Below are 1,153,433 nucleotides of genomic sequence, written 5' to 3'. Positions count from 1 at the left end.
GGAAAATTATGCATATCTGTCCATCACTTCTAATATATTCCAGGTTCTCCTCAGGGTATCTCAGATATAGCAACATATCATCGGCATAGATTGAAATCAGATGTAGCCTCCCCTTCGTAGGGATCCCCGCTTCTCTATACTGATGCCTTTGTTAGAGCCCAAGGGCTAAATCCAGTAGGGGTGGCTTGACACGTCGTGACGCAATTGAGTCTTTCTGACAACATACCCAGCAAGAGTACAAAAGGACAGATTGAGGTGAGTATTGCCCGAAAATAATGGTACACCCTGGTACTCAGACAGCTGGCTGCAAGAAAAATTAACCAAGTATTAACATTTGGCTTAAGGCAATGCAATCTCAAAACAAGGTGAAGAACTGATACTCACAAGCAAGAAAATCCGAATGGGACTGAATAGTTCCAAGCTAGATTGGTGAGTATCCTGAAACAAGAAAGGTAACTGTTACCAGGAGGATAGAAGAGTAAGAAAAAGGAAGAACCAAACTGTTTGTGCTTACCAATTGAATGGTCTGGGTAGATGCATCAGATGTAATTTGGAGAATGAAGTGGTAGTCCTGGAAACACAATGTCCCGTTTCCTATTCCCGCCGGCACGAGGACGCCTAAGGAGTCTATTGATGCTTGCGCCGTTGCGCTAAAGTCCTTTGATCCTTGCGTGGATGCGTGTAAGTCCTTTCTGTTCTTTAAAGTCTTTGGGCGATAAGAGAAGGAAGACGTAGCAATGATTGTAGTTGGAGCAATCCGAGAGACTTAGGTCTTGGCAACAGGTAAAATGTGAGTAATGACAATCCGTGGACGTTCCGAGGATGGCAATAATCAGGTAAGACGTGAGGAATGAGGCGAATGCAGTCCGTGGCCGTTCTGGGTCTAGCAATGAGCAGGTAAGACTTGAGGGATGAGGCAAATGCAGTATGTGGCCTTTCTGGGTCTGGCAATGAATGGGTAAGACTTGAGAGATGAGGCGAATGCAGTCCGTGGCCGTTCCGGGTCTAGCAATGAACAGGTAAGACTTGAGGGATGAGGCGAATGCAGTCCGTGGCCGTTCCGGGTCTGGCAATGAGCGGGTAAGACTTGAGGAATGAGGCGAATGCAGTCCGTGGTCGTTCTGGGTCTGGCAATGAGCAGGTAATACTTGAGGGATGAGGAGAAGGCAGTCTGTGGTTGTTCTGGGTCTGGCAATGAGCAGGTAAGACGAAGGCAAAGACAAGAACAATGCAGGGAATTCACAAAGAAGACCAGGGATTCAAGGAGCCAGAAGACAATGTAACAGGATGCGTAGCTTAGGAAATATACAAATTCAGAAGCACCGCCGTGCGCAGGTCTTAAATACCATCAGCTGACCGCACGCATAACACAGCATCGTAGGCCTGAACACCTACGTGAGTGCAAAGGGCGCCATCGTCTCCAAGGCAACCCATAGCGTTCCCTGAAAGGGAGCGGGGAAAAAGACGAACCATGGTTCCGAGGAGCTAAAGAGAGTCCCGCTTTGGAATGAAAACTGTTCGCTCTACTGTGGATTCTGGAATGTTTGTTCCTGTGCGGGACCACTCTATGATTAGACGAAGAAACATCTAATGAAAACCTGACAGTTTCCTCCCCCAAAGATGAATCCCCGGAGCGAGTGGCCAAGAACCTGGACAAGAGGAGAGGAGCATGAATATTTGACTCAGGTTCCCATGTACGCTCTTCCGGACCGTAACCTTCCCAATCAATAAGGAAATGACGTACTCCACGTATCTTCCTCATATCCAGAATAGCTTTAATTTCGTACTCCTCCACACCCTCGACCATCACTGGTGCAGGACGAGAAGGGAGGTAGGTACCTGCGGGGCATGGCTTCAAAAGGGAAACATGAACGACTGGATGTATCCTCCATTGTGAGGGCAACTCTAAACGAACCACCAATGGATTGAGCACTTCTTTGATAGGAAAGGGACCCACAAAACGAGGTATCAGGCATCTACGACCAGGCAAATGGAGGTTCTTAGAAGCCAACAAGACTAGCATTCCAGGTTGATAAACGGGAGCAGGGGTCCGGTGTTTATCAGCATAGAGTTTAACTTGCCGTTGAGCGGCCTCTGTGATGCTGGAAATGCATCGGAGGGACAGGGCCTCCGTATCCTTGTCCTTTACTGCTTTTTATCGTATGTTCTGTCGTATTTTCCGCGCAGGAGTTCATGTGGGACTCCTGGCGGTGCAGCTCTCTCTCTTTTGGTTTGGTGAACAGACCCCTGGGATACCCTTATGGCACCCATGGGTGGGGGTACAACCCTGTGCCCCTAGTGTATGTTTTTGGGCACTGCAAAAGGGATGAGGAGAAGGGTGGCCCACAGAGCAGGCTATGGGCTGGTGGTAGCTCCATGCTGAATTTGACAGGTGCGCGGAGTATCCTCCATTTTGGGATACCCTGGCCCTGCCATTGGGATCAGTTGATTCCTGATGGAAAACAAGATGGCCCCTGTGACCTCTTGCTTTCTATTACCTATTACCTTGTTTTCCCAAAGTCCTGGGAAGCCCTGACTCTGTCCCTTCCCCCTGACTGGCTGTTGGGTGGAAGTGCCATATATGGTGTTATTGTGAAGGCCCGGCCAGACTAGCTGGAGCCTTCCCAGTGATGTATGTTTTGGGTACCTCCTGTGGGTGGGACCCGGGTGAATAGAGAGCGTGGCGAATATGCATTCTGTGTTGTGGATGTCTAGTATCTGGTGGTTGACACAATGACTGAGACAGCCCTGCCCGAAACCGATATGAATGCAGTTGCGAGTGTTGAATGGCTCGGTACTTGTCCCAATACACATAACTTGTTGTGAGTGTCTGGAGAGACGTGAATGGCCTGAATACCTTGTGTGCCTGATTGGCTGCTTGCCTGCATGAATGCCCTTAGTCGTGATTGGATGCTTGAGTGTGACCCAGCGGAATGAATGGGAGATCAACAGTATATCTGGGGACCGCTCACTGCTACGAATCGTGTTCAGAAGCTGAAGTCCACTACGACGAGTAATTGGAGTAACTGAAGCTTGACCTTGAAGCCCCGCTGGACGAGAAGAAGTGCTGTTGCTCTCCTTCACGATCTGAAAGCTGCTGTGTCTCCAAGGACTGACCCAGAGAGGACCTGGTAAGGCACCCTCTTCTCGAGCTACAAGGGACCATCGTGCACAGCTGATCTTTGCCAACGCTCCCTGGTAGACAGACCTTCGACAGGCTGCCGACCCGAGACGGGGACTGCCGCAGAATCTCAAAGAGAAGCACCCGGACTGTTGTCCGCCACTGTCGACGACCGCCGTCACCGACCGGAGCCGCCGTGCTCCCATTTGCCTAAGAACTTCGTTTGATCATCGGACGCTCTCGTCTGTATCGTCACCTGCTTTATCCCACTGGAGAAGGCCCGACCGTCGACGTGCTGAGGAGCATCCGCCGCTGGGTTTCCCGCCACCTAAAGACCACAGAGACGCCGACGACTCGACACCCTTGCTGGGCCACAGTTCTTCCTCATCTCTTTGCGGTCCAGAACTATCGTCACCGAGGTGCCCCGCATGCCTCTTCCTTGCAGGACGCCAACGCTCTGTCGTCGACGAGCACCGCTAGGAACGAAGCTGCCACTTCATGGCCGTAGTTCAACCTGTTCGCCATCGGACGTTTGACGACCCGTGACTCCTGCCTTAAAGGGAGGGCACTCAAGAAGGGCCGTCGATTCCCCGGCACCGAACGCCGAGTACCTCGACGCCTCTCGATGATCCGTGGCTCCTGCTTTAAAGGGAGTCACTCAAGATGGATTGGTCGACGAATCTTCGGAGTACTCTACTCAACCAGGTACATTGGGGTAAAAACTTAATAGGAGGAAATAAGACTATTGAACAATATATGGACTGGGCTTGTGCTATATATCTTTATTTACAGGTTGCCCAGGTGGGGGGATCTCCACACAGAACTGTGCCTAAGGGTAGGGGTCAGCATTCTGCCTATTGTTTCAACCATCTTGCGCTCCTTCCTATCTCTATTACTGTTTTCCTCGTTATTGGTCTGTGTGACATTTTAACCGTACAGTTGATGCACTTTAATGAGATTTGATAACATTGGTGGTACCACTTTAGAATTGTATATATTTATCATTGTTGATTTCCGAGTACAAAGTGTGCTATTGTGATCGTGTACATACCTTTGAATATTAATTATATAAAGACTGTGTTTTCAGTAATACAGTGTGTGGACATTCCTTTGTGGGGGCTTGGGGACTACAGTGTACTTAAGAACCAGCCTGCATCACCTCCTGAGAAGCTAGGCCTTGATTGCTCGTCCATTGCTACCGTAATAGAGAATCTTGGCTGGGGTCTTCTGTGCCTCCCCCCTCTACAATAAAGAGAGCGGAAGTACAGACACCCCCTACCAGTCTTTACAGCCTCCAAGTGGTCCGAGACCATTTCCCTCAAAGAGATGAAGTCACAAATGCAACCCTGGGCTGCCGGATTGCCAGTGCTAGGAATTACATCCTCCGGAAAAGATCTGGGATGTAGGCCATAAAGGGCAAAGAACGGAGTGATACCAGTAGACGAATGGACTAAATTATTATACGCATATTCAGCTGCTCCCAATACGTTTAACCATGACTCTTGATGCTGAGCGATTAGACAGCGTAAGAATTGTTCCATAGTGGCATTCGCCCTTTCTGTTTGCCCATCGGTTTCAGGATGATAGGCCGTGGAATACCTTCCATCGATACCCAAAGCAGTGACTAGATGACGCCAGAAACGGGAGGTAAACTGTGAACCACGATCAGTAATGATGATCTCTGGTAGCCCAACACTACGGAAAACGTTCTTCAAGAACAGTTCTGCTAGGACTGGAGCAGAAGGTATGCCCTGGCAAGGTACGAACAAGGCCATCTTAGAAAAGTAATCAACGACCACCCATATGGTATCACAACCTCTGACAACAGGTCATTCTACCACAAAGTCCATTGAGATCATTAACCAAGGTTTCTTTGGGATAGGCATGGGATGAATCAATCCCATAGGCTTGGAAACCATACCTTTGCACTGAGCAAAAATAGCGCAATTCCTCATGTAATCTGAAACATCTTTAGACATGGTAGGCCAGAACGCCCATCGTTTTAGTAGTTCAAGAGTCTTGCGTCTCCCCGGATGTGCGGCCATTAAAGCATCATGACAACACTGGAGAGCCAAAACACAGGTTTCAGATCTAGGGAGGTATAGCCGTCCTTGTACATATGGCATGGAATTGAACACTTCCATCTCATGGTCATAGAGTTCAGGAGGACTAGTCACCATCCAGGATTTAATTAAACCCTTCAAAGAAGAATCAACAGTACAAGAACAAATGACAAACGACGGCTGTAAAACCTTCCCTTCCCAGAGAGGCGTCTGTCCACCGTCATTCAATATGGATAAGGCATCTGCCTTAGAATGTAAACTGCTGGGACGGTAAGTGATCTGAAAGTTGTACATTGAGAAGAATTCATGCCAACGTGCGTGGCGTGCGGTGGTACAACATACTGATTTAAGAGCAAGAAGATTACGGTGGTCGGTAAAGACCTGTACGGGTGTAATAGTACCCAATAGATGGTGCCTCCACACCAGGAATGCATCACGTATTGCCAGTAGTTCACGCTCAGTGATAGTATAATTCATCTCGTACTTAGTACTTTTTCTAGAATGATAGCCCACGGGATGTAGAAGACCAGTATCCTCACATCTCTTTGACAGAACAGCCCCCACAGCCAAATCAGAGGCATCGGCTTCAACAAAAATGGACGTTTTTGATCCAGATGCTGTAGCACCAGAGCTGAAGTAAACGTAGACTTAAGCGTGTCAAAAGCTTCTTGGACTTGATCAGACCATACAAAGCGCGATTTGGAGCTGGTTAATGCAGTCAAGGGAGCTGCGATAGCAGAAAAGGAGTGTATGAACCGCATGTAAAAATTTGCGAACCCTAAAAAGGACTGAAGGGACTTTACATTATTTGTGTAACGCTCACCTGATTCCCACAGAGACGCTGACCCGAACTGGACTGCTACCGTTTCTTCTATCGTGAGGCGCACGGCCCGGAAGATGCTCTGGACGGGGCCTCCGAATTTGGATTGCCTGGCTTGTAGAGTATGTTTTCTGCAGGTGGAAGAAAAGGGATTGATTACCAGCTGGGGTGGATATGTGTTCCCACCAATCTCCCGTTTCTCACTCTTCTTGACCCCCAACTTGGTTTCTGCGAGCTCTCACCTTAGGTATTGTAAAGATGAGCTCTCCATCCTGCTTCAGGTGCAGGGGTGCGTAGAATCCAGTTACATCACTGGATGGGAAATAGTTGCGGACACTGTGTCCTTTCGTCTCTCCTGCGGTAGCCGTAAGTATGAGTGTCTTTTCTCCACAGGAGCCGGGGCCCAGAAACCTAAAGCAGGTAAGTCTCTTGGTGAGTATTTGTTCTCCGTGCTTAGTTAGTGCTCACCATGTATTCCTCTTATGCAGGTGCTGGATGTAGCTGGCGTCGTGGCCGCGGTGGAAGAAGGTAAGTGAAAGAAAAGCGACTGCTTACTTCTAATGATTGTCTTTTTCTGCTTACAGGTGCCGAGATGCTGCCGGCGACACAGCCGCTGTCGCGCGTGATGAGGCACGTAAGTAAGTGGAAGAAATGTGGCCGCTTTAGAGCGGGCACCTCTAATGACTGTCTTTTTCTGTTTTTCAGGTGCCGAGATGCTGCCGGCGTCGTGGCCGCGGTGGAGTTCGGCGAGGCCACGGATGGGTAAGGCAAGGTGGCGCGGCTGCGAGCGTTTGAGAGCGCTGCTAATCTTGTACCTTTCCTTTGCAGGATCGTCGGAGGTAGGATTGCTGAGGCCGGATTCCGGTAAGTATAATTTCTAATGCTCGCCTTCTCCTTTCTTGTCTGTTTGCAGGTGTTCCGGGTGCTGGCGGGCGTGTCAGGAGCCAGGATGCAGGAGCCTACTCGGTGAGCATCCTGCTGCTGATGCAGAATAACGCGAAGCACGTGTATTCCATCGGGCGTGGCTTAAATAGCAGAGAAGTGCTTCAGGTGTGTGTTCTTCCATCGGCCCCACCCAGGTAAGAAAAGAGTTCCTGAATAGAGGAAATAGTTCCTCCCAGCCCTGATGGCTGGGGACTTCAGCCAGACTGGATTGTTCTGGGTAAGTATGCAGCATGGTCTGCCTCAGGTAAGTCCACCCAAGCATTATTACACAGTTTTTCAATATGAGCCCGGCGCCTATGGCGCCGGGACTGAAGTCCTGGCGCCAGGACACGGTCCAAAGGGCCCATGTAGGGGTCTGCTGGGTCCGGAGATGTGGAAGAAGGGTCTGCTTCCGGGGACACTGGGCCAGTCCTGGCTCCTCGGGAGTAGTGCTCATGACAATTTGGGACAGGCCAGTCCATGATCGCTTTGACCTTATTATTGCTCATCTTAACCCCCTCATTGGTGATATCGTATCCTAAGGACTCAACCTGATCAGCATGAAAGACACACTTCTCTAGTTTGGCATAGAGACTGTTTTCACGCAGCCTCTGTAAAACAATGGAGACGTGTTGAACATGTTCTTTGTAGGTAGAGGAATAAATGAGAATATCATCAAGACAGACAACCATGAACTGGTCCAGTAAATCCTTGAACACATCATTGATGAAATACTGGAACGTAGCTGGGGCATTACATAGACCAAATGGCATAAGCAAGCATTCAAAAAGACCGTACTTAGTCTTAGAGGCTGTTTTCCATTCGTCGCCTTCTCTGATTCTTACCAGATTATAGGCTCCCCTTAAATCAAGTTTGGTAAAAAATTTAGAAGAACCCAGTTGATCCAACAGGACTGATATCAATGGAAATGGATGCTGATTCCGGACTGTGATTGCGTTCAGTTCTCTGTAGTCGATACAGGGGCGGATGTCTCCCTCTTTCTTGGGAACAAAGAACAGAGGTGATGCTGCTGGAGACCTAGAGGGACGGATGAATCCCGTCCTGAGTGCTTGATCTAAATACTCTTTTAGCAGTATATCCTCCTTTTGCGTAAGTGAATAGATTCTACAAGAAGGAATACGGGCCTCCGCCAGTAGTTAAATCGGGCAATCATAAGGACGATGCAGTGGTAGTTTTTCTGCCGCCTTTTTATCAAAAACGTCCCTAAAAGAATCATATTCTTTAGGAAGGAGCTCTGTAGTGATCGCCCCAATCGAAAATGCTGCATCCAGAAGCAAGGAACTGGGATTTCCGGATTCAGCTGTGGATACATGACAAAACTTCTGACAGTGGTCAGAGGTAAATTCAACAGAACGAGATAACCAATCGATGGTAGGATTGTGTTTAGTTAACCATGACAGACCCAGAATCAACTTGAGTTGGGGAGCTGAAATAACATCGAAATGGATGATCTCTGAATGATTGTGTCAAGGAGTTCCCCCCTTCTAACCTGGGTACGGTGTTTGCCTGTGTCTTCGATCGCTGCCTTCTTGCGAACGCTCCTGGTCTTGAACAGCGCTGCTCGAGTCTCGTCTGGTTCCAGGTTGCGTTTAGTTCCGGGAGCGCGGAGTCCAGGAGTCCGGGAGTCTGGGAAAATCTAGTAATGCTCGGAAGGGGGAAAGGGTCAGGAGCGGATAATAGCACTGGGACAAGGAAACAATACCACACATCTGAGGCTACTCTACAATAGCATTGAGATGCGCAGAGCCGCGGAAGGGGTGGTCTATAAATAGATCACGCCGCGTTCAGCGCATGGAGCGAGCAAGGGCTTTAGCGCTGGACGGCCATGTTGGAAGCAGTACGGAATGTAAGCCCCATTGAGACAAGGATCAGGAGGTCCAAAAGGGGCGTGATCTGAAGTTCATGACAGATTGTCACCAATTGATAACACAAGTTCAATGGTTTGTTCCGTCACCAAACCAGAAATCAGCGCTGTACCGTCCACTGCATTAACTAACTCTGGTGTTTTCTTGGAAATCAATGGAATGGAATGATCACATGCAAATTGTGCATCCACATAATTTCTAGTTGCACCTGAATCAAGCATGGGTTCAACAGACCAGGTTGTCTCAGATGTAGAAGACAAAGTAGCCAAGACAGAGAAAGGAACCAAGGATCTGGGGTCCATGACAACTTGACTCGACAAAGGGACCCCGTCTATTGTCGAGCTTTGGCGTTTCCCGCCTTCTTAGGTTTCTTGGGACAAAGTTTCAAAAAATGACCAGACGAACCACAATAGAAACATAAATGTATGGTCCTTCGGAGCTCCCTTTCCGAGGGAGTGAGTGGACCTCGAATGGCACCAATCTGCATTGGTTTGGAGGTTGAAGCAAGTGTTAACACAGGCGGAACAGCCGGGTTGGTTCGTTGTTCATCCTTTCGTTCTGCCTTGCGGGCGTCAATTTGTAACACAAGTTCAACTAGTTCTGGGAAACCAATAGGCACAACCGGTACCGTTGCTAGAACATCCTTCAAACTTTCCGAAACACCTTTATAGAACAAAGCAGCTTTCTTTTCATCTGGCCAATTATTTTCTGCAACTAGCTGGTTAAATTTGGCCAAGTACTCCAAAAAAGATTTGTCTTTTTGTTGTAAAGAAAGCAATTCCAGGTCTGTTGCCTGTGATTTATATCTGGTATCAAAAACATGGGTCATAGCCGTAATCAGTGCCTCACAATCATACAGGAGCAGGCTACTCTGTTCCAGCAGGGAATACTGCCCATACTGCAGCAGTACCCCTAAGGTTAGACAAAACAAAAGCCACTTTTGTAGTAGCATCCGGAAAGGAGGCAGGCCTACACGGAAATGTAAACGGCACTGATTAATGAATGTTCGAAAGGTCTTCGGCTCCCCTAGGAACCTTTCTGGAGGAGACAATGGAAACTGTGCTGCCATGTAGACAGGACTTGACTCAGTTCTCGATTGAGCCCTTCCTGAAGCTGAATCCTCTCCAGGACTAGGTGCTCCAGCTCCTGACTGCAAGCCAGCATGTAACTCATTGATACGACGTTGAGTAGCATCATGTGCTGCTGTCATACCGGCTCTGAGGTCAGCTACCACTTTGGATAAAGCCGCTAAATGATCAGCGGCTTCTTCCATTTTGAAGGCTTCTGAATATGTTAGAGCCCAAGGGCTAAATCCAGTAGTGTTGGCTTGACACATTGTGATGCAATTGAGCCTTTCTGACAATTTACCTCTCAAGAGTACAAAAGGACAGATTGAGGTGAGTATTGCCCGAAAATAATGGTACACCCTGGTACTCAGACAGCTGGCTGCAAGAAAAATTAACCAAGTATTAACATTTGGCTTAAGGCAATACAATCTCAAAACAAGGTGAATAACTGATACTCACAAGCAAGAAAATCAGAATGGGACTGAATAGTTCCAAGTTAGATTGGTGAGTATCCTGAAAGAAGAAAGGTAACTGTTACCAGGAGGACAGAAGAGTAAGAAAAAGGAAGAACCAAACTGTTTGTGCTTACCAATTGAATGGTCTGGGTAGATGCAGCAGATGTAATTTGGAGAATGAAGTGGTAGTCCTGGAAACACAATGGGCCTCATTACAGGTCGGGCGGTCCGGAATTAACAGTGGCGGTAAACCCGCCGCCACTGTTAATTCCGGACCGCCCGATCCTGGGTCCTGCAGGCGGGAGGTGATGGTCCCGCCAGGTCTGACCTGGCGGTTTTAACACCACCCGCCTCCAGGCGGACGTGGAAACACCGGCACCATCACGAGATGGTGCCGGTGTTTCCACTTTCCCATTCCCATTGAGTCCTATAGGACTCAATGGGAATGGGGATTTACCGAATTCCGCCTCCGGAATTCCCGGGACACCAGGGTCGTAATGCCCTGGTATTTCCAGGAGTCACAGAGGCGGAATGGTAATACGAGTCCGGCGGTAACCGAGGCGGTAAAACTGCCTGGTTACCGCCGGACTCGTAATGAGGCCCATTTCCTATTTCCCGTTTCCTATTCCCTCTGGCACAAGGACGCCTAAGTAGTCTATTGATCCTTGCGCTGTTGCGCTAAAGTCCTTTGATCCTTGCGCCGATGCGCGTAAGTCCTATCTGTTCTTTAAAGTCTTTGGGCGGTGAGATAAAGTCTTTGGGAGGTAAAAGAAGGAAGACATAGCACTGATTGTAGTTGGATCAATCTGAGAGACTTAGGTCTTGGCAACAGGTAAGATGTGAGTAATGAGACAAGGCAGTCCGTGGATGTTCTGAGGATGGCAATAATCAGGTAAGACGTCAGGGATGAGGCGAATGCAGTCCGTGGCCGTTTCGGGTCTAGCAATGAGCGGGTAAGACTTGAGGAATGAGGCAAATGTAGTCTGTGGTTGTTCCAAGTCTGGCAATGAGCAGGTAAGACTTGAGGGATGAGACGAAGGCAGTCCGCGGTCTATCCGGGTCAGGCAATGAGCAGGTAAGACGAAGGCAAAGACAAGAACAATGCAGGGAAGTCACAAAGAAGACCAGGGATTCAAGGAGCCAGAAGACAAGGTAACAAGATGCGTAGTTTAGAAAATATATAAATTCAGAAGCACCGCCGTGCGTGGGGCGGGACTTAAATACCGGTCAGCTGATCAGCTGACCAGAGGGCGACGCAGAGGGTTCTGCCTCCATCATTAGGACGAGTGCCCCCCTTGGCAAAATCACTGATCTGCTGCCCTTCATGAGGGCCACAAGTTGACTAACAGCAGAAAGAATCCGAACACTCATCTTGGTTTCCCCCTGAACTTTTGCTAGAAGCTGGACCCCCGCCACTGAGCCTGCCTCCACACCACCCCATCGGGCCCTCATACGGACCTGCAGCGATACTGGATCACCTCCGACATCGCAGTAGACCCCAGAATGCGTGTGCCTCCTCCCACCATAACACTCTGGACACCGTTCTATAACACACTTCAGAATTGATACACCACATCGGTGCAGAGGGTTGGGCCCCCACTCCTGGGACATGTGCCTCCTCGCACCAAAGCAGCGTATGAGCACCAAAAGCAAATTAGCCAGATACGCCTACACAACATCCCATTCCGACCTGGATATAAACTGCTAAATGTCAAAGGAACCCTCGGGAAAGGGAGCAGCAGCTACCAAGGGGGACATAGCCGCTCTTCTGAGCGAAATCAGAAATATGGGGGCGAACTTAGGCAGCAAACTTGACAAGATGACCCAGAGGGTCGATAACATTGAGGAGCGACTGGAGGGCGCCGAGAATAATCAAGCATCGATAGATACACTGGAAACTCAACTGGACCTCAGAATGCGCAACATAGAGAAAAAGGAGGAAGTAATCCATCAGAAGATCGTTGACTTAGAAAACAGAGAGAGGCGAAACAACCTACGTTTTTTCAGAATTCCGGAACGGGAAGGCGAAACAGAGGCGGACCTCAAACAGACCATACATGACATCATCAGAATCCTAGCCGCTTGAAAGACTCAATTGCGTCACGACGTGTCAAGCCACCCCTACTGGATTTAGCCCTTGGGCTCTAACAAAGGCATCAGTATACAGAAGCGGGGATCCCTACGAAGGGGGGGCTACATCTGATTTCAATCTATGCCGATGATGTTGCTATATCTGAGATACCCTGAGGAGAACCTGGAATATATTAGAAGTGATGGACAGATATGCATAATTTTCCGGAATTACAGTGAATCCCAAGAAGTCATGCATGTTTCCCCTAGGTAGATATAAATGGACACAAGTAGAGCTACCGATACTCCAAATACGGATACTCCAAATACAATGGGAAACTGAGACCTTTAGATACTTGGGGGTGGATATATATCATACACTGAGATCGAACATAAACACAACACGGAGCAGTCAGTGACCAAATTGAACGCAGTATGAAGTTCGGGGCCAAACTCCCCTTGACCATGATGGGAAGTGTGGCATTACTAAAAATGGTGGTGTTGCCTAGGCTGTTAAACTTCTTCGGGAACATACCTTGCATAATACCCAAGCGATTCTTTGTTAAGCTCAACAGCCTGTGCAGGGGATTTATATGGCACAACACTAGAAATAGGATAGCACTGTGGAAATTGCAGAACACATATGACAAGGGGGGCATTACGTTGCCAGATGTTGAGGTGTATTACCTGGCCAGTCAACTGCAGTACGTCGCCAGGTGGCCGTCAGACGACCCGACACCGGAGTCTAGACTACTGACGGCTGATTGCGCCCCGTTCTTTCTGGAAGAATGGATTTGGTTGCCAAAGGCACGGCAGGAGGGATGCACTGGAATGTTGAGAATAGGAGGGAAGATATGGCAGAGAGCTTGCCAGGCTATGGAGAACTCAGCCCGTGGTCCCCACAGATACCGTTGGTGACATTGGAGGTTGTGGATGACCAACTACAGAAGATTATTCGCAGACATTGGGAACCGAATGGCATTTCAATGGTTGGGGATATGTGACAGGATGGGAAGGTTATGGAATTTGACAAAACACTGGTCTGCAACAGGGAACCTTATTCCAGGTTGGTGAGGATGGTAAAAAACACATGGACAGCTATAGTGTTGGAAGGTGAGCCCGACTCAGTTTGGTTCTTCCTTTTTCTTACTCTTCTATCCTCCTGGTAACAGTTACCAGGAGGATAGAAGAGTAAGAACTCACAATAGAAAGAATACATGGAGCTGGTGGCCCGCCAGGTGGTCTGAGATCGGTCCTAGCCAGATTTCACAAATACCAAGACAGAACAAGGATACTGGCGAAGGCCAGGTCAGGTGGCACCCTTACACTCGGCGGAGCCCAAATACCCATTTACCAGGACTTACCTTGCTCACCCTGTCCTTGTGACGTCTCTGTAGCCCCCTAACAAAATGGCTCAAGGATCAGGGCGTGAGATACAGGTGGGGGTACCCCTTCTCCCGCACGTTCGAGCACGGAAGCAGGAGGATAATACTCCGCTCTGAGGACGAAATTCGAGACTGCATCGTAGACCTCCTCGGCGCTAGCCCAAACGAAGGGACAAAAGGCGAACCAACACAAGATAGTGTGAAATGGGGACCACTGGGCCCTAAGAGGAAAAAAGTTAAAGGATCCCGGAAGTACAGATGGCCCAATGATACACCGGACAGTAACAAATGATGCGCTACACAAAGGTTCCTCATCTCGGCGATGTCCATTCGGATACTATGGGCCAGAAACACATCAGTAAACAGGAATCCGGCACGTCATGGCTGCTATGCCTGGCTCATCACGAACTGGCCATCAGAGCTACGAGGAAGACCTGTCGGTGGACAATGAACCACGAAACTGCATGTATCATTTTAATTACTATTTTGCAATAATAGTTGTTGTTGCTTGTTAAGATGTTATTTAAGTTGATGTTCAAAGAATTGGGGGGGCTCACAATGTTATAAAGATTTTATTCGCGGTTGGGGTCGTGCGGTTACGACCCCCACAAGTGGTCTGACAGTAGACCGGCTGCACGCACCTGGTCCAACTCGGACGCCATCACATCTGGACGCAGATTCTCATGCGGAAAATGATGGACAAAAAGCTAGAACAGAGGACAATCGGTATTGCTGTTAATACCCTGAAGAGGGGGGAGGGACGCGCAAAACTTAAAATGTTTGTCCATTAGAATGGGACATGTACTTACTGTTAGAATATTGTGAGGGTGGAACGCAGTAATCTTGTGATGTAACTAAGTATGCTTAAATATGTACCCACCCAGACGTTCACTTCTGATGTTAAAACCAATAAAAATTAAATTTGAAAAAAAAAAATACCGGTCAGCTCACCGCACGCATAACACTGCGTCGTAGGCCTGAACACCTACGTGAGTGCAAAGGGCGCCAAGGCAAACCATAGCGTTCCCTGAAAGGGAGCGGGGAAAAAGACAAACCATGGTTCCGAGGAGCTAAAGAGAGTCCCGCTTTGGAATGAAAACTGTTTGCACTACTGTGGATTCTGGAATGTTTGTTCCTGTGCGGGACCGCTCTATGATTAGACAAAGAAACATCTAATGGAACCCTGACAGCCTTAGATATATCGCTAGGGGTTCTAGAGCAGGATAAACAGCATCAGGGACTGCGGACATCCCTGTCTGGTGCCCCTGCCAAGTTGCCATCGATCAGAAATTATTGTGCCCGTCTTGACTCGGGCCAGTGGCGCGCTATACAGCAAATGCACCCACCTCAAGTATATCGGCCCCATCCCATAGCCTTTTAGGGCTGCCATCAGCCATTGCCATTTGACAGAGTTGAAGGCCTTCACCGCATCCAATGATACTATTGCCATCTCGTGTGTGTCCTCCTTAGTTTGTTCTATGATATAATGGAGCCTCCTAAGGTTATCAGATATGCTCCTATGCGAGACGTTCCCCATCTGATCTGGGTGTATGAGTTTATTGATGGCCGGTCTTAACCTGTTCGCCAGCATTGCAGTTAATATGTTGCCGTCTTGGTTCAGCAAGGAGAGAGGTCTGTACGACCCACAATCTGTGCTGGATTTGTTGGTCTTAAGGAGCAGAACTATGACCGCCTCCCTCAGAGAGTCCGGCAAGACTCCTTTTTCCAATGCTTCGTTTAGCATTGCCAGCATCAGGGAGAGCAGTTCCGCCTTATGTTTTGTAAAATAGTTGCTGGTAAAACTCTACGAAGCCATCGTTCACTTCTTTTTGAGTGTCTAGTATATGCCCATTATTGTCTCTAATTAACCTAATTGGTTGCCTAGGCGTATCACTTTTGTACAACCAGGCCAGCAGCCTGCCCAGCTTATCTCCCCCCGCATGTTGTCTTTGTACGTACTTTTTGTAATTTAGGTTACCAATCTACCCCAGAGTGCCTCACAATCTTGCTGTAACCTGCAAATAGCCCTGACCTCTTCCAGGGAGTGCGCTCTCTTGTGCATCGTTCCTTCCGGTTTCTTCTCCGCTGCATGTAACTCTCTAGTGATCTCATCTTGTAGCCCTTTGGATTTAGATATAGCCGCTCCCCGTACCACCACTTTAAATGCTTCCCATAGTGTGCCGGCCGATTCCACTTTTCCCGTGTTATGTTCAAAATATTCTACTATCTCTTTTTTCAGGTCCTCCCTAAAGATTGAATCTCTCAAGGCTTCTGCCCTAAGTCCCCATGTCGGTAACCGTGCTCTGGTCTGGAAGTAGCCCACTGTGTCTTCATTGGGGGCGTATGTGTTGATAATACTCAACTCCCTGTTTTCCACCAATCCTTTTATCAGTACCATCCTCCCGTTAGACTCTACTGTGGTCTGTAACAGCTTAAAGGGGACATCTGGTGCTATCCAAGTAATGACTCCTCTGGTGTTTGCTGAGTATGTCGCCCCTATGGTGGTGCCTCTCCATTTCTTTCCCACTACATCCTGCCTCTCTTTCGTAAGGTGGGTTTCCTGCAGTAGGGCGATATCAATTCTTTGTCGTTACAAATACATCATGATCTTATTTCTCTTCAAATAACTATTGAGCCCCATGACATTGCAGGTTGCTATGTTCAGGTCTCCCATCCTATCCGTATCCTATTCCCCCCTCACCTCCCTCATCCTTTGCTCTATGCGTAATGACATATAGGTGTAAGCTCGTCCCCTGAACAACCCCTCAAACTCCCCATCCCTTCCCCCTGTTGCCCACCTCCTAATCCCCTTCTAACTCTCCAAACTTGTTGCCCAGCTCCATTCCTGGATCTCAGGCTACCCCGCATCTAGCCCTTTTCTCGGTATGACCGATACTCGGTACACAGCAGGGGGATACCGCCCTAACAGTATCCCAACTAAACTACCCCAGGGGGTTGGTAGCGTGTCTCTTGGTATTGTGCCTCCTGCTATGCGCTGACTGCGCTTTATAGTACAGGACCATATAAATTAACCCATTGATCTCTTGTGCAATCTACTATAATCCAATCCCAGTGTCCCTATTTGTGCCATACTTATCTCCCAAAAGGCATCTCATACATCAGTGCTGCACATGCAAGGCTCCGGTTCATTTCTCTGTCGCGCTCTCCTTCTGGTCATCTGCTCCCGTCGCACAGTCCCTTGAGTCTAGCCATGCGGTCAAATCCTCCGGTGTTGCGAAGAACAGAGCTTTATTCTTCAGGAGCACCTTCATTTTCGCCGGATACAGCAGCATGTATTTGTATCCTGCCTCCTGCATCCTCCTTTCAATGCCACATAATTCAGGCATTGCCTCTGCACCAAGAGTGTGTAGTCCGGGTACTCGGTGATGGTTGCTGATGCTCTGCTGATCGTTCCCCCTTTCCGGAAGGGTTCCAGGACCTTCTCCCTGTCTTTATAGTTTAAACATCTTGGCAATGATAGGCCGCGGTGGAGCTCCCAGTGTCGGCCTTCTTGACTGGGCCCTATGCGCCCTCTCCACTGCAAATCCTTGGCTTAGCATTCCACCCGAGATCTCTTGCAACAACATGTTTTCGACATAGTTCGTCGGGTCAGACCCTTCCTGGCCTTTCGGAAGCCCCACTATGTGCACGTTGTTTCTACGAGCCCGTCCTTCCGCATCTTCGGCTCTATTCTCTAAGTTGCACGTCTGTTGTTGCAACACGTGAACTTCTTTTACATTAGTCGTGCATGTGCTTGTGTTTTCTTTCACCTCTTTTTCCTGGGTCGCTGTGCGCTCTGCCAATGATCGTACATCTTGTCGCAATAAGTTCACATCTATGCTCACTGCATCAATTTTAGACTCCAGCACGGTCCTTAAGACCGATATGGCTGTGTTCATCTTACTTTCCCATGATGTCTTTAGTTCAGCTATGGCGTCCAGTGGTAATTTGGCAAACTCCTCCATGGTAGATTGTTTCCCTCTGACTTTGGGCAATTTGGTTGCCATTTCCACTTGTATAAGGGCCGCAAGTCAGCTACCATCCCAACCCCTGGTGCTCCTTGCTATTCTGGGCGCTCCTTCTCGTTTTGGGGGACGTGCGCCCAGGCCTGTCCTTTCTCGCGTATGCTGGTGTTCTCGTGATCCACCTTGTCACGGGGGTCACTCGCCCCTACGGTAACACATGCAGATCTAGGTGTCCACCGGGCCCCGAACATCACTTTTGGTTGGCGAGTTTTCATTGGGGCTGGAGCTTGAACGTCAATGTTCAGTTCTGCGTCTGTGCTGGCCACTGGGTCCCTTCAAGAGTGCTGAGTTTTCTTTAATGTCCGTGGCTCACGCCATTCATCATCAGCAAGGCACCACTTTTGTCATGCATTACTCACAGACCCCACTTCAGTGATGCCAGTGGCCTCGCTCATGTGCTCCACACTGCAGGCCTGCTTCTTCATTTGATGTCATTATGATCTTGCCAGCTCGCGTTGCCCTCAATTAAGCACCTCAACATTCCAACAGTTCATCCTGCTCTCGCGCGGCACTCGCGTGCTAGATATAATGTATCTCACCGATTGCCATGTCAGTTTTGTTTATTCTATAAGCAGCTGTGAACACCCATTACCTCCACAGAGCGCAGTCCGCTCATTCGGGTCTTCGCATACTACTCCACTGGCGTGTCTCTCGCCTTGTATCTATTCAGTGGCCAGCTGGTGATGTTTCGCACATCCGTGCAGCGTGTCTCTGTTCACAACAGCTTTGAATGTGGGCTTTATACCTGTATGCCTCCTCCGATGTGCTCATTCAGCACCAGATCCTCCATGCCCACGAAGGGCAGAGTATCTATAATACCTCCCCGCCGTGTCCACAAACTGTTCGGGGTCTCTTTCGGCTGCTCCCAGATGAGCTTCTTTTCGTCCCAGGGTACCGCCGTTACCGTTGCCTGCAGCAACCTCTGTTCTGGCGAGGCGGGTGCAAAGTCAGCGCTTCTAATGTGAGCGTGTCGTGCGGTTCACTGTTGCAGCCCATCCGCCGCGCGGTCCCAGGCAGAAATCTTCCATGTACGCCGTTATATTAGGCGGGCCCTTTGTAGTCTGTTCTGTCTGTTCGTGCCCGCATCACGCAAGGTTCTATAACTTGTAGATCTCAGTTCCAATGCCCCTGCAAACCTCAGTGCTTGTGCAGTACACCTTCCAATGTCCATGTCTTCAGTTGTAGAGATCCAAGGCTTTATTAAGCATCTATAAATGCGGATTTGTTCTGAATCTGCAGGAGCTAGCGAGGAAAACACGTCCTACTCCATGGCTAGTTAGCCACTCCCCTCCGGTCACCTACATGATTATTGGTATTTAGCCCCAAATATTTATAGTCATCCACAATTTCTAGGGATTTGCCCTGGAAGATCCACTCAAATGAAGTTTGCTTAATGCGTTGTCCATTTACAATTGTTAGCACCTTTGATTTAGTGATATTCACCTTTAACTGATTTAGCTCAGTATATTTGCCTAGCTGAGGTAGTAGGATATGCAGTCCTCTTGGGATTTTAGCCATCAGGATCAAGTCATCGGCATAAAACAACCAAGTCACCACATGCCATCCCAATTACAGAGGGTCAGATACAATATTGATAAAATACTTTCCCATGTCAAATATAAAAAAGTAAAAAAGTGCCAAAGCTAAAAGGCATCCTTGTTTTAACCCTCTAAAAGTTGAAATTGGGACGGAGAGCCGTCGATCTAATTTCACACGTATCTGAATTGTCGTGTCTGTGTGAAATTGAATTATCCAGTATTGCAAATAGGGTGGATAAACTGCTTCCTTTAGTTTGGTCTTTAAGATCTCTCTAGAGACTGAGTCGAATGCAGCTTGAAAATCGACACATGCCAAGTAGACAGATTGTTTCATCTCCTTCTCATGAGCTTTAATGGCATTGAGCGCATAGAGATTGACTGTTGTTCCTAACCCGGGCAAAAAGCCAGTCTGGAAAGGATCCCTATGGCCGGACTGTAAAGTCCATTTATTAAATTTCTCTAGAATTATAGGTGCAAAAAACTTTACGGGTGCGTCAAGTAACGCTATTGTGCGATAATTCTCTGGCAATTGTCGATTGCCCTTTTTGTATATTGGGATAATAATGGATTCCATCCACGAGGAATTAATTTGGCGAGTATGTTCCACTCTAGGGAATATGATATATAAAATCCTAGCCCATGCCTCGGGATGCAATTTCAACATTGCATTTGACAGCCGAACCCGGCTAGGAGCCCTAGATGAGCTCAATTTTGATATGTGTTACATCTTCCACGTCTCCTACCTTACGAACTACTAAGATTCCCACAGGCGCACGTTTCCGCACGCCCACAACTCCCACATTACGTAGCTCCCGATGCTTACCTCCGGGCGTGCAGACGAGGCGGCACCATTGCGCCCGTCATGTCAGGGGGCGCCATGGCAGGCTTGGTGTCTATCGCCCTTCTCTCCGTTGGCAATGTAATTGGAGGTTCCCGTTTGGCCGGAGTCACCGTTGCTCCTGTGGACCTGATCGTCATGTGAGGAGACCAAACGCAATCGGTATCACGTGATGACCCCACGCCTCAACGTTTCCCTGTTGAACATCACGTGACTTTTCCATTGGTTCAAATGCGTTCGGAAACACAGAAACCTTGCTTCACAGCTGGTTTTTCTCTCGGATATTGCGACGCTTTGTACTTACCAGGATTTGGTCACTCGATAACGGTCTGCCTAACAGATTGCTCTCTCTACGCCCTGAACTTGCCTTGAATATCACCGGAACTCTTGGTCACTCGACAACGATCTGCCTAACGGATTGCTCTCTCTACGCCCTGAACTTGCCCTAAATATCACCGGAACTCTTGGTCACTCGACAACGGTTTGCCTAACGGATTGCTCTCTCTAAACCCTGAACTTGCCTTGATTAGTTCTGAAACTCATGGTTACTCGACCATACAGCGCTCAAAGGGTCCTTCCGGCAGTTCCTGACTCCAGACTCGACGAATTACCACACCTGTGGCCTCAAGGACTGCACACGCAGTGTTCCTAAATTGCCTGTGTGGTACTTGGGGACGGAGGTATTCATATCTGCACGACTGGCAACTTTGTAACAGACTGTGAAGCCTTCCCGGTTCGTCCAGACTATGAATGCCTCCACCGGGGACCCAGTGACAGCGTTAATGCAGGCCCTAGAGGCCCTTAGGACCGACATGGCCACTGCCACAACCGCCATTCACCACCGTCTTGATGCCCTCCACAGTACACGTTTTCCCTTGCCCGGTGATGATGACGAAACTGGTCCTGCCTCTCCAGCCCAGCCTACCCCGAATTCAGCCCCCGTTCCTACTCCGGCACTGCTCCCGATGACTCCCCCTCTTGCTGCCCCAGAACGCTTCCAGGGTGAACCCCGGAAATATCGCACCTTTATAAATCAGTGTAAACTACATTTCTTATGCAAACCCCAGGCTTTTCCCGACTCTGTCACTAAGGCCACCTTCCTTCTGTCTCATTTGTCCGGGGTAGCTGCCACTTGGGCGAATCCATTATTGGAGAACGACCACCCTGCCTTATGCGATTTCGATCTGCTGGTCGCAGAAATGGCAAAGGTATTTGATACCCGTTACAAGGCCCAGTCACGGGACCTGGAATTACTTGACCTCGCACAGGGTAGGCTAACACTGATAGAATATATCACCCGCTTCAACCAATTGGCCGCAGAAACCTCCTGGCCAGAGGAGAAAAAGGCGATCGTTTTCTACTGAGGCTTGTGTAATGCCATGAAAGACGCTCTGTCGGTGGTTCCTGCTCTGCCTTCTGTCTTTTCGGATCTAGTTGATCTCACACTACAGTTGGACGCCCGCAGATCGGAGCGGAAGGCAGAAACGGCATTCACTAGTCACTCTTCCCCGGCACCTCCATCTACCAGTTCCGAACCCATGCAAATAGACGGGATCCGCAGTCCAATAACACCGACTGAACGGGAACGTTGGAGGACTGATAACGCCTGCTTTTATTGCAGACTCAACGGGCACTACGTAAACGAATGCCCTCGACGACCCAGAAACAAGACTCTGTTTTTTCAGAAGGCTCGCCCATGAGAGAGGGGGCACCGGCGAGCCCTTCATTGACCCCCGCTGAACCCGCCTTTGGTCCAATCAGACCCATAGTAGTGCAGGCCTTATTAAAACCAACCAGGGAGATCACACACACTGTCTATCCTGTGATCGATTCAGGGGCCAGTGCCTGCTTCATGGACATTGCTTTAGCCCATAGTCTTAACTTGCCGCTAATCAAAAAGGAACATCCTGAGCCCGTACAAGCAGTCGGTGGCACGTCCCTGACTTCTGGCCCGATCAAACATCAAACGGCCCCTCTTGAGGTTGTGATACAAGGCACACATAAGGAGATCCTGTCATTCGATCTCATCACCACACCGCAGTTCGTTATCATTCTGGGTATTCCCTGGTTGAGACAACATAACCCTTTGATCAATTGGGGAACAGGACACGTATCGTTTGAGTCAGAGGTATGTCAACATTATTGCCTGATAGAATCAGACTCCCTTGTCTCTCCTGCCACGATTCTTGGCGCCATGGCCTCCTCCTGACTCATTGATGACACAGCGGAGGCTGCCACGCTACATACCGTAGGGGCCATCACGGCTAGCATCCCTGTTGAGTACCAAGATTTCCACATGGTTTTCGATAAGGCATCCGCGGAGGGTTTGCCTCCGCATAGGGCCTACGATTGCCCTATTGACCTCATTCTGGATGCCCCCATACCAAAGGGTAGGATCTACTCGTTGTCACATTCCAAGAAACAAGCCCTGAAGGATTACATACAGCAAGCTCTGCGTCTAGGTCATATCCGTCCCTCCTGTTCCCTGGCTGCTAGCCCTATATTCTTTGTGCCAAAGAAGGAAGGCGATCTACGCCCGTGCGTGGACTATAGACGGTTGAATGCCATCACCATTAAGAACAGGTATCCTATTCCACTCATCTCTACGCTGTTAGATAAGTTAACGAGCGCCTCTATCTTTACCAAGTTGGACCTGAGAGGGGCGTACAATCTGATCCGCATGCGGCGTGGGGACGAGTGGAAAACGGCCTTTTGTTCTCGACAGGGGTTATTTGAGTACACCGTGATGCCCTTTGGGCTCTGTAACGCTCCTGCAACATTCCAACGCTTCATCAATGATGTATTCTCTGACATCCTTGATGTATTCGTGGTGGTCTATTTAGACGACATCCTGATCTTCTCATCCTCTCTGGAAGACCATATCGGGCATGTAAGAGAAGTCCTCTCTCGCCTCAAAAGAAACGCCTTGTTCGCCAAACCCGAAAAGTGTTTGTTTCATTCCAAAGAAGTAGAGTTCCTGGGTTTTCACATTACACCAGGTGGGTTGTCCATGAATCAGACGAAAGTACGTGCAATCACGGAGTGGCCTACCCCCGTCAACCTCAAACAGCTCCAATCGTTTCTCGGCTTTGCCAACTTTTACAGGCGATTCATCGCCGGTTTTTCTGCCATCGTTTCTCCCCTGACCGCCCTCACCAGTCCTCATGTCCCCTTCATCTGGACGCCCAAACATCAAAGGGCGTTCGAGGCACTCAAATCCAGGTTTGTTTCTGCCCCTGTGCTACAACACCCTGACCCGGAAATCCCGTTTGTTTTAGAGGCGGATGCCTCCTCTTTCGCGCTAGGTGCTATACTTTCTCAACCTTGTTTTGCTACTGGGCTCTTGCATCCTATAGCTTATCATTCACGGAAATTCTCGGCAGCCGAGTCCCATTATACCGTAACAGAAAAGGAACTATTAGCCATTAAGGATGCACTTCAAACCTGGCGTCACCATCTCATGGGGGCAAAGCATCAAACAGTGGTGTACACGGATCATATAAACCTGCAGGATCTTGCCTCTCTGAAATGTGTGAACAGCAGGCAGGTGCGTTGGCATTTATTCTTCGCTGCATTTGATTTTGTGGTGAAGCATAGGCCAGCTCTGGCTCATGGTAAAGCAGATGCGCTTTCACGTTCTCCTGGGGGGGGTATCACTTTCTACATTCCCGGACACATTATTGGGAGGGGGCCATGTCGTCTGCCTATGTACACGGTCCCCAACCATGCTTACCACTATCAAAAATTGGGCCTATCAACACCCGCATGTACTCACTGAATGAGACATTACACTTCAGGAGGGACTGCCATTTATTCAAGGGAAATTATTCCTTCCCACTAGCGATGTACGCAATCAGGCACTTGCCTGGTCTCATGATGCTGCCATCAACGGGCATTGAGGGCAACAACGTACTTTGGAGTTACTACAACGTTGGTGTTTATGGCCATCAATGAGAAGGGATGTAGCGAACTACGTAAACACCTGTGCAATCTGCGCCCAATTTAAATCACGCAGGGGACGTCCTTTGGGTTTGCTCCAACCTCTGCCCGTTCCCCCCAAACCATGGCACACGGTCTCTATGGACCTTATCACAGACTTACCCCGCAGACGAGGGTATGATACCATCTGGGTCATCGTTGATTCCTATACTAAAATGGCCCGTTTCATTCCCTGTACTGGCATACAGGTCTTTTCGGCCTCCCACAAGTCATCATATCGGACTGTGGATCGCAATTCACGTCCTGTTTTTGGCGCTCTCTGACCAAACTCCTGGGTATCGATGCCCGCTTCTCCTCAGCCTATCACCCGGAAAGCGATGGACAGACGGAAAGGGTGAATCAGGCTCTAGAACAGTTTTTGCGCTGCCTGACCCTCCAGTATCAAGACTCCTGGTTCGATCTGCTCCATCTCGCTGAATTTGCCTACAATAATGCATGGCACTCGGCAACTGGCTTTTCTCCTTTCTATTCCATGTATGGCCAACACCCACGCACCCTTCCACTTCCTGACTTTCCTTCTGCCACTCCTGCTGCTACTGCCTGTGCCCGTGAGGCACAGACAGCTATGAAAAAGAAGGCGGACAGGAAGCGAGCGGTAGCACCTGTGTATCATGTAGGGGACCGTGTTTGGTTGTCGACTCGCCATCTACACATCCCGGGCTGTCGCAAACTTCTGCCCCGCTTTGTCGGCCCCTACAGAATTACTAAAATCCTGAACCCTGTAGCTTTGCGCCTTTCTATTCCATCAGCTTGGCTTATACACCCGGTTTTTCATACTTCCCTCCTCAAACCATACCTTGCCCCTACCCGTGTCCATACTCCATCTGCTCCTGTCGCGGTCTCCGCACCCGATGTCTTTGAGGTCAGTGCCATTTTGGGTTCCCGTCTGCACAGGGGTCGGCTCCAATACCTCGTGGACTGGCTGGGTTACGGTCCGGAGGAGCGCTCTTGGGTTTCCTCTCAGGACCTCCAGGCCTGCTTCTTGTTGCATGCTTTCATAGGGACCATCCCTCCTGCCCACGAGGTCGTGGGCCTTTGAGGGGGGACTCTGTTACATCTTCCACGTCTCCTACCTTACGAACTACTATGATTCCCACAGGCGCACGTTTCCGCACGCCCACAACTCCTACATTACGTAGCTCCCGATGCTTACTTCCGGGCGTGCAGACGAGGCGGCACCATTGCGCCCGTCATGTCAGGGGGCGCCATGGCAGGCTAGGTGTCTATCGCCCTTCTCTCCGTTGGCAATGTAATTGGAGGTTCCCGTTTGGCCGGAGGCACCGTTGCTCGTGTGGACCTAATCGTCACGTGAGGAGACCAAACGCAATCGGTATCACGTGACGACCCCACGCCTCAACGTTTCCCTGTTGAACATCACGTGACTTTTCCATTGGTTCAAATGCATTCGGAAACACAGAAACGTTGCTTCACAGCTGGTTTTTCTCTCGGATATTGCGACGCTTTGTACTTACCAGGATTTGGTCACTCGACAACGGTCTGCCTAACGAATTGCTCTCTCTACGCCCTGAACTTGCCTTGAATATCACCGGAACTCTTGGTCACTCGACAACGGTCTGCCTAACGGATTGCTCTCTCTAAGCCCTGAACTTTCCTTGAATATCACCGGAACTCTTGGTCACTCGACAACGGTTTGCCTAACGGATTGCTCTCTCTAAACCCTGAACTTGCCTTGATTAGTTCTGAAACTCATGGTTACTCGACCACGGCCTGACTAACGGATTTCTCCACGGACCACGATTTGTTTCCTTGTCACCTGGGCCTACGGTCTCTCACTAGGCGTTCGCCTGGTCAAGCACTCTAAACACCAGTGCTTACCATCACCATACCAGAGTTTGTGGGAAGCCCATCTGAACCCAGGCTCAGGTCCAGTCACTCTCCTTCCTTTCTGGGTGGGCCTACAGTACACATAGGTAAGAACGTTTAGTTACTATTTCTAGTATATCCTGTAATATTGCATTCAGCCCTGTACTTAATCCCTCCTTGCCTTACAGCGCTCAAAGGGTCCTTCCGGCAGTTCCTGACTCCAGAATCGACGAACCACCACACCTGTGGCCTCAAGGACTGCACAGGCAGTGTTCCTAAATTGCCTGTGTGGTACTTGGGGACGGAGGTATTCATATCTGCACGACCGGAAACTTTGTAACAATATGAGAAAAATTATGTCATCACCCGTAAAGTTAATGTCCTCAACTTCATCAATGTATTTGCATGGTTTATATTAACTAAAGGCGTTGCTGCATATATAGTTTTATAGAAGTTAACCCAAGTTTCTTATGGGACTGTGTTTATTTGAACAAGAGTCTGGCTAGTGCTGTTCGCCTTGTTAAGTAGCCCCCATGTAAGGGCTGCATTTTTAGATGCTAAGGCTCGTTGCATCTGCTCAGCATCCGCTTGTATCATAATTGCTTGTTTGGATTTGACCCAGTTCTTATATTGTGTCTTCAGCGTCGTTAGGCGACATTTTCGTATTGCCAGTGGTAGATTTCTAAGGGCTCGTTTGTCCGCTCTTAAATTTGCTTTCATGTTCTGTATGGCCTGGTCATGTGTATGTGAGTGAATTAGCTTATATGCGCCCTGGAGGCGTATTGGAGAGGCAAAAAATTGTATAGCTGTCACGTAATTTCCCTGGTCGTAGGTTAATTCCGGAAATATCATATCAACTTGGTAATCTATCAGGCCTTCTAATTTCTGTAATGAAAGCAGATTCCATTTGAAGCGATTTCTCACATTGGATATAGATAGCGATTTAGTGTAATATTCTGATGATGTTAGGGTTACATTTGCGGGCCATATCCATGACCAAGACAACATATCATGGTCACTATATTCTTGATGTATTATCTGAATTTATTTTAGTCATGGTATATACATTGCGATCTACATATATGTGGTCTATTGTGCTTGTCTGATTTCCTCTCCGCCAAGTGGGGTTAGGAGGGATATCATCAGGCATTGACCCATTAATCATGGCAAATTGTCTGTTGTTCATAAGCCGGGACCAGCGCCTTGCTATCTTTGATAGTTTAAGGCCAGGCGTCATGCAGCATTTGATATTTAAATCACCTGCAATAATTGTATAATCAATAGATACATCATCGATACTAGATCCAATAATGATTCAAAACTATCCAAATAATCTTCATCTTTTATGGCTACATGGTTCCAGTAGGTATTATTAATGCAATTTTAATGTGAGCATTTTGAATTTTAACCAATTGCGGGAACATATTTGGTGATGCCCACGCTGAAACCTGCAGTCCAGATGAGACTCTTAACCCTACCAATAACCATGCCATCGGCCTGCCTTTTTTTGTGTCTTTGCCGGTATTAAGGATAGGACATAGTTGTCCCATGTCGGCAAGCACGTTAGCCAGACATCCTGCAGTGCTATAATATTGTAGAAATTAAGGGGATTTAGTATAGTGGTGGATAGATGTTTGTGACTTCGGGTGTTCCACGAGGCTAGTGTATATTTACACACTGAAACTTGATCTAGTTGTTAATTTGAAGAGGGTTGTGCTAAGTTAGATGATATTAATTCTATCATTCGTGACGATTGTAGTGAGCCTCCAGAACAGGTTATTTTTAGGGGATCTACTGTCCAGTTGCCAGTATGGCGATCATATTCATTTAGTCTTTAACTGAGAAGTGGTGCCTAAGCAACATTGAGATTGTTGGGTCAATAGAAAGCCTAATTGATAGAGGTCGTCTCTGGCCTTCCAAATCATGTTCCTGATCAACCCTGACGACATCCAAAGTTTAACAATGGAGGTGTCGTCTTCTCTAATGAACTCAACTTGGGCTATGTCATTGGAACATAAGTCCTCAAGTTGTGTTTTGTCCTCCAGTATATTTAAAACGCTGGTTCTATTTAAGTCATAGATGGGAAATACCCCTCCTCTGCATTGAAGTATCAAGTGATGATGAGTATTGAAGTTGCATGGGATTTTATCATTACTTTGTTTATGAGAGAGATTGGATTGCGAGGTCACTTCCTGAGCACTTATATTGGCTTTAGTAGCTATAGGCAGCATAGTTAGCTTAGCAGGGCCTACAATTTGTCTGTTTCGATGTTGGTTTATGTTGGTTTCTCAGACAATTGAGTGTTATCAGGGTTTGCCATGAATAAGGCTAGCGATCTAGCTATCTCCTTTCTGTTCTGGTCTAGCGTGGAGAATTTGTCACTCTTGTCTTTTTCAGGGCTACTCAATTTCTGCGTATTTTCTCGTGTATTTTGACTTAAGTCTACTTTTCCCGGGGCAAATGGAATAGGAGTATTGGTTGTTGATTTATGGGTATGATTAGCATTTTTCGGTAAGCTGATATTTTTCCTCATATTATCATCCTCAATTAATAATTCATCAAAAGGCTCATAGGTAAGATCTTGGGGAGATTTATTTGTTTCAATGGTGTTTGTATCTTTATTTTGAGCAAGTTTCTTGTTGCGTGCCAGTGCTGCATATTATTTAGAAACTGCCTTGCCAGCCATGTTTAAAAATCGGTGACTTTATTTCTTGGTAAATTTAGTGAATGTATGAAAAAGCACGAATCCGATTTTGCCACTGTTGCTATCTGTTTTAAATTTTTACTTTTTTTAGTAGGCAGCATCGCGGCTGGTTTGCCTTTTTTCTTCTGGTTGGCAAATATGGTAAAGGCTGGCTTAGTTAATGGGTTTGCTGCCTTTGACAATTGGTGAAATACCGTGTCTGATCGTGCTAGTCTGTCTTCGTTAGGATCAGACCTACATTTAGAGTTATACATTGTTTTTTCCTCTCTAGAATTTAATTCATCCGTTGTAGTGCTGACATTTATTCTATTATGCTGATTGATAGTGGGTTGAGTCAGCTGTGTGATTGGATTGGTGTGTTCCTGTAGTTTAGCATCCAGCCTTTCATTTGAAATAGGGCCTTGAATCCTCATCTTGTCCTTCGGTAAGAGGTCCTGTGGACCCATAATTTGGTCATTAGAAGTAAGACATCATTAGCTGTTTCGGCTTTCTTTTTAATTTACAATTGTGTATTTGTTTGAATGAATTTCATAATTAATCTCGTTTGCTTGTTTAATTTACTATCCAGTTTTTCAAACAGTTTAGCTAGGGAAAATAGAGCAGTATTCATAGCCTGTAAGGTGGTTTCAGCAGTAGATATCATGTTTGTGAGTGAAACAGTAGGGGATGTTGTGCTGCGTTGTTTCCTTTTCCTCTGCGTCGGATTTGTAAATGAAATCGACAATGCTGAGGAGTTGTGTGCCAAGTTAGAGAACATTACTGTGATTGTAGCAATTCTCTTGAAAGCTGAGAAATAGGCAAAGATTCAACGGCTCTCCATGGCGTGTCATTTTGCATGCCAATAACATTAGTCAACGATGGTGTAGTGCCATTATTGTGACAATTGTCTATATTGGGCGATGTAATGATTTCCACAGCTTAAGGTGGCTTTAGTGTTGTGTCTAAATCATCCGCCGGATTGTGTATTTGTGCTATGATATTACAGACATTTTTTTGAGTTTGCATGTCTGTGGATGCTTGCTTGCAAACCATTTCCAGCGGATAACCTGTGGCGATCAGCGAGTACGTTGGTGTGCATAAATTAATTACTGAAGGCACATTTCCAACTTCCTCAGTGATACCGTCTTGCCTGGCATCATTTAAGCTCAAGGGTGCAGGGGCAGGGACTGCTATACGAGGACCCTGAGGCGAGACAGTGTCCAGACAATATTTGCGTATGTGGCTCGTCAAAGAGATTGCTCTAGCTCTCACGCTTAAGCTTGCGCTTCGAGTTAATTTTATCGATTGCGCAGAGCTTGTAGGGGTTTGTTGCGGTTCGCAAAGCAAAAGCGCGATTTTAGGCAGCGGTGGCATAGCAGTAGTAAGCGTGTACGCGCTTGACATGTTTTTCATACTCAATGTTTACAAATTTTATTCAAATCGATTTTACCTTTTCTGATACCCGCGGGACGCCCTCAGTTCTCAGCCCTCCAACTAAACAGCCCAACAGCACTTTTGAAGCACTTCTCAAATGCGTGTGCGCGCTTTCCTACCAAAAGTAAAATCCTGGAAATGTCAAGCGGGTTAAAGGAGCAGTAGAGGAGAGTAACACAGCTTAACAGCACTTATGAAGCACACACAAATGCGCGGGTGGACTTAATTGTCCACCTGACCTTAGAGATCCAATCACTATCCCCGCGGTATACTTAGATGTTCCCTTTACGCCTATCATATCCCCTAGTAGGTTTTCTTATTTTGCCACGTAGTATGTCGTCACTTATGACGAATTTCTAGTATAAAGTTGTGTTTTTTCATGTAATGCTTCGGGGGAACTCTTGAGAGTAAATACTGTGCAGCGTCTGTTGATGCCCGTTGTACTCCCTGTTTTAACAAGTGTTATTAAAACAGCAGTGTTTTTTGCCACACTTCCTGAGTCGGTCTGATTATTGATGTATGAGTAAGATCTGCATCCCCATCCATCTCAAATACTGTTACCTTGTCTTAAAGGACCTCTGGGTTCACTTGGTAGTAGACAGGAGATGGAGAGAGAAGATGGTTACAGAACCATTGACCAGCAGGCTTTTAGCATTCTCGGAACATCGGGCATCCTCCGCCATTTAGCTGGAGGATCACAAGGCTTCTTGTGGAGAGCGGGTGATATAGAATTCTTGCAAGAAAAAGACGATACAGGGGGATGGGTCCCTCTTTCACGAAATCCCTCTTGGTTTCCACAGTCGTTGAGCGGACCGAAGGCGACATTGGCTGATTGGAGCAGGAGACTATCCCAAGGGTCAGGAGCCGAAAGGCGAATGGTGAGTAGATTGAGAGGACTGGCAAAATAAGGGAATGGGGATTATGGTAAAAGAATAAAGTAACAGGGTTGATTAACATATGATGAGGAGCGTCAGAGATATATGACGAGGAGCATCAAAAAGAGCCCAGAATCCTACGCTAAAGGAGCTTTTAGAAGGAGTAATTTCAAAACCCAAGGGGGTACTTAGGCAGCATATAAACAGGTCTATGATAGGGAATGATTCAAACTCCAGTCGCGGGCTTCATCACGAGATGGGTGGTATCCCAGCGGTATTACTGCTGGGGTTAAAAGCATTACCGCCACCTGGTCCGGTGCTATTAGCGCCGGATCAAGGGTTGGGTGATAATGGGTATTCTCCATTGGGTTCATTGGACCCAATGGGGCATTTTCAGTGCAATAGCGATGTGCTAATTGTGCCAGAAAATGGGCGATAAATTGATGCATTTACCCCCAGCTCAGAGCTGGGGGTAAATGCTGCCAGACTCGTGATTGGGCGGACACTTAAATGCAGCAGTAATAGCGTTACCGCCGCATTTAAGGGCTACTGCTCAACTCGTGATGAGGCCTGAAGTGTTTTAAAGGCTAAGAGAAAAGGAGTGTCATGACAAGATATATGTAAAGTCGACTAGTCTGTTTGTTTGTGTATTTTGAAGTTGAAGAAAGGTGTTGAGGAACGACAAAAGTACAATTGTGAGGTTAAAGAGGAAAAAGTTGTTATCTATCTTTTTAGTCATTGTCGGCGACGGCTGAACAGGTAGATTGGAGTAATTGAGAAAGTAGAGGCTTTGATCGGCGAGGGTGGTGCACGATCAAATTTGTTATTTTTCTGAAACATATTTTTGTGGAAATCAATGGTAAGTATTGACAGTCAATTGAGACTTGATGCAATGGGGGATCTTACTTCACTGATGCACCAGTGCAAAACACTGCCAAAACACGCACCCAAGCTCAAACAGTATAGTGCGCAATGGGTCAAGGGTGCAGCAGATAAGATGTTCATGCCATGGCCGCAAGGGGGATTGCTGTTAAAGGCGGTGTTGCAACACATGACCACACACTTGCACGCTGCATACACAGGGAAGAAATTGGAGAAAAGACTAGCTAGTTTAGAGCTCTGGAAAATGTACCAGGAGGAATGGGAAGATCCACCTCCTGAGGACTGGATGCTTAATCAGTGTAGGGAGGAAGGTGTTGAGCCTTCTGCTCCCTTTACCTCGACCAAAGTAAATGGCGATAGTGCATAAGATGAAGGATTGTAAACCATTAAGGGAATTAAAGCCTGCGACAGGATATAGTAATCTGATACATGAACCGCCTGCTTACAGCAGTGATGATATCTCAGAAAACGCTAAAGGAAAAGAGGAGACTTTTAAAGTCTTACTACAAGACAAAGAGGACAAAACTAAATGACCAAATGTGATTCTAGATATAGAACAGGAGATTAAGAGATGGAAAGGAGAAAAGGATAAAGCTGATGAGGTTACGTTCGTACAGAACAAATTGATGGATGGACAGATACTGCTCAAGCTCGATAGGAAAAGTATTGAGGAAGTAAGGCAAGGGGAAGATCAAGACGAAAAGGATAGAAAAGACAGGGAACAAGAGAAATGATTGAAACAAGATGAGTACATAAGGAAGAGTAGACAAAGACTAGAGCAGATGTATCAAGAGGAGCAGCTAAGAAAGGAAGAAAGGGCAGAGGAGCAAAGGAAGTATGACAACAGGCAGCGAGGAATCGAAGAACGAGAAGAGGGAAGTGGAAGAAACTCAGATTGCGGGATAAAAGAATGCAAACACGGAAGTGCATAGAGCAAATGAAAGAAGGGAGGAAAGGTTTGGATGGGAAGCGAGGAATCGAAGGGAATTATACGAAGAAATGAAGCAAAAAAGGAGACAGAGGGAACGCAATATTGATCGCATTGAGAAAGAGCTAATGGAACCGAGTCCAGTAATAACATGGGGCGACATAGAGGAGTTTCTCCCGTCACAGGGAGTAATGCCAGGACCATCTACGGTAAACCTAGATGGGAATTTTGAGATAGGAAGCATCAGAGATAGGATTGATAAAGCTTATCAGGAGATGAGGGCAAAAGGTGAATCGGGAAGCAGAGGAAAAAGAGATCGATCTATAGTTGCCCAGTCGCAAGGAAGGAAGCCTGTTTAGTCTCAAGCATAGAGCCTTGTCCTTAGACAGGCTGACTTTAAATAGGGATGAAAAGGAGGAAAGCCATACTAGTTGGGGACTAGATATGTCAGGCGAAGATAGGGAAACCTTCCGTAGGGAGGAGGTAGAAAGTGCATGCGGTCCTGAGGAATGTTTGTAGACAAATAAGGAAGTGAGATGGTCTGATCTCGAGCAACCTAAAGATAGGACGCAAGAACCCATGTCATACCCAGATCGACCTAAAGGACGATCACATAGTGAGAGGGGGGAATCGCCACCACATGTGAACAGGTTGAGGTCATTGTCAGGTAGAAGGCAATCAGGAACCATTGTCCCCACTATGAATAGGCAGATGATGGGAGCTGATTGCAGAGTTGGTTTCACACAGTTCCCCTTATTGGAGAAAGGAGGGGCCAGACTGCAGTATATCCCCTGGCCCCAAATAGACAAGGATAATTTAAGGTGTAAACTCCCTAGTTTAACAGCGGGTGCGGGAAAATAGATTTATGAAATAGAAAAGATGACAGAAGGAAATACTCTAGGCATAGGGCACATTAAAGTTCTCCTAGCAGCCATTCTTGGGGAAAGAACTGATGACATTTGGATGAGAGAAGGCTACTCAAGTGTCACGGCACAGGACACAGCTCATGATGAGCACCATTTAGTAATTGTAGAGAAGATGTTTGGAGAGCACTCAGGGTACAGTATCCTGATACATCAGATATGGGTGCAATTATGGCAAGTAAAATTAAAGATGACGGAGATCTGCTTGCTTACATTCAAAGTATTCAGGAAGGGTGGACTTTGGAAACGAGGGAGCCGTGGGGAAATCAGTGCCAGTATTTCATCACATTTTGTGTCAGGGAATTACCGGAGCAGGTAGAGAGACAGCTCAAAAAAGTTAGTGGGAATGGAAGCGAAGACATGGGCAGAGATACAGTTGACTATCACGCATAACTGCCGATTGTTGCAAGAGAAAAATAAGAAGAAGCAAGATTCTAGAAAACTCAAGGAAGCTAGGGCGAGAAGGGCTGGGAATGCAGCAAGCAGTGGGTACATCACAGGCAAATAGTCAAAGCCAAACAGACCAAGGAGGGAATGGCTTCACGCTGCAAGGCAGAAGAAAGGGTTTCAAAGGAAGAGGTGGTTTCCAGAATAATCAGGGTGGGTTTCAAAATAACCAAGGCGGGTTTCAGAATGTGCAGAATGATAACCCAAATGTGCAAGGAGGTTTTAATCAAGGAGGGCTAGTCAGACAAGCCCTTCATATATGTTGGACATGTGGCATGATAGGACACATCGTGCGAACATGTGGGAGCCAAGGGTATGTACAGAATGGGCAATTATCAAGAGGGAGGACAGCTTATCCTCCAGCATAGAGCTCACAAAATAGGGATGGGTTTGTCCAGGATCAGACAGTGTATCAAGCACAAGCGCTGCAAATGCAACAGGCTTTGCAACCACAGCAAGCACCATTGAATCCGCTGCAAGGGCAGTCACAGCACGCACCCATGCAGATACAGCAGAGAGCAAACACGGGACAGTTATTGACACCTAGAGTAGGGGGTGTCAGTGTCATGGGAGGAAGTCCTTTTACAGGTAAAGGAATTAGCATATACCCACAATAGGACAGCTCAAAGGGTGACTTGATGTGTTCAGTACTATCGGTGATGCTGAACACCCAAAAGGAACCAAGGTTTGATGTTACCATAGGAGGAAAATATTTTTTCTTTTTTAGTAGATACTTTGGCAACTCGCTCATGTATACGAGATGGAAAATATCCGTTATCGGGAAATGGCATGAATGCTCAGGGCTTCTCTGGAGCTACAAGTAGAGTTCCTTTTACTGATGAATTACCAGTCTCGATAGGAGAATGCAACATGTCTGTTCCATTATTCTATTCAAGGCAGACACTGGTTAATATGTTGGGCTGAGAATTAATGATGAAGCTAAATATGACGATTTCCATTACTGATGAAGGCATAGTGTGTTGGTCATGAGGGTTCTCGTGACCAACACGATATCCTATGAAAAGGTCCAGGATACGATATAGGAACAGATGTACTCACTCCTTGTGAGCACATTTCTATGGTGTCCCGAGTGAGTGGGACATTTTACACAAACCAATCGAAGCAGACCATCCTCTTTTTTGGTGCCTCTGGCCCAGAGGATGAATAAAACGCTCAGACAAAATCCCCGGCCGGTATGCTTTGTATAATTAGAAAAGTGACAAGATCTAATAAACAGTCTTGTCCCCACATTGATTGATTGGTTCTCCTTGGACTTTTATCATATATCATTTTTTACTCTGATACAACGAATAAGAACAGCAGCGATGAGGGACAGTGTATTCTCCCGCTATCCCTATTAGGTAGGCGGCGCACCATCGCCCACCTAGGGAAAGGCACTCCTGACAGGGTCAGGGTGTTCTTGCTTTAGGGTCAGCTATTACCCTTGTTGTGTTTGGATGAATGTAACAGATTGTCAATGTTAATTACTTCTTTCATGAACCGTTTTGGTTGTGTTACAAACCTGTTGAGATAACGGTAAAGGAAGCTAAATATGTTTCTTTAGGTTTGAAACCTTTACCCTGATGTTGCAAGATATTGGCCCTCATTACAACTGAGGTGCTAAGTGCACCAACTTTACCACCATGGTGTAAACTATGTTTACACCATGGTGGATGGCGGATTTACCGCCCCATTACAAGGTGAGTGGGGCGGTAAATCCCCATTTCCCATTTTCCCTTCCCCATTCCCATTTTTGCCCCATAGGGCATAATGGGAGTGGGGAAGGCGCTAATTACGGCACCGTAAATTACGGTGCCGTAATTAGCACCAAGGTGCCTTAGCACCATGGAACTTAACGCCTGCAAAAAGCAGGCGTTAAGGTGGGAATCAGGCGTTAAGGGTTAACGGTGGCGTTAACCCTTAACGCCTGAGTTGTAATGAGGGCCATTGTGTTCCACTCCAGAGATAATGTTGCAAGATATTGTGTTACACTCCAGGGATACATTAACTAAACATGGGTGAATTTGTAATGGCGTTGACAGGGTAAATGGCTCTGTGAGGAATGCCATTAGAGCCAGAAGTCTTTCTTTATGGGGGTATGCTTTTTGTTGACATGGATACCCGGCTTAGTGGGAAAGATTATGAGGATACCTGATGAGTTCTTGTTCAGGCCACAGGTACCTAGGGACGAAGATGGGGGACAGACTATTCCCCTAGAGTTACATGCAGCCATAGTGTGAGGGGAATTGGCCATGCTCGAAGGAACCGATAACGAGGGCAGGGCATGGAGAACGGTAATTGCCATTGGGGAAGGGTATAGATTGACTGACGTCAGAGACGAAGATATGTTTAGAGATGATCCATCATATGATGAAGTAGTATTCAAAATGCGTGTTACATATTGGATCAGAATAGAGAGAAGGGAAATCCCACCGTGAATGGTGATAGTGAGGCATGCCCAGCATTTTCTGATGAGGACATGGAAAAAGTCCAAACCTCTTATAGACTACAGGCCCCTATGACGTAGGCCTTTTGAGGGGGGTGGGAGAAGAACAAGTTACTTCTTACCTTGTAACGTTCTTTCGATGGGATGTTCCTCCAACGTATTCCTTATCTTTGATAGATCATCTCCCAGCTTGCTGGCCTCGGAATTTTTTTTTTCAGTAGAGGGCGCTGTGCTTCGACGTCCCTCGAGCTGATGTCCCTCGACGGCCTCCTTATCCGCGCCGACATCACCACGCATATAAATAGACTTGCACAGCGTCCGTTGCTCAGTTCCGTTTTGACGTTAACAGTTGTTTTATATGAATTGGTTATTGACCTTGAAGGAGCGTAAGATGCAACCACAAGGGAAGTATTACTGCGGGGATGGATGGGAGGGACGATAAGGAATACGTCAGAGGAACATCCAATCGAAAGAACGTTACAAGGTAAGAAGTAACTTGTTCTTCGAAGGGATTGTGTCCTCCGACGTATTCCTTATCTTTGATAGACTCCCATAGCAGTGGTGTGCAATTGGAGGTGGGAGTAAAAACGCCATGTTTCCTTTTAGGAATGAACCAAATGTAATACGGCTTTGCCAAACCTAGTCTCTTGACTGGAGGAGGAATCCAGGTTGTAAAATCTTGTGAAGTATGTGCGGACGACCATGTGGCAGCCGCATATATGTCTCGAACCGGAACCCCTCTTTGGAGGACCGAGGAGGCTGCGATACCCCTGGTTGAATGAGCCCTAAGATTTTGAGGAGGCTCTTTCCCTGCCAGTTTGTAACATTCCAGGATAGCCAAAATAATCCATCTGGAAATGGTTTGTTTTGTTATCGATAGTCCCAACTTGTGCCCTGAGTAACCCACGAACAGTTGGTCTGCTTGCCTAATCCTAGCAAGTCTGCTGATGTAAAAGCTTAAAGTCAGCCTTGGGTCCAGCCTATGTAGCCTTTCTTCCTCTTTCCCCGGATGGGGAGGCGGATAGAATGAAGGTAAAGTAATTTTCTGAGTGATGTGGAATTCAGAAACCACCTTTGGGAGGAAATCAGGCTTCACCTGTAGGACAACCTTGCCTTTACGAAAAATTGTATGAGGGGGTTTACAAGATAGAGCTTGTAATTCACTCATCCTTCTAGCAGATGTTAAAGCCACTAATAAGACGGTTTTAAGGGTGAGAAATCTTAGCGAACAAGAGTGAAGTGGTTCGAAAGGAGTACCCATCAGGAAATTTAAGACTAAATGTAAGTCCCATAAAGGAACCTGGAAAGGCTTTGGAGGGTAGACATTAGTTAGTCCCTTTAGAAATTGTATTACTTAGGGTAATTTGAAATACGAAGGTTCCTTTGCAGTGTGCTTGAAGATCGATAGCGCTGCGAGATAGCCCTTGATAGTGCCAACTTGAAGGCCTGAATTTGCCAAGTGGAGTAGAAAGGATAACACCGTTGGTGTACCACATGAAAAGGGGTCGATATTCTCTTCTCTACACCAGCTGCAAAACTTGTTCCAACGGCAGCGGTATAAAGACTTTGTTGCTGGCCTTCTGGCCGAAAGCAACACTTCCATGACATCATCAGGGAGGTCCAAATCCTTGTATCTCAACCTTTCAGAAGCCAGGCGTGGAGGTTGAGGGTTCTGATGTCTGGATGGAGAACCTGACCTCCCTTCTGTGAGAGAAGATTCTCCTCGAGTGGAAGACGAATTGGAGGGCAGATGGACATGTCCAGAAGGTCCGGGTACCACGTTCTCCTGGCCCAGTCTGGGGCAATTAGGATCATGGTTTTCCGGAATCTTCTCAACCTCCTGATCATTTGAGGAATGACAGGGACTGGTGGAAATGCGTACAGGAGTGGAAACTCCCAGTCCACTACGAACGCGTCCCCTAGAGCTCCTCTCGGGGGAAATTCCCTTGAACAAAACAGATCGCACTTTCTGTTGGTACTGGTGGCAAACAGATCCACTTAAGGGGTTCCCCAAAGGGCGAAGATCTCCTGAAGGACTTCCCGAGCTAGTTCCCACTCGTGGGAGACTGTGCTCTGCCTGCTCAGAGCGTCCGTCGTCAAGTTCTTCTCTCCGGCTAGATGGACTGCCGATAGAGAGATTCCTTCTTGAATTGCCCAAAACCAGAGCTGCATTGCCTCTCTGCACAGTGGTAGTGGTCCTGCGCCTCCTCTTTTGTTGAGGTAGTGCATGGCCACTGTGTTGTCCGTCATTATCAGGACATGTTTCCCCTGTACAGATGGCAGAAAAGCTTTCAGCGCTAGTCTGATTGCTCTCAGCTCTAACAGGTTGATATGTAGTCTGGACTCCAATGGAGACCAACGACTGCTGATGGTCAAGTCGTTGGTATGGGCTCCCCACCCCGTGAGTGAGGCATCTGTGACTACTGTTATCTCCGGCCATGGTTGCCAAAACAGTTCCCCCTTCAAGATGTTTTTCTGGCAGGCCCACCACTGAAGGTCTCGAGCCACCATGTCTGGAATCTGAAGGAGGTCTGTCATTCTCCCTGAGAATTGCGACCAATGAGTCCTCAGTGCCCACTTAAGAGATCTCATTCTCAGGCGAGCCTCTGGCACAAGGAAGATGCAGGATGCCATGAGGCCTAGCAACCTCAAAAAGTCGAAGGCTGCGAGACGTTGGGCATTTTGAAACTTGGTGACCATCTGCAGAATATCTTGAGCCCTCACCTCTGGTGGCGAGGCTTTTCCCAGGGAAGTGTCCAGGACCGCTCCAATGAACTGGAGTCTCTGTGATGGTACCATCTGTGACTTTAAATTGAGGGAGAAGCCCAGTTTGTGAAGGAAGTGGCAGAAATAATCTAGCTGGATCTGAGCTTGTTCCGAAGATACAGCTCTGATCAGCCAATCGTCCAGGTAGGGGTAGACGTGGATCCCTTCCCTCCTTAGACTTGCAGGCACTACCGACATTAGCTTGGTGAAGACCCTCAGGGCGGAGGTCAGCCCAAATGGCAGAACTCGAAATTGATAATGAGAGCCGCCAATTGCGAACCTCAGGTATTTCCTGTGTTTGAGTTGGATTGGCACATGGAAATAAGCATCCTGTAGGTCCAGAGATACCAGCCAGTCCTGAAGCTGGAGGGCCTGAAGGATCTGAGAGAGTTACCATCTTGAACTTGTCCTTCCTGAGGAACTTGTTCAATTTCTTTAGGTACAAGATAGGTCTCGGTCCTCTGTCTTTCTTCAGTATGAGAAAGTAGGGGGAGTACCAGCCCTTGTTCCTCTCTGCTACAGTTACCGGTTCTATGGCACCTTTCTCTGGCAGGTCTACAATTTCCTGCAAGAGGAGCGGATCTGGAACTCTCAGAGAGCTGTTCCCCGGTGGATGACTCTGAGGGATGCGTAGAAAAGGCAGGCAGTAACCTTGGGCAACTGTCTCCAATGCCCAAGCATTTGACGTAATAGCCTGCCATTCCGTCAGATGTGGAGTTAACCTGCCCCCTACTGGTGTTTTGTGAAGAGAGTCCTCAGAGCGGTTTGGAGGCGGCTGATGCAGATGCCGAGGGTAAAGAGGCACCTGCTGCTGCTGAGGCTTTTGTGTTTTTACCCCGTCCACCTCGGGTGAATTTCTTCTGACCCCTTTGAACCGGCTGTCCTCTGCCCTTTCCGAATGTGGAATAGAAGCGAAAGGACTTACCTCTCCAAGAGGTTCCTGAGGAGCGATATGGTGTCTGACGGATTGCAGCTCCTAAGGATTTTGCTGCTGCTTTTGATGTTTTTAGTTTTTCTAAACTGTCGTCCGCTTTCTTACCAAACAAAGAAGAGCCGTCAAAGGGCATATTCAAGAGTCTGCTTTGCACATCTGGAGCAAAACCAGACTTTCTCAACCAAGCAAATCTCCTGGTTGTAGTACCTGCCGCCATGGCCCTGCTGATACTGTCAGCAGAATCGATGCCAGTCTGAAGGGATTTGCACATTGCGTCCTTACCATCCTTAATGATGTTGAGAAACGCTTCCCTTTCTTCTCCCTCTGGGAGGCAGTCAGCCGCTGATGAAGCACACTCCCAAAGTGTGTGGCTGAACCTTGCGAGCGTACAAGTAGAATTGATGGATTTCAACGCCATGCTACATGCAGAAAATACATTTTTGGCCATAGAGTCATATCTCTTATCATCCCTGTCCTGTGGAACAGTAGGGTAAGCTGGTTTACTACCTGCTGAAGTAGCTGCCTGAACAACCAGACTCTCCGGAGTTGGGTGTTTGGATAAATATTCAGGGTCAGCAGAAGACACCCGATATTTAGCTGATAGTTTTTTGTTAACTGCCAGGATAACCTCAGGTGTTTCCCAGTTTGCCAATATTCTCCTTTGTAATGCTGCATGAAATGGCACTACAGGATCCTCCTGTGGACCTTTGACCAAGATGTCTGTGAGGTCGTCTTTCTGAAAAGCAGGTGAGGGTGTGGACCATCCCATAAACTCTATTATCCTTGCCATCAATGTTCTCTAAGGGGTTTCAGCATGTTCCCCATGGTTTGGTGTGGCAAATTCCACTTCTGGGGAAGTGTCCAACCCACTTGCTTCCTGTAGGGTTTCATGGAGGTCTTTCAACCTACCTTCCTCAGAGGTAAATTCCTCTAGTGCAGGAGTTGCAGATCCCTGCAACTCAAAAGGCCTTTCCTGATCTGAATCCCCCCCTTCTTCATAAATATAAGATAAGACCCTGGAGTGGCCAGGTCTTGAAAATGGTGTAAATCCCATTTCCAGAGCAGAAGGAGCCAGATTTGTCATGATTGGCTGAGAAAACGTTGACGTCGTCGACGCAGACGTTAAAGGCTTTGAAGCCATCGAAAAAGGCGTCGAGAAAGGTAGTAGAGGCCTCGATGAACTCGAGAGTATCGGGATTCTACTCGAGGTTGTCGACGACATTCTCGTGCTCGAGGCTCTGGGTATGGCCACTGGCTGTGAGGTGGCCGTGGGTTTGTCCTTTCTTGCCGTCGACGTCGGCATCGAAGACGGCGTCGACTCGACTGACCTGTGCATCGAAGAACTCTTCGTTAACGGCGTCAACGACGCTGATCTATGTGTCGAAGGGATCCTCGATGACGGCGTCGAAGACGCAACTTTGCTTTTACTCGAAGGTTCGTGACGCTCTCGAGTGGCTTCTTTCGCCGGGTACTGCGACTCACGGCTTTTTGATTTTTCGGGTCTTTCACCCAGGGTATCACCCTCAGCAGTCTTCGAGGGGGTCGAGGCCGCTTTCTCGAAGACGCTTAGCATCTTTTTCCTGAATTCCTCCCACTCAGCCTGAGAGCTATGTTTTGTGGGACAGGAGACCCTCTTTGGGGAAACGGAAGAAGACAAAGACGAGGAACGGGATCTTCGACGTCTCTTTTTTGAATGCTTAGATCTCGAAGAATGATGGGAACTGCTTCGAGATCTAGAACGAGAATGTCTTTTATGATGGCGAGCAGACGAATGTCTCGACTCCGCCGAGGAAACTTTCGAAGAAGTTTTAACTGCCTTACCTCTCTCGAGCTTCCCCTTACGCTCCTTCAAGGCTTTCGCTGTCATGGACATGCAGTCCTCGCACTCCGAACAATGGTGCTCGATTCCCGGGCACCACAAACAGATCCTGTGAGGATCCGTCACCAACATTTTCTTTCCAAAGTCTCGACATTTTTTGAAGCCGGACCGTGGAGTCGTCGGTTCGGGTGAGGAAGCCATCGAGTACTAGTCGGTATTCACAAGGAATATATCGATATATTTGACTGAAGAACTGAGCAACGATATTCCGAGGCCCCACGAAGCGCAGAAAAACAGAACTGAGCAACAGACGCTGCGCGAGTCTATTTATACGCGTGGTGACTTTGGCGCCGATACGGAAGCCGTCGAGGGACATCGGCTCGAGGGACGTCGACGCGCAGCGCCCTCTACTGAAAAAACATTTCCGAGGCCAGCAAGCTGGGAGATGATCTATCAAAGATAAGGAATACGTCGGAGGACACAATCCCTTCGAAGGTAAGATTAAGCTGAGACCAGGTGCAATTTTACCTCGAGCGAGACAGTACCCGATGGCTCGAGGGTCGGATGAGGGTATTTTTAAGACTTTATCAGCAATGATGGAACAGGGTATCTTAGTGACGTCAGTGTCATGATGCCTACCTCCAAGGAGCCAGGTCCGACCCAGCAACCCCAGAGGCAGGCATCATTTCCCCGAGGGGAGTGCCAGCGGGCCCAAGCTGGGGCCCTTTGGACGCAGTCCTGGCGCCGTAGGCGCCAGGCTCATGTTGGACCTCTGTCCTGGCGCTTTAGGCGCCAGGCTCATAAAGCTAGACATGTGTTCAAGTGTTTTAATGTGCACTTACCTGATGCAGACCATGCTGCCACATCCAGGCCCTCTTGAGGCCTGAATGGAACTACTTTACCTGTGGGACTACTTTCCACCCGGGTGTGGTCGGGGAAGGATACATACCTGATCGGAGGAATGATACACACTTGGGACCTCTTCCAAAGCTATTTAAACCACACCCGATCAGCAATTCACGCTTCGCGTTGTTCTGCTCCTCGCAGCTGGACGCTCACTGTGTCAGCTCCTGCATCTGGACTTCAGCCACGCCTATCAGCATCCTGGGTCACCTGCAAAGGAAGACAAGAGACCTTACCAGCTAAATCTGCACCACAGAGACATCACCGACGATCCTGAAAGGGAAGACATTATTTTTAAAAGCATTTCGTTACGATCGCTGCAGCGCTGCATTTCACTCACCTTTCCTGGGTTCCTCCATCTTCAGCAGCGATCATCCGGATACACAGCCACTTCCCAGAGCCTAGAGAAAAAGACAAGAATAAGAGGTGAGAGAAGAAAGGGAATAAGCTTGGACTTTTGAACTTGCAACAGAACTTTTACAGACCCTTACCTGAATAGTCAAGCTTACCTGAACTCCCATCAATCCTCAATCCAGTGAAGTAACCGGGTTTCAACGCGCCCCTGCATCAGAAGCAGGATGGAGAGCTCATCCTTCCTGACCCTAAGGTGAGGCTTCACGGGGAATCGTGGAAGGGTATCGTGGAGGGTTGGAAGAGAGTGGGAGGCTTGAGCATAACTCAGTCAGTAGGTAATACTCCCTTTTCACGCACAGGGGAATATTCCTGCGAGCCGGAGAAGCCAGAGTAGAGGGCCCTTCCTGTCCATCTTCAGAGTCCTGGGCTTCACCATTGAAGAAGCATCAGCACTGGAAGCCAGACCTCCGCCTCAGTGGGAATCAGGTGAGCGTTACAGAATGCGAAGCCTACCCACAATTTCCCACCCGGGCGCTATGGAGACTTCCGAGACTGACCAGCTGGCCCAGCTTTTGGGGGAATTACGGGCAGAGGTGCACTCAGCCCGCCAGGAGACTAACGTTCTCAAAAGAGAACTGATCTTATCCAAGGAAAGAACAGATGGCCTAGCCAAAAGGTTATTACAGGCCCAGGCAGGGCACACTCCTTTACCTAATTCCGGAGACATTTCCACATCAATGGGTTTGAGTAACCCGGTACAAATTAATCTACCTGACACATGCCTTTGGCCCCGCCTGAACGTTTTGCGGGGGATCCCAAGAAATATGCCGTCTTTATGTACCAATGTCGTTTACACTTTCTATGCAGACCCGGAGCCTTCCCTAACGACCAGACCAAGGTAGCCTTTATACTATCTTACCTCAGTGGCAGTGCTGCCGATTGGTCTATTCCATTGGTAAATCAGGATGATACCATTCTCCAGAATTTTCAGGGCTTCCAGGCGAGCATGGAAAGATTGTTCGCTCGACACTCTCAAGGACAGGCCCTTGATAACGAACTGCTATCCTTACGACAACGTAATCAGGATCTTCTGTCCTACATAGCCACCTTTAACAGACTGGTTGTGGAAACTGGATGGCCAGAAAGCAAAAGGATCACATTGTTTCATCGAGGCCTGCGCGGAAAGCTTAGGGATGTTCTAGCTCAGATAGTAAACCCACCCCAGGTCTGCGCAGACTACATTGACTTGGTGGTTCAAATTGATCACAGACTTCAAAATAGAAATGCAGATCGGTTCAAGTATGAAAACCGAGCACCGATCAAAACCCATGCTAACTCCAAGAGTACCGACGTATCTGAACCTATGCAAATCGGTGGTGTTAAAGGACCATTAACGCAGAAAGAACGAGAGAGAAGGCGGCAAATGCAACTTTGTCTGTAATGGGGGACTTCCGGTCACTTTCTTTGAAATTGTCCAGTTAAACCACTTAAGAAGGTGGTTGGAGCTACTGATAACGAATTAGTGACACCTGATTCGGGAAACGACCTAGCCCGGCAAGCGTAGGGGTCCGCTTGCCGAGCTTGAAAACTAACTCTTTGACCTCGCATTTTGTCATGCCAATGGTGCTCGTGGACCCAAAACAGCCTCAGCAGTTGCATGCTATAAAAGCATACATCGACAGTGGAGCTATTGGAAATTACATAGACCGTGAATTGGCTTCCAGGATTAAGCTTTCTCTCCGCCCGAAAGTAACCCAAGATGTCATTACTACAGTAGATGGAACCAAATAGCCTCAGGGCCTGTAACGCATTCCACTGCTGAAGTGACACTGGTGGGTCAGGATGGACATCGGGAAGCAATCGTGTTTGATGTGATCAAGGCCCCACAATTTCAAGTAATTCTTGGAATTCCTTGGTTAGAAACACATAATCCCAGAATTGACTGGCGAGCAAAGAAGATAAGTTTTCCTGATTGTGAACCAACTGATTATCCAAGAAATCCAGCTATGGGTCTAGCCTCAGCAACTTCCACCCCTGTACAGTTACCGTCAGAATACCAAGAATTCCAAGACGTTTTTCAGAAAGAACAGGCTAACACGTTACCTCCCCATCGGTCTTATGATCGCCAAATCGATCTGGTACCCAATGCTCAACTACCTTGTAGTAGGATTTATGCTCTTACGGAACCTGAGAACCTGCATTTGCATCAGTATTTAGATCAGTACCTAGCCAATGGTTTCATTCGCCCGTCCAAGTCTCCTGTCTCTTCAGCTCTGTTCTTCGTGCCGAAAAAAGAAGGCGACCTTAGAACGTGTATAGACTATCGCGCCCTAAATCAAATAACGATTAAGAATCGTTAGCCTCTGCCCTTGATCCCTGAGCTTATCGACCAGGTGAAAGACGCTTGTGTGTACACCAAGTTAGATCTCCGAGGATCTTATCACCTGGTGCGCATAAAAGAAGGCGACAAATGGAAGACTGCATTCCGTACCAAGTTTGGGCTCTTCGAATATCAGGTGATGCCCTTCGGTTTGTGCAATGCACCTGCCGCCTTTCAGTACTTTATGAATGATGTTCTTCGGGAACTTATCGATGTCTGTGTCATTGTTTACATTGACGACATCCTGGTGTACTCTTCTTCAGAATCTGATCACAGAAAACATGTTAGGGCAGTTCTTGAGAAACTGCGCCAGCACAGACTATTTGCAAAACTCGAAAAATGCGTTTTTCATACCACAGAAGTTGAGTTTCTCGGATTCATCCTGACACCTCAAGGAGTCCGAATGGACTCGCGAAAGGTGGACGCCATCCTCAAATGGCCATCTCCAAGCTCGGTGAAGGGAGTTCAGAGCATGCTCGGCTTTGCCAATTTCTATCGAAGATTCATCCCGGAATTTCCCCGAACAGTCCAACCCATCACCGCTCTCCTAAAGAATAACAAACGCTTCGAATGGACTCTTGAGGCCGAACAAGCCTTCCAGGACCTGAAAACCAAATTCACCTCTGCACCCGTATTGAAGCACCCACACCCAGATCTCCCGTACATAGTGGAAACCGATGCATCCAGTTCGGCTATGGGAGCTGTCCTGTCGCAAAGAGACCCAAAAACTAACCAACTACACCCAGTGGACTTTTGGTCCAGAAAATTTTCTCCTCCTGAAATCAACTACGCAATTACCTATAAAGAGTTACTGGCCATCAAATCTGCTTTCAAGGCTTGGCGTCACTACCTTCTCGGGGCAAGACACACCATCACTGTAATTACGACCACAGAAACTTTCAGTATTTAAAAACGGCCAAAGCTCAATCTTCACGACAACTCCGATGGGCTCTATTCTTTGCGGAATTTGATTTTGTAATTACCTATCGCCCTGGCTGCAAGAATGGAAAAGCGGACGCCTTATCCCGGATTGGCATGGAAGAACCTAATTCGAGCTTAGAACCTGTGCCCATCATACCTGAGCAAAGAATCTTAGGCTTAACTTCATTGCAAACTATTGAGGATATCCAAACGCAAGTAAAACAACTTCAAGACTCTTCAACCTTACTGGAATGGAGTCAAAAGGGTCCTCATTACACCGTTAAGGATGACTTACCCTACTTCCAGGAGCGGTTGTTTCTGCCAAGTAAAGAATTGCAAGAACTTGTTATTGCCCATCATCATGAATCTTTAATGGAAGGACACCCTGGTATCGCTAAAACAGAGGAAAAAATCAAACGCCACTTCTGGTGGCCTTCTTGGAGAAAAGACATAAAGTCTTTTGTACTGTCTTGTGGAATTTGCGCCCAAAACAAGGCTCAAAAGAAAAGGCCAACCGGCCTACTTCAACCCTTGGGTATTCCACCGGCACCATGGCACACCCTGTCAATGGACTTTATAACAGATCTGCCTCCTTGTGCTGGTTACAACACAATCCTTGTAATTGTGGACCTATTCTCCAAAATGGCCCACTTTATCCCTTTAAAGGGTTTGCATTCATCTTCCACCTTGGCCAAGGAATTCCTGGAGAATATAGTTCGCATACATGGTTTCCCTTCCATATTAGTCTCGGATCGTGGAAGTCAATTTATCTCACATTTTAGGAAGACGTGTTGCCAAATAGCACAAATAGATGTGCGGTTATCCACCAGCCACCACCCCCAGACCAACGGACAAACCGAGAGAACCAATCAGACTCTCGAGCAATATCTTCGGTGCATGTTACACCAATCCGAGTTAAATTGGAAAGACATCCTTTGGATCGTAGAATATGCATACAACAATTCAGTGCATTCTGGAACCGGACAAACCCCCTTTTATGCTTAGTATGGTCACCATCTTCGGACCTCTGACCTAGATCCACCTCTGACCCTGGAAATGCCCGCAGTAAATCATCTGCATTCCACAATAACCCGAGCCTTCAAAGAAGCTGCAACTCATTTACAGCAAGCCAAGAAAAAGTATAAAGAAAACGCTGATTTGCACCGAAGTAAAACTCCTCCTTACCAAGTAGGAGACCAGGTATGGCTAGCAACTAAACATTTACCCCTCAAGGGCCCGCGAACTTTCAATCCCAGATTCATAGGACCTTATCCCATCAAAGCTATAATCAACCCAGTGGCCTTTAAACTGGATCTACCGTCCAACATGCGTATTCATCCAGTTTTTCATGCATCACTTTTGAAGCCAGTACAACCAGGAACCCGATTGTCCAAGCCTCCAGATCCAGTTCAAATTGAAGGGGAATTAGAATTCGAAGTTAAAGACATTTTAGACTCCAAGGTGGTAAAGTCGAAACTCTTCTATCTTGTTGACTGGAAGGGATGTGGACCTCAGGGGAGATCGTGGGAGCCTAGTAACCATGTCCACGCACCTCGATTAGTACAAAGGTTTCACCGGAGATTTCCGAACAAGCCCAAACCCCCGGAGGGAAGAACCTTGGGAGGGGCCTTGAGGGGGGGTACTGTCATGATGCCTACCTCCAAGGAGCCAGGTCCGACCCAGCAACCCCAGAGGCAGGCATCATTTCCCCCAGGGGAGTGCCAGCGGGCCCAAGCTGGGGCCCTTTGGATGCAGTCCTGGCGCCAGGCTCATGTTGGGCCTCTGTCCTGGCGCCTTAGGCGCCAGGCTCATAAAGCTAGACATGTGTTCAAGTGTTTTAATGTGCACTTACCTGATGCAGACCATGCTGCCACATCCAGGCCCTCTTGAGGCCTGAATGGAACTACTTTACCTGTGGGACTACTTTCCACCCGGGTGTGGTCGGGGAAGGATACATACCTGATCGGAGGAAGGATACTCACTTGGGACCTCTTCCAAAGCTATTTAAACCACACCCGATCAGCAACTCACGCTTCGCGTTGTTCTGCTCCTCGCAGCTGGACGCTCACCGTGTCAGCTCCTGCATCTGGACTTCAGCCACGCCTGTCAGCATCCTGGGTCACCTGCAAAGGGAGACCTTACCAGCTAAATCTGCACCACGGAGACATCACCGACGATCCTGAAAGGGAAGACATTATTTTTAAAAGCATTTCGTTACGATCGCTGCAGTGCTGCATTTCACTCACCTTTCCTGGGTTCCTCCATCTTCAGCAGAGATCATCCGGATACACAGCCACTTCCCAGAGCCTAGAGAAAAAGACAAGAATAAGAGGTGAGAGAAGGAAGGGAATAAGACTTACCTGTTGGGTCATTCCCATTTCATTTCAGGTCTTGCCGCTTCCAGGCATTTTCCGGACCCCGGCCCCTATGGGGAAAAAAGACAAAGACTTTGAATGAGCGTATGCAAAGACAGTCCCGAGCGCTCATCCAGAACTAACCTGCCATTTACTGGAACTGGAACTGCACGTTTCACTTCGGGTCGGCGCCATATCTCCGGCATTCCGAACCCCGGCCCCTAAGGGGAAAAAAGAAATAAGCATTAGCGCTTGCTGCAAAAAGACAATGAACATTATTATTCAGCTTGGACTTTTGAACTTGCAACAGAACTTTTACAGAGCCTTACCTGAATAGTCAAGCTTACCTGAACTCCCATCAATCCTCAATCCAGTGAAGTAACTGGGTTTCAACGCGCCCCTGCATCAGAAGCAGGATGGAGAGCTCATCCTTCCTGACCCTAAGGTGAGGCTTCACGGGGAATCGTGGAAGGGTATCGTGGAGGGTTGGCAGAGAGTGGGAGGCTTGTGCATAACTCAGTCAGTAGGTAATACTCCCTTTTCACGCACAGGGGAATATTCCTGCGAGCCGGAGAAGCCAGAGTAGAGGGCCCTTCCTGTCCATCTTCAGAGTCCTGAGCTTCACCATTGAAGAAGCATCAGCACTCGAAGCCAGACCTGCGCCTCCGTGGGAATCAGGTGATCGTTACAGTCAGAGTCACCATGTAATACGGCTATGTACCCTGTGAAAAAACCAAAAGGTGTGTTATGGAGATTAATTCAGAACATGAGGCCAATTAACCAGATTGTAGAGGCAGAGTATCCTTTAGTTCTGAATCCTGTAATGATTTTATGTAGTATCCCCACAGAGTATATTCAAACAAAAAATCAGGATGGGAGACCCACACTTTTGAGATTCAGGATAATTTTAGTTTAATCTCTGAATTTTGGTGATGATACATATAATATATCAATTGTTAGTATAATAACAGGCAGACTGACAGTTGTACATTTGATATGTAGGTGTACCACTAGGTACCACCCTCAAGAGTGTGGAGGGTGCAAGCCTTCTGAAGGTGCAAGATCTCTTGGATACACAGTTAACAAGGGTTTACAACACAAGAGTGAATGCAGCCCAGGACCTCAGTTGGTCCATGGGTATTGTCATAGGGGAAAAAACACAATAACAGGTGTGTACAAGTATGCAAGGGGTGGAGTTGTGTCATAAATCGACACTGTAGTGTTTCAGCCACAGGGTACGAAGACTTGACGTAGGTGACTGGGATGGCCTTCTTCAGGATGGAGGTGAAGGGAGTAAACACTGTCCGTGGGGTATCTGTGAGATTCAATGACAGATAGTTTAGGAGGAGTGGGATGTCCAGAGTTAATTGGTGATTTGTGCAAGTTATTAGTGACCAATTAGTGTCAGGACAGGTGCAAAGAGTAAGCACCAGAGAACAGAAGCTTACCGTGAACCGACAAGCGGTCCGGCGGTAAGGGCTTCTGAGAGTCTTCGACCATGCGGGAAGTCAGGTGAAGGCATTGGCCCAGTGGCTACTGTTGCTGATGGAATAAGTCCAAAGAACCGTATCTGGAAACGGGGTCTACAGATGGCAGTAGCGTCAATCGATGGCAGTAGCGTCAATCAATGGCGCCAGCAACTGGAAGGAAAAGGCAAGAGCTACTAGTGGTCTTGGTCTTGCAACAGAAACGGTTAACCGGTCAGGGGTGGTACATACCTGATCAGGGGTGAGGAGCCAGGTGGCCAATTCAACAGAACCAGAACGTGTGTGATGCCCGGTTCGAGTGGAGGCTAAAATAGCCTATATGCGCCCAGGTTGACTACAAGGCAGGAGCCTCCGTGAGGTGCAATGCGTAGGAGACGCATGGAGGGAGGCATACATCGTGGTTTATGGCGCCCGTGTGGTTGAGCTGTGTGGTCAAAGTGATCCAGAAAAAATGACTAACTGAGGGAGTGCCGGGTGAAGGTGCCTGTGGGTCCCAGCAATTGTCATGGTCACTGTGCAGCAGAAATGAGAGAGCAGTGAAATGCCAAAAAGTAGCAGGCATGAGGTTGACAGTTGAGTGAAATCGTGTGAGGGACGTGGAGTGTCCCGGAATAGACTATGGGCCAGCGAGTAGTTGAGAAACAATTTGCAATTCTTAAAAAACGTACTTGGTTACCGGAGCAGAAGCGTCTAGCTGTAGCGTTGCAGCGTGTGCAAATGAAAGTGAAACTAAAAAACTGCAAGTCACAGGAAGTTCCCGCCCCCAGATCGGGTGGTCCAATCAGCTGTCAGCACGTGGGCCAACGGAAGTAGTGCCGTGTGTTGGAGAGGGACAAGCCCTGTCAATCAACGTTGACTCCGGGCAGAGGATGCTGGGAAATGTAGTCCGGGGGGTGTAGACGAACTGGATGGTCTTGGTGTAAATGCACCAGAATGCATGGTGTACTGCGCAATGTAATGACAATTCATAGCAAGTCCAACAGTGACGTGACTGACTATGTTGATGCCGCGAGTGGCAGCTGTGCAGAGATTCAATGCTGAACACGAGCAAGGTTATGAAAATACAGTACAGGTGCAAGTCCATAGTGACTGACTTGGGTGGTGGCTGGAGTGACAAATACAAGCACATAAATGTGGATGAGCATGACATACGTTTTAAAAGCCAATCGATGTTCAACAACCAGCATGTGCATATTCAGGGTGACAGTTTGCAATTCAATGTTCAAAAACAGCATGTGCATATACCTGGTTACTAATTAAAGAATTAAAGAATCACTCAGGGTTGAAAGGAGACAGTGGTGGCAGTTACGTCCAGAAATGTTTCCATTCAACGGTAATGTTGAGACCGTTTTTTACTGTATTCAGTCTATGGACCCACTTTTGTTCAAGTCGGTGAGGGCCAAATTGATGTCACCCCCTCATTTCTGTGGGTTAAGTTGCTGAAGGACCATCCACGTGTATTGTTCGTTGCTGTGTCCTTTTTTGTGTAAATGGTCGACTAGAGGTTTGTCTGCCACACAATTTTTGATGCAAGACCTGTGTTCGCTGATGCGTTGTTTAATTGGCCTGATAGTTTTGCCAATGTATAGTAAATTGCACGGGCATTCGATGACATAGATCACATGTTTGCTTTCACAATTTGTGTGGTTCTGTAGGGTACAATGGAAGTCATTGTGGTCAAAGGTTTTAGTGGCTTTGGTGAATTTACAGGCCACACAATGTCCGCAGCTGAAATGGCGAACCACGGGTGGTAGGTTCCATAGGGTGGAACTCTCCTTTTCAGGCTCGAGAAAGGTATGGACCAAGGTGTCTCAGAGGTTTCTGTTTTTCTTAAAGGTGAAAAGCAGTTTCTTGGCTAATGTCCCTTCATTTTTAATAAGGTGCCAGTGTTTGTTGATCGCACATTTGGTTAGGTTGCTAATAGGACTGAATGTAGTAACACAGACGGTTCTTTCCATGGGTTTCTTCTCTTTTGTGGTGAGGCAGATGGTACGATCTGTGTTAGCTGCTCTCTTTTTGGCCATTTTTAGGCTTTTTTGGGGTATCCCCTGTCGGTGAGACATTGTTGGAGTTGATGTGCATGGATCTCAAAATTCTCTCTCGGTGCAATTTCTTCTGACTCAGAGGAATTGGCTATACAGTAAGTTGTATTTGAGGCCGACTGGGTGGTAGTCCTAGGCTGCATTCACTCTTGTGTTGTAAACCCTTGTTTACTGTGTATCCAAGAGATCTTGCACCATCAGAAGGCTTTCAGCCTCCACACTCTTGAGGGTGGTACCTAGTGGTACACCTACATATCAAATGTACAACTGTCCGTCTGTCTGTTATTATGCTAACAATTGATATATTATATGTATCATCACCAAAATTCAGAGATTAAACTAAAATTATCCTGAATCTCAAAAGTGTGGGTCTCCCATCCTGATTTATTGTTTGGATATACTTTCACCCTCCTGGGCATATCAGGACCTAGCCAGGTACCCTGTATTGTTACCTGTACCCCCACAGAGGCATGATATTTTACAGTGATTGACTTGAAAAATGCATTTTTCTCAATCCTGTTGCATAAGGACTCCCAAGACCTTACGCCATTCACATTTCCTCATACTAAACTGAAGAGTACTCGTTTGCCCCAAGGGTACTGTGAGTCTCTATTGATCATTAATAGGGTCCTGCAGATGGACCTAAGCAATATCGATTTGCAAAGTGTTGTGCTGCAGTACGTAGATGACACTTTAGTTTGTAGCACGATAGAAGATGAGTGCAGGCATGATTCGATTCAGTTAATGACTATCCTAGCAGACAAAGGATATAAATTAGACAAGGAGAAGTTGCAATATTGTCAGGAAGAAGTGTTGTACATAGGCCAGTTAATCTCCATGAGGGAAAGAAAGTCACACCTGAAAGAGCTGAGGCGATTATGAAAACACCAAAACCGCATGCGATAAAGCAAACGTAGCAATTTCAGGGATTGTGCAACTATGTTAGAGCATGGGTGTTTGATTATAGTTCATACACAAGACCCCTTTTAAAGAAAGCCCAAGTGAACAAGGAAAAAAATAGAATGGATTGAGGAAATGGACGGAGGGTTTGAGGAATTGAAAATAGCAATTTGTACAGCTCCAGTTTTAGGAATTCACAATTATTCTGAGGAGTTCTTCCTGTTTTCGCACACGAATGGGACAGTTATGACAGTAGTGCTTACACAGAGGACTACACTAGGGTACAAACTTCTGGCATATAATAGTGGGATTCTAGATCCAGTTATGAGAGAACATTTTCCTTTGTGAACAATTGCTGGCAGCAGCTGTGTTCGCCATTGAGAAGTCTACAAGCATTGTGATAGGGAGTTTCATGACTTTATTTGTTGAGCATGCTTTGTTTGCTGTTTTGGAGAAACCTAAGGGTACGTTGACATCTCACAGGGCTTCTGCATATGAGGTAGTTATATCAACTCCAGCGATCAAAATAGTCAGGTGTAAAATAGTGAACCCTGCCATGTTTGTAGCCAAACCTATGACAGCGGATGAGCAAGTGCATGATTGCTCCAATTACGAGGAGTTCTACAATGAGATTCCAAGGATAAAGGAGAATGCTCTAGCAGGCTAGGAGGTTCTCTTCATTAACGGGTCTTCAAAAATGTATCAAACTGATGCGAAAAGACAGTCAGGTTGAGCTGTGGTAAGGCATAGAGATAATGGGGATTTGAAGTGGTAGCAAGTGCAAGACTACTGTCTCACTTTTCGGCACAAGATGCAGAATTGGTGGTGTTTATTGTCGCGCTTGAGAAACACGCAGGGCAGGAAGTAACAGTGTACAGGGAATCCGCCTACATGACATCAACCGTGCACCAGGGCTAGCACTTTGGAAAAGGAGGGGATACCTCAGAGTGGACGGAACTCCAGTGCAATACGCAGCATAATTGGACAGGCTTATTAAGGTACTACAACTCCCAGTAGCCATCGCAATAATTAAATGCGCAGCACATACTAAGAGAACTGATTTTATTTCACATGGGAACGAAGCAGCAGACGAAGAGGCCCAAAAGGTTTTGGAGAAACCTAAGGGTACGTTGACATCTCACAGGCCTTCTGCATATGAGGTATTATATCAAATCCAGCGATCAAAATACTCAGGTGTAAAATAGTGAAGCCTGCCATGTTTGTAGCCAAACCTATGACAGCGGATGAGCAAGTGCATGATTGCTCCAATTACGAGGAGTTCTACAATGAGATTTCAAGGATAAAGGAGAATGCTCTAGCAGGGTGGGAGGTTCTCTTCATTGACGGGTCTTCAAAAATGATCAAACTGATGGGGAAAGACAGTCAGGTTCAGCTGTGGTAAGGCATAGAGCTAGTGGGGAATTTGAAGTGGTAGCAAGTGCAAGACTACCGTCTCACTTTTCGGCACAAGATGCAGAATTGGTGGTGCTTATTGTCGTGCTTGAGAAACACGCAGGGCAGGAAGAAACAGTGTACAGGGAATCTGCCTACATGACATCAACCATGCACGCAGGGCTAGCACTTTGGAAAAGGAGGTGCTAACTCCGAGTGGACGGCACTCCAGTGCAACACGCAGCATAATTGGACAGGCTTATTAAGGTACTACAACTCCCAGTAGCCATCGCAATAGTTAAATGCGGAGCACATACTAAGAGAACTGATTTTATTTCACATGGGAACGAAGTAGCAGACAAAGAGGCCAAAAGGGTTGCATATTCACCAGATATTTCAAGTTTTGATACTCCAGATGTAAAAGAAAAAGTGGTCATGATTATGATTGTAAATGAAGGGTTTAATCATTTGTCTAGAACACAGTTAATGGAAGTTCAAGGCAGTGCTCCACAGGAAGAGCAAAAATTGTGGAAACGGAGGGGGTGTTCTTCATCCCTCTCTGAAGCATTGTGGTGATAGGACAGCACTGGAAAGCCGGTGATGCCTGTAGCCTTATTAAGGGTAGCGCTTGAACAGCTGCACTACACTGCGCATGTAACTAGGGAAAACCTTGCAGCAGGTATTGAGGAGGGCTGGTTTGTACTGAACCTGTTAGAACACATTGGGCCTCATTACACGGAAGGCGGTAATGGTTAACGGCCACCGTTAATGTTAACGGTGACCGTTAACCATTACCGCCTTACTACGAGGTCCCTTAGCGGGTTGGTGCTTTAACGCCTGCTTTTTGCAGGCGTTAAAAACCAACCCGCTAAGGGACCTCGGAGCTAATTACGGCACCGCAAAATTGCGGTGCCGTAATTAGCGCCTTCCCCATTCCCACAGAGCCCTATGGGGCAGAAATGGGAATGGGGAAGGTCAATGGCGGAAGGGGGATTTACCGCCCCACCAACCTTGGAATGGGACGGTAAATCCCCTTTCCGCCAAGGCGGTGCCGGTATTTTACCGGCATGAGCCATGGCGCTAATAGCGCCATGGCTCACCGCCTTCCGTGTAATGAGGCCCATTGCCTTTTATGTAGTAAATTGCATCATATGTCAAAAGTTTACCACTGGGTACACACTGCGACCAATCAAAGGAGTGATTCCTCGACTGAACGGTCCTTTTCAGCATTTACATATCGACTATGTAGATATGCTGCAAGTATGTAGTGGATATAGGTGTATGATAGTGGTGGTGTGCCCCTTTTCAAGATGGATTGAAGCTGGTCAATGTACACACCCTGATACCATTTGCACTGCAAAGTTTATAGTCCAAGAAGTCTTTCCTAGATGGGGAGTATGTGAGGTGCTGAGATCTGACAATGGGCCCCATTTTGTTAATGAAGTATTCACACCATTGCTTAGCATAAAACACAAGTTTTCTTCTGCTTATCAGGCGCTAGTGAATGGGATATTTGAGAGACTCAATGGTCTTCTCAAAGAAAGAATCGCTAAACTCAAATTGCCATTGAAGAAGGGATGGCTGTATTGCCAACCACTTGCATTATATGCAATAAGGAATCAGCCCGGGTCGGACCACCACCTCACAACCCATGAGTTTGTAACAGGAAGGCGAATGAGAATGGCCCTGTCACCTCCTTCAAGGAGTAGAAGTGCTGCCCCGACAACTGCAGAATTGTTAGAAAATGAGCTACTTGCGTATTTGACATGTATGACCGCTAGTATTTCTATCATTTCAGATCAACTCAAGCGTAAGGGATGTCGGTTTCAGGACACAGATGAAGACCATTCAGCAACTGGATTAAAAGTCCAAGAAAGTTGTGCCTGGATTCACTTGGGCGACGTGAAGCCATTTGCTGGTGAGACCGATACACCCCCACCCGTTGATTCAGAAGCAAGACAAGAAGAAGTAGTTCAGCACGTGCAGAATCGATCGATGACGAGGAAGAAGGACGCTAAGATTGCTGATTAAATAATTGTAAGTGTGCATTTGGACTGTGGCTTACCCCGAACACTCTTTATAGATATTTTAGCATTCTAAAGCCACAGGAATCTCTTTAATTGGACTTTAGAAAGTGCTGATGTGCTAAGAAATGCCAGATCTTGATTTTATATTCGACGACTGGAAAGGGAGCAGTTCCCCGATTCATTTCTCACTGAGTTTCTCTTATTCTAGATTCATGGTTCTATCTGATGTCAATTCATAAACTCTTTCTCTCTGTCTTCGTTTTTATACTCCGAGCTTACCCTGCTCTTGTTGGGCGTAGCACTGACATACATACTTTTGTGCAGGATCCTAAGAATTGCCGTGCGATTAGAAGATTGCTTGCAGCAATAATTGAGCCAATTCGGCAGCTACCCGAGCATCTAACAAGACTGCCTGATTAAAAAGTTTTTTTTTCCTTCCTTAAAAGTAGTACACAAGCACAATGTGGGTTACTGAGAATAATGCAGTACCAGAAAGTGAGCAGACTCAACGACGTGTAGGGAAAAACACCAGTGGTGGGGTCTCATGTATTGGTGCATAATATATGTGTGCACAGCTCCTATTATTAATTTTCTGTTTTTGCTAATCCACACTGTTTACCTTGCTGGACCCAGAAAAGTAGGAGTTCCCTTGATTCTTCCCACTCCAGTTACCTATGCAGAAATAACTGTTGGAAAGAGACCAAGGCATATGTAATTATCCCTACACCAGTGACACATGTAAAGTCACCCATTTCTCTGACAAGTGTTCCTATGATTCCCCATGTAGGAAGGATGTTTACTGATATACTCCATGAGTATTATGCACGCATTCTCCTTGCAAGAAAGAGACCTTAGAGAAGTGCAAGGGAAGATGATTATGAATTAAATAATTATCTAGACAGTAGAGCACATTTGGGGAACAACATGTGGTATTAACACATGAATGAGGTAGGAAAAAAGAACCTCTGAGGAGGATTGCTTTGTATGTGCTCTTCTACCTTATGCTATGGGGAAGTCCAAGATATTCATAGCTATAGAAATAGACATCCAAACAGCTCATTGCCTGACTCGTCTTACACTCTGCCATACAAAAGTTTATTTCCAGGGTCAAACAGCAGCCCTGGTATGGGGGACGGAATGGTCAGCTCCAGAAGATGATGATTATGTTCAAGATTTAAACACAAGATCACACACCAGAGATCATGTGATAAGATATGAGCAGCCTGGAATGAAGGGAGCAGGAATCAGATGGGAGATAAATAAGAAGCTCAATTGCCAAGGAAAAACTGATGAAGAAATACAAAGATGCGAGGAGAGAGGGCAGATGCAGATCTGGGGAACAGTACTTTCTCCAGATGGCTGGGGAGAAGGCATAGTCATATGCAAAGCTGTGGCAGTAACAGGACATCACAAACCAGTTATAGATCATGTGGAAAAAGGATGCAAACCTCTATGGCCGAAAATGCAAAATTGTTGACATTGGCCGACGGCAAAGGAGACCTGTTGCAGATAGTGCCTCTGGCTAGTGCAGAGTTATGCTTAAGAAACAATGGCAGAAGAAAAGTTGGAGAGCATCAGCAGTGCGGTTGAAACATTCGATGTACCAGGAATGAAGGATGGAACAGTAGTGATAATGGACCACTACTGGGCCAGTGGATCCAGAGCATACATGAAGCTGCCCAGAGATTGGGGAGGACTATGTTCTATATTGATTGTTTATGTTCCAGCATTGGTGATACCAAAGAGTGACGTGAACATTGGAGAATTCCGAAAAGCAGATGCTCACCTGAGAAAGAGGAGGTCAGTTGGATTCCTCAATCGAACAAAAAGGGAGAAATACTTCTCTGCTAAATCAATACAAGCTTTCAATGACATTCTGTATGAACATAAGTTGTTCAGCCAGACTTTGTAAATATTAACGACAATCTTCATGCCAGGGATCCATACGATGGCAAATACCAGATGGTTACAGATAAGCAGATGGGAGCTCCTGCAGACACTCAACACTACCATAAAGGGATTCAATGCTATCAAGGAAGAGCGGAGAGCAATAAGACTGATGACTCTTCAGAATAGATATGTCTTGGATATGATTACAGCTATGGATTGTCAGGATCGCCTTCTTACGTTGCCCTCGTAGTGTAGACGAAGAATTCTACCCTACAATGTAACCCTGTGTCTGGATATACAATATACCAGCACCAGGGATCTATTGTTTGGAAGAATGGATCCCGGATGGCGCGTGGCAGCAGATTCCCTCGTGTCTGACAGTATACCAGTTGATTCCCTTATGTCTGACAGTATACCAGTTGATTATAGAACAGCCTTTTTATGCAGATGTCACAAGGAACAGAAATAGCTGTTACAAAATATAAGAGAAAACAATCCTTAATACTTATACCAGGGACACCAAGAACAGAAACATGAAAGTAGGACAGACACTCTTACCAGGGGGTTGTTGATAGGAATTGCACGGGCAACCAATGCTCCAGTAAGACCGCCAAGGTACAGGGATTTTGAACTATTCCCGCCGGCACGCGTACGCCTAAGGGTCGGCAGTACAATCCCCGACGAAACGAGGACGCTCCTACCTCCGCCCCTAATGGTACCACGGCAGTCTCTAGTCCGTACCGGGGGATGGAGAGGAGTAGTGTACCGGCAGTCTAGAAATAAGGAGCACTGGTCAGGTGGATCCACAGCGGGAGATAATGTTCAGGTTGATCAAGTTGAAAGGCAGAGGCAATCCGTAAGGCAATCCAAGTCGAAAGTAAATAAAAGTTCCGAAGGCAAAATCATGAAACAGAGGCAATCCTGGGCAAGGTCCGGTCCGGTAACAATTAGCAGTGAGGCAGAACGGGGGATTTCCGTGGTGGGCTTAGACAGAAGACAGGAGCGGGTACGCAGAAAGCGTGGGGAAAAATCCCGACAAGAGGTAACAGTGCTAGACAGGAAGACAAAGGTACAAAAGCAGGAAGACAAGAATTTTCACAAGCACGTAGCAGACTCCAAATTCAAAATCAGAAGCAACGAGATAACTGCAGGCTGGAGTTTTATAAAATTGTGATCGCATGACCTGTACGTGCGGCCGCCGTGGTGCGGGTCGACGTCGCTGCCCTAATGTCCATGGTAACCGCCAACGCAAAAACCCTGAAGGACGAGATTGTAACCGGTTCTTGTGGCCGTGGATTAAACCTTTAATGCGAGGTAACCTAATGGATAGCGACCGCTGAAGCAATGTATCTTGATCCCGTTTACTGTGAGACTGCGGGGGCAGAGCCCGCCTATGACCCCTGCGGCTCCCGGGCCGATTCCTGACATGGATGGTGGTGTTTGTGCCAAAATCAGAGAATCATGTTGCACATTCATACCTTCTCACGATGAAGAGAATGGGACCTTGATAAGGCCATCACGATGCTCACAAACTTACATGTCAAGATGGAAGATGAGGTAGAAGACATTACTGATGACAGCTGGTTTGCGTCAATCTTCTCATGGGTTCCACAATGGATGGTGAATATCTTCAAGTTTCTTGGAGCCTTGCTGGTGATGATCATGTTTGGATTCTGTGTGATCAGAATAATAATCACACAGTGCAAGAAGACTGCAAAGAAAGCAACAGGAATGAAGATCATGATTGATGTTGAGTCACGGTTTGGACCCAAAGAGCTGACAGATGAAGAAATTAGAGACTAAGTAAAAGCTAGTATTCATGCACCTGAGGGAACAAGATTCCTGTTTCTGAGAAACCACAAGACGTTTGTGGGAAGATGGATCTACTGCAGCCCGATTGGACAGTGTAGTCTTATGACCTGGAGTATTGATGAACATGTGAAATCAGCAGGATGTCTGAAAGGAGTAATAACGATATGGACTCTGAAGAAGCACTTCTCCAGGAAAGGATGTCTAGATGTGAAGACTGATGGGACAGTGGTCAATAAACCAACCAGAGGGGGGAGTGTAGAGGAGGAGCCAAGTACCTCTACCGGAAGTCCCGCCCCCATTTTGCCTATATGTTGGCAGCTGGAAATTGCGACATGCACAAAGCCAGTAATGGTACCTATATGCAAACAGTCCTCGAAACAAGGTACCCAGTGAGAAAACCCTATATGTATCCACAAAGAAATTACTGTCTTCTGAAGGAAGTTCTGGAAGAAGTGTGAAGATGAATGAAAGAGAAGACTGGTGACATCATATGAACCAGAAATGACACACCCAAAAGAGATGCCAATGAAGAAAGAATATAGACCTTATAGAATCTGATGGCAAAGTAAAGAATTGAGCAACATTTTGGCAGTAAAATGAAGATTGCACGTGCGGAGAAGCACTGAAGAAAATGCAAAGCCATTTTAGAATTGAACAGATGCAGCAACACAAGTAGACGAAGGAACCATAAGGCTGGCTATACGTAGTGAATAGACTGCAGGCGGTGCCGCCAACGTATATAAGTGTGTATAGAATCTGGATGTTTCACAACGCATTTTAGCAAACTTGGATCCCGTGAAATGAAAGGGCTGAAAATGTGGCGCAGCAGAATAAAACAGCTGATGGCGAAGGAAGATTCGAGAAGGCTTGCCTGGCCCAGTGTCAAGAGTCGGGGTTGTCAAGAGCCTGGTTATCTACTCAAGAAGATGCAATGAACGTGAGAAGCGAGCTGAGCTCCTGTTTGAGGTGTAATGGAAAAACACTAAAAGTGCCAGGTTTTCTTCATTTAACAGTATTAAATGCAACGGAGGAGCTCAAAACGTGCTCTCCAGTCACATGCTCAAATGAAATTAGACTTTGGGGTGAGCTACACCGAGACCAGAAGATAAGGCCATGCCTTCAGTCCCTTTTATTCTCAGGCACAGTGAGCCTTCGCAAGGCAGAGTTCAAAGACTAATTGGCTGGCAGACAGCAGGAGTGATGATGGATGTTGGGCTAATTGGGTAGGGAGGCATGACCAGGCCAACCCTCCAGCACCTGGGGTACTAGCTTGCGTGCTGCTAGCGAGTGGAATATTCCGGAAGGGTACAAGTGTGCCAACCAATTGTAGAGGGCCACATAGCAATGAGCCCTATAGTTTGAGAAGCCAATAGAACGTTGTGTATTTTTATGACACGGAAGATGACTTGCATTTGGGGTGGGCTTAGTTGTCCACCTGACCTTAGAGATCCAATCACGATGCCTGCCATTATAGAAAGTATACTTAGATGTTACCTTTAAGCCTATCATATCGCCTAGTAGGTTTTCTTATTTTGCCACGTAGTATGACGTTACTTATGATGAATTTTTAGCATAAAGTTGTGTTTTTTCATGTAAGGCTTCGAGGAACTCTTGAGAGTAAATACTGTGTGGCGTCCGTTGATGCCTGTTGTACTTCCTGTTTTAACAAGTGTTATTAAAAGAGCTGTGTTTTTGCCAAACTTCCTGAGTCTGTCTGATTATTGATGTATGAGTAAGATCTGCATCCCCAACCATCTCAGATACTGTTCCTCCTCTTAAAGGACCTCCGGGTTCACTTCCCCCTTCCTATCCATTACGTTTCCCTAACCCTCTTTCCGGTGTTCCCAAATCCTGTTCCCTATTGTGAGAAACATGATGGTATTCTCCCAGGTAGAGCCCAGGAATCCCTTATTCAGGTGGCCAGGACACGGCCATCGCTGTTGGATCCAGTTCCTGGGGGTGGATCAGTGGGGGAGGATCACATGGGTGAGGGAGACTGGGGTTTTGCTTGGGGAGAATATCCAAGGTGAGGCGTGGAACTGTACCGAGGAGGAAGAAGAGGATGAGAACCCTAGGCCTGCGTAGGTTACAATACATCTGCATCCCCTCCTCCTATTAAATCTCCCCTACCCAGAGCCAATAAACCCTCCGTATAAAACCCATCCTCTAAAATCTCGAACCCGCTAGCTTCTCATCCACACAACCCCAGACATTCTCTTCCACATTCCTCTAGTTATTTTGTCCCGAACACTCAATCTACTACGACAGAAGACTACTATTCCCACAATCCTCTATGTTCTGTTCTCCATCCCGGTCACTCTTCTCTTCATCCCTATGGTTATTCTCTCCTGAATACCAAATCCACCTTGACAAAACCCTACCAATCCCGTCTTTCTGATTATCATTTCCTGCAATCCCAACCTGCTCAGATTAAACACAACCGTTCCCACAAACCCCCCTGTTTGTCTTCTGACAGTAATCCTGGACTTTCCAGTTTGTTCTACACACCCCACAAATCTTAACCTTCCGAATTTCCCCCAATCCCTAGCAAGCAAATTATAATCCCATACAACAGCTCTTCCTCTCTGTATCCTGTATGTAACTCAAAATCTATAACTCCCCCCCTTTCTAACACAAACAGCTTTACCCACGGACTTGTAATGAAACTGTTTACCTGACATGTCCCGACATAAGGGTCAGGCAAAGTCAGGCAATTGATTTAAATCACACACACCTGACGGCCCTTCCTTTTCCCCAGAGGGATAAAAGGTGGAGCAAGAGAGCACAGTACGAGCTCAGCGGACAGAACGACAAGACGGATAACCAGGCAGGGCAGTTCAAGAGATGAAGAAAGGCGGCAGGAATGAAGAGGGTGGCGAGGAGAGAAGTGACCTTGCCCTTTTCGTCCCCGACCCACAGAACTTTCAAGGAAAGAAGCCTAAGACTGCGAACAACAGCACAAGTGTCTTGCAGCAGATGTCAACGTTACACAGGGCAAGCCTACACCAATAAGCAGGAGCAAGGGAAGCTCCCGCGACCGTGGTACCGGCCTTGACTCCAATGAAGACGAAAAGCCAAGCGGTTCATCACAGCAGGTGAGTCGAAGGGGAAACTATAAGAACTGAGTTGTGTTGAGTGTTAATTCGCAAAGTGGCAAGTTTGAACCAAGTTCAATGAACTGCGAAAGAACCGTAAAAAGTGTTAAAGGGGAGACCAGCTGCAGAGGGAAACCGGCACCACGGGGGTGCTAACTCCAAAGACTTTGGTTGATTCTCATCTGAGTTAAACTAGATACCAGAAGGCCATAGGAGAGCCACCGAAATAGGTCAAAGTGGTCATACTGAGGGTGAAGCAAAATCTCAGTACAATCGAAAGACTTTGATCTATAAACTGTGTGGAAGAAAGGGAAGTGAATCCCACAAACAATTGTGAATGCGAAGTTGGCCAGAGTGATCCCGACCGGGGGATGCTGAGGAGAGGGGCACAGTCTAAAGTCCAGGGAAACAGTGTGTTGACAGATGTGAACCCGGCCGAGGGATGTCCACTATGAACTGTTTGAAAAGACATTGAGAAACGAAGGGAAGAGAAATCCCGCTTAAGAGAAGAGAGATCCGAGCCCGACCGAGGCAGATCCAGGGGTGAAGCCATCACCCAAGTACTCTCAGTCAAGAAGGGGTCCAATCCCGATCGAGGGAGAACCAGGGGTGAAGATGTCATCCAAACTTCATTGAGAAAAGCACTAAAATATAAATTAAGAAATACCATACGTGAAGGGTCAGCACCCAGGAAAGGGGGATCCAGGGGTGACATCATCACCCTATGTGAACTGTGGATAACAATTGAGAAGGGTCGGAACCCATAGGAGGGGGATACATGGGTGAATCATTAGCAACCTAAAGAAAGAACTTTCATTTGGTTAAAAGAACTTTTGGTTTGGTCATTTGAACACGTCAGGCCCTGAAAGACAAGAGACTTTCAAAAGAAATGAGACTCGACCATTGACGGCCCTGACAACTGGAACGTAACTATCGGTTCGCGCTAAGAAAGCTTGAGCGTGTGCTGTGCTCCAAGATCCCACCTTACCCTATGCTTAAAACCTGGGGAAGGGAGAACCAGGCTACTGAATCCTGACATATTATTTGAGAACACTTCTTTCTTTCCTTGAGAACTATCACACACCCTTGTTTTGGTAATAGTTGCAAGGTTTTGCAATAGGTTTCTTAGTATAGGCCCTTTTATTTGACTCAACGCCACTAGGACTGCCTTATGTTTCATTTTACTGGTTGATGCTTGCTCCCATCTTAGATTTAGGTTTAGATTAGACGTGTTTCCAACCTGCATATAGCATTAATTGTTCAATAAACACCCTTGAACTGTGTTCACTTGTGTCTGTCTTACTTGTTGCCACCATGAGTTCCTTACACTATCCACAAATCCTTCCTAACCCTGTTCCCCCTGCTGGCTGCCACGTGGTGCCCTGTTATTCTGAATCAGGAACCTGTGCCAACCTTGGGTGGAGGGTCGACTACCATTTGGCTTCCGTGGTCAGGGGAACGTTGTGTAAATAAACATCTAGTCAGCCTTGACAATGTACATCCCATTTTATATCCTGCAGGGCCTCCGCCAGATCTTCTCTCATTATATCCATTTGTCTTTGGACTGTGTTTGCAATTTTGTCGCCAAAATCGTTAAAGTATTGCTCAAGAAGTGCCGGTGTCACTGTTTGATCCTGACCTTCTAGTGGTTGCGTTCCTCCATGGTCTGCTTGGTCCTGATTCGGTTGGATTGCTTGGGGAGAATTGGTTTCCTTAGCCCGCATCTTCTGCAGGTTCCCTCCTGGGGCTTCCTGGTCCCCCAGTTGGTGGCTCCTTTCCCCTGTTTTTAGACATGGCTGTGGAGCAACGGTGGGGAGTTCCCTTCTGGTGCCTTCTCTCTTGCCCTCCTCCCTTGTGGATAGTAAGCTTTACCAGGGTGCTTCTTTTGCCCTCCTTGATCTGAGGCACTGGCCCACCCAACCCTCCTCCTTGGGTCCTGGTTAGGCTCCAGTGGGCTTTTATCTGTCAGCAGGTGTCCCATTCCAGGGGTGTGTTTCGGGCAGGAGGTGGCCCGTTATTATGGATGGGGGAAGTTGACCACAGATTGCCCACTGAGTGCCTGCTCAAGTGTGTGCCCCAGTGATGGAAGGGGGGCTGGTCTAGCCCGGGCCCTCAGTTTGTTTGCAGCTCTCCTTACGGGGGGGTTTTCCGCACTCGCCTGGACTCCTTCACCCGCTCACCTGTGACTCTGTGGGTTTGGCAGTTCACACCACAGGGGTGCACGCCTCCTCTGTCCAGGCCCCCAACAGAAGCCCAGTGTGCCTCGTTCACCTGCTTGGGTTCCCTCTGTGTTGGGTCCTACCTCGCTGCACGTCTTTTTGCGGGGCCTTTTCACATTCCTCTTCCTTAATTGTTGCAAGGTGTCTCCGTCGGACCCAGTCTGGAGGAGGACGTGCCCTGTAGGGGTTGGTCTCCTTCTCTGTCCGCCCCGAGGTTGCGACCGCGATTCTGCGGCCTTCCCGGCTTCTATAGCGCCACCTCTGGATCGCCTGGTTGCTCTGCTGCTCAGGATTTTTAGGTAGCTTATCTCTGCTCCGGCGTCCACTCCACTGCACAGCTCGGGGAACTCTGGGGAGGTTATCTCTGCTCAGGCGTCCACAGGTGGGTCTGCGTGAAAGTCAAGGGCTTTGCACGTCGCTCCAGCCTTCAAAGGTAAGGTGTGTGGGCCCCCACCTGTCCGCAGGATTTATCTTCTTGCCAAAATGCCTGAGGAGGGTGTTTTCAACTCAATTGTTATTCTTATTTGGTGCCGAGGTTCGGGAGAGCATCGATTACGGTGCTTTCCTGTCGCAGGCCATCTGGGAATCAGAACTCGTGTAATTTATAGCCAGCAATCAAAAGTATGCATAATAGTAGCCAATGTTTGTTTATGTGATGGTCTTGAAGGGGACGGCTAGGTCTATTATCCAGTTTGCACAGTTTGCACAACGTGAGCATTTTTGCCCTTCACCCCGCGGAAGTGTCGGCAATAACTTGGTGCCATACGAAGCTTGTGGGTCAATGCTTCTCTAGTAACACAACATAAATGGTGATGGCAAGAATTACCTTGGTGGTGAAAAGCAATTAAATAACAATGTTCGTATAGCATCCAATTTGCAACTACTACAAAACTAAATACTTGGCTAAATAACTATGGTGGGTCGCCGGGTATGTGTCTTCTTGAAGTTCCTGACTTGAAGCTCGATCGTGGCTTCCTGGATGAAGGAAGGTCAGCATCGTGACATGGCAGCCATTTGTCTAGGGGAATGGTTACAGTCCTCAATTGACGACATCTTGGAAGGGCCATGACAACCTTGTAATGTTTGTATATAAGCCTTATCGTGGTTTGTATCTAAAGGTCCATCTGGGTTGCCACAAACGTCCTGGCAATAATCTGCTACAGGAAGAAGCAGGTTTGGCAGGAGTACTATGTCGAGTTTCAGGAACAATATTCCTGACAGGTGATTTAACTATGGAGATATGGATTTTTGGAAGTAAATAAAAATGTGGTGTTTTAGGATAATCCTGTGAAAGAAAAATGTGTGTCTTTTCGCTAATCCACACATTGTTCTCTGCCATGTCTAGCATGGTCTTCAAATTCTCCATAATCTCCCTGGTTGGGGTGTTGGATAATACACTATGGGCCTCATGCCAAGTCTGCTGGTCTGGAAGTAAGGGTGCCAGTAAGCTCACTGGCACTCTTGTTTCCCAACCGGAAAACTAAGGGGTTGCCTCCCGGAGCTGCAGTACTCGACAGGTCTGACCTTGCCGGGTGCAGCAGTCATGGTAAGCAAAGCCATCACGGTGCCGGTGCTTCCGTGTCCACATTCCTATAGAGTCCTATTGGACTCTATGGGAATGGGGATTTACAAATTTACTGACGCCTGACTTCCCAGCCGCCGGACTCGTAATGAGCCGGTGGCACCGGGCAGTCAGGTGCCGGTAAATATTTAGGGGTCTGGCAGCAACCCGCCGGTGGCACCAGCAGGGTTACCGCCTCGCCCGTAATGAGGCCCTATATGTATTACCACCATTCAACTGTCTTAAACATTCCTCTTCATAGTCTTCAACGTTTAGGATCACTAATGCCCCTTCTTCGTCAGCTGGGCGGATGATAATCTTGTCGTCTTAATAAAGATTCCTGATGATGGAAAGATGTTGCAGGGTTTTGTAAGATATTTTCCTCAGATCCCTTAATGGCTATTAGCGCCATGGTTGCCACCGGTATTTTACCGATTCCGCCTTAGTGAATGGGGGAATTACCACCCCATTGCAAGGTTGGTGGGTGGTAATTCCCCATTCACCAATGCCCTTCCCCATTCCCATTGAGCCCCTATAGGGGCTCAATGGGAATGGGGAAGGAGCAAATAACGGTATTGCTATTAGTGGTACCGTTATTTGCCCTGAAGTCCCTCAGCGGGTTCCTTCCTTAACGTGTGGTCTGGCCACACGTTAAGGACGGGACCCGTTGAGGGACCTCCTAGTATGGCGCTAAGGGATTACCGGCACCGGTGCCCTTACCGGTGCCGGTAATACCTTAGCGCCATCCGTGTAATGAGGCCCACTGTGTTGCTGGTTGCATCATCTCAGTCACTATATTCGCAAAGTATGCTATGAGTTTCATCTTGCGAATGAATTAAAAAACTTCAATTCTGGTATGGAAGAAGTTGGTACCATATGTCGGAACAAAACTCAAGCCTTTCTGTATAATTTGTGTGTCTTAATGACTCAGAGTGCAGTTCCAGATGTTGACTGCTAAATTCTCCTGCTCGGGTATCCGGGCTGTGATTTCTGGTTTCCTCCTCTTCCTTCAGCCCCTCCTGGTACTTTTCTTCTTGTGTCTGGTCCTAAAAAAGGTTGTCTTGGAGGTGTGAGCGGTCTCTCTTCTAGTCTCCTGCCCAAGTTGATACCATATTATGTAGCTGGCTCTTCCCCAGTATGCTGTGTTAATGTTGTTGCTGACATGGATCTCGCCTGGCTGGCTGAGCTAGATTGGTCTGTGGAAGTTCTACATTGGAATTGTTGGCCATGGTTCTGATATTTCTCCATCCAAGTGTATACCTCGTCGTTGTGGATGTTTGAATTTTCGTATCTTTATATTTTCTAGTATTTCTCTAGCTTTTTGTTAATGTCTTCCAAAGTTTCATTACTTTTGTCTGAACTCAAGTTTATTGTAAGTTCTGTCTTGATGCCTTGATGTCTTCCAGATCTTTAGCAATCAAATTCAACTCATTGGATGATTCCTGAATAGTAAGCAGTATCAAATCCATGGAACGTTTTCCCACCTCTTTACAAAATCCTTGTTTTCCTTGCACAAGGTTGGGTGTAAAGGCATACGGAGACCCCTAGGTATCCTTTGTGCTCGATAATATTTCGTCATGGTAGTAGCATGAAGTTTTCTGTTTATCTTCTTTCTAATAACATATTCTAGTTGTTTGACCCGTTTAGCGGGATTGAATCATTGGTGCTCGATCCTGTGTCTTTAATAAAATTCAAAATCGCCTCTGCATCGTCGGGTGTAAACCCGAGTGTGTCTGCATGTTTATTTGTGATAGAGGAGATATCTTCGTAGGACATGGTAGGAAGTGTGCCTCTGCCACTGTTCAGTGAAGAGAGAAACTAAGGCAAAAAGAGAAGTTATGGGGTGGGCACCAGGTTGGTACTCACATTTTATGATAATCAAATACAATTATGCATGAAAACTTAAAGGCGTACTTCAGAGACCTGATGTACGCTACATCAGTACAAAAACTGAATACAGAGAACATTTCTGGTGCAATGGTCACCAGACCTGGGGACGCCAGTGGGTGTAGTAAATACTACTGCACATTAGAATACATACACTGTTTTTCTGAAACAATGATATCATTGAAAAAATTAATGCATTTCCCAGGATTGGCCTCAATAGGTTAGGCTGGATCTGTTATGCAGATGATATTGTTATCTTTGATAATACATATGTAGGGATCTGTAATAGTGCATGGGCAGTTTGTTCCTATCCTGATAAAAACGGCCTGAAAATGAATATCAACAAAACACAATTAATGGCCATCGGCCGCAGACGATGCAAGAAGATCTCTATCCCATGCTGTATAAAGGGTCAATACCTATAAGTACCTTGGTTATGAAGTTGCATCAGAAAAGGTTGGGGCAAATGAAACTCTGCAGCTAAATAAGAGGGCCAAGGTACTATCCACTATGGGAGTGGTCCTGTCCTATTCTAAAAGATCTGCAGGATCTAGTTTGTGGGATTCGCATTATTTATAGACAGAAACTGGCATCAACCTTTCTTTATGCCCTTGAGGCTTCTCTTACTGATTGGACCTTTTGGGCTGACAAAATTGAAGGACTGATTTGGCGTAGAATTCTGGGACTAAGCAATTACACACCCATTGAGGCTATTAGGCTGGAAATGGGATTAATTTCTCTTTCTACCCTAATTGAACTAAATAGGGCAAAGCTGTATTTTAAGATTATGGTCTCGCCTCCAAATTCATTTTTTGTCTATATTACGTACCCCGTTGGACAGTGGTACCAATACGGTGATGAACAAATTTAAGATGATGAATGAGTGTTTCTTTGAGAGGCTGTGTTTGACACCAAGTTGGGAACATGGGGAATGTGCAATGATGAAATCTTTAAATAATTCTGCTGAGAGGTTCGATTGGGCTAATAGTCATGAGAAGGTCGCAAAAATGAAGTCCCTTTACACCTTCTCTGAGATGGTTTTCAACTACAAGCAACCACAAGAATATTTAAAACTTCTCCCTTCTAGGACAGCACGCCAGATTTTCCTGTATGTCAGGCTTAACCGCCTTGATGTGATGGTAATCAGAGATGCTTGGGTTGGAATCCCGGTACATGAAAGAACTTGCAGAATCTGTTTTGATAGGCAAGAAGTTGAATCAGCTAGACATGTTCTTACTAAATGTACTGGGATGAGATCTACCTATGAGCGATACTACTCCAAATTTGTCAAAGACATAGATGACATCGCCTGTGAATCATTTTGGATGGAAATTATGTCAGGTTATAGCCGAAGTAAGATCATAGCTATAACTCAGGTATGGAAATGTGCGGATAAGCTCCTGCGAAAGTTTGAAAATTATATCAAATTGTTGGTGGAACTTTAAAATCTGCCCACTTGATATGGTAGATTCGCCATATCTGCTGACTTGTGATTTTGCCCTGCTAGGTTCTCCTTATGATTTTTGACTCCATACTATCTTGCCTTCTAATCTTCTTATGTGCTGATTCTCCTTTTTTGACAATCTTTTTTAATCTATTTGCTGATCTCAATGAGATGTATTAATTACTTGTTTTTTACATGAGTTAGATTTGAGACTGTTTAACTAGGTGAATGAATTCTGATGTACTTTTATTTTGTGTGTACTAGGTCTGTGTGATATGTACGTGTAAACGTTTTTTAAACTGTATACACAATAAAAATAAAAAATAAAAATAATAAATATAATGACCAATAGTACTGTGGGTGAAAATCTTCTCTTTTATTTTTCATTTTTGTTATTGCCGTGCAGATGCCTGATGCATTTTGGACAGTGTGTCCTCTATAAATACACAACATTACACACATGTTTTAGGCATAAACCATATGATTGTAGCAGATATTCAGTATTTAAACACAGACATATCTTAATTAGAGATAGAGTAATGAGCATAATTCTGTACCTGGGGATAAGGATAAAGAAGGTTGCTAAAATCCCCGGACGCCTGGAGGAAAGCTGTAAACTGGTTGGGCCGGCTATGGCTGAGGATTCGAGGATCAGTGCCTACAAAACTCCTGCAATATAATAGTGCATGTTATAAAAGAGATTCATTAATTTAGGAGTGTGGTTGGGGGGTGTGACTGAGAAGCCATGAGATACGACGGGCTCCCGCGCCCGACGAAGGAGGGCCCCTCGGCGGGGGCCCCCCTTAGTGCCGACTGCCTCACGAGGCATCGTGGCTCGAGGATCCATGGGGGAGGGGGGGTGAGCCACGCATCGCACCCCCTGGAGGGGGGTGGAGGGGCAGGTGACGTCATCACCTCGCGCGCCCCCTGGGCTTAAATACCCTGGGAAAGGGGTTGCTTCGGGGTGTACAGAGTTCATTTATCCGAAGTGGGGGTAAGGTTGATCGAGTACAACCTAAAAGATGCTCTGCAGGGAATGGGCTGCTATTGAACAGCGGTGGGGGGGGGGCAGGGGTGAGTGTCGATTAAGGTTTTTGCAAAGGAAGGAAGCCTTTAGAGGCTCGAAACGCTCCCTCCCTCCTAAATTTGGGAGGGGGGGGGTCCAGTTATGGAATGGAACGGTCAAGGGAAGACCTCTTTCGGCACGCCGCTGCCAGGTCAGTTGGCCCCCCTGCAGGGGATCCCAGGTAAGCTGCAAACAGCCAGGAGGAGCTCCAGCGGGGAAAGGCTGCAACACAAGTCATCACGCCACCGGTTCAGCCGGAGGGCCTGTGCGCCTGTTGCGGACAGAGTGAAAGAGATGGAAGGCGCATTGATAGTTTAACTGGGGATTCCTGAACTAAGGCGACCAGGTGTATGAGGGGGAACTCACTGCGGCCGGTGGCCCACTGTGAGTCGTGGCGGTGACACCGGTCGCAGCGACTGGTCTCTGGCAGACAAGCCCAGCGGATGTTACCTGGTGTTCCCGTTAGAAAGTACTGGCGGATACCACAAGGGGAACTGCACAGCCATCAGTTTATTAAGAACGGCGCCCAGGAGTATTAGACTCAGGGGAGGCCCACGTGAATGGGGAGGGTTAGGGGGCTTGGAAGACCTTTCCAACTCCAAAAGTGGGTGGGGGAAATGGGAAATGCATCGTTGGAAACTGAAAATTGGAAAGTGAAGTGCATCGTTGGAAACTGAAAATTGGAAAGGAACAATGAAGTCAGCAACGGGGGGGGGGGTGAAAATGAAAACTTGGCACTGGGAACGGGGCTCCGGCAAGTACGTTGGTAACTGTGGGGAAGGGGGGCCCCAGAGAAGGGGGCCCTTTGTGATTGGCAGCTTAAGGAGATCGAAAAGAAACTTGGGGGAGGGGGGGCCTTGGAGTGCGGGGGTAGGGGCCAGGAGGAGCAGGGGGGTTAGTTGGGATGGACCCCTCCTTAGCGATAGGCCGGGGAAGAGGATGGGGATAAGAAGGATGCTGGGCTCTGGGGGATAGGTAGCGCTTGACGGTGGGGGTTCTCTAGAACAGGAGGGCGCGCTGGGGGCCGGGGGGGATGGGTCTAAGGCGGCAGGGAGAGATAGGGCGGATCGGGGTCTCGTTTGAGGGGGGGAGAGGGGCTCCCTGGTAGGAGGTCCGAAAAGGAAGGAGGAAGACCTGTTTGGGGAGAGAAAGTTAACCGGGATCAATAAGCCAACCTGGGGAAACGGGAAGAGGGAATCCAGGGGAAAGGTAGCAAAAGTAAAATGAGACCGGGACGCATCCTTTTGAAGGAGCCTAAGCGGAATTGGAAATGTAATGGAAAGTAAAGCACGGAATAGCAATCGCACTGAAATAGCGTTGGGGAAAGAAAATGAAAAGAAATTGCAAAATAAAATGAAAAGAAATTGCAAAGTAAAATGAAAAGAAATTGCAAAATAAAGAAATGAAATGGCCAAAGGGTAGAGAGGGACTGCTGAGGAAGGGACTGGGCGCCCGCGTCTGGTCCCCCAGGGACCAGAAGGGGCGGGGGGGGATAGTTGCTTGCTCTCAGCGCAGAAAATCCTGAGCGTGAACGGAACACCTGTAAGATAACTCCTGACTTTATGTGTAATAAAGTTTGCTGTGGCAATTTTTCCTCCCACTCATCCTACTGGTCTTTGCCTATCCTTTGGGTGGACGGGGGTGGGTTGCTGGGGGAGGAGGGTAGATTGGTAGGAGTGAGAGACGAATGCGGTATGATAACGGGGGGGGGGCCTGGGGAGCAACAATGGCTGCCACCGTGCCGCCCCACTGAGGGTGTCGGCGCTACGACGGGCTCCCGCGCCCGACGAAGGAGGGCCCCTCGGCGGGGGCCCCCCTTAGTGCCGACTGCCTCACGAGGCATCGTGGCTCGAGGATCCATGGGGGAGGGGGGGTGAGCCACGCATCGCACCCCCTGGAGGGGGGTGGAGGGGCAGGTGACGTCATCACCTCGCGCGCCCCCTGGGCTTAAATACCCTGGGAAAGGTCGCTGGGTCTCTCTTGCCGGCTCTCGCCTACGTTGCCCTCCCGCCCTCCCCTTTTCAAGGTTGTACTGATGTATGATGTTTTCTCTTGCAGACAAGCCCAGCGGATGTTACCTGGTGTTCCCGTTAGAAAGTACTGGCGGATACCACAAGGGGAACTGCACAGCCATCAGTTTATTAAGAACGGCGCCCAGGAGTATTAGACTCAGGGGAGGCCCACGTGAATGGGGAGGGTTAGGGGGCTTGGAAGACCTTTCCAACTCCAAAAGTGGGTGGGGGAAATGGGAAATGCATCGTTGGAAACTGAAAATTGGAAAGTGAAGTGCATCGTTGGAAACTGAAAATTGGAAAGGAACAATGAAGTCAGCAACGGGGGGGGGTGAAAATGAAAACTTGGCACTGGGAACGGGGCTCCGGCAAGTACGTTGGTAACTGTGGGGAAGGGGGGCCCCAGAGAAGGGGGCCCTTTGTGATTGGCAGCTTAAGGAGATCGAAAAGAAACTTGGGGGAGGAGGGGCCTTGGAGTGCGGGGGTAGGGGCCAGGAGGAGCAGGGGGGTTAGTTGGGATGGACCCCTCCTTAGCGATAGGCCGGGGAAGAGGATGGGGATAAGAAGGATGCTGGGCTCTGGGGGATAGGTAGCGCTTGACGGTGGGGGTTCTCTAGAACAGGAGGGCGCGCTGGGGGCCGGGGGGGATGGGTCTAAGGCGGCAGGGAGAGATAGGGCGGATCGGGGTCTCGTTTGAGGGGGGGAGAGGGGCTCCCTGGTAGGAGGTCCGAAAAGGAAGGAGGAAGACCTGTTTGGGGAGAGAAAGTTAACCGGGATCAATAAGCCAACCTGGGGAAACGGGAAGAGGGAATCCAGGGGAAAGGTAGCAAAAGTAAAATGAGACCGGGACGCATCCTTTTGAAGGAGCCTAAGCGGAATTGGAAATGTAATGGAAAGTAAAGCACGGAATAGCAATCGCACTGAAATAGCGTTGGGGAAAGAAAATGAAAAGAAATTGCAAAATAAAATGAAAAGAAATTGCAAAGTAAAATGAAAAGAAATTGCAAAATAAAGAAATGAAATGGCCAAAGGGTAGAGAGGGACTGCTGAGGAAGGGACTGGGCGCCCGCGTCTGGTCCCCCAGGGACCAGAAGGGGCGGGGGGGGATAGTTGCTTGCTCTCAGCGCAGAAAATCCTGAGCGTGAACGGAACACCTGTAAGATAACTCCTGACTTTATGTGTAATAAAGTTTGCTGTGGCAATTTTTCCTCCCACTCATCCTACTGGTCTTTGCCTATCCTTTGGGTGGACGGGGGTGGGTTGCTGGGGGAGGAGGGTAGATTGGTAGGAGTGAGAGACGAATGCGGTATGATAACGGGGGGGGGGCCTGGGGAGCAACAATGGCTGCCACCGTGCCGCCCCACTGAGGGTGTCGGCGCTAAGTTGTATGTCCGAAGGTCTCCTGATGATCCAGCAAGATCCTGGTAAACGCAAGCTCATGGACTGAAGTAATCATGACGGAAATAACCTCACTGATGGGTGAATATGCGCAGAGCTAAATGAACGCACTTTCGTGAAGATCCAAGCTGTAGATCCAATTTGGCGGCTGAAAGTTCAGCAGAGAAATCCAGAGGTGACATACACAAAATGGCAGCCGCCTTGTAACAAAGGAGGACCGAAGCTAAGGCTAAGAGACAGTGGCGAACGGTGTAGCAGCGGCTCGGAAACGCGGCCAGCTATCGGCAACAAAGAGTATACAGATCTGCATAGATCCAACCCTTCTTGGAGCTGCTGGCGTATGGTAGTGGACAGTACAGTACAGACAGTACAGAGGAGATGCGGCAACCTCTGGTGGCACAACGTGGACAGTGCTGACCCTGGGCCACGCGGGTGAGGATCCTGAGTGGCGCCGACCCGAATACACTCCGCCAAAGGACCGTAGTGAGAAGCCGCACGGTGCCGGAGGAGACTGCAAATAACTCTGCCCAACACTGCGGTCGTAAGCCCAGATAAAGGACATAGGGCTTTCTGGGCAGCAGCGGAGACGGCAACAAACAGATGCTGCCGGAGCCCGGATAAGGAGGCGGTCCACGTTCGATGCATCGTAAGCACAGAATGCTACATAATAGCTGATGGAAAGCAACATAAGCTAGTAAGCATGGCTGTAATACAGCCCGCAGCACTGGAGAAACTGACTCACGTTGGGCGAAAAGAAGCAGGCAGGATTCTATAAATAGAAATGGCGTGCGGCCGTCAGCAACATTGCGAGTATCGCGGGCGCATATAAAATAAATGCCCGATTGCGATGCTTACAAGACGTGCTACATTGAAGATAAAGCGGAGCTCCGGCAGACTGCATGGCGGAATGGGAACCAGGAGAACGTGAGCACTGCCAATGAAATAAATGCTACATGGGGGCAAGTTAGGGCCTAAGTAAACACAATCTCACCGTGAGGAGGTAATATATGTCATTGATGCACCAGCACCCCTGCAGGCCAACAGGCATTTTACAGCAGAAGCAGCACACCCATAACATGGACCCCGGTAAATAACGTCAGCGTGAGATGCATATGGTGAGAAGCACATGGGAAATAGCCCTTCAAGAGGAAGGCAGGGTGTGAGCTCTGAAACAAGAGACTGCCACCTGAAGGTGCGTGCACCGGAACGTGGATGCATATATCTGGCACAAGATAATGGAGACTTGAGAAAGGGAGGCTAGAGGATAGCACAGAACTGATAAAAGGCTGGGGACACAGGAGCTGAGTCCCAATAAGAGGCGCCCAGGTTGCGAGTGTTGCTGCATAAGGAGGCAGCTAATGGAGATATACTCCACACAAACAAAAGACAGAAGCAACTATAAGGGGGTGCGAAGAAATGAGGAGGACACCCCCGGCGATGTGCGCAAAAAACACCATACTGCCGAAACTGCTCAACAATAAAGAGGCACAGTTAGCCCCGTAAAAGGCCAGCAGAGCCAATAACTGACTCGCCTTACCCCGCAAAACATCACCCTCGTCCCGGAAAGAAGGACCAAACACATTTCAACAGTCGGCATGCTCCATTGCCTGGAGGGGAGCGGCGCACATGGAACGCACAGGAATGGGGTCTAGTGGAGACTAAACTAAGGCCCAAGCACAGGACCAGAGTAGTGCTGGGGCCCCCATCAAACAATTAAGAATCTGCAGGTCTGAAAGGCTGATGCGTTAAAACTGCAGTCGCACACATAGTGCACTTACACACTAAAAAATAAAAGCGCACAGCAGGCAGAGCCGCAAGAAGCTCTGTACATGAGAAGTTAAGACAGCGGGCCAAATAAGAACTAACATCCTGCTGACGAAACGCAATCTTGAGTAGTAGATGGACTGGGCCGGAGACGTCCAGAGCAATGGCTCTCAAAGGGGGCAAAGGTAAAGGCAAGCAGCCAACAATGGACATTTTCACTAAACCAAAACAGACCCCGACAACAAGCTATGGCCACTATGCCGGAAGACACAACTTCGCTGAGACCATTTGATTCTTACAGCCATAACGGAATTGAAATCCTCGTGGGGCGCTGCAATGGCAGACCTGAAAGCGATACTGGAAACTAAGATCGACGCAGTAGGGATAGAGGTCAACCTACTTAGGCAAGATGTAAGGGCGCTGGCGGAACGGACGAATGGCCTGGAGAGCGCCGTGAAAATCAACGTGGATGTCAGCACCACCAACGCTAAAGAGGTCCACATATTGAAACAACAAGTGTCCAATATGGAAAATGGAGCTGAGGAAGCCGAAGGGTGAGCACGGCGCAATAATATAAGCGTGGTAGGCCTGCCGGAAGGCGAAGAAGGCCTGGACCCTATGGACTATGTGGAAAACATGCTCAACCAGCAAATAGGGGCCGGCAAGCTCTCCCAGGGGTTCGCAATTGAACGAGCGCATAGGGGCCTGATGAGGAGGCCTCAACCAGGGGCTCCCCCGCGCAATCATAGCAAAGATATTGAATTACAGAGACAGGGGAAAGATCCGGGAATTTTTCGGGAAAGGTGGAACAATAACGCGGGCATCAGCAACGGTCACGGCATATCCGGATTATACTATGTTGGTACAGAGACAACGATACAGCTATGTAGCGGTGAAAAGAAGATTGCGGACAACCGGACTCAAATACACGCTCTTGTAGCCTGCAAAACTGAAGGACTTACATAAAGGCAAGGCACACTTCTTCGACACCCCGGAGGAGGCGACAGGTTGGCTGGATGCCCAGGGCTTCCCGGAGTCTGGAGACGGTCAAGAGAGAGACGGAGAGGATAAGTAACCCGGCATTATGCTTGAAATCGTGGGGGGCGGGTGAAGTTCTTCTGGAGATATCAGAAGTGAGTCAAAGAGCGTGTTTGAAAATGAAAATGTCAACTAACAGATATGCTTAATGAGTGGACTTGTTGGACTTGCATTTAGGAATGTATAAGATAGCTATGAGCAACAAATGTGCTGCGAACGATGGCCAATATAGGAGACACCAGATGTAGACGACCTATCCCCAGTAGGTAGAGTAGTTGAAGCACCAGTAGGGCGACATCTCCCTGCTGTGCTCCGAGTACAGGCGAGAACCAAGAAAAGGGCTAGATGTGGGGGTGCCTGAGATCCAAGGATGGAGCTGGGCATCAGCTGGGGGGGGAAGTAGGGAGTTGGGGATCAAGTTGGGGCTGGGTAGGGAGGGGGGAGGGGAAAGGTTGGGGAAGTTGCAGTGTTCATAGTTAGGGGTAGTTTAACTTGGGGAACAAGCTTATACGCATTAGCAATTGCATTCTGGGTAGGGGTTGGGAAGACACAGAAGGGGGGTGGGGAGTGGCTAGGACATGGGGGACCTTAAGGTCATCTCCTGGAATGTCAGGGGGCTCAACAGCTACCTAAAAAGGAACAAGGTAATGATGTACTTGAGAAGGCAGAAAATAGACATAGATCTCCTGCAGGAGACTCACCTCACAAAAGAAAAATTAGAGGTGATCCAGAAGAAAGGGAGAGGGACCGTCATTGGGGCAACTTATCCGGCATATGCCAGGGGGGTGATTAGGTGGGTAGCGCCGCAAGTCCCATTTCAATTACTACAGTCCACAGTTGAAACGGACGGAAGGATGGTGGCGATACGGGGGCTAGTGGAAAATAAAGAAATATGCATAATTAACACATATGCCCCAAATCAGGACACAGTTACGTACTTTAAGACACTATACAACAAATTGAGCTTGTATATAGGAAGGGCGGTGATCTGGGGAGGAGATTTTAATTGCACATTAAACCCGAAGATAGACAGGTCGGATAATAAACAAGACAGGCCCGCCCCTGCAGCCAAGGTCCTAGCGGCGTTGTTGACATATTTCCGACTAGAAGACACATAGAGGGTGCACCACCCACAGGATAGACAATATTCGCATTACTCTGCCCCACAAAATTTGTATACAAGGTTAGACTACATGTTTGCCACACAGGAAATGATAGCAGAAGTAGTACAGACAGAACACAAGGCACTGGTCCTATCAGATCACTCGCCACTGGTCCTACTATAGCAATACCGACCCCTAAGAGCCAAGATACCAACTTGGTGACACAGAGCCAAAGCACTAAAAGACACAATGTTTAGGGAGGACCTGAGAGAAGAGATTGTAAGGTACTTTGAGATCAATACTGGGAGTGTGGAGTCAGCCGGAACATTGTGGAAAGCCTTCAAGGTGGTGGTGAGAGGGATAGCAATAGCTAAATCCAAAGGGCTGCAGGGAGATATATTAAGAGACCTGCAGCGGGCTGAAACCAAACTAGAGATAACCTTGAGTAAGGGGGGGGGCACGCAGAAGGATGCCAAAAATATAAGCCAACTGCAACAGGAATGTGCAGAACACTGGGAGAGACTATGGGCTACATTACGAGCTTGGAGGTAAGGGAAAAACGATGCCGGTAAAGGATTACTGGCATCGCTTACCGCTCCAGTCCATTACGACCCGCCAACCCGTTATTAGCGGCACCGTAAATAACGGTGCCTCTAATAGCGGCATTGGCGCGGGCACGCGACCCTACATGCCGGCAATAGCGGCATGGCGTAAACAGGAGCTGAACACAAGTCAGGCGGACATGCAAATAACGGCCTACTGAAAAGTACCTTACCGGCATGGAGTAAATACCGGCATTGAGAACCACCCGTAAACGACCATGTGCAGTGTTCCCAACTGCCACAGGTGCACACAATCATCACAGGTGGAGGCAATGTATACTGGGCCAGCACAAAAGGAGCACACCCCACCCCTACCCACACCCAGTCACACACCAAAATGATTCCAATACTAGTAGCAATACTGGGGCTGGAGGACATGATTGCAGTGAAACTCCAGCAACAACAACAACAACAGGCAGCACAGAGGAGACCCAGGAGGAGAAGTAGGGTGAGGCAGGCACAGCATGCACCACCAGTGCAGGCAGTTGTACCACACAGGCAGCCCCCAATCCCTCGAATCAGAGCCAATCCATTCAGCCTAACCCCTGAGCAGATCCACACCATGTACCGTCTGGACCAGGACATCATCATCACCTTTGTGGACATGATACATAACGACATTGCCAGCCTCATAGACATCCGTACCGCCATCCCCCTCTCCTGAAGGTGGTGTCTGTGCTCCACTTCCTGGCCACAGGCACCTACCAGCACACAGTAGGGCAGATGCATGGCATATCACAACCATTATTCTCACGGACGCTGAACCAAGTACTCAATGCCCTCCTGAAGCACACAGGCGACCACATATTCATACCACGGACTGCCCAGGAGATCTCCAACACCAAAGTTGTCTTTCATTCACTGGCAGGCTTCCCAGGTTGCATCCGCGCCATCGACTGCACTCATGTTGAATTGGTGGTCCCACATGCCATGGAAGTAGTGTACCGCAACCGTAAGTTATACCACTCCATCAACGTGCACATGGTATGTGACTCAAACAAGATCATCACACATTGTTGTGCCCGATTTCCCGGATCAACCCATGATTCAATGGTCATACGGAACTCCACGATACCACGCTACATGGAGCGACACGCAGGGCAACGATCCTGGCTACTCGGTGAGTTGCATGTCAAGCTCATGGCAGTGTGATGTGGGGAGATGATTGGGGGGAGATATGCATACTTCACCTGGCTGAGATTTGGGGGTGGGGGAGAGATGCACACTTCACCTTGCTGAGATGGGGCGGGGGGAGAGATGCACACTTCACCTGGCTGAGATGGGTGGGGGGAGAGATGCATACTTCACCTGGCTGAGATGGGGGGAGGGAGATGCATACTTCACCTGGCTGAGATTAGCTGAGAGGATGGACCATGCTCATACCCCAAAGCAGGCCAGACATTCGGAAGTGCATTCATAAGTGCACTGGCTGTTGGGCTGCCACGCTGCGGGATTCTGGACTCGTGCTGCTCTCCTTACGGACTCTGGTGAACTTGGTTCCTCGATTTTCCATCACCAGCATCGAGTCGCCAAGAGGAAGTTTTGTCTATGCTGCAACGTGCCTAACTCCGCCTTTTGACTCTGCCCTAGGCACGCCCCCCATCCAGCCTCGCTCTCAAGCCACAGCTTTAAATAATCGAGTGCACGCGCATCGCGCGCGCGCATTCGGAAGTGCATTCATAAGTGCACTGGCTGTTGGGCTGCCACGCTGCGGGATTCTGGACTCGTGCTGCTCTCCTTACGGACTCTGGTGAACTTGGTTCCTCGATTTTCCATCACCAGCATCGAGTCGCCAAGAGGAAGTTTTGTCTATGCTGCAACGTGCCTAAGTAATTACTTAGACTCTAAATGACTTTGGCCGCTCCTGTGTGTCCTTGCTTGCTATCTATGCTATCTGTGCTATTTGTGCCAACTATACATTTGCAAACACACTTTTCAACCTCTCCCTTTCTTTTTCTTTTCCTACTTTTCTGCAGCTCCGCCTTTTGACTCTGCCCTAGGCACGCCCCCCATCCAGCCTCGCTCTCAAGCCACAGCTTTAAATAATCGAGTGCACGCGCATCGCGCGCGCGCATTCGGAAGTGCATTCATAAGTGCACTGGCTGTTGGGCTGCCACGCTGCGGGATTCTGGACTCGTGCTGCTCTCCTTACGGACTCTGGTGAACTTGGTTCCTCGATTTTCCATCACCAGCATCGAGTCGCCAAGAGGAAGTTTTGTCTATGCTGCAACGTGCCTAAGTAATTACTTAGACTCTAAATGACTTTGGCCGCTCCTGTGTGTCCTTGCTTGCTATCTATGCTATCTGTGCTATTTGTGCCAACTATACATTTGCAAACACACTTTTCAACCTCTCCCTTTCTTTTTCTTTTCCTACTTTTCTGCAGCTCCGCCTTTTGACTCTGCCCTAGGCACGCCCCCCATCCAGCCTCGCTCTCAAGCCACAGCTTTAAATAATCGAGTGCACGCGCATCGCGCGCGCGCATTCGGAAGTGCATTCATAAGTGCACTGGCTGTTGGGCTGCCACGCTGCGGGATTCTGGACTCGTGCTGCTCTCCTTACGGACTCTGGTGAACTTGGTTCCTCGATTTTCCATCACCAGCATCGAGTCGCCAAGAGGAAGTTTTGTCTATGCTGCAACGTGCCTAAGTAATTACTTAGACTCTAAATGACTTTGGCCGCTCCTGTGTGTCCTTGCTTGCTATCTATGCTATCTGTGCTATTTGTGCCAACTATACATTTGCAAACACACTTTTCAACCTCTCCCTTTCTTTTTCTTTTCCTACTTTTCTGCAGCTCCGCCTTTTGACTCTGCCCTAGGCACGCCCCCCATCCAGCCTCGCTCTCAAGCCACAGCTTTAAATAATCGAGTGCACGCGCATCGCGCGCGCGCATTCGGAAGTGCATTCATAAGTGCACTGGCTGTTGGGCTGTTCGGCGTCTGAGGTGGGGCGGTCTAGAGCCATACAGTCGGCACTTTGAGGGCCATAGAGGGTGATAATCATTTTTCTCTTCTTTTTGAAGTAATTGCCGGTGTTTTCTTTGATTGAGAGGCCTTAGCTTTAGGCTATCTATTGGCGCTAAATAATCCCGCCCATAAGTTCTACCAGTATGGCCGAGGTCCTTCGTAGAGGTAAAAAATTTAGCAACTATAATCTAAAAAAAAAAAATGAGATGGGCGTGGACGACATATCCTCACCGTTAGATACTGCTCCACCCTCTGCTACCATTGAGGAGGATTTTGAGGTTAACCTCAATTCTATTACCGATGTCTCTCTAGAAAAAATAGCCTCCCTTGGCACAATGCCAGGACTATTTAACTCTGGAAACAGGGTGGAGGATATGGTTATGAACCCCCAAGCTGGTGGTGATGTTAAAACATCCTTCCCTGTGTCCAAGGAAGGCTTGAAGGAGATTGAATCTTTATGTTTATCTAGTGTTTCTTACTCTTCTAAGCCTTCGACACCTCCAGCTGGCAGAGAAAATTATGTGACCGTAGATTCTAAATTCGAGGTTCACGTAGAGATTGAACAAGATCCCTTAAAAGCTACTTGCTCAAAGATGAATATGTCCATGAGTACTTCCCGAGAGTCAAAGTCTCCTCCCATGACCCAAAATGAAATGGCCATCAAAAAAACACAAGGGTCCATCTCTGTCAAGGAAGCTAATAAATTATCCCTTAGAGGATGGGGCATTGAAGAGCCAACCCCTGATCTTAGCCTCGAAAGGGAGGCCAATAACAATGAGATGGGGATAGTGAGTCCCGGATGTCATCCGGCTGACTTCTCTATGCTAGCACCTGCGATCGAGATGGAACTTGGTAAGCGTATCAGACTATCATATGAACCTTCAACCCCTGTGAATAAAAGCAAACATGGGATGGAAAATGTTTTTTTATTTAATAATCTTCCATCTTACTCTTACTCGGTTCCCCATCAATCCAATGTCCAAAAAGAAACACGTCCATTGGGTGGTATTTCTGTACACAGAAAGCCTAGTGCTGGCGTCCCAATTAGTCAGTCTATGAGTTCTCCAGATTCAGAAAAATTGTTGCCTTTAGACTTTCTCCCTTTTCCGGGTCCGGAAATGACTGATGTTTCTCAATCTGAACTTAATGAATCGCTATCTCCGAAACCTATATCACAGGCTATTCATGTCCCGGAAATAGAGAAAAATTGTGATGAAGAGTATCAACAGTGCCTTGAAACTTTCCCTGTTCTAACTCGGATCTTAAATTTATTAGATAAGGGTCATGTGCAAACTCACGAAGAATTAAAAATTCTGCAGATTCAAATGATTGACCTCATAACCAAGCAAAGCAAAATGGAGGGCATGCTGCTTTCATGTAACATGCTATCGTCCCTATGCCATAAAAAGGGAGAGACCTTTAATCCCCACAATATTGCTACACAAACTGAATCATGCAACATGTTCACGTCTTTGGGTCAAAAAAAGGAGGAGATTACCCACTTCCACAATATCGCTACACAAACTAAATCTTTTGCAGAGGCAGTGTCTGAGGGCTCTCAGTTTAGATCTGGTCCCATGAATTCCACTGCTCTATCTATAAAGAAACCAGTGGATGTAAATGCCTCAAATATTGCTTCATTGACAGTCTTGGTCTCAGAGTTGGCTACCAATCTCAAAGCTTTATTAGCTCCAGTGACAAATGTGCATAGTCCTGGAGGAGATGAAAAAAATGATCCCTGCTCTGATAGCCCATCTCCGTTGGTTGATCTTATAGACCCTTGCGAAGAGAGCCTTGAATTAAATCCAACTGAAGAAAAAATCTGTATTGTCTCACAAGAAGCTGCGATTCTCTCATTTCCCCAAACAAAAAAACAACGAAGAGCTCAGGCACGCGCAGAAAAGCGTAATCTTCCTACTAAAAAAATGAAAGGAAATTTAGAAAAAAAACAAAAAAACCAAAGGTGTGAAAAAATTGATAAGCATAATACCCATATGAGAGACATTTGTAACTTATCTGGGGGTGATACGATCATTGATTTGAATCAACTGAATGATGAGTCTAAAGCAATGTTGAACCTTCCGGAACCTACTCAGACGGTCCCAGCCATACAGAAAAAGGCTTTTGGACCGAAAAAGGTATTGGAAACTAACAAAGAGGGTGCTGCTGATGTATGTCAGGTGTCTAAAGAGTCAAAAAGGGTGATTTCCAACATTAAGAAAGAAGATGTATGTCGGGATGATTGTCTAGTAAATGTGAACTTGGTACCTATCTCTCGAGTTTCTCTTTCATCTCAGAAACAAGCTACTCTTTCTAATTTCTATCCCTTGTTGGATTCTAAGAAGACAGAAAAAGTGATTATTGGCCTGGACAATGGGTCAGGTGCTCCCTTAAATATAAAAAGGGAAAAAATTAAAGCCAACACATCTAAGCCTACTTTTAATACCAGCAGCGTTCACTCTGATGGGGTGAAAACTGCTGCAGTGGGCACTATGTTGGGTATTCCACCCGCTCATGTCATATCACAAGAAATAGGTCAGCCGGAGTGTAATGCTGATCGCTTGAATTCATTGTCAAACAGTAGTCCTGCCAAGGCCAATCTTATAGATATTAAGTCGGCTTCTGTAATGGGATGGGAAAGCAACCCTGAACGCTATGGAAAGACACGTTTGAATCGTGCGTTTGTAATGACTGCCATCCAAGACATTCCAGCTCTTCGTATCATCCGCTCTAACGATATTGACTGGGTGAAATTGGCAGATGTGAATAATAACCGAATGATCTGTAAATTTATGTCCCCACTTATTTTGAAATTGTTATGGGAACATAAAGATGACCTAGCATCCATCGGCCTAGTAACTACCATTTTCGCATCAAATGAAGAAGCTACAAACTTTGTAGAAATGTTGTCTCCTACAGCTGAAAGTATCTTGCCATGTTCTAATGCAGGTGATTTGTTCAATTTTGATGCAAAGACCATGAAACAATTCATGGCTTTTATATCGGCGATAAAGGAGTCGTCATGGAAGGATCCTAATAATGTTCAAGTATCAAATTCTTTGAGTAGAATGAGCGAATCCTAGCCCGGCAAAGCCAATAATCTTCTCATGGAATCCATGTGGTCTGGGTAATTTTAAAAAATGGTACTCTCTGAATTACCATCAAAGACCAGATATAATTTTTTTGCAGGAGACCATGTGTCAAACTACCTTTGTAATAGAGGGCTACTCTGCCTTCGTTCAGGTTGCAAAGCGGGGTCCTTTTGGAAGGCCTTCAGGTGGTCTTGCGATTCTGATTAATTCTGCCTATAAATGTTCTACAGAATTGATTAGTTGTTCTGCCTCTATTTTAGCCTGTGCATTGATTGATGATGAAGATCCTTCCATGACTCTTATACTGCTTTGCATTTACTGGAATAAATTAAGTACGTCAATTGAGACCATCTTAGATGAATTGAATACTGTGCTTGAAAAGGGTTTTATATTGTTTCCCACAGCTAGGATAATTGCAGGGGGTGACTTAAATTGTTATTGTTATGATGAAGCTTCTCACTCCAGTGTTATGTGGAACAATCACTCAATGGTCTCCAAGAGATATGGGCAAATGTGGAACTCCTCCTTTCTGGAATGGGATATGCAAACTCCACTATTTCCACTCGAACCTTTTAACTACACCTGGGCAAGAGCTAACCTTAAATCTCTAATTGACTACTTCTTTGTTTCATCTGGGCTATACTCGTGTGTGGACTCCGTGATGATTATAGATCCAGCAATAGGAGACCATATGATACTATCTCTCTCTCTCAATATACCTATGTCTCGTTATAATGACGAGTTATTACTTACTTTAATAGAACCTGATCGCCCTGGCTTATCTGTGAAGTGGAACCACAAGGTATGCCTTACTTTTATTGAATGCCTTGAGTGCGACTATGATATCACTCATCATTCTAACCTAGTAGGCCTTCCCCTTGTACAAATTGACAATAAAAATACAAACAGAATTAAAATCCATCTTTTAAAATTAAAAGAATTCTTAAAAAAGAAGACTCATCTCCTTTCTAACCATACTCATAAATTTAATCTTCAAGTGGCGCATTTGAAGGCTCAAAAAAACTCAGAAATTAGAACACTCAGAAAAGGCAACACTTCTCTATCAATCTGCTCTGATCTTATTAGAATTGTTAGACAACATTACAGAAACAAGCTAAAATGGTTGAAGAGCCGCTTACACTACGAAGATAACCAGAAAGTCTTCTATCACTTACTAAAACATGATTCTAGGCAAATATGGAATACCTTGCGCACTATCTCTAGTGACTCTGCTACTTTGATTGACTCAGTGATTTCCGCTGAAACCTGGGTCACCTACATTAGATCTAAATTTCAACTACCTGATCGTTTTAAAATTCTAAAAGGTAGCGAGCCTAAGCTACCCCTCAAAACATTACCTTTGTGGTCGATTGGCGATATCATTGACGCTATAGGGAAACTTAAACCCTCCAGGGCCTCTGGACCAGATGGTATCCCCCCTTGTGTATACAAAGCTAATCCTCCCTTTTGGGCTCGTATTCTCAAAATCAAATTTGACTCTATTTTGTTTTCTGGTATTATTCCTCTGTCCTGGACCTCTGCTTTGGTTATTCCTATCTATAAAAAAGGTCCTCCTAATCTCCCTGCAAATTATCGCCCAATAGCGTTAACTGATGCCTCCTCAAAAGTCTTTTCATTACTCTTGTTACAAGAACTACAAATGTACATTAATGACGGCAACCTCTTGTCTCCCTACCAAGTAGGTTTTAGGAAACATATAGGTTGTCCTCTTAATGCCACCATTCTTTGCCATCTTCAGGCCTTTACTTCCTCCTCCAACCAAGGCCCTGTCTACATAGCTAGTTTGGACCTCACTGCGGCTTTTGATTGCGTCATTCGTGAGATACTATGGAAGAAGTTGCTGGCCATTGGGATTCCGCATCACCTGGTGGCATTGATTGCTTTGCTGCATAAAAATACCTCCTATCGCATCCGATTGAACAAAGAAGGAGCTCTTACTAACCCCATTCAAACGGAAATAGGGGTGAAACAGGGTTGTATTATGGCAGCGGTGCTATTCAATTTATATCTCTTGGGTCTGGATGAGAAATGGGTGATTGGAGAATGTTTTCCAGCCAAGCTTGGTACCATCAAGTTGAATTGGATAGGTTTTGCAGACGACCTACTATTCTTTGACCGAACCCCTTTTGGGCTTCAGCGGAAACTAGACCTATTTGCAAACTTTGCCCACACCCATCATCTACTTGTAAACCCTATGAAATCTTCTATACTTATTTTTTCGGGTGGAAAATTGAATTCGCATCGCTTTTCCTGGTTTCTTACTGGTATGAAAGTAGAATACGCTGTTTCGATTCGGTACCTGGGTTATCCCCTTACTGACTCATACTCGATAACAATGTGGAAACAATTTCTTAATCAAAAAGTGAAAATCTTTGCTTCACAAATGAAAATTATTTTCTATCGATACTGCATGTTCTCTCTCCTGCCTCTTATTCAATTTTACCTCCAGAAAGTTGAGCCCATTATACTATACTTACTAGATATCTGCAGCTATGACATTGATGATTTCCTGAATATATTGCAGGGAAAGTTGTGGAAAACTGTGTTGGGCATGGCTTTATCTATTCCAAATGTAATGATATGCCATGAACTGAACTTATTACCTTTGTCAGTAAAACATAATTGGAGATGTATCACAAACTACTCTAAAATGCTTAATCCGCCCAAGAACACATTATACTCTGAATTAAATAAAATCTTGGGTTATTCATATATAAAATCGTTACATACTCAAACTATAAAAATTACTAATATCCTTTCAAAAATTAATGAGACTCCTGATTCCATTAGTATGTGGCTACCGAGTCAAAAAAAAAAATACCAAAGATTCTTTTGGAGCATGATGATGGACAAAATGGGTACTTATCCATCATTCGATCAATACAATCTCTATCGAGGCAAATGGGAATGTAGACTAAAATATTTAATACAGTTTCCGTCTGCATTTGCAAGGAAAATCTATATGCGTTTCAGACTAAATCAATTCCGCACACGTCAACGGACACAAAATTGGGCCGCTGGCTCTAAGAGTCCTGATGCGATTCTCTGTCGCTTTTGCGAAAATGTTAATACACCCGAAACACTTAAACATCTGGTGATTTATTGTTCTTTTTTTGAGTTATGGCGTATTCAAATATTTGATAGCTCCTTTTCTTGTTCAGCTATCTCAAGAGAATCTCTTTGGAGACGCTGCATGGAAGGCTACAGTCAAAGTTTGATTCTTAAATTGACAAATCTACTTGTAATAATTGAAGCCAAAATGGTAGAAGAACTGAAAACCGATTGAATATTCTTGGAGAAACGGTTTAGAAATTATTTTGGCTAAAGATTTGTATTTTTACTTATTAGTGACTATTATCTTATTTTGCTTATTATATTGCTCTGGAAATGAGCAGAGACCGCTATGCTGCTGCTCACCTATTATGTGGTTGTTCACTTATATGGTTTATTTATATTGGTTTTTTAACCTAGTAACCATTATGCGCGTTGAATAGCCTTAAAGAGCTCTGTAAATGTTAGTTTAAACACTGTAAGGTGTTTTACTAAGTGTCGATGAAACACTGTTATGTGTAACTATAATATGTGAATGTGTTTACTCTACTATTTTATGTCACTCTTTTAGTCCTTGTTTATCTTCTAAACAATTCTTTTAATGTAAATGTTGTACTGTAAAGGAATTAACTGTAAAGGTTTTTTCTTAAATAAACCAAATACAAAAAAAAAAAAAAAAAAAAAAAAAAAGCAGGCCAGACTGGATCTGACACCTGACACCTAAATGCAAGACGTAAGCTGCACTACTATGAAAATAAGGCAGTGCTGCAACCATTCCACAGCCATCAACATGTACACTGCACATAATCAGACCGTAGCCCCTGCAACACAATGCAGCGACATGCAGTTAGTATGGCCAATGCAAATGACCGAATACCATCATCACAATGGACATGTGTTCATTAGTGCGTACAAAGAAGTAACATGAGGCCAAAATACAGAATCTCACTCCTACACCACCACAGAGGTCCAGCATACCAGCATGGCTACATCAGGCGTGGAAAGTCAAATCATCAAGAGTCTGGCTTCAACGGTTACAGGATAAAAGCATACAATTAACTACACATCCCTAGATCATGGGAACAACCGGCGTGGGCAACCAGAGTGCATGAGCACTAATGAGGAATAGGACACCCCTGCACCCACTAGACGATGCCACGCACACCTGTCGATCATATTAATTCACACATTGCAGTTACTTTGAGTAGCTCTATTCATGCATGGATATGTGGATGCAAACAGGAAATAAATGCATGCTATTGTGTCATTGATACAGGTCCCATTTGATGTAATCACTTACACATAACCATTGTTGCACACAAGCAGGTGATGCTGGCTATCCCTTCAAGAGATGGCTCTTTACCCCTGTCCGGAACCCGCAGAACAGGCACGAAGAGGACTACAATCGTGCACATACACGTACCCGTGTGGTGATCGAGCAGACATTTGGGATTTTGAAGGCACAGTTTCGCTGCCTCAGCAAGTCTGGTGGGGTAGTACTCCTGTACGGGCATGAGAAGGTGGGCAAGATCATAATGGCATGTGTCATGCTACACAATATGTGCATCAGACGGAATGTGCCTCTGCCCCCTGACGTTGAACTGCAACCATCTGACGAGGGGGATGAGGAGGGAGGAGATGGGGCTGTACATCAGGGAGGTAGCGATGCACAGGAGGGACGTGCCGTGCGCCAGACTTTGATTAACCAATGTTTCTAACACACATGGATGCAGAGTGTGCCATGGAGGTTGGACTCAGGGCACTGGTTGTGTCGGGGACATGGACACTGTACACTGTTCACCAATAAAGCACACGTACACAATAAGCAATGTTCACATGTGAATTCTCATATCACAACAGGTGTATTGAACATAAAGAACACTGAATGTGCACAAGCCCTCAACCCCATACACCCTCTCCCCCCTCTAACTCCCCCCTCAACCTCACCACACACCCACTCCCCTCTCCCCCTCACCCCACAACTTCCCCACACACCCACTCCCCACCCCCCTGCCCCCTCAACTTCCCCACACACCCTCTCCCCCTCCGCCTCCCCCCTCAACTTCCCCACACACCCTCTCCCCCCTCAACTTCCCCACACATGGTGTGCACTTGCATGCACCTTTAGTCTGCAATAGTTCGGAATGGCAGGCTGCACCTACACCCCTTGTCCACTGCCAGCATCGGGTGGACCCATGTCCGACCTGGGCAAGTTTCGCACAGACCTACACAGGGGGCTTGTCTGTGTGGAGCTGGCATTGGAGGAGGTGCCTGGTTGTTCGATCACCTGTGCGGGACGCAGGGCCTCCAAGGCTTCCACCATGCGGGTGAGGACCTGCCTCACAGCCGCCAATTCATTGCATATGTTTGTGGAAGTTGACTCAATGGAAGCTTTGAGGGACGCTGCACATTCCCTGAAATCCTCCCTTGCCTGGCCATTTTCAATGATGTGCTGGGTCACCAGCGCTGTCAGCTCCTTCTGGCGCTGTTGGATGACCGTGATTCTCTCTTGCCTGTCCCGGACACTGGTGGATGTCGAGGCTGCATGCAACATGGTTGCTGCATCATACATGCTCCCTGTTGGGCTGGAGCTCCCTGGCCATGACTCCACAGCAGACAGCTCATGGCTGCTGGCATTGTGTATGCTGGGAGGGGAGAGGTGGGGTGACTGCAGGGGGCCTGTTGCGGTAGGTGTTCCGGGTGTCGGACTATGTGCATCATCATCCGACACGGGTGTCGTGGCAGCTGCCTCTCTGATAGCACTGCTGGCAGTGGAAACAGAGCCTTCAGCCACTGGCTCATGTGTGGTGGTGGCTGGTGTGGGTGCTGTGGTGGTGGCCCTTTTGCACAGTGGTGCTGTAGCTTCGTGGGTTGTGTTGGGATTTTGTGGTGGTCCTGGTTTCACTCTTCCCCTTGATGTTGAGGGCCTGTTTGCTCCCCCTGTGCCCCTGGACTTCTTCACTGGTGTTGCGGGCTGCTCCGTGGGGTCCTGATCATCACTGTCAGATTGTGTGCCTGTGGGGGACCAAGAGAGGGACAGCATCACTGATGGGTCTACGCGCATCAGGCATGCATTGGGGTAGCTGCAGTTCTATGGAATGGCAGGTATTTGCCGTTGGAGTAGTGACATACGGGTTGCTTGCCTTATGGGTGGGTCATGCAGGGATGCGTTTGGGCTGACACATGTATGGGGTGCATCATGCATGTGGACGAGATGGTGCTGTGCACTGCCTGTAGGCAGGGTTGTGTGAATGTCTCTGGTGGCCCCTGCATTGCATCATTTCACTGTCAGTTCGGGGGGACATCTTCATGGTTTGCATTACAGTGGTTTATTTGGGACACTTACCTGCATCAGCCGATGACAGAGCTCCACGCTCCGTATCCCCCACTCCCTCGATTGCCTCCATTCCAATGGTGCTCGCACATGTCTCCTCCCAGCCAGTCATCTTAATGGGTGAGGCACCTCCGCCACCTGTTGCCATTCCCTGGCTACGGTTTGCTGCGATGATGTTCCGGATGCGTAGGCGCAGGTCATCCAGGTGCTTCCGGACATCTTTTACCATGCGTGGGGTGGTGCCAAACGCACTCACTTTACGCGCCACCTACGCCCAGATCTCTTTCTTGCGCAACTGTGCAGGTCGACGCATATCATTTGCAAAAACAACCTCCCCATTTTCGGCCAAGGTGTCTGCGAGCATGTTGAGCTCTTCTTCGGAGAAGCGCTCCTTGCGCAGGCACACAGCTCCTTTTTTCAGTGCCTTGGGCATTCTAATATGCTGTTGGTTGATTTTGGGACAGGTGTGGTGGTGATGTGGATCCTGGGTGCTGAGGATGGCAATAGATTTTGTTTGTAATGATGGCTGCCGTGCTCTTTCCTGTTCATGTGCGATGACACTACTTCTGGTTCCGCCTATTTACGGTCACCGCTATTAGCGGTCACCGCTAATGCCAGGACAATGGATGGCGGTGGTGCTATCTGCGCATCCCTTGATGCCGCTAAGGGCGATTTTTGGGTCTTTAGCAGCATGGCGGTAAGGTTGTTACTGGCATGGTGCAAAGCAAGTGCCCGCGAACTCATAATAGCCCTCTAATAGCGGGCTCCTTGCTATACGGACAAAGTATTTGCTCCATGCCGGTAAGGACAGTTACTTACTTCCAACATCGTAATGACCCCCTATGTAATTTGAATTATAAAAAGTATGTAGAGAAGCAACATGCGGGAGGAGACAAGCTGGGAAGGATGCTGGCGTGGTTGTACAAAAGGGAGACCCCCAGACCCACGATTAGAGCGATAACTGGGGAAGACAGGCAGGTAGCGGATACCCAAGAGGGTATTAATCGGGAGTTCCTTGAATACTACCGGAAACTATATTGGGACGATGAAGGGAGCGATACCCGAGAAATAATGGACACACCGGAGGACATAGGCTTGCCACGAATAAGCGCGGCGGAGCGAGAGGACCTAGATGTCCCAATCACACTAGAAGAGCTAGAAGAGCTAGTAGTGCAGCTACCCACCAGTAAGACGCCAGGGGCTGATGGGCTCCCCAGTGAATTTTATAAAATGTATAGAAGCAAGGTGCTTCCCCCGCTGCAAACAATGCTAAATGAGGTATTAGAGACAGGGAGGCTGCCAGAATCCGTCAGAGAAGCAATTATTGTCCCACTCCCCAAACCCAACAAGCCAGGCAAGGATTGCAGATCTTTCACACTACTATCGATGTTGAATCAAGACAGCAAAATACTTACAGCAGTGTTAGCAAGCAGAATGAAACGGATCATTAATAAACTAATACACCCAGATCAAACAGGAAATGTCCCGCGCAGGAACATATCCGACAACCTTAGACAACTTCATCGGTTATAGACCACACAAAAGAAGGCTCGGGTGAAATGGCTATTGTATCACTGGATGCTATCAAAGCCTTTGACTCAGTCAAATGGCCCTGACTGATTGCAGCCCTGACGCACTATGGGATAGGACCAGGGTACCTCAGGTGGGTTAAACTACTGTATAGTGCACCGAAAGCCAGAGTAAAAACGGGGGCTATCATCTCTAAAGATGGCAACTGAGCAGGGGTACTAGACAAGGATGCCCATGGTCCCCGATGCTTTACATTTTAGCACTAGAGCCCCTGGCAATATGCCTGCGGCAGCAGTACGAGGTGATAGGGATCAAAATAAAAGGGGAGCCACACTTAATTTCGCTATGTGCAGACGACATGCTGCTGTACTTGAGATACCCGGAGGAAAATCTCCAATATATCCTAGAAGTGATGGAGCGATTTGCGTTGCTATCTGGAATAGCGGTGAATCCCAGGAAATCATGTATATTCCCACTAGGGAGGTATGTGGGAATCCCACATGACCAATTACCGGTCTTACAAATAAATCAAATACATTTAGATACCTAGGAATAGATATTTATCACAAGGTAGAAGCGGAACATCAGCACAACACTGCTAAAACGGTACAGAAAATAGAAAACAGTATGAGGTTTTGGTCTACGCTCCCCTTGGCAATGATGGGAAGAGGGGCGCTGCTGAAGATTGTATTACTGAGGCTATTACATTATTTCGGGAATATACCATACCTGTTCCCGGGCGATTCTTTATGAAGCTACAGAGCATATGCAGGGGGGTTTTATGGCATGGTACTAGGAACAGGATTGCCCTTTAGAAGTTGCAGAATACATATGATAAAGGGGGAATAAAACTGCCAAACTATGAGATCTATTATCTAGCTAGTCAACTACAATATGTGGCCAAGTGGTTATCAGAAGACCCCACCTCAGAATCGAGATTGTTGGGAGGAAATCCGCGGCAAAATTGCTGATTTTCAGCGTGATTACCGCCGGCAGGAAATCCGCCAGCGTTAATAGTGCAAACTTTTCCCATTGGGCCCAATGGGGAATGAGGAATTCCCGAATGGGCCCAATGGGGAATGGGCAATAACCCTTCCACCAAACCCGTGATCCGGCACTAATATCGCCGGGGGGGGTTGGCTGGGGCCCCTGTTTCTTGTTGCTGCTTGGGCCTAACTGTTGTAAAGGAGTCCATTGTTGCGGCTTTCAGTTTGCCTTTGGGAGGCGACATCCCCCGCTCCCGGGTACCCGGTCCTGCACTCCTCCTCGGGACTCACTCGCTTGTTCTCAGGCTGTTGGGTCAGTGGCTTTCTTTTGCTGGAGCCTACGGTGGTGCAGCCCCTCCTGGCAGTCTTATTCTCCTGCGCCGTTGGCGCTGGGCCGCCAGTGGCCCCTATTATTTGGTAGTTGTGCAGTCGTGATGTTAGCCTCCCGCCGTGTCGGGTGTGGGGCACTGTGGCCGGTGTGCCTTCCCCCCTTCTTGGCCTGTGGCGACTCCTGGGCGTTCAGTTGTCACTGTGCCTTACGCTCCGCAGAGCCTCTTTTCCCTGGACCTCTATTTGTCCGGCTTGCAGGGTGTCTTTGCCTATCCTTGGGCTATTCAGGCCGTTCCCGGTGGCTGCGTGGGCCCGGGGAGTTGGTCCGTTCCGGGGGCCTTCAGCTGTTTTATGCGAATGGGTGTAGGGCGCTAGTTCATTGCGGGTGCCGCCTTCTTGCTTGCAGCAGGGACCTGGCGTTAATCACCCCGTTTTTGTGGTGTGCTGATGCGATTCTTTCCAGAGGGCAGTGTCCGAGGCCAGTTCCCCCTCCCAGCGCTGCAGGATTTGTGGTGCTGTGCTGCTTTTCCCCCATAGGCAGGAGGTGGAGAGATGTCGTGTCGTATGGCCGCTGTCTGCAGGGCGTTTGTTGGGGTTCAGAGGTGGTCCAGGTCGCCCGGATCGGGTCGCTGCGGACCGAATTGTCCGCCGAGGATGGATGTTGCCCGACGGCGAAGTCCCCCAGCCGCCGGATTCCAGGTAGGACCCCGATGTCCCCGGAGTGCTCAATGCGCCGCTCCTTACGGCGTTCCTGGCTCTCCTGGAGGCCCACAGCAGCCCAGGCCTCCAGTCCCCGCCCGCTCCCCCTCACCACTCGGCAGCGGAGCACCCCCGGCGCCCGTCGGGGGTCAGAGGCGGTCCAGGTCGCCCAGATCAGATCACCGCGGACCGAATTGTCCGCCGAGGATGGATGTTGCCCGACGGCGAAGTCCCCCAGCCGCCGGATTCCAGGTAGGACCCCGATGTCCCCGGAGTGCTCAATGCGCCGCTCCTTACGGCGTTCCTGGCTCTCCTGGAGGCCCACAGCAGCCCAGGCCTCCAGTCCCCGCCCGCTCCCCCTCACCACTCGGCAGCGGAGCACCCCCGGCGCCCGTCGGGGGTCAGAGGCGGTCCAGGTCGCCCAGATCGGATCACCGCGGACCGAATTGTCCGCCGAGGAAGGATGTCGCCCGGCGGCGAAGTCCCCCAGCCGCCGGATTCCAGGTAGGGCCCCGATGTCCCCGGAAGGCTCGATGCGGCGTTCCTGGCTCTCCTAGGGGCCCACAGCAGCCCAGGTCTCCAGTCCCAGCCCACTCCCCCTCACCGCCCGACAGCGGTGTACCCCTGGCGGCAGTCGCCGCGCGATGATCTCCGCGCAGGGGGGGGGCGCCGACGCCCGAGCGCCGTTGGTGGCTCAGGTGTCTAGTGGCTCCGCTTTCTCCGGGGCCGCGGACACCGCCTCCCTCAGTTCTCGGCCTCCCCTCGCCTCGAGGCTCCAGACGAGGTTGCGGCCGCCATCTTTGATTCTGGGGGGCCGGAGCGCAGAGGTCGCGTTTGTGCGCTGCCGGTTTCCGTTTTGTTCGGAATTCACCATCGGGCGATGCAGGATCGCTTGGGGCAGCTGGGCATATATTTATTTGCGTCGTCGGGTTAGGTTGAGTGTTCTTTTGGAGGATCTGCTTCAGGATCGGGGCAGGAGCTCAAGGCAAGCACGTCCTCAGTCCATGGACCTAGGCCACGCCCAACCCCCCATTGCAGCTCCCATACTAGTGCCCGATAACTGAAGGAAAAATTGATCTCCAAATTTGAAAAAGTTGTTCATTAGAACGAGTTTCAGAAGGGTGAGAATGAATAGTCTGTCTCCTAGAGAGTTCTGAGAGCGCAATAAAAGCCACTCTACTGCTTTAAGGCCTGCCTCATGCGCAATGTTCGTATAGAGGGATGTGACATCCATCGTGAACAATATATCCCTTCCTTCCATGAACTCGACGTTTTTCAATCTGCTCAGAAAGTGCATGGTGTCACGTATGTAGGTTTCCGTGTTCTGGACTAGTGGCTGTAGAACCAGATCCAAATATCGTGCCAATGGTTCCAATATGCTGTTTGTGGCAGTTATGATTGGCCCCCTGGTGGTTTGTCAAGCCTTTTATGGATTTTCGGTAGAATGTATAGTACTGGGATGATTGGATGTTGATTCTCCAGATATAATCGAGTTTTTGCAGAGATAACCTCACTTTCAAGTCCTTTATCCAAAACTCGCTGGATTAGAGTACTGATCTGTTTCGTCGGGTCATGTGGGATCTCCTTGTAGGTTTCACGGTCTGCCAGTTGTTTCTGTATCTCCTCAAGATAGTCACATTTATTCATGAGAACCAGTGCTCCCCCCTTGTCCGCGGGTTTGAAAATGATATTGTTACTATCCATCAGATTTTTAAGTACTTGTCTCTCCTGTTTGGAAAAAAAATTTCTAGCTGTAAACGATAATTTCTTGAGGTCCTCAAACACAGTTTTTTCAAATACTGTCAATACATGATTTTGTATAGGTGGATTGAAGGTGCTTTTTGGTGGTATCGCCAGGAATTCTGATGTTTCATCTTCTTCCTCTTCCATGTCCAAACCACTAAAGAAGACCTTTAACTTCAATTTCCTCATTAAATAAAAAAAAAAGATATGGATTCATTTTGTTTGGGTAATAAATGTCCTGGCAGGAGAGTATACCAGGTGAAGGAAGTCCTGGTGAAGGAGAAATAAGTGTGCAACGCGACCTGGCCGAAGTATGCCCAGATGGAGACAAGTGTAAAGACTGTTGTAAAGGTCTTCAAGGACAGCTCCTTGAATTAATAAACTGTTGGGAAACCATAAAGAGACGATAAAACATATTGCAAAGAACTGTAATATATTAAACGAAGAGAAAGGTTGGGGAAGGGAATCAACTCTCCAAAAGAAGTAAGAATCCAGAGCGGTGAAAGTAACCCCCTTGGAAGTTGGTTAATCAGAGTAACACCCTTGGATGTTAATTTATCTTTTGTTGAACTGGTGAGATTTGACCTAAGGAACCAAGGGAAGGAAGCCAATCCCTGGGAAGAAGATCATTGTTCATGAGAGAAACATTTGTTAAATTGGAACTCTTCTGTAGGCCTTGTAGATTCGAGCATTGGGAAAAATCAAGAATCCGTTGTTCATGAGAAGAGCCTTTTTGTTGGATTTAAACTCTTGTGTTGAAGCTGAACTTTTGAGCACTTGGAAAAGTCAAGAAACAATCCCCATTACATCTTTAGAGCTTATATAGAGTGTGAGGGCCAGAATAGGATTACGGACACACGACAGATATTTGGTTCAGACATCTTGACACTGGACAGGTCCCGTAGTTTTGGTTTGAGGTAAGGAAAATCCCTCCTAGAATAGGGATAGTGATGCATTTTCCAACCCCAATTATTTTAAGAAAGGTTTATAACCAAAATTATGTCTCCTGTGTGTCCGCGTCTCATTCCTGGCTCCTCGCATAGCCCTAACAGGGTTCGAAATTGACAGCAGCTAGGAGCTATTTAGCTCCTGGGTATAGCCAAGGGAAGCCTGGTTAGCTTGACACCAACAACTGCACTCCACAGGTAAGAGGTTCCAAAAGCACAGAGATATGATATTAATTGTGTAGTCTTGGGAATGTGTTTAGAGGAGAATAACGGACAGTCCTAAGGGACATTTAAAGCATATTGTTTAATATGCAAATGGCAAACTAGTTGAAGTTTGCTTTTAAATTTGCTGTGCGCTATGAGCTGATCCTGGTTCTCCAGAGGTAGCTCCTGCCTAACGGGTGATGCCTGATACCCAGGAGCTGCTTTTAGCTTTTTGCACTTCCCAATTTCAACTGTGAAGGCATCATGAAGCAGATGCAGGCAACAGGTTCATGTTTGGTCCACAAAGTTTTATTAACTCAAAATGCAGGATGGAGTAAGACCTAATTTGTCCTATGCTGAGGTGGGATTTCCCTACCTAAAGAAAAATAAGGATAGACTGTGTCAGTGGGTCCAAAGCAAATTCCTGTCTGTGTCCAAGACCTATACTTGCCCTCATGTCTAACTGTATACAATGTGCAGGGATGTCAGCATCAAAATAAATAGTGTTCAAAGTAAAGTTCAGAGCCTCTTCCAGCTCTTGACTTGCAATTAGCTTCCCCTTCCCCAAGTTCAAAATAGTTCAAAAGGCATACGGGTTCCCTTCCAAAAGAGTTCAAATCTTCCAGATTTTCCAAACAACACCATTCCTTGGGATTCTTCCCAGCTCTTCTGATATTGTTGCTTTTCACTAGTTCACACAGGCAGTTCAGTTTCTTGACTTCAAAAACTCATAAAAGGTTGTTGTAAAACACAAGCTTCTTTATAGGTGCTTCAAGTGGCTTTTCCATACAAGGGTGCACTCGGTCTGGGCGCAGTTTTCGGAGCACGCGGTCGACCCATTACTGGTCACACAATCAGTACCCCTTTTTGTCTGCTTTTCCATCAACACTATGCCACTGCTTCAACTTGACAGTAATACTTGATTTATTCACCTGTGTTACACTCTCCTGACACTGTACTGTGGCTTGTTTGGCAACCATACATTGGTTACACTTTCTTGCATTCTCTTGACTCTTGCCAATGCTTATTTAAGCAATAGGCCCAGAGAGGGGGGGGCATTACCACTTCAGGTAATGCCCCAGGCCCCATAGTTACAGGCCCTGTGAGGGGCCTATTGCTATTAGTACCCCAGCCCATAAGACCGGGTTACTAAAAGCATTTTATTTCTGTTCCAAAATGCACAGGCCTTTCGGAACAGAAAAAAATAATGTTACAAAAATGGCAGCTGCGGAAGGGAAAACAAAGTCCGTTTTCCCTTTCCATGGCAGGCATTGAAAAAAATAGAAAAAAGTAAACAAAAAAATGGCTGCCATGGAAACGGGAAAAGGAACTACATGTAGTCCCTTCTCTCTTTCCGTGGCGGCATTAAAAAAAAGTAAATAAAAAAAGTGACTCCCATGTAAAGGAGAGACGTCCCTTTTTCCTTTCCATGATGGCCTGTCGCAGATAGGGTGCGGCTGTGCTGGGGATACAAGTGTTCCCAGCGTGTCTGTTCCCGAAATGGACAGAAAAGAAGGTAAGTGGGGGTGGGACGGAATTCTGTGTAACGTCCGTGTTCTGAGCCTCTCCATTGGCTGTGAGGCCGCCACACCCTGCTCGCTGGGTACTAATTCCTCATAACATACAGTTCCTTGAATTCTCTTGTCTATTGCCAATGCTTGTTTTCTCCTATGATGCAATTCTTTGTATCAGGCAGAGTCACAAACTTTCTTTCACTCTGCTCAATATTCAAGAGTGCTCAATACTTGCTTTCACTCAGTTCGATATTCAAAAGTACTTTCAAAAGTACTTATGTTTACTTCAACTCCATTGGGTATTCATAAATTCTCATATTTGCTTTTACTTAATTCGGTACTCAAAAGTCTTTCCCTTTGTTCAGTATTCAAAAGTGCTTATAATTGCTTTCACTTCATTCGGTATTGAACAGTACTTATATTTGCTTTCTCTTCGTTTTAAATCAATGTTCATTGCCTGCTTTGCATATTCGCCTGCAAGCCTCGTGTTCCCACTTCTTGGTACACTCACTGGTCGGAGCTTACGGCTCTTCTGCGAGGTCCTGTGCCACCACGAGTTCTCTCCTTCCAGTGCTTTTTCTCCCAGCGGCTCTCCGTGGCTCCGCTCACACAGCGATGCTGCAGTTTGGGATTCGTATGACCGCTTCGCTCTGTCGTGCCGGTCTCCCTCTTGCGATTTGCCACCGGCTTCCAGTGTCCTTCAGATTTGCTTCCCACTGTATATCCTCTGCATTCGTGAACGGGTGTTGAGCGCTGCGCTTGCGACACTGCTGAACCAAAGAGGTCTGCCTGCACCCAGCAGTCTGTAGCACTGCTTCCACAGCTGAGACTCCATTTCCAAAAGGATGGAAGTTCCTGCCACCATGATGAGTCCAGAAAACACTAGACCTCTCACTATTGGAACAGTAGTTCTGCCTTACTCATGCTGTCCTCCTCCTCGTCTCAGTAAACAGCTGGGGCTGGTATGTGTGTGTATTAACAAAAAGAGGTTCTGTCTCTCTTGCTGGTCTCTTCCTCATCCCAGTGTCAAACTGGTGTTACATGGGGAAAATTTTAAGGGAAGAACAGGGAAAGGGCTGACAATAGCCAACAAAGACTTGAAGGATAGAGGGTTTGTTATGAAAAGGAAATGGGGGATACTATATCTCACCTAAGGACATCCTCCCCCCACTCCCCAAGTCTCCTCCACCCAGGTGATCCTCCCTTGCATATCCATGCCCAGGGTCAGGATCCACAAGCAATGGCCTTTCCCCGGCCACCCGAGAGGAGGATATAGGGGAAGAAGTGGTGAGGACGCCCTCAGGTTCCTCACAGGACCCGTGCCTAACACTAAACAGAGAAAATCACAAAATACTACTCAGGAGGATGACTCCCTCCTCCTAATTAACAAAAGGGTTTAACCTTCAAACACTAAACACATAGAATTCAAATCGGGATGCCAGAAGAATTGCTCCCTTCTTCTGGCTCAGTCCCAAAAAGGATTTCCAAAGTTTAAGTATGTCTATTACTCTAGAGTCCGATTTGCCAACCAGGACAATGTCTCCCTTCTCCTGGTATAAATAGTTCCTTGTTATGATCAACAAACACTTTCCATCAAGCATTGTAACTCTTGGCACAGTTCCCCCAATGGATGTAGCACTTTCCTCCTTTGCACCTTGGGTAATGGTCCAAAGATCTTCTCTTTGGTTCTCTGATTTACAAATGATTCCAAATTTTGAACAGTACTTCTCTTGTTGAAATTGGTATGAGGGAGTTTACTTTTGACCGACACTTCACAGTTCTTTTCTTCAGTAATTTCTTACCAGTACTGTGACGAGGGAGACCTCCCACAATGTTGAGATTAGAGTCCCTTGCACAAGTGGCTTTATCTCCACCAATGAGCCAAAGGAGATTACTCCTGATGCACACATTACAGTTTCTTTAACCAGTATCCTTGTCTCTGCCAATGGGCCGAGGAAGATTACTCCCAATGCACAGATTGCAGTTCATTTCACCAGTAGCCGTGTCTGTACCAATGGGCCGAGGGAGATTACTCCCGATGCAAAGATTACAGCTTCTTTCACCAGTAGCCTTGTCTCTGCCACTGGGCCAGGGGAGATTACTCCTGATGCACAGAGTACAATCCTTATCACCAGTAACCTTGTCTCTGCCACTGGGCTGAAGGAGATTACTCTGAATTGTGAAGGATCCTGCAGATCCCTTACTAAAGCCCTGCCTAAAGTCTCCTCCCAGATGGCCAGGGGAGGGCAGACACTTCCTGATTCCAACCCTGGGGGGTGGTGTACTGTGGGAGGATCGCCTGGGTGAAGGAGACAGGGCCCAGGGTAGTGAGGAGAGTCAGTGGGATGAGACACAGTAGTATTCCTCTGAAAGGGATATTCTTCCCACTATGCCAGAAGGGGTTATGGCTTATTGTCATTTTGATATCTCTCAACCCCCTGGTAAAACTGAGGTCGTAAACCCCAAGGTTTTAACGCCCAAGCCAAATGTTGGTTAAAGTAGTGGCATACTGTGGAACCCAGGAGCCTGTTTCCACAGTAACAGTAGTAGAAGGATGGTTGTCAAGAAGAAAGCAACAACCCAAGAAGAAGCATCCTGACAATTACACCAAATGTACTGCAGAAGGTAATGAACACTTGTAGAGTTGTAGAAGAAAATGTTGCTAATCTATTCGTTGAACTGTGGCAAAACAATCTTGGAAGGAAGATACCCAGGATTACCATTGGTGTTATTTTCTTGGCTGGAATTGGAAGGGGATCTTTTTAACTGAAAGCTAAAGAACTGTTACCAGTGGATTTTTGTTTGGTGGAATTTAGTTTCATTTGGAACTTACAAGAACTGGTTCAAGACTTTGATTTTCTCTTAAAACATTTTGGGAAATTGACTTTGAATAATTCTGAGGTAGGGATTTACCCAGAACAGATGACGGTCATCCAAATGACTGTTTGCTTTTATGTTGTTTATAATTCACTTTGAATGTTTTGTTGTTTAGTGTGAGGGCCCGTTTGTTTATATCGGAGTTAGCCCCTTATCCATTAAACTCGGTAGGAATTCCCTGATAGAGTCGGTTTAGCGAGGATGCATTTGAAACTTTTGTCTTTAACACAATGTTTAATTCTGAGAAAAACACAAGCAGTTGTCTGCCTCACATTACAGAAGCCTGAGCAATTGAATTAAAACTAGAGAATACCAATGAATGAATTATAATATGTCAGCCCATTACATATGACAACCTGCTTCAGTTTGCAGGTGGATAAGTTCATTGTTGGACTCAATAGCATCTGGAGGAATGAACACCTGAATACTATATAACCTAACACCCCCGTGGATACATCCATGGACATTTGGCTGGGGTAAGAATTTGTTTAAACATGCTGATATGTGACCTACCTTCTTAGTTAACTTATTTTTATTTTAATCAACATTTGACAGATAAAGATAAGCTCCAAGTTTTGAAAGATTTCTTAAAACTTCAGATACAGCCACAGCTACAAAAGAGGTTATATGAAAACAGGACCTTGAACCTTTGGCAACTCCATGACCAAACTATACTCGGGACATTTTTAACCACAGGTAATCCTTTTACATTACATGGATCAGCATGTGCCTGATATTCTATACTGATTACCAGTACTAATTGTAAATTGCCAATTAGATATGGATCAAAGATTTTTGTACAATAGGGTAGAAATTGAGTTATATTATAATTTTTACATGGAAGAATTATTAATTTTGTAGTTAGATGGAAGATATTAAAACAAGGATACAGATAAGAGGAAGACTCCTCGAGAAAAGATATATAAAGTGGCATCATCCAGGTGATTATGAAAAGGTACACATGACAGATTACCGATGATATAGGCATAACAAGACGAGATATATTAAAAGATTGTTATTTATTATCTATTATTGACAAGAATTAGAACACGAGGAACTGAATAGACAGCTCCTGAAGAAGGGATATTATTTCCCGAAACACATAGAGCCATACAGAAGGACTTGTCACAATACCTAGACTGTTGATCTATTCATATGCAAGAATTTTTGAACATTGTGAAATACGTATCTGTTGATGAGTTGGAACATAGTGAATATGTGAAAAAGTGGCCGATTGACTTCAGAATTATACTTTGTAGATCTAATTTATTTTATTGAGGATATTTAATCTAAGATGGGTGAATTAATCATCATTTATGACCAATGAATTTTTGATTACTGAACAGAATGAAGTAAAAATATATACTTTTTTTTTGTTTAAACTTTGTTTATTTGACTTGACAACGCACCAGAGAACAAAAGGAGCCACACGGCACCAGCAATACAAACCAAGCAATATACATATTAGGCAGTACATCTTGAGTCAACTGAAGCATGCCGGGGGCAAGGCCACAGGCAACGTATTAACAACTGTAACAAGGGGGACAACATTTACGGGGAACCTTCAGGGGAGGTCGAAAGAGAATTTGACGGTGAAGCCAGGGCGGACATATAATCCCGGAATTTCCGCCAGATGTTTCTTGGCCTTGAATGTGGGTGTTGCATTGCGTTCCAGGACTCCTCAGTATCATGAGCCCATGTGATTGTCCTGAGCAACTGTGTGTAGGTAGGCGCCTTAGGGCGGAGCCAACATAACAATATGCAGCGGACTGCCAACAGCATGCAAAGACCTGCTAGTTTCTTAGAGTCGCGGGCCAACTGAGGGAGGTCATGGCACAGGCAGTGCAGCGGGGTGGGGACAATAGTGTGTTCCAAAATGTCCAAAAGTGTGGAACAGATGTCCAACCAAAATTGGGTCAGGCGGGGACAGTACCATAGCATATGGATATAGGAAGCTTGATCCGTGCCACACCTGGGGCAACTGGGAGGGACGCTGCAGAACATGCGATGAAGTCTCATTGGTGTATGATGGTATCTGTGTAGCACCTTGAATTGGATTCATTTAAATTTAGTGTTGTAGGACACATCGTGGGTGCGGGCACACATTCGGGACCATCTCTCGTCAGTGAGCTCGACACCGAGATCCTCCTCCCATTTGCATTTCAGCTTGGTGAAGGGGGGGGCTGCTCTAGTCTGCAATAAGGAGTAAAGTCTCGACACCTTACCCCTGAAGGAGAAGAAGGAGCAGAGCTCCACAACTATAGGCTCGTCAGGCGGTAAGGAGGGGAAATCAGGGTATCTGGATTTGAGATTCTCCCGGAGCGAGGAGTATTGTAGCCACACTGAGGGCCGGCGTTTGAGGGAGAGAGGGAGATCAGGCCACTCAATAAAGTTTCCCTGTTCGTAGGCATCACGGAGTGTCAGAAAGCAGGCATCCGCCCAGCGAGATACCACTGATTGTGGAATATGTGGGACATCAGGGAAGAAGTTCCATAATGGCAGGTCCCCGTGGAATGGGTGAAGTGCATCGACCATTGTCCCGAGTTTGGTCAATGCTAAGGATGTACTGGCAACGGGGTCTGCGGAATCTGCGTCCGGGGGGATTGGCTTGAGGATCAGGGAGCCAATCACCCGGTCACAGACTGTTAGTTTCTCCAGGTGAACATGTGGGTGGATCAATGGTGTTAAACCAATGAGTGGTGAACTGAGATTGGGCTACCACCCAGTATCTGGTGAAATCTGGGGCGCTGAACCCGCCCAATTCCTTGGGGGCAGTCAGCGTAGACAGTTTGAGGCGGACTGCTCCTGAATGCCAGAGGAAGGTGTTACTTATACGGCGTAGTGTTTGGGAAAAACGTGTCCCCAGGCCACACAGGCAGATTGGTGAATCAGTAAAGTAACTGAGGTGATAAAACCATTTTAAGTATTACAATTCTGCCTGCTAGTGAGATGGGGAGTCTGGCCCATCTGGAGGTCTTTGAAGCCAGGTTAGTTAGGTAATTCTGGTAATTGTCCTCGTGCAGCTGCGCCGTGTGATGGGAGACCACCACCCCCAGGTAAGTGACACTAGATGAAGACCAGTTAAACCCACATAGGTCCGAGGGGGGTTGTGTGGAGTCTGTAAGTGGGAAGAAGGCAGACTTGGAGCAGTTTACTTTCAAGACAGATATGTCCCCAAAACGGGCAACATCTGCTAGTATAGGGGCAAGGTTGGTTTCAGGGAAACAGATGTACAGAAGGGCATCATCAGCGTAGAGGGAGATTATATCGGATTGGCCGGCTGTGCGCAATCCCCTCTGCAAGTGTGACTGCCGAACCATGTCAGCGAAGGGCTCCATGGCTATGGCAAAAATGAGCGGGGAGAAGGGGCATCCTTGACGTGTGCCTCTGGATATCTGAAAGGGAGAGGAACACCTGTCCTCCGTGCAAACACTGGCCGATGGAGCGGTGTAAAGCAGCTTAATCCAGGTTCGGAAGTTAGGGCCGAACTTGCATTTCTCGAGAACTCGCCATAGGTATTTCCACGAGACCGAGTCAAATGCCTTCTGCATGTCCAGAGTGGCTGCTACCGCCTGTGTGGCGGGGCTGATCCTGCTGATCACATTGAAGAGCCTTCTTAAATTCATGGATGTGGACCTACCCGGGACAAATCCCGCCTGGTCGGGGTGGATGATGTGGGGCATGTATGGGGTTAAGCAGTTGGCTAGCAGTTCAGTGTATATTTTAACATCACTGTTAATCAACGAGAGTGGTCGGTATGAGCCACACTGATTAGGGGGTTTACCAGGTTTGAGGAGCACTGTAATCAGTGCCTCTCTGAGAGATGGGGGAAGCATCCCCCTATCGCACGGTTCTTCCCAAAGGGCCAGTAGGTGTGGGGCCAGGTGAGACTTGTATAGTTTATAAAAATCCATGGGGAGCCCATCCGGACCATGGGCCTTCCCTGACGCCAGCGACTCAATGGCCTCGATAAGTTCCCCCGAGGTGAAAGGCCTCTCCAGGAAGATGCTGGCGTCGGCTGACAGGGCTGATAGGGGAAGATTCTCTAAATAGGTGTCAATTTCTGGTATCTGGGGGCCATTGGACTCAGAGTACAGGGAGGTGTAGAACGAGAGGAACTCAGAATTGATATACTGTGGGGAGGTGGCGAGTGAGCCGTCCGGTCTCACTATGGCCGGAATATTGGGGGCTCCGAGTTCACAGCGCAGCAGCCTAGCTAGCAATCGACCGGGTCGCTCTCCTTCACCGTATTTCCTCACCGACTGAGGGGAGTCCAGGAATTTAACCTTGCGCTCGGCAAGGCCTCGGAACCTGTCCAGCTCTGATCCCAGTTCCGCTAGAGTGGTTGGGGAGTGATCTTGAGCATATCGGGACTGGAGGATAGCCAGGGCCGATTCACTAGTGGCAATATCCGCGCGGATTCCTTTCAGGATGCCACAACCTTTGGAAATGGTGATTCCTCTTGTGTGCGCTTTAAAGGATTCCCAGAGGACAGCATGTGTTGATACAGAGTTTGTGTTGATCTCAAAGAATTCCTCAATGGAGGATTCGAGTTTGGTCGCGAAGACTTGGTCGAGAAGCAAATGAGGGATCATCCTCCACTGCCTAGTTTTATTGACGTCCAGTCCCCAGTTTAAGGAAATAAGTACCGGTGAATGGTCTGATAGCGTCCTGGGGAGGATAGCCAGGTGAGACAGGCATCTGACCAGCATGTCTGTAATGAGCCATCTGTCTATTCTAGAATGTGAATCATGTACTGAAGAATAAAAGGAGTATGTATGAGAATCGGGGTTCATTAGACGCCAGGCATCCACTAGTGCCAGACGGGGAAGCGTTGTAAGGACAGTATAGGCTGCTTTGGATAGTTGGCGAGGCCTAGAGCCCGATCTATCTAGGGTGACATCCAGTTCTAGTTCTATTGTGTTAAAATCGCATCCCCACAAAACAGGAATCAGGGGGTAGCCTTCAAGGAGAGAGGCCAGGTGTTGGTAGAAATGGGGTCGTCGACATTGGGGCCATATATATTCAGGATGGCTACCTCTTGGTGTTGCAGTTTACCAACGATCAATACATATCTGCCAAGAGGATCTATGTGGGAGTGATGACATGTGAACTTCAGGCTCTTGTGTATTAGAGTAAGAGTGCCACGGCGTTGAGTGGAATAGTTGGTATAGTATCTCTGGGGTCCCCATTGCTTAGCGAAAAGCTCACATTGCTCAGAGCAAGCATGGGTTTCTTGTAAACATAAGATTTTAACCCCGTGGCGTTCAGCATGCAGCTGTATCTACCGCATTTTTTTGTAACTGCCCAACCCGCGGACGTTCCAGCTCATAAAGGTCAGGTCGGTATTAGCCATACCTCTGAGGGTATTGATTGTATTTCTGCGAAGGGGCTATCAGCAAAAGGGAGTTGAACAAACTGGATGTATGTGGCCCCCTATCTGCATGTACAAGATGTTCTGCTGCGGCGCATGTGGCGGCTCCGGTGGCTGTCAAGACTTTTTTAACCATAACGTTAAATGTAGCGTCCCAACCTCCCCACCCACATCCCTCCCCCAACCCGAGGGATGATACCCAAACAAAACCATAACAACAACCACAAACTTCTAGGCATCTGCGCCTGGGGGCCTGTTAGCAGCCTAGCAATGGCGTATCGGACTGGGGAAAGAGTGAGGAGTTTGTACAGTACAGCAGTATTAACAAGAGTGTTCAGCATAGGCAAGAAGGTGCAGAGGAACCGTGGTTTAAGGAAGATAAGACAACCACATATAAGGGCGGTGACCTCAGACCTTCAATGCACTCCCAAAGGGACATGATGATAACCCAGTGTGACTGTGAGCATCGGCTGGACCCCGGCATCAATCGACCGGAGGCCTGTAGTTAGGTACAGGATTATTGTTTCAAACTAGGGACTTACTAGGACATCAATTATTCTTTAAACACACTGAGTCTGCGTGGCGGGTGAGGACCACATCCTGGAGGATCCATGGAGCACCATGGAAACAAAACTAACAATCAATGCATTTCCTATGAGGTGTGGCCGTCACCGAAAGCGCTGCGGGTGACGGGCCCATTAATGGTATAGGCATGATCAATCCAACAAGACAATGTGGACATCATCGCAGCACTGAGGATTCAGCCAGGGAAGTGTTTGTCTATAAATGTTGATGCCTCTTCTGGAATAGTGAAGAAGAATGTTTGGTTGGAGTGTTCGATCCTTAACTTTGCAGGAAAGAGCATAGAGTATTTGACTCCTAGGTCACAGAGTCTCTTTTTTTACAGCCAAAAAGGTTTTGCGCTCCTGTTGCACGGCAACAGAGAAATCCGGGTAGAGATGGATCCTTGCCACCCCAAGAAGCAGCTCCCCCTTAATCCTGGCCGCCCGCAGAAAGGCATCATGGTCCCGGAAATTTAAGATCCTGGCTATAATGGGGTGCGGGGGTGCCCCCGGTCTGGGTTTTGCGGCAAGGGAGCGATGTGCCCTTTCAACTGCGAATTGTGAAGAGAGTTTCGGTGTGTCCAGGAGTGTTAAGAGAATATGTTCCACGTAGTCCTCCATAGGTTCTTTGATAACATCCTCGGGTACACGAGATTCGAGATCACCATTATTCTTTTCAACTGCTGACACCCGGCTGGTAAGTGTGGAAACTGCGGCGCGAATGGAGCCCAGGTCATCCTCTGCAGCCCCGACCCTTGTTTCAATTTCAGCTACCCAGCCGTTTGTTTTTTCGATATGGGCTTTTATGGATGAGATGGCGCCATTCATGTCGTCCAATTTAGTGTGTAGTGTTGTGAAACCTTCACGCATATACTCCAGCATCTTCTGCAAGTCATCGGGGGCTGAAGACGTCGAAGCGGTAGGCGTCGCCTCAGGGGCCTCCGCAGTCGGTCTGGATGGTGTCTTAGCAAACATATTCAGTGAACTTTGCTTCTTCCCCGCACCAGCTCCCTTGGTCATGATGACGGAGACAACAACGTTCCAGAGACCAGAGAGAATATGAGTGATCAGAGGCACCGGATCTCCTGGACAACGGCTGCCTAAACAGAGCAGGCCAAAAAAAAGTGGTGGTGAGGTCTCGTTGGACGCTGATTCTATGCAGTCACCCCCGGCCAAGCGACCACCCTAGAGTCCTCCTACACCTGTAGGGGTGTACCGCAGTGATGGCGCTTTCAGGCCCGCTTCTCCACAGCATCTGTGCAGTCGAGGGGTGTCATCAGAGGGGCTCAGTCCATATTGCACCAGTATCGGAGGAGACCTTCTAGGGTGGGTCCAATAAGAATAGGAATTGCAGACGATGTGACCACTGAGTTCCATTGTGTGTGGAATAAGCTCAGGTAATCAGGGTCTAACCCTGTACACAGCCGGGGCCGTGCAGATTGTCCAGAGAGTATGGTGCCATAAAAAGGGGGGGAATGCAAGGCTGACCCGGTGGAGTCCAGTCCACAGCCTAGCACATCCACGAATATCTCCCGGTATCCTACAACCCCCGACTACCCGGATGCCGTTGATAGTGGCAGGGGCACCACAGGGGAGACCCAGTTAAATTAGGAGTTAGTGGCGGCATCCAGGGGCGGCCAAGGATGAACAGTCTTGGTGAGGAGGCATACAGAGGTAGCGTGCACAAGTCGGCCACCCAGCACTAGAGCAGGGAGTCAATGTCAATCACCAAGTGACTAGGATGGAAGGGCAGCAGGCCCCAGGGACCTGGGTGCAGGGCTGCCCGAACAAACCGCAGTAGCTGTTCTTTTAGCTCCGGGGGATGGGGGGGAGGAGAGAACAGTGTTCAGGCCCAACCAATGCGGCCAGCAGCAGCCCCCGCCCGCTAATACAAGTCAATGGCGCCCAACGGCGTGCAGAAATAATGATGGGCGGCCCGCGAGACAAGCTTGCGGCCGCCGGGGCCAGCAGCACAGCGCCGCAGGAGCAGCCCGCTCTCCACCCCTGCGCGCCCCCTACCTTGCCGTGTGTCGCTTCAAGTGATCCTCAAAGAGGGGGCAGCAGGAGGGGGGAGCAGGCAACCAGGACGAAGGCGCGCTGGGCCCGCCGCGCGGCCTCCGTCTCCCGCGGCGTGAAGCCCAGCCAGCGGGGGGGAACCAGCATCCCCGGATGTAGTTCAAGGAGCCGCGGGGCTCAGCTGCCGCCCCTGGCGTGGTGCCCGGACCTCCTGGGCACGTCTTCGGAGCAAGGCGGGGGGAGCACAGGGTGATCTCGCCATGCCCACTGCAGACCTGCACGCTTCAAGGGCACTGGCGCCCCTCCCCCACGAAGGCCGCCCACGCCACGCCATCCAGTGGCAAGGAAATCCACAGTCACTGGAGCCGCGAGTCGGGCCGAGCAAGGCACTCTCACCCCCAGCTCGCTGGGCAGCCGCAGCTCCGTCCTCAGGGGCCCACCAGGTTCAGGAATCAGCAAGTACGTGGCAGAGAGGTTCCCAACACGGTCACACCAGTATGGTACCGCTTGCCTGCAGCTAATGAGATTTATAGGAGTTTATACGCTCTCCCCAACCGGAGCCCAACACTCAGGCGGCCATTTTGCTTCGGCGCAACAGCGCCCCCCCAAAATATATACTTTTTAAAATAAAAAATGGAGTACATTGCGATATTATTGAATGTTTGACTAAATATTGAACATTTTATTGTATATACAATATTCATAGGGTGTGCAGGGGGCGGGAGAATTCCACAAGGTGTGGTCTTCTACTGTTTTTCAATTGACTTGTGTCAGGGTTGGTTTCTCCCCGGTACCCACTACCTACTATAAATACAGAAGAATAATCAGTAATATTAGGTGTGCTCCAGGCCACACAGAGTATAAACGCCTCACATTACTGACCATTCACATAATGCTCAGGTCACAGTATCTTTCACCATTAGCCTTCTCTCTGCCATTAGCTCAATGGAGATTACTCCCAATGCACAGGTTAAAATTTCTTACACCAGTAGCTTTGTCTCTGCTACTGGGCCGAGAAAGAATCCTCCCGACACACAGTTCGCAGTGTCTTTCACTAGCAGACTTTCGTTTCACCACCCGTATTCCCACCGGGTTTCAGGGGCCTCCCTTTACCTTCATCTGGGCTGCAGCAAGTCACTGGTTCTTCGTGGGACTGGGGTCCGTGTTGGCGGCTGCTCTGGTTTCTCTGTTCTGTTTCTACTGTTCTCTGATGGCTCTGCAGTCCTCTCTGCCTGGTGTCGTCGTAGTTGTTGGACCAAACGGTCGACCTCATCAAGGTCACGGCACCATTCCTCCTCTCTGGTTTTATAGTCGGGTGTGCTCCTGCTAGACCCCCGAAGGACTCTCTCAGCTTGGTGCTGGCATCCTGCGTTCTGCAGTCTGTCCTCAGAGTTTGTAACTCCCACCTGTGGTCTGCTCCATTCCTGCTGCTGTTCCCAGGTGGATTTGACACTTTGTTAAGTTAATTTTCAATTTGTATGCAATGTTGCCAGTTCCTCCCCTGTTATAAGACTGTGATGGGTAGCGTGGGGTTTCAGATGGAAGGGGGTCAGGGAAGGGAACCACAGAATGAACGTCTCCATCCCCAAGAGGAGAATCCTCCCCAGGGAGCTCCTCCCGCATGTTACCACTCCTAGGGAAATTATTGGTTAGCTGCATTACCATTTTAGCCTTATAGGGAAGCTCTCCCTTCTGGGGAGAAGTGCCGTCATCCAATGATTCACCAGAGTGTCTAGGTCTTGTATGGGTTAAGGATTCTATTCAACCATATATCTGGTCCAGAAGCACTCAGAAAAATTCTGCTTGGTGATGGATTTGAAGAGGCTCAACAAATTTGTGTCCAAACCTCTGTTCAAGATGGAGACGCTTCAGAGGATTAGCCATCTAATGTGGCTTCCATAGGCCCACAGGATGCACAATTCCACATCCCGATCTGGAGGTTGCATCAGCAATTCTTACGATTTGCAGTGTAAAGGCATAATAGTCAGTTCTGGGCACTCCCGTTTCGTCTACTTCCAGCCCCAAAGGCTTGTTTGGCAACCATACATTGGTTACACTTTCTTGCATTCTCTTGACTCTTGCTTTTGGTGGCTTTTTCTGCATCTGGAGGGGGTGCCTGGACAACTAGCTGGTGAAGGCTCCCTCAAGAGCTGTACTGTAGGAAGGGATGCAGACTACATGCTCCCATCCGATAGGTCTGGGCTTCCTGGTCAACCAGAGGAAATCCCATTGAGTCCATCACAGGATCTGATGTACACTGGGGCAGCTTTAAAACAATGGTATTCAGTTCCTAATTGAGCTGGTTTCACTTTAACAGGGTTTGATCTACTGGCTTGTGTAATAATTGTTCTTCGTTTGACTTTAGCAACTTCTACAACTGCTACATAAGTATTCATTAGGAGTCAGTTTCTCTGTGGAAACAAAATTCGGTACATGCGATTTCGTTTTGAGAATTAACTACCACTTTAAAGATGTGCATTCCCTCTTTTCGGTCAGCGTTATTGTCAAGACTTGAATGTAGCGTGGAGCGTATGGACCTCTGTCCCTAAGCAACCAACAGCGAAATAGAAGATACTCGCTGTTCGAGGATTAGGGCCACAGGTGGCGGAAGGAATAGGAACACCAGGTCCTCCGAGTGGCTGCTGTAAGGAATGGGCAGGTTAGGGTTAATGGACCAACACTACATTTACAGTTCCCAAAGATGTACAAACAGAACCACCTACCAGATGATGGAAGGTTTGGGAGGAGCTGAAGGATGGTCGAGGTGTCAGTAAGTAGTCATGTTCCCTAAATAAGCTAGCTGATGAAGAAGGAGTGGGGGGTAACACCTGAGAAGGGTAGGCCCTGTTAGCTCATCGGCAGCACCTGAACGAAGAAATGGCAGAGCCTAAGAACCACAACCTATTGCAGCATGTAGTTCTAGAAGCAAGAGTTCGAGGTCTGAATCCAATCTGAATGTCCAAAGGAGATAACAAAAACAGTCTGTGAGGCAATCCGTGGTCAATGCTGTAGAATCCCTAGGTGCGACGTAGCAGATAAGGGTTGAGCAAAGAATATCCAAATAACACAGTCCGTAGTCGAAGAACACAGGAAAGTACAATCCGAGGTACCAAAATGCCAGACGCTGTATGAACAGCTGAGAAGCAACGCTAGCCGGGGGAACAGCTGTTTTATTCCATGGCTAAGCGATCACGGGGTCTCAACGCAGGTATCATGTGATGGGAAGGCATAATGTGTTGGCACGGAGACGGACGTGAAGCAGTCCAGGGAGCCATGTCACGTGACCGTCTTTCTCGCCAAATGTTCTTCCTGTATTTCGCTATAGCGGGCCCCCGCAGTCCTATCACTGGCGTATACAACCGCCACGGAAGCCACCGTGCATGGTGGAATGTCGGCCGGGAACTCAGCGGCGCACCTCTAGGTTTCTGATGCTGCAGGTGAGTAACATGATGGGCATAGGGGCGTGCTATCTGATATTTTGTGAGGGGCAAAGCCTGGGATGCAGCGGGCATAGAACGGGGTCTTGACATGAAGGGGCTGAGAAAATGAGTGCATGACAGAACCCCCCCAAAGGCCCATGACCCCGTGGGCTGGATAGATTTTCCCGATGGAATCGTGAAACAAGGAGAGGGGCATGAACAGCAGAAGCAGGCTCTCAGGACCATATCCCAACCAGTCAATAAGATAGAACAAGCGGCTGTTGGTGATACGAGAACCCAAGATAGAGTTGACCTCATACTTCTCGGAACCGTCCTGAACCACAGGTTTGGGAGGCAATACCACTCTTGTGGTCTTGATGAACGGTTTGTGGAGGGAAGTATGGTGCACGGGATGAACCATCAGGAAGCAGGAAGGGACAAGCGGAAGGCAACCGGTTTCACAACCTTGGTAATTTCTTTAAGGGCCAACAAACTTGGGAAGTAGTTTCCGACAACCAGGTAAACGGAGATGTCTGATGGACAACCAAACCCTATCCCCTGCCGAGTAGCTAGGAGCCAGAGAACGCCTTTTGTTAGCAGGGTCCCGCATCACCTCCTGGACTTCACTCAGGTGAGTGAGCGTCTGTGAATGTATCAAGGACAAGTCCCTGATCCAAGCCGAAGCGGCAGGAGTCTGTGAAACTGGTAGAACTGGGAAGGGAAGGGTGCGTGGGTGCTGGCCATACAGGGAATAGAAAGGAGAGAAAAATCCTGTTTTGCACAGAGCACGCCAAATTGTTCAACCGTTTGCAGTATCTATAAGATAATTAGTGGGGTGCCGGGGAGAAAAACAACCTTGACACTGGGTTGTGTTAATCTATGCGAAACCAACGGATGTCCATAAACTTATGGAACTCTCCCGTCCCTTGCACACCCTTTCAATTGCAAATACAATCAATATTTGTTACATTTATAATGATTACTGTGAATACATTCTTAGGAAACCAGCTTTTTTATAAAAAATTGTGTATTCAAATCAATTGTTGTTATAACTCACATATTATTAATTTCACTTATATACAGCAAAACATTTGCTTCTGTATTAAAGGCATACTGAAAATAGTGTACTAAATACAACTTCTGGCTTGTACAAACCTATCCTTTGTGACCAATTTTCCTCATGGGTAAACAATGTTTCCAACACAAATTCCTTACATAAGTGATCAGATATATGGTTCACATACTGGTCTGGAAAATGTCAAAAAATGAAAACTTTTTCTCGATGCGTTTCGGGGTTTGACCCCTTCTTCAAGAGTTGTTCACCCACTTTTTTCTTTTCTTTCTTTTCACCTTAATCACCTATAACATACAATATTATAATCAGATATGGTCTGTCATATTACTGTAACGTCTTAAATAGTAATAATCATCTGGATGTTCATTTTTGTCTATAGGTATCTTTGTATCTTAGTATCATTTGGTCTAGATTCTAATAATAAATAACACAGGGTGTCCACGGTCTCAATAGTAAGCAATCTAAAAAATAAACCAACTATAAAAAGGATATATGAGGTTCTCTTCTACCAAGAAACTAGAGAGTATACAAGTTTATCTTTAGTTCAGCCTAATTGTAATCAAGAGTATTCCTAGGATAAAGTTACCTTGGAGTCTGTGATGGCTTGCCTTGACTTCTCCAGATGTAGCTATTACCAAGTTCCTGGTTTGGTGGGAACTAGAATCACTGTTATTTTCACAATTTTCTGGAGCTGCCCCTATGGGATATATACGCATCCCCTGGTTTTAAATCCGGGATTTGTTCAATAATGGTTAATAGGATAGGTGTAAAAACTTACCCACTCACATATGGGTCTAGTCAGCAGTCACTGATGTGGATAATTCAAAAACAGTCCCTCCTGGGTGGTTATGTCTAATAAGGATTAGAAAGGATAAATCTATAAGAATGTGTAAAGAGGACCTGTAAGGATTCTTAAGTTGTCACTTTGGTTCAATCAGAGGACCAATAATGGTCCATCCTGTCTTACCTTGCCTGTTTGGATCGTTGAGCACCTTCGGGGGAAGCCGCACTGCACCTCGCGGTGTCCGTGCTAATTCTTCAAGATGGCCGATGTTTATAGTGTGACGTCATCACGCTGCGGCGTGATGACGTCATGAACTTATTACGATCGCGTGTGGCGTAATCACGTCCACGCGTATTGAACGTAATGACGTTTGTATAGGACTTCGTAAAACGATCACAGATTATCATATCTTTTCAAAAGAGAAGTAGATCTGCTATATATGTAAAATGATTTTTAAGTCCTGCCTTTAATTTGCTAAAGATAGCATTTCTAACTCGCAAAAAATAGCATTTGTCATTCAATGTATTAGCGTAAGTACCCTAACTTCAACGTGCATTATAAGTCAGGTAATTGGATTCTAGTAATGGGAATCTATAATCCTTTAATCCTTAGAGTGCATTGAATGTGCCAGGAGGAAGGAGTTGTAGGTGCTGGAACTGTGATTGGAGTGCGAGCTGTGGCAGGAATAGCAGAAGGAAGAAGCTTGGTTTTCAGATCCGTGTGACCCTTTCCCTCTTGGGCTGTTCTTCTTCGAGAATTGTGTTGCAGCATGAATAAGCTGAGATCGTGGAAGAGCCTGGCAGGGCTGTCTGGCCTGGCATCAAAACAGAAGTAGCCAAGAAGACAAGAATCAAAGTTGAATCATGAACAAATGTCTGTCAGCTATTGGAGCTAAACTTACGGTGAAGCCCGCTTGGAGGAAAGGGCCCGCTGTTAACTGCTGTACGGCTGGGGAACATGCAATCTGCTCACTCTTACCTGGAATCTCCTTGTCAGACTTTCTTCATTTCACCCGCTCTGATTAGCTTAAGTCTGTCCGCTTGAACTAGCTGACAGCAGTTGAGGCGAGCGGGAGCTGCAAACAGGACGTATTGCATTGTCAGGTGATTGGATTACGTGTTCTTGGAAGCCACACCCTCTGGACAGAATTTATAACGATAACAGCATGACCCTTGCGGCGTGAAGCCCGCGTGGAGGAAAAGGGGGCGCTGTTAACTGCTGTTTACGGCTGGGGTCGGCGTGATCTACTGGTAAGTGCACACAAGTAAAACTAAAGTATAAAGACATCTTGAAGCACTTGTTCATATATCACTACATACACTCTAAAATGGAATTGACCAAACCCCGTACAAGACTACAAGAGAAACTTGAAGAGTCTGTAGGCTTGGTCAATAAAATCACTCACCGGCCAGATTTGAATGAGAAAGCTAGGACACCCACTAAAATCAAAAATGTGAGGACTGGCCCATACAAAACTAACGAGAGCCTCATACAAAAACAAGTTATAAAAGAGAAATCGGGCGAGCAGCAAACAAATATATTCTTGACAACGGACTGAAACATGGCAGACCAAGACCATAATACTACTAAATGTACTACAGATCTGACAAAGGAATTAGCTACTTGAATTCTACCCATAACCAGTAACAAAGAGGGTAGCATGATCCCAATACACCCAGCCATCAAATCTTTTAAAACCAATAGCTGGATATCACAATTACCAACTACAGAGAAAGTGTGTCAGGACAATCTACCACTTGATGCTGGCACTCCAGTTTCGATGATCCAAGAGCAATCTAAAACACCAAGTAAAAAATTACAAAAAGCCAAATCTGAAGATACCACTTTCACTCCATCATTGCAAGAGAGAGCCAGAATAGCCAAACAGCAATGGCACTCAACATACTATCCTACGGACTCCATTAATGATGACTATACCAAATCTTTACCTATCCGAATATTACGGCTCTCGCTCGATATTACAGAGATAGATGCAATAATGGATTCCCAAGAAAAAAGAGCAGAAGTGTTTAATGGAGTCCTCACACCAGCTCAAATTAAACAGATTAATACATCTACGCCGATCATACCTAAAGGAAATCAGATCCCGCTAAAAACAACTCCAGAAACACCCTGTAACCCTACAAAAAATCAAAGAACAGAGGATCCTAATTCTCAATCCATGAGTACGAAAGATGAATCTTCAAGGAATATGCCCAAATCTCCATATAGAGTGCCTACTACGATGCTAGATCTACAGAACACCTTGGTAGCAGTACTTTCAAATGCAATGATTCCTTTCCTAAAAATCCAGGAATATATGGTTGATGCAACAAAAGATCAAGCAACGCTTCTTGCAAGGATCATGACTAAACAAACTCAGCTTGAATCCTTTACAAATACCATACAAAAAAGATTGAAATTTGAAGCTGAAACTTCCGGGATGTGGCAAGCAAGATTAGCAGACATGGCAAGAATAGATCGCATAGACAAACAAAACTTGATGGAAACTGTGTCTACTATAACAAAAAAATGGATAGATGACAAAGCAAAAAAACAAACACAAATGCCGGCCCAACTATTATCTCTGGCTAAAGAAACACAAACTGAGGAAAAAATGGATGTCATGAACACTGACCAAACAGCTCAATATGAAATGCAAAATGTTCCTATTGATTTAGGTAATATTCCAGTCCCGACATTCTCGGGCAATAACGAACCATGAATATGTACACCCTTTGACATTTTTGACTAGGCCAAACGAGGAACAGTAGATCAAGCTTCATCAAACAAACAAATGCACAAAAAAACGATTAAGAAGACGCAAACGGGTTCTCGGGCATTCCTGCGCAAAATCCAAACAGTACAAAAATCGTTAGGCGAAAAGACCCAGTCAACCAAACAACAAGATACTACTAAGAACAAGGTGCAACAGGGACAGAATTCGAATTTGCTAACAAGCAAGATTTTGACAACAATACCTCAAACAGATAATCACATCCAGCCTGAACCATTGGATGAGTTATTAGCAGAAAATAATCAGGATACAACAAACAAGCAAAAAACTCTTCCAATAACCGGAGAGATAGTGATAAGTGAAGATTCGACAGAAAGTAACTTATCCTTCATAAATTCACAAGACGAGGCATTAATAATCATAGATGAATGCTATGATATAACCCTGGACAGTTCAACTAACACAAGGCTCAGATGAACAAACAAACAATCTATCACTCACATACTCAGCGGTATCGAATGAGGAAATTTGGTAATCTTCAACAGCGCAAGATGGATCTAGATGAAAAGAAAGACCCGACTCTTGTGGAAGTCCACCAAACACGAGACCATGCAGCTCTACGTATGCTTACAGAATATCACTATTTCAAATGACGACAATCACATAACCACCAGTGATGCTTAACAGATCCAATATTCTGCAGCTATTCAAAGCTATACCCCAACTGAAGTCAATTGGAACTGACGATATCAAAGTAATCATCGTCCCAAACAAAAATCATATGGAAGAAGTGAACATTGATTTCTACTCTGAAGAGATTATGCAACGTGTACTTGCGACAAACCATCAATTAGGAAAATTAGGATTTAACACAGAAGAAATCTTTGTAACAAGATGCATGGCTGAAAAGAAATCCAAGAATACAGCGCGCTCAGATCAAAATCAAAAGGAGAAAAAAATGGAGCAAACAAACAGAGGTAAAAATGAGAGAGAGAGTCTAATAATACTCCAACATTAAGATCAGAATTTAGAAGAGTATACCAAAGTCAAGAAATGAGGAAAACATACTTATAACAACCAAAAGAGCAAGAAGGTCAGCTAAACCAAATATCTTTAACATCATGGAATACGAGACGACACAAACATCTCCTTGAAGATTCTTCACTAACCCTTGCAGAATCAGAAATAATCTGTCTGCAAGAAAAATGGTTGACAGAAGAAGTCCTCTGTGAAGGTTACATAACTTGGATGAATCCTGCAATAACTTCAATTCTAGGTCGGCCTGCATCAGGAATGATGATTTTAATGAAAAACATTCCTACATGGTCAATAGTAGCTAGAAAAAACATACATCCTTGGGCTCAATACATCACCATTAATCTGGATGGTGACAATGACAACAACTTGACCCAGTGCAGGGAATCCGGGGGTATATCAGTCTTTAACATCTAATGGAATCCGACAGCTATCAATGACAACAAACTAATTGATTTGATATGCGATGAAATTGACCTCATCACTCTGTCCAACAGCAATAATGAATTCATCATTGTAGGAGACCTCAATATACACCTATTTAATAAAGGAGGAGACAAATGTAACACACAAGAAATGACAAGTCGCGCAAAAAAATGTTTGAAGGAAATGAGAATTCGCAAAATCACTTTAGGTGAACAAACTATGAATGACAAGGGTTTACCTTGTCCAACTTGGACACATGAAAACTCCACTTCAATCATCGATTATATATTAACATCAGTGAGTTTACAGAAATTAATAACTGCGACTAACAATTTACCACACATTGCAAGCGATCATCACCAAATATCTATCACTTGGACCGCAAAAAGGAACAAAGCTGATCGTATATATTTACCAGCACTTGAAGTCACAAATGGGCAGAATAAACTTCGAATCCAACAACATCAAGTACCAGAAATACTTACTTCTCGGAAAAATGTGGTTCTTAAAGATCATGCAAAATTGAATTATGACTGGATACTAGAACAATATAAAAATGTCAATTCAAAGCCCAAGTACGCATCAAACCATATACATAAACATCAATACAACATTGAAATTAAACAAACAAAACAGCAACACTGGAAAAAACTGCGGCAGTTGGAAAAAATGAAAGAACCTGATTATAAAAATCAAATCAGAAAAGAAAAACAAAAATACTCCAATTTTCTAAAAGCGAATAAGGCAATGATGAAACAAAAGGACGCGGAAGCAATTCTTGCTGCATTACAAATATAAAAAATATGAGATATCTTTGGTCAATGATGAACAACACATCAAAACAACAAACAATGATCCAAGAAGTAGAGTCCAGTTTATGGGTCAAGCACTATACAGGACTATATAACAACAAAGAGCAGACGTTGATCAAAGATATCGAAAAGGATGTGTCACCGTGGAACCTTAATTGGGACAAAGAAGATGTTATAAACACCATCAAGGCTCTAAATTCATCCAGAGCCCCAGACCCAGATGGCCTCTCAAATATAACGCTTAAGGCAGCCCCAGAAATATGGGCAAAATTCCTGCTTTATCTGTTCCAAATTATGGAAAAGACAAAGGAGATCCCACAGACCTGGACAACTGCTATCTTGATTCCGATCTTCAAAGTAGGTGATAGAAAACATCCAGGCAATTATAGACCAATAGCCCTTCTAGATCCCTTGGGAAAGCTTTTTGCAGGTTATCTGCAAAAATAACTCAATAATTGGGCGGCGAGCAACGGAAAACAAGCAAAAAGACAAACAGGCTTTGTAACTAAGATTGGAACTAACGTAAATCTTTTGTTATTGAACATCCTAAAAACAGAAGCATTTGCCAGAAACCAACAAATCTATGCTCTTTTCATAGACTTAAAAATGGCGTTTGACTCCGTAAACAGGAACACACTTTGGATCAAATTAAATTCATGGGGTTGTCCTTCCTGTATCTTAAATCCAATAAAAAAACTGTATGCAAACACATCCGTGCGAGTGCTACTAACATCTGATGGTACAGTCACCGAATCCATCCCCACTTGGAATGGGTTGAAGCAAGGATGCCCCCTAGCAGCATGCTTATACAACTTGTACACCAATGACTTTGGAGAAAAAATACAAAATAGCAAAGCAAATCCACCTAAAATCAACAGTGAACCAATTCAAACACTAATATATGCTGATGACATCATTCTCGATAAAACTGTGAAAGGATTACAACAAACCCTGGACAAAGCACAAGAATACATGGTGGAAAATGATTTACAAATCAATACTGGTAAAACAAAAATGATGAAACTGTCAACACAGAAGACAAAAATTCAACAAACCAGAAAACTTATGTTAGAAAGTCAAGAAATTAATACAACGAAGACAATAAAATACTTGGGTGCCTTGATCAATCCCTCGAAGAACGAAAATGAAACGAATGAATATATCGAAGGGAAAGCCAAATCCTTGGCAAGACAAGGGCGATTTTTTCACGTGAAATATGGAACATTTCGGTTCAAGCAACAATCTTGTTATATAAACAAAAGGTAATTCCGATATTAACCTATGCAAGTGAAACCCTAGTCAACCAGGAGGCAATCAAATAGTCTTACCTTGAAGGAATATACTGGCGAAAGACACTAGCCCTTCCAAAATCATTTCCTATAGTCAGAATCAGATTCAAATTGGGTCTACAATCCATACAATCCATAGTACTATGGAAGCAGATGGATTTGTATAGAAAAATAATATTGGAGGATAAGATTCTATCATTGGAAATATTAAAAGAAAGAACAAGCCATGCAAGTCTCAGCTTTCTCAAAATGGACTGCTGAAATAAAAAGGAAAATGCAGATAGAAGAAATCACAGATGAAATGCTGACAAAAAGACCACAACACGCGAAGTGAAAATGAAAAACTAATGACAGGATAAAAACGATAGATCTTCAAACAAGCTATAAAAAATATCTTAAAAGTGGAAATGAAGCAAGATCACTGAACAAACTACCTCAATACTTAAAAAACTTTCCAGATACCAAGATCCGTGTGTCAAGGATGGCACTCTAATAAGAGTGGCACAAGACACCCAGAAGAGTTTGGGTGCTGAAATAAAGTGGACAGACAAGTACACACACTGCAGAACGGAAAGAGAACGAAGAGTAGAGAAGAGTAGCAAGGGAAAAGGTACAGAGTGAATACCCTCTTGGGGTGTATGCAGAATAGGAAAAGAGTATTCCACGAACCTTGGAAATACTCTAGCCTTCTGCACAGTTTGCTATAACAGAGTCCCACGCTGTATGCTCATGACTTGGAACAGCAGCTATGGGTGTCTGTAATGTAGAAACAAGACAAAGGAAGGGGCAGAGGTTGACTGATTGGAACCAACAGACAAGCTCTGAACAAAAGGGTCAACAAAAAGAACAAGAGATGTTACTACAGACAAATCCAGGAAAGGAGGAGATAGCAAACTAGCAGAAGGTATAGAAGGGAAAGTCGAGTAACAGGAAAGGATAGCAGAGGACAGTAAGGTACAAGGTAGAGAGCTCCGAGGAGCAGGGAAGTAGTGAGTAAGTCCACAGGAGTAGGACGGTAAAGTAGAAAGCCAGAGGAAAAGGGTTTAGGGCAGCCGGAGAGAGGTAGGCTGTAGAGCAGGGAGCCCAGAGGACAAGGGCTAAGGCAGCCGGAGTGAGGCAGGCTGTAGAGCAGGGAGCCCAGAGGACAAGGGCTAAGACAGCCGGAGAGAGGTAGGCTGTAGAGCAGGGAGCCCAGAGGACAAGGGCTAAGGCAGCCGGAGTGAGGCAGGCTGCCGAGCAGGAAGCCCAGAGGACAAGGGCTGAGGCTGGAAAGCAGCAGAGCGAGATCAGCTGCAATGTGGAGAGCCCGCAGGGCAAGGGCGGAGGCTGGAAGGCAGCAGAGCGAGATCCGCTGCAAGGTGGAGAGCCCGGCAGGGCAAGGGCGGAGACTGGAAGGGGCAGCAGAGCGTGATCCGCTGCAATGTGGAGAGCCCGGCAGGGCAAGGGCGGAGACTGGAAGACAGCAGAGCGTGATCCGCTGCAAGGTGGAGAGCCCGGCAGGGCAAGGGCGGAGACTGGAAGGCAGCAGAGCGTGATCCGCTGCAATGTGGAGAGCCCGGCAGGGCAAGACTGTGCGGAAGGGAGCCTGGAAGGCTATGGCTGGAGGTAGCAGGGTGGAGCAAGCAACAAGGCAGGGAGCCCAAAAGGCTAGGGCTGTAGGCAGCAGGGTGTAGCAAGCTACAAGGCAGGGTCCAAGCAGGAGTGATGATTAACAGCAAACAAGGATCCATAGTCAGAAGCGAAAGGTGGAGGAAGGACTCTCAGATGCAAGAGGCCGAGCCACTGCAGGCAGCCGCCTTTATACTGCCTAGCCCAGCACAGAGGCAGGCCAATTGGTTTCACCTGGCGAATCACACCTGCAGGCAATCGGCCACCTCCCTTTCTGTTCCTGGGCTGGTGGAAGCAGGACCAGACTCTAAGGCTTCTGGGGGGGTGTAGTTCCATAGAAACCCAATAGGAACGGCCAGGAAACAATGCTTGCGGCCAAGTGCATTATGGTATGCGTAGTTAGTTTACAATAATCATTAAGCAGCAAAGTCCAAATGGAGCATAAATGGATGTGCCCATGGCGCAGGCATGACAGTATGCCCCTCTCCAGGCCCCTCTCCAGGCTCCCTGAAGACCGACCTGTAGGAAGAGTGTCTGTTCCACAGTACAAGAGTCTTACTCCAAAAAGACACATCATGAGGCACCAGAAACGAGTTGTAAGGTGAGAGTCTTGAATGACGGAGCCGGTACCAATGTTCTGAACCTTGGATGTAGAATTCAGAAAAGATGAAGTCTTTGGAGCACAGACCCCAACTGTGTGTGCATGAAGAGAGGAACTGCGAAAAAACTGCTGCAGGCTCCAAGATAGATTTTGCCTTGATGGGCAACAGTATGATGCTGGAAAGTGGAGCCATAGGTACAGCAGAGTTGGTATCTTTAGGAAGGTTTTCCAAAACATCCGAAGTAGTAATGACAACATTAGGGTTAGCCATAGAGAGTTCAGAGGATACAGCAGCGGTGAGATCTTGGATGGCTGTAGGGGGTATCGATGCTGTAACAACTAGGTGTGAGGGAGCCATGAGAAAGCCAGCGGGCTGGAAAGCACCTGAGACTGGTAGAGTAGAGTCTGGCAGTCTTAGTGCTATAGATATACCAGCAGGAACAACTGGAGTAGTAGTTTCAGGATTCACAATAGCTATAGCAACCTCAAGATCTGTAGCAGGGACTTCAGGAGTCTCAAATGTGTCCGGGGGTTTAGGAACCACAGCAGCAGGCAGATCATGAATAGCAGTTGGAAGTTCGAGTGCTATAGCAGCTACAGACAGATCAGGTGTTGCAACTACTGGTAGATCGGGTACCACAACCACTGGCGATTCAGGGGGTATTGAAGAAACAGAAGATGTTAATTGCTCGAGAGTGATGTCTGATAGCACAGCCATACTTTGGCAAGCCCCGCTTGCCACTTCAGCATGCTCGGTGTGAACTGTGCCAGTCTCTTCAGCTGCCATTGTCATTGCAGAGGAGGTTGTAGGTGTGAGTACTGGACGATAGGCAAGGGTGAGGGCGGAATCATCCTTTGACTCAGAGGGATTTTCAATCAGTAGACCACCCTTGTCTTGTGGTGTAATGACTGTGTGCGTGATTTGACCCACCAGAGGAGTTAATTCTTTTCTATCAGTACAACAACCTGAGTTTCTGCGGCTGGAAGGTGAAAGAGCTGTGTCAATCTCTGGAAGGGATACATATGATATATTTAGGTCTTCCATCTGCTTGGTAAATGTCTGTATACTTTTCTGTATGGCAACTCCAGGCCTTATCATGTCGATCTCTAAAGATAAGATGTCAGGTGTTGGACATATTGTCAGAAGGTCTGGTGACTTGTGTCCCTTCATAAGATTCTTATAATACAAAGAAACAAAGTCGTCATAGAGGTCTTCGGTCTTTCTTTTAAGGCGTAGGAGTTGTTCGTGTAACAGGTAAGTATCATTAGTTTGATCTAAAACTTCAGAAGCTGGTGTGGCAGAAAATTCGGTTGTAACAATGGGAAGACTGACCTTAGTTAGCAGATACTGACGTGGTTAGCAGATACTGTGGAAGTATTAAGACAACCGATGGTTAGTATAGGTCTTTTGTACCCAGAACCAGATGCACAAACCTCAGGGTAATGACTGCCTTGTCCTGTCAAATAAGGGTTTCCAGCATTCTGGGGAGCTTGCCAAGCTGAACTTGCGCATATTACACTGGCAACGGCGTATTCTGGTTTAGATTCTCTCACAATGAGTGATATGTCCTTAGCTGTTGCGGTGTTAGAAGGCTTATCAGAAGACGCAGGAGAGTTTTCCACTGTTTGGTCTAACAAGATCTGTAAGAATTAATTTTCCTGCTGTAGCTCTGCAACAGATAAGGACTGCGGATCATAGTCGCAAATGTCATAATAATTGTACATGGAAGAAGGGTCAGCTAGCCAGAGAGTATAGTATCGTGCTTGTAAATCTTTGTTTACTAAGGCGAGTCTGTCCTTTAGACTAGGTTTCTTGTCTGCTGTCTTTAGGGAAACCATAGGTTTATGCAAAGGTTTCTTAACTCGAAAGGAAAGCATCTTAGGTCTGTGTGTGCCTTTCCGGCCAATGAAATAAGAAATTTTTGGCTCTTGCATTCTGTCAAGGATGGCACTCTAATAAGAGTGGCACAAGACACCCAGAAGAGTTTGGGTGCTGAAATAAAGTGGACAGACAAGTACACACACTGCAGAACGGAAAGAGAACGAAGAGTAGAGAAGAGTAGCAAGGGAAAAGGTACAGAGTGAATACCCTCTTGGGGTGTATGCAGAATAGGAAAAGAGTATTCCACGATCCTTGGAAATACTCTAGCCTTCTGCACAGTTTGCTATAACAGAGTCCCACACTGTATGCTCATGACTTGGAACAGCAGCTATGGGTGTCTGTAATGTAGAAACAAGACAAAGGAAGGGACAGAGGTTGACTGATGGGAACCAACAGACAAGCTCTGAACAAAAGGGTCAACAAACAGAACAAGATATGTTACTACAGACAAATCCAGGAAAGGAGGAGATAGCAAACTAGCAGAAGGTATAGAAGGGAAAGTCGAGTAACAGGAAAGGATAGCAGAGGACAGTAAGGTACAAGGTAGAGAGCTCCGAGGAGCAGGGAAGTAGTGAGTAAGTCCACAGGAGTAGGACGGTAAAGTAGAAAGCCAGAGGAAAAGGGTTTAGGGCAGCCGGAGAGAGGTAGGCTGTAGAGCAGGGAGCCCAGAGGACAAGGGCTAAGGCAGCCGGAGTGAGGCAGGCTGTAGAGCAGGGAGCCCAGAGGACAAGGGCTAAGACAGCCGGAGAGAGGTAGGCTGTAGAGCAGGGAGCCCAGAGGACAAGGGCTAAGGCAGCCGGAGTGAGGCAGGCTGCCGAGCAGGAAGCCCAGAGGACAAGGGCTGAGGCTGGAAAGCAGCAGAGCGAGATCAGCTGCAATGTGGAGAGCCCGCAGGGCAAGGGCGGAGGCTGGAAGGCAGCAGAGCGAGATCCGCTGCAATGTGGAGAGCCCAGCAGGGCAAGGGCGGAGACTGGAAGGAGCAGCAGAGCGTGATCCGCTGCAAGGTGGAGAGCCCGGCAGGGCAAGGGCGGAGACTGGAAGACAGCAGAGCGTGATCCGCTGCAAGGTGGAGAGCCCGGCAGGGCAAGGGCGGAGACTGGAAGGGGCAGCAGAGCGTGATCCGCTGCAATGTGGAGAGCCCGGCAGGGCAAGGGCGGAGACTGGAAGACAGCAGAGCGTGATCCGCTGCAAGGTGGAGAGCCCGGCAGGGCAAGGGCGGAGACTGGAAGGCAGCAGAGCGTGATCCGCTGCAATGTGGAGAGCCCGGCAGGGCAAGACTGTGAGGAAGGGAGCCTGGAAGGCTATGGCTGGAGGTAGCAGGGTGGAGCAAGCAACAAGGCAGGGAGCCCAAAAGGCTAGGGCTGTAGGCAGCAGGGTGTAGCAAGCTACAAGGCAGGGTCCAAGCAGGAGTGATGATTAACAGCAAACAAGGATCCGTAGTCAGAAGCGAAAGGTGGAGGAAGGACTCTCAGATGCAAGAGGCCGAGCCACTGCAGGCAGCCGCCTTTATACTGCCTAGCCCAGCACAGAGGCAGGCCAATTGGTTTCACCTGGCGAATCACACCTGCAGGCAATCGGCCACCTCCCTTTCTGTTCCTGGGCTGGTGGAAGCAGGACCAGACTCTAAGGCTTCTGGGGGGTGTAGTTCCATAGAAACCCAATAGGAACGGCCAGGAAACAATGCTTGCGGCCAAGTGCATTATGGTATGCGTAGTTAGTTTACAATAATCATTAAGCAGCAAAGTCCAAATGGAGCATAAATGGATGTGCCCATGGCGCAGGCATGACACCGTGATCGCTTTCTGCGGTTTCGACTCAACATTTTACCAACTTGAGACTACTTAGCGATGATCGACAAACCAGCCAATATATCTCCCGCATGTCGATTTTGTGAAAAACAGGAAGAAAGAGAAATCTTATTTCACCTGATTATGATATGCCCAGCACTGAAAGAGAAAAGAGAAATCTATAGAGACTTTTTCAAGATTTCGCAGAAAACAATGACGACAGAAGAGAGATGGGCACACTTGCTACAAGGAAAGGACAAATGGCTCATAATCACAGTAATTAAATTTTGGATAGAGATTACAAAAGAGACTTAATTCCACGAAATAATTATTACCATAATTGCTCTATATGAAATCGTGCGAGAATTATAAATGAAAAGTTTGTAAAAGCAAACAAAACATTTTAATTTGAAAAAAAATTTTAAAAATTGAATGTGCCACATCACTTGTTGGGGCCATAAATCAGATCTATAATTCTCAAGATATTATATCTGGAGCATACAAATGCTAGAGGTTCTAGCTTCTTGGTAGAGGAGACCCTTATATATCCTTTTTATAGTTGGCTTATTTTTTAGATTGCTTACTATTGAGACCGTGGACACCCTGTGTTATTTATTATTAGAATCTAGACCAAATGATACTAGGATACAAAGATACCTTTACACAAAAATGAACATCCAGATGATTATTACTATTTAAGAGGTTATAGTACTATGACAGACCATATCTGATTATATTATGTTATAGGTGATTAAGGTGAAAAGAAAGAAAAGAAAAAATGGGCGAACAACTCTTGAAGAAGGGGTCAAACCCCGAAACGCGTCGAGAAAAAGTTTTCATTTTTTGACATTTCCAGACCAATATGTGAACCATATATCTGAACACTTATGTAAGGAATTTGTGTTGGAAACATTGTTTACCCATGAGGAAAATTGGTCACAAAGGATAGATTTGTACAAGCCAGAAGTTGTATTTAGTACACTATTTTCAAAGTACATTTATTCTAGTATGCCTTTAATACAGAAACAAACGTTTTGCTGTATATAAGTGAAATTAATAATATGTGAGTTATAACAACAATTGATTTGAATACACAATTTTTTATAAAAAAAAGCTGGTTTCCTAAGAATTTATTCACAGTAATCATTATAAATGTAACAAATATTGATTGTATTTGCAATTGAAAGGGTGTGCAGGGGACGGGAGAGTTCCATAAGTTTATGGACATCCGTTGTTTTCGAATAGAAAGGAGAGAAGCCCGTGGAGGAATGAGGGGCGTTATTGTAAGCGAATTCTGCAAGATGTATCAAACGATACCAGGTGTGTTGGTTCTGAAGGGACAGACAACGCAGGTACTGTTCCATTACCTGGTTTACACGTTCGGTTTGCCCCTCTGTCTCAGGATGATACGAGGAAGAGAACAGGGCGTCGATTCCGAGTAACCTGGCTAAGGCCCGCCAGAACTTGGAAGTGAATTGGGAACCCCAATCAGAAATGAGAACCAACAGTAACCCAAAAAAAAACACCTCCCTAAAAACATTCCTGCTAACCTGGGGGCCATGGGGATGCCTGTACAGGGAACAAAACAAGCCATCTTTGTGAATGAGTCCACTGCAACCCAAACTGTGTCGAAACCCTTTACCCTGGGTAGGTCCGTAACAAAATCCATAGTGACTGTGTGCCATAGTCTGAGTGGTATGGGTAAGGGCTGAAGTAACCCCAGAGTACGTCCCTTTCTGTTTTTGCATTGAGCACATACTGAGCAGGTATCAACATAGGACTTGACGTCCCTGCGCATTGAAGGCCACCATCACCAACGTTGGAGTAGCACCAAGGTGCGCTTCTGACCAGGATGTGCATTGATAGGGGCATCATGGGACCATTCTAGGGCCTGAGTATATGTGTCTGGAGCGGGGAGGAACAGTTTCTCCTGAAAAAATGGCAAACCGTCATGTAATACTAAATCCCATTTGACCATTTGCTCTGGATGGGTGGTAATCCAGCTTCGAACAGAAGATAGAAGGTCGGGTGGGGGTGTACATAAACAAACAAAGTGTCTTTTGTCTAGTAGTGTGTCAGGGTAGATTGGAAGAGAAACACCCCCCGGGGATCGGGATAAGGCATCAGCTTTCCCATGGGAGCTGCCGGATCTATGTTTAATGATGAAATCGTACGCAGAAAAAACAGATGCCAGCATATTTGTCTGGTATTAGTGCACTTCATTGATGCCAGGTCTTGTAGATTCCGATGGTCTGTATAGACCCTGGTCCGATTAACAGCTCCAAGGAGGTGATGCCTCCATACCTGGAAGGCCTCCTTTATGGCCAATAGTTCTTTTTCTGGGATTGTGTAGTGTATTTCTGCGGGAGTAAATTTGCGAGAGTGAAAGGCTACTGGGTGCAAACAACCTGTGTCTGGGCAGGCTTGGGAAAGGACTGCCCCATAGCAAATGAGGAAGCATCAGCTTCCACAACGAAAGGCACTTCTGGCTTTGGGTGTTGTAGGACAGGTGCCGATGTGAATGCTGATTTTAGTGTGTCAAAGGCCTTCTGATGTACAGAAGTCCAAACGTAAGGGACCTGAGGACTGGAGAGAGCAACGAGCGGGGCCGTGATTGAAGAAAACCCTGATATGAAACGCTTGTTAAAATTGGCAAACCCAAGAAACGACTGAAGGGATTTCATGGAGGTAGGAACTGGCCAATGTAAGACAGCCGGTATTTTAGTGGTGTTCATGGCTAACCCCTTTGGTGTAATATGAAAACCCAGGATATCTACTCGGTGCACATGAAACAGGCATTTTTCGGGTTTTGCAAATAGGGCATGCGTACGGAGACGGGAAAGAACCTCTCGTACATGAGCTACATGTTCCTGCATGGACGAGGAGAATACTAATATATTGTCCAGGTAGACGACAACTAATGCATCCAGGATGTAACTAAAGATGTCGTTCATAAATCGTTGGAACGTAGCGGGTGCATTACACAGGCCGAATGGCATAACCAAGTACTCATACAACCCGTACCTAGTACAGAAGGCTGTTTTCCATTCATCAGCCTTACGTACTTGGACCAGGTTGTAAGCACCCCTCTGATCCAACACAGAGGCATGGGTTAAACGATCAAGCAGGGGACCAATGAGGGGAATAGGATAGCGATCCTTGATGGTAATGGCGTTTAACCGCCTGTAGTCAATACAGGGGCGAAGGTCCCATTCATGTTTTGGGACAAAGAAGATGGGACTGGCTGCAGGTGAAGCAGAAGGTCGGATGTGGCCCAGGCGTAAATCATTCTGTATGTATTCTTTAAGGGCTAGATCCTCTGCAAGAGAGAGGGAGTAAATCCTTCCTGAGGGTATGACGGTGATAGGCAGCAGATCTATGGGGCAATCGTAGGACTTGTGGGGTGGAATAACATCTGCACAGCCTTTATCGAATACTTCTTTGAAATCTTGGTATTCTGAGGTTATCCATGTTGCAATGGTTCCCACTACGTGTTGAGGTGGATCGAGATCCATAGAAATGGTTTCATCGAGTGTGAGCTGAGCGATGGCCCCTAGCACCTGGGAAGGAGACTCATTGTTGACAGAGTGTATGAGACATGCAGACTGACAGTGGGCAGACTCGAAGTACAAATGGCCTAAGGTCCAGTCGACAAAGGGGTTATGGACCCTCAACCAAGGAATACCACGGATTAGCCCATACTGAGGTGTTGTTATCAAGTCAAAGGAAATAGTCTAATTATGGGTGACTTGAATTACTAGAGTCAAAGGTGCTGTTTGTTGCCTGATGGGACCTGAGATGAGGGACGTCCCGTCCATTGCTTGCACAGGCTCTGGACGTTTTTTATTCTGCAGTGGTAAATTGAGCGTGGCTGCCAAGGAAATGTCTATGTAGTTACCAGTTGCTCCAGAATCAATGACTAGGTGAACCACATGTTTTGTGTCAGGTGAAGAAAACAAGGTAGATTGTACCGAAATGGGTTTTATGGAGCCATAGGCGGTTGTGGACTGCATGGGGGTCGAGTCCTGGCCTGTCGGTGCCCCCGAGCCTAGGGACGGGCCTTCGGAAAACCCAGTGTTTTGAGTTTTGGCTGGCAGGGGCATTCTTTAATGTAATGTCCGTTAAGACCACAATAGAAGCAAGCATTATCTGACCTACGTTCTCTCTCGAAACCGCGATCGGGTTACGAACCCCACCTATTTGCATGGGTTCTCCTTGCGGTTCAGTGACGGAAATGGACCGGGTGGGAACAAAACTGGCTTCTGCCTTACGTTCAGAACGCCGATCATCAACCTGCAGAGCCAGATCCACGAGTTTGTGGTATTGGATAGGTAAAGAAGGGACCACAGCCAGAGCATCTTTCATGGCCTCACTCAAGCCTTTGTAGAAAACCACGGCTTTCTTATCTTCAGGCCAAGTTGTTTCCACAGCCAACTGGTTATACCGGGTAATATATTCAATGAGGAATGACTTGCCCTGAGATAGGTTAAGAAGCTCAAGCTCCCGTGATTGTGCCTTGTGTCGAATGTCAAAAACCTTGGTCATCTCTGCCACCAGAAGATTGAAGTCGTAAAGTACAGGACTGTTGTTTTCGAGCAATGGATTAGCCCAGGTGGCGGCAATACCACCCAAATGTGACAATGTGAAGGCGGCCTTGGTGGTAGCAACCGGAATGCTTGTGGCCTACACAGGAAGTGCAATTTATACTGGTTCAGAAATGTACGGAACTTGTGTGGGTCTCCCTGAAACTTCTCAGGAGCAGCTAGAGGAAAAGGAGTTGGGACATAAACCTGTGTAGTGACGGCTGGATTGGCCTGGGGAGCACTAGGTTGGAGGGGATTGGATCACCGAATTCTGGATCTGCAGGTAATGCGTGACGCTCACTCTGAATAGTGTCTAAACGTTGATGGATTGCCGCTGTGGCAGCTGCCATATCAGAGCAAAGCACCTCAATGGCTTGGACCAGAGCAGCCACGGGTCCCCGGCGGAGGGATCCATACACCAGGCTAAGGTCTTCTCAGTCTATCAAGACTTGAATGTAGCATGGAGTATATGGACCTCCGTCCCTAAGCAATCAACAGCGAAATAGAAGATACTCGCTGTTCAAGGATTAGGGCCACAAGTGGCGGCAGGAACACCAGGTCCTCCGAGTGGCTGCTGTAAGGAATGGACAGGTTAGGGTTAATGGACCAACAATACTTTTACAGTTCCCAATGATGTACAAACAGAACCACCTACCAGATGATGGAAGTTTTGGGAGGAGCTGAAGAATGGTCGAGGTGTCAGTAAGTAGCCCTGTTCCCTAACAGCTAACTGATGAAGAAGGGGGGGTAACACCTGAGAAGGGTAGCCTCTATTAGCAAAGCAGCTGAACCTGAACGAAGAAATGGCAGAGCCTAAGAACCAGAACCTATTGCAGCACTTAGTTCTAGAAGCAAGAGTTCAAGGTCTGAATCCAATCTGAATGTCCAAAGGAGATAACAAAAACAGTCTGTGAGGCAATCCGTGGTCAATGCTGTAGAATCAATGGGTGCGACGTAGCAGATAAGGGTTGAGCAAAGAATATCCAAATAACACAGTCCGTAGTCGAAGAACACAGGAAAGTACAATCCGAGGTACCAAAACGCCAAATGCCGTATGAACAGCTGAGAAGCAACGCTAGCCGGGGGAACAGCTGTTTTATTCCATGGCTAAGCGATCACGTGGTCTCAACGCGGGTATCATGTGATGGGAAGGCATAACGTGTTGGCAAAGAGACGGACGTAAAGCATTCCAGGGAGTCATGTCACGTGACTGTTTTTCTCGGCAAACGTTCTTCCTATATTCCGCTATAGCGGACCCCCCGCCGTCCTATCACTGGCATATACAACATGACGGAAGCCGCCATGCGTGGTGGAATGTCACCCGGGAACTCGGTGGCGCGCCTCTACGTTTCTGATGCTGCAGGTGAGTAACGTGATGGCCATAAGGGCGTGCTGGCTGATATTTTGTGAGGGGCAAAGTGTGGGATGCAGCAGGCATAGAAGGGGTCTTTACGTAAGGGGGCTGAGACAATGGGCCTCATTACTACCCTGGCGCTAAGTGTTTAACGGCGCCGTAAAAGGCTGCGGCGCCGTTAAAAACTTAGCGCCTGATTACAAGGTCCCTTTGCGGGACCCGACCTTAACGGCTGGTTTTACCAGCCGTTAAAGTAGGGACCCGCAAAGGGACCTTGGTGCTAAGTACGTTACCGCAGTTTGCGGTACCGTACTTAGCACCTTCCCCATTCCCATTGAGCCCTATGGGGCAAAAATGGGAATGGGGAAGGGCTATGGAGGAAGGGGGAATTACCGCCCCACCAACCTTGTAATGGGGTGGTAATTCCCCCTTTCTCCATGGCGGAGTCGGTAAGTTACCGGCATGGACCATGGTGCTATCAGAACCATGGTCCTCAGCCTGGGTCATAATGAGGCCAAATGAGTGCATGACAGTTATGCTCCAAAAGAATTTAGGAAACACAGTTTCATGTGCATGACCTATTTTGATGTGAAATGGGCTTGTAACATTGCGGGAAAGTCATCTTCTGCTTCGTAAGAATTACCAGCAACGTTCTCCTTTTAATAGGAGACATGTGACTGTTCAGCAACAGTTTATACTAACAATGGGAAAAAGAGAGGCTTTCTCTTCACGCAAGTACTTTAGCTTTAATGATATAAGCGTGTGATAAAAATTGCCTTGTTAAAATTACTTCCCACTTCTGCGAACAACTTTTACTTGCTCTTACTTGCAAGCAAGTATAAATTAAGCTGGCTACAGTTACCGGCAAGGTATTCTTGATGATGATTTGGAGTATGGAGCTTCCTTCACCGACTCCACAATTATAGCAGTGGCGGGCTACTTCCACTTCCCGACTTAATTTCTTCTGCTGCTACTGCTACAGGCACTCTTGGACCCACATCCCTCTGTAGCACGGGTGTCTCCGATCCAGCCTCATTAATGGAGTTTCCTTTCTCCAGCTTCCCACGGGCCTTGGCTGGATGCACAACTTCAGCTTTGCCTTTACAGCAATAAGGCAAACCTGGAAAGACTGCCTTTTTCTCTCAGGTTATTCCAATGCTGCCACAGCCAAACAGGATTTGTGAGCACAGGACCAACTCAGAGCTGCAGGTGAAATCTTCTCTTCGTCTGCTCCGGTGTCCCTTCTGTGGTCACACTTCCTAGTGAACTGCCAGTGTTGTGCTATGCTTCTTCTACTGCTACTTCTGCCGACCTTCCAGCTTCTTTATACTGCTCCTTCCAGCTGAAGCCTTTTATGCCCCTCAGGTAGGTTAATTGGCTTCAGGTATATGTCTTCAGGCCCTTGGGTCTAACTGCCTGACCTTGCCAAAAGCTATTAGGCCTGCCTGCCTGACCTTGGCTCCTACATGCCTCTTCGGCCCTCTTCTTCGTCATAGTCCCTGAGGGACTCTGTGACATGTAGTCCATTTTACAGAAATTTGTTTTCATACTTCTTTAAAATGGCAAAGGGCCATCAGAATGGCAGGGTTACGGGAACAGTTAAAAAAGGGTTCCTCACAGTCTTGCTGGTCTGATCCCCCCCACCCTCCAACTTACACGTGCATGGCTTAATCTTTGAGACAAGCATATGCTACTACCCCCAGGGTCGGTATCAGAAAGCGCCTGCTTTCCTCTGGCCACATGAGAAGGGTCCCAGGCCAGGATTCTGGGGAGAATCCCGTTGTATTCTTCACAGGAGGAACAATTAAAATCCCTGAGAGCAGTGCATATCAGGGTGTGGGCAATGGCACTCCAGATGTCTCAGCCAGGTGTTCTCATCCTCCCAGGAGATGTCACTACAACCAACAATGTTCCAGGAGATTGGGGCATGGTTTGAGTTTCCCAGCCTGGACCGCTTTTCCTCTCTGGAGAACACTCAGCTTCCATTGTTCTGCTCCAGGTTCCCAAGCAAGTGGGACCAGTGAGGAGAAGCAATGTCCTCTGATGGCTGGGGGCCTGCTGCATGAATTTCCTCCCATCTCCTTGATTCCGGGGATGTTGAGCAGGTTTTAGGACTGCAAGGCGGAGCTGATCTTGGTTTTGCCTTATTGGCCGCTATGATCATATATCCCTCTGCTGATGAGGCTGATGGTGGCTCCAGTGTGGGTGCTGCCATAGTACCCGTCCCAGTTGAGGTCTTCGAGGTGCAGGGAAGAACTGTCACTTGTGAGATGGTCATTATGGAAATTGAAAGGAAGAGATGGCCACGTCTAGGCTTAATTACATGAGTGACTCACTCTCTGCAGACCTGCAGAATGCCAGTGACTCTGAATTACTAGAAATTGCAATGGAGCAATTGTGTTTCTTGGTGTGTTCGGCATGTGGTTGATGCCATGTCCTGTGACCTGACAACAATACTGCAATTCTTTTCTGTCGGTTTTGAGAAGGGCCTTGTTGTGTCTACTTTGAGAGCTCAATAGGTGGCAGTAAAGGCATTTTGGGAACTGTGCTGGGACATTTCAGAAAGGGATGCTGTTTTTTTTAAAAAATAATTTTTATTAATTTCCATAACCAACAAACAAAAAACAAAACTTGCAGTACATGTCACAATACTTCAACATTTTACTTATGCCAATCAATTACTACTGCTTACCCCATTCCCACCCTCCAACTTGAGCCTACTCTGTTCCGTCCTCCTCTGTAATTTTCAATTTGGGTTCTCTTCCGCCGAGTCCTGGTCTGTAGACCAGTCCTGGGCGGGCTCATACAGGGTGGCTATCAAACGTTTACAGGCCATCAGGGATTCTGCTTCTTCTTCCCCTCTTTTGTCTCCCGCCTCCTGCAATACTGCTGTTTCTACTTCAGTCCATTTTTGAAGATCTCCCCACCAGACCTCCACCCTTGGTCTGTAACATGCCTTCTATCGCATAGCTATTCTGCGCTTGGCAAGTATATATGCCAAATCCTTCAATTTGCTTATGTGCTTCATCTGGCAAGGTCTGGGGAATCCTCCCATCATGCATGCCCACACTGATTCCACATTTAACTTGACCCCTTTCTCGTCTAGCCGTTGTGCTATTTCTGCCCAGAACTTCCCAATTTCCGGGCATGCCCAAAACATATGCGTCATCCCAGCATTTTTCTCTGCACATTTGGGGCATGTTTGTTGTTCTGTGTTCTTAAATTTGGCTATTCTCTGCGGCGTCATATATGCTCTGTGGGTTACATATAGTTGTATTAGCTGTAGCCTTGCATTTCTGGACACTTTCTTATGATAGCCCTGCATTCGTTCCCACATCCCATCACTCATGGGTTCCCCTACTTCTTCCCAATCGTGTCTTAATTGGACCACTTCCTTCCCCACCCTGGACATCAAAAGCTCACATAATCTGGAAATCTCATGCCCTCCCTCTGCTGTGTCATATATTGTTTCAATGGCTATATCAGGTTCCTCTTCAAGTCTTATTTCAGATCATGTCTCTTTGATCCGCCGTGTCATTCGATTATATGTAATATATTGTCCTGCCTGTAGCCGTTTACTCCACCAGCGTCCCAAATTCCTTTATTTCCCCTTCTTGCCATATATCTCCCATTGTTATTATCCCCACTGGTTCCCAGTATCTTTGGATCATTTTCATTAATTGCCCATCTCCTCCCGTCAGCGGCACTAACGGCACCTGCGGGGAACACGGGTTGGGCTCTCCATGACCTGACAACCTTTCCGCCATATTTTCCATCCCAGTATCATCATCTCTGAGCGCTCTTTCAATTGTGGTTTAGGGAGCCATATTATTTCCTTCAGGAAGAACGGGGCACTCTCTTTTCCCAGCAATCTCGATTCTGAGGTCGGGTCCTCTGATAGCCACCTCGCTACATATTGCAGTTGGCTGGCCAGATAATAGACCTCATAATTAGGTAACTTAATGCCCCCTTTATCATACATATTTTGCAGCTTCCAAAGGGAAATTCTTTTCCTGGGTCCGTGCCATAGGAATTCCCTGCATATACTCTGTAGTTTAGTAAAAAAAACGCTTTGGTATCAGGTATGGTATGTTCCCAAAGAAATGTAATCGCCTCGACAGTACCACCATCTTCAACAGTGCCCCCCTCCCAATCATTGCCAAGGGGAGCTTGGCTCAGAACCTCATGCTATTGCTAATGTTTACCACCGCCTTCTCTGTGTTGTGTTGATGTTCTGCCTCCACCGTGTGATAAAGGTCTATCCCTAGATTTCTAAACGAGTCTGTCTCCCATGGTATTGGCAGGACTGGCAGTCGTTCACTGGGGGCTTTTACGTACCTACCCAAAGGGAATATACATGATTTTTGGTGATTCACTGCAATGTCGGATAGCACCGCAAAGCGTTCCATCACTTCTAGTATATATTGGAGGTTTTCCTCTGGGTATCTTAAGTATAGCAGCATATCGTCTGCATACAGCGAAATTAGATACGGTTCCCCTTTCAAGCTGATCCCTATTTCCTCACATTGCCGTCTCAGGTATATCACTAGCGGTTCAAGTGCTAATATGTACAGCATTGGTGACTATGGGCATCCCTGTCTGGTGCCCCTGCTTATTTGCCATCTCTCCAAAATGATCGCTCCTGTCTTGACTCTGGCTAGCAGCGCACTATACAGCAATTTGACCCATTTGCGGTACCCCGGTCCTATCCCGTAGCTAGTCAAGGCTGCACTTAAACAAGGCCATTTGACCGATTCAAAGGCTTTAATGGCATCAAGTGATACAATTGCAATGTCGCTCGAGTCTCCCATTGTGTGCTCTATAACCCGGTGTAGTCTTCTAAGGTTATCAGAGATATTCCTGCATGGGACATATCCTGTCTGGTCCGGGTGTATCAGTTTGCTTATGACCCGTTTCATTCTGTTCGCCAGCACCGCGTGAGTATTTTGCTGTCTTGGTTCAGCATCGATAGCGGTCTGTATGATCCTCAATCCTCGCCAGGCTTATTGGGTTTGGGGAGTGGGATGATAATGGCTTCTCTAAGGGATTCTGGTAGTCTCCCTATTTCAAATGCCTCGTTTAACATTGCTAGCAGCGGGGGGAGCACCTAATTTCTATACATTTTATAAAACTCACTGGAGAGTCCATCAGCCCGCGGGGTCTTAGTGGTGGGCAGTTGCACTGCCACCGCTTCCAACTCTTCTAGTGTGATTGGGGCCTCTAGGTCTACCCGCTCCTCCTTACTTATTTGTGGCATGCCTATATCCTCCAGCGTGTCTATCATCTCCTCGTTGTCACTCCCTCCCTCATCCTCATACAAGTGTTTATAATATTCCAGGAATTCTGAGTTTACTCCCTCTTGAGTGTCCACTGTTTGCCCGTCCTTCCACATTATTGCTCTGATCGGTGATCTGGGGGCCTCGCTCTTATACAGCCAGGCCAGCATCCTCCCCGGTTTGTCTCCTCCCGCATGCTGTCTCTCCATGTTTTTTTTATAGTTTAAATTGCATAGTCTTTCCCAATGTCTTACGCATTCCTGTTGCAGTTGGTTTATGGCTTCTGCTTCTTCCTTGGTGCCGCTCCCCTTTCTCATCATTGTCTCTAACTCACTTAGCCATCTTTAATTGGGAATTAAAAAATAAAAAATAAAAGATATTTTTTCTTTTTTTTCCAGCAGAATTTCCCTGCCAAAATGAATTATATCTTAATACTTAACCTAAGGATTTCTATAAGGTTTGCAGCTCAGATGATTTGTATTAGAGAGTCACAAATCTGTTCTAACCCTGCTCTCGGGAAATCCCAGACACTTTTGTGACTAGCTTAAATGAACACCCAAATGGTCATGAATGTCCTACTTATGTAAGTTTAAACAATGTATCTGCTGAACTTATTGCATAATGAATCATATATCATTAACATGTAAACAAGGTACATTAGTGCGAGTGGCATCAAACATGAACATTCATCATTATATTATTAACATTTTGCAATTGGAATTTAACAGTCAAGTCATGATAAAAATGGTTGTATAACTATGTTACAACGATCATAAGAAATTAAATAGCTCCTGGTCAGAAATGAGACCTGAATGGCAGGTGTCCAGATTACAAATCCATTTGGCTTCTCGTTTTCATAAAAGTGGTTCTAGGTTGCCTCCTCTGGGAGTGGGGGGGGCATAACTTTTCGATTCCAAAGAACCTTAATTTGCTAAATTGTCTTTGCTCTGGACTACCTGAAAATGCGTGGCTATTGGTGATCTAGAGTCTTGGTTTTGAATCGCTCTGATATGTTCTCCAATTCTTGTTTTGAGTGATCCGATTGTTATTCCATAAATTACATTTTTACTGTTACAATTGATCAGTTGCTGGATGTTTAATTGTGTGCCGTTGGGTTTTGAGATAGTCGTTTTTCCAATAATTTGAATATTTGCAAATTGTGCATTGTCCACATTTGTAGTTTCCAAATGGTTGTGGTGTCAGCCACATAGTTGCTGGTATTTGTTCTTTTGATTTTTTGATCTGAAAATGTGATGGGCTGAGTTTGTCTTTTAGATTCTTGGCTTTACGAAAAGTGATAGTGGGATAATCATCTAGTATTGTGTGGAGGTCTAGATCTGTTTTCAGAATATTCCAATTTTTGGCCAGAGTCTTTTTGATAATTTGATTGTTTGTACTATATGCCGTGATGAAGTATATTTTATGTTGTGAGCTGGCAGTTGCTGGTGGCCGTCTTTTGTCTTGTAAAAGTTGTGCTCTGGTCCTTTTGAGAGTTTTTTGATAACATTTGGTAATGAGGTCTTGACTGTATCCTCTTGCCTTGAAGTTGTTCATTGTCTGAGATACATGTTGTGTGAATTCCTCATTGGTGGTACAGTTCCTCTTGACCCTTAGCATTTATCCATAAGGGATATTGTTGACAACATGTTTAGGGTGGTTGCTGGTCACGTGGAGTATGCTGTTGGCGGCAGTGGGTTTGATGTGTGGAGTGAATCATGTTGTCTTGAATGTCCAGAAAATTAATTTGAGATTGACTATACTGTGTGGTGAGTTTCAAATGATAAGAATTTGCATTAAGGTGATCAAATTAAACCTGAAGTAGAGATAAAGTGCCATTCCAAATCATGAGGATGTCGTCGATATAGCGTCCCCAAAAAAATAACATTATTGTTGTGCATAAATGATGGGTGCCACTATGCGTGCTCTAGTTCATAATGCCCCATACATAAGTTGGCATATGGTGGGGGCATACTTAGCACCCATGGCGGTTCCTTGGATTTGTTTGTATAGTTGTTTATTGAATGTGAACATGTTGTTGCTCATGGTGAAGTATAACATCTCCAAGATCATCTGGTTCTGATTGTGATAAGATATGGATCTGGTCTTTAAGAAATAGTCTGTTGTTTGAAGTCCTTTGGTTTGGAGGATACTAGTATATAGCGCTGAGACATCCATTGTAACGAGCCAGTAGTTAGTTTCCCAATGTATGGTTTCCAACTGTTGAATGATGTGTGTTGTGTCTCTTATATAGGAGGATAATGATGTTGCTAGACGTTGAAGTTGAAGGTCAGTATATTCTGATATGCGTTCTTTGAGAAATCCAATGCTGTTGATGATCGGTAGACATGATGGTAATTCTCTGTATGGTTTGTGTATTTTAGGTACAAAATAAATTGTCGAGATGATGGGAAAAGGTATATTCATGTACTGGTATTCTTCATCTGTAAACAATGCTTTGTCCCTTCAGTGTTTACTCATTGTCCTCCAATCTTCTTGAAATTGTGGGAGTGGGTTTGTGTGTAGCAGCTCATAACATTGGGCATCTTGCGGATGTAGCATTGCCATTTTGAAATAGTGTTCAGTTTGGAGTTATATTATGTTGCCTCCTTTGTCTGATGATCTGACTGTTATGTCAGGATTGTCTTGAAGTGCCTTGAGTGCTTGATTTTCAGAATAACTAAGATTATAGTTGATCATTTTCTTGTTCCTGGTCCCCTTGAGATAAGTGGCTCTGAATTCATTTTGAGTTGCTTTAAAGAATATATCGATCGCATTGTCTGCTGGTAGGTTTGGCACAAACGTTGACTTTGGTTTGAGTCTAGTGGTTTCTGAGAGTCCTACGTCAGTTTGTTGTTCCGTTATGAATGATTCAATAGTATATTGGTCATTAGGGTCCGATATGTTTAATAGATTTACCGTTAATTCTACTTGTTCAACTGTTACATCTGATGGAACCTGTCAGGGCTAGGCATGTTAATGGTGCTATGTGTGTCATGCAAACACCCCAGAGACACTCTAGTCTCACCGACCCCTTGCACAAGCCCTATATGTGTTACATAAGGAGGCTATTGCATCCTTATTGCAGGCAGAACGCCCAGGGACAAAGAAACATCAGGAAACTACGCTTCCCAGCAGGCCGTGTGCTTCACAAGCCTGCTGGGATGGGAAGAGCCACGCTCGACGAACTGCGCATGCGTGAATCACGCCCGTGCGCTCCTGCTTGCTATTCCGGCTTCAGAAGGGAATGGACGTGTTTTCCAGCGCTCTGCTCAAGGCAAGCCTAGGCGGGGCATTCGACCCGCCTGAACACTCCACAGGTAAGCTAGTTTAACCCTACGTGTAAAGAGAAGACTAATCTTTCTGGGGGCATGTTTACGATTTAGCGGTAGAGACCCGCAGTGCACGGCAGACACTAATCTGGATGTTTAATGCATTCTTTGGAGTGACTGAGAGCATTGAACGTTCTACAACGTTTCGGGTGAAAGCAACCCAAAACGTAGGCGTCCGGTGCCCTAAATGGAGAACAGCAGGAAACACGTGTGCGGAGCCTCGGGTGAAATTAACCTGTGCACCGCTCACGATTACCCATTACTTGGGTTAGAAAGCAGAGTGCTAAGAACACTAGATTTAGCTCAGCTCTCGCTCATTGTTGTTTTTGGTATTTTCCAGCGGAGCTTGATCGCAGAACATTCAGGACTTCCCGTGCAGCACTTAAGGACCTAGGACTACAATCTGCAGCTAAGTGCATATTCTTGTTTCACTGACATTTGCAAATCTGTAACCTCACATGGTGCAATGTGTTAGAGTGGTAAAGTGAGCAAGTAGCTGTTAAATTGCATGACAGTAATGCAGTAAGAAATTCAGTGGTACATGCAAAGCTTATCCAGGTGTAATAAGTAATAAGCAGTGGTTAGAGCTCAAGGCAAAAGCTCAAGCAGTCTGGTTAGAGGCTCCACTACAAAGGCTTCATAACTGCTGGGCAAAGTGTGTGAGTGTGTAATAGTGGTCTGAAAGGGTGGAGAACATATCACAAGCTGAACCAGTGGGTGAGGCAGCAGGAGCTGAGGAGCACCTTATGCCTACTTACCCTTACCCATCCACAACATCTTCCTAACCCTCTTACCGGTTACCCTGCTACCCTCTACCCATCCAATCTACGGACCCTAACCCTCAGAAATATAACCAGTTTATCATGCAGTGCCAACTACATTTTCTAACCAAACCCACAGTGTTCCGGACAGCTCAGGCCCGCACTGCTTTTGTAATATCCTACTTGAGTGGGGATGCAGCATCCTGGGCTCCACCGGTGGTTCGCAAATACAATGCCCTTTTGTATTCTTGGGAAGACTTTTTGGAAGAGTTTGGTAGGATGTTCAACTGGCGCTCTGCCTCTTTACTCAAGGATAGAGAACTGTTGACTCTCCGGCAAGGGAGTAAGGAGTTGGTCACTGACGTGACATCTTTTGACAGGTTAGCTGTGGAAACGGACTGGCCTCAAGACAAACAAATGGTGCTTTTCTACCAAGGCCTTCGAGAAGACCTTTAGGACTTGATCGCCCAAGTAGACCCACAACCTAATGATTGCTCTAGTATGATTGACTTGGCATTACACTTGGATCAGCGCCAAAACAAACAATGTCAAGACCGGAGGAAATGGGTCACTAAGCAAATGGTGCGATTAGATCAACAGAAACCCAGTAGGCCATCCGAGAGGAGCACGGGCACAGAGGAGCCTATGCAGATTGGGACTGTCCGTGGGCCATTATCCAAAGAGGAAATGGATAAGAGAAGACGGGACAAGCTCTGCCTATTCTGCAGCAGAGCAGGGTATTTCTTGACGGAACCTCCCACAAAACCAAAAGGGAGTCAGTCATGAAACGCCACCATGCTCACCAGTAAGGGTGTCCTGGGTGATCATAGCTGAAGACACCCCAAATAGCTTGGCTAACACATACCACAGACAGGCAGCACACGTACTGCTGAAGGGGCAGTTGGGTTGGTGGGACAAATGTATCCCGGTTACACTCATGATTGATTTGGGAGCTACCGGAAATTTCGTTGACGTGCAATTAGCACATAGTTTAGGGCTTCCTCTAGTCAAGAAGGCACAAGAAGAAGAAGTGTGCATAATCCCAGGGTGCACTGGGCTTCAGCCTTAGTACAATTTTCATCGGACTATTGTAGGAAGCATTGCAAAAAGCCACATATCACGCAGATTGTTGGGAGTACTGACACAGTACTACCGGAAGATTATACTGAGTACAGGGATGTATTTAACAAAGCCGCTGCTGAGACTCTGCCCCCACACCAACCCTTCGACTGCCGCATAGACTAGGAAGCTGGGGCCATATTGCTGTGGAGTAGGATCTAGGCCCTCACAGAGGCAGAAAACCAACACCTCAACGCCTAAATTGACACAAACTTAGCAAACTGATTCATTAGGCATTCAACATCACCGGTCTCCTCCCCGTTATTCTTCGTCCCTAAGAAGACGGGGGATTTACGCACTTGCAATGACTACAGAGCAATAAACCGGATAACCATTAAGAATAGTTACCCACTTCCCTTGATACCGGTGATGCTGGATCAAGTACGAGGATCCACAGTATATACGAAGTTGTATTTACGCGGGGAATACCATCTTGTCCGCGTGAAACAAGGAGATGAATGGAAGACCGCGTTCCGGACCAAATTTGGTTTATATGAGTACCAAGTGATGCCCTTTGGGCTCTGCAATGCTCCACCGGCATTCCAACATTTCTTGGATGAAGTTCTGCGAGGGTACCTGGATATCTTTGCTGTCGTATATATAGACGACATATTGATATATCCACAAAACATGGAGGAACATCGAGAGCACGTAAAGGCCATCTTGCAGAGGTTAAGGGAACATCAATTATATGCAAAACACGAGAAATGTGAATTCCATCAGTCAACTGCGGAATTCCTGGGATTCATTCTATCACCCCAGGGGGTCACCATGGACAAGCGGAAGGTAGAAGCCATCCTAGACTGGCCATCCCCAACTTCGGTAAAGGAGATTCAAACCATATTAGGATTTGCCAACTTCTATAGACGTTTTATAGAGGGTTTTGCCCAAAAGGTTCATCCCATCACTCGTCTCCTCAAGAAAGGGGTGCATTCCAATGGGACGCAGCAGTGGAAGAAAGCTTTCAGGTACTCAAAAAGGCATTTACTACAGCTCCGGTACTACTGCATCCCGACCCTGCTAAACTCTTCATCGTGGAAACCGACGCATCCAGTTATGCTATTGGGGCTGTCCTTTCGCAGCGAGATGACCATGGGCAACCACACCCAGTAGCCTATTACTCAAGAACTCTATTGCCTGCTGAACAAAATTACATAATAGCTGACCGAGAATTATTGGCGATCAAAGCCGCGTTTAGTGAATGGCATCACTACTTAATGGGCGCCAGGCATACAATTACAATATATACCGATAACTGGAATCTGCAATTCCTAAAGACAGCTAGAGCGCTAAGCCCATGTCAACTGAGATGGGCAATGTATTTCACTGAATTTGACTTTTTGGTCACGTATCGGCCTGGCGCAGAAAACAAGAAGGCAGACATTATGTCTCGGTATCTAGACTCGGCCATGGTTCAGGCTGAGAACCCAAAGGAAGCGAAACCCATAGTAGACCCAGTGCGTATAATTGGAAGTATTGTAGTGGATATGTTCCAAGACATCAGGAAGGCCATGACGGCACAAAAACTGGTACAATGGAAATCACAAAGTAAAGATCAGACCTTGAAAGAAGGATTACCATTCTACAAAAAGTGTCTATACCTCCCGACAACTTGGTTGCAACAAAAGGCCCTTCGTTGGTGTCATGACTCGCCATTTGTGGGGCATCCTGGAGCAGCTAAAACTCTTGAACTTCTTAATAGGTACTTCTGGTGGCCTCATATGACCAGGGATGTTCAATTGTACCTAACCCAATGTGAGAATTGTTTACGAAATAAAACAGATCATTAAAGACCCGTGGGCATGCTCCAGCCCTTACCAACACCTACAAGGCCTTGGCATACATACAATTTCCTTTGACCTAATCATCAAGCTTCCTATAACTCTGGGGTTCACATCAATCTTGGTAGTCGTAGACTACTTAACCAAAATGGTACATTTTATACCATGTAAGGGCACACCATCTGCTGGCAGTCTGGCCGAGTTATTCTTGCAAAACATAGTTCAGTTACATGGCATACCCCCAAGGGATTATTTCAGACAGAGGTCCTCAATTTAGCTGTCACTTCTGGAGTGCCTTTTGTAAAACAGTAGGAATTGACATGTGTTTATCCACAAGTTACCACCCAGAGACGGATGGCCAGACTGAACGTCTGAACCAAACCTTGGGGCAATATTTACGATGTATGATACAAAGTCAGGAGAAATCTTGGGCCGAGGTTATTTGGCTAGTGGAATTTGCCTACAACAACGCAATCCATTTGTCAACTAAGGTAACACCGTTCTATGGCACTTACGGTATCATCCACGTTTTCAACCCATGTCACCGGGGTCGGTGATATCTTCGTCCGAAAGTGTAGTTTCTGAAATCTCCCCCTCCCCCGACTCCTCACCTTCTTCTTCCTTCCAAGAACCCTTCTTTTCTTTTCTTCGGGCTGACACCTTTTTTTTATGAAGATAGGGACGACCCCGGAAGGAAGCCACCGTGCCCCCCCCCCCAAGAGGGGAGACCAGGGGGCCCCACCCCCGGGATCGACCAAGAGGGGAAAAAGCCCTTAGGCACAAAAAACCCCTGTATTATAGTTGGGTGTCTTGTAGGCGTGGAACCAGGAATACTTGAAAGGTAGGAGCTGGTGAAAAGTGTCTGGAGGCAACACGTGGAGTGAATACTCCAGAACTCAGGCAGTCCAGTAAGCGGTCCGAGGATCTGGTACACAGGCTAGGAGTGGAAGTAACTAATACAGCAAGCAAAGGCAGTCCAGGGGAACAGGCCGGACTCTGGTACGCGGGAGGTCACAGCAAGCAATACTGAAGGTAGGCGAGGGAGGAGCGGAATGAGCTGAACAGACAAGAGGAGAAAAAAGCGGTAAGTGAAGATGGGAAGGAGGGAGGGTAAGCAAGTTGGAAGGAGGGCAAGGGAGACGGGTGAAAGAAAGCAAAACCAAGGGAGTGAGAGAAAGGCAGATAGGACTAGCGGAAGGAGGAAGGAAGAACAAAAGGGGTCGGACAGGGTACGAGGACCCGACCAGCAGACAAGCGAGAGACTCGGAAGAAAGCCACAGGCAGCAAGCAACTCAGCTAACGGACGAAACCGGAAGCGTTGCGACGCATCTGTGACCCGGAAGTGGCCGGTTAAAACACCGGGCCGCGGTAGCGCCCAACCAATAAGAATCAGAGGAAGGGAAACCAGGAAACAGGGGGCGTGGCCGAAGCGAACAGAGCTAAGTTCCGCGTCGCCAGCGGCTCCATAGACGCCAGGAACTCGGCGGTATGACAACCCATGCCTCAAACAGAACTTCCTCCAATGGCTCCAGCAGTCGAAGAACGAAAAAGGAATCTCAATAGTACTTGGAAGGTTATACAAAGCAACCTATCCGAAGCAAAGCAAAGCTACAAGAAATACGCTGACAGGAAGCGTCAATCAAGTCCATCATACCAAGTTGGTGATACAGTATGGCTGTCCACTCGCAACCTACACCTACAGGGACCAAGAAAGTTTCAACCAAGGTACATTGGCCCATTTCCAATAGAAACTATAATTAATCCAGTGGCAGTACGATTGACACTACCAAAACACATGCGCATTCCCCCTCTGTCCATGAAACCAAAAAGGCCCCCACCTCTTGTCATTGAAGGTCACCCCAAGTACGAGGTTAAAGCTATTTTAGATTCACGTATCAAGCAACACAAAATATGGTACTTAGTTGATTGGAAAGGGTACGGCCCAGAGGAACAATCATGGGAACCAGCATCTAACTTGCATGCTCCTTGGCTCCTCCGTCAGTTTCATCGTAATAACCCTACTAAACCTGGGCCTGCGAGAGGGAGGGGGAGTACTGTCAGGGCTAGGCATGTTATGTGTGTCATGCAAACCCCCCAGAGACACTCTGGTCTCACTGAACCCTTGCACAAGCCCTATATGTGTTACATAAGGAGGCTATTCCTTCCTTATTGCAGGCAGAACGCCCAGGGACAAAGAAACATCAGGAAACTATGTTTCCCAGCAGGCCGTGTGTTTCACAAGCCTGCTGGGATGGGAAGAGCCACGCTCGACGAACTGCGCATGCGCGAGTCGCGCCCGTGTGTTCCTGCTTGCTATTCCGGCTTCAGAAGGGAATGGACGTGTTTTCCAGCGCTCCGCCCAAGGCAAGCCTACGCGGGGCATTTGACCCACCTGAACACTCCACAGGCCCCGCGCCAGTATACAGATAAGTCTAAGCTTGTTTAGCCCTGCGTGTGAAGAGAAGACTAATCCTTCTGGGGGCATGTTTACGATTTAACGGTAGAGACCCGCAGTGCATGGCAGACACTAATCCGCATGTTGAATGCATTCTTTGGAGTGACTGAGAGCATTGAACGTTCTACAACTTTCTGGGTGAAAGCAACCCGAAACTTACAGTCTCCGATGCCCTAAACTGAGAACAGCAGGAAACACGTGTGCGGAGCCTCAGGTGAAATTAACCCGTGCAGTGCACACGTCCTGCTCACGATTACCCATTACTTGTGGTAGAAAGCAGAGTGCTAGGAACACTCGATTTAGCTCGGCTCTTGCTCATTGTTGTTTTTGGTATTTTCCAGCAGATCTTCATCGCAGAACATTCAGGACTTCCCGTGCAGCACTTAAGGACCTAGGACTACAATCTGCAGCTAAGTGCATTTTCTTGTTTCACTGACATTTGCAAATCTGTAACCTCACATGGTGCAATGTGTTAGAGTGCTAAAGTGAGCAAGTAGTTGTTAAACTGCATGAAAGTAATGCAGTAAGAAATTCAGTGGTACATGCAAAGCTTATCCAGGTGTAATAAGTAAAAAGCAGTGGTTAGAGCTCCAGGCAAAAGCTCAAGCAGTATGGTTAGAGGCTCCACTACAAAGGTTTCATAACTGCTGGACTAAGTGTGTGAGTGTGTAATGGTGGTCTGAAAGGGCGGAGAACATATCACAAGCTGAACCAGTGGGTGAGGCGGCAGGAGCTGAAGAGCATTTTATCCCTACTTACCCTTACCCATCCACAACATCCTCCTAACCCTCTTACTGGTTACCCTGCTACCCTCTACCCATCCAATCTACGGACCCTAAGGAACAAGTTACTTACCTGTAACTGTTGTTCTCCAGCATGGGTCTGGCATGGATTCACATGCTCATGAATATTCCCCGTCGTCAGGCTGGGAATCCTCGGTAAAGAAAAAATCAGTATCAGTTTCGTTTCTGATCTGTCTTTCTTAGTAGTAACCGATCACTGATCTCTGGGTTATACTGCCCCCAGCCAATGACTGCCCTCTCCCTAAGCCCCGCTCCTGGCAGCCATCCTCAGATTTGGTAGCACGCCAAGAGGCAGTATGACCAAGTGAAGAGCCGCAGAGGGGTAGGTGGGAGGGCTCGCATGTGAATCCATGCCAGACCCATGCTGGAGAACAAAGGTTACAGGTAAGTAACTTGTTCCTTCTCCAGCATGGGGTCTGGCATGGATTCACATGCTCATGAATAAAAGAATACATAGCAGTATACACATGCACAACCACGGGAGGTGGCAACAGGCTCAACATTAAGCAATACAACAACTCAACATTAAGCATCTCTTACCTCCTCACCAGGCTCACCTTAGGCGAACAGGTTGCGCAGCACTGCTATTCCGACCCTGGACTCCTCCCTGGAGTCCCGATCGATGCAGTAGAATCTTGTGAAGGTGTGCGTCGACCTCCACGTAGCAGCCCTGCAGATGTCCATCAGGGGCACACCAGACAGGAATGCCGTGGTAGCAGCGAACGCTCTGGTTGAATGGGCTCTCGGATGGCTGGGCAGCGGTCGGTTTGCCAACCGGTGACAATGTATAATGCAGCCGGAGAGCCATCTGGAAATGGAAGTCTTCGAGAGAGCCTTCCCTTGATTCACAGACCCAAAGTTCACAAACAGTTGTGACATCTTCCGAAACCTCTTCGTGCGGTCCACGTGGAACTTCAGCGCTCTAGCTACATCCAGTGAGTGCAAAATCCTCTCGGCCGGCGTCGAAGGCGACGGAAAGAAAACTGGTAACACCAAGGGCTCGTTGAGGTGGAAGTTCGACGGCACCTTGGGCATGAAGGAGGGGCGCGTCCTCAGCACCACCCTCGTGTCATGAAAAGTCAAGTATGGAGGCTTGCAAGATAGGGCCTGAATCTCTCCCACTCGTCGTGCAGAGGTGATAGCCACGAGGAACGCTGTCTTCCAAGGCAGGAACTTCAAAGGCGCCGAATGCATAGGCTCGAATGGGGCCCCCATGAGCCTGGTCAGCATCACATTAAGTTCCCACGCCGGGGCAGGGGCCTTCACCGGCGGGAATGATCGGAATAATCCCTTCATAAATTCCTTTACCAGGCGATGAGACTACAAGGACGCCCGTCCCGTAGTCCTGGTATATCAGGAGATGGCAGCCAGATGTATTTTTATGGAGGCGTGAGCCAGTCCAGCTTTGGCCAGCGACAGTAAGTACGGCAGCACTTGAGGGGCCATAATCCGCAGAGGGTTAATCTTCTGTGCACGGCACCAGACAGAGAACCTCTTCCATTTATGACCGTAACACTTGAGAGTTGAGGACGCCCTGGCCTTTGCAAGAACCTCTCTGCAATCAGCCGGGATATCGTACCCTCCAAACTCTAGTGCTGCAGGAGCCAGGCCTGCAAGTTCAGTGACTGTGGGTCGTGGTGTAGAATGGCGCCTCCTTCTCTGGAGAGAAGATCCGCGTCCGCCGGCAGCCTGACTTGCGGGGACATTGACAAGTCCAGAAGGTCTGGGAACCAGATCTGCCTCGGCCACGCCGGGGCGACGAGGATCATCCTGCACCTGGACTTCTTGAGCTGGTTGATTAGGCGGAGCAGCAACGGCAATGGAGGGAACGCGTATAGAAACAGGCCGTCCCAAGGGAACGAGAAAGCATTGCCCATGCTCCTCGGCTGGGGGAACCTGCTGGCGAACCTCTGGCACTTGGAGTTCGTCGCCGTCGCGAACAAGTCGATCTGGGGTTTGCCCCATCGTCAGAAGAGTCGATCCACCTGATCCAGGCGCAGTTCCCACTCGTGGCACGAGCGTAGCTCCCTGCTGAGTGAGTCGGCAATGGTGTTTTTTATTCCTGCCAGGTGGAAGCTCCCTTTGTCCTGGGCCATGCCTTGAGGTAGGTCGCAGATCTTCCGGAATCCTCCAAGAAGTGTAAACTCGACGAAAACTTCACCCTTGAGGGGCGTAGAAGAATTCCGAAATGGGTCCCCGTTATCGGAAGTAGAAGCGGTGGAGCTTGAGGATCGATTAAACCAAAAAAATGAGAAATTCTCCTGAAAAAACGTGAAAACGCAGTAAAAAACTCGAGAGCTAAACACGAGGACTCCCAACACTTGAGCGTGCAGTAAAAATCTGAGGATGGCTGCCAGGGGCGGGGCTTAGGGAGAGGGCAGTCATTGGCTGGTGGCAGTATGACCCAGAGATCAGTGATTGGTTACTACTAAGAAAGACAGATCAGAAACGAAACTGATACTGATTTTTTCTTTTCCGAGGATTCCCAGCCTGACGACGGGGAATATTCATGAGCATGTGAATCCATGCCAGACCCCATGCTGGAGAACCCTCTTTCCCCGACAGGTCGCAGTTACCTGTGGTTCCTTCCAGGTCCAGGTGCCAAGACCTTACGGGGAGGCAGGTGTCAGTGGAAGCCTGGGTCTCAAAAGTAAGTACTTTGACAAAGAAGAGTAGGACTAGGAGTAATCAGGATTACTGGTAAGTAATCTAGGCATTACGTCTAGTCCTGCCCTTCCTCGTCACTGTACTTACTTTTGGGGTCCAACCCTCCATCCCAGAAATCCATTCTATCTTTTTATAGTTACCCATACGACCCACCACTCTCTACAGGGAGCTGTGGGACAGGCATAGCACCAAGAACACTGATCTGTTTCACACTGGTGCTTCCTTTGTTTGTGGCCAGGCCCTTACTCCCTCTCCCATTGGTTGCCCGGGCCTAGATAGGCCAATTAGTGCAACCGGGAGGCGGGAGCCAGCACCCGACCACTAAGGCCCACTTGAGGGCTGCTCTTTCATTCCTGCCTTCTTTCTTCAGCACCTAGGTGCCTGCCTTGCTGCTCCAGCAGCCGCCACCATGCCTACAGCCTCATTGGACCCTTTCACTTACTGCCAAGGTAAGCCTGGCAATTGTGGAATACACCGAGCCTGATGCGCAATTTTCGTGCATTTCTTCTGACAATTAGTGACTTGCGGTTGGCGGCACAATGTTTGCTGAAGTATTACTGTTCACCTGAATGAAACCCTTTTCTTGGGATTTTCACTTTTCTTTTGCAAAAGCACACTAACTTCCACATGCATTCTAAGGCCTTTCCAAGATGGCCGATCTGTTTCAAACTGGTGCTTCCTTTGTTTGTGGCCAGGCCCGGACTCCCTCTCTCATTGGTTGCCTGGCCAAGATAGGCCAATCAGTGCAACTGGGAGGCAGGAGCCAGCACCTGATCAATAAAGCCCACAACAAAGGCCCTGTCTCCTGTCCACCACGGGATGCCGCACAGCTGCCCCCACCCACCTCCTTGTCTCCCTGGGAAGGTTATTGTGCCTGCCCACCCATCCCCTTGGCCCCCATGAGTGTGATTGTGCCCCCACCCACACCCTCCGTGCCCCCATGAAGGTTATTGTGCCATCCAGCCCCTCCTTGCCCCCGTGAGTGTGATTGTGCCTCCACCCACCCTCTTTCCCCCATGAAGGTTATTGTTAAAGTCTGGCATTACCCCAATTGCCATCAGGTATATAGTAATCGTAGCCGCCTTTCATTCTCATCCACCTGCCCTCTCCACCTCCTTGCCTCCCCCTCTCTTGTTAAAGCCTGGCACTACCTCAATTTCTGGCAGGCATTGTTGTCGGAGCCGCCTGTCTTCACAGCCACCTTCCTCCCTCCTTCCCACTCTCCTTCCTATCTCCACCTGTCTTGCAGCCACCCTCCCCTCTCCTCCCCCTTTTTATGTCCATTAGCACTTACTCCTATCATGTGTCCCAACTCCTATCATGTGTCCCATGACCTCTGGTAGCAGCTTGTCTATCCCCCCTTTCCCTCCTTGTCTTCTCCTCTCACTCCCCGCAGCACTATTCTGAATTGTCGTCTGACCGATTATGATAGTCGCTTATTTGTTCCTCTACTCCTCCCTCTTTCCACACACACCCTCCTCCTGTCATTCATGCACTACATTAATTGTCGTCAGGCATAGTAATGTTACTGCTGGTTTTGTCTCATTCCTCCCTCCCCCTCTTCTCCTTATTTGTTCCTTGCACTATCTGAAATGTTGCCAGGCTGATTATGATAGTTATTTTTTACATTCTAAATTGTTTTAAGGACTTGTAATAGTGTAATTGTATTCTCTCATGTTCCCTCCCTCCTTGAGGCGCTTTGAAACACATTGTGTATAGACACTATACAAATAAACAATCAATTCAATTAAATTCAAGAGCGACACAGACTCAAAGGTGTTTGTATTAAAACCTTTATTTAAGTAAGGTTCCTGACTGACCCTAACTGTAAAGGGATTGTACCCTTAACTGATGTTTCTAGAGGCCGTTGATGTCTACTAGTCCAAAATAAATGTTTGTATGTGTCTAAACTTATGCTTGCCATCAATCTTTACATAAATGTGATAGGAAGTCTGTAAAAGGAAAGTAGTGGTTCAACAGGTAATAGGAAACCAACGTTGGTTTCATGTGGTCTTCTCACCAGGTTTAGTTTGGTCAATGTCACAAAAATGACTTAAATCAAAAAGGGCTGACTGTAAGACCTTTTCCACAGAGCCCTTGCACTATTCTCAAATACCTCCAGTGTCTTTGGGTTCCTTGGGGTTCCTTTCCCCAAGCCTCAACTTGTTCAAGTACCAAACACCACAAAAGAAATATAACACAGTTCCTTTTGAAACTCCTCAGGGTTCCCTTCCCCAAGGTTCAATCCTTTCCACACTACAAAACAATAAGTCTCCAAATTGGTTAGGCCTCAAGCTCAGGCCCCTTTCAGTTTCCAACACAAATTCAGTTTTGTCAAGATGTACTTTGCTTTCCTTGCTAGGCCTCTCAGGGTTTCCTTCTCCAAGCTTTAGCCACTTTTTTGTTTCAAACACAAGTTCAACTTGTCAGCATTTACCTTTCCTTTTAAGCACAGTTCTTTAATAGACACTTCTATTGTGGGATACAATCAGAGACTTTCGAAACCGCCTTTTTCTTTGCTCCTCGTATGCGTAACAACTCTGATCTGTAACCCTTCTCTTTATTCTTTGCTCTTCTTTTTAAACCGTTCACCTTAAGGTGCTTCCTGGACCCCTTTTGTTTTCCGTGGCTTCTTGCTAGTGCACAATTGCACCTTCCCTTTGATGTTCTTTTTCTTCCACTGTGCACTCTTGCAATTTCCTTTACTTTCTTTCTGTGCCTCTTGCGCACCTCACATCCTTTTGTTTCACTGTGCACTCTTGCACTTGTCTGTTTATTTCTCGTGCTTCCTGCACGCTTAACACACTGTCCTCTCTTTACCGTGCACGCTTTGCACTTCTCTTCATCATACACGCTTCTCTTTAAACTCGTCACATGTCTTTCTTTCACTTTTTCTTTTCTTCCGCGTCGCTATCACAACTTCCTTCCTTCTATTTCTCATCTTCTGCTTATATCTCATACTTTCTATCCTTTGCACACTTTCAAACCTTTCTGCTCTGTGTCGCTTTAAAACTGTGTCTTTCTCCCACTCCACTTCAGTCAAATGCACAATCCCGAGTTTCTCTCTCTTTCCAGGTAGCGTCACGTTGACAAGCGGTTCCTCTGGATACACAGGGTTGCACTCAGGGTCTCACCATCTGCCCCTCAGACACCCTTGGGACAAGCACACGTCCCAAGGGAACAATCATTTTCCCAAACGCCACAAGCAGGATACAGGCTGCCTTACTCTGGGTCCTTGGAGGCACGGCTCCCTAGCCACGCTGCAGCCCCTCACAAACACCGGGCCAGCGTCTAGGCACACCATTCTCCTCCAGGCTTTTTCTCCTACTGCTCTCTGCTCCTTGGCTTCTCTCAGATAAACAACATACCCAGCTCACTCTCTTCCTTGCGAAAAACCACACCTTTTATAGTTGACAAAACAGTCAGTCAGGTGTGAGTGGTCATTATTAAATGCCTGACCCAGCCTGACTCTATTAGTGGCACAACTTGAGTTCTTTCTGTAGTATTGTTACCCTAACATTCCCCATGTTGTTTCTATTGGTAATCTTTACTGCTCTTAGTTGCCTCCTCCTCTCAGTATTTGTTGGAAATGGGGAGGGGGAGATGGGGTGAGATTGAAAATACCCCATGAAGGCTGAGGGAGAGTAGGTTGGGGTATTATTGGGACTGGGGGAAAACCGTGTCTCAATCCCTCGTGACCCTCCACTCAGGTGATCCTCCCTCGCTTGTCCACCCAGGATCCAAAAGTGATGGCCCTTCCCTGGCCACCTGAATGGAAGATCCCGTGGTAGCAGGTGAGTGAATACCGTCAGGTTTCTCACACTCACAGAGCATAACACCCCCACCACCGAAAAGTATTTTTTTTAATTACAGCCTAAAACATGGGGCCTCATTATGAGTCAGCCGGTCCGGAAAGAACGGTGGTGGTAAAACCGCCACCACCGTTCTTTCCAGACCGGCTGATTCCGAGTCCTGCAGGCAGGAGGTGTCACTCCCGCCAGGTCTGACTTGGCGGGTTTCACACCACCCGTCTGCAGGCGGAAATGGAAACACTGGCTCTGTCATAGATGGAGCCCGTGTTTACATTGTCCGCATCCCCATGGAGTCCCATAGGACTCCATGGGAATGGGGACATACACAATTCCGCCTCCAGAATTCCCGGGTCACCGGGGTCGTAATGCCCCAGTAATTCCGGGAATCACAGAGGCGGAATGGTAATACGACTCTGGCGGTAACCTGCCGGTTTTTCCGGCTTGGTTACCGCCGGACTCGTAATGAGGCCCATGGTCTTTTTTGCTCTGCACCATGGTGAGGGTGGTGGACCGTAAGTACTGTGACAAGGAAGGGTAGGACTAGGAGTAATGAAGATTACTACTAAGTAACCTACTCATTAGCTCCACGTCCCTCTTCCTCATCCCAGTACTTACTTTTGAGGCATACCAAATACAGCAGGGAAAACCAATCCATGACCAAACACAGACCACCAAGAGTGCTGCTCAAACCACCAATATATTTCTAGCCAAATCCACAGTCACTCGTGACAGTGATTTTCAGAGCTAAAAAACCCAGCACAAAGGTGTTTATCCCCTATTTATGTAGATTGAGCCAGTTGTGCCTGTTATTCTGGTCGGCTCAGGTCTCTGCCCAGCAGATGTCTTAAATGTTTTAAACTCTGCTGAAGTCAGGGCAGCTAACCTGTGCATCCGAATAGGCCATAGTAAGGGCTTGCAAATCCATCTAGACTAGTAACAATGTTTAAATCAGAATTGTGGAAACCACCATGAACACAAAATTACGTCATCACAGTATGTATACTCTGCCTGGGTATCCTGTTATGACAATGAGAGAGCCCTACCTTACTAAATAACCAATTTCAGATTAATCCTTTCTGCGATTCTGGAAAAAACATATAATATGCCTGATGCGAAGACATATAGACTCATACCACCGCAGCAAGGGCCACGATCATACTGAAAATAAACACAACTCAATTTTCCTTCCAAAAAAAGTATTGGCAAAGCCGTCGTTTTTATTTTTGTACAATGAAATGCTTCACCTTGATGCCAGCCTTTGGCAAGGGGCAAGGCAGCAGTGAGCACTGGAGGTGCAGTTTGCTTAACACTTCACCATTTGTCAATATGCAATTTGCTTTCTTTCTCTAGCAGACCCTAAGGACCTTAAGTTGGGTCGTCGACAGGGCCCTCTAAATTCATCTGCAGCTCACTATATTCTGCAGCTTACTATTTTCTCTATGGGTCTGGGCAACTGCGTCCCCATGCGTCAGAGAGCCAAGCGCTCACTGAGGGGCGGTAAAATGCATTTTAAGCAATACATACCATCCTATTCGTCCCTTTATTGACGAGTAGCTAAATACAGATGCAGCCCATGCAGCTCTCAATTTCTTAATTGGGTTGGCATCTTTTGTTCACACATGATTTCCTCACTTGTCTTTCATGTGGCGGGGAGTGGTAGTGTTTCAGGCTGAGTGGGATTGGGGACATGGGAAGAAAGCGACAGGGCTACTAAATGTGATCCATACCTGCCGTTTATCTACTCCCTCGAGCGCGGGTACTTAATTATCGGGCAGTGACCACATGCTTTATCCCTCGTGAATGCCTAGCTGCCTGTGGTTAAGCGTCTCTGAGCTCAACAAGAGCTGAGGGATACCAAATGTTACCAAACTTAAGAGGCAAGATCCCGACATGCTATCCATTCTAAACTTAGAATAATTTTTCATTTGGTTTGGCAATTAAGTTCATTGCTTTAGGTAATTTTCTTTCAGTGACTGTGGTGTTAATACGGAGATGGGGGCAAGGCGGGACGTTTCTATTTTCCTACAGAGGTGGTTCTGGCATCTTTGAGGGCCCTTTGTCATAGCCTCCTCACAGCCAGAGAGCATCATTGAGAATGTCTTCTATCACCTCAAGAGTATCTGAAGCATTACCACTCTGATTTGAGGAGATGTCTGGGCATATTTCTGCTTCCACGGAATTGTTTCGGATGATAACAAACAGGCCTCTTCATTCGTTGTCTTGCAATCCAAGGAACAACAGCATCCTACATCTAATGTGAACTGACCGCTATAGCAAACATATACAGGGAACCTATTAGGATACTTTAACTCTGTCACCAGAGAAATGTACTGTAACACACATGGGTGACGTTAGTTAAACCAAGACATTTTTACAGTTGGATTCAATCAAAATACCTGTTAAAATAGAACCGCAAAGATTGTGCCTGCTTGCAGAGGGGCACCTTCAGTATCCACCTTCAGTATCCACAGGCTCGGGACCATACGTGGGAATAGCACAGCAATCTACACCCTGCATTAGGGAGCGAGCACCCTGCACAATGAGTACCATACGTTAGTATAGGCATTCTGAGATTTGAGTGCATCCATATGGGCGGAATCAATTTGAGACACTCACTGTTCAATGGCAAGAGCATGAGTGCACAGCGCAGTGATGACTAAAGGCTACAACGGTCGAATTTAGGTCATTTACCAGCCACCTACATTGACCAATGAAATTAAGCGGTTGTGTTACTGGTATTAAGGAAGGTGGCGAATTACATGCCACTGAAACTGGTTGACCCTTACTTCAGATATCCTTTTTGATCAATACAATAGGGAAACCATATTTTGAAAGAAACACTTTCCCTTTGAATTTTAAAAGCACTATCGCACATTGCCTAAAAGTAATGACAAGCTGGAGTTGGCTGAAATCACATTGATGCACACTGGGGTTGGGTTGATTAAAAGTTGAAAATCCTTTCCCTAAATGGTGACGGGATTCGCCCGGCGATAGTGACTATTTTAGTAGCCCTAGTATGTTTGAGATTTTATTGTGTGGTTTATGAGTGATTGCCTTGTTGGTCTTCACCTTGTTTGGCAAGCACCTCTGAAGCAAATATGGGATCTCTCCATCTGTAATATAGCCTGCACTTTTACAGCACAGAGGCAAACTATCACAATTACCAATCAGTGACCACACATTTCAGATGCTTGCATGATTTGTTTAGTTTTGAGTTTAGTGGCGGCATTGATTCCTCTTTTACTATCCCTGTTAGATAGGCGGCGCAACACCTCTTCCCAGGGCTATTTTTCTCCCAGGGATAGCGTAGTCCATCATTGAGGCATAGAGACAGTTTAGTTGGGGGATTTTGATTGAATCCAAGCATACACATTTCTTGTTTTAACTAAATTCACCTATGTATGTTACAAAACTGACTGCTAAAACCTGACCCACCATCCAGACCTCTTACCTTTATAGATCACTAGTCACGTGACCAAACAGAAACAAAAAACATTCTAGAACCTCTGCTAGGCCTTGAAGCACACACATCCCTCCACCCACCAAATAAAATATTTCATTTCATATGGTTTTTCAACATTTTGTCATTAGGGTAAAACACACGTTATCATACTCAGCTAAAAAAGAATAAGAGCAGGATGTGTTACAGACATAATACAATGACTGATACTACTTTATCATACCATCATTTTAGTGGAGAGTGAATACAATATAGGAAACAATCTTTCCAGAAAAGACCAAAGTAAACAATGCCACCTCCTGGCGTTGTGCCCACTCCTAATGGAGTGTGCAAACGTTGCAAAGGTGCATTATTAGTTAATATATTAACAGCATCATCAGGATGCAAATGAGTGTCCAAAGCTGTGCCCAATCCTGGCAGAATGTGCAAAACATTGCAGAAAATGCGTTAAACAAGGTGTTAGCAGCATTTTCAAAGTGCAAAGTAATTAAAGTGCATGTGAGATTTCATAAGTAATAAACATGATATTAACATGATCACGTGTTAGTTCCCAAATTCTCCAGTTTTCAATATTCTTGCTCTTATACGCCATGCTTGATGGATGAAACTTCCTACAAAAAACACTACATGTATGTTGTTGCTTCGCCTAAAGAGCAATAAGTCTTCATATGTTCGGTATATACCATGAGCATTGCATATTGTCTTTAGGAACGTGCACCTGGCCATTCGGTAGCCTTGACAAAAGAACACAAAATGGCCAATAGATTCCTTACCAAGGCCACACACCAAACATAAATCGTTTCAAGCAGGTTCCCACTTTTTGGTATGGTAAGCCAGCTTCAATTGAGAAAACCTGAATTTCAGATATAAAGTACGTGCCAGAGGGAGAGCGGGGGTGGGGGGGTTGACCTGATCAAAATATTTTACGAACCCCAGAACAGGCTTGCTGGCCAAATATGTAACTCCCATGGCCAGCTCGCAGCACGCATTTATCAATTCAACCTCAGCTGTCTCCAGTAAGGTTCTTCTTTTCACTTTTTCCACATCACCCGAGGTGATGCTCCAGGGTTTATCCAACAGATTTTCCCATATTCATATCCACCAGGGATTTTTTAACATGTATGAACCAGGGTAGGGATCTACCACCCTCAGTTCCCAGCATGTGGGTTAGGGCCTCACGATAGATTTTTAGTTCGGGAGTTAGCCATAGTCTGAGCCAATAAGATACCGGTCTGAGGGCGGCATCACTATGGATTGTCCTAAAGCCCAGTTCCAAGTAGATAGGGTTACCCAGACACATTGTTGGCAGCCCTTTCAAAAAGCGTATTTTGGCCAAGGTAATCATAACATCGCACCTGTACCAGGGGGCTACCATTAATGTTCAATTCAAATTTCGTTAATGTTTTACATTTGGGGCAAAAAACGAATGTTTTTGTTTTACCAATGTTTTTGTTTTATCTCTAAATGAAGCTCGAACATTTCTCCACAAACGCTTCAAGGGTTATTGCAAGTCCCTTTGCAGATGTGGATAGAAGGACTGCATTGTCTGCGAAGAGGAGCGTTGGAATCGCTTTGTGGCCTAATTTTGGGTCGTCCGGACAGTTCAGTCTAACAAGTAGTATTACCTAGTCAATGTAAATCAGGAATAGGAGGGGGGCAAGGACACATCCTTGCTGCACCCCTCTGGTCACCTCAAAAGGGTTGGTTAATTCACCCCAACCCCCAATGTACAGAAGCACTATTGTTAGAATAAAGTTGTATTATAATGCATAGCAAATTGGTGGGTAACCCCCTTTTCCTCACTATAGTCCACAATAGCTCCTGTGACACGCAGTCAAAAGCAGTGCTGAGGTCAATGAACACACCAATACACTGATATTTTCAGGACCGTATATATTTCAGATATGCATGATTTGACCGTGGCGGAATTGACTGTGGTCAATTTCGGCATGAATACAATTTTGCCGCGGCCAAATCTGGCAAAACCTTGACCCCAACACCCAATACATCCCGGCAACCCCCCCACACTTACGTTTTGCTTCTTTGTTTCCTTCTGACCCTTCGGCGTCGTTTCCGTCCCTCTTATGCGTGTCGTATCTGACACTGCAGGGTCCGCTTTTTTTTTCCATCCCCGCCTCCAGCCCGGTATTGATTACCCAATTTGTTTGAATTTAATTGAACAAATGGTAGTGGCCAAAACTACCATACGATCAACTAAATTTCGAACAAATTGGGCAATACCTATATTTATGCGTGACCAAGTGGAAGTGAAATGCTTGGTCCATGGCACTTGTTCTGGGCCGAAACCCTGCTTGTAAACGGTCTACCACATTTTCCTCAACCACCCATGCCTGAAGATGTTCGTAGATACCTCGAGCGAATACTTTCCCCACACTATCCAATAGGGAGATCGGCCTAAAGTTCCCCGGATCTTCACGCCCTCCTTTTTTATAGATGGGAACTATTGTGGCATTTTGCCAGGAGCGAGGGACCTTATTGAGTCTAAGAATTGTATTAAATAATTGCAGTAACACGGGCACCCAGACCATTGGTTCCTCCTTAATAAGATCTATTGGTAATTGGTCCTGGGCCCTTTCCCCATTTCTGGGAACAAATGGCATTGTTAATCCCCTGCAGCTCAAACTGGATTGGGGCTGGGGTGTCCCCTCTGTCCCAATCCTGAGGTAAAGTGCCCTGGGTGTCCGATGGAATACCCATTCCATATAGATTTTGGGAATGCTTTCTCCAGTTACTAAGGCTGATGTTAACTGCCACATCTGCATCACACCCTTTGTTCCCACTAACCAGCTTCCAGACTAAACCAGTTTTCCCAGATTGAGAGGACTCATGCAGTTTTTTTTCCCATTCTCACCGAACATGGTCATCTCTCTTAGTCTTTATCAGGGATTTGTACCTTGCCCTTGAGCACCTCAATTCCGTTCTATCAAATCCCTGGTGGCTTTTTAGGCAGTTCAGGATGTCAAGCTTGGCCAGCTTACAATCCTCATCGAACCAGGCATTGCATTTTGTGGGAGTTTTCTTTATGCTCCTGCTGGGTTTGGTAAAAAAATCTTGTATGGACGAAACCAAGTTGTCCTGTATAAGATAGATCCTGGTAATGCAGATAACTATCAGTGAAAATCGTTCCAAATCTTGCAGTATCCGTTCATATATTCTTGGTCTCAATAACTCCAATTCAAGATCCAACCATTTCATTCTCTGTTTGGATTAACCCTGGATTTGGATTGAGTAACTAGGGTTACCACAGTAGTTACTCTCGTGTTTGCCCAGATTAACCTACGTTAAGGACAGGGGCTTGTGGTCACTTCCCTGTTGTAAAAAAAACTCAGGGATTATACTTTCTAAACAAAACACCTCATCTGGGGGTCGTAGCCCTTCCTGTTAAATTCTATTGCTGTATCACACAAAATAGGAACAGGAATGGGGTCATTATTATGACTCATTAATTACCAAAACTACTATTGTGTCCTCTACTGTAACCCTGGCCAGAAGAACAAAGAAGAACAAACTTGCCCTGCAGGGTGGTCTCGCCCTAGGTTGCGGTGATGCACCGCCTATCTAAGAGGGATAGAAAAAGAGATGCTAACCCTTACTCTACGAGTAGTGGATAGGGTGCTCAATCTGGGAACCAGTCCCAGAGGAGCATAAAAGTGGTTTGCCGAGATGAAACAGTTCACAGGGGAATAATTTCGGGAGTGTAATTGTAGTGATACACAAAATTGCAAATTTGCCAATCAGGGCTTTAGATGACAGTATTAGCCGCTGAAAGCCAATAGTTTATTCAAAGTATGTGCCAAAAATGCTGACAGTAGTCTGTTGTAGCACTTCCATTACGCAGTAGTGAGCTACAAGGAATATGCAGGCCTAGTAGGGATGGTAGGTCACATTATGCATTGTAGATAGACAGGCAGGGCGAAGGCCCCAGCTCTGTAGCTAATAGACATTATTGGAGTGTTTGGAACATTATGGCACCTATATAGCGCTTAGATAGCCAATCTTAAGCGCTATGAACACTAAGCTATGAGTGCATGCCTTTTAGAGCTTGCTCACATGGGGTTAATTCATCTCGGCTTCTCTTAGAATATTCTGCCTTTCTAACTGTAGCCCTGCATGGCTTCGTTAACTAATCTTCCTTTTTCTGGGAAGGCACTGATAAGACATTCCTGAGCTTTCGCGCAGATGGGCTCCAAGCAGGGAGGGGCACAGAAAAGGAGCACAGTGGAAATTCACAGAGTTGGGTTTTTCCATGAGCAAGCCTATATTTTGCACAGGGAAAGTTCTGGAACTGTGCGTCATGGACTGACAGCACGAGATTATAAAAATGCATGACTCAGGTGGGAGATCGATCTGTGGACTTGGTTCGAGCAAGATCAAGTGTCCGGAATTTGTGACTCTGTCGGCACCCTGCAGCGCTGTCCTTTAAGCGGGGCTTGTTACAGCTAGCTTATGAGGGCCAGGGTCTCCCAGTGCTGATTGAAGGGGCGTAAGACTGTGTTTCTCTATGTTTCTCTAAGTTCTATGTTTCTTTATATTTTGCATTTCTCTAAGTTTTGTGCTTTGTAATCTTCTCTAACTTGAATCCCAAAATGTTGCTGAAATTCACTGTTTAGAATAAATACTAAAACGTTTTGAAGGTGTCATTTGTCACTAGCATGAGTTCACTGCTCGGCACAATAGAACCTGTATTTTGGGCTGAATTGGGTAATTTTTGCTCTAAGGGCTGGTCCCGAGGAAGATTTTCCCAATATCAAGACATTTGGTGGCAGCTTTGGGATTTGTGCAGAGCAGTGCCTTGCTGTGAAATGACAAATTGTGTGAGAGAACACAGTGCAGAGTGATGAGCAGGCTGTCGCATTTCCTTGGTGGTCTCACTGCAGCTCTGAGACACAAAAGACAGCAACGTTGTGTCGGCTTGCCGTGGCCGATAGCTTGTGCGGTTAAGACTCCCTTCAGTAAATCAGACGTGACTGACTTATTGCTTGGGAATGGAGCCAGGGAGCACATGGCGATAAACAAGCGGGAAATGGCTTTGTTTAAAGCGCTCCGATGAATGGTCAAGAAAGATTTATGTTCAATTAGGAAAGAATTTTATCATGCGGTTTCCCCAGTTTAAAGTTGTAATTTGAAATGCAAAGTGAGACGGAGTTCTCAACTCTATTCTGTCATGAGGGCAGGAAAATAGTTGCAAGGATTTGACATGCAAATTGTGAATAGTAATTCAACCATTGATTCAGCCCCAGTGTGCTAGCGAGTGGGGGGCTGTAATGTACGGAGGTGAAGGTTCGCTTTTTAAATGTATGATTTTGAAGTGTTGACATTCCTGAAGATAACGTGGGAATGAGCCGTGTTTAGGAGAAAGAGTAACATCTGTGTTGAGAGCCTAAAGGGTTTGTTTTTCTTTTGGCAACTGTAAATTCCATGTGCTGGTGGTGCATTGTGTTTAAAGGAAACACACTAAAAAATGGCTACATTACATTTTAGCTGTGCCATGCTTAAAATGGGTGAGAGACTCACTTAAAAATGGAAGTGAGTGAATAGTATTTGGATTTTCGATTTTTGTGTATTGATTTGAAATTGCAGAATCAGTTTGCAATGGTTGGGGGGAAAAGACAATTTATATTTTTCTAAATTGCCTCTAAATTGCCCCTAGAGTATTTTTTTACTGTTCCCACGCTATGCCATGGATTTGTACTGTTGCGTTATAAGTGATGTATGTTTTGGAAATAGTGACTTGTTGACTGCGGTACATGGTGAAAAATGTTGTTGACACAATAACAGCCCACAAGCAATATAGAGTGTGGGTTGCTCTTGCAGGAAAAAAAACGTGCAGGGAGCTGCACTACACATGGCATGTTTTAAATGCACTGAAATAAGTGGTTATATTCTGGCAATGGTACAACAGAATGGAAAATCTGTGTGTGATAAGACAGACCAAAGATTTAATGGGTTGCGGGTTCTTTTGAAAGATCGCACATTGCATTGGAGTGAGTTTGTGAAGCTAAACTACAAGGTTACGAGGAAAAAGAAAAAAAATGTATGCCTTTAAATGGGACATTGATCAGTTCAAAACAGGCTAAAAGACGCTTTGACATTTTGGCAAAATTACATGGAGTAGAATCTGATGACAAGAAAAAGTGCCTCTTTTGAAAATAAGAGTCTTGCTGTGTAGAGCTTGTGCCTTGAAGATAACTTGCACTGTCTTGGGCGAGGTGCGCAAAGAAAAAAAAAACACTGTTGGAGGAAGGCAGAAAAGCAGAATACTGCGTTCCTGTTCAGTGAAATGGTGTTTACAGAAGCTGGCAGATATGGGAGCTTTTCTGAGTTGCTGAAAGCAGTGCAGGAAACAGTTAATCTGGGTGAACTGTCTGAAACGAGTGCCTTCCATTGAAGCCACCACAGTTTAAGAGTTATAGGCAAAGAGATAAGTTTGCTGCGTGCTCATGGCGCTGCCATGTGCACATGAAAGATAAACAATGACATTCCTGCATTCCATCCCCTGTGAGAGACACCGTCAGTGTGAGCAAAAACTGAGGAGGGGGGTGCAAAGACAGAATGCTGAAACAGAACTGAAGGCAATAATTGCTGTGAGTGAGAAATTGAAAAAGAGTGCAATCTACCTTACATGCTGATGTACACATGCTTTCTAACACCGGCATGCAATAACAGAGCTGATCAGAAGTAAAGAGTTTGCCCAGTATCAACACTGGAAGGAAAACAAATGCTGCATGCAGAATGGCAGACGGGCACATCGCACCCGAACATTTGGGGAACCTGTGCATCTGTGAATGGGCTAAGAAAAGACAGCTGCCCATTTCAAGAGACATTGCCGTGCAAGCTGCATCCCCATGCGCCATGTGATGTGAAGTAAAGCGACATTGCCGTGCAAGCTGCATTCCAGTGCTCCATGTGATGTGAACTGAAGTAAAGCGCTGTGCACTGGAGAAGAAACCTGTAGCCGCTTTGAGAATTGAAAATACACAGCTGGCAAAAATGCAAGCTACATTGCCAGGGCTGGAGTAACTGACAAAGACATTATGGTGTTCCAGATGGAAGCAAAACTGACAAAGGTAGCCGTTTTGCAAGAAACAACATGCAGAGCGGGGCTTTGGAGTATAACATGAACACTGCACATTAGCCATGATCCAGAAGCCTCACGGCTTAGTGCAAGAATGAATGATTTGTTGAAGTAACAAAAGAAACTGACTTAGACTATCGCGCTCAAAGGGGTGGCCCAAGTAATCAGCAGACACCCTTTGGGAAAATGACAAGTGGAAAACCAGAGGCTTGGAAGACACTAGCTATATGGAGAAAAATAAACAAAGCTGCTTGTGCAACTGCAGGCGGTATGGGACTAAAAGACTTTACCTTTGAAAAATTGAGTGATGCCAGCAGGGCAACCTAAATCAAGATCATGAAACATTGGAAGCAAGTTGGTGCCTGGCATTCGTGATCGCTTTGGTGAAAAAGAAAAGCATTGATCCATTGAGAAGTGCAACCTGGGTACTTATTATATGGCTTTTGTAAAATCACAGATCAGTCTGAAGTACCATTGACCAACTATGATAGCATTGCACAAATGAGTTTGTGATTAGGCAGTTACAGCCCGTATGGTTGAGTGTAAATAAGCCCCCAGTAACATGCAGAAGGGTGACAAAAAATTGTGGTAGCAATGATAAAGTGTGTAGTTACCTGATGAGACTTCTGAAGGTGGGGGTGGTGTTAAGGGAAGGGGTGGATAACGCTGATATTGAAGTTTTGATGACATCCTGACGTGAATAACAATGACATTGTACTTTTGATGAAATCCTAACATTTCTGTTTGTATTTTGCCTAGGCAAAAAACCAAGACAGTTGTGTGCCATGATTGGGGTGGATGTGTGCAATTTGCGGGTGACACTGATCAGTCAAGCAGACGCATTCTCAGAGAAAGCGAGTCACTGCGAGATGATATGTGAACTTTGAACCTACCCTGCACCGCACTCAATGCTGCTAACATGCATGATGTATGAGGACACTTGTTCTGCAACCTGTGAGAAGGTGTCCAACAGAGTAATAACTTTTGCTGAACTGGCACGGTGCAGACTTGGCTAGTTATCAAACATTTGATGCTGCACATTCAAATGATTCAGTTGCTGGAAATAACCTGGTTGATATGTTTTGCCTTTCTTGTTTAAAGGACTGTGGACAATGGGTTGTGGACTGTGACATCATGCACCACAAATAGCTGTGTGACACAGCTTTTCAATGCTAACACATTGAAAAATGGTTTTTTAAATGCACTTTTTGAGATGAATCTGAAAAAACGAAATGTTTTGCTCTTCCAACTGAATTGCTTTAACCAGAGATGCTTTGTTTTTTTTTTTGAAAAAAAAAAACTTCTACTTTGCAAGTAGGCGGGAAAATGATTTATGAATTGTTGGGGCAGCAGGATTATGCAAGCAGGAGCGTAATATATTTTGAGATAAAATGAGTGCGCACACAAATGTCAGCTGTGTGTAGGTTGAGGTTCTTAATTTGTAGTAATGCTGCCAAGTGTGTGAGCTCTAATTTGAGATGGTAACCTTTGAAACACTGGACACTTTTACAGCTAGCCTTAAGGCGGGTAAATGAAACCATGACGGACTTGATATTTGATTTTATGACACAGTGTGTGACACGGTTTTTGTTAAACCAACTAGTTTCATGTTTTTGTGGGGACAGCTGTCTCCAGTACACTAATGCAAAGAGTCACCTTTTGATTGTAGACATGTAGAATAATTCCTTGGAAAAGCGCTACAAATGAGTATCCACATGGAATTGCTAGCGTACTGGCCTGGCACATTGTCGGGCATCTTTTGTCACTGACTCATATGACTGGTGCCTATGAAATCCTAGACCCAAATGTTTCAGTGAATGGATCCAACAATTTGTTTGTTTTATGTTTTTTCTGACCAAGAACTGCAGCGAGTGTTCTCGCAAAGATTTTATGGACTATAACTTGACTAAATGCATTTCACACAATGGTGTGATGAAACAGCCACTGCCGGATGGTAGTATGGTGTTTTTAGCTAAAACTAATATTGTATATGGTAGGCATCCCACTTGGAGAAGGGTATTCTCCAAGTCACACAAGGTAGAAACTGTGAACATGTTAGATTTTCCAGTAGTAAGGCAACATTTAAATTGTAGGCTGGTAATGCACACCTCTATTATTACAGTGATACACTTAGACATAGGTTTATCACGAGGCAATGTTTCCTTAGTACTACCAAGCTGCTACAAATGGAGTCCATTTCTATGGCCCATCACTAGAGTGCGCGTAGCTAGGGAGCTAGATTCATTAATTGCGGGAGCAGCGGGGGGTAATAGGAGCTTTAAACGATTTTGACATAGAAACTGTGCACAATAAGCTAGCCACTATGGGTTCTGATGCCAGCTCTGCTATAAAACTTCTGGCCTAGTGGGGCCCATTGATATGCCCAACACTGCTGCAAGTATTGGCAACCGCTGGAGATGGCAGAATTTTAGGTATGAAGACATTTTTTCTGCCATAGGGCAGGTCAACAAGACTGCAAATTCACACGATGCATTTTATGGCAAACATTGTTAAATCAGCAGGTGTTGGCTTTTCACTCTGAGTGGGGGCGACCATCCTAAACACACTGGCACACAGAGCTACAGTTACCAGCAAACATATGGATCAAACCGCTTGCTTTTGATTGCATGAATAACACATGCCAAGCTTTAATGCAAATTAGTAGAATTGTTTTCATTTAGATAACCTGGTGCCCATGGGTTCACCTTGCTCATGAAATTAGATGATTTTTGGTTGGGTTCCACATACATGGGGGAAGTGTCTAATCACACAGCCCATAGTCACGTCTGAATGCCCTGGGGTCAGGGGGAGGGTAGGCCCTTAGAGTGAAAGGCTGCCAGGTTCAGAATTGGTAACCATACATAAATGCAATAGTGCATTGTAGATTAGACTACACCGGATTGCCTTGACATTCTAACTGCATGCTGCTTTCTAACTGACAATCAGTTATACAATAATTATTTAGGTATTTTTTGTGTAGGCCAGGTTTTGGCAACGGTATATGTCACTGTTCACTTTGTGTACATTTTTGTTTAGGTAGTGTTTTTACTAACCTTGCATGCCACGCTGATTAACCGCTAGAAGATAGTTTGCTTAAACCTCTTGCAAAGCCTCAAGGTCTTTATCACTGCACTACATACTATGTTGATGGGTATTAGCCAGCATTGTCGCACACACTTTGAATAGGGGTGGAGTGTAGTGATACACAAAATTGCAAATTTGCCAATCAGGGCTTTAGATGACAGCATTAGCCGCTGAAAGCCAATAGTTTATTCAAAGTATGTGCCAAAAATGCTGACAGTAGTCAGTTGTAGCACTTCCATTACGCAGTAGTGAGCTACAAGGAATATGCAGGCCCAGTAGGGGTGGTAGGTCACATTATGCATTGTAGATAGACAGGCAGGGTGAAGGCCCCAGCTCTGTAGCTAATAGACATTATTGGAGTGTTTGGAACATTATGGCACCTATATAGCGCTTAGATAGCCAATCTTAAGCGCTATGAACACTAAGCTATGAGTGCATGCCTTTTAGAGCTTGCTCACATGGGGTTAATTCATCTCGGCTTCTCTTAGAATATTCTGCCTTTCTAACTGTAGCCCTGCATGGCTTCGTAAACTGATCTTCCTTTCTCTGGGAAGGCACTGATAACACATTCCTGAGCTTTCGCGCAGATGGGCTCCAAGCAGGGAGGGGCACAGAAAAGGAGCACAGTGGAAATTCACAGAGTTGGGTTTTTCCATGAGCAAGCCTATATTTTGCACAGGGAAAGTTCTGGAACTGTGCGTCATGGACTGATAGCACAAGATTATAAAAATGCATGCCCACATGACTCAGGTGGGAGATCGATCTGTGGACTTGGTTCGAGCAAGATCAAGTGTCCGGAATTTGTGACTCTGTCGGCACCCTGCAGCGCTGTCCTCTGAGCGGGGCTTGTTACAGCTAGTTTATGAGGGCCAGGGTCTCCCAGTGCTGATTGAAGGGGCGTAAGACTGTGTTTCTCTATGTTTCTCTAAGTTCTATGTTTCTTTATATTTTGCATTTCTCTAAGTTTTGTGCTTTGTAATCTTCTCTAACTTGAATCCCAGAATGTTGCTGAAATTCACTGTTTAGAATAAATACTAAAACGTTTTGAAGGTGTCATTTGTCACTAGCATGAGTTCACTGCTCGGCACAATAGAACCTGTATTTTGGGCTGAATTGGGTAATTTTTGCTCTGAGGGCTGGTCCCGAGGAAGATTTTCCCAATATCAAGACAGTAATCACCCGCTGCAATGTGTGCTCCACTCGCCCACATAAAAAATTGCACCTTACAAGTACAATTCACGCAATACTTGTAAAGACTATTGCCTTTGTAGCATCTCGTTTGCATCAAATTACTTTTTGCACAGTCAAGTCTACCAAATAATGTATTCCATGGTATCTTGGAGAAAATTCAAAGGGTACAGCGTGTGTCATAAAAAGCCCCTTGGCATTAACAATTGGTTATTTATAACATGTTTCTCGTGTAGATTAGACACATCCATGAAATCTTGGGTCGACCGGTTTCGATGATGTATTTATTTGGGTCATCTTCGCCAGGACCAATTTCTTTCAAAAGAGGCATCAGTCATCCATCCGTCAGAGAAGACGGTGCTCCATATCCAACCTAGGGTATCAAAGTAAAGAAAGCCTATTTTCGTCTGGGTTCCATTTAGGGAAAGCATTTATACTATCAGCACTGGATGCAATAACCAATGGATTGTACATAGACATTTATTAACGTGTGTCACCTTATCCCGAAATGCTGGGTACACACCACACCTTTGAGCATTTCCTTGTTTCTCCAACAGGCTTGTAAAACTGCCCTTTTTAACAATAAAGCAGTTTTTAGCCAAGTTAGTGACAAAGAAACTCAAGTACCTCAAGAGCGTGCCAGCCAAGCTTCGGGCACGTGTCATTTTTGCCGACTTGATGTCTGCAGTCGGCGGTGGTATAGCAGTATCACTTTTACCGGATTAGGAGGTCTGGAGTAGCCAACAGAAGGTTAACTGTGAATCAAGGGAGTGAACATTTATCAGTATCTGTGAGCTGGCATGAGTGCACTGTATTTCGCAACAGAAGCATTCTTATGTGTCACTGATACGAGTAGTGTTTAATAAGGATGTTGTGTGGTGTCACGTGCCCAGTTAGTTCCGGGTCACGTGACACACCGGAAATAAAGGAATCACCGGAACTGGCGTTAGAACGCCAGTCCGGGTTTATGCAGCGTAGCTGGTGGTCGCGTCTTTCTTTTATGCGCAGCGGCACATCAAGCCAGGCCCGAGCCGGGCCTACCCCCAAGGTCAAGCCCCACACACACCACCAGGTTCCCGACTTCACACTGGCGACGGGGGGAAAGGAGAAGAGCCCGTGAGCAGAGCTGCATATCAACACGTGCAGCATCCGAGCCTCGTTTTCACACCCCCAACATTCCAAACCTACACGCAGGCCCGACGGAAACTTTGGAAGCCTCGTTCTCAGCCCCCCAACGTTCTAGGAGCATCACGCTCGACACAAAGTGGCTGCAGCAAGTCCTGCCTCACCCAAGAACAATTTAGGGGTTTTTTTTCAACAAAAAAAAAAATTCTCCTATTGAACAATTAAAATATCAGGAGGCACAACCAAGCTATCAAAGTCAACGGAAAACATTACTCAAGCACGCAGGCACCTGCGTCACGACACGGGTGAGTGAAGCCCTACAGGCCTGCAAATCTTGGCTGCGCCATCACCCCAGTAACGCAACATGTCCAGCAGAGAGTCAAGCCCCTTGAGGGTCAACACTAGCTTGTCATCCAGAAGGAGCATCTCCACAGATCACCCTGACCCAGTGCTCACCCCGCTCATGCCTCCGTTTGACCCATTCACCACTAGAGCAGCCATTCGCTGGGAAATCTGGCTACAACAGTTTGAAATGCACCTCGACGCAAGAGATACCACAGTACCAAAGAGGAAACGCACCTTCCTTTTGCTCAACATCGGGGCTGCCGCCTTACGCCTGTTTAACGCCATCCCAAACCGCGGAGACGGAAATGACTACGACGCTGCGAAGACTGCGCTCACTAACATGTTCAAACCTGACCTCAACCCGGACTATGAACATTTTCATTTCTGCATGGCCAGGCAGCGAGACACCGAGACAGTTGACAAATTTCATGCACGCCTGCGCGAGATGGCGCTCAGCTGCGAGTTTCCTGACGAGGAGTTCGCCATCCGCCTCCAAATAATCAACGGCATATCCTCAGAAAAACTGAGGAGAGCTATCCTCTCAGAGAGGAACGTACGCCTATCCCGCATCCTGGAAATGGCACGCCTTCGTGAGCAGACGGAAGACCAGGTAGCGGTGATCGAGGCGGCGATCCAGAGACTTCCACTCGACAGCCCAAGACCAACAGAAGACGTTGCAGTCATATCCAGACACCGGAACACTCGTGTGAAGCCTGAGCAAAAGGCCCACATGCCGCAAGGGAAGGAAAAAGCCTGCAAATGGTGCGGCGGCCCGTGGCACAAAGGTGAATCCTGCCCTGCATAGGGGTCAACATGCCGAAAATGCAACCGCCTTAATCATTACGCTGCAGTCTGTCTAAACCCGCCAAACCGAAACGACAGAGAACCAACTCCGCGACCAGGGCAGGAGCGCCGGAAAAAGTTTGCACCCAGAGAAAATCCATTCCAGCCTAACAAGAAAGGAAAGGCCAGAGCCGTTGATCACTCCCAAAGATCCCCGGACACAAGCGACAGTGATGACCGCGATGACAGCGAATCCCCTGATAGGAGAGACAAAGACAGACGGAAAAGAGGGAACAAGCGGATACACCGGGTGCACCTCATCTCGGCCGTTGAACCATATCGATCCCAACAACGGAAGAGACCCTCATGTACAGTCATCGCCAACGGAGAACCACTAAAAGTAGTCATCGACACTGGCGCAACAGTGAATGTAATGCCAACGACAGCATTCGGCAAGCTCAGCCCGAAGCCCAAACTCCATGAGAAGAAGGTCCGACTATATGCCTACGGATGCAAGAAGCCCCTACCAGTGCAAGGATCCTTTAAATCAGACTTTTCTCATAATAACACCAGTTGCCGGGCACGCATATATGTCGTGGATGCTGGCTGTGAAACGCTGCTAAGCTGCAAGACAGCGGAAAAACTGAAATTAATACATTTCACCTTCAGCCTTCAACACAAAGAACTTGATGGCCTACTAGAACAATACCAGAAGATATTCCAAGGCATCGGATGCCTGAAAGGCCAAACCATCAAGCTCCACATAGACCCTACCATCGAGCCGAAAGCCGTCCGACACCGACGGATACCGTTTCACTTGAGAGAGGCAGTGGAGAAGGAACTGGCCAAGCTCGAAGAAGCAGGAATAATAGAAAAGACGTCAGGCCCAACCCTGTGGGTATCCCCCATGGTGGTTGCCCAAAAACCCAAACAACCCAACGCAGTACGAATCTGTATAGACATGAGGCTTCCCAATGCAGCCATCGGAAGAGAACGCCACATAACTCCAACGATAGATGAGCTCATTGTGGACCTCACAGGAGCAACAATATTCAGCAAACTGGACCTCAGATCCGGCTATTACCAGCTCCGACTAGCCAGAGAGTCGAGATATATTACCACATTCTCCTCTCACCTCGGTCTAAGACGGCACAAACGGCTTAACTTCGGGATATCGTCAGCTGCGGAGGTATTCCAACACGAAATCCGAAAAGTCCTCGCTGGCCTAGAGGGCATCACAAACATCAGCGACGACATCCTTGTGTACACGTCAAACGAGAGAGAATACCACAAACGCCTGGCAGCAGTCCTGGGTAGACTGGAAGAAGCAGGCCTGACGCTAAACGCAGAAAAATGCGAATTCGCAAAGGAAGAACTATGTTTCTTTGGGTACATCTTCAACGCAAAAGGCGTATCACCTGACCCCTCCAAGGTGGAGGACATAAAGAACACCAAGGCACCTCAATCTGCCACTGAGGTAAGGAGCTTCATGGGAATGGCGACGTACTGCGCGCGGTTCATTCCAGACCTCGCCAGTATTGCAAGCCCACTCCGAGAACTAACGAAGAAAGACCAGAAGTGGGAATGGACATCGATCCACCAACAAGCATTTCAACAGATTAAGGACTCACTGTCAGCCTCCACAACTATGGCATTCTTCAACATAGAAAGGCATACCGAACTCCTTGTAGATGCCAGCCCGGTTGGCCTTCGAGCGGTACTAACCCAGACAGACAATGAAGGCAACGTGTTCCCCATCGCATTTGCCAGTCGGGCACTCACCAAACCTGAGCAGAACTATGCACACATAGAGAAAGAAGCACTCGCTATCCTGTGGGGATGCCGTCACTTCAAAGTGTACCTGCTGGGCAAGCAAGCAAAGGTATTTTCGGTCCACAAACCCCTGATCCCGATATTCCAAGGGTCGGCTCCTCACCCACCAGCACGCATTGAGAAATGGATGCTGCAACTGCAACCCTACAATATCGAAGTCGAATATCGCCCAGGGACAGACAACCCAGCCATTACCTGTCCCGTCACCCGAGGCCTGCCACAGAAGGAGAACAACGCCATGCGAAAGAAACTGACGAACATGTGTGCCACGTAGTCGCCTGTGCCCGACCACGAGCCCTGACCTTGCAAGAAGTAGCATGTGAAACGGAAGCGGATCCCATCCTGCAACATACCAACACTTCCATCCAGTCAGGTAATTGGAAGAACTACCTCACGTCCATGGCCCAACGCACCACGTCAGCTCAAGCCAAACTCCGAGCAATATTCGGGATCCGACATGAGCTCTCTGTTGCCCCCGAAGGGGTACTCCTCAAAGGCCACCGAATCATACTGCCAGCATCACTAGAGGAGAGAGCCCTCCGGCTAGCTCACAGCGGACACCAGGGCATTGTCAAAACCACGGCATACCTAAAGTCCCGAATGTGGATGCCCAACATACAACGGGTAGTGGAGCTGGTAGAATCCTGCGCAGCCTGCCAAGCCTCCAGAAGGCCTGAGAACCCGGAGCCCATCAGCAGTGCCCCAAGAAGCAGCAAGCGGTGGAATGCAGTCAGCATGGACCACTGTACAATTGCCGGCGAAGGATATCTACTCGTGGTAATTGACGAGTTCAGCAGGTATCCTGAGGTAGAACACGTGGCGTCCACCAATGCGGAGACCACAATCCTCACGCTAGAAAAGATCTTCGCAACACACGGAATACCAAGGAAGATAAAGAGCGACAACGGACCATCATTTACCAGCCAAGAGCTGCGTGACTTCTTTAAGGACATAAATGTAAAACACAAGCAAATCACCCCAAGATGGCCCCAAGCGAACGGCGACGCTGAAAGATTCATGGGGTCACTCAATAAGGTTATTCGCATTGCCAAAGAACGAGGACATCCATGGCTGAGAGCGGTATATCTTATCGTATAACCTCAGTGGGTAGCCCCCGAACCTGACATCCCGGCCATAGATGCCATGCGACTGAGGCGAAATGAACGAGAAAGCATTACCAGGCGAGCCAGTCACAGAGAGTTGACGCCAGGCGACACTGTCATCGTCAAAAACCGGGCTACGCCCAAGAAGATGTCCCTCAATTTTGAATTCCAACCGTGGACATTCAGTGCGGCAAACCAAAGCATGGTTACCGCCACCCGAGGGAGCGAAACAGTGACAAGGAATGTGTCACACTTCAGGAAAGTACCACCCGAACTGTGGGAAGAGTGCCCAGCGTCCCCAAGAAGAGAGACAATGGCACCTTGCACACCCCGAGACCAAGTATCACCCCGAACCTATGCCACGCCAAGAGACCCTGAGACGACACACCAGCAAGAAGGTAGGACTGAACCTGAGCTCCCAAGAGCGGACACGCCAGAGAGAGGTAACACCCGATACCTCCTGAGAGAGAGGCCGAGACCGTCCTCTCGTCTCCAGGGATACGTGGTGGACGGAGTTTACATACAAAAGACCCGGCCAAGATGAACTCAGAGTCAATTTGAATGCACGGTACCGTTCTAATGTTTTGTTGTTAATAGTAGTGTAAACACCTCCAAGTTGGGGAGGAATGTGGGGTCACGTGCCCAGTTAGTTCCGGGTCACGTGACACACCGGAAATAAAGGAATCACCGGAACTGGCGTTAGAACGCCAGTCTGGGTTTATGCAGCGCAGCTGGTGGTCGCGTCTTTCTTTTATGCGCAGCGGCACATCAAGCCAGGCCCGAGCCGGGCCTACCCCCAAGGTCGAGCCCCAAACACACCACCAGGGGCCCGACTTCACATGTTGTATCTTTTATATTCTGCTAGGCTGGTGCACTCTGGGCACACCATGGGAGCCCCTGCATTTTAGCAGAAAAGTTTTGATAACAGTACTCTAGTGTTCTGGGTTTTTTCTCTGCTTCCGGAGCCGTGACCAAAAAGGGATATGGCTCTTAATGAGGGTTGTTTATGCCAGCCAGACTCTGCAGCAGTTCGGGCTAGGTAATCGCGGTAACGATTATCTCACGACTTGCGAGTAATAGATAGAGAGTTTCTGCATTTGGTTTTATCTGTATTGTGAATAGATTTCTGATGCGGAAGGGAGTCCGCGTAGGACCATAAACTCATGCGACTTAGCATGGGCACTCATGTCTGCTGAAATAATTTGAGCATCGGGCAACGTGAGAAAAGTAAATAAACCGCGTACCTGATGCTTCTTCTGTTCCTGGCTTTCTGCTGCAAGGCTCTGTGTCTAATCTTGCACAAAAGTCCAGTGTCGGGGTTGTCATAGTGATCAGCCCTCTGTATTTATGTGTCTCCATTTCACTAAACATAGAGAAAGGTCTGCTTATTTTGTGCCATCTTGGACTGTTGTCTGTTATGTCATTCGAATTGGTGCCGCTATGGGTTATTACATATCCTTGAGAGGTATAGCGTGAAAAGCTGATAGAGATAGGAGTAGCCCAATTGTGAGTGGAGGTACTTTTGCAACACTGGCTTCAGTAATGCTTTACTATTAGTAATAATGATAATAATAAAGGCACCGTGATGGCGCATGATGTAAAGGCCCGATTTATTAAGCAAAACCTTTTATTGCGTCGCAGATGGTGGCGTAACCAAAAAGTAGGAGGGCTGCATCGTACCGAGATCTCTTATAACAACCTTCCGTCAGTAATGGATGTTACCCCATCAGTGTTGTAACCCCAGGTTGGCTCTGATGTCTATGTCCCAGCATGTTCTCAGGTCGTTTTTGAGTCAATGTGGGTAGGATCAGGCAACCTAGGTGCCTTGTGTTAATTAAGCACAGAGCCCAGTAAGGTAGATTGGACAATGGAAGTCACTGCTTCCATGCCGGCTGGTGTTTATGTGTTGGCTGGATATTCAATGGTGACTATTTTATGAGGGCCAGATCGCTCCACTGGATTTCTTCGTTTAACCCGTTCCTTACAGTATCTAAACGAAAAAAAAACGGTTTTGCGCACTCTTCAAGAGAAGGTTGTTGAAATTGACCCCTCTGAGTGAAGGGGTGACTTTCTCAAGAACTGTCCATTTGAATTGCTATGCTGTGTGATTCTTCAGTTGGAAATGAGCCACCATAGGTGCATTGGCTTTTTTGGTCCTGATACAGGACTTGTGTTCAATGAGCTGCTTTTGTACTGCTCGATATGTCAAGCCCAAGTATTTTAGGTCACAGGGACATGTAATAAGGTAGATGACCCCCTTGCTGTTACAATTACTAAATTTTCTTTGCTGCCAGGGGGTCCTCCTGCCTATTTCGACACTTTTACTTCTGGTAGTTTGTGCGCACATCATGCAGCTGCCACATGGGGCATGGCCACTCGGCATAGAAGCCCGCCAGAGGGTATTATTGGCTTTGTCTCTCTGTTCTTTTTGGGTATGGACTATTCTGTCACTGATGTTTTGTCTCCGTTTAATTTTAATGACAAACAGTGGCTGAGGTAGTGTTTGTTTGCCGGTGTTGAGAATCGACCATAGCTTTTTTTTATCAAGTTATTGAAGATTGGGGAGTAGCTCAAGACTGCAGTGATATTGTCACCTGAAATGTTTTCTCATGCTGCTCGAGGGTGGTGTCTCGAGGAATGTTTCTGGCTCTTTTATATGTGCCATGTATTATTTTTCTCGGGTACCCCCTGGATAGGAGTTGGTTTTTTAGACCAAATGACTGGGTGTTAAATCTCTGGTGCTTGTGCATGTGCGTCAAAAGAGTAAAATCTGCCCAAAGGGCAGGTTATCCCGCAGGGCACGTGTGCGATAGCTGGTGTAGGCTAGCAAGGCATTTCAATCAGTGCTCTTCTTATACACTTTTGAAATGAGCCTACCCTCTAGGACCTTGAGGTGGAGATCCAAGACATGCGTTTCCTTTTTGTTCGACTCTATTGTGATTTTCAAGTTTGGGTTACGTCCATTAACCCATTGATGGAAAGATTCCAAATCTGTAGCGGTGCCCTTGAAGATCATACAAATATAATCTATATACCTCTTCCACACCTTTATCTGATTGTGATAAGGGTTTGTGACGGGGGGGGGGGATGTTCTTGATTTCAAAGTACTCCACATAGAGATTGGCAAGGCTAGGGGCGAATGTGGCACCCATGGCCTCGCAGCAGAAAGCCAGGAACAGAAGAAGCAGAAGGTAAGCGGTTTATTTACTTTTCTCACGTTGCATGACGCTTGAGTAATTTCAGCAGACATGAGTTCCCACGCTCAGTCGCATGAGTTTATGGTCCTACGTGGACTCCCTTCCGCATCAGAAATCTGTTCACAATACAGATAAGACCAAATGCGGAAACCCTCTACCTATTACTGTCAAGACACGAGATAATCGTTACCGCAATCGTTACTGGATCTGCTAATGGTAATGCTGCTAATAGAAATCCACCTGCGAATCCCTGGGTGATCCGGCACTAACTGAATTCCAGGGAAACCCTCATGGGGGAAAATTCCCTCGGCTGATCTGCTGGGATGTAACCTGCCGATTCCAAAAGGTCTTACAACAAGGTGGAAGAGGGAGTGTCTTTTCCCAGAATGTCGTTGCAGATGGTTGTCAACCCCCTTCTGGATTACTGAGGTAAAGAAGATAATAACCACCGGATGAGAAATGAATGATAGTGTGGGTCGCACAGTGATGCTGGAGTTGTTTGGCAGCTAACCTGAACAGATAAGACAAAATGGCATTATTTGAAGTGAAGGATCATGGGAGATATAGTCCTGGCAATACCTGTCTGAACCTGAGTCTTTGACAGAGGAACCCACGTTAATAGGTATGCAAGAAAAGGCTACAGAACAGCTGTTAGGAACATAGTCCTTAGATTTGAGAATTAAAGACCTACCTGCAAGGACAGAGATGATAAATAGACCGGTCAGAGAGCCGCAATGCAGAAGATGCAGTCGGACACGGGCCGCGGAGGTTCATAACCGTGTACCTCCAGGGATAGACAGTCTGAGAGTCCAAAAGGAGTGAGAGTTAGATAAGAGAGAGTAGACCAGAGTTGAAGCTTTTGGAAAGGAACAGATTAAACCTACTGCGAACTTAGAGCGTGTGGCGACTCCTAAGAAAGTAGCTACGCAACAAGTCTCCCGTCCTCTGGATGTAAATAGAGGTTGAAGCAACAATAGGAGGCGTGTCCTCATCCGGAAGTCGTGCAGTCCCTAAGGCTGATGGAACTAGCCTGTTACTTTGTGCAGGTTGGGACGCCATGTTGGGAGGAAAGAACACCCGTGAACCGACTGCAATTCGGTTAAAAGCAGGTGAATCCATCACAGTATGCCCCCTCTTAGAGGGAGTCACTCTTGGTTTACTCGGATGATTCCGGTGAAACCGTTTCACCAGGCGTGGTGAATTTATGGCAGTTGTAGGTTACCAAGATCGTTCCGCGGGGGAGTACCCCTTCCAGTCCACCAGGTACTGAAATTTTCCCCGATGGTATCGCGAATCACAGATATCTGCTACTTCAAATTCTGGACCCAAAGAGGTAAGGATAGGCAGAGGACTTGCTGTGGCTTTAGGATGGAACCTACTCCTTTGGTCTGGTTTCAACTGAGAAATATGAAAAACCGGATGAATCCAAGCCCAGGAATTAGGGAGACGTAGTCGGAAGGCCGCTGGTCCTATCAATGCTAGAACACGAAAAGGACCAAAAAACCTTGGGGATAGTTTAGATGGTACTAGATGTCATGGGAGAAAGCGCAAGGACAACCAAACAAAATCGCCCGGCTTTATGACTGGAGCGGGTGTTCGATGTCTGTCAGCAAACCGCTTTACATGATTTTGGGAGTCCTTAAGCGCAATTCTGGCGGAGGTATGACAATGTTGGAGCTGTTTCCTCAGATGATCCATATCTGGGAAATGAGACGTTGAATGTTTCAGCACAGGAAAGGTGGAGGGGTGAAACCCATTAGTGCAGTTTAATGACATCTTGATTGTGGAATGGTAAGAATTGTTATAGGCACATTCCACTAGTGGTAACAGTTCCTTCCAATCGTCCTGAGCTGGAGCAACGTAATTCCTTAGGTATCCTTCAAGAGTTTGATTTGATCGTTCCATCTGTCCGTTCGACTGAGGATGATTGTTACGCTCACCTGGTTCCCACGGGGACGTCGATCTGGACCGGCCTGGTGCCACGTAGAGCCGAGATGACTGACTGGACACCCCCACTTACTTCGTTTGTCGGCTCGTATGAATATCTTTCTGCAAAGGAGAAAGGGAATTAACCTCCCGTAATTTGAGCGTTAACCCACCTTCCACTCCCGTTGTCTGCCAACTGACCACTCCCGATGTTCCCTCTTGTTCTCACCTGATGGTTTAGAAAGGTGGGCTCTCCATCCTGCATCGAGCGCAGGGGCGCGTAGATGACCAGTTACTTCACTGGCGTGGAGGAATTGGTGAGTTCCAGTATTGACTCTAGGATCCAATAGTTTGTAAGAGTTCAAATGTCTGATCTTCACGCTTTCCAATTCCTTGTAGGTTGCCAACTTAACCACCACGGAGAGTCCAAAGGGCAGTTGGTGAGAGTCAGGTAAGTCTATAGTGGTTTTCCCCTTAGGGGCCGGGGTACGGCAGTGATGCAGAGTTAACTGCGCCGACCCGATATGAGGTGAGTTTCCCCTGCGGTAAATCAGGTAAGTCTTTGGGGGCGGGTAGCTTGTAATGTCCAGTGGTTTCCCCTTAGGGGCCGGGGTGCGGCAGTGATGCAGAGTTAACTGCGCCGACCCGAGATTAGGTGAGTATCCCCCGCGGTAATCCGGTAAGTCTTTGGGGGTAGCTTGCTTACTTTTGTTTTCCCTTAGCTCACCTTGTTGTTCTTGTCTCCCTAGGTGTAGGCGAGCGGCCGGGAGATGCTGAAGATCGCGATGGAATGCGGAGATGCAGCGAAGGCCGGTGAGTTCAGCGCGGCGCCGTGAGATGCGAGGCGACGCACGTGTGACTTCTTGCTTCCAGCTCGAGTGCGTGATGGATCAAGGATTCAGGTAAGGATTACTGTGATGCTCCTGTTCTAACCTCTTCTCCTTCTTTCTTCTTATTTCTAGAAGCTCCGGGCTTGAAGCGGGCGTGGCAGTAGACTGGAAGCTGCTGCAGGCACAGGGAGCGTTACGCTGCTGGATGCAGAATAACGTGAAGCACGTGTGGCTGTCCGGGCGTGGTTTAAATAGCCTAGGAAGAAGTCCCAGGTAAGTATTCTTCCACATCCCCCACCCGAGAAAAAAGTAGTCCCTTAAGTAAATAGTCCCTCCTAAGCCCCATTTGGCTTGTGGCTTCGTGCAGCATGTCTGCACCAGGTGAGTATGCAGCATGGTCTGCATCAGGTACGTTTTCTGAAATGAGCCTAGCGCCCATGGCTCCAGGACTGACTTTATCCTTATGAGCCTGGCGCCATAGGTGCCAGGACTGCACCCAAACAGCCCCTAACTGGGGTTTTTGGGCATGCTCTAAATGGCATGATGCCTGCTTCCGGGGTTGCTGGGCCTGGTCTGGCTTCTCGGGGGCAGGCATCATGACAATGATAACCAGAACTGAGGGCTCTAGAGCTACCCAGGAACTGGCAAACTTGCTTCCAATAGTGGGAGGTATATTGGGAACCTCGTCACATATAATAGTCCCTGGTAAATCATGTAAAGAAAAAAATCTCTCAATGAAGACTCGAGCCATCTGAGCAGTGGAAGGGAGGTTGGCTAATGGGATGAAATTAGCTATTTTAGAAAAAGAGTCGATAGTAACCATGATAGTTGAACAACCCCTGGAGGAAGGTAATTTGTCCACAAAAATCGGTGGAAAGGATTTGCAAAGGACATGATGGTAAAGGCATCTTCACCAGTTCCCCTAAGGGGGAATGACACATGGTTTTAGATTGTAGACACAAAGGGCATGAACCTACATAGTCTCTTACATCTTTCTTCCAGGAGGGCCACCAGAAGTAAAGTGCTACTAATTCTTGGGTATTAGCAGTACCACAATGTCCTGAAACCTTAGAATCATGACACAGTCCCAGGACCTCTCTTCTCAATAGTTCATTTGGAACACCTTTTGTCCCTGAAAATAGCAGCCCTCCTCCTCTATCAAAGAGTGCGGCCTTAGTTTGTCTTTTTGTCCTTTGGTTAATAACCCCGACTGTTCTCTTACGCGGGTGAAGAAATCAGTAATGACCAGATGAACCACTTGACTTTGTGGAAAAATGGGTTCGGTTCTGGATTGATTGTAAGGAATCGTCTCCTTTCTAGAAAGGGTATCTGCACAAAGATTGTATCTCCCTGGAATGAAGGTGAAAGTAATTCGGAATGGAGAAAAAAAATGAGCCCAACGGGCTTGACGACTGTTGCAGGCCTGAGCGTACTGGAGAGCCCTGAGATTATGGTGGTCTGTTCTGACCTCAACCGCGTGTTTGGCTCCCAGTAACAAGTGTCGCCACTCTTCGAAAGCCTGTTTAATCGCCAAGAGTTCCTATTCCAAAACGGTGTAGTTCAACTCTGCCGGTGCTAGAGTTTTGGACAGATATGCAATGGAACGCTCCTGTCCTTGGTTATCTTTCTGTAACAAAATGTCTCAGAGAGCATAATGGGACGCATCCGTCTCTACTATGACTCCATTGTTTTGATACAGAGTTATCAGGACTGGAGCGGATGTGAAGTCTTTTCAATTCTTCGAAAGCCCGTTGGGAATCCAATGACCATAAGAATGGAACCCCTTTCTTGAGAAGTGATGTTAATGTATACCTAAGACTTGAGAAGTGAGGGATAAATCATTGGTAACAATTTGCGAATCCCACAAATCTTTGCATCTCCTTCACAGAAGTGGGAGCCGGCCAGTTCTGAACAGCGGAAACCTTTTCAGGGTCCATGGCTTTCCCTGCATCTGACAAGACATAGCCCAGATAAGATACCTGTGAATGATGAAAAACACATTTGTCAATCTTACAATACAAACGATTGTGATGAAGCCTAGTAAGGACCTGTCGAACATGTTTATGTTCCTGAAGTGACAAAGAGAAAACAAGAATGTCATCTAAATATATAATGACATAGTGAAGAAGAATATCTGCAAAGAGGTGGTCCATAAACCTTTGGAAAACTGCGGGGGCATTCGAAATACCAAAGGGCATCACCCTGTACTGGTAATGACAAAATGGAGTGCGAAAAGCCGTCTTCCATTCGCCCCCCCCTCTAATGCGTATTAGATGATAGGCACCCCGGAGGTCTAGTTTGGTATGAATCCTAGCCCCTTTGACTGCTTCCAATATGTCCGGTATTAACGGCATAGGGTGCTTATCTGGGATGGTTATCTTATTAAGTCCCCAGAAATCGATGCGCGGATGTAACTGTGAGATATTCTTCTTGGGGATGAAAAACAATGATGCTTCTGCAGGCGAGGTTGATTCTGTGATAAGGTCATTCTTGATCTTGGACTGTAGGAACTCGCTGAGCACCTCCTTTTCTGAGGCAGACAATATGTACATCCTACCAAAAGGTAGAGGTTGGTCCGGGATCAAATCGATTATGCAGTCATCTCTTCTATGTGGAGGCAATTCTGTGTATTCTGATGAAGAGAAGACAGATTAAATCTCATGGTAGTGTTCTGGAAGGCCTGCTACTTGGTTGAGCGAAGTGACTTTAGGAGAATCCATAGAAGTAGTAACGGATTCCATGGGTATCGGAGGATGGCCCTTAATACAATGTCCAAGACAGTACTCTGTCCCCAAATAAAATGACCCAGCAGACCAATTTATGAAAGGGTTATGTTGTTTTAACCATGGCAGTCCCAGAATCACTGGATGATGAGCTGCTTGGTTAATGTCTAATGTGAGAACTTCGGAATGAGTGGAGATAGACATTTCTAAAGGTCATGTTTGGTCTTTAATGGGGCCAGAGACCAAAGGACTTCCGTCCACACTTTCCACTGGGATGGATATGTTCTTAGAAGAACAAGGGATGCCATGAGCTGATGCCCATAAATCATCAACGTTCCCAGCTGCCCCACTGTCCACTAACGCTGGGATGTCTCACAACACTAATCCCCCAAAGGCAAACGATATCTTAAGCACCATCATTCTGGTGTCCGTTGGCCTTGTGCTAGGAGACGATTGAACCAAATCAAGCATGAAAGAAGAGGAACCGTTCACTTGAAAAGGCTCCCGAACCGTGGTTCCTCTTACGGTCGGGCGTTGGCTTTTCCCGATCGCCGGGGTGGAGCAATGGGATATTCCTGGACAGTATGGGTATTGGCCCCACAATATATACACAAGCCCAAAGTCAGTCTACGAGCGCGTTCCTCTGGAGACACAGGACCACGGGCCGCAGCCCCTAACTGCATCGGCTCTTCAACTGACACGGTCTGGCTGGTAGTAGAAGACTCTGTAGAGGGCCAATAGAACCATCGCTTCTTTCACTTTGTCGCTCCTTCATGCGATAATCTATCGGCAGGACAAGAGCTATAGATTCTGTCAGAGACTGGGTGCGAGGTACTCTTGAAACCTCATCCTTAAGATCTTCAGACAATCCTCTGCGGAAGATAGTGGTCAACGCCTCATCTGCCCAATGTGTCTCCCCTGCCATCTGTTTAAACTTAGTAATATATGTTAGGATGTCCTGATTGCCTTGTTTGAAATCCAGAAGATGTTCCTGGGCTGCTACTGTGAGTTCCTGACTTCCAAACATACTCCGAACGCTATTGCAGAATGCTGTATGTGAATCTAGGATCTGGTTATTGGAATTAACTAAAAGGTGTTACCCAACCTAACGCAGGTCCAGTCATTTGTGAAATCATGTATCCCACTCGGTCTCTGTCCGTGTTAAAATATGCTCCCTTGAAGGCAAATTGTACAGCGCAGGAATCTATAAACTCCTTAACCTTATGAGGATGTCCACCAAACTGCCCACCTGAAAGCGGACCAGGTGGGACCTCGGAACAATGGGGGGCTCGGCTGGCCTGCTGTAGTTGTTGTTGTTGCTGCCTTAATACGCCATTGTCTTGTTGCTGTTGTCTTAATGTGGCATTTTCCTGTTTTAAATGTTGTACCGCCGCTATCAACTGCTGTATCTGTTGATCCATAATGAGATCTTCTGTGAGCTCAGGAATTATAGGGCTAGAGGATCCCTATGTGCCTAATTTCAGGCGTAGCTATCTGTTATGCTAGGGTTACAAGTGATACTCAGAATAACAAATAGAGCCTAGAAGATCTCCTACCTTTAGCCTCGGGGATGGATCTGCTAATGCTGCTAATAGGAATCTCCGTGCAAATTCCTGGGTGATCCGGCACTAACTGGCTTGATAACGAAGAGAATCCAGGGAAACGCTCATGGGGGAAAAAACCCTAGGCTGAGCTGCTGGAGAGCGTAGTTTAATGGTCTCTCATGGCAGGAGAGGAGAAACGCTGATGTATTCCTGGCGCTGTCCCGTCGGAGAAGGATAGGAAATGACTGCACTGCTTAGCAAGACTGAACAGGAGGAGTAGAGTTAATTAGATATAGAGTAGGTATAGCAGAGTAAACAGGATCTAACCTGTCGATTCCAAAAGATCTGACCACAAGGTGGAAGAGGGAGTGTCTTTTCCCAGAATGTCGTTGCAGATAGCAGATCCGCAGACAACTCCCTTCCGGACTACTGAGGTAAAGAAGATAATAACCACCGCATAAGAAAGGAATGATAGTGTGGGTCGCACAGTGATGCTGGAAGATGTTTGGCAGCTAACCTGAACGGATAAGATGAAACGGCCTTATTTGAAGCGAAGGATCATGGGAGATGTAGTCCCGGCAATACCCGTCTGAACCAGAGTCTTTGATAGAGGAACCCACGTTAATAGGTATGCCATCAAAGGCTATAGAACAGCTGTTAGGAATGTAGTCCTCGCTGATGAGAATTAAAGACTTACCTGCAAGGACGGAGATGATAAATGGACCGGTCAGAGAGCCGCAATCCAGAAGTTGCGGTCAGGCACAGGCCATAGAGGTTCGTAGACCGTGTACCTCAAGGGATAAACAGTCTGAGAATCCAAAATGAGTGAGATTTAGATGAGAGAGAGTAGACCAGAGTTCAAGCTTTTGGAAAGGAACAGATTAAACCTACTGCAAATTTACGGAGCGTGTGGCGACTCCTAAGAGAGTAGCTACGTGATAAGTCTCCCGTCCTCCGGATGTAAATACAGGTCAAAACAACAATAGGAGAAGTGTCCTCATCCGGAAGTTGTGCGCTCCCTAAGGCTGAAGGAACTAGCCTGTCACTCTGTGCAGGCTGGGACGCCATGTTGGGAGGAGAGAACACCCGTGAAACGACTGCAATTCGGTTCAAACCAGGTGAATCCATCACACTAATCTACACGAGACATGTTATAAATAACTAATTGTTAATGCAAATTATTCCCCTGTGAACTGTTTCATCTCGGCAAAGCGCTTTTATGCTCCTCTGGGACTGGTTCCCAGATTGAGCAGCCTATCCACTACTCATTGTAGAGTTAGGGTTGGCATCTCCTTTTCTATCCCTCTTACATAGGCGGTGCACCACCGCAACCTAGGGCGAGACCACCCTGCAGGGCTAGGGTGTTCTTCTGGCCAGGGTTACAGCAGAGAACACAAATAGTAGTTTTGGTAATTAATGAGTCATAATACTGACCCCATTCCCGTTTTGTTAGATACCACTTCCCGGTTGTTCCAGAACCTCAAAATCTTTTGCGTTACCCCATAATTGCATGGATAGAAAAATGTAATCAATTTGCGAGGTACTGTTATTCCCTCGAAAGGCTTAGGCCCAGGCCAAGGAGTGCGTCACTTCACAGTCCCTCTAGCATCTACTTTTGTTTACTGGGTCATACAGGACATCTTTCAGTCTGTTGATTCTAGACAAGGGGATAGGACGACTTCCACCCGCTCATGAGCAGTCCCATTGTTCATCGTCGTTCAGGCTGGTGTGAAGTAGCACCTGGAGCTTTCAAAGTGCCAGATGGGACTACGAAAATATTATCTCATGCCAAGTAACCGGACAGACTCAAAGAATATGACAACATACTACTTTATTATCAGCTCAATAAAGTAGGGAAACCTAGTGAACAAACCGATTGCAGCTCACACACTCTCAAACACATTTTGGTTACACAAAAGCTTTATATCTCAATGTACGTCAGCTATGATGTCATCCTACGTGGCAAACAGTAAAACCGATCTGACGTTGGCATTGGTTAGGAGAACATATATACCTATAGCTTATTTAGGTATTAGTAACATTATTGGCTGCCCCTTATCTGGTGGGCACACATTGAACTATCTCTAACTGCGTATAATACAGATAATAGCAGAATAACAGCAGCGGATTGGCTTCTGCAATAATGTATAACTCATCATTGCATAGGTCCTTATGATTGGTTGGCATTCTCTTCCAACCTTGGACAGTCAGCTCCTTCCCAGCACATAACCAAAACGAAACCCAGGTTCGGGGAACAACGTCAGACAACTGCCTACTTGGCCAATTAGCCTACCATCTCTCATCACTTAGGCCCGAAGCCAAGGTTTCTTCTTTGTAGTTGACCTTGTTGACAGTTCTCTTCCTCAGAACTTTAAAGGGAGTGAAGGTAGATTGCTATCTTCGCCTGGAGCTTAATGAATAAGCCGTGTATTTTGGTCTTGCACTACGTGTGAGGAGACAATGATTGTGTCCATCCTGTCCTTCTATTTAGTACTATTTGATTCAATTATACTGGGTGCCATTACTCCTCGCCGTCTGGAGACTTGGTTTCTCCATCTTGCATATGCTTTCTGCATTTTTGATTGTTCAATACTTGGAACTTGAAAACGTTCACTCCTTTGCTTAATCTAAGAGAAATATGCGGATGTTGATCATCCACTTCGACTCCTTTAGTGCCTTGTAATTGCTTCGTGGTGCGGCATCTTTGATCCTGACCCAAGCAAATATTGTTTGCTCTTGCAGAGAGCTGTATTCCAGCATCTTCCAGCTCTGCAGCCTTGGTCTCTCTCCTTCAGGCTTCTTGCTTACTATTTATAGTGTTGACATCCATTTGCTTATCATGGCTGCTTTATCCATGTTATATTTTCTACTGCAGCAAGCTTTGTTACTGCGTATGTACATCTACTGCATCTCTTCTCACTTATCTTCTCAGTGTATAGAATTTCTTTGTATTTGCATAAATGTTTACTTTGTTACTTCAGTCGCATCTTCATTCTTTAAGTATTCACATATTGTTTCAGTGCGTCCTTGTTTCTTCTCCTTATGACGTGACTTTTCTTCCCACTGTGGTTTCTTCGGAATCCATGTCTTTGTCACCCCCCCATACCCCCAGGTGTCATGCATGGTGGACATATTACCTCTGGACCTGGAACACCGTCTTCACACAGAACGGATTATTCTCATAGAACTGCTAGACCTTTCTATTCTAGATGGAGGTTGTTTGATGTCCTGCCTGGAAAACGACGTTTGCATTATTCACGTCGTTGAATTCACGTGATTCAGGGTAGTCACGTGTGTTACTGCATTATGTTCATAAGCAGCGTGGAGACGTTGCTCGCTGCTTCTGAACCAACATGGCATTTGGTAGCTGAATCCTTGATCTGCGTCCTCGCATCTCTTCAGTTACTTCTTTGGCTTTCGTCTGCGTGTTTTTCTTCCACACGCAAACTCCTGGAGCTGCACTCTGGAAGTTACGGCAGTTTTTTCCTGTTCACGTGAAATTTCTACATGCTATCTTCAGCAGTCGTCCAGTAGAAGACCAACAACAGACGGCTTTCCTTCACACGCGAGTTCTGGCAGCACTGTCTGCGTGCACTTCAGTCGCGTGTATTAACACATGCAGGTTCCCGATATCTTTGCATGCTGCTTTCCTGACTGTGTGTAAGTTTGTCACGTGTAAAATCCCAAGCGGATTCTGGAACTCTTCAAGTGCGGCTGTCCTGGCTGCGTGTACTTCTGTCACGTGTAAAACCACACACGGTCTACTATACCATTTACGCGCTGCGGTCCTGGCTGCGTGTAAAACCACACGCTGTCTACTGTACTTTTTAAGCGCAGCTGTCCAGGCTGCGTGAACCTTTGTCGCGTGTATAATTGCACACGTTTTTTTAACTCTTTAAAACGTGTAATTCCACACGCAAGTTGTGCTTCGCTTTGGATTTAATCCTTGGCACCTGTGATGAGATAACAGGTGGACTCTATTCATCATTTTTCTGTTCTACGTGGCAAAGGAAGTATTACCAACAACTGTTTATTTGAAGGTGATTGTGCACAGTACTTTGGACGCTATCCTGTGGTGCACCAACCCGGTATCTAGCGTGAGCCTCGTGCCGTTCGGGATAAGTTTCCCTTACTAATCTTCCCTCCTTTTGTCGTTTCATTCCTGGATTTCTTCAGAGACTTGTTGGTGGAGACTCCAGTTCTAAGTCTACAGGTTAGTGTTGTACTAATTGCTATTGCTGTGCTATTACTGAGAGTTTAGTTGGGACACTTTCTCATTATACTTTATTTTATCCTAGGCTGACTTCCTATGATGCTCCCACGCCCTTTCCAGTGATCCCTCTCTCTGCCTGTTTTACTAGTCAGAGAGTGGTATCATTTGGAAGGTCTAATTTGACTTCACTACTGTCAAGCCATGTGATTTATCAAGGATCCGGAAGAGCCCTACCAATTGTATCCTTTTGGTTACTGTATCCTTTTCATAAGATACTTGGGTGATTTATGACACCAGGACACCTGCATTGTTTGTGTGCGCATCCACACTCCAGGTCATATAGCAACACTCCCCAGTCGGTTGACAGAATACCCAACGTCCCACATAGCCTTGGGGTAATAGCATTTCGTTCCTGGGAGTGTTGGAGTACTTCTTTTCAGGTGTTGATGGGTGATGCTTTCAGTCTGTGTGTGCTCGTCAGTCACAGTGATCATTAACTTCATCCCAATAGCTTTCTTTGCCGTCTTCTTGCACCGCCCTATGATTATTCTTATAAGACAGAATCCCAGAAATACTAACAGTAGAATTGCTCCAAGCAGCTTAAAGCATTCACCAGCCAGGTTGGAAACCGTGAGAACAAAGACAAAAAACAGTCTTCAGCGTCTGTCTCATCTACTTTTTCCTCCATTTTCATGTGCAGGGTTGACAACCGTGTTATTGCTTCAGTCAGAGTTCTATTCTATCCATCATGGCCAGGTACAGCAAGAAGGCCTGATCTTAGCGCACACGCCATCTTCCATTGCTGTAATCAAGTCTAACACATACTTGTTCTGGAGGGTCACAAGTCCGATGGCCCTCAATTCTTCTCTAAGAATTGTCGTATTCATTGTTTGTAACAGCTCCCACCTAGTTATTTGTAACCACTTGGCGTTCACTGCTGTCCAAATTCCTGGCATCAGCCCTACAGATAAGGTCCGTATCTTTGCTTTATACGCATGTAATTAAAGCCATTACGATGCATTTAATTTTCTTCTGAGTACTGTTTACGCTAGGGTTGTAATGGTATGCCGGTATAAACATCGTGAACAATTTAATTATGAATAAATAACCATTACCTTGTTTGTAACGATAAACTGATTGAAATTCCGTTTTTATGTTTTTGTAGTGCAAGTGTGCAGTGCACTTTGCAATTGCAAGCAGGGCTGGTGCTGGGCTGGGCTGGCTTCGGTGTTCAGGGAGGGACTGGAAGAGGCGGAGTTTGCCCGGGCCCAAGTTGCTTGGAACATTCCCGACGCACGTGTGACTGAATAAGTCAGAGACAGTTCACTGGGCAGCGCTCGCTCTGTTAGGGCTTCATAAAATCCCTAAACAGCTCCTTTAGTCCTGCACTCACTGAGGCAGGCCCGTGCCCTGTGGATTCGCAATAAGAAAGGTATGTTTTTTTTTTTCTTAACCAAAAAAGATTTATGGTTGGCCCGTGCTGTGTTACAAGAAAGGGGTCCCTGAGGCTTCCTCCTTCTCCTGAGCCAAATAAATCGAGCATATGAGCCGAGGAGGTAGGGGGGGTTAAACAGAGCACCAGCTTGGGGGCGCACTGGGCACCAGAGGGGAGCTGCGGTAGGCAGCCCCTCCCCTGGCTCTGCCACTGTATACAGAGAATCGTTAAATTGATTAATGGTGACAACTGTTTCCAGCGCTTGGAAGCAGAAGGAATCTGCCATAATGCGTCGTAAAAGAACGGACATAATCTCCTATTGCGCCGAGGATAATGGGGCATGTACGTCTCCCACCTTTAAATAGTAGACACTTTGCTTTGCTATTATTTGTATGTGCTCTAAAATGCTAGTTTCCGGGAAATGCCATTCTTAGCCTTTCGCTCTCGTACTCTGGGCTGTACCCATCTCCACGCCACTCTGACCTGCTTTTGCCGCAAGTTTTTGTGAGCTGTACCTGTTTACTAGCTCTGAGTCGGCTGTGCATTCTTCCAACCTCCAAGGCGTAATATTGTCTGTAGCTGATAATGATGACGGTCTGCAATGTTGGCACGCAGGCTTCCATTAACTTAATCGGCATATTTAATCCAGCTCTCGAGCTGCGATGCTCACTGAAGCGATTACTGCTCTTCAGACTCTGCCCGAACCTCACAGAAATGGTGGATGCCAATGCCTGGGGTAGGGCGTAATATGCTAGACAAGGACGTTCATTTAATGCTCCTTCAGAGGCCGGTGTATAGTGCCGGCAGAAGGAGTGTGCTGCGGACAGCATGTATTGTTTAGGTCCCATTCCCCACACCATCTAGCAGTTTGTAAGTGCAGACTATGCGCGGCCACGTGTCATTTTCATTACCATACTGGAAATTCAAAGCTGTTACGGATGGGGAAGTGTTCTGCTTAATTTATGCTTAGTTCAAAATGGCGCAGGCACAATGCATTCTGGGAGTGCTGGCAGCCATGCTGGATATTTACTTCACTCCGCAGTGAAAGGCTGCACACATTTTGCTGAAGTGTTAGATTCACAGTGCTGAGAACAACATGTTTTTTTCAAACTTGGTATGCAGTCAAGGCCATTTATGCTGGGAAACTGTTCTCCGTGGAGCATGTTTTTAGAGCAGGGAGGCCCTGCATTCCTTGGGGGGGAGCTCTCGATTGACCCAGCTGGCAACCGACGGCTGTTTCTCAACTGCACAGGTGCAATTCCAGAAGGTTCGAGAATTAACTCCTTTTTTTGGAGTGCCTATATAGGCGGAAACCTGGAGGGGTCAGGTGAGACTTCAGCCAAAGAAGGACGCTCCGTCTGGCCTTCCTGTGAGCTGTGGCACTCTCGTCCTGGCTGTCCTCGGGGTCTTCCAGCAGTAAATGGGCGAGATGAAGAATGATAATACGCTCACAGTGATGTATTCTTTCTTTGACTTCTTTACTTTTTCTGTGATCTATGTCCATGTTAGTTCTATGAGTTATTTCTATGTATTTGTAATCTTTGAATAAATAGCCGTAAAGAGCTGATTATCTTCTAAAGCGTGCGTGGCTGTGAGTTATTATGTGTCTGTTTTGTTTTTGGGTTGAAGTATTTGCTCTATAATTGCATTGGTGATTTATGGTAGTTCTGTGCACTTTTCAGAGGAGAGCAATACAGGGAGTCTCTGATCTGAGCAAATGTACATTTTATATTATGCTTTAAATGACGCATTGAAATGCCTTTGCAGTATTGGTTTAGCTGTTGTTAAATTGTTTAAGCACAGCAAGGACTGCAGTGCAATATCTCTGTATCTAGATTTGTGTGGGAAATGTTTTGGGATCCTGCCCCTATGAAATGTTGTTGCAGTGGAGTGGAGGGTTAGGATGTGTTTAAAGATGTACTGTTCAGGGCCACGTCTTGGACTGGTCTAACTTGCAGTAGCCTTTTTAACTGAAGTACACAACCATGGCATTATTTGGGTCTTGACTATGATGGGGGAGGCGTTGGTGGGGGGGGGGGCTTTGGGAGTTTGCAACTGTTGGCCTGGGGGGCAAGTACAGTTTTGTAAACCATGGTACAGGGAGCCCAGACCACAGTGCAGGAGACTCCTTCAAACAAGCATTGCTAGAAAAACTAACTAGGTACCATGCCCCGACAGTCTGAAATGTATGCATATTGTGCAATGGGTATATTAGTTTACTTTCCTTGCTTAATATGAGACCCTTCAGTTTATAGTGAATCTGCAATTTTCAATAAAATTGCAAACTCAGCTGTTTGCAGGGGGCCACCATTCTTGCTTAATATGCCGTAATGGCCATGAAAATCTAAATGTTAAACGTCCTCCTCCAGGCTGGGGGAGTAAATGCTTAATGACGGCCCTCCTGTCTTCTTTTGATATGCAGACTTCAATTGAGATGTGAACACTTCTTTGCTCTGCTGCTTCCTGTCAGTGTGTCTGCTGTAGTGAGTGGGGGTGGGTGGAAAGGGAAATATAGCGCACACAAAAAGCAGGCACGCTGCTTGGAGCGTTTGGGCCCATCACAAACTTGTTCCCATATTGGCTCTGCCATCTCCGGTGTGCTAGGAAACTTGTAGTGGAGCTCTGGTAACCTTTTGAGCCTCGTCCTGCTGACCCTATCTGTCACTTTGACATGCAAGGGGAAGAGACCTGAAAAGTTAATCTAGCCCTGAATTAGCCTCTTTATTGAGCAACACCTTCCCAGTGTCGTCAAGACCATTGATGGCAATTTTTCTTTGCTTTTTCCTTCAAATAGTGCTGTTTTCACTGCTTTGTTTACCTGCTGCCATTTCTCTTTTCATCCCCCAGCCATTCCCTGTTGGTGCCCTCTTCCTCGTTATTTTTTAAAACCCTTTCACTTTTTATGTTTCGCGGTTTCCTGTGTGCGCCCTCCCCCCTCCGTTCGGCAATCTGAACGGTCATCTGCCTCCTCCGTGCATCTATTCTGACACCACCTTCCCTTCCCCTCAGGTGCATATACTTTCACACCAGCATTGCACACACTGAATCCCATTCATGCACACCCGATTCTCTCTCTGTAGCACACACTCTTGTAGCCATGCATGCACACTCTCCCTGTCTTGCATGCTCTCTATCGCAGCTGCTGCACAGTGTGCACCCACTTGCTCTCACATCATCCTTACTCATAGTCATGCACTCCCTTGCACCCTTTCCTGCGTACACTGTGTCATGCACCTCCCTCTCGCAACTTACCATGGGCCACAGTATCAGCACGGGCCTCAGCAATACCACCATCCAGGGCTGCAGAGACCGTGCTGCCACCACCCTCAGGAAGTCAACAGCAGCACCAGCTCAACTGTTGCCATCACCATCCATGACCCAGTACAACAAGCAGTACCACCCAGGCACCACCAAACCTACTAATCAGCCTCTCAGTCACCACCACTGGCTGCAGAGGCAGTGGCAGCCCCAACACCACCATCAAAGATAATTCTGAGAGTACAACCAACAATATAACCCAAGGCCTAAAAGGCATTGCCATGACCACCCATGGTCTGAGCAGCAGCGCTGGTACACCAACGCCACTTTCCAGGGCAGTGCCATACCCTAAGCCACCCAGGACTTCATGTCGGCAACAGCACTACTCTTGCCACCCCCATAGCCCAGTGCAACCAACACCACAATGCAGGGCCCAGCAGACAGCACCATGTGAACCCATCATACTTTCAGAAGCAGCGCCATTGTTGCCAACCATGCCCTCAGTAGCAATTGGCCCTATTAACACCACCAACGTTGACTACAGAGACAGCACCATCACCACCAATTAGGCTTACAGAAGTACCAGGTACTTGTAAGTTTTTTTTATGACAGAATATTTTCCACAAGTGTAATAAAATGGTTAAAGCCAAGCCAGACAACTTTGATCTACAACTCTTTTGGGCTGCAGGTCTGATTTTACATATGCTTTGGGTGTATGTTGAATACGTTTTACTCTCTTGCAGAGGAGAAAACTAATTTTTACTCTCTTGAAATTGCATTTACGCTCTAATTTGAAAAATAATGCATAAAATACTCCCACCTCAAAATCTTATCTGGAACACTGCCTGGCATGAATATAGCTTTAAATATTACTGCCATTCTACTTAACAATTTATGCTCAGCTGGGATGTTGTGATAGGCTACTATTGATTTTGCTGAAAAAAAGTTCTCACTCTTCTGTCGGATGAGGTTAAGCGACCTCTTATTCCTCTGGTGTGCATACTTTTTTTTGGAAAGCTATGGATGTGGAGATCACTTTGGGGAATCACCAATGCAGGAACATGTATGATCACTATAGAGCATATTCGTCCCCAATTTTCAGGCAGCTCATTTAAGCTTTGGATCTACAGGCCCAATAGTGGTCCATTAGCACAGCAGTTCCTCCATTCATTCCTGGTACATCAGTTATTTGCTTGCAATCTTTGTTTTCTCCAACTTTGGTCAGGCCCTTGTTTCTGAAAGAACAATGGGCCTCATTCTAAGTTTCCCACTCTGGAAGCAATGGTGCAGGTAAGCTTACCGGCACTGCTGTTTCCGAACAGATAACAGGTTTGGCTGCCGGAGCCACCTTGACGAACAGGTCTGACCCTGCCGGGCACAGCGGCCACGGTTGGCATAGCCGTCACGGAGCACCAGCACTGTTAACAGTAGTGCAGGTGCTTCTGTGTCCCCACTCCCATAGAGTATAGGAATGGGGACTTACAATTTGCAGGCACCTGACTTTCCGGGACGCCAGGGTTGTAATCCCCTGGTGTTACCGGGAAGTCAGGAACTGTTAAATATTTGCAGGCCAGCACGGTTACCGCCAGACCCGTAATGAGGCCCAATGTTGTATTCTTCATGGGCAATATGGATACAGGTCCTGCTTCATTTTCTACCCATGTTAATTTCAAATACTTAACCAATTCTTTCAGGCATCCATCATTCACCATTTGCAATACCTGTACTGGTGCTGACATCAGTAAGTGTGCACTGCATGCTAACATTCTGTCTTCCCATCCTGTACTAGTGGCTACTCGTGCATATACTAATAGATGAGGCCTCTCCCCGTATTCTGGCATTAGCCATGTGTCTGCACAATCCAGTCTCTTTTACTCAACAGTCCTTATTTGTTCTCCAGTTATACAACTGACTGAATACTTGAGCATTCTGCTTTTCCAATCTAGGTCTTTTGCCATTTTCTGCATTTTTATGTATGCATCTTCATATGGGAACGTCCTTTTTCAACCTTCACCGTAGGTTTGCCCATCTTCCTTCAAATAGACCTCTTTCCGTATATGCTGCTAAATGGCTAAGGCACTTTGCATCATGTACAGGTATTTCTAATGCGATAAATGTTCTGGCTGTGCTCATGGCATAAGGGATGCGAGAACGCACATAGCAGCTCTCATCTGACATTCTCCTCCCCACCTCCTTCATGAGCTGATATCACTTTATTTTTTAAATGCGCTCAGTAATCAAGGTATGCATTTATATCCTCGTTATCTTCGTCAGCATCTCTCTTAAATCAAGATAATTTTCTTGGAAAGATCCAGAAGAATATCACTGATTTTGTTAGGAATAGAAATAGAGGTCTCATTGCTGAACACTTAATCTGTATTATAGAACATTATTTTTCAAAATGCCATAAGGAAGAAAAGACAAATCATTTTACAGAATGAGGTTACAAGAAGTACTGCAAAAGAACTTCTCAGTCTTCTTGCTGGCAGTGTCTCCCTTACAAATTGGAAAATTCACATTCTCTTTAAATCAACATATAATTTTTTTAATTCTTTATAACAACCACACTCTTTTATAATAGAAACAGTAAAATGATTGACATGATGATCCTGAAAATAATAAAACTGTTTTTAGGATTTCCCAAAAATGTTACAATATCAACGTGTTTTCTTACTAAAGCTGGATAAGACTGAAGAATGTATACAAAAACATGCAGAAATGTGTGCAACGTTATAGGCAACATAAAGTGTCATGTGCAATCTTTGTTTTATCTCCAACACATTGTCGCTTTAGCCTAACTGGAATCATTCAATTGATGCTTTATAAAGTTAATTTGTTTTCCCTTTAAACTTGGGAATAGCCAAAAGTTCAAATCGTTTTTACTTAATCTGTTTTGTTTTGGCTCTTGGTAGCTGATCTTGCCTGAACTCACAAAACATCTCTTGCTTCACCGACAGTGGATGCAGGAGGGATCAGGGTCTCTCCTTTGTAAAGTTTTACATCATTCAGGTGTAGCCAAGCTCCTCTTCCTTCGATTTTCACTGCGGTGGGAGTGACCACCCCACCCCCTATACTAGGGACAGACCTGTGAAACAAGGCTTATTCCAATTGGGTACAAAACTCTTTATAAGCACCCAGTCCCCTAGGTACAAGCTAGGCTGCTTTAGCAAGTCTATAGGATTCATTGTTTGGCTGTCTTCATCAATCTTCTTCAACCCCTGCCCTCCGATTTTTGACTTGTTGAGAAATAAAAGAAACACTAGTGGTCATATTTGTTAAATAATCACGCATCTCATCCGCTAATGTTTTTGCTACACTATGGGCATCAGTTTCTATTCCAGTGGGAGGACCAAAGGGTACTCCCATGTGGCGTCCAATCACCAACTCATGAGGAGTTGAATGGTAATCTGAGCCAGGCTGGTTTTTCAGGGCAAACAGAGCAAGGGGTAGGAAAATGAAGCCACCCTTTCGTTAAAGTCATCTTGATCTTCACTATCCTTACTTTAAGGAGTCATAGTCTTTCACAAATACCATTCACCTGTGGGCGATAGGCAGATGAAAACGTGTGCTTTATGCCCAATAAAAGAGTGATCTGTTTGAACATCTCATTTATTTACAAAATGCAGGCCCTTATCAGACCACAGGACTTTGCACACACACATCCAGGAAACGCCTCACATATGAGAAACTTGGCAGCACATGTGGCATTGGGGTGTATACATGGACTTGCCTCAATCCATCTAGAAAAGGAAAGGGACATGCTAGCATTAACATGCATCTGTAACCATTGCATGTTTGCAAAATATCCACAATCTATATGTAGATGCTGAAAAGGACCATTGGGTCTAGGGATTGCTCCTCTCAATGTTGTTCGCAAATGTGCCCTACTGTGAACTTCTGGCAGATAATGAAGTTCACAATAAACTGTGCCACGTGTTCTAACAGATTTGGTGAAAACCAGCGATCATGGCAGCAAGACTCTCTCTAGTTTTGTTTGCGGGGTAGTGAAGCTGCTCCAGCGACAGCTTCAATAATGCTGGAGGCATTACTGGCTTTCCATATAGCCTCTGTGAGGGATAAAGAACACCCATTGACCTTGTGGCTCAATTAACTGTACAATGGATAACATATTAAAACCATCCTTCACCATCATACATCGCCCTGATTTACTTAACACTTTCTACTTCAAAATCAGAAATATTTGGAAAATACACTGCCCTTTTCGTTTCAACCTCTGCGGCTTTGTTACCACGAGAAATCCTGCCCGACCTCTTAGTATGGGCTACGCATTTCACCATGGCAACAGCCAATGGGAGCTTTAGTGCCTTGATGAGTTAATCTAATAGAGAAGCGTGTTGCACTTGTACAGTCTGCGTGGAGGAACATCCCCCCCCTTCCAATGTGACAATCCTGTGTGTACGGTTGATGTTGCATAGGCAGAGTCAGAGTACACTTTTTTCATCCTCATAAGCGCCACTAATTCTGCAGCCCAGTGCTGAACAATGTGAAAGCAGTCTTGCGCTTGTCACCACTTCAAATTCACTATTCTTTTTTAGCTTCACTACTGCAGATCCTGTATGCCCTTCTACTGTCATTCGGTAAATTTTTGAAGAACTGTTAATGAATAGAACCCCTCCTACCCCCAAAAGCATTTTCTCTAACATGGGGAATATCACCATAAAACTCAGTATACGTTGGTCAGTCATTTACATAGACCTCTTTCCCTCCTGGTTCTGCTATGCATGTCGCTGGAATCACTACTCTACCTCTAACAATTTTGATCGCTGGATTCAAAATAGCTCTTCATATCCTGATACTCTTTGTGTAGTCAATGTACTTTTGCGTTTCTCTAAAATGGAGAATAATTAACATCATTGAGCATTCCATTGTAAAACTTGCAGCTTTTTCAAAAGCTTAAGCAGCAGCAGCTAACGCTTGTTGACAAGGATAATGTCCTTTCATTAATGGGTCTAAAATCTCACTATAGTAGAATAATGGTTTATGTCCATATCCTAATGTCTTCTGCGTAAGGACTGCTGTCATCACTGCTCCATTTGAATGTGAGAGAAGTAAAACTCTCTGGAATTCCTAATACAGCGGCGGCACAATACCCCCTTTTTAATTCTTCAAATCCTTCAGTCATCTCATCTGTCCATATTATCTCACTTTTACCTATCTGTGCTTCTTTGAGTCCTTTTAAAAGTGGTAGAATATATGTACTGTATTCAAATACCCAGGCCCTACAATAATTAAATAGGCCTAAACATTGTTGCATTTCCCTTACTGTCTCAGGTTTTGAAGTCTTCATGATTGTTTCTGCTCTCTCGGACCTCAGTTTTTTCCATTCTTCAGAAATTAGCTGTCCTATGTACAGGACCTCTTCCTGGCAATATTGTAATTTCTCTGTCTACTTTGTATCCCTTCTCTGTTAGTATGGTCATTAGTTGAACTGAATCTTTTCTGCATTTTTCTTCTGTCTCACTGCACACTAATATACATACTGAAGTTGTAAGTTAGCTAGGTCCATCTGAACGACCCCATTAAAGATTGATGGGGACTCAAGAGTAGGCATGAGGTAATCTTGTGTGTTTCCAGTGCTAGTTTCTAGACCAAAATGAGGTCAAATGAGTCCTCAATGAAGGGTTAATGAAAAGAAGGCATTTTTTATATAACTGTAAAATATTTGGCTTTGGCTTGGATGTTACATAATATCGTAGCTGAATTTGGAACCAGTGGAAACTCTGCTTCAACAATATTGTTTAAGGGACATAGATCCTGAATAAATCTCCACAACCCCCCCTGTTGATTTCTTCACTGGGTATAAAGCCATTTACATGGGGATTCTGAATGCACCAATATTACCCGCTGTACTAAAGTGGCAATGGTTTCAAATATACCTTCATCTGCTTCTACAGACCTGGGCTACTGCTTTGCTCATGGCAAAATTGCTCCTGGTTTGACCTTAATTTTAACTGCTCATGCGCCACTCAATAGACCCAAATCATATGGACCAAGTCCATAAGATGCTTGGCACCTTTTCTAAATCTTCCTGGAAAAATGGTGGTTTCTTTTTTACTATGCGATTCCCTGTGGTATTTCTCTTTAATCAACTTTAATCCTATAAGTGAGTCTTATAAAAAATACAAATGCATCATCTCAATTCTCATCTCTGAACAACTCCTCATCTGTCAAGTCTGTTAGTCTGTCCTTCGTCAAGGGCTATTACTGTTCTCCATGATCTTCTCACATTTTCTATCCAATGAACAACCACCCTTTCCTCTCTTACCACTGCTGCCTCCAGTTCTATGGGAATAAACTGTCCTTCCTCGTCATCCATGGGTATTTGTGGTCTAAACAAAACATTTTCAGGTATTCTCAACAGTTTACCTATCAATCCAGGAAGCCATGTCAACAAAATATTTACTCCATACAAAAATACTTCTGGGTCTAAAGGTGAAAGATAGCGACATATTCAATTTTATAATCAAGTCCCATCCTAATATGTTAACTGGTTGGCTGCTGAGAATACAATAGTGGCATAGACACGTCATGTTCTCCAATAAAGAATGGTTATTCGTCAGTAAAAGGAACTAAACTCATAGCCCCAGAGAATCCCTGCGCATTCATGGCAAGGCCAGAGATTGGGTACTTCGCAACATACATTTCTTGCCTCCTATCGTTACCCTGACCCTCGGTTCTTCTTGGGTGTCTGGTGTCACTGATAGTACTGAACACATTAGGCCACTCTGTGGGCTTTCCTATTGTGGATAGAAATGCATCCCTGTATCTATGAAAGGATTTCCTCCGACCACGGTCACACTCCTATCCTGGGTGTGGATGCTTGTGGGGCTCCTGTATTCGCATTCCATTGGGACACCAGTGCTTGCTGGGTCTGTACTTGTGTTTGCATAGGCGCTTGCTGTGGTTGCGTTGTGGCGACTGCGATTGCAACAGAACGTGTTGCATTTGCTGTATTTGTAGCGCACGTGTCAGATTCTGAATGTGACCTTGGGCACAATACTCATGCGGTTCACTATTATACTGTGGAGAAGAGCCCATTCCCCCCCTCTTGGGGCCTGCCAGTTATGCTGTATGCCCCCTCAACTTCTACACGTTCGGGCCATATGTCCTCTCCTCTGAGAGACAAGCATGGTATCAAGAGAGACACAGACTCAAAGATCTTAGTTTCAAAACCTTTATTAAGGTTCCTGAGTTGGTGTAATGCCTAACTGGCCCTACCTCTAAAAGGGATGCTTCCCTTAACTGATGTTTCTGAGGGCCGTCGATGTCTGAAAGTCCAGAACAATAATGTGTCTAAACATATGCATGCCCTCACTGTTTACAAAAATCTGTTAGGAAGTCTTTAAAAAGGAAGGATAGTGGTCCAACAGAAAATAGGAAACAAAGGTTGGTTTCAGGTGGTCTTCTCACCAGGTGTAGTTTGGACAATGTCACAAAAATGAGTTCTATCAAAAAAGGCTGTTCTTAAGACCTTCTCCAAAGGGCCCTTGCAATATTCTCAAATACTTGCAATGTCTTTGGTACCTTGGTATTCCCTTCCCCAAATTTCAACTTGTCACAACAAAAGAAATAGAACACTGTTCCTCTTTCACCTTCTCGGGGGTTCCCTTCCCCAAGCTTCAATTTCTTCAGTATCAAAATTGTTGGGCCTCTCAGGGTTCCCTTCACCAAGCATATGCCTCTTGGTTTCACAAAATGAAAGTTAATCTCTGTTAGGACTCTCAGGGTTCCCTTCCCCAAGCTTAGGCCCCTTCCTACTCTGCTTTACTTTCGTCTTTTAACAAACGCACATAATTCTTCTGGTCAGGATGTACCTTTTGTTTCTTACACAAGTCTTCTTACATGGGACAGTATCAGGGACTTCGAGAACGCCGGGCTCTTTGCTCCTCCCAAGCGCGACCACTCTGACCTTTAACCCCTCTCCTTATTCCTTGCTCTTCCTTTTTAACCTTTCACCTTCAGGTGCTTCCTGCACCCCTTCTTGCTTTCATTTGTCTCCTTTATTTCACTGTGCACACTTCCACCTGTCTGCTTGTTTCTCGTTCCTCTTGCCCACATCACATGCCTTTACTCTGCTTTACTTTCTTTCAGCGCCTTTTACTTCTGTTTTCCCATTATTTCGTCCACTTGCTGTACTTCTTATGCTTTCTCTCTTTCTGTTCCGTGCCGCTTTGTAAACTGTGCCTTTCTCTCGCTCCGGTCAAACGCACGCTCTCGCGTTTCTCTCTCTGACTTCATGAAACTCAGCAGGCTGTCGCGTTGACAGGCGGGTCTACCTCTGGACACGCAGGGTTGAGGTCAGGGTCTCACCACCTGCCCCTCGGATACCCTTGGGACCGGCACAGGTCCCAAGGTAACAAGCACTTCACCGAACGTCAACAGCAGGATGCAGGCTGCCTCACTCCGGCTCCTTGGAGGCACGGCTCCCAAGCCACAAGGCAGCCCCAAGAGCACACCAGTCCAGCATCTCGGCACACCACTATCCTCCAGGCTTCAGCTCCTGCTACTCTCTGCTCCTTAGCTTCTCTGGTCGGGACAGCATCCCCAGCTCTGGCAGAACCTGGTTTGGGACTGAGAAGGGATCCCCTGCTGGTCTCAGCCATGCAGCCTTCCTTCTGCTCTCTCAGCAGTCTGTTCTTATACACTTGTGTTGTTATCAATGGGCTGTAGGTGTGTGGTCAAGGATGGGTTTGCCTGACCTAAAATATTCCAATTAACAGGATATGCCTGTCCTTCAATCCTGAGTCAGCGAGTTTTTAAAAAAGGTGTAGTATCCCTTTTCCTTCCCCGCTCTTTCTTTCTAATAATCTGTAGGGGAAGAGTCAGGTGTGTATAGTTATAGTCAAGTGCATGACTCTATTAATGTGACAGCCTAATGGTGGTATGTATTAGGTCTCTTTTTGCATCCCCATGTTGTTCCTACGGGTACTGCTCATTGATCTTAGTTGCACCTTCCTTGTCTCAGCGTTTGTTGTAAATGGGGAGGGGTAGAACGGGATGAGACTGTAAACACCCTGTAAAGGCTGAGGGAGAGTATTATGTTGTATAACTGGGAAGTGGGGAGGAATACTGTGTCTCTGTACCAGTAGATGTTACTGCGCCGACTGGTTGCTTGGCTACCCTCATCTCACCGGGTGCCAGGCTCCTCCAGGATTAGTCCCCCCTGCACTGCATCCGGGCCTACCACGTAATTAGGGGATGTAACTGTAACCTCTACAGCCCCCTTCCTCCTTGCACTTACCCAGAGCTGGGCTGCGCTGCCCTGGCTGCACTTCACCCTTCCCTCTCCCCTGCATTTTTTGTTGGCGCACTTGCACGATCTGATTGACACAAGGCCTAATAAGATGGCTAGTCCTGTCCTTCCTCCATCTTCCCTCCCTTATCTTGTCACTCCTAGAAACACTTGTGAACAGGCATGTTATAAATGACATATACATGTGGGAAGAGGTTTTATCACAATCAAAAGAAGTTGTGGTAGGTTTTAGATTGGCCATCAGTAGGAACGGGGGATATTGCGTCTCGCCTGTGGATACCTCACCCCCAATCCACAAGGACCCTCCACCCAGGTGATCCTCCCTCTCTTGTCCAGCCCTAGGTTCTGGATCCAACAGCAATGGCCGTACCCTCAGGTTTCTCCCACCTCCCACAGTTCCAACATTGTTGCAACTGTCCTACATTAAATCCTCCTCCCCCTACCACCTCCTCTTCCTCTAGGTCCCTTCCTTCTACCTCGTGGCCATAAATCATACCCACCTTGATCTATAGGGTACTATACACATTACTTGGCTACGTTGGCTGTAACTCTTGTGTGGCCATGCCTTCACCGCTCGTCAGTACTGCTCCTTCAATGATACATTTTGACAATTTATTCTGAACTAATTTTGCTTCCTCCTGCTTTCTATTCTCAGCTTTTTTCGTATTCCTCTCTTGTAATAATCGACAATGATGTACAAAACTGTATTTGTGTATTTGTGGCCATGGCTTCGCTTCCATCCCTACCTGTTTCTTCACCTGCCGTTGCACTGGTTTGGGCAGTCCCTGACATAAAATATGATAGAATGATACTGTTATATCCCAGAGTTCCCTCGTCTCACAACACCGAAGTTCTTGAATCTCCTGAATAAAAGCGCCAGGATCTTTGTCCTCGCCCATTTTCATTGTCATAATTGCACCCATGTCTGATGTGTCAGGATATTGGGCATCATTCGGTCTCAGCCAGTCGGTAAAAAAGTGCAGATATTCAAAAATACTGGCACTTTACATTACCGGCCGACTACAGGTTTGTCGATGGGGCACCTCAGTTACCTTCAGCTAAGGTGCCCTACCAGATAAAAAACAAAGCCGGCATTACCAGCACCTGTATTGCCAGTACCAGTAAGGACAGAAAATCCCATAACGGAGTCCTAAGGGACTACATGAATGCGGACTAACACTGTCACCAGCTGGTATGGCTGTTGTCCCTTTTCTCGTCATTAAGATCTAGTCTACTTAAGGACAGTGTTCTATTCTCGCCCATCATTATGTCATCCAATCTTTCTCCGGTTTCTTTTGGTGGAGTACCTTTGATGCTCTCTTTGGTTTTATAACCATCTTTCTCTCTCATTTGCCTGTATAAATCCCCAATCCTTTTCACTAGGTCTTCTGCCTCATGCTCATCAGCCCATGTCTGTATTCTCGATATCCCCTGCAGCTTCCTACGGGGCTGCTGCAACACTCTCTCGTGTTCCCATCGTTCTCATGCTTTGATTGGTATTATACATCTATTAACAAGGTGATCTATTTAGTCATCCCTTTGTCCCCTAATTCTTCTCTTTTCTTCTTCCCTTCTTCTCATCTCCCTTTTCTCCTCTTCCTCAACTTCTTTGCAACCTACATTCTTTCAATCTGTGTTTTTAATTCTTTTCTATTTTTTCTTTTGTTCTTCATTTTTCCTTCTCTTTGTATGCCCCGTCTCATTCCTTTTCCTGCTTTACCCGTTCCCCTTTTTCTTCTCTAACATCACCAATGCCATTTCTATCTAATTTGAGTAGTATATGTCCTCCCATCCTCTTGTTTGGTACTCTGTCCTTCCCTTCTTTTTGTCTCTTGGCTGCTTCTTCTGTCTGTCTGTCCCTTCTTTCATCACACTCTTTATGTTCATCGCGTGCCGACATATTTACGTTCTTTAATCTTGCTTTCTTCTATATTGTCCTCACTACTAAAAGCAAGGGGCATGTATGTCGGAATAACATACCCCGACGCTGCTTTTAGCTCCTTTAGAGGATAAAATCCCTGCTGGTCTTCAGTAATATTTATTAGGATGAGAAAGAGGAGCCGAGGGCGTTACACGTCCTCCCCTTTATGCGGATTAAGCATCCACTCCTTTACAGGTGGGCCTTTATGCGGATTAAGCATCCACTCCTTTTCAGGTGGGTCTTCTTTCTCGCTCTGGTACATTTTCCACAGTTCTAAAATGGCTCATCTTTTCTGTAACGTTTTCCCTGTGTATGCAGCATGTAAATATGTAGTCATATGTTGTAATACTGTTCTTGATAGCAAACCTTCTTGAGGCTGTTACTCGCCACCGAGCAGGGCAGGCCGGGGCATTGAATAGAAGACCTCAAGTCGAGCGACCAGGATAAGGACAGAACCACTCTGGAGAACAACTGGTCAGCCAAAGCTTTGGATATACTGCCATCAAGGATTACCCAGAACCAGGCCACCTCAACATGAGGGAACTCTTCTTTGCAATATACCCCTCTGCTGTTTGAAAGTATCGACAGACAGAGGTGTTGATTATACAAAAGAGCAGGGAACACCCACACTGCCACACCAATGCTGTAAAGAAAGTACAAACAAGTTAGCACAAAGGCGGAACAAAGTACCAGTAATAACCTTAATGTTCTAAGAATACCCGATACTGTGGTGTCTTGGGCGTACAGTGTCTGAGCCTATGGGAACCCAAAAATAGAATTAACCCTCTAGTCCTAATACTGTTTGTTAACAACTCTCAAGAAAGGACCGGCAATGATCAGCTTACTCCCGATGAGGAATGGAAGTTTCTGAAGGTTGAATGAGTCATTAAACAAAGGTAGGAAAAATAAATAACAAATGGGTAGGCTAGTAGAGGGTATCTCCCTGGGCGGAACGAGGGACGCTTCTAGATTCGGGGTGGTACAGTGATGCACGTGGTGTGATTAAGAAACCTTGTAGTTGGAATAGAAAGGTCCATAGGCAAATACAGGCTCAGGTAAGATTCCAGTAAAGGCCTGGTAGCAGAGTTCAGGAATACAGTGTCAGGCTGTAACTGTATCAGAGCGCAATTCAAATAACAACCTTTATATAGCTTACCAGGTGTGGATGTGTTTGTGCGTATCAGAGTAATGAGAAGCTAGACTCCAGCGGAGCAGCACTATAACGTGGCATGTAGCGGAATACACAGTAGCTGGCAGCACGATTCAAGCAGAGCAGTGTCGTTACGTGGTGTGTACCAGGATACACAGTAGCGAGCAGCAGAATTCGAGCAGCGCTGTTATGTGGTGTGTAGCAGGATACCAGATCTGGATCGAATTCCAGATTCAAGGCACAGAAGTCCGTGTCAGAGTTCCGGTTCTTCAGCATTCGGTTTGATGAATTCCAAGGGAACAGGCAAAAGGAAGTCGATAAGAGTAAGTCGCGGTCAGAAGTAATGCAGATATCAGAATCAGAGTAACGCTATAATTAGAAGCAGCATCATAATGGAGTAGCATTCTTTTATGAGGACGAGGGGCGGAGTCTGGGGCCTGCGTCGCAGTCCATGTCAGCTAGTTAGTCACATGACGTGAATGACGCTCCTGTACAGTGGAGGTTGGAGCTTGCGCGAGTCTCCTAGGCAATCTCCAGCGCTGCCAAAATGGAGCAGACGGGAGAGAAATAGACGCTCCCCAATAAGAGAAGAATGCAAAGGTCGAGGAGTAGATAGAGACCCTGGTGTAACAGAGGCCAAGGCATGAACATTTTGTCAGCCGTGCCTTTTACCTATTTGACATATCCTAATCTTGGGTGTATATCTCGGTAATGGGAGTGTCCCCTATAATAAGTCATTTATTTATTTTTTTCACTTTAATTTTTATTGAGCATGTGTCATCAAACAATACTTTGTAACTCAAACACACCCAATGACTCCAACAATTCTAGCCCCACCCCTGTCCCATACCCCCTGACCCCCGCTTTATCGCTACCAAGCCCGATAATCAGGCGGGGACAAGCACATAGGTGGGATTGAGACCAAGCCTTCAAGAGTTAACTGGTAAGGTGGGATCCACGTACGTGGTTTACACATTAGATCGGATCCTCTCAGACCCTTCGGGCCTGGGGAGCAACACAAACTTAGAGACAGTCACAGATCAAAGTTTCAGGGCATCACACCCTTCTTTTAACAAAACAACACTCCACTCCACCAGGAAGCTGTCCATCTTATCGGAGACAATCGCTGAGAGTTTTTCATATGTAAAGATATCCCACAGTTTATAGAGCCACTCATTTCTGGTTGAAGCAGACGTTTGTTTCCATTTCTGAGCCAGGGCAAACCTCCCCGCCCTTAGCATGGCTTCCACTACACTGGGGAAGCCAGTTGTTTCAGATCCAGGGGACGCAACTCCCAGTTCAATATAGAGTGCAATTTCAGGGAGATACTGACCATGCCCTTAATCCAGCTGAGCAGTTGAATGGACAGGCACTCCCACCAAATATGGCACCATGTTCCCTGTTGGCCACATTCTCTAGGGCAGAGAGGAGAGACTCCTGCAAACATTGTAGATAGCCTAGCTGAGGGCAGGTGCCAAGCATGTAGAATTTTTACATTGTGTTCCATCGCTGCCGTATAAAGAGACCCAGCCAGCATCAATTTACAGACTGTACCTAAAGTTTCATTTTCTATCTCCGATCCCACCTTTTCCACCCAAATACGTTTGAAGTTCCGTCCCCCCTCAAGGTCTGCCGTGACCAACACACTGTAAATTCGGTACATTGCTCCCTACCTTTTGGGGGATTCAGCAATTATCTTCTCGAAGGATCCAAGGGGATGGGAGAGCTCCTTACACCACTTGGGGTCCGTCAAAATGCCCTTTACGAGCAGGTATTCAAAGACCGACAGCAGGGACATACCTATAGCCTCAACTAAGGTTTCGTAACCAATGAAGCTATTTTCCCCAAACAGTTGCGCAGCCCTCTCAAGCCCCATGTCCGACACATTCTCAGGGTGAGTGTTGGAGTCCTCTATGCATGTCCAATAGGTACCCATGTCAACCCTCAAGTGCTCCATCATTACCCGAAGCTGTGCTGCTTTATAATATAATTTGAAGTCTGAAAGGCCAAATCCCCTCCGGTCACTTGGGAGGGCCAAAGTCGCATATTTAACCCTCTGCTTTTTTCCTTTCCAGATAAACTGTTGTACCATGCCCTGGAGCATCCTGAAGAAGGAGTCTGGTAGGTGGGTGGGGAGCGCCTTGAAAAAGGTACAAGAGGCGGGGGTAGAATGTTCATTTTAACCCGATACCATTCGGCCAAACCAGGAGATGTAGTTGAGGTTAAACAAGGATTCCAGGTCCCTAGGGAGGTTAACACCCAGCTACGGGGAAGGACTGACGCTCATTCCACTAATTGTTTCCTACCAGCGGTATCTCGGTCGTCTCCTCCCATTGGCATTATACTTGACTTGGAGAGATTTATTTTCGAGCCCAAGAATCTGCCAAAAGCTTGGATCTGGTCCTGGAGGCGTGGGAGCGATTCCGGCAGATTAGTCAGGTAGCAGAGAATATCGTCGGCAAACGACAATTTAAAGTCTTGCTCCCCCCATTGGATACACAAAATCCTCCAGTCAACTCCAATGGCGATAGCCAAGGGCTCCATAGCCAGGGCATACAAGAGAGGGGAGATGGGACAGCCCTGCATAGTCCCTCTAGTGAGCTGGAGGGTGGGGGGCGCGGAGGGAGGGGGACTCTGCCATTGACCACCACTCTCGCCGTTGGGCCGTTATAAGTTGCAATCCACCCTCTAAATGTTTCTCCTAGTCCCATCCTGTAGCTCCATTCGACCCGGTCGATTGCCTTTTCAGAGTCTATAGATATGAGGTGAGCCCCTAGTCCTCTCTGTGTTGCTTCATAGATTAGATTTATGATTTTCCTTATATTGTCTACCCCCGTCTGCCGGGGATGAACCCCACCTGGTCCCCATGCACCAACAAGGGCCGATTCTGGGCCATTCTATTGGCTAGGAGTTTTGTCAGAATGTTGACATCAGTGTTCAGGAGGGAGATGGGCCTGTAAGATGAGCACTGAGCAGGGTCCTTCCATTCTTTAGGTATGATTACAATCAGGGCTGCTAGCATTGACTGGGGGGGGGGGCCCGTTTCCAGAGCCTTATTAAACAGCTTGGCCAAGAAAGGTGCCAGGGTGGAGCGGAATGCCTTATAAAAAGCTACTGTAAAACCATTGTCCCTGGAAGTGGTGGCCCCTTTCATCCCGCTAATGGTATCTATTAATTCCTGGGGGGTGATGGTGCTTCCATAGAATCCACCTTTTCCAGAGGGAGGCGTGGGATTGGGAGGGAACTGAGGAAAGGGTTAGCATCAGACCTTTCGCCGTTATATTCTGATGTGTACAGTAGGTCATAGAAATGACGGAATTCCTCCGCCATCTGCGAATCCTCAAGAAGCTTCGGGCCCTTGGTGGGCCACAGAGCATCTACTCTACGACTGTTCTTAAGCTCCCTCAACTTCCATGCTAGTATCTCGTCAACCTTTTCCATGTATTTCTCTTTCAAGAAGGCCAGTTTCCATTCTGATTGACCGGCAAGGAGTGCCTTTAGTTTCTCTTTATGTTGTTGAGGTTCCGTCAACCTCCCCGGGAACATTTGGGACTTCAGTTTACCCCCCGGCTGGATGGCTTCAATTTTCTCTCGAAGAAGCTTCTCCTCGTTCTCCCTCTCCCTTTTTCTCCTTGCACCCATTCCGAGGAGGATCCCCCTTAGCATGGCCTTGAATGCCTCCCAGACCCCCGCTACCCCTGCGTTCCCATTATCATTGAGTTCAAAGTATTCTTTTATCACGGTGGGGAGTGCCTGGGCTAGCACTTTATCCTGTAGTAGGAGGTCATTACAGGACCACCTTGATGTGTCTTGGCGTTTCCGGGGGGGGGGGGATTCCTATTAGGACTCTCACTAGGTCGTGGTCCGACCATGGGATAGTCTCTACTGTAAACTCACCTACTCGCTAGCTCACAGATGAGTCAACCAGGATAGAATAGATTCTTGAGACGTGTTTATCCGAAAGCCCCAGCTCATTGTTTTTTTTTAAAAATTTTATTTTTTAAATGTTCAGGACAACAAAAACCACAAGCACACCATCAGGGTGCGTTAACGTAGCAAGGCGGAACAGAAAGAAGAAAAGGGACGAGTTGAAGAAAGGGAAGGGAATAGAATAAAGCGGAAAGAAAACATAACATTTCCCGCTCACGGGTTCGACCGCGGAGCCGCCCCACCCCACTCATGTCCACAACAACAAGCATCAGGACTTTCCTGGTTAATTGTCAATCACCATTAAGGCACAAATATATAGTGTCTTTCAATCTCACATATCAATTTCGGAGTCAGGAGCTCTCAGTAGCGGAAGGAGCTGCACTGTTTAGCAGATATGTGATATACGGCCCCCAGATGTCGGGGGGTCGAGCATGCAGTGGTAGAGTTCTTATAAATTCACTCTCTTCATCCTGACAATAGGTAATGTCTTTTTTCCAATCTTCAATTTTGGGTAAGGGGCCCCGGCTCCAGGCCATCGAGATCCGCCTATGGGCCAGCACCAGGAGGAGGGCTGCCAGTCTGCGGGACGTAAGTATTTTGTGAGGCCGAGGAGGGCCGCCAACGGTAGCGGAGCTACTTGTTCCCCAATAATATCGGCGAAGATCTGCAGGACTGAGGGCCAGAACTGATGGATTCTGGGGCAGTCCCATGCCAGGTGGAAAAGTCGGCATGCGCCGCTGTACAACGTTCACATTGGGCCGATACTTCAGGGTGATGTCGGTGTTTCTTGGCAGGGGTGTAATACGTTTGGTGCATGTAATTAAAGTGTATTAGTTTACATCGTGTATTCACCGCGACCTTTTGGGCTTGATATAGAATATAGGACCAGTCCCCAGCATCTATCGACATCCGGAGGTCCGATTCCCATCTTTGTTGAGTTCTGGCATTGGGTGACCCGGTGTCTGCCACCAGGGACCTGTAAAGTGCCGAGACCAGCCTCCCCTCTCCCTCGGCCTGGATGGTTTTGTGCAGCAGATCCCATGTAGGGGGTTGTTCAGGAAAAGAGGGCAGTATTTTTTGCATGGTATAGCGCAGTCTGAAATAAAGAAAGATGTCTAGTGAGGTGCTTCCGCCCCTTTCTTTGGCCATCTGAGACGTTAGGAAGGTGCCTCCCGGGAAGACATCACTGAAGAAATGAATATTAAGCTTGTCGGCCCATATCAAAAATACTTTTTCATTTGTGAGCGGAACACCCGGGATGAACCTGATCGGTAGCAAAGGGGAGTATCTCACGGTCACCCCGTACTTGGCAGCCATTTTCTTCCAGACTGCGTACGTAGAGAGGACTGTATTTAGAGTGTTGTACGGAACTGGGATTTGACTAATGATAACGGCACTGAGCAAATCGGGAGAGGCCAGAGCACGTTCCACCTGCACATGTGGACGCACGAAGTGTATCGTGTAAAAACTGTGCCTGAGATGCCCAATAGTACTTCTCAATGTCTGGGAGCGCAAGGTCTCCTTTTGATGTCGGCAGAACTAGGGTGTCGTAAGCCACGCGTGCCGGTTTACCGGCCCATAGCAGTTCCAGGACTGCAGCCCTGACTTTCAGGAGGAAGGATTTGGGGGAGGAGTAACGGGATGTTGGTAAACAAATACAGAAGCTTGGGGAGTATAACCATCTTCGTAAGAGAGGTCCTGCCCCACAGTGTTAGTGGGAGCGTTTTCCACCTGTGCACCCATTCCTGAATGGAGGTGAGCGAGGAGACATAGTTGTCTTTATATATCTCGTGATGGTTACGAGACATAAATATACCTAAGTAGTGCACCCCCGAGTTCTCCCATTTAAAGCCATGGTCATCAGCAAATTGCACCGTGTGAGGGGTCAGGGGGAATATCACAGATTTAGAGTGATTGATTTTCAATCCCGACATTTGCCCAAATCTTAATACCTCCCACATAACTGGGTTAAGGTTCTCCTGGGGATTGCTGACAAATAATATAACATCGTCAGCATAGAGGGAGACAATCAATTTGTGGGGGCCTAATTTGAGGCCTCTGTGTATTTGGAATTCGCGTAGTCTGGAAGCCAGGGGTTCCATAATGAGGGCAAGGATCAAAGCTGAAAGTGGGCATCCCTGCCTCGTTCCGCGTTCAAGTGAAATGCATCTGGATCTAGTGTTCCCTAGTGTAATATAGGATCGGGGGCTGTTATACAATAATGACACCAATTTAATAAAGAAGTTGCCAAAACCCATTTGTCTAAGCGTTGCTAGCATGAATGGCCATTCCACAGAGTCAAATGCCTTCTCGGCATCAAGAAGCACCGCTATTGCCTGTTGCGATGGGTCCAGGGCCTCCATGACGCCAAACAGACGCCTGATGCCATAGGTGGTGCTGCGCCCTGGGATAAATCCGGCTTGGTCTCCAATCACTTGTGCTGGCATAAGGGGGAGGAGCCTGGATGCAAGAATTTTGGCCAGGATTTTATTGTCCAGGTTGATCAAAGAAATTGGTCTATAGGATGCACATTCGTCAGCGGGTCTGCCGGCTTTGTGTAAAAGAATTATATTGGCTTCTCGTAGTGTTGGGGGAAGGCATCCGCTTTCAATGGATTCTTCATATACGCGTAGCAAGAAAGGGGCAAGGGAAGTTGCGTAGGCCTTGTAAAACTCTCCGGTAAATCCATCTGGACCTGGTGCCTTGGAGCTCGGGAGGGATTTTATTGCTTCCAGTATTTCTTCTGTCGTTATCGGAGCATTAAGAGGTTCTCGTAGGTCTGCATCCACCCAGTACAGCTCAGTGTCGTCTAGGAGATTCAGAGTCCGAATTGTCTCTAGAGCTGTAAAGGTCCTGGTAGAAGTCCCGAAATGCCTTGGCGATGTCCACTTCTGCATAGACCCGCTGCCCTCGTGCCTCTTTAACACATTCTACCCGGGTCGGGGCTTTGTCCACCGATAGTAATCGGGCGAGCAGGGCTCCTGGCTTCTGACCCTCTCCATATTGTCGGATCTGGTGTTTCTGCCCTAGGAATTTTAGCTCTCTTTCGGCTGTTTCCCTGAACCTCTGAAGCTCCTCCTTCAGTTCTGTCTGAATTTGTGGGCTTGGAGCTGAGATAGCCTTCATTTCTAGATCCTTCAGACGGGTTTCGCTGTCGGAGAGTTCCCTGCGGATCAGCTTCAGTACACCATTTTCCTTACCCAAACATATTCTGCGCACAAAGCACTTTAGCGTTTCAAAGATGAGGCTGGTCGCCTTGACTGAGCCTTGATTTCTCTCAATGAAGGATGTTATTTCCTCACGCAGTTCTTCTGCGAAAACAGTGTCCGAAATCGCACCCGGCTTGAATCTCCAGTTCAAACTGGGGACGGTTGCACCAGCCATGGAGGCGTCAAGTGTGACCATTGAGTGGTCAGATAGCGTGCGTGGTAGGATTTGGCTCGTTCCCCAGGCAAACGGACAATGGGTGGAGGCCATGTGTAATCTATCTTGGAGCTGGTGTTGTGAACGGGCGAGTAGAATGTAAAGTCTTTCGCATCTCGGTTGTGATGCCGCCATGTGTCAGACAGGTCAAACGCTTGACATATCTCGCGTACTTGACTACTGGCTTTGGACCGATTCCCAGTGGTGTTATGGGATTTGTCTAGAGTAGGGTCCATCGGTGTGTTAAGGTCCACCCCCCATATGATTGTTTCTGCGTTGGACTTCCCTAATTGGGACATCACCAAGTTGAAATTGTCCGGTCCATCAGTGTTGGGAGCGTAGGAATTTACAATCACCACTTCATTCCCGGCAATTATTCCCCTCACCAGCAGGCCCCTGCCTTCAGTGTCCTTCACTGATTCAATGAGACTGAAGTTTGTTTTCCTATCAATCAGAATGGCGACCCCCCTGGCAAAGGACGAGTACCATGAAAAGTACCTGTGACAACCCCAGGACTTGGCCCACTGTGATTCCGATGCCAGCAGGAGATGGGTTTCCTGGAGAATGGCGATGTTAACCTTATGTCTACGGAGACATTGAAGGATTTTCCTGTTCTTTGCCGGCTGGTTGCCGCCACGGATGTTCCAGGTGGCTATCTTAAATGTTATGGCTGGCATTCCGAGGGCCGGGTGGATTCTCGCCTGTCAGGACGTGAAAGTGATACTGGTGCCTTGGAGTATTGGAGTGTCTAATGGGCTTGGCTTCCGGGTTATCAAAGTTATATATCATCAACGTTGCGGGATGAGAGCGGGGTGAGTAAAGCGGCTGCGTCTGGCCCGAGTCCCTCCCTTGTGTGGGCAACCCCCAACTGGCCCACGGTGATCCCCCCCATATAGAACAGAGTTGCAAGCATAGCCGCGCTAGGGGCACTAGTAGCCTGCCAAGAGGGTACCGGGCTTCCTATATCGACATAGTTTCGTTCCTGTGATGTACATTGAGCATGGAAGAAGGAGGCGTGCTGGTCACAACCGCCCATTACTGGGATTGTAGATTACGGAGGGTCTTTTCTCGCTCGCTCTTCCCGACGGGGTCTCGGATTGTTCCCGCCATGTCTGCAGCCAGTCCGGTCCAGGTAGTCATTGGCTTCTTCGGGGGTATTGAAGAATTGGGCCTTCCCCTCATGTTGGATACGCAGTTTTGCTGGATATAGAATGGAATAAAGAATCTGATTATCCTGTAGGCGTCGCTTGACTGCTGTAAAGGATCTCCTCTGCGTTTGCACCGCCTGCGAGAAATCTGGGAAGACTTGAATGGAGTCGCCATCGAATTGAAGTTTCCCCTTATCTCTGGCTGCCCTGAGCATGGCGTCGCAATCCTTGTAGTTTAAAAGTCTTGCAATGATTGGTCTAGGGTGCGTGCCGGGCGCAGGTCTAGTGTTTGGGATTCTGTGCGCTCTTTCTACCACAAATAGCTGAGACAGTGTTTCTCTGCCGAAGAGAGCTATGCAGATCTGTTCCACAAAGTCTTCCATTTTACCTGGGATTTGTCGCTCCCTCACCGCCATGATCCCGATGATGTTCCTGCGGGAGCGGCCCTCCAAATCCCCATTCTTGGCGCACACCACCTTCATCTGGGTTTCGAGAGCAGGGATGTCAGTGCCGCTGATCCCTTGTCCAGGTCGGACACGCGTTGTTCGACATTGTCGAGTCGATCGGCTTGTTTATCTAGCCTGTGCTGAAGCTGGTCTACCTTTGTCGCTAGGGTGTCCCAGGCCGCTGATACCAACCTTCAGGTCCATCAGAATCTCCCTTATATCCAGATGCGGGGCCTGGTCCTCGGTTGGCATCGTGTCAGGTGGCGGGGAGTTGGGTCTGCTGCTGGTCGTGGGCTTGGCCTGTGAGCTGGCTTCGAAAGTCAGTTTCTTCTGGTTCTTATCTACTTTCCCCATGATAGCTTGGGGAGAGTGTCCGAGGAGCCCAGCTAAATTGCGACTGTCTTGGTTTATGGCGGTGCCTGGAGGACCCAGACGGCAGCCGCACCGCGTACTTTTCCGGATGTTAGCACGATGCCTTCGGTGCTTGATGCGACGAGTCCGTGCACCGAGTGTGGGGCCTGCACGGCACACTGCTGCTTACACAGCCGCACTACTGTAATTGCGGCTGTTTTGGAGGAGTTTGTATGCCAGTCTTTGCCACAGGCCTTCTATACCAGCTGCGCCGAGGGGCGGCGGCACTCGGTGCAGTCAGCGGGGGGATGCGTGCCCATGGGTCATGCGCCGTGTATCAGAGCGTCAGGCCCAGCCGCCTCGGGTCGGCTGCAGCTTCTTGTTCCCAGGATTAATGCCGCCGGGATTTGCTAGCTTTCAGATATCGGTTAACTGAACCAGGCCTCTCCGCGCCTGTAGCTGAACGGATGGGCGCCGTGGGAGGCCCCACCGGGACGCGTGTCGTGCCTCAGGTTTCTAGGAAGCGGCTATGAGCCTGGATTGCTCCTCCGCGCTGCACACCAGGTCTGTGCCACAGCGTGGTCAGCGTCCGGACAGGGCGGGCCCACCCAGCAGCCGCGCCGAGCCCGCCCGCGCTGCAGTCTGCTCCTACCTGGGCTGTCTCGGGACTCCGGCACCCCGACTCATCGCTCCTCTGCCCTCGCGACGGGCCGCCGTGGGGGGTGGAGACCACCTCGTCTCACAGGTGCAGGTACGCACACGTCCACCCTGCTTGCACAGCGCTGCTGTAACGCTCACCTGATTCCCGTAGAGGCGCCGGTCTTGACTGGGCGTATACCGTATCTTCAAAGGTGATGTGTAACACACGGCTGGCTCTTTGGGCTGGTGCTCTGTGCACTGTATGTCTGGCTCGAAGGGTAAGATGTCTGCAGATAGAAAATGTGGGATTAATGAACTGGGTTATTGAATGTCTCTCTCTTCTTCCCTTTCTCTTCTCCTGTAGAACCCCAAAGGTTAACGCTCTCACCTTAGCTAAGTGAATGCTGTGCTCTCCATCTGCCTCGAGGCAGGGTGCTGTAACCAGTTTCTTCACTGGATAAGGGGAGCAGGCCTCTTGACTTCAGAGGACTGCTGTCCGTCGTTTACTGCACGAACGGTAAGTTTCGAGTAATTCTAATGTCTTTAAAGTCTTTAGTAATGATGTCTCTTGTTTTGCAGGGTTCCGGCGATGGCGGATGGCGGGCTGAAGTGAGTTGAGGATGGAGCCCGTGTGATGAATAGAAGCGCCTGGAAGCACGTAAGTAAGCGCTTGTTGCCTGCTTCATGATGCGCTCTAACTGTCTTTTTATTTTGCAGGTACAAGTTCGGGGCGGCTGCAGGGTGCCAGAATACCCACTGGGTTAGATGTGGAAAGGAGTAATGGCACGTGAGTATTAAAGTTCCCCAATGTCTTTAAACGCACCTTGTTTTGTCTTTCAGATGCGGGATGCAGCGCCGAAGGCCTCCGGAGCGTGCGAAGAGTTGGTAAGCTTTTGTCTTTCAGATGCCGGAATGCAGTGTGAAGACCTCCGGAGCGCACAAAGAGTAGGTAAGCCTTTGTCTTTCAGATGCCGGAATGCAGCGCGAGGCGTTGGTGACAGCCGATGGACCAGGTAAGTGAAGAGCTGTCACTGAAGACCGTAATGCTAACCTGTTCTTTCTTGTCTTTATAGGTGTTGCTGAAGACTGGATTCAGAATGGTAAGCCTTTTTCCTTAGGCCCAGGATCAGATGCAGAAGACACGATGAGCGTTCTGCTGCTGAGGATGCAGAATAACGCAAAGCAAGATTCATCCATCGGGTGTGGTTTAAATAGCCTCCTGTAGTGCTTAGGTGTCTCCTTCCACAGCCACGCCTAGGTAAGAAAAGAGTTCCTGCTTTCCAGAAGAGTTCAAGTGTTCTGAATCTAGGGAGTGGCTCCTGCCCCACCCAACCGGAAAAGTAGTTCCAAACAGAAGATGATCAGAGACTCAACTGGCAGGCAAGTAAGCAGCATGGTCTGCTGCAGGTAAGTCCATCCAAGCATTATGAGCCCGGCGCTTCCAGCGCTGGGACTGGGCATATTTATGAGCCTGGTGCCACTGGCACCAGGACTGGGTCCAAAAGGTCCCAATTGGGACTGGTTGGCACTCAGAACCTGGGTTATGGATCTGCTTCCAAGGGAGTTGGGAAAACCCTGACCTTTTGGAAGCAGAGATCATGACAGCTGCCCCCGGTTCCGCCGCCGAGACTCCCGCCAAGTGCCCACCTCTGCACACACGCAGGGGCCGCGACCACTCAATCCGTGAACCAGCAGGCCTCAGATCTGAGAGCGAGTATCTCGGGCTTTGAGCAGGCGTCTGGGTCGAGATTTATCTCAAAATGATCAGCGAAGCTTCGTGAATGTGCACAGCTGTAGGATAGGTCATTCCAACCATCACAGGAGCGTCGATGTTACAGGATTCATTAGAGCCCCACAGAGCTCTCTCAGGAAGCGGCCATCTTGGGTGGCTCTCTAGCGCCCTCTGCCCCAGCTCATTGTTGACTTTCCAAAAGTGGACGGCTAACCGTCGCTGAACCGGCGTGTCTGAATAGGGACCCTCGCTCTTCCCATCACTCTCAGGCTGCAAGACCATATTGAAATCTCCTCCCACAATTAGGGGGCCCCCTCAGCAAAGGAGATTATTATAGATCTAATCCCCTTCCAAATACTGGTCCTGGGCCTCGTTCGCGCAATGAACGAAGATCAACGTTTTCCCCGATCTCCCCAAGCAAGTAGCGGCCCTCTGGGTCTTTGCGCTGTGCTTTCTGTCTAAGGGTGCCCTATGGACACCACAAGAGCAACTCCCTTTTATTTGGCTGGGCCAGAAGCATGAAATATCACTTGTATTGATCTGGCTCTTAGGGGCGGCTCCCTTCCCGTACCCAGCGAGTCGCTTGAAGAAATATGAAATGCAACTTTAGCCGATTGAATTCTCACCACTAGGGAACATTTGTGAGGGCAGTTCAACCCTTGTATGTTAGCGACCCCAGCACCAGTGCGTGTTTTGCGTCATCCATTAGGGAAGCACAACGGTCTCATAGACACCCCTATGTTAAATACAGTTTGTTCGCCCCCCCCCTCGGGCTTGGAACGCACCCTCCCCCCAATACTCAACAATGAACCAACATTTCCCCTCCTCCAATGCACCAAACAGCTCCCGAGACCAGAGCTTCGTTGCCAGGGCATCTGCTCCTGTGCCTGGCGGCCGATCGATCCAAACAGGGCCACAGGTTAAGGTTCCAATGGTTCAAAATGCGGTCCCCGTCCCCTTCCCAGCCATGCCCAAAAAAGACATCTTCTCAGGTTCCCGGGAGGCTTGATATTGATATTTTATTTCTATCACGCTCATACACAAGTGTTTCGGAGTGCGACAAGGGAAGGGGAACAGGGGAGAACAAAACCACAATCCTATTAGGCCCAGTGACGTTGGGAACACGCAAGTGCATGGGAGAGGGGGAGGGGGAGAAGTGCATGGAAAAGGAGAGTGCAGAGCAAGAAGAAAAAAGATAAATAATAATAAATTAATAAATGTAGTGCACCGGGTCTCTATGTGTTCCTTGGGGAACAACCTTATCCATTGGGGACTGTTGGGGATACCGGGTCAACTTTCTAAACTTCCTGTTGCCGCAGACGCAGCGCCTCTCGACAAAGGCATCTGCCTTCAGGCCCTCCGTGAACTCCCTCCCACAATTTTCTGGGTTACCGGAGGCTCAGTAGATTCTCCAAGGAGCTCCTGAGTAACCCAATGGATGTCGTCTTCTGTGACGAGGGAATATTTGTATCCTTCATATTCAAAAGGAGAGCGAGACAGGAAACCCCCACCTGTAGCGGACCCCTTTTGACTGAAGCCACTTTGGTAGGGGGCCACACAGCCATCTCCTGGTCAGGGTAAACGCTGAAAGATCTTGATAGATGGTTATTTGGGTGTCTCCCCACTCTATCGGGCCCCCCTTTCTCGATAGCTCCATGATCTTTGTCTTCTCAGCAAAGTAATGGAACTTTGCCAGCACTGATCTCGGCACCCTGGAGCTTGCCCCTCGCTCTATGAGCTCTGTCGATCGTTGGTTCATTGGCGTTTCCCTCATCGAAGAGCTTACTGATCACTGCATTGATGGCTTTCAAGATGTCTGACTGGGTCTCGCTGTCTCGTTCTGGGAAGCCAAGGAACCTCAGGTTATTGCATCGCTCCCAATTTTCAAGGTCATCCATCTTGAGGGCGCACTTTTCTTCCCACTTTTCCAGTTCAGAAAGTCTGTCGATTTGGGTCTCCAGGAGGTCCACAGATGTTTGGTTAGCCTCCAGGCCATGGATGCGTTCATCCATACTGTCTACTTTTTTGTCCAGCCCATCTAGCCTCTTCCCGATGTCCGCCCTGAAACCCCTGATTTCATCCAACAGGGCTGCCATGCCCTTAGTTACAGATTGCATCTCATCTGCTTCTGCTGTCGATGTGGTAGGCATACTTCCTTGCGACACAGAAGGGTCTGGTCGCGCCGAAATTGCTGAAGAGAGTCGGACCAACTAATGTGAGAGTGCGGCCGGTAGGCCCTCACCGAGTTCGAGTAGAGTTCCAGGTGCGTGGCGTGCAGGTGCCCCTTTGCTTCCCCCAGAGGGTGCTCTGCAGGACTATGCAATAGCCAGGGGTAGTTGTGTGATGGGAGGATCGCCTTGCACCTTGATGCCGCTGGGCACCCAGTCCTACAACCTGATTTCTGGGTCATCAACAATTGGGGGCTCCCCAGGGAGTCAGTGGTAGAGGCCAGTTTCATTCAGTAGGAGGTCAACCTATCACGTGTGCATAGGCTAGCGTGGTCCTAGCCACCACCCCCAGGCCCCCTTGCCCAAGGAGGGTGCTGCTCCTGAAATGTAGACTTGCTAGGCCAGGTTAGTATAGAGAGCTGAGGCCTCATTCTTCACTTGATGCTTGAAACTATATCCTGGAGAAGAGGAGGAGGTCTTTCCCCAGAGGGGACCTCTGCTCCTGGGCCCAAGTGCCCTGCTCCTGGTGTCTGGCTTGGCATTGCTCAGGTCTCCTGACCTCCCACCAGCGTCCAAGCCCAGGGGGGGGCCCTCCTTGACCACTTAAGGCCCAGAGGGCTTCAGGTTATCCATGCACTTACCCCTTCTCTTCCGCGTCGCTGGGTGGGCTTTTTCTTTCGGATGCGCGTACAAGGAATGCTCCGTCATTTGGACTGCCTCTTTCACCACTACAGGGAAGCTCAGTCTCTACAATGCCAGCAGGGTGTGTGTGCCCCTCAGCAGGGGGGGCTCTTCCCGACTCCTTGCGGCCTCATGTGTTGTTCGCTGCAGGGCATCCTCCGGGCCAGCTTCCGTGTTGCAGAGAACTGCGGGCCCACGCTCAGTTGCTCAGTGCTCTGCTTCCCCCTTGTCACAGCGTTACTTGGTCACCCCGGGCTCAGTTTTTTCTCCGGCCGGGGTGGGGAGGGTCGAACCCACTCTTCAAGGCTGCAGGGGGAGAGAGGGCTCCACACTTTCTTCAGCCGTGGTGGCGGGGACCAACGCAGGAGCTTTAGCTCATCTCTGAGCCCCCTGGTGGCTGTCGACAAGTCATTTTTAACTGTCAATACTTACTGGATTTTTTATTCTGTGTATTGCTTAAATACATTTTACCATAACAATCATTTCAGGCCAGCACCATCAATCGCGCCCATATTAACCGATTTTGAAGCCACAGTACTATTCTTTTAACTCTTGGGCAGACACAATATCACAGGTTTCCCCCTTTCTCACCTGTTTTCGCTGCTTGATGGATTCCGTTGTAAAAGTTTTCTTCCTTATGGTTCGGGTCTTGTACAAGCCTGCTCGGCCGTCTTCGGCTTCCAGTGTTGGTTCAACTTCTTGTCCGGGATCGATAGTAAACTCCAGGAAATCCAGGAAAAAATAAGGGGAAGAAGCACTCGGAGGCGGGTGCACGGATTCCGGGAGAAGGTTGGGTAAGAAGGAGAAGGGATAGAATGGAGCAAGGGTCTGGGAACCAGGAAAGCAACAAAGTTCCATGAAGGTGAACTACGGAGCACACGTCTAGCCACAGCTAACAGTAGCGTTGAGACGCGCGGAAGTGTGGCTATTTTATCGAGTGTGCTGCAATGAACGGGAAGACTGGTAGGCAGCGGTCAGTGTTTGAGGCCATATTGGTACTACAACAGAGTGCAAGCCCCGGCGTGACAGGGACCAGGAGGTCCAGAAGGGGCGTGTCCGATGGGTCATGACACACAAGAGCATTAAGTAAATGTATGGCAAGCGATGGGTTTGCAATATACATGGGGGTGTCGCCCTGAGAAAACGTGAATTCCTGCAACATCCATTAAAAAATATTTGCAGTAAAAAACGTAATCTCGGGCTAAATAACTTTTTGGTCAACAAATATATCAAATTAAAATCAAAAGGAAAGCACAATTTAAGAACAATATATAACGAGAAGGAAAGAATGCAAAATGTCTTACTCTTTTGATCCAAGCGGATGAACTATTTTTGAAATCCTCAAAACCTAAAGAGAAAACAACCAATGATACTCAAACGATCGCAAAATATTTTTTTGAAAAATTAGAAAATGTGTCTAAGAAGGAACTTTCAAAACGGTGGGAAATCAAAACTTTAAAAATGATTTACAAGTTGGACGGATACCAAGGGGTTTACAAATATGCATCTTCCCAACATTTGAAAAATAAGCACTCAATTAATGGGAGCAAACATGCACATCACAAGAGATGATCCAAAGAGTGATAGAACAAGCAGCGAAAATTCATGAACACACCTTAAAAGAAATAGAATCTCTCAAGGATGAAATTAAAGTACTGAATATGCCTGAATTATCAAATATTAGATGAATATTTGCAGCATTTCAAACCTGAACTAAAAATGAATAAAACCAAAAAATTTCAAAGGGATGAACAAGATTATAAAAAACCAACAATGTACACATTCCCATTTTTTTTTAACCAAAATAAGAATACTAAATGTGTCAAATCAGTCAAAATGGTGATTCAACAGTTGGGTTCATCACACTCTTCATCTGATAAAAAATCTTCGGCTAGCAACAGCGACATAGAATCCAACACAGAACAGGGATCTGTCAAAGTCATATACGATTGCTCTTTTTTTAGAACTAAAAAGGTACAAAGCAGGCACAAAAAGACAGAGGTCTCAAATGAACCCTACTAATTAATTGAGAAAACCTTTCACAAGAGCAAATAACTACATAACGCCACACAGAAGAGGAAAAAGGGTGGGGGGGGAGGAAATAGAAAAAACACAGATGAACACCAAACAGGGGTCACAACAAGATCACACAAGAACAAAATAAACAAGTAGATCTAGTAGTAAAATCAAGCATGGAACTTCTCTAGTGAACTCATCTCTGCTCTGAACAAAGGGATGTCATACTGTCCCAACAACACTTCTTGATGACCATGGAATTAATGTAGATCTGTATAAATTCTGCAGATGCCTCAAATTGAAATGGTTCTTTGACACAGTTGATTTTAGAAGTCCCCAGAATGGCATCATCCATTCCATCAAGACTAACAGTAAATCTGGCAGAACAAACTATCATACTTCTAAATTTAGAAGGGGTAGATGATGAAAATACATACCTCAATTGCCAACAGACAATGCCATTGATTTATTTCAACCGGCAGTTATGGAGGACTTGAGAAAACAATATCTGAACAATACCAAAAGAAAAACCAAACAGAATCTTACATCTGCAGAAAAACAAAGCCTTGGATTTGTTAAAAACCAATAAAGAAATAATTACGAAATCTGCAAACAAAGGCGGGAAAATAGTTCTTATGTACAGAGCAGACTACATTAGAGAGACCAACAAAGATCTGAACAATACAAAATGCTATCAAAAGTTAATGACCAACCCTTTAATGGAAATCAAAATGATGGCAAAATCTTACCAACAACTGGTAACAGATGGGCATGTTAAATGATGACTAACATGACTAAATGAACACAAAACCTCCAGTAATGGCTAGGATATATTTTAGACCAATCATAAATGGTATTGGATCAGTCGCAGAGAGAATTTCGGAGTATATTGATTCACATCTTAATCCCTTGATACAGAATCTCATTTCATATATAAAAGATGCAAAGCATGTTATCCAACAAATTGAATCCATCATGTGGCAAAAGAACTAGACTCATAACAATGGATGTGACCGCATTATATACACTTGTATCAAACATGAAACCGCAATCGAGGCAGTAGAATACTTTCTGAAATCTACATCAATGTCTTACTGTAAGGAAGGCAGGGTATCAACAGTAAGACAGACACAAGTGACCATAGTTCAAGGGCGTTTATTGAACTTTCACAAGGGTGAGATGAGCACCTATCTAAACCTAAATCTACAGATGGGAGCAAGCTACGAACATCAAAAAATAATAATGCACACCTAGTGGAGTCTTGTCAAATTAAAAAGGGCCTATACTAAAAAAACAATTGCCAATCTTTACTACTAATTTACAAATAATGTGGGGTGATGTCTATGAAAAAGAAACAAGTGTTCACAAAATGATAAGTCCAGATTTTCAGCCACTGGCCTCCCTTTTTAAGCACAGGACAAAGCACACACTCGGGCTTCTGTGGAACGAGGGCACCGTTCCACTTTCACAGTTCAAGATCTTCTGTGTCCAAGCCTCTTTACTTCTTGTAATTCTCTCGACTCAGCAGGCCTGGTATTCCTTTTCCAGTGTTCAATGTGGGTGTTCACCCTAGATGCCCCTCAGTCGGGCTCAGATCCCTTTCAAACTACTTCTCAGGTGACTCACGGTTCACCCCGGATCCCCCTGAGCTGGGATCAAATCCCTTTCATTCACTCAATTAGTCTCCCTCAGCCTGGCTCAGACCAATTGTGATGTACCTAAACTATTGAAAGACTTTCAAATGTGCACAGGGTTTAGCTTGACCCGTAGCATGATCACTTCAATCTCAATCTTTCTTCCTTCCTTCTCACACTCAGCATCAGTTTGATACCTAAAAGAGACTCGAATGAGCACCCATGTGATGCTGGACCACTGTGTATGGTATCTTTTCTTGGCCTCCCAAAGTTCAATTACTCCTTTGGTTTCCAATTATATCCATGTTGCTTATTACAAACACCTCACACACTGTTCTCTTTATACAATGTTGCTGCTTGCAACCTTGGTTCCAAACACAAGCGGATTTGGTATCAGTCTCTCTGACTCACTGGCTGTGCTGTTTTTCCTGATGCCACTTTGTTGTAGGAGCCAAGGACAGTACCACGGCAGCAATTGCTCCTCCCCGCCTTGGTTATCGACGCAGGAGAACTCGGGGTACCCCCGACACACACCGTGCAGGTTTGATCAGCCTTCGTACCTGGCATTCGGTTTCTTACTTTCCAAGGCTCACTAAAGTAGCTGTCTTTATATGTCACTGGTACTTCCCTCCTTGTGACCCTCTCTGGTCTCGCCGTCTTTCTCCTTGTATTAGACTGCCATCTTGGAACTGCTGTTTCCTCATGTGGTTTGCCTTGCTCAGAGAATGCTTTCAGGCTACGCCTTTTATCCGTGTTGTGAAGTGTGACAGAAGTCAGGTGTGTGTAATAATCCGTAATTGCCTGACCTTGCCTGTCCATTGTGTGGGACATGTCAGGTATACGGCTCTGATGTTAGTCTGTTGTCGGTCATGGTGAACCGTCGTAACAAAGTGTGTCGGAGAAGGGGCTGGGTTGAATGGTATCCTACCTGGTAGGATGGTGAAAAGGTGTTACTGGAAAGGGGTGCCTTCGGTGTCCCACTTCTACTCCCAAAGGACTCCTCATCCAGGTGATCCTCGCACTGGCCCACCCCTAGGAACTGGATCCAAAGCAATTGCTGTGTCCTGGCCACCTGGGCGATAGATCTCTGTGGACTAGTGGGTGAGATACCTTCAGGTTTTTCGCAGATACCCTTCCCCTACGCTAGGTGGATATGACTGGTCTTTGTCCAGGTCCTTCTTCACTTTTCAACAGGGGCCACAAATACCATCTTTCTTCCTATCCTAACTGTTTGGCTAACCGTTCAAAATTCAGTAAAAAGTTCCCTAGATCTTCGCCTTCTAGGTACGGTTTAAGATCTCTGTGGTAGCAGGGGTCTTATTGGAGCCTAGTTTCAGCCTGCATTTGATGGGCCGCCAACTGGGCCATGACAGCTGCTGGGTCGCCCACTTCTTCCGGTGCGGCAAAGGTTCCTTCAGTGTTTTTTTCAGAATCAGAAAAATATAGGTTTCGACTCCTTTGGATAAAGTTTCAAAGTCGTCTGATCCTTCGGAGTCTGATTCCACCGAAGGGAGTGACTTTAGGTAGATTGGTCTCTAACCCTAATGGTCCCACGGCCAATGCTAATTAAGTACCAAGAAAAGAAAAAGGTTTGGGAGCTGGGGGAATTAGGGCACTACGTCTAACGAAGGTAAAGGCTGGTCGGATTTTCAAATATTTGATCCCACTGTTGGATATTATAATGAGAGTGTGGGAGGGTATTTAATAGCACTTAAACAGGTGTTGTTGGCTAGTTGGGATATGCACTGGAGAGAGCAAAGTGGTTACACGATCAGAGTCAAGGAGTTCAACTATTTTATTTTCCTTGTTGAGACAGGCACCTAAACAAATCGCTCGGATGGAGGATTGGCTCATGTTTTCACATGGGCTAGAAGAAATCAAGGGGATGAAAGCACAGTGAAAGGGGGCAGAAAAACAGGTCGCATGGCAGATGACGCCCGTAATCCCCGGGCACACCACCCAAGAAGAATGGTGGTAAGAGAAGGAAATTGAGAACCAAAGCGGGGCCTAGCAGGTGGCAGGATAGATCACCGATACCTCCTAGTAGGGGGGATGATGTTTGGGAGGATGACTACTTGGAAGAGGAAATGTACTCGATATCATCCTCAGAGGAAAAAGGCCGTAAAGCGCTGAAGAAAAAGAAAGTGGAGCCTGAGGAGGACTGGGCAGATGATGACTTCGACCCAGAAGCATTGACACACCCCCGTTCCTCTGAATGGGAACCGCTGTAAAAGTAACACCTGAGGGCACCACTAGCAAAAGAAGTTATAAGCAAAATCAGGGCAGAATGCCCAAGACCACACCTCCCTGAAGGTAGCGGCTGAGACACCTGAGACAGATGAACAAATGGTCACATTTATGAGTAAATTCGCAAACAATGTGAGGAAAGGTGTTGATAGGTCCTGGTCCATCATGCCAGAACAAGATGTTAGACATGGTGGGACCACTCACCAAGATATTACAGATGGCCGAGGAAGCCAGAGAGAGCGACCCGGTGGAGCTGATGAATCTCATCAGGTGGACCAAGAGAGCCATCTGTATGCTGGGTAATGCAAACTATGCTATTACCACAGAAAGGAGATCACTACTGGTGAAAATAGACCCAAAACCGAGCGAATTAGCCTCCTCAGAGACATCGACTCCAGCAAACGGGAAACTCTTCAGGGATTCATTCAAAGAACAAACGAAGTTCGCAAACGCTTACGCAGCGCTAGATAAGGCACAAGGGTCTCACCAGAGAGTGTTCGGAAGACACATTTTCGGGAGGGCCAGCAGAGGAAGTGGAGGGGTGGGGAGTGGCGAGTTGCTCTGCCGGTCGTTTCCCATTCAACAGACCCTACAACGATAGGACAGTGGAGAGATCAAGAAGATCGGAGGCAAACCCCTTTCTTCCCCTCAAGGGGCTGAGGAAGGGGCAGAGGCTGGCAACATGGAGATCGTCAACAGAATTGCACAGGTTAGAGCGAACAACCTGCGCTTAGTTACCCCATCAGTAGGGCGGAGACTAGCAGAGCATATATAAAACTGGCCCTTTATATTCGGAGATAACAGTGGGTATTAGAGACTGAAGGGTTTCCACAAAGATTCACACGTAATACCACACCAGTGGAATCCCCCCAAGGAGTTTATGACTAAGCCATACAGCTATTAGAGGAAAAACGGAGATGGCTGGAAAGCAAAAACGCCATAGACAGTTAACAGACTCTTCAATAGGTTTCAATATGTTCCTAGTGAGGGGAAAACACAAGGTGAGACCAATCATAAATCTGAAGGGTTTGAACTAATTTGTTGTATACAGATACTTCAAAATGGAAGGGATACACCTTCTAAGGAACACTAATTCAGGGCAACTGGCTCGTCAGGATTGACCTGAAAGACACATATCTGACAGGAACCATAGCGGCAGAACACTGCAAATTCCTAAGGTTTATCTGGTAGAGTCAAAATGGGAGGTCCAATGCCTACCCTTTGGACTGGCATCCGCACCATGGTGTTTCACCAAAGTAATGAAACCAGTAGTGACCCACCTCAGGGGTCAGGGGATAAGACTCATAATATATCTGGCCGATATATGCATAATGTGCCAGGACAGGGAGACACTCCAAATGCAAGTGCAGACGACAGTGAATCTATTGCAGAATCTGGGCTTCCTGATAAATTGGGAGAAATCCAAGGTACTGTCGGAACAGACAATGGAATTTGTGGGATTCATAGTAAACTCGATACAAGGATCTCTCAGTTTACCGATTACCAAGGTGAACGACATCAAGAAACCGAAATACCTTATTAAGGAGAGAGATGTCTCCGAGAGGCATTGCAAGGTTAGTGGGACGTTTGGCGTCTTCAATCCAGGCTATATTCCCAGGGCCTCTACATTACAGAGCCCTACAGAGAATAAAGATCAGACACATCAGGAGGGGCATTACAATCTCCCAGGAAGTAAGGAAGTAAGAGAAGAGTTAGAAGGTGGCTACATCACATGGATGCATGGAACGGGAGAGCCATATTTGGCTCATCCCCGGACCTGATCATCAAATCGGATGCCAGCAGATGGGGCTGAGGAGCCCGATGCAGGAACCTGTCGACAGGGGGCAGGTGGTCAGATCAGGAGGCAGCTCTTCACATCAACTGTCACTGTCTAGAATTACTAGCAGGGTCCTTTGCAGTGAAATGCTGGACTCAGGAGAAAGCACAATGCTGTGTCCTACTCAAGATGGATAACGTCTCAGCAGTCAGATATATAAACAGACTGGGGAGGTTGAGGTTATTGGCAGAAATTGCAAAGGAATTCTGGGAACTCTGACTTCAAGTGTCAATGACAGCGGAGTACCTACCAGGCCATCAGAACGAGGTGGTCGACTGGAACTCCAGATATCTCAGGGACGCCAGCGATTGGAAGCTGGACGAAGAAGTATTCCGAGAACTGATTATCCGATGGCGGCCATGGCAGGTCGATCTCTTTGCATTGAGATTGAACAACCAACTACCTTGTTTTTTCAGCTGAAGGCCAGGGGCAGAAGCAATATATGCTTTTCTCCAAGCATGGGGTCAGCAAACAAATTATGCCCCCCCTTCTCCATTTCAAGGATGCTAGCCCAGGTGAGGAGGCAGAAGGCATCACTAGTCCGGATTACTCCAGACTGGAGGGGACAGGTGTGGTTCCCAGGCCTACTAAAACTATCATATCACGACCTGGTAGCTCTACCCAAGTAAAAGTTCTTTGTACGGGACCCTAAAGGCCTCAGCCACTCTAGTGAGAATAGGCAAACTCAATCTGATTGCATGAGTGATTTAAGGGGATCTTGGGTTAGGCCAGGATTATCGAAGGAGGCTGAGCTTATCATCATTAATTAATCTTGGGCACCAGGAACACATAGAGCTTACAAATCTACATGGGATACCTGGAATAGCTGGTATGGAGAGGGAGATACGTTCCGATGGAACACATGTAGTCCATGTTGCCAATTTCCTAGAACAGATGGCAGCTCAATGGAAAGCATATAGGACCATCAATACAGCCAGGTACACAATATCGGCAGGACACCCCTGGATTGAAGGGGCCGCTATAGATGAACACCTCCTGATTTGCAGACTTAAGAGTTGTCGAAATGTCTAGATCCCCTAGAGAGAAAAAAACGTAACTATGGGATGTTGACATAGTACTGAAGCTTTTTCTATCATGGCCGGACAACCAGGCATTATCCAGGAAGGCCATTTCAGCCATATGATCCATGCTTCTAGGTCTGCTGTCTTGTAAGAGCTCTTCGGACACTAGAGCGTTAGAGATCAACAAGAAGATTTTATCACCGAATGGGGTGACCTTCCCCATAATGAAAAGGACTAAGACAGGATTGAAATCTATATCATACGCTCATTTCCAAGGCAGCCTAAATTATGTCTGTTTAGATGTTTGACAGAATACGGGGATATTACAAGAGAAGTGAAACCACCAGGGGTATCCCAGCTATTAATAGCACTCTGCAAAACATAGAAGGCTGTAACACCGGCTACAACCGCCAGATAGCTGAGATGAGTGATGGATCAGGCAGGCATTGACATAAATAAGATACAGTGCTCATTCAGCAAGGGGAGCGATGGCCACCAAGGACTTTAACATAGGTAGAAGACATTCCAAGATCGCCAGTGGTCGAATTAATCGACTTTTAAGACATTTTAAACCTATGAAGAGTATGGCATTGTTAGTGGCGAGTAAGCTCTGAACAAGCATAATCAGAGCCTCCAGTCTTGACATAGAATTCAGATTTTCAACACATTCATTCCAGAAAGTCATAATTCTATTAAAGATACGGAGGCGAAGGATATCCCACCCTTCAATCGTATAACCTATGAAGTGTTGAGCATTGTATTAAACTGTCATAACTGCATAAACAGATATGAAGATATAAATGATTTATAGAGTCATTTATGCATGAAGGTATGTCAAATTTGAACTGTCAGAAGCATACGATTGTCCCACCCTCTTTTGGCTTAGTCACTGAATGTATTTTGTTTTACTAGGTACGATAGTGGATTCCAAGCAACCGGGGAATTGAAGAAAGACTGCGATCATTGCAACGGGATTGTGGTTAACAGTGGATGCAATTTTGATCAAGCAAAGAAAGAGGAAGTGGAGGAGGATGTTCAGTGTGGTCATGGACTGGACTGATTGGTTATTTTATTCACGTGGTCAGTTAAGAGACCAATAATAAGGGACTACCAAAGACTCCTATCTCCAATGCAAGTTGTCGTTTTTGATCTTTATTGTCATGGATATTATTGGTTTGTCATTTGCTGCTTGAGTAGTAAATCTGAAAGAGAATCATAATCCTTTGCCTCCCTGTCTTTAATAGAATTATGACTTTCTGGAACAACATGTGTTGAAAATCTGAATTTTTGTCGTTTAATAACAGTTCCTGGATGGAAGGCGAAGGGTACAGTTTTTGATGCACCCTTACTAGGAACTCAAACTGTAGCCCAGCAAGATCTGCTGTAATGTCTCATCCTGTTGAGCTATATCGCAGCTGTTTATTTCCTTAGCCTTATTGGGACCTAAAACTCGTTCCAGAGCCCCCTCATAGCCCTGCCTATGCAGTGATCAGCGTTTGTCTTCTGCATGTAAGACACCTATTAATGTGAAATTGCTACAGGCACAGCTGTGTGTGTAGATAAAGGGTGGGAGGTGTAGCTTCAGTGTTTGGAATGACCGTTAAGGGATGTGCATGGGGGGGGAATCGTGGGCAGTAAAGTAGAAAGGCGAGGGTGTATGATGTGGTGGACAATGACTGGAAGTAATGGTGGTATTGACGCATTTTCTTACACTGTTTTCTTTCAGTCAATGTAGTACAGTTATAAACCGGTGTGGAGAAAAGGCAGAAACCAGAGTTACTATTTGTATTGTGGGAGAGGGGTGTGGGTTTGGGGTTGGTGGAGAGCGAGGCGAGCCAGCAGGGAAAACATTTCCACTACAATTCTTTACACTTCGACTCCCGATGAGAGGGATGTGTATGCTTGGTACAGTTTAGGAATTTCAATCTGACGGAGGTCAATAAACACCGCTGACAAAATGAGAAAGAGCGATCATGGGCACTAGGCAAAAGAGAAAGTTAAGTGCCTATCAAAGCAGCTACTATAATACCATTTGGATTAGGATTGGATCTACTATAATACCATTTGGATTAGGATTTTTTTAAGTGTGACCATGGTACCTTTTGTTGTCTCAATGCATATATGTAACACTATGTGTGTGTAGTGCTCATGATTTGTAGCTGTATCTGGAGTTTAAGATTCTATGTTTTTTCTAGGATACTGGGAGTGTATCTTTAACAGTTGACAAGCTTCACAAACAGTTACGACGACTGCATAAATCAGGCAAGCAAGAACAATTTTAGGTGTTCTACATAATGACATTACAAAAAAAGGCAGTTTCTTTGAAAGTTAAATGTGCATGGTGACTGACAATCCCTAGTTCATCTTGTGAAAAAGGGTGAACACCAATTACAAATGTCAAAAGTAAGCAATGGGCGCAGCGAAAATCTAATTAGGAGAAGTCCTGGGAAAAAGAGGTAGGGGCATAGAAGACAAGCACTGTAGGGGCAGAGGGAATACCTGAACAGGGGAGAGACAAACACGCTGACGATGATGAGATGGGCCTGCTGTGAATGCGGAACAGAGACCCTGCAAGGGACTCTACTCATAGTTTGCCTCCAAGCCAAGATGGAGCTCAAGTAAAATAGATCCCAGCTCACCAAAGTTAATTTGATTCTAGCTACCCATTCCAAGATGGGGTCCTGGAGAGCAAAGCAGATTTTTCGTCCCGTCTTCACACGATCAGGCTTTCACGAGAGGTGATGCCTGCAAACACAACTGAGAAAATAGCGCTTTGCCAGTAATATCCACTGCCCCATCCCTAGGTCACCATGCTTAGAGGAATAACGAAGTGTAGACTGTTGCAGTCATACAAGTGTTGTGCCAAACACGTTTCGATTAAGCATGACCCCCGTGCAATAAATTGTGCCATGTAATCTGTTTTTGTTATAGCCAATGACTGCCAACTAAAGGTCAATTAGACACGCTTTCTAACTCTGCCACTAAGTATTGCTTAGGGCGGAGTATGGGCTGTGCATACCTCTCAACCTTTTAATTCCAGGGCGGGTGAGAAGAGAGAATTTTGTGTCCGGCGAGTGAGGGCCCATTGAAATGAATGGATAGTTAGGAGGCTTGGTGGGTGAATTAATTTATTCCAAGCCTAAAGCGTGTGAGTTGAGGGGTATATATCAAATAGAAAACAGAAGCAAATTATATACCTATAAACTCAGGCGGCCCTTGGAATTCATTCATTCACACACCAAGCTTCCTATTGTATCCCAAGTCATAAAGGAAGATCTTCCTAGAATAATTCTGGAGTCATCCGGTGACTCCAGCCTAGAGTCATCCATGGCTAGTTCAGGGAGATCATCGAAATCATCCTGAAGTATGTGTATAGGCCAAAATATTTAAATGAGATGACTCTAGAGTTCTCACAGAAACTACTCCAGGGTGAATTCTGATTACTTCCAGTCATCTTGTATTACTCCAGGATGACCCTGTGACAAATTTAGGATGGGTTTGGAACTGTCAACGATTATTGCAGACAACTTCAGGAGTTATTTCATGTTGCTTCCAAACGATTTAGGACAAGGGTTTTGATGTGTTGTGTTTAAGACGGGTGGTATTACTATAGGGTGAGTCTAGTTAGACTTATGGATAGTGTACTGGAAAACCTGAATGGAATTTGCAGCTGTACTTTCCATCTTTGCTAGAGTACTTAAAATCAAGTTTGCTGGTTTAGTATACAAAACTACACATCCACCCCACAATGTCACGAACAAACCTGTAAAGTCCCTCATTTCAGTTCTCACCTCTAGTTAACATGGCATCACACCCAAAAAAACTCTGACATTTACACATCACTGCACTAAAATACACACTTTCAGTGACCTTAAGAGAATTTGTTAAAGGTCTACTTGCATGACACTGCCGATCACTTCACCCAATATCACTATCAGCAGCTAGTAATTAGTTCGACCATTCACCACATCCAAGAAAACACTAGCTGACCCCCAACAGAAATCAATAGCACAAAAACATGTACCATTTACAAGTTGGCACCAACCTACAAATTCACCAGATCAACTATATAGTTCTACACAAAAGAGCACTTGCATCTTCAGTTTCACAGAGCAGCGTTTGAGCTACAATCACGTTGTCGATTAGTAGCAGGGGCTGACGTAGCAACCAAACTCGGTTGTGGGGATGTTCCAATTCCACTGTTTTTAAAGACCGTAATCTGAATGATTGAGCAGGTGTGTGGGAACGTGTAGGTGTCACTTCACTGTCCAAGCAGGTATGACCATCATACTGTAACAAGGACACACTGTTGGGAATCTAGTTGAGCTTGTCAAATTAGAGCTGTCCGACAAAACATTTGTAGCAGACAATATTACTTTATAGTGCAATATTTTGTAGTTGTTACGCAACTACATCTTTGGGAACTGCAACATTACATGGACACATCTGCAGATTTACTGCTGTGTCTTTCAGTTGTCCAGGTGAAGTAACAGAAGCGGGTTCTGAGGAAGGAATGTAGGAGGAATGAAGAACACTAGCCATCCCTCCCAAAAGACATAGGTTTTCCAGCTTTTGTGAACAGCCATTAATAAGATTGGGAATAGTCAGTTTCCACCCATCAGCTTTAACAAAATAATTCTCTTACTGCATCAGCTTCGTAGTTCACACAACGCTCGTTTTCCAGCGCTTTCCAGATTCTACCAGTAGCTGCTTTTTCTACTCTGCCTTTCTTTTTAAAGCCTCAATTAGTCCCTCTGCATCACTATAGGCATTCCAATCATTAATCTACATATCTTACATAGAATCCAAAACAGTACTGCTTAACCCACCAGGCTAACTTTTGGAAACATCAAGTAATAGCCATTTAGCTTTTATTGGAGTTCGGTGACAGAGCTGAAGTAGCAGCAAACTCTGCCGTAGCTGCCATTCCAGACACAAGGGCCTCTGGCACCCACAGCAGGAAGATATACATGTATTCCACTTCTATGGCAGTGGTGCACCCAAATGCAGCGATTTCAGTACATCAAGCAATACATAGACTCGCTCTATTGTAGATGGCTACCAGGGTAGCTCAGGTTGACAGAGCATGGCTGAGACGTTATATATGCAAAATATATTATGTTGTTTCTTTTAATGTGTTTAAGGTTGAATTTAACCAAAACAATAAAAACTAAAAATATGTAAAACTTGTTAATAGAATGACTTTTTGCAAGTACTTATAAAAAAAGGAAGTGCTATAAAATGTGTTTGGCCAAGGGATGGGTTGGGATATTTCAGCCTCTGTAGGGTATACTAAAAGTTGGCACCCAGTTTAATTTCCCCAATAATGGCTGTCAGCATAACGGAAGCATTTATATGTGATTAAACAGTTTGATAAACATAACTTTATGATAAAACACAAAGCAAGGGGCACACAAATGACAGAGTATTGGTGTGGTGCTCTGACAAAAAAAATAAAAACATCTTAAAGAAAACTAGTGAACGCAAGTTTCAGCAGCGTTTGAGTTTGGAAATGACTTTTTCCTATGAACGTGTAAAATGCGCATCTGAACAACAATAATGTGTCCAGCATGTAGAATGCCTGCTTTCAACAGGGATCCCCCCCCTCCCCACCACAGTGATGTTCATGGCCCATTGATCCCTGTGGTGTCCCTTTCAGGACAGAAGAAAACAAACGGGATGAGCAAACTGAGCCAGAAAGTGCACGAGTGACGGCTGGGGAAAGGAGCACCATGAAGATTAGGTCACCGAGCAACCAGCTTCCCTAGGCGAAGCTGGGGGCTTGGTAAAGCCTGGTCATGGCTGAGGCAGGCCGGGTCCCGAGATCCAGGCAGACATCTGATGCTGGATCTCAGACCACAGACCAGGCCAGAGGGATGACGAGGCAGAGGGGCAACCAAAGCAGGGGGGTCAGTGTTGTATGATATCCGGCTCCCCCACAGCATATTGCTGGAGCTCAGCAATCTGCCGTGGGTGAGCCAGATATCGCAAGCCCAGCAATGCTTGCTTCCATTCCTGCTCGCCTCCTCTCCCCTGCGGCCCCCCAAGGTAGGGGCACAGAGGAGGGGCGCAGGGGGACCAGCATTGCAGTGATCCAGGCACCCTGCTGGCCTCCTCTCCCCAGGCATTCTCCTTCGTGGGTCCACAGTGGAGAGGGAAGCAGAAGGACCGGGAAAGGACTGAAACACTTGCTTACTGGCACCCCCTCCAACTGTGGTGTGGGGGTGTTGAGCCGAGAAGCAGCATTCCTTACCAGTCAAGAAGACACTGGCAGCACTAGCAGGAAGCTGCAAAGCAGCCAGGATGCACAATCCAAATGCAGTAAAGCGCACGTCCAGGCTGCGTTTATTTCCTGTTTTGTGGCCAAGCCCCCATCACGTTGCAGTTAAGTGAGGCAAAATAAAAGTATTTTTGCGCCGTTCTGGATCATGCGCCCCACACATTGAAGACCTCTGCCTACAGTATGGCTATTTTTAAGGCCAAATATTCAATAATTGTTTTCTAAGTCTGCATTTTCACAGTATACTAGCATGGTATACATGAACATGCAGGGACCTAGTCAATGAGAGGGAAATGAAGGAACGTTGTCCTATACAGACAGACAGCGGAGGAAATGCAGAGGGGGAAGGGGGAGAATCAAGAGACATATTGTGGTACAAACAGACTTTGGCCGTTACAGCACAATGCGCTGCCTGGCAGCACCGAGCGGTACATATCCCTGCAATGTTCATATCAGAACCCCTCACCTCGTAAAGGCAGTAAAGTTACAGAAATCATGCCAACGGAACTTCTGCAGTCGTAGAAACCCCCCTTCCCCCAGGCTATCACATCACTTGTCCCCCGCTCCGGCAGCTGCACACTGACATCCTCTTTGTCTTTCCTTCGTCAGATCTCTGGACCCCCCCTCATATGATCTCTGTGCTCTGTCCTGTCTCCTCCTCTCCCATTAACAGTGGCACATGCTGGCAAGTCCTTATGGATTTCTTTGACTCCTCCAGAGTCATCATTAAGGTCTACCTAAATGGCACTGTCATGGTGCAAGGCCCTCGGGCTAATCTCAACCTCTTTGATAGGCGATTCCCTCGCCTTATCAACTGCCTCTCAACTCCAGCTGTCCTCTACTCTCCTCCCTTACCCTCTTCTCCTTCTTCCTCTGCCCCATCTCAAGCTCCCTCCACACCTCCGCAGGGCGTACCTCTGATTTGTAGCCCTCCCCGGAAGTTCTTTAAGGCTGGCAACCTTCTTCATCTTGCCACTCTCAACTCTCGTTCGCCTGTCAAACACTTCTCTGACATCTGCTACCCCCTAGAAGAACTTGACCTTGAGGTCCTCGGTCTTAGAGCGACATGGTTCACGGCCAGCTCTGTCACAAGCTTGGACACTCTCCTCCCTGATGGCTACAAGATTCTCTCCACCCCAAGATCCACCTGGCCCGGAGGGGGTGTAACCCTGATCTTCACTGAGTGGATTCCTGCCTCTATCATCCCCACTCAGACTTACTCCTCTTTCAAATACCTTGTCTGCAGCCACCCTCTTACTGTTGCTACTCTCTACTGGCCCCCTGGTCAAATCATCTCTTTTCTCTGAGTGGGCTGACCTCTCCTGACCTCAACCACTGAACTCCTCCTCCTTGGTGACCGCAACATCCATTTTGATTCTCCCTGCTCCTCATCTGCGCTCTTTCATGACCTCTGTGAGTCACCCTCCCCCTCTATCCTCCCCTCTGGCCCGACTCACTCTGCTGGTCAAACACTTGGATGTCTTGATCTACTCTGGCCTCCCCCTCTCTACTCCCCTCACCACTCCTCTCTCCTGGGGTGATCACTGCCTCCTCTCCTTTTTCCAATCTCCTCCCCTCAAGCCAAGCCTACCCTAAGATTGCCACCCACCTTTTCGGACATCCGGCCCATGAAGCGTGCGTCAGTCGAGGCTTTCAATGCCATCTTCTCCCCCTCTCCTCCATCCGGGGTTAACTCACACCCTGGCACAGCCGCGTCTCTGCTCTACTCCTTTATTTCTGCTACTCTTGATACTCTTGCCCCTGTCATGATGATCCGCTTGAAGTCCAAAGCCAAGTGCAATTCCTGGTATGACCCGGACCTAGCTACACTTAAGCATAAGTGTAGGGCAGCCGAGAGGAAACAGAGGGCTTCTTGCTCATCCTGTGACAAACTGGCCTGCCGCCTACTCCAAAGGCAATACCGATTCTCTGTCCACACCAAGAAGAGAGGCCACATTCAAGCCCACGTCGCTGCGGCATCTAACAACTCAGCCGAACTCTTATAAATCTGTAAGGAGCTGGCCAACCCTGCTGCAGTCTCCACCCCTCCCAGGCTCTTTGCAAAGCCCTTGCCTCTCACTTTAGCTCTAAAAAGCCAGGACATCTTCCACCCTCTACTCGCTCCCTCTACTCTCCCCTGTCTTTCTCTGCTTGATGACCCTCCTTCAGCCACCCCTCCTCCCTCCATCTCCTCCTTTCCTCTTTTCTCCCCTGATGAAGTCGCTAGACAAGTCCGATCCATGAGAGCCTCATCAAAACAGGTCCATCCCTGTTCATCGAAAACCATTAAGGACCACATTGATACCCTCGCTCCAGCCTTTGCAGATTTCTGCAACCTCTCCTTTGTCTCTGATTCTTTCCCCCCCACCCCTCTGAAGCACTCCCTTGCGCATCCTCTCCTCAAGAAACCCACAGCTGACCCTTCTTGTCCAGGCAACGATTGCCCAATTTCCATTACTCCCTTTTTGGGTAAGTGTAAAGCAACTGCTGGAGGGGGGTAGTCTGTACTTCCACTCTTTATATGGTAGAGGAGAGGCACAGAGGACCCCTGCCAAGATTCTCTATTATTGGTATCGTGGTTGAGCAATCAAGGCCTAGCTTCTCGGGAGGTGATGCAGGCTGGTTCTTAAGTACAGTGTAGTCCCCAAGCACCCATAAAGGAATGTCTGCACACTGTATCGGTTAAAACACAGTCTTTATATATTCAATATTCAAGGTCATGTACACTATCACAATAACTCACTTTGTACTCCGAAAATCAACAATGGTAAATATATACAGTTCTAAAGTGGTACCACAAACGTTATTAGATCTCAGTAAAGTGCATACGGTCAGAATGACACACAGATCGAATAAAGGAAAACCAGCAGTAGAGAGAGGAAGGAGAGCAAGATGGTTGAACAATTGGCAGACTACTGGTCACTAACGTACAACACAGCTCTGTGTGGAGATCCCCCCACCTGGGCAACCAGTAGAAGAAAGATACAAGCCCAGTCCATATATTGTTCTCAACCGCCCTCCCAATAGTTCTGCAACCCCATAGTACCTGGCGTTGCAGCGTTCCTTGTCGGGGAATCGACAGCCCTTCTTTAGTGCCCTCCCTTTCAGGCAGGAGTCACGGGTCGTCGAACGTCCGACGGTGTACAGGTCGAGCTACGACGGTGAAGTGGCAGCTTCGTTTCTAGCGGTGCTCGTTGACGGGGAAGCGTAAACGTCCTGCAAGGAAGAGGTGTGCGGGGCACCTCAGTGTCGATAGTTCTGGACCGCAAAGAGTTTGAAGAACTGTTGCCCAGCGAGGGCGTCGAGTCGTCGGTGTCTCTGTGGTCTTTGGGTGGCGGGAAACCCACAGGTGGATGCTCCTCGGTGCGTCGACGGTCAGGCCTTCTCCAGCAGGATGCAGCGGCGACGATGCGGACGAAAGCGTCCTTGGATCAGATGAAGTTCTTAGGCAAAACGGGAGCACGGCGGCTCCTGTCGGCGACGACGGTCGTCGAAAGTGGCGGACAACAGTCCGGGCGCTTCTCATTGGAGTTCTGCAGCAGTCCCCATATCAGGTCTTGCAGCCTGTCGAAGGTCTGTCTACCAGGGAGCTTTGGCAAAGATCGGCTGGTGCACGATGGTCCCTCGTAGCTCGGGAAGAGGGTGCCTTACCAGGTCAGTTCTTGGAGGCAGAACAGCTTTCAGATTGCGAAGGAGAGCAAAAGCAATTCTTCTCGTCCAGCAGGGCTTCAAGGTCAAGCTTCAGTTACTCCAGTTACTCGTCGTAGTGGACTTCAGCTTCTGAACACGATTCCTAGCAGTGAGAGGTCCCCAGATACACTGTTTACCTCCCATTCATTCCGCTGGGTCACACTCAAGCATCCAATCACGAGAAGGGCATTCATGCAGGTAGACAGCTAATCAGGCACACAGTGCATTCAGGCCATTCACTTCTCTCCAGACACTCACAACAAGTTATGTGTATTGGGACAAGTACCAAGCCATTCAACACTCCACACTGCAGTCATACCGGTTTCGGGCAGGGCTGTCTCAGGCATTGTGTCAACCACCAGATACTACCCACCCACAACATAGGATGCGCATTCGTCACACACTCCATTAACCCAGGTCCCACCCACAACATACGATCGTTGAGAAGGCTCCAGACAGTCTGGTCAACCCTTCCCCACACTACCATATATGGAACTTCCACCCAACAGCCAGTCAGGGGGAAGGGACCGAGGCAGGGCTTCCCGGGACTTCGGGAAGATCAGGGTAACAGGTGATGGAAGGCAAGAGGCCATGGGGGCCATTTGGTCTCCATCCGGAATCTACCGATTCCAATGACAGGGCCTGGGCATCCCAAAATGGAGGACGCTCAGGGCACTAGTCATTTAAGCACAGAGCTGCCACCAGCCTGTACCCTGCCAAGTGGGTCACACACAGGTGCCCAAAAACATACACTAGGGGCACAGGGTTGCACCCTAGCCATGGGTGCCATAAGAGTATCCCATGGGTCTGTTCACCAAACCAAAAGAGAGAGCTGCCCCGCCAGGAGTCCCACATGGACTACTGTGTGGAAAACACGACAGAACACACAATAAAAAGCAGTAAAGGACAAGGATACAGAGGCCCTGTCCCTCCGATGCATCTCCAGTATCACAGTAAGCTCCTGGAAAACCTGGCTATCTCTCAGCTTAACCTTAATTCTGATTCTATTGGCTCCCTCCATGACCACCAATCTGGCTTCAGAGCTGCAAGTAGCACTGAAGCTGCTCTCCTGAACATCTGTGAAGACCTGATCTCCAACCTTGACTCTAATATTCCCTCTGTTCTCATCCTACTTGATCTCTCCTCTGCTTTCGACACGGTCAACCGTAACACTCTGCTCAATGGTCTCCGTGACAACCTGGGTATCACCAATCAGGCTCTGGCCTAGCTGACCTCTTTCCTCTCTGATCGTCCCTCCCAGGTACAACTTGGGTCCTTCCTATCTTCTATCTCTCTCTAACTGTAGTGTTCCCCAGGGGTCTAACCTTTCGCCTTGGCTTTTCAACCAATACCTGGTAACTCTCGCCTACTGCATTTCCATTTTCTGCTCAAATTTCCAGTGCTATGCTCATGACACCCAACTCATTTTCAGGCTTCCTTCAGCCACCTCCGTCATCTCCGATTGCCTAATCCCCATTCAAAATTGGTGGCTGCCAACAATCTTTGTCTAAATGCCAACAAGACTGAGCTCCTCCTCATTTGTACACCTTCAGCACCCTTTCCCCTCACTCTCTGGCCAGCCTCCCTTGGCCCTCCTCCTACCCCTACCTGTGAGGCGAAGAACCTCGGGCCATTTTTGACTCCACACGTTCCTTCTCTGCACACATCTCGGATATCTCTAAAAATCAAACATCTTACTGCATCTCTTTATAGGTACTCTGCCTTTCCTCTCCTTCCCCCAGAATCTCACTGTATCTCAAGCTCTGGTTCTCTCCAGGCTGGACTACTGTAACAGCCTCTTTCTAAATTACCTGCCTCCACTCTACACCCTTTACAACTAATCCAGAACTGCAAGACTTGTCCTTGGCCTCAAGCCCTGGGATCATATCTCTCTAGCTCTGAAATCCCTTCTTTGGCTCCCAGTGGATGCGAGGATTAAATTTAAAACCCTCTGCAGTGACGACAAGGCTTTCTGGGGCTAGGGTCTGAAATACTGTCAGCTATCCCACCGTAAATACCTCCCCTCTCAAGTCCTTCGCTCCTCTTCTTCCAACTCCCTCATGGTCAGTCGTTTTTCAAAGAAACAAGCTCGGGGTAGATTTCTGTCTTCGACTGGGGCCTCCCTTTGGAACAGCCTCCCTGCCACCTTGAGGCGAACCATCTCCGGTTCGGGAAGCAGCTCAAGACCTTCCTCTTCGCTTCTGCCCTTGCCGCTCTTCTCTCCTGCTTATCGGCTTTCTCTCTCGGCACGGTGCACTTGACCACCATCTGTTCTTCGGGCCCAGGTACCTGCTCACCCTCCCTCCATCCTGCACTACCTCCAGGCCAACCCTTGCAACGGGGTTCTCTATCTGTACCCCTACAGTCCGCCACCCACTTTACTGCTGCACTTATCAGATACACGCTACCTGACTAACCTAGCACTTTGCCACTTGCTGGCTGCACTACCACTGTTAATAGCATTTATTTTACTTATTACTTATTCTGTTTTCTCTTCTGTTTCGGACTTTCCACTTCTCCCCCCTTCCATGCACTGTCCCCCTTTTCCTTTTCCCATGCACGCTCTTAACGTCAATGGGCCTAGAAAGATCGTTCTTTTTGCCCACCACCACCCCCACCCCCACCCCCCTTTGCCTGGTCGCATTCTGAAACACTGGTGTATGAGCTCGATATAAATAAAAAATAATTTAATTTAATATATTACCACCAGCACAGGAGGGCTCAGCAGCCCCAGAGGCATCAAGCACGCAGAAGCTTGTGCAGCAAGAAAAAAAAACAACAGCAAGTATGTGGCTGTGGCAAAAATATGGACATGGGGCTTCATTTCCAACTGGGTGAGCTCACTGCTGTTGTAACAGTGTAAGTTGCATACTTGCCAACCCTACCGATTTAGGCGGTAGGATACCGCTTTTTAAGCAGTCCTATCGCCTACCGATTTATTGGCACCAAATACCGATTTTTTTTTACATTTTTTTTTGGGCCACGCCAGCTCGGGGGAGTCTTTCAAGGGTTCCCCGAGCTGGCGTAGCAGGAGAAGGCGCGGCATGCAGGCTTTTGATGTCAAATTCACCCACGGCGGTGGGCTAAATGCGCCCCTCTGCCGAGGGTGCCTTTGAGAAAAGGTGCCATTAGCCCCCCACCACGCCAGCTCGGGGGAGTCTTTCAAGGGATTCCCCGGGCTGGCGTAGCGGGAGAAGGCGCAGCATGCAGGCTTTTGATGTCAAAGGCACCCATGGCGGTGGGCTAAATGCGCCCCTCTGCCGCGGGTGCCTTTGAATAAGGCGCCATTAGCCCCCCACCATGCCAGCTCGGGGGGAGTCTTTCAAGGGCTTCCCCGAGCTGGCGTAGCGGGAGAAGGCGCAGCATGCAGGCTTTTGATGTAAAAGGCGCCCACGGCGGTGGGCTAAATGTGCCCCTCCGCCGTGGGTGCCTTTGACAAAAGGCACCATTAGCCCCCCACCACGCCAGCTCGGGGGAGTCTTTCAAGGACTTCCCTGAGCTGGCGTAGCGGGAGAAGGCGCAGCATGCAGGCTTTTGATGTAAAAGGCGCCCATGGCGGTGGGCTAAATGCGCCCCTCCGCCGTGGGTGCCTTTGACAAAAGGCGCCATTAGCACCCCACCACGCCAGCTGGGGGGAGTCTTTCAAGGGCTCCCCCGAGCTGGCGTAGTGGGAGAAGGCGCAGCATGCAGGCTTTTGATGTAAAAGGCGCCCACGGCGGTGGGCTAAGGGCGCCTCTCCGCCGCAGGTGCCTTTCACAAAAGGCGCCATTAGCCCCCCACCCCGCCAGCTCGGGGGGAGTCTTTCAAGGGCTTCCCCGAGCTGGCGTAGCGGGAGAAGGCACAGCATGTAGGCTTTTGATGTAAAAGGCGCCCACGGCCGTGGGCTAAATGTGCCCCAACCGCCATGCGTGCCTTTGACAAAAGGCGCCATTAGCCCCCCACAACGCCAGCTCGGGGGAGTCTTTCAAGGGCTTCCCCAAGCTGGCGTAGCGGGAGAAGGCGCAGCATGCAGGCTTTGGATGTAAAAGGCACGCACGGCCATGGGCTAAATGTGCCCCTCCGCCATGGGTGCCTTTGACAAAAGGCGCCATTAGCCCCCCCACCACGCCAGCTCGGGGGAGTCTTTCAAGGACTTCCCTGAGCTGGCGTAGCGGGAGAAGGCGCAACATGCAGGCTTTTGATGTAAAAGGCGCCCATGGCGGTGGGCTAAGGGCGCCCCTCCGCCGCAGGTGCCTTTCACAAAAGGCGCCATTAGCCCCCCACCACGCCAATTCGGGGGAGTCTTTCAAGGGCTCCCCCGAGCTGGCGTGGTGGCAGAAGGCGTGGCAGGCACCACATTGTCATTGAATGCACTCGCGGAGGCAGGCTCATTCAATGACAATGGGCTGCTGACGCGCCCTATTCCTATCATTACCTCCTCGCCTGACTATTTATGAAACTTTAAGATTCCTACAGATTTTTGGTCACAGAATGTTGGCATGTATGAAGTCCTGTTGCACAGATAAGGATGAAGAAAGGTGGCGTATAATCAGACTTGCTACTGGCAGCCGAATTTGGAAAAAACATCTGCCCTTAAATTCCCTCGGCGTGCACGGCACGGACATAAATGGAGTTAGGGGGAGCCAGGCTGGGGATAATACTTACCATACAAGAAAACACACAAAGATCCGCAGTTCCTGCAACCAAATTCAAAATAGGAAAAACAAACTCACCGACACATAAAAATTATTGGCGCTTCGAAACACTCCCTAGATGTATAAACGCCTTCTAAATACACACAAAAAAACCTGCCCACACAAAGCATGAGTACTTCCACGCGATTCTCTTCCTAAACACTTAGACGTCCAACGTGGAAACGTCACGACGACATAACAGAAATACGTGAAACGTCATGAAACAGTAAAGGCATTTTAGAAAGTGTCGGCAAACTTTTAAATAAAAACACAATGCTATTGGGTCTACTAGGGACTTTAAATTTGTAATTAATAATGAAAGCAATATACGCCCTCCCTTTACGAAACGCTCATGTCCTGATTCCAGGGAGCATCAGGTGAGTGCTCATGTAGTGAATTGTGTATGTTTACCTTTTAGCATCCATCAACTTAGACGTTCTTAACCCTTGTTGTTATATTGGTAAGAGGAGCCCTTTTACAATCTCTGGAAATGCACGTTGAAGCTGTAGTTCGTTATATTGTACTTCTCACATGTTGAAATTAAACATTGTAAGTACGTGACTTTCTAAACATCTGGTTTTGAGATTACACAGGGCAGCCTGTTGGTGTAGTAGACACTCCGAAACTCACTCACGGTACAGTTCAGGCTCTGGAATGCTCGCAAACGCAGTAACTGCTGTGCAGCTACTAAATAGACCCTGCTCTGGTGTGAGTGACTACATATTTAATACCTGCACTGTCTCCAGTTCCATGCCCTACTCTGAAAGTAATGATCCCCTAGGGCTATTGGCTGCAGAGCTGTACTTTCTCTGGGTCTAAATAATGACCCTTCTGTGGATAACAACTGCAGATACAGTGTCTCTTCTAGGTCTGATGGCTGCAGACAGACACAGAAACAACACCCTGATAAATATCAGCAGACCCTTCCTTCTCTAGCGGTAATGGTAAACACCCATCACATCCTCTGGCTTGAGCAAATGAGTGCAGCCACTATACCTGCTCTGAAGCTAATGACTTCCGATATAGTACCTGTCTGCTCATTAGCTACATCAATACCTGCCCAGGGGCAAATAATGACAAATACAGTACCCGATCTGGGATACCGATTCCAGACACAGTACCTGCTAATCCGTTATATATGACAGAATACCTGCCCTGGGGCTTATAACTACAGACACAGTAGCTCTGCACAGTACGCGCTCTGGGGCTAACGATCCCAGTCACAGTATCTGCTCTGGACCTAATGGCATTTTAATACCTGCTCGTGAGCAAATCTGGGGTTAATGACTGCAGAAACAGTAAAAACCCCATGCACCCTTTCCTTCTCGTGTGTCCTTTCCCATTCCAAATTCACCTCTGACCACACTCTCTGAATTGAATGTATAGCGTAAAGAGGTAACATCGTAAAGAAGTGATCAGTAGGGATAAACCATCGTGCCACGAATTTCAAAACGTGTTTGGTGCAACTGAAGGGACGCTCATTAACTTCACTTGCGCCAAAAAGGTGGTGAACTGTGCGTAAAGGACATTTAAATGTGTGCATCATGCACATTGAGGTATGTATTTGGGAATTTGTATAGCGCATACCCCCCAAAGAGGTACCAGGCAACAAGTTGCATCTGGGCGCACATAGAAAAAAAGAATACAGAACAAAGGCCAGCTGTTAGCAAAAAAGGAAAAGTAACAAGAGCTCAATTACCCCTCTTTTTGCAGACTGACCTGCGGAATACCTCAAAAGGTAAATGAATCACTTGCCCGCGACCCGCTGCTCTCTCCACTTTAAAGAAACAACCGCAGTATTGCGCGAGCAAGCTAAAATCAAGATACTGTTGTAAACATGGAGTACATGGCTAAAACAATGTTGGGTCTGCCTCCACAGGTTAACTAAACAAAAGAAATGGACGATACCTTTTCAAATACCATTCAGAGTGGAAACGTGCAGCGATCACAAGATTTAGCGCGTAATCGAAATCAGAGGACCTAGATATTAAACTACCAAGTCAATAAAGAATGCAGTCAACTATGCACTCTGGAAGAAAAAACATGTCAATAATGTTATACCAAAAACCAATACATGAAACTTGTTTTAGGTCTAAAGTTAGAAGTATCTCGTCGTAAAGACAAAAATTGGTTTGCAGCCGAAATACTAAAGAAGGAATTGATTGCATGAAGATGCACAGAAAATAAGGAGTGACTTCACTGTGTTTTTTACAGAAAAATAAATCAAAAACTTGAGTCCGACCACAAATGCATATACAGGTCAGTGCCAATTGGAAATGTGGAAAATGGAGTATCCATTTCGCATGAACTTTTACCAGAAGAGTTTTTACACTGTATTCCAGACCAAGCACGAACACGAATTCCATATTTCCATTCTTTTCAGCATTGGAAAATAAAGTGAATACCTGGGGTTTTCTGAATTTATATCAACCTAAAAAACAGCATCCTGTCCTGAAGAGGGCCACAACTAGAGCAGCAGAACACCAGGGATGGTGTTGATGCAAATTGTTGCCGAAACATATGTAGACATCCTGACACAAAAATAAATGTGCCTTTTGTTGCAGCGTTAAAATTCCCATGCTGCGCATTTAATGCCTTGGTTTCCCCAAACAGAATCAGAAACTTAAACAATTGATTTGGAAAGGTGTTTCATAAAAACTGTCATTTTACTAACCCTAGACACCACGAATAGAATATGTGTGTGTTTGTGCTGGACTTTTTAATTGTATGTGTTCTAATTTGTTTCTAAAGTCTGGAGGTGCCTTGTGGAAAGCACCAACCATTTATAGAAGTGTGTAATTCAATCTATTAAAATATTATGTTTTTTACTTTGCTCTCTAGACAATGATATGTCTTTATGCGACTCCTAGATAGAAAGAAAGATATCTATAAAAAAATCCCTTGGTCCCTGACCCCTTTGCAAGGTGGACTAAAAGAGGGGTAATTGAGCTCTTGTTACTTTTCCTTTCAGTATCCAGTCCCGTTGTTAGCTCAATCCCCCTTAATAAAAAATAGGGACTCACCCTTTTTGTATACACAGCTGTTAGCAAAGACTAATTCGCTAAAACGATGAGTTTTTAGTTTTTTTCTGAACTCAAGCAGAGTCTTTATATTGCGCAATTCAGTCGGTAAAGCATTAAGGCTCTTGGTCCTGCACAAGAAAAGCATCAGTCACCCCATGTGATCGATTTTGAGTAGGGAACCACCAGGAGCTATTGATTAGAGGAACTCAAGCAACGTTCTGGTTAATAGATCAGAATTTTGGAAACTAAATATGTTGGGGCCTTGCTTTGAATGCACCTGAAAACCAGACAGAGGATCTTGAACAGGATCCTCTGTTTTTGACAGGCAGCCAATGGAGATCCCTCTGAGGTTGCGTAATATGTGAACAGCGTGACAATGAAAAAATAAGGCTAATGGCTGTTTTCTGTGCAGCCTGTAGGCGCTGAATCTGCTTTTTTTGGACTCCTTTAAGCAGAGCATTACAGTAGTCGGGCCTTGAATTAACCAAGGCCCCAACCACCAAAGGACTATTTTTAAGTAAAATCAATGGAAGTAAAGGCTTTAGGAGTCTAAGTTGGTAGTACACTGACTTCACAGTTTCATTAACCTACAGATTACAACCTAGCTCTCCCTGCCATGTAGAACCTCAATTTTTAATTTTTGAGGCAAATGTAGAAGCCTCAAAAAGCTAAGGACAGGGCACAAGTGACAAGGTGGTAGCCATTTTCTTCTTGGGACCAAACAAGATAATATCTGTCTTCATTGGATTTAACTGGAGTTGTTGGCAATCATCCAGTTCTTAACTTTGCCAGCACATGCCAGTATTTTCTGCAAGGCTGCCAAAGGTTCATTCAGCCACATATAGATCTGCGCATCATCGGCATATGAATGATAAGAGAGACCAAAATGAATAAAGATTTCCAACAAAGGGCGAATATAAATATTGAAAAGCAGTGGTGATAATGAAGAGCCTTCAGGGACTCCAAATTTCAGCATATCTGAGATAAAAGATCTCAGCTTTACCAGTTGGAAACGATAGTGTAAAAAAGAGTTAAACCATTTCAAAGCAGCTTCGGAGACTTGGGCTGTGGCAGAGAGTCTTGAGATAAGTAGTTCGAAATCGACTATATTGAAAGCAGCTGAGAGGTCTAGCATGACCAGCATGCTAATATCACTCTCATCGGCTGCCTTTAAAATATCATCCCAGACTGTTAGCACTGCTGCCTCGGTCCCATGACCTGGCCTAAAGCCAGATTGATCCAGGTGCTCTTTTCCCACCAAATGCACAACTGTACAAGGCAGAGGGTGGAAAGAGGGTTTTGGGCATTTTCAAGTAAATTCCGATTTTCAAAAGAGGTGCACTTTTCAAAGCACAGGGAACAAAAAACATTTCCCGTGTCTATTTGGAACAGGTGCAGGGGGATCTTAAATGTATGGGTAGGTCACTTTTGATCCTCTCATGCAATGAGTGAGTGAATGATGTGTGTGAATAAGCAAGTGAATGTTGAGTCAAATAATGTGGGTGGGTTTGTGCTGGGCCAGGGAGCTGATTTTGGCTGGTGAGGGCAGCACAGTAACCATGCACCTTTTTTAAATAACATGTTTATTTTTTAAACAGTTGCACAGTGGAAAAAGCCACAGAAGCCGGAGCACGCATCGTTAAATAATATGATTCATTCGAATGAACGATTGGCTTATCTAATAATTTCCCTGGTCAAATGTCTCATTGGCCGTTCCAGGTGGGGCTTTGGGGTCCACGCTCCATAGCCTCATGTAGGGCCAGATGGGCCTCCCGGGGCTTGTAGGTTTGTGCTGGGAAGTTTGGCCATACTCCATAAGGGGGGTCCAAATGTCAGTGAACGGATGTAGGAGGCCTGCCTTAGTTGCAGTGACCTTTTCAGCCTCCAGAGTGTCCCACAGTCTGATCCACCACAAGGTCATGGAGGGGCCTTCAGTGGACTACCATGTCCGGGCCGTTGTGATCCTCGCCGCCAATAGCATTTGCGTAAGCAATTTGGCCATCTTCCCGGACCTGGGATAGGACCCTGGAACCGGTGCACCCAGTAAGATAACCTCAAGTCGATTGGAACTGTCACCCGGGTGATTTTTCTTTTATGGTGGCGATACAATGATTCCAAAAATGTACATTTTAGGGCAGGTCCACCACATGTGGAAGTAGGAGCCAGGCTGTCCACAGTTACCTCAACACAGGGGGCTGAGGGCTCGGTTGAATTGCTGTAGGCGTGTTGGGGAGTAGTACCAATGAAGGAACAGTTTGTAGGAGCATTCACGGTTGGTAATACAAAAGGAAGATGAGTGGACTCTGGTCCATATGTCCACCCAGATCTGGCTGTCTAATGGGTGACCCAGGTCAGTGGTCCACTGTAACATGTATGGGGATCTGGGGGAGAGCAGGTCATTGTGTAAGAGTTTATAAAGCTTGGAGATTGGTAGGTCCTGCAGGGTAAGTTCAAGAGGGCTGGGGTTTTGTGTAGCATCTTTTCGAACTGAGGGGTGCAAGCACCAATGTCGGAGCTGGGCATAGGTAAATCTGTCAGTTTCAGCTAGTTGGAAAGATTGTTTACATTCCTCAAAGGTGCAAGGTTGGCCGTTTTTCAAACAGCTGCCCCAAGGATTTCAACCCTCCCGCTACCCAGTTCTTAATGTTCGATGGATGAAGCCCTGGGGAAAAGGCTGGGTTATGAAAAACTGGGGAATGTGGACCTAGGCCCGTGGGATCCCCTCAGTGCCCTGTCCACAAATACTCGGGGTAGATTTAGTGGAGGCCAGGATCCTTGTCCATAACCTTCGAGACAGAGGTGGGATATGCGGGAGGGAGCGGGGAGTCGTGATTGCTCTAGTTCGACCCATTTCAGGGGGTTATCCGGTGAGCACCATGTTTGGAAATGCGCCAGTTCAGATGCCATATGGTATTTTCGGAGCTTAGGGACCCCCAGACCACTCAACTGAGAGTTGCCCATCATAACCCTGATTTCTTACCCCTCCATATGAATCTAAACATTTTCCTCTGTAGTCACTGTAAAGGAGGAAAGGAGGCGCACAGACTGTAATGGGTAGGGAGGCACAGGCATATAGGAACTGTGGGAGAAGGTTCATTTTACAGGCTGTAATTAGCCCAATCAAAGATATTTCTTGCGAAAACCATCAGCCGAGGTTTGTTCTAGCGGAGGGAAGTTTAGTGGGAACACATCTCTTGGACGGGCTGGGAGGTGGACCCCGAGGTAAGGGATTGATTTGCAGTTCCATTGACTTGGGCACAGGGGTCTGGGGCTTTCCACCTTGCCAGAGTTTAGTCCTATCCCCAGAGCCGCTGACTTCCCAAAATTAATAGCAAAACCTGCAACCTCCCCAAATCTGCGCAGTTCTTTGAGGGAAGATGATAGAGAGGGGTGGATGTCAGTTAAGGATAGCAGCACATCGTCTGCGTAAAGCGAGACTTTATGTTGCGAGGCACCTATCGGCAGCCCTTTGATATCCGGGTCTTTTCGAATTCGCTGGGTGAATGGCTCCAATCCCAGAGCAAATAGGAGTGGGGACAGGGGGCAGCCTTGTCTGGTGCCACAGGACAGGGGAATGGGGTTGCATAGATTCTGCTTAACCCGGAGCAAGGTTTTGGGGGAGTGGTCATTGGCTAGTACCATGTTATGAAAGTTTGGGCCAAAGTGAAAGGCTTCTAGTGTGAGTTGTAGGAAGGACCAGTCCCCCTTGTCTAAGGCCTTGGAGGCATCCAAGGCTAGTAGGGCTAATTTATGGGAGTCTTGGGACGCTATGTCTATCAAATGGGCCCTTTGGATATTGTGCCCAGTTGATCTATTTGGTATAAATCCCGTCTGGTCTGAATCGAGTAAATTGGGGAGAATCCTTGCCACGTGCTTAGCTAGTATTTTTCAGTAAATGCTGGAGGCGTTATTCAAAAAAGTGATAGGTCTGTATGAACAGTTATCCCTCTGGTCTTTACCGGGCTTAAGCAGCAGAACAGTTATTGATTCCTGCATGTAGGGGGTAACGGAATACAAGGTACCAAAGGAATTAAAGAGTGCTGTCAGCGGGGCAGTTAATTGTGGGCGAGAACAGTTTGTAGAACCATGTTGTATTGGGTCCTCGGTTTGAAGGATTTGATAGCCTCTTCTACCTTCTCACCTGTGATGGGAGCATCCAGTTCTTCTTTGTCTGCTTCCGCAAGATGCGGGAGAGTGGCGTCTCGAAGGTAGGCTGCTTGTGTTGCTCGGTCGCGAGGCAATGCTGTCATGGTTTCAGAGATGTGGGTAGCAGCTAGCTGTAGTTTTGAGTGTTCTTCGTAGTGAATGTGGCCCTGTGAGTCCATCAGGCCTATGATGGTATTCGTCCTTCTCGCCTTGGCTAACTTGTCCACTAGAAGTTTATTTGCCTTGTTGTTTTTGGCGTAGTAACTTTGCTTAGTTTTGGCCAGCATGTGTGCCATCTCAGCTGCGTTGTGAGCCTCCAGTTTTTTCTGCACTATTTGCAGGGCTCAGTGGGTTTTAGGCGTCCAGCCTCTGTGTTTGTGGCAGGCTTCAGCATTTTGGATCTCCTCCTCCATTTTCATGCGGACCTGCCGCTTCTGCCCATGGTACGCTGTACCATGGGCAATCAGTCATCCCATAATTACTGCTTTGATAGCGTCCCAGGTATTTGCTGGAGAGGTATCTTCCGCTGGGTTTTCCTGAAAATAGTTCCGGATAACTTTGGTCATGGAGTCCCTCAGGGGCATGTCATTGAGGAGCGGGTCGTAAAGGTTCCAGCGGCATCGAGGAAACGGATCTGGGTTATGCGTCCGCAAGGTTAATTTGACTGGGGCGTGGTCTGAAAGTATTGTTGACCCTATACCCTGCTAGCTGGACTCCCACATCCACACACTTGTAATATATCCTGCACCTAGTTGGTTCTCCTCCTGTATGATATCCTGTACATAGCTTGCTCTCTTTTCGTGTCTAATTGTACCGACACACATCTGTTTTTCTCTTTTTTTCTTTCTGTTGTAATTTATTCTACGGTATCTTGTATGCTTCTCCTCTCCATTGTAATTAGCATTATCATTGTACCATAACCATGTACTATTCGAGTTTTACCACTGTGTTGTGTTATACTATGTCTCATTACTGTAACAAAGAAAATGCATATTCCTGTACAGCACCCAGATACCTACGGGTGGGGTGTGCTCAACAAACTAATGAACAGGGTGACTGAATACCTGGGTTGGGTGAGGCATGCCTATGAACAGGATGACATAACGGAAATGCTAGATAAGGGTTCACAAAAATACCCTATTTTACCATTTCACTCTGCATTACAGTTAAGAGTGATTGCGAACTGGGAGTCCCCTGACACTAACCCTGCTGTTAGTAAAACTTTGACCAAGAAATACAAACCTTCTAGCATTGACCCTGAATGCCTCTCAGGGCATCCTACCCCGAAAAGCCTTGTGGTGCAGTCTGCCACGTCCAGACAAGCGGCTTACCCTTGCATCCCTCCAGATAGGGACGACAAGCGTCTCTAACCTGGAGAGAGTGAGACCCTTTTTCCCACTCTCTCGTGTATTTTAATGTGATTTTGAACTCTGTGTTTCTTTTGGTTGTGGAGTCTGACAAACTCCATAGGCATCATCATTTACATTGTGTCGTACAGCACCTTCAGTGCATAGGCACAGGGAAGTCTTTCAGATTTCCCAAAGGTTTAAATACCTTCTCTGGGATAAACTACTGTTTCCCAGAGCAGGAAAGTGAAATTGGCTTTACTTACATTGACCTTTCTAGACCCAGCATACACTATCTTACAATAGGGTGCTGGAGGGGTTACCTAGTATCTATCCCCTTTGTCTAACTTCTCATGTAACATTTTTTATGTTACCCTTTCCTCACTGAATGGCTGGTGGCAGTAGTTTCGTTTTTAACTACCGTGGTGTGCATTTACCGCGGGCTGCGTTCGCAGCTGCAGTAAAGCACCCAAGGGTGCAATTTTTGTCAGAATGGCCCGGTCTTCTTTTTTCACCATTTCTTTGTGGAAAGGTCCTGCTTGAGATTTACTCTGCGTGCAAATTTGGTCTCATTGTTCGCTTTGCCTTTGGCAGGATTCACAAGAGAAGCCTGCCTCTGGCTCTAGGGTGTCTGGGGTAGGCAGGAAGTGAGGGAGGTGCCTGAAACTCCCTGTGGTTAGTCTCCTTCGAGACCCGAATGCCCTCTGTAGTGATTGGCCACCTGACTGTCCGGCAAGGACAACCACCCTGCTGGGTGACTGACAGCTAGGCCGGAATGAATTGGAGAGAACTGAATAAAAGGTGAAGCTTTTGGCTTGGAAGGCAGAGTCGACCACTGGACGAAGGAACCAAAGCAGAAATTGAAGAGGACACCTGCTGCAACTCCTGGACCGTTGGTTTGCCCGGTGAAGCCCTGCTGCTGTGCTGAAACTCCAAATTTTTATCGACGGAGAAGCCCCTGCAAGGACGACTTCTCCCCTTGAGTTGGTGGGACCAATCAACTCCAAAGTAAGCCACCTGGACATCCTTCTCAGAGCTGGTTGAAATTTCCACAGAGTTGCTGCTGGAAACCATATAGCCAGAGCTGGTTGAATTTCCAGAGTTGCTGCTGGAAACTGTATAGCCAGGGAGAGGAGCACCAGATTGTGTGTGTGTTGCTTTTAAGCTGGCCTAGAGCTCCAGGAAGATCCTCTGGACTCCCAGGAAGCAGAACTGACTGAGCCTGAGCCCCCTCAACAGAGTGCGGGACCCCAGAAGCAAGGCATGTCCATCTCAACAGCCAGGAACCGCAGTGTTGCTATTTGCGGTAGATGCGAGGAGCTGAAACGCTGAACAGCCACTGATTTGGAGATTGCCGGTTGCGAGCGGTGACCGCCCCATTGCAGTGCAGGAGTACCCATAAATCCTCCCTCTTGTCCCCATGACTGAGGCCCAGGAACAGTGAGATCTGCAGAACTGCACAGGAACAGAAGTCATCTGCTGCACTTTTTCCTCAATACCAAGGTACTGTAAAGTCTGAGAGAACTTAAACTCATACTATAGAGTTGCTTGCATCTTCTACTACTCACAAGTCTAATCAGCTTCTGGCCCTACATTTGATTCTTCTTTTCTTCAAAGACTTCTAAAACATTGTGCAAAGACTTTTCTACTTACCTACCCGAAGTGCTTCATCCTATATAAGACTTTTTCCCATTGATTTTGGCTTAGCCTGTTGTACTGAATGACTCTTCTTAGGGGATCCAAAAGTATTTGCCTGCTTAAGAAGATTTGTGGTCTCTTGTTTGTTTATAATAACCTTTTCTTTTTACCAAATTCAACAGTGTTCTAAATGCCAACAGTAAGAAATTAATGTCCCCAGCACCCTAGCTATTGAAGTCACCTGAGGGCGTAGGTTGTGTCTGTGGGCAATCCCTAAAAGTGTCTTTACTGGTTTAGAAACTAAGATTGTACAGTATTGAAGTGTATTTGTGTGTTACTTGTAAATTGCTCCCTTCTGAAGAAGTCTTATTCTAACTGATAAATTAATAATTGTTTATTAAAAAAACTTTGTGTGTATGAGTTTATTCGAATACTTGTCACTGTGAATCCCTGTGTAACTCCCCCTTCAGCTCACATTGACCCCTCTGGAGATAAGCCTGGCTGCAGAACACGCTACCAAAACTGTAGTGCAAGCTTGTACCAAAGGTTGGGTTTCCTATACCTGTGGTCAGAGTTGTGTGTAGTGCACCCAAAGGGTACTGCATACAAACCTTGCCTAACAGCCAGTAGTATGGCTCTTTAGTCTATCAACACCACTTGCGCTCTGGCCAAATTCACTCACAACTTGTGGGACTGTATTGCGATGGCAGCTGAACATATCCCTGAAGTATAAGAATGGAAGGGTTTCCTTAATATCATAAAAGATGGAAAGGGTGAATCTAACCAATCCGGTTTGAACTCTGCCGATGGTGTTAGCAGAGCCATGGCTACTAGCACAGTGTCACGCAGGTTTGCGTGGTTTCGAAAGTCTGGGTTTGCACCGGAAGTACAGTCCAGGCTTCTTAACATGCCCTTTGATGGTACACACCTTTTTGGCAACAAGGCTGATAAAAGTCTTGAAAAAGTACAGACCTCAAAGACAGTGGCCAAGTCTTTGTGTCTCTATAAAATAGCCTCAACCTTCTCACCCTGCTGTTCAGGCATGGAGGGGTCTGTCCTTTCGCTATTATTCCTCATTTGGAAGAGCGAGAGGCCAGGCCAGTCAAAAACACCAGTGCAAATTTCCACTCCTATACGTGTTTACTCCAGTCCCTGTCATTCCTCGCGTCATCAGGAGGTTGAGGAAGTTCGGGAAAACCATGATACTGATCGCTTTGTATTGGGCCAGGAGGACGTGGTACCCGGACCTTCTGGACATGTCCATCTGCCCTTAATGCATTTTCTGCAAAGAGAGGACCTTCTCACACGAGAGGGGTCGGTTCTCCCTTCAGAGGTCAAGACTCGCAACCTTAATGCCCGGTTTCTGAGAGATTGAGATATAACGATTGGTACCTCCCGGAAGAAGTGATGGAAATGTTGCTTTCAGCTAGGCGGCCAACAACAAAAAAGAGATAAGAATGTGGACCCTTTTCTGTGTGACACACCTATGGTGTTATCCTCCTTGCTGTATCTAGTCAATTTGGGCTCAAGATCAGCACGGTGAAGGGATGCTTGGTGGAACTATCCATTTTTAAGCGCATGCCTGAGCAGGTGTCTTACTTTAAAATGCCTATTGTGATCCCTTTCTTGAAAGGGCTCACAAATGTTTCCTCCAATCCCTTTTGTGATTCCCGTTTGGGATTTAAATCTGGTTTTGAAATTTCTTGTGTGCTTTGTTTGAACCACTTCATTCTTCTATATTAAGGTTATTAACATTGTAGACGTCTTTTTAACGGCCATAACATCTGCACGCATGGTCAGCTAGTTGCAGGCTTTGTCATACAAACCGCCGTTCACAACATTTCATAAGGAAAAGGTCGTACTGGGAGCCCACCCGCTTTTCTGCCAAATGTGGTTTTGGAATTTCACCTATCCCAGAAAATTGGAATACCGACCTTTTACCCTCCACCTCATCCTGGTAAGGAAGAGGAGAGGCTTCATAGACTTGGCCCCAAAAGGGCTTTAAGCATTTATATTTCTCGTAGGGCAAAGGTGAGGCAAGATGATCAGTTGTTTGTTGGATACACTGGGTCTTGCAGTGACAAAACAACTTTATCCCGTGGGATACATTTATGCATAACTGAGTGTTCTAGACTGCCCGGTAAGGATGTCCCTGTGGGCTTGCGGACTCATTTGATAAGGGGCATGGCCATTTAATCAGCCTTGCAAAGAGGGATGCCGGTACAGGATATCTGTGTGGCAGCCACTTGGTCATCTTGACATAGTTTTACGAGACACTATTGTCTGGACTCTGCATCAGGACATGAGGCAGGATTTGGGAAGGCTGTGCTTCACAGCAGTAATGACAAATCTTGAGAATTCGTACTCCCTCCTCCAATACCATACTGCTTTGGGAGAGTATCTCAAGATGAGGAATATGAGGAGGGTACAATCCATTCGAAGAACAAATTGCTTACCCATGGTAATGTTCCTTCCCCTCAGTAGAATTTCTGTGCATTACACCTTTCTTTTCTTGAATGCCTGGTCTTTTGATCTCAGGAATGCCGGTATTCTGTTACAAGAGGGGGAAAACTAGGAACTGAATAACTGGTGCGATGTTTGCTACATATACTGTTGATTTCAGCCTCTAGAGGAACCAGAGGCCTTTGTGGGACATCAAGATGATGACGCACTGCCCTCTACCGCAAAAAGAATTTCCGAAGCAGCTGACGCTGGAAGGAGTTATCAAGATGAGGAATACATGAGAGGAACATCCAGTCGAAAAAACATTACCAATAGTTCGTATTTCATGCACAGATGCAGCCTAAAAGAATGCCATACCAGCTGCTGGCTGTCTGCCTAGAACAGAACACAGGCCACACCGGAAGCTATAACAACTTGAAGACATCACATCAAGGCACTCCCAAAATCCTTCAGGAACAGCTTCCCTGTCTCACAGAATATCTAAACCTCATCACAGGACATCTTCTTGCATCAAACTCGTAAAGCCAAACTGACACGAAGGCCAATCATTTGAAAGCATTGTGGATACCGCAGGGTCACCTTTTGACTGACCCTCAGTTTCTCTGCACCCTCCGTTTCTCTGCACCTTTCCTCACCACACACAAACCTATACCTGCCCCTTACACACCGCTTTTAAAACTGGCATACTCACTCTCTGGTCAAAACATGCCCACACTATAGGCATGAGGGTGCCCCTCTGAACACAGAGCCTTCACTGCTTCCTTAATTTCACACCTAAAAAGCATATTAGCACACAGTGCTCAGGGTACTTCTGATATGCAACCTCAAGACAGTGCATTGCCATCTTGCCTTTCTCTCTTCTCTCAAATAACAAAACCCACGACTCTCTTCCCAATCTGCCAGAGCACTTGGAGACCATGCAAATGGAGTGGTGCATTTTACCAATCCTGATAACATAACATTCACTTGTTCAGGTCGCTCCTTGGCATTTACTTTGCATTCCTTCAGATCTGCACCCACCAGCCATTGGCTAGTGATGATTGACTCTTGGCGAGTAAGAAATGGTGTGCTCTGCATCTGTGGAGATTTGAGGTGGTGATGTTGCATGACTGGTTGGTTGGTAACTTGCAGCTTTACATTTCCCCCCTGCTTTGCAGTCCCTCATACAGCTCTGTGTTTCTCAGCATTTACCTGTTCAGGTTTCTCCACAACCTTTTGGTTTTCTCATCTGTCACTTGTTCAGGCTCTCTAAGACCTATCTCAGCATTTTAGATTCAGATTTGTTCTAGACCACTGGCAGGCATTACACACCATCTTTGTGTCAGGGTCCAGGTTCCAAGTAGGGTCTCCATCGAAGCGGCCACTTTATACCAAGTGGTAGACTTCCTGTTTTGGCAGGGAGTAGTGAGGACACATGCCTCTTCTTCCGGGCTGCTGCACCTGCTGGGCCCACCCAGCCTCGTCTATATTATCTAAAGGGTTTGTGCTTTGGAGCTCATCTTGTGATTGGCTGATGCTGCTAGGGTTTGTGTCATAGATTTGGATTCTGATTTCCATCTAAAAGAGGCTATTCTGCATTGGATGATTACAGGAGTCGTTGCAGTTCCACGGTTTTAGGTGCCATGATGAATTCTCACCTGTATAAATTTGCTGGTCCTTGACATCCGGCGGTTTCCGAGGTACGGAGAGGAAATTGCTGCAGCATTGCACCCTGAACGGGCAGTTCGTGGTTGCTCTGTTCCTTGGCTCTTCTCAGCAAGTAAGTTCAGGGCTCTTCTCAGCAAGTAAAGTCAGGCCCTGTACCCCACTAGGTCTCTCTCCCACTTCTAGGTCCCCTCTATTTTGTACTGCAGATCTGTAAACTGTTCCCTTTGATCTCTATAGCTCCCCATCATCTGTGGTTCTGATTTGGGAGTATTTTACACCCTATTTCTTTAAAGTTGGGAGTAAAAGGATTTTTTTGCGAGTAAAAATATAATTCCAATTCTCATTGGGAGTATTTTATAAGCGAGTAAAAATATGTTTTAACTGGCAAACGGAAATGTTTCCGTAATAATTATTTCTTTGCACCTAATTATTTGTGCACATTAAAACATGTTTACTTCTTTCAATCAGGAAGTAATAATAGTAGTTTCTTCCTGTGTTACTACATGCACTACAGGTCCAAACATATCCATGGACCTGTATGGGTGAAAGCAGGGGCACAATGTTCTACGTGTTTTATTCCTATTTTTGTTGGGAGTATTTTTACTCCCCATTTTTATTTTTTGGGAGTATTTGCCTATTTTAGTGAGTAAAAGTGGCTGATAGACCCCTTATCTGTAGGGCCGATTGTACTGTTGTGGTTACTGTTGTGTGTCAGCTATTTCCCTCTGTTGCGACCCCTTGTGTTGACCCCCCCACCTCTTGTGCCTCATGCGCAGCGACTTGGGAACGTGCATCTCTCCTTTATTTTCTCACTCGCTCCTCATCCGCTTTGTCTCCTTGCGCCCTCTATGGTGCTTTTTGTTTCTCCCATCTTCTCTACCTGCTACTCTCCCATCTTCTCTACCTGCTACTCTATCTCCTATCCTATCCATCTCACCAAGTCTGGAAGGAAGAAGTTCAAGAAGAACTTTGTGGTCTCCAACCCAGGCCTCCCTATCGCTGATACCTACATCAGTGCTTCCATCAGATCAAACTCTCACCGACATCCTCTTTGTCGTTCCTTCACCAGACCTATGGACCCTTCATGTGGTCTTGGATCTCTCTCCTATCTCTTCCTCTCCCATTAATGGTGGCACTCGGTGGGAGGCCTTCTTGGCCGCCTTCTACTCTTCCAAGGTCATCATTGTCTACCGGAATGGCGCTGTCTTGGTCCAGGGCCCTCAGCCCAACCTCATCCTGTTCGATAGGCGGCTCCTGCATCTTATCAGCTTTCTTCCTTCTCCTTCTCCTGCTACTCCTACTAGCACCTCTCTGGCTCCTCTGCCACCTTTTGCTTCCACCTCTGCCCTCTCTCGAGCCCCTCCTCCACGTACGCTGGGTGCACCGCTAGCCTGTACACCACCTCGAAAGACTTTCAAATGTGGCAACCTGCTCCACATCTCTACTCTTAACTCTCGCTCTGCTGTCAAACACTCCTCGGACATCTACTGCCTCCTCGAAGAACTTGACCTTGATTATCTTTCTCTCACCGGGACTTGGTTCACGACCAGCTCTGTGAAGAGTTTTGACACTCTCCTCCCTGAGGTTACTAGATCTTCTCTGAGCCCAGAACCAACCGACCTGGAGGTGGAGTAGCTCTGATCTTTCCTGAGTGGCTCGCTGCTTCTGTCATTCCTACGCTGGCCTACTCCTCCTTTGAATGTCTGTTCTGCAGGCTCTCTATATCGCTCCTGGCCTCTCTGTGTGGCCACTATCTACAGGCCACCTGGCCAGGTTACCTTCTTCCTCTCAGAGTGCGCTGACCTCTTCTCTCCTTGACTCTACTTCTCAACTTCTCCTCGGAGACCTCAACATCCACCTGGATGCTTCTAATCCTGCCTCTGGGCTTTTCCACAACCTCTGCGACACGCTCTCGCTCTCCATTCTGCCCACTGGTCCGACACACTCTGCCGAACATACGTTGGATGTTCTCATCTCTTCTGACATCCCCTCTGTAACCCACTCACCACTCCTCGCTCTTGGACTGACCACTTTCTACTCTCCTCTCACCTGAAAAACTATATCCCTCAGGGAAAGCACTGCCACCTACCTTCTCTGTCATTCGGCCCATGAAGCGTGTGTCAGTGGATGCCTTTGCTGCCACTTTTTCTGCTCCTCCTACCCCTGCGGCTGACTCACACCCTGGCACAGCCCTCTCTAATCTGCATCTTTCTATCTCCAACACTCTGGACATCCTTGCCCCTGTCATGAGAATTTGGCTGAAGCCTATCTCCAAGTATGACTCTGACCTCGCCGCCCTGAAACATAAGTGCAGGGTTGCTGAGATGAAGTGGAGGGCTTCGGGCGCATCCTCTGACAATCTGGCCTGTCGCCTGCTACAAAGGCAATACAGACAAGCCCCCGTCTGCGCCCTCTAACAACACAGCCAAACTCTTTAAAATCTGCAAGGAACTGGCCAATCCTGCTGCAGTCTCTACTTCTGTTCCCTCCCAGGCCCTCTTTACAGCACTGGCCACTCACTTCACCACTAAAACTCAGGACATTCTGTCCTCTATCTCCTCTTTCTTCCTCTTCATCTTCCTCTCTCGCGCCCCCCCCCTCTGGCCAACTCTCCCTCTCCTCCCCCTTTCTCCTCTTTCTCTCTGACAACACCTGACAAGGTTTCTAGACCGATCTATGAAAGTGCGGTCCAAACGGGTGCTTCCCTTCTCCTCCAGAAACCTCAAGGACCACATTGACACCCTTGCTCCAGCGTTGGCAGATTTCTGGAATCACTCCTTCGCTACTGAAACTTTGCCCTCTCTCCTCAAGCACTCCCTTTTGCACGCCCTCCTCAAAAAGCCTTCTGCCGATCCTACCTGTCTGGCAAACTTATCGCCTGATCTCTAGCACCCCTTTCCTGGGCAAACGCCTGGAAAAGCTGGCCATCTCCTCCACACTGAATCGGTTGGTTGTTTCCATGACCAGCAGTCTGGCTTCCTCCTTGATCTCTCCTTTGCTTTCGACAGTCAACCACACCATCCTGATCAAACGACTCCGTGAGAGACTAGGCATCACGGGTCAGGCCCTGGAATGTTTGACCTCCTTCCTCTTGGACTGCCCCTCCCCGGTCCAACTGGGTTCCTTTCTCTCTGCCTCCTCTCTCCACCTGGTTTTTCAACCTCTGCTTTGCCCTTTGGCCCACCTTATCTCTACCCCCTGCTCTAACTTGCAGTGTTATGCGGATGACACTCAGTTCTCCTTCAGGCTCCCCTCAGCCGCCTCTCCTTCCTGTCTTTCCGCGATTCAGGATTGGTGCGCCTCCAACGATCTCTGCCTTAACGCCAGTAAGACGGAAATCCTTCTCATTGAGACCCCTGCTCCTGCTTTCCCTCCCTCTCTCTCTCTGGCCACCCTCCTTGGGCCCTCTTCCTCTGCCTTCCTGTGAGGCAAAAAACCTTAGTGTCATATTCGACTCCACTCTCCCCTTCTCTCCTTGCCACTCTCTCCTCCTCTCCTTGCATCTCGGATGTCGCCAAGAAGTCCCACTACCAGCTTCACCTCCTCAAAGTTACTCTTCCCTTTCTCACCTTCCCCCCAGAAGCTCACTGTCTCCAGAGCCCTGGTTCTCTCTAGGCTGGACTACTGCAACAGCCTATTTCTCAATCTGACTTCCTCTACTGTTCGCCCTCTGCAACTAATCCAGAACAGGACTGCGAGGCCTGTCCTTGGCCTCAAGCCCAGGGACCGTATCTCTCCAGCCCTGAAATCTCTACACTGTCTCCCGTTGGCTGCAAGGATCAAGTTCAAGACCTTTTGCATTGTCCACAAGGGTTACTGGGGCCGGGGCCTGAACTACATCCAACGCTCTCTTTTTAAATACCTTCCTTCTCAAGCCCTTCACTCAGCTGCCTCCAACTCTCTAAGGGTCAGATGCTTCCCCAGACAGAGATCGCTTTCCTCTGCATGTGCCTCCCTCTGAAATGACCTCCCTGGCCCTCTCAAAATTGAGCCGGATCACCAAAAGTTCCGGCAGCAGTTCAAAACGTTCCTCTTCTCCTCTGCTTTCTCTCTCTCTTACCCCCCCGCCGCCCCTGCTGACCTACCTGACCGTCCTGGAGTGATTGCAGAAATCAGCCAAAGGTGGAGCTACGGTGTCGAAGCGGTTTTGATGGTTCTGGTTTTGACTGTTGGCCAGGGTAAAAGGTCTCCAGAGCGCCTATTTCATTCTCCACTGCCTCTAGTTCTTCCCATAGTTTCCTGTGGATGCCCCCTGCGCTAGCAATACCTGCCCCCTGATCACCACTTTCATGGTTTCCCAGACCGTGGATATTTCGAGCATAATGTCTCGAACACAATTAAAATCGCCACCCCATATAAAGAAAACGTCTCGTAAGGCAATGCAACTGCACAGTGTATGAATATGGGCCGGTATCATGTGGTTTGGGAAGTAGGAATTCACAATGCAAATTTCTATGTGGCCGAGGTAACCTTTTCTTTTTCCAGTTCTAGCAACTGAATTGCCATTTCCCATCTATCCATGTGAAAACTCCTCTAGCAAACATTGAGTATGGAGCGCCATAGCCAGTACCTTGCCAGCGGTTTATGACTGCATCCTGATCTTCCATCATTAGGTGGGTCTCCTGGATCAAAGCTATAGATGCCTGCCTCCGATGTAGATGAACTTCACCCTGTTTCTGTGCATGTAGGATATTAAGTCCTGTACATTCCAAGACAACACCTTAATTTGTGTCATAATCAAATTATCCCAGATAATCCCATGCTTATCATGGAGATCACGCTCACATATTCATAGCCAACACTTACAGTGTGATTGTAAGGGACGCGCAGTCGCATCCACCGCTCACCCCCCTCCTTCCAGTAATAACACATTGCAAGCCGCATAGCATAAACTGAACAAAACCAAAACAGCAAAAGTCCCAACCTCAGGGACTGCACATTGCCCAACAGATGTACACTATTCAGGCACACATGTAGCCCCATGGCCTAACTAGGTAACTAGGAAAAGGAACCAGCAACAGGCCGACACCAAGTATCAACCAGAAGCAGAGTCGGCTAAGCTCAGCAGTGGGCAACAGATACCTCCACTAAATGGATAATGTACTGTTTGCAGCGTTGAGCCATCATAGCATGGCATCCTCCACGAAACCTTGGGGTGCGTATAACACAGATCACGGCCTGTTCACAGGGGAAAATAAATCAGCCCTTTTGAGGATAGCTCAGTGACAATGTGCTCGCCTTGGAAGCAAGACGACGCAGAGCAACACAGGTGCGATCCCCAGGTCCACGCTTAGAAACCTCTGGGTAATAAGCGCGTTATAAATAACTTATCATATCTTATCAAATATCTATTCCCTGCATCAGCCGGCAGGCCAGAGCTGGGACATCCCCTCCACATTGAAAGGGCTGTCTGATTTAGTAGGGCAGTAGGTAGAACAATAAGTCTGCATCCCCACCAGTGCCCTAGGGAGTGGCACCACTGGTCTTTCGGGCATCAGTGCCACCATTGTCTCTGAGGTTGTTATGCTCAATCCACATGTTCGCTGCCTCCGGGTTTTCCAAAAAATGTGATCTACAGTTATACAGGACCTTCAGCCTAGCCGGATACTTGAGCATGTACTTGAGTCCCAATTGCCCGAGTCTTGCCTTGGTGGGCACTAACATGTTCCTTGCCTTCTGGACCGCAGGCGTATAGTCCGGGTATATGGCGATCTTTGAGTTTACTTCTTTGTATCTCGTCCCCGTCTCTAGAAAATTGGAGGATGAGCTCTCTATTAAAGTTAAAATTCTGGCTACAACCGGTCTATGGTATGACCCCAGCGGGGGTTTCCTCTGAAGGGAGCAATGGGCCCTTTCGACGGTGAAACCTTGTGACCGCTTCCCGGGCCAGTTTCCTGGAGAATCAAGATTCTCAATATAGGCAGTCGGGTCTGTTCCCTACATCCCGTCCGGGAGCCCCAGCATGTGAATATTGTTCCTGCGGGATCTTCCCTCTGCATCCTCAGCTCTTAGTTCCAGTGCAGCATTTCGAGTCTCAATTACCTTCATCTGCGACACAAAGTCCCTAGTGGCAGTTGTGTTCTTCTTCAATAATGATTCCGCAGTTGTGACTCTCTCCGCCAGTGATTGTACATCCTCTCTGAGAAATTGGACGTGTATTTTGATGTCATCAATCCTGTGTTCCAAGGAGGATCTTAAGGCGGTTATTGCAACCGTTTTATCAGTAGCCATGTTTAAGGCAGGGTCTTGGTCTTTGTTCTGATTCGCAAAAGAGTCCATTATCGTGCCTTTGCCTTTGTTCTTGGAAGGTGACATGACAAAGCGCGTGCTGTGATCGTGTCTTGCAATATGTGTAGTTTGCCAGGTAGACCAAAATGGGAGGGCCCCACTAGGGAGATGCCAGTGTTTCAAGTGTTTCTGCAACCTGGTGCTACTTGAAGTAGCGTTTATGAGGCCCTAGTGTCAGCTCCAGCCAAGCCTTATTCATGGAGGCGACTCCTACAAAGGCTAGGTGCACCTCAGCAGCAAGGTCATCAATGGGAAGTCCTTCAGTCACTATGGTTGGGGTTGCAGCGTGGCAGATCAGCTCAGTGTCCGAATATGCAGGGACACCTGCTTGTATGTGTCCCCATTAGGATCCGGGTAATCCTTTTAGCATGCTCACCCTCCAGAAGGGACCATCCCGTAGTGGTCAATCCACCTTGTCAAAAATGTCATGAAAGGCAATGTGTTTTCCAGCAGTCCTGTTTGCCAGGGAGGAGTGGTCCCTTATGAGGCCCGACGCCAGGAGGTAAGAGCCTGAGAACCCCAGCTCGCGGGAGTCGCTGTGCATCTGGCAGCCACACAATGCAGTGGCGATCGCCGGGGCACCACAAAGACCACAGCACAGTCAGTAAGAGCCAGAAGGGGGTCACCCAGCCACGCCTCCCAAGCGGCACAAAGGAGGCTCTCGATCAGTGCCGGGGGCCACTGCATGCGCGTATCTACCACTCTCCAGTGCGTCGATGTAGCTGAGTGTGCCAGTATCAGTGAGGGTCTCCCTACCTTCCGGGGCATCCCGCTACCTCCCAGGGGCACAATCCTGCAGTGCCACTTTCAGTTGTTCTCATCCAGGCTGTTCGCTCCTGATGGGAGCGATGCCCAGCTGCCCAAAGCAGACAGTTACTTTCGAGCACTCTGGGCCAACCACAGTGTTGCACACCGCTAGCCTCGACAGCGCCAGTGTACGGCATCCGAGCCTACCTGCTCACCAGCCTCCTCGGGTTCAGAGCGAGGCTGCCACACGCCACAGCAGCAGGTCGGCCTAACAACCCGGTTCCAGCTTGTGTGCCCTGCGGCCAAACCCTGGGGCAGCCTGATGTCTGTCGATCGGGGCCCCAGCACCTTCCTTCCGTCCGTCGAACAGTCGGCAAAACCCTACCGCAGCCAATGCGGCCGAGTAGCCCAGAGTCGCGATCTTCAACTCAAGCTGCTCGGTCTCACCAGCTCTGACAAGGCTGAAAGAAAAATCATTGCTAAGCCTCCACCTGGATGAGTGGAGCCTGTCGATATCTGGAAGTGCTTCAACTAACACAGGACCCGATTAATCACTTAGCCAGGTATCCGTAATAAAATAGAGATCCCGAGACCGATCACTAAGTAGATCAAAGCAGACTGAGATGTGTGCTGAAATTGAGCAAGCGTTCAAGAATAAACATCTCACCTTATTAGCAGCACACAATGATGACTGTAGGTGTGGAATGGGTGCAGCATTGAGCATATTTAATGAACAATATAGTCTCTGCTGCACTGGAAGTCCATGGCCCATCCAAGACCCTGAGGGTCCCAGATGGACTTAACACAAGCTGGTTTGATATCGGTCTCTCTGCCACTGGCAGAATAAAAATGGACTTTGGATGGCCCTGGGGCCGATTTTATAAGCCACCCTGGGGCCGATTTTATGAGCCACAGTAATATCCATGGAGCTGGGCTAGATTTTTGGAACTGAAGTTGTACTTGTTACCTTGCCTCACACAGCTTGCCGCCAGCTCGCAGCGCAGCGGCAACCGGATGTATTTATGATTAGAATGTGCACAGTGTCAGCCAGAAAACATCAAAGCATCATCAAAGCAAACTTTGATATGTTGATGCACCAATAGCATGAGTCAAGGGGCTGCCAGTGCCCCAGCCATCCACTGGCTTGGCGCCAGGCAGGCAGCTTCACATTGTCTTTGAGAACACCAACAATGTTGCCTGCCTTGGGTGGGGAGGCAGGGTGGGGTTGACCCAGGAATGACTCTGTATTGCTCGCCCAGAGTGCACAGACAGTCATTAATCACCAGCGCAATTGCAGAGCCAATACTTGAAATGCAGGTAGACGACGCAATGACTTACAACCACACGCACGCTTACAAAATAATGAGCACTTAAACGGCTATTTATTCAAAGCTTGGAAGCAACAAGTGATAACACAGAAATAAATCACAGAAAAGACACAGAATTCCAAAGAAAATACATCACCATGGGCGTAACTGAATGCCTCATCTCACCAGAAGCGACTAGAAGACCCCGATAACAGCCAGGCCGAGAGCACAACAGCCCACAGGTATGCCGGACAAAGGCGTCCCCCTTCCGACTGAGGTCTTTGTACTTGTCCCGTCTGACCGTTGAGGGGTTCCGCATATATGCACTCCTCAAAAAGGGGTGGTAATTTCTCAAACCTTCTGGCAATGCACTTGCGCATTGATGGGTAACCGTTGGTTGCCAGCTGGGTCAACCGACAGTAACCTCAAGGAGCAAAGCGCTTCCCTCTCCTAAGAACAAACGCCACGGAAAACAGTCCCATAACTCATAACAAAACCAGCTTTCCCAGCAGAATGTCCTTGACTGAATACCAGGTTTGGAAAGCATGTTTTCTTCAGCTAAGTAAATTAAGCTCTCAGCAAAGTAAGTACAGCTTTTCACTGAGGCATGGAGTAAATATCCATTATGACTCTGAGTGCCCCCAGAATACACTGCGCACCAGCGCCATGTTTTAGCTCAAGCATAACGATTCAACCCTTGGATATTTATCTTCCATAGCCCCGTGGCAGAGGAGCCGGTCTCTGAAACTGACGAAATATTAAAACTAAGTTGGGAATGCATTGAACACAACAACAACAAGCTATTTTGATAGCTAATATAATGCAAATACAAGCAAAAGTGTAACGCAGTGACCCCCAATGTTAGGAATCCATGAAAATAACCAATCCCACCAATTCCCAGTATGATCTTGGGACACTTGAGAAATGAGATCCTTCAAACCTCGAATATGACTTTCAATGGATCGTGAATGGTCACTTAGATTGAAACAACACATACCTTCAACTGCGTTACAACCTAAATTATGCTTTTGCAATAGATAATCAACAGCAGCCCTGTTTTGCAAAGTTGCTTTTCTAATAACCTTGCTATAAAGGAGTAACTCTTCTAATGCTTGAGAAGTATGATTGAGTCCTTTGACTACTAAACATGCTAATTTGCCCAAAGATTTGTAACCGCCAGCAGCTAAACCCAAAACTCCCACTAATGAAAAGGTTAATGCTAGAACCTCAGCTTCTGATAGCAAATGCACATGTGAATCACAATCGGGGGATAGACCCACAGACTCAAAAGTTGACCTTTTGCCTCGAGATATCGCTGGGTGTAAAGGGAACTTCATTAGTCCTAATCGAGTTAAGGCACATGGACCTCCGGAAATGTTAGCTGGAATATAAGTGTATGTGATGTTGCCACATGAAAAGAGCCATCCTCTTGAAAAGGCATGCTCTGTCTGCTCCACGGTCAAATCGGCATAAGGTACTCCCCATTTCACGGGAGACTCGCGTTTTTCAGGCACTTCCGGTGGTATGTAATCTGAGGGCGGTATGTTGGCTACTTGCTCATGTAACTTTGCAACTCCACCCTTCCCTGATTTGGCTCTGTCTTCAATGTACCATTTCCATTTAATTATGCTGGCTTCTTGAGCATGTCCTATTCTATGTGTTTTAGGAGAGCTTAGTACCCATTACATAATCGGTATTTCTGGCCTCATCAATGCATCATGGCCCACCGTCATTTGCTCGGTATCAACAAGGGCCCAATAACATGCCAGCAACTTCTTCTCAAACGGAGTGTATGAGTTACCAGCATCGGGTAACTTACGACTCCAGAACCCCAATGGCACATGTTTCCTGTCCTGTTTCTGCCACACACTCCAGTTAGCATAATTGTCTTGTACAGACACATTCAATTCCACTTCGCCTTCCTTCAATGGCCATAGATCAAGCACCTGCTGCACGATGTCTTTCGCCAAATCAAATGCTTTCTGCTGCTCTTCCCCTCCACCCCCACTGAAATTCATATTTCTTTCGTGTAACTTTGTAGAGGGGGCCAGTATCTGCCCTAAATGGGGAATGTGCTGTCTCCAAAACCCAAACAGCCCTATAAACTCCTGAGCTTGCTTTTTGTTCATTGGAGTGGCGAACTCGAGTATTTTCTGTCGGGCCTTCGGCACCATTTCTCAATGCCCACTATGCCACTGAATCCCCAGGGATATCACTGTTTCAGCTGGGCCTTGAATTTTAGTCGGGTTAATCTCCCACCCTTCCTTCTTCAATCCTTCCATAATGACTTCTAACTGGTTTTGCACACTGCGCTCATCCTTGCCCTGAATCAAAATATCATCAATGTAGTGAGAGATTTGTATGTCAGGTTTACACAGTATCTTGTCTAAGTGCTCTGCCACCAGCCGGTGACAGATAGTCGGGCTATGTATGGACTCCATAGGTAACCTTGTAAAGGTGTACTGACGCCCGCTCCAAGAAAATGCAAACTGCTCTTGGCACTCTTCAGCAATTGGCACAGAGAAAAATGCATTGGCTAAATCTACCACTGCATACCAAGTCCCCTCAAACTTTTGGACATTCTCAATCAAGGTAATGGCATCTGGGACCGCAGGCACTAAGGGAGGAGTGTTTATTCAACTCACGCTAATCCACCGTCATCCTCCAAGACTCATCCCCTTTTTTGATAGGCCAGAGAGGATTGTTCCATGTGGTAGTGATAGGGCGTAACACACCCGCCTCCACCTACCCTTTGATGGTGTCTGAAATTTCCTTGTGCCCTCCAGGAATGCGGTATTGCTTCATTGCTACCCGCTTGGTTGCCACAGGCACTTGCACTGGGGGCATCTTCAATTTGCCTACGGTAATGGGTGTGCAGGTCAATACACTCACCCCAAACTGGTACGTTTTACCTCCCAGTCCCAAAGTCAACCCTTCCAGAATGTCAAAGCCAATTATGTACTCGGGTATTGGGACAATCAACACTTGGTATTTCTGCCTATTCAAATTGCCTATTTTCATCTCCACTTCAGTTTGTACTGCGGGGGTCTCCTCCCCCCCCCCCCCCGAGACCTGTAATAGTAAATTTTCTGCCTTTGAATCGTGCTGGATTGCCATGAATCAGAGAGGCCTCCGCCCCGGTGTCTATCAATGCTCGCACCCCTTGCGTATTTCCTGGCCCCCAAAAAGTCTTCACATTAACATGGGGCCGCCTATCAACTTTTATGTGAGCAGACGCTGCCGGAGCTTGGCCGTAACCCTAGTCAAATTTTGAATGGGTGTGACTTGACTCTGCGACTCTGCCTCTAGGATTGCACTCACCACCTTCCTCAAATCAGCGCATGTTGGCTGGTACGGGGAAGGTGTCCCCATAGACCCTTTTTCTTGTTCTTCCTCAGGAGGAGCAGAAGGTGAGGGGTCCCCCTGTGTCTTGGTTACTACCTGTTTCTTAACCTATTTATAGCGCTCTTTGGCTGCAAGCCCTCTCTTTTTGTATAATTCATACATTACCCTAGTTTCAATGCCATCAATTTCTTCTCGTGGCACACCATCTTTTAAAAAAGCCAAAAACATGCCCTTTCTGGACACTCGGGAGTCTCTACTATCTTGCCTTCAGTTCTTCTCTCACTACGCTCCTCTCTTTCCCGTGGCTTTTCATCACTCTTGTCCCACTCCCCTAAATCTGCCAGTTGCCAAATGGCATCCACTACCTCATCAGTGGGTTTGCCCGTCATACCTACGAGCAAAGTCATAATGACACTTTTGTATGCGGGCGGTGCAGTTCTGATCACCATATTTCTAGTTGAAACTGAGAGCGGCACGGCCCCCATGTGTCCTGCAGCATCTACGTGAATTATCTCTTACATAGCATGCTCTCTTACCTTTTGAATTGCCTCTTTCAAAGTATACCACTTTGTTTCCTCGCTAGGCCAATCTGTGGTAATGGGGTATTTACGGTTACATGCTTGGGATGCTAGGTGCAACAAAGACACCTGTGAATCTTGGCCATTCTCATCAGGGGGCGACCCTGCCCTTAAGACCTCCTGTATATTGGTGTCAGTTGACAAGGGTAGAAAATGCGGTGAGTCTGTGGAATCTACCAACAACCCCGCGGCGCCTCCATCTAGCAATCTCACCATCCATGTCAGTAAAGGTTCCCCTGATTTTTGCCTCAAACGAGTAATAATTTCCCCAACCTCCTGCTGGGTGTAATCCTCCAGTGTGGATAAATCCACAACCCCCGCCCGCAGGATTCTGCGGGTGGGGCCCGGCTCTCTGTCTTCTAACTGGCTTAGCCACCACTGTCTTCTGCTTAAATTCCGTTTTGGGATCTGACTCATTTTCCGAACTGCTCTCTGGACTGGTTGAGTTAAAAATGTCACCATCCCAATTATCCGGATCCCAGTCCACACCGGCGGTAGCGATTACAGCTGCCACCTTTCTTTGGTTGACCCCTCCCCATCTTTTCCTATACTTATACCGGGCTACTCTGACTGCTGCCCTCTCGGCTACGGCCTGGTATGTGTCGGCTTTATATTTAAAAAGTTTCATTTGAATCTGCTGCATTAACGCAATCTGCTTTTCTGCAGCCAGCTCTTTCCAATCGCAAAATATCATTTTTCATTTCCAAATTCCTTTGATGTATTTTCCTACAGGCATACAGGAGGACCCAACCCCGCCTACCCAGCGCAGTGCATTCCCTTTTCCCTTCCCCCTTTCCACTGAAACTTGTTGTAAGCACAACATTACATCAGACGGATCAGCATCTCCCAATCCCTGATCCCATGTTTCACTTAGCCCCGCGCCGCATGCCCACACCTGGGCAGGTTTATCATATGGGCTCTTAGCCCAGCCTGGAATGATAACATCAGAACATTCATCGCCAGCGGGAACGCTCTTTTTCCTGAACAAACTATTCATCATTGCAATAATGTACAAAACCTCTTTATATATATTTTTTTTCTTTCCACACAGCAGTCACTCGCGCAGGCACGCACACACCAAAAAAACCCAACAGATTAACACAGTCCAACACTCGCTGCCAAATTACTTTCGCTTGCAATGTAAACAAAGCCTATCTGCGTTCAAACAGATTCTTTAATATTTGGAACAATTCATCACAAATACCCTGCTCACAGCGCCAAAATGTATTGCTCGCCCAGAGTGCACGGACAGTCATTAATCACCAGCGCAATTGCAGAGCCAATACCTTAAACGCAGGTAGACGACGCAATAACTTACAACCACACGCACGCTTAGAAAATAATGAGCACTTATACGGCTATTTATTCAAAGCTTGGAAGCAACAAGTGATAACTCAGAAATAAATCACAGAAAAGACAGAGAATTTCAAAGAAAATACATCACCGTGGGCGTAACTGAATCCCTCATCTCGCCAGAAGTGGCTGGAAGACCCCGATAGCAGCCAGGCCGAGAGCACAACAGCCCACAGGTATGCCGGACAAAGGCGTCCCCCTTCTGACTGAGGTCTTTGTACTTGTCCCGTCCGACCGTTGAGGGGTTCCGCATATATGCACTCCTCAAAAAGGGGATATATGTACTCCTCAAAAAGGGGTGGTAATTTCTCTGACCTTCTGGCAATGCACTTGCGCATTGATTGGTAACCGTTGGTTGCCAGCTGGGTCAAACGACAGTAACCTCAAGGAGCAAAGTGCTTCCCTCTCCTAAGAACAAACGCCACGGAAAACAGTCCCATAACTCATAACAAGACATAACAAAACCAGCTTTCCCAGCAGAATGTCCTTGACTGCATACCAGGTTTGGAAAGCATGCTTTCTTCAGCAAAGAAAGTAAATTCAGCTCTCAGCAAAGTACAGCTTTTCACTGAGGCATGGAGTAAATATCCATTATGGCTCCGAGTGCCCCCAGAATACACTGCGCACCAGCGCCATGTTTTAGCTCGAGCATAACGGACTCTTGAACCTCGCCCTCTCTGGACAGGTACAGGGGGCTTATTGATATGTAGCAGGCTGGCAGTGGCAGCCAATCATGCTCAAGACACGTGGGCCGTCATGCGCATTGGTGTGTTGCTGGGTGCCACACCCAGCACAATGCACAGATATTCTAAAGGAAGTGTTGATGACAGAGGAGGGAGGAGGCCTCGAGTAAAGCACACCCGACGAGGGGGCCTATTCGAGCTGCCTGGTCCTGCCGTAAACTGCAATGGAGAGTCTTTGGAGACAGAATTTGTGCACGTGGGTTACAAACAGTAAGTAATAAAACATAACATTGAACGGGCTAGCGGGCATCGCCTCTCTGTCAGTGTGTGTCACGGCCGTGCAATCATCTTGTCAGCATGATGAACAACACAGCAACTAAAACCACAATTGGTTGTTTGAGCACAGACAAAAACAAATATGAAAAAAGAAATCACATTTCCAATCGGACTAAATGAGTCTCTTTTGAATGAAGATCAGGTTTTCTCAAACACCTTTTGCAGGCAGCAGCATCCCTCCCATCCATGGCCTGTGGTGGTGGGAGCATGAGATGACTAAACTCAATGCTGTTCCTGGCGCTGTATCCGGATCTGGTGTGGAAAGGAGCCGTGTCGTGGTCTGCGTGGGTCATTGCTTGCAACACCTGGCTCAGTGTAGGCTAGACGGCGGTGGAGGGCCGGTCTTTGTAGTAGTCCTATTCCTTACAAAAATGCACCATGGGAGAGTGGAACACTGAATCCTAAAATGACCCATTTGTGTGTACATAAATGTGCACATGCAGGATTGTCAATTTGAATGAATGCCAGAAGAGCTTCCCTGAACAGACTGGGTGCAGGGAAAGGTGAAAGGTTCTGTCCTGGTGGCGCATTCTGGACCTAGGTATCCTGGTTGATGTGAAGGCTTCGGAAATAGTATTGTGCAATCTTTCATTCTACTAATTGGAGCGTTGACCTGCTCCAAATTCCCGTTCCCCTTTTACCTTTATCTTCCTGTCTCCACCCTCCATATTCTATCAAGGGTCGTCCCAAGTATTCAATTGAATCCAATTTCTCATAATGTCGGCCCAGCGGGTGTTGGGGACCTGGCTGTCCATGGTGCTTGTCTGTGCATAAGGCATATGTGGTGCAGCTCAGTTGGTGTGTTGGAGGCAGCCCCACTGATGCTCGCTAGTGGGCACTGCGTTTCTGGTCGCAAGTCTGTGACAGTCTGCACTTGTCTATCCATTTTAAGATAGCCCGGGCCCTCACTTCTTTGGGGTGCTACTCGGTGGGAGGGCTCAACAAATGGAGGAGGTCCAACTACAGTTTAGGCGAATCAGGCGGGACTGGTTCTGAAGTGGTAATGTCAGGACAAAGTTACCAAATGTGCAGCCTAATGTATAAAACATTAACACTGCTCTGTGATGCTACCCGACGAAAGAGATGTTTGCGCTGCTGTCAAAGGTGCTACGCTCCTGTCAGTGCTGCTTTGTGTTAAAGGCATGTGAATGTAACGGTGTTCTGTGGTGAAAATACTCAGTGCTGCCCAGTGGTAAAGGCATTTGTTGCTACTCAATGTGACAGTGTTAAAAAAGCACATTGAAGGTGGTTAATTGCAAAGGTTTAAATTGGGTGGGCCTGGGAAGGTGTGCTGACGAAACAGTATTTAGGTGGCTCCAGTGTCGCAATAAATATGTGCAGGAAGCTCTATTTTCGACCTGGGCTGCCCTGGGTCTATGTTATCATACCTGCTGGCTCCTTCATGCAGTGAGATTGTCTGTATGAATGTCACACTTATCAGGTCATGATCGAGCCTCTCTGAAAGATCTGTAAAACCTGAAAACGAACTGCATCCACGCCGCATGTCTCTTTTTAACCCATGAGCGAAAGCTCTTATCTTCTAAAAATTTCTCAAATTCGACATGGACAAACCGCTACAGGCCAGGACAAAGCTTAATAATTTTAGTTTACAGAAATGGAAATTTCCCTTCAACTGTAGTAAATATTGCTGCATGCATGTGTATTTTGTGCATGCCCGTTGACTAAGAGTGTCCAATGCACAGTCCTTCTTGTAAGAGCTGATTTCCTAAGTTCCAGTGTACAATTATAGGACACACAGTCAATTGTACTTCTGCATTAGGTATAAAGTGTGGCGAGCACAAATGTGCACTATAATTTGTCATAATGCAGTCCTTTCTCAGTCCATTTGGAGCCTAGTGTTTGACCTTTGCTTCCAAACTTTGGAGCATACGGCTGTCGTGTTCTGTAAGCCCTAGGATTTTATTTCAGAATGTACTATATATATATCCAGAATATGGGATTAAGACAATCAGCAAAACTTATTTAATTTTAAAAAAACTATTTCCCAGAATACCTTGCACACTGCTTCCTCCTTACCTTTGCAGGTCAAGGGTGGGTGAAATAAAAAGAACATTTGTGCTGGCAGATGGTTTCATTTGCTGATACCTAAGGCGTACGATCATTATTCTGTCTTAAAAGCTCAGTTGTGTTTATTACAATGTTGGTCAGGGTCTGTGGCATCTAAACGCTGGCCCTTATTCCAAACAGCCTGCTTTAATATGTATTGGGTGTATGGTTGAATGTGCAGATCCTACCTTTTATTGTGCCTGTGCACTTGCACAGCTGAACCCCAATACACAAAATGAGATGAAACAATGTTTTCTCAGTGCTTCCCTGTGCATTGGGAGTTTTGTTACAGGCCCCTCAGTAAGGGACCTCTCAGAGGCTGTGTATGGTCCAGATTCCGTGGCTGCATTGAGGACCCGTTCTGAAGTTGCATCAAGGCCTGTTTTCTTGGGCCATTTGTGTGCCTGGGCGGGAGCCCGAGGGACATAAGGTTTATTGCACCATGTTTCCTTTGAATACGTGTTTTCTGGTGTAGGGCATGTTTGCTGAGAGTTTTGACCAGAAAACACGAAGTTGTGGAAAGTGAGAGCATCTTACTTCACAAAAGTCTAAAGCCAGATTATTGCTAGTGCCAGTTCTGCATCATGCTGTGCGCTGAGGGCAGGTTTTCCTAATCTTCCAGCCAGCTATTGCACCTCGGTAGTTTAGGTGCATTACCCTGATTTAACGATGGATGGTTCTCATACTGTAGAATTGGGGAGGTGTTAACCATAGTGTGGCATTGATTTAGATTGGAGATTATCTGAGCGGCATAAGGTATGGTGGCACCATGGTTGTGGTGAATTATGCCATTGTTAGGCCGTAGCTGAAACTGCATGCTTGCGGATATCAGCCTTTCCTGGCACCTTACCCGCTGGACTTGACAACACATACAAGCATTGTAAATCCTGGCCCCTAATCACATGGGAGATCTATACTAGACAAACCCAGATGTGGGGTTCATGCATGCTTAGATTAAATGCTCTTGTCTGAACATGGATATATCACACTCTAATGCTGTCTCGACTAAGGGCTTGGTGATGCAGCTTCCCTTTGGTATCAGATGTGATTTAAGAATGCTGCAGAGCCCATCAGTGCATTCGACTCGAGTACACCCTAGCCTGTTGACCCATGCACAATAATTTATCTTTAGCTGCTGTGTTCCAATATAACAATGGGGTGGGAATTACAGAGAGCAAGGAAGGAATGAATTAAGGAGGAGAATGGTAGAAGAGACAAAACCAAGGAGGGTAGAAGGATGAGAGAAAGTTAAGAGGAAATATGGTAGGGAGACGGGAAGGAAAGATGCCCATGAAGAAAGGGGAGAAAATGGAAGGGGAAGCAAGAAAAAAAGGAAGGAGCAAAAGAAAAAGGAAAGAAGATCATCAATAGGGAGGGAGGGAGGGAGGGATAAGGAGTGATGGATGATGGGAGGGAAGAAGGAAGGGACTGCTTGCTCCTAGCTTACTCCAGTAATATAGACCAGCAGGTTGAGCGCTCGCTGGCGCTGCTGCGATCGATGCATGATCTGCAGGTAGCATGTTGAAATCCTGGCATGGCTAACTCAACCTTTCATTAATCCGAGGTTGATAAGGGAGTACCAACTACTTCGGGTAATTGTATGTAAATATGTGCTATGTACAGTGCTTTGGAAAACACGCTATTTAAATAACAAATTAAGTGCTGTGGCCATGGAAAAGGAATGTTATCACATATTACACAAAACATTACATGCAACAAACACCATTAAGCCTCCATAAATATCATTTTCTGTAAAGTTGTGAATTGACCTGATTCACGGGTAAGGGTTTGAGGGCCACTTTTTTTTTTTGTTTAGGGTTCCGGGCCCATTTCTTGTCCCAGTCCGACTCAGCTCGCGACATGAAAGACAACGGACTAACACCAGAGCTGTTTACCTGACATGTCTCAACACAAGGGTCAGGCAATTAACCAGAACCACACACACCTGATGGCCCTTGCCCTTCCCCACAGGGATAAAAGGTGGAGCACGAGAGCACACTACGAGCAAGGCAGACCGCACGACGATACAGCTATCCCAGGCCAGCAGTTCAAGAGTAGGAGAAAGGCGTCGAGAACCAAAGGGTGACAAGGATGGAAGCAACCTTGCCCTTTTCGAGCCAAACCCACAAAGCCTCCGTGAAAGGAATCCTAAGACCACGAACAATAGCCAGCGTGCGTTGCAGAAGATGTCAACGGTACACAGAGCCCTCCTACACTGATGACCAGGACAGGAAGAGACGCTTGTTACCATGGTACCGTTGTTGACTCCAAAGACGAGAAAAGACAAGCAGTTTATCACAGCCGGTGAGTCGAAAGAAGAAGCAATAAGAAACTGCACTGTATTGAACGAAGTTGCGAATGACAAATTAAGAGAAAATCAAAGCACTGTTGTTGAAACTACCGATACCAGAAGGCCTTAGGAAAAGGTCAAAGTGGTCTTACAGGGTCTTACAGGGTCTAGAAAAGCCCCCTGTACAGTTGGAAGTCTTTGACTGACAAGTAATTGGAAGGCGAAGGGAAGTGAATTCCGCTTAGTGAGAAACTAGAAAGAACTGTGTAACTGGCAAACGTGAACCCGATGGAGGGATGTCCACAGTGGATTGTTTAAAAAGCCATTAAGACTTGTGAATACAACCAGGGAAATCTTTTGGAATAAAAGCCGTAGTGAACCCGATGGAAGGAGGCTAGCATTCGGGAAGGGTCTGAGCCCAGAAGCGGGGGGATCCCGGGGTGAAAAGCCATCACCCAAAGACTTGTGGATGTAACAGGTGAAATTGTTTTGGAATAAGCCATAGTGAACCCGGCGGAGGGAGGCTAACATTCGAGAAGAGTCTGAACCCGGAAAAGAGGGATCCAGGGGTGAAAAGTCACCTAACGTACATACGGAAAGGAACATTTTTTTATTTTTTATTTATTTATTTTATTAAATTATTTTTTTTTAAACACATCAGGTCCTCAGCGGCAAGAGACTTTTTTGTATAAAAGAGACTTAACCACCAAAGATCATGATACCTGAGAATGGAACTGTAGTCTTGTGCTGGGAAAGCTCGAGAGTGCGCTGTGCTCAGGAGTCCCACCTTGTCCCGTGCTCAAAACGTGGGGAAGGGAGAACCCCTGCTACCGCATCCTGACTTATCCTTTTTTGAACACTTCTTTCTTATGAACCCTATCCCACACTCTTTTTGTATTTAGTTGTAAGGATTGGCAATCATTTTTTTTTAGTATAGGCCCTTTTATTTGACAAGACACCACTAGGACTGCCTTATTATTATTTGGTGGTAGTAGCTTGCTCCCATCTTAAATTTAGGTTTAGATGAGGCGTTTTTCAAACCTACCTATTCAGTTTAATAAACACCCTTGAACTGTGATCACTTGTGTCTGTCTTTACTGTTGCCACCATGAGTTCCTTACAGTACGTAGGCCACGAGCTTGTTGGCCAACTCTTGAAAAAAACCAGCCCCCTGCAACCATGCCCACTGAGGAGCAGGATCACGGGCCATGTCAGGGCAGAGTGGTATGGTGTTAGCCTATCCCAGAACATCAAATTATTGCCAGAACAGATGGGAAGACTTAACACTAAGTCCGCGCACCACCATATCTGCAAAACATTGCAAAGAATGCATGGCAAAAGGTGAAGTTTACTTGACCATTCCCCTTCATGCAGCACTGGGAGCTAAAGGCATTATCAGCGGTGGACATGTGCCAGCGACTGGTCCTCGAGATGCCACAGTGAGCACAATATTGCAGATAGCGCTATTATGTAGAAATACATGTGGTTAAATTGCAAAATCTTCCATGCCAATTGCAGCCATGTGAAGTGTGGTCCAGGGTAGCAGGACACTAGCATACCTGACACTGGTGCACAAAACTAAGGTCAAACCCTTAGCCCCCTTGAACTCAGTCACAGTCCTACTGGCTCGGGGGAAAATCTCGGCCCTCTATAGGTTATTACAGGTGGACTTCCTCGCCGCTACGACCTCCTAAATGTCACAGTGGGAAGCGGACCTGGGGCACCCTATAGAGGACCAGACCTGGGTCGACATCTGGTCGAGGACACACTCGACCTCCTTTTGTATCACCAACCGGGAGTGCACACATGAACTACTCCTACGATGTTACTACCCCCCTCGCTCCGCATACACCACTTCAACCAGGCCCTAGATCCCTTATGCTGGCACCGCTGTGGCCTCCCGGGATCCTACCTGCACATGTGGTGGACATGCCCAGTGATAAAGGAGTTTTGGTCCCAATGCACGGCTATCATTGCAGACCTCACTCGGGTGGCGATTCCATTGGAGCCGGAACCTATCCTATTCGTCCCAATCCCAAGTACCTATTCGAGAACCGGCAGGAAGGCGGCCCTCTTAACACAACTCCTCCTCGCCGCTAAGATCACGGTGGCACATACTTGGAAATCTCCAGAGGGCCCCCTGATGGCAAAATTCTGGGACATTTTAATATCCGAGTAAATCGCACCGGCTAACAGTGGCCTCCTCCACCGCTTTTCAAACACCTGGTCGCCTGTGTCTGACTATGACCAGAACTTCCCGGCATTAACTTCTAAACCACGCCTGGTTGCAAGGGCCCTTCAATCTGAGGGCCTTGAGCCAGTCCTGGCCCTTGCAGCGCTGGATCCCAACAGGTGAGGGAGAGAGAGAGAGGGAGGGAGGGAGAGGGAGAGGAGGAAAGGGTCAAGGGCATGCTTGGGTATTGAACTGGAGGCGATTTTGTTACCTAATTGTCATCTGTGTGCTGGTTTTAAAATAAATAAGGTCAAATAAATGAATCCTAATACCTACCATCGGATTATCCATATGGAATTCATCCATTGGGATCAGCCTCAAACGGTATGCCAGACAAGCGCCCTTGGAAACTAATGTCAAAGCCACTGTGACAGACACAGTTGTGAAATCTCCGAACCCACAGCTGCATACAACTGTTAGTTGCACACAAACATGGCCAGTATGCAATATCACCCTGTTTCACTCAAAAAGGATACAAGCCCTGCATGCTGCTTTTATGTACTGGGGTGGGTTCCTTTGTTCAAGGGGCACCGCAGCTCTGATGTTGAAGGAAAGGGACACAAGTAGCAACCACTTGTCAGACATGAAACCGAAGTAGGTGCTTGCATCATTCCAATGATCAAACCAGTGTTACTGACTCATTCTCCCCCCACCCCCTCTTTTCGGACAGCGTACCCCTCCAGTGACCAAGAGTGGCAAACCTCCTCACAAACACGCTGATCATGGGTGCAGCCACTGCAACAACTGCCCCCAACATCACCACCACTTCCATGGTCAGCACGTCATCTGCAAGAAAGACTGCTGAGTTGACCAGTGTGGGCAAAGGGCGAAAGAGAAAGGGCACGGCAACTGTGCAACAAAGATACCCCCAACTGGGGACTACTCTCGTGAAGGTGCCCGATTGCATCTCAAGTAGCATATCTCTAGACCAAATTGTTTCTGTTGACTGTTGGGTCAGTGGGACATGTGGTTCACACCGCTATCCAAGACAATTTAGGCATGAGTGACCCCATGCATGACACAAGACACCCCAACAACGACATGACCAATTCTCAACAGGTACCAACACAGGCAATGAACCAACTTGTGTGATGGCAAGAGGATGGCCAGCAGATGCCCACCACTATTGACATCGGGCATGGGTTTGGCATGGCAACATGCAATATAATACGCCGCCCAGAAAACATGCAGGCAAGGAAGGGCTGCCAAAAGGAGCCCATACAAGTGACCCCACAGCCTGCAAGTTACCCGGAGAGCCACTACACAGATACTGTCTTTGGGGGTGGATATGCACCTCCAAGGTGTCCTTTTCCTGGCCACCTTGGAGGAGGATATATTGGGGAAAGAAGTGAGGACGCCCTCAGATTCCTCACAGTTTGCACTGTCTCCTTTCTCTCCATTTCGCGCCTGTTTGCTCCTGGGGAAACCTGTGTGCTGCTCGTCATCGGGTTGGCAGTAATAGACATCACACATGATATTTTGCATTATGTAACACTTTTTTTGGCATGGCAAATGCACGTTTCCGGTGACTGTGGATTGCATATTTATCGCATTAGCTAGTTAACATTACCGCCTGCATAGGGTTAACGGCTACACTTTGCGCTGTGCCCCTTTTCAGCTGCACGCACTAACAGTAATTATCCCATTACTGTGTGCTTTACCGCCATTCTCTTAGTGAGGCCCATTGTATCAACATGATTGATACGCGACATAGAATTTTATTATAAAGGCCACACTTTTCTGTCTCTTTGACTTAGAGAGCCGTTCGATCGACAAGAATAGGAAACTAATTTGCAAAATAACAAACATGACAGTAACACTGGGGTTGGAGGAGAGAATCCTGAAGTGTAAGACAAGAACGCAGAGTGAGAAGGGGAGGGAGGGAGAGAACGAGGACTGGAAAGTATAGAATACTTTCTATTTTGCAAAAACTTTTTGGGGTAATCTTTTAGATGGAGGGAACGATCTCCAGATGAAAGCTGAGATTTGTAAACGGCTTATATTATGAACCTAGATACCCTGGAGCTAATGTTGGAATGGGGCATAACGTTTAATGTAAGGCGTAAAAGCCCTTTACGACTTCCTTTAACGTCCTACCCCATTTTCAATCATTTGTATGGCAGAGACGAGGGGCGGGAACGGAACTTGCAATTCTGGCACCTCCCTTCCTCTCTGCCATGCAAATGCTGGGGATCTTTATGAAGTTACACGCTATCTGCCTTGCCCACGTGGCAGGCAGCGTGGACAATACAATTCGACCTACCCAGATATGCATGCATGTTAGGGCAAGGTGTAATTGTTATTGTGAAAGCTGCTTACAATGCACGCATGCTAAGCAATGTTCACAATTAAAATGGAACGCTGCCCAACATTCAAGCATGTCTGACAGCGTTTAATTGAAATTGTGAGCGCCACTTGCCATGCGAACATGGCAAGCATCACTCACAAATTCAAAGTAAACGCTGCCTGGCATGCAAGCATGCCACGCTTAAACAACCAGGTCTAGAAAAATTTCTTTTAACCCTCTCTGGGTATAGACTGCACCATTGGATTTCTGACATCTTATAGCACACAAAAAAGGTATGGAGCATACATAAGTGCATGAATAATTCACATAAAATCAATACATAAATCCCCTAACACCATCCCTAAACAGAAGCACACTCTATCCCTGGGTCAACTGTGACGTGCCACCTGTCTAACAGAATAGAGGGAGAGAGCTATCCCTATCTCTACCATCTAATTCTTTTTTTCATAACAAGATTTTATTGGGTTTACATCAGTGAGCATTACATTAAGTGCAAGCAACAGATCAACAATCGTAAATCATGGTTGAGTGTCAGTGTCTCTTAGTAGGAGCGGTGAGTGATCACGTCCGTGGACCGGACTGCCCTTGGCTGCTGCGGGGGTCCTTGGCGAGCTGGGCTGCTGCGGCCCACGACTGGGGGGCAGTGAGGTAGGTTGATTTGGAGCCATCTGGTTAATGGGGGGGTCTTCTGGTGAGAGCCGGTTATCTGGCGGCGTAGTCCATGAATGGGTCCCATATGTTCAAGGGCCAGATCGATCGCTGTGATTTTTTTCGGCGACCGCTATGTCCCAGCATTTCGCTCACCAGAGTGCCACCGAGGGCCCTTCTTTGTCTTTCCAAACCCTGGCCATTGCGATTTTCGCCGCTAGAAGTAGGTGAGAGCATAGCCGTGGGATAGCGCCCTCGCCGGTGTCGCCCAGAAGGATGATTCCGGGGTCCCAAGGGATGGATAGGCCAGAGATGTCTTTGATATGTATGGGCTTTCGGGCAGGTCCATACCATGTGGAATAATGAGCCTGGGGTCGCACACCCACGCCAGCATGACCCGGGGATGTTAGGGTGGGCCTTATTGATTTGAGCGGGGGTGATGTAATACCTATAACAAAGTTTGTAGCCCCTTTGGCTGTTTGTGATGCATTGCAAGCTTTTAGGCAGCCTAGTCCAAATTTTCCCCCAGTTTTCAATGTTGATTTCTTTGCCCAGGTCCTTTTCCCATTCAAGCATGTATCTTTCTTTTATAGAAAGGTCAGCCCTATCTAGGAGTCGGTAGAGGATTGAGGTTCTGCCTTTGTTAGTGAGGGTCGTGAGAGATAGTTCCTGTGCGGTTAGGTCTCTGGAGTATTTCTCTCTGGTCGCTCTGCGGGATAGCCAGTGTCGGATTTGGGCGTAGCGGAATCTCTCTTGCTCATTCACCCCGAATTTCACTTTGCACCTTTCAAATGAGATAGGTGCGCCTGCCTCAAGGAAGTCGCTGGTTATTCGTAGGCCGCCCTCCCTCCATGATTGGAAGTTCTGTGGGGACATGCCTGGAGAGAATTCTGGGTTATTCCAGATGGGTGTCAGGGGACCCAGAGAGCAGCGGACACCCCATCTGCGGGCCGCAGCCTTCCAGCATTGAGCTGTAGTTCTAGTCGCAATTAGGGGGCTGCCAGTGGCTAGGGATTTTAGGTTGGGCAGGTGTGTTAGTGCGGAGGGTGGGACCGGGCACCAGGCTTCTTCGAGTTTTGACTATTTCGGTATGTCTAATTCTTGGACCCAAGCGAATGCGTGGGATAGCTGCGCCACTAGGGTATATCTAGCAAGGTCTGGGACTCCCAACCCGCCCTGTGCTATCCCTCTCATCATTATTTGTTTACTGATGCAGGGTTTCTCCCCCCCCCCCCCCCATACGAATTCTTGAATTTTCTTTTGTAAAGCTATTGGGGCTGGGCCGGGGATCTGAGTTGCTAGTGCTGTGCAGTGATATAGCCATCTATGGATTAATTTGCCCGAACCAGGAGATTTCCTGCGGTTTCCATCTTTTAAGGTCCCTCTGGAGCTCTCTAATCAGTTACGGGAAATTGCTGGAGTATAAGCGTAATGGGTCATTGGGGATCTGGACCCCAAGGTAAGCAATTGGGCCTGGTGACCATGGAATTGGCATGAGGGGACTGAGAAAGGCTTTTTCTTGTTTAGATAGGTTGACTGCGAGTGCAGCAGATTTATTGAGATTTACCTTGAACCCCGATAATGTCCCGAATGCTATGATCTCCTCCCACAGGGCACCCAAAGATTCTGCTGGATTTGATGCGGTTATTAAAACATCGTCAGCGTATAGTGCTATTTTGTATTCTTGATTTCCCACGAGTACTCCCCTAATTCTCGGGTTATGTCTGATTTTTGCTGCAAAGGGCTCCATGGATAGGGCGAAGATTAGTGGTGAGAGTGGACAGCCTTGTCTAGTGCCCCTGGATATATGGATTGTCTCTGACCTGGTGCCGTTGACTCTCAACTGTGTGGTGGGAGATTGGTAGTTGGCCATTACCCATGTGATAAAGTTTGGGCCGAAGTGCTCAAGAACTGCCCGGATATATCCCCAATCGACCATATCGAAATCTTTGTGGGCGTCTAAGGAGATGACCGCCATTCCCACTTTTAGTCTATGGGCGCTCTTGATGATATTTATTGTTCTTCTGATGTTGTCGTGGGTCGCTCTCCCTGGTATGAAGCCCGTTTGGTCCTGGTTGATCAGGGATGGTAGGGTCGGGCCTAGTCTAGTAGCCAGAACTTTGGCGAAGATTTTGCCGTTGTTGTTGAGGAGTGAGATTGGGCGGTAAGAGGTGGCCAGTTTGGGATCTTTCCCGGGTTTATGCAGCAAGACCATGAGCGATTCCGCCATTGAGCCGGTGACTGATTTCGAAAATAGGAAGGAGTTGAATAGAGCTGCCATTTGGGGTGCTAGGATTCTGGCAAGTTTTTTATAGAAGTTTGCGGACAGGCCGTCGGGGCCCGGGGCCGTGTTTTTGAGATTTTTAATGTCTTCCATGATTTCTTCGCTCGTGATGTGGGATTCTAAGGCTTCCAGCTGGGACGAGTCGATGGAGGGCGTTGTGCGCAGGTATTCTGGCAGATTGTCTAGTGTGGTAGGTTCCCCTGACATGATAGATTTGTGGTACTTGAGGAGTTCTTCGATTTTCTCTGCCTCGGTGTAGTGCAGGTTACCGTCTGCCCCCCTTAGTTTCAGGATGTTGTTTCGGGAGCAAAGCTTTTTCAGTTTTTGCGGTAGCACTCTATTTGCCTTATTACTTCTGCTGTAATAGAATTGCCTTGTATAAGCTAGCGATTTGGCCGTGCGATCAGCACAGTGCATTTCCAGTGCAGTTTTCGCTTTCCTCAGGGCTCTTTCTGTTTTCCTGGAGCTGTGTAATTTCAATTTGTTCCCCAGTTGTTTTACTTTTGTCCTCCAGCCTAGCCGACACAATGTTTGAAATTCTTCTATGTTCTGTTCCGGCGCTGATTAATGTGCCTCTGACAACTGCTTTCATGGCATCCCAGATGATATTGATGGGAGAATCCTCTGTCGTGTTTTCTTTGAAATAATTGGAGATGGTTTCTTCGATTTCTGTTCTGATGCATATATCTAATAACAGTGAGTCATTGATCTACCAATGTCTTTGAACAGGGTGCTTCTGGCCTGAGATGGTTAAGGTAGCTGATACTGGGGCCTGGTCCGATATCATACCAGTGTGGATTTCAACATTGTTAAGGCAGGGGAATATGACTCCTGAGATTAGAATGAGGTCTATTCTTGAAAATCCTTTGTGGACCGAGGAGTAATGGGTGTAGTCTCTCGCATTGTCGTTGAACAGCCTCCAGGTGTCGACCGTTTCAGTTTCTCTAAGCAGCTTGGCGATGGCCAGGGCATGCGTAAAGTCTGCGTTTGTGGGGGGAAGAGTCTTATCTATTTGTGGGTTTGGTATGCTGTTGAAATCCCCGCCTATGATGAGGTGCCCTTCGCGGAATGCTGTGATGGTGGACGTTAGGTTAGCAATGAAATTAGCTTGAGCTGTGTTAGGGCCGTAAATCGAGACCATAGTGATCGGGGGTTCTTCGAGAAGGCCCTTTAGGAGGAGGAAGCGCCCATCCGGATCCCTCTTTATAGTAATCTTTGACAGTGGGATTTTGTCGCTTAGGATTGCCACTCCTCTTTTCTTTTGCCCAGAAGAGGCGAAATATTTTCTTTTGTACCTGTTGAATCTGACCCGGCCCTCGTCTTCTTGCATCAGGTGAGTTTCTTGGAGAAGTATGATATCTCCCGATAGTTGGCCCAGTCTGTATTCCACCGATTTGCGTTTGCGTGGTGAATTTAGGCCTTGGACGTTCCAGGTGAGGATTGTTATGTCATTGGCAGCAGACATTGGTTTTTATGCTTGGCGATAGATGTGCCTCTGTCCATGATTCTCCACCGGGGTCGAGAGACTGATGATGAAGGGCTATTGTTGCTTTGAGCTCGTGGAGATGTTGTTGTTGTTACGTCGTACTGTTGTATTGAGTGTGAGGCCGGTGTCTGTGGGGGCCGGAGCCCCCCTCCATGGCCTATAGTCAATGAACCCCATTTAACTCCCCACCTCCCCCCAAAAACAAGAACACGTAGGAGAACTGTCATCCCACTGCCACCGGGGAACTGGTGGCACCAGCGCATGATAATGGCCAACTGGGCCGCTGATGGGGAATAAGCTGGAGCTCGAACGGTGCTCCCGCACTGTCGGTGAGACTGAATGGGGTGTTCTTTGTGGGCTGTCTTCTCCGGGGCTTGCATTAAAGGCTAGTGTGGGTCAGGTGGTGTCCCTCACCTCGTACATGGCGGGCCGCATAGGCTGCGCGCTAGGGGCTCGCGAGCCGGGGCATTGCCAGGTTGTTGATAGTTGGTCATCCTGGTTTATCTTTCTTCGGGGGACCTCGGAGCCTGCGCCGTCTGCCCACTTTTGACCATTCCCCTGTTGAGGGTTTGTCCTGCTGAGGGCGATTCGGTTCTTCAGAGCCGGACTCTCCGTCCGAGCCCCCCAGGCCCATGAAATTCGTTGCTTCTTTCGGTGAGCTGATTTGCTTCTGTGATCCGTTCCATTTGAACCTGACAGTGGCAGGAAATCCCCATTGGTATGGGGTTTGTTTCTCGCGTAGCCATTCTGTGAATGGACGCATGATTTTTCGTTTTTGTAGCGTGGAGGGTGCTAAGTCCTGATGGAAAGAGATGGTGGCTCCCCGGAAGGTTACCTGTCGCATTTGTCTTGCCTCCCGCATGATTTCTTCTTTTAGCTGGAAGAAGTGGACCCTGACCAGGACGTCTGGAGGAAAGTTGGATTCCCGTCTTGGGGAAGTTCTGTGTACTCGATCCAGCTCCAGGGGAGAGGTGTCTGGGAGGGTGATTACGTCTCTGAACTCCTCAGGTTCATAGAGTTTTAGGTCTGGTCTGTGATGGAGGTAGGTATGCCTCGCAAGCGGATGTTATTCCTCTGGGAGCGATTTTCTGCATCTTCCTGTTTCACTTCTAGGAGGTTACATTTCGCCTCTAAGGCTGTAATCCGGTCCCTGTCCAGTTCCCCTTCGAATCTTTGGTTGCAGATCTCAGATTCCAATTCGGCCGTTCGATGTTCTATTTCGCCCACCCGCTTATCCAAGACCGTGATTCTCCTTGTGACCTCTTCTGTGCTTTTGTGTATTTCCTTTGTTAGGGCTGATAGGAGGTCCTGTAGGTCGGATTTGGTGACCGATTGGGAGGGATCCAGGATTGGCGTGGGTGCTATAGTCGTGGTAATGTTGTTGGGTTCTTCTGAGGAGTCCCCCTTTTTTGATCTATCGGCTGCTGAATTGGCCATCATGGAGACAATATCCGCTTGCTTGGGTGCTTTGCTGTTTCTGTACATGTTGGTGCAGGGGTTGTCCGGACGGGAGCTTTAGTGTAGCCTTGTAAGAGCAGAGTTCGGGAGCTCCCGCCGCGTTCTAGGCCCAACAGGACCCCGAGTCTAGAGGACAGCTGTATGAGGACAGAGGTGAGTGGACTCTTTCTGTTCACCGAAGGGCACGGGGAGCCCCAGAGCTAGCCACTGTAGGCCTGTGAAGATAGAGAGGGTGGGAGGGGGAAATGAGGCGAGTAGAGTGGCCGTGTCCCCAAGGGGTGGATGGGCCCGGTACGAGCGATCCAGGAGAGGCCGATGAGCGAGATAGACAGGGGTCCGGTTAGCTTGGGGACATATGGCCCAGGCGGTTCCACTCACCCCCCCCCCCTGCTCCTCACCTCGTCTATTCTGCTTTGGCAGTGGTAGCGATGAAAGTTGAGACCTCGGGGTGGGCAGCAGGTCGGTGTAGCGGACTCCTGCGGCGCTGGAGGTTCCTTGTTCCGGATCCGCTGTGCCGTAAACGTGGTGGAGGGGAGCCTCGGGGCTCCGAAATTCAAATGCGGAGGTCGGAGCAGAGAAGCCCCGGGAACGATGTGTCTCCCCTTGCCTCCGCAGCGGGATGTATGCCGGGGGGTCTTCTAGAGGCTGTAGGCGAAGGGTCTCCAAAAGAGCGGATCCACGGGGGGCAGGGCGCCAAACCTGGACCCGGGTGGCGAGGTGGCGTTTCGCTGGAAGGTTGGTGATGTATCTCCCTCGGTTCGAGGCACCCGGCGGATGCTAGGGCCCGGACCCGGCGCACACAAGTGCGGGGGTGGGGAGGGTCCGTGAGTGCTGCGGTCTTCGTGCGGGGAGGAAGGAGAAGGCTGCCCAGGGCTCCGGGGCCCAGATGAGAGGGCTGGTGCGGGGGGCACCACGAGATCGATGATTTCTCCCCCGCCTCTGCAGTGGGATGTATTCCGGTGCCGAGGTGCTTCACGGTGGGTCCGTTGCAGCCGATGCGCGGCAGACGCTGCCCAGGGGATAAGGAGCTGCCACTGCTAGGCATGATGAGAAGGTCCTGAGAGAAAGTCAGACAAAGGGAGGACGAGTCGGGATTGCTGGGCGGCTTCAGTTACATGAGTGCGCCTGCACCCCCCCCCATGGGGAGGCCTCCTTCGACCGCGTTTTATGCCGCCATCTTGGATTCGATTGGGACCCGAAGAGATAAACAAGCCGAATTGACCTAAATCAGACTCGAGGCGGGAACCCTTTTGGATGATAGGTGCGGCGAAGGTTCATGAGCAATCGCTGTTAGTTTCTTCCCATAACGGGGTCTGGAAGCGGTGTAGATTATGTTGGCGCCTCGGGCCATGCAGGAGCTCCTAGGAAGCCGAACCAGTCATGGCGGCTCCGAGCCACGCTCCCTCTCTACAATCTAATTCTACATTCTACATTTAAAAGTAAGTCTACAGCCCCGAGGTGAGGGGAGAGCGGCGTGCAGCGGAGCAGCTGCGGCGCCGGGAGAAAGCAGCGCGAGCAGGGCGGACCGCGGGAGAGGGGCCGCGGGGGCCGCCCTGCACGGAGCGCACAGGAGGACACAGAGGCAAAGGTGAGCAGGCCCGGGGGGGGGGCCAGGAATTAAGCGCCAGCCCAGGCGCACATACCCCAGGGGGGGGGTCTCACAGGAAGAAAAAAAAAAAAAAAAAAAAAACCTCTCCCCGGCACCAACCAGATTCCCCCTGGGACATAAGGACTCACCTCACAAGTCCCCCAACAAGACAGGGGGTGGAAAGGGGGGAAACCCAGGAAGGTGAAACATAATACAGCAGGACCCCCAACAGTGAAGAACACCTCGGAGGACAAGAAAGCGAGAGGCCCCATCGAAGGGTTACAAGAGGGCGAAGGAACCATATAGTCTACTAGACGGAGCGCCCTATCATGTCTAGGGCAAAAGGAAAGGGGAACCCCATCCAGCAAACTCCCCAAACAGCGAAACAAGGGGCCGACATTCTGCAGATGTGGTCAACAGAGGGGACACCACAACCGAGAGGAAGAACCCAGGGAGACCCCACGGGAGAAGCAGAATCACTATCCCAACAACAGCAACCACTGACCAGGGAGGACATGCAAACCTGGTTCATGGACCTGCAGGAAAAATTCATGTCCACAGTTCAGGAACAATTTACATCCATGAAGAACGAAATGAAACAAGCGGTACAAGACATGAGAACAGACATAAACAACCTAGAAGAAAGAACAGATATTGTGGAAAAAACGGTGCAAAGTCTTGAAGAAGACACGAGACAAACAAGCGAAACGCAAGAACACCTGGTGACACTCACTCACAACTTGGAACTACAATGTGAGGATTTAGAGAACCGCTCTAGACGCTCCAACATCCGAATCAAGAATATGGTGGAATCAGTGCTGGACAAAGATCTGAAGGAGGCGGTGAAGGAGGTGTTCAGAGACATCCTGGGAACACAAGATATCGAGGATATCGGAATCGACAGAATCCACAGGGTGGGACCGAAAAGAGCGGGGGCCCCAGGGGAAAGACCACGTGATGTTCTGGTGGCGCTATCCTCCTACCCGCAGAAAGAACAGATCCTCAGGAGAGCCAGGGAATTGGAACATATTAAAATGAATGGGCAAGACATCCAACTGTATCAGGACCTAGCACTAATAACCCTCCAAAAAAGAAGAGCAATGGCCCCACTGGTGAAAGTGCTAATAGGAAAACAAATCCGCTACAAATGGACCTTCCCGTTTGGGCTGCTGTTCACATGGGAAGGAAAACAGAAAAGAGTGACCACGCTGGAAGAAGGCCTCAGCACGATGGGACTACAAGATGAAGAGATGGAGCAGATGGAGCAGGGGGAGGCCACAAACAGGAGAGAACGAACGAGAAAACCTATGGGCTGGGAATCCAGCAAGCAGAAGAAGGCAAATCCAGGGAGAGACACCCGGAGAAAGGTACCATGAGGAGTATAAGAAAAACACATGCCTGGGGAACAGACATGGATACGTTGCCACTGAAGACCCAGTCGGGGGGGAACATGGGAACGGACCGGAACGGACAATTCAAGGAGGGCGGCCTGGTCGAGACCCAACGGTCGGGAACCAGGTAAAGACAAATGGATCAGTGGGGTTTAGGAATCCCCATAACATACCCCCCGAGGGTATGGAGGGCAGGGAGCGAAGGGTGCAACGCCCTAGCGTCAATAGGAACCCTCGCCCTACTCGGGGGAAAGTTTGGTTGGTTTAAAGTTCAAAGTTGGGGGGGAAGGGAAGTTCAAGGGAAGGGAAGGGATCGGAAGAAACAAAGAGCTAAATCAGGAACAGGAGGGGACCAGAGGCAATGGCATACAAACAAAATAGAATGGGGATGATACGCTTTATGACCTACAATATCAGGGGCATGAACCACCCAACAAAAAGAACGAAACTGGAGAAACAATTCAAAAGGGAGAAGGCGGATGTACTACTCCTCCAGGAAACCCATATCAAAACTAAAGATAAGCACAAAATGCGGATAAAAGGATATAAAATATGGGCACAGGCAACGACAACAGAAAAAAAAGCAGGAGCCCTGATAGCGATAAAAGAAGGAAAGGACATAAAACCAATAGACACTATGACTGATAAGGAAGGAAGGTACGCCTTTGCCAACGTAGAGATCGAAGGATGGCGCATAACGCTCGCCTCAATATATGCACCCAATCAGGGACAGGATGGCTTTCTCAGAAACGCACTATCGAAACTGGAAGATTTCGCTAGAGGGGAGGTGATACTGGGGGGGGACTTTAATTTGGCGTGGAACCCAAAGCTAGATAGGAGCACAGGAAACACACATGGACAGGGGGCGCCATCAAAACGTTTGAAACAGCAAATGGACCAAATGGCTCTGAATGATGTCTGGAGGGAACTGAAGGGTGAACAAAGGGGGTACACCTATTTCTCACATGTTCACAGCTCTATGTCCAGGATCGACTATCTATGGGTGTCAGTGGGACTACTGGGAAAGATACAAGGACTAGATAAGGGCTCTATAGCCCTCTCGGACCATGCCCCTCTATGGTTGGACGTGACTCTCCCAGGGAGGAAGAGCGGGCTATGGAAATGGAGGTTACCGCAGGAGTTGATCCATGACCCAGTGGCAGGGGAGGCCATAAGGGAAATGATAGCGGAATACTTCTTACAAAATGACACGGGGGAGGTCGCAATGAGCGCAGTCTGGGACGCGTTTAAAGCAGTCTTGAGGGGGAAGATGATAGCGATGAAAATCACAAGAGATAAACAAAGGGATCGGTGGGAAAAAGAGCTGGAAAAAACAATCGAGGAGATCCAAGAGAAATTGACGACTCAACCCACAAAGATATTGAAAAAATCTCTGAAACATACACAAGGCCAACTAGAGATGTTACGTACAAAGGGTGCAGAAAGGAATCTACTCTATCTGAAACAGAGATATTATATAAGAGCGAACAAAGCAGACAGACTCCTGGCGCGACAACTAAGGGCGAAACAAAAAGAAACAACAATTAAGGCCATATGCGATACGAAAGGTGCCACTCAAACCTCTACGCACGACATGGGGGAAACAATGAGGCAATTTTATCAAACGCTCTACTCCACAGAGCACCCCGATACAAACGCCCAAACTTCATACTTAGAGGCCCTAAAGATCCCGAAAATCTCAGAAGAAGACAAACAGTCACTAGAGACCCCTATCAGTGAAGAAGAAGTCAATAAAGCCATAAAAGAACTCCCAAGTAACAAAGCTCCAGGCCCGGATGGGTTTACGGCACCATTTTATAAAAAATATGCAGACATACTAACCCCGATCCTAACAAGACTCCTAAACTCATTCAAAGACACCGGTAATGTGACCCCCACAATGAATGAAGCGAAGGTGCTGGTGTTTCACAAACCAGGCAAAGATCCAACTAACCCCGCATCATACAGACCAATCTCCCTAATCAACCTAGATGCAAAAATATATACCAAAATCCTGGCAACAAAGCTATCCCCGCTCCTCCCTAAATTGATTAGCGAGGATCAATCAGGCTTCATTCCAGGCAGGCAAACCCACGATAATACTAGGAGGCTAGCCCACCTGATCGAAAAAATAGGGATAACCCGCACCCCAGCGATACTACTGTCAGTAGATGCCGAGAAGGCTTTCGATAGAGTGGAGTGGTCCATACTGTTTAGGGTTCTGGAATCCATGGGGTTTGGGGAAAAATATATCGCGAGTATTAGAGCAAACTACAATTCCCCATCCAGTAGAATAGCCATTAATGGCGAACTCACTGGCAAGGTAACGATAACGAGAGGAACGAAACAGGGCTGCCCCCTATCACCACTACTATACGCTCTTTTCTTAGAACCCCTCCTAATTAAAATACGGGAATCAATACACATCAAAGGGATAGAAATGGCGGGTCAGCAACACAAAGTAATTGCGTATGCAGATGATATGCTAATAACCTTAGAGGACCCTGAATCCACTTTATCGGCCACAGTTAGAGAACTAGAAAACTATGGGACCATCTCTGGCCTAAAAATAAATAGAAAAAAATCAGAGATCCTCATCTTGGCAGGGGATAGAACGAACATAGAAAGGCAGGCAAAAATACTGGACCTCAAGATAGTACAGAAAGGCATTAAATATCTAGGAATAAATGTACCCCCAAAAATAGAACAATTCTACGGGGAAAACTACCCGTCGCTAATTATAAACATCCGAAGGGAATTAAACAGATGGAACCCACTACAGATATCCTGGTGGGGTAGAATACAATCAATCAAGATGACCATCCTCCCAAAGGTACTATATTATTTTCAGGCTCTCCCAGTGGGGGTCCCAGACACGTTCTTCAAAACCTTAACAAAACTGGTATCGTCCTTCATATGGAAAGGGAAAACACCGAGAATAGCCAGGAAGGTCCTCACGGCCCCAACCAGAGAAGGAGGAAGGGCGCTACCCCACTTTAGAAAATACTACCAGGCAGCACAGCTTAAAGTTCTAAGGGAGTGGGTGGGGGAGGATCCGCAACAGATATGGGCCAAACAAGACAGAGCAGTAGCAAGGACCCCACTGGTAGAACTTCTCTGGAAACAGAGGCAGCACAGGCACGAAAATCTAAGGTTAAGCGAAATTATGAAGACCACGTTAGAAGCATGGGATAGCCAAACAAAAAAAGGCATAATGACCACAGCGATTGGACCCTTTACACCCATCTGTAGAAATCCACTATTTCCACCGGGGATGGAACAAGGGGCATATGACACCTGGGAGAAGGCGGGCATTACTAAAATAGGAGAGATGTTTATGGACAAGGAAATCATCCCCCTGGAGTCGTGCGTGGCTGGCACGAGAATCCCTAAAAGTGATAGATACAGATATGAACAGCTAAAGCACTGGCTAAACTCTCCGACAATCATCGAGGCAGCAACCAGGGACCTTACAGGGTTCGAAACATACATCACATCCAACACGGGGGAGAGAAAATGGGTATCAACATTATACAAATACATAAACTCACAAGGGGAAAGCATTAAATGGTCATACAGAATAAAATGGGGCAGAACATTGGGGGAGGAACCAACGGATAAACAATGGGAGGACCTATGGAAACAGATCCCCAGAATGACCCGCTCGGCACAAACTAGGGAGATGTGGGTCAAAATAATGACACAGTGGCACTACACCCCAGAGAGGCTCCACTCAATGTACCCCAACACGTCCAACCACTGCTGGAGAGGATGTGACGAAGTGGGAACATGGAGACACATATGGCATGACTGTAAAGGCATCAGACCCTTTTGGGAAGAAGTGAAAAACGAGATGGGCAAAATATTCCCGGATGTGGGGCTGATGGGGGAGGAGGTGTGGCTCTGTGGAATCAAAGACGACACAGCAAGGCAATACACCAAAACGCAATGGAGATCATTCATGGGACTACTCATTGCAGCCTGGACCACCATTGCACAGAACTGGAAAAATAAAAATACCCCATTGACCTACACCTGGCTACAGAAAGTATGGGCCCATATAACAATGGAGAAAATTACCCACAAACTTCAAGGAACAGGAGACAAATTTGTAAAGGAATGGGAAGGGACCCTGCAATACCTCCAGTCAGACTTTATGGAACAATGGTGCCCCCATAACATAAAAATCTCAGATATATTCAACGCATAAAAGGATCCCTGGACAAAAGACTCCATCCGTCCCGTGGGGAGGGAGGGGGGAGGGGGAAGGGAATGTTATAAGATTCAATGTTAACTTCTTCATGTATTATTTATGTAAAACTAATAAATACAAGTTAAAAAAAAAAAAAAAAGTAAGTCTACTGTAGCCCACCCACAACCGAGGGAGAATGGCCTAGTCTAGTCTCGTGGCACTCTGGACATTTCGGAGGGGAATATTTGTATCCGGTACCAATAACCGTTTTTATTCACCCACAAAGAGGTATGTAAAAACAATGCATTGTCAGGGCTCGCGGGTAATTGAAAAGTGCTGAATCTGATTACAGCTTCAGCATTCTTTTTTAATTCCTTTTTCTTAATATATATTAAAACTAATAACTCCAGCCCACAAGCTGGTATTGGCAGCAAATTGAAGCAAATCGTATCCGTGTAACTATGGATATTGACACTGGAAAAAGGGCCGACTGATTTCAATGACACAATTTGTTGGTCATCTTCAGGGCCAGTTGTTTTTTAGCGTAATCAATCGCTGTCGTCCATCATAGGGGATCGGTCAGCCATTCCTTTACCTTGTGGCCCAAGCCTTCTATCTAAGGGCCCAAAAGGGAACAGGCGTCACCGAAACACGAGCTGCTTCTCCCTTTATGCACGTCTCGCTTGGTGGAGCTAGTCCCCCTTGCTCCTGATGGGTTTCTTGCTTATGTTTTCCACTTACGTGGCTTCCGAGTGTCGTAAACTTAATTTTAAATGTATGTTGTAGAATTTATATTGTATAGATGGGGATTGCTCTCTCCCTCTATTCTGTCAGGCAAGCCGCACGTCACTGTTGACCTATGGATAGCCTCCCCTGACAGGGATAGGGTGTGCCTCTGTTTAGGGACCGTGTTAGTGGATTTATGCATTGATTTTATGCAAATTATTCATGCACTTGTGTATGCTCCATACCTTATTGTTTTTTTTTGTTGTTTTTTGTGTGTGCTATAAGATGCAAGCGTGCCAGGCAGCATTTACTCGTATTTTGCACAGCAGAGTGCAAAAGTGCAGGACAAAAAGCGGTGTATGGCGCCTTTTGCCCTGCACCTTTGCAAATGATGAAAATGTGGCAGCAGGGAGCTGCGGACATGTATGTCAACATGTAACTGCCCCATATTATCAAATTACACATTTTATCAAAATGAGCTCCCCTTTGATTTGAGAATTCCAAGGCAGGAAACCTTGAAGTTGTACATAATCCCCCAGATGCCATTGCCATTGAACTCCAACCAAATCATATGAGCAATAAAGAAAGGTGGACTCTATCCTACTCTCCTATTGGCTTTTATCTTCTTTTACTTTATCATTGTAGATTAAACAAAATAAAGCTGGTTCTTTAATTGAATGAGAAAATAATAATTATACAAAGGAAGTCTGACAGTACAGCTATTTGTCTGTGTTTTGTATGCATAATGAAAGCAGTTGACCCAAGTGTCAGGGGGACACAGCACATCAGCACTCCCTTCTGCCCAATATCCCCATCAAGCAATGAAATTGGCAGGACAAACTTCTGCATGAATGGGTCTCTATTTTCTCCTAGTGCTAAGAATGCCACTGAAGAGGAGGAGGGTTGATGCTGAAGCTACTAACTCAGAGAAGAATGACGAAGACGATAGTGATGGCCAAGAGCCAAGGCGGTCATTGTACTCCAAGAAGAAACGCAGCGTTGCTTATGTGCCCATCGTTATTTCTGACAGTGATGGAGAGGTGAGTGACCTTTAACATAATATCATGGCAACCAGGAAAGCAATAATTTGCCTCTTTTCCTAGCACAACTGCAGATCTATATGTTGATGCGCACATCTCCAAAAAACTGTGCTATATGCTCTTTGTTGGTGTAGCTGTCCTCCATTACAATGTTTAGTATTTCTTGGGGATTTTTTAGGGGGATAGATTCTTGGTTTCAGTGCTGGGGTTGGGTCCTCTTTTCAAGCTACAGGTATGCTTGCGTGTAGGAAACCAGCTGCAGAAAATGCACTGATACAGTCTACATCTGTCATCCTAGATGATTCAATAAAAAGGTTCCAGAGTGTTGGAAAACTTGCCTTCTTCTGTATCACCCTTCACCCCCCACCCCCTTTGCCAGACAGATATGCATTTTTGTGAGACTCTTCTGTGTTTCTTGTCTTCCTTAAGTGGCTATTGACTTTGGTCTAGAGACAAATGTGATGGCTAAATCCACCTATAAAAAATCTTCACTGTCATATGCTTCTGTTTGACTTAAGCTTAGATGTAAAGCATTATCAAAAATGTTTTTAAATGCATACAGAATGTATTAGAAACAAATATGTAAATGTTTATTTCAAACATATGCTAAGCTTGTATTGTAATACAGAAGGCTGCCGCAGGACATGGAAAACACATGGCTTCTCCAGCATGAGGTCTGGCATGGATTCACATGCTCATGAATATTCCCTATCGTCTGGCTGGGAATCCTGGGTAAAAGAAAAAAAAACAGTTTCACTTTCACTTAAAAATGGTCTTTCTCCTACAAACCAATCACTGAGCTCTGGGTCATATTGCCCCCAGCCAATGACTGCCCTCTCCCTAAGCCCCTCCTCTGACAGCCGTCTTCAGATTTTTACCGCATGTTCAAGTGTTTGGAGTCCTTGTGTTTTGCTCCAAGAGCTTTTATACATTTTTGTGCTTTTTTGGTTAAAAAAAAGTTCCTATTTTTGTCAAATAGAGCCTGTGTGTCTTTCAACTCCCCTCGAGGGTAAGAATCATCGAGAGTATCATTGAAGATTCCAGAAGGCCATCGGGCCTACACTGCATGCAAGACATGTCGTAGGAGGAGGGAGGATCCCTCTTCAAGCTCTGCTCCAGCTGCGGATTGAGGAATGTTTTTGTGGAGGACAAACACTCCCAGTGCCTCTACTGTCTCCATCCGGACCACAGGGAAGCGGATTGTAAAATCCACCTTGGTTTCTCCAAGCGCACCGTCAATGATCCACACAGTAGGTTGGCGGTGTGGCTCAACGCCAAGGCCTCTACCCCGTGCGGCAAGCAGGGGAATGCCTCACCCAGAACTGGCTGGTCCGAGGTGTGGGCTTCTAAGTCGTTTGACGGTGCTACATCCGTGGATACCCAAGAGTAGGCCAAGCACTACAAGTCCGTTTCTGTCTGGGTCGCCGTGCAAGCTGGTACCGCGACAGGCAGGGCACACTCATCTTCAGCGTCTGCCTCCATCTCAACTTATCGCTCAGCGTTCTCCTCAAAGAGGAAATCGGCTAACCCAGGGAAGCTGCTGGAGAAGACCAAGGCGAATGGAAAGGTGTCCGACCTGCCCCTGAAGGCCCAGGTGGTCCAGGCAGAGTCATCCTCAATGATCAAGCTGGTAGCGGCCACCCTCTCGAAGGTGAAGGGGGTTGACCCAGTCCAGGGGACCCCGACAGCACCCAGAGTGGCCCTCACCCCGAAGCGGGAGGCCTCGGCCAAGCCGGTGGAGAAAACACCAGATGATGCCATCCCTAGGCCTGAGACCTACCCCTCACTATGTTTAAAAATGGGGCAGGGGTGAGTGGAGTGGAGGCTTCAACCGTGCTCCAGGGCACAGATATTTCTTCCTCGGATGAGGAGGACCTGGTGTCCGTTCACACGGTCCTGGAGGACGTGGGGAACGATGACGGAAATACTGAGTGGGATGAAGGTGGGAATGCTGCCGCTGGCGTGGGTGCTGGGCCCAGCAAGCTTTGCCCCCCCCCCCCCGTCTTCTGACACCTCTCAGGGACGTATCACTGGACATCCTTTCAACTCTCCAGACACTGATGTCGGAGATCCAGAAGAGGATGCCGATGGCACCCCCGGCCCCGGTGGCACTGGGCCCGCCGCAAGCAAAGAAGAGAAAATGGCACCCTGCGCTGCCGCACATACCCTACCTCCCCCCCCCCCCCCCCACCCTCCAGGGATACAGGGACGGACACCGCGACAACGGTCAGGGCGATGACGGCAGCGTCTCTCTGCCTTCGAGAGTTTCTTCCCAGGATGAAGTGTGGGTCGTTCCATTCCATGGTCGCACACGTGTCTGTGCTGTTCCAGCTGATGCCAGAAGAGACCAAGAAGGAAGGTATCCTTTAGCAGCGTCTTGAGGCCAAAAGGAAGACCATTCTGGCGGTGCCTCTCCTGGACGACGTTTGGGATGAGGGCCTGGCGCTGATAAGGAACCCGGTCTCAGCCTCGCGAAGAGGAACAGGCTGTAAAAGAACTACCGGGTGCCGGAGTCCGCACCCAAGTGCCTACAGTTGCAGCCCTCCCCGCATTCTGTGGTCTCGTCGGCTGCGAGGAAGAAATCCTTTAATCCCTCATCTTCAGCCTCCCCAGACAGCATGGGGAAGAAATTGGACGCGACAGGTAGGAAAGTGATCTACTCGGCGGCGCAGGCAGTCAAGGCAGCAAATGCACTTGCGATCCTGGCCATATACGACAGGGAGCTGTGGTATAAAATGGCCCTGCTGTTGGAATTTCTCCCCGACGGCAAAAAAGTCGAGGCGCTTGAGATCCTCCAGGAGGGCAAGGTGGCATTGGACCATGCCACCACTGTGGTCCTGGACATCGTGGACACAGGGTTCCGACGGATGGGGAACAGTGTCTGCCTCTGTCGTCGTGGATGGTTGAAGGCCACCACCTTCCTGCAAGAGGTTCAGATGAGGGTACTGGACATGGCCTTCGACGAGGACAACCTCTTTGGGAAAGCCGTCGACAAATCGTTGGCATCCCTCAGCTCCTGCAGGAGGTAAGGGCCATGCTAAGAAAAGGGGCGATGGAGTTGGTTCCAAAATGGCTCCAGGGCTCCGGAGTCTACTCCAGATACTTCTTGGTAAAGAAGAGGACCGGGGGCTGGAGGCCCATTCTAGACCTGCAGCGTCTCAACAAGCACCTGAAGTCCCAAAAATTCAGGATGGTCACGTTGCAGCATGTGGTTGGCCAACTGGAGGAAGGAGACTTCTTGACCTCTCTGGATCTGGAGGACACTTACTTCCATGTCCTCATTCACGTGAAGCGTCAAAAGTCCCTGCGTTTTTGTAATTCAAGGAAGGCACTACCAATTCAAAGCCCTTCCCTTTGGACTGAAGTCGATGCCCAGGGTTTTCACGAAGTGCCTGGCACCAGTTGCGGCCCATCTGCGCCTACAAAGGGATACAGGTGTACCCGTACCTCGACGACTGGCTCATCTGGGTCAAGTCAATGGGGACCGTATGGCTGCTGACGGGTCTGGGATTCACTGTTAACTATCCAAAGTCCTGCTTGATTCCATCGCAGAATGGGCTGTACCTGGGGGCCGGGCTCAACAAAGTATCCTGCCTGGCGGCCCCCTCGGAGGAAAGGATGGCAGCTGTGCTGGCCAAGGTGGAACGGCTGTTGACACAGAAGGCTGTCACAGTGCAGACCATCCAGTCCCTGCTTTGCATGCTGTCGTTGTCTGATACAACTCTGCAGGTTGAGGATGCAACCCCTTCAGGAGTTCCTGGACGCTCTTGGATCCAGGTGTCCGGAAGCTTTGCAGACAAGAGACTTCTCCACGCCAGAGACCTGTGGCGGCCGGAGGAGAGGGATCTCCACATCAATGTCCTGGAGCTGTGGGGCAGTGTTCTGGGCCCTCAAGTCGTTCTTTCCATCCCTCAAGTGTAAGGTGGTGAGGGTCTTCATGGACAATACCACCATGATATTTTACATCAGGAAGCAGAGGGGAAACAGATCCCCAGCGCTCTCCAGAGAGGCGCATGGCTTGTGGCACTGGGCCGTCACCCAAGAAATGTTCCTCATTCCTTGCCACCTGGTGGGAGGCAAGAACACCATTGCCGAGTCCTTCAGCAGGGAACTGTGCTCCTGCCACGAGTGGAAGCTTCAACAGGATCAAGTGGGCATCCTCTTCCTCAAATGGGGCAGACCCCAGATCGATCTGTTTGCGATAGCGACAAATTCCAAATGCCAGAAATTCGCCAGCAGGTTCCACCAGCCGAGGAGCATGGGGACACGTTTTCCTTCTTGTGGGAGGGCCTATTCCTGTACGCATTCCCTCCATTTCCTCTCCTGCTGCGAGTCATCAATCAACTCAACGGTGCTGATGCAGGATGATCCTCGTCGCCCCGGCACTGAGCCTGTCAACGTCACCTCCGGTCAAGCTGCCCGTGTCATGACCACTGCTTTCAAGGAGTCAGAACCTACCCAACACCCTTGGAAACAGGCTCATAACATGCCTTATCGGCACCAGCAAGTCCCAATAGGGACCTTTTGGACCTTGTCCTGGCACCGGTGGTGCCAGGCTCATAGTAAGGACCCGTCCCGGCACAGGAAGCGCCGGGCTCATATCAAGTGTAAAAGTGCTTGGGTGAACCTACCTGAAGCAGACCATGCTGCTTACTTACCAGACAGATGATACTTTACTCTCTTCTAACAGGGACTACTTTTCTTTCTGGGTGGGGCAGGCACCACTCCCTGGATCACTGATACTGGAACTCTTCTGGAAGCAGGAACTCTTTTACCTGGGCGCGGCTGCGGTGGAAGAAGACACCTAAGTACTCCTATGGGCTATTTAAACCACACCCGATTGGTACCACATGCTTCGCGTTATTCTGCATCTGCAGCAGGACGCTCACCGTGTCAGCTCCAGCGAATCTTTAGCTCCGGATCCTGTAGTTACGAAAATCACCTGCTGGGAACCAATCTTCAATCTTCAGCAGCTCCTGCAAAACAAAAGGCACAGGTTAGACAAAGGCAAAGTTAGCGCTTCAACTCACCCGAGCCATCGGCAGCATCCAAGTCGTTTTCTTTTCTGCATTCCGCGTCCGGCATCGGGCCTGCAAAGACAAAGAACATTGGTTAGTAACGTTCAGTTACAATACTGCTTACCTGTGATGCGCTTGCTCCAACTTTGTTCGCGCTGCATTCCGGCACCTGTAAAAACAAAAAGGGGACATTAAAGTGCATTCTACGGCCCTAAAGCAGTCTTCCTACTTACGTGCCTTCGAATTCACCATCTTCTTGTTACGCTCTCTGCCACGAATCTGGGAGAGCATCTTCTTTGGCATCGACAGCATCCTAAAAGCAAAAGACATAGACATAAGGAAAAAGACATTTAAAGAGAGCAATCCAAAGAGAACTTTAATACTTACAAGTCACGCTCGTGCAGCAAAACGGCGGCATCGCTCTCACCTTCCCTCTGCAATCAAGAGGCGGAACTCACATCCAGTGAAGTAACTGGACCCAGCGCCCCTGCACAAGACGCAGGATGGAGAGCTCAACATTCACTTATTTAAGGTGAGCACAACAATCATCTGAGTACCACGGGAGAAAGGGAGAGAGGGGCTAGGAACTTCTCCCATCCTTCCAGCCACTAATACCTTGATTTTCCACTTGCAGACACCTCACTCTGCAGGTCAAGCTTTCGGTGAGCAAGGGGCCAAATCCGGGAGCCAAACGAACCCTACGCCTAACCTTGAAGACGTTTGCAGCGCCCAGCCCAAGACCAGCGCCTCCGAGGGAACCAGGTGAGCGTTACAGCCCGTGGTCGCGGATCTGCTCACCAGGGAAGTAGGCGCAATCCTGCATCACGACCCAGGATCGCTGAACCTGATGTCTTGGCTCCTGCAGCCTTAGAGTTCGTAGGGTACGAGCAGGTCGGTCCTTGCCAGCGCCAGAGCGTCGTCGACTCTTAAGTGCTATGGGCACGAGTGGACATTTTTCACAACGTGGTGCCGGATGCAGAAGATCAACCCTCTGAGGGTCTCGGCTCAGCAGATTGTTCCGTACTTGTCGTTAGCCAAGGCAGGGCTGGCGCAAAACTCTATCGAGGTGCATCTGGCGGTTATCTCCCGCTTCACGAGATCGCCACAACGGTCTTCGCTTTGGTCCCACCGTCTAGTCAAGGAGTTCATCAAATGACTGTTTGGATACTTCCCGCCGGTGAAGGCCCCTGCCCTGCGTGGGAACTCAACGTGGTGCTGACGAGGCTCATGAGGGCTCCCTTCGCGCCTATGCATCAGGCCCCTCAAGTTCCTTTGTGAAAGGCAGCTTTTCTCGTGGCCATCACCTCTGCCAGGAGGGTAGGTGAGATCCAGGCCCTTTCCTGCAAACAGCCTTACCTGACTTTTCACAACACAAGGGTGGTGATGCGGATGCACCCCTTCTTCATGCCGAAGGTTTTGTCGGAATTACACCTCAACAAGCCTTTGGTGTTGCCTGTGTTTTTTCCAAAACCTTTGTCGCTGGCTGAAAGGACTTTGCACTGGATGTGGCTTGTGCGCTGAAGTTCTATGTGGCACGTTCGAACAATTTCCGGAAGACATCTTAACTATTGGTGAACTTTGGTCCTGTGAACCATGGGAAGGCCTTGTCCAAGGCTTTCATCTCCAGGTGGCTCTCCGGCTGCATCACACAGTCACCGGTTGGTGAACTGATCGCTGCCCGGCCGTCCGAGAGCCCATTCCACCAGAGCGATCTCTGCGACAACAGCGTTCCTGTCTGGTGTGACCCTACTGGACATGACAAGATTCTACTACATCAACAGGGATTCTAGAGAGGAGTCCAGGGTCGGCCAAGCAGTGCTACGCAACCTGTTCCCTTGAAGGTGAGCCTGTTCCGGAGGTAAGAGTATTTGCTTCTGTTGAGCCTTGCCACCTCCCGTGGTTGTGTAATGTACTGCTATGTATTCTTTATTCATGAGCATGTGAATCCATGCCAGATCCCATGCTGGAGAAGGAACAAGTTACTTACCTGTAACTATTGTTCTCCAGCATGCATCTGGCATGGATTCACATGCAAACCCTCCCTCCTGCCCCTCTGCGTCCCTTCTTGGTCATACTGCCACTTTATGTGCTACCACATCTGAAGATGGATGCCAGAGGAGGGGCTTAGGGAGAGGGCAGTCATTGGCTGGGGGCAGAATGAGCCAGAGCTCTGTAATTGGTTTATAGGAGAAAGACAGTTTGTAAGTGAAAGTGAAACAGTTTTTTCTTTTACCTACGATTCCCAGCCTGACAATGGGGAATATTCATGAGCATGTGAATCCATGCCAGACCCATGCTGGAGAACAATAGTTACAGGTAAGTAACTTCTTCCATATGGCATTTAATAATACAAGGCACCCAAGCTCCATGGCAGCCCTTCGATGATTTTGGTTTAATTTTTGTAGGACTACAGGGATTTGAGTTTGTCTCCATTCCATCTGATTTACCTCATGATGTGTGTGGAAGCAAGCCTTTCTAGCCATATCCGCTGTGCTTCTGCCCCACTTTTTATACTTAACTCAATGTAAGTGGTTGGTCTGCAAGTGGCTTATCGATGACTTGCTGCTCCATCCCCTGCTGCTAGAAAGCAGTTAAACCCCTGGGAGTTGAGTAAGGAATTGAGTCAGGTGCTGCTTTTGCTAAGGCCCCATGGAATTCAGGAGGCGGATCGGAGAGCAAGGAAATAAGCTTTTTTTGCATTTCGCTAGTGGAGACTGTTTGTTATGGAGTCTTATGAAAAATGTGATGACAGTAAAACATGTCTGGTGCTGAAAGAGCCACTGTGTGTTCACATCAGTTATTGATTCTGTTGTACAACACAATATTCAAAATCTTAAGGGAATTGGAGAACCCTGCACCTTTGGTAGATCTTGGTGTGTGGCCATTCAAGATGCTTTGATTAGCAAGGTGCATAAGATCAGGTAAAATACTAAGGACAAGCTGAAGTTATTACCCAGCACCGATTCTTGAGGCAGTGAGCAACTGCCTGATGCCTTTAAAGGTTTCTCTCCAGGTAATCCATCGGAAATGTTCGCCTTTAGACCAGTATTGGAAACAAGAGGTAACCAGCATTGTTTCACAGCTCAAACCAACCACTTGTAAAGGTGATTGTCCAGCGGTTGTAGTTTAAGTATGCGTGCCAATGTTGTGTCAGGAGTCTGGCCGACAGGCACAGGCGGAAGGCTGTACCTCCGAGTATGCACTGTAGATTAGGAGAGATGCACAAGGAAATGCTTGCATATCACATAAACAGAGTACATACTAAGCTGATCTGAGATGTATGCAAAGGATCTAGAGGGGCAGGCGCTGTCTATAAGCAAAGAGACACACAGCAAAGGTAAGCAAATATACTGGACAACACGGATTGATCAGAATAAAGCGTGTACTGGAATATGATAAGGGGTCTCCAGGGATTAGGGAAAGCCCTTGGGATCGGTATCAGCAGATTATGCTTAACAGCTGTCATACAGCAGCGTCATGAGTTAGGCGTGCTGAAGAGACTGTTGTACTCAGTGTAAGGGTAAAACTGAAGACCATATTCTGAGGGAGGAAACACTCCAACGGACTAGACGAAGGCAACAGAATTCTTTCCCTTATCTGATCTGAACAGAGACCAACCCAGGGGTTACACTGTAAATGATACAGGGCGGAGTGTGAGAAACAGAAGGTGTCTCACCTACTAGTCCCACCGGGGATCTGTCATCCAGATGGCCAGGACACGGCCATTGCTTTTGGATCCAGTTCCTGGGGTTGGACCAGTGCGGCAGGGTGAGGGGTCCTTGGGGAATGGGACTCCGGATGGTGAGACACAGGATCCCTCTCTTCCCTGTAACACCTTTACCCCATCCTACCTGATGGGATATTTAGAAACTCAGCCCCCACCCCTTTTCCTGCACAAACACTTTTACACACAGCATGAGAGCACACTCTGAGCGAGGAAAAACACAGGAAGGTAAAGCAGTTTTGAGTCTGCAGTTGTACGAGGGGAGAATGACGGCCAGGCATGAGAGGTTCGTGAGAGGGGCAACACCCATGGCCTTTTTGGCAGGAAGCAGTTACTTTCAACAAACCTTCAAGGCAAAAAACATAAAACCAGGCTAAAGAATCCTGTATTGTTTGTCAGAGAAACCGAGGGTCCTCCTCCGTAACCGACCAAGGCAGTCAGGAGCAGCAGACGCTGTGGTATTGTCCTTGGTTCCAAGAACAAAGAAGTGACAGAGAACAACACAGCCGCTGAGTTGGGGAGACTGATGCTAGGCCGGCCTGTGTTGAAGTCAAGGTTGCAAGCAGCAACTTTCTAAAACGAGCGCTGGAATGAACATTGTTAAACTCGTGTGATGAAAGAAGTGAGTGAAGCCAAATTGCTGGTGAATATTTGGACATTAGAAGTAAAGATATGATACAATACCATTGACAGAGTGGCCCAGTACTGTGAATGTGCTCAGTCGAAGGTCACTGTATGGTATCCTGACAAAAGAAACGAAAGTAGAAGATTGATGTGAGATGTAAATTGTGTGAAGTGAATTGAAGTGGTCTGCAACGGTTTAAGTAAAACTCATAGCACATTCGAAAGTCTTTGATTCTGGTATCAAAAAGAATCTGAGCCGGACGAAGGGTCCATGGTCCGAGCCCAAAGGACGGAGAACAGTCTTGAGCTTGTGAAAGTGAAAAACCTGAAAAGGAAAGTAACTTTTGTGGTTTGTTACATAGGCCCTATGCAATAAGAGACTGTCATTGCGAGAGAGACTTTGGCGGAAGGCGCTGTTGCCTATGTATTGAACTGTTGCCTCGTGGCCAAAAAACCATAGTGTGTGCGAAGCCTGCATGGGCCATCTTGCCCTATGCTGAAAACGAGGGGGGAAGGGAAGCCAACTGCTCAACTATCCTGTCATATCATTTCTTGTACGTTTTTCTTTTGCATACATTGTTATCCCACACCATTTTGTATTTGGAACTAAGGATTGGCAATAGGACCTTTTTATTTTGCCAGACTCCACTAGGACTGCGTTATTATTATTTGATGGTCGTAGCTTGATCCCATTTTTAGATTTAGGCTTCGATATGCATTCTACCAACCCATGAAAGTTTAATAAACACCCTTGAACTGTGATCACTTGTCTATCTTCACGGTTTGATACCATGCCTTCACGGCGACGACGGACAGGATGACGACGGCTGAGTCTCTCCGCTGTTGAGGGCTTCTCCCCCAGATGAAGTGGGAGTTGTTCCATGCTATAGTCGCACGCGGCTCTGAGCTCTTCCAGCTTATGCCAGAAGAGACCAAGAAGGAAGGTTTCCTTTACCAGCAGCGTGATGCCAAAAGGAAGACCATTCTGGCGGTACCTCTCCTGGACGACGTTTGGAAGCAGTTAAATGAACAACTGCTTCTGTTCAAAAGATCTTATAAAAGCCCTCCCAGCACACCGCCCAACAGGGTGGAGCGGATTGCAGCCTCGGGCAACTGTGTTCAATAAAGCCTAGCCCCAGCTTCAGTAGCCTGCAGCAGTGGATTGTAACTAAAGTCTCTTTAGTTCTCAGCAGCCTAACGTGCAGTAGCTTGCAACAGGCAAATGCAATCGGGGCCTCTACAGCTCTTAGTATGCAAACAAATGTGCTTAGTATGCCTCCTCCAGCCTTCTGCCTTTTGGACAGGATACATGTACCAGAATGCATGTGCTGGTTTAACCTAAAACCCGGAATGGAACTTGAGATTGTTCCAAAACGGCAGCTGTAAAACAAGTAAATGAATGCAGAGGCAGTTTGTAGGTTTTAACTCTACAATTATGCCATAAACAGAGTCTCTGTAACAATTAACACTAGATTAAACAAATGATTAACCTTCTTGTGTGCAGCAAGAAGTGAGGCGATTGAAGGTGTCCCCTGAGACTCCGTATACCTCCACTCCTTGATATATATACATATAATTTTTTTTTAATTTGTAAATTTCTTTATTGGCATTTTGTCATAGGAACATGAGCATGCTGGCATTTATTCTTAGGAAATAAAGAAATTGAAGAGAAGAGAGAAAGAAAGGTACAAAAATAACATAAACAACAATAACTGTCTCCATATGTTGGTTTTGCGTTTCAGCGTGAGCTATCTCGGCTCGGGAGGGGATGCTGGGGAGCAGGGGGGATAGGAACGGGCTTCAGATAACTTTCCGAGGCATAACTGTTCGGGTGGTTTCATGATTAGCGAGTTGTTGTCTGGGTCTGCGAGGCATTCGTGGGGGCTTATCATCTGAGGGGTGGAACATGGTCCATGTTAGTTCCTTCCATGCGTCCAGGGCCCCGCTCATGCAGTTATGGATCTGGCTACGCTGTCGTCCCAGGCTTTGGTTTCTGCACCCACGCATCGTTCCATCTCTCTGAGCCATGTGTTGTACTGTGGGCCAGCGGGGCGTTTCCAGGCCATTGCTATGGTCCTTTTGGTTAGTACACCCGTCATGTCCATGAGTTTAATTGTGTGTTTAGATTTGGCTAGTCTGGGGTAAGTTCCCAGCAGGCATGTGCTGGGTGACCATTTGTGTCTCGTCACGCCCGGCCTTGTGCAGGCGTGTTCCACTCTTATCCAGAGGTTCTGTACCTTTGTGCAGGCCCATAGCATGTGGAACAGATCTGCATTTTCGCTGTTGCACCATATGCAGCTGGGTGATGTCTGCCTGTTAAATTTCGCTATTCTGTGTGGGGTTAGGTACGTACGGTACAGTACATTTAGTTGTAAAAGGCAGACCCTGGAGTTTCTGACCACCTCCTTAGGGTAAATGAGCGCCCTGTCCCATTCTTTGTCGGTCAGCTCGGTTCCCAGGTCCTCTTCCCACTTAGACCGCAGCATGTCACTATTAGGGTTTGGGGTGTCATTAAGTTGGCCATAAATTTGAGACACTGGCCTGCCGCCTTCCCCCAGGTTGTATAGCAGCGTGACTAGGGTGTCTGCCTCGGGTTCTTCAGGCCAGGTCGCCCACTTGGTCCGTGCTTTCTCTCGGATCTTGTGGTACCACAAGAACTGGCCGCCTGCCATGTCTTCCTCCTCTCGTAATGTAGCAAACTCCCGGAAATTGCCCCCTGCGTACAGGTCCCCCCCAGGTGTATACCCGAATCTTCCCCAGAGTCTGACGCTACTCAGATCTGCATTGGTTGTGCATATGTCTGCCAGCAGCGGGATCTCCGTTGAATATGGGTGTTTCATGTGCAAGAGTGTTCTGGCCCTAAGCATATTTTCCTGCCCAGTTCGACAGGTAGCGGTACCCTGCGCAAGAGCTGTCGGGGCACCCAGATTTGTTCCTTCAATTGTATTGGGGAGGTTATATGTTGGAGCACTGTCGTTTCAGACGTGGTGTCATCGGCCAGCCATTTGATTACATGGCTGAATTGTGCCGCTAAATAATATTTCTCCATGTGTGGTAGTTGTATCCCCCCTTGCCTGTATGGTAGGCCTAGTGTGGAGAATGCAATTCTGTGCCTGTTTTTCCCCCATAGGAAGTCCCGTAGAAGTGTATCTAGCAAGCGAAAGAAGGGGGCGTTGATGTAATGTACATTCTGGAACCTGTATAGGAATCTGGGGAGGACAATAATTTTGGTGATTGATGCCCTTCCCATCGCAGATAAGGGAAGCTTGGACCAGAATCCAATCTATCTGCGTAAGGCAGGGAGTGCTGCATTGGTGGTGTTCTCGTGCATTAGTGTGGGTGTGTGCAGGATATTTACCCCTAAATAGCGGAAGGATTAGGTTTGCCACTGTATTCCCATTGAAGGGAGATGTGCAGCGTTCCATCCTCTCAGGTCTGCCAGTGGGAACAGGCATGATTTTTGCCTGCTGAACTGTATCCCAGAAACTCTGGAGTAGTTATCCAGGACCTCTAGTACGGTTGGTACATTTAGATGCGGGTCTCTGATGTACAGGAGTACGTCATCGGCATACAGTGAAATTATGTGGTCAAGGCCCCCGCATCCTTATGCCTGCGTCAAAAAAAAGTTCCTGAAGAAAATTGCGATGGGTTCCAGGCCCAGGATGTAAAGCATGGGTGACAGTGGGCAGCCCTGCCTGGTTCCCCTTTCTATATCCCATGCTGTGGAGACATATTTCCCGGTCTTTACTCACGCTCGTGGCCTTGTGTATAATACCTCCACTTCTTGATAATCGAGAAGGGGAAATACACGAAGCCCCAGGAAAACCCCCTGGGGAGAACAAAATGTGGGATGTGAGGAGGACTGCCTTGTGTTGTCGTCTCTCTGGCTATATTGATCTGGCTTCTAAGATGGTCTGTCTGTGGACTCGTTCTTCCGAAGGATTCCGGCAAGAATGCTGGGAGAAACAATTAAGGAATCAGAGTTTGAAACAGAGATGGGCGGAGACTAGATTGGTAAGAGGGAAAGAGAGAATACCTCTGAGATTCAAGTGGGAGTTCTACCAAAACCTGTATGGAAGGGCTTGGGAGGTGACGAGACTAGCTGGGAGAGTTCTGCAAGGCTTCTAATAGGAATGAAAAGGACAAAAAAAGTCCAAGAAAGGGTAAGCAGAAACTCGTAGAATGAGGGCATGACTTCCGGTAGAGGCACCTCCTCTACAACAGCGATGAAGGTGGCATGTGGAAACCTCCTCTCAGACTGAAACACTGCTCCATGATCGGAATAGTTTTGTGGCAAGGCATCTGCCTGTAAATTGGATTTCCCCGGGATAATGGTAAAGGTTATATCATACGGGGAGAAGAAGTGTGCCCATTCCGCCTGTCTACTATTTCATGTCTCAGCATACTGGAGACTCTTGAGATTTTGGTGATCAGTGCGTACCTCAATGGTGTGTTGAGACCCTAAAAGCAGATGTCTCCACTACTGAAAAGCCTGTTTTATTGCTTTCTCTAGTACTGTAGAGTTGAGTTCAGAGGTTGGAAAAGCTCTTAGACAGGTAGGCTACCGATGTTCTTGTCCCGAGGAGGTAACCTGTTTTAAAACAGCTCCAATAGCATAGTTGGAAGCATCAGTTTCCACAGTAAATGTCAGCTTTTGGTCCAGAGTATGTAAGAGAGGAGCCGTTGTGAAGTGTGATTTCAGTGTGATGAAGGCTGATTGAGCTTCAGTCGACCATTCAAAGATCTGTCATTTCTTGAGCAACATAGTTAAAGGCTGAACAATGGTAGAGAAATTGGCTATACATTTCCTATAGAAATTGGCAAAACCAAGAAAACACTATAGTTCTTTATTGGTGCGAGTAGAAGACCACTCCAGAATTGCATAGACCTTCCCCGGATCCATAGAAATGCCTGTAGAAGACAACACAAAGCCCCAATAAGTCCCACTAGATTGGTGGAACTCACATTTCTCTGGTTTGCAAAACAGGTGGTTGTCTCGTAACCTGTGTAATACCTGACAGTCGTGCTGCTGATGGTATGCCAGGTATTTTGAAAACGCCAGTATGTCGTCTATGTAGACTATCACAGTACGAAGGAGGAGATCGGAAAAAAAATGTGATCCTTAAACCTCTGGAACACAGCTGGGGCATTGGATAAGCCAAAGGGCATTACTCAGCATTTTGTACTCCATTTGGACATTTCGAATACAATCTTCCATTCGTGTCCCTTTTTTATTTGAATGAGGTGGTAAGCTCCTCTAAGGTCTAATTTGGTGTAAATAGTGGTCGCCTTTGACTGCCTCCAAGATATCAGGAATAAGCAGCATAGGATAGCGATCTGGGATGGTGATTCTGTTTAATCTTCAATAATTGATGCAGGGCTTTAATTCATCTGTGTTTTTCTTCGGAATGAACAACAGAGAAGCCCCCACTGGGGAGGTCGATTCCTTAATCGGACCATTCTCGAGGTGAGCATCCAGGTATTGTCTTAATGCCAGCTTCTCCCTCTCGGAAATAATGTACATGTCTTGTCCTGGTTCAAGACTAATACTGCAGTCGTATCTGTGATGGGGTGGTAATTCGGAGTACTGCGCGATCGAAAAGATGTCCTGAAATTCTCCATGTTCCCTCGGTATGGTAGTAATCTGATCTACCAGAGCTCGGGATCTTTCTGAATTTAGAGGAGGGCTACAGAAGCCTACCGACCCTTCTTTTAGATAGTGTTGGACACAATATTCAGACCCCAGGAATATCGACCAAGAGGACCAGTTTATGAAACGATTCTGCTACCTCAACCAGGGTAAGCCTAGAATAACTGGGTAGTGTGCTGCCTTGATTAAATCAAAAACCACTTCCTCAGAATGAGAGCTGATGGACATTCTAATGGGTATGGTCTGTTCAGTTATAGGTGCTGATACCAAAGGTGTATCGTCGGCTCCTTCCACAGGAATGGCTACTGCCTTAGGAGACCGCGGGATTCTCTGAGACCTCGCCCACAGGTCATCAATTAACAGTCCAGTTGCCCCGCAGTCGACCAATGCTGGAAAGTTCACAATCGACCTGTCGCACAGAAAAAAGGACACCCTCAGGACCACCATGCCTAGGGATGGCAGAGAAGTGGACACTAGTTTGGAACCGATGTCTGTTTCCCCAACCGTGGTTCCCTCTACGGTTGGGATTTGGCATTTCTCGACCTTGTAGGTCGTTTAGGAGTTGCTATCGGACATGTGTTGACCAAGTGCTCCGAGGAGGCACACTACATAGACAATCCCAGACTTCTTCTTTGGGTTCGTTCTTCCTGTGTCAAGGGCCCATGTGCAGAGCCCACCTGCATGGGGTCGTCGGGTTCCACTACTTTGGGGGCATTTGGGTGATCCATAACGATTTGCAGAGACCTACTCCTTCTATGTTCCATCCGCCTCTCCTTTAGGCGGTAATCTAGTTGCATGGTTAGAGATATTAGTTCGCCCAAAGACGTAGCACTAGGAATGCGAGCAAGTTCGTCCTTTAAATCTTCATTTAAACCTCTTGGAAATAAAGCGATTAATGCATCGTCTGGCCATGCTCTCCCAGCTTCCAGTTGTTTGAATCGGATAAGGTAATCCAACATGCCCTGAGTTGCATGTTTGATTTCCAAGAGTTTTTCTTGGGAGGAGACTTTAGTTCTCTTCTCCCAAACATAGCTTTAACACTGCATTTTTTGATGTTAATATGGGGATTGCCCAAGCTAGAGCAGGACCAGTTAAATGAGAAATCATGTAACCCACCCAGTCTCTATCAGAAGGAAAGAAGGAGGTTTTAAATGCGTACTGTACAGTACAAGCATCAAGAAATTCTTTCAAAGAATTAGGACTTCTGTCGTACTTGCTTCCGGGTAACAGACCTGGGAGTATCTCTGAATACTGTATTCTCATGTTTCAGAGTCTGTACCTCGTGAGATAAGCTCTACACCGCAGTCGCCAATTGCTGCACCTGATATAAGGCTGTCTGTAAAGTTGCCATGATGCTCTGGGTATGAATTTGGCCATAGGAGTCGCTAGCTGTAACAATTACCACTAGATTAAACAAATGACTAACCTTCTTGTGTGCAGCAAGAATCGAGCCAATTGAAGGTGTCCCCTGAGACTCTGAATACCTCCACTCCTTGATAATAGAGAAGGGGAAAATATGTGAAGCCCCAGGGAAACCCTCTGGGGGAGAAAACCCTGCTGATGCTGTTGAAATGCTGGATGGGAGGAGAATTGCCTTGTGTTGTCGTCTCTCCGGCTATGTCGATCTGGCTTCTAAGATCGTCTGTCTGTGGATTCGTTCTTCCGAAGAATTCCGGAAAGAATGCTGGGAGAAACAATGAAGGAATTAGAGTTTGAAACAGAGATGGCCGGAGACTAGATTGGTAAGGGGGAAAGAGAGCAGAATGCCTGCGAGATTCAAGTGGGAGTTCTACCGAAACCTGTATGGAAGGGCTTGGGAGGTGACGAGAGTAACTTGGAGAGTTCTGCGAGGCTTCTAATGGCAGTGAAAAGGAGAAAGAAAGTCCAAGAGATGGTAAGCAAAAACTCCTAAGAAATGAGAGCTAATTAGGATTGCCTAGGTAGCATACTTATGGAACATCCCGCAATACAGTAGCGACGCACCGACCCCCGGGTTGGCGGTTCCTAAATCCTTGTCCAGAAGAGAGGATGCCGATGATCAGAACATGAAACCACTGTACCACGTCCTCGCGGTAAAGGCGCTATCTTGAGAGAAGGAAGTACTGTGAATGCACCTGCAACCTCCACCAATGCCAAAGAGAATTAGGTTGCAAGTGGGTCGTGAGAGTCTCTAAATGTGCACACACAGCGGTGGTGTTGGGTGGCAGGTGGGTAGGATCCTGACACGTTGATCTATCCTCACCAAGTTCATTAACCGCTCCTCTGCAGAGGGACAGGTGCCAGTCCTGATAAAAAGTTGTGGATTACACCCATGTTAAAAAAGCCATCTCTTGATCCCAGCATTGCGACTCACTACAGGCCTGTCACAATGTGCCTTGTTTGTTAAACATCTTAGATCGAGCCGCTTATTTGCAGGTTCAAGAACATCTAATGAACAACAACATCCTGGGCACGCGTCAGTCTGGCTTTAGACAAGCACATGGGACAGAGATGACGTTGTTAGATCTGAAGGCAATTAGATTACAAGCACTGGATCAGAGCAACATTGCGCTGCTAATGTTACTGGACTTGCCAGCTGCATTAAACCTGGTCAATCATACCATTTTTGGTTGAACGGCTACTACGTTCTCCTAATTTCTGTCAGCAACGAATTTGGTAAAGTCCTTTCTAACTGATTGATCAGATAGACCACATCAGCTACTGCTGATTACCCTAACTGCCCTGTGGTGTTCCACAGGGATCTTGATTATCTCCCACCCTGTATAATAATTTACCATGCCATTGTTTGAATTGCAGGGTATGAGCGGGATAATCTGTACCAACTATGCTGACGACACAAAGTGCCTGATCCCTATTTCTGTAGATTATAGGAAGGGCACAGAGTATGTAAAACCAAGTGTATTCCCTCATTCATCAATGGATGGTTATTAATGGTATGGCCTTGGACGACACAGAGCTGATGTTAGCAGGTACAGCTTTGTCGTGGCTGGTTGCACCATTGCAACGCTCAAAAAAAGTGAAAGACCTGCACATTGTCCTAGAATCCGAGATGAACATGAAAGCGCAGGTGAACTCCACATCGATCGAACATCTTAAATTGCTGAGGCAATTACAACCTTTTCCTGTCAGACAAGAGCTGTACAGTGATAGCCAGAGCAGGAATTGGTGCAAAATTGGATTATTGCTGCAGCCTACTAAAAGGGATCAACAAGGGAGGGATCTCAAAACTAAAATGATTCCCAACAGCGCAGTCTGCATAATTGAAGGGCTAGGTAAAAGGGAGCATGTTTCGGAAGTCAGGAGGGGACTACACTGGTAACCAGTGGAAGTTGGAATTTTGTTTCGGTTTTTGACACGAACGCATAAATGCCTCTTTGGTATTAGTCTGAGTTATCTCTCAAAATGTATCTCTTGGCTACCAATTCACAGGACCTCACAATATAATTTTACAAATCTGTTCGTCCTGCGAACAAAACTGGCAGCAGTGAGTCAGGTAGCCTTCTTCATAGCAGGATATGTGAAATACTTTTTGCCAGATTTGAGAGGCTGTAGGTCTCTGGCCTTGTGCAAACGTTTCTTGAAAACCTACTTACTTGCGTAAACACTTATGTATGCACTTTGTTCTCTGTCCTGAAATAGGCCAATGTAGTTCAGAATATTTTTTTGTTTTTTTGCTGTATGTTGTTGTGAGCTCTCTGATGCCCCGGGGCTTGCCGGTCTTGGCGCTATAGAAATAAATAAACCCTCTGTCACAATCTGGACTTTTGTCTTTAATCCTCAATCCTGATGGTGTTGTAGGAAGTGAAGAGGTAGGGTCTATTCTAGCTGGAAGCCGCAATGAGTCCAATGAACCCTTAACCACATTTGGACCTCATTGGGCTTCCAAACAAAATGACCAAAATGGGAGAGAACCCACAAAAGAGTAAAACAAAAAAACTTGGGATGAACTTCCAGGCATAGGCATAAACCACTGCTTGGATCACAGCAGAGTCGAGTCAAATAATGCTGTATTTGCATGTTGGCAGAAGAACTGAAGGTCAAGCATGAGAGCATCGGGGGAAGCAAGGCATAGGATGAGAACGAAGGAAGCATATAACCAGACAAGAAGCAGGCACACTTGGAACTGCAGGGAAAAGGAACAACAAGTAGAAACTGGAAAGTACACAAGGGACAAGCTCCAATGAAACTGCGACACTGCACTGCAGAGCGCTAAGGTGGAAAAATGGCTTATCCAGGGAATGTCCTCGAAATCCAGTAGCCATGTTGAAAGACTAGACTGCTCCTTGTGCAATAGCATTGTTAATCACCATTGGTGCCATCAGAAGGAATGCTGGTTGCTAATTGCATGAACCCCCACTGACTGACTGGACCTGGCTTGCCCCGACAGAGTAGATAAAAACGGTATAGCATTTGGTGGGCATGAATGTCATAAGCCCTTTTCCAATAGCGTTTGTGGGGTCCATAGCCCTTCCAATCCACAAGATACTGCAATGTACAACAACGATATCTGGAATTGTACATCTGAGAGACCTCCTATTCCAAGTTTCCATTAACATCAACAGGTGGCGGTGGTGTGGCGTGGTATCTAGAACCCGAATAAATGGATGCTTCTTAAGGAAAGATGTGTGGAAAACAGGATGAATACGTGTTAGGCAGAAACCTGTGCAGTTCCCTCTGGGACCACTGCAAAAGATTTAAGACTACAGGTTTTTGGCAGTAAACCCACTTGGTAGCAGTCTGTACCACACAGATTCACTTGTAGCTGTGGCTGAGCAGTCAGACTTCCCTCAAGAAGAGTTAGGCAGTATACACAGTATTCACAATAGGTCAAAAGAACACAGTAGAACAAGTAAACACTGACCAGAGCTTGGTGTAAAAGAGAGATAATTATTTATTTAAAACCACATCTAGAAAAACACACAGGCACTAATGTTAAGCAGTTCAAAAACACGGTCACTAAAAGATATACACTCCCTTAGAAGAATATGAGACAAGTTTTAAGTAAAGCCCCACTTATTTTCAGACAGCGGTGAGCACTTAACGCAGATGGCACTCCAATAATTCGTTTTAAAAGGGAGAGAAAAGCAGAGTATAATTTGACACCGATCTCAACACTTTCACAAGAACACAACAAGAGAGGAAGGCAAAGTGAAACCGTGAAGTTAGAGTTCAGAAGGCCGGATCCACTTTAAGAGGATCAGAACAAAATGTGTCCAAGGTCACACGGTTGAAGTGCACAAAAAGTCTTGAAAAGGTTCAGAAAGAGTTGGACCAAAAGAAAGGGACCAGTTAGAGGGTCAAGGCGGCCAGCCCAGTCCAGAAGGTTAAGGGATTATTATTACCTTGTAGCAATCTTTAGAAAGGGAGGCCTGGCGGACACGGTACCTTAAAGTGGTGAGAATACTCCAGCGGGGGAAGTTGTTTCTGGCAGCGGATGCAAGTCGGTGCTTCGTCCGGGGGAAGAGAGGATCTCGTCGGGGAGGAAGACAGGAGTCCGTTGCACTGCCAGGGAAGAAACCAGCCGCAGAGTTCGCAGGTAAAAGGAGCGGTCCTTTTATTTGCGGTCCAGTGGTAAGTGGCTATCCGGTTGCCGGGGTGCTTGGCACGGGCAATTCGACCACAAGACGTCCTGGGATGCGGGGAAAAGAAGGTAAACTGGTTGTGCCCACCAGTCAGGGGAAGAAGCCTCTCCAGCCGGGAGATCTTCTCTGTCGTCGGGAAGTGATGAGTTGGTTCCGCAGGGCTCGACCGGTGGTGTCGTCGTGGCAGGTCGGCTCAGCTTCTCCCACGTCGGATTCTCCGGTCCTGTGGCGACTTCTGAAGTTCCAGTCCCCAAAGCCCTGCTTTTATGCAGCACACCCCCATTCACTCAGCCTAGCTGTCAATCAAACATGCTAGGCCAATCACACAAGTGCGACTTGAGTTACTATGGTAACTCAGTCCAGGGTGCCTAAACCCCCTCTCACACCCCCTGTGGTACCCAGACAGAGTGGCACCACTTTTGGAGGCTTCTGTGGAGAAGCCCGCCAAAAAGTGGAACAAAGGGCTCGACTTGGGTTGGAGTCACAGAAGTGAACACAAACGCCATTTTAGAATCGAGTCCTGGCAAAAAATACCAACCGGCGAATTAATATTAATTAAATAAACCGGCGGTATGATCGAGGCTATGAGAATTAAATAATTAAAGTTGGTAGCCTCGAACAATGGGAAAATCCCATAGGGATATATTCGCGGTCGAATATGTAAAAAGTAGTATCCTCTGCCACCAGCCAAAACTCGATCAGGGGGGACGGAGACGTGCTCCCTCGACTAACAGACCCCGGGGCAATCGAATTGCCCCGACCAGTACATCCACAATATGATGGTTTGTACGGGTTTCTGTTCATAATTTCGGACTAGTAAAGCCAATGGTGACTTTACATGCCCTGGGAGACAGTAGTCAGTCCCAGGGTATGGAGTCTATGGTGGGGTGTCACGATGACACCCCTGTGTCACTGCACGGAGGGTGCTGTGTAACACACATAGTAAAAACACATGAGACCCTATGGAGTAAAGGACCCCATAGCCCTTAAAACACATAAACAGTCAAAGGAACACCATAAATCATGTCCAACAGTGGGAGAAAAAGAGTCTCACTCTTGGCAGGAGAAAAAAACAAACTCCAGAAATCCAGCAAAGCTGCTGGGGGACTCACTAGGTTGGGAAATTCAGCCTAAAGAGAGAATTCTCCCTAACAATACGTGTCCAAGAATCAGACAGTTTAAGCATAAAGGCAACCTGGTTAGCCTCTTCCAAGATACAGAAGTGTTTCATATAACTGGGTGAAAGCTTGGTTGGTGTCAAATGTCTTGGTAAGAGACACGCAGATAACCAGACTTTAGCACATGTGCGGTACTCTGGGATCGCCCAACTCAGTTTAATTTGGATGTGAGCTCCCTTCGTAGGTTTTCTCCCCAATAGGGCTTCAGCAGTGCCCCCTTCAGCTCCAGATACCTGAATGCAGAGAGTCCCCTCATACCCAGGCATTCCTCCAAACAACTCGAGGACATAAACTCTTCTTTCTCCTATTACTGCTCTGCCCTCGAAAGTCCTGCCCCATACCACGACTGGAACCTTAGAGGGTCTACAATCAAGGTTTGCAGGGGTGGTGGCCAGATACAGCTAAGGGGTGAAGGCCATATTGACAACCAACGGTTAGAGCCACCCTTGCACCAAATTGACCAGAACACTGCCGGAATGGGGTGGGCCAAAACCTTTCTAGGGATCTCCTTCTGGGGGACCCACATCCATTCACCCAACGATACCGGCTTCAAGACCGCATAGTCCAGATGAACCCACTGTTTCTTTGAGTCATGGTCTAGATGGTCCACCATAATTCTCAGCTGGGCAACCCTGTAATATGCCCCAAGATCTGGGAATCCCAACCCCTCCAGCCCCCATCTTCCTTCGGCAACACCAACGTTCTATAGGCTGATCTGAGGCTTTGCTCCAGCCCATGAGGAACATATAAGAGCCTTCTGGGCAGTAGCCAGGAAGTGGGCTGGAACCCTCTTAGGGAGCATTTGAAAGAGAAACAGCAGCTTGGGAAGGATTGTCATCTTAATGCAGTTTGAATCGCGCCATCCAGGAGAGGCCAATCCGGCCCCAGCACTGCAAGTCTGCTCTTATTCTGCCCCATATTGTGAGATAATTCTTCTCAAACAGGTCCTCCGCCTCTCTCGTAATTTCGATCCCAAGGTTTTGGAATCTCTCCATTCACGTTGTGAATCCCCATTTACTTACCCATTCACTGTCATCCTGATTCCAACTTCCGGCTAAGAATGCCACTGATTTGTCAAGATTGACCCTGAATCCTGACAATTCCCCATATTCCCCCCACCCCCTTTAACAGGGCCGTTACCAACATTTGTGGATTTGTGGGGTAAAGCAGTGCATCGCTTTCAAATAAACTCACTTTATATTCCTGTCCACCTATCTTCACCTCCGTTATATCACTGTAACCCCTCAGGCCAATCACCCAAGGCTCCATAACCAGAGCATATTATTAAGACGACAGAGGGCACCCCTGTCTGGTCCCTTTGCTTAGCATTATTGCTCTAGACATCCCTCCATTCACCACCGCTCTGGCCCTGGGGACAGAGTACCCCATTTCCCCCCAGACTCGGGACTGGTAGGAGCCCCCTCTCTCGCCGGAACCGCATCCTGCAGCTGACCAAAGATCCACGCAGCGCGGAATGAAAATCCTCCGCTCATTCAACAAGTAAGCACTGCTTACATACTGCAGTTTACCCCTTTCAGACCTGCTATTACACTATGCCTGATATATCCTTTCATTGCTGCTGATATATCATTGAGGATCCTCGTCCATTTCAAAATGGCTGACACCATCGTATAACCCCACCGGAGGCACGCACTTCCGCAACTAGCAACAGCTGATTGGGCCAGGATCTTTATTTACTAACAGATCCACGACCAGAGGCGGAAGCCGGCCGCTCGCTGGACAGGGCTGCAAACCAAAGGGCCTGTCTGCGGCTGGCCACGGCGGGACAAGAAGGGTAGAAGTCTGCAACGATCTGACGGAAGTAAGTGCCCTACTTCATACAACGTTCTGAGACACTCATTCCACTGCAAAGACCATTGACCGTACCAACGATCGCATGTCACCCGATCCCTCCAGCACAATAAGTGGCCTGAACAATTTGTACCTGTAACAGCCGTGACTATTACCCTTGCACAAAGCACAATTTGCCCTGGCGTCACACTATATGCTAATCCCAAACGGCCATGCATACTAGCGCTGTCCACATACGCACGCGGGCACAAAAACCTATTTGATGTGCACCACATAGCGCTTGACTATCTACACTGCATTCTCCATTTTAGCGGACTTCATTAATCCTGGTCACTTCAGTCTGCCAGACTCATCCACAACCTTTAATACTGAATACTCCAACACTCACTCATGCCGCCGCCGCTGTTCTAGTCCACACTGCCAAATGCGTGTTAGCCCACTGGGTCCTCGGCTAACTTGAACCAGCCTGCTATGCCTAATGAACTAGCCTGCTGTGTCTTTGCTACACTAGCCCACTGTACCTAGCTGAACTAGCCTGCTGTGCCTAATGAACTAGCATGCTGTGTCTTTGCTACATTAGCCCACTGTACCTAGCTGATGTGTCTAATGAACTAGCCTGCAGTGTATTTGCTACATTAGCCCACTGTGTCTAGCTGATGTGCCTAATGAACTAGCCTGCAGTGTATTTGTTACATTAGCCCACTGTACCTAGCTGATGTGCCTAATGAACTAGCCTGCTGTGTCTTTGCTGCATTAGCCCACGGCACCTATCTGAAACCACCCATTATACTACTGCTTACTGGGCATTAATTAATCTGCTAAAAGTCGATTTTAACCTATCGTGCCTCTTGGCGCAGTATACCCCTCCTGCATCCTAAACCGGATTCCAGCCATCCGTGCCTTACTGCAAATATGGTTATGAGAAACCCCCTTCAAACCTCTCTAGCAATTAGCATCATAATAATTATCCACCAGACTACCTTCACTAAGCGCCTCACAGTAGGCCACCTACCAACAACCATGGCCAGCATCAGATATTCACCATGCCCAGTCATAGAAAGGAACAACAAGCTTCGAGCTAGATTACCGCCGCCTCCTTGAACCACGAGCAAGCCAGAACCACTATCCAAACAATAACCGATCCAAATCTAAACTACCCAACTATCCTGATAAACTAACTTTAACTACAATGCAGAAACCAGTCAAAACTAAATGTAGACCACCCAAATCCACAAACACCTGCACCCTCATCAACTCTGCCAACTTTAACATGGCCCTAATCAACGCTAGATCGCTGGTAGCACATGCTACAGACATAGCCGACCTGATCACCTTAAACAACCTCAACCTCTTAGCAGTCAGAGTCATGGCTACATGACGCAGCAGGCCCAGCTCTTGCTCTAGTGGTCCCAGAAAACTACCAAATCCTCAGTGCGGAGAGAACCAGCGCTAGAGGTGGAGGTATCGCCATCATAGCCAAAATACAACTAGCAATTAGACTTATACCATCCCCTCCAATTACTTCCTGTGAAATGCTCACAGCGAAAATACCAATATCCAATTCCAAGACACTAACAATCTATCTAGTGTACAGGCCCCCAGGACCGATTGGATCCTTCGAGGATGACATCTCAAGCATCCTCTTCAACAACACAAAATAAACCTCTCACTTCTACTGTGGGACTTGGTTTCAATGACCACACAGACAGTGACGCCAAAGCTATAGCCAATATGCTCCTAGAACAAGGACTTGCACAAAAAGTGAATCAACCAACACATTCAAAAGGCAGAACCCTTGACTGGGTGGCCGACCTAAATTGTAACCTCTCCATTAACTCTACTTCCCCACTACCATGGACAGACCACCACCTGATTACCTTCAATATGATAATAAACAAACAGCCACAAACTAATACGACCATAGCCCCTCCTCAACCTACCGGGAACAAAAAAGATATCACGGGGACAGGCTCCTACGACTCATCCTGCCCTCACTGAGCCTATTATCATCATCCACTGACCCCAATATACTAGTTGACACCTACAATACAACCATGTCCAATGCCTTGGATACCATCGCACCCCTCCAAAATACGCAAAAGCAAACTGCGAGCACATCTAAACGCTTGGTTCACCCCACATTTAAAAGAACTCGGGCAAAAAAAAACAAAATTGGAAGCCCTATGGCGAAACGCCCCGTCAGCAGAAAATAAAACAAACCTGACCAAACTTGCTGACCACTACAAAAAAGAAATGATCAATACAAAGAAAGAACTTTAACAACAGGATTGCTATGGCCAGTTCCAACACAAAGGAACTCTTTACCATACTTCGAGAAATGGAGGCCCCCATCCCACCAGCCGACAATATAACCAAAGACAAAGCCTGGTGCACCAACAAACAGAACATTTTAGCCAATAAAATTGTACTCCTTCAAGGAAAGATTGCGAACAAGAAATCCTCTTTACCAAAATAGATGCCCACACTCTGACCCCCAAAACTCTAACCAATAAACCAGATCAATTTAAATTCTCAAAAGTCGCTATTCTTGAAGTGGTGAAAATAATTTCCTCCCTGAAACCAACTAGATGCCAGGGCTACAACTGGCCAGCGCAATTAATTAAAGATACAGCCAGAGACCTGTCACCATTTAGCGCCAAACTCATCAATGCATCATTTTCAACAAATACTGTCCCAAACAATCTCAAAGAATCCTGGGTCTTCCCTTTTACTAAAAAAAAACCTTTAGATCCAGCCATTCCAACCAACTACAGGCCCATTACGACAGTGTTTTTCCTTCTGAAGATACTTGACAGAGTAGCGTACCTTCAGATGCAACAATACCTGGAAACAAATAATCTCCTTGGCACCCGCCAATCAGGCTTCAGGCCACAACATGGCACTGAAGCTGCACTGATTGACTTACAAACTCAAATTGAGACACTAACAGACAAAGGGAAAATTGCCATGCTGCTCGTCCTTGACCTGTCAGCCACCTTGCCTCAGCGGCTCACTTCTCTAAGGGCACAGTAGCATGGGTACAATCATTCCTTAACAATAGAACTATGCAAATCTTTTCCCCCTCAGACTCAGCAGACCCTATCCCCATTGCTTGTGGCGTTCCACAAGGATCATGCGTCTCACCCACCATGTACAATATCTTCACGAAGCCACTGTTTGACAAATTGGACAATCTGGGTGTCACCTACACTAACTATGCAGATGACACCCAGATCCTCATACCCCTTTCGGGCAATTGCATCACAGACACGGCTCTTGTGAACAAAGTCTACCTCATTCAGGCATGGATGGCCACACATGGCCTCTGCCTGAATGACGACAAGACTGAACTTCTAATACTAGGAACCCCGGCCAACCTCTGAAAACTTAACTACTCCTCCTTCAACATTGATGGCAACTCTATGAAGGTTGTAAAGGAAGTAAAAACGCTTGGATTCTACCTTGACTCCACTCTAACCATGAGCAAACAAATCAATTCCTTAGCGTCCACATCAGCATATACATGCAGCTTAATCAGGGCCTGCGGACCTTACCTATCCTCATCCAGCTGCATCATCCTAGCAAATGCCCTCATACTCTCAAGATTGAACTACTGTAATGCTCTCTACCTGGGGGCGAACAAGTACATCTTAAACAAGATCCAAACGCTACAAAACAACGCCCTAAGAACCGCACTAAATATCACAAATAAAGATCCCATTTCTGCGACCAGAAGACAAAACCACTGGCTGTCAATCAAGGTCAGAATGCTGCTAAAAACAACCTCCCTGACCCACAAATGCCTCAACAATGCTGCACCACGGTACCTCACCGATTGGATAGTCAAGAAAATAACCACTCGCCTGATTAGATCTTCCAACTCGTGCTGCCTCAGTGTACCCCACTTCAATCTAGCCAAATCTGGCGGCAGAAGCTTCCCAGTTATGGCAGTCCAAACGTGGAACTCACTCCCCTACTCACTCCGAGTGGATCAAACCTACTCTAGCTTCAGACGCAACATACAGAAATGGATCAGAACCAATGACTCTCACCCTAGGACCTAATGTTAAACATACTAAGCTAAAGTATCTGCTATCATAAAACCCTGCAACTGAAACCACGCCCATGCTGCTCGGCAATGCAATTGTATATATCTGTAATGTAATTGTATAAATCCCCAATGTTTACCTGCAAAGTGTGAACCTTAATTTTGTGTAATGTGAATATCTCCATCTTTGTACCTGTAATATGATAACTCTATGTATCTCAAACCTAAAGACTTCTTGTACTGCTTGCGCCCAGTTACCTTTGGGTTTGGTGCGCCATACTAAATAAATAAATAAACAAACAAACAAGGCCATAATCCATCCCATCCATCGTTCTCTCGTGCCCATCTCCTCCAGAACCCCTTTCATAAAGTATCAGTTAACCCTGTAAAATGCCTTTTCGGCATCCAGGGAGAGGACCAGGGTCCCCTCCCTTTGCACCCCGGGGCTGTTCAAGATATGTAGGGTTTTCCTTAGATTGTCAGAGCCTTGCCCGTTTTGCATGAATCCAGTCTGGTCTGGGTGTACCCGACTGGAGAGATGTACTTCTAGGCGAGATGCTAAAATTCTCGTGAATATCTTTGTGTCAACATTCAGCAGAGAAATGGGCATGTAGGAGGTGCAGCTTGCCTGGTCCTTACCCTGCCTGGTCCTTACCCTGCTTGGGGATCACTGTTATGAGTGCTTACAGGAACATTGGGGCGGGGTATATCCTTCGCCTTCCGGATGGAGTTAAAGACCCTAGCCAACGGTTCAGCCAAAACGTCTTGGAACTGCTTATTGAAATCATCTGTATAACCTTCTTCCCCTGGCCCCTTACCTGGCTTTAGATGGCATATTGCCCATCGGACCTCTTCCCCTGTAATGTCTGCCTAAAGACCTCTTCCCCCCCGCCCCCTCGTCAGCAGTGGGACAAGCTTACCCAAATACTCTTTCTCCTCCCTCTTCCTTGGCTCGTATGGTTTGGAATATGTTTTTGCAGTAGTCCGCTAAGCGATCTGGGATACTTTCCCTGGGGCCAATCGCCTCCCCACTCTCATCCTGCAGACAGTGAATCCTCCTTGCCGCCCTGCATTCTCTAACCCTGTTTGCCAACAGCGTTCCCACCCTATCGCCTACTTCGTAGAACTGTTGTTTGGTGCAAAGCATCCTCTTTGCCACTTCCCCTATCATGAGTGAGTGTAGTTCATGCCGTTTGTCCAGCATTGCCCCCAGTAAACCCTCCCTATCCACTCCCAGCCTTGTTTGCTTATTTATTTCATTTATAGCACTGTGCTAAACCCTCGGTCATCAGGGCGCTAGTTACAGCAAGTGCAGGGTGAGCAATTTTAGAGTGCAAGAATAAGCAAAGCAGGTTACAAAGTACAATTGGTTGGAGGAGAGCATAGACTGGCAGAGCCGCGCCTCATGGTACGGGGGCTAAATGCAGTATGCAGGTGGTCAGGCAAATCGGGTATGTCACAGCCACACCTATAGCGCAGGGGGCTACATCAGAGGAACACGTAGACAAGCATACAGGAGGGAAAGGAGAGAGGGGATCACCAGGAAAAGTGAATTAAACAGCAACAGTGAATTAAACGGCAACAGAGCATGCAAGTAACAGGGAGGGAGAATGCCGGAAGGAAAAGGATCAGGCATATTGTGAACAGTCACACCCCAGGGAGGGGGAATACATCACTTGCAATAAGACTACAATAAAACTTGTGAGCAGTACAAATGGAGGTGAGAGAAGTGTCTGTTGACTGGCAGTTGTTGGAGTTCAGAACGTGGCCCAAGTCGGGATACAGATCATTGCTATGATGCATCAAATGGCGTCTGGCATGAAAAGCAGTGAGAGGGGAGTGAGTTGGAAAAGTGGGTCAGACCTTCTTACCTTAGGCGCCCACAGAGGTGGCATTCCGCGTCGAGGTGTAGATGAACAATGAGGTGGCGGATCAGTGAAGATAAGTGAAGCATGGAATGGTGCTAGGCCACCGGAAAGCCCCAGACAGGCCCAGACAGCAGTAGAGTGCCTCGTAGGTCGGCCTTCGGGGACATTTGGCTTCGCCTTCCGGCCAGCAGCCTCTAGTGAAGAGGGGCTCGCCAGCCTATCGGAGAACACTGACAAGTCAGATGGGCAGGGTGAGTCTCCCTTCGGACCAGGACTTGCAGCAGCGCCCATCATTGTATGGAGTTTCTGCTCCAACACACCAGTGGCAGGCATTGCTCTCCTTGTGACTCAATCATCGAGTGGGCCTAGACAGGGGTCGAGTGCCTTGTAGGTCACCCTTTGAGGTCTGGGATATTCGGCTTCGCCTTCCGGCCAGCAGCCTCTAGTGAAGAGGGGCTCGCCAGCCTATCGGAGAACACAGACAAGTCAGGTGGTCAGGGTGAGCCTCCCTAAAGATAGGGACATGCAGCAGCAGCCCTCGTGGTATGGAGCTCCTGCTCCAACACACCAGTGGCAGGCAATGGAGGCAGTGGGCCTATGATGGCCATTTCCAGCAAGCACTGCTCTCCTTGTGCCTCGATCATGGAGTGGGCCCAGACAGGGGCTGAGAGCCTTGTAGGTCGGTCTTTTTGTTAGCCTTGCCCTCATATCCCTCCATTCCTCCCTCACCTGCTGTTCTATCAGTGTTCTCTCCCTCTTTTTACGGGGCCCCTTTCGCAATAAGGAGGCCTCGCACCATTGCCTTTGCCGCCTCTCATACTATCTTCCAGTGCACCATCCCGTATCATCGATTTCCTGAAATACTGGGTCTCGAAGGAGACAGTCATTACATCTCCAGCGTGTCATTCCCTTCCTCCCTTCCACTATCACCATTACATTGTCCAACCACGGTACGACGTCCTTTCATCGCCGTTTTTTTGTGGCATTTATTGCTGCTGATTTTTTACCGAAAGCAAAAACCATCGAAAAATATGGGGGGTGGGTAGAGGGATATAATGTTTGGGAGGCTAGAATCTAAATAGGAAGGGGGGTCCGATGAGTTTTTGCGGCAAAAAATGCCGCAAAATAAAAACAGGGGACGGAATGACATGGAACCCCAACCACGTCACCACTTCCACCGATGGTGACGATACCATAGCCTTCTGCTCCCTCGGGACCAGTAAGAGATTGATTCTAGTGTGTTTGGTGCAATGGTGAAAAAAAGGTATATCCTCCCACCTGAGGGGAACCTAGACCTCCACACATCCACCCAAAAGTGGTCCTGCAGCAGCTGAGAGAATGCTTTGTGTTCCCTCCCCATTACTTTGACTTGATCGCCCTTTGCCGACCACCAGCCCACTGCAGAATCTGCACCCGGTCCAATAGCACCTGCTCACCTTCCTTCCTTCGATCCTAGGACCATCCCTATGATTTCTTGTATTTTCCTTTCAAGTCCAGCCATTGATTCCCCCTCCTTCTCTCTTAGGCCAAAGAAACTGAAGTTATTAGACCTCTCTCTATTCTCAATATCCACTTTAAGACCTAATTCCTCCTCCTCCTCCTCCTCTCCTCTCAATTTCCCAGAAAGGGACATCAATCTGTGATTCAAGCACCCGCAAAGAGGCTTGATTTGCCTCAACACCGTCCAGCCGTTCCTCCAACGAGACCACCTTTGCTGATAAGCCTGCCACTTTAGCCCCAATGTCTGTTTGCATTTCACAAATTTCCTCCAGGATCATTTGGATGTCTCTTTTAATGGCGCAAATCTCTGCAGGACAGGGGTGAGGTTCTCCGTTTCCCTTCACCTTTGCCATGTCTCCTCCGTCAGGCTAGTGGAACTGCCAAAGTGCTGCTTCCCAACTCATCCACCTGGCCCGATCCCTCTGTTGTGTTGTTCCCCTGCTACTCATGCCTTCCTTGTACGTCTTTAACAGACCAGAATGTCTGAATGTTTGCACAATCCCATACCATATGGAAGAAGTCCGCCGGATCATACGCGCACTGAGTGCATTTAGAGGGTTGGTCAGGGTAGAACCTGTGCAGGTGCATCAGGGAGTAATACACATGATGCAGACTTCTAAAGTGAATTACCCGGAAGCGATTGTTCAGAGACACATTGCGCATCTGCATACAGATCGCCTTCCATTGGCCACCCGACAATGCTTTACCCAGTGCAGCATCCCATTTCATCCTAAAACTACATAGTTCTGTTGTCCTCTATGATCTAGTGCCCCTGTAGATGGAGGAAACCAGCCTCCTGGTGGATGGTGGGGTGATGACATATTGATGTACGGGGAGGCATGTATAAACAGGAATGCCACTAAATACAGCTACCCGCCTACACACATGCTAGGTGTGACTAGTTGCACCAAGTGTTAACAAATCATGTTGGTCTATAGATCCAAACAGGAAAAAGGGATAGAGATAAACATATTTTAATTAGTACATGAGAAAACTCGACATGTTAAAAAAAACAATGCATTTCGTTTACACAAAACATAAAAACATATTTTGAGAATCAGAGTTTTTACTAACCAGGAAGACAACAGCTGCAAACATCATTTTAAACAGTGTGGTGGGGTAAGTACAAGTGTGATATTGACAATTCATATATCCTAAATGGTTGTTATTATTTGTCCTTGACTCTGTGTCGACAGAGTCAAGGACAAATAATGATGTTTGCAGTTGTTGTCTTCCTGGTTAGGAAAAACGCTGATTCTCAAAATATGTTTTTATGTTTTGTGTAAACGAAATGCATTGTTGTTTTTTTAACATGTCGAGTTTTCTCATGTACTAATTAAAATATGTTTATCTCTATCCCTTTTTCCTGTTTGGATTTATAGACCAACATGATTTGTTAACACTTGGTGCAACTAGTCACACCTAGCATGTGTGTAGGCGGGTAGCTGTATTTAGTGGCATTCCTGTTTATACAAGTTTGCATTTTGTCCTCAGCCACGCAGCCCCCTAAACAAAAAGAGGACTTTTTCTAGCTCGAAACACTTGATTAACCTGTACGGGGAGACAGCAGTGGTATTCGTGTAATATGGCCACCTAGCTTTAACCACCAGCCTCAATAGAAAATACAGCAGCAGCTGTCCATTCCTCCTGCCCTGTAGAACTTTCCAAGAGGTTCCCCTCATGTATGAGATCCCCCAGCGTATGAACCCCCCCCCCCCCCAGCATCTCAAAGTGAAGCCGGAATATGGCCTCATGCGTAATTGGGACCTCTCGTATCCTTTATATGTCGAACACCGGGGAGTCCTATGATATAATATGGCATTTATAATGTGCCTATACACAAGTGTTTCAAGGTGCAAAGAGGCAAGGGAGGGGGACAAAGGGAAGACAGAGACCGCAATCTTACTAGGCCAAGTGACATTTAGATCACGCAAGTGCAGGGAACAGGGTAGGGAAAAGTGCGAGGGGGGCGCGGGGGGTGAGGGGGCAGTGCAGTATATGGGATCAAACCAGAAGTGCGGCCAACGGGTGGCAAGTACAAGGGTAAGTGCAGACAGTAGGTGTCCAAAGTACAGGTATGGGGACTGTAGGGTTACAGATACAGACCCAAGTGCAAGGGTTTCCGGGGGGGCAGTGTAGGTGTGCAACTGGGCGGGACGGGACCTGGGCCTGAGATCGGAGGGTAGCTTGGTGACCAGTGCTGTTTCAGTAGGGGAGAGGAAGAGAGAAGGCAGAAGCAAAGAGGAAAGTCTTAAGGTGCTTCCGGAACCAGAGATGGTTCTCCTCAAGTTTCAGTGAGGCATGGAGGCTGTTCAGAGGGAGGCCCAGCCAAAGAAGTAGATCTACCACCAACTCATTGCTTGGAGAAGCGGCTGACCCTGAGGGAGTTGAAGACGGAGGAGTAAAGAGCTCGAGTGGGAAGCTATATACGAAGAGAGAGTTGAAAGTATTGAGGCCCTAGGCCCCAGAAGGCCTTGTGGACAATGCAGAGGGTCTTGAACTTAATCCTCGCAGCCACTGGGAGCCAGTGCAGAGATTTCAGTTCTGGAGAGATATGATCACTGGGCTTGAGGCCAAGGACAAGTCTCGCAGTCCTGTTCTGGATGAGTTGCAGAGGGCGGAGAGTAGAAGCAGGCAGATTTAGAAAGATGCTGTTGCAGTAGTCCAGCCTAGAGAGAACCAGAGCTCTGGACACGGTGCGCTTCTGGGGGAAGGAGAGGAAAGGAAGAATACCTCTGAGGAGGTGCAGTTGGTAGTTTGACTTCTTAGACGTCAGAGATGTGAGAACCCCATCAACCCCAATGTGCCGCAATTGCATCCATGCTTTGCAGGTGAATTGCACTGGTTGGATCTCAGCCTTGTCCACCTTTAGCGGGCCCTCCCACAATAGTCCTTTTACATAATTCGGGTATATAGCCACCTTTTCAAGTCGAATATGGCTACCAGGTGGAATACTGAATATGTGCGGCTAAAAAGTACACATACAGATCTGGATATTCCAGACCCCCTTTCTCATAGGGTAGGCTTAGAGCAGTGGTATTCAAACTGTGGGTCGCGACCCCCTAGGGGTCCACGGGTGCATCCCAGGGGGGCCCTGAGAGCTCAGCATGAAAAAAGATTTTTTTTTTTTTTTTTTTTTTTTTTTTAGATAGGAAGACATGGGCAGGGGTGGCCCACATGGGCGGGCTGAAGCATGAAACTGTCTCAGGCAACAATGAAAAAGTGGCCCACAGTTGTAAATGGATATTCATTCCTTTAGTCACAGACTGGGCCTCATTACTACTATGGCGGACCAGTAACAACGGTGCTGGTAAGCTACCGGCACCGTTGCTACCGTTCCGCCATAGTAAGAGTTGTGCTCGTGGGTGCTTGACAGCCCCCGCCAGGTCTGACCTCAGCTCGTCGGATGCACCAGCACCGTTCTTAACGGTGCCGGTGCATCCGAGCTCCCCATTCCCATTTGAGCCATATGGGGCTCAAATGGGAATGGGGATCTACCGGCACCTTCGAAAGGGCAATTATCATGTCCGCCTAACTCGGCATGACCTAGTAATTGCCCATTCGCGGGTGCCAGACCCGGATGCAACTCCAGTGGCAGCCGTGCCGGTTTTACCGGCACAGCTACCGCCAGAGTAGTTATGAAGCCCACTGTTTCAATAGTACCCAAAGGGGTGCTTTGTGTTAAAATGTAAGTAAATTGTGATATATTCAGCAACAATGGTCAACATTACTAACTGCATAGTTAAGTAACTCATCAAAATGGGCCACATTGGCCAAAATGGTGGCCCATTTTGATTGGCCCAAACTAGCATTTTACATTTTTGGTACAGGCATTGCCCTATAGGCCTGTCCGAGCCTGGCGGCTCATCCATAATGGCAAGAGGCGCCCACCCAGTGGCCCCTCACCCATTATGGAGGAGCTAAGGAGCCAGCCCAGTGAAACAGTGAGCACTCCCTCAGCTGCTTTATCCAGCTAATGGAGTGCTCCTGGGCTGGCTGAACTGTCAAAGGGAAACACTGTTTCCCTTTGACAGTTCAGTTTAGTTCCCCAGCCGCACATGCTCACTGAGCCATGCAAGTGCTGGGGCGTTTTGCTTCGCCAGCATTGCATAGCTCATTGGAAATGCTGGCTGGGGCACTGCATGTCTGTATGTCCGAGGGGGAGCTCCTGCGCCTCCTCGCACATACGGACAGAGCAGCTGGAGCAGGCCGTTTCAGCACCCACACACAGGCCAATGCAGAAGGTACGTTTATGTTCATTGTTTTTATTTAAACATGTGTATGGATGCGTTATGAGTGAGTGTATGGTGATGGATGCTCATGTGAATGATAGAGTGATTGCTGTATGAATGTGCAGCGCCTTGCATATACACATAATCATGTTCATTGTGTTAGGACCAGTGGGGCCGAGGGGACAGGGATGGTATCTTTTTACCGGACATCTATCATTCAAAACCCTCTGCCTTGTCCACAAGGCTTTCTGGGGCCTGGGTCCAAAATACCTTCAGCTATTCCTCCGCAAATACCTCCCCTCTCGAGCTCTTCACTCCTCTACCTCCAACTCCCTCAGGGTCAGTCGTTTATCAAAGAAACAAGCTGGGGGTAGATCTCCGTCTTCGGCTGGGGCCTCCCTCTGGAACAGCGCCCTGCCACTCTAAAACTTGAGGAGAACCATCTTTCTTCCTGCACTTATCAGACCTACCCTGTCTGCTGCCTTAAACGTAGCACTTGCAAATTGCTGGCTGCACTACCACTGTTTGTTGCCTTTATTATTTATTTATTGTTAATTATCTGTTTCTCCTCTGCTTCGCACTTTCCACTTCTCCCCCCTTCCATGCACTTTTCCCCTCACACTTGCGCGTTCTCAATGTCACTGGGCCTAGTAAGATCGCTGTTTTATTCTCCTCTGTTCCCCTCCCTTGCCTTGTCACGCTCTGAAACACTTGTGTACGAGCGCGATAGAAATAAAATATCAATGCCTGCCCCCTGGACTCCCAGCAACAATTGCAAACTGTTTGGCTATTTACCCATTTTTTGTTAAAAGTATGCTCTACAATGCAACATTTTAACCTATTATTTAAAAAAAAATTCACAGGGGAAACCCCCCCAAACCTCCCCTTAATGCCCCTCCACTTAAAAAAGATTCACCAGCCGCCACTGGCCCTCAGACTGTGTTGGGAACGGGATGGGGGAACCGAGGGACTATGGTGGGAGCACAATGGGCGGGAACCATGGGATAGTGATGGGAGCAGAGTGGGGAGAGCCCTGGGTGTGTGATGGGGTGGGGAGAGACCAGCGACTGGGTAGGAGTGGGATGAGGGAGCCCAGCGACTTTGATGGGAGCAGGTGACGGCGCGCAATATATACTGTCCATTTGGCATTTCTGGGGGGTCCCGACCTGCCCAAATTTTGCTCAGGGGGGCCCTGGCCAAAAAAGTTTGAAGACCACTGGCTTAGAGTGTTGTACGCAATCCTAGCCTGTTTGCCTGCCCAGATGAGACGGGTCATTAGACTCTTTATTCGAGGCCAGAAGCCAGAAAGGGGCCAGGTCGGTGCTTTACAACATTTCTGAACCTTGTTAATCTGCTTAGATTCACATGCTGGGCATATGGTCTGACATCTTGTGGTAACCGCGGAGTATTACATCTTGTCTTTCGAGGATCGAAAGGGGACGTCGGCATAGGCTTGTCTGTAACACGATCCCTAACGTGACGTGTAGTATACCCAGAAATCCTCACGCGTCGAGGCCCCTCAGATAGTTTTTTTTCTGCCCAGCTAGCTGGTCACCTTATGTGGAGCTCTATCTAAAATTGCAAATTTGTAAAAATCCTGACCTTTGGTCATTTATACAACATTCGTCCCCGCTTCTGCGATTACTCAACCGCCGCCGAAGACAAAACGGACTTCGACGGCTGGCATTCCAGTTGACGCAGTCGACGGCGTGGCTGGGCCTTCTGGCCGGCCTACACAGCAGGGAGAGTGGGGTATTTACAAAGGTGCTGGCAGTGGCAGCGGCTCACCTGCGCAGGCAATCCATCCCAGTTTATCCTTTCCTCGACGGCTGCCTCATAACAGGGGACTCCTACGAAACATGCTTAGCAAAAACTCAAAGGACGGTCGACCTTTTATTCAGTTTGGGATTCTCCATAAACGAGAAGAAATCCAGCCAAGTCAGCAGTTTCAAGCAAATTCTAGGAGCTCTTATTCAGACAGAAGACGGGCTCGTCTTCTCCTCCAACAAGAGGGTTCAAAACATGCTGTTTCAAATACTTCAGTATGTAGCCGGTCGCAAGCTGACGGTACACAAGGCCATGTGACTGCTAGGTATGATGGTGTCCTGCATTTACTTGGTTACTCACGTGTTTACGCATGCGCCCCATGCAAGAGTGGCCAAACAGCCAATGGTGTCAGTCCAGCAGACTATGGGACGATCTAGTGGTTGTCTCGGTAACCCTCGTTCTCTCTCTGAGGTGGTGGTCGAGGGAAAACCTCTTGAAGGCGAAACCTTCACCACCCCCGCAGTAGCCGGTCCGATTGCACAGCGAGTAGAGCACTCGCTTTGACATCTCTGCTGAGGCAGGTTCGAATCCTGGCAGGGCCAAACTCAGCCTTTCATCCTTCCGAGGTCGATAAATGAGCACCACACACTGTGGGTAATAATAAGCAGCGCTCAGATACCCGAGGGTTTGTAGCGCTATATAAATGATAAATGATTATATTTTTTTAATTTAGAAACCACTCGAATGACAGACGCATCCCTAATGGGGTGGGGGGGGGCTCACCTTCTTCATCAGACGGTGCACAGGGTTTGGCCCCCAGTGGTAGCTTCCAACCACATAAACCTATTGGAGCTACATGCAGTGTTCAAAGCACTGAAAGCCTTTGAGGCTGCTACAGGGGAAGACAGTACTGGTCCTCACAGATGGCACCGCTGCCATGTACTATCTGGACAAGCAAGGGGGCACTCATTCTCCAGGGCTGGCCAAACTATCTCAGAAAATTTGGAAGTGGGCTCTCGAACACAAGATGTTTCTATTTTCTCAACACGTTCCAGGGGAACTCAATCTTCTGGTATGAATGGCGACTACATGAAAACATTGTTTCCAACGTTTTCGCAGAGTGGTGTTTTCCCAGAGATCGACTTGGTCGCAACTCTGGAAAACTCACAGTGCCCAGATTACGCCTCCAGGTACCCTCAAAACCAATCCAAGGGGAACGGTCTCTGGATAATATGGTCAGGGAGATTTGTTTACGCTTTTCCACCCCAACTCCCCTATTCAACAATATTGTGCACAAGATGCACCAGGAACCAGTTTCCATGATTCTGGTGGCCCCGTTATGGGCACGCCAACCCTGGTTCTCCCATGTGATGGAAATGTCTTTCCTCCGATGAAACTGCCTTGCCCTTGCCCTTACAACATGTCTCAGGACAGGGGGGGAAGCGCTCCATCCATGCCTGTAAACGCTCAATTTGGTGGCCTAGCTCCTGAAATCGAGTTTGGGCATCTCCAGCTTCCTCGGAAATGCTTGGATTTACTCGGAGAGGCAAGGAAACCTAATACCAGACATTGCTACTCCAATAAATGGAAACGCTTTGCCATATGGTGTAATACCAAGGGCTTCAATCCCATTGAATGTTCCTCTTCCACATATTGTGTTATACCTGACTCACCTGCTGGACTCAGGCCTTGTATTTAATTCTTTAAAGGTTCACTTAGCTGCATTTTCAGCCTACACTGTGTCCCAGCAGAAAGTTTCTTGGTGGAAGATCCCAGTGATTAAAGCTTTTATGCAAGGGGTTAAGAGAATGTATCCTCCCATTTTCAACCCGGCTCCCGGATGGGACCTAAATTAACCAGATTGATGGTGTCTCCCTTTGAACCTATGCACAAAGCAAGCCTAAAAGCACTCGCCTACAAGACAGCCTTCCTACTGGGAGTCACTTCCATACGAAGAGTTAGTGAATTATAGGCCCTTTCTATTCTATAACCTTTTGTCACAATTCACAGAGATAAGGTAGTTCTGCGCACTCACCCAAGATTTACAGCTAAATTCATTTCAAAGTTCAATGTGAACCAGTCTATAGAACTGCCGACATTCTTCCAGAACCGTACCAACGTGGCAGAAAGAAGTCTACACAACATAGATGTGCGCAGGGCAGTTGTGTACTATCTGGAAAGAACTAAACCACTAAGGAAAACAAACCAGTTTTTCGTTTCAGTTGCAGCTGGTAGAGAAGGGAACCCTGTCTCTAAATCGGCCATCTCTAAATGGATTGTCAACTGCATCACACTCTGCTACAAACTTGCCAAGGGAGAACTGCCCTTCAAGCCTAGAGCACACTCTACTCGGGCCACGGGGCTTCCATAGCATTCATTGCAAATGTTCCTCTCCAGTCCATTTGCAAAGCGGCAACCTGGAGTTCTGTACACACCTAAACACTATTGCCTAGTCACTCACTCTAGGCCTGATTCTCAGGTGGGACAAGCAGTACCAAGACATCTTTTCACTACTGTTCCTTCTCACATTCCACCTCCACCTCGGGTACTACTTGCTAGTCTATGCACAGCATGTGATTCTAAGCAGATTAACAAGCATCAGAAGACATGCGTTACTTACCGTAATAGCATTTCTGATGATTGTATCTGCTTAGAATTACATGCGCCCACCCTTCCTCCCCGCTCGGATGGAAGGAACATAGACGTCTTACTTCTTTTCTCTTTCTGTACTCGTTCACGGTAGTCATAAGGCTCCCTCACGGCAGAAAAAATACAATCGGAGGGACCTCAACACGTGAGGATTTCTGGGTACACTACACGTCCCATTAGGGATAGTGTTACAGACACGCCTATGCTGACGCCCCTTTCGATCCTCGAAAGACCAGATGCAATACTTCGCGGTTACCACTAGATGTCAGACTATATGCACAGCATGTGAATCGAAGCAGATGCAATCATCAGCAATGCTAGAAGTAATGCATGTCATATATAACCATTTCGGAAGGATCACCATCTTGGCCAGTGATATTCGGGCGGCTTGAGAGATGGGAAGTAGGATCCACGCCCCCACCCTGTGTTCCAAATTCTCAAGCGTTTTCATAGTTTTCCCTATACAAGTCAGTCGGGATGGGGTAATTGAGATTCCTAGGTAGCAAATTTCCTGAGGGCACCATCTATAAGCCTCACCTATAGCCTCTTGATGTACTCCTGGGGTTAGTGGGAGCACCTCTGATTTAGTGCAATTTATCGTTGGACCCTAGAGGTCCCCAAACCACCCGATTTCTTGTAGCAGATGTTGTAAATTTAGACCGGGGTGTTTATTATTTTATTTTAATTTTTGTACCGCGCCACATGCCCGCAGGTCTCAGGGCGCACATAAAACAAGACAAGACAAACATAAAAGAGTCGGACCAAAAGAGAACTGAAGAATACTGGAAGCCTGTTAATCAGGACTGAGATTGAAGAGGTGAGTCTTGACAGCCTTTTTAAAGGGCAAGTAGTGCTTCATTTGGCGCATAGAGGGGGTTGGATGTCAAAGCTTGTGCAGCCAAAGCGTACCAGTTTAACAATCTTGGCTGTATTTGTGGGAGCTGCGGCTGACCAACGGTTTCTAGTGGATGTCTTGGTCTTGATGCGATCCGATAAATAAATAATATCTTGCTTTAATAACATGCCATCTGCATACGGTGAGATTATAGAGGCATGGGAGTACATTTTTACCCCTCTGTGGGCGTGATATTCACTAAGGCAGCAGGCCGAAAGTTCAATTCCAAGGGTGAAAAGGATAGGAGACAGGGGGCAGCCTTGCCTCGAATCCTGAGTTGGGTTAAAATAGGCTGATGTCATTTGGTATGTGTATACTGCCGCCCTGGGTGCCATGTATAGGAGACCGGCCCACTGGAGATAAGCCATCCCAACCCCAGAGTGCCGAAGGACCTCGAATTGGAATGTCCACTCCACAGAGTCAAAGGCCTTATCTGCATCCAGAGCGGCCACCGCATTCGGGACCTGGGAGTTCACGTTATGCATGAGTGAAAACAGACGGCGCAGGGTATTCTGTGTGGATCTCCCAGGGATAAATCCTGCCTGGTCAGGGAGGACTAGCGCTGGCATTTAAGGTAGAAGTCGATCAACAAGTATCTTAGCCAGTATTTTATTATCAATATTTATTAACGCTCGTGGTATATACGATGAACATTTTAGGGGGTCTTTTATTGGTTTCAACAATATTGTTACAAGAGCAGTCCTTGTGGACTCCGGTAGTACGCCAGAGTCTCTAGCAGAATCGTACATATTACGCAAATGTGGGATGAGAATATCGGCAAATTCTTTATATACTTCTGATGTTATCCCATCCAAACCCAGGGCCTTACCATTGGGGAGGGACAGGATTGCCCTTCCAATATCCTCGTCATAGGAGGGTGGGGGGGATGTTCAAGCTCCCCCCCGCCCCCTGAGCGGGGTCCAGCCACCCCAGTGCCAACCGATCTAGGTATTGCATAATGGAATCATGGCCCAGAGACACTTGGGAGGTATATAACTGTTATTTGTAGTCACGAAATATGTCATTAATCTTCCTGAGGTCCCCAGTGGGTTGTCCATCAGAATCTTTAACCTCGACAATATTGTCTAGTTGGTGCTCACACTTGAGAGCCCGGGCCAGCGTGCAACTGGGGCGGTCCCCCTCTATAAGCTGCATCAACTATGGGGTCCCCAATAAACCGCTCCTCCCTTCCTGTCAGAAGGGCCATTTCTTCTCTTTTCTCACTGAGTTGGGACCGGGTCTCCGGTGTGTCATGCGCACCTTTTTGTAACTCCAACCCCTTGATTTCCTGCTTGAGCGTGATATTGATCTGCGTAGTGCTTTGAAGATCCATCCCGCCCCCCTTGATATACAGCACCCCCTAATGTACACCCTAGAGGCCTCCCACACCACCGCTTGGTCAGATACTGAGCCTTTGGCTTGAAAAAACTTTATATATCTTGTGATATGTTTTCACGGAAGAAAGCTTCTTCCAGGTCACGGGCCCTGAAATGCCAGCGCAGTTGTCTAGGGCGTCGTGGTAGACCAGAAAGCGTGACCCGCACCGGGGAATGGTCTGAAAGGGTACAGGGAAATAACTTGGTATCAGCTGTATGGTTTGCCAGGTCTGATGTATTCCCTATCTGCAGGATCTAACAATCTCCAGGCATTGTAGAGCCCATGGTATTCAGCAAGGGACTTCCACTTCTGAGCTGCTTTGGGGAGCAAAATTGGGTTGTAGAGGATCTATCAAGGTCTAGGGAGAGCGCAATATTAAAATCTCCCACCCAGATGACCTCGTAGTTTGGGAATATATGTAAATGATTGGCACATCGCTGGAAGAAATCAGGGCAATCGGTTTTTGGGGTGTATATGTTGACTATAAGGAGCCGCTTCCCTGATATCTCCCCTGTTTGTAGGCGCATTGCCTAATATTCACTTTTCTTAGCTTAAAGGTTTACTAAGAGATTGGCTGATGGCAGTGGTTATGATAGAAAGTTAAAAAAGGGAACTCAAATTCAGGTAAGTAAACTCACTCCTTCCCATACAGTTGGATAGTCCTAGGAATGGATCCTTGACTAAGCCTCCACTGACCAAATCAGGAAAGAGTGATCCAGGGACAGGACCTTACACCCATGTAACCCTACAGAGAACATGGGGGAGGAACAGGTATTTTAACTTATACACCTGACTCCAATTTCTCTAGAGACCACTGCTGAGGTTCCGGAATCCGCTGGGGACATAATCTGACATAGTGCTCTGTGCGTGGTCTGGTCAACGAAGGGCCGAGGGGATCAAGGCTGCAGAGGTCACTTTTGGATGCAGGATTTCGATCAGTTACAGTGCTTGAATCTCGGTTCTAGGCACTTTGCTGCTGAACACCCAAACAAAGTAAAGAGAAAGACCACTATGGAGCAGGCAACCTCTAGGATACAAAGAATATGCTTTGCAATGAGAGTCACCACGATCAGGCAGCAATAAGCGATCTTCCAGGGACGAACAAAGGATCAGGCCATGCACAGCTTGCATTGATGCAAGAAGAGTGAAAATGCAGGAGCAGGTGTGTTGTATTACAAGTTAAAGATGCTCCAATTTCCAAGGGTGCACTTGGAACGACTATAGCAGCAGCAAAGCAACCCAGGAGAGAGCTGATCAGTCCACCGGTTGGTCCAGGGTTACTTTCAAAGGCTCAAAAGGCATGGATCCTCGAGCAGGGGTCGGGACTGGTTGTTCCCATGTATGAGGGGTCAGGAGTGCGATGGAGAAAACATTTGGATGATTTTTCAAATTATTCCATTTTATGAAATCATAAATGTTATCAAATGCCTCACTATCCCTACTCTGACGAGGATGTTCCTGCCTATCAAAATTAAAGGAAAACAATCTAACATAGGATATCTGACCCTCACACTTAAACATCAAATACATAAAGAAAATATATGGCAAGTTATAATATCACAATGATATTCACACTCTCTCTTGGTAACCTGGGTCACTTTTCCTTCCACAGGTTTCAAGGTATATTCTACTCCAAGGTTCAACAAAAGAAACAAGGAAATCCAAGATTTCTACAGTCTCAATTCAGTTCTTGTCTTCTTCAATGTTAAAGTAAAGTTTTGCCAACCAAAGTTCCGACAACAGAAAAAAGCATTTATTCTTGGTGAAGTAAGTCTTTCCACTGTCTCGGGTGGATAGCTCAGGGGCAACGCGCTTGCCTTGGAAGCAAGACGACGCAGAGCAACACAGGTTAGATGCCCGGGTTCTCGCTTAGAAACCTCTGGGTATTAAGCGCGTTATAAATAATCAATCATAATCACTTCCTCAAAATAGCATCAATGTCATTCCCAGCCACAATGCTTTACCATAACTTCCAGTTTTCAAGAGGAAACACCACAGTTCGTTCGATTAGAGTAAATGCAACTTCTGCAGATGTTAATGAAACATAGTTCCTGGTTAACTCTTAATATGTCTTTCTTTACAAGATTAGGTGTCATGGTAGGTATCTTTTGTCAGGATGACTGACCGCACGTCTACTTCTACTTCAGCAACTTTGAAATCTCATCAACTTCTACAAAAGTTCACCATGAGGGCCTTACCCTCTGCCTCATTGTATTCCTTCTTCAATTGTACTACTGAAGTCTTAGATCTACTCACAATGAAATACACCAGCACAGCTTCAGCGCTTTGTGACTTAACAGTGTTCAGATATGACAATCACTTTCTGGTACTTCCACACCTTCAAGTAAGCAAGTCACTCTTCCTCTGAATATTCTGTCTCCAAAGGGGCAGCCCCTTTGCCTCTCTTGTCTGTCTGCCACAACGACAAACCAGAATCGCCTTTAGGACACACTTCTCTCTACTTCCTATTGGCTTTGGCATGTAGGTTGCATCAAATTCAAACGAAAACCACAAGTAACAAGCTTCCCTTCCCCTCCTTGCCTTTATCCCTCTGCCTACTGTTAGCCAGAATAATTACCCAGAAGCTTTGTCGCCGCTCTCTTGGCTTCAGGCAATGCTTGTACACCCCTCTCTTAGGCAAGACTGATGTTCTGTTTGGCTCTCAGTTACATTCAGATTGTTCTTTGACTCTGGGAAAGGCTGGTTTAAGTCTTAACTGGGGCAATACCTTGTGCACTCTTGCCTTGGGCATTGCTTGCTCTGTCTGACTTGTAAATGCAATGTTTAAAAACTTGGCATCTCTTCTTATGAATTGTTAACTGCTTTAGTAAACTTTCAGAGGTCACCTTCCTCTTTGAATCCTTTTATTAGGCACACGCAACCACCTCTCTATGTGATTTGCAAGGTTTTAAGTTCAACAATGCTGTTTCAACGCTTTTCTCTTCACAAGGGAGAATGCTTGGTCACACGCGAGTACTACAATTCAAGTGTTCCATTGTTAAATGCTTAACGATCAACTTTGAATCACTTCTACTCATACGCAAGTGATAATTTAGCAGGATTCTCTTGCTGGCAGTGCTCGCACAAAGAATCTGTTACGGCTCATCTCACCGATTTCTCGGTTCCTTTCTCCACATGCTGGACAACTTCTGCAACTTCCGCCTTCACTTGGGACCCACACCCTTCCTCGCTGAAGGTGTTTCCGGTCCGGCCACTCAATTAAGAAGCCCCTTGCGCTCCTGAGACTCATGGCATCCGAGCAACTTCTTGTCACGGTCTACGACACACTTCCTGCTGCACAATCTCTGCAATTAATCTCACGTGGGGAAAGGAAGTCTTCCTGCATGCCTTCCACTGTGCAGCCTCTGCAAGTCAGCGATTGGGGCAACAGGACCCTCATAGGACAACAGGTGAAATCTGCTGCATCAAGAGTCCTGGGGTCCCTTCGGTTCTCCCGGATTGCCAACATTGCGCCTTCTTCCCTCTGCTTCTGCTACTTCTGCATATACTCCAGCGACAGTTGCAGCTTCTTCTAATTGCCTGCACATGAGGGGGCCTTTTTGTTTATTTTTTTATAACTCTTTTTATTACTTTTAGGTAACGTTGCAACAAACAAAACACTTGGTGGTGTCTGCATTGGTTCATCAATCTTGTATAGACTGGAATCATATGCAACATTGTAAAAGTAACCATTACAGGCATTGTCTGCAGCGGCCAACCTAGGGTGAGTCACGCTCACATCTCTCACCTGTCATTCCCATAACCCCACACCTTTTGAAATTTCCGTGGGTAGCCTCTGACATTGTAAAGACACTGTTCGAGAGACATGCATCTATCCATTTCAGCAGTCTATTGGCTGAGTCGTGGGCAATCCGCAGACCCCCCCAGCCCCCCGTCCCCCCTTAACCCACATTGTTGAAATGATTTGTTTTGACAGTCCTAGTGCAGTGGACAAACACCTTTTCATGTTTCGTGAACCCAGCTTCCCCCCAGATTCCAAGTATAGCCAGTTTAGGAACACAGGGGACCACTAATCCAATTGTTGCCAACAATCTCTTAATACATTTGCGCCAAAACACCTGTGTTTGTGCATATTCCCACATCTGCTTAGGAGGTCCCCTGGAAGCCCCGCATACTTGCCCCTACTTTACTCCCGACAGAACCTGTAAACATACTAGGTAGAGACATTATGAGCAGACTTAACATGACCATTTCATTTACGGACAAGGGGATAGTGTGCTCCACACCAAGGATACACCTTCTCAATGCAAGGGAAATCATTCAAGCTTATTGTGGACAAACTGTACAGAGGGGGGTGCCAGTGGACGAGGAGCTGTTCCAATGTGGGACTGTGATTGCAATAACATGGCTCCCAGGGATTCAGGGCAAAATGTGGCGCATTCCAAATGAGTACTTGTTCAGAACAGAGATACCATTAGATGGAGAGGAAGGAATGATAGTGCCACTAGAAATGAGGCAGTAATCGTGGGAGACAAGTGGATAGCAATGCATGGGACAGATGACAGAGGGTGACCATGGCGAGCAGTGATCGCCATAGCTGAAGGATACAAGTTGACCACAGTGACAGACGAAGAATTATTCAGGAACAACAGATCAGACCATAAGATGGTGTTGGAAATGAGCGTCACATATTGGGCGAGGATACATTACACAGAGGTAGCACAGAGAATGGTGATGGTGCTGAAGGCACCACCAAGCTTTCTCAAGGAAGATTTGGCCAAAGTACCCTTCGTCTTATGGACCACTAGTCCATATGATGTGGGGCCTCTGAAGGGGATGAGAGCAGTGAAGTTAAAGCTGAAGCCAGGAGCAATTTTACCGCAAGTAAAACAGTACCCACTCTCAAGGGAAGCAGACAAAGGGATCTATGAAACCATTGCAGCACTGGTGAAGCAAGGCATTCTAGTGCCATCAGAATCACCATGCAACACGGCCGTGTACCTAGTCAAAAAGGCGACCAGGGGGTTGGGTTGTGTTTTATACAGGACTTGCACCCTCTTAATCAGATTGTAGAAGCAGAATATCCTTTAGTTCTGAATCCAGCCACAATTTTGTGCAGCATCCCAACAGAGGCTGCCTGCATCACAGTCCTAGATTAGAAGAATGCTTTTTCTATACCGCTACACCCAGACTCGCAAGACTTGACTTCATTTCTATATAGAAATAAGAACTTGAAACATACAGGAATTCTTCAAGGGTACTACGAATCACCGTCCATATTCAACAGGGTCCTTCAGATGGACCAATGCAACATACAGATGGAGAGCAGTCATACAGTGCGTAGATTACTTATTCATCTGTAGCCAGACAGAAGAACAGTGCAGAAATGACTCAGTACACATGCTGACAGTGTTGGCAAACAAGGGATACAAGGTGGACAAGGCCAAAAATGCAATATTGCCAGGCAGAAGTAATGTACATTTCACAGATGATCTCCCAACATGGCCGACGAGTGACACAGAGAGGGCGGAGACAATACGTAAGACAGCAAAACCCACAACAGTCAGAGATGCAGCAGTTCTTGGGACTATGCACTTATTGCAGGGCATGGGTATTTGACTACAGCACATATACCAGACCCTTACTAACTGCACTGAAAGAAGCTCAGAAAGGGGAGAAAATAATACGATGGACAACAGAAATGACAAGCATTTAACGAGTTGAAGGTAGCAATCTGCACAGCTCCGGTGTAGAGGATTCCATACTATCAAAGGAATTCTTCCTGTGCTACAACTCCTGTGTCAGTACTGCTGTCAATAGCACTCCATCGAAGACTAGCCTGGGGCACAAGCCACTAGCCTACTACAGTGGGAAATTATCCCCGGTAATGAGAGGACACTATCCATGCAAGCGAGCATTGGCTGCCAATACTGGAAAGACCAAAGAGCACACTGACAACAGAGAGTCTCAGGGTATGCTGAGTTACTATCTAACCAACCTAGCCCTCAAGGTAGTGAGATGCAGACTTGTTAACCCAGCGACTTTTATCGCCGACGTTCTAGAGGAGGGTGACTACGCAGATGACTGCACAGCAAACCTGGAAGAATTATGCAACACTCTCAAGGTACCGGAGGACACAATTGAGTGGGGAGATGTGCTCTACATTGATGGGTCATCAACAATTGACCAAACAGATGGGGAAAGACATGCTGGAACAGCAGTAGTGAGACTGAGAGAACACTAGTCTAGTGTTAAGCTCACCTGGCTCTTACAGGGGCGTCGATCGGACCCAGACAGCTGCGACCTACTCCAACGTGAAGCGTAGTGCAGAGATGACAGACTGGACCGCCTAATCTCGTCTGCTTGACCCATAGAAGTATTCTCCTGCAAGTGGAGAGAGTGATTTAGCCACCCGTGGATTCTAGTAATGGCTCCCCACTGTTCTCCCCACTAATCACCACCGATATTCACTTTCAGTAAGCTCACCTTATGTTTTTAAATGATGAGCTCTCCATCCTGTGTGGAATGCAGGGGCGCGTAGATACCAGTTACTTCACTGGTTTGAAGGCGTTGGAAGAGTTCCGGATGAATATTGATTCTGAGGTTCCAAGCGAGAACCCGGAAGTATAAAGTTCAAAGAGTTCAATATATCCGATGTTCACTCTTGTACATTCCTTTCTTGTGTTGCAGCTGGATCCAAGGGAAGATTGTCTTATGGCAGCTGATGGTGTTCAGGTAAGTCTGTATTACCCGACACTGTCCGGTAAAAGATGCGTGTATTTAAATTGCTGTTTTTTCTCTCCTTACAGTTGCGGCGTAAGAAGTTGCGGTTTGTTACAGAATAATGCCTCCGGTTGTTAATCAGGTAAGTCTATGGTGGAGAGGTTGTATTTGTTGGCTCTCTCGGCTCACCTTATGTTTCTTTTGTCCCCTAGATGGTGGAATTCGGCGAAGAAAAATGATGGAGGCCGGGCCGGAATCGAAAAATGCTGTGAGGACTGGTATGGTATGGTATGGCGCGGCGCTGCAGCTGGCGATGCGACACGTGTAGAATAATGTCCTTTTCAAGTTCGAAGATGTGATGGATCCAGAATTCAGGTAAGGATTGAAATAATACCTGTGTTCTAACCTTTCCTCTTCTTTCTTCTATTGCTAGGAGCTCTGGATTTGAGACGGGCGTGGCTGAAGAGTGGATGCTGACTGCAGGCACAGTGAGTGTTACGCTGCTGGATGCAGAATAAAGCGAAGCATGTGCTGCTGTTCGGGCGTGGTTTAAATAGCCTCCAAAGTAGTTCCAGGTAAGAAGTCCCTAGAACCACACCCGAGTAAAAAATAGTCCCTGTAGTAAAATAGTCCCATCCAGGCCTCACGTTGGCTTGGATTCATTTGAGCATGGTCTGCATGAGGTAAGTAAAGTCTATGAGCCTATGGCGCCAGGACTGATTTCTATTATGAGCCTGGCACCTAAGGCGCCAGGACTGAACCCAGACAGCCCCCAGCCGGGGCTGCTGGGGTTTTATTAAATATCTGGAAGCCTGCTCCCGGGGCTGATGGGCTTGATCCGGATGCCCGGGGGTAGGCATCATGACAGCACCCCCCCCCCCCCCACCCCCACCTAAAGTTGCTCTTCCCCTTGGTCCTGGTTTGTCTGGGAAGTTCTGATGGAATTTCTTCACCAACTGAGGTGCATGAACGTGGTCCCTAGGCTCCCATGACCTTTCTTGTGGTCCGTAACCCTTCCAGTCGATTAAATAAAAAAGTCTTGATTTAACCATCTTAGAGTCCAGGATATTCTTTACCTCGAATTCAGGTTCTCCATCTATTCGGATGGGGTCAGGTGGTTTGGTTAATCTTGTCCCAGGTTGAACTGGTTTTAGAAGTGAAACATGAAAGACCTTTAGAGGTATGTGTTTTGTAGCCAGCCAAACTTGATCTCCAATCTGGTATTGTGGAGTTTCACTTCTATGTCGATTAGCATTTTTCTTGTATTTCTCCTTTGCTTGTTTCAAGTGTTCTATTGCTTCCTTAAAGGTTTGTGTAATAGTAGAGTGCAGATGAGTCACTGCAGGCATTTCTAAGTGTTGAGGCGAATGGAGTTCTGAGGTTCGAGGATGATGTCCATATATGGTATGAAAGGGGGTTTGTCCGGTTCCTGAATGTACAGAGTTATTGTATGCGTATTCGGAAATCCATAAAACATCTTCCCAATTGCTTTCGGTTTGGTGTAGCATACAACGTAGGTATTGTTCAAGAGTCTGGTTGGTCCTCTCCGTCTGACCATCAGTTTGGGGGTGGTGACTGGTTGATAGCCTTACGTCAATTTGCGCCAATTGACAGCATTTCTTCCAAAATTGCAAAATGAATTGACTACCTCGGTCAGATACCAATACTGAAGGAAATCCATGGATTCAAAAAATGTTTTCGAGAAATTCCTTGGCCAAAATCGAAGCGGAAGGTAATCCTTTTAAAGGAATAAAGTGGGCAATTTTGGAAAAAAGATCCACAATAACTAGAATGGTGTTAAATCCATTACACAGAGGTAGATCTGTAATGAAGTCTAAAGACAAGGTGTGCCATGGTGTAGGTGGAATATCCAAAGGTTGTAAAAGGCCAGCTGGTTTTTTCTTCGGACTTTTGTTTTGGGCGCAGATACCACAAGACATCACAAATGACTTGACGTCCTTTTGCCAGGTGGGCCACCAGAATTGTCTTTTAATTTTAGCTTCAGTTTTTGCGATACCTGGGTGTCCTTCCATAAGGGCGTCATGATAATTGGAGATGACTAGTTCTTGTAGTTCCTTGTGTGGTAGAAATAGACGTCCTTGATAGTAAGGTAGGTCATTGATGACTGAATAATCTTGGCCTTTCTTTACCCAGTCCTGTAGGGCTGCTGGATCGAAAAGTTGTTGGATTTTTAAATGAATGTCTTCTAGAGTCTGTAGAGTAGTTATGCCAAGAATTCTTTGTTCTGAAATTATAGGCACCGGTTCCGGGTTCGAATATACTTCTCCCATCCCTGTTCGGGATAAGGCATCTGCCTTGCCGTTTTTACTACCTGGTTGATAAGTGATCACGAAATCGAATTCGGCAAAGAATAATGCCCACCGAAGTTGACGCGATGATTGGGCCTTGGCTGTTTTCAAATACTGCAGATTCTTGTGATCGGTGATTACAGTGATGGTATGCCTGGCACCGAGAAGATAATGCCGCCAAGCCCTGAAGGCAGACTTGATGGCTAATCACTCCTTATCAGTAACCGCATAGTTTAATTCGGGTGCTGAGAACTTTCTTGACCAGAATGCTACTGGATGAAGTTGACCGGTTTCGGGATCCTTCTGGGACAGGACAGCTCCCATGGCTAAACTGGATGCATCGGTTTCAACTATGTATGGAAGCTCAGGGCGGGGATGCTTTAAGACAGGTGCAGACGTGAATTTCTATTTTAGCTCTTGGAAGGCTCTTTCAGCCTCTTCAGTCCACAAAAAACGTTTGTTTTTTCGCAAAAGTGCTGTGATGGGATGTACAATATGTGAGAATTCAGGAATAAATCTGCGATAGAAATTAGCAAATCCAAGCATGCTTTGTACCCCTTTAACTGAACTGGGTGATGGCCACTTGAGGATTGCGTCCACCTTTCAAGGGTCCATTCGAACGCCTTTTGGAGTCAGGATAAATCCCAGGAATTCAACTTCTGTAGAATTAAAGACCCATTTCTGCAATTTTGCATATCACTTGTGCTGGTTGTAGTTTCTCAAGGACTGCACGAACATGCTTCACATGGTCTGATTCTGAGGAGGAGTACACTAGAATATTGTATATGTATACGACAACACAGACGTCAATGAGTTCACGAAGGACATCGTTCATAAAATACTGGAAGGCTGCTGGTGCATTGCACAACCCGAAGGGCATCACCTGATATTTGAATTACCCGTACTTGGTGCGAAAGGCAATCTTCCATTCATCGCCATTCTTTACACGTACCAGATGATATGCCCCTCGGAGGTCTAACTTAGTGTGGATACAAGCATCCTTTACTTGGTCTAGTAATTCGGGGATCAGAGGCAATGAGTATCGTTTTTTTACCGTAATCTGATTTAATGCGCAGTAGTCTATGCGCGTTCTAAGGTCACCTTCCTTTTCAGGCACGAAGAATAGAGCTGAGGATGCAGGAGATTTGGATGGACGAATGAAGCCATTAGCGAGGTATTGGTCCAGATATTGTCGTAGTTGAAGATATTCAGGTTCCGTAAGGGCGTAGATTCTACTGCATGGAGGTTGTGCACCGGGTACTAGGTCGATTTGACAATCGTATGATCTGTGAGGTGGTAAGGTATTTGCCTGTTCTTTTTGAAAAACATCCTGAAATTCTTGATATTCCTGAGTTAACTGCACAACTGGATTAGTGATGGTTGCCAGGCTTTTGTTCAAGGTTTTTTCTGGGTAACAGGTGTGTGCACAATCTGGGAAGGTCACTCTCTTCTCTCGCCAATCAATAAAAGGATTATGTGTTTCCAACCATGGGATTCCCAGAATTATTTGGAATTGTGGGGCCTTGATTAAATCAAACATAATAGTTTCTCGATGCCCATCTTGACCCAACAGTGTCAGCTCAGTAGTGGAATGAGTTACAGGCCCAGAGGCAATTTCAGTTCCATCGACTGTGGTGATGACATCCGAAGCGGTCTTTTTCGCAAAGGGGTAGATTCATCCTTGAGGCCAATTCGTGGTCATGTAGTTTCCTACGGCCCCGCTATCAATGTATGCCCTTACTGCGTGCATACGTGATGGCTGCCTTGGATCAATTAGGACCATTGGTGTAATTAGGTGGGAGGTCTGAGTGTCCTTCTTTAAGCTCGGCAAGCGGACCTCTACACTTGTCGGGCGTGGTCGTTTCCCGAATCAGGCTCTATTTGACTTTTGTCAGCAACTCCTACTACTTTCTTGGGTGGTTTTATAGGGCAATCCCGTAGAAAATGTCCTGCGGTTCCACAGTACAGACACAATTGCATCTGCCGTCTCTTTTCTCTTTCCTTTTGAGTTAAGGGTCCTTTAACCCCCCCGATCTGCATAGGTTCTGATGCCTCTGTTCCTTTGGGGCTAACATTGGGTTTAACCCATACCCGACTCTCGAACTTAGCTCAATCAGCCTTTCTATTCTGAAGTCGGTGGTCTAACTGGACCACTAAGTCTATATATTCTGTACAATCCTGAGGTGGGTTCACAACTTGAGCCAAACATCTTTGAGTTCTCTCCGAAGCCCACGATGAAATAATGTAATTTGTTTCTCCTCCGGCCATCCGGTTTCCACCACCAACCTATTGAAGGTTGCGATATAGGTTAGCAGATCCTGATTACCCTGTCGTAGGGATAAAAGTTCGTTATCCAGGGCCTGTCCCTGTAAATGTCTGGCGAATAGTCTTTCCATGCTTCTTTGAAAACCCTGAAAATCCCGAAGAAGAGGGTCATCCTGGTTGACTAGTGGAATTGACCAGCCAGCTGCGCTGCCACTAGGATATGATAGTACAAAGGCTACTTTGGCTTGGTCATTTGGAAAAGCTCCAGGTCTGCATAAAAAGTGCAAGCGGCATTGATTCATAAACGCTGCAAACCTTTTTGGGTCCCCAGCAAAGCGTTCGGGTGGAGCTAAAGGAATAGCCCCTGGTAGGATTACTTGCACAGGATTGCTCGATGAAACAGTTGCTGGGTTTCCCCTGAGTCCAGGTAGGGGTGGTTGCCCAGCTTGATTTTGCAGCAGTTGTCTAGCAAGATCATCTGTGCGTTCCTTTGACGCAATCAGTTATCTCCTGAGGGCATTAGTCTCTTGGCGCGCAGAATGCACTTCCGCCCTAAATTCCCCCTAATAATTGGGCTAGTTGGTCTGTTTCGGAGGTTTCCATAACGCCCGGGTGGGGATTTGTAGATGGGCTTTGCGTTCTGTTACGCTCACCTGGCTCCCACAGGGGCGTCGATCGGACCCGGACAGCTGCAACCTCCTCCAACGTGAAGCGTAGTGCAGAGATGACAGACTGGACTGCCTAATCTCGTCTGCTTGACCCGTAGAAGTATTCTCCTGCAAGTGGAGAGAGTGATTTAGCCACCCGTGGATTCTAGTAATGGCTCCCCACTGTTCTCCCCACTAATCACCACCGATATTCACTTTCATTAAGCTCACCTTATGTTTTTAAATGATGAGCTCTCCATCCTGCGTGGAATTCAGGGGCGCGTAGATACCAGTTACTTCACTGGTTTGAAGGCGTTGGAAGAGTTCCGGATGAATATTGACCCCAAGGTTCCAGGCGAGAACCCGTAAGCATAAAGTTCAAAGAGTTCTATATGTCCGATGTTCACTCTTGTACATTCCTTTCTTGTGTTGCAGCTGGATCCAAGGGAAGATTGTCCTATGGCAGCTGATGGTGTTTAGGTAAGAGTCTGTATTACGCAACACTGTCTGGTAAAAGATGCGTGTATTTAAATTGCTGGTTTCTCTCTCTCTCCTTACAGGTGCGGCATAAGAAGTTGCGGTTTGTTACAGAATAATGCCTCTGGTTGTTAATCAGGTAAGTCTATGGTGGAGAGGTTGTATTTGTTGGCTCTCTCGGCTCACCTTAAAATGATGGAGGCTGCGCCGGATCGAAAAATGCTGTGAGGACTGGTGAGTATGGCACGGCGCGGCGCTGCAGCTGGCGATGCGACACGTGTAGAATAATGTCCTTTTCAAGTTCGAAGATGTGATGGATCCGGAATTCAGGTAAGGATTGAAATAATATGTGTTCTAACCTTTCCTTCTTTCTTCTATTGCTAGGAGCTCTGGATTCGAGACAGGCGTGGCTGAAGACTGGATGCTGACTGCAGGCACAGTGAGCGTTACGCTGCTGGATGCAGAATAACGCGAAGTATGTGCTGCTGTTCAGGCGTGGTTTAAATAGCCTCCAAAGTAGTTCCAGGTAAGAAGTCCCTAGAACCACACCCGAGTAAAAAATAGTCCCTGTAGTAAAATAGTCCCATCCAGGCCTCACGTTGGCTTGGATTCATTTGCAGCATGGTCTGCATGAGGTAAGTAAAGTCTATGAGCCTATGGCGCCTATGGCACCAGGACTGATTTCTATTATGAGCCTGGCGCCTAAGGCTAAGGCGCCAGGACTGAACTCTGACAGCCCCCAGCCTGGGCTGCTGGGGTTTTATTAAATATCTGGATGCCTGCTCCCGGGGCTGATGGGCTTGATCCGGATGCCCGGGGGTAGGCATCATGACAGGTAGTGACAAACGCAAGACTGCCATCACATTACTCGGCACAAGCAGCGGAGCTAGTAGCCTAATTTTGGCCTTAGAGCACAGCAGGGGAAAGGAAGTGACGATTTATTCAGATTCAGCCTATGTGACAACCACAGTGCATTTTGGGCTGTCAAGTTGGATGAGGAGGGGCTTCAGGCGTGTAGCTGGATCCCCGGTGCAATTGGGCAGGTTGGTTAACATCCTACATCTATCAGAGCAACTAGCAATAGTAAAACGCCAAGCACACACAAGAGGGGAGGACCCTGTCTGAAGGGGAAATGAAGCAGCAGACGCGGAAGCAAAATGTGCCGCATATTTTGGGGACCTTCTAGAAATGGAGGCTTCGTCGCAAGCATATGATTATGCACAGAAAATGATACTCAAGGATGGATACAATATATTACCAGAAACACAAATCATGGAGCTGCAGGGAGCTGCACCCAGGGAGGAGAAGGACCTGATGCTTAGGGGGGGGGATGTACAGTATCTCAGACAGATGCCCTATGGCCGCAAAATAACACAGGGAAGGTGGTTATGCCACTGGCATTATTGCACACAGCACTGACACAGTCACATTATCCAACACATACAGGGAAGGACATGCTTGCCGCCCATATTGGAGAAACATGGTTCTGTCCTAACTTGGCAGAACATGTGGCCGAATTCATGAGTAATGTCTTACTTGTAAGCAGTTTACTGCAGGACATACATTGAGAGTTGTGAGAGGAGCCATACCTCTCACCGTTGGTCCATTTCAACACCTCCACTTCGACTATGTCGACATGATACAAGTCTGCCAAGGGTACCGCTACATGATAGTGGTTGTATGGCCATTTTCCCGTTGGATCGAGGCCGTCCCTGTTCTCATACTGACTCCCTCAGAGCAGCAACATTTCTGGTCAGGGAAGTGGTCCCACAATGGGGCGTGTGTGATGCCCTGCGGTCTGACAATGGCCTTCACTTTGCCAATTAGATGTTCCAACATGTTACAAAGTAGCTGGGCATCCAACACAAATTCTCCTGCGCTTATCACCCACAAGCGAACAGGGTGTGTGAACGCCTCAATGGCCTGCTTAAGGAGGCCATAGCTAAGACTAAAAAGAGCCTAAACAAGAATTGGCTACACTGTCCGCCCCAGCCCTGTTCGCATTGCGCAACATACCCGTGTCTGACCACCATTTAATCCCACACAAGGTGGTAACAGGATGGCGCATGCAACTTCCCCTGGCTCCTCCCAATAGAGCAGTGAAAGATGTGCAGACCACTGCAGATGTATTGGCCCAGGAAATGTATGATTATGTGACTTCCTTGATTGCTAGTGCCTCTTTCATCTCTCGCCAGATACACCACCAGGTGTGGCCTGAAGTCGGCAGAGAAAGTAACCGCATCGACAGCCCAGAGGACTTGCTTAAACCACCGCTTGTATACCCAGGAGACCAGGTTCTCCTGAGGAACTTCACCCGGCACTGGGACACACCCCGGTTCACAGGTCCACATACTGTTGAACAGGTAACTGAGTGAGCCGTCAAACTGGTTGGGAAGACGGTTTGGAATCTTATCGGCGACATCAAGCCCTACAAAGCTATGGCCTCACCTGGCAATGAGATCGGCGGGGCCAACGATCCTCAGCAAGAAGAGCAATTAGACACTTTGGAATCAGCACTGCCGAGCAGAGGACACCCAATGGTTACTTGCTCACTGGTAGCAGTTAGGGCAAGGACTTCCTACACATCCAGAGTGAGGGTACATTGTCTGTTATATTTCTCTCTGCACACATTTTTTGTGAAAGTGCAACTGTTTTATTGCATAATTGTTCATGCCTCCCACTGATTCACACCCTGATACTTTCCAGAGCCAATTTGGCAGAAGGTCCAACAGATTCCAAGCACGTCCTCCTAGTGTGTACTACTTTTTATAGCATATTTGGCCCAAGCTTATCCACAACACGACCGAGGAAGCCCATCTATTCTTGCAGTACTCGGAGATCCTACAATTAGAACTGTGTGGGAACAGCTATCAATTTTTGCTATGACAGACTATATGATTTACAGTGCTTGAACTAATACAACACTAATCCAATAACGCACAGTTTGTGCGCATTTCAGGCGGGCAACTGATATCTTCAAGCTGCACAAGAATCCAGAGGCACAAGTAAATGGAAGGAGTCATTAAAAACATGCTCATCTGGTCTTGCCTTTTATTTCCAAGTGGGGTTTTTGCATTTCTCTTTTGGCGAATACCTCTTGTGTCTAGTGAAAACACTGTATCCTCTACTAACATAACCCCAACCCAGCAGGTGTAACGACCGGGGAGCACTGTAAGCACGGTAAGGAGAGGTAAGTGCAGTGCTGACACAGATATGGGGGAGGTTGTGGGTGACCTATATCTCGCTGACGCTGCTAGAGTGTCTAACAACATGTAGTATAAACACATGATGAAAGTAGGTAAAGAAACCACTGGGGAGAGCTGCTATGTCTGCTCACTAATCCCTTATGCCACGAGTGCCTCCAGAACGTTCATAGCAACTGCAATACCAGCAGCAAGAGCACAATGCCTCGTACCTATCCATGTTTACAACTCGAGGAAGATTCCAAGGGAAAACGGCAACATTGAGATGGATGTCTCAAGCAACATTTCCCTATGAAGACAGCTACATAAAGATTCTTGACTTGATGAACAATTACTGGCAGTTAGACTAAGCTATACAATACATAACTGATGGCCCGCAGAAAGGCAAGACGAAAACAATAACACTGAAGAACCTACTGTGCCGAAGTGGGGGGGGGTCAAGGAGATAGGAGAAGAATCAGGATGTTGAGAAAGACCACAAATACTCTTGTATGGCCAAGTATACACAGAGGAGGGATGGAAGGACGGAGTGGTAGAAAGCAAAGCACACACCCTAGTACAATCACCAGTGAACATAGTGCAAGGAGAGAATGAGAAGTGTCTGAAAGTAAGGGATGCAAGTGCCAAGTTGCTTACCTGGGTGGACAATGAAGCTGGAGCGATGCCCATAATACCACTGAAGAAACCAGCATTGTGCTACAAGATTTTGAAGTTGCAGTAAAGGTTGGAGATAACATAGAATGTATGTACACAGAAAAGCACCCAGCAATGTAGGTCGGCACAGTAGGGGAGGGGATTTGCTCATTGGTACACATCGATATGCCAGCACTGTTAGTGCCACAGAAAGACTGGAAGATAGACCACTTCCAGAAGATGGATACTAATACTAGGAAGAAAAGGTCTTTGAGAGTAAAAGAAAAGGGAAGAAAGAAACGGTCTGTGGAAATGAGTAGAGTGAAGAGAGACAACCATTTCTCATCAGTGTCAGAAGCATCCCTAGACGATGTACCACCTGATCATCGGTTATCCAGCTGGACAGAAATGTTTTTCGCTGTTGTTGTTCCAGAAGTCCAGACGTATACAAATGTGAAATGGTTGCAGATAACCAGATGGGAGCTGATGGAGACCATACACTCTTCAATGCGATAAAGGAAGAGCTTTAAGCAGTAAGGTTGATGCCACTCCCGAACAGATATATTCTAGACCTCCTCACAGCAATGGAAGGAGGAGTTTGCGCCAAGATCGGAGTTCCTATTGCACATTTGTACCTGCCAATGTTGGAGAGAATGGCACACTGACGGAAGCGGTGACACGATTTTCAAAGATGCATGCCAAGGTGCAGAAAGAAGCCAAAGGGACTTGAAAAGACCATAGCTGGTTGGCGTGCCTATGGGCCTGGCTGCGGTCATGGCTGGCGGACAGACTGAAAGTATTACTAGGGGCACTAATATTAGTACTAGTGGGACTGTGTGGTGAAGATCTGCATTACACAATGCTGCAAAACTACTGAGAAATCAATAGGGATGAAGGTGATGGTGGATGTGAACATGGGAGAAGAAAGAGACAAGATAGTGGAAGAAAGAAATAGCCTAAGGACCAGGATAAAAGAATGTCTGTTTCTGACTGAGTTCATAAAGTGCCACAACCCATATGACGATAACAGATACTGGGGGAAGTGGGTGTGGTGTAACCCAGAAGGAGAATGTACTTCTATGACCTGGAGTTGTATGATCATGCACATTTCTATGTACACCTTAGAGGAGTGACAAAGATATGGATGCCAAACGCAAGATTGACGAAGTATGGAGGATTCGTCGACAAGTCGACCAGAGATTGGGGGGGGGGGACTGAAGAGAGGGTCCCAGGAATACCCCTCCTTACCTCGATGAACATGACGGCCTGAAGAGTCCAGAACGCCCGAAATCGCTCATTATTTGGACAACCCCCAAGTGCACCACTGACTGACACGTAAGTAGAGAGGTATTCCCTCAGACAGCCATTCCAATCTTATCCAGTGCATGTCCTTACGGATACAGGGGACTCGATGTTGATCATGGAACCGAACACCATAATGGACTGTATCGATTAAATGCAGAGAAACAACTGTGTTGATGTCATTAGTGACACCACGAGGTAGCTGCGTTAGCCACGAAGAACACTCGCAACCACGCACAGCTTACACAAACACTCATTCATATACAGTAAGAAAAAGCTTACACAGCTGTGTAGACAGAAGACAGATACATATACACACTGTCAAAGCATTATTTGTCTCATTAGCCAAGTGCAGCAATGCTAAACGCAAGGCAACGAAGATTTCCTGAGCAAGCTTGCAGATGCGTATGGCAACTAACTCTATGGGACTACAGGAGTATATATGGAGCGTAAATGAGCAGTTTTGCTTCCTAACCTCATTTTGGCAAATTCTGAATCCGCCACCACAGAGGACGCCCTGCCTGGACTTTGTATTTAATCTGCTACCCCGCGCTCATGCGTGCACTATCAGCGCAAGTGAGTGTAAGTGAGCAGTTTGGCGGTTTGGCATTCGACTGGTCAACGGTAATGTGGACCTCAAACTGCTCGATATTTGTGTCTTTGACCGTACACATGAAGTCCTCCTCCTCCTCTTTTGTTTTTCTTGTTTGCTTGTGAGCACTTGAAGTTGTCAGAGAGGCAGTTATAGAGTGTAATTTTGTTTTTATCATCTATCCATGTTTCAGTAATGAATAAGATGTTGATACTTCCGTCGCACAGGAGGTCGTAAATCTCTGTGGCATGCTTGGACATTGATCTAGCGTTGATTAGGTTGCAATGGATCTTTTTGACGTGGTTAGATTTTTTGATCCTTGTTTTGTTTTGATGTTGTTTAGTTGAAGTGCTTCTTGTCGTAGATTGGTTGGTGATCAGTGACTTCTGCTTCGTCATTGAGGCGGTCTGTTAGATTGATGGTTTGGGTGATGAAGTCTTCTGCTTCGTTGTCTTCTATGTTTTGATGGGGTTGCTGGACGGAACCCTTGTGTTTTTGTGATGTATGGAGCGAGGGATTTGGTTTCGTACCTTTCTCTTCTGGGATCCTCTTATTTTTTTTTGTGGGGTTCCAGTTGGTTCTCAGCGTGTCTGGACCTGTCAGTGGCCTTGGGAGTGTTGAGGGGCTGCGGTTGAGGCGAGGTACGGTGTAAGGTATAGTGATTTATCTCTTCTCATGATGTTTGTTTTTTTGACTGTAGTGTTTGTTGGGGTGTTTTCTGTATTCATGAGGGTTTCTACAGTTTGTTCCTTGTTCCGATTCTCTTTGGCGGCGTCCAACTCTATGTTGGGGCATTTTGTGGTCCTTGATAGTAGGATGGTTAGGGTATTGAGGCTACAGGGGCAGTAGCCTGCCTGTAGGGCCTTGTGTGGTTTGGTTGGTTTCGACTCATATCCTCTTGCGATGTGATATCTGGATGCCCTTTATGTCCAATTAGTGGGTTAGGATCTGATGTTCCTTTATGGATGGCGTAAGCGGGGCACTGGCGGGATACTACGTGTTGGAAGAGGGCTGCACAGTTGGATATGGGAAGTGGGTTACGGGTTCCTAGTTAAATTGGGCAGTGACCTTGCTATTGTTACTTGCTTTCAGTGGTTGCTGGGTGTTCTGGGTGGAGGGCGGGCCTAGGATTCGTAGATGGAAGGCAATGGGATAACACAAATAGATGATTCCTAGATAGTGGGAGAATAGGCCTAGGTTTCAAAAACTGGTAGACCAAGGGAGACACAGGCCACTATACAGAAAAATTCATTACATTTTTACACCTCTAAGGGGTGTAGGCCTTCCTTAGAAAATAGTCCAATAGACTATTTTCTTCAGTCTATTGCAATAGACTGAAGAAAATAGTGAGCTGTATTTCTTTGTGTGCGATACCAGACAAAGGGAGAGCACACCTAGATTTGAGATTTCTTGATAGGGGGAGAAAATACCTAGGTTTCACAGATTGGTAGACAAAGGGAGAGCACACCTAGATTTGAGATTCCTAAACACTTAAATGTATAGGTGGCTGCCTGTGTGAGTGTATGGTCAAAGGGTGCACACGTAAATGTATGGGTGGGTGCCTGGCTGTGTGTGCCTATAGGGTGAAAGGGTGCATACTTAAATATATGGATGGCTGGGTTTGCGTGTGTTTATATGGTGTGTGTGCTTGTGTTCAGGGGAGCAACAAAACCTACATTTTTGGGGGGCTAACCCTTCAAATGTTGGGAGGGGTGCAAACTTCACGGGCGGTGGTGGAGGGGCAAACGTGTTTGTGTGGGGGCATCTAACTTCTTTTCTGCATTTTAATTAGACTATTCTAGTGCAGCTTCAATGTTACAAGCAGATAACTCTCTTTTGAAGCACCCATTTATGGGTTGCTGTGAGAATGAGCGGTTTCCTGTTCTCTCTACCGTTCCAATCACTCCCCTGGCATGCAAATACTGGACCCACATCATGATTTCAATTGCCTAAAAAATTATGCATTTGGATGCAGGTACTAACAGTGAATTGCTGGGCCTTTGTTATCAGCAAAAACCAGGTGCCGTTAAACATATGTGTCATGTTCTGTCCGGCAACTGCTCTGTAGGTCAGCCAGGTCGAGTCAACATAGCCCAAAATTTCAAAGGGGTGGGGGGCGGTGAGTGAGTGCTGAAGACCAGTCAGCTCAATGGTGTTGCGCCACTACTTGGGTTTAAGGCCTTGATTACTTATTGGTAATCTTCATTACTCCTAGCCCTATTCTTCCTCGTCCAGTACTTGTGTATGAGGCAGCCTGCCTCATACACAAGTACTGGGATGAGGTAGAGGTACATGCAGTTAATGCCTGACTTAACTACCTGTAATCTTCTTTACTCCTAGTCCCACTCTTGCTCATCCTAGTACTTACCTATGAGGCAAGGAGCTTCATACGTAAGCACTAGGCCAAATAAGAGGGACATCGAGGTCATTCTAAGCCAGGGAGCTGAGTTTGAGAGGTATGGGGGGTTAGGGAGAGGGGATCTGTGGAGGGAGGGATTGTGAGAAAAATCATAATGGTCGTCCGTGTCCAGGCTAAGCAGGCATGATATGTGGTATTAGTGGCTAGAGAGGCATTTTGGTGCAGCCAGTCTAGTCATTTCTTAGTTTGGCATTACTTTTTTAACTGAGCATTTCTCATAAAGCAGTCCTGCTAAGTGTAATTACCTGGCTAGACTGGAATTTGGGTGCCACCAGTCTAGCCGTTTCTTACTGCGGCATTGTATATTTTTTCTGGGCATCTGTGATAAAATAACCATGTGTTATTGCCTCGACTGACATTTTGGTGCAACCAGTCTAGGTATATCTAAATGTGTCCTTGCATGCTTTACTGTGATATGTTATTACTTGTCTACACTAATCTACATTATGCAGCCAGTTGGACATGTTTTCATTGTGTCATGGCATTTTTAATAGCAAAGCAGTAATGTTCCTGTGCACTGTTGGTGACGTGCATGTATTGGATTTTTGGATTGGTGTTACCCTACAAAACAGGTGCAAACACGCTGGCTTTTTAGCTAATTTTTCTCTGAAAGTCTGCTGTATATTGCATTAAAACACATTTATATCTTTATCCTAGTGCAGTGTACAGCATACCCCTGCAGCATCACGTTTGTGCGCTTTGTGCAAGCGTGGTAATCTAGGCATGCCCAGAGTGTGGCGTGACCCGTGATTTGTTGCAGGGGGGCCCTCATATTTTGTGTTGCGCCACTGGTTGCAAGTTTCTTCAATCCTCCTAAAATGTGAACGAGATGTCATGGATTTAATACAGAACCCTCTGATTGTTAAAGAAGCCCTAAAAAGATATGACTGGATCAAAACAATTGACATGCGAGGTGAATGAGTCTATACCAGCATTTATCTTTTCAAGACAAGACCATAGGCTGGTGTGCCATGCACTTGAGACAATTCCTCAATCCTCAATGGAGAATGGATTCCCTAAAATTCCACCTTAACCTCCTACCAATGAGAGAGATACTACAGATAAGGCATAAGGCTGACTATCCAGATAACATCTGCCCCTGGTGCCGCACACAAGGAGTCCAAAATTTGGAACATATTGATGGAGTGTTCAGGAACGGCGACACTCAGAACTTTGAGGTTGGCCAGATTTGTGCATAGCAGTTGGTCGCTGACTGCGCACTCCTTTTGGGAAAGACTAGTTTCGGGACAGGAGCCAAGGCTCAAGATGGAAACTTTGAGGATCTCAGAGAATTGAAACTATTTCCTTAAAGAAATAAACAGGAGAAGATTAAAAATTAAATTCCCTATGAAGTCAAATGGGATGGTATACTAACCTAATCGCAATTTTCCTAAACTGTACATTTGAAATTCAGACATGGAAAATAATTGTCTGTTAAGCAAAAGGAATAACTTCAATGTCATGAATTTTAACAATGAAATCCCTTTTTTGTCTTCTTAAAAGTTGTGATAGATGTGTACTAAACAATATGTTATGTGATTGTAAAAAAACTGCTTGTCGCTAAAATACAATAAAACAAAATATATCCTGGTAGGACCACATACGACTAACCTATAGGAAACATAGCACAATATAAGTGTGTAGGAAGGATATTATAAGTCTAATGAAAATCACAGAAGGCCATAAGCTGCTAGACACAGACAAGAGAAGCAGACTCAGGCTGCAGGAAGACCGAGCTCGCAGCCAAGGCCAGAGATGGACAAGCGCATTCCAAGCTTCAAACAACAAGGGGCCTCACAGCCAAGGCCAGAGATAAACGAGCGCATTCCAAGCTTCAAACGACAAGTGGAAGCTGCAGGAAAACAGAATACATCCTCATAAATGCAGACCTGAATAGCTAGATTTTGTGGTCCACAACCACGTGATGCGGCTGAACTTGACAATGGGTACTCACCCTTGGTGGGAAGACAAACTGTTCTCAGCAATCCAGACGAGAAGTGAAACAAATGTTGCAACGTGGAGTCTACTCTCATAGGCAAAGGGGGTGTTACTACCAGATACATTTGTGACACATAGTCGTTCACATCACCTTGGAGAGGTGCACAGAGGGCGGAAAACTGAACTGGGTCCCAGGGCTGGGGAGACCAGTTCCAACTAATTAGGAGACAGAACTCCAGGGGTTGATGGCAGAGGACAAGGGCCAATGGTAAGTCTGCGACCCTGCAGCAATGTAATAGTTTCTAGGGGACGGGGGAGATCAACCACCTGACATGGAAGGTCCAGTAGAAATAGACCTATACTGACCCTCTGTAGGGTATACCACTCCAAGCATCCAACTGGAGTAAGGGATGGGTTTTTTGGGGACGGCCCAGGTGATGATTCAATTTTGTATAAAAACGGGGACGCGTGTCTTGTTAATTTGGAATTGCTGGAGAATTGTGTTTGTCCTGTATGGTCCCTGTCAGTTTTTGTAATAAACGACAGTTCTAACTTGCCCTTGGCTGCGTCCTCCATTTATTCTGGGGAAAGGGTTGATGGGCCATTTAGGAGTTGGACGGGTAAACTCTTAGCCATACCCAAACCTCTGGCATACCAGGTTTTTCTCCAACAGAGATGAGTGGACCCTCGATGCTGTACTTTGAGTTGTGCCGGCAAGAAGAGGGCATATTTAATGCCCAACGAATGCAGCTTTCTCTTGGTTGGGTCATAGACAAAATTTCACTGGTGTATTCTGGGGAACAAAACACCCAATGGCCTATTTAAGTGATGGGGCCCTTGATCATCCCCATTTGCAATAAGGCATCACTGTCTCAGTAGTTCAATAGCCTTGTTATTTTCGTTTGTGTGGGTGCTCCCGGGGTTAGACGGCCTGTTGGGATTCTGTGCGCCCGCTCTACGGAGAAGACTTTAGAAAGTTTATCGGCACAATAGAGCTCCATGCTGGGGCCCTCCTCCTTCTCCGGCACACCAATAATGCAAATGTAATTACATCATTTCCTGTCTTCGCTGTCTTCCGCACTGTTCCACAGCTGTGTAAGCTTTTGTGTGACCGGCGTTAGTTACTTCTCCAACTTAATTGTATTTTTGGCATCAGAGACCTGCTGTTCGGCTTCTCCTACCCTTGTTGCAAGGTTCCGTAGGTCCTGGCGCAAGAAGGACACCTCTGCTGCAAGGCCGTCCACATTAATTTCAATTGCAGCGCCAGAGTCTCTTATGGTCTTCATGACACCACGAAGGGAAAGCTGGGGGTCCCCCATTTCCTCCTTCTCTCACCGCTTCTTGTGTTGGAACTGTGGCCCATTGGACGGCCCCCTCCATAAATTGTTAGTTCTAGGTCTGCTGCCCAGATTTCTTGATCTTATCCTTGACCATGACTTCCCCTGTGTGTGTCAACCAGGGCGGCTATTGCCAGCAGTATGAGTTTGTGTGGCTTAGCAACAATGGTGGGACTCTACACTTCTCTCTCTCAGGGTAAGTCCACTTGTCTGGACAGTCCGCCTGCGTGCTAGATGACTTGCCTTCGGGTCAGTGCAAATTCTCTTCTTTGAGTCGAGGCCCCCACCGTGCCCAGCCAGGGCCCCGGTCAGTGTCTGTCTTTTTCTGGGGATTTTACTGCTCCTGTATTCGCAGGGGCTCCCCTTCTGCACCTTGTGAACCCTATTCTGTTGCCGTGCCTCCAGCCTATGCTCCCTGGCACAACTCCCGGTGCGTCTAGCTAGGCGAGGCTCCCCTGCCTTTACGTCTGCATGGGAGGTCTTCCTGGCTGGGTGGGTGTCGCTGCAGTACCTCGGGTCAGTGTCCAACGAGGCAATCCCAAACTGAATTCCTCCAGCCCGTAGGTCCGTGTGTGCACACTCCTGATATCCCACTTTGGTGGTTTCCCTTGTCTTTGCTTGGCGCTGGCCCCCTATGTGCAGCTCTGGCTGCCATGTGTGTCCTCCGATGCAAAGGGAGCGGTCCGCTGCTCAGGTCCAACCCATCACCGATGCTGTGCCCCTTCAGATGGCCTCCATGACGTGGCTGCTGTGTTCATCAGTAATAATTGGTGGGTGTATCCCAGCTCCGATGCCGCTCAATGGGCGGCCGCCCTCTGCCGACACTCCGCCTCGCCGCTAAAGCCTGCATGGTAGGAGTGGCCGTGCCTGGTGATCCGGTGTCCCGGGAAACTGTCTGGATGTTCGCAGTCTCCCACAGCACGGTGGTGGGCGGGGGGAGGGCACCCTGTTGTTCCTGTTGTCTGTGCAGCGACACACCGCCGGGCTAAATTGGCGGCACTGAGCAGAGCATCCCGTTGTCAGGGCGGCACAGAACAGTCCCCCCTGGTCCGATTTTGACTAGGAATGCAGCAGCTGAGAGCTGATGTCCCCAGGAATCACATGCTATAGAGGAATGTCTTCTCAGGTACCGGGAACCAGGATGTATTTCACAGGATATCGGCGGCCCGGATGGAGCTCCCAGTGCTCACGTCCTCATTCATCCGTGGCTCAACAGCGCCACCTGAGGGAGCCTTTTAAACCTCTCGGCTTCCTTCAGTTGTGGGCCATGAGGCTTAATTGCTTGACTACTGCTACAACAGCCCTCTTCCTTGTCCCAGTGCATATGGCTTGTAGTCCTTCACAACAACATCAGTTTGTTTTGGCCACTTCTTTTTAATGGTAGATTAATTTCCCTTAAATGTATTTAGGGATGAACCTTGAGAATTCATTGTTAAAGAGGAATACAATTTATTTAAGGCAACATTTTAAAATTCCCTTCCATTATACCTTTGGGAGTAAGGAGGATTGTTATTCTTAGGTGCCTCTAATGATCCTTCTGTCCTTAAGGCTTGTTCAGATTTTGTCACCTATGCCTATACTGTTATGTTGTATTCATTTTAAGCGCCTGGATGCCCCAGGGCCAGGCGGCGCTATACAAATAATAAACTAAACTAAACTATAGCCACAGATTTAATATGTGGTTCAGATGCATCATAACGACAATAGGCCATTACATGCTTTGGCAACTTTAAAAGATTCTCTCCCTCAAAGGACAAATGCAGCGTCTCGTCCCATGGGATCACCTCACCACCTTGGGCCTCGTCTCCTCCCAGGTGATCCTCCTGCAGTACACCACCCCCAAGGTTCGGATCAGGAAGCGTCTGCCTTTCCCTGGCCATCTGGGAGGAGACTTTAGGCATGGGTTTAGTGAGGGATCCCTAGGATTAATCACACATGGTCCCAGCGGTTGAAGCAACAATGAGGGCCTTCATGGGATCAGGCATAGGAGCAGGACTTCACCTGGACTTCACTGGAGTTGGTGGTGGCCAGTTACAGGAAACATGCTCGGTTTGTCAATGGGCTACTCTTCTACACAGAGGTCTTGGCTCCAGCGATGATCTGCGGGATGGTTCCAGGAGTCCTCCTTTTGGTCAAGATTATGAACTGGAAGCTTGCCCCTGTTTACCAATGGTAAGAATCTGTACCATTCAAACTGGCAGTGGCTATTCATTCATGGATATCCACTTGCCACATCTGCCAGCAGTAGACATTCCACCTTGATGTGGACCAGGACCAGACAGTCCCAGCCCCCATCCGGGCTCACACACAAAGCTCCCTTTGCCCGGCAAAGCAGTAGCTTTCCCCAGGAAAGGGCTTCACATACATGGCAATTCCAGACCTGAGACAGCAGGAAGAAGGCCAAAGAACAATATGGTCAATGGACATGCAAAATCCTTGTGGCACCGTCATCCTGGGGTGCTTACCAGCTTTTGTAGTCATTAGTGGTAAATGCAAAAGTTATTGCAAAAGTGAAAAGTATAAAACATGATAGAATCTGCTAACACCCTCCAATCCTAGGCATAGTGTAAATCTAATCAAAAATGTACTGCAGAAAACGTTATAAAGATGCTAAGTATCTTACCCGTACTTCACTGTAGGGTGATTAGTGCAGTTCTAACAATACAATAAAATTCACTAAGAACGACATTGTTTCTCCCAAAAGACAAGGGAAGTAAAGCAGAAAGCTACTTTCGAAAAGTGAGGTCCGGAGACAAAACCAAGCAAAAAGAAAGGGTGTACCATTGAAGAAAACAGCAAAAGCAAATGTTTCCTATCCTTTTTGAACCCCTTTAGAACTCACAGCTAAACAAATGGCAGAAACATTTTGTTTGGCTCTTCCTTTTCACTATCAAAAAGGAAGTGCCAAACAGGAATTTTTGAAATTTTGAATTGCCCTCCATTACAGTTAGGTACCACCTGAATATCCTAACACTTTAGATGATAACCAGTGAAATTCTTGTCAAGGAAAACTCTGCCAAATATGTACCCTCAGTAAAATCCAACACTTTGTCCAAATATTCTAGGACTGGAGTTTATAATTGTAAATGACATCCCACCTAGAATATTTGGGGAAAGCATTTTAGGGGCCAGGAAAAGAAATCTGCCTCCCTGACGACATTTTTCAAGTGACATATTCACATGGAACCATTTTGATTTGAACTTTGTCTTGTGCCTGTTTGCCTTTTTGGCCTAAGCACTGGAAAGAGTCCTGAAAGAACCATGTCAAAACTTTGAGCGAATCTAGTCTTTTGGTCCCGTCTGTTATGCTTCAACTAAAATGGCGCTGGTGCGCAATGCATTCTGGGAGCGCTCAGAGCCATAATGGATATTTACTTCATGCCGCAGTGAAAAGCTGCACACATTTTGCTGAGTGTTAGATTCACTGTGCTGAGAAAAACATGCTTTCCAAACCTGGTAGGCGGTCAAGGCCATTTCTGCTGGGAAAGCTAACTTTGTGATGGTTTGCTACTGTTCTCCGTGGAGCGTGTTTTTAGAGAAGGGAGGCACTATGCTTCTTGGGGGGACCTCTCGATTGACGCAGCTGGCAACCGACGGCTGTTCCTCAACTGCGCAAGTGCAATGTCCAGAAGGTTCGAGAATTGACTCCCCTTTGTGGAGTGTGTATATATGCGGAAGTCCGGAGGTGGTCAGGTGAGACTTCAGCCGGAGAAGGACACTTACGCCCGGCCCTCCTGTGAGCTGTGGTGCTCTCGGCCTGGCTGTTCCCGGGGTCTACCAGCCGCTTCTGGGCGAGATGAGGAATCCTGTTACGCTCACGGTGATGTATTTCCTTTTGAATTCTTTACTTCTTCTGTGATTTATGTCCATATTATTTTTGTGAGTTATTTCTATGTACTTCTAAGCTTTGCATAAATAGCCGTATAAGAGCTGATTATCTTCTAAGAATGCTTGGCTATGAGTTATTGCGTCTGTCTACGTTCAAAGTATTTGCTCTGTAATTGCATTGGTGATTTATGTTTGTTCCGTGCACTTTGGGGAGAGCAATACACAGTCATCGGGCCTCATTACGAGTCCGGCGGTAACTGAGGTGGTAAAACCGCCTGGTTACCGCCGGACTCGTATTACCATTCCGCCTCCATGATTCCCGGAATTACCGGGGCATTACAACCCCGGTTTTCCAGGAATCACTGAGGCGGAATGGTGTCAATCCCCATTCCCATTGAGTCCTATAGGACTCAATGGGAATGGGGATCATGGAAACACCGGCAGCATCTCGTAATGCTGCCCGTGTTTCCTCGTCCGCCTACAGGCGGGCGGTGTTAAACCCGCCAGGTCAAACCTGGCGGGAACATCACCTCCTGCCTGCAGGAGTCGGGATCCGGCAGTCCGGAAACAACGGTGGCGGCGGGTTTACCGCCACCATTATTTCCGGACCGCCTGATTTGTAATGAGGCCCATAGTCTTTTTTATTTTTTTTAAATAACTTTTATTGTATTTTAACAATTTAAACAAGGCACAATCATAATTAATAAGACATTCACAATCGTAGATCTAGTGTCTTTCCCTTCCCTCCCTTCCTCCTCCCCCCCCCTCACCAGACCACGGGTAGTTCATCAGTCTTCTTCGTGCCAGCTTATGAGCCAGGGCTATCGCTTCTGTCTGAGGTACTGTCCGACACTTTGGGGTGGAGCAAAGGTACTGTTAGCGCTACCCAACGCTGTAGTTCTTCGCTGGAGTCTAGTCTGTGCTCCTGAATTGCGGTTTCCCATGCTCCGGTCTCAGCAGTTATCCACCTCCTAAGGTCCCCCACCATTGTGCCTCACTTAGGCTTTTTGGGTTTTTTCATCCCATGGCTGTGAGTCTTTTCGCTGTGATATATATTAGACCCTTGAGTCTGTTGAGAGGCTTGTTTTTCCTGCTGCGTCTGTAGTTGCCTAAAATACAAGCCACAGGCCTATGGACTTCCACTTCAATGTCTGCATCGGCTACTCTTTCTTTTATTTGTGTCCAGAAATCCTGTATTACTGGGCAGCCCCAGAACATATGAGTCATTCCAGCCTTGGGCTCATTGCATTTGGGGCATATCTGGGTTCCCGCACCCCTGAACCTCCATATGGCTTCTGGCGTGAGGTAGGCTCTGTTGGTGATGTACAGTTGGATAAGTTGTAAACAGGCATTTCTGGAATTTTTTTTGTGATAGTGGGTTATCTCTTCCCAATCTTTATCTTCGAATTCAAGGCCCAGCTCACTTTCCCATTTCACCTTGCATTTGAGCTCATTTCTGGTCGTACCTTGCATCAAGGCCTCGTAGAGTCGTGAAGTTTCGTGGCCTCCCTCAGCTGCGTTAACATAGTTTCTATAGTCTCGTGTTCCGTTGCAAGGTTGGCAGCCTCAGGCCATCTTCCTTCATGGCCCGTATCACTGCTCTATGGAGAACATTCCGGCAGGTAGCCCTGTGACCTCATTGAGTTTGGTGAACCAAGTTCTTGAACCAAGTCTCCCAACGTTGCCACCCTGTAGGGTTTCCATTGGGTACGCACTTCCAGATGTCCTCATGCGCGTTTTGCCATGATTGCCACTATGGGGATTTGCGGAGAGTGTGGGTCTGCTGTTCCAACCGTTTTGCAGGCCCGTTTCCAAAGCTAGATCGCCAGCTTGGCCAAGTATGGACAGTGTAGTGTAGTACCCTCCTCGACCCAAAGTAGGTCTCTGAGTAATAGGCGGGGTAGAGCAGGTTGGAGGAGTCGGGTGTCAACCGTAATGTCGTCGGCCATCCATCGCATCACATGCCTCAGCTGGCTCGCAAGGTAGTACAGTTAAAAGTTGGGGACTTTCATTCCTCCTCTCTCATAAGGTCTATGAAGTGTTTCTAACTCTACCCTATGCCTGCCCCCCTGCCAGAGGAATCTCCTGCAAAGTTTGTTTCTAAAGAATGAGGGGGGATGTTGAAACGGACATTAGTGAACTTGTGTAGAAGGCGGGAGAGTGCCACCATCTTAAGGAGACCGGCCCTTCCGGCCACTGAGAGCAGGAGTCTACTCCAGAATTCCATAGATTTCTCGAGGGTGTCTTTAGCCCTAACCGTGTTGAGGATGTGTTCTGTGTGTGGATTCCGGTGTATAGTGATTCCCAGGTAGCTGAAGGAAGTCACTTGCCATTGGAGTTGTAAGGGGGGCAGGGACCTGTATTCTTCGTTATGTAGTGCAGCGAGAGGGTAAAGCCAAGACTTGACTCTGTTGATCCGGATCCCCGTACAATTGTGAAACCCATCTAGGGTCTCGATGATATAGGGCAAGAGGTGTTCGGGATTATGTAGGTACAGCAGTGTGTCGTTGGCATACATGGAGACGAGGTGGGTCACACCGTCTATTTCGATGCCCTCGTCTCCGTATTCCTTTCGAAGGTAGGCAGCCACAGGTTCAGTGGCGATGATATATAACATGGGGGATAGTGGGCATCCCTGCCGGGTGCCTCTATGGAGGGACCACTTGTTGGAATCTGTCTTATTTGTGTGCACTCTGGCGGTTGGATTAGTGTAAAACAATTGGGTCCATTTCAAAAAGACTGGTCCTATCCCCATTTTACCATGGTGGCATACAGCCACTCCCACTTCACCGAGTCGAAAGCTTTGGTAGCGTCTACTGATGCGACAGCGTATTTTTGAGGCCTTCGTTCTGTGCTATATATGACGTGGTGTAACCCCTGCAGGTTCTCGGTAATAGAGCGCCCTGGGACGTAACCCGTTTGGTCCCGATGGATTAATTAGGGAATTACTCTGCGCAGTCTATTCGCTAATAGGGCAGTTAAAATTTTACTATCAACATTTAACATGGAGAGAGGCCTGTATGAGCGACGGTCGGCTCTGTCCTTGCCAGGTTTAAGTAGGGGGATGATTACGGCTTCACTCATTGATTCAGGGAGGGTACCACGTTCGTAGGCCTTGTTAAACACCTGGACCAGCAGGGGGGCCTGGGTCTCCTCATATCACTTATAAAACTCCCCAGGGAGGCCATCCGTGTCTAGGGTTTTCCCGGATGGCAGGGATCTAATAATAACCTTTACTTCGTCCGAGTAATGGGCTCATCTAGGGCCTCCGCCGACTGTGGATCTAATTTGGCCAGCTTGATTATGTCTAGGATGTCTTCAATATTGGTGTCAGTGGGGGGCTAGGTGTCAGAATAAAGGTTGCGATAAAACTCAGAAAAAACTGAGTTGATTAATTTTGGGTATGTGCCGTGGTGCCGTCTGGCTTGAGTATGTGACAAATGGGTGTTTAAAGCCAGGCTAAGAGTTTCCCGGGTTTGTCTCCTAGGGCATGGGTTCTTTCGGTGTGCTTGGCGTAACTCAAATTCCCCAGGGATTCACAGTGTGTTAGACAGGTTTGCTTCAGCTCTGTTATTTTCCGCAGGTGTTCTGGGGGATGAGTGAGTCCTGTTCTCCAGTTCCCCCAGCTCCCTCTCAGAGCATTCTAATGAGGTTACAATGGATCTTTGGGCCCCCCTATAGCTGCAATCATCTCTCCCCTCATAACCTCCTTGTACGCTTCCCATGGTGTGCTCACGTGTTCCACGCTATTCAAGTTTCTCTGCCAGTATTCTCCGGTGCAATCTTTTATGTGCTCATGAAAGGCTGTATCTAGCAGGGCCTTGGCTCTAAGCCTCCAGGTAGGCACTGGAGGTCTGGGCGGGGACACTTCCCAGGTGACCACCAGCGGAGAGTGGTCGGACAGCACTCTCGGCAGGTAATGTGTGTCGCTGAACATGGCTTGTTGCTCACGGCTTGCAAAGAAGTAATCCAGCCTAGTGTGAACGGAGTGGGGTGGGGAGTAGAAGGAATATTCTCGTTGTTCAGGGTGTAATTCCCTCCACAAATCTCGGAGTAGCAGCTGGTAAATTAGTTTGGATAGTATTTTGGCGTGAGGGAATGGACGAGTGTGTTTATTATGTGATCTATCCTTTAGGGGGTTCAGGGTGCAGTTGTGGTCACCTCCCCAAATCATAATGTTGTCTCTGTAAGGGGTGAGTCATGAATACAGGGAATGGAAGAAAACTGTTGCGTCATGGTTGGGTGCAAAGGTGCTGATTAGGCATAACTCCCTGTTTGCAATGGTGCCATGTACGAGTGCCATCCTACCCTCGTCATCTGTTTTGGTGCTTATTAGCCTGAAGGGGATGGTCAGATCGATCCATATCAACACCCCTCTGCGTACTGGCGTAGGAGGAGTAACCGGATCCTATCAGGGTTCCCCGCCATGTCTTGGTTAATGCTTCCAGTTTATTCAGGGTTAGGTGTGTCTCTTGGAGCATAGCAATCCCAACCCTGTACCTTTTCAGGTATGCATGGATGCGGCGTTGCTTAACAAAGCTATTCATGCCCCTGACGTTCCACGTCATAACTTTAATCTTGTCAGCCATGGGTATGAGGGTGTCTGTCGATGGTTCCTTGCGGCATTCGAGGACTAGCTGATGGCTTCCTGTATGTGAAATTTCTCTGTGGTCTTGGTGTTTCCCGATTTAGGTTCCCAACTTTGGTGCCAACACCCCGTTTCCCTCCCCCTGATAACTGTGAACTCCCCAAACTTTGAACAAGTCCAGCAGGGTTTCCCCCGTTATGACCGTCCCGTTTCCGCTCCGTTTGACCACACATTTCTCTTTGGGTGCCCTACAGGCAGATATGTATACCCTAAAGGAAATTCCTGGGGGTAGAGGGACATTTGCATCCGGTGTCTCACTGTGGTGGATCATTCCAGCTGTGCCTAGGCACCGTCCTTCTGCAGTTGGGCTATTGCAGATAGAAGGACTTTTCTGTGCTTCATGGGTATGATCGTAGCGCGGCCTCTGCTTTTTATCTTCGATGTCTGGAATCTGCTGTCCATCCATCCAGTCTCAGGCCTGCGCCGGTGTGTCGAACAGGTGGGCCTTATTGTTGTGTATTACTTTCAATCTTGAAGGGTGCAGTAGCATATAGCGCAATCCTGCTGCTTTCAGTCTGGCTTTTCTGTGTATGAATTGCGCCCTTTTCATTTGGACCTAGAAGGTATAGTCTGGGTAGATGGTAATTTTTGCAGAGTTTCTTTGGATCTGACCCCCTGACCGAGAAAAAGCCAAGATGACCTCTTGATCCCTGTAATTGAGCACCTTTGCTATCATCAGCCTGGGCGGGGTGCCTGATGCCTGTCTCTTTGCGAGGGACCTATGGGCTCTCTCGATAGTGAAGCCTTGGGAGAGTTTTTCCGCACCTATTTCCTGCAGCAGGAGGTTCTCAACATAGTTCGTGGGATCAGGTCCCTCAATACCCTCTGGTAATCCCAGGAGTCGAATATTGCTCCGGCGAGCCCGCCCTTCTGCCTCCTCGGCCCGATCCTCCAAATTCTTGACTCTTTGTTGAAGTCGATCCACATCATATAGGAGTTGGGTTTTGGCTTCTGTATTTTCTTGGACCTGGGTTTCCAATGTCTCAGTTTTACTGGCTAAGGAGCGGATATCCTGGCGGAGCAGGCCCAGGTCTGTGGCCAAGGCATCAATTTTGTTTTCCATTGTTGCTTGGAACAATTTAATGGCTTCGAGGATCTGGGTATTGCTGGGTTCAGCTGTCGCTTCAGTGGGGCCAGGTTGTATGGTTTCCACGGCAGGGCGTTCGGAGTTCGCGGGACCACCATCCGTGAAGGGGTCTATGGTGGTTTGGTGTTGCTTGGACCGTGCACCCTTCACAGACATCTTGCCAAGTGTAGGTGCCTCACCGAACAAGGTGCCAGAAGTGTAGTCCAAGGGCTGTAGGCGAGTGGGTTGGCGCAGTGTAACATGTCCGCTGTTGCAGTTCAGGTTATAGTGTCACTTATGTTGGGTAAGGGTGGTGTTCCGGACCCAGCAAGAGGCCGCGGGGTACATGCACTGGGGGAGCCAGGGTCTCGGACACCTCTCACTCCATTGCCTACTCAGGCGTCAGATAGCTAGGCAGGTAGGTCTATGGCAGCTTATTCATGTCGTTCGCTATCCATTCCAACTGGGGAACCTGCTTATACCATTCCTCATGTCATGTGCCACTTGTGGTGCGCAGGAGGGGAATATCGTGTAGACCGGGCAGCAGGTCTTCTATTGTTTGCAAACGGTATTTCCTGTGCTGGTTGTATCTGGTGCAATGGGGAAGGACAACAAGGGGGTCCGTCCTTTGGACCCCGGGTGTAGGGCACAGGGGAGGTAACAGCTGATGGCCCTTTTTGTTTATTTATGTGCCCCTTCCACAGTGAGGGGGAACTCAAGAGTCTTGCAACAAGTGCTGGCACTTAATTTTCAGCAGCCCGCTATTTCAGCTTAGTTGTGCCGCCCTCCGCTTCTTCCTGCCCGTCTGGCCGATGGAGAAGTCCAGAGGGAGCGGGGGGGGTCTGTGACCTCGCTGGGGCCCGTTTGGGTCTAGGCACTTCGTGCCGGCGTAGCAGATGCGCGCCTGCCTCCCCTTCAGGGGTAGTGGGATTAGCAAAATCGCACGGGCAGCGCCCCCACCAGCCGCCTCACCCGCAGGCGGCCCGCTCACTTCTTCCGGCGGTTGGTTACAGTGTCTGGGGGGAGGGGCGGCACCCGATCTCGGGCCGCCGGTGCCCGGCGCAGTCTGTGGGCTTCTTGTCTGGCCTCCCCCTCCTGCTTACCTCTCCGGCGCCGATCCGCACCGGGCTCTCCCTCCGACTCTCTCTGCACCTACGGGCGGGGCCGCTGCTCTTCACTCGCAGCCTCCTGGCTTGGGTGCACTCAGGCAGCTCGTCTGCAGCCGGCGGGGGGCGCAGCGCCGCCACCTCTCCTCTGTCCGGCAGCGTGCCCAGCTCGTCGGGACCCGCACAGGACCCTACTCCGGGGCTCACCACCCCAACCACCAGGCAGGTAGATCCGCTCTCTGTCTTCGGCACTGATGCAGATCTGTTTAGTTGTAGTCTGCACCACCGATGCTGGCCGAGGGTTTCAGCAGTGTCCAAGCGCTGCGGTCTTTCGAGGGGATCAGCGCGCCGGAGCTGCCATTTTGGTCCTGTCCGACAGTACATGGCGGGCAGCGTTGTGGGGCTTGCAGGCACTCTCCAACGCAGAAAAAAGGATTGTGGAGCTTCTGGATAGTGTCTGGAGCCGGTGCTGTGGTTCGTAGGGTTTAAAGTTTCGTCAGAGCCTTAAATGGACAGCTTATAATGGACACATCTGACTGAGCACACCAGAGGCACGTCTTCCTCACATGGCGGTTAGCCACGCCCCCCCCTCCCAGTCATAGTCATGACAGAACCTAGAGTCCTGAACCTGATGTTCATTTCATAAATTCATATCCCAAATAACCTGGGACGTCTGCTCCCAGGACAGCACCCTTACAATTATTCACAGTACAGTCTCAAGGGTTTAAGTGTCCCAGAACACTTGATATGATATGTCATTTATGATGAGCCTGTACACAAGTGCAAATTCCTCTTTGTCCTTAATTTTTGCGTAGTCTTTGCTTTGAAAGGAAGCCCAATTTACAGGGGCTCCTCTTACGTATACGGTACCCTTTATCACGGTCACAGCAGATTAACGTTCAACCCTCTAGGGAATTAAGGCCAAGAGTCTTATCTTGCAAGGATAACACATTTTATCTGTACAGAAATGAGGGTGGGGTAAAGAACTCTGCTCCTGAACGGTATATTCTGTCCCTCAACTGCTCCCAGCTCCTGCAGACTGGTGCCAAGCAGGAGCCTTATCTACTGTTTAACTTGCCACTGGATACTGGCATGGCTCATCCAAAACTGTCCTTCTTCCCTACAAGGGGTGCTGCAGTCTTCCTTCCTTCCTTCATGGCTGGATTTCTGTTTAGGGCAAACTACTTAGCATACTGCTAGCCTATGCAAGAATACATTGTAGCTGTTGTTTATCATTTTCCTACATTATGAACATTTATATATAAACACACCTTCCCTCCATACTCGCCACACTTCACTCATTATACTCATACTTTTATCTAGTCTTACATTCGAGGGGATTGGGTTCTCCGACGTATTCCATATCTATGACGGTAATCGCCACAGCTGTGCTGCTTCGGAAAATCTTTCGTCATCTGCGTCCTGCGTCGATGATGTCGATACGCTGTCCCTGAGGGCCTCCGTCAAGCCGACGTCACCGGATGTTATAAGTAGGACGCACGACGCCCGTAGCCTCGGTTCCGTTTTTTCCGCAAACATGTTCACTTCGGAGATCTCGGCGCGCCTTGGTTCTTCTGAGTTCTTGTTATTTCGGTTCTTCTAACCTGTTAGTTTGTGAAGATTTCATGATGTCTTCGTCTTCTTCCACCCCGTGGCCGGGTTTTAAGAAGTGTTGGGACTGCGGGTCCAAGAAGTCGTTGACGGACTCGCACAACGCCTGCCTCTGGTGCCTCGGTGAGGGCCACGACACGGATGATTGTGTAGACTGCCAGTCGCTTACGTCGAAGGCCTTGCAGCAGCGTAAGAAGAAGCTTTCTGTTGGTAAGGTGACCAAGCCACGTAAGCCAAGGTCCTCTGGACTTTGGACTGACGATTCGAGGGTCGACTCTCCGCATCATCGTCATCGGTCCGGGAGGTCTCGGTCCCGGAGTAGGTCCCGCCATTCCTCTGCCTCTTCGAGGCACTCACGGAAGCGCCGTCATCAGTCGCCTTCCCGGTCCTCGTCTGAGGACACCGCCCGTTGGCGGGTTGCTTGTCCCGCCAAGCATTCGACTCCTGAGGAATGGGCTTCCTTCCGTAAAGAGATGTTGGCGATTTTTGAATCGCAGGGCTCCGGTCCGTCCACGCCTCCGAGAGGAGCTGGCCATGACCGTACTAGAGACACCGCTCGCATGCCTTCGGACTCGGGTTGTCGACACGATTTGCGGGAGAGGTCCCGCTCGGAAAAGGGGAATCATGCTAGTCATGCCCGCTCCAGGTCCCGGTCCTCGACGCCCTCGAGACTGACGGAGCCTGTGAAGTCTTCGAAGAAGAAGACATCGACGCCTTTGGCGCCGAGGTCGTCGATTGACTCTCCTGAGGCTCTGCCTCCGAGGAAGTCGTCGACGCCATCAGCGCCCAGGCTGTCGGACACCCTCGGGGCTCCGCCCTCGAGGACTGTGTCGAACCTGTTGGTGCCACGCTCGACGTCGACGCCGATTCCATCGACGCCTTTCGAGGTTGTCTTGTGGGAGGTACCCCGTGGCATGCTGGAACGCTCTTGAAAGACTCTGGCCAAGGCTAAACACGTCTTTATCCCTTATTCTGTGCCCACATTCCAGCCTCTGGATTATATTTCTGAGGTGGATGAGGGATCTGTGGAAGGGTTGGTTCCTGATACGGCACTGATACGACGAGATTTTCTCTGGTCATAGCCAGATGGAAGACCTGCGTCAGTCGTTGCACGACGCCAGTGCCCTGGACACCTCTCCGGAGGTGGAGTTCTGTAGGCCTGAGCCTGGCACCCATGCGGAGTCCTCATACCGGCGCCTTATGTCGAGGGTCACGGAATACTTGGGGTGGTCTGCGCCACCAGTGGATTTTCTGCAGGATGACCTGACGGATATCCTCGACCAAAGTCCTGTCAAACTGGATATTAAATTATGCCTCCTATTGTAACGATTGTACGTATATTGGCCTACACCAAGTTGCTTAAAATTGTACGCGAATAACTCTCTACGGCAAGGTCTTGACCTTAGAAATTGATGTAAGCCGCCATCTTGAATCAAGCCTCCATTTTAGGTTAGAACCGCCATTTTGGGGGTTTTGTACAAAGTCCCCCTGTAATCTAAAATGGCCGTCTCGTGTGCTCTTGTTCTTGCCTTAACCTCTTCAACCTCTGTAGGAGAGTTAATGTCCAACCTGCCTTCATGCTACATGTTAGGGTCATGTAGACCTTGTCCTTTGTTGACCTCAGGAGCAGGGGATTACTTGACTCAGCAATGTTAAACTACAAGTATACAAAAACAGTAACGCTATCCGAATATAAAATGCGAAACATTTGTTTGATCTGTATTAAAACAGTATGTAAAGAGTGTAACGTTAAATTAAAGAATAATGGAGTATGTTAGTAAATGTATTCAAAGGTAAACCGCATGCACAAGATATGTAAATTAGGAAAGTGAACCTGGCGCGACCCTAGCCCAATGTATTATTAACTTGTAAGAGGCTGGACATCATTTTTACAAATTCGTATAAATATGTCGATGTACAGCTAGGAAATTCTGTTCACTGCTCACATTGAACCCTGCTGGTGGTCTCTGTGATGTATTGACGGCCAAATAGCTATTTGTGTACTTTGTTGAATACTGTTCAGTTTTGTAGTAAAGATTCTGGGAATCTTTACAAGCCTGTGTCGGTGTATTTTCCTTTGCTTGGTGTAACAGCCGTAATATTGTATTTTTTCTGATTCCACAGATGGCTCCCGAATAGGGACCCTCAAGATTGACTTCGTCTCGTTGAAGGTTGGCTCGGCTATCGGACCGGGATCGGACGGTGCCAACAGAAACGGCCACTCTAGACGAGAAGCGAATTCCTCGACGAAACTGCACGATCCGATCCCTGGACGGTGAGCTGTAACCCGAGACGACGTCTTGGCGAGGGTCCATATATTTGAGGTGGGTAAATTTGCCGAAAATCACCAAAATACGTGGGTCCTTAGCATTGTCCTTAGTAACACGATTGGGCCTCCCAGTCCTTTGGTCAGGTGAATCGTGTCCCGATTCTTAATCTAACCCTGACAATTTGAATTTGGAGTATTGTACTCGCAAGCACAATTATTTAACCAGGTAACACCAGAACTTTGATATGCCTGGGAAATTGTCTGCCTGCTTTAGGGCATTATTCCGCAGCGGCAGACAATCTTTGGAAGATAGCCGTCCAGCACCACAGGAGGGGTCGCCGGCATGTACTATGTACTGTAAGAAAGGCTTTGGTAGTATAGCATTTAATGACATTTGGCACAGACAGACCAGACATAATTCTAATCTTTGGTGGCCAACCAATGGTAGTTTTGAAATCCCTCGTATAGAATATTTAGAGTCTGTATTAGTAAAGAAAAAGGCTAGACCTGCAGCATTTGACGCATTACACAGTTGGAAAACAGAAGCTTTGCAGCAACAAAAGAGTAGAGAGAAACATGTGCGTAGACATATGACAAGTGTCGAAAAGGCACGGTTATATGATCAAAATAAACAATTGGAGTCAGTTAGGAACACGGACAGGGCGTTTCAATTAGGCATTCAGAAAATCTACTCTTCAAAAGATTTTCATACGTCAGATGAATTGATTAATAAACTTTTGCATGAACTAAGGCCCGATGCCTCCGCGCCACCTCTGTACGTCCCTCCTCCTGGCGCTTTGCCCCTTCCCGTTGTTGTTCCCCCTCCTATAGTTCGTCCGGTCCTCCCTGCTGTTCTTCCTGTTGTTCTTTCAGCCGTCGCTCCTTTGCCTGCCCCCTTGCCTTCACCTGTTGATATTCAGCATGTGGCTACTGTTCTTCTTCCAAGTGATTCTGCATCGCTTATAGTAGACCAGGGAGCGAGACCAAGGGTTGTGACTCGTAATACTGTGTCCCCAGACAAGAAGAGTGAATTGATTGCTTGGGCTAAACATTGTATGGAGAAGGGTGAACAAGCCGATGTTTTTTCCACACTTGAAAATTTAAAAAGTATTCCTGAGAAAAATGTTTTTATTGAAGGATTAGGGACTCATTTGAGTATAATGTGGAATAGACTAAATGATGTAGATTTCCCGCAAGGGTTACAGGATTTGAACGCCTTAGCGTTGTCCAGAGATACTGTGGAGAAGGTATATGAGCATGTTGAGAGGATTTTTGAGTATAGGAAGGAGTTGGAAGAGTTACAGAATGAAGAAGCAGATGGTGGTAGTTTAGGTATTATGTACTTACAGAAACGGTTTTCTCCTCGCCGAGAATTAAAAGGAGAGGAAGCGCAAATTTGTATAAAGGATGCGATAAGATGGATTTCGGATATGTCGATGACTCCAGATGAAGTATTGACACATATAGTCAGTATACGTTACAAATGTAAAAGAAAGTGATGCAGGTGATGGTAGAGCACCTGCAGAATGAGTGTGTAAGAAAAAAGATTTGTTGTCCCGCAGAATTGTTGAGTGTTTGTAAGAGAGCTTTTTCGATTGTTACTTCTTCGACTGCCTTAGCGCTTGATTTGGCTCTGTTGCTTAGTAAGCATTCGGAGCTGCCTACTTCTCAGTTGCCTATGAGAGAGGTCCCTCCGATATTTGTCCCAAGGGTTGAGGTTGCGGCCAATGCTGCACAGGGTATAGTCGCTGTGAACATTCCTGCACATTATGTATCACAGTTTGTTCATGTCCCATTTTCAAGACAGGAAGTGAACACCATAAAGCAATCTATTCCCGATATAAGAAAGAATCCGACCGGATTCTATAAAGAAATAGTCGGTTTTACAGTCGTCGGAATTCACCTTAAGTGATATTGACCTATTATTTCCCGTACTCCTGCTAGTTGATTTGTGGAAACAGATTAGGACTATAGATGACATACCTGGGTTGGGAGATACATGGGATAACATGGTTAGGCTAGATTGAGAAAGACCAGCTGGCGAACAACCACCTCAAGTGATATTAACCTTGCCTGATAGAATTATTGTAAAATTGAAAACTATGGTTCCTGAAAAACGAATCATTTGGGACAAGCTTACGACCTGTGTCCAAGGAAAGTCTGAGGGTGATACCGATTTCTTCAATCGGTTCGAGCAGGTGTTCTCTGATTTCAGAGGACAAGACTTAGGCACAGAGTCAGGGAAAAGGCTGTTTGTCGACAAATTTGTACGTGGATTGCTGCCTGACATCCAGTTACAGATTATGTCTTCTGAAAGCGCTTGGCAGGCGAAGTCTCAATCAGAAGTACTGCATATGGCTCAGTGCTATGAAAATGAAAATCGTGTAAATACTGAAAAGGAAAAACTTGAGAAAAAAAAGGGTGACCTGAAAACTAAACTTTTATTACAGCAGATTGTTAGAAGCCCTAGAGGGGGTAATCAATTTAGAGGTCGGTACATTCCGCAGGGAAGTGCGCCCTTGGCTCCGGTAACCATTAACCAGTGTGCCTATTGCCGGCAGGAAGGCCACTGCCGCGCACAATGTCTGACCTTGCAGCAAAGGTCATTTGGGAACATGGGTAGACGATCCAGAGGTTGCCCAGGTGCAGGGGGCTCTGGCAGAGGTCAGTTTGCACCAGAATCACAGCAACCTCCTTCACAAGATAAGCAAGTTTCGAATGTGGATAATAGAAACATTTTTGATCACCCTTCGGCCGCGTACCTCTCTGAAGAGCTTCCTTTTGATAATATTCTGTTTCGCTAGGATTGCCCGAAGCAGGATTTGGAACCTACGCCTATTCCCGTTCATCAAAAAGGCCCCTACGTTGAGATGGCGGTGGGAAATAGGAAGCATCTATTTTTAGTAGATACGGGAGCACAGAAATGTTCCATTGATCATTCACGGGTTCCAAATATTCCCCGGTCAGGGCAGTCCAACGTTTCTGTAGGGTTTTTGAGGCACACCTGTAGTTTGTCCGGTCTCTTTGCCGGTACCGATAACACTGGGTCCCTTCACGGAACAGTGTCCATTTCTACTTACCACAAACTTGCTGGGGCTAAATTTGTTGAAGGCATTGCATGCAGTAATACATTGTTCTCCGGGCGGAGTTCGGTTAACAATTTCACCTCAGCAATCACTCGCCTCTCAGTTTTTGACTCGACCTTTACCGCCAGATTTTAGTAATGTTCCAGAATGCTTATGGGCAATTGATGATAATGATGTGGGCATTCTTCAAATTGAACCTGTTAAAATTATTTTGAAACATGGAGTAAAATTGCATCGCATCTCGTAATATAAGATCTCAGTTGAAGGCGAACAGGCTTTATAATGTATAGTTTCTGATTTTGTACATTGTGGGGTAATTGAGGAGATTACGGGTAGCATATGTAACAGCCCCATTTTGCCAGTATACAAAAAAGGTGATAATGCGATTCCCTTTCGTTTTATTATTGATTTACGCTCTATTAACAAAATTGTGGCTCCTCAATTTCCTATTGTACCTGATGTTACAACGATACTAACCATGATTCCGGCTTTGGCCACTCATTTTAGCGTTGTTGATCTTAAAAACGTGTTTTTCAGTATTCCCATACACAAGGATAGCAGGTATTTGTTTGCGTTTACCCTAGGTGGACGCTCGTTTACATTCACTCGTGCACCACAAGGGTACACTGAGAGTCCAAGTATTTATAGTAGGGCATTGAAAGAGAAGCTCGATACTCTCGAGTTGCCTACTACTTGCACATTACTGCAGTAGGTAGATGACCTCCTCTTGGCTGCTGATTCTGAGAGCGCCTGTAAAGAAGGCACAGTGTTGTTGCTTTGTCATCTAGCAAAACATGGCCACAAAGCTTCACTTAAAAAATTCCAATATTGTTGTCAGGAGGTCGCCTATTTAGGCTTCCTCCTGTCAAAGGAGGGAAGACGGTTGACACCTGAACGAATAAAGACTATTTCTGGCATGTCTGTCCCAAATATGCAAAAGGAAGTTGGAGCCCTGATAGGTATGGCTTCTTATTGTAGATTGTGCGAGAGGCATTACCTGTGCGCTACGAGGGTCCTGGTCACAGTCTACGACCGGGGGACTGGATCCTCACGAAGGTTTTTGAGAGGTCGTCTTGCCTTGCACCTCGGTGGAGGGGTCCCTACCAAGTCCTGCTAGTCTCCCAGACTGCTGTGCGGGTAGCGGGTCGCAAAAACTGGATTCATGCGACGCACACCAAACGGATCCCACAGCCCGTGCCCTGCGATACAGAAGACACAGAATCCCTTCCTGCTGTTTTAACTAGTGTACCTGAAACAGCAACAACCAACAAGGGAGAATCGGAGACCGCTTCAGAATCCACAAGGCCAGACAAAACGGCCATCTTGTCTCCGCACTCCCCAACAGTGGAACTTCCGGATCAATCCTTTTCTGATCCCATTTCCGTCCATTCGCCACTTCCAGGAGGAAGTGACGACACTTTGTCTTCACCAGAAACTGCAAAATATAATTTGCGCCCAAGGAAGTAAATGTAAAACATGGTCTGACTGTGCGATTGAGAAAATCATTTGAGGGCTTGCCTTTTGGCCCGACTGTAGGGGAAGATTCTATTGGCTAAGGGTTGTGGGAAAGACATTAAGAAGACGCGCGACTGGAGTCGCCAGCAAACGAACAATTGCTGTTTTTTCGATTGAAGACGACAATGCCTGCACCCGCTACCGCTCGTACCGAACTTTTAGATAAACATTTGACTAGCAGAGACTATGATCAAGCATGTAAGGGGACCCCCAAAGTGTATTGTTGCCTTTTTGTGATAATTACTGGATTTTTAGTAACTGTTGGGTTTGGGTTATGGTATCTGGAGGAAGCATATCCGTTAGAGGACTTTTTACCTATTGAAAATGTATCTGTTATTCCCACTCCTTCCGTGCAATTGCATACTTTGTCGCCTAGAGATTCTTTGCATAGACGGAACTATCAGAATCACACTCTTTTGTTAATAATTAATGCCACTCATGTCATTTTTAATAAGACCAATTGCTGGATCTGCTCACATCTACCGCAACATGGGGATAAGGGGCTAGGTTGGTATATTTATCCCTTACCTCTGACAACTGCCTGTTAAGCTTCTCTTAGAGCACTATTTTTTGGTCGATGGAATGACAGCATCTCAGGGAACTTTGATGGTACAAATTTAAATAGTTTTGAAAAGAATGTTTTGATGCCCCTGGGATGCTCGCTTTTTGCAAATGGAAGCAAGCCAAACGTTGCATCTGTTAGGCCCTCTAATAGATTGTCTCGTCCCTTTCAATCTTTAATATCTTTCAAAATGGCTCTAATAGGCAATAAGGATGCCACGCCTCCATCTTATTCTGTTGATCATAGCCCCGATTCAGTATCCTTCTGCATACAGAGGAATGGAACACGGTCAATGGGTAATTTTAGAAAGTGCGCCAATGTTGCGAATTTGACTAGTTGAAACAGACCTCTGTACGTAGGCGAACCTGTCTATTTTGTTTGCGGTAATGTGGCATTTCCATGGTTGCCCAGGGATTGGAAAGGAACCTGTTATTTAGGGATTCTATTACCTGGGGTATTTATTGCCAGTACTGTAGAAATTTCGAAGACTCGTCCACAATGAGGTGTGAAAGGGAATACTCCAGCGCAAACTCTAGGAGATATTATGAAATCTTTTGTGATATTTTTTGGGCAAATTACGAATTCAGAAGATATCGGGGGACTAGCGAGAGTATTGGAGAGAACCATCAACCGGACCACTGACATACTCTATAATATGACGTTAGAGCAGAGAGCGATAAGATTAGTGGCTCTTCAGAACCGGATGGCATTAGATGTCATCCTGACAGAGCGAGAAGGAGTATGTAAATTAGTGGGGTCCACTTGCTGCATTTACGTACCAGACTTCCCTCCGACGATCTTTAGGGATATCCAAAATCTACATGTTCTTAGTTCAGAAGTACATGTTACTGAGGGAAAGTGGGAACTTGGTACATGATTTTGGGACCTCCTACGGTCATGGGGATGGAAGTTGTTTTCGGCCCTGCTGATTATCTTGGGAAGTTTTCTGTTTCTTTGCTTTTGTATACAGTGTCTCCCTGGTATATGCTCAGTATTAGGGGGATGTTGCGTGCAAGCAACAAGTGTATTAGGGCATAAAATATACGCCCCAGATAAGGTTTCCAAAGAGTATGTGTTAAAAGAAACTCGGGTGTCAGACCTAATGGCAATAGATATGTCAGACAATGATTCAGGGTGTATGGACGATGACGTATGGAGTTACTTGCAAGGAGATCAGAAGTAGTGTTAGCACTTGGCATAGGCCAAAAGGAGGGTTTGTGAAACTGGTTATTAAATTATGCCTTCTATTGTAACGATTGAACGTAAATTGGCCTACGCCAAGTTGCTTAAAATTGTACGCGAATAACTCTCTACGGCAAGGTCTTGACCTTAGAAATTGATGTAAGCCGCCATCTTGAATCAAGCCTCCATTTTAGGTTAGAACCGCAATTTTGGGGGTTCTGTACAAAGTCACCCTGTAATCTAAAATGGCCGTCTTGTGTGCTCTTGTTCTTGCCTTAACCTCTTCAACCTCTGTAGGAGTTAATGTCCAACCTGCCTTCAGGCTACATGTTAGGTTCATGTAGACCTTGTCCTTTATTGACCTCGGGAGCAGGGTATTACTAGAATCAGCAATGTTAAACTAAAAGTATTCAAGAACAGTAACGCTATCCGAATATAAAATGCAAAACATTTGTTTGATCTGTATTAAAACAGTATGTAAAGAGTGTAACGTTAAATTAAAGAATAATAGAGTATGTTAGTAAATGTATTCAAAAGTAAGCCGCATGCACGAGAAATGTAAATTAGGAAAGTGAACCTGGCGCGACCCTAGCCCAATGTATTAACTTGTAAGAGGCTGGACATCATTTTTACAAATTGTATAAATGTCGATGTCCAACTAGGAAATTCTGTTCACTGCTCACATTGAACCCTGCTGGTGGTCTCTCTGATGTATTGACAGCCAAATAGCTATTTGTGTACTTTGTTGAATACTGTTCAGTTTTGTAATAAAGATTCTGGGAATCTTTACAAGCCCGTGTCGGTGTATTTTCCTTTGCTTGGTGTAACAGCCATAATATTGTATTTTTTCTGATTCCACAGTCCGCCAACTGACCCGGTACTGCCATTCCATATGGCCCTGCAAAGAAGGGTGGCAGCGGCTTAGACTGCCCCGTAGAGTCTCCCGGCCATGAAAATACCATCCAGCCAGTAGCGACCCCTGCTACTTGACCATGCAACCCACTCCGGAGAGTTTGGTGGTGCAGGCGGCTAAGGCCCCTGCGAAGCAGGCATCGTATCCTACCATCCCTCCTGATAGGGACGACAAGTGTTTTGATGGCTGGGAGAAGAAGTGTTTTCTTCAGGGGGGCTTTACAGGCAGCCGACTCTGTGTGTGCCTTGTCACGTTTCACGCACACTCTGTATAACTGTATTTCGTTAGCGGTTGATCATATTCCCGAAGGGGAGGAACGGGATGGTTTCCTTGCTATGGTGCAGGATGGCAAGGATGCCATGTGCGAGTCCGTTCAGTCGGGTCTGGACATGGCAGATTGTGTCAGCCGGTCCATGGCGGCGAGCACCGTAATACGCAGGTTTGCGTGGTTGCGGAAGTCGGGGTTTGCTCCTACTGTGCAAGCCCGGCTCCTCAACATGCCCTTTGATGGTGAACATCTTTTTGGCAGTAAGGCTGACGAGAGTCTCGAGAGGTTGCAGACCTCTAAAGCTGCAGCGAAGTCATTGAGTGCTGCAGTTCGCCAACCTCTGCCTTTTCGTCCTAGGGACAGCAATGGAGGGGAAGTTCCTTTCGATATTACTCATCCTTTCGTAGATCGAGAGGAGCTGCTAGTCAAAGGGGCCACCGTAGGAGTGCCCAGAGTTGGAAAACCAGGTACATGAGGTGCCAAGGCCGCTTGGGCAGTTGCCTCTTTACCCTCAGGCAATGCTGCAGCCGCTTCAGCTCAGTCATGAGGCCATGTCCCATGGTGCGCCGGTTGGGGGAAGGCTGGAGCAGCATCTTGTAGAATGGCATGCCATTACGTCAGATTTGTGGGTTCTGGAGATCATAGCCCACGGCTACCATCTTCCTTTCCGCCAGAGGCCTCACGACAATCCACCAGGGAATCTCTCTTTACAGAGTCTGGATACGCTCCTTGCGCAGGAAATGCAAGCTCTACTGGAGAAAGGCGCCATAGAACTGGTGCCTATAGCGGAGAGGAACAAGGGATGGTATTCTCCTTATTTTTTGATTTCAAAGAAAGACTGGGGATTGAGACCCATCATGGACTTGCGCGGTTTGAACAAGCTCCTCAGGAAGGACAAGTTCAAGATGATTACTCTCTCTCAAGTCCTCCAGGCCCTTCAACGTCAGGACTGGTTGGTGTCTCTCGACCTCAAGGACGCTTACTTTCATGTGCCGATCCATCCCAAGCACAAGAAGTACCCGAGGTTTGCGCTTGGCGACTCGCACTTTCAGTTTCGGGTCCTGCCGTTCGGATTGACCTCCGCCCGAGGGTTTTCACCAAGCTCATGGTGGTGGCAGCGTATCTCAGGAAAGGGGGATTCACGTTTACCCCTATCTGGACGATTGGTTGATCAGGACACGCTCTCCCGAGCAAGTCCTGGATCATCTGTCCGTCACCTACCACTCCCTTCACAAGCTGGGCTTCTCCCTCAACTTAAAGAAGTACCAGTTGGCGCCAACTCAGCGCCTCCAGTACATCGGAGCAGTGCTCGACACATCCCTGGGGCAGTGTTTTCCTCCCCAGGTGAGGGCTCATCACATTAAGCAGATGGTACACAAGTTTCAACATGCCCAGAGTCTCCCGGCGTTCGAGTTTGTGAGGTTGATCGGCCTCGTGGCATCCTGCATTCTTCCGGTGCCAGAGGCCAGGTTGCGGATGAGATGTCTGCAATGGGCTCTCAAGATGCAGTGGTCACAGTCCTCCGGCAAGATGTCGGACCCCATTCGGGTGCCACCCTCGGTCGCTCAGGACCTTCTGTGGTGGGCCGACCAAGGCACTCTGATGAGGGGGGCTCCATTTTGGCTACCCTGGCCGGAGTTGACGATTGTGACGGACGCATCCCTCACGTGATGGGAAGCTCATGCCAACGAGTTGGCAGTCAGCAGTCGTTGGTCTCCGTCGGAGTCCAGACTCCATATCAATCTGTTGGAGCTGAGGGCTGTCGGGCTTGCCCTGAAGGCTTTTCTGCCGACTGTGCGAGGAAAGAATGTCCTGATTCTGACGGATAACACAGTGGCCATGTACTACCTCAACAAAAAGGGGTGGGCAGGGTCACTTCCTCTGTGCAGGGAGGCGATGCAGCTCTGGTTCTGGGCCATCCAGCAGGAAATTTCGATCTCGCCAGTTCATTTGGCCGGAGACGAAAACGAGACGGCGGACGCTCTGAGCAGGCAGAGCGCAATCTCTTACAAGTGGGAGCTGGCTCAGGAGATTCTCCTGGAGATCTCTGCCCTTTGGGGGACCCCTCAAGTGGATCTCTTCGCCTCCAGTGTGAAACGGAAGTGCGAAAGGTTCTGCTCGCTGGAATTTCCTCCAAGAGGAGCCTTAGGAGACGCGTTCGTGGTGGAGTGGTCCTTTCCCTGCTGTACACGTTTCCTCCGGTCCCCGCCATCCCACAAGTGCTGCGGAGGTTACGCAGGGTCGGTTCCCGGATGATCCTCATTGCTCCGGCATGGGCCCGGAGGACGTGGTACCCGGACCTTCTTGACTTGTCCATCTGCCCTCCACGTCGTCTTCCCTACCGACATGATCTGCTCTCACGGGAGGGGGGGGGGGGGGTCAGGTTCTCCATCCAGAGGTCAGATCCCTCAACCTTCATGCTTGGCTTCTGAAAGGTTGAGGTATAAGGATTGGGACCTCCCTGAAGACGTGATGGAGGTGTTGCTTTCGGCCAGACGGCCGGCAACAAAGTCCCTGTACCGTTGCCGTTGGAGAAAGTTCTGCGACTGGTGCAGGGTTAAGAATGTGGATCCTTTTTCATGTGACATTCCTGTGGTTTTGTCTTTTTTGCTTTCTTTAGCCCACAAGGGCCTGCAAGTGGGTACCATTAAAGGTTACCTGGCGGCTCTGTCCATATTTAAGCGCTTGTCTGAGGAGTGTTCTTATTTTAAAATCCCTTTAATTTCTCAGTTTCTGAAAGGGCTCACTAATTGTTCCCTCCGTCACCTTTCCAGGTGCCCGGTTGGGATTTGAACCTTGCTCTCAAGTTTCTTATGGGTGCTACATTTGAGCCTTTACATTATTGTCCTTTGAGACTGTTAACACTTACAACTATTTTGAGTTGCGGCCACTTCCGCTCGCAGGGTGAGTTAAAGGCACTTTCAGTTAAGCCACCCTTCACTGTATTTCATAAGGACAGGGTTGTCCTTAGAGTTCGTCCTTCCTTCCTTTCTTCCGAAAGTGGTGTCGGAATTTCATTTAAGCCAGAAGGTCATTCTTCCGGCTTTTTATCCTCCTCCGCATCCTGGTAAGGACGAGGAGAGGCTCCATAGGTTAGGTCCTTGGAGAGCTTTAAGTTTCTACATTTCACGCATGTCCCGGGTCAGAGTGTACGATCAGCTCTTTATTGGTTACGCTGGAAGGCGTTTGGGACAAGCTGTTACTAAGCAGACTTTGTCTAGATGGATTATCTTGGCAATTTCTGAATGTTCGCTTAGCGGGTAAGGAGCCTCCGGTAGGCTTACGGGCCCATTCTACTAGGGGTATGGCTGCATCTACTGCCATGCAGAGGGGTGTTCCTATTCGTAACATCTGTGAAGCAGCCACTTGGGCTTCGGTCCATACGTTTGTACGACACTACTCCCTAGATTCTATCCATGGGCAGGATCTGGCCTTTGGCAAGGCGGTCCTTTACTCTGCAATTTCATTGGGCATTCTAAATTTCTATATTCCAAATTCTTTTCCCTCCTCCATACGTTGGTACTGCTTTGGGAGTCTGTCATAGATATGGAATACGTCGGAGGACCCAATCCCCTTGAAGAACAAGTTACTATCTTACCTGGTAACGTTCTTTCGATGGGATGGTCTGACGACATATTCCATATCGCTCCCTCCCTTCCTACCCCGCTACAGAATTTCTTATGCGATTGCAGCTTACGTTTCCGCAAGGCTTTCTGTAGTCATACTGGCAGAAGATTGGTGCCACAGTTTCTGGGGAAAAAACTACAACTGAGGCTAAGGGCGTCGTGCATCCTACATATAACATCTGGTGACGTCGGCTCGGCGGAGGCCCTTGAGGACAGCGTATCAACGTCATTGACGCAGGACGCAGACGCCGAAAGATTTTCCGAAGCAGCACAGCTGTGGTGATTACTGTCATAGATATGGAATACGTCGTCGGACCATCCCATCGAAAGAACGTTACCAGGTAAGGGAGTAACTTTTTCTTCTCTTTTAAACCTAGTTTCATAATTCTGTATGTCGTGCATTGAGTCTTAGCCTGCATGGGCTTTTGATGGACAGGAAACAGCTGTTCAGCCACTTTGTGTGCTCTGCCAGAACTAGCAGAACACCACGGCAATGCCTGTAGTCTATTTTTAGCACAGGCTGCAATCCTTCTGTCATGCGTTGTGAAAAACTAAATACAATTTAACATTTTTACAAACGTAGTCAGCTAATAGTTATATACACATTATATTTAAATAACTGCCTTATTTTTAGTGCCCCTCCTTCCCCCAGACTCTTGTAGTGCTTAGAAATAGTTAAAAGAAGATTTGCCTAATTCTAAAGTGCTTGGGGTTGGGGGGCAGGAATGTGCTAGCTCCTCCCCAGCAGCTTTTACCTTTGCCAGATGACCCAGGCATCCCATGATTTCCTAGATGAGATCAAGACCATGCCACTGCTTGGTAAATTGAAGGGTAAGTCCTTCAATTTACCAATTTTGCCGAAAGAGTTTTTCTGTGCTTTTGGAATTCTCCCCGATACCAGGGTACTTCGGAGTAGAAATGTCTCTTACCTGGGTAAACCAAAAATTGCAAATTTCTTTAATTGGGCTTGTGGCCGTAGAGAAGTTTTAAATTCCCTTGTGGCTAGATTTATTTCCTCATCAGTCTCTTTGTTGATGATGTGCTGTTACCTAATGGCCCCAACTCCCCCCGACGTGCTTGGCCTTTATGCTTACAGATTGTCGGGTGTTGTGTATGAATCAGTAATGGGAGTCATCTGTGCTCTGTTCCTTGTGTTCCATGCTTACAAAAACCCTGTCTGCCGTGTTGGGATTAGACTGCATTGTTGGTCATGACAACCGGCACTCTGAGCTTGCCTGTTCCCTATCCATCAGTGAGCTTGTTCTGCACAGTGTCCCCACACTAATCCTGGGCGCTTGCTCTGCATGTGTTTCCTGAGTGCCATATACTTTCCATTCTGGTATTTGTTAACCTGATGTGTGCTGGTTGTCGAGTACTGCTTAAAGCATGGAATTGTAAAGAGGGTACTGCACTAACCTGGCCATTATATCTTCAGAACAAGATCATGCAACACCACCCTAGCACTGATCTTGGATGAAGGTGAAAGGGGCCCCTAAGGGTCCCTCGCGTTATGGAAACAAGGCAAGTCGCCACACACGATAGATACGCCAGGCACAAGGTTGAATTCCCAAAGCTAGGGTTTATTGCAAAGCAAAAGAGTCTCAGTTGGCCAACTCGGTCTCACGCCCCGCGACGTGTATCTCTAGACCTCGAGGGACGCAAGAGAGCGAATTACATACATCAGTTACATATATACAAAATGCACATCTTATAATCAGCTATGACATGTTAACACCGCCCTTTATTGGGTTTCTTTGAACTCAGTGTGATGATGGACAATTTTGACAAATATGACACCTTCAAATTCTAGTAACAATATGCAACAATATGCAAGTTTGCAAGTGTAGAGACAAACTTCTTTGTTGAACAGAACATCGTGCTTCTGTTCTTGTAAGCGAGCTACATACGGGGGAAGGATCACATTCCAGACCTTACTATCCTTGAGTTGCTATTCGTGTCCTGGGAGCCGACACGCTCTACATGGCTAGAAAAGGGGGGCCGTAAGAGGAGCATAATTCAGGCCTATAGCTGCCTTAACATTTTCTACCATATAACGAGACTGGCTGGCAGCTGTGAAATGATTAAACGCCCTGCACCTCTCCTTCAAGGCTACACCCGGGAGGGAGCTGAGCATTCCTCTCTGGGCTGCCCACGTTGTGTTTCAGCGAACTCTTTATTAGCCTCGCGGCCTTGCCCTTTCACGTTTTAGACAAGCATGTTAACAGTCAGCAGAATAAGCAGAATTCGCAAACCGAAGCTGCGAAGCAGTTTGAACAGAAAGCAATGAGCAATTGTTAAAGAGCAAAATGGCGATTCTTTTACATCAAAATGGCCGCTCATTGGTCAAACTTGGAAACCTGTATTTCTATCGTTATGTGCATGAGACGGTTGGCCCACGGCCACCAAAATACGTTTGCCGTCAATCATGAGAGGTGTCCGTTTTTCTAGACCGACAAAGGAACCAAATACATTGTTACCATGCTAAAAAAAACTGTCTGAGCCATTCTGAGCTATTTTACTATCATTTGCAGTCACACTTGCTCATGGCAAATGATGTGCAGTCTTAAACCTAAGAAAACTAACTATAAATCAGATGGATCCATCTCAAATAGCTCTGATTCTTTTGAAACAACCTTCTGCGTTTAACACTGTTGGCCACCGAATGCTGATGGATTGTTTTTTTCCACTCTTTTTAACAAATTTGGCCAAAATGGATACGATGTTTCTCAACTAAGAGATCACAAGTAAAACTCTGGCCTTACCTTTCTCCTAACCCCATCTTTGATTGTGCAGTACCACAAGGATATTTCTCCCACTCTTACTATTTAATGCTTTCATGAACCACTGGCTGATTTATCAGTAGCTTCAAGCTGAACTTGCAAATATATGCTGAAAATACCCATCTGCCTATTTAGTTGACTACTAGAACCTTTCTATGTCTCCAACATATATCCTTCCAACCTGCCTCAAAACAATCCCAGGTGGGATGAATGACAAACAGGCCCTTGGTGCCAACAAATCATAATGAAGCCAAATTTGCCATCATTTCAACACCCTCAAAATCTGAGAAAACTCTCAACTTTATCTTTGACAAGCTCTCCTAACCTATCAAGTTATCCATGCACTTTAAAGCTAGCCTAATTTCTAGACCCTAACCCAATAATCACATGTGTATTTACATTGCAGTTCTTGTAGTTTCACAACTACCTTAGCCTTATTGATAAGTCCTCGATTAAATGTTTTAAAACTACAAGAACAGCAATATAAATACACATGGGATTATTGAAATATATGTGACAAAGGCCTAGGACTTCGAAAGTAGGCTAAGGTTAAAAGAGAATAAGGGAATAGTTTGGAATGTAAATTCTTTGTACAGATTGATCAATATTCAGGTATACGAATGAGGTAAAATCTGATCTATGATTCTGAGTAATTAAAATTATATTAAAAGTGTTCATTGATTAAACACAATTGCATGATTGTGTACATTGAATTTCTTTAAAGTATCTTTACAAGTGGCATAGGGCTTAGCCACCTCCCAATTGTGCACATGCTGCAATCCCGACATTAAATCAAATCTCTGCCGCAAGTAACAGTGCGTTTCCCCCCACACATCTTACTTCAGTAAATTGATTACCAATAAATAGGTAATAATAGCTATTAATAAGCTCTTAGACACTGGAGGAATCTGACAGAATTGCCACATGCACACTTTCTGGCTTACTCACTCCCCATCTCACTCTTTTGCTCTCTGTTTTTACGCCCCTGTGATGAATCCTATGGATCCTTCACAGAATCCCTGCCTAAAGTCTCCTCCCAGGTGGCCAGGGAAAGGCAGACACTTCCTGATCTTGACCTTGGGGATGGTACTGTGCGGGGATCACCTCAGAGGAGAAAGGGTTCAGGGAGGTGAGAGGAATCAGGGGATGAGTCACAGTACTTGACTTCTCTTAACTCTCACAATATATCATGGCTTGCTGCCACCATAACCCTTCTGTTGCACTCTTAGTGTTGGTGGAATTAAATGGGCCCCCTCGGTGCAGACTGTAGAGAAGCTGGAGAAGCTAGAGAGGCCCAAGAAGAGGAAGCAGTGTATGCTGTGCGGGCGGTGCCTACAGTTAGAGGCATGACTAAGAGAGCAAGAAGACACCGGGAACACTGAGGGTCCTGAGAAGGTCAGTGCCTCTCCTTATTCCCCTTGCAGAGGGTGTGCAGCAGAAAGTCAGTGTGGTGGAAAATGCAGAAAGATCTCCGCTGACTGGGTCGCGCAGGAGAATCATAGGAGCCTGGGAAGCTCCAAGTTGGTGTGGCAGCGTCGAGAGCGAACAACAAGGAACTGTTCGCCAGGTCCAGGAGAGCCACAGAAGCCAAAGGCCAGTGAGCGCGGAGCAAGAACAACTTTCCCAACGAGTTGTCCACTTGCAAGTGGTACAGAGCGCTTGGGTCCAGCTCGCGTACACCAGGTCAGCCGTGTTGTTCATGTTTGAGTGACAGAGGCGCTAATATTGAATACCGAACTATCAGAAACCCAGAGGGGTGGTGGTTAATGAAACAAAGTAGCTTTGATGTTCCTTTTGTGACTTTAGGGAGATCTCAACAACCCGGTGGGCAAACAATATTAAGAACTAAGGCATGCATGCAATGCCAAAGCTAAACCTGGCCAGTTTGAGATCACAAAGCATTGGCAAAAGCCAGAGGGAAGCAATACGAATCCCAAGGGTTGTAGCAGATGCTGCTCATATGTTGAAAAGAACGTGCCTGATTTAAACTCACATTGCCAAAGCCAAGGTAGCCACAGGAAAAGACTGTATCCTAGCTACTGTGTAACCAGTGAAGTAAAAAGGGAAGAAAGGTGGCAAACAGGCTGCCCTTCTGGAATGAGCTATCCAGGGGGAGATGGGCTTTGTTTGCCGAACAGTCCTAATGTGGATTAATGTGAATGGTCTATTCCATGAAAACTGCTAACATTTAGATACCAAAGAAGACTGTTGAAATTGTTCTAAGTTACCATTGAAGCACTTTTCTGTTGCAGGCGATAAACCTGTAGGGCAAGAAGTGATTGACCAGAAGACACCTGGTGTAAGGATAAACCAGGTAGTAGAAGGTGCAAGTACTGAATAGTGGTACTAATCGAAAACAACATGTTGGACTGTGCCAGTTGCGGAAGAGTTGTGAAAGCTGCCCCCCAAAAATGATTTCTGCAGTTAAAGCTGTGGTAAACCATCCTGAGCAAATTGCTTGTTGTTGCTACAGATGTGGGACCGTTCCAGCAGGATTGAGAGTCTATGAATTTTTTCCAAGGTACTATACTTTGAAGTAACAGAACCTTGTGCATTTAAGTACAAGAACTTAAGAACTGTACTGGAACTTTGGTGTGTTTAACCAGATTTCTTTGTTTTCCTTTGAACTTTGGAGAAACCCGTCCTTCTGATCTGGGTAAGGGAAGTTAATCCAGATCGTGACAAGAGACATTTCTCAAATGTTGAACCAGGTCCTATGTTATATGTTGCTATTGAATTGCCATATATCTCCTTTTTGCTTTCATTGTTGTTTAAGTATGAGGGTTAGATATCCTTTGGTTAGAGTGTTTGCTTTAGGTTACTTTAGGCAGGGAAATCCTCGTCAGAGTAGGCACAGTGAGGCGTTTAATCAATTTGTTTTCTTTAATAAAATGTCTAAAGTTGAAAACTCTTTACAAAGTTGTCCGCCTCACATTTTTGACTCCCCCACAGCATGTACGCAACTCAAACAGAAGTTGTGGCTCTACGTTATTGATCACTCTCCTACTTCCATGGACCCCTCTCGATCCCCCTAATTACATTTCTTGGGCCATATCTCTAAATAATTATAGTTTCATAAACACAGTGGTTTTTCATCCTACTTTAAACATGGATTGTTTAGTTTCCACTCATATCAAGTGTGGCTTTGAGGTGCCCCAGACCCTTCCTAGCAGCAGTGCCCAGATTTGAGTGCCTCTGATGCCTCTCTCCTTTAATTACAGTTCTGTTCTTGTGCTCCCAGAACCATACTGTTGCTCTATGGTTTACTGCCTATATTTATTTGCCATATGCAGAGAAATGTTCCATGTTTGATAGCAGATGATTGGAAATTCCTATAACTTGCCTCCTGCCCGCCTCAGTCTTTCAGCATTAGTATTCATTTAATTCACTTGTTGGGAGCCTCTAAATGTATTAATTATGCCTGCCCAATATTTTGGATCGTGTTAGCTGGCAGCCCTGTTCTCAGTATCCAGTTATATCTTTTTAGCGACCTTTTCGGAGAAGCTCCAGATAATTGGTTTCTGACGGTTTAGCAGTAATTACAGCCATCTTTCTACATTCTGCCAAGCTATCGCAAATGAGATTGCGCGGGAACCAGCTGCACCATTCTTCCTCTCAGAATTCTCTGCTCACTAAAATAAAGAAGCTCTGACAAATATCAGGTTATGTTTTTGATCCATGTTTGTTGGGAGGTACAAGAAAAAAAATAGTCTATCCTGACTGCGTGTTTAGCAATTGAGCTGCAGTGTGTCATGTGGCTCAGCGATTTATTTTTATGGGCTCAGCCGAGATATGACCCCACATCGGACCCATATGCTATGTAGACTTACATGGCTGTAAGCAGGTTGCGATCTGGATGCCGGAGTTGGGGGAATTAGGTGGGCCTCTGCTCTTGTCTTTGTTTTTGGTAACTTTTGGTAATCCTTGTGATGAAGTCCCATGCTAGATGTGTGGCTGGTGGATGGTGGGTTGGTGTTCATGCTTGTCCCTGGGGCAGTGTATAAAGGGTGCCCCGTCTACCCCAGGGTTCAAAATTAAAACCAGCTCCTGCGTGTCGGGCATCACCCAGTAGGCAGGAGCTACCGCTGGGGAACCAGGAGCAAGTACCCCAGCGCACTGCAAAATTAACTTCCACATGAGATGCACACTGTAACGTCTTGTCCCTTATGTAAAATTTACTATGTTTACATGTGTACTAGACGTGCCCTAACTCTTCTTCATTAGCATTTTCAAATAGTTAAAGTTAATGTAACATGCATGTTTGTAGGGCTCCTGGTTTCAAGCTAAATAGGCTCTCCTCGGCTAGAAGCAGGAGTTAAATGGCTCCCAGCTCCCTTCCATTTCGAACCCTGTACCCTTACCATGCCACCCAAAGAAGGCAGGGGCATGTCACATTGCCACTGTTTAAGGGAATCGAGGATCAGCAGCCCTACAGAGCCGGTAGCTCCTGCACTCTCGGCTCCCCTTGTGCAGGTGCAGAAATCCTATATAAAGCTACATCGAGAAAGAGAGAGATCTGAAATGGGTCTGGAAATTCAAGAGTCAGTCTTTGCACAAGGCTTCCACTCTCATAAGTCAAAAACAGATGGAGTAGTGGAGCCCACCCATAGGGCAGGGCCATGGTGGGAGACCTAGAGGGAGCCCTGCTCAAGGTGAAGGGATGCGTCCAACCCAAGTCCCACATCAAAGATGTAAGCCATCCCTACGGGCAGAACTCGAAAGCCAGTCTCTATCCCAGCTACCAAAAGTGCAACGCCTGTGTCACCTTGCACCAGAAGGAGGCTGGAAGGTGGTGCCAAAGTCCCATAAAAGACTGGTCCTGTGCCCAGAAGGCTGGGGGTAAGGAGACAGGTGAGGTCCAGGAGATTGGGGAAAGGAAACCCAGGGACCTGGCGAGGAAAAGTGCCCAGAGGCTTGGCAAGAGAAAGACTGACTAGGGTTGGGAGAAGGAAAACCAAGAGGACTTGGAAGAAGATGGAGCCGAAGGGCTGGAAAGAGTTAACAGAAAAAAAGACGTGCTAAAGAAAAGAAGAGATGGAGTAAAGTGATACAGAGTTGATGGAAGAGCTGTTGAAAGAGTTGGAGGGGGGGAGAAAAAGCCAGAAGGGGGTGGTAGAAGAATGTGAAGAGGAGAAATGGAGAAAAGTAATGGCATTGAAGGAAGCGTGGATAGAGAGAAGTGTGGACAATGAGTGCAATATTGTTAAAGAGGAGGCATAAGACTTTACATTGGAGGAGAGGTGGAAGAACAGTAGTGAGGAAGAGAAGGCGGTGGACCCAAAAAAAACAAGTAGTGGCAGGAGAGGCTTGGAAGGAAGTGCAAAAGAGAAGCCAACCTAGTGCAGAGACTTTCAGGAACATGTTTGCAGGAACAATACTGAAAGCAAGACTTTGAGGGTGGGAAACTGACTTGAACAGTTGGATTAAGAACAAGGACACAGAGAAGGAGGTGGTGAGAGGCTTAGTAAGCACCTTGTGGCTCTGATCCTTGCTAGAAGGCCCACCCCTCATGATCCCACATGGTCTGCCAAAAGGCTCCAATCCAGAATGTAAACACGTGAAGGGGCTCCCCTCTTGTGGAAACCAGAAGAATGGTGTGAGAATTCTCTAATCCTTGGGATTGAGAATCCTGGAGAAGGGACACCACGAAGATCAGAGAAGAAGTGTGCAGGAACGGCTTAAACAGACCTTATTTCCATACAGGTTATTGCCTTAACCTGCCCGGAGATACCCATCCCAGAACTATATAAAACTGGGAGACATTTTCTTCCACACGCCCTTAAAGTCCCCTGAGGGACAGTTTATTTTTAAATTGTACTGAAGCATGGCCCCTGCCTGTATCATCTTCCTGACCACTTGGGTTTAGCTGAAAGTCTCCTTCATTATTTTGGTCCCAACACTGTCCTAAACAAAGCTTTTGTTAATCCCATCCATGTGCTGTGAACTTTTGTGACGATCATTGTCAACCATAGCACCCTGTATTCAGTTTTCTTTTTCACCTACAGATGCAGGAGGAAAAAAAAGAAGAGCAGAGGAAAAAAGTAAAAAAACAATCCGTCTGCAGTAAACTGGAGGCCAAGAGGAGAATTGCTCGTAAGTTTTTGTCCGTTATTTGTAAAGTTGTGGGGTAGGCTGTGAAGGAAGTGAGCAGAAATAGCTAGGGAATTGTCTAATTTAGACACAGTAGTATATTTGAATAATCTGAATGTGGAGTGTTTTGGTGGGATTGTGTTTATGAACACTGCAGTTGCAGGGTGAAAGCAGCAAACCCTGAATGTTGAGTTTTTAAATGTTGGCTAAGACTTTAGTTACGCTAGATCTTGGTATTTCTTTCCCACCTTGTTCCACACTCCTTGGATAACTACCCTTAGTAATTACAATTTTCTGCAAGAATTGCTCCTTTGCAAGTCTGATTGGACTTCGGTCTGCCTGCCAGCTGTCCCCGTCCAGCCTTATGAACTGTGAGGAATCTGAGGGTGTCCTCACTTCTTTACCCAAAATGCCCTGCTCCCAGTAGGCCTGGGAAAGGCTGCTGCTATCAGATCCTGACCCTGGGGGTGAAAATGCGAGGGAGGATCACCTGGGTGCAGAAGACTTGGGGAGTGGGGATAAGACAGCCTTGTGTGAGACACAGTATCCCCCATTTCCCTTTTAGTGAACGCAACGGTGGGTGGTCATAATTTCGAAAAAAAATGTCGGAAAAAAAAATGTCGACTTTCGTTTTTTTTAAATTATATATTTATTTTAGGGGTTCGGGAGTTAAAAAAAAAGGGAAAAATTAAAAAAAAAAATTTAAAAAAGGGGGGTTGGGGGGGGGGAACCCCCCCATTTAAAAAAAAAATGCATTGAAAAAAAAGTCGACATTTTTTTTTTCGACATTTTTTTTTCGACATTTTGACTTTCGACATTTTTGTTGTCGAAATTATCACTGTAAACCAAACGCAACATCCCCAGACCTTTTTATAGGTTACTATCAATCCCTTTCCTATTCTTTCCATAAAACATCTCCCAGTGGATATTAGGCAGGTACTGGGACGAGGAAGAGGCACACCAGAGACATAGATTCGCTCTTTGTAAATTCTAACGCACACAAACACCATTTAGGTACTGGGATGAGCAGGCCACCATTAACACAGAAGACAGACTTGAAGAAGAAACGGCAGCGGTCTAGTTGTTGGCCTCGATGTAGTGGTGCCGGGAACTTTGAAAATGGCTCAGCTGAGAAGCTCAGAGAGAAGGAAGGTATGCTCCGAAATGCATTGGCACTTTATGTCTATAACAATTATGGGATGAGTTAGCCGCGGCCTCACTAAGATTTTATTAGTGATCAACTTGGAATTTTCTTTTTGATAAACGCATATTACTTTTGGATCCGACTAAGAGATTTATTTGGATGAGTTACATTCTGTAAATACAGTGAACATTTACTAGTTGACTCTAATTTTGCAAATTGCACTGCCCTTGGTAGGGCTTATACAGAGAGCGGCTGTGGGGCCAGGTTTGTTACCTGGTCTTCTGTATATTTTTAAGCTCAGAGAGACGCCCTGGGAGAGGCACAGAAAGGTGCCCAGAGAAGTATGTGAAGGAGAGTTCCAGGGCCGAAGTTATGGTGGCAAGAAGGCACCTTCCCGAGACGTTGGAAGGTTTGGAGAGCGTGGTCCGCTGCAGCAAGCGAGAGGGGCTTGTTGCCAGTCTGAGGCAGATCTGGGGAAGTAGTGCGGCACAGAGCGTAGGTAACGGGAGCATCGGAAGGGCTCGGGTGGAGGACCGTTGAGTGCAGACTATCGGAGCACCAACGGAAGCAGCAGGGAAGCGAGGAACCAGTGGAAGAAGCCATACGGCCAAGGATACCAGCGCAAACACACCGCAAGTGGAGAAGAGTGTCCAGAAAGCAAACTGTGACAAGACTGGTGAGTCTGCCTGGGTTAAAAGGGGGCCACGGTCACGGTGGATGGGCAGCATATTGGAAAAGACTTTGAACTTCATTCTGAATTGAAGATAAGCGAATCCCAAAAGTGAAAACGTAATGAATGCTTTAAGAAACCATGAAAGCCTCCATAATTACGAGTTGAATAAGAAAGGATTGCCAAGAAATAGGCAAAAGCAAAGATTCTTATAACGAAATATAGATGCCAAAGGAACCTGGGAGAAGAGTGCCTGGTTTGATGATTAAGAACTGACAGAGTGAATATGTTTGCTAGCAGGAGAGTGTACTGGGAAGCTTATAAGGAATTTGGCAAAAGAACTGTCACAATAATTGGGTGTCCTACCAGGAGAGTGTACTGGGAAGCCTTTGTTGGTTTACAAGTTGTTGAACAAGTGAATGATGAGCAAATAAGTCATGAATCAAGCTTCAAGAGCACTTGAAAGGAGATTAATTCAAGCCTCATGGTGAAGCTGAAACTGTGGCAACATATTTATGAAACCGATGAAAGTAAGATGTGTCAGTTGTGTGACCTGTAATGGGTGGACTGTGTGGTCCGACAGGACTGTGTGGCCCGACAACTGTACCTAGACCGAATACGTCCACCTAAGAAAAAGCCACTTTGTGATTGTTTTAACTGAATAGAGGAAATCTGTGGGAACCGCAATTGAGGAACTGAACTATATGTTTTGGAACATTGACGATCCCAAGGAATCCCAAGGAATGGTGTTTTTGTGAACTCTTGAAAGACTTGAAAGCGTGGGGAAGGGAACCCCTCTTTTAGAACCTGAACAGTTTGAATCGTGGGGAAGGGAGAACCCTTTTCCATTTTAGAACTGGAAGAAGCTATGAACTTTTATTTTGAACACTTCATTTGATGCTGACATGCCTACACATTGCATACAATTAGACATGAGGGCAAGTATAGGTTTTGGACAAAGACAGATATTAGCTTTGGACTTCCTTAGCTTCAGTTAGGTGGGGAAATTCCACCTTAGTATAGGGCAAGTTAGGCCTTCTTCCAACCTTCTTTTAAATTTGGATAAAAGTTTGTAGCCCAAACTTCAGTCAGTTGTCTGTGTCTGCTTCACAATGCCTTGACCGAACAGAATAGCTTCCTTACCTTTATATCGCCATACATTTTGTTTTCTTCTGGGTGTCCGTTTCAGTCCACTGGTTTACTTGCAGATCCTTTTTAGCCATTGATGCCTTAACGGTAAGCTGTGTAGCATCTGCCCTGCGAAATATGCTGACATGGATACTCATAATCTGTGTCTCCAGTGTTTTAGTGCCTGACACCTTTGGCATGGATGTGCCTTTTGCAACAATTTTGATTTGAGCCATCGGGAACAGGCTTCATTTTGATGTTGTGGTCCAATATTGCAGTTGGCAACTCTACACCTCCTTTGGCCTTCAAAGATTTTGTTGTGAGGAAGAAACCTCTCAATGCTCACACCAGAATAAATGCAACCAACTAGGGGAAAAAGGCCCAGCACACCTCTTGCAAGGAGAGCAAGTTGAATTTCCACAAAAAGATAAAGAAGCGTAAGCAAACGACTCTGCTGCCACGGAGCGCTCTGGCAAAATCAAGACAAGCAACATGTTAAAAGGGTGCACAGCGTCATCAGTGACGTGAGTTACATAGGTTACAAATCCTAATGGCTGCTTGGGGGCTACCTGCTCCATAAGGGATGCCAGGTCATTGGACCCAGCCTCTTCCGCCCATCTTCTTCCACGCGGGCTCCTTCTAGTGCGTCATCGGACATAAAGCTACATTTAATTGCCAATGAGGAACAAGAAAACCATGCATTCTCTATCTCTAACCTAATGTGCAACTGGTTCTGCAGACATGGACGCGGAGGATCATTTCGAGGTCACTATAATTTACAAACCTTAGCTCGATCCCAGACGTGTCAGCACCCTTCCCAAGCTTTCCACCATGGTTTTTAGGTTTGTTGCTTTGCCCCTCTTGGCACCTCACAGCACAAATCATATGACTTAGTGGTGAGGGCAGCCGTCCCTGCTTTCTGAACTTTTCTGATTGATTGGTGATCTACCATTTTTATGGTTGGTGGTCTGGAACTGGCCACTACCTTGGAATGCTGGGGTCTTGAGGCAGGGGCATTCAAGAACTCCATTTTTTTTGCTGGGACTGGGAAAGGTTGCAGGCTTGTGCCCTTCTTATCATAAGATAACTTTTTGCATGATGCTCTTAGCCACCTCATGGCCTTGCCGGACACATTCCTCCTGAGTTACGAATGCTGGCAGTATGAGACAATGGAAGGTTTATGAATCTATGCGGCTCTGGCCTTTCTCACTGCTGCCCATGTTACAACCTATTCCTGTTTGCACATGCTTATTTCCTTGATCGTGGCCTGGGCCTACTGCACTGGCTGCAGCGCAGCCTACGGCCTAGATTTCAATATGGCTGCTATTTCTAAAATGGCATTTCATTCCCAATACACCCTATACCAACACATGTACTAATACGCCCATGATGCATCTTCTAGCGACACCCGTCTCCCCCGCTATAGTCTCCTCAATCATCTACAACATACTTGGAGGCCTCTGCCTCACCCAGAAGCTCTTGGGACTGGACTTGGAGACTTGGGCTTGGCTGGACTTCCATTGTCTACTTCTCCCCTTCACCTTGTCCTCTAACTGTTGCATTCTCTTGCCTTTATCCGTTGAGCATTCAACTTGCTCATTGCATTCTGTGTGCCCCATTTCAAATCATTTGTTAGCTGTGATATCAACTTATACTGCACTGCCTCCTGCATTCACTGTGTTGTGCCTCCAGTTTCAAAAATCGGATCTAGGTGTGTTTTATTCGATCAGTGAACCTCCTGCAATTCACTGGGTTGTGCGTCCATTTTTAAAAGACTTCAGATCTAGATGTGTTTTTTTTCTCCATCTGTGAACCTCCTGCATTTCACTTTGATGTGCCTCCATTTTTAAAAATCGGATTTAGGTGTGTGCTCATCCTGCATTTTCTTGAGACTGCGCTGACTGGTTACTCCCTTTGGCCACTGCTCTGGTTTGTTTTTCTGTTCCCTCACCCTCCTTGGTGCACACTGTTTCTTCACAGTACAGTTGTGTCTCCTTGTGCCCCTGCTCCCTCCTTGTTTACTTCCTCCCACATACCTCAGCTGCTCTGCCTGGTTTAAATATACCACATTCTGTGCCCCTCACTATGGCGCTTTCTATCTCTCCTATATTCTGTAACTGCTTCTATATTTCCTATCCTTATCTTCTCACTAAGTCTGGCAGGAAGAATCTCAAGAAGGACACACTGGGCTCCAACCCAGGCCAGCCTATTGCTGACACTTACATCAGTGCTTCCGCCAGAGAGACTGTCACTGACATCCTCTTTGTCGTACCTTTTCCCGACCTATGGACTCTTCATATGGTCCCTCAGCCCTCTCCTTACTCTTTATTACACCTTAATGGTGGCACCTGCTGGGAGGTCTTTCTTGCCTCATTCTTCATTGGCTTCCGGTTTCTCAGAGAATTTTGATTACGGTACTTTGTCTGGTATTTAAGTGAATTCATGGGACAGCACCAGTTTACCTGAATTCAAAAATCCAGCTGTATCGCCCACAGCGATACTTGCGTTCTATAGACCAGCACCGGTTGCAGGTCCCATTGGTTAGAACAACTACATGGGGTGAGAGACGATTTTCTGCTTTTGGCCCTTGAGATTGGAATGCGCTTCCTTTGGAGCTCTGATGCATTGACTGTCTATTTTTAGGAAACAACAAAAAAACCATCTGTTTGATAAATTGGTTCCATCTTGCTAACGTCAGCTTGAGTCAGTGTGATGCAGTAATACATGGATTAGCTTATACCTGCGCCTAGTTGCATTTTTTGCCTGGTCCCTCTGGGGTATGCACGTTTATAAATAACAAAATCAAATCAAATTCTCCACCTCCAAGGTCATCATAAATGTCTAATCTAAATGGTACCATCCTGGTACAAAGGCCTCAACCCAACCTCTTAATTTTTTATAGGCTTCTCCCTCGCCTTATCAACTTTCCCCTTTCCTCCTCACAGCCTCCCTTGCCATCTGTTTCTATGGCCACCTTGGCTCCCTTGTCGGCTATGCCCACATTGGCTACCCTGCCTCCTACTTACCTCACCACCTCTCTCACAACAGCTCCCTTGTCGCTTGCAACTGTACAGACTCTCTTGCCTACATGCACTGCTATGACAACCTCATCAGCCTCCACCTCTCTGGTGCCCTTGCCACCCACTGTCGCTGCATCTGGGACGCCCTTACCCCCTGTGGCCCTTTCTACACTGGCTACCTTGCCACATGCTACTGTCCTGGCTCCCTTGCCTACAGTCCCTTCACCTACATCCTTGTCAGCTTCTGCTCCTCTCCCCCTTCCTGCCCCTATCTCTCGGGCACTCTCGCCGCTCACTGGAGGGACCACTATCCCTTGTACCCCCCCCTCGTAAGTCTTTCAAAAAACACAATCTGCTCCACGTTGCCACGCTAAACTCTTGCTCTGCTGTCAAGCACTCCTCTGATATCTGTCACCACCTTGAACTCATGCATCTCAACGTCCTAGCCCTTACTGAGATATGGTTCAAGGACAGCTCTGTCACAGGTTTTGACACACTTCTCCCTCATGGTTATAAGATCCTCTAATGTTCCCAGGCCTAACGGGCCTGCAGGGGGGAGTAGCCCCGATCTTTCCTGAGTTAATCCCTGTTTCCATCATTCCCCCTTTGAATGCCTGGTCTGCAGTCCCTCTTTCTCTCTCTTTCTCTCTCTCTCTCTCTTTCCCTCTCTGTCTCTCCCTGTCTCTCTCTTGTCTCCTCTTGTCTCCTCTCTTACTCTGGCCACCTTCTATCGGCCTCCATGCCAGCCCACCCTCTTCCTCTCTGAATAGGCTGAACTGGCCTCTTCCTTTCTGAATGGGCTGACCTGGCCCCTTCTCTGATTTCCTCCTCCTCCCAACTCCTCCTGCTTGGGATCTTAACATCCATCTTGATTCTCCTGACTCCTCAGGGCCTTTCCGCAACCTAAGTGACTTTCTTTCTCTCTCCATCCTACCTTCTGGCCCGTCGCACACCGCTGGCCACTCCTTAGATGCTTTTATCTCCACTGACATCCCTCTCTATCCCTCTCACCACCACACACTCCTGTACTGATCATTCTCTTCTCTCTTCCCATATGAACTTCTATTCTCCTCTAGCACTGGTGCACCCTTCACTGCCTCCCGCCTTCAAGGTCATCCAACCCATGAAAAGAGTGACAGGGGCAGCCTTTGCCTCCACCTACTTTCCTCCTTACTCCTGCGGCAGACTCCCACCCTGACACAGCCCTCTCAAACCTTCACCTCTCCATCTCCAACACTCTTGACATTCTTGCCCCTGTCATGAGGGTCCGTCTGAAGCTTTCCAAAAAGTGCAACTCTTGGTACGACTCAGAGGTGGCTGCCCTTAAATGAAAGTGCTGAGAAGCGGAATGGAAATGGGGATCTTCAGGTGCACCATCTGACAAACTGACCTGCCGCCTTCTTCAAAGGCAATATAGACTCTGCATCCGCTCCAAGAAAAGAGTCTATATTAAAGCCTGCATCTCAGCGGCATCTAACAACATGGCTGAACTCTTCAAACTAGGAACTGGCCAATCCTACTGCAGCCTCTTTCTCTGCTGCACCCACCCAGGCCCTTTGCTCGGCCCTGGCTGCTCATTTCATTGCCAAAACACAGGACATCCTGTCCTATGCACCTTCGGCGGCACCCTCATCTCTTGGGCCCCCCTCCGACTAACAAACCCCTCTTATTTCCCCACTCTCCCCTGTCACACCTGAGGAGGGCTCTAGACAAGTCAGTCAATGAAAGCCTCCTCCAAACAGGTGGTCCCATGCCCTCCTAAAACCGTCAACATTGATTATCTTGCTCCAGCCTTGACTGACCTCTGCAACCTCTCCTTCAGCACCTGCAGTTTTCCCCCACTTCTCTCAAGCACTCGCTTGTTCACCCTCTGCACGAAAACCCTCTGCTGACCCTTCTATCCTGGCAACTTATCAGCCAATCTCTAACACTCCTTTCCTGGGCAAACACCTGGAGAAGTTAGCTATCTCTCAGTTTACCCTCCACACTGAATCTGTCGATTTTCTGCATGACCATTGGTCTGGCTTTAGAGCATCCAGATGTATACAAAAGGAGATGTGCTGTCCTGGCTGTAATAGTCTAAGCTAATTGCAACTTATTTAATGCAAGTAGAATCTGTTGTGTATTGCCTACCCAGTGGTGGCAATGTTTTAGCGTATCCATGGGTAGAGGTACATGAAAATAATAATGCACATGCGCTTGCCTTTTGCTACGGGGAGGTACAGCTTTTATTAAGTTGCTGCCCTCATCCACTTCAACTTTTGTTTTATGAAAATACAAATTCAATATACAAAGGTGCAATCATTCTGCACAATTGACAATCCTAAATGAATAGAAACTGTATGACGAACATAAAGCAAAATCAAACCAATTAATACATGAATATGCTCAATTCTAGAAATACACACATAAACAAAAAGTGCTTCTAATGCATACTGTTCTCATTGTTCAACATGGTATGAAAGCAAGTTTGAGCATATTTTATAACAAAAAGGAGCTAACATAACTTGTTATTCCTCTAAAATGATGACCATGGATAGGTCTAACATAGCCAGGCTAAAGGGTGACCAAAAATAATGGTCTGTACCCCTACCCATGGATACGCTAAAACATTGCCACCACTGGGTAGGCAATACACAACAGATTCTATTTGCATTAAATAAGTTGCAATTAGCTTAGACTATTACAGCCAGGACAACACCTCTCCTTTTGTATACATTTAACTATAGCCCTTTGTCCTGGGCTGTTGTTGGGCCTTCCCTCCTCTTAATATTTAGAGCATCCAGAGGCACAGGAACTGCTCTTCTGAACACCCGTGAAGACCTGCTCTCAAATCTTGACTCTAACTCTCCTTCTGTCCTCATTCTTCTGCCTTCAACACAGTAAACCGCAAGATCCTGATCTCTCGTCTCTGTGTTACTGTCATGACCCCTATCCCTGCAACAGCAGCCCCCTGACAGCAGTGAGGTTACAGCCCCCCACAGTGACTCCAATGGGCTTAAGAACCCATCAACAGCAGACATGGAGACCGTCCTGGCGCCAGACTCATTATCAAGAAAAAGGCAAGCCCACTTTGGGCCTTAATCCAACATGGAGGCCCTTCCTGCAGCTCAGTTCCATGAACTGAAGCATGCAGGCTAGTGTTTTGGGTGTGGTCGAATCTTCAGGTGTCGCTGGCTATATAAGCCACACTCGAACTGGGATTCACGCTTCGTGGTGTTCTGCACTCCTGCAGCGTAACGCTCCGTGTCCAGCTCCAGCTCATCTGCTTCTCCGGCGGCTTGAATCTGCAGCATCACCCCTGGATTCCACCGGCAACCTACAAGAACAGCATTATCAAGAAACACTTACCTGTGAGTAGCAGCTCCAACATCCATCTGCGCATCAGTCTGCGCTTGGTGGCTCACCCATCTCTGGAGCGCTCCGCGGCCTGCAAGAACAAGAACAGCATTAGCGAGGAGCAATTACCTGTGAGGAACAGCTTCTTCATCCATCCGCGCTCGGTGGTTTCACCATCTCTGGAGTGCTCTGCAACCTGCAAAGTAAAGGACAACATTAACAGCGGGTTCTAACATTGCGCTACGCTAGTCACCGAACCAACTGCATTCCGGATCATCAGCGCACTATCTCTTGCGTGAAGGAGAGAAAGGAATACAGGTTAGCAAACTGGCTCACGGTGCGCAGCGCTGCGCTTCACGCTAAACTACTTACCTCAGCATTAACCATCCGGCGCTGCGGCTCCGCAACAGCAGCAATCTCTGTGAAGGACAGAAAGAGACATTAAGAGCAAAGAAGGGAAAAAGAACACCGAAAAGCACAGGGAACGAAAAAAAGAGAGAAGTAACAAAGACTAAAAACACTCATCTGAGCACATTAAACAAGTCGGTTTCACAGCCGGACTGGACCTGACACAAGGGCACAGGACAAGTGAAGTAACTAGGCCCTCAGAACGCCCTCGGCTAACACGCGCCCTTGCACTGAGACGCAGGACGGAGAGCTTCACGCACAAGAAAATAAGGTGAGGCATAACCCTAAGGGCAGGGACTTGGTCAGTGGGAGGTGGGAACCCCCATCACAGGGTCTGTATCTAAACCCCCCCCATTCTCCTGTCATAGGACCTGTCCACCAGCCAACATACAACCAAGCAGAAAGGGGTCCAGAACAGCGCACAGCCTCCATCCAACATCGTGTGGCGTCCTCGTAGATATCAGGTGAGCGTCACAGTTAACCTTGGTATCACAGATCTGGCTCTGTTGTGGCTTGCCTCCTTCCTCTCTGACCGGATCTCTCTTCTGCCTTCGATTCGATAAACCACAACCACCTGATCTCACGTCTCTGTGATACCATGGGTATCACAGATCTGGCTCTGGCATGGCTTACCTCCTTCCTCTCTGACCGTCCTTCCCATTTGAAACTTGGGTCCTTTCTCTCCTCTATCACTCATTACTTGTGGCATCCCCCAGGGATCTAACATATCCCCTTGCTTCTTCAGTGTCTACATTGTCCCTCTGGCCCACAGGATCTCTACCTTCACTTCTAACGTTGAGTGTTATGCGGATGACACTCATCTCTCCTTCAGGCTACCCTCAGCCTCTTCCTCTTCTCCTCGTCCTCCCAACTCTTTGCGGGTGAGCTGTTTTTCCAAGCAGAGATTTGGTGGGAGATCTTTGTCCTCTTCAGGTGTCTCCCTTTGGAACAGCCTCCCTGCCTTTCTTTGCCTTGAGCGGGAACTCCTTAAGTTTCGGAAACTCCTCAAGACCTTCTTCTTCTTCTCTTCCTCTTTCTCTCTCTTTCCCAGGCTGACCTCTTCTCTCTTCTCTCCGCCCACTCCTCCATCTCTCCCCTAACTCTGTTCAGCTTTTGCTGACTGGTCGCCTGGCTCACCTCCAGAGCCTCACAGGTCCCAGGCTCCCCCGCCAATCTTTGCACTTGGCTCCGGGCCTTTGCACTATTCTCGGCACTACTGCACTTTCAGCCTCCGTTCCATGAGAGGGGTAATCTCTCTGCACTTAACCCAGGGCCCTGCTGGACTGGGCGCTCTTTTTCCGCCCTTCCCACATCCCTGCACTTCCGTCCATACACTTGCTTGACTTGAATTCACTAGGCCTAGCACGTTCTGTCTTGTCCCCCCTTTGTCTCCCCTCCCTAATCTGGTTGCACCTGAAACACTTCATTCACTTGCACTAGGAGAAATGTCGTCAGGCCTAGTATGCTAGTTACTTTTTGTTATTTCATTCGGAAACCTCAAGGCCTAAGAATGACTACTGTATTCCCTTGCTCCCTTCCCGCTTTCAAGCACTTCACTTGTGTATAAGCACTGTACAAATAAACAATTGCAATTATAATTGGGAGCCTGGGATGATCGGCCCTGCTTCCCAACATGAGTAACCATGTTTTTCTTTGTATCCCATTGACGTAGTGACTCATACTTCCTGGACAACCAACTGTTTGCACTTTGTTCCGGAGCGTTCTACTAGAGCCTTCCATACCTTACTCCAGAAGTGATTTGGAGATCCCGTCTAGGGTTAGCTCTTCTGGACATACTCTCAGGCCTCTTCAGGAAATTCTGTAAAGGCTTCTGATGCACCTGTTGGGGGCTGTCCCAACAGAGTTCCCCTAGCTACAGAGAGTCCATCTTCTGAGTTTCGAGGGTGTGCAAAACTGTTATGAAGTTAGCTACTTCCTTAGTCCGAGGCGATTCTGGGCTCCTCCTGAATCGTGTTTGCCTTTCATATCCCTCTGATGGCACAGACCCGTGCCTCAGGCATTGTTACCTGTTCTGGCCCTGTGGCAGAGGGACACCACACCCCCTTGGAGGCAAGTGTTAGGACATGGTAGCACTAGAGACCTATTAGGAACACATTATCTTGCTTGAAGTTATCCGAGAGGATGTCTCCCCTGTACAATGATGCTGTTAAGTCCTTAAGAACAATATAGTATTTTTCAGGTTCTTCCCACTAATTGCTTTAAAAGTGACAAGACCTATAATTGCTTTAACAGTCAGTAGAGATGGGGGAGGGTATTGGCTGCCCAGACCTCTGTAGGTGTTATTTGCTAGCCCAACTTCAGATTTTTAGAGAGTGGACTAAACAATGGTCTAAAAACAATAGTGGGCCTTGTCAGTGCAGCTAGTGGGTAGTACACGAAATACCTTATTTAGAATTTGAAATCACCTTGGCCACATTCAGTTTACACTAATCCGCTGACAGGGTCAGTGTTTGAGGCATGAGATGGGGTCACAGTTAAGGGGAAACCTCACCACTTTTCTTTCTCCATTTAGCCCACTCTTTGGAAATCTGGATTTTTCTCCCTACCTGTTAAACTAAAACTAAAGGAAAACACTCTAATATCAAAAGGTATCTGTCCCTCGCACATATACATAGGACAACATCACATAGGTGGTATATAGCTGTTGAAACTCAATAAAATAACGGCTGTATTCAAACATAACATTTGTAAACATGCATCCTTGTAACCAGGGTTGGATCCCCTTCCACAGGATTAATTCAGGATTTTCCAAACCAAAGTTCAAATAAAGATAGTTCTTTTCAATAGCCAACTTCTTCTCCAATTGCAACACAAAGTTCTTGTCACTTCACTTCTTTGAATTGACTTTTGGATTGTCTGATTTTCAAACAAGATTTATCACTCTTCAAAATGATTGTCAAATTTCCACCGTTCTTGCTTGATGAATCAAAAGGCTTTATCTTCACACTTCAATATTCAATATAATTTCTCTTCCTTAAAGAGCAACCACTTTCACATTTCTTCTTCATAAACAAAGGTTTTGTCAGGATGTATTTGGCACAGTTCATTATAACGCATCAGCTGTCTTGCCACTTTCTTTCTACCACAACCTTCAACCACATTGCAGTACTCCAATTGTCTTCTTCCTGGTCCATTGAGCTGCCAGGACTAACTACTAAAAGTCCCTTTCCTGGTATACTCACCTGCCAGAATAAAACTACCACTACTACAAGTACTCTGTGGGGAGGCTGATTCAACCGTTCCACACTTCAATCTTCACTGGGAAAAGTTAGATCAACAACTGTTTCATCCATCAGTCACAGCACATTGACAATGTATCTGACTCTGATTCATTTGCCCCAGGCAATGCAGATTATATTCTCCTCCTCCTTGATAATTGTTACAAGAAGGTATTCTATTGTGCATAACACATTGACAATGCCTCTCGCTCTTATTTGTTTGCCCCAGGCAAAGTAGATTATATTCCTCTCCACTTTGATAATTGTTACAAGGAGGGCTCCTATTCTCCAGCACGGGGTCTGCCATGGATTCAAATGCTCATGAATATTCCCAGTCTTCAGGCTGGGAATCCTCGGTTACCGAAAAAACAGTTGCACTTTCACTTAAAAACCGTATTATTCCTCTTAACCAATCACTCTTCTCTGAGTCATACTGCCACCATCAAGTGACATCCAGTGACAGTGCTCTCCCTAAGCCCCTCCTCTAGCAGCCATCTTCAACAGAAAAAGTTCAATTTTTAACTGTACAGATTGTGCAGCGAGAAGGGGGTCAGAGACCAGGGTGTGCTGCTGTGAAGCCATGGGTCTCGGGAGTGAAGAGTAAACGCTATGGAAAAGCAATTGATAAACCTGTAAACCTTGTGAAATCTGTGAAGAAGTGGTTGCGTGGGCCTAATTTAGTTTCTCAATGGAAGAGTAAACTCTGAATTATTATTTACGCAGACTACAATTGCTTCTAAAGAGATGTCAAGTGTTTAAACAATTGTATTTGAAGTTGGAGAGAGCAAGCATTACCCAAGCCAAGAGTATTCCACTATTGAGACTGAAAGCAGCCTTTCCCAAAGCCAGAAAGCAGTTTAAACAACACTGGGAGCCAAACAGAACTTTAACATTGCCCAGGATACAAGTGTGCAAGCATTACCTGAAGCCAAGAGAGTGACGCCAAGGCTTCTGGGTAATTATCCCGGCTAACAATTGGCAACGGTATAAAGGCAAGGATTGGGAAAGGAAAACTTGCTATTTATAAATATTTGTTGAAGCTGATGCAACCTACATTGACGACTGTGCATGGAAGATTGAAGTGTGGTCCAAAAACAATTATAGGTTGTTGTGGGCTGCAGACAGACAAGAGAGGCAAAGAGTCTGCTCCTTTGAAAAGGGATATTCAGAGGAAGAGTGCCTTGCCTATTTGAAGGTATTGAAGTACCTGAAACTGAATCTTGTCAGAACCAAAACATGTTTGAAGTTACAAAGTACTGAAGCTGTAGTAGTGTCTTTGGTTGTCAGTAGATGCAAAACTTCATTAGCACAAGTGAAGTGGAAAACTATGAGACAAAGGAGCGTGCCCTCATGGTAAACTCTTGTTGAAGTTGTTGAAGTGGAAGTAGAAGTGCTGGGAAGTCTTCCTGACAAAGGGCCTCATCAGGGGTTGGGCGGAGCAGCAAAAATGCAGCGGTAACACTATTACCATTGCATTAACGCTCTGCCCAATCCCGAGTTTGGGCGGAAAGTTGGAGGTTTACCTCCAGCATTTTGCTGGAGTTAAAACCCTCCACTTTCCACCCATTTGTCTCGCTATTACCACTGCGCTATTTGCGCCGGTGGTTATAGCGCCAATATTGCACCCTAGAGCCCTATGAACTCTTAAATGGGGAGTAACAGCATTACAACAACTTGGGATCCGTTGCTAATAGTCCCGGACAAGTTGCAGTAACATTATTTACATTGGTGCTGTCCCGGCGGATTTACAGCTGGGATACCACCATGGTCGTGATGAGACCCAAAGATACCTACTTTGATTCCTAATCTTATCAAGAGAGACATACTAAGTGTTAACCAAGAACTGTGTTTCACTAACCTTTACAGAAGCTGTATTTCTTTTGAACTGTGGCAAGTCTTCTTGGAAACGAAGTGGTGACAAAGCATCGTGGCTGGGAATAACTTTGATGCTATTTTGGGGAAGTGGAAAGTTCTTATTTTTACAAGAAGAAAAGCTTTGTTGTTGTTGGAACTTTGGTTAACATAACTTTACCTTGATATTGAAACATCAAGAACTGAATTCAGACTGTACTAGCTGCATGGATTTTCTTGTTTCTTTTTGTTGAACATTGCAGCTGAATCCTGGGGAAGGCAGTTAACCCATTACTAAGAGGTTATCAAGAAACTGTGAATATCATTGTTAATGTTATTTTGCATTATGTGTTAGTGTTTCCTTTTTAGTTTTGTTAGGCACGGAAATCTTAATCAGAGGATAGTGACTATTAACTTCACGCTAACAGCTAATGATCTGGCTGAATACTTTGCTAAACACATTTTCCAAATTATAGCCTCTCACCTGACTTTCCTCACACTCCCACCTCCTACATTCTACACTCTGCCTACTACCCCTCTACCATCATCTTCTGCTACTATCTCCCACTTTAGTCACACGAATACTAAGGAAGTCCTATCTCGACTGATGAATGTTTATTTTAAAATTTGTTTATTGGCATTTAATTATGAGTACAGAGCCACGCCGTTAATGGGTGTTTCTTCCATTGTCAAAATAACAGACTTTTCATAGATTATGCTGTATAACAATAAACAGTAACATTACTAACAACAAAATAACTTTAACTGTCTCCTTGATTGTCGTGGGGGATGAACAACGAGGTTCAAGCAGTGAGGACATCCGGGGGGGTGGGGAGGAGGGCAAGACCATATCTGGAAATACTACTAGGTCTGTGTTGGTTTCGCGTCAGGTGACGTGGTTATTTCCATGGATCGAGGGATCACCCAGGTGGGTAGTTCAAGGGGGCTTATCATCTGAGGAGTGAAATCATTTTGCCATGGTATCCTTCCATGCTGCTAAAGCCATGCTAGAGTCTTCAGTGGATCTGGTCACACTGTCTTCCCAGGCTTTCGTTTCGGCGTTCGCCCGCTTTTCCAGCTCTTTGAGCCATACTTTAAAGTTCGGTCCTGCAGGCTTTTTCATGACATGGCAATAGTTCTTTTAGCTATGGTATACATTATGTCCATCAGTTTAACTGAGTGCATGAGTCTAGCCAGTCTAGGGTAGGTTCCCAAGAGGCATTCAGACGGGGACCATCTGTATCTGGTCACACCAGCTTCCTCACATGCTTGTTTTATTCCTGCCCAAAGGTTCTGTGTCTTAGTACAGCTCCACAGCATGTGGATCATGTTTGCATCTTCAGTTCCGCACCAAGTGCAGTTCAAGAGCGAGGGTTTACTGAATGTAGCCAGTTTGCTCGGGGTTGGGTAGGTGCGATATAATACGTTCATCTGGATAAAACGGAGTCTATGGTTTCTAGAAACTTCCTTGGGGAATGCCAGTGCTCTATCCCATTCTTTGTCAGACAGTTCCTGACCCGTATCCGATTTCGTCTTGAGGTCAGCACTGTGAGGGTTGGGGGTGTCGTTTAGATGGTTATATATCTGAGACACTACTTTCCCACTCTCTCCCAGATTATACAGCAGTGTTATGAAGGGATCTGCGTCCGGTTCCTCCGGCCAAGTATCCCATTTTATTCGCGCTATTGGAATTGGCCGGCCAGAGGAATTGGCCGGGATGAATGGCGTCTATCTCCTGCAGCGCAACAAACTCTCGGAAGGTTCCCACTGCATATAAGTCACCCCAGGTATACACCCCTTTTTTCTCCCAGAGCCTAATATTACTCAGATCTACTTCCACATCACTCAACCCAGAGGGTATCGGTACTTCTGGGGAGTATGCGTGTTTTAGTTGTGTGAGCATTTTGGTCCTGTGCCATATTTTCCTACCCAGTATCGCCAGGTAGGGAGCGTTAGGTATCTGGCCTCGAGGGGCCCAAATTAATTCTTTCAGTTTTAACGGGGAGATCAAGGACTGCAGCAGGGGGGTCTCTGAGGTGGCCTCGTCAGCCAACCACCTGGAAACGAAGCCCAGCTGAGCTGCCAAGTAGTATTTTTCCAAATTGGGGAGTTGGATACCTCCTTGTTTGTATGGTAAAACCAGTGTGGACAGAGCCATCAGGTGTCTACCCTTTCCCCACAGGAATTCCCGGATTATTGTGTCAAGTAACCGGAAGAAGGGCTTGGTGATGTAAAAGTGCACATTTTGAAATCCATATAGGAACCTGCAGAGGATTATCATTTTAACAATTGAAGCCCTGCCATCACAGATAAGGGTAGCTTTGCCCAGAACCCCACAGATTTGCATAGTGCAGTTAGAGCGGCCCTCGTGTTATGTTCGTTCATCAGTTCCGGAGTGTGCATTATCTGAATCCCTAAGTATCGGAAAGAAGTGGTCTGCCATTCTACACCTACCGAGGGAAGCTCTTCCGCGCTCTTATTTTTTAGGCCAGCTAGGGGGAACAAACAAGACTTGGTTTTGCTAAATTGTATGCCTGAGACCTTAGCATAATTGTCAAGTACTTCTAACATCGTTGGCACATTGAGATGGGGGTTACTGACATATATTAGCACATCATCGGCATATAGTGAGATGATGTGATCCACTCCACCCAGCCGAATCCCTGCATCAAAAAATTGCTGCCTGAAATAGATGGCATGGGTTCCAAGCCCAGTATGTAAAGCATGGGCGAGAGCGGGCAGCCCTGCTTGGTTCCTCTGCAGATGTCTCAAGCTTCCGAGACGTACTTCCCAGATTTTAGCCGTGCCCTTGGTTTATTGTAGAGAATTTTTATCCATCTAACAAACCCCTGGCCAAAGCCAAATCCCTCCAATACTGCCACCAGCCATTCCCAATATATGGAGTCGAATGCCTTGATGGCATCTAGGGATAATAGGGCATAACTTTCCTCTAACGAGTCAGTCTGGGCTATTATGTGCTGAAGTGTATGCAAATTCATGGTTGTGTTACGGCCCGGAACAAAGCCATTTTGGTCCGTGTGCACTGTGTCTCCTATTATTCTGGACAATCTCTTTGCCAGGATTGTCGTTAATATTTTTACATCATAATTGAGCATGGCGAGCGGGCGGTAGGAGTCACACCTATCTGTGGGTTTATTGGGCTTAAGCATTGGCACCACCAGGTTCTCTCGCATGCTATCAGGTAGGGTCCCTCTTTCGTAAGCCTCGGAGAAGACTTTGTGTAGTATTGGTGTCAAGGAGGATTTATAGGTCTTGTAAAATTCTGGAGGCAAGCCGTCACTGCCTGGAGCCTTGCATGTGGCCAGAGATTTAATTGCCTCCGTTATGTCCTCACTTGTGATGTCCATATCCAAGGATTCAGACTGTGTAGGGGATAGCTTAGGCAGTCCAATCTCATCTAGCGTATCTATTATTTGTTCTTGGGGGACTCGCTCCGTATGGGAATATAATTGTGCATAAAAATGCTTGAAAGTGTCATTAATGCCCTGTTGGGTTCCATGTATCTCCCCTGCCTCATCTTGCAGTGTAGTGGTTATGTGTCTGGGGTGTTCTCTTTTGCAAAGCCAGGCCAGTAACCGACCAGTATTGTCAGCCTCCGCATGTGTTCTGTTAGTTCTGCTGATAAAATCAAATTTAGCCAACCTGCTCCATGCTTCAGTGCAGTTTTCTCTAAGAATTTTGAGGTCTTGTCTATGGGGGCTGCTTCTAGATTCATAATTTCCCTCTTGTTCTGATCTAACTCACTGCGTAGTAGTTTCCTGATGCCCCCGGCCTTAGCTATGACTTCTCCTCGTGTTACCACTTTAAGGGCATCCCATAACGTGCTTGCATGTTCCACGCTACCTGTGTTTTCAGTTATATAGTTATCTATGGAGTCCTGTAACTCATCTTTGAATATCAGGTCTTTCAAGGTCTCCACAGGCATTCTCCACATGGGGATTGGGGGTCTAGGGCCGGTATGGTTCCATTCTATCAGGAGTGGGGAATGGTCTGAAATGGTCCTCCCCAAGTATTGCGCATCTACAATTTGGGGCAAGTGTTCCGTGCTTATAAAGAAATAATCTAGTCTCGTGTGGAGATTGTGTGGGGACGAGAAATAAGAGTATCCTCTGTCTACAGGGTGTAAGGCACACCATGCATCTGCCAGGTCCAGTCCATCAGTCATAGCGTTCAGGGGCACAGTAGCCGCTGAAGGGCCTTTTGGTGGAGGCCAGGACCTATCTAGTGTTGGGTTGTGGACACAATTAAAATCTCCCCCCCATATGAAGAAACAATTCCTGTATTCTAGTATTTTGGTACCTAGCGCTTTCAGGTGACCCGGAATGTTATTGTTGGGGAAGTAAGAGTTCACAATACATATCTCCGTTTGTTCGAGGGTCCCCCATATCACCACGTATCTACCCCCTGGGTCCTTTTCCATCTTAGTTAGGTGGAATGGTGTTTGAGGACTGATCCAAGTATAAACCCCTCTTGCGTATCTGGAGTAGGAGGCTCCGAAGCCCTGTCCCCCCAGTGTTCTTTAAGTTTTCCCTCTGATTCAGCCGCGCAGTGAGTCTCTTGTAGTAGAGCTATCTCCACTTTCTTCCTGTTTAAGTAGGATTTGACTCTATTTCTGCGGAGGTATGTATCCAGGCCGCGCACATTCCATGTCATTAACCTTATTTGCGTGGCCATGGTGGTTCAGTGGTGAGTACAAGGTCCACCCGCACTTCTCGAGGGACATCTGCAATTACACTTAAGTTCCCACAGACACCCATTAGTTGCCAGTCTTCAGCCCCCGGGACTGCCCCCACCGCCCCACAACCATTTGTCCTCTTTTTGTCATCTGGAGACTTAACAACTATTTTAACTTCCATTCCAATGAGTGAATTAACCAATGAAAACTGCCCCCAGCAGTTGATTCGAACTCACAACGCTCGGGGGCTCCCGAGCCTTTTGGGCCCCTCCCGGCCTTCCGGTACGGGTGGTGTGTAGTCATTTGACCACACTGTTCCAGGTGGGGTGGGCTGTCGACGATTCAACGTTTGGGTCTTTGTGCTCCTGCCCAACTGCGATGTCAGCTCACTGCGGTGCTAAGTAGCATTTCGTAGAGGAGGCCTTGTGCGTGTGGATTTTCAGTTACCGTCTAGTGCAGTTCGGACCATCAATTTCCTTTTTCTGATTCTTCAGCGTCATCTGCAAGGTTATTGTGTTCAAGCCACATATTTGCTGCAGCCGGAGTTTCCAGGAAGATTGCCTTTCCTTTATAGAGTATTTTAAGCCTCGCTGGGTACAGTAGCATGAATTTAAGGTTGAGTTTCCGTAGTCTTGCCTTTATGGGTGTGAAGGAGTGTCTTGCACGTTGCACCGTGGGAGTATAGTCTGGGTAAATGACTATTGCTGAGTCATTGCTTTTTATCTCTCCGCCTTCCCTTGAGAACCGCAGTATCGTCTCCCTTTGGCGGAAGTTTAGAATCTTTGCAATTATTGGACGTGGATACGACCCAGGTGGTGGCTGTTTCTGAAGGGATCGGTGGGCTCGCTCCACAGAGAACCCTTGGGTGAGTTTGCCAGCTCCAATTTCTTGAAGCAGCATTGTTTCTATAAACTCAGTGGGGTTCGAGCCTTCCATGTCTTCCGGAATCCTGAGTACTCGAATATTGTTTCGGCGGGCGCGACCCTCTGCATCTTCAGAGCGGGATTCGAGTCTAGCCACTGTCGTTTCTAATTCCCGAACTTTAGCTTTCAGTTCATGTGTGGTCTCACTGGTTTCTTGTAGGGAAGTTTCCGTTTTAGTCACTCGCTCAGTCAAGTTGCAGGCATCCTGTCTCATCAATTGAATGTCAGATCGTATTTCGCCTATCTTGTCTTCCATGGATGTTCGTAATGCTGCAATGGCCTGTAGGATTTGAGTGTCCCGGGGGTCAGCCACCAGGGCTGGTGGCGCCGCCTTGTCAATGGCATCTTGCTGTGGTTGTTGCTTTGGTCTGACTGTAGTAAGAGTCCATTGTCGCTGTGTTCGTTCTGTTTTTGGGAGGCGACATTCCGGCACTGGGATACCAATTATATGCAGCGGGGCGCGCTCACTAAGCTTGGCAACACCGTAGGTGCTTGGCGGTCCGCTGTGGGTGGCCCTATTTTTAGGTATTGTACAGATGAGGGGCCAGATCTTGCTTAGATCTGAGCTCAAATTTGCCGGGTCTTATGCTAAGTCTTAGGACACTATCCTTCCGACAAGTGGGTACAGATGCAGGGTGGTTGTAACGTGGGTTGCACCCTCGGGCTTGCCAGTGCCTGTCTGGCTGTCCGCTCGTGGCGCCAAATTGCCTCCACTGTAGGTGGCCCTCCTCCACCAAGGCTTTACCTCTCGCCGTGGGGTGTTGTCGTGGAGTTTAGTGCCCGCCATTGAGGGGCGATATTCAGCAACGTGGGGAGCAATTGCCCACCACGTTTGAGGCTGCTGTTAAGCTTGGGTGGTCCCAGGGTGATGTGTTCTAGTGGTCAGGGGTGGGTTATCATTGGGCTCAAGTTTTAGATGCAGTGTTCCGCTTGGCGAGCATCAGAGTTCAGCACACCCTGTCTGTAATCCCGTGTCTGATGCCACCTGCACATTTACAGGTGCGCCTTGCTGATAATGCTGCTCTTTTGGCCCGCAGCTAGTTGGAGCTCGCCACGTGTAAATTAGCCTCCTGTACAGCCCAGCTGCTTCCCCCTCAAGCACTCTCCGTCTGCTCTGTTTGCACCGGCCAATTGTTCAGCCACGATGTGTGTTGGCGGGGTGCCACAACTGCGAGTTCCCATCTGAATTCATGGTCTTGCTGCTAGAAGGCATTTCCCCGCTTCAGCGCTTCGACGTAACAAGGCTTTCCGGTTCCGTGATGGTGACTTTTCTGTCTGCTGCTTCAGAGGGGCTAACGGCAGGCGTCAGTCCCAGCTCCGCTCACCCACGTTGCCTGCCGCCTCAGGTAGTCACTTTTGCCCGTCCGCGTCCACTTTTCGGTTCACCGTTTTTTAGTGCAGCTCCCTGTGTCCACGCGTGGCAGGGCACCCAGCAAGCCTCAAGCTCCTCCTCCCGGCTGCAGGGATCGGTGCCGGCACCTTGGTTAGGGGTAATTCTCGCAGGGGAATCTAGCTTCTGCTCTCTGAAGGGGCTCAGTCAGTGATTCTCGCCCGCGTGCCCGCCGGCAATCGGTTTGGGCAAATCGCACTAGTGCTTCGTTCTCTGCCACAGCGGAAGCCGCCATCTTGGGTGCCGGGGGGGGGGACCCCCTTCGGATGTTCCGTTTTCCGCGACAACCCCGATTTCCGTCGGGTTTCTGGTCGAGTTCGGCAAAACGGTTCCACTGAGTCTACATCTAATTATTATCGCTGTATTTTCATTTAATGCACCTTAATATCTTCTGCTGCAGGATCATGGGCAGGAGCACTCCAGGATATCGACCTCACTGCATGCATGCTGGCCACGCCCCCTCGACTGATGAATGCTAACCACTCTTGTTCCCCATCAGACTGTCTTGCTCCTCCGTTAGTCAAGCCTATTGCCCGTTTAGTGGCCTCTCATCTCGCTGAACTCCTCAACCTGTCCTTAGACTCTGCTTGCTTTCATGCTATTTTCAAAATGGTCTCTGTTAAATAAGGAAGGGGCTGACCTAAACCTACTGGCTAACTTTTGCCCTGCGTCTCTCCTTCCGCACTACTCTAAAGATTATTCGAAAGGGTTGTGTTCAACTTTCTTACAAATTTCTTAGACATCCACCACCTTGGAGACCCCCTACAAGCAGGTTTCCGCTCCTGTCACTCCACGGAAACTGTTCTCATGAATGTCTCCGAATTCATCACCTCTGCTAAACACTGCAACCTATCTGTGTCCTAATTCATTTGACTTGTCTGCTGCCTTCGACACTGTCAATCACTCTAATCTCCTTAAAACTCTTTTCATGGGATTCACGATCAAGCCTTTGCCTGGATTGAATCCTACCTCGCCAGTACTTGTCTCCTAGAACAACACCACCTCTAAACTCACTTCTCTAACTTTTGGTGTTCCACAAGGTCCTCTCATGGGTCCTCTCCTCTTTACACTCTGCTCTGGGGTCACTGGTCTCCTCCTTTGGGTCCTTGTACTCACTCTTTGTAGACTGCACCCAGTCTTCTCTTTTCCTGAAACTCCTCTGATCTCTCTATCAAAATTTCCAACTGTATCTTTGCCACTAAATATTGGATGGCTTCACAATTCTACCAAAACAGAGGTGCTCTTCTTTGCTTCTAAATACTCTCATCTCTTCCCCTTCCTATCCAGTTCCCACCTTACACTCTCTCCTATACTTTTTTTTTTAAAACATCTTTTTATTAAGGTCCCTTCAGTTACACCACTCGGTTAATGCACTCCATGGTCAATGTGCAGCAATAGCATCATCACATGGTAAGCAGTTCATCGTTCACATATCTGTTTCGCTGTCCGTAAGCATGTCACATATATATATGTCCTAAAGGGGCCCCAGATGTCCTTCGGTCGGCTTGTGCTGGGTTGGGTGAGCACATATTGTTCCTCACACTCATTGATGTATGTTAGTTCTCGCAGGAAAGTGTCCATGGTAGGGGGCTTCGAGCTTTTCCATACTTGCAATATACATTTCTTAGCAATAATACATGATACATTAAACAGTCTTCTGACTTTCTCTGAGCATTTACCAATGTCCCCGAACAGATATTTTTGGGGAGACAAATGCGGAGGAATCTGTGGGACATCAGTCAACATGGCGGCCACCTTCTCCCAGAACCGTGCCACTTCCGGGCACTTTCAATACATGTGATAGGATCCCGCTTGCGGAATCCCACATTTGGGACAATTGCCTGAATCGTCTGGTGTGAATTTAGCAACCTTAGCAGGCGTGTAGTGTAACCTGTTGAGAATCTTGAATTGTATCTGGCGTAGTCCCGCATTGAGGGATACCTTTTTCGTGAGTGCACAATATCTGCCCCATTTGTCGTCGGGTATTTGCATTTCCATATCTGTTTCCCATTTCTCTTTCACCAGGTTGGCCGTGGGAGTGTGGATCTGTATTACCTTATACAATTCTCTTTGGTCTCCCCAAATATGCTTTCTGTCATCTCGACAAGATCATTAACTTCACCAGCAGGACTCTGAACTCCCTCACTTCACACCTTCCTCGTACCGTCACCAGGCTGGATGGCTGACAGTGCAAAAGAGGCCCAGATTAAAATGTCTTCTCCTGGTTTACAGATCCATCCCCAGTAAGGCACCACCATATTTATTATCCTCTATCCAACTCTATAAGCTTTCTCGTAATCTCTGCTCTGCCTCCTCGACTACTCTTGTGGCACCTCACCCCCCAAGTGCTTCCTTGCACTTCCACTATTTCCCTCTTCTTGCACCACTTGCATGGAATTCTCTTCCAACGGACAACCGAGAAACAGTCCACACTGATTTGGTCAAAATCAAACAACATCTGCCTCCTAGCGTCTGAGTTACCCTCTTAACCTACCTCTCATCTTTCTTCTAACTAACCTTTTTCCCTTGCCTCTGTCTCTCACTTTCTCTGCCTCCACTCTAGCACTTCATCCATCCTTGCCACATCCCTAACACAGCTGGCCGTTCCGCCTACCTGCTCTTAAAAATATCTAATGTTGATTGCCCTTAATCTTTGTAAGTTCCCCCATGTATTGTTCCCGGGGACTGTTCCATTTACTCCCCTCCACAACCTGGTCAGAATGTCACTTCAGTTCACCCCATTGTCAGAAACTTGCTGCTTCCTGTCAAATCTGATTTCCTATCTATTGTATGTTCTCAGGGATGTCATTTCACCAAAATGCCAGGGGTAGTGGAAGTGACATCACATGACCTTTGACCCCCTGGTGACATCACCAGAAGTGATGTCATTTGATCCCACCCCAAAGTGATATCGCGGGATGCGATGGAACGCGACCTTTCACCCGTTGACAAAACAGGAAGTGCTATCGCATAGCATTGTACACTACAAAAAATATGGTTACGATATCACTATAATGTGATGTACATTTCATACAAGAATGGATCGCCATATGTATCATTAAGATCAGTGTGTATAGGCCCATATTACCAAATTACTGCGAATGCAAGTACCATGACCAAATGATAATGATGTGTTGTTATATAGCCCTTACGCTTAAGTGCTTTATATAGAAAAAATATACACCCAATATCACCCAACCTGTGTTGGTACTCATGTATCGACCTCAGAAGGATGAAAGGCTGAGTTGAGGCGTTTAAGAACAGACTAAATCAGTGACTCACCCCCTGAAGTGTGCCTGAAATAAACCTTTAATGAGTCTATCAATTATTGTATAGAATTCCAGAAAGACTCATTATTTGGTATTCCTAATCCTTCCTATTAAGGGTCAGTGCTGAAAGTGTTAGACTTGTGGCACTCCTTTTCCTCTTTTTCTTCTTTTTTTTTTAAGGGGCTTTAACAAGAAAGCCAGCCACTCCAAAACTAAAGAGCCACTTGGTGCTGGCCACAGCCCATGAGCTTGCATTACAAAAAACAAAAAATGTTTTTTTTTAAAAAAATCTTTTATTTTTTCTAGAGGTCGCAAGGGTGACCAGAGGTTGCAAGGGAGACCTCAGAGGTCGCAGTTACGACCTCTGGCGACCCATAAATGACGTCCCTGTATGTTCTTTTATTATCAAAAGAGCATTGTTCCTTCCTGTAAATAAATAAATGCATCTCTGCTTGGTATCCATTTTATCTTCGAGCACATATAGTTTCTAAACAACCAAATACTGCAACTCATTTTGATAACGGTTCAAGTCCAGGATCTGCAAGATTTTGTCTTCTTCTTGTGGACCCACAGTAAGAGTTGGTTTATTGTGGTTCCATGTAATAATGTTGCCACAAAAATCTCGCCGAAAAATGGCTGTTTTTTGTGGCAACATTATTGCATGGAACATGCGGGGGCCACCCCCGCAACCCCAAACCTTTTTTTTTTTTTTTTTTTTTTTTTCCTTTTCTTTTTTTGGAATTTTTTTTTTTTTTTTTGCCCCTGTCCCCATATATATGGTCACCCATATAATATCGCCGCAACCTTTTCCCGGCGATTATTTACGGTGACCATATATATGGGGATAATATTACCTGATACCTTTATTGTCTGAGTATGTTTAGGTAAGTGATTCATGGAGTGCTTCAATAAAGAAATTTGCACTATAGGATGTAGCTTGTATTGGGTTGGTAGGGTTAAGCGAATGGCTGCAGAATTTATTAATTTTTGTACTGGTAAATGCCCAATTCACCTGGGTTTCAATTTTCTAGAGCTGAATGGGAGGTGGATATGTATCCTGGGGCTTGTAAATCAGAACAGGTCTCCTATGCTTGTCTGAAATGTCTTTGCTGTGTCCTTTGCTTTCCTGAGCTGGCAGAGGGCTTTCTGAAATCCATCCTGTAGCTTCTAGATCAGAGAAGGGGCTGCCCCAAAACACTAGTGAAAAATACCCCTGGGACAGACTTTCTCTGGGGTGAAATGCATGATGCAAACAAAAAGGGCTGTCCTACAAGGAGGGTAGCAAGGAGTTGTTCTACACCATTTCTACTAAAGGGAGCAAGGCCGGTCTGTCACAATGCTCTCTAGTACTCTGTGTAATAAAAACACATGTTGGTTGAAGGTTGTGGCTAAAGTATGGGCTGTGTTGATCATAGGTAAGTGAATGAAATGGGCTTTCTTGGTAAAGGAATCAACAAAAGTCCAAATTATTGTGTGCCCGTGGTATAGGGGAAGGTTGGTATTGAAGTCTGTGGTACATGGCTGCCATAGGCCTTGGGGTAAAGGAAGAGTTTGAAGTAGGCCCATCTAACATTCCCTGGTCATTCTTTTGCAGCACGCATATCTCCTCTGTATGAGATTTAAGGTCGTCTTTATGCCATAATCATCCACTCCAAAGGCAGCATGGCACCATGGTATCATAACTTATCTGGGTATTGAGGCTAGCCACAGATGTTTACCTCAGAAGAGATATCTTTGGCGTTGATGGTGACGTGTATTGCCCTGAAGGAAAGCTTGTATCATCGGTGGTGTGCAGAGTGAAAGTAACAAGACTTCATAGGGCCTCATCATGAGTTAGGCGGTATCCCGGCTGGAAAACCGCCCAACTGTAATAGCGTTAGTGCCCACCGGTCTGGCAGTATTACTGTCGGATCACGGTTTGTGCGTTAACTGTAAATCCCCACTACCCACTGGATCCACTTGAGCATTTTTGGCACTAATACTGCACGCTAATGCAGCCAGCGGTAATACAGGGCTATAAATTTCATTTTCACCTCCAGAAAAAATCTGGAGGTAAAACAGCCCATGTAGCGTCCAACTCATGATAGGACCAGCCCTTAAATGCGGCAGTAATACTGTTACTGCCGCATTTAAGGGCTACAGCCCAACTCGTGATGGGGCCCATAATCTCTTATTAGGGTATGAGTAGCAGTGATGTTTGTCTCAGAGGGGAGACATGGTATGCCCTTGCTGTCTTGTTGTGTTTCCTGATTAGCCTGCTATAAAACATATGCCTGGGTTTTTTGTGATCCAGGATGGAAAGTAAGAGTAAAACCAAAACGGGAGAAGTGAATCCACCCAGTGCGCCTTTGATTAAAGGCCTAGGATGTTCATTAAAAATCCAGGTTTTTGTGATCTCTGTTAATGCTAAATGGGTGTGTTGCCTCTTCTAGTAGGTGTCAGGCCACAAAAGCCAGTGTGCATGGATAGCAACTCCTTTTCATATATGGTGTATAATTGCATCTCATGAGTCTCTGGATCTTGTTGGAGGAAGATGGCTCCCAAAGCGAACTCTGATGCAGTCTTCTACAATGTATGGTAACATAGGATTTGTAAATCTCAAGACAAGGGCTGCTGGGTGTCTTTCCTCTAGGCATCCCCTTCTTTAGAAGCTGGATAAGTAGTAAAATGACCCAAGAGTTAAACGCTGATGAACCTCCTGGAGAAATTAGTGAAGCCAGAATCCTTTGGATTTCTTTTTTTTTTTTTTTTTTAATCACTTTATTTAAAGATTTTAACAACAAACAAAGAAAAACAGTCTCCAGTACATTGTATCGTGTTCAGATTGCAAAATCTAAAAGTAACTTAGAAATAGACAAAATGATACTGAATACATGGACATCAATAATATTTGCAAAAACAAATACAATTTGAACAAAAATTCCTGACACTCAACCATTAAGACAAAACAACAAGAAACCAAAACACACAACTAACACCCAACGGAATAGTTCCCCAACTCCAGAAGTATCGAAGCATCCCCAATCCAAGGCAGGGATTATCCCCCCAGATTTGGAACCCAACCTTCAGCCAAATAGGTCATTAAAGGGTCCCCAAAGTCGAGAGTAACGACCCTCTCTACCATGTCCAATGAGCAGAACTTTATCAAAGTTCGACAAGACCTGCATATCTGATAACCACCCATCCACGCTCGGTCTCTTCCTTGACTTCCAGACCCGTAGGATTTGTTTCATTGCCAAAATCAACCCTTTATTGATCCATTCCGTACAGTCCCTAGCTCCGTCTCCTCTACCCCTGTTGGATAACAAAATGATTGAAAGGAAAGAGCGAGGAAGATTTTCTTCCAATACAAGGTCCAGTCTATCCAATACCCCAGTCCAGAAGTCGGAAACTCTCAGGCACGTCCACAACATATGTATCAAAGAGCCCACACCACATCCACAGCCCCAACATGAATCAGTGTCCGAGAGACCCAATCTGGCCATCTTGGACGGAGTCCAATATAGTCTAAAGAGGATCCTTTGCCTGATATAACGCAGCTGCAAGTCCATCTTTGCCTGTACTCCCACATGAAGTAAATACGTCCATTCCCGAACCGAGATGTCCACCCCAAGATCATCCGCCCAGGTCTGGCGAAGCTTATCCCATGCTCTCACATCACCCTCATCCGCCGGCATCAGCCTCAGATAAGTCGATGCTGAACGGAGAAGTTCACACAATGCAGGTCTCTCAGTCATGCCTCCGTCTAACATCCCTGTCCTTTCAGTCAAGAGCATCTTTAAGGCCTCATAACGATTTCTTTCTCTAGCTCCAATACCAAAGGAAGTTCTCAACTGGTCAAAGGAGATCATGTCACCATTATGCCACACATCACGGACTCTAAGTATGCCCTTACCTATCCAGCTTTTCCAGCATAAGGGCCTATTTTCCAATTGCAAGCATGCATTTTGCCATAAAGACGCATCATAGTGCAACCCATCATTTTCACCTCCAAAGTCCAGAAAGCGCAGCACCGCTTCCCTAGTCGCACCCATTGTGGGCAGCCTCTGTACTGAGGCAGGCCATTTAGACATTGAATAGAGGTCTCTCAACGCATAAGGTGAAAACTGATAACTCTCAATTATATACCAATTGGGAACATATTCATGAACCTCAGAAAAATATGGGGTCGATTTTTTCAAGAGAAAACCTGTGCAATAATTCATCAAGTTCGGGAATCCAAATCCTCCATCCTTTACTGGACCATGCAAAATAAATTTAGGAATTTTGGGCCGCTTGCCTTCTCCCCAAAGAAAATCCCGGAAAACTTTATCAATAGGAGCAACAACTTTCCTCGTAAACCTCAAGGGAATGGACTGTATGATGTAAAGAACCTTCGGCAAAAGTACCATTTTAATGGCATTAACCTTGGCCCAAATTCCCAACTGCAACCGACCCCATCTCAATATGTCCCTTTTAAGTACTTCCAGTATCCTTGACACGTTGAAAGCGGTCATCCTTTTCAAATCCCGAACTAAATGTATACCCAAGTATTTCATTGTTCCCACCTCCCAGCGACAGTCCCAAGAGTCCAAGACATCACGCGGGACACTAACATCCAAAGGAAATGCTACAGTCTTCCCCCAATTGATCCTATGGCCCGATAAACGTCCCACCTCATCAAACATCTGTTTAAGTAGTACACATCCCTCAGCCGGATTAGACAATATCACTGTCATGTCATCAGCGTAGCATAGCACTTTCATTTCCGTATCTCCAAATCTAAGCCCCCGAAGGCCCTGCTCTTGCTTCAAGTATAGAATGAGAGGTTCCAAGGCCAGATTGAACAGATACGGAGACAATGGACAACCCTGCCTAGTTCCCCTAGATAACAAGAAAGAGGAGGACATAACTCCATTGACCCACACCTTTGCACTAATATTAGAATTAATTGCCCTGATGATCTTAATAAACGTGTCCCCAAATCCCATTCTCTTGAGTGTGTGGTAAAGGAAGGACCAATTGACCCTGTCAAAAGCCTTTTCTGCATCCATAAATAACAACAAGGTATCCCTGGTCTTCGTCTTCGGTAGGCCCATCAAATCTATCAACGTCCTAATATGATCATAACCGTATCTGCCTCTCATGAAACCAACCTGTGATCCACTGATCAGTTTGCCTATGCACATATTCAACCTATTAGTCAGAATCCTGCTGAAGATTTTTAGATCCACATTCAGGAGCGAAATCGGCCTATAATTCTCACATCTTTTACCGTCTTTCCCCGGCTTCGGGATAACAATTACACAAGCCTCCTTCATAGTGGGACAAAGCAAACCATCCCGCATAAAACCATTATACAGATTGCACAGGAACGGTACAAGAACCCCACTCAGTGTCTGATAGAACTCTACCGGAAGGCCATCTATCCCTGGTGATTTACCCTTGTTGAGCTGACCAATAGCTACTGACACTTCCTCTTCCTCAATAGGGCTATCCATCATCACAGCTTGGTCCTCACTCAAATTTGGCATAACAATTTTATCAAAAAAGGAGTCCATGTCTACCTGACTTGGGAACTGATCTTCTTGATATAAAGTTTCATAAAATGTCCGAAAACCACTACAAATCTCATTTTTCTTTAAGGCTTCTGTGGCTCTGCCAGTCTACCACTGCTTGGATTGTTTGTGGATCCATTTCCACTGCTGGGGCTTGAGGATGTAACCCAGGAATGCTACTAGTGTAGTGTAAAAATAACATTTGGATAGTTTGCTGTAACACTTATTTGATGTGTTTCACTTGCGGTTTATCTGCTGAAAAGAGGAGAATCTCCTCTAAATAGACAACCTTATGTACAGAAAAGTTTTCACACCCATGTTGCAGTAGGGAGGTGGGAGCACCCTTTAGAGACCAGGGAAAGGATACAGGGACCATCCCTACACCTAGACTCTCAATTGACTTGTTTTTGTATTTCTTTTTTATAAAAGTGGAAAACCTATTTGTTCGTCACATGACTCATTGAGAATCTTGCCGCAAGTAGTGTCATCATGGGACAGTTCTTGTCCCAATACAGAGCCTCCCCACTACGGTGACATAGATGGAGTGCACCCAGTCCTCAGTCGTTTCAATAATGAAATCGGCACAGCTATCCAAGTGAGTGACTCCCTCAAGCAGCAAGATGTGACTGGTGTAGCGATGAAGACATTACTGTACAATCTACAGGGGAGCCATTGGCTTGGACTGGGTTGAAGATGGCCATAACGCCAGGGAGTAATGAAAGCATTGCACCAAAGTCAGGACTGGCCCATAAGCAGCCCTTAGAGGTTGGGGCTGGAGGGGTGGTGGATGGTGATTATATGGAAGTAGCGAAAGTGGTCCTGTTCAACATGAGCAACACTTTATATCGGATCCATCAAGGACATAGCTCAGTTGATATGTGAAAGAATTATGATACTGATGATCGAGGAAGTAAAAAGAATTGGAGGCATCAGAAAGTGAAAACGCTGTTTTTTGGGAGAACAGTGCGGGGGACCAAAGTCATGGTTCAAAAATGAGGGGAACTGGGAGCCATTTGTCTCCTGCTTGTCTCTTATAAGAGCCTCGTTTCCTTGACATCAACTTCTACCAGTAGCTACTTTTGGCTCCCCAGGTTAATTGATGCCGAACAAACACACCTATGTGAATTTAACTCTGCATTTGGGACAACCTGTAAATAAACATTAGGACATACCCACATGATAGTTGAAGCATAAGGAGTCATAACTAATGGCCAAAATGATATATTCACATTTTATGTGGAGGTTAGATTTCCTGAATGCTACGTACTAGCTCCCCGTTCCCCAGTGGTAGCTCGTGGTGGATACTGTGAGAAACCTGAAGGTACTCTCACATCAAACCCCCTGGGATCTTCTGTTCAGGTGGCCTTGGAAGGGCCATCGGTTTTGGATCCCAACCCTGGGTGTGGACAAGCGAGGGAGGATCACCTGAATGGAGGGTCTTTGGGCATAGGGAAAAGGGTGCCTGAAGGCAACACACCAGTTTTCCAACACTGATTTACCTTACTCTCCCTCAGCTTTTATAGGATATTGCCATTCCTATCTTGTCCTACTTTCTGAAAATACACCAAGTCCTGGTACGAGGAAGAAGCCTCAAATAATACATAACCCCCTTTCGAGACACCAGTATAGTACTGAGACGAGGAAGAGTGCTATGGAGGAATACTATTATTCAAACCAAATATGTCCCATTAATATATCTTGCACCTACAACCTATTATTGACTGGCAACTGTATAAAAGGAGAAAGCCCCAAGAGCAAAGAGAAGGCGTTGGCAGAGGAGCAGAAAGGAAGCCACGCCGAGCTGTTGTGGAGTGGAAGATACTGGAACGCCAAGACGCTGTAGTGAAGCAGAGAAAAGTCATCTGTGGGAGCGTGGCGAGAGAATTGAGTATCCGGGGAGCTGACGGCAGTAGGGAAAGGAGGCTGTGTGAACAGGCTTTCACTTACTGGCAGCTTGAGAGTGCTTGTTCCCCTGTCTAGAGAAATGACTCAGGAGTGCAGAAGGGCAGAAACCGTGGAAGCGAAGAAGCAGCAAGAACCCACAGAATGACTAGTGAGTTTCAGTTTAAGAAACCCGCTGCACGAGTGAATGCAAGTGACTGGATACAGTGTAGCGCAGTGGTCACGTGCAGTCAGCACGTTGTCGAAAGTCTCTGAATGAAAGCGAGAAGCCTTACCAAGAGGACAATCGAGTGTAGAAGCAAACAATGAACTGAATGATGCAAAGGAGTGCAGGAAAGTTAAAGTGTGTGGAACATTGTATCAGAGTGACTGCGTATAAGGAAAAGCAAGTGTTTGAAGAATTCTGAACAATGGGCAACCCCCTGCGAGTATCGAAGAAGGATATTGTGCTGCAGAAAAGGGGAGCAAAATGAAGTGTGAGCAAAATAAGCAATGTAAAGTGGAGCCAAAGAAAGGCTATTGTTAGAAAACAGAAAAAGGAATTAAGAAATACAGAGAACTGAGTGATTGCTGAGAAACTTGAGAGAAACACAACGAGGAGAGCCTGGGAAGCTAAGGACGTGTGGTTGTGCAACCTGTAATGGGTGGACTGTGGGGTCCATCAACTGCAACTAGAACAGAGGGCACCAACCAACCATGAAAGTAATTAATAAGAATAAGAAATCTGTTGTTGAATATTGTGACAAAATGCTTCATGAAAGAAATCAACGAGAACAAGAAACCTGCTGTGGAATAGTGTAACAAGAAACCTTGAACTGAAAGAGAACCCAGTCCTGTTGAATACTGGAGAACAGTTGTTGAACCTTACGAATCAAAGTGCTTAAAGCTTGCGTCAAGGAACCGTGAGAAACCCATTAAACATTGTAAACCAGAAGGCGTTTAAAGCTTGGGGAAGGGAACCCTGAGAAACCTTGTTGAACTTTGTGAATTAATATGCTTTGAACTTGGGGAAGGGAGCCAAAGTAAATCCCCAGAAGAACTCTGTTTTTACATTTTACTTTTGAACACTTTTTTTGTTGAGCAAGAAAATCCCTAAACTGCTTTTAGTTCGATGTGAGGGCAAGCATACGTTTTGAGACGGACAGATTTTTGTTTTCGACTTTCGACTTACGGACCTGGACTTTCCTTAGTTGCAACAGGAAATTCCCAAATTAGAGATCGGACAAGCTAGACCTTGCACCATCCTGACTTTAAGTAAAGAAGTTTACCGTTTACAACTTAAACCTTTGTTGTCTGTCTCTTGATACCATGGCTGTCTCACAATACCCAGGAGTGTCTTTTTGCTCCTGCTTAATCTTAATTGAGATCCTTGCAAATTGATATGTTATAAGTGGAGCCCTAACCCTGACCCTGGAGTTCGCTGAGGCTCAAACACTTGGCCTGCTCCTCGGACAGTCCCAAATGAACATCCTATCAGAAGCTAAGTGGAGTTGCTGGAAGGTACCATTCTTTATGGAAACAAGGGGGTTGCTATACTGAGTGGAAGTAAACCCAAAAGGCAATGGAGTAGAGTGATTCCATATCCTAGTTCCCAAACCGTTTCAGAAGACATTTCATGAGATGGTCCACTCACGCCTAATGGCAGGGCAGTTAGGTCTTGAATACCTTACAGAATATCCTGAGTCGTTTCTTCTGGCCGGGCATCCATGACCACATCAGGAAGTACTGTGAGGCTTGTGCCCTCTACCAGAAGCCCTCAGTCGTGGTTGTGCTAAAAGCACCTCTTTAATCCCTTCCAGTAATTGAGATCCCTTTGCAGAGAATCCGGATTGCCATAGTACGACCTCAGAAGCCATGAACAAAACCAGGTAACCAGAGGTATTTCTCCAGCGCAATAACACTACCAAAGTCCTACTAAAGGTCCAAGTTCTCGAATGCTTCACCAGAGTGGGGTTTCCAAACCAAATCTTGATGGATCAAGGGTTTATTTTTATGTCAAATGATGACAGAAATGGTGGCTCTCGTGAACATTGCGAAGCTGTGCACTTCTGTCCATCATCCTCAGACTAACAGACTGGTGGAACAGTTTAGTCAAATCTTGAAGCAAGATGCTGCAAAAGTTGGTGGATAAAGATGGCTGCAACTTGGATGAGCTGATTCACTGAGTCTTTTTCACGGTTCAGAAAGGAAGCACCCCCACCCCATGCACACTCATCAAGTCATCTGCAAGGTTTTCACCATTCAAACTAGTCTGGCAGGAATCCAAGGTATGCACTTGATATTCTAAAAGAAGATTGGGAAGAGCCAGAAAATACCCAGACCAATCTTCATCCCATTATACAGAACACTAAGTAAAGAATGGAAATGTCCAGAAGGCTGTTCACCACCAATTTATGGACCACCCAGATCTGACAAGAAAAGAGCTATAATAAAAAGGCCCAGCTGAGATAATTCACTATTGGTGATAAGGTGATGGTGTTCTTACCAACCACCCAGAACAAGCTCCTGGCTAGGTGGTATGACCCTTATGGGGGTAACCGAAGTGTCCTTGCCTGTGGCATACAAAGTACAGTAGTCAGACCAGCAAAAACCATCCCATGTGTACTATATTAACAAATAGAAAGAGTGAAAGGTGAACAGTAACCCTCTGCGGCTGCTGACTCCTCTCCCCATAGATGGGGTGACACAATTCCACTGTTACTGAGTTCAAGACAACGTAAAATCTGTCGTGGAAGCTTTTCTCCAGTTTTTTTCACCAAGCTTTGGAAGGTAAAGGGGATCTTTCATCCCATCATCCTGCCCCTGGCTGAATTGTGAAACTGAAATTGTGCTGACTCCCAGAGGCTCACTGGAAGATGAGTTTAGAAAGTTGCTGGAAATGCGTGTAATCGAGAGATCATACATTTATTAGTAGACCCCCATAATCCTGGTGCCCACACCCGATTTAAAACCTACTGGTTTTGTTTTGATTTTTGCCTGGTAAATGCCATATCGGAATTCGATTCCCTATTCAGCACCGTTTCATCAATGACTTGGTGGAAACCCTTTGAACCACCCAAGTTAATTTCCATGCTTGACTTGATGAAGGGATATTAGCAGTTTCCTTTAAACACTGATTAAAGAGAAGACTGCCTTTTCCACGCCAGAAAGGCCCTTTTCAGTTCATGGTCCTCCCTTTTGGGTTACATGGCACCCCAGATACCTTTCAACGTCTGATGGATATTGCCAGTGCGATTCTAGACAATTCGCCCCTTCTCCCCAGAGGGGAGACAACCCTTTGAGGCTAGGGAGGTGAGCACACTAAGCAAGACCCTCCCTAGGGGTCTGGACAAGTGGGACCTCACTGGGAGTGACTCCCCTCTAGGGGACAAGGACTCTCATTCCGATCAGGAACTCCCAGTACAAAACACAATTTCTGCATCTATGGGTGTTCGAAAGACTTGGGGATCATAATTATGACTATAACAAACAAGGACATTTTTTTTCATCCCCATTTGGCTTCAGGTAATACTGAACGTTAGCTGAATGCCGTAATCAAAGACACACTCTTATGTTGATTCTGATGACTTGGAGAACAGCCGAGCAGACTGCAAACCAGGGTGGGACTCCTACTGATGGAGGAGGAAACTCCCTATGCAAAAGCAAGCCTCTGGAGAGATGTCCTGGAATGGAGAAGCCAAGCCGCAGTGGCGTGGAGGAAGAGAGGACCACTAGCTGGAGACTCCAAATGGGAGAAAGACGGAGATGGAAGCACAGCTGTCTTAGCTGGTGGCGCAACCATGGGAGAGCAGGGGTGGACCTGGTGCCTGGCAACTGACGCCACGACCAGCAGAATGAAGGGAGCCTGGGTTACCAAACTCCGGACTGCAAGAGCATTTGTCGCTTATACGAACACCAACAGGGAAGTGTACGCTCCCTCAGTAAAAATGCACTGAGGGCTATGAACTTTGGTTGGAAGCCTCACGAGGTTATGGAGACCGGAGTATCACGGATGGAGATGGCTGGGGAAAGGTGACAAAGGTACAAGAGCATGAGAGAGCGGGACAGGCTCATGCCTTATCTAAAAAGAATGAAAGCTATTCCAACACTTTATATCCAGGCAGGAAAAACAGAAATAGGTAAGAGAGCCTGAGAGAGCTGAACGTGCACACGCCCTATGTAAAACAGAGTGAAAGAGATACATGTGGTTTATGCCAAGGCTGGGAAAACCGACACAGGTACAAGGAGCGGATAAAGTCGGACATGCAGGCATCCTATGCAAAACAGATTGAAAGGAGTATGTACACTTTGCAACAAGGTTGGAAAAACCAATGAGGGAATGGGAGCCTATAATTAATTCCCTAGCAGACAGATGTCCAGGTGGTTAAGTTGACTGAGAGTTAGTATGCCTACCAAGGAGTCATAAAACTTCGGGGAGTCCAAGTTCTACGAAGGTTGAGCATAATGAATTGTGTTATGAATGATCTTTGAGGGATTTGAATACTTGATAAAAAGACTGTGAACTTCATTATATTTGGAGACGGAAAACAAGTCATCAAAGTGTTGGCCCAGGTAAAAGCTAACAGAGGCCATTGCTACAGCCTCCTTCTTTATGGTAAGTGTTCCTTAAATGGTAGGGCCAGGTAATAGTTTTAGTTTGTTAGGCAGGGAACTTCCCTCATAGTGTTGGGGCCAGGTAGGCATTTTCCTTTAATTTAAATAAACACCCTTGAATCATGAACCATTGTAGTCCAAGTACTATTTCTGGTATGCCACATGCCTTAGAACCCTACCAAGCTTTTTCTGGATCTTATCTAAACTATATTGTCATCTTCAGTAAGACAGGAGAGCAATACATGAGTCATGTGCATTTGTTCTGAGTCATGTGCATTTGTTCTGCAAATGTCTAAGAGAAGTGGGACTAACTGCCAATCCAGCAAAAAGCCACCTTGTCCAATATACTGTGTAAAATACTTGAGATTCCAAGTTGGGAATGGGTGTGCCTTGCCCCATGAAACAAAAATCCAAGCACTGCAAAAGGTCCAGCGGTCAAAAATTGAGAAGGCTATTGTGGTCTTTTTGCTGTGCACCATGCATGCCACTTACCTTCTTGGTGCTCCTACCTGCGCTGGTGCTGGCTGGCGGGTTGCTTGTGGCGGACTGCTGGTGCAGGCAGCTGCAACAGGGCGCAGTGGAACACTCCGGGAATGGCGGCAGTCTCGGACCGCAGGAGTTGTGTCCATTGAGGTACACGTGCTATAGATAGAATTGAGTATTATTGGGAACTGGTGTAACGCTCACCTGATTCCCGTAGAGGCGCCGGTCTTGACTGGGCGTATACCGTATCTTCAAAGGTGATGTGTAACACACGGCTGGCTCTTTGGGCTGGACCTCTGTGCACTGTATGTCTGACTCGAAGGGTAAGATGTCTGCAGATAGAAAATATGGGATTAAGGAACTGGGTTATTGAATGTCTCTCTCTTCTTCCCTTTCTCTTCTCCTGTAGAACCCCAAAGGTTAACGCTCTCACCTTAGGTAAGTGAACGCCGTGCTCTCCATCTGCCTCGGGGCAGGGTGCTGTAACCAGTTTCTTCACTGGATAAGGGGAGCAGGCCTCTTGATTTCAGAGGACTGCTGTCCGTCGTTTACTGCACGAACGGTAAGTTTCGAGTAATTCTAATGTCTTTAAAGTCTTTAGTAATGATGTTTCTTGTTTTGCAGGGTTCCGGCGATGGCGGATGACGGGCTGAAGTGAGTTGAAGATGGAGCCCGTGTGATGAATAGAAGCGCCTGGAAGCACGTAGTAAGCCCTTGTTGCCTGCTTCACGATGCGCACTAACAGTCTTTTTATTTTGCAGGTACAAGTTCGGAGCGGCTGCAGGGTGCCGGAATACCCACTGGGTTAGATGTGGAAAGGAGTAATGGCACGTGAGTATTAAAGTTCCCCAATGTCTTTAAACGCACCTTGTTTTGTCTTTCAGATGCGGGATGCAGCGCCGAAGGCCTCCGGAGCGTGCGAAGAGTTGGTAAGCTTTTGTCTTTCAGATGCCGGAATGCAGCGCGAGGCGTTGGTGACAGCCGATGGACCAGGTAAGTGAAGAGCTGTCACTGAAGACCGTAATGCTAACCTGTTCTTTCTTGTCTTTATAGGTGTTGCTGAAGACTGGATTCAGGATGGTAAGCCTTTTTCCTTAGGCCCAGGATCAGATGCAGAAGACACGATGAGCGTTCTGCTGCAGAGGATGCAGAATAACGCAAAGCAAGATTCATCCATCGGGTGTGGTTTAAATAGCCTCCTGTAGTGCTTAGGTGTCTCCTTCCACAGCCACGCCTAGGTAAGAAAAGAGTTCCTGCTTTCCAGAAGAGTTCCAGTGTTCTGAATCTAGGGAGTGGCTCCTGCCCCACTCAACAGGAAAAGTAGTTTCAAACAGAAGAGGATCAGAGGCTCAACTGGCAGGCAAGTAAGCAGCATGGTCTGCTGCAGGTAAGTCCACCCAAGCATTATGAGCCTGGCGCTTCCAGCGCTGGGACTGGGCATATTTATGAGCCTGGTGCCACTGGCGCCAGGACTGGGTCCAAAAGGTCCCAATTGGGACTGGTTGGCACTCGGAACCTGGGTTATGGATCTGCTTCCAAGGGAGTTGGGAAAACCCTGACCTTTTGGAAGCAGAGATCATGACAACTGGGGTCTGTTCTGGAGATCCGGTACCGCTCCCACTCTGTGTTAACAATCCACATTCAGCCATTCCGTGGCCTAGTGGGAAATCCTCCTCTGAGAGGCCCACACTAATGATGGCCTCCTCCATGAGTCCAACATTCACTATGGCTTGCTTGGGTAAGCCCTTGCAAGCAGGATCCCCTTTCCTATGGCCCAGCTCCTTACACACGAAAAAATCTTTGGGTGGTGAGAACGCAGGTGTCCCAGTGTTGGGGGTGCCTGCACTCTTCTTTTCGGTGAGTTTGGGGTTTTCCCTTCGCTCTTTTGGGGACCTGACTTTGAAGAGGATTGGGTTGGACCTCTGTCCTTCCCATCCTTGTTTACTTTTTTGTCTGCAGATTTCTCTTCTGGTTTGGCTGTGCTCACCTGGGCCTTCTTCTGGACTTGAGTACTCACAAACATGTTGGCAGCCTTTGCAAGCTCCCTAGGATCTGTGATGGTCTTGTCCACTAGATGCTGGTGTAGATCAACCTCCCAATTTCTCAACACATGCTTGCACGCAATCAAATTGTACATCCCTTAAAATGTGTCAACCTTGTTACTAGTCACCCACCTGCTCCGATATTTCAATGACCAGTTTGTGAACGCTTCAAATGTCTTCCCACTTTTCTTTTTCCAAGCTCTCTGAAACTCTTTCGATACTGTTCTGGGGTTTTACTGAATTCCTGAGGAGGGCTGCCTTCATGCTCTCATAAAACGACCTTTCCTCAGGAGTTAACTGAAGAATTGCATCAGTCACTGGTGTCGGTAAGCGACTCATGAGGGCTACACCCCACAGTACCTCGTCCACCTCCTGAAGCTGGAATGCCAGCTCGAGCGCTTTAGACCAGACAAACATATTCTTCCCCACTTCATAAGCCTGTACTAAATATTTGGGGATGTGCCGTCTGGGCTTAACCCGGGCACTTTGGTTTAAGCCACTACTCCTGTTACTCGCTAGAGGCAGACCTGTTGGCCTCTTTCTTCTATTCAAGCGCCAGCTTGCGCAGCTCTTTGGTGGCCCTGTCCCGCTCAATGGCGACCTTGTCCCACTGTTTCTGTTCCTCTAGCGCTAGTCTCCTCACCTCGAATAGGAGCTTTCTAGCCTTTACCTCATTAACAGCTGGAACAATTACTGGGTCCCTTAGAGACTGTGCTGAGGGCTGGGACCTGCGACATGCCGCACTAGCCCCTGTCCTCACTGCCACTCTCGAGTTTTGAGAAACCACATTGGCGATAAAAACTGCTCATGCGGTCATCCTCGTCATTTTCCGCCCTCCGGAAGGTTGTCTGTTCGGGTATACAGGGCCTAGTCTGTCACCTGGGGTCTTCTCTTCAACCGCCCTCGCTTCCGCCCAAAGTTGGAGCCCGGTCAGCAACTTAGTGCTGTGGGGAAGTCCCCTCTCTTGACATAAGACGTGCAGGACATCCTTGGTCATGCCTTTTATAGTCTCCATGTGAAGCTCCATGACTATTACAATTACCTAGCAGTGACTAAACGTTGCCTGCAACAGTACTTTTATCATTGGGTGACTAAGCTGTGCGCAAGGCTCTAACTGATCCGACCGCTTGCCACCAATGTGATGAATCAACTTCGGGGCACCAGTGGTCCAGGGATGAATCTCAGTTTCTAAACCATCAATCAACCCCACACCTCTAGTACACCAAATGGGATCTGAACAGATTGGAATGCAAGTGAATTATAAGACCTCCTGTCCAATTTTGCTAACGTGGATGCAACGCCAGGCTTATCTCTGCAAGGTTGTAGATCGTTGGTTCATTGCAGCACAGCGAAAATACAATTATTACCCAATGATAAAAGGGACTGTCCAGTCAAGGTTGTATAAAAACATCTACTTTTATTGCTACAACAGACAGTTCTAGCGCACTAAAATTACAACCCCCACTGAAAAGGAACACAGAGGACAGACAGTTTCACAAAGCAAAGGGATGCACTCTGGATACTGACAGGAGGATAGTTGGTAATCAGTCTTATAATTAAAGATTATTTGGTTCCAACGTCAAAGGAGTGTAACTGTCTAGGGGCCTTCGGAGCGCCTGGTGCTGAAGAAGTTCTTGGTGCTCGACAGCGTCGAGGCGCTTCTACGGTGCTTCACAGCCCGTGAGACAGAGTTGGTAGCGGGAGACAGCTGCGGGTACCAGGTGGCAATGAGTTCGGCAGGTAAGGCTGGACGGACGTCTGCAGGCTGTCCGGTGCTGCGGCTCTGGGCCAAGAATCGTTGTCTCTGTGCTGGTTGGTGGATCTGGAATGCTGGTCAGCGGTGCAGCTGGATTTGGTTCATGGGCTCAACTGTCCAGTAATTGTCCTTTTAAAAAGTTGGACGTTGGATGATGCTTGTGTGGCACTCCTCTTAGCTTCTTCGCAGGGGTCGTGTCCTTTCAAGGCGGACGGCCCAAAGCTCAGGAGGGTGTTAGCAGGCATCAGCCTTGTCTTTTGTCCAGAGACTCTCTGGCACTTCCCACCTAGGGTGCTTGCTGTCAGAACCTAGCAGGGTATGCTGTGTGCTGGCTGGGTACCCGTTCTGGAGCTGCTGGATGGGTCCTCTGAGTCTGTTTTCTCCATCGGTTCCCTGGGAGATGTTTAGGGGAATTATTTTGCTTCCCTCTTGGAACTCCTGGCTTTCCTTCACTGGCGGAAGATGTAAGGTAGACTGTACCTTCAGCTCGGGTCCAAATGAGTCGTCCTTACTCCTTGTAAAGTCTTCAGATGATCTGCTAATTGAGGGGTTCAGCCCTCTTTAAAAGCCAAAGGGACCCCAGTGATTGGTGTAGGCTAAGCCTACCTTAATGAACCAATCCTGGGTTTTCACCAACAATCTTCGATTATGCATGAGGCCAGGACCCCAGTGCTCTGCAACAGGACAGACAAGGGGGTGATAACATATACCGAAGTCCCACCCATCTTCCTGTCTGTTGTATATCAAAGTGTATGTCTGGTTAACTGAGCCCTCTGTGACTCTTGATTAAAGTGCGGGTTTTCCCTTGAAGTATGTGCTGGGAGCAGACTTCCTGTCTCCCCCAAACCACATACTTGTCCCCTCCTGAAAGGGGTCAGCTCTGCAGGGGTTTACCTTTGGTAAATAGTGGACCCAGACATGCATTTCACTGCCTTTCATACAAAGGGGTGGGATCTAGCTTCAAGTTGACACATTACACAACAAAGGTGTGTTAGTCCCGCCTTACTGTAGTCTCTCCGGCAACCAGGCCCATTCGGCAGGCTTGCCTCAATTATCTCTAATTAGTATGCATTGCCACTGGCCGGAGAACAAAGGAATGCAGATCCATGGAGCCTTTGATCTTTTAATTCGGCTGCTCATGGCTGGAGGAAGGTGTGCCTTCCCCCTTCTTGGAATGCTTTGATATACCCAGGGCTGTCAAATTCCATGTGAATGACCGGGTAAGACGGCGACTTTAGGCTGTGTCTTCCCAGAGTACAGGTGACTATGTGTTTGGTGTGGAAGCAGATGAAATGGGTGCAGAATCGCTGCACTCCTTTTCTCTGAGGTTGGTTCCCCATCATTCATTTTAATTTATCAAAAAATCAAAAAAAGCTTGGGTGAGCGCACTCTCCCTCTGCGGATGGTCGAATTCCTCACACTTACTTACCCTTGTGACTCCGATTTCCCAGACGTTCCAGTGAGAGGTGTGCAGTGGTTGTGGGTTCGAGGATTCGTCCAGTCGGGTGCAACTGCCTGCAAGATGCAATCCCTGTCGGCTTTGAACAACCCATTTGTATATGCAGTATTTCCAATCAGGACAGCTCCATGTCCCGGCCATGAGGTGTTTTCCTTACACTGTTAGCTGAATCACTGCATTTATTAGTGCTTTGGGTGATAATATATTTAAGGAAAACATATATCGGGTGTGGATAAGTGGCGTGGCCAACAGGGCATGCCTAATACGGACCTGTGCTGCACCAAAGTGGGCAGTGCCGAAAAGCCTGTGCCATAGGAGGGCATATTGTTGGTACCTGTTTTGCTTACATTCTTAAAGTAGCAGATTGAATTCACATCTGAAGAAGTTGTTTGCAAAATCACTATTGTATACATTTCAATTATCTAAAAAAGAATTCTGAAAATCTTGCATTAATGATGCTGGAGCATATCCAAACCGGTTCGGCGAACAGAGAGAGTATGACAACAGGGAAAAGGTTTATATCTAATAGTGTTACATTTCACTCCAACCAAAATAGCGAGCAAATACTGAATTTTCTTTTTTTAAATGTGGGCCCTCTAACCCCCATGTTTTTCTATCCTCATAACCCCACACTAACCAGACCCATTTTAACCTCTTACCCACTACCTTATATATATTTATTTAATATTTTCGGTGTTTTCCGGTGTTATTGTTGCAGTGAAATGTAGGGGAGAAAATATCCCACAGTTGATTTTGGGTTGCACTTTATGCCGAGTTAACAATCCCTCCTTTTGTAAACTCTAAATAAACCACACTGTTTTTAGGATGGACATATATCTCTGGTGGATCCATTTCACCCTTTGACAGGCCAGTTTTGAGTGCAAGCCCTACTCCTAGCAGGAGCTTAAACAGCGATTTCTTCTGGCTTTGCAGATGTTTTTCTTTATTGTGGTTATTTTTCCTGCCCTTAGAGATGAGTGAAGAGGAGCAGCTAGAGCTGGCTGTGAAGATGAGTGAGCAGGAGGCAAGTCAGGCCAACTACCAGCAGGACAAGGAAGAAGAGCTGCTGAAAAAGGCCATTGCCGAAAGTCTAAGTGTAAGTAATTTTTTAACTAAGGCTTACCAAGTATGGGGGTTGCAGAGTTGTGCAGGCCTGTTTGGATATAAGTCTGTGTTACTAAGGTCTGCCAAAAAACCTATTAAGTAAGATGATAATTGACAGAGGAATGCACTCCTTATGCATTGGATTTGGCGACTTTGGGCCTGGCAGTGGCATTTGATAGTACAAGCTGTCTGGTGTAGGTCTGCATTAGCCCTCTTTGCAAGTAAACCTTTTAGCAGGAAGATTAGCATGGAATGTCAAATGACATTAATCGATGAGGACATGTCTATAATGTCTCCCCCGCTACTATCCTAAATTGTGTATGGAAACGTTTATAAAGGATGCTTGATCTGTTAATCTAATGTTCTTCTTTACACAATGTTTCTTTAAAAACTAACGTTTTGCTCAAATGCCTTTTCTTTCTTTGCCTATTCACATCAAGGTAACCATGGATATATATTGATGGACCATAGATCAATCATTTTCCTTTTTTAATATCTAAATAGACACATGTTACACTGTGCTGTTCTCCTAGTATATTTCTGTCGGTTATTAGCTTATTCCTGTGTGTTATCAGTCTCGATACGGTTATTTTCCTGATTCAACTTTTCATTGATTTGTCACTGATGCAAAATGTTTTATTCCTTAACTTAAATTCCTCGGCCTTCTTCAGAGGCAGTATTAGAAAATATGAAGCTTGTATGGACTATGGTGTTCTAAGTCCTGCTTCTATGTTGTACTTCCTCAGTAAGGAGTGTGACGAGTCCGTAGATGTCTTGTCCGAGGTCGAGCCTCTTCCCATGAGGCCAGGGAGGTGAGGCCGCTACCCAATAGTCCCCCTGGGGGTGGTACACAGTGGGAGGATCTCATGGGGAGGGATCTCCCCTGTTGGAGCAGGGATGACTATGCAAGGAGAGCATGTATACTCCACTCCACTCCAGTCCCCCTCACCTACCCTACCCTTGCTATGTAACCCGATGTAAATGTTTCATGTAGCCAAAATCATAAGTAATGGGACGAGGAAAATTCTAGTTAACCCAAGGGAGAAGTATAGTATAAATACCCAACGGCGGACTATGGGACAGGTACTGAGACGAGGAGGCAATGCGGAAGCATGAAGGGCACTCCTGGAACCACTCGTGAACATCCTAGTGGTTCCTGAATTCCTATTGGTCAAGCACCTTCAAAACAGAAGATGGAAAACGGGAGAGGAAGTTCAACCCTCCTTGGAGTTGGCGGATAGAAGCAAGGTGAATCGGGACGTGAGTCGAGAAGACGAAGTGTTTCTCAAGGGTTAGAAGTGGGAAGACACTTCTCCCTACTGGAAAGCAGCTGACTTACTGGACGAAGGAAGAGAGACCATGCGAGCCGCGTCGGTAGAGCAGCATGAGGGAGCCTGCAGCTGTGGAATCGCTGTAGCTGGAACGAAGTCGGCGGAAGGCACGCCAGTAGTAAAGGCGAGTCCCAGAACCGACTGGAACCCACAGCAATGCCAATTTAAGGCAGGGGCCAACATGGGCTGACCGGTGGGGACAGAAGGGAGGCTTGTGGTCCAGATAAGAAGGGTGGAGATACCCTGGGGAAAAGGGCTGAGAAATTAGCCTGTGAATAAGACTGTGGGAAAGTAATACGTGAAGCAATACCGGTCTGGGGCTGGTAGGTCATTGAACCAGGTCTGCCACACTACCAGCAGAGAATCCTTCGTGTCTGGGACCCACACCCACAAGACTGGAATCCAAGTCTACATTGGAGAGAAGTGTGGAAATCCTAGAAAGAGGCCAGGGGAAGGGAGTTATTCTCCCTGGTGTTGGTAACTGTGAAGTAAGCCTGAGAAAAGGCCAGGGAAAGGGAGGCATTTCCCTGGTGTTGTGAACTGTGAAAGTAAGAGCCAAGAGAGTGAGAGAACAAAGCCAACGAAGGCTAGGGGAAGGGAGTCATTCCCCTGGCATTGTCAAAGCACTGAGAGCAAAGATACCTGGAGAAGGGAGGCATTCTCCAGGAACCCAATAGTGAAGAAACTACTATCGGCCTTGTGCATTGGAAATCGATTTAGACCTGTGGAAGGGAGTCATTCCCGCAGGTAAAGATCCCACCTAACAATTGAAACTGATCCATTGTACAGAAGGGAGCCATTCTTCTGGACCAAGAAGATCCCCTGCCTCTTTAGTTTGGTTATATGTGTAAGGGACAGAAGTAGGTTTTTGACACAGGAGTGTGGACTCTTAATTTACACAGACATTCTGACTGAATCTTTAATATTTTTGTTGAGATAGGGAAACCCCTTTTAGAGTTAGGGAGAGGTAGATTTTCTCTTTATTTCAGGTATAATAAATGTGTATGCCAACAACCATGCCACCTGTGTGTCAGCCACCTCCTTCTGCACCCTTACAGGAGATATTAGCCCCTTGCTATTTTCGTATTTTGGTATGATGTTACATTTCCTTTCAAGAAATATTTGCACATGGGCTCCTCCCCTTAACCGTATAAAGAGAGACCAGAGAGACCTCCTAAACCTGGAATTGGGTGAAATTGATTGGTCTCTTTTTCACAAGGGCCTGTGGTAATTATTTCAGTGCTGGAATGCAGGCATGCTGAGTGCTGGCGGGGGATACATTAACACTAGCATTTGAAGAAACAAGGCTGGCTGAGTACTTGCTGAGAATCCAGGTCAATCCCCTCTTAGTAATCAACCTCGTCTTGCCTTTGAGAGCCTTTTCAAATCCGAAGCAGACTCTGGACTACGTTGACCAAACTTCTTGTCTCACCAATTACACCTTCAAGATTGGTCACCTTGCAAAGTATTTTCTCTTTAGGGCTCTACCCCTTTGAATAACCACCAACATGTACTGTCTAAGTAGATCTCTTATATTGACATTTGCCTAAATCAGCTGCCCTTGTTGCAAAGAGAGCCCTGTATCCTAATGCTCCTTAGCAATCGTAGATCTGGTTCTGCATAGTGCATCTATGCCAGATTTGTGCATCACAAATCTCCATATGAATGAGAAGATGCAGCAAATGTCTGCAGCAGTGTCATTTGTTCTGAGACTATTTTAATCCGAAGGCATCCCTTACAGCCTTTTGGTTGGCATGTATATTGACTTTTTATTGTAGAACATTGCTTTGTAATATTGATTTGAGATGCTGCAGAGTTATCACCAAGCCCTTCTTGCAAAAGCCCTTCAAACGTGACTGAACAACTGGCTTTTACACTTATTTTAATGCGGAACCCTTAGACTCTAGATTATGGCTAGTCTGTTTTGGTAATGCACCACATTGACTCACTGAGGAAAGGGAGTTCCTAAAAGATCCTCAGTCTCCAGCTGTACCAGAGACATGTTAGGTATGTATAAGTATCTAGAATGTTCAAGAGGACCTATTCACAATCACTCGTACTTGAGGGGCTTACAGAAAGAAATGTCTCTTGCATTTGTATTTTACACTTGGTTTTTGTGTAATCCCATTGTGGCCATAGTTTTGCCAAAGTACATTGTGATATTTTTCTGCAAAAAAGGATTCAATATATGTTTAGGATAACATGTTGCTACCCTATTTATTTTTTGAGATGCATCTATTTGCTATGCAGTAATATGGTGCAGCCCATCCACCTTGTACAGAATACAGTCTGAGTGTTCGGTCTCACTACTAACAGGTTAAACTGGTGTTCTCATAAACCCCTTATTTGACATTAAATTAAAGGTAAGGCTCCCATATAGTATTTACCGTTCCACCTGTATTTCTCCATATTTTTGTTTTAGTAATGTTATTGGTTTTGTTTACATATTTTTTTTGTTCTAAAAGAAAAAAGTAGCAACTAGTATTTTTCCATAATTTGTGAAATTCAAAAATGTTCACTGGGATTTCGATGTCCGTAGTGCGATATGGACAGAGCTGGGCTTCTTCAGATTAAAGCAAAGTTCCTTTTTCTAATGGATTGTGTCCTGTCACTGATTCCTTTTTAGATATATCGATACCCTGCTTTCAATCTCAGAATTATTTTGTCAGCAGAGGGCGCTCTGCAACATTGATCCGATTTCCCTCAACGGTTACCACTCCTGCGTCCGGATGTGATGACGATGATGGTATAAATAACACGCACTGTGCTCGTTGCTTCAGGTCTGTTTTTCCACAAGCATAGCGTGCTCTTGGAATGGTTCGACTTGCCTGAACGGATCTGTCGACTAAAATCTTTACATTCTTCACTATTTCTTCTCCGAGGATGGGCTTCAAGAGATGTGCAAACTGTGATTCGAAGATGTCGATCAGTGATCAGCACAGGATTTGTCTCAGTTGCCTCGGCGAAGAACATGAAGTCATTGAGTGCGGCTCCTGCCAATTGATGATCAGCAGGGACTTGGAGAGAAAATTCAAAGCTTGCCCTTGGTCATTCTTTTTCCAAGTCTCCGTCTTCCACACCTTCGAAGAGGAAATCTTCCGAAGGTAGAAGCTCCACCGGGGACAACTCTCCAGAAAGGCCCAAGATACGTTCTCGACATTCTAAACAGTCAATCTCCAAAAGCGATTCCCATTGTTCTCCCTCTTCTTTGTCACGGAAGAAGTCAAACAAATTATGCCATTGTTCCTCATCCTCTGACTCCTCGCTCGACAAGTGTCGGTTGCATTTTACCAAAGCTTCTGCGGCCAAATGGAAAATGTTCAGAGAAAAGATGATGGGGTCTTTTCGAAGGCTTCACCTCCTCGTTCCTTGAAAGAGCCCAAAAAGGCTGTTGTACCCACTGAGTCTTCCAAGACCGGCAGGGAATACAGCAAGGCTTCAAACCACGTACCCAAAAGCCTGAGTCTGAAGACCTTAGGGATGTTGTCTCACATAGCGTTCACCACAGAGACTTCAACGAACCAAAAAAGCTTCTGTGACTTCATTGAAGGGGTCTTCAATGTCGACCTTGGAGACAACTTTCAGTTTTAAACCCAAATCTAAGTCCCATTTTTTCAGATGCTTTGGGTTCATCTTCGAGTATTATGTTGCGCAAGATGATGTTGTATCCTTTGGGTATGAACATTTTGGAACCCCTAATGTTTCAGAAGAGTTGGTTTCGGACCAATCCTGGCTTGAAGACCTAACTACTTGTCTGGCAGAAGCCAGTGGTCTGCATACCTCTGCTGAGGTAGAATTTAGCACTCCAGACATACATTCTCACCCTAATGCAGTCTATAGAACAGTAATGAACAGGGTGATTGGGTATTTGGGTTAGGGACGTCCTGCTAAGGACATTACCCCGGATGACCTTACAGAATTATTTTGATTTTATTTGGCATGTTATCGTAAATAAATACTTTTCACACCAATGATAAAGGAAGTAAAATAAAATAACACAACAAAGAAAAATCATAATAGAAGAGAAAAAATTGCAATAATAAAATGAAACATAGTACTGTATCAACAATACTGAATACAATTCGTCTCAATTACAGTTAAGTAAAATTCATATGAATGTAAATATTTTCATATTCTTAGTCTTACATCAATGTCAGTGCTACTTTCCATATATTCCATAGGGCTAAAATCTTCGCACTAGTACCAAGCATACATCTACCCCGTTAGAAAGAAGTATCCATAGCTCTGTGATCATCTACCAATTCACTGAATAATTATCCTTGTTAATTCTAGGACATTTAACAAGACTATCTCAAAGTTTTGATGGTATTAATATCCAAGCAACGTCTACAGACTCTCTTCTCACGCTGTTTTTGAAACGAGCTCCCGTCACTACTAAGTAGAAAAGTTGGTTGAATCTGGCCAACATATAGAACCTCTGCACAGAGGAGCAGAGGCATTTTAACAAGTAAGGCTGTAGTCTACTCGGTATATATGAGTGTGTTACTATTGTGATTAATTCTGCTGAGTCATCACGGAATCCCCGCCTAAAGTCTCCTCCCATGTGGCCAGGGAAAGGCAGACGCTACCTAATCCTAACCCTGAGGGTGGTTTCAGGAAGGAGGATCACATGGGAGGAGAAGGCTGTCAAGGGAATGTGGACACAGTATTCATCCTCTTCTGAGGATGAGGTTTCCCTTATGCCTGAATTACTAATTGCATGTTGTAACAGTAAGACCTCCCTTCCCAGACTTAAGGTGCCAAGCATGAAACACCTTTTTGTAAATTTGGAAATTATATATGTAAGGGCCAGGGAGTTAGAACAACTACTTCTAATAGTTATAATTCTACATTGTGTTTGAATTATAAACCCAAGAACAAACCATTATTTCCTTTGAAAACTTCCGCTAAAGGTACATCCTATAAATCACTCAAACACAGTGAATTTAATAATCTTTTAATGAATAAGAACATTATGGACTTCAAGTCCCATAATTCTCTTAGTACTGAGATGAGGAAGAGGGGTCCAGAGTTAACAAACTGTGGAGAGCAGCGTAGTGGTTGTAATGACCCACACCTGAGCGGGACCTTTAAACGTTCAAAGGCCTTCAGGTGCGGCCCATTGAGAAGAAGCAGAAGACTGAGCTACAGCTGCGTTGAAAGCGGGACGCCGTACAGAGAAAGTGGCAGAAGTCAGAACCTCTGTAAAATGCAGAGAATGCACAGCGGGAAGTGGCATTGAGGGCAGCTGTCTTAAGCTCTCTGTGTCCTGCATCCCACTCCGGTGTTTGGCATTCACGGGAGTGTGTGCGGAGCAGAGAAGTCTCCATTTTCAGGTAGCGCGAACAATATGAGACTGACCGGAGCGGTGAAGCGCCAGAGAAGGTCAGACGAACCAAGAAGCAGAAGCAGCGAGTTTGAAGGATATTAAGGCAATACCGGGGAGTTGGCATTCTATAGGTGACCATAAGGAGCAACTCTCACATGAATTAAAATAAGTTGGACGCAACTCTGTTTTTTGTTTAACATTTTTTTAAAAAATATTTTGCATTATAACAATAAACAATAACAAAACACAATAGTGTACATGATCATATTCCAATATCTACTCTCTATATTCCCTACAATCTACCCAACCACCCCACAAACCTGCCTGTGCATAATGTCTTTTTTACTTTTACAATTACACTGCATTTACTTCTTCTGATGTAGCTTGCAATGATACTGCCCCTTTATCACATGTAAACAGAGTGACAGTCAATGTATGTCAATTCCTAATTCTTGCTTCTGTTCACCCAGTGCCTTTTCCCAAACTCCAGTTTCCGCTATTATCCACTTTTTCAAATTCTCCTACCATCTGTTAATGCTTGGTTTCTTTGTGTCCTTCCATCTCATGGCTATGCTGCCATGATCTTTTGATCTTATTCAGTGGTAGATTCTTCACACTCCTCTTCTAGCGGCCAAGCATGCATGCCTCAGGGGATTGTATTTCAAGTTCTATACCTCCTTGGGCGTTTTGTGTGCTACTTCCCTCCAGAACTCCTGCACTATTGGGCATCACCAAAACATGTGTATAAAGCCTCCATCCACTTCCCTGCATGTAGGACATTCCTATTTGCCCGCTCCCTTGAATTTTGCAATTGCAGCTGGCATGAGATAAGCTCTTTGTGTAATATAGAGTTGTATAAATTGAAGTCTGGCATTTCTGGAGGCCTTTTTATGGTATACTGCTATATCCCTCCTTTCTGTATCTTCGAACGTTTTGGCCAAATCCCTTTCCCAGCTCTCCCTGCACTGCAATTCGATCTTCGAGTTGCGTTGTATCAATATCTCGTAAATCCTTGAAATGGCGTGTCCTCCCTCTGATACGGTAAGCAATGCCTCTATTAACTCACTCTCTATGGTCTCTTTATTGACTCAACTTGTCCTTTAACACCCTTATCACTGCATTATGCAGAAGCAATTGACCCTTATTTAAACCTGTAACCTCCTGTAGCTCTGCAAATCTCATCAGCCCTTGTTCGTTTCGCAGGTCACCCACTGCGGCTATGACACGTGTGTTCGCACCATTGCCCGACTGCCTGGCATATCTGCCATTATCGTCGCTATAGGGGTCTCTGGCGAGAGCAGATGCGCAATTCCCATGACTTTACAGGTCCTTCTCCATATTTGTATGCCCATTTTCCCCAAGTAAGGATGCCTAATTTGTCCTCTGGTGGGAATCCAAATTAGGTCCCTGAGAAATCCCTTTTTTATGACTGGTTATTAGAGGGTAGTTTCTGTCGTGGGATCATCCGCCATCCACTGCACTACATACTGTAACTGGCACGCCGGAAAGTACAACTCGAAATTTGGTATCTTCAAACCCCCCTGTTCATAGGGCCTTTTGCAATGTACCCAGCACCACCCTGTGTCTTCCTCCCTACATAGTTTACCTAATTCTTGTAAGAATTGCCATGGAATATTATACGGGACATTACTAAAACAATGCACGAGTCTCGTCAGTGCCACCATTTTTAGTAATGCCGGCAGTGCCACCATTTTTAGTAATGTCGCTCTTCCCACCATAGACAGGGGTCATTTTCTCCAAAATCCCCTCTATTTCACTAACCCGTTTTTAGCCTGTAATGTGTTAAATGCTTGCTCGCATTTGGGATCAGGATATATTTTAACCCCCAAGTATCTGAAGGAGGTTGTACATGGCAGGGAAACGACCGGCAAGTCCTCTAATGACCGTTGCTGTCTTGGCTAATGGGAACAGGCATGACTTGCTCTTATTTATTTTAATCCCTGTCAAGGTACTAAAATTGTCTAGCACCTCAAGCACATATAGCAGGTTTATCTCTGGATTGCACATGTACAGTAACATGTCATCAGCATACATGGATATTAAATGCTTCACCCCCTCTATCTCGATTCCAGCGTCGCTGTATTCCTGCCTCAAATAGGCTGCTATGGGTTCTGCAGCTATAATATATAGCATAGGGGACAGAGGACATCCCTGTCTAGTGCCCCTATATAGTTGCCACTTGTTTGAGTATGTGCTCACCGTCCTGACCCTGGCCAGTGGTTTAGTGTATATCCGCTGCACTCACTTCATGTACTGCAGCCCTATTCCCATTTTTACCATTGTGGCATATAACCAGTTCCAATTAACAGAATGAAAAGCCTTGGTCACGTCCAGTGCAGCGACCGCACACTGTGCTGTGCTATCTTTTGTACTGTAAATCACGTGGTTCAGCCTTCTCGGGTTCTCTGCTATATTCCTCCCTGGTACATACCCTGTTTGGTCTTGATTAATCAACACTGGTATTACTTTACAAAGTCTGTTTGCCAAGATTGCTGTGAGGATCTTACTGTGTTGGTTCAACAGTGTTAGTGGTCTGTAGGATCCACAGTCTCTGTCTACCTTGTTCGGTTTTAGTAGCAGTATTATCAAGGCTTCCCTTATGCCATCAGGGAGGATTCCCACTTCATAAGCCTCATTATACACCTTGGCTAGGAGTGGCGCCAATGGATCCGCGTATGCTTTATAAAATTCCTCTGTAAACCCATCTGTGCCTGGGGTTTTCCCGGAAGGCAACATTCTGATGGTGGCGAAGACCTCCTCTGGGGTTATGAGCACCTCCAGTATGTCCGATTGTTGTGTATCTAGATGTGGCAGGGCTATAAGATCCAGGGCATCCTGCAGGTCTCTCTTGTTATCTAACTGGGGATCTGCATATACTGCCTCATAGTACTTGGAAAACACTTCATTTATGCCTGTCCACGTGTTTACTTCTGCTCGGTCTATGCTCCTGACGGTGCATATTGGGGATCTTTTATCCTTTTGTTTATACAGCCAGGCAAGCATCCTACGGGGTTTATCACCTTGTGCGTGACTCCTTTCCAGGTATCTCGCATAATTAAATTTCCCCAGCCTGTCCCACTGCACTAGGCATTCTTGTTTCAGTCAAATTTCCTCTTCCACATGTTCCTTGTCTACCTTCACCTTCTTCTCCAGGTCGAGTAATTTCTCCTCTTAGTCATTCACAATAGGTTTCTAGACTCCCCCAGCCTCCGCTATCATTTCTCCACTGATGTGACTACCTTATATGCTTCCCAGACCGTGCTCACCTTTTGTACACTTCCCTCGTTTACTACCATAGTCCACTGTACTTTTCCTGATGTGCTCATAAAATGCTCTGTCCAATAACGATTCACTTCTCAACATCCAGGTGGCTATGGGTGGTCTTGGGGCAAATACCCTCCAATTTACTGTAAGTGGGGAGTGATCTGACAGGATCCTAGCTAAATATCCCGCCTCAGTTAATCCCGCTGTGTGTTCCTCTCCCGCGAATAGATAGTCTATTCTTGTATAAACCTTGTGTGGGGCAGAGTAATGGGAATATTCCCTACTATTGCCATGTTGTGCCCTCCACAGATCTCTCAACTGGAAATGTTGCAGGAGCCAGCTTAACACTTTGGCTGGGGGGACGAGCATTTGTGCTTGGTGTCAGATCTATCCCTGGTGGGGTTCAGAGTGCAATTGAAGTCCCCTCCCCATATCATTATGTCATCTCTATAAGGGCCCAGCCTAGCGTAAAATGATCTAAAGAAGACTGTGGCGTCATGATTTGGTGCATATGTATTAACAATACATATTTCTCAGTTCTCTAGCATACCATGTATCATGGCCATTCTACATTTGTTGTCCGTCTTAGTGGTCAGGACTTTAAATGGTATGGACGGGTCCACCCAAATGAGGACCCCGCTTGCATATGACTAATATGTGGAACCCACCATCACTCTTGCCCACGCCCCCGCCAGGTTATTTGGTTTCTGTGCATCTAGGTGCGTTTCGTGAAATAATGCAATACCCACTTTATTCCGCTTTATGTACATGCTTATCCTTCTGCGTTTAACATAGGATTTTATTCCCCTGACATTCCAGGTCATGATTTTAACTATTTCGGCCATTATATTTCCGTACCCAGGGTATTAATGGGGCTTCCAGTCTCATGCGAGCTGTGTTAGTAATTATATGCAACCTATTCCCCTATATTCCAGGCCTCCCTCCACTGTTCCTCCCCCATACCCCCTGAACTAACACCCAACCAAACTCAAACCTAACTTGTCCAGCTGTGCTAAGCACGCTAAGACTTCCCCGTTTCCGCTCCATTTGACCTGGTCGATAGACTAGTCTCCTAGCACCCTATGGGTGGGCCCTGTTCAGGAGCCCTGAAACTAACTTTTGGGGGGAGCAGTGGGACTGCACGTAGCGTTCCCCCTGCCGGGTTTCTGTGGTTACGCTGTACTGCTCCTGCTATTACTTAAACAATCCATTGCTTCAGTTTGTCTTGTTGGCGACTTTCTCAATCGAGTCCAAGCATATCGCCTTGTTAGTGCATCCTCAGGTATGCAGTGAAGGTCTGCTCGGGTTGTCTATCTATTTCTTCCGAGGGGACTGTCTCCCTTTGTGGTCACTTGTCCTTGATCCTCAGTCTTGCTACTGGATACGTGTGTCCATGCTCTTGTATGGCCTTGGAACCCTTCCGTTGACGGCCTTGTTCTGTTTCACTAGCGTGGGTGGCTTCTTTGCAATGTGCCGAGCTGGAGTTATCAGACACAGTGTTTGCTGCTGCCTACCAATCACTCAGAGTCAGAGTCTCTCCCTCCTTGCCGCTAGCCAGCCTGCTCTTTTGCCTGGTTTTGTGGTCTAAGTGCACTGGTTTTTGTAATGTCAGGCGCAGCGCTAGCTGCAACAGTCTGGTGCGTCTTACCCGTGCTGCACTCTTCAACGATGTCCTCTGTACTCTGTCAGTTCAGGCCAGGCTATTGGGGCAAGCCGTGACGGCCTGTGCCATTATGCAAGGGCACTCTGCTGTCTCTCACCTTTTTTCAGCTCCTCGTCCCTTCCATGGGACCTCAATCCGCTTTCTATCACAGGCTGCAGCTATGTTGGGGCATGCGTTCCGTTCTGCCTTTGGTCCAGGCCGTGTGTAGCTGTTTCTTGTCTGCACGTGCCCTATGCGCCCTGTGCCAGGTGTGATCTCCTATTATGTTTCCTGCATATGGTACTTTAACTCAATGACGGTTATGCAGCGTGATATCATTCACCAAAGTAGCGCTGTCTCCTAATGCACCCTTTGTTGTTTTCTCACTTGGTTCACTTTTTATACGTTTGCACTAGGCCCTTTGTTGTATTGCAGCGTGTGCGCCTCTCTTCGTTTGGCCTTCCTTGGCTGGGGTCAGGGCGTGCGGGCACTGGTACTCTGCCTGTCCCCTCTGCTGATCGCGTCTGAGGGTGGGGAAGTTTATCCCTCTGGGATGGTGTTGTCCCTTCTAGCTGGTTTCATTTAGCGCCTACGTAGCGTAGTGCCGAGGATCTGAGGGCGGCGGGGGGGGGGGGCACTTCTTACCAATTCACTGTGCTGGCGTGCGCTCCAGACACCTCTTGCCCCTGACTCCTTACCGCTATCTGTTGATGTCATGCGACAACGGTGGAAGCTGTGGAGAATCCATTAAGCTTCCCAACACGCTACCGTGCAAACGTGCATTAGCGGTCTAGTCTCTGACCAAGATGCCTGCTGCATGCATATCAGGGAAAGGAGTCCGACACGCTGTGCATTGCAACCCTCATCCATTCGGGGTAAGACGCTAGTTTTGTTCTTGTTTTCTTGTTTCCCTCTCCTATCCCTTGCAGACCCTGTTGTTACTTGCTCTTTCCTCCTTGCCATCTCGTCGGCCGTTCATTCCTGTAGACGTGCCGAGTCTTGGCATCTCTGCCCCCTACAGCCGCCCGAGGCTTGTTATGCAAAAGGCTCTGCCACTCCACAGCAACTACTGCCTTCCTCAGCCGGTCCGCGGCTTGTATGTAAAAAGGCTTTGCCGCTCCACGGCAGCTACTGCCTTCCTCAGCCGCTCCGCGGCTTGTATGGAAAAAGGATTTGCCGCTCCACGGCGACTACAGACTCCTCCAGCCGATCCGCGGCTTGTGTACAATTAGTCTTGCCGCTTCACAGCAACACCGGCCTCGTTCAGCCACTGCAGCTCTGACTGCACTGTTATCCAGTCTCATTTTACTGATTCTCTGTGAGAAAGAAGCAATTGGATACTAGACTTACCTTGGATACCTTCTCAGCTTCTGGACTACCCGTCTCTTCTTCTCCTTTGGCTATAATGGTGTTGTGTACACCTACCTTTCTACAACAAGCCGACAAAGGTAGAGGATTAAGAACCTTCTTTCATGTCATCCTGAGTAGACAACGAACCTGCAGCCAACACTCCACCAAGACTAGGGTTGTTCAGCCTCCCGGTTTTTCCCTGTACTGGGACTGACTCCCCAGAGTCCCCGACTGCCTGGCAAACAGCTGATAAGGCACCGTGGCCTCTGGGGGAGCCCGTCCTTATCTCTTCCAGAAGAAGAAGAAGAAAGGAAAGAAGGGAGAAACGAGAAGAAAGAAGGACAAAGCTATTGAGGAATCTGCTGAAGACCCTGAAACCTCAGGTGAGGACCTACAATCTGAGAGTTGAGTCTGATTTCTTCCTCGGTCTCTCCATCAGCGAACGCTGCTGTAGTACTCCGGGGCCGTGCCCCTGTCGCAGGCATCTCCCAGGCTATTCTATATTACCTCTTGTCGAGATACGCCTGCTCCTAGCATCCTTGTACCTTCCGGGTCCCCGGCTTGTGCTGCCGGTCTTCTTCTGTGCTTTCGCCTTATCAGCTGCGACTGCCTCTGCTTCCCCTTAACAGTCCGTCTGCCACGTCCCGGCTGTGCCGCGCCCCAGGTCTCTGGCGTCCCTTTGTCCTGCTTACAAATTCTGCCACAGCCTCACGTTCAGCCTGATTTGCTGTCCCACGTAGCTGCTCGCACCTTGGGTTTTCCGAGCGTCTATTACACATCTTCATCCCGGGTTCGCTGCTTTCCGTCTGTGTTGGTGTCTCCCGGCCTGCTCTGTTTCGCAGCTGCTCACTGTCTCCTCGCCGCCATTTTCTACATGTCCCTCGTGGCTCAGCTCCAACTCATTTTTTCTCGCTTTGTAAAGGCATTTGAGGCGCACAACTCGCACATTCGCCTCTCTGGTGTTCTTGGTAGCCGCTATTTTTTAGTTATAAGCTTGTTATGTGAAGCTGCTCATTGATCGGATCTGCAGGAGCCTCGAGTGAGCATGTCTGCCTCACATCGCTGCTAGCCACGTCCCCCGGGCGCAACTCTAATGTTAAGAGAGACCGAATAGGAGAATATTGCAACCAACATAGCCAAAGCCAAAATGGGACAATATTCAAACAAAGTGTATGCAATCTACCAAAAGGGAGATTTCCTATATGAGAATATTGTAACCAGCATTGCCAAAGCCAAAGAAGGGCAATTATAAATTCAAGGGGATACAACTTTCCTAAAGAGGGATACCCGGGAAGAAGATATTCTAAACTGCATTACCAGCAGTTAATTGGTGGTGTAGAAAGAAACCTGCAGGAAAAAAAGCCCTCCTTGTAGAAAGGATCAAGGTGGAAAGAACTGTAATCTGCATTGCCTAGGGAAAACAAATCAGTGTGAGAATCATTGTCACTGTATACAGTATACTTGTGGAAGATGTTATAAACCCCTTTGTGTTGAAAGCCAAAAGACTTACCCGGAGCAGTTGTTGGTTCAACTTTCCCCATTGAGGATTTAAGGGTGGAAAGTTTGGACCAAACCTCACCACAAAGTGCAATTTGCATTAGTAAAAGTAAAAGTTTTTATCCTGGGAGGCGAGTACAAAAGGAAAGGGGCAAATAGTGGTTAGTACTGGCAGGCGAGTGGCCCAGGAAGAAGATTATTTGAAGTACTATTCATGTGGTAGAAGGTTGTGGTAGAAAAGAAGTGGCAATTCCACCATTGTGTATTGATGAACTATTGTATAACCATCCTGAATATAATAATGAATCATTCTGACAAATGTGTTACCTATGAAGAAGAAATACGATGTGATTGACCTGCAGAGAAAATAATAATTATATGGACTACTCACTTGGTGTGTGCAGAGAGTCTTATTGGTTTTTCAAACAGACAGTTGTGTAAACTTTACCAATTGTTGTGAAGAGTGGTAAATCCTTTTGGGAATTAAGTCAAATTTGCCAAGTGAAGGGCATATGAAATGAAAAGAACTTTGTGCTATAGTTGGAGTGGAAATTGGCTATTGAAAAGAACTTTCCTGATTTTTAACTTGGGTTTGAAATATCTTGAATTGATCTCGGGGAAGGGGATTCAACCCTGGTTGCAAGGATTCATGTTTTATGTTATCCCTGTATGATTTTGTTGTATGTATGAGTGTAAGGGACAGAGATTTCTGGACATTAGGTCATTTTCCTTTAACCTTAGTCTGATAGGTAGGGAAAGATAGGAGTTTTTCTCACCCTTAATTAATAAAATGGCTACTTGTGAGGAAACTCTATCTACTTGTCTGTCTCGCATTTCTGATCTCTCACACCATTTCCTGAGACGAGATATATTTTGCCGTCCGTTGTAGGTTGGTACAGAAATCCCATCCGAGAGCTGTTTTACATAGTTGTGTTGTTAACATGTGCATGTCACAAGTCCAAGGCCAGCTCTATTTTCATCAGGAAAATGTCACAAGCCTTATTAAACAAGGCCAGTTTTATGTTACCCCCCTCATCTAATTCTCCCCATAGTAGCAAACAAATAGGGGCATCCTGCTGCTTTTTTATTATATCCACATATTCAGTTTCATGATCTCTAGCATGGTAGATAAGGAAGTTAGCCCTAATTCTAGTCCAAGGACACTTAGCGGAACAGCATGTGATCAACGCAAAATGTGTCTCAACAGGGAACCTTCTAGTTGGTCAATCCATTTGCTGTTAGTTTTTTCCCAAGATTCAAGACCATATTGTATTGCTGGAACCAGACTCTGTTGTAGTGAGAAGCCCATTCATTCTCTAGCCGTATATGTGCAGACATATCGGATTATCGCTCCTAACTTCTTTTGGGCTCTCAATTCATTCGAAGCCATCAATTTGCGCTCTGAACTCTCATCAGTGATTAAAGATCCCAGACAGATATACATTGGTGTTAGATCTCTCAATTATGGTATTCCTAGCTTAATATCTCTTAAGGTTACAGATCTTTTAATACCAAAGGTCATAATTCTCGTTTAAATGGGGTTTACTACCAAGTCATCCTCCGCAGAGTATTCCAATGTTAAAGTCATGGATCTGTTTAGGCCAATAATGTATGGTCCATAAGTATAATATCAGTGGCATATGATAGCAGCTGAAAATGGCTTGTGCCCAATTTGGGAGCACACTTTCTACATTTACGTAATGCAGCAGGGAGGTCAGCCATGTAGAGGTTATAAAGCAGGGGGGCAGAATACACCCCTGCTTTAATACTCTATTGTTGCCTACACATTTGGTTAATTGGTCTGATCCTTCTACGTGAACACAGACAGTAGTTCCAGAATGAAGTTGACAAATCATATTTAGGGGACTTTTGTCTATTCCCTAATTCAGCAATTATAACCACAGTTTTACTTTGTTCACACTGTCGAACGGTTTGCTATAACCTGCATATATCATGTGTAGAAGGGGACCAATGCCTCTCTAAGTCCTGTTAATGAGAGTCCATAATGTTGGCAGATTATGCAATGTCGAACAGTTGCTCCGAAAGCCTACTTGGGTAAAATGCAGGATTCCCCATTCCCTGTACCACCGTTCAAGGTTCCTCAAAAGAATAGTAGCAAAGACCATGCTGTAAACATCGAGCATGACTAACAAACAGTAATTAGCGGAATTGTCTCAAGGTCCAGTTTTGATTACTGGTATCATTAAGATTGTTTCTAGGAATGGGGAATTCTGTTGATCTGAAATATTCCAGAAAAATTATTGCCCAAGGGTTAGGGACATCTTTAACAATTAAATTAGTTTGGCCATGAGTGCCTGAATCCACTGATCTTTTGAGGGTCCTGTCACTACTTGGGTTTCGCTACACAAAGTACGTTGAGATTAAAGGGTATTTACATGTGGTTCTTTATTTATTTCTTAATTGTTGCTTATAAGTGGTCCAAAACTCTGGCATCCGAGCAGTGGTTACCTCACCCTCTGCCTGTGTCCCAGTAGCCCTATGTTAGTCCTCTACTTGGAAAGTCCTGATATTGACTGTCCCGGGTATAAACAAATCCCACGGTGGCGGCGTTCCGCTTAAGAGTTAACCCCTTCTCCTGACCACACACCCCTTTCTCTTCTGCAGCCTCACCTGCTCCCTCGGCGGCAGTGTTCCGTGTGGCACCCTCCCCAACGTCCCCTACAATCTTCGGCAGGCTCACCTGCTCCCTCGTTGGAGGCGTTCCATGTGGAACTTTCCCCCTTTCTCCTCAACGTCCCCTACAATCTTCGGCAGGCCCACCTTCTCCCTCATTGGCAGCGTTGCGCATCAGGCTTCGTTACCTTGTTCGTCTGTTCCGCTGCTGCGTTAGTTCACGTGGGTCCTCTGGTACCCTTTGCCCGGGCCAGCTAATAAGCCCAAACAAACGCCTCTTCCTCAGCACTACCTGGAGCCTCCTCGGTCCCTTGAGGCACGTCCTCCTCTTCTTGGTGGGCCTCTTCCTACTTTTAAAGAAAGACAGAACAAACCCATTAATCCAAGTCCGCTTCTCTCCACCCCTGGGCTCACACCTGACACACCTTCATTCTCGTAACAGTCTTGCACACCCAACCTCTTCCTTCCCTGCGTGCCTGCAGACTATGCTCCCTCGGTTTTCACTGTCACTTCCTCACAGGCCCTTATTAACATTTCAATTTCTTCTATATTTTTTTCAATCAAACATTTTATTAAAGTATTCATAGAAAACACATTGACATTGGCATAATATTACGTAATCACACAATTTGACAGAGAGGACATCCCGCATGTCCGGGTGGCTGCAAGTTGACCGAGGCTCTAGTTATAGTCACTTTCCCCATGGAGCCCCCCAGGCATAGATCAATATATCCCAGTCCCCCCTTGTTGCCAGTTCAGACCTCATTGGAGCCAGCGCGTCAGAGGGGGCCTTCTGGTGAGGCATGGGTTTTTTTCGGCATAGTCCATGAATGCCGCCGAGGTGTTCAAGAAATAGTTCAGGTTTCCTGTCTGAATAGCTGTTACTTTTTCAGCCACCACAACTTCCCAACACTTTGACCACCATAAAGGGACCAAGGGGCCAGACACGTTTTTCCAGAGCCTGGCCATCACAACTTTCGCAGCTAGTAGTTGTGTGCAGACCCGCGATATCTGCCCCTATAATGGATATTACCACCCGCCCCCCGTTTCCCCCAGGAGGTCAATTCCAGGATCCCACGGGATTGCCAGCCCGGTGATTGCTCTATTGTGGTCTGTCACCTCCCTCCAATACGACTAGGCTTTGGGGCAAGACCACACTAAGTGGAATAAGGAGCGGTTAGCAGCACACCCTCGCCACCAGCTTGGGGGAATTTCGGGATTGGCCTTGTTTAGCTGAGATGGGGTAATATAATATCTATAACAGAATTTGTAGCCTCCTTCCCTATTGGAGATGCATTGTGTGCTCTTATGAAGTCTGGTCCAGATCTTACTCCATTCCTAGATCTCTATCTCTCGCCAAGGTCTCTCTCCCAGTATAGCATGTACTTTTGCTTCTTTTCAGGGTTCGATCTGTCCAGCAGACGATAGAGTGTTGAGACCCTGCCCTTAAGGGTCGTGGCTAGTAGAGTACTCTACAGTGCCGTTAACTATCTGGCCCCATTATCCATGACGGTTCTGTGGGAGACCCAATGTCGGAGTTGGGCATAGTGGAACCTCTCGTTATCCCCTACCCCGAACTTATCTTTACACCGTTCGAATGAGATGGGTGAGCCACCCTGTAACATATCTGACAGATTCCCTAGCCCTCCCTCCTTCCATGCTGCAAAGCCGAGCTGGGGATTACCTGGGGAGAAATCAGGATTATTCCAAACGGTGGTGAGAGGCCCCCTAGGGCACTTGCCGCCCCATTTTCATGCTGCTGTCTTCCAACTGAGAGCAGTCACAATTGTTGCCGAGAGGGGGCCCTGATTTGCGTGTGCTTTTATTGGAGGTAGATGAGGGAGCTCTGACTGGGGCACAGGGCTTCTTCAACTGATTCCACAGAGGTTGGTCAACAGGCTGGGACCATGTGTATGTAAGGGAGAGTTGGGCTGCGTGTGCGTATCTAGTCACGCCCGGGACTCCCATTCCCCCGAACACCCTCCCCCGGAGCATATTCCTTTTAGCTATTCTGGGCCCCCCCAATCCCCTTCGATACATTTTTGAATGTTTCTCTACAGGATGATTAGTTTGCTTGCTGGGATATTTACTGGGAGTGCCGCGCATTGGTATAACAGTGTGGGGACCAGATTCATTTTTACTGCAGCAATACGTCCGAACCAGGAGGTTTTTCGGGACTCCCACTGCTTCAGATCTCGCCGGAATTCTTCCAGAAGTTGGGGAAAGTTACATGAATACAGGCGGGAAGAAATGTCCTTAGGGATCCGCACCCCGAGCCAATCGATTGTGGATTCCGCCCATGGGATCAGTAATGTGGGACTAAGGGCTGACTTTTTTTTTTTGGTGAGAATGATTGCCAGCGCTGTGGACTTGCCTAGATTCACTTTGAACCTGGAAACCTGGGCAAATTCCTCAATTTCCTCCCAAAGGGGCCCCAGGGATGAGTTCAATGCCGTCGCTGTGATGAGCATGTCATCTGCGTATAGAGCAATCTTGTACTCATGTTTCCCCACTGTGAGCCCTTTTATTTTTGTGTTTTGCCGAATCCTTTTGCCAAATGTCTCCATAGATGAGGCAAAAATCAGTGGCGATAGGGGGCAGCCTTGCCTGGTGCCTCTAGTTATATTGATCAGCTCTGATCTAGCACCGCTGACGCAGAGCTGCGTGGTGGGGTTATGATAATTAGCCATTACCCATCTTGAGAAATTCGGGCCAAACTCAGTGTGTTAATACCTTGCTAATATACCCCCAGTCCACCAGATCAAACGCTTTATGTGCGTCTTATGACAGTACTGCCATTCCCTGCCCAGTCCTGGACGCACTCTATAAGATCTATAGTCCGTCTGATATTGTCTTGTGTTCCCCTTCCCAGGATGAACCCTGTTTGATCGCGGGCGATTATGTCTGGGAGATGCGATCTTAGCCTTGACGCCAAGACTTTCGAGAACATTTCCCCATCATTATTCATAAGGGCTATAGGTCTGTAAGAGGAAGCCTGGTTCGGTTCTTTCCCCGGTTTTTGGACTAGAATCGTTAACGACTCTGCCATTTGATTTGGTGATTGAACCCGTGGACAGAAAGGAATTAAATAAGGCAATTAGTTGTGGGACAAGGATTCTATAAAATGTTGCCATCAGCCCGTCGGGGCCCGGTGCTGTATTTATTATAGACCTAATGGCATCAATGACTTCCTCCGATGTAATCGGATTTTCTAGGGCTAGCAGGGAGGCTGCGGGCTGTGGTTTGTGGGAGGGTAAGTAGTTGGGCAGGTCCTCGCGGTAAGCGTGAGGGCCAGACATTACTGCTCTGTGGTGATTCACCAACTCTTCCATTTTGTCCTTTTCGGTATAAAGAGTTCTACCATCGGCTCCGATAAGAATGTTATTCCTGCTGTGAACTCTTCTCAGTTTATACGCGAGGACTTTGTTCGCTTTATTGCCTTTACTGTACTAAAATTGTTTAGTGTAGGCTAATGATTTGGCAGTGCTTGCTCGGTTTGCCGGGACCAATGGGACTGCAGCTCCTTTTCCAGCGATACTACCTCGCTCTCTAATTTGGCTGCAGCAATTTTCGAGATCCTCTTTTGCTCTGCCCCAGCGTTAATGAGGGTCCCTCTAATCACTGCCTTCATGGCGTCCCAAATAATATCTAAGGCTGTGCCAGGAGTTGTATAGTTAATGAGGGTTTCGCCGGTTTCTCTTTTTATACTCTTATCCAGGAGAATAGACTCCTACAGCTTCCAGAATCTCTCGGGGTTGGGGGAGGGGGGGAGTGGAGCCTGTTATGCTAATATTTGCAGAGACTGGATGGTCTGAGATTGTCCGGGTGTGAATGGCTATTTTGTCCAGGCTTGGGTGAATGGCGCCGGAGACAAGGAGGTGGTCTATACGCGAGAAGCCCCTATGTGCGGGAGAGTACTGAGTATAGTCCCTCGACCCACTGTTGTGCAGTCTCCATGCATCTACAGTCACTGTTTCCCTAAGGAGGCTAGCCAGGAAAGGGGTTTGTATGTAATCTGTCCTGGTCGGGGGACGAGTTTTGTCTACCAGGGGATCCGGAACCAGATTAAAGTCCCCGCCCATAATCAAGACCCCTTCCGCGAAGGATGGAATTGCTGGGATCAGGTCAGCAAGAAACTTGTCCTGGGTGGCATTGGGCAATAAACCGTTATTATGGTAATGGGGCGCTCCGCGAAGTGTCCCTTCACCAGGAGGAATCTCCCACCAGGGTCTCTTTTGACTGTGATGTTTGTTAGGGGAGCCCTCTTGCTTAGTAAGATTGCTAGCCCTCGCTTTTTCTCCCCTGATGTGGCGAAGAACCCCTATTTGTATCTTCTAAATTTAATGCGCTTTTCATCGGCATGCAGTAGATGAGTCTCCTGGAGCAGAACTACATCTCCCTCCAATAGTCCCAGTTTGTGCTCCACCGACCTGCGCTTCCCTGGGTAGGTAAGTCCTTGGACATTCCATGCGAGGATCCGGATTTCTCTCTCACCATCCGTCCCCTTTGGGTTCAATAGACAGTTCAGCTATGGGTGCTGCACTGTTGGAGATCATGTCTGGTGGTATCGGAGGAATCCACTGACCGTGTGTTTCTAGAATGGATGTCGATGTCAATGTGTTGCATTTTGTAGCTGAATGTAGGAGGCGAGGTAAGCCTGTACCAACACTCTCCAATCTAACCCTGTCCCTTCCCCTATCCCTTCCCCCAACCCCCCAAACTTACCAACTGGTAGGATAGAACACTTCCCACCTAATAGGGCAACTGGTGGTGCTCCAGCACCGAGCAACTGAGGCCAACCGGGCCCAACGCAACATAGATAGGAGTGGCAACATCTCTGCTTCAGCAGAAGGAGGTGCAGTGGGCAGTGGATGTTTCCCAAGAGGCTGACCGGACTTCTCCGGAACCCTCAGCGCCCCAAGCCTTACCCCGCTCTAGGGCACACTACACCACTTACACCCCTAGAATGATGGAACAAGAACCTGTTTGGGCGAAACCCCAAAGTCTCCCATTGGAGATACTCTAACCTTAAGAATATGAACAGCGACGGAGGTGATCAATCCGGCTTGGGGGGGGGCTTCCGAGAGGGGCCACGGACCCTGCGTCTTCTGCTGACACTCACCCATGACACTCCCGACTGTTTCTTGGGGAAGCTCTGAGGGACATCCTCTGCTTCTGTTGCTCCACTTCCTCCACAGACGTCCACACATTTTTCAGCCTCTCTCAGTGAATGGATCTGCTGCTGGGATCCCTCCCAAGTAAATTTCACTGATGTTGGGAATCCCCAGCGGTACGGGATACATTTGTCCCGCAGCCATTCCGTTAGTACCTTAAGAGCCTTTCACTTCTGAAGGGTGGAGTTCGCTACATCTTGGTAAAGCCAGATAGTCAAGCCTCTGAAGTTGATTTGTTGCATCGATCTAGCTTCTTTCATGATCTCCTCCTTAACTTTGTAGAAGTGAATCCTTGCCATCTGGCGGAGAGGTGGTAGATTGCCTCGGGACTGTTCTGTGGACACGGTCCAGCTCAAGCGGTGCACCGTCTGGGAGCGTTATGATGAATCTAAGTAGATCTGACATGTATCCCTCCAGGTCTGAGTCCAGGACAGTTGTTGGAATGCCCCTGAGGCGAATGGTATTGCGCTTCGACCTATTTTCTGCGTCCTCCTGTTTTACCTCCAGCAGTTCACACCTTGCCTCTAGGGCAGCGATTCTGTCATGACCTTGCTCCCATTCGAAGTTCTGGTCACATCACTCATTTTCCAACTCTGCCGTGTGGGATTCTACATCCGCCACTCTTTTGTCCAGGAGGTTGATCTTCTTTGAGACCTCTGGATCTCCTTAGTCAGTGCTTCAAGCAGGTCTTTTAACTCTGATTTAGTGGCGGACTGTTCTGGGACTGTGGCCGACTTGGTATGGCCGATTCCGAAGGATGATTCCTGTGGCATGTCCCCCTTCTTTGCCTTTTCCGAGGTGGAGCTGCTCATGAACAACGCTATGTCCGCCTGTTTGGTTGATTTGCCACTTTTCGCCATTGGGCCTGGTGAGTGAGGATGTCTAGGGATGTGGTAAGCCCAGTTGTGCTTCGTTCACTCCTTCCCTCTGGCTAGAACTCAGAGGGGATCCAAAAGGAGGCTCCTAATGTGCAGACGTGGACGTGGACGTGTAGGGGTGACATGCGACCAAATCCGCTTATGAGGATCGTAGAGAGCACTCCCCCTTGTGTTGTTGGGAGGCTTCACTCCATGATAGTCCAGCACCAGGTAAAGCCGGGCAAAGCACTGTGGTGTAGGTCCTACAGATGGTCTAACGTTCCTTCAGGATGGAGGTCCACAGGACTGTGCTGCAGGACAACTCTTTGAGCGCTAGTGTGCCGTGGGGAGCGCTTGCAGTGGGATTGATGGGAGGCACCCCGCCAACCTGGAGCGAGCTACGGTCGCTGGCACTCGGCCAATGTCCTGCAGCCTGTGCTGCTGACCCCCGGAATTGGGGCGGCACGGTGCTGCTGGTGCTTCAAAGGTGCGCCTCAGAGGCCTTTCCTCCTCCGTTATCCCCAGGAGCTCACCTTCAACCGGCTAATGCACAGTCCGTGCTGTTATACTCCCCAGGTCTCCACAGCAGAGAATGCTCTTCGGGTCTCAGGGGCCCCCAGAAGTCAGGTTCAGCTGGTGAGTCAGAGGCTTGGGGGGGGGCGAGGTTTAAGCCACGTTGCTGGGATCTAATCCAGTCGCCTCATCCCACTGGCAAAGCGCAGGATGTTGCCAGCGGAGCTTAGGCAGAGAAGGCGGAGGCCAGCTTGCAGGAGGGGGATCCAACGTTGCAGCAACACCCAGGGAGCCCGGGGAGCTTGACCAAGGGCCGAACGATCCGGAGACCAGGCCAGGCCAGGCAGGAGGTTTGCAAGCTGTTGCGGAGTGCGCCGCAAACCCAGTGGGACCGCACAGTGAGAGGGAGCGCCGCTCACCCGGTGGGCAAGGCGGGGTGGAATCCTCATTGGCTCAGGCGCTCGGAGACAGGCTTCGGTAGGTGCTCCACAGCAGGGACGAAGCCCGAACCTCCAAGTTGTCATGGGCTGTCCTCCGGCGGCCAAGTCAGTCCTCAGTCACCACCATGCTTGGAGGGCTCCTCCAGTTAAGCGATGACGGTGAACCAGCCATGATGAAGGGCGCCACGCTCCCGAGTGAGACGGCAGAAAGAAATATCAAAGAGCGGCTGAAGGTAGGTGTCGAATCTCACCTTCTGGCGGTGTCGGATCGTGCATACTGGGGAAAGTGGAATCTTTGCAGCTGAGTTCACCGGCGCCCTCCAGTCAGTCGCGCCGGGCCATGGATGCCGCTCTGCCTGGCTGGCCCCTCCTCCTACAGTGTGCCAGCGGAGGATGCGAGCGCAATTTTCAATGCGGTTGCCGCGTCGGGTGGGAAGGTTCCACTACTGTTTTCTCCACAATCACGGCGGCACACCACTGGATCCTGCAAGCGACTCATGCCCAGTAGCATAGACCAGTCATCTTTCCAATTCAGTGCCAAACCGGACCGTGGAGGCGGCGAAATTCCGCTCGGTGTCTGGAGCACACCAGGGGCTTCTACAGAGACATGCTTCCCGCAGCGGCTCCAAGCCACGCCCCCCAATATCTTCTATATTAACTCCTATCTATATATGAAACAGAAAATCTGTTAGTTTATTCCTTATACAATTCAACACTGTTCCACCAATCAGCAGGACATTTTGCATAGTTACCTGTTGGGACCTTCTGGACGTTAATGGCTTTCTGACAATTGGAGACCTCACCCCTTTCCCTGGATTTCAGCCCCTTCACACATGAGATGGTTACCAGAAATCGGTGAAACATCAATGTGGTCGTAGCTCATGTTAAGTGTCTCGACGCAAGGAACACAAATCAAAGGACCTTGAAAACCATGTTTCCGAGATATTTGCACCGCGCTAGGGAGAGGCGACAGGGGGGGGAGCGCAGAGAAGGTCCTGGTGTGCTGCAGCACACAAACCGTTGCCTCCCCTCCACGTCTGCTATGGGGTATGTCGGCCAGCCCCACACGCTCACTCAGTGCAGTTTACTTCAGAGTGTAAAGCACATCAAGTGATAAGCGACTCGGAACAGCGACCTACAGGATCATTGATTTTCAACAATTGATGAGTCTTATCATGTCTGTTTATAGAACATGTCTGGAGTATGGGTGCTTTTTGCTCTGTAGTTGTCTAAATCGAATTTCTTTTTGGGACGCCCCAACCCAAATTATGGGGTGTAAAGTAGACTTCTGTGTCCTATGTTTCCCATTTATTTGCTGAGACACTGTTTATTAGGGCCATATTGTCCCTGCCAGTGATACTGCCTAACAGTGTGCAACATTTTATTGTATCCTTGGATGCCCAAATGTTTTCATCCTATCCAAGTTTTTGTGTTCTTTCAGTCAATTACAGCATTGGCTGTTTAGTATTCTCAACTGTGCACATTTAATTTCCATTCTTAGCAGTTTGTTTTTATGTGTTGTGAGTATTGCTCTTCTAAGTTGTAAGGAAGGCCTGGTATCAACAGTAAGACGGACACAAGTGAACACAGTTCAAGGATGTTTATTGAACCTTAATTGGGTTTGAAAAACGCCTTTCTAATCCTAACTCTAACGATGGGAGCAAGCTATGACCATCAAATAATAATAACCCAGTCCAAGTGGTGTCTTGCCAAAATGAAAGGGCCTATATTAATAAACCTATTGCCAATCCTTACCTCTAAATACAAATAGTCTGGGAAACAATGTTATGCAAAGGAAAAGTGTTCAAGAAATGATACGTCTTGATATTCAAGCCATTGGCTCTCCTTCCCCAAGTTTTCAGTACACTATAAGGCGGCACACTCAAGCTTTGCACAGTCTCTGGCTTCTCTAGCACGAGGGTGCAGTTCAAGACTCCAACATCATTGTGTGCCCATGTCTCTTTGCCGTTCAAAGCCTCTTCTTTCAGAGGACCTGATGTAACAAATGGATAATAAAGTTCCTTTCCTTTCAGGATTCTCCTATGCACTCTTTTCTTGGGTGATTTACTGTTCACCGCGGATCCACCTCTGCCGGGCTCAGATCCACTTAACGCAAACTTTGAATTTTCACATACACACAATTTTCTCGGGATTTCCACATATCAAATTTTTCAGGTGACTCGCGGTTCACCCTGGAGACCCCTCTGCCGGACTCGGAACCGTTTTAACACAAAATCTTCAATAAGTTTCCCTCTGCTGGGCTCGGAACAATTTATCTATTTTGCCATCAACTTTCTTTACTGTATTAATATAGAAGACTTTCAATTGTGCATAGGATTTTGCTTGACCCGTTGCAGGACCACTTCGATTCACGATCCTTGGCCACTCTTTCACTTTTGTCAACCCTCAGCTGAACACCTTACAGAGACCTTGGTTGAGCATGCATGCAGTGCCAGACCACTCTGTCAAAGGGATCATATATTTTGGCTCCAAAGTTCAATCACTCATCTGCAGTTCAACTTTACTCGCGTTGGTTATCACACGCGTTTCACTCAATGTTCTCAGATCCAGCGCTTGCCACACAATGTTGCTGCTTGCAACCATGGCTTCAACACAGACCGGTCTTCTATCAGTCTACCCAACTCACCAACTGTGTTGCTGTCACCAAAGCGGCTTTTTTCTTGGAGCCAAGGACACTACCACAGTGGCTGGAAATTCTCCCTGACTTGATTACTGACGTGGGAGGGCCCCGGGTACCTCGACACACAATGCAGGTTTCGTCATCCTGGTTTCCTGGGTCTTACGCTTTCTCTTGAGGTCTCTTGAAAGTAACAGTTCCTTGTCAAAAAAGGTCAAGGCACCTTTCCTCCTTGCTGCCCCCTTCTGTTTTGCAGTCTTTTTCCTCTCGTTAAACTGCCATCTTGGAACTGCTGTTTCCTCCTGTGCTTTGCCTTGCTGAGAGTGTGCTCTCGTGCTCCGCTTTTTATCTGTGTGAAGTGGTGTAATGGAAGTCAGGTGTGCGTGATGGTCAGTAATTGCCTGACCATTGTATCTGGACCCATCAGGTATATACGGCTCAGGTGTTAGTCTGTTTACTCTCATAGCGGGTTGTCTGTGAGAAAGTGTTTGTGTTGTTCCTAAGTATTCTCAAAGTAGGGATGGACAACTTCCATCTCTGGATGAGCTCGCTCTCACTCCCCTCGTCGGGTTTCAATTAACTCTCATCAGTAGTTTGTATTTCATTCATTATTAATATTCCTCAATGACAATCCACCATTCTTAGTGTGATTTTCCAAATATTTCTATTTATTGCTGGCCAATCAGTGTTCCAAAATCATTGCCAATGCATTTCGGACCTCCGTCCATCATCAGGGCTATTAACACTATTGTTTGTAAATCAGTGACAGTCCCATATGATCCATTCCCAATTATACACCATAGAGTGTAATTTGTAAAGTAAAATACATTACACATACCAGGTTAAGGTTCGTCATGGCGTTCAAACAATGTAAAAACACAAGAAATACAGAGAGATTCATTATAGAACGTTGTTTAAGTATTATCCTCTTTTATAAATTCATAATAAACTCCAAAAGATCTCTACCTGTTTGGTTTTTTGTGCATTCATCTCTCTAGGAAGTATCTTTATACAGCGCGTGCTCTGTGGGTTAAATGTTCATAATCATTACTCCCATATGTTTATACCACCACCCTCCTATAGTTCGGCTGTTGAACCTCCTTCTCTTTTGCTTACCTCCAAACTGCTCTCCAGACGCGCTGGCTGCCCAAAAAGAGCTGCCGCCGCCTCTGGTGGCGTTTATGAACGCTATTCCTACACGCGCATGCGCGCATTGCCCTCTTTTCGTCACACTAATCCCTACGCGCGTGCAAGTCTCAGTTGCGTGTTCCCAATCCTCTACGTGCTAGGACGGATTGTAACCAGTGTACTTATACACATAAACAGTTCTATTCTATTTCATTTTATTTGTGACTTAAGAGATCAGAACCATGTTCCGATTCACTGCACCTGTTACTTGATTCAAGTACACGTTCGTCAGTTGAGCGTGCGCGCGCAACATCCACTATGTTGTAAAGGGCCCACGCATGCGCTGTGGTCCCATGTGTAGTGTCTCTTTTCTTTAGGCACCATATTCTAAGGCATTTTGCTGTCAAAATGCTACATCCTTCCTCCACATTACTATTTTAGTTTAGTTTATTCATTTGTATTGCGCCCCAGACCCGAGGGTATGAGGGCGCATGAGCAGCAAGGTTAATTCAAAGCTTGGTTACAGGTTGCTTATACAATGCATTACATAGTTGCAGTGTGACAGTGAAGGACGTGTACATTTTGGCAGGACGGAGATAATGTAGTACATATATTTATATATTTACATATATTTACAAATTTACATATAGGCATACAAAGCGGAGAGCAACCGTGTGGTGTAAGAAGTGTTAATGGTTTGTGTTCTTTATCCAATGGATGTAGTTGCTTCTGAAAAGTGAGTAAGATTGGGGTGTCCTGAGAGATGGTGGTAAGGAGTTCCAGTGTTGAGGTGCTTTCACCTGGAAGCTGTTGCCGCCTATTTTGGTGCGTTTAAACCTGGGGACAGTGAGCAGGTTAGTGTTGGGGGTTCTGGCGGGTCTGTTGGGGATGTGTTTGCATATTCTGTCTGGCAGTTAGCGTGGGGCAGCGGCGTTCGGGCATTTGTTGGTGAGCGATGCTACTTTAAGCAGGATTTTGTCTGTTGTGCTGAGCCAGTTGTGGGATTTCCTGATTTTGGAGATGTGTTCCCTCCTGGGGATGTTGAGCTCTGCCCTAAGAGCGTTGTTTTGTAGCGTCTGTATTTTGTTGGTGATTTGCTTGCTGGCTCCTATGTAGAGGGCATTACAATAGTCCAGTTTGGATAATACCAGGGCTCTGGCTAGTGTAATGCAGCTCTGAGTGGAGAGGAAGGGTTTGGCTGCTCTTATAAGCTTACATGTGTAGGCTGTGGAGGATGCCATCGAGCTCACCTGTTTGTGGAAGGTTAGGAAGGAGTCGAGGTATATTCCTAGAGTTTTCACTTCTTTGGAAACCTTGATTAGGTTCCCGTCTATGACGAAGTTGGCGTAGTTGTGGTCGAGTTTGGTTAGGTTGGAGGTAGAACCTAGGATGATGAGTTCAGTTTTGTCATCATTCAGGCATAGACTGTGCGAAGCCATCCATGCCTGGATGAATAATAATTTACCAGAGGAAATCCCTGTTAAGGGGGGCTGGGTACTACTTTCTTTCTGTAATTGAGGATGTAACACACCTCTTTCTTAGTGATCTTATTTACAATAAATCAGGAGAATCCACTGTCTGGCAGTGATTAGCTGCCTTACGTCCCACAGGGAGGTTTGTTTGTTTGTTTGTTTGTTTGTTTTATTATTTGTAATGCGCAAGCATACCCTCGGGTAACAGTGCGCAGCATTTACAAGGGATTGCAAAGCTTGGTTACAACAGTAATGATTATGTACATACACATATGGCGCATATTAAAATGACAACCGGAATATACACATAAAAAAAGAAGGCAGTAAGAATACACACATACTATGTACAGATGGCAGGAGTATAGAGACTAAGCGTCTCAGAATGTTAGTAGGCCTATGTTTTCAACCATAGGATGAGTTTAGAATGGAAGTTCTGATAATGTGTGTCCATTCTGAGAGTTGGTGGTAGGGAGTTCCACAGCTTGGCTGCTTTCACTGGGAAGCTGTTACCCCCTATGGTGGCGCGTTGGAAGTTAGGTACAGAGAGGCAGTCTTTGTAGGCTGTTCTTATGGGTCTGAGTGAAGTTTGTCTATGGAATCTGTCAGTCAGATAGATAGGGGCAGTGTTGTTAAGGGACTTGTGGGTGAGTGAGGCCGTTTTTAGAAGGATTTTGTCTTTGATGGGGAGCCAGTTGTTCTGTTTGCAATGTACTGTAATGTGCTCTCTTCTGGAGATGCTCAGTGCAGCTCTAAGACCTTTGTTCTGGAGAGTTTGAAGTTTGCTGGTAATGGCTTTAGATGATCCAAGATAGAGAGCATTGCAGTAGTCCAGACGGGACAGTGTTAGTGCTCTGGCGAGGGTCAAGCAATTGGTGTCAGACAGAAAGGGTTTGGCTGCACGGATTAGTTTACACGTGTTGGCCGTGGAAGAGGCTAGTGAGTTCACCTGTCTATTGAGGGAAAAGGTAGAATCCAGGTAGAAGCCCAATGTTTTAACCTCTTGTCCCACTTTGATGTTATTACCGTCGATTGTAAAAGAGCAGTAGGCAGGACCTAATTTCTTTAGGCTGGTGGTAGTGCCTGGGGTAATGAGTTCGGTTTTGTCATCATTCAGGCATAGTCCATGTGTGGCCATCCATGCCTGGATGATGATGTACACTCTATTCACCAAGGCCAAATCCTTTCCATAATCTCCAGAAAGCGGAAGGAGGATCTGGGTATCCTCTGCATAGTTTGTGTAGGTAATACCGAGATGATCCAAATCATTGAAAAGGGGCTTGGTAAAAATGTTGTACAGAGTGGGGGAGACACAAGAGCCTTGTGGCACACCACAAGTGATGGGTATAGGGTCTGCTGACGCTGTGGGTGAAAAGACTCTCATGGTTCTGCCATTAAGGAATGATCTGATCCATGTGATGGCTTCAGCTGAGAAATGAGCTGAAGTGTGTAGATGCGTGCATAGGATTGTATGATCGACCAGGTTGAATGCTGCAGAGAGGTCTAGGAGGAGGAGTAAGGCGGCTTGGCCGTTGTCTCTGAGCTTGTTGATCTGTATTTTAAGGTCTATGAGAGCCGTCTCAGTCCCATGCATCGGACGGAAGCCCGATTGTCTGGCTCCTAGTAAGTGGTGTTCTTCCAGATGCTTCTGTATTTGAACATAAGCAACCTTGTCCAGTATTTTTTAGGAGAAATGGAACGGTTGTTATGGGTCTATAGTTTGTAGGTGTGGCTGGGTCAAGTGTAGGTTTTTTTAGTAGTGGGAGTACACAGGATTGTTTTAGATTAGCGGGAATAGAGCCGGTGGAGAAGGAGGCATTGATTAGTTTCTAAATGAATGGGGAGAGGTCACAGGCAGCATCTTTAATGAGCAATGCAGGACACAGATCACCCTGACGGTTGGATGGTTTCAATGACAGAATTATATTTTCTACTTCCAATGTGGTGACTTTAGTAAAATTGAAACGGGTGGTTTCCGTTGAGGCAACCTTCTCAGGCAATTTGGAGGGGAGAGGGTCATTTAAGGAGGCTTTTTTGCAAGATAATTTGGTTTTCAGAGTGGCAATCTTATTAGCTAAGGCATTTTGTATTTCGGAGCTCCAATTCTTATCTTTGGTACAGGTATCTGGAGGAACTTTAGGGGTTTCTACTTCTTTCAGGATGGAAAATAATTCCTTCATGTTAGATTTTGCTTGTGATATGCGAGAATCAAAGGAGGTGCGTTTTGCAAGGTAGATTTCTTTTTTGTAGAGGACGGCTAGTTTAGAGAGTTTGAGCTTGTTAGCTGCTGATGGGAGTTATTTTCCAGGTGGTTTCACAGTTTCTTTTTTGTTGTCTTAAACCTTTGAGGAATGGGGTGTACCATTAGTTCAGGTGGACTTTAGGCTTGCTTGGAGGGGGGCGATTAGATCTAGTGAGGTGGACATGATTTTATTATATTCTTCGACCAAGGTCTCTGGATTGAGATTTTCAGATAGAGAATTCAGTGTAGGGAGTAAGTTAGGGATGAGTCTCTCCACAGTGATACTCTTCTTGTTTCTTGTGAGTGTGGGTGGGGCCCTGCTGATGGGCAGGGGTCAGGGTTGGATTGTGAAATCATGAATGATACCAGGTGGTGGTCGGTCCAAGCTAATGGTGAGATGTCAGTTATTTTAGCTAGACAGTTATGGTCAGCCACCCAATCAAGTGTTCTGCCCTTGGCGTGTGTGGGTTCCGTACAGCTTTGGGTAAATCCTAATTCAGTAAGGGTATTAAGTATGGTATTGGCAGTTGAATGTTCAGGGTCGTTGAAGACCATGTTGTAATACACTAGGGTGAGTACTGGGGTGGCAGTTTTGAGGTTGTTAGATAAAATATTGTTGATGTCCTCATCAAAAGTGCCTATTGGACCTGGGGGGCGATAGATCAAGCTTTTGGATATTGAGCTTTTGGGCATTAGTAAGGGGGACTTTAACGGGGAGTAATTCGCAAGAACGGACGTTAATGGTGGTTACATTTCATGGCCAGACTGCATTTGTGTATAATTGCAACACCCCCCCCCTCTGGAGTTGGGACGGTCTTGTCTCAAGATGGAGTAATTGTCTGGGACTGCAAGCATGAGCGATAGGCCTGCTGCTGGATGTAGCCAGGTCTCCGTGATAGCAAGGAGGTCAAGGTCTTCTTTTAGGATCAGATCTGCAATTTCTATTGCGTGAGCTACCAGCGATCTGGCATTTGAAAAAGATCATATACTCGACCATGCAGTATGGAGAAACTTCATTTCAATGTGGGTCAGGTTCATAGATGACATTTTCGGAATTTGGAATGGCACAGAAGAATCTCTCAACTTTTTTGTATACCTCAATAGCATAGACCCACGCATACAATTTACATACGAAATTTCTACGACACAGATCCACTTCCTTGATGTGACAATGCAAATTCAAAATAACAACTTTTTGACCAACATCTATAGGAAAGAAACAGATTGTAATAATCTACTACACCGACTGAGTTTCCACCAGCCGAGTCTGATTAGGAATCTACGGTTCAGCCAGATGATGAGAGTAAAACGGATCGTCAATGATCCTAGAATATGTGCGGCAGAAATTGAGAACATGGGAAGAAGATTTATAGCAAGAGGGTACAAACCAACAGAGATATAAGCAGCCAAAGAACGATTAAGAGAACCTCTGGCGAGCGGCACTGAGAGAGAAGAAAGAACCAGATATAGTCTACGTGTCATGTTACTCAATACAGAGTAATAAGATAAAGAGTGTAATTAAAAAGAACTGGAGTACACTTACTAACAACATGAGAGTAGAACACTTGTTTAGAGAAACACCCACTTTTGCGTAAAAGAGGAGTGCAAATTTGAAAGACAGATTGGTGAAGACCAGACCTGGAAAGAAAACATTAGACACATTAAGAAGAGGAACATATCCCTGCTTGCACTGTAGTAACTGTAATTTTATAACAAAAGGGGACACTGTAGACCATCCCCGTACAGGCGAAAGAATAAAGTTAAAAGGATATGCCACATGTGACACTTCAAACATAATCTATGGCATCAAATGTCCCTGTGGCATCTACTATGTAGGACAATCGAAGAGACCAGGCAAGCTACGATGGAACGAGCACAGATCGTGTATTCGGAACAACAATTTGAACTCCGCAGTGGCCAGACACTGGAACACAATGAAGCATAACATTAGTCAGATGAGGATACAAGTCCTGGAAGTCATCAGACAACAAAATGTACATGAGGATATGGGAAGAAGATTGAACCAGCGAGAATCATTCTGGATAGATCGGCTTGACTCCCTGAGACCAGGGGGCATCAATGAGGAGCTGAACTTTGTGTTTCTTATGAAAAAAATGTGTACTGAACTTTGTGTTTGACATGTGAATGAAGGAAGGAGCACGATTCGTTGGTATAGTGTGTCTAATGTAAGACTAATAGAGGGTCCACGGTACGTCCTGCTGGGATTCACCTCCCTGTGGACGTAAGGCAGCTAATCACTGCCAGACAGTGGATTCTCCTGATTTATTGTAACTAAGATCACTAAGAAAGAGGTGTGTTACATCCTCAATTACAGAAAGAAAGTAGTACCCAGCCCCCCTTAATAGGGGTTTCCTCTGGTAAATTATTATTAAAATAGTAATGTGGAGGAAGGATGCAGCATTTTGACAGAAAAATGCCTTAGAATATGGCGCCTAAAGAAAAGAGACACTACACATGGGAGCACAGCGCATGCGTGGGCCCTTTACAACATAGTGGATGTTGCACGCGCAACTGACGAAGGTGTACTTGAATCAAGTAACAGATGCAGTGAATCAGAACATGGTTCTGATCTCTTAAGTCACGAATAAAATGAAATAGAATAGAACTGTTTGTGTATAAGTACACCGGTTACAATCCGTCCTAGCACGAAGAGGATTGGGAACACGTAACTGAGACTCACTTGCGTGTAGGAATAGCGTTCATAAACGCCACCAGAGGCGGCGGCAGCTCTTTTTGGGCAGCCAGAGCGTCTGGAGAGCAGTTTGGAGACAAGCACAAGAGAAGGAGGGTCAACAGCTGAACTATAGGAGGGTGGTGGTATAAACATATGGGAGTAAAGATTATGAACATTTAACCCACAGTGCACGCGCTGTATAAAGATACTTCCTAGAGAGATGAATGCACAAAAAACCAAACAGGTAGAGATCTTTTGGAGTTTATTATGAATTTATAAAAGAGGATAATACTTGAACAACGTTCTATAATGAATCTCTCTGTATTTCATGTGTTTTTACATTGTTTGAACGCCATGACGAACCTTAACCTGGTATGTGCAATGTATTTTACTTTACAAATTCCACTCTATGGTGTATAATTGGGAATGGATCATATCGGACTGTCACTGATTCACAAACAATAGTGTTAATAGCCCTGATGATGGACGGAGGTCCGAAATGCATTGGCAATGATTTTGGAACACTGATTGGCCAGGAATAAATAGAAATATTTGGAAAATCACACTAAGAATGGTGGATTGTTGTTGAGGAATATTAATAATGAATGAAATACAAACCGCTGATGAGAGTTAATTGAAACCCGACGAGTGGAGTGAGAGCGAGCTCATCCAGAGATGGAAGTTGTCCATCCCTACTTTGTGGATATTGCTTAAAACCTGGTGCCTAGGCTTAAGGGTGAGCCCCCATAATAATCTGTAAACTAGCTATAAATTTGGATAACTAAGCAGTGCCCACCCTACCTCCTTATTGTACATTTGTTCCTAAGTATTCTACCTGGTAGGATGGGGGTAAAGGTGTTACAGGGAAGGGGATACAGCGTCTCACCATCCGGTGTCTCACTCCCCGAGGACCCCTCTCCCAGGTGATCCTCCCACACTGGTCCACCCCCAGGAACTGGATCCAAATGCGATGCCGTGCCCTGGCCACCCGGATGACAGATCCCGAGGGACTGGCGGGTGAGACACCTTCTAGTTTCTCCCAAAGGGTACGCTTCCTCTCAGAGATCAGGCCATCATAGGCATCTGGTCTAGACATAATTAACTTGTCTTCCATGGGTCCCCCCCAGTTATTTAAAATGATCGCAACCCAACTATCGAGGTCCTCTAGGGTACCCCGCACTGGTGTACAGTCATTAATACCCACCCCTCTGCGATTGTGCTTCAAACCTGCTAAGCACGACAGAAACATGCCCACGGGCTCATGAATATCATGGGCATTTGACGAGCGCAAAATGAAAATGATCTGTGGCGCTGGAGGCCAGTACTAGGCGAATAAGAGTCAGACGAGCCCGACTCTTTATGGCACAAAATGGCGGACGCTGGAACAAAGGACCTTGCGGCGCATTCGACATACGAGTATACAATGCTGTGGAGGAAGACGGTATGCGCGTAATGAACTGAAGGGAGACTTCCCTCACATCCATTTCGGATTGAAGATACACAGTGGTCCCCGACCTGGCGAAGGACGATGGCGACACTGAGTTGGCCACCGCAGCAAGAAGGGAGCAGAGCATGCGGAGGATGGCGCAGTGCCAGTGAAATTGGAGCACCAGGGTGAACGCTGCCACGAAATGAAGGACAACGGGCACCCCTGGTATGCAATCATAACACCCTGGTAAGGAGGTCCGTGCCCCCAACTCTGTGACAGTACTCCGGCAGAGTACAGAAAAAGCAGCATAACTCTACCCGGCATGGATCTCTTGAGTCCGAACAGACACAAGGAACGGTCACCCAGAAACTCTCACCCGGATGGAGATGAAGGGAGACGTGGCCCGCTGCATCAGCCCCCGTCAGCCTCTCGGAGCATACATAGACACCACGCTCGAGAGGGCGCAACATTGTTGCAATAAGAACACGGGCGGCGGGCCACGCTGGGGAAGCATGGGAAGCCGGCGCTGCGCACATAAAGTACTGTAACATTCGTGCCTCGCACGGGTGCCGAGGAGCGCCAGACGGCAAGTGTCGGTCAACAATGGAGCCTGGGGGGGCTGCACCCTGCAATGAGACCCACATCTATATCGCTACTGGGCACCTCATGGGCCCGAGATACAGCAGCAGCAGAGTGGGATGAGCACCTAACAGCCCCAAGAGATAAGAGCATAGGACGTCGATCACCACAGCAACAAAGACACGGGTCGAAGTGGTGTGCCAGAGCAGAGCTGTAGTTCACTGGACCCGCATTAACTCCAACACAAGCCTCCAGGACGCGCAGTCGGCGCGAGGCCCCACTAATATAAAGTAGACCGACAAGGTGGACAACGAGAAACTGTTACATAGAGGCAAAAGGTAGGAGACACCCCCTAGCCCATGCATGAAGTACAGAGGGGAGCACAGCGAGAGGCGCCTGGCTGAGGGCTCTAAAAGCATTTGGCAGGGCTCACTGCTAACATGTGCTGGGCCGGGGCTCGTGCTTGGAGAGACCCATGTGATCTTGGTCGTGTGCCTGCGGAGTCAGACCGGCAGCGGCTGGAGACGTGGGAGGACACTGCCCACTCTGGGAGCAGTTTGGTAGTTCCTTTGGCTTGGCCCACCCAGTCCCGAGCACCACAAACAGCTTAACTTAACGAAGGCCAGAGGCCACACGCTGCAGTGCCTGCACACGCTTCCCTGGTACACCAAGATGACCAACAAACTGCCCAGGATGAAAGGCAAGCAACCCACGTTCAAGGAATACGCCAGGACGCCGCCGGGGGCAGAAGGGGCCAGGAGCAAAGACAAAACCCTCGCTGGAGGCACAGACACCATGGGCAAAGATCAAGAGATCCTGGCCGCGATGATTGCTGACCTAAAAGTGGCTTGGGAAACCAAACTAGGACTGGCCATGAACAAGCTGAAGGCAGCACTAGAGCTCAAAGTCGGGACAGTACAAGAGGAGGTGAATCTCCTCCGGCAAGATGTCACAGCACTGGCAGAACGCACAGGGGACCTAGAAAAAGAGATGGCCCCGAATACGGAGGCGTGTGCTGCCCACAAATCTGAACTCCATGCTCTGGTACAACGTGTGGGCAACTTGGAGAGTAGGGCGGAGGAGGCGGAGGGACGGGCCCGAAGGAATAACATACGAATCATGGGATTGCCAGAAGGGGCTCAGGGACCCAACCCTACGGAGTACATTGAGTCAATGCTGCTGCAGGAGATAACCGGAGGAGTGCTGACGCAGGGGTTTGCTGTGGAAAGGGCGCACAGAGCACTGATGAGGAAGCCACCACCGGAGAACCCCCCCCCCCCCCCCAAACCCCCCTTCCCCGAGGACAGTGATATCTAAAATCCTGAATTATCGTGATCAGGAGAAAATCCTTGAGCACTTACGAAATGGTGGAACAATACAAAGGGTGTCAGCATATATAACTGCATACCCGGATTACACCCTGCACGTGCAATGCCGACGCATGAACTTTGGGACCGTGAAAAGGAGGCTGCGTGAGGCAGGTTACAAATACATGCTGATCTACCCGGCAAAACTGAAGGTGTTCCATAAGAGCAGAACATTGTTTTTTTTAACCCCGGAGGACGCTATGGAATGACTAGACTCGCTGAACTGCCCCCAAGAGTTGGGCGTCCAGAGGGAAGACAGCGCAGATAAGTAATGTGCGACTGTGGCGCCCAGGGTGTCGCAGCCCACGACATTGGGACTTGAATATAGTGCAGGATATAGACTGCGGGAGGCGTGTGACTAGGGCTACAAACATGGGCATGATCCTTGAGCACAGGAAACTTGGCTAATGTTGTAGGAGCCTAAAGGAACTCTTACCCCCGCAGTGCAGAGATTAGTTGGGTCACTGGTACACCGGTGACACCCTGCCGGGTCCCTGCCCTCGGCATTCCGAGGCAGGACAAAACACGGGGGAGCCTCAGATCCGGGGATGGAGCTGGGCACTTGTTGGGTTGGGGTGCGGGGGTGGGAAGGGGGGGGTGCAGTGACAGTGATTGATAGTTGTGTAGGGGGAAGGAGGGGTCAATTGGGGAGTTTTTGTTCGAAGAGGGAGTGGAACGAGCCAAATCTTGTGTCAAATCAGGCGGAAAGGGAAACGGAGGGGAGAGGCGGGATATCCCACAGATGGCGTTGAGTATCCTTAGAGTGGTGACCTGGAACGTGAGGGTCCTCAAAAGCTATTTGAAGCATAATAAAGTAATTGTATACCTAAGAAGGAGGAGGATTGACATAGCATTGTTACAGGAAACCCACCTTACTAGGGAGTAGCTGGAGGTGATTAAGAGAAAGTAGAGAGGGAGTACCACGGGATCCGCATACTCAGCTTACGCGAGGGGAGTCATCACATGGGTGGCACCGCATGTACTATTTCAGCTGATTCAGTCTACAATGGACCCAGAAGGCAGAATGATAGTGGTGCAGGGCATGTTGGAGAACAGGGAAGTGAGTATTATAAACCCATACGCCCCTAACCAAGATACATCGGCTTACTTTAGGACCCTATATGGCAAAATTAGCCCCCTATTGGGCGGCGCGACCCCATGGGGAGGGGACTCTAACTGTACATTAAATCCTAAAACGGACAGATCAGATGGTAGACCAGATAAACCTACTCCAGCCGCAAAGGCGTTGCAGGCCCTGCTGAAAGATTTTGGACTCGAAGATGTATGGAGGCAGCTACACCCAGCAGATAGGCAGTACTCACATTACGCGGCCCCACATAACCTGCACACGAGGCTGGATTATATGTTTGCAGCTGCCGAGTTGGTGGGAGAAATGACGGGTGCGGAGTATAAGGCCAGAGTGCTCTCGGACCACTCCCCCTTGGTCCTGGAGTGCTGACACCAACCCCCTAGAGCACGAATCCCGGCGTGGAAGCTCAGTGCTGAGGCCCTGCAGGACTCGGGATTCCGGGAGGATCTGAGGGAAGCGATTACTGAGTATTTCGATGTTAACACCGGAAGCGTTCAATCGATGGGGACCTTATGGGAGGCATTCAAGGTAGTAGTGCGGGGCGTAGCAATATCAAAATCCAGAGGGCTCCAAGGGGGCATAGAACGGGAGTTGCAAGAAATGGAGAGGGAGTTGGAAGACATAATGCGTAAGGAGGGCACCTCACGGGAGGATGAGGCAAGAAGGAAGCAGTTACAACAAGCCAGCAGTGAGCACTGGGATAGATCATGTAAATTAAGCTACAAGAAATATGTCCAAAGGCAGCACGTGGGAGGGAGACAAGCCGAGCAGGTTGCTGGCCTGGTTATATAAAAATGAAACGTCACAACCAGTGATTAGGGAAATCAGAGGAGACTGGGGCCAGAGCAGGGATACCCAGGAGGGAGTAAACGAAGAGTTCCTTAGTTACTACAAACGGCTTTAAGGGGACGAAGGGGGAGAAATTGATCAAGAGATTCAGGAAACGCTAGAGGACATAGGCTTGCCCAAATTAGACGAGCAGGAGCGGGCAGACCTGGACGCCCCACTCACCTCAGAAGAATTAGAGATAGTGATTCAGCACCTGCCCACATGCAAAGCCCCGGGGTCGGACAGGCTCCCCTTTGAATTCTATAAAGCATACAAACAAGAGTTGCTTCCCCTGCTGCTGAACGTGCTTAACGAGGCATTTGAGCACGGTAGATTGCCAGAGTCCCTAAGGGAGGCGGTGATCATCCCACTCTTAAAACCAGCTAAGCCAAGCACAGACTGCGGGTCATATAGACCCCTATCGATGCTTAACCAAGACAGCAAAGTCCTCACAGCAGTGCTGTCAAACAGGCTTAAGCGAGTCATCGGTTAACTAACACACCCCAACCAAACAGGCTATGTTCCTGCCAGGACCATAACTGACAATCATAGGAGACTTCACCACATTATCGACCAAACAGAGAAAGACCCCGGCGAACTGGTAATTGTCTCGCTGGATGCCATTAAGGCCTTCGACTCTGTGAGATGGCCCTGGTTGATGGCGGCTCAGAGAAAATATGGGATGGGGCCGGGGTATCTGAGGTGGGCCAAAATGTTATATAGCTCCCCAATTGCAAGGGTCAAAACGGGCGCCACAGTCTCAGACAAATGGCAACTCAGCAGGGGCACTAGACAGGGTTGCCCCTGGTCGCCCATGCTGTATATTCTTGCGTTGCAACCACTGGCAGTCTGCCTCAGACAACAATATGGGGAGATAGGGATCCAGACGCGGGCAGTTCGCATCTCATATCATTGTATGCCGATGATATACTATTATATCTGCGCTTCCCAGAGGAAAACCTACAATATGTCCTGGAGGTACGCCACCCTCTCGGGCATAGCAGTAAATCCCAAGAAATCTAGCATGTTTCCCCTGGGGAGGTACAGACGTGTCCTACCGGGGAGACTACCGGTCTTGCCAATACCCTGGCGAACCGAGACGTTCCGATACTTGGGTATTGATATATACCATACGACGGGAGAGGAACACAAACACAATACGGAAAAGGCAGTTGAAGGTATTAATAGCATGGGATTTTGGGCCAGATTACCCCCGGCCATGATGGGTAGAGCGGCTCTGATTAAGATGGTGGTCCTGCCCAGATTGTTACACTTTTTCGTAAACATCCCCTATGTGATTCCCAAACCCTTTTTTGTTAAACTCCACAGCCTGTGCAGGGGTTTCATATGGCACAATTCCAGGAACAGGGTGGCCCTCTGGAAACTACCAAATTCGTGTGACAGGGGGGCATAAACCGGCCGAATTTTGAGTTATACTACTTTGTGGGACAGCTGCAGTATGTGGCCAGGTGGTTGCCTGAAGAAGAAATGGCTGAAGCCAGACTGTTGAGTAGAGACCATCTTCCCATCTTCCTCAGAGAGACAGTGTGGTTGCCAAAACCAAAGATACTAGGAATGGCGAGATTGTTGGTGCTTGGTTGGGAAATGTGGCGCAGAGCATGGCAAATTGTGGGAAACCCAGCCCCATTCTCCCTGCAGGTGCCGCTAGTGGCGCTATGCGGTGAGGACTCCCAAATGATAAAAGGTGTCCGTAGATGCTGGGAACCAATGGGCCTGGCTACCCTTGGAGACATATGGCAGGAGGGTGTGGCAGTGGATTTTCAGAGGCTAATGGAGAACACAGGGGTGCATAAAGGCCAACACATCACTTATTCCAGAATTATTAAACGGGTGCGAGAAAGGTGGCCTGATGCAGTGCTTGCGGAACAACCCGATGCAACCATTGAGACGATGTATGATATCTCGGAGGGTGGGCACGAAATATCTCGCCTATATGAGCTTCTGGGGACTAAGATGGGAAAAGAACTACTGCAACTGAGGCGAGACTGGGAAGAGGAGGTGGGAGAACCCATGACGGAGGGGCAATGGGACAGAGCCCAAAGGTATCACAAGAAGGTGCCCCGGAATGTGAGGCTTCAGCAGATTCAATTATATGTCACTCATAGAGCATATATGACCCCCAGCAGAATCGCCAAGTTCGGAGGCCCGGTGGCACAGAAATGCCCTTGGTGCGGGGAGGAGGAAGCTGGGATGCTACATATGTTTTGGGCTTGCCTGGAGGTGGGAAGGTTTTGGACAGAGTTGAAGATACGCTTAGCGGGAAAAGAGATTACGCTGGAGGTGGAGTCTGCTTGGGCCTGCATGCTTGGTGGTTTTACCAGACCATGCAACCTGAAACACATTAGTAAGATGAAGGACCTGGCGTACATCCTGGCCAAACGGAGAATTGCAATGTGCTGGAAAGGGCCCAACGGCCTAGAATTGAGATGTGGTGGGCGGACCTCATGAAGTGGGCAGAGGCAGAAACGACTGCCTGGTATGAAGCAGTCAGTAGGGGAGGCCATAGTGACAATGACGCTGAAGAAATACTGGAAGTACCTATGCCTGTAGATAAGCAGTACGATGACACAGAAGTAGGGGCTCGAGTTAATGGGGCGGGAGGAGGGAGGACCGAAAGGCTTAATCTGTAATATAAGGTTGTGAAATTGAAACACGGATGTCCTCATTGTTTGTAATGTTTGGAGTGTTGTTTATAAAATAATAAAAATTATTTTTTAAAAAAAAAATACTTCTTGGTAAAGCATGGCTGGATAACGTAGCTGAAGGGAACAGCAAAAAGAACTTCCACAGCAGACAGCCTCCCACTGATGACAGTTGCCCACTCGGCCGGCGGTGTGGACGGGACGTTGTGATCGGATAATTCTGTAAAAGCAGGATACCAGCTTATTTGTAAATGGAGGAGAGGTGGCATAGCGGTAGTGCTGAGGTCGCGGGTACCAGAGGGTAATTGGGCCAATTAGCGCGGAGCACTTCACAGGGCCGGAAGTATAAAAACGTGATTGGTGCTCACTCCCCTCTAACTTTAAGTGCCTCCCATGTGATGAATTCCCTATTCGTGACGACGTCCCCCAGAGTGTGTACTCCTAATTTCCTAAAGTGTTGCCGGAATACGCCTTTGTAGGTGAGCGGAATTCAACTCACCTGATATATGGCAAACAATGGGGAGTACCACGTCGCCATCCCCTCCAATTGCTGTAGTTGATCCCAGGCTCTACAAGTTATGGCCTGGGGCTGAACGTTGCTGCTCACTTGCTTCTCTGGGGTGCCCCACAGCAGGCCTCGCACGTCGCTAGTGCGTGAGAGCTCCTTTTCGAGGAGGTTGTGTGGGTGTTCGAGCCACTGGGAATACCACCATATTGAATACTGCATCTGCACAGCTAAGAAGTAAACATACAGGTCTGGAAAGTCTAATCCACCCTGCTCATACGGCCGAGTCAAACTGTCATAAGATATTTGTGCCTATCCGCCCCGCCCAAATTAGGCGAATCATCATGCTCCTGAGGCATGCCCAGAAGCCAGCCGTTAGCCAAATCGGGACATTATTAAAAATATATAAGAATTTTGGTAGGATCACCATCTTGGCAAGCAACATCCTGTTGCTTGGGATATAGGTAGGTGAATCCTTGCGTCAACCCTATGCTCCAACCTCTCCAAAGCAACCACCTAATTGTATTTATATAATGACTGTAGGGATGTGAATAACCGAATGCCTAGGTATCGAAGTCCCTGTGGGCACCACCCAAAGGCGTCTCCGATGTCACTGTGATCAACACAGAGTGTCAGGGAGAGAACCTCTGATTTAGTCCAGTTAATTTTCAGTCCCAAGAGTTCACCAAAATCTGAGACCTCCTCCATTATGGGTTGCAGATTCTGCCCTCGGGTGTTTAACATACAGCAACATGTCATCCGCGTAAAGAGAAATGATTGAGTTGTGAGAGCGAATCTTCACGCCTCTATGACTATGGTATTCACGCAGTGCACACGCCAGCGGTTCCACTGCTAGGGCAAACAATATAGGAAAGAAGGGGCAACCTTGTCGGGTGGCCCGTGATGGGACTATAGCATTTGATTGCCTACCGTTGGTGTATATTATGACTTTGGGGGATGTATTTAAGAGGCGTATCCACTGGAGATAGGTGCCCAAACCCGCCCGCCGAAGCGACAGAGTCAAAGGCTTTCTCGGCATCTAAGACGGCGACCACGATTGTGATTTCTGGGTTCACATTGTGCATTAGCACGAACAGTCTGCGTAAGCTATTTTGAGTGGAGCGGCCGGGGATAAAGCTGGCGTGGTCAGGTTGGACCAGGCTAGGCATATAAGGGAGGAGCCTGTCAGCCAAGATCTTAGCTAGGATCCTATTGTCTGTGTTAATTAAGGAGAGAGGTCTATAAGAGGAACATTTTTGTTAAAATCCCCTGCCCACACCACCTCCTATTTCGGGAAGGTGTGCAAGTGGCTGGCGCAGCGTTGGAAAAAATCGGGACAGTCTATGTTCGGGGCGCACACGTTCACAAAAATAATCTGCCAGCCCGTTCTCTCCCCTGCCACCAGGAGATAGCGCCCATCATCGCCCTCAACCTGCTTATGAAGCTTCAATTCCAAGGAGCGGTGTATGTACGTGGCCACCCCCTGGGAGTGTGTAGAGAAGGATGAACAATACCTATGAACCCCCCACCCGGTAAGATTATGGAGCCTACCACCCTTGGGCAAGTGTGTTTCTTGTAGGCATAACATTATGGTTCTTGGCGTAATTTGAGATTAGTCGTGCCTTTTTACTATTAGTAAATCCCTCTATGTTCCAGGTCAGCAGTGTGATACCACCATTCAAGCTGCTAGTCCCTCCTGCCGTACTCGTATAGCTTTGTGGTTAAGCTGTCTAACCAGGGCGTGCACCATGGCACTCGTGTATACGTTTTACCCCATGGAGTTGCGAAGGGGCCTCCGAACACTGTAAAGGTTCATGTCAAAACATTTCACTTCTTGACACAACAAAACCCCATTAACACTAACAATGTCAAACTCCCCCTTAACCTCAACAATTCAATACCTCCCTGCCACCTCTCCCATGGCAGAAACTATAATTTACCAGCTCCATAGCCCTCCCCCCACCCTACAATTCACCCAACGTTGACACCAGGGAGTGCCTTCTCAGCCACTGGGCATGGCTGGCTTTCGGCGGCTGGGCTCTCCGTGTAGCTGAGGGCATGTTTCCACGTATGGTGCTTGGGTCTATTAGGTATTTAAGAGACATGCATCAGGAATGTCCTGTGAGAGCTAACAGGTTGCCCTGCAGTAGGGAGACGGCGCATTCAGACATGCCCGGCTAGGCTAATTGTCAGTAGGGCGACAGGGCAATCAGTGGGGACGGTCCCTAGGTTCTGGAATATCCATTGCGAACAGCTCTGCAGCTTCGGGGGATGTGAAAAAGGAGATCTTGCCCCAGTGTACCACCCTGAGCTTGGCCGGATACAGCATCGAGTAGCGAATTCCCTTCCTTTTGAGGATTTTTTTGACCGTCTGGAATGTCTTTCTTTGGTCCTGGACATAAGGACTGAAATCGGGGAAGAGGCGTATGATGGAGAACCCCCATCTCAGGACCTGTTTTTCCCTGGAAGCACGGAACAGAATATCTCTATCATGGTAGCTGAAGATCCGAGCTATAATGGCCATTTCTGAGGCCCTAGGAGGGGGTTTGGACGCCAGCGACCTGTGTGCTCGCTCCACCATGAACACATCCATGAACGGGAGGTACTCCAGGACATCCATGAGGAGTTTCTCCCCAAAAGCTCCATGTTCTCTGCCGGGGTGGACTCAGGGACTCTGGTTATTTGAATATTATTCCGCCTGGACCTCCGTTCAAGATTGTCATTTTTCCCTGCCAGCTTCTTGACCATTTGCTAAAGAGAGATGACCTTGCGCTGCAGTACCGCAACTATATCTTCCCCCTCACCAATTATTTTCTCAGCCGGCGGTAATGCGCCCACAGAGCTTGTCGATTTGCACAGCTGACACGTCCACCTTGCAGGTTAAAGCGTCATTTTTCCCCCAAGGCTGTATGTACTGGACTTGAGGGCCAATAAGGTTTGATTCAAGGTGGAAAGGTCCAACTGGGTTGGGTCCTGCATCGCAGAGGGATGTTGATTGGTCTTTGCAAACTGGTCTATCTTGGCCTGTTTTTTGGATTGCCCATGATGGGGAGGCTGCTGACAACAGATCTTGTGGCGCCCCAGTGTCCTGAGGAATCTCCTCCCATGCAGGGGTGAGGTTGGGAATCTGCAGGTCTAGCTAGCCTGCTGGGTGTAGGGCGGGGAGCGTTGTTGCTGCCAGGTACAGACGAGGGGGCCTCAGGGGTAGCCCACGGGTGGTCCTGCTGGATGCAGTATCAGGGCTGATGGCCTGTCCGTTTTGGGGCTACGCTGTTTGCCAGTGTATCTAGGCGGTCGATGGTGGTTCGTGCCAAAGGGCCAAGGCCCTGTTATTCCTCGTGAGGGGGGGAAGGAGGAGGGGCACCTCCCTATATTGTTATGGGGAAAACCCCCACCACAGTTCTTCTTGGGGGTGGAGGGGGCAGGGTGAGCCCACAGGTTGTCTTGCTGGCTGCAGCGTCAGGGTTGCAGGCCCGTCCATGTTGGGGCTCCACAGCCCGCCACAGTGTGTCTAGGTCAGTCAGTGGTGGTTCGCACCTATCGGCAAGGCCTGGCTATTATTCCCTGTGAGGGGCGGGGGCGCCCCCTATATTTTGAAGTTATGGGGCCAAGCCCCGTTGCAGTTCCTCATAGGGTAGGGGGCTGCCCTCAATATGGTGTTGTTTTGTTGCAGGCCCGCCACAGAGTGCAGCAGGGGGGCGGCCGGCTCTCAAGGGGCTGAGGCCGTTGCAGCAATGGTGACGGTTGGCTGGGGGGAGGAAACACCTGGCGCAGATCACCGTGGCCGGGGCAGAGTGCCACCGCGCCTCCCACTCCCCAGCACCCACCTTTCTCGTCACTGCGGCTCCGATCCGCATCGAGGCGAGCCGAAGGGGAACGATGGCACAGCCAACTTGCCCGTCGTCCACAGCACCCGGGGTTCGGCAGCAGCACCGCCGCCTCGAGGGATGACAACCTCCGGGCCGCCTGGCAGTCAAAACAAATTCAGCGCCACAGTCTGGTTCAGTTGGCAGGCGCGAATGCAGGGAGGATATTGGCACATCACTTATGCGTATTGTGGCCCACAGGCCGGATCCCGCTGTTCGCTGCAGCTGAGGTGATACGCAGCCAGAATTTTGCAACCCATTTTCCGCCACTGCCCGCCTGCAAGTACGATTCTACCACAGGATATCTCTGCCCCCAACTGAGCCCTTTCAGGAATCGGCCACCTTCCAGCCACGCAACAGCGCCCCCCTAGAACTCTGAACCTTGACGCCTGGTTTCTTCTGAGAGGTTAAGGTATAAATATTGGGACTTCGCGGAAAACGTGATGGAGGTGTGTTGCCTTCGACCAGAAGACCAACAACAAAAGCACTATACCGCTGCCATTGGCAGCTGGTTCAGAGCTACAGATATAGATCCTTTCTCTTGCAGTACACCTGCAGTGCTTTCTTTTTTTGCCACACCCATCAGGGGCTGCAGGTGGCTACCGTCAAGGGATTCCTGGTGGCCTTCTCCATTTTCAAATGCATGCCAGAACACAACACTTACTTTAAGATGCTGATTGCCAGACAATTCTTGAAAGGACCGACAAATACTTTCCCACCAGTCCCTTTTCTGGTTCCATCCTGGGATTTGAACCTGTGACACGAATCTGTGGCTGTCATCCCTTTATCCCTTAGGGGGAGAGACCTTTCCCATGGGGCCAGGGCGGTGCATCCACAGTACAATAGTCCCGCTGGGGGTGTTGCACTGGGGGAGGATCACATGGGAGAGGAAGCCCCTTATGGGATTATGGACGACTATTCCCAGAGAATGCGGTATTCCTCCGCATTAATAGACCCTCCCTCCTTCCCCAAGCCAAGCTCTCCTTCCCGGTCCCCTCTCAGTGCCAATATATTTTATTGTGAGGTCAACCAACCTGGTATGCTAGACCTGACTGATGGCCCTGAAAATATCAACTGTTTCCCATATAATTCCAATTCAATTACTGTGAAGAAGTGAACCAGGGGGAATGGTCTAGTCTATTAATGCATTTGATTGGTTAAAGGAAATACAAGTCTGTAGAGGGAAACCAGCATGGAGAGCCATCCTCCGATGAGAAAGCCCAGGAGACGCCGCACCAGCGAATAGGCGACTTCAGCAGGAGATGCAGTGCTCGGTGGTGAACGGGAGCGCACAAGTAGACCAAGCAACCAGAGCTACTTGACACCCTGCCCAAGCAAACCTCTGGGTGCCCTAAAATCCGGCAACCCACCGGAAGGCAAAGCCCCATCCCGAGAAGGGAGATGAGACTGACGGAGCGACTGCCACCAAGAAGAGAAACACAAACGCAAGTTGACCGGCAAGGATGCCAACGACCACAGAGAACGCTCGTACACTGCCAGCGCCTCAGAGGGAAGCACTGCTTCTCGGATGACGCAAACCAGAGCAACATGTATGCAGGCAGACGCAGAGGTGCTGGATGCTCATGAGGAATTGGGGCACGGATGCAGAACATGAGATAAGAGGGTCTGGGACCCACACCTATATAAGAGTGAGAGAACAAGAGGGTCTGGAACCCTAAGAGGAGAGTAAACCAACCTTTTGCAACAGAGTATTGCAAGTCTTGGACTTGCACCCACATATTTGAGAATGAGAGTGTCTGGGACCCTGATAGCAACGAGACCGATCAGAAGAAAGCCTGTGCTTGGCAGGAGAGTATACCAAGTTGCTATGATACAGAACTGCGAGTTTGGGACTCGCAACCATCTGAAATTATAAGATTATGGTGAAGTGCATCCAAGAAGATACAAGGTCTGGGATCCAAGGAGAAAGAGAGGAAAAGTAGAACCAGAAGGAATCTAGGAGAAAGGAGCAACTCCATCCTTGAAGTTGAATATTGTGGAACATTTAATTTGTTGCTTTGATCACCAGAGACACTGGGAACGTTTCTGTTGGCCAGAACTGTCATTACCCCTTTACTTTGGAGGAGAACACCCTTGCACATTTTCTTTAGGTTATTAGTGTTCGGGTCTGGGGTAGATCTTTGGGACACGACGTTGATGGTCATTTTTTATTTGACATCCTTACAGTTTCAATAGTTTTCTTTGAGGCAGGAACAGAGAGGCTGATTTTCCCAACCCTTTTTTGTTTAATAAATGTTTATAGCCAAAATAATGCCACCTTTGTGTCTGAGGCTTACTTCTGCACCCTTACACCTAGTGCTAACTTGTTTAATGGGAGCTCCATTTAAACCGCTCCATCTTTTTGGTAGCCATCACTTCTGCTTGTAGAGAGGGTGAGCTACACGCTTTGTCATGCGAACCACCATTTACTGTATTCACCAAGGAGAAGGTAGTTCTGAGGGTTCATCCCGCCTTCCTTCCTTCCCAAGGTGGTGTCTGAATTCCATTTTGATACAGAGAATAACTTAACCTTCCTTTTATCCACCTCCTCACCCTTCTAGAGATGGAGAGATAACACAGGCTTGACCAGTAAAGGGATCTTAGTTTCTACCTTTCTAGGATGGAAAATGTCAGGCGAGATGACCAGCTATTTATTGGTTACACTGACCACGGGTTAGGCCAAGCTGTGACCCAACAAACTTTATCGCGTTGGATCATCCTATCATTTTGGAATGCTATTCCATTGTCGAAAAATATATCCCTGAGAACCTGAGAGCCCATTCTACCAGAGGAGTGGCAACTTTATTTGGAAGAGCGGTTCTGCACAGTATCAATCAATAATCCGAGCTTCATACAAAAACCTGCTTCTCCCATCTCCATCTACAAAACTGTTATGGGAGTCTATCCAAGATGAGGAATCCGTGGGAGGACTTAATCCATTAGAAGAACACATTGCTTACCCCTGGTAATGTTCTTTATGATGGACATTCCTCTCATGGATTCCTTATCCCCATCCCTACACCTCTGTGTGGGTGAATCTTTAAACCTACTTCTCTCTTTCAATGCCCATGCAGGTTATTTAATCCTCATGTCGACTGTACAGAAGAGGGAAAAGAAGAACTGAGGCAACTGATGCAGTGTGTGCTATTTATACTATCATTGATCTCCCGTCAGGGCGCAGGAATGGTAACTGTCGAGGGACATCGACTCGATGCCGCACAGCACCATCTGCTGATGAAAAATGGCAGAGACTGCAAAGCAGCATATCGATATATCTAAGATGAGGAATCAGTGGGAGGAACATCCATCAGAAATAACATTACCTTGGGTAGCTAATGTTTTCTTCTCTTTGGGTACTTCTTGCTTAAGACTCATATGGAGCTCCTGCAAATCAAAGATGATACTGTTTGCATCTTTACAAGAAACAGCATATACAAACATCATTTTTGGCACGCTCCTGAGGCACATGCAGAGATCTACTCAAACAAAATCAAGTAAGGTGCCATTGTATTTCCTCCAAGGCATATAAAGATACACTTGCCGCTAGTGTGAAGGGTCAAGATTGAAACACTTGACTCAGGTGATGGTTTTGGTCATAAACCTTTATTGAACGAAAATAAGTGTGTAAAATGCCTCTGTCCCTTCCCTATGACGTATTTTCCCTACCTAAAACAAAACAAATGGGTTGGTCCTTTGCCAAAATGTTCAAAGCACACTGTCCTCTGCTCAAAGTACTATTCTGACCCTTGCATTCTTAAAATCAAGTATAAGGTGTTAAGCTTTATTTATAGAGTGCATAGTCGCCAATGAAGGCACCATGGCGCTATTTGAAGCAGGAAACGGGAGTAAAGGAACAACTAGAAAAGATACATTTTCAGCAACTGGTGAAACCTAATGTCTTGGGGATGGAATTACAGAGCTGAGCAGCAACCAGTGAGAAGGAACGCCCGCCAATGCGGGAAGACCTCAAACGAGGTACAGAAATCAAGCAAGCTTCAGCAGAGCGAAGTGCCCTAGCAGGGACATACAGAGGGAATTTTGTCTGTAGGTATTCTGCTCTGCAACCATAAAAGGATGGATGAACCAAACAAAGTGATTTAAATTGCACTTGTTTAGCCACAGGAAGACAGTGAAGATGGTGAAGCACTGGAGAGATGTGGGCATGCCTTGGCGTAGAGGTGGCGACTCTAGCTGCTGCTTTTTGCAGCACTTTCAGGCACTGCAGAAGATGGGCAGGCTGTGCCAATAATAAGGTGTTGCACTAGTCCATAGTTGATAAAATAAGGAAGGATACAACTGGAGTGCATAATTGAGAGGGAAAATAAGGAAGGATTTTGTGCAAGGTGTTCATTTGAAAGTGTCCTCTATGTCAAATGGCGCCAAACGGAAGGTCGACTGAAAGGGAGGATATTTGTATACCCATGTCCTTCACCGATGAAACAGGGGTATGACAAGGACCAAGCATGCAGGCCAAAAAGCTGCCGCCCAAAAGGCTGCAGCAGAAGGCCCACCACCAACACCTCAGTTTTCTCCTCGTTCAGTTGAAGCCAGTTGGCTGAAATTCATCCCTGCATGGTTTCTAAACACCCCCGAAATCTGGTTGCAGTTCCCTGAACAGTAAGATCTAATTGAACCAAGGTTTGGGTGTCGTCCGTGTAAGAATAACAACTGAAGAGGGGCGCTGTTGAGCAGCCGACGGATGCAGACCTGAAAGTCTGCAGCTCCGCCGGGGCTGCTTTTATCCTGAAAATATCCTGCCAAATGTGATTGAACCCTGAAGATATTTGGGCTCGGCAAATGTGGGAGTAGTCCGATGAGGTATTTTTGAAAACCCCACAAGAATTAGAGGTTTATGAGGTCCTGTGGCGCCCTACGCAACACGAGGCATGTCGTAACTGAGGGGTGCCTGAGGGGACCGGCGCAAAATGGCTGGATGGCACCTGGCACTCGGACACATAGGGACGAGCGGCAGGCTTCACCTGAACCACCCAGTACGGCGTGGGCAATGCACGTTGAAGAAGTGGTGCCTCAGAGACTATACCGGTGTGAAAGAAGGCACCCCAAACATCTTGGTATGACGACTGCTCTTCCCTCCTTCTTAGTAGAACCGGGAACAGCACATTGGTCTGAAGTCAACATACAGCCACTCGGGTGTCCCAAAGAAGACCGAAGGGTCAGATTAAAGGAGGACCAATCCCGATTTACCACTTTGGATTAATCAACAGTGAGCGTCGTTCCCTGCGGCTCTGGCATCACCCCCTGCAGCCCGGGGCCAGCCGGAATGAAGAAGCCCTGGGAGACGGAGAGGAGCAGCCCACGCATGTAACAGAGAAACGCTTGACTGAGGCGAGCTATAGCCACGGGCCTGACTCGCTCGTATGGCCTGAAATGCTCATGTGGAGCAGAGGTGAGTGCTGAGGGGCCTGAGGGGGGGGAGCCCACTGGGCTCCAGCTGTAGTGACAGCGCACCACCGACCCTGCCTGTCCGCCTAGACGCACCTCTGGACACAGGCATATAGATGTGAGGGGGGGGTAATACGGCTGCACACACACCATACAGAACGCAGTGGGGTACCTGGGATGGATCTACGTGATTTTTCTGCGGCTGATTTTGCTGCGACAGAAATGTTGCATGGGAAATGCACAAATACATTTCCCATGCAAACATGCAGGGGTGTCTCCTGCAAACCCCCGCTCACTTTAAAAAATGATTTTTTTCACACCGACTTCACCAAAACACATACCACGAAAAGTTCGAACTTTTGGTAGTTAGAACTTTTCATGGTGTGTGTTTTAGGTCTTTTGGTGGGGTCAGTAATTTTTTTTCGGACATTTCGTCCTATTCCCTTTGGACGCACCCTCGCTGCACCCTGCGGACTTTCACAGGAAGTGGAGACAATCCTGAGGGACACGACAGGCACCGACCAGCACGACGCGCACCCAGGCTCCCGCCACGCCCAAGGGAGAAGAGAATCACGACTGAAACGGCAAAGCTGGACCGCTTGTCTCTTGCGGTCTGCGTACCAGGACTCCTAGGAACTCTAACAGCGGGTTCTCCCTCTCCCCTCTGCAGACCGCAGGAATCACACAGGACGGCATGATATAAACCACCAAAGCCCGAGAGGAACACCATGAGGCTCCTGGGTTAACCCAGGCTTGGAGAGTAACCTTCCCGAGGGGGCACTGGGCCATAGTCGCCGACTGGAAAAAGGCAGGCAAAGGGAGCAGAAGGAGTGGGACCAACTAATACAAGATACATGGGTGAACGTAACCTCAGGGGATAAGACGCTGCAAACATAACAGTGAAGGGGCTACCGAAGTGAGCCCAAGCTAATCCCGGTGCAGAGAGGAGCCCCGAGTAACGTAGGACATAAGGCGCTCGCGCCACTAACGCGATACAGACTCAACAATACACGATGGACATACTACACTCAACTACCCAGCGCCACGGTTCACCATGAAGGCAATCTCTTGACAACTCACAGTGGGCCCAGTTTCCCTGGTGCTTACGGAACCCCAATGGGAGTTGCAAGAAAGACCCGGGACAGGGAAGACACTTTGAGAACCTGAAAGTGCCCGGATCAGGAGACCCACCCAACGGGATTCCCGCCATGGGAAGCGTCACTTGGCCCTATTAACCCGCTTGGGCATCAAGCTGTGACCCTGCGGGGACACACCTTGGGGACCACGTCGGTAGTGGTGGGCAGTGCAGCAGTGAGTATGCTGAAGGACATGTCCCATAAGGGGTTAGCACAGCATAAGATGGACCGTTCCACAACCAGCACCCAGCAAAGACCCCTGTAGCAGAGTAGAGAGACTAATGGATGACAGGGTAGTGGAGGGGTGGGGGGGGGCGCGGATCCCGTCCCCTCACTGACAGACATCATAGTGGCTATCATGCAGTCCAGGGCGTTACTGGAAACTAAATTGACGTATTGGCCTCAGAAGTCTCCTTCCTACGACAGGATTTACGAAACCTGACCTCCCGAGTGGGGGAGGCGGAGCAGCGTATATCTGACTGGGAGGACGCAATTAAGAAAATGGAAGAACGCCGGGAAACAATGGCTTGGAAATTCACCACAGTGGAAGCTTGCACAGAGGATAACGAAGGCAGATCTCACCGGAACAACTTGTGCATACTTGGCCTCCCAGAAACGGAAGAGGGACCATCCATCAAACTTTTCTTGCAAGGTTGGTTTGCGGATCTCATGGCACCTAAAAAGCTCACGATTTTAGAATTATAGAACGGGTGCAGAGAGTCCCTACAGGCAAGCCAATACCTGGAGCTCCCCCACGTACTGAGATCGCCCGACTCATAAACTACAGAGAGCGAGATGCACTTCTTCATAGGGCAAAAGTAACCGGCCCGATCACGTACAATGGCAATCGCATTGGTTTATTCCCAGACTACACAATGGAGGTGCAAAAGTCCTAGCAATCCGTTGAAGAAACTCTCATCCCTAAGCATTAAATATGTGCCGTTCTTTCCCTGCTACCTTAAAGCTCTACTATAATAATAAGGTCCACGTGTTCCAAAGCCTGAGGAAAATCTGGGAATGGCTCAGAACGCAGGTCCTCTACGGTCCTCGCCTAGGTGAAAATAAAGACCGGATGCCCCGACGGGAAGTCAACTCGGCGAAGCCGACCCATGCAGAGAGCCCGACAGAACACCTAGAAGTCGATCAGGGAGGCTCCCAGAGACAAGCAGAAAACACATGAGGGCCTCAAAAGTAAGACCAAACTAGTTTGGGGCCTCTTACCCTGGTGAGGGGGTCCCTTTGCTTAAGATTGTGAATCACTTAGCCCATTGGCTGGGTTGGGAAGCCCTGGCGGTAAGCGGGAAGGACCTGAACTGGCTCCTAGGGGGCACCCCGAATATGTTTTCATAAGTTTTGTGTTTTACAAGTTTGGGCGACAGGTTCTTCTGGTTTGAGGGAAGTGTAGGGTGGGGGGGGGGGAGTTCAACTGGAGGATTCGGGTGAACGGATGCATGATGATGCTGTAAAACAATCTATGGGAAATGTAGAGTATGCACCTGACTCACCCGGGCCCCAGACAGGAGGAGTTACCCTGGGTGGGGCGATTGCGGTTGTTAAATTAAATGTTTGAGGTTTATGTTCTATCGTCACGTGACAGCAGAGGAAGACCAGAAGAGGGATACGGGCAGTAGCAATGAGGGAACTGGCAGGTGGTGGCAAGGTGGTTTTAGTGGTGGGACGGGCGGCTCATCTCTCAGATATCCCACACTCTCCCCCCGGACATGGTGAGTCATCAAAGGTGCATAAACGACCCCCACCTGGGCTCCATAACTTGCCACAGGGATCGGTATGGCACATAATGAAACATTATTGTAACAATCTTCTTGTAAAAAGAAATTGGTACTCACAATTCCTGTCTTCAGTCTTTGTAGGTACTGATCTGAACCCTTGTGGGGACTAAAACCCGTAAACTGGAACTTCAGTGTGGCAGATGTAATTCGTAGCTTGATGTAGTAGTGAAGCTGCCTGGAAGTGGTAGTAGAGGTAGGTGCTGCTGAATTGGTAAAGTGGCAGAGTTCCAATTGGTTCAAATGGAAAAACTCCTGTTAGTGCGAGGAATGGATTCAAACCAGAGGCAGAAGTTCTCCAAGTGGCAGAAGCACAGCAGAGAAGGCAATCAATGCGCAGCAGTAAAGGCTGAAGAGATGCCGCTCATCCCAGGAGAACAGTGTTGGAGCCGCAGCATTAAAACACAAACCGCGGCATAGGCAACAGAGGAGGAGCTGTTGTTGCAGATGAACCAGATGCAGGTGAAATCACACCGACCGTGGCAAGAAGGACAGAAAGGAGCCGCGGAATGCAGCGAACAGGAACTGCCTGTGAAGGAAAAAAAACTAGGTAGAAGGAGCAGTAATGCTCAGAGCAGTAAAGAGCAGTAAAGAGTAGATAAAGTGAAAGGAAGAATTAACGAAAAAGGAAAGAAAAAGGAAATAATAGAATGAAAGGAACAGAGTGAACACCGGAGAAGCTAATCGGGAATAATGTAGAGAATGCAAAGGACCGCCATGAAGCGGTAGGAACGGAATCACTAAAGAAGTAGTGATTAGAGTTGAAGTGCTGTGGCAATAGCTATAGGCACAAGGGAGCAGATCACAGAAGCAACGCACTTACCCTTTCTTAGTCAGAAGTGATATAGAATCGGGAAGGTGACGTCGCCATTTTGTAAAAGACTAGACCTGCACATGGGTTTCAGTAAGACAGAGCCAAGGAGGCGCCTTCTTGGATTCCATTTTAAGTAATGGGGATGTTTTCTCCACCTCATCCACACGGATCCTGAGAGACTTCAACAGTATGCCCTCCCCATGGGGTCTTTGGGCCTGGTTTCCAGGGATGTTTTCGATGTAATTTGTTTACTAGAGTAGGAGCATGGACTGAGACTGCTGGTTCCCATGTGCGATCGAAAGGTCCATAGCCTTTCCAGTCTATAAGATACTGTAATGAATCCCGGTAACACCTGGAGTCACAGGTGGCTGCAACCTCGTATTCAGGACCATCAGGTGTGTCGATTGATGGAGGTATAGATGTTAGTCTCCCCTTGAATTTGTCCTTAACATGTTGTTTCAGTTGTGAAACATGAAATACATTGCGAATTCGATGCCATGAAGCAGGTAGTTGAATACGATAAGCCACTTAACCTACAGCCTTGAGTACTGTATACGATCCAAAATATTTAGGAGACAGCTTAAATGGTATAAAAGGCTTTGGAAGAAATTTAGAGGAAAGCCATACCATGTCCCCAGGATTGTAACTGGTTTCTTGGGAGCGTTTTATGTCTGCTTGTAGTTTAGCTCTTTGTCTAGCGTCTGAGAGCGCAGTGAGTGCTGTAAAATGGCCAGCTTGTATATCTGCCACAAGAGCAATCTCAGAAGGTACCTTAGTCCGAGTTGGTGTGGCTGTTGGGAATACAGATGGATGGAATCCATAAGTGCACAGAAATGGTGACATTTGTATGACAGAATGTAGTAAGTTGTTATATGCAAACTCAGCATATGGTAACAACGAGCTCCAGTTGTCTTGTGAAGCAGAAATGAAGCATCAAATGTATTGCTCTAATGATTAAGTATTTCTGTTTGGCCATTGGATTGTGAGTGATACCCGGATGACAAGTCACGCTGGATTCCTAATGAATGACATAGATGTTTCCAGAAGGCTGAGATATACTGAGGTCCGCTGTCTGATGGAATGCTCTTGGGCAGCCCATGTAAACAGAAGATTGTCTGTAGAAAACAAGAAGCCATCTGAGCTGCTGAAGGTAGTTTGGTCATAGGAATGAAGTGGGCCAGTTTGGTCAAAGAGTCAATTGTTACCATTATTGTGGTATTGTGTGATGAAGGAGGAAGTTCCACAATGAAATCGGTAGAAATCTTCTCCCATGGACAGGCAGGCATAGTAGGTTGTACAGGTTTGCCTATGGGTAACTGTCGAGGAGTCTTGGATTGAAGACAAGTAGAGCAAGCATTCTTTAACGTCGTCTTCCACCTCTGGACACCAGAAGTATCGATTGAGCAACTCTAGTGTGGTAGCCATTCCTCGATAACCTGCAGTCTTGTGATCGTGACACATGTGAAGAACCTGTTGTGTGAGAGGTTCTGAAGGAATATACAATTGTTTGAGGTGTAACTACAGCCCATCTTCTTGTTTCAAGTGGTGTTTGTCTAGTTCTTCAGGAGTGATACTTTTGTCTTGTTTCTGAAGTTCTTGTAGAAAGGAGGACACAAAATAAACGAATGAAGCTTGGGGCATCATCTTTTCTGTAGTAAGAGATATTTTATCATAAGAGCTTCGAGACAGTGCATCAGCAATCTGGTTGTTGGTTCCTGGGATATATGTGAGTACTATGTTGTAGGAGGAAAATAAATAAGCCCATCGAGCTTGGCGACTGTTCTGGCACTTTTCAACACTCTTAGATTCCGATGAGCTGTCTGACTCTGAACAGAATGTTGAGCCCCAAAAAATAAGTGTCTCCATTCTTGACAAGCTCTCTTCATGGCTAATAATTCTTTTTCAAGAACTGTGTAGTTGCGTTCTGAACTGGTAAGTGTCTTGGGCCCTCATTACAACCCAGACGTTAAGGGGTTAACGGCGCCGTAAAAGGTGGCGGCGCCGTTAAACCCTTAACGCCTGATCACGAGGTCCCTTTGCGGGTGGCACTTTAACGCCTGCTTTTTGCAGGCGTTAAAAAACCAACCCGCAAAGGGACCTTGGTGCTAAGTATGGTGCCGCAATTTGCGGCACCGTACTTGGCACCTTCCCCATTTCCATTGGGCCCTATGGGGAAAAAATGGGAATGGGGAAGGGCCATGGTGGCATGGGGAATTACCGCCCCGCCAACCTCGGAATGGGGCGGTAATTCCCCATTCCGCCATGGCGGAGTCGGTAAGTTACCGGCATGGACCATGGTGCTATTAGCACCATGGTCCAACGCCAGGGTCGTAATGAGGGCCTTGGACATGTAGGCGATTGGGTGTTCGATGCCGTTATTGGAAACTTGTTTAAGGACCCCCCCGCCCCCCTGTTGCTGCTGCAGATGCATCGGTTTCCTAAATGAAGGGTTTGGATTGATCAGGTAATCTTAGAATTGGTGCAGAGGAAAAGGCGTTTTTCAACTTCTCGAAGGCTTGTTGAGCGTCCTGGTTCCAACAGAAGCTCTTTCCTTTTTGCAAAAGTGTCATCAAAGGTTTGGTCACCCGGGAAAAACCCGGAATTAATTTATGATAACAATTGGAGAATCCTAAGAATCTTTGTATCTCCTTAACATTTTGTGGTGGTTTCCATTGTAGTATTGCCTTCACTTTCCTCGGATCCATTGCTGCTCCTTCAGCAGAAAGGATGAATCCTAAGTAAGGTATACTGGACTGATGAAAAGAACATTTCTCGATCTTGGTGTAAACATGATGTTTTTGAAGTCTGTTGTACGTGTTCTTGTAGTGTTTGTGAGAAGATGAGGATATCGTCTAAATAGACTATGAGAGAATGTAGAAGCAAATCTGCAAAAATGTGGTCCACAAAACGTTGAAAACCTGAGTGTGCGTTAGCTAGCCCGAAGGGCGTGTGCGGAACTCGGTTTTCCACTCATCTCCATGCTTAATTCTGATCAGCTGGTACGCTCCTTTAAGGTCTAGTTTTGTGAAAATAGATGCTCCTTTAATCGCTTCCAGGATGTCTTGTATGAGCGGTAACGGATACCGATCTTTGAGGGTTACTTTAGTCAATCCCCGATAGTCTATGCAAGGTCTTAGTTCTTTGCAATCTTTCTTCGGTATGAAGAAGAGAGAGGCTCCCGCAGAGCTCTTAGATTCTGTTATAAGACCGTGATGTAAATTTGTTTGAAGATACTCTCTCAAGTCTTCTTTTTTGGGACCCAATAAGGTATACATCCTGCCAAATAGTACTTGGGCTTCAGGTAGAAGATCAATGGAATAATCATCTTTTCGATGAGGAGGTAATTCCTTGAACTCTTCATTGGAAAAGACACCTTGATATTCCTGGTAGCATTCAGGTAATAGTGGGTTACCAGTCATTTGGTCGAAAACCAAATGGTCGAATGACCATTTGATCGATGTAAAATGGTCGAAAAAAAAGGTCGAATTTTTTATTTTATTTTTTTGTTATTTTATGGGGGGGGTTCCCCCCAACCCCCCTTTTTCTTTATTAAAAAATATTTTTTAAGCAACCAAACTAAAAATAAATAAATACATTCGACCTTTTTTTTTTTTTTTTAGACCATTTTGATTCGATCAAATGGTCATTCGACCATTTACTTTCGACCAAATGACCGGACACCGGTAATAGTGTGATGTTAGAAATGGCCGAAGGTCTGGAAGTCATCTTTTCTTGGTGCAGTGCCGCAAACAGTCCTACAGCACCTTCAGGAAGGCAAGAAGAAAGGCACTGTTCTGATCCCAAAAACATGGTTCCAGCTGACCAATTTATATAGGGATTGTGTTTGATTAACCATGGCCATCCTAGAATCAAGGGATAGTGTGCAGCCTTTATTAGAACAAAAGAGATTTTTTCCTTGTGGGATGAAGTCTTCATGGTAAGGGTTGCAGGGCTTTCCTTAATAGGTCCCGAAGTGAGAGGAGTTCCATATACTCCTTCTACAAGCAAGGCTACAGTCTTTGTGATACGAGGAATGTTATTTCTTTTTTTTTAAATAGTAAGAATAAATATTTATTTAAGGTTTGACAAAGAATAATAGAACGGTCACACAAACATTAGCAACCAACACTGTGGCCCTATACACTAGCACAATTTCAAATTGCTTGCACCAATTGACTGACGTATATTTCTAATGGGCTTTCAATTACTACCACGAACACAGGTTGAATTTAAAGACTTTTTTTATTTTTTTTAAACAATTTTTATTAATTTTGACAATGAACAATCAACAAAAAAACAAACCAACCAATGAACATCATACAAAGTTCAGAGCCTCCTATGCAGTATCATAAAATGTCCGCCGTCTCCCCATTGCCCTCCCCCTTAACTCGAGCCTATTCCGCCACACCATCCGCCATTGTTTCATCCGGGGGTACCCTCCCCTCCATACTCCCAGACGAATCATAATCCTCCAGGCAGGTCTGGGTGGGCCCAGACAATGCGATCATTAAGTGCCTCCAGGCCATCAGTGTATCCGCCTCTTCATCCCCTCCTCTGTTGGCCGCCTCACTCCATACCACTGTTTCCGCTTCTGCCCATTTCTGGAGGTCGTGCCACCAAACTTCTACCTTTGGTCTACTACTTGCTTTACAAAGCATGTAAATTCTGCGCTTGGCAAATATATAGTCCCGGTCCTTAAGTTTGCTCACGTGTCCCATCTTGCATGGTCTAGAAAACCCCCCTACCATGCACGCCCACACAGATTCCACATCTAATTTAATCCCTTTCTCAGTCAAGCGGTGGGCTACCTTGCACCAGTATGTTCTAATTTCCGGGCATGTCCAGAACATATGTAACATCCCTGCGTTCACTTCCCCACACTTGGGACACATCTATATTCTAGCGTTCTTGAATCAAGCAATCCTCTGGGGGGGTCATATACGCCCTGTGAGTAATATATAATGGGAGTTGTTGTAGCCTCGCGTTCCTGGACACTTTTTGGTGGTATCTTTGAACTCTCACCCACAACCCATCATTCATAGGTTCCCCTGCTTCCTCTTCCCAGTCTCGTCTTAGTTGGATCACCTCCTTACCCACCCTTGACATCAGCAGTTCATATATTTGAGAGACCTTGTGCCCCCCATCTGAGACATCAGAAATCGTTTCTATGGTCGTATCGGGATGACCCTCTAGCACTATTTCTGACCACGTCTCTTTCACCTGCTGCACCAGTCTAGTGTAAGTAATATACTGTCCCAGGTGTACACCAGTTTCCTCTGCCAGCGCTTCAAATTCCTTCACCTTCCCATCTTGCCATACATCCCCCAGTGTTGCTATCCCAATAGGTTCCCAATGCCTACGGATTATCATCCTCATTTGTTCGTCCACGCCTGTCAATGCCACTAGCGGCATCTGTGGGGAACACAGGGTTGGGTTCTCCATTGGCTTGCAAGCCTTGTGCCATATCTTCCATCCCAAATGAGGAATGTTATTTCTTGAGGCCCATTCTGAATCCATAAATAGCTCGGCAGCTCTGCAGTCTACCAGAGCTAGGACTGATTTACAATAGTCTCTTGAAATTGTAGTGTAACAGGTAGAAACCACCATGTTGTGGGGTGGTGGAAAACTGCCCTGGGAACTCTGCACCAATGACCCGCTCATGGTTCCCTTTATGGGCGGGTGGAGGCGTTTCTCAAACGTTGTGGAGGTGTTAGATGACAATCCTCAGAACATGTTTATCAGAGCCATAATACATGCATAACCCTAAAGTCCTTCTCCGTAGTCTTTCCTCTGTAGTCAATGGTCCTCTAGCCATCCCCAACTGCATAGGTTCACCTTCTTCTACGTTTCTGGGTGTCTTGAGGCCTTCAGGTCTGGGGGCTGCAGGTAGTAATTGTGGTCTTCCTTTGCGTCTTTCCAGGTTCCTTTCTTGTATACAATAATCCATTTGTAGGACTAACGTGATCATTTCCGTCAAATTTTGAGGGCGTGGTACTCTGAAAATCTCATCCTTGAGGTCTTCACAAAGGTTTCTCCTGAATAGAGTCAGAAGAGCATTGTCAGGCCATGCAGTTTAATTTGCCAATTGTTTGAATTGTGTTATAAAGGCGAGGATCTCCATGTTTCCTTGTTTAAGATCAAGTATATTTTCCTGAGCAGTAACCACCAGTTCTCGTCTTCCAAACATTGCTTGTAGACTGTTGATAAAGCCAACAGCGGAATCCATAAGCTGATTGTTGGTAGTAACAAGTGGCATGGCTCAAGCCAGGGCGCTTCCGGACATGTTGAAAATGAGAAAACTGACTTTAGCTCACTCTGTTGTAAAGCATGTAGGCTTCAAGGTAAATGGGACCGCACAGGAGTCCAGGAATTCCTTAAATCTGTTGGGGCTACCATCATACTTTCCCATTGGTAACAGTCCCGGGGGTAGTTCAGAACGTGAGGTAACCATTTGTCTAAGAATAGTGTTCTCATTTCTCAAAGTCTGAACCTCCGTGTTGAGGTTCTGGAGAGCTGCCACTAATTGTTGCACTTGCTGATCCATTGGCGTCGCTTTCTGGAACAATCTTCTTGTAAAAAGAAGTTGCTACTCACTATTGCTGTCTTCAGTCTTTGTAGGTGCTCTATAATTGCAGGCGTGGAATGAGAATGCTTCCCACAAGGCGTCCAGGTGCCAGTAAATGGGCTCTGTGCACCTCGTGGGCAGCACCTTAGGGAAACCCTTGTGGGGAATAAAACCTGTAAACTGGAACTTCAGTGTGGCAGATGTAATTCGTAGCTTGATGTAGCAGTGAAGCTGCCTGGTAGTGGTAGTGGAGTTAGGCGCTGCTGAATTGGTAAAGTGGCAGAGTTCCAATTGGTTCAAATGGGAAAACTCCTGTTAGTGCGAGGAATGGATGCAAACCAGAGGCAGAAGTTCTCCAAGTGGCAGAAGCGCAGCAGCGAAGGCAATCAGTGCGCAGCAGGAAAGGCTGAAGATATGCCGCTCATCCCAGGAGAACAGCGGTGGAGCCGTGGCGTTAAAAAACAAACCGTGGCTAGGAAACGTAGGAGGAGCTGTTGTTGCAGATAAACTGCGGTGAGCCGCGGTGAAAACGCACCAACCGCGACAAGGACAGAAAGGAGCCGCGGAACGCAGCGAACCGGAACTGTTCGCGATGGAAAAGAAACTAGGAGAAGGAGCAGTAATGCTCAGAAGATTAAAGAGTAGACAGAGTGAAAGGAAGAATTAACGGGAAAGGAAAGAAAAAGGAAATATAATGAAATGAACGGAGTGAACCCTGGAGGAGCTAATCAGGAAGAATGCAAAGCATCGACAAGAAGCGGTAGGAACAGAATCACTAATGAAGTAGTGATTAGAGTTGAAGTGCTGTGGCAATAGCTACAGGCACAAGGGAGCGGATCACAGAAGCGATGCACTTACGTGTTCTTAGTGAGAAGTAATCTAGAATAGGGAAGGTGACCGTCGCCATTTTGGAAAAGACTTGACCTGCACATGGGTTTCAGTAAGACGGAGCCAAGGAGGCGCCATCTTGGATTCCATTTTAAGTAATGTGGATAATGTTTTCTCCACTGCAGCCACAGGGATCTTGAGGGACTTCTAACAGTTATCCCTTATGACATGGAATGTCAACGGGCTGGGCTCCAGCATAAATAGAAGGCTGGTGCTCCAGTTTCTTAACTGCCACTCCTCTGACATTGCCCTCCTAACGGAAACGCATCTGATGGGCACAAAGTGTGGCTTCTTCGGGAGATCCAACTACCCACAAACATACCACACTGAATTCGCGAGGGGTACGATATTTCTCATTCACAAAAGGGTCCCATTCATCGTGAGAATGGTGCGGGCCGACCCGTTGGGTGGCTTTGCGGTTGTGATAGGCGACATGGGGGGGGGGAAGTAGTTGGGTCTTGTTGCGACGTACGCTCCCCCACCACTCGCCATGGAGCTCCTGAATGAGCTCCAGACAATATTGCTTACGGAACAGGCAGAATCGTGGGTCCTAGGAGGGACTTTAACGAAGTCATGGAGGTAAGGAGGGATAGATCATATAGGGGCAAGTGGCGTTGCGACACCCCGACCAAATTATACACCTTCACTGAAGCACTGGGGTTGGTAGACACGTGGAGAGCTCTGCACACGGGTGACACCGGGTTCTCCTTTTATTCCAATGCTCATAAATCGCTCTCTAGGATTGATCATGCCTTTCTACCTTGTAAGATGGCCCATTTGCTACTGTCCGCAGTATTCCTCGCAAGGGGTGTTGTGGACCACTCGCCCCTGCCTAACAAGGGCTGGGTGGATTGCCCAATTGCACTGTGGGAAGCCTATAAGACGGTACTCCGGGGGGGAAGCCCTTTCCTTGGTGTCTGCCCATCGCAAACATACCAGGGAAGTCGCTGAGGCAGAACTGGTGTCTAAAATGGAAGAACAGTATCTGGAGACAGGGATCCAAGCCTCCCAGGTGGCATTAGAGACTGAGGCTTGGACGGCCCATTGGTTAGTCCGGAGCCACATATGAGACCGGGGACAAAGCGGTGAAGACACTGGCCTGGCTAGAGAGGCAGGAAAGACACAAGGAGCAGGTCCGGGCCATACTATCAAACGAGGGGGAACTGTTGACTTCCGGTCCAGACATTGCTGAGGCCTTTTTATGAGCAACTCTATTCTTCCCTCCACTCCCCTGCCGAGAACACCCGAGACAGATGGCCCGAGATTCTTGGACACCATCGATCTCCCCCATCTCTCTGAACAGCGAGCAGGGGAGCTTGAGATGGTAATTACGGAAGAGGAGGTCCAAACAGCGCTGTCGCAGCTCCAATCGGGGAAGACCCCAGGCCCAATAGTTTCCCGATGAAGACCAAGCTTTCTGTCCGGGTTAAGTTGTTGTATGAATCCCCCGAGGCGACAGTGAGGGTGAAATGGCAGGTGGTCCAGAGCGTTCCCATTGGGCCGCGGTACTAGACAGGGCTGTCCCCCCCCCTCTCCCCCCCGGTTGTTTCTCTTGGTTATCGAGCCTCTGGCAATCTGGCTTAGAATGGATGGAAGCTGGGTTGGATTCTCGTGGCCCTGTGGGTGGGGGCGCGGAGGACCGAATCACCTCATACGCAGACTATCTTCTGGTCTACCTAAGTAACCCAACGATCTCCTGCCCAGTGGTGTCTCATGTTCTCTCAGATTACCAGCACTTCGGGTGGCTTCTAGTAAATAAGTAAAAACAGTCTTCTTTCCGCTTCAGGGAGGGGAGGCTGCAATCCTCGAGCACTGTCCGTACTTAGTCGACTTTTGCCAACTTTATCTACAACCAGTGGTTGACCGGTTTGCCGCCGATGTCTCTCGCTGGCAATACCTCCCCCTGACGTTGTTTGGTAGGGCTGCCCTGTTCAAGATACTGACACTTCAGAGAATGCTGTATGTCCTCCAAAATGCCCCACTCCTCATCCCCCACACCACTTTGGCATTCATTGACAGCGTCCTTGGAGGGTTGCCCTCAAAACAATTCACTGTTCTGTCTGGGAGGGGGGCATCGGACTTCCATGTATTCGCACCTATTATTGGGCGGCTCAACCCGGGGTAATGAAGCGGGTGCACGGGGACACGGCGCTTGCACACATCAGAGCTGAATTGAATAGGGCAAGCCCTGCTGATCCCCTCCGGATACTGTACGTGGACGGTGGCGAATCGGCGGGGATGTCGAGGATGGCGCTGCATGTCTGTCAGGTCTGGAGGGAGACCCACCAATTTATCGGTTGGAAGGCGAGACCAACGCTGGCACAACCTCTGTGGCATAACACACACCTCCCCGAAATTCAGAGGATGGGGTACTTCAGGGCATGGGAGGGGCAAGGCATATGCACCCTGGCGGATGTGATAAAGGATGGTCGGCTCCTTGACTTTTTAACCCTACGGGAGAAGTTTAGGCTACAGCCCAATGATCACTACAGACGTATACAACATATACAACTGACACACAGCATCAACACCAAATTCTCCAATATGAGTGATGTTCCAAACTGTTCCCCCCTGGAAGCAAACATTCTCCCGGAACGCATTCAGAGCCTAATCTCTTGTGAGGCTGAAAGAGAGATGGGAGAGAGACCTGGGCCCACCGGAGTCAGAGGAATGGCTATAGACATTAATGTTTCCACAGGAAATGGGCATCAATGCCAAATTACGGCTGATCCAGCTTCGAATACTACACCAATCGTACTACTCCCGCACGATGACAGCACAGTGGAGGGTGGTAGATGGCGAGGACTGTCTCCGGTGTAAACGTGCTGCAGGTACATTCTTCCATATGATTTGGGGTTGTAGCATACTACAGAACTTCTGATCCTGTTGGGCATCTGGGGGTAAGTGGACCTTAATAAATACAAGAAGGCATTTCTAGCAGTGGCAATGGGCGCAGGAAAGTGACAAACTGCGGCAACCGGGGGCTTGGCCACGGAGCTGAGCCTAGACAGGTGGTCTAATGAGGTGGACAGGTGTGCATCCTTGGAGAGACGCATTTACAAGGCCAGAGGATGCCCTAAGAAATTTCAGAAAGTTTGGGGGATATGGGTGGACTCTTGATGTTACAAGTTCATGTATGCCTGGACTCCCAATGGTTTTGCTGGAGCGTTCACTACCCTTGCCTTAGAAGCCTGGCTCTTCCCTCAATCTGTAAATGTCACTCTTATGTAGCTGTGTATATGCTTCTTGTTTGTCATGTGACTGTGTTGGTTATTTAACGATGTAATGTGTTTACAAGAAATCAAATGAAAAGAGTTATTAAAAAAAAGAAGAAGAAAAAAAAAGAATAACAACTTACGCCGTGGGAGAAAATGAGCTAAATCAGTTGTTGGATATAGATATTTAACAGCACATGGAGGGTAACACCATGTGCTGTGGGTAACACCACATGAAAGTGAAGTGGGGGGAAGAATGGAAAAGAAGCAAAGCGAGAGATTGAGTCATAACAGATACAAAAGAGGAGAACCAAGAGAGGACAGTACCAGAAAGGCCCTCCATGGCGAGGCGATCGAGTAGAACCGTGTGGTCAATGGTGTGGAACTCGGCAGAGAGATCAAGGAGCAACAAAGCTCCAACCCTTGCCTTGATCGTGTAGAAGTGTAAGATCGACCACCGAGACCAACACACTTTCTGTGCCCCGACCAGAGCGGAAACCAGATTGAGAAATGTGAAAGAACAATGATTTCTCAAGAAAAAAGCTTGGAAGGGGACCAACTAGGGTTTCCAAAAGTTTCATTTGAAAGGGGAGAAGAGAGATGGGATGATACTTGTCAGGAACAGCCTGGTCCAGTGTAGATGTATTTAAGAGCGGGAGTACCAGGGAGTGTATGACGTGATCAGCCCTGAGGAAAAGGAGTTGTTGACAGCAGAAGTAATCAATGGAGAGATACAAGGCAGAATGCCTTTCACAATAGCCAGGGGAATGGTGTCAACCAGGGAGGTAGAACATAAAAACAGCCGACAACATTTCGGCCGTAGTGAAAACAGGGAAGTTAGCTCAAAATTACGTGCGAAGAGTTGCAATCTACAGCATCGGGAGCTGAAAGATGAGAACCTGAGGAACCGATAGTTGTACAGAATTTATCGATTTTTCTCTACAAAGCAGGTAGAGAGGGAGAAGTATTTAGCAGTGTATATGGCTTTATTATAGCTAGTTAGTGCAGAGTAAAGGAGGACCTTGATGGCTGGGTCGGATTTCCTACACCACTTGCGTTCCGCTTGTCTACATAGAAGGTGAAGCACCATGGGGTTGAGCCGAGTACCAGGGCTGCAAAGTCTGGACATTAGGCTTAAGTAAGGTAAGTGAAGCAAGGGCGTCGGCAACAGAGTAGAATACCTGGCAATGGTGTCAAGATCTATAGTTGTGCTGTCTAAACCAGACGCCTCAACAGAATTAGGTATTGCCTCCAGGGAGACCGATTGCCAATCAATTCGAAGGCGTCAAAGGGTTCTGGCTGTGGCCAAAGGAGCAGGGAGGTTCCAAGAGAAAGGAATAAGGAAATCGTCTGACCATACAATAGGGAGAGCAGGAAATACTGTAGTATCAGCAACAGAAGGAAACATGAGGCCAGGTGCGTTGCCTAAGCAATGGTTTGTGCCAGATACCAGCTGCTGAAGGGCAGGTTTGTCCATAGTCTGATGAAATGTCTGGATTTTAGAGTCTGAAAGATAATTACATTTTACATTAAAATCACCAATATTCATGAAGCAAGGATGGCAGAGTTGCAGATCCGCTGCAAGCTCCAAAACGTGATCACAAAATAAAGGGTCAAGGCCCAGAGGGCGATATACCACTAGAAAATGTATTGATACAGTGGGGCAATAGTGAAGGGAACCAAAAGGACCTCCATATGAATACTATGGTCTAAGGGCAATAACGTTCCAGGAAAGAGAATTAAAAATAATAGCCTCTACTCCTCTAGGGCGAGGAGCAACACCATCAAACTGTAGACTATTGAATTTATTAGGGAGAAGCTGAATTTAGGCTGTGGCTGATGCAACATTGAAGTTTGTTAGGCACATAAAATCAGGGAAATAGTCCATTAGTATGTCATGTCAAGTATAGTTGAAACGTGAAATATCTTTGGCCTTTGACGTTGTACAAATGTGTTCAAAAAGGAAAATGCTTAACTCCTACATAAAAGTTCCAGGAGGCTAAAGTTCACAATTCCTTCCCATGGATTTATCTTCACTTACCTTTATACTGGTTCCATAAGTTCCTTTAGATCAAATATAATTAATGTACACAGTACCTTGACTGATAGTCTGACTCTTGATAGGCTACTTGGTGTACTCTCCTGCCAAGTCTCTTCTTACTCATTGGGTCTCTCAATCACACTCTTTGGTTACTTCCTGATGCATCCTTCTCAGGACTTTCTCATGCAGTGTATTTTATAAAATGAACTTGTAAGCAATGGTCCATGCGCACCTTCACTCCTAAAGCTAACAATACCTCTATTTTAACACCTAGTGGTCTCAATTGAAGAAAGCAAATGTAGATTGCATTCATTAATTGAAAAGTTCAATTGTTTTATGTTCAAATGTTTCGCAATGCCAGCCAAAGCGTGTTTTGACCTCTCCTTAAAGTGTCTGTTGACACTAGTTGTACAAACCTACAGATCATTTTGTAATACCCGAACAGAAATTCACAAAAAATCAGAGGTCCAATAAATATCAGATACCAAGTAGTGCATATTTGACACATAGAACAAAATAATACCATTATAATTAACATATAAAACATGTGCATATTTGTCAATAAATTATTTTATCAAAGGGCCAATTCCATATGCCATAATTAGTAATCATCGGAGGAAGGAAACATGGGAAGGAAAATCAATAAAACATACATCAGAATCAAATTCAACATCAAACAGTAGAATATACAATCTTTAGGTCTTGTAAGTGTATGTTGTGAGTAGTGCCAAAACTAGGACCATCACCAATCGCGCTTGAGTCGTTTGCCCTTGAAGTGTGCGATGTGCTCCCAGACTATTCAAATTCATGCAGTACAAGTTTCGTCCAAAATTCACCGGCAAATTCATTAGAGCAAGAAGGAAGTGACCTCAGACAGGGATTATGAAACTGAATGTGAAGTCATCTCGCAACGATTTCAACAAAAAGGTGTGAGAAACCAAAGGGTGCCTCGTCTACTAGTCACTGGGTGTTAGATATATATATATATCTATCTATCTCTCTCTCAGTGTGGGAGGATCACCTGGGTGAGTGATCTTTCGGGAGTGGGATTGAGACAGCCGATGGTGAGACACTGTATACTATAAGGCTGCATTGTGTTTCAAGGATGCTAGCGACCCTTCTGGGTGAATGGCAGAGTTGGGGAGACGAGGCCAAGCCTGTGATACTACACTTCACTCATAAATTGAAAAACTGTAAAGACAAGAAAGAAACGCACAAAGCTGGTGAGTTGGCAAGCAGCATGAAAGATCGATGTGTGTTAAGGAAAGATTGAAGTGCAACATTATATCCCACAATTGAAGGCTGCACGCATGTGAATGGGACGTGAAGAAAGGGGGACCTGTGAGTGAACTTTGAAGTAACAATAGCTGTAAAACCAGCGATACTGAGTCCGGCGAAAAGGAAGTAACCCACTCGAAAGTCTCAGTGAAAGGTGAATTGTTTGTAGCGATAAAGTGAATGAACTTTAAAAGTGAATTGATCAAAGTTAACCCCTGAGGAAAGGGGACAGTAAAATGGTGAACGTTGAACTTTGGTGTTTAGGACAGTAAACTACCCAGACCAAGAAGCACTAGGGCAAACGACACAAGAGTGTGGGTCAGAAAGAAAGTTGAAGTGGTCCTGCGGAGGTCTGTTGTAAAAACCATGCACTTTCAAAAGTCTTTGACATCGGAAAACTGTCCGAACCCGACGGAGGGAGACTGGAAGTGTAAGAAGTTGGGGGAAGGGAACCACCAAAGGATATGAATTGAGCTTGGGGAAGGGAAACCCCTGCAAGTGTTGTGTACCTTTGCTTTGAAAGGTTTGAGGGGGACCGACGTGAACTTTTGCTTTGGTCTGAGCCCGACAGAGGGGGACCGGTGTGACATTTTTGTTGAATTGTGTTTTGAAAGCTGGAAAGAGAGACTTTAATGTTGAAGGCCAGACAGCTCTCGATCGACATTTTGAACTGCCTTTGTGTTAAAAACCTGAACCAGAGTGTGCCATCCTGCCTACGGGGCCTGCCTTACTCCGTTCTGTCTAACATGGGGAGGAGAGCTGACTCAGCCAGATTCATTCTTTATATTTGAACACTGATCTTCTTTTGCATACACATTCTCCTTTCAACACTTTTTGTACAAGAGACAGGGCATGCATTGGGTTTTGTTACCGTAGGCCATTTTGATTTGACGGACTCAACTAGGACTGTTTATTTATGATTTGATGGTAGAGACTACTCACGTTCTAGTTATAGGGCAAAGTAGGAGTTTTGCCAAACCCAGAAAGTTTAATAAAGGTTTTACAAATGATACCTTTTGTGTCGGTGTCATACTTATGATACCATGCCTCCCTTACAAAGGATTTAATACAGACGTAGAGGACGAGGCAAGAAGGAGAGGCTCCATCACTCAAAGGAAAGATATGCTAAAGCCTAAATTGAGAGATACCACTATCAACTTGGGAGTAAGAATGATAACTCAACATTCCGCAGAAAGTTATCTTGTCCAAAAAATCTTCACGAAACATTGGCATATCTTAACTTTGGATAAAGATATACATGAATATATCAGAGAAGGTCCCAAATTTGTGTACACAAGAGCACCAACACTGAAAACAGTTCTAAGGCCTTCGTTTATGAATACAGCTAATGCACAGAGAATGTGGCTAAATAGAGATTTAAAGGGATTCTACAAATCTGGGTCTTGCAATATGTGCAAATTTGCTAGGGAATCTTAAATCGGTTCACATTAATGTGGGCAAGTGACATATTGTTAGATCATTTATTAACTGTAGATCTAAATGTATTGTTTATGGATTAATTTGTGTATGCAGACTCACATTGACAGTACCATCCGTGAACTTCGGATAAGGATCAGCGAACATATCAGCAACTTGGGACATGATGAAACCAAATTCCCGTTCTATGTAAATTGGCTTAAAAACCACTAATGGACAATAACAGCGACCTACAATTCATAGGATTGAAACATATAACATGTTCTGTAAGAGGTGGTGACGGAGAGAAAACCCTAAGCTATAATGATATGTCAGTTTTGAAAAGTTAGGGAATATCGGCCCTGATCGGCGCGGTGCGTCCCAGATGTGACTCATTTGCGAGGGCCACGAAGTGACCCCTCTTATACCTATCCCCATTGGACACCCAAGATCGGGTGCTCTCTGATTCTTCTAGGGATCCTTTCCTGTGGCACCCAGAGCCACTCACCCACCGTCGCGGGGCGCAGGTGTAGGTTCTCCAAGAAGACCCACTGCTTGTCTGCGTCCTCCGGGAGGTGCGGCACCATTGCCCTCAGTTGGGAAGCCTTATAGTAAAGGGTCATGTCTGGGAAACCCCCTCCACCCCCTGATCCCCCAGTCCTTCGGTAGCACCAAGGCTTCATAAGACACTCTGGGATTTTGTCCTTGCCAGAGGAAGCGGAGCATGCGCCCCTTCGCCTGCCTCAGAATCTCCTCGGGGACCCGCACCAGCAACATTTGGAACGGGTATAGGATCCTTGGAAGGAAATTCATTTTCTAAGCGTTTAGCCGCCCCATCTATGAAATGCTGTGCTTGCCCCATTCCACCATTTCCCCATATAATTTGTTCATCAGGGGGGGGTTAGCCCCAGCAAGGTCCCCCAGATCCCTTGTGATGTTGACCCCCCAGGTATCGGATACTTTCCCCCATAATTTCCATCCCCAGGCACCTGAGTGCTTCCACCTCCCTCATTCTGTCTATAGCGAATGGGGAATAAGACTGACGTCTGGCGATTCACTTTAAAGGCCGATAAGGACCCATACTCCTCTATCTTCATCGCCACTGGGGCCAAACTCAATGGGTTTGTGAGGTGAAGGACATCATAGAGGCCCAGTTTGAATTCCCCCCCCAGCAGCAAAGAGCAGGCGGCACAGCGGATGCCACTGCCTCGTCCCCCGCCTTAACACCAGGATCCTAGAGAGCCTAACGTTAACTGCCACCCTCGCCGTGGGGGAAGCATATAGCTCCTGAATACCTTTCATCATTCTGCCACTAAACCCGTATTTCCGAAGAAGGCCATATAGAAAGACCCACCCCACCCTGTCAAATGTCTTCTCGGCATCCGGGGACAAGACCGGGTTACCCTCCTTACTTGATCCACCTGGTTGTCACCCACCGCTGTCACATTCTCATATAGCTCTTCGTAAAACCTAACAAATTCATCCAGTACACCTATCGTGGTTGAGTGGAGCCTTCCCGAGGCATCCTCGATTACCTCCACCCACCGGTGTGCCCTTTGGCCCCTAAGTCTGGACGCTAACATGGCGTCTGCTTTATCCCCTTTTTCGTAGTAGCGTTGTCGTAGGAACTGCAGTCCCTGTACCACCACTCCCTTAGCTCTTGCCTCTTTATCCTGGGCTGTGCACACCTCAGCTGGGCATCCCTTTCCGCAGCCCGTCCCCCGGCCTCAAGATCCCCAATTTCCCCCCTCAATCGCTCTGTTAACGGGGTCCTTGTCCTCTTCTTCCTTGGCCCTTCCCCAATCCACAGCCCTCTCCATGTCGCCTTAGCCGCCTCCCAGACCATACGTTGGTCAACCTCTCCCTTGTCGTTGAAGAGGAAAAACTCCCCACCGCTTTCCTCGACAAATATCAAATCCTTTAACAGCATGTCGTTAACCTTCCAAAGGGAGTCCCTCTCTGCAGGCCCACCATGTAGATTCCCATCATAAACATGTTGTGATCCGTCTTACTAGTGAGGATGAGGTCACAACTAAGTAACCTGTCCATGTGCGGCCTCTGAATGCACCAATAGTCTATCCTCGTTCTCGTACCATGGACGGTGGAGAGAAACGTATATCCCCTGGTCTCAGGGTGGAGTTCCTTCCAAACGTCCAGCATGCCTTCTCTTGCCAGGAGGTTGCTGAAACCACTCCTGTGGCCCACAATCCCCCCACTTCTATCTACCACAGGCTCAGCCCACATGTTGAAATCACCTCCCAGGAGCAGTGGCCCACTCGCTTGCCGCTGTATCTCCGACAGAGCATCTTGAAAGAATGTGAGCTGCCCCTGGTTTGGGCAGTAAATGGTGGCCAACGAGACCTGCACCCCTTCTGGAGTGCCCGAGACTATCTGATTTCCGCCATACCCTCATGTCTCCCAGGCGGAGCCTTCTGCTGAGCAGAATGCCAACCCCTCCCTTTTTGCTTCTCCACTAGGCCCAAATTGCCTGTCCTATCTACCCCCCACCCCCCAAAAACGCCTCTCCTCGCCTGCAACCAGCGTTGTTTCTTGAAGGAACATGTCCAACCCACAAATATGAAATTCCCTCACCACCAGCGACTGCTTTGTGGGGGGAGTTAAGCCCCTTCACATTTAATGTTGCTGCCCATAGCACATCTAACCGCCCGCCCTCATCCTGGTCTACCATTGTTGATTCTCAGTTTAGCTCCCAGCCCATCCGTTGTAATAATGTATAAACTGCCCAACTGCCCCCCCCGGACCATCCCAACCTGCCCCCGGGCCCCCTTCCCCTCTACCCCTCCCTCCCCCTTATTCCCCAACACACCAGAGACGCCCACCATACGATGGGCCACCAAGGACAACTCTGCCACGCAGTCAAACCGAAAACCCACTTTTTCTCCTCCCCTGCCTATGTAACAACCTTCAAGGCCCTACAACGGGTCCACACCTCTTAAAACAAGACTCAACATTTCTGTCATAAATCACCAGAGTATCAACTGAAAAGGATACAGTAACCAAAAAAGGATACAATTTGGTAGGGCTTTCCCGGATCCTATCTACACACAACTTGATTGAAGGCAGGTCAAATTAGACCTTCCAAATGATACAACTCTCTGACTGAATAAAACAGGCAGAGAGATGGATCACTGGAAAGGGCGTGGGAATTGTACAGGAAGTATGCCTAAAATAGATAAGTATCATAAGACACTGTCCCAAATTAAATACTAAGAAACACAGAATTGGGATTAATTCAGATACTGACCTTAAGGCTAAACTGAAGGATTCCAGGACAATATCTTGAAGAGTCCCAAGAGTTGAACAAACGACAAAGGAAGGGAAGATTAGTAAGGGAGACTTATCCCGAACGGCACGAGGCTCTCGCTAGATACCGGGTTGGTGCACCACAGGGTAGCGTCCAATGTACTGTGCACATTCACCTTCCAATAGTTCATGAAATACTTCCTTTCCCACAGAGCACAAAATAAGAATATCACCTGTTGACTGTCACAGGTACCAGAAGTTCGAAGTAGTTCAGAAAAACACGTGCAGGATTGCACACGACAGCATACACGCAGCCAAGCCAGCCGCGCCTGTAGACGGCGTTTCCGCGTGAAGAATTAGACACGCGAACAGGATTCACGCAGACCTGGACAGCCGTGCTAGCAGACAGCGTCCGCGTGGAGATTTGGCACGCGAACTGGATTCACGCAGATCAGGACAGCCGCGCTTGCAGACAGCGTCCGCGTGGAGATTTGGCATGCGAACAGGATTCACGCAGCTCAGGACAACCGCGCTTGCAGACAGCGCCCGCGTGGAGATTTGGCACGCGAACTGGATTCACGCAGCTCACGACAGCCGCGCTTGCAGACAGCGTCCGTGTGGAGATTTGACACACGAACAGGATTCACGCAGCTCAGGACAGCCGCGCTTGCAGACAGCGTCCGCGTGGAGATTTGGCACGCGAACAGGATACACGCAACTCAGGAATTAGCGTGTGGAGGAAAACAAGCTCAAATTAGGCCAAAGAAGTTTGCTGAAAGGAATGCGAGAACGCAGGTCCGGAGTTCAGCTACAAACGCCAAAATTGACTTAATCAGAATCAGCGAATGGAGTTTCCACGCTGCTTATGTACGCACTGCCGTGATACACGTGACGGACCTAAGTCACGTGAAAAATGCAGACGTCGTTTTCCGGGCAATGTATCGAACAACCTCCATTTTGAGTAAAAAGGTCTACTGGTTCTGTGGGCGTAACTCATCTTGTATGGAGAAGTTGTTCCTGGTACAGGGGTATGTCTGGCAGGCTTGACAATTTCTGCAATCACTTCCCCGATGGTGGGGTATTCAGTTTCTTGTACTTCCTGCCTCCTGGCATCTTTTTTTTAGAGTTCCAAGTTCTTGTCCGGGTCTGGTGTCGCCTCCTTCAAGGATTGCAGTACCTGCAGCGCCTCCTGGCTGCTCGTGATCTGGTAGTCCATCTCTCCTATTTCGAAACATAGTGCAAATGGGTATGACCAACGGTATCGAAACTCCCGTTCCGTCAGCTACTGAGTGAGGGGGACAGCAGTCTCTCCTGCACTTCAGCGTGAGTCCCGAGAGATCTTGGTACACTTTAATCGAGTCCCCCTCATATTGCACCGTTCCCATGCGCTTCGCTCTCTCCAAGACTTCTATCCTGTCCCTGTGGAAGCAGACAACTACCGATCTTGGCCCACCACGTCTTCCCCCGCCACCTCTGTGGGTCCTCTCTCCAGCTGAACCACCTTTCCGCCCTCTGTGTGGAAGAGGGCGTTAATCAGACCTTTGACCTTTCTCCCCACGTCCGCTGCCGTCTCCCCTTTCTGTTCACTCCGGTCCAGTTTGCGCAAGTTGGTCCGGCTCTCTCTATTCTCGAAGTCATCCAGCTACAGCACAATGGCCTCTTCACAGGGTCGTATGTCCGCCAGCCTAGCCTTGTGCCTCATCTCCAGGAGGTCTACTTGTAGGTGGTTATTCTCCATCCCTTCCATCTTGTCCTCCAACTTGTCCACCATTCCCTTGAGATCACAGACGGAGGCCTGGAAATCTCGTCCTCCTGATGGCTTTGATCTCTTGGAAAATGTCTTTCAAGTCCTCCCTCATTGGGCATGGCGGCCCCCCCTCTTCCTCCGTTTCTCTCCTCTTGCTGCATATGCCCCCAGTCTCCATCCTCGGCTCCCTTCTGAAACGCTGCAGGGAGCTCACCCCCTGGGAGTCGTCCACCTCCAGTTTCCCCGGAAGTTGCTCACCAAGGGGATGTCAGAGCCCCGGGGTGCCTATCCTCTCCCGTCTCCTTGCACTCCTCCGGTGTTACGTGGCCCGACTCGCTCAAGTGTCAACTCCACGTCTTCTGTTGCGGCCCCCACTAAGTTCTTTAAAGTCCTTTAGCTTTCATGGGACAGCTCACTCTCCCCCAATATCACTTCCTCACCCCCCTTGTCCCTTCTCCAAGCCTGAGGTTCGGGTGACACCCGGGCTCCTCTGGCGTGCAAGCCCCCGCCCCCCCTCTGAGATCCACAGTGCCACAGTCCATGGGCTGCTGCCTCCTGCCTTTCAGCCCTCCCCCCGGTGCACACCTGAAGTCCTGGGGTCACCCAGCCACTCCAATCTTCACTTAGCACTATCTGCCATGGTCTCCCTTCCTCTCCCGAGGCCCATTGCACATTTGAATGCCACACGTATACTCCTGCTCCCATGGCTCCTGCTCTGGCCTCCTGCTCTCTGCCCCTACCGGGGCCTCTCCAGTCCTCGGGCCGCACTGGGTGGGGGATGCCCTCCAGTGGTGCCTTCCCTTCGGACTCCCTCAGGGCACCTCACCGTCCACCGCTCCGGCTGTCACTGAGTCTCCCTCTGTCGATCACGCGGGCTCCGGCTCCACTGCCTCACTCTCCCTTCTCACTGCGCTGCAGCACAGCTAGATGCTGGGCCATCCCAGGATGAAGAAAGTTTAAATTACTGTGCCAGTTGACCACGGCACTCGCAGTTCCACACACCGCCTGCCCTCCTCCACCGGTGCTCCGGGCCGTCCCTCGGCATATGGCGATCCTGGGGCCAATGCTCCCCCGCTCCTTTGCCTCTCTGCGATCTGCTCCCCTTATGATGCCCTGGGCCGTCCCCCGAGACGCGTTGACCCTGGCGCCAGTGCCCCACCGCTCCTTCACTTCCCGCTGGTCCTTGGTGGTTGTGCAGGCTCCGGCGCCCTTCCCTCGCACGCAGCTCTCCTGACAACGGCTGGGTGTTCCAAAGAATTTGTTGCTTTTTGTACCTATATCAGAACACTTTTATTGATTTATCATATTTCTCTTCGAATGTGATTTTGTTAAACATGTGTTGTCTCATACAATCCATATTCACATACATCAATTAAACACATTCATCTTTGGTAAGTATACAAAAAATTGCCTTTTTCTTAGACCACAGGTTCAGTTGTTATCCAACAGCAATATTAAAAGATATTCAATTCAATTAGTTACCGAACATCTACAAACAGAGCTTCAAAAACAAGAAAAACAACATAAAGTTTCTGTGTCTTAGATATTATAATCGCCGGCATTGTATTTGAATGTGAAATTTACTTTGGTTTCTACTTATAAGTGACTGCGCCTTGAACTGTTTTGCGCTTTAGTCTTTTTCTTGCCTCTTTTAATCTCTGTGGGATATATATTGTCCGTTATCCCAATCTTTGTTTACCAAAGGATTGAAAAAATTGTTGTATAGGCCGAAACGCAGTGTGTTGAGACATCAGTGTACTGCTCCTATCAGGAGATGCGCTAAAGATCGAGAGGGAAATATGTATCAGTCAATAAGGGAACATAAGTAGCCAGATTGCAATTAATGATGTACAGAGCATAATGAGACAGTAACCAGATTCACCCTCGACCCGCCCTGAAGTAGCCATGGCAGCGCTAGTACAGACGCGAGTACAGTCGTACTGGAAAAAGGAGATGGACTCGACACCATGCAGGAAGAAGCTCACAAACCGAGGTAAATGGAAGAATATCTATATCAAAACGCAGCGAGGGGGATCTATATTGCTGCAACTAGAAAAGTAAAATTCATGCAATTACCTTATGTTAAAAATCTAATTAAAAAAGAGCACAGAGAAAAGGATCATACAATTGATGCTAACTGTGAATCAGTTAGCACGTAGAGTAATAGAACCACCTCAGATTTCATCGTCCTTCTATATAGAAGAGAGAGTAGTAAACTGTCAAAAGATGGCACCCATGTTAGAAGACCAATGAGCTTATGCACCTCCCCTTGACATGTGCCAAGGGCACTTGGGGAAACTAAACGCTCCTGATGAGATTTCGGGATAGCAGACCGAGAGAACGAGAAGCCACAGACTAAGCACAAAATGCAGTCACCCTCAATCCTATAAAAGATAGAGTAAATGAACTAATGACTGCGAAGAACAAGGCCACCTCGAGGGAAAGTAACTTCTTGATTAGAGTACTTAAGTAACACAGAGTTTAAATCCCAGAACGATGACTGTGGGTAAACGGGACCAGGAAGAGAGTGATGAGCAACCGAGTCCTAGGAAGACCATCTCAAGCAAATGCAGAACTGAATACAGACCGCAATAAGCACATACAGATCGCCAAAGTGACGAGTAAATAAAATCGGAATACACTTGCACTAAACTGTGCGCTCCACGCTGGATGATTATAATTAAATTATATTCAAATGAGTCATATATCATTTTTCATACAGACGGAGCAATAAAGCGGACTGCAAAGCCTAGAGCTATACCAGCTAAATACAAGAATCACGGTATTAGTAATACATTTTAAAATAACCAGATAATGGATATAAGAGACAGCTCGAATGAATCAGTGTATAAAATGATTGTTTCTATATGTTTTGCTCACCGAGAGTCGAAAGAGGCATACAGCAAAGAAGCTGAATAAAGCTCTGCAGTGCAGGCCTTACTAATATGGAATAAGAAACTGAGTTGTAAATAATGACAGGTCAAGTCCTATTAAGGAAGTGAACGAAGCAATGCAAAAGATTGCATTAGGTGAACCCCTATGTCTGTATAGTGTAAACGTGCAAAAGCACAACCAAAAAGAAGCACCATACAATGTGCGGCTCCCAGTAGCACAGAGAAATAGCCTCAGTAAAACAGAAATAGAAAAGAAATAGGCGACTGAAGTTTTCAGATATCACAGATTAGTAGAAGCAAGTACCAAGCCCCTGAAGAAGTTCCCTAGATTCAGACTCAGATAGAGGAATGAAACTTGTCAGGCAATTTATTATTTATATCAGTGTTATAAAAAAGATCTGAGATTTAAATGTAAGATTTGCACTAGGAGAGGTGAATAGAATTAGAAGCACTTAAGCACGGAGACACATTGCACTTGATTGGTTTTATAACAAGGTTTTAAATGTATAATTGTTTTTAAAAATGTGTGGATATCTGAACTGGTGAACTGTAAGAATACATTTCTTAAGAAATGGATATTAAATGCATTTAACTGGACAAATATGTTGTGAAAGAATTGGATAAAATTGAAATTTTAGATTTGCTATAAACTAGCAGCCCAGGAGGTTTTTTTTTGGATTATCAAAGTGTAAAAACCTAGGCATAACCCCCTGCTGCGCGAAGAAAGGTACCCTGTGATCTCCCATAGTTTAAGTGAGGACACTACAATCTTGGACATATCCATTTAGGTAATTGACTAGAGCTTGGTCAAAGACTGACATTCATTAGGTTTATCTTTCAAATTTATTTTGCACTCATTTCAACACCAGAATTTTGCGTTTTACCCATGTTAATTGATTGGGGATGTCAGACGTGACATGAGTGACGCCCTTACACTTTAAAATGGTGTCCAACTGTAATGGTGTTTGGATGCTAAACACTGCTGGAGATCTTGTGGAACCGAACACGGAATTAGTATTTGTAACCTGCATACTTATACAAAGTAATTTGATATTCTCAATGTATGAAGTTCATTGACCCGATAGCGGGTCCTTACTAATGGACTTATGTGAGATGAATCTCTCACCTCCTCCTTCTTTTTCGAACTTTGTTTCCTTGTCCCTAGGGGACCATCTGACCCGGCAGTTGAGACGATAAGCCTTACGTGTACGTGGTCGTACTGACCAGCACTGAATAGATTGCTTGATGCAATAGCAATTCTCTGGTAAGCACTATGGTGAGGTTATAAGTATTTAGCGAGCACTATGATTGATTGAGAATGTTATCTTACCATGGCTCATAACTATATGTACTTTCCTTAGAAGATTTTTGAATTGGGCATATTTTCTTTCATCATCAAGGACAGACTTGACATTTACTTTTGAACTTGATTATTAGTAGGATCTTTCCATAGAAGCGACTTGATTCTGAATCATGGTGATTATACAATTAGCTTGTTTTAATCCACTACACCGATTTTGGCATTCTGACTATTTCACTCTTTAAGTAGTAACGTGGGTGGGAGGGGATGGGGGGGGAGTGCACTCAGAAGGGATCACCTACCATTGTGTTATTAATTTTGCCGATGACCCTTTTGTTCGGAATAGGTGAGTCAGATTTTATTTATATATGGCACTTACCCAACATAGAGAGTTTGGATGAAACCTGTACCGCATGTATTTGAATAGTCTGGGTGTACATTGCACACTTCAGGGGCAAACGAGTAATGCATGATAGGTTTTGGTTTTGGCACTACTAACAACATACACTTACAAGACATAAAGATTGTATATTCAACTGTTTGTTGTTGAATTTGATTGATATGTTTAATTGATGTTCCTTCCCATGACTTTTTTTTCCTTTTTCCTTCTTCTGATTACTAATTATGGCATATGGAATTTGTCCTTTGATAAAATAATATGTTGACAATTAAGTACATGTTTTATATGTTTATTATAATGGAATTATGGTGTTCTATGTGTCAAATATGCACTACTTGGTGTCTGATAATAATTGGACCTCTGTTTTTTTGTGAATTTCTGTTCGGGTGTTACAAAATGATCTGTATGTTTGGGCAACTAGTGTCAACAGACACTTTAAGGATTTGTGTTTTGAGACATTCACAGCCCTGATGACCTGTAGAGGTCAAAAAACATGTTGGCTGGCATTGCAAAACATTTGAACACTAAGCAAATTTAACTTTTTTTCAATTTATGAATGCAATCTACTTTTGTTTTCTTCAATTGAGACCACTAGGTATTAAAAACAGAGGTGTTATTAACTTTGGGACTTAAGGTGCGCATGGACCATTGCTTTCAATTTAGTTTGTCTGATTAGTTAAACCTTGGGTTGAGGTTTAGAGGAAATATCCATGCCTGCAACCTCTGAAGTAAAATTCACAGTATTCTTTGTTTAGAGCATTAATATCTTGGTAGTTAGCTCAACCTGATATCAGACCACTTTTGATTCTATTTTATAAATTGTCTAATTTGTTTTTACCATGAATACTCCCCTGTCGGGATTCTCTCGTATGCATATTTCTGAAACATGGCACTTTTCGTTCCTTCTCATTTGCTTTGTTTATTTCTGTTTGCCTTCTGTCCAATTGCTGAAATTCCTCGGTGTCCCCTCTTCCCTCGGGTGGACTCACCGGTTTGCTGCAGCAGGAATGGCTTCTCCTGCGTGGAACCTGCAGCAGCTTGTTGGCATCCCACTTCCTTCCTTCGGGCTTGCCACCTCTGCTTCGTGGTTCCTGTCTTTCCCACAGCTCTCGCTTGCCTATTCCATGCACCCCTGGACTCCAACCATGTGGAGGCTGCTCTTCGTTAAAGCTGCACGCCAGGAGGCCGTCCGTCGTCCTTTTGCGTTACCGCAGCATAACAGACTCTGCAGTCTGCCTCCTTTGGTTTTTCCCGGTTGGCTTTACGGACCTTGCATTCTCCCAGCAGTCTCTCAGTCAGCACCAAGAGGACTCTAACTCTTCAGCCAGCTTCTTCCTGTTAGCTGGCTTCCCAGTTTAAATGCCCGCTTGCCAATATGCGCTTACTGATCTTCATATCTCGGTTCAGCTTCCTCATTGCAGTACTTCTATCCTTAGAAGGTGATGTGAGGCGTCAGCAATGCGAGGTGGACAACTTTTTGATGATTGCTTATAATATGCCATTTTATTTAATTATACATGTTATCAAACACCTCACTACCCCTACTCTGACAAGGATTTTCCTACCTGTCAAAACTAAAGGGAAACACTCTAACAGGATGGCTGGCCCTCACACTTCAACATCAAATACACAAAGAAAATATATGGCAATTAAAATAACATCAATATTTGTATAGAGAGTATCTTTTGATAACCTCTTAGCAACCTGGTTGAACTGCCCTTTCCCATGACCAAAGGTAAATTCAGCTCCAATTTTCAACAAAAAAGTAACGAGGAAATTCATGTATGTAATACAGTCTCAATTCAGTTCTTGAGGTCTTCAATGTTAACCAAAGTTCCAATAACAGAAAAGCTTCTCCTCTTGGTGATAAGACTTTCCATTTCACCAAAATACCATCAATGTCATTCCCATCCACAATGCTTTGCCACAACTTCCAGTTGTCCAAGAAGAATTATCACAATTCAAAGGAAATGCAACTTCTGTACATTTTAGCGAATCACAGTTCTTGGTTAACAGTTAGATTAGGAGTCACAGAAGGTATCTTTGTTAGGATACTTCATAGCACTTCTACTTCCTCTTCAACAACTTCAACTCCTTTACCTCGTAGTATTCTACTTAATTTGTCCTACTGACATATCGCATCTACTGACACCCAAAAACACCACCGCAGCTTCAGCACTTTGTGACACTGCTACAGCTTCAGTACTTTGTAATTCCAAACAAGTTTTGGTTATGACCAGATTCACTTTCTGGTACTTCAACACTTTCAAGTAGACACAGCGCTCTTCCTCTGAACAGAGGGGCAGCCTCTCTCCCTTTAATGTCTTTCTGCAACCAACACCAACCTAGAGTTGCCTTTAGGACACACTTCTCTCTTTCTCCTACAGTCTTTGGCAAAGTAGGTTGTATCAAATTCAAAGAATATTTCCCTTCCCCAACCTTGCCTTCATCTGTCTGCCCACTGTTAGCCAGAATGATTACCCAGAAGCTTTGGTGCCACTCACTTGGATTCAGGTAATGCTTGCTGACCTGTAGCTCAGGCAATGCTGAAGTTCTGTTTGGCTCACGGTATTGTTTAAAAGTTTCTCTGGCTTTGGGAAAGGCTGGTTTCAGTCTCAATTGGGGAATGCCTGGTTCACTCTTGGCTTGGGCAATACTTGCTCACTCCAACTTCAAAATACAATGTTTCAACACTTGACTTTTCTTTGCGAGCAATTGATTGCGTTAATATTGATTTAGAGGTCTGTCTTCCTCTGGGAATCGTAATTGGGCACACACAACCACTTCATAGATTTTACAAAGTTTAAAGATTACAAATTGCTTTTTGTAGGGTTTGCTCTTCACACAAGTGAATGAGAAAATACCCGATCACATGCGAGTGCTACATTTCAAGTGTCCCATTGTTAAGACACAACTAACAATTTTGCCTTGCTTCTACGAGAGTGATTATTAAGCTGGATACTGTTGCCGGTAGTGTTCGCGCACGGAATCAGAATTTCAGGTTTAACTCACCGGCTTCTGTATTCCTTTCTCCAGGTGTTGTACAACTTCTCCGACTTCTTGCTTCGCTTGGGACCTACATCCTTCCTCGCTGAAGGCTTCTTCGGTCCTGCCACTCAATTAAGTAGCCCCTCTCGCTCCTGAGTCCCACGGCTTCACTACAGCTGCTCGCCTCAGTCTCCGACACACTTCTTGCTACACAATCTTGAAGGCACGCCCCTAAACGCTCACACCAGAAAAAATACAACCCGCTAGGGAAAAAGGCCCAAGAAGCTCTTGCAAGGATAACAAATGTTATTTCTACAAAAATGGGTGCATCAGCAAAGAACTCTGCTGCCATGGAATTTTCTGGGGGAAAAGGGTGCAAGCAGAAGCTTAAAAGGGGCCACAGTGTTATAGCCTACACCATTTGTATACAGTGGAAACCTGCGTGCCTGGTTGGTGCGACCTATACATGGTCGGCTTGCTCCATAGGGGATGCCAGGTCATTGGTCCCAGCCTAGTCCGTCAAGCTTCCATCACGTGGGGTCTGCTGGGCTCATCGTCTCCAGGGAACCAAAGCCAAAGAAGCAATTAGTTACATTTGCAAACAGTGCTACTCTATCATTATACAAGGCACCTGCCATGCTTAAAGACTGCACAGGGGGAGTCTTGAGGTCGTACTGACCCACACATCCTTCACTCATTCTCTTTCGGCTTCCAAGGCTTCCTCCCTCACTTTTATTTATTTATTTTGGCATTTATAAAGCACGCTGAACCCGGGGGCATTTGGGCGCTGCTTTACATGAAGGCAATGGTTGTACTTGGTTACAGTAAAGTTATAGACACAGGTAGTACATTGGTTACATGTTACATCAAGGCTGCAGGCGCAGTTAGAAGATTAATAGCAGGTAGTAGTAACAATGGTTATGATCATGAATGATGCGTACATGTTATCTAGATCTGAGTTTCTAAGCAGGGTGGAGGTGGCGGTGCCAAGAGTTGTCAGGTGGGCAGGTTCAGTTTCATTTGGGGGTCTTGTGAGAAGAGCCAGGTTTTGAGGCCTTTGTGGAAGGACCAGTAGGATTCGTCGGATCTTAGGACTAGGGGGAGGGCATTCCAGAGTTTGGGCGCGATCGCTGGGAAGCTGCTTCCCCCTGCTTTCTTTAGTCTGTAGCTGGGAATGTCAAGTAAGTGCGAGTAGGCAGCCCGAGTAGGTCTGGAGGAGTGGGCCTGGGAGATATTTTTAGCAAGGTAGGAAGGGGCAGTGTTTGAGATACATTTGTGGGTGAATGCTAGCGTTTTGAACATGATGCGTTCTTGGATTGGAAGCCAGTGGTTGTTCTGTCTGGCTGTGGAGATGTGGTCTTTTTTGGAGATGTTTGGAGCTGCTCTTACAGCGTTATTCTGGATGACCAGAAGTTCTTTTATTTTGCGGGCATTGGTGCCTGCAAAGAGGTTATTGCAGTATGCAGTAGTTGATCCTGGATAGTATGAGGGCTCTAGCGGATGTGATGCAGCTGTCAGTGGAGAGGAATGGCCTGCAGGCATTGATTAATTTCGCTGTGTATGATGCTGCTGGTGCTTGTCGTTTACTTGTCTAGTTAGTGATGACGTGGAGCCTAGGTTTACTCATAGGGTCTTTACCTCTTTGGCAACAGTGGTTATACTCCTGTTGACGGAGAAGGATTTGTATTGGTCATTGAGTGTGGTTAACCAAGATTGTATGGCAATGAAAAGTAATTCGATTTTCTCATTGTTTACTCAAAGTCCATTTTGTGCCATCCAGGCCCGGATGGTTTGGTATAATTTGCTTAGTGTTTTCCAGGCAGTGTCGTAGTTGCCAGAGATGGGTAGGAGGATTTCGGTGTCATCCACGTAGTTGGTGTAGGTGACACCTTGGACATCAAGGAGGTCAAAGAGGGGTTTGATGAAGATATTCTACAGGTTTTTTTTTTTTTTTAAACAATTTTTATTATTTCAAAAAACAAATATTACAACTTTTTAGGACGTTCATAGTGAGTATCACATGTCATATTACACAAAGGTATTTACTATCCTCCTTCCTCCCTCCCTTTAAACTTGAGCCGTCACATCTGTGCCATCTACATGAGCATCTTCTGGAATCTCAGCGTTCGTCGACTCATCCGAGTCTTCTGTTTCATGATTGTCCTGGTGAGGGTTCACCATTGAGGTCACCAGTTGTCTCCAGGCTATCAGGGGGCCCACTTCCTCCTCCCCCCCTGGTGACAGCTTCAAACTATACCACAGTTTCTGCTTCTGCCCATCTCAATAGATCCACCCACCAAATCTCAACCCTAGGCCTGTGGGCCGCCTTCCAACTCATTGCAATTCTGCGCTTGGCCAGAACGTAGGCCAAATCTTTCATTTTACTGATATGTTTTGCAGTACGTGGCCTGGGAAAACTCCCAAGCATGCATGCCCAAGCAGACCTCACATCAAGCTCCACTCCCCTGCCCGCCATTCTCGCCCTTACTTCCTCCCAGAATCTCTGTATCTCAGGGCAGGCCCAGAACATGTGCAACAACCCCGCCTCCTCCCCGCACCGGGGGCATTTCTGTATAGCCGAACCACCAAACCTGGCTATTTTCCCGGGGGTCATATAGGCTCTATGGGTAATATACAGCTGAATCTGCTGGAGCCTCGCGTTCCGGGACACCTTCTTGTGATACTTTTGGGCTCTGTCCCACTGTCCCTCCGTCATAGGTTCTCCCACCTCCTCCTCCCAGGCAATCCTCAGTTGGGGCAGCTCCTTCCCTGCCTTCGTACCCAGGAGCTCATATATCCTTGATATTTCATGCCCTCCCTCAGAGACGTCATACATCATTTCCAAAGTGGCATCAGGTTCTTCCGTTAGCACTGTCTCAGGCCACCTCTCCCTCACCCGTTTGATAAGCCTGGTGTAAGTAATGTATTGGCCTCCATGCACCCCTGTCTCCTCCCGCAACCTCTGAAATTCCACAGCCTCCCCGTCCTGCCATATATCTTCGAGGGTAGCTGTGCCCACCGTTTCCCAATATCTGCGGACCCCTTTGAGCAGTTGGGAGTCCGCCCCACATAGCGCCGCCAGCGGGACCTTCTGTGAGAACGGTTCTGGATTTCCCACTGTTCTCTAAGTTCTGCGCCAGATCTCCCAGCCCAGCATCAACAATCTCCCCATCTTCACCATTTTAGCTTTATGCAGCCACACTATCTCGTTTAGGAAGTAAGGGGCAGAATCACCTCGTAAAAGCCTTGCTTCTGCAGAATCCTCCGCAGACAGCCACCTAGCCACATATAACAGCTGTCCCGCTAAGTAATACAATTCGAAATTCGGCAGGTTTATGCCCCCCTTATCACTTGTATTTTGTAGTTTCCACAGGGCAACCCTATTCCTGGAGTTGCCCCATAGGAAGCCCCTACACATGCTGTGGAGTCTTACAAAAAAACGTCTGGGAACAAGGAAGGGGACATTCACAAAAAAATGCAGAAGTCTGGGCAAAACCACCATTTTGAGCAGGGCTGCTCTTCCCACCATGCCCAGGGGCAGTCGAGACCAGAACACCATGCTGTTTTTGATGCCCTCGACCGCCTTCACTGTATTGTATTTGTGCTCTGCCTCCATCCTATGGTAAATGTTCACGCCCAGATACCGGAATGTCACGGACTGCCAGGGTATCTGCAGGATGGGTAATCTCTCCAGTGGGATGTTCCTATATCTGCCCAAGGGGAACAAACTGGACTTCCCAGGGTTCACTGATATGCCCGAGAGAGTGGCATAACGGTTCATCACCTCCAACACATACTGCAGGTTCTCCTCGGGGTAGCGCAGATAGAGGAGCATATCGTCTGCATACAATGATATCAGGTGTGTGCCGCCGTTCGTTCGGATCCCCACCTCCTTGTATTGTTGCCGCAGGCATATTGCTAGCGGCTCTAATGCCAAAATGTATAACATGGGTGACCAAGGGCATCCCTGTCTGGTCCCCCTGCTAAGCTGCCATTTATCAGAGATTATGGTTCCTGTTTTTACTCTCGCAATCGGGGAGCTATATAACATCTGGACCCATCTGATATATCCTGGCCCCATCCCGTATCCTTTCAGGGCCACTATCAGCCATGGCCACCGTACTGAATCGAATGCTTTAACCGCATCCAATGACACTATAGCCAGCTCACCCGGGTCTCCCTCGGCCTGATCAATAATATGGTGCAGCCTCCTATGGTTATCTATATTCTACAAGGTTGGTGAGACACATGAGGCACATCACAGGTGACTGGTGCAGGGGGGCTGCTGCTGAGGTGGAGAACACTCTCATTGTGCGGTTGGATGGGAAGGACTCTATCCAGGCTATAGCTTTGGCCGAGAAATGGGTACCTGAGGCCGGTGTTGGCAGAGGATTATGTGATTGACCAAGTCAAAGGCTGCAGAAAGGTCAAGTAGTAGGAGCAGAGCCATGTTGCCATTGTCTTTGATTTTAAGTCCAGGAAGGCGGATTCCGTACCGTGACCGGGATGGAAGCCTGATTTGTGGAGGCCAAGCAGATTGTGGGTTTCCAGATCTCCTTGGCGGAAGCCGAGGGGATTTGCAGATAGGCTGCGCTGTCGAGTATTTTGATAAGGAAGGGTACGGTTGTGATGGGGCAGTAGTTGGTGGGAATGTTGGTGTCTAGTTTGGGCTTCTTGAGAAGGGGGAGTACCCAGGCTTCTTTTAGATTCTCTGGGACATTGCCAGTTGAGCAGGAGTTGATTAGCGCTGTGATGAAAGATGCAATCCTTTGACGGTAGACGGGCAAATATCTCCTTTGCACTTTGAAGGTTTCAGACCTAATCTTGGTAGTTTGAGAGGTTGTGAACGGGGTGAATTTGAATCTGGGAGTGGATCGAGGGGATTGGGAGTCGCTGATCTAGGGGTCATATTTTTTGTCAGAAGTTTGTTTTTTTTGGCAGTTGTTTTTCTAGTTTTGAAGTAGGGAGATTGTGTCTAGGAGAGCGTTTTGGATGTTTTTCAACCAACTGCATTCTTTGGTGGAGTTATCAGGTCGGGGAGATGGTGTCTCAAGCTCACGTAAGGTGGCAAAGAGTTCTCATGTGCCCAAACTTGCTTCTTCAATTCTCCTGTTGTATGTGTCACTTTTGGTTTGCAGAATAGCTTGTTTGTACTTTTTGGAGATGACTGCGAAGTGCTGTTTGTTTTCGTTTAAGGGTAATTTTATCCAAGCAGTCTCCGCTGTTCTTTTTGAGGAGTGTAGGGTATTGAGACTTAGGGTGTACCATGAACTGAGGTGGGCGCTTGGTTTAGTTTTTCAGATACTCAGAGGTGCTACTTTGTTGATGGCTTTATGGAGGGTTTGGTTGTAAAGTTCGACCATATGGGTGGGGGGCAGGGGGGTCAGTGTTTGTGTGTGAGTAATCTATTTGAGGTAGAAATAGGGGGAGGAGGTTGGCAGAAGATGTGTTCGGTTGTGTTTTACCTATCCTTACTATGTGGCTATTCCCTGTATGTATGTGTGCCTGAGTCTGGAATGTTTGGTATGGAGTGTTCTGGTTGGAATGTTTGGATGCGAGTGCCTGTGTTCCTTGATAAGCAGTTGGAAACTTAAGCTTGGCACAGGGGGACCGGTGGATGCTTCTATCCTATGAACTTGTCCTGTATTATACCTGATGTACTTACCTGTGTTCCTGTGGACTTACTAAAGATACCTAAACTGAACAAGGCTCATGAGTGGTTATTTATAACCCCAAACCCACAACTTAACATTGGCGACGAGGATGTTTGGACACTGAAAGGAACAAGGAAAGGAGCAGTACAAAATAAGGACTGTTACAAGGACACAAGGAGGGCAAAGAGGTTGCCCACCAGTAAGGAGAAGGAACCACAGAGGCATCCACCGGCCCCCCCCCCCCAGCCCCCAAGGTGAGCGCGCCCCTTGTTCAGCATGGCAGGAATGGCAGAGAGACCTGGAGTGATTTTGGGGGGCAGCGTTTTACACCCCTTATGATTAGCCATTTGGTAGTCTCCACTTGCCATATCTAGCGCCTGAAAGCTATATTGGAGAGCTGTGTTGCACCTGAGACAAAGCGAAAAATAAGGGAGTGGCAGCTTACTAGTTAAGAGATTAGGGGCCGGGGAAACAATTGAGTGACTTAACATGTTCCATGCATTTCTAGAGCGGGAGGCTGGTGCTGGTTGGGATGAGATGTTAGAATGAGCTGTCTCAGTGATATCAAAGGTGATAACATTGTGGTCTGACCATGGGTATGGAATGTTGGATAGAATGTTGGTGTTGCAGTTGAGGTCTGCTATCCAATCTAATGTGCAACCTTTATCATGGTTAAGGCTTAAGATCCGGTGGGATTAACCTAAGGATTCAATGGAGTTGGCTAGGGCGTGAGCATGGTGATCAGCTGGGTCGTTTAGACCTAAGTTGACATCACCCAGAAGAATGATTTTGGAAGACTGCTTAGTGTTAGTGAAGAGGAGTTGTGGAATGTCTTCCTCAAAGGAGAGCAGTGGACCTGGAGGTCTGTAAATTAAGTGGGTCAGAAGGGAGGCTGTAGCGGATAAGGCAACTTTGATCTAGAGCAGCTCGCCTGAGCTGATGGTTTGGTTGGGGATTTCAGATTGATAGCAGATTTTTAGCAATGAAGGCTACTCCACCACCTTTGGATATCAGTCTATCTTTCCTGAAGATAGTGTAAACGTCCGGGATGGGCCAGCGGCTGGATGCAGCCATGTTTCTGTGATTGCTAGGAAGTCCAGTTTGTTGATGGTGATGACATTGGATATGTCGAGGACATGGGCAAGGAGGGATCTGGCATTGACGAGCGCTCCTGTGAGTAGGGTAGTAGAGTTTGCTTTTGTGTTGGAGGTATTGGAGATCTTTATAGGTGTATGTTCATGGCTAGTAGGATAGGATGGTTTGGTGTAGTGGGGTCTTTGGCCCGTGCTTTAGCTGCCGTGTATAGATTAGTGTTGGTGAAGATGATGGCTGGGAAGGCTGTCATGAACTATAATTTATCCCTCCCTGTACCTCGCATTACAAATCATGTCATTCTGAAATAAAGGTGGGACGACCATGCTCTTAGATATTTTATGGTGGATTGGTTTATGGTCGGTGGTCTGGGGTCAACTAGTATCTTGGAATTCAAGGGTCTTGGGACTAGGGCAGTTGTAGGGGCTATAATTCGTGGATGGCTGGGTGGGGGTCAGAGGCCTGCTTTTGCCTGTGTGTGATTTATTTTAAAATGTTTTTATTGGCATTTATGGTTTACGTTTCCATTTGGACTCTCAATTTGTCATCATTGCCATAGATACATGCAATAACAGGTTTGCCTGTGTGTGATAACACGTCCACCAAGGCACCCAGTGCTGTCTCGTGGCCTTGTAGGACACATTCTTTCTAGAACACATATATTGGCAACAGTTTTGGAACAAAGGGAGGTTTCTGTGCAAGTTAGCAGCGTGGCCTCTCTTTTCAGTGCTTTGGACCTATTCAGATTTCTCCTTCAGGCTTGCAGCCTGTGTCTTAACATGCTGAATACTGCATGGCCGTGCAGGCCTTATGCTTAGACTATGGCTACATAATATCTGTAAAATGGTGTCTGCTTACATACGCACACTATGTCTAAGCATCTGGATTATGTACATTATGATCGTGTGGGGACCTTTAGACCGCTTCCCTCAACCCTGGACTATTAGTTCTTCCAATGGGATTTTCCTCACTGTAAAGCGTCTAGGGTGGGATGGGTTCACTCCCTTCCCAACATTCCCCCCTTTTGTTACTTCTACAGTAACAAACCCCCCCACCCCAATGCATGCGCTCATTCTCCCTTTTCACCGCCTCCTCACATGGTGATGTCCAGCCTTCTCAAAAGCAAACAGATGGACCGTAAGCTTTCCCCTGATAGCGCATATTCCTCAGGTGTGCATGTCATAAAAATGCATCGCCTGCCAGGTCCACCCATACTTCCTCATAATTCTCTGGGTCTGGGTGTGGGGGTGAGACAATGATGGTGTGATACAGATGGTCCACTTCGTCCCCGTAGGAGATGGGGAGCATGTGAGGGATGGTGTGGTCGGTTTGTATTTCACTATCTTTTCTATTGCAAGATACCTTTGAAAACCCATTTGATGCCATCATCATTGTGCTACTAGGCACTGCTTTGGCACAACACCGGAGGCCCATTTGGCAGGTGCAGAAGATGACCAAGATGAATCTGATGACGAGTACCAGCATCTTCACGATGGCACCTAACCAGGATAGGGCCCAATCGAATACAACATCGAACCAGTAATTTCCTTGGATTCCTCCTTCTTTTTTCATGCAAACTCATAGGCCATGTATGGCTGCAATTATGTGAGAAAGCTACCGGTTCCCTGCTTCTTCAGGAGGTACCAATGTGCAGCAGGAATTCCCCCCCCCCCTTTTTGCCACACTCCTCCTTCCATCGCCATCAGCATATCGAGGACGTAACAATTCTGCATCCTCGTCAGCCTCAGAGCACGCAGCTTGACCTTTGACTTTGAACCCATGCTCCGTGTCTTTTGCCAACTGGACCAGATCCAGCATACAGTGAGCAGCCATTTTGCTTTTGCCGCTGCCTGCACGCCGGGTAACAATTGGGAGGCGAAGAAGGTCTCCGCTGAGCTGAACAGTCTATTATTCTTCAGGGATTTCAGTGAGAAATGCAGCTGAATCTCTAGATGGGTAGTATGATCTCTTCTTCCTCCGCAGCTTCTCGTATTGCCTTTTTCTGGGGAGGATGCAAAACTCTGGTGGCGGTAACAGGTTCTGCTCTTCGAACGCAGGAGAAACGGTTGGGGATGTGGCGGGGATTGGCCCCACCTTTTAAGTGGTCTTCTGGGATTACCAATAGTGCTGAGTGCAACATGGCCAACGACCAGTAGCGCCTCCATGATGGTGGGAGGTGCAGGTATGCTTGTTGGCCACAGACCCAGAAGTTATCGATCACAGCATCGGGTTTGGAATCAGGAGGGTCCTGTTGCATCGTTCATTTGCGCCGATAATAATAGTTCCTTCACCGTGGAAGCAAAGATCATATGTTTCTTCAGGGTGCACCTTCACTGGTTTTTCTATCGCTGCAATCAATCCATCTCAACTTTGTAATGTGCTCTCTCCATATTTGTGCGCAGGTTGCTTCCACTCGGGCTAGGAGTTCCTCTTCATATCCCAGGAGGCCCTCTGCCAAGCAGCTGAGTGTGGTCTCTTGCCATCTATTGTTTATATATTTAAGTCCTTGGATCACCAGATATGGTTGCTGCAGGCATTTAATGTCTCTCGGATTATCGTTCCATTGCAAGGGATCCAGATCGATGAGCTCTAGTCGCTCTCTGTGTGCCTGGAAGGTGCCTTTAACCCTACATAGCGCAAGATAAACCAGGTACTATGCCTCTATGATTGGTACTTCTTGTGGTACTAATACCTTGGGTGTCCCAGAGGCGTGCAGGATTAGTGAACATACTAAAAGCTGCCATTTGCCGTTTGTATCCCTACTGCACTCATATCCGTGCACCAACTGTTGGTCATTTTCGGGATGTCTCTAATCTTCAGTAGCATCAAGGCCAAGATAGATGTTGTACTTGGGCCTTTGTGCCTGCCGTCTCATTCTTTTATGTGATCCCATGGATTTGCTTGCAACACTTCTACTGCTAATAGCATCATAAATGCTTATGTTACAAAAAATATTCTTAAAAACAAATGGGAAAAGATGTTCTTATATCCTACCCATACTCTTGCTCATACGTGCAGGTGTACTTGTTGGTCTGCTATAACTGTTATTACACTCATTACTATTATTGTACATATTTAAAGTGATGTTGGTGACGTTTGTGTATGTACTCCCCACTCGCCCCTCTTTTATATGATCTCCCCATATAAAATACGCTCCCTAATAAAAATATTAAAACAGAGATTAATCCTGCACTAAAATGCATGCCACACATATATTAATAGGAACAGTACGATAGCTACAATTATTTCTAACATACAGATGAGAGAGAATACACATTTTATCTTTTACTGGCTGTGTGTGTTCCTAAATAAACTACGGGCCCACAAGCCTTGTAATAATTCACTATATAATTGGAGCTGATGTAGGTAGGCATGGACCGGGGCCCTGAAGGTGGTTGTGTACTATTTTGTGGTGCCCTGCGTACATCAGAAAGATGGATCCAATAGCGAAGCACCCTTACTTTTACAGCAAGGAGAGTTGAAAATATGACTTCATAGGGACCATGAAATCTGGGATTGTTCCATTTCCTGACAAAACTCCTTATGTAAATGAGTTCTTGAGGCAGTAGCAGTTGGGCAGGCAGGGAGTCTGTCCCTGTCGTGTTTGCAGTGTCCGGGGCGTCGTCGTGTCGGGTGGTGCAATCTGTCGGAGACTCATCGTGTTGTCAGGTATTCTTTAAATTCATCACTTAAGACTGCTGGTGCCCTATGGGCGTCTGATGCCCTCTTGACGTGGGATATGGGCATACTCATGTGCCGACCAGTGACCACCTCATGGGGTGCTAGATTATAGTCCTTGCTGGGTTGTGTGCGTAAACTGGTATGTCAGCGTGGTGCAAAACTTAGATAATTTGCTCTTGAGACGGCTGTTGAATCTCTCCACAATGCAGTGGGCCTGGGGATGATAAATTGAACACATCCAGTGCTTGATGCTGTGATCTCTTTATAGAGCTCATTGGACCTTAGCACATCGCACACGCCCCTTCAGGGGAAGACCTCACGGACAAGATTTTTGGCAGCACATTTGGCATCCGAGTATGCACAAGGTCCTGCCTCAACCCACTGTGAAAAAGGGCAGACCACAACAATCAAATATCGGTACCCATTGCACCTTTCTCCCAAGTCGGCGTAATCTATGTGTAGCTTGCGGAAATCGCCCAACAGGGCGGGGCAAAGTGCCATGTAAAGTTTGGAGCGTCATTCCTGTGCTGAAAGTTTGACACCTGGTGCAGTGTATGGTCATGTTCGTGCGGTGCGCCTGAAGATTGGGCAGAAACCAATCTTCCTATATATTGGCTGCAAAGTGTTGCTTTGAGCTGTGAGGGGGGTAGCGAAGTTGTCAAAAGCTACTGCTAATAGCTCCTGAGGCATGACTGCTTTACCAGTACATTCTTGTCTTCACAGACTGTTTGCACCCTCTGTTCATCCATAGTTGTTTCTCCTCATTTGGCACTTTGCCTTGTATTTCGATAAACTGTGCAATAGGCACTGCTGTGTATGGAGTGTTTTTGTTGATTACTCGAAGGTGTGGCCACAACGTACTCGGCAAGCATAGGTACCAGGAGATGAGCTGCCATTTTGGGCGCAGCGTCTGCAGCAGCATTTCCCAATAAAATGTTGTCTGTTATTGGTATAGATGGCACACTTACCGACCGCCATTACGGAGGGTGGGGACAATGCAGAGATCAATAAGTCTAACAGTGTAGCATTCTGGATTGGGGTACCGTCCGCTCTCCGAAAAACCTCTCCATTTCCACCCTGACAGACCAACATGCACTGTTGTAGTGACGTATGCTGAGCCGGAATAAATGGTCACTTGGAATCCCTGCGCCACTCGCAGCGCTTCAATGAGCGGCAGTTTTTCATAATCAGTGTCTCATATTCACCTCCATCGAGGCGTACCACTGCGGCACCCGTATGTCTCTGCCAATTGTTGCTGACCCGTCGACAAAGACCTCCCCCTCTTCCAATGTGATATCTCTTGCCTTGGGGATGTCATCCTCCTACCCCTCGTACGTGACAGTCATGCATTGCCAAGTCCTCTTTCGTACACATTTCTGTCAAAATGTGGTAGGGTTCACTGTTTTGCATCACACAATATGGATGTTTGGGCTTGAGAGGATAATTTAGTAGGCTGAGGCTCTGTGTTGTTAGGGTAGATTTTGATCCTTCTAAAATGGCGATCACAGAGTGTTCTACATACAAAATGACAGAACAACCCATCATGATCGTGGGACTTTTCTCAATTGCGAATGCAGCTGCAGCAAGTGCTTGCTCACAGGCGAACTGTCCCTGCATCACTGATTCTAGTGTAACACTGTAGTAGGCCAATGGCTTGTGGCCCATTATACTCTTGGGTCAGCACAACAGTCCTGAGTTGGCCATTAGAATGTGAAAATAGGTAGAACTCCTGTGTATAGTATGGGGTGGCGAGCACTGGCACTGTAGATCTCACTTCTTTTAAATCATTGACATTTTTTATCATGTGTGCTGTCCATTCAACTTGTGATCGTTTTTTTTTGTGCTTCCTTGAGGGCCTGCAGGAGCGGCCTGGTGTACGCTGCATGGTCCAGAATCCATGCTCTGCAGTAGTTGCATAACCCTAAAAATGTCTGCATTTCTTTTACTGTTATAGGTCTTGGGGTAGCGCACAGACGCCGCTCTGTCCAATATGATTCTTTTGCCATTTGCTGATGTTAACTGACCTAAATACAGCACTTCTTGCTGGCAGTACTGGAGTTTGGCCTTGTCAACTTTGTACCCCTTGTGGGCCAGGAGTTGTAAGAGTGTGATTAGTCTCTTCGGCAGTTCTGCTCATTGTCGCTCCACACAAGCAAATCGTCCACGTACTGGATGAACGTGCTGGACACTTCAATGTTTCCTAAGTCAGCTGCAATATTCTGTTGATAATGCTTGGGCTCTTGCAGTACCCCTGAGGCAAATGAGTGTGTTTGTAGTGCTTTCCGCCATAGGTAAATGCTGTAAGATATTATGAATCTGGGTGCAGAGGTATTGAGAAGGTGTTTTTCAAATCCATCACTGTAAAGTAGGTCGCTTCATTGGGGATACTGCATAAAATGGTGGCGGGGTTCGGGACAAGCGAAAATTCTTTCTGTACCACATCATTTAGGGGGCGCAAATCCTGGATCATTCTCCAATTGCCCCTGTTGCCTTTTTGACGGGGTAGATCGCAGGGTTACGCAGTGATGTGGATGGCACTATTATCCCTTGATTAAGCAGGGCCGTATCGTGTCTCTAATTCCTTCCTCTGCTTCTCTTGATAGTGGGTACTATTTCACCCGAGCTAGCACTGCCCCTGCCTTTAGTATTATGTGCACTGAAGCTACTTCCTTTAAAAGGCCAACATCATGTGGGTTGGTGGTCCACAACTGTTCGGGTATATATTTTAAGTTTGCTTCAGTGAAGGGGGCGAGGTCACAATGGCCATCAAGGGGTACTGCACTCTTTGGTACTGCACCATGATCTCACAGGGGATGCAAATGTCAAACTATTTCTCTGTCATTTTCATTGTTTTCAAATAGTTATTAATCTGTTGCCTCCTTAATAGGTACAGTGGGGTCAGTACAAAACATTGTGCTCCACTCACACCCATGCCTGTCTGTCCCTAGTACGACCACTCTCTTTGCCAACACCAATAATCCTTGCAGATGTAGGGATGGGATTGTGCCTGCTACCAATTCAGGGAACACTACAGGGCGAAAGATAAAATCTGTTGGTGTTCTGCAAACAGTCCTTGTCAATTCGTGGCACCGCCTACTCAAGCACTGTTCTCCCATAGATGAACATGTGTGGGTATCCATTGGATCACCACCTCTCCTGTCATTGCCTGTATTATTACCATTGCTCTTATTGCGCATATTCCTGTCGTGGTCAAAAAATGCCATGATCAGTGAATGAAATTGTCATGTTCAACTTACTGAGCAGGTCCTTTCCCAGAAGGTTGATAGGAAAAGTCTGAGAACACAATATGGGAGCGTGCAGCATCTTTCCCTCCCTCCTTTACATCCAGCTGTTTCATGAATGGAATCCTAGAAATAGCCCCAGAGATGCACTCTGTGTCAAGGGTTTTGCCCGATGACGGGAAGTCCCTTCACTGATGCATGATTTTGCAGCACCCGAATCAACCATGAAAATGAATTGCTGGTTTCCTATCTCTACCCCCACCAAGGGTTCCTCATCAGAGTTGCGGGCCATTGACAGGACAGGACACACAGGAGTTCTCTGTGGGATGTCCTAATCAGGATATGTGTTTGTTCCGGGAAACGAAAAGGAGTTCCCTCCCCTCACACCCTACCATGAAAGGGGGCGACCGTACCATTTGGTGCCCCATTGGACAGGGTTGTGCTGTTTACCTGTTGGGATATGTGCTGGGGTTTGTACTGTTGTACTGCCTGCTGCTGAGCAGGTGGGCCAGGTATCTGCGGGGCTAACTGTGGTGGGCCTGGTGTATCTCATAGGGTATGGAAGTAATTCTGGGCGCCGGCCCTTGTAGGTGCCCCTGGGGTGGTGGGCCGTAGTTCTACCTCATCTCTTGTCTGTTCCTATACTCTCTTGAAAAATGCCCCCATTTTCCACAATTCAAAAATTATAAAGATCCCATTCCCCCCCTCTGGGTCCCATCCCCCTAAAACCTCCTCCCTCTGCTCTTCGAAACCCACCTCTTCCTCAATGCTGTCCTCCTTGTTTCCACTGTGGGCTGGGGTACTGTGGACCCCCGTCCCACTGTCCTTGCCCTCCTTCTGACCAAACTGCTGCTATCCTAGCATCTGCAAACTTTTGGGCATTTCCTGCCACCTCTGTCTGCAGGGGCGTCGATACCGACACCTCCACAACGATATTAGCTAGTTTGTTTAGTACCAGTTTTGCTTCCTCTGTTTGCCGCCTCTAGGCTGTTTCCTTGTCACGCTCCTTCATCCTCTTGCAATGGTGTATTATGATGCTCTGTATTTCGGCCCATCCCTTTGCCTTGATGCCCACTATTTTGTCTGGGGCCTTTTGCACTTCTTTGGGCAGGCCCTTTTTAACGATAAAGTAGAAAAAGGGTATCGACTGGTCCCATGAATTACCCATCTTTGCTCTCCACATCTCCTGAATCTTAAGAATAAACTGAGAGGGGTCGTCATCATCGTCCATGGTACATTGCATTATTGATTGTAGATCAGGTTTGTCTGGGAATGCTTGCTGCAGCGTGTCCCATATTTGTGCCCGGACCTTGTTGAATGATGCTCCATCGTGTGCATCGTCCCCTAAATTCACTCCTGGGTATCCTGCTTTGAACCACACATACCCGGCCTGGTCTCCAATGGACGATACCAATAAGCCTTTGATGTTGCCGACAGCCAGGGGTACTCCGGCGGTCTGCTTTTTGAATGGGTGAATCCACTTACTTGCACCCCGCCGTGAGGGGCGGGAGCGCCTTTATTAAATTGTTTTTGTCCATCTGTGCCCATTGCACATAGTGCAGCCTGCCGGACCCCTTATGTAAAAGGGGCATCTGCATCTTCGCCTTACCCCCGTCAGCTCTTTTTCTACATCCTTTTTTACTTGCAACCGCCATCCGGCCAAGCCTTCTCCTTAACCTACACTCCCACAAACTTTCCACCCGGGGAGTTTTTTCGGATGCTTGCTCTGCCTCCTCGTCCTCATCATTTGTATTCCACGTGTCTTCCTCTCTCGGCGGACAGCCTAAGTTCTCGTACACTAGGCTGTCTGCCCGCTATCCCCTTTCTCCTTCCTTTTCTATATGCATGTTTTTTTTATGGCTGTGCTATCTTTTCTTAACAAAAAGTCTCCTGCTTTCCACCCATCTGACCCTTGATCTGCTGGTTTGGCTGTTTTCACTTCACTCTGTGTCAGCCACAATCTGGTCAATTTTGTTAGTGCCAGTGCCACTTCTAAGTCCCTTTTATTGACATCAGCATGCACTGGGACCTCCAAAGGGGCTGCATGTGGGGGTGGTGGGGCTGTCGCTGTGGTCGACACATAGGTCGGGTTAGTGTAGCCTACTGCGTGGAGAGCTGCCAATGGGTATATTCTGCCACGCTCCGCTGGTGCCCTGCCTTCCTTCTCTGTACCATTGCCGATGCTCTCATTATGGACTCCCCTTCCCTCAAGATCTTCAATATCTTTGAACATTTTCCAAAGATCCAATACCTCTTTCCTCTTTTGCAACTGTTTCCCCTTATATGTGGCTGCCAGAAATATGGACATATGTTCCAGAATTCCCTTATTATGGGGAGCCCTGCTCCGGCCACGAGTGGGGTATCCCCCCACCTCTTGTTTCTGTCACGCATTGCTTGTGGTACTGTCACGATATTCTTCAACAATTGTTCATCAACAAAGTCATTCCTTTAACCCTCCCGCCTGTCAAAAAGAAATCAAAAATACCTTTCCCCACCGCCTCCATCTCACCACACCCCAATCACACACTCCAAACACACTAGTATTTGCACATTGCCCCACCTTGGGCCTCCACCCTACACAATAAAAACACTAACAAAACAAGCTAAAATAATAATTACTAGTATTCCCGAGCTCACTAATTATGCAGGGCTCCTACTTGTTTCCTTTTTCTTCTGTTACACAGTATACGTGTTACCACCTTCTCCCAGTTGGAAAGACTCCATATCATTTCATTTTGCTTTCCTTAATATTCGCCTTAAAAAACTTAATAGTAATAAAAAAAACACAAACTACAACCACACCAACAATCTTGCTTTCCACGTGCTCACAACCTTCACGCTTTCTGATATGCCCGCCCCTTACTCCTTATTACTTGAAAGGGTATATTCACATGAGCATGTTCACCCAAACTCATCTGTAAGAGGGTTCTCAATAATACCAGCCTGCACTCTCCTCGGAGCCGCGCCCCACGCCAAAGGACAGACAGGAATTCTGCAAAGACGGCTCCTGTAAAACCACTCGGGAATACGTGTTTTTTGGAACTGGTCGCTGTAGGTGGGCGCGGCCCTTCCGGAGAAGCGGCCTGGACACCTGTGCAGGCATGGGGGTGCTGGTATCGCGTCGGGATCACCAAATGAAGGCATGCCCTTAAATCCTCACACCAGAAAAAATACAACCTGCTATGGAAAAAGGGCAAAGAAACTCTTGCAAGGATAACAAGTTTGATTTCTACAAAAATAGGTGCGCCAGCAAAGAACTGCATGGACCGTTCTGTGGAAAAGGGTGCAAGCAGAAGCTTAAAAGGGGACTCAGCGTCATAGGCTATATCCTTTGTATACAGTGGAAACCTGCATGGCTGGTTGGTGCGGCCCTATACATGGTCGGCCTACTCCATAGGGGATGCCAGGTCATTGGTCCCAGCCCAGCCGATCCGTCTTCCATCATGTGGGGTCTGCTGGGCTCATCGTTTCCAGGGAACCAAGGCCAAAGAAGCAATAAGTTACATTTGGAAACAGTACTCGATCATTATACAAGGCACCTGGTAGGCTCAAAGACTGGCACAGGTAGAGCCTCAAGGTCGTACTGACCCACACATCCTTCACTCATCCCGATCACGTCTCTTGGCTTCCAAGGCTTCCATCCTTGCTTTTGAACTATAATGTATCCCTCCCTGTAACTTGCATTATAAATCATGTCATTATGAAATAAGGTGGGACGACCATGCTCTTAGATCTTTTATGGTGTATTGGTTTATAGTCGGTGGTCTGGGGATCAACTAGTATCTTCGAATTCAAGGGTCTTGGGACTAGGGCAGTTGTAGGGGCTATAATTCGTGGATGTCTATGTGGTGGTCGGAGGCCTGCGTTGGCCTGTGTGTGATAACACGCACACCATGGCGCCCAGTGCGGTCTCGTGGCCTTGCTGGGCACATTCCCTCTACAACACACATATTGGCAACAATTCTAGAACAAAGGGAGGTTTCTGTGCAAGTTAGCAGCGTGGGCCTCTCTTGTCAGTGCTTGGGCCCATTCAGATTTCTCCTTCAGGCTCTCGGCCTGTGTCTAACATACTGAATACTGCATGGCCGTGCAGGCCTTATCCTTTGACTATGGCTACTTAATATCTGAAAAATGGTGTCTGCTTACATACACTCACTATGTCTAAGCATCTAAATTACGTACAATATTATGATCGTGGAGGGACCTTTAGAGCGCCCTCCTCCCCCTTGAACTATTATAGTTTTTCCAATGGGACTCACCTCACCCTAAAGTGCCTAAGGGGGTGGGATGGTTTTGCTCCCTTCCCAACAATCTCTTTAATTAGACTCACAGCGCAAAGGCATCCTTCCTGCACGCCTTCCGCTGCGCAGCCTCTGCACACCAGAGTTTGGGGGAACAGGACCCTCACAGGATAAGCAGGTGAAATCTGATGCATCAGAATCCCAGCGTCCCTTTGGTTCTCCTACATCTGCCTGGAATGCCAACACTGTGCCTTCTTCTTTCTGCTTCTGCTGCTACTGCATACACTCCAACCACAGTTCAAGCTGCTAACTGCCTGCACCTCCGGGGCCTTTTAAGCCTCTCAGCTTCCCTCATGTGTTGCCTATTAGGCTGAATTGCCTGACTACTACTACTACTACCACTACTACTACTACTACTACTACTACAGCATGACTCTTCAGTCCTCTTCCTCGTCCCAGTAGTTATGGATTGGGGACTTGTAGTCCTCAACAGTCTGCGCTTAGACACCTCTGGGTATTAAGGGCGTTCTAAATAACCCATTACAATTGCAATGGCAACAACGACTTTCTGACTTCTGCTATTTGGCAAACAGGCATCAAAAGTGTGGGATTCTGGGGAAAGTTAAATAGGTGGGTTTCACAGTCTCTGGGCCTATTTCCCCCCTCCATAAACGCCCATGAGATCCTTCCCTCTCTGCCTAACTCCTGATGAGTCCCTTAGTCCTTTATCTAACACACCTTTTAGGCTCAGGACTTGTTTTCAATTCTCAAAAGATCCACCTGGCCGCTCTGTCTGTGTACATCACATCCTAGAGCAAGGTTTCATTGTGGAAAATTCCTGTGATTAAGGCCTTCATGAAAAGGGTAAAAATACCCCCCTCCCCTTTTTCCAACCCAACTGCCGAGTGGAGCTTGAATGTTCTCACAAGATTAATGGGACCTCCTTTCGAACCCATGCACAAGGCTAGCCTTAAGGCCCTCACTTATAAGACTGCCTTGTGGCCATTACCTCGATAAGGAGCGTTAGTGAACTGAAGGCCCTTTCAGTTCAGGGCCCATTTGTGACTATTCACAAAGACAAGTTGGTTTTGCGCACACATCAACGTTTAGCACCTAAATTCATCTCGAAGTTCCATGTGAATCAATCAACTGCACTTCCCGCTTTATTTCAAAACCCCACAAACTTGGCAGAAAGAAGCCTCCATACACTAGATTTGAGGAGGGCAGTAATATACTACCATGAAAAGACCAAGCCACTGAGAAAGAAAAATCAATTTGTTTCTGTGGCAGCTGGAAGAGAAGGGGACCCTGGGCCTGATAAGGGGTCCGGCGGTAAGAAATCGTAATTACCGGCATGCCAGTGCTACTGTGTCCGTGAAGTACAGCTGCCGGACACGACAACTGATTCTGTGTTGGCTGAATACTGGGCCACTACCACTAGGCACAGTTCTGTGTGAGGATCCCCCCCCCCCACCTGGGCAACCTGTAAATAAGATAATAAACCAGCCCAGTCCATAAATTGTCTTAGAAGAGTTTTGTCTCCTTCTATAATTGTTCTACCACCCCAATATACCTGATATAGCAGATTTCTTCGATGGGTCATCGACAGATCCTTCTTGAGTGACTCCTTTTAAGGCAGGAGCCACGGATCGTCAATAGTCCTCGAAGAAGGTGAACCTTGGCGTTGAGAGCCCTCGATGAAGAGTTTGATGGCGTCGGGGCAGAAGCTTCGGTCCTGGCAGTGCTCGCCGATGATCGGTCGTGGACGTCCTGTGAAGACGAGGCATGTGCTGCACCTAGACGATGATAGTTTGTTGCTGCAAAGAGTCAATGAAGAACTCTGGCCCAGCAAGGTGGAGTGTTGCGACTCCGGTTGTCGGCAGCACGGCTTCATGCGGTCCCCGCTTCTGGGAAACTACTTCGACGGGCTTCCAGTGGTTATGGCAATCCTCCGAACCCTGGTTGATGGCAATGGACTTTGATGGCCTCGATGTCCGGGTGCTTTACTATGAGATTCCTCGGCGGTCCCCGTCTCCGGTCGACAGTCTTTCGAAGGCTGACTTCCAGGGCACTTCGGCGAAGGTTAGCGGTTTGCACAATGTTGCCTCGTAGCTCGGGAAGAGTTCTCCTAGCCAGGTCCTCTCTCTCGGATCAGTCCTTGAAAAGCTCCACAGCTTTCGGATCGGGTCAAAGCAAATGCAGCAGCAAGTCTTCTTCCAGCTGGGCTTCAAGGATAAGCAGCAAGTTTCAACTTCAGCTTCTGAATGATTTCCATCAGTGAGAGGTCCCCATATATACTGTTTGGTCTCTCATTCACTCTGCTGGGTCACCTTCAGGCAACCAATCATTTAGAAGGGCATTTAGGCAGGCAGGCAGACAATCAGGCCCACAGTGCATTCAGGCCATTCACTTCCCTCCAGACACTCACAACAAGGAATGTGTATTGGGACAAGCACCCAGCCTTTCAGCACTCCACACTACATTAATACCAGTTTCGGGCAGGACTGTCTCATTCGTTGTGTTACATACCAGAAACCAGACACCCATAAAATGAAGTGCATATTGGTCACACACTCCATTCAGCCAGGTCCCACCCCAAGGGTGTACCCACAACATACAGTCACTGGGAAGGCTCCAGCTAGTCTGGCCTGGACTTCCCCACAATACCATATATGGAACTTCCACCCAACAGCCAGTCAGGGGGAAGGGACAGAGTCAGGGCTTCCCAGGACTTTTGGAAAACAAGGTAACAGGCAATAGAAAGCAAAAGAGGCCACACGGGCCATATTGTCTCCTATCGGGAATCAACTGATTCCAATGGCAGGGCCTGGGTATCCCAAAATGGAGGATACTCTGAGCACCTGTCAAATTCAGCATGGAGCTGCTACCAGCCCATACCCTGCTCTGTGGGCCACACACAGGTGCCCGAAAAACATACAATAGGGGTACAGGATTGTACCCCCACCCATGGGTGCCATAAGGGTATCCCAGGGGTCTGTTCACCATGACCAAACAGAGGAAGAGCTGCACTGCCAGGAGTCCTATATGGACATCTGAGCAGAAAACACAGAACACACATGAAAAAGGAATGCAGGACAAGGACAGGGAGGCCCTTTCCCTCCATTGCATTTCCAGCATTACAATGTCAACATCTGATAGCACCATAGGCACCGCCAAAGAGAAGCTCAGTGAGAAACTAGTCTGGGAACTGCTCCCTCTTCCAGTCATCAAACAGGAAATCTAGATTAAGCATTTTTCCATTTACTTGAGCACTCCACAGTCCAAAGTCAGCAACTCCTGTGGCTCAAGAACAGTAATTTCCTCACTCCTTGCTAGCAGCTACAAAGAGTGTCTTAGGGGAGCCTCAGTCCAAATGTACACTTTTGTCTGTCTACTAGACAGTCTTTGCGTCCTTGTTCCTCGTCATAGATCTAGTCTGCACGTTCTGAACGTCTTCTTCTTCACTTGCTTCCAAATGGGTTAGGGGTTCGTCGCCTCTCCAGCATAAACTTTTACATCTCCTAGGTGTATCCAAGCTCATCTCCCTTGGACTGTGACTGCTGATGGTGTAATATCCTCTACAATGAAAGGGCCGCTAAATTGGGGCTCGTGCCACTTTCTTGTGAAATTCCTGATTAAAACTTTCTCTCCAGCAAAAAGTTTAGGAACACATAGTCCTTTAGGTCCGGTTGCTGCTGTATGGTCTACATCTGTTCTGAGACTGACACCCCGTCCGCTTAACTTGATCTGAAATGACAGAGATTCAGACGGTCATACATGTTAAGTAGGCACGTAACTCATCTCCTAACAATTCCGCAGTTGTCTGGGCATCACTCCTAGTACTCGTTGGAGGAGTCAGAGGCGTTCTCATTCACCTCCCTGTAACTAATTTGTGGGGTGTGTGGTGGTGGTCAGAGCTGGGCTGATTTCTCAGTGCATATAATGCAAGGGACAGGCAATGCAGCCACCCCTTTTTCAGTGTCAGTTTCAATGTAGTTATTCTCTCTTTGAGCAGACCGTTGAGTCTCTCACATAGCCTGTTCTCTTGCAGGTGATAAGCAAAAGAAAACTTGTGTTTTAATGCTAAGCAATAAGCTAATTTGCTCAAATATCTCATTCACAAAATGGGGGTCATTATCTGATCTCAGCACCTCACATACTCCCCATCTAGGAAATACTTCTCGGACTAAAAACTTTGCAGCGCAAGTGGCATCAGGATGTGTGCACGGCCCAGCTTCAATCCATTTCGAGAACGGGCACACTACCACTATCGTATACCAATATTCATTACAGACCTGCAGCATATCAACATAATCGATATGTAAATGCTGAAAAGGATCATTTGGTCTAGGAATTACTCCTCTGACTGTTTGCAGCGTGTGCCCAGCAGTAAACTTTTGACATACTATGCAATTTACTACATAAAAAGCAACGTGTTCTAACAAGTTCGGTACAAACCAATCCTCTGCAGTGGTTGCTGCAAGGCTCTCCTTAGTGACATGCGCAGGGTAGTGTAGCTGTTCTAACGCCACCCTTAATAAGGCTACAATTATCACTGGTTTACCAGTGCTGTCTTTTCGCCACAGTGCTTCGGGAGGGGATAAAGAACACCCCCTCCGCATCCACAGGTCTTTCTCTTCCTGTGGAGCTCCACCTTGAACTTCCATTAACTGCGTTTGTAACAAATTGTTAAAGCTTTCATTTACAACCATTATTACAACCATTTTCTCTTTCACATCAGGAGTGTCAAAACTAAAAATATCAGAAGAATATGCAGCTCTTTTGGACTCTTCGTCTGTGGCTTGGTTTCCGTGTGAAATTAAGTCAGTTCTTAGTTTGAGCTGCGCACTGAACTATTACGATGGCTACTGGGATTTGTAGTGCTTTAACAAGCCTATCCAACAATCCAAGCCTATCCGTCTGCTCAGAGGTAGCCCCTACTTTTCCAACTTGCTAATCCTGCATGCACGGTTGACGTCACATAGGCGGAGTCACTGTACACAGTCCATTCCTGCCCTCCATGATTCTCGAGCGTGACAATAAGCGCCACCAATTCTGCAGACTGGGCCGAAAAATGAGACCATAGTCTCACACTTGCTACTACTTCAAATTCCCCATTGGCTCTGTGTCTTAACACAGCTGAGACTAGATACCTTTCTCCATCAGTTTGATCGATCTTCGAAGAGCCATCAATCAAGAGAACCTCCCCTGCTGCTAGTGCATTCTCCTTTACAGTCGGGATTTTGTCATACAATTCCTCATAGTTTGAGCTATCATGCACTTGGCCATCCTCTGCCAGTGGTTTGGCTACCAACGTGGCAGGATTCACCATTTTACACCCGACTATTTGGATCGCTGGATTCGATATAACCACCTCATGAGCAGAAGCTCTTTTAGACGCCAGTCATTCAATTTTGAGTAGGGCAGATTTCCAGAAGTACCACGGTCAGAGTTGGTAACTTTCTTCAGCGGTATTAAATAATCTGCCCAACTCTCAATGACCTCCTTAGTTTGTAGTTTTCTAACAATTAATATCTGAACATTACATCTATATGTGTTTTTCAACTGTGTCCAAAGGTAGGTACCACAAACAGTCCAACAGCCATTTCTATAACCACTATATAAGTAACATCCGTGGGTGCTATTCAGGGTGCTATTAAACTCTTTTTGTATGAACACGCTGGTGATCAAGAAATTCACCAGAACATAGAGGAAACATTCATACAGAATCAAATCGAGGACGGACTATTATAAGGTATGGACCCTTACAAATAGGAGTGGTGATAAACTGTGACTCATAACCGACCAATGGTGTATGGGAAGCAGTCGTGCCAACATTACCATCCAGGGACACAGAATCTGTTATTTAAATGCATTAATTGGCATTGGGCAGTATGAAGATGCCTCTGCAGCCCAGACTCCTCTCAATCTTACTCACTGTGGAGACTTGTGTGTGTGGCCACCCAGGCACATCCACAACATTACTGAAATCAAGACAAATGCCTTGCCCTATTTACAGACTCTGAGCAGGCTTTGCAGCACTCAGTTCCTTTGTGGCAGGCTAGATTCTGAAGGATTTCGTCATTTTCTATGTCTTTATTTTGGAGCTCTGGCCCATTGGGTAGCAGCACAGTCAGCTGGGGGGCAATTGCCCCTTTACCCCCGTTGCCACTCCGCCCCTGCTAGTTGGCCAATCCTCATTGCAATTGATGGCCATCTGCAGCTTTACTTGTAGTTCCATTGAAGATATTTTGTTTTGGGCAAAAAGGTAAGACTGTGAATTCCCCTACGGCAGATGAAGAGAAGCGACTTAATGCGCTACAGGTTCCTGGACAGCCAAGCAAGTGTGAACTGAAGACTGCTTTAGCTCTGAAGCTGTGTATGCATAAAAGGGTCGTTGCAAAGAACGTGAGTTGACTAAGATTGTAGAGTGCTCACTTAGGATGCGAGAGGTAGCGGGATTGATGCCTGCATTCTCCAGCAAGAGACTTTTCTTCCATTTGATTATTTTATTCAAAACTCATCAATCCCCGCAAATTAGGCATGTGCTTGCTTCAGGGTTTTTACCATCATCCCAAAAGTCTTCCATCCATTTTCTGCTATCTCGAGTCACACATTGCTTCATGAGGGCCAGCAACTAACATGATGCTATGCAACAGATGCATAGCATGGCATTCTTGACATATTCATGAAATTCCACATTGATGACACTCTGCACTGAAAACTTTATATTTAATTTCGTTTTCATTGGAGCAAGTCGGGGCTGGTGATATGATATAGTGTCCTAACTCCAAGGATTTACTTGTACCCCTGTCCTGTCTGCTCTACTTGTCCATTCTCCTTATCCTTGATGCCAATTCTCCACTGACACACGTATTTAAATCGTTAGGTTTGAAAGGTGGGCACCTTTTATACTTTGCCAGCATAGTTATTGAGAATTCTCCTCTCTCTGATTATTTTTCCAGATTGATTCATTTTTTTGAAAGTCAAATGCTAATTTGTCTTGTGCACTTTCCACAACGTTTGTCTCTACAAATCCCAACAGTCTAGCCAGCATAGTCCGCGGTGAGGGATCATGGGAATCCTAGTCTAAGACATCTAGGGAGCTGCAGGTTGCAGACCCCGGGTGTAAGAGGAAAGTTCCCTAACAAGCGTGCTTGCTATTTAAGGGAATGCTCAGTGCAGTGCATTCAAGTGCAACTTTCAACTTCTTCCTGCACTTTTATTTGAAAACAAAATAATTCCGGAACGGTTTATTTTTAAAATAAAAAGTATAGGAACGGTAAAAAGTAATAAAAAATGAGAGGAACACCACTCCCACCCACTTCGACCAGTGGGTGTGTCTTGTGACTCATATGCAGGAACAACCATTTTAACATGAAAGTGTTCATAACATCTTGCGCTGAGAGATATTACCGTACTTTTGTATGCAGTGAAAAAATAAAAGAATGTTTCTGTGTTACCGCTGGAAAAAACAGTTGACCGTGATATTTTCAAAGGGGCAAACACGAAAACACTGGACATACACCCCGAGAAGTAAAATAAATAAATGAACCCGTAAAACGGAAAACCCTAACTATGGGTTGTGGGGTGAGGGCTACACAGTGAGTTGTCTTTTGCTTGTTATTACTCGCTGCGAAGCTGCTTATTTTATTAACCGCCAAATGATGAAAGTCTTAACAGGACAGGATTTTACACAAATGAGTTTTCTTATCGGCTAAGATACAGTCTCACTCATTGATGACCTATTGTCCATGCCAATATATTCCCCATTGACTGTCATTTTTTTAAAAAAATGTTTGCTAATGAAAATCCTAATGGCAAACACATGGGAGTGCTCTCATGCTGAGAATCCTCTGACTTTCCGTGTATTCAGAGCTTGTTAGAACACTGCGCTGAGGAGGTCATGTTTTTTACTTCTCTTAACAGGAGTGCTATCAGTAATTTACATTTTAAACAAGTTAGTAAGCAGCACTGCACTTCAAACTCCTCCCCCTATCTTGTGCTCCCAATTCCATCACTGTGCACTTGGACACATACATATTCAGGTGGAAAATCTGACCAAACTTCTAAAATATGTCCTTTTTTCCATATCCCTCGGCTGTTCAGATCTTAGTCTTACATTTCAAAGAGGCAGCCCTTACACCCACCCCCTCTTCACTGTTACTGATGATGCCAGTGGAACAGGGCTGTCTGAATACTGCTCCCTGTAGCACTCACTGCCCTTTCTGCTTCCCAGAGTATACTCCATCCAACAGCTACTGCCTTTTCTCCTGATGTTTAGTCTGCTTGTGACAGTCCACTGCTCGGACCCGCACCAAGAGTGCTTCGTTTTCCCACAAATCTTCCTTTGTTATAAATGTACAGAGTTGGGGAGGGGGGGAGAGGGAGGTAGCGGGGGCTTCCGGAGGCTGCTTGTGAAAGTGAACCTCCCTTCATAGTAATTTCAGAAGGAAGAGGGATGAACATTGGCGTTTTGGGGGATATTGTGGTTGTGACACCCAGCGTCCATGAGTCTCTTTATAACTGCAGCCATACGTTCTTCTGATGTTGTTTTTTTGTTGCTTTTATGTCATTTACTTCACATCTGCCTTTTGTTTCATTTTAGAGACAGCAATTTTCTAAATGCACTGGCAAAAAAAGAACAACCCTTCGGTGGACACACAAAGAGCCTACACAGCAGGATCAACCAGAGAATGAAGAGGACTTGGAGTGTTCTGTAGCCACTTGCCCTGACTCACTACCTCCATCTGAGTCCCCCTCACCACCAAATGACAAACCCACCTTGCAACAGGTGTCTGAGGCCAGCTGTGCATCACCCAAAACGGGTCTTGCCTCAGCACCTCAGCCTAGTTCCTGTTATCTGTCACCCATCAGGAAGCCTACCTCCCAACTGCGGGGTGACTCCAGCGGCACATCTCCCTTCGCAAATTCTGCACCGCTAGTCCAGAAGCTGACCTCCAAGGAACTGGAAAGAGCCAGCAGTGCGTTTTCTGTCATGAAGTGTACCTTCCAGCAGCTAAATGTAGCCAGCATTGCCTCACCTTCTCAGAAGTCTAATTTCCAGTTGCTGGGTGTAACTAATGGCATGTCACCTGTAAGAAAACCTTCTGCGCAGCCTATATGTAAAGCCAACAGTTTGTCACCCATCAAGAAGCCTGCTTCCCAGTCCCCGCCTGGTTTCAGCTGTATTTTGTCACCTGTCAGTGGACCATCCTCTCAGCCACTGGGGGGTGCCAGCTGTCCGTCCTCACCTATTGGGAAGCCTGCATCACAACATCTGTCATGTGACACCTCTCTGTCACCCATAAAGAAATCTGCTTCCCACCCTCTTTGTGATGCAGAGTCATACTCGCCTGTCGGGACATGCGCTGCTGATAGGCCGGCTGTGGGTGCGAAGAGCCCTGTGGTGGTACTTGAACGGTTGAGTCAAGACGTAGTTGAGAAATCTAGTGTGGTTCTGTCCCCTGCTTGCTGCAGCACCATTTCTAGCTTGTCCCAGAATGTGGGTTCTCCGGCATTGACAGACTCCAGTGATCCTGTGCCTTTGTCTCCCCTCAAACATCCATTTTCTCTGAGCCCAACCTTTCCCAAGCGGTCTCTGTGTGCCTGGCAGATGGCTCCCCGCAGGTTGGAGTCTAGCTTGGCAAAAAGCCAGGGCACTGTGAATGAGGACAGGGAGGATGTGGCATCAGTATTTGACAGTGCCAGGCAGGAATTGTCTGGTGGTTCCACTCCTGAAAATCTAATGGATCTCCAGGACGACAGCATTAATGGAGAGGGATATAACTGGCAAGCACAGGACACAGCGGGCAAAGAGGGCCTCAGAGACACTGTACCGACTTTGCCTCCCCAGTCTTTGCACCGAAGCGCTTCTCAAGGACACAGCACAAAACTACAAGACGAGGGCATGGTGCATTACTACTGGGGAGTCCCCTTCTGCCCTAAAGGGGGCAATCCCAACCAGTATACACAAGTCATACTCTGCCAGCTGGAAGTGTACCAAAAGAGCCTGAAGCGGGCACAGAGGCAACTCCTGCAAAAGAGGGAGTATGGGCCACCCATCCTGCCCAGCCCACCCTCTCTGAGACGGAATGACCGCCGTAGGGTGGGCGAGTCAACCCAATGGAGCAAGGACTATGCCAGGGGCGACCGAAAAATTCAGGAGGGTCCCTTATATGACAGCAGCAGAGAGTCCAGCCAGAGTCCAGCTCCAGAAGAGCGCACAGCACAAACAGATGATGGACCAACCACCAGTTACATGCAGGTAAGTGGGAGGGACAACACTCTGTGGTTTGTACAGGAGAGAGGAGGAGCCACCGACATAGAGACAAGGGTGAAGGCCAGAAACAGTAAGTGCATGCAGGAAAGGAACACAGGTATGGTGGTGCAAAGGAAGGTACTCTCTGAAGGTTCTTCATGGATTAGGGAGAGGGATGGCACTGTCTGATTCTTGTAGATGAACTTGCACCCTGTTAGGTAAGAATTTGCAGAGTGTAACTGGTGTGGGACTCTTGGTATTCGGCAACACACCTTTTTTATATAGGCCTGTACTACACACGTTGATAGTGACTGAACAGCCAGGCTTATCTTAAGACGGGTAATGCGAGCTGTAGAGCTGTACAATGAAATTAGTAAATACAGGTATCCAAGTAAACACACACTTAAAGTTGTAATATAAATATTTATATATATATATATATATATATATATATATATATATATATATATATATATATATATATATATACACACAAGGATAATTAGACCATCTTTAAAAAGAAGCAACTAATAGTCACATTAATCCCAAAGTTAGGATTCAGTTCAACAAGAGCAATGAAGTAGGTGAGTAAACTTTTCTTGTGTTATACATATTCCAGCACACTGAGTGACGTCATTTGAGGTCAGTAATAACACTTATTTGTGATCTCGGGAGGATAGCTCAGCGGCAACGTGCTCGCCTTGGAAGCAAGATGACAGAGCAACACAGGTTTGATCCCCGGGTCCGCGCTTAGAAACCTCTGGGTATTAAGCACGTTGTAAATAACCTATCATATCTCATATCATATATATCACCATTACAATATTGAGTTTTAAGGAGGGAAAAGTTAGTCAGATCAGAACATACTGTGTAAGTAGAAAACAGTTATAATCTCCCAAAGGAATGTACGCAGTCTTTTATACCAGCAATAATAGTGTTCAACAATTAAAAACTATAAGGGAACAAGCACTGCCAAAGCCAATAGGTTCAGAAGGGGGCCTTCAGGGAACCAGGACAGCCAAAGTCAATGGGCCAGTTCAAAGTTCTGATGCACTCTTCTTAGAAAATGTTTTAAAATAGTCAGTAATTCAGTAGAAAATCACAGAAGCTCAAGAGGAGCCACCTTGAAGAAGCACAAGCTGGTAGGCCAGTGCAGTTGAGTTGAAGTCAACTCAAAAAGGTTTAAATAGTACTCCCCAAGCTAGGAAGCACCCAATTGGAAAAAGGTAGATGTAGCCCAAGCCCCACAGTACCTGAGAACTGAAGAACCGGCCAATCAGAACTGGTTTCACACAGGCACACCTAGAGACAAAGGACAGGGAAGTTTCGGGACCCTCCCTCACTTCCTGCCTTTTCAGGCACACTGACGCCTGGGCGGGCTTCAAGGCTGGAGCCCGCCGAATGCAAAATGCACAAAGGACTCAAACCCGATTCAAACAGAGTAAAAGCCCAGAAGGAACTAACTGATAATAAATGGCAAAAAAGAAGGTAGGGGCCATTTTGGGAAAATGGTCAACCTTGGGTGCAGTACTGCAGCTGAGAAATCGGTCTGCAGCTACATGGTACAAGGTAGTAAAAAAGAAACCACTGCCACCAGCCATTCAAGTAAGTTAGTGTAACAAAATGTTACATGAGAAGTGGGAGAAGGAGTTACCATGTAACCTCCCAGCACTCCACATAGGGTGGGGTGTGCTGGACCCACAAAAGAAAAGGTACGTAACACAAAAGTCATATTACTATTCTTGGAACAGTAGTTCACCCAAGAAAATGTAGTTAAACATTAAGAGAAGTCCAAGGAATTTCTCAGTGGCACTGCACAAAGGGTGCTGTGTGTCACAATGCAAAAAGCAGATGCCTATAGAGTTTATCAGACTCCATTAAACAGTAAGAAACACAAATTCCTAGTCAGAAAAAAACACGAGAGAGAGAGAGGAAAAAGTCCCACTCACTCAGGAGTAAACATTTAAAAGCCCTGAGTCCAGCAAAAGAGTGGGGGTCTCTAAGGTTAAAGGGAATTAGCACAGAAATGAGAATTCTCCCCAACATAGCCTTGACAAAAATGTCAAGAATAAGGGATGAACCACAGAATTACAAGGGAGGCAGAAGGCCACCACTGACTGATATGGCTAGCAGAAGAGAGGGTCAATTGTCATAGTGGGTTTGGAAGGAGTAGCACTAGAAGGAACTTGCAGTTAAAAGGGACAGTATGCTCGAGCAAGTACATGTAATAGAGCAGGGGCCAAGGACATCAGAGCAGTGGGAGCTCTGGTAGGTGTAAGCAGGAGAAGCAAGGAGCGAAGGATGTGACATGGAGGGACAAGGATAGCTCTGTCAGATATATGTAGGAAAGGTGAGGAGCAGAAGTCTGCCTTTGTAGTCATTGTTTTTGGGGATTAGGGTTCAGCACTGGCAGGCACATGCAGGAGAGGGAGGAGCCATGGTCATGGCAGCACAGGTAGACCAGTGACATTGGTAGGTATGTGAATGAAGGGAGCCAGCAGCATTGAAGATAGTCAGAAGAGCCAAGCCAACAGGCTTGTGCATACAATAAGAGGAGTCCTATATTGCTAAAGTAGGTGGCTGAATAAATTTGAGGATCCTTGCACTTTTAGGGGATGAGGAAGGACCTCTTTGATAGCCAGGCAGTGCTCCAGATTAGATTTTGAAGTGGGAGTATTGCATTCCCTATTTTTTAAAGTTGTGAGTAAAATGATTCTTTAAGTGCCATTCCCAATGGGAGTCTTTATTTAGCGGGTAAAAATATGTTTTAACTGTAAAGCAGTCATGTTTTTGTAACAAACACTTATTTGCACCTAGTTATTTATGCACATTTAAAGATATATTTTTACCACTTCGGATCAGGCAGTAATAATAAGTTTCCTCCACAGGCACAATTGAGCCTGATCTAAAAAAGCATTTTCAATGGGATGTTCCCATTTTAAAACATTTTGGAAAATCAGGCTACTGGTACACGCATATCCATGGAGCTGTGTGGAGGAAAGCCGGGGGAGGGGCTTCTATGTGTCCATTTCCTAGTTTTTATTTTTTGGGAGTATTTGCATATGTTTTGGGAGTAAAAGTGGCCAATACAACCCTTATCTGTAGGGCTGCAGCCGGGGATATGCAATTCTTATTCTGTGCATGTGACACAAGGACATTTAGGTGGTTTTATTGTGGATTAATGGTAAAATGAGGATGCTGTACTCTATAGCGCATTGGCCCTTGTGACTGGATTGAGTAAGTAATCTAGGTAGAAGAGCTAGATTGGTGGGTTTGTTGTTAAAGTATTGAACTTTCTTAAATTAAATATTCTGTTTGTGTTTCTGCAATACATGACCACGGGAATGCCAGACGATAGGACGGCATCCAAACTGCTCAAATCCAAGACGAAGCAGCCTTCAATGGAAGATTTCATCAAGACCCCGCAACAGGCCAGGCGGAGGGGGCGAAACCTAAAGACAAGAATCTACCAATGGACATCACTCCTACACGCGTTGACCGGCAGATCCTGGAGGCAATTGCAGAGCTTAAGGCATCGTGGGAGAGCAAGCTAGAGGCAGCCACTGCCGAGCTTAAGGCAGCGCTGGAGCTCAACATCAGCGCAGTGCATGAGCAGGTCAATTTGCTCAAGTTGGTCGTGTGGAAAATGGCGGAACGCACAGATGAACTAGAGAAAGAAGTGACCGTAAACCCGACTGCCCGGACCTCGCACGCTTCGGAGATCCTTGTCCTGAGGCAGCAGGTAACCAACCTGGAGAATAGAGCAGAGGAGGCCGAAGGGCGTGCTCGAAGGAACAATGTGCGCATAGTGGGCCTTCCGGAGGGGGAAGAGGGCCCTAACCCGACGGACTATGTTGAGAACATGTTGCTTCAGTAAATAGGGGCTGAGACCTTCACGCAAGGCTTTGCGGTGGAGCGCGCACACAGAGCGCTTACGAGGAAGCGCCCTCCGGGTACCCCTCCGAGGCCTATCATCGCCAAGATTCTAAACTATCGGGAAAGGGAGAAGATATTGGAATATTTCAGGAAGGGGGGCACCATACAAAGGGCCTCCGCGACCATCTCTGCATATCCTGACTATACGCTTCAAGTGCAGATGCTGAACTATGGGACGGTGAAAAAGAGATTACAAGCCGCTGGGTTGCGATACATGTTGATGTACCCAGCTAAACTGAAAGTATTCCACAATACCAAAGCTTTATTTTTCGAGAGTCTGGAGGATGTGTTGGAATGGTTGGATGGCCAGAATTGCCCAGAGGGCGCGGACGGCCGCAAGAAGGACGATACGGACGAGTGAGGCTCGATCATGGGACCGAGGTGCTGTACATATTGTGACTCTGGGACTTGATTATAATATAGTGTAGCGATTTGTTGACTCTCAGGCGCGAAGTACTTTATTGTGTTACGAGTGATGCACAATGTATCACGGTAATCAACTGGAGATGAGTGGGAAGCACTCTTGACCCCAATAGTTAGTATATTAGTTAGGTCACCTAATATCGGTGACACCCTGCCGGGTTCCCGACCTCGGCATTTCGAGGTGGGACCAAAAGCGGGGGAGCCTGAGATCCAGGGATGGAGCTGGGCATTAGTTTGGGTGGGGTTGGGGGGGGCGGGAGGAAAGGGGAAGTGTGCAGTGGGGAATAGTTGAGTGGGGGGCACGGGGTGGGATAGTTGGAGAGCCCAAGTTGGGGGAGGGTGGGGACACGAACCCAATTTCATGCTGGCCGGGACTGGAACGGTGACCCGGGGGGGAGAGGGGAGGCGGTACATTCTTCACACGGCTATGGATAGCCTCCGGATTGTGACCTGGAATGTTAGAGTCCTCAACAGCTACCTGAAAAGGAACAAAGTAATGAATCTGAAAAGGCTGAAAGTCGATATAGCATTACTGCAGGAGACCCATTTTACCAGGGACAAATTAGAGGTGGGCAAGAGAAAGTGGAGGGGAACCACCTCAGGAGCTACATACTTGGCATATGCAAGGGGGTGGTCACGTGGGTAGCACCTCATGTACCTTTCCAGCTGCTCCAATCGACGCCAGACCCGGATGGGAGAATGCTAGTGGTGCGGGGGATGTTGGAGAATAGGGAGGTCAACATCGTGAACACATATGCTCCCACTCAGGACACAGCGGCCTATTACAGGGCTTTATATGACAAAATTAGCCCCCTAATGGGCAGCGCTACCATCCGGGGAGGCGACTTTAACTGTACAATAGATCTCAAGATGGACAGGTCCAATAAGAAATTCGAGAGACCAACCCCTGCGGCGAAGGCACTAACGGCCTTACTGCGGGATTTTGATCTAGATGATATTTGGAGGTTGCTGCACCCGGGAGACAGGCAGTACTCACACTATTCGGCCCCCCATGACTTGTACACCAGATTGGATTACATGTTTGTGTCCTCGGGAATAGCCGGGGAAATGACAGGTTCGGAATACAAGGCCAGGGTGCTCTTGGACCACTCCCCCCTAGTGGTGGAGTGGAGGTATCGGCCCCCAAGGGCGAGAATCCCGATGTGGAAACTCAGAGCTGAGGCCTTGCAGGATACGGGATTTCGATAGGACCTAAGTGAGGCCATAACTGAATATTCTCCAGCATGGGGTCTGGCATGGATTCACATGCTCATGAATATTCCCCGTCGTCAGGCTGGGAATCCTCGGTAAAGAAAAAACCAGTATCAGTTTCGTTTCTGATCTGTCTTTCGTAGTAGTAACCAATCACTGGTCTCTGCGTCATACTGACCACAGCCAATGACTGCCCTCTACCTAAGCACCGCCTCTGGCAGCCATCTTCAGATTTTTACCGCACGTTCATGTGTTGGGATCCTCGTGCTATTGCTCTCGAGCGTTAGTGCTATTTTTTCACATTTTGCTCAAAAGAGCCTCAAGCTCCACCGACTCTCCATCCGATCAACGGGGACCCGTGTCGGATTCGTCTGCGCCCCTCAAGGGTGAAGATTTCGTCGAGCTACGCTTTTGGAGGACTCCAGAAGCTTCTCAGGCCTGGACATGACCCAGGAGAAGGGAAGCTCGACGCCCGGAAAGCTGTTCAGGGTCTGCCCTGGATGCCAGCTGCAGAACGTCTTTAAGGAGGACGAACACTCCTTTTGTCTCTACTGCTTACATGAGGACAAGACGCACGTGGAGAACGACTGTGCGTTTTGCGGCAATATGTCGGAGCGGACCATGAAGGACCGCCATCAACGTCTCGCCAACTGGCTGGAAGGGAAGAGCCCGTCAGGCGAGAAGAAGAGGAAGAAATCCGAGTGGTCTTCTAAGACCTTTGAGGACGCCCCGGCGACGGGGGTCCAACACAAGGCCAAGCACCGCGAGTCCGCTGGCACCGGGAGCGCCGAACGGTCGGGCTCTACGGGCGCCAGGCAGGGCGCACCCTCCCCGGCACCTTCAGCCACGAGCCAACGCTCTGGGTCGGGTAAGAGGAAGGGCGAGCACCCGGCGAAGCTCCTGGAGAGGCCCCGGTCGAGCTCGAAGGCCCCATCGGAGGGGGGGCGAGGCAGTGTCCTCCCCCCTCAAGGATAAGGCGGTGAGCGCACCTAAGGTGGTGAAGGCCTTAATCCATCCGGCCAAGCCCTCTATCGATACTGTCGCGGCGGCCCTGGCTCAGCCTGTGGAGGCTACACCAGTGGTGGCGACCTCGGGGCTCAGAGTCTCCCTGCCACCTCGGAGGGAGTCCTCTTTTGTGCCCATCGATAGGACCCCCGTGAAATCCCCGACGGGGAAGAAAAAGGGGGGGCAGGGCGTCGTCGTAGATTCGGCTTCAACCTCGGAGGAAGAGCTGATCGAGGTCTTAAGCCACGGCCTTGGCGTGGAAGAAGACCGGCCCTTCGGGATGGATCCCGACGCTGGTGACGACGACATCGTCGAGGGTGCCGACGGGGCCCCTGATTGCCCGTCGGATTCCCCTCTGCCAGCGCCGCAAGACAACTCGGCTGCCATTTTGTTGGCTATACAGTCCTTATGCTCTGAGATAAGGACGAGACTGCTGTTGCCGACGGAGGAACCTCTCCCGTCGGGGGATCCTGAGCCGGGACCTTCTGGTGTTCCCCCGCCCAAGAAAAGAAGGATTCACCCTCCACCTCCTTTTCAGCCGTCGCGCACCGTCCAGCCCTCCTCCCCGTCCACCAGAGGGGATGATACAGGGACTGACACGGCAGCAACGGGTACGGACGACGAGGTATACGACGAGGATCTACCGTCGTCACCTCCCACCAGGGCGTCTCCGCCCGACGAGATTGGTTCGTTCCACTCCATGATCGCCAGGGCATCCAAGCTTTTCCAACTCTGCCCTGAGGAGAAGAAAAAGGAAGGATTCCTTTATCAACGGCGCGAGGCCAAGAGGAAGACGGTCCTCACGGTACCTCTACTGGACGACATTTGGGATGAGGGCCTCGCCCTCCTCAAGAACCCTTCCACTACGCCAGCTAGAAGGGACCGGTACGAGAAGAAGTACCGGGTCCCGGACGCGGCCCCCCTGTGCCTCCGGGCGCAGCCTACCCCGTTGTTTCCGCGGCGGCCAGGAAGAAAGCGGGGGGGGGGGTGCGGCCTCCACATCGACTTCCCCACCGGACGGCGAGGGAAAGAAATTGGACTCTATGGGACGCAGGGTCATCTCGTCTGCAGCGACGACGATTAAAGCGGCCAACGCCTTGGCTATCGTGGCCCGCTACGACAGGGAGCTATGGTACAAACTGGCTCCCCTGCTGGACTTCCTACTGGACGACAAGAGGGCGGAGGCCCTGGAGATCCTACAAGAAGGTGAGGTGGCGTCGGACCACGCCATCACTATTGCGACGGACATCGCCGACACTGGGTTTCGCCAGTTGGGCAACGGCGTGTGCCTTAGGCGGCGTGGATGGCTCAAGGCTACGGACTTCCGTCAAGACGTACAGACCAGAGTCCTGGACATGCCGTTCGATGGGAACAACCTGTTTGGGAAAACAGTGGACGATTCCCTTCAGGCCATTAAAGCGGACACTGAGACGGCCCGGGCCCTTGGGGTTCTGCAGCAACGACGGATGCCCTTTCGGAGCAGCGGAGGCAAGGGCGCCTCCAAAGGTTCCGGCGGCGGTTTCTCCACCTACCGTCAAGCGGCCCGCTCGTCGTCTCAGGAGGCCTACAGAGGACGAGGCAAGTCTGGCGGACCCCGCCGTCGTCGCCAAGGAGGTCAAGGCGGCAAAGCCTCGTCGAAACAGGATTGAACCGACCGTGGGGTCGGGCCCCCACCGATGCACCCCGGTGGGAGGCCGGCTGGCGAGCTTCGTCAGCGTGTGGGAGTCCATCTCCACCGACCGTTGGGTGCTGGACGCCTTATCCCGGGGCCACGCGCTCGAGTTTCAAAGAAGGTGCCCGCGCGTCCCCCCCGTGGCCAGGAAAGAGCTTCACGTCCCTCGGCTTCTCCTGGAGGTAGGGGCGATGCTCAGGAAGGGCGCCATCGAACTCGTCTCAAAGAGGCTTCGGGGCTCCGGAGTTTACTCGAGATACTTCCTCGTGAAGAAGAAGACGGGAGGATGGCGCCCCATCCTAGACCTGCGACGTCTTAACAAATTCATCAAGGCGCAGAAGTTCCGGATGGTCACCCTCCAGCACGTCCTGGGTCAGCTGGAGGAAGGAGACTTCCTGTCGTCGTTGGATTTGGAGGATGCCTACTTCCATATTCCCATCCTAAAGGGGCACCGAAAATTCCTCAGGTTTGTGGTCCAAGGGCGTCACTACCAGTTCAAAGCCCTCCCCTTCGGACTACGGTCGGCACCCAGGGTATTCACCAAGTGCCTTGCACCGGTGGCGGCGCAGCTGCGCCGCGAGGGGATCCACGTCCACCCCTACCTGGACGACTGGCTCATCCGAGCCAAGACGAGGGAGCTCGCCGTGGAGCACACGGCAAGGACCGTCCAACTTCTCACGGACCTGGGATTCTCCGTGAACTACGCCAAGTCCCACCTGGTACCCGCGCAAAACGCACTGTTTCTGGGAGCGAAGCTCGACACAGTGTCCCTTCTGGCCTCCCCGTCGGAGGAAAGGACCAGGTCCATCCTGGGCAAGGTACAGCGGATGTTGGCTTCCGACGCGGCCAAGGTGAGGTCCATCAAGTCCCTCCTCGGAATGATGTCTTCTTGCATCTACCTCATTCCCATGTGCAGGCTCCGGATGCGCCCGTTGCAGGAGTTCCTGGACGCGCGCTAGATCCAAACGACGGGCGGCTTGGAGGAGAGGATCACACTCGACGAGAGTTTCCGCCGAGCGGTCCGGTGGTGGGGCACCCGCGCGCATCTGACGGCGGGCATGGACTTCCAGACCCCAGACCACCAGGAGACAGTGACCACGGATGCCTCCCTGGAAGGGTGGGGAGCGCACACCTAAAATCTGCACGCGAGAGGCCTCTGGCTCCCGACGGAGAAGTCCCTCCATATCAACGTCCTGGAGCTCCGTGCAGTGTTCTGGGCCCTCAGGTCCTTCCTTCCGTCCCTCAAGGGCAAGGTGTTGAGGATCTTCACCGACAACACCACCACCATGTTTTACATCAGGAAACAGGGCGGAACCAGGTCCCCAGCACTGTCCAAGGAGGCGCAGGACCTGTGGCATTGGGCCGTCGCCCAAAGGATGTTTCTGGTGCCGTTTCATCTGGCAGGGATAAAAAACACCATCGCCGACTCACTCAGCAGGGAGCTGCGCTCGTGCCACGAGTGGGAACTACGGCAGGATCTAGTGGATCGCCTCTTCCGACGGTGGGGCACACCCCAGATCGACCTGTTCGCGACGGCGACGAACTCCAAGTGCTGGAGGTTCGCCAGCAGGTTTCCCCAGGCGAGGAGTATGGGCGATGCTTTCTCGTTCCCCTGGGAGGGCCTGTTCCTCTACGCGTTCCCTCCTTTGCCACTGCTAATCCGGCTCGTCAACCAGCTCAAGAGGTCACGGTGCAGGATGATCCTCGTCGCACCTGCGTGGCCGAGGCAGATATGGTTCCCGGACCTTCTGGACTTGTCAGCGTCCCCGCCAATCAAGCTGCCGGTGGACGCGGATCTACTCTCCAGACAAGGAGGCGCCATCCTCCACCACAACCCGAAATCGCTGAACTTGAAGGCCTGGCTCCTGCAGTGCTAGAGTTTGGAGGATATGACATACCGGCCGACTGCAGAGAGGTTCTTGCAAAGGCCAGGGCGTCCTCGACTCTTAAATGCTACGGACACAAATGGAAGAGGTTCTCTGTCTGGTGCCACGCACAGAAGATTAACCCTCTACGGATTACGGCTCCTCAGGTACTGCCGTACCTGCTGACGCTGGCCAAAGCTGGTCTGGCACACGCGTCCATCAAGATTCATCTTGCTGCGATCTCCCGATACACCAGAACCACGGGGCGGACGTCCTTGTGGTCTCATCGTCTAGTGAAAGAGTTCATGAAGGGACTGTTCAGATCGTTCCCGCCGGTGAAGGCTCCGGCCCCAGCGTGGGAGCTCAACGTGGTGCTGACCAAGCTCATGGGACCTCCGTTCGAGCCTCTGCACTCGGCCCCGTTGAAGTTCCTGTCGTGGAAAATAGCGTTTCTTGTGGCCATCACCTCTGCACGACGGGTGGGAGAGATCCAGGCCCTTTCCTGCAAGGCCCCGTACTTGACTTTTCACAACACGAGGGTAGTGCTCAGGACGCACCCCTCCTTCATGCCCAAGGTGCCGTCGGACTTCCATCTCAACGAACCCTTGGTGTTGCCTGTATTCTTCCTGTCGCCTTCGTCGCCGGCTGAGAGGACTTTGCACTCGCTGGATGTGGCTAGAGCGCTGAAGTTCTACGTGGACCGCACGAAGTGTTTTCGGAAGACGTCACAACTCTTTGTGAACTTTGGACCTGTCAATCAGGGGAAGGCTCTCTCGAAGGCTTCCATTTCCAGATGGCTCTCCATCTGTATCATGTACTGTCATCGGTTGGCAAACCGACCGCTGCCTGGCCGTCCGAAAGCCCATTCCACCAGAGCGATCGCAGCTACCACGGCGTTCCTTTCTGGTGTGCCCCTGCTGGACATATGTAGGGCTGCTACGTGGAGGTCGACACACACCTTCACGAAATTCTACTGCGTCGATCGGGATTCCAGGGAGGAGTCCAGGGTCGGCCAAGCAGTGCTGCGCAACCTGTTCGCCTAAGGTGAGCCTGGTGAGGAGGTAAGATGCTTAATGTTGAGTTTGATGTGATGCTTAATGTTGAGCCTTTGCCACCTCCCGTGGTTGTGCATGTTTGTACTGCTATGTATTCTTTATTCATGAGCATGTGAATCCATGCCAGACCCCATGCTGGAGAAGGAACAAGTTACTTACTTGTAACTGTTGTTCTCCAGCATGGGTCTGGCATGGATTCACATGCGAACCCTCCCGCCTACCCCTCTGCGGCTCTTCACTTGGTCATACTGCCACTTCACGTGCTTCCAAATCTGAAGATGGCTGCCAGAGGCGGTGCTTAGGTAGAGGGCAGTCATTGGCTGTGGTCAGTATGACGCAGAGACCAGTGATTGGTTACTACTACGAAAGACAGATCAGAAACGAAACTGATACTGGTTTTTTCTTTACCGAGGATACCCAGCCTGACGACGGGGAATATTCATGAGCATGTGAATCCATGCCAGACCCATGCTGGAGAACAACAGTTACAGGTAAGTAACTTGTTCCTTTTGATGTTAACACTGGCAGTGTGCAGTCGGAGGGCACGCTATGGGAGGCGTTTAAAGTAGTAGTGCGGGGCATGGCCATATCTAAGTCTAGAGGGCTCCAAGGGGGCATAAAGCGGGAGCTACAGGAGACGGAGAGGGAGCTTCAAGAGATAATACGGATGGGATGCACCTCACAGGAAGATACAGCGAGGGTGGCCCTACTCCAGAAGGCTAGCAGTGGGCACTGGGAAAGGCTCTGTAAGTTAAATTACAAAAAGTACATTGAGAAGCAACATGCGGGAGGTGATAAACGGGGCAGGTTGCTAGCGTGGCTTTCCAAGAACGAAACGCCGCGCCCCGTGATTAGGGAGATAAAGGATGAAGATGGCTAGACCTTAGGATACCCAAGAAGGAGTAAATGAGGGATTTCTCAGATTCTACAGGCGCTTATACGAGGACACGGGGGAGGAGATGGGAAGAGAGACCCGGGAAACCCTGGAGGATGTAGGACTGCCCAAGCCTAGTGATCAGGAGCAGGAGGACTTAGATGCCCCAATCACTCTTGAAGAACTAGAGATGGTGGTACAGCAACTACCCACGTGCAAGGCCCCAGGGTCAGATGGGCTCCCGAGTGAATTTTATAAAACATACAAGCAGGAGGTGCTCCCCCCCCGCTGCTCGCCATGTTAAACGAGGCGTATGAACAAGGGGAGTTGCCGATGTCCCTGAGGGAGGCGGTAATAATCCCACTCCTGAAACCAGGCTCAGACTGCGGATCTTACCGACCCTTGTCCATGCTTAACCAGGATAGTAAGATTCTCACTGCCTTGTTAGCAAACAGGCTTAAACGCGTCATAGGGAAACTGGTCCATACCGATCACAGGGTACGAACCAGGAAGGAATATAACAGACAATCGTAGGAGACTCCACCACATAATCGAGCAAACTGAGAAAGACCCGGGCGAAATGGCGATAGCCTTGTTGGATGCAATTAAAGCCTTTGATTTGGTGAGGTGGCCGTGGCTGCTGGTGGCGCTGAGGGAGTATGGCATGGGGCCGGGGCATTTGAGGTGGGCTAAAATAATGTATAGCTCCCCAACTGCCAGGGTTAAATCTGACGCTTTGATCTCGGACAAATGGCAGCTTAGCAGGGGCACGGGACAGGGTTGCCCATGGTCGCCCATGTTGTATATCCTTGCTCTGGAACCGCTGACAATCTGCCTCGGACAACAGTATGGGGAGATTGGCACCCCCACAAAGGGAGGGACGCATCTCACCTCGCTGTATGCAGATACATCCTGTTATACCTGCGCTTCCCAGAGGAAAACTTGCAATTTGTCCTGGAGGTGATGGAACATTACACCACCCTCTCGGTCATAGCGCTGAACCCCAGGAAATCGAGCTTGTTCCCTTTGGGAAGATATAGAAGGGTCCCAGTGGAGAACTTGCCGGTCTTGCTGATACCCTGGCAGACCAGGACCTTTAGGTATCTAGGCATTGATATATACCACTCAGTGGAGGAAAAACACAAACACAACATGGAGCGGGCAGTAGCAGGTATTAAGAACAGTATGGGGTTCTGGTCTAGGCTCCCCTTGGCCATGATGGGTAGGGCGGCGCTGTTTAAGATGGTGGTCCTGCCGAGACTGTTGCACTTCTTTGTGAATATTCCATGTATGCTCCTCGGATGATTTTTTCGAATGCTCCACAGCTTATGTAGGGGCTTCATCTGGCACAACACCAGAAACAGGGTGGCTTTATGGAAGCTACAAAACCCCGAGCGACAAAGGGGGCATACATTTACTTAACTTTGAGCTATATTATCTGGCAGGACAACTTCAGTACGTGACCAGGTGGCTGTCTGAGGAAGAGTCCGCTGAGACCAGGCTGCTGTATAAGGACTCAGCCCCTTATTTTTTGAGGGAGGTGGTGTGGTTGCCCAAAGCTAAGGTGCAGGGAAGGGCAAGGCACCTAACACTGGGCTGGGAAATCGGGAACAAAACTTGGCAGCTGGTGGGGATACCGATTCCGTGCTCCCCGCAGGTGCCTTTGGTAGCGGTATGCGGAGAGGACCCGCAATTGATAATGGCGGTCCGTAAATAATGGGAATCAACGGGACTTGTGACCCTCGGGGATGTATGGCAAGAGGGCAAGGCACTAGATTTCAGTAGGCTGATGGAAGACAGCGGAGTGCATGCAGACCAACACATTACACATACTAGAATTATTAAACTGGTATTGGACAGATGGTCTGTGGAAGAGTTATCAGAGGAACCAGATATGGCCATCGAGACAATGTATGACATCTCGGAGGGAGGGCATGAAGTGTCCTGCATATACGAGTTACTGATGTCCAGGGTGGGAAAGGAGGTGTTGCAATTGAGACGGGACTGGGAGGATGAGGTGGGAGAACCCCTACTAGATGGACAGTGGGACAGAGTTCAGAGGTACCACAAGAAGGTGTCTCGCAATGCAAGGCTTCAGCAGATACAACTCTATGTCACACATAGGGCATATATGACCCCGGTAGGATTGCCCAGTTTGGTAACCCAGCGGCACAAAAGTGTCCACGATGTGGAGAGGCGGAAGCGGGGCTAATACATATGTTCTAGGCTTGCCCAGAGGTGGGCAGATTCTGGACAGAGATCAAGTTGCGCCTGGCGGAGAAAGGGATCACATTGGAGGTGGAATCAGTATGGGCATGTTTGCTGGGGGTGTTCGCCAGACCGCGTAACCTGAAGCATGTTAGTAAAATGAAGGACCTGGCCTACATTCTGGCTAAGCGTAGAATTGCAATGTGCTGGAAGGCCGCCCAGCGCTCCAGAATAGAGGCGTGGTGAGCGGATCTCCTAGAATGGGCGGATGTCGAAATAACAGTCTGGTATGAAGCAATCAGCAGGGGCGGGGAGGAAGAAGTGTGACCCTTGATTGAATGGAGGCAACTGGTGTCTACACTAGCAGGCACCCCCAAGGCGGGTCCCGATGGGGACTCCGCACAGGAGATGTGAGAGCACAATGAGCTATTTTGGCGGGCGCCATGGAAATAGGGGCTCGGGGTAATGGGGAGGGAGGGGGAGGACCTTAATGTTTGATGCATGACTATATTGTAACAGACTTGAATGTAAATGTCCTCTAAGTTGTAAGTTTGGTGTGTTGGTTATAAAAAATAAAAAATATTTAAAAAAAAAAGATAATTCCACACGTAATCCCTACCCTCAACTCTCTGCCAGATTCATCCGGCCCAGACACACTGGTAGATGAATATAATGCTACTATGACCAAAGCCGTAGACCTTCTTGCCCCACTAAAAATGCGGAAAAGTAAACCCAGAGCTCACCTGAACTCCTGATTTACTCCCCAACTCAAAACACTGAGAGCCGAGAAAAGAAAACTAGAAGTCCGCTGGAGACACTTAACTACCGAGTAAAATAAAAACAAACCTGGTCAATGTCTCGGTCCTATACAAAAAAGAAATAATACGCACTAAACAGGAAACATACAACAATAGGATTCATCATGCTAGTTCAAGCACCAAGGAACTCTTTGTTATTCTAAGGGAGATGGAAGCCCCCATACCTCCAACAGACAACTGCTTGAAGGACAAACTCTTGTGCACTAATATCCAGAATGTCCTAACAAACAAAATTGCCCTTCTCTAAAACAAGCTCGCGGACAAAAGAGGGAACTTTCCTAACCTAGACACGCTTGCTAGTAACTCAACGCACTCTACTAAACCGCCTCATCGTTTCAGATTCTCACGAGTCTCTATCCCTGCCCAGATTAACAAGGATGCCGCTAGAGACTTGGCACCATTCATCTCTAAATTAATCAATGCCTCATTTTTATCCGGCACCGTCCCCAGCAATTTAACGGAGTCATGGGTCCTACCTCTCCTAAAAAAATCATCTCTAGACCCTACCATTCCCACCAACTATAGGCCAATCACTACAGTACCATTCCTACTCTAGAATTTTGACAAAGTGGCCTGTCTTCAGATACAGGAGTATTTAGAGACCAATCACCTCCTAGGAGTCCACCAATCTGGCTTTAGGCCACAACACGGTACCGAAACGGCTCTGATTGATCTTAAAACCCAGATTGATGAACTTAAAGACAAGGGGAAAAAAGCCTTGCTACTTCTCCTTGATCTTTCGTCCGCCTTCGATCTGGTGGACCTTAAAGTGCTATGTAAACACCTTCACTCAGCCACCCACTTTTCCCAGGATGCTATAGCATGGATCCAATCCTTTCTGAATAACAGGACCCATGAGTCTTCTCGCCCTCAGCGGCTGCAGACCCGATTCCAATTACATGTGGTGTGCCGCAGGGCTCATGTGTCTCACCAACAATGTACAACATATTTATGAAGCCACTGTTCGATGAGCTGGACCATCTGGGTGTCACCTACACTAATTATGCAGATGGCACCCAGATCGTCATACCGCTTACCGGGGCCTATGACAAGGACACGGCCTTAGTAAATAAAATGTACTTAATCATCCAAGCATGAAAGGCCGCCCACGGCATCTGCTTGAATGACTATGAAATGGAGCTCCTCATACTCGGTACTGCACTCAAACTGAACAAACTCTGCTCCAAATATACCTCATTCAACATCGATGGAAATCACATCAAAGTGGTAAAAGGGGTAAAAACTTTAGGTTTCTACCTAGACTCAACTCTCACCGTAGGCATACAGGTCAATTCCATGGCCTCGGCTACTGGATATACCTGCAAGCTGATCAGAGCCGGCAAACCTTTTCTTTCCACAGACAGCTGCACTATCCTAGACAGAGCCCTTATCCTCTCCAAGCTGGATTATTGCAATGCCTTGTACTTGGGCGCGAGCAAGCACATTGTCAATAAAATCCAAATCCTCCAGAACAATGCTCTCAGAACGGCACAGGGCATACCCAGAAGAGAACATATCTCAGAGATGAGGAGAAGGAACAAATGGATGTCCATCAATGACAAAATCACGCTTAAAACCGTCTTGCTAATCCATTAATGTCTCAATAAAGCTGCCCCACTCTACCTCTCGGAGAGAATCATTAGAAAATCTACAGGAGGACCCACCAGGACAGCTAACTCCTTCTGCCTGCTCGTTCCTAGATTTAAACTAAAAAAATCCGGGGGAGTAGCTTCCCAGTTATGGCGGTGCAGTACTGGAACGCCCTCCCTCCGTCCTTTGGAGCGGACCAAACCTTCTTAAATTTTAGGCGTAACTGCCAAGGACCACTGACACACCCAAAATATTTGACCCTAACTGTACCTAATTGCATGATCCTCTGCATCATGATGTATATAACTACTGTAATTGTTTTGCATATTTACTGTTACCTATGTATGTATATATCCATGTAATTCTTGTATATCCTGCTGTAACCATTGTTATTAATGCCGAAAGTATGCCTGTAACTTCCTGCAAACTGCGCCCAGATACCTTTGGGTTTGTTGTGCGAAAGACAAATTGCAAACAAACATTATGGGCCACTATGACCGTGAGATGTGGCACCGGTTGGCTCCAGTCTTGGATCATCTCCCTGAGCAACAACGAAAGGATGTTATGCTGCTGGTTCGGGAGGGGGCGGAAACCTCCAACCACAGCATTAGCATTGCGATGGACCCGGCGCAATCTGGATTCAAAAAAATCAATGGAGTTGTTCTCTGGCGGCAGGCATGGCTGCGCTGCACTAACTTTTGACCAGAGGTCCAACATAAAGTGGTCGACATTCCATGTGAAGGAGAACAGCTGTTAGGCGAAAAAAGTGATGAGGTGTTGAAAGGGATGAAGGAGGACTCCGATACAGCGAGGTCCCTGGGTACACTGCACAGTGGCAGTTCTTTTGGCCCATTTCGAGGGGCCTCTGGAAATGCCAGGTTTGCTGCTTCCCGCGACAAGGGTTACGGTCACCCCAGTTATTCATCCCAAGGGTTCCGGCGTTCGTTCCAGTCCACGCATAAGAACAGGGACTATCGGGCACAGCAGAAGAGGGATCCAGCCGCCTCAGCTGCTGGAGGCCGGCAGTCCAAGCCGCAGCAATGACTGCCATATTGGCACTCAGCTAGGGGGGAGAGTTGACGCAACACGTCGACGAGGGGCGTTTAATTACGACGGACCGTTGGGTGCTGGATGCAGTGCAACATGGCCACTCGTTGGATTTTCGGCGTCCGCAACTCCATATTCCTCCTATGAAGGTGGCACAGCCGCATCTCCAAGTTTTGCGGCAAGAGGTGCGTCTAATGTTGGAGAAAGGGGCGATAGAACCAGTCCCGATATCTGAACAAGGCCAGAGGGTGCACTCCCAGTGTTTTGTAATTAAAAAGCCAAATGGAAAGTGGCGCCCTATTCTCAACCTTTGGCCGTTGAACAAGCATCTGTAACGCCTGAAGTTCAAGATGCTCGCATTACGGGACGTCATTCGTTCGGTGCACCCGGGGGAGTTCTTGGCGTCGTTGGATCTCGAGGGCGCTTACTTCCACACCCCGATGCTGCAAAAACATTGCAAGTTCCTGTGCTTCGTGGTCGGCAACGAGTATTTCCAGTTTCAGGTGCTCCCTTTTGAGTCGGGCCCCAAGAACGTTCACCAAGTGCCTGGCTCCGGTGGCTGCTTTCCTCCGCAGGAAAGGGCATCATGTGTATCCGTACCTGGACAACTGGTTGGTCAGGGGAACGTCACCACAAAGGATGTTGGAATCTCTCCAGGCATCAATGATTCTGTTACAGCGGCTGGGCTTTGCCGTCAACTTTGCCAAATCCTGTCTGACTCCATCCAGGGATTTGTTTTTTCTCGGTGCTCAGTTTCATACGCAGAGAAATCTGTTGCAGCCATCCGTCGAAGAGTGGGGAAGTTGCTCTCCAAGGCGGGCGAGTGGGGCCCGGGAACTACAGTCTCGGTCCGGAGTTACATGTCTCTTCTCAGGTCGATGCTGTCCTGCATTCTGCTCATCCCCAATTGTCGGCTGTTCATGAGGCCTGTGCAGGAGTTTCTAGCATCGAGGTGGTTGCAGAGTCTGGGTCGATGGTCGGACAAGGTGGTCATCTCCCGGGTTCTGGTGGAGGCCCTGAGGGGGTGGAAGTGCTTTGAGAACCTAGTGCGGGGCATACCCCTGGTGGAGCAAGACGTTCAGTTCACGATAGTGACGGACGCTTCCCAGGTGGGTTGGGGTGGGGGGCGCCACTAACAGTTTCAGGTTCAGGCCTGTGGTCCCTACAAGAAGCATTGTTGCACATCAACGTGTTGGAGTTGCGGGCGGTGCATTGGGCTCTGAAGTCTTTTCTACCTCTAATTCAGGGTGCAGTGGTTCGTATTTTGACAGACACTACCACAATGTTTTATCTGCGCAAGCGAGGTGGCACACACTCCCGGCCTTGTCTCGAGATGCTCAGGCGGTCTGGCATTGGGCCATTGCTCACAGGATTCAGATCACTGCATTCCATTTACCAGGTGTTCAGAATGTACAGAATGTGCAGGCGGATGGATGTTCTCAGCAGAGACGCGGGTCAGTTGCACGAATGGAAGCTGAAGGAGGAACAGGTGGAGCGGATCTTCAAGAAATGGGGGGTCTCCCCCGCTGGACTTGTTCGCCATGCTGGACAACAAGCGGTGGCCTCTCTTTGCCAGCAGGGTGGCTCATCCAGAATCGAAGGGGGAAGCCTTCTCGTTCCCGTGGCCAGGCCTGTTCGCGTACGCGTTTCCTCCTTTTCGTCTGAATCGGAGAACGATCCAGTTGGTGCGCAAGTACCAGTGCCGAGTGATCTTGGTGGCTCCTGTCAGGCCCAGGCAGACCTGGTTCTCGGATCTCCTTCATCTTATGGTGGACGGACCGCTTCGTCTGGGGTCGCAGCCAGATCTGCTATCGCGGGACGACGGACAAGTGTGGCATCACGACCCAGCACATTCAGCCTGGCAGAATGCCTCCTGACCACTCCGAGTTTGGACATCTAGGAATCCCACAGAATTGCCGTTGGATCCTGGCGGCGGCAAGGGCGCCATCTACCAATGTCTCTTACAGTAGAAAATGGTCCAGGTTCTGTGCCTGGTGCAAGGAGCAGCCAGACGTACAGCCGTTGGAGGTGTCTTCAGCCCAGATTTTCCGGTATCGTCTGCTACTTGTAAAGGGGGGGCCTGGCGTTGTCGGCGATCATGGTGTATTTGGCTGCCATCTCCAGTTTCACGAGACGGCGCCACTCTACTCCTCTGTTCAGTGACCGGTTGGCCAAGCATTTCCTCCAAAGGACTTTTTAGGACATTTCCCCCGGAGAATAGGTTTGCTCTGGGATGGAGTCTCAATATGGTGCTCTCATGAAGCCGCCGTTTGAACCTATGTCGATGGCGCCGTTGAAGTTCCTCTCATGGAAAGTCGCTTTTCTGGTGGCTATTACTTCTGTCAGGAGGATGTCGGAACTTCAGGCTCTTGTCATTGACCCGCCATATCTGCGATTCATGAGGGACAAAGTTCTCCTGTCTACTAATCCTCTCTTTATCCCTAAAGTTCCTTCGGGGTTTCACAAAAACTTGATTATTGCCTTGCCCACTTTCTTCGCTAAGGCTACCACTCTGGCAGAAAGAGCCCTCCATTCCCTGGGCATCAAGAGGGCATTGAAGTTTTATCTCGATCATACTCGAGACTTCAGGAAGTCGAGACAGCTGTTTGTGGCTTCCAGTCCTGCAGTCAATTTCCAAGCAAGGACTTTCCCATTGTGTCTCCTCTACAATTTCCTTTTGCCACGGGAAGGCTGGCAAGCCTTTGAGGGGCACTCTTAAGGCCCACTCTACGAGATCCACGGCGTCGTCTGTGGCACTGTGGGCAGGTATACCGCTCAGTGACATTTGCCAAGCTGCATCTTGGGCGGTGCTGCATACCTTCACCAGACACTACTGTCTGGGACAGCACCATTGGAGGATGTGCAGGTGGGACGGGTGGTCCTCCAACGCCTGTTTCAATAAGGAAGGCCCCGCAGCTTCTGGCGTTTTTGCTCGATCTATTGCTGATTTTGTTATCATGCATGTTGTTGGATGATGTTCATTGGGTTACTGACTGTGGCTTGGGGTATGGGATTTGTTTGCCTGTCATGCACCTCCACGTTCTCATACTGCAATGTAATCTATTCACAGCATGTGAATCCATGAAAGATCCAATGCTGGAGAAGGGAGTAGTTTCTTACCTGTAACTCCATTTCTGCAGAGTTGGTATCTTTCATGGATTCACATGCTGCCGCCCCGGCAGATAAACCTTGGTTCGGGTTTCCTCTACTTTGGAAGTAAAAATCTGAAAGCCGCAGGGGCGGGGCTATTTATACCAGACGTCCTATTGGTGTAACCTAAAGCACCCAAAAAAGGCATCGATAAGAGACTTAAGTGTTGAGGTTTTCCATAGGAAAACTCTATGTTAAAGTTACCGAGGTTTCCCAGCCTGACGACGGGAAATATTCACATCATGTGAATCCATGAAAGATACCAACTGCTGGAGAAATGGCGTTACTGGTAAGAAACTGCTCCCTAACTTGTGCCCAGTCGAATTGTGTTCTAGCTCGCAATTAAAGCACTTCATTGGGGGAAAAGGGATACATTTAAGATTTCCGACTTAGTCATATCGATTTTTAAACCAGCCACCAATCCGTATCTCACTAGCTCACGCTCTAATGCCGGTTCGGATATAATTAGCAACATATCATCTGCATATGCCATAGTTTGTGCCCTATCCCCACGAATTCTATTCCTTGGATATCTTCCGTTTGTCGAGTCTTTGCTAAAAATGGCTCTAAGCTTATAATAGTGGTGACACCAGACAACCTGCTTGGTCCCTCTTTGGAGAGCAATAGGGGAAGAAAGTTGTCCGTTATTCAGTAAACGGGCAACCGAAAATGTATAGTTTACCTTTATTCTTGCTATAAACTGCGGACCGAAGCCCATCTTGGCCATGACCTGAAAGAGGAATCACTACTCAACCCGGTCACTAGCCTTTTCGGCATCCAGCAAGAGTAGCACCCCATTGATATCTTTCTTCCCAACCTTTTCCAGGATATGACAAGTACGCCTAATATTGTCATGGGTCTGATGATTTTTTTATAAACCCTGATTGATCCGGGTGTATGATTGTAGGGAGTAAGTCTTCTGTCCTTTTAGCCAATATTTTAGCATACGGTTTTGCGTCAAGATTGATAAGTGAGATAGGGCGATAGGATCTGCATTTACTTGGGTCCTTAACAGGTTCCAGGAACAATACTATCTTTGCCTCCTCTATAGCGGGAGATATACATTCTGACTTTGTAAACAAATTATATAGAGATGCAAGCCTCGGTCCCAGTACTCGCCGGAATGTCTTGGAAAGCAGTGCAGGAAATCCATCTGGACTTGGATATTTATTTGGGGGAAGAGAATGTATAACCCTTGTTACTTCTTCTGTGGTGATATCGTTCTCAAGATAATCCCGATCTACTGTAGTTATCTGAGGAAGGGTAACAGCTCCCAAATACGTCGCGTGAGTTTGTTCATCTGGATTTTCCGATAGGTTAAGATCTGAATAAAAGGCACGAAATTGTGGCATAATTTGGGTGGTTTCCGTTACTATATCCTCTTCAGATGTCTGGATCGACTGAATAGTTTTCAAAGCTAATCTTAGATGTAATTGTCTGGCCAGTAAGCAATCTGCCCTATTAGGTTTAACATGATAAATCTGCCGGAGACATAGGACATATTTGACCTTTTTTGTTTGAAGCAATTTTAACTTGCCCTTTACTGTTCTGTATGCCTTTTTGAATAGTGGGGCCTCTTATTCTTTCCTTTTTCCCCCATTATCTGTTGAACTTCTTGCTCCAATTCTATTTTTAACACCATTTTTTGTTTCCTATTTTTGGCAGCCTCTGCTATGAACACTCTGCGAATTGTTGCTTTAAACGCATCTCATGTTAGATTTTCAGACATATATTTCAACAGATTAAATTGAAAAAACTCTGCTATTTTGCTATCAATTTGACCCTTTATTACCAAATCCTGCAGGGTTTCAGATGGGAATCGCCAGGCCCATACCATCTGGATAGCCCTTACGATATTTGGATCTAAGATCGAAGCTGCATAGTCTGAAAGCATGATTGCATGACAAGTGATTTGGGGGACCCTTCCAAGGAGTGATTTCGAAACCCAAGCATAATCGATACGGGACAATGATCTGTGCACATGAGAGTAATAGGTATATCCTTTCTCATCCCCCATTAATGTTGACCAGACATCCACCAGTGTTAAGTTTGCACATTTTTGTTTGTGTTTTAGAGGGTGACAGTTGCGTCGAGCGGGTAACCACACTCTGATCGCGCAAGACTCCTCCACCCCCTCATTGAAAGTTTCCAACGAATGTTAGAACTGATTTGAAAAAGCTTTCCTGGCCAGTATTAGGAGCATAAATCGAAGCCACCGTAATTCTCTTTGGACCTATTCCCAATGTTGTAAAAATATAGCGTCCCTCTTTGAGTATTTTTGTTCTTAGTGCCTCAATATGGGGAGCGAGCTTCAATGCTATCAATCCTCCTGCGACCTTTCCCACAGCATTTGCCTGTTACCCTACCGGGTATCATCACAGGCGAAATTTGTATCCATCTGCCAGACAGATGTGTCTCCTGGAGCGCCACCAAGTCCATTTGGTGACGCCCCAGGAGACCTTCCTGCGTTTCACTGGTGCATTTAAACCCCTAACATTCAACCTCTAGCACTTGAATTATCCCAATTATTCACTAAGCCTACTAAACAAGAAGATTGTGTGAGTACTACCGTTCTTGGGTTTCCTGTCAAATACCATGCAATCTTACGCCTACTACCCCCCACATTCAGCCAAGCCCTCCCAGTTATCCGCCCTAACCCCAACTTTCCCACTGAAGTCCCCAAACAATGTCCCCTGGTGTGAGCCACGGTACCTAACATAATCTAGGGCTCTAAGCCCCAACTGTGAGTCAACTTTACTCCCAGGGCAACGTGCAGGGCAACCTAGTACCCCCATATGTTACCTGAACATATGTATTCCAAGATGTTGTGCATCGTCTGTTCCTCCAATTTTGACCAGCAGATCAACGCTTGATTCATTCGCTGCTACCTCTGTAACTGTTAACTGAGGTTTCCTTATTATGGTGGTTTTGTGGGAGGGACAACTAAGTGCACCTTCCAGTCCTCTTGTTGCATTTTCTGTTTCTGCCGACGGCGCAATGAAATTGACCACTACCATGGTCTGAGTTGTTGAGCCGAATGGCCATTCGCAGCTTCAGATGAACCTGCCACTTCCTCCTCGTCAATTTGTAATAAGGCCAAGCCTGACTCTCGTGAGATGATCCTGTGCTGTCTACCACCTAGAGAAAAAAACAGTCCAAAAGGAAAGGTCCACTTGTACTTGATCTCACGTGATTGAAGTGTTCTGACCATCGGCTGCATTTCATGTCTTTTTTTAATAGCGGTCTGTGAGAGATCCTGATAGAGTTGGATATCAGTCCCATTGTACGTGATCGAGGATTGCTCCTGGGCAATCTTTGATTTTCTCCTTCTGTGACTATGATGTACAGGCTGCCAAGACATTGCGTGGGCTGGCCCCCGGGTCATTTCTCTTTGGGCCAGTTCTGTGTAAACGATCCAATAAATCTGTCGGGGTCTCTTCATCTGAGATCAGATCCATAAATTCGACCACTTTGTCCTATGTACCCACCTCAACACATCAGCTCACTTCTCAGTTGAGGCCATCACATGGATTAGATCATTCCTTAACGGCAGAACCATGAGGGTCTTTTCACCTACAGCAGCAGCAGATCCCATACCTATCACTTGTGGTGTGCCACAGGGCTCTTGTGTCTCCCCCACACTGTACAATATATTTACCAAGCCCCTTTTTGATGATCTGGATCATCTCGGTATCACCTACACCAACTACGCAGATGATACCCAGATCCTCCTTCTGCTTTCTGGGGATTATGGTAAGGATTTGGCCTTGGTGAATAGAGTGTACATCATCATCTAGGCATGGATGACCACACATGGATTATGCCTGAATGATGATAAAACTGAACTTATCATCCTGGGTACTATCTCTAGTTTAAAGAAATTAGGCCCTGTCTATTCTTCTTTCACAATTGATGGCAATAGCATCAAAGTAGGACAAGAGGTTAAAACGCTAGGCTTTTATTTGGATTCTAAAGTCTCTCTCAACAGACAGGTGAACTCCCTAGCTTCTTCCACGACTTACACGTGTAAACTGATCCGTGTAGCCAGACCCTTTCTGTCTGACACTAGCTGCTTGACCCTCGCTAGAGCCCTCATATGTTCCCGCCTGGACTATTGCAATGCTCTTTATCTTGGGTCCTCCAAAGCCACCACTAGCAAATTACAAACTCTTCAGAATAACGCTCTTAGAGCGGCATTGGGCATCTCCATAAGAGATCATATCGCATCACATAGCCAACAGAATAATTGGCTCTCTATCAAAGACAAAATTCTCCTAAAAACTGCATCACTTACAAATCTCTCAATAATGCTGCTCCGATTTATTTGATCGAGAGATTTCATAGACAGACCTCCCTGAGACCCACAAGAACAGTCTATAAAGACTGCCTTTCTGTCCCCAACTTTAAACGTTCCACCATAGGGGCCACAGCTTCCCAGTGAAATCAGCTAAACTGTGGAATTCCTTACCGCCAACTCTCAGAATGGACTTGCCTTATCAAAACTTCTGATCTAAGGTTGTTTTATGGTTGAAAACGTAGGCCTTCAAACACATCTAGGTGTTAAGTCTTTCATATTCTTGCCATCTGTACATACTGTACCCTCATGTGTCTATCTGTATATATATGTATACAAGCCTGCTATTACTATTACTGCGTGTATGTATATATTTTTGTTGCTGTAACCAAGCTTTGCATATGCATGTAACAGCTGCACTCTGTTACCTTAGGGTATGCTTGCGCATTACAAATAATAAAATAAACAAACAAAACAAACATAGAGATATGGGTTATAGTGTCCTTAAAATCAGAATCGGGAATCAATTCTAGTAGATTTCTTATTCGAATATTAGAGCGTCGAGACCTGTTCTCATGATCCTCAAATTGTAGTTAAAGATTGCGCCTTACCCTGGCCCGCTCTTCAAGTGCAATGTCTGATTGTTTACTCTCCCGTGTCAGATCCTGGATAGCCCGTTCATTAACATCAATCCGCTCTCCAAGGGTAGGGATATGTCTACTAAAGTCAGACAAAGATTGCCTGATTTCTGTAGTAGGAGGTAAACTGAAGTTAGAATGAAAACTTGTCTTGAAATTGCTGGAAGCTTGTGCAAAGTCTTCTTTTGACGCTGCCATTTCTGATCCGGGACTACTTGCTTCTGTACTTGAGAGAGGTGTCCCTGAATCTCCAGTTATAACTATCGCCTGACCTGATGCCCCCCCGAGTTTTTGAAGAGGGTTTTGTTTGTTCTGTATGTCCTTTGTGGCCCCCTCCTCAGTGAGCTTCTTTTTTCCCCCTCGGCATGTGACATATAAGCTGCCAGCGTATAAAACCAGAGGTCAAAGATTAACGTTCTGTGAGATTGAGGAGTGTAACGCAAATATGTGGAGGAGGATAGGAGCCTGCTGGATTCCACCTCAAAACCCAGGATATATATGTTCACTAATTGGGGTTTTAACAGCCACACTGCCCTGTTATCAGGTATCCCAGAGTGACGTCTGTGAATTTGAAGAATATTACACAGGTGTGCAGTGGAAGAAATGAGCCCGCCGGAGTCAACCTTCAGACCCAGGTCAAACCCAGGTGTAGGTGCCTTTGCTTATAAGGCCATTGCCAAGTAAACTGCCAAGATATTTCCAGATGCACCAATTTCAGAGTTAGTAGCCACTGTCCCTCCACTTGTTTCTTGTATTAAAAGCGGCACTGAATGAAAGTGTTTCCATTGCAGTATCCCCTCCGTCCTTTCTGTTCTACTTAATGAGGCCCAGATACCAGTCCATGCTTTCCAGCGTGAGTCGGAGTGGGCACAAGTTGGGGCTTGGAGCGAGCGCTTATGTTGGTGCCAGAGAGGATTTAAACACGTGCATGTGGAGATTTCCATATATTTATGCCTGGATACCTTAATCTGTGTGTCCTAGATGTTGCGCTCTGCCCCGATGACGCTAGGGATCCAGACCTGCCCACCATCCAAGTCCGCTGCGAGATCTGTCGGGCCACACCCCGACAGGCCGTTGTCATGATCCCAGTAAATGAGCACAGTTCCCATTCAGGTATACTGGAGAATCAAATGGAACACATCAGTCAGCAGGTTTACAGTGGCTACAAGCCTGGCACAAATGGCACTTGTATCATTCGTAGTATTGCACCCATAGGCTATCATAGAGTTTACATTGGTTTTAATACATTAAACATGGCCGCCGCCAGTTCCACGGATAACTTACAGCACATTCTATGCCTTTTGCGGAGGGACCTATCTAAACCCCGCCTCGGCTGCAGCGCTTGCTTCGCGTGTGCTCCGCTGACAGTGGGTAACGCTACTGGCGTCTCTCCTCACAGAACCTGTCAAAGGGAAAAGACAAAGATATTAGTTTCCTCAGAAAAACAACAGAATTCCATTGTTTATTAAAAGACTTACCGAACCAAATTATTTCTGAAGCGTTTCTTCAGTCAGCTGTTCGCGGTCGCAGTACCTTCATACCGAAGTTTTCCTCAGCAGACTCTGCAGCTTCCGAAGGTATTTCTTCTACAGCTTTCCGAAAACCTGCAAAACAAAAGGTATTTCATGAACGCATGAACTAAATAGAAATAAGAAAGAAAAAATTGAAATAAGTTACGTACCTGAAGTGTCTCAAGTGTTCACCGCTTTATTTCCCCGCTCTTCCCTGAAGGCTACAGTCTAGCGCATTGCGTGTTAAAAGTTTCTTCATTCAGAGTTTAGTCGCAGTCATTCCGCAGCCACAAACCTTTCCTGACATCCAAGAACCTGTTAAAATAAGGAAAAATATTAGAAAGAGAGATCTCTCCAACGTAGGGACAACTCTGAAATTAACGAACTATAATATTTGTCTCAAATACTTACCCAAGACAATTTGGAAACGCAAAGACATTATTAAAGACAAGAGTCCTTTGAACACCGCAGCCTTCCAAGTTAAAAGCTCTCATACCAACGCGCCCCTGTAGATTACAGGATGGCGAGCTCCACAAAACATATACACAGGTGAGAAGGGAGGGATTACCAAAGGCGCACTGCTACACAGTATTTTCCCCAGAAAAGAGGTACAACAGTAGTTCTATTGTATTTATTGTCGTTTACACAGGAGAAGAATCCTAAGGGTGCCCAAGTATCAGATCCACTGGCTGAGAGAGATATTACACTTTCGAGGAGTCCAGGTAAGCGGTACAGCCGTCCTCAGTCCACATCTCAGGGACCACTATGGGCGGGGGCCGCACCCCCGATAATGGAGGAATTGGACAGAGCACACTGCTGGCACGTCCTCGGGGTGTGGCAGCCATCTTGGAATCCGGTGCTCCTCCCATTTATGAAACCTGCTTGATCTATGCTTAACAGTTTAGGGAGGACATCTTCTAGCCGCCTCGCCATTATACATTTTCATGCTCTGGCTCATCAAACGCAGTCAGTCAAAGTAGGAAACTATCCATAACATTTTCTCCTGGTTTATGCATCAGGGTAACCTGCCACTCGCATTGATAGTGTTATTCCCTCATTGTCGGTAAGTCTGTTTGAAAGCTTAGCTAAAGGTTTGGCCAGCACTTCTATGAACACTTTATAAAGAAGGAGCTGTAAAACAGCCTGGGCCTGGAGCTTTATTGAATGTGAGGATCGGTGCATCTAGGATCTCTGCTGCATCTGCCTCCAACTCTGCCAGATGCACTGCATCCAAAGAGCTCTCCTGTTCTAGGGCCTCTAGCAATTTAGGGCATTTTAATGTCCTATACAAAACAGCAGAAATTTATTTTTCCACAGCTTCAGTGTAGTGTACCTTTCCTGGGGAGTGTCTTCCTTTGGCAGCGTGGTTCTTACTTACCTATGTATTCAGCTTCATAGCTGATAGTTTACCTATCTTTTTACATTTATCGCAGTAGAATTGCTTAAGAAGGAGCACTGATTGTCCAGCTTTCTAAGCAATACTTTTAGTTTCTCCTTTTTGTGAAGAAATTGCCAGTAGAGCATCTGAGAACCCGGACGTTTGTCGCAGTTGAAAACTTAGTCAGCTCTGCTTCTAGAGACCGTCAGAGTACATCAGAAATACTTGGAGTTGCTGCCAAAGCCAAACCTTTTCCTGGATCATCATCTTCATCCATTCTTCCCAATGTGTTACCCATGAAATGTCATCTAGCATATAGCCAAAATGTTCACCAAATCACTTTCTCAATTTTGCTGGGTACTGTAGGCCCTGGAGTGAGTCCTTAAGCAAGGCTTCATTGAGACTTGATGGTCAATACAGCTGTCCTTCTATAGTTATTACTACAGGGGCAAGGTCAGGAAACATTCTTTGTCCAATCTCCACTATACATGTTACATCTCTTAAAGTTGGGCTTTACAGGAACTAGTGCAGTCTTCTATGGGCATTTGCGAAGTGGGTATATTTTTTTTAATTATTGAGCAGTAATCTCCAAATTTTGTCAATGGATAGTTTGTCAATTGAACCCTGATAACTATGGCTACAACATATCATAAATGACCCACTCGCTCTCATTTGGTCCATTTATTGCAATTGCTGTAAAAACCAATTTTGCACAGGAGACCCTTCACTGCAAGGAGCCTGCCATCCCTATCTTAGGTCATTAGCTCTCTAAATTGAATGGTAGTGGTTAGCAAAATTATCACTCATCTCGCTTTTCAACTGGAGGAGAAACATTGTCTTGGGAAGTATTTAGAATGCAAATCCCTTTCAACTTGCTGTTGGAAATGTTTCTTGCAATGTGGCCACATTCATTTTCATATCCACATGTCTTTCTAAAATGGCAGCCTTCCTCACAAGTGAGCTCGGCCATCACTTGAACCCTCAAGTGGAATCGTGTATCCCTAGCATAGTCCCAAAACGGACCCCCATATCTGCCACATACAACATTCTCATTTGTTTCGTCTTCGCCCTCCCAACCTCAGTTCCCCATAATGGTCCCATTCCACCTACAGGAAAAAAAGGCAAGACAAGAGAAGACAAATCTTCCAAAGAAATGCATGTAAGACGTAATACAGATGACACAAGCTTGATTCAGGAGACGTGGGAAAGAGGGCTTAACACTCAGACATGTTGGGACGCTGTGGGTAGGAGAGAGTTTCCCTTGCTCCAATTTCCTCCAACACACTCTGTTAGAATCAGAAAATGCATTGACCACAGGGTTTTCTTCCTAACCAATACCCCATCCTGTCTTTTCCCTGTTTGAACCTTACAAGAAGGATGTCCACCGTGAGACAACGACAGCTTCATTTACCAACAGCCTCAGCTCCCGCAGAAGACACACCAAGATGTCTGCCGTGCCTTCTTCTTTTTTTGTTTCTTTCCTCAATGCCTGGTTGCCTGGAGGCACCTCCCCAGTCCTTGCAGCCGGATTGGCTGTTGGCTACAACAAATGCAGAGACCCGGCCAAGCCGTGAGGCGAAGCCGGGTCCTTGCATTTAAGGGCTGCGCTTAAGGGCTCAACCCTGTCTTTTCCCTGCCCTTGCCCGGAACTTGCATCCTGCCCCGAAACTGGTAACCACGCCACGGTTGGCTCCTCCACGGTAAGATGTGTATGCTTATGCTCATCTTTATCGCTCAATTGCCGAACTTCTTCATGTCCACCTTTGTTTACGACCCGCATGTGTCCTACCCGAGTTCCTCCCCGCTCAGCTCTAAATCACTTGGCCCCTGCCCTATGTCACCCTCACATCTCCTCATCGCTGTAAATGCCTCGTTACCTCCTCAAACCTTCTCGATAAACTCTGGAACTCTTCAAACCATCGCTTTCCAGAGCCATCGGCGTTGCACCGGAATTGAACACTTCGCAATGACTTTCTCATCTCTTTGGTTCTCCGCCGCCTTATTCATTCTTCCTGACCACGACCTTTGTCCTACTATGCTTAACAATCGCTCATACTTTGTCGTGATTGTAATTTGTACATGTTTGTTTGTTTATTTGTAATGCGCGCCAGACCCAAGGGTAACCGGGCGCAGCAAAGAGAATATGCAAAGCTTACAATGTTACATGGAATTACAGGGTTACATGATTTACAATGGTAAAGAGATAGGTATGTACGAACTTAGCAGGATGCAGATCTGATCAAGAGTTTAAGGCACTGATGTCGAGCGAAGCAGTAAGTTATATACAGTGTTACTATAATTATTTACATTTATGGTATATCTCTAATAATATATACTGTTCAGATAAAGTAGCACAACAAAGGTATCTAGCAGTGCATTACATGTTTTTGTCATTGAGGTGTTTGATGAGATTCTTTCTAAAGTATGAGAAAGGTTGGTCTGTTCTCAAGTTGTGTGGCAAGGCATTCCACCATTTAGCAGCTAGCACAGGGAAGCTGATACTGCCAATGTTAGCCAGTTCAAATCTAGGTACTATCAGGCAGTTGGAATTGGGGGTTCTTGTTGTTCTACTAGAAGCTTTTCTTTTTATTTTGTCCATCAGGTAGCTGGGAGCAGCGTTATTGAGAGCTTTGTGTGTCATGGAGATCATTTTTAAGTGGATTTTGTTGTCGGTGGAGAGCCATTTATATTGGTGTCCGACGGAGGAGATATGTTCCCTTTTATTTATGCCAAGAGCAGCTCTTAGGGCGTTATTTTGTAGGATTTGTAACCTTTTAGTGATAGTTTTGTTGGCACCACTGTAAAGGCATTACAATAATCAAGTCGGGATAATATTAAGGCTCTCGCCAGGATCATGCAGCTATCATTAGATGAGAAGGGCTTACCTGCTCTTATTAATTTACAGGTATATGCTGTGGTGGAAGCTAAGGAGTTAACTTGTTTGGTGAAAGACATGGTGGAATCAAGATAGAAACCTAATGTCTTTACTTCCCTCGAAAACCTTAATGCTATTGCCGTCTATATTAAACATGGAGTAGTCCGTGCCTAACTTTTTGATATTGGCCTGCATACCCAGGTTAATCAGCTCTGTCTTATCATTCAGGCAGAGGCCATGTGATGCCATCCATGCCTGAATAATGAGGTACACCCTATTCACCAACTCCCTGTCCTTGCTTTGATCCCCAGAAAGCGGGAGGAGAATCTGTGTATCATCTGCATAATTAGTGTAGGTGATACCTAGAAGGTCCAGATCATCGAAGAGAGGTTTAGTGAATATGTTGTACAAGGTTGGTGAGACGCAAGATCCTTGAGGGACTCCACAAGTGATTGGTGTAGGGTCTGCCGCTGCCGAAGGGGTTCTCTCGCTCAAAAAGGATTCAATCCATTTGATGGCATGGGTGGAGAAGTGGGCAGCAGTGTCCACATGTTTGCAAAGGACCTTGTGGTCCACGAGATCGAAAGCAGCTGAGAGATCAAGTAGAAGGAGGAGTGCTGTCTTACCTTGATCTCTCAATTCATCTATTTGGGTCTTTAAATCAATGAGGGCCGTTTCAGTTCCATGGAGTGGACGGAAGCCAGATTGTCTAGCTCCCAATAGATTGTGATTCAAGGTGTCTTTGAATTTGTGTATAGGCAACTTTGTCTAGTATTTTCAGTAAGAAAGGTACTGTAGTAATGGGCCGGTAGTTAGTGGGGATAAGGGGGTCTAAAGTCTGCTTCTTGAGGAGCGGGAGCACCCATGATTGTTTTAGATTAGCCGGGATGTTACCTGTGGCGAAGGAGGCATTTATCAGTTTGGAAATGAACGGTGAAAGTTCTCTGGCAGCGTCTTTTATTAATTGTGCTGGGCAGATGTCACCTTTGTAATTAGAGGGTTTGAGAGAGAGGATAATTTTCTCTAACTCTATGGTAGTGGTTTTAGTGAAGGAGAATTTGTTGGTAGGGTCGTTGATGGTGTCATTAAGTGGCAGCTTATTTGGGAGGTTTAAAGATTCTTTTTTTAGTTGGATTTTAATTTGCATCGTAGTTATTTTATTTGCTAAGGCAGTTTGGATATCTGTGCACCAAGTCTGGTCCTTAATACAGGTATCTGGTGTGGAAATGGGAGACTCAAGTACTTTCAGAATAGAGAAGAGTTCCTTCATGCTTGAGTTAGAGTTGGCAATGCAATCATTGTAAGAATTGCGCTTTGCTAGGCAAATTTCATTTTTATAATGGCAAGAAATATTGGTCAAATTAACTTTGTTCTCCTCAGTTGGACAGAGTTTCCAGTCTGATTCACATTTTCTTTTTGTTAAACGTAAGGCTTTGAGTTCTGGCATGAACCATTTGTTTAAGTGTGCCTTAGGTTTGCTTGTTCGCATTTTGAGTGGGGCGACTTTGTCCATAGTAGTACGCATGATGCTATTGTGTTCATGCACTAATGCACTAGGGTCGAGGTTGTCTGGCAATGCATTTAAGGTTGGAAGGATCACAGGAATAATATTATCCACTGTCACATTCTTTCTATTTCTTGTGGGGCAGGATGGAGCCGCATGTAAGGCTGGAGTGGATGGTCTGGTGGTTAGTAGGTGAAAGGACACCAGTGAGTGGTCGGTCCAGGATAGGGGCGTAATAGAGGAGACTATGGCTGTACAGTTTGAGTCAGCGATCCAGTCAAGTATTCTACCCTTCGCATGGGTAGGGGTGTTAACTTTTTGGGTTAATCCTAAGGTGTTAAGGGTATTGGCAATAGTTGATGCATGAGCATCTACTTGGTCATTGAAGCCAAGATTAAAGTCCCCTAGTACCAGCAGTTGTGATGTAGTTTTGACATTGTTGGACAGAAGGCTGTGCAAATCCTCCTCAAAGGTTACAAGTGGACCCGGAGGTCTGTAGATTAGGTGAATGGATAGAGTTTGGGTATTATTTATGGGTATTTTCGCAGTGAGGGCTTCACAAGGTTGCAGAGTTGTGGTGGGGGCTAGTCTTAATGATAAGTTCGTTTTGGATATAATGGCGATTCCACCTCCACAGGAACCTTCTCGGTCTTGCCTGGATATGGTATAACCATCGGGAATGGCCAACATGAGTGATGGTCCTGCCGCATTGTGTAACCAAGTCTCGGTTATAGCAATAAAGTCTAGATTAGCTTCTATAATTAAGTCAGCTAGGTCGACGGCATGTGCCACTAAGGATCTTACATTAAGGAGTGCTCCCTTAAAGGAATGTCCTTCAGAATCCATTTTAGTTGGGATAGTATTTGATGTGTTAATATTTGTCTTAGGCTTGAAAGTTTGGATGTTTATGTTCGCTGGTAGGGAATGAGGAAGATTGGGACCATTACATATCCTGGTATATTGGCCTTTCATTGTGCGCTTTATAGCGGGAAGGAATCTTCTGGGCGGTTCATATAGTTTGAGTCTGGCTCGTAATTTGCGGTTTCTCTCGTGAGTTGGAATAGGCTGAGAGGTATAGGCTGGTTGGCCTGGTATGGCATGGAGCATAGGGCTGGTATGGCCAGAGTAGTTGAGTACCTTAGGAGTGATAGGTGGGAGAAAGGGCGCAAGAGCTGACTTGCATGGGGGGACTTCAGTATGGCACTTCTCAGTACTGGAGGCATAAAGCGTGGCCATGACCATTATAAAATAGATATTGAGTAAGCTTGACATAGTGCAAGGCTATCACTGGCGACTAGCAGTACCACTTAGTAGTATGACCAGGCTAGGATTTCAGGCAATCTAGATGCAGTTTGCTAGTAATCATTTCCATGTGGAAGAGGTGATTTGATCTAGGTATGGTTGTAATGTAGGATTGGTAAGGTTAGCAAAAGACTAGATGCAATATACTAGGTAGCTAAGGTGGTCCTGGTGGACAGATTGTTTAGCAGTCTAAGAGCACTGTGCTACCTTGGTTCATAATTTCTAAATGTAGGATAACTATATGGCTAAAACAGGCAAGTTAAAATGGCTAAGGTACATTTTTATCAAGTGTGATAGATGCTATTCAATCTAGATGCCATGTACTAGTATGACCACAATTCTATATGGCAAGAACAGGCAAGTTAAAATGGCTATGGTACATTTTATCAAGTGTGACAGATGCTGTTCTATCTAGATGCCATGTACTAGTATGACCACAATTCTATATGGCAAGAACAGGCAAGTTAAAATGGCTATGGTACATTTTATCAAGTGTGACAGATGCTATTCTATCTAGATGCCATGTACTAGTATGACCACAATTCTATATGTGACAGATGCTATTCAATCTGGATGCCATTTATTAGTATGACTACAAATCTATATGGCAAGAACAAGCAAGTTAAAATGCTAAGGTACATTTTTACCAATTGTGGCAGAAGCTATACATTCTGGGTACCATTTACTAATAAGACCAGATTCAGGCAATGGTTTGTGTACATTATACATTCACATAGAGTACTATGAATTGGGAGTATAATGGGGTATATGACATCCGGTGTTACCTTTAGTGTTGTGACACGTTGCTGAGCACGTGAGCAGACAGTGTTCAATACAAGGTGTTATAGGCATGCGAGAACAGTCAATGGGTCGGTGTGCGTGCTGTGCGTCTAGCTTCGTACAGTGCACTGGATGAATAACGGGAGGGCACGTTCGGCTGGAGACCAGCTTCCTAGTCCAAGGATGATTAGAAGGCTATACTGATCCGTAGGCGGGTTAAAAATGGGGTTTAGACAGATAGCAATACCGGGCTGGTAGGCATATAATTGTACCGATAATGGTGGCCCTTACATATGCGAGTCACGCAATGTTGCAGAGTGATGTTAATGACACAATAGTAGAACGAAGCCAATACGTGGCCACGAGTACTTTGTAAGTAAAGGGAGAGTACCTCAGGTGGGCCACGGCGCTGCGGATGGAGGGGATCTGGCAAAGGCAAATACCGGCATAAAACAGGCAAAAACAGGTAGCAGCCTTACTTCTGTGGGCCTGGCATAAGGTGGGCCAGCTACGCCTGCCGGCGGCCAATTGGGGTAGACCTGTGCTCAACAGCCAATCGGAGAGCTGTATCAGGGCCAGGTTGGGCTCGGAAGGCACCCATGAACAACGGGCGGCCATCTTTAAGCAGATTCGGTACCTCGTGTACCTTAATGGCGATGCAGCAAAGCAAATGCTAATTCACGTAGTTTCAGGCAAAAAGGCAGCCTGTTCTTCCTTCGGTGGAAGTAATGCAGCAAGTGTTTTATGCTCCGTACGCTCTAATCCTTAGTGAGTTTGCTACCCTCTTACCTGCAATCTTCTAGCCAACAGCCTCTATTTGCACAATTGTTCAATATCATTGATTACATTGTTAAATCTGTACGAATGTTGCGTTTAAGTTGCTTGTTTGTTAGACGTGTTTATCTACTGACCCACTGCAAATGCTTTACCTGTACTACTCCCTAACCACTATTCCTGTTCCTCTTGTCATTACCATGCCATCAATATATTTTCTTCGCAATCCCAGCCTGTGATACTCTGCATTTTTCTAGTGGAACACCCTCTCCTCGCTATACTGCTCCTTATTGAATCCCCTATCGTTAGCTTTGCTACCGTTTAAATGCTGTTTTACTTGGAACTGTAACTTCCCTAGCCAATGCCGTATTGCACCGTCTTGCTTGCACCTCTACATTGTGACCTAATTAATGGGGCCCATGTCTCGTCCCGTCTGCCCCGCTCTGTTGAAGAGTACACTGGTAGTTCTTACCATGTACTCTTTCTCACCTACTATGCTCCCTGCAACACGAGGAGAGCCTCCAGTAGCATATTTAGTTTGTACCGACTACGACGTGTCTTGTACGAATGATAGCTCTTACATGAAGGTTGACTTATTATGCACATGTTGAAGTTCCCTATAAGAGGCGAACGTTCCATACTGTATATTCCTGCTACCTAACCCATCCAATATGTACTTGTTGAAGTTCCCTATAAGAGGTGAACGTCCATTTCACATATCCTTTCTACCTGATTTCACTTATTATGTACATGTTGAAGTTCCTTATAAGAGGTCAATGTTCCACACTGCATATTCCTGCTACCTGACCTGACCTACACACTTTTGCTACCTGACCTGTTCTAACATTTACCTGACACAACTCCCCGCAACTGGTGAACTTTTACATGCTGTATATACCTGCTACCCGATTTGACCTATTATGTGTCTGTTCCTCACTAAGGTGAGCAACCCTTTTTGCACAAACCTTTATGTATGCTTATTTTACCCTTTGTATTTGTTAACCTGTATTAATTCCCTGTACCTTCTTCCTTTGTTTTTGCCTTCCTCTGTAACCTTGTATGGCACTTATTGTAACCTGTACGAAGTTAAGTGCAGAGATGCCTCAGGGCTGTGCGCGCTATATAAATAATAAACCAAACCAAACCCAAGGAATTTAGAAAAACCTGTTAGCATCAATCTGCAGTTTAGAACTCTAATGTTAGAAATGCATTAGGACTCTGTCGGTAAATGGCTAGTAACCATGAAAAGATTGCAATTTAAAAAGCTGAAAAATACACATTGCCCATGCAGCCAGGGTTTATACTCCCCCATTGTATGACATTCGGACCGTACTTCATGTATTACTCCTAATTTCAAGAAGCCACTTACAACTGTATCATGAAGGGTCTTTAACCAAATCTATGGGAAAATTACGTAGGCCAAATTGGTCCCAGTGTGTTCTGCGCCAGCCATGCTCCTCAACACTGCACACCCTGTGCCCTGCTCCACACAGAGCGCACACATGCACCACAGACACGTACACTACCATGTATCCATCCACGTACACTTACCTGCAGCACCCATATTGGCGCCTATACCTCCGGTGGTGTTTGTTTGCCGGATGGCAGGGGGTGCACCCCAGACCAGGACGCTGCTGCTTTCTGGGCACCGTATGTTGCTTGCACCATGCATGCGTTGTTGCTCGGATCCTGGGTTTCCGCGCATACCTAGGGATACCTAGGGCAGCGTAATCTGTGTTGGTTGGCGGAAATGCCAACCAAGCACCTGGGAGCCTCGATCTCACACTGTAGGAGTATTTAAACTCCCCGTCACTTCCCCAGCTCTAGCAGCATCCTTACTTGCTGCTCCTTTTTTCCCTGCCTTGTCTAGCCAGTTCTTAACTCCCTGTTTGTTATCTCTTACCTGCCTTCTTCCACTGGCATTCTCCTTCTGGTCTGGTACCATCCTGATGCTCGCTTGTCATCTGTTGTCATCTGTTGCACATCTAGGGAGGACTACATAAAGCAGCCAAGCCAACACCTCGCTTCCCTTGTCAGTGTTCGCACTGTCTTCACGTGACGATAATACGAGGGGGTTAGGGGGGAGTGCTCACGTGGTGTGTGGAATCAGGGCGACCGCACTGGGTTCTCACTCCTGGGGGGTGCCGAGCTGATTTACTGCACTACACGACGGCATATCCATTGCAATCCAGTCACGACGGATAACTGAACAAGACCAGGTACGCAATGTCGGCGGGACACGGTCCTTGAGACAGTGTTGGAGACAAGACCAGAGACCATTGCCTCATCACTCCTCTCTCGATTTACCCCGTCCCTCTCCCCACTAGTTGTCTTTTTTTATTCCTGCTGGTTGATTCTTAGCATCTAAGCTTCTGCTTCAGTTCATCTTGTCTAGGTATCAGTTGTCAAAAGCCGGATCCAGTCCCAAAATCTCCCTTGCTTCTGCTGCTGGACACACGGGTCATCTTTCTGTTTTTTTTTAAACAATATTTACTAAAATAGGTTTGTTCATTTAGGGGGTGTGCCTTTATTATCAAAGATGTTGTAACATCTGCAGTCTTTCTCCTCTTCTAACTAGTAGTCCTACTAGAATTTGATAGAGATGCATTTTGTGTTTCTCAATAGTCACTTTCTTACTTTGTCAAGAGTGCCGCATGATGTTATCTTTTTGGTTGTAGGAGATAACTCTGGTGCTACTATTGGGTCGAAACCTTTCTCCCGCTGGTATTGCATGAAGAGCCTGTGAGTTTCATATAACCTAAACTCTGTTAGCTCAGGTACTTGTAGGATCTCATGGAAGAACAAATGCACAGAAGTAAGGTTGTCATTTGTGATTGAGCTGTAACCACTGGCATGTGTAAATGTTTCTTTCAATGTTGTTTCTCTTATCTTGTATGTTGCACAGAATAGCATTTGGTCCTCAAGTTCTTGCATGTGTACCTGCAGCTCCTCCTGGTTGTTGAAATGGCCATCGGGTCTGTTTTTGTAGTACTCATTCCTTTGCTCAATCGAGGTGACATTGTCCCAGAGATCCATCAGTTGCGACGTTCTATCTTCTCTGAGGGATGAAATGTTAGGCTTTATTTCTTGAGATGGCTCTCAAAGTAATTGTTTCAAAATATCCCTTGTTACTGGCATCTGTCCATTCAAGGAGTCTGGTTGTTGCGTGGAGTCAGGTGGTTGTGTGGAGTCACTGTTAATTCACTCTTCATGTCTCAGATGTTTTTGAGGGGCTCCCTGTTTGAGGAATATGTTTGATGTTCTTGTTCCTCTTGGACTTGGCTGCCATGCTGTGGAGAGATATATCCCACTGGGTCAGGGCTTAATATCCATTTGGGGTTCTTTGTGTTTCCCAAAAGGGGCAATCCGCTCTGAATATGATCAGGGTAGCAGCCAGTCAATAGCAATAGATATAAGCAGTGCTACAGACTATCTTTGTGTTTATAGGGGCCTATGACTCTCAAGCCTAAAGTGTTGTATCTAGTTCAAATTTGTATGGGTCATCAATTGTAACTAAATGTGTAAGTTTAAAACGAAAGGTATTGCCTGTTTAATAATAAGACTGTGGAAATAATGTGCAAATGTATTCTTTGATCGTTGGCTTTGGGGGAAAGCGCTATATAATTGTCAAATCCTTATCCGGGGTTTAAAATTGACAGGAGCTGGGAGCTATTTTGCTCCTGGTTATAGCCAAGGGGAGCCTGGTTAACATTACACCAACAGCTGGGGGGAGCTACATTTGACTCCTTGGGTAAGTGGTGCCAAACGCATAGAGAAATGATATTAACTGTGTCGTTTTGGGAATGTGTTTACAGGAGAATAAAGGGCACTCCTAAGGGACATTGAAGCATATTGTTCAATATGCAAATGGTCAACTAGTTCAAGTTTGCACTTTGCGCTCATGTTACATTTGCTGTGCCCTATGGGCTGACTCCTGGTTCTCCAGATGTTGCTTCTGCCTAACTGGTGATGCCCAATACCCAGGAGCTGCTTTTCGCTGCTCGTCAACAAATCCCAATTTCCACCCCGGCTTATCATTGTGCGATTATTACAAGTACAAACAATGCAGAGTTTCCTGGTGTAATTATTAAAGTGGCGCTCAGTCCAACTCATTTAAATGGCTAGTTCAAGATGGACCCTCATTTCAAGTATGTGGACTCGTTTTGCCAACTTAACACCTTTTTTAAATAGAAAAAACGGTGCAAAAATAACATTTGAAACTAAATAAAACATCCAAATCAAAACAGTTTTTTAAATGTAATATATCAATCCTAATGCCTTTAAATGCAAAAGCACTGAATTAATCTTTGATTATCTGAGGTGCTGCACCATTAATTGCAAGCCATCATACTCGTTATTAGATGACCTGTTCTTATAATTGTAAAGACATTTAAATCAATATTTAAAAAGAGCCAAGATATTTCATATTGACTGTCAAAAGTCCATAAAGCTAACTTATAAGCGCAGTAGGCGACCCTGAAATACATACTCCCCCATAAGGCATCTGTTACAATATGTTCAATATTATTTACAAATTTGCTAAAAGTCCTTAAATATAGAGAACTTACAAAAGTACATTGATCCATCAAATGTGGAGTTATCTCCAAATGAAGGCGAGATCTGCAAGTCTGCATACGCAATCACAGCGAAATATCCCATAATATGGACCCATTACCATTAAAGATGGCAATACATTTGGACACAGTAATAAAATAAATCTATAATTTCCTGTGGGATGTCACTAGTGGGTAATGTGAGACAGCCATGGTATCAAGAGATGAGACAGACACAAGAGAAATGGTTAAAAAAAACGTTAAAAAAAACGTTATTTTACTGATCCGGTTGGTGTAACGCTTAACTAACCCTATGCTCTGGCAGGATTTCCCTGCCTAAACGAAACTAAGGAAAGTCTGTCTTATAAGTCCAGAACAATACTGTCTGTCTCAAAACCTATGATGTCCTCACAACTACAACATAACTAGTGGGGGAAAATATTCTCAACCAATTCTAAGTGTTCCAAAGTACATTTTCCACATTCTGGCAAATATTGTTCTCTAATACCAGTTCTATATAGTTCCAACATAACTCTGTTCCGTTAATGATTGATCAAAGTCTCTTCTTTATTTTCATCAATATCACAATTCCATTCATGTGTTTGTCTCCGGGCTCCTTTTCCCAAAGTTCCTGAAGGGTAACACAGTTAACACAGCCCTGTAGTTTTGAGATTCCCTTCCCCCCCTTTCCTCAAGATGAAGGCAATAAAGTTCACACAACACTGTAATCCTGGGGTTCCCTTCCCCAAGATGAAGGCAAATAAAGTTCACTGTAGTCTTGGGATTTCCTTCCCCAAGATCAACTTCCCTCTATCAGCTTCATTTCTTTTGTGTCACAACAACAACAAAATATCGGGTCCACTTGACCCTTCCTTCAGTTATTTTCGCCAATGATTCACTTTTCTTTGCAGCTTTCCAGTTTTTGGTGGCTTTTGATCTAGGCGCAGTTTCAGACCACATGGTCCACTTATCACAGGTCACGCAACTGGCAACCACTTGCTTTCCTTGTGCTTTAAATCTGGATGTTGAAATTATGTACACTAGGAAACTCTAGTCTAGGCGCAGTTGACAGAGCACACGGTCCACCCATCACAGGTCCCGCAACCATAAGTTTCCCCCCAATGTCATTGTTCATTAGCTTGATTCAACACTCCATATACGTGCAGCTTGGCATTGGCTTTGTTTCCCTTCATATGGGCTCACCAGCCACTTTCACAAAGTTTGTTATTCAATAATGGTTGGTTTCACTTAGTACGGGTTCACTAGCCTCTTTTCCATGGTTCAGTATTCAACAGTAGCATTTTCGCAAAGTTTGTTATTCACTAATAGTAGGTTCGGTATTGAATAATGTCAACAGCCAAGGGAGGAGAGAATATCGACAATATCGACACTCTCCCCCAAACCACAGACGCCGAATAGATGGACACTCCCACCGTGGTTGGCATGGGCACCTGATTTAGAAAACTGGTAACCACATGGCAGCCATTGGGGGGGAAGAGGGATTAAGGAGGGGTTGTGGATAGGTAGGGGGAGATGAGGAAAAGAGGAAATGGGCTAGCGTAGTTGGATAGGTTTGGTGGAATTTTATAGAAAAAACACACATGAATTTACACACCTGTCCTACTCTCACAAATCTCTGCATACATCAATCCTAGAACCCCAAACCTGAACACTCCATCTAAACCTGTATTCTGCTGCAATGCTTGTGGAGCACATACAATATGGACCTTATTGCAGCATAAAGGACATAACATGGAAGCATATCACATGGAAGTTAATGCAACATAAGCACATTCAATATAGACCTTTTGGCAGCATGGTATAAAGACATGGACTTTGTAGCAAGTAGCATGGCACAAACAAGGGGTATTCTCATTTCATGAAAAAACAAGATACATGGCCCTTTGGGCGAGTAAGTAAGCAAGCAAGCAAGCATGACGTGACATTACATTCAGGAGTTTCCCATTATGCAACCCATGGAGTAAGACCCCTTTCGCTGCATGTAATCTCCTGACACTATCTCTCAGGTAGTGCCTTCAGTGTGTCCCTCGCAACGTGCACTCTTTCATAATGGTATTAGCTTTTACATGCACATTAAAGTTCAAGAACACATTTCCATAGGGCGATTGCGAGCCGCTGTGCTACCTGACTAGCAGTAGTGCGAGCAGCGCACATTCATTAGTTCCAGCCCCCCCCCCCACCCACCCAGCATAGCAAAACAGTGGCCCAACACTTATCTGTGTGTCCGGGAACCCTGCGAGGCAACCCGTGTGGAATCAGAAAAAATAAAATATTACGGCTGTTACACCGAGCAAAGGAAAATACACGGACACGGGCTTATAAAGATTCCCGGAATCTTTATTACAAAACTGAACAGTATTCAACAAAGTACACAAATAGCTATTTGGCCGTCAATACATCACAGAGACCACCAGCAGGGTACAATATGAGCAGTGAGGGAATTTCCTAGCTGGACATCGGTGCTTTTATACAATTTGTAAAATGATGTCCAGCCCCCTTACAGGTTAATCATGCACTGGGCTAGGGTCGCGCCAGGTTCATTTTCCTAATTTACATATATCGTGCATGCGGTTTACTTTTCAATACATTTACTAGTACACTCCATTATTCTTCAATTTAACCTTTATACTCTTTATATATTGCTTTAATACAGACCAAACAATGTTTTGCATGTTATATTTGGATAGCATTACTGTTCTTGTATACTTGTAGTTAAATATTGGCATTTCAAGTAATCCCCTGCTCCGAGGTCAACAAAGGACAAGATCTACATGACCCTAACATGTAGCCTGAAGGCAGGTTGGACATTAACTTCCCTACAGAGGTTGGAGAGGTTAAGACAAGAACAAGGACACACGAGACGGCCATTTTAGATTACAGGGTGACTTTGTACAAAACCCCAAAATGGCGGTTTCTAACCTAAAATGGAGGCTTGATTCAAGATGGCGGCTTACATCAATTTTTAAGGTCAAGTCCTTTCCGCAGAGAGTTATTCGCGTACAATTTTCAAGCAACTTGGCGTGGGCCAATATACATACAAATCATTTGTAATAAGAGGCATAATTTAATATCAGGTTTGACACCCGGACCCCACGAATGAAGGCTGAATACTTGCTGAGCTGCTCCTGATCACCGCTGTGGCCCGGGCTTCTAAGAACGCAGCATTCCTCTGGCGTCCCTCACATCTGCAAAATGCTTCAAACAAACCGCCGTGACCGCCCGTGCTGTAAATCTGCAATAATCTGCACCTGAGCACGAGCGGCCGGCGCATTAAGTAAGCCTCTTAATTATAATAAGCTGAGGTGAAGCGCGACAGCCAGACTACACGCTATTCCCCGGGCTGCTTGGTAATGTAGTTTTTACACCTTCTTAGTCACCTCACATAGACAGCACGCTTTTTTCCTGCCCAGCCCCAATTCCTGACATTACCTCCTCTACCAGGGCTCTTCCCAAGACCTGCTTTATCAGGATGACGCAGATGAAACTATCACACCAATCTGGGAGCGTGTACAGCACTTGCCGGCTCGCATGAACAGTCTTCAGGGCCATAACCCAACCATTGAATCAAATACCACAATACTTGCTGCCTTCTTCTTGAATCCAAGATTCGTTTAACCTTATATTCCTCTTGGCCGTTCTTCATAATCGCTGGGAGTCTTTGCGTACGCATATGAGGAGCTGCGGGTTTTAGCAAAGACACATGGAATACTGGGTATATTTTTAAGTTTGCAGGTAATCTTAATTTAACAGCTACTGAAGATACACCCTTCACATTCTCATAGGGTCCAATAAATCAGGGTGCAAATTTACGAGGCACCACCAGTGGCAGATTACTGGTTGGCAACCATACCCTGTGCCCCACCGTATACTTGGAAGCCTCTTGTCGCCCCTTGCCCGCCTGCCTTTTGTAAGCTGCTTTGGTCTGTTCCAAATTATATTGTGCCTTCCGCCTGATGTCCAGAAGCAACTGTTTCTTTACTTGTAACACCAGAATCTGCTGTACCTGTGGTAAAATCTCAGGTAGCATGTTTAGTTCATGTCCATACAGACATTAATTTGGTGCCATAACAAGCGATGCATGTTCCGTATTGTTGTACTTGAATTCAGCCAACCACAAGGCTCGTACCCATGACTCTATCCCATCTCCCATGTAACAGCGTAAATACTGCCCAAGAGATTGGTTGACCCTCTCAGTCTGCCCATCCGTCTGGGGATGATAGCTTGTGGACAAGGCACAGTCGATTCTCAACATGTGGCAGAAGGCACAACATAATTGGGAGCTAAACTGGGGCACCCTGTCAGACACAATACTTTGGGGAAGTCCATGTAACCTGACAATATGTTGTAGAAATAATTCTGCCAGTTGCCCCGCGCCTGGAATACAGATACACGGCACAAAATGCGCTTGTTTGGAGAGATAATCTACCACCACCCACATCGTGTCATACTGATTATCAGGAGGAAGATCAGTGATGAAGTCCATAGAAATTTGTGTCCAGGCCCTTTGGGGAGTTGGTAAAGGCTGGAGCAACCCCACCTTCCTAGAATGATCCGCTTTGTTGCGAACAAACGTCTCACATTTTTTAACGTACCCAATGGTATCCTTTTTCAAATCCAGCCACCAAAAACCTATAATAACATGCTTTGTCTTTTTACTCCCCAGAGGCCTGCTAACGGGGAATTATGACACCAATACAGAGCCTTCTCTTGCAGCTCATGGGTAGGTAGAAACAACTGCCCTGCATAATAGGGAAGTCCATAACGCATGGTCTTTAACGGGTCCCCCAATCCCCATTTCAACACCTCCTGTTGCCTTATTTCTCTTGGCAACTGACTTAACAATTTCTCAGTAATAGTCCCAACAACCTTCTCAGCAGGGATGATGGCCTCAACTTCCGTCACCACATTCTCAAGATTTTGCTGCCTCGTCAAGGCATCAGCCTTCACATTTCTCTTACCAGGCCGAAAAGTCACCAGAAAGTCTAACTCATTAAAGTATTGTGACCATCGCAGTTGTCTTGGGGTAAGAGTTTGGGCTGTTTTAAAGTATTGCAAATTTGTATGGTCTGTCACTACAACCACCTGGTGCCTGGCACCCAACAAATAATGCCTCCATTCCAAAAAGGCAACCCGAATAGCTAACAATTCTTTGTCTGTAAAAGAATAAATTTGCTCACAGTTTGTGAGTTTACGAGAATAGAAAGCCACCGGATGCCAGGTACCCTCCTCATCTTTCTGCGTCAGCAGTGCCCCCACAGCCACATTAGATGCATCCGTCTCCACCTGAAAGGCTTCCCCCGGATCTGAATGTCTCAAGACTAGCCGTTGTAAAAAGCTTCCTTCAACTCTTTAATCACCCCCCCCCAGCTTCTTCATTCCACCTGAAACTTGTGTCCTTCCTCAGTAACCTAGTTATTGGGGTCGCAGTCGTCACAATCTGAGAAAAATTAGAAATGAACCTTCGGTAAAAGGTGGCAAATCCCAAGAAGGATTGGATGTCCTTCATACATTGGGGAGCAGGCCACTCAGTGACTGCCTGCACCTTTTTCTTGTCCATGATAATGCCTGTAGGGGTCAAAATGAACCCCCAAAACTCAACTTGCGTTGTGTGAAACGCACATTTCTCCAGCTTTACACATAATTGATATTCCTGCAACCTTTTCAGTACAACTCTCACATGCTCTATATGTAGTTCCTTTGAAGATAAATCAGAATGTCATCGATATACACGACAAACGCATCAATGAACTTGCTCAACACCTCCTGCATGAAATATTGGAAAGCGGCTGGGGCATTACACAATCCAAAAGGCATAACTAGGTATTCAAATAACCCAAATTTTGTTCTGAATGCTGTTTTTCACTCATCCCCTTCTTTTACCCGAATCAAATGATAGGCCCCCCCCAAATCCAATTTTGTATATACCACTGCTTTGACTGCAGGGTACCTGTTCTTAATAGTTAACTTATTCAATGTCCAATAGTCAATGCAAGTCCTGAGCGTTCTTCTTTCTTGGGCACGAAAAATAAGGGCGAGGATACTGGCGAAGTGGAGTGCCTAATAAAACCCTTTTCCAGCATCTCATCCAAATACCCTTTCAAGTGCTGATTCCCTGCTTCAGTTTAGAGCATATATCCTAATACATGGCTACTTGGCCCCAGGTTCTAAATCAATCACACAGTCATAAGGTTGATGAGGGGGCAACCTCTCAGCCCTACCCTTCTAAAAAACCCAGCAAACTCCATATACTGGGACGGTATGCCCATCCCCACTGCCCCTACCACCTGCGGTGTCTGTGTCTTATCTGCCAAGAACATGGCGGGCCAGTTTCTCCCTCCATATGCCTCCCGCACTCCTGGATCCCAAAAAACACTGCCCGGGTTGCCCAATCAATCCGTGGATTATGCTGGAATAACCATGGCATTCCTAAAATGAGACCAAACTGTGGGGCCGCTATAAAATGAAACCCAATTTCCTCAACGTGCCCTGATCCACACCTCAATTGTAATGGTTGTGTTTGCTATCGAATGGGCCCTGAAATTAAAGGTGAACCATCCACAGATTGCACTCCTTCCATCTGTTGCTTGTCCTGTAAAGGCAACCCCAATTGTTCTGCCAAATTGATATCTATAAAATTCCCTGTAGACCCAGAGTCTACCATTTGTGATACGACCTGCTTAGTTAAGGCAAAAAATAACGTCACCAAAATGTACAAGTGTGAGTTCTTGCTTCCTACAGTATTTGCTACCCAACCGGGGAAACTTCCTTCGGACAGGCCTGACACTGGAGTTCCCCATAAGGCCGGCCCAATCCTTTTCCCGAGTGCTCTTTGATTCAAACCCCTCCTGATCCCTTCTTAGGAGTATTGGGACAAGTCCATATATAATGCCCGGGTTGCCCACAATACAGGCACAGATTATTAGTCTTGCGCAGTTCCTTCTCAGCTACTGACAAGGTCCCTCTCACACTCCCAATCTGCATTGGTTCTCCATCACCACTCCTGCTTCCCCTACCCTTATCCAACCTAGCAAAGGTTTCTTTTTGTCCCCTTTGCGTTCATTCATGCGGTGGTCGAGCCTTAAAGCCAAGTCAATCATGGCAGTACAGGTATTAGGTTGAGGCTCCACCTGTGCAATTGCATCCTTCACCTCCTCCCTCAAACCTTGATAGAACAGCACCGTCTGTTTGGTCTCTGGCCAATCTGTCTCAATTACCAAGCTGTTAAACTGGGTCACGTACGAAACCAAATCACGTGTCCCCTGCCTTAGAGCCATCTTTGTCCTAGGCCAAAGACACCTCCAGTATGTCAAACCACCATCCAAACTCTGCCAAAAATCCTTCCGAGTTATATAACAGATGATCCTTCTGTACCAGGGGCATCGCCCATGCGGCAGCATCCCCCGTCAAATATGAAATTACAAACGCTGTCCTGGCCTGAATGGTCTCAAAAGCCGCTGGCTTACACAAGAAATTTAATCTACAATGAGTCAAAAACATCATATATTTTCGGGTATCTCCTGCAAACCTTTCTGGTGCTACCAATGCACACTGATTGGTGGTTGTACAATAACGGTAGAGGCCCCGCCCACCGTGGCCCCGCCTGATGAACCAGCAGCGGCTGTTCCAATGGAGAACCTTGCACCACCAACCCATGCACTTGGGCCTTCAAAGTGTTAGATTCCTGTCTAGCATGAGTTAATTCGAGCTGAATATCTTGTAACGCCTATAGTACTTCGGCTAAAGGGGGAGGATTCGACTCCATTTGGCCTGGGTGGTTCAAATACCCCAAAATTGGGGGCGGATTGTTCTGTCAAGAACCAAGCTAGGAGAGAATATCAACACACTCCCCCGAACCACAGAAGCCGAATAGATCGACCATCCCACCGTGGTTGGCACGGGCGTCTGATTTAGAAAACAGGTGACCACGTGGCAGCCAGTGGGGGGAAGAGGGATTAGGGACAGGTTGTGCATAGGTCGGGGGAGATGAGGAAAACCAGAAAGAGGAAATAGGATAGCGTAGTTGGATAGGTTTGGGGGAATTTTAGGGAAAAAACGACACCCATGAATTAACACTCATGTCCTACTCTCGCACATCTCTGCATACATCAGTCCTAGAACTCCAAACCTGAACACCCCTACCTAAACCTGTATTCTTCTACAATGCTTGTGGAGCACATACAACATGGACCTTATTGTAGGATAAAGGACATAACATGGAAGCATATCACAGAGAAGTTAATGCATCATAAGCACATGGAACATAGACCTTTTGGCAGCATGGTATAAAGACATGGGGCCTCATTACGAGTCTGGCGGTAGCCGTGCCGGAAAAACCGGCAGGCTCCCGCCGGACCCGGAATGAATTACTGCCTCCGTGATTGCCGGAATCACCAGGGCATTACAACCCCAGTGACCCGGTAATTCTGGAGGCGTAATTCTGTTAATCCCCATTCCCATGGAGTCCCAAAGGGACTCCATGGGGATGAGGACAATGGAAACACTGGCACCGTAAATAATGGTGCTGGTGTTTCCATTTCCGTCTGCAGGCGAGGTCTGACCTGTGACACCACCCGGCCGCAGAACTCGTAGTCTGCCGGTCCGGAGACAACGGTGGCGGCGGTTTTACCACCACCGTTGTTTCCGGACCGGCAGGCTTGGAATGAGGCCCATAGACTTTGTAGCAAGCAGCATGGCACAAACAAGGGGTATTCCTCTTTCATGAAGTAACAAGACACATGGCCCTTTGCGTGAGGAAGCAAGCAGGACGTGACATTACATTCAGGAGATCCCATTATGCAACCCATGGAGTAAGAACCCTTTCTCTGCATGTAATTTCCTGACACTATCTCTCCGGTAGTGCCTGCAGTGTGTCCCTCGCAACGTGCACTCTTTCACAATGGTAATAGCTTTTACGTGCACATTAAAGTTCAAGAACACAGTTCTGTAAAGTGAAACGGAGCGATTGCGAGCCGCTGTGCTTTCTGACTAGCAGTAGTGCGAGCAGCGCACATTCATTGGTTCCAGCCGCCCCTACGCCATAGCAAAACAGTGGCTCAACACTTCTCTGGGTGTCCGGGAGCCCCGTGAGGCAACCCGGACCCGAAGGTTGAAGGCTGAATATTCGCTGAGCCGCCCCTGATCTCCGCGTGGGCCGGGCTTCTAAGAACACAGCATTCCTACCGGAGTCCCTCACGTCCACAAAATGCTTCAAACAACCGCTGTGACCGCCCGTGCTGGAAACCCACAATAATCCACACCTGAGCACGGGCGGCCGGCACATTAAGTAAGTCCTTTAATCATAATCAGCCGGTGTGAAGTGCAAAGGCCAGAACTACACGCTATTCCCCAGGCTGCTGGGTAATGTAGTTTTTACATGTCACATAGACAGCATGCTTTTTCCTGCCACAGCCCCAATTTCGGACAAATAAGATAAGTTTGGTATTCAATAACATTGTTTCACTTTATAGGGGCTTAACAGTCCTTTGGCGCACCCAGTGTCCAAAAAGCCCTTCCAGAGCCTTACCGGTTTACTGTGCTCCCTGCAGCGGCTTCCCTTCAGCTCGGGAAAAGCAACTTGCTGGTTCACCGACTGCTTACTTCCAGGGACGCCGGTCTCCGGCTCTGCTTCTCTGCGATGCCTGCTCTCTGATTTCCTTCACATAGGGCTGCCGGTCCTGTTTGTTCCACTCGGCAGGACTCCTGGGACTCTCGGCAGCATCTCAGCATCTTCCCTCCCGACACGGCTCCAGTTGGATCGCGTTTACTCCTCGTACCTCCCTTTTTAAGCTTCCGACTTCCAGATTTTATACTCTGGTTCATTCACAATGGGTTGCAAGTGAAACAAAGTATCTCCAATTGCCTGACTTTGTTCAGGCCTATTAGTGTGACATGCCTGACCTCTCTTCTTCGTCACAGTACCAGAGCGGTATCTGCAACAGGAAATCTGCATTGCTCCTAGTTGCCTCTTCTTCTTCTCAGTACCCAAAGGAAAGTCGCAGGGGATAATGGACTGGGACTGACAATAGCCCATAAAGGCTGAGGGGGTGTTGGATAGGTCAATGTCGGAAAAGGGGGGATACTATGTCTCGTCCTTGGGTGTCCCTTCCCCAATCCTGAAGGACTCTCTACCCAGGTGATCCTTCCTCCCTTGTCCACCCCAAGGGTCTGGATCCAAAAGCAATGGCCCGTCCCTGGCCACCTGTATAGAAGATCCCTGGGATGTCGGTAGTGGAGCACCCTTAGGTTTCAGATTTATGTGATTTCACTGACACCACTTCACCTAAAGGTGAAATCTTTCAATTTTGTTGTCTTCGAATTTTATTTTTATTATGCGAGGGGAGAGCTCCCCCCGCCCCACATCACTGTACCTTATCCTATCCCTTTACCCCACCCCATCTATGTTTTAAAAGTATACATTTTACCCAACCAAATTCAAAGAAAAAACATTTAGAAGATTTCTCATTAGGTGAAATTGGATTCTGTGAAATGTAGGTATCCCTTGCTTTGCATATAATGCTAGAGTAGATTGTTTATCTAAGTGAGATATGTTCTTAAAACAGTCCCACAAGAAGGCTGACATAAGAGCGTAAATCCCATTAATAAATTGCAGTTTAAATCCTTATAGTCATGTAATTTAGTACAGGCCACAGCAAAATACTGGATTTCTTTCTCTTTATGAAAATGTGATCCTAATATATCTCCAATTTCATGATTGGATGATCTTGGCTGAGGAGCATTTTGAAATAAAATGTGCTGCTGTTACGCTCACCTGATTCCCACGGGGGCGTCGATCTGGACTGGCCCGCTGTTGCTTCCACCAGAGTAACACGTAGAGCCGAGATGACAGACTGGACAGACCCACTTAGCTTCGTTTGTTGGACTTGTACGAATATCTTTCTGCAATGGAGAAGGGCAATTAACCTCCCGTAATCTGAGCGTTAACCCGCCTTCCCACTCCCCTTGTCTGCCCACAGAACACTCCTGAAGTCCCCTCTTAATCTCACCTGATGATTTGGAAAGATGAGCTCTCCATCCTGCGTCGAGCGCAGGGTCGCATAGACGACCAGTTACTTCACTGGCGTGGAGGAACTGGCGAGTTCCAGTATTGACTCTAAAGTCCAATCGTTCGTAAGAGTTCAAAAGTCTGATCTTCACTCTGCCAGATTCCTTGCAGGTTGCAGATTTAAACCACTAGAAGAGTTCCAAGTGGCAATTGGTAAGATCCTGGGAAGTCTATTGTGGTTCTCCCCTTTGGGGCCGGGGTACAGCGATGATGCAGAATTAACTGCGCCGACCCGAAATGAGGTGAGTACCCCCCTGTGGTAAATCAGGTAAGTCTTTGGGGTTTGGTTGTATTGTCCTTGTTTTTCCCCTTAGGGGCCGGGGTGCGGCGGTGATGCAGAATTGACTGCGCCGACCCGAGATGAGGTGAGTACCCCCCTGTGGTAATCAGGTAAGTCTTTGGGGGTAGGTTGTATTGCCCTTGCTCACCTATTTGTTCTTGTCTCCCCCAGGTGTTAAAGAATGGCCTGGAGATGCTGGGTTCGCGATGGAGTAAAGGAATGCAGCCTCGGATGGTGAGTTCAGCGCGGCGCTGCGTTGTGCGTGGCAACGCACCTGTGAAGGCTTCTCTCTTCCAGATCGACGATGTGCTGGATCAAGGATTCAGGTAAGGGTTTTGTTCTGATCTCTTCTCCTCCTTTTCTTGTTCCAGGTGTTCCAGGGCTGAAGCGGGCGTGGCTGAAGACGAGCTGCTGAAGACACGGTGAGCGTTACGCTGCAGCACGCAGAATAACGCGAAGCACGAGTGGCTGTCCGGGTGTGGCTTAAATAGCCTTGGAAGAAGTCCCATGTAAGTATTCTTCTACAGCCCCACCCGAGAGGAAAGGAGTCCCTGAGGTAAAATAGTCCCTCTAAGCCTCATTTGGCTTGTGGCTTCGTGCAGCATGGTCTGCATCAGGTAGGTATGCAGCATGGTCTGCATCAGGTAAGTGTTCTGTAATGAGCCTGGCGCCATAGGCGCCAGGACTGTAGCCAAATAGCCCCTAACTGGGGTTTTTGGGCATGCTTCAAGTGGCATGATGCCTGCTTCCGGGGTTGCTGGGCCTGGTCTGGCTTTCCGGGGGCAGGCATCTTGACAGCTGCGTTTTTTTTATATTCAGCAATGGTTTTTTTCTTCATTTTATTAGATTTCAGCATCATTTGAAGCGTGGTGTTGCAACATCAGTTACAGGAAAACAAACCAATACCCATTATCCTCCAACATTCAGCAATATTTTTAACGACACAATGTCCAACTCAATCCATATTGCCTGAAATGGACAACACATAGGGAGTACCCATACTGACTTGCATAGGTTTCCTTCCATCTTCTCCAGGCAGACAAACCTTGGGGAATAAGACATTTTCCAAGCTATATAACACTCCTGGAATAATGCAGGTGTTCTATAATTATATCGGCTTTGATAGTCTGCCGTTATCATCCAATTTTACTCAGACAGTGGTCCCCTCATACAACTGACTTTTCAAGTTAAGCAGACCATAAGGAAGTCCTCAAAGGTGTAAGATAGCAATTTACTGCATTTAATGTAGCCGTAACATTCACAAACTCTAAATATAAGGGTTGTCCTGGACCTAATAATGTAGCCTCGATTTGTTGCTGGAGGATTAAAATATAACTACCATAGATTTCTTCGAATACCATTTCACCTAATGAGATTTCACCGAAAATGGTAGGGGAAATGGTATATGTGTAATGCATAATAGGTGCAGTGTGGTATGGGTATAAATTGGGGTAGGGAGGGCTGAGGGAGGGCTGCAGGGGGTCTCCCAGCGCATTGTTAAATAAAAAGTAGAAAAAGTAGATTTCACTTTTCGGTAAAATGTATTCGGTGAAATCGCCATTAGCTGAAATGTTTTAGTAAAAATCATACATCCTTAAAATATACAACATAGAATTAAGTATGGGTGCAAACCCTGTAGAGCGTGCTATGATCACTATCTCAGTTAGATATGGCTGGGTACGCTATGTTAGGTCCACCCATAAGGACCGTAAGAAGAAATGCACAATATGTATTTATGAATTGGCATATAACGCGCTGCCTGTAAACTAAATTGGTTGATTATACTTGTGGAATAATGTATAAAAAATTAAATGAATGCAAAATTGCATCAATAGTTGGTTTAATTTGCCAAACTGTCAGCCGACACGTGTTTCGACCAGAGTCGTTAAAGCATACATATCACCAAAAGTGCATTAAAATAAATATATGCCATTCGTATGAATACAAAACGTGAATAAAACATTGTAACTCAAAATCATAATGTAACATGACATGTGCAAATTGATTTATACAATTGTTAATGAATTCAATCAATGGTTACATACACAAAATCATTCCACGAATGGAGAGGTGTACAGAGGCAGATGGAACAAAAGAAAAATACAAAGCCTTAATTAACCATGAATTGTTGGTATTGGTGGATAGTTATCTTTAAGTAAAGGTGTGGTGTGTTAGACCCAGTCCAAACATGGCCATTGGGTATTGTTGTGTCTGAATTAGATACATTAAGAATTCATCCGGTTCATAGTTAACTTTCCTTCACCAGTATTACCGAAATGAGTCTACAAATATTGGGTTTTGACACCTGTTTGGGTGGTGAGTGCGTTCCCAAATGACATTTAGCTAAATACTGAATTTCTGGCATTCAACTCACCTATGTAGAATTTGTGTGGAAAAATGATATTCTGTTGTAACTCACCAAGCTGTCCAATCTCTGTGGTACCAGCCTATAGGAATTGAAAACATTTATGACTAACCTATGAAAACCTAAATTGACACTCAATTGTAGTGACATATTGCAATATCAGATGAAAGAATCAGAATACGTCTGGAAAGCCTGCTTACCGAATACGACCGTGTGTGTGGTTGGAAAGGATATATCCCTTAACAAAGAGTTTCTATTATTTGAACTGTAACAGTTTTCACCAATGGCAGTTTCTATAAGGCAATATAAGAATATATGTGCATGAGCTGTGTGACCCCTAATGGGGTTCATTGTACCTGTATTAATGGTGTCTGTTCACTAACTTACCAATTGTAGGTGTACTTTTTCAATTGATAAATACGATTATTCAGTTGTATGATATCAGGTAGTCCTTAACTTGGTCCAAATCGTAATATAGTGTACGTCATATTGACCTGTGTGAATAAATATATATAAATATTTCAAAATGTATATGCAAAGAAAAAGATTTACCCGCACAGGAATGTCCAAGTAATATTGAAATTCATTATTGGATTCCCAGTATTAATTGGGTTGCCTGAACAGGGCTGATGAAGTCATGGGCTGTATCCCGCCGTGGTGCGCATGGAGTATTGCAGTACCGCCATGAAACATAGTGCAAATACAGAGGATCGTGTGTGTGATGTAACATGCACCAAATCGCTGATGCCCGAAACATCACACGCACGAGTGAACGAATGAGGTGAGGAACCTCATTTCCGCATGCGTGCTTCGCATCGACGTAATGTTTGTCAACAAACAACGTGATTCACAAATAAACACGCCGATAATGAATAAGCTAACTTACTGAACATGAAATGCTAAAAGTTCAATGAGTATTATTAAGCGTATATTCGATTATTCTCCAAGTGTGTAATTTTCAGTGGATTTCAGAAATAAACAGAAATGTCAGATACATGTTGCAAGTATTTCGAGTCATATTAAAGTATCTGCAACAGGTATTAATCAGTGATGAGAGACTAAAGATTGCAATGCTATGTTAATGCATTCTACTGGTAGTAAAGCGCAAAGTATACTTATGTGGTAAATCTACTGTACAGCGTGCCAAAAAAATGTAACGAGTTAAAAATAGAAAAAGAGAAAGCCATGTAGTCACATGGCGAATTGGTGTGGTTTTGCCATTCTAAAGGTAATGTGGCACGGTTTGAGAACTAAATATGTTCTCATTGTGAATAAACGTTAGTTATAATATAGATCATCTCCTAATGCCCTATGAGTCACAGTAAAACATTAACCTCATGGTCGGTATTGAGACCGACCTTGGTACAGCACAAGCAACAAATGCATTTTGCTTCCATTTGTCTGAGTTTCAACTTAACATCACCTCCCCTGTTTCCCCTCATTAGCCCAATGAAACGTAGGTCTGATTTGTCTGAAAATTGATGTTTTTGTTGCCAGTGCACTGCAAGTGGTACTGTTAGATTCGGGCTGTTCAGGTTAGCTAGGTGTTCCCTTATTCTAACGCACAGTTGCCTGATCGTACTGCCCACGTATCATTTCTTGCAGGCACAGATTAATGCATAGACAACAAAAGTAGTGCGGCAATTGATGAAGTCTTTGATAGATATTTTTAGCCCATTCAGATATGTATATTCAAATGGATTGTGTCCCCCAACGTATTCCACATCTTTGACATGTAATGTTCACAGCTGTGCAATTCGGAAACCTTTTCGCCAGAGGGCGTCCTGCGTCGATGCCGTCGGGTTGATGTCCCTCGAAGGCCTCCATCTAGGGTGACGTCACTGGATGTTATAAATGGGACGCACGGCGCCGGCAGCCTCAGTTCCGTTTTTTCCGCGAATGTGTTTGCTTTCAGAACTTGGCGCGCCTCTTGTCTTTCATGTTAGAGATGTCTTCTTCTTCGACCCCTCCGACTCTGGGGTTTGGCTTCAAGACTTGCCGGGACTGCAAGTCTAAAATGTCGATCACTGACCTGTATCGCATTTGTTTGTGGTGTTTGGGTTAGACTCACAACATCGACGACTGTTCAGAATACCAGTCGCTGACTGCCAAGGCCTTGCGGGAGCGTAAGGGGAAGCTTCAGGTAGGTAGGGGTTCTAAGCCCAGTAAGTCCCGGAAATCAAAATCCAAAGGGGTGTCCACCGACGACTCAAGGGGCGACTCCCCGCGTCGGGAGGAGGCCCAGGGTTCTCGGTCCCAAAGTGGTTCCCGCCATTATTCTTCCTCATAGCAGCATTCTCGGAAGCGCCGTCAACGGTTGCCTTCCCTGTCCTCCTCGGAGGATGGAGCCATGAGGAAGGTGGCATGCCTGACGAAGTACTCGACTCAGGAGGAATGGGCTGCCTTTAAGGAGCAGATGTTGGTGATTTTCTTCATGCGCAGGGCACTGTTCGGGTCGTGCCTTCTGATGAAGCCGGCAGGGAACGGTCTTGTACTGCGGGTCGCACGCCTTCGGGCTCGGGTCCGCGACACTACTTGCATCGGGAACCTTAGAGGTCCCGTTTGGACAAGGCTTCGGATAGTCGCAAGAGACGTGCTTCCAGGTCTCGGTCCTCGTCCCCACTGAGAGCGCTGCAACCTACTGAGGGCTCGAAGCCTGCTTCAACTCGGTCGGCGCCATGTCCGTCTGACTCGGACGTCGAGGCTTTGCCTTCTTGTCAGCCATCGGCACCGTCTACACCGTTGTCCATATCGACACCAAAGCCTTCGGCGCTCTCGACACCGAAGCTGTCGACGCTCTCGGCGTCGAAGCCTTCGGCGCCCTCGACGCCTTTAGGGATTTTTGCCCAAAATTTACCATTGGAGTTCTCTGATCTGGTGGATCCTCCAAGGAAGGCTACTGCTAAGTCTATGAGGCCAGTGGTAGACGCCAGGCCCTCTTCTGTCCCCAGGCCAGCTTTTCACGTCCCTTTGGATGACATATATGAGGAGGAAGAAAGGTCTGATTTTGAGGACCCTGTTGAGCATGATGTGGCTCCTGTCTTTTCTGGCGACAGTCAATTGGAGGAGTTAAGGCAAACCCTCCATGATGCCAGTGGGTTGGACACTTCTCCGGAAGTGGAATTTGGCAGGCCTGAGCCTGGGGCTCCTGCGGAGTCGTCATACAGGCGGCTCATGGCTAGGGTCACAGAGTATCTCGGCTGGTCCAGTCCTCCTGAAGATTTTGTATAAAATGATCTTACGGACATCTTAGACCAAGGTCCGTCCTCTGACCCAGTGTTACCTTTTCATCTCACTTTACAGAAAATGGTGGCGGCTGCTTGGCAGTCACCGGAATCTTTTCCTGCTGTTAATAAATCATTGACAAAGAAGTCCTGCCCTTCCGTTAGCGACCCCAGCTACTTATCCACTTAGCCCACTGCTGAGAGTTTGGTGGTTCAGGTGGCTACGGCCATCTCGAGGCAGGTGGCGTACCCTACCATCCCTCCTGAAAGGGATGACAAACGCTTTGACGGTTGGGCTCCCAAGGTATTTTCTGCGGGGAGTATGGCATTGAAATCAGCCAACTCCACTCGTGCCTTAGCAAGGTTTTCACATACTCTGTGGAACTGTTTCTTTAGCGGCTGAGCATATTCCCGAGGGGGAAGAAAGGGATGGGTTCCTTCCTCTCGTGAAAATGGCAAGGATGCCATGTGCGAATCCCTTCAGTCGGGTTTGTATACGGCCGACAGTTTTGGCCGGTCCATGGCTCTGAGCGCCGTTATACGCACGTTTGCGTGGTTGCGGAAGTCGGGTTTTGCCCCTGATGTGCAAGCCTGTCTTTTGAACATGCCCTTTGATGGCGCACATTTGTTTGGCAACAAGGCTGACGAGAGCCTTGAGAGGTTGCAGACCTCGAAAGCTGCGGCAAAATCTTTAAGTGCAGCTGTGATTCAACCTCTGCCTTTTTGTCCTAGGGGACAGCAATGGAGGGGAGGTTCTTTTCGTTACTACTCCTCCTTTGGTAGAACGAGAGGGGCCGCCAGTCAAAGGGGTCAGCGAAAAAAGTACCCGTGATGGTCGCGGAAATGGAGGTGCCAAAGACGCTCGGGCAGCTGCCTCTTTGCCTTCAGGCACTACCGCAGCCGCTCCAAAGCAGTCATGAGGTCATGTCCCATGGTTCGTCGGTTGGGGGCAGACTGTCTCAGCATCTCGAAGATGTTGGGTGTGTGGGTTGGATGTGTGGGTTCTGGATACAATAGCCCACAGCTACTGCCTTCCCTTCCTAAAGCGGCCTCACGACAATCCGACGGGGAAACTCTTTGAAGCTTCCATATTCACTCCTTGTGCAGGAAATCTTGACTCTGCTGGAGAAAGGCTCTATAGTACTGGTGCATGTAGCAGAAAGGAACAAGGGTTGGTATTCCCCTTATTTTTTGATCCCAAAGAAAGACTGGGGATTGAGACCCATCCTGGACTTGCGTTGGTTGAACAAACTTCTCAGGAAGGACAAGTTCAAGATGGTTACTCTTTCTCAAGTCCTCCAGGCCCTTCAACTTTGATTGGTTGATGTCTCCGGACCTACAGGATGATTACTTTCATGTGCCGATTCATCCCAAGCACAGAAAGTACCTGATGTTTGCGGCTGGCGACTGGCACTTTCAGTTTCGGGTCCTGCCATTCCGATGGACCTTCGCCCCGAGGGTCTTCACCAAGCTAATGCTGGTGGTGGCAGCGTATCTCAGGTAAGGGGGGATTCACATCTACCCCTACCTGGACGTCTGGCTGATCCGTGCCCGCTCTCCTGAGCAATCATTGGCTCACCTCGGTCTCACCTGCCGCTCCCTCCACAGGCTGGGCTTCTCCCTCAATTTCAAGAAGTCGCATCTGACACCTTCCCAACAGCTCCAGTACATAGGGGCTGTGTTGGACACGTCCTTAGGGAAGTGCTCGCCTCCCAAGGTAAGGGCTCATCACATTGTGCAGATGGTGGACAAGTTTCAACGTGCCCAGAGTCTCTCGGCTTTCAAATTCTTAAGGTTGCTCGGCCTCATGGCATCTTGCATTTTTCTGGTGAGATCCCGGCAATGGGTCCTCAAGATGCAGTGATCGCAGTTCTCAGGCAAGATGTCGGATCCCGTTTAGATTCCTCTCTCGGTCTCCCAGGATCTTCTGTGGTGGGCCAACGAAGGGAACCTGATGAAGGGGGAGCCGTTTTGGAAACCATGGCCGGACGTGACTGTAATGACGGATGCTTCCCTCACAGGATGGGGCGCTCATGCCAACTATTTGACCGCCAGCGGTCGTTGGTCTCCGTCGGAGTCCAAACTCTACATCAACCTGTTAGAGCTGAGGGCCGCCAGGCAAGCCGTGAAGGCTTTTCTACGGTCTGTCCCGCGGGGTCTGTGCGGGGGAAGAGTGTCCTGATCATGACGGACAACACAGTGGCCATGCATTACCTCAACAAAAAAAAGGGGGGATAGGGTCACTCCCGTTGTGCAGAGAGGCAATGCAGCTCTGGTTCTGGGCCATCCAGCAGGGAATTTCGGTCTCTGCAGTTCATCTGGCCGGAGACGGAAATACAGCGGCAGACGCTCTGAGCAGGCAGAGCACGGTCTCTCACGAGTGGGAGTTGGCTCAGGAAGTCCTTCAGGAGATCTTTGCCCTTTGGGGAACCCTGCAAGTGGATTTCTTCACCTCCAATGCCAACTGCAAGTGTGAGATATTCTGCTCAAGGGAATTTCCTCCGAGAGGAGCCTTAGGAGACGCGTACATTCGTCCCACATGATCCTCATTACTCCAGATTTCCTATTAGGAATATTTGTGAAGCAGCCACATGGGCTTCTATCCATATGTTTGTTAAACATTACTCCCTGGATATAATACATGGTCAAGATATGGCCTTTGGTAAGGAAGTTCTTTATTCTGCCATCTGATTGGGTACTCTAAATTCTTTTCCCTCCATTTTTCTGGTACTGCTTTGGGAGTCTGTCAAAGGTGTGGAATACGTTGGAGGACACAATCCATTCGAAGAACAAGTTACTTACCAACTAGTAACGTTCTTTCCACTGGATCTTCCTCCAGTGTATTCCACCTGGCCCTCCCGACCTCCCTCTGGAGAATTTCCTGTGTGATTGCAGTTTACGTTTCCGCAAGGCTATGTACAGTCCAGCAAGCATTGGATTGGTGCTACACATGCCAAACATAAACTGAGGCTACGGACGCCGTGCGTCCTATTGATAAAATCCAGTGACGTCTCCCTCGACAGAGGCCTTCGAGGGACATCGACCCGACGTCATTGACGCAGGACGTCCTCTGCCGAAAAGGTTTTCAAAGTGCTCAGCTGTGGATATTACATGTCAAAGATGCAGAATACATTGGAGGAACATCTAGTCGAAAGAACGTTACCAGTTGGTAAGTAACTTGCTCTCTGTGCAGTCCATGTGTGCATACTTGAACATGGGGCAAGTGCTGCACTTATGCAACCCTTTGGCTGCTTTTAACTATTTGCTGTCTTGCAATTGCCTGGTGATGCATGTGTCCAAAAATGAAGGGCTCAATGTGTACCCAATAGTCTGGGCTGTTGTGAATACAAACTTGGGTTTATCAGCGAGAAAAGGACATAGGTCCTAGTCTAAAAGTAAAATGTTCCAATGTTTATGAACAAGTTTGTATAGAAGATGTGCATTTTGCGAGTACTTGGTTATAATATCAATACTCCTGAGTGAATTTGTTGCTTTGGCAGAACGACGCAACGTAGTTGTTCTGTCCACTGATCTGTGTTTGAACACTGTTCTGATATTGTCCGGTGTGTACCCCCTTAAAAGAAATCTTTTGGCCAGAAGATCACATTCATGGGCAAAATATTTATCATTACTGCAATTGCGACGAGCCCTGAAGAATTGTGAATAGTGGATTTGCGATGGCAACTTGTGGTGTGTAAAGTTGAACTCCCTTCAGTTGGTTCACGAAAAGTCTTGGTGTTTATCTTTCCATCTAGTATGTAAATGTTTAGATCTAGAAAATCTATTTGGGTTGCATCACAATGACCTGTAAATGTAATGCCGAAAGCATTCTCATTGGTATGTGTCACAAATCTCTCAAAATCCTCCTCCGTGCCGAACCATATTATCAGGACAACATCAATACAGCGCTGCCATAAGATAATGTTGTTAGCAAATTCCTTGTTGTTAAGAACATGTGTCCCGTCAAATTGGGCTATGAACAAATTTGCAAGGGGAGGCGCATACTTGGCACCCACGACCACCCCTTTAGTCTGTGCATAGTAGACACCATCAAACAAAAAAACATTATTATTGAGAGTAAATCTGAGAAACATTTTCAGCATTTCAGTATGCATGCAATGTGATGCCGAAACGTTGCGATAAGTGTAGTCTACTGTTGATATCGCAAGCTCGTGGTTGATACTTGTATAAAGAGCTGTTTCGTCTAGAGTGGCCAATGAATAACCCTCTTGCCAGTATATGTCTGATAGAAATTGTAAAACGTGTGCTATTGCCTCGCAAATTTAAATATATCAATTTGAAAATGAACAAAATTAGTATCAGAACTGGGCGCACGTATCACAACGTTTTGGCATCTCAGCACATGCATATTGAAATGCTGGAAACGTTTCTGCGTTATACTCTTAATAATGTTTTTGTATGATTTTCAATGTTGTATTCTTTTGTATTCATGTTTTGAATTCATACGAATGGCATATATTTATTTCAATGCACTTTTTGGTGATCTGTTTGCTTTGTCAGCCTTGAAAACGACTCCGGTCGAAACACGTGTCGGCTGACAGTTTGGCGAATTAAACCAACTATTGATGCAATTTTACATTCATTTTATTTTTGATACATTATTCCACAATTCTTAAATACATATCCTGTATTCAAAATATAGTGAATAGTACTATATCCAAGCCTAAAACCTAACTAGAACGTATACAGTAAGTGTTTCTCTTCAGCGAAAGATCTCAGCTCTTTTAATAGGATATTAACAAATATTTTTCATGGGACGTCCAACATTGCCAAAATACAATAATTTGCTACTTTCGAACGTGGGCCCTTTTGTGTATGAGGACTAAGTATGCCTTTTTCTATGAACCAGGACTCTCCATGGCACATACTACATTTATAAACAATGCCTGTAGTATGCTGACCCCACATTCAGGAGAGGCCTTACCACTTCAAAAGCTACGATGGTCTGCTCAATGTGCTAACTGCGTTTATTCTCTTAAATGATCTGGTCCGTGGGCTTGAAGCCAAGGATAAATATTGCAGTACTGTTCTGGATTAGCAAAGCAGATTGAGAAAAGGCTGTTGCAGTAGTCCAGCCTAGAGAGAACCAGGGCTCTGTAGACAGTGTGAGTGTGCTTCTGGGGGAAATCTGCCCGGTTTCCCCCTCCCCTCTCCCTTGCACCCCCTCCCTTTCCCCTTACACTTCTTGTTCTTGCACTTGCACCATCTGAATGACACAAGGCCTAGTAAGATTGTTTGTCTTGTCCTCCCTCTCCCTCTGTCTTCTCTCCCTTGTCTTGTCGTGCCTAGAAACACTTGTGTACAGGCGCGTTATAAATGACTTACCATAGCATATCTCTGCAGATCTTCCAATGAGAAATGCATGTGTACAAAGCAGGCTATTCACTGTCGCAAGATCGTGGGATAGTACAAGTCCTTGGAGTGCTGGGCCCTGAGTGAAGTTTTTTTTTTAAATCTTTAGTTATGAAATCACTGCCTGAAGTGAAAACAAGTAAAATCAATGTGCATTCCATCATAAACAATCCATTAACTGTATAACATGTAAACAAATCAGGAAAGTGTTGTAGTGTCTACCAGGAATGCTAGATATTGTTTGAACGGTGGCCACACGCTCTGAGATCTGCACCGTGACACTGTAATATTGCATAAAGTTGTTTCCATGTCAGTGTTTTGAAGGTGCGTAAACTTTTGAGAATGCTTTGCTTTGCCAAAGGCAACATTGGGGATAGATGTTGGCTGGATCCTGGGAGAATGAGTCGTTGCACCAAGCAAACACATTAGTGTTTCTTGTATATCAATTAAAAGGATTGCTGTGCTATTGAATAGGACATTGGTCCAGAATCTTTAAATTTTGACACAGAAGCACATTACATGTTAAAAAGATGCACCGTCCTCATGGCACTTAGTACATTCGGACAAAGAGTTTTTTAGAAGCTGGCAGTGGACGAGCTCTTTTAACTTCCAGTCCCTTATAATGATCCATCACCATTCAGCCGCTCTTACCTGAAAAGTAACAGAAGCCCCCATTGCCAAAACGTCTAGAACTCCGTTTGCAGGGATCTACCTGGAACTCCTATGTAGAAAGCAGTGCCTTGTTTTCCCTCTAAAAGCAAAAAAGTCCCTGCCCTCCTTGTTTTAAATTCTGGACAGGTCCCTACTTTGCCTGCACTTTTTGTCACCCATTGCAAGCAGTGGAGGGACAGGCCTTAATATAGAGTCTGGCAAAATGCAAACTTTGGAAAGGTTTGTTTTTCTGACGTAGACTGCCACTGCGGTCCATCGTATTAAGAGTACAAGGGATTCCCCAGTAGTCCCACTGTAATAATTTGCAATCTACATATAGCATTGCAAATAGACACTGGGCCTCATTGCAAGTCCGGCGGTAAGGTTGCAGCCAGACTATAACTGTTTCCGGCACCTTATATCCCGGTGCCACCGGGACATTACAAGTCCTGGCCTGCCGGGATGTCAAGCGCCGGAAAATGTTAGTCCCCATTCACTGGGAGTCCTATGGGACTGGGGCCTCGGAAGCACTGGCGCCGTTACTAACGGTGTCACTGCTTCCATGACAACTCTGCTTTCCAGGGCCGTTGTGTTCGGCAGGTCAGACCTGCCAGGCACACATGCCCAGGAAAGCAAAGTTGTAGTCTGCTGGTCCGGAAAGGGTGCCGGTACGTCGTCACTGACACACTATTTCCAGCAGACTTGTAAGGAGGCTAACTGTCTTGCACAAGCACTAAAGTGTGGAGTTATCTTGCTTTTCTTTCAATGTGGAGTACACATATTATCATAGAAGATTTCTATGTAAAACAGAATTTCTACATCATTTAAATATATATTGGACAACAAGCGCCTTTTGGTGTTTTCTGGAAATCTATTAGCCACAACTTTTTCCAGACAAGATTTTCAAAGGTAGTAATGTGACATATTCCATATATTATCTTTGACCATTTTTCCACCACAAAGGTGGTGGAGTTTACTCGCTGTCGTTGCTCCAAATTGTCTAGCATCAATAGAATGTATGTGGTGTTATTTCTTTTTGGATTTACCATGAGGAGGGGATGGCTGTTTACAGACGGCAGAGCCGTGAACTGGCCTACATAACACATGTCAAAAAGAGGTATAATGAAATTTAAGCAAATAACTGTCACTTGGGAGGTGCTTTTATAATTTGATTAGTCTGAGGATCTCACATGTTGAACTAAATGCATGTTTAGATGCTTAACAAATAATTTGTAGAGACGACTGTGAGCGGCCTCCCCTCCTGTTTTGCAGTGAAAGAGTGGTTCTCCTCCCATAGCTGTGGACAATATATGCAATATTTGGTCCTGAAGAAGTTTTGGCTTCAAAGTTCCCTGAACATTACAAAACATGCTTGTTAACCAATGCATGTTTTGTACAAAGTTGCTTCATAAAATGAAGTGTAGAAGCTCTGACTAACTAGCTTTTGTTGAAAAATATGTACTCATTTCTGGGACAACAGTCGTGGCAGAATGTTTATTTGGTACAATTGTGTGTTGGAATCTATGCACATCCTAGGAGTTCTTTATATATATGTATGTACGAATTATATTTGGTCAGAATTTTTTTTTTGGGTGTATGATTTATATTCTAGGATTTCTCAGTATTGAAATTGTCTCTGTGATACATTTTTTGTGTACATAGGGTTGATCGAGTTATTGCCAAAAAATCAATTTTTAGATGCAAAACTATTTTCTATAATAAAATTCTTTAGTTGAGATTCTTTTGGTGTTTGCTCCTCTTAAACCAAGTGATGATTAAATCAGTATTTAAGCAGACTTTTGTGAGAGAGTACTTTTGTGAAAACTGGTGCAGTGCAAATGCATTTTACATTAAATTATGTAGAAATATTATTACCCCATCGAAGTCGTATAAATTTATACTTGAGAACAGCTGCAGCAGAGCTCTACTACAGGTGCTTCTGCCCAACTTTGACATGGGAGCCAGTGACTCCTTAATGGAAAAAAAGAAGTTGCTATTTTTATTTTCTAGGCACAAATATTACCAAGACGGGCATAGTCCTGATCTGTGTAAAAAGGAAACCCCACTTTGCGCTATGTTGCCATTAAAGAGTCCAGCAATGGCGAGAGGAGCAGAAGGGATCAAACAGTCAATGTTGAGGCACTTGTCAGTGCTCCGCCCCACATCCAGGGACACTTACCTCTGCAACATTGTGCTGCCTGCAGCACTCCCAAAGAACTCAGCTGGCTACTACATAAGCACATTTACATTTCCAGAGCCCTGGCAAATGGGCAGACCTCACTTTAAGCAATTTGAGGGGCTCCACCACTGATAAATGATGTCAACCTGTTAGTGCCGTCAGCCTCTATATTAAGCAGCTGCTTATGGCCTCCGCCTCAGTACCAGTCCATGACAGGCCAGAATATTGTGTTCATGTGGCAGAAGGTAGTGTGCAAACGGGTTATAATTGGTAGCAGCCTTCATGTGTAGCCGAGACTGGAATTATTCTCTTAGAGGAGCACTGAACATCACCAGCACCCTCCGATCCCCATGACCAGATCTTCATTTCCCTCATTATTGTTTGTAGTAGGACTAGGTCTTGCAGTCAGTCACCAGACTGTTGATCTGCTGTGGGCAGAGAGGGGGCACACCATGTTGTCTGCAGAGGTTTTTGTGCAGCAATATCCTTGAGGCCAAGGTGGGAGTCATATCACCATCCGCAGCACCCACCTCACCCCTCTTGACTTCCTCATCCTTTGCCTCTACCGGCCTTGTCTGTTCACCATCTTGGGCTGGGATTGCAAATTTGGGCCTCAAAGTATTCAGGTACAGCTGGAGATTCATCAATTGGGAATCACATGCCTATCAGGTTTGGAGGCTGGCCGCCAGCACTACCACCATTTTCAGGCTTTATGGTATGCAGCATCCCCACATTATGTTTGAAGCACTGCTGTACATCTGACTGAGGCCAGTAGTTATTGGGCAGTATTGCTGGAAGCAGAAATATTAACACTTTTATGGTGACTGCAGAGATTGGGCAGATCTCTGTATTTGTATTGGAAAGGGGGAATCAACCATTCTCCAGAAAAGGGAGCAGGTCTATAGTTGATTGCTCATCTTTACATTTTCAGTGCATCTGGATGTGACAAAGAACCAGTTGGGTGTTTGCCTGAAGGGAGTTAGTCTGTATTTGGGATGTTGTGAAGATGGAGCATTGGGTGTTACCCTGCTCAGGATTTGGTCCCTTTTAAGTTAGGAGCAGGAGAAGGCAGTACCCAAAAGGTTTATATGTGAAATTAGACACTGGCCTGATCACGACTTGGCCGTTACCGGCGGCAGTATTACCGCCGGCGGTAATAGCCCTACCGCCGAACTCCCCGGCGCAAATAGCGCCGGATCATGAGTTCAGCGGTAAAGTAATTCCCCATTCCCCATTGAGCCCATTCGGGAATGCCCCATTCCCCATTGGGCTCAATGGGGAATTTTCGCGCTCTTACCGCCGGCGGATTTCCCGCCAGCAATAATAGCGCGACTTTTCAGCGGATTTCCCCCCAGCTCAGAGCTGGGGCGAAATCTGCCAAAGCCATGATTCGGCAGACCCTTAAATCCGGCGGTATTATCGCTACCGCCGGATTTAAGGGTTACTGCCGAAGACGTGATCAGGCCCACTATCTAAAGTGGTGGACTGCAAACTATCCATGTAAAAAAATGTTATAATGCCAAAATGGCAGTAATTGTTTGACGACAACCACGTTCTCTATATAGAAGAAAGGTAGACCAATGGGTAGACTGGATGACATATGCTGGTAGGGCCATCACATTTTGTATATCTAAGTAAATCAGAAATTAATCCAACGTACCCTGTGATGCCCACCTTCTGCTCCTTTCAACCCTTGATGCTCAACTTTTATTTTACATAACTGCCTGTTTTTATGGATCCTGCTATTATTTTGAAGTTGTTTGATAATGTTGTAGGAGCTGTTTCATAGACACTGGCCCCCACCTATGATGTTTTGCTTGGCAGAGCTTTCCCTTCCCAGTTACTCAACGTTGATGGCCAATGGACAAACCTTTCTCTGGAACCTTTGGAAAGTAGACTCTCAAAAAACCAAATTGACCAAGGAAATCTGCAATGACGACTCTCGACACATGAAGCCTGTGAAAACGACTAACAAAGGGCCTTTATTGCTTGGTACACCACCCATCACTATGTTCTGTACTGTAAGACACTTTAGGCTAGAAGACAATCATGAAGAAGTTAAGATTTTCAGTATATATTTCTGAATAGATTCTGACTCTGCGCATATGCTATGATCTAGAAAAAACATACTAGAAAGCATTGTCTTTTAAATGACTGACTCTTAAATGACTGACGCATCACATTTTTCCTGCATTTGGATAGTGTAGATAGTTGGATGTTGATAATGGCTACTAACATCACAGAAAATAGGTTTCAAGAAACAGTCTTCTCTTAAAGATGTCATGAAGGTTAGGCTAGTAAAGAAAGGCAGGGTTCACAATTAAGATTCAATGAGCAGGAGCTAAACCCAGCTTGTGGGTGCTGGGCATCGCCCAGTCAGCAGGACCTACTGCTGGGGAACCAGGAGAGCACCACCAATCTAACTTTTACCAGAGAGGTAAACTTCAACTTTCTGCACATTATGTATGATCCTATCTGTTTAAATGTGTACTTGATGTGTCCTAATTCTTTATCATTAACATTTCCAAATACTCCGTTAATTTAACATATTTATGATTGTAAGGTACCGGTTGGCCTGGGGAGCCACATGTAGCTCCTGGTAGCTGCTGGTTTCAATCTATGCAGGCTCTCCTAGGCTAGAAACGGGAGCTAAATAGCTCACAGCAATTTCCGAACCCTGAAAGGCATTGAAAGACCTTTACTACAGACAATGTTGATTCCATAAGATACCAAGAATGCAGGTGGCTGAACGGAATCTTACACACCCAGTCTCTTCTAATCAAGTTGAGGATACAGAAAGCCAATTTGATTATTGAGGATGATGAACAGAACAGGAAATAGTGCTAGATTTCCAAGGGAAAAAACAATACATAATGACATCAACCACAGTCGCCAGGGAACATATCCTGATTTCATAAAGTGGGCAACTGCTACAGCTTGTCTGGTAGGGAATGTACAACTAACACATCATTTTATAAAATGCTCCCCAAAGGTGTGTCAATGCTGGGAAATAAATGTCAGACACTTAATACCATTGGCTCGTCACCCTAACCAAGATTTTTATTCAAGTTTAACAGCATTGTGTTGGAATAAGGACACGGCTTATGACTGAGCGAGCTAACAGAAGATTATCTTGCACAGAATGATCAAGGTAAAGGCTCAAATTAACATGTGATGGGTAACCTTCCCCATCTCTGTTCCCTGTCTGTAAGCATGGACTTGTCATCCCCATCAAGGCCAGGGCCAACTGTCATGTACAAGTCAATTATCAGCCACAGTCTTTGGGCTTTCCAGTCTTTTCACATTTGGGTGTCCCCACAGGTTTATCTTGCAGAGTGGGCAAAGGTGCCTCTGGTTGCGCAGTGGGCTTCCCTTCCTGGGCATACCTGCACATTGCTCTCTTTAGCGAAAATAAGTTATCTTTCCCGGGCCTCATACAAACATGGAGGAGGCCCTCATGTTTGATGGGGCATGATTCCCCCACCGTAGCTGTCAGTGGCTGTTCACAAGGTCACACACACACCCACCCATCCTCAGGGACGCCAATACATGGGCCCGTTGGCTTAATCCAAGTAACTCCCCCGCCCCCCCCCCTTCAACTTGGTCTCTGTTGTTCCTAGCACCTCCCCTTGTGTTGTTGGCCAAGACTGATAGAGGCCAGGCGCCAGCTGGTGGCAGTTTCAGAACTGTAAGTCCTTTCCAACCTGCTTCTTGGGTATTGTCTATTTTGCAGTCTCTGTAAGTTGGACAATTGGTGACTTCAGATTGCTGCAAATTGAATTGTGTTTCCCAGTGCTGGGACTAGCCTCATTAACCAACTTTTACCTCTTTTACTTCCCCTCTTCTGACTTCCTTCTGGTTTTCATGGTTTCAGTTGTCTTCTTCTGTTATATTTACACCATTATTTGATTCTCATTGTGCAGCAATATATTCTCTTAAGGTTTAAACCACATCTCTTGTAGTCTGTGTAATATTCTTTACTCAATCACAAAGGACGTGCCTTTCTGTTAAACCCACATCACGTGTAGTCTTAGTATATATTATCCTTCGAGGCCTAGACGGAAATGCAGTGCAAACTATTCTTAATTTTAGGACCGTTTGGTCAAAACAACAAATGGGGACTGTAATTGTAGACCAAATTAAAGATAGTCTTCCCCTACTCTGGGGTCCTTCCGAGGCAACCTGCTGGCTGGCACAAGATCAGGGTTAATGGGACTCCAGCACCCTTCATTCCCCTTTTTCTAAGGGTATCGCCCAGCATTCTAAAACTCTGGCTTAAACTGTTTTCCAGCACCCTTCTCTGGTTTTCTGTGCGTCTCTTCTCCTTTCATCTCAGTGATGTGTTTAAAGGGTTCCTGCACTATTCTTCTATGGACTTTTCTGGGTCTCTTCTTAGTTCTCATAAACTTCACTACTATAGGAGTTGCCTCCTTTGGGGTTCCACAGAGGTAAGCTTTAGGAGGACCTCTGTCACCTCTCAGCCTTAAGCTCATGACTCCTACTCTCTTCACCACTTCTCTATTTCTGCTCTGGTCCTTCATCGGCTTACCTCCTCCATATAGGTAGCAAACCTCACAATGCAATGCTCAGAGATCAAATCTCAAAAAGTAATAAAGGTATCAATTAAGAAGCAAATATCATTGGGCAGCATTCGCGGAGCAGATATCATGACCCCAAACAAGGGCCAAAGCAATTGTGCCACAAAGTGGAGTTAGCTGTTAAGGAGCACATTTCATTTCTACAGAAAAAATGAATTGATCCTGTATGGATTTGAAATGAGTGAGAAGACCATGATTATGAAAACTTTGCAGAAGACTTCAAAAATACAACTGCAGAAGAAATAAACCAATTTAATGTAAGGTGTCATTTTTCCTGTTGCAGGAAGGGCATGCACAAAGGTAATTTTGATTGACTACAGGCCAGATTAAAAAAAACAAATTTCAGAACATGAAGATCCTGGCGAGAGTTTAGCGAGCAGGATGGAGCTTTCCCGAAAAAGATCCCCCAACTACTGATATACAATTACAAAAAGAAAATGCTTATTTTGCGAAGACCTGAAGTTACGGAGCATCCATTACACACTAGATACTGTTTGCAGAGTCTAGGCTTAGAATGTATGTGGGGAAGTCCTGGAATGGAAAGGGTTGAATGTGAGAGTGTAGAATGTGTTGAGGAGAGCGGCGCTTGGAGAAAGAGTTGGTGGATGCTGGAGGAAGAGGGAGCACAGGGTTTGCTGGTGACTGTGTTCAATAAACAAGTTAATTTTACACAGTCTTGACACATGGTCCATTCCATGGCGGGGGAAGTACAACAATTTGGCAATGACGGGTCACCAGCAATCGAACCCATTTGCAGCCGGCCATTAACTGCTTCGGCTCGAGGCGAGAGAGTTGGCTTGGCCCTGAACATGCCACTGGTATCCATGCGCATTCGGCATCAAGGGGTGAGTGTACCTAAGAGGGTTTGAGGCAGGCTTTGCGTGCACAGGCACCACAGAGCTCGCACGCGCCATCAGCAAAGGTCCGCAGGACATTACAAAAACGGCTGTATAGACATGCCAGGTTGTGCATGAGAAGTCTCCTTTAAGCAACGAGGGGACTCGCAAAAAGGGACCCTACAACGTGCATAGACATTGAGTCATTTTGCAAGCCCTATGATAATCATAAGAGTTTGTTGCTCCTTGGACCTACTACCAATTGACTGGCAGTGAATTATATGAAATTGACAAGGCGATCGTTATCGCTTCTCTGTCTCCTTCTTTGCGGTGCCGCAAATAATTTTACCTCACATTTGATTCGAGTGAGTGGTACAGAATTGACTGGGCGATTGTTAGCACTCCGGTGCATCTTCTTCGTCTCAGTGCAGCCAAAAAAGAATCTCCTTTCTCACTGCAACACTCTTGTGCTGGGCTAGTTGTTCAGCTTGCAAGGCGTTACAGTTCATCCACCAGAAAGTTTTCTTCCAAATCCAGGCAAGCCATCCATTCAATGTTCAGAATGGAGGAAATATTGGAGGAATTGCGTTAAAACTGAAGAACATGAAGGTTTGACTGCAGCAAAGATGCAATCACTTTTTTTTACATGTTCTAGGACCGGAGGGGCAATGAAAATCCAGAGAGTTGCCTGCACTAATGGATGTTGAAGCTGGAGATTTGGATGTGCATGTGAGGACTATTAGGCAGTTAGATAAATACAATTTTACAGAGACAAATGTCATAATCGGCTGATTTCATTTTTATATCAGATTTCCAAAGGTGGAGGAGACTATCAGGGATTATCTGCGCTCAAGAATTTACCACTGACATGACGACTTGAAGCTGGCATAACCACTAAAGAATTGATTTGAGACCAAATAATAATCCAAGTAATGCTCCTTACCAAGGATTCTACTATCTAAGAAAGGCTGTGGATGCGCGATGACCCATCTGCAAGAAGCTATGGCTATAACAAAGAAGATTGAACACACAGATTTGTGTTAGAAAGAAATTAAAACTGAGAAGGAAGCGCACCCGAGTCAAATTGATAGCAGCAAAGAGGTAGAAGAAGCAGCACAACAACGGAAGTTAAATCGCATGACAATGATGAAGACCAACCAGAGCAGAGACACTTAAAATCTAAAGATAGAGAAACAAGAGACCAAAATAATTTTCAAAACAAGTAGTTTACAGAAAAGAGGGGAAAGATAGACAAGTGGTTCAGGTGTGGCAGGTCAGGCCACTACGCAAATTCCAGTGTGTGCCTTGTGCAAGATGAGGGGTCACTTTGCAGTGGTTTGCAGGAACAGGAAAAAGGTGTTTGTGATAAAAGAAGAATCAGGCTCACAGGAGGAGATTTAGAGGTGGTAGTTCATGTAAGCAGGGCAAACAATAAAAACCAAGGGTTGAAATACCCAAGTTGTGAGATAATAGTGGAAAACTGAAAGTTGAAAGTAATGGTAGACAGCTGCTCGCTGTTTATGATCATCACAAAGAGCAAGTGCAAAGAGTTAAATGCCAAGCGTCTGAAAGTAAACTGTGTGAATCGGACTTTAAGAACCCTTAAGGATTTGAAGGATCCATAATTGACCTCTTTGGATGGATGAAATGCAAGGTCCAATTTAAAGACAGGTTTGCTGAAGTGAAGATATACATTGCCAGAAAAAGAGGGAACGGTTTATGTTCGAGAGACCAGGCCGCCCTGCTGATGAGAATACACCCTAACAAGGCAGATCCAGTGTTTTTTTTGTCAAAGGTTCAGCTCAAGCCGACATTGGTGGTGACATTAGTGAAAGTGCAGAGTTGTTGCAATATGGGTTGGGATTACTCAAGTGTTACTCCCACAGAATGATACTTAAATCTGATTCAGTTCCTGTTTGTAGGATAAATCAAGGCCAATACCTTTTGCACTTGTTAAAAAGGTTGAAGAGGAGTTGAGCAGACTGGAAAGAGATGAGGTAATTGAGCGAATTGAATCGTCGCAGTGAGTCAGTCCGATAGTGGGCGCCTTGAAGACAAATGGCAAGCTGAGGATTTCTGTAAATAAGAATATTCAGGTGGACCAGTTTCTGTTGCCAGTAATTGCGGAGATGCTAAATTGTATTCAAGGAGCAGATGTTTTCACAGCGTTGGAGCTCTCCAGCACAAACCATCAGATAAAGTTAACGGAAGACTGCAGAGACTTAACGGCTTTTGTGATACCGTTTGGAATGTACTGCTATCGAAGGAAGCCCTTAGGGTTGGTGTCGGAAGCAGCCATGTTCCAAAGACCTTGATGCAAATCCTGAAGGGTTTGAAAGGGACATTCGTATATCAGGACGATATAATCTTTGGGAAAGGCATGGAAGAGCATGATTGCAGATTGAGGATGGTGTTGAGCAGATTGAACGAGAGAGGTTTGAAGTTTGAGAGGAGTACATTCAAGTTCTGGAAGAAAGAGGTGCAATATTTAGGACGTTTGGTGAGTGGAAAGGCTTACAAACCTAAGGTGGTGGATGCCATGAGGGCTATTAGAGAGGCACCAGACCCCGTGAATAAAGATGAAGTAAGGCCTTTTTTGGGGTTGGCCAAACACTACAGCAAGTTTGTAAGGAATTTTGTGAGTCTGACTGAACCCATTAGGAGGTTGTTGAGGAAGGTAAAAGTGAAGAATGTGCAGCGGCTTTGAAACTTATCAAAGGTAGTATTTGTGAAGCAGTTGATTTAGGAGGGTTTGAGGTTGGAAGGAAAACGAAAATCACAATTGTCACGAGTGGTGTTGGATTGGGTGCGCTTTTGGTACAGGAAATTGACAGGTGTGAAGTTGGTGTGCCATGCTTCGAGATCAGTCACGGACATTGAATCCAGGTATTGTGTTTTAGAGAGCTGGCTTGTGTGTGGGGCGTTGTCAAGATTAAGTCGCGAGCTGCATATATCAGGCAATCTCATGGATGTGCTCCTTCATCATTAACCATTCCCAGGACATGTCCGCAGGTATCTAGTTTTGTGCATGAGTCGTCGCGTACTTCGATTTCTAATGTATTCCCCAAATCTGTGGTTTGAGGGGATTGGGTCCTCCGACGTATTCCATATCTATGACAGTAATCACCACAGCCGTGCTGCTTCGGAAAATCTTTCTGCGTCCTGCGTTGATGATGTTGATATGCCGTCTTCAAGCACCTCCTCCGACGGCCAACGTCACCGGATGTTATAAGTAGGACGCACGATGCCCGTAGCCTCAGTTCCGTTTTTCCCGTGAACGTGTTCGCTTCGGAGATCTCGGCGCGCCTCGAGATCTCCGAAGAGATCTTTCTCGGTTCTTCGAACCTGTTCGTATTGTGAAGTATATTCTTCGTGAAGATGTCTACCTCTGAATAATAGCAACAAAACCATCCCGTTTGTCCCCTTTGGGAATATGTTCAGCCGCTAAGGCAATACAGTTCCACAGAGTGTGCATGAATCGAGACAAGGCACATACAGAGTTGGCTTCCTGAAGCGCCATACCCCCTGAAGAAAACACTTTCTTTGCCCAGCCATCAAAACGCTTGTCGTCCCTATCAGGAGGAATGGTAGGATACGACGCCTGCTTAGCTGGGGTCGTAGCCGCCTGCACCGCCAAACTCTCCGGAGTGGGGTACTGCCATGTGTGAGTCTGTTCAGTCGGGTTTGGACATGGCAGACTGTGTCAGCCGGTCTATGGCGGCAAGCACCGTGATACGCAGGTTTGCTTGTTTGAGGAAGTCAGGGTTTGCTCCTGATGTGCAGGCCCGGCTCCTCAACATGCCCTTTCACGGGGAACATCTTTTTGGCAGCAAGGCTGACGAGAGCCTTGAGAGGTTGCAGTCCTCCAAAGCTGCAGCAAAGTCGTTGGGCGCTGCAGTTCGCCAACCTCTGCCTTTTCGTCCTAGGGCACAGCAATGGTGGGGAGGATCCTTTCGTTATTACTCATCCTTTGGTAAAGCGACAGGACCTGCCAGACAAAGGGGCCACCGTAGAAGTGCCAGAGGTGGAAAACAAGGGACTCGAGGTGCCAAGGCCCCTCGGGCTGTTGCCTCTTTGCCCTCAGGCAACGCCGCAGCCGCTTCAGCTCAGTCATGAGGCCATGTCCCCTGGTTCACCGGTTGGGGGAAGGCTGGCGCAGCATCTTGCAGAGTGGTGTGCCATTACTTCAGATGTGTGGGTTCTGGAGATCATAACCCACGGCTACTGTCTTCCTTTTCGGCAGTGGCCTCAAGACAATCCACCAGGGAATCTCTCTTTGAAGAGTCCGGATCCGCTCCTTGCGCAGGAAATTCAATCCGTGCTGGAGAAAGGCACCATAGAACTGGTGCCTGTAACGGAGAGGAACAAGGGATGGTATTCCCCTTATTTTTAGAAAGACTGGGGATTGAGACCCATCATGGACTTGCGCGGTTTGAACAAACTCCTCAGGAAGGACAAGTTCAAGATGGTTACTATCTCTCAAGTCCTCCAGGCCCTTCAACTTCAGGACTGGTTGGTGTCTCTCGACCTCAAGGACGCTTATTTTCATGTGCTGATACATCCAAAGCACAAGAAGTACCTGAGGTTTGCGGTTGGCGACTCGCACTTTCAGTTTCGGGTCCTGCCGTTCGGATTGACCTCCGCTCCGAGGGTCTTCACCAAGCTCATGGTAGTGGTGACAGCGCACCTCAGGAAAGGGGGATTCACGTCTACACCTACCTGGACAATTGGTTGATCAGGGCGCGCTCTCCCGAGCAAGTCCTGGATCATCTGTCAGTCACCTGCCACTCCCTCCACCAGCTGGGCTTCTCCCTCAATTTAAAGAAGTCCCATCTGACACCAACTCAGAGGCTCCAGTACATCGGAGCTGTGCTCGACACGTCCCCTGGGGCAGGTGAGGGCTCATCACATTCAGCAGATGGTGCACAAGTTTCGGCTTACCCAGAGTCTCCCAGCATTCGAGTTCTTGAGATTGTTTGGCCTCATGGCATACTTCATTTTTCTGGTTCCAGAGGCCAGGTTGCGGATGAGATCTTTGCAATGGGCACTCAAGCTCCAGTGGTCTCAGTCCTCCGGCAGGTTGTCGGACCCTGTTTAGGTGCTGTCCTCGGTAGCCCAGGACCTTCTGTGGTGGGCTGTCGAAGACAATCTGATGAAGGGGGCTCCATTTTGGCTACCCTGGCTGGTGGTGATGATCGTGACGAACGCATCCCTCACGGGATGGGGAGCTCATGCCAACGAGTTGACAGTCAGCGGTCGTTGGTCTCCGTCGGAGTCCAGACTCCATATCAATCTGTTGGAGCTGAGGGCCATCAGGCTAGCCCTGAAGGGTTTTCTGCCGACTGTGCGAGGGAAGAATGTCCTGATCCAGACGGACAACACGGTGGCCATGCACTACCTCGACAAAAAGGGGGGGTACAGGGTCACTTCCTCTGTGCAGGGAGGTGATGCAGCTCTCTTTCTCGGCAATCCAGCAGGAAGTTTCGATCTCGGCAGTTCATCTGGCCGGAGACGAAAACGAGACGGCGGACGCTCTGAGCAGGCAGAGTGGGAGTTGGGTCAGAAGATTCTCCTGGAGATCTTCCCCTCTGGGGGACCCCCCAAGTAGATCTCTTCGCCTCCAGTGTCAACCGGAAGTGCGAGAGGTTCTGCTCGCGGGAATTTCCTCCAAAAGGAGCCTTAGGAGACGCGTTCATGGTGGAGTGGTCATTCCCACTGCTGTACGCGTTTCCTCCAGTCCCCGTCATCCCGCAAGTACTGCAGAGGTTACGGAGTTTCGGTTCCCGGATGATCCTCATCGCTCCGGCGTGGGCACGGAGGACGTGGTTCCCGGACCTTCTCGACTTGTCCATCTGCCCCCCACGTCGTCTTCCCTACCGAGATGATCTGCTCTCACGGGAGGGGGATCAGGTTCTCCATCTAGAGGTCAGATCCCTCAATCTTCATGCTTGGTTTCTGAAAGGTTGAGATATAAGGATTGGGACCTCCCTGAAGACGTGATAGAGGTGTTGCTCTCGGCCGGACGTGGGTACCGTTAAAGGTTACCTGGCGGCGCTGTCCATATTTAAGCGCTCGTCTGAAGAGTGTTCCTATTTTAAAATTCTTTTAATTTCTCAGTAGTTTCTGAAAGGGTTCACTAATGTGTTCCCTCCGTCACCTTTCCAGGTGCCCGGTTGGGATTTGAACCTTGTTCTCAAGTTTCTGATGGGTGCTCCATTTGAGCCTTTACATTCTTGCCCTTTGAGACTGCTAACTCTTAAAACTGTATTTTTAGTTGCGGTCACTTCCGCTCGCAGAGTGAGTGAGTTACAGGCACTTTCAGTTAAGCCACCCTTCACTGTGTTTCATAAGGACAGGGTTGTCCTTAGAGTTCGTCCTTCTTTTCTTCCGAAGGTGGTGTCGGAATTTCATTTAGGCCAGAAGGTTATTCTTCTGGCATTTTATCCTCCTCTGCATCCTGGTAAGGAAGAGGAGAGGCTCCGTAGGCTGTATCCTAGGAGAGCTTTAAGCTTTTATATTTCACGCATGTCCCGGGTCAGAGTGGACGATCAACTCTTTAATGGTTACGCTGGAAGGCGTTTGGGACAAGCTGTTACTAAGCAGACTTTGTCTAGATGGATTATCCTGGCAATTTCTGAATGTTACCGCTTGGCAGGTAAGGACCCTCCGGTAGGCTTGCAGGCCCATTCTACCAGGGGAATGGCTGCCTCTACTGCCCTGCAGAGGGGTGTTCCTATTTGTAACATCTGTGATGCAGCCACCTGGGCTTCGGTCCATACTTTTGTACGTCACTACTCCCTCGATTCTATCCGTGGGCAGGATCTGGCCTTTGGCAAGGCTTTCCTTTACTCTGCAATTTGATTGGGCATTCTACATTTCTATATTCTAAATTCTTTTCCCATCTCCTTCTGTTGGTACTGCTTTGGGAGTCTGTCATAGATATGAAATACGTCGGAGGGCCCAATCCCCTCGAAGAACAAGTTACTCTCTTACCTGGTAATGTTCTTTCGATGGGATGGTCCGACGACGTATTCCATATCGCTCCCTCCCGACCTTCCCCGCTACAGAATTTCTTATGCGATTGCAGCTTACGTTTCCGCAAGGCTTTCTGTGGTTATACTGGCAGTAGTTTGGTGCCACACGTTCTGGGAAAAAACTACAACTGAGGCTACAAGCGTTGTACGTCCTACTTAAAACATCCGGTGATGTCGGCCGTCGGAGGATGTCCTCGAAGACGGCGTTAAGTCGTCATCGACGCAGACGCCGAAAGATTTTCCGAAGCAGCACAGCTTTGGTGATTACTGTCATAGATATGGAATACGTTGTCGGACCATCCTTGGTAACTTGTTCTTTTCAAACGCTCCCAGTCACGTGGGCATAATTTTTGGGGGTTTCCATGGCAATTGTGGCATCCTTTACATGTCTGCTACACTGTGCTCCGTGCAAGGGGCGGAGCCAGGAAGCATCATGGAATAGCTACTTAAGCTTCTGCTTCCAAAGCGTCGCTGCTTCTGATTTTGTAAAAATCGCAGCTTACTTCCTTGGCATACGCTTGCCTTACCTTGATTCCAGATTCCTTGTTTACGTCCATGTTACTCTTTGTCTAATCCCTTCTGTACCTCGATCATTGTGCTTTCTTGAAAACTAAGTCAGAACGCGTACGGACAACTCTTAACGCCTACTGATTCTGCCATTGCAATAGCCCGTACGGAAAACAAATCACAGAACTCTTATGGACATGGCTCATTCCTACTGATTTTGTCATTGTATTTGCCCCCCAGGAAACCGAATAACGGAACCCTTATGGACACGACTTTTTCTTATGGAATTCTTTGTTTACATCTGCACGGCCTCGACCCAGACCATCTCCACAGATTGATCTCAATTCTCCCGTCTTGCATCCAACATTACTCAGCTCAACATTAACTTGAGGAATACACGGAACTACACGCCTTCTTGCATCCCAGTGTTTTGCTTGCTGAAAAACAGCGCACAGACTAGACACTTCCACCCCTGGCGCTTATTGCCGTTAGGCGTCCTTGTTTCGTCGTGACAGGTGGTTATCTGGCATTGGCGACTGTACCACTAATCGTATTGGGCATCCCCATGCTGTCGTGGTTAGACATATTTCTGGTGAGATTCACTGGATGCATTTAGGAGTCAAGCCAATCATTTGTTCTATACAGTAAGTTTCCTGTCTGTCTTCTACATATTGCTTACCATTACTAGTAGTTTGTTCTATCTCGCAGGTGTTTCCTGGATTTGCTTTCCAAAATCTATAGAGGCTAACATCCATTACCCAGAAAGGAATCCAATTCTGTCACACAGGTCAGCTATAGTTTATTCATATTTTGATCATTTTTGTGGGAAACCAGTACACACGTGACTTGTTCATTGTTCCATTACAGCTCCTGGGTTTCTTGCAGTGCTCCATGTTCCGATTAATTGACTCCTTTGTATGTTTATTCTGTTCAGAGGGGTATATTGGTAGGAAGAACTCTTCGGCTACACTAAGAGTTCAACTACCAGGTTACTGACAGGCATGAACTATTTTCATAAATATTTGTGGGGAAATAGATTCATGGTTTGTACAAACCATTGGTGGAGTTGCTGTCTGTAAAAGGGATGTGTAGGACATTCCCTGAGGTCAGCAAGATTAAGCATTAGGATGCAGGAGTATGATTTCGAAGTTAAGTATGTTCCTGGTGTTAAAACCAGAGTGACAGATTTTCTCTCAGGTTTGCCATTGTCTGAGCAAATGACAGCAGTGTAGAGTGATGATGAGGTAGTGCAGATCGTTTTGGATCCCATATTGAGAGACGAATGGGAGGATGAATTGAAGTGTGCCACAGTGTGGCAGTATTTCATGAAGTACACGATTGGTAGTTGGCCATCGAAGGGTAAGTTGAGTGAGGAAGATTTACCCTTTTGGGAAGTTAGGGATGAGTGCTCTGTGTATGGAAGTCTATTGGTCAGAGGTTTGAAGTTTATTCCGCTGGAGAAGTTAAGGGAGGACTTGATAGAAAGAGCACACCATGGTCATCCTGGGTCTATAGGCACCAAACAGAATCTGAAGGGGAAGTATTGGTGGCCCGGAATGAATCTCATGGTGGAGAGGTGTGTGAGGAATTGTTTGCCATGCCAGAACTCTGACAAGAGCTGCAAAGTAAAAAAGTCTAATGCGATTGAAATGCTGCGTCTTGATGAGCCCAGGGAGCAGTTGGGGGTGGTCATCGTAGGGCCGTACAATGTGTTGAAGGCGGCGGAAAGAAGGTTCATTATTGTGATGGTTGATTATCGTTGTAAGTGGGTAGAAGCAGAATTTGGGTGGAAGGTAGACAACATTTTTTGAGTAGATTGTTTCGAAGAGAGCAATTTCCCAGGGAAATCGTAAGCGACCACGGCATGCAATTCAGGAGTGCAGAAATTATTTGGTATGCCCACTGTTGATGTATTGAATGGAGGTTTTCAGCAAATTATCACCCCCAAACTAATGGTTTGGTAGTGCGGTACAACAGAGTCATTGTGGAGACCATCTAACAGGCTACTAGAAACAGTGTGGCAGTAGATGTGGCCTTAGCTGGCAAGTTGTGGACTATGCAGACGATGGGGAAAGGTACAGAGAAATCACTGTTCTCCAGCATTGGATCTTTCATGGATTCACATGCTGTGAATATTTTCCGTCCTCAAGCTGGGAAAACCTCAGTAACTTTAACATAGCGTTTTCCTATGGAAAACTTTGACACTGAGTGTCCTATCGACGGCCTTTTTGGTTGCTTTAATAAAGTCAGCCGTTTTGTGATCCGTCAGCGTTTGATCTGCAGCCGGCCGGACGGTCCTCGTTGGCAGGCCCGAGTGCTGTCCCACCGCAGTACCCATTGGTGAATCTGCACTCAGTCCATGCAGGTGCTAACCACGCTGCAGTCGCTGTAGGGGCAGTTAGATGCACGGCTCCCGGTCCCACCGGTGCCTGTGGCTCCTGTGGAGAAGGTGTGGGTTGTAACGTGACAAGATGAAGGTGTGGGTGCCCCTCGCCCGGGCCTCCCGCCTACGTCACCTACAGATTTGGTCTCCAGTTGGTTTCGCCCCTTCCTGGTCACATCCAGAGGAAGGGGAGCTGGTGGATTCGGATCCTGATAGTGCTCCATGTGACACTTTGTCGACGTCGTCGCCCAGGCAGGCTGATGCCTGGGATACTGATCCAGAGGTGGATCCCCCGAGCAGCCCGGCTCAGCCCACTCCACCGGATGATGTCGGCACTTTTCATGCAATGATGGCCAAGGCTTGTCCAGAGTTTGGTCTTACCCCAGAAGAAGAGCAAAAAGACTGTTTTCTGTTCGACCACATGGGGAAGAGGCGGAAGGTGGTCTTCTCTGTCCCCATTTTAGACCACGTGTGACGAGAGGGACTGCGCACGATGCCCCATGTGTTCTCGGAGCCTGTGGTCAAGGGCTGCTTGGAGCAGAAGTTTAAAGCGCCAGAGTCTTCACCCAAGTGCCTCACATCACAGCCCACTCCAGAGTCAGTGGTATCGGCGGCGGCTGGTCGTAAGGCCCGTAGTCCGCACAAGCGTGCAACGCCCCCGAACAATGAGGCCCAGAAGCAGGATGCGTTCGTCATGAAGGTGCTTACGGTGGGGGCTATGACGGTCAAGGCACTCAACTCTTTGGCCATTATGGCTCAATATGACAGGGAGATGTGGCACCGGCTGGCTCCACTCTTGGATCATCTGCCAGAGCAACAAAGGAAGGAGGCAATGCTGCTGGTTCGAGAGGGGGAGGAAGCTTCCAACCACAGCATTAACATTGCGGTGGATCTGGCGGAGTTGGGGTTCAAGCAGATCAACAATGGTCTGGTTCTCCGTCGGCAGGCCTATCTGCGCTGTACTGACTTCAGGCTTGAGGTGCAATACAAAATGGTAGATATGCTATGTGAAAGAGCAGTTGTTTAGTGGTAAATTCGATGAGGCGTTGAAGGGGATGAAGGAAGACTCTGATACTGCGAGGTCACTGGGCACGCTGCAGATTGGTCGCTCTTTTCACCCATCTTTTGTATTTCGAGGAGCCTCGGGGGTACGCCAGATTTGCAGGTTCCCAGGACAGGGGCTACGGTCGCCCCAGTTATACCTCCCAAGGATTCCACCTTTCTTTCCAGTCCATACAGAGGGCAAAGGACTTTCAAGCGCAGCGGAAGAGGGGTCCGGGAGCCTCGGCTAGTAAAGGCCGGCAGTCCAAGCCTCAGCAATGACTGCCGAATAGGCAGGCAACTTGGGGGCAGGGTGGTGCACCATTTCGACGAGTGGCAGGCTAGTACGACGGACAGATGGGTGCTGGATGGAGTACGTTATGGCCACTCGTTGGAGTTTTGGCGCCTGTCAACTCCCTATTCCACAAGTAAAGGTGTTGCAGCCGCATCTCTCCATCTTGCGGCAGGAGGTACGACTGATGTTGGAAAAAGGGGCAATCGAACCGGTCCCGTTGTCAGAATGAGGACGGGGGGGTGTACTCCGGGTATTTTGTAATAAAAAAAACAAACAGAAAGTGGCACCCTTTTCTGGACCTACGGCCGTTGAACAGAAATCTGCAGCGCCTGATGTTGATGTTACAGGATGTCATACGCTAGGTCCAGCCAGGAGAATTCTTGGCGTCGTTGGACCTAGAGGATGCCTACTTCAAGTGCAAGTTCCTAAGGTCCATGGTCAGCGACGATCACTACCAGTTCAGGGTTCTCCCATTTGGCCTCAAATCGGCTCCCAGGAACTTCACCAAGTGCCTGGCTACGGTGGCGGCCTTCCTCTGCAGGGAAGGGCATCATGTTTACCTGTATCTGGACGATTGGTTGGTCAGGGGAGCGTCGCCTCAAAGGACGTCAGCGTCTCTCTAGGGTACTATGATACTGTTACAGCGGCTGTGCTTTGCAGTAAACTTTGCAAAATCTTGACTGAAGCCATCCAGGGACGTGGTTTTCCTAGGTGCCCAGTTTCGCATGCAGCTCAATCTGGTGAAGCCGTCGGACTACAGATTACAGAAGCTGATCTCCAGGGCCGCCTCCTGGGAACCAGGAACGTCTGTCACGGTCCTAGGGTACATGTCGCTTCTAGGTTCCATGGCGACCTGCATCCCCCTCATCCCGAATTTTCGTTTGTTCATGAGTCCAGTGCAGGAGTGTCCCACCTCCAGATGGTTGCAGGGCCTCGGGTCCTGGTCCGACAAGGTGGTCGTCTCCCGGGCTTTGGCGGAGGCCCTGTGGTGGTGGACTCGCTCCGACAACATTGTGAGGGGCATGCCCCTGGCGGAGACAGACTTTCGCTACACGATCATGACGGACGCATCCCACATGGGGTGGGATGCCCACCTCGATCAGGTTCAGGGCATGTGGGCTCTCGACGAGGCGTCCTTCCACATCAATGTTCTGGAATGGATTGCAGTGCACTGGGATGTGAAGTCATTTCTGCCTCTCATACGTGGTACGGTGGTCCGCATTCTGACAGACAACTCCACAACGATGTTTACCTGCGCAAGCAGGGCGGCATGCACTCACGGCTCCTGTCCAGGGAGGCTCAGGCGGTCCGGCATTGGGCCATTGCTCACAGGATTCATATCACTGCTTATCATTTGCCGGGAATGCAGAACGTTCAGACTGATGCTCTCAGCATGGAAACAGGTCAACTGCACGAATGGAAACTGAAGGACGCCCAAGTGGCGAGAATTTTCAGGAAATGGTGGTCTCCCCCTCTGGACTTGTTCGCCAGCCCGGAAAACAAGCAGTGCCCGTTTTTTGCCAGCAGGGTGGCTCATCCGGACTCGAGGGGGAATGCGTTCTCATTCCCGTGGACGGGCCTGTTCGCTTGCGTGTTTCCTTTGATCCGGAGGACAATCCAGATGGTCCGCAAGGTCCAGTGCAGGGTGATCCTGGTGGCCCCATTTTGGCCTCGGCAAATTTGGTTCTCGGATCTGCTTCATCTGATGGTGAACAACCTACTTCATCGTGGGTCATAACTGGATCTGCTATCACAGGACGATGGAAAGGTGTAGCATCACAATCCAGGGTCTCTCCGTCTTGCGGCGTGGCTCCTCCCCACTCTGAATTTGGCCCTCTAGACATCCTGCCGGATTGCCATCTGATCTTGGCGGCAGCAAGAGTACCATCTACCAACTTATACTGTTGGCAGTGGACCAGGTTCTGTGCCTGGTGCGCAGACCAGCCGGACCTGCAGCCATTATACGTGTCTCGAGCTCAGCTTCTGCCGTATCTTCTACTGCGGCGAGGGGGGGACTTTCGTTGTCTTCGATCAAGGTCCATCTGGAGGCCATCTCTGGGTTCATGAGACAGCACAACTCTACGCCTCTGTTCAGTAACAGGTTGGTCAAACACTTTCTCAAAGGTCTTTTCAGGACTTTTCTCCCAGAGAAGAAGTTTTCTCCGGTATGGAGTCCCAATGTGGTACTCTCAGCACTCATGAAGCTGCTGTTCGAACCTATGTCGGTGGCGACGTCAAAGTTCCTCACGTGCAAAGTCACTTTTCTGGTGGCTTTTACATCGGCCAGGAGGGTCTCGGAACTTCAGCCGCTGGTCACTGACCTGCCATATCTGCGGTTCATGAGGGACAAGGTTCTCCTGTCTATTATTCCGCACTTTATCCCTAAAGTTTCGCAAGAACTCTACAATTGCTTTACCCACTTTCTTCGTTACCCTTGCTCACTGCTCTTAGAGAGGCAGGCACAGCTTCACCTCACTGATGATGCCCAACTAGGCTGAAACACGTGTATGGGGTTGCTGTGCTACTCTTGTTCAGAGGAGAATTGCGTAGCATTTCGGTGCTGGAGTGCCCCTGGGCAGGACAAAGACTGATATGTGGGGAAATGTCTTCTCTGTGAAAAGAACAGTGAGCTAAAGACTTGGTTGAGACTCTCCCAGGGGCCATCCACCCAAGAACAAGTCAATGGGCTGTGTTCGTGCTGGTAGAGAGTTTCCCAGACCCCCCTCTGTTTCACTTTCTTCATTAAGGCTACCACTCTTGAGGAGAGGGCGCTGCATTCCTTGGACGTTCCGAGGGCGTTTAAGTTTTTTCTCGACCGAGCTCAAGGTTTCAGGAAGTCAAGGCAGCTGTTTGTGGCTTTTGGTCCCTCCAACAAGAGGAAGTGAATCTCTAAGCAAGGTCTTTCCCGTTGGGTTTCCTCTGATTTCCTTCTGCCACGGGAAGGCTGGCAAGCATTTGCGGGCAAATCCTAAGGCCCATTCTACAAGATCCAAAGCGTCGGCGGCAGCGCTGAGGGTGGGTATACCGCTCAGTGACTTTTGCCAAGCAGCTTCTTGGGCTGTGTCGTATACCCCAACCAGACACTACTGTGGAAGATGTGCAGGTGGGACGTGCAGTCCTCAAACGCCTATTCCAATAAGGTAAGCCCCGCAGCTTCTAAGGTTTGGTTTGTTCTAATAGTGTGTTTCTCATGGCTATTGTTGGATTGTTTTTCATTTTATTGGTTACTGTGGCCTGGGAGCATGGGGTTTTGGTTTGCCTGTCATGCACCACCAAGTTGTCATATTGCTATGTAATCTATACACAGCATGTGAATCCATGAAAGATTCAATGCTGGAGAAGGGATTAGTTTCTTAGCTGTAACTCCATTTCTCCAGCGTCGGTATCTTTCATGGATTCACATGCGCCCACCGGCCGCCCCTGCAGGCAAACCTTGGTTCGGGTTTCCTCTCTTTTGGGAGGTTAAAATCTGAAGGGAAGCCGCAGGGGCGGGGCTATTTAGACTAGAGGTCCTATTGGTGCAGCCTAAAGCAACCAAAAAGACGTTGATAGGACACTCTGTGTCAAAGTATTCTATAGGAAAACTCTATGTTAAGGTTACTGAGATTTTCCCAGCCTGACGACGGGAAATATTCACAGCATGTGAATCCATGAAAGATACCAATGCTGGAGAAATGGATTTACAGGTAAGAAACTACTCCCTTCCTGCTCATGAGAGGCAGAGAACCCAACACAGAATTGAAACAGACTTGGGTTAATAAATTCAGGCCCAGGAATGGTAGTTTGGGAGAGTATGGTACTATGGATTAGCGTTTTGAGCCCGGAGATTGGGTTAGAATCAAGAAAGGGGTGGTGCCACACAAGGGATGCTCAAAATGTTTTGACCCTGTTAAGGTAAGCGAGATGTTTGGTAATGCTGTAAGGGTTGAATATGGTTCAATTTGGAATGTTGAGAAAAGAAAGCAATACAAACTAATCTAATTTCAGGTGTGCTCAAGTTAAGCTCTCCTCTGGAGCTGCAATATGCTATGATGACATCAGTTTGTGTCTAGAGTTCTATTATAAATTGAAAGACAAAAGATATTGTGGTTTTTTGCATGCTCCAGAATTTAATTGGAAGGCTGGAAGTTCCGCCAACAATTCAGTGCCATTGCATGTAATTGCTGATGTATTTCAGACTATGTCCTTCTTCAGGGCTTAAGGCCCTTTTCTATTCTCTCTTTACACCTCCCTTCTTGCCCCCATCATCTCTTCCTTCTGAATTTCTCACCATTTCTATGCTGATGACACCCAGCTCTTCCTTTCCTTCTCTGCCCTCACTCCTGACCTACACCTTAATCTCTTCCTGTCTTACCGCTATTAAAAACTGGATGTCATCCCATTTTCTCTCTCTCAACACGGATAAGACTGAAGTCATATTCTTTCCCTCCAACACTCTCCCCCCTCTTCCTCCTTTTATTTACTTCCCCCTCTAATCTCCCCATCTCTGCCCATGCTCGCAATCTAGGCATTCACTTTGACTCCTCCCTTTCCTTTTCCCACCATATCTCTTACCTCTTGGGCCTGTCGCTACCACCTTTTTAACATTTGTAAAGTGTGCTCCTCTCTCACCTTCCACGCCACTAAACTTTTTATCTCCTCCCTCTCACCTCGCCCCCCCCTCAAATCCCTCTACCACTCTGCTATCCGTACCCTCTGTATCCTTGCTCCTCATGACTCCATTTCCTCCTCGCTTTCTTACCTTGGCTGGCTTCCCCTTCATTCCCAACTTAGATTTCATTTTCTCTGTCTTGTCTTTAAATCTCTTCACAACCTTGCTCCCCCGTATCTCTCCTCTCTCCTATCATTCTACACCCCTTCCCTCTTCCTACTCTCTGTTCCCCGTCCCCATGTGCCTCTTCTTGCTTTTTGTCACGCTATCCCCTCATTCTGTCCCTATTTCACAAGCATCTAGGACAGGCAACACTCACAATGCACCAGTTACCCCAGCCAGGTTTCCATTTCTTGTCACTCACAGTGGACGGGTGTCACGTGACCGGGTTTACCCCAAGGGCCACATATGCAGACTCAAGGGTTCCCCGTTCCTTCACTGGCGTCTGCCATGGGGTCTGCAGGAGGGAGCTAGCAGGCGCCGGCTACAGGATGCTGCGTGCAGAAAGTCATTTCCGCTATCATGGAGACTATTGAGATCTAAACAACGCTCACGTGTCGCGCTTGCGGGTCACGTGACTCGTTCATCCGTCTCACTCGCAGATCAGGTGACGTGGAAGCATCCACTACTTAAGCGCTGAACTTCCGCACCTGCGCGCTTCACAGCTCTGTACAGCGTTTGGATACTTTGTGTTTCACGGCTCTTGACTCGTGGACTGTTTTCGGATTTGCTTTGCTCACGTCTTTTGGCTCTGTTTGCTGGATCATTTGAACTCTGAACGCCTTTTGGACTGTCTTGGATTACCCTGAATTGGACTTGGCATTTTCCTCTTCACTGCATTACGTTATCAAGTACTTTGGATTTTGGTCCTTTCGTTTCATCAAGTTACAGCAGGGCAGGTTGGGTTTTAACCCAGTCTACAGTTCTTCTCCCTATTGTCATCGGGGAAACCAGCTCACGTGCCCCTCCACGGAATTATCAACCATCATAGGATTCTGGGCTTTGTCACCCATCAGCTTAGGTAAGCCTTGCTCTTTATTCTGCTTGTTTGCTTGTACTGTACTCATTTGATTGCTAATGAAGGTTTTCCTTTACAGCTGCCTTGGGTTTCAACATTCCGTGGTTCCGGGGTTCAAGAACTACCCACCTGTGGCCTCAATGATCGCATAGGGAGTAATCTTGTATTCTCTCTCTGTGGTACTTGGGGACGGAGGTTTCATACTCTTCACGACAATCGAGCAACCTGAACTTTTGCTCCTTTCAGCTCCTAGCTCCCCTACATACTCCATACCTCTCTCTATCCGCTCCATCCCCATCTTTTCCTCGTTCTGTGCTTCCTTGAAATCTCTTCTACTCCATTCCCTACCCTGAAACCTCTTTCTCTCTCCCCCATGTCTTCCTCTACTTACCTCTCCGTACCTACTTCTTTTCCTCTTATGCTCACCTGTCTATCTTTACAGGCTAATTGCTCTACACACTGTTTTGTTGGTTTGACTTATGTTTTATAAATTGCTTCTACTGTTATAATCTTCTATGTATCTTGTTACAATGTGAAGTGCTTTGGAGTAAAGCACTATATAAACACAATAAATACAATACACGATTTCCTTTTCAACATAAAGCATCAGTTAGATACCTATCAGAGATATTCGAATGGGCACATACGTGGCGCCGGACTACTCTGTTTACAGTATCTTTCTTGGCCTCCCAAAGTTCAGTCACTCCTTTGGTTTCAAATTATATTCGTATTGTTCATCACATGCGTCTCACACACTGTCCTCTTTGGATTTCTTCATACAATGTTGCTGCTTGCAACCTTGGTTCAAACGGGACAGGAGCCAAGGACAGTACCACGGCAGCAATCGCTCCTCCGCGCCTTAGTTATCCCAGCAGGAGAGCCCTGGGTACGTCTGACACGCCGTGCAGTTTTGATCAGCTTTTGTTCCTGGTCTTAGGTTTCTTACTTTCCAAGGTTAGTGAAAGTAACAGTCTTTAAAGGTCAAGGGCACTTCCCTCCTTGCAACCCTCTCAGGTCTTGCCGTCTTTTTTAATGGAACTAAACAGCCATCTTTGTACTGATGCCTCCTCGTGTGCTTTCATCCTCCGCCTTTTATCCGTGTGGGGAAGTGTGATGGAAGTCAGGTGTGTGTAATGATCAGTAATTGCCTGACCATTGTGTTGGAACATGTCAGGTAGATGGCTCTGGTGTTAGTCTATTGTCGCTCACGGTGAGCTGTCCGTGAGAAAGTGTTTTTGTCTGGAAAAGGGGGTGAAAGGTGTTCAGTTTCTAGGTATCCTACCTGGTACCTGGTAGGATGGGGAAGACCAGGTCCGTGCGTAAGAAGACACTGCCCAAGAAATCCTGTTAGGTTCGCTCCCAGGTGAGAAAGGGGGAATTCCATGACAGTTTGAGACGCCAAACGACCGAACTCGAAGTCGACATGGAAGTGCCTGTTCAGGATCTCATGCGTGGCATGCAAGAACTAACTGAGGTACAAAATTTAAAAGCGGAAAAAGCCTCTCTCAAACAATTAGTCCTATCCCGTGATTCTGCCACAAAGGAAAGTGTATTGCTGGGCGGCATTGTTGACAAATACGATGGGTCGTCAAAAACCCTTTGTGGATTCCTTGATTCTTGTTTGGTTAATTTTACTTTTAAGCCCTACTACTTTTCAACTCCCAGGGCTAAGGTGGGCTTCTTAATTTTACACCTTTCCGGAAATGCTCTAACCTGGGCTACGCCCTTAGTCAATTCCGGTGATGCCCTCCTGGATGACTACAACGGTTTCATACAAGCCCTTAAAACCATGTTTGACCACCCAGAGCAGGTCTATAGTGCCCAGGAGCGCCTGCTAGACTTTCAGCAGGGATCCCAGAATATACTTACGTATGTAACCCGATTAAAGCAATTGGCCAAGGAAGCTGACTGGTCTCCTGAAGCAAGTTTTACTCTGAACTCTCTGTTCAGAAGGGGACTGAATGAGGATATCAAAGATGAGTTGGTCAGAGTGGCTCGCCCAAGCTCATTCCAGGCTCTTATGGACCTTGCCATGCAAATAGATTTTCGTATCCAGGAAAGAAAGGCAGAGAAGAAGAAATCCAAAGTAACCCCCCCGAAGGTATCCTTCGAGACTACCTCCAAAACTGACAATAATCCAGGGTCAGCTACTGAACCACAACCTATGCAGATAGGAGCCTTCCGTGGACCCATACCCCCGCAAGAGAGGATGAGAAGGATTCATACGGGGTTATGCAAGTACTGTTCCTCGGATAAACAGCTGGTTAGAGAATGTCCTCTAGCCCCTCCTCGGCGTTGGGGAAACGCCAGCTCCCGATCCTAGATGGAGCAAGGCTTCGGGAGAGAGATGTTTGCTCCACGTCTATTCCATCCTTGAACTCTCCTGGACAAAACCGCCTAGTGATTTTACAGGCCCTCATATCACCATCCAAGAATAAGACCTACTCCATTTTGGCCTCGGTTGACTGCGGAGCTATGGGAGTATTCATTGATCAAGATTGGGTTTTTAGTCCCCTCATTCCATACGAGACTCAAAGTACCATGCAACCGGTGGAAGCGATCGATGGAAGACCCCTCACTTCAGGACCCATAAGCTTGCAGACTAAAGAGATCCAGCTTTCAATAAACCATCACCAAGAGCTGATCAGATTTGACATCATTAAGTCTGCTCATTACCCCATGGTCCTGGGTATGCCCTGGTTACAGAAACATAATCCTTATATCAACTGGGCAGCAGGATCCTTATTTCTCGGATCTGAGTTTTGTATGTCTCACTGTCTATTCCTGGAATCCTCCTTGACACCTTCCAAAGAACCATCAATAGATCAGCAAGTACCACTCATGGTTTCCAATATCGTACAGGTTCCAAAGGCCTATCAGAGTTATGCTGATGTGTTTTCAACTGCCATAGTCCAGGCTCTACTCCCTCACAGACCTGAAGACTGCGCCATAGACACAGAACCTTCAGCAGTGATTCCCTTTGGGAGGATGTTCATCCTATCCGAACCTGAAAAAAGAGCCCTACGAGAATACTTGGATACCAACCTTGATAATGGCACCATAAGACCATCGAAATCCCCAGCTGGAGCCTCGTTGTTCGTTGTTCTTTGTTCCCAAAAAGGACACCAAGGAACTTAGACCTTGCCTTGATTATCTTGGATTAAATCAATTCACCTTCAAGGACCGCTACCCCTTACCCTTGATCTCGGATATCCTGGAAGCGGTGAGAGGAGCTGTAATCTTCACAAAGCTGGATCTCAGGGGTGCCTATCATCTGATTCGTATAAGGGAAGGAGACAAATGGAAAACATCTTTTAGAACACCCTTTGGACACTTCGAATATCTGGTCATGCCCCTGCTGTCTTTCAATGTTTCATGGATGGTGTGTTCTCTGATATGCTGTTCCTCTTCGTCATCGTCTACCTGGACGATATCCTGATCTACTCTAAGGACCCTCTAAAGCATGAAGAGCATGTAAAAGCAGTATTACAACGACTACGTGAACATAGACTCCTAGCCAAACCCGATAAATGCCCGTTTCACGTCACCTCTGTTCATTACCTAGGATTTGTCCTTCGTCCAGAAGGAATTGGTATGGATCATTCGGAGGTAAAGGCCATACTATCTTGGCCGGCTCACACTTCAGTGAAACAAGTTCAATCCTTCCTGCGACTTGCCAATTTCTACCGGAACTTCATAGCCACCTTTTCTGAGATTGTTCAGCTGATCATTGCACTCTTGAAGAAAGGCACTCCCTTTCTCTGGTCTACACCTCAAGACAAGGCTTTCTAACATTTAAAGACAAGTTTACTCAAGCCCCCATCCTAGCTCAACCTAACATTAATCGGCCATTCCTAGTGGAGACGTATGCCTCTAACTACACCATAGGAGCAGATTTGAAGCAAGAATTTGAGGACAAAGTGGAACACCGCATTGCTCATCTTTCACAAACCCTGACTCCCAGTGAGACACATTATTCCGTCCTGGAAAAGGAACTGTTAGTCATCCGCCAAGCCTTCACTGAATGGCGACACCTACTCCTGGGAGCGAGACATCCAGTCCAGGTCCGCACAGATCATCGGAATCTTCAAGTTCTACAATCCTTGGAGTGTAGGAACAGTCATCAGGCCCGTTGTTCTTTGCCTAGTACCAGTTCCACATCAGTCATGTCCCTGGATCACAATACATAATTGCTGACGCCTTATCTCGACGTCCTGACTACGAACCTATTGGTGATCGGACCTATCCCAAGATGTTTCCCCATATGATTTTTGTAGCTCAAGCAGTCAGTCTCCTGGAACAAATTCGGATGCAAACCCAATCCTCTGAGCTCTAGAAGGATATTTCAAGGAAGAATCAATGGAATCTGAGAACCAGGGATGGATATTTGTTCAAGGATAATGCTCTAGTCATCCTCACACAGAAATTACAACAAAGGATAATAAACCTCTGCCATGATACCCTTCACTTCGGACATCGTGGCATCGCCAACACCCTCCGTTTTATACAAAGACAATTTTGGTGGCCTAGAATTAAGACTGACGTACATCTGTACATCCGAGCCTGTTCTATTTGTAGTCAGAACAAACACGATAACAAGAGACCGGCAGGTCTCCTACTGCAACCTACAATACCAACAAGACCATGGGAATTCATGGCTACAGACTTCATTGTGGAATTGCCACCTTCCAGGGGATACACGACTATCATGGTTACCATTGACTCGTTCAATCATATTGCTCATTTTACACCCCTGTATAAACTACCATCCTCATCAGAACTCGCTGCAATCTTCCTGGAACACATTTTTCCGCCTTCATGGGACTCCCTTCCAAGATCATATCAGACCGAGGACCTCAATACGTCTCACAGTTCTGGAAACATCTCTGTCGCATTCTAGGAATCCAACACGCTCTCTCATCAGGTTATCATCCACAAACCAACAGAGCTACGGAACGTGTACACCAGACCCTGGAACAATACCTTTGTTGTTTTGCCACCAAGGTTCAGGATGACTGGTTGCTCCTAATACCTGTGGCTGAGTTCGCATACAACAATTCCGATCACTCAGCAATTAAAACCAGCCCCTTTTATTGCAGTCAAGGATTCCATCTATCAGTATTACCCTCTCTTCTTCCACATCCCACACCAGTTCCTACCGTCGACTCCTGGATGTAAACGCTCATCAATGTACACAAGGAAGCCAAAGAACACTTAGAGAAGGCCAGAATACATACTAAGCGATATGCAGATTCTAAAAGAAGACCATGGCCTTCTTATGCAGTTGGTGATCAAGTCTGCTTGTCATCGAAGCTACTACCCTGACATTTACGACCAAACAAATTGGCCCCCCGGTACTATGGTCCATTTTCCATCAAGGAATTCATAAATCCAGTCTCATACCGGCTCAAGCTACCCGACTCCTGTAAGAAAATTCCCCCAGTTTTTCACACTTCTTTATTAAAACCCTACATCCGATCCTCCCGGAAATCTTGCAGACCCCCTCCTGTGGTGGTGGACGACCAAGTGGAATATGAAGTGTCCCGAATATGCGATTCCAGGTATAAACGGGGTCAGCTTCAATACCTGGTTGAATGGAAAGGATATCCTCCAAGTGAAAGAACCTGGGAACCAACCTCTAATCTGAACACCCCTCGATTGCTCAGAAGATACCATCTCATACACCCGGGCAAACCCGGTGGAACGGGTCTCCGGAGGAGGCATGCTGTCATGACACATGGAATGCGCCCCTTTTGGACTTCATGGTCCTTATCACAACGGGGCTTGTACTCCTTGATACTTCCAACATGGCGGTCTAACGTGGAACGCCTTCCTCTGTCTTTACGTCAGATGTAGCGTATTTTACAAATACGCTGCACCCCCGCGGCCCGTGCGTCTCAATGCTATTGCAAGCAGCGACTAGACGTGTGCTCCGTAGTTCGCTACTCTGTTATCCCTGTTCCTTAACCTCCTAATTCCATTCCCATACCCCTCTTCCTTCTTCCTTGTTTCCTGGACTCATGCGAAGTGTGCGCACCTTCTTCGTTCCTGGATCCCGGAGTATCTGAATCCCGGAACTCTGAACGCACGCTGGAGTCAGAAGAGGCTCGCGCAGGCTTATACAAGACCAGGTCCGTGCATAAGAAGACACCGCCCAAGAAATCCTGCTAGGATTGCTCCCAGGTGAGAAAGGGGGAATTCCGTGACAAATTAATTACGATCACTCACACCAGACTTCCATTAAGCTTCCCCACACGGATAAGAGGTAGAGCACGAAGGCACACTCTGAGCGAGACATAGCGCACAAGGAAACGGCAGTTTTGAGACATGACTGGAACGTGAGAAGAAAGAGTGAAAAACAGGAGGGGATCGCAAGGTGGGAAATTCCCTTGACCTTTCTGACAAGAGACCGTTACTTTCACGAGCCCTAAAGATTAGACAGCGTAAGGCCAGGAAACCAGGCGGAATGTATTGTGTGTCAGAGATAGCCGGGGTCCTCCCGCCTCACTAATCAAGGCGTGGAGAAACAGTAGCCGCTGTGGTACCGTCCTTTGCTCCAAGAACACAGCAGCATCGGTGAAATCAACACAGCCGGTGTGGGGAGACACAAGACCGGTCTGTGTTGAAGCCAAGGTTGCAAGCGGCAACATTGTATGGCGAGCGCTGAAACTAACATTGTTAAAACGTGTGTGGGAAGACGCATGTAAAAGCTGAACTGCTGATGAGTGTTTAAACTTTGAAGGGACTTTGATACCATACCTTTGACAGAGTGGTACGCTACTGCATGGGTGCTCAATCTAAGGTCTCTGTAAGGTATCCAGCTGAGAAGTGACAGAAGTGAAAGTTAAAGTGTTATATTAAGAAGAAAACAAAAGAATTGTGAATCGAAGTGGTCCTGCGAAAGGTCAAGCTAAATCCTGCGCACAGTGGAAAGTCTTCGATTTTGATATAGTAAAGAAAGTTTGGAAAATGAGATAAATGTGGTCCAAGCCTGGTGGAGGGAGACCAATTGAAGGTTTTGTGTTAAAGTGGTTCTGAGCTCAGCGGAGGGGGACCCGGGGTGAACAGTGAATCACAAGAGAAGTTGTGCATATGAGAATCCTAAAGAGAAAGGAACTTTGAATGTTTGTCGCATCAGGCCCTCTGAAATGAAAGACTTTGGCACAGAAGGTCCTGATACTGAGATTTTCAACTGCATCCTCATGCTAGAAAAGCCAGAGTATGGGCTAAGCTCGAGTGTGCGCCGCCTTGTCCCATGCTGAAAACGTTGAGAAGGCAAGCTAATGGTGCAACTAGCTTGAAATATCATTTCTTGAACACTTTTCTTTTGTATAACATCCCACGGCCTTTGTATTTAGTAGTAAGGATTGGCAATAGGTTTATTAGTATAGGTGCTTTTATTTTGACCAGACTCTACTAGGACTGTGTTATTATTTGATGGTCATAGCTTGCTCCTATCTTTAGATTTAGGATTAGATGGGCATTTGTCAAACCCAATTGAAGTTCAATAAACACCCTTGAACTGTGATCACCTGTGTCTGTATTCACTGTTTGATACCATGCCTTCCTTACATTCCTTATAACTATTTTGTTGTAAATTCATGACGATCTCTGGGGCCAAAGCAAGCCATGTGAGGGGAATGGATTTAATGCTAACAATGCAGCTCAAGTGCATATGGCTAGCTTTAGTCAATAAAGGTTTGTGTAAAAGACCACACATGGAAGTTTCAGATGCGTTTACCAGCTTCCAGTACATATTCAGACAAATAGAATGAAATTTAACTTGTAATGTTAAATTCAAGGTATTTTATTTAGATGGATATGTGCAGAGACAATCTAATAAGTCTCTTTAATATCCTAGATTCTATCTTAGTAGTTTCCGATAGAATCTTCATTGCCCAGATTTCTGCTCCGTAAGTAATAATGAGTAATAGCCTGATGCAACTGACATAAAATGCCAACTAAATGTCCTCCACCCATACGCGCAAGGGAGCTAATACTGCCTGCTGCATGCAAGGCTTTTAGATTTACTTGTTTGAGGAGAGTTTATTATCCAAATAAATACCCAAGTATTTGTACTCAGAAACCACTTCGATTGCCTCCTCGTTCATATACCAACGCACCTTAACTCCTTCTTATATGGACATATGAACACCATAACTTTAGTTTCAGCGGCATTCACTACCAAGGAGTTAGATTCTGTATAATATTTCAATTTGTTGAGACAGGACTACAATCCACTAGGTGTCAAATCCAATGCAGCTTAGTCATCGGCATAGGCCATCCATTGTAATGGAATGTCACCTAGTTTAGGTGCAATTGACGAACCGTTGGCAATGGCCTCACCCAGGTCCAACATATAGAGGGAAAAAAACTGGAGCTAAAATACATCGTTGTTTTAATCCTTTCTGGGTGGGTATCCAGCCAAGAATGTGGCACTCCATTAATATCTCTGTCAACATGTGTATTACCATTTATGGTTTTCCAGAACTTACCAGAGTCATTAGTTTGGGATGAGCATACCAGTGCCTTGCATCAATTGCATTCAAGATTGAATGTATGCCTTCTGAGCCATTTGCAATAGTTAGATTTTATAGATTTTACCCAACAAGCATGTTCACTGCAATTTAATGCCAAATGTGCTGTACCACGTAGCTGTTTATACATGCTCCTTTTTTAATGCGCAATCTGTTTGTCAAATGCATATTGATGTTTTTTTTTGTTTTGGCCCACATCCATTACAAAAGCGTATACCAGGCCCAGCTAAGGTACTAAGCCTAATGCTCTCCACACAAGTTTCATAGGTGGGAACAGCTTGCTTTGCAACAGCCTTTAAAGGCTTAATGGCAAGGTGGTTATTTGCAATCACATAGTCACCAAACACAGCCTGGGCCATAGAGGACGCTTCCCCCAGTTTGTCACTCCAGCAAACTCGATTAACGGAAGGACACACAGGATTCCAGATTGAACAGTATTTTTAAGCTGATTTGAGATATAAAAACAATCAACCAAAAGATAATGATCGCTTTCGTCGCGTGTGATTACACCCAGTTCTAAAATCAAAATAGAAACATTGGCAATGAAGATGTAATCAATTATACTACTATAATTATTCCCAATCTTGGTGAATTTGGATGGAGTATCAGATAGTTAGGCACTGTTATCCACTGTACATCCGGCTAAATATAATAGACTAGCCCAATCCATGCCACGCTTACAATACTGTTCAAGGAGCACACCGCTTATCAGTGAAGACAAGTGATCCTCGTCCTGTTCCTCAATGTTCTTATCATTCGGGATCATAGTTAGTCTACACGGACCAAAGTAGGACTATTTGATTTTAGATTACTAATAAATGCTTCTACTTCCTTCTATACTGAGCCATGGCTATTCTTATAGGGGGGTGGTCATATATATTAACAATGACAATATTTTTCACTTATATTTTTGGCAGTGGCCATGGGAAAGTCTGCCAATCAAAACATTTTCAGACACCCAAGGAACTTCATCCAATCCCAATGGTTTCTGAACTCCCAACAGCAGTCTTCGTTCTGGCGACCCCGTGCCCCTTCAACGGCCAAGGAGGTAACTGTATGCCACCCGTCTATTACCAATGGTTGTCAGCCAAGTCTCCTGTAGTGCCACAGTGGAGAAGTTGTCAATATACTCCAGAAGGCCATCCTGCTCAAACAGGTGCTTAGGCCTCGTGTTCCAATTTAGTAACGAAAAAAGGGAGGTTATGTTAGGGTCGCAACTTCCCACTTTATTCGACCAGTTGGGCCAACCAGTCCCAATGAGACTCCTCACCTTTTTTTTTTTTTTTACACCCCCTTTCTCCAAGTCTACAATACTTGGTCGGTCACACAAGTTACTTTCCCCCATTCGTTTCACATTATTTTTATCCTGTCGAACGGTAGGAAACAATGAAGCCCGACCACTTTCACCACTTAGGCCCTCATGTTTACTACCACATAAACCATCTATCTCAATGGTTGTACATTCATGGCCCAGTCTATTAAGAGACACAGTGTGATCCATAATATAATCAAGCGTGCTATCAGCATGAAAATATACAATCAAGTTAGCATTCTTAAAATGTTCACAAATGTCTACATTGCGGATATTGCTGCTTTGCACAAATCGTAGAGGAATGATAGTATGTAGCAGCTCCATCAGGCGCGTGTGATTTAAAACAGGCTTTGAATTTTCAGTGCCTTAACTTTTATTTTGAAGGCAGATACCTGCGGTACAACCATGACCTCCACACAAGCACTACCGAGGTCCTTTTGAATCAAGGCGTTGTTTGTGATGGGCCCGATTTCAATCGAAGTTGGTGCAGCTTGATTACTGAACAACTCCTCTGGGTTGTAAATGTGGTCTTCTGCAGGTTTGGTCACTTTATTTCTCTTAATTTGATTAACAAGTCTTTTCCCTATTTTGAGTTTATGCACTATGATTACAATTTCTAACTCCATTACTGGTGATGCAATTATTGCACAATTCGTGAGGCGAGGAGCCTTTTTTGTACATATGCTGTTACAGAAATAATAATAGGGTAAAGGGGAGGGCACAGAGATAAAGAGCAAAAGAAATCTTAGTCACACATTGCACATTCCTGCAGAAACAATGTCTAAGCCTATCACTATCATCCTGATAGTAATCCATATCAGTACTTGTATGCTTCCTATATTTAAAACAATAAAGTACAATTTAATTCTTCTTAAATTGAAAACCAACACCACTAATTCTAGATTGCCCATCTCTGCCAAATAACTGCATTTTATGGGTCTAAATCGAACATGTCTCAAAAAAACATAAGTTCAAACTTTCCCAGTTTAAGTCAGAGTTGTGACACATACTATAAGAAACGACTTTCTGCCTTTAAGATATCAATAATAGAAATGATCAAATCATTCATCAAAAAAAGCCGAACATCTATTTCCCCGTATCATGTTGAGTATCTCAACCAATAGCAGTAGTGTGCATGCCTCAAAATGTGTCCAATACCTCCGCTTATAGTGCTCACCTGTCACTACGTGAACTTGATTTCTGATACTGCGAAAATAACAAGGTATATTGCCGAAAAGATATTGAACGCCCAAATACTGATTGGCTGTAAAGATCTAAAGTCAAAGATCACCATCTTATATGGTTTCTCTTGTAGCATATATACTGATAGATTGTTTAGTAAAAAAGAACACGGCTCACCTACTGTATAGGTTTTAGCTCTTTTTACTGCTAAATTCTTCAATTCATAGATTCTCCACCATTGTAATCTGAAACCAAACATCCAGCACTTAATTAGTGGGAATGCATCCTTAGTAGAGCCTAGAATATAATCCCCATCTGGAGCTACTGCTATGCTTGCCTTAATGTTTCCCTAGTGTTCCTAATAGTGAGGAAGCCTGTTCGGCATCCCTCCGCTGTATTCAGAGTCTGCATGCAATGCAGCTGGATCCATTTTAAAATTAGGTAAATATATGCTCAGTGACATCACACATGGTTACGTGTGACATCATACATTTCAATATGTAAACAAAGATGGGTGTAGTCAGCATGTGAGGTTATTTTATCTATAAAGAGTCTGTTACCTTTCAGCACGTTTAATGTGTAGAAACAACCCCAAACCACCCTGATTGATAATAAAGAATAACTAGCCAAAGTTCTTCGTCTAGAAATAATTAAAATAGCTAACAGATTGCCTTAATAATACATCTCGCAATTGCGGACAATATTAAATGGTTTATTCTGCGAATACTGTTTGAATGATCACAATTGAAATGCAACAGTTGCCTGTCCCAAAAAATATATTCTCATATCCGGTTCCACATTGTTTTGAAACAGAAAAAAATTAATATTGCCTCCTTTTGTTCTTCAATCCTGGCCTCTGTCTTGATGAAAAAAGTATATGAGTATGTAATGCATGTCTCATATTACTGTCCTGGTTTCACATTCGCAAATGTACACAATGCCAAATTAATTGAGATTTTTCACCAAAATAGAAATACACAAACATGTATAAACCACAACCAAAACTCTAGTGGTTAATTTTTTGGGAGTTGCATCCTGATCCTATTGTAAGTCCTGGATGCATTTCTTTACCGCTCTAGTCTTAATGACCCATTCAATTGTCTTTCTTCTGTTAGAATAAATAGATGAAAGACAGTATCCCATTAAAAAAATGAACACCTTCTTTTTATCCATTCAAATGCGGTCTAAGGTCTAAGGTCTGCAGCGAAAAACATTCATCTCATAATCTTTGTTGAGTACATTATGCACTGTTCGTAGTTTACATGTAAGTCTAGATTCCATTCACCTTAATTTCAGTTCAAGGCCACCTCCTCTTTTTCCACATGTCCTCTGCAATACAACAAACCTCATAGTCCTCTTATCAGCCAAATGATCAGCCAAATGGTGGTTGCTTTGCCAATGGGTTGCCAGAGGTAGTTTGGCATCCTGGCTTCCCAATGTTCCAAAAGGGTATTGAATCCTGGTCTGCAATTCCTGAATAGTGCTACCAATATATACCTTGTTGCAAACACATATGAAATATATTTTGTTTTGCAATTAATGAAATCTTTAATATGTACTCACCTCCCCACATCATCTGAGGTTTCAACCATCCCGTTGTACCAACCAGGTTTCTACTGTATGATTTGTTTATTAAATCCTCATACCAATATATATTGAATCTCTAGTTTCAATTTCAAGGACTAGCACAGGTCAGGGAAGTGTAGACATTTTTCTAAAGATTACTTATTAGGTTTTGGGCATAGCCTAATGCACACCTACCCCTGCAGCCAGCTATTTTATCAAACTGGTTTTCACTAATAATGAAATCGTTGCAGGCGCGGTATATGGAGTCTTAGCTTGCCCGCCCTTGTATATATGCTTTTTGAATTTAGCCACACTAGAATTGGACTGATTTAGTTAATGCTGCTTTTGAATATAACCACAGTATAACTGTACTGATTTAGTTGTTTAGTTTTAGTTTAGACGCGCACCTCTACAAAAACCATACACCTGGATCAAAGCAAACACGTGACAATACAGAATGAAGAACTGACAATACTACTGAACATCCAGAGATCACCTGAAACCAACAAGCCACCCCCTTCTCTTTTCCACCCCCTCACACACCTCACATACTACACAGGTCCAGAGGGCTAGTTAAACAACCCACCAAAATATGCAAGCCGCACACCCCTCTCAAATCATACTACAAACCCAATAACTGCAGACAAAAAAACAAATCAGACACTGGATGCCACCCGTACAACAAGCACTATGCACATATCAAAGAACACTTAGAAAGCTCACACACACAGACACCAGATTCTCCTGGTTCTGCATGCATCAAAAGATGAGCACAACCTCTATCCTATCCCTCTCCCTCACTAACCAACCCTACCCACTTTTATTACAGACTCACGTGAGGCCTGGAGGCATGCAAATGGCAGCAGTACGTGGTATAAGTCAACATAACATAACATAACAACCGTAATGGCTTGTTATCAAGAATGTTATGATAAGCATTAATCACAGTTCATAACACTGTATGGTACAAGCATGCTGAATCTTTCACTGTAGCAATTCTCCCCGCCTCTTCTCCTCGGATCTCACACTTTCAGCCCACAACTTCCAGTTTCCTGTCTCCTCCTTTAGACTTCTCCTCTTCTTGCCATTGGTCCGCTTTCCCTAGTCAATCTGCTTTCCTCTTTTGCCTCCCAGGGATGGTCAGAAATAAGTTTTAGAATGGGACTAAGCCCCACCCACCGTCTTCGCACAGGCCAACCATTTCTGGTCTGCCAGTTCAGTGCCCCAATCCGTTTGGGTTTCCATGGTGGTCGTGCTCCCTTGATAAGTAAACTCTCTGGGGGGTGCCTTGCCCCTCAGTCATGTCCCTGGTAGTCGATTGAACATATGTTTTTAGCAGCGTGCCCACCAGGGTGCTGAAACATGCCGCTAATTGGCATGTGGTCGCAAAGGTTTGCCGATTACACTGTCTCTTTCTTAGACCCTCCTTGCTGCCAGTGTGGGACATCAGATGTACGGCTTCCGGAAGTGTTGCTTCTGTAAACGGGTATCTTCGTCTCTGTGATTGTAATGTGTACATGGGGGTTAGTTGAGATTTAGTGCTCTGCTGCTTCACCATCTCTACATAAGATATGAAGAGACTGGCAAATACCTGGACAGAGACATGGCGTAAGACAAAGGTGTACTTCTGACTTGTAGATGGGCATAAAGGGGAAGGTTAAAGGAATGGTTCAGTCAGAAATATTATTGTCCCTATGGTTCGGCCATGTGCTTTTAACCATAATAGCCGGTCAAGTGGCACAGCGAGTAGAGCGCTCGCTTTGACACCCGTGCAGAGCTTTCTAACGCAGGTTCAAATCCCGGCAAGGCCAAACTCAGCCTTTCATCCTTCCGAGGTCGATAAATGAGCACCACACACCGTGGGTAATCATAAGTAGCGCTCAGATACCTGAGGGTTCGTAGCGCTATATAAATGCCAAATTATTATTATTATTATTATTATTATAATTCGATCAATCGTACAAACTTTTCATATGCACCTTACCCGAGTTTTCGTCTCATGAACACAAGCAAAATCAGGCAGCAGGGCTTGGCCATCTTGTGATGATCTTATCACTTGCCGCATCGCCCTGGGTGACCTGCGTTTGCGGCACTAAATCATCTCCCCCGCCCCTGAGCCTGACTTCACCAAATCATTTATATTCTCCGCCTCTCTCCGTGACGTTGCTGGGCAGCGTGGCCAAACGCGCCCAGTCGTCACCTACGCGACTAGACGCAGAACCCGGAAACCAACACACATCGTCTCACAGCGTGGCGCGTCACAATTAGGAATATGAAACTGTACTTTAAAAGGAAACAACAAGACTGTACAATTGGTAAAGTACATTTATTTCACATTAAATGTCTCGATAACATTCGGCGTGTGACCTAATCAATTAAAATTGAACTTTTTTTCTTTGCTCTCGTTTCATAAATCCGCAAATGTTTATCGTGAGTCACGCGCTGTTCCTTTTGGGTACACAGGGTGTTCGTTTTGGGTAAACAAAGCACTTCGGTCGCACAGTGAATTGCAAGGCTGGTGCTTCAACTTGGCACTAGACCACTGTAAAGGTTGTTATGTTGCTCCTAATCGCCGATACCACGTACGGACATATTGGACCTTGTCTGTCGTCCCAAAAGACGGTCAAGTAGATCCAGTGATTGACATGTAGCTGCAGCTGGCGGTTGAAGAAGCCATCGGTCAGGGTCTGGAATAGATGACAATCGCAGAACAGCACGATGTACCTGTTTGCAAAAGATAAAAATCGAAAAGGGTCTCAGTAGCCGATCTTTATTAAAATTAATCATTTCCTTTATTAGCGCAGAGATGACACAATGTGAACCGAGAGAATACAACGTGGAATATCAAAGTACTCTGCTATTTGCTTCCGAGGATAGTGCGAATGAGAATGTTGAGCTCTAAACGTAATGCGTAAACTGGGGCAAGAATTCGAGGTGCAAAAACAATGTAATGATTTATTAGCGTAGAGCCAGGGAGAAACGAGTGGTGGTCTACATGTGTCTCGATGCTGGCCTGCCCATGTGCCCGGTAGATAGCCCTGCACACAAAGGTTGTCCTAGCACTTCATTGCAATATGCCAAACAGAACAAACAAGTACAATGTCACCCAGCAGTAACGGTCAGCTATTCGTATTTCGATTAGTTCTGGTATGAAATTGTCTAAAGAGAAACTTATATTATATATAACTAGGTGCAGTTTCGGAATGGGCAACCTTATCATATCATGCGTTATTACACCCCCCTTCAATTCAATCCCTTTCGGAATGGTCCCTGCCTCTCAAGGTCAAAAAACAATAGAACCTTATACTGTGCGCGGGACACGTGGGCCTCCCAGCTCCCAAGCAAAAACTCAAAGCTGGTGACCTTCACTCAAAATGAACATACATTCTTACTTTGCAACATCCCGTATCAACGCATCCATGAGAACATGAATTTTGAAGCACGGGCACAGGAAATCATTGTTCGTGGCGCTGCTCAGCTGTAGGTGAAATTTGCCAATGACAGAATGCCCCCTATTCCCAAATTATAGTCGGTGTAACACAAAAACGGAGTCAAAACGTGTCTAATAATAGGGCCACCTCTGCTTATCTCATGGCCTCCTACCCATGGCTTGTTTTCACAGTCAGTACTTCTTGCGTGCCTAGAATGTTTTGTGGCCTAGGTCTAATCCCTTTTGTAGGTCCAGCAGTTATTCAGCTTTTTGCAGAACTTTATTGCAAGTCAACTGCCAAAACCCAAATATTCTTACACACTGTTACCCATTGGTCATTAACATGAAAAATGAAGGTCCCACAGTATCTCAACTAAACTGTGAAATGTGAAAGCAATCGTAATAATTGTAATATTTTTTTAAGAAAAGCACTGAGAGGATAGATTTCAAAAGACAAAATACATACTTTATTTGTACAGTTTATGGAAACATTTGTTGCAAAAATAAAAACAGACGGTTATCATTTCAACCGGGATTTGAACGATTTAACAAGCTCTGCTTTTCGGTGGACATGGCACGCTGGCAATGTTTTGTGGCAATGTATTTGTGCTCTGAACAGATTTGTGCGCGATTCTATGAGTATGCATCTCGACGACATTAACAATAAGATCTTTCACAAAATCGAATTCCTTTTTCTCATATACTGGTTTGACAACCCATTTTTTGCTTCTTTTCGTAAAGGCCATAGTGTAGCGAAGCATCCCTAAGTTTCCTGCAGTCCTAGATTGTTCCCGGCCCACATTCTCGTTATGCGCTAATACCGCAAGTAAAGTCCTACATTTCATCCCCTGGATGCCAAAATGCAGTCTCTTTGGCCTGTACTTTAGGCACATATTGTGGAACACCGCCAAATCTCCTGTGTGACAGAATTCTGCAAGTCCCTTAAGATCTCTTGATAGAGTTTTATCAAACACAATCTTCTCAAGGGCTTTGTGTGGAGGTGAAGATGGTATCAACCACTTCTTCTTCCGTGCCTGCTCTGAGGACAAAGGACCATGTTCACATTGGTGGAAATGTTGGTTTTCTGTCCAGTGGTGAACATTGGAACAGTGGTGCATCAGTGAGCGCCATTTTTCCAGTAGAATTTCCACAGACCCATCGCATGTTTTGGAGCTTCACCAAAGATGGTTGCTGAAAGACTGGGACCATTGTGAAATACTTTCAAAACCTTTTTTTTTCCCCTGCAGCCGAGATTTTTTTATTAATTGATTTGGCAACATGCCATACATCAAATTGATGTTTAATATTTGGATACTGCTCTCTCATTGTCTTGGCTATTGAAACGTGTCTGTCCGTGGCAATGAGTTCGATTTGCATTCCCCTCGATTGTAGATCTTCCAGTGATTTTATAAAACCAAGTCTCTCCATGGCGACCGAGGATTTACATTGGGACACCTGCACGACCACCGAACTCACAATTTTCTTACTTTGCATGTCCTGAAGATGGTAGGTGCAGTACTTAGCAGAAAATCCGGGGCTGTCACACTGTCCATCGCCGGCTAGCCTGAACCGTTTGTCGGGGAATGTACTTTCAATAGCCAATTGTTCAATTTTCCAAGCTTCACTAATGGCAGGGAATAGATAATCACGTTGGTATTTGTAGTATTGCGTTTTAGAAATGAAATGGAGTCCCACAAACTGAAAGAAACTGGATAACTTCGTGAAACTAGAGCCACTGAAAAGTAAAGCTGCTGCACACAGTAGATTGCTAGCTGGCAGTTTCTCCAGCCTCGGTTGAGCGGACCATGAAAATGCTTTGTGACCTTTTTCACAGGTGGCATGTATTTTCAGGTTACTGCCTTGTGTTAGACGAGTCACGCTCACCAATGGCTTTCCACATACTTCCCCTCCCACTGAATGCACACATTTCAGCATCTTTATAATCTCCATCAAGCTGCTGTCGAATACTATGTATTTGGCCTCTTTTATAATGCTGTCATCTGGCAACACTGTTTGTTTCGGACTGAACCATGGTGGACATATCAGCAAAACCGGGCATACTATAGTCGATATCTTTGTCTGTTTCGTCGGTCAATAGTGTTAATGCTTCAGTTTCTGTCATTTCAACATCTGTTACTTGACGATGGATAGGAGAAAATATCAATGTGGACTTTTTTTTGGGGGGCATTTTTTTTGGCGGGTGTCGATTGTGTCAAGTGCTCATCTAGGAATGTTAAACTATCATCTATAAATTCAATTTCACCTTCCTCTGGCGGAGCGGGCGCATTGTAGCAATGGTCCAAGAACACTTAGCTGGAATCGCCGGTCTTAAAAAATTCATTTTCTGGCCATTGGACATAGGCATCTCGAGTGTGAACACGACGCGCCTCAATGAATAGTTCCTCCATGGTGAAAACAGTTTGGCAAGCAGCATCTGTCATTTGTATCGCTGTCTGTTTATGCATAGTACGTACTCCATCGGGCAACTACAGGACAGATAGGAAAAGGGATGTTCAGTGTAAATCCAACATACAGTGTTGTACAATTGACATTAAAAAAAATATAATGAAGGCCTTAGCACACAACTTTTGCCAACAATAGAAAGTGTTTATAACTAACCTTATTTTTATTTCTTTTCTTTGAAACCTTCTTTCCTCTAACGTCAGCAAACTGGCGCACCGACTAAGATACACGTTCCTCCGGTTCAATATGCGGATCTTGTATACATCCCTACAAAAAATAGTATCCATTTAAAATAAGTAATTGGCATTACACATCTAATTAGACCGACTTTCTTTCATTCGATTGTACTGTCAGTGCGCATACCTCTGGCTCCGGATCAAGTGTAAGGTCTGGTTCCGGAACAACCACAATGGATAATGTAATTGAAGAGGACGTTGCAGCATCTCCCTGAAACACACTACAGTACTTGCATTAGTAAGGTCGAAAAGATTGGAAACGGGACACACAATTTGGAAAGACGACAAAGGTACATATCAATAGTAAAGAAGGAATGAAACATTGTGTAAAACAATTACATGGCATGAAAATATGATCAGATTATCTCGTCCTATTGAGCTATGAAGACCCATACCTCTGATACCGGATCTACTACGAGGGGTGTTCGGATTGTAGTGGACGTTTCAGCATCTCCCTGAAACACAGTACTTGCATTAGTAAAGTTGAAAAGATTGGAAACAGGACACACAATTTGGAAAGACTACAAAGGTACATATCAACAGTAAAGTGGTAAAGAAACATTGTGTAATGCAATGATACGTTGCGAAAATATGATCACATTATCTAGAATTCCGTGCATAAAACCAGTCTGGGACAGAATAGCCAGGTAAGATTACCTGATACGCTCTCGAAGTGGTTGATGACTCCAGGCAAGACATGGATGTTGAATCATGTTCCTTCATATTCGGTGGATAGTCATGGAGTGGTAAAGGGAAAGTAATATTCAATTTAGAAATTCCAACATTACAAAATGGCATGTAAGAAGACTGAATACGAGAAAATTACACTTATTGAAATGGATAATATAGCATAGTTATCCGTCCCCATAAATAATTTTTCTTGTGTTCTACAAAACAAGGACTGATGTTTAGCAAAAAAATCATTATTTCAACAGCTATTCAATCACATAAATATGGAAAGTACTATAAGTAGCATTTACACCGAAAATACAGGCATAAAGATAAATCCGGAAGCGTGACTTACCTGTGGCGGCATTTTCACGAGTAAAGTCGGAATAGCGTTTGGGAGCAATTTCCGAGTTGTTCTCATTTGATTCCTCTTTGTGTACAAGGATGTGTCGTACATATCCGGTGAGAAGTGCAGGCTGCAGATGCGGTATCGATGACCCCTCTTGTCCTCCAAGACTTGGTTGACTCTACTTACAAGCTCTTCCGGTGGATATCCGCAGCGTCTGACCCATTCTTTTATTCCATCAACAGTCTTAGGGAATACATGCATTGTAATGCCTTCGGATTTGTCATGGGTCTTCGAAGGGCAACCGAAAATGGAACATGCAGGCATTGTTGTAAATTCTGCAAAATAAAGGTCAACATTATTAGAAAATTATTTTGCATAAGCATGTGAGAAAGAATGAATTGGACCATACATTGTTCATTGCACGCTTTCTTTTGGGCACCACAGCAAAACCAGTGCAGTGTGTGCGGCTGTATCATAGGATACATTTCACGAACGATTCGTTGATGTGTTGAAAATCAGAACATGTTACTCGTCCCTTGAATGTTCTATCATGCAAGAAAAGGAAACATGCTTATACCATAGACATGGTCCGCGAAGGATGCAATACGATGCCAATTGACACTGATAAAAATTGATATATCGATAACCTAACAAAAGAAACTCAAGTCAATAGCAATGATACAAATTAACATAGCACTACGGAGTTAGATACTTCGGAATAGATATAAATTTACAAATGAAGGAGATATGATTAGGATACATGCCCTTACCTTGACAAACAAACAGTTGGATTCAGCAAGCAGAGTAATTAGTGGCAGGAGAACAGGGAGATGTTCACAGGTAGCACACAGACGAGGTCACTCGAAGCGGTCACAGAGTAGCACGTTCACGAGTTGACTTGCAGTGCTCAAAGATGTTCTCAAGGTAAATATCCAGTGGTTTATAAAGAATAACAAAAAGGGGTGTGTTTGTGAATGAATGACATGTATATGTCGTGGTATTATGTACATTGCAGGGGAGCGGCCTGCTTCAGGGGAGGTCTTCCATGGAGACACGGGGTCTGAGGAGACCATGTGAGCAATGGCCCCTGGGCGTGGGATACCTTTTGATGTGTACATGTTGTTTGGCACCTTGGCCGTTCACGCCCCTGACAGCACCCCATGGCAGCACACATCTACTGGTGCGAACTGCCTTTGATAGAGGGGGGTGGGATGGATGGGCCGGAAGGCGTGCAGACAAGGCACCGGAACACTGCTGAATGGAGACACACTTATGTGGATTGCAGGGGCACGGTCTGCTTCAGGGGAGGCCTGCCTGGAGACACTTGGTCTGAGGAGGCCTTGTGAGCAATGGGCCCTGGGCGTGGGATACCTTTTGAAGTGTACATGTTGTTTGGCACCTTGGCTGTTCCCGCCCCTGACAGCACCCCATGGCAGCGCACATCTACTGGTGCGAACTGCCTTTTTAATTTTTTTCATTTGAAATGTTTCAGTTTAAAATAAACTTTTCATTTTATCTTATCAAACATCTTACATTTAAGTTATTGTCATGATCTCTGCTTCCAAAAGGTCAGGGTTTTCCCAACTCCCTTGGAAGCAGATCCATAACCGAGGTTCCGAGTGCCAACCAGTCCCAATTGGGACCTTTTGGACCCAGTCCTGGCGCCAGTGGCACCAGGCTCATAAATATGCCCAGTCCCAGCGCTGGAAGCGCCGGGCTCATAATGCTTGGGTGGACTTACCTTCAGCAGACCATGCTGCTTACTTGCCTGCCAGTTGAGCCTCTGATCCTCTTCTGTTTGGAACTACTTTTCCTGTTGGGTGGGGCTGGAGCCACTCCCTAGATTCAGAACACTGGAACTCTTCTGAAAGCAGGAACTCTTTTCTTAGGCGTGGCTGTGGAAGGAGACACCTAAGCACTACAGGAGGCTATTTAAACCACACCCGATGGATGAATCTTGCTTTGCGTTATTCTGCATCCTCAGCAGCAGAACGCTCATCGTGTCTTCTGCATCTGATCCTGGGCCTAAGGAAAAAGGCTTACCATTCTGAATCCAGTCTTCAGCAACACCTATAAAGACAAGAAAGAACAGGTTAGCATTACGGTCTTCAGTGACAGCTCTTCACTTACCTGGTCCATCGGCTGTCACCAACGCCTCGCGCTGCATTCCGGCATCTGAAAGACAAAGGCCTACCTACTCTTCGTGCGCTCTTGAGGTCTTCACTCTGCATTCCGGCATCTGAAAGACAAAAGCTTACCAACTCTTCGCACGCTCCGGGGGCCTTCGGCGCTGCATCCCGCATCTGAAAGACGAAACAAGGTGCGTTTAAAGACATTGGGGAACTTTAATACTCACGTGCCATTACTCCTTTCCACATCTAACCCAGTGGGTATTCCGGCACCCTGCAGCCACCCCGAACTTGTACCTGCAAAATAAAAAGACAGTTAGAGCGCATCGTGAAGCAGGCAACAAGCGCTTACTTACGTGCTTCCAGGCGCTTCTATTCATCACACGGGCTCCATCTTCAACTCACTTCAGCCCGCCATCCGCCATCGCCGGAACCCTGCAAAACAAGAGACATCATTACTAAAGACTTTAAAGACATTAGAATTACTCGAAACTTACCGTTCGTGCAGTAAACGACGGACAGCAGTCCTCTGAAGTCAAGAGGCCTGCTCCCCTTATCCAGTGAAGAAACTGGTTACAGCACCCTGCCTCGAGGCAGATGGAGAGCACAGCATTCATTTACCTAAGGTGAGAGTGTTAACCTTTGGGGTTCTACAGGAGAAGAGAAAGGGAAGAAGAGAGAGACATTCAATAACCCAGTTCATTAATCCCACATTTTCTATCTGCAGACATCTTACCCTTCGAGCCAGACATACAGTGCACAGAGGTCCAGCCCAAAGAGCCAGCTGTGTGTTACACATCACCTTTGAAGATACGGTATACGCCCAGTCAAGACCGGCGCCTCCACAGGAATCAGGTGAGCGTTACAGTTATACATTTCGATCAAGTCACATTTTCAATTCTATCCACAATCTTCTTCCAAAAATGAAAAATTATGTAGATCATCTGTTTCTCAGTCCCTGACAATATCCAGGCCCATCTTTGATCCAAGCTCATTGTCTTATGTGCGCTCTCAAAGTAGGATCCACATACATTTCTTTCTTGGTCAAGAGCAGGACATAACATCAGGAGATGATACAAACTTTCTGTTTCCACCTGATTTTTGCATATCCGACAAGAGATTTCTTTGTTTACTTGCTGTTTAGTTCTTACTAATCTTTCTCTTGTGGGTAATATGTTCAGCCGAAATTTCAAGAAAAACCTTCTTATGTCTTTATCGGGGAATATAAACAGGTACGGTGGCAGATCATAGATGGCTCTGGTTTCTGTTTTACTTGTCTGATTTTCTTTATCGGGTTATTAATTCATTTGTGTTTATCCAGTCATTATACATTACTTGTTTCTTGGCATATTGGGGCCTCATTTGTAGCATTTCTTCTGTTATATCTTCATTTCTTAATGCTAGTAATATTTGTTGTCTCCATTTTAACAAAGCTCTAGCATTTATAGGAGCAGGTTTCGATTGAAACATTTCTAGTGCTGGCACTTTGTTCCCATGTTATTTTTCGGTAAAGATCACATTTTTTCCAGCGTACCACAGATGTAAGTGATTGAACTGCTATTTCAGAACGGATTCGGGCTTTTGGAAATGATTTAGGCAGCTTCATTATTTTCCGCCAGAAAGTAGCTTCCAGAATATGCCATATTTTTTCAGGCAGATTTAGTAGTGTTTCACTTCCGTAAGCAAGGATTGGAATGACCTTACTCCTATAGAATGTAATAATTGGTCAGAGCGAGAATTTACCAAATTTTTCATGGAGTATATATCCTTGTCTCGCCAATACCATTACTTTTTTTTTTTTTAGATGTGTCTCCTATTCTTTTTCATCCATTGTCTGGCTAATAATAATTCCCAGGTACTTGTAAGATGATACAATGCTAATAGGACATCTGTTAATGTGTATCACTGGTTTCTTTTCATTTTGTTTCAGTTTCATAATAGCCATGATTTTGGTTTTTGCTATATTTATTTTTAAGTCCTTTCTTTCCATGTAGTCTGCCAACAATCCGAGACTCTCCTGTAGACCTTTCAATGTTTTATCAAGTAATAGAATGTTGTCTGCGTACATCATTATTGGTATCTTTACTGAGTTTATTTTTGGGGGGATATATTCTATCCGACTTCATTTCACATGGAAGATCTGATGTAAATAGATTGAAAAGGGTGGCTGCGAGTGGGCACCCCTGTTTCAGCCCGTTCCAGGTCTCAATATAAGCGCTCATTTGCCCATCTTCAGTAAACCTTACTTGTATTTTTGTTGAAGAATAGAGTAGCCTTATTGGTTGCAATATATGAGGAGGGCAGTTCCACTTTTCCAATTTGTTCCATAACAATTGTCGGTTCACACAGTCGAAAGCAAGGTGTAGGTCCACAAGAGCTATCCACACCTGTTGGTTTGAGGATTTTGCTTGATATTTTACAAGGTTCAGAAGGAATATATTGATGTTTGTGCCGACTGCACGGACAAAACCAGTTTGTCGGGTCGCAATCCGTTTATTTTCTGTGGCCCATTCCATTAATGCCCTCAATAAGATGGTAGCAAATATTTTTCCCAACGGGTTTAATAATGCAATGGGCCTGTAATGTGTGGGACTCTCTTTGTCTCCTTGTTTAAAGATTGGAATCAGGACCGCTAGTTTCCAAGTTGAGGGTATTTGGTTCAAATGATTAATCAATGTGATAATTATTTTTTTTTCTTCATTTTTTAGTTTTGTTCACTTTATTTTCATTTTCAATTACAGAAAAACAAAGTAAAAACAGAATAACAATGACTAGGTTAATAGTGAAATTCGCATAGAACATCATTTGAGAGATATCAATTAAGTAATATCATGTCCGCCCATATCTCTGGTGAAGCTTTGATTTGTGCGTTTGTAAGGCTGCCTGGCCCTGGTGCTTGTGAATTATTCAATTTCATGATTATTTGTAGAATTTATTGTCTGGTTATTGTGATTTGCCATTTATTCATTTTCAGTTGAACTGTGAATTCGGGGGTATCCTTCTTGTATAGAGCAGTAAAATGTTCCAGCCAACCGGCTTCGGTAACATTTTGTATCCTTCGATGTTGGACACATTGTGTTGGGTTTAATAAACTCCATAATTCTCGGGTGTTACGATTATTAAGGCATGCTAGTCGTGTTGTAACATGCAGCTTTTATGTGATTTTATCCAATTCCGATATTTTTGTTTGGCTGTGTCAATCGCAAGCTGCGATTCTTTAGATCTTAACTTATTAAGATCTCTGCATAGTTTTTGTAGCTCCCTTTTTTTCATTGCAATTAGCGGATCGTAAATATGAGTATAAGGCAGTTGCTGCTTTTTACGAACTGCCTTTGATAGTGGGGGGTGGGATGGATGGGCCGGGTGGCGTGCAGACAAGGCACCTGAACACTGATGAATGGAGACACACTTGATTCACTTAATAACTGAAACAACCATTGATACAAAATATGTTGCGTTTTATTTGGTTTCTTATTTTGATGGCACAAAAATACTAGACATTGTAAAGGTCTGGTTGCAGCTCAGCTAGGGAAAATCCCCTGTACTGACCACTGACGCTGGGGAAAGTTTGTCTAATGGCACCAACAACACAGGCGGGTATTACTCGTCGAACGTGGTGTCCAAGCCTCCCATGAAGCCACCATGTGTACGAATGATAGGCCACCAGCCGGTACCACCTATGAAAGAGAAAGATACAATCTGTTTTTAAATGACCAAAATAAGTGTATTAAACCTTAGTTGTGAATGACAATTCTTGTATGCAATGGCATTTTTGCCAGGACAAATGCTAACTAGACACTAAACAATATTGAACGACTTTTATGCGACTATTACTAGAGAATTGCAAGACTAAACGCATATGACAATGATATCTTGAAGTCACGAGAATATAGGGGACAACCAGGAAATAGTGGCCTAACTGACATCACAACCAGACTACACTTACTCGTTACTTAGATTACGAGGGTGAACTGTTGCGCGAAGTTTGTGCATAAGCACCATCAAAATCCTCAACACACACCGTGTGAGACAGACTGCCGTGAGGTCTGGCAGCTCGGTAACGCATTGCGGCTGTTGATCGCCTTGCGATATGTAGGACAAGCAATCAGAGTTTTCTCGGTAGCAGCAGTTCTCCACCTCGGTTGGCATTAGCGTGCACCGATTGCAGGTACACCAGGTGGAAACACCGTCCATCCGACTAGGCCCAGGCTCTTCATCTGTTGAAACGTCCGCCCAACTGTTGTCCAAATCCCCATCGTCTACAGAGCTTGCTTTTTCCAGTAATTCCTCCTCGGAATACTCGGGCTCGTACAGGTAGGGCATTATTGTTGCCATTGTGTGGTAAAGAAACGAAAATAATTCATAGCAGTCGTACTGGTATCTGTTCACACGGGCTGCAAGCAACGAAGGTAGCTGACCAGAGCACAGAAACGAGTCACAGAATACTCAAAGAAATACAGCAAGAGGAATGGAAACGAAAATCTGCTGTTGTGTGTTGTGAACTGCTCTGTTTATACTTGTCGAAGAAAGAGGCTTCCTGCCATTTCCATGGCGACACGTCATTAGCTGAGGCGCAGAGAATGTTGACATGAGACGTGCTTTGGCGTTGTGAAATGGCCGGTAAGCTTCTAGTGATGTCAGGCTCAGGGGTGGGGGATATGATTTAGTGCCCCAAATGCAGGTCACCCACGGGGATGCGGAAAGTGATAAGATTATCACAAGATGGCCGCACCCTGCTGCCTGATTTTGCTTGTGTTCAAGAGACGAAAACTCGGGCAAGGTGCATAAGAAATGTTTGTACGATCGATCGAATTATGGTTAAAAGCACATGGCCGAACCATAGGGACAATAATATTTTCTGACCGAATCATTCCTTTAAGGGTTGAACTCTTCTCGGCTGCCTCTTCCTTCAGGGCCAGGACTGACTCCAACTGGCTCACCGGTCGGGGGGGTGTCCTGCTTGACTCCAGAGGGACCCATCTTTCCTGATGATGCCATTCCCCCAACCTTGCTCTCCATCCCAGACCACTGGCATCTGTCCTAAATATGGTCTGTGAGGACTTTTGTAAATAACATTTCTTTAATAGATTTGCCTTGTCCAGCCACCACTACAACTGGACTATCTTCTTGATCCACGGAGTCCTGCCTTCAGTACTTTCAGAGGTGAGATATTCGAGAATGGATCTGCAATCTCGCCTAGTGACCATGGACCCATAACACCTCCCTGAATGGTGTCACCTACGCAACTATGAGTTTCCTTGAAAGTGATTTAATGCTCTCTGCCCGTCCTCGGGAAAGAGAACCATTGTTTTGATAGTCCAAAACATGGCCTCTATACACTGGGGATCCCAAGAGGGCTCCAGGTGTGATTTTTCGAAGCACTGGAGGAACCCCAAAGATTCTAGGGTTTTGCACATCCACTGAACTTGTTCCTACAGTTGTGTCTGAGAAGCTGCCCTGATCAGCCAGTTGTCCAGATATGGGACGGTCTGGATTCCCTTCAAGTGGAGATGAGCCACCACTGGCCCCAGACCTTTGGCACAAATTCTTGGAGCTGTTTCCCAACTGATTATTAGGGATCTGAGCTGTGAATGTAACCCAGAGTCGAGAATCTTCAAAACGTCTGGTGAGCCTGATTGATTGGAATATAATTGTAAGCATCCTGGAGATCTAATGCTGGCAGGAATTAATATTCCCTGATTAGTGGGACGTGAAGGCAATGCAAACATCTTACTTTGCCCCTTTGCTAGTATAATAGATCCGCAAGACTGCACTTCTGCTTTTCTTATGTCACTTCCTCTTTGAGGCCTTGAAAGGAACTCATAGAATGGAGAATTCTTGGAAGAAAAACATGTACGAACATTTTTAAAAAAAAGATAATGAGCATGTGTTTTTAGCTGAAAAATAGGCAGAAGATAACCCATTGTTAGGAAAAATGGTATGCCCCCTTTAGAATGTGCCTCGGTGAGGTTTTCCCCAGTAGTCTAATCTTAACTCAAAAATTCCCCACCAATGCTTTGTATGTTGGTTTTTAAATATTTTGAGGAAGGCGTGTTATCGAGAAGTAGACAGATGCAACAGATCAAAGTTTTGAAAACCTTTATTTACACTTTTGATTGGGATGATAGAATTCCTAACTGGCCCTAACTCTAAAATGGGAATAATCTTGACCATTCAACAATAACAAATACGTCCAAGTCAGTCTGGTCAAAATAAAATCTATACCAAGAAAATGTAACCTTACCCTCCTTCTTAGAAGATGGTTAAGGGAATATAAAATGAAAAGTGTCTCTCAAAGGGAAATGTCAGAATGGCTTCAGCACCAACTCCCTTCTCCAGGTTCAATCCCACAGGGTCTAGAGAGCCTCTCAAAAGCCAAAGGATGGGTGTATGGCACAGTTCTGTCAGTCTTGCACACTTTGACTTGCTGGTACAATTTAACAGTTCAATGTTAGGCTTTCAACTTCTGGTAGTTCAATCACTCTTTAGGCTTCGCCCGCCTTGACATCAATACTCAGTTCATATATTTTCAATTTCTCACACCAAGTGTTCCACCCACTAGTCCCCAGGGATCTGTCATCCAGGTGGCCAGGACACAGCCATCGCTTTTGGATCCAGTTCCTGGGGGTGGACCAGTGTGGGAGGATCACCTGGGTGAGGGGTCTTGAGGGAGTGGGACACTGGATGGTGAGACGCGGTATCCCCTTCCCTGTAACACCTTTACCCAATCCTACCCTTTAGGATATTTAGGAAATCTCCCCCCACATTCCCCCCACCCCCACTTTTACAACATGAACACTTTCTCACTGACAGCCCGCTCTAAGGAAAAGCAGACTAACACCTGAACCGTCTAATTTTTAGTTCCCCAAATTTCGAACACTGAGTCACTTTAATGCATCACTCCTGTTTTTCTCCCACTTCGCTAGCTCCCCTTGGCAGCATTCTGGTGAACTTGGGAGCATACATTTTTTTTTTATGGGATGAAACTGAGGTCAGGGTCTCACTACCTGCCCCTCAGATGCCTGGGCTTCAGTACCTCACCCAGGGGACGAGCACTGGCTTGGAAACTCCAGCTGCCCCTGGTTTGGCTCCTTGGAGACAGAGCACCCTCTCCACACTGCAACCTCCCTTTTACCTACAGGCTCAGTGGCTTGGCAGTCTATCCTCCTCCAGGCTCTCCAGGGTTCTCCCAGCTGCTGTTTTCTCCTCCTGGTCTTCACGGTGCATCCAGCATCCCCAGCTCGCTCAGTGTGCTTTCTGGCTGCACCTTTTATACTTGGTTGGAAAGTCAATTGGAGTCAGTCTGGGAGTAGTGTTCCAGCCCTGCTTGACTCTGCCTGACCCTATTAGTGGGACAACCTAGTGGTGGTTGTAAATAGTCTTTTCTCTGTTTTTCAAGGTGTTCTTCAGACGTAATCCTCATGGCTCTCAGTCGCCTCTTCTTCCCAGTGTTTGTTGGAATTGGGGTGGGGGAATTGGAATGAGATTGACAATGTCCCCTGGAAGTTGAGGGAGAGGATTTTTGGGTAAAATGAAAAACAGGGGAACACACCATCTTATTACTTAATATGGGAAACTGTCAGACTTAACAAAAAAATGGTCTGGTATATTCCTATTACCTTTATTTGAGGTGTTGAAGAAATAGTAATCCCTGGATGTTGGTTTTCACCTACCTTGGTGTTCTGGGGTTTTTGACTTCTCTTTTCTTTAGAAAAGGTTGTGGGGTGGAATGGGTCCTGAATGCAGATAGCCCATGAAGGCCTCAGGGACTTCGGCCTCCTCGCCTTCTTTCCTGCTAGGATACTGCATCTCACCTGTAGTCTTCCCATGAGTGCAACTCTGCCCCCACCACGCCGCCCCTCTACTCAGGTGATCCTCCCTCGCTCGTCCACCTCCAGGGTCTGGATCCAACAGTGATGGTCGTCTCCTGACCACCTGAGAAGATGCCCAGGGAGTAGATCGGGAAATGCCCTTAGGTTTTTCACAATATCTTATTTTTCTTTCAAGTAAAAATAGAAAAAGGTCTCAAAGGACCTTTATGCATTTGTCTTTCGACTTGCTTTGGCTCTGAAATTGTTTTGAGTCATGTTGCAAGACTGAGGTAGGTCTTTTGTAAATGGTGCAAGGTAACGACAGTAGGCATAGAGGGTAATTCTGGAATCTGAAGGGAGAGAGAACTACTGTACCAAGGATTTTGCAGACCTGCCTAACCTCCCAGTTTTTATGCTCTTCGGGGAACAGCATGTATGCTCCCGTTTTTTCAGGGCTGCAATAAAATGCATCGGCTGCCTTCCCGACCCTTTGCAGTGAGCAGAGGTTGCCTGCAAGAGTACAGGAAGTCGCTCAGTCTCCCACTGGCACTTGTAAACAATTAACAACTCTTTGTTACTAACTTTCTGGTCACTGATAAGAACTAAGGGATCATTAGCTATTTGCATCTGAAATTCCATAAAAGCTCCAGCTAAATATCCACGCCTGTGCCTCATTACAAGACCAAAAACATTTAAACTGTCTAATTTCTATTATGTGTTGTTGTTTTGACTCGTACAAAGGAGGTTTTCCATTTAGACGGAATTTACTGTTACCTTGATACTGCATTTAAATAATCAGGATGCCCAGGTTAACAAATAAGCCGGTATACTTATCATTGTGTGAAGTTGTTGCCAAACCTCCCTGCTCGCACGCAGGGTGGGAGGGGAGGGTGTTACATGCCTTGATGTTAGTGCCGGTAAAAGAGCACCCGTTCACTCGTGGTGAGGTCCAGGTCCGCAGTGGCTGTTTCTGGCACACATGCGTTGTTTATTATCACCTCCCTCTCCTCCCATCGCATGGGGCAGGCTCCCCCTCCCTCACGTGATGTCAGCAGGGCCATAACCCCACATTCCTCCAAAACTTGCATTTTTAAAACAGTGTAGTCAATACCGCCATCATAGACATCAACTATAGCCCCCATTTACAGAAAAGTCGACAGAGCGATGCCGGTCAATTCTAGGCCTATTGCCCAGCTGGATACTGGTGGAAAGATCTTTGGGTCCTTGCTCCTTAAGGCTCTCTCTACTTGGGTGACAGCACCCCGTCACTGTGACCCATGGCCAACAGCGTTTGTTAGAGGAGTGGGGACTTCAGTAAACCTATTCACCCTAAGTATCCTCAAATCAAAGGTCAAAGCGAAAAAGGGCCAAGAACTAGACATGGCCTCAATCGACCTGGCACATGCCTTTGACTCTTATCAGCCGCCAAATTTTATGGGCTAAATCCAAAAAGTGGCGCTGTCCACCTGATATAAGAAAAGCCTTGAAACTCCTCCATACTTCCACTTCACTAAGGGTAAGACTGGATCGGAGAGGCCAAATGATAGAACCTATTAAAACCTATAATGGGCTAAAGCAGGGTTGTCCTTTGGCTCCAGCTGTTTTCAATTTGTTTACATCAGACAGTCGGCTTTTGCACTGGTGAGATGTTTCCCTCCAATTCTGGTGAGGTGAAGATCCCTAGATTGCTCTTTACCGACGATTTAATCTTGTTGGACCAAACCAAAGTGTGCCTCCAAAGGCAACTGGACGCCTTAGTCGTGTATATGGAAACGAATGGCTTGAAAATAAATGCTACAAAATCCCGGGTACGTCATTTTTGGACACAAAAAGAAAAGAAAAGGATGTCCAATGAAACAGTGGTTCATCAGAGTGGAAATAAATCCCTCAAGTTTCTGAATTCATTTACTTGGGGCTCTGTTTGAACGACAGTTCGGTGGATGCGCAGAGAGAACGTTCCCTCAGGTTCAAGGCTAGAAACCTCGCTGCGCAAGCCATTATAATCCGGAATAGGTTTAGCAAGTTTTCCCTGATTCCAGTGATCGAATTCTTCCACTTAAAGGTGGCTCCAATATTGACCTACGATGCAGAAACCTCGTTTCCATTACCGGCTTCTGTATGGGGGAAATTGGAAGGGCTGTTCTGGAGGAAGGTGTTATGTCTGCCAAATTGTGTACCTGTCCAGATTATTAGAGCAGAACTGGGGCTGACTTCCCTTTACTCCTTAATAGTCTGGAAATCTCTCCTACTTTTCAGAAAATGTGGTGCTAAAAATACAGAAGGAGCCCTAGCAGCAATTGGCTCTGCAATGCTAAGGCCCTCAGAGCCTCTACTAATGGCCTGGAGCTCAATATGTAAAGGCATTTTGAACGACCTGGGTGAAACTTCAGATTCTCTATGGTTACATCAAGCAAGAATTAAAAGGAAACTACGTCCTGGATTGGATCCAAACCTTGGAGGAGCGAGCATCAGCAAGGGTCTATGGTAACAACTTTAAAGAAATCAGAGCGAGAGGCAACCTTCCTCCTTACATCACTAGATTTTCTTGCAAATTCAAGCGCCACAATTTCTTAAGGGTCAGAATGAACTTGTACCCTACTAAGGAAGTCACTGAGGTCAGGAAGCCACATGACCAAAGTGACTTACACTGCAGACTGTAACTGTGACCGAGAGACATTAATGCATCTGATTCTAGACTGTCCTGGAGCTAAAGATCTCTGTTCTAAATGGCTGGCTAAGCATTTTAACTTATGTACAACTATGTCAGACGAGGACTGTGGGGTAGACTGATGTCCAGTACCCAAACCTCCCTGACTCTAGCATTGCTGGCCTTCTTGAACAAACTTTTCATCCTAATTGATTTGCCTACAAGCAAATCGCCTAACGAAGGGGTGACCGTCTGAGAGGAAGAGACATGCACCTAAATGGTGGCCACGGCACCCTAGCCCCAATTTTGGAACGATAGACGGAGATCTGGATGATATATGTGAATTTGATTTTAATTCTCCTTTTTGCCCGTTCTTTTTTTTCTTTTCTCTTTTCTCTTCCTTGGTTTTTCTTTTTTCTGTTTTTTTTTTTGTTCTTCTTTCTTTGTGCTGTGTTTGGTAATTAGCTAGGGTTTAATGTTAAACCGATTGCTTGAATAAATAAAAGTAGTCAATTAACAGTTCTGGTGCGTGTTACCGGATATCTCGAACATGTCCTTTACTTGGGCACCTCCTCCCGGTCGTACACTCCATGAAGCACATACCCTTGCAGTCTGGAGGATGGCTGGGGCAGTTCTCTCAGGGGGTGGGGGATACCGAGATCCTCGCCTTCTCTCTGGGTAGTTGGCTTCTTCACTTCTGGCGGTGTTGGGGCCAGGGGTTTCAGGTGCTCCGGTGGCTTCATCCATTTCAGCCGTTAATTCTCCACCCAGGTTGTCCTCTTGTGGTACTAGCCCCTTTTCCTTCTGAGAGGCTTCTGTTGCTTGCTCTTTCCACAGGTTTGGAGCTACTTTCCGGAAGTGGGATATGTTTCAGGTGACTACTTGTCCTCTTGCCACCGTTACCATGTCACTACTGTCCAGGGGTGTGACTCGTAAGACATTGGGCCTCATCATGTATTTGGCCTCAGCCCTTAAATGCAGCGATAACACTATTAAAGCCGTATTTAAGGGCTGGCCAAATTATGAGTTGCACAGAAAGTTTGGAGTTTTACCTCCAACTTCTTGCTGGAGGTAAAATACTCCACTTTTGCACTCGTATTTTCTGCGCTAATTGTGCTGTTCTCTGTAGCCTGGTTTCTCACAGCCATGACTGAGCTGCTGCTTCTCATACCTCGCCTTGCTCAAAGTGTGTCTTTGCACTCCACCTTTTATCGTCAGCGTGATGGTTAATGTGTGGCAGGTGTATGAGATTAAAACTGAGTGCCTGACCCTGCCTGGCCTCAGTGGGACAGAGCCATTGTAAAGTGCTAGAGTTGGTCTTTCTAGCCTCAGTCCTTATCTGCCTCATCCCAGTGTTTCTGCTAGCATAGAAGGGATAAGGATCCTGGGGGTTGTAGTGTCCCAGAAAGTAGGTAGGGATGGAAGTTAGATAAGAGTTGGGAAAGAGGGGATACCATGTCTCGCCATCAGGTGTCTCCCCTCACTCCCTGAGGACCCACTACCCAGGTGATCCCCCTCGCTTGTCTGCCCCCAGGGTCGTGATCCAAAAGTGAGGGCCCTTCTCTGACCACCCGAGTATGGGATCCCCAGGGACTGGGTTTTGAAACACACTCTGGTTTTTCAGAGCTGAGTCAGCGGTTTTTGCCCTTCAAATTTCACTAGAGACATCACGTTCACTGTCGCTCTGGTGTCTATCGCCACTTTCGTGGGGATCCTGTCTGCTAGAACCAGGCACGTTGGTTGAGCAGTTTTCTTTTTGTTGGGTGACTTCTTGCCTGGCCTAAAATCATGTGGATGCGCTTGCTGTGTTTCTTTGGCAGATTTCCAGGTCTTTCTAGCGAGGATTTGTCTTCCAAGGCATCTTCTTTGCTGTCACTGAATTGTCTTTTATCCCCTGCTACAGCTTTCACTTTCCCTTGGTCTCTCCGTTTGTGCAGATTGGTGCTTCAGTACTCTGTTTCCTTATGAGGGGGTGAGTTGAGGAAGACTGCAGTAAATAGATTGAGACGTTTGCATTTTTCGCAATTGACTCCTAGCCCAGCACAGGGTTCTCGTCTATGCCATGGGCCTCCACACCATTTGCAGGTTTGTTGTCCGTCTTGCCTTTGTGGCAGGAAGTTGGTTCTTTTCTCTTTGGGTTTGGATCTGATAGCTGCAGTGTTTTCTTCTTCCCTGGAGTTGTCAACCGGCAGTTTGCTCATGGCCACTTCCATTGCTGCGACCTGCTCATCTGTGCGTTCCATCTTTCGGCCCATTGCCAAGATTCGATCCAATGGTAGGTTCTTCTCAGATAGGATCCTTTTCCGCAGTTTCTCTTCGTCTGGGAATTCACAACCCAGTGCCATCTCCCTGAGGCGGGCATGAAAATCGTCTATCCTCTCACCAGGTGGTTGCCTGGCCATGCTCATCTGAAATCGTTCATAATCTGGGTTTAGTGCTGGTTTGAACTTCGCATTCGGGGCTGTCTTTGCTGCTTCATAGTAATCAGCCTGCCCTCTGTTGGGCTAGGCATTGAATAGTCTCAGGGCTAGCATGCCCAAGTTGAGCATTAGTAATGTTCTCCGTGCTTCTGCATCTGTGATTTTCTTGGCTTTGATATGGAGCTCAAATTGTTGACCCCACCCCAAAGTGACATCCTGGGAAGTAATGAAACACGACCTTTCACCCCTTGACAAAACCAGAAGTGGCATCAAATAGCATTGTTCCCAAGTACACTAAATTACTGTGAATCCAAGAAGACGTCCAAGGCCAAATGATAATGTTATTGTATAGCACTTAGAAAAAATATGCATACAATATCACCCAACCTGTGTTGGTACTCATTTATCGATCTAAGAAGGATGAAAGGCTTTTTGAAAATATATATATATATATATATATATATATATATATATATATATATATATATATTATATTAAAAAAAAAAGGAAAAGATAATTCCACTTTTCCAACGAGGACAGCACTCAAAGCTGTCAGGACGTCAAAGATAATCTTCAAAATAAATCCACCATTCACCAACAAGGTTACTTATGCCATATCCAGTTTTATTAACAGAGCTGACGCGTTTCGCAACGATCCCGTTGCTTGATCACATATAAAATGAGTGATTTGTACAGCGTTTAAATACAATCAGAGAAGAAAGTTTCAAACTCTATGGTTTTGCCCAATTCAATTAGTACCTTTTCTCTTTCGACTTTTCCCCAATCCATGTAGATTCTCTCCTGTGTAACTGCAGGCGGCCATTTTAAAGTGTATTTCAAGCCATTCTCGTTATGTTTGATGTAAATACCAGATAACAAGTTTTTTGGTAAGCCGGCAGTTTTTGTTAATGGTGTTAATAGAAATATTGTGACACTAGTGGTCAACGCAAGAAATACTACGTACTCGGTATCAATATACCTTATTAACACGCTTACTAGCAAACCAACTGGATTTCCCCATCTTAATGAACGATAAAATGAATATGCTGCTGTTTCAAATTCAATTAGAGATCTCCTTTTCTTTAAGCATATTGTCCCGTAGATATAAGAAAACAGAGGAATCGTGATGATTGAAAGTGCATAGTGCTGTAAATATTGGTTCTAAGTAAAACCAAAAATGTGTGTGTATATATATATATATATATATATATATTTATTTATATTTTTCCAAACCGGCCCACGCATGGTTAGAAACGGGCCCCCACTCTCCAGGCGCGATTTCGGCCCGGCCACGGGCCAATCCGACCCTGGTGCTTCTTTCTACTGATTTTGCTGGAGGGCTGTCCATTTTCCTAGCATGTCACACAGTGACTCTTTGGCAGTGCTGGCCTTGTTGTTGTGTTGGGCGGGTCCATCAGCAATCAACGGGTGTCTTGCCCCCCCCCCCCTGCACTCACGGGGCTGGGCCGTCTTATCTCTGCTGTGGTCTGGTCTCCTGCTTGGCTTTGTGAGACGTGTCTTGTTTGGGCCCAGCCATATTTGGTCATAGGACTCAGGTTCCCTTCAGCTTTGCCACACTACCCTCAGACGTGGGGCACTCACTGGTAGATTGTGCGGCCTTCAGCTGTCCCAGGGCAGTCTGCACGTGGCACACCTCGGGAGTCGCTGCTTGCGGTGATGCACAGCCTGGTATTTTGATTTTGCGGCTACTCCGTTGTGTGGTGTCCGTTTTATACAAATTATTTATTTCATGTGTTCGGTGGCTCGTTAGCAAATGTTCTCCCGGCTCCCACCGTCACGCAGGCCTGTAGCGCAGTCTGACAGGCTGATAATGGGGGTTGGGTTAGCACGCATATTCGGCTCATTAATCGCCAGTGTGAAGTTGTGCCAAACCTCACCGCTCACACAGCGGGCAGTCGAGGGTGTTACAGGCCTTGATGGTAGCGCCGGTGAAAGCACACTTTCACTCGTGGTGAGGTCGGGGTCCGGAGTGCCCGTTTACGGCGCACATGTCTTTTATTATCACCTCCCTCTCCTGCCATCTCGTGGGGTAGGCGCCCCCTCCCTGACGTGATGTTAGGAGAGCCATAACGCCACACAGTATCCGTTGTTATGGGTGCATTCAATGTTGAGCGCACATTTGAAAAACTGCAAAGGTCATTTTTTTTAAGCTTGCATTTCTTTGCATTCTGAAATGTATATTAGTCCATTCAAGGGAGTGGACAAGAGGGTGAGGCTATTACAGTTATACTGTTTTGCTTAAATATTTCTATGAGGATTTATATATTTGTCAAGCTGTTTTATTTGGATTTCTGCACTTCTAAAGTCATTTTTGAAATTCAGATTATTCTTAAACGCCAAACATTCACATTCTCCTACCCACTAGGTTTGAGAAAACATGCCTTTATTTGCTTACGTTGCAGACTGTTATGTTATGCTGACTTATACAGCGCAACACTACCACCCAAAGGCAGTCTCCAGGCGCTCATGTGGCTCTGCAATAGAAGAGCGCAGGGTGTGTTAGTGGGGATAGGATAGGATAGGTTCTGAACCAGGAGGGACTGGTGTCTGTGTGCGTTGTCTTGCATGTGGGAGTTGGTTGAGACTCCCCACTTGTTTTATCAGTGAGGCATGGGCGTCATTTTATGGGGGGGACAGGGGTGTTTGTCCCCCACAACTTTCTTGGCACACCATTTTGTCCACATTCATTTGGCTTGGGCAACTTTTTTTCAGATGTCATGTCCCCCCCAACATTTTCAGCAAAGTTACTCCACTGCCGTAAGGGTAGGACTCTGTGCCTCAGATGTGTGCTAGTGTTTTATGTTGGGTGTTTGGGTTGTATGAGATTAGTGTGGGGTTACGGTTGTGCGCACTGGTTAGTTGTATCCATAAGGGGGTCCAGTGTCGCAGATGTCGCTTAGGTGTTTGATTGACTTTCTTGGTGTGCTTTTGTGTAGTGTAGAAGGATTTATGGATTGTTATGTTCCATGGCAGGTTATTTCTCAGAGTCTCAGAGAGTTAGTTGAGTGGGGGAATTAGATTAAGGCTAGGTGTGTCTATGTGTACTAGTATGGCTAGCTCCTAGTTGTGTATAATGGCATTGGTTATTCTGGAGGAGCACAAAAGGGGGAATTGATTGGTACATCGGTTAGTCACTCAATGATACCTTCCAACGTTCTTGGTTGTGGTCCGTCGGCCAACCCTGCCCTCTCCAAGCATGGAGGCTAACTTCCCCCCCGCCCCAGGTTTTTCAAGGGCAGAGTTGTACCCACTCTGTTCCTAATTAGTCAGCGGGTATTAGTCGCAGCAGTTGCGTTTTAGTCCGTTTACGGTTGGCTGCTAAATGGACGCACGGCTGGTATTGCAATAAGTTTGAGGAAGTGGTGCGCGACCGGGCTACCCATGTAGGTGAGACATGGTTAGTCTGATACTTTGATTTAGTGTGTTACTAGACTGGGCTTTCCTGAGTGCCTACATTTGCGCGTGGTCTCAAATTCCACTTTCACCTTTTTACCTCGTTTTGCCTGATTAACAGATTTTAAAGAAAAATGTGTTGGCCCTGCTTTGGCCCTTAATAAATGATGTTCTGATAATTGTTTTTCATTATGAAAAAAGCAGGAAAGCTTCAATTCACCCATCTCAAAATAAATTAGAGATGCTAGTATTAAGTTGCGATGACTGAGTTATTTATTTTAGACTCCTTAGACTCCTAAAACTAAATGCTAATTTGGCGTGTGTATATATTTTCTAGAGGTGTGGTGAGGGCAGAGTTTCTCCAGCATGGGGTCTGGCATGGATTCACATGGTCATGAATATTCCCCATCGTCAGGCTGGTAATCCTCGGTAAAGAAAAAATCAGTATCGGTTTCGTTTCTGATCTGTCTTTCTTAGTAGTAACCAATCACTGGTCTCTGGGTCATACTGCCCCCAGCCAATGACTGCCATCTTCCTAAGCCCCTCCCCTGGCAGCCATCCTCAGATTTTTACCGCACGTTCAAGTGTTGGGAGTCCTTGTGCTATAGCTCTCAAACTTTTACTGCGTTTTCAGAGAGATTTATCTCATTTTTTCGGTCAATCGAGCCTCAAGCTCCATCGTTTCTACTTCCGATCAACGGGGACCCGTTTCGGAATTTTCTACGCCCCCCAAGGGCGATGTTTTCGTTGAGATACGCTTTTTGGGGGATTCCTGAAGTTTCTGAGGCCTACCTCGTGGACATGGCCCAGGAAAAGGGAAGCTCGACACCCGGATCCAAGCTGTTTAGGAACTGCCCTGGATGCGTATTACAGAATGTGTTCAAGGAGGACGCCTCTACTGCCTTCACGTAGACAAAACGCACGTGGAAAAGGTCTGTGCGTTTTGCATGAACATGATGGATCGGACTATGAGGGATCGTCGGACCCGTCTCGCTAACTGGCTGGAAGGAAAGAGCCCAGCAGGTGAGAAGAAGTCGTCGTCCGAGCGGTCTTCTAAGTCCTGTGAGGGCGCTCCGGCGACAGGGGCCCAACAGAAGGCAAAGCACTGCGAGTCCGCGGGCACCGGGGGCGCCGAACGGTCGGGCTCCTCGGCTGCCAGGCAGGGCGCACCTTCACCAGCGCCATCAACCACGAGCCAATGCTCTGGCTCGGGGAAGAGAAAATCCAACAACCTGGCTAAGTTTCTGGAGAGGCCCCGGTTGATCTCGAAGGAACCAGCCAAAGGGGAGCAAGGCAGTGACCCTCCCACCAAGATGAAGGCCTCAAGCGCGCACAAGGTGGTGAAGGCCTTGATTCACCGAGGAATTCACAACAGCCCTGGCGAAGCCGGTGAAGGCTACCCCAGTGGAGGCGACCTCGGGGCCCAGAGTTTCCCTGCCACCGCAGAGGGAATCCTCTTTTCAGCCCATCGATAAGACCCCTGTGAAGACCCCGGTGGAAAAAGAGGGGGGGCGGTGGCTATTGCGGACACGGACGCAGCCTCCGAGGAGGAGCTGGTTGAAGTCTTGGAGGGCCTCAACAAGAAGTTTGAGGAGACCCGGTCCCACGGGAGGAATCCCGACGAGGAGGACGAAGAAAGTGACAGTGGCGCTAATGAGGTTCCCGTGGAGGAGGAGCAACCATCGCGCCCATCGCAACCCGAGCCACAGGACAACTCAGTGGCCATTTTGATGGCAATCCAAATCTTATGCACGGAGATAAGGACGAGATTGCCCCTGCCCCCAACGGACGACCCAGCAGAACCGGGCCTGTCGGGAAGCCCTCCAAACAAGAGGAGGAGAGTTCATCCACTCCCGCCCTTTCAGCCCTCATGGCCCTCTCAGCCTTTGTCTCCTTCCCCTGTCCCTGGGAATGACAGGGGAACAGATACGGCCACTACGGGGACATGACGACAGTGGTGACGACGGGACGGATCTCCCATCACCACTTCCTCAGGCCTCCCCGCTCGACGAAAATTGGCTCCTTCCATGCCATGATTGCCAGGGCATCCGAGCTTTTCCAGCTCTACCCCGAAGAACACAAGAAGAAAGGTTTCCTCTACCAACGGCGCGAGGCCAAGAGGTGCCGTTGCTGGATGACATCTGGGAGAAGGGACTTGCTCTTCTGAAGAACCCGTCCACGACGCCTGCCAAGAGGGACCGGTACGAGAAGAAGTACCGGGTCCCTGATGCCGCCCCTTTGTGCCTTAGGGCACAGCCAACCCCGGATTCGGTCGTCTAGGAGGCGTCCAAGTAGAAAGCGGGGGTTGGAGGGGCATTGGCTTCAACTTCCCCACTGCACGGCGAGGGAAAGAAACTGGACGCCATGGCACGACGAGTCATCTTGTCAGTGGCGACGACGATTAAGGCGGCCAACGCCCTAGCGATTGTGGCCCGCTACGACAGGGAGCTGTGGTACAAGATCGCCCCCCTGTTGGACTTCCTGCCGGACGACAAGAGGGCAGAGGCCCTGGCGATCCTACAGGAAGGTGAGGTGGGGACGGACCACGCCATAACGGTAGCCACGGACAATGCCGACACTGGTTTCTGCCAGTTGGGCAACGGCGTTTGCCTTCGACGGCAGGGGTGGCTCAAGGCGAAGATTTTCGCCAAGACGTGCAAGCCAAAGTTTTGGACATGCCCTTCGACCGGAACAATCTGTTTGGGAAGACGGTGGATGAGTCGCTCCAGGCCATCAAGACCGACACGGAGACGGCTCGGGCCTTGGGAGTTCTGCAGCAACGACGGCCACCCTTTCGGAACTCCGGAGGCAAGCAAGGTGCCTCCAAAGGATTCGGCAGCGGCTCCTCGACATACCGTCAGGCAGCCCGCTCCTCGTCGCAAGAGGCCTACAGGGGACGAGGCAAGTCAGGTGGATCTCGCTGTCGTCGCCAGGGAGGCCAAGGTGGCAAGACCGCTGCCAAGCAAGACTGAACCGGCCGTTGCATTGGGCCCCCACCAGAGCACCCGAGTGGGAGTCCGGCTGGGGAAGTTCGTCAGTGTATGGGAGTCCATCTCCACCGACCGTTGGGTGCTGGATGCCCTGGCCCACGGGCACACTCTCGAATTTCTAAAAAAGTGCCCCTGCATTCCTCCAGTGGCCAGGAAGGAAAACCACGTCTTTCAACTGCTGTTAGAAGTAAGGGCGATGCTCAAGAAAGCAAGAAAGGAGCCATCATACTCGTCCCAAAGAGGCTCCGGGGCTCCGGAGTATACTCAAGATACTTAGTCAGAAAGAAGACAGGAGGGTGGCGCCCCATCCTGCACCTGCGTCGACTAAACAAATGCATCAAGGCACAGAAGTTCCGGATGGTCACCCTCCAGCATGTGCTGGGCCAGCTGGAGAAAGGCGACTTCCTATGGTCGTCGTATTTGGAGGATGCGTACTTTCACATCCCCATTCTCAAAGGACACCAAATGTTTCTCAGGTTCGTAGTCCAAGGTCGGCACTACCAGTTCAAGGCCCTCCCATTCGGATTGAAGTGGGCACCCAGGGTATTCACCAAGTGCCTGGCACCAGTGGCGGCGTGGCTGCGCCTGCAGTGGATCCACGTCTACCCCTACCTGCTCGATTGGCTCATCCGAGCAAGAACAAGGGAACTCGCCGTCGAACACACAGCAAAGACCGTCCGGCTGCTCACGGACCTGGGATTCTCCATCAACTTCCCCAAATCCCACCTGGTTCCGTCGCAGGTCGCACTGTTTCTGGGAGCCAAGCTTGATACAGTAGCACGATTGGCCTCGCCGTCGGAGGAAAGGACGAAGGCCATCCTGGGCAAGGTGCAGCGTCTGCTGGCCATGGACGGGGCCAGGGTGAGGTCCATCAAGTCCGTTCTCGGGATGATGTCCTCATGCATCTATCTGGTGCGCCTGTGCAGTCTTCGGATGCGTCCTCTACAGGAGTTCCTCGACGCCCGTTGGATGCAAGCGGCGGGCAGATTCGAGGACAAGATCTCGCTCAATGAAGTTTTCCGCCAAGCAATTCGGTGGTGGGGCACCCGTGCGCATCTCGCGGCGGGCACGGACTTTCAGACCCCAGCACACCAGGTGGCGGTGACGATGAATGCCTCCCTGGAGGGGTGGGGAGCGCACACCGGAGATCTTCACGCAAGAGGCTTTTGGCTCCCGGAGGAGAGGCCACTCCACATCAACATCCTGGAGCTCCGAGCAGTGTTCTGGGCCCTCAGGTTGTTTCTCCCGTCCCTCAAGGGCAAGGTGGTGAGGACCTTCACCGACAACACCACCACAATGTTCTACATCCAGAAGCAGGGAGGAACCAGATCCCCAGCCCTATCCAAAGAGGCCCAGGATCTGTGGCATTGGGCCGTTGCCCATGGGATGTTTTTGCTACCCTTTCATCTAGCAGGGATAAAGAACACCATCACCGACTCACTCAGCAGGAAGCTGCGCTTGTTCCATGAGTGGGAACTATGTCAGGATCAAGTGGATCGACTCTTCCAACGATGGGGCAAACCCCAGATTGACCTGTTCGCGAAGGCGAAGAACTCCAAGTGCCAGAGGTTCGCCAGCAGGTTTCCCCAGCCGAGGAGCATGGGCGATGCTTTCTCGTTCCCCTGGGACGGCCTGTTCCTGTATGCGTTCCCTCCGCTGCCATTGCTGCTCCGGCTCATCAACCAACTCAAGAGGTTGCGGTGCAGGATGATCCTCGTCGTACCGGCGTGGCCGAGCAGATCTGGTTCCCAGACCTTCTGGACTTGTCAGCGTCCCCACCAGTCAAACTGCTACGGACGCAGATCTTCTCTCCAGAGAAGGAGGTGCCATCCTTCATCACGACCCAGAGTCGCTGAACTTGCAGGCCTGGCTCCTACAGCACTAGAGTTTGGAGGGTACGATATCCCGGCGGACTGCAAAGAGGTTCTTGCAAAGGCCAGGGCATCCTCAACTTTCCTGTGAAGTGCTACGGACACAAGTGTATGAGGTTCTCTATCTGGAGCCGTGCACAGAAGATTAACCCTCTACGGATTACGGCCCCTCAAGTGCTGCCGTACCGGCTGTCGCTGGCCAAGGCTGGACTGGCTCACGCTTTGTCGCCGGCCGAGAGGACTTTGCACTCGTTGGATGTAACTAGAGCGCTGAAGTTCTACGTGGACCGCAGGAAGAGTTTTCGGAAGACATCACAGCTTTTTGTGAACTTTGGAACTGTGAATCAAGGGAAGGCCCTCTCGAAGGCTTCCATTTCCAGATGGCTTTCCGGCTGCATCATGCACTGTCATCGGTTGGCAAACCGATCTTTGCCCGGCCGTCCGAGAGCCCATTCGACCAGAGCGATCGCTGCTACCAGGGCGTTCTTGTCTGGTGTACCCTTGCTGGACATCTGCAGGGCTGCTACTTGGAGGTCGACGCACACCTTCACGAGATTCTACTGCGTCGATCGGGATTCCAGGGAGGAGTCCAGAGTCGGCCAAGCAGGGCTGCGCAACCTGTTTGCCTGAAGGTGGGCCTGGTGAGGAGGTAAGAGTTGCTTAATGTTGAGTTTATGTAATGCTTAATGTTGAGCCTTGCCACCTCCCGTGGTTGTGCATGTGTGTACTGCTATGTATTCTTATATTCATGAGCATATGAATCCATGCCAGACTCCATGCTGGAGAAGGAACAAGTTACTTACCTGTAACTGTTGTTCTCCAGCATGGGTCTGGCATGGATACACATGCGAACCCTCCCTCCTTCCCCTCTGCGGCTCTTCACTTGGTCATACTGCCACTTTACTTGCTACCAAATCTGAGGATGGCTGCCAGGGGAGGTGTTTAGGGAGAGGGCAGTCATTGGCTGGGGGCAGTATGAGCCAGAGACCATTGATTGGTTAGTACTAATAAAGACGGATCAGAAACGAAACTGATACTGATTATTTCTTTACCGAGGATTCCCAGCCTGACGACAGGGAATATTCATGAGCATGTGAATCCATGCCAGACCCATGCTGGAGAACAATAGTTACAGGTAAGTAACTTGTTCCTTATAGTACTTATAAGTGCTGCAAAGTGTGCGCACGCCGCGGAAATCTCAGGGGGTTTGATTTTCAAATGTAGGCAGGTTTGGGTTTTTGACCAATCGATAACGTGTGAATACTCATGCAGCCTGCGGGTGGTGCTGTTGCCTTCCGAATTGGGGCTGTTGCTGACTTTTCTCGAAATGTTTACAGATCAGCAACACAATTCCGATAATCATCCACGTTGTGTTTTTGACATATGCTTTGTTCTCGCTGATGCATATTAACCCAGAAATTGCAGCTTTGCTGAGTGTATGTTCGTTTTTCTGCGCTGCTCCTTGCTTGATTTAAACATTTCTGCAGGCTTTTTGATCATGAAACCACACTTTAGTTTATAAGATATGATCGCTGTGTAAGAATCTATTTATTTCAACAGTCCTGACTGTGAATTAATCTAAAGTTGTACGCTGTCAAGCTGTGCCCGAAATGGAAGTGTTGTTCTTTGGTTGTGCAGCATTTTGGGCATTCAGAAAAGACTCCCAACATTCAACACCTCTAGGACAAGAAAGCCCATTGAACAGCGCATAACCGAGAGCATGTTCATGGCCCATCAGGGTGTCCAGTCAAAGGATCGATTACAAAAGGCTTGAATGCAAAAGGTGAGAGTCAATAGGGTCGAAAACCAAAGGTTCGAATTTTTATTTTTATTTATATATTTATTTTTGGGTTTCCGTGTAGGTAAAAATTATTTTTTACCCCAAAAACAGGGGTTGGGGGCGATACCCCCCTCAACAAAAATATATAAAAAAAAAGTTTGAACCTTTTGTTTTCGAGACTATTGACTCGAACCTTTTGTCATTCGACCCTTTGCAGTCGATCCTTTGACCTATAACCGCCCATCAGTGCATAGGTGTCCTCCTAGAGGAGGATTCGGGGTGGCAATCCCCCCCCGGTCACTTCTTTGCCCCCCCTCTGATGGGTGGGCTAACCCTGCCCCTCCACACAAACTTTCCAAGAGCCTTGTAGGTGCTCCTTTACCCAGCTGTCTTTCGCGCGTGAACATGGCTTCTAAGTCAACAGTATTTAATCTCCGGCCAGACTGACCCTGTGAATAGATTCATTGAGGGTGTACCAGTGGTGGCTTTTCCATAATGGTCGAGTGGGCACCAGCCCTGGGGGAACCCTTACCCGTTATGGAAGAGCCAGTGTAGTGTAAACAACGGTGTACTCCCTCAGCAGCTATAAGCAACTGATGGAGCGCTCCTCGGCTGGTTTGAACTATCAATGGGAAGCACGGTTTCCATTTGACAGTTCTGTTCCCCAGCTGCGCATTTCCATTGGGCCATGCAAAGCTGGAGAGTTTTGTTTCCCCAACCTTCATGACCTATGCGGGATGCTGGCTGGGGAACTGCATGTTTGTAAATCCGCGCAAATACAAACGGCGGAGGCGCTTCGCCATCAGCACTCCGGCTCTTGTGCACATGTGCAGGAACCATGATGCGCTCTTTGCTTACTGGTTCCTGTTCGTACTGCGCAGGAGCTGGAATGCTGGAAGGAAACTTCAGTACAAGCGCAGCAATTAAGTTAATTTATATATGTGTAGGTATGCATGTATACTTGTGTGTTGTGTGTAATGAGTTAGTACATGATGATTGGTGCACTTGTGAATGAGTGAGTGCATACTAGGTGTCATTGTGTGTGTGCGCGTGTGTTTGTGTTGGGCCTTCGGGCAGGTTTTGGTGGTGGGAGTGGGGTTGTTAAACATACCCCTACCCCAGAATTGCCAAAATCAGCTTCCCGTGCTATGGCACAGCAACCCTGCCGTCGCGGAGAAGGGCACCTGTAGACAGCGTACCCAGTCAGAGAAGCCTGAGGTTAAGACCGCATGGTTGCTGCAAGTCGGGTTGGGCGATATGAATGCCGGTCAAGTTTGAACTCAGTAAAATTACTGAAGACTTTTGATAATCATGTTGACCTGAAACTGCTAAGAAAACCGAGTGAAAGGTTTTGTGAACATCAAAATGTAAAAGAAATGAAAGAAAGGCTAACCTGGAGCTGAGCAAAACCCCAATATGAATTATATGAAAATGGCAATTTAAGCAAGCTTTATCAAGTGCCAAGGGGAGGTTGTAAGCCTTGCCAAGAGTAAGGGAATGAAAGCAAGAAAATGAGCACTTTTTGAATACTGATTTGAATGAAAGCAAGTACTGTTGAAAACTGATCTTAATGAAATCAGTTTTGTGAACTCTTAAAAAGAACTGTGTAAATTGAGAGAACAAGCATTGGCAAGAGCCACAGAAAGATATGAAAGTGCAACGAGCGAATAGTGGCAAAACCAGCAATGGTAAAGCATCATGAGGATGTGAAATAGGAATAAACCAAGTACCACTGTTGAACTGAAACAGTGGCAATGCGTATACAGGGAAGAAGAGGCAAGACAGGTGTTTTGTTTGCATGACCTGTAATGGGTAGACCATGTGGTCTGACAACTGCGTCTAGACCGAAGACACCTAATTATGTGAAAGCCACTTAAAATATCTGCAAATAAGCTTGTAATTGAATATAAATGAAATTTGGTGTGAACTGAAGCTAAGCAACTGTACTTTGTGAAATTGGTGAAAGGTAACCAAACCAGAAGTGCTGGAAAGCATCACAAAGAACTGTGTTTTTGGAAAAGCTGAAAGACTTTAAAGCTTGCGGAAGGAAACCCCTTTTGCATTGTGAACGTTCTTGAACCTGGGGAAGGGAAAACCCTTTCCAAACAAAGAGCTGGAAGAAGTTCTGAACTTTTATTTGAACACTTCTTGTTTTGACTCTGACATTCCTACACCTTGTATACAAATAGCTGTGAGGGCAAACATAGATTTTGGACACATACAGACATTTACTTGGTACTTCCTGATGCACACTATCCTTGGTTTATTTAGGTAGGGAAATCCCACCTTAGCATAGGGCAAGTTAGGCCTTTTCCAACCTGCCTTTTGTTGAATAAAAGTTTATAGCCCAAAATTTGAATTTGGTTGTCTGTGTCTACTTCATGATTCCTTCACATATTACATAGCTAAACTGGCATTGTGGTGCAGCCAGTCTTAATATTTCATACTGTGGCAGGATATTTTGTATTGTCATTGTTTAAAAAGCAAGAATTATAAGTCTTATGCAGCTAGACTGGCATTTTTTTTAACTTTTATTTATTGTGTGTTGACATTACAACAGAAGCAGAGCTCCACTTTTTGATAACAGCAAGCACATTTTGACAAACCTTATTGTTAATCGTACAGAGATTACAACATAAAATATATAATAGAACACAATGAAGGAGGGATTGTGAACACAACAATACGGTAGAACAGGCAATGAGTATGTGGGTCTTTAGACACAAGATGCCTTTTAAAACTATTGATCAGGGCCTTAGAGTTGACAACAGATAACTTCGAAAGGGGGTCATATGTCTCTGAGTTTATTGTTGGAGGGCTGCAATAATGCCCACTGTTCTTCAATGTATGATGCCCATGTGACTGCGTGCAGCCACTGTGGGAGTGGTGGGGCAGAGCCAGAGCAGCAAGATTTCACGGGTAGCTAAAAGCAAACAGACTGGCCAACCTGCGATAATTGCTTGGTAATTGGTCATTTAGTGGAACAAACACATTATTGGGGTAGGCTCGATGGTCCTATTGAAGATTTCCGACATGGTACCGCAGACACATCTCCAGTAGTCCCCCAGCCTAGGACAGCTCCAAAGCATGTGAATGTAACCTGCATTCTCGGCGTGACATCGGGGCCAGTGATTGGGATGAGACTGGGAAAATAGATGCAATCTGACCGGGGTATAGTAAAATCTGTGTAATACTTTAAATTGAATTAGACGGAACCTAGAGTTGAAGGACACTGTCCCGCTCTGCGGACACATGGATTCCCAGATTTCATCTGTCATGGTAATTTCGAGATCTCTGACCCAGGCATCCTGGAGTTTTGTCAATGGTGTACCCTTATGGTTATGCAGTGCATTGTATAGTGTAGTGACTTGTCGTTGTAAAAGGTCGTTGTAATATGGTCCCCCTCGTTGCAATTTCCATTATCGGTTTGTCGGGCGGTTGTATGGGGTATGCGGACCAGGTTTTTTTGGTGGCTCGGCGAAGCCCTGCATATTGCAGCCATCATTGATCAGTTATACTAGGGGGGCCAGGTAAGTCTTGAAAGGAAATAAGTCTCCATCCTATACATGTCATCTATTGTCGTGTAATCGTCAACAGCCCACCCAGTTCATTCTGCCCAGCTAGTGCTGGGGAGGGAAGATCTTTGTGATAGGGGTGAGGGTTACCTACCCAGCTTCCATATTAACTCCCAGGCGCGTGTGGTCACCAGTGAAGGGTCCGAGATGTCTGCGCTAACATGTTTGGATGGTAGTGTCAGTGCGCAGACATCGCGTGTGCCCGCAGAGAGTCGTTCAATCTTCTGGGGTGGGTGTATTGAGTCATTGTCGAACCAGTAGGCTGTGTATTGTGCCTGAGCTTTATATCCTGTAGTTTTAAATCCCCCACTGTGTGCGTGTGAACGTGTCAGGGTGTCCCACTTGAGTCAAACCGCCTCTGAGTGCCACATGAAGTTGTCAATAACCTTTTTTAGTGAGTCGAAGAACTTCTTTCCAGGCTACAATGGAATGTTGGGTAAAGTAATATGGTAGCTTGGGGAGGATGATCATCTTGAGAAGAGCGACGAAATCCGCGATGGCGGGAGGGGGCGATTAGCCCAGGCATTAAGTTTGGCCTCTAGTTTAGGGAGATATACTCCATAGTTGCAAGTGTATAGGGAGGTGGTGTGCCGTGTTACCGCCACCCCTAAGTATTTAATCTCTGACTGGGACCAAACAAAACCCATCAAGTCGGGTGGGGGAGTTATAGAATCAGTAAACGGGAATAATTCTGATTTAGCGCAGTTTACCCTCAGTCCTGACAGGGCACCAAAGGTGTCTACTTCCTGCATGATCGGAGGCAGGTGTCGAACCGGGCCCCGGATGAATAGCAGGGTGTTGTCGGCATACATCGAAATGATCTCAGGCTCCCCCATCAGGCGGATTCCCCCTTGCGAATGCCTACTGCGGATGGCAACTGGCAAATGGCTCCATTACTATTGCAAACACTAGGGGGGATAGTGGGCAGCCCTGCCTAGTCCCGCTACCTATTTCGATGGGGGGGAGGGAGAACACCATTTAAATTTACCCTAGCAGTGGGCATTGTGTACAAAAGACGAGGCCATGATATAAATCCTGTCCCGAAGTTGCATTTTTCAAGCACAGCCCACATGAACTGCCACGAGACCGAGTCAAAGGCCTTTTGTACGTCTAGCACAGCAGCCACTGCCTGCGCTTCAGGGTCAAGTTGTGCTATGATGTCGGAAAGATGTCTTAGGTTCAGGGCCGTGGCGCGGCCGACGACAAACCCAGATTGATCAGGGTGAAAAATATGGACCATGTATGGGGCAGGCGCATAGCCAGAACTTTGCAATTTTTTTTTACATCAGAGTTTATTAGTGAGAGGGGGCGATACGATCCACATTGCTCTGGAGGTTTATCTGTCTTAAGCAATACAATGGTCATTGCTTCACGCAGGGAAGAGGGAAGATTCCCTGTGGTGCATGCTTCTTCCGATAGGGAGAACAACCTGGAAACCAAAGAGGATTTAAAATGTTTGTAAAACTGCAGTATGAAACCGCCAGGGCCGGGGGCTCTGCCAGCTGCGAGGGTGTCGATGGCATGATATATTTCATTGGGGGGTGATTGGGCGATCCAGATTTAATTTGGCATCCTCCCAACAGTATGGACAGCCAGAGGCTATCAAAGAATGTTATTTCGGATAGTGTGGCCACATCGAAATTGGAGTACAGTGCGGTGTAGAAAGCGTGAAAAACTTGGTTCATGTCAGATGCAGAGTAGACCACCTGACCCGACACATCTTGGATTTATGGGATCTGCTAGTGACCTCGTGCGTGCTTAACCATCCCTGCCAGAAGCTTCCCAGGGCGTTCTCCCTCCCCGTATTTCCTAGCAAGTCCTGGGATATCAAGAAATATTAGCTCCCTGTCAGCATGTCCACAGAATGTGTCAAGTTTTGTTTTAATGTCTCTTAATATTGTGCTTTCTGTCCCGGTTTCATATGCCTGTTCTAGGAGGCATAGGGTGGATTTGCTGGAGAGAATGTCTCTCCGTATAGTTTTAAGTATACCAGATTCTGTCGCAAGGGCAACGCCTCGTATGTAAACCCTTGGTGGCTTCCCAGAGGGTTGGAATGCTGTCCATCAAACCCGTGTTTATGTCAATGTATTCTTTTATGTTTACCCATATCGGCCGTGAAAACAGGGTCCTATAAGGACTGCGAATTGAGATGCCACTGTGTGTCATTCTACCGCATCCTACAGCGTCAGTGAAATGGTGATGGGAGTATGATCTGAGAACGTCCTGGGCAGGATATCTGTTTCAGTTAGGTGGCCAATTAGTGTGTCTGACACCCACCACAGATCTATTCAGGAATGCAAGTAATGGACAGTGAAATAGAATGAATACTTGGGCAGCGTAGGGTTGAGTGTCCTCCAGGCGTCCACCATACCCCTATCGCCCATGGCCTGCTGTAACACCTGGCAGATTTTGTGAGATGCCAGGGTCTGGAGCTGGACCTATCAAGGGTAACGTTCATTATCGTGTTAAAGTCGCCTCCGAATATCACTGGGGGCAGGGGGTAGAGTGCGAGTAGACCCAGTAGCTCAGCATAAAACTCAGGGTTGTCAATATTCAGGCCGTACACATTGAGCAATAAGAGTTCTCAGCCTTGAAGGGTACCCCGGACTAGCACATATAGCCCCAGGAGGTCCAGGTGTGATTTCATACAGGTGAAATGCAGCGATTTGTGGACAATGATCAGGACACCCCTACTTTGGGAAGAGTATGTGGTGTAATAGTGCTGCATCCCCCAGCTCTTAGCCAATCTTTCGTTCTGTGCTGTCAATGCGTGTGCGTCTTGCAGAAATAGTATGTGTACTTTGTGCCTTTCAGTGCAGAGCTGGAGACAGCGCATCTTTCTCGGGATACCCAACCTCGCACATTCCAGCTCATAAACTTAATGGGATCAACCGCCATCAGGCCAGCGTTCTTTATAATGTTCTGGTCCCGTCAGCCCGGCTCTCGCCCTTTTATTTGGGATTGGTATACAAATCTCATGTTTGATGTCAATCATTCCATGCTTGTTGAGCACATTTTCTTTAATGAAAACAAAACACCCGTACCCACCGCCACCCCTCTCCCAATCAGAGAAGTGATTGTTCCCTTTAACAAACCCAACATCAACTGCAACATTGCATGGGGGGGCCTGATAGCCAACTGTAGCCTTGCAATTGCTTAATTTGAAGTGTGTATTAAACATGGTGTTAGGGGCAGTTCCAAAACTATGGCATGCCCATAGTAGTTCAAATTGCCCCTTCCTTGGCAGTATAGTGGTGGGATCTGCGTATTAAGGTTAGTCGCTAAGAGTACACGTTCATTGAGGTCGCCCCGGAAAGTGTTCATCCATGAATCTCATTGCCTCTTCTGGCATGGTGAAGAAGTGTACCTTGTTGCAGTATTCGATTCTCCGGTTTGCCAAAAAGAGCACAGCGTACTTCAGTGTCTTCGCAAAGCCTCTTTTGGTGGCCATAAAGGATTTAAGCATGTTTTTATCATGGTATAGGGTGCCGAATCAAAGCTGTAAAGCAACCATAGTTACTGCGAGTGTCAACAATTAAGGGAAAAGAGAGCATAGCCCTGTAGAGCACCTTAAATGGCTATATGGTGGTAGGATCTGTGTATAAAAGTTAATTGCTGGGATGGAATTCACCCCAGAAAGTGTTCATCCATGAATCTCATTGCCTCTTCTGGCATGGTGAAGAAGTAAACTTTGTTAGTGTTCAATTCTCAGTTTTGCCGGGAAGCGCATGGCATACTTCATGTTGCATTTGAGAAGCCTCTTTTTGGCGGCCATGAAGGACTTTCGCTCCTGCTGCACATTATCCGAGAAGTCTGGAGCCCAGCAGCAGCTCCCCTTTGACTCTGGCTGCTCAAAGTAAGGCGTCCCAGTCTCGATAATTGAGCACCGAGCAATAATTCGGCGAGGCGGGGCACCAGGTTTCGGCTTGAGGGTGAGGGTATGGTGGGCTCTCTCGTTGGTGAAGTGTGGAGGCAGTTTGGGATTGTTAAGCAATGACAGTAGGGTGCGCTCCATGAATTCCTCCATTGGTTAAGTGATGTTGTCTTCAGGAACCCCGATGACCCGTAGGTTGTTGCGTCTGCATCTGGACTCAAGGTCGTCATTCTTTTTACCAATTGTGAGCACCTGCTTTGATGGAGAGGCGACATCAGCTCAGTCTACGGACCAGATCTTCAGTGTTTTCATCTCTGGATTCCACTTCTGTGATTCGGGCGTCGGGTCTGCCCATGTGTGACTTGATTGAACTAATTGTGCCACTCATATCATCCAACTTGGTGTGGAGGGCGGTGAATCCCTCTCACATGTACTGCATCATCCGATGCAGCTCGCCTGGTTCGTGGTGAGTTGGTGTACTGCATGATGCCTCACCTGTACTTTGTTGTATTATCGTCTGCCTCATTCTGTATATATTGTCTGTAAATACTGTAACTCATGCTAATGTATATTTCTCTGGCATGGATTCACATGCTCATGAATATTCCCCGTCGTCAGGCTGGGAATCCTCGGTAAAGAAAAAACCAGTATCAGTTTCGTTTCTGATCTGTCTTTCGTAGTAATAACCAATCACTGGTCTCTGCGTCATACTGACCACAGCCAATGACTGCCCTCTACCTAAGCACTGCCTCTGGCAGCCATCTTCAGATTTTTACCGCACGTTCATGTGTTGGGATCCTCGTGCTATTGCTCTCGAGCGTTAGTGCTATTTTTTCACATTTTTTCTCAAAAAACTTCGTTTTTTCGGTCAAAAGAGCCTCAAGCTCCACCGACTCTCCATCCGATCAACGGGGACCCGTGTCGGATTCGTTTGCGCCCCTCAAGGGTGAAGATCTCGTCGAGCTACGCTTTTGGAGGACTCCAGAAGTTTCTCAGGCCCGGACATGGCCCAGGAGAAGGGAAGCTCGACGCCCGGAAAGCTGTTCAGGATCTGCCCTGGATGCCAGCTGCAGAACGTCTTTAAGGAGGACGAACACTCCTTTTGTCTCTACTGCTTACATGAGGACAAGACGCACGTGGAGAAGGACTGTGCGTTTTGCGGCAATATGTCGGAGCGGACCATGAAGGACCGCCATCAACGTCTCGCCAACTGGCTGGAAGGGAAGAGCCCGTCAGGCGAGACGAAGAGGAAGAAATCCGAGCGGTCTTCTAAGACCTTTGAGGACGCCCCGGCGACGGGGGTCCAACAGAAGGCCAAGCACCGCGAGTCCGCTGGCACCGGGAGCGCCGAACGGTCGGGCTCTACGGGCGCCAGGCAGGGCGCACCCTCCCCGGCACCTTCAGCCACGAGCCAACGCTCTGGGTCGGGTAAGAGGAAGGGCGAGCACCCGGCGAAGCTCCTGGAGAGGCCCCGGTCGAGCTCAAAGGCCCCATCGGAGGGGGAGCGAGGCAGTGTCCCCCCCCCCCTCAAGGATAAGGCGGTGAGCGCACCTAAGGTGGTGAAGGCCTTAATCCATCCGGCCAAGCCCTCTATCGGTACTGTCGCGGCGGCCCTGGCTCAGCCTGTGGAGGCTACACCAGTGGTGGCGACCTCGGGGCTCAGAGTCTCCCTGCCACCTCGGAGGGAGTCCTCTTTTGTGCCCATCGATAGGACCCCTGTGAAACCCCCGGCGGGGAAGAAAAAGGGGGGGCAGGGCGTCGTCGTAGATTCAGCCTCAACCTCAGAGGAAGAGCTGATTGAGGTCTTAAGCCACGGCCTTGGCGTGGAAGAAGACCGGCCCGTCGGGATGGATCCCGACGCAGGTGACGACATCGTCGAGGGTGCCAACGGGGCTCCTGATCGCCCGTCGGATTGCCCTCTGCCAGTGCCGCAAGACAACTCCGCGGCCATTTTGTTGGCTATACAGTCCTTATGTTCAGAGATAAGGACGAGACTACAGTTGCTGACGGAGGAACCTCTCCCGTCGGGGGATCCTGAACCGGGACCTTCTGGTGCTCCCCCGCCCAAGAAAAGAAGGATTCACCCTCCCCCCCCTTTTCAGCCGTCGCGCCGCGTCCAGCCCTCCTCCCCGTCCACCCGAGGGGATGATACGGGGACTGACACGGCAGCGACGGGTACGGACGACGAGGTATACGACGAGGATCTACCGTCGTCACCTCCCACCAGGGTTTCTCCGCCCAACGAGATTGGATCGTTCCACTCCATGATCGCCAGGGCATCCGAGCTTTTCCAACTCTGCCCTGAGGAGAAGAAAAAGGAAGGATTCCTTTATCAACAGCGCGAGGCCAAGAGGAAGACGGTCCTCGCGGTGCCTCTACTGGACGACATTTGGGATGAGGGCCTCGCCCTCCTCAAGAACCCTTCCACGACGCCGGCTAGAAGAGACCGGTACGAGAAGAAGTACCGGGTCCCGGACGCGGCCCCCCTGTGCCTCCGGGCGCAGCCTACCCCGGACTCCGTCGTCTCCGCGGCGGCCAGGAAGAAAGCGGGGGGGGGTGCGGCCTCCACATCGACTTCCCCACCGGACGGCGAGGGAAAGAAATTGGACACTATGGGACGCAGGGTCATCTCGTCTGCAGCGACGACGATTAAAGCGGCCAACGCCTTGGCTAGCGTGGCCCGCTACGACAGGGAGCTATGGTACAAACTGGCTCCCCTGCTGGACTTCCTACCGGACGACAAGAGGGCGTATGCCCTGGAGATCCTACAGGAAGGCGAGGTGGCCTCGGACCACGCCATCACTATTTCGACGGACATCGCTGACACTGGGTTTCGCCAGTTGGGCAACGGCGTGTGCCTTAGGCGGCGTGGATGGCTCAAGGCTACGGACTTCCGTCAAGACGTACAGACCAGAGTCCTGGACATGCCGTTCGATGGGAACAACCTGTTTGGGAAAACAGTGGACGATTCCCTTCAGGCCATTAAAACGGACACTGAGACGGCCCGGGCCCTTGGGGTTCTGCAGCAACGACGGACGCCCTTTCGGAGCAGCGGAGGCAAGGGCGCCTCCAAAGGTTCCGGCGGCGGTTTCTCCACCTACCGTCAAGCGGCCCGCTCGTCGTCTCAGGAGGCCTACAGAGGACGAGGCAAGTCTGGCCGACCCCGCCGTCGTCGCCAAGGAGGTCAAGGCGGCAAAGCCTCGTCGAAACAGGACTGAACCGGCCGTGGGGTCGGGCCCCCCCCCCCGAAGCACCTCGGTGGGAGGCCGGCTGGCGAGCTTCGTCAGCGTGTGGGAGTCCATCTCCACCGACCGTTGGGTGCTGGACGCCTTAGCCCGGGGCCACGCGCTCGAGTTTCAAAGAAGGTGCCCGCGAGTCCCCCCCGTGGCCAGGAAAGAGCTTAACGTCCCTTAGCTTCTCCTGGAGGTAAAGGCGATGCTCAGGAAGGGCGTCATCGAACTCGTCCCAAAGAGGCTTCGGGCCTTCGGAGTTTACTCGAGATACTTCCTCGTGAAGAAGAAGACGGGAGGATGGCGCCCCATCCTAGACCTGCGACGTCTGAACAAGTTCATCAAGGCGCAGAAGTTTCGGATGGTCACCCTCCAGCACGTCCTGGGGCAGCTGGAGGAAGGAGACTTCCTGTCGTCGTTGGATTTGGAGGATGCCTACTTCCACATTCCCATCCTAAAGGGGCACCGAAAATTCCTCAGGTTTGTGGTCCAAGGGCGTCACTACCAGTTCAAAGCCCTCCCCTTCGGACTACGGTCGGCACCCAGGGTATTCACCAAGTGCCTTGCACCGGTGGCGGCGCAGCTGCGCCGCGAGGGGTTCCACGTCTACCCCTACCTGGACGACTGGCTCATCCGAGCCAAGACGAGGGAGCTCGCCGTGGAGCACACGGCAAGGACCGTCCAACTTCTCACGGACCTGGGATTCTCCGTGAACTACGCCAAGTCCCACCTGGTACCCGCGCAAAACGCACTGTTTCTGGGAGCGAAGCTCGACACAGTGTCCCTTCTGGCCTCCCCGTCGGAGGAAAGGACCAGGTCCATCCTGGGCAGGGTACAGCGGATGTTGGTTTCCGACGCGGCCAAGGTGAGGTCTATCAAGTCCCTCCTTGGAATGATGTCTTCTTGCATCTACCTCATTCCCATGTGCAGGCTCCAGATGCGCCCGTTGCAGGAGTTTCTGGATGCGCGCTGGATCCAAACGACGGGCGGCTTCGAGGAGAGGATCACACTCGACGAGAGTTTCCGCCGAGCGGTCCGGTGGTGGGGCACCCGCGCGCATCTGACGGCGGGCATGGACTTCCAGACACCAGACCACCAGGAGACAGTGACCACGGATGCCTCCCTGGAAGGGTGGGGAGCGCACTCCGGAAATCTGCACGCGAGAGGCCTCTGGCTCCCGACGGAGAAGTCCCTCCATATCAACGTCCTGGAGCTCCGTGCAGTGTTCTGGCCCTCCGGTCCTTCCTTCCGTCCCTCAAGGGCAAGGTGGTCAGGATATTCACCGACAACACCACCACCATGTTTTACATCAGGAAACAGGGCGGAACCAGGTCCCCAGCACTGTCCAAGGAGGCGCAGGACCTGTGGCATTGGGCAGTCGCCCAAAGGATGTTTCTGGTGCCGTTTCATCTGGCAGGGATAAAAAACACCATCGCCGACTCACTCAGCAGGGAGCTGCGCTCGTGCCACGAGTGGGAACTACGGCAGGATCTAGTGGATCGCCTCTTCCGACGGTGGGGCACACCCCAGATCGACCTGTTCGCGACGGCGACTAACTCCAAGTGCCGGAGGTTCGCCAGCAGGTTTCCCCAGGCGAGGAGCATGGGCGATGCTTTCTTGTTCCCCTGGGAGGGCCTGTTTCTCTACGCGTTCCCTCCTTTGCAACTGCTAATCCGGCTAGTCAACCAGCTCAAGAGGTCATGGTGCAGGATGATCCTCGTCGCACCTGCGTGACCGAGGCAGATATGGTTCCCGGACCTTCTGGACTTGTCAGCGTCCCCGCAAATCAAGCTGCCGGTGGACGCGGATCTACTCTCCAGGGAAGGAGGCGCCATCCTCCACCACGACCCGAAATCGCTGAACTTGCAGGCCTGGCTCCTGCAGCGCTAGAGTTTGGAGGATACGACATACCGGCCGACTGCAGAGAGGTTCTTGCAAAGGCCAGGGCGTCCTCGACACTTAAATGCTACGGACACAAATGGAAGAGGTTCTCTGTCTGGTGCCACGCACAGAAGATTAACCCTCTACGGATTACGGCTCCCCAGGTACTGCCGTACCTGCTGACGCTGGCCAAAGCTGGACTGGCACACGCGTCCATCAAGATTCATCTTGCTGCGATCTCCCGATACACCAGAACCATGGGGCGGACGTCCTTGTGGTCTCATCGTCTGGTGAAAGAGTTCATGAAGGGACTGTTCAGATCGTTCCCGCCGGTGAAGGCTCCGGCCCCGGCGTGGGAGCTCAACGTGGTGCTGACCAAGCTCATGGGACCTCCGTTCGAGCCTCTGCACTCGGCCCCGTTGAAGTTTCTGTCGTGGAAAACAGCGTTTCTTGTGGCCATCACCTCCGCACGACGGGTCGGAGAGATCCAGGCCCTTTCCTGCAAGGCCCCGTACTTGACTTTTCACGACACGAGGGTAGTGCTCAGGACGCACCCCTCCTTCATGCCCAAGGTACCGTCGGACTTCCATCTCAACGAACCCTTGGTGTTGCCTGTGTTCTTCCCGTTGCCTTCGTCGCCGGCTGAGAGGACTTTGCACTCGCTGGATGTGGCTAGAGCGCTGAAGTTCTACGTGGACCGCACGAAGTGTTTTCGGAAGACGTCACAACTCTTTGTGAACTTTGGACCTGTCAATCAGGGGAAGGCTCTCTCGAAGGCTTCCATTTCCAGATGGCTCTCCGGCTGTATCATGTACTGTCATCGGTTGGCAAACCGACCGCTGCCTGGCCGTCCGAGAGCCCATTCCACCAGAGCGATCGCAGCTACCACGGCGTTCCTTTCTGGTGTGCCCCTGCTGGACATATGCAGGGCTGCTACGTGGAGGTCGACGCACACCTTCACAAAATTCTACTGTGTCGATCGGGATTCCAGGGAGGAGTCCAGGGTCGGCCAAGCAGTGCTGCGCAACCTGTTCGCCTGAGGTGAGCCTGGTGAGGAGGTAAGATGCTTAATGTTGAGTTTGATGTAATGCTTAATGTTGAGCCTTTGCCACCTCCCGTGGTTGTGCACGTGTGTACTGCTATGTATTCTTTATTCATGAGCATGTGAATCCATGCCAGACCCCATACTGGAGAAGGAACAAGTTACTTACCTGTAACTGTTGTTCGCCAGCATGGGTCTGGCATGGATTCACATGCGAACCCTCCCGCCTACCCCTCTGCGGCTCTTCACTTGGTCATACTGCCACTTCATGTGCTTCCAAATCTGAAGATGGCTGCCAGAGGCGGTGCTTAGGTAGAGGGCAGTCATTGGCTGTGGTCAGTATGACGCAGAGACCAGTGATTGGTTATTACTACGAAAGACAGATCAGAAACGAAACTGATACTGGTTTTTTCTTTACCGAGGATTCCCAGCCTGACGACGGGGAATATTCATGAGCATGTGAATCCATTCCAGACCCATGCTGGAGAACAACAGTTACAGGTAAGTAACTTGTTCCTTGTAACACTCTGTAACGCGCCCAGGTACCTGCGGGTTTGGTGAGCTATATAAATCATAAATCAATAAACAAGCAAAACTGTGCCGGTGCTATCCTCAGTTGGCTTGGGCATAGTTCTCGCGAACATGTAGCGGTGATTTGTTATCTGAGGTAGATCAGGTTAGGGGATACTTTGGCACTGCAGGCTCTAGGAGGGATTGAGCCTGCTGGTGGTCGGCATCGATTATGTGCCAGATCAGGTTTCCATTTGCAGTGCTAGTGCCTGGTCCAGTTGGGTGTACAAGTGTCACTTTGGCCAACAGATACTCTTCACTCTGAGTAGGAGTTGAGGGCCGCAAGTCGAGTGCAGGGTTCACCCCTTTTGCTGTGTGCCGGTTGTTTTGGTATGCTTCAGCGTTCCTGCGCTGTTGCCTCTTCCCTGTGGCAAGGATGCGCAGGGAGTTCCCAGCAATGGGGTGTGGTTTAATAGAGGTGGGGGCTTCACCTGAGCTCAAACTGAAAAGTGCGCTAGGGTTGGATAAGGCTGCCTTAATACACTGGGAAATCGTGCCCTGGTGAATCCAGCTTCCCCTAAGGTTAGTTGCACCTGGCTGGTCCTGGCTCCGGGGGGGTTGGTGGGGGCTGTGCTTTAATATCCGCAGTGCCAAGTGTGCAGAAGCTGGAGCTGGTTAACCCTATTTATTTTATTTTTTTACATTTTTTATTAGTTTTCCACAAACAATCAACATGAAGCAACAACTTGCAGTGCATGTCATAATGTTCCAACATTTTGCATTTATCGTTCAATGCCTACTACCTATCCCCTGCCCTCCCCACAACTCGAGCCTACTCCACTTCACGGTCCACATCTGCTTCTTCTAGAGGGATTTCTTTTTCTGTATCCTCAGCAGAGTCCTGGTCTACTGAACTGTCCTGGGTGGGCCCATACAGTGTAGCCACTAAATGTTTCCAGGCCATCAGGGTTACTGCTTCTTCCTCCCCTCCCTTATCTCCTGCTTCCTGCCATACTGCTGTTTCAGCTTCTGTCCATTTCTGAAGGTCTCTCCACCAGACTTCTACTCTTGGTCTGTTGCATGCCTTCCATCCCATGGCAATTCTACGCTTGGCTAGTATATATGCCAAGTCCTTTAACTTGCTTACATGTTTCAGTTGGCGTGGTCTAGGGAACCCTCCTATCAAACATGCCCACACCAATTCAACATTTATCTTAATCCCTTGCTCGTCTAGCCGATTAGCTAATTCTGCCCAGAACTTCCCAATTTCTGGACATCCCAAAAACATATGTCATCCCAGCGCTTTCCTCCCCACATTTGGGGCATTGAATTTAGCTATTCTCTGGGGAGTCATATATCCCCTGTGGGTTACATATAGTTGTATGTGCTGTAACCTCCCGTTCCTAGACACTTTCTTGTGGTACCCCTGAGCCCGTTCCCACCTTCCATCACTCATGAGTGCCCCGACTTCTTCTTCCCAGTTATGTCCTAATTGGGCCACTTCCTTCCCCACTTTGGACATCAATAGCTCATATAGTCTGGGAATCTCATGCCCCCCTTCTGCTATGTCATATATCGTTTCTATTGCCATGTCAGGCTGCTCTTCTAGCGTTATTTCAGACCATGTCTCTGATCCGCCGTACCATTCTGTTATATGTGATATATTGCCCTGCATGTGACCCTGTTTCTTCCATCAGCCTCCTAATTCTTTTATCTCCCCCGCCTGCCATAAGTCTCCACTGTTGCAATCCCCACCGGTTCCCAGTGCCTTCGAATCGTCTTCAGTAATTGCCCATCTCCTCCCGTCAGTGTCACTAACGGCACTTGCGGATAACACAGGGTTGGGTTCTCCATAACCTGACAAGCTTTACGCCATAATTTCCATCCCAGTATCATCATCTATGGGCGCCCTTTCAACTGTGATTTGGGTATCCATATCACTTCTTTCAGAAAGAATGGAGGACACTCCAGTCTCAACAATCTCGATTCTGAGGTTGGGTCTTCTGATAACCATTTGGCCACATATTGTAGTTGACTGGCCAAGTAATAGATCTCATAGTTAGGCAGTTTTATACCCCCTTTGTCATGCGTGTTCTGCAACTTCGAAAGGGCGATTCTATTCCTAGTCCCGTTCCATAGAAATTCCCTGCATAAGCTCTGTAGCTCGATGAAAAACCGCCTTGGTATCAGGTATGGTATGTTCCCGAAAAAATGTAATAATCTCGGCAGTACTACCATCTTTAACAGCGCCCCTCTTCCCATCATTGCTAAGGGGAGCTTAGCCTAGAACCTCATACTGTTGTCCATGTTCTTTACCGCCTTTTCAGTGTTGTGCTGGTGTTCTGCTTCCACCGTATGATAAATGTCTATTCCTAGATATCTGAACGTGTTTATCTCTTAGGTTATTGGTAAGACTGGCAATATATACCTCCCCAGAGGGAATATACATGATTTTTTAGGATTCATTGCAATGCCAGATAGCAACGCAAAGCGCTCCATCACTTCCAGGATAAATTGGAGGTTTTCCTCAGGATATCGTAGGTACAGCAGCATGTCATCTGCGTATAGCGAAACTAAGTGCGGTTCTTCCTTTATGCTGAACCCTATTACCCCATACTGCTGTCTCAAGCATATTGCTAGAGGTTCTAGTGCTAAGATCTACAGCATGGGAGACCACGGGCATCCTTGTCTAGTGCCCCTGCTTAGTTGCCACCTCTCCGAAATGATAGCTCCCCTCTAAACTCTAGCTAGCGGTGCACTATACAGTAATTTAACCCATTTGAGGTATCCAGGTCCTATCCCATAGTTAGTCAAGGTTGTGCTCAGCCAAGGCCATTTGACAGAGTCGAAGGCTTTTATTGCATCAAGCGATACAATTGCGATCTCGCTCATGTCTCCTTTCGGGTGCTCTGTGACCCGATGAAGGCGTCTAAGGTTATCGGATTTCTCCAGCATGGGGTCTGGCATGGATTCACATGCTCATGAATATTCCCAGTCGTCAGGCTGGGAATCCACGGTAAAGAAAAAATCAGTATCAGTTTCGTTTCTGATCTGTCTTTCTTAGTAGTAACCAATCACTGGTCTCTGGGTCATACTGCCCCCAGCCAATGACTACCCTCTCCCTAGGCTCCGCCCCTGGCAGCCATCCTCAGATTTTTACCGCACGTTCAAGTGTTGGGAGTCCTCGTGCTATAGCTCTCGAGCTTTTACTGCGTTTTGCGTTTTTTCATAGAGTTTTATCTCATTTTTTCGGTCAAGCGAGCCTCAAGCTCCACCGTTTCTACTTCTGATCAACGGGGACCCGTTTCGGATTTTTCTACGCCCCTCAAGGGTGAAGTTTTCGTCGAGTTATGCTTCTTGGAGGATTCCAGAAGATCTGAGGCCTACTTCGTGGACATGGCCCAGGGCAAGGGAAGCTCGACACCCGGATCAAAGTTGTTTAGGAACTGCCCTGGAGGCAGATTACAGAATGTGTTCAAGGAGGATGAGCATTCGAGATGCCTCTATTGCCTTCACGAAGACAAAACACACGTGGAAAAGGACTGTGCGTTTTACAAGAACCTGTCGGAACGGACTATGCGGGATCGTTGGACCCGCCTCGCAAGCTGGCTGGAGAAGGGCCCAGCAGGTGAGAAGAATAAGAAATCCGAGCGGTGTTCTAAGTCCTGTGAGGGCACCCCGGCGATGGGGGCCCAACAGAAGGCAAAGCACCGTGATTCCGCAGGCATCGGGAGCGCCGAAGGATCGGGCTCCTCGGCTGCCAGACAGGGCACACTCTCACCGACGCCATCAACCACGCGCCAACACTCTGGCTCGAGGAAGAGAAAATCCGAGAACCCAGCTAAGCTTCTGGAGAGGCCCCGGTTGATCTCAAAGGGATCAGCCGAGGGGGAGTGAGGCAGTGACCCCTACCCCAAGGTGAAGGCCTCAAGCGCGCCCAAGGTGGTGAAGGCCTTGATTCATCCGCTGAAGGCCTCTATTGAGGGAGTCGCAGCGGCCCTGGCGAAAGCCTGTGGAGGCTAACCTAGTGGAGGCGACCTCGGGGCCCAGAGTTTCCCTGCCGCCACAGAGGGAATCCTCTTTTCAGCCCATCGATAAGACCCCCGTGAAGACCCTGGTGGAAAAAGAGGGGGGGCGGTGGCCGACACGGATACAGCCTCTGAGGAGGAGCTGGATGAAGTCGTGAAGGGCCTCAACAAGAGGTTTGAGGAGGTCCGGTCCCGCGGGGGAAACCCCGAGGAGGCGGACAAAGAGAGCGACGGTGGCGCCGACGAGACTCCCATGGAGGAGGAGAAACCGTCACACCCATTGCAGCTAGTGCCCGAGCCTCAGGACAAGTCGGTGGCCATTTTGATGGCAATCCAAACCTTATGCACGGAGATAAGGACGAGATTGCCCCTCACCCCAACGGACGACACAACAGAACCGGGCCCGTCGGGAAGCCCTCCGAACAAGCGGAGGAGAGTTCATCCCCCCGCCTTTCCAGCCATCGCGGCCCGCTCAGCCTTCACCTCCCTCCCCTGAGCCTAGGGATGACACAGGAACAGATACGGCCACGACGGGGACGGGTGACGACGGTGGTGACGACGGGATGGGCCTTCCATCACCACTCCCTTGGGCCTCCCCGCCCGACAAAATTGGCTCCTTCCACGCCATGATTGCCAGGGCAACTGAGCTCTTTCGGCTCCGCCCTGAGGAACAGAAGAAGGAAGGTTTCCTCTATCAGCGGCGGTGCAAGGCCAAGAGGAAGACGGTCCTCGCGGTACCACTGATTGATGACATCTGGGAGGAGGGACTTGCTCTCCTGAAGAACCCGTCCACGACGCCTGCCAAGAGGGACCGATACGAGAAGAAGTACCGGGTCCCTGATTCTGCCCCTTTGTGCCTTAGGGCGCAGCCGGACCCGGATTCGGTCGTCTTGGTGGCGGCCAAGAAGAAGGTGGCTGGGGCGTCATCCTCAACTTCGACCCCCCCACCTGATGGCGAGGGAAAGAAGCTAGATGCCATGGGACGACGGGTCATCTCACCTGCGGCGATGACAATTAAGACGGCCAACGCCCTAGCGATTGTGGCCCGCTACGACAGGGAGCTGTGGTACAAGATCGCTCCCCTGCTGGACTTCCTACCGGACGACTAGAGGGCGGAGGCCCTGGAGATCCTACAGGAAGGTGAGGTGGCGTTGGACCACACCATAACGGTGGCCACGGATATCGCTGCCACCATATTCCGCCAGTTGGGCAACAGTGTTTGCCTTTGACGGCGGGGATGGCTCAAGGCAACTGATTTCCGCCAGGATGTGCAAACCAGTGTTCTGGACATGCCCTTCGACGGGAACAACCTGTTTGGGAAAACGGTGGATGAGTCACTCCAGGCCATCAAGACCGACACGGAGATGGCTCTGACCTTGGGAGTGTTGCAACGACGGCCGCCCTTTCGGAAACGCCGGCGGCAGGTAGGGTGCCTCCAAGGGATTCGACGGCAGCTCCTCGACGTACCGCCAGGTGGCCCGCTCCTCATCGCAGGAGGCCTACAGAGGACGCTGCAAGTCGGGAGGATCTCGTCGTCATCGCCAAGGTGGCAAGGCCGCCTCCATGCAGGACTGAACCGGCCGTAGCGTCGGGCCCCCACATGAGCACCCCGGTAGGAGGCCGGCTGACGAAGTTCATCAGCGTGTGGGAGTCCATCTCCACCGACCGTTGGGTGCTGGATGCCCTGGCCCGCGGGCACACTCTCGAATTTCTAAAAAAGTGCCCCTGCATTCCTCCTGTGGCCAGGAAGGAAAATCACGTCCCTCATCTGCTGTTAGAAGTAAGGGCGATGCTCAAGAAAGGTGCCATCGAGCTCGCCCCGAAGAGGCTCCTGGGCTCCGGAGTATACTCAAGGTACTTCCTCGTCAGAAAGAAGACAGGCGGTTGGTGCCCCATCCTGGACTTGCGGCGGTTAAACAAGTACATCAAGGCGCAAAGGTTCAGGATGGTCACCCTCCAACACGTGCTGGGACAGCTGGAGGAGGGCGACTTCCTATCGTCGCTGGACTTGGAGGATGCTTACTTCCACATCCCCATTCTAAAAGGACACCGAACGTTTCTCAGATTCGTAGTCCAGGAACGGCACTACCAGTTCAAGGCCCTGCCATTCGGGCTGAAGTTGGCTCCCAGGGTGTTTACCAAGTGCCTCGCACCAGTTGCGGCTGCGCCTGCGCGGGATCTACGTCTACCCCTACCTCGATGATTGGCTCATCCGGGCAAGGACAAGAGAACTCGCTGTCGAACACACAGCGGAGACCGTCCAACTTCTCACAGACCTGGGATTCTCCATCAACTACTCGAAACCCCACATGGTCCTGTCGCAGGTCGCACTGTTTCTGGGAGCCAAGCTCGATACATTGGCGCGATTGGCTTCGCCGTCAGAGCAAAGGACGAAGGCCATCTTGGGCAAGGTACAGCGCCTGCTGGCCACAGACGTGGCCAGGGTGAGATCCATCAAGTCCCTGCTCGGAATGATGTCCTCATGCATCTACCTGGTGCGCCTGTGCAGGCTACGGATGCGTCCCCTGCAAGAGTTCCTCGACGCCCGTTGGATAGAAGCGACGGTCACCCATAGTTAACAGACTAATGTCTAAACATATAGGACTTGTCTCGACCTTATAAGGACAAGCACTTTTCCTGCACATTTGCGTTTGCACTATAAATTAGTGCCTACTAGACCTGCTTATGCCTCTCTGCAGTCTATTCTTATATTGCACCGCACGAAACTGTTGTAAATTAATTTTTATCTTGCATTTTTTGTTTTTGCTTTCATACTCTTCAGTTTACAACTAATGTGTTTTCTTGATGAAGTATAAGTACATGTGAACAACCTACAATTTTGCAAACTTACTGTTGCAGAAGACCTTTAGGGTACATGTCGCCAAATGCTAACTGATTGTTCTTTAAAGCATCAAGATGCCATACCTTGATTGTTGTTGGCCTGATAGCTTGTTGTAATACATTTGCACCACGTAAAGCCTTTTTTTGTCAGTACTGTGGTTACATGTATGAATAAATGTGCTTGTAGCCTCTACCCCTTGGGGTCCCTTAGATTTGGTCCCAAGTGTGACCTTTGCAAACACCACAACCCCTTTTTCTAATAATGGCATACATAAACAAGAGTATGTTATAACTATTGTTTGGCGGCTACCCCCGTATGTGATATATTGGATACAAGCGACGGGCAGCTTCGAAGACAGGATCCCTCTCAACGACACTTTCCGCCAAGCGATCCGATTGTGGGGCACCCGCACGCATCTCGCAGCGGGCAAGGACTTTCAAACCCCGGTACACCGGGAGACGGTGACGACGGACGCCTCCCTGGAGGGATGGGGAGCGCTCACTGGAGATCTGCACGTGAGAGGCCTTTGGCTCCCGGAGGAGAGGTCACTCCACATCAACATCCTGGAACTCGAGCAGTGTTCTGGGCCCTCAGGTCGTTTCTCCCGTCCCTCAAGAGCAAGGTGGTGAGGATCTTCACCGACAACACCACCACGATGTTCTACATCCAGAAGCAGGGAAGCACCAGATTCCCAGCCCTGTCCAAGGAGGCCCAAGATCTGTGGCACTGGGCCGTCGCCCAGGGGATGTTTCTGGTGCCCTTCCATCTAGCAGGAACAAAGAACGTCATCGCCGACTCACTCAGCAGGGAGCTGCGCTCGTGCCACGAGTGGGAGCTGTGTCAGGATCAAGTGGATCGACTTTTCCAACGATGCGGCAAACCCCAGATCGACCTGTTTGGGACGGCGACAAACTCCAAGTGCCAGATGTTCGCCAGCAGGTTTCCCCAGCCGAGGAGCATGGGCGATGCTTTCTCGTTCCCCTGGGACGGCCTGTTCCTGTATGCGTTCTCTCCGTTGCCGTTGCTGCTCCGACTCATCAACCAACTCAAGAGATCCCGGTGCAGGATGATCCTCGTTGCACCGGTGTGGCCGAGACAGGTCTGGTTCCCGGACCTTCTGGACTTGTCAGCGCCCCCGCCAGTCAGACTGTCGACGGACACAGATCTTCTCTCCAGAGAAGGAGGCGCCATCCTCCATCACAACCCGGAGTCGCTGAACTTGCGGGCCTGGCTCCTGCAGCACTAGAGTTTGGAGGATACGATATCCCGGCGGACTGCAAGGAGGTGCTTGCAAAGGTCAGGGCGTCCTCAACTCTCAAGTGAAGTGCTACGGACACAAGTGGGAGAGGTTCTCTGTCTGGTGCCGTGCACAGAAGAATAACCCTCTGTGAATTATGGCCCAAGTGCTGCCGTACCTGCTGTCGCTGGCCAAGGCGGGGCTAGCTCACGCTTCCATCAAGATCCATCTTGCAGCGATTTCCCGTTACACAAGAACTACGGGACGGTCATCCCTGTGGTCTCATCGCCTGGTGAAGGAATTTATGAAGGGACTGTTCCGATCATTCCTGCCGTTGAAGGCTCTGGCCCCGGCGTGGGAGCTCAACGTGGTGCTGACCAGGCTCATGGGGCCGCCATTCGAGCCTCTGCATTCGGCACCGTTGAGATTTCTGTCGTGGAAAACAGCGTTCCTTGTGGCCATCACCTCTGCACGACGAGTGGGAGAGATCCAGGCCCTATCCTGCAAGCCTCCATACTTGACTTTACACGAGATGAGGGTGGTGCTGAGGACGCACCCCTCCTTCATGCCCAAGGTGCTGTCGGACTTCCACCTCAATGAGCCTTTGGTGTTGCTAGTTTTCTTCCCGTCGCCTTTGTCGCCGGCCGAGAGGACTTTGCACTCGCTGGATGTAGTTAGAGCGCTGAAGTTCTACGTGGACCGCACAAAGAGTTTTCGGGAGACATCACAGCTTTTTGTGGACTTTGGACCTGTGAATCAAGGGAAGGCCTTCTCGAAGGCTTCCCTTTCCAGATGGCTCTCCGGCTGCATCATGCACTGTCATCGGTTGGCAAACCGACCGTTGCCCGACCGTCGGAGAGCCCATTTGACCATCGCTGCTACTTCGGCGTTCTTGTCTGGTGTGCCCCTGCTGGACATCAGCAGGGCTGCTACGTGGAGGTCGACGCACACCTTCACGAGATTCTACTGCGTCGACCGGGATTCCAGGGAGGAGTCCAGAGTCAGCCAAGCAGTGCTGTGCAACCTGTTCGCCTGAAGGTGGGCCTGGTGAGGAGGTAAGAGTTGCTTAATGTTGAGTCTATGTAATGCTTAATGTTGAACCTTTGCCACCTCCCGTGGTTGTGCATGTGTGTACTGCTATGTTTTCTTATATTCATGAGCATGTGAATCCATGCCAGACCCCATGCTGGAGAAGGAACAAGTTACTTACCTGTAACTGTTGTTCTCCAGCATGGGTCTGGCATGGATTCACATGCGAACCCTCCCTCCTACCCCTTTGCGGCTCTTCACTTGGTCATATTGCCACTTTACATGCTACCAAATCTGAGGATGGCTGCCAGGGGTGGGACTTAGGGAGAGGGCAGTCATTGGCTGGGGGCAGTATGACCCAGAGAACAGTGATTGTTTACTACTAAGAAAGACGGATCAGAAACGAAACTGATACTGATTTTTTCTTTACAGAGGATTCGCCGGCCTGACGACGGGGAATATTCATGAGCATGTGAATCCATGCCAGACCCATGCTGGAGAACAACAGTTACAGGTAAGTAACTTGTTCCATGTTCCTGCACGGGACATATCCGCTCTGATCAGGGTGTATCAGTTTGCCTATGACCCGTTTCATCCTATTTTCCAGCACCGCTGTGAGCATTTTGCTGTCTTGATTCAACATTGATAGCGGCCTGTATGATCCGCAATCCTTGCTTGGCTTATTGGGTTTAGGGAGTGGTATTATTATTGCTTCTCTCAGGGATTCTGGTAACCTCCCTATTTCGAATGCCTCATTTAACATTGCCATCAGTGGGGGAAGCACCTAATTTTTATACATTTTATAAAACTCACCTGGAAGTCCATCCGCCTCCGGGGTCTTACTGGTGGGTGGTTGTACTACCACCGCTTCTAACTCTTCTAACGTAATTGGGGCATCTAGTTTTTCCCGCTCCTCCGCGCTTATTTGTGGTATGCCTATGTCTTCCAATGTGTCCATCATCTACCTGCAGTCGCTCCCTCATTCACCCCCATATAATTGTTTATAATATTCAAGGAACTACCTGTTTACGCCCTCTTGGGTGTCCACTATTTTCCCATTTTCCCCCCTCTTTTGCTCTGATTGGTGGTCTGGGAATCTGACTTTTATTCAAACATGCCAGCATCCTCCCAGGTTTGTCTCCACCCGCATGCTGCCTCTCTACGTATTTTTTATAGTTTAAATTACATAATCTCTCCCAGTGACTTGTGCATTCCTGTTGCAGTTGGTTTATGGTTTCCGCTTCCTCCTTAGTGCTGCATCCCTTGCTCAATACTGTCTCCAATTCGGTCTCTGCCTTTTGTAGTTCCCTGATTATACCTCCCTGCAGTCCTTTGGATTTGGCTATAGTTATTCTTCTCTCCACCACTTTTAATGCCTCCCATAGTGTACCTGCCGACTCAACATTCCCAGTATTGTTTTTGAAGTAGCTTATCATTTCTTCTCTCAGGTCCTCCCTGAATATTATATCTTTTAGTGCTTCTGCTCTCAGCCGCCACGTTAGAATCCTAGCCCTTGGGCATCAGTATTACCATATGAAAACCCATGGCGAGTGGTCCGATAGGACCCTCATCTTATAATCTGTCTGTATTATTTCCGCCATAATCTCCTGTGTAGCACACATGTAGTCTAGCCTCGTGTACAAAATCTGTGGGGCAGAGTAATGCAAGTACTGTCTATCTTGTACCCTCCATGTGTCCTCTAGTCGGAAATCTGTCAGCAAGGTTTGCAGGGCTCTAGCCGCAGGGGCAGGTCTGTCTAATTTTTTATCTGACCTGTCTACCCTCGGGTCTAATGTGAAGTTAAAATCGGCACCCCATATCACCGCCTCTGCCAGGTACAGGCTCATTTTATCGTAGGGGTTTTAAAATATGTCGGTGTCTTGATTCGGGGCATACGTGTTTATTATGCATATTTCTTTGTTTTCCACCAGCCCCCGTATTGCCACCATCCTCCCATCCGCTTCAGTTGTGGACTGTAGCAATTGGAATGGGACATGCAGTGCCACCCAAGTGATCACCCCTTTGGCATAGGCTGAATCTGTTGCGCCGATGACAGTCCCCTTCCACCACTTCTGGATCACCTCTAGTTTTTCTCTTGTGAGGCGAGTCTCCTGTATTAAGGCAATATCTACTTTTTATCTTTTTAAGTACAGCATGACCTTGTTCCTTTTTAGGTAGCTGTTGAGCCCCCTGACATTCCAAGAAATTACCTTAAAATCCCCCATCTTCCAGCCACGTCCCGCCTTCCCATTGTGTCTCTCCCCCGCTGCTTGAAGCACCAGCACTCGTCTACGTAAGCTCGTTCCCCAACCTAACCTACCCCCAACACTGCAACTCCCCCAACTTTTATCCCTCCCTCCCACCCTTCCCAGCCCCAATTCAACACCCAACTTCTTGCATTATCACCCCCCCTCCGAACTGTTGCCCAGCTCCATCCCTGGATCTCAGGCACCCCTGCATCTAGCCCTTTTCTTGGCTGTTGCCAGTACTTGGGACCCAGCATGGAGATACCGCCCTATCGGCGCACCTACTACTTCAACTAATGGGGATAGGTTGCATACATCCTGTATCTCCTATGTTGAGCTTTAGATCGCCACGCTCTTACATCTCATGTCTAATTTACTCGCTACTATATTCCAGTCCAACAAGTCCACCTGGCGAGTGTGTATGTTAATTAGTTTCCACACTTTTCTAACGTGTCCCTTTCACTCCCTTCAAATTTCACTGCTGTAATATTGCTCGCCCCCACCAACAACAAGCATGATGTTGGGTCACTTATCCTGTCCATCTCGCTCCTGGTCATCTTCCGACTCTGGGCAGCCCTGTGTGTCCAACCAGCATGCCGCCTCCTCCGGGGTTTCAAAAAAGTGTGCTTTGCCTTTGTGCAGGACCTTTAGTTTCGCCGGGGTAGAAAAGCATATATTTGAATCCGGCTTTTCGCAGTCTTCTTTTCACTGCCACATAGCTGTAGCGCTGTCTCTGTACTAGCATGGTGTAATCCGGGTAAGCGGTGATCGTTGCTGACGCCCGAGTTATTGTTCCGCCTTTCCGAAAGAATTCCAGGATCTTTTCACTGTCTCTGTAGTTCAATATCTTTGCTTTAATTGCGCGGGGAGGAGCCCCAGGTTGAGGCCTCCTTGTCTGGGCCCTATGCGCTCGTTCAATCTCAAACCCCTGGGAGAGTTTGCTAGCCCCTATTTTCCTGGATTATCATATTGTCCACATAGTCCGTGGGATCCGAGCCTCCTTCTCCTTCCGGTAGGCCCACCACGCGTATGTTATTGCATCTTGCGTGCCCTTCTGTTCTTCTGCTCGGTTTTCCAGGTTAGCCACTTGTTGCTTCAATATATGGACCTCCTTGGCATTGGTGGCGCTGCCGTCCGTATTTGTTTTAATGGCGCTCTCCAGGGCACTTGTCCGCTCTGCCAGCGCCCTCACATCTTGTCTCAGTAAATTGGCTTCGAGGGGATTGGGTCCTCCGACGTATTCCATATCTATGACATGTAATCACCACAGCTGTGCTGCTTCGGAAACTTTTTCTGCGTCCTGCGTCAATGATGTCGATGCGCCGTCGTCGAGGACCTCCTCCGACGTCCGACGTCATCCGATGTGAGAAGTAGGACGCACGACGCCCATAGCCTCAGTTCCGTTTTTTCCGCGAACGTGTTGCTTCGTGTTTCTCGGTTTAAACGCCTCGACTCTTTGGAGTTCTGTTCTTCTCGGTTCTTCGAACCTGTTCGTTTGTGAAATTCCTTCAGAAGATGTCTTCTTCGTCTTCGACCCCGCGTCCGGGTTTCAAGAAGTGCGGGGAGTGTGGGCCCAAGATGTCGGTGACGGACTCGCACAACGCCTGCCTCTGGTGCCTCGGGGAGGCCCACGACACGGATGACTGTATCGACTGCCAGTCGCTCACGTCCAAAGCCTTACGCGAACGTAAGAAGAAGTTGTCGGTAGGTCGGGTGTCCAAGCCCTGGAAGTCGAAGTCTGCGGGGCTTTCGACGGATGATTCGAGGGGTGACTCTCCGTGTCATCGTCGGAAGTCTCGTGGGTCTCCTTCTAGGAGTCGGTCTCGCCACTCCTCAGCCTCTTCGAGGCATTCTCGGAAGCGCCGACACCGGTCGTCTTCCAGGTCCTCTTCGGAGGGCTCTGCCCGGCACGTCGCTTACCCCTCCAGCCGTGCGACGCCGGAGGAATGGGCTTCCTTCGGGAAGAAGATGCTGGCGATTCTTGAGTCGCAGGGTACTCAGCCGTCCGCGCCCCCGAGTGGGGTCGGTCGTGTGAGGTCGAGAGACACCGCTCGCAAGAGTGGTCGGCACGAGTCACGGGAGAGGTCCCGTTCGGACAAGGGGACTCGTTCTCGACGTACCCGTTCCAGGTCCCGGTCCTCGACGCGTTCTAGACCGTGTGCACCTGTGAGGTCTTCGAAGAAGGCATCGACGTCTGTGGCGTCGACAGGCTTTCTCGAAGCTCTGGCTCCGAGGAAGTCGTCGATGCTGCTCAGGTCGTCGAGGGACACGCTCGGGGCTCCGGCCTTGAGGGCTGTGTCGACGCCGCCGATTCTGGAGGCGCTGCATCTGACGTCGACGCCGATTTCGTCGACGCCGATCCTCTCTGCGCCGATGCCGGTTCTCTCGACCCTGGCGCCGATTCGCTCGACGCCATCGACGCCTTTCGTGTCGGAGGTACCCCAGGGCACGGGTGGACCCCCTAGGAAGGCTCTGGTTAAGAGCAAGCACTCTTGAGTGCCTTCTTTTCACCACCTGGACTATATTTCAGAGGCGGATGAGGATTCTGATGGCCCGGTTCCTAGTCAGGTTCCGGATGAAATTGTCTCGGGCCATAGTCAGTTTGACGAGTTGAGACAGTCTGCACTGCATGATGCCAGTGGACTGGACACCTCTCCGGAGGTGGAGTTTTGTAGGCCTGAGCCTGGCTCTCATGCTGATTCCTCGTACCGGCGCCTTATGGCTAGGGTTTCTGAGTACTTGGGATGGTCTGCTCCCCCAGGGGAGTTTGTGCAGGATGATCTGACAGACATCCTTGATGTTGGTCCCCCAACTGACCCGGTTCTGCCGTTCCATATGGCTTTACAGAGAAGGGTGGCGGCGGCTTGGACTGCTCCGGAGAGTCTCCCGGCGGTGGGCAGATCCTTGTCGCGAAAATACCGTCCAGCCAGTGGCGACCCCTGCTACTTGACCAGGCACCCCACTCCGGAGAGTTTGGTGGTGCAGGCGGCCACGGCCCCGGCGAAGCAGGCGTCGTACCCTACCATCCCTCCTGATAGGGACGACAAACGTTTTAATGGCTGGGCGAAGAAAGTGTTTTCTTCTGGTGGTATGGCGCTTCAGGCGGCCAACTCCATTTGTGCCTTGTCACGTTTCACGCACACTCTGTGGAACTGTGTTGCGTTAGCGGCTGAGCATATTCCCGAAGGGGTCGAACGGGATGGTTTCCTTGCTATGGTCCAGGATGGTAAGGATGCCATGTGTGAGTCCGTTCAGTCGGGTTTGGACTTAGCTGAATGCGTCAGTAGGTCCATGGCGGCGAGCACAGTGATACGCAGGTTTGCGTGGTTGCGGAAGTCGGGGTTTGCTCCTGATGTGCAGTCCCGGCTCCTCAACATGCCCTTTGACGGTGAACACCTTTTTGGCAGCAAGGCTGACTAGAGCCTTGAGAGGTTGCAGACCTCAAAAGCTGCTGCGAAGTCGTTGGGCGCTGCAGTTCGCCAACCTCCGCCTTTTCGTCCTAGGGGACAGCAGTGGAGGGGTGGTTCCTTTCGCTATTACTCATCCTTCAGTAAAGCGAGAGGGGCTGGCAGTCAAAGAGGCCAACGCAGGGGTACCAGAGGTGGACGACAGGGTACCCGTGGTGCCAAGGCCGCTCGGGCAGTTGCCTCTTTGCCCTCAGGTAACGCCGCAGCCGCTCCCACTCAGTCGTGAGGCCATGTCCCATGGTTCGCCGGTTGGGGGAAGGCTGGCGCAGCATCTTGTAGAGTGGCAAGCCATTACTTCAGATGTGTGGGTTCTGGAGATCATAACCCACGGCTACTGTCTTCCTTTTCGGCACAGGCCTCGCGACAATCCACCGGGGAACCTTTCTTTGCAGAGTCCGGATCCGCTCCTTGCGCAGGAAATTCAAGCCCTGCTGGAGAAAGGCGCCATAGAACTGGTGCCTGTAGCGGAGAGGAACAAGGGATGGTATTCCCCTTATTTTTTGATTTCGAAGAAAGACGGGGGATTGAGACCCATCATGGACTTGCGCGGTTTGAACAAACTCCTCAGGAAGGACAAGTTCAAGATGGTTACTCTCTCTCAAGTCCTCCAGGCCCTTCAGCTTCAGGACTGGTTGGTGTCACTCGACCTCAAGGATGCTTACTTCCATGTGCCGATCCATCCCAAGCACAAGAAGTACCTGAGGTTCGCGGTTGGCGACTCGCACTTTCAGTTTCGGGTCCTGCCGTTCGGATTGACCTCCGCCCCAAGGGTTTTCACCAAGCTCATGGTGGTGGTGGCAGCCCATCTCAGGCAAGGGGGGATTCACGTCTACCCCTACCTGGACGATTGGTTGATCAGGGGGAGCTCTCCCGAGCAAGTCCTGGATCATCTATCGGTCACCTGTCGCTCCCTTCACAGGCTGGGCTTCTCCCTCAATTTAAAGAAGTCCCATTTGACGCCAACACAGCGGCTCCAGTACATCGGAGCAGTGCTCGACACTTCTCTGGGGCAGTGTTTTCCTCCCCAGGTGAGGGCTCTTCACATTCAGCAGATGGTGCACAAGTTTCAGCATGCCCAGATGCTCCCAGCGTTCGAGTTCTTGAGGTTGCTCGGCCTCATGGCATCCTGCATTCTTCTGGTGCCAGAGGCTCGCCTGCGGATGAGATCTTTGCAGTGGGCACTCAAGACGCAATGGTCGCAGTCCTCCGGCAGGATGTCGGACTCGATTCAGATGCCGTCCTCGGTCGCCCGGGACCTTCTGTGGTGGGCAGTCGACGGCAACTTGATGAAGGGGGCTCCATTTTGGCTTCCCTGGCCGGAGGTGACGATCGTGACGGATGCTTCCCTCACGGGATGGGGAGCTCATGCCAACGGGCTGACAGTCAGCGGTCGTTGGTCTCCGTCGGAGTCCAGACTCCATATCAATCTGTTGGAGCTGAGGGCCGTCAGGCTAGCCCTGAAGGCTTTTCTGCCGTCTGTGCGAGGGAAGACTGTCCTGATCCTGACGGACAACACAGTGGCCATGCACTACCTCAAAAAAAAGGGGGGGGCAGGGTAACTTACTCTGTGCAGGGAGGCGATGCAGCTCGAGTTCTGGGCCATCCAGCAGGGAGTGTCGATGTCGGCAGTTCATCTGGCCGGAGCCGAAAAAGTGACGGCGGACGCTCTGAGCAGGCACAGCGCGATCTCTCACGAGTGGCAGTTGGCTCAGGAGATTCTCCTGGAGATCTTCGCCCTTTGGGGGACCCCTCAAGTGGATCTCTTCGCCTCCAGTGTCAACCGGAAATGCGAAAGGTTTTGCTCGCGGGACTTCCCTCCAAAAGGAGCCTTAGGAGACGCGTTCGTGGTGGAGTGGTCATTCCCGCTGCTGTACGCGTTTCCTCCAGTCCCCGTCATCCCGCAAGTGCTGCGGAGGTTACTGAAGTTCGGTTCCCGGATGATCCTCATTGCCCCGGCGTGGGCTCGGAGGACGTGGTACCCGGACCTTCTCGACTTATCCATCTGCCCTCCACGTCGTCTTCCCTACCGAGACGATCTGCTCTCACGGGAGGGGGGTCAGGTTCTCCATCCAGAGGTCAGATCCCTCAACCTTCACGCTTGGCTTCTGAAAGGTTGAGGTATAAGGATTGGGACCTCCCTGAGGACGTGATGGAGGTGTTGCTTTCGGCCCGAAGGCCAGCAACAAAGTCTCTGTACCGTTGCCGTTGGCGTAAGTTCTGCGACTGGTGCAGAGTTCAGAATGTGGATCCTTTTGCATGTGACATCCCCATGGTTCTGTCCTTTTTACTTTCTTTGGCCCACAGGGGCTTGCAAGTGGGTACCGTTAAGGGTTACCTGGCGGCGCTGTCCATCTTTAAGCGCTCGTCTGAAGAGTGTTCTTACTTTAAAATCCCTTTGATTTCACAGTTCCTGAAAGGGCTCACTAATGTGTTCCCTCCGTCACCTTTCCTGGTGCCCGGTTGGGATTTAAACCTTGTTCTTAAGTTTCTTATGGGTGCTCCGTTTGAGCCTTTACATTCTTGCCCTTTGAGGCTGTTAACTCTGAAAACTGTGTTTTTAGTTGCGGTTACTTCCACTCGCAGAGTGAGTGAGTTACAGGCACTGTCAGTTAAGCCTCCCTTCACTGTATTTCACAAGGACAGGGTTGTCCTTGGAGTTCGTCCTTCTTTTCTTCCGAAGGTAGTGACGGAATTTCATTTGGCCCAGAAGGTTGTTCTTCCGGCATTCTATCCTCCTCCGCATCCTGGTAAGGAAGAGGAGAGGCTCCATAGGCTTGATCCTAGGAGAGCTTTAAGCTTTTATGTTTCACGCATGTCCCGGGTCAGAGTGGATGATCAACTCTTTATTGGTTACGCTGGAAAGCGTTTGGGGCAAGCTGTGACGAAACAGACTTTGTCTCACTGGATTATTTTGGCCATCTCGGAGTGCTACCGTTTGGCGGGTAAGGACCCACCGGCTGGCTTGCGGGCCCATTCTACCAGGGGTATGGCTGCGTCTACTGCCCTGCAGAGGGGTGTTCCTATTCGCAACATCTGTGATGCAGCCACCTGGGCTTCAGTACATACATTTGTACGTCACTATTCCCTTGATTCCATCAGGGCACAGGATCTGGCCTTTGGCAAGGCGGTCCTTTGCTCTGCTATTTGATTGGCTATTCTACATTTTGCTTCTAAATTCTTTCCCTCCTCCTTGCTTTGGTACTGCTTTGGGAGTCTGTCATAGATATGGAATACGTCGGAGGACCCAATCCCCTCGAAGAACAAGTTACTTTCTTACCTGGTAACGTTCTTTCGATGGGATGGTCCGACGACGTATTCCATATCGCTCCCGCCCTGCCTTCCCCGCTACAGAATTTCTTTTGCGATTGCAGCTTACGTTCCGCAAGGCTTTGTGTCTGACTGGCAGTTGACTTATGTCACACGTTCTGGGGGAAAAAACTACAACTGAGGCTATGGGCGTCGTGCGTCCTACTTATCACATCGGATGACGTCGGAGGAGGTCCTCGACGACGGCGCATCGACGTCATCGACGCAGGACGCAGACGCCGGAAAAGTTTCCGAAGCAGCACAGCTGTGGTGATTACATGTCATAGATATGGAATACGTCGTCGGACCATCCCATCGAAAGAACGTTACCAGGTAAGAAAGTAACTTGTTCATCTACCCCCACTGCGTCTATCTTAAGTTCCAGTGCCGCCTTCAGCTCTGCCATCGCAGTCCCCCACGAGGATTTTAGTTCCGTGATGGCTGCAAGGATCTGAACGGTCATCTCTTGGCGAGGTCATCTCTCCCTATGCAGTGGTCATGGCCTGTGCTGCCGTGGTTGGGGACTGCTTCGCCCGGGATGCCTTCCATGCATTTTTGCAGCCTTTCAAATTGTCACCGCCTTCTGGTAGTCGCTTTTTGATGCTTCAAGGCTTACCACCTGGCTGTCCCTGTTAGGGGCTTAGTTTTGCTGTCCGCTCCCCCTGTGCTGTCACATACGCTCAGTGCGCCTCACCTTAGTATCTGTTCACCATGGTCCACTTTCCAGTTTCACCGCACTCTTCACATTGGGTCCTGGGGTAGATGCTGCAGCAATGAGTTGTATTCCATCTACTGTATCAGGGCTATGTCTGCCTCTTCCGTGTCTTGTCTTTATTTAGTGACCATTATTAGTGGCGGTGGCTCCGTTTCAGTGATTCCCGCTTTGCATTGCGGTCAATCAAGGTTCCATCTAGTATCCACACTGTGCGTCTTTTTGTTACATTTGCGCATCCGCTGCGTTCATACCGTTGTGTTCGCTCGTTGTTCCAAGCTGCTGGTGGTCCTTCAGCTCCGCTTGGGATCGCAGAGGTCTCATTTTATGGGGGTTTCCTGCCCTCGTTGTTGGATTGCCAGTCTTCCGCAGCGCATTTGTCCGGCGCTTCTCATGGGGAAGTCCCTGCCACCTTCTCCGGCGCCCCTAGGCCAGTCCCATGCACCAGCAGTCCCTTTGGCGCTCCAGTACGGACGGCTCTGCTACGCTGCACCTCCAACGTCCCCGCCGGGTATGCTTCCTGCTGCTCCGCTATCGGCCACACTCGCAAGGACACGCCGGCTCCTCTTTCCTCGGCGGCGCTCGCAGCCTTCGCGGTCCTCACATCAAAGAGCTCCTTTGTTCTGAGGCTGCCGCCATTTTGTTGCAAACTCTGCAGCATCCGTCGGAGGCAACAAAGTTACATAACTTTTGTTGTACTGCTTCAATCTGCTTACTGGAACATACGTTTGAGTCCCCATGTGTTCCTATTGTTCTGGTCATCTTTTCGTGCTGGAATTAGTATTCAAACTGCGTGCGCATATCCGGATCGGCTTTCGGATCAAGGAGCTCACAGGGAAAGCAGCCCAGTCCATGTCTGCCAAGCCACGCCCCACGAGCTGGGGCACCCTTAGTGAGAGTCCAGTGGTTTGGCCCCTGGAACCGTTTGGGGGGTCTGTGGGGGCACCAGGAAGGCACCAAGTTTACCCTTCAGGACCCTTTACTGTTGTGATCAGGGTGAAGGGGTCGCCTGATTAAGGCTGGTGCGACATGTATCTCTGGCGAGGAGGGGGCCTGATGGAACCTCTCGGCTGAGTGTCAGGGCAGGCCGCTCGGGTGGACGCAGTTAGCAGTGTGTCAGGCTGAAAAGAAAGGGGCACGGGAGTCGGGTTGGGTTGGAGGCCGACCACCTTCAAGGCCTGATTCCGAAGTGTTTCCGGGGAGAGACGGCCGCACTATGCTTGAGGAGATTAACAGGGATTCAAAGTCGTAGGGACAGCTACACAACAGGCTGGCTGCTGGCTGAGTTGCTGCAGGGGCTTGGAGCAGCCTACCCTGATGCAGGTCGGAGTGCAGGCACAGTGCTGGGGGGTTTACCGGGGCCTCTTGCGGTGGTAGGTGTTGGGTAGCGTGGACACAGAGCCCAGGTGTTCCCACTCTGGTCCGGCCACCAGGGAAGTGAGCAGGGGAGAGCGTGCCACAGATAGGGTGTCGGGAGGGGATCCTCTGTGATAGCTGATAGTAGCCTTGGTACTCGGGACTCACCGGCTCTTCTGTGATGTCAGATGTGGGTCTCCGGATCAAGGCGCTCCCTCTCTGTTCCGGCCCGGGAGAGCGAGCAGGGAGATGCGCACTGTAGGTGGGGTGCTGGAGTGGGATTCTCCGAGATGATGATACGTCCGGAAGCTGATCCCAGAAGTCCTTGGTCAGGGCTGCCGGCCCCTCAATCAGTACACAGCGGATATTGTGGGCAGTGTCAGTTCCCACAGAGGTGGGGACAAAGCCTCACCAGGCCGTCTCAGGGGTAGTGAAGGAGCGATGTGTCGCAGCAGTCTCTGGGCAGCAGATGAGGGTTCTGTGCTCTCGTCTAGGGCTTGCAGCAATTTTAAGGCGGTATCAGCACTTTTAAACCGGTTGTGAGAAAGCGGTGCCGGGCTGTGGAGCTCAGGAATCAGGTGGCCATCTTCCTTGAGCGCAACAGCGCCCAGTGCCCCCCACCATGTAACTGGGCCGGCCTTGTCTTCAGTAATACAACTAATGTGACTTGTTTTGACCAATATTTAAAATGTGTCTCGGTCCGTGCCCGGTGCGTTCGGGGCTTTGCAGGCAGTATGTTGCATTCTTCCTGGCTGCATCACATTGACATATGTATGCATGCTGGTGCTCCCCATGTCGCTACTGCTAAAGAAGTGATTCATTTGTAAAGTGTATTCCATAGGCAAGCATTTAAAAGTTAAAATGTCCTTCAGTGCACACCCTTCCCCATACAAGAGAAATAGTGTTGTGTTGCTGTAAATTACAGGTGTTAGTAGAACACAACTCAATGGTGTTCATTTAATTGTCATAAAACAGAAAAGTGATGGATGCCTTCTTTTTAATCTTTTAATCAATCTTAACAACTGGCAACTCTCTGGGCAGCTGTCCAAACCAAGTTTTTTCAACCTGCTTTGCTGTAACAGAAGGGGGATACCATCCACAAAGTAGGCAAAATTCTACCCCAAAAGGGGCAGTCAAGCCCTAGCTTGTAGGCCATGTCCCCTCTACATGAGACCACAAGCAACCCCAGACATGTTTTGGTCTCATTTGGTGTCCTCTGTGAAGTTTATCTCTGCTTAGGGTGCTGTGCACAACAATCATGGGACTCACCATGATGCCTAATGAGGCCGAAACATATCTGGGATTGCCTGCATAAGGAATGTGACTGAACAGTTGAGGCTGGACTGCCCCTTTTGCGGAAGGGACCGAGATTAATGTGCGTATAGTTTGTATCTTCTTTAATGGAACAGCAGGCTGAAAAACAATGGTTTATGGCTTGTCCGAAGCAGCACAGTGGTTTTAACTATTTCAGAACGTTTCATCCATCACTCTTCAGAAATACAAACGCCAGTCACCTGGAGTGATGGACATGCACAGATTTGTGCCCTGAGCTTGCTCTACTTCTAATACAAATTTGCAGTGAGCTGATTATGCCGAAATGTGTCTGGGGTTCCTTGTGATCTATTTGCAGATGATGTAAAGAAGGCATGGTATAAAAGCAAGACAGACACAAGTGATCACAATTCAAGGGTGTTTATTAAAGTGTAAAAATGGGTGAGATAAATGCCTAATCTAAACCTAAATCTAAGATGGGAGCAAGCTACGTCCATCAAATAATAATAATATAATTATTATTATTATTATTATTATTATTATTATTAATACCATCCTAGTAGAGTCTAGTCAAATAAAAAGGGCTTATACTAAAACAAACCTATTGCCAATCCTTACTGCCATGCTACAAAATAGTGTGGCATAATCTTTCACAAGAAAAGAAAAGTGTTCACAAAATTATAAGTGAGGATTTTATGGCCGGGGTCCTCCCTTCCCCACGTTTTTAACACGGGACAAGGTGGGGCTCTTGAGCACAGCACACTCCTGGGCTTCTCTGGCATGAGTTTACAGTTCCTTTTCTCTATATCAGGGCCTTCTGTGCCCAAGTCTTTTCTCATGCAAAGTCTCTTGCTTCAGAGGGCCTGATATGCAAAATCAACAAATCAAAACAATTCCTTCTGTTAATCTTAAAATCACCCTTGGATCCCCTTTAGCTGGACTCCGATCCTCCTCTCACTCGTTAGCCTCCCTCAATCGGGCTCAGACCAACCATTCACTGTGGACATCCCTCAGTCGGGTTAACGCTTGTCACAATGTGTCATGAATACTTCTGGATGGCGAGTATGGGACGATGGAAGGGCCACCATAGATTCTTCCATCACGTTCGCTCCCGAATGTGATGGCCGGTCTAGTCTTTTTCTTCCTTCCTGGCCATCCATTATTTATTCTTGAGTGTCCGCCCACTCCTCGCATTGAAACTTTGCATTGGTTTCAACGCCCGTGAGTACTTTCCTCCACGCATTCTGTGCCTTCCTTTGCTCTTAGCCGTTACTACTTCGGCGGCAGCATTTTCTCCCTGCTATACTGCCTCCTGTTTATCCTCCCCTTCCTGCTATGCTCTTACTCCTTTGCTGCTTCAATTTCTGCCTGCCTGTCTATCTCTGCAGTTTCCTCCCAGCCTGCATCCCTCCTCCTTATCTGCTGCATCCCTTCTCCTTATCCGCTGCATAGTTACATTGTTTACTTATCAAATCTGCACTGTCTACTGCTGCACTTTACCTTGGATTTGAGCAATCACACAGTCTGGACTAATATCATCTGAGAACAACATCTTCTGGGTTTTTTAATGCCTTTTTTGCTTTTTCCCTGTTTCCTGAGGCAACACCATTCTTCCCTCCTGTACCATAGGGAAGTCTTGTGTCCTCTATGGACTGACCCTACCTCTTCGAAAAGAAGGGAAACCCTTTGCGATGCTTGAAGACCACCACCACGGAGGAGTCCAATCAGACTAACCCAGCCTCCTCTTCAAGTGAGAGCGAAGGGGAATCAGTATTAGAAGGTGATAAACTTGACAGTCCTGATATAGTGTTGTTCACTTAGCTTCTTCACAACTTTTCTATTGACGTCCGTCGGGTTCACTATCGCGTTTCATTCACAATTTCCTTATTTGTAATATTCAAAAGTCGCAATGTCTTTTTAAACAACCATCTTTTAGTTTGGTCCTTCTCATCTGGGCTTACACCTTCCACAGCCCTTGTCAATTTTAAACAAAGACTTTCGAAGGGTGATCGGGTCACGCTAGGTCACTTTGTTATCCTATGGCAAGGGCGTATTTATTCACAAAATTCACAATTGTCAAAACTTCTGCAACATGTCAAGGACTTTCAATTGTACAAGGAATTTGGCTTGACCCTTGCTTGACCACCTTGACATCTTACTTCGGCTTTCCCTATGGCCCTTTGGTATTTTGTAGTTTCAATACCCTTTTTCGATCAACAGAGTCTTTGTTCAGGAGAGGGATACCCGCCAGAGAATGAGTGCCCACGTGGCGCCAGACCGCTCTGCCTCTGGTACCAAGTTCGTTCATAAAAGACCTTTATATCTTCTGAATGTTGCCACTGCAACCCTGAGCCTAGCACAGTCTGGCTCACTATCAGGTTCTTCCATTTCACTGGCTGTGCTAAACTCGTTAGCGTTTCTTTTGCCACTGGAGTCACGGACAATACCACAATGGCAACCGCTGTTCCCCACCCTGGCTATCAGTGCGGGAAGGTTCCTTGTACTGCTGACATCCGTCACACCACTTGCCACCTGCGATTCCCGGTCGTATGTTTTTCTTTTGTCGGAGGCTTTGTGGGTCTGGATTGAAAAGGGCAAGGGCAACTCCTTCCTTGACCTCCTTTCAGGTCTCGCCGCCTTTCACCTCCATTTGAACTGCCGTCCTGGAATAGCTGCTTCCTTGTGTGTTCAACCTTGCTCAAAGTGTGCTTTTGTGCTCCGCCTTTTATCCCTATACAGAAGGGAAAGGGCAGTCGGGTGTGTGTAGTTGCCGGCAAATGCCTGACTCTGCCTGACCCTTGTGTTGGGACATGTCAGGTAAACGGCTCTGATATTAGTCCATTGGCGCTCACGGTGTGAGAAAGTGTTTGTGTTGGAAAAGTGGGCGGCGGTTAAAGTTTCTAAATATCCTACTGGGCAGGATGGGGAAAAGGTGTTCTAAGGAAGGGGATACTACGTTTCACCCTTTGGTGTCCCACTTCCACTCCCCGAAGACCCCTCATCCAGGTGATCCTACTGCACTGGTCCACCCCCAGGAACTGGATCCAATAGTGATGGCCGTGTCCCGGCCACCTGGATGACAGATCCTGGGGACTAGTGAGTGAGACACCTTCAGGTTTTTCGTAATGGTTTTTCCCCTCCTGTGGTCGTGGAGCAGGCAGAAAATACATGGTGTGATGGTTGCCCACACAGAGCAATGCAAGTGTTTATGATTCATCAATGCCAGTGGTTACGATTCATCCAAAGGCTTCCATTCATCGCTCTTCAGTTCTGCAAAAGTTTGTCACTCAATGTGAATCCTACGCTTGCTGTGCCTATAGTTTAAAGCAGAAGCTTGATGATGATGCTAAAATATGTATGGGATTGCTTGTGGTCTTGTGCAGAAACGATGTGACCTAGTAGTTTCGGCTGGTGTTAAGATTATGTACAACCCTTGGTTGAGGGATTTACAACCACTGACCTTAGTGGGGGCCTAACACACCTGACGAGAAAGGGAAGTGAAACCTCTTGTAAAGGTAAGTAACCTAGACAAAGCGACAAGGCTTAACGCACAGCAATGGATAGCAGGCTGACATAAAGATACAATTGGCCCACCCACTTACCCATAGAAAATGCACCATACTGAGGTCTTGAAAAATATATACTTTTATTCTGTTACAAATATAGAAGTCTATCATGTCAAATACTAAACACATAATATACAGTATTAAGAAATACATATTACACTATAAAAACAGTGCATTTCTAAAAGGACCCATCTCTGTATGTGGGCCCACTATCTCAGATAGTCTCCCAACATAAATGATCAGAGAGCGGAGGTGGGAAGAAGGGAACCACATAACATATCAAAGCATGTACAATCCCCCAAGGTCTTGCACAATTACGTACAGTGGTCTAAAGGCACAACGCACCCTTGTTTTATATGGTAAGCACTAGACCAGGGGTTGAGACCTGACACTTATGGGCAAGGGGCGGGAGGAAAAGGGAACCAGAATATTTTAACCAGTGGGAAAAGAGCCTAAAATCCCCAATGCCCACATACACCCTCCACAGAAACCTAAAAACGATATAAATTCACACTTGGTAATTAAACATAGTGATAGAGCCTAAGATACATTTTTGAACCATATACATAGGACTCCCAAGAATTGAAATTTTAAAAATTGTTACCTTTGCACTTCAATGAAAAATGTTCAGAGTCGCCAAAATTAGCTACAGTGTAATAATACATTTACAAGGAGAGAAATGGGGAGCATGAATAAAATACATAAAAAATCGAAGATAAGTTTTAACATTCTAGTTCTTGGTCTAGAGCGCCCTGAACCTTTAGTGGGTACAGGACATATTCTCAGAGGTAGGTAAGTACCCCAGAGCCACTCTAGGAGAGTTACAGGACAGGTATGAAGGTTCATAAAACACAGCCAATGGGCCATCCGCTTTCCGCTTTAATGTAAAAAATACAACTAAGTCTATTTTATGCCAGAGATGTGGCTTCAGTGGCAAACAAACCAAGGGAGGGCCAGGAGGGGACCCCAATGAAGACATGCCTTGGTGGAGAAGGAACATGCAAACCTCAGTGGAAGATGCAGCAGAACAGGAGGACCCCCAATGTAAGTCAATGGGAAATACGGTTGAGACTTGCCATCAGAGAATCATGACTCTGGACCAGAGGGACCTTTTAGGGTGAGTATCCTTAATGTTCACCCACCCCAGGACCCAGAGTTAAGTACTGCCACTTGCTGTTACAGTGGAATTGGCTCCAACATGGTGAAACAACTAGGATAAATAAAAGCTTCCTTCCTATATGTGGTTAACAGGATATGGTGCCTAGGGGGTTGAGCCAGGAGCCAATGGTGTCCATCACAAACAAGGAAAGCAACAAACAGCATTTCCATGATGTCAACCTTCAAACCTGAAATGAAGAACCTGGTGAGGAAGATTCTGAGAAGATGAGGGAGCATGTGAAGATGGCTCCCGGTAGCTGAGTGGACAAAGAAGAGTGGCAGCTCAGTAGAAAATGATCACAGGACTGGGTTAACGGCTTGATGCTCCTACAGAGGTCCAAGCAGCAGATTAGGTGGGGTGTTGGTGTCTCAGCACCCTTCCAGGTGACGGCAGTGACCCACAGCAAGTAGAAGATCCTGGCTTTAAACGGTGGGATGCAGGAGTAACGGTCCAGAAAATGGTTCCAGCATGGAAGGCACTACCCAGCAGTGGAGATGAGGCAGCCAGAGGATTCAGGATGTCCTGTCTGGACCTCCATGAGCAGAAAACCCAAACCACTATACCCAGTCAGTATGGGCAGGTACTGGTTAAAACCTTGGGGTTCGCAAGAAAGCTCTTTGAGCAGATTGACAGACCTGTTTCTTTCAAGTAGCAGAATGAAGCAGCAACCAGGCAGGGGCTTAAGTACTGGTACAAAAAGGGGACAACCAAAGGTCAGCCTACCAATCAACAGAGGAGTCTTGGTAGAAAAGGGCCAGATTACTAACCACACAGGGCTGCCCCTCAGCTTAGACTACCTAACCAGGAAGTCAGAGGGGGAACCCATGAGCCTACAGTTGCCGCCTAAACAAGTTTAAATCAATATGTAGGCTGTCATTTGGGCTTGCAAAGAGCCCAAGTGCACAGAACGGCTATTGCATTTCTTCTTAGAAGTTTTCCTCAACAAAGGGCGTCCTAAAATACAAAATGGCTGAGAGCAGGACTTTCAATTAATCAGTGCTTTATTTGACTTGAAGTCATACAGCAATCCTTTAATATACAAAATTCATTATAAAATATCAAATATGTTTAGAACTACTGTCGGGATACATCATGAGGGCAAATAAAATGCTTTAAAATGCATTGGTGCCCCAATGGGATCAAACGGGTACATTGGGGTACCAGTGTGGTAATGTGGTTTGCACCACTAGTGAAACTAAACTAAAGTACAACTGCCACCAACCTACTCCCTCAAACCAATGTAGGCTTATATAATTACCCTAGTGCAAAAATGGGGTATCTGAAAGGCACCCCTTGGACTGGGCACCTCAATGGCGACCCAATACCATATACCTTATTTAAGATAAAAAGGGTCGTAATGGCAGGGAAACTTTCAGCAGAAGTCTCTCTAGTTACCAAAAAGAAGTCGGCGATCCAGAAAAATATAAGGAAAAAAGCAAAAAGTTAAAGGAACCTAACATCAAGAGGCCCTATAATCCCCAGAAATAGGAATTCTTAACAGCGGGACTGTCCCTTTTTGGGGTTGGACCAATCCAGATTTGCAGATGGGTTTTCCCCTCCTGTAATGGCACAGCAGGCAGAAGAAACATGACGTTGACATAGATGTTTGCCAAGACTAATGCCAATGATTGCATTCATTCAAAGCCTTCCATTCATCACTCTTCAGTTTTTTTGAAGCTCATTTAATTGACATCTCACACCCCCTTACACAGCAGCGCAAATCTGTCTTCCTCCTTCCAGGCAACCACACTTTTGACTGTTGGGTATTTTATATTCATTCATTCATTTGTTTAATCATTTGTAAAGCGTTTTTCACCATAGGTATGGTCCCAATGCGCTGTAGGATGAACGCCCTCAGAGGGACTGAATACCAAAGTATGGGCAATTGGAAGGTGCTATTATGGGTGTGTGCATAATGGCCTTTAAAGAGTATGAGGGGTGGCCAGTTCCCCCACTTCTAAATGGCATGTGGATGGGGTGGAAAGAGGTATACTGCAGAAATAAATTGGAGGGGGTGTTGTGAGAAACCTGAAGGTGTCTCCCTAGCTAGTCCCCGGGATCTGTCATCCAGGTGGCCAGGACACGGCCATCACTATTGGATCCAGTTCCTGGGGGTGGACCAGTGAGGGAGGACCACTTGGATGGGGGGGGTCCTCGGGGAGTGGGAGTGGGACACCCGACGGGTGAGATGCGGTATCACCCTTCTTTCAACACCTTTCCCCATACTACCACGTAGGACATTCAAAACCACTGACCCCCTCTCTTTTCCGACATGAACACTTTCGCATGGCACACCACCGAACAGACTAACATCAGAGCTGTTTACCTGACATATCCCAATATATGGGTCAGGCAATTGATCAGAATCACACACACCTGACGGCCCTTTCCCTTCCCCATAGTGATAAAATGTGGAGCAAGAGCGCACAGTACGAGCAAGGCAAACCGCACAACAAGACATCTCCAGACCCGGCAGTTCAAGAGGAGAAGAAAGGCAGCAAATATCGAGAGGCTGGCGAGGAAAGACACAACCTTGCCCTTTTTTCGACAAAACCCTGCAACCCTCTGCTGAAAAAAATGTAAGACTGTGGACAATAGCCCAAGTGTGCTGCAACTGATATCAATGGTACATGGAGTGGATCGACGCCGATAAACTGGAGCGAGGGAGACTCCTGCTTCCGTAGTACTGGCCAGTAAAGAACAACGCCAAGCAGTTCATCCTAGCCGGTGAGTCGAGGGGAGAGCCGATAAGAACCGAGCGCTGGAGAATGAAAGTCGCAAAGTGGCGAAGTTTAAAAGAACTGTAATGTGAAGGGTAGACCAGCTGCAAAAGGGGACTGGTACCACATGAGTGCCTCTCCGAGAAACCCTGGTCAAGCCCCGTCTGATTGAAACTACAGATACCAGAAGGCTGTAGGAGAGCCACCAAGATAGGTCAAAGTGGTCCTACAGGAGGTCAAGCAAAATCCCTGTACAGTCAAAAGCCTTTGACCAAAGAACTATAAAGAAAGTAAAGGTAGTGAATCCCATGAACATTGAAAGTATAAGTGAATGTGAAGTTAGCAAGAGTGACCAAGAAGAGGGATGCTGACGAAAAGGGGGCAAGTCTAAAGTCCCAAGAAACAGTGTGTTGACAAGTGTGAACCCGGCCCAGGGATGTCCAGTGGTACTGTTTAAAAAGACATTAAGATTTGTGAGGTACGATTTTTGAAAGGTCAGCGCCCGGAAGAGGGGGACCTAGGGATGAATACATCACCCAAAGAATATGCGAAAAGGAACTTTGTGTTTGTTTTGTTATTGAGTATGTCGGGCCCTTGAAGGCAAGAGACTTTCATGAGAAATGAGACTTGACCATCGAAGGTCCTGACAGCTGCAAGTGGAATTGGTGTCTCGTTCTGGAGAAGCACGAGAGTGTGCTGTGCTTCAAGAACTCTGCTTACCCTGTGCTCAAAACGTGGAGAAGGGAGTCCCAGGCTGTTGCATCCTGACATATTATTTGAGAACACTACTGTCTTTTCTTGAAAACTATCCCACACCCTTTTTGTATTAGTTGTAAGGTTTGGCAATAGGTTTCTTAGTATAGGCCCTGTTTATTTTCACAACGCCACACGGACTGCCTTACTTTTCATTTGATGGTCGACGCTTGCTCCCATTTTAGATTTAGGTTTAGATTAGGCGTTTGTCCAACCTGCATATAGTTTAAAAAGCACCCTTGAACTGTGATCACTTATCTGTTTTTTCCTGTTGCCACCATGTGTTCCTTACAGTGTGCAAAAGCATAGTTGCTTATGTTTCTAGCTACAGTTCGAATTGTTGCAGTGAAAGGTAGCTGCATTCTTCTGGTAGAAGTGTTGTGCGATGTGTTGTTCGATTTGTGCGCAAAAGCGGATGCGTGCGTGAGTGTGGCCGCACCTTTGGCTAATTCCACAAACGTGGGGTGCGAGAGAAAAAATATAATGGTACATTCGGCAAGATTCTAAACATCTGTGTAGATAAATTAAGATGGCATCATTCTGCATGCATCCAGCTATCATAAAGTGGCTACATTCTAAACCCAAAATGACCATAGATCTGCATTCTGCCAACACCTGCATTCCATGTAATAGGCATGTTCTACAATCGCCTAGAATCAGTAAATTTGCTACTCATTGAATCGACTAGGTGAAGCACCCTGGTCAGCTCCACAACCTTTCAAGTGCTATGTGGAGACTGTTGCATGCTGCAGTCTGTGGAATTCAATGGCTACCCCCACAATTTTCCGACAACCACACCCAGGTCACCCATATGAATTTGTTCCAGGTGCATCATCTTGGCCAACCACTCAAATCCTCTAAGTGCAACACGTTAGATACCCGCATGGATTTCATAGAGCGGTCAGTATCTTGGCTATACTTATAAATCATCTAAATGCAATACATTGCCCACACCCAATAATCCTAAATGCAATACATTGCCTATCCCCAAAATCCATCTAAGTGTAACACATTTCCCAACCCCAATAATCCTTCGAAGTACAACGCATTGGCCACCCCCAAATCCAACTAAGTGCAACACATTGTCTACCCCTAATAATCCTTTTAAGTGCAATATATTGTCTATCCCCAAAGTGCAACACATTGCCCAGCTGCAAATTATTTTAATCGGAGTGCAACACACTGTCTACACAGTGATTCTCCCTGTGCTTCAGAGAGCTCGGAGTGTCTGAAAAAATACAGACATGCCAAAGTAGTCAGTTTCAGAAAAATGCAATGAAGTCGGGGCGCAATGATGCAACAAAATGCTCGTGCTGAGAACCTTGTCTCAAGGAGGCACACGCAGGTGAGGTTAGGTTTTAGTTTGCATATTGCCTTTTGTGATTGATGCCTTGGAACAGATCTCCAGGCAGTCCTCGATTCCTGTCAGCGGAGCGGTCTTTTTTTGGCCTTGCCTGTAGCACAGTTGTGACTGGGTCTCCCTTAAGATGGTGCTTGCTTCCTCTGGGAATCATCTGCATATACCCCTCCTTATTTAACTTTCCTCTCTGTGCTGCAGTTGAATTCTTGAATTAAAGGAGGCAGTAGGGGGGTGATCCTTGAGTAGTGACGCAAACCCTCAGTTTGCCAAGGCACCAGCACTCACACAGGGCTGCTATGGGGACAGCCGCCAACTAGAATTGGGGGAAACATTCAGCCTCAGTCTGGACAAAAACTGAGAAGGAATGATTGTGTGAGAGGTGCAAGTTGTACTTAACCCATGAGGAAAAATAAATGTCAAGTTTTTAAATCCTTTACAGATAAAGGTTTTAAAAAGCTCAATTTTCAGGTGCCACATGCCATTGGAGACTGCCATTACATGCACTCAGAATACATGGTGGTAGGGCGCGCACAGGACGAGAGTCAGTATTTATGCCACTACAGGCGAAGTCAGTGCAATGTTGACACCCATTCCTTTGTAATGCTGCCACACCAGTTCTTCAAATCTGGCACCTCATGCTGTTGACATTCAAGATGGCTGTCTTGGAATAGGACTGCTCTGTCTGGTGGAGGCACTTCAAGCATAAAAGGAGGAAAGGAACTCATAGGAACATTTTATTTCCAACACCTTTTCACCTCTTCATATTCCCCTCAAATCTGTGGCTTTTTCCTAGAGATTGCAAACACACTGCTGTAGCATGCACTCAACCCAAAGGGGTTTATAAAGTGTGCCTCTACAATTCTTTGGCCCCAAATTCACAATGCCATCATAGGATGTAACCTGTTCGCTTTGCTAGCCAGAACTAAACCTCTTTATTCAGGAACATGAACTTTGCCTAAGGGCATGAATTCAGTGAATATTTGTATCTAACACATATGCAGAGGGTCTGCGTGTCCGATGACAATTGACATGAGAATACTGGGACTGTTTGTGACCTTCATGTTAGTCAATTTCTGCTAAACTTGTGTGCGCCTTAGTAATAATAATTTAGCATTTATATAGCGCTACTAACCCTCAGGTATCTGAGCGCTGCTTATTATTACCCACGGTGTGTGGTGCTCATTTAGCGACCTCGGAAGGATGAAAGGCTGAGTTTGGCCCCGCCGGGATTCGAACCTGCGTCAGCAGGCTCTGCACAGATGTCAAAGCGAGCGCTCTACTCGCTGTGCCACTTGACCGGCTTCAGAAAATTAAATTCAGAAACATGACACCTGTTTGTTTCAGCCAAACACAGCAAAATCAATCCCAACATTTGTACATTTTTGGCGTCATTTTTCACCCCAAATATTTTTGTACATTTCAGGCCCAACACTGAATGATGAACGGATGAGTCAGCCCTTGAACCGTGTGTCTGTGGACTATAGGCTCTTCACAGATGCCCAGAGTGGGTGCATTAAACCATTGAGATCTTCTACTGGCGCTGTCGTAGTGTCCACATTGCACATCACTAAGAAAACTGTTTGCAGCATTGTCTCTCAGCGCTTGGAAGCTGCTAGAAGGCGGCATGTAAGCCCAATATAACATGCTGCCTTCCAGCAGCTTACAAGCTCTGAGAAACCATGCTGCATTAACGAAAAAGACATGGCATAGGGAGCGACAGTAAACCGAATGAGCATCAGTTCACCGCCGTTACTTTGCTGGAACCCTGGGCCCGACACCGCCTCCTTTCATTCACTACTATGAGAGATAAAATGTCCTTAAATGAAAGGAGGCATAGGCCTACCCCGGCCTGCCTCGTTTATGGCTTTGACTCCCTGTACAGTTTATGCGCATACACTGGAGATGGCTGGGGCTGAAGCATCTCCAGTCCATATGTACAGTATCGTTTTGTGTAACGGTGTGATGGTTACCACGCACATTTTGGGAGACTGGTGTAGGCAGGCACGACAATACTTTATGTAACTTCTTTAAATGTAACCCGCCTCGTAGCTGTCTCCAGCAACCCCCGCTTACCTGGGTCCTGAATCCTCCTGGTGCATCTCTGTAGGAAGTGGACATGGGATGAAAGGGCAAAGGTTAGGTTCAGATTCCCCCTAAACTCCTAAGGAAAAAACCACTGGGTTTTAATAACTTGGCACACAGAAGGAATGGCAGACAACAAATGCTGGTGTATGGTCTCTTTAGAGGGTATTTAATTTGTTCCCTTCTCCAAGTGCACCAGCACTTTTTAACAGTTTTATACAAAAAGGGGGGGATCAGGAGACACTATTTACACTATTAACCTACTTAAGCAGCTACATTACTAGAAAAATAGACAAAAGCCATTTTAAAATATAAAAATATTAAAGTGCCTAATAATATTTACACAGAGTTCCCATCAGCAGCTTGTGTTTGTTGTTTTTAGTAGAGGGGTGACCGTGGGCGTTTTGAAAATCAGGGAAGGCAGATGGAGTAGAAGGACAAGTTCAAGAGTTCAGTGAGGTAAGAGGCCACTAAAGGGGGGGCTATATACACGACTATCTGAGGAGCAAGAGGGTCTGATGGGGCTTAAGAGGGGTTAGCCGTCATCAGCAGAGATAGGACCAGTGTGATTAAAATGGGAGATGGAGGCGGAGGATGTTGGTAGAATAGGAAAAAATGTAGGAGGAGGGAGTGTGAGGAAGATCAAGGAGGGAGTCTAATTCTGGAAATGTTTGCAGCAAAGTATTCAGCTATGTCATAGGTGAGAGAGTGGAGTTGATGGTCATAGGTTTAGGCGGAGTGAGTTGAGTGCCCCGTAACCGGCGAGCATGGTTTGAGCGAGGGTCGATGAGGGTGAAGTAGGATTCCCTTTCCACTCTATCAAGGGAGGACTTTTCAGTGCAGAGAGGTAGAGTTGCAGGTTATCATGCGATTGGGTACGGCAACATTTACGCAGCAGCCAACTCCTGTCTATGCTGAGATAGCGTATGACTGGGGTGACTCATGGTTGAGGATGCTGAGACTTGGAGGTGAAAGGTAGCAGTGGGAAGAGAGAAACAAATGAGTCATGCTGCAGAGATTGGAAGCAGGAGAAGGCAGTTCTAGTGTAAGAGGCGTCAGGCACGAAGATGGACAGGAAAAACTGTTGTGAGGAATGGCAGAAGATTTACATTTAATTTTAGTAATAGGTGAGCTAAGTGGTGCGGAAAGGTCAGAGGGTGGAAAGGAGATGGTGGTGGAAACAATGGAGTGATCAGATAGGGATGATTTGATGGTAGTATTAGCAACTGAGAGAGAGCAGGAGATCAATAAGAGATCCAAAGAGTTACCTCTGGTGTGGGTTAGTAGGTTATATAAAGAGTAGAGCCACAGTAAGTGGTCGTGACTGCTATTCTCACCCTGGGGTTGTCCGGGGTGAATAGTTGTTTTCTAAATTTAAAGGGAGATGGTCTCCATGTGTATTGTGTGAGCCCAAACGCCTGTAAAAAAAGAATTGCCACCACCATAATAAATCGAAAACAGACTTAGTCACTTTTCTTCTTCTGTTGCGGCGGCGGGCAGGAAGGAGCGCCAGGACTAGAAAACAAAGCCTAGTCCAGCAGGTAAGTGGGGAGAGTAGGGTGAGCGGTGGGGAAGGGTGCAGGATGTCTTGGAGCGGGTTGGGTGCGTGGGGAGGCAACTGGGAGATGTTCCCTGTTGTCTCCCCACATTCAAGATGGCAGCACCCAGGGAAGGGTCTTGGGTGTAATCGCCTGTGTTTGCAGCCACCTGATTGGCTGAGTGGTCTTCCCTGTGTGCGAATGCAGCAAGGAAGAGTTGAAAAGTTGCGTCTCGGAGGAAGAGAGGTGAGATGGATAGGTGTAAGGGGATGTGTAGTTTGCTCATCAGCTTTATTTATTTGAAGTAGGAGGTGCAAGAGAGATGGAGTATTGGGAGTTTTTGAGACACGAGTTTAAGGATAGGGTTCGGAAAGAAAGGAAGAAGTAGCGTGATTGGAGAAAGCATAGGGAGAGGTGAGTAGTAGGAGGAGCAGCAGGAGTGAATGCATTATAGGTGAGAGTACCGCAGAGTGTAGCGACAGCACACTAATTAGCAAGTTAAGGGTACTCACAGGTGCATTAGCTAGGAAGGCAAAAGCAAAGGCTTATAGGCGAAGAGCAAAGAGGGTGGTCAACGGCTGGTCTTCGACACTTTACTGTTCTGCCATATATATTTGTCACAGCTAGCTGGAAGGTGTTTACAGTGCCGTGCAGATTTGTTGCAAAATGCTCCTGATGACTGTTGGTGAGGAGACTTGGCATTATCCCCGCAGTACAGATTATTATCAATTATATGGCATTTTCTACCCACTTTGTCTTAAATTTATGTTAGAAAATGTAAAATTTTGACACATTATTGAAGACCTTTTCTTCAAGGGAGAACACCCTAGATGGTTTGGGCCCTCTGTGTGCTCGTTTGTTGAGACAAGATTCACCTGCCACCAATGCCTCCGTTCCTGAGAAGCCTGAAGTCTGCAAACATCCTCCAACACTAAGTTGTATAGGCGGCATACCTGGGTAGCTCTTCTACTCAAAGGTTTCTACGGAGTAAATAGTCTCTAGGATGGGATGCACTGAACCTTGCCCTCTGTCGTTTAATACTTTCATGTATAACTGTTTCGTTTTTGAAATTCATCTTTTGTAACGAAATAAAATCTTTTTGTTTTTGAGAAACCATTCAGTACAAGGGAGTAAAACCATAAATTAAGATGTGTTTTTTTAATCTATTGATATTGGAACTTTGCTGAAAACTATCCGTGTAAACTAACCACCTTCCTTCTCTGCCTGTAATCAGCTGCCAGTTTATGCTCCCATTCTGCTCATTCGTAGTTATTTGTTTTGGGCTTTTCTTGCTTTGTGTCTCTTATCGGGGTGCTCTCTTAGCAAGAGTCACTTTGTTTTCCTAATCCACTTTCTCTGCATATTTCAGTCTCAGTGTGTGGAAGAGACGCCTGATGGAAGTGCCGTCAATGAGGATGACATCGACGGGGAGCCTATGCAGGACTCGTCCAGGTGAGTCTAACCAAACATGGCCCAATGACATAAAACACTCCTGTCACTCTTTACCTATAAAATCCAAATCAGGCTGCTGAGCTGGTTGGTTGCCTGCAAAAAAGTGGCCGATAGGGAGCAGTAAGCAAGTGCCCTGTGCTGAGTGTTGGTATAGCCTATATTCATAAGGTTGGTTAGGCCCTCATATATGCTGGCCTCGCACTGCTCATGAATTCATGGGTGCTGCAACAGGTATCTTTCTGAGGTGATATAGATGCCATCTCCTAATAGTTCGGAGTCATTAACCAATAAATGATGTCCCTTTTCAAATAAGATGTGTTGGGTCACATTAAAGGATGCTTGATGTTCTCATGTTCTGATGCACTCTCCTTAAATATGTGATGTCTTCATGTCCTCATTATAGTGTGTTTGGGCATCACTCTTTCGGTATAAAAAAAGGCCATCACACAATGGCTAGTATGTTAACAGATGTTGGTTGATCTGTGTCTTAAAGTACGAAAGAATACCTCTATTGCTGCTTACTATGTTAATGGATACAGGGTGGTTGACCACTTCTTTATGGTAGGAGAAATGCCACCCTTTTCTAGTTAGTGTATCAGCAGGTGTAGAGTAATTTGTCTCTTTGGGCAGAAGTTAGTATGTTAATGGGTACAGTGTAGTTGACCTCTTTCTTATGGTAGGAGTGTTGCTTTCACTTTTTGGGTTATACGCTAACGGGTTCAAGATGATATGTCACATGGTGTGAGAGATGCCATTGCATTTTGGGTGGTTGCTTAATTGTTGCAGGGTGATCTGTCTTTTATGTTACGAGATAGCCATGCACTGTGATTATGGGATCAGCTGACAGATAGCTTGGTGTCAGAGATTCTGACACACTGGTTCCATTATAGGGTGCACAAGAGCTAATCTCTCAGGGTGTAAGGTTTGTCTCTGCCTGTTGGTTAAAGATTGTTCTTTGCAGATATGCAATTAATAGGTGGCTTCTTGAACAGCTTCAAGTTGACAATAACTCGAGCCCCCCAATTTCTGGTTGTCTTATTGTATTTGACCAGTTTTTTCTCTCTAAGATCAGAGCAGAACTTTGCTTCTGCTGGCTTCCTACATTCGGACTGTCTCCTGGATCATTGTTTGTGTTGGAACGGAGCAGATCTGGCCTTTCCATCAGCATGTTTTTGTGTGCACTACCTTTGTCCTGCTAAATCGTTCTATGTTGCAATCATTTAAATGTTGTGCTTTAAGTGTTTGTAATATTTTAAGTTATATATCATAATAGCAAACTATATAACGTTCTAACCACTTTGTGGTCTTTAGGGTGTGCAGCACTCACCGACGGCTCTCTAGCACTGGTCCCTTTTCCCTGTTTGCATCTGATGTTGTTGCCCATGTAGCTTCAGTGATATATTATAGCTTGTTCTACTACCCGGTTTGGAGCCAGGCTGCTGATCCCTTTTCTTAGATCCCTACAAACGTGTGTGAAGTGTGCTGACAGCAGCAGGGACTGCTGCAGGCAGGTGGTGGTGCATCTACTTTATTATAACTTTTTACCTTTTGAGTTTTGTATGTTCTCTAACTTTCGGCATCCCATAAGTCTTTGTAAGGATCCACAGCACATTCTTCTTTGCCTGGAGAATCCCCTTACAGCATGCAATCCTTTTTCCCATGCAAAATATTCCACTTCCTCCATTAAATGTTTAAGTTAAATGCATGTTGATTAAATAAATGCACCTCGTAGGTGCATGATCACATCTGTGGAATTATCCTGTGTTACTGAAACATGGTTGACTGGTGATTTTGCCCCTGCTGTAACAACCTTAGCTTGTTATGGGGATAATAAATCAATCCACAGATCCAATACAGGGCATATCATCCTACCTCTCTATGACACAGCAATAGATAAGGGAGAATAATCTATGATCCATCAGTACAACAAGTAAAATCCTGCTGCTCGAAGCAAAATTCCCCCTTTTACTGCATGCTACACTAGGTTCTCTTGAAACACCATCCATAAAGCCAGGGGCTACCTTTGGCACCACTCTACACTTTGTTTCTCTTGCAATGCTTTGACTAAGAGCATATGCCTCCAACTTCACAATGCTGCAAAAATCCAGTGTTTGCTTTCGCCATGAAGTCAAGTGTCCAGGCATTTGTGCTATCCTGCCTGCACTATTGTAATAGCAATTGTACAGGATTGCTGAAATTTTAACCATCTAGCGTGGCTAGTTCTATTCCAGGAAGGTCAAGTACACATTACACCAATGCATAGTTAACTCCATGGGCACTGCAATAAACAAAAGTTTAGTTATAAGTGAATGTGCTTGACTCACAGAGTGTTTTGCACAAATGATGCCACTAGCTTAGAGAATTGACCCAATGCTTTCTCCTACACGCAACCTGAGACCTATGAAAGAATGCCAAATCTGCTCTTCTGCATTCATGCAAAATTCATGTGGCAACAAATGGGTCCAGTAGTCCTCCATATGGAATACACAGAACACAAATATAAGAGTAAAACAGCTTGAAGTTCCCTAAGAACCTGCAAACTCTATTTTGGATTTTATTTGTTTGAGCATTTGTATGGCGCCTATAAAGTAGAAAGTGTTTCCAGGAGCCACAAGACTAAGGGGGGAAGGGAACAGAGGAGGATAATCAACAATAAATGGTCCTATTAGGTCTTGTGACATTCAGATTGTGCAAGTACAATAACCGGAAGTGCAGGGGTTGGGGGTGTAGGGGGGCAGGCAAGGGGAGGGTCAGGGGGCTTCAAGAGGGGAGGGGCGGTAGAAGCTGGGTAAGTGCTGGGGGGGGGCAAGTGCTAGGTGAGGCCTGGAGGGCAAGTGCTATTGGGATAGGTTTGAGGGTAAGGTAGTGCGAGGAGGGGGGTGGTGTTACGCTCACCTGGCTCCCACAGGGGCGTCGGTCGGACCCGGACTGCTGCGGCCTCCACCCACGTGATGCGTAGTGCAGCGATGACTGACTGGATCAGCCCTCCTAATCTTGTCAGCTTGACCCGTAGAAATATTCTCCTACAAGTGGAGAGATGGATTTAGCCACTTGTGGATTCAAGTGATAGCACCCCCACTGTCCTCCCCTCTAATCACCTTTGAAGCGCCCTCTCAGCAATCTCACCTTATATTCTTGAAGGATGAGCCCTCCATCCTGCGAAGCACACAGGGGCGCGTTGATGACCAGTTACTTCACTGGCCTGAAGATATTGGAAGAGTTGTAGACGAATCCTGACTCCAAAAGGTCCTGGCGAAGAGCCGTAAGTATATAGTTCGTAAGAGTTCAAAATGTCTGGAATTCACACCTGTCCAATTCCTCTTTTATCTTGCAGCTTTGACCCAATAAGAAGATTGACAGCTGAAAGCGCTCCGGTAAAAGTCTGTGTTACCCAACACTGTCCGGTAAATGATGCCAAGGGTTAAACTTGCTTCTTTCTCCTTATCTTACAGGTGCGGCAAAAGATGATGTGGCGTGCTGATGAATTATACCTCCAGCGGTAAAATCAGGTAAGCATATGGCAGCTAAAGAAATTGTCTCTGTCTGTTCTCTCTGCTCACCTTGTTGTTTCTTGTCCCCCTTAGGTGCCGGGATTCGGTGATGTAAAGATGGAGACCGCGCCGGATCGAAGAGATGTTGCGTGGAACGGTGAGTATGGCGCGGCGCTGCTGCTGGCAATCGACGCTTTTAAAACAAAGTCTTTCCTCTGGTTTGAAGATGCGATGAATCCGGAATGAGGTAAGAAATCAGGTAATACTCTTGTTCTAACCTTTGCTTCTTTCCTTCTTTCTAGGTGCTCCAGGTTCGAGGCGGGCGTGGCAGAAGGCTGGATGCTGCTGCTGGCACGGTGAACGTTATGCTGCTGGATGCAGAATAACGCGAAGCGTGTGCTGCTCTTCGGGCGTGGTTTAAATGGCCTCCAAAGTAGTCCCAGGTAGGTATTCCTCCCTGATCACATCCGAGTAACAAAATAGTCCCTAAGGTAAAGTAGTCCCTTCCAGGCCTCACATGGGCTTGGATCTTCTTGCAGCATGGTCTGCTTCAGGTAAGTGTGCACCTATGAGCCTGGAGCCTATGGCGCCAGGACTGATGTCCCATATGAATGAGCCTGGCGCCATAGGCGCCAGGACTGAACCCAGACAGCCCCTAGCAGGGATTGCTGGGTTTTCTCAAGGTGACATGATGCCTGCTCCCGGGGCTGATGGACGTGGTCTGGATGCCCGGGGGTATGCATCATGACAGCACTCCCCCTCAAGGCCCCTCCTAAAGTCGTTCCTTCCCTTGGTCCTGGTTTGTCTGGGAAGTCCCGATGGAATCTCTTCACTAATCGTGGTGCATGAACGTGGTCACTAGGCTCCCATGACCTTTCCTGTGGCCCATAACCTTTCCAATCGATTAAGTAAAAAAGTTTTAATTTAACCACCTTGTTTTTCACCTCGAATTCAGGTTCTCCATCTACCAAGATAGGATCTGGTGGTTTGGTTAATCTTGTTCCTGGTTGAACTGGCTTTAAAAATGAAACATGAAAGGTAGGATGGATTTGCATATTGGAGGGTAATTCCAGTTTGACGGCCACCGGGTTGATAATGGCCTTAATGGTGTAAGGTCCCAAATATCTAGGATTAAAAGTCTGAGTTCCTTTCAAAGGTATGTGTTTTGTAGCTAGCCAAACCTGATCTCCAATTTGGTACTGTGGAGTTTCACTTCTATGTAGATCAGCATTTTTCTTGTATTTCTCTTTTGCTTGCTTCAAATGTTCTGTCGCTTCCTTGAAGGCTTGTGTAATAGTAGAATGTAAATGACTAACTGCAGGCATTTCTAAGTGCTGAGGCGAATCGAGTTCTGAGGTTCGAGGGTGGTGTCCATATATGGTATAAAAGGGGCTTTGTCCGCTTCCTGAATGTACAGAGTTATTGTATGCATATTCGGAAATCCATAAAATATCTTTCCAATTACTTTCGGTCTGGTGAAGCATGCAACAAAGGTACTGTTCAAGGGTCTGGTTGGTCCTCTCCGTCTGACCATCGGTCTGGGGATGGTGACTGGTTGATAACCTTACGTCGATTTGCGCCAATTGGCAACATTTCTTCCAAAAATGTGAAATGAATTGACTACCTCTGTCAGAGATCAATACAGAAGGAAACCTGTGTATTCGAACAATGTTTTCGAGGAACTCCTTGGCCAGAACTGAAGCAGAAGGTAATTCCTTCAAAGGAATAAAGTGGACCATCTTGGAAAAAAGATCCACGATAACTAGAATGGTGTTAAATCCATTACATGGAGGTAGATCAGTAATAAAGTCTAAAGATAAGGTGTGCCATGGTGTAGGTGGAATATCCAAAGGTTGTAAAAGGCCAGCTGGTTTTTTCTTCTGACTCTTGTTTTGGGCGCAAATGCTGCAAGACATCACAAATGACTTTATATATTTTCGCAAGGTTGGCCACCAGAATTGTCTCTTAATTTTAGCTTCAGTTTTTGCGATACCTGGGTGACCTTCCAGTATTGTATCATGATAATTGGAGATGACAAGTTCCTGTAATTCCTTGTGTGGTAGAAATAGTCGTCCTTGATAGTAGTGTAGGTCATTGATGACTGAGTAATCCGGGCCTTTCTTTACCCAGTCCTGCAGGGCTGCTGGATTGAAGAGTTGTTGGATTTTTAAATAGATTTCTTCTAGTGTCTGTAAGGTAGTTATGCCAAGAATTCTTTGTTCAGAATTATAGGCACCGGTTCCGGGTTCGCATATGCTGCTTCCATTCCTATTTGGGATAAGGCATCTGCCTTGCCATTTTTACAGCCTGGTCGATAAGTAATCACAAAATCGAATTCGGCAAAGAACAATGCCCATCGAAGTTGGCGCGATAATTGGGCTTTGGCTGTTTTCAGATACTGCAAGTTCCGGTGATCGGTGATTACAGTAATGGTATGCCTGGCACCGAGAAGATAGTGTCGCCAAGCCTTAAAGGCGGTTTTGATGGCTAATAACTCTTTATCGGTAACCGCATAGTTTAATTCGGGTGGCGAGAACTTTCTGGACCAAAATGCCACTGGGTGAAGTTGACCAGTTTCAGGATCTGTCAACATGAACTGTGATATCTTCGTCAGAGAACGTAGACTCCGAATCTTCCCCCTCCCCTAACTCCTCACCTTCGTCCTTCTTCCGAGAACCCTTCTTTTCTGTTCATCTTGATCGCTCCTTTTTTTTTGTGCAGGTATGGACGGCCACGGAAAGAAGCCACTGTGTCGCCTAAAAAGGTGACCAGGGGCCCCCTCCCGGGAACGCAGAGAAAGGGGAAAAAGCCCTAAGGCACAAAAAACCCCTGAGCGATCTCAGTGTCTCTCTGGAGATGCGTAGACTGGCAAATCTTGAAGATGAGGCCGGACCAGAAGAGTAATCCAGCGGAAGAATCGGTAGAAGACCCGTTGGGGTGCAGTCCAATCGGTGAGTGGCTCTGGTATGGGAAGCAGGCACGAGGAGATAGAACAAGGAGGAGATGGCAATCCAATATACAGGCCGGGATCTGGTACACTGAAGAGCAACAGCGGGAGGAATCCCAACGGGTAAGGAAAAGGCAATCCAAAATACAGGCCGGGAATCTGGTACACGGGAGAGCAACAGCAGGAGGGATGCCAACGGCAAGGAAAAGGCAGGAAAAAGGAAGAAATAGAAAACACTAGAGAGCAGGGAAACAGGGCAAGAGAGAAAATGGGAAGGTGGGAGGGCTAGCAGGAACTGGAGGAAGAGCGAAGGGGGAGCGAGCATAGGCAAAGGAACAGAAGAAAGGAACACGGAGCAAGAAGAAAGGCGGAAAAGAAGAGGGGAAAGCCGGGACCCGATCGGGGACCGGGACCCCGACAAGAATACAACGGACGAGTAGGCAGGGAAGGCTCAAAGCAAAAACAGCACTAGCGGACGAAACCGGAAGCGTTGCGACGCGTCCGCAACCTGGAAGAAGCAGATTTTATGCTCCAGGCCGCGTCAGCGTGCAAAAACTAGAACAGTGCTACAGGAGGGCGTGACGGGTAGGCAGCCGTGTGCGACGGGAGTTAGCGTCCGCGCCGCCAGCGGCTCCACAGGCGCCACCCACCTCACGGCATGACAGTATGCCCTCTCCTAAAGTTCCCTCCCCCCGGTTTACCTGGCTGAAAAAAATGAAACTTGCGCAGTAGGGAAGGGGCTGTAATATGTGTGATGGGTTCCCAGGTGTTCTCAGAGGAGGGGAAGACTTTCCACTGTACAAAATATTCCAATCTGCCTCTGCGATACCTAGAGTCGCAAATCTGAGCTACCTCATATTCTTCCTCAGTGGAAGCCAGAGGCATTGTGACTCTCTCGCCTGACGTGTCCAGGTGTCTACATGAAAGTTCTTTAGCAGTGAGGCATGAAAGACGGGATGGACCCTGTTGAGGCTGGTTGGAAGTTTTAAACGAAAAGCAACAGGGTTGATTTTCTGTACTATCTTGTAGGGCCCTAAGAACTTGGGGGACAACTTGGAAGGATGAGCCCATCGAGGTAAGTATCTCGTGGAAAGCATTACTTTAGATCCCACTTCCCACCCAGGGACAGGTTGGCAGTGTTTATTGGCTTGAGACCTGTAACGCTCTTGAGTTGCCCTAAGGCCTTCCCCTGCCTTCTTGTGTATTTCTCTAAGGAGAGTGAGTGAAGAATCTACTGATGGCAAGACGGTAGAAAGGTTGGAGACAGGAAGAATAGATCGAGGATGGTAGCCATAGGTACAGAAAAATGGACTAAACCCAAGAGCTGAGTGTACAGAATTATTATAGGAGAATTCTGCCAAAGACAATAACGAGTACCAGTTGTCCTGCTGGGAGTTGGTGAAGCACCTCAGGTACTGTTCAAGGGTTCCGTTAAGGCGTTCGGTCTGTCCGTTGGATTGTGGGTGAAAACCAGATGTGAGGGCTCTTGATACCCAGCCTATTACAGAGGGCTTTCCAGAAGCGGGAAGTGTATTGACTGCCCCTGTCTGAGATTATTTTCGTGGGCATTCCGTGTAACCTGAACATATCCTGGAGAAACACTTCCGCCATTCTTGCTGCTGTTGGGACACCGGGCAAAGGGGAGAAGTGAGTCAACTTGGTGAATTAATCTATAACCACCATTATACACGTGCATCCCTAAGATAGAGGTAGAACCACAATGAAATCAGTTGAAATAGAGCTCCAGGTGCCATCCGGGACAGCACATGGTTCAAGCAATCCGATCGGTAGGTGATGAGAAGATTTGCTTCTAAGACAGACAATACAAGACCGAACGTACCAATCAACGTCCTCTCTCATTCTTGGCCAGTAAAAGTGTCTTTGTAGGTACTCAAGAGTGCCTGTTCCGCCTCAATGACCCGCGAGTTTAGAGTCATGGCACCAGGTCAATGCCATCTTGCGAATGGCAGGTGTGGGTAAGTATAGTTTAGCCTTTACCAAGTAGAGACCGTCTCTGATTTCATACGTCAGGTTCTTGAGATGTTTATCAACCTCAAAACGACCTCCCGAATCCTCCTTTACCTATCTGAGAAACGTGGAAATCACTCCGATGCTCTTGGTTAGGGGAAACATCCGTTCAGGAGGAGGCTCTGACTCCGGCAAATAATCACAATGACGGGAAAGGGAGTCTGCCACTACATTCAATTTACCTGGTATGTATGTGATGTGGAAATCAAATTGGGCAAAAAAGTGAGCCCATCGAGCCTGTCGGGTGTTGTAACACTCAAATTGCCTCAGACCTGCAGCTTCTTATGGTCGGTCCGAATGGTAAACGGATACTTGCCTCCCTGAAGGAGATGGCGCCATTCCACACAAGCAGATTTCATGGCCAGCAATTCACGTTCAATGACGGAGTAGTTCCTTTGACTGACATTTAAGGTTTTCGAGAAATAAGCGACTGGATGTTCTACTCCCTGAATTTCTTGTAGGAGAACCGCTCCTATGGCGGCTGCTGAGGCGTCGGTTTCTAGGATAAAGGGCAGATTTTGATCTGGCTGTTGTAAGATGGGTGCTGCACAAAATACTTCTTTAAGGTCTCCAAAACTGTCTTCAGCCTCAGCAGACCATTTGAATGGTTCTGAAGACTTCTTGAGAAGTGAAGTAATGGGTATGATCTTTTGAGAAAAATTTGGGATGAATCTCCAATAAAAATTAGCCAAACCCAAGAACTTTTGGATCTCTTTAACCAAAGTGGGTGATGGCCAATCTAGTATGGAGGACACCTTGTTGGGATCCATCGAGATTCCTTGATTAGACAGGATATACCCCAAATAAGGGATGGACAAGGCAGAAAACACGCATTTGGCGAGTTTGACTGACAAGTGGTTGTCTCTAAGTCTTCGGAAGACCTCCTTGACATGCACTTTGTGTTCCTCAGGATTGTTGGAGTACACCAGGATATCGTCGAGATACACTAAAGTGGTTTGACATAACAGATCGGAAAATAGTGTGTCCATAAAACGTTGGAATACTGAAGGGGCGTTAACCAATCCGGACGGCATCACTTGATACTCAGTCTGAACGGAGTCCGGAAGGCAGTCTTCCATTCATCTCCTTTCTGTACGCGGAGAAAGTGGTAAGCATTCCTTAAATCAAGTTTGGTAAATATTGTGGCTCCATGGACTGCTTGTAGGATCTCAGTTATCAAAGGCATGGGATAGCAATCTTTCACTGTGACCTTATTTAAGCCTCGATAGTCAATGCAGGGCCTTACTTCTTTGGATTCTTTCTTGGAAATGAAAAACATAGAGGCCCCTGCGAGGACTTCGAAGGCCTTTTGAGCCCATTGGCCATATTGCTGTCCAAATATTCTCTGAATTGTTTCTCCTCCAATGAAAGCGAAAACATCCTGCAAAATGGCACCAGAGCTCCCGGAGTTAAGTCAATGCAACAATCCTCGGGTCGGTGTGGAGGTAGTTCGATGGGTTTCTTCTCTGTAACTACCTCAGTAAACTCCTTTGGGTAATGGGGCAAACAATGTACGGTCTTGGTCTCACAACTGTTCATAGTTTTAACAGTTACAAATTTGGGCTCGGGTAAACACTCTGACTTACAAAAGGGGGACTGAAAATTCAGTAAGTTCTTCGTCCAGTCAATATTGGGGATGTGCTTGCGTAGCCAGCATATTCCCAAGATGATGGGGAAATGAGCGGCTCTGATGATGTCAAAGATGATTTTTTCGCAGTGTTGTTGTATCGACAAGGTGAGTTCTTCGGTGGTGTGGGTGATCATGCCTGAGCTCAATGGTTCGCCATCCACCCCTTCTACCTTCTGATCTTCTTGTTTGGCTCAGTGAGTATCTATGAAATTGCCGGCTGCCCCACAATCAAGTAGAGCTAAGGTTGTTACTTCCATTGCCTCCAATTTGAAAGTTACTGTGAGCACCATCAAACGTGAGTCCTCCGAAGTTTCCTTTGAGGACACCGATAGAGGAGCATAAGGACTTGGACCAGCCCCTCGGTAGTGAGTCCCAACACTTACCGAGGGCGAGCGTTTCCCGACCTTCCGGGTGGAACATCCGGGCAATCCCGTAGCATATGTGTGGATGTCCCGCAATACATGCACAGGCAGCCATCCCTGCGCCGTTTGCATTCCTCCGGTGTGAGCGGGGCTCGAGTTGTGCCAATTTGCATTGGTTCTTCCTTGGAGGTTCGTGGGAAGGGTACTGACGTGGACGGGTGAGTTTCCAAGAGAAGGGGTACATTTAACTTGGTTCTCTTTTTTTCCATGCGTCGTTCTGTCATTCTGAAGTTGATTCGGAGTGTAGCGGTCAGGAGCTCAGCAAAGGATATGGGCCTTTCAATCCTGGCTAGTTCATCTTTTAGGTCTTCTCTCAAACCTTGCCGAAAAATGGCATACTGTGCCTGCTCCTGCCAACCAGCTTCAGCTGCCACTTGTTTAAAAGCTGTTATGTATGTCAGAAGATCCAAACTTCCTTGTCGGATATCAAGAAGATCTTCCGATGCCAAAAAAGTGCTTTCGGTACGCAGGAAGGTCTGCTGCATCAAGGTCTTGAATGCATTGTAGTCCTGCAAAACTGGGTCAGGCTGGTTCACCAGTGGGGCGGCCCATGCCAGGGCGTTACCTGTCATATGGGTGATCATAAACCCCACGTGGCATGGTCGGAGGCAAATGTTTGGGGGCGAAAAGAGAAATGTAGATTGCAGGCGTCCAGGAATTCTTTGACCCTTTTAGGAGAGCCATCAAACTTGCCCGACACTAAGGGAAGTGGTGGTAGGTCAGTAGAAAATCGTTCCCTCTCAGTCATGCGTTGCTGAAGGGTAGCATTAGCTACCTGAAGATTCTGCATTTCCAAATTCAAACTCTGAACTGCGGCTACAAGTTCTTGTACTTGCTGCGGGGTGGCCATCTTGATCTCTATCTGGCGTCGCAAACTGTCACCATGAACTGTGATATCTTCGTCAGAGAACGTAGACTCCGAATCTTCCCCCTCCCCTAACTCCTCACCTTTGTCCTTCTTCCGAGAACCCTTCTTTTCTGTTCTTCTTGATCGCTCCTTTTTTTTTGTGCAGGTATGGACGGCCACGGAAAGAAGCCACTGTGTCACCTAAAAAGGTGACCAGGGGCCCCCTCCCGGGAACGCAGAGAAAGGGGAAAAAGCCCTAAGGCACAAAAAACCCCTGAGCGATCTCAGTGTCTCTCTGGAGATGCGTAGACTGGCCACTCTTGAAGATGAGGCCGGACCAGAAGAGTAATCCAGCGGAAGAATCAGTAGAAGCCCCGGAGGGGTGCAGTCCAATCGGTGAGTGGCTCCGGTATGGGAACCAGGCACGAGGAGATAGAACAAGGAGGAGATGGCAATCCAATATACAGGCCGGGATCTGGTACACGGAAGAGCAACAGCGGGAGGAATCCCAACGGGTAAGGAAAAGGTAATCCAAAATACAGGCAGGGAATCTGGTACATGGGAGAGCAACAGCAGGAGGGATGCCAACGGCAAGGAAAAGGCAGGAAAAAGGAAGAAATGGAAAACACTAGAGAGCAGGGAAACAGGGCAAGAGAGAAAATGGGAAGGGGGAGGGCTAGCAGGAACTGGAGGGAGAGCGAAGGGGGGAGCAAGCGTAGGCAAAGGAACAGTAGAAAGGAACACGGAGCAGGAAGAAAGGCGGAAAAGAAGAGGGGAAAGCCGGGACCCAACCGGGACCCCGACAAGAATACAACGGACGAGTAGGCAGGGAAGGCTCACAGCAAAAACAGCATGGCGGACGAAACCGGAAGATTTGCGACACGTCCGCAACCCGGAAGAAGCAGATTTTATGCTCCGGGCCGCGTCAGCGTGCAACAACTAGAACAGCGCTACAGGAGGGCGTGACGGGTAGGCAGCCGTGTGCGATGGGAGTTAGCGTCCGCGCCGCCAGCGGCTCCACAGGCGCCACCCGCCTCGCGGCATGACAGGATCCTTCTGGGACAGGACGGCTCCCATGGCTAAACTGGATGTATCAGTTTCCACTATGTATGGAAGCTCTGTGCGTAGATGCTTTAAGACAGGCGCAGACATGAATTTAGCTTTCAGCTCTTGGAAGGCCTTTTCAGTCTCTTCGGTCCACAAGAAACGTTTGTTCTTTCACAAAAGTGCTGTGATGGGATGTACAAAATGTGAGAAGTCCGGAATGAATCTGCGGTGGAAATTGGCAAATCCGAGCATGCTTTGTACCCCTTTAACTGAACTAGGTGATGGCCACTTGAGAATTGCGTCCACCTTTCGTGAGTCCATTCAGACTCCTTCTGGTGTCGAGATAAATCCAAGGAATTCAACTTCCGTAACATGAAAAACACATTTTTCCAATTTTGCATATAACTTGTGCTGGCGTAGTTTCTCAAGGACTGCACGTACGTGCTTAACATGGTCTGATTCTGAGGAGGAGTACACAAGGATATCGTCTATGTATACGACAACACAGACGTCAATGAGTTCACGAAAGACATCGTTTATATAATAATGGAAGGCTGCTGGTGCATTGCACAACCCAAAGGGCATCACCTGATACTCGAATAATCCGTACTTGGTGCGAAAGGCCGTCTTGCATTCGTCACCTTTCTTCACACGTACCAGATGATATGCCCCTCGGAGATCTAACTTTGTGTAGATACAAGCATCCTTTACTTGGTCTAGTAATTCGGGGATCAGAGGCAATGGGTACCGTTTTTTTACCGTAATCTGATTTAGTGCGCGGTAGTCTATGCACGTTCTAAGGTCACCTTCCTTTTTTGGCACAAAGAACAAAGCTGAGGATACAGGAGACTTGGAAGGGCGAATAAAGCCATTAGCCAGGTATTGGTCCAAGTATTGCCGTAGGTGAAGATTTTCAGGTTCTGTGAGGGCGTAGATTCTACTTCATGGGGGTTGTGCAACCGGTAGAAGGTAAATTTGACAATCGTACAATCTGTGAGGTGGTCATGTATTGGCCTGTTCTTTTTGAAAAACATCCTGAAATTCTTGATACTCCTGAGGTAACTGCACGATTGGGTTGATGACTGTGGCCAGGCCTTTGTTCGGGGTTTTCTCTGGGTAACAGGTGTGTGCACAATCCGGGAAGGTTATTCTCTTCTCTCGCCATTCAATACAAGGATTATGTGTTTCCAACCACAGCATCCCCAGTATTATTTGAAACTGCAGGGCTTTGATTAAATCAAACACAATAGCCTCTCGATGCCCATCTTGACCCAACAGTGTCATCTCTGTAGTGGAATGAGTTACAGGCCCAGAGGCAATTTCAGTTCCATCGACTGTGGTGATGACACCCGAAGTGGTCTTTTTGCAAAGAGGGAGATTCATCCTTGTATCAATGTATGCCCTTACTGCGTGTATATGTGAGGGTTGTCTAGGATCAATTAGGACCATTGGTATGATCAGATGCGAGGTCTGAGTGTCCTTCTTTAAGCTCGGCAAGTCGGACCTCTACGCTTGTCGGCATGGTCGTTTTCCGAATCAGGCTCTTTTGGGCTTTTATCAGCAACTCCTACCACCTTCTTGGGTGGTTTTATAGGGCAATCCCGTAGAAAATGTCCTGAGGTTCCACAGTATAGACACAATTGCATCTGTCTTCTTCTTTCCCTTTCCTTTTGCGTTAAGGGTCCTTTGACCCCCCCCCCCCCCGATTTGCATAGGTTCTGATGCATCTGTTCCTTTGGGGGCAACGTTGGATTTAACCAATACCGATTTTCGAATTTAGCTCGATCAGCCTTTCGATTCTGGAGTCGATGATCCAGCTGAACCACTAAGTCTATAAACTCTGCGCAATCCTGAGGTGGGTTCACAACTTGAGCCAAGACGTCTTTAAGTTCTCCCCGAAGTCCACGATGAAACAATGTAATTCGTTTTTCCGCAGGCCATCCGGTTTCCACTATCAATCTATTGAAGTTTGCGATATAGGTTAGCAGATCCTGGTTACCCTGTCGTAGGGACAAAAGTTCGTTATCCAGGGCCTGTCCTTGGGAGTGCCGGGAAAATAGTCTTTCCATGCTCGTTTGAAAGCCCTGAAAATCCTGAAGAATTGGGTCATCCTGAGTAACTAGTGGAATTGACCAATCGGCTGCACTGCCGCTGAGATATGATAATACAAAGGCTACCTTGGCTTGATCGTTTGGGAAGGCTCCTGGTCTGCATAAAATGTGCAAGCGGCATTGGTTCATAAACACGACAAACCTTTTGGGATCTCCGGCAAAGCGTTCGGGTGGAGCTAATGGAATATTTCCTGGTAGGTTTATTTGCACAGGGTTACTCGATAACACAGGAGCTGGGTTCCCCCCGGAACCAGGTAGGGGTGCTTGTCCAGCTTGATTTTGCAGCAGCTGTCTAGGGAGATCATCTGTGCGCTCCTTCGATACAATTAGTTCTCTTCTGAGGGCATTAGTCTCTTGGCGAGCGGAGTGCACTTCCGCCCTAAATTCCCCCAATAGTTGGGCCAGTTGGTCGGTTTCTGAGGTTTCCATAACGCCCGAGTGCGGATTTGTAGATGGGCTTCGCGTTCTGTTACGCTCACCTGGCTCCCACAGGGGCGTTGGTCGGACCCAGACTGCTGCGGCCTCCACCCACGTGATGCGTAGTGCAGCGATGACTGACTGGATCTGCCCTCCTAATCTTGTCAGCTTGACCCGTAGAAATATTCTTCTGCAAGTGGAGAGATGGATTTAGCCACTTGTGGATTCAAGTGATAGCACCCCCACTGTCCTCCCCTCTAATCGCCTCTGAAGCGCCCTCTCAGCAATCTCACCTTATATTCTTGAAGGATGAGCCCTCCATCCTGGGAAGCACACAGGGGCGCGTTGATGACCAGTTACTTTACTGGCCTGAAGATATTGGAAGAGTTGTAGACGAATCCTGACTCCAAAAGGTCCTGGCTAAGAGCCGTAAGTATATAGTTCGTAAGAGTTCAAAATGTCTGGAATTAACTCCTGTCCAATTCCTCTTTTATCTTGCAGCTTTGACCCAATAAGAAGATTGACAGTTGAAAGCGCTCCGGTAAAAGTCTGTGTTACCCAACATTGTCCGGTAAATAATGCCAAGGGTTAAACTTGCTGCTTTCTCCTTATCTTACAGGTGCGGCAAAAGAAGATGTGGCGTGCTGATGAATTATACCTCCGGCGGTAAAATCAGGTAAGCATATGGCGGCTAAAGAAATTGTCTCTGTCTGTTCTTTCTGTTCACCTTGTTGTTTCTTGTCCCCCTTAGGTGCCGGGATTCGGCGATGTAAAGATGGAGACAGCGCCGGATCGAAGAGATGCTGCGTGGAACGGTGAGTATGGCGCGGCGCTGCTGCTGGCAATTCAACGCGTTTAAAACAAAGTCTTTCCTCTGGTTTGAAGATGCGATGAATCCGGAATCAGGTAAGAAATCAGGTAATACTCTTGTTCTAACCTTTGCTTATTTCCTTCTTTCTAGGTGCTCCAGGTTCGAGACGGGCGTGGCAGAAGGCTGGATGCTGCTGCTGGCACAGTGAACGTTACGCTGCTGGATGCAGAATAACGCGAAGCGTGTGCTGCTCTTCTGGCGTCGTTTAAATAGCCTCCAAAGTAGTCCCAGGTAGGTATTCCTCCCCGACCACACCCGAGTAACAAAATAGTCCCTAGGGTAAAGTAGTCCCTTCCAGGCCTCACAGGCGCTTGGATTTTCTTGCAGCATGGTCTGCATCAGGTAAGTGTGCACCTATGAGCCTGGCGCCTATGGCTGATGTCCCATATGAGCCTGGCGCCATAGGCGCCAGAACTGAACCCAGACCGCCCCTAGCAGGGGTTGCTGGGTTTTCTCAAGGTGACATGGTGCCTGCTCCCGGGGCTGATGGACGTGGTCTGGATGGCCGGGGGTATGCATCATGACTGGTGGGGTGGGTGGACCCAACTCAGTAGTCTGATCAGGGAAGGGGGCCGAAGGCAAGTGCATGTTGCTGAAGCAGACTGGTCGGGGGGGGGGGCTGGTCATTGTATGATTCGGAAGGAACTAGGCAGCCAGTCGGAACAGTGGGGGGACATTAGCAAGGAAGGGGGAGAGGGAAGGAGGAGGAGCAGAGGAAGGTCTTGAGGAGCTTCGAGAACTTAAGAGATCCGTCTCAAGTCTGAGAGGGACAGGGAGGCTATTCCAGAGGGAGGCTCCTGCCAAGGAAATAGATCTAACCCCCACTCTCTGCTTGGAGAATCGACTGACCTGCAGTGAGTTAGAGCTAGAGGACCGAAGGACTATAGCAGGGTGGTATTTAGCGAGATAAAGTTGAATGTAGCGTGGTCGGAGGCCCCAGGACGATGCAGATGGTCTTGAATTTGATTCTTGCATTCACTGAGAGCCAGTGGAGAGCTTTTAGGGCTGGAGAGATGCGGTCCCTGGGCTAGAGGCCAAAGATAAGTCTTGCAGTCCTTTTCTGGATTTGTTGAGGGCGCAGGAAGGAAAGAGGCAGATTAAGGAAGAAGCCGTTACAGTAGTCTAGCCTGGAGAGAACCAGAGCTCGAGACATTGAGTTTCTGGGAAAGGGGAGGAAGGGGAGAAGGCCTCTGAGGAGATGAAGCTGTAAGTGAACCTTCTTGGCAAGGTCAGCAATATGAGGTAAGAAGGAGAGAGAGGTGTCGAAGATGACCCCCAGGTTTTTTGCCTCACAGGTGGGTGAGGGAAGGGTGCCAGAGAGTAGGGGAGAAATAAGGGTATGGAGTACCAATGAGAAGGATCGTCGTATTACTGGCATTAAGACTGAGATCATTAGCAGCACACCGTGCCTGAATAGCGGTCATACAATTGGAAATGAGAGGGAAGGAGAGGAGGGAACCTAAAGGAGAGCGGAGTGTCATCCGCATAACACTGGAAGTGAGGGGAGAAGGTGGAGATCAGGTGGGCAAGGGGAGAAAAGTAAATGTTAAAAAGCCACGACGATAGGATAGAACCCTGAGGGACACCGCAGGTAGAGAGTGAGGTAGAGGAGAGAAAAGGGTCCATTTGAACCTGGGAGGGCCGATTTGAAAGAAAAGAGGTCAGCCAAGCCAGCACCCAGCCTGTGATACCCAGTGTATCACAGAGTCGGTTAAGGAGGGTAGCATGATTGACCGTATCGAAGGCAGAGGACAGATCAAGGAGGATGATAACAGAGGGGAGAGTTGGAGTCGAAGTATGAGAGCAGGTCTTCACGGGTTTTCAGAAGAGCAGAATCTGTGCCTCTGGCTGCTCTGAAGCCAGACTGGTGGTCATGAAGACAGCCAAAAGATTCAATGTGACGGATTAGTTGAAAGATGGCCAACTTCTCCAAAAGTGTTCCCAAGAAGTGGGTAGTGGAGCCGTGGCAGTAGTTCGCTGGGCAGGAAGGCTCTGCAGATGGCTTTTTTAGGAGGGGGTGCACAAAGGAGTGCTTATGAGGTGATGGGAAGGAGCTAGTGGCAAAAGAGTGATTGCAGAATTCAGCCAAAGAGGGAGCGAGGGCGGCAATATTGCCCTTGATAGTTCTAGAGGAGCAAGGAAGCACCTGTTTGGAAGAGACCTTCATAGAGCAAACAGTCTTGGTGACCTCATCAGGTGCAATGGGAGAGAAGGAGGAGAGTAGGAGGGTCAGAGAAAGAGGGGCAGAGGTGGGCATAGGTGCAGGTGGAGGGGGTGGGAGTAGAGGAGAGTGAGGACAGGATGCCCTGAGATTTTGTTGAGAAGTGGGAGGCCAATGCCATGCAGAGGGATTGGGAGGGGAAGAGGAGAGATAGAGACTGCAGTAGTATTGGCAAGTTACTTACAGATTTTGAGAAGTTCAGCTGTGTTTTTGGTGGCCCCAGAGATGCAGGCTTGGACATGTGCACGCTTCTTGGACTGGATGGACAGTCTGTAATGCCTTTTGGAGAAGGCAACAGGCCAGTTTGTCAGAGGATGTACACAAAGCCAGTCACTTCAGTTCTGCAACTCTGCACCTGCTATTGACGAGGCAAGGTCGGAATCATACCAACTTTTGCACTTGGAAGCAGGCTTCATGCAGATCCTCATGGTAGGGGAAAGGATGCCAAGGGTGTTGGAGACGGAGAGGTGAAGGTTAGCAAGGGCTGAGTCAGAGTACGAATCAATAGCATGGGCTTGGGGAAATAAGAGTCGGCAAAAGTGGCTACTGACATTCGCTTCATTGGTCGAATGATGGAGAAAAGAGGCTGGCAGTGCGGGCAGAAGCTAAGCCAGGGCACCCAGTAGCTCCAGATGAGAGGGGAGGAGAGAATGGTCAGACCAAGAAAGAGGTGTACTGAGAGGGTTAGAGCAAGGTCTGCAGAGATGAATCTAGTGTGTGCCCGGCTGAGTGAGTGGGGCCAGAGGGAAGAATGCTGAGGGAGAAAGAGTCACAGAAGTTGCGGAAAGGTAAGGCTGCATCAGGAGAGTCGAGATGGATGAAGTCTCCGAGGAGGAGAAGCTTAGAGGTAGAAGTCAGGAGCGAAGAGGTATGGCCAGCTCATTCGGAAAGGAAGATGGAGACCGGCCCAGGGATCCTGTAGATAGTAGCAAGAGAGATGGAAAGGGTAGGAGAGATGCAAAGTTTGCTGACAAGACTTTCAAAGAAGGAGTAGGAGCAGGGGATCCATTAAGAGAAGACCAGGGCCACTCTGCCTCTTGGCCGGTTGAGCCTGGACTTGGAGAGGATCTTGTAGCCCTCAGGGAGCAGAGTGTCCAAAGCAGTGACAGCACTGGCATTGAACCACGTCTCGGTGAGCGCAAGGACGTGGAGGTCAATGTCTTCAACGAGGTGATAGATGTCACAGGATTGCTTGACAGCGGAGCGAGATTTGTGGGTAGCTAAGTGAAGCTGGTTGTCACCTTTAAAGGTTTTCTGAAGAGGGGTACAAGGATGAGGTACCACCACTAGGGGTGTGTGGGAGGCAGGAGAGGAGGTAGAAGGAGGAGTGGCAGGAGAAGGAAGGAAGCTGATGAGAGATGGTAACCGCCTGTCAAGAAGAAGGAGGAGGTTGGGCTGAGGGCCCTGGGCCATGATAGTGCCATTCAAGTAGACATTGATGATGCACCTAGATTACGGGAAGTGTGCCAAGAGCACTTCTCATCTGGTAACACCATTAATGGGTGAGGTAGAGAAAGGTGAGAGGACAGAGACCATATGGGGAGTCTATAGGTCTGGAGAGCGAAGAGAATGTCAGTAATAGTCTGCCTGGAGAGAGCATTGACATTGGTGTCGGAAATGGGCAGACCTGTATTTGAGACCACATTACCTTTCTTAAACTTCTTCCTTCCAGGCTTCGAATGAGAGGGGAGCATTGGTAATAGAGTAGCATTGAGAATAGATTGGGGAGATGGAGAGCACCATAGAGATAGGGGAGGAGGGGGCAGAAAATGCCCAGGGGAGGGAGAGGGGAGCGGCACAGTGCACAAAGAACTCCCCAGACGGCCTAGAAACCTGGCAGGCACAGATGAAGGAGGTGCTTTAAACAACATTTACACAAGGGTAGCAGAGTTATATATACCGGCACTGAGTTTAGGCAAGCATGAGAATATCAGCAGTTAGCAAAGGGCCACAGTTAGAAGGGGCAAGAGACTAAAATACAAGGGGGGAGAGAGAGGGGGTTTGCACACGAGAAATGCAGCAGAATGTTGTTAAAAAATCAGATGTAAATTACATCTAGATTCTATTTTCCCACAACACACCAGAATGCAAAGAAAACAGTTGAATGGCATCTAAATTTCATCTAGGTACAGCTATCCAGCAGTAATACGAAGCAGTAGATTGAGTAGGGCCTATATATACAAAAGCGATACTCAGCAAGCCAAGGAGGAACAGGAGATCATAAAAGATAAGTAATGTGAGAGCCGTGGATGCTCAGTGATTCAAAGTACACAAGTACAGGTAGACTGATTCTAATTTCAAATAAAGTGAGTAAAACACACTTCTCCAGCATTGGATCTTTCATAGATTCAGATGCTTGAATATTCCCCGTCGCCAGACTGGGAATCCTCAGTGATTTAAATAATTATGAAAAAATTAAAAATATAAAAATATATACTTTATTTCCATAGAAATACAATGTAGATTGCCCCGTATGGCCTATGAGCCATTCACTTGTGTAGTCCCTCCACCTCACTTTGGTCCGTATGGCCCTAACCAATGAGGACCAGTCTCTCTCTGTCTTGGACCAGCCATGGCTGGCCACTATCATTAAAACTATTTCTACATAGAAATGACAACAACCCATCCAGGCTACTATATGCAAACAAATTGAATTGCAAAATATAATACTGGACAGCATTGTAACTAAAAGGTTATGTTTCAATATGAAGTAATATGACATATACCGCTATTCCATGCTTTTGCTAAACATAAGGAGTTTCTGCATATTAGTTACCCAGACTTGTGATAAGTTGTCTCAGAAAACTGTTAAAACCCTTCTTATTGCTATAACACAGTTCCTTACCAGTTTTTGATTGAAATTATGTGACGTTAAAACTCTGATGGTTGACTGTGCTTTCCATGCTTTACTCTTTTTCTATATCTTTGATTCTAATTGAATGTTTGTTTTTACAAAAAAGTACAAGAAAAAGCCATTTAAGAAATAAAATAAGGCTACCTTCAAAAAAACAGATATTGTTAATATTTGTTTTGTCATCCCATGCTCGGGATCCCTGCACCTCTGCATGGGGTTTCTAGGAAGGTTGAATCATTTGCTGCCTCAAATTATGCGCAGCATACAGAACTCGGGGAGGACAGGACCACCCAATGTGTACATACCTAACCAATGAGGTGGCAGGGTGTAAGCTCCGCCCCCGGCAGCCATCTTCTGATTTTTCACCGCAGTCTAACAGACTGGAGGGAATCCTCAGCTCTCTGAGCTTTTCAATTTTTTTCTCAGAAAACAGCTTACCTTCATCTCCTGATCAAACTCTTCATGTACAGTGTTTCTGGACTCAGAAAACACTTGTTTTCACTCAAATTTCGTCGAGGGAATCCTCTCTTCACACCATGTCAGAGGAACCTACTACCAAGAAACCTTCCCTTTTCAGGGACTGTGTAAGATGCAAGAAGAAGCTGGTCTACATGAAAGACCCTTGTGAGCAGTGTATTTACTGTCTCTATCCACATGACATTCACAAATGTGATATTTGTAAGACTTTTTCTAACAAAACTCTCCAGGACAGGTATAGAAGACTCCTTCTACATTTGGAATCTAGAGGACACTCTTATGATGAAGAAACAGCGAATACATCCCCTGTACTGTCTATGAAGCCTTCAGTGAGGCAAACTTCAAAAAGAAGGGCCTCCTCTGTGGAAAGAAGCTCCTCTCCCTCACATAGGAGCAAGAAAAGGATGGAATTGTCATCTCTTTCTCCATCCCTTGATTCTGGAGACCAAAAGAAAAAGCACCCTGACAAGGAAACCTCCTCCAAAGGTAAGCGGACGTTCTCAAAAATTCCAGGGGGGCAGTCGTCATCAAACGCTGATCTACGAGCGGCACCGGCGATAGAGGCCAGTCGACGAGTAAACTGTCGACGAAACCCAAGACGTCCACGCCGACTCTTCAAACCTCGTCGTCCACGACTAAGTCATTGTTGTCGAAATCGGCCACTTCCAAGCAATCGTCGACGAAAGAGTCTCACCACTCGTCAACGAAGCTATCGTCGACGGTCAAGGAGCACCATCTGTCCATGACGCCCTCGTCCACGAAGCCTTCTTCGTCCACGAAACCCTCGTCGACGGCATCCTCGTCGGTGAAGTCCAAACCATCGTCGACGAAGGTATCGTGGACCATTATTGACCCCTCGTCGACAGAGAAAAACAAGTTCAAGGCACCGTCCACGGATATCCCTAACACGCCTTCCAAGGAAAGCAAGTCGTTTGGACTAATGGACACAGGCCTACATGCACCGGAAGACCTCATTCTACCAATCGGAGCTCAGCTCTCTCCTTTAAAAGAAATGACAGAACTTTCTGACATCATCCTACAGGAGGATTTCTCAGATTCCAAACTCATTCCCGAGCAACCGACCATCACTCCCAAGGAGAACATTCCTCCCTGGCACCCCACTCCTGAGGAGCCCACAGACCCATATGATCCAGAACTCAGGCTTTCGATGCGGAGGATAATTGACAAATTCAATAGGCGTCAGAGACGGAAGCATCGTTTCGCTACACCAATGGAAAGATCTCCTCGAAGGCAGTTTCCACCGCCTCATAATTCTCCAAGAAGCTCCCTGGCCAGGAGCAGACCTCAGAAGAGAACACGCTCGCCGGAACCTCCCTGCAGGTCCAGGAGCAGGACGCTCAGTGCTTCGCCGACAAGGGTCTCCCCTTCCAGATCATCTCCTACGCCAAGACCGCCCACAAGGGACCCCACGATAGTCCCATCCACTGCATCAGTTTCTGACTGGCAGGAAGATCCTTTCAGGGATTTTTCAGACCCTGAAGAAGGGGAGATTACTCAGGAGCCGGACGTGCAAAGTGAGTGGGATGATTACTTGTAGAGAAGCCTAGTAAGAAGGACTCTCCAGGAGATGCTTCACCACTAGATTATCTGGTTTCTTTTCATGCCATAATTGGTAAAGTAGCTGACCTCTTTAATTTACAAGTGGCATCAGAAGAGAAACAATCAGTGCTCTATGAGCATAGAGACAAATGTAGAAGAACAGTCACCACAATCCCTCTTTTGGACATGATATGGGACACTGGAGCAAATATTTTGGCTACACCATTGTCCACATCGGCCCTCGTCTCAAGGTCGGAGAAGAAGTATAAGGCACCGGATACAGCACCATTATTCCTAAGGGGGCATACCAAACGGGATTCTGTCATAACGGTCGCAGCCAGGAAAAGGTTGGCTTATCCATCATCCCCTCTTTCACCTCCACCAGACAAAGGACGTAAATTGGAGGCCATGGGCCGGAAGGTATCATCTTTGGCCTCTCTCACCATCAGAGCTGGAAATGCCCTGGCCATGACTGCACGGCTGGGCCATGAGCTGTGGCTCTGTATGTCCAAACTGACCAGGCATTTGCCTGCGGACCAGTAAGAAGAGGCCAAAGCAATCATATCGGATGGCGAGGCCACCTCCGACCATATGATCGACACGGCTGTTGACATAGCAGAGTCGGGTTTCAGACAAATGGCCCATGGTACAGTGTTGAGGAGGCAAGCGTGGATGAAGGCTACGAACTTTAGGCCAGTAGTTCAGGCTCAGATATTAGATATGCCCTTTGATGGGCAAGACCTCTTTGGTAAGATGATTGACGACCATCTCAAGGGTATAAAAGCTGTTACCGATAAGAAACGAGCCATCAGTTCCCTTAAGGACAAAGACAAAGATCATACATTCTTTCGGTCCTTTCGAGGTGCACCCTCAAAATATAGGGGTTTCAGCCACACGTGCTACAATTAAAAATTGCAGAGTGTAACCTTTCAAAACAGATGCCATAGGTCATCAAACGGGTACACCCATAGGGGCAAGCGTGGCTCCAACCACTCCAAGTCCCAGAGCAAGCAAAACTGACTATCTTCTTCCTCCTCTCTCAAGACACACCCCGGTGGGAGGGAGAGTAGGCTGTTTTTATCAACGTTGGCTAAAAATAACGTCAAGTGGGTGCTACAGGTGGTCCGCAAAGGTTACACCATCGAATACCTGGACCGACCTGCGTTACTTGCCCCCGTTCCATGCATAGTGCATCATCAGAGGCAGGTCATGCTGGAGGTTCACAAGCTACTCCTAAAAGCAGTTATAGAGCTGGTACCATACCGACAATGGGGAAGAGGCTTCTACTTCCGATTTTTTCTGGTGAAGAAGAATGGTCAGTGGAGACTGATTCTGGATTTGAGAGCTCTCAACAAGTTTATCAAGCGCATCAAATTCAAGATGACTTCTTTTCAGAACGTTCTCCCTTGGCTCAACCAACACGACTTCCTGGCCACCCTCGACTTGGAGGACGCGCATTTCCACGTTCCCATTCTGCCTGTCCACAGGCAATTCCTCCGGTTCGCCGTAGGGGAGTCACATTTCAGTTCCGTGTCCTCCCGTTCGGCCTAAAATCAGCACCAAGAGTGTTTACCAAGTGCCTGGCACCGGTGGCAGCCTACCTCAGAAGGTCAGGAATGAAAGTCTTCCTGTATTTAGACGATTGGCTCATAAGGGTCAGCTCACTCAAACTGGCGTGTGCCGCAGTGGAGAGAACAATAAAACTCTTGAAGGAGTTAGGGTTTCCGATAAACTAGGAGAAATCCTGCCCCGTTCCAAACAAGACAGTGCTGTTTCTGGGGGCAGAAATCAACACCAGCATACTCAGCGGACAGCATATCTGCACTAACTCATCGGTCTTCATGGTTTCAAAACAACAGGGCGACCACAGTCCACGCCCTCAAATCTCTTCTGGGCATGATGTCCTCATGCACATTCCTCATACCAAATTGCAGGCGGCACATAAGGCCAATCCAAGAGACCCTGGACCACCAATGGAGTCTGGCAATTGGCTCATGGGAAGATACCAAACAACTGCCAGCAGCCTTTCACAAAGCCCTCCGATGGTGGCGCTTAACTCAGAACCTGCCACGGGGAATGCCTTTCCAGGCTCCAACGTCAACCCTTCTCCCCAGGACGAATGTCTCGCTATCGGGCTGGGGAGCGCACTTGGCAGATCTGCAAACCAAAGGCACTTGGTCCACCCAAGAATCTCAACTGCACATCAATGTTTTGGAGCTCATTGCAATTCAATGGGCGCTGAAAGCCTTCCTGCCGGTACTGGGAGGGCAGGCGGTGACCATTCAAACAGACAACACGACCTTGATGCACTATACGAACAAACAAGGGGGAACAAGGTCGGAATTGGTATCACAAGAGGCTCAAAAGCTATGGACCTGTACTTTGCATCACAACGTCCACATCAAGGCAAATCACCTACCGGGAGTGGACAATGTCCTGGCAGACAAGTTAAGTAGAGATAATTCAGCACCGCACAAATGGGAGCTGGACGAAGCAGAAACCCGGCAGATTTTCCACATGTGGGGAAGTCCACAGATCGACGTTTTTGCCACCAAGGCCAACAGAAAATGCCACAGGTTAACCTCCACCTCTTGATGGGGGAATGCCTTCTCAGTGGACTGGACGGGCAAATTCATTTATGCCCCTCTGATCCCACTCATAGCGAGAGTGCTACGCAGACTGAAAGAACAGACCTGCTTGATGATCCTGATAGCACCGGATTGGGCTCGCCAGGTTTGATATCCAACCCTGCATCACCTGTCTCTGTCCTCCGATTCGCCTCAAAGTTCATCAGAGCCTCTTAATGCAACAAGGTCGGAAGGTGCTCCACCACGACCCAGCGAGCCCTTCAGTGCATGCCTGGTTCCCGAGCAGCGAAAAGTAATCGATCTGAATCTTCCTGCAGAATGCTGGGATGTAATCCAGGCCTCTGGGGCCCCTTCTACATGAACAATCTACATTCGAAAATTGACTCGTTTTACCAAATGGTGCGAAACATCTTCAGTGAACCCGCTCTGTTTCCATCGAACAAATACTACCATACCTGTTGCACCTAGCGAAAGCAGGGCTTTCCCTTTCATCCATCAAGGTGCATTTGTCCACCATGTCGGCATACACGACTAACCCAGGTCAACAATCTTTACTCACCAAACCGGCTATCAAAATATTCTTAAAAGGATTGATGCGTACTTTCCCGCCAACTCCTAGACCAGTTCCTACATGGAGCCTGAACACGGTTCTAGCAGCGCTCATGGAGTCACCATTCGAACCAATTCACAGGAGTGACTTCAAATTTTTATCCTGGAAAGCAACCTTTTTAGTTGCTATCACGTCAGCCAGCATGATTAGCGAGCTGCAAGCCCTGTCTTCAGACCCTCCTTTCACCTGGTTTCTTAGAGACCGTGTCATACTAAGGACGCACCTGAAATTTTTACCCAAGGTACTGTCAGAAATGATGCTCACCAAGCACATCATACTTCTGACCTTTTTTATGAATCACTCCTCTGATGCGGAGAGATCCTTACACTCACTCGATGTTGCAAAGCTCCTAAAGTTCTACATCCAGAGAACTAAAGAATTCTGTTCCTCGACTAGACTCTTCATCGCATTCGACTTAAGGACAGCAGATTTCAAAGAAAAGTTTGGCGTGTTGGGTTTCCCAATGTATCAGTCACTACCATCAGTCAAAAGACGATCCACTTGCTAGACCGCCTTCAGCTCACTCCACCAGAGGGAGGGCAGCTTCAGTTGCTTTTCACACTGGAGTACCATTGAAAGACATCTGCAGAGCTGCGACCGGGAGCACTCTGCATACGTTCTGCCTGGCAGAATATACCAACAAAGAGTCGGCAGTAGGACAAGCGGTTCTTCGCCATCTCTTTGCATAAGGTAGGAGCGGCCTTCTCTTCCCGCCTTCCCTGGTATTGTAACCTTTTTACTTGTTGTATAGTAAGGTGAGTAGAAGGATCTGCAGAATGTCCATATGGTATGGGCATGGCCTAACTGCTCAGTATTCTATTAAAGCATCTGAATCTATGAAAGATCCAATGCTGGAGAGGTTTTAGTTACTTAGCTGTAACTGTATTTCTCCAGCATTGGTATCTTACATAGATTCACATGTGCCCGCCCGCCTCCCCTGAGAGGCTGCTCCATCTTCCTGCAGTCATCCTTACTGTAGTCTATACGGCTCAAAATCTGAAGATGGCTGCAGGGGGCGGAGTTTAAACCCTGCCACCTCATTGGTTAGGGCCATAAGGACCAAAGTGAGGTGGAAATAATGTATATATATTTAATTTTTTAATTATTATTTAAATCACAGAGGATTCCCAGTCTGACGACGGGGAATATTCAAGCATCTGAATCTATGAAAGATAGCAATGCTGGAGAAATACAGTAACAGGTAAGGAACTAAAACATTCTAGATGCAGAAATAGTAGTATGCAGGAAGGCAGAAACGAATGTCCAATACGTGTTTATAATGCAATTTAGTAAGGAAGGAAGATTCAAGGTGCAAATAGTACATGAAAGTTGAGGGCAGTGCTGCACTGAAGTAGGGTCAAGGCACTGTTGAGGTCGAGGTGAAGACCAGGCCTGCATAGGGAGGAGGGGGGGGGGGGGATAGCGAAGGATGCATAGCGGGCAGTAGCGGAGGACCACCAGGTGTGAGGGGGAGGTGGTGAAGGTGGGAAAGGCCACAAGTTACATAGTGAAGAGAGGCAGGAGCGGTCGCATTAGGAGAAAGCAACTACTTGGCAAGTTGTAGGCGTTGCAGGGCCAAGGTGAGGGAGCTCGCATGAGGCACGGAGGGAGGTGTGACTTACCAGTATGGAGAAGCGCTGGAGGATACTGAGGTTGGCGAAGTTGATGTAGCAGGGATAGTGTTCCTCTGGTCCCACAGTACACAGACAGGGCAGGATACTACCCTTAGAGGCGGCCCTTTGAGAGGGCCGGCGTTCACCTACCGGCTCCCGGTTATGATGGTAGGCCCAACCAATAGGTGCTTTCAGCACCAGGAAGCGCTGTTGGGTGGTGATCCGGGACGATGAAGGTGGCCATGATGGAAGGGCTGCACCGTGGGCACTCAGTAGACTGAATCAATGTGGTCTGCCGTCGTCTAGTTATTTGCTAAGCTTTTCAAGAGTAAGTGAATCCAACGGGGTGTGCTAAATCCCTACCCAGCCAATAAAGGGCAGGAAGTAGTAACAATCACTGAGCCAGCTCATCTTGTTGTTTGTGGCCTCCATTAGAAGCTATCAGCAACTATTTCAGTTTCCAAATGCCATAATCTCCGATTTTGATGTCACAGCGGAGAAATATGGAATTAATAATCCGCTGCCTTAATGACATAGCAGAGGGAAATCAAAAAAGCAAGAAGGGGGCAACACATTAAGTGTACCAGTGCTTTTAATAGTATATGAAACAAATGAGTACATTCTAAGGAGCACTACAGATCAAACCAAGGCACCCTGGGTAATATAAACTATGTAAACAAACCTGAAAATGTTTTTTCCTTAGTAAAGTTAAAATCCACATTCCTTCGACAGTTGTATTCAAAGCTTATTTCACTTTGTGTTTCTTTTTGCTGCTAATCCCTAGAAAGACTTTTAAAAGTGTTCAGTGTTTTAGCAAAGCACACAGCAGTTGGACCAAGGATAGCATGACATCAAAACTGTCTGCTAACCAATCAAACTATTATTACAATTAAACCAAAACCTTCTGGATTCTTTGGTAAGTAGGCCTTTGCATTTTCCAACGACATAAGGTGGGCCTTCTGAGCTTTGAGATCCACCATGTTCACAATGGGTCATGCCTTCTTCTTAATCTTTCTGGCAAAACTGTCTTATAATGAGAATGTCACAAACCAAGTCATTGAAGTATAGACCAGACTTTTCTTATTATTGCTTCAAGCATTACGGTTAACAGGGATCAAAACAAGGATTGGACTATCAGGAGCGGAAAGCAGCTCCTGGGTATTGTGCCTCACTCCGTAGGCAGGAGCTATCTTTTGGGAACCAGGAGCAGTTATATAGCGTTCCTCAACTGTAACTCTCAAATAAGATGCAGTCTATCACTTTGTCAATTATATATATTACCTATTATCATTTACACACATTCGAGGGGTTTGGGTCCTCCGACGTATTCCATAGCTATGACAGGTAATGTCCACAGCTGTGCTGCTTCGGAAAATTTTCGGCGTCCTGCGTCTATGACGTCGATGCGCCGTCCCCGAGGACCTCCTCCGACGGCCGACGTCACCCGATGTGATAAGTAGGACGCACAACGCCCGTAGCCTCAGTTCCATTTTTTCCGCGAACGTATTCGCTTTGTGAATCTCGGTACGCCTCGACTCTTTGGCGTTTGTTGTATTCTTCTCGGTTCTTTGAACCTGTCCGGTTTTTGTGAAAAAATCCTGTTCGTGACGATGTATACCTCGTCTTCCACCCCACGTCCTGGCTTCAAGAAATGCGGGGACTGTGGGTCCAAGATGTCGGTCACGGACTCGCATGACGCCTGCCTCTGGTGCCTCGGGGAGGCCCACGATGCGGACGACTGTGTCGACTGCCAGTCGCTCACGGCCATGGCCGTGCCGGAGCGCAAGAAGAAGTTGTCGGTAGGTCGGGTGTCTAAGCCCCGGAAGTCAAGGACTACAGGGCTTTCGACGGATAACTCGAGATGTGACTCTCCGCGCCATCGTAGGAAGTTCCGTGGGTCTCCTTCCAGGAGTCGGTCTCGCCACTCCTCTGCCTCTTTGAGGCATTCCCGGAAGCACCGGCATCGGTCGCCTTCCCCGTCCTCTTCCAAGGACTCCGCCCGTCGGCGGGTCGCTTATCCCACCATGCAAGCGACACCGGAGGAATGGGCTTCCTTCGGGAAGAAAATGTTGGCGATTCTCGGATCGCAGGGCACCGGTCCGTCCGCGTTTCCGAGTGGGGTCGTTCGGCACCGGTCGAGAGACACCGCTCGTACACCTTTGGGCTCGGGTGGTCGGCATGGCTCGCGGGAGAGGTCCCGCTCGGACAAGGGTAGCCGTTCTCGCCATGTCCGTTCCAGGTCCTCGACGCGCTCGCGACCACGTGATCCTGTGCCGTCTTCGAGGAAGACGTCGACGCCTGTGGCGCCGAGGTCGTCGATGATCTCTCTCAAGGCTCTGCCTCCGAGGGGGTCGTCGACGCTGTCGACGCCTAGGTCGTCGAGAGACCCGCTCGGAGCTACGGCTTCGAGGCCTGTGTCGACGCCGCCGGTGCTGGCAGCGCTGCAGCTGACGTCAATGCCGATTCTCTCGGTGCCGACTCGTTCGGTGCCCTCGACACCTTTCGAGGCGGTGGTGTCGGAGGGGCCCCGTGGTCCTGGGTTAGCCCCTAGAAAGGCTCTGGCTAAGGTCAGGCATAGCTTTGGTCCCCAGGTGTCTTCCTCTCACTGCCTGGAGTACATTTCAGAGGGTGATGAAGGCTTGGTTCCGGTTACGGTGCCTGATGAGCTTCTCTCGGGCCATAGCCAGTTTGATGACCTGAGGCAGTCACTGCATGATGCCAGTGGACTGGACACCTCTCCGGAGGTGGAGTTTTGTAGGCCGAAACCTGGCACTCATGCCGATTCGTCGTACCGGCGCCTTATGTCTCGGGTTACAGAGTACTTGGGATGGTCGGCTCCCCCAGGGGAGTTTGTTCAGGATGATCTCTCGGACATCCTTGATCTTGGTCCCCCCACTGACCCGGTATTGCCATTTCATATGGCTCTGCAGAGAAGGGTGGCGGCGGCTTGGACTGCTCCGGAGAGTCTCCCGGCAGTGGGCAAGTCTTTGTCGCGAAAATACCGTCCAGCCAGTAGCGACCCCTGTTACTTGTCCAGGCACCCCACTCCGGAGAGTTTGGTGGTGCAGGCGGCTACGGCCCCGGCAAAGCAGGCGCTGTACCCTACCATCCCTCCGGATAGGGATGACAAGCGTTTTGATGGCTGGGCGAAGAAAGTGTTTTCTTCTGGGGGTATGGCGCTTCAGGCAGCCAACTCCATATGTGCCTTGTCTCGTTTCACACACACACTGTGGAACTGTTGCATTAGCGGCTGAACATATTCCCGAAGGGGACGAACGGGATGGTTTCCTTGCTATGGTTCAGGATGGCAAGGATGCCATGTGTGAGGCTGTTCAGTCGGGTTTGGACATGGCAGATTGTGTCAGCTGGTCCATGGCGGCGAGCACCGTAATATGCAGGTTTGCGTGGTTGCGGGAGTCTGGGTTCGCTCCTGATGTGCAGTCCTGGCTCCTCAACATGCCCTTTGACGGTGAACATCTTTTTGGCAGCAAGGCTGACGAGAGTCTTGAGAGGTTGCAGCCCTCCAAAGCTGCAGCAAAGTCGTTGGGCGCTGCAGTTCGACAACCTCTGCCTTTTCGTCCTAGGGGACAACAATGGAGGGGAGGTTCCTTTCGCTATTACTCGTCCTTCAGTAAAGCGAGAGGAGCTGTCAGTCAAAGAGGCCACCGTAAGAGTGCCAGAGGTGGAAAACAGGGTACTCGAGGTGCCAAGGCCGCTCGGGCAGTTGACTCTTTGCCCTCAAGCCAAGTCATGAGGCCAGGTCCCATGGTTCACCGGTTGGGGGAAGGCTGGCGCAGCATCTTGTAGAGTGGTGTGCCATTACTTCAGATGTGTGGGTTCTGGAGATCCTAACCCACGGCTACTGTCTTCCCTTTCGGCAGAGGCCTCACGACAATCCACCTGGGAACCTCTCTTTGAAGAGTCCGGATCCGCTCCTTGCGCAGGAAATTCAAGCCCTGCTGGAGAAAGGCGCCATAGAACTGGTGCCTGTAGCGGAGAGGAACAAGGGATGGTATTCCCCTTATTTTTTGATTTCGAAGAAAGACGGGGGATTGAGACCCATCATGGACTTGCACGGTTTGAACAAACTCCTCAGGAAGGACAAGTTGAAGATGGTTACTCTCTCTCAAGTCCTCCAGGCCCTTCAACTTCAGGACTGGTTGGTGTCTTTCGACCTCAAGGACGCTTACTTCCATGTGCCGATCCATCCCAAGCACAAGAAGTACCTGAGGTTCGCGGTTGGCGACTCGCACTTTCAGTTTCGGGTCCTGCAGTTCGGATTTTGACCTCTGCCCCAAGGGTTTTCACCAAGCTCATGGTGGTGGTGGCAGCGCATCTCAGGAAAGGTGGGATTCACGTCTACCCCTACCTGGACGATTGGTTGATCAGGGGGAGCTCTCCCGAGCAAGTCCTGGATCATCTGTCCGTCACCTGCCACTCCCTTCACAAGCTGGGCTTCTCCCTCAATTTAAAGAAGTCCCATTTGACGCCAACACAGCAGCTCCAGTACATCGGAGCAGTGCTCAACACATCCCTGGGGCTGTGTTTTCCTCCCCAGGTGACGGCTCTTCACATTCAGTAGATGGTGCACAAGTTTCAACTTGCCCAGACTCTCCCAGCGTCCGAGTTCTTGAGACTGCTTGGCCTCATGGCATCCTGCATTCTTCTGGTGCATTCCAGGTTGCGCATGAGATCTTTGCAATGGGCACTCAAGCTCCAGTGGTCTCAGTCCTCGGACCCTGTTCAGGTGCCGCCCTCGGTCGCCCAGGACCTTCTGTGGTGGGCCGTCGAAGGCAATCTGATGAAGGGGGCCCCATTTTGGCTGCCCTGACCGGAGGTGACGATCGTGACGGACGCATCCCTCACAGGATGGGGATCTCATGCCAACGAGTTGACAGTCAGCGGTCGTTGGTCTCCGTCGGAGTCCAGACTCCATATCAATCTGTTGGAGCTGAGGGCCGTCAGGCTAGCCCTGAAGGCTTTTCTGCCGACTGTGCGTGGAAAGAGTGTCCTGATTCTATGCACTACCTCAACAAAAAGGGGAGGGCAGGGTCACTTCCTCGGTGCAGGGAGGTGATGCAGCTCGAGTTCAGGGCCATCCAGCAGGAAGTTTCGATCTCGGCTGTTCATCTGGCCGGAGACGACAACGAGACGGCGGACGCTCTGAGCAGGCAGAGCACGATCTCTCACAAGTAGGAGCTGGCTCAGGAGATTCTCCTGGAGATCTTCGCCCTTTGGGGGACCCCTCAAGTGGATCTCTTTGCCTCCAGTGTCAACCGGAAGTGCGAGAGGTTCTGCTTGCAGGAATTTACTCCAAAAGGAGCCTTAGGAGACGCGTTTGTGGTGGAGTGGTCATTGTCATGATCACTGCTTCCAAGGAGCCAGGACCAGCCCAACGTCCTTGGAAGCAGGCCCCTAACCCTAATCCTAAGCACCAGCCGGTCCCCACTGGGACCTTTTGGACCTTGTCCTGGCGCCGGTGGCACCAGGCTCATCAAAACCATTGGTCCCGGCACTGGAAGCGCCGGGCTCATAATAGGTGTGAAGATGCTTGGGTGGACTTACCTGCAGCAGACCATGCTGCTTACTTACCAGCCACTTAGAAGCCATCTGAGAACAGGAACTACTTTCTTACCTGGGTGGGGCAGCTCCACTCCCTGGATACAGCACTGGAACTCTTCTGGAAACTGGAACTCTTTTCTTACCTAGGCGGGGCCGTGGAAGAAGACGCCTCATCACTCCAAGGCTATTTAAACCACACCCGATAGATGAAGCGTGCTTCGCGTTATTCTGCATCTGCAGCAGAATGCTCACCGAGTCTGCTCCGGCCTTTCTTCTTCCGATCCTGGACCTGCAAGAATCCTACTTACCATTTCAGTATCCAGACATCATCAGCACCTGCAAAGAACAGAAACAACAGGTTAGCAAGGCGAACTTTACACGCAGTGCTTACTTACCTGATCCATCGGCTGCGGCCGTTTCTTCACGCCGCATCTCCACCTGCAAGAACAAAAGCATTGCCATACTTACCGGCACGCTGTGAATTCCGGATTTCTTCGTTCTGCATCGCCGCCTGTGAAGACAAAGTATCGTTAACAACTTACTGGCATTCCGCGGACTCCGGCCCTGCAACCCAACATCTGAAAGGCAAAAGAAAAGACATTAAGCAGGTATCTACTTACGTTCATCACGCTCGTCGCAATAAAACGCCTGCGAATTCTCCGGCGTCTCTTTAACACGAACTAAGCTGCATGGAAAGAGACAGCTAGAGCGCTTGCCATACTTACGAACTTCCAAGCGCTTCACTTCATCTTTCATCTCAAGAGCCCTGCAGTACATAAGGGAAAGGCATTATACAGAGTCTGCATATAAACGTGCCACGCATGTAAAGACTATAAAGACAAAAGGTGTCCAGAAACTCACCGCTCGTGCAGATAACGACGGTAACCATCCTCTGAATTCAAGAGGCCTGTGTTTCACCAGTGAAGGAACTGGCAACCGCACCCTGCACCAGACGCAGATGGAGAGCCCAGCATTCACCTATATAAGGTGAGCACGTTGACCTGGGGGCTCTACGAAAAAGCTGGGAAGAGAGAGAGAGAGAGAGAGAGAGGGACATTCAACAACCCAGACCATTAACCCCCATATTCTTTCACCTGCAGAAACCTCACTCTTCGAGTCTGACACACAGTGCGAAGAGGTTCGACCCCAGAAGCCAATCGAGTCCTGCACATCATTTTTTGAGTCACAGACAGCTTCCTGCCAAGACCCGCGCCTCCGTGGGAATCAGGTGAGCGTTAGTCATTCCCACCGCTGTACACGTTTCCTCCACTCCCCATCATCCCGCAAGTACTGCGGAGGTTACGGAGGTTCGGTTCCTGGATGATCCTCATTGCTCCGGCGTGGGCCCGGAGGACGTGGTACCCGGACCTTCTCGACTTGTCCATCTGCCCTCCACGTCGTCTTTCCTACCGAGACGATCTGCTCTCACGGGAGGGGGGTCAGGTTCTCCATCCAGAGGTCCGATCCCTCAACCTTCACGCTTGGCTTCTGAAAGGTTGAGGTATAAGGATTAGGGACCTCCCTGAAGACGTGATGGAGGTGTTGCTCTCGGCCAGGCGGCCGGCAACAAAGTCTCTGTACTGTTGCCGTTGGCGAAAGTTCTGCGACTGGTGCAGAGTTGAGAATGTGGATCCTTTTGAGTGTGACATTCCCATGGTTCTGTCTTTTTTGCTTTCCTTGGCCGACAGGGGCTTGCAAGTGGGGACCATTAAAGGTTATCTGGCGGCGCTGTCCATGTTTCAGCGCTCGTCTGAAGAATGTTCCTATTTTAAGATTCCTTTAATTTCTCAGTTTTTGAAAGGGCTCACTAACTTGTTCCCTCATCACCTTTTCTCCTGCCCGGTTGGGATTTGAACCTTGTTCTTAAGTTTCTTATGGGTGCTCTGTTTGAGCCTTTGCATTCTTGCCCTTTGAGACTGTTAACTCTGAAAACTGTGTTTTTGGTTGCGGTTACTTCCGCTCGCAGAGTGAGTGAGTTACTGGCACTTTCAGTTAAGCCACCCTTCACTGTGTTTCATAAGGACAGGGTTGTCCTTAGAGTTCGTCCTTCCTTCCTTTCTTCCGAAGGTGGTTTCGGAATTTCATTTGAGTCAGAAGGTTGTTCTTCCGGCATTCTATCCTCCTCCATATCCTGGTAAGGAAGAGGAGATGCTCCATAGGCTTGATCCTAGGAGAGCCTTGAGCTGTTATATTTCGCGCATGTCCCGGGTCACAGTGGATGATCAACTTTTCATTGGTTACGTGGGAAAGCGGTTGGGACAAGCTGTGACGAAACAGACTTTGTCTCGTTGGATTATTTTAGCTATCTCGGAGTGTTACCGCTTGGCGGGTAAGGACCCTCCGGCTGGCTTGCGGGCCCATTCTACCAAGGGTGTGGCTGCCTCTACTGCCCTGCAGAGGGGTGTTCCTATTTGTCACATATGTGATGCAGCCACCTGGGCTTCGGTACATACATTTGTACTTCACTACTCCCTCGATTCCATCCGAGGGCAGGATCTGACCTTTGGCAAGGCAGTCCTTTATTCCGCAATTTGATTGGGCATGCTAAATTTGTGTTCTAAATTCTTTTCCCACCTCCTTGCTTGGTACTGCTTTGGGAGTCTGTCATAGATATGGAATATGTCGGAGGACCCAATCCCCTCGAAGAACAAGTTACTCTTACCTGGTAACGTTCTTTCGATGGGATGGTCCGACGACGTATTCCATATCGCTCCCTCCCTACCTTCCCCACTGCAGAATTTCTTATGCGATTGCAGCTTGCGTTCCGCAAGGCCTTGTGTGTCTGACTGGCAGAAAACTGGTGTCACACGTTCTGGGGAAAAAAACTACAACTGAGGCTATGGGCGTCGTGCGTCCTACTTATCACATCGGGTGATGTCGGAGGAGGTCGGGGACGGCGCATCAACGTCATCGACGCAGGACGCAGGCGCCGAAAATATTCCGAAGCAGCACAGCTGTGAACATTACCCATCATAGATGTGGAATACGTTGTTGGACCATCCCATTGAAAGAACGTTACCAGGTAAGAGAGTAACTTGTTCTTCTCAAACATAAAGATTTAATGTCACTGAGATATGTTTGCATAGGTACATTTTGGGTTGAGGATCCAAATGTAGCTGCTGGTAGCTGTTGGTGTCAAGTCAACAAGGCTCTCCTAGGCTTTAACCAGTTGCTAAATAGCCCAAAGCTCACAGCAATTTTGTACCCTGGGTTTCTTTGCTTTCTTTATGGCCAAAATGTCCTTTTGCTTTTCTTAAGTCTTACCTGTCCCTTAGCTCTGTCTTGAGAGGACTTACAGCACAACACACGAGGTGATGGCTGAAATGTTTAGAATGAATTTGAACCTATGGCATTGCTTTTGGCAACCATCCAAACCATCGTTCTTCACCTGCTAAGCCATTGCAAAAGGGGAAGAGCATATAGAAATCAGTCTAGGTCCCACCCCAAAAGGGGCAGTTCAGCCCAAACAGCCAGTGAGTTTGGGAGACCGATGCAAGACCGGTCTGTGTTGAAGTCAAGGATGCAAGCACCAACATTGTATAACAAGCCCTGGAACGAACATTGTTAAATGCGTGTGATGAGACGCGAGTAAAGCTAAACTGCTGATGAATGTTTGAACTTTAGAAGGAAAGATACAATACCGTTAACAGAGTGGTCCGGCACCTTGAGTGTGTTCAATTGAAGGTCTCCGTAAGGTATCCCACCAAGAGAAATAAAAGCCAAAAGATTGATGAGAATATTGTATGATGTGAATCTACTGTTATTGGAACAGGACTTTGGCAGAAGGCCCTGATGTCTATGCTTTGAACTGTGTCCTCGTGGGAGAGAAGCCAGGGTGTGTGTGTGTGAAGCTAGAACGTGCCGCCTTGCTCTGTGTTGAAAATGTGGGGAAGGGAAGCCAACTGCTCAACTGTCGTGACATATTATTTCTTTAATACTTTTCTTTGTTGCATACATTATTGTCCAACATCCTTTTGTATTTAGAAGTAAGGATTGGCAATAGGTTAATTAGTACAGGCCCCTTTATTTTGACTCGACTAGTACTGCGTTATTATTTTTTGATGGCTGTAGCTTGCTCCCATCCTTAGATTTAGGGTAGATAGGTGTTCATCCAACCCATTGAAGTTCAATAAACACCCTTGAACTGATCTCACTTGTGTCTGTCTTCACTGTTTGATACCAACATGTGAGGTGCTCTGCATCTAATTCTGTTAATCCTTAATACTTATGTGTTTCTTAGGATTTGCAGTCTTTGTAAATGACTCTTCTCAGTTTCCTGCTGCATGGTCAACTTGACTTTCAACAGCTTTTCCCATGGGTTTAATGACCCTTTTGTGTTACCTGTTGTAGTAACAATCTTGAAACCGCATTCATCCGTGGAACGCTGCGGACACGAAACAACTATTGGAGAGGTGCAAACAGTCCCTTGCCTGTGTTCAGCATTCGAACGGGAACACACAGGCACTCCACGGCCCAAACCGCATTTATCAGCGAAACGCTGTGGATACGAGGCGTATTTCGGAGAGGGGACGCAATTATCGAGTGGTACACGTGGGTGCCTATATGAAAATGCAACTCTCCCACCAAATTAAGACAGCAACTGGGACAAATACCCCCTATTTGTATGATGCAGTCTGGGAGAAGTAGTTTTGAAACATCAACTGAACTATTTTCCGCCACCCCACTACGTTGGAATCTCCGATCTTGGTAATCAAGACGTATGTGTTACTTTCACGGACTTACCGGCCGTCACATCAGATTGACTAGTGCGATCTTCTTGCCCTCCACACCTCAAGAAACTCACATAAGACCAGCAGGTTACAATACTGACACATAGGCGCCATGCAGACAGTGTAACCTTGCTATAAACCAATCGCGTCCTGAAGACGGGTCTTGGGACATCACTGATGAGACTTAGACTGCAACGGTGCTGTCCTCTGTCCCAGAAATACATAAGTGTAGACGCTATCATACTATGCCTTTGTATAACTGTAATATGGTCACACATATTGTTACTAACATCACGTGATCAATGAATGCCTGTTAACCATAAGTGTATTGGTGTAGGCAACAGTCAGAAATGCAAATTGGTGTTTTCTCTTCTTCTCTTGTGATATTTCGCATATGACGAACGTACAGAATGTTTTTTTTTATGTATTTTAGTGGCATTGTTTGAAGAAAAATATGATTAAAATATGTAAATTTGTCTTTCTGATTACGGTGGTATGTATATAATTGAATGAAACTTCCACTTTGAGGAAGATCCTCTTTTGAGTAGCCCCCATGGTGTGGTAGAGGTGGGTAGCTAGTGGTGATTGTGCTCTTTTTCTCTACAATCTTCGCTATGACTAGCGGATGGTGTTTGTTTGTGCCTAGTTCCAGCTCAATGCTGCTTCGTTTCTGACTGTTATGAGGTCTGATCCCCTTGGCAGTGATTGTCAGCTAATGGGCAGCATTCTAACTTAAAGCCTTTGGAAAATACATAACGGGTGAATGGGTGAAGATGTTTGCAAGTACCTGCGATTCTGTCTTTTACCATCTTAACTAATAGTTTAAGGGAATTCCCTAAACTCTTCAATGAGGGATGTGTCAAATTTTCAATTAGGTTCTCTCGCATCTGCCCAGAGGGCTTACAGAGATCTCTGGTGGCCACCCTATATGGTGTGCTCATTGAGCATCATTGTGCATCACTTGGTGCCTGGAAGGTGACTCTGAGCCAGGGCCACTTGTATCCAAAATAGTTATGAAGTCAGTGCTTTAGTCACCATACCTCCCGCTCACAGTTCAAGAGCTACGCAGGGCACTTGCTTATTTTCGTTAGGCATGATTCAACAAATTTTATTATTATACTTACAGGAGTAGTGGACTAGGTTGAGGTCACTGCAGGGTTGACTAATACCAGTGTTGTTTGTAAAAGGGTATTGCAAATTATCCCTAAGGCCGTCAGTCTTTCGTCTCCCTTGGGTCCTTCTCCCGGTTAGTGCTATAGCCTGGTAGCCCTTACTATCTACTGTGAGAAACCAGAGGGTGTCTCACCCGCTATTCTCCGTGATCTCTCGCTCAGGTGGCCAGGGCACAGCCCTCACCTTTGTATCCAGACCGTGGGGTGGACCAGTGCGGCAGGATCACCTGGGTGAGGGGTCTTCAGGGAGTGGGGGCGAGGCACCCGATGGTGAGATGCTGTACTCCCACCTATTTTTTATGAAACCAATCCTATTTTTTAGGATTCTCTGAGGTCCCAACTCCCCCCTCCCTCTTTTTACACAAACACTAGACCAAGCAAGAGGGCGACTGAGAGTAACAACATTAACTTTTTCACACAGCTTACTGAACATGTCCCGCTTATCGGGTCAGGCAAAGTCAGGCACTTGATTCTAAGTGCATACATATGATACCAATTATCTCTGCTCAGACGAATAAAAGGCAGAACCCAAAGACACACTCTGAGCAAGGCGGAACATGAGTACCAGCAGGGCTTCTGGGACGAAGGCAAGCCTACTGGAGCAGAGCGACAGACCAAGGGACAAGAGCTGAGGCTTGAAAACCCCAAGAGTTCCCTACTGGAGGTTGTTGCCTATAACAGGCCACAAAAGACACATGGAGAAGGCCAGATCTCACAAGCAAAGACTGCATTGTGTTTCAAGAATGCCAGCAACCCTCCCGGGTGAACGGCAGAGTTGGGGAGTTGAGGCCAAATTTGTGGTACTAACCTTGACTCGTGAATTAGAAATTGCAAAACCAAGAAAGAGACGCACACAGCCGGTGAGTTGGCAACCAACCTGAGAGACCTGTGTGTTAAAGTTTGAAATAGCAACATTATATTGCAAGTGAAAGCTGCATACGTGTGGATGAGACGCAAAGAAAGGCAGACCTGTGAGTGAACTTTGATGTAAAGAACAGCTGTGAAATCTGCGATATTAAGTAACGGATATGTCCGGTGAAAGTAGCCCATTCGAAAGTCTCTGTGAAAGGTACATTGTTGAAAGCGATAAAGCAAATGAACAGCAAAAGTGAAATAAAGAAGATTGATTCCTAGAGAAGGGAAGAGTGAAAGTTAAAACGCAAACTTTGAGTTGAAGTGGTCCTGCAGTGGTCTGTAAAGAATGCCATGCACATTCGAAAGTCTTCGACATCCGAAAGTAGAACAAACCCGACAGAGGGGAGACCTGAAGTATGATAAGCTTGGGGAAGGCAGCCCCCTTGCAAGTTTGTGTTGAACTTTGTCATAAGAGGTCTGAGCCTGACAGAGGGGGACCTACGTGAACTGTGTGGTGAAAGATCTGAGTCCTTTTTTGTTGAAACATTATTTTGGAAGTCAGGAAAAGAGACTTTAACGTGGAAGGCCAGGTGGCCTCGATCCACGTTTTGGAACTGTTTATTGTGTTGGAAACTGAGCCAGAGTGTGTCATCCTGCTTACAGGGATCGCCTTAATATGTGAGGTCTAACTTGGGGAGGAGAGCTGGTTCAACCACATTATCATTTGAACACTGATTTTTCCTTTTGCATACATTTCTCCTTTTTGCACTTTTTTGTACAAGAGATAGGGCAGGCATTAGGTTTTTGTTAGGATAGGCCATTTTGATTGGACAGAGTCCACTACGACTGTTATTTATTATTTGATGGTTCAAGACTACTTCCATCTTAGTTATAGGGCAAAGTAGGAGTTTTTCCAACCCCAACAATTTCAATAAAGGTTTTCAAAATTGTATCCATTGTGTGAGTGTCTGTTAGAAACCTGAAGGTGTCTCCCTAGCTAGTCCCTGGGTATCTGTTATCCAGGCGGCCAGGACATGGCCATCGCTATTGGATCCAGTTCCTGGGGGTGGACCAGTGAGGGAGGATAACCTGGATTGGGGGCGTCTCGGGGAGTGGGACAGGAACGGGTGAGATGCAGTGTGTCCCCCCTCCTTTTACACCTTTTCCGCATCCTTTTTCAGAGCCATTTACTTGACATGTCCCAATACAAGGGTCAGGCAAAGTCAGACAATTGATCAGAATCACATACATCTGATGGCCCTTTCCCTTCCCCACAGGGTTAAAAGGTGGAGCCAGAGAGCACAGTTTGAGCAAGGCGATCACGGCAGGCAGCACGACGAGATGTCTATCACACAGCAGTTCAAGAGAAGGAGAAAGGCGGTAGGAATCGAGAGGGTGGCTAGCAGAGAAGTGACCTTACACTGTCCAAGGTGGATGATTCAGGTGTACCCTCACGTGACCCCTTCTCACCTATTTCTTCAAAACAGTCATCTGGAGTCTTGGATGTCGTCTGGCGTCTTAGTCTCCACGGCTCTTTCAGCTCTTTGGGCTTCTTTTCCTTCTTGGTGTGCAGGTAAGGTCTGGTTCCCCTGGAGGCCACCTTGGCAGGATCTGAAGTCCTAGCCAAAGGGAACCCCAGGGAGCCAACCCCAATTTGCAGGGAAAAAGCTTGATGGCGCCAAAAAACCCTGCTGATGGAATAATCCTGGAGATTTGGTTGGCCTTGTAATAATAGTTCCACTCTGTGAATCTCAAGTCCAAAGTAAATGATTTACAAACAGGGAGGAGTTCGGAACTGAAGTCCAATCGTAATGGATGACTGAACAGCAATAAACAGGAACTCTGTAAGAAGTTACAGAAGTTGTGGCAAACTAAGCAAAGGAAATAATAGAAAAGCAAAGTACACAGAAGAAGCGTTAGAAACAGAAGGACTACCAGAATGGTAATAGGTTGTACAGAGGTACAGAGCAGTGACTACAGAACGTAGTTCAGAAATGGAACGGAGAGAAGAAAAGGAAACAGTGAGCCAGGAGCTGAGGAGCAGTAACTGAAAGGCAAATGCGACTCGCCGTAAAAGGCAAAAAGTCACAAGGGAAACAGTGGAAGAAAAACAATAGAAAAGCTCTCAACCGATGCAGGAATGAGAGGAACTGAACGCGGAAGGTAAGCTGGGAGGCTGGAAGAACTGCCGTGGGCAACAGAGGATACCCGGAAGGAAGAATGGATACAACGCACTACGTAGACTGCGTAGTGTGTTGATATACAGAAGTCAGGTGGCCATCTTGGATGAAGTCTAGACATTCACTCTGACTTCTATGACCGATCCCAACGTGACGTATCGCCTTGTACTGATGCTTCCAACATTGCCAAACACCCCACTGCGGGCGCATGACATGCACCTTTTCGTCCCAGGCCCACAGAGCCTTCGTGGAAGAGAGCCTAATGCTGCAAACAATAGCACAATTGTCCTGCAGCAGATGTCAATGAGGAAAACCTATGCCGATAAGCAGGAGCAAGGGAAGCTCCTGTGTCCGTGGTACCGGCCTTGACTCCAGAGAAGCCAACATCCAAGCGGTTCATCACAGCCAGTGAGTCGAGGGGAGAACTGATAAGAACCGGCCTGTGTTGAGTAGGAATCGCAAAGTGGCAAGTTTTGAACCAAAGCTGATGAACTTTGAATGAACTGTAAAAAGTGTGAAGGGGAGACCAGCGGCAGAGGCAAACTGGCACAATGTGGGTGCTAACTCAAGAGACTCTGGTCGAGCACCATATGAGAGAAACTACAAGTACCGGAAGGCTGTAGAAAGGGCAGCAAAATAGGTCAAACTGGTCACACAGAGGGTGGAGCAAAATCCACATTCAATCGAAAGATATTGATCTACGAGCGCTGTAAAAGAAAGGGAAGTGAATCCCACGTTGAGAGAAACAAGGGACGTGAATCCCGCATTGAGAGAAAGAAAGGGAAGTGAATCCCGCATTGAGAGAAAGAAAGGGAAGTGAATCCCTCATCGAGAGAAAGCAGGGGAAGCAAATCCCATAACACTTGACAGTAAAGTGAATGTGAAGTCAAGAAGGGTCAGCGCCCAGAAGAGGGGGGCACCCAGGGGTGAACCCATCACCCAACGAATATTGGAATCAAACTTTCATTTGTTAAAGGAACGTTTGTTTTTGTTAGCGTAACGCGCCAGGTCCTCGAAGGCAAGAGACTTTCAAGGGAAACAAGACTTAGCCATTGACGGACCTGCAGGCTGCTATGGGAACTGTTGTCTCTTGCTGGAGAAACCCGAGACTGTACTGTGCTGCAAGCTCCCATCTTACCCCGTGGTCAGAACGTGGGGAACAGAGACCCAGGCTACCGCATACTGACATATTATTTTTTTTTAACAACTTTATTTATTTCGGTTACAGCATCAAAAGCAAATTAACCTCACTGGAAGACTCCCAATACAATTGATATATGTGAAGCATGATCCGTCCCCCCTCTCAGTGGCTCCCCCCATGTCCACCCCCAAGTCTATGGTGCTCTGACGGGCTGGGGATCCGTCGGGGCTTCACGGCCCTAGAAAGCTCGACACCAGGCGGGGTTGGAAAGCGAACGCTGTGAATCGGCTATGGTAGCCCAGAACTGGAGCCCAGCAGTCGGTGAAGCGGTGGAGAGCCCCCTCCCTAGCTGCCGTGACTTTCTCCGCCACCAGAATTTCCCAAACATTTATCCACCAGAGGGCCAGTAGAGGTCCCTCCTGCGATTTTCACTTACGTGTCACTGTGATCTTGGCTGCTAGCAGCATATGTGTAAGCTGTTTAGCAGAGCGTCCTGTTATAGGATAGCAGTCTGGGCTCGCCACCCCCAGGAGGATCACCTCTGGGTCCATCGGCAGCTTGCGCTGGGTAATGTCCTCAATGATTCGTATGATCTCCCTCCAGAAGGACTGCACTGTCTGGCATCCTCACCACATATGGAAAAAGGACCCCCGTTCGCTGCAGCGCCTCCAGCAGCTCGGGTCTATAGATGTGTTGCAATGGTGCAGGCGAACTGGGAGTTGTACCAGCGGTGGAGGAGATTTAGGGCGCACTTCTTGTTCGTGATGCACCTGGAGGTCGAGTTGATCCTAGTCCATATCGCCACCCATGTCTGGTCCTCGATGGGGTGTCCTCCTGGAGGATAGCTGGCTCCACTCCTGGTGAGAAGTCCGGGTTCCAAATGACCGGAGAGAGCGGGCTCAAAACTTTGGGCAACTTCTTCCTTCGCCGGGTCCATGAACACGCGTCTAGTAGTCAATAGCATCTGTGGTCTGTGGCTCCGGAGGGTCCCTGGGATATGTAGTAGGGAGTGTAGCTGTGGCCGACATCTAGTCTGCTCGATACGGGTCCACTTCGGGGGGGGCTTCCAGGTCAGCCCAGGTGGCTGCATTCGCCAGTTGGGCCACCAAGAAATAGTTAATGAGGTTAGGCAGACCGAAGCCATACCATTTCGCTGCTCCTCTCATGATTTTCATAGGTATTCTGGCCCTGCGCCCCCTCCAGACAAATTTTGCGAGCTTCCTCTGTAATTGCTCCAAGGCCTGTTTCAGAGGAGGACCAGGAGAGCGGAGCACAGGTATAGCAGTCTAGGAAGAAAGTTCATTTTGCATGCTGTGACCCGTCCCAGTAGAGGGATTTCTTGGCTGTCCCAGCGTTGGAGGTCATTCTCCAGTTCCTTGAATAGGGGGGGGGGGTTAGCTGCGTACAGCTATTTCGGGTCCGCTGTGAGGCGTATCCCCAGGTAGGCCAATGAAGCGGTGCTCCATCTTAGCGGGCATAGTGCTTGGAGGCAGGATATGAGGGGAGTGTCTAGGTTGACGCCCAGCGCCTCCGATTTGGAGTAGTTCACCTGGAATCCTGCCACTCGTTCGAACACCTCTGGCTCAGTCAGAACGGCGGGTAAAGAGGATTGGCAGTTGGTGATGGAGATAATCACATCATCCGCGTACAAGGAGATCTTGAACCGCTCACTGTTTATGTCCAGCCCAGCGATGTTGTCATTGGATCGCGTCCTTTGGGCGAATGGTTCCATGACCAGGGCAAAAATCAGCGGGGAGAGCGGGCATCCTTGTCTCGTCCCACACGAGAGTGGGATCGGGGTCAATGTCTTCTGGTTCAGTCAGAGTGATGTTTTCGGGGCTTTGTAGTTAGCCAATACCATTTTTTGGGAATGTAGGGCCAAACCGGAATGCCTCCAAGGTGAGGCGCATGAAGTTCCAGTCCACCCTATCGAAGGCTTTAGTGGCATCCAGGGTTGAGACTGCCAGGCCCCGTCGTTCTTGGGTCGCAACTTCGATGAGATTGAGCACTCGGCGGATGTTGTTCACGGTGCTTCTCTGTCTGATGAACCCCACCTGGTCTTGATCTATGATAGACGGTAGGACTTGCGCTAACCTGTTCCCCAGCACTTTTGAGTATGCGTTGGCGTCCACGTAAAGAAGTGATATCGATCTATACGATGAGCATTCTTTTGGGTCTTTGCCAGGTTTCAGTAGCATGATTGTGGTGGACTCTTGCATAGAGGGAGCTATGGTACCTGTTTCCCGAAAGGAGTTGAAGAGCTCTGTCATTGGGTGCATAAGCAGGGGGCGAAAGAGTTTTTAAAACTTAGGTGGGAAGCCATCTGGTCCCGGGGCCCTGGGCTTCAGGGATTTAAGTGTTTCTTCCACCTCTTCGGTCGTGATTCGGGCTACCAGGGCGGATCTGTCAGTTTCTGAGAGGTGTGGTAGCCGGGTGCCTGCTATAAATTATTCCTGGAGGGCCTGCGGGCGGGGGGCTGGGCTCAGAGTTTCAGCCAGATTGGCCGCTGCAACGTGTAGTTTTGCTCCTTCCCTATACAGAGTTATACCCTTCGGGTCCTTCAGTGCAATGATGTGGTTCCGTCGGTGAGTTCTGGCCAATTTGCTCACCAGGTATCTATTGGCTTTATTGCCATTCACGTAATAGCTCTGTTTGGTCCGAATCAGGGACTGGGCTGTGTCCTCGGCGTAGTGCGCCTCTAGTTTTGTGCAGGCTAACCTCACCATTTTGGCTGCTTTGGGCGCCCATTTCTTCTTAAGTATCGCATCTGCCTCCGCCATCTCCCCCTCTAGCTGGTTTCTTCCTATGGTTTGCATCCTCCTATATGCGGCGACCTGGGCTATCAATTCCCCCCTAATTACGGCCTTCATGGCTTCCCATCTTGTTGTCGTAGAGGTGAGATTGGGGGGCTTTTCCTTGAAATAATTGATCGCTGTGGATATCGCATCGCGCACCGACATGTCATGTAACATTGGTTCATATAGGGGACCAACAGCGTTTTTCCAGGGGGTTCGAGTCAAAGATCCTTGCAGTGAGAAGTATTGGGGTATGGTCAGACAAAACCCTTGTGCCGATTTCAACTTCATCCGTGAACTGCAGGAGCTGCGGGCTAGCTAGGATTAGGTCTATCCAGGATGAGGAGCGGTGCACCTGGGAGAAGAATGAATAGTCTGCTGTGTCCAGATGGAAGACCCTCCAAGTGTCCACCACACCCAGTGTTTTGTACAGGTGACAAAGGCCCTGAGCAATCTTGAAGTCCTTGGTTGATTGGCGCCTGTCCTGTCCAGCAAGGGGTTGGGAAATCCCATTGAAGTCCCTGCCCAGGACCACCTGGCCTTCGAGGAAGGGGAGGAGAGAAGACTCCAGGTATGCGTAGAAGGCCTCCTGACAGTCGTTTGGTGCGTAGACCGCGATCAACGTATGGAGCTGGCCATAAAGATCCCCCTTAATCGCTATGAATCTGCCATCTGGGCTCTGCAGAGACCTCATCTCCTTAAAGGGAGTGCCTTTCGCTAGCAGGATCGCTGTGCCTCCTCTCTTGCTGGGTTCTGAGGAGGTGTTTGGAACGCCTGGCCCTGCAGCCTAGGGAAGTCCTCCGCTAAGAGGTGGCTCTCTGGTATGTAAGGTCACCTTGTGTGCGGCTTGCCATCATCATTTCTTGTTTCGTGGTGAAAAAGTGGACTCTGGTGATCACCTCAGGGATGGCGGTCTTCAGGGCACCTCTGCGTCCTCGCAGTCTTGAGTGCGGTCCAGCAGGAGCAGTGACTTATCACAGTCCGGGCGGAGATTCTGGAAGAGATCCCCGATGTAGGCAGGAAGGGCTTGGTCCGATATCGAGGTGGAGACCCCTTTGATGCGGATGTTGTTCCTGAAGGCCCTGTTTTCCAGGTCTTCCTGTTTGCAGTGCATATTTTCTGAGTTGTCCTCCAGAGGCTGGATTTTCCGTTGCAGCTCTGCAATCTGCGCCGAGTGTTCCTGGACTTGGTCTTCTGCCCCCCCAACCCTATGTTCCACCTCCTCAACGCAGTTGTCCAGGCCCTCTATCTTGGTCATGACCTCTGCCATACAGTTGCGGAACTCCACTTTGATGTCAGCTAAGAGGGCCTGGATATCGTCTTTTGTAGCCTATTGTTCCTGAGACCTTCTGGGCGAGGAGGGTTGGTCTGAGGGGGGGGGGGATTTCTCCCTCAGCTGCAGTCGATAGGCTATGTCCGCTGATTTTGGACCCTTGTGCTAAGACATCTTGGTGTCTGGGTTGCTGTCTGCTCGGATGGGTGTTATCTGCGGGCTGTTGTTGAAAGGGGACCAACGTGGGGCGGTGGCAGATGCCGAATGGGCCTCCCCATTCACCTTAGCTGGGTGCACAGGTCTCCGTGAAGTACTCTCGTAGGCGACCCCACCTTGTTAATGGAGGCTATCCTGTCACAGCCGGTGGAGAACGCAGTGTCCCCTGGGGCTGTCTGCTGTGTGGGTCAGGCCCCCCCCCACCATATTGCTGTGTGGGTGGCGGGTCTGGATTGTCTTCAGGGTCAGGCTGGCCCAGGCTGGAGCGGGGTGTTAGGGCCGGGGCCGCGCCACTGCAGGCTTCTGATGGTGTGTGTCGGGGGAGAGGGACTCCCAAAGTGTCCTGCTGGGTCCACGGGGACCGAGGTGCGGGGGGCCCTGAGGGGCCGTCACTGCGGGCGGAAGGATTCCAAGGTTGGGCCGCCTCAGGCCTCCCCCGGCAGGTGCTGGGGCCGGCAGGCCCGCCGCAGGCAGAGGTGGGGTGCAGGCCAGGAGGGGGGCGGCCCAGGCTGATGTTGGGCCTTCGGTGGAGGGCGGGTGGGCCGAGGACCCCCCTGCGGCTCCGGAGTCCACAGGCTGGAGAGGAGGGCCGGGGCCGCGCCACTGCAGGCTTTGATGGTGTGTGGCTGTGGAGGGGACTCCCAACGCGTCCTGTTGGGTCCCCGGGGACCGTGGTGAAGGGGGCTCTGAGTGGCCGCCACTGCGGGTGGAGGGATTCCTCGGTCGGGCTGTCTCGGGCCTCCCCCGGCAGGTGTTGGGGCCGGCGGGCCTGCTGCTCGCAGAGAGGTGGGGCGCAGGCCAGAAGGACGACCAGCTATGGGTGATATTAGGCCCGCGGTGGATGGCGGGCGGGCTGGGCCCCCCCGCGGCACCCCGAGGCTCTGAAGTCCACAGGGCAAAGGAGCAGCTCGGGGTCCTACACGGCTGGGCCCTAGATCCGCGGGGCTGCCGCAGCCCTCCGGCGCTTGTCCTCTTCAGTAGCGGCTCTCCCCACTGCCAGCGGCTGCAGGATGATGGGCTGGGTTAAGCGTGGCGACCTCTCCACTGATGGTGCCACGGCTATCAGGAGCTCACTGCTGCTGTCGACCGCGCTAGCAGGCTGGGTGGGGGGCTCAGCGTGGATTTGCTCGAGCCGCCGTGGCTGATTCCGTCTCCCTGGGTCTGCGTCCCCCCCCACGGCTGCCATCTTGGGCAACGAGTCCAGGTCCCGGGCTGGACCTCCTCAACCACGCAAGCAGAGGCTTCCCGGTTCCGATTCATGCTGAAGGTCGGACTGCAGCCTCCTGGTGTGTTCCGCTGCTTGTCAGACTTTATCCAATGCCGAGATTTAAGCTATGTCGGGCATTTAGTGGCCGAAAACCCGGGCGTACCACGGAGCTCTTAGTGAGGCGTCCGCATCGTCGGAGTCTCAAGTCACACCCCCCTGACATATTATTTAAGAACACTTTTTTCTTTTCTTGAGGCCAGATTATTGACGATGTCAAGCTGCACTGTCTTTGGGACTGTGCACAGAGTGTCACAAGGGACGACTTTGTGAGAGTGTAGGTTACCAGATAAGAGTAATGGATGGCAGTGATGACTTATGATGCATTGGCACTCTGGACACCATTGTCTACATGGAGAAAGTTCTCACCAGTCAATTTATGTGGGCAGTTCACATGCATGCACCGGCAAGGTGTAAATACTGACAGCAAACATGATCAAACTAGATATAGAATTGTCAATGTGGGAAGGAAATAAGGAATATCTTTATGGTGTGTACACCTACGGATCTCAAATCTCCAGAACCAAAACATGTTAATGATTAAAAGAAAAAACCCATATTAAAGACCAAAATGTTCTTGACAAGTCTACTGAAACCCACATCTAACTTTCAAAGGTTTTGTAGTGAAATGTGGTAGTGCTTGATACTGGGATGTGATATGCTCAACAACTCATTGACTGCAGCCTCCTGGGGTGTTACGCTGCTTGTCAGACTTTCTCCATGCCGAGATTTAAACTATGTTGGGCATTTAGTGGCAGAAAACCCGGGTGTCCCACGGAGCTCTTAGTGAGGCGTCCACATCGTCGGAGCCTCAAGCCACGCCCCCCGACATGTTATTTAAGAACACATTTTTTCTTTTCTTTAGAACTATCTCACACCCCTTTTTATGTCATTTGTGAGGTTTGTCTATAGGTTTCTTATAGGCCTTTTTGATTTGACACAACACCACTAGGACTGTCTTATTTTTCATTTGATGGTCGATGCTTGCTCCCATCTTAAATTTAGGTTTAGAATAGGCATTTTTCCAACCTGTATACAAAATTAATTGTTCAATAAACACCCTTGAACTGCGATCACTTGGGTTGGTTTTACTTGTCACCCTGAGTTCCTCACAGTGTCATACTTGTGATACCATGCCTTCCCTACACTACTTACAGGGATCTAATGCTGCAGTGGTTTCCCTAAACCGTTGGCTCACTGACTCCCTCAGTTCTTCCTAGCTGTCCCTGCTCTAGCCTTGCTTAGTGTTCTATAGGGAGATGGGGATAGTGCCTTGCACTTGCTCAGTTGGAAGCGTCTAGACCAATCACAGTCACTCTCACTTTGCTCTCTCCTTTCCGCTTCTCCTCCCCGCCAATCTTCTGTCCCTTTAGTATTTCACTCTGCCTGCATGCCTCTATTCTTAGATATCAACTTCTTTCCTCTTCACCCTACTACTGCTTCTTCTGCTACTGCTCTCATCACTCCCACTACTACCACCACCACTCCTCTCACTACTACCCCTCCTCCTTCTACCCCGCCCCTCACCACTACCACTCCTCACCATCAGTACTCCTGCTCCTCCCACTCCATGACTCCTTCACCCCACATATACATGCGCAATCAAACTAGATCCCACCAAACCAATACCTCACATTTAAAGACTTCTCCCTCCCCATCCACTGCTTCTTTCCTCCTCCTGCTGATCTCTTAGTCGGACTCTTGCTCCTCTTCTGGCCTCATCTGGATAACTCTCACTTCCTGCCTTCTGCTTTATTGCCCTCCTTGGCGGCACTCCCTTCCACCTGGTACTGTCATGCACCTACTACTACACTCTCGGTCGAGTGGGATTCTCCTGCTTTCGCTTCGCCTATCTCCGGCTCCTCACTACCTCTCAGATGCCAGCGGCCCTCGGTCATCACCCTGTTATGCATGGTTTGAATGGAGGTGGGCATGGTTGAGGCTGTTGTCTTCCCCCTACTGCCGTGTTCTTTGGATTTGCGCTTGTGCCACCTCCTTGCCTCACTGTAGTTACTGTTCTGTTTTGATCATCTCTCGTGCAGTCGTTCCCTATGAGATGGGAACATGGACTTGTACTTCGGTTACAAGGTACGTTTGGGGGAAGCACATGCCTGCATACTGGCACATGTGGCTTCAGGGGATAGGGTCCTTGTGGGAGACCATGGGCCCCATTACAGGACTGCTTTCTCCCCCCCAACAACACTCCCCCTCTCCTGAAAAAGCCAGATTATTGACGTTGTCAAGATACACTGTCTAAGACTTGGGACTGTGCACGGATGTCACAAGGGAGGACTTTGTGAGGGTGTAGGTTAGCTGGGATTCATATACCAGATAAGGGTAATGGATGGCAATGATGACTTGTGATGCATTGGCACTCTAGACACCATTCTCTACATGGTGAAAGTTCTCACCAGTCAACTTATGTTATGTTACTTTGCATTTATATAGCGCCTTATGTACCATTGGTATGATCTCAAGGCACTGGTAGGTTGAACGCCCTCGGTAACCGAAGTTCAAGTCAGTAGAGAGAGAGAGAGAGAGAGAGTCATGATGTGCGTGTGAGCACCGGATATGTGTGCAGCAGGTGTGACATTTGTGTGATAGCTGCTTCTTAGCGGTGGGTGTGGTGGTTGGGAGATCAGGAGTATGTGTTCGTTCTGGCAGGTTGTTATCCAGACCGATTCTGGCCTCGTTAGGCCTGAGGAGAACGCCTAGGCTGGAGGGTGTGTAACCAGCTGTGTTTAGTTAGGATGATGGGGAGTATGAGGCAAGAGATGGTATGAGAACAGCTATACCGAATGGTGCCATAGTATTGCTGTATTCTAGTTGAGTGGTGGTGTAAAGAACAGAGTAAGTGTGGAGATGTGATATGGTGGTTTACCTTAGATGCTTGAGATCGAGCACATTCCAAACCGTTCCAATGCACTCCAAACTGTTCCATGCATTTGAAACCGTTCCATTCACTCCGTTTTATGCACTCCACCCAATTTTATGCACTCCAACCATTCTATGCACTCCAACCGTTTTATGCACTTCAGATCGTTCCATGCACTCTAGTCATTTTTTTAGTACAGCGTCCATTCCGTGCCCTCTGTCTGTTCCGTGTATAGCATCCGTTGCTCGCTCAGTTCTATGCCCACTATCAGTTCGATAGTGGTAGTTCTATGTATTCCTACTGATCAATGCACAATGTACTCGCTCAGTTCTATGCACACTATCAGTTCGATAGTGGTAGTTCTATGTATCCCTACTGATCAATGCACTTATGTGAGAAGTTCACAGGCAGGCACTGGAAAGGCGGAAAGACTGACTGCAAACATGATCAAACTAGATATAGAATTGTCAATGTGTGGAGGAAATAAGCAATATCTTTATGGTGTGTACACCTAGGAATCTAAAATCTCCAAAATCTCTAAAATCTCCAAAACCAAAACATGTTAATGATTAAAAGAAAAAACCCATATTAAAGGACCAAAATGTTCTTGACAAGTCTACTGAAACCCGCATCTAACTTTCAAAGATTTTGGAGTGAAATGTGGTAGTGCTTGATACTGGGATGTGATATGCTCAACAACTCATTGATTGAATGCCCATTTGAAAAGAGTGCATTTTTTACACCTCACAAGCAACAGAGAAAGTAGATTTCAGGCGGGGCACAACAGTGGTGTCCGACACTAAGGCTTAAACATTTCTCCAGCATGGGGTCTGGCATGGATTCGCATGCTCATGAATATTCCCTGTCGTCAGGCTGGGAATCCTCGGTAAAGAAAAAAACCAGTATCAGTTTCGTTTCTGATCTGTCTTTCGTAGTAATAACCAATCACTGGTCTCTGCGTCATACTGACCACAGCCAATGACTGCCCTCTACCTAAGCACCGCCTCTGGCAGCCATCTTCAGATTTTTACCGCACGTTCATGTGTTGGGATCCTCGTGCTATTGCTCTCGAGCGTTAGTGCTATTTTTTCACGTTTTTTCTCAAAAACTTCGTTTTTTTCGGTCAAAAGAGCCTCAAGCTCCACCGACTCTCCATCCGATCAACGGGGACCCGTGTCGGATTTGTCTGCGCCCCTCAAGGGTGAAGATTTCGTTGAGCTACGCTTTTGGAGGACTCCAGAAGTTTCTCAGGCCCGGACATGGCCCAGGAGAAGGGAAGCTCGACGCCCGGAAAGCTGTTCAGGGTCTGTCCTGGATGCCAGCTGCAGAACGTCTTTAAGGAGGACGAATACTCCTTTTGTCTCTACTGCTTACATGAGGACAAGACGCACGTGGAGAAGGACTGTGCGTTTTGCGGCAATATGTCGGAGCGGACCATGAAGGACCGCCATCAACGTCTCGCCAACTGGCTGGAAGGGAAGAGCCCGTCAGGCGAGAAGAAGAGGAAGAAATCCGAGCGGTCTTCTAAGACCTTTGAGGACGCCCCGGCGACGAGGGTCCAACACAAGGCCAAGCACCGCAAGTCCGCTGGCACCGGGAGCGCCGAACGGTCAGGCTCTACGGGCGCCAGGCAGGGCGCACCCTCCCCGGCACCTTCAGCCACGAGCCAACGCTCTGGGTCGGGTAAGTGGAAGGGCGAGCACCCGACGAAGCTCCTGGAGAGGCCCCGGTCGAGCTCGAAGGCCCCATCGGAGGGGGAGCGAGGCAGTGTCCCCCCCCCCCTCAAGGATAAGGCGGTGAGCGCACCTAAGGCGGTGAAGGCCTTAATCCATCCGGCCAAGCCCTCTATCGAAACTGTCGCGGCGGCCCTGGCTCAGCCTGTGGAGGCTACACCAGCGGTGGCGACCTCGGGGCTCAGAGTCTCCCTGCCACCTCGGAGGGAGTCCTCTTTTGTGCCCATCGATAGGACCCCGGTGAAATCCCCGGCGGGGAAGAAAAAGGGGGGGCAGGGCGTCGTCGTAGATTCGGCTTCAACCTCGGAGGAAGAGCTGATCGAGGTCTTAAGCCACGGCCTTGGCGTGGAAGAACACTGGCCCGTCGGGATGGATCCCGACGCAGGTGACGACGACATCGTCGAGGGTGCCGACGGGGCCCCTGATCGCCCGTCGGATTCCCCTCTGCCAGCGCCGCAAGACAACTCAGCGGCCATTTTGTTGGCTATACAGTCCTTATGCTCAGAGATAAGGACGAGACTACCGTTGTCGACGGAGGAACCTCTCCCGTCGGGGGATCCTGAACCGGGACCTTCTGGTGTTCCCCCGCCCAAGAAAAGAAGGATTCACCCTCCACCTCCTTTTCAGCCGTCGCGCCCCGTCCAGCCCTCCTCCCCGTCCACCCGAGGGGATGATACGGGGACTGACACGGCAGCGACGGGTACGGACAACGAGGTATACGACGAGGATCTACCGGCGTCACCTCCCACCAGGGCTTCTCCGCCCGACGAGATTGGATCGTTCCACTCCATGATCGCCAGGGCATCCGAGCTTTTCCAACTCTGCCCTGAGGAGAAGAAAAAGGAAGGATTCCTTTATCAACGGCGCGAGGCCAAGAGGAAGACGGTCCTCGCGGTGCCTCTACTGGACGATTTGGGATGAGGGCCTCGCCCTCCTCAAGAACCCTTCCACGACGCCAGCTAGAAGAGACCGGTACGAGAAGAAGTACCGGGTCCCGGACGCGGCCCCCCTGTGCCTCCTGGCGCAGCCTACCCCGGACTCCGTCGTCTCCGCGGCGGCCAGGAAGAAAGCGGGGGGGGGGGTGCGGCCTCCACATCGACTTCCCCACCGGACGGCGAGGGAAAGAAATTGGACGCTATGGGACGCAGGGTCATCTCGTCTGCAGCGACGACGATTAAAGCGGCCAACGCCTTGGCTATCGTGGCCCACTACGACAGGGAGCTATGGTACAAACTGGCTCCCCTGCTGGACTTCCTACCGGACGACAAGAGGGCGGATGCCCTGGAGATCCTACAGGAAGGTGAGGTGGCGTCGGACCACGCCATCACTATTGCGACGGACATCGCCGACACTGGGTTTCGCCAGTTGGGCAACAGCGTGTGCCTTAGGCGGCGTGGATGGCTCAAGGCTACGGACTTCCGTCAAGACGTACAGACCAGAGTCCTGGACATGCCGTTCGATGGGAACAACCTGTTTGGGAAAACAGTGGACGATTCCCTTCAGGCCATTAAAGCGGACACTGAGACGGCCCGGGCCCTGGGGGTTCTGCAGCAACGACGGATGCCCTTTCGGAGCAGCGGAGGCAAGGGCGCCTTCAAAGGTTCCGGGGGCGGTTTCTCCACCTACCGTAAAGCGGCCCGCTCGTCGTCTCAGGAGGCCTACAGAGGACGAGGCAAGTCTGGCGGACCCCGCCGTCGTCGCCAAGGAGGTCAAGGCGGCAAAGCCTCGTCGAAACAGGATTGAACCGGCCGTGGGGTCAGGCCCCCACCGAAGCACCCCGGTGGGAGGCCGGCTGGCGAGCTTCGTCAGCGTGTGGGAGTCCATCTCCACCGACCGTTGGGTGCTGGACGCCTTAGCCTGGGGCCACGCGCTCGAGTTTCAAAGAAGGTGCCCGCGCGTCCCCCCCCGTGGCCAGGAAAGAGCTTCACGTCCCTCAGCTTCTCCTGGAGGTAAGGGGGATGCTCAGGAAGGGCGCCATCGAACTCGTCCCAAAGAGGCTTCGGGGCTCCGGAGTTTACTCGAGATACTTCCTCTTGAAAAAGAAGACGGGAGGATGGCGCCCCATCCTAGACCTGCGACGTCTGAACAAGTTCATCAAGGCGCAGAAGTTCCGGATGGTCACCCTCCAGCACGTCCTGGGTCAGCTGGAGGAAGGAGACTTCCTGTCGTCGTTTGATTTGGAGGATGCCTACTTCCATATTCCCATCCTAAAGGGGCACCGAAAATTACTCAGGTTTGTGGTCCAAGGGCGTCACTACCAGTTCAAAGCCCTCCCCTTCGGACTACGGTCGGCACCCAGGGTATTCACCAAGTGCCTTGCACCGGTGGCGGCGCAGCTGCGCTGCGAGGGGATCCACGTCTACCCCTACCTGGACGACTGGCTCATCCGAGCCAAGACGAGGGAGCTCGCCGTGGAGCACACGGCAAGGACCGTCCAACTTCTCACGGACCTGGGATTCTCCGTGAACTACGCCAAGTCCCACCTGGTACCCGCGCAAAACGCACTGTTTCTGGGAGCGAAGCTCGACACAGTGTCCCTTCTGGCCTCCCCGTCGGAGGAAAGGACCAGGTCCATCCTGGGCAAGGTACAGCGGATGTTGGTTTCCGACGCGGCCAAGGTGAGGTCCATCAAGTCCCTCCTCGGAATGATGTCTTCTTGCATCTACCTCATTCCCATGTGCAGGCTCCGGATGCGCCCGTTGCAGGAGTTCCTGGACGCGCGCTGGATCCAAACGACGGGCGGCTTGGAGGAGAGGATCACACTCGACGAGAGTTTCCGCCGAGCAGTCCGGTGGTGGGGCACCCGCGCGCATCTGACCCCAGACCACCAGGAGACAGTGACCACGAATGCCTCCCTGGAAGGGTGGGGAGCGCACACCGAAAATCTGCACGCGAGAGGCCTTTGGCTCCCGACGGAGAAGTCCCTCCATATCAACGTCCTGGAGCTCCGTGCAGTGTTCTGGGCCCTCAGGTCCTTCCTTCCGTCCCTCAAGGGCAAGGTGGTGAGGATCTTCACCGACAACACCACCACCATGTTTTACATCAGGAAACAGGGCGGAACCAGGTCCCCAGCACTGTCCAAGGAGGCGCAGGACCTGTGGCATTGGGCCGTCGCCCAAAGGATGCTTCTGGTGCCGTTTCATCTGGCAGGGATAAAAAACACCATCGCCGACTCACTCAGCAGGGAGCTGCGCTCGTGCCACGAGTGGGAACTACGGCAGGATCTAGTGGATCGCCTCTTCCGACGGTGGGGCACACCCCAGATCGACCTGTTCGTGACTGCGACGAACTCCAAGTGCCGGAGGTTCGCCAGCAGGTTTCCCCAGGCGAGGAGCATGGGCGATGCTTTCTCGTTCCCCTGGGAGGGCCTGTTCCTCTACGCGTTCCCTCCTTTGCCACTGCTAATCCGGCTCGTCAACCAGCTCAAGAGGTCACGGTGCAGGATGATCCTCGTCGCACCTGCGTGGCCGAGGCAGATATGGTTCCCGGACCTTCTGGACTGCCGGTGGACGCGGATCTACTCTCCAGGGAAGGAGGCGCCATCCTCCACCACGACCTGAAGTCGCTGAACTTGCAGGCCTGGCTCCTGCAGCGCTAGAGTTTGGAGGATACGACATACCGGCCGACTGCAGAGAGGTTCTTGCAAAGGCCAGGGCGTCCTCGACTCTTAAATGCTACGGACACAAATGGAAGAGGTTCTCTGTCTGGTGCCACGCACAGAAGATTAACCCTCTACGGATTACGGCTCCCCAGGTACTGCCGTACCTGCTGACGCTGGCCAAAGCTGGACTGGCACACGCGTCCATCAAGATTCATCTTGCTGCGATCTCCCGATACACCAGAACCATGGGGCGGACGTCCTTGTGGTCTCATCGTCTTGTGAAAGAGTTCATAAAGGGACTGTTCAGATCGTTCCCGCCGGTGAAGGCTCCGGCCCCGGCGCGGGAGCTCAACGTGGTGCTAACCAAGCTCATGGGACCTCCGTTCGAGCCTCTGCACTCGGCCCCGTTGAAGTTTCTGTCGTGGAAAACAGCGTTTCTTGTGGCCATCACCTCCGCATGACGGGTGGGAGAGATCCAGGCCCTTTCCTGCAAGGCCCCGTACTTGACTTTTCACTACACGAGGGTAGTGCTCAGGACGCACCCCTCCTTCATGCCCAAGGTACCGTCGGACTTCCATCTCAACGAACCCTTGGTGTTGCCTGTGTTCTTCCCGTCGCCTTGGTCGCCGGCTGAGAGGACTTTGCACTCGCTGGATGTGGCTAGAGCGCTGAAGTTCTACGTGGACCGCACGAAGTGTTTTCGGAAGACGTCAGAACTCTTTGTGAACTTTGGACCTGTCAATCAGGGGAAGGCTCTCTCGAAGGCTTCCATTTCCAGATGGCTCTCCGGCTGTATCATGTACTGTCATCGGTTGGCAAACCGACCGCTGCCTGGCCGTCCGAGAGCCCATTCCACCAGAGCGATCGCAGCTACCACGGCGTTCCTTTCTGGTGTGCCCCTGCTGGACTTATGTAGGGCTGCTACGTGGAGGTCGACGCACACCTTCACGAAATTCTACTACTTCGATCGGGATTCCAGGGAGGAGTCCAGGGTCGGCCAAGCAGTGCTGCGCAACCTGTTCGCCTGAGGTGAGCCTGGTGAGGAGGTAAGATGCTTAATGTTGAGTTTGATGTAATGCTTAATGTTGAGCCTTTGCCACCTCCCGTGGTTGTGCATGTGTGTACTGCTATGTATTCTTTATTCATGAGCATGTGAATCCATGCCAGACCCCATGCTGGAGAAGGAACAAGTTACTTACCTGTAACTGTTGTTCTCCAGCATGGGTCTGGCATGGATTCACATGCGAACCCTCCCGCCTACCCCTCTGCGGCTCTTCACTTGGTCATACTGCCACTTCATGTGCTTCCAAATCTGAAGATGGCTGCCAGAGGCGGTGCTTAGGTAGAGGGCAGTCATTGGCTGTGGTCAGTATGACGCAGAGACCAGTGATTGGTTATTACTACGAAAGACAGATCAGAAACGAAACTGATACTGGTTTTTTTCTTTACCGAGGATTCCCAGCCTGACGATGGGGAATATTCATGAGCATGTGAATCCATGCCAGACCCATGCTGGAGAACAACAGTTACAGGTAAGTAACTTGTTCCTTCTACGGGGAGGCGGTTGGTGTGCATCAGTAATTCAAATAATCAACCTCCAGTCACATTTGGATGTAGGAGGATGTTGCAATTTCTTGGACAAATGGAAGATTTAAAGTTCCTCAGTATGACCAACAGTGCACTTAGTCATCCTTTTGACTCAAAATATAGTAACGTGATTGAAAAGTTGTATATGCACACTATTCATAAAAGCAGGAATACAGTAGTCAGTATGAAAGAAGTCAGGTTAGTCAAAATCATAAAGTTAATAACTGATAGCCTATGTTTGGAGCAGCTAGTAAATGTATTAGTCCCAAACCCCTTCACATACTGTGAATATGTTAAGTATTGGCAACAATTTTATTTTCACTGATTGACCCTCGTTTTCATTGGGTCTGGGAGCCCTCTTCCCTTTTGCTCAGTGGGAGAAATCCAAGTCAAGTAGAACACTAAGAGGGGTGGGTGAGATTTCCAAATCTAGTTGATGAGTAAGGTGCCACTTAGGATAGGTTAGCTAAGGGCCGTTACAGTGACATATGCCTAGTTTCTACTGGGTCCACTTCAGTGGGGAGGAGCTTTGTAGAGGATAAGAGTCTGGAAAAAAGAGGTTGCAGACTTGATCCTTGTCATTGTTTACACAGCTGGCGAGCCAAGAGGAAGAACATCTACTATCAAGAAAAGAATGGCCCAGTGCAGGAGAGGATTATAATCCCTACTCGGGCAGATCGCTTGGAATACTGTAATTGGACTAGGCCTGGACACACATGATCATAATGATGACATTTGGGATAGACATTTATGTTGGGATACATTCCTGAGAATAAGGTGGTTCATTATGCATATACTTTAATAAACCATTTGAAAAAAGAATGATGATCTTGTCTGTCTCACTGTTTTCTGTTGAAAAGGGGTCTTCAAGATGCATTTTAGTCAGAAGTTGGTCTTCATGGTTTCACAACAGCTTTATTAAGTCATTTACATTGTTTATAGATAACTACTTCCTTGAGGTTGATGCCAGTTGCTGGGTTGTCTCCAGTAACCAAATTCCTCCCAAGTTGTGTAATTTTACAGATGGCCTCAAGAGCACAACAACTCTTGAAGATAGTTCAGTGGTTTTTATTGAAATGATATTGAAGGGGCTATCCCTCTTGCTCATGTCTTCCCCGGACAGTTACCTCCATAACACAGGCGTCGCTCAGTGCCAGTATGGGCACTAGAAATCGGTAACCCCTACTGTCTAACAGACTGGCTTGTCATGATGATGTAAGAGCAAACACCCTTTTTTTCCCTCCCCCTCTGGGAACAATCTAGATGAGTCCTAACCTAGGTCTGACAATTCGAATGTTGTCAAGAAAAGATGCCTTTCACTCACCCAGGTCTCACTCAGTCCCTTCCTTGCACTCTTACACTCCTCGCCTTGGTATTCTGCCCTTCCTTTCCCTGTCTCCTACACACTCACATCTCTCCTCCCACTCTCCTTCTCTATCCCTCTCTCCTTTCACTCTCCATTTGGTGTCCCTCCGATATTCTTCTTTCTACCACTATTCTCACCATTCTGCTCTACTAACTCTCTTCTCGACCCTGCTACTCCCCTCTGCACACTACTTTGCTTCCCTATCCAAACTACCTCTCTCTGCCCTCACCCAAATAACGCACATCTTTCTGTTTCATGTTCCCATGTTTATCATCCCACCTACCAATTACATTGTTTCTCTCCCTCAGCAGATTCATTAGGCCAACTGCTGGGTTTCTTATTCCCAGGAGTTGGGTTACAGATAAGCATACACATATACTAGGCTTTAAGCTCTGCCCGCTTTTGTACACGTGTCCTTTTGGGCATGGCGGTCCGCTTAGAATACAATCAATGTCACCATTCATATCGGGGCCAAACGGAGTACATGAAGATCGGTTTGATATACAGACCTCTCTGTGGTTCTGTTGAAGCCAGGCATAGCGCCATAGTTAGTGTTACGCAGTGTGCCTATGGTGCTGGCTTGATGTGTGGACCGATCCGCGTTCCTGCTAAAGGTAAGATAAATATTAGTCTGTGTTGCGTAGAGTGCTGGGATTGCTGGTTTGATGTGCGGATTGCCCTGCAGTTTCTCGCTTCCTCTCTCCCGGCCTTATGGGTGATGTAGTCTTACGGGACAAACAGAAAGAAGCTGGCCAGCATTGTACAATACAGTTATGGGGCAAGAAAATGTGGTACCCAGTTTTTTCATTCAGACAGAGGTAGAAGGGACAGAGACTAGGGCCCTCCCAACTCCCACACGCTGACTCTGGGGCTGAACTGGTTCTGGTAAAAACATTGGAAGACCTCCTGCCCCACTGTGAGATGGGTCCCCATCCTCTCTTGATAGGGTAAGGTCCCACACTCCCCTCCACCGAGCTTGTCACAGTATCAACCTTAAGTCAGACAACTCCTCCTCTGTGCCATTTATCGTTTGGCTTTTTCTACATGGGTACTGTTACAGGTACTAGGATGCTAATAGGTGGTGAGGTGAGTGCCCCCTCATAGTGGGATTTTTTCACTGAAACCTTTACACTTAAGTATTTTTTGGGAGCACTAAGGGTCAGATCAACAAGTCTCATCAGTGAATTCACAGTGACAGGAACCGTAATGCAGGATCTCTGCAGCACTGTTCTCTTCTGGGGCCAGTTGTGCCATTGGATGGGGCTCACACATGCACAAATCATTTGCTGTTTTTCGCTTTGAATGTATGCAGTTTTAGCTAAAGCCTTGACGTGATCCCTTTGCTTGGGCTGGGTACAGAGTGATATGTAAGCTGATAACTACATGTTATGGTTTTAAATGAGTCAGATGTACATCAACGTCTGCTATTTTCATGGGCTCTTGGGATTTGAGGACCTACAAGAGATGGATTGAGTGGAAGGTTAGTACGATTAGAGTGATGAGAAAAACATCCGCTGATGCATTAAGATGGGAAGGAACCATGTCGTATGCATTTAGGGTTGTGGTCAAGGTTGTTTGGCATGGATTGTGTCAGTGTTCTGGTGATGTGGAGAAATGTGCTGTTGGTAAGAGTGGGAGGCCTGAAGGTTTGTTAGTCTTGTCTTTGGGTGAGAGAAGGTCACTAGGTGCTGCCACAAGTGCATTCCATCTTTCGGGCCCGCTAGTTCTATGTCATGATTATGGAAGTAATTGCTCATGTTTCCTGTTTCACAATGCTTCCCATGTGAATATCCACACATACTGCCTGGATGGCTCTTGTGTTGTGGTACATGCCATGCTGTTTCACCAACAGCCACGATAATGCCGGTTTATTTTCTGGCAGTTCTCCACTTCCCACGAGACTCCTGTTCTGCTCCCCTTTTAACAATCTTTCCCATACAGGCCCCTTGTCTCCCTCGGTCCATGCCCCCTCGACCTTCACCTGCCCCTACATTTCCTTTCCTTGCAGACGTTCTCTGGTGCATTTCCATGTGGAGTGGCTGCCCTCTTGGACAATGAATTTCCGCCCCACGTGTGTTGTTGTTTCTTATCCTTTGTAAGTGGGGGGATTTGTCTCTTCACGGAAGCCACTGTTCAGCTCTCTGCCATGCCCCAACACTGTAGATCGGCACCTCTTCTTCTCCTGCTTGTTTCCAAGATGATGCGTTTCAGAGGCCATACATCATTTTTCAGACAAGCAGAGTGTTTTCATCAAAGAAGTCTACTTGTTTCTGGTTAAAATGCTCTTTCATGAAAAGGAGTTGTCATTATAATAAAAGATGAGTCAATGGCACTGAACAAGGTAATGGCACTGAACAAGGTAAATTCAGAATGATAAACATATTGCACATTTACATTTTGCAAATGGCCATTAACAGAACATTGCATACAGTGTAGAATAAACAGTCATAATATAGTAAACTTTCTCTTAATGGCACATGCCAGCATGGAAATTTTGCAGTGGAATGTTCTGTGTATTTTTTTGTATTTGTATTTATTTGAAGAACAGGGAGGTCAATTTCGAACAGAAATTACTTTCAATAACACTGTTGCATATGGTGAAGGCATTCCCATGACAGGCGCCTGTACAATAGCACAGATGAGAAAAAGTGGTGAGCCAGTTTAAGGGTGTAAAAAAAACTAGGACATATACCAGGGACAACACAAATAGAAACAATATTTATATTTATGGAAACAGGTGACTTACAAAGGCAACGTTAACTTAAGTGGGCAGGTGTTTCAAACTAAAAAGGAGTACTATTTAAATATAAAAAAGTACATTATTAAGCCTCATTGGAGGCAGTGGTGAGATCTGGTAAAGAGGACGTGGAGAGGGCAGGGGGAGCTCCATCTTTAGCAAGTAAATGAAGTTTAAGCTGAGTTTGAAGAAATCCATAGTTGGGCAGTGTATCCCAATGGAATAGGGAGAAAGAGCGTAAGCGAGAGGGAGGTATGGGACTGTGAGGTTGGGGGCAGAGGAGGATCTGAGGGGACGAGACAGTGAGTAAACTGTAATACAATCAGACCGGTATTGAGGAGCAAGACCATTGATAGCTTTGTATATTAGAAGAAGGAACTAGAAAAGAGAGTGGTTATGCATGGAGAGCCAACCAGCATGATGTTGGTAGGTAGCATTGCGGGGGGGGGGTTTGAATAAGTTGTGGAGAGTACGGGTAGCAAAGTTACTTTGATAAAAAGGCCAAGGAGTAGGCTTGAGCAGTAGTCAAGTTTGCTGAGCATAAAAGTGGAGACTAGAGTTTTTGTAGAGTGGTTAGGAGGAAAAGGACGAATTGCCTGAATGTTGAGGAGGTTAATCGGAGTAGTGAGAGTGTGAATTGTTGCAGTTGTAGGTCGCTATCAAAGAGGACTGTGAGAATGCAACCCTTGGGTGAAATAAGATGATGAGGCGGGAAGAAGATAAGAGTGGGGTGTCCAGGGGGCATGTGTGAGAAACCTAAAGGTGTCTCACCCGCTAGTCCCCGGGTTCTATCATCCAGGTGGCCAGGACATGGCCATCCCTTTTGGATCCAGTTCTTGTGGGTTGATCAGTGCGGGAGGATCACCTGGATGAAGGGTCCTCGGGGAGTGGAAGTGGGACACCGGACGTCGAGATGCAGTATCCCTTTCCCTGTAACACCTTTCCCCCAACCTACCAGGTTGGATACTTAGGAACTTAACCCCCTGTCCCCTTTTCCGACCAGAACACTTTCTCACGGACAGCTCACTGTGAGAGAAAACAGACTTACACCTGAGCTGTATACCCAACATGTCCCAATACATTGGTCAGGCAGGGTCAGGCAATTACTGATCATTACACACACCTGATTTCCATCACACTTGCACACACGGAGAAAAGGCGAAGCACGAAAGCCTCTGAGCAAGGCAAAGCACACGAGGAAGCAGTAGTTCCAAGATAGCATTTTGATACAAGGAAAAAGACAGCAAGACCGAAGAGGGTTAGAAGGAAGGAAGTATCCTTGACCTTTTCAGAGAAAGACTCTTACATTAATGATCCTTCGAGAATAAGAAACTTAAGACCTGGAATTAAAGCTTAAGAGACCAGCACTGTGTGTCAGAGGTACACAGGGCTCTCCCGCTTCGATAGTCAAGGCGGGGAGGATTGTTTGCCGCCGTGGTACTGTCCTCTGCTCCCACAACAAAGCAGCGTCCGTGAAGTCGGCACAGCCATTGATTTGGGGACACCGATATCAGACCGGTTTGTGTTGAAGCCAAGGTTGCAAGCGGCAACATTGTATAGAGAAAACTGAGGAGAACAGTGTGTGAGGTGTATGTGACCAGCAACGCAAATATAATTAAGCAGCAGATGAGTGACTGAAGTTTTGAAGCCAAGACAGATTGGTCCGGCACTGTGTGTGTTCAATCGAAGGTTTCTGTTAGGTATCCAACTGAAAGGTGGCAATTGTAAAAAGGAATTATGAAATCGAATTGGTCCTCCAATGGGTCAAGCCAAACCCTGTGCACATTTGAAAGTCGTTGATACCTGATGCTAACTGAAATTGGTCCGAACCCGGCTGAGGGAGACTTATAGTGTTAAGAAGGGGATCTGAGCCCAGCCGAGGAAGGTCCGGGGGGAATCATGAGTCACCCGACAGAGAATATCCTATGAACATTGTGAAAGAGCATCTGAGCCCAGAAGAGGGGGATCCAAAGTGACGATTGTTTTATTAAAAGGACCTGAGCTCGGCTGAGGGGGATCTGGGGTGAATAGTGAATCACCTGAATTTGAGTGCTTGTAAGAGGAAAATAACTTCTCGTTTGTTTTGTCGTATCAGGCCATCTGCATTAAGAAACTTTGATAGGCAAAGAGACTTGGGCACAGAATGCCCTGGTGCTAATGATTGAACTGTATCCTCGTGCTGAAGAAGCCAGAGATTGTGCTACGCTCGATTGAACCGCCTTATCCCGTGCTGAAAACGTAGGGAAGGGAGGCCAACGGCCTGAACATCCTGCATATCATTTTGTGAACACTTCATTCTTTTTCATAAACACTTCCCGCACACGATTTCTATTTAGAGGTAAGGATTGGCAATAGTTGTTTTTAGTACAGGCCCTTTCATTTTGACATGTTACCACTAGGACTGCGTTATTATTATTTCATTTGATAGCCCTAGCTTGCTCCCATTTGTAGATTTTGGTTTGGATAGGCATTTATCATACCCTTGTTGAAGTTCAATAAACACCCTTGAACTGTGGTCACTTGTGTCTGTCTTACTGTTGATGCCATGCCTTCCTTACAGACGGCGTTAGAAACTGGGAGAAAGGTGACATCTGTTTTTGAAGAGTGCAGCTTAGGTGATTGTGAAAGCCAACGGGCAGTGGAATAGCAGGTGAAGAGCAGAGGTTCAAGGACTGATGGGGAGAGGGGTGCGGGTCAGAGGTTTGCGGGTTCCATGAGATTTTAAATGATTGACCCTCCAGGTAGAAGGGGATCCAGGCAAAAGCAGATTTGTGGAACCCAAGCTCATGGAGAGTGAGAAGGAGAGAGAAGTTGTCGACCGTATCGTAAGTTGCAGAAAGGTTCAAAAGAATGAGTATAGAAGAGAGTTTGTAGTTGTCAGTATTAGAGAGAAAGATGGAGACATGCATGAGTGCAGTCTTGGTGAAATCTTTACTACGGATGCCATATTGAAGTGGAACTCCAGGCCATTATCCTCAAGATACTTAGTGATCCGGTTGAAAACCACCCACTCAAGGACATTTGAATGGCGTGGAAGGAGCAGTAGAGGGTTTCTTTAATATGGGTTAGGCAGTTGCAGGTTTGAAGGAGGCAGGGAAGAGGCCAGTGGAGCAACAGAGGTTAAAGAGCTCTGAGAGATAAGGGGCAAGTGATTTCAGACTGAGACTTTGACCGTTTGGGGAGCAAAAGGGTGTATAGGAGCGCAATATGGGTTGGCCCTGCGAAGGAAGGGTGCTAATTCAAAAGGAGCAAACTAGCAGAGAGTAGAAGAGGTAGGGGGAGAGGTGGAGGACAGAAGGAAGTTTGGGGGAGAGCGAGGAGGGCTGTAGGATTGTCACAAATGTTAAGATTTTAGAGGAAACGTTGTGAGCAAAGTCCTTCGCAGAACACGAGGAGGTGATGGATATTGGCTTGGGAGGACTGAGCAAAGATTGGAGGGTAGATGTGCTTGCATTGGTTATTGGGAAGTGAAGACATTAGATTTGTGAAGTAGGAGTATTTGGCAGAGGCTGGGGCAGCCAGGGATTTTTTAAAGTTGCCAACAGAGTGGGTAGGCCGTTGTGGAGGGGGAAGAGGGAGTGGTCAGATAGGGGGGATTTAAGTTCACTGCCGGTGCCGCACTGGGCTTGGGAGGGTAAAGTACCCAGCCTCATAATGGGGATATTGGTAGGAAGTGACTCAAGGAGAATGGTCAGGGAAGGAAGAGTTGAGAGGACCAGGTGGTCAAAGAGTAGGAGGGAGGAGTTGAATTGTTGCATATTCAAAAGAGGACGAGTTGATGTCATACTGTGGTAGACGGGCAGTGTTGAGGACCGTATTGATAAGGAAACTGTGACGGGTGAAGAGGTCATTCCCCAAAATGACAATTAAAATATCTCAGAGAAATACACTGATGGACACAACCCAGTAGGGAATGAGACCAGGAGAGATTGCGAGTGAGTCAAGGATATCTTTTTATAAAAATAAAATGAGACATGCAAAGGACTCTGCTGCTCTGCGAGCGCTCTGCCAACAATACAGAAAAATCACAAAACGCGTTATCTATGACGTGTGCTATAAGGGTTACACAAATACATTTAATTGGTTTAGTTGACCAAGACATTATACGTTGTATAGTTGTGCTGATGCTGAATTGGCTGAGGTTGAACTTGTTGCTTCTTAAGGCGTGTGGGGCAGCTGGGCTCATCGGGGAGGGGCGAAGGGTCAGGCCGTGTCCACACAGTTATAATTCTAACTAAGCTAAGCTTCACAGTAATCATGGGCATGCAAGATTTAATATGACACACAAGACTCATCATAACACATTGTCGTCTATAAATTGTAGCAATAGGTATACATTCTGGACCTGGACCAGAGTGGGGCAGAGGTACGGTGGCCTTATCTTGTTGTGTACTTTTGGGGCACATTTATCAGGTGCCTCGAGGATCAAACAAGGGTGTCGGAATTTGTTAGCACATGGAGAATATATGTTTGCTCAGGATTAGTTATATGGGAGCAATCGAGGGTGGTCCATGGACGGGGGTCCCACCCCTGCTACATCAAAGGAATGAGGGGTTTAGGGTTCATGCAGACAGTAACTCTTAACGGTGGAGGTTGTTGGGGCAGGTTTTGTGGAGACAAATGGTTTCCATGAGCCAGGCTTCGGCCCGGTCACACACAGGGCAGTGATCTCATAGGAAGAAGAGAGATACAGTGTCACTTGCAAAAATTCTCACCCAAGCCTCTGTGAGAACAGGACAGCTGCTGCGCAGACAGTGGGAAGGAGGCAGGGGTTGTCGGGCTGGCTGTGCGCGGTCCTGGATTGAGGAGAGGTGCAGGCTTGCCTCTGAGAGTTTCATGCGCGACCTAGTCAAAAGATGGAGTTGTGGTTAATACAAAATGGAGTCTCTGGGGTCGTGCAAGGTGCATTGGATAGGTGTCATTCAATGGCTTCCTCGCACCCGTCACCGGGGCTCAGACAAGGGAACGCCTTCAACCATTGTATGAGCATAACGTGCACCTCACCCAGAATGTAGGGGGGCCCAAACACCCCCCCTTTACAAAGGTAAGACATGTGAGGCGGACCACGTTAGTTTTCTCAACAAATGCCATTTTTATCATATTTTAAGGTTGGATGAACGTCTCACTATACCTATCCTGATGAGGATTTCCTTGCTTAAAATAAACTAAAGGAAACTCTAACAATTTATATCTGTCTCTCACACATATACATATTAAAAAAAAAAGGAAATGCATGGCAGTTCAAAACAATAATGATTGAATTCACAATGTAACCACAGTCTCCCTTCATAACCTGGGCGTACTACCTTTCCCCATGTTTAAAAGTGATTCTGCTTCACAGTTTTAGAACAGAACGCAAGGAAATCCTGATTTATAACAAAGTTTCAATACAGCTGGATGCAACTTCAACTTGTCAACAGAAAGTTCCAACACAAAGGCTGTAAGACTCGTCCTCTTTAAACATGTTCTCAGTTCCTCAATAGCAACAATGTTGACTTGGTTAGGATGATTTGCCACTTTGATAACTCAAATAAATACAACTGCTCTACAACAGCCTTGCACAGCTCTTCCTCTAGTAAAACTAACAACATGTCTCTGTCAGGACCACCTTGTAGCAATCCTTCAACTTCCACCTGACCTGCTTCCATGCCAGGTCTACAATCTCCAAAGGTTTGCCATTTGGGTATACTCCCCTGCCCAAACAGCGTTTCACAATAACACGTGCTTTTGTGGTTAATGTCAACTGACAAGAGGTTCTAACAGCTTCACAGCATTCAACAAATTGCAGCTTCAAAACTCAACATCTTTTCAGGGAAAACAAGATTCACATTGTTGCTCTTTAATATTCTTCTGCGAATGAAGCTCCTCTGCTTCTGGATGTGTTTTCCCAGAAGGGCAGCTTTTTTGCCACTCTTGTTTCCCCACTACACAAGCAACCAAAGGCTGCCAGGGATAGGGTCTCTTCCGGCCTCTCCAATGGTTTTTGGCAATGTGTGTTTATCCTAGCTTGCATCATAGGTGGTATACAATATGGGCAACAAGTGTCAGAGCTTATAGACCTTGCATTATCCGCCTTTTGCTGTTGCCAATATTGGCTAGATTGTGTTTGACTTGGTTTCAGTTTTGCTTGGCTTGGGTAATGCTTATTGACCTTAACTCTTAACAAAGTTTCCCCCTCGGGTTGCTGGCTTTTCCACAGACTCACACTTTTAAGGTTACAGTCATTTGGCTTTGGTATAATAGGTGTTTGCTGCTTTTCCCTAGTTCGGTATTCAGAATTAACTTGGGAATCATTTTTATTCACACATGAGTGCTGCCTCTGCAGCTTTGCAATAGTTAGGAATTCAAAACCGTTCTCTGCACTACTTTTGCTTCTACGCAAGCGTTGCTCACTCGCCGAACGCCTGCTTTCAACAAGCGGGTGGGGACAAAGCGCTCTGGGGTCACCGACAGTTTGTGAACTCACCGGGTAAGACTTGCGCCCCCGTTGCCCTCGCCACTCACAGGAAAAAGTAGCAGAGTCAATGTGGAAATCTGCTAGTGTAGCTGAGTCATGATGGGAGATCAAGGTTTTTGTGATAGCAAGAAGTGCAAGTTGAGGCTGGTAAGTCAAAGTGGTCAGTGTTGCAGAAATGATTGTGCATTCTATAAGCCAAGAGAAAGAGTGATGGGAGGTGGAGGAGAGGAGCCGTTGTTGTGCGGTAGGTGAGGGGGATAGATGAGGGTGGAGATCCTGGGAGCGGGTCCAGGGCGAAGGAAGATGATGGAGGGGCCGTAGAATGATGAAGAAGTTACACCAAGTTGAGGCTGATGGCAATGGGAGTAGGGAAGGTGAAGCGTGAGTAGAAGGCACAATGGAGCGAACTTAAGATGCATGATGAAGAATAGAACAATTAGGCAAGTGAAGACAATAAAGAAAGAGAAAGTTGGAGTGAAAAGAAAGGGAAGGGGTGGATGATTGGCTGAGAAGGCACAGGTGTAAGTTCTGAGTTGGGCTGGAATGGGGCCATAGGTAACCAAAAGACAGTTAACAACCTGGACAAATCCTTGGGTGCCGTCCCTTCTCCCCTAAGGGGAGCCCTTTCCCATGAGGCCAGGGAGGTGACGCCCATACACGATAGTCCCCCTGGGGTGGCACTCAGCAGGTGGCTCTCATGGGGAGGCATCCCCCCTATGGGACTAGGGACTGCTGTCCGGGAAGAATGTGGTATTCCAACGTTACACCAACTCTCAGTGCATCACCCTAGCCCATGCACTTCACTTCCATACCCCACACTTCCATGTATGTTTGTAAAAAAGAAACCATACATAACTCCCACTGAGAGGAGGAAGAGTAGGAATCACCAAAGGGAAGTATACCTAACTTCCAATGAGACAAGGAAGAGTCAGAACCATCCAAGAGAAACCTACTTCACCAGTACTGAGATGAGGAGCGGAACAAGTAAGAGTTGGGGTAAGAACCTGACTGAACTGTCCAGTCTTTCAACTACAAGAAGCATAAGAATAGAGGAAGCACTGAACAATGAGAAAACCATCCCTGGTGGAACTGGGAGACTCGAATCCAGCGGGATTGAGAAGGAGAGGAGATTGGTCCCCAGGATGCTGCCCCACCGACGGAGGTGTTTCAGTCTGGTCCGCCGAGAACGTACCAACTAGAGAGCTGGAGAAGGCAGGCGTCCAGAACAGCAAGACGGCGGGAACACAGAGGGCTGAAGAAGCGCCACCTGCAAAGAGCCAAGACACTGCAGAGCCACTACAGCACACAAGGGTGCCGCAGCGAGCAGGTGAGAGGAAGCAGGAGGTCCAGAGAAGGCTTCCACAGACCCTGGAACCAGCAGTAGAGACCTGAAAACCATTGTGAAGGTACAGGGACTGCCGAGGTCAATGGGGGCAATAGGAGACACTACATAACGAGGGTCTGGGACCCTGATACAGAATATAATAGCTGACAGGGAAGTGAACCGGGTATTATCGAAAGCTGACACAGTAGAGAGAAAACGGGTCTGGCACCCACAACGTGCACCTGGCAGAGAAGTGAACTGGGTATCGTTAAAAGCTGAGGACCTGCAACGTGAAGCGGAGGAGATCCTCCCCTTCCCAGCCTACATGTGGCAGTACCTGGCAGGGTAGTGAACCACATCTGCCCAAACGATCCACAGGAGGAATCGGGGTCTGGGACCCATCATCAGTAATAAGAACTTGCACAAGGCCAGGGAAAGGTAGTCATTCCCCCTGGTATCTGTGAACATTGCTATTAAAGCCAAGGGAAGGACATTATTCTCTTAGCATTACCTGGTTAAAAGAGAAACAAAATATCGATGCCGAGTACCCCAAAAGGAAATACACCAAACACAGGTTTCAAAGGAACATACAAAGTACTTTATTCTCTACCGAATACAATTACAAAATAGTGCAAAGTCAGATAGCTATCGGCCCTCAGTACAACACAACGAACTCCAGCGTGGTTCAGTGTGTTCAGTGAGAGACTGTACATTAGAATGCATTTGCTTTTTATACATTTTGTGAACGCTATGGCCAACCCCTCTTCGGGTTAATATTCTACTTTATATGTTACCAATTCTAGGGTTCGTTGCCGAGTCTCAAATAACCGCATCTAACTGGTTCCTTCTTTATTACATGTAACAATAAGCGTATGCATTAACTGTGTAGTCTGAGTTTCGTACTGCAGACCTTCTTAAACATTTATACGATATAGTAAAACAGATATTCTTTGTCCAATGTGTAAATACATTATCATAATACATACTCGTGGATTGGATTACTTGCACGAGTAATCCTTTTACACATAGGTCAACGTAGGACAAGGTCTCAGTCCATGACCTCAACAAATAGCCTGCAGGCAGATTACACATTAGCGATGTTCAGAGGTCAAGACGGCCATGTTGTATTTTGCAATGACATCGTCCACCATTTTAGCTCACAGGGTGACTTTTCCACATAAATCCTAAAATGGCGGTTTGACCTAAAATGGCGGCCTACATAGATTAAAGGTCAGGACCTTGCAACACAGATCTCGCAAATGACTTTCGAGCAACTTGGCGTAGGCCAATATTAATATATTTATTACAATAGGAGGCACAATATACTTTTTATTCCGACAAAATGAGGCCTGAGAGAGGCCGGGGGAAGAAGCACACCCCCTGGTATCATGAACTGTGTAAACCTGAGAAATCAAGGGGAAGGGAATAATTCCTCCGACATTGTGAACATTACGAGAATCTGGAGAAGAACCAGGGGAAGGGAGTCATTCCCCCTGGTGTTTGTGAACTTTAAAACCTTGTGACAAAAACCAAAGAAAGGGAGTCTTTCTCTTGGCACTGTAAGAAACATAAGAAAGGCCAGGGGAATGGAGTCATTCCCCCTGATGAATGTGAACGTTGTGCGAAAGCTGGAAAACACCAAGGGAAGGAAGCTACTCCCTTGACATCAAGCCTTTGCATTAGAATACTGTTTTTGTTTTGTGCACTTTATGAGAAGCCTGAGGAATACCAGGGGAAGGGCATGTTTAAATTGGAACTTTTGCTTTGAACTTGAACTGATACTATTGAATCTGGAACTTGGTCTGCCATCTTTGAAAATAACTGCAACCTGGGGAAGAAAGTCACTCTCTCAGGAATTAGTCCCATTAGACTATTGGGATGGCAGTCTGCTCCACAGAAGAAGGAAGCCATTTGTCTGCTCTAAGAAAACTCACTAACCTTTTTTCAGTTTAGTTAGAAGTGTTAGGGAAAGAAATAGATTTTGACGCAGGACGGTAGACATTTTGGTTACAGACATTCTGACAACATCCTTCGTATTGAATAGAGGCAGGGAAACCCCTCTTAGTAAAAGGGCCAGTTAGGGGCTATCCTTTATTTTCTGGTGAAATAAAAGTATTTAATAACAACCATGCCACCTGTGTGTCAGTCTCCTCCATCCACACCCTTACAAGGCTCAAAACAGCAATATTCCTTAGTCCTGTAAGTAACAGATGTTCTGTTTGTGGCTGGCAATGTCACTTACTAGTGATGGTACATGTTGGGTCACATTGTACCATCACTCCATGCGAGATAAGTTGAACTGTGGTTGGAATATCTGTGACGTGTCAGTTGACAGACCAAAGGAAACCACAGTCAGTTGCTGATCCTAAATGTGCCTGTAGCATAACAGTACACGACACAGCCTTACTGCCTAACAAGGCATGAAAAGGGTTAACAAAGGCAAAACAATGCTTCATTCCATACTTCTCCCTCTTGCCTCTGATGACAGTTCTCACTTTCTCTCTCTCCTTCCATTACTCCCCTCTATCTTGTCTGTCTCTTGCTGTCAAATATGGTCCATTGTTCTTAGCCGGTATCTTGGCCGTATATTTGGTCCATGGTGATTGACATTTTCCTTCCGTATGATGAGCTGCTACTTGCAGCTGCTGGTTCTTTTGTTTGCTTGAGATAGTTAGGCTTGCCTTGCCATAGAATGTTACTCGGGGGACGAAATAGCTAGATGTGTCCAATCATTAATCATACATTGTTGTCACTGAGAGTTGGTTGGGGTTGGTGTGTCCTCTGAAGGCATCATGAAACAAGACACAGACAACCAATTCAAAGTTCAAAACAATCGGATTTATTAAAGTAAATGTGAAGATGTTGAAGGCCTAAGTTTCCGTATGCTGATGTGGGATTTCCCTACCTGAACAAAACCAAGGAAAGTCTGAGTCAAAGTGTTCAGCTTAAGTCTGTTTGTGTCCAAAACCTATTCTTGCCCTCACAACTAAAGCTACACACCGTGTAGGGACGTCAATAACCAAAGAAATAGTGATCAACACAAAGTTCAGAGCTTCTTCCAGCTCTAGCTTCTTTCGCTTCCCTTCCCCAAGTTCAAAACAGTTCCACAAAAGTCTTAAGATTGCCTTTCTCCATTTCAAGGCAATGTAGTTCTGCACAATTCTCAGTGTTCCCTTCCCCATGTTCCAAACAACACATTTCAGAAGAAAACAGGTCTTGAGGCTCTGTCCTCAAGACAGCACTTGCAGCTCCTCAAGTCTAAGGATTCCCTTCCCCAAGACTTTGATATGATATTTTAGGCTATTTATAACACGCTTAATACCCAGAGATTTCTAAGCGCGGACCCAGGAATCGAACCTTTGTTGCTCCGCGTTGTCTTGCTTCCAAGGTGAGCACATTGCCCCTGAGCTACTCTCCCGAGACATTTTCCTTTAATGTAACAACTAGCATTTGCTTATCAAAGTTCAACACACCTCTTAGGCAACCTGAACCTCCTTCTGAATGGCATTATCAGTTTGCTTACAGTGCTTCCTCTTAGTTGTATTTCACAATGTCTTTGGCTTTCACAGTTTAAGGCTCACTGGTCTAGGCGCAGTTGTCGGAGCATACGGTCCATCCATCACAGGTCACGCAACGAGGATCCCTATGCTCATCAGCTCGCACAGGTTCTTCTGTACCTGTCCTGTGCACAGATTTACTTTCACTTAGTTTCTCTTTGTCGTCCTCTTGGATATATTGGCAGTGTCTCACTTTCTTGGCTTCTCCTGGTTTGCATCTTGGCCTTGCCATACCGTGTCACACACCTCTCGCCAGACTTTGGCCTTGCCGCACTGTATCCATCCATAAATGTTCACTTTATGGTGGTCTAATTCATGCCCTACGTTTCGTTACCCTCTTTTACACTTGAGCTACATTTTGGAAGCTACTTTCACTTGGGCACTTTCCTGTTTTAGCTTTCATCAGTTACCTGCTTTGCCCAAAGAGTTTTATTTCCATTTAGTGTTCAGAATGCTTAATTTCAAGGTTTCGTTCAGTTTGATATTCAATAATCGTAATACCGCTTAGTTGCTAATTTTCGTTCCGTTCAGTATGCAATATGTATAATTCAACTTAGTTTCAAGTTGGCGTTTGATTCGGTATTCAATATGCATGGTTCATCTTAAACTCAAGTTTGTATTAGGTTTGGTATAGCTTTACCTACATGTGATCCGATAGCAGTGCTCCGGCTTGTCAGTGTCTTCCTCTGACTCAGCAGTCCTTTACGACAGCTTCTTCTGCTTTTCCCGAGGCCCCCTCACATGCTGGGTGATTTCTTCTGCACGCCAGCAATTCTAGTGCTCCTGCGCGGGCGCGGAGGGCATACTCCCTCTTCTTAGTCGCTCACAGCTCAACCTGCACGCTCCCCAATCCGTAGGCTCCCACACATGTGGCAACTGCACGGCCCACTTGCATTGGACTCCACAAGCTCTCTGGGATGTCGACTGGCTTCCTGGCTCCTTCACAGGTCCCACCACAGCCGCCTCCTCACGACAAGGGTCCCCTGATGGTCTCCCTGTTGCTCTCTTTGCTTGTTGCACTGTTCTCCCTTTATACACATGTAACCCCATGACAGATTGCAGGTGTGGATTCCTAATTGGATCTGCCTGACTGTGATTAAAGGGACATGTCTGACTTTGCATGTACTCTGGAGGCATCTTCCTCGTCCCAGTACTAGAGTGGTGTCAAAAACATGAGGACTTTTCCCAATTTATGGAGGATTACACAGTGGAGAGTCTTCAGGGATTGGGGGTAAGGCAACCGATGGTGAGATTCGGTATCCCCCCCCCTTTCCCACTCCCACCCTATCCCTTTGTACACAAACACTTGACAGAGGAAGCGGAGGACTGAGAGTAAAGAGGCTAACACTTGCATATCTCATTGGACATGTCCCGTTAATAAGGTCAGGCAAAGTCAGGCACTTGACCTTTATCACATACATCTGATACCCATTAGCTCCCCCCACATGGATAAAAGGCGGAACATTGAGACACCCTCTGAGCAAGGTGAGACACAAGAAGGAGCAGATCTTCATGGGTCAATGGTGAACCCACTGGAGCAGGACGACCAGAGTGAGGGGTAGGGAAACCCTAAAGATCCCTGCAGGAGGTCGTTGCCTCCAGGAATCTGTGAAGGATACGCAGAGAAAGCCAATTCCCTGTGTTTCATGAATGCCAGCGACCTTCCCGGATGAACGGCAGAGTTGGGGAGGCGAGGCCAAGCCTGTGTTACCACCCTTGATTCGTGAATCAACGCTGCAGAGAAAAGAAATGAATGCACACAACCAGTGAGTTATTGAAAGACATGAAAGGCCGGTTTGTGTGAAGGAAAGATTGAAACCACAGGAGGGTATCTCACAATTGAAGGTTGCGCTTGTGCTGATGATATGCGACAGAAAGCAAACCAGTAGTGAACTTTCTACTTACCGATTTTCGACATCAGTGAAACGTCCGAACCCGACTGAAGGAGACCTGGAATTTGAAATAAGTTAGGGAAAGGAACCCCTAACAAATGTGAATGAAACTTGTGGAAGTGAACCCCTGTAAGTGCTGTGATTGCTAGGTCCGAGCCTGACAGAGGAAGACCTACGTGAACTTTTGTTGAACTGTGTAAGAACGTTTGGTGAACTGAAAACAAGTGGCATTAACGTGGAAGGCCAAGTGGGCCTCGCCCACGTTTTGACCTGCCTTTTTGATAACCTGAGCCAGAGTGTCATCCTGTCTATATGGGCCTCCTTACTCCCTGCTGTCCAACGTGGGGAGGAGAGCTGACTGAGCCACTTTGATCCGGTATCAGGTAGTATTATCGCCACCAAAAATATCGCCGTACATATGTTCGTCGGGAACGGCCATAGGCGATATTTTTGGTGGGGATAATTTATGTGGTAAATGGATGGGGGGGTTGCGGGGGTGTCCCCCGCTCCCTTCTAAAATATATGGGGGTTGCGGGGGTGTCACCCGCAGGTTCCATGGGGTAATATCGCCGCAAAAATATGGCGAAGATTTTGTATGGCGATATTTTTGCGGCGATATCACATGGAACCCTTGATCCTTTGTTATAACACTAACTTTCCTTTGCATACACATTCCCCTTTACCCCGTTTTTGTATGAGAGAGGGCAGGCATTTGTTTCTTTTTTTTGTATAGCCCTTTTTGATTTCTGCCTAGCACTGTGTTTTCTTTATAATTTGATGGTAGAGACTACTCCCATCGTAGCTATAGGGCAAAGTAGGAGTTTTCCAAACCCTAAGAATTTAATAAAGGTTTGAGGGACATGGAATCTACTGCATCGACGCACAGTGCCTTCTGCAGAATTTCTTTTCCCAAGCAGCCGAAGCTGGATATAGGGGAGATATAGATGAGGAATACGTCGGAGGAACGTCGAGTGGAAAGAAGGTCACCAGGGGTAAGTAACTTGTTCTTCTTTGGACTTGGAACACTTAAGGACACTGTCTACTCACTTTAGCTGGAAAGGACTTTAGTTTTAGAGACCCTATTTGATAAGGCATTGCTTCTACAGTGGTTTTACATTGGTTTCTTTGAATTTCAGTTGCTTTTGCATTACTTTTTCATTTGCTTTACTAAACAGTTTTCAATGTTTCATAATTGAATCACTTTTAACTGTCTTAAAAGTCAAGTGTGGGTGATCACTAGTGAGGTCACCAACTGTAACTGCATTTCTGATCATCTTACCTGCAGTTTCCATTGTTTGGAGTGTGCTTAGGCCTAATAAATAGTGTTTTTTTAAAAAATATTTTACCCTCTAATTTGATTTGAGGGTAAAATGTTTACTGCTCCACCACCTACCTGGATTGAGTTTGGCAAGACCAAAGTTTCTTTTTCCTGTTCACTAAAATATGGGAGCACTCGGAAACCTCCCTCAAGACTGGTTCTGAAAATCCATCTGAACACTGGTCATTTGAGGACAACCTGACAAGAGGTGTCACGTTTTCCATCTAAATTCTGCGATATCCTTGCCTTTTACTTTCTCAAAACTGCCAGATGATACCAGAGAGTCTCAATATCCAGGCCAGAAATAGAAAACCTCTTTCACCTCATTCTTATAGAGCTATAAAGAGTTCATCTAGTTAAAGGCTTTTCTCCTGTCTTTCAAAAAAAGACTCTGCTTCTTCGTATTACCCACACATCAGTTTTGTTCTCCATGAACAGTCAACCCATTTCTCTCTTTAAGTGTGGTTAAGGAGCTGTTATGCTGTGCCTTGAATAAGGACATCTGCTGCTGTCACCCCTTCAAAATTGCTGGGGCCTACAGAGGGACGGGCTCAGGCTTTTCCATGCCCACCAGAAATGTTTTCGACACTTAGGTGGTGAAGATCTTTGTTTGGCTATTTGATACCCCCAAATGCCTAAAAAATCATCTTTGCTCGACAATGAGCCCGAGTTTTTCTGCAGTGTGTGTTGATTGTGGAGGCCGGAAAAATGGCTCAATGCTTTGTCACTAAGGTGTCTGTTAGTTTTTGGCAGTTTAACTGGTTCTAAACTCATTCAGAGCTTTTGAAGTATGTCACTGTGCCAAATAATCCCAGTGGCCATAGTGTCATGCAACAAGTTTTAGTCCTTGGTGGTCCTGTACCCAGAGGTGAGGGACCTCTTTACCCTGCCTCACCCGGAGGAGACATGTTTTGTTATTAGAATGAGGGTGTATTTGCTGGTCGTTACATGTACGAATCGGAACCTTTCAGACTACAATGTGTCCCTCATTATTCAAGTCTGAAAGAAATCAACCAAACTCCACTAAATGCAGCATATGGCTCTGGTATTGTCTTTGGGTATTAGTTAAACAGTTAATTCTGATGGCTTATTCTATTTAAATGTTTTTTTTGTTTATCTTTGTTGGCCAGTACTGCAACTCTTACTTAGTTCCTACTGCCCTTCCTTCTCCCCCATCCCCAATGGTTCCCTCCTTGTGCAACTACCAGTCTACCATGGAAATTGAGATCTTACTTCCCCTTTCAGAGAGTCAATCCCACTGTGGGCCTTCTGATTTTTTGAAAAATAGTCTGTAGGCGCCCCTGTGCGAGAACAAACACGACCAATTGACCTGTTCTTTGGGAAGGTACCCACTCGAGAGTCCGCAGCCAAACTTTAGCTCACTGTACCTTTCACAGATGGGAAATATTAATTTGCATATCAATCTTTGTTCAGCCCACATGGGCAGTCCAGCACCGAAATGCTATGACAATTCTGAACAAGAGTACCAACAGCACCCCATACACGTGTTTCAGCCTTGTTGGGCTTCATCAGTGAGGTGGAGCTGTGCCTTTCTGATTTTTTGCCTTCAGCTCTCACTTCTATTCTCTACCGTACACTCCTTAGTTTATCTGCTTTATTTTGACCACTCTCTTTTGGCTTCTATTTTTTTCTGATTCCCTGAATTTTATTTTAAAATCTCTTTATTGGCATTTGTGATGTACATTTAACAAATTGCAATATAATGTCAGAATTTGGCTATATTATATTATACTAAAATAAAATTAACAAAACTAATAACAGTATGATAACAACAGTCTGTCTCCACTTTCAGGCTTATTCGTGGGGTCCTTTATCTCAGCTCAAGAAGTGTGAGTGGTTAGATCGTTACTGGATGTTCTAGAGTGCTGAAATCACCAGTGTGGACTCCAAGTGTTGGTGGCTGATCCCTCAGTGAGCTCGAGCCTTTCCAGAAGTGGGTGCTATTAATTCATGGGGGTTATCATCCGACGGATGGAACATGTCCCAGACTAGGGCTTTCCAGGCCTCGTATGCAGGGCTTGCATCCCCTCCTGCTCTGGATACTCCGTCTCCCCATATCTTAGTTTCTGCTCCTGCCCAGTGTTCCAGCTCTCTGTGCCATCGGATATATTTCGGGCACCCTGTTGATTTCCAAGCCATCGCAATGGCTCTCTTGGCCAGCACACATACCATGTCCATGAATTTAATTATGTGCCTAACTTTGCTTATTCCTGGGTAGGCTCCCAGGAGGCATTCCTTTGGTGATCATTCATACCGTGTTAAACCCACCTTCCTACAGGCTTGCTCTATTCTGGACCAGAAGCGCTGTACCTTCGGGCACCCCCAGAACATGTGTGACATCCCCGCTCCCTCAGCCCCGCACCAGGGACATAACGCGTTTGAATTGTTGTTAAGTGTGGCTACCCTGCTTGGTGTCATATAGGTCCTGTAGAGGACATTCAACTGGATCAACCTAAAGCGGGCATTCCTTGACACCTCCCTGGGGTATGCCAGGATCCTCTCCCAATCCTTCTCTGTTATGCTAATTCCCAGGTCCGTCTCCCACTTTGATTTCAATGAGTCGCTTTTAGGGTTGGTTATAGAGTCTGGACCCTGGTTTCCACCCGTCTCCCAGGTTGTGCAGCAGGGTCAGCACTGGTTCCACCTCAGGTTCCTCTGGCCACCCCTTCCATTTCCCTTTAGCCACTTTCCTGATCCTCCAGTACCACAGAAACTGGCCCTTGGGTAGCCCCGGCCTCGCCCCCATAGACTCAAACTCCCTAAAGACACTGTCCTCGTATGTGTCCCCCCCAAGTGTATATGCCGTACCCCTCCCATTGCCTTACTGTTGCCAGGTCCGCCTATACCACGCATGCATCGGCAGCGATTGGAGTTTCAGGGGACTAGGGGTGTTCATGAACCATCAATTTCAGTGCTCTGCTCCACACCCTCCTACCCAGCTGCACAATCATTGGGGTTTCTTTTAGGCAGTTCCTCGGGACCCACAGCGCTTCTTTTAGTCGTGCCGGTGCCACAAGTTGTTTCCACATCTTAGTCTCAGAAGTGGTCTCATCTGCCAGCCACTTGGCCACAAAGGTGAGCTGCGCTGCCAAATAGTATTTCTCAAGATCTGGCAATTGGACCCCGCCTGCTTTGTATGGTAGCGTAAGAGTATTGAAAGATAACCTGTGTCTAACAGTGCCCCATAGCAGCTCTCTTAGTAACTTCTCTAATAAGTGAAAGAAGGAGGCCGGTATATAGTAGTGTACGTTGTGGAAAAAATACAGAAACCTCGGCAGGACTATCCTTTTGGTAATGGCAAAGCTGCCCATCACAGATAGCGGTAGCTTAAACCAAAACTTCATGGACCCCGGAGCCCCTGCACTGCCATTGCTGTGTTGCCCTTGTGCATCTGCTCAGGTGTGTGCCAGACGTTAACCCCTAGATATTTGAAAGTGTGCAGCTTCCACTGTAGCCCAACCTTTGGGAGATCTGCCTCCTTTTTCCCTGCCAGCTAATGGGAATATTCACGACTTCTCGGTGCTAAAGGAGATTCCTGAGACTCGCGCAAATCTCTCTGGTATATCAAGGATCACTGGCATGGTGAGATGCGGGTGCCTCAAGTACAGCAACACATCGTCTGCATACAAGGACACAACATGGTGTACCCCCCCCCCACTTCTATGCCAGCGTCAAAATATTGTTTCCTAATATATATATCGCTATTGGCTACAGCCCCAAGACGTAGAACATTGGTGATAGCGGGCAGCACTGTCTGGTGCCCCTTTGAATATCCCACAGTGCTGACACTGCCCTGCCAGTTTTCACTCTTGCCACCGGCGACGCATAGAGAATCCTAATCCACCTAATGAGGTCTTCCCCCAGCCCAAATTGCCTCAAGACAGCGATCAACCACTCCCAGTATATAGAATCGAACGCTTTAATAGCGTTCACGTGTGTGTGCAATAATGTGTTGCAGCCTCCGGAGGTTGTATAAATCCATTCTGGTCTTCATGTACTACAGCCCCTATTACCCTTGACAGCTGCTTGACCAGTATGGTCGTCAGAATTTTAATATCATAATTCAGCATAGCTAATGGCCTGTACAAGTCGCATTCTACCGCAGGCTTCCCTGGTTTAGGTATCGGACCACTAGTGTTTCCCTCATTCTCCTCGGCAGCACCCCAGACTCATATGCCTCTTTAAACACCTCGTGGAGGACCGGAGCTAGCTCAGTGTTGTATGCCTTATAAAACTCAGGGGGCAGCCCATTGCTCCCCGGGGTCTTGCTAGTGGTCAGTGAGTTAATTGTGTCAGTGATGTCTTCGACCGTTAATTTGCGGTCCAACATTTCCCTCTGGGTGCAATCTAGCGAGGGCAGGCCTATCCCATCTAGTGTATCTATTATATCCCCCTGGGGTATTGGTGTGTCATGGCGGTATAGATGGGCATAGAAGTTTTTAAATGCTTCATTGATTTCTGACTGACGTATGCACCGCTCCTGTATCGTCTTTTATTGCAGTAATCGGGTTTCTCGAGTTCTCCCTCCTACACAGCCACGACAGCAGCCTACTGGGTTTATCTCCTTCCGAGTGCGCCCTAGTGGTTTTGGCAATATAATCAAATTTTCTAGTTCGGCCCAGGCTTGCTGGCAATCAACCTGAACCGCCGAAAGCTCCCTCTCTTTCCTGGTTTTCAGGACATGACTCTCCAGTATCTCAATCCTCCTCTCCCCCGTCTCTAGTTAATTATAAGTAACTTCCTGATGCCCCCAGCCCCGGCAATGACCTCCCCTCTGAGCACAACTTTCAGTGCCTCCCAAACTGTATCCAAGCCCTTAACGCTTCCCACATTGTTTTCTATGTATTCCTCAATTCTGCTGTGGAGCCCTTCCCTGAAGGCACCGTCTGTCAGGGCGTCCATTGGCATGCACCACAGTGGTATGGGTGGTCTGGAGACCCTTATTTTCCATCCCATGAATAGTGGTGAGTGCTCCGATATTTATCTGCCCAGATATGATGCCGATTCTACTCGGGGCAAGTGTATTCTATCTATTAGCAGATCATCAATTCTAGTGTAAAGGTCGTGGGATGCTGAGTAGTAAGAGAACTCTCGACCTGCCGGATGTAGCTCTCGCAACACTTTGCTAGGCCTAGGTTTCTCATCACTGCGGCAAGTGGTGATGATATCGCCTTTCGCCTTTGCACCCCTGTGTCGGTGGGTTAGACCTGTCGAGGTTGAGGTCGCGGATGCAATTGAAATCACTCCCCCCCCCCCCCAGATGAAAAAAAATCCCGGTGAGGTGCCAACCTTGCTCTCAACCTGGTCAGATAAGTTGCGGTCCTGCAGTTGGGTAGGTAGGAATTTACAATACAAATTTCTAATTGTTCGATACTTCCCAGCAGAATCAAGTACCTCCCCTCTGCGTCTGCCTCTGTCGTTAGCAGCCGGAAGGGCACACTGTCACTTATCCATGTGTACACCCCTCGGGCGTACTTGGAGTATGCTGCCCCAAAACCCTGTCCTCCCCAGTGATCCGTCATTTTATTGTTACCTTCAGCGGTCAGATGGGTTTCCTGTGGTAGTGCGATGGACACTTTCTTTCTCTTCAAAAAGGATTTAATCCTGTTCCTGCGCATGTAGGTGCCCATCCCTCTGACATTCCAAGTTAGCACCTTTATATCAGCCGCCATTACAGTCCGGTGAAACCCAGTTCTTTCTGACAAGTGTCCCCTGTCTCATTCTGTCGATTGTTGTGAAGACTTTAAAACTTTTCAAACAAAAACAAGTCAAACTTAACAAACTGCGCCCAGCAGCTGCGCCAAACTGGCAACGTTCGGGTGCCCCCGCACCGTCTTGGCCCATCCGGGACATCTTGCGCGGGTAGCGGTGCATCAGCAACAGGCTGGCACCAGTCCTTTTGCGAGGGGGGTACCTTCTGGCCCAGGTCAGATGGCTCAGCAGTGCCCCGTCCATTGTTAAAACTTTAGCTCGGACGTTGCATTCATAGAAATTCTTTCTTTTCGCCAGCTGCCATTTCGCTTGCTTCCGTAGTTCAGGCTATGGAGCAGTGTCCTCCCCCTCCGCCATGTTATTGTGCTCCAGCCACATATTGTCTGCCGCCGGCGTGACAAGGACAACCGCTCTCCCCTTGTATATCATATGCATACATCAACATATACTTGAGATTGAGTTGTCTCAGCCGTGCCTTGATCGGGATGAAGGAGTTTCTTGCCCTCAGCACTGTTTGGGTGTAGTCCGGGTATATTGAAATTTTGGCGTTATCCCTTCTTATTTCGCCCCCTTCACGTGTGTAGTGCAGTATAATTTCCCTGTCTTGGAAATCCAGGATTCTTGCTATTATCGGGTGGGGATGTGATCCAGGCGGCGGCCTTTTTTGTAAGCTTCTGTGGGCCCTTTCCAACGCAAACCCTTGCGAGAGGCGGCCCGCTCCTATCTCCTGTTGCAGTAGTTTCCACAAAGTTTGTGGTATTTGATCCTTCCATCCCCTCCGGGATCCCTAGCAGGCAGACATTGTTACGTCTGGATCGCCCTTCAGAGTCTTCCGCTCTTTCTTCAAGGACTTTGTTTCTTCTCTCTAATTCCTGTACTCTACTTTGTATGTCTGCTACCGTTTCTGCTGTTTCTCGTTGCTCAGCTTCCTTTTTTGTTACACGTTCCGTGAGATAACGCATATCTTGGCGCAACAGTTGCACATCAGACTTAACCTCTTCTATTTTTTTTCAATAAAGGAGCGCAGCCCAGCAATGGCCTCTAGCACTTGTTTGTCTTTGTTACTTTTGTCTGGTATCGCCTGGTCAGTAGGGGCCCCATTAGTGCTCTGCCTCTGCTTGCGGGGTTTAGTAGCGGCAAAGGATTCCATTATGGTGGATTTGTTCTTTCCCTTGGGTGGGGTCATAGCCACCGACAATGGGCTGGGGCAATGCAAGTTCACAAGTTACTGCGGCAACCTGCAAGGTGTAGCACTATTTTGCAGTCAATAGCTTGCGCCAGGGGTCACACGTATCCTCTCCTCGAAGTCCATGTTTTGCAGCACTTTTAACTTGCATGGGTTGTTGCCCCGGTGGTGCCGCGCCGGTTGTGAACCCTCCCCATGGTGGTGTCAGTCCTTGTTTATGTTGCAAGATTGGTCCTTATGCTTTATTTGATCAGGTGGGGCTCACGTTCACCCCTGGGTGGGTTCCAGCGTGCCAGTGGCGACAGGCAGCCTCGGGCGGTCGCTACCTCTTTTGCCTGCAGTGGTCGGTGCCCGCAAGTTGTCAGGCGCTGTTCCCGGGACCGAGACGATGGTAACGTCTCGTTGGTGGAGGCCACACCTTGATTCCGAAGTCGGGCAAGCCACTCGTCTACTCTGGCCTGGTGCGTGCGCTCACTTTACATTGTCTCTGACCACTGAGGCTGGTGCGTAAGTCCACCTGGGGATATTATCTCTAACCCAGGCTTTGTGTCCCCTGCTGGGTCCCCCCCCCCCCGCAAGTGGTAGTGTATTGGGGAGTGGCGCGCACCTTTTTGCTCCCTGCCAGGTCATCCGTGCTCTCTGGCGCTTCAGTGTCTCATTAGGTTTATGGACTGTTAATCAGGGTGGCCCAGTGAATTACAACAGCTGGTGTGTCCTTCAGCCGTGAGTGCTTTGAGAGTGTACTCTGCGCTGCATTAAGGAACAATGAAAACATTTTCTCGTGGCGTAGCTGCGCTGTTACTCATGTCGTTGGGGCTCACCTCAGCTCTCCGCTCGTAGTTACCTTCTGCTGTCCTCCGCCCCTGCTCCTGCCGAAAGTCACACATCCGATTCAGCTCCCCCAGCATTGCTTGCTTCTTAATGCTGCTCCGCCGGCCATCAGCAGGGCTTCCCTCTCTTTTGTCCTGTCACCAGGGCTCTTCACGGCACTCGTGTGTTTGCACACTTCCTCCACGCATGCAGCCGCCACCCTGCTTTGCGTACCGCTTCAATAGTGCTGCCGGTCGTATGCTTCTGAGTCCACCGCTCGCCCACGTATTCGCGCCTCAACACAGATGGCTCGTCCCTTGCTGTGAGCGAGCACCCTCGTTGCTTCTAATCATGCCGTCAGCACGGCCGCCGTGGCTAGGTACAGGGCGCGCCCCGGTTGGCTTTACTGGCCGACCCGCACACCTTCTATGTTTTCGGGCAGCCTCTCTGTTTACCAGGCGCTTTGGGTCGTGGGCTGCGTCCAGTGCCGCATCCACATTCAGCCCAGTGCGGGCATCCAATGGCCCGGCTGCGCCCTTCCCCCGCCTTCAGTCCTCCGCACCATCTGCCATCTTGCCGGCCCAGGTGCGCAGATTCACCAGCTCCGCTTGATAAGTTGCAAACTCTGATTTCCTTTCATTCGCCCTCAGGTAGGTGTGAAATCACTTGCTTTACGGCGGCACCATCGTTTCTGCATTTAATGCATCCGTTTGCCTTATGATGTGAGGATTATCTACAGGATCAGGACGGGAGCTCTGTCAAAGCGCGACCTACTCCATGAGCTCAGGTCACGCTCCCCCTTCTGATTCCCTGAAATACGCGGAATATACCTCACATTAAGGTAGTCTGATTTTCACAAGAGTGTAGGCTAGCAAAACAAGAGTTCATAATTACCCTTAAAGCAACTCCTTATTGTTAAAATGATGTGAAATTGCAGAGACCTGCCCATAAGATTACCTGCGTGGTTGCAAAAAAAGATCTGGGCAGAAAATGGAAGTGGCTGCATCCTTGGATAATTTCGCAAATGTTGGTAGTTCGGGTCACGCTCCCTCAATAAGCACCTAGAATCACAGTGTGATCTCAGCGTTAGTCCCCAGGCTTGGACAGAGTATTTACAGGAGGTATACTCAACAGAAGGCATATAAAGTGAATTTAGCCCTAGCCAGTCAACTGATATATATTTTACTACGCCTGCGTCACAAGCACAGTATTCACTAAAAGATGTCTGTGCCGCTAACACTACACAGGCGGCTCTCAAAAGACCTGGCCCTGATTCCGGCTGACCTCTTCAAATCTAATTTAGACCTCTGGGCTTCCTTTATACCTAATGCTTTTAATGCTATATGGGCCACTGATAAAATCCCTGGGAGCTGGAGGCCGGCCCTTATTGTGCCGATTTTCAAGAAGGGTGATCGGGGGGGCTCCGGAATCATACCGCCCAATCACTCTACCGAATACAGTCAGCAAGCTCTTTGTAAAACTGGTCTTTACCAGGCTCAACTAGTGGGTTGCGGCAGAGGGGATTTTGGCTGAGTCACAGGGAGGTTCCCGCTCTGGGTTGGGCATGATAGAGCAAGCTCTTAATCTATACCTCCTAGTGGCAAAATAGTACTGTATTGTGAAGGCATCATGAAGTAGACACATACAACTGAATTCAAGTTTTGGGTTATATACCTTTATTTAAAAAAACGCAGGATGGAAAAAGGCCTAACTTGCCCTGTGGTAAGGTGAGATTTCCCTACCGAAATAAACTAAGGATAGTCTGTGTCAGGAAGTCCAAAGTAAAACTTTGTTTGTGTCCGAAACCTAAGCTTGCTCTCACAGCTATTTGCATTCAATGTGTAGGGATTTCAGCATCAAAAAAAGAAGTGTTAAAATAAAAGTTAAGAGCTTCTTCCAGCTTGTAGTTTGGAAAGGGGTTTCCCTTCCTCAAGCTTCAAGATAGTTAAAGGGATTCCCTTCCCCAAGCTTCAAGATAGTTCTTAATTTCCATAACACAGTTCTTTGCAATACTTTCCTGCTCGTCTGGTTTGGTTACCTTTCACTAATTTCCCAAAGTACAGTTCCTTAACTTCAATTTGCACCAAATTTCCATTATATTCAATTACAACCTTCTTTGCAGGTATTTTAAGTGGCTTTCTTATAAGTAGGTATCCTCGGTCTAGATGCAGTTGTCAGACCACACGGTCCACCCATTACAGGTCATGCAACCGACACACCTGTCTCAACTCATCTTCTTTATATACACGTTACTACTGTTTCAGCTCTACAGAGGTACTTGGTTTATTCCCATTTCACATACTCATGATGCTTTACCATTGCTTGTTTTGCTAATATCATGATGCTTTACCATTGCTTGTTTTGCTAATATTCACTTGTTGCACTTCCATATCTTTCTATGGCTCTTTCCAGTGCTTGTTTACACAGTTCCTTTATAGCGTAGGATTTCCCAAAACTGCTTTCATTCAGACCAGTTTTCACCAGTACTTGCTTTCATTCGAATCAGTATTCAAAAACCTGCATATTTTTTTGCTTTCATAAAGATCGATCACTTTGTAGAAACCAACATAAAATTCCCTGTGTACTCTTCTGCTGGGAACTTGTATACTGGTTCACTGGTATATTCTCAATTTCAAATTGTATAGTTTTCCCTAGCCCTCTCTTGGCCTTATCTATACTGGCACTCTCTTGACACTTGGCAATGCGTTTGTCCTCAACGGTCTGGATAATGCTTGTCCTTAACTCTTGGCAAGTCTTACAACCTCCTCTCGGCACGTGACAAAGCTTACTTGAACTCACACTTTATGTAATTCACCCTGGGGTTTCACTCAGCTCCAGGTTACCCTTGCTTCCATCTCTTTTACAGTTCGGTATCCACAAAACCTTTCACTCGGTTTCTTAGCAGTTTCATGTCATCATGATTATCAAAAGTATTCAGTAATTTGACCTAATTCAAACTTGACCGGCATTCATATCGCCCAACCTGCTGCAACCACGCGGTCTACACCTCAGTGCACGGGAGTAACTCAGGCTTCTCTGACTCACTGGTTACGCTGTCTCCAGGTGCTTTTCTCCACGACGGCAGGCTCGCTATGGCTGTCGCTTCTCCAGGCTTGGCGTGCCTCTCCTCCAGGGTCTCCTCTGCTGTACAGAGAGCGAGTCTCTCTGACTCCAAGAGGTATGCAGACCACCTATGCTACCAGAGACCTCTTGAATGCTCCTGCCACGATCAGCTTCCGCTGTAACAATTCTGCAGCTTATCACTGCTTCAGGCACACATCTCTCTGGCTTCACCTCCAGCTTCTCCAGCAAGCGTTCCACTGATTATTCCCTTAGCCTCACCTGAGCGAGCCGTTTATACCGTCCCCTACTTCAGGCATAGGCAATGTTCATTCATTACACATCGATCTTGGTACTTCGCATCCCTCTTCCTCATCCCAGTACCAGAGTGGTGTTCATTAGGGAAATATTTTTGGGAAAAACATGGAAGGGATTGACAGCAGCCTATAAAGACCTGGGAAATGGTGGGCTCATTGTGAAAGGGGAATGGGGGATACCGTGTCTCACCCAAGGGTGCCTCGAATCCACTCCTCAAGTCTGCTCCACCCAGGTAGTCCTCCCTTGCATACCCACCCACATGGTCAGGATCTGAAAGCGACAGCCTTTCCCTGCCCACCTAGGGGGAGGATATATTGGGGAAAGAAGTGAGTACGGCCTCAGATTACTCGCAGTATAACTCCCCTCAGGAGCGCGGGTACTCTTGCACTTGGAGAGGCGGTTGCCCCGCTGGCTGGCGGGGGTAGCTGCTGTGCCCCACTCCCTGCAGTTGTGGACTCGTTGAGCGTGCCAGCCCTTCTGGGGAACCTGGGGACACTGGGCGCCTAGCCTGCGTGCGGGGACAGAGAGGCTCTGGTCTCTCCCCGCCTGGACGAGCAGGGGAGACTTCCAGCTATAGGCAGCTCCTGAGAACTGAGGATTGGACTGTGCTCGGACAACAGAAGTCACTTCCTGAAGAGAGGAGTTTGTGGCCTGCAGGGTGAGGGCCCCCTCCTTAGGGGCGTGTGCCCACTTTGCCGACCCAAAAGAGGAGGAGGAGGAGGAGGAAGACGAGCACCCTGGGAGAGCTGTCTTCCACTGAGCCCGGTACCCGACGGCTAAGGGGGACCCGGATAGAGACTCTGGGCGGAGCGGCGCCCCCTGCAGGATCCTTGAGTTGAGGCCAAGCCCCCGGGTCTGGGATCTCCCCCGGGGGCTCCAGGACATGCAGGGTCGGACCCTGTCCCTGTGTTCTTGGCCTTAATGCAGCCTTGGAGGTAAGGAGGCGGAGAGGCAGCAGATAGGGAGAAAGAGAATCCCAGTGACGTGGGATAGTGGCAAACGGGGTCTCCATTGGGCAAGGGATAGCAGCTCAGGTGTGTGGCCCCCGAACTCGGGGCGTATGCCGCCTGCCCAGGCCCCACCACAGAGGATATAAGACCCCTGGGGAAGAAGTCTGGTGACTTTCCAGGGGTGTGGACATCTCTCTGGACATCTGCCCAGCCTGCCACATACAGAAAAGCCCATAGGCACGCGCCTGCGAAAACAATAGCAACCCACCCCCAACCTAGCACTTCGGGGATGCGGACAATTGCTGCAGTGTCTCCAGTGGGCACCCATCAGAGGTGGAGTGAGTCTCTGGGGCCCCTGCGCATGGTGGTACTCCACTGGGAACAGTGTTTCATGGAAGCCAGATGTGGCCTGGCCGAATTTGCATACCTGTGCAGGAAGGAAAGCAAAGACAACAACAAAGAAAGGGCAATGGTGGCGGGGGTGGTGAGGACTCGATGGCAACGAAGAGGGGCGTCGCTTTGCTACTGGAGGCGATCCGGGGCATGAGGGCCAACATTGGCGGAAAAGTTGACAAGATCATTGTCAGACTCAACAAAATGGAGGAGAGGCTGCAAGAGGTGTAACACAAGCAATCCTCTCTGGCCACCCTGGAGAGCCAAATGGACGAAAGGATGGGCGACATAGAGAGGAGGGAAGCAGAGATGGTACTAAAGATGGACGATTTTGAGAATTGTGAAAGGAGGAACAACCTTTGGCTTTTCGGGGTCTTGTAAAAGGAGGGAGAGACCGAAAGGTATCTCAAGAGATAATTCATGAAATCACGAAACTCCTCTTCGATGACGACTCACTTGACGAAACACAAATTGAAAGGCTACATAGGGCCGGTGGCCCGTCTGGAGGTCCGAGATCGGTATTGGCCCGCTTCCATAACTACCCAGACAGGCTCAAGATCCTAGACCAGGCTAAGGCGAGGGGGCCGGTGCTCTTGGGAGTGACAAGGATTACTATTTTACAGGACTTGTCCTTCCTCACCCTCGCATAGAGGTGGTTGTGCCTACTCCTGGCAAAATGGTTGAGTGGAATAGGTGTGCGTTACAGATGGGGATTCCCTTTTCGATCGCCTACGAGCTTGATAGGCAGAAGTACAGGCTCGCAATGGAGGAGAAATACATGGAGCCACGAGAGAGCTACTTGTCGCGAACGACGTCGCCCAGGGATCCCAGATGGAGAATGGAGGAGATAGAGGATGGGGCATTAAGGGGCCGACAAGGAGGAAAATCCTAGGCTCCAGGAAATGTATGAAGGTCAATGCCTAGCCCCCTAATACATCCTGATCCTATTCTTGGAGATGATATAGGGTCGGTCTAGGGAAACCTGGCACACTTAAAGTGCATAAAATCTCAGCATGAATGTTCATTTACTGCTTCATAGTTTGGTTCTTTGGGTCTTTTGTCATGCAATTATGGACTGCAGCTGTCATCCCCAAGGGTACGTCAGAGAAAAGGGGAGAGCACAGTCTATACCTTAAGGACCGCAAAGTGCTGAAAAGTTTAGTTCAGTTTCTAAGAAAGTTTGTGATAGTGTAAAGAAATTTGGTTTCTACGGTGCTTGTCGGAGGTTGGGGGGCATGGCTGGGGGCACCAACACTGAGGTGCAGAGAGATGAGGCCTGGGCTTCGGGCTTGTTTGGTGGCTCGAACTCGCCTACTGATGGTAACTGGGAGGGGCTGAGGGCTGTGGGTGAGTGGGGAGGGTGGGAAGGGGGATTTTGGGGGGTTAGGTTAGATGCGATGGCTCTTGTAATGTTCACCTGTGTATTTGAGCCTTTAGAGCTCAGGGGGCTTACGTTCTCTGTGGAGATTCACTCTGGGCACAACACTGGCACATGGCTGTGATAGGCGGTACTGATAAGGGTGACTATCTATGTGTATGTACACTGAATGTTAAGGGGCTCAACTACCCCATAAAGAGGCCTATGGTCGCCAGACAGTTAAAGAGATCAGGGGTTCATGTCCTATTCCTACAGGAAACCAGATATCAGAGGGGCGATGAGCGGAAGATCCTCTGTGGCCTTATTTGGGGTGAATACTGGGCATCAGGAATTTCCAGAAAGGCGGGAGTTGGGATTTTGGTACAGAAAGGGCTCCGGCTGGAGGTAACAAAGAAGTGGTTTGACACAGAGGGGAGGGCCCTGCTGATCTCAGGCTTGCTCAAGAAAATAAGAGTTACCTTTCCAACAATGTATGCCCCGAACAAGGGCCAGAAGAGATTCCTGCAAAGAACCTTAGAGAAAATAATGGTAAAGGCACAGGGACATATTATACTGGGTGTAGACTTCAATGTCTGGAGGGAGGTGAATCTGGATAGGCAGGCCAGGCGCGAAGGAGAGGTGGAACCTCAGAAACAAGGAGACGAAGAGCTCAATAGGGCCATGGCGCTCTATGGTCTGAGGGACATTTGGCGGCACTTACACCCACAGGTGAGGGAATTCTCTTTCTATTCCACCCACATGGTACTCTCACGAGAATACACTACCTGTACATATCAAGGGATCTATGGGAAGTGGTGATGGACTCAGGGATTCACCCGATCTCGGGGTCAGACCACGACATGGCCTCTGTAGACTTTAATTGGGAGGGATTGTACCCCAGAAACTCCAAGTGGAGATGTAACAATGAGTTGTGGAAGGATCCGGTGTTTAAAGAAGAAATGGAGAACAGAATTAGGGACTTTTTTACCATCAATGACAAGGGTGAGGAAGGGCATCGTATGGGATGCCGATAAGGCCACTTGGAGGGGCCTGCTAATCAGCGAGGGGGCCCGCAAGAAAAGGGAACGTATGCTCATAGAAAAAAGCCTAGGGGCATTGGTATTCAAGGGGCAGAGCAAAAAATGTCGTTTTACGCAGATGATTTATTGTTGATTATTAAAGATCTGAGTGTGTCGCTGCCAACATTGATGGAGGTATTCAGTCTGTTTTATAAAGTGGCGGGTTACAAGATTAATTGTTCTATAAATCATAAGTTATGCCATTGACGTTTGCTTGTGACAGGTCTTTTATCTTATCGTTAGGCTTCCAATGGTGTGAGAAGAAGATGAAATACCTTGGTGTATGACTCATTCCGCTAATGGAGAACATGGTTGAGGAGAACATGGTTGAGGTTTGTAGAGACTTTAAAGCGAGTTTGGAGAGATGGTCCTTTTTACGGTTATCACTATGGGGTAAAGCAAATGCATTAACAATGACTGCTATGCCTAGAATTAATTACGTGCTGGGCATGCTACCGCTGGAAATTAAGTCCTCTTTTTGGAAGGAGCTTGACTATCTGGTTCAGTCGTTCATATGGGATAAGAAACCTCCAAGATTACAGTTATGGAAGCTTCAACTCCCTTTGGAAAAAGGGGGCTTGGGTTTACCAAACTTTCGTGCTTATCATTTGGCCTTTACGTGTCAATTTATTCTTCCATTTCTTGAGGAAGAACCCGAGTAACTGGACTATTGCAGAGACAGGGCTGGCGGGGCCGCTTTTGCCAAGGGCGATTCTAACTACGACTAGTATTGCAAATAAGAGGAATCCCATTACTAGATTTCTTAAGGAAGAGTTGGATACGGCTGTACGAATATTTGGGTTTGGATGTGTTGAGATCACCGACAGCATCAATATGGTTGAATTTTGCTGTTAAAGAAAAAGGGAAGGTGTTGTTTTGGGTGGATTGGTTTTTGGCTGGTGTGTGCTGGATTGGTGATTTATGGCAGAATGGAAATTGGATTTCGGGGACTGAAGTGTGTGAGAAATGGAATATTGAAAATGTTTCAGATCCTGTATACAGACGCTTGAAAAAGGAGTATTGGTAGGGTGAGTTGGAAAGAGGATGTGAACTTAGAAATATTGACAGCAGTGAGAGGACCGGGTGAAGGGGGGGATTGCGAGTAGAATGTACAAACATGTTATCTCTAAATACAAGGAGAATGTGAAACTGAGGGAAGAATGGAATCAGCGACTAGGGTGTGATATCACGAGAGAGGAATGGATGGAGATGTGTAGTAATGTGAAACTTTGTTCGTTGAATCTGGGTGACAGATCTAGACGGATTAAAATTTTGAACAAGGTTTATTGGAGCCCGGATAGAATGATGAAAAGGGGTATGTCTGATTCTGATGATTGTTGGAAATGTTGGTACATTAGAACACATGTTATGGCAATGTCTGAGGATTTGTGGATTTTGGTCTGATATTTGTCGCATGTGCCTTAGTGTGTTAGAGACCGACATTGATCTGGACTTCAAAACAATGATTTTAGGAGGCAATAGTTTATTGAAAGACCTTACTATGTCACAAAAAAAATTCTTGTTCATAGGGGCATTAGTTGGTAAAAAAAATGTTGCTTCGGATTGGGAAGTCGCAAATTCTGCCATTGTCGACTGATTAGATCTCTGAAATGCATTCTCTTGCTGATATGGAAATGGTAATTTTCAGGAGACAAAGGAACCTGAAAATTTTAGAAAGTATTTGGAGGACATTTCTTGATATGTACTAGGTCTTGCACTGCACTATGTATATGGTGTTATTATTTTCATGTATTGTAATTTAAATGGACTTTCGTTACTTGGTGGACATTCTTTGTAAATAGTTTTGATCTGTATGTGTGTTGTTGATTAATTCTGAATAGAAATTAATATAAAAAAAAAAAAGCCTAGGGGAGTAAATAAGAGCCCTGGAAAGACTTGCTCAGTCGGCACTCGGAGACAGGGAGGATAGTATTCTGAAAGCTAGGGGCCTGAGAGAGAAGTTAAAATAGCTGGAATAGTCGAAAATAGTTCGTAACCTACAGTTTCTTAAACAGAAATTTTACGAGAACTGAGATAAGGCTGACGCTCTTATGGCTGCGAGACTGTGGGGACAACGGAGGTCGAGGTAAAGGGGGGGGAGAAAGGGACACGGCAGAAGGGATTCAGGAGGCATTTGCCTTGTTCTATGAGGTTGTATATAAAAGTGAGGGGAATGCTCCCACAGGGGAGATTGATGAATATATTAAGGGGTCCCACCTCCCTTCTCTTCAGGGGATAGAGGCAGAAGCCACGGATGCCCCAATCACAGGGGAGGAAATTTAGAACGCTATAGGGCATCTCTGACTAGGGAAGGCACCGGGGGATGACAGTTTCACCCCGGGTTTCTACAAGACCTTCTCGGCGGTCCTGCGTCCCTTCTTGATGCTACTCTTCAATCATATTATGGAGACGGGGAGAGCACCTGACTCCTTTGTCCAGGCCCTCATTATGGTAGCAACCAACGAAGGCAGGGACCCGAGATCCTGTGGCTCCTATCGCCAAATCTCACTTCTAAACATAGACACCAAAATCTATCCTAGGGTCCTGGCGGCAAGATTGGAGGTTCATTTACCGAAAATGGTTCACTCTGACCAAGTGGGTTTTGTAGGGGGACACCAGGGAGTGGACACCATGCGAAAGACATTGCATCTGATAAATGAGGCCCAAGGAATGCAGGGCGGGGGACTCCACTCTTCTCTCGGTAGATGCGGAGAAGGCTTTTGATAGGGTGGAATGGGATTTCCTAGCGGCGGTCCTCATCAAGATAGGGCTGGGCAAGAGACTTCTCCGGGGCAATATGGCAATTTACTGCTCCTCAAGGGCTTGTGTCTCAGTTAATGGGGGATACTTGAGGTGGTTCAGCCTGGGAAGGGGGACGAGACAGGGTTGCCTGCTTTGCCCGGCCCTTTTTGTGTTTTCTCTGGAACACCTTGCTCAGAGACAGAGAAGGGACCAGCGGGTGGAGGGGTTTAGTGTTGGCGGAGAAACTTACAAACTGGCTTTTACGTCAATGATATGTTACTCCATGTAGTGAACCCACCGACATCGGTCCCGGCCGCAGTAGGGGTGATTGAGAAATCTGGTCGGATGGCGGGGTGCAAAATAAACACAGGCAAAATCGGTCCTCTTCCCATTAGACAAAAGCAAAGATGGAGAGTAAGGGCGGTTCTCATTTCTGGGCATGAAGGTAAGCCTGGGGACACTGCGCTATTTGGGCATTAACGTCACAAGACAATTGAGAGCTTATATGAGGTGAATTCCCCCCCATGCTCCCCCGATGACTGGAGTGGAGAAAGATCTGGGGAAATGGAACAAGCTGACCTTCTCGTGGATGGGGCGACTAAACGCGATTAAAATGGTTGTGCTTCTCAAGATTCTGTATTTTTTTCAGATGCTCCCCATACAGATCCCTGACTACTCCTTCAAAGCAACCAGGGGTGTTCTCTCACGGTTCCTCTGGCAGGAGAAGAACCCCAGGGTCTCGAACGTAACATTGAGCCTCCCAAAGGGCAGTGGGGAGATAGGACTCTCGGACATAAATACATATGTATTATAAAGCCACTCAGCTAAGGGTCCTTATCCCACACCTCAGAAGACGGGAAGACTTGCAATGAGTGGGCCTTGACAACCACCACTTGAGGACGGCTACAGTCGGTGAATGGCTATGGGTTCCCAGGTCGAAATTACTGCACATAAGGGAGCATCCTATTCTGGTCACCGTTTGGAGTATTTGGCGCCAGGGAGTGCGATCAGCTGGAGTTATAACTTGGCCATCCCTGCTGGGTCATCTTTGGGTCCCAGGGATCAGGGACGCAATCCAGAATCCAGAGAGGTTCCAAACTTTGTATGAAGCAGGTCTGGAAAGTGCAGGACAATTATGGAGAGACATTACTATACAGGAGTTGGAAGAGGCATTGGGGCTGGGCTCGCTCTCTGTCTTCTTATACCTACAATTGAAGGGGGTGATGAGGGAGACCTGTTGGGAGCAATTACAAAGGGGACTTGCACCCTTCGAGAGGATCTTGGATACCGGGTCTGGTTCCAGGGGATTAATTGGTGCCCTATACAGTACACTATACGAAAAGAGGGTCCTCAGATAAGCTGAGACAAGGCTGGGAGGGGGATCTGCAAATGGAAGATGATGTGCCGAGAGGCCTCCTAGACATCCATTTGCTGTCAGTACAAACGGCATGGTATCAAACTCAGTGATAGCTGGCAGTATGACCCGGTCAGGCTTTCCAAGGTGCATCAAGGAGCGAGCCCCATGAGTTGGTATGAGTGTGGAGGGAGAGCCGACTACTGGCATATGTGGTGGGGATGTAAGGTGGTTCAGTCCTACTGGGACAAGGTCCTTAGTTGGATTAAAGACCTAGGCGGGATCACGAGGGGGAAAACACTGATGCTGATACTATTTTGCCTACTAGAACAGGAAGGAGAATACACCAGGTTGCCTAAAATGATTCACAGTTTGCTCCTTGTTGGTAGGGCATGTTTGGCAACATATTGGAAAAAAGAGATTCCCCTGGGAAAGAACGAATGGGCCATCACGGTCCAGAATTTATACTGGATGGAACGTTTAACAGCCGCCATTCACGCAGACGCTGGGTCTGTCGAAATGGAATCGTTGGATTTCTGTGAAAAATACATTAAATAGACCTGGGGTTAACATACACTAATTGTAACTGCCACCTGCCCAGGAGGCTAAGGATTCCCCCAGAGGTGCAAGGATAAATGGGTTAACGCGAGAGAGACGTTGGATTATTAAGTTGACGAGAGGTGGGGGAGTTAGGTGCCAGGAGGGGGTAGGAGGGAGTAAGCTAAAGGACGTACTAGCATTGTTTGTTCTCTTTTGTGTTTTCTTATGATGCTGTTCATCCGGATTAATGGATCCAATGTTTCAAATGTGAACTGTGATCCTCATAAAATTCAATGAAAGTTTAAATTAAAAAAAATAAACAATCTCTCTGTACTTCTAAGGAGCTTGCCCTGCCTCAACCTAGGAAAACCTTTAGTGAGTTGTCAGAATGCCCGGCAAAATAAATGTACTCTATCCTCCGTCAGAAACCATCTAATCGAACCCTAACACTAGCAACATAAGTCTTTTAACTAAAGTAAAGTTTGTGTCTCCTTCCCCAGGAGAATGACTCCCTTCTCCTGGTTTCATGCTACTGTCATAAAGTTGAAATAACTACTTTAATGTTCCATCACAAAGGATCAGGGGAATGATGTCCTTCTATAAAAGTTCTCCACGGTGGTCTTTAAGCACTCTTGCAGAACACTTAGATTAGTCTCTTTAACTCCTTTAAGGATGTAGAAAGCTCATATTTGGCTTCCATTTACCACTCTGATGAGGGGGATGGCTCCCATTCAACTCTACTTGGGCATCAGTATTGGGTAGACCACTGCATTGAGGGAGATGACTTGCAACCCAGGCTGCTTGCTTAGTGGTATTGGGCTGACCACTGCGACGATGGAGATGGCTCCTGGTGCACTCTGCTGGAGCGGTGGTGTTTGGCTGATCACTACGAGGAGGGAGAACAGTTTTGATGCACTCTGGCTTCTTGGTTTGGCTGCTCAGACCCCTCCGGGTCTTCCCGCTGTTCCTGTTACCTTGTTCTCTGTTGGGACACATCTTCGGTTCTTCCCTGGGTCATGGGTTCCTTCCTCTGTGCTTTCCGACACCTGCGTGGCTCTGCAGCAGGCTCCAGCTTGCGGTCTCGACCCTGTTTCCAGGCCTCACATCCACCTTTCTGCGGTTGCGCCACCCCCTCAATTGCTTCTGCCTTCTGGCAAGTTGGCTCCTAGTCGGCTCTTGGAACGTTGTAGTAGCACCCTGTCCTTTGCGGCCCCCTCCTGGTGGAACAGCTTCTCCAAGTCTCTGGTCTTCCCGGTTTGAATCTCCCAACCAGGACTTGCGTGCTGCTGCCTTCCGCGATTTCTTCCGGTGCCGTTTTTGCTTTCTGCTTTATATTGTTGACTCTGCCCTCATGTAACGTCAACACCATCTTGGAAAATCTCTTTGGCACTCTTCATACCTCCAGTGAGCCACCTCGTTGCGGTACTTGACTGGCTTTGCATGTGTCGCAGTCGTGGATTTACAATAACACATGGTTCCACTATCAATGGTGGGAGAAAGGGGTGACAATGCAAAAATAAAGGGATGATGGCTGGAAGGTTTAGAATGAATCTTAACCACTGACATTGCTCTGGGCAACCCTCCAGACCATTGTTCTTCGCCTGCCAAGCCATTACAGAAGGGGAAAAGACCATATGCAAATCAGGCTTGGTCCCACCCTAAAAGGGGCAGTCAACCCCGAACTTCTAGGTCACATCCCTTCTGCACGAGACCATAAGCATCCCCAAACATGTCTTGTCCATGAGGGTATGGGATTCTGGAACAAGGTTTTAGGGAGACTTTCTCCAGGTGGACCTACTTATCCCCAAGAGGGGAGCCCCTCCCTGTGAGGTTTTCCTGCACGTTACCACCCGTAGGGGGACTATTGGGTAGCGTCCTCCCCTCCCTTGCCTCATAGGAAAGGGCTCCCCCTCTGGGGAGAAGTGATGAGACCTGGTGAATCGTCACAGAACTCGATACATCAACATAGATAACGGTGTGAAACAGGGGTGTGTTTTGGCACCACTCCTTTTTAACCACTACATTAACGTTCTGGAGTCTGATCTGAAGGCTCGCTCACCAACGTTCCCCTGATTGATGGTGCACATACTTCAGTATTGAGCTATGAAGATGATGCAGTCTTAGTAGCTAGGACACCCAGAGCACTGCAGTGTCTTTTTAATGAATAGTCCGAATTCATGGGATCAAGAGATTTTAAAGGCAATGCTACTAAATCCAAGGTGTTGCCGATTGGGTGTAAAAAAGGACCACCTTTTCCATTATGCCGAACTACATTAAACTTGAGCAGGTGGACCATTTTAGTTATTTGGGTGTGCTGTTCACAAACACATGGCACAGGATGGATCATTTAGCTAAAAAAGCACTATCTATGGGTTATATGTGGAGACATTAATAGTACTGCAAACTCTTTAGGTTACGAGTCTATTGCAACTACTCTGAAAATCTATAGGGAAAAACCATGTGCGATAGCATTGTATGTTGCAGAGCTTTGGGGATTTTAGGACACCCATTTAATTCAATCAAAGGAGGAGGAATTTATTTGATGCCTCCACAACAGCACTCCGCCCCGCATTTTGCCATGCATTTGGAACTGAACCATCCCTTTTATAAGTGATGAGCTAAGGTTAAGACCTATTTGATGTGACTAACACTTTGGACTTATCCCGTACCTGGTTTGCCCCAAACAATCTTGAGGGATCTTATGGTGCGAGAAAACCTACATAGGATGCCTTGGCTCAACTATGTATTGAAGACCCTGCTGAAAGTGAGTGCAGGAGAACTGTTTACGAATCCGAGCACCATCTCCAAAAATGACCTTCGGATGATAGTGGGAAATTAAATGCAGAGAGGACGGAAAATGAACAGCAAAAACTGTCGAAAAGGAAGCATGCCACTATTTCCAACCCAGGTCAAATGATGGATTATCTGGACCAGATTGCTTTTCGCAGTGGTAGGGCACTTATAACGTGCTTCAGGTTTGGCTTTCTGCCAAGTGGTAAGGTATTCAATTGGAGAATACACACCTTTCTCCAAAGGTCTGCTTGCTGTGAGAAACCAGAGGGTGTCTCACCCGCTAGTCCGTGGTGATCTCTCTCTCTCTCTCTCTCTCTCAGGTGGCCAGGGCACAGCCCTCCCCTTTGGATCCAGACCCTGGGGGTGGACCAGTGTGGGTTGATCACCTGGGTGAGCAGTCTTCGGGGAGTGGGGGTGAGATAGCCGATGGCGAGACGCGGTAGTCACCCTTATTTTGTATATCAAACCCATCCTATGTTTTAGGATGCTCCGAGATCCCAACCCTACACCCCCTTTTTACACAAACACTGGGCCGACGACGAGGATGACTGAGAATAACAACACTGACTTGCATATATCGTACTGGCCATGTCCCGCTAATCGGGTCAGGCAGAGTCAGGCACTTAATCCTAATTGCATACACCTTATACCAATTAGCTCTCCTCACATGATTAAAAGGCAGAAACGAAAGACACACTCTGTTCAAGGCAGAACACTAGAACAAGCAGAACATCCGGGACGAAGGCACTCCAACTGGAGCAGAGCAGCAGACCACGGGACGAGATCAGCAGGCCGAAAACCCCAAGGCTTCCCTAGTGGAGGTAGTTGACTCCGACAGGCCGCGAAAGACGCGTGGAGAAGGCCAGGTCCCACAAGTGAAGATTGCATTGTGTTTCAAGGATGCCAACGACCCTCCCAGGTGAACGGCACGGCTGGGGAGGCGAGGTCAAGCCTGTGGTACTAACCTTGACTAAAAAATCAGAAAACGCCAAACAAGAAAGAAGCATACACAGCTAGTGAGTTGGCAAGCGGCCTGAGAGACCGTTGTGTGTTAAAGTGAATGAAGAGGCAACATCATATCACAAGTGAAGGCTGCACGCGTGTGGATGAGACGCGAAGAAAGGCAGACCTGTGAATGAACTTTGAGGTAAAGAACAGCTGGGAAATCAGTGATACCAAGTAATGGAGTGGTCTGGTGAAAGGAAGTAACTCACTCAAAAGTCTCAGTGATAGGCGAGAAAGCAAATGAACAGTAAAAGTAAAAGGAAGAAGATTAATTCCCAGAGAAAGGAAGAGTGAAAGTAACACCGTAAACTTTGAGTCGAAGTGGTCCTGCAGTGGTCTGACAAATAAGCCACACACATTGGAAAGTCTCCGGCATCTGAAAGGGGTCAGAGCCCGACAGAGGGAGACCCGAAGTTTGTGTTGAAAGTTATTGTGGATGGTCCAAGCCTGACGGAGGGAGACCCAAAGTGAAATAAGCTTGGGGAAGGGAGCCCCCCTTGCAACTTGTGTTGATCTTTATAGTAGGAGATCTGAGCCCGACAGAGGGAGATTTAAATTAACTCTGTGCTGAAAGGCCTGAGGCCGGCAGAGGGGGATCTTTTGGGAACGTTTTGACAAGACATTATTTTGGAAGAAAGAGTATCGAGCATGGAAGGCCAGACGGGCCTTGATCCACAGCTTTTTTAACTTTATATATTGTGTGGAAAACTGAGCCAGAGTGTGTCATCCTGCCTACAAGGATCGCCTTACTCCATGAGGCCTAACGTGGGAAGGAGAGCTGGTTCAGCCACATTATCATTTGAACACTGATTTTCTACTTTTATAGATATTTTTCCTTTTCACACTTTTTGTACAGGAGATAGGGCAGGCATTAAGATTTTGTTAGCGTAGGCCATTTTGATTTGACAGACTCCACTAGGACTGCGTTATTTATTATTTGATGGTCGAGCCTACTCCCATTATAGTTATAGGGCGGAATCAGAGTTTTTCCAATCCCAACCATTTAAATAAAGATTTAACAAATTGTACCCATAGTGTCAGTCTCTGCTTGTGATACCATGCCTCCCCTACACTGCCCGCAAGTAGAGGAGGACACTAAACATTGCATTCTCCTATGCAAACTATATATGACGATTCGGCCGAAGACCCTTTTACCCCTGTTTAGGCATGCAGGTGGTAGAACTTTTAGGTGGGCTTTGCAATACTTTTTAGTGGTCGCAGAGCCGACAATCTTAGTAGCACTACAGAGCTATATTTGCATTGCACTAAGGCTGAGAAATCAGTATATAGATGGGTTATAGGCTCTGCCACACGTATGTGGTTCCTCTTTTAAAATAATTCTCTATGTATTTTATTGTATTTATTTATAATGCTGTTTTAAATGTGTTGCACTTTTAAGGCTTGTGCCGAATACATTTTTTTGATGATGATCATGAAATATGCTGTCATTTCCCTCCTTTTTAAAACAGTCTCATTGAACCCATCCTTCACTTTTAAACAGTATCCTGTTTTTCTTTTGTGTTTTCTTTGAAAGTTTCTCGACTGGATTGCCAGTTTTCACTTCTCATCCTCCTGCGGTTTCCACTCTCATTTCTTTGCTTCATTTGGGCTTAAGACGTTCTCAGTTAAATTAAACGTATCTCTTTGATGTTACTAATACTCGCCATGGCTTAATACTCTGAAAAATGTCTATTCTGATTTCATTTGGTCTGTCTGTGGATCCTGATAGTGCTGATCACTCTGCTTTGTGTAACATCCTCTCTAATGATTCCTTTTGTTTTGGTTCTGTTAGCTTTCCTCCTACGTGCCCAGTTCCTTCTGTATCTGCCTGCAAACTCTGTGTTCTGCTTCTCAAATTTCAAAAACTATTTTATGTTCTCTTTTTTTACCGGGTGTTGCTCTTCTTGGTTGGCTGGTCTCCCAGCTTGTCTCCTCTTCAACTTCTGCCTTCTTTTTTAACATCCTTCCTTTATTCACAACTCATCTTGCTGGCTTCTTCATTATCAAGCTCATTTTCAGTTTAGCCTTCTTTGCTTTGCCTTTAAATTTCTTCACAGTCTAACTACTTTGCATTTTTTCTCCTTTTTATGTTTCCAACCATTCTCTAATTTTGCGTCTGTTTTATTGCTCATTTAACTTGGATTTTGTCTTCACTTTTTTATGACCTATGTATTTTTTGTTCATAGTTTAAAAATGTCCAAAACATTTAAACATATACATTAATATTTATATAGAATATATTTGTCAATTTCAAAAACGAGTACCTGAAATCCTTGTAAAACAGAACCATTTATTTTCCCCAAATATTGCTAGTTTACTGCAATTGTTGTAACTTGGTGCATAATTTCATGAAAGGGACAAAATTAAAAATGCCCAGTTTCGCTCAGTGTTAGTTAAAAGTAAACTCACTTAGCTCGTCATTCCCATTTATCTTAGGTTTAGTGATACAATTACCTCATTTCTACTCTGTGGGTGTTGAATTAGAGATTATTCTTATAGACCCAGCCCTGCCGGTCGGGATGGTCCCTCAAACAGATCGATTTTTGGAGGCATTAGAACGTTCAATTGATCGTCTCTATTGTAAGGACTCATGGTGGCAACAGTAAAGACAGACACAAGTCATCGCAGTTCAAGGGTGTTTATTAAACTGTAAATTCAGGATTCACTTCCCCTTCTTCACAATCATCTGTCGGTCAAAGACTTTCAATGGTACAAAGGATTTTACGAGACCCCTGTATGACCACTTTGACCTATCTTTGCCTCTTCCCAAGGCCTTCTGGTTATGGTATTCTCTACCTTCGGGTAATTGCCAAGAGTTTTCTGCGTGAGCACCCACCTGGTGCCGGACTCCTCTGTTGCACGCTTTCCCCTCACTTTCTCAAAAGTTCCTTTAAGCTTTCCAAAGTTCAAATTATCGGTCTGCTACTTTTCGTTCAACACAGCGCGGTTTTTTTATCGACTGCCCCTTGACTCACCGGCTGTGATGAACTGTGGCTTTTTTCTCCTTCGAGTCAAGGTTGATACCACGGAGACCAGCGTCTCTCCCTGGCTTTGCGATAGCTGATAGCAGAGGAGGGTCTCGTGTACCATCGACATCTGCTGCAACAAACGCTGGCCTTTGTTCGCGGTCTTATGCTTCCGACTGCAGAGGCTTCACGGGCCTTGATGGGAAAGGGCAAGGCTACTTCTCCCCTTGTCACTCCCTCGATATTCGATGTCTTTCGCCTCCTTTTGAACTGCCTTGCTGAGTTAGCTCTCACGTCATGCGGTCTGCCTTGCTCGTCCGGGGGGTGCTGTTGTGCTCCACCTTTTATCCTTGTGGGGAAAGTAAAGGTCCATCAGGTGTGTGTGATTCGTGTTCATTGCCTGACTCTGCCTGACCCTTTGGTTGGGACATATCAGGTGAACAGTTCAGGGGGTGTGTGGGATTGGTAGTGCTTTATCTGAGACGGTTGGGAATGGAGGAAATAATTATCAGAGGGACGTGAAGTAGAATGATTTGGAATATCCGAATAGAAGACAGGATAGCAGGGATGCTGGGAGTTGTGGTTTTTAATGGGTTTGCCACATGTGAATGGGTTGTTGACTTTACCTTTGGGTAAGGAAGATTCACCGGATCAAAGGGATGATGACCGGTAATAGCCTATAAAAGCTTTAGGGACTTTGTTCCCCTTAGCATCATCCCTCTGATGGTAGCGCGTCTCACATTGGGGATTTCCTCCAGCATAACCCTTTGCTCCCCTACCCAGGTGATTCCCCCCCCCACACCCCTCCACCCCCCCGGTCAACCCCCAGGAACTGGATCCAGCAGTGATGGCTGTGTCCTGGCCTCCTGAATAAGGGATTCCTGGGCTCTACTTGGGAGAATACCCCCTGGTTTATCACACTATGCTGAAAACTGCATTCAGAAAGAGAAAGTGAGTGAGTAGGCGGGTGTGGTTTTTGCCACTCTGTGCTCCTGTTGGCAGCACCCGGATGGAGTGTTTATTGCTTAAGGCAGTAGGCTCTAGTGAACGACCACTGGACCCAGCTGTAATGGTCATACCCGGATGAAAATCTTTGTAGCTATTCCAGTGTTCGCACACTTTTGACAACTTACCTTTCACTATTTGCAATGATGTGCAAGAAACGCAAAGGTCATCCCTCCATCCCCATCTGTAGATCTGGATTATACTCCTCCTAGTGATCCTGATGAAGTACCTGATGGTTTATTGGGATCTCCTCATTCTGTTTACTCCCCGAGTATGTTGGAAGCATCAAGAGAAATCAAATCCTCAGGCAACTCGAAGGGCGTTATGTACAACTCACGGTTTTTGGTGGCCTTTATAAATCGCCTCTCCGTTGCTTACTCAGAATTAAGAAACTCGCTGAGTCTGTTACTCAAGAACTTGAGACCCTGAAAAGATGGCTAAATGCTTGGATATCATACAATCTTTGACAAATACGCAAGGTAGTCAGCATGCCGAAAGAGATTGGTACGCTCTATTTAGCGCCTCATCCTAGCAACAAGGTGTTAAAAAAGGATGGTGTAGGCAACACAGTTGGCAATAGTGTAGGTAGTACTGTAGGTAAGTCAGAGTCACAGGGTTTTGGGGTTCCCTGTGACCACAGGTGAAGCTATTGGTGCTGTCCTTCCTGGTCCGTGTAGCCTCAATTCTGGGGCGTCTCTCCCTCCCCATTGCAAACTGTTCCATCTGAGCAAGCCACCTGCGTGGAGCATAATTTGCAATGCGGATCTGTGTGTGAGGAAAAGAGCCACGAGTATGCTTGTAATAACAACTGTGAGCCTTGTGCCCTGGAAGCAAGTTCTCGAGGTTCGCATAAGAATCTGCGGAAACATGATGCAGAGAAGTCCGCAACAAAGTGAAGACGCCCTTATTGGATGGGGAGACAGAAATGTGATTCTATGGTTTAAGGGCCTAACACATGCTAACAAGAATTAGTACAAAAGAACATTAGTTAAAGCCCTATTGAAAGTTTTATGTGTCAACGATATTTCTTTTAAACTTTTCCCAATTGTGTGCATTTTATCTGACTGTATGTAATGCAAAGAGTGCAATGTTCGTTTCTTTCACTCTAATCAGTGTTTTCGTTCTTGTATAATTAACTGCTGCAAAGCCTTGCAATGCAAAGGGATTGAGGTATGCAAGGATGTTAGGTTTGACATCTGTCATTTGCATGACACTTGGTAATCTTCTTGGGAGTTAGCTGGAGAAATTGATCCAGTAGTTAGGCCGGCTGGTGGAAAGCTGACCTTTGATGCAACAGTGGACTTAAACCGCCCAATCATGGACTTGTCTAGAAGGAAATCATAGAAATGTTTAGAAGGAATTAGAGCAGAGACTGTCTCTGCTCCCCTCCCTTGGACTTTTGTATGTCAAAACAAGCACTGGAGAAGGTGTATGCCTGTGCTACGCAGGTTTACCCAATAAAGCAGCTCTAGGTGTTGATGGGAACCTGTTAGGTTCTGGCAGGAAAGGGGTTGAAAAGGAAAGTGACTTGGAACGGACCCCAAACACCTCAGTGAAACTACTAAACTGGAATGTGACTTTTAACGTATATCTTCACCCAAAAGAGAATCCGAACAATTTCTCAGCAACTATTGGTTGGCTAGCAAATCTGATCACATCCTCCAGCGATGCAAGTATTATTATGGGGGACAGTAACGCTAAACTGGGAGGGAATACGGAAACTCCCAGAAGAAGCCTGTGGTACCCCAAAGATGAACCAGTGTTTGTTATCTTTATATTGTCCTAGGTCTTTAGTAAACTCCTTTCTGCTCCACTTTTCCCTGGTTAAATTGAATGTGAGGTGTCCTGAGGTTGCCCCGCCCAAGGCTGCATTTAAGTCTGGTGCTAGAGCCTCCTTAATAGACTATTGTCTGATAGAATGTTATTCATACCAGACGGTGAGGGATTTTGTGGTCTACGAGCGGCTGGAAAACGACCATAATCCTATAGCCCTCTCATGGAATTTAGAATCGTCTATTTCCAGTACACCACTCCAATTCAAACCGTATACCAAAGCTTTCCGGGTGATGACATGCTTAAGGATAAGTTGGCCCCATTTTGGTGGAGGCATAGACTGATCGGCAAGGCTGTTTCATCCAGGCTTTGCTGGACGATCCAGGGGTAACAATCTCAGCCTATGAGGAATTAGCCTTATTGATTGCCAGCAAGTATTGTTGGGGGTCCAGCATCATCCTTGGTCGAAGGGCAACTATGCATAAAGATGCCCCCTGGCTGAATGGGGAATGCTGTATGCCAATCATGAACTATGTCTTGTCAAAAAACAAAAATATGACTGCAGGTAGTCTGCACAATCTAGAACAAGTATATAAAAAACTCTTAAAGGAAAAGCTTTTATAGAGATGCAATGGTACCTCTGGAAGCTAGATTTCTCCTCTAGTAGGGGTACCTTTTCATTATATGAAGTTATGCAGGTAATTTATGTTAGCAAGGTTGGTAAAGCCCCTGCCATGCAGGACATTAGGTTGGACATTTATAAATGTTCCTGGGTACCAATTTTGCTGATATTATTTAATGCGATTGGATGCACCCAGGTTCTCCCGCTTTCTTGGAACAAGAGTATTAGTATACCTGTTTGTAAGAAAGGCTTGTATGTTGATCTCCTTTGTTAACGCCCTATATATCAGTTACACAGCGCTTCAAAGATCTTCGCTAGTTGCTTGCTCGCTAAATTAGTCGAGTGGGCAGAAGATAATTTAGCAACGCTAAATCAGATACGAAGGAAATCTTCGCCATATTCAGGGAACTGGAGTCCCCTTGAGTGGCAATGAATTTTGAAACTAACAAAGGGGTTAGACGGGGCTGCTGAATGCCCCCCTCTGCTTTTTTGTTCTTTTCCTCTCAGATTTTAAGCCCCATTTTCAACAGGAAGGTAGAATACCACCGGCTTCGAATGGAGTTGGTTACTCCACTCTTATTTGCTGACAATGCTATTTTACATGACCTTACTCCGGAGGGGCTAGGACATAGCTTAAGCTACGCTGCTGGCTACTTTGAGTTAAATAGTCTGAATTTAAATCTCTCCAAGTAAAAAATAGTAGTCTTTGGCAGTAATAAACCTGAACTCACATGGTCGATTAAGAACGTAAAGATCGAAGTAGTGAGTACTTGTTGTTACCTGGGGACTGTTTTTTCAAGTAATTGATGCTGGATTCCGTACTTCAATTTGGTTGAAAAAAGGCTACGGACAGGCTTGTTCGGCCTGACAAGGTTTTATTTAGTTTGGTGGTCGGCGGCTGGACAATTGTATCCAGGTTTTGGAGGCTTAAGTGTACTTGGCTGTTTTATATAGCTGTGAAATATGGGGTAATGTGAATTGTCTAGCCATAGACCATGTTCAGAACGATTTTTTGAGGAAGTTACTGGGTCTGGGCCCGGGTGCTCCAGGGGAGGCTCTATGGTTGCAAGTGGGTATTCTCAGTATTAGTTTGCGGGTGGAACTAAGATTATTTGTGATATTTTCACACTATCTACATTGACCTCAGAAACCCCCAATGTTAAGAATGCCATGGGAGAAATGCAGTCTAATTTGCCAGAGGTTAATTATCTTTGGTTTACGAAGTGTGCAGTTCTATGCAAGAACTGGGGAATAGATTTCATGCGGGTTCGGACGGGTGCTATAAAAAGGTTTCAGTTAAAAAAGAAAGTTAAAGAGTTAGAACTAGACCAGGTTATTAGAGCTATTATGAAGTTGAGCTCCCTGAAATATCTAGCTGATGCACGTAGTTTAATCTCTGAAAATATCTCAATAAGCACAATAAGATCTCCTGAGCAAAGGTGTATAATTGCATTGTTAAGACTTATCATCCTACCTTTAAGAGGTCACATGTCCCGTTGAAAAAAAGCAACTGCTCCTGCGGCAGTAGGGCTATTGAAGATGTACTGCATTTTTGTTGAATTGCAATATATTATTGGATTTAAGGAGGCAGTGGCTTTGCTGCCATTTTATATGTAACCATATTAGATCACTGGCTGAGTAAATGTTATTTACTTTGTCTTGCAACAACAGTAGTTTTGTATCTGACCTCTGTGAATATTTAAAGGCTTCCCTTAATTGATTAGAACGCCAATTTTAACTTGATCACTTTTGTAATGTTTTAGTGATGCAAGTTTGGAGAGGTTTCTGTGTTTTTTAGACACAAATAAGAGAGAGCAATAAAGCCAAAGCTAAAGAAAAACTCCCTGAGGTTTGGTTAAGTGCTGATAAACAGTGAAAGAATTGTTCAGCACACTTGGCGCAGTACCAATGTTCACAGATAAGGTGAAGTTCATTCATACAACTTACAAAAATAAGTTTAGCAAATTGGTCAGCTAAATTAGAGCAAGTCTCTTGCCTATCCCCTTTACCGTGCGCTACCTAGTGAAAGGAAATATTCTAGGAAGGGAATAGGAAAACTTTCTGTGAGGGAGAGATAGCCAGCAGTAGACCACTTGTGAAAAGTAATGAATGGAATCTTAAGACTTCCATCTGTGTGTGTGAGAAACTATATGGAGCAATAGGTGGATGTTGAAGCTCCCAAAAGCCCACTGTGTGTTTTGCTCGTCATTGTGTTCACTTAACCCCTTGTTTCCCAGATCACATCTTCTGTTGCCAGTGTCAGAAAGAAGACAGGCTAGTGCTTCAGAGGATCATATAGAATCTCTACGAGCAGTGAGGCTGCATCCAGCAATGGACCCAACAGTAAAGACTGCCTCTGGCAGTGTCTACTGGTGTACTATTGACTTGGAGAGTGGTTAGGTTGCGTTCGGTGATCTGAACGACAAGACTCAGCCCGCCCAAGCCTGGCTGCAAACAGGCAGGACTAAGTGAGGCTTTTGGTTGTACTTAATCTGCACACTTCTTAATGATATACACACATTACCTGTCATATTACTGTGGCACTGACCCAACTTAGCACTGGTTTTAGTGCAGCAATAAGGACCATTTTGGTGCTAGTAATAGTGATATGATATGGCATTTATAACTCGCTTATACACAAGTGTTTCAAGGTGTGACGCGGCAAGGGAGGGGGGACAGAGGGAAGACAGAGACTGTGATCCTACTAGGCCGAGTCATTCAGATCGTGCAAGTGCAGGGTTAGAGGGAAGGGGAAAAGCAGGGAGTGTGAGGGGGAGGGGACAGTGCAGTACATGGGGTAATCAAATAAATAAAACAATAAGAGAAGTAGGGCCAGCTGGTGGCAAGTGCAAGGGTAAGTGCAGACATCAGGTGTGAAGCAAGTGCTGGTGGGGGACTGAAGGGATACAGAAAACAGTCCCCAAGTGCAGGGGTTGCCAGGGAGGAAGTGCAGGTGTGTAACTGGCGGGGGAGGGGACCTGGGCCTGAGATCAGAGGGTGGCCAGGTAACCAGTAAAGTTTCAGCCAGGAATTCAGCAGGGGAGAGGAGGAGAGAAAGCAGAAGCAAAGAGGAAGGTTTTGAGGTGCTTCCAGAACCAGAGATGGTTCTCCTCAAGTTTTAGGGAGGCTCTTCCAGAGGGATGCCCCAGCCGAGGAAAGAAATCTACCACCAACTCGTTGCTTGGAGAAGCGACTGACACTGAGGGAGTTGGAGGTGGATGAGCGAAGAGCTCGAGAAGGAAGATATTTAGGAAAAGAGAATTGAAGGTATTGAGGCCCCAGGCCCCAGAAGGCCTTGTGGACAGTGCAGAGTGTTTTGAACTTAATCCTCAGAGCCAGTGCAGAGATTTCAGTCCTGGAGAAATACGATCCCTGGGCTTGAGGCCAACGACAAGTCTTGCAGTCCTGTTCTGGACCACAGGACAGTGCCAGGGGAGTGACTAGAGGAAGCACTAGCAACATTTCTGTCTTTTCCCCAATGCTAAAACGGAACACAGTGGGTCATTGCACCTTCATTGCTAATTGTAACCACAGGACAGTGACCAAACTTGACTGCTCTTAGCCAGGGTGCACTTTTAACATTTGCACCTGCTTTATAACTGGAATAAAGACCATCGAAAAGTGTGGTCATTACAGTCTTAACATGGATACTTTCATTGCGCCAGTACTGAGACCTTAATGAATTGTGTTGTCGCTTTGGCTCTTGGCTATAACCAGTAGTTCATGCTTGCCATAAAAGTAGTCCCAGATGGACATTTCATATAATCCTCTGATTTTCCGAGTTTGCAGAGTCTCTGTAAACTTCCACTTTGGACATGACCAGTTAAAATCTGCCATATCATGATAGATATGTCATGTAACACCAACACAAAGGGTGTAGAGCACCATGTGCAAAGCAAGGTCCATTTATTTGCAGGTGACAAACTACAAAGAATCCAAAACCAAGCTGCCTGAGCCCTCACAACCGACTGCCACTTCAGGCTCGAAGTAATTATATTGGCTCCCAATCTCCTCTCACATTAAGTTCAAAATGATTTGCATCAAACACAAAGCAATGCTAAGACTTGGTACCACCTATCTCAAGGCCAGGTCAAGCAGTACAGCTCAGCCCAGGACACTGCGATCAGCTTACCTTTTGGTCCTGCCTTCTAGAAACTGTGAAGTGGATGTCGAAGAGTCACTGACCAAGCCCCAAGTTGTGGGATAGCCTACTGATCCACATCAGAAACTAAGACAATCCACTTTTGTTCCACACACGCCTAAAGACTCACCTCTTCACTTTCTCCTTCTTATCTCTCTCCAATCATAATCCTCGACATGTCTGAAGCACTGTTCTACTTGCATTCTTAAACAAACCTGTTTTTAATGAGTGCATTAAGAACACCAATGAATACATAAATAGGATATCTTTGACTAACCTAGCATTCCTCAATATTGGTGCGGGGCTCCCTTCTTGTTCATGTTTCATATTTGTATGTTTGTGACGTAAAACAACCTTGGATCCTGGACTGGGATTACTTTACTTGACCAACATTGTCTGGTCAGGTAGCACCGGCATTCCAAGCATCTTCTCTTCTTGAATGATATGTAAGGTAATGATTTGTAATGCTATGCCCTGCCATGATATGTCATGATGATATGATGCCATTTCATGATGTGTCATGGCAAGGCATGTAATCACATGACAGTGCCAGGAAGCTCTCAGATTGCTTTTCCCAGTAAGGTCCCAGTTTGACATTCCCAGTAAGCCTGACATTCCTCCTAAGGTTTTTGAGTCATCCATCGCTGCACTCAAATTAGTTAAAGTCCAGTGAAGTGCTTTGAATTGTATCCGCAGAAGACACTAAGATATAGAACTCATAATGTAGAACTCCAAAGCCAAAATAACTTGTTGTCTTCCAGAATCAAGTCCTCAACGCTTTGCATTTCATTTAAACAAAACTACATTCCCAGAAAATAGATTCTTCCTTATTGGACTAATAGTGCCACGATGCATTTCACAATTCCTATGAGAAACTGGTGCACCACCCTGACATTTTAAAACCTACTTCGGGTGAAGCCCTTTATCATATAGATAATCTATATAGGAACCAGAAAATATCAGACAATTATTGCTTCAAACAAGAAGCAGAACAAATTCAGACTTTTCAGCCAAAATACTAAAGTCCTTACCATCAAAGTGGAGTTTGATGCACTTCAGTCCAATACGGATTATAACTCAGAAGGAACAGCTATTTTCTTGTTTAACATTTTCCATTCTTTTAGTAGTACATTGCTCATGAAACACGCATTCAGATAATTGACCATTTCACAAAAATTATGTGACCCCCCATGTTTCATTTATACAGTCATTGTAGACTCCCATAGAAACATTGATCCAAATTGGTTAAAGTTTTTTTGTATTTCTTTTTTTTTACTGTGTCTCCACCATGTGGGGATCCTTGTACACCAGTACTTGAAATGTTGAATTTTGTGTAGTATTTAAGGGTGCAGAAGATGGACTCTGACACAAAGGTGACATGTTTGGGGCTAAAGATTTTTATTGAAGAATAAAGCTAAAGATAACCTACCTTAACTAATGATCTAGGGTGACTGCCAGAATGACTGTCGGGATGTCTGATCAAGTAAAAGTGTCCAACGTCCTGCGTCAAGAAAACCGTACTTCGAATGGATTGTCCTTCCAAATATTCCTCATCTTTGATATTGGTATCATCAGCTTTGCTGCTTCAGGAACAAAAATTCCACACCAGAGGGCGTTGTGCTCGATGTGGCATCAGTGTGCCTTGAGGGCTGCCATAGAGTGTCAGCGTCATTTATAGTATAAATAGCTCGAGCCGTGCCCAGTTGGCTTCAGTTCCGTTTTTCTGAAAGCTTTCGCTTCGTGTGTTTGAAACGGCACTTCAGTCTTCGTCAAAGATGTCTTCATCTTCTAATCCTTCGACCCCAAAAACTGGCTTTAAAAATGCCATGATTGCGGGAAGAAAATGTCCATTACTGATCCCCATTGCGTCTGCCTGTGGTGCCTGGGTTCCGAACACCGGACCGATGACTGCGGGTCCTGTCAGGCCATGACAGGAAAAGCTCTCGGGGAGCGCCGAGGTAAATTGGCGGTGGGGAGGGAAGCTTCGAAGGTTTCTTCGAAGAAGGATAAAGACTCTGGGGAGTCTAGGGACTCGTTCCGACGCAAGTCGAAGAAGTCTAGATCGAGAAGTCGGTTGGGAAAATCTTCATATTCTTCATCAAAGAAGGCAAAGAAGAGACGTCAACGATCTTCTTCTCCTCCTCCTCCTCCTCCTCCTCCTCCTCCTTTGTATGATTCCCCCAGAAAATGGGAGGCTTTCAAGGCCACAATGATGCAAATCTTTGAGAATGCGGCCCGACCCCCTCAAAGAAGCCACGCGAAAACCATGCCCCAGCTCATCCTTCGGATGACAGAGAAAGGTCAAAGACTACCAAACGGTCCAAGTCCAAAGAGAAATCGTGGAGGGTATTGTCTAGAGAACCTTCTCCGATACCTCAGAAAAAGAGCAAGTTGACAAGCCTATCAGTGCATAAATCGAAGGCAACGCCAGTCAAAATGGCGTTAGTGTCCAAACCCTCATTGACACCAGTGTCGAAGGTTCTCTCAACACCTTTGTCGAAGGTTTCGTCAACACCATTGTCGAAGGTTTCATAGACACCATTGTCGACAAAACCCTTGTCTAAGACACCTATGACGACTTTATCGAAGCCAACGCCGACCACATCGACGCCTCTGTTGAAGACAGCGTCTATTCCAGTAGCGTCATCGACACCATTGGCGAAACCAATGCCGATGCCTTCATGGCCTCAACCCACGGGTAATATTTATACCCATTTGCCAAGGAAAGATTTTTTCAAGCCTATGACTTCTATTTATGAGGAGGATCAATCCTCTGAGGAGGATTCTTCCCCATTTGGGTTGAAATATGGAACAAAGAGCGCTCCTGAGGAGCTGATTGACCCCGAATAGAAGATGTCTGATCTTTGACTGCCTTCAGTTTGCTAGTGGCATAGACACTTCCCCTGAACTGGAATTTGACAAGCCTGATCCAGATGATCATGCTGATTCAGCATAAAGGAATATTATGAATAGAGTTGTGGAGTTCATGGGCTGGAGCAGGAATACTCCTACCTACGAACAAGACGACATGACAGATATTCTGAGCCAGGGTCCTCAGAAGGATCCAGTAGTGCCTTTTCATGCAGCCCTTCAAAGGAAGGTCATGTCAAACTCAGAAACTCCAGAATCTGGACCTGCGGTAAACAAACATTTTCCCAGAAAATATAGACCTTAATCCATTGATCCAGACTATTTGACTAAGCACCCTACACCTGAAAGCTTAGTGTTCCAAGCAGCTACATCCACCAGGCAGTCTGATTATCCCTCTATTCCCCCGGTTAGGGATAACAAGAGAATTGATGCCTGGGCTCGCAAGATTTGTTCTTCAAGCAGTATGGGTTTAAAATCAACCAATGTTACTTGTACCCTTTTGAGGTTTACTTGCACCCTGTGGGACTGTGTTAGCATGGCGGCTCAGCACATTCCAGAAGGTGAGGAACGAGACGGCTTACTGGCTATTGTAAAAGATGGAAAGGAGGCAATGGGAGAATGTCTCCAGTCAGGACTGGGCACTGCTGACAGTATCAGCAGGTCCATGGCTTCTAGCACCATGCTACGCAGGTTTGCGTAGCTGAGAAAGTCGGGCTTTGCACCGGATGTGCAGGCCAGGCTACTCAATATGCCCTTTGATGGCTTGAGGTTGTTCGGCAGCAAGGTGGATGAGAGTCTAGAGAAGCTGCAGACCTCTAAGGCAGCGGCTAAGTCACTTAGCACCTCCCTATGCCAACCTCAGCAACACTCCTACTCAGGCTCATCTTCCTGGAGGGGTCGTCCTTTTCGTTTCTATTCCTCATTTGGAAGGGGAAGAGAATATGCTAGTCAAAGAGGACAAAATATTCCCTCGTGGTGGATGAGGAAAGGGTGCTAGATCAGCCCCAGCAGTGGCAACTGTCCCCTCGGCTGCTGCTGTAGCTGCCATTGAGCCACTCTGAGGCCTTGACCCACAAGACCCGGGTGGGAGGCAGAATCTCTCAGCATCTGAACGAATGGCGGGGCATTACTTCAGATGCTTGGGCACTGGAAACAGTAGCACAGGGTTACTGCCTTCCGGATCATCCACCGGGATACAACTCTGTCAAAATTCCGGATCCGCTCCTCGCGCAGGAAATATTAACCCTGTTAGAGAAAGGTGCAATAGAACATGTACCTGGAGCGGAGAGGAACAAGGGTTGGTATTCCCCCTACTTTCTCATTCCCAAGAAGGACAGAGGATTGAGACCCCTCTTGGACTTATGAAATTTGAACAAATTCCTCAGGAAGGACAAGTTCAAGATGGTAACCCTTTCTCAGATCCTTCAGGCTCTCAAACTCCAAGACTGGTTGGTATCATTGGACATTCAGGATGCTTACTTTCATGTGCCAATCCATCTCAAGCACAGAAAGTACCTGAGGTTTGCGGATGGCAGTTCCCATTTTCAATTTTGAGTTCTGCCATTCGGGCTGACCTCCGCCCAAGGGTTTTCACCAAACTGATGGTGGTAGGAGCAGCAAGTCTCACGAGAGGGGGGATTCACATCTACCCCTGCCTGGAGGATTGGTTAATCAGGGGCCGATCACCCAAACAGGCCCAGGAACATCTGAGGATTACCTGCCACTTCCTACACAGACTGGGCTTCTCTCTCAATTACAAGAAGCCTCATATGATACCATTCCAAAGACACCAATTCATCAGAGCAGTCCTGATACTTCCTCGGGGAAAGCCTCTCCTCCCGAGGTGAGAGCGCAACATATTCTGCAGATGGTAACAAAGTTCCAGTATGCCCAGCATTTGCCGGCCTTCGATTTTCTGAGGTTGCTCAGCCTCATGGCATCCTGCATTTTTCTGGTGCCAGAGGCCAGGTTGAGAATGAGATCCCTTCAATGGGCCCTCAGGACTCAGTGGTCCCAATTTTCGAGGAATATGTCAGATGTTCTGCAAGTTCCGAGCGGAGTGGCTCAAGACCTTCTATGGTGGGCTTGCAAGGACAATATTCTCAAGGGAGAATCTTTTTGGCAACCACGGTCGGAGATCACGGTAGTGACGGACAACTCACTCATGGGGTGGGAAGCCCACACCAGCGATCTGACAAACTTTTGGAGCTGAGGGCAATCAGACTAGCGCTGAAGGCCCAGCTGCCCTCTGTATGGGGAAAGAATGTCCTGATGATGACGGACAACACAGTGGCCATGTACTACCTCAACAAGAGAGGAGGCGTAGGGTCACTACCGCTATGCAGAGAAGCAATACAGCTCTGGTTCTGGGCAGTGCAAGAAGGAATTTCTCTATCAGCAGTTCACCGAGCCAGTGAGAAGAACACGGCGGCGGATGCTTTGAGCAGGCAGAGCACAGTCTCCCACGAGTGGGTACTAGCTCAGGAAGTCTTTCAAGAGATGTTCACCCTTTGAGGAACCCCTCAAGTGGATCTGTTCGCGCGACTGAGGTCAATCTGAAGTGCGATCAGTACTGCTCAAGGGAATTTCCTCCAAGAGGATCTCTACGGGACGCGTTCGTAGTGGACTGGGAATTTCCACTCCTGTACGTGTTTCCTCCAGTCCCTGTGATCCCTCACGTAATCAGGAGGTTGAGAAAGTTCAGGAAAACCATGATCCTAATTGCTCCAGATTGGGCCAGGAGGACATGGTACCCGGACCTTCTGGACATGTCCATCTGCCCTCCAATGCGTCTTCCACAAAGAGAGTATCTTCTCTCTCAAGAGGAAGGTCGGGTTCTCCATCCAGAGGTCAAGACACTCAGCCTTCACGCATGGTTTCTGAGAGGCTGAGATATAAGGATTGGGACCTCCCGGACGATGTAATGGAGATTTAGCTTTCGTCCAGAAGGCCGGCAACAAACTCCTTGTACCAGTGTTGTTGGAATAAGTTCAGTAACTGGTGCAAGGATAAGAATGTGGATCCATTCCTATGTGGCACACCTATGGTGCTTTCTTTCCTATTACATTTAGCCAATCTGGGGCTCCAGATTGGTACGATAAAAGGATATCTAGCAGCGCTTTCTATCTTTAAGCACTCCTCGGAAGAAGTGTCTTATTTCAAGATAGCATTCATAGTAACATTTTTGAAGGGTCTCACTAACGTGTACCCCCACTCCCCAGTCCCATTCCATGTCCCTGCTTGGGATTTAAATTTAGTATTAAAATTTCTTACATGCATTCCTTTCGAGCCTTTGCATTCTTGTCCTCTAAGGCTTCTCACATTGAAAACAGTCCTACTAGTGGCTATTACATCAGCCCGCAGGGTGAGTGAGTTACAGGCTCTCTCTTGTAAACCTCCTCTCACCATTTTCCATAAACAAAGTAATATTCAAAGTCAAACCTTCATTCCTACCCAAGGTAGTGTATTGCTTGTGCGAAAATGTGAGCCAGAATAACATGGCGTCAATGCACAGCCATTATAGGAACACTCATCTCCCATCACAGTAATAAAACATGCCTTTCCGTGGACCTCACAGAATAAGCGAGCAGCAGCAAAAACAGAGCAAGGTCACATAAATATTATGGTCGAGTGGGCTTACTGTGGAGAAAATGTATGGTATTGTCCACTGAAGGAGGAATGCAGAAAGGGAGTTGGAGCGTCTTGCAGGTGCATGATAAGGGATTCTGGGAATGAATGCGAGGAGGAGAGGAGAGGGGTACCAGGTTTTTCCACTTTCAACTGTTTTTTTTCCACCCTCTGTCCCTTCGACTTGTGATCTGCTCTTCGGCCGAGGGCAGACACAACCGAGAAGGGTAGGGAAATGCTGCCATAAAGGAGAGCGCATTGTATGGCAAAAGTTTTTGGAAATTTGTACCCGCGGGTGATAGTCATCAATGATATTTGTGATGTCATTGTTGATGTCCTGAGTGTTAGTCTTAGCAGTGCACAGTGGTGGCGTGAGTTATGGTTGCTTAGTTTACCATAACTGGCAAAATTTCAGGGGTTTTTCGATTGTACTTGTAACCATAACGTCCTTTTAACAAACATTTTTATGGAATTTCATAGATTTTTATTAGTGCAACGGAACCATAACGTCCCCTTAACAAAGTTTTTTCATTGAATTTCATAGGTTTTTATTAGTGCAACGGAACCATAACGTCCCTTTTAACAATGTTTATTCAGTGAATTTCATAGGTTTTTACCAGTGTATGCTATTTTCCTACAACTTACTAATATCATACTTACCAAATAGAACAATATTTGTGTCCAATTTACAAAGTGTCACCTTAAAACTCTGCCCTTTCCCACCTTCTAGAATAATTTTTAACACTTCTATACACTTATTGCAACTATTTCAACTAGTTTTGCATCCGTAGATGTCTACGAACATCTGACTTAATTGCGGACCTTCGAGGACAGTGCCACATGACCATACGCTAGCGCGCGGCATTATGACGTGTCCGAGAACCCATTCGCACTTCACAATAAGATCCGTCCTTTGCGGACAGATCGGAACTGCCTTTTCTACTGATCTAGGAACTTTCAACTTCAAAATTTCCCTTGCACACCTCCTACACCTTTTCATACTCATTATCCATTACCAATCTAGTACACAGTACATACTTGGAAGAATTTTATTAAAACTGCTATTTATCTCAAAAATGGCATCAGTTATTGCTATCCCTCCTCCCTAAAGAGCCACCTCCACCACCAGCTGGAGGACCTTGACAACAAAAAAGCACAGTACTTTCAAAGACAATGAAGAGGACAAAGAAGATGAGGTAGAGGAAGTGCCTACTTCTAGCACCAAGATCGAATCATGGGTGGGCCAGGTCTTTGCTACTGTTGGGAGTGTACCAAAGGCTAAAGCTACCAAAGTGAAATGCACTGAGTGCAATTTTGTACTCAGTCGCAGACTACCTGGACAGTACTCCTACCGGACCACCTCCATGCGCCGCCACACCAAATCCAAAGACCGCAATGCTCTCAGAAAGGTTGTTACTTTCTCAGCAAGTAGTAAGCTGTCTTCCTCCACCTCATCTTCTTTAACAAATACTGTAACCACACAGCGAGATATCTGCGGGCATTGGTGTGTTATAAATAAATAAGGAGGGCTATGGACCATTATTGTCCATTGCAGCCCCTGAAATGGGGGATAAAGGCCATTAGCACCCCTGGTTCCCAAAGCGGGAGCCCAGAGTGCTAAAGCATAGATTTTTCTTCCTATAGCGAGACGCCTGCGGCATCCCGTTGTAAGATGGAAGGCTTATTCTTCCTACATCGGGACGCTTGCAGCGTCCCGCTGTAGGAAGGAAAATCCTTTTCCAAGACAGCCAACATGGAAAGAGAAGACGGGGCTCCGTTCACAGCCCCTCTTCCCTTGCCATGGCAGCCTGCAAAACCCTATGAACATCTTACCATACGCACTTTTTTTCCCTTTCATACCTATCCTACCTTCAAATAACTTTACCACATACCCGGTGCTAGGTAGACATAGCCACTTTACCACCATTTTTCGTCCCTAGCGGTCATGGCCAGTAGCCAGATTGTCTGCGTCATGACCTTATGTCATGACCCAGACAATCTGGCAACTGCCCACAGCCACAGGCTATACCTCAGTCTCCAAAGGTATATGACTATTTTTTGTACCTACATTATTACACTTGTCAAAAAATAAAACACAGGGAAATTGCAAAACCATGCTTTAATGTCCATGCCAATGCTCCTTACGAGTTTGCTCGAAACCCGCCCATGTTTTATTTTTTTAAAAGTGTCAAAATATATGTACATACAATAGTCAATAGTGACAAAATGCATTCAGTCTTTACACAAACATTGAAGGTTGGCTCTATAATCTTTCTCAAAACTTTTGTCCACATTCGTCAAATAGCAACAAATTTATAAGTCATCTAAAAATATTGAGACCCTCCCTCTAACTTCCCCCCCTCTTGAGAAAATCCCACCAAACTTTACAAAACCATTTATATCTAGATCTAAAATCGTTTTTCCAAATGTTGTGCAGATTCGTCAAATGACACCATATTTATATGCCTTTACAGTATTTTGGGACCCCCCCTCTAATGTTGACCCCTCTTGCCAGAATCCCACAAAACTTTGCAAAACCATTCAGGATAAAATTGAAAAATTACATGCAGTTTCACTGAGTGGCGCAAAACTTAAGCCATCCAAAAACTGCTTTTCCCCAACCCTGTGATGCAGAAATAGCTACAGATGTCCGAGGACATCTGAAGATTCCGCGAACACCGCAGGACTGCACCAGGACATCTAGAGTGCTTGTGGACTTTCGGGGTGGGGGTGAAACAACCCTTTTTTTGGCTTCTTATGGCCATATCCAATCCAATCCTCATCCCCCCCACACCACTAGAGATTGTTTGTTGAGTTTGACAAGTGAAATGCGTTTTTTTTTTTAATGTTTTCACTGCGCTGTCCGCGGACCCCAAAAAAGTCAGCAAATCCAAGATGGCGGGCGTTTCAGGAAAACTGACGCATTTCACGTTTTCCCACGTTTTCACGTTTTCCCACCAGCCAATCAGCAAGCGCGTCGCAATGTCCGCAAACCGCGCAAAAGTCAGCGAATTTTTGGGTCAATCAGACGACAGTCCGCGGACCGAACAGGGAAGTGAGTCCGCGGAACGGACATAGAATGTCTCCCTTCTCCTAGCGTTCAGTCTCAAATAGCCCGGGGAATGACTCCCTTTCCCAGGTCACAAACTTCCAAATTATATTTATTTTGTAGGCCAGAAGAATGCCTCCCATCTCCTGGCATTCAGTCTCGGCTATATCACTGTGTGTTTTGTTAGGCCAACCCAGGGTCAGTACTTCCATTTATAAATATAGTTGAAATATTCCTTTGAACATATTAGAATCACACTTCACTTGTGCTTTCAGGCGTTAGGCTTTTTCCTTTGCATTGGTTTAGTCTCAGTGGGCCAGGAGAATGTCTCCCTTATCCTGAAAATTACAAAGCAATCTCTTACAACCAGGGGAATGACTCCTTTCCCCTGTTCGGCTTATTTTTTGCTTTGGCCAATTTGGTTCACTTCCCTGCCAAGTACTGCCACAAGGAAGATGACTCGTAGGCCTCTCTAAATTTGGGTCCCTGAGCCCGTTTTCTGTTCTTCTTTGGTTTGGCCAACTTGGATCACTTCCCTGCCAAGTACTGCCACAAGGAAAATTACCCATATGACTCTTGGTTTGGGTCCCTGACCCCGTTTTCTCTTCTTTGGTTTGGCCAACTTGGTTCACTTTCCTGTCAAGTACTGCTATGAGGACGATGACTTGTAGGACTCTTGGTTTGGATCCTTGACCATTGTTTCTCTTGTTTGCTTTGGCCAACTTGGTTAATTTTCCTGCCAAGTACTGCCAAGAGGAAGATGACTCATATGACTCTTTTGATTTGGGTCTGTAACCCTTGTTTCTCTCCCCTTCTCTTTATGTCCCCTTGGTTGCTTCGCTTGTCAAGTACTGACACGAGAAGTATGGTCCTGCTTGTTATGTCGGTAGAGGGTTTTGGCCTGCTGCACCTTCCAGTCCCTACCGGTCCCTATGCTTCTCCCGTTAAATTGTCTGTTCCCAGGATGCACAGTCGGTTCTTCCTGGGGTCTTTTTCCTGCTTCGTATGCTGCATGGGTTTCTCAGTGTCTCGGTGCCTTTGCTTCCGGTCCTTGGACCGACGACATGGACACTGCCTCTTGCATTTGCGTCACTGTCTGGCAGCCTCCCCGTACTGTGTGGACGCCATTGGGCAAAGGAGTCCGGTTGTCCTCTTGACTCCGGGAGCAAACTGTTTTCGGCTCCATCCTGGTCTTCTCCACGTCTCCTTCGTGCTTCCTGGGCTTCACGGTCTCTCATTCAGGTTGGCTGTATCCCCCGACAGTTCCTTCTTGGTATTACTCCTCATTGTTCCGGTGTCCCACCTCGTCCTGCCACTTGGATTGCCTATGTTCTTCATCTCAGTACTTTCGGGAACCTTGAGGTAGTCTACTTTACAATTGTACATAGGTCCGCTGTCTACAAAGAGGTTTGCAGAAGGAGATGCTAAAGTGTGTGGGGCTCTGATGTTCTTATCAGGGCTATACCCTAGATGGTCGACATTGTCCCTCATTATACCCCCTCTAGGGGGACCATCGGGTAGCAGCCTCACTCTGGCCTCATGGAAAAGGGCTCTCCCTCAGGGAGAAGTTACGACGTGTAGTGAATTGTCACAGGTAGTAACAGCTATTACAGATTTCTATAGATACAAATGTATCAGAGAATCCTTAAAGTTCTTTTTATGTTTAAAAAATGCATCTAACGGAGGAACGGGAATCTATGTAGAATTTACCATGCCTTGTACATGCTTTTGATTACATGTGATGTTGCTGGTCCCTTTATAAAAAATATAGGTTGTGTTTATTTGAGTGATCTCTACTGACATTTAAGTCAGTAATTTGCAACATCTATGCATGTGAAATATTAGAAGCGGGTATTCACTATATGTACATTGGGCTACCTCACTCGGTTTTAAGATGACTGCCCTCCACTACCTTTATGGTTCACATGACTTGCACAAGAATACCTTTTTTCTGTCTTTTAAAATCTGTATGATTTATAGTATAGACTCCCTGGAAAAAGCCAACGTCAAGTGGGGTGTCCTCAGTGCTCCAGATATGATTTTGAGGTTGGAGTATTTTACTCTCTATTTTTAAACTTTGAGAGTAAATGTGATTTTAAGAGAGTAAAAATTGCTTTTCTCCTTCGCAAGAGAGTAAAATGTATGCGACATCCAGCCGATGTGTGAAGGAACTGCATGGAAATCATTACTATGCGGCAGCTTTCTGCATTGTGACAGAATACACCTTTCATTATTTCTGTCCATATGATCTCTCCTGTATATATTTAAATGTTGAAATCACAAAAACCTAGCCAATTATATATTTAAATGATGAAATCACAAAAACCTAGCCAATTATATAGTAATTTGTATTGCGTGTTTTGAGATTCGATAGCAGAATTGTCTTTTGATGTTTAATGAAAGTCCTAATTTGCTGGAGCTATTACTACCTAATGGTATGCCAATGTTATGATACAACAGTGCAGAGAGGCAAGGACTCCATGCTAAATTCTATATCTAATCTAGTGGTCAAATGGTTATTTATATGGCTCTGTTGGCAAAGCGCTGTACATGGAACATATTTATCACAATTACCACCAAACCAAAGTCGGTACTCCTTTATCGACCTCGAAAGGATGAGTTGGACTTGCCGGGATTCGAACCGCAACCCACAGATCACGCACAGATTGCAGCAACGAGTGCTCAACCGGCTGAGCTAGCTTATTGCCGAACATCCTTCAGAAGTTGGTTAACTGAGTATCGACTGAGGTATAATAATCACAGTACCTAGATGTATGACAAACCATTTATGAAGCGCTACATAAAGTTAAAAACCTATCTGGATTATCACAGGGACAGTTTTGCTGAGTTTCTATTTCACTTGCCAATGTAACTTTCATTAGTTTTTTTTAACAGCGCTTGCGCTTTCTTGAGAGTCAGGTTTTGGATGTTTTATTTGTAGTCTTGAAGATTTGAGAGGCTAGAACACCTGTGATCAGTGTAATGACAATTACTCACCCTTGAGCAAAGACTCTGCTACCACTGACCATTTATAGTTATATACCCCATTGCCTGCAAGCTTGAATGGATGTAAACTAGACTGTGCATAGTCATCATTTTACACACTGTTTTTATAATTAGACTGTAAATTAAATTAGAAGTGTAAAAATGATCTGCCTCTGCATGATTAGGAGCACAGCACCGTAACTCTGAAAAATACAATTGTGCAATACTAGTTTGCTTTCACTGGAAAAAAAGCATAACTTGTTAAAAAAAAAAAAAAAAAGAAGATAAATCTCTATTGCAACTTAGTTTTCCATCTTATTAATTATACAATCCTAAAATTCTAGGAAAACATGCACAGTGCTTCTGAAGCTGAATGGAAAGAAACCATTCCTTTTATCAGTGTGCAGTTTATTTTTTTGAAAGGGTTCATAGAAATACATTCTGTTTCAGAGGTGGCGTGCAATTACATCCATGCAGATAAAAATCACAAGAAGCCTTTCTGTCAGGTAACTTGACCTTTGCACTGCCCTCTGCTCTAAACCTGTGTGTAAATGTACCTAGGAAAATAATAAAGCTGGCGTATTTACAAGATTTTCATGCGTAAAAAGGCCTGGTTCTCGCCTTATCTGGAGCCCTGGCTGTCCTCCTTCAGAATGCCATGAACATGTATGATGTACAGACATGTACATGTAGGATGTATAATTTTTTCACTTATCTGAATACTCATGTTCTCTGAATTTGTTAGTCACTGTTTTACATTTGTGACTAACCGTGGCAGAATCAGAACAAGTACGTTTGTTGCATAATAGTTGTGACTAGTCGGTTGTACCTCAGGTTATGAGGTGAAAGGAATTCCCCCTGCCCTTAATATCTTATTGTAGGTTTTGATACACTTTTCATCTCAAAAGACACAGTAGTAGCAAGCGAGTGCTATTCACCAAGTAGTATTAGCAATTTTTTTCAATTGTATTGTGTTCATCCAAATCTCAAAAGCATTTAAAGGCTGTACATCCCCATGCCAGATCTTAAACATATCATCGATATATACTGAACCACAGTGCCATGTTGTTTTTTCAAACTTCGTACTGTCGAACAAAGTATTTTTCCAATTTTTGTTTAAACAAGTTTGATAAATTGTGGCTGAAAAGAGCACTCATTGATGTGTAACAATGTTGTCGATAAACCACTCCACCAAACACTGCTTAATTTATGGCTTTCTCTTGCACTTCACGAAAGTGGCAGGCACTGGTGATTGTGTGACGTGTTGAGAAAAGCCAAACATTCTGGGTTGCACTCAATAGGAGACTGAAGCTTGGTGGATGTGTATCAAATTCTGCTTAGGCAGAAAGGACTTGTGTATTACTAGAGAGAATTGTCGGATACTCTGTAATATTTAGATAGAAGCAAGACCAACTGAATCTTTCCTTATAATGGGTTGTGCTCAGCTTGTAAAAATACTGCATTACATTTATAGATATTAGTTTATAAATCTACATGAATTCTACAGTTTTCAAAAGGTATTGTGACAAATTCAAGGAGTTTCCTCTCCTCAAGACAGAGCCACCCCCTTTGGGACAAGGGAGGTGAGCTCAATACACTTAACAACCCCTAGGGGAACAGGGTAAGCGTGATCCCTCTTACGGCGACACCTCCATAGAGGACAGGAAAATCCCAGAGAGGGGTATACATCACAATCCCTCCCCCAGACACATACAGCTTTATTGGATATGTGGGGGCTAAGGTGTATGGTAATCCTTTAACCCCTTTAAAAAATCACTGACTCTGCTTTTGACCCATGCTGTCCCCAATCTCCCTGGATTAAACCGGCCTCCTAGAGGAGTGTAATTGAAAGAGCCAATTTGGAGAGAATCTCTGTGAAGCCTATGGAATTCAACTGCGCTGAAGTTCCCACAAGAGGGGTGGCCGGTCAGAGAGAAAGCCAGACGCAGCATCCCAGCCTGCACTGCGTACGAGGAGAGAGACAGGCACCACGAATGAGCAGCCGGAACAGTTGGAGGCAACTACGAGAATGGACTACATCGGAGGTCTGTGGCAAAGCCGATATGAGAAACTGTCTACCGGTGCCCACCCCGAGGAGGCAGGAGGCATGGGTTGTTGACACAGTCGCATTGACGAGTCACATAAGCAGCTGTGTGATTAGAGTAGGCCCGGGCAGACTCCACATATCTCTCGAGCAGCAACGTTCATTGCAAACAGGTATGCAATGACTCCACTGGAACAGGAGGAGGGCGGCAAGGCAGTCACGAGAGAGAAGAAACCTGGAGTGTGAGAGAATGGGAATCCCCAGATTGGGGAGAGAAAAATAAACAAACCCTGAAGTGGGAAAAGAATGGACAATCCCAGAGTGGGGAGTGAGAAAAAAAAGTAACCACAAAGAGAAGGAAGAACCCCCAGATTGGGGGGTGGGGAAAAGTAGAACCCCATTGGGGGGAAAGAAGTAAGAAACCCCAGAGTGGCGAGTGAGAAGGAGGAAAGCCCCAGAGTCAGAGTGGGGAAAAGTGGAAAGACACCCAGAGTGGAGAAGAGACTGAGAGGACCCCAGCATAGGGAGCAAGAAAAACAAAAGTCTCCCTGAAGGGTTAAATACTGAGAGTAACATAGATTTGAAAGAGAAGCAAAGAGGCCTGCCTGGTGTCCCAGGGATGGCACTCCAGCACAACACAAAACTGTATGCCTGAAACTGAAAACGTAGGCATTGGCATATGGTAAAGAGAGGAAAAAAGATAAGTTCCCAATTAGGGAACTCCCGTCCCCTGCACACTATTAAAGGCTAAGGCAGCCAAACATTTTCAGGTAATGATTTTATACATTGTAAAAAGTTCTTTTGAAGGTTATTTTCGTAGCACACATTTATGAAAAAGCGCATAAGTAGTAAGAACAAGTTATCTGATTTAGTGCAGAATATATTTATTATTCACAAGAGGGTAATCTGCCCAACGCGTTATGAGATGTGCTCTCTTCTTCAGGGGCCAATACAATTTCGGATTTTTTCAATCTAATCAAAAAACAATCAAACATGTATGTGATTAGAAATCAACTGATTTGAAGAGTGTACATATCAACATTCAATAATGGCATAAATCAATCTATTTAGCAAAATTTCCCACAGGCATTTTGAATAGACCATCATAAGTTTGGAGAAACAGTCATTCATGGGATCATCATGATATAACAGATAATATCTTAAGAGGTTGTTGATTCATAAAGATAAAGATGATTAAGGAATACTTATATCAGTTTTGCAAAAGGAAGGATAATGTCATTCTTACCCTGTTTGTGTCTAAAGGATACACATAGTAAAGAGTGGCATGTGTATTCATCCACAATAGTGGCGCCTTGGATCTACAAAGGAAAGTTAGAGGATCCAGATCAGGGATGTTACAGTACTTTAGTTAAAGAACATATTTATAAGTTAAGGAAAAAGAGCCTACCAGCACAGGAGCATAGGTGCTTATCAGAAAAATCTGTATTTGTGGACCCAAGATTTTGCTTCATGTAGGTTCACTAGCAATCCCAATGGGATGCGTGGAAAGGTCAGACCAGCAGTCATGAGCACATAAGATGGCCCTAGAAATCAGGTGAGATAGGTAGGTAAATATACATTTAAGAAAAAAAGGGTGAGAGGTAGTAGAGGTGTGCTGCTATTCTATACAAGGTCTAGCCTAAGTAACTTACTTGTGGTGACAATGAAGCGTTCCTGGGCGGCAGAGCGTTCTTAGGAGTCCAGGAGGGCTGCCTAAGGCTCCAAGGTGAGTTGTTTTAGTTATGGCAAAGAGACACTGGGTTTGGGTTCAGAAGCCTGCAGCCATCCCTTTTAATGGCCAGTTCCCAAAATCATGTCTTTTTATAGGTAGGGAAAGGGACTAGTTTAGAGTAGGATTCCAAAATGAAGGCATTCATTTATGTTTAAACATTCTGACAAGCACTCTTTTACTTATTTCTGTTATTGTGTAGGGCTTCAAGTAAAGTCTAGTCCTTTTTGAAGGCCAAGATAAATAAAAATACTAGAACACAGTATCTGTGTTACAGACCTCCTTTTGACCTGTCACATTATTCACAACATTCTTTTAATGAAACAACAGCTTCATAAATAGAATGAAGGAAGACAAAACATGGCCAATGTGTTTCAGACCTACTAGTCCATCAGGGATAAATCTGTGAACAACATAAAAAAACAGACTCCTGAACCCTCTAATACTACATATTCAAGTGAATCCAAAATAACTCTTACATATATAAGGTAAAGAGCATGCCTGTCTTTACGATGTGTTAGATGAGACATCTAAAATGAAATAATACAAAATCAATTATTTGTGCCGTTGTCTCTTCTGATCCATACTTGAATCCTATATTCAAAACACTGTATGGCAGAAAAAGTACCCAAACCACAAGGTACACGAGTCCAGTCATGCATGCTGGAAAAATACTAAAAACAGTGCACCAGATAGGATTTTGAGGTGGGAGTATTTTACTCCCTACTTTGAGATTTGAAGAGTAAATACAAATTCAAGAGAGTAAATATGAGTGTTCAGCTTTGAAGAGAGTAAAAGGTTTTGGACATCCATCCAATGTGTGCATGAAGTTAAACGTTTGGAAAACACTAGAAACAATATAGTTGTATTTCATGGCATCAGGCTTCAAATAATTTATTACACTTGTGGAAAATGCTCTCTCGCGCAATAACTTGTAGGTGTGTGCTATCCAGCTGCATCTTCATGACATTAGGACACAGCCTCTTAAGAAATTACTATAGCTACAAAGCCATATGGATATTCATAAATAAAGTCCCTTTCTCTACCAGCATCACTACTATGCCTTTCCTGTCTGGCTGTTGGCGCCTTTTTGCCTCTTCATCATGTTTTGGCTCTACCCTTCCTGTTGCTACTTTGTTTCCCTGTTTCCCACTTTGGTTTCATGCTTCTTGTTGTTCTGGTCTCTTGCTCTGCATCGTTCTGCATATCCTGTCTTGGAATATTATGATTGCTGTTTCTCTCCTCTGTCTTGCGGTCTCGATTGCTGCAACTTCTTTGCCTCTCGCTTGTGCTAATTCCTCAGTTTTCTCTCACATTGTATTACTTTGGCTCTCCCTCCTTTCCATTTTGTTCTCTTTCTGTCTGCCCCAACTTCAGCCCTTTACTGTCCTGTGTCTCCTAGGTTCGTGATTGCTGTTCCTCTCCTTTTTATTTGGAATTTGGCATAGCAATAATAAGTGCTACAAGCTGAAAATGCATTTTCCATCTATACATATAGTTCGAGGGGATTGGGTCCTCCGACGTATTCCATATCTATGACAGGTAATCACCACAGCTGTGCTGCTTCAGAAAATTTTATGCGTCAATGACGTCGATACGCTGTCCTCGAGGGCCTCCGTCGAGCCAACGTCACCGGATGTTATAAGTAGGACGCACGACGCCTGTAGCCTCAGTTCTGTTTTTTCCGTGAACGTGTTAGCTTCGGAGATCTCGGCGCGCCTTGGTTCTTCTGAGTTCTGTTCTTTCAGTTCTTCGAACCTGTTCGTTGTGAAGATTTCCATGATGTCTTCGGCTTCTTCCACCCCGCGGCTGGGTTTTAAGAAGTGTTGGGATTGCGGGTCCAAGATGTCGTTGACGGACTCGCACAACACCTGCCTTTGGTGCCTCGGTGAGGGTCACGACATGGATGATTGTGTAGACTGCCAGTCGCTTATGTCGAAGGACTTGCGGGAGCGTAAGAAGAAGCTTTGTTGTTAAGGTAGCCAAGCCCCAGAAGTCGAGATCCGCTGGGCTTTCATCTGACGATTCGAGGGGCGACTCTCTGCATCGTCGTCGTCGTCGGTCCGAGGGGTCTCGGTCCCGTAATAGGTGCCGCCATTCCTTCTTCGATGCACTCACGGAAGCGCCGTCACCGATCCCCTTCCCCGTCCTCGTCTGAGGACTCCGCCCGTCGGCGGGTAGCTTGTCGCAGCAAGCATTCCACTCCTGCGGAATGGGATTCATTTCGGCAGTAGATGATGGCGATTTTTCAGTCGCAGGGCTCCGTTCTGTCCGCGCTGTTGAAGGACGTTGGCCGTGAACGTGTTAGAGCCACCACCCACACGCCTTCGGGCTCGGGTGGTCGGCGCGATCATCGAGCACCTTCGAGGTCTCGATCGGATAAGGCGGATCGCTCTAGACCTGCCCGCTCCAGGTCCCGGTCTTCGACGCCCTCGAGACCGTTGGAGCCTGTGAGGTCTTCGAAGAAGTAGACATCAACGCCTTCGGCGCCGAGGTCGTCGAGGGACTCACTTGAGGCTCCACCTCCGAGGAAGCCGTCGAAGGACACGCCCGGGGCTCTGCCCTCGAGGACTGTTTCGAAGCCGTCAGCGCCACGCTCGACGTCGATGCCAATTCCATAGACGCCTTTCGAGGCACGGTGGATCCCCCTAGAAAGGCTCTGGTCAAGTCTAAAAATGTCTTTATCCCTTTTTCTGTGCCCCCATTCCAACCTATGGATTATATTTCTGAGGTGGAGGAAGGGTCTGAGGAAGGAGGTTTGGTTGCTGCTGAGGTACCTGGCGAGATTTTGTCTGGTCATAGCCAGCTTGAAGACCTGCGGCAGTCGTTGCACGACGCCAGTGTTGGGACACCTCTCCGGAGGTGGACTTCGGAATGCCTGAGCCTGGCACCCACGCTGAGTCTTCATACCGGCGCCTTATGTCGAGGGTAACGGAATACTTGAGGTGGTCTGCGCCACCAGTGGATTTTCTGCAGGATGACCTGATGGGTATCCTTGACCAAGGTCCACCAACTGACCCGGTACTGCCATTCCATATGGCCTTGCAGAGAAGGATGGCAGCGGCCTGGACTGCTCTGGAGAGTCTCCCGGCAGTGAGCAAGTCCTTGCCGAAGAAATATCGTCCAGCCAGTAGCGACCCCAGCTACTTGACTACGCACCCCACTCCGGAGAGTTTGGTGATGCAGGCGGCTACGGCCCCGGCAAAACAGGCGTCGTACCCCACCATACCTCCTGATAGGGACGACAAGCGTTTTGATGGCTGGGCGAAGAAAGTGTTTTCTTCAGGGGGTATGGCTTTACAGGCAGCCAACTCCATCTGTGCCTTAGCACGTTTCACTCATACTTTGTGGAACTGTCTCTCTTTGGCAGCTGAACGTATTCCTGAAGGGGATACGTATTCCTGAAGGGGATATTCAGGATGGCAAGGATGCCATGTGTGAATCTGTTCGGTCGGGTCTGGACATGGCAGATTGCGTCAGCCGGTCCATGGCGGCGAGCACCGTAATACGCAGATTTGCTTGGTTGCGGAAATCTGGGTTTGCTCCTGGTGTGCAAAGCCGGCTCCTCAACATGCCCTTTGATGGTGAACATCTTTTTGGCAGCAAGGCTGACGAGAGCCTTGAGAGGCTGCAGACCTCCAAAGCTGCAGCGAAGTCGTTGAGCGCTGCAGTTTGCCAACCTCCGCCTTTTCGTCCTAGGGGACAGCAATGGGGGGGGGTTCCTTTCGATATTACTCATCCTTTAGTAGATTGAGAGGAGCTGCAAGTCAAAGGGGCCCGGTAGGAGTACCAGAGGTGAAAGGCAAGGTACTTGCGGTGCCAAGGCCGCTCGGGCAGTTGCCTCTTTACCCTCAGGCAATGCCGCAGCTGCTTCAGCTCAGTCATGAGGCCATGTCTCATGGTTCGCCGGTTGGGGGAAGGCTGGCGCAGCATCTTGTAGAGTTGCGTGCCACTACTTCAAATGTGTGGGTTCTGGAGATCATAGCCCATGGCTACTGTCTTCCTTTCCGGCAGAGGCCTCACGACAATCCACCAGGGAATCTCTCTTTGAAGAGTCTGGATCCGCTCCTTGCGCAGGAAATACAAGCCCTGCTGGAGAAAGGTGCCATAGAACTGGTGCCTGTAGCGGAGAGGAAGAAGGGATGGTATTCCCCTTATTTTTTGATTTCGAAGAAAGACGGAGGATTGAGACCCATCATGGACTTGCGCGCTTTGAACACGCTCCTCAGGAAGGACAAGTTCAAGATGGTTACTCTTTCTCAAGTCCTCCAGGCCCTTCAACTTCAGGACTGGTTGGTGTCTCTCGACCTCAAGGACGCTTACTTTCATGTGCCGATCCATCCCAAGCACAGGAAGTACCCGAGGTTCGCGGTTGGAGAGTGTTTGTATTTCAAAATTACTTTAATTTCTCAGTTTTTGAAAGGGCTCACTAATGTGTTTCCACCGTCACCTTTCCAGGTGCCCGGTTGGGATTTGAACCTTGTTCTAAAATTCCTAATGGGTGCTCCATTTGAGCCGTTACATTCCTGTCCTTTGAGACTGTTCACCCTTAAAACTGTATTTTTAGTTGCGGTTACTTCCGCTCACAGAGTGAGTTGCAGGCACTTTCTGTTAAGCCACCCTTCACGGTGTTTCATAAGGACAGGGTTGTCCTTAGAGTCCGTACTTGGTTTCTTCCGAAAGTTGTATCGGAATTTCATTTAAGCCAGAAGGTCATTCTTCCGGCATTCTATCCTCCTCTGCATTCCTGGTAAGGACGATGAGAGGCTCCATAGGTTGGATCCTAGGAGAGCTTTAGGTTTGTACATTTCACGCATGTCCCGGGTCAGAGTGGACGATTAGCTCTTTATTGGTTACGCTGTAACGCGTTTTTGACAAGCTGTTACTAAGCAGAATTTGTCTAGATGGATTATCTTGGCAATTTCTGAATGTTACCGCTTGGCGGGTAAGGACCCTCCGGTTGGTTTACGTGCCCATTCTCCTAGGGGTATGGCTGCCTCTACTGCCCTGCAGAGGGGTGTTCCTATTCGTAACATCCGTGAAGCAGTCACTTGGGCTTCGGTCCATACTTTTGTAAGACACTACTCCCTAGATTCTATCCATGGCCAGGATCTGGCCTTTGGCAAGGCGGTCCTTTACTCTGCAATTTGATTGGGCATTCTAAATTTCTATATTCTAAATTCTTTTTCCCTCCTCCATACGTTGGTACTGCTTTGGGAGTCTGTCATAGATATGGAATCGTCGGAGGACCCAATCCCCTCGAAGAACAAGTTACTCTCATACCTGGTAACGTTTTTTCGATGGGATGGTCCGACGACGTATTCCATATCGCTCCCTCCCTACCTGCCCCGCTACCGAATTTCTTATGCAATTGCAGCTTACATTTCCGCAAGGTTTTCTGTGGTCATACTGGCAGTAGATTGGTGTCACACGTTCTGGGGAAAAAAACTACAACTGAGGCTACGGGCGTCGTGCGTCCTACTTATAACATCCGGTGACATCGGCTTGACGGAGGCCCTCGAGGACAGCGTATCGATGTCATCGACGCAGGACGCTGAAACTTTTCCGAAGCAGCACAGCTGTGGTGATTACCTGTCATAGATATGGAATACGTCGTCGGACCATCCCATCGAAAGAACGTTACCAGGTAAGAGAGTAACTTGTTCTTTTCAGTTTTTAAAATTAGGGGGTGATTCCTTTTAAATGTATGCCAACTTGCTTTTGGAACTTAAATTTGGATTTTGCAGATTTAGAGTTGCCTATCAGCAGATGCTGAACTTGTTTCCATGCAAATGCTTTACCTGCACTGAAGGCCAGGTGTGGCAACACTGATGAGATGTGCGAGCTCTGAACCATCAAACATTTACCCTGCGGAAAGCTAAGTCTGTTCTGCTACAATTCAAACCGTTTATCTCCATCTTAAACGCATGTCACTGCATGCAGATGCATGAGCTCATCGAGCTGTTGACCGGGTTGGAACTCGCATCTGAAACATTGATCTGTGTGGCAGGTTTATCAACCCACTAGTTTCCTGACACGCTTTTGGCTCTGCAAGGCTCGTAGGGTTGGGGCATCAGCATTCCCATGCATGGCTTACCTGACATAACTGGCTTGTCCCAAGCACCATGCCTCTTTCCATGAACTATCCTACACATGAAGCAGGAGATTAATAGAGGAACTAGAAATTTGGCAGTGTCACACAATAGTCAGACATGGGAGAATCAGAGGTTAGGAAAAGCACAATACTGAGAGCAGGATGGCTTGAAGCCTACCACAGCAATGCAATGTTTCTCACACTGTCCACCACCTCAGGAAAATAGAGGGGAGAGCATAGAGACTGTTTCTCTTCAGTGCTTTAGCTACATACTGAAACTGCAAACACATGTTGGTGCTGCGTCCTTACAGAGCCACTGTAGAAACATTCAGGTACTGTTCTAAAACATAGCAGTCTTGCTAAGAGCTCTGGTTATGATGCCACTAAATGTGCTTTAGCCCTGCTGCGAATAGTTCACATTGTCCCATATGGCAGCTTTGCTGAGCAGCTAGGGTACTCTGCCTAAATATATAGCAAAGCTGTTGAGAAGTACTAGTACAGTCAATCCTACTAATAATATATACAGCAATGTTGGGAAGTGTTGACCTGGTTTCATTTAAAACCTACTCACTAGTCCTAATGGGGGGGAAGGACTGCTAATGACCCAATAAATGCATATAAAAGGCAATCAAAGAATTGCTGGTAGGTTTTCACCCTCCCTATCTATATGAATTATACCTGCTCAGTGCAGGGGACGGTGGGATATTAAAAGTATATCCCGTTCAGAACACGCATCCAGCCGTTCCTTGCTCGCTCTGCTGGGACTAACAAGTGAATGTGCCCTTGAATGCATGCACTCACGGCACATATGCAGACACTTGCAATATTTTAAAACTATACTAAACATATCTACTAATTTAATATCAAAAGCCTTTTGTAATGAGAAATGTCAAACGGCTTCCTGCTCAGATGCTCTTATAAAACTAAAACTCATAAAAACCTCAAGCCATTAAATGCCATTGGTGTGCTTTTGAGATAAAGAGAAAACATAGTATGAAAGGCCTATGCAAATCCCTAGTAAACTTGAAAAAAATTATACTTCAGCATAGCAGTTTCTATTAAAACCAATGAAAACAGTGGCAATAAACACAAAAATGCAGCCCTTACTAGAAAGCATGCAAACATATGTTTAAATTGTACTACACCAATCTTCCAAATCAGGCTCAATAAGAATGCCAATTCTAATGAAACGTCCTAAAGTGCCAAAGCAAAGTGAAAAACACACACTAATTTATTTCCAAGTGTTACACTTGACAGACTCTAAAGTATTCACTACTTGAAATAACCAACGCAGGAAAGTGTTAAATAAACAGATTGTGACTCAACCCAGTTCGATGTCAGCCTTAAACTCCATGATTTATGGGGGTGCTGCCAAGGATAGCCTCGTAATGGATACGAATAGGAAAAAGAAAAGTGCCGTATTGACAAGACTTAAGTGCGTAAAAAGGCCAGATATGCACCTTATCTGGAGGGCTTACTAACAAATAGGTGGAAGAAAAAACAGTATGTGTAATAAGTACTCAGACTCAGCCCTAACCGTGAATTCTCAGGCTCCCTTCACTTGGTACGCCTTTTGTTTTGAATCACATGCACTGGGCCCCACCCAAGCCCCATGTGTACAAAGGGACTTTTGTTGGAGAACTAAGAGGAGAGGTACAATATATGTGCCGATGTGAGTAACCTATTTTGTTTCCCTGAATAAGGGGAGTTGGAACTCGTGTCCCAACAGATGCTTGTGTAGATGCGCTGTAGCTTCTGTGTGAATGGGCCTCTAATCACCTTAACCCAAAGCAGGCCCACCACTTAACAAGCAAGTGCATGTTTGTCCGCAAAGCAAGTTTTTTGTGCAGTCGGCCGGAGGAACTAGATGATGCCGTATGGTCAAACTGAACAAAACAAACACTTCAAATTATATACATTTTACGACAGTTAAAACACTCACACACATTTTATTACAAATCATCCCCCCCACACGTGATTGGTCAAACCTATACAAAAGAAATCCAATCTTCTCTAATTCCCACATTCTCATTGGTCACATTGAATCAAACTAACATCCTTGGCTCATTTTTACAGCACATCCCTTTTTGGGATTTGTCTGTGGTAGGGCATCACATAGTTAAACACAAGCATAATTCATTACAAGTTCCAGCCGGCCTGGGACCTTCTAAACCCAGACGTGAGGCACATGGTTGGCAAGGACATTTCAAATAATGTGGGGAGGGGGAAGAATAACCAGGTTCCCTTTGAACTCGCGATAACTATTTCACCTACCCCGACTTGCTGTTGTCCTTGGAACACTCTAATTTAAACGACTACCAATTCAACAGGCATGGCTTCCGGACACCTTCTAAGAAAATAATCGAAACCCGTAAAGTATTGGTCAACTCTGCCCTTAGGTGTCTCTTCACCCCAGGTTTATTACTCAGCCACGTACAGATGGCCGGATTCCCCGGGAACAATAAATAATGAGCTTCCATGCACTTAGTCATAAAAACACAGGTTGGCTGTAACTGACCATCTGATAATGTTGCAATTACTCATTGAATTCCCTCAGCCTCCAAAACAGGAAAACCAGTTTTCCCAGTAACACAGAGTTCACCTAACAAAACCCTGGCTGCAGGGCCTGGCCAAACTATAAAAAAGCACACAGCATACAGATTTGTACATTCCCACCATGCTCCCCAAACATATGTTCCTTGAGACCCATGTCTGCATGTCAGTGCATGCATGTTTTAAACCTACTGTGTCCTCTTCACAGTGGTTTTTTCGTGACAAATCCCCTTTCTCGCATGCACATTATGGAAATCTCATTGCCAAGCTTCTAGGCTCTTTGTGGCACACCATACCCATAGTGCCAATCTATATGTATCAACTTAAACACAAGATAACACTAAAAGTAACACATATCCCATTCTCATTAACTGCGCTAGATGCATGTAAAATTGCAACATCGTGCCAACTTCGCTGTTCCCTCAGTGACCAATATGGCACGTGCAACGTGAGAGCCTCTTTCTCATTGGGACCTTTCCAGACCACCCCCACACTTCCACTCATGTAATCTGTTGCCCCTCGAGCATCCCTATTTGCTTGCACAATTCTTCCCCATTTAAGCGTCAAGTGACTACAGTGATTGTCAGACGCACAGTGAGGTTATTTGCCACTCATTCAAATTAGTGTGTTCAGGTTGCAGAAGGGCTGCCCACTGTCTTGGGTAAGTGATGCCATATTTCATTCTACAGCTGGGAGGGAAACACTTGTTACATTTTGTTTTTTGCTTTTAGCACCCGCAGGGAAAGAAACTTGCATCTAATTACAAACTAATCATAAGTGAGATTGTGGATACTGAGTGCTCTTCGTACCCTGGAGCTCTCCCTACTGATACACTTTAGTAATCCTTCTTCCGCAGGGAAATCCTTCTTCATCCACATTAACTTATCGTCACTCATTTGGTTTGCGCCCATATACTACAGGGAGAGGGCTACTTACCTATAGACATACGTGTTAAGGGGCCCTGTAATAGTGATTCTTTTTGTGAAAGAAATGTACATTATATAAACCTGGACTTCCCTCAGAAATGTTCATCCTTTCAGAAAACGAATCGTAAATGCCGCCTTCCATTTCATGGCAGACTGCATTTACGTAATATCCCATGAAATTGAATTTTTTCTTGTGCAAAACGCCAATATCCCACATAGAATAGAACATCTCTGCACTTGAAATTCTGCCACCTGTGCGGATGGGGGAGGAGGTAGTGCTCATTACGTTTTGCACTCAGCTCAGTGTGAGAGGTGCAGCAAAATCGCATTACGATCTGCTCCTCTCCCCAAAACTGAACGTCAATATAGGTACCTGTATTTTACTCCTCGCCTTTGATTGTTTTCTTTGACTTCCCTTTGTTGAGACTGAGATTGCCTTTCCCCCAGTGTTTTGTGTACCACAGCTGTATCTCCAGCCTGTTTCCATTTATCAGCCTTCACAACCTGTGTATGCCTTTCTAAATCTTCTTTTGTGTGTGCACGTTTCAAACAAAGTATGTAAAATATTGCATATGGCTATGATTGGCATGTGGGGACCTGGAGCCGTTGATGGACGCAGTGTTATTTAAAGGGAGAATGGCAGCTTAACATCAGTGGTAAAAAAAACCCTGCTTGACATTGACATAAACATGCCGTCCAATGGGAAGCCTAATGCAGATACCATGGCTGGAAACAACTTTTTTGGGGGGTTACTATTTCTTTCCTCCCCCTGATGTCCGCAGAGAGAAAACAGCAGGCTAACTAACACCCCACTTCCCAATAATTAACTAAACAAACAATGTCCACCTCCATTAGTAAAATGGGTTTCGTTCCAAGGCTTTACAATCATTACATGGAACTCGCACACTTTCACATCCCTTGGTGTGGTGTACCTCGTTGGTGCTGCCCTCCTGATTATTCCGTTTTTTTTTAGTGACTCAGCCTTGAGTGGTGAAGTTCAGGAAAGCCAAGAGCTAGTTCGCACCCAGGAACAAGAAGAAGAAGAGAAGGAGGAGGAGGGGGAGGAGCAGGAGGAGGAGGAGGAGGAGGAGCAGCAGCAGCAGCAGGAGGAGGAGGAGGATTTGACAGTCTGTCCAGGTAAGACCCATACTCTGGTTGGCTGAAGTTTTTTTTTACTCCTAAACGTGGGCTGCATTCCCACCTTTCTCCAAACTGGATTCAGCCAACATATTAGAATTACTGTTTATTTTTGCCAGAACGAAATGGATGAACCTCACTCCCGGGCTGATAATGACGGCAAACATGGTGTTGATGGCTTCCCCGCTATATTTCCATAGGGTGCAATTATCTCCACACAAACAGAAGGCGATTAGGGAAATTGGACCCATTTGGGCTGGGCACGGTTGAACGGGACAGGCCATGTGCAGAAATGAGGTCTCTCTATCAATGTCTTAGGCGATTGCTTTTGGTAGAATGAGGTCCTCCCTCTCTGTCTCGGCTCTTCATCTACTCAGTAGGATGCCCTTTATTTGGTTTTGGGTGTACTATGCCAGCTGTGCTCAAATGTAATCGAGCCCTGCGTCCTGCGCAGCTGCCTGCTGCGTCCATGTGAGACTTCTGCTGGGGCCCTGCACTCCCCACTGGCGCTCGTGCCCTGACTTGGCATTGCCTGGATATCTAATTAAAAGCTGCATTCAGGAGATGTGTCTCCAGCTGTTGAATGTCTGATGCATTCCAGCCGGGCGCAGTCAAGGATCATTGGGGGGGGGGGGGGTGTGGGGGGGGGGGGCTGTGAGTTTGATGCAGGTCACCTGCTCCTTGTTCGTGAAATGTTAGCAGTGAGGTGCAAGTTTACCCCCCAATTCGCCAGGGTCGGCTTTGGTGGACGCAGCCATTTTGCAGAAAATGTTGGATGTGCTTGTGTACAGTTGTGGTCTGGCCCAATCTAGCCTGTCATTCCTTGTGCTCCTGCTCTGTCCTTGTGCGCAGGGTGCATTTGGCCTGTGTTTGTAGTAAGCATTCCCAATGGCACAACGGCCTTTACTGTAAAGTTCCTGTTTTGGCAGCATGTGCACAATGCACGTTTCCTGGTGATTTCCTCTCCCTGCTTTCGGCCTTTTCATGTGGTTTATCCCTTTTAAGGGAAATTAAAGTTCTTACCTGAGACGTGCTTGTATATCTGCGTTGTCCCCGGGTGTTCACCTCTGTAAAGGGCTCGAGTCCTCAGTAAAAAGTGCCTGAATAGCTTGTTTACCCTGGGGGTTCCCCGGCATGTAATCGGTGGCCGGCTCTTTAATTGAAATAATATGTAGCATGAGCATTATCATATCTGCACGCAATGCCGAGCTGGGGCGTTTCTTCTTTATGGAATTGCAGAAGGAATTCATGCATGCCGGTATGGGTTACAGAGGAAAGCTTTTGGGGCTTTGTCAACCGTTCTACATATAAAACACCTGCCTTATATTTACAGAGACGCAGCCCAGCCTGGCCAGCGACACAGACGCTGAGAGAAGAGACATTCCATTGGATGAGAGCCGCTCCCCGTTTCAGGTGAGAACCTGTGAGAAGGTGGGTAAGGGACTTAGTGTCCCTGAACCAGCAGCAGCGAGCAAAACATTGCCACTGAGACTCTTTTCTACTCCCTTGGTCATCAGGAACCTCTCTTTTAGAATTCTCACTAGTTCTTTCTCTTCCCTCTTACTCAATGCCGGGTGTGTTTTAGCAGTATCCATGTGCCCCTTTAGTCTGCCTTTAGGTTTACATTAAGTGTTGTTTCTTTCTTTCACCTGTAGCCCCGCTCAACATCAACTGAGTGAGGGAAGGACTTGCCTCCAGACCAGGTTTGAACCTAAGTCGCACAGAGAGACACACGATTCATGATGAAGAGAAAAAAAAGTTTGGGTAGACTTTAATTTTATGTGGAGTATCTTCCAGGTGAAATGCTGTTCATCTCTGCACCTCAAAAGAGAGTTTACCCATAGCCCCTCTTCATGATTTGCATAATTTGTGACTGTCAGGGCGTGACGACACAGTAGCTGATTGAAATTCCAAAATCCATGGCAGGAGGCGCAGGCTAGTGTTTGCTGACCATTTGGGAGATCTTGGATGCACCTGCACCATTGCACAATGTGCCATTCGCATTTAAAGGAGAGCAGCTGCAGTTTGTTTGGTGACTACAGGACATGTACTGCATGATGGCACCTTATGAGGACTGAGCTCATTCAATCCGTCATGGCTGCAAGTGAAGCAGTGCATTGCTATGGCATCAGTAGAATAACAGATGCCCACTATATTAACTCCAGTAAGCCACCACCTGGATTTAAAAAAAAGTTCATACAACAGCAATAAAGAAATGTTGCAAGGCAAGGGTCTGGACCCTCTTCTTAACATGTCTGTGACCTGGTTGTGATTATACAGTGATCAACCATTGAACCATCAGAATGTTGAGCATGATGACAAGTCAGAGGCCCACTGACTATGCTGTCCTTGCACCCAGTATACATCTACACTGACTCAATGCAACAGAACTGTTTGTAGCCCCCAGAGTTCTGCAAACTGCATAATAATTTTCCAAAACATTGTCTTTCTTGTGCCTGTAGTTGCAGCTAAACCAGGAACTCCACCCACCCAGAGCTATCGATGACCTGCATTCAATCACATCACAAGAATTGAGGTTACACATTTATTGGAGTTCTACCCCTAGCAACATTCAATATGCCATAGTACTACATAATGTTCCTATAGTTCTCACCCCCATTGCTGGGTCCAATCAAAGCCTCTTTGATAGCCCGGTTAGGGCAGGTGGGTGCCAAACTCCATTTCGTTTTGTATCTGTCTAAATCTTAAAGTGGGATATCTGTGAAACCAAGGGTCTCAAAAGGTTAGTGTGGCCTTATCAAGACAAGGCCGCTTTTTTAAGGTTTTGTGCCCCTTGGGTACACTTGTACTGGGCCCTTACTCTTATTTGGACATCTCCAAAGATTAGCATTAAGAATCACTGGCTAGGAATTTCCTGGACCTGGAACACTTGGATGGTACTTTACCGTTGAAAGTGAGTGGTGCGAAGTCATTGCTTTAAAGACTTTGCTAGGATACAGACATGTAATTGAGAAAAATAGAGTCTCTATTGAATTTGAGGCATTTCATTTGTAATGTCCTCCCAGCTAAAACAAGTCTTCTCATAGTCTGTTTCTCTGGTGTAGACTAGAGGGGACTCGGGAAGCAGGCCATGGTGTTAATCCTCTCTAAACTGCTGATCCAGGTCACAGTGAAGTAGCTCCATCATAGGGAACAAACACAACCTGAAACTGGGAAATGGCCACGGTTGTGGCTCAGGAAACCGCTGCAGGTCACAGAATGTTCATGGCTCTGGCCTATGGAACATTTGTGCTTCTGGCAAAAGGACCTGCCATAAATCCAGCCCATGGAACAGCTGCAATTCCTATTTATGGAACAGCTTACATGTAGGTAATAGAGCAGATTTCTTCATCCTGTGGCTCGTCAGGTGTTTTGCACTATGACACCCATGATCCCTCACCAATGACTATGCTGGCCAAGACAGATGTACTCCAAAACATTTGGAGAGCCAAAGGTTGCAGACCTCTGTACTAGAGCAAATAAATCACATTCTCTTTAAAGGGCAGTGTATCCTAAACATTAAACAGCTGTCGCTTAGGCCTGTGGAACAGCCATGGTTCCAGTTCTGGGAGTAGCCACAGTTCAACACTGCACAAGTCCATTCACCAGACATAGCTTAATATCATAAAAAGGTGCCACTAAGGGCTATAGTACACTTGTGGTTCAAACCCATGCCCAGTTCTGTTGTTTTGACTGAAAATCAGTGAACAATATTAATTCAGATATATTGTTAAATTCATAAACATTTACTTTTGTGTTAGTAGCAGAAAATGTGCACAGTTGTGTACAAGTCGAGTTATTGCAAGATCACTCCATGATGGTGGACATCATAAAAAAAAAAGTTCACAATGATTTCTTATTCCTTTCCTTAGAGTGGCCCTGGTGTCCTGGCAGAAGAGCCCAAGAGTATGGAGCCCATCATGGCAGAAGTGGAACCAACAATGTCTGACTTGGAGCCAGCAGTGACAGATGTCGAGCCCAGCATAGCCGAGGTCCAGTGCCCACTGTGTGGACAGGGATTTGCTGTAGAGGAAATTGAGCGTCATGCTGCAGACTGTGATGGGCACACAGAGCCTCTGGTCGGAAGGCAGAAAGTGTCAGGTGAGTGTGGCACCGCCTCAGAGAGCAAGACGAGTTTACTACATCTTTGCAAGCTTCTGGGCTGGTACCAAGTGGTGAATGCTAACCCCACACCTGAATCCGCTTCACATTCCAAACTTTTGGCGTGCTTGAGCCCACAAGAGGACTGGAAGCCTCTGTGTTGGACTTTGCTGTGTAAAGGTAAATTATGCCCATGCTGACTTAGAACCGACCCCGGTATTTTGGTTCTGCTCCCCAGCAATTGCATTTTATTATCAACCAAAGAGGACTCAACCCTGTGGTGCTATCCAACAGGGTTTACCTAGATCGAAACTGATCAGAAGCCTTTAAAGTGGCCTTAGTACCTCAAAGTGAGAGAATTCAGAGTATCTCGGATCCTTCAGTCTGCAACGACTAGACTTCACTGATGGCTGGGTTTATCCATGGATCTGCTTACAGGCTCGCTAAAGGTTTTTTATTTTGTTGTGTTATGGTTAAAATGAACTTCTCACAAACCAAACCATTCTACAAAGTTATAAAAATCAATACATTATAATGTAGTCAACTAATAGTCCAACAGGTTTATCATAATAAATGCAATTCATGTAGTCTCAATTAAGGTAAAAGCTTTCTTTAAAAATCTTATTACATTTATTTTAACACCCACATTGGCTTTTTCAAGTATTAACTTACGAATTGACTCTGTATTTAAAATAATAAAATCCTCCAAGAATTTCTCCAAACAAGTGCATCTTAGGTCAATTAAATTCTCAGTCTAAAATCCAGTGCTGCAGTGTTTCAATCTGAATACCTTTACATAGTCTACACAACCTTTCCTCTCTAGGAACCTTTTGTCTAGCCCTGAGGATTTCGTTAGTGCCTAATAAATTCATCCTGATTCTTGAAAAATAATTCCTCCAGATAGAATTGGGAAATTGCGCTATGTAACTAGGTGAAGTATTTACAGGTTTCCCAGCCAGATTGATGTTATGGTGGCGCACATAGGACTCACATTTCCCAATAGTACGGCTCACATCCAGTTACTTTAATTTCCAGGAAGGAAACTTGAAACTAAGAAAGTCTCATAGTAATCCAAGAAACCCCACTTATAGAATATGATGAAATTACAAAAGTGGATCACTTTGAGATAAATTATTCATATTACGATCTCCTGGTGATCCACGAGATGGATGTGGTGAAACACGTGTAGAGGTTAATATAAGAGGTTAAGCTTTTGCTTCATTTAAGAGCGTTTTGTCTCACAACGAAAAACCAATCATCAATACATGACTTGGGTGCAATGTATGGAAAAGGAACAATTAATTGTGAATTTGATGCTTATTATGTTTTGAAGCAAACACTAAGAAATGTAACAAATAAACAATTGCAAAAAACTTCAAATACAATGACATTTTATTGGTACTTTCAACACAATGAGCGACACACCCATTTGTACTAATCTGCCGGCTGCTGTAGCAAACCCTACACAATTTGAAACTCAACATATGTATATTGGGCAGACACAATATTTTGGGCTACATCTTTGAGCGACGGCACCCCCTTATAATAAGATACATTTTCACCGGATTGATTGATCTGTCTGCAACCTACCCATTCTGTGCCCCTTCACACCCAAACACACACCCCATGGGATTTCTCAGTCTATGTGCTTTCTAAACAGCCCTCTGCAAGGTAATGGCTTAATTACAGCTATAAAGCAGCTAAACCAGCTGTGGATGAAATAAAACCTTCTTTAAAAAAGGTGTTGTGGACATGGATTGAGGTGCCGGCAATCCGGTGGCCTCTTTGAAAGCCTCTGTGGGACGCCCGAGTTCCCGCCGGAATGCGCCCACAATAAAGCACAACAAAAGGCACGGAGACAAGCTGCTGGTGGCGGAACTGCCCTGGAAGTGTTCGGCAGAATCAAGGGCAAAACCGAAGTGCAGCAACCAAGAAACACGGCAGCAGAAGAGGCGCCAGTGAAAGCCACCCGACAGCCAAAGATGGCGGGGCCCCGAGCGCACTGAGAGAGGGAATGGAGGAGCCATAGCCGGGCCCACCCCAACCCCCCCTTGCACCCACTCTCCCGGACCAGCAGCAACCCAGCCGCTGAAGCGGTCCGGTCATCCTGAACTGCAGGTGGAGGGCCGGGGGGAGCAGTGATGAGGCATCCCAGCCACGAGGAGACAAGGGGTGGCCGGGTCAGCATCACCTGATCGTCCGGAGGCGAAAAAATAGCCGAGAGGCAGCTCCCAACAGCCAACAGCATACCAGCGAATTGATGGCGGGAATAGCTGCAGCAGGAGCCGGCAGGGGCTCCCACAGGATTGGAGAGCCTCACTACAGCAGAGATGCGACCAGCCCATCGCCCACCTACCGGCCCACAGAGAAAGTGGGGCCCCCGCGGTGAGGTACATTGCCCCGGGAGCCAGACAACACCACACTGAGCCTCCCCAGCGAACATCTAAGGCAGCAGCTGTGGGAGGACAAGCAGAGACCCAGCAAGACCAGTCCTCAGGGGTAGCAGAGGCTCCATGAGCGTGCAGGTCTTCCCCGACAGCCAGCCAGAAGCAGAAGAAGGTGAGGAACCTCTCTTCCCCACAACAGGCCATTGTATAACCAATTGAACAGCACAGGGCAGCCACAGCAGTACCCCCTGCACAGCCACTCTGCCTACCAATTCGGCCCTCTTGAACATGGCCCTCCAGAAACCGGATCTATCGCCACAAGGCTGCAGCGCAGTGAGGGAACCACTGAATCACTGGGGGTCCCGTCATAAAGGCCCCCTTCAGCAGGCATGGAACTGGGGGAGTGGGAGACCCGGTTGCTCGCTCCTCTGCCTCTCTACATTCCTCCTCTCCCCCTCCTGTCTCTGAGCACAGGGGTCACGAGGGGTACGCCAGGCATACCTGTGCCCCAAGCCCAAAGCAAGACTTGGCCATAAGCAGGCCCTGAGACTCAAGAACCGCATCCCCCATACCGAAGAGCACTAGCAAAAGGCACTGCAGGACAGCCACGACTCCGGGAGCAGCACCAGGAAGACCGAGGCCAGGAGCCGCAAACCGATACACACAGTCACGGGCCGCAGCAAGGCAGCCCGCAACACAGGCTGTGGTGGGAGTCGATACTCGGACACGGGCCGGAGGCCTTAAGCAATTCAAACCACCTCTCCTGCTCAGCCACAACCTTTCTAACCAAGATGGTTAAACAGAAGCCTTCAAATTAAGCAGACATTGACAGTATGCTGCAAATGCAGGAGATGTCCAGGAAAGTGCACAAGCCACTTCAACCGAGAGGTCCACGGGCCAGTGGGCCACAAAGGACGATATACAAGTCCTCCTAGTGGACATCAAGTTGGAATTCCTTAGCTGCATGACGGAGGTGACGGCCACAATAGAAGGGTTGGACAAACGAATGGAGGAAGTGGAGCGCAGGGTCGGTGAAACGGAGGAGCAGGTCCTAGACCACTCGACACAGCTCGCAAACTTGCAACGGAAACTCTAAACTCTGGAAGAAGACAGCGAGGGTATGAAACGCAAACAGGAGGACTTGGAAAACAGGCCAGTAGGAATAACATCTGAATCAGAGTGGTGCCAGCCTCTATCCCTGATGAGGCCCTGCCGGCATACATCAGCAACCTCTTCCAAACCCTCCTCCCTGACTGCGACACGTCTTTACTCCTACTGGACCTCACCCTACAGATTGTGAGGCCGAAGGGGTTCCCGACAGCAGACATACCTGAAGTGATTACGCAGGTCCACTTCTTTTTCTATGCAGCAAGAAATCATGGTCTACCTAATCTCTATAATTACTATATAGCGGTCCAACTAACAAATGCCATTGCCTATATTGTGCATGCAAACCCCCCAAAATTGATGTGCATTGAACAAGCCAAAAGCACCCCCGCCCCCGCAGGTTCCCTGCGACACATATCGGGCACGGTGCCACCTATGGCTGACAATTTTATCATCCACTAGAACCACCCTGAACTCTTGGGCTTGGCCTTGGGCACTGCGAACAAAGAGGCTCCCCAAGGGATTGGGTCTGCTTTCCCCAGTCCTCCGGAACCCAGACTTTTCTCCGGGTATGGACTCAGAGAGCTTTGGTGGCTGTGCTCAGGAGGGGTGGGGGTGAGAGTGTGGCTCTGTACTCTCTCGCAACTATTCGAGAATGGCGCCCCACTCTTCTTCAAGGATTGCAAGCGACGCTTCTGCCTAGTGGAAACAGATAGATTTACATATGCCCAGATCCGTCACTGGATCTCGCAGCCAGTGGTTAGACAGGGAGCCACGAGGGAGCTACATGGGAGCTACATTCTCTAGAACACGCCCTAAAGGAAGACCTGCGCCGCAGGCTGATCACTAAGCTTTATATACTATTGCAAGCCGACATGCTGACAGCTAAGCCTACGTATATGTCTTGCTGCAAAGCTGATCTAAGGCATCTCATAGATGTTCAAACATGGGTGAACATCTGGTCTAGAAACAACTCTGCCTTCAGATGCATAACTAACAAGGAATGTGCACTCAAACTACTCCACCTATAGTAGTACCCCCTGCAATGCCTGCACCACTTTCAGAAGTCCCTGGATCCGAATTGCTGGAGGCCGTGTGGTGCTCGTGGGACCTTCTTCCATATGTGGTGTGAGTGCCCGAAGGCGCAGGCTTTCTGGGAGGAGGTGCAACAAGCCATTGAAGCAATAACCTGTTGCAAATTGCCCATGAACCCTGAGGTGATCCTTCTGGGAGCAGCATGGTTGGAGTGCTATCCAAAAGCGGGTATGACCGCTACATTATTCACCCAGCTACGTCTGCCCGCAAATGGAAAACACAGGATGGCCCCCTCATGCCCATGTGGTGGATCAAGGTCTGGGAGATCCTAGTGGTCGAAAGAAAAGTCACAGCGGCAAAAGAAGGAGCACTACACCACTTTGCAAATTGCTGAGCCCCGATCTTGGAATTTAATAGCCAGTACCCGGCACTAACCCTTCAACCACAGCTGGCGAGACGCTTTTTAAGACCATAGAGACTTCATCCCTCGTGTTGGCGGGGCTGCTGAGACAGGGAAACTCCCGGAGAACGAACCTGGTGGGAGGGATGGGAATATAAGGGATAAACTGAGACAATTACCATAACTCACTTATCTATCTTCATACATGTATCTTGCTTTAACCGGTTATAAATAAAGTTGTTAAACAACAACAAAAGACAAACGAATGCCCATGCCACAATCACCACTTATGCCCTGAATTTGTTGTAAAAGCTTTGAATGTTGGTGGCAAGAGAAGAATATATTTACCAACGGGGAAATAGAGGACTGTGCTCTGTAGGGACAAGTGAGTTGAATAGAAAATACCCCTTTCGCAAGACTGCATGGACAATACCTCACATTTCATAATTGTGGGCGTGTCCATGTAAAGGCAAGCTTGCTTAAAATCATATGATTTGAAACAGCATAGGGTAATGTCATCAATCTCTAGTTGAATAGCAAGAATCACTCTTATATGCTCACAGATGAATAGCTGCAATAGTTAAACCACAGGCAAGTGCTGTGTAGTCTACTCCTCACGGAAGTCATTTACTCTGCTGAAATGTGGTTACTTTTCCAACATGTGTTCCCTGTACAGACTGTGATGATGTTAATGGCCGATTGAAAAGTAGTGGCAGGTCGCTTCGCAGCGGAGTTGTGCCAGACGTTTCTTTTACCAAAAGGGGTCTTTACCCCGGACCCGCAGGTAAGAAAGGACACAGATTATGGGACTACCATTTGTGACTGGTCCAAGTGATGGGCAGAAGAAATTGAGTCCTTGGCTGAGACATAGTCGGAACATGTATTGCGGGACCAACCCCATGTAGGTCCAGGCTGTTGGATAGAGTGGGTCTTGCCCTCAGACCCTCTAGATTCATATCTAAGATAGCTGATTGGAGAAAGTGGCGTAGTAGGCGCAGGGCAGAATCCTGTGAGAGCCAGGTGGTGTCCCTTGATGATCTGCCTGTTTTTGGCCTGGGGAAATCAGGGCTGGGTGTTACCCCAGCTGGGAGTATCCAAGGTGCATCTGGTAGATGGAGATGCAGCCTCAACTGCCAATCGGCAATGGAGCAGGAGGCGGCAGTGTGTTGTGTAGATTGAGGAGATTAAATGAGGGCAATGATGTAAAAAGTGCTGGCGACCAACTGGAACCTCTGGGAAAGAAACCAAAAGATAGACTGCCAAGCAAGAGAGAGAGGAATTAGGCAGAACCCACAAGAGAGTCGACCCAAGCCACAAGAGGCAAGCAAGATACTGGGAAGTTGGGACAAAGACTGCAGAGGGGATGAAGGCCAAGGAAAAATATGGGTTAAAAGCAAGCGACCACGGATCCTGAAAACAAGGAGAAGCCCTTGCAGAAATCCTCTGAGTAAAAAGAGTTGTAACAAGGGGTTTTTCTGGCTAAACCAAAGAGAGGGAGAGAGAGAGATGAAGAGGAAGAGAGTGAGGGAGGAAGGTAGAGAGTGAGAGAAGGACATGAACCAGAGAGTAGCCAAGTTGAACAGTGCCTCCCCAAAACCAGAGAAAAGTGAGTCTTCCAGTAATTACTCAATCATGTGGAGACCACTTTCAGTTCAATTAGAAAATTTGGTTAGACATGATAAAGCAGATACAAATCTTTTAATAATGCTGGCTCTATGCGCTTTTTATGTAACTTTTGGTTACAAAGACCGGTTGTTAGAGTTTTTGGGTCCGTTAGAGGGAGTTTACTTCAGATCAGTGGGTTCTGGAAATTATTAAATTAGGGTACTCTAATGTGTCAGTGACAACTCTGCCTTAGAACCCCCGCCTCTTAAAGTCACTGAGCTCATTTAAATTACCTTATCCAGGAGATGACTCATGCTCTTTAAGGTCATGATATAGTTTGCCACAATGTCGAGAATTAAAGTATAGTACTAACATTCCTTTTTTGCCCCCCCAAGAAAGGTAGTAGCATACGCGCTATCTTGGATATCATGCCCCTTACAGTAAGGGGATAAAAACAGGGGCCCTGCTATGAAACCTCAGACATTTGACACAGAAGTTTGGAGGGTGTCCTTCAGCATGACTTGTATCTCCCTATCAGGGAATTCTGTCAGTTTGTGTTGCTGGGAGAGCATTTTGAATTTCCATTTCTGCCTCTTGGACTGATATGAGCCCCCAGTATGTTTACCCAGCGTCCTAGTGGTGGTATCTACTGTGATGATCTATGCATTGGGGTCGGGAAGGGGCTAACTGCCACTACTCCTAACATGATGCTGGGCCCGGGGACTGCATGGGGAGGATCTTTTTTGTGGGGCAAGAGGTTATTGCTTTAGGTCCAACTATGGTAATTCCTTTTAAGAGACCAATTTGCTGGGCAGTGATCCGAAAGTCTTACAACTTGGTGTGAAGATGATGTACTCCAAGCCGTGAAATGCCTGAGTTGGGGCTGGGGAAAGCACAGAAAGAGAGCGGGTCATCCACTTTAATTGAACTAAAGGATTTTCTTCAGGAGGCATGGCAATAGGAATGTTGAACACAAGCAAAGAAGTCAAACCTGATTGCCTGGGTCACTGTGTGCTCAAACAATGCTCGTAGCTTGCTCTAGTAAGGGGCAGGACAGAGAGAGAGAGATAGCCTGGAGAGGGAAGCTCTGCTGGCCGGGCTATTGATGTGCATGTGTTAGAAGAGAAATCAAGAGGGCACCTCCAGAGATGAGGCTTTGGTCCACGGTCCCACAGAGAGAGAAATCGGGGCCTTTAGAGCAATGACAAATCTGTGACAAAGAGAAATGTAATTAATTAGATTCATGCACACAATGTTTCATGCACCTCTGACCCATTAGAGGAGGGCAATGTCCAGAGGTGGGTAATAACTCTATTTAAACTACATGGCAGTACAGGGAAGTGTGGACGTATTATAGTCAAATAGGACAATATAAATGTAGCTTTGCATGATCATGATGGAGGCAGGTTGAGCAGAGATGAGTGGCTTAATTTGAGAAAATCGAGACTCAAGCCATTTACCTCCACTCTTAAATAGATAACAGCATGGCAAAAACTCCTGAAAGGGCCATCATTTCAGTGATTGACTCTGTTCTTAAGCCTGTGTCCACCTTTGTTGATTTTGTTACTGAAACCATTTGTCGCATAGATGACTTTGTTTAAAATACTTATTTAGTTGAAGGCCTAAACATGACATGTGATCATTTGCTTGCGTCCTTCGATGTTGGGTCTTTATATACGAACATTGCCTACAAAACAAGTCTGCTAGCAATTGGATAATGTTTAGACACATGTCCAAAACCACATGGTGTGCCCACATCATTTACATTACCGTTTGCACTCATAGCAGTGGCTGAGAATGTTGTCTTGTTTAAGAACCAACTGTTCAATCCGACCAAGGGTGCATGCATGGAAGCTATCTCTGCCTGAGATCTGTACAACACATGCAATTTTGGCTATGCCAGAGCCATTTCAGTCTTCTGGCTATGTGGGCAGGACGGACAGTCTAGCATGTGTTCGCCAATGGATTAATAATATTAGCATTAATCAATTAATATGAAGAATTTAATATATGATAACAATACTCTAATGATAGTGATTCAATTCCCTATGGTATGTGACAAAATCAAGCACCCTTTTCTTGATTTATACATATTGGCAGAAGCAGGAAAGCTCCATAAAGAGCTTTATAGGAAACCAACTGAAAAAATACCCTGCTCCATTTGAAGAGTTACCATCCAACGGGACTTAAATCAAATTTAATTAACAATTTCTTAGTGCTAGGAGGAACTGCATGCACTGAAAAGATTTTGAGACTCACCGTTTAGATTTACAATCCACCTCAATATTATGAGGATATCCTTGTAACATTGTTTGACAAGCCAAGAAGGGAGCTGTGAACACCCATTGGGAACTGTTTTACAGAGAATTGGAAGAGGTACCAGCAATGGACTGGGGGGCAGGTGTGTGTGTCTACATTGCATCTTCTAAATAACATTAATAAGAAGGTTATTTAAAAAACAAAATGAAATGTAATAGAAAGCCCAGCTGACCTGCTGCAAAACATTTGTTTGCATTTAAATGGAGTGAGAGCCTCAAATAAGCTTTAGTTAGGACTTACCCATAAAGAAAGACCCCACAGTTACATGATGTTGGGGCCGTCCAACAGTTTTGGGCCATTTAAAATGTGGAAACTGTGTCCTTGGACCATGAATATCAAGGAATTCGACCATAATCATTTGAAGTGGACAGTCCATACCCATACGAATTGTCGATGCATTTAGGTAATTTATTGGATGAAAAGTCCTTGTTTCTTACTGTATGTTGGTAAGACTAAGAAACGGCTATTACAGAGGGTTTCTGAGCACTATTCACGCATAAGGAATAGAGTATCTGACAAACCAATTTGAACTTTAAGAAAATTATCTCATTAGGTTTGCAATTTAACAAACATCCCTCAGTGTAAGCCACATATTTGTAAAGCCTATGTAGAGAGACACACAAGGAGCACACTAAGTAAGTTTTGTTAGAGCTGAGAATTGATGCTAACACATGAGAGCGGATGCTAACCCTCAAACAGTGTTTCCTTCTCCCATTTGTGTGGCATCAGTCTCTACTGTGTGTGTGCACACTCTTGACCGGCCCCACTGAAAAGGTACATTAAGACTGGTCCTATATTCTGTGAGTTTTAATGAAACAGATACATGTGTGCAATAGATGGGGAGGGTGCTGCAGAAATGGAAGATATTAATTGACTCCTTGACAGTATAAAAACAAGCAAGTTCAAGAAAATGTCATCTTGTCTATAAAGTAAAATTTACGTTTTTACATGTAATCGCGTGTCTAACCATGTCAGCCACGCATGTTGTGTGAGCCATAGGCCCAGCCCTGATACTAATACAAAGTGTGATGCAAACGCTTTCATATTCAGTAAACATGAGCATTTATCTTAGAAATAATGTAAGTACAGTACATTCTTTTATTTTTTTTCAATAGTCTGGCCCAGGTGCCAACGACCTTGAGTCTGGTATTGTAGGATTCTCTTCTGTAAACATAGCCTTTCATTGTTCTTCAGACCTTTTCCCGGCGGGGTGCCAAGTGTTCTGATAAATAGTAAACAAGAGATAACAAGGCATTGCAAAGGGACTACAAATCTGTCTTAGCTGTAGTTTCAGTCCGCTGACACTTTTGTTGAAAGAACTACTAGTGCTGGATGGCATATACAAGACAGATTCTATTCACTTATAATTTCGTTTAGAAAAGTACTGGACAAACTTTGGTGTTTGTAGGCATGGAACCGTGAACGTGCAAATAGTATAAATATGACTGGCTTCAAGCCCCACGCAGCAGTTCGGGGCGGCGTAGCTGGCAAGAAGACACGAATCAGGCGGCTGGAAAGCTGGAAGAAGCGAGCAAGCACTGAGGCCTTTTTCCAGAAGGGAGGGGTCAAGTCACACTTTTTTTTTTTTTTCCTTGCTGGAGTTGAAGCCACTAAACTGAACTTTCAGCTGTTTTGATGCATTTTGAGTCCCTAGAGGACTCCACCTGTTGACCTTTGAGCAGAACTTTAATATTGATTGAGCTGCATGGGGAACAATTTTGCTTTTCTTTCCCCCAAGGCATCTCACCTCACCACCTAAGGAGCGGGTCCTATTCTAGATGGGCTACCCGCTGGCATCATATATCCCAATGGACAATTTAATTCTTTTTGAAGCATTTTTACTCATTTGTTTTGCTTTTCTGATGGTGGTCTGATAAGCTGGTTTTTGATATTTTTGCTAATTTTCCTGGTATTTTTTCCTAGATTGGGTAAACCGATTCAGGCATTTAATTGTATCCAGCTCTCATCTCTTTACCTTCTACATTTAGTGAATATGAGAGAACTTTTAGCTTTATTAATATCACATTGAGAAAGGTATTGTGGTATTTGGGCAGGTGCTTCTATGAGATTGCCAATCATGGTTTGGTGAGGCAGATGTTTCTATGAAGATTGCCTAGCATGATTTGTGAGTTTGCCTAACATGACCTGGTGGGGCAGGTAGTGTGTTTTTAAGAGGACTATGGTTTCTTGGATAAGGTTGATCGGTCTCGCTCTTGATTAGAGGTCGAGGCGATGACAATGATTTCAGCTTTTTCATTAATGACTTTTAGCATTTTTATTGTGTTGTGCATATTGACTATAAAATACCAATGTTTCTTTATTACATATTTCTCGTAATAAATATTTATTTTGCAAATGAGTGTAAGACACATTCATTGAGTGTTCATTGCTGATTGTTATAAGATGCATTTGAACATGAATATTAAATATGGGGCATCTCATCTATTTGTTCTACTGTGTATTGATGTGTTATATATGGTACATGTCTTTTAATACACACCAAGGGTTACTGGATGTTGTGAGCAGTGGACTTGTCATGGCCACAGACCAAGGACCACAAGCTCCATCACATAAAGGGTCCAGTTGGACCTAGTCCTTGCGCCTTTGGCGCCAGGCTCATAAGAAAGTGTGATCTGCACACTTTATTTCTGGTGCACATGCTATTTCCTCCCCTGAAGGCCCTCCACGTGCACCCAGGTCGGGGATGGCCATAGGAATACATTGGGCTGCACGTGCAGCATCTTCTGGGAGTGGCAGGGTGGGGCCACAAGGCAGAGCAAAGAGGCGTGGCTGGGACCAGGCTATTTAAGCCTGCCCCACCCGCATTGCAAGCGCTTCGCATTTGTCTGCTTATAGCAGCGTAACGCTCACTGCTGCCTGAAGCCCATCTTACCTGATTCCAGCAATACCATTGCCTGAAGCGCATCTTACCTGATTCCAGCAATACCATCGCCTGAAGTGCATTTTACCCGATTCCAGCAGCCACCGCAGTCGGAGCACAACTCACATGACCCCGGCTTCCAACACTTCTCCAGCATGGGCTCTGGCATGGATTCATATGCTCAAGAATATTCCCCGTCAGGCTGGGAATCCTCGGTAAAGACAAAATCAGTATCAGTTTCGTTTCTGATCTGTCTTTCTTAGTAGTAACCAATCACTGATCTCTGGGTCATACTACCCCCAGCCAATGACTGCCCTCTCCCTAAGCCCCGCCTCTGGCAGCCATCCTCAGATTTTTACCGCACGCTCAAGTGTTGGGAATCCTCGTGTTTAGCTCTCAAGTTTCTTACTGCATTTTCACGTTTTTTCAGGAGAATTTCTCATTTTTTCGGTTTATTCGAGCCTCAGGCTCCACCGTTTCTACTTCCGATAACGGGGACCCGTTTCGGAATTCTTCTACGCGTCTCAAGGGTGAAGTTTTCGTTGAGTTTACACTTCTTGGAGGATTCCGGAAGATCTGCGGCCTACCTCAATGGACATGGCCCAGGACAAAGGGAGCTCGACGCCCGGATCCAAGCTGTTCAGGAACTGCCCTGGATGCGGATTATATAACGTTTTCAAGGAGGACGAGCATTCGCGATGTCTCTACTGCCTCCACGGGGACAAGACGCACATGGAGAAGGACTGTGCATTCTGCAAGAACCTTTCGGAACGGACCAAACAAGATAGTCGTTCCCACCTCGCCACCTGGCTGGAGAAGGGCACAGCAAGTGAGAAGGCGAAGAAGAAGCCTGAGCGGGCTTCTAAGTCCTTTGAGGGCGCCCCAGCGACGGGGGCCCAACAGAAGGCCAAGCACCGCGAGTCTGCGGGCTCCGGGAGCACTGAAAGGTCAGGCTCTTCGGTTGCCAAGCAGGGCGCTACTTCCTGGCACGTTCGACCACGAGCCAGCGCTTTGGTTCGGGGAAGAGGAAGTCCAAGAACCCGGGTAGGCCGCTAGAGCGGACCCGGTCGATCTCAAAGGGGAGCGAGGCGTTGACCCTCCCACCAAGGTGAAGGCCCAGGACGCACCTAAGGTGGTGAGGGCCTTGATCCACCCGGCTAAGGCCTCTACCAAAGTGGTCTCTGCGACCCTGGCAGAGCCGGCTGAGACTACGCCAATGGAAACGGCCTCTGGGCCCAGAGTATCCCTGCCGCCGCGGAGGGAATCCTCTTTCCAGCCCATCGCTAAGACCCCCGTGAAACCCCCGGCTGAAAAAGAGGGGGGGGCGGTGGCCGTTACTGACTCGGAATCAGCCTCTGAGGAGGAACTGGTGGAGACCGAGAGGGGCCTTAACGAAAGGTCCATAGGCCTCAACGAGAGGTTCATAAACCTCAACGAGAGGTTCGAGAAGGTTCGATACCAGGGGACGGTCCCTGCTGACGTGATCGAAGATAGCGACGAGGACGACGAACAGGGCCCAGTGGAGCGGCCATCCCATCCGTCCCAGCCATTGCCCGAGCCCCAGGATAGCTTGGCGGCCATTTTGTTGGCAAGTATGTACCGAGATAAGGACGAGATTACCATGCACCCCGACGGAGGAACCAGGCCCATCGGGAAGCCCTCCGAACAAGCAGAGGAGAGTCCACCCCGCTCCGCCCTTCGTGCCTGCGAGACCGGTGGACCCCTCATCCCCCTCGCCGGGAGATGATACGGCGACGGACGATGACGGCGGCGATGACACAGCAGACATCCCGTCGTCACCCCCCCCCCCCGCGGGCGTCCCCAGCCGATGAGATTGGCTCTTCCCACGCCATGATAACCAGGGCATCCGAGCTCTTCCAGCTCTGCCCTGAAGAACAGAAAAAGGAGGGGTTTCTGTACTCAAGAACCCTGCCACGACACCCGCCAAGAGGGACGGGTACGAGAAGAAGTACCGAGTCCCTGATGCCGCCCCCTTGTGCCTCATGGCCCAGCCCACGACGGACTCGGTCGTCTCGGCAGCGGCTAAGAAGGCAGCGGCCGCGGCGGCTTATACTTCCACTTCCCCGCAGGACAGTGAGGGTAAGAAGTTGGACTCTATGGGACGGCGAGTCATCTCGTCGGCGGGGACGACGATTAAGGCGGCCAATGCCTTGGCCATCGTGGCCCGCTACGACAGGGAGCTCTGGTTCAAGATAGCTCCCCCGCTAGATTTCCTGCCTGATGACAAAAGGGCGGAGGCCCTAGAAATTCTGCAGGAGGGCGAGGTGGCGTCGGATCACGCCATTACGGAGGCAACGGACATTGCCGATACCGGATGTCGCCAACTGGACAACGGAGGTTGCCTCCGACGACAAGCATGGCTCAAGGCGACAGACTTTCGCCAGGACGTCCAGACCAGAGTGTTGGACATGCCGTTCGACGGCAACAACCTCTTTGGTAAGGCGGTGGATGAGTCTCTACAGGCCATCAAGACCGACTCGGAGACCGCCCGGGCCTCATGGGGTGCTTCAGCAGCGACGGCCCTTTCGGAGCTCTGGAGGGAGACATGGTTCCTCCAAAGGATCCAGCGGTGGCTCCTCCACCTACCGCCAGACGGCCCGCTTCTCTTCCCAGGACGCCTACAGAGGTCGCGGCAAGCAAGGGGGTTCCTGCCGTCGTCGCCAAGGAGGCCAAGGCGGCATGGCCGCTTCCAAGCAAGACTGAGCCGGCCGGGTGGTCGGGCCCCCACCGAAGCACCCCAGTGGGAAGCCAACTGACGAAGTTCGTCAGGGTGTGGGAGTCCATCTCCACCGATCGTTGGGTGTTGGACACCCTGGCCAATGGGCACTCGCTGGAATTCCTAAAGAAGTGCCCTCGCATTCCTCCCGTGGCCAGGAAGGAGAATCACGTCCCTCAACTGCTGTTGGAGGTAAAGGCGATGCTCAAGAAAGATGCCATCGAGCTCGTCCCCAGGAGGCTCTGGGGCTCCGGAGTATACTCAAGGTACTTCCTCGTCAGAAAGAAGACAGGCGGTTGGCGCCCCATCCTAGACCTGCGTCGGTTAAACAAATACATCAAGGCGCAGAAATTCAGGATGGTCGTACTGGGACAGCTGGAGGAAGGCGACTTCCTATCGTCGCTGGACCTGGAGGAGGATGCTTACTTCCACATCCCCATTCTAAAAAGGCACAGGAAGTTTCTCAGGTTCGTGGTTCAAGGACGCCACTACCAATTCAGAGCCCTACCGTTCGGATTAAAGTCGGCACCCAGGGTTTTCACCAAGTGCCTGGCACCAGGGGTGGCGCGGCTGCGCCTGCAGGGGATCCACGTCTACCCCTACCCGGACGACTGGCTAATCCGGGCAAGGTCAAGGGAACTCGCCGTCGATCATACGGCGATTACCGTCCGGTTGCTCACGGAGCTGGGGTTCTCCATCAACTACCCCAAATCCCACCTGATTCCGTCGCAAGTAGCACTGTTTTTGGGGGCGAAGCTCGATACAGTGGAGCAATTGGCCTCCCCTTCAGAGGAGAGGACCAAAACCATCCTGGGCAAGGTACGGCGACTGTTAGCCACGGACGTGGCCAGGGTCAGGTCTATCAAGTCCCTTCTCGGGATGATGTCCTCATGCCTCTACCTTGTACCCCTTTGCAGACTTCGGATGCGTCCGCTACAGGAGTTCCTCGACGCCCGCTGGTTTCAGGCGGGGGCCTGCTTCGAGGACAGGATCCCCCTCGACGAGGAGTTCCGTCGGGCGATCCTATGGTGGGGCACCCGGGCTCACCTCATGACGGGCACGGACTTTCAAACCCCGGCGTTTCAGGTGACGGTGACTACAGACGCCTCTCTGGAGGGTTGGGGGGCTCACACCGGAGATCTCCACGCAAGAGGCCTTTGGCTCCCGGACGAGAGGTCTCTTCACATCAACATCTTGGAGCTCCGTGCAGTGTTCTGGGCGCTCAAGTCGTTCCTCCCGTCCCTCAAGGACAAAGTGGTGAGGATCTTCACCGACAACACCACCACGATGTTCTACATACGGAAGCAGGGGGGCACCAGATCCCCAGCCCTATCCAAGGAGGCCCAGGATCTGTGGCACTGGGCCGTCGCCCAGGGGATGTTTCTGGTTCCCTTCAACCTCGCAGGAATAAAAAACACCATCGCCGACTCACTCAGCAGGGAGCTGCGCTCGTGCCTTGAGTGGGAACTGCGCCAGGATCAAGTGGATCGACTCTTCCAACGATGGGGCAAACCCCAGATCGACCTGTTCGCGACGGCGACAAACTCCCAAGTGCCAGAGGTTCGCCAGCAGGTTTCCACAGCCGAGGAGCATGGGCGATGCTTTCTCGTTCCCTTGGGACGGCCTGTTTCTATACGCGTTCCCTCCATTGCCGTTGCTGCTCCGCCTCATCAGCCAGCTCAAGAAGTCCAGGTGCAGGATGATCCTCGTCGCACCGGCGTGGCCGAGGCAGGTCTGGTTCCCGGACCTTCTGGACTTGTCAACGTCCCCGCCAGTCAGGCTGCCGGAAGACGCGGATCTTCTCTCCAGAGAAGGAGGCGCCATTCTACACCACGACCCACAGTCGTTGAACTTGCAGGCCTGGCTCCTGCAGCGCTAGAGTTTGGAGGGTACGATATCCCGGCTGATTGCAGAGAGGTTCTTGCAAAGGCCAGGGCGTCCTCAACTCTCAAGTGTTACGGTCATAAATGGAAGAGGTTCTCTGTCTGGTGCCGTGCACAGAAGATTAACCCTCTGCAGATTACGACCCCTCAAGTGCTGCCGTACTTACTGTCGCTGGCCAAAGCTGGACTGGCTCACGCCTCCATAAAAATACATCTGGCTGCCATCTCCCGATATACCAGGGCTACGGGACGGGCGTCCTTGTGGTCTCATCGCCTGGTAAAGGAATTTATGAAGGGACTATTCCGATAATTCCCGCCAGTGAAGGCTCCTGCCCCGGCGTGGGAACTTAATTTGGTGCTGACCAGGCTCATGGGAGCCCCATTCGAGCCTATGCATTTGGCGCCCTTGAAGTTCCTGTAATGGAAGACAGCGTTCCTCGTGGCCATCACCTCTGCACGGCGAGTAGGAGAGATTCAGACCCTATCTTGCAAGCCTCCATACTTTCATGACACAAGGGTAGTGCTTAGGACACACCCCTCCTTCATGCCCAAGGTGCCATCGGACTTCCACCTCAAAGAGCCCTTGGTGTTACCAGTTTTCTTCCCGTCGCCTTCGACGCCGGCCGAGAGGACTTTGCACTCGCTGGATGTAGCTAGGGCGCTGAAGTTCTACGTGGACCGCACAAAGGGTTTTCGGAAGACGTCACATCTATTTGTCAACTTTGGGTCTGTGAATCAAGGGAAGGCTCTCTCGAAGACATCCATTTCCAGTTGGCTCTCCGGCTGCATCATGCATTGTCACCGGTTGGCAAACCGACCTCTACCCGGCCGTCCGAGAGCCCATTCCACCAGAGCGATCGCTGCTACCACGGCGTTCCTGTCTGGTGTGCCCCTGCTGGACATCTGCAGGGCTGCTACATGGAGGTCGACGCACACCTTCACAAGATTCTACTGTGTCGATCGGGACTCCAGGGAGGCGTCCAGGGTCGGCCACGCAGTGCTGCGCAACCTGTTCGCTTAAGGTGAGCCTGGTGAGGAGGTAAGAGATGCTTAATGTTGAGTTGTTGTATTGCTTAATGTTGAGCCTGTTGCCACCTCCCGTGGTTGTGCATGTGTATACTGCTATGTATTCTTTTATTCATGAGCATGTGAATCCATGCCAGACCCCATGCTGGAGAAGGAACAAGTTACTTACCTGTAACTGTTGTTCTCCAGCATGGGTCTGGCATGGATTTACATGCAAACCCTCCCACCTACCCCTCTGCGGCTCTTCACTTCGTCATACTGCCACTTGGCGTGCTACCAAATCTGAGGATGGCTGCCAGAGGCGGGGCTTAGGGAGAGGGCAGTCATTGGCTGGGGGCAGTATGACCCAGAGATCAGTGATTGGTTACTACTAAGAAAGACAGATCAGAAACTAAACTGATACTGATTTTTTCTTTACCGAGGATTCCCAGCCTTACGACGGGGAATATTCATGAGCATGTGAATCCATGCCAGACCCATGCTGGAGAACAACAGTTACAGGTAAGTAACTTGTTCCTTACTCGGGAGCCCATCTTCGGCCAGCATCCTCGCAGATCCAGGCATCCATCACCCGCCGGCAGATCTTCGGATAGCAGCAGTCCCGTCTGACTTCGCCAGGCCATCCCTGCAAGAGAAAAGGACAAACGAGGTTAGAAACAACATAAACACAATACGCTAAGGTTGGGCGCAACACAATCCTCGCGCTTCACCTTAGAACCAAACTTACCACCTATTGGGACATCGTGAACTCCTCAGGCCTCAATTGGGGCTCGCTTCCAGCACCGCAATTCCGCTGGGCCGCTCATCACCTATTGGGGAGAAGGAAAGACATTACAAGGGATACGGACATTAATCACGGAAAAAAGACATTACAAAAGAATATGGATAATAATCATTGTTGAAGAACACTTACCTTTGGAGTGGTTCAGCCACAGCCGATCTGGGCTGCCACGCACATGGACCAGTGAACAAACTAGGTCTATCTAAGGCGCCCGCCCCTGCAGTGGAAAGCAGGATGGAGAGCTCACTATCATAAATAAACCGGTGAGACTATATGGGTAGGCGCATGCTCACCACATTCTGGGAAGAAGGGTTCGAGGGAAACCACAGCCATATCGTACCATTCTCACGGCCTCTCGTATTCTCTCAGGGGCAGTACCAACAACCAGCGCAGTCCACAACACAGGAGCAGGGGAAGAAGCCTGACCCAGGGGAGCCAGTTCCAGGGAGGGATGCAACTGTGCCCCAACGTTCCCGCAGAGACCAGGTGAGCGTAGTAGGACTATCAATATAAATGTAATGTGACATTGGTAAACCAGCTCCTGTCTTGGCAATTGAAAGCAGCCGCCTACTGCAGGGTTTGTTGCCTGCTCTCTTTACTGTTGCACAGTTAAAGGCACATGCTTTCCCCTACTCTTACCACAGCCTCTGATGGCAGGGTCTTGAACACTCCCTTAAGGGTGGAAAGAAGACTCTGGACATAGGGGTGATACAAAGTCATGCCACTTTGGCATCACTGGGTGGGTAAATGCTTAACCTCTCCTACACCCTAAACTATTCTCCCCATGTAGTTATTGAAGAGGGGCTACAGGGGTTTCTACAAGCCTTGCAATACAAAGAATATACACTCTAGTGAAGAGCAGCATATAAAGCAAAGCTTAAAGCACTCTAGTGGAGAGCAGGGTGGCTTATCAAGCAAGTCTTCTTAACAGTTATCTAGCTAAGAGGCACTATCATACACTAGTGAATAGCAGGCTGTCTTTTAAAGTAAGCTATCTAGCTAAGAGAAATGGCCAACCCACATGTTGATGTTCCTGTACCTGTTACTTGCTGGCGTGCAGTAACCCGGTGGTAACAGGAAGGAGGTGTTAGTAATGTCAACACCAACTTCACAGTGGTAGTGCCTGGAGGATTGCCAGGGGAAACCCTGCTCACATATATGAAGACACCTGGCAACAATGCATGAGATGTGTTTAAGACCCTACACATTAGGAGGGATCTAGATCAAATACAGTACACACCCTATGGGTATCCTGAAGTAGCCTTACAACAGGTAGACCACCAGAACTGGTTTCAAGGGGACTTGACATACCCTCCCACAAGGGCTAGATTGGGTCCTTTTGCTGTGAAAGAGTTAACCTTAGAACTCATCCTTAGGTTCCACCCAAATAGGGAGGCAAATTACCCATATACTTGGGAGCACTATGACATTCTGATGAGACATTGTGACACTGTCTGTGCTCAAGCTGTAGAATAAAGAGCTTTAGGAGCTACCTCAGCAGCTGTATTAGCTGGGGAGGAAGGAACACTTCCATTCCAGACCATCAAAGCCTTATTGGGCACCTGTCCCACACAGTCAGGGGGGGCGCTAGCAGTTATAATAACCGGTTGCAACCCACCTATGGAACACTGATAGTTGAGGTTCATTGTATAGTTGGTTGTACCTTCATTTATTTGGAACTCCTTGAATTAGATCACTTGCCTCCATTCTGAGAGAGATACTCCTACGTATCAGAAGCAGCAATGAGTTTAGGGCTGACAATAGCCGGGGACAATTATTCCATGATAGAAGGGGGTGCTCATGCCCCTAATAAAAGGTGAGTCAGAAAGACTAGAAGTCTTTGGACGCCTAGTATTATTGCCCAGTGACCAGGGAAGGAAACTCCAGTTTGGTCACATTGTAACCGCTACTTACAGGTCCCCAGGCAGAAATCACCCGTGTAGACCCCCTGGTGAATGGCAAAAGAAGTAAACAGGCGAGATTAAGCACTCTGAAAGAGCACCACCTACTAACACCACTGCTACCAGACAGCAACCACAAAGGAAACACCTTTTCACCTAGAGGCAGAAAGGGAAGCACAAGCGCTTCCCCTATGCCCCCTGCGAGAAAAGAAAAGGAGACCCTTCATAGCAGAACACTATCTATAGAAAGAGATAGTATCAGTCCCAGACATGAAGCTGGTTGGGATAGATGACCCTTTAAGGGCAGAAGTGTTGAAAAAACTACCTATCAATGAAGGGATAGAGCATAGCTTAGGCAGCCACAAGGGTACAGAAATGAAGACTAGTCTTCTCCTTCACAGAAAGAGAGGAAACCGGGCTCGGCACCCAAGGGCGAGCAGAAGCCCACCAGGGGGGAGGAGATGAAAGGAAGCAAAATTCAGCTTTGATAGTGGACAAAGGCAACAATGGCACAAGCTTTAAACCAGATGCTCATGATAATACCAGTGACTAAAAATCCAAGCGATTAATTAGTGGCACGGTTGAACTTGAAGTGTGCAAGTTTCCATATTTAAAGAAGGACATAAGAAAAGTTTACATAGCATTCCTACTAATCACAAAATAGAGGTTATCACTCCGACAGGAGAAGTGGTTGAGGACAATAATGTGTATTTAGTTATAATTCACCTTGAAGGGGAACATCCAAAGGAAATAGAGGCACTATTCTGGCCTAATTTGCATACAACACAAGACAGCCTTTTAACAGAACATGATTGACCCAGGCTATATACTAGGGATGGCGTTAAGGAACAAGCAGTGAACTCCTATGCAGCCTCGTGGTCTTTTATAGATATAGCACAGTTATACAAGGACCATATAGGATATGACATAGATTGCCCTCCTCTTACAATGCCAGTGTTTGCAACACCAAAGCCTCAGAGACAATATCCAATCAAAGCACAGACTATACCCCTTTTGAAAATGATTGTGAATCAGTTATTAGATCAAGGGACTCTGATACCACAGGCGACCCCCTACATTACAGCATTACTTCTAGTATCCAAACCAGATGGTACATATAGACTGGTAATTGACTTTAGGATTTTAAATGCTAATACACACACAGAGGCTGTACCGAACATGCATAGTTCAGGCCTTCTGAGTAACACACAAAGATACAAATATATGACTGTATTGTATCTGGGGAATGGATTTCTTGCACAACCTTTGTATTCAGAGAGGTATGCATACACAGCTATGACCTTTAGGGGAAAACAGTTTTGCTTCACTAAGCTCCAACAGGGGTACACAAACAGCCATGTGCTCTTCTCCAGTAGAATACAATCCCTCTTTAAAGGCTGGAGACATGCTGGACATATGTAGATGACATACTGTACATATGATGACTTGGATGAACACTTAGAGAAGGTGGACTCAATCATTAGGACACTAGCAGCTAAGGGTTACATTCTCAACTTTAAGAAGTCTAAGTGAAATCCTATATCTGGTGTTTTCATTATCTGATGAGGGAAGAGGGACTTGCTCCACAATTCCTAAATAAATGTGCATGTGTGCAGAGCCCATGTACACTTAAGTAATTGCAAGCCATACAGGTTCTGTTGCTCCGTCCCTGGCCCTGCCTCATGTGAGTGCTCCCCCTTTCCATTTAGGCCTTTGTCCCTCTCTCTCTCTCTCTCTCTTTCTCTCCCTCTCTCTCTCTCTCTCTCTCTCTCTCTCTCTCTCTCTCTCTCTCTCTCTCTCTCTCTCTCTTCTCTCTCTCTCTCTCTCTCTCTCTCTCTCCCTCTCTCCCTCTCTCTCTATATCTCTCTCGCTCTATATCTCTCTCTCGCTCTCTCATTCATTCTCATTAATTCATTCTCTTTGCTTCTCCTTACCTAACATTCTTACTTTCTTTGGCCCCCTCCGACCCAATGCACTTTGCTGCCCAGATCCCCCTCCGCACTGCCCGACTGCCCGTTATTGGGCTGGCTGCATTTGCAGCCACACTACCTGCTTGTGGAGGGCCCAGGGCAGTCACATCACCGCAGCAGGCCTATAATGGCGGGTCGTGCTGCTCCATCCCTGGGCGAGCCTCAGGTGCGTGCCCCCATCCATTTAGGCCTTAGTCCCCCTTTCTCTCTCTTCTCTCATTCATTCCTCCTCTTTTCTTCTCTTTGCCTTGCTTTTTCCCGTTTCTTTGGATTCCCTCTGACCCAGTGCACTTTGCTGCCCAGATCCCCCCCTCCCCCACTGCCCCTCCAGCCCTCTGCCCATGATTGGGCCAGCTGCGTTTGCAGACCCACTACCTGCTTCTGCAGGGCTCAGGACGGTCATATCACAGCAGCGGCCCATGGAAGCGGATCCTCCTGCTCTGTCCCTGGCCTGCCACAGGTGAGTGCTCCCCATCCAATTAGGCCTTTGCTCTTTCTCTCCCTCTCCCTCTCCCTCTCCCTCTCTCTCTCTCTCTCTCTCTCTCTCTCTCCCTCTCCCTCTCCCTATTCATTCGGTCATTCCTCCTCTTTGCTACTCCCAGCCTTCCTTTTCCTCGTTTCTTTGGCCCTCCCACAACCTGATGCACTTTGCCGTCCAGATTCCCCTCCCCATTGCCTCTCCTGCCTCCCCAGCCTTTGATTGGCCTGTTGGTATTGTTGGCTGCCCATTTAACAGTGTCGCAGGGCAGCCTCTGCCTAGGCAGCTGTCGGCTAAGGGCCAGAAGACAAAGGGCAGCTCCTGAAGAGGCAGCACCAGTCTGTATTTGCCCGTGGTCGCCTGGGAGGCCTGCCGCCATCAACCAGCAGCGACTGATGGGGGTAAGTATGGTCTGGTTGGGGAGGGCAGCAATTGCTGTGTTTTAGTAGAGCCCTACCACTCTTATTACCTTACACGGCTTGGCACACCCGTGTTGGCCAGCTAGTGATTGGGTTTCATTCACTGCTGTGTCTCAAATTTAGGTGCTTTCTCCCACTGCTCAGGTGTCCGAGGTGTAGGCATTTCTCCTTGTGCGGTTGAGTCTCAAATTTAGGCATTTTCTCCCACTGCTTAAGTATCCAAAATGTAGGCATTTCTCGGGGTACTGTTGAACTTCAAATTTGGGCATTTTCTCCCACTGCTCGGGTGTCCAGAATGTGTGCGTTGCTCCAGGTACTGTTGGACATCAGATTTGGGCGTTTTGTCCAACTGCTCAGGTATCCCAAGTGGGTATTAAACAAAAATATTGTTAAAAAAAGAATTGTTGAAATGATCGGATTTCGACTGTACCAAAATGACATACAGCGGAAAATGCAGAACATTCCAACCATTCGGTTTTCATTATAGCGAACAAGGGAAGCGGACGTTGCAGGGATGTCCCCCGCACCCTTATTCACTATAATGGAATCGGGGTTGGTGGGGGTGTCTCCCACATCCAAAACAACAATGTGAAGGGAACTGGCACTGCAGGGATTCAGCGGCACACAGCGAAGTGTGCCCCCAAAAGGTAAGTAAGGGGGATGGGAGAGCTAGGTCTACAATGGCCATTTAGCAGTGGGGTGCTTATTTTGAATACAAACATTTAGAATTCAACATTCTCGTCTTCGAAATGTTCGTATTCGAAATAATCACGTGCATCCTCCCAAGTGTGGGCATTTCTCTATGTAGTGTTGGACCTAGCATTTAGGAGTTTTCTCCCACTGCTTAGGTACCCCAAGTGTAGGCATTTCTCCATGTAGAGTTGCATCTAAAATTCAGGTGTCTTCTCCCACCATTCAAGCATCCCAAATGTAGGTGTTCCTCCATGTACTGTTGAATCTGAAATGTAGGTGTTTTCTCCCCCTACTCAAGTATCTCAAATGTAGGTGTTTCTCTGTGTACTGTTGAATCTCTGATCGGGCGCCCTAACAACAAAGCGCCATCAATGGCAGCACGGTACGTATAATACACCAGTCCACTGGCTGCACTTTTTATTGGCATTTTTCAAATGCAACAACCTTTTTTGTCCCCCTCTCTACCTCCCCTTAGTCCATCCAAGTTCTTCTGTCTCCCTCTGTTACCCCTCCTTTTAGAGCCTCCTTAGCCACTGCATTCTGGGCCACAAATTGTCGCATTTGGGTCTTCCTCTTTGAGACCACTTCTTTGCATTCATTTGGATATGTGCCATGGTAAGGATTGCAATAGTCTCATTCTCCTCTGGCAGCAGCTTCCCCTCACTCCTTTTTGTAGGAACCTCAGAACCATGATCGGCCAAGAAAGCTTGATGGTCTCCTTGTATTGAGTAGGAAACTCATTCCAGTACTGTAAAGTTCCACACCTTTCCCACTCAATCGTGTTCCGTGGTGGCCTCTTTTGATTTCCATCTTTGCGCCACTACCAAAGCCCTCTCCATCACCAAAATCACACAAACTTTGTGCTGTGCTCTCGTGGGCAGATCGGTTAATAACCCTTTGAGACCCAAAATCGCCAAACCTCTATTGGCGGGATCTGCTCTTTCCATCTAACACCTTTCCATCGAAAATTATTAATTGAATTGCCTTTCCATCGAAAAGCATATTCATTGAATAATTTCCAATGGTTAATTTCGATGGATAGGGTTAGGGGGTTAGGGTTGGGGTTAGGGCTAGGTTTAGATTAAGGGTTGGATTAATGGTTAGATTAAGGGTTAGATTAGGGTTAAGGTTAGGGTTATGGTTAAGGGGGGGTGGGTGTGGGGGTTGGGGGGGCTGGGTGGGAACTCCCCCGGACCCCAATATACAAAAAACATAAAAAAATGTACAAGGAGCTGGCCAGTGGCGAAATTCCAGCACTGAACAGCTCTATGTAACGTTTTAGTGTAGAACATAAACGCATAGAAATACTATCTTTTACATTTAAAAGTACATATCCATTTGATGGAAAAGTTTCGATCAATATGTACTTTTAATGTAAAACATAGAATTTCGATGCTTTTATTTTCGATGCATCGTTTTCATAGCAATGACCATAAACCTCTATTGGCCCCTCCCTTTACTTCCCCAGGGTTTCCTCTAGCGCCTCCTGGAACTACTTCCCAGAACTTTTGGATTCAGGGGCATTCCCACCATATATGGCTCCAAGTTCCTTCCATTCCACAATCCCTCCAGCAGTATTTACTGGCCGTGCGGTAGGATGATTGTAGCTTGCCCGTGTTTAGGTGCCATTGTATCATAGGTTTTACCCATATTTCTTGGATTTGTAATGACGTCGTGAGTTTTGGGATGTTTGTCCACCATGTATCGCCTCTCCCCCGGAGCTTTTCCTTGTTTTGGCGTGCACATAGATTGCCCCCAGCAAATGTTTATCCCCCGAGTCGCTCGCCTGGTATTTCTCAAAAGGAGTGAGGCCTCTTGTCGCTGCCTCCTTCATGGGCAGTTCCATTAGCCAATGCCTTATTTTGGTGTAAGAAAATCCTTTCCTTTGTCCCAGCAAGTAAGTCCTCTTTGCATTGCACAAATGACTTGATTTATTTTCCCTCGAACATATTTCTGAACTTGCGGCATCCTCCCTCATGCCATTTGTTAAAGCAACATAGCAGGAATACAGTTTGCAGGAAGGGAACACAAAGTAGCCGCATTTGCGGACGACATGCTGCTAACGCTAACAGAGCCGGAAGCTTCCCTTCAAGCCATGGAGAAAGAGATCCAACTGTTCGGGACAGTGGCAGGGCTTAACATAAACACCCACAAATCAGAAGTCCTGAACCGGACGACTCCCATAGAGAGAGAGAGGCCAAGCTTAAGAAGACGTTCCCATAAAGATGGGTAGATAGTGCCATAAAATATTTAGGAGTTAAATTAACAAAAACAATGGAGAAGCTATTCTCTGCCAACTATCCTCCTATGCTTGAGACCATAAAGAATAAACTGATAGCCTGGGACCGTTAACAATTTCATGGCTGGGAAGGATCAATGTCCTGAAGATGGTGGTCCTAATACGGTTTCTGTATTACTTGGCGACCCTCCCAGATCCAGTGCCGGTATCTTTTTTCCGAGCTATCCAATGACACACAGGGAGGTTTGTATAGAAGAACAGGACGCTGAGGACTGCGAAGAGGTTAATGTTGATGCCAAGCAACATGGGAGGCACGGGCGAGCCGGACTTTAGGATGTACTTCTAAGCGGCACAAACGAGAATAATTAGGGACTGGCTGAGGGATGATAGAGGCAAGACATGGAGGGAAATGGATGGGGCTCTCCCTAGAGGAAGTACTGTGGAAACCAAAGGAGGATAGGCCAGCAAACATGTACTTTAGTAAGATAGTGGCATTTTTGGGGGACTCATGGGATGAGTTAATTAGGAGGACACAAATCACTACTTTTCCATCCCCGTTCATTCCAATTTTCGGAAAGCTGTCTATACAATTCTTGAAATAAAATTAACTCCAGAAGAAAAGATTCTGGCTTCTGTTCAAATGATAGTGCAGACGGAACGCACATTAGCGGCAAGCAATCATGCACATAAACACACCATTATTTCAGTTAGATGCAGCTACATGCTCTAGTATTATAAATGCAAAGGCAGTACACACCAGATGGGTTCAGTGGGCCGCAACGCAGTCCGCACCAGACATAAAGTATTACTGTAAACCAGAATTGCTACAAATGTACGATCTGGAATGGTCTCTACATCCAGAAGCAGAAGCAGCAGTACCAGACATCCCAATTTGGATGTTTGCAAAAGTACTATACTGTGATGGAAGTGCTGTTTCAGCAGTTGGAACACGCTCTTAGTATTTTGCTGCCGTTGCGGCTTCAAAGGGGCGTTTCAACCATAACAATGAGTTTGAACACCAGGCTACACAAACAAAGCATTTAGGAGATACATCAGCTCAGGCTGGTGAGCTACAAGGCCTCCTCCTTGCACTAAAACAAATAGTTCCACATAAGCCCACTCTAATTGTCTGATTCAGACTATGCAGTACAACGTTATAACTTTGACCTTCAATGGTGGCAAGCCAACTCATTCAGAGATTCTAAAGGCATGCCAATATTGTCAAAACAAATTGGGCAAAAGTAATGGGACATCAAGAAGGTTAGACCTCTCCTCTGCGTTATGAATACAAAAGCATATAGACAAGATTCTGTGCACAGTACAGGCAATGCACTTGCTGATCAGTCTGCAAGGCAGCAGACTGTACACAAAGTGGTAGCAGCATTAACACGCTCAGCCACATACATAGATGAGGACATAACAGCATGTTGTTTTGCTTCCTGTTTTTTCAGTAATTTAAAGATATCTTTTTAACTAAATGAGTTCCCCTCTGCACTTAAAAAAAGGCTGGAAGGCAATGTGCTTTATCTTGGAATGCAAAGAATGAATTCACACTTCATGTAAATTTCGAAATAGACCTGTCTCGGGTCTCTTTATTATCACAATTAAAGATGATCACAATAAAAGACATAGAAATGAAACAGAAATACATCACCATTAGCGTTTCTGTAAGATTCTTCATCCCTGCCAAGCCTTCACTGGGAATCACCAGGGTAAAAGAGAAAATCATTTGCCAACGGCAACAGGCTAACGGAAACACGCCTGCTTCAGTCAGCCCAGCTGGAGTTCAAAGTAAGAAGAAGTGAAGTGCTCTTTCCCCGTCTGTCTGATGTCTTTCCCTCCAACTTTAATCCAGTATTTTTCTAGAGATGCTTACCGTCAGTAGAACCCCAGAGCTGTGAGGCCGTTGCAGCTACTGGACTCTACTAAATTTGTAAATAATTGCCGGATTCTCATGAGAAGCTGACGGACCTTGCTCTCGGCTACTGGAAGAATACAAAATAAGCTGCGTCTGAACACATAAACAAGCTGTCTTTCCACGACTCCAGCAAACGTGCATTGGGCTCAGAAGTGAAATTCTCTTTAAGATTGAGGTCAAATGTTCATATGTGTTCACAGAATGCATTTCACTTTGACTCCATCTTGGAATCGAAGGTTACATTTTTTAAATGCACTACATTCCACTCCTGGACATTTGACTTCCATGGCACGATGGTACTAAATTCGTTTTTAAAAAATCTACAAAACATTATAGCTAAGCTGGAAATACATTGCCCAGAACCACACAATAAAACCAAATTAATCAAAATAACAAAAATGCAGGCAACGGCATAACTTGGGGTCTCACCAATATTTGGAATCCAGACAAATCGCCAATCCCACTAATTACCTGAATGATAAACAGTAACCTCCTTGGTCAACTCCTTCAATTTGTTGATATGATTTTGCTCAAATTGAAACAACACATCCCTTCAAAAGCATTCACCCTAAATTATGCTTTAAAAGTAAATAATCAGTGGCATCTCTATTTTGCAAAACTGCTTTTCTCATAACTTTACTATCTAAAAGCAATTTTTCTAATGCTCTAGAAGTATGATTTTAATCCTTCCACTACTAAATATGCTAATTTAATTAGGTTTTTGTATCCCTCAGCAGCTAATCCCAAAAACTCCCACTAAAGAGTAAGCAAGGGTTAGGACCTCGGATTCTGACAATAACTTCACATTGGAATCCCAATCTGAGGGTAGCCCTGTAGATTCAGAAATAGATTGCTTTATTCAAGGTAATGCTTGGCTGCAAAGGAAACATGGCTAGTGCTAAACGTGTAATGGCACATGGACCTCCAGAGGTGTTAGCAGGTATATATGTACAAGTAATATTCCCACAAGAAAAGAGCCACTCTATTGGTAGCTTAACATGGCTCATATGTCTGGCTGCTACAATTGTATGGTTACATTTCATGTTATTGTTGATGCTGGTGCATGTGCTTGGGGCACCCGCCACATACTCTCTCATCGAACACAGTTCGGTTGATTACTTGCTGTACCATAGATTGTTGACACTTGCCAACCTCCTTTGGCTGACAAGTCATGTTGAAACAAATATCTCCATTGGCAATGTAAGTGTAGAATTTAGTAATGTTTTTCCATTTAGGATTTGTCTCCTGCCAAAATTGAAAATAACTGTAGGCTGAAAAAGTTTGATGAACATCGTTGTGAAGTCCTTGAAAGATTTGTTTGAATACTGGAGCAGGTGTTGGCACCCAGGTGCCAGGAGGTGGACTTGATTGTACCTCCCCACCCAATTAGCCCAACATCTCATCACCCATGCCTTGAAGGGGATTGTGTCCTCTGACGTATTCCACATCTATGTCAGGTAATGACCACAGCTGTGCTGCTTTGGAATTTTTTTGGCAGAGGGCGTCCTGCTTCGATGACGTCGATACGTTGTTCCTCATGGGCCTCCATCGAGGGTCGACGTCACCGGATGTTATATATAGGACGCACGCCGTCCGTAGCCTCAGTTCTGTTTTTTCTGCATACGTGTTTGCTTCGGAATCTCGGAACGCTCGATTCTTCTCTTCAATAGCAATGTCTTTTTCTTCTACTACCCCGAAGTCGGGCTTTAAAAAGTGTCGGGACTGCGGTTCGAAAATGTCCATCATGGACCCGCACGACATCTGCCTTTGGTGCCTCGGCGAAAGCCACGCCACCGACGACTGCGATGATTGCCAGTACCTGACGTCTAAGGCCTTATGGGAACGTAAGAAGAAATTAAAGGTAGGTAGGGTCTCTAAGCCGCATAAGTTGAAGTCCGCTGGGCTTTCGACCGATGACTCGAAGGGCGACTCTCCGCGTTGCAAAAGTCCAGGGGGTCTCGGTCTAGGAGTGGTTCCTGCCATTCCTCTGCCTCATCCCACCAAGTCTTCGTCGCGGGCCGAATGGGATGCATTCCGCCAGCAGATGATGGCGATTTTCGAATCGCAAGGCACAGTTCCAGCCGCGCCTTCGGAAGAAGCCGGCAGGGAACTGGCTCAGAACACTACTCGCACGCCTTCGGGCTCGGGCGGTCGGTGCGATCATCGGGAGCCGTCGAGGTCCAGCTCGGACAAGGGAGATCGCCATAGCCATGCTAGATCCAGGTCCCGGTCCTCGACTCCATCGAGACCGTCGGTACCTGTGAAGCCTTCGAGGAAGGCGTCGACGCCATTGGCAGCGTGTCCATCGAGGGATGTTCTTGGGGCTCTGCCCTCGAAGAAGTTGTTGATGCCGTTGGTTCCTCGGTGGACGTCGACGCCGATTCCCTCGGCACCTTCGACACCGTTTGTGGAGGATTTGCAGGAGGTGCCCCGGAGGGCTGTGGAAACTCAGAGGAAGGCTCTCATCTGGAAGGCTCTCTTATCTGGTAATGTTCTTTTGATGGGATGTTCCGCCGACGTATTCCACATTGCAGCCTCCCAGCCTGGCCCTCTACAGAATTTCTTATGCGATTGCAGCTTACGTTTCCGCAAGTCTTTCTGCAGTCATACTGGCAGGAGATTGGTGCCACACGTTCTGGGAAAAAACTACAACTGAGGCTACGGGCGCCGTGCGTCCTATATATAACAACCAGTGACGTCGACCCTCAACGGAGGCCCACGAGGAACAACGTATTGACGTCATTGACGCAGGACGCCCTCTGCCAAAGATTTTCTGAAGCAGCACAGCTGTGGTAATTACCTGTCATCGATGTGGAATACGTCGGAGGAACATCCCATCGAAAGAACGTTACCAGATAAGGTAAGTAACTTGTTCTTCTGCCATGAAGATTGTCTTTGAACTTGGCCTTGCAGTGTATTCTTGTCTGTGGGAATATAAGGGAGTACGAGCACGCACTATCGTTATTCTGTAACTCCATGCTCAACTCTATTTCCATCCTTGACTCACGTGATGGGAGACGGATCTGTGTGATTTTCCGGCAGCTGCATAACCTGCGATGGAAATGTTTGCATGGGAAATGTACGCAATACAAAATGTTCATACATTTCCCATGTGGACATCCATTACAAAACAACCCCAAAACCATACAAACACACTGGCCACCTACACCCACAACACACCCACACCCCCAACATACCTCCACCACCCTACTTACCTTTCCTTCCGGCGCGCTGTGTCCCTGCGGTGCCGCTTCCCTTTCACTTCCGTGATCAGGAACCGGTGCTTCAGGGTCCTTTTTTTTTTTTCCTTCGGCAGCTGCAAGGGTTTCAACCGTAATCCCCGCTCACTATACTGTGTAGTATAGTGAGTGGGATGTTGCGGGGGACACAACCGCAGCCCCGTTTTTTTCTTCGGCCGGGTGTGCTGCAGGGGTGTCCCTCTCAACACCCCGCTCACTATACTATACAGTATGCTATACTGTATAGTGAGCAGGGGTTACAGGGGACACCCCCGCAGCTCACCCGACCAGAAAAAAAGGCTAGGGGCTGCTGGGGTGTCCCCCGCAACACCCCGCTCACTACACTATACAGTATGGTGAGCGGGGGACACAACCACAGCCCCCATTTTTTTTTCAGTCGGGTGAGCTGCGGGGGTGTGCCCCGTAACCCCTGCTCACTATACTGCATAGTATAGAGAGCAGGGTGTTGCGGGGGACACCCACGCAGACCCCTACAGACTTTTTTTTAAACATTTTTTTGACTGACCCCACCAAAAGACCTAAACACATACCACGAAAAGTTCAAACTTTTGGTAGTTCGAACTTTTCGTGGTATGTGTTTTAGGTCTTTTGGTGGGGTCGGAAATGTATATTCGGTAATTTTGACCAATTCCACGGGAGACCACGATTTGGTCCATTTTGCAGTATTTAATTGTCTTAAATAAATAAAACGTGACATTCATGGTGTTCTTCCTTTGGACCTTAACAAGGGATTATTCAGTGTCTCACGTTCACCGCCTTCAAGAATAAATAACCAGTCTTGGCTGCTTCAGCCTTGACACCAGGCCAGACAGCCAGACTCTTCCATGATCTCGGCTAATTCTTTGCTGCAACACAGCTTTCGGCTCTTCTCTCCATGGGTTCCAGCTTACTAACGTTATGACACTGATGTCCAGTTTCTATATAATGGCGGCTTCGCCTGCAGTGTATTCACTACTCATAGCCAGCATCTAAGATTACTTGATCTACTTGCATTACAGCATCTGTACAGTTATTGAATGGCTTGCATTTTCTGCAGTGCTCTTCGCACGTGCAATCTGTTTTTTGCATATGAAAGTTTACTTGATTCTTTACTTCGTCATCAATTTCTATAAGGTCCATACGTTTTCTTCTTCAGCCAGTCTTCTCTGTGCGTCATGCTTGTCTTTCGTGACATCATCAGTTCCTCTTTCACTCTTTTTCATATTCCTTTGGGGCGCTCCTGCATTAGATTGTCATCTCTTCTGGAATACATCTGATAGGGTTTTCCTAATGGAACCTTTTCTTGAATATTCACCATGGAATGGTCATAACTGCTGGTGTTAAACATGGCACAATTTCATGCTTCCAGCATAAAGGTGGTAGAGAGGCAGGACTCTGCTGGACTCTGCTGCTCCTCTACACTGGTTAACTGTTTCTCTTATATAAAAATAGCCTTTCGTTGCTCTTCTGAACTTTTACAGGAAAGAGCACTAAATGTTCTAATGAATAATAAACAAGAGATAACAAGGCATTGCAAAGGGACTACAAATCTCTGTCCTGGCTGTAGTTTCAGTCCGCTGACAATTTTGTTGGAAGGATTCCAAGTGCTGGATGACATCGTCCTTGCTGTTGCTTACACAAGCCAGATTCCGTCAACTGATATTTTTGTTCAGAAAGAGTTCTAGTGCTGGATGAAATTTGGCAGTTGTAAGCGTTAAACCGTGAACCCCAATTAGTATAAATATGACCGGCTTCAAGCCCCATGCAGCAGTTTGGGGCGGCGGAGCTGGCAAGAAGACAGAAGGCAGACGGCTGGAGAGAGAGTGCACTGAAGCCTTTTTTTTTTTACAGAAGGGAGGGGGTCAAGTAACTCCTTTTTTCCTTGCTGAAGATGAATCCACTAAACTGGAGTCTTGGCTGTTTTGGGGCATATTGAGTCCCTAGACTTTGAAGTCCTTTGAGCATAATTTTGATATTGATTGAGCTACATGAGGAACAATTTTGTTTTTCTTCCCCAAGACACATCGGCTCACCACCTAAGTATCAAGACCTGTTCTGGTTGGGCTACACACTGGAACCGTATATCCCAATGGACAATTAAAACGTTTTTTGATGCATTCTTCCTTATTTTTCATGCTTTTGATGGTGCTCCTGGCATTATTTCCGGTACTGGGTAAACTGATTCAATCCTATCCAGCTCTCAGCTCTCTGCCTTCTACAGTTAGTGAGTATGAAAGAACTTTTACCCTTTATTAATATCACATTGAGAAAGGTATTGAGGTATTTGGCATGTGCACCTATGATATTGCCTATCATGGTTTGGTGAGGCAGATGTTTCTATGAAGATTGCCTAGCATGATTTCTGAGCTTGCCTAACATGACCTGGTGAGGCAGGCAGTTCGTTTCCAAGGGGACTATGGTTTCTTAGAGAAGGTTGATCAGCATCTGTCTTGATTAGAAGTAGAGGCAATGACAATGATTTTAGCTTTTTCATAGACTTTTAGCATTTTTATTGTATTGTGCATATTGACTATAACAATTGCATTTTCTATTATATATTTTTCATTATTAAAATATTTATTTTTCACATGAGTGCACGACACATTCATTGAGTGTTCATTACTGAGCGATGCATTTGACCAGGAATATTAAGTGTGGAGCATCTGTGTATTGATGTGTTATATAGTGTGCATGTATTTTAATACACACCAAGGGTTAATGGATGGTGTGAGCAGTGGACTATCAGTACATATATAATGTGACATTGATAAACCTCTCTTGTGTTGGCAATTGAGAGCAGCCGCATACTGCAAGGGTTGTTGCCTGCTCTCTTTACTGTTGCACAGTTACAGGTAAATGCTTTTCCCAACACCTTACTTCTACCACAGCCCCAAATCACAAATGTCAGAGGGAGAAAAATCGACAGTCATTTAAGCGAAATTGACAATTTTTTTTTTTATCCCCCGGACATTTCTGGTATCCCGCACCCTCCCACCGCCTTACTTACCTTTTGGCGGCACATGTCGCTGTGTGCCGTGGACTGCCCCATTTCTCTGCGATGCCGGTTCCCTTCAGTTCATGGGAACTGGCGCCGTTTAGGTCGCAGTGGACTCCAATGCGATTTATAGTGAACAGGGGGTGGGGGATACCCCCGCAACCGCTGCTCCCCTTGTTCACTACAATGGCACCAAATGGGAGATGTATGCAACATTTTTGGCTGTTCTTAATTTTCGGACAGCGGAAATTCATATAAATATCCCGTTGGTTTTTTTGTATTCAGTATTTTATACAGATACCTCTTTTTTTCATCTGCATTTCCATTAAGGTTGCAACTGAGCAATCTTATACAGCTAGAATTACAACATCATTTTAATTGGATTGGCAGTAAAGTAAACATGGAGTATACCTGTCTTTTTTGCCTACCATATATTTACATGGTCTTTTTTTATGACTGATGCAGAAAATTACTCTGCACTAAGCACATGTTATGTTTTCTTTTACAGATGTACCTAAATGGTGGTGTATCCATCAGAAATATAGTTTTATACGCTGCTAATTGGTATCAATAATTTGAATGTAGTTATATTGCCTGTATACATTTTATGTGTAATATTGCCTGTGTTTTCACTTTATATTTACATGAGATTAAGTGTAATGCTGTCTAGGATGCTGGACATACTAACCCCACTATGAGAGTTCTATAATGTTTTATGATTTGTTATTATTTTAATAAATGAATACATATATGCAGAGGGTGTTTCATAATAATTCTGTTCAGAAATGTTTGCAATTGTTACCATAGTAATTTGGATGAAGACCAAATGTTATCTTAATATGCTTTTATATTGCACCAAATGACCTCTGTACTAGTTTGAGAAAACTATGCTTGTCCGTTTAGTGGTACAATGTACTCCCGCCAGGAGTATCCAGGCCCTATTCTCCTGGAGGAAGGAAAAAGAAAATAGGCTACAAATACAGGATGGGACGCAGCGTGGGAACAATGTTTGAGATAGCTTTGATGCATGCCATCCATTTAGGTGGACTTTAGTAATGCAAAAGAGAGGAGTTGGATACATCCGAAAATTGTGTTGTGCTTCCAAAGCAGATTTGGAGAATGGTAAGTTAGTACACAATGTAGTGTGGGGTGTATTGGGTGCTTCAGAGTGTGCTCAGGCAATCCTGGAAGTTTGGTGGTTTATTTGCCAGGCACCTCTATACGTTGTTCCCCAGGCCAAACTCTAGAATGTTAATTCTGCGACTGCTCAGCATGAGCCAAGTCAAGAATAGACTGCATAAAGGTGAGTGATGTTGGTAACATAAGGTAAGGCAATGAGAGTAGGCCACACCACTGTGGTAAAATTGAAACAGACTGGTGCTCTTAGTTGTTCCATTCTTCATTTTCCTTCAAAGCGAATGTTATAAAAAGCAATTTTTAGCCTTTGTATTTTCTCCAGACATCCCAAGCATAGCAAAGCAGGCCGTGTCTGGACTAATATAGCACCATCTGCACGCTGCACTTACACAAAGGGGGAACACTGACCTTGGGTGACAGGACGGTAACAACCCCAATTTTAGATGGTTTGGGTTATACCTGGCGTTATTTCTGCTCTGTTGATTACTCTGCTGACACTTCACCTAATCCTGCACATTACCCGCTTTAAACCACTCGTGCCCATCTGGGCAGAGCCTCTGAAGAGTGGCAATGTGTTTAACTGTACTCTTTGTTTTTCTGTAGTGGTCACTCGACGGCAAAGGGGTGTGAAAAGTACACCTCTGGATATGGGAGATCTTCTTTCCTCCATTGAGACTGGAAAGTAAGTATAAGATACCTGATGGTTTCACACCACAGGCAAGAAGCAGATTGTGCACGAAAGCTCTAGGATTTCCAAACAAAATAACAAGCAATTTGCAAACCACACAATGATTTCAGTGAGTGATTTGTGCAGAGTAACAGAACAAGGCAAGCAACACTGCATGTGCTAGTGGTCACATTGCAGGTAAAAATCGCATGCCTGGGTGGGATTACAGACCTTACATACAAAATGCCTCACATTGCGTAGGTTTCCCGGTGCAGTGAAGTAACATCTCACACTACAGGGTAGGGAGGCATGACGTTATGGAAAAGGCAAGCAGCACACCAAAAAAGGAAGCATCGTTGAAAAGGGTCACACAGCATATATACTACGTTTTTTATGACATCTCCCATTTATTTCTTCACTCCTTTTTAGTTTGGGCGATTAGGTGGTGCGTGCAACACCTACACGCCAACACTATCGCATTATAGTAGATGAAGGTTGAAATGGCATATGAGAAGGGACACACAGCTTGTAGGTGTGCTTTGGTTATTTGCCCACCCTTTGACTTCCCATGGCCATGCTAATCCCTATGGCCATTCCATCTAGTTCCTGCTCCTCCCCACCCAAAACACCTCCTCATGGGAACTCTGAGCTCGCTTTAATCGAGCTTTACCATCAAACCTTTCACTCGAAGAGCCTGCCAATGTTTTTTCAAAGCATTGTTCCGATAGGTAATGACTTATTTTGAGCTGTAAACCTGCTACTGGTGTAATACGATTGTCTTAACCAGGTTTGCCTTCAGCCACTCGATTTTATAAGCACTATGAGTGTCCTTCACTGAAATCCTGTTAAAAAAGTATTGGCAAAGCCAACAGTTTTGGCTTGTGTACAAGTCTTAGGCATTTGCCAGGCACTGCTATTAGATGCCCAGGTAATTGCACCATTTTGTACCTGCTACCATCCATGGCCAGTTAATACCCCTACAGCAGTGACTGGCAAGTGCCTTTCCCATGCCTACCAACAAGCCCAAACTGTTGGCTTTGCCAATGCTTGTTTGTAGTTATTTGAACACCTGACATTCATTCAGAACATATTCAGGACAATATCAACACATTCAATTCTCATGAGTAAAGAGGGCAGCTAAATTAGTTAAATAATACATTGTAGCTCTATGCTTACATAATGACATCCTCATATTTAATTCTTGTGTGGAGGGGTTCCTGCTTTGACTTTGTATTGTGTTGAATGTGTCAGGTTTTTAAATTCTGTGTTCTGCAAAGGTTCCTTGGAGCATTCTTGAAGGGAACATGGGTGTGGAGGCTTCGGATTATGGCAGTGGCCAGTTAAAGATGAGAAGTTTCCTAATCTGGAGGTTGAGCGTGGCCTAAAATCTGAGTGTCAGACATTGAATGAGGAGAGATTTGTTTTATTCCAGAGCCGCAATCCAGTCTAGTTTTGTTCCAGAATGTCGCACACACAATGCAAACCGTGCTTTTTATATTGGGGACAAGTATGATGTTCTTAACACTTGATACTCTTGCCCCATAGGAGGAAATCCTTGTTCGAGAGCACTCTCAGCCCGCAGTTCCCAAGCCTGGGCAAGTGTGAAAAGTGCTACGTGTGCAAGGAGCTAGTGCCAATGCGGCAGTACAAGGGGCACGTGGACCTCTGTCTGCAGACTGCCGATCTTGAAACTCAGGGGAGCCGCAGGTTACGCAACACCAAGGTGAGGGCTCCGAAGAGGAAAGGCTACTACTAGGGATAACTTGTAAGGCATTGTACAGGAGACTGGAAAGGAGAGGGCACATGCAGAACACATGGAATGGCTCTTTGATCTATGAACAAAACAGACACTTACTGCTAAAAGAAGGATACCTTATTTGTGTACACCTTGCCAAAGAAAGTTCACCTAGGCACATTTTCATGTAAAAAGTGCATACATAGGGTGGCTCAGTGCCAGTTATTTTCATAATGTGTGTTGCCAATGTACTATTCCATTTTTCCAGATCTATTTCAAGAATCCCATAGCCAATAGGCTTTTTTTTTTCTTTTTTTCTTTTTTTTGTCTTTTTTACAAACTCCCTGCTTCCCCAATTTGTACAGGTTGGATTTTCACAAATGTTGATTGATTTAAAAAAAAATGTTTTTACGTTTTAATCCGTTCCTTTACATGCTTAAACCAATGTAGGGAACAGGTGCTTGCAGGATTGCAAACATAAATGAGTGTGTCTTATGCGTACTCAAATTTGCATTTGACCATAACTATATTCAATATTCTAATGGTCTCTTATGACCTTATTTTCAATAAGTATTACATATATTTCAAAAGAAATCAAAACATTAAGTTCAATTCTGGGGATGCCTACAATGTTTATTTTTTCTCAAATTGAATTTTACTATGATTTACCCTTGCACTTTCGCGATCTGACTGACACCTGGCCTAGTAGGATCGTTGTCTGTCTCCCCTTGTTCCCCCCAACCCTGCCTCGCCGCGCCTTGAAATACTTGTGTATAGGCACGTTATAAATGCCATATCATATCATAAACAGCATCAAAATGTGTTACAATTTAAAGCACTTTACCCAGTCATACATGTCTACGCCCAAAATCAATCCAATGCACAACGAGGCCCACATTTCCCCACCTCCCTGGATCCATTACATGTATTCTTTTATTTCCCACTCAAACCTCCTAAGTCATTATGAGCAATTCAAGAGAGAAAAAGTTGCAACCGCATGTTGGTCGTTGGGTATATAACTGTTCCCTTCCTCTTTTTTTAAATCCCTGAGCTGCCATTACTTGTATGCTTCGAATGTGAACTTTGTATTAATATAGTATATCAGCTTACATTTTAAAGGGAGCAAGGAACAAAGAAAACTTATTATAGTGTAATATACAATTCGAAACCAGAAAATATATTTATTTCTCTCCCACAACTAATATTATTATTCTATTTTACTCTTATGTCCCGTCCCCTTTCCTCCATACTGTATGGGCGTCCCTCGCAAGGGACGGGAGACAGAACCCTTTTCACCAGAAAAATCTTCCTCTTTAAATTTAGAGGCGCTCAGGGGCGCGACCCTTGGAGCAAGCGCTCGCCTGACTTAGCCCACCAGCCCCACTCCCCAGACCCCTTTTCCGCGTCGACGGGAACAGGCCGAATTCACCAGCACTCCTGGGTTTGGCCTTGGCCATGTAATTCCACGCGCAGATACTTCTGTCTTTTTTTGTCTTTTTATCATTCAGGTACTCGGTCCTCAGGTGCCACGCTCCTCTTTGGCGCATGTAGACTTGTACAGGGTTCAGCAGGTGTCCATCCTGCGACTAGCTCTTTCCAACTTCAGACTCCCATGCCCTCTGCCTACATTGCCCAGACCACGGCTGGCAAGCTTGTACCGCGTGTGCCATGCTTTCCTCGAGGTCTCTGAAGAACAGACTAGCCAGGTGGAGGGAGCTCTTCCAGAGATCGCATCCAGAGGACCTGAAGGACTTCGTCGATCCAGGCCCAAGGCAGGGCCACTCTTTTCCAGCACACCCTGCAGAAGAGACTCCTTTCCAAGGACTCACCTGCACTGGAGTAACCGCTCAGGTTCTCATACCAGCATGATTACTGAGGCTACGTCGGCTACTGGCCGGCAGGCCGAGTGGTCTCCGGATCCTTCTGTTGTCAGTGCTGAGGGTCCGCAAGGTTCTTTTACCAGGATTACTCCCGAGGGGCAACACCGTAGTACCGGCACATGTACCGAGGCTAGTCCAGCTCACGGTCGAGGGGTTTTTGGATCCTTCCAGTGTCAGTGCTGAGGGATCGCAAGGTTCTTTTACCAGGATTACTCCCAAGGGGCAACGCCCTAGTACCGGCACACGTACCAAGGCTAGTCCAGCTACTGGCCTCACGGCCTAGGGGTCTCCGGATCCTTCCGGAGTCAGTGCTGAGTGACCAACGCCCTATTACCGGCATCATGGCCGAGGGCAATACGCCTTCCATGTCACGGCCTGAGGTGCGGGATAGGCCTTATGTACCAACACCAAGTGTCTTAGATGGGGCTGGTTCCAGCAAGCCAGGCACCACAACCTCGGCAAGCAGCTCGACAAAATGGCTGCTGCGCTAGACAAGATGACCGCGCGTCTGATACCCCCTCTGCCAGAGCGGGTGGAGGAACTAATCACAAGGTGGGACTGGTGTCAACCAGGTACGTGACCTACAGTTTATCTATCAGGGGCACAGGGCAGGTTTCCCCTGCACCCCATGTAGAGTGTTCCCTGGCCCCAGCAGCCGTTAGCCACTCCGTCAATATCACCTTCCACCTCTACAGTTTCTGAAGACAGGTAAACAATCTTCGGAAGGTTCCTAGGGCTGTTGCAAACTCTCCAAATGGGGGCCATCCTCCAGGATGCCATCAGTGACATGCTCCCCCAGGTCACCCCACTGGCACCCATAGCCATTCCTACTACAGCTCCGGTTCCACAGGCCCCAGCGCAACAACCGCTGCCCCAGCCGATTCTGGCTTCGTCTCTGGTGCCACAGGCCCCAGCGCAACCACCGCTGCCCCAGCCGATTCCAGCTTCCCTGCCTCCCACAGTACAGGCAGTTCTACACCAGCCTCTGCAGCAGCCACCGGCTCTGGTTTCTACACCGCACCTCATGGCACGCAGCACTCTTCCACCAGTTCCGGACCCTCTGAGCACTCTGGTGGACATTGACGAGGAGGAGGACCCCATCACGCCATCTTCAGCCAGGTCCTTCCATGAACGCCTTGCAGGTTTGGCAGAATATTTGGGCCTTCCTTAGCCGAGGTAGAGCAGCTCGAGGAGGGGTTCTTGGCAGAAGTCCTCACCGTAAGACCCCCTACCAAAATGGGGATCCCGATGCAGAAAGACATAGTTGACAAGTATAGGTAGATGGAGGGGGATACACTCTTGCTTTCGGCGCATCCTCAACCTCAGTCTTCCGTGATCACTGCAGCGCCACTCTATTCTAAGCCTCAGTCGTCCTCGGCCACCTCGTCCTTGACGCTGCTAAGCAAGGAGAAGATCTTGGAGGCGTACGGAAAAAAGCTGTACTCCAACGCCTCCTTGCACCTGCGTCAAGCCAACGCGGATGCCATGCTGGCAGCTGTTAACCAAAGGCTCTGGTGGGAAATTGCGGACTTCCTCCCACAACTTCCGGCACAGAGCCAAGAGTGCTTCAAGGCTGGCCTAGGAGAAGCCAAGCTATAGTAGAGCAGGACATCATGGAGTCCACCGTGGCCCTCATCGATACCTCTGGCTGGGCCATCTGTATTGCCACGGACATGAGAAGGACGGCCTGGCTCCTGGCTACTAAGTTAATCCCGATGTCCAGGAATACATATTGGACCTTCCATTGGAGGGTAGTGACCTCTTCCACTCCACCACGGATGAGGAGTTAGATAAAAATAAAAGCTCGCAAACCACAAGGTCTTTATCTATTCTTACAAAGGCCATGGCCAAGACCTACACCCAGTCGCAGCAACGCTTTGACAAGGGGTGGGCGTTTGGCGGGTTCCGGGGCTTCCAAGAACAGAGGTCCAGGCAACCTGACCATTCTCCAGGTCAGCATCGGAGGAAACAACAAAAGGTGGGGGGGAAAGGGGTCTTTCCAATCCCCCTACTCCGCAACAGCCTCAGAGGGAAAGAAGGCAGGACACGCCCCTTCGGGTCCACGTGTCTGTGGTGGGGGGCAGGCTTGCCTTTCGCATGCAATTTTGGCACCAGAATTTTTCGGGACTCTGGATCCTCTCCGTAGTCTCCATTGGGTACCGCTTAGCGATACCTTCATCTCCTCCCTCCTCCCTCCCCCCCCATCTCTCCCACAGATTGGGACAACAACTCTGCTGGCGGAAATCCGGTCGCTCGTCGAGAGCCAGGCAGTGGAAAAATTCCAGCCTCCCAGCAAGGATTGGGCTTCTATTCCAGGATTTTCGTCATACAGAAGAAGAACCAGGCAGGCCTGAGAATTGTGTTGGACCTTTCAACCCTCAATCTCTCGCTCCCTCTGCAAAAATGCAAGATGGTTAAGCCAGCTCTTATTGCGGAAACACTGAACAGGGGAGACTGGAGGTGCTCCCTGGACCGGAAGGACGCTTATCTACACGTCCCTATTTGGCAGCCTCATTGTTCCTTACTACACTTCAGGATCATGGGCTGCCATTTCCAATACAAGGCGCTACCCTTTGGCCTCAACTCGGCGCCCAGGGTATTTACCAAGTTAATGAATGCAGTGGCAGCGCTCCTCAGGGCCCAGAGCCACCACGTCTACCCATACTTGGACGGCTGGCTCGTTGGGCCACCTCTCCGGAAGCGATTCACAATACCGCCTCCACACTGATGAACACCACGCCCTGGGTTTCACTATCAATCTCAAGAAGACTCAGCTGCAGCCCACGCATAGCCTGACCTTCTTGGGCCTCATTTGGGACACAATCTCCGTGAGTCTTTCCCTCGGAGGGCAAGATTGCGGCCATCAAGAGAGCCACAGCTCACTGCCTCTCCAAGCAAGTGACCTCGGCCTGGGGGGTACCAACGTCTATCGGGGTCATATGGCAGCATTCCTGTTGGTCGTACCCCACACGAGGCTCAGGATGAGGAAATTACAGCTGCACTTCGCAGCCTAATGGGATCAGGAGAACGGCTCCCAAGCGGAGCCAGCCAACATTCCTCCCTTCTCCACTTAGACCTCCAGCAGTGGTCTGCGCACTGCAACCTGCGACAGGGCAAGCACTTCCGACAGCCGGCCCCTCAGGTAAAAGTCACAACAGACTCTTCCCTAGAAGGCTGGGGAGCCGCCTGGACAACCACAGCTCCATGGAGTCTGGACTTGGCAGGAGTCCCACATCAATCAGCTAGAAATTGAAGGCCAAATGGCTGTCTCTCAAGGCCTTTGTCCCGCTTATCGAGGGCAAGACAGTTCTTATCCAGACAGACAACCCCACCAGGCAACCTAGCAGTCAGCATGTGGGAATAGGCTCTGGAGAACATCTACCTCATAGCTGTCCACCTCCCGGGGGAATCCAACCTGGAAGCGGACATACTAGGCAGACTGAGGGCAGACAATTACGAGCTCCTGGCCCAGCAGGGGGGCAGGGTACTCCACCCTGCTCCTCACAAACTAGCCCTTGCAGCATGGTCCCTGAGCAGGTCACGCTGAAACACTTGAGCCTATCTCAGGCTAACCTAGAGGTCATACACGGCGCTAGAGGCAAGGCTACTAGGTGCCAATATAAGTGTAAATGGTCTAGATTCTGTCATTGGGCCGACTCTAGGAAGATCGACCCTCTTAAGTGAACCTTGTACGGCATGCTCTCCTTTTCTGCACACCTCGCCCCGGCGTACAGGTTGATAAATGCCGCACCTATCTGGCAGCCATAGTGGCTTACAGGAATTTGGAGGAGGGCTTCTTCGCCTCCTCCAACACCGTGGTCAAGCAACATCTGGCGGGCCTCCACAGGCTTCTCCCGCCTATAAAGAAACCACCCCCTGTGTGGTACCTTAATGTTGCGTTGGGCGTCTTGGCGCACAAACCTTTTGACGCAATGATGTCCATGGACATCAGGCTGGTCACCGTAAAGACAGCCCTGCTCGTGCAGCGAGATCCAGGCTCTGGTGGCTTCAGAGCCCTACACTACCTTTCACAAGGACAAAGTCGTCCTGCGAATGCACCCTGCGTTCCTACCCAAGGTGACCTCCTCCTTCCATCTCAACGAGGAAATTGTCTTACCCACTTTCTTCGCCGACCCCAAGGATGAGCCTCAGAGAGTCTTGCACCGTCTGGAGGTCAGACGCGTGCTGAAATATTACCTGGACAACACCAAGGCCGTCCGCAGGTCGGACGCCTTGTTTGTCACTCTTGGTGGGTCAAGGCCCTTTTTGCCAGGCCTCCAAGGCCTCCATAGGTGGCAGTCATGAAGGAGGCCTATGAGGGGCAGCACAAACCTGTGCCAGCTAACTTTCATGCCCATGCGGGAAGAGTAAAGGCCATGGGCATCGCGTTTGAGCGGCATGTGCCGTGGCAGGTCATCAGCAGGGCAGCTATGTTGGCCACCCTTTCAGCTTTCTGTAAGCACTACTATTTGGACGCCCCTCTAGGTCAGATGCAGCGTTTGGACAGGCAGTTCTAAGAAACCTGTTGTTTTAAGGAGGGTCTCCTCTCCACCCTAGGGCTACATTCAGTTGTAATCGCCCATAGAGTATATTATGTTTGTTACTTGGCATTTGTATAGCACCTTATGTATCATTTGTATGATCTCAAAGCGCTGGTAGGTTGAACGCCCTCGGGAACCGTAGTGCAACTCAGTAGAGAGAGAGAGAGAGAGAGAGAGAGAGAGAGAGAGAGTGTTGTACGGTGCGCGGGTGCACCGGATATGTGTGCAGCTGGTGTAGTTGTTGCATGATAGCTGCTTCCTAGCGATAGGTGTGGTGCCGAGGAAATCAGTTGCATGTGTTCAGTCTGGTGGGTGGACACCTAGACTGGATTCTGGCTGCGTTAGGCCTGAGGGATGCCTATGCGAACAGCTAGCCGGAATGTGCTCGGCTAGCTGTGTTTTATTAGGGTGATGAGGTGATCATGGAGTCGTGTTTCTATGTGAACAGCTAGGCCGAATTAACAGGTGTATAGCTGTATTCTGGTTGAACGATGGTGTGTAGTAGAGAGTAGGCGTAAAGGTGTGATATGGTGGTTATCAGTATAAGCGCCTGAGACCAGGCACGTGAGCAGGACAGTGAGGATGTGCACAGCGACATACAGATATATAGCGAAAGGATGGATACAGGTATGTATGGGATACAGTTATATATGGGGATACAGGTAGATAGCAAATATAGGGGATACAGATATATGGCAACATCATGGTGAACAGGTGTTTCCTCTGTCCGTAACATCCGCACCATCCTTAGCATCCATAACGTCCGCACCACCCGTAACATCCACAACATCCCACCACCCGTAACATCCAGAACATCCGCACCATCCGTAACATCCGCACCATCCATAACATCTGCACCAACGGTAGCGTCTGCACCTTCCGTAACATCCGCAACATCTGTAACAGCCGCACCATCCGTGACATCAGCACCATTCGTAGCCTACGCACCTTTCGTAGCATCGCACCATCCGTAACATCCACACCATCTGCACATTCCATATCATTCGCACCATCCGTAACGTCCGTAACATCTGCAGCATTCGCGCCATTCGTAGCATCCACACCATCCGGAACGTCCGTAACATCCGCACTATCTGCAACAGCCGCACCATCCGTAAGATCCGTATGGAGGAAAGGGGACGGGACGTAATAGTAATTAATAGTTGCTCACTGTAGTGACTAACATACTCTTAGTCCATAGTCCCCTTTCCCATAAACGTCCCACCATCCTCCTACCTAATAATACTGGCGTCATTAGGCAATGCTGAATATTGTAGATGTGTCAATGGGGACTGAGGAGCGGTGCCAGTGGGCGGAGTCAAGCAAGCGCATGCTCCCAGGGCCTCACCCCGCGCGCCACTAAATTTAAAGGCGAAGAAGATTTTTCTGGTGAAAAAGGTTCTGGCTCCCGTCCCTCACAAGGGACGCCCATACAGTATGGAGGAAAGGGGACTATGAACTAAGAGTATGTTAGTCACTACGGTGAGTAACTATTCATTTATTTCATTTTCTACCCCCACACACCCCTTTTTTCTTACGTTTACGTCCTTCCTCATCACCATCCCTAAGTGTATTGCCCCTTAATTGCTGGGATGCTATCTCATGAGCCTCAAACACTCTTTCTTCCTATTTTAGATACAGCCTTCTGTCGGTTTATCCTAGGATCATTCAGCAAAAACCAAAACCTGTATCCTAGTTGGGCATTTTAACTGTGTGCAATCCCCTGGCGCACATATCAGAAATTGGCCCCAGATTGTGCAGAATTTAACATCAACCCCTATTATGGTTTTAAAGATCGTCTCCATCGCCAGTATCATCCATCATTTAGCAAGCCGCATATCTATAGTGAGGTGTTCCCTTTTTCCCCACTATCAGAAAATGCACCATCTTGCCACTAGTATAAGTATGTAAAGCAGCTTCGATACATTGACCTCACAATCATCTACTATACTCCGCACCAACAACATAGAACTATTGGACATAGGAACCTGTGACGAATCGCAGGATTCAGTCACTTCTCCCCAAGGGGGGAGCCTTTCCTTGTGAGGCTAGGGAGGTGAGCCCGCTACGCAATAATCCCCCTAGGGTTTGCAGTAAGTGGGACCTCACAGGGAAAGATTCTCTCCCTCCCCAAAATCCCCTAGGGACAGGGACGCCTGTTCCGTAGTGGAAATCCCTAAAGCCCCTTTCTCTAACACCATGATAAGACCACCAAGTGAGACCACTGTGTGTTACGGTCATACAGAATTCAAGTTTCCTCTTGAAAAACAACTCGCCACGAATACTATGAAAACGAGGAATGGTGGAAGAGTAATAATGATTACTCCCAGTACTGTGACGAAGATGAGTGTGAACGGAGGATGCAGAAAATTCATCAGACCGAGATGAGAGACTATGACCCTCTGCTTGGGAGGATCCAGAAACCTGTAATAAAAACAGAGGAAGGACTCCTCTTAGCGTCAGACAGGAAAGAAGCCCAGGAGCTTCAAACCAGTCAAGTTGTGGCTGCACTGCAAGACTGTTCAAGCCTCTGTCGGGAGGAAGGAAGAAGGTGCTGCTGGCCAGAGGAAGAAGCGGGCAAGAACGGTGGTGTGATCCTGGAGGGGTGGACTAGTGGGTCTGACAACTTTGCCGAGACCATTGAAGCCTGGAAGCCGCAGAGCCATGTAAAGAAGCAAGAACGCTTCTGGAACAAGAGAGTAAGTCGTCTGGACGTCACGTGAAGTCCCGCTCCTGAGAATAGATCCAGCGATGCCAAACCCTGTGAAACAAGGTAACGGGATGCCCAGAGACGCGGGAGGGATCACGGAAACCGAGAGTGCTACCTTCATACTCGTCGCAGTACTTGACCCAAAGTTAACAGGAGTAACAAATACTCTGGGACTCGGCCTACTCATCCCAGTATACAGAATTAAGTTAAGAGTGAAAAATACTCTGGGAGTCAGCCTACTTGTCCCAGGGAGTGGCTGGAGAATAAGAAAGGCCAAATAGAAGACAGTTAGTGTGAAGCAGAGATATATGATACTCATTACTGACTTGAAGAAAGAAAGTAATATTAAGAGTAAGGAGAAAACGAAGAAGGATTCATTCACGAAGTTGGAAATGGGAAAAGTACTTTGAAAGGTACCGAAGAGAGTCTTTTGGCCAGCACTCCTAAAATACACAAAGCTAAAGAGGAAAGGCCTAACAGGAACGAGAGACTGGGGAAAGTCCCCTAAAGGAACTACATCAGTTTCTTAAAGATATTGGTGAACAACATCAGAGGATTGCATATTAAAAGCAAGAAAGGAAGTCTAGGCAAAGGGAATAATTCTCCTTGTTCGGAAGCAGAAGACGCGTATTCAGGAGAAGGGGAACATTATCCAGATTTTTGTTATTTGAGAGTGGAAGAAACATATCCAGGGGAAGAGAGTCATTCTCCTGGTATTTTTGCTGTTTGGAACTTTACGAAATCTATCCAGAAGAAGGGAGCCATTCTCCTGGACATTTGTTGTTTTCTTACAGTGGTAGGGATTGTGACAAATCCAGTGGAGTCCTCACAGATTCCCCGACAGTGATCTCCTCCCATGTGGCCAGGCGACGGCAGCTGCTACCTGATCCTCACCCTGGGGGCGGCTTTGAGGGAGGATCACATGAGAGGAGACAACTACTGGGGAGATGTCATGACTTCATTAGAAGAGACGTGGTATTTCCCCCTTTCCCATGAAGAAGAACCTCTAATACCCAACACCTTAATGACCTATTGTCAGCTTCTTGTTCCCCATTGTAGAAGTAGAGAAACCTCTTCTTCATATTTTTTCTGGTCAAACACCAACCTATGAGCTAAATACACAAAGCTCCAACAAAACATATTTTTCTTCTGAGGTACTTTATAGAGAATCACTGAGAAGAACTATTTAATCACCATGTTTCCAATGGCACCTAGGGACCTCAACTCCCAGAATCACCAAAGTACTGAGACATGGAGGATTTGTATTTGTCTTTATTTGGAATTATAAAGCGCTTTAAGCCAAAGGACGAAGGAGTTTGTACAAGGTAACGAGTTTGAAGCACAACATGCCGTCTATTTTTTTTTTCTCCAAATAACCTGTGTGCAGGACATTTAAACATGGCAAGCGCACTACTGAGTGTGGCAGTGCAGGAGAAGATGGCTCCTTTACAGAGGCTGACAAACGCGGAAATCACATACTGGTTTGGCAGAGCAGAGAAGGCCACCAAGTCAGAAGGACAAACTCTGTGCGAGAGATAGGAGTGTCATGGAGATGTTGGAAGCTGCCAGAGAGGTCCTGGGTGGTTGGCAGCTCAACGAGGCAGCGTTCTCCGTTCCGGAACCTGAAGGTAAGCAGGTGTGTGACCACGGAGCTGTGAAGGAAGCTGGAAGGACGTCCGCACACTCCATTGTGGAAAGCAGGTAAAAGCATCACACTTCAAAAGCGCAAACCGGACCGAAGATAATGGAGAAACCGGTGATACTACCCGACCGCGCCAACGACAGTTTGAATGTTATACCATTGTTAAAACTGCAAGAAGGTTGTTTGAAAACAGAAAAGGAAGAGTACAATCTCCATTTAGTTATATGGATGCTTGAAATGCAGATGCGTGGGGCAAAACATGCACAAACTTTACTGCAAACATATATACCAAGCCAAGAGCAATACATACAATATTGGTGATAAAAAGAAACTGTGAAACATATGAGAGGTCCTGGCAAGCAAAAGACACTAGGCAATTGAAATGCATGAAGTCCTGGCAAGGGAAAGAAACCAGGCAATTGAATTACATAAGAGGTCCTGGCAGGGGGAGTATACCAGGCAGTTTAGTTTGTAAAGCTTCCATAAATGAAAGGCAGTGTTTTCTAAACCAAGGAGACATTTCTGTTAAAGAAAGACTGTTGCAAAACTTGTTGCCTAAACAGGTACCTCCTGAATCAAGGAGAGACACCTAGGAACTGTTAGTAAAAGAGAAAATTGCCATCCGCCTTAAGAATCCCGATGAAGGGGTCCACTCTCTGGATCTAAAGGCTTTCACCTTGGAGAACATTTTCGTTGGAGCTGTTCTTATTTTCAGTTCTTTGTTTTTTTAAACCTTTATTTAATTCTGGCAGAACAGTGCAGCACAGATAGTGGGACCATGTCCGATAATACAGTCAAAGTACAAACATTAACATTTTGCAAGGTTTGATTCATAGTGCATACTACCTAACAGATTGTCCAGACAGCTCGTAGTGGGGTTATGGAACCTTGTATCATATATATTCAAGTTAGAGATTTGTTGGTTAGGAAGGAGTGGAAACCCATCCACGTGTCCCGAGGTCTAGACCTAGGAGGCAAAGTAGATATATACATGTCTTCACATTCTTGGGACCAGGTTACTGCAGCTAACCATTCCTTAGTGACTGGGGGGAGTTTGTCTTTCCAGGGCATGAGGATGGTTCTTTTGGCTATCATACAGACTGTGTTAGCAGATGTACGCAGGTCTTTACTGTGAATTGTTGGCAATATACCAAAGAGTGGGCCCATGGGGTCGTGTTCTAGTGAGGACCCTATTAATTCCACTATTGTTCCTATTACTCAGGACCAAAAATCCCCTAGGTTAGGGCACGCCCGGAACATGTGCAGGTGGTCTGCCAATTCGTGACTGCATCTAGAGCAACCAACGGACTGCGAATGTGTCATTTTAGCGAGTCTTGCCAGTGTGTATTAGAGCCTGTTCAAAATGTTGAACTATATGAATTTGAATCTGAAGTTAATGGAAACTTTCTTAGAATGGCTGCACATTCGGGTCCATTGCTCATCTGTTAGTTCACAGTCAAGTCCCCGTGCCCAGCCCAGTGTTTAATGCTTCGGTTGCAGGGGAATTCTGTACCACCTTATATAGTGTGGACAGGATATGTTTGCAGACCCCAGAGTTGGCTATGTAGGCTAGGCTGGCAGTTCCTGTAGGCTCATTCGGGTAGGATGACCGTCTAGAGGAGATGGCCGAACAAATTCTGTAATATTGCAGCTGGTTCTCACTTGTGTTGTCATGTCCTGATTTAAAGGTGGTAGGGGAAATACATTTCCCCTCAGGCAATATGTATGCAAGGTTCTTATAGCCTAGTTTTCCCCATTTTAACTGGATTGTCTTGTCCCAAGTCGTTTTGAGCTCAGGGAATTTCCAGAGGGGTAGCCACTGATGGTAAGGATTTTCAGTGCCTGTGAGGGAGAGTAACATTCTCCATGCTCGTAGTGTGGATATAATCAGGTCGAATGGGCTGCCCCACAATAGTGTTGATTTAATACAAATGTTTTAACGTCAGATTCCCCTGCGGCCAATGCCTCAAGTTTGATGTGTGGTGGAGGGGATGCTTTTGGGTACCAATATGTTGCGAACTGGGCCTGGGCTGCTATCCAGTAGTATTATAAATTCGGGGCTGATTCCCCCTTTCTCATATGGTTGTGTCATGTCTACCCACTTCTTCCGGACCGCATCAGAGGGCCAGAGGAATTGGGCGAGCTGTCCATGTAGCTGGGCAAAATATGCTTTCCCAGGCCAGATCAGAATGTTGGGGTATACGTACAACATCTTAGGAAGCAAAATAATTTTGGTCAGTGAAAGTTTGGCTTCAAGGGATAGAGGGAGAGTTCGCCATTAAACCCATTTGGTCTCTGCATATGTGCTCAATGTGGTGTAGTTGTCCCGCTGTAGCGAGTCATGAGATCTTGAAATCGTGACCCCTAGGTATATAATTCGGTCGGGTGCCCAGCGAAGAGAGAATGACTCCTGACAGTTAGGTGTGTTATCTGTGAGAGGAAATATCTCAGATTTGGAAGCACTGATTGTGAATCTTCAGAGCTCGCCAATCTGGGTGATGTTCTGTATGATCGGGGTAAGGTTACTTAAAGGGTCTTTTACGAAAAGCATTACATTCTGCATATAATGATACGATTTTGGGGTGGCCTGTCAGATGGAAATCCTGGTATCCATGGTTTACTCTAATGTATTCCGCCATTGGTTCTATGGCCAGAGCGAAGAGGATAGGGGAAAATGGACAGCCCTGTCAGGTTCCTCTTTCTAACTGGAATAGGGAAGATGTGTGCGAGTTAACCCAGACCTTGGCCAAAGGTTGTGTGTATAATGATTTCATATATTGTTGCATCTTGGGGCCTATTCCCATCGCTTCTAGTGCATGTAGTCCCAGGCAACCATACCAAAAGCCTTTTGGGCATCAATCGTCACTGCAACTGCTTGGGTGTCCGGGTCTAATCTGCTGATTAACTTCAACAGTCGTCTAATGTTAAGTGAAGTGGACCTTCCAGGTACGATTCCAGCCTAGTCGAAGTGTACCAGGTGAGGGATTAATGGGAGGAGTCTGTTAGCCAGTAACTTTGCATATATTTTGGTATCGTAATTTATGAGGTAGAGGGGCCTTTATGAGCCACATTCATTCTTATACTTATCTGGCTTCAGTAATACTGTAATCACTGCTTCTCTCAGGGATTCAGAGAGGATGTGGTGTTATAGGGACTCTTCCCATACTTGCAGGAGAACTGGTGACAGTGTAGGCACATACTCCTGTTAGAATTCAGCATTCAGATCGTCGGGGCCGGGTGCCTTACTTTCGGAAGCCCAGAGATGACATCTGCTATCTCCTGTATCATGATCCGCAATTTGAGTTTTTCCCTGGATTTAGGGTTCTCTAGGTCTCCTTTGGACAGGGGGTGGGCGGGGGCTGTATATAGTTTGTGGTAGAAATCCCTGAACACTGCAACCACCTCTGTGTCCACCCATCTGTTGTTCCCCTATGTGTCTAGTATGCAGTCTACCTGTTTGTGGCCGCGTTCAGATTGGACCACTCTCGCCAAGGTTCTACCAGGCCTATCTTCCTCTCTGTATCTCCTGCCGGCAGCTGGATAGGTGAAAAACCGTGTTTCTCTAGAGGCGTGGGCATAAAATCTATCTAGTTCAGCGTGGATTTGGGCCAATAGAGTGGGATCTGAGGTTCGGGAGTATTACTGTTGTAGGTTTTTAAGTTAGCTTTTAGATTGATCGAGGTCCCTCCTGATACATTTGACCACACCAGCTTCCCTTGATATTGACATACCCCGAGAGTACACCTTAAAGGATTGCCACCAAGCATCCTGGGAGGTGGCATCTGACGTGTTTGTCGCAAAAAAGGTGTTTATAATTTTTTATGTCGGCTCGGAACACTACATAACGCAACGCTTCAGATTTGAATACCCACGTGCGCCTCTTAGGAGCATCTCTATATTCTAGGTTTAACAGGACCGAGGAAAGGTTGGAGAGTGTGCAAGGCCTAATATCCACCTTGAGTAGTTTCCCAATTAGTGAGATAGAAATTAAGAAGAGGTCTATTCGGGAAGCCATATCGTGTACCGAGGAATAAAAAGTGAATTCTCTGGAGGTGGGGTAAATGGTCCACCATGTGTGTCGGAGGTCAATCGTTTGCATAACGGAGAGGAGCTGGTGGGCTGTGCGAGTCTGTGGGCGGGGGGCTTTGTTGGACTTGTCTAGTGTGCGATCCAGTATTAAGTTCATATCCCCATCCCAGATTTGGTGTATCCCCTAGTATCCTGCTAGGGTATCCTTTAAATTGACAAAGAATTCAGGGGAGTCTGTGTTCGGGCAAAATGTGTTTAGTAGTATGGTCTCTACCCCTTCAAGGAAGCAGTGTATTATTATATATCAACCTTCAGGGTCAATATGGGTCCGTTTCACGGCTAGTTTCAGGGATTTATGGATAATGATGGCGTCCCCTCTGGATTGGATGGAATAAGACATGGAGCATCTGTTTCCCCCCCACGTGGGGGGCAATGTTGCGACATGCGCTCTCCTTAGCATGCGTCTCTTGCAGAAATAGGATGTTAGCTTTCTGTGTTTGCACTTAGGAAATTATTTTGCGGGACTTGGTGAAGTTTCCCATCCCCCGGACGTTCCAGCTCAGTATTTTAACCTGTTGCAACATCTGTTAAGTGTGAGGTTGTATCTTGTTATATGTACCGTATTGTTATTTATGTGCTTGATGGGTGTATCCCATACTATACAGCATCCGTCCGCCAGTGCTTCAATACTTTGTGCCCAACATCTCCTCTGTATAATGCAACTGGCGCTCACAGTACTTCCTGTTACAGATGGAAATCCATTAACTTTCTGCCCTCCCACTGCCCCCCCCAACCCAGCAGTGTAACTCCCCCCCCCCCCCCCCTTTGCTTCCCTTACAAACGCCATTGAGCCAACTGGGGGCAGGGGGACCTTATTTCAACATGTCCAACACGCAACTGCTAGTGGAAGTACTGTTACCGTACAGCCTTGGCGGCTGGCCGGGGCGCATGCCCCATCTCTGAAACTAGTAACCAGGTGGATTGCCCTTGTAGAGTACAATCTGCACATATTCCAAGGAGTGTCATTGAAGCAGAACGTAACATGTGAAGTGAGGAGAGTCAGTCAGTCATCTTATTCCGCTGGGACTACTGCTGGATTAGTTTGTGGGATTTGTGCCTCGTTGAATTTGACAGCTTCATTCGGGACAGTAAAAAAGTATAGTTTGCCCGGAATTGTAATTTCAATCTTGCTGGGAATAGCATAGCATACTGACTCTTCCGTTCTCTGAGCATCTTTTTCACCCCTGTGAATTTGCGACGTTTCGCTTGTACTGCGATTGGGAATTTCTGGGAAGATGTGGATAGTCTGAGAGCCCATTCTTGGTTCTTTCTTTTTGCGGGCCGGATGGAGGATTGCATCTCTTTCTCAGTAATTTAGGATTTTTGCAATTATGGCCTTCGGAAAGTCTCCTGGTTTTGGTTTGGGTGAAAGTGCCCTATGGGCTCGCTCAACAGTGAAGAATGGGCACGGGGTCGGTTGGACCAGAAGATCTTTTAATAAGATTTTCGATGGCTAGCTCCATCTTGCCCGCAAGAGTGTTTTCCGGGACTCCCACGATACGAATATTGTTCATGCGGGAACAAGATTCAAGACTATCGCATTTGTTCATTGTTTGTTTCATTTCTTTGAGAGGATAGCCACTGTATCTTGAAGTGTGCAGATACTATCCTCATTGGTGCTTATTCCGCTCTCAGCTTCCGTAATGCAAGCTCCTTCGTGGGCCAGCTGGGTTTTGATCGATGCCATAGTAGCATTGATGTTGTCCAGTTTCACATCAACGGCGGCAAACCATTTTGCCATTGCCTCCATTATGCCTGACAGGTCGGGTGGGGGCAGGTGGGGGCCTTTAGAGACAGTAGTAGATGGACCTGGAAGAGGTCGTTCTTGCAAACTTGTACTGCTGCGCTGAGTCGTCCTCGCAGATGTATCCATTGTGCTGGTCCTCTTACCACTGCTAGAGCCCTTGGTCATAACTGTTGATAGTGGGAAGAGTTTCCCTCTTGCCGAGCATTGGAGTATGCAAAATGGTGGTCACAAACTGGCTGGAACCTTCTCTGATCAGCCTTAGCACAGCTCTGGCGCGTAGCAGCGTAACAGCTCTGGTGCTCGCTGCTGAGCCGTGTGTGTAGGTAATGTACGTTACTGGTGTTTACTCGCTTTGCTCACTATCACTTGGACACGTTATGCCCTTTTTCTCTTCAAGGCTGCACCTGACCAGCCACCTCAGGCCCGGTGGTAGGCTGGCGGGCAGCTCGTGCAGTAGCTCGTATCCCGGGGGTGTTCCTCACGGGAGCCTCTGGATCGGATTTCTGTGGTCGGGTTCCTGGTGCCAAGTGCCCATCCGCCAGCAGTAGGGGAGTCCATGTCACCCTTTGATACACTCAATTCCACAAAACAATGTAAAAATGATGTGGCTCAGAGAATGTTCCGGTTCCAACCTTATTGAGTCTTTCATCCCCCTGGCAACCCTATGCTTTCAACTCAAATGTTCCTCGATGTGGACAGCAAAAGTGTTCACAAAGCCTGCTCTCCAAATGTCCAGTCCTATTCTAACAAAGCAAAATGGGCAGCTTCTGCTGGGAAGGCTCTTACAGTGTGTTTACTCATAGTCTGGACTCCTCTTCAGTCTTCCTGCATTCATAGTGTCTTTCAACACCTCTCCCAAATGTGAGGCTTCTGGGTTTTCTTTTTATTGGGCTCTTCCTCAGCCTCTAGTTTACACTTGGTTTCCCGAAATACTCTTTGTGGATTTGAGATTCTGAGCATTCGCTCTAGAGCATAGCTCTCAACCATTTATGTTGCAAATGCGATTTTATTTTTGGCGGGTGAGAGACCCATTGAAACAAATTGGCGTGCAGGAGGCTTGGTGGGTGAGTCAGCTGTTTACAAGGCGGGTGACACCCGCCAAAAGCGTGTGAGTTGAGAGCTATGGGTCTCTCTCACAGATCTTTCCTTTCTCCAGCATTGGATCTTTCATGGATTCACATGCTTAGATTTCATGGATTCACATGCTTAGAATATTCCCTGTCGTCAGGCTGGGAATCCTCAGTAAGTTATATAGACATTTTCCATCGGAAAAATTCCGACACTTTTGTGTCCTATCTATGTCGTTTTGGGCCGCGAACGTCGGCGCCACTAGGACGTAGAGGTATATATATCCCCGCCCCCGCGGCTCCCTCAGATTCCAACCGTCTTCCAAAGTAGTGGGATTACCTCACATATCTGCTATTTGGGTAGGTTGTACTTTCTACTTCTGTGACTGTTTTTTATTCTCGAAAAAATGTCTGGAAAGGCATTGTCTCGTCCGTGTGCTACATGCGGTCTTAAGAAGGTGTACGAAGGGGATGGTCATATGGACTGCATTTACTGTCTTCATCCTCACCACACAGCGGACACATGTGAAATCTGTCAGGGCTTCTCCCAGAAGACCCTCAAAGACCGAAAAAGATGCTTTGTCGATTGGCTCAATGACGGGGCAGGTGCGTACCCGGCATCGGAGGTGGGCTCCACGGCCTCGAGAAGCAAGTCAGAACCCCCGACGAAGAAGGCGCATTCTGCTGAAAAACGCCCCTCGGAGAAGCATTCGGAGAAACATTTGAAGGCCCCCTCTTCACACAAGGCGTCGTCTTCTTCCTCCTCGTCTAAAAAGGAGAGAAAAGAACCATCTAAATCCTCCTCAAGAGACCGTCATAAGTCTACCTTGAGTCGCGAGGCCTTGGCCAGCAAGTCGGCCCGAAAGCGGCGGGAACACCTCAAGGCCCTGCGCCACTTGCTTCGTCGACGGCCCGCTCGTCGACACCTGCGTCATCGGCGACTCCTCCCACGCTTCAGACGGCGGCTGTAGGAAACATATCGTCATCGACGGTCGTTCCGTCTATGGGATGGCAACCGGAGGTTTTCAATCCCGTTCCTCCTGAGGCCCTGCTGCAACCAGAGGCGGCTTTTTCCATCTCGTCGGCTGACGAGGAACGTGGCCCGGTCGCGCACCCAACCGACCTGGAGTTGCAACCAACCAGTGCGGTGACGCTCTTAAGTGGGGGTACCATCCCTACGACCTCGTCATTACTGAACTCCCAGGCGGTTCTGTCCTTGGAGGTGCTAAATACGCTACAGAAGCTGTTACAGCGTTTGGACACACAGATACCTCAGCCCAGTGCTCCGGCACTGCTACAGTCTACGCCACTCGTCGACGGGCCCGGCTCCTCGCTCGACGACCAGGATTACTGCCGCTTCCCAAGGTGCGGAAGATCGCCCTCGCCCACAAGATGAAGGAGAACTACCGGACTCTGATTCAGACCGCGAAGGGTCGGGTTCAGACATCTCACTATCCCCCTCAAGGGACCCAACATGGGACTCTGAAGCAGAAATGAAAGCTCCGAGAAGTCCGGCGCAGCCATCACCACCTGACGACGTGGGAGCGTTCCATGCCATGATGAGTAAGGCGTGTGCTGAGTTTGGCCTAGTCCCTGAAGAGGAGAAAAAGGATTGTTTTCTTTTTGATCATATGGGCAAGAGAAGGAAATCCATATTCGCCATCCCTATTTTAGACCATGTCTGGCAAGAGGGCCTGAAGACCATGCGTCATCCTTTCTCGGAACCGGCAGTAAAAGGTCGTTTGGAGAAGAAATTCAAGGCTGCGGAATCGACTCCCAAGTGCTTGACGTCTCAACCTTCACCGGAATCAGTGGTATCTGCGGCAGCGGCTAGAAAGACCAGGTCTCAACATAAATACATGACCCCGCCGGACAACGAAGCCAGGAGGCAAGACGCTTTTGGCAAGAAGGTGCCGTCGGTCGGCGCGACTACAGTTAAAGTAGCCAACTCCTTGGCGATTATGTCTAGGTATGACAGGGAAATGTGGCACCGGCTGGCTCATATCTTGGAGCATTTGCCCGAAGAACATAGAAAGTCCGCCATGTTGCTAGTACGGGAAGGAGAAGACGCCTCCAACCATGCTATAAATATTGCTGTCGACCTAGCCGAGTGCGGATTTAAGCAAATCAATAATGGCGTGGTACTACTAAGACAAGCCTGGCTCAAGTGCACTACGTTCATACCGGAGGTGCAATATAAAGTCTTGGATATGCCGTGTGAAGGGGAACAACTGTTCGGTGAAAAAGTTGATGAGGCCTTGAAGGGCATGAAAGAGGATACTGACACAGCGAGGTCACTCAGAGCCCTCCAGAGTGGTAGGAATTTTCATTCCTTTCGCCTTTCAGAGGGGCTTCGGGTAACTCCCGGTTTGGGTCATCTAGAGACCGAGGTTTCAGCAGACCCTCCTACTCGTCCCAAGGCTACAGACGTGCGGCCTAGTCGTCTCGTAGAGGCAGAGATTACCAAACCTCCAGACGGCGGGGTGCCTACCCTTCGTCGACGAAAGATAAACAAGCAAAGAACCAACAGTGACATGTTTCAAGACGTCCTGGGGAGCCGAGTGTCTCGTCACATCGACGAGTGGGAGCGCATAACAGACCAATGGGTTTTGGACACGATTCATCTGGGCCATTCTCTACAGTTCAAGGACAAGCCACCACACATTCCACCGGTGTTCTCGGCTCAGCCCCACCTTCAAATACTACTGCAGGAGGTGGCGCTTATGCTGCAGAAAGGGGCTATAGAAGTGGTCCCGGTGGCAGAAAAAGGACAGGGAGTGTACTCCCGTTACTTTGTCGTCAAGAAACCAAATGGAAAATGGCATCCCATCCTGGATCTACGAGCGCTCAACAAACTGCTCAAGAATTTAAAATTCAAAATGCTTACGCTCCAGGAGGTGATCCGATCGATACAACCCGGAGATTTGTCGTCGCTAGACCTTCAGGACGCATACTTCCATATCCCGATGCGTCGACGACACAAAAGATTTCTGCAGTTCGTCGTCAGACGAACCCACTATCAATTCAGGGTCCTCCCGTTCGGACTAAAATCGTCCCCCAGGACGTTCACCAAATGTCTGGCTCCAATAGCAGCCTGGTTAAGAAAGGAAGGTCACCAAGTGTACCCTTATTTGGACGACTGGCTAGTGAGGGGATTGTCTCCGGAAAGGACACAAGAAAGCCTAGTTGCCACCATGTCCCTCCTACAATGTTTGGGCTTCGCAGTGAACTTCGACAAGTCCTCATTAAAGCCGTCAAGGAACTTGGTCTTTTTGGGGGCAGAGTTCCACACACAGTCGGGGCTGGTGAAGCCATCCCTCGAAAGGATTCACAGACAGCAACAAAAGGCATTGGAATGGCAGATCGACACCAGAGTGTCAGTGCGAAGGTACATGTCCTTGCTGGGGACCATGTCGTCCTGCATACCCTTGATCGGCAATTGTCGCCTCTTCATGAGGCCTCTTCAGGAATTCTTGGCGGATCGATGGGCACAGAGTCAAGGGCGCTGGTCGGACAAGTTGACCATCAACGGCCTGCTCGTGCAGGCTCTTCAATGGTGGAGAATTTCCATACATCTGACGAAAGGAATGCCCCTGCTGGAACCTGCGTTCCAGAGGACAGTGGTGATGGATGCTTCTCTAACTGGGTGGGGAGCTCATCTGGAGTCCCTACAGGTTCAGGGTCGTTGGTCATCGGAAGAATCCGCCCTTCACATCAATCTGCTAGAGTTGAGGGCGGTGCGTTGGGCCCTGAAATCCTTTCTACCACAGATAAAGGGCTCAGTGGTGAGAATCATGACAGACAACCCGACAACAATGTTTTATCTACGAAAGCAGGGAGGAACTCGCTCCAGGATCCTGTCGACGGAAACCCAGGAGATCTGGCATTGGTCCCTCCAACACAACATACATCTGTTGGCGTTCCACTTACCAGGAGTAAAAAATGTGCAAGCAGACGCTCTCAGCAGGGAGATGAATTGTCTACATGAATGGGAACTGAACGACCAACAACTGCACCGTGTCTTCGCGAAATAGGGTAATCCGGCCCTCGATCTCTTTGCGACGAGAGACAACAAGAAATGCTCACAATATGCGAGCAGGTGGCCACAACAAAACTCGCTAGGGGACGCGTTCTCCTTCCCGTGGACGGGCAAGTTTCTGTATGCCTTCCCCCCATTCCCTCTCATCCGTCAGACTCTGCAATGGATCCACAGATATCCATGTCGGGTGATCCTGGTGGCCCCGTATTGGGCCAGACAAGTGTGGTTCTCCGATCTACTTCACCTTTCAGCAGCAGAACCAATGAGGTTCCAGAAGATCCCCAACCTTCTGTCTCAGGAGAAAGGGGTCGTTTGGCATCACGACCCGGACAGTCTCAGTCTGATGGCCTGGCTCTTGATTTCTCCGAGTTTGGCGCGTTAGCGATTCCAGCGGACTGTCGTCGCATTTTGCAAGCTGCAAGGGAACCTTCCACGAACGCTTGATACTCATACAAATGGAAAAGGTTCTGCATATGGTGCGCAGGTTAACCAGGTTTGGTCCCGCTGATGATCACACCGGAACAGCTCCTACCATACTTGTTGCTCCTGGCTAAAAACGGTTTATCTGTTTCATCCATGAAGGTGCATCTGGCTGCCATCTCGAGATTTACTCGGAAGAGACATTCAACTCCATTGTTCAGTGACCGCCTAGTTAAACACTTCCTTAAAGGGTTGTTTCAAACCTTTCCTCCCACGAAGAAGTTTCCTCCGACCTGGAGTCTAAACCTGGTTCTGGCAGCCCTGATGAAATCCCCTTTTGAACCAATGTCGTCGACATCATTAAAATGTTTGTCTTGGAAATTGGCTTTCCTGGTGGCCATTACTTCACCTCGACGTCTGTCAGAAATACAAGCTCTAGTGATCGACCCTCCGTATTTGAGGTTATTCAGTAATAAAGTTGTGCTGGCCACTAACCCGCATTTCATACCTAAAGTGCCTTCCGTGTTCCATAAACACGCTTCTATAGTGTTGCCTACATTTTTTCCAACACCGTCTTCAGTGGCCGAGAAGACTCTCCATACATTGGACGTGAAAAGAGCTTTAAAATGTTATCTCCATCGCACTCAAAGCTTCAGAGACACGAGACAACTCTTCGTAGCTTATGGTCCTGCGGCTAAGGGTAAGGCGATTTCCAAACAAGGACTATCCAGATGGGTATCGTCGGCCATTTCTTATTGTCATTCCAAGGCCAGAAAACCGCTAGAAATGCGTCCAAGGGCCCATTCGACGAGATCTACATGGTCGTCGACGGCGCTGTGGTCCGGAATTCCACTGGGGGATATCTGCCAGGCAGCTTCTTGGTCGGTACCACACACGTTTACCCGGCATTACTGTCTCGCACAGCAACATGCTGAAGATACACAGATGGGGCGTGCAGTACTACGTCACCTGTTCCAATAAGGTAAGCCCCAAGTGGGGGGTTACACCCTTCGGCAACTATGCTTTAAAGTGTTGTGTCTTTCACTGTTAACATACTATAATGTAATGTGTTGCCATGGTAAATATGCATTGTGATTATTGTGATGTTGGTTTGCATACACACCTCCAATGTTGGGGGATACTGCTATACAATCTATTCTAAGCATGTGAATCCATCAAAGATCCAATGATGGAGAAAGGAATAGTTTCTTACCTGTAACTCCATTTCTCCAGCATTGGTATCTTTCATGGATTCACATGCGCCCGCCTGCCTCCCCTGAGCATGCAAACCAGAGATCCCCCCATACTACTTTGGGGGCCGAAATCTGAGGGAGCCGCGGGGGCGGGGCTATATATTCCTCTACGTCCTAGTGGCACCGACGTGCGCGGCCCAAAACGACGTAGATAGGTCACAAAAGTGTTGGAATTTTTCCTATGGAAAATGTCTATATAACTTACCGAGGATTCCCAGCCTGACGACGGAGAATATTCTAAGCATTTGAATCCATGAAAGATACCAATGCTGGAGAAATGGAGTTACAGGTAAGAAACTATTCCCTTCATCTGCATTCACTTGAGCTTTGTCTACAGTTAGGGGTTCTCCCATGATCTCTTGCAGGCACCCCAAACCATGGATTCTAGAAGCATTCACTCAAGGTGTCTCCCAGACCTTGGATTTCATCAGCCATCACTTTCAATCTCCCCCACCCCATTCAGGGTCAATATTATGTCACTGCCCTGCCACAGGTCTCTTCCTTAAGAGGCACTTTATCTTCAGGCCTTCTTTTGCTTAACCCACGGACCATGTGCTAGACTTGCCTTTCTCCTAAGCAGCATACCCTTCTGTGGGTCAGTCCTCTGGATTATTCCTCTCCAGTGCCACTGCAGGAGGCTGGCCAAGGTCTAGCTGCCACATAGTGGGCTCTCTCTGTATCCAGGGTGGGATTGGAAGCGTAGCAACTTCCTTCCAAGCTTCTCCACAAGACTCTTTCACCTCCTTTATCTTTCTTTCCTCCTCTTGCATAGCTCTTGCATGGTTTTGTTATCAGTCTTGGTCCTTGGATTGGTTGGCCCAATTATGGATGTGTCTGGAATTTTGAATGGTTATAAGTTCTTGTTGCCTGTAACGGATATATACAAATATCTTTAATTGGCTCTCCTTGCATTGGCTAATTATTTGATTTCTCTCAACTCTATGTTCCACATCTTTAAATGCATCTCTTAATGTTGCCACCATCTTGAAATTTGTATGGTCTGTGAGCGGTCATCTGCAGTATTCTGCATCTACAGGCTGCTGCTCTGTGGTGCCTTTTTAGATTTCTGCCCAACCACTAGGACCGCATCCATCCAAACGCTTCCATAAATTTGGGAACTTGTTTGTTTGCCTTTTGTGTACTGCACACTCTGATTTCCAAACTCTGTCTTGGTCAGTCCAGGCTTTATTCTCTCATTGTGAGTAAGGGGCTTAACATGGGGGGGTAATCCATGCATTATGCACTGTTTTTTCTCCGAAAACTATAGAGGTATCATGAAAGCTTGTATAAGAGTCTTATTCCAGGTCTTAGAATTGTCTAATGCTATCTACTTTGGTATTTTGCTAAAGTTTTACAACAGCTCTATGGGTGACATACCACACTGTGGTGGGGATGGTATGACTGCTGGATCCGACTCATTCCACCCTCTGTGTGGCACATTGGGTAGAGGCCGGGCCAACCCGGTCCCTAATGGCTCACACCCTCACATGGCAAGATGGGGAGTTCTCTCAACTTACGCAGTGGGCTAGCCCAGAGGCGAATTAACGACCCCCGACGTGGCAATGATTTGAATTAAATTGATGGTAGGCTTTCAACTAAGTACCTATATACCTAGGCAATACAGATATAGTCATGTGCCAAAATCGCTAGGTGTATCAAGACTTGTTATATCCAGCATGTCATCACGGGTGAATGAACAGCATTCCGTAACCAATGGATGGTCTTGTTAAGAAGTGCCTCACCTTTCTGCCTACAACGATTCCTTAATTTGCAAATATTTGTGAAATAGATCACCCAACTTCCAGCGATTTTTGTTAAGGCTGGTTATACTGTACATAATGATGTTACCTGTTTGGGGTTTCTTGTTGTTAATTCATGGTCTCATTAACACACATAGGTCTGCTCTGGGTGTCAGGGTAGAGGGCAATTTGGGTTCTGTGTAGGTCAATCACCAGATGCACTGATGGCAATGTGCCATTCTCATATTTATTTCCTGTCCTGGGATCACTTTCAAAGTTGTACTTGGATAGTTTGTGATTGGTAGTTGCACTTTTACAGAGGTCATTGCATATCTTTCAATCTCTTAATCTCTGACCTGACGTCTAATAATTTCTCCTCAAAGCCTTCAATTATTTTCTTAAGTAAACTCACCTCTGATTTGAGGGAAGAACAATTACCAGCTTTCTCTTTTTTAACAGAACTTTAAACATTCTGGGCCTGATTTTTCAAAGTTGTGCACTGGAGCAAATTGCAGATGCCCGAGAGCATCTTAGATTTGCACCTACTCACTTATATCCTTTTCACAAAGTATAAAACTGGAGCAGATCTGGAGATGCCTAGAGCATCTTTGAAATGCACACATGCAACTGTGATTCATAACGATTTACTCTAGGGCACCTTCGAAATGTTCCAGCCACATGCAGATTTACTTCAGTTTTCCACTTTTTGAATCAGGGATGAGGTAGCAGATGTAACTTTGAAGTGCTCACATGCCTCTCTGGATTTTCTCTGGTGCAGATACTTGTGGTCCAGGCTCAATGTCTTGGTTTCAGTGAGTTTGGTTGATTCTTACCTCTTACCCCCCCTTTATTCCATAATTTCTCTCAACATTAGACTTTTAAGACACCATGTCACCCCTCAGTCCCCGTTGTGTTTTCTAGTTTGGTTCTTACATTCGCTGTACTCTGTATTTTATTTTTGTCTCACAATGTAACTAGCGCCTAGATACCCAAGGGTTTAGTGCGCTGCAACAAATGCAATAAATAAATAGATAAAATATTAACCTGAGGTGGAGGGCAGATAGCCCAGACAAAGGTTGGATAGACATTACAGCAGGGGGAACCCCATTGTCAGGTTATTGGTTGCTGTTTCACTGTTATTAAGGGGATGATTACACATTGATTTATCTCAACCCAATCGAACACCCATCTGGGCCAGAAATTGATGCTGCATGTTACACAATGGAATGCCTTTGGCTATGCAGTAAATATGAGCCTCTGGTACAATTTCTACACTGGTCTACTATGGGCCTAAGGAAAGACCTGATAATTCAATCTCTTCATTAGCAGATACCTCAACAGGAATTAGAAAAATGTTATCCTCATACTTGGTGCAATTCTTCGGGTGCCTTGTGTTGAGCTACGTAATCTTCATCACTGAGTGTCAATTTACTGGCAGCAGGAGAATTATGCTTAATTCTACCTTTATACATGCCTCCTAGCTTCTCTTTTGGAAATATGTGAAGTAGATTGTTCGAGCGCACTAGCTTTTGGGCGATTGACCCAAAGTGCTCCACCTAATTTTACATTCTTCCTCGTATCTGCGCTGACATGTTATTTCACACCCATATAATAATTTGTCAAACACTATTCTGAGGACATTGACTTTCTGTATCGAAGCCGTTATCGCAGAAGACTGTTACAGCACTTGTGCATGGTAGATGTCGGGCATTTGCTTTGAGTCTGGCCATGAGATTAGAAATATAAAACTACTAAAGATAAAATCAGTATGACGATATTGCAAAAATGCAGAGATGTGACATTTAACTTAAAATAACAAAACTGGGGAACCTAAAATCTGAAAAAGTTAATAAAAACACAATTAATTTGCAATAGTACCATAGTGGAATTTTGAAATGCAGGAAACTTATAAATGCTATATGGGCACTGGATCCACATCTGTAAACCAGACCTGCTGTCTCCCATGGAGCGAAGCAACTTAGTTGATCGAGATCATTAAATATTGTTCCTGTGCTGGGAGCACCTCAACCTGTCTCTGATTTGCTGTCGGGGCTCAGGTTACAAGCCGAAGTTGGGACCCGGTCACCAGAGGGTCTTAATCTGCAATGGTCAACAAACTAAACACTGATTGCCTGGTGCAGATGAGAATCCCATATCCAATATCCAGGTTTGTAATCAAATCTCAGGCTCTAGGCCCATGCTAGGCCCTCAATATCCTAAGTCTCTCATGTCTCATAGATTGGGACTGGATTTGGGCTGGGCGAGTCTGCAGATGTAAGTCAATTGTGGGAGATAACAAGAGAGGCCAAGAAATGTGCATGGGAACATAAGGCAACCAAGGGGTTTGCAGATCAGGCGGAGCTGTATATAATTTAGTTTTGTAAAAAACGTCGCAAATTATTTTTATTTCATATTAACATACTCCCTGTACTTTGAGTTAAACTCTACTCGGCCTAGCGCATATGCCAAATCAGGATTCGGGGAATTGGCGTTCCTCTACAAGTTTATGGTGTACTGGCAAAGGACTGTGTCTGACTGGCCAACTTAGCCCCACTTTGCGGAGGATGGGAATTAAACATGCTTCCTTTCCAGTATGTGCCATCAAATTTTCCTCCTAGGAGGATTCCAATGGTGCGACTCCAGGGCCGTAGTTCAGAGGGATCTGTGTGATAATGCTGTATCCTCTACTGCAAATTCCGAAATTCTGAACTACCCTCCCCCGTTTTTTGCACTTTTTCGCACAAATAAATGCATCAGGAAACTGCCCACAGCCTCCCCTGACCATATCGCCCATTCCCAATTAATACCCCTTCCCCACTTACCATCTATAGTGCGATGATCCGACCAAAAAAAAACATTTTCCTGTTTGCCGTAAAGGGGTTTGACATTTCCATCCTATCCCATGCAGAGCACAAGTCCCAGCTGACTGAGTGCCCCACTTCACTACACTTCATGGCGGTTGGGAACTAAGAATGCTTGCTTTAAGTGCCATCAAACCTACCTCCTATTTTGCTTCCAATGGTGTGATTCCAGGGTCCTTCTCTGCACCAACGTCTCTGCTGCGGCTGACTACCCTACTAAGTGGAGGAATGGGATTAAGAATGCTTCCTGTAAGCACTGTCAAATGTGCCTCCCATGTGGCTTCCAATGGGTGTGAATCCAGGCCCCACACAGAGATCCCAACTTTGACCAACAGCCCCATTCAGCCTCACATCCTGTTATTATCGGAAATTGCTTTAAGCGCCCATCATCCTTTTGTTGGTCCCACCTTGTAAGTATCCCCTAATAAATCTGGAATCTGTATAAAAATCGAAAATTACAAAACAAATGGTAGAATTCACCATTCAGCTGAAATCTCGAATAGCCGAAAATTACAATCAAATCTACCGTTTGATGCAGAGGGGTGGAGGAGTCTGCGCAGTGTGTGCCTCTAGAAGTTAAGTAAGGGGTTTGGAGGGAGCGGGTTGTAAGAAATCTCTGTGCGGAAAAAAAACGTTATTTTTGGTAAAATAACTTTTTTTTTCTCCCTCTAACATTTCGTATTCAAACTAATCGTGGACATCCAATAAATACTGCTCTGACTCTACCTTTCCATGTCTACTTGTTGATCCTAGTGGGCTTTGGAGAGAGTATACCTCTGAGATAAGAGCAGAAAGTGTAACGCTCACCTGACTCCCACGGGGGCGCTGGCCTGGTTCGCGCTGCTGTGACCTCGTCTAAGGTGATGCGCAGGGTTCGGAAGACGGACTGGACTGGGCCCCAGATCTGGCTTGTCTGACCCGCAGAAGTATCCTTCTGTAGGTGAGAATAGGGGGTTAACTGTCTGCGGGGTAATGCAATCTGCCTCCCATTTACCCCTCTCACCCTCCTCAAAACCCTGCTGTGCTTCCCCGTAGCGTCTCACCTTAGGGTCTGGAAGGACGAGCTCTCCATCCTGCTTCTGATGCAGGGGCGCGTTGGTATCCAGTTACGTCACTGGATTTTCGGATGGGTGAGAACCAAACTTGCTTGGCTTCCAGGTAAGTTTTTCTATAAGTGGTTCCCCTTGTGTCCATGCATTCATGTTCTAATGCTAGTGTCTTTTTCCCCATAGGGGCCGGGGTACGAAAATGCCTGGATGCGGCGCGGACCCGAAATGAAAAGGGAATGACCCAACAGGTAAGTCTTGACATGGAGTTTTAGCTTCCCTTTTCCCTTCTTTCTCTCACCTTTGTTCTTGTCTTTTTCTCCCTAGGCGCGGGGGCACGACTGCGAATCCGGATGGTCGCTGCTGAACATGGAGGCGCCCTGTAAAGGTGAGTAGAATGCGGCGCTGCAGCGATCGATGAGATGTGCTTTTAAAAATAAATGTCTTCCTTTTCAGGATTGTCGGCGAAATGTCTCTGGGATGCAGATTTAGCAGGCGAGGCCTTTTCCTTCTGTTCTCTTGTTCCCTTCCTTTGCAGGCGATTCAGGATGCTGGCAGGTGTGGCAGAAGTCAGGATGCAGGAGCAGACATGGTGAGCGTCCAGCTGCTAGATGCAGAACAACGCGAAGCACGTGTGGCTGATCGGGTGTGGTTTAAATAGCCTTGGAAGAAATTCCTAGAATGTGTCCTTCCTCCAATCAGGTATGTATCCTTCCCCGACCACGCACGGGTGGTAAATGAGTCCCACAGGTAAAGTAGTTCCTTTCAGGCCTCAAGGAGGCCGGGGTTCTGCAGCATGGTCTGCATCAGGTAAGTGCACCCAAACACTTTCATAATGAGCCTGGCGCTGTCCAAAGGGCCCCTATAAGGGGTTGCTGGGACCTTCCCCGGGGACTTGATGTCCGCTTTCGGGGACGCAGGGCCTGAGCCGGCTCCCCGGGAGCGGGCATCGTGACAGAAAGTGTGCTGTGCACTTGTCCCACCTCATCCATACATTAGATGTAGAAAATGTCTGAGTTGGCACACAAAAGGAGCTGTAAGGAAGGCATGGTATCAAAGTAAGTGTGCTCCTGAGTGCCTGGGCCTTGGCTCCTGCTGATGCCCTTGATTGGCTGGGTGATATTGGCCTATGGGAGAGCCGGCAGGCTTGGCCGGCCCTGCCACCAAAAGCCCACTCCTGGCCCCTGTGTGCTCCCAGTCCGCTACATGAACGCTCTAGGGTGAGTCGTCGTCCCCCCTTGTTGTATACCTGAATGTGCCATTTTATATTGTCCCTTTGCATCTGTGTTGCTTCCGCCCTACAACATGGGGTGAGGCTCCATGAATGTGCCCGCTTGATTGACTCTTGCATCTCTGTGTCGCAGCCGCCCTGCAACATGGGGTGAGGATCCATGAATGTGCTCACTTCAAACTCTTTTTCTGCACTTTGCTTGTGTTGTAATTGCCTCTGTATGCTTCTCTATGATGTAATCCCTTCCTGCGCTTTCTTTCGAGGGGATTGGGTCCTCCGACGTATTCCATATCTATGACAGTAATCGCCACAGCTGTGCTGCTCCGGAAAACTTTCGGCGTCTGCGTCGATGACATCAATACGCTGTCCTCGAGGGCCTCCATCGAGCCGACGTCACCGGATGTTATAAGTAGGAGGCACGACGCCCGTAGCCTCAGTTCCGTTTTTTTTTGGAGATCTCAGCGCGCCTCGGTTCTTCTGAGTTCTGTTCTTTTGGTTATTCCAACCTGTTCGTTGTGAAGATTTCCATGATGTCTTCATCTTCTTCCACCCCGCAGCCGAGTTTTAAGAAGTGGCGGGACTGCGGGTCCAAGATGTTGTTGACGGATTCGCACAACGCTTGTCTCTGGTGCCTGGGGAGGACCACGACACAGATGACTGTGTAGACTGCCAGTTGGTTACATCACTGGCCTTGCGGGAGCATAAGAAGAAGCTTTCTGTAGGTAAGGTGGCCAAACCCCGGGAGTCGAGATCCACTGGGCTTTCGACGGACGATTCGAGGGACGACTCTCTGCATCGTCGGCGTAAGTCTGGGGGGGTCTCGGTCCAGGAGTAGGTCCCGCCATTCCTCTGCCTCTTCAAGGCACTCACAGAAGCGCCGGCATCAGTCGCCTTCCTCGTCCGAGGACTCCGCCCGTCGGCGGGTAGCTTGTCCCAACAAGCATTCCACTCCTGCGGAATGGGATTCATTTTGGCAGGAGATGTTGGTGATTTTTCAGTCGCAGGGCTCCTGTCCGTCCGCGCCGTCGAAAGACGCCGGCCGTGACCGTGCTAGAGACGCCACTCGCAGGCCTTCGGGCTCGAGCGGTCGTCGCTATCACCGAGCACCTTCAAGATCCCGGTCGGACAAGGATGGTCACTCTAGACATGCCCGTTCCAGGTCCCGGTCCTCCTCGAGACCGTTGGAGCCTGTGAGGTCTTCGAAGACGACATCGACGTCTTGGGCGCCGAGGTCGTCGAGGGACTCTCACGAGGCTCAGACTCCGAGGAAGCCGTCGACGCCATCGGCGCCCAGGCTGTCGAAGGACACAGTCGGGGCTCCGCCCTCGAGGACTGTGTCGAAGCCGTCGGCGCCACGCTAGACGTCGATTCCATCGATGCCCTCGACGCCTTTCGAGGCTGCTTTGTCAGAGGTACCCCATGGCACGGTGGAACCCCCTAGAAAGGCTCTGGCCAAGGCTAAAAATGTCTTTGTCCCTTTTTCTGTGCCCTCATTCCAGCCTCTGGATTTTATTTCTGAGGTGGATGAGGGGTCTGAGTTAGGTATGGTTCCTGAGGAGGTACCTGACGAGATTTTGTCTGGTCATAGCCAGATTGAAGACCTGCGTCAGTCGTTGCATGATGCCAGTGCTCTGGACACCTCTCCGGAGGTGGAGTTCTGTAGGCCTGAGCCTGGCACCCATGCCGAGTCCTCGTACTGGCGCCTTATGTCGAGGGTCACGGAATACTTGGGGTGGTCAGCGCCACCAGTGGATTTTCTGCAGGATGACCTGACGGATATCCTCGACCAAGATCCGCCAACTGACCCGGTACTGCCCTTCCATATGGCCTTGCAGAGAAGAGTGGCAGCAGCTTGGACTGCTCCAGAGAGTCTCCCGGCAGTGAGCAAGTCTTTGCCTGTTACTTGACCACGCACCCCACTCCGGAGAGTTCGGTGGTGCAGGCGGCTACGGCCCCAGCAAAGCAGGTGTCGTACCCTACCATCCCTCCTGATGAGGACGACAAGCGTTTTGATGGCTGGGCGAAGAAAGTGTTTTCTTCAGGGGGTATGGCTTTACAGGCAGCCAACTCTGTGTGTGCCTTGTCACGTTTGACGCACACTCTGTGGAACTGTATTTCGTTAGCGGCTGAACATATTCCCGAAGGGGAGGAACGGGATGGTTTTCTTGCTATTGTGCAGGATGGCAAGGATGCCATGTGTGAGTCCGTTCAGTCGGGTCTTGACATGGCAGATTGTGTCAGCCGGTCCATGGTGGCGAGCACCTTAATATGCAGGTTTGCGTGGTTGTGGAAGTTGGGATTTGCTCCGGATGTGCAAGCCCGGCTCCTCAACATGCCCTTTGATGGTGAACATCTTTTTGGCAGCAAGGCTGACAAAGGCCTTGAGAGTTTGCAGACCTCCAAAGCTGCAGCGAAGTGCCAACGAGTTGACAGTCAGCGGTCGTTGGTCTCCGTCGGAGTCCAGACTCCATATCAATCTGTTGGAGCTGAGGGCCGTCAGGTTTGCCCTGAAGGCTTTCCTGCCGACTGTGCGAGGAAAGAATGTCCTGATTCTGATGGACAACACAGTGGCCATGCACTACCTTAACAAATAGGGGGGGCAGGGTCACTTCCTCTGTGCAGGGAGGCAATGCAGCTCTGGTTCTGGGCCATCCAGCAGGAAATTTCAATCTCGGCAGTTCATCTGGCTGGAGACAAAAACGAGACGGCAGACGCTCTGAGCAGGCAGAGCGTGATCTCTCACGAGTGGGAGCTGGCTCAGGAGATTCTCCTGGAGATCTTTGCCCTTTGGGGGACCCCTCAGGTGGATCTTTTCGCCTCCAGTGTTAACCGGAAGTGCGAAAGGTTCTGCTCGCAGGAATTTCCTCCAAGAGGAGCCTTAGGAGACGCTTTCGTGGTGGAGTGGTCCTTTCCCCTGCTGTACGCGTTTCCTCCAGTCCCCGTCATCCCGAAAGTGCTGCGGAGGTTACGGAGGTTCGGTTCCCGGATGATCCACATTGCTCCGGCATGGGCCAGCAGAACGTGGTACCCGGACCTTCTCAACTTGTCCATCTACCCTCCACGTCGTCTTCCCTACCGAGACGATCTGCTCTCATGGGTGGGGGGTCAGGTTCTCCATCCAGAGGTCAGATCCCTCAACCTTCACGCTTGGCTTCTGAAAGGTTGAGGTATAAGGATTGGGACCTCCCTGAAGACGTGATGGAGGTGTTGCTTTCGGCCAGACGGCCTGCAACCAAGTCACTGTACCGTTGCCGTTGGAGAAAGTTCTGCGACTGGTGTAGGGTTAAGAATGTGGATCCTTTTTCATGTGACGTTCCTTTGGTTCTGTCTTTTTTGCTTTCGTTAGCCCACAAGGGCCTGCAAGTGGGTACCATTAAAGGTTACCTGGCAGCGCTGTCCATATTTAAGCGCTCGTCAGAGGAGTGTTCTTATTTCAAAATTCCTTTAATTTCTCAAAGGCCTCACTAATGTGTTTCCGCCATCACCTTTCCAGGTGCCTGGTTGGGATTTGAACCTTGTTCTAAAATTCCTAATGGGTGCTCCATTTGAGCCTTTACATTCTTGTCCTCTGAGACTGTCAACCCTTAAAACTGTATTTTTAGTTGCGGTCACTTCCGCTCGCAGACTGAGTGGCAGGCACTTTCAGTTAAGCCACCCTTCACTGTGTTTCATAAGGACAGGGTTGTCCATAGAGTTCGTCCTTCCTTTCTTCCGAAAGTTGTTTTCATTTAAGCCAGAAGGTCATTCTTCCGGCATTTTATCCCCCTCTGCATCCTGGTAAGGAAGAGGAGAGGCTCCATAGGTTGGATCCTAGGAGAGCTTTAAGTTTCTACATTACACGCATGTCCCGGGTCAGAGTGTAAGATCAGCTCTTTATAGGTTAAGCTGGAAGGCGTTTGGGACAAGCTGTTACTAAGCAGACTTTGTCTAGATGGATTATCTTGGCAATTTCTGAATGTTACCGCTTGGCGGGTAAGGACCCACCGGTTGGTATACGGGCCCAATCTACTAGGGGTATAGCTACCTCTACTGCCCTGCAGAGGGGCGTTCCTATTCGAAACATCTGTGGAGCAGCCACTTGGGCTTCGGTCCATACTTTTGTACGATGCTACTCCCTAGATTCCATCCATGGGCAGGATCTGGCCTTTGGCAAGGCGGTCCTTTACTCTGCAATTTGATTGGACATTCTAAATTTCTATATTCTAAATTCTTTTTCCCTCCTCCATAGGTTGGTACTGCTTTGGGAGTCTGTCATAGATATGGAATACGTCGGAGGACCCAATCCCCTCGAAGAACAAGTTACTCTTACCTGGTAACGTTCTTTCGATGGGATGGTCCGACGACGTATTCCATTTTGCTCCCTCCTTACCTGCCCCGCTACAGAATTTCTTATGCAATTGCAGCTTACATTTCCGCAACGCTTTCTGTGGTCATACTGGCAGTAGTTTGGTGCCACACGTTCTGGGGGAAAAATCTACAACTGAGGCTACGGGCGTCGTGTGTCCTACTTATAACATCCGGTGACATCGGCTCGAGGACAGCGTATCGACATCATCGAAGCAGGACGCCGAAAATTTTCCGAAGCAGCACAGCTGTGGTGATTACTGTCATAGATATGGAATACATCGTCGGACCATCCCATCGAAAGAACGTTACCAGGTAAGAGAGTAACTTGTTCTTCTGTAACCAGAAGCACTGTAACTAATCTCTTCAGCTCAAGAACCTAGAAACCTCTGGGTTTTGTGCTCTATATATATATATATATTTCTGAGGCTTGTGGAATCTGCTTAGATCACATGCTGTGCATAGGCCGACATCTAGTGGAAGCGGCGGAGTATTACAGTTTGTTTTTCGAAACTCGAAAATGGGCGTCGACACAGGCGTGCCAGTAATACTATCCCTAGTGTGACGTCCACTGTACCCAAGATCCCTCATGCGTCTGGGATCCTCAGATTGTTTTTTTCCGCCATACTGGTCGGAAGCATCTTGCGGAGTCCCCTGGCCTTAGCCATACTTTTGCTAATTATAGAAATTTAAAATTATTTATTGACATCCTTCCCCACCCCAACGTCGACCCTCGACCCTCGACGACGGCTGGAGAAGACATCGACCGTCGGCTGCTGCACGACGGATCTGGGCCTCGGAAGGCCGCTGGCCTCGGCCCGGGCCTAGTAGGCCGCTGGCCTCGGCCCTGCAAGTAGGGAGAGTGGGGGGTGGTACATACTCTTCACTCTTGGTATATAGGTACACCTTATATATTTCCTACACTTACCAGCCCGCTGCCTCAAGGTGCGTATGGAGGATACCCCTTTCCAATTCTGCCCCAAGTGCAACCGCAAATACCCTTGGGTCGACAGGCACGCCACGTGCAATCTCTGCTTGCCGAGGGACCACCCCGAAGCGAACTGCAGAGCGTGTAGTAGGTTTAAGCCTAAGACACTTAAGGACCGTTCGACAAAGTGTTGGGCCCACCACGCCAGGCAGGCGGCCATGGCAGCGGAGGGCGCCTTCAGCGATGGCAGCGACGCCGTACTTTCGGACAGCGAGGGCATTACGGCGTCGAAAGACTGCCGAGCGCAGGTCCCCGACCTCGGAAGGTTGTCCGGCAGGGCGGCTATGGGGAAGACCCCCGGCGACGCAAGCGCTACACACCCTACACACACTAAGCACACTAAGTCCAACCGAACTTCGACGACGTCGACTTCTCGGAAAGAGGCACAGATGGAACGGTCCGACTCGGTGTCCTCTGGGCGCTCTCGATCGAGATCGCCTCATGACGCAAGGCAATCATCCACTCTTGCCAAGAGTGCCTCGCTCCCTAGATTAACGGAAGTTCGATCGTCGGAAGACGAAGACGACTTCCACCCCCAGGCCGCGCTCCAGGAGACCGAGGCCGCAGTTAACACCAGCGAGGCCCCACGCTCGAAACAAGATACCTCTCCAGACCCTCGACGCCAGGCGTCGAAAGTCTCTGGGGCCTCCAAGGGGCAGGGAAAACATTTTTCCACGCACGGGGAGGGGGGGAAACAGCGGAAAGCACAGCCTTCCACTCCTGTAAGACCATCCTTCCACCCTAAGCAGACAGACAAACATAAATCTACTGGGACATCAACATCCAGCAAGGGTACCCTTGATAAGTCCTCTAAGTTACCTACTAAAGTCATACCCTGTTCCAAAGAATGGTCCAGTGAGGACATAGACAGGGTCATGTCAAGGATGTCTTCCTTAGCCGATTTTTATGACAAAAACCCAGAACATTTCCTTTCATATGACCCTCAAGGGGCCACACCCTCAGGCTCCTCTGATCCTATCCCCCTAAGTAAAAAGGCCCGGTTCGAAAGACCTGAACCCTTCGAGGTGCAGCCTTACTCTACTCCATACTCTACTCCACACCCCAGATACCAAGGACAGCCTTTCCCTGAAGGGGACCAGGAGTTTACAATTATGGAGGAACAAACCGGGACTGAATACTATGCGGATGATGAGGACCTGGAGGAGGTAGAAGATGAACAGGAAATTTACAGAGTAGATTCCCCGGTAGAAAGCGAAGCCCCAGTTACCGACTCGCCAGTTGATAACCAGCCCCTCCTTAATGAAGTTCTCGCTCGCGCAGCAGAACATTTTCACATCGACACCCACGGGGTACAGGAGGAAAGGGACTTCGCAGAAGAGTTGGTGGGAGAGAGGAGGCCGGTCGCTCAGACCATCCCTATCCTTAAATCCATCCAACGTAGAATAGATCCATCCCTGGTGAATCCTAACCTCACCAGAGCCGTCAACCCCAGAGTCGAAAAACTTTTTCGGGCAGCCCAGTCTGACCCTCTTTATATAAGAGGACATCTTAAACCAGACTCCCTAGTGGTTACCAACACTCGGAAGAGGGCTGGGACACCCTTATCGTCGTCAGAAGCTCCTCCCGACAAGGAGAGCAAAAGACTGTACGGGTTTGGCAGGAAGGTAGCCTCAACGTCCGCCTACCAAGCAAGGATTGCAAACTCCACCACCCTGTTGGCAAGTTACAACTGCCATCAATGGGAAGAGGTCGCGGCGCTCATAGCCTCTGCTCCTGAACCGTTAAAGGGCCAGTTGGCTCGGATCTCGGCAGAAGGAAGAGCCGTGTCTGGTTGCATATTAAAAGCAACTTTCGACGCCGCGGACAACGCAGGAAGATTGATAGCAGAAGGTACTGTTATCAAAAGACATGCATGGTTACGGCAGTCGGGGTTCAAAACAGAAACCCAGGCTTCATTAATAGACAAGCCGGTGGAACCCGATCTATTGTTTGGGAAAGCGGTCGAAGACGCACTTAAAAATGCCAAGGACGAGTACGAGACTCTCAAATCCCTTGGCCAGCTTACCAACAAACCCCCTAACCAGAGGGGGAACAGTAATTTTCGTCGCCCACGCGGCCAAAATTCACAAAGAGGCAACTATGCCCAAGGACAGGGTACACAATGGAACAACTACCAGCAGTCTACCCAAAGTTACGGCAGGGGTAACAAGAGAGGTCGTGGAAGAGGCAGAGGCAGCCCCAACAAGGGAGGTGGCACGCCTCCACCAAAGCAGTGACGCTCAGTTCAGGGTCCCTTCTCACGCAACCCCAGTAGGGGGACGCATTTCCAACTTCACCCAGGCTTGGGAAGGGATCACCTCAGACAGATGGGTGCTGTCAACAGTGTCCACAGGATATTGTATAGAATTACTGCAGCGTCCCCGGAACCACCCTCCACGACAAAGAATACACTCCTTAGAACATCAGAAGATCCTTCTCGAGGAGATCGCCATTCTGCTAGAAAAGGACGCGATAGAACTCGTCCCAGGACACCAGGTAAGCAAGGGTATCTATTCAACTTACTTCCTTGTGCCAAAGAAAGATTTGACAATGCGCCCAGTATTGGACTTACGGCCTGCCAACAAGTATGTCAAGCCCCAAAAATTCCGTATGACCACGCTACAAGAGGTAATCCCCCTCCTAAAAAAGGGGGATTACATGGCAACCTTGGATATGAAAGATGCTTATTTTCATATTTCCATGCTCCCAGCGCACAGAAAATACTTGCGCTTCAAAGTGGACAGTCGCCACTACCAATTCAAGGTACTGCCCTTCGGGATAGCTTCAGCACCAAGGGTATTCACCAAGGTACTGGCGGTGGCAGCTGCACACCTACGCAGGGAGCCAATCCCAGTGTACCCTTATCTGGACGACTGGCTCAAAACGGGGGAAATCCCAGGAATTTGCAGGTCAAACATTCAGAGGACTATCGACCTCCTCCACGAATTAGGCTTCTCTATCAACGAGAAGAAGTCAAGTCTGGTGCCAAGCACCTCAAAACAGTTCCTAGGAGCAATCCTAAATACTCAAAAAGGGTTGACCTTCCCTTCGGAAGAGAGAATTCGGAATATACTACTGCAAATTCCACATTCAGTCAGGTCAACAAATAACGGTACGCAAAGCAATGCGGTTACTGGGCATGATGGCGTCATGCATTTACCTGGTCCCCCACGCGCGTCTGCGCATGCGTCCCATGCAGGAATGGTTGGCGAAACAGTGGTCTCAGGCAAGTGGTCAGTGGGACGATCTAGTGGTCGTTTCGCCAACACTCGTACAGAGCTTACACTGGTGGACAAGAGAGAATCTCGCAAGGGGAAAACCCTTTTACGATCCCGAAGTACAGGCAGTGGTGACTACAGATGCATGCCTGACTGGGTGGGGAGCTCACCATCTCCACCACACAGCTCAGGGTCTCTGGTCTCACTCAGTAGCCAAGAACCACATCAACCTGCTAGAGCTTCTGGCAGTATTCCGAGCGCTTCGGGCGTTCGAGCCCCATCTGCTAAACTTGTCGGTGCAGATCCGGACGGACAGCACGACAGCCATGTTCTATCTGAACAAACAAGGAGGGACTCGTTCGCCAAATCCGTCCAAGCTTGCCCAGAAAATCTGGATATGGGCACTCAGACGGAACATCTTCCTGTCATCACAACATGTTCCAGGGGAGCTCAATTCCCTAGCGGATGCCCTAAGCAGAGACTCCCTCCCAGAAGAACACGAATGGGTCCTTCACAGAGATATCGTAGAAGATCTCTTCTCTCAGTGGGGTGTCCCCACTATAGACCTATTCGCCACAAGCGAAAACAAACAATGCCCAGGATTTGCATCCAGGTTCCCCCAGCCAGACTCCCAAGGGAACGCCCTGTGGATGAACTGGTCAGGGATGTTTGCGTACGCTTTTCCACCAACTCCTCTCATCAGGAAGGTGGTGTACAAGATGAACAAGGAATCGATGACGCTCATCCTAGTTGCTCCCATGTGGGCGAGACAACCATGGTTTCCACACCTACGCAGGATGGCGGTGTGCGAGCCCATCAAACTCCCAGCCTGGTACAACCTACTGTCCCAGCAACAAGGTCAAACAGTGCACCAGGAACCCAACTCAATGAACCTGGCAGCATGGCTCCTGAGGTCATAGAGTTTGGGCATCTCAATTTACCACAGAGGTGTATGGACATCCTAAAAGAATCCAGGAAACCAAACACAAGGCACTGTTACTTTGACAAGTGGAAGAGATTCGTTATTTGGTGCCAGAATAAACAAATCAACCCAGTTGATTGCACTCCTTCCAACGTTGTAACGTACATGCTCCACCTGCTGGACGCAGGTTTGGTTTTTAACTCTCTGAAAGTACACCTGGCAGCCCTCTCGGATTACACCACATCCCATAACAAACTATCTTGGTGGAAAGTACCAGTAGTTAAAGCCTTCATGGAAGGAGTAAAGAGACTTCACCCTCCTATTTCGAACCCACCGCCAGGATGGGACCTCAATGTGGTGCTAGCTAAGCTCATGGGCCCCCCTTTCGAACCCATGCATAAAAGTAGTCTCAAACACCTGACTTATAATACGGCCTTCTTAGTAGCCATTACCTCTATAAGGAGGGTCAGTGAAATTCAGGCTCTGTCAGTGCAGGATCCGTTCTTTACTATCCACAAAGACAAACTGGTTTTACGCACACACCCTAGGTTCTCACCTAAATTTATATCTAAATTCCATGTAAACCAGTCCATCGAGCTTCCGGCTTTCTTCCAGAACCCGCAAAGCTCAGCTGAGGTGAAACTACACACCCTTGATGTGCGTAGGGCGGTCCTCTACTATGTAAATAAAACCAGACCGCTAAGGAAAACAGATCAACTGTTTGTCTCCGTAGCTACAGGCAGAGAGGGGGATCGCGTCTCTAAAGGCGCGATCTCGAAGTGGATTATCAACTGTATACAGCTGTGTTACTCTCTTTCTGAAAAAACTCTGCATTTTACGCCAAGGGCCCATTCTACTAGAGGCATTGGGGCCACTCTGGCTTTCATTGCAAATGTTCCCCTCGACACCATTTGCAAAGCAGCTACTTGGAGCTCTATTCACACTTTTACTCAGCATTACTGCATTGACACTCATTCCAAGACAGATACACAAGTGGGACAAGCGGTTCTAATACACCTGTTTGCTCATGACCCTTCTCACATCCCACCTCCTTCTTCGGGTACTGCTCGCTAATCTATGCACAGCATGTGATCTAAGCAGATTCCACAAGCCTCAGAAGGGATACATTACTCACCGTAATCGTATTTCTGATGCTTGTATCTGCTTAGATTCACATGCGACCCACCCTTCCTCCCCTCCGAGAGAAGGCGCATGATTGCTTGTAGTCTTACCTTTCTGTCTATCTGCTTGGATTATCTGTACTCACGCTACTCCTCATGCTTCCTCATGTCAGAAAAAATACAATCTGAGGATCCCAGACGCGTGAGGGATCTTGGGTACAGTGGACGTCACACTAGGGATAGTATTACTGGCACGCCTGTGTCGACGCCCATTTTCGAGTTTCGAAAAACAAACTGTAATACTCCGCAGCTTCCACTAGATGCCGGCCTATGCACAGCATGTGAATCTAAGCAGATACAAGCATCAGAAATACGATTACGGTGAGTAATGTATCATATATATATATATATATATATATATATATATATATATATATATATATATATATATATATATATATACATACAAATACATTTAATAAATGGGGTCTGATGTATCAAACAAACAAAAAGTTCCTTTTCAAGTATTTACATAGGCCGATTCACTCTCATCCTGGATCCCCCTCATCCGGCCTCAGATTCCTTTTGTACCAAAACGAAAAGTTCCTTTCCAAGTATTCACATAGGGCGATTCACTCTCACCCTGGATCCAACTCAGCCGGGCTCAAATCCCTTTTGTACCACAAGCTTTTCTTGGGTGACTCACGATTCACATCGGATCCCCCTCAGTCGGGCTCAGATCCCCTTTTTACAATTAAGTCTCCCTCAGCCGGGCTTGGACCAATTACAGAGTTCATATATCTTTTCTCGGGTAACTCACGGTTCACCCAGGATCCCTCTGCGCCAGGCTCAGATCCCCTTTTCACAATTAGTCTCCCTCAGCCGGGCTCGGAACAATTACAGTTCATATATCTTTTCTCGGGTGACTCACGGTTCACCCTGGATCCCCCTGCGCCGGGCTCGGATCCCCTTTTCACAATTAGTCTACCTCAGTCTGGCTTGGACCAATTACAGTTCGTATAGCATTCAAAGACTTTCAAATGTGCACAGGGGTTGACTTGACCCATTGCAGGACCACTTCGATTTAACAGTTCACAATTTTTACATTCTCAGTTGGATGCCTAAAAGAGTCCTTCGAACGAGCACCCACGTGGCACCAGACAACGCAGTATATGGTATATACCTTGGTTTCAAACGTTCAATCACTCCTTCGGTATTCAATTATATTTGCGTCACTCATCACATACACCTTACACTCTGTTCTTTGCAGATTTCTTCATACAATGTTGCTGCTTGCAACCTTGGTTCTAACACAGACCGGTCTGTTATCAGTCTCCCCGACTCAACGACTGTGCTGACTTTACCGGAGTGGCTTTGTTGCAGGAGCCAAGGACAGTACCACAGCAGCGATCGCTCCTCCCCGTGTCGGCTATCGATGCGGGAGAGCCCCGGGTACGTCAGACACACAGCTCACCTTTCTGCAGCTTTAATTCATAGTCTTTGGTTTCTTCTTATCGAGGGTTTGTGGAAGTAGCGTTTTTCTTCCTCATGGATGTCTATGGATGTCTTAGGAGGTGAACCACTGGGGTTCCCTGTAGCTGGATCACTGGTTTTCTCTATAGGTGGACCCCGGGGTATCTCTCTGGAGGGGAACTGCCGTCTGTCTCTGGAGGTGGAGTCCGGGGGCATGTCTTTGGCTGCGAAGACCAGGGCATTTCTTTGGAGGTGAAACGCAAGGCATGTCTATGTATGTGGGCCCCCAGGGCATCTGTGAAGGCAGGACCCAGAGTGCCTGCGTAGGTGGGCTCCTGGGTGTCTTTGTAGGTGCCCTTTTGACAGGCTTGTAGTTGTGGATAATAGTGGACCCTATAGTTATCAATAAAGGGGGCCCATGGGCAACATTGAATGAGGCCCACAGGTTCTCATTAAAGGCAGGCCCATAGGTATTACTGAAAGAAAGCCCTTGTGTAGCTGTGAAGGTGAGCTTGCCGGTGTCTGTCGAAAAGATCCTTTCGGTTTGTCTGGAGACAGGCGTTGAGTCTGCTTTTGGAGCTTAGCCCTATAGGTGTCATCAGAGGTAGGCTCCTGGTGGTTTTCTGAGGTTAGCCGACTATTAGTGGTTACACGTTTGCAAGTGTCTTTGGTGGTGGGCCCTGGTTATTTCTTTAGTGAAGTCCCTGGATGTCCTTTGATTCCTGCCTGTGGATGTTTTGCAGGTAGCCACGCATGCTATTGTATGGTCATGATGTACCTTCGCTTATCCAGAGTATATTGCCACTCATGTTTTCCATTAATTGACAGATGGGCAGGTACTGTAATAGAAAAGTAATAGAAAAGTTTTGCATCACAAAGCTTTTTTTCTGTGGCTGTTCTTTTTTTCTGTGGCTGATGTTTTACCTGAACATGAAATTGATGGATGGTGATAGAATGCACACTCCCTGGCTCTGTGCTGATAATATATTTTATATCTTGGCAGGAGGTTGGGCGGAGTGAAGGAAGGCTGTTGAGCTTGCTGGACCAATCGGAATCCATGTCTGCAGGTGAGAAGTCTGTATGCAGTGTTTCTTTAATGCACACAGGGCACCTGTTATGCCACAATAATTTCAGAATTGTGGTTACAGTGCATGTTGCAGATATGAAATGGCTTGTTAGAGGCAGAGGATTTGTGTGTATGAAATGGCTTCACTAATGCTGTGAATCTTCTTTTTAAATCTTGGCATATGTTGAAAGTGAAAAAAGATGAAGTTCCCAAAATGAGGAAACTCCCAACCCTTGCACACTATGTAGGGCTGAATAAGCCAAGCTTCTCAATGTATATAAGGACAGAGGGCCAGATCACGAGTTGGGCAGTAGCACCTAAATGCAGCTGTAATGGCCCTCTGTCTTTATATACATTGAGAAGCTTGGCTTACCACTGCATTTAATGGTCTGCCCAAGCTCAGGGCTGGGGTAAACCTGCTGGAAAAATGCACTTCTTTGGCGCAATTGCCGCCACCGGTTTTACTGCATGGTAATTGTGCTGAAAAATTCCACATTGGGTCCAATGGGGAATAACAGTTAGCGCCAACCCGTGATTCACCGGTAATACCGCCGGATGGGTGGGCGCTAACGCAAATAAAGTTTGGCAGTATCCCGTCGGGATACTGCCCAACTCGTGATCAGGTCTACAGTGACAAAGTGAGTATAAAATATTCAATGTTTCTATACTTCACAGGGCTGATTTATAGAAAGAGTCTTACAATAATGTACTTCAAAATATAAAGTACAAAACAGTTCCAACTTTGAAGAAGAAACCAATCTCTTTAAGTTGATTAGGAAGATGGAACTTCTTTTTTGAGACCTTAACTGATTTACAAGAGAGGTCGGTCTCCTTTGAATGCCTGGAGATGAAGTCGAAAACTTTATTTCACCCAGAGATCAACCATCCGTTGATCAATATGTTTCAAGACCACCAAAGATCTGAAGAAAATACACTTTATCCCTCAAACACAGGGAAATCTCAGGAAACAATCAGGTGCGCATTCTTTTTTTTTTTTTTTTTTTAGTAAAATACTTTTTATTGTTTTATAGGTACAAACAAAACGCAACCAAAATGCATAATTCACCCTTAGTCACTATAGTTAAACACACAGGTATACACTTCTTCCTGGCATCTGGTCTATCTTTGCATGCATTATACAGTTATCTTGAGTTCGTTTCGATCACTTAACTAAGTTCATTGCTTAGCGTTCAGTGTTTTATGGCTCTTCTTTATTAGCCTTCAGTTGTCCTGCCATCTTTGCCATAACTTGGTCGCTTTCTCTGGGCACCCCCTCGTAGTATACACTCTCACTTTCATTGGCACACACCCATCTACATCTGCTACCCATTTTTCGTGCCTGGGTGGTGTGGGTGAGCCCCATAATTGAGCAATGTTCCTTTTGGCAAGGCTTGTGGTTGTTGCGAACATGAGTTTTTCAAATCTTGATAGCTCTATCTCTGCATCTATCCCCAGTATCAGGAGTTTGGGATCCATCGGAATTTCGCGGCCAAGTACTGTTGATAATCTATTGCAGCATTGTTGCCAAAAGTCTTGTATCTGCGGACATTCCCATAAAGTGTGGAAGAAGGTTCCTCTCTGATGATGGCATCTTAGACAGTTGGGGTCCGTCGCCCTCCCCCATTGGTGCAGGGCCTCCCTAGGATAGTATATCCTATGTAGAATTTTTAGCTGGATCAGCCTAATTCTGGCTGAGATTGCTGATTCTCAGGGGTACATAAGAGCCACTGTCGAGTCTTCTGGTTGTATTTGACCCACATCTCTTTCCCATTTCTCTTTGAGCCTTGTGAGCTCCTTTGTGGCAAACGAGTTGATGGCATTATACATTGTAGATGTTACTTTGTGTTCGATTTGGTCCATTACGATGTTTCTCTCGATCGGGGTGCATTCTGGCACATTTGGGATGTCTATTTCGCTCGCCGTGAGTGCATGTCTTATTTGCAGGTAGTGGAAGTGTTCTGTAATGGGGAGATTAAATTCATCTCTCAGGACTTGAAAGGTCTTAATTTCTCCATCCCGTATCATGTCTTCCAGTGTCTTTATCCCCGTTTCCTCCCAGGTTACCCACTTGGGAATATCTTTAAGTTCTGTGAGATTTCTGTTATACCACATGGATTGTTTTAATGTGACTTTCCCTTCCCATCCCAGGTGTTTGTGTATCTATCCATATCTGCGTTCTTTGAGCAATCATTGTAGGTGTGACTTGTCTTGTTTTCTTTTGATAGAGGCTTTCTAGCGGGGTGATCCCATGGTCCGCCTGGGTATCTGCTCTATTATGTGGTAGCATTGGATCGACATGTAGGATGTCATTCACCACTGACATTTGGGCTGCCCAGTAGTATGTTTGCAGGTGTAGGAGACCGATTCCCCCTTCCCATATCGAGCGGTGTAGGGTTTTTAGCGCGATTCGGGGATGCCCTCCTCCCCATAGCAGTTTTCTAAGTGGTTCTTCTATTTTGCGAAATTCTGTTTTAGATATGTATAGTGGTGCGTTCTGCAAGACGTATAGGAATCGGGGGAGGGCCCACATCTTGAATAGGGCAGCTCTCCCTAGTAGGGTGAGCGGAAGGTTCATCCAGTGTCTTACGTCATTTATGAATCTATCCCTCACTGGATGCAGATTTTTCTCTATATATTGTGTTAGGTCTGTGGTGATTTGTATCCCAAGGTATTGGAACTGCTCTTTCTCCGTCTTAAATAGGCAAGTATCTAGGGCTGCTGAATCAAGCCCCTTAATCGGAAACAGCAGGGATTTGTCATAGTTTACCCTTAACCCGCTGAAGTTTCCATAAGTGTTTAGTATATTCATAACAATGGGACAGGAGGCCACTGGGTCACTTAGGTAGATTAGGAGGTCATCTGCGTATAAGGATACCTTGTCCTCCCAGTTTTGTGCCCAGTGGAACCCCTTCCAATTTGGGGAGTCCCTTAGCTTTATTGCTAGTGGTTCTATTGCAAGTGCAAATAACATCGCAGAGAGGGGACACCCCTGTCTAGTACCCTTCCCAAGTTCTATGGTGCGTGAGGACCAGCCATTGACTCTAACTTCAGCCTTCGGTGCATTGTATAAGAGTTTAACCCAGTTTGTGAAGTGCTCTCCAAATCCCATTCTGCCCAGAATGAGCCATAGGGCCTCCCAGTGAATCGAATCAAAGGCCTTCTCAAAATCGATGGTGAGCAGTGCTAGTGGGTCCTGTAGGGTCGGGGATTTTTCAATGGCAGCGTGGAGTCTATAAATGTTCATCAGTGTGGATCTTTGTGGCATGAAGCCGCATTGGTCCGGATGGACCAACGAGGTTATTACTTTTTGCAATCTGTTGGCCAGTATTTTTGCCAGTATTTTGGCTTCGGTGTTAGAGAGATTGGTCGGTGCGAGCTGCATGCATCTGGAGGTTTTCCTTGCTTATATATCACTACTATGTTGGCTTTTCTTAGGTCCGATGGTAGTATGCCTTTCTCTTTCGCCTGTAGGAACATTTTGAGCATGTGTGGTGCCACTTCTTCTGTGCCAATTTTTTTCCATTTTTCCACTGGTAGGCCATTAGGTCCCGGGGTTTTCCCATTTTGTAGTTGGGAGATGGCAGTCGTCAATTCCTCCTCCATTATTTCAGCCTCAAGATTCATCTTCTGGGTTTCGTTTAATGCTGGGATGGTCATTGTATCCAACATGCTGGGATCTAGTGGGTTCGTCGGCGGGGCATACAGCCTTTCATAGTAGGTTGCAAAGGCCTCTGCGATGCCCGCGTCCGTTGAGGCCCATTCAGTGTCCATGATTCTTATTCGACGTACCTGTGGGTGGCTCTCCTCTCTTTTTTCTAACAATGCCAGCATCTTGCTGGCTTTGTCTCCTGTTTCATATATTTTTGCATGCATAGTCCTGTGTGCTTGTTTCGCGCATGTTAGCGCAACGTCGTGTAGCTTCTTTTGTGCCACCTGCAGGGATATGTTTTCTTCCTCCGTACCGGAGCTTATGAAGTTCTCCTCTGCCCGCTTCACCTCCACTTCTGCTTCTGTCATTTCTCGTTGGTGTGCTTTTTTGTGTGCTGTAGTCCAGCTCAGAATTTCACCCCTTAGGGTCGCCTTGTATGCTTCCCATACTATTCCAGAATCATCCACGGAATCTTGATTTAATTCAAAGTACATTTTAGTTGCTACTTGAATTTTCTCTGTAAGTTCCGGGAATCCTAGATAGAATGCATTCAGTCGCCATTTCGGTGGAGGACGGGGTCTTTCTGTTTTGAGTAGCATCTTGAGTGGGGAGTGATCCGATATTCCTCGGGGCGGAAGAGTTGCCTCAATTACTTTATGCACATTCTCGCCAGGGAGGAGAAAGTAATCAATCCTGGACATCGATCCGTGTGCACCCGAGTGGAAAGAGAATTGTCGCTCTTCTGGATGGAGGTCCCTCCATGCGTCTTTCAGGCCAAGTGCCGATGCAAAGTTAGCCAACTTGGTCGGCAGTGCCGGATTTCTTCCCCTTTGGTGTGTGTGGTCCTTAACAGTGCTCATCACTTCATTGAAGTCTCCGCCCATCACCAGTATATCCGCTGGATTGTTTGCTATTATGGGCGTGATTTCCTCAATTAGAGGGTCATTAGTGCTGGGGGTGAGTAAATTGCCATTGTAGCTATGGTTTGGTTCCATAGTGTGCCCTGCACAAACACAAATCTGCCCCCGGATCTTGAATTACTTTTGTTATGTCTATCGGGGTTCTTTTATTTATCAGTATTAACACTCCTCTCGAGCCCCTGGAGAAACCTGCGTGGACTGCTGTTTTATATTTTGTTCTATTGAAGAATTTGCAGTTCGTGCCCGCCAGGTGTGTTTCGGTAAGCATCACTATGTCCGGATCATGTCGGTTTATATATTGTGTTACTAGTCTCCTCTTTATACTGTTTCCCAGGCCATTCACGTTCCATGTCATGAAGGCGAGATTTTTTACTCTATGTGCTGCTGTAGCCATTATTCTCTGAGTTCCTTGGTGTATGCGGATAATTGATATTTGTGATCTTCATATACTTCATGTGCAGAGTGGCCTTGATAGGCCAGGTGTCATTTAAGTACCTGTGTGACTCTCTATTCCCCCTCCCCATACTCCTTCCCAAACTGAAGCATCTGTCGCCCATTAAACAGAACATTACACTTCTCTAACAATTTTTATAGTGCTTAGGTCTCTGTAGCTCGAGAGTACCTCCGTATGCACTTCTTGCTGTGGGGGTTCGTGCCGTGTTGGTCTTCGGGCCGCCAGCTTTGTTACCGGGTGCTGCTTGTGTTGGGCAGATTACGTTTCATGCTTGCCATGTGTTCTGCCGTTTTACATCTTCTGTTGCAGTTATTCATCACCTCTCTGGGGCATCACTTCCTGTTCTTGGTGGTCTGGTCTATCCGGTGGTTCATTTCGGCGTGGCCTGTTCCTTCTTGTTTCTTGTCTTCTGTGTGGGTTCCATTCCCCCTTCAGATTCCTTTCGGCCCAGGTCCATGCCTCTTTGGGATCAGTAAAATGTATTGTGGTGCCATTATGATATATCTTCAATTGTGCAGGGAACAGGAGGCCATATTTTATATTCAGTGTCTGAAGGCGTCTTTTGAGGGGGTCAAAGGATTGTCTCATCTTTTGCACTTCCCTAGGGAAATCTGGAAAGAAGCCAATCCTGGAGCCATTGTATGTTATCTCTCCCTTTGTCCTGGCCATCTGCAGCACCACGTCCCGATCCCTGTAATTAAGGATCTTCGCTACAACAGTTCTCGGTTGTTTACCAGGGATCGGGACGCCCCTTGGGACTCGATGTGCCCTTTCTATTGAGAATAATGTCGAGAGGGTCTTGGGCGCAAACAGATCAACAAGCCATTTTTCCAGGAAGAGTTCCATGCTCTCTCCTTCAGTTTTTTCGGGCAGCCCGAGAATGCGGATGTTATTTCTTCTTGATCTGCCCTCTCCCTCCTCCACCCTGCTCTCCAGTACCTTAATGCGTTATAGCGCTCTGTTCATCTGTTGGCCCATACCTCTCAGCTCATCTTCCGCGACCGATATGCGAGTTTCGGCTTCTCCAGTGCAGGATGATAGTTTCTGAAGGTCATGCCGCAACAGGGAGACTGTTCAATTGAGACTGTTGAGATGCCATCCATTTTAACTTCCATGGATGCCCGTGAGTTGGCAATGGCGGTCATCACATCCCTTAGGGAGAGGTTTTCTTCCGGATTCTGCCTATCGTCTGGGCCATTTGGTTCCGTTGGTAGAGGCAGGGTGGGAGTTGTGAATTGCTCCATAGTGCTCTGGTTGCCCACCTTTTTTGTCGTCATTTTATCCTTGCCCATTGTGGCAACTGTTTGCCTGTTCATTATTGCGTGGGGTGTAGACTTTAGTGTGCCTTTCCCGTCTTGTGGGGTGGTGCTTACAATGCTGGTATTCTGTATAGGAGACTGTTATCTCAGATGGGTGATGTATTATGTGGCTTCCTGTATGTTGTGCTTTGAAGCCGCGTCACCAGTGGGTGTCTTCGGTTGCTGTTCTGGTTATGGATTCACAGCTCCCTTCTTCCCCTGTGTTGTGATCACGTGTGTAGCTTGGAAATGTCGGTCACCCTGAGCGCGGGGCCTACTCCCTTCCCATTAGGCCAGTTCCTGAGTCTATTCAGCCTCCCTCGTCTCGGTCTTTGGGTTCCGCTTCTCTCAAGGCGCCGTTTGCATTAGATTAGTATATTGGTTGCCTTTTATTTCAGGATCTGCCCTTCTGCCCCCTTCGCCGTTCTAACAGTCTATTTTCGTGTGTTTAGGTCGCTCTAAATGCAGGGCTATACCTCCACCGTCCCCTCTCCTTACCGCCGTGACTTGCAGTTTTCTTGCGGGCGCTCAACGGTTGATCGCATCAGGCCTGGAGTCAGTGGCGCTGTGTCGCAGCTCACCCGCGTTCGAGGCTGCAGTTTCCTGGGTCCTCTCCGCTTCCGGTCTCCCGTTCCAGCCGGTCGAGGCCAGTATGTTCAGGGGGGCAGGCGGTGGGGGCCGGGTTCCAGATCTCTCTCGCTCTCTCCCGGTCTGCGATCTATCCCCAGTGACCAGCTTGTGCACTCCGCTTTCCCCTCACCTCGCCGGTCGCCGCCGCTGTGGATTGTTGTGTTGCATCGAGTGCTCGATGATGAACGGAGTGCTCACGAATGTCCGTTTTCGACCGGGGCGGGTGGCCCGCGTCCGGTGCACCTCCAGGAGTCGCCCCGATCTTCCGGAGTCTCTCCGATTTCCGCCTCCAATCCTCAAACTCGTCGCGAGGAGCCAGTCCGTGCCCCCCCTCTGAGCTACTGGTCCTCTGGTCGGGCACTGGTGCTTATTTCCCGGCCAGGAATGGCGGAGCGCGAGGCAGAGGACCCCACTCCCGACACACGTCTTCCTCCTCTGCAGGAGCAGCGCAAGGCGCAGCGGGAAGGGCAATGCCACACCTTCCTCGCCCCCACAGCGTCTGCCTCCCCGCGGCGCAGTCCGTCCCCAGAAGCGTCGGGTTGGGCGGCAGTCTCTCCTTCTCAGCGCCCGGCGGCCATCTTGGACATGCTTCAGCGCCGGTTCCCTTATCTTCCTCAGCGATTTCCTCTGCTTCTAACCACCGTTTCACCTCCAGAGTCGCGCAGGTTATGGCAGTAGCTGTGTGCTTCGATTTGATTTGAGTTTATGTTGGCTTCTTTTCGATTTTCTCCAGGATTTTGCAGGATTCTGCTGGCGGCCCAGGAGCTCGCAGAGATTACGTCTCCATGCTTTGCCCGCTGGCCACGCCCCCCCAGGTGCGCATTCTTAAAGAACTGATAGAGGATGTCTCTATCACAATGAAACCTGCCGACAAAGGCTGTGCTCTTGTCATAATGGGCAACCAATTCTACCATTAGGGTTGCCTTGGGATACCCTCTGTGACCCTTGGACATACTTGGAATTGGAACATGACCCCGCATGCACAATAACACCCCTGGTTTAGGAAACCATAGTGAAGTCAAATTAATCGGAATGGATTACATCACACACTGCTGAATTTTTGGTCCAAAATATCCCATAATCCTGGTTTTCTATGCACTTCCCAAGGAGCACAAGAACCCACCTTTCTGTCCCATAGTGGCAGGCACTGAGAGTGACTTTGATCTGCTTGCCATTTATCTACACACGGTATTACAACCACTGGTACAATAGACATCGAAGTACCTCAAATCACACTTCTTGCAACTGTTAAATGAACTAGAGCTCACTGAGCTCAATCTCATTCTATTTTCACTTGATGTTAATAGCCTCTACACTTCTATCCCTTATCGGGAAGGTATTGACGTGATGGAATGGTTTCTCTGTACACAAAAATGGCAAGATTCATAAAGTCTTTGCTATTGAATTAGTCAACCTGATTGTATATAACAACTTCAGCTATGATGGCAGATTCTTTTTACAGATATCCGGAACATCCATGGGCTCAGCCGTTCACCAACATATGCCAACATGTTCATGTTACATTTCGAAAAAACATACATCCTTGACACAGAACCTTGGTCCTGCTAGATTATTTTTTGGAGGAGGTATATAGACGATGTCTTTGCAATCTGGAAAGGGACACACTTGGAATTGACACAAATCTTTTTGAATATTTTAATATCTGTCACAACCATATTATATTCACTCTAGAGATGGGAGAACCAAATCTACATTGTCTTGATGTCATGGTTACCTGCTCTGACAAGATGCTGTCCACTATCATTTATAGAAAACCCACCGACGACAATGACACTGTGCACTTTGGTAGCTTTCATCCTTCCCACCTCAAGGCATGTCTACCATATAGCCAGTTCTTAAGGCTCAAAGGGATTGTTTCCAGCACTGAGGTTCTACAAAGGGAATGTGACCTTATGTCAGAAGGATGTTTGAATCGTGGTTATCCCCCCCCCCCCCCACCCCGACATCTTAGAGAAAGTCATCACTAGGGCAGAAACACACAGGAGAGATGATCTCTGTAAACCTGGCCCGAAAAAAGAGAACACGCGCATCATTCACACACTTAAGTATACTGCGCAGAGCCACCAAGTCGCGAGAATTGCTAAGAAGAACTACAACATGTTCAAACATGACCCAGTGTTGCATATACTGGTCCCTGAACCACTTATAATGGCATTCAAAAGGGGAAGACATTTCAGGGACACTTTGGTTTGAGCAGAAAGACCCAATAAATCACCACAGAGATTATTGTACAAACCCAAGGTCCACATTTTCCCTTGCTTAAATTTCAACACTACTCTAATGTAATCAAAGGTGATCACCTTAGACAGCACAACACGGGTAAAAAAATCATGCTATGCCATTATGCTACCTGAGAAGGCCGGAACGTGATCTATGTTCTGCGATGTCCATGCGGGAAATACTATGTGGGCCAAACCATAGGCAAAGCAAAAGAGCGGTGTACAGGGCATAAATCCAATAGAAGAACATCTATTGATAAATCACTGGTCTGCAGACATTTCAAAGAACAGCGTCACTCAATCGCATAAATGAGATGTGCCATACTTGAGATAGTACACCACCTTCCTAGAGGGGTTACTTGCATAAGAAACTATCACAATGTCAACTCTTTTGCACTTATCATATGGACGCCACCTCCCCACTGGGTACGAATGAGTGCCACCAATTGGGCCCTTACCTATAGAACTTGGACATGTTACATACACTCTGTTGTGTGCTTTTGAGACGTACATGAATGCACATTGGCAGGGCAATTCTCCTCTATTGTTTAACTCATATCCCAGAAGTAGAGTACCATATATTTACTTACTCCTCTTGATCAGTGGCACGTTGGTCACAGGAATTCACCTACCTAATACCCACACATGATAGTGACTACATTATTTGTCGCCACATGATTGCCTTAGTTTACTTCCCATGACTCTGTTGTCTGCCATGTTGTGTGTTTTTAGCCAATAGAGACTCGTCATATGAGAAACCGCAGTGAAATATGTTGAATTTATAAGAATTTCAGACTAAGCACTTACGTATCTAAGCACTGTATCAAAGTGTATCTTCTGACAGCAGATGACTGCATGATTCTTTGCTGAACTATTGGCTAAACTAACTGTCCATTAAGTTTGTATGCCCTCCGAGTAAGGGGCATGCTTCTACACGGATGGTTAATTTATAGTCTACCGGGCTGTACTACATAATTGGATATTTGCCCATGTCTCAATTTATAGACCATGCTCTCTGCCCTAATCGACATACCTTGATTGTAAGTACTACACTATCAACATGTACCATTCACAGATTCGATTTTTTGCCATAAGCATGATCTTTTACCCATAGCAGTTCAGTTGAAATCGAACATGATGCCTTTCTTGCATCTCCACTCAAAATCAGTCTCTTCTACAGAGGCTTCGCTAGCGGGGGTGGCCAATGAGGCTATAGCTCCGGGTCTTTTGGTTGTAGCTCTGGATAGAAGTACAGGGGGTACAACCAAAAAGCTAGCTAGCCCTGAGTCCTGACAGTCCTGACATTAGCGTAGCCCCAGATCTTTTCCAGAACTAGCAACACCCGTGCTCTTCTATATGTGCACATATACCACTCCATCAGGTCTATTGGTAACAGGCTTAATTGCACATATTGTTCCATCAGATCATTTGATGCAAACCCCATACTGCTCTAATCACCACAAACGGTGTCCCCTTTAGCCCCCTTGGCTGATCCTCCTACTTAGCGACCTAATAACTCTATTAGTTCCTAAAGTCCCCTTGGTCTCTTCTCTTTGGAGACGGGTTGCCACCTGCTCCCCAAGCTTCATTCAATGGTTATATATGTTTCACTGATCACTTCTATTCATTATTGAAGTATGTTCTATTTATAGGCATGTTGCCTGCACCACTCTGTACTGCAAATCTATATGCTGTTTACTCCTGTAGATCCTGTAAATATGTCCGTTTACTTTCTTGATGTCCGTGCCGCATGGCGCTGTGACGTCATCACGACCTTAGGCCCGCCATAACAAATAGCAGCTATTTTGCATCCCAAACGCTTAGTTGCTTCGAATTTTAACCCCGAAAAGGCAGGACGTTGTTACACAGGCTCCAGTCTGCCTTTAACCTGCTTTGTGAGTATCCAGTGTGACCTTATGCACTCATTCCACTAAAGCAGAACCCTGCACAACTGTTGCCCTATGTGAAATACTCATAGGATAGGTGCTATCTTTTTTTTGTATTTTTTTTGTATCGGTTTATAGAGCAAAACATGCACTTTGTATTGCTGGGCACTACATGGTCCTGAACGTTGAATCTTAGGAACACACTGCTCAATAGGTGAGTTACCATATAACCCACAGTCATTATTATGTTAGTCCATATTGAGTACTTTTCACACCTGATCTATACATTGGTTTGAACCTCCAGGTCACGGAATTATGAGCAGTACCTTTCTGTATTATCACCTGCCTATAGAGGTTTGTCTTTACTGTGGTGATCGCGTAAATAAGTTAGGACCTCTTACATCTAGCCTGGCCATCATTGGAAATCTTTGACATCTCCTTTTTGTATATTCTTACACACCCTCTTATTTCAATTCCCAGAAACTGTGAAATGATTTCAAGAGACAATTTTGCTCATCTTGATTTTACCCATTGGTACGATTGTACCACAACATTTTTGAGGTAAATTACCTTGCTTACGGTACCCTCTAGAGACAGTTTTTGTTGCAACCTGTATGTGATTATCTGATATGATATGGCATTTATAACGCGCCTATACACAAGTGTTTCAAGGTTAGAAGAGGCAAGGGAGGGGAAACAGAGGGAAGACAGAGACAGCGATCCTACTAGGCCAGGTGGCATTGAGATTGTGCAAGTGCATAGCTCTCCACTCACCCGCTTTTGCCGGATGTCACCTGCCTTGCAAGAGGCTGAATCACCCGCCAAGTCCCTCACATGCCCATTCACTTCTATGGGCTCTCACTCGCTAAAAAGGACATCGGGCGTTTTCACCCGCCTTGGTGACACAAAAGGTTGGGAGCTATGCCTTATGTTGATATACTCATGGACATTTTTGTCTAGATTATTTTCAGAAATGTGAATGAATTTCACCCCTGAAGAAGAGATAGCTATGTCGAAACATGTTGTGTTCTATATAAATTGTATTGTTATATTTTGAAGTACGTTATTGTGAGACTCGTTCTATAAATCAGCCCGGTGAGGTATACTAACATGGAATATGTTACACACACTTCATCACTCTGTCCTTATATACATTGAGAAGTTTGGCTTATTCAGTTTAGATAGTGTACAGGGACGGAAGTTCCCTAATTTTGGGAACTTAATCTTTGGCTATTTTCGTACAGCCCATATACAGTACCTGGAATTTGATTATTTTGATAAATACAGTACGATTCTATGTTTAAATTTCGATAGAATGGCGTGTATTGTGCAATGGTCTAGATGTTGAAAGGGAGCCACCTGCAAAGCAGAAAGAACACATGATCAAAAACCTATCCGGTACCCTGCATAGTCAAATTGCTTTATTAGCATCATGCATAGGGTGCGCTTGTAACCTGTAGCTTGGCACGCATCCTGGACCTAACATGTTCTAGACTTTATGAAATCTGCTAGGAAGTACTGTGAGGAGCACTTCTCCAAGCCTGCAGTACTGTGCTGCACATCTCAGTTCACAGAGCAGGAATCTTCCCCACCCATGAATAATGCAAGCTCCACTATCCTAAATTGTCTAAAGGATGTGCAAGCGTTAGAAGTGGAGATCAAATATATATTTATTTTAGTGTCGACCCTCACGGTGTTAATTCTGTAGTAAGGGCAGTCGGTAGTATGCCTTGCAATTGATGTAAACTGAATCGAGATAACTAAGCATACTCCCACACAGGTGCCATTCCCTTTACACTCTCATTATCCAACCTGTGTCGGACCCAGTGCACTCCTCTACTATGATCCATATTGTAGGCCTGGGAAACCTTTAGTTTTGTTACAGTGTAGTTAGATGCTGGTACTTGGAGTACATGAAGACACCATCTGACAAGTTCCTGGCTGCTTATTGATTAATGGGATAAATAGCAAGGTTAGTGACTGTATTATATCCTGGATTCATTTTGTGGGGCTTGCATAGTGTATTTTGGTCACTGGTGAAAGTGTTTTTTTTTCTGGGATTTATTGTATGGTGGTTAGACATTCTGCGCTGTTTTTGATAATGACGGGACTACTGTGTGGACATCCCCACCCGCTGGTTAGGGAGCAGGGAATTTAATGGGCTGTGGTTGGATTTGTGGGAGAAATTACGTTTTGACTGTCTCCAGTATGTGATCTCACTGATTCCCATGTGGCCTCTAAGTGTAATTATGCGATGGCAGTGTACTGAGTATGAAAACCTGCCGTAAATGTGTGCGAACGACAGAGTAGCTACTTAACACAGCGTGTGCAGCATTTATAAAGTGCACCATCTGCTATGCACATGGTATCAAAATGGTCTTTTCAGCAGTGTGCAGCTTGAGTGGTAACCATAGTTATTTTTTCATTTACCCCTGATTTAGATGCAGAGACAAGGACCAGTGTGCAAAGACTAGGTGCCGAGAGGTGAGTTGTTCTGACGTTCCTGCTGCACAAGGGCACATGCACAGAACCGTAACCTGCCATGGATCATAGTTAATTATCTTTCAGAGAAGCACAGATTCTTGATTGAACACTGAAAGCTGTGACCCGCCTGCTCTGCATAATCCATAACGTGCTGATTGGGAATCTCATTACCATCTGCTGGGAGTAGTAAAAGGGAGGGGATTGTGCTACTTTTCCGAAGCATAGCCACATGCCTTACATAGTAGCACAATCCTTTGTTCCCACAGCACAGAAAGTGGAGTGCCCACCTCTATCGTACCATGCATGGGTGCATTTACTTTAAGAGGCACAGTTTTTCTATTTTCACCATTTCGGCATTACCAAGAACAATTGGTGGGACAGAAATCTATTTTTTTAAAGCATCTCCTAAATTTGTGGGTAGTTTTTACTCCGGTGCAATGCGTGCAAACCTGGCCTTGTCAGTTCCATTGCACCTCAGTTCCTTGTTTTTCTACCTGCTGTACATTTTTGGAGTGGAACCCACTTTGCAGACTGACGTTTAATGCCCATTGTACCGGGTGACTCACACACTGGCATTGTCAGAGCTTTTCTTTTGTCCATGTGACCGCTGCTCATTCCAGCACAGATCAATGACCATCCATCTAGCAATTCCTTTTATGAGCTTCAACATATCAGATGCACTGTTGAAAGACTGTTCACACACTCCACAAATCCTGCTCTGCTTCCCTCGCTTGACAGTCAAAAGGTTCTCTTGGGTTTTAAAAGTTACTCAGAAATGCGCAGAAGGACAGATTATGGTAACTGCAAATTGCATATAAATTCACAGGCAGAAGGGTATTTACAATACAGTAGAAAATGCATAACACTAAGTAGATGCCTGTAAGGGGCAAAGCGTATGAGAAAGAAAGCAGAGCAGAGGACCGTTCGCACTCCCAAGCACGAGAGAAATTACCATTACAACCTATGGACTACGGAGAAGTCAAAGCGGGTAGGCTTGTTGGAATAGGCCGCCATGGTCTCCAAGAACTTCTCAGCACCTCCCCTTTTTTGACAAACCTGTAGCATCCTTGTCTGCTTATCCATGTTCCACATTCATACATTCAACATTTCCAGAATGGCTGGTGGACAGTCTTTGAATTTTAGGGACATGGTCTGTTGTGTTTCCCCTCGTCCTCAGAAGCTTCAGAGGCCGATGTGAATTTATCCAAGCTAATGGCCCATGTGGATGTTGTTTGCAAGACACCGCCACCTCCCAAGAGGGGTCTTCAGCTCAATCTTGAAGACGCACTGTAATTCTGAGTGTCAACCCAGTGTTGTCAATCCGTTTTTATTTCAAATCACATATAAATTCATAAAACATACATAACAGCAACATTATAACAGTAAAAAATAAAATGACCAGTTCAGTTCAAAATTCATTTAAATGCCATACCAAATATTTACAAGATTCCAGATCTTACCTGTCATATTTTCCTCCTTTCCAGATAAATCCATGCTCTACAACATGCTAGGCACTCACAGTCCTAATCGCATCATCTGCTTGTTCTTTCACTCAATGTGGGGGCACCATACACTGAGAGGTTAAAAACTTCTCATACAGAAGGTAGAACAAAATTAAGTGCATATTTATTTCTGGCAATGTTTGTCGCTAAAAGTAACCACAGCCCCTTTTAGTTATTGGCCTTGCTGGTCTTTGGCCAGCCCCTTTGTGCAACCATATTTAATTTTTCTCCTTCCTCCCCTTTTCTCTTGCTTTTTGTTCCTGCAGCTTGCAGGTGGAATGCCTGCCAACCTGCTGAAGCAGTTTTCTTGAGTAACCTGGAGCTTTTGCAATTTTTAAAGTCCTCACTTGGCAATACTTGCTAAGTTTAGTGGCTTGGGGATATCCAGTTCATTATTCTTTTTTGCCATTGGTGGTCCAGCTTCCGGAATACTCTGGTTGACTCCCCACATCTTCTGCGTTGAGCTATCCAGTCTGGAACTATTTTATGTCCATTTTACTGCCACATCTCGCTGTTTCCATCTAGCATCTTCCACTTGTCTGGTGTGTCCAGAGAGGTGTTGAGACTTCATCCCTCCACCAGTTCATCAGCTTAGAATATCCAAAGCTGCCTCCAGTTGTTGTCGATATCCTGGGATCGTTTGCTTTGGAACTGCTTTCATCCTTTGTTCATCGTACCACCGGAAGCTGCCCTCCTTGTTTTCCTTAGTCTTCCTAGCCAGATGTTCCATTCCTGGTTTGAAGGTAGACGTGGTAGGAAAAGCCTTTCTTTCCTGGGTTGCTGGGATCGTTGCTGGCGCAGGGTACAAGGCCCGAGAACTGAATCATGAAAACTGCACATGTAGAAAAGGGCTCTTTACTCAGTGGGTTGTTGCATGCTGCTGGAGCCGTTTCTTCGAATCTACCAACGTGAGTACCTACGTTTGGTTCCTGGGGTGTTCGATTATTCTAGATAATCACCCTCGGGTATCCCTCTGGTCCGGAGTAGAGATTCCTTAGATGCCAGTCTTTACCGACTTTCCCATAGAGTTCTATTTTGGGTCCTAATTTTAGGCTGCTTCTTCCTCTGGGGCTCTAGGTCCATCATTAAACTACTGGAACATTTCTTTGGGGTCTCCACTTACCTTCCCTGGGTTTCTCGTCGCAGAATCTGCACCTGTGAGCTTACCTCCACCAAAGCGGATGGCCATTTAACTCTCCCATTAATTCCAATGGAACTGTGAGCCTACTCTGAAACGCCTCTCAAATTGACTCTGGGGTACTTAGCTGCCACTGGACATTTTACCTGAGTCCATACGTTGTCCTGTGAGCTCTGGACCAAGAATCATACTTTCGGGGATTTACCTGTGATTTATTTTTTTTAAATCAAGTTTGAAAGTAATCCCCTTCATTTCTATTATGGAGAACATATTTTAAACAATGTGACTATATCTGGTAACACTGTGTATATTTTCCGCTGAAAGTCCTAAGGAAGGTTAATTGTTCTAAAATATTTTATTGGTTCTTGATAACTTTGCCTACGGTTTATAATGTTTATATAATGTTCTAGGACAAGGAGGCACAACTGTTCGCTGGAGGGGCAGAATGTACCATACAATTCTCATACAGTGTCTGAACTGTCCATGGGAATGAATGGGTGTTGGAGGCGTCGGTGTGAATAATTGAGTTAAAAAACATAGATTTCAAGCTGTACTTTTTAATTATTCGTGTTTTATTGTAACAAGTTACACGTTGCCTTTTAATGGCATTACCACTTTGATTTATTTGTATTGTAGACCTGAAATCATGTTTTTAAAAATAAATAAAAGTGCATTTATCATGCTGCAAAGACGAAAAGGCCATAGAGACTTCACACACCTGATATGACAGACTTAGTGACTGACTGACGGCCAGGCAACACTTCACCATTAAACTCATGTGACTTTCAGGGCTATAAATAATGTCCTGAAAGGCAGCATTCAGCACGTCTGTCCAAGGAGGTGTAAATGACTGTGGAGTACTGTTTCTTTCTTGCCGGTATAATTCTGTTTCCCTTTTTATCCCAGTGTCTTGCTGGTGACTCACAAGGTCTAGGTCCTTCCATAAAAACTAGGATTGAGTTGTGTCTTTGGGGCACTGCACATTATTGTGCAGGCCACTAGAGGGCTAACCGGCTTGCTAGGTTTTTTCGTTCCTGGTTCTACCCACTCGCTGTTATTTTATGTTGGGTGCTCACCTTTGGTAGAGGGCCCACATGTAGACATTGGGGTTATGGGAGCCCTTGTATAGACATTACTGTTTTTATAATATGCTTGGTATTTTTTTAATACTGTGTATTATTACTGGAATACGTATTTGACCTAATAGTTTTGGGTGCGTGGACTAATTGTACCATTGTGTCATCCTACTTCCCCTACCTGAGAGTTGAGTTGTCACTCTGACCACACCACCTATATTAAGAGAGGTTTGGCTTCCCTTTTTTGTCAGTTGTGTTTGCCATCCCCCTAGGGTTAGGGATTGTAACACCCTGAACAGAGGGTGGTACAAAAACTGCCTTTACACTAAGCCACGAGCTGCGAGAAAGCCCAAATAGGTATAAAAGACCTGGTATGGGCTCAGGATAGTTAGTCATCCTCAGAAGTCTGCTGTACCAGAAGCGGGGTTTCTCCACCAGCTAGTAGGCCGCCTTATGGGTTTTAGATGACCATACTGTTATTTCATACTCAGCAAAGAAAACAATTTTAGCTTCATGTTTTCATACTCCATAGGACTCCAGGCGTCCTAAATCCATTTAAGTTCTTGACAGGCTGAGCATGCAATCCAAAAATGGCTCTTTTTATGGTGTTATTTTGCACAGGCCTCTCAGCGCTGTACAACCACTAACCTTGCTCTTAAAATGGCAGTGTGGCAGAGCATTCTGCATACCTCCTGGAAGGGGATGTAACTGACACAAAGCTATAATTAGTCCACACAATTATCCATAGAAGATGGACTGCACTAGCATACTGGAAGTGTGCACTTTTATTATGTGAAACATAAATACCTGCATTGGTTGTAAAACACAATACATACTGTATTATAAAAACAGTTAGTCAGTAAAGACATTCCGCACCCCATACAAAACATATGCTTCCATATCTAAGGATAGACACACAACGTATAGTGACAAGGGGGGGGCGACTAGACATAATAGCATGTACTTAAAACAACTAGTAGACCAACACCACTCCTCTATTATACTGTAAGCCCACTATCCAGTGATAAGCACACAGCAGATAGAGACGGGGTGCGAAGAGACAGGAACCAGTCATTAAAATATAGTTACAAAGTTATCACAATATTTCTACCCCTCTGGGACACAGTCTTATGGAAACACAAATGCATACATTACAGCTAATCAAGGTTCCAGAGGTGGTGGGAAAAAAACAAATCCAAAACACAGCCAGAGGCCCCAAACAATCCAGATACACTTTAGCACAAAGTACCAATGCATTACACTTCAGGGAAAAAGAAATGCATTGTTACCAAAAATAGTACTCTGCACAAACAATTGAAGTTTAAATGAATAAAAACGTTTGCATTTCAAAATAAAAGCAACATTGTTGTAAATATTTTGCAACACCTTAGTAACTACTTGTAGGCAAGTATTAGGTTAGTCGTCAATTTACATTAACCAACAGTTAATACACGCATTCCAGTATACTAACTTACACAAAGGTAAGGATATAGTTTTACTCCTAAACTGAATTACACATGGGAAGCATCTCATTTATCTTACAGCAATATAGTGCACAAGTCATTAAGTTACTTAAATACTTGTGTGGATTTCACTTTGTTCTAAGTACTATGAAATCCCTACCACTGTTTTTTGTAAAGTCCCCTCGTGAGGGCTGTACAGCCATAACCTTGACATGGGGCAGAGCATCCACCAGAAAGACAGCCAAACCCTGTCTTAAAATGAGACGTGACGGAGTAGTCAGGCTTAACTCCCGTAAGGGGATGTAGGCTGACACAAAGGTATAATTAGCCAACACACTTATCCATAGAAAATACACCACACACTTTTATTATGTCACCCATATATACCTCTTTTAACAAAATTCCTTTCACTTCCCAAAACCACTCCTACCCTGCTTTTATATTTAAATCTGGGCCTGGGCCGCTTGAAATACATAATAATGCTTTGCCAAGTGGAATGTTGTCCCTTATCTTAATAATATGGAAGCATTACGTTTCTATAAAGAGGTCTTTGGGATTTGGCAAATTACACTGTTAGCCACAGTCGGAATGTGTTACCTCACATTAAAAAGCAGTTTACAAATTTAGTTTTAAGATACCTCTGGGATTTCTTCTTGGTCAGATATATTCTTATTTTATTTTTTTTTTATTTTTACATTTGTAAAGCGCACTGCAGCCCTGAGGCATAGAGGCGCTGATAAGTGGTACGTAAGAAGGCTTGATTAAGGGTTACAAAAAAGCCACCCCAGAGGAGTTCTTAGAATATACATACAGAGTTACAGATACATAGGTCCAGGGTAGCGAAACAAAAAACAGGCACATTATTTGAAGAGACTAGTCTTGATGGCCTTGCGAAAGGCAGTGTGAGAGTCGAGTCGTCTGATATGCGGTGGAAGGGTGTTCCAGAGGGTGGATGCCATGCTGGGAAAGCTTGTGCCACCAGCACGCACTCTGCGGGTTTTTGGCACAGTTAGTAAATTGGAATAGGCCACTCTGGAGGGCCTGGAAGCACAGGGTTTAGAAAATCTCTGGACGAGATATATAGGGGCCTGATCGTGAAGACATTTGTGCGTGAGGGCAAGGGTTTTGAACAGGATTCTTTCCTTGACTGGAAGCCAATGGACCTGACGCCTGAGGTCAGAGATGTGGTCCCTGCGTGATAGTCCAGTGGCGGCCCTTAGGGCATTGTTTTGGACTAGTTGGAGTTTAGCTAGGTTTTTTCCTGACGTCCCTATTAGAAGGGCGTTGCAATAGTCCACTCTTGAGCCAATGATTGCCCTGGCGATAGTTAGGCAATTCTGTTGGGAGAGGTATGGTCTTATTGCGTTGAGCAGTTTGGAGTAGTAGGCTGAGGAGGATGCAATGGCATTGACCTGCCTGTTCATGTTCAAGTTCGGGTCCAGGTAGACACCCAAGGTCTTGACTGTTTGGGAGACAGGGATAGGAATGTTATCTATGGTGAAGGAGTTGTATTGCTTGTCCAGCTTGCCCAGGGTGGACGGGGAGCCAATCAGCAGAAGCTCGGTTTTCTCGCTGTTGAGGCATAACCAGTTTTCTGCCATCCAGGATTGGATCGTGGTGCAAATGGAGTTGAGCGTGTTCAGGTCAGACAGGTAGTCCCCGGAGAGGGGGATAAGCACCTGAGTGTCATCAGCATAGTTCGTGTATGAGATGCCCAGGGCGTCAAGGATCTTGAACAGCGGCCTCGTGAAGAGGTTGTAGAGGGTATGGGTGATGCATGATCCCTGTGGGATGCCACGTTGGATGATGCTCGGGTCAGCGCAGGAAGAGTCGGAGAAGACCTTCATTGCTCTGTCCTGCAGGAAGGAGGTTATCCAGTTGCAGGCAGTCGGGGAGAAGTTGGCTGCGGTGGCAAGATGGTGGCAGAGGGTCTTGTGATCCACCAGATCGAATGCAGCTGATAGGTCCAAAAGGAGGAGTAGAGCAGGTTTGCCTGCATCTCTGAGGTATAATTTGTGAGTCAGCCTGTGAAATCCAGATTTGAAGAATGTGCAATGGCTGATTTCATTATGGACAAGGCAGGTGGGGTTCTGACGCTGAACTACCAAGTCTAGCTGAATGTGTGAATTATATCTTTCCTGGCTAGGGGATCTGCTTAAGAGAATGTTCTTTCTCAAGTTCAGGCTAAACATCCTTCCTATTGCATCCAACACAGCAAAACAGTCCTGACTTTCTCGAATAAATGTCCCTATTGTAAAACCTTTGAGGAAACCGAGAGGCATTTCTTGTTGATAAGCCCACTGTACCAAAAAGCGCAGAACAGATTAATCTTGTATTATATAACGCAGAATGGGAAATTAACCTCCCTTGACACATTGCCATTCTTTAAATCAGGCCTCGCCCCTTGTCCAACTTTGGCAGTTTCAAATTATTTGGACTCAGCATGGCACAACAGAATAAAGTTTGTAAATCTCTTTGATGAGGCAAGACCAACTATTCATCTATTCTGGTTTTATTTTTCCTCTTGATCATTTGCTTGTTTTTATTGTGATAAACATTATTGCTCCTATATCTAGGCCTTCGTCCCATTTGCCAGGTATCCCAAATCTAGGTGTTGTCACCTTATTGTTGTGTCTTCTATCTATGCCTTTCTCCCACGTGCCAGGTATCCCAAATCTAGGTCTTATCACATTCTCTTTTTCGTCCTCAATCTGGGCCTTTCTCCCACCTGCTAAGTATCCCAAAGATAGCTATCAACGCTTTTACAGTTGTGACCACAATTCTAGGCTTTCACCCACTTACCAGGCATCCCCAAGCTGAAGTACTGCTGCTGTGCCCCGGTTTGTGCCTCCCCACAATCCCTGGTAGCTAAGGTACAGGTGCCCTTTGAGTAATCGGTCTCTCCAACTCCGACACTTCCACCCACCACGAGTTTCGCATAACCCAGATCTCCCACCTAGCACAGCTCCCCAAATTTAGGTTGTCTCCCACCCCCTTGGCTGTGTCCCCATCCAACAGGCTAACCAGCCGCTCAGTGTCTAACCCCTAGGGGCCGTCCCTGCCCCGCTGCACGTGAACCACCAGGTCTTTACCACTTAAATGGTTAGCTAGCCACACAGTCCGTCCTCTGTCTACAACATCAACCAAAGGACCCCCAAGATAAACACCATTAAAAATAAACAGAGCAAGAAAGGAAATACCAGCAAACGACTGAACCGCAAGGGTTTACTAACCCTGGTTCCAAAGAACCCCCAAGATAAACACCAAAAACCACATCAGAGTCACAAAGGAAATAGCAGTAAATGACCGAACCGCAAGGGTCTACAACCCCTGGTTCAACAACCACAACCTCACCAACTGTAAGCAAGAACTAACTACAAACAGCAAAGACTGAAACCCAAGGACCAGGAAACGCACCAATCCAAAGAGGACACCCACTCAAAAGAATACATCCCACAACCCAAAACACTATGCTTCGACACAAAGACAAAGAAGCTGTAATGGACAACAAATAATAAGGAAACCCCAACCACGCAAGAAGGTGCCAACCAGCAAAATCCCACAACTCTGAAAAACTGGGTGAAGCACAGGCCAGATGGCCCGAGTACACATTCTCCACATACGACTTCCTTGTTGAGCAAAGACTGACCAGCAACAACAAACCAACAGGCCCTCATATAATTGGTTGGCACACTCATACATTTCTGGAATATGATTCTGATGCCTAGAGTTTGTAGTCTCTCGGTTAGGATGGAGTGGTTTATGGTATTGACTGCTGCCAAAAGTTTGAGCTGGATTAGGACAGGGCATCCACCTGAGTCAGTATGTCTGTTTAGATCGTCCAAGAAGGAAACTAAGCAGGTTTCTGTTCCTCGTAGTGGTCTGAAGCCTGATTGAACAGCGTCTAGCATCTTGTCGGGTTCTGAGATGAGGCATAGTTGTGAGTAAGCCTCCCAGTCAGCTAGTTTGGCTATAAAGTGGTTATTCGTGATTGGTCTGTAGTTGGTCGGGCCAAGAGGATCGAGGGGGGCATTTTTAAGGAGACGCTGCAGGCGAAGAGCGGATCTGGGAACCGCACCCATAAAGAGTTGTGTTGTATAAAAGAACTAGGAAGGGGCGTATACCAGGTATTTTGTGAGTCTGAGACCCACACCCAAGTTATTTTGAAAGGGGAATCCTATGGAAGACCATTCCCTTAAGATTCAAATTGTATTGAATGTGGAAAAGGCCTGGGGAAGGGAGTCATTTTCCCTGGAGACAATTTCAACACAAGAGGGAGGGAGTTATCCTCTTGAACTATCAAGAACTTGGTTATTATTTGAACCATTGTTTTGATGGGGAGAAGAGAATCCTGGGGAAGGGAGTTATACCTTTTGTTGAACATGTTGTGCACTTTTTAATCAAAAGACAATTCCCTTAACACCTTAGTTTTATAATGTGAGGGCTAGGATAGGATTTCAGACACAGGAAATGTTTGCTTTGGACATCTTAACAATTGGCAGACACTTGGTTTTCGTTGAGGTAGGGAAATACCTCCTAGATTAGGGACAGAGAGTCATTTTCCAACCCCATTATCATTTCAATAAAAGTCCATAACAACCACTATGAGTCCTCTATGTACGCGTCTCATTCCTGACTCCTCACACATGGTAACTATGTAGCCTGTAGTCACCAACAGGTAACCCCTATGCACTCTTGTGGGGTCTAATAGACCACCTAATATTCAGAAATTGCTGACAAAACAATTTCTACGAAGTATAAAGTAAGAGATATAGAATAACTTATGGTAGTAAAATTTGTCACGCTACACAGACACAAACACTGTACAACGGTACTCCTTACAGCGTCAAAATCAAATATAATTCAAATTCAAAATATGATGTAAATGCAAAAAATACATGCATAAAAATAATACTTTCAACAGTGATTGGGACAGCTCACCATTTGCAGCTTTCAATCAAGATCAGGTTTTCACAATTTCTTTTCGAAGCATTCTTTGCAGATTATTAGGCATCTACAACTTCAAAGTTCCTTTAGTTAAAGACCAAATTCTTAACACGTATTGGTTTAAGTCTGAGTTCCAACATTGAATTCGTGGCCTACGCGTTTCTGATGTCAAATCCTTCATAAGGGCCTGTTCAACACTGACGTATCATTCTAACCATTTCTAAATTCATCTGTAATTCTGGAATTAAATATGGGTAATCACTGTTATATTCTGTTCTGACTTCTGTATTTCCAAGTTCCAATTAAAAAATCTGTTGCAAAATGACTAACCTTCAATTCTGCTTTCTTCAAAAATGCAGCATCATACAATTCTGGAATCTTTAGATTCTTCACTTGTGTGTCTGATACGGCCTACATAAAACAATAATTTTCATCACTCTCAAGAATTAACCCACAAACTTCCCATTTCCACCTTGAACTTTGTGTGAAAATATGTATACCTGAGTCTAATTGTAGCAATGTCGGGCCTTAGAAGTGTCTTTGTCCACCAATAGCAGAACCACCTATAGAACAATAAATGGTTGCGTTTTCGATCTATGCGACACCAGTCACTTTCTTTTATTCCGTAAACTCGAATTATCAAAAAATCTATTGTTTCGAGTTTTGGCGAAGTTGCACTCTAAACCAAATAGAAGCTCACCCCCCTAAATGTAATGATAATGTGCTTACAATGTAATAGATGTTGCGCATTGACAGCTACGTTTCCATACGCGTTCACATAAGTAAAGCCGTGACATATTCAGCACTTGGAGCAGCCTCCCTCTTGTGCTTGCTTACCTTCCTGATGGGTTGTACCAAGGCTCCTCGGCGTGCAGACAGGGAGCGGTCAAGCTGTCTCCTCCTGCAACGCTGCGTAATATACAAAGAGGTTGACAAGGACACCATGTGTATGCACACAAATGCCCATGTCCCTGTGTAACCTCCATCTTACTTGGAGAATGTTGCCCATTCTCCTCTACGCTCGTTCCATAAGCATAAAGTGTTGCAGACTATTAAGATTGCGAACAGATAGAGATCAAATGTAAGGGGAAGTAAAATACTGTCCTTGCGTCCCCATCGTTCGCAGAAAAATGTGTATTATACGGGCGCCACAAGCCACTATTTGAATCTAGAAATATTATGATACCACTCGGACTTGCGTAGTATTTGGCATTTACTCATGAAACCTCTACAACATGCTGCTCGTCTACCCACAAAAGTGGTCCATGGGACATGTTGAGTGCAAACCCCCAGCCTACTCCTGCTGGATGTGAGAACTCTATATGTGTAAACTACTTGGATATGTCGCCTATGCGGCATGTGTTTCTCCCTCGCATCGGGACACCTTCTTTCAAATATATGTTCGCAAACTAGTCATCATGGGCTGTTCTATTAGGAAATCTTCAAACAATTTCTTTCACATAAGATATTTTTACACAAAATTTTACACAATATGTTAGACTATGTGACCCTTCTGTCCCATCCTAGCGGCTCACAGTCTTAATAGTCTTGGAGTCCTAAAATTATTGTGCATTCGAGTATTATGTAAAGTATGCATGTTCCAAACCCTTTGTTTAATTGGAGTAATCATTTGAGGTCAGAGTGGTATCATAATATTTTTAGATTCAAATAGTGCCTAGTGGCGCCCGTACAATACACATTTTTCTGCAACACTTCATGCTTATGGAACGACCGTAGAGGAGAATGGGCAACATTCCCCAAGTAAGATGGAGGTTACACAGGGCCATGGGCATTCGTGTGGGGAAGTGTAATGGAAGTTAGGTGTGTAATAATACATAATTGCCTGTCCATGGTGTTGGGACATGTCGGGTATATGGCTCTGGTGTTAGTCCGTTGTTTCTCACGGTGAACTGTCCGTGAGAAAGTGTTTGTGTCGAAAAAGGGGGTGGGGCTTGAATTCCTAGATATCCTACCCGGTTGGATGTGGAAAGGGTGTTATTGGGAAGGGTATACCATGTCTCACCATCCGGGTTGAATTGCTAGTTATCCTACCCAGTAGGATGAGGAAAGGGTGTTATTGGGAAGGGTATATCATGTCTCACCATCCGGTGACCCACTCCCTGAAGACCCCCCATCCAGGTGATCCTCCCGCACTAGTCCACCCCCAGGAACTGGATCCAAAAGTGATGGCAGTGTCCTGGCCACCTGGATGACAGCTCCCCGTGGACTAGCGGGAGAGACACCTTCTGTTTTCTCACAATGAATATGCAGAACTATAATATATGTAATATTACGAACAATCGGAAGCATCTAAATAAGCAGAAAGAGTTGTATTGCAGAACAGAAGAACTCCCATTTACTATGTGTAAAGTGTAATGTGTAATGTTAAAAACTACCACGAGTATACAAAAGACTAATGTTCCAAGCAGAAGCATATGACTCCGCAGAAGAATAGTAATGTGTAATATCATGAACCATCTTAGCTGACAAATAAGCATAATATTTGTTATGGCGAACAAAACTCGCATAGTGACAAGCATAGGAATAACCTAACACTCATGTTACAAGCAGAAACATATGAATAAGCAGAGCAAAGATAATGGGCCTCATTACAAATGTGGTGGACCGTAAACAAGGGTGCTGGTAAGCCTACCGGCACCCTTGTTTCCGGACCGTTACACTACGAGTCTTCCTGCTGGGGCCGTTGCGCCCGACAAGTCTGACCTGCCGGCCGCAGCAGCCCCTTTAGGCAGGCTTGTCACGGAGGCACCATTAGCAACGGTGACAGTGCTTCCGTCTCCCCACTCTCATGGAGTCCAATAGAGTACCACAAGCCTATGGATAAGCAGAAAACTTGTAATGTGTAATATTACGAGAAAGCAGAAGCATACAAAAATGCTATCTCAGTAACATGGGCAAATGAAAAAGAAGAAAATAGTAATATGTAACATAGGTAGAATCATACAAATAAGCAAAACACTCATGGATGAACATGCACAGGTTACCAACAAAGGGTTATTGCCTTTACCCCGGCATCTGACCTCCTTGGCACAGTGCCTCATTTCACTTATGCCGGTTTTTCCCTATCCTAGTCACAGTCCTTAATTTCCCCTGCATCTCTCATCCTAGTCACAGTCGTCTCTAGCCCACAACCATCATCCTTGTCACAACCACTCATTAATCACTCAACCTTTCTACTCATCAATGTCCGTCATTACCATTACTGTGGGCTTTCTCGTCCTGGTCCCTCATTACTGCATGCATTCTTATCCTGGTCCCTCTATCACACTGTCACGATGCCCGCTCCTGGGGAGCCGGCTCAGGCCCTGCGTCCCCGAAAGCGGACATCAAGTCCCCCGGGAAGGTCCCAGCAACCCCTTATAGGGGCCCTTTGGACAGCGTCCTGGCGCCAATGGCGCACCAGGCTCATAGAAAACGTTAGTCCTCGCTCCATAGGCGCCAGGCTCATTATGAAAGTGTTTGGGTGCACTTACCTGATGCAGACCATGCTGCAGAACCCCGGCCTCCTTGAGGCCTGAAAGGAACTACTTTACCTGTGGGACTCATTTACCACCCGGGCGTGGTCGGGGAAGAATACATACCTGATTGGAGGAAGGACACATTCTAGGAACTTCTTCCAAGGCTATTTAAACCACACCCGATCAGCCACACGTGCTTTGCGTTGTTCTGCATCTAGCAGCTGGACGCTCACCGTGTCTGCTCCTGCATCCTGACTTCTGCCACGCCTGCCAGCATCCTGATTCACCTGCAAAGGAAGGGAACAAGAGAACAGAAGAAGGAAAAGGCCTTAACTGCTAAATCTGCATCCCGGAGACATTTCGCCGACGATCCTGAAAAGGAAGACATTTATTTTTAAAAGCACATCACATCGATCGCTGCAGCGCCTCATTCTACTCATCTTACAGGGCGCTTCCATGTTCTGCAGCGACCATCTGGATTCACAGTCGCGTCCCAGCGCCTAGGGAGAAAAAGACAATAACGAAGGTGAGAGAAAGAAGGGAAAAGGGAAGCTAAATCTCCATGTTAAGACTTACCTGCTGGGTCATTCCCTTTTCGTTTCGGGTCTGCGCCGCATCCAGGCATTTTCGGACCCCGGCCCCTAAGGGGAAAAAGACATCAGCGTTAATGAGCGAATGAAAAGACATTACCAAGACGCTCATTAAAGACTTACCTGATTTCCACAAGGATTTCACCTCTCATCTCGGGTCGGTGCCTGTTCCCCGGCATTCCGTACCCCGGCCCCTATGGGGAAAAAGACACTAGCATTAGAACATTAATGCATGGACCAAGGGGAACCACTTATCAAAAACTTACCTGGAAGCCAAGCAAGTTTGGTTCTCACCAATCCGAAAATCCAGTGAAGTAACTGGATACCAACGCGCCCCTGCATCAGAAGCTGGATGGAGAGCTAGTCCTTCCAGACCCTAAGAAGGATACTTCTGCGAGTCAGACAAGCCAGATTTGGGGCCCGGTCCAGTCCGTCTCCCGACCCCTGCGCATCACCTTAGACGAGGTCACAACAGCGCGAACCAGGCCAGCGCCTCCGTGGGAGTCAGGTGAGCGTTACAGAACGCAAAGACTTCCTACAAATTCCCACCCAGGCGCTATGGAAACTTCTGAGACTGATCAGTTGGCCCAATTACTGGGGGAATTACGGGCCGAAGTACATGCCGCTCGTCAAGAGACTAATGCCCTCAAGAGGGAGTTAATAATATCAAAGGAAAGAACTGATGACCTGGCCAGACAGCTTTTGCAAAGTCAAGCTGGGCAAACTCCTCTACCCGGTTCCGGAGGGAACCCCGCTCCTGTGGTTCCCAGTAACCCTGTGCATATTAATCTACCTGGAAACATGCCGCTGGCCCCACCCGAACGCTTTGCTGGGGACCCCAAACGATTCGCCGTATTCATGAATCAGTGTCGTTTGCACTTCCTATGCAGGCCTGGGGCCTTCCCTAATGATCAGACCAAAGTAGCCTTTGTATTATCATATCTCAGCGGCTGCGCTGCCGATTGGTCAGTTCCACTAGTTACTCAGGATGACCCGATTCTCCATGATTTTCAAGGATTTCAAGCAAGCATGGAAAGGCTATTTGCTCGACACTCTCAGGGGCAGGCTCTGGATGATGAACTTCTATCCCTGCAATCAGGATCTCCTATCCTACATTGCAACCTTTAATAGACTAATTGTAGAAACTGGGTGGCCAGAGGATAAGAGAATCACGTTATTTTATCGAGGTTTACGTGGAGAACTTAAAGATGTCCTGGCCCAAGTTGTAAATCCGCCCCGAGAATGCACAGAATATATAGACTTTGTGGTCCAATTGGATCACAGACTCCAGAACAGAAAAGCAGATCGGTCCAGGTTTGAGACCCGGGTGTTGGTCAAGACCCACGCTAACCCCAAGGGAGTTGATGTCTCAGAGCCTATGCAAATTGGTGGGGTTAAAGGACCTTTAACTCAAAAGGAACGTGAAAGGAGGCGGCAATTAAAGTTATGTCTTTATTGTGGGAACTCTGGACACTTTCTACGAGATTGCCCGGCAAAACTGCCCCAAAAGGCTGTAGGGGCCGCTGATAAAAACCTTGAAGACTCTGTTTCGGGAAACGACTCAGCCCGACAAGCGTAGGGGTCCGCTTGCCGAGCTTGAAAACTAACTCTCAGACCTTGCATTTCATAGTGCCAATGGTTCTCGTAGATCCAGAACCGCCTAAGCAGTTGCATGCAATAAAGGCATACATCGATAGCGGGGCTATTGGAAATTATGTGGACCGTGAGTTGGTCTCCAGGATTAACCTCCCTCTCCGTCCTAAAACCAGCAAAGACGTCATCACCACAGTAGATGGAACTGAAATTGCCTCTGGACCGGTAACACATTCCACTACTGAGGTGACTCTTATTGGTCCCGACGGCCATCGGGAGGCAGTTGTGTTTGATGTAATCAAGGCCCCACAGTTTCAGGTTATTCTTGGAATTCCTTGGTTAGAGACACATAATCCTCGAATTGATTGGCGAGCTAAGAGAATAACCTTTCCGGATTGTGCACAAACCTGTTATCCAGAAAACCTGAAGATTAATCTAGCATCTGTAACCTCTGCCTCCATGCAATTGCCTCCGGAATACCAAGACTTTCAGGACGTCTTCCAAAAGGAACAGGCCAACACGTTACCTCCTCATCGATCGTACGATTGCCAAATCGATCTGGTGCCCGGTGCACAACCCCCTTGTAGCAGGATTTATGCCCTTACCGAACCTGAGAACCTGCATCTGAGACAATATTTGGATCAGTACCTCGCCAATGGTTTTATTCGCCCGTCAAAGTCCCCGGCATCCTCGGCTTTGTTCTTCGTGCCTAAAAAGGAAGGCGACCTCAGAACTTGTATCGATTACCGCGCATTGAATCAGATAACGGTTAAAAACCGTTATCCTCTGCCTCTGATCCCTGAACTCCTTGACCAGGTAAAGGACGCTTGCATATACACCAAGTTAGACCTCCGGGGGGCATATCATCTGGTGCGAGTAAAAGAAGGCGACGAATGGAAAACGGCCTTCCGTACTAAGTATGGATTATTCGAATACCAGGTAATGCCCTTCGGGTTGTGCAATGCGCCTGCTGCCTTCCAATTCTTCATGAATGATGTCCTTCGGGAACTCATCGATGTTTGTGTTGTCGTCTATATCGATGACATTCTAGTGTACTCTTCTTCGGAATCTGATCACAGAAAACACGTTAGGGCAGTTCTGGAAAAACTGCGCCAACACAAACTATTTGCTAAACTGGAGAAATGTGTTTTCCATACCACAGAAGTTGAGTTTCTCTGCTTCATCCTGACACCCAAAGGAGTCCGAATGGACTCAAGCAAAGTGGATGCCATGCTCAAATGGCCATCAGCTAGCTCTGTAAAAGGGGTTCAAAGCATGCTCGGCTTTGCCAATTTCTATCGCAGGTTTATCCCGGAATTTCCACGCGTAGTACAACCCATTACTGCACTCTTGAGGAAAAATAAACGTTTTGAATGGTCTGAAGAAGCCGAGCAGGCCTTCCAGGATTTAAAAGCTAAGTTTACCTCCGCACCTATATTGAAACACCCACGTCCAGATCTCCTGTATGTCGTTGAAACTGACGCATCCAGCCTAGCCATGGGAGAAGTTCTGTCTCAAAGAGATCCCGAAACCAACCAACTGCATCCCGTAGCATTTTGGTCCAGAAAATTCTCGGCACCAGAGATTAATTATGCAATCACTGACAAAGAACTGTTAGCCATAAAGTCCGCTTTTAAAGCCTGGCGGAATTACCTGCTTGGCGCTCGACATACCATCACAGCGATCACTGATCACCGGAATTTACAGTATTTGAAAACCGCCAAGGCTCAGTCATCATGGCAGCTCCGATGGGCTTTGTTTTTCGCTGAATTTGATTTTGTGATTACCTATCGACCTGGCTGCAAGAACGGCAAAGCAGACGCCTTATCCCGAATTGGAATGGGAGAACCTGATACAAACTCAGAACCAGTACCAATAATTCCCGAACAGAGAATTCTAGGCATGACTTCGTTACAGACGCTTGAAGACATTCAAGTCAGAGTGAAACAACTCCTGGACCCTACATTCCTACAAGATTGGATACAAAAGGGATCAGACTTTACCATAGATAATGGTTTACCTTATTACCAAGGACGCTTATTCCTGCCACACAAGGATTTACACAAACTAGTTATTTCCGGTTATCATGATACATTAATAGAGGGACACCCCGGTATTGCCAAGACAATGGAAAAGGTGAAACGACAATTCTGGTGGCCCTTTTGGCGAAAAGATGTTAAATCTTTTGTGATGTCCTGTGGTGTTTGCGCCCAAAATAAAGGTCAAAAGAAAAGACCAGCTGGTCTCCTCCAACCTCTAGACGTACCGCCAGCACCCTGGCACACCTTATCAATGGATTTTATTACGGACCTGCCTCCTTGTTCGGGATACAATACCCTTCTGGTAATTGTGGATTTGTTTTCCAAAATGGCCCACTTCATTCCTTTGAAAGGTTTACCTTCAGCTTCTGTCCTAGCCAAAGAATTCCTCGAAAATATTGTTCGGCTACATGGATTCCCATCTATACTAATCTCTGACCGGGGAAGCCAATTCATTTCCCACTTCTGCCGCAAATGTTGTCAAATGGCACAAATCGACGTAAGATTATCGACCAGTCACCACCCTCAGACCAATGGTCAGACTGAGAGGACAAATCAGACCCTTGAGCAGTACTTACGGTGTATGTTACAGCAATCTGAAAGCAACTGGAAAGACATTCTTTGGATAGCCGAATACGCATATAATAATTCGGTACACTCTGCAACTGGCCATAGTCCTTTTTATACCTTGTTTGGACATCACCCTCGAACCTCAAGCCTCGACTCACCTCAGAACCTCGGAGTGCCCGCAGTTGAACATCTGCATTCTACCATTACCCGAGCCTTCAAAGAGGCAACCACACATTTACAACAAGCCAAGAGAAAATACAAGGAGAATGCTGACCTACATCGGAGTGAAGCACCTCCGTATCAGATTGGGGATCAAGTGTGGTTAGCTACCAGACATTTACCGCTCAAAGGGCCCCGAACTTTTAACCCAAAATATCTGAGACCTTATTCTATTACGGCAATAATTAACCCAGTAGCGGTTAAACTTGATTTACCAGCTAATATGCGAATTCACCCTGTTTTTCATGTGTCACTTCTGAAACCAGTGGTACCCGGAACCCGACTACTCAAACCTCCAGAACCTATTCAAATAGATGGGGAACCCGAATTCGAAGTGAGGAACATTTTAGATTCAAAAATGTTTAGGTCAAAGCTTTTGTACCTAATTGATTGGAAGGGGTACGGACCTCAGGAGAGGTCGTGGGAACCCAGTGACCATGTGCATGCACCTCGATTAGTCAGGAAATTCCACCGACTCTTCCCAGACAAACCAAAACCCCCGGAGGGAACAACCTTGGGAGGGGCCTTGGGGGGGGGGGGGGGAGTGCTGTCACGATGCCCGCTCCTGGGGAGCCGTCTCAGGCCCTGCGTCCCCGAAAGCGGACATCAAGTCCCCGGGGAAGGTCCCAGCAACCCCTTATAGGGGCCCTTTGGACAGCGTCCTGGCGCCAATGGCACCAGGCTCATAGAAAACGTCAGTCCTGGCGCCATAGGCGCCAGACTCATTATGAAAGTGTTTGGGTGCACTTACCTGATGCAGACCATGCTGCAGAAACCCGGCCTCCTTGAGGCCTGAAAGGAACTACTTTACCTGTGGGACTCATTTACCACCCGGGCGTGGTCGGGGAAGGATACATACCTGATTGGAGGAAGGACACATTCTAGGAACTTCTTCCAAGGCTATTTAAACCACACCCGATCAGCCACACGTGCTTCGCGTTGTTCTGCATCTAGCAGCTGGACGCTCACTGTGTCTGCTCCTGCATCCTGACTTCTGCCACGCCTGCCAGCATCCTGAATCACCTGCAAAGGAAGGGAACAAGAGAACAGAAGAAGGAAAAGGCCTTACCTGCTAAATCTGCATCCCGGAGACATTTCGCCGACGATCCTGAAAAGGAAGACATTTATTTTTTAAAGCACATCACATCGATCGCTGCAGTGCCTCATTCTACTCATCTTACATGATGAGGGCGCTTCCATGTTCTGCAGCGACCATCTAGATTCACAGTCGCGCCCCAGCGCCTAGGGAGAAAAAGACAATAACGAAGTTGAGAGAATTTGATTTTTGGCATGTACACTTTACTATTGTTAGGTTCTGGACCAGGCGGACCATGCTTCTGAGCATATGGCCCTTTGGATATCCTGCATGCAATCGATGGGGATGCAGAATAACTCTGACACCAAATAATTGAACCAACTCAGGAAGATGGCAAAGGTTGCTGTTTTATTAACAATTATCTAAAACAGGGACTTACAATGGACATCAACGGACGTTGGCTTGAGCTCTATGAATTTCACATAAAAACCACTTTATATACAAAAAATACATCGGACATGACGTCATAATATGTGGCAAATAAGAAAAACCTACGACGGATTGTGATATGTTCAAGAGGAACATCTTTCTATAAGGGGTGGGATTGTGATTGGTTATCTACTCTCAGGTGGATAACTTATGCCTACCTCTAAAACATGTCTTCCACTCTATTAAGTACACGGTATATCATTGGTTTTCAAACTATAAAGCCCTTCATTATACAGCCCTCTACGATTGGTTGGCGCTCGTGCCGTGTCTGGAACATTTGGCTCACTTAGCAGCACGTAAACTCAGACCCAGGTGCCAGGAGGTGAACTTGACTTTACCTCCCCACACAATTAGCCCAACATCTATCATCACCCTTGCCTTCTGCCATGAAAATTGTCTTTTAACTTGGCCTTGCAAAGTATTCTTGTCTCTGGGAATATATGGGAGTGCAAAGCATGCATTATCGTTGTTAGCTCAACTCTGTTGCCTTCCTTGACTCATGTGACAGGAGACCACAATTTGGTCCATTTTGCAGCATTTAAATGTGTTAAATGAATAAAACTTGGCACGCTTGGTGTTATTACTTCGCACCTTAACAAGGGATGTGCTTCTCACGTTCGCCACCTTCGATAATAGATAACCGCTCTTGGCTGGTTCAGCTTTGACACAAGGCCAGACAGCCTCGCCATGCTCATCTACGCTCTTGGCTAATTCTTGCTGCGACACAGTTCTCCATCTTTCCTCTCTATGGGTCTGGGCTTACTAAAATTCATGAAACCGATGTCCAGTTTCTATACAATGGCGGTTTTGCCTGCAGTCTATTCACTACATATAGCCAGCTTCTATGGTCACTAACAGCATCTGTACAGTTATGAACTGCTTGCAATTTCTGCAGTGCTTTGCACACATGCAATCTTCTTTTCTCATATGAATGTTTAATCGATTCTTAGCTTCGTCATCAGTTTCTGTAAGCTCCATGCATTCTCTTCAGCCAGTATCCTCAGAACATCACGCTCGTCTTTCGTGACGTCACCAGCTCCTCTTTCACTCTTTTTCATATTCCTTCATGGAGTTCCTCCCTCAGATTGTCGTCTCTTCTGGGATACAATTGATAGGGTTTTCTCAGTGGGTCTCTTCTTTCGAATATCTGCCGTGTTATGGTCACAACAGCTGGTGTCAAGCATGGCACATTCTCAGGCTTCCAACATATAGGAGGTGGGGGGTGGGATTTCCTGCAGAGGCATGCAACTGCTCCTCTACACTTCTCTGAGATATCATGAAACCGGGTCACATAAACTTGGGTAAGAGAGGGTTCCCCCTGGATTTAAATATAAGCCAACTAGGGAGCCAGGGCTCATCTAGGCAGCTTCAACCAAAACCTCAATCCCGAAGAACATCATCTGGTAAAACAACCCAGGAGTTGTAAGGGTGACGCATGAAGAGAAGTAATGGTTATAAAACCTCCAACTAGAGTCTTTTGCTAGGAACTGTGAGGAACCTGAGGGCATCCTACCATCTGCTCCTCTTGAATCTTCCTCCCGGGTAGCCAGGGAAAGGCCATCACTTTTGGATTCTGACCCTGGGGGTGGGTATGCGAGGGAAGATCACCTGGGTGGAAAGACCTTGGGGTGAGGGGAAAGGGTGTCTGCAGGTGTGACATGGTACCCCCCTTTTCCCTATGAAAATGAATCCTACCCTCCCCCTTCCTTCATAGGGGATTGTCAGTCCATATCTCTTCCACTCACACACTATGACCTTAAAGTGTATTCCTTTAGGACTAGGACGAGGAAGAGGTTAAGAGTAATGCACACTTCTAGTCAGTTTCACCACTTTAGTACTGAGATGAGGAAGATTAGGCATGCATATGTGTGTGATGAGGGTCAGGCAAACTACTCGCACCTGCAGTTTGCTTAAAAGCAGGCCCAAACAGCAAAGCAGGGAGAACCTGCCTGGACAGAAGGTGGCAAATGTGTGGCAAGGAGCAGGCTGTAGCAGGTCCGGCAGCGAGGATGTTGTATGTTCCGAGGGGAGGAACGAGGTCCCATGAGCGGGCTGCGAGAGGACCAAAACCCCAGCACTTGCCGGTGTTACATGTTCCCAGCTGGAGCTGGGGAACACAGAGAACTCCTGATTGCCGCGGGATGCTGGCCAAAGGTTTTCCGAATGCAAGCGATGCTCGCTGGAACTCCCGATGACTATCCGGGAGTAGAGAGCAGAACAAAGAACAGCACAGAGGCGCCTGGGGAAGCAGAGCAGCTCTGGTGAGTGCTAGAGACTACAAGTAACAGGGTGCTCTGGGGTGAATGTAAGACATCTAATGTGTACGCACATGCGAAAAGCACATAACAAGAGGGTTTGGAACTGGAATCGAGAAATAAGGAATCGTGAATAAATTACCATGTGTTTTTGAAGGACTAATGAATCATGAAATGGTGCCAAGTATAAGGGGAAATACAACTGCAAATATTGAATGCCAAACTAAAGAAAAGACATGGAAAACATGTGAAATTGTAGCACAAGTCAAAAACAAATAATGTGCTATGTTGAAAGAAGTAAAATTTGTTAAAAGCATTAAGAAGCAAAGTGAAAGCTGTTTGAACATTTATGAACTGAATGAAAAGCAAGTGTAAAAAATACGTTCTTGAACTCAGAGGGGCAGAGTGAATACAAGGTGGTGGAAGAAGACATACACCATCGAACAAGGTGAATGCAAGTTGTGGCAAAGCCAAAAGACTGCCAATATATAAATGGTGATTAAGCCCCCAAAGATTGCCAGAAAGAAACCACAGCAGATGTTAAGTGCTAACATTGGTGCGAGGTGGAAAACTAGTGTTAATCAAGAAGAACTAAGAGCATCACAAAGTGCTAAGGGTTATCGGTTGCATGACCTGTAATGGGTGGACCGTGTGGTCCGACAACTGCGTCTAGATCGAGTAGCCCAACTTGGGAAAGAGCCAAGAAAGTGACCAAAGACAAAGGCTGTGTGATATAAATGCTGAAGTGAAAGAGAGCATCTGCTTTGGTACGAGTCAAAAAGAGTATAAGTTGAAGCTGACAATATTGGTGAAAATCAAGAGACTTGAACCATTTGGAACTGTGCTGATCTTGGGCAAGGGAACCATGAGATATCCTATTAGAATTGTGTTACACTTGTGGAAGGGAACCCCAATTCTTTTTGTGGGGACACGTTTACTGACTTTCTCTTGAGACTGCCTCTTCTTTACCCCATCTCTTCCCTTTTCTTCCATCTGGCTGCCTTTTTTCTCTGTTATGAAGTGAACACCTTTTAAATTTTGCCTGACTTGTAACAGCAAATTCCCCTTGAAGGACACTCATAAAGAGTGTAATCAGCGCCTCCCTCATGACCACGATGAGCAGCATTGCAAGGCCTGTTAACCTTTTCGGTCCAAAACCCTAAAAGACTGGCGAACCGAGCGGTGGGTGGCCTATGGCATGCAGGCGGAGAGTCACTCTCCTGCTGGCACGCTCACCTCAGACAAGGAGTCTATTGGCAGCCCCGGCTCTGATTCATACACTGTAGACACATTTGCGGGATCTGTTTCCGCCTGTCCGTCCCCGGCCCCGATAAGCATGCTGCCGGCAGTGTGATGTGTACTCCACACCCCGGTGACAAGGACACACACCACACCTCTACACCTAAGCACACAACCCCCAGGCCTCACTCAATGGATTCGTCGAGGAAGCCATTGACGCCCATAGGCCCATTGAAAACTTTTACACCTACAGAACCTTGTGGTTTGGAGCCCGCCGCGCTTCTGCCATTGTGGCCTGTGCAAGGTCTTACGACTTCCACTTTACTGAGCGCTTCACATAAATCTTCGCCCCTCGGTGCAGTAGCGTAGACAGATATGCCGAAACGGGCCCCCCTTTCTAAAATGCTTCCCAAGCTTCGGGAAAAGCTTTCTAAGTTCCATTCTTATAGTTGTGGGTGTAAAAAGGCCTCCCCTTTGCCAGAAGGGTATTCTCCAGCCTCCCTCCCTCTCAGGCCCTGCAACAAGATTCTGCTCCAGCTGCTTCATCCTTACCCCCCACCTAATGACTCCTCTACTCTGTGTGGACTAGGGGGAGATTTGAGGCCTGTATGGAAAGGATGTCTGAATTTATTAAATGTTCAGACATATTTGATGATGTGGTTAAGAGGCATAGGTTTATGGACACTTGCCGTATACCTTCCAAGTCCCCAAGACTCCTTTCTCCAGGTGCACAGTTTGCATCCCCGTCTGGACAATGCCCACTCGAAGCTCCTGTGGATGTCTTCCAGGAGGACCCGGATGCCCCGAATGATGACATCTATCCGGATCAGGCCTCAGGCCTCACAGGACCCTGTCTCTCAAGACCCAGATAACTGTGCCCCTGCTGAGGACCAGGGTACTTGGCACACTACCCCGGCTCATGAACCTGACCCGGACAGCATTTTCTTGGACACTCCTCCCGTCATTCAGCCCCCGGACTCATCGTCCATCGATGATTAGATGTTATTCAACAACCTCCTCAAGAAGGCTGCAGACCATTTCAAGATCGTCACCCAGGAGGCCGAACCCGACACAGATTTCTGTGGAGGATATCCTCAAGCAAAATATCCCAGTCAGTCGGGCAATTCCTCTCCTAAACTCAGTAAAGAAATGCCTTGCTCCCTCCTTACTTACACCCTTACTCACTCGGGCCGTAAACTTAAACCCTAGAGTTGAGAAGCTGTTCCGTCCAGCGCCCTCATATCCATTGTATATCAGAGGCCATGCTGTCTTACTCCATGGTTGTAACAACCATCAGTAAACAAGCAGGGGTACCACTATCCTAGTCAGAGTCCCTTCCGGACAAAGATTGTAAAAAGCTTTATGCTCTCGGCAAACGGATCACCACCTCGGCTGCATTCGGCACCCAGATCGCTAATGATAACGCACTCCTGGCAATGTCCGATGAGTACTTGTACAGGAGGGCCTCCAAAACGTCCCAGAGCCTACTCGTATGCAGCTGTTAGCAGTGGTGGCTTAAGGACGTCAGGTGACGCAGAACATTTTCAAGAATACCCAGGATTCAGTTGAGACGGCAGGACCTGTTCTTGCACAAGGGACCCTTCAAAGGGAACTACGGAACAGGAGGGGCTTCTTGGTATTCCGGACAAGGCACGTCCAGCAGTTTCCAGACCCCTCAACAACTGGGATTTCAGTGTGGAAAGGGTAGAGGGAGAAACTCTACAGCCAGAGGCTCCTCAACCGCAGCCAACAAATGACTCAGTGGTGCAGGTCCCCTCCCATGTCTCCACAGTAGGGGGGCGATTAACATCTTTTACCCACGCTTGGGAGGGCATTACTCGGATCAGTGGGTACTCAAAACCGTCAGTGGTGGTTGCTGCATAGAATACCTGTAACCACCCCTTACCATCCACCCAAGAGCAGACGGCTGTCACCGGAACATCTACAAATCCTGCCAGAAGAGGTCCAGATCCTACTGCAGAAGGGAGCGATCGAGGCCTTCCGACATCTTCAGGTGAAGAAGCGTATTTATTCAATATGCTTCCTTGTAAGCAAACGGGATCTAATCACGCACCCTGTTTCTGATCTACGTCCTGCAAACAAGTATGTCAAGCCTCAAAGGTTCAGGATGACGACTCTGCCAGTGGTAATCCCACTGCTGAAACGGGGATTACAGGGCCACATTGAATATGCATTCATGTTGCCAGCACACAGAAAGTACCTCCGGTACCTCAGGTTCAGGATAGAGAACACTCACTATCAGCTCAAGGTACTCCCCATTCGGCATTGCCTCAGCTCCAAGGGTATTTACAAATATTACTAGCAGTAGCGGCAGCTCCCCTGCATAGGCAGTCCATTCCAGTGTACCCTTATCACGATGACTGGCTCATAACTGGAGACTCGTACGTAACGTGTCTGGAGAACACTCAAGACATTAGATCTCCTTTTCTACCCGGTCCCCAGTCAAGTCAAACCATTTCTAATTCAGACAGAATATGTCCTTGTCTTCCCCTCCAATGAGAGGGTTCAAAACATGTTGTTCCAGATCATTCCGTATGTAGCCAGTCGCTGGATAACCGTATGGAAAGCCATGGGGCTACTGGGGGTGATGGCATTCTTCATCTTCCGGGTTGCGCATGCGTCCCATGCAGGAGTGGCTCTCGAGCCAATGGTGTCTGGCAATCGATCATTGGGACGAACTAGTGGTTCAGTCTCTGCAGTGGTGGTCAAAGGAAAACCTTCTGAAGAGGAAATCCTTCACCACCCCTGCAGTAGAAACCACTCCCACCACGGATGCATCGCTTTCATGGTGGGGAAGCATAGCTTCTACAACAGACAGCGCATGGCATATGGTCTCCATCAGTAGCTTCCAAACATATCAATTTGTTGGAACTACTGGCGGTTTGCAAAGCACTGAAAGCCTTTCAAACACACTTACAGGGAAAGACCGTTCTTGTCCTCACAGACAGCACCACGGCCATGCACTAGCTGAACAAACAGGAGGGAACTCACTCTCCAGAGCTATCCAAACTGCCACAGAACAATTGGAAGTGGGCACTCAAGCACATGCTCCTACTATCACAACACGTGCCCGGGAACACAATCTTTTTTTGCAGACGTGCACAAAAGAGACATTCACCTACCCGTAGAGCATGAATTGCCCTTTCAAGAACGTATTCTACTCAACGACTTTGCAGAATGGGGTCTTCCAGACCTCCATTATTTTCGCTACTCTGGAGAATGCCCAATGCCCAGATTACGCCTCCAGGTACCCTCAAACGGTCCAAAGGCAACGGTCTCTGGATAACATGGTCTGGGAGAATTGCCTATGTTTTCCCTGATTCCCCTTCTCAACGGGACAGTGCACAAGATGGACCAGGAACAAGTCACACTGATCCTGGTAGTACCAATGTGGGCTCGACAACCATGGTTCTCTCATCTCAAGAGAATGTCAGTCTAGCCTCCCAGGAAATTTCCCTGCACATACAACATGCTGTCAAAAGACCTAGGGAAAACACTGCACCTGAAGTCATAGAGTTTAGGCACCTCCAACTACCTCAGAGATGTATGGACATACTTAAAGAGGCAAGCAAACCTACATCAGGCATTGTTGCTCCAACAAGTGGAAACGTTTTGTCATTTGGTGCAACACTAAAAACATCAACCTTATTGATAGTTCACCTAAAGATATAGTCCTTTATCTAACACACCTCTTAGATTCAGGACTCGTTTTCAACTCCCTAAAAGGTCCACCTTGCTGCCCTCTCTGTGTACACCACAATCCAGAGCACGGTTTCCTGGTGAAAAATGCATGCGATTAAGGCATTTATTGAAGGGTTAAAGAGACTTACCCTCCTATTTCTAACCCAACACCCAAATGGGACTTGAATGTTGTCATTACAAGACTAATGGGACCTTCTTTTGAGCCAATGCACAAGGTCAGCCTTAAGGCCCTCACCTATAAGACTGCCTGCCTAGTGCCCATTGCTTCTATAAGGAGAGTTAGTGAACTGCAGACTCTCTCAGTTCAAGACCCATGTGTAACCATTCATAAAGACCAGGTGGTACTGCACGCACACCCATGCTTTGCACCTAAATTCATTTCTATATTCCATGTGAATCAATTCATCGAACTTTCAAATTTCTTACAGAATCCCACCAATTCAGCTGAATTCAGTTCAGCTGAATCATCGTATTTCTGATGATTGTGTCTGCGTAGATTCACATATGCCCACCCTTCCTCCCCTCTTGGAGTAGAAGGAACATAGACATCTTACACCTTCTTTTCTTCTGTACTCACTCACGCATTCTGTAAGGCTCCCTCATGGCATAACAAAAACAACCAGTGGGACATTGCCGCTTGAAGGTTGTTGGATACACTACTCATCACGTTAGGGATAGTGTTAGTCATGCCCATGCCGACGTCCCTTTTCGATCTTCGAAAGAAAGATGCAATAGTCTGCAGTTATCACTAGATGTCGGACTATGTGACAGCATGTGAATCTAAGCATGTACAGTCATCAGAAATATGATCACGGTGAGTAATGCATGTCAACCTTAAATCTTCCGTGTACCACCTTGTTCCTGAATCTTTTATTTTTATTTTTTATTAGGCACATGATTTAGCAATGAAACCTTTCTACCCACAGAATAACAAAACAAAAAAAACATAAAATTCCTGAAAATCACAATGTCAAAGAAAAGCAAATAAAATTGACTTTCGTACCAGGGCAGAAGCTATTCCAGTTATAATTTACTATGGCTACATACCAACTCCCCACTACACTATCACCTCTGCCCGGTATTCACAAAGTCTCCCTTAGGGCCCAAATCAGGCTTGACACCCCCCGTAGCTTCAAAAGCAATCTTTAGGAAGGCAAGTAAGGCCAGTGTCGGGGATAATCTCACACCCAGGGGCAACCTGTTCCACCATGCATCTGCGTCCAGTGTTCTCAACTCCAAGAACATTTTTCCCAGCAGTCGAATGCGGTGATCCCTTAATACTCGGCAGAATAAAACTAGATAATAGAGTTTCGTTGTTACAGCCACACAACCTGCATAATGGATTTCGCTCCACCATTGGCTTCCTTGCCTCTGTCACTTCCTTTGTTGGGTATAAGTTCAGTCGGAAGCGCATGAACTGGCAACAAAGCTGGTTACAAGGGGATTTGACCAGGTAGGCTGGAAGTCTACCCCTTGCCCTTACTTCTGGGATAGGCTTCCCAAATATTTTTCATTTGTCCTTCGCCTCCAGTGAAGTGATCCAATCCAGGTCCATCAGTTTTCTCTTCACCAATGTGGTTTTTTTAACAAATCATCTTGGGTGGCATTAAGACTCGACAAGTGGAAGATACACACCATGCTTCATTGGTCTAAAAGGGGCTCCCTTTTTCCCACAAAGGTTGTTTTGAACACCACCAATCCTCTGTCTCTTTGAACACTCAGACACTTACTAAAGAATGCCAAGGATTTACAAACCACAGCCATATAAAGGGAATTAGTACCCGGCGAGAGTCAAGCAGAATGCAACATGCATTCTGATTGGCTCTCGCTGGGTCGTTACCCGGCCGAGAATCCTTTGATTCTCGGCTGGGATTCCAGCCGCCTTGTCCTTGGCGGGGGGCGTGGCAGCCCCTCGGCCAATGAGGAGGCTTGAAGTGGGACCATCCCTGCTCCGAGCCTCCCCATGACTGAGAGGTTGCCTTCACCCCTCCCCAGGGACTCGGGTAAGGCTTTTTTTTCCTTTTTTTTCTTCCCTGTCCTCCCTCCTCCCTTCCCTCCCCACCCCACTTACCTTCTTGCTCCTTCATCCGCGGCGGGGGATGATGGCAGCCTCCAGCCATGTGGAGACTCGGAGCGGGGCCATCCCCGCCTCCACACGGCTGGAGGCTTCCATCGACCCCCGCCGGGGACGCAGGTACGTTTTTAATTTTTTTAACTTTATTTCTTCCCCACCCGCCCATCCAACCCCACTTACCTTCTGCTCCTTTTTTTCGGGAGCGGACGCGCTGGGAACACTTCTGTTCCCAGCGCGTCCACTCCCGATGGCCGCCATGGAAAGGGAAAACGGACTCTGTTTTCCCTTTCCCGGCGGCCATTTTCTTGGTTGTTTTTAGTGTCCCGGTCACGCAGATATTGCGGGCCGTGGTACTAATAGCAATATGCCCCGAGCGGGGCGGGCATTACCGACTCGGGTAATGCCCCGGGACCTTCGTTAACTATGGGCCCCGGGGCGTTACCTGAGTCGGTAATGCCCCCGCTGCTCGCGGCATATTGCTTAATTAAGGCCAAGCTCTACTCTTATGGCCTGGACAGGCATGGCACAGTGGAGCCCCCTATTATTTTGAGTAGGTTTTAGCAACCTTCTTGCTTAGGGTGTGGACACAAAGGAAATTTGGCACCAATAATCTTTTGTTCCTTTGCCTATTTTTCAAAATTTGACTGGGCAGACCTGCAAAGAAAAGAGAAAAACCAAAAAAACAAGTCTGATAATTGTTTCAAAAGCATTGGGCATATTTTGTGTTTGTTATATAGTAATTTGTTTGTTTGTATTTGACAATAATTTTGTTTTGTATATCAATTTTTTCTAAGAGTTTTTCTTTTGAATATGCTGTTTCTTCATCCATTATTTACTTCTATGTTTTTCGATTCAAATTTTGAAAAATAAACTTCCAGTTTTTGATAAAATTCATGTTTACATTCAGATTTCTAATGGGACAACATTGAGGTGATATCTGTTTTTGGATACACGTAATAGATAAAGGAGGAATTTATTTATTTTATACTTGAAAAAAACATTTCAGCAGCATAGACATTATTTGTGTTTTATCTCTATGGCCCCTACGATAGCTGTACCACAGTGGGGCCTCCTATTATTTTGAGTGGCATTCGGCAAGACAAGAACCTGCCTCCAAAAAAGCCCTTCAAGTTTAGACCAGAAATTATGGGGTAATGCCAAAATCGCTTCTGAACCAAAAGTCAAAATTGACATTACCTTTTACGATAGAAGGTAAGAGTGTGAATTTGCAGTATCTTTTCATAATCATTCTAGCCTGCGCAGCCAAGTTCTTTACCTTGCTATGCACAATGTTCTCTTGATACACATCCTTCCCACTATTGCTGAGGCCCACGCTAAGGTATGTCAAAGATGCAACCTCCAAAATCTTTTCACCTTTCAAAAACCAGGTATTGCGGTTATTTTTCTTTCCCGAACTTCCACCCAAGGTCAAAATCCTAGATTTGTTCCCATTGATCTTTAAGCTGTTGGCTTCGATGCAAAGTTCTAAGGCATTTAGTTGGCGTTTCAAACCAATCACGGTGTAATCCATCCACATAAGATAATCTTATTATCGTATAGCAATCGGTTTAAGGATTTGCCTACCAAAGTTTGTGGAAAACATCTTATCTTTACAAAAGCAGCATTAATGTCGGAAATAAACAGGTTGAAAATTGCCAGGGCCAACCTACACCCCTGTTTAAGTCCGTTCTCAATTTGAATTGGCTGGTAAACAGATTGCCCAAGCCACCCAGTCTGACTGAAATAGATGTGCTGGTATGTAGCGCCTTTATTGGTTCCAGTATGTTCTTTGGACACTTGCAACAAACCAGCTTTGACCATAGAGTACCTCTGTCCACTAAGTCAAAAGCTTGGGCAAGGTCAATAGAGGCCAAGTACATTTTACTACTTTTCTTAGACTTGGCCCGCATTTTTAGCAAGTTGATTAGAAACAGATTTTGGGCCATACCTATTCCCTTAAAAAAACGTGCTTGCCAAATGTCTTGATGATTTGATGACCCGCTCCAGTCTGTCAGATTGTTTTTTTAGAATGACTGCTGCAAATAGTTTTCCAATTACATCTAATAGAGCGATAGGTCTGTAGTTGGCTGGATCAGACCTAGCGTCCTTTTTAAATATGGGTACTATAGTTGAGTGGGTCAACGAAGATGGTATACTCTTCGTTGGTTTGATGTGTTGAAATAATTCCACAATGAAGGAAGCCCATTCTTCCAGATTACTCTTTAACATTTGGTTGGAAATGCCATCTGGTCCGGCCGCCCTAGATTTACTGGCCACACTGATGAAGGTCAACATTTCTTCTTTATCAGTATTAATTGACCATTGGTCCAGAGGATCTGATGTTTGCAGCTGCTCCACAATTCCGGAATGCGCCAACAACGCCTTAAAGTGCATGTCCCAAGTTTCAGCCGCTACCGCGTTAGTTAATGCATACAGCTGAAGATTATTCATTTTGTTGATTTTCCATACCTCCGCAGTATTTTTAGAGGCAAGCAACGTCAGCATCTTATCGCCATCTCTTTGTAACATAAGATGTTTATAAGAGATAAGCCACTTTTTGAAAGTTTGCTTCCATTTTTTAATTCCTTTCTTCGTCTTGGACGATCCACTTTTCCCCAACTGCCTTACTTGTTTGTGCAGATTTGATTTCCTGGTGGCCTCTTCCATATCAAAATAATGACGTTTCACGAATGAAGCCTTCATGCCGCAAGATCTTTTCTCCGCAATTGTAGAAAAAACGCAAGTATATTCTACTGAGCTGGCTTAGTGAGTCAGTCTGCCTGCTAACCCAGTTTCCCTTCATAGCTTGTCATTTTTACTATATTCTCCGGGATCATTTTGAGGCTTGAAAGGCCTGCATTTATTTCAATGTTCTGACGCATTTGTGTGAGGTTAACTATGGACCATTGCTCAGAAGAAACCTTTAAGATATTATGGTTGCTATTGTTGGTATGCACGACCTCCAAGGACTTCAATCTTTCATGAACAAAATCTGAAGCGAAAAAGTAATCTAAGAGCTTCGCATCCAGCGCCCTCTTCCAGGGTGCTAGAGGGGGAGATGTCACCTCACAGGTGTCCATTCACCAGCCTTATATTATGGGCGGCCAGTTCTTCTCTCCACCTCAATCCCCTTACTACAGCTGGTGAATCATTCAGAAGAAGGGCAACAATTCGGTCTCCAGAGGCTTTGTAACATTGGATGTTGAGGTCACCACACACGATGAAGTCCAGGTTGAACCATTTACCCAAGGCGTTATCTTTTAGGTCCAGTACTTGTTTTTCCAATCTCGAAGCCATTATCGAAGTAAAGTTGAAATAGAGGTCCAAAATCATGATGGTTCTAGGTGGCGCCTTGTGTGAGTCATTCAATTGTAGTATCAGAGCCTGAATTAAAGGCGTCGGATGGATGGTCTCTAAAACTTTTAATCTTCCCATCTGTTTAATTACAGTGAGGAGACCAGCCATTGGCCTGTGTTTAGGGCCTTTAATTGCAGGTTTCAAATATACTGTAAAGTGCTCCAGAACAGGTGGCTCCCTCAGCCAGGTCTCCTGCAGGACGACCAAATGAAATTGTGCAAAATCCATATCTCCTGGCCCCAATGGGTGCCGAAATCCCCTAGTATTCAAGCATCCGAACATCAAGGCCGGGGCATCAAGGGCCACGGATTTCTTTCTGCATTATGACCTCGAAGGCTTAGATGCCAGGGCCCCTGCAAGCCATCTCCAGTCTTCCCCCTGTGTACCTCGTGCTCTTAGCGTTGTTTTGTTCTTTTTGTCTTGTGACGAGTTGTATCCTTCCACTGTAATGTTGAGCCCAAGTTTTCCCTTGTAGCTTGCATAAGATTGTTTCCCCTTGGGACTACAATTATTCTCTGGGGTGCCTTTCCAGATTTCTTCAATTGACTGGGAGTCACAACTTTCTTCATAAGAGGTCTATAACGTTTCATAGGTGTTACCTGATCCCATTCTCTTGAATTGTGCAAATTAAGGGAAAAGCCCATTGGCAATAGCTTAGGAGCTTCCTTCAAGAGGAGGTTGTTTGCTTTATTAGATGATAGATGAATACCTTATTTAGGCATTCTTCCTCTGGGAACTCAATCAAAAGCAACTCACCAGTCTCTATTTGCTTCAGGGCAGGAATAGAGTTGAGGAGTCTCAGAACATCTGCCCTGTTCAAAATAAGGTGATCGTTGATAATTAACACTCTTTGCAAAAGTTGGAGCCTTGTTTCCTTTTTTTTAGAGTGATTATGTGAAAATGAGCTTTCTTAACTTCCTTACCGGATGGTTGTTTATTGACCAGGGCCTTCATTCTATCCTCTAAGGTTTTTAAAATTGAAGGCTGGGCTAGTAGGGTCACGAGGTTGTAGTATGGTTTTCCTGACTGAATGAAGGGGACCACTAGACTTCTGCTCTTGGGTCTCCTCTCTCCTCCCTTTATTAATCCGTTTTTGGAATTGAATTTGCATTCTTTTCTTTTTTTTTTAGGTACCTCATCTGTCTCTGTCAGATATTCCACATCTTTCTTCGCTGCTTGAGGGTTCTCCTCCGGAATATCGGTCAGACACATTCTCATTAAAAGTACTAGTGGAGAATGCAGATTCTATCGTTGAGTCAATTTCTGCCCTATGGGCTTCTTCAAAGTATTCAGAGTATGTAGAGAGGTTAATTAAATCCTCACACTCAGTATCATCTAGATGTTCTTTCCTTGACTCGTGATCCTGGAGTAGGGGTTCCGGGGGTCCAACCGGTGGATTCACCTCAGGAAGGTGTTCTTTTGTAAGATGAACACCCCGTAGGGGCTCAATGTTGGGCAGAGGCAAGACAAGGTTCTTAAGAAGGCTTTTATTCATGTGGGTTGAGAGGCCCACATTTATTCATGTGGGTTGAGAGCTGACTTGGACTTCAAAGGATTTAGTTCTTGCTTTTTATTAGTTGACGATTTTAGTTTTAGGGCCCTTCTTTGTGTTTGCGGGGCTAGGCCTAAAGTTGATAAAGCCGCCTTCCCCTCTGTTGATCTTGAAAATATGTTTAAAATGTTCCTAACTAAGGACTTGGTCACCATTAACTCCTTTTGGGGGCAATGGGCTTGCACCAGCCCTGTACCTTCAGTCAAGTTGATTAAGGCCTCCTCAGTTAGCTCCCGAACAGCTGTCTTGCCGTCAGCAAGAGGGGCTTCCTCTATAACTTCTGTGGCAGTTGTTAGTGCGTTCTGGAGCGGTTGGATTTGGACCCCCTGTCCAGTCCCACCCACTGTCTGAGCAGGAGCTGCCAATCCCTTAGCTAAGTCTATTAAGCCCTCCTGGGGGGCAGCAATAGGTGTTTCCTCTCCGATAATAGTCATCTCCGACGTGTAGTTGGCTCGTTCCCTCCGACATTTTGTTCTATCATTAATGATAGGATCTATTATGGAGAGCACAATCTCTGTAAATCTGTGCTGTGTTCTTGTCCAAGTTGGGCTGCAGGCTGTTATGAAACTCTCCACAAAGATCATCTTCGAATGCAACATTGCTAGAACTGTTGTCTGGTCCTTTTGTGAGTCAGTAAGAGATTCATATAACTTCGTGAAGGGACTCATCAAGATTGTAAGTGCAGCAACAGTGCTAGCATTGATGCCAATGCTAGTGGGCGACTTGTTACAAGGCTCGGCTTCCACCTGTGCTGCTGCCATATCCATCAATAGGTCCTTATCAGATGGAATATTATCAATAACTGACTGAATGTCGACCAGGGACCTTTCCTCTTGGCATTCCAACTCCATCTGTTTTACTAACGGTGTACTGTTCTCAGGTATATTCCGACCTGTTTTTACCCTCTTACCTGACCAAGGATTTTGAATGGTCGTTTCCAAGTGGGTTGAGCGGGATCGCTTTCTAGAGAGATCCAAATCCCTAGCCCAATCCTTCAGGTCTTGCGATGAAGGGGCTTCCCTTCGATACGGTCCCTCTTGTGCGCCCATCCTCCCCTGAGGGGGGCAAAACTCATCTTAGTCCTTCAATCCAGAGTTAGAATCCCTGTCAGAGATACCACAGTCAAGACCTGTCTCTGGCAGGGGCGGGTAATGAGGGGATGAAGACAATGGCATCATGCTCCAGCCTATGTCTGGGCCCTAAACTTTGCAACCTTTTGTGGTGTACCGGGTTAACGTCCGTAGGTGTTAGAGTCGGGTTTGGGTTGCTTTCTTTGTTTAAACAGGCTGCTTCTCCCCTGCCACCGCATTTCAGGTTTTTTTATAAACTAACCTTTGCTTTGACAAGGGCCCGTCAAGAGGCCGCTAGGATGCCACACTATCTTTAACGAAGGTTGTTGGTACTGTCTCTTTATAGGCGACTTAGTATTTCTGGGGTGACTGCACTCTTAGTCCCAATCTGTCTGTTCATGGCAATCCTTTACCTAACCACTCTCACCTTGACGGCAACCCTCTCCCTGCTCGACTTCAACAACTACCAACCTCAACCACAACCACCCCTATCTTACCATTCCACACATACCGCAATTATGAAGTATGCCATCACTAAACAAACGGACCAGCCAAATTGCACCCTTAGCCCCCTAGAATGGATCCGCCGATTTACCGCTCCGCCCACACCATGGGTCCCATGCCCACTGAAGGACAGAAACCAGAGACTAGGCTCTCGGTTCCTAACCCCCAAACCACCCATCAAAAAACACCTTCATCCAACCCACAACCAAGCGCCACACAAATCCTGGACAAAGCCCAAATAGCCCCCGCTAGTATCACTGAACACCCCCCCATCTTATCAATGCCCGCTCTCTGGTTGCACATGCACTAGACATTGCAGACCTCATCTCCACTAACAACCTCGACTTCCTGGCTATCACCGAAACCTGGCTGCACCAGGCAGCAGGCCCTGCCCTATCCCTCGCCATCCCAGAAGGCTACTCAATACTTAGGAATCACAGGGACTCAGGTAAAGGTGGCGGGGTAGCCTTTATCGCAAAAACATCCCTTTGCCTTGGACCAACACCACATCCCAGCCTCCGGTCGGCATACCTTCTGTCAACCAATCTTTAACTCTCGGCCACACAAACTGTACTCCTGCACCTCATATATAGACCCCCAGGCCCCATCTATTCATTTGAGGAAGAGATTTCCGACCTCCTAACCACTAACACCAAAACAGGATCTCAAATCATCCTACTAGGAGATCTTAACCTTGGCCTTGGCGATTCAAATGACATCAATGCACTCTCCTTGGAAAACATTATATCCCAATTAGGGTTCAAACACAGAATCACAGCCCCAACGCATAACAAAGGTAGAACCCTGGACTGGTTAGCAGATCTCAACTGTGCCACAGCCATCCTAAAAAACGAGCCAACTGCATGGTCAGACATCACATCATTTCTTTCTCCTTCCAAGAAAAGCCACAACCACCACCCCCCCCAGCCATCATCCCGGAAACCCTCATCAGGACCAACCGCAACATCACCCTGCAGAACCTTCACCCTCTTATCTACAACATCCTCACCCACGCAAACTATGCCAACCTAGATGCGGACAAACTCGCTGACCTCTATAACAAAACTCTTGACTCAGCAGTAGATACCCTCGCCCCCCTCAAACTCACCAAAGCCAAACCAGCAGCCCACCTGAACAAATGGTTCACCCCAGAGCTAAAAATCCTCTGGAATGCCAAACGTGCGGCAGAAGCCACATGCAGAAAAACACCTAACCAAGCCAACAAAACACACTTCACGATTGCAGCCACCACCTACAAATCGGCCATTCTCAGGGCAAAAAAAGAGACTTGTGACAACACAATTGAGAGTGCCAAATCCAAAACAAAGGAGCTTTTCACCATCCTCAGGGAACTCGAGTCCCCGTCCACACCCTCAGAAACCTGCGTGAAAGATGCAGACTGGTGCGAGAGGATCTCAGAAAGCCCTGGCGGACAAAATAACCATGCTACAATCCAAAATAGCACAGAAAAAGCTTAGCCTAGCGCAAAAAAAACAAAGTCTCCCACACCTCCGCCCTCATCCAAAACCCCAACCTGCCACCTCTTCTCCTTCTCCCCGGTATCCACAGAAGAAGGGGAATGCATCATCAAAGGCCTCAAGCCTTCCAGATGCCAAGGTGACTCATGCCCAGCGCCCATCATCCAGGAAGGTGCCTGCTATCTGGCCCCCTTCATAACCGCCCTGATCAACGAATCCTTCAAATCAAGCTCAGTCCATAGCAGCCTCAAGGAGGCATGGGTCACGCCTCTTCTAAAAAAAAAATACCCCAACCAACTATAGGCCAATCACCACCGTTCCCTACATCCTAAAAATCCTAGACAGAGCGGCCTACTTGCAAATTCAGAAGCACGTGGAAGAGAACAACCTCCTGGGCCTTAGACAATCAGGCTTCAGACCAAGGCACGGAACAGAGACGGCTCTCCTGGACTTAAAAATCCAGATGGACGAGGCTAAAGACAAGGGCAATGTAGCCCTTCTCTTACTGCTAGATCTTTCTGCAGCCTTTGACCTTGTCGACCATCAGATCCTCACGGAACATCTGACAGCATCTGCAGCTTCCTCTAACCAGGCGACGGCCTGGATCCAGTCTTTCCTAGCCAACCGAACCACCCGGGTCTTCTCACCGGTGGCCTCAGCCCACCCCATCCTCTGCGGCGTTCCTCAAGGTTCGTGCGTCTCGCCGACCCTATACAATATCTTCACTAAGCTATTGTTCGACCGTCACATACACAAACTATGCCGATGACACACAGGTTCTCATCACCTTATCAGGGTGCTATGAAGAGGACTCCACTAAGATCAACAATCTTTACCTGCAGATCCAAGCCTGGATGGCAGAGCACGGCTTATGCCTCAACAACGAGAAAACTGAGCTCCTTCTCGTCGGCTCCCAACCACGGCTAAACAAACTGGACCCCCGTTACGTGTCCATCAACATAGACGGTAACCTTATCACTGTGGCCAAAGAAATAAAAACTCTTGGGGTCTATCTAGACTTCACTCTCTCGCTCAAAAGGCAGGTGAACGCCACAGCCTCAGCCACAGCTTATACTAAGCTCATCAAAACCTGCAAACCCTTCCTCTCTCCGTCCAGCTGCATCACCCTAGTCAGAGCACTAGTGACCTCAAAAATTAACTACTGTAACACTCTCTTTCTCAGCACATCAGAAGGCAATCTGAACAAACTGCAAGTGCTTCAGAACAATGCACTAAGAGCCACCCTGAGTATCCCACATCACGCACACATCTCTAGCTTCAGACAAGATGCTCATTGGCTCCCTGTTCGAGACAGAATTACTCTCAGATCCCTGGTTATCGTCCACAAATGCCTCTCCAGCGACGCCCCCAAATACTTGGCAGACAAGTTCTCTAAACTTACCTCATCCAGACCAACCAGAACACCTTACGTACACTTCCTTTCCATCCCCAAATTCTCCCTAAAAAAACAGGCGGTTCCAGCTTCCCGGTCCTAGCCGCCAAAACGTGGAACGCCATACCACTGAACCTTAGAGATGAACTATCCTTCTGGACTTTTAGAGCCAAAACTAAATCATGGCTCAATAACAAGAACTCCACCGCCATCTGACTTCTTTTCGCACTGCACCTGTCTACTGTCGTCCACATTGTAACGCGGTCAACTGCACTTATTGTCAATCTACTGTATGTCCATATCATGTTGTAACCTCCTCTAAGTCTCCGGCGCCCAGTTACCCCAGGGTTCGGCGCGCGGTATAAATAAAGAAACTAAACTAAACCAAATGTGAACACTGGCGGGCCTGCCCTCCCCGATCTCAACTTCGTTTCCCCTCATCGCCTCAGTGTCTATCATCGAGGACAGAGCTGGCACCCGAGCCAGAAGTTCACAATCCAAAACAGCTGGCGAGGTAGTTGAATGATGATCTGGTCTCTGCGGCCCACATCCTCAGGTTGATATTTCCCTTAACTCTTCCTCCCTGAGCACATTAGGCGGCTCTAGGGCCAACGTGTTCACGGGTGAAAAAGTAAAAGCTCCTATTTTGACATGAACCACGAGGGGCATCCCACCCTTTCGCTGGCAAGAGTTTTATCAGATTCAGACTCCAGTAACGGAAATATTTCTACCTGAGCAGGCGGTATGGAATCCTGGCAGGAGTTATTCCCCAAAGTCTCCATTCCGTTCAACCTCATTGGTTCCGTTCAGCCCTTTACTCAAAAATGCAGGCTCTCGGCCTGTGCAGTAAATGATTTGTTAGGAAGGGCTTTCACAAAATCCTCTGCTCCCCAGTAAAGGATTGGTCCAGGTCAAAGGGCCTGGCCCCACAGTCCGCGCACTCACTCCAACCTGTCGGGTGTTTTTAATAGAGCAAATTACACGCAAACTTTAAAGTACTCACGTAAGCAAACTCCTTTATGTTTGCAGAACCATATAAGTCGGACGGCTTGCTGGCCCTGCTCGCTGCCGTCTGCGGACTGCAGACTGCTGCTTCCACTTGAGACCACTTTGCGGTCGCTTCGCGGTACCGCAGGGTCTTATGGGAGCAGTGGGGGGTGGAGCTCTTCCGCTCGACATTGCGTCCCCAGAGAGTGTTAAAGGCACAGCATGGCCCAATGATGTTTCCAAAAGTGTAAGCAGAAGAGTCTTTGTAAATTCAAACGCCAACACCAGTAGAGCCAGTAAAACACACGACCAGTGTCTCCTGCTGCAGACTGCGGCTTCCACTTAGAGATGACTTCCTGAATCTCTGTTGTGCTCCCAGAGGTATGTAGCAAGGAGTCTTTTTTAATTGCAAACAGTTGAACACATAGATGTGGGATGCAGGTTATGATAGTACTCTCCCCTTTTTGGGTGCCCTTACCCCCACACCTGTCAGTGTAGTATAGACTGCTGGAGTAGAAAATCCACCCTCTCTTTACTTTGACTATTGTATATGTAACTTTATACACCAAAGGGCTATAATAGAATAATATATATAAAATATGCAAGAGCTTGAACGTTCTAATAGAGGAGTGAAGCAGGGGAGTAAAAACACCTAAGAGGCTAGCGGAATATGGAGGTCTGGATCGGTTCCAGCTGCAGTTGTGATACAATGTTCTTGCATTGGAGGGATTTTTACCCATACCGTGGCATCTGCTCATAGCTTTTTAACGGCCTGATGTCAGCCGTCCCTGGGTCGACGCGCTGGCCATTTTAGTATGGGCTTGTGTTCCAAACACTGTAGCCGCGGTGTTTGTCCAACATTACATCAGCCAAACTCCAGATGTTAAGTTGTAAAAAACAGCAATGCATATTTGTTTACATGCTCAGAGGTCTTGCAATGTATATCGTGAACAAACGTGCACATAAGCAGAACACTTGTAACATGAAATACTATGATCAAGCATATCATAGATGGATAGACAGAAATATGCCTGAGGATAGATGAACACTATTTCGAAACATTTATCGTTGCGTGATGACTACTGCTTTATCATCCTTACAGACGCACACATCCCTATAATAACCTAAGGAACATTAGCTATAATGAAACATTAACTGTCGTGTCATGACTACAAATTACTAGATGGTGTTCCAAAGCTCTTCATCAGTATTTTGGTCGAAAAGTGGCTAGCCATCGCTGAAATTATTTATGTAAACAGCACAAAGACAATGCCTCAAAGAAAATAGAGGTGGTAAAAAATACTTTCCTTTAAATAAATACATGAATAAATGTAAAACTGGTAAGGTTACTATCTGCATAAAGGTCACACCTACAAACATTAAAATACCAACATTAAGTTTTAATAGAAGGTGATCTCAAGAAAACAAGTGTATATCATAAAATTAGGTGATTCAAACCTTGCAATGCCAGAAGATCCTCTACTATATTGCATGGCATTAACATTCATGTCAGTCTCTGTTTGGACACTTTACATGAGCTGAATGGGGGCTGAGGGTGGATTTCTGAATATATCATGTATTTATTTTTGTGTCGTGAAAAATGCAATGAAAACATTGATGAAAAAATGTCACGGTTCTCACTTTTTTTTCCTTTGATGTTTTACTCCCAGGAATCGTTAGAATAACACAGAGGGTGCTCGAAACGCTGCTCCAATGGACAAATCATTGGCAACAGGAATCTGTTCTGCAGTGGGCTAAGGCCACACCTCGCTAGAGAGCCAGATAGAACTTATGTGGTGATCTCACAAATCCAATCTCCTGGTGACCACCCACTTTCTTCCTGAAAACCTCAAAATATGTATCAGTGTGGACTTCTATGAGTACAGTTAAGGAACCATCCCAGGACCATAGAGAGTTCATTGTCTTTCCCCATCATAGCACAGCCTTATCAATGTGAATGTTCCGTAGCTTTAGTTGAACAGATCTTGCCCTCAAGACTTTCCTCTCTCTCTCTCTCTCTTCAGGGAAGAAGGCCATTAACAAGTGAGGTGTGATGCCTGAACACGGGTTGTGCCTAATAGCCTTGAAGATGTGGTTGTGGATTCTTGATCTTAGGATGTTGCTATCATCATACTATCCCCTTGCACTTCTTACGCACAAACGTATCTGCTCTGTAGACTAGTGGCTTGAGTGGGAACTCATCCGCCACTGGTCTCTCTTCTTTTAGTAATGGGGCACCTGGCATGATCTTTTTGAGAAATAGACTGAGAAGCTGACATCATGCAGATTCAAGACATGATGACCGAGACCACTATCTTGCTTGAAAAATAGGCATAGTAAGTCATCAGATCTGTTTCTAACTCTCCTGTGCAATTTAGTACATATATGAAACATATTTTACACCTTCCTCTATCACCTGTGTAGCTTCAGGGGCTGAAAAGGCATGTACAGTTGTGCTAACGGTCCTATTACTGAAATTTCCATGGCAGCTGGAAAACTCTGAAACATGTCTCACAAAATAAGAGGATTAAATATTGTATGGCTCGTAGAGAGAACATTTTGCACCACATTTGCAGGCTTAAGAGCAGCTAATGCTACAGCTTTGCTAGCCCTTTGTGATCGGGTGATTGGGATAGATGGAAACTGTCATTCAATATCTCCTTGTAGAACTCTGCAAGACAGGCAATGCATTCACCAAAGCAGCCTTAGTTATAGCAGAGACATCTAGTAGGAAGAAACCACTGCCTTCGTTTTAGAAAGTCATCCCTGACTGTCTGACTGCTATCCAGGAGTGGTGTGCTCCCAATGACCTCTGCCTTAATGCCAGCAAGACTGAGATTCTCCTCATCGGAACACCCACTCCCTCCTTTCTTGTGTCTCTCTGGCCGGCCTCTCTTGGCCCTCTTCCTGCTCCCACCTGCAAGGCTAAAAACCTTGTGGTCATCTTCGACTCCACACTCTTTCTCTCACATCTCTGACGTCTCTAAGAAGTCACACTACCAGCTGCACCTCCTCAGAGGTATTCTTCCCTTTCTCTCCTTCCCCCAGAAGCTCACCGTCTCCAGAGCTCTGGTTCTCTCTAGGCTGTTTTATTGCAACAGCCTCTTTCCAAATCTGCCTGCTTCTTCTCTACGCCCTCGGCAACTCATCCAGAACAGAACTGCAAGACTTATCCTTGGCCTCAAGCCCAGGGATCGTATCTCTCCAGGACTGAAATATCTGCACTGGCTCCCAGTGGCTGTGAGGATTACGTTCAAAACCCTCTGCATCGTCCACAAGGCCTTCTGGGTCCTGGGGCCTCAATACCTTCAACTCTCTCTTCCTAAATATCTTCCCTCTCGAGCTCTTCGCTCATCCGCCTCTAACTCCCACAGGGTCAGTCGCTTCTCCAAGCAACGAGTTGGTGGTAGATCTCTCTCTTCGGCTGGGGCCTCCCTCTGGAACAGACTCCCTGCCACCCTGAAACTTGAGGAGAACCATCTTCGGTTCCGGAAGCACCTTAAAACTTCCTCTTTGCTTCTGCGTTCTCCCCCCCCTCTCCCCTGCTGAAGTCCGGCTTATACTGATACTTCAGGGTTACCTGGCCACCCTTCTGATCTCGGGCCCAAGCCGTGCCCGTTTCACACCTGCACTGACTCCCTGGCAACACCTGCATCTGGGAACTGTTTTCTGTATCCCTACAGTCCCCCCACTAGCACTTATGTCTGCACTCACCCTGCACTGGCCACCAGCTGGCCGTTCTTTTAATTATCTTATTTATTTTCCCATGTACTGCACTTTCTCCTACCCCCAGCCCCCGCGCTTTCCTCCCCCCCTCGATTGCACTTGCGCGACCTGGCCTAGTAAGATCGTTTTCTGCCTTCCCTCTGTTCCCGCTCCCTTGCCTCGTCGTACCTTGAAACACTTGTGTGTAGGCGTGTTATAAATTCTGTATCATATTATATCATATACCCCCCAGCCAGGCGTTCTCCTCAGGCCTAACGCAGCCACATTCGGTCTAGATAAATCCTGCCAGAACAAACACATACTCCTGATCTCTCAATCACCACACCTACCGCTAAGAAGCATCTATCACACGAATGCTACACCAGCTGCACACACATCCGGTGCTCACACGCACCTTTCACTCTCTCTTCTCTCTCTACTGACTTGAACTCCGGTTCCCAAGGGCGTTCAACCTACCAGCGCCTTCAGACCATACCAATGGTACATAAGGCGCTATATAATGCAAAGTAACATAACATAACAGCATTTGTGGCTCAATGCTAGAGTTCAGTACCGAAGTCCAAATACAAATTCGAGGGGATTGGGTCCTCCGACGTATTCCATATCTATGACAGTAATCACCACAGCTGTGCTCCTTCGGAAAATCTTTCAGCGTCTGCGACCTGCGTCGATGACGTTGATACGCTGCCCTCGAGGACCTCCGTCGAGCCGACGTCACCGGATGTTATAAGTAGGACGCACGACACCCGTAGCCTCAGTTCTGTTTTTTCCGAGAACGTGTTCGCTTCGGAGATCTCGGCGCGCCTGGGTTCTTCTGAGTTCTGTTCTTTCGGTTCTTCGAACCTGTTCGTTGTGAAGATTTCCATGATGTCTTCGTCTTCTTCCACCCCGCGGCCGGGCTTTAAGAAGTGTCGGGACTGCGGGTCCAAGATGTCGTTGACGGATTCGCACAATGCCTGCCTCTGGTGCCTCGGTGAGGACCACGACACGGATGACTGTGTAGACTGCCAGTCGCTTACATCGAAGGCCTTGCAGAAGCGTAAGAAGAAGCTTTCTGTAGGTAAGGTGGCCAAGCCCCAGAAGTCGAAATCCACTGGGCTTTCAACTGACGATTCGAGGGGCGACTCTCTGCATCGTCGGCGTAGGTGCGGGGGAGTCTCGGTCCAGGAGTAGGTCCCGCCATTCCTCTGCCTCTTTGAGGCACTCACTGAAGCGCCTGCATCGGTCGCCTTCCCCGTCCTTGTCTGAGGGCTTCGCCCATCAGCGGGTGGCTTGTCCCAACAAGCACTCCACTCCTACGGAATGGGATTCATTCTGGTAGGAGATGTTGGCGATTTTTCAGTCGCAGGGCTCCGTTCCGTCCGCGCCTTCGAAAGACGCCGGCCGTGACTGTGCTAGAGACACCACTCGCACGCCTTTGGGCTTGAGCGGTCGCCGCGATCACCGGGCACCTTCGAGGTCCCGGTCAGACAAGGGTGGTCGCTCTAGACATGCCCGCTCCAGGTCCCGGTCCCCGACGCCCTCGAGACCGTCGGAGCCTGTGAGGTCTTCGAAGAAGACATCGACGCCTTCGGTGCCAAGGTCGTCGAGGGATTTTCTGGAGGCTCTGCCTCCGAGGAAGCAGTTGACGCCTTCGGCACCCAGGCTGTCAAATGACACGCTCGGGGCTCCGCCCTTGAGGACTGTGTCGAAGCCATCGGCGCCACACTCAACGTCGATGCCGATTCCATCGATGCCCTCGACGCCTTTCGAGGCTGCTTTGTCGGAGGTACCCCGTGGCATGGTGGAACCCCATAGAAAGGCTCTGGCCAAGGCTAAAAATGTCTTTGTCCCTTTTTCTGTGCCCTCATTTCAGCCTTTGGATTATATTTCTGAGGTGGATGAAGGGTCTGAGGAAGGTATGGTTCCTGAGGAGGTACCTGACGCGATTTTGTCTGGGCATAGCCTGATTGAAAACCTGCGTCGTGCAACGACTGCCGCAAGTGGTCTGGACACCTCTCCGGAGGTGGAGTTCTGTAGGCCTGAGCCTGGCACCCATGCCGAGTCCTCGTACCGGCACCTTATGTCGAGGGTCACGGAATACTTGGGGTGGTCTGCGCCACCAGTGGATTTTCTGCTGATTGACCTGACGGATATCCTCGACCAAGGTCCACCAACTGACCCGTTACTGCCATTCCATATGGCCTTGCAGAGAAGGGTGGCAGCAGCTTGGACTGCTCCGGAGAGTCTCCCGGCAGTGAGCAAGTCTTTTCTGCGAAAATACCGGCCACCCAGTAGCGACCCCTGCTACTTGACCACGCACCCCACTCTGGAGAATTTGGTGGTGCAGGCGGCTACGGCCCCAGCAAAGCAGGCGTCGTACCCTACCATCCCTCCTGATAGGGACGACAAGCGTTTTTATGGCTGGGTGAAGAAAGTGTTTCTTCAGGGGGTATGGCTTTACAGACAGCCAACTCCGTGTGTGCCTTGTCACGTTTCACGCACACTCTGTGGAACTGTATTTCGTTAGTGGCTGATCATATTCCCAAAGGGGAGGAACGGGATGGTTTTCTTGCTATTGTGCAGGATGGCTAGGATGCCATGTGTGAGTCCGTTCAGTCGGGTCTGGACATGGCAGATTGCGTCAGCCGGTCCATGGTGGCGAGCACCGTAATACGCAGGTTTGCGTGGCTGTGGAAGTCGGGGTTTGCTGCGGATGTGCAAGCCCGGCTCCTCAACATGCCCTTTGATGGTGAACATCTTTTTGGCAGCAAGGCTGACGAGAGCCTTGAGAGGTTGCAGACCTCTAAAGCTGCAGTGAAGTCGTTGAGCGCTGCAGTTCGCCAACCTCCGCCTTTTCATCCTAGGGGACAGCAATGGAGGGGAGGTTCCTTTCGATATTACTCATCTTTTGGTAAATTGAGAGGAGCTGCAAGTCAAAGGGGCCACCGTAGGAGTACCAGAGGTGGAAACAGGGTAAACTAGGTGCCAAAACCTCTCGGGCAGTTGCCTCTTTGCTCTCAGGCACTGCCACAGCCGCTTCAGCTCAGTCATGAGGCCATGTCCCATGGTTCGCCAGTTGGGGGAAGGCTGGCGCAGCATCTTGTAGAGTGGCGTGCCATTACTTCAGATGTGTGGGTTCTGGAGATCATAGCCCACGGCTACTGCCTTCTTTTCCGGCCAAGGCCTCACGATAATCCACCAGGGAATCTCTCTTTGAAGAGTCCGGATCCGCTCCTTGCGCGGGAAATACAATCCCTGCTAGAGAAAGGCGCCATAGAACTGGTGCCTGTAGCGGAGAGGAACAAGGGAGGGTATTCCCCTTATTTTTTTTATTTTGAAGAAAGACAGGGATTGAGACCCATCATGGACTTGCACGGTTTGAACAAGCTCCTCAGGAAGGACAAGTTCAAGATGGTTAGTCTTTCTCAAGTCCTCAACTCCAGGACTGGTTGGTGTCTCTCGACCTCAAGGACGCTTACTTTCATGTGCCAATCCATCCCAAGCACAAGAAGTACCTGAGGTTCGCGGTTGGCGACTCGCACTTTCAGTTTCAGGTCCTGCCGTTCAGATTGATCTCCGCCCCGAGGGTTTTCACCAAGCTCATGGTGGTGGTGGCAGCATATCTCAGGAATGGGGGGATTCACGTCTACCCCTACCTGGACGATTGGTTGAGCAGTGCGCGCTCTCCCGAGCAAATCCTGGATCATCTGTCCGTCACCTGCCACTCCCTTCATAGGCTGGGCTTCTCCCTCAACTTAAAGAAGTCCGACTTGACACCGACCCAGCGGCTCCAGTACATCAGAGCAGTGCTCAACACGTCCCTGGGCCAGTGTTTCCCTCCCCAGGTGAGGGCTCATCACATTCTGCAGATGGTGCACAAGTTTCAACATGCCCAGAGTCTCCCGGGGTTCGAGTTCTTGAGGTTGCTCGGCCTCATGGCATCCTGCATTCTTCTGGTTCCAGAGGCCAGGTTGCGGTTGAGATCTCTGCAATGGGCCCTCAAGATGCAGTGGTCACAGTCCTCCGGCAGGATGTCGGACCCCGTTTAGGTGCCGCCCTCGGTCGCCCAGGACCTCCTGTGGTGGGCCGTCGAAGGCAATCTGATGAGGGGGGCTTCATTTTGGCTGCCCTGGGCGGAGGTGACGATCGTGACGGACGTGTCCCTCACAGGATGGGGAGCTCATGCCAGTCAGCAGTCGTTGGTCTCCGTCGGAGTCCAGACTCCATATCAATCTGTTAGAGCTGAGGGCCGTCAGGCTTGCCCTGAAGGCTTTTCTGCCGACTGTGCGAGGGAAGAATGTCCTGATTCTGACGGACAGCACAGTGGCCATGCACTACCTCAACAAAAAGGGGGGGCAGGGTCTTTTCCTCTGTGCAGGGAGGTGATGCAGCTCTGGTTCTGGGCAATTCAGCAGGAAATTTTGTTCTGTAGTTAATCTGGCCGGAGACCGAAAACGAGACAGCGGACGCTCTAAGCAGGCAGAGCGTGATCTCTCACGAGTGGGAGCTGGCTCAGGAGATTCTCCTGGAGATCTTCGCCCTTTGGGGGACCCCACATGTGGATCTCTTCGCCTCCAGTGTCAACCGGAAGTGCGAAAAGTTCTGCTCGCGGGAATTTCCTCCAAGAGGAGCCTTAGGGGACGCGTTCGTGGTGGAGTGGTCCTTCCCACTGCTGTACGCGTTTCCTCCAGTCCCCGTCATCCCGCAAGTGCTGCGGCGGTTACGGAGGTTCGGTTCCCGGATGATCCCCTTTGCTCTGGCATGGGCCCGTAGAACGTGGTACCGGGACCTTCTCGACTTGTCCATCTGCCCTCTACATCGTCTTCCCTACCGAGACGATCTGCTCTCACGGGAGGGGTGTCAGGTTCTCCATCCAGAGGTCAGATCCCTCAACCTTCACGCTTGGCTTCTGAAAGGTTGAGGTATAAGGATTGGGACCTCCCTGAAGACGTGATGGAGGTGTTGCTTTCGGCCAGATAGCCTGCAACCAAGTCCCTGTACCGTTGCCGTTGGAGAAAGTTCTGTGACTGATGCAGGGTTAAGAATGTGACATTCCTGTGGTTCTGTCTTTTTTGCTTTCGTTAGCCCACACGGGCCTGCAAGTGGGTACCATTAGAGGTTACCTGGCGGTGCTGTCCATATTTAAGCGCTCGTCTGAGGAGTGTTCTTATTTCAAGATTCCTTTAATGTCTCAGTTTCTCAAAGGGCTCACTAATGTGTTTCCGCCGTCACCTTTCCAGGTGCCCAGTTGGGATTTGAACTTTGTTCTAAAATTCCTAATGGGTGCTCCATTTGAGCCTTTACATTCTTGTCCTTTGAGACTGTTAACCCTTAAAACTGTGTTTTTAGTTGCGGTCACTTCCGCTCGCAGAGTGAGTGAATGGCAGACACTTTCAGTTAAGCCACCCTTCACTGTGTTTCATAAGGACAGGGTTGTCCTTAGAGTTCGTCCTTCCTTTCTTCTGAAGGCTGTCTCGGAATTTCATTTAAGCCAGAAATTCATTCTTCCGGCATTTTATCCTCCTCCGCATCCTGGTAAGGAAGAGGAGAGGCTCCATAAGTTGGATCCTAGGAGAGCTTTAAGTTTCTACATTTCACGCGTGTCCCGTGTCAGAGTGGATGATCAGCTCTTTATAGGTTACGCTGGAAGGCGTTTGGGACAAGCTGTTACTAAGCAGACTTTGTCTAGATGGATTATCATGGCAATTTCTGGGTAAGGACCCTCCGGTAGGCTTACGGGCCCATTCTACTAGGGGTATGGCTGCCTCTACTGCCCTGCAGAGGGGTGTTGCTATTCGTAACATCGGTGAAGCAGCCACATGGGCTTCGGTCCATACTTTTGTAAGACACTACTCCCTAGATTCTATCCATGGGCAGGATCTGCCCTTTGGCAAGGCGGTCCTTTACTCTGCAATTTAATTGGACATTCTAAATTTCTATATTCTAAATTCTTTTCCCTCCTCCATACGTTGGTACTGCTTTGGGAGTCTGTCATAGATATGGAATACGTCGGAGGACCCAATCCCCTCGAAGAACAAGTTACTTTCTTACCTGGTAACGTTCTTTCGATGGGATGGTCCGACGACGTATTCCATATCGCTCCCTCCCTACCTGCCCCGCTTCAGAATTTCTTATGCGATTGCAGCTTACGTTTCCGTAAGGCTTTCTGTGGTCATACTGGCAGAAGATTGGTGCCACACGTTCTGGGGAAAAAACTATAACTGAGGCTACGGGCGTCGTGCGTCCTACTTATAACATCCGGTGACGTCGGCTCCACGGAGGTCCTCTTGGACAGCGTATCGACGTCATCGATGCAGGACGCAGACGCCGTAGATTTTCCGAAGCAGCACAGCTGTGGTGATTACTATCATAGATATGGAATACTTCGTCGGACCATCCCATCGAAAGAACGTTACCACGTAAGAAAGTAACTTGTTCTTCTGAATGTGCAATGGGTGAAAATCTGTATTAGGAAGATGTAGATGAAGCAATGCAAAGGCAGAAGAAAAAGGCTCCATATGAAACACATGAAAGGATCTGAAACAGAAGAGACCTTTTTGTAGATGCTCCTCAAAAACCAGAAGTACTGCAGCAAAGCAGAGGCTGTTCTTTCAAAGATAGAGTAATTAAAAGGAGTTAAATTCGCAACACACCCGGCCTCATCAGATAAAGGTTTTGTAGGGCATCTCTTACGGAGACTAAAGGAAAATTGGGCAGTAAAAGTGCTATCGCCACCAAACTCTGGCTGTTATGAGCACACCACTACAATGCCGCCCCACTTGTGGTCCAATCGAATTTCTTACTAAAACAATAGAATAATATGAAACTAAACAGCTAGTTGCTGGATACTGTGAAAAACTTGAAGGTGTCTCCCTGACTAGTCCTCGGGGATCTGTCATCCAGGTGGCCAGGACACGGCCATCGCTATTGGATCCAGTTACTGGGGGTGGACCAGTGCGGGAGGATCACCTGTATGGGGGGGACCTCGGGGAGTGAAATTGGAACACCGATGGGTGAGGCACAGTATCCCCCTTCTTATAACACCTTTTCCCCATCCTACCACACAGGATACTCAAACACTCTACCTCCTCCCCTTTTCCGACACAAACACTTTCACACACCTCAAAAGACAACAGACTAACACCCGAGCCGTTTACCTGACATGTCCCAAAACAAGGGTCAGGCAAAGTCAGGCAATTGACCAGAATCACACACACACCTGACGGGCCTTTCCCTTCCCCACAGGGATAAAAGGTTGAGCACAAGAGCACAATACGAGCAAGGCAGGACGAGAGAGCTACCCAAGCACGGCAGTTCAAGAGGAGGAGAAAGGTGGTGGGAACCAAAAGGGTGACAAGTAGTGAAGCTACTTTGCCCTTTCCGACCAAGACCTGTGAAACCTCTGTGAAAGGAATCGTAAGATCGTGAACAGTAGCCAGCGTGTGTTGCAGCATATGTCAATGTTACACAGGGCTCTCCTCCACTTTTAAACAAGTCAGGGAGGGACGCTTGCTACTGTGGTACTGTCCATGACTCCAGAGACAAGAAAAAGCCAAGCGGTTCATCACAGCCGGTGAGTAGAGGGCAGAGCCGATAAGAAACCGAACTGTGTTGAACAAAAGTAATGGCTTCATGAGGAAAGTACAAAGTACTGTTAATACGAGAGGGGAAAACCAGCCTACGAGGGGTCCGGCACCACGTGGGTGCTCACCCTCGAAGCTCTGGGTGATTACCCTATTGTTGAAACTACCGTTACTAGAAGGCCTTGTGAAAGACGCAAGAAAGGGGTCAACGTGGTTATACAGGTGTCTAGTAAAATCCTCTGTACAGTTGAAAGTCTTTGACAGGCAGATGATTGTAAAGTTAAGGCAAGTGAATCCCACATCCTAAGAAAAGTAGAAAGAACTGTATGATTGGCAAAAGTTGGCACAAGTGAACCCGACGGAGGGATGCTGATGGAAAGGGGCAAAGCCTAATGTCCAAATGAACAGTGTGTTGACAAAGGTGAGCCCGACAGCGGGAGGTCCACAATTAACTGTTTAAAAGGACATTAAGGTTTGTGAATGACATAAGTGGAGATGATTTGAGGAAAGCCTTAGTGAATCCGACGGAGGGAGGCTAACATTGGAGAGGGGTCTGAACCCGGAAGAGGGGAGCCAGGGGTGAAAAGACATCCCCCAACGTACAAGCAGAAAGGAACGTTTAGTTTATTATTTTGGAACGCATCAGGTCCTCGGAGGCCAGAGATTTTTTGTAAGAAAAGAGACTTAACCTCTGAAGGTCCTGACAGCTGAGACTGGAACTGTCGTCTCGTGCTGGGGAAGCTTGAGCCTGTGCAGTGCTCAGGACACAGCCATCGCTATTGGATCCAGTTCCTGGGGATGGACCAGTGAGGGAGAATCACCTGGATGGGGGGGGGTCCTCGGGGAGTGGAAGTGGGACACTGATGGGTGATACATGGTATCCCCCGTCTTCTCATTTCTTTCCCCCAGCCTGCTTCATAGGAAGCTCAAACTGTACCTCCCTCACCCTTTCAACACAAACACTTTTGCACACCGCGAAAGACGACGGACAAACGCCAAACCCGTTTACCTGACATGTCCCAACACAAGGGTCAGGCAAAGTCAGGCAATTGACCAGGATCACACACACACCTGATAGCCCTTCCCCTTCCCCACAGGGACAAAAGGTGGAGCATGAGAGCACAAGCCGAACAAGGAAGAACGCACGACGAGACAGCTATCCAGTCACAGCAGTTCAAGAGGAGGAGAAAGGCATCGAGAAACGAAAGGCTGACAAGGAGAGAAGCAACCTTGCCCTTTCCGACCTAAACCCACGAGACTTCTGTGGAAGGAATCGTAAGACTGCGAACAATAGCCCAAGTATGTTGCAGCAGATGTCAACGATGCACAGAGCGTGCCTACGCTGATGAGCAGGACAGAGGGAGACTCCTGCTACTGTGGTTCCGGCCTTGACTCCTGATATGAATAAAGCCAAGCGGTTCATCACAGTTGGTGAGTCTAGGGAAGAACTGATAAAGAAACCAAACTGTGTTGAATGAAAGTCATAAAGTGGCACATTGAGGAAAGTTCAAAGAACTGTAAATTGTTTAGGGAATACCAGCTGCAGAGGGGTCCAGCACCACGGGGGAGCTGTGAGGAAAAGGTCGAAGTGTGTCTTTCAGGTGTCCAGCAAAATTCCCTTACACTTTGACCGACAAACCAGTGGAAATGCAAGGGAAGTGAATCCTTCATCAAGAGAAAGCAAAAGGAAATGTGTAGTGGCAAGTGTGAACCCGACAGAGGGATGCCAATAAAGAGGGGCAAAGACTAAAGTCCAAATGAACAATGTGTTGACCAAAGTGAACCCGCCACAGGAATGTCCATGGTTAACTGTTTAAAAAGACATTAAGATTGTGGGTGCCAAAATAGAGATTGATTGGCAAAAAAAACCTAGTGAGCCTGACGGAGAGAGGCTGATATTTGAGACGGGTCTTTGCCCTGAACAGTGGGACCCAGGGGTGTATAATCATCAACTCAAGTGTGAATTTGAAAGGAACTTTTGTTTTGTCATATTTGAACCCATCAGACTCTCGGAAGCGAAAAAGTCAACCACCGAAGGTCCCGATAGCAATAGGAACTGTTTGTGGGTCTAACCCCAGAAGAGGGGGATCCAAGGGTGAAGAAAACCATCACCCAACGTACTTTTGAAAGGAACTCTTTGTTTGTTATCTTTGGAGCATATCAGGTCCTCAGAGGCAAGAGACTTGCGTAGAAAAGACACTTAACCACCAAAGATCATGAAAGCCGAAGCTGGAACTGTTGTCTCGTGCTGAGAAAGCTGGAGCGCGTGCAGTGCTCAGGAGCCCCACCTTGTCCCATGCTCAAAACATAGGAAAGAGAGACCCCCGGCTACCTCATCCCGACTTATCATTTGTGAACACTTCTTTCTTTCTTGTGAATCCTATCCCACACTCTTTTTGGTATTTAGTTGTAAGGTTTGGCATTAGGTTTTTTTGTATAGGCATTTTTATCTTGAGAAAACACCACTAGTACTGCATTATTATTTGATGGTCGTAGCTTGCTCCGATCTTAGATTCAGGTTTAGATTAGGTTTCTTTCCAACCTAACTTTACAGTTTAATAAATACCCTTGAACTGTGATCATGTGTGTATGTCTATTCTTGATACCATGCCTTCCTTACAAAGCCCAGAGATGCCCTGGACATGCTCTGGGAAACCTGAGAAGAACGAGAGGAGGACCCCATTCCCATCTCGCAAACCGCCACCAGAATGCAAGAACATATGAAATTGATTCGAGACTTAGTTTTTACGCATATGGAAAAGGCCCAGAGCCAACTAAAATCCTCTCAAAACAAAAAAGTGAATTTAGGATCATTCTCCATAGGACAAAAAGTACTGGTCCTCTTACCCACCTCAGAAAACAAACTTGTCTCCAAGTGGCACGGACCTTATGAGATAGTAGAACGAGTAGGAACCTGCACCTATAAAGTAGCCCACCCAGACAGAAAACAGAAGGTCCATTTGTATCACATAAATCTCTTGAAAGAGTGAAAAGAGAACCCGTCAGCCACCCATGCCAAAGTTGTAGCCTGTCTGGTTCCCGAAGAGATGGATCATTTTGAATGAATTCCTCCCGAGCTATCTATCCAACAACATGATTTAAAAGATGTACTGGTCTCATTTCCCGATGTATTCTCAGAAAAACCCGGAAGAGTAAAAAGCACATACCACTATATTACAACACCTAAACGTAAAGTGGTTGATTTGAAACTGTATCGACTCCCAGAAGCCCCTAAACAGATAGTGATCGAAGAAGTCAACAAAATGTTCAAAGCCAATATTATGAGCCATCTTCAGGCCCATGGTCCTCTCCTATTGTGTTGGTCACCAAACCTGACCGTACTTGGAGATTCTGCATAGACCTCTGTCAAGTTAATGCCATCTCGGACGTCAGCCACCTTTTTATCTACCATAGATTTAAACAAAGGGTATTGGCAAGTTCCCGTATATATGGGTCAGATAAGGAAAAAAAAACGCCCCTAGGACTATTTCAATTTAAAGTCTTGCCTTTCGGCTTACACAGTGCGCCAGCCACTTACCAACGCCTCATGGATCAAATCCTACAACCCTATTCCGATTTCTGTGGAGCTTACATTGACGATATCGTAATTTATAGTAAGACTTGCCAGGACCATCTCTTCCATCTTTATACCATCATGAAAGTCCTCAGAAACGCTGGCCTAACTGCTAATCCAGCTAAGTGCAGACTTGCCCAGTCAGCCGTAAAATACCTTGGCTTCTTCGTAGGGAATGAGAATGTACAGCCCCAACCTGAGAAGGCAAAGGTGTCTTAGATACTCTAACCCCTAAGACCAAAAGAGATCTTAGAGCTTTTCTCTGATTAATAGGGTATTACTATAGGTTTATCCCCACTTTTTAGATAAAACAGCCCGGCTGACAGATCAACGTAATAATGCCGAACCTCAGAAACTTCATTGGAATGATGAGGATGAGATATGTTACAACACCTTGAAACCGATCCTGTGCCAGAACCCAATCCTGAAGGTTGTCGACTTCTCTAAAGTGTTTGTGTTACAGAAGGATGCCGCCGTTACAGGGTTATGAGCCGTCCTATCCCAGGTTTGCGATGGATTGGAACACCCCAGATTATTCACTTGTCGCAAGCTGTTCCCATGTGAAAAGAATTACTCTGTGTTGGAACTAGAGGCCCTTGCCATCAAATGGGCCATCATCCTCTACCTATTAGGGCAAAAATGTACACTCGTTACAGATCACTCACCCCTAGTTTGGATTAGCCAACGCAAAGACTCCAACCCTCGGGTCATACAAGGGTTTCTAGACTCACAACCCTATTGTTTCACTGTGGAACACAGAAAAGAAAAAGATCAGTGAAATGTACATTTTCTTTCCCGGTTCCCATGTGAAACAAATGTGGCTACATCGCATGGAGGAAGGGTATGTGAGAAACCTGAATCAAGGTGTCTCCCTGACTAGTCCCTTGGGATCTGTCACCCAGGTGGCCAGGACACGGCCATTGCTATTTGATGCAGTTCCTGGGGGTGCAGCAGTGCGGGAGGATCACCTGGATGGAGGGTCCTCAGGGAGTGGAAGTGGGACACTGACGGATGAGACGCGGTATCCCTCTTCTTATGACACCTTTTTCCCATTCTACCATGCAGGATACTCAAACACTCAATCCCCCCCCCCCATTTCCATTACAAACACTTTCACACACCACGAAAGACAACAGATTAACACCAGAAACTTTTGACCAGAATCACACACGCACCTGACGGCCCTTTCTCTTCCCCACAATGATAAAAGGTGGTGCACAAGAGCACAATAGAGCAAGGCAGACCGCACAACGAGAGAGCTATCCAAGCACGGCAGTTCAAGAGGAGGAGAAAGGCAGCGAGAACCAAAAGGGTGACCAGGAGAGAAGCGGCCTTGCCCTTTCCGACCAAGACCTGTGAAACCTCGGTTTAAGGAATCGCAAGACCACGAACAAGAGCCAGCGTGAGTTGCAGCAAATGTCAAGGGTACACAGGGCCCTCCTCCGCTAATAACCAAGCCATGGAGAGATGCCTGCTACCGTGGTCTGTCCTTGACTCCAGAGACAAGAAAAAGCCAAGCGGTTTATCACAGCTGGTGAGTCGAGGGGAGAGCCTATAAGAAACCAACCTGTTTTGAACAAAAGTAACTAACAGCTATTTGAGGAAAATACAAAGAACTGTTAATACGAGAAGGGAAAAGCAGCTACAGAGGTGTCTGCCACGACATGGATGCTCACCCATGAAGCTCTGGGTGATTACCCTATTGTTGAAACTACCGTTACCAGAAGGCCTTGGGATAGGCGCGAGAAAGGGGTCAAAGTGGTCATACAGGGGTCTAGTAAAATCCTCTACAGTTGAAGCTTTGACTGGCAGATGATTGTAAAGTTAAGGCAAGTGAATCCTCCATCCTAAGAAAAGGAGAAGGAACTGTATGATTGGCAAAAGGTGGCAAGAGTGAACCCAACGGAGGGATGCCGAGGGAAAGGGGCGATGCCACCATGAGTTCTTTACAATACGCAGACAAAGGTTACTGTGCTCAATTTGAAAAGACACTTGACGAACACCACCACCATACAGGCAAGCAAAAGCATACACCTGCAAAACAGCAGTGGAAGAAATTACAAAGGTACCAAAGAGGACAAGAGGTAAACTCATCCTACTTCTTTATACAGAAAAGGTCAGGGTACTGAGACTTACGACTACAAAACAAGACCTGTTTCAGGGTGTGATCTCATTGCTACAAGAGAGCACATTTATCACTACTGCAGATCTCAAGGGTGCATATATCCATATATCACCCTTCATTATCACAAAAAATGCCTCAGACTTGATGAAAGCGAAGAAGACTATGCTCACAGTACTGCAGTTCAGGTTACAAATTGTTTTTATGCGAGTGCTTTCAAATTGTTTAGCTGTGGTGGATGTACATCTCAGAAGAGATGCCTTACAGTGTTAATTCATAGGATTGGTTGGAAAAATGAAGCAATGCCAACAGGTGACCAGCAAGACAGTGAGTTTATTATCAGCTGTAATTTAAAGTGTACGTAAAATTAACTGATATAACCAATGCAGGTGTTAAGATGGATGTTTAGAATCAGCCCAGTGGACAGATTTTGCGAGGCCACCCTATTCTGGTGAACAGGAAAATATGCGAATGTTTAGCCAAGCTCTATCAAGGTAGTGTGACTGAATAGTAAGGCTTAGACTTCAGAGTGTGTGCGTGGTGAAGGATCAATTAAGCACACACACAGCACTCTTAATAATACAAGTTGGGTAGAATGTATCCAAATACAGTTTTTATTTAGCCCTTAGACCACTCTAAGCAATTAAAAACCACAGGTAAGTATTATACTAAACATGTACTATTATATAAACATTCACATTTGGGGTGCACTTATTACAGAGCACCATCACTTTGCTTTTGAACAGAGTTGGATAGGTTTGAGAACATTGTAATGTAGCAAAGTAAGTGAAGAAAGAACAAGTTAATTAATAACCAGTTTAGAGAAGTAATATCTAAGGAAGAAAGGAGTTGAAACACCTTACAGGGCCATATAATTATAGGGGTCTATTCTTTAAAAGTCCTTGCCGTAAATGAGATTGGGTCCAGTGCCCTTGGATTCTCAAGTCCTAATAGAGCTCTTTTCAGGATGCTAGGTGTCTTTAAGGTAGTTTGAGCAAGTGATGGCATACCCAGCTGGCAGTTTGTGAGTGTTTCAAAGTTGGGCATCAATCAAAGTTCCTAGGACACCCTCTCCCAATACAACCACCTTGGGTGCAGCACATGGGAGGATCGTTTACATTGAACTCAGCCGATCACGGTAAAACGAGCAAGAAATGGGACAAGGACATTAATGCCCATTAAACCTAAGAAGCTAGGGGTGGGTAGGTACGGGGGGCCCCATGCCCTGTGTCCTGCTTTCATTGAAGGGGTCTTGTGGTCGTTGACGCAGAGATCACTTTCAGCGTAGGGTTTACGTCCGGCTAGTAGGCAATACCAAGGTCTGGCGAGACAGTTCCTGTCAATGAACGGCTGGACAACCCAGGAATTTTAAAGAAAAAAGCACCACATTGATCCCCCAAGACACGTTGCAGGCAAAGATCAGCGATTTACACTGCAAACAAATGGTGGAAGTTGACTCTGATGGCAGAAACAAAAAAGCTGGTCCTGCAAGCCCCCCTTCATGCGTGTAGGCTGCAACTGGAGGGGAAGTCTGCTTGTTTGACAAGTCTAGGGTCTGCGGATTCCAAACTTAGAACGGAATCTGATGCAGTGAGGTAGCCCATGGGGCGACTCGCAAACACACAGGGTGGTTCTGGGGCACCTCCAAATGCTTCTATCAGAGGATCCTCAAGCAGGGGTCAAGACTGGCTGTTCCCACCGGTCCTGGGGTTGAAGCACCAATGAAGGCCTTCTGAAAAACATGCAGAGTAGCAGGGCCTTGCCAGGACGGTGAAGAAGAAAATGCTGGATGGCTGCAACAGCGATTTCTGGGTAGTCTGTGAGATGTACAACTTGGTTGGGGTCTTGGCACCATCGACGATCTGATGAATGGCTGCAACCACCCCCCTTTATCCAGGATTTGAGTGAGAGAAAAGAAAAAAAAATCTGAAATGTACAGCCACAGGTCCTGCTTGTGGTCCACAATGCGAAGTAGACACAGAATGTTCTCACCTCATCCTTTTCCAGGAGCCTCAAGACTTGGACTCACTTATGACTTGCAGCAACTAAAGATTCGGTTGTCCATGATTAGATAGAATCAGAAATGTCAGAGGGATAAAAAAAAGTCATTTAAACGAAAATTACTTTTCGGCTTTTTCTCCCGCATACATTTCTGGTAACCCGCACCCACCACCTTACTTAGCTTACTGCGGCACACTTCGCTGTGTGCCACCGAATCCTACATTCCTCTGCAGCGCCGGTTCCCTTCACTTACGTGCATGGGAACAGAAGCTGCAGGGTACTTTACATTTTTTTTTAAACTTTATTCTTTAGGTCGTGGGGGACACCCCTGCAACCTCCCGATGCTATTATAGTGAACAAGGGTGCGCGGGACACCACTGCAACCCCTGCTCCCCTTGTTCACTATAATAGCACCAAATGGGATAGCTATTCAACATTTTCGGCTGTTTGTAATTTTCATAAATATCGCATTCTGTTTTTCCCCGTTAATTTATACAGATTCCAAAGATTCCGTTCTCATAACCGTATTTGAGTGTAGAAGATAATTGCCATCAAAGTAGTCATTTATATGCAAGCATGCCAATCATCTTGCTTGGGTTTGTCTAGTGACCAGCTGAACAATATACCTGAAATATTGTTCCTGCAGGTGACCCCGCTCCAGTATACAGAACAAGAAGGAATTGTGGGGGTTAGAGGTTGAAGACTTAGAGAGTTAGAGATTGCTAATCCATGTGGCAGAACGTTTGAAGGGGTTCCAAAGGTAGTTTAACAGGTGGGAAGGACGAGCATGGAGGAGAAAGCAATTGGTCTTCAAGCAAAGGTGGAACGAGTAAATTTGGTGAGCGAAGAGATCAGCAGATGAGAGGGCGCGGAGGGTGGGAGAAGTCCTTAAGTGGGAAGGAAGGTGGCAACCACAAAGAGATAATGAAGTACGGAGTGGAGAGAAGGCAACTCTGAAGAAGAGAAAGAGAAGGTGCCGATATAGCAAAGGTATATCGGGAGGGGAGCAAAAATACTGAGGAGCTGATAATTGGCAAAGAGAAAAAGAAAAGGTAGGGTAAAAGGAGCATGTGGAGTAGAATACAGCTAAAAGAGGACGTGGTGAGGTATAGAGCATTGCAAATCATCTAGGGGAAATGGAGGAAGTTGCCAGAGGCTAAGAAGGAGAGAGGTAGACTAGAAAGAGAAGGCGCCAGAGATAAGGGGCAAAGGCCTAGTAGGCAGGTGTGGTGGAGATTGTGGTAGTCTGGTAACAGCAGCAAGGGAACTGAGCTTGCCAAGTCCCTCTATCACAGTGATTTTGGCTAATCTCACCAATGTTTGGACGATTGGCCCAAGACCAGAGGGCCTTGTGAACCAGATGTGGTGGAAAGCCTGGCGAAAGACCAGGATTTCCATCCAAAATAAGTCCGTCAAGAAGTGCTGTGGCACTTAAATCCTAAAGACTGAGAGTAAATTTGTTTGATTGCAGGATGGTGGACCCAAAGGGAGAGATGGAATGACTGAGGGACTACGGCCCTCTATCATATTCAATTTGCTTATCGTTGCCTTTTGAGTTTACCATTACCCTGTATCCAGGTCACTCTAATCCCTTGGGACATTTGCATTGTAAACATAAAACCATTGAACCTGACAATTTGGCCTCAGAGTCGTCTGTTCTTTTTATCCCTCAGCCATGACAGAAGAATTTTCGGGATAAAAAGATCTCGGTTTTAAGTTAAATCAATTGAAATAATTAAACACTCCCTATCTTCTTTCTAACTCCTTTCCTCATAGGAAAACACAGTAGTGCCGCTTGTAAATATATTACTTACCTTAATTCCATCAGGAAGAGAAGGAAAACAGTGAGAGACCGAGGCTGTCATGTTAAATTCATGGAAATAGCTCTGCTGCTGTAGGGCAACTTGTTGAAAGAACCAAGTCACTATACTTGTGTTAAATATAGTTTTGCATTTTGATTTCTGTTACACATTTACAGGCAATTCTCCCAACATCCCCACTGTGTATTAGAGGTACTTTAAGTTCTCTTCAGAATGCTAGTTATTAAAGATACTGAGCTTAAAAACAAGTTCAAGCCTGTTCCCAGGTGTGAGGTGTTGGGTAAGATTTTCATAGCAATGATTAATCTTCCTGACTTGTGTCAACCCCAGATCTTTTTGGTTTACTGGTGAATTATTTTTCCCTATACCTCAGTGAGTGGGAACCTTTTTCCACACTCGCATAATCTTTTATTCTTTATATGGGTGTAATTTGTAAAACTCTCCATAGTGCCTTTTTAATTTTATCCTCTTTGGCACATAGTGCCTATTGTTGCTGGGTTGCTCCTGGGGCTCTCCTATGAACTTTCTCTGGTTAACCTTGTATGAACTACAGTTCCCAAGGGGAAAAAGGATCTTTGGATCCCTTTTACATTTTATTAGGTGAAACCAGCACACCCCACCTTATGTGGAGTGCTGGGGAAATACAATGTATCCCCTTTCTCTTTTTAACTGTAACATGTTACAGGGACAAGCTTACCTTTAATGACTGGTGGCAGTGAACCTTTTAACTAATTTGGTGCACCTTTACCGCAGGCTGTTACCAAAGGCACCCAGGGGTGCTCATTTTACCAAAATGGCCCCTGTCTTCTTTTTTCTCCATTCCAGTGTCCTTTCTTGTTCCTTCCCCTGACATCCAGGGCAGGAAAATCCTTTCCGTCAATTTTCTCTTCTGTGGGAATCCTGTGGATTCCCTATCCAGGCTCCATAGTGACTTTGAAGACAGGAAGCGAGGGAGGAGTCCAAAACTCTGTAGCCCTATGTCTTCCAGCCTGACTGCGAGAATCCAGTTCAAACTGGGAGGCTGGCTGTCCTGAAAGAAATGCCAGCCCCCCCCACCCACCAAGTTTGAAAGTTGCATGGCTGTTTGATTGACTGGGTTCCTGCATAAAAGACAGATCCTGGAAGCTGAAGAGGTAGTCGACCACTGGAAGAGCATGATGAAGAAAACGTGGCTGAGATGCTTTCCAGCGACCGGATAGCCGGCTGTATAACCAGAGCCTGCTGTTACCCTTCCTTCCAACCGACCAGGGGACTCTGAAAACGACGACCCCGATCCAAAGCCCGGTGGGACCCACTAGACTCAAGAAGACCTGCATTTTGAGCCATCCCACGTCGTACTGTGACCTTGAGGGCTGCAATACCCCAAATACCCTGGGGCCTCGAGCCATTGTGCAGTGCACAGTCTTCCGAATCTTGTGGAATGTTTGTGGGCATCATGCTGGATCTACAGAGGCGTGAATCGAGTCCTCACCAGAGTGCTCAACCTTGCAAATGACGAGAATCCGACCAGCGATATTCAGTGTTCTTCTGGCTCCTGAAAAGGGCGCCAAAGCCACAAAGCCGCATCCAGCCACAAAGAAACTCTTGCCTGGAGCCTTCTGCGTCGATCCTTGCTGAAAAAGCCTATCCAGGGTCCTGTCTTTTGTCTTCATGATGAGTAATTCAGTGCATGGGTTTTTGGCTGCAGATCCTCAAGTCCTCCTGCTGCACGATCTTCTGTGCGGAGGTGTACTGTGTTGCTTGGGTATTACTTACCTTAAGTCTCTTGTGATTCCTGTGTAATTTTGGGGTGTTGTCTGTGATTGGGAGTCCTCTCGTCCAGTTCACTCAGGCCAATGCTGGAATCTTCTCTGAAGTCCCTGGACTCTCAACTAACTTTGAAAGTAGAATACTTACTTGTTTGAACAGGCTTCCTCTGGAAATCTGACTTTGCCTGCAACTGAGCCCTATTTCACCCTGCCTACAGCTGCATCATAGACCACTAGGGGCCCTCTTCTGCCTCTGAGAGAGCCCATGTCATAGAATTTAAGGAGTCTGCTTTGAAAAGTAAAACAAGTGTTGAAAAGTGTACTTACTTGTCAAAGAGTTGGTTGGTAACTAACTCTGAGAGTGAACAGTTACAAAAGTTCTTGCCTTGAAAGTGTTCTGCCACTTGTAAAAGCATATGTAGAGTCATTACTTACCTTAGATATGTTCTTCCATTCTGAAAAGTATATATAGGTTTGACCTACCTGGAATAGCTGTGTGCCATTCTGAATAGGTGTACTTAAAGTCTTACTTTCCTTAGAAACTGTTTCGCCATTTTAACAGAAATTAGATATAGGGTTTATTTACTCACCTATGAATTGGGTCCCCCTCTTCCTAAAAGTAATGTTGGTTCCACTGCACTATTCCTTTTAGGGTACAAATGTATGAGTGTCCCCAATTGGGTCTTGCTTCCACTGACTTGCTGTTCGCATGTGCAGAATAAGACTGCCTTAGGCTATACGGATCTTTAACTTGCTGATAGCTCCTTTTAAACGTGTATAGGTTTTACATGCCTAGAATAGTTGTGTCCCATTGAAAAGTGTTTTTTAGGTGTAGCTGATCTTGGTATGCATGGTGCAATCCTCAATTCGTGTAAAAGGTTCTTACTGATCTTAGACTGTGTTCCACTGTGTACACTTCCAATCATGGACCACTTTGGTCCCAGGCATTCAAAGCACTCCAGACCCTGGCACCCAGGATGTGTATTGGAACCAGATGTTCCAGCCTACACCCTGGGGGCGCGCACACAAGGCACGCAGAAGCCTGCAAAAGCTTGCCGTTTGGCGGGAAAGTGCATGGTCAAAAGAGGACTGACCAGAGTCGGCTCGACCTGGGGAAGGTGAAGGGGCAAAATTGCCAAAGAACCTTGTGGCAATTTTGGAGCCAGGCCACCTAACCGTGCCAAACGCGGTAATCGCGGTTTGCATGGCAAGAAAGGGTTAAAAATATGCGAAATGATAAGCTGCCACCATAAATCCTTTGAGAGTATCTAGGGCCTTTGGAAATGACTAGACCCAAGTGCACTGTACTGTAAGGTACATTGTACACATGTTACATATTGCTGAAAAGTTGCAACATATACAAGAACTAAGGGAAACAAAGTCTCCCAGTACTGACTGTCTTTAAGGGCATGTCAGTTTCTCCATAAGAGGTGAGCGAAAAGCCCCGAGGAGTGCAGCAGAAGGCTGTGCTCCTTTGGTAAAGTCAAACTATGGTTATTAAACAAAGAAAACATTTGGGGGGGTACACAACCGGTGGGAAAATGACACATTAAATGGAAATCCTTCCCAACAACAGCGCAGGGCCTATTTTGCCTATTCCACCTTTGCAGCTGAGGGACATTTCCTTGGATATTCTGTCGACCATGCACAGCTTCCAGAGATCCAGATGAGGATGTTTCTAGCTCTGGCACCTGGGGTACCCCAGGCCCCAGATCAACCTCTGGCAAAGTTGAGGAAGTGTCCTCTGAAGCCCCCATTTCAACCTCTGCCACCTCGTCGGGTCCCGTCTCCCCATCAGACCCAGACACGGGTACGGGGACGGATACAGCCACGAAGACCACAACGAGGATATCGTCGCAGTGGACAGCAAATCTCCACATTTCGATGCTCCATATAGGGTGTCCCCACTCCATGATCTCCAAAGCCAACGAGCTTTTCCAGCGAGTGCCTGAGAAAACCAAGAAGGAGGGCTTCTTGTACCAGACGCGCAAGGCCAAGAGGAAGACGGTCGTGGCGGTGCCCCTTCGGGACGATGTCTGGGAAGAGGGCCTAGACCCCTTGACGAATCCTTGCACAGCCCCAGCCAAACGGGATAGGCTGGAGAAGAAGTATTGGTTGCAGGAGTCCGATCCCATGTGCCTGAGATCGCAGCTATCGCTGGATTCAGTGGGATCGGTGGCCGCGAGGAAACAGTCGGCCAACCCGCCCTCGTCGTCTACGGTCCCTCAGAACAGCGATGGGAAGAGGATGGACGCCATGGGAAAGAAGGTGATTTACACTGCAGCGTCCACTATCAAAGCGGCCAACGCACTGCTGATCCTAGCCAGTTACCACAGGGAGTTGTGGTACAAGCTGGGGACTATTCTGGAGTTCCTCCCCAACGATAAGTAGATGGAGGCAATCGCTCTCTTCCAGGAAGGGGAGGTAGTGTCTGATCACGCCATCAAAGTAGCTTTGGACGTCGCTAACACAAGGTTCCGGCAAATGGGGAACGGTGTCTACCTTCATCGCCAAGGCTGGATGAAGGCCATGAATTTCCGGCAGGAATTCCAAGCAAAGGTGCCCTTCGACGGAGAGAACCTATTTGGGAAAGTTGTCAAGTCCCTCCAGGCCATCAACGCGGATGCACAGACGGCCCGTTCCCTAGGAACCCTACAGCAGCACTGCTCTTCTTTTCGCTCATCCAGGGGAAAGTCGAGCAGGTCTTCAAAAGGCTGCTCCTCATCGTACCGTTAGCCCTCCAGATCCACAATTCAGGAGCCTACAGAGGCCATTCCCAGAGCAGGACGCTGGTGCCAAAGCAAGACCGAACCTGGCCGGGATGTCGATCCCCCACTCATGCACCCCGGTGGGAGGCCGGCTGATGAGGTTTGTCAGCGATTGGAGAAAGATCACCACCGACAGATGGCTGCTGGATGCTCTCGCCCAGGGACACACCCTGGAGTTTCAATGCAGGTGTCCACAGATTCTCTGGTTACCCAACTGGAGCAGCCATCCCTCAGCTCCTGGAAGAGGTACGGTCCATGCTGCGAAAAGGGGTAATAGAGCTAGTTCCCCAGCAACTCTGGGGCTCTGGAGTCTATTTCTGACACTTTCTGGTCAGAAAGAAGACAGGGGGCTGGAGGCCCATCCTAGACCTACGATGTCTGAAAAAATACCTGAAGTCACAAAAAATTCAGGATGGTCACATTGCAGCAGGTACCCGGCCAGCTGGAAAGAGGAGACATCTTGACCTGGAGGATGCCTACTTCTACGTCCCCATTCACAAGAAACATTGAATGTTTCTACGTTTCGTGGTGTAGGGACAGCACTACCAGTTCAAGGCCCTACCTTTCGGCTTTAAGTCGGTCCCCAGAGTGTCCACGTAATGCATGGCGCCAGTGGCAGCCCATCTACGTCTACGGGGCATACACGTATACCAGTATCTGGACAACTGGCTGATTCGTGCCTGCTCGTGGGAGCTGGCTGAAGGACACACAGAGACGGCCGTCCGGGCTACTTACGGACCTGGGATTCTCTGACAATTATTCAAAGTACTGCTTGACGCCACCACAGAACGCTCTGTTCCTGGGTGCCAGGCTCAATACAGTTTCTTGCCTGGCGTCACCCGCTGAGCAGAGGATAGCAGCCATTCTGGGGAAGGTGCAATGACTATCGTCGACGAAGGCGGCCACGGTGTGGGCCAGCAAGTCGTTACTGGGCATGATGTCCTGCATCTACCTCGTCCGGACCCCTTCAGGAATTCCTGGATGCCCACTGGGTACAGGTGCCCGGAAGCTTCAGGGACAAGATACCTCAATGACTAGTTCCATCGGGCAATAGTATGGTGGGGCGTTCGCTCCAACATCGCCAAAAGCAAGGGATTTCAGAGCCCGCCATACCAGGAGTCGGTCACCACAGACGCCTCCCTAGAGGGATGGGGAGCGCACACCAGACGTCTGCACGCCAGGGGCTTGTGGTTGACAGAGGAGAAAGATCTTCATATCAACCTACTGGAACTACGGGCAGTGTTCTGGGCCCTCAAGTCATTCCTCCGGTCTCTGAAAGGCAAGTTGGTGAGGATCTTCACGGACAACAACACCACCACCATGTTTTACGTCAGGAAGCGGGGGATACTCGATCCTCTCTCCAAGGAAGTGCAGGACTTGTGGTGCTGGGCAGTCGGACAGGTGATGTTCCTTGTCCCTCTCCACCTGGCATGAGTCAAGAACACCATTACAGACTCCCTCAGCAGTGAACTGCACTCCTGCCACAAGTGGGAGCTTAGTCAGGATCAGGTGGACCGCCTGTTCGTCAAGTGTGACAGACCCCAGGTAGATCTGTTTGTGATGGTGGCGAATTCCAAGTGCCAGAAGTTTGCCAGCAGGTTCCACCAGCTGAGTAGCCTGTGTTGATGCTTTCCCCTTCCCGTGGGAGTGGCTGTTCCTGTACGCGTTCCCTCTTCTGCTAAGACTCATCAACACACTGAGACAGTGTCAATGCAAGATGATACTCATCGCCCTGGTGTCGCCGAGGCAGGTTTGGTATCCCGACCTTCCCAGCATGTCAGCTTTGCCTCCGGTCAAGCTGCCAGTGGTTCCGGATCTTCTCACCAGAGGAGACAAGGAGGCACAACCCTTCATCACAACCCAGGATTGCTGAACCTTAGAGCTTGGCTCCTGCAGCCCTAGATGTTGGAAGATCTGAGTTGCCTGTGCACCGCAGGGTGATCCTTGCCAAGGCCAGGGTGTAGTCAGCTTTGAATTGCTACAGTCACTAGTTGAAGCGTTTCGCTACTTGGTGCTGGTCTCAGAAGATTACCCCTCTGAGGGTCACGGCCCTGCAGGTACTTCCATACCTCCTATCCTTGGCCAAGTCCGGGCTGGCGCATGCCTCTATCAAGGTGCATCTGTCGGCTACCTCCCGCTACACCAGGTTTCCAGGAATATCTTCACTTTGCTCTCATCTACTCGTCAAGGAGTTCCTCAAAGGGTTTTTTTGATCATTCCCACCCGTGAAGGCCACTGCCCCGGCATGGGTACTCAGCGTGGTTCTGACAAAGCTCATAGGGGGCTCCCTTTGAGCCTATGCATCAGGCCCCTCTCAAGTCCTCTTGTGGAAAGTGACTTTCCTTGTGGCCATCACCTCTGCCAGGAGAGTAGGTGAGATCCAGGCTCTATCCTGCAAGCATCCATACCGGACTTTCCACAAATCGAGGTTGGTACTGCATGTGCACCCCTCTTTCATGCCGAAGTTCACTCAGAATTCCACCTCAATGAGCCTTTGGTGTTACTTGTATTTTTCCCGAAGCCTTTGTCACTGGCTGAAAGGGCCTTGCACTCGCTGGATGTTGCTTGTGCCCTGAAGTTCTACGTGACACGCACAAAGAATTTTCAGAAGACTTCACAACTGTTTGTGAACTTTGGTCCTGTGAACCATGGGAAGGCCTTGTCAAAGGCTTCCATTTCAAGGTGGCTCTCTAGCTGCATCACACACTGTCATTAGTTGGCGAACCGACCGCTGTTCGGCCCTCTGAGAGCCCACTCGAACAGAGCGATCTCTGCGACAGCCGCGTTCCTGTCTGGTGTGCCCCTGCTGGACATCTGCCGGTCTGCGACGGGGAGGTCCACGCACACCTTCACGAAGTTCTACTGCATCAACAGGGATTCGAAGGAGGAGTCCAGAGTTGGCCAAGCAGTGCTACACAACCTGTCCGCTTGAGGTGAGTCTGTTCCAGAGATAGGAATTGTTGCTTCTGTTGAGCATTGCCACCTCACGTGGTTGTACTGCTATGTATTCGTTATTCATGAGCATGTGAATCCATGCTAGACCCCATGCTGGAGAAGGTTTAAGTTACTTCCCTCTAACCTTTGTTCTCTAGCATGGGTCCGGCATGGATTCACATGCAAACCCTCCCTCAGTCACATATGTCCTATGCAAAATATTAAATTGAACCAGCTGGAAACAGACATTCCTTGATGTCTTCTGGACCAATTCCCAGACCTGTGCCCATTCTTCCACCGGTATTTGACGTCCCATGTCTGCCTCTCACTTGTCCTTAACCTTCAACTCCCCCTCTGAATTCCCCTCCCGCAGGGCTTTATAAATCCGCGAAATGCGAGCCCTACCTCCCGTCTGATCTAGCAGAACTCGGAGCACCGGACAAGACTCTGGCTCCTCTGGAATTCCTGCCTATATCTCCGCTAACCTACGAACCACTGCCCCATACGCTAAGAAAGAGCCCCTGTGGTAGGTCAAACTTCTGGCACCATTCCTTGCAAGTAAGTAGTTTCCCATCTTTGAAGAGGTCCCCCACCTTCTCACATCCCTTCTCCCGGAGCCTCTGTATTTCTACCCTCCCAATCGCCCGACTGATAAACACCCCATAGGAGGTTGCTCTCATACCGTCCTCTAATCCCCCTGCCACCAACATACTTCCTCCACGTTTCTCTCACCGCCTCAAATACTACAGCTCTACCCCTATCACCCAATGGGTGCCAAAGCAATTTGAATGCCCTGAAACTCAGCGGCAGATCCCTTATCAATCCCTTAAGGGCGAAATACAGTTATTAAGTGAAAATTAAACTGTTTTTTCTTTTACCGAGGATTCCCAGCCTGACGACAGGGAATATTCATGAGCATGTGAATCCATGCCAGAACCTTGCTGGAGAATGAACCAATCACTAGTCTTGTCTCCATTGGGCCAAGTGCACTACGCATGTGTGTCAGTGCCAGACATACATTGCGAGACGAGGTAGCATCAAGAAAGATGGCCAACATTGGCTTCCAATTTTCAAAAATCTGGGTCCATGGCACATTGCTTAGGATGAAAGAAAGGAGCAGAGCTAGTTTTAAAAAGAAAATATTTTTATTGCCATTTAGTAAACATATCTCAACAAAACATGAAAATTCCCCCACTGCCCTTAGCCCACCCCACGCCCTTGGGAACCGCTTCCCCATTCTGCATCTTCTGCAGTATTTAAGTATTTTTTCTTTGTTGTTCTCCTGTATTTACTGATATTTCAGTTCATGTCCAGAACCTGGATGTTTTGGGGGCCCCATTGTTGTACTAAATCGATTTTCAAAAAGTTTAGCATTTCTCCCCTTCCCTCTGGAACCTGTCCGCATCCCCTTGGACCCCATACGTCTTCCATTCCATCGCCACTATGTCCCAGATCTTACTGTACCAGCTTATCATCGATGGAGGGGAGCTTTGTTTCCAATCCTTAGCAATTACCATCCATGCTGCAAGTAATGCTGTTGTCAAGGCTCTTTTCTGCAAAGATTGTATTTTGCTCCGGGTTCAGCATTCCTACCAGGGTCTCTGCTGATGTCAGGAATATTTCCTGCAGGCTTTTCATCATCTCTTCCCAAAATCCTCTGATCTTGGGACATCCCCACCAGATATGCATCCAGTCCCCCACTCCTTGCAGCTCCTCCAACATTCATTGGATATAGATCTAAACATCTTATGCAGCTTGCTGGAGGTGTAATGTCATTGGAGCATCATTTTATACCACGCCTCCCGCAGTTGCAGTGACCTAGTCAATCTTGTATTGTTCCTCCACAGTTCTTCCCAGTGTATCAAGGGTATTGCTTCCACTATAGCGTCTTCCCAAGCTGTTTGATAGGGCCAGGGTCCTTGGTCTGGGCATTCTTGTAGCAGTTTGTATATATCCGCCACTAGGTGGTTGTCCCCTGAGTGCGAGGTGATGAATGTCTCAAATTTTGTTAGTGGCGTCAGTGCAGCTTGGTGGGTCTCCTTCTGCCTCCACCAGTGTCGGAGCTGGGTATATTCGAAACGATCTTCTCTCACTCCCACTTGTTTTGCAGGCTACGAATGACATTACTACTCCTTCCCATATCATGTCTCCAATCTTTTCACACCCCTTTTCCCTCCACCTTCTAAATACGCCTTTGGTCATGCCCGGGGTGAACTTGAAGTTGTCAAATATAGGCGTAAAGGGAGATCGTATTGACAATAGGTGCACTTTCTTGATTTTCCTGTCCCAGATATCACATGTCGTGCGAAGGACCCTGATTCGTCAAGCATTCGGGGGTCTCTCATTCCCCCGCAACCAGAGCAGACCTGTTGGGGGCATTCCAGCTACTGCCCTGTCCGTGCAAGCCCATATTTTGGTATTTCCTGATAACTACTCCTTGACCACCCAGAGTTGGGCAGCTTCATAATACTGATATATTGGGGACCCCTATTCCACCCCTATGTCTGGGGGACTTCAATACGTTCATAGCTACTCTCTGGTGTTTATTCTGCCAAATGAATCTGGAGATTAATGTATTCAGAGTTTTTAAAAAAGGGACTCAGAATGGCTATTGGCAGTGTGTGGAACCTATGCAGAACCCTCAGGAGGGTCACCATCTTGAATGTTCATACGTCCCATCCAAGAGATCCGCCTTGGGGACCACTCTGTAAAGTCAGTCTGTGTCTGTTTGATTAGGTCCGGTATGTTTGCTTTGTATAGTGCGGCCACTCTGTTTCAGTTTAATGCCTAAATATGCTGTGCTACCATCGGCTACCCCAGAATAGGTAGCTTTTCTGTATTTGACTGGCCATTTCTTTTGAGAGACCTATTTCTAGCATCTCAGACTTCCCCATGTTTATTTTTAAGCCTGACCGCTCTTCCTGTTCTTTAAGGGTGGTTAGTAAGGTGGGTATAGATCTCTCCGGGCCTACTAGTGTTATGAACATGTCGTCTGCATATGCTGCTGTTTTATATATTTCCCCCCCAAAGGGGACCCCTCTGATGGCCTGGTTGTCTTATTACTGCTAACAGGAGATCTAGGTAAATAGTGTACAAATGAGGGGACTGGGGGCATCCTTGTCGCATCCCTCGTTCTATATGTACTGCTTCAGAGATTTGGCTATTTACTGCCAAGCGGATCACCAGGGTACTATAGCTTGCTCTGATCATTTGTATATATTTAAGTCCAAAACCCATTTGGACCATCGTTTGAAACAGATACGGCCAATCCACCCTATCAAAAGCTTTCTCAGCATCCAGCGAGATGATCGTGGCCGGTATCTGCTTTATCTCTAGTTTTTCTAGAAGATGAATGACCCTTCTGGTGTTATCCCACGATTTCCTCCCTTTTATAATGCCCGACTGATCCTGCCCTATGATCCCTGGGAGCACCGCCTTTATTCTTTCTGCTAAAATCCCTGTATACATTTTTGCATCTATATTCAATACTGCAATGGGTCTATAAGACCCACAACTAGTGGAGTCTTTATTCGGTTTCCCGAAGAGGACTACCTTTGCTTCCATCATAGTTCATGATATGATATGATATGATAGTTTATTTATATAGCGCCTATTCACAATGTGTTTTAAAGTGATTCAAGGCAAGGGAGGGAACAAGGGAAAATACAGTGACATTCTTACAGGCCATGAACAGTAAGGATGTGAAATTAACAATCGTACTCGGCCTGATAACATTTCAGATAGTGCAAGAGCTAAGACATAGGTAAGGAAAGGAGGGGAGAGTGGGAAGGAAATGGAAACAGACAGGTGACTACTGTACTAGGCCTGACGACATTTCTGGTAGAGCCAGAGAAAACAAAAAGTGAGGGAGAGGGCCGGAGAAAGGGAGGGGAAAAACAAAACAAGCGACTATCGTGCTAGGCCTGACAACATTTCAGATAGTGCTGGAGGGGAGAATGGAGGAAAAAAAACAAGTAAGGGGAGCGGGGAGGAGACAGACAAGGTTGCTGTCATACTAGGTCCAGGGGACAATTCTGATACCCCAATTCATCACCCCTTCGCCCTCCCTAAATGTATTGAACAATTTTGCCAGGAATCCTTTAACTTCGTACAGTACATTTTATAGAACCCCCCAGTAAGGCCATCTGGCCCTGGTGCTTTATTGCTTGGCAGGTTTTTTATCACTCTACTGGTCTAGGCTCGCTTTCTTTTCTGCTGTTCTCTTTGTCAATTCTATGCTTTATAGGAATGCCCGTATCTCTTGTATATCCCGTTTCCCCGTACAGTACAGCTCCTTGTAGTATGCCGTAAAGGCCTGGGTTAGCCCTCTTGATTTGGTTATTAGTCCCGCCACCTCCTGGCTTTGTTCCCTCTACATGCCGCTGACCCTTCTGTTTTTTTTAGGAGCCTGGCTTGCATTTTGTCTGCCCTATTTGCATTCACTTAGTATCTTTGTTTCAGCCTTAATATGGCGCTTTCTGCCTTAGATGTGTTTAGAAGCCGCAGCTGCCTCTGTGCCTCCTTGACTTTATTTATTGTAGTTCTCCCTAGTCTTTTGGCTTGCTAGTATACTTTGTGCCTGCGTCAGTGCTTCCTCTAGCTCTTTCTCTAATTTGTCTCTATCTTTTTGCCTTTGGACTTTTAGAGAGGTCAGCTCCCCCCTTAGCACTGCCTTAAAGGCATCCCATACACACCTCCGTGCGGCCCGGCTATATTGTTCAATGTGAAGTATTCAGTTGTTTTAACCCCTAACCTTTTCCTGAATTACCGGATCCCTCAGTAGGTCACTTGGGAGCCTCCATGACCATAATGGGCTATTTAATTTTAACTCCCCCAGATATATCCTCATTGATGCATGGTCTGATATTTCTATCGGGCTGAGATCTATATCTATTCAGACCCTCCAGGATATTGCGGCATGAAATGGAAAATTTTGCGGCACAAAAAAGAAAAAATTGCGGCACACAACTGCATTTTTTGCGGCATTATTTATTGTTGAAAAATACATCATTTAACATCTTTTTTATCCAAAAACAGAGAACTTGAACAGTACAGAGTGTTGCACATTGAAACAGGAATGTTTGAGGTGATGTGGAGAACTTTTAACAAACCTTTGAGCTAACTTTATCGAGCAATAGCATCAAACTGTGAGCCTGAAATGCCCGTCATTGTTTTTTCAAAGCAGTCTTCTGAGTTAATGCCTTCTGCCACTTCATTTATAAGCACTATAATGGCACTGATTGCATAGCTTTCTGAGCACCCCCGTCCATTCCTGAGCTACATCAGTTTCAGTACTTGGTCTCAATCCCATCTCCCCTAATCACATCAGTCCTGACTTGCAGCTCCTCTTTTATTCTGTGGGTTCCTAAATATAGCTCTACCAGTCGACCTCAGTCCTGACTTTCAGCACTCTACGCAACTCCTGCTTTGGTACCTTCATAATGCTGCCCAGCTATAACCCCTGCATTTTCAGTACTGGGATGTAGACACATACAGGCACACACGCACACAGCTCTGCTAATCTACCTAAATTCTAAAATGCGCCCCTTCTGCTATCCCCCCTACTGAGATCCTCTCACACAGGTGCGTCCAGGCACACCTGTCCCTAGTTAAGGTAACCCTTATGGTCCATTTCTGGAAGCCCATCACTGCTTCACTACCACTCTTTAGTCATGGCATGTGAACCCAATGTGTACGGGCAGTCCTCCGGGGTTAGGTCCACACATTTCAAAACAATGACATTGAAGTGGAGCTAAACACCCTCAAAGCCTAAATTGGCAGATAAGTACCAAAATCGAAAATTTTAAAAGACTGGGGAGTGAAGCGTTGGGTATAGATAGTGGGTGAGTGCAGTGAAGAAAGAGGAAATCCAAAGATGGCATGGGGGTGGTGGGATCCCTATGAAAGTAAATGGAAGGTGTATCTTAATTAAAGATGACAACGTCGATACGATAATCTCAAAAAGACTCAGTCTCCCATCCAAATGAGCCATGAGAATCCTCCCTTCAGCGGAGGACAGGAGCATCCTCTGCAGGCCATCTGGCTTGCCTCCAAGGCTGAAGGCACTTCCCTCGCCAGCATTCGTGCCCCAGATCTATACTCCCAGTCCGTTGCTGCGCACTGCTAGAATTGTTTTGCATAAATCAGAGCATTTATGTAATTCCTTTAGCTCTTAGTCTTCACTGTGGGTCACCTGCGTCTGAAAATCACCTCCTTCCCAGTTCCTATTCCAGCTTTCTACCAGATTCACTGCCTGCTCCTCTGGAAGCACTCTCGAAACCGCATAACACTCTGAGGTGCTCCCACAGTCGGTCCATCGCTACTAGTGTTCTGTGAGTTGCTCCCAAAGCCTTAATCCTCCACAGCAACACTGTGTTATTTGGGGAAGGGGTCCCTCAAGATGCTTCTTAAGCTCAAGGGATCCAGTAAGCGCTCTTGCCAGTAATCCTTCCAGGTTTCCTGGCACCTTAAATCCTTTAAGTCATTTAGTGCGGTGGACAGGCCACATCACTGGTGAGGGTCACAGCACAGCTCTGGCAGCAATGCGCTTTACAGGAGCTTGCTGCCATGTGAAGAGGATATGGGATACTGCTGTTGCCGAAGCTTGGTCTCGGCAAGCTTGGTGTCAGTGCAGACCCTCCCTAGAATAACTCTGTTACACTTAATCAGGTCCAGTACCTCTGCCAAACACAAAACTTGGGTTCCTTCCCCAAGATAGTTTCTATGAGTGTCCTTCACTGAAGTCCTGCTAAAAACAAGCATTTGCAAATCCAACAGTATTGACTTGATTTTAACATAACTGTGTATAGGAATTGCCAGCTGCTGCTATGGTAATTAATTGCAAGGCCTTTGTCATTTGTGTCCCGTTCTGTCTGGCCACGCTCTTTAGGACAGCCAGGCTGAGTCACCACAGCCTAACATTTTGGGGTGTGGAGGGGGGAGAGGGCTACAGCTCGATCAGCTCCATGGAGGGGCTTGAATTCAAAGGTGTCAACCTTGGTTCACACCTTTGAACTGAAGCCCCTCGGTTTATTTGCTTTTTGCTCAGTGGAGTTGTTAACCTTTGAGCTGCTGCAATTGGCAACCCCTCTGTGGATGCTATAAATCATTAAATGAGCGTGAAAAAGATACATAAAGCTAATGTGTCTTTTTTGCGCTCATTTAATGATTTATAGCGGCCTTAGCGGGAAAAGGCAAATTTTGCGGTGTTTTTGCAAATCGCAAAATCGCCAGAAGCTGGGTGGTCTGTCTATTAGTGAGCTCAGTATCCTGGGGGTCCCCCATGCGTAGTCTATTCTTGAATATGTCCGATGTACATGTGAAAAGCACATACACCTTGTTTCCTGTCCCTTTTTCACCCTCCACAGGTCCTTTAGCGCCATCCCTTCCATTCTCTCTTGTACCGCCTCCGATGGCTGTATGCCCTTGTAGGTATTCTGCCCACTTCTATCGATCTCTGGGTCCCAGGTCATATTGAAATCTCCTGTAATTATCATTTCACCGACTCCAAATTGCTCTAGTTTCCCCAGGACCTGTTTTAAGAATGGATCTTGATCTGTGTTAGGGGCATATATGGTCTCTATGGTGATGGGTCTCATTCCTATCTGCGCCTGAACGAATATGAATCTCCCATTATGGCCCATTAGCGTATTCGTTATTTTTGCACCCTGTGAGTTCTTGAAGCCTATCATTACTTCCACTGTCTTATTGTTAGCATTAGCCTGGTACAATTGTTCACATTGCTGTCATTGTATCTTATGCTTGTCTTCTTTCCGTATGTGAGTCTCCTGTAGTAAGAATATGTCCGCGTTGTGTTTTTTAATCTGCATTTGGACCTTCTTCCGTTTTACTGGCCTATTCAGGCCCCTCACATTATGCGAGAAAATCAATAATGGCTCCCCCATTGGTCTATCCAGCCACTCCTTCCCTGACCTTTGTGCACCTTATGTGTCCTTCCCTTTTCATCTATATGCCAAGCTGACTGCGGTTCCTGTTGCCCCCCTCCCCTCACCTCTCCTTTCCCCAATCTCCTGGGTCTGACTCGGTATCCGTGGACAGTTCCCACTTAGTGGGCACCGACCCATGTTTCACCCGGTCCCTTAGGTTCTCTAACCCGTTTGATTCCAAGTAGTGCCTCTTCTTCTTTCCCGTTGGGCCACCATATACAGGATCACATCTGTTGTTAATAGGTATGTCTGTTTGGGCGCCTCTCTCTTTCCCTGTTGGTTTTGGTTTCGTCTGGCTGTTTGCCCCCCATATGCCCTGTTTGCCTTGGGTCCCTTCTTCTTCATTTCCTGAGTCTAGGGCCTTTTAATTTCTCTCCTCGTTTCCTGTGTACGGTGGACCATTCCCAGGGCTTAGGCTCCCGTCTGCGTGAATCGCTTCTTCTCTCATCTGCGACTGCCTCCTCTGCTTCCATCCCTAGAACTGCTAGTACTTCATCGCATGTTTTCACTCTTTGTTGTCTCCCCTCCCAAGGGAATATCAAGCCAAAGGGAAGTGTCCATTTGTATAGGACTCTTTTTTTTTTTTTTTTTTTGTTTCTTGCAGTTTCCTGGTCACAGGGCCCATTGCTCTTCTTTTCTGTAGGGTGACTGACGCTAGATCTTAGAATGGGATGACCTCCGATCCATTTATTGTAATGGTCTCTTGTCCACTTGCGGCTTTCAGTATTCTCTCCTTTTCTTCGTTAGAGGCCAGTGCTGCTAGGACGTCTCTGGGCCTGTTCCCTTCCCCATTCCTCTTCAGGCCCACTCTATGTACCCAGTCTATTTTTATCTCCTCCGGGGTGGCTCTCGCCAGCAGGGTATCGAAGCATTGTTGGATTGTGCTTTTTAGATCCCCATCTGAGGTCGTCTCAGTCAGGCCTTTGATCCTAATGTTGCAACGTCTCGAACGGTTTTCCAAATCCTCGGTTTGTATTTCAAGGTTTTGTGTGTTGGAGGCTATCTGTTCCAATAATTCCAAGTTCTGGCGCACCTCCTTTTCCATTTCTGACCGCCCTTGTTCCGTTAGATCCACTCTGCTCCCTAGGGTGGATCTAATTAATTATTATTATTATTATTATTATTATTAATATTATCCATGATTTCTTTCAATGCATCTTTTAAATCTTCTTTAAGGCCTCCGATAGGTTGCTGAAAGGAGGCCGTCATCCTCTCCTCCATGCCCAGTAGGCACTTTTGTAGATCTTCTTTCTTTAGGCCCATGCCCTGTATCGCCTGTGTGCCCTCTACGTCTCTCTCTGCCAGGCAAGGCAGCTCTTCTTGTGCTGGTTCCACCAACTCTTTTTGCCAATATCTTTCTAATTGGCTTTTCTTTTGGCTTTTCTTATGAGGCTGTTGGCCCCGGGGTCTGTTTGCCTTGTGGAGGGGCAGACTCCCATGTCTGCGTTCCTTCCTCTCTCCCCTGGTGCTCTCTTCTGTTAGAGATTGGTGTTCCCCACCGCGCTGGACTGTTATTCACTGCTTCTTTTCTCTGTTTGCCTCTCAAAGTATTGCAACTGCCCCAAGCTGCTGTCTTCTGGTCCCCCTTTGTCTCAGTGCTCTGCGGTCGCCCTTACAGGGGTCCCCAGGCCTCTCTTCCCTGGAATGTTTGCTGCCCATTCACAGTTAGTCTTCCCCTCTTCAGCACCCTTTGGAGGCGTTTTGCATTTGGGTAGTTGGCTCTTGCAGCCCTAACGTAATGCCTGTCGTGCCCACCTCCTCCACCAGGTCCTGCGTTCTTCACTTATTTAGTTTACAGACTGTGGGAGTCTCCAACACATCCGTTTCTCTTGCCGGTGCTTCTCGGGGTCCTGTTTATCGTCCTCCTTATGCCTGTCCTCACAGTCTGGTATTTATTGCTTGCAGGTGATGCAATGCTGCGTTTGACTATACCAGCCTAACCTGTCTGCCTTTCACTTTCCTTTGATACAGAGAGGTCCCAGGGCTCTGCATTGGGCGGGGGTCCCCTTCCGTATCTCTATCGCCTGTTCGCCAACTCCTCACCACGTTTCGACTGTGACCAGCCCTCCAGGGGGGGGCCCTTCTTGTCTTGGGCCTCTCTCCTGTTTGTGTTCACTCTTGACGGGGCTCTCTTCCCCGAATACCTTCTCTCCGCTTTTAAGGAGGATTGCGCCGCCGGCCAAGTTCCTCTTCTTGAGCTTCCCTCTGCATCGCGGCCGTGGATTGTCTCCTCCTTACTCCTGTACCTGGACCAAGGGGATTGGAGGCTCTGCTCCGCTTTCTTCCTGAGTGGATTGGCACTCCAACTGCCCCCTTCCGAACCATGCTCCCCTCGACTGCTCCCGGCCAACAGTCACAGCGCGGGGTAGTACCTTTCTCACAGGAGGTCATTCAGCGCCAGTCAGCGTTTTGCAGAGCTCTGTGGGTGTTCCGGGACGCTTCTTTTCTCTTCGTCCAAGTACCTGGATTGCGGGGAATGCAGCTTTGTTCCGTTTCTTCCCCAGGGTGATTCTCACTCCCAGCTGCAGTTTTGGAGCTCCTCGCTCCCCTAGATGCTCTGGGCCGCCAATCTATACGTGGCCTGGATTAGATCCTCTCCGTAGGTTTTTCACACTCTTTGAGTGTTTTACCGTCTTCTGTTGGTTCTCCGGGCATACACACGCTGGAGACCAAGTAATAATACTGGGTCACACAACCGCTCTCATATGGGGCCCAAGATGGGCACGTATTTATATCTGATTCACGACAATATGTTCAAGTATCCATAATATACCATACTTCTTAGAGAAAGGAAGATGAGTCTTTCTGATTCATATCAAAAATGATTTATCCACAGTAGTTCAAACAAAAAGCTATCACTAATAATCCTTAGTGAGGAAGCAGTTGCCACAATCCACATGTATTAGACTAAAAAAGCCAATGCATTTCGGAAATTATTTCCTCCATCAGGGCGAGTCTAATTATATAAGTCCAGCAAGCAAGTATATAACATAACAAATGCAAGTATGTGACATAAATTCATATAATGGTGACAATTCAAACGAAACATACATTGAAAAAAATGAATGAAAGGAAACATACCAATCAGTAGATGTTACATCATGGGTAAATATCAATAGTAAAAAAGAAAAAAGAAAAAGAAAAATGCCGTAAGTGGTTTATAAGGTAAATAAATGAAACCAAAGAATAATAGATGTGGATTTACCTCATTGGTGTGGTCAGTGGTGAAAAACAGAACGTCCTGCGTTCATGCCCACTCAGCAGTGGGTTGTAAATGACATTATGCACAAAGGCATGGAGAAAATCCACTCGTGCTTACAAGGAAACCAATCTGTGGATCATAAAAGATCCAATTAGATACTGTGTTTTACACTCATACTTGGTCAAAGAGAAGGATTGTGATCAGATTCTTACTTTGTAATACACAGATAGAAATGATCCTCCACTGTGCAGCTGCAGGGCAGTGACAGACTGCAGTGTGAAACCGTTGTCTAGGCAACGGTTCTTTTGTTTAGCACTGCAGTCTGTGTCACTTTTAGTGATGTTGGTGGCTATTATCCCTTTTCCGCAGTTTTTTACTTACTGGACGTTGAGGTGTTGTGTACTATCTCCCACTACTTGGTCACGTTCAGCATGTTTTTACACATTTAATGGCTGTGAAGTCCGCTGGTGTATGACACTACTGTTTGGAAGCATGAGCTCTAATGCACAACCTAGGCTGGGCTTGAAATGGTTTCTTTTCTTCCCTTTTTTTTACACATTTGGGAGCCGTGGTGTATCGGTGCATTTTAATGCTCTATGAGATGGTTGGTGACCGCCCTTCTTATATTACAGATTGGTTCTGCGTCCTCTTTTGTAATCATCTGCAGACTTGGTTGTCATTAAAAGGGATTTCCTCCCCTTGCCCCACGTTGTGGGTGGCTTCACTTGCGTGAAGGTAATTTTTATTTAATATATCCTGAACAATTCATGACTGTTGTCCTGTAGTGATCTGTGGCTCATTGGTAGTGTGATGTGTCCTTTCTAGGTGTGACGATATTTTCGGCGGATTGAGACGCCTTTTGAAGTATCTTGGTTTTTCAATGAAGAAAAATTAGCCTATCTGTCATTTACAGACGTGCGTTGAAGATTCACCACATTAAGGTAAATCTAATTGGTTTAATTTCTAAACCTTTTTGTGGAATTGTTCTCTTGACTGAGTCAACTCCACTTTTACATTTGGTAATACCCCCTCCCCTGGGGATCTGATTAGTTTCCTCTGTTTCCCTTCTTTGCAGGCTGGTTGCCTGAAACTACCCATTCAACACGGTGTTGAGAAGAATAGTGGATGTTTTAAAGGTTCCCCTGAAGAATGTTCGCCCGAAAGGGGCTTTAAAGAACAGAACCATGTTGGGATTATATGTTGTTTTAGTGACACATTTAGGTTTTTTCTATGTACTGTGATATGTGATTTCGTCTGTGTCCATTTGTAAGTGGTTTATTTGAAATTTAGCTTTTTAGATTTTGTAGGTTTTAGTGGTAGTTTTGTACACTGTGTTAGGTGTGGGTAGTATCTTATGTTTTAATTTAAATATTCTGTATTAAACAAAAATGTTTTTTGAAATTCGGAATGTTGCACGCAGTCTATGTTTTCAAGACCTGTAGTGCCGGAGAATCTGTCAGAGGTGTCTAATCGTTGGGGGAGAAGGAGGGGTGGAAGTAGAGAAAGTTTACCATCTTATCCTTCTTTTATAATATAATCTATGTTCCTATTGGTGGAGTAAGATGTGGTACATATAAATAGGATCCTGTGTACCTATTTGATTACATGAGATCTGTGTGAGACCTGCAGGTGACATGGTTGAATGTCAGATTCCGAATCAGCCTTTCATCCTTCCGCTATTGGGACATTAAGTACCACTGACTTGGCAATAATAAGGAACAGGTTACTTACCTGTAACAATATTTTTGCAGCATTACATATGTGCAATAGCAAAAGGCTGTGGAATGCACTACAACTGTATGTATCTTCTTGCAATTGTGGGTGTGGACCCATGGGCATGTCTGCAATGAGGCCCATATGACACTGACTGAAAACCAACAGTGCCTCATGTTAGGAAGTTTTTCTGAAGTCCAACTAAGGGCTTAGTAAAACCATTAATCTGAGACAGTTCAAGACTCCACTCTTCGTATAAGGCTGTACCAGCCAAGTTCATGGTAGCGTAGACAGAGCAGCTAGGCTTAGGTGGGAGACAGGGCAGTAGAATCAGTGCAAAGAAATTGTAATACAAATATGCTCCAAAGAAACACTGAAACACTATGTATTGTAAAAATAAATGGTTTATTTAAATACAAGGCCTAGATCAATCTTGGGGGAAATGAGTACTGTCAGAGATCACATAAACACATTATAAAAACACAATACTATGCTTTAAAGTACACAGACCAAAGCATAGACCTTATTTAGAAAACTAACAGTATTCTAGGTAAATCAAACCTTTTCATACACATTCAGTATAGGTGACACCTATTCTTGTGGAGTAAAAACCAATAGTTACTTTCAGATTACCTTCAGTATTACAAGGTAGTAGACCCTAGCATTTGTACCGTGATGCTCGGCAAGAAATCACTTTGTAAACCAACTGGACAATATACATTTCTGAATAGTGGAACACTGATTCAAGGTACAGTATATACCTATAACTGTGATTCAGGATATCGCAGTTATTCTAGGGGAGTTGGATCTTGGGGTGTTATATACAATTACACTTACTTGTCAGCTCAGTGGAACACAGTCTAAAATCAGTATTAACTTTTTACACTAATTTAGGATTGCACCATGCATACCAAGGTCAGCTACACCTAAAGAACACTTTTCAAGAATGGCACACAGCTATTCTAGGCTTGTAAAACCTATACACTTTTAAAAGGAGCTATAAGCAACTTAAAGATCAGTATAGCCCAAGGCAGACTTATTCTGGACAGGCTAACAGCAAGTCAGCAGAAGCAAGATCCAATTGGGGACACTGATACATTTGTATCCTAAAAGGTATAGTACAGTAGCACCAACATTACTTTTAGGAAGAAGGGGACCCAATTCACAGGTGAGTAAATTAACCCTATATCTACTTTCTGTTAGAATGGCCTAACAATTTCTAAGGAAAGTTAAGACTTTAAGTACCCTTATTCGGAATGGCACACAGCTATTCCAGGTCGGTAAAACCTACATATGCTTTTCAGAACGGAAGAACATACCTAACGTAAGTAATGACTTTACATATACTTTTACAAGTGGCAGCGCATGTTCAAGGTAAGAACTTTTGTAACTGTTCATTCTCAGAGTTACAGTTACCAACTAACTCTTTTACAAGTAAATCAACTTTTCAACACTCGTTTTACTTTTCAAGGCAGACCCCTTAAAGTATCCAGCCCTTCCCAATTCTATGACAGGAGATCTCTCAGAGGCACAAGAGGTACCCTAGTGGTCTATGAGGCAGCTGTAGGCAGGGTAAGATAGGGCTCAGTTGCAGGCAATGTCAGAGTTCCAGAGGAACACTGTTCAAACAAGTAAGTATTCTACTTTCAAAGGTAGTTGAGGGTCCAGGGACTTCAGAGAAGACACCCTAGGAGGATTCCAGCAGGGGCCTCAGTGAACTGGACAAGAGGACTCTCAAACAGAAAACACCCCAAGACTACAAAGGAATCACAAGAGACTTAAGGTAAGTAATACCCAAGCCAACACAGTATCTCAGCACAGAAGAAGAGTTTGCAGCAGGAGGACTTCAGGATCTGCAGCCAAAAACCCAGGCGCTGAATTCCTTATCATGAAGACAGAAGACAGGACCCTGGATGGGCTTTTTCAGCAAGGATCGACTCAGAAGGCTCCAGGCAAGGGTTTCTCCATGGCTGGAGGCGGCTCTGTGGTTTTGTCGCCCTTTTCAGGAGCCAGAAAAAGACTGAATATCTAGTGGGTCCATCAGGCTCTGGATCGGGGTCATCGTTTTCAGAGTCCCCAGGTCGATTGGAAGGAAGGGTAACCGCAGGCTCCAGTTATACAGCATGCTCTCCCGTCACTGAAAATTGCCTCAGCCATGTTTTCTTCATCATCCGCTTCGGTTTTGGTTCCAGTCATCGACTACCTCTTTAGCTTCCAGGATTGGACTTTTATGCATGATCCCAGCCAATCAAACTTGTAGGGTTGGCAGTCCTTTCGGGACAGCCAGCCTCCTAGTTTGAACTGATTTCTTGCAGTCCGGCTGGAATACAAAGGGCTGCAGAGTTTTGGACCCCTCCCTCGCTTCCTGCCTTCAGACACTCTGGAGCCTGGATAGGGAATCCACAGGATTCACACAGAGACCAAATTGACACAAAGGATTTTTCCACCCTGGATGCCAGGGGGAAGGAACAAGAAAGGACACTGAAATGGTGAAAAAAGAAGACTGGCCGTTTTGGTAAAATGAGCGGCCATGGGTGCCTTTACCGGGGCTGTGGAAATAGCCCGCGGTAAAGGTGAACTGAATTAGTTGAAAGGTTCACTGCCACCAGCCATTAAAGGTAGGCTTGTCCCTGTAACATAAATGTTACAGTTAAAAGGAGAAAGGGGATACATTGTATCTCCCCAGCACTCCACACAAGGTGGGATGTGCTGGTTTCTCCTAATAAAATGTAAAAGGGATGCAGAGAACCTTTTTATCCTGGCAAACTGTAGCCCTCACAAGGTTAGCCGGAGAAAGTTAAACGGGGACCCCCAAGGGCAACCCAGCAGTAATAAGCAGTATGTGTCAAAGGTTGTCAAAGAGGATAAAATTAAACAGGCACTATGCAGAGTCTTAAAAATGACACCCATAAAAAGAGTAAAAGACTGTGAGTATGGAAAAAGGTTCCCACTCACTGAGGTATAGGGCAAAATAATCCACCAGTCCAGCAAAATGTTCTGTGGTTGACACAGGTCAGGAACATTAATCATTGCTATGAAAATCTTCCCTAACACCTCACACCTGGGCACAATCTTCAACTTGTTTTTAGGCTTTTATTCCTGCTTCCTAATTAGTCAGCAAACAGCATATTCTAACAGAGTTGAGATGCTAACATAAATCATTATGAAAAGACCCTTTGAACAAAATCCAAATGGAACACATTAATTACATTATAACAGTCACGTTTACAATTCAGATGCAACTTTTACTCTGTCCCTGTAAATGATGACAAACTCCAAAGCAATAAATTATATATGCTGGTGCTACATTACCAGAAAGAATCATTACAATTCACATGAAGAAAATAAGGGAAATTAATCAACCATAATACATAAATAAATAATCAAATCTGAAGCATAATGATATCTTTGTGCAAACAGATAAGGCTGTCCACATGTCTTAAGGCGACTTACAACAGGCGCACGTTTTAGGTCATATTTCCTTTAGGGCCATGTTGTTGACAAGCCTATAATAAATAAATTCACTCTCCGTGCGCTGTAATCTGAGAGCACTGTGCCGTTGTCAGTGGTGTTTTCAGTAGTACATTTGCATCTGTAAAATATAATTGTCTTATGGTATGACGGAATTCCTTGTGCAAGCCAGCTCATGTTCTTGTATACTTTCTTTAGGCTACATCCTTACGAAGGCGACGAGGAAGAGGAGGCAGATGATGTGCACAGCTCAAAGGAACCCAGTTCTCCTGACGACTTCACTTCACAGCTCAACATCAGCAACTCTCCAATCAAGTCCTTTGTCTCCATCTCTGAGGCCACTGACTGCCTGGTCGATTTCAAGCAGCAGTTCTCCAAAGCGCCTGGCAGGGGACGCAGTAGAGGTCCAAGCCGGGGAACCAGCAAGCGTTCACGCAATAGAGGCTGGCGAGGGAAGCGCCGATAGGCCCCAGACAAGAGTAGACTTGGGCTTATTGAACCTGTGTACAGGACCACTGAGAACCATTTGGGGCATTCTTTAACCTGAAGAGAGAGATCCTGGAACCACGATAGAGAGATGTTCACAACATTTGGGACAATTTAGGCTGAATGAATTATAAGTGAGCATAGAACCAGGGCAGAGGGACACTAGTGGGGGTGGCTCATGGAACTTGAAAGGAAACCGAGCTCCTACAGCTATTTCAGAAGAATGCTGAAAATGAGTGTGAACTATAGGAAGGAGCTTGAACTGGAGGTGGGAGCATGGATCCGGATGAGAAACATGGGTGGAGATTATGGGCTGAGAATGTAAGAGAGATCCTGTTGAAGAGCAGACTGATGTTAAGAACCTGGCTGTAGAGTAGTTGGGTGTGGTGCTGTCATTGGTAGCGAACATGGAACAATGGCAGAGGGATCATTGGCGTGAAGAAAGGGGCTGCAACCAGAAGAGAGAACTGGATGTAAGACAGAGGGATGCTGTGTGGGAAAAGATACCGTAATAGGAAAAGAAAATCTGGATCCAGGGCAGCAGGCGCTGAATATATGGGGCTTTACAGATTGCAGGATAGGGGACAAGTCTGGTATTCGCGCAGAAAGCCACTACTAATACCCTAAGGAGGCATTTGTTAATGCCAACGGACAGACCATGGCACCCGGCAGAGGAATACTAAGAACCTAAAGGGTGAGAATTTATGCTGTAATGGCAGAAAGGGCCACCAAATTAGGACCTGGGGATGCTAATAGACATTGGAGGAATTTGCGGTGGAGCTGGTTGAAATGAAGGTGAGACCACTCAGCTGGAATATGCGGACACTACGAACTTGTGAGACAAGGCCTCAAAGGCAAACTGGGTCTAGAGATGGTGTAATGGGGCTCATTTGTTTTCCGTTTTTGTATTTTTTATACAACTTCAAAAACAAGTATATGAATTTGTATTATTTACTGTGCTTAATGTTTCTGGATTCAGACTCGAGCTGTTTTTTAGGCTGTCATTTAACTTGATAGTAGTAAATGAATTTATTAAAGTGTCAGAAGCTCCAGGACTGTAATTTTATGGGTGAAAACAAACTGTGATTGAATTTTCATCTTCACATCGGGAGACCGAGACAAGCTTGTCTTTAAATCCTAGCAGCTTTAGCTATGCAACTCCCACGATTCCTTGATATTGACTGTGCTGGCAGGGGCTGATGGGAGTCGTAGGCCAAAGCATCTGCAGGTGTCAGGTTGGATCCCCTGCTCTGACAGCACATCTGGCCACTCTGTGTCGGGCTCACATCTTTTCCAGGCTCTCCTGGCTGCTTGTTGACCTGCCACAGCGTCACTCAAGATCCTCTGGCTGCTGTTTCAGCTCATCCACTGGGCCCTCTGGAAGCTTTTTTCTCCAGCAGCCCCTTCTCTAGAATTTTCAAACTCTTCTTTGTGCTGCTGCCCCTCAAACCTGTATCTGCTGTTGTCTGCTTTGAGAGCCCGCTCCTCGGACCTCTCTGCGCTTCTGTTGTCATCTCTGCAGTTTCCGCTTGTTGCTTTCTGTTCTGTTACAACTTCCTGGCCTGGCTCTGCTGGTTGAACGGTGATGTTGCTGCTACCTCCCCAGCTGTGTGGGCTCTCCTCTGAGAGATTTTTCAAATTCTGTTCTTTCTGTGACACCTCAAGGGTTACCCCAGCCCAAACCATGAAGGGTGGCTGGGGTTCTCTCTCCTTTGTGATAACTACCTTTATTTGAGATCCCTCTATGCATTTCCTGTGCAGCTACCCTCTCTAAGTTTCGAGTTCGGGAAGGCCCACAAATGGGTTCCAGAATCTACACTGTGCAAAGCAGATGTGCTGCCTTCTTGCAAGAGCTCTGTACAGTAAGGAATAATAAGAGATTTAAAAGGGGCCTTGCTCAGCCATATACAAAGGCACACTACAGTACAAACCTATTAATGGAAGATGTATTTGTAAAGATATGGATGACTCGGACAAAAGAACCTCACGTGTTATGCAAGCCATGTTTTCATCTGAAAGTGTGTGCGGTATTTAAATCTTTGCTCTCACTCTTTCTCGCCCTCTGTAAAACACAAACACAATGTTACTGACAAATGCAGTATGCCTGATTACTTTAATTACAGAGTGCATTGAAAGGTGCTTCCACCATGTAGAGAAGAAGGTGTGCACGTCATTGATAGAACCCGCTCCCTCACCTCCTACATGCTGAATGAATAATAAGAAGACACTGTGATATATGATATGGCATTTATAACGTGCCTATACGCAAGTGTTTCAAGGCACGATGAAGCAAGGGAGGGGAACCGAGGGAAGATGGAGACAAAGATCTTACAATGCCAAGTGACATTGAGGTCGCACAAGTGCAAGGGGAGAGGGGAAGGGGAAAAGTGTGAGGGAAAAGGTGGAGGGAAGTGCAGCACATAGGATACACAGTAAATAAATAAAACAATAAATAAGAGGTACAGCCAGCTGGTTGCAGGTGCAGGGGTAAGTGCAGACATTGAGTGTCAAGTGCTGGTATGGGGCTGTAGGGAGAACAGAACAGTCCCAGAGTGCAAGGGTTGACAGGGGGGCAGTGCAGGTGTGCAACTGGTGGGTAGGGGACCTGGGCCCAAGAACAGAGGGTAGCCAGGTGACCAGTGTGGTTACAGTTTCAGCCAGGAGTTCAGCAGTGGAGAGGAGGAGCGAAAGCAGAAGGAAAGAGAAAAGTCTTGAGGTGCTTCTGGAACCGGAGATGGTTCTTCTCAATTTTCACAGAGGCAGGGAGGCTGTTTCAGAGGGAGGCCCCAGCCAAAGAAAGAGATCTACCACCAACTCGTTGCTTGGAGAAGCGACTGACCCTGAGAGGGTTGGAGGCGGATGAGTGAAGAGCTCGAGAAGGAAGATATTTAGGAAGAGAGAGTTGAAGGTATTGAGGCACCAGGCCCCAGAAGGCCTTGTGGACAATGCAGAGGGTTTTGAACTTAATCCTCGCAGCCACTGGGAGCCAGTGCAGAGATTTCAGTCCTTGAGAGAAACAATCACTGGGCTTGAGGCCAAGGACAAGTCTTGCAGTCCTGTTTTGGATGAGTTGCAGAGGGCGTAGAGTAGAGACAGGCAGATTTAGAAAGAGGTTGTTGCAGTAATCCAGCCTAGAGAGAACCAGAGCCCTGGAGACAGTGGGCTTCTGGGGGAAGGAGGGGAAAGGAAGAATACTTCTGAGGAGGTGCAGCTGGTAATGTGACTTCTTAGAGACGTCAGAGATGTGAGGAGAGAAGGAGAGTGGGATCGAAGATGACCCTGAGGTTTTTAGCCTCACAGGTGGGAGCAGGAAGAGGGCCAAGAGAGACTGGCCACAGAGTGACAGGAAAGGAGGGAGCGGGTGTGCCAATGAGAATCTCAGTCTTACTGGGATTAAGGCAGAGATCATTGACGGCACACCACTCCTGGATAGCAGACAAACGGAGATGAGGGAAGAAGAGGTGGCTGAGGGGAGCCTGAAAATGAGTTCTGTCATCTGCATAGCACTAAAAGTTAGGGCAGAGAGCAGCAATGCAGTGGGCAAGAAGTGCCAGGTATTTGTTGAAAAACCAGGGAGAGAGGTTAGACCCCTGGGGAATACCACAGGTGGAGATAGAGGAGAGGAAGGATCCAAGTTGGACCTGGGAGGGTCGATCGGAGAGGAAAGAAGTCAGCCAAGCCAGGGCCTGATCGGTGATACCCAGGTTATCACGGAGACGGTTTAGCAGGATGGCATGGTTGACCGTGTCAAAGGCAGAATAGGGATCAAGTAAGATGAGGACGCAGGGGGTGTTGGAATCAAGGTTAGAGAGCAGGTCTTCACGGATGACACCAGGTATCATTCTAATACCGCATCCCCATGTTGAAAATATGGACGTCGGCTCTGAATAAAAGTAAGCGAGAAGCTTGAAGGAGAAAGACCAGGGTTGCAGAGCTGACAGATGTTAAAAATGGATTTACCCACCAACAAAGGATAGCTGTTGGCCAGAGATCAACAATGCCGTAGTAAGAAGCCATTGTAGGGTTCAAAGGGAGTCAACGGCGATAAGTAATATATGCAGGACATATTTATTATGGCAATGCCATTCTGCGCGTAAGAATGCCTAAAGGGGCTACTGCACATTATGGTAGCGGTGCACATGGTTGAGATCCAGACCCTCGGATGCTTGATGTCTTCCACCATTAGAAGGAAGACCGCAGTTTCCTGTGGAGAATGGTAGTACAACACGTGTGACCTGAGATGGTTGGCAAGTGCCCCTTTGAAGAAAAAATATTCCGGTCCCTGCAGGAGCCCTGTGTACTGAAGGCGAAGTGGTCGATTGGGGAAGAGTCGATACTGAAGGGCCCAAACTGAATGACAGATGTAAGTAGAAGCATTGAAAAAGGAGATCCCTTGATACCCGTCCTCAAGGAGGGAGAAGGTACTGCACCAAACTCCAGAACACAGTATTTTTTTAAGGGATTCATGCGGCTACAGCCAAAGAAGGGTGCGCAACACACTCCAAAATTGAGTAAAGTAGCAATGAGATATGTCTTATCAGGAGAATAAGACCAGACAATCATAGAAAAAATGTGCACATGTGTTTGGGGAATTTGAAAAAATATCAGTGTAAAAAATATATTGATTTCTTTTTTGTATTAGTCGTAATAAAGTAGGTTAAAAGCTTGAAAATGATAAGAACGATAGCAATATAATTTGACAAAGTTATTAGGCCCAAGAAAAGCAAGCGATTGGAGACAAACCTATTATTTGCGATAAAATAAAGTAAGATACTTAATAGTATCAAGAATAATTACAGGAGTGTACAAATTGATAACAATTATAAATAAAGAGATCAAATATTGTTGTATAGACGTGGAAATTGTCTGGAGAAATTGTTTTTCGGAAATTGGTGGCGATTGATGGTGCTGGCTTGAAGTGGGTTTTGCGTGATTAAATAATAAATGAAAAACCATGGTAAGAATTGACACTTAAAAACAACTTGTCATTATGGGGGACACTCCCCATTTACATCTATGCAGGACATTACCAGGATACACACCTAAGATTAGAAAGTACCACGATGAGTGGGTAAAAGGCACGACTAATAAAGCACTCATGCTGTGGCCTCAAGAAGGCTCATTATCAAAAACAGTACTGCGAAGCATGCCAATGTACTTGAATGCTACACATACAGGGAAGAATCTACAGAAAAGGTTAACTGTTTTAGAACTATCAAAAAGAATTGTTGCAGCCAGCAAAGGCTTTCCCTTGGCACCTGCTCATTAATAGGACTTCGTTGTCTGCATGAGTATGTCCCAAAACATTGTGTGCCTGCTACACAGATAACAATATGAAAAAGTTTCTTTTGAGTTGGGAAAACAGGTTACTCTAATGCGCCAACTTTAAAGTATACAAAGCTTGGTTGGTGAGTCAAATATGATTATTTTCAAAGTATCTTGTTGTTGAAAGAAAGAAATAATAACACGAAATTGATTCCAAAGGCGTTGAAAGATGTACTTTAATTATACCCTGTGTTAAATGTCACACCATGAATAATAACGTTCTTATTCATAAGAATTGATTACATTTCCAGTGTTAAGTTTCACACTTTAGGTACACCGATTCATGACTTCATTACTTGCGACTTTTTTGTACCAAACTTCAAATTATAAATTGTTGCATTGTTCTTGAAAAAAAACCTTGGTTCTCAAACTTCAAAATATAAATTGTTGCATTGCTTTTGAAAGAAACATTACTCTCATTAGACAGAGTGAGAGAGAAGACATGAGAAGGAGTGGATGCTCAATCAGCATAAATTGGAGGATTTACGCTCTCATCCCCTCTTTCTCCTCTTAAAAATTATAGCACAAGGGAAGGTGTTAAAAGCAGCAGCGGTTTATGTTAATCCAACATACACATGTCCTGTTTATACTGAAGGCAGCATCGAAGAAAGTAAGAATAAAGAATGTAAATGTGTACACACGCGACGAACATAAAGAGCGAGATGAGAGAAGGCACAGACAGAAATAGAAGCGGAAGTCGGGACACAAAAAAGAAAGACAAAGCAAGTGGAATGACAATAGTACAAAGCAAGTGGATGGGAGGGCAGAGACTACTTAAATTCGACAAAGCGCATTGATGTTAGAGAGAGGAAAGAGAAAAGAAGGAAAAGGAATGAGAAAGGGCACACAAGGAATAGAAATAAAGAGATGGGAAACAAAAGGAAGAACGGAGAAGGTATAAAGAACAGAAAAAGAGCGCATAGAAGAGAAGAAATGTGAAGAAATAGAAGCCCAAAGATCAAAAGAACGGAAGTTGCAAAGAAGGTGAGAAGAAGGGAAGAAGAAATGAGAAGGGATAGGGGACAAAAAGATGATGAAATAGATGATATTGTTAATAGAATTATGATGCCCATTGAAGCACGAGAGTGATGAGAAGAAGACAGAGGATCACAACAGCCCTGCAGGGAGCTGCAAGACATACCGATAATACAGACATGGGCCGATGAGCATGAGGAAGAAGGCATAGGGAGATGGATTGGAGCTCTATATAGACAGGTGAGAGAGAAGAGTGGTTATGAGGCTATGGAGCGCATCACAGGATCTCCACCGAAGGAAATAGGAGATAGAGCGGATAACGCATTAATGGACGAGCATAGAACGCTGTCTCTAGGTAGACTGGATCTTAATGATGAGGAACGGGATAATAGCCATACAGGTTGGGGTAAAATGTAAGACGAAGAGAGGGAGGTGAATGGAAAGCGTGAACAGAAGGCGCATGCGGTTTTTCAATAGATCCAAACAGAGAGAGAGGGGTAAAATGGTCAGATTTAGAAGACCCGAAAGAAAAAACACCAGAACCTATACCATATTCCGAACGACCACCAGCACGGTCGCGTAGTGCAGGGGATATATCCCCGCCTTATGTAAGCAGGTTAAGGTCACTGCCACAAAGATAACGAATGGGCAAAACTACCCCACATGGAAGACGCTAAGTGTAGGGGGATATGATTTTGGACATGGATTTACACAATTCCCTGTTATTAGAGAAAGGTGGAGGACAACCACAACATATTCTGTGGCCACAAATGGACAAAGAACATTTGAAATGTAAATTACCTAGTTAGACTGCTGGCACATGGATTTATGAGTTAGAAAGAATGGCAGCGGGAATGACGTTAGCAACGGGTGATGTACAAGGCCTACTGGAAGCTATTTTAGGGGAGAGAGCTGGCGACATTTGGAAACAAGCAGGATATGCCAGTGTAATAGCACAGAACACGACACATGCCAGGCCGGCATTTAATAATTGCAGGGCAGACATATGTAGGGCGCTTAGAGTACAGTATCCTGACACATCAGACATGGGTGTGATTATGACAAGGAAAATGGGAGAGGATGAAGATCCTGTTGCTTTTGTTCAGGAGATTCAGGAACATTGGCGTCTCAAGACGAGAGAACTGTGGGATAAAACAGTGGCATTATTTGATCATATTTTTATGTCGGGGACTGCCTGAGCCAGTGCAACGGCAGATGATAAACAGGTAGCTATGGAAGTGAAGCCATGGCCAGAAATACAGTTGACTATTGTACATCGTTGTCGATTGTTGCAAGAGAAAAATAAGAAAGCTAAGAATAGAAAGCAGGAGGAAGCAAAGTTAGTCCAGAAGAAATGTTCGAAGTTCGCTATGAAGTAGCAGTATTGACGATTGGCGAAGGCATGGCCACACAAGAGGTACAGTCAGCACAGCAAAGCAATGTAGTACACCCTATGGATCAGAGTGGGTGCAACATTTGGCCACAAGGTAGAATGGACATAGGGGACGAGGCAGATTTCAAAACCGTCAAGGGTTAGGAGGATGTTATGGGGGACAACCACAGCAATGTTGGAATTGTGGGAGAACAGGACAGATAGCCTGAATATGTAGAAGTAGAGTAGGAGGCATACAACAAAAACTGGCAAGCTCCAAGAGGGGGTGAATGGGCTATTCTCTGCAGTCTAATACAGAACGATGGGAATATTATGCCCAAGATGACACGCAATACAAATGGCGTGCGCCACAAACACAGCAAGCGTAGTAGACCCCACAGCAAACACAGTCACCACAAGGGCAACCACAGCAAGCACCCATGCAGGCACAAGTACAGACGCAGCAATCGCAGTATGCCACGGCGCCACAATGGAAGGTGAATACAGGAGCCCCACAAGTATCCACACCCAGGATAGGGAGTGTGACAGTTGTGGGAGGGAATCCTTTTATGGGTACAGGGATGAATTTATATCCACAATAGGAAAGCCCACAGAGCGACTTGATATGTTCAGTACTATCTGTGACACCAGACCCACAAGAGGAACGAAAGGTCAGGGTAATAGGAGGCAAGACATTTTCGTTCCTCGTGGTAACAGGAGCAACTCGTTCCTGTGTTCGCGAGGGAAAATACCCAATGTCTGGGATCGGCGTGAATGTGCAGGGATTCTCTGGGGCTCCAAGTTTGGTTCCTTTTGCTGACAAATTACCACTTTCTATAGGTGAACATGACATGTCAATGTCACTATCGTACTCTCAGCAGACACCAGTTAACATATTAGGGCGTGACTTGATTACAAAATTAAACATGGTGTTATCTTTTATTTACAAAGGGATAGTGTGTTCAACTCCAGGAATACATTATCTAAGTGTGAGAGAGTTTATTCTAGCTTTTAAAGGCCAAAAAGCATTCCGAGGGGTCCCTTTAGATCCAGACATATTTTTGTATGGAGTAACTATTTTGTTGACATGGCTTTCCTGGACTGACAGGGAAAATATTGAGAATACCTAATGATTTTTGTTTAGATCAGAAATACCTATGGATGATGAGGAGTGACAGGTAATTCCCATAGAGCTAGAGGCAGCAGTGGTAAATTGAGAAAGGACGGTTGTTCATGGGACAGATGATAACAGTAATAGCCCTTAAGGAAGGTGTGAAAAACTAAGGGTTTTTCCCTTCCCGCTCCCGGGGATCTTCCAAACAAGTGGCCAGGGGAGGGCCATCGCTTTTGGATCCTGACCCTAGGGGCGGACTAGCGAGGGATGATCACCTGGCTGGAGGGTTCCTTGGGGTTGGGGAGGGATTACCCAAAGGTGAGACATCGAATAACCCCCTACCCAACATCCCCTTAGCTTACTGTCAGCCAGATCCCTGGTATCCCCAGAGCCCTCAATGCATCTCCCATCTTAATAACATTATGACGTAACACCTACACTCAAAATGACTTTTCTCTTTCTATGAATGTCCCTCTAATAAAGACAGGTGAAGTCAGGCACTTGGCTACGATCACAAACACCTGAATCCAAAATGAGAATGGAACTAAGTATACAAGGTGGAAGCCAGATTCACAAAAGGAGCATGGAAAGCCAGGAAGGCAAAGGCGAGTTCGAGAAGGAGAGCAGGCGTTATGACGAGCAACTGAGCAGAGGCAAATGAGAACCAGTATTGAGAGAACAGGATGACAAGACGCTACAAGGCTGCAGTTTGAAGCAGGAGAAAGCTTGGCGAGGGAGCCGTGTCTCCAAGAAGCCGTCAGGTTCGTCAAAGGAAGCCGAGAAGCTCGTTAGTCTCTCTGAATGTTATGCCAAGAGATTGCTCATTTCCCTGGGACAGCAAAGCTACCCAGGAAGGTCTGAGGGGCAGGAGGGGAGAGAACCTGACCACGGATAAAAGCATCATGAAGGACCTGTTGTTAAAGTACAACCGGTGAGTTCAAAGTGATGAGAGAGCCTGCTTTGTAACAATGCAAATGATGACCAAGTAGCAAGCAAGGTTACGCGTAAGAAGCAAGACTCATTGAAAGAAAGCTTTAATTGTTTTGAACTGTGATGAATCAAAGTAACAGAGTGATCTTATGGAATACTGCATTGTCAAAAGTCTCTGTGAAATGTGAAAGTTAAACAAAATATTGCAGAGGTGAAAAGCGAGTTGAATAAAGTTAATGGAAGTGAATTTTGACAGAAAAGGCTACGAAAGAAATATTGAGTGAAGCAAAATCCCGATGGGGATTGGTTGAAACAGAACTGAGTGATTAAATTAATTCACAAGGAAGTGGAATTTTGTCTGGGTGCTAAGGAGCACTTTGGAGACAGAGACAAGGAAGTAGAACTTGTGGTGCTAGAAGGTCCGCTTGAGGAAAAACTATACCATAGACAAAGAATACCATAACCAGAATGGAACAGTGTCAGAGTGGTCAGGCAAGAAAAGCTGTGCCATTTCAAAAGTCTTCCACATAAATCGCATGAGGAAAGCAGGAACATTGGGGAAGGGAACCCTGTGTATCAAGATGATGAAATATTGTAATTTAAAATACTAAAGATTTGAAAGTAACGAGTAAAGAGGGTCTGGGCTCTGATATGGAAGGCCGGAAAGATCCACTCAGGAACATTGTTAAAGCAGAACTGTGTTATTCTCGAGAGCTCTGAATCAGGCAAGGGGAGCCTGAGAGAAGTGCATGAACTTCCCAAATAAGAAAACAATTGAACTGCCTTTTTGTGAACTGTTTGGAACTAACTGAACTTTTGGAGATCCCGAGTGACTTAAGCTTGGGTAAGGGAGTTGAGAAGAAACTCCATGACCATCCTGATATTCTTTTGAGACACTTATATATTTGCTCCAATAGGCTACACATTGTTAAATTATAACGTGAGGGCAAGTATAGGTTTGACAAAGACAGATTATTTTTACTTTTGACACACAGACTTTTGGACTATTATTCCTTCTTTATTTTAATGGTCGAGACTACTCCCATTTAGAAATAAGGCAAGTTAGGCATTCATCAAACCCCATTTTTATAAATAAAGGTTTTCGAAACTTGTATTCTTGTGTCTGTGTCTACCCCTGAACACCATGCCTTTCTCACATAGGATGTCAGTAGTGGGATGAAGCTCAACCGAAACCGGTTGGGGGGGGGCCTGAAAAATGAAAAGTTGAGTAAGAGAGCGTCCGCTCCAAAAGTGGTTTAAAATGGTCCATTGGATTTGACCTCTGTAGTAGCAGAGAAGCAACTAGCCCTAAAGGGGAGCAAGGGTTAATACCAACAGATCTATTCCCGATTCCTCCATCCCACCCCCCGGATGTTATATTAGACTTGCTCCCAAATCGGCACTTGCTTGGAAATTTGGATTCGATGTTCTAGCATGGGTTGTTGATCCAGACTTTACAGGAGATGATCAAATCAATTTACAGACCCAGGGAGAAATAATTTTCAACATCTGACCTGGGGACAAAATAGCCCAAGGGATACTCGAAAGAGCGGTGCTACCTATCCTTCAAGAGGAAACTGATAAAGGGGTAGCAGACAGAGGGAATCTAGGTTTTGGAGAAAGTGATGAAAGATCTCAGCCACCCAAACCCCCAAAGATCAGTGAAGAAGAACCTGGTGTCCTTCCTGACTTTGCCGTTGCACAAAGAAACAAACCCTTACTAGCTGCAGCCTTTTTGAGGTAACATCGGAACAAGAAGAAAGAGAGCAGGGAAGTCCTCTCTTTTTCTTAAAACAAGGACTATTATTACAGGAGAGAAGTTACTGGAAAAAGGATGATAAAAACACAGCTGGTACTTCCTAGAAGCCATAAATCCATTGTGCTTGAGATTGCCCATTCCCATCTCACTGAGGGTATTCTAGGATAAAGAAAACACAAGACCATGTGAGTAATCCATTTTATTGGCCAGGAATCAACGCAGATATAAAGTTCTTTGTGCAGGCATGTAAGATCTGGCAACGCACTAGCAGTCATTCCCCACCTCCGGCACCTTTGACTCACTTACCCATTATTGAGGTTCCTATCTCTAGGATAGGAATGGATATTATTGGGCCACTCAAGACTTCAAAACTAGGTAAGAAGTATGTGTTGGTGATTGTGGACTACGCCACAAAATATCCCGAGACCTTCCCAATAGATCCTAAAACACTGGTTAACTTTTCTCTCACAAGTAGGGTTTCCTAAAGAAAATCTGAGCAATAAAGGCACTCATTTTATCGGTAAACCTTTGCGAGAAGTAAAGGCCTTACTAAACATTTCCACATTGAAAACCTCTATGTATCATCCCCAAACAGATGGTTTTGTGGAATTATTTAATAAGACTCTGAAAGCCATGCTAAGGAAGCTGGTAGATGAGGATGGGAAAAACTAGGAATAGGTGATCCCCTGGGCCCTCTTTGCAGTTGAAAAAACAAGCTGCCCTTTTGAATTATATGGGAGGGAACCCTGTGATGTCTTGTACATGCTCCGGGAGACCTGGGAGGAAGCTTCAATACACTTTCACGGAATGCCCTTAAGATTAAAGAGCATATGGCTACAGTTAGGACTTTGGCACAAACACACATGGAAAAGGTGCAACAACACCAAACACTGGCCTATGACAAAAAAAAGGTGTCCCTCAGAACATGCTCTGTTGGACAGAAAGTGCTGGCCCTTTTACCCACTTCAGATAATGAACTAGTCTGAAATGTGGCATGGACCTTGCTCAATAGTAGAACAAATGGGTCCTTGTAACTATAAAATATCCCAACCAGATTGTCGGCAAAAGACCCAAGTATATCACGTGAGCCCATTAAAAGAGTGGACGGAGAACCTCTCAGAATCCCAGGCTGCCATTCTATCATGCTTAGTACCAAGTGAAGTAGAAAACCATTATTCTTTCTCCGGAGCTCATGTATAATCAGAAAACAGACCTGAGTGATCTCATATGTCAGTTCCCCGATGTGTTCTGTAACAAACCAGGAGGAGTGAAGGGCACGTACCATCATATCTGTACCCCACCAAGGCAAGTGGTACATTTAAGAGCATATTGCTTGCCAGAAGCCCAGAGAAGTTGGAGTGGTCAGGCACGGGAATAAGTAAAGCTGTGCCGTTTTGAACATCTTCGATATAAATTGTATGAGGAAAGCAGGAAGATTGAGGAAGGGAACCTGTGATCAAGATGATATAGTGTAAAATACTAAAGAGTTGAAAGTAATGAGCAAAGAGGGTCTAAGCTCCGGTAAGGAAACCCGGAAAGATCCACCCAAGAACATTGTTAAAGTAGAACTGTGTTATGCTAGAAAGCATTGAATCAGGCGACGAAAGTTTGAGAAAGAGAACATTGTTAAAGCAGAGCTCTCTTATACAAGAGAGCATTGAGTCAGGCAAGAGGAGCCTGGGAGAAGTACATGAACTGTGCTGTACAAGAAAACTTTTGAACTGCCTTTTTGAGAACTGTTTGGAACAAACTGAATTTTTAAAGATCTCGAGTGACTTAAGCTTGGGGAAGGGAGTTGAGAAGAAACTCCATGACCATCCTGATATTCTTTTGAGACACTTATATATTTTATCCAATAACCTACAGATTGTTTAAGTTAGAACGTAACAGCAAGTATAAGTTTGACACAGATTCTTTACTTTTGACACACAGACTTTTTGACTATTCTGTCTTCTTTATTTTAATGTTCAAGACTACTCCCATTTAGAAATAGGGCAGTTAGGCCTTCTTCAAACCCCATTTTTCATAAATAAAGTTTTTCATAACTTGTATCCTTGTGTCTGTGTCTATCTCTGAGCACCATGCCTTTCTCACAATGTATACAGACTAACAAATTTAGCAGACAAACACTTGTTCAGAAATGAAGAGTCGGACAATTCATTTGTATTTTTTTATAAGTCTCACTCATTGAATAAAAATTAAGAATAGAGAAATATTACATGGAATGGCACTGGTAAAAACGAAATCATTTTTTTCTGGAAGATTTAGAAAAAGTGCCAGGCATCTTATGGACTAGCAGTCCATATGATGTGAGTCTACTGAGTACAACAGGAGCAGTTAAAATCAAGCTTAAACCAGGAGCAATTTTGCCATGTGCAAAACAGTACCCCATGTCCAGAGAAGCAGATGAAAGCACATTTGAGAACATTTCTGCTTTAATAAAGCAGGAAATATTGGTGCCATCAGAGTCCCCATGTAACATGGCTGTGTACACAGTGAAGAAATCAATTGGGGGTTGTGAACATTTATTCAGGATCTCTGCCCCTTAAACAATATTGTTGAAGCAGAGTTTCTTGTGGTGCCAAAACCCGCTACAATATTATGTAACATTCCAGCTTAAGCCACATATTTTACAGTAATAGTTTTATTAATGCCTTCGTTTCACTTCTTCATGAAGACTCACAGGAGTTTACTTTGTTTTCATATAGAAATCGGCACCTAAATCATTGTCATGCCTGCGCCATGGGCGCACACATTGGCAACCATCATGGACTATTTGTTATTCATTTTTCTTCAGAATACTCTTGGAACAAAACCTATTCACACTTTGGTACTTAATTCCCATTTGCGTGACTTTGGTGCCTTCTTATATAACTCAACTAACTACATGTACCACAATGCACCTTGCTACAGCTATCAATTCCTGGCCATTCCCATTCGTCAGCATTGGAACCACAATCCCCAAAGTCCTAGGGATCAGTGCTGCTTCCACCATCTCAGGACCAGAGAGGGAGGAGGCAGATTGTATTCAGGTGTGCTGCTCCAGGTGCTGTCAATTAGCCTGCCGCAGTACAGGGCAGGGCGGTATTTAAGCAGCTGCCTGCAGGAGCTCAGTCTCTTGCATCAAGAGTCCTCCCAGCCCCTTTTTGCCTTTTGTCTCGAATTTGTATGCTGTTCCTGCTGCTGCATTTTCCTGCTTTTGTTCCAGTGCTTTTTCTGGGATTCCTGCCTTGCAGCCTGCTACACCCTGCTGCCTACAGCCCTAGCCTTTTGGGCTCCCTGCCTCACAGCCCTGCTCCTCTGGGCTTCCTGTCTTGCAGCCTGTTACACCCTGCTGCCTACAGCCCTAGCCTTTTGGGTTCCCTGCCTCACAGCCCTGCTCCTCTGGGCTTCCTGCCTTGCAGCCTGCTACACCCTGCTGACTACAGCCCTAGCCTTTTGGCCTCCCTGCCTCACAGCCCTGCTCCTCTGGGCTTCCTGCCTTGCAGCCTGTTACACTCCGCTGCCTACAGCCATAGCCTTCCGGGCTCCCTGCCTCGCTGCTCTGCTCCTCTGAGCTCGCTCCTTGCTGCTCTGCTCCACTGGGCTCCCTGCTTTGCAGCCTGCTACTCTCTTCTGCTTTCAACCCTGACCCTCGGGTCTCTCTGTCTCTACGCCCTGTTCCTTTGGGTTCGTTCCTTTGGGTTCGCTCCTTGCTGTCCTACTCCTCTGGGCTCTCCGTCTGCCGCCTACTACAGCTCTCAGTCCTGCTCCTCTGGACTCTCTGCCTAGCAGCCTACTACAGTCCTCTGCAATCCACTACAGTTTTTCTGTACCTTGTACCATTTGGTACTGCAACCCTGCTTCCTTGTTTGCAGCCCCCCTCTTTCCTGGCTGCTGCTCCCTTGCTCTCTTCCTTGTTTGCAACCCCTTGTTCTTGATCCGTGTCCTTCTCATCCTTGTCTCCTCTGTCCTCCCCTTTAGTTTACCCATTTCTATTGTACTGTTTCTTCCTTCATTCCCTTCAGCTAGATTTCTCTTAGACTTCCTTGTCCCTGGTTATTTCTGTTCTTGTCTCTCTTGTGTCTGATGTTGAACCTTTGTACAGAGCTTGACTGTTGGTTTCTGGCAGGCAACCTCTGCCCCTTCCCTTGTCGCGTTTTCTGTTTAACAGACACCCACAGCTGTTGTTCCCAGCCATGAGCAGACAGAGTGGGCCTCTGTAATAGTAATCCGTGCAGAAGGTTGGAGTTTCCAAAGGTCAGTGGAACACTCTTTTTCCATAGCTGCATACACCCCAAGAGGGAATCCAGTTTGTTTGTATCTTTGATTATCCTGCCCCTTTCTGTTCACAACTACAGTTGCCTACTTTTCTTTCTTGATGATTTTCCTGCTGTGTGTGTACTTATCTGTCACCTTACATCAGAACAGCCACCCAAACCCTACCTGGGGGCCCTGTGCCACTCTGGACAGAGTGCCATCCTTGACAATCATACAAGATTGCCTCAGGGGTACTCTGAGTCTCCATCAATTTTGAAGAGTCCTTCAAATGGACAGACGTAACATACAACTCAAGGACACAATAATAAAGGTTCTAGATGATATAATAGTTTGCAGTGAGATAGAGGAAAGATGCAGGGAAGACTCAGTTCGACTAATGAAAATACTAGCAGAAAAAGGATACAAAGTAGACAAAAACTACGATATTGTCAGGAAGCGGTCCTGTACATAGGGCAGCTCATCTCCCAAGAGGGGAGAAAAGTGACACCTTAGATAGCAGTAGCAATCATGAAAACTCAAAAAACTAATACAGTAAGAGAAATGCACCAGTTCTTAGGCATGTGTAATTATTGTAGGGCCTGGGTTTTTGATTACAGTACTGTTAAGGATTATAATCAGGCGAGACACACCTTAGTCTCGGCCTAGTATGCAGCGCACGACTGAAGTGCTTATCTCTTTATATTACATAGATTCAAAATTGAGATGGTACAATACTCATATGACACCGCTTTTCAAATACTCCGGGTCACAATGGACCATGAACCAGGATGGTTAGTAAAATGCAATATTTATTTATTTATTTTCAAATTCAAAAGAAATTATACACTTTTTAACATGGGGCAGCAATCACCAATGGGTTGATAATTACAATGAGAATGTGAGCAATGCAAGGGGTCTAACTTTTTAGTGGAACATATACCCAGCACAGCGGAATAGGAGCACTTTTTAATTTAGGAAATATAGCACCCAAGTTAGAATTTCCCCTTGTAATGTTCCCTCAACCCACAAAAAATCAATTTAGGATAAACAGAAGCAGCAGGTAATCGGGGATAAGAAACGGGAAACAAAATCCAAATCTGACCTCCCCTCCCCAAATAAGAGAAAAACAGATTTTAAACCCCTGGCAATGTTATGAAATGACACTCGGAAATGGACAACTAAATAATGAATGTGGGTGAAAAACCTTGAAGCAAATATAATGCCTCACTAAAGCAACAATGCAAAGACAGTAATAATCGCAAACAATGGATTAGCAAGAGCATACAGTTCGAAAATGAGTGGAAAGTTTAAAACCGATTGCATCAAAATCACACGTGTAAAACTTTGCAATTTTTTTCAATTCCTGCCTGAAATTACCCAAACGGTTTCTAATGAAAACAGGTGAAATACACTGATTTGGAGTGCATTTTTTGGGTTGGCCAATGGGGGTATATCACAGGGATACTCTGGAAGTGAAAGTAAGTCTCTAGCTGGTAAATTTTAGGTGTTATACAAGATATAAAAAGGTGTGATTTGGGTAAAATGAAGCCGTGAAACAGGAAAGGAAATTAGTTGTGACAAGAACAGTTTTACTTTAAACTAGAGTAAGGATAGGCCACCAAAGATGGACAAAGTAAGAGCCAAGGTTGTTTCGTGACTTCAACCCAGTCACCCCGGCACCCAACCCCTGGCGGAAACCAGTCTGATCACTCGAAATAGAACAAATGGCTTAGGATTACACAAGACAAAATTGAAAAGAGAGATGGCGCTAGCACTAGAAATCAAGGGCAGGGTTTCACAGAGAATTCTGACAGTGTTAACAAGTTATCAGGATAAGGATAGGGTGACTTAGAGTATGGGATAAGGACAAAGACAAGATAGGCTATGGGTTTTTATGGGGTAGCGATTATACTCTCAGTCTACTTTTTAGTTTTGGGATTTTTGGACCGTCAACAGGTTCTGGTCACTATACGACAGCGCGCCTGGCAAACTGCTAGGAAGTTCTGGTCACCGGATAGCACTTCCGGACTGGCAATTCTGGTCACTGGATACTAAAGATCAGCGGGATGGCCGGATTGCAGCGGGCATGCAGTTAGGAGGCAGCAAGCCAGGCTGGTTCAGGATGCAACAGGGACCATACCTCTCCCCCATTCTCATGGGAGATTAGTGGTTTTCAGAATGGAGGCCTGGCTGGGAATAGGATCAGCAATGCTTGGGTTTTGCAGTGGGCCCTGGAGTAGGGTCAGCAATGCTTTGGCCTTGTAGTTGGGATCTGGAATCTGGATGATGAATGGAATGGGACGCTGGCACAGGATAATCAGGAAGAGTGGGTGTCTAGAGTCTTGTCAGGGACTCTTATTTATAATGCATAGTGACATCATCAAAGTATATGGCTGGGGCAGGCTTAACTAAACATGCCTCTAACAACTGGATTGGAAAGGGTGATAGTCTCCGCCTCGCTCTCAGCTGGTTGGATTTCCAGAAAATGATGTCAAATTTACGATGTGAGTTTTACAATGGTCAAAACTTCCCACTATTACTTTACTTAAAATCCATTTTTCCCTAAATATCATCCTTCATAGAGTGGAAACATCTAAACACTTACATAAGCAGGTTACATATTTTATGCCGCACATAGCAGTCCAATCCTCCAGTTTGTGAGACCGTGTTTCGCTCTTCTACCAGTTTTTCATGCTTTTCAATGGGATTGATATTACTCAAAATTCTAACTTTATACATGGGTGTGGATTATCATAAGGGATGTATGTACAAACATTTGCATTTGCAACATGGATGCTTTTCTTGTAATCCGCAATACCTTGCCATTTCTGTCCCCAAAGTGTCAGTGAATTCTACCATCTCTTAAATGAAAGCCATAAAATCATATTTAAACTATAACATTTTTACAATTCTTGCTGCAGAGATAAAAGTCTTTAAAGTTTATTTATAAAATATTCTTTGGAAGCAAATGGCAATCCTTTGTCTGTCACAGGACCATTTCTTTCTTTCTTCAGCAGCCACCAACTGTCACTTCAGCCCTGTGTGGAGTGGGGGTTCCCAATTTGATTGAAGGTTTTATGGCCCCCTCCACTTCACAGGTTAGTGTCCCAGAACTTCTATTGTCCCAGCCTGGAGCACAGACGAATGCCTGACGAGCATGTGAACATTCTTGGTCTTGGTCCATTCAAAGTTGTTCAAGCTAGCAATTCTCACTTTCGTGTCCTGGAAGTTTATGGTGGCTCCCTTCCTAAGGGGAAGCTTTAACTCTGCCAACCGGAATAACCTGTTTTTGACAGCTTGCAAATCCAGCCAAGGTGGTTTAAAACCTTTATTTTCTGATATTTGGTCCCGAATTAAAACAAGCCTGTGGAATAAAATAGCCCATGTATGTATTTTCACCAGCCACAGACCCCTTCACATTGCTAGGTAATGGCAGGCTTTCATTCAACAGTTTACTTTTTAAACTGGCATTTTTCTCCTTTAGTTTTGCAAAGCCCATTTCTACACATGTGGTGAAAAACGCTAGCATTTCCTTTCAAATTCGACTTTGCCATCTGACTTCCTAATATTGCTTTGCAGTCATGGTTATTTTCCTGAGTGCAGGGGTTTTGTCTGAAGCACAGAGGCATTGAAACTGACATGGCTCAGATAGCTGGAGTCTCTTTTGAACTACTGAGCTTTGATACATTTGTAAAGAAATAAATGAGTTTTCCCGTGCAGGAAAAGTGAAGCTCCTTGTTGATTTTTCTCAAAGTTAATTTAACAGGGCCTGTCATCCGGAAATCATGCCTGGTTTTCCTGAAGCACAATGAGATATCCTGGGCATGACAGGGCCTTATTAATCACAGTGGTTTAACAATGAACAGAGGAGATTAGCGTCAAAGCAGTAATTTTTTTGAAGGTGAAAAAGCTTCTTTTTCAATGGGGATTTTGGGGTTTTCAGCAAAGCAGTGCTGCCTTTTCACTTTCTTCCTTTTGTATATGTCACAACACACTGGAATGCTCTTTCAGTATGTCCCCTTGTTCCATCCTGCCCAATGTATGCTTGGCAAGAAGGTGCAGCCATCTTTTTGTTGCTGCAAAACACCGTTTTGAGGCCATTGCGCTCAGAGGTGCCAGCACAGCCATTTTGCTGTTTCTGCACAAATGAAGCTTGGTGATGTGTGGAAATACTGCTGAATGGGTCAATATATCCCACATACCCCCCCCGACGACTTCTGCGATTCCAAGTCGAGGGAGAATCGGGCAAGTGGGATTCCTCAATGGGGCAAAGCAGGATCAATCAGGTAGGAGCCCTTCTTCCATCAGAGAGCGGTGCGTCACGTTCCTCTCACTGTCTCTGGTTGGAACGTGGAACGACACCCCCAGCTTTCACTTGGATCTTCCTTTATGGTGTTGAGCGACAACCCCAGACTTCCTTGGGTTTCTACTTTCCAGGTCCCCGAGGAGGTCCTCCTTGGTAGTCAAGGCACAACCAGTACAAATCTATGAAAGAAACACAAACCGGTTACTACAATTTCCCACTAACTGCCCTCCAATAGGGTTGACAGCAGTGGGATACGCATATGTTCCATACTGACAGTTGACAATGAAGAAAGACTCCCTTTTACATAATTATATTTGTAAATCCTATCGGTTGCCTTCTGGTTCTTCTTTTTCTGATTCTCACATTTCAGATGTCTCCTCTGTTTGATTCTCTCTGGGCTCCTCAATTTGTTGCAAAGTATGCCTAGGGTGACAACTCTTTAGCTGATTAATATGCGCCCATTTCTTTTCTGTCATTTTGCCTTTGGGGATCTGGATTCTGTAGGCGACGGGTGAAATTGTATCTACAATTTCATAAGGACCGCGCCAACTGGACAAAAAAAGTTAGATTTTTGGGCTTGTTCCTTGAAAAATAGTACAAGTGGACCCTGTCTCCTTCTTGGTATTTCTTTTTGGTTGTTTTTAGATCGAATTTAGTTTTCATCCCCTCTGCAGATCTTTCTAGATTCTGTTGAGCGTACGCAAAAGCATGCTGAAGATGTTTTCTTAGATTCTCAACATACTCATGCGTTGTGGAGGCGTTAATCAGTGTCTGCTCCTGTGTTCTATAGAGCAAATGCTGAGGTAACACCATCCTTCGTCCAGTCATCAGCTCAAATGGAGACATCTTAGTTGCAGAAGAAGGTGTAGATCTGATGGCCATCAGGACAAGCAGTAATCAATGTCCCAACTTGGCCCAGAGTCTGCCACAAACATTTTTAGAATGCTCATAATGGTTTTATTGTACCTCTCAACTCCACCACTAGAGGACTGGCGGTATGCAATGTGAAGTTTCCTTTTTACCCCAAGTATCTCCTGCATCTTTGTCATCACTTCGCTGGTGAAGTGACTACCTCGGTCTGACTCAATCCTTTGGGGTAGACCAAAATGCGAGAAGATGTGGTTCATCATCAGGGCAGCTGCTGTTTCTGCCTTGCAATTTGGGGCCGGGAGACATTACACCCATTTGGTAAACAAGCCTGTAACGGTTAACATGTACTTGTTCCTTCTAGAGGAGCGAATCATGGGCCCAATGAAATCTACTTGTAAATCTGACCAAGGCAGTGTCATCCCCCTCTTCTGGAAGGGAGCTCAGTGTGTGAGTGATGCTGGCTGAAATTGTGCACACACAAGACACCCCTTCAAGTATTGGTCGAGGTCCTGCCCCATGTGTGGATAGTATGCAACCTCTCGTAAGATTTCTAAAGTAGTGTGAAACCCCCGATGACCGGTTGTGGCCGCGTTATGGGCGTGACTTAGCATCAGGCTTCGGAATAAGTTAGGGACCACCCACTGGTCACAGCCAGATATGGATCTCCTTACCAACAAACCGTCTTGGATTCAGAACATTTCTGGACCTTTCATCAACACCCTGAGGTCCTCTTTCCCAATGTAATCGGTATCCATCAGAGGAAAGTTCTCTGGGGTCCTCAATGTGTTGATAAAATGTACCATTAATTGGATCCCCTTTTTGTGCCTTGATTAAATCAGCATCTGGGGTCTTCTTACTCCATTGGGTGGTTGAGAGTTCATTGTGAGCATTTGTCTGGGACCTGGTGATAGCAGTGACCTGGATTTCCCCCAACAGGGACTCGATCTCAAGGAGATCCCCCTGGAGGGCTCTGGTTTTGGTCAACTGATCCGCTAGGTCGTTTCCAGTTTTGTCTGGCCCCTCTATCCTGGAATGACCCTTGATCTTCTTCCAATAGATGGTCATCCCACTAGAGGTGCCTAGATCATCAATATTTTGGATGAGCTTGCCACGTTTAAGCAGTTTAATATTAGCACATAGCATGCCTCTGGTTTTCCAATTAACCAGGTGCTCCACGAACCCGTTCCGGACATAATCTGAATCATTGATTATGACCAGTTCATGGAGTTGGTGTTGGACGGCAGTGAGGATGGCCTGATGAACTGCCACCAACTCTGCCACCTGACTACTACGGGGACCGACTTTTTACCCAGCAAAGGGTTCCGGGGCATCATTTACCCAGGCATTCCCAACGCCGGCAACCAGTTCCTTTTCTCCATTGTTGTCAACATGGTAGGAACACCCATCCACATAAACTGTGGGCATTCCCTCGCACCTGTCTTCTTCATAAACTTTGTGCGGGGAATTCAGCTATGCCTCCAGGTTGTCCTGGGTTTTAAGACTTTTGTCCTTGAGACAGTTTTCTCTGGCACAATCATGCAAGTCAGTCAGCCAGACCTTGCGCGAGGGGACTCTTCTTGTTTTGGCGATATCTGACCTCCAGAGGAAAGCCTTGCATTGACAGAATCCAGGAAGTAATTCTGGAATTACTCACATTTCCCGCCCAGATTCTGTCACATTGGAGGTATTGCAAAGGCTGTTGTGGAGTCTCCACGATGATGTGTTCCCCCCGGATAAACCGGCGGTAATTCTTCAATGCCTCCACCGTTGCCAGGAGTGCCTTCTCACAATCATTGAATTTTTCCTCCACAGAGGATAAAGTCTTGTTTGCATAGGAGATGATGAATTTATTGACCTTGTCATGCTTTTGATAGAATACTGCTGTCAAGTATGTATTCGAGAACCCTGTCTCCATGAAGAACTCTTTGTTTTTTTGTTTTTGACAGCGTAAGCTAGACAAGGTACTTGTGAGAGACTTCTTTTGAGTTGCTTTACTGCCTCGGCTTGTTCTGGACCCCACTCCCACTTGACCCCACCCTTCAACAGATGGATCAGGGGTCTTGTGATCTCAGCGTAATCCTCATTGAACTTCCTACTGTAATTAGTCAGTCCAAGGAGGCTTCTTAGCTCACGCAGAGTTGTGGGGTTTTTCAGTTTTAGGAGTGCTTCCACTTTCTTCTCCTGCGGACAGACACCCTCAGAGGTTATCTCATGCCCCAAGAAGTTGACACGGGTTCTGCACCACTGCGTCTTTTGGAAGGAGAGTTCTGCTCCGGCAACCCTCAACTGTGTCAGAACATAACAGATTTCCGCTATGTGCTCCTCCACAGTGGAGCTTTTTATCAGGACATCATCCACATAGGCCAGGTTACCCCTTTCACCCAAGTCAGGCATGGCCTTATGTAGGAAGATGTTGAATTTGTTGACGGAGTTGATGTATCCGAAGGGAGGCCGGGTCAGGTGTACTGCTGCCCCCCGAAGGTAAAGGCCAGCTTGTATTGGTCCTCCCTACTGACAGGCATGGTCCAGTACTCATTGGTCAGGTCAATGACAGTGTATACCTTTGACCCCTGGATCTGGCTCAGCCCCTGGTCAATGTAGGGGAGAGGCCATCGGGACATGTGGACCCATTTATTCAGCTTGCTCATGTCAGCAAAGAGTCTCCACTGGCCGTTCAGTTTTAAAATCCCCAGCACCGGATTATTAAAGGTGCTGTGGAGTGGACAAATTATCCGATGGGACTCAAGGTTTTTGATTATTTCCGTCAGGGACTCCATGGATGCGAGAGGCAAGCGGTATTGCTTCAAAAACACTAGAGTCATTCCAGGGTCCATGGGAATTATTGTTGTATGGATTTCGGTGCGACCACAGTCAGACGAGTACACCGCAAAGAGATCTTGAAAATCTAAGAACACCTGTTTCAACTTTTGCTTTTGCTCCGTAGTCTCACAGGCATCAGCTAGGTTGACTCACTCTTCAATCATTTGCCTGAAGCCTGGAAAGACTTCGGTTTTGCTGGGTGGAGAGGTCCCTGGTTAGAGTATTGACCTGGCCAGAGGATTTCAGGTAGGAGAGACAGTCCTTGTGGACCTGGAAGATCACCTCATCCTGTCTGATGTCGCAGGTCACCTCTTCCTCACCATAAGGGCAGGAAGAGTACACAGGAAATTCCCCCCTTCCCAGGTGAAGATCCTGTCTGGTGGTAAGCCATTGTCACTATCACTGTCAAAACAGTCATTGTGGATTGTTCCTATTAGTGCATTACCTAGATCCATGGAAAAATGTCAGTAATCAACCGCCATTGCAATAATGGTGCTTGCGCCCAGAGTGATACTTCTAAGGTCGCTGTTATCCATCAATATTGGAATGGTGTTGTGTTCTACATTGACTAATGGTGTTGGGTTTAACCTCAACCTCTGCTGTTGGAGATGGGCATTGAGGTGTACATATGCATCAGGATTTTGCAGTTTCTCTCCTCTTTTAATTTTTAATTCAAGTGGGAATAGTCGTGTCCGTCCTGGGATGGTGACCTCCTCTCCAATTTGAACTTCAACTGCATACGGCAGCAATTGGGCTGACCGAAATGCTTTTTCTGAATCGTCAAAGTCCATGGGATTACCCCCTAGTCGGGACCAGGCTTTGTAATTTATCAGGTCCAAATTAATGGCAAAATGGTTGAGAATGTCACTGCCTAAATAGAATGCAGCAGGGACATCTCGCACAACCCAACAATTATGTGCTATGCTTTTCTTTCCTATAGAAATTTTGAGCATACACCTACTAGGCAGGAGATGTTTGGAATTGGGAGTTTCCAGGCCCATTTCCCACTTATCGATCAATTTAAATGTGGGAATGGCTGGATCATTTGGGAGCTTTTGGAACATGGCTTCACTGATGAAGCTCTTACCGTTGTTCACATACACTCGGGCGAGAACAGATTCCTGCCCCTCATTTAACTGAATGGGGATGAACAACTGTTCTCTAATTTTCTGAATGTCAGCTAAAGTCTGAGCTGGTTTCTTATCACTTTTGGCTATGGAATTGGGATTTTCAGATTGTGAATTGGTATAAAAATTAACAGTATTTCCTTCCAGTGTGGAATGCCACTTGAAGCTGGAAGGAAGGTTGATTTTCAGGAATGGAGAGGGGTTCCCATCATCAGTTTTTTGTCCTACAGCAATTACTGTCAGGTCAGTTATTTGATTGTTCTGGAAATGAACAGGTCTTTGTTCAACCATGTGGCATGTGGCATTTAAACTAACATGGTTGACACTCTGTTTCAATTTTATTGGTCTGTTAGTCCAGAGGACCTTGTTCACACAGTCTATTGGGGGGACAACCTGGACAGGATGTCATTCCCCAGTAGACAGGGTGTGCCCTCTGGAGTCACGACTATGACAGGGTGTTTCACCTTATGTCACCCAATTTTTATTTCCAAATCCGAAGTCCCCTCGACAGGAATTTCATTCCCATCGAAGTTCTGGAGTTGTCCAGGAAGAGGGGTGAGAGGGATCTGGTATCTCTCCCCGCTTCCTGAATTTTGCTGCTGAAAGGCTGTTTTTGACAGAAGAGTGGCTTGGGATCCAGTGTCCCACCAGTGCCAAAAATGTACATTGCCCTTGCATCTGGACCGGGGCATAAAATCTACCCTTTTTCTCCTCCAATGGGCAAAGGTAATGTGCATTTTGGGCAAGCTGGGCGGTCAATTTCCTTATTTTGACTCTGACACAGGGGTAGTTTGGGCATAATTCTTTGTGGGAGTTTGGGGATCTGAAATAAAAATTTTGCATTTGGATATTTGGGGAGTTTCGGCTCTCCTTTTTCTTATTCTGGGCTGCCCCCCCTTTTTGGAGGCAGCCCAATGAATTGGTTTGTGAGGTTTGGGATACCTCTGTAATTATTGAGTTTCCTAAATGCTCATTCTGGGGTTCAAGGATGGGTGATTCTGACTCAGTCCCCACATCCACCCAGTCTTCATTTAAATCTCTTAGGACCCATTTTTCTTTGGGAGGAGTTCCCCCGTCCCTGAAGGAGAAGATCTTTTTCCCAGAATCCTCTAAGGATTCGTCCCCTTCAAATTGGAGGACACCAACTTTCTCCACAAAATGGGCCTTTTTGAGTTCTTTATTTCTCCTACCCATCATCTGTTCCTTGGGTTTCAGATTTTCGGGGGCAGGAGATTTTGGGTACCGGTTCCTGGGTATCCAGAGGCTTTTCGTGAGTGAGGAAGGAAGCTTCCTCTAGAGCTTTACACCTCCCTCCCCCCTGTGCCCCCTCCTCTGGAACCGGTGAGTTGTCAGGGTTCTCTCCCCATCATTGTTCTGGGGTACCAGACCCTTGGTTTGTGGGGGTCTGGGCCGCCATGTTTATGTGAGGGTTCTGTTGAGCCCTCAACATGCGACCCAGATCCTGGGTAAGGTTTTGGACCTGGCGCTCCAGTTGGGACACCCGTTCCAGCTGGTAGGGGGTCTCTGGTCAACTCTAGGTGGATCACAGAAAGGGTAACTATCCCTTCTCCCATAGTATCCTGGATATGGTGAATTTTGGTAACCCTCGACCCTTGTCCTCCCCTCTCCTAGATTGGGTTGTCTGGGTTCCTGAAATCAGGGAATGAAAGGAGGATTGTCCTGCAGGTTGGGGTTTTGTGAGTATCGGGGGAAGAAACTTAACCCAGCATTTGGATAATTACTGCCCTCCTGGGGGAAGTTAGGAGGGAAGTTTCCCAGGGCAGTACTTACCTGATTGAACCCCACCCCCCTTGGGCTGGAGGAGTCCATACATACCCCAGGATTGGTCGATTGCCCTTGTATCTGGGACTGATAGAATCATGGGAGTTAGGGGTCCCATTGGTGGGATTACCTCCCTGACTGCCACCTGTTTGTGACTGGCCTGAAGGCCTTCTGTGTCTCTGATTTTGCTGATTTTGTGTAGGTACATTTTTAGGCTCCCCCATCTCTAGGTCTAAAATGGGGGCAACCTTCACCTCCGCCACCTTAGCAGCAGCAGGGTGCTGGCTGGTTTTGGGTTTTTGGCCAGATTTTAATTTTCTGCTGGTTTTTGGACCTCATAAATGCTGGTCGCCTGCTCTATGATCCAGTCCAGAGATCTTTTGTCATGGAAATCCCTCACCAGCTGGGTCATGATATACTTGGGAAGTGCATGAAAGAAGGTGGTTATGAACTCCCTGCTATCCGTGCGCACCCTCCTAATGGTTTGTGCAAAGGTGTGTTTGAGCTCCTGCACAAATTCTCGTGGGGCCTGATCTTCCCCGCACTGCAGATTGTAGGCCGCTTTGTGAGCTTCTTGGGGGTTTCTGTGGGCGGAAAAGTGTTTCAAGATGGCTGCCCAGTAGGTGGACCATCTTGAATGGCCCTGGTCCTCCAGTCCAGCAAAGAAGCTGGAGTACTCAGGGGAGAAGGTCCATTTTACATACTCTATGCAATTCTGGTTGTCATTCATATGAAAAGTGGCCATCGTCTGCTCATAGAGTTCCAAGTGTTCCCAAACAGAATATTTTGCGTTTTTATGGTATGGGGTTATGAAACTCCTAATGACCTTAATCTGCCTAATGGGGTCTTTTGTCATAACTCTCTTGAGTTTATTTGCCTTCTTTGGCTTAGTCACCCGAGTCCATTTGCCCTCAGACTCGGAGGCGCTACTACTTGAGGTCCCCTCATGATCATCTAGGCACTCCCTGATTCTGTGAGCTTGAGAGGGGTACGCAGAATGGAGGGGCCTAGTTGCTCTATACCTGTGGTGCTCAGGAGAGTAGTCTTCTGACTCTTCCCTGCTCCCAGGGTTGGCAGAGTATCTCCCCCACTGCACTAATTGGGTAGAGGTCTTCAAGGATGCCCTTTTTCGGGCCTCATTTCATGTGGTTTTTCATCACACTGAACCAGCTAGTACCTTGGAAAGTAATATTTCTGAGGATCTAATTCCCTGACTCTCCCCTCATAGGAGACTTTCTTGTCAGAGACATCAGCCTTAATGTTTGGGTCTCTATACAGGGACGCCTTCGACCTGGTCTTGCAACATGGTTATTTCTCCTGAGCAGACCCTGGTATAGGTTAATTGTTGAGTCAGCTTCTGTTGACTCTCTTCCAGGGAGTCAGCCTTTTCCTGACACTCTAGTCTTATTGCGTCTAATTGGGCCTCTTGGTCTACATTATTCTGTTGTTGGAGGACCAAGTCCTCTTTAAATTTTTTATGTCATTTCCAGATTCTACCTCCAACTCTTGGCTCTTTTGTAATTCTTGTTCTGCTACTTTTAGTTCAGCCTGGATCAGATTTAATAGTTCAGATTGATTCTGCGCTAGTGTTTCATTTTCCTCATGCCTTTCCCGCATCTCTCCCATGTGGAGATGCATGTAGGCCGTGATTCTGGCAATTTTAATTTGCTCCTCTTTAATTTTTGGGGTCATATATAATTCACTCTATGCTTGGTGTAATAGGCCACCGTCCTGCCATGTATCCAGGTTCATGGCGGTGACCTGTTGTGTTATTTCTTGTAGCCAGACTTTTTCATCCTGTTCTGGCCATTCACCTCTGACAAATAGCATGTGCAGAAGGTGCTCCCTAGCCACATTGATTTCTACTGTGGTCATTTTGGACATGTTCTTTATTTAATTTATTTAAGGGTAACCTGTAATCTGTTGCTTTTCACTATATTTTGGGGTTGATTTTAGTTTTACTTTTATAGACAGGCCTGGTACTTGGAGTGTTTGTTTTTGGGGGGCGCTTATACAGTGTAACCCAGCATTCCAACCACACAAAGTAGCACTACCTTGCAGGTTAGTCTGCTGTGCTAGACTGCACGGGTGGTAACCAAACTCAATCCCGGACTCGAGCCCCCAAATTTGTTAAGGATTTCAATCAGGCGACACACACCTTGGTCTCGGCCTAGCATGCAGCGCACGACTGAAATGCTTAGCTCTTTATATTATATAGATTCAATATTTAGATGGTACACCACTCATATCACACCCCCTTTTCAAATACCCTGGGTCACAATGGACCATGAACCAGGCTGGTTGGTAAAATACAACATTTATTTATTTTAAAATTCAAAAGAAATTATACACTTTTTAACATGGGGCAGCAATCACCAAGGGGGTGATAATTACAATTAGAATGTGAGCAATGCACGTGGTCTAACTTTCTAGTGGAACATATACCCAGCACAGCAGAATAGGAGCACTTTTTGATTTAGGAAATATAGCACCCAAGTTAGAATTTCCCCCTGCAATGTTCCCTCTACTCATAAATAATCAATTCTGGATAAACAGAAGCAGCAGGTAATCAGGAATAAGAAACGGGAAACAAAATCCAAATCTGACCTCCCCTCCCCAAATAAGAGAGAAGAACAGATTTTAAACCCCTGGCAATGTTATGAAATGACACTCGGAAATGGACAACTAAATAATGAATGTGGGTGAAAAACCTTGAAGCAAATATAATTCCTCACTAAAGCAACAATGCAAAGACAGTAATAATCACAAACAATGGATTAGCAAGAGCATACTGTTTGAAAATGAGTGGAAAGATTAAAATAGATTGCAGCAAAATGACACGTGTAAAACTTTACACTTTTTTTCAATTCCCGCCTGAAATTCCACAAACGGTTTCTAATAAAAACGGGTGGAATACACTGATTTGGAGTGCGAAAGTGAAAGTAAGTCTCTAGCTGGTAAATTCAAAGAGTTATACAAGATATAAAAAGGTGCGAAAAGAGAGATGGTGATAGCACTAGAAATCAAGGGCAGGGCTGCACAGAGAATTCTGACAGTTTTAAAAAGTTATCAGGATAAGGGTAGGATGTCTTAGAGTGTGGGGTAAGGACAAAGACAAGATAGGCTATGGGTTTCTATGGGGTAGCGATTATACTCACAGTCCACTTTTTAGTTTTGGGATTTTTGGACTGTCACAAGGTTCTGGTCACTACACGGCAGCGTGCCTGGCAAACAGCTGGGCAGTTCTGGTCACCGGATGGCACTTCTGGACTGGCAATTCTGGTCACTGGATACTAAAGATCAGCTGGATGGCTGGATTGCAGGGGGCAGCAAGCCAGGCTGGTTCAGGATGCAACACAGACCACAGCTCTCCCCTTTTTCATGGGAGATTAGTGGGTTTTCAGAATTGAGGTCTTGCTGGGAATAGGATCAGCAATGCTTGGGTTTTGCAGTGGGCCCTGGAGTAGGGTCAGCAATGGAAGAGTGTGTGTCTAGAGTCTTGTCAGGGACTCTTATTTATAATGCATCGTGACATCATCAACGTATATGGCTGGAACAGGCTTAACTAAACACGCCTCTAACAACTGGATTGGACAAAGTCTCTGCCTCGCTCTCAGCTTTTTTGATTTCCAGAAAATTATGTCAGATTTATGATGCAAGTTTTACAATATCCAAAACCTCCCACAATTACTTTACTTAAAATCCAGTTTTGCCCTAAATGGCACCTTCATACAGTGGAAACATATAAACACTTACATAAGCAGGTTGCATATTTAATGCAGCACATAGCAGTCCAATCCTCCAGTTTGTGAGACCTTGTTTCGCCCTTCTACCAGTTTTTTGCTCTTTTCAATGGGATTGATATTACTCAAAATTCTAAAACTTTATACATGGGTGTGGATTATCATAAGGGATGCATGTACACAAATTTGCGTTTGCAACATGGATGCTTTTCCATTTCTGTCCCCAAAGTGTCAGTGAATTCTACCATGTCTTCAATGAAAGCCCATAAAATCATATTTAAACTATAACATTTTCACATTTTTACAATTTTTGCTGCAGAGATGAAAGTCTTTAAAGTTTATTTATAAAATAGTCTTTGGAAGCAAATGGCAGTCCTTTGTCTGTCACTGGACCATTTTTTTCTTTCTTCAGGTGCCACCAACTGTCACTTCAGCCCTATGTGGGGTGGGGGTTCTATTCTATTGTCCCAGCCTGGAGCACAGACGAATGTCTGACGAACGTGTGTACTTTCTTTGTCTTGGTCCATTTAAAGTTTTTTAAGCTAGCAATTATTCCTTTTGTGTCCTGGAAGTTTATGGTGGCTCCCTTCCTAGGGGGAAGCTTTAACTCTGCCAACCAGAATAACCTGTTTTTGACAGCTTGCTAATCCAGCCAAGGCGGTTGAAAACCTTTATTTTCTGATATTTGGTCTTGAAGTAAAACGAGCCTGTGGAATAAAATAGCCCATGGGCCTCATTACAACCCAGGCGGTAACCATGGCGCTATTTGTGCCATGGTTGCATCCAAAACCTTACCGATTCCGCCATGGTGAGTGGAGCAATTACCGCCCCATTCCAAGGTTGGCGGGGGTGGTAATTCCCCATTCGAGCCCCCATAGGGCTCAATGGGAATGGGGAAGGTGCTAATAACGGTACCGCTAATTGTGGTACCGTTATTAGCTCCAAAGTCCCTTTGCGGGTCCTGTCCTTAACGCCTGGTAAAACCAGGCGTTAAGGGAGGACCCGCAAAGGGACCTCGGAATAGGGCGGTAAGGGTTTACCGGCACCAGTGCCCTTACCAGTATCGGTATTCCCTTACCCCCGGGTCGTATTGAGGCCCCATGTATGTATTTTCCCCCGCCACAAACCCCTTCACATTGCAAGGTAATGGCAGGCTTTCATTCAACAGTTTACTTTTTAAACCGGCATTTTTTTCCTTTAGTTTTGCAAAGCCCATTTTTACACATGTGGTGAAAACTGCTAGCATTTCCTTTCAAATTCGATTTTGCTATTTGACTTGCCTATATTGCTTTGCAGCCATGGTTATTTTCCTGAGTGCAGGGGTTTTGTCTGATGCACAGATGCATTGAAACTGACATGGCTCAGATAGCTGGAGTCTCTTTCGAACTACTGAGCTTTGATACATTTGTAAAGAAATGAATGCGTTTTCCCGTGCGGGAAAAGTGAAGCTCCTTGTTGATTTTTCTCAAATTTAACTTGGCAGGGCCTGTTATCTGGAAATCATGCCTGGTTTTGCTGAAGCACAATGAGATATCCTGGGCATGGCAGGGCCTTATTCACCACAGTGGTTTAAGAAAGAACAGAGGGGATTAGCGTCAAAGGAGTACATTTTTTTGAAGGTGAAAAAGCTTCTTTTTCAATGGGGATTTTGGGGTTTCAGCAAAGCAGTGCTGCCTTTTCACTTTCTTCCTTTTGTATATGTTAGAACACACTGGCACGCTCTTTCAGTATGTCCCCTTGTTCCATCTTGCCCAATATATGCTTGGCAAGAAGGTGCAGCCATCTTTTTGTTTCTGCAAAACGCAGTTTTGAGGCCATGGCGCTCACAGAAGCCAGCGCAGCCATTTTGCTGTTTCTGCGCAAATGCCACTTGGTGATGTGTATATGCCACAGTACATATATTCAACCACTTTTAAAAGGACTCAAGGAAGCACAGATAGGTAAAAGTAAGATAACATGGGCAGATGAAACGATTGAAGGATTCGAAGAGTTGAAAAGGGCGATTTGCACAGCGCCTGTGTTAGGAATACCAGACTATAATGAAGAGTTCTGCTTACTCTTGCATTCAAATGGAGAAGTGATAGAAGTGACAGCAGACATTACATAGAAGACAACATTAGGACATTAACACAAACCATTAGCCTATTATAGTGGGAGTCTAGACCTAGTAATGAAAGGACATTATCCTTGTGAACAAGTGTTAGCAGCTGCTGCTTTCACAATTGAAAAAACTACCAGTATTACAATGGGATGCTCAATAACATTATTTGTCAAGCACTCCCTGTTTGCCATTTTGGAGAAACCCAAAAGTACATTGATTATACAAAGATCAAAATTACTCTGAAGAAGGGATGGCTACATTGCCTACCACTTGCTTTGTTTGCCCTAAGAAACCACCCTGGCTCAGATCACCACCTAACACCTCATGAGTTGGTGACTGGACACTGCATGAGGGTACCCCTTGCTCCTCCCACTCGAATAAAAACTGATGCCCATAGTTTAGTGAGAACATAAGGGGATGAAATGCATCATAATTTAACAAATATGACAGCTAGTGTTTCTTTTATTTCTCAACAGATCAAAAATCGTAGGGAAGGGTTGAAGAAGATTGAGGAAGACCGCCAAACAATGGATTTTATTGGCTTACTTAAACAGCCTCGTTTGTACCCAGGGGACTAAGTACTAGTAAAGAGTTTTGTTTGTAGTTAAACAATCCCCGTTTTGAGGGACCATACCTAGAGAGGAGGTCACTTCTACTGCTGTAAAACTTCAAAGGAGAAGAGCCTGGCTGCACTTGAATGGTGTAAAGCTCTACAAAAGAGAGAACCTGACCTCTCCGGCAACCGCTGACAGTGAAGCAAGAGAAGAAGTTCCATGCATGCAGACCAGATCGGCTACCAAGGGCAACCAGCGGACTAAAAACATTCTGGAACAAATTGACATGTCCTAGGTTTAATAGGACACAAATAGACTTGCTGCAGTTCCAGAACTGTTTCAGTTGAACTAAAAGACTATACATTCAAAATAAGACACGAAGATTGCAAAGCTCTCGTTATGCTGCCTGAAACCTTGCACACATTTCTGCATGCTGTTTTTGTGTAAATACTCCAAACATATCCTGCTCTAGTATGATGAAACATGGACTTTGTATTTTTTGGAAATCCTGTAACAGTCCTATCATTCGCAGAGTTATTATCACAATCAGAATACAGTTTCTGTTAAAACAAAGTGCAGTGCACATTTTGAAAAGTGATTGAAGGAGAATAACTGAATAAAACATGGAAATGTTTCAATATATAAGACACACATAGCTAACAAGAAGATCAGCTGCTCTAATGGAGATAATGTGGCATCTGAATACCATGGCAATACTTCTTGCAACCACATTTTACTTCATGTGTTGTCTTTATTTTCTTATGCGTTTCACATTTCGCGATATTTTGTTTTATAATTGAAATGAAGTATCCCAGAATGAGACATCTATTCTTATCCCCAACAAAAGCATGAGTGATATTTTTCCTGACATTTCTAAACATAGTTTCAGGCTTAAAAGGGATGCTGGGGAAGGTAATGAAGATATAAATTCATAGCTTGATAATTTGGCCCGTTTAAAGAATAACATGTGGTATCAACACATGAAGGAAGTGGGGAGAAGGACGTCAGATGGATGCTGTTACATATGTTCCCTTACCCCATATCTTATGGGAGCATCTAAAATATTCATAGCAACGGAAGTACCAGTAGAAAAAGGCACACTGCCTGACGCACCTTGCCTAACCGGAGGATAATTCCAAGGCAAGTCAGCTTCATTGGTATGGGTGAATAAGGTGACATCCCAAAGGGAAGACAACTATGTACAAGAGATGAAGTCGAGGGCAAAGCAAGAGACAATTAACCGAAAAATAAAATACGAGCAACCTGGAATAACTGGAGCAGGAATCGGTCAAGGAAAATTGGATGTTACAATGCAAAGATAAGAAGGGGAAAGAAGTAGCAGATTGCTGGGAAGGCAAGGCAATGGCATTGTTGGGACAATGGGAAGCAGTTGTAGTAAATGCAGAAAAAGAATGAAAGGACTGATGGCCTAAGATCACAAGGTTGTTAACGTGGGTCGACCATGAAGAGGGACCATTGCAGTTATTACACCTTAAGAATGCGTCCCTATGCTTCAGAAATAATGACGAAATAAAAGTTGGAGAAACCCTCAAGTGTTGCCGTGTCTTTGACATATCAGGTATTAAGGGAGGAACAGCAGTCCTGATGGACCACTACTGGGCCTGTGGATCAAGAGCATATATGAAGTTACCACCAGAATGGGGAGGCGTTTGTTCATTAGTACTGATGAACATACCAGCCATAGAAGTACCACAAAGTGACCTGCAGATCACAGACTTTCCTAAAATGGATACACACCAGAGAAAGAAAAGATTGCTTAACCTTATCCGACAAAAGAGGGAGAATTACTTCTCAGCAAAATCAATAGAAATCGATCATGAAATCCCAGATGAGCATAAATTATTCCGCAGAACGGCAGTAATATTTACAGTTATATTCATGCCAGGAATTCAAACTTCAGTAAATGCCAAGTGGTTACAAATCACTAGGTGGGAGCTGATACAAACGATCAACAAGACAATAAAAGGATTTCATGCAATCAGAGAAATCTAAGGGACATCAGGCTCATTACCCTCCAGACCAGGTATGTCCTGGACTTAATTACAGCAATGGAAGGAGGCAGCATGTGCGCCAAGATCGGGCCATCCTGCTGTGTATATACCTGCTCTCGATGGAGAAAATGGAACCCTTACAGAATAAAAAACTATGCTGTAAATCCTGCATACGAAGATGTTGGTAGAAGTAGACAAGACTGAGGATGATGTTTGGTTTTCGTTCCTGTTGTAATTGGTTTCAACCTGGTTGGCAAACCCCTTCAAACTACTTGGAACAATATTAGTGTTGCTGGGATTCTGGCTTACAAGAATAATCATAGGACAGTTCAAGAAGACAGCAAAAAAAGCAATTGGGATGAAGATAATCAATGTGAATTTTGTGGGTGACGAGCACACACAGACTGAAAACACCACCCGTGAGCACCTGATCAAAAGTCCTCTGGCACCCCCAGGAAAAAAATAATATGACCCCAATGATCATAGGAACTATGTAGGGAGTTGGCTATTCTGTCAACCAACTGGGGAGTGCTGCCATATGACGTGGAGTGTGGATGAACACATAAAGACTGCAGGTGACCTGAGGGAGGTGAATAAGATATGGATCCCAAAAAAGTTATTCTTTGGAGGAAAAATGAAGAAGATTGAGGAGAAGGGTGGTTGAGGACTTGACAAGAGGGGGGTAGAGAAACAGGCGTGTATGTCATTGATAGAACCCGCCTTCTCACCTCCAACATACCTGATGAAGAACAAGAAGACACTGTGTATGACACCATGTATCATTCTAATACTGCATCGGCTGTATGAGAGATGGTATACACTCGCACAACCGTATTCAATATACCCTCGAATTGAAGTGGTAGCAGGAGATTTGCAGACACCACTGAACATCAAACAGCTGTAAAGGAAATCTAATAGATGCAAAGTGATGTCATAAGGAGAAGATACGATGACGCACAGAAACAATATAAGAATACTTAAAGAATTAAGATGTAACTGAAGAAGTAAAGTTAACATATATACAAGTGAGAAGAAACCATATATGCAAAGAAGATAAGGAACCAGATGAGTAGTAAATGTATATATGCAGAAAAGCAAGGTAGTTGAGTCGCATAGAAGCTTGCTGCAGTAGAAAATATCACACTGGTAAAGCAGCCATGTTGAGAAAATGGACGTCGGCTCAGAATAAAAGTAAGCCAGAAGCTTGATAGGTTTTATTATTTGCCACGTAGGATGACATCATAGCTGACACACATCAAGGTTTAAAGCCTTTGTGTAACCAAAATGTAACTGAGAGTGTGTGGGATACGATTTGTTGTTAGCCAGGTTTCCTTATTTTATTGAGTTGATAGTAAAGTAGTATTTTGACAAATTCTTTGAGTCTGTCCAGTTATTTGGGTCCAAGATAATGTATTATTGTAATCCCATTCTGTGCATAAGAACACCCAAAGGTGCTACTGCACAACCCCATTCTACTAGGTTTGGATGTTGAGCAAACTGTCAGGAAACCCTTCAACTAATTTCTTCTTTCAGGGTCTTTCACCCAAGTGCAGAGCTCCATGTTGTAGACTTCTACCTAATCATTACAATACATTCCCAATATAAGCTGTTTTTCACTCATGCAATCTGTCCTGTTAACCAGGAACTTACTGGTGGATTTATTCCACAGGTCAATATTATCTCAGTCAATCCCGTAAGGTTACTCTTCTATCCCTCCACCCCATGCTCTGTCCCAGAACAAAAAACATTCAATATGGGCAGGATCTAGGTTTTTGTCTCCGGGCACACCTGTTCCAGTAGGGCTATTGGGGATGGACTTCACGAGCCATCAGATATTTGTGGAGGGAGTTGGGAAAGTCCCAGGGAAATACACTGGGATCTTCCAAAGTCTTGTTCTGGATAATGTGTTACAAATGTGTGTTTTTTTGGCATCAAATGTAACCATTGGTGATAGAAAGTTATGCATCCATTGTCTTCTGTCGGAGCGTTCCCTCACTGAGGGCACCATTTTACAACTCCACTGGAAGACATCATTTTCTACACATTATGGGGAAATTAAAAGCTTACCATGTGAATTTCCAGCCTGCCATTCACACACTGGAAAAAAAGGTTTAGGTCGAAATTACCCCGCATCGCCCCGCTCACTATACTTCATGGTATCGTGAGCGGGGGAGACCCTTGCAGCCTTCCGTTTAAAAAAATAATAATGAAAAACAGAGGCTGCGGGGGGTGCCCTGCATCGCCCCGCTCACTATACTTCATGGTATAGTGAGCGGGGGCTGCGGGAGACACCCCCGCAGCCATCCCTTAGAAAAAAAAAAAGAAAAGGACCCTGCAGCACCGGTTCCCGATCACGGAAGTGAAAGGGAACTGGCGCTGCAGGGAACCAGCATGAAGATGAAGGTAAGTGGGGTTTGTTTATGTTGGGGGTGTGGGTGGGGGTGTGTTATGGGTGGGTTGTGTGTGGGTGTGAGAATGTATATGTGTTCGCATGAGAAAGGTGCAAACTTTTGGTAGTTCGCACCTTTCTCATGCAAACGATTTGCCCGCAGCACTTTCAGCCGTGGGCAAATCACTCAGATTCAGAAAAAAGTGGCAGAATGGGAAGTGTGGAACCCAGGAAGGCAGACAGCCAAGATGAAGGGTTGGTCGATCCCCTATGCCTTAAGTGAGGCCAGGTGCACCCAGAAGCAACAACCAATCACAGTCCCAGCCCCATTACAAAATAGGTGCAAACGCTCACTGAAAGCTCAGCCCAGACGGAGGAGGGCGAGCACTATAACATTCCGGGGCCCTAGATAGTCAGTGTACTTGTTTGGATCAGTAAGGTTGCGGAGCAGACACTGATGTTGTGGAGAGGAGTTGGAGCTGGACAGAGGAGTTTGAAGCTAAGTGGCAAACCCAGAGATTGCACGAGAGAGGTTGGAGCAAGGTCCAGGAGGCTGGATGAGGGCATGCAAAAAAGAACTGGAAGTAGGTAGAGGCCCAGGGGGCTGGGGAAGGTCATGTCAGGAACAGCCCGTCCTGGATATAGACCCAGGAGGGTGGGAACACGATCTAAGGGAGGATGTTGGGGACCAGCAGGAGACTTGTGGTTTTGAGGAGTAAGGGGGTGGTGACAACAGAGAAGAGACTGGTGAAAGTGAATATGAGCTGATTGCTAAAAGCAAGTGTTGAAATCCTGCAGTAGGCTGTTGGATGGGATTTGGGGACTAGTGTGACTGAGGAGGAAGTTAGGAAAGACGTGAGAGTAGTGACTTGCCTGATAACGCGGAATTAAGTATAAAAGTATCCAAATAAATGCTACTACTGGCGTGTGAAATACATTGACTCAGTTTCAAGGGAAGCATTTGTTGTTCTTTTGCAGGTTTTGGGTCTGTTAAAGGGGGTTCAGATTGATTTATTTCCACCATCTGTGGGCCACAAGTAAGCAGACTGCAAAAAAATATTAGTATCTTTAACGCCATGTTGCTGCCTCATCGAAGTATTCTTTCAACGATTATTTTATAAGGAACAAGTAACGGGTGTGGAGAAGAAAGCATCAAAGCTGCTCGACCGGATCTGCCATCCAGGCATATAGTAGGGGGGGTGTCTCTGTAGAAGGCCTCTACTCTCTTCGACTCACTTTGCAGGGGTTTGCTCATTTTCTGTTAATCCCAGGGATAAAACCCCCTTACGTTTTGACCAGCGTGGATCTCTAAATTCTCTTGGAAGGTCACACATATGGGCTCATTATGAGCCTGATGGTATATGGTAGAAGTGGAGGTAACAGAATTACTGCCACTTTTGCATACAGCCGAATTAGGAGTCGGTGCTAATTCCGCCAGTGGAATTAGCACCGGTGGAATTAACGCCAACCTCTGGGGGAATGACCGTGCCGAAGTCCACCGGCGGAATTACTGGCGAGACACAAAAACGGTATTTCCGCTGTATGAGTTGAAGTACCGCCAATAAAACACCAAAAATGGGCAGTAGTTCTGCCCAATACACAGTGCAGTTACTGCCACCTATAAGGTGGAGGTAAATGCATACAGGTGATGGAAATTAAGCCACAGGTGCACACAATCCTCTCAGCAAGGGTACATAAGGCTCACACTTTCCCAACAACATGTTGCCACTAGCTGTTGCGAATTGGGACATGCAGCTGCTCCGCATTGAGCTGCCCAGGCTGGAAGAGCAGCATAGGGTAGAGGTAGCACAGAGGAGGAGGAGAAGTAGATGCCATGCAAGGCGTGCGCCCACACCCCGGGTCAGGCCTTCACCCTGGACCTTGAATGACAACCAGCCAAACAGCCTGCACTGGCTGAACATGGAGACCATTGCTGAGCTGCTCACCCTAATCTATGGTGACATAGAGAGCGGGATCAACATCTGCTAAAGCTTGTGTCGGTCCTACATTTCTTGGCAACTGGCACCTTCCAGAACACTGTCGGCATGCTGCATTGCATTTCCCAGCCCACATTTTCTAATGTGCTTGTGCAGGTACTGGAAGCACTCCTGCACCATGTCTGTTGGCACATCTCCCTAGCCACTAACCCAGCACAGGAGAATGCCCACGTGCCCAACGTGATTTCTGCTCTGGACTTCATCCATGCAGCCTCCCCAGGCATCTGAAGAGGTATACTGCAACAGGAAGCAGTATCACTCCCTCAATGTCCAGGTAACCTGTGATCCTGACCACCTCCATCACCCACTGCTGTGTCAGTTTCTCTGATTCCACCCACAATGCCATGGTGCGGCTGAACAGCACACTGCCCGGATCCATGGAGAGGCACAGAGGGCAACCTACATGGATATTAGGTGGGTACAAGTGCCATCACACAAACTGATCTTACAGCACCAGTGAAATGACATATGAAGCGGGGGCATTGCCACAACTGAGCAATGCATGCCCTGTCAAGGCCCCATACATGCAGAACCTGCCCTCTCGCCCCATACATGCAGGACCTGGCCTCTCACCCCACACATCATGGCCTACAATCCACAGGACTAGAACATGCTTGACAATGCAGTAGTAAGTTGCCAATTCATATTGCCGCTACAGGCAAGCAACAAACGGACTACAGGAACCACAATAATAATAATTTATTTAATGTGATACAGTTTACTTAATAAACTTTACACATATATATGTAATCTACACTTTAACATAGAGTAATACCTAAAATCAAATAACATAATAACATAATACCACATACAGTAGGAACTAAATAAATATAAAACAAATGCAAAAATGGAAAAAGAAGGAGCAACAGAAGAAGGGCAATCATGCCAAATTAATCTTCCACCTTAATTGTACAGATGAACACAAATTAAAACAATCATCAAAGCATAAATACACTGAGGAACTCTAATCTCAACAGTCTACCACTTCCCAAGGCGTGAACAGGATCTATAGTTTGATGTTACAGACACTATATTCCACTTGCAATTTAAAACTTAATACCCAATATTTCTTCAATCCTTAGCCAGATATTATAAAAGGCAGTCAACACCCACAAGCTCTCGGAATTAATACAATGGTGCCAAAAGGATGAATCATTGATTGTTGCCAGGTCATCGGCGTACTTCCCAATATAACGGTGGATTACATCTATCATGCTACCACATTGGGTCAGTAAATGTCTTGCTGACTCCAATACGTTGCTTGCTTTACATACCCAACAAATGCATTGTTCCATTGGGATATGCTCTCTTCTGGCCGTGACCATCAAGGTCGGGGGCTGGTCCATCCTGAGTATAAGTATAAAGCGTTGCAACCTGTTAGAGGGGCAGAGATTAAGGTAAGCCTGTGGTTTCATGAAAGAATATAACCTATATTGCACAAATTGATAACTTTTCAGCCTGCTGATGTGGGCAACGTTCTCCAACCAATCCCACATTTCAACACGCTTGTCAAGTGCATTCTGTACCAACTTAGAGTACTCCCCACCTCGCCAAGACCAGCCTATATCAGCTAAATATTTTGTCATCATCACAGATGGTGAGTAGGGCTTTTGCTTCTTACAAAGTTCCTGATAGACTGTTGTTAGTAAAGGGTTGTTTATTCCACTACACATCTTCAGGAAAAACCCTAACCTCTTTTTCATGACAATGGCATTCAGCGAGGGTACTCCCAGTTCCAATTCTATAATAGCCATAGGAACTCCTGGTGCTAAGCTAAGGACACGCCACCAAAATGTTCCTTCGATGACCTGTAGCCAGCTGAGATCTATATCAAAAAGTGCTTCTAGGCCATAGGTCATCATAGGGATAAATACTTGCAAATAAAGTTGGCGCGTTCCCCATAGCGTGAAGCCTTCCTGCTTATTTGTAAAACTGGCAATTATAGCTGTTACTTGCGCTGCGCGCGTAATACGGGAATGTTTACATGTCACATATTCACCACTGGGCTCAAAGTCAATTGCCAAATAGCGATATTGTGGCGCGTAAGAGATCTTAACATTGCCCACCATGAGGTTGACACGAGAGACTCTTTTACTAGTGAATCTCAAGACCTTGGTTTTGTCAAGGTTAATGGTGAGATGATTACAAATGGCATATTCCCAAAGTGCCATGGCAGATCTACCAGGCCACTGATGGTATGATAAAAAATGACCAGATCGTCTGCATATGCCAAAACAGAACAGACAGCCTCCCCAATTTTTGGAGGGCAATTGCAAGCAGCAGTTATACCCACCGGTATGTCATGGACATAGAGGTTGTACACCAGAGGGGCAGTGACACAACCCTGTTTCAACCCCTTATTCTGCTGCACTTTTCCAGTCAGATGCCCCTCTTGATCTAATTGCAACCTAACTGAGGTATTATAGTGCAGCAATCTGAAATCAATACAGAGTGCATATAACGGTGGTTCACCTCTTTTGCGGGCCCTAGATCTCAATAACCATAAGATTGTGGCAAGTAGAGTAGCCTCTTCTGAATCCACATTGGAATGTAGACAAAATATCAGCCTCGTCTACCCATACCTGGAGCTCTTTGAGCAGCATGGATGCAAACAGTTTGCCTGTTGTATCCAACATGGAAAGTAATCTGTAATTATTCAGATCTAGCCGGTTGCCTTTTTTAAATACAGGGATCAGCACGGCGGTCTGCCAAGAACTGGGAATATTCCCCTGAGCCATTATCCTCTCAAATAATATAGCCAACAAACTAGCCCAAAACTCGGGCTGACTTTTGATGACTATATTAGCCAGACCGTTAGGTCCCGGGGCTCTAGATGATTTTAGAGTCTTTATCTTACTAATTATGGCCGTGTAAGATATATCAAAAGGTACGATTGGTATTCTAGCTCTCAGTGGGGAGATCTCATCTATCTGCCAGATGGCATTACGATTCTCCCAAAAAATTTACCATTCCCCAGCTTTAATTGGGTTAGCCAGTTGACCCTTTACAGCCACCCTTGCTTCACCTAGGAGTGACCAGATACTGCGAGAATTTTTAGGGCACATGGTCTGTACTAATTTCTGATGTGCCGAAGTTCTTTCAGCAAATCGTATGTTTTTAGTGTTAGCTCTGTATTTGTTTTTAATTTTCCTCGCAATAATCCATAATTGTTCTGTAGGGCCAAACTTTTTCTTGCTGATACGCATGTCCCTTCTAACGTCTCTCTTAGCATCTTTGATCTTCTTATTGAATGGGAGTATCCCGCCCTCTGATCTAATCATCCGCCGAGTAGGGGCTGATGCATGAGTGCTAGAGAAGACATTGATCCAATTTTCTATTGAATCAATGGACATGCCGTTGAAATCTGGTAAGTACGGCCATCTCTCAGACGCAAGAGCTTCTGTCGCCTGATTTATATTCTTGGCAGACCACCTTATGCTTGTACCTGCTTTGTTTACGTATACTGTACCCATATTGCTCTTCTCATGTTCTCCCTGTAGGATATTTAATGCACACCGGAGTGCAGAATGGTCACTCCATTTATTCGAAGTGACTATCAGATCATCTACACCCAGCAGCATTTTTGGGCACATGAATATCTAATCAAGTGTACTATAGGAAGACCCATTAGACCAAGTATGCTTCCCAGGATGGTCACTTAAAGTATAACCATTCAGCATTTCTAAGTCCCATTCTTCAAACAATTGGAGCCATCGCGGCCCCTCAATATCAGTTTTAGTTTGAGACAATAAGTGTTTCTCCCTTAGCTTAGGATTTTGTGGGTTTATCCCTCCCTCACCAGCCATGCGGCAGTTGAAATCACCCACTACAATTACCGCCATGTTTCCAGAAATGACTGACCAGGAGGCTAAAAGCTTGTGAAGGGCTTCTTGCAGTAGCTCACTTATCAAGGCTTGAGAAGGATTATATAAGTTTATCAACAAAAATGTTTCCCCTTTTCCCTTAGGTCCGTACTCCACCTCCACTGCCATCAAATTGTGCTCCCGATTAGCAAAGGATTGATAGTTCACATAGCCATCCAACATCAAGGTGTCCATCGCCCAGGTCTCTTGAAGACATATGAGACTATGTTTTACAACAAAGTTTTCTGATCCCTCTGAGAACAATAGATGTGCAAATCCTCTACAGTTCCAACACAATAGTGATACATTTCAGTGTTTAATTAACACCTCAGGTAGGGATTCCGCCAGCCATTTTAGAACAAGTTGGACATCCGCAACTTCCACCTTCTTTCCCTTGGGTACGATGGAACAAACAACCGATTTTACCGGACCACCTACTTCCTCATATTCGAGACTGGGGTCCATTTTATCCAGATCTGCATCGATCTCAACATCTACTGCCCACTATTCGTCACAATATTTCCAGATCATCTGCGCAGTAGATATAAACTTACAATGCAGAGCGGAGACACAGGGATTCAGGACTTTCAATGGCGCCACAAACTGAAAGTCGTCTGACTTCAAAACACGTAGTTCAGGGACTGAATATAGACGGGTCAAAAACTCAGATCGGGGCAGCCATCTGCGTTGACCATTTTTATACAGGTTCTTAATCAGACAGATCCTGTTTGCTGAGCTATCCGTCCCAACCTTTGCCGACTTTATTGGAGGATTATTGGCTTTGGCAATGGCTTGCGGAAGTTGGGAAGATTTATCCGGGCTCAGAGGTTGTCTTTCCTCCTCCATCTTCAGTCTCAAGTCGATCCCACTCTTCTACCTGCTTTTCCAATTCATCTGCGGTCGGTATCCATCCTTCCTCTATCCTCTGCTCATCCCTCGCTGGTCGTTCTACCTCTACAGGCCGATCTTTACTGTTATCTTGATCAGTTATCAACCAGCTGGACAAACATCACTAGAGCTAATCTTTTTCTTGGCTCTGGCAGCCCTTTTTTTGGCATTCTTAAAGCGACCACCAATGTTCATTGATTCTCCCTCTGCAGGGCCCAGTGTGAAGGTTTTCCTGTTCTTGTGCGCCTTCTTCGCCAATTTACGCTGCTTACGGGAGAAGAAGACCACCTTAGTCTGATCCAAGATTACAGAGGCTTCTTTCTCTTGTATATTATTTATCTCATCCGCCATAACATTGGCTTCCGATAAATGTACTTCTGCCTCCACTTCCTCATTGTTTTCATATGCCCGGCCCGTAGACAGTAAGTTAGTATTTGCTAGAATTCGCCCTGTCATGTGGAGCAATATCTTTAGGGCAAATTTTAGAGAGGCCACAGAAGATTGAATCTCTGCTAATTCATTTGCCCTGGGGAACGAGAGGAAAGGTCTTCTTCCTGCGTATCCGGCGCATCCTCCATTGAGACCATTACCATATTTGGGGAGGCAGACAATCTGATCATTGGAACCGAATGGCCCTGCAACGCTCACCTGGTATCCACGGGTACGTCACTCAGCCTGATCTGACCTCTTACGACCTCAAACTCTTCCCTGGAGTCTACTCGACTGGAGACTGGGCCTGAAACACAGGATTGGTAGAGTTTAACTCCCTATTGTCTCTGCGTGCTTGAACCCCTTCTTCCCCGGGGTCCAACCCTTCCCTTTGATCCACAGCTCACCTTGTTTTCTTGGAAAGTGTGCTCTCCGTCCTGCTCTCAGCACAGGGGCACGTTGATTGATGCGGCTCGTTGCTGCCTAGTTACTTCACTGGCAAGAGTCCGACAGGTAAGTATAATGAGTCTTTTGAACTGTTGCTAACTTCGTTCCTTTCCTTCCTTAGATGATGGCCGGTGTCCGGGGATGGCGACGTGCTGCTGAGATGAGTAGCGCTGAAGGTGAGTGAGAGCGCGATGCGACCCTTTTGTATTTGTATTGAACTGAGTCCTTTTTCTGTGTCTTTTAGGTGCTTCAACGTTTTCAGCGTGGATGCCGGTTATGAAGAAGAAATGCGGTGAGTAAGCGCGGTATGCGGCGCCTTTAGATGTTTCCACGCTAACCTGGAGTGTCTTTTCCCTCTTGCAGATGGATGAGAAGTACCGTAGACAGAGTTCCCCCAGAGCGGCTGGGATTCAGGTAAGCGTTTGAAGCTTGTACAGTCTTTAAAAATAAGCAAAGATTTGCTGAATGCTTACTAATGCCTTTTTTCTGTTCTTTTCCCTTCTCCTTAGGAAGCGGCGTGCCGGATGGGAATGACACCGCCGAAGACGCCCGCAGAACAGAAGGAGCGATGAATGATCGGCTGAAGCGCTGCAAGGTAAGGCTGTTCCTAACGATGTTCTTGTTCTTGCAGGAGCTGAGCGCAGAAGAAAGATGCAGGCCTACTGGAGACCGATCCGAACACGGTGAGTGTCACGCTGCAGGTGCAGAAAACACAAAGCATGTTTCTCAGCCTGGGCGTGGCTTAAATAGTCTATGGGTATCCCAGGTGTCTCTGGGCTGAACCACACCCAAAAGACTAGACTGCACATGCAGTTCTGGGAACCGAAATATGTGGGGGCATCCATCTTGTCCCCATCAATGCACTACAAGTCCAATCCCCAATGTTACCCTATGGGAGTGAGTGAGTCTGGTGCCACAAGCGCCAAGTCTGACTCCAAGTGGGTCTTTGAGGGCTGGGGACAGGAGGGGCAGGAATCATGACAGGCCCAGAACACTAACTGGTGAGGCCGAAGGATTGATAACCTGTGTCGGACCATTGTCTCCAGACAGCCTGGGGATCTGTGGAGTCATACCTCGCTGTATGCTCAGACAGAGTTCTAACAACTAATTGTTGTCAATGTCGTCAAAGTTTGTAGAACTCATTGGATCTCCCCCTCCAGCTCCCGGAAGTACAGGTTCCTCGATAATCATGGAATTAATTTCTGGTATGGGTTAGGGGGAAAGAAACCAGTAATTACCCCTTGGCCAGGAAGGATGGGCTTTTTAGGATTCTTCTTACTATTTTCCTTTGTACTTCCCATCTCTTCACTCTGCAGGGCATCTGCCTCAAGTAGTTTCCTCGTCTTGCGTAAATTATATTTGCTATGTGCAGGCCTTTTCCCTGAAGGCATTCTGAGTCAATAGCTTGACTAGTGTGTGTGACTAGTGTGAAGATAGTTGTTCGTTAAATTGCCCTCTCGCCTACACCACTAGGCACTCGTGAAAGAAGTTGTGAATAGTTCCAGCACACCCCAGTCTGGGCCTTAATAGAGCCCTTTCACTCGGTGCTGACAATCCTCATTCAGTCTCCCAGTTTAGCAAATGGGCCCCACACAAGGCAGCTCTATGCCCCACGGTACCAATCAGTAGGTCCACTGGGCTGGGCAACAGAGGTTCCCACAACCACCAGAAAAAAACAGCAGGAGACTACAAAATAGGCCAATAGAGAGCAGAGAGAAAATGCTGCAAGTGGCATTCTGGGCGAGCCCTTATCTTTATCAGACTCACCACACACCGCAATACAGTAGCAGCTGACACCTACACTATGCGGTGGTGTTAAAACGCAGCAACTGGACCGCAATCATACCAGCATCATACCAGTGTCCACAGTGCTGGAACACCCATCAACAGAATGTCTGGAATAGCCCACTACATGTGTCGGTCCGCGTTCTGTCGCTCTCCGCCTCGCTCAACCTTCAACAGTCTGTAGTGCCAGCTGCCCTCACACACAGCACACAGGACTGCAGACCCCCACAATAAGGGCAGCAGCGATCCCGTGGTCCCAAACGACTCCGTGCCAGCACAAACTCCAAAGCTCCAAGCCTCGTCACATTAGAGTAAAGCAACTTACCGCCAAGGAGCCAAGCCAGAGAGTCAAGCCACACTGCAGTATAATGTCAGGGAAACCTGCTAGCAGCCGCTTCCGACTCCTCCTGACCTTCTAATTCTAAGGAACCACAATGCAACATTATATATCTGTATACATGGAATTACACAGTTCAGCATTGCACAAAGTAAATGCAACACTGGCAGAATGCAATGCAATGTACTCTGGTAACCATTTAAGTGAAGCCATTATGGAATGGACGCAGACACCACAAACCTGCACAAGTATGGGACAATCAACCATTAGGGCACATGCATGAGAGCAGCACACAGGCCCAACACAGACAACATGCCTTCTGCCATACCAATCACAGACCCTGAAAGTATGAGTGCTGGGCGTCTGCTGAGTGCATGGTGTAACACGGCAATGCATATGTTCCCCAATAGTGAATGACTCCACTTTCAAGTAGTGTGATGGTAAATCATGTGGTACTACAGTTGTGAAATACCTGCACAGAGTGTCTAACAACATGTTGTTGGAACAGGAAACACATCCACAGTGCACTGTGCCTGACACCTATGTCCCTTGCCCCTTGCAGGTGACTCTGGAAAACCCCAGTTACCATTGCTGATAACACCTGTGCGGAATCCATATACGCCTCAGGAGGTGTCCTACAATGAGGCACATGTCCGGACCAGGCTGTCAATCGAGCGTACCTTTGGCCTGTTGAAGGCTCGTTTCCAGTGTCTACACCGAATCAGAGGTGTCTTGATGTACAGGCCAGAGAAGGTTGGACAGATTATTCTTGCATGTGCCATGCTGCACAACATTTACCTCGGGTGGAATGACCCCCTGATCCCTGATGAGGACATGCTTCCCTAGAAGAGGAGTACTCACTACCTCTGGGTGATATGTGCGAACACACAGTGAGCGGGAAGAGAGTATAGATGGCCATCTGGTTTGGCAAGAACTCATGGACAATATGTTTTGAGCATATTGATATCCACATGCTATGCACCTCTGTATATAGCCACGTAATTAATTAAACACATGCACACAATAAGGAATTTCCTAGAGTGCATCAAGTGAACCAGAGTTTAATGACCATATGTGAAAGCACCCTCTCCACCCACCTTCCCCTCCCCAAAACAGCACCCCCAGCACACCCTCCCCACTCCAATACCCCTCCCTTAAACATCCCCAATACACATTTGATCCACCCCCTCCCCAAATCACCATCCCCAAGACATCCACCTCCCTTGAACAAAATGTGTATAGTGAATGTTACTTCCGATGCCTCTTGGCCATGGCAGCCTGCTCAAGCACCTTAGATGTGAGGTGGTACAAGGAGCGGTACCTTGGGGTGCTGGGCAGTGATACCTCCATGACATGCCCTCTGTGTGTTCCCTCATCCTCTGTCCTACTGTGGTGATGGCAGCAGTGGTCTGGCAGAGGGAACAGGAAATTCTCTGGCAGGATCCCTGAAGGTAGTCCCTCATTGCTTGGATGTGCTCCATTTGCTCGGCTGCCAGTTGTTCCAATGAGGCCTGGTGCAGCTCAGTGGCATCCAGCCTCGACCATATGGCTGCAGTGGTGTGGTGTTGCATAGGTGGTGGGTTCTGGTGAGGGATGGGGCTGAAACAGGGTGAATGGGAGCCTGTGTCTTCCTCTTGGAGCCCTCGCTGCCTGTGTCTGGAACAGGTTGGCACTAGTGATGCACGTCCCACACTGTTGACAAGGGGGCACCAGGGCACAGATGTGTGGGTGCTGGCGCATGGACAACATCCTTTTGAAATTGCCACAAGGTCCTGCTGTGTAGTGGCTGTGGCTGCGCCTGCACCTGCATTGGCTTCTGCTGTGCCACCTGCATAGCCGTTGGAGGGGCCACTGGGCACTGATGTGGGGACTGGATTTCTCGATGCCTGCTACAGTTGCCACAATGTTGGTGTCCTTTGGCCTTGTTGCCTCCCTCCTGCTCATCCTCCTTCTGGCCTTTTCAGGGATGGAGGTGGACGTACTGCCAGAAGTGGAAATGTCCAGGGCAGTGCAGGGCCCAGCCTCTTTGGCGTCAGTGGACTGTGTAGCTGTTGGGTGGATAATGAAATGCTGTCAGTCAACTTGTATACATGTTAGTGGGCTAGCAAGACACTCATGTGACATTGGGTTTGTTCTGATTACACACATTTTGTATGATGGCTATAGGTGGTTTTAGGCCAATGAGTGCTGCTACTGCTGAGGGTGTTCATGTTGCCTGTTGGCCTGCCAAGGTTGCTGTTGTTGTGGGGGAACTGGGGGTTCACTTGCCAACATGGACTTTCATGACACACATGGGTGCTTCTCATGTTTCCATGTGTTGGCATGCACATTTCACCTACAGTGCATGTGCATTGCTACATTTTCCCACCTCCCCATGTATGTGCTCACTGTGCCTTTACACTGATTGCCATGTATTGGCCCATTGTACTCCTCTAAGCTGGGGGACGCATACTTTTGGCCAGTGCATTCGCACATGAGTGAGGACTGATAGACTAACCTCCATCCCTGTTGCCTTGCTGCTCTGGTCTCCGCATTCCCAATCACCTCGATCCTCTCCATGTGGAGGGTAGAGCTGACCTTCTTCTCCCACAGTGTCAGGGTGAGGGGGTTCCAAAGTGCCACTTCCTGTGGCAGCGCTCTCTCCTGTGGCTGGAAATGAGGCTGCGGACCCTGGCCTTTAGTTCATTCCACCTCTTTCTGTAGTCTTCTGAGTCATTTGGGATGATGCCCACTGCCACCTTCTTGTCCCTGATGGAAAACCATATAGTAGCCTTCCGCTGGGCAGAGGTCTTGCGCTGCCTGCTGCCATACAGCTCCTCTGCGTGGCTGACTACCTCGTCTGCTAGTGCCTGCAGTTCTGATTCAGTACATTTCTACTTTTGCATCCTCATCTGCAAGGGTTTTGTCTTTCCCTTTGTCTGTGACAACTTACAAGTGGTTTGTGCATGAATAGCAACAGGAAATGGAAGTTTGAGAGTGGATTGTGTTTTTAAAGATGGACACCGATGTGCTTCCCGTTCCGGTGATGTCACTAATTCCGCCAGCGCTAACTCTGCTGGCGGAATTGACGATGAATGGGCTGGCGGTAACAGTAATTGTGCCGATTCGGGTGTATTGACTGTTGGATACCCATTTATCGCAGTAACCTCTGCGTACAGAATTACCGTCAACGGTGGTGGTATGTGCATGCTCCTGCAATGTTGTAATACGATTGTAATTTCATCAGACACCACGGCCGTGACGGTCATTCTGCTGAGGCAGAATGAACGCTGTATTACCGTCCAACTCATAATGAGCCTCATAGTGTGCAACACTTGCCTTCCAAGAGACCATACAAATGAATTCTGTAGGGTATGCTTAAAATCCAAACCCAAGACCTTCAAGGAGCACCGAACAAGTGCTGGGTGGCTTAGGCCATGCATGTAAAGTCGGTTTAGGGTGAGACCACTGCCCACCCAGAGGTTCTGAAGGCCAGAACAACGGGTGCCGGTGTGAAGTCTGACCCTGAGAAAGCACCTGGAGGTGATAAGACTGCTCACACCCCAAAGCCCAAACACAGGCCAAGGCCTGAATAGAATGTAGAGAAGCAGACTTGTATGTCACTGATAGACCCCACCCCTTGACATCTGACTAATTGGATAAATCATAAAAAGACACTGTGCATGACAGCTGGTATAATTCTAATACTGCATCAAGTGTATGAGAGACGTTATGCTCTCAGACAGCCGTACCAAATGTACCCTCAAACTGAAGTTGTAGCAGGAGATTTGCAGACATCACTAAACATCGAAGAGCTGTAAAGGAAATCTGACAAGTGCAGTGTTATGTCCTAAGAAGAAGACTCATCACAAAGAAACTATATAAGAATACTTAAAGAATTAATATGTAACTGAAGAAACAAAGTGAACATACATATGAGTGAGAAGAAACCATATATACAAAGAAGATATGTAGTGAGTGTATATACGCAGAAAAGCAAGGTAAATGCGTCACCTAGAAGCTTGCTGCAGTAAAAACATAATATGGGTGAAGCAGCCATGTTGGAAAGATGGATGTTGGCTTTGAATAATAGTAAGTGAAAGGTTTGAAGGAGAGAGACCAGGACTGCAGAGCTGACAGAGACTGGGAATACAAATCTGTGTATGAACCAAGAATATCTGTGGGCGAGAGATCAAATATGCCACAGTGAGAAGCTACTGAATGGTGCAAGGGGAGTCAACTAGGATAAGCAATGTACGCAGGACATATTTCTCTTAGATTAAGTAAATGAGTGATTATTTGTGAATGCCAAGTATTGATGAATAAAAATGCAGAAAAGCCTGTGTGAGACGGAACAACCAAGTCTCCAGAGGCAGAAGAGGGTCATGACACCCAGGATAATTGAATCAAATAGCACCTAATAAAAGGTGAAATGGACACAACTGTGGTCTCTTCACATGTGGTGTAAGACCAGGAAAACAAGGCCTATTCATAACCTTCAGGTGAAGATAACAATGTACCTTAACTTCCTTAAAGTTGCAGAGAAAAGAACACCCAGCAAGGTCAAGTACAAAGGAGAATCCTTGGCTGAAGGCTTGGCCGATGAGAGATGGTAGACTAATTGGGCAAGTGCGCAGTAGTCTGATGTTGTTGCTAGTAAGCCGAGTGTCCTAGGTTGGGAGAGAATGCCAACCAATCAAAGGGCCTATGCAATGGTGAGAATACACTGTTGCAGAAGCCAATCCGCTGCTGTTATGCTGCTATAATGCGTATTATACTTAGTTGGAGGGAGGTTCAAGGCATGCCTACCAGATAAGGGGCAGCTAATAATGTTATTAACACTTTCATAACCTATAAGTAGATATGTTCCCCCAACCAATCCCTCCACCTGCTAGGTTTTATTATTTGCCTTATAGGATGACGCCATAGCTGACGCACATCGAGGTATAAAGCCTTTGTTTACCTGAAATGTAACGGAGAGTGTGTGGACTGCAACTTGTTCGCCAGGTTTCCCTACCTTATTGAACTGATAATAAAGTAGTATTTTGACATATTTTGAGTCTGCCCAGTTATTTGGGTCCAAGATTATTTGTTATGATAATTACATTCTGTGCATAGAAATGCCCAAAAAGTGCTAATGCACATGTTGGTAGCAGAGGATGGTTCGGATCCTCAGATTCTTGTCATCTTGTCAGCCGGTCAAGTGGCACAGCGAGTAGAGCGCCCGCTTTGACACCCGTGCAGAGCCTGTTAACGCAGGTTCGAATCCCGGCGGGGCCAAACTCAGCCTTTCATCCTTCCGAGGTCGATAAATGAGCACCACACACCGTGGGTAATAATAAGCAGCGCTCAGATACCTGAGGGTTTGTAGCGCTATATAAAAGCCTAATTATTATTATTATTATCTTCCACCATTAGCCAGACCATCGCAGAGTTTCCTGCAGACAGTGATGCTACAACACGTGACCTGAGACGGTTGGCATGTGCCCCTTTGTCTGATTCTGTTACACGAGGAGAACTCCTAAGGCTTGCTCTCCCGTTCCAGTGGTCCAATCGCCAATACATCCTGGCGTTGCCAGGGATTGGGCTTGACTGGTCGTACCCCCGTCCTCTAGGTAGGTACTGAATTTGGAGAGCCTGATAAAGAAGGAGACCTAAGAATATCACCTAACTAGAGGAGACCAGCGGGCCTAATATCATTGTTAGGTTCTGAGCGATGTTGTCTCCTTCACTAGCAACAATGTGCTCTCACTGCGATTTTCTGTATCTTGTGAGATGGCAGGCTGAGCGGTGCTGCGACTGTGGTTATAGCTTGAGGGTTTGCCGTCACCCCTCCTCCCCACACCTCACCATGTTAACAAAAAATTGAAGGAGAGTCGTCTATCCAAGCCTAGGACATTAAGATATTATGTTGGGCTCAGGGTCGTGGGGGACAACATGTGGTTGATTGTCACATAACTTAAAGATAAATGCACACAGAGACAGAAGGTCTCAGCTTACACCCGCACAATAGGTTTCTTCTATTGTAGTGGTAGCTGACTCAGAGATACATTTATAACAAGGTAATTTTGTTGATACTAAATCCTGGCCAGTTATAACAGTTTTTGGCCTTGCTCGTGCAGCATTTTGCTCATGGGTAAAAACACAGCGCATGCCTCCCCAGGTCAGTACTTTTGTGGCTTGTTTAACACATCAATGCCACAGATAACACTTGCTGTAGCCCGCGTTAGAGATTTCAGTTGCCCCGTTATCAGTACTTATCCACTTGCGACAGCGAAAATGAATTGTCTTGAATGCACAATTGTGAGCGCCAGAATGATAGTTTTCACACTTTCAAAGTTTCGCTTTAATATTTTCTTTTATTTTTGTAGGTTAGTTTGCAATTTCTCTGAAGAGAGATCAAATCAGAGAAATTGCAAACTAACCTGCAAAAACAAAAATAAAAGAAACTATTAAAACGAAACTTTGAAAGTGTGGAAACTATCATTCTGGCGCTCACAATTGTACATTGAAGACAATTCATTTTGGCTGTCGCAAGTGGATATGTATAACTAATCATAAACTCAAATGTCCTATCTTTGGCAATTAAGATATAGATGCAATACCACAGCTGACAACCAAACTCATTAATAAAAAGCTACAAATCAGAATTCGCCCAAAGACTGAAGTCCTATTATAATTGTCAATTTGGTGTTTACACAGTTACCAGTACTGCATTATATATGTTTTACATATAGGCTCCACGTCGGATCTGGAAAATGACATTCCCCAAATGTATGATCATGGACAAATCTCGCCTCCCTCCGTGCCTCGGTTCTTATATCGGGCTGAAATGAGAGCACCTGGAAACACAGGTGTTAGATGCATCTGAAGGTCGTGTGCCATCAGTTCCCGTAATGTCACTTGGGGGCGGGGTCGTGATGTCATTGGAGGCCAAGGACCATGTGATGTCACTTCTGCTACCCTTGGCATTTTGGTGAAATGATGTCCCTGCAAGTGTGTATGTGTCAGGTGCATGCACATAGGCTATGTGCAGATGTGTGTTTGTGTAGACAGTACAGTTGTACACATGGCTTAGAGTGAGCCCATGGAGTGTTGTGTGGCCTTGGCGCAGTGGGTACATGGATGGAAGCATGTCTGATGGTGTGAACACAGCTTTAGGGAGGTGCACATGACAAGGGTGTGAACATGGTGTGTGTGTTTGTGCAGATAGCAAGCATGCATGCCTGATACACATGTAGGAGAGACCTAGCTTTATACATACTCTACAGTGGTCTGAGTGTGAGCCCACCCTCCATAGAAGCTGTACATCTGCACCGTGGGAGTGTACAACGTCACATAAGCAGGGCCTGTGGGCTAGTGCACCTTTGAGGGTGTGTACCAGCAGAGATATGATCGTGAAGGGCGTCATCTCCATTCCAACCCTCTCTACCTTCAGACATGGCGTGAGTGCCCTTCCCCTGAGGCGGCTGCGGTCAGCGTCAGCGGGGAGACATCCTTCTCCCCTGGCCCGCTGTCTGTCCCTGATGTTTTAGGTGTGGGGTAATTGGCAGGAGACACTGCTGGTTTATGTTTGATCCATACAGAACTGTGGGAGATCAAAAGCTTGTACATTTATTTTAGAAAAAAGACCAGCACACCTTTCATACTACAATTAATAAATTCATCATTTTATTACTCTTAAAGGTACATTAACAAAAGGTTTTCTTGACCATTCCCTATACCACATAATTTAATATAACATATGTTTCATGTCTGTCTGATTTATTTCAAATAATTATTCATCAGGGTGACAGTTGGTTCATAGAGGAAACGGCATGACACAAATATTCTCCGCTATGCACTTGACAAGCCCATGTTTTGCCGAGGCAAACATTATTGGAGAAACGTGTCTCTTACTGTTGCCATCCAATATGGCCTCCAACTGAAGAACACCTGCAGCTGGTATTTGAGCCTTGAGGTAAACTGACCCATAGAGCAGGGCCCTAGATGTCAATCAAGTTTTGGAACACTTCCCTGAGTAGATGCATGTCAACGGCTGGAATTATTCAGGAATCTCAAGTTCCAGTCTGCTAGTGTATTCCCTAACCCTGGCAGGTACCATACTTCCACAGAGATGGTGCCCTCCAGCCAACACAGCAACATCTGCTTGGCGGGTGATGCTAAGAGACATGTTATCGTTCCTCAGTGGAAAATGAAAGACTTCATGGTCAAGATATTGTCCATCCAGAGCAAATAGCAGCATGTCCCTGCTTGCCGGTGTGTCATTGTTGACCCGAAGTGGGATTCCCCGCCTGTTCTACTGGTATCTGATTCTGTTGTTACACCAGGAGACCAGCAAGCCGAATATCATTGTTAGATTCTGAGAGATGTTGTCTCCTTCACTAGCAACAATGTGCTCTCACTGCGATTTTCTGTATCTTGTGAGATGGTTGGCTGAGCAGTGCTGAGACTGTGTCCGTGAACATTGTCAAGAATTCCATCTTCCGGGCTGGTTGTAGCTCTGATAACGCCCAATTTATTAAGAAACCTTAATTCTGTAGCAGAATCACTGCTCTTTTTACCTGTGTGCACAACAGAGCATTGTCTTGTGACAAAAATATCATGTTAAGATAAATAATAATTTGTATTCCGCTGTTCGGGTAGCTTGGATTTTGCCGGGCTTAGGAGTGTCGTAAAGCACCGGAGAGCAGAGGACATCCTCAAATCGTTAATTCTCACATCTGTTCCGGCCTGATGAACATTAGGAAACGCCTGTAGGGAAATCTAGGGACGGCCTCATAAGTAACCTTGAGCTCCAGCCGGGGCGAAACAGTCTTCTGACTGTAACAGATCCCCTAGGAGTTGAATGCCCTCCATTTTGAAGTGCATATACACAAGGTGTACTTTGAAACTTTTCAGGTTTATTACCGGCCCTCGCTTGTGCAGTGACCATCGCTGTGGTGTTTTTCCTGAGCAGTTTTTATTTCCTCACCTATTACCTTAGCCTCCTCTGTAGCAAATTAGATCAGGAGAGACTGACAAATTAGTTTATTTTCCTGTAAGAGAAATTGACTAGTTGGGGACCTTAAACTGTCTGTTACACCCATGCCTCTACAGGAAGCAAGCAGGCAGCAGCTGTCTAATCACAGCACCAAATTTCCGCCTACTGGGGGTTAATCACCTGTGGAAGCTGGCAGTTGTTTCCACCCTCCTCTTCACCCCCTTCTCATAGAATTGGAAGACGGGGTTTGAGCCTGGGTGTACATTCGGACTGAAGCTTCCACACCCTCCATTGGAACTTGACTGCATGCATCAGCTGCGCGAGCAGACTCAGCCTCGACCAGCCTTGTCAAAATCCTTGGAGCTGAACATCCATTTCATCAAAGATTGGGCCTTGTCCGGTGTATTGTAAGTTCCAATGCATTTGTCTGTAAGGAGGCCGCCATCTGCCCTTTCACTCAGTTCTGACTTTGCAAGGTCAGCTAGTTTAGGGTCTACTCTCATCAGCGTGGTTCTGCACCTGTCTACAGAGATGGTGCAGCCCAGGTTCCCCAAAATGCAAATGGCCTTCTGTGCCGAGCATGTGAAGACAGTTCGATTGATGATGGTGTTGTCATCCTTTGTAGTCTGAGCCATCCATCTCCAAGATCTTGTCCAGGGGCATCGTTATATCTAGTGACTTATCTTGAAATCCCTGCAAGTACCTGCCAAGACCCTGTTTAGGGCCCCTCTATACTTTCCAAGGAAGGTAATGATCTTCAGGTCCATCCAGTAGGGCTCCATCTCCAAGGAATTTCACCTTTATTTTGCTTCTAACTTCCAGGTGGGCGCAACCTCCTGCAGGGAGAGAGCAAAACTCTTGCAGTTGGCTCTGACCCTGTTGACCCGGGGCGGTTGACGACTGTAATTATTGCAGGCACGGGTCATAGAGGACAACAACAACCAGAGGCGTCACTAAGGGGGGGGGGGCTAAGGGGGCTATAGCCCCGAGTCTTTCGGTTGTAGCCCTGGATAGAAGCCAGGGGCTACAACCAAAAGGCTAGCTAGCCCTGAGCCCCGACAGTCCCGACATTATCGTAGCCCCAGATCTTTTCCAGACGAAGAAACGCCCCTGACGACAACAGTGCAGGCTTGCAGTTGTCGCCCTGGCTGGCCGTCTGGATTGACTTCCCTGTCGCAGGATAGGTCAGGGTACTGAGTTCTGTCATTTACTCTCTACTCCCGGACTCGAGAGGACCAGGCTTGATTCAGGCAATGCCGTAACTGGGTCAAGCCTTTCCAGATCTCCCTGAGTCCGGGGAGCTTAGGATGTGAACCCCCAGGCGACTGCAACCGACTCTGCCACAAGCTTTGCCAGCATGAGGTGGTCAAGTGCCCCATACGCAAGACCTCTCTGAATCCCTTCCCAACCTTCTGGCCTGGCCCATTCCCTCTCTCTATTTTCTCCTCTCACCTCCTCCTCGATGCCCTGCAACCATCAGGCCCTTCTCACCTCCACTTTCAGCTTTCCTTCATCTCTTCTGGGAGTTTCTTTTCTTTCACCCTTCTGTACTCTCTCCCTCTCTACTTGCTGCTCACCTCATAATTAAATGTATTGCTGATACAGTAATTCATAAAATACCAGTTGATCAATACGTAAGAAAACAATAAACATTTACAATCTTCACTAACATCAACAAACATAGATACATCATTTCAGAATAGCTATAAAATCATCTATAACACATTACTACCGAACCTTGACCTTTCCCATCTCCTGATTCTTAGTGCAGCAAGTAAAACACATTATATGCACCAACAGAATGTGTCTGAGATATTACAAATTTGAATAGTATGTTGAAAAGCTTTGACCATTGAGTTTGACCTTTCATTGTCCAATAATGTTTCCTCCCTTTGTCAAAAAGATAACAGAAGTCCTAACCTGTTTCGAAACAATGGCCCGGATTACAAGTTTGCCAGTAAACTGAAACAGTGCCAGTAATACCGTTTACCAGTCCTGCAAAGTATGAGTTTGATGGAACACAGTTGCCAGAAATACCGGCGCCGATATCACCTCATCCAGAATTACTAGGCGCGGGTAATACCGGCAACGAAAATACTGGCAATGCCAGAAACCTGTGCGGGGAATACTGGCACAATAGCAACACGGGCATATAACGAAATTGAATGTGCCGGTAATATCAGCTGATATTTGCTGTTAATACTGGCAAATATGGGGCGGAGATAATGCCTCAGAGCAGCCAGAAAATGGAAACAGGTGAAGGAAATAAGGCCAAAGGTGCACGGGTGTGGTAATGGCGGCAGCCACATGCACCGCTGCTGCTGTGCCACTTAAGCGGTGGGAAGCGATGATCGTGGTGAGGCTGCCACAGCTGGAGGTGGTGGGGCTGACACAGCTTTTGGTGGTGTGGCCTTCACAGGTCTGCCTGCAACTGCTGGGCCTGACGTTGATGGTCCAGGCGCGTTGCTGCCAGAGGACTGTGTACCTGTTAGGGGTAGAGATGAGCATGCTGTTAGTCTTCTGGGAGTCATATCAGCATGCTTGTATTACACTCATGCTACATTGTGTGTGTCTTGCTCTTCTCACGTGGCTTCTTTGGTCTGTTTGCTCTGATGTGTACTTCTACATGTGGGTGGTGGGAGTGCACATTTACTGTTGGCCTGCCAAGCTGGCTTGTGGTTGTGTGTGTGGTGGGCCTATGATTCCTGTCCTGTTCTCCCTTGGTACACATGGGCGCTCATCATATGTCCTTGTGTGCGGGCTGTACATTTTAGCAACAGTGCTTGTGCATGGTGATGTCTACCTGCATCCCCTGGCATGTGTGTGTGATCGGGCCATTTACTGTGACTGACCTGACCCTTGCCCATTTGGCATTTCTCTACCTGGGGATGCATGAATTTGGATTCAACATTTGCATTTACATGGGGTTTGCTGTACTTACCACCATCACCCTGGTTTCCTGCTCCTGCCTTTGCTGTCCTGACTCCCTCTATTGCAGGATGGAGCTCCAACTCTACTCCGAGGGCATGAGGTTTAGGGGTGCCACCGTCCCTCCTCCTGTGGCAGACGATTCCCACCTGTGTGTTGCTAAGAGGCTGTGCACCCTCAGGTGCAAGTTGTCCCACTGCTTATGGCAGTCCCTCAATGTGTGGGGGATAGTCTCCACGGCAGTGTCCCTTTCGGCCACTTCCTGCCAGGGTGGCCATCTTTCTCCTCTGGCTGGTCCTCCTGTGGCCAGCCCCAAAGTGGGCCTTGGCATGCTGCACCACTACATCAGACAGTGCAGCCAGCTCCACCTCCGAAAACTTTGGTTTCTTTAGGCGGACATCAGGGACTCTTGCCTTTTTGCTCCCAGTGTCAAGCCCCGATTGGGAAGACACCTGTGGGATCGCTGGCGTATGAACTGCCATTGCTAGCGCCGTCACGTTTCTTGACGACGTGCTTTAGCGGTCTAGTTGTGTGAACACTGCCCGTCGGAAGGTACATTGTTCCTCCCCTTCCGACAGGCAGTGCGTTGCAACCCTTGGCTTGGTGTTTTGCTTTTCCTCTTTGGGAGGCTTCGCTAGTGTTTTTTCCTGTTCTGTACACACGGTACGCTGCCTATCCCGCTCCTTTCTTTCCCCGCTTCGGCAGCCTTTCTCCCTTCTTTCTGCGTTCTCCTGCTTCCTTTCTCTTACTTGCTCCCTGGCTCCTCTCTCGCCCGCTGGTTCTTTCCTCCCTATTACCTACCTTGTATTTACTTACCCTTACTCCTTGTGCTCTTCTGTGCTCCACGCGATCAACACTTCCTGTTGTCTCTCTCGCTCTCCATTCAACACCGTTTCGCGTATTCTTACACGGCCGTTCCTCCGGCAATCCAATCTTCACGGTCACATATTGGAAGAACTATCTCTGCTTATACCTATAAGGGTTTTTTTGGGCTTTTTCCACTTTTCCGGCTGTTCCGGAAGGGGGCCCCTGGGTCGTTGGTGACAACTCCCACAGTGGCTTCATTCCGTGGCAAGCCACATTCATCTACAAAATAAAAGAGTATTTGGGAGAGGAGACTACACAAGCTAGAACAGGAGGGTCCGGATTCAGGTGAGGAGAAGGGGAATCCACTTCAATCTAGTGAAGAAGGTGTAAACGTTGATACCCAGACATTTTGTTACCTCCAGTTGTAGTGGATGGCAGTTGGAAGTAGGGAATTCAAAGTGGATTGAGTTTTAAAAAACAGACACCCGCGATCCTCCCTTTCTGGCTTTGGTGCTAATTCCTGCGCTGGTAATTCTGCCAGTTCGGGTGCCAGTATCGGTATTACCGGCACATTTCTGCTAGTAATACCAGCGGTTTGCTGCCGATGCCACCGATTCCGGCGGCGTATGTGCATGCCCCTGAGGACCTGTAATGAGCTGGTATTTCCGGTCGTCGCCCTGTCAGAGACAGTAATACCGGCATGCCAGAATTACCGGCGGTTTTGCGGCAAACTTGTAATGACGGCCAATGGGTGCATTAGTAAAAATCAATATGTAACCCAACCACATTTAATTTGCACAAAAAAAATCACTAAAGTCTTTCATCAAGGCGTAATAAATCTTTGCGAACAAGGCTGCCTTTTTCTTGGCCCAGAATGATGACCACAATAAGACGGGAGCACATTGGACCAGACGCACAAAGGGCGTCTCGAGGTACAAGTGTTCCGTCACGAGAGATCCTCTTTCTTAAAAACTTATATTCCATCTTTGCAACACTAGCTAAAGAAAACCGACCAAACCCTTCCCTGCTCCATACCAAGCGGTTCCACAGCATTTTGCCAGAATACTTTTTAAAGCCCATAAATTAACCTTTCCACCAAAAATGGTCAAAAAATGCAAAATGCCTACATTATGCTGGTTAGAATCTCCCCATCTTCTTAATCATAGAGACATCTATAACGGCAACTATGAACCGACATTAAGATCAGTCCAAGAGCGTATACAGAGATGCAAATCACTTCCATTAACACTCTGGGGTAGAGCCTCCCTGATCAAAATGATCATTCTCCCCAAGCTTCTTTACCTATTCACGAACATACCACTACTTCTTCCACGCACCTTCTTTAAGAAAATTAAGAGCCTTATCCTAGAGCTACTATGGGCAGGAAAACCGGCAAGAGTTGCCTACTCGACCTTAACATTACCGACATCCCAAGGAGGCCTCGCACTCCCCGACTTGGAGAGATATTTTTGGGCAGCCCAAGCACAATTCTTGAGCCATTGGTATACCACATACTTCATTCAGCCCCACGTACAGATTGAAAGGGTCCTATGTTCTCCCAACCTACTGAGGGCAGTTGTCATTAGTAACTTACCAGTCCCCCAAAACACGATGAACACCGTCCTCTCAACCTATGCAATCTGGAAAAAACTAGCACGAAAATATAATATACAAGTCTGATTTTCCCCTTTGCTACCGATTAAATTCATCCCAGGCGTCCCCCTGACATACGAGAAAACGTTCCACCTATGGCTCCATAAAGTCAATATACAATAACTGGGTGATTTATTCCCCGAAGGCATGTTTATAACCCCCCAGATGGTCAGAGAGAGGGACGGCGACTCGCCACTCGACATATTCATATACTTCAGGCTACGATACACCCTGCAGTCAATATTCCCATAATTTCCCAAAAAACCAGACACTTGGAATCTCCTACACAACACGATCCAAGCACAAGGAGAGGGGAGACTAACCCCATTGATATATAAATCCCTACTGACAGACAGAGTGATCATAGACGCCCGAACAAAGGAACGCTGGGAAAAAGCCACTCAAGCCAGGATATCAGAAGAAGACTGGACATACATCCTGCAGCAAACACAAAAGGTGGTAATAAATACACGCTTCAAACAGATTCAATTTAACTTCATTCACCAAACCTACTTCACCCCGGCCAAAAAGCATAGCTCGTCAGCAAAATGTGAGCACTGCAATGCCCAGTCGACTGACGTTTACCACCTGGCCTGGGACTGCCCCGGGGTCTCCCAGTTCTGGTCCCAAGTGATACAAACAGTGACGGCAATAATAAACGAAGATCTGACACCACTCCCCTTGGTAGCCCTCTTCAGTTTAACCAAATACCTACACCCCTCACTAAGGAAACTAGCAGCCCTTCTTCTAGTATTGGCACGGAGGAGAATAGCCATGACATGGGGCCGCGGCCCAACCCCTTCTATAGAAGCGTGGAAAAAAGATATCCTATATTGCCAAGACCTAGACACTGAATACTTACGAACACTCCCACTACACGCGCGCCCGCCAGATATATGGGGTCCATATGTCACATATTTACTTACAACAACAGTAAATTCGGACTCAGAAGAACAAACTGAATGAAACGCTGGTTAAAACATGTACTACTTCACGACGCTACCATCCATAAACTATACAAAAGAGTGACCCAAAACCACAGGACACGACTACTGAACAATGACAAAGGGGGAAGAGTGTGGGAGGAGTCGGCGGACTAAGTGGCACACAGGGTATTGCTGCACCCAATTGGTGCATAATTGTTTATTGTTATGCAAAAAGCCAAAAAATAAAGTTTTAAAAAAGAATCTCCCCATCTTTTTGTATGAGAGAGTCGAGCCCCGGATGTATGTATTTTGTTAAAAAAAAAGTCTCAAATTATTTTGGCTTGCTTTTTTTCTTGAATTTGTTGTCACAGGATGCGGGGGGATGGAGAGAGAGTTGAAAAAAAGAAATTAGCAATATAAGCTCACACAGTTTTTGGTCCAGGAATAGAGCCAAACCTGGGGTCTGGGACTGAGTAGGTCCGACCGCTTCCTAGAGGGTAGACGGAGTGGGATTTGCTGGGTTTATCTCCCTCACAGCTTATTTTTGGAGTAGAAAGAAGCATCTTTCTGTTCAAAGAGGAGTTGGAACTATAGGTTGCAGCATTCTCTAGGGAAGTCAAATTCTAATAGTGGAAAGCATTGCAAGAGTAAATGTTTCAGGGATAATAATAACAGAATGATAATAAACACCCACAACAAAGACAAGGGTTGTTGAGAAACTAAGCCCTGCCATATTACTGTAACCAGATTGGACCCGGTGGAAAGGGCAAACCGTGAACGTTTCTGGAACACCGAAGGCGGAGAGAAAACAAATCGTGAGAAATCTTTCAAACATTTGACCTTCTGAGCAAGAGCCAGAACGGTGTAGGTTGCTGGAAGCTTGACGGACACAGTGCAACATGGTGGAAGCGGGCCCTCTCCTGATTGTGAACCTAATATCAGCACCAAGGTTCAGTTTTTGGAGGCTTGGGGCTGACTGTTAAGCAGTTTAAACAGCAATTAAACCCAAAGCACTCCCTAGGAGGAACTAATAATGAGTTAAAGTTTCCAGAATTGTGCATTATGAGAGAAAAGACCAATGAGGACAAGTGAAACAAATCTCGCAATGGAAGAAAAATCCTGGACAGACTTAGGAAATCACTCACTGACCCAGCCCTATAAAAGAAGGGAGAAAAGGACAGTTACGGCGGGAGAAGAATGCAAGGAAGCAGACCATGAATCCAGGAAACATCTGCTTCATGGTACACGGAGAGACCAGTACCTGGGAAGAGGTAATACATTTTCCAGTTGCTGCACAACAGTTACTCTGGCAGAATGTGCCAGAGGTCCCACTACAAGGACTGGAGCTGTGTTGAAGAGAGGACTCTACGGGACAGGTCCTATCCACAGAGATTGATACCAGAAGGAAGTTCTAATAGCAAAGCGCTTCCTTGAGAAACCTCTGAATATCTTCTGTCTTTAAAGGATCCTGAATGAGGGGGAGGAATACACATTACTGTCACGAATATTCTGTTGAGAGAAACCAAGGCTGTGCAGAGACATGAGAGAGGTAACAGAGAAACCAAAGTAATGGAGAGACCTAAGAGGAAGGTGAGAACATTCAAGGTCTTGGCGAGATCTGAGAAGGTTTATATGTTATAGAAACAAGAGGCAGTGAGGATGCCTGATGAATTTCTGTTATAATAAGATCCTGTAGAAGGCAAAACCATGAGAACCCCTGAAGGGAACTGCCAGCAAGCCATTTGATGTATATTTCTTTGTACAATATAGAAGGCCTTTAAAGGATAGGTTTATGGACAATTTTGTTGCCCAAACTTGGAAAAATCGTGTGTTGCAGATTAGAGTTATCCAGGAGGCTAACAGATTTATTAGAATAGGTTTGAATTTTTTGATGGCCATTATCATTTGAACTTTGGTTGCTATACTAGGGCTGCCCCAGAGGTTCACAGACTGGCTCAAGACACTTTATGTTAGACTGTTATGCTCACCTGGTATCCACAGGGACGCCACTCAGCCCTGGTTGCTTGATTCGCACCCTGGACCCCTTCCCAATCCAGGGTGGTACCTTCGAAGGAAGTCGGGCCTGAAAGCACAGAAGGACTGGGTTAAAGATCAGGTATAGTCTCCTCCTACCTGCCCTGGGTTCGACCCGATGGCCCTCTCCTCACCATGTTATGATATCTGGCGTGCTCTCCGTCCTGCCTTCTTTGCAGAGGTGCGTAGTCTTCTGCTGGCTTGAGCGACCAAGTTACTTCACTGGTGCGAGCCCATTCAAGTGTCTTTAAAGGTAGGTCTTATTGCAGCAGTATTTATATGTTACTGTCCTTGCCTTCCTTTCTTGGTGGTTAATGTCTTTTCTTTACCCCCTTAGGTGAGCGGAGGTTCGGCGTGTCGTGCTGCTTGGATTGAGCTGCTGCTGGAATGGAGGGCGCAAGAAGCGCACTACGATTTGGTAGGTAATGCGCTAAGTGCGGCACTGTTTTGTCCTTTACTTGCTAACCTGTACTCTTTCTTCCTTTTCAGGTCGCGATGGTCTTCTCTGGTGTGCGAGGTGTTCCGGAACAATGCCGGCTTAGAGGTGCCCAACCAGGTGAGGTTCTCGTGATGACTGAGGCTTACGCCGTATGTAACCTGTTCTAACGTTGTTTTTCTCTCTCTCTCCCTTCAGGTTGCTTCGTTCCGGTGCGTTCACTGTGTCACGAAGATGCTGATGGCTGGATGGATGACCGCGAGCAGCAGAAGCATGAACGAGCGTTGGGCAGACGCGGGATGGAATTCGCAGGTAAGTAAGAGTCAAATAATGATGTTCTTTGTCTCCTCTGCAGGTCCGTAGTTTCGATGATCGCCGGTATCAGGACACTGGACACAGTGAGCGTCACACTGCTGGCTGCAGTATAACGTGAAGCGTGTTCTGTAGCTTGGGTGTGGTTTAAATAGTCTTCTAAAAAAGTAGTCCAGGTAAAGTAGTCCCTGGCCACCACACCCCAAAACACTGTACCGCACAGTCTGGTTCTAGGAACTAGACTGTGTGGGTGCCTCCATGTTGGCTGCAGGCCCCAAAGAAAAGTAGTCCCTTCAAGGATGTTTCCCATTCTGAACATGAGCCTGGCGCCAAAGGTGCCAGGACGGACTACAAGAGAGTCCTGGAAGGTAGTGCAAGGCTCCTGAGGCCCCAATGGAACCCTGAATCCTGACCCCAACTGGCATGTGGACATGCCAGTGGGAGTTCGGGTCAAGGGTCGTGACAGCACTCCCCCCCCCCCCCAAGACCTCTCCAAAGGTGGTTCTTCTGCCTGGTCCTGGTTTGGCTAGAAAGTTCTGATGAAATGCCTTAATCAAACGAGGTGCATGGATTTTCTCGCTGGGTTCCCAGGATCTGTCTTGAGGGCCATAACCCGTCCAATCGACTAAGTAATACAGTTTGGACCTGGTAAATTTGGAATCCAGGAATTCCTTTACCTTGAACTCTGGTTCCCCATCGACTATTACGGGTTCTGGTGGTGTCATAACCTGTGTACCGGGTTGTACCGGTTTCAGAAGTGAGACGTGGAACACCGAGTGAATTTGCATATTGGCTGGTAGTGCTAGCTTGACAGCTGCTGGGTTGATGATGGATTTGACGGAATAAGGTCCCAAATAGCGAGGACGAAAGATCCGGGTTCCTTTTATTGGTATGTATTTTGCTGCTAGCCACACCTTGTCTCCTACTTGATAGTCAGGGGCCTTTTTTCGCTGTTGGTCAGCAAATTTCTTTTGCTTGTACTTGGCTTGGATTAGATGCTCAGTTGCCTTTTTAAAGTCCTGAGAGATGGTTGTATGAAGAGTTTTTACTGCTGGCATTTCCAAACTGGGAGGAATGTCTAGTTCGGAAGTACGTGGGTGTCTGCCGTAGAGGGTGTAGAAAGGGGTTTGTCCAGTACTGGAATGCAATGAGTTGTTGTAAGCATATTCTGCTATCCATAATAAATCTCTCCAAGCCCCTTCTACTTGGTGTAGCATGCATCGCAAGTATTGTTCGAGAGTCTGATTGGTCCTTTCTGTTTGGCCATCCGTTTGGGGTGATGGCCGGTGGATAATCGGATGTTGATTTGAGCCATAGAACAGTATTTCTTCCAAAAGTTGGATACAAACTTGCTGCCTCGGTCAGAGACCAGGACTGATGGGAAACCATGTAGTTTAATAATATTTTCCAGGCATGTCTTTGCTAAACTGGATGCATCAGGGAGGCCCTTCAAAGGGATAAAGTGTTCCATTTTTGAGAATAAGGGCCTCATTACATGGAAGGCGGTAAGGGTTAACGGTCACCGGTAAGGGTACCGGTGACCGTTAACCCTTACCGTCTTACTACGAGGTCCCTTTGCGGGACCCGACCTTAACGCCTGGCGTAGACCAGCCGTTAAAGTTGGGTCCCGCAAAGGGATCTTGGTGCTAATTACGGTACCGCAATTTGTGGTACCGTAATTAGCTCCTTCCCCATTCCCATTATGCCCTATGGGGCTAAAATGGGAATGGGAAAGGGCCATGGAGAAAGGGGGAATTACCGCCCCGCCAACCTTGGAATGGGATGGTAATTCCCCTTTTCTCCATGGTGGTACCGGTATGGTACCGGCGGCAACTATGGTGCTAATAGCACCATGGTTTACCGCCTTCCGTGTAATGAGCCCCTAAGCCTACTACTACTAAAATAGTGTTGAATCCTTGGCTGGGAGGCAGGTCTGTGATAAAGTCGAGAGAAAGTGTGTGCCATGGTGCAGGAGGATTTTCCAATGGTTGCAGAAGGCCAGCTGGTTTCTGTTTTAGCGACTTGTTTTGTGCACACACACCACACGACTGGACATATTGGATGACGTTGTGATGCCAAGTAGGCCACCAATAGTTGCGTTTCACCTTGGCTAGGGTGTTAGCAATTCCGGGGGGACCATTCATCAGGGAATCGTGGTAATCCGAAACAATTTGCTGTTGTAGCTCCTTTTTAGGCACGTACAGACGTTCTCCAAAATATGGCAATTAGTCCTTAACGGTATATTGTTTTCCTCTAGTAAGCCATTCCAGTAAGGTATTAGGAGTCATTACACGTTGGATCTTGTTTCTGAGCTCGGTTTGTGTTAAAGCTGTGGTGAGGCCTAAGAGCTTGTCTTCATGAATGATGGCTACTGGATCTGGAGTTGCATACACCTTCTCGTCAATGCCCATGCGAGATAAGGATTGAGCCTTTGCTGTTTTCAAATATTGTAGGTTCTGATGGTCCGTGATTACTATGACCATATGTTTGGCCCCCAAGAGATAATATCGCCATGCTTTGAAAGCGGATTTAATAGCTAGAAGCTCTTTGTCTGTGATGGCATAATTAAGTTCAGGAGGTAAAAATGTTCGCGATCAGGAGGCCACGGGGTGGAACTGGCCAGTTTCAGGGTCCTTTTGAGAAAGAACAGCCCCCATAGCCATGCTGGAGGCAATGGTTTCCACGATGTAAGGGAGGTCTGGACGAGGATGTTGTAAGATCGGAGCGTAAGTGAATCTTCTCTTAAGCTCTTGAAAGGCTCTTTCGACATCTTCTGTCCACATGAATTTTTTAATGTTTTTTCGTAAGAGTAACGTAATCGGATGCACAATCTGGGAGAAGTCGGGGATGAACCGACGGTAGAAGTTTGCAAAGCTCAGCATGCTCTGGACCCCTTTTAACTAAGTTGGAGAAGGCCACTGAAGAATGGCATCCACTTTGTGTACATCCATTCTCATGCCTTTCGGAATGAGGATGAAACCAAGGAATTCCACTTCGGTTACATGAAAAAAGCATTTTTCAAGTTTTGCATATAGTCGGTGTTGGCGGAGTTTGGTGAGAACGGAGCGGACGTGCTTGACATGGTCTTGTCTCGAGGCTGAATACACTAGGATGTCATCTATGTAGACCAGAGCGCAAACATCGATCAATTCCCATAGGACATTGTTCATGAAGTATTGGAACGCCGCGGGTGCGTTGCAGGCCCCAAAAGGCATTACCTGGTACTCAAACAACCCATATTTGGTATGGAAAGCCGTTTTCCATTCACCTCCTTTTTTAACTCGGATTAGGTGGTACGCTCCACTGAGGTCTAGCTTGGTATAAATCTGGGCATCCTTGACTTGGTCCAGCATTTCGGGAATGAGTGGCGGGGGTAACGATTCTTTACGGTGATCCGGTTTAACGCGCGATAGTCGATGCAGGTCCTCAAGTCCCCTTCCTTATTTGGTACGAAGAATAGGGGACTGGCTGCCGGTGATTTGGATGGGCGGATAAACCTGTTTGCCAAGTACTGGTCCAGATAGGATTTTAAATGCTGGATTTCTGGTTCTGTGAGTGCATAGATTCTGCCACAAGGGATTTGCGCACCAGGTATGAGGTCAATCTGACAGTCATAGGGCCTGTGCGGTCATAGTGTGTTAGCTTGCTCCTTCTGGAACACGTCCTGGAAGTCTTGGTATTCTTTCGGGAGAGTACTAGTTGCGCCGAGTGTTTTATGCGGCTGCTCTAGAACTCCTACGGATGTTGAAACTGGATTTCTCTTCAAGGTTATAACAGGTGGGAGCGCAGTCATCGGAGAAGGTCAATTTTCTTGCATGCCAATCTATCCGGGGATTATGAGCAACTAACCATGGCATCCCTAATATTAACCGGAACTGAGGTGCCTTGATGAGATCGAAGGAAATGGATTCCCGGGGATTTATATAGGCAAATGAGGGAGAAAGATGGTTACAAAACCAAAGGGAGTATCAAAGGATCTCTGCCGAAAGAAACAGGAGAAAGATTGGATGATATAATGATGCACTGTCTTTAAGCAGACTAGATCTTGATGACGAGGAAAGGGGCAACAGCCATACCAGCTGTGGTATAAAGATGTCAGACGAAGAAAGGAAATAAAATGAAAGAGCGTGAATAGAAGGCGCATGTGGTTTTTCGATAGATTCAAATATAGAAAAAGGGGTAAAGTGGTCAGATTTAGAAGATCCAAAAGAAAAAACAGCCCTGAGGCGGAAAGGGCTGAGGACGCTGTTTGGCTGTGGCTAGTGGAGAAGGAAGCAGGAAGCAGACTCAACTCAACTCTACCTCATTTACTTCCATAGAACCCGGAGAGGCCCAGAGAAAAGGGTAGAGGTGCGTGTGCCTTTAACAAGTGCTGGTCAGCTGGTCAGCTGACTATTTAAGGCCGCCTCTGTGACCCTTGCGGCGTGAAGCCCTGAGGCGGAAAGGGCTGAGGACGCGGTTTGGCTGTTTGGCGAGTGGCAAGTTGGCGAATAATGGCGGCGGCGCCATCCCCTGTATTGAGGACTCGAGCCCAGAGGTGACGGGACTGTGCCGGCATAATAGACGACACTGCTGTACAGCGTGTTCCACTCTTGCAGAAAGTAAGTCGCTATCACACATGCTCTTCTGACATAGTCGACTACAATTCTGATCTAAATCATGAACACGACCATGATCTGGAAGCTGCTATCCATATTCACACACACACTTTGTGCGACACAGTATTTGAACCATCTATTGTTTTAAATGTAACAACTGAACCCGCTAAGTCGCGGGACGTAACTCGCCTGCCTGCTGGCGCTGCCGAGGAGTCCTGTGTCGTTCTAGGTGGTGACGCGCTGTGCGCGGCAGGTATGGGTGCCGCGCCCCGCGTTTTTTTGCCGGCGCCTTGCCTCGAGGCTCCAGTTGATGCTGAGACTGGGTCATCAGCGTGTGGCAGCGGCGCGCCCGCTTTGGCATTTCCGGTTTCGGGCGCCGGCGATCCCGTGGACGCTGTCTCAGAGAGACCGGACTACAGGGGGAGGGGGAAGAGGAGTTCGGCTCAGCTCGGCCAGGGTGCCTCTGAGCGTAAGGTTAAACAAGGCTCCACTACAGTGGGAGAGGGAGAGGCTCCCCTTGGTGGAGATCACCATGCAAGAAAAGAATCAGCTTTGTTGAAAGACTGTAACCCAGTGGGACTACAGTCCGCTGCGTCTTGTATACATGATTGTTCTCTCTCTAGCCTGGCCTGCGAGGACTCTATGTTTATCGCAAAGGAGTCAGACGTATTGTTCACTGCGAGCTCGCCAGTGTGTGTCAAGACTAAATCGGCCCCTGGGTCCTCTAGTCAAACTCATGAAGCTATTGCTAATGATTCCATTCACCAGCAAAGTACTGTAAATACAGGAAGCCAACGTTCTGATCAGACCTTGAAGCTTGATAACCTGATTGAGTCGAATGTGAGCCACATGAATGCTGCAAGAAGAGACTCACTGGGAGTTGCGAATAAGGTTCTACTGAACCTGGTGCCCGTGAACAAAGCATGCTCTAACAAGCAAGTCTTAGAGCAGAGGTCCCCTGTGGACTTTAACGCTAAAATAGCCTTAAAACAAAATAATAGCCACTTGTTGGGGGCAACGGCCGATATCTGGTCGGAGGTTTGCTACAAACGGCCAAAGACATTTGACCATTTGCCAAATGAGGAGTCGCAGCATGAGATTTCTGTCATTCATTTGACCTCCCAAAAGAGACATGCCATATTAAACAGGAAGGCAAATGGCGTTATCGACGAAACATACTGCAACAAGCACTCCTCTCACAATGACTCTATGGACTCTTCACTGATGGAACGCCCGTTCCCCAAAATTCGCCGAGACAAGGAGTTCCATTCTGGCAGATCGCCGAAGCTCAACAGAAAAACTACAAGAGCTGAAATACCGGCTGCGTTGTCCTCAACTGAATTGCAAGCCATTTTAATGACTTCCTCGTCGATTTCACTGGCCCCTTTTATGAAACTCTATGAGAATATACACGAGGCAACTAAAGATTTAACAACTGTTGTGGCAATGATGAACTCCAAATTGATTCAACTGGAAAAAACTTGTGATCGCTCCTATGTGGAGCAACACGAGAGCATTAAAAGATTGGATGCAGCCTTTAATTTACTAAGCGAGAGTAGAAAAAGCGACTCATCCGACAAAAGGCTGTTCGCAGAAGTTGCCCGAGAGACACTTGCACTATTCAAATATGAAACGAATCAGTCACTTTCTGCAAAAGTCCGCCGAGTATGTCATTCTTGATGGGGAGCAAACTAGTGCTAAGCCTAGACCCCAAGCTGCTCAAGAACACATCAAGTCTGTAAAACATCGGCATATTCAAGCTGAGGCCTCGAACGTAAATGAACATCAATGTCTCCAGTCTTCAATCCCGACATCGATTACTCTGGTAGGAGAAGAGCCCTCAATATCACTTACGAAGGGTGTTGCAGCGTCATTAGACATCGGAAATAATGCCTCAGAGCCTCCGACGATGAATGGTCCCTGCTCTTCGGTAATTTCGTTTGCACCAAGTGTGGCAGACTTGTCCTTCCACACAGCCTTTGAGCAGGCCAGATGTGCTGCCAACAAAACCTGCCATGACCCTCAAACGGCTTCAACCTCAGAAGTCAGCATTCAAACGGAACCGACTTGAAAAGATAGAGTAATTCCCTCCACAGTGATGCAATCTAAAGTTTTTCCAATTTGTTCTGGAGGGCTTCACACCTCGGAAAAATCTGCGATAATACCACCGATATCGCATCTTGCTGTAAAAATAACCAGTAAGAAATCAAAAAATCAAAAAGCAAAGAAAAATAATGCTTCAAATGGAGCGCGGAAGTTTCTGCGGAACATCAAATTGGTCCAGATAGTGCCTACTGACTTGGTTAAGACATCCATAGGCTCTGTCCCACCTATAAACCAAGCCCAAATGCAAGGAAACAGTGTAAACTCAATACCTGTTAAACAGCCACAAACTAAGAGTATTATAACAACCATTGACAACGCAATGGAACTACTGGACCTGTCAACTTATGACGAACCCGAATACGGGGAGTCGGAAGCTGCCTCTCCAACAGGTGTTGACTTGCCACACAATATGGGCGAGCACCAAAGCAAGGCACCTCTTCAATGTAACGAGAAGCCTGCACAGCTGATGGACAAAACAATGTTGGACAAACCTGTGAAAATTCAACCTCGCATTGATAAGGACGATTGCAGAAATCCCGCCACAAAACGTGGGTCGCATGAAAGATCTTGTGAAATTATTGAAGAACGGGATAGTAATAATTCTCTGCCTCCTCCTATATTCAGCCCAGTGTTCCTCACAATGGATGAGAAGAGAAAACAATGCTTAGCCAATTCTCAAGCTGATACACTGAGGAGGCTTCGGTCGAGCTAAAGTCGTAGCAACAAATTAGTTAACGAAAATGATTCCCATGGGGCACTGAACAGACGTATTGCCGTTGAGTCTTTGGATAACAATCGAAGTAAGGTGAAAGGGTTTGCGGCTGACAGACGTCCCCAAACATCAAAGGAAAGTGTGTCAAAGTCAATTTTGACTACGAACTGCCCTCATAAGGTGATAATTGAGAGCTTAGAACCAATTGATAATCTGATCTTGAATCGAGGAACTGTACTTAAGTTACTTCACCTTGTACCAAGCTTACGTGCCATAACTTCAAATGACATAAAAATCGTGGAGTTTCCAGTTGAAGGCACGAATGACAAAGTAGTGCTCCATCTAATGACAAATTTACTTACTACTTCAATTTTGGAGGAAAACGTAGCATTGTTTTCATTGGGTTTCGACGTTTACAAATTTACTGTGCCTGATGCGTCTCGACCAACCTCCAATAGAAACTCGGAAGATCTAAGGGAGGCATCGCCGAGCGTCCTTATAACAAAGGTGCCGATAACCGGCACGGTGTTGAATCAATCACAGGAGCACTCGACTAGGAAGCAAGTTTTTGATCAGAAATGCATTCAACCATCATGTCCGTTAAGGAAAACTCATATATCAACGAGTGATGGTAGAGTGGCAGGCGATGGCCAAAATGCACAAATAAGAATTACAATCAAACGAAGCGAACTCTCCCATGATATCATCAAAGAGGATACTCAAACTGTAACTTCCATCCCAGGAAATCATGAATGGCAATGGCTAGCAGGGGCCCTAAACACAAAAAATACCCAATAATGCCAGGATATTGAAGCCCCCACAGAGTACTGTTTAGCCTCCTGGAACACACAAGGATTTATACATCTGTTTAACACAAGCTGGTTGGACAACTTACATATCGTGTGTTTACAGGAGACTTGGTTAAGTGAGCTGCCGGTATCCTCAGAATTTGAGATTGTAATAAATTCGGCTATAAAATCTAAACATGGGCGTCCTATGTCAGGGTTGTTGACAATGGTGAGAAGAGCATCGGGTTGGCGTATCTTAAATTCTATCAACCATTCTCCATATATTCAAGAGACGACCATCGCAAGAGCCGGTGTTCATGAAGATACGCAAGACAAGATTGTAATACTGAACTTGTATTGGAACCATCTACGGGCAGGCAAAATGGATTTCATTGATCAGATAACAGGATTAATTGATCTTTGGGTGGAGTCATTAGATTGGTCCAAGATTATTCTTTGCGGTGATTTAAACATCGACCTTCTTAAGCAAGAAAATCTAGATCTAGGCTCATTGGCACAAGCATGGTTAAGCGAAATGGGTCTAAGTAACATTCAGATGTTGAACGGAAGCACCTGTGGTGACATTCCACCTGTGCCCACATGGCATCGTGCGGATTCATCATCCATTATAGATTACATGTTCGTGTCTGAAGCTTTGCATCCTAGGATACATTCGCTGAAGATCTGTGAAAAAGCAAACAGTGACCATGACATGTTACTCATGAAATTTGCAACATCTGGAGGCAAGCAAAGACCAAAGTGGCCACATAAACTCCAGGTTGAATCCAATAGAGTTCGCTTAAGATTGGAGGAGAGTGAAGTCAATGTGGTGATGATCCAGAATTGTCAATTAAGTGCTGATCTGGAATACGATCAATTATTGACTCGATTCAAAACCGTAAAGACAGGTCTAAAAAATTCAAACATGGTTCGGACTCATCATTTCGATCCTGAGATCCTGATCCAAAAACGAAGGATGCGTGCTGCACTTAGGAGAACTAAGTCCCTAGATGCTGCTACTCGAAAACTGGAAATAAAGAAGGCGAAACAAAAATATAAGAACTGGTTGAAGATGCATAAATATGCTCTAATGCAAAACGATGCGGAACAGATGTTTGCGACAATAAGGAACAAAAACTCAAGGGATTTCTGGAGGCTCATCAATCACTTTCAAGCTCCTCAATTGGCTCTGCAGTCCTGCATGGTCCCGGAATCTGCATGGATAGCCCACTTTGAAACCCTCTACAAGGCAGAGGCACCAGGAATTGTCACATTGGAAACACCTTTGAAACCGTGGGCTTTGACGTTTCCAAGAGAGGATATTGTATCAATAATCAAGAACGCAAAAAATTCATGAGCACCGGGACCTGATGGCCTTACCAATTTTACTATCAAACAACATCCTGAATTATGGGCATCCATATGTGTAGCCCTATTTGATAGAATAAGTAAGTGCCACAGGACCCCCAAATCTTGGAAATCAGCTGTTATTGTCCCCATATTCAAGAAGGGAGACAGAACATGCCCAAAAAACTATCGCCCAGTGGCACTATTGGATGTTTTGGGGAAAATCTACGCAACAATATTGCAGCAAAAACTCGTGGCATGGGCAGTCGAGTCTAATCATGTCGACAAAAGGCAATCAGGTTTTGTAAAGCAAGTGGGCTGCTCACTAAACCAGCTACTTCTGAATCTGATGAAGATGGAGGCTATAAAGTCTAATACAAAGGTCTATTTGGCATTCATTGACTTTTCATGTGCATTTGATACTATCGACCGGCCTCTTCTATGGTCAAAACTACAAAGTTGGGGATGTCCAGCTGACTTATTAGCAGCAATCCAAGATCTGCACTCTGAAACCTCCATACAAATCCGTTTGGATAGTTCTGGAACTTTATCAGCACCAATCAAAACCTATAAAGGGGTAAAACAAGGCTGTCCCCTAGCTTCCGCAATATTCAGCTTATTCATATCAGATATAGGTTTTGCGATTGATTCAATAAGCTCTTTTCCACCAAAAGTAGCAAAGTCCCATCTAAGATGGCTGCTATACGCCGATGATTTGGTCCTGATGGACCTAACTCCTGTCGGCCTTCAGAGGAAGCTGAACGCGGTTGAACAATATGTTGCAACTAACCATCTGGTGATAAACACTAAAAAATGCGAAATCCTGATGTTACACAACCTGAACAGTAAAGGAGGTAAAAAATCTAGAAAACAGAGATGGTACCTGGGTCAAGAGACCATTCAGATAGCCGAGAGCGTAAAATACCTCGGCATGCTAATAAACTCGTCAATCAACGACGGTCCATGGGTCATTGCAACCAAAAGGAAATGCAAGCAACTGGCAAGTCAAGCTGTCATCATTCATAAGAAATTTGGAAAATGTTCATTAAAACCGTGCTTGCTTTCTACCAGCAAAAGGTAATCCCGGTTTTACTATATGGCGCTGAAAACGTCTTGGGATGTAGCCACGACACTTGGGCATCGCTGGAGAATTGTTTCTGGTCTAAGGTATTGTCTCTCCCAAGGGGTATCCTGACATCATGTGTGAGATACGAACTGTCGCTCATTTCGCTCCATGCAAGGGTATGCTGGACTCTGGTGAGTCTGTTTCGCAAAACTCGCTGGCACGAGCAAATACCGCAATTTGACATCTTTCACGATCTGACGCCAACAAATAACAGCATGGTGGCCCTGTGGGTCAGGAGATGCGAAGAGATTCTGAGTGAATTTGGAATCAGTCTGGACATGCTGCATAACGATCCGAACACCGCCAAATTAAAAATCTGGCATGCGGATTGGGACCAAACTTGCTCACAACGAGCTGCAGCAAAAATGATGAGCGAGGCGCCGCTCGAAACACGGGCATTTAACTCTTCACAACGTTACATCGAGTTGTTTCCAGATCCTCAGGCTCGAAGAGTGTTTATGTCAATGCGCTTAAACGTATTTAAAACCAAGGAGCGGTTGGCGTCATGGAAAAGTATGAATATCTCCAATCTAACGTGTAGACTATGCACTAAGGACAAGGAAACCCTTAAGCATTTGGTGATATTTTGCACGGCACTTCGATCAGAAAGGACATATCACCTGGGCCCTTGGAGCCTAAATCACCCCTCCCTTTGTGCCGACGATTGGTGGGCCAATATGTTCCAAGGAACGGACATGAAATTGATACTACCATTGACTCGTTTTCTAACGATAATTGAAAATCGTTTGGATGTAGTGTTGGTTGACGAGCAATGAGGATTTTGATTCGACCCTCGGAAGAGAAAATGGGAGGGGTCTTCTTAAAGGACTGGGATACGTTGATGTGTTGCGTTTTGTGTTTGTTTTTTTTGTAAACATTTTAAAGGTTTGTGTTAAACCGATAAAATTAATAATAAAAAAAAAAAAAAAAAAAACACCAGAACTGACACCATATTCGGAACAACCACAAGCACAGTCAGGCAGTGCAGGGGATATATCCCCACCTTATGTAAGTAGATTAAGGTAATTGCCTGGACGAAGACGAATGGGTGAAACTAGCCCCACTTGGAAGACAAGAAGTGTAGGTGGGTATGATTGAAGACCAGGATTTACACAATTCCTGTTATTAGAGAAAGGGGGATGACGTCCGCAATATATACCGTGGCCACAAATGGACAAAGATAATTTGAAATGTAAGTTACCTAGTTTGACTGCAAGTAAAGGAAAATTGATTAATGAGTAAAGAAGAATGGCAGCAGGAATGACATTAGCAGTTGCTTACAGAGAAGGCCTACTAGCAGCTATTTTAGGGGAGAGACCTGATGACATTTGGAGACGGGCAGGATATGCAAGCATGACAGTGCAAAATACGACACATGACAGATTGCCATTTATTAATTATAGAGCAGACACATGGAGGGCGCTTAGAGTATAATATCCTAACACGTCATACATGGGTGCGATTATGACAAGGAAAATGGGTGAGGATGAAGATCCTGTTGCTTTTATTCAGGAGATTCAAGAACGTTGATGTCTTGAGATGAGGGAAAAGTGGGATTAAATTGTAGCATTAGTCTATCATATTTTATGTCAGGGGCTGCATGAGCCAGTGCAACGGCAGATGAAGAAAGAGGTAGGGATCGAAGCAAAGCCATTGCAGAAATACAGTTGACTATCGTACATCTTTGTCAATTATTACAAGAGAACAATAAGAAAAAAGCTAATAATAGAAAGAAGGAGGAAGCAAAATTAGTTCTGAAAAAATTGTCAAAATTTACCATGGAAGGAGCAGTATCGACGAGTGGTGAAGGCATGGCCACACAAGTGCTACAGCCAGCGCAGCTGTGACAAATCAACTTTCGGGGCACCAGTGATCCAGGGATGAATATCGGTTTCTAAATCATCAATCAGCCCCACACCTCTAGTACACCTGAAGGGATCCGAACAGACTGGAAACACAAATTATAAACCTCCTTGTCCAATTTTGATAATGTGGACAGAATGGCAGGCCTTTTTTTAATAGCATGTGTGATTTTTAATTACAATACCTCACAAAAAACACATTTTATACAAAAACGGCACAGACCAACAGCAATTAGACAAGTTACATCTGGACAGCATACCATAGATAAAAACATCATTATACAAAATATAAAATGCACATCACGAACATCATATCATAGTTTTTTTTAAAAACATTTTTATTGATTGTCAACCACAAACAGCCAAACAAACAAACAATACACCATTGTGTCAAGCCACAATATCATGCTAAGCACTTCATCCCGCCTCCACTGCCTATACTGAGATTACTCCAATTCGTCATTCTCTATTACCTCTTCTTCTGTCATAATCTGTCCTTCACTAGTCGAAGGGTTGCACTCTTCTTCGTCGGTCTGAGCCGATTCAAATAGTGTTGCTATGAGATGCCTCCAAGCCGTGAGCGCCTCTGCTGGGTCATCTCCACCCCTATTATCCACTTCACCCCACACCACAGTCTCAGCTTCCACCCATTTTTAAAGGTCTTGCCACCACACCTCCACCTTAGGTCTATTATTAGCTTTCCAGCCCATGGCAATCCTGCGCTTGGCCAGTATGTACGCCAGGTCCTTGAGCTTACATGCATGTTTCAATTTACTCAGCCTGGGAAACCTACCCATCATACACGCCCACAAAGAATCCACCTCCAGTTTAATTCCTTTTCCATGCAGGTAATCCGCCACCTCCCACCAGAACCTTCTTATTTCGTGGCATCCCCAAAACATGGGTATCATACCCGCGTTTACTTCCCCGCATTTAGGACATGTCTGTATCCCAGCGTTCTTGAAGCATGCAATTCTCTGTGGGGTCATATACGCCCTGTGGGTGATGTACAACTGAATTTGCTGCACTCTCGCATTTCTGGACACTTTCTTATGATACCTCTGGGCTCCCACCCATAACCCGTCACGCATAGGTTCCCCTGCTTCCTCTCACAGAATGGCAGGCTTATCTCTGCAAGGTCGTGGATCGTTGGTTAGTTGCAACACAGCAAAAATACAATTATTACCCAATGATAAAAGGGACTGTCCAGTCAAGGTTGTACACAAATATCTACTTTATTATTATCCCAACAGACAGTTCTAGCAACACTACAAAATATAACCCACCCTGTAAAGGAATGCAGAGGACAGACAGTTTCAAAGAAGGAAAAGGGATGCACTCTGGATGCTGACAGGAGGGTAGTCAGTAAAGTAATCAATCACAATAGTTCAAGGATACTTGGTTTCAGCACCAAGGGAGCAATGGGTCATAACATGTCACTAAGGGTCTTCGGAGAAGGACTAGGGGGACTGAACCACAATGTACCTTGTGCTTGTAAAAGGACTTGGTGCTCGACAGTGTAGAGTCGGATTCAGGATGCTTTGCAGCTTCTGTGACAGAGTTTAAGATGGGAGACATCTGCGGGTAGCAGGTGGCAGACAGTTCGGCGAGCGAGGCTGGATGGACAGCTGTAGGCTGGCCTACATGGCGGCTCGGGGTCAGGAATCGGTGTCTCAGTGCTGGTTGGCGGGTCTGATGCTCTGGTCGAGGCAGCTCAGACGGTGTAAGCGACTGCGGCATAACAACAGTCAGCGGTGGAATCGGTTGCAGCTCGAGGGGCTTGACTGGGTTGTAAATGTCCTTTACGGCGAATGCTCATTGATGCTTGTTGATGCACTCCTCCTAGCTTCTTCACTGGGCTTGTGTTGTCCTTTAAGGCAGACGGCCCAAAGCAGAGGAGAGTTTTGCAGGCAACATCCTTGTCCTTGGTTTGGTCCAGAGACTCTCTGACACTTCCCACCTAGGAAACTTGCTTGCAGAACCTAGCAGGGCATGCTGCATGTTGGCTGGGTACCATTTCTAGAGCTGCTGAATGGTGCTCTGGATTCAGTATCTCCTCTGTTCCCTGGGCGATGTTTAGGGGAGGGATCTTGCTTCCCTCTTTGGAAATCCTGGCTTTATCTAACTGGTGGAAGCTGTAAGGCAAACTGTACCTTCAGCCAGGGTTCAAATTAGTTCTTCTTGTTACTCATTGCAAAGTCTTCAGATGATCTGCCAAAAGAGGGGCTCAACCTGGTTTTAAAACTAAATGGGCCCCAGTGATTGGTGTAAGCTACACCTACCTTAATGAACCAAACCTATGTCCCCACCAATAATCTCCTGTATACTTGTGGTTATAACCAGAGTGCTTTGCAACAGAAAAGGTAAGGGGTGAAAACATGTAATAATAAGTCCCACCCATCTTCCTGTCTGTTGTGGATCAGACGGTCTCTCTGGTTAATTGAGCTCTCTGTGGTTCCTGGTTAAGGCAGAAGGTCTCCCTTGAAGCTGCGGCAGGAGTAGACGTTTGGTCTCTGCCAAACCACATACTCGTACCTCCTGAATGCGGTCACCCTGTGGGGATGACTACTGTGCGTACATAGTCCCAGACATGACAGGTACTTGATACTGAGAGGCAGGAGCTGACTTCAGATTAACACAATGCATATCAAAGGTTGTTGGGGTTTTTCTGTCCTTTGTTAGTCATGCGACCAGGCCTCCCTTGGGCCTGTTTGAATTAACTCTGATTAGTATGCAAGGCTGCCACCAGCAGCTAACAAAGCAAAGGGTGGATCCATGTATCCTTTGTTAGTTAATTAGGCTGGCCATGGCAGGAGGAAGGTTTTTCCCTACCCCTTCTGAGATGCCTTGAAGTACTCTTGGCTGTCATATTCCAACTAAATATGATAGGGGGATGGCGCCTGTAGGCTGTGCCCACCCAGAGTACTCAGGTCTATGTGTATGTCGTGCGGTGAGCATAGGAACTTGTGTGCAGATTAATCACACCCATTTTCCGCAGGTTGATCTACCATCATTCAATTTCATGTAAATTTTCAAGAGAACCCACGTGAGCGCACACCCACCATGCGGATGGTGAAATTCCTCACAGCAGCCAAGCAATGTAGGGTACCCTATAGATCAAGGTGGGTACAATTTCTGGCCACAAGGTAGAGGGAATGGTCCTAGAGGAAGACGAGGTAGATTTGAAAACCCTCAAGGGGAGGAGGATTTCATGGAGGGCATCCGCAACAATGCTGGAATTGTAGGAGGATAGGACATATGGCCCACACGTGTAGAAGTAGAGGGGCCATGCAGCAAAATTGGCAAGCTCCAAGGGAGAGGGGACTATTCTCCACAGTATAATACAGAACCGTAGGAGTATTATGCTCAAGATCACACACAGAATCATAAACGTATGTCGCAAATACAGCAAGTTCCGTTGCAATTACAGCCACCTCAAGGGCAACCACAGCAAGCATCTATGCAAACACAACATGTACAGACCCAGCAAGCACAGACACAACAAGCAATGGTGCCACAATGGAATGCGAATACAGGAGCCCCACACGGATCGACACCCAGGATAGGGAGTGTGACAGAGGCGTGCGGGAACCCTTTTACAGGTACAGGTATGAATTTATCTCCACAATAGGAAAGCCCACCGAGTGACCTAATATGTTCCGTATTCAGGGGTTGAAATTGAGATGTGTGTACCAGGAGCTGAAAGTAGCTCTTGGTGATCTGGGATTCTCTTCTAACCAGGAGCTATTTGACTGACCCAGGAGCTATCAAATCGACCCATGCTATTCTTGTGTGTCTCCTATGTTTACCAGCTGACATTGGGTGGAGTGATACAAGGAATGCAGTCCAGCCTAGGCGGCACTGGGGTGTACACTCTGCACAGAAGCTTTACCAAATGTTTTGAAAAAAAGGATGATCCATTGTTAGTGGTGCAGCCTAGGGTGCAACTTGCATCAGATGTTGCAGTGTCAGGTTCACCTTGTCTAGCAGATTGCAGTGAGTGCTGTTGTTGCAAAGGTATCTTTACAAAGTGCCCATGAAAACTGTAGTGGGTGCCAGAGGGCATGTGTTTTTGTGAGACTGCCACATGTCCAGTATATTGCACAGCATGTGAAACGTCTGTCTGGTTACCATGTGCCTCAATCACACTGCGGAGCTGCAAGCAGCCCCTAGTAATCATGCGTGACTATCAGCCCAGGCACATTGCACTGATGTAATAATTCACTGGTGCACATGAAGACACTTGCTTTCTCATTTCCCCACCCCAAATCAATCCGCACATCTGTTCATGCATCATAAAGGAAGACATTTGACTAGTAGGGTTTATTTTGAGCCAGAGTTATCTTTTCTCAGACAATCCCACCACCACCAGTAATCCACAATAAAGTATGCTTCCTATATGTAACTAAGTGATGTTCATTCTCTGTAGCAAGCACCACGATGCCTCTGGGCTGTTGCGTGCTTTACAAATACGAATAAATAAATAAATAAATAAATAAGAATACATTTGTACAGCACGTGTCCACTCTGGTTTCTGGCACGTTTACCATAAATGTAGGATATGTTCAAAGTGTTAAAACCACAGCACTCCTTTCGCTTGACCGCTCCCTTTCCCACCCACACCAGGTACTCACGTTTGCTAGAGCACACGGCCCGCTCTGTGCCTTTTTAACATTTAAATGAAGCAAAAATGAACTTGCTTAAAAGAACAATACTATAGTCATCGTGTTTACAAAGGCAACCAGGTCTGTGGCCTCCGATTTGCAGGCACTGGTGGTCTTTTTCTGCCTCCTGCAATCACTTGAAAGGGATGTCTAAATGTGAATATTTAGGGAGGGGGCGTGGGTGAAAAGGTCGGCCAAGTTAAAAGGCCCTGAAAGGTTCCGCTCTAAAGGGCAGACTTTTAGAAGGTCATTCGGGCAGCAGGACAAACCCCATGAAACTCTTCACACTGCCAGTGATCCTAAAAGGAAGAGGGTCGCAACACCAAAATGAAAGATACCCAAGCTATAAGGATGCAGATTACAAAATTACTCACCTTATCTAACCAGTGCGCAGTCACTGTTAAATGTGACTGCCTTATTTGTGGAGCTGAATTTCAACTTGGTGACGCTTATGAAATTCTCCAGTGTGAATGGGAGACTTTTTCCACGGATGGACTTGCTCAGAGGTCTGCCACAAAGCATACAACCGATCTGCAGTGCAGACCTTCTCACACATGCTGCTAGCATTGATATTAAATGAGGGTAGGTCCTCCTGATTGTGGCATGCGATTCATTCTGTTGCAAAGGAAATTAGAAGCATAGCATCCGGAAGCCTGGGTGCACCAGATAGCAGAGTGTGTGCCCTCTGCAGGCCCTCAATACGATTCAATGCCTTTTGAACAAGCACTTTGGTGCTGGGCATATTAGCAGAGGCCCTTTGTTACCGCCGGTACACGCCGTCTCGGCGCCGCCGTTTCGGCGCGGGCCGGTTTGCCGAGACTGCTTTGGGGCGGCGGCCAGTTCGCCGCGCCCATTTTGGCGCAGAAGCTTTTCTGGCGCCGTTAATTTGGCGCGAGGGACGTTTGGACGTGGCTGAGAGTACGGCCACGTCCAAACTCCCTCACCCCAAATTCAAAAGAATAATTCTTTTCAAATGCAGCACGTTGGCAGGTGATGTTAACGTGTTGGATTTGAAAAGAATTGCCGGTGTGGGATCGTGAGCAACTGCTGCGAGAGCCAGCACGCCAGCCACCACCCTGACTCGGCGGGACGCTGCTTGGGGCACAGCGGGAAGTGCACCAGGATCACACAGCTTGTGACACAGAGTGAGCACAGTTGGGGGAGTGATTGCTCAGTCCACACTTCCCTGCATGGGAGGACTCTGAATGCCAATGGCATTGCTGACTAGCCCTCGCGTGGCCGTGGCAGCACCATACCCACGGGAAGGACGAAATACCCAGCCCCCACTCATGCCTACTACTGGTGGATGGCAGCTGTATCCCGCCCAGAGCCCACCCATACCTGCCCCCAGTGCCACATACGCGCGGACCTCATTGGAGGCAGCTGGGACGCGGAAGTGGCAGGAAGAGGGCACTCTACATAACTTGTAACGATGCAGTGCTGCACTGCTACCTGTGCCAGGCAGAGCAGGACACTGCTGGACTGTCTGCACATTACCTGTGCCCTTAGCACGCGTCTTCGCCAGCCTGCCCCACAACAGGTGAGCAGTAGTACCCACTTGCCATTATACACCTTTCCTGTGCATTCTGTAAGATCACGGGCAGTGGGTCCACGGCCAGCCAAGGGGTAAGAAACCACACGGACCTGCCTTCAGGGCGGTTGCTCGAGGGTGGAGGTGGGGGCGTCCTCGTGCAGCGCACCATGGCGAGCCCCACCGCCTTCCTTAACTCCATTACTAATATGCCCATCACTGTGTGGACATCTCACCAGATGGGCCAGCCCCCGCCCTCCACACCTGGGGGCTCCCTGGTAAACATTAACCACACGCACCAAAGCAAACAGTGCTGCATGCATCCCTGGACGTGTACAGACTAATGGGGCCGCACATGGGTTCCCCGCACGTGTCGCCTGAGCAGTTTGACTGCACTGGTTGCAGCGTGATGGAAGCATATACAGGCTTTTAATTAGTGAGTGGGCGGGGGGGGGGGCGGTTCCTCGGGTTTCATCTGGCATCTGAGCGCTTCTGGGTTGCCCCCCATCCCCGGAGACGCCTAGCAGCTTGCTGCCTTTCTAGCAGAGGCTTGGTGGGGGTCCTGTAGCACGTACTGGAAAGTCATCTTTTCGCTTCCAGGTGGCGTTTATCGATATCGCAGATGCAGGTCTTGTGCACGAATAATGTCCATTAGCATCCCACTCACAGGCTGGGAAGATGAACCCGGAAAACCCACCCAAGAGCGCCCCCACCCCCAAACACCAGCATAAGGAGACTGTCCACATCGCCACCCCGCTGCACCCCAGTTACATCAAGCCTTACCAATGTGTGAGCAATCAGGCTTTTTTTGGGATTAATGGGGCTGTCATGGGGTCTTCTTGCATTTAGAACCATGCATGCATGGCAGCGCCACCCCCGCCCCTGGAGTCACTACCTTCGCTGCCCCTGTGCAGAACGTACCCCTGGGCACTGTAGATGGTGAGCTGGGGGAGTGCATTCTCAGGGGATACTGTGGGGAGAGCAGGGGATACTGTGGGGAGAGCTCTCCCCCCATGCCAATACCCACGCCAAAACATCCTGACGCCCGAACATCCCCGCGGCGAACTGGCCGTGCCGAAATGGGCGTGCCAAAACGGGCTCTGCGGCCAATCGGCCGCACCAAATCGTCCTGCTCCGTGTTATCGCAGGCGACTCTCCTTACAATAGCACTCTGCCGCCACCTAGTGGTCATAATGAAAAAATGGTACCACACATTAAATCTACGGCAGGCACAGATCTCAGCACCTGGAAACAATTAAGGGGAATGTTATCAGGCGCTCTGTCACGTCAACCAGGTGCTAATTAGCACCCAGTTCCCATCAAGTTTGGTCCCTGAGTACTATCAGTAACACTAGACCACCAAGAGGAACCAAGGGTCAGGGTAGGATGCCAGACATTTTCTTTTCTTGTAAATACTGGAGCCACTCGTTCCTGTGTTTGAGAGGGAAAGTACCCAATGTCTGGTATTCCCATGAATGCCCACGGATTCTCTGGGGCTATGAGTTTAGTTGCTTTTACTGGCGAATTACCAATTTCTATAGGAGAACATGTCTTGCCTATGCCACTCTTGTATTCTTGGGGTTAGGAGCCAACCAATTGTAGGGGACCACGTAGATGGGGGTCCTATAATGTGGTAGCCAATGGGACGTCGCACATTTAGTGACGTTCATAGTGGCCATTTTTAGGGGAGGGCTTAGTCACCCCACTTGATTTTAACTATCCAATTATCTCTTTCCGTTACTCCATACAGACATAGAACCTATCCTTAGTTCTTCACCTAGAACCAATCCCGCTTCTCGATAGGTTTTAGTCATTTGCCACATAGGATGACGTTGGTAATGACACAGGTCAACACGTCACCTATGACCAATTATGGGTATAAGAACCCCACTTTTTAATGAAGTAGTTAGAGTCAGAGTATCGAGCGATTACTGATGTTCGTTGTACTCCTGTTTTAAGATACTTGACATCAAAACAGACAAACTTTACCGAACTATTTGTGTCATCTTAATTATTGATGTATGAATAAAATCTGTGTTGCCATCCATCTCAAGGGTACCGCTACTCATCTTAAAGGGCTGGAAGCCTTCAGTTCACTTGGTAGCAGAAATTTGATGGTTAGATAAGATACCATCGGCCGTCGACATAAGTCACTTTTGAGTCTCGGCAATATCGCATGACCTTTGCCATACGGCTGACGGGACGTGCAGCTCACCGTAGAAGTGGTTGTAATAGGTAAACTCCTTGCAAGGGACAGTTTGATGGGACCCCTATTTTACAATAGAAACCCCTCCCACATCTACGTGAAGCAGATCGGAAAGTGGCTAGAAGAGACAGTAAAGAAGGCGGTGATCCCAAGGGTCCGAAGACGAAAAATATGCGAACGGTGAGTGAATAGACCAAAGAGTGTGGCAAAGGGATGCATGCATACTAAATAACGAAGAGTAACGGTGGGAAGCAGGAGAAAATATAATGCAAAGTAAGATTGTTATATATATATGTATATTGGAGACAAGATATTTATTGACTTCAGTGTGGCCAAGTAATATATGAGGAAAAATAGTCACGAGTGTAGCCACGCTATAAGGATACGCCCTGCTCCTAGGCTTTAAAGAGCGCTAGCAGAAGCTTTAATTCAGAGCCAGCGGGACATATAGAAAACGAGATTGATTAAAGACAATCTTAAAGGAATTAGCGTAAGTTCCATATTGGAGCAGATGTAGAGGGTAAGGCGAGTCTTAAGAAAAGAACATGAGTAGTACATACATGTGGCCGGTCAAGTCTGTCTGTTTTGTTTTATGTGGTTGTAAGGTGTGATGACGTCAGAGTTGAACAGAAAAATGTTTTAAGTAATAGAAAAATGTGAAGTTGAGACGCAAACATTGATTATTTTAAGATTAAACTTTTATGGTTGTTTTTTTAGCAAGATTAAAGTAAAAAAAGATTTTGTTTATTGTGACAGGATTGGAGCTTGCAACGGTTGGTGCTCGCTCATAAGTGTATTTTGATTGAGACGTAAACTGGAAACTGTCATTAAAGTATAAGCGAGTGGTAACAAAGAGAAAAGTGAAGGTCAGAAATGGAAGAAGTTACGCCATTAGTGCATCTTTGCCAACAGGTGCCAAAGCATGTGCTTAAACTTAAACAATACAGTGCAGAATGGGTTAAAGGGACCTCAGACAAAATGTTCATGCCATGGCCACAAGGCGGGTCATTATCAAGAGCAGTTCTGTAGCACATGACGACATATTTGCATGCTGCGTACACAGGAAAAAGGTTAGAAAAGCATCTAGCGAGTCTAGAACTTTGGAAAATGTATGAACATGAGAAGGAGGAGGAGCCTCCTTTAGATTGGATACTCAAATATGCAAAGAGGGGGGTGATTAGCCTTCTGCTCCGCCTGCCCTGTCTGAAATAAAAGACGAAACTAAAAATGACGAAGGGTTATACCCATTAAGGGAACTTAAAGCAGCAACGGGATATAGCAATCTGTCATATGAGTCACCTGTGCAAAGTAGTGAAGAGGGCCCAGAGAGAGACACAGAGAAAGATATAACCTCCAAAGTCCTGAGGCACAAGAAGAGACGTGATAAGGAAAGAAGCAATCGACCAAGCACATCTCTAGATATAAGAAGAGAAATAAAGAGATGGAAAGGAGACAAGGATAAAACTGATGAGATAGCGCTCTTACAGAACGAATGGTTGGGAGGCCAGATTTTACTTAAATTTGACGGAAAAAGTATTGAAGATGTAAGGCAAAGGGGAGATCAAGACGAACAAGATAGGAAAGACAAAGAAAGGGAGGAATGATTGAAAGATGAAGGAGCAAGACAAAGACGAGAAATGTTATATCAAGATGAGCAAACTAAAAAACAAGAGAAAGCAGAGGAGCAAAGTAAACGTGACAATAGAAAGAGAACAGCCGATGAACAGGAAAGACTAAGAGAAAAAAGAATAGAAGATGATGAACAGGAAAGGATAAGAGAGAAAAGAATACATAGGCGAAGGGATGAAGAAATACAAAGGGATGAACGAAGGGTTATGAAAAAGAAAGAGGAAGATAGAGTGAGAGAAGAAGCGAGAAAGCACAGAGAAGTCGATGATGACATGGAATGTAAAAGAAGACAGAGAGCACGCGATCTCGAATATTTGGAAAGGGAAGTAAGAAATCCCAATCCACAGGGAGTATGGGAAGACATAGAAGAATTTTTTCCCGAGTCCGAGTCATTACCAGCCACGTCTAGAGCAAATCTAGAAGACGAGTTTGACTCACAAAGCATTGGGGACACAATTGATAAGGTATACCGCGAAATGCAAGCCCAGAAAGAATCACAAGGGAAGGGAAAAAATTAACATCTCGCAAACACTCAGTTGTATGACACGGAGGAAGCCTCCTGTAGTGCGAGACATAAAGAACTGTCTTTAGACAAACTAACATTAAATAGAGATGACGATGAGAGAAGTTGCACGAGTTGGGCACAAGAAGTATCAGGCGAAGAAAGGGAAACCTTCCGAGGGAAGAGAGAAATGATATATGTGGTCCAGAAGGATGTTTGCTTATGGATAAGGGAGTAAGATGGTCTGATTTAAAAATACCTATGTCTAAGGCACCAGACCCGCTGACACAGTCAGACCGACATAAAGGGCAACCCCATGGCCAGAGGGGGGAGTCTCTGCCTAACGTAAACAAGCTGAGATCATTGCCAGGCAGACGGCGATGTGGGAATATTACTCCAGCGGTAAATAGACAAATGATGAGAGATGAGAATGAGTTTGGAGCGTCACAATTCCCCTTGTTGGAAAAGGGAGGTGCCAGGCCACACTATATACCATGGCCCCAGATGACAGAGAAAATTTAAAATGTAAACTCCCGAATTTAACTTCCGGCACTGGAAAATGGATACATGAGTTCAAAAAAATGATGGGAGGGAACACATTAACTATAGGGGATATTAAAGGTCTTCTAATTGCCATACTTGGTGAGAGAGCTGATGACTTATGTCAACACCGCGCATGATGGAGCACCATTTTACAATTGTAGAGCAGCAATTTGGAAAGCGCTTCAACTGCTATACCTGGACACGTCCGATATGGGAGCTATAATAACGAGAAAAATGAAGGAAGGAGAGGACCCGTTGCTTTACATTAAAAGTTTTCAAGACGCTTGGGCGCTTGAAACTCGTGAGGCTTGGGGGAATTCTATACCTGTATTTTATCATATATTATGCCAACGGCTGCCAGAGCAGGTACAGAAACAGCTCAAGAAATTAGTGGGGATTGAAACAAAACTGTGGTCGGAAATCCAGTTAACCATTGCGCATTATTGCAGACTCCTGCAGGAAAAGAATCGCAAAAAGGATGATGCACGAAAAGGTGAAGAAGAAAATTAGTTCTGAAAAAAACTATCCAAGTATGCCATTGAAGGGGCAAGGTTGACTAATGTAGGTGGATTAAATTTGCAGCAGTCAGTTAACATGCCACAAGTAAATAACCAAAGACAGTTTGATCAGACAAATAATGGATATGCTCCACGAGTAAGGGGATATCGAGGGAGAGGTTGGCAAGGTAATCAACGGTATTGGCACAATAATCAGGGAAGGTTCCAGAATATGCAAAATGGTAATCAAAACATGCAATTTGGGCAGATGGGGAGACAGCCGCTTGTATTTTGGACATGTGGAATGACAGGGCACATAGCTCTTATGTGTAGAAACAAAGGGATGGTACAGAATGATCAGTTTTCAAGACAGGGAATGGCAAATCCACCAGCATATTCGCAGCAGGGCCGAAATGGATTTGTGCAAGATCAAAAAGTGCAGCAGCAAGTGCTGAGAGAGTAGCAAGACATGCAATCACAGCAAGTAACAGGTAATCAACTGCAAGGACAATCGCAGCAATCTCCTATGCAACTTCAGCAGAACACGAACACAGAACCCCAAATGACACGTAGAATAGGAGGTGTCGCTGTTGATGGAGGAAATCCATTCACGAGTGATGGAGTGAGACTGTACCCGAAATAGGACAGCTCACTGGGAGACCTGATGTGTTCAGTCCTATCTTTTAAGCTGCATCCACATAAGGAGCCAAGGGTAGACGTAATTATAGGCAGTAAAGCTTTTTCCTTTTTAGTGAACACGGGTGCAACATGCTCATGTATACGTGACGGCAAATTTTCAATGTCTGGTGATGCGATTAATGCTCAGGGCTTTACAGGAGCAACAACTCGAGTTCCTTTTACAGAAGAATTACCAGTCTCCGTAGGAGGATGCAATATGAAAGTGCCACTGCTTTATTCAAGGCAAACGCCTGTCAACATATTAGGACCAGATTTAATGACAAAAATGAATATGACCATTTCATTTACAGATGATGGCATAGTATGCTCAACACCTGGAATGCATTATTTAAACATTTGAAAAATAATCATACGCAGGGCAAATAGCGCATAGAGCGATACCGTTGTACCCCGAAGTGTTCCATTATAGGATACGTGTTTTGTTAACATGGCTGCCAGGTCTAGTAGGCAGAAGCATGAGAATACCAGATGAGTTTCTATTTATACCTCTGTACCCATGGACGAAGAAGAGGGGTGAATTTTCCCCTTAGACATAGAAGCAGCTATAGTCCAAGGAAATATGGTTTTGCTGGATGCAACTGATGATAAAGGTAGAAGATGGAGCACAATAATTGCCATTGAGGAAGGCTGCAGAGTGACTGACATCACTGATGAGGGCTTGTTTGGAGATGACCTATCTGACGATTTTGTGATATTTGAAATGTGCTTTACTTATTGGGTCAAGGTGATCAAGAGAGAAGTTCAGCAGAGAATGATCCTAGCAAAGAAGCGTCCTGAATATTTTGATGAAGATATGACAAAAGTGCCAACTTCATTGTGGACTACCGGCTCCTATGACGTAGGCTTACTGAAAGGAGTTGGGGAAGTGAAGATTAAATTGAAACCAGGAGTGATTTTTCCTCGAGCACGACAATATCCCATGTCTCGAAAGGCAGATGAAGGCATCTTTAAGACGATTTACGCCATGATGGACCAAGGTATTTTAGTGATGTCAGAGTCACCATATAATACGTCAATTTACCCAGTGAAAAAAGGGAAGGGGGGTCTTGGAGACTAGTGCAAGACCTTCGCCCAATAAACCAAATTGTAGAGACCAAGTTCCCTCTAGTCCCAAACCCGTCTACAATTTTATGTAATATACCTGCTGATGCACAATATTTCACTGTGATCGACTTGAATAATGCGTTTTTCTCAATCCCATTGCATAAAGACTCACAAAATTTGACATCATTTACTTTCAGACAAGTGCGATTAAAAAGCACAAGGCTGCCCCAGCGGTACTGTGAGCCCCATCAATTTTTAATAGAGTCCTTCAGATAGACTTGACCAATATTGCTTTAGAAAGCATTGTGCTACAATACGTAGATGACATTTTAGTTTTCAGCATCACAGAGGAAGAGTGCAGACGTGATTCTGTTCAGCTGATGATTATACTTGTTGACAAACGTTGCAAAGTTGACAAGGAAAAGTTACAATATTGTCAACAAGAAGTGTTTTACATAGCCCAATTGATTTCACATGAGGGAAAGAAGGTCACTCCTGAAAGAGCTGAGGCCATTTTAAAAACAGGTAAGCCACACACGATAAAACAGATGCAGAGGTTTCTAGGACTATGTAATTATGTCAGGGTATGGGTCTTTGACTACAGCTCGTACACGAGGCCCCATTTACTGGCCTTGAAAAAAGCACAGGCAACGAAGGAAAAAATCGTGTGGACTGAGGCAATGGAAGAAGGGTTTGACAAATTGAAAAAAGAAATCTGCACAGTCCCAGTTCTTGGGATCCCCAATTATGCAGAAGAATTCATTTTATTCTTGCACACAGATGGGACTTTTATGACAGCAGTACTCGCATAGAGAACAACGTTGGGGTACAAGCCCCTTGCATATTATAGTGGAATTTTGGAGCCAGTAATAAGAGGTCACTTTCCATGCGAACAAAGTTTGGCAGCCGCTGCGTTCGCCATAGAAAAGGCTACAAGCATAGTAATGGGATGCTCCATGACATTAGTTGTTGAACACGCATTATTTGCCATTTTAGAAAAACCAAAAGGCACGCTGACTACTCAAAGGGCTTCTGCCTATGAGGTAATATATCAACTCCAGCGATTAAAATAGATCAATGTAGGTAGTGATCCAGCTATGTTTATAGCTGAGCCAATCACAGAAGGAGAGCCTATACACGATTGTGCAGACTGTGAAGGGTTCTGTGACGAGTTCTCTAGAGTAAAGGAGAATGTGCTTGCAGGGGGAGAGATTGTCTTCATTGACGGGTCTTCAACGATCGATCAAAATGATGGGCAAAGATATACAGGCACTGCACTAGTGAAACATCTGGAAAATGGAGAATTTAGAGTGCTTGTGAGTACTTGATTGCCATCTCATTATTCAGCACAAGCTGCAGAGTTATTGACGTTTACACTCACAATTGAGAATCACGCAGACCAGGAAGTAACAGTGTACAGCGACTCTGCCTATGTGATGACGACAGTACACGCAGGACTAGCGCACTGGAAAAGGAGGGGCTACCTCTGAGCAGACGGCACGCCAGTGCAGCACGCAGCCTTATTGGACAGGCTCATTAAGGCACTACAACTCCCAGTGGGCATAGCAGTCGTTAAATGCGCAGCTCACACGAAAGGGACTGATTTTATCTCGCGTAGAAATCGAGCAGCAGACGCTGAAGCCAAGCGCATAGCAAATACAGATATAGGGATGATGAATATTGAAACCATTAATGTGAATGAAAGAATGACAGTGATGATGATTGTGGATGAGGGATTTAATCATAAGTCTAAAACACAGATAGTGGAGCTTCAAGGGGAAGCACCACAAGAGGAAAAGAACTTGTGGAAGTGAAGAGGGTGTTCTTTAAACCACTCTGAAGCATTGTGGCGACAACACAGCACTGGTAAACCAGTGATGCCTATAGCCTTATTAAGGGTAGCACTAGAACAGTTACACTACTCAGCGCATACAACTAGGGAGAATCTTTCTGTAACTATTGCTGAGGATTGGTTCGTACTGAACCTGATGGAGCATGTTGCATTTATTATGGTAAATTGTATTGTTTGCCAACAATTCACGGCTGGGCATACACTGCACATAGTGAGGGGAGTCATCCCAAGACCCAATGGCCCTTTTCAGCACTTGCATAACGACAATGTCGACATGATACAAGTTTGCAATGGATATAGATACCTACTTGTTGTAGTATGTCCTTTCTCTAGATGGATAGAGGCAGGTCCATGCACACACCCAGACTGTGCAGCTAGGTTCTTAGTGCGAGAGGTTTTCCTAGATGGGGAGTGTGCGAGGTAATGAGATCAGATAATGGACCTCACTTTGTTAGTACAGTTTTCGAGCAGATCACCTTGTTGCTTTGTATAAAACACAAGTTTTCTTCGGCTTATCATCCGCAAGGAAATGGGACCTGTGAAAAGCTCAACGGACTGTTAATAGAAAGAATAGCCAAGTTGAAGCTTACTTTGAAAAAAGGGTGGTTGCATTGCCTACCACTGGCATTATATGCATTGAGGACCCAACCAGGTTCTGACCACCATCTTACACTGCATGAAATTGTGACAAGAAGGCGAACGAGAACACCTTTAATGCCTCCATCCCAAGTTAGAAGTGATGCTCAGCCAGCGTCAGAAATGTTAGGACTTGAATTGCAAAACTATTTGAACTGATTAACATCTAGTTTTTCTGTGTTTTCAGGACAGTTGCAGAGACGAGGGTGTAGGGCAGTACAGAACACAGAAGGAGATGCTTCAACAACCCAAACTCCCGAATTTCTACATCCAAGAATTTACCCAGGAGATACGGTCCTAATTCATAACCACACAAGGAAAAAGTGGAACGAACCCAGATTCAGCAGTCCTTTTGTCGTTGAGGATGTGACGCCATCTGCTGTCAAATTGCAGGGTAGGGGAGCTTGGATCTTCCTGGGAGACATAAAGATCTACTCTGGAGAAATTCCTCTGCCTACACCCCATCGCGAAGAAGTTACAATCATCGAGGAAGAACCACAGCACGTGCAGACGAGATCTATGATGAGTAAGAAGGACGCATAACCTGACAAGTGGAAAGAAAAGAACCCTTTAGTTGGACTGTGGCTTGATTTTGGACACTCCCTTTTGAGCTATAAAA

General features: G+C 47.1%; 3 protein-coding genes across 5 annotated transcripts; all 3 read left to right on the top strand.

Moving 5' to 3' along the window:
* Positions 1–81,145: 81,145 nt before the first annotated feature.
* LOC138580723 (uncharacterized) lies at positions 81,146–89,542 on the top strand. Of its 2 annotated transcripts, none has more exons than XM_069651490.1 (2): positions 81,146–81,632; positions 81,780–89,542. In XM_069651490.1, the coding sequence occupies exon 2, from the start codon at positions 82,915–82,917 to the stop codon at positions 85,852–85,854; it is 2,940 nt and encodes a 979-aa protein (XP_069507591.1). In that variant the 5' UTR covers positions 81,146–81,632; positions 81,780–82,914; the 3' UTR covers positions 85,855–89,542. The 2 variants fall into 2 exon arrangements, with proteins under 2 accessions (XP_069507591.1, XP_069507590.1); XM_069651489.1 differs by having other exon boundaries at positions 81,146–82,042; positions 82,190–89,542.
* Positions 89,543–145,559: 56,017 nt separating this feature from the next.
* On the top strand, positions 145,560–146,042 carry LOC138579943 (uncharacterized). Its single transcript, XM_069650161.1, has one exon. It carries the CDS (start codon positions 145,560–145,562, stop codon positions 146,040–146,042), a length of 483 nt encoding a protein of 160 aa, XP_069506262.1.
* Positions 146,043–246,159: 100,117 nt separating this feature from the next.
* Positions 246,160–1,060,300, top strand: UIMC1 (ubiquitin interaction motif containing 1). 2 transcript variants are annotated; one of them, XM_069651487.1, is made up of 14 exons: positions 246,160–246,229; positions 298,297–298,463; positions 398,659–398,746; positions 442,564–442,688; positions 552,902–554,560; positions 737,497–737,579; positions 875,627–875,790; positions 877,124–877,203; positions 879,663–879,891; positions 915,645–915,723; positions 917,254–917,431; positions 960,778–960,841; positions 974,359–974,401; positions 1,058,963–1,060,300. In XM_069651487.1, exons 2-14 carry the CDS (start codon positions 298,305–298,307, stop codon positions 1,059,228–1,059,230), a joined length of 3,219 nt encoding a protein of 1,072 aa, XP_069507588.1. In that variant the 5' UTR covers positions 246,160–246,229; positions 298,297–298,304; the 3' UTR covers positions 1,059,231–1,060,300. The 2 variants fall into 2 exon arrangements, with proteins under 2 accessions (XP_069507588.1, XP_069507589.1); XM_069651488.1 differs by lacking the exon at positions 552,902–554,560.
* The last annotated feature ends 93,133 nt before the right edge of the window (positions 1,060,301–1,153,433 follow it).

Source organism: Ambystoma mexicanum, chromosome 3p (assembly GCF_040938575.1).
Source record: "Ambystoma mexicanum isolate Mex_15411 chromosome 3p, UKY_AmexF1_1, whole genome shotgun sequence".
Classification (NCBI taxonomy): domain Eukaryota; kingdom Metazoa; phylum Chordata; class Amphibia; order Caudata; family Ambystomatidae; genus Ambystoma; species Ambystoma mexicanum.
Note: the sequence above shows the minus strand (reverse complement) of the source record. Positions and strands in the feature narration are given on the sequence as shown.

What these genes read in the sequence shown, in the direction of transcription:
- LOC138580723 (XM_069651490.1), top strand. Translation starts at nt 82,915, where the DNA reads ATGGCCGAGGTCCTTCGTAGAGGTAAAAAATTTAGCAACTATAATCTA.
- LOC138579943 (XM_069650161.1), top strand. Translation starts at nt 145,560, where the DNA reads ATGGAGGAACATCGAGAGCACGTAAAGGCCATCTTGCAGAGGTTAAGG.
- UIMC1 (XM_069651487.1), top strand. Translation starts at nt 298,305, where the DNA reads ATGCCACTGAAGAGGAGGAGGGTTGATGCTGAAGCTACTAACTCAGAG. An exon ending in CCTATGCAGGACTCGTCCAG is followed by an intron (nt 737,580 to 875,626) that starts GTGAGTCTAACC and finishes GTTTTTTTTTAG; the next exon opens with TGACTCAGCCTTGAGTGGTG. An exon ending in CGGAAGGCAGAAAGTGTCAG is followed by an intron (nt 879,892 to 915,644) that starts GTGAGTGTGGCA and finishes GTTTTTCTGTAG; the next exon opens with TGGTCACTCGACGGCAAAGG.